Source organism: Leucopleurus acutus (genome assembly GCF_964270905.1).
Source record: "Leucopleurus acutus genome assembly, chromosome: 1".
Lineage (NCBI taxonomy): Eukaryota > Metazoa > Chordata > Mammalia > Artiodactyla > Delphinidae > Leucopleurus > Leucopleurus acutus.
The window spans coordinates 191,974,784-193,123,202 of NC_139142.1; the positions used below are offsets into that span (position 1 = coordinate 191,974,784).

Consider the following 1,148,419-nt stretch of genomic DNA (forward strand, 5'->3'; position numbering starts at 1 on the left):
GCATAAGGACCTTTGCCTACTTGGGGCACAGCAAGGGGGCCAGCATGGCTTGAGTGAGTGGAGCAGACAATCTGGGTGGAAGTGATGGAGGTTATAAGTATTTTGAAGATTCAACTAAATGGATTAGATGTGGAATATGGTAGAGAGGAATTAAGAACTGCTCCAATAATTGTGTTCTAATCAGTTGGGATGATTGGGTTGCTCTTCACTAAGATGGCGAAGAATTCGGGAAGAGCAGCTTTGGGCCATGTGGGGTCGGGGTGGGGTGACAGGAAGCGGCATAGAGCAAGCGTTCAGTTTGGCAAGTGTTTATTTAGAATGCCTACAAGATATCCAAGTGGGGATGTGAAGTGGGAAGTTGGGAATATGCTCTGGGGTTTGGGGCAGACATCTAATCTGGGAGTTGAATATGTGGTCATTAGGCCATAAGATGAGTGAAGTAATGGAGGGAGAGGGTGTGAGCAGAGAAGAGAATAAATAGGGCCAAGGGTCACATTCTTGGTTATGCCCACGTTTGGGTGGGGGTGGGGGGGAGATGAAGAAGAGCCAATAAAGAAGATGAGAAAGAGACCATTGAAATATGAGAAGGACGGAGTACATGAAGCCAGGTGAAGAAAGCGTTTCAAGAGGAAAGAGTAAAAGAGTTGCAAAGAGGTTTAAGGAAAAAGTAGAAGAGAGTGATAAAAGACAGAATGTTAACAGTAGGAAAAAGAATATGAGGGTTGAGAGCTGACTTCTGGGTTTAGTAAAGTGCAGCTCATTGGTAAACTTTATAAAAGCGAAGGGATTTTATTTTAGCTTCTCTAAGGAGAGAAGAGGGGCCATCCCCAGTCCTTGGGGCATTTTTATCCCCAGAGATGATGAACAGTCTACTGCCTGCTAGAATCTGCATTAGCGCTCAGCAGGACTGTGCTTTAGCCATGAATGTTTCTGCTCTGCTCTGGTCCAGGGTGATATTTACTTCTTGAAAAGCCTGGCTATGTTATTTTTGTTTCTCTTTTTCTATTTGGTCTCACTGACATGTGTTTAGAGACGTGGGAGTGTGATAAAGTGTGAATCTGTTATACCATTTTGACTGAAATTTTTTTCTGCTAAATTTTTACCTTCTTTACTAAATGTTCCTTTTATCTTCCAGCCTCACCTGCCTCACCATTAAGGATGTAATTTTTGTGGTCACTTTCTCAAACGGAGAGCCTTTTTTTTCCCACTCCATATAGAATTGGGTTGGTAAAGTTGGTGTCTTAACTACATTACACTACCACTAAAAGTCATTTCTCCCTCATTTATGCTCATCTCATTTGACATATCCCCCTCTGTTTCTTCTCGTTTTTGTTACTTATCGACCTCCTGGCCACTTCCTGTTATGGGCTGAATTGTGTCTCCCTCTTCAAATTCATACCAAAATCTTAAGCCCCCAGTACCTTAGAATGCAACTGTATTTGAAGATAAGGTCTTTACTTTTTTTAAATTTTTATTGGAGTATATTTGGTTTACAATGTTGTGTTAGTTTCTGCTATACAGCAGAGTGAATCAGTTATACATATATCTACTCTTTTTTAGATTCTTTTCCCATATAGTTCATTACAGTGTATTGAGTAGACTTCCCTGTGCTATACAGTAGGTCCTTATTAGTTATCTGTTTTATATATAGTAGTGTGTATGTGTCAATCCCAATCTTCCAGTTTATCCCTCCCTCCCTTTTCCCTCTGGTAACCATAAGTTTGTTTTCTACATCTGTGACTCTATTTCTGTTTTGTAAATAAGTTCATTTGTACCATTTTTTAGATTCCACAATATAAGCGATATCATGATATTTGTCTTCCTCTGTCTGACTTACTTTTAGTATGATAATCTCTAGGTCCATCCATGTTGCTGCAGATGTCATTATTTCATTCTCCTTTATGGCTGAGTAATATTCCATTGTATATATGTACCACATCTTCTTTATCCATTCATCTGTCAATGGACGTTTAGGTTGCTTCCATGTCTTGGCTATTGTAAACAGTGCTGCATTGAGCATTGGGATGCATATGTTCTTTTGAATTATGGTTTTCTTTGGGTATATGCCCAGGAGTGGGATTGCTGGAACATATAGTAGTTCTGTTTTTTAAGGAAACTCCATACTGTTCTCCATAGTGTGGTCGTACCAATTTACATTCCCACCAACAGTGTAGGAGGGTTCCCTTTGGAGATAAGGTCTTTAAAGAGGTGACTAAGGTTAAATAAGGTCATTCAGATGGGCCTTGATCCAGTATGATTGGTGTCCCTATAAGAAAAGGAAATGAGGACACAGACATACAGAGGGAAGATTGTGTGAAGGCATAGGGAGAAAACAGCCACCTGCCCTGCCAACACCTTGATCTTAAACTTCTAGGCTCCAGAATTGTGAGGAAATACATTTCTCTTTTTTAAGCCACCCAGCGTATGGTCCTTCATTATGGCACCCCTAGCAAACGAAGAGATACCCCCTCACTCACAGAAGATTCTGGCACTTAGTTCACAGACCTTCGTTCCACCCACTGCCCTGCCCTCCTCCCCACCAACTTCAATGTCAGTAGAAATGGTCCTTTCATCTCCGAGATCCTCTTTTACTCTGCTCAAGCCAAGCACTCCCAGGGCCGTTCATTCTCTGGTTTTCACTCAGAACAGTTTCACCTTTGAAATGACACGTCCCCCTTTCCAGCAATTTCATTCAATTATTTTTTAATATACTGGTTCTTCGGCTACTTTGTCACATAGGATGTTATCTTCTAGATTTCTCCCTGACTAGCAGGCAACTCTTCCTGGCTTCCTCTTCCCTCACCCAGCTTAGACCCCTTCCTTCAACCAAACGCTACCAGCAGCCCAAGCCGTCTTGTTGTATTGCCTTCTTGTTACATCTGCTTGGCAAACCCCAAACTGGCATGGGTCTGAATGCCTGTCTTCTTCATGTCTGCAACTGGGACACATTATAATGTGTTTAGTGATGGCTGGACATATGGAGGTTGTTTCCTTTTTTACTATTAAATAAGACTGTGGTGAATCTCATTCATTGTACATACCTCTTTGTTTCTCTGTGGGTTACGTAAGCTAAATTCCTAGCAGTGTAGTTACAGGACCCAAAGGTTTAAGACTTTCAAAATACAACATCAGGTTGCCTTTCAGTAAACCTGTAATGATTTTTCATCATTGATGTACGAAAATACATATTACACTACAAATTTCCTAGAGTTGGGAAAAATGAGTTCAAAATGTTTAAATCAACTAAACAAATGAAAAATGTCCTTTAAGATATTATTTTCTTTCATTGCTAGGAAGATAATAGATTTATATGTTTATTGACAATTTGTTTTCTTGTTTTTTGTTTCATTCTATTTCAGCTGTTTGTTTTGTTTCTTTTTAATTGATTTTGTAAGAGATCTCTTTTTCTTATTATTTGATATATTGTTGACTCAGAACTTTCTTAAACTTGTAAATGTTCTACTCTATTATGAGTTTGATTATTGTTTTAATAATCTATTATTTGCTCTTATTGTGTCTCAGGGACTACCAGTTATACATACACAAGGGATTTTTTCCATTTAAAATTTGTCATGCTCTTTATCATTATGTTCATCTCTATCCTTTTCCTCTGTATTCTGGAAGATCATCTCAATTATTTTCATGTTTCTTTGATTTTTCTGTATTTTTGTTTAAGTTTTAAAATAATTTTGCAGGCAGATTTTTAATTCTGCCAATACATTTGTAGTTTTCTTATAGTATCTTCTTATTTTATCTAGTTCCCTTTTCTTCTCTTCCTCTGTCTTAAGAACCTTCTTGTTAATTTCTTGCTGTCCTACTACTTTCTTTTCTTGTTTCAGAGCCTGCTTACATTTTGGAAACACAAAGCTATATTGCTGACAGTTTTGTGACTCTTGTAGTAGACCTTTTCTTAAGCAGGAAGTTCCTCTTCATCTTAAATATGACACTTCCCTCCTTTTTGGTTGCAGAATTTTTTCCATTTTATCTTTTTCCTCTTTGCCTATCTTTAATGAGAAGGTCACTCTTTGGGTCTGATTTTATCAAGGTATAGGATGAGTGAATTCTCTTTGGTGTCCCTCACTGTTCACGTAGTTGCAGTTAGAATTTCTCTCGCACATAATAATAGCCTGGATTATTTTATACAGAGCCTTTTCTAATCTCCTGAGCCTGGTGGTTATTTACATACAGTATGACTGTGCTGCTCACTCTACATGTCTGATACATCTCAATTTTCTCTTGCCTTTACCTCCCATATATATATTGAGTTCCCACCTGGAGGACAGTTGTTGGCCGCCTTGGAGAATTGCATGGTTCCATAGTATAGACTTTTTGTGAACAAGAAATACACCTTTGTTGTTGCAAGCTTTGAGATGCTGACGTTGTTTGTGGTCACCTCATAATTTAGCTCATCCTGACTAATACAATATATGTCAGCGTGTAGTTATGCATTCCTGTTAGTTATTTGTGTAATGTCATCCTTTAAATTGTTAGATTGAGGAGTGGAGAAATTGTGTCTCTTTTCTGTATCCTCAGAACCTGGTACAGCTCCAGCACATAGAAGGTACTTAACAGCAAGCATGTGTGGGACAAATGAATAAATAAAATGACAATAGAAAGCTTCATATTATTGTTGATACAGTTCCTCAAATAGCTTGCTGTTAAGTGTTGTTAGAATAAAGGAGTTGAGTTTTGGCTATAATTTATGGCATTTTACCAATGGAAGCCTTGAAATATATAAATCTTCAGCTGAGAAATAGAAACTAATGCTGGAAGTAAGCTAGAAGCTGGCATTGAGTTGTCTTTTCTGGGAACCAGTTATCATTCACACAGGCAATCACCATCCATCTAAATTCTGATGTATAGGGAGCTTCAATAGAAGTTAGTTCCTGTGCAAAGTTCTTTGCTTACCTTCTCCTCAGGGCAAGGATCCTGGATCTGTGTTGAAATAAGGGGAAGTGAGGCAGTTGCTCTAAAATGACCTAGAGTAGCACTTGGTTAATAGAGTGATTAATAATAATTACTCCACTCATCCTTCCTTAGGAGCGTTCTGAAAGTTCCTATCAGGATAGCGTTCTCCTCAATACAGTTGAGCTTCACACCTCGCTAACTGCTTAACAGTTGCTCTCACTCGATATTTGTTTATCCTTCCAGCTCTCTGGCTAACTCAGCTCCTATTCCCTAGATTGATCAGAAGACTTTTTGTCCAAACCCGTTCTCAGCTGTAATGGCCTAAGATCTTCCAATGTGACAGTCTCTTGGTTGACCTTCTCTGTTCTCTCAGGAGTCCTCTGCCAACCTCCAGGCACTTATAAACATTCATCCATACAGCAAACACATCACAATCTTACCTGCTTTCTAATCTGAATAGCCTATAAATCCATCCTTCAGAGTCTGCTGTGAATTTTTTATTGTGTGCTCAAACCAGGAGCCTATTTTTAAGCACAGTTTACAAATTGAACTTTGCAGAATGAGGTGGACCAAATTCTAGCATTTACCACAAGCAAATCCCTGAAAGTCCATCCCATTAAAGAGTTTTTAATGAAAAAGAACAACCCACAGGTGCCTCATTGTTCTAGCTTACTGGATCATTCAGCAGCATTTAGAAGAAACAGAAGAGTTTACTCCCTGGTTAATGTCCTCTAGACAAAATTAACCCTAGCAAAGAGCTGGGCTGCCTATTAGAGGCTAAGGTAATTTTGTCTGAAGTGCTACCAGCTCCTTACTTTCATTTCTTTTAGTCTCCAAAAATACCAAAGAAAAGAGTAATCATGTGCTCAATTCTTTTATTTCCTCCCAACACCGTTTTCATATGAATTTCAAAGAATGCCAGCTGACAATACCACAGTAGGGGAGAAGCCAGATGCAGAAGTGTAAATAGGGATAGGGTCATTTTCCTCTTCACTACTAAGCTGTGGTCTTCATGAAGGACGTTACAAAGAGTAGCACACCTTCATAGGCCTCATTCCTGATAGAGCACCTCAAGTGTAGTAGCCTTTCAATGAATGTTTTGAAAGAAATTCACATAAAGATTTTGCAGTGCTTTCAATTAATAAATTGTGATCGCAGAAGAAAAAAGTCCCAACACTTTGTTAATTTGTGATGGACTTCAGAGGTCAGTAGATTCTATTCCTCAGACTACAAGCGTTTCCTCTGTTGCCTCTAGTGAACATATATTGTCCAATAGAGTTGATCAGTTATTTATTAGAGCAAAAAGGACAGGACTGAATAGGAGGCCAGAGATAGAAAGGAGTGAGAATCAAAGGGTCAGTTAAAGAAAGAATTTGCTGGAAGCAAAGCTCTATCATTCACAGTGATGATCTTTAGCTGTAATTAAAACTACTTTGTAGATTTGTTCATGCCTGTGTCTTAGAGTAGATAGAGGTCCCTAAGCCTGTGTCTGCATCAGAATCACCTGGAGAGTGCTGGGTGCAGGTAAAAGGGGTTGAATCAAGAGCTATGGCTGGGACCCAGGAATCTGCATTTCATAAGTGGTTCATGTGTTTCTGATGCACAGCTAGTTAGGAAACCACACTACCTCTAGGAATATCCAGTATGAGTGGAGTGCCATGCCTTCCCCTTTAGGGAAGAAGTGGGGAGTCTTTTCTCAGGAACTTCACATTGATGGATGAATGGATAAAGAAAATGTTACAAACACAATGGAATATTATTCAGCCATAAAAAGAAGGAAGGACTTCCCTAGTGGTGCAGTGGATAAGAATCTGCCTGCCAATGCAGGGGACATGGGTTCGAGCCCTGGTCTGGGAAGATCCCACATGCTGTGGAGCAGCTAAGCCCGTGCACCACAACTACTGAGCCTGCGCTCTAGAGCCCACGAGCCACAACTACTGAAGCCCGCATGCCTAGAGCCCGTGCTCCACAACAAAGAGAAGCCCCCACAATGAGAAGCCTGCGCACCGCAATGAAGAGTAGCCCCTGCTCGCTGCAACTACAGAAAAGCCTGTGCACAGCAACAAAGACCCAATGCAGCCAAAAATTAATTAATTAATTTAGAAAAAAAGGAAATCTTGTCATTTTTGACAACATGGATGGATCTTGACAGCATTATGCTAAGTGAAATAAGATAGACAAAGACAAATATTGCACATGATCTCACTTGTAGATGGAATCTTTAAAAAAAAAAAGTCCTGGCAATGTAATGTACAACATGGTGACTATAGTTAATAATAATGTACTGTGTATTTCAAAATTGCTAAGAGAGTAGATCTTAAAAGCTCATATCACAAGAAAAAAATGTGTAAATGTTTGAGGTGATGAATGTTGACTTATTGGGATCATTTTGAAATGATACAGAATCATTATGTCATACACCTGAAACTAATATAATGTCAATTATATCTGAATAGGAAAAAAAGAAGAAATTTACAAAGAATCAGTTGTAATACATTGGAAGACAAAAGCAATTGATTGATGTACAGGGAAAGTCATAGATATGGTAAAAAGCCTTCTGATGTAAAAGTTAAGGACAGGGAAAATCAATTTCATTAAGTATATATGAAAACAAATTTTAAGCATTTCAGTCTGGTTCAAAGAAGGGTGTAGATGAAGAGACCTCAAGCAGGAGACAGCAGAGGGAAGGCAGACCCAGAGAACCAGGACAAACAAGTGTGTGCTGCTTGGTAATGTTCTCTGGGATGCAGCAGGAAGAAACCGTCAGAGAAGGATTGCCCTGCCCACTCAAGGAGGGGCAGCCAGTCCAGATCCCCTGATCCCTGGGCTCCTCCTGTGATACAGTGGACCAGCTGGGTTCTGTGACAGCTCAGACACCTTTGCCACGTCTAAAGGTCCTAGTTGTCCGATTGTATATCTTCCCAGACATACCAGACATGCTAGAAGACTAGGAAAGTCCCTACCTCGTTGATTCTGTTGCTCCCTCCAGTCTCCTGTACAATCTCAAAAGACTTTCATATCTTTTTCAGTATGGAAAACCTTCCTTCCTTTGACTTAAAGCTTCCATCTGTCTTCCCTGCTCTTAATTCATCCAAGGAGCTTAGGGTTTCAGAAAATAAAATCCAGGAAGAAATGCAAACTTGTGAGCCAGTGTTGCACAAAGAACTTGACTACTATCCTGGAAAGGAGAAGGGAACATAACTGATTTCAGTCCAGTTTAAAATGTAACAACTGTGTGCGAATGTGTTTGTGTGTATGTGCGCGCGCTACGTATGAGGCTGGTGGCATTTACAGATTCATAGTTCCTTTGTTATGATAGCAGCCCGAAGCCCAGGAATTGGGGACCTCTGGATCAGAGCATCTCTAAAATTCTTTCCAGCTCTATTTAGTGCTTCCTGGATCTCTTTGCCCTTTGGTATTGACCTTGACTGATAGGGGCTGTAACCTACAGCTTCCAACAATGTAGGGCTGTAACCTACAGCTTCCAACTCTCTTATGTGTCATGACATGAGTAACTTTGGATGGAATTGTCATTTTTGGTTGGTTGATTGGTTTTCTAACCTGAGGTGAAGTAAGAATATATTCAGAGTCATATTTGGAAAATTAATGCCACAACCTTCCACTTGAGCCCTTCTTTCCCTGGTTGCCCAAGGGAAAACCACTGCCTGCAACAGTCAGACTGTAGCTGTAGTGATATGTGGGGTTCTTCCACACAGAAGCAGCTGTTGTTCAGTATTGCACATTAAAATCTCAACTTTATTACTTTTGGCCATGGCATGTTGCAGAGCTTTCATTCCAAAAAACAAGTACAGCGTGTACTTCCGAAAAGGTTATGTGCTTTCAGAAGTACTTCTAAATATACAAATTTACAGCATTGTAGAGATGGGTTTATTAGCCTCATAAAAGCATTTCTGAGTTTAGACTGAATTGTCTAAAATGACTTTACTGTGATTTTTTTTTTGGCAGACAGTACAAAAACAATTACTCAGGGTCACAGACGTATAAGACTTTCACTTCTGAATTAGAATATCGTGTAGACTTCCAAAGGCATGCGTGCTCACTTCCATTTGCCTAATGGCATTTGCAACCGTGGTGCTGAATGTCACTTGTCTAAGTATAAGAGGGGTGAGGATGGGCAGCTCTACCTCTTCCATCACTGACCTCCTACGCCTCCTCTTCAGTCTGGGGGGCAGCTACAGGCTGGACTTCATAGCCCAGGGCAGGGCCCTTCTTGCTTCTTGCTTTGTTTTTTCTGACTTTCTCTTCCTTCACACAGCTGAGGTAAATGCATAGGTATAATTTTTACCTTGACACTAAACTCTAACTGACCTTAATGGTGAGATCTTTAAAAATTTATACCTCTGGTTTCCTAGGTGATAATTTAATATCATTCTTTCTTTGCTTCCAACCTACTTGGAAACTACTCCATTTCACTTTTCCATATTCTTTTTCGTGTGATTTGCACTATATAACCCACATCAAAGCTGACAGGATTCCCTTGCCACCTGTAAAAAGTATATCATTTAATGATGTTAATATTACACATAGTAATGGAATATCTATATACAGGACCAACCATGTTTAAAAATAGATAGATTAAACAAAGAGTTTTGGAGTTAAGAATTGTTATTTTAAGTACTTCCTTTGTTCCTTTATTTATAAGCAATTTAAGCATACCATTTTTAAAAAACTGTTCAAATACATTACTGCTATAGTAATAATAAAGGAAGGAATTTTTAAAGTGCTAACCGTGCAGATCGTAACTGTATTTATGGTTTGCTTTTAACTTGCTATGGGCAAAACAGAGGTCAAGAAACATTACATTTTAAAAAATGTTCTTTTGTATCTTTTTTGGGGGGAGGGGGAAGGGCTCATTATTCTCTGTTATACAAGGAACCTGACTCTTCAAAGATTTTATTAGAGGCTATAGGCTGAAAGCTTGTGTTCCCCTAAAATTCATATGTTGAAACCTAATCCCCACTGTGATGGTATTAGGAAGTGGGGGATTGGGAGGTGATTATGTCATGAGGGTGGAGCCCTCATGAATGGGATTAGTGCTCTTGTAGCAGAGACTCCAGAGGACTTCCTTGTCCTTTTGGCCATGTAAGGACACAGGAAGCAGATGGTCATCTATGAACCAGGAGACGAGCTCTTACTAGACACTAAGTGGGCTGGCACCTTGATCTTGGATTTCCCAGCCTCCAGGAACATGAGAAATAAACATTTGTTGTTTATCCACCCAGTCGGTATTACGTTTGTTTATAGCAGCCCCAGCAGACTGACAGTGCAATGTCTCTGGTCTAATAACAGGCATGAAAGCTGCATGAAGAAAGATAGACTTTGTGAAATTTCATGTTAACGTGGATTGAGTGATGAAATACACAGATACGGGGGGTTTATGGTAGTCATTTTATGAGCTGTAAGCAGTGAGGTAGGCAGAATGGACCCCAAAGACCTCCATGCTCTAATCCCTGGAAACTGAATTTGTCACATTACATGGCAAAGTGGATTTTGCAGATAAAATTAAGGTTACAGACCTTAAAATAGGGATATTATCCTGGATTATCTGGGTGGGCCCAGTCAAATTTCATGAAGCTTTAAGAGCAGAGAACTTTCTCCAGCTAGAGTCAGAGAGATGTGGCAGAAGGGGAAGTTGGAGCGGTTCAAAGTTTGAGAGGACTTCACCTGCCTCTGCTGGCTTTCTAAGGAAGTGGAATTTATGAAAGGGGAAGCCATGAGAGATGGGACACAGGCTAGAACTGTAACCCATGTGTGATTGCCCCTTGTTTGTGGAAGAGCTCCATTCCAGCAATGTTGACCCCAAAGCACATTCATAAAGCATACCCTATACCCACCACTGTGCCTTATAAAGCTGGAGGTGTGTTTCCATGGGGAAAACCTACTAGAACAAGTTGAAACACTGGTTAAAGTGGAGACCAACCACTCTTTTTCTTGGTTATCCTGGAATGCCACCAGCCAAGCCTTTGAAGGATTATATTCTGCACCTAGAAAGTGATGGTTCCTTGATAATATTTTCCAAAGCCATGGTAACTCCTTTGCTGTTGGCTGCTTTCCTCCTATCAGATGCCTGGCCCCTTGCTTCTATTAACGACGGATCTTAGAACATCTCTCCCGTTTTCTTCTATCTGATTATTTGTAATAGTGGCCAGTGGAGACACCAAAGATAAAATCAAGATGCTTTAGTGAAGACCAGTAACGTACTGAAGAGAGAAAAAAACAGTGTAGAGCAGAAAGAACATTAGTGCCTACTGACCTAAGAGTCACATAATTACTCTGGCACAAAAGAAATGGGCAGTCTGTGTTTCTAGAACAATTTACCAAACATTTCCATATCCATTAAGGGAAAGAATTTTTGTAACAACATAATGTGTATTTATCCCATTTTATGGCAAGAAACTGAGGGTTCTGAGAGCGTAAGGGAATTGCCAAAAGCCACACAGCTAATAAGTGATAGGACCAGGGTCTTTGGACTCCAAGCCCAATGTTCTTTCCAATACCCTACTGTTGCTATAGACAGTCCCTCAAATTGCTACATGTTATAGACATGTCCTCAGATAACCATGAGCGTTTCAAGAAACAAATCTATTATCAACACATTTATTGATGCTTACATAGTAAGCTCTTTTTCTTTCCTCTAGGGAAGCTAACTCTGAAAAGTACCTGATTTGTCCTTCCAAAAACAGCAGAATGTGGTAGAGGAGGATGGCGGGGGTGGGGGGGAGGCTTCTGTTAATAAAAGGCAGTATGAGGAGTCTGGTGGTAATGGAGCCGCTCAGTATCTTGAACGTGGTGGTGGATACATGTGTTATAAAATCGTCTAGGACTTAATACACCCACAAATGAGTACAAGTAAAAGTGTGCAAGTCTGAGTAAAATCTATGGATTTTATCAATGTCAAAAAAAGGTGTCATTTTGAGCCCTCCAGAGAACGGATTATCTCCACATGACTTTCTCTTTCGTTCTTTCCTCACCCCCTGTCTTCAGATAAAACATTACTCATTCCTCACTTTTACTTCGCTTCTTATGAATCTAAGCTCCTTTCCTCTTCTCAGAATCTCATTTGAACCTCTTCACTTGTACAAACTGTTTTCTGGTTGACCTCAACCCACTGTCTATGCTATGAGGCTTGCGTGCTGTTTTTGCCCTACATTAACTTGTGCTCAATTGAATACTGTGTGTGTGCGTGAACATTATACACACACAATTAAATTATGGGCTTTGTAGGAAGAAGTACACTTCCTTCCAACTTTATTACTTAATTCCTTTAACAAAGCTTTATTGAGCTCCTATCATGTATCAACAACTGTTCTAGTTGCTGGAGGTATTCTAAGGAACAAAAACCAAGTCCCTCTTCTCATGGAGCTCATTTTGTTGTTAGAAGGCAAACACTAAACAAGTAAATATATGGTGATGGTGATGAGGGTTATGAAGAAAACTAAAGAAAGAAGAGTGGCTGCAAGTGACAGGGGTGGAAGGAATGCTGTTTAGGGTAAGTTGATCAGGGAAGGCCTCTGACCAGAAGACATGATGGAAACCTAAACAAAGAGATGCACACACAGCAGGAGTAGTGGTCCAGGCTGAGGGCACAGTGAAGTGTGACGCCCACAGGCAGGAGAGTGTCTGTGCTGAGAATAGGAAGCAGGCAGGTGAGGCTAGAGCACAGTAGGTAGGTCAGGGGGAGATTGGCAGGTGGTACAACCACAATGGTAGGTGGAGGCCAGATCGGATAGGACCTTGAAGGCAAACATAAGGATTTTATTTTATTCTGAGAAAGTGAAGGAGCCTTTGGAGGGTTTCAAGCAGAGATAAGTCATTCTAACCACCTTCCTGACCCCTGCTATTGGCTGTTGCATTTCTTGAAAATATAGTCAGTGTTTACCATTTTCTCTTTGGTATGCTCTTCACTTAAAGCTGTTGAGCTCAGACCCTGTCAAGGATAAGGTTGCCTGTCAATTGCCAAATCCAGTGTCTTTTTTCAGTATTTATCTTTCCAGACTCTTGGCAACCCTTAATGCCTTTGACCATGGCCTCCATTTTGAAATGCTCTTCATGGATTTGTAACCCAGTTCCAGCAATGGTTAGTTCTGTAATCTGGAGCAAGTTGATAAATATCTCTGTTCTTCAGTTTCCTAATGTGTGAAATGGGAAAAGTAATTTTAACAACTGCATAGGGTGTTGTGAGGGTCATAAGAGATAAGTACTCACTAAATGTTAGCTACTGTTATGTCCCCAACCAAACTCCGTATCCTACACCCTTCTCCCAAGCCAGCTCCTCCTGTTAGCAGCATCGCTATTTAATCCAGAAACTTTAGTCATCCTTGATATCAATAATATTATTAATTATTAATACTAATAACCTTGCAGGTTTTACCTCCAAGATCCCCCCCTCCTCTCATTCCTACTACCACCACCTCTTCCCTGTAAGGGTGTCATGCACAAATACACACACACACACCCCTTTCTTTATGTACTCTGGCTGTATTGAACTACCAACCATTGAACTACTCTTTGCACATTTTCCTTGGACTCTTTCAATGGTCTCCTACTTAGCTCTCTGCCTCTATCTCTAATAGTAAGAACAAAAACAACAGTGGGAATAAATGCTACTGTTTACTCTGGGCCAGCAGACAGCATATTCCATCACAATACATTTCTTTATAACTGGCTTTTTCTCACAAACAAAATACCATTGATATCCTCCCATGTCAATGGCTGTAGATCTAACTCATTTTTCTTAATAAGTATGTAACACTTCATATTTTATATATTTTTAGCAATATGATGTTGCATAATTTGTTTAGCCATTGGCAATTGATAGATATTCAGGTTATTTTCAGAGATTTCTTTGTGGGGAAAGGTCACTACAAATAATGCTACATCACAATTATTTTACTAGGTGTTACGGATTACTTCCTTAAACTTAGTACTCATGTTTCCACCAGCAGCACGTGAGAGGCATTTTTCCTTTGTCCTAACCAGCACTGGGCATTAGTGTTCTTTGTAGTTAATGGCAGTGTGATGGATGAAATATGGCGCCTCATGGTACATTTAATTTGCGTCTTCCAGACTATTGGTGAAGTTGAGCATCTTTTCATTTATTTACTTACTAACCATTTGGACTTTCTTTTGTGGATTGTATTTTGAGGTTTGAATCAGATTTCTTGTTCATTTTTGTACTGATTTCTATGCCTTTTCCTTATCAATTTATGTATTATGAAATTTCACTCTCATTCTCTCATGTGATTGCAAATATTTTTTAGTCTGTTACTTATCTTTTGACATTGTGGTATCACTTATTATTTCAAATGTTTTTCTGGAATTTCTTTTTTTTTTTTTTTTTTTTTTTGGGTTTTTTGTATTTTTGCGGTACGCGGGCCTCTCACTGCCGTGGCCTCTCCCGCTGCGGAGCACAGGCTCCACACGCCCAGGCTCAGCAGCCATGGCTCACGGGCCCAGCCGCTCCACGGCACGCGGGATCCTCCCGGACCGGGGCACGAACCCGCGCCCCCTGCATCGGCAGGCGGACTCCCAACCACCGCGCCACCAGGGAAGCCCTGGAATTTCTTTTTCTAATCAAAACTGGCTTTTTATTTATAGTTTTGGAGATTCCTCTGTTGCTTAAGATCTCTAAATTTCATTTTGTTATTAAATTTTGAAACATCTAAACCTTTAATTCATCTAGGATTTATTTTTGTACTTGGCGTGGGATGAGGTCCAAAACTGCTTCCTCAAAATGGTTAGTGAACAATGCCTGCAAAATCTACCAAACCTTATTACATTTTAATTTAGTGGAGAAAGGACTAAATAAGCCATCCTTTCTCTTCTAAATTAAATACCATTTTTTCACATGTCAGTTTCCCATGGATCCTAGGATCTTTTACTGGATTCTGTATTGATCTGTCTGTCTGCTCCTGTTGGTTTGATTAAAGAAACTTTAAAATAAGTTTTATAGCTGGTAAGGCAAATCAACGACCTTCTCAGCCTCAAACACAACATGTTCTACTCGTCTTTCTCATAATTCAAAATGTTCTTGGAGACTAATTCTTTCATGTGAACATCAAATTACTTCATCTAGTTCCAAAATTAAAATACATAAAAATAACCCCTACTGTACCAAACCAACCACACAACCCTCTAGGATTCTACTTACACCTTCATTACATTATACGTTATTTCAGGGAGAAACATTGCTGTCTTCATGATATTCAGTCTTCCCGTCTCAATGAAAGTTGCTTATTTGCTGAACTGATATCATAGTGGTTGCTTCACGTTGATCAAGTCTCTGGGAAAACTTCCCCATTGGGCCTGGATGGTTCTATTTTATTGATTAAAAAGCACTAAAATTGAAGTAGGTAAAATTTAGTAAAATAAATTTTATGTTTTAGCAAGTTTCTATCTTTGCTAGATAAGGACCTAATATTTCCTGTCCGTTTACCCACTCTTTATTATTCCAAAGAGCAAGAAATCCCCTTCCTAATGGGAGCCCTGGTGGTCAAGGGGGTTGGTCTCATCTTGCTGATTTCCTAGTGGCTGCTGCCCTCTTAGCCCTAGGCATGTGTTCCTCTAGTGGGAGGGACCCACTCCCCAGGCTTAGGAGGGAGGGGACCATGAGAGCTTCCCTGCTGCTTCTCTCCCAGTTCACCTGAGCCTCCTGGCCTGGCCACTCTGTTTCTAGACCTTTGTGCTCTGTAGGCCATGAGCCCTCAGGCCACAGTGCAGAGGCAGCACGGGCAAGCCTGGCAAGATGGAACCCTTGTCCTGCAGTCATGGTACGCCCTTCCCCGTGTTTCCTCGTGCCCCTCTGGTTCAGGCTGTTTGTTTTTCTGTTGCTTTTTACCCTTTCTCAACCCCCCAAATGCGTCTGGACCACTTGGCTTTCTTTGCTGCTGGGAAAGCAGTCCAGGTGGCCAGCTGTTCAGTTAATCCAGTCTTGGCATAAAGGATTCAAAGAAAGACCAGCAGACAGGCTGAGGAAAGCCTGGGTGGAAACTGCCCTGACATCAGGGCACAGGGACACTCAATGCACTGCTCAAGGTGTGCCTGGGGCTCTAGGAAGAACAGGCAAGTGTATTTGCCTACATCTCTGTGCTTGTCTGTATATCTCTTTGTATGATATATAAAAAAAAAAATTCATCCATCTGTCACCAAGCCGTGACTCTCTTAGCAGTCTGCTTCGGTCAAGATGCAGCGGTTGCTTCATTGTTCCTTCTGATGGTTGACATTTGCCAACATCTGCAGCCTAGATATTGAGCAAATAAGTGGCCTCAACTCACTCAGGTGGGGAGGATCCTTCATTTCTCTTGTGACCTATGCCTAGGACACATGGCAGGGCCTGAGCTGTCTGTCCTGTTTATTAGCAAAGTCCCATTTCTCAGGCCTGCTGCATGCTTAAGATGTTTGCAAAAACACTTTATTGGCTGTAGCTGCTAATACAAAGTTACTGCTTGATATCACAAGTTGGGGATACACTTCCATGCCTATTTTTGAATAATATTTGAAAAAGCATCTTCCCTTTGGAAAAACTAGAATGTCTTTTATAAAAATAGACCTGTCCTAATGACAGTTTTCCACCTGAATAAAAGTGAAGTAATATTAAACATTGCTGCAGGCTGCCTTGTCATTGGAGTTCAAGATTCTGTGCGGCGGGGCTTCCCCATTGGCACAGTGGTTGAGAGTCTGCCTGCCGATGCAGGGGACACTGGTTCGTGCCCCGGTCTGGGAAGATCCCACATGCCGCAGAGCGGCTGGGCCTGTGAGCCATGGCTGCTGAGCCTGCGTGGCCTGCGTATCGCAAAAAAAAAAAAAAAAAAAAAAAAAAAAAAGATTCTGCGCGGCAATAAATAATTCTGTAAAGACACAAAGTTTTGTCTAAACAGTGCTCAGCGCAGTTTTTGTAAATGCATTTTCAGTCCAGGGTATGTCTATTTGCACCTTAATGTGTGACCATGAAATGTCAGTTTTTAGAATAAGTAGCATATATTTTGAAAGAGCGGTATAGTCACCCACCTGGTAAGAGGTGGTCCAGTGGCTAAATGGGGAATAGATGATTTTCCTAGTGAGACAATAGTGTATATCTTGGAGGGAAAGTGAGTCACATCCAGCACTACGGAACTGATGTGCACTTGAATTACACATTGGGCCTCAGCTGAAGGAAATGTGATGTGAATGAAATGTGATGTGTTGTGTAAAAAGAACATTGGCCTCAAATCAGCAGACTTGGTTTCCAGTGGGTGGCGGCTTTGCTACTTGATGACTGCAATTTATTTATGCTTTCTGAGCATCGCTTTTATCAACTCCGAAAGGGAAGTATCAGCCTAGGTGGGAGTTCTAAGCCGTGTTATTTTACACACTGGTGTGTCTCAATCCATTCTGAGGTAAGGAACTTATTGCTGCTAGGAATAAAGTCCTGACGTTTGCAAACAGTTTATAGTTGGAGTGCAGATAAGTTTAGCCCTGTGATGTCATTCTCTCCAACTCACCTTCTGAAGGGGTTTCTGAAGAGTGTGAGTTGTGGCCGCCATACTGGTAAGACCAGTGCCACTGCCACCAAGAACCTTTCAAATGACCAATTTCATTATTGACGTGCCTATAAAACGTTTTCATGGGTACCGCTCCCCCAGAGTTTCTGGATATCTGCCCTTCATAAAAATATTTTTTGTCAACATTTCGCCAACATTCTGTCAATATTTTGTCAACTGGGTAAAATATTGTCAGTCAAGATACTGTCTTCTGGGCACAGCCTGGAGAAGACAGTATCTCTTAAATATGGCCCACCCGGTGTGAACTGCTGGCTGGATTTCCCCTAGCATTCCTTCTGGCTAACTACCCTTTTTGCAAATGTAGTTACAGGTGAGGACACATGCGGAGTGGGGTGGCTGAGGGAACTGATGGTGATGCTTTTGACACCTGGGAGTGATTCTGGAGGCAGAAGTGTCTCTGGAATGTCTCTGCTGCTCTTTGATTCCGATTTTTGCTGCTGGCTCGTGGAGAGTGATTTCCTGGGGTTTGAGTACTTTGAGTGTCAAATTCCATATTTTCATATTCTGGAATTTTCTTTGCCCCAAGGCATCTTAACAAAAGTATATGCTGTGAGTCCAGCTATAATGAATAGCTCTCTCTTCCTCCCATTCCCCTCCCCCCCTCCCCGCTACTCCCACCAAACACAGACACTTAAAGAAACACCAGTAAATGGATAAGGTCACACCAAGGAGTGGTGATAACAGCCAGGGTAGTGAGAACACAACCCAACTCTGCCAGGGCTTTTTTATTGCTTACCCTGTAGTAGGCAGGGGCCAAGTTTTACATACATTAATTCTCATAACTCCATGAGGTAGGTAATATTAATATCTGCATTTTATAGGTACAAATGCTGAGGCACAGAGAGATTAAGTAACTCACCCAACAGGTAGCAATTGGCTGAGATTCACACTCAGGCAGTTTGCCTCCAAAATCAAGTCTCTTGACCCTCTTCCATGCCCTGTCATCAGTGCTCTAGGCTGACTGAGCTTCTATTAGCTACTTTCACATAACTCTCCTCTGAAGTAGCTCTTCTTATCCCAGTGTTAAATTTGAAGAAGCCAAGGATAAGTGAAGTGAAATAAAGTGACTAAGTTCCCATGGCTGGAAATATCAATAGGCAGTGAAGGAAATGGGATTTTTTAAAATTGAGGTATGGTTGGTGTGCAATATTACACAAGTTACAGGTGTACAGTATAGTGATTCACAGTTTGTAAAGGTTATATTCCATTTATACTTATTATAAAATATTGGCTATATTTCCTGTGTTGTACAATATCCTTGTAGCTTATTTATTTTATACATAGTGTTCGTACTTCTTAATCCCCTATCCCATCTTGCCTCTCCTTCCTCCCTCTCCCCACTCGTAACCACTAGTTTGTGCTCTATATCCGTATGTTTCTTTTTTTTGTTATATTCACAAGTTTGTTGTATTTTTTAGATTCCACATATAAGTGATATCATACAGTACTTGTCTTTCTCTGACTTATTGCACTTAGCATAATACCGTCTAAGTCCATCCATATTGCTGCAAATGGCAAAATTTCATTCTTTTTTATGGCTAATATTCCATTGTATATATAAACCACATCTTTATGCATTCATCTGTTGATGGACACTTAGGTTGCTTCTATATCTTGGCAATTGTAAATAATGCTGCTGTGAACATTGAGGTGCGTGCATCTTTTCAACTTAGTGTTTTCATTTTTTTCAGAGAAATACTCAGGAGTGGAATTGCTGAGTTATATGGTAGTTCTATTTTTAGTTTTTTGAGAAACCAAGGAGTTGGGATTTGAACGTAGGTCTCTTTGTCTATAAAGCCACAGCTTTGACTGTATTTTACATTGTTTTCTGAATAATAAAGTCATCTCATGGAAATGAACATGAAATACTCCCAGAATTTTTTCTGAAGACATTATTTGTCCTAACAGTTTGGAGTTTTCATCTGTAGTATAGCATCTTTTTCTAGTCACTGATTATTATTATTATTATTTTGCCAAGCACCAGGTTTTGAAGATCTGTGGAAGAGTCACTTTGACTACTGCTTGGGACATACATTCCAAATACATGGGACTGCCTGTCGATCTCTACCTTCCAAAGCCACACTCAGGTGCTGATAACATTTTCAGACTCAGCTCCTTCAGTCCTGAGCCAATCAGAACGGGGTTAATCCCTAAATCCCACCCTCTGGTGGGCAAGAAGAGCTAGTAAGCTGTCAGCTTCACAGCCAATCAGAACCAAGCCTGACAATGTACCAGATGTTCCACCTCACCAGTGCTGTTAGGATCTAGAGTTGGTTTTGTTTACCTAAGGCAGCTCTGTGAGCTGCTGCTTCCTTCTTAAATGTCTCAGGTGACCCACCAAAAGATGGATGCCGTGTCCTCATTCTTGACTTTTCAGTCAAGTTCTTTGATGGGAACTTTGACCACTGAAAAGCCATCAGCACAGTTCAGCTCCCCTGCTTTGAAAGTAGACTGTCACTTATCCTCAATCATTGGGTAGGATTAACCCAAGTATCTCCCCCTTCCATCCCCATCCCCCCAAATTGATCAATTACAAGTTTTCTAAGCCTTTCTAAGCATTTGAATTATGTATCAGTTACCACTCCTTTAGTGGCAAGGTGTTTTCAAGCCTCCACCCTAACCTTAGGTTGTTGGGAGGATTCAATAACTGCTATGAAAACTCAGGAGCAGTCAATCACCGTTTGCTAATAGCAGCAAGAGTGATAGTAAGCAGCAGCTCCAATATGTCATTTTCAATTTCCCGTTCGAAATAACATGCATAACGTGTTCCCACGGCAGGCACTGTGCTAGGCCCCAGGGATCAGTGACAGTGAGTCTGGATCATGTCCACAAGCTCTTGCAGACTCATTTGTGCCAGCAGAGCTGCCTTCCACTCCAACTTTATTCTACTTTTCTGAGAAGGTCAAATGACCTGTTTTTTTCAAGATCTTTATTTGATTGCGTTTGCCTATTTTGGGGGAAAATTTTTAAAAAACAGCTCCCAAAATTTAATTCAGAAGAGATACTGCAAGTATTTGTGGTCAGAGATTGTAGGAGCCCCAGCGTGAGGCCACGTGGTCTGGGAAACGCAAGAGGAGCATGGGAAAGTGATCAACGGTGCCTTCCAAAAGGTCAAGGCTTCACAGCGCCAGTAAAGGAGGAGGGCACTCCCAGAATGAACCTGGAAAGGATAAATGGATTTTCAAACACTGAGGAGAAATAGATAGAAAGTGAAAGAAGTTGAAACTTTACCTGCGAAGCCTCCTTCTCAAATTGGAGGAGAAAATGTTTGCTGTCAGTTTCTTGAGAGCAGAAGTTGCAAGGCTGACTGCGCTGTCTGCGGGGCCCGTTCCCCCAAAGACCACCTTGCACCAGCCTTGCCAAGATTGCAAAGAGCTTCATGTACCACCAGTGAAATATCTCCACCAGCTAGCGTTCACAGCTAGGGAAACAATTAGCAAGTTAATTATTTGGATTTTTTTCCCCTCGCTTTTCTATTTTCAAAGCTGCTTTGCCTTGATCAGTAGCCTAAACACTTTTACATGCTCACCGAGCTTGCTTCCATGGTTCTCAAGGCAAGTTTGCAAAAATAGAGCGTTTCAGAAAAGCCAGCCAACTAAAGTGAGAGTTTAATTTCTGACTGTACTCAGCGGAAGCTCTTTATATGTTTATATACAATTAATTTTAGAATAGAAATAGATATGGAGATAGATTTCCAGTTGTTTTCCCAGAGTTTATCTTTGACTTTTAGTATTTTGAGGTCAGATTTCCAGAATTTTCTTAATGAAACAAACCCAGAATAAGCAACCAAAGAGCCTTCACTTACTGGTAAGTGAAGTAGCAGGAAGTGAAAAAAAGGCTGTTCCAAAGCCCATGTATCTTACTCAAGTAGAAATGCAGAGGATCTCACTGGCTAAAAATGATGTAAAAAATAAAGAACCAAATGAGAAGCAGGATATTCTAATAGGGGAAATCGGGGTCAGAACAAAACAGTATAAGGACAATAATCTGGGGCCATTAAATGTAGGGAGAAGTAACCTGCCACTTCATAGAATCTTTTCAGAGCACCACAGCTCTTGCGATTCATACTCGCCACGAGAATAAAATCAGATTATGTTTAGTATACACTGAAAAGAAAAAAACAGCATCATGGTTAATGTTCTTTATAAATAATTCAATAAAAGTAAGAACATTTTTCTGAAAGATGCCTCTAAAAGGAATGTAATTTATCTAAAAAATGAATTTATGTGGAATACCTCTTCGTGAAGATGCTAGATGATGCATTAGGTTGTATCATTGATCATGTGGCATCCTCTCTTACTTGTAAGTTAGGTATTATTACTCCCAACTTGAAGAGTCATAGTAAGGTGAAGGGAATTAAGCAATATTTGCATATTCCAGGTGTGATCCAAGACACCATCATTTCTTCTCTAGTTACTGACTTCATCCTATGCAGGTTTGGACTGGAAGGTTGGAGGGAAAACAAGCAGAGCCCCATTGCTGTTCTCTTTCCATCCTCCAACTAATCTCTCACTCTCTCCTTCTTTCTCATTGCTCAGAATTGAATTGAAAGTTAAAATATTCTTTGCCTTAGGTAAATGCAGATTACAAAATGCCAATCTTACACCATTGTAAGGCAAGAAAACTTGAGTACACATGCAATACACTAGTCGAACATTCCAGTTATATGAACTAGCACAGTCCAGTTCATTTGGACTTTGCGTAGCGGCAGCAGTGAACGGAAACACCACCAGTCATTAAGTGAGCACTTACTGTATGCCGAGCACTGCACTTTATATAAGAACATATGTAATACGTGCTTTACTTACATGGTAAGAAAATATGCACTATTTATGGAATCATTTCTGTAATTCACCCAAACCTGTTTTCTGTTTGATATTAACCAAGTCCCATTTGGTTTTTACCCTGATTTTCACCCTTCATGGTTAGTTATCATAGCTTGAGCTCCCAGCTTCTCCTAGAAGTCGGCTGTGAGCCAACGTGAATTTATCTAATAATCCCTCCTTGATGGTGTTATGACATTTACCTCTTTTTTTTTTTTTTTTACTTTTAAATTTTATTTTATGTTTGGCTGTGTTGGGTCTTCGTTGCTGCGCACAGGCTTTCTCTAGTTGTGGCGATTGGGGGCTACTCTTTGTCGCGGTGTGTGGGCTTCTCATTGCGGTGGCTTCTCTTGTTGTGGAGCACGGACTCCAGGCCTGCAGGCTCAGTAGTTGTGGCACACGGGCTTAGCTGCTCTGCGGCATGTGGGATCTTCCTGGACCAGGGATAGAACCCATGTCCCCTGCATTTGTAGGCAGATTCTTATCCACTGAGCCACCAGGGAAGTCGTAGAATTTACCTCTTAATCACCATACATTTTGTATTTTCTGAGTAAAGCTGTCACTTCTTTTTATTTATATTCTAAATTCTCTCTTTCAGATGTCAGGAGATGTTCCTTCATTGTTTAGTCAGCTCATGAGTCACGTGGCCAGAGTTCTGGCTCTACCACTAGTTAGTTTTGAGATCCTGATTTATTCACTGAGCATCCCTTGACTTCAGATTCCTCACCACTATGACAAAGTGTGGTCCTTAAGTTTCTACTATCCCTACACCTCTCAAATTCTGTTATTTTATGATCCAATTAATACCCTTTGTGATTTCATAACCTTTGCTCACATTCCTTTATCTGGAACAGTACTGTAGCAATATATACCATCATTTGGAGATCTTTTTAAAAATATTTGATGCCAGGTCCCCACTCCAGACCAGTTAAAACTGGGGGTGGAGTCCAACAATATATTTTCAATTATGTTTCCAGTTCATTCAGATCTGCAGCCAGAATCAAGAATTCCTAGTTTTCACTAAAGCATCCTGGTTTTATTTGTGGTGTCTCCATTGGTCAGTACTACAAATAATCAGATAGAAAGAAAAGGGAAAAATGTTCTCAGATCCCTCTTTATAGAAGCAAGGGGCCAGGCATCTGATAGGAGGAAAGTAGCCAATAGCAGAAGAGATATCATGATTTTGGAAGATATTATCAAGGAACCATTATTTTCTAGGTGCAGAATGTAATCCTTCAAAGGCTTGGCTGGTGAAGTTCCAGGATAACCAAGAAAAAGAGGGATTGGTCTCCATTTTGACTTGTCTTAAAAAGTTTCCCCCATGGAAACACATCTCCAGTTTTATAAGGCACAGTGGTGGGTATAGAGTATGCTCTACGAATATGCTTTGGATGAATGTTGGAATGGAGCTCTTCCACAAACAAGGGGAATCATGCATCTGTTATAATTCTGGCCTGTGTTCCATCTCTCATGGCCTCCCCTTTCATAAATTTCACTTCCTTGGAAAGCCATCTTGCAACAAGTGTTGCAGTTGAATTGGAATGTGTCATTCAGTGCTTTTTTTCTTGGCTTTGAAACATTTACTTCTCTTTCAGTGGAAAAGAAATAGACTCAAAGCAATATGTGTGCATGGGTTTATCTCTGGGCTTTCTATCCTGTTCCATTGATCTATATTTCTGTTTTTGTGCCAGTACCATACTGTCTTGATTACAGTAGCTTTGTAGTATAGTCTGAAGTCAGGGAGCCTGATTCCTCCAGCTCTGTTTTTCATTCTCAAGATTGCTTTGGCTATTCGGGGTCTTTTGTGTTTCCATATAAATTGTGAAATTTTTTGTTCTAGTTCTGTGAAGAATGCCAGTGGTAGTTTGATAGGGATTGCACTGAATCTGTAGATTGCTTTGGGTAGTTTAGTCATTTTCAAAATGTTGATTCTTCCAATCCAAGAACGTGGCATATCTCTCCATCTGTTGGTATCATCTTTAATTTCTTTCATCAGTCTTATAGTTTTCTGCATACAGGTTTTTTGTCTCCTTAGGTAGGTTTATTCCTAGTTATTTTATTCTTTTTGTTGCAATGGTAAATGGGAGTGTTTTCTTGATATCACTTTCAGATCTTTCATCATTAGTGTACAGGAATGCAAAAGATTTCTGTACACTAATTTTGTATCCTGCTGCTCTACCAAATTCATTGATTAGCTCTAGTAGTTTTCTGGTAGCATCTTTAGGATTCTCTATGTATAGTATCATGTCATCTTCAAACAGTGACAGTTTTACTTCTTCTTTTCCGATCTGGATTCCTTTTATTTCTTTTTCTTCTCTGATTGCTGTGGCTAAAACTTCCAAAACTGTGTTGAATAATAGTGGTGAGAGTGGACAACCTTGTCTTGTTCCTGATCTTAGAGGAAATGGTTTCAGTTTTTCACCATTGAGGATGATGTTGGCTGTGGGTTTGTCATATATGGCCTTTATTGTGTTGAGGTAGGTTCTCTCTGTGCCCACTTTCTGGAGAGTTTTTATCATAAATGGATGATAAATTTTGTCAAAAGTTTTTCTGCATCTATTGAGATGATCATATGGTTTTTCTCCTTCAATTTGTTAATATGGTGTATCATATAGATTGATTTGCATATACTGAAGAATCCTTGCATTCCTGGGATAAACCCCACTTGATCATGGTGTATGATCCTTTTAATGTGCTGTTGGATTCTGTTTGCTAGTATTTTGTTGAGGATTTTTGCATCTATATTCATCAGTGATATTGGCCTGTAGTTTTCTGTTTTTGAGACATCTTTGTCTGGTTTTGGCATCAGGGTGATGGTGGCCTTGTAGAATGAGTTTGGGAGTGTTCCTTCCTCTGCTATATTTTGGAAGAGTGTGAGAAAGATAGGTGTTAGCTCGTCTCTAAATGTTTGATAGAATTCACCTGTGAAGCCACCTGGTCCTGGGCTATTGTTTGTGGAAAGATTTTTAATCACAGTTTCAATTTCAGTGCTTGTGATTGGTCTGTTTATATTTTCTATTTTTCCTGGTTCAGTCTCAGAAGGTTGTACTTCTCTAAGAACTTGTCCATTTCCTCCAGGTTGGGTCACCTTATCTCTGATAAAGTAGGCAAGAGTATACAATGCAGAAAAGACAGCCTCTTCAATAAGTGGTGCTGGGAAAACTGGACAGCTACATGTAAAAGAATGAAATTAGAACACTTCCTAACGCCACACACAAAAATAAACTCAAAATGGATTAAAGACCTAAACGTAAGGCCAGACACTATAAAACTCTTAGAGGAAAACATAGGCAGAACACTCTATGACATAAATCCCAGCAAAATCCTTTTTGACCCACCTCCTAGAGAAATGGAAATAAGAATAAAAATAAACAAATGGCACCTAATGAAACTTAAAAGCTTTTGCACAGCAAAGGAAACCATAAACAAGACAAAAAGACAACCCTCAGAGTGGGAGAAAATATTTGCAAATGAAGCAACTGACAAAGTATTAATCTCCAAAATATATAAGCAGGTCATGCATCTCAATATCAAAAACACAAACAACCCAATCCAAAAATGGGCAGAAGACCTAAACAGACATTTCTCCAGAGAAGATATAGAGATTGCCAACAAACACATGAAAGGATGCTCAACATCACTAATCATTAGAGAAATGCAAATCAAAACTACAGTGAGATGTCACCTCACACCGGTCAGAATGTGAGGAGATGAATGCTGGAGAAAAGGGAACCCTCTTGCACTGTTGGTGGGGATGTAAATTGATACAGCCACTATGGAGAACAATAGGGAGATTCCTTAAAAAACTACAAATAGAACTACCATATGACCCAGCAATCCCACTACTGGGCATATACCCTGAGAAAGCCATAATTCAAAAAGAGTCATGTACCACAATGTTCATTGGAGCACTATTTACAATAGCCAGGACATGGAAGCAACCTGAGTGTCCATCGACAGATGAATGGATAAAGAAGCTGTGGCACATATATACAATGGAATATTACTCAGCCATAAAAAGAAACGAAATTGAGTTATTGTAGTGAGGTGGATGGACCTAGAGTCTGTGATACAGAGTGAAGTAAGTCAGAAAGAGAAAAACAAATGCTGTATACTCAAACATATATATGGAATCTAAAAAAAAATTGTTCTGATTAACCTAGGGGCAGGACAGGAATAAAGACACAGATGTAGAGAATGGACTTGAGGACATGGGGAGGGGGAAGGGGAAGCTGGGACAAAGTGAGAGAGTAGCATGGACATACATACACTACTAAATGTAAAATAGAGAGCTAGTGGGAAGCAGCCGCATAGCACAGGGAGATCAGCTCGGTGCTTTGTGTCCACCTATAGGGGTGGGATAGAGAGGGTGGGAGGGAGACGCAAGAGGGAGGAGATATCAGGATATATGTATATGCATAGCTGATTCACTTTGTTATACAGCAGAAACTAACACACCATTGTAAAGCAATTATACTCCAATAAAGATGTTAGGGAAAAAAAAGCAGTATGTGCTTATGGCGGAGACCACCATGAAATTCTACAACTATATTTGAGGACAACAACAGGGGTGACTTAGGAAGGGTTAGATTTGGGGTGAGAGGCAGAGCAGTGCAGTACAGACATTGGTTTATGTGTGCTTCAGCGTGGAAATTATACTAACTCTGCCTCTAAGTGATTTGATCCTGCCAACTTCTTTTTAGCTTTCAAAGCTCTCCATTTCCAAACCCGTAGAATGAAGGTGTGTGACAAGATCAAATCTACGGTTCCTTTCAGCATACAGGTGCCATAGTTTGTTTATTTACTTATTTATTTATTTTTACATCTTTATTGGATTATAATTGCTTTACAATGGTGTGTTAGTTTCTGCTTTATAACAAAGTGAAACAATTATACATATGCATATGTTCCCATATCTCTTCCCTCTTGCGTCTCCCTCCCTCCCTAATCATTAGAGAAATGCAAATCAAAACTACAATGAGATATCATCTCACACCAGTCAGAATGGCCATCATCAAAAAGTCTACAAGCAATAAATGCTGGAGAGGGTGTGGAGAAAAGGGAACCCTCTTGCACTGCTGGTGGGAATGTGAATTGGTACAGCCACTATGGAGAACAGTATGGAGGTTCCTTAAAAAACTACAAATAGAACTACCATATGACCCAGCAATCCCACTACTGGGCATATACCCTGAGAAAGCCATAATTCAAAAAGAGTTATGTACCAAAATGTTCATTGCAGCTGTATTTACAATAGCCCGGAGATGGAAACAACCCAGGTCCCATAGTTTTAAGCTTATGTGTCACTAGCTGTACTTTCTTTGGCTGACGAATAGATCGTCTTGTCTAATTTTCCTCTTTAAGTGATACTGAAGTTTCTAAGACTTTTATGAGATGTGGTCACATGTAAGGCAGAGAGCCCAGGGGCCATCTCCTCCATAGGAGGCGTTAGACCAAAGGAGGGAATAAGTCTCAGCCGTGTCACTACAGGCTGTTTGATTCTTCACTTTACTTTTATATAAGCTTTTATATCTGCGGGAGAAAGATTTTTTTTTAGTATGTCCTGATGTGTGAAATGATATTTATTATTTTTAACATTTCTAGGACAGTTCCCTTGCACCCTCAGTCTAATGTTTTCCATCCATGAGCAGAACTCTTTCTATAGCTAGAAATAATGAATACTGGAAAAGTGAGACAACTCCATATTTGACATGTTTGTATTAACAGTGTGTATGCTTTGGTATCTTGAGAAGTTAATATATTTTTGCCTAAAGTAATTACAGTTTTTCTAGGAGTATACAGATAGTTTTCAGTGAGCCATAGATCTTTTGCCCTGTTAGATATGCACAGTGGTCTTTAAAAATTAGGAAGCTAATTCTCTTTGATAGCTTCTGAATAAATGTTCACTATCAAAGGCTTTAACAATAGATATAAATTGACACTTGAATATCAAATAGGCTTTAAAAAAATCTCTCTTCTTGCTGTGCTAGCATCCATTTTGTCATATGCCAGATAAACACAGGTGTATAAAAGATTCATATTGTGATGCAATGTTCCTGATAGAGAGGTTCATGGACACAGCGAAATCTTGATTTGCAGTGACATAAAGGCATTGGGTTTCCACTCTTTCTTGTCAAGCTCCTGCAGAGACACCGTGGGAGCCAGATTGCGGGGGGTCGGGGGCAGAAAAGTTACCGGAAACACAGATGCGGACTGTCTCAGCAAGGAGACGCAAGTGCCCTCTGCTCTTTTCCTGGCAGGAAAGCTTCAGAACAAGACCGACTAAGGAGACAGCTTGGCTCCAAGCAGCGCGAGACACTGAGTCAGATCACAGCAAGAAAAATCGCGTCGTGATTTATATTGAAATAAGATACGCTTCACATTCAGCTCTTTGAGGAGGAGGCATACTCACATGCCAGAATGTTTTGCCTGTATCACCAAACCAGTGGATAGTGTCCAAAGCTGGTGTTCCAACTACTGTTTGGGTCAGCTCTTCCTTCTTGCTTAAAAGGATCACACTATTTTTCTCTTGATTCGGTTGTATACTTTTTTTTTCCCCCAGAGGAGTTTGTTTGCTACGATATAAAAGATTCAGGACTTCCCTGGTAGCGCAGTGGTTGAGCGTCCGCCTGCCGATGCAGGGGACGCGGGTTCGTGCCCCGGTCCGGGAGGATCCCATGTGCCGCGGAGCGGCTGGGCCCGTGAGCCATGGCCGCTGAGCCTGCGCGTCCGGAGCCTGTGCTCCGCAACGGGAGAGGCCACAGCAGTACTGAGAGGCCCGCGTACCGCCAAAAATAAAAAAAAAAGCTTCAGTCATTGATTCAACAAATATTTACATTCGTGTTTGAGGCTCCGTTTCAGATACTGGGCTCTCTTCAGCCTGTATGCCAAGGGAGAGACAGAATTAACAAATAGGTAAACGACGTGGTGTGCCAGATTGTGATAGGTGCAATGGAGTAAAATAAAGCAGCGAGTGCAGACAGGGCGTGCAGGGTGAGGAGAGGGTGCTGTTTTAAACAGTGTGATCGGGGAAGGCCTCCCTGAGTAGATGATATTTGGGCAGTGAAATGGAAGGAAGCAGAGAGTAAGCCATGTGCCTGTCTGGGGAAGAGTGATGGGGCTGAGGGGTTAGAGGCATGCGGAGAGAGCAAAGTATGAAATACACATAAGGAAAACGAGTAAGTCAGTGGACAAGGGGCATGTAAAATTGATGGGCAGTTGAAGGATTACAGGTTTGGGGTGAGACCAGCAACATGGTGATGTATGTGTTTTCCAGTCACATTCAGCTGCTTGCCTGGTACAGAGGACTTAGAGTGCTGGATTCATCCAGGGTGGAGTTTGCCAGGTGAACAAGGTGGAGGAAGAGGGGTCCACAGAGTTGAAGCTGTATGCAATGGTGTGATGATAATGATGAACCCTACAAGGCATGCTTGGGGTGAAGTGAGAACACCGGCTGGGGGGGTGAAGTGTGTGAAAAGGTGGTAGGGTTAATGGATTGACGAGCTATATAAGGTCGTCAGTAATTACTAAAGACATGGTTCTAGTAGTTCATTATGGCATGAAACTATTGTCTATTTTGATGAAAGGTAAGCACATTCATCACTGAAGCTGATTTTACTTTGAATCTACTTAATTTTCAGCCATTAAAATTAAATTTATGCAAAGCGGACTATGGCTTTGAACATTAGTATGCATTCTTTTACTTACAATTATGAAATGAATATATTAGTGTATAATCTAAAAACAATTAGTGATTGCTGGAATACATTTCAGTAATCTGTCTCTTGTGAAGTAATAAATTGCCAAAGACAGAATTTAACTATCCTGAGAACTTTAGAAATACGTGTGCTTCTTTGGAACCCCAGTGGTTTGGGGAAATGATGACAAACGACATAATCTATCTCTCCTCGTATTTTGTAAATCACTTTAATTTTTCTAAATTGCTGAAGAGGGATTTACTGTGGTTAAGGAACACTTTTCAAAAATCTAATTGATAAAATTGTGTTCTATAAGACAGATGCCAGAGCTATAAAATGCTTGACCTTGATACGATTTTGTCCATTACACTTCAGAATTTCTATATGTGAATGGGGGTTTAGCCACGCTACAGTCTAACCCAATGACCTTTCCCTCCACTGACCCAAGGGGCCATCTTGGATACCTTGCTCCATGCCCACTTCCCTGATTGGATGAGAAGTACCATTTTCCTCTAGCATGAGGACCCGGCCTGGTGGGCCCAGGTGCAGCTGTTTCCTCTCACACAGCCTTGTAGCCAGGTCACTTTCCGCTGATTCTGTTTTGACTGGTCATGGCTAATGACATTCATGGCCAGTGTCTGATGCTGGAGGCTGCTCACCCACTTCCTGAGATTTAATCACAACACAGGTGTGAGGGACAGTATAAACCTGTATTTTTTTATCCCTTTATCTGGGATAAAATACAGACTCCAATTCCGGTAAATGAAGTTGCCTCTTTCTGGTCTCGAAAGTGTTATAACATTCATCAGCATAAAAGTTAGACTAAAATTTTGAATACATTTAAAAACAACCAAAACACATATCAAGAATCCCACAGTTTTGAGGTTACCGAATTCCTCGTTAGCATGAGATGACTCGATGTTTGCTTCTGTTTCTCAATTCGGGAAGCTTGTGGTCTCAGGTGTTTTCTCGCACTCAGTCTCTTGGTCCATACCAGTGATAAATGTTCGAGGCCGAGTTCAAAGTGTTCACTATTGTTCTCAAGATTCTCAAGCCTAGATCCACTAGCCATTGTCTTGCCTTCGTATGAGATCTGTCTGGAGCCTGAGTGAACCTACTAAGGTGGCTCTGGGTTCACCTATATATCCAGTCCTCAACTGACTCTACTTGAACTTCTACCTTGAACTGCTATGCTTAGATACAGGTCTTTGACAAAAGTAGTATTATGGTCTGCATACAGCATATCATGCTATATGGGCTGGATGTCTAAAGCTTTTCTATTTGAATCATGACAGAAGAAAACTATAGCAGGTCGTCTATTTTCACATATAATGTGTTTCTGAAGGTGTCAAGTGTGGGAAAATTGAAAAATAGACTTATATGTTTCAAGGGATTTCTATTTATATAGAGATTTAAAAAAATTAAGTCCCTAATTACATTTTACCTATAATCTTCAATGATATGGTTTTAATATTTGGGATATATTCTTAAATTTTGTTCTTTCTTCAAAATTAAACAGACATCTTCTTAGTTCTAATAAGCATTCAGTTGAGGCTAGAGATATGCTATTTTGTTTAACAATCTGTGTTCCTTATCAGTAGTATCAGAGCTTTCATTGTGTCTTCTCCTCATTCCTGTAAGATAATCATGATAAAATGCAATATCGTATTCACATTCTCAAATAAACTTCACTGAACAGATGAAGATAGCAATATCCCAAACCTGAGCCCCTGTATATCAGACATTGCCATCATGCAATGACTTGGGAGGCTTATCCACCATGATGTCAAAGTATGGCTGTTTAGAGGACCAATGGTACATAATCAATGGTTTCATGAAAACCAGACTATCACTGCCAAGGAAGCCCTGCTTACTGTTTTCCAAATCAGATACCATGAATGAGGGAGAGAAAAGTGTTGAAGGGGAACTAGGACAGAGTGGCTAATGGGGGATGGAGGAAGAGGGTGCAAGGTGCCCCAAATTTGCCTTACCTGTCCATTGATGATGGTTGGGAAACATGATTCAACACTCCCTCACATTTAAAGTATGTTTTATTTTGTGTGGAATAGCATCTGGCAATAATTTTTCTTTTTTTAACATCTTTATTGCACTATAATTGCTTTACAGTGGTGTGTTAATTTCTGCTGTGTAGCAAAGTGAATCAGCTATGCATTTACATGTATCCTGATATCTCCTCCCTCTTGGGTCTCCCTCCCACCCTCTCTATCCCACCCCTATAGGTGGACACAAAGCACCGAGCTGATCTCCCTGTGCTATGCGGCTGCTTCCCACTAGCTATCTATTTTACATTTGGTAGTGTATATATATCAATGCTACTCTCTCACTTCGTCCCAGCTTCCCCTTCCCCCTGCCAAGTCCATTCTCTAGTCTGCGTCTTTATTCCTGTCCTGCCCCTAGGTTCTTTTTTTTTTTTTTTAAACATCTTTATTGGAGTATAATTGCTTTACAATGGTATGTTAGTTTCTTCAGAACCATTTTTTTTTAGATTCCATATATATGTGTTAGCATACAGTATTGTTTTTCTCTTTCTGACTTACTTCACTCTGTATGACAGTCTCTAGGTCCCTCCACCTTGCTACAAATAACTCAATATTGTTTGTTTTTATGGCTGAGTACTATTCCGTTGTATATATGTGCCACATCTTTTTTATCCATTCATCTGTCGATGGACACTTAGGTTGCTTCCATGTCTTGGCTATTGTAAATAGAGCTGCAGTGAACATTGGGGTACATGACTTTTTTTTCCGGTACGCAGACCTCTCACTGTTGTGGCCTCTCCCGTTGTGGAGCACAGGCTCCGAATGCGCAGGCTCAGCGGCCATGGCTCACGGGCGCAGCTGCTTTGCGGCGTGTGGGATCTTCCCGGACTGGGGCACGAACCCGTGTCCCCTGCATCAGCAGGTGGACTCTCAGCCACTGCGCCACCAGGGAAGCCCCATGACTCTTTTTGAATTATGGTTTTCTCATGGTATATGCCCAGTAGTGGGATTGCTTGGTCGTATAGTAGTGCTACTTTTAGTTTTTTGAGGAACCTCCATACTGGCTGTATCAACTTACATTCCCACCAACAGTGCAAGAGGGTTCCCGTTCCTCCACACCCTCTCCAGCATTTATTGTTTGTAGACTTTTTGATGATGGCCATTCTGACTGGTGTGAGGTGATACCTCATTGTAGTTTTGATTTGCATTTCTCTAATTGGTGATGTTGAGCATCCTTTCATGTGTTTGTTGGCAATCTGTATATCTTCTTTGGAGAAGTGTCTGTTTAGGTCTTCTGCCCATTTTTGGATTGGGTTGTTTTTTTGATATTGAGCTGCATGAGCTGCTTATATATTTTGGAGATTAATCCTTTGTCAGTTGCTTCATTCGCAAATATTTTCTCCACTCTGCGCGTTGCCTTTTCATCTTGTTTATGGTTCCCTTTGCTGTGTAAAAGCTTTGAAGTTTCATTAGGTCCCTTTTGTTTATTTTTATTTCCATTTCTCTAGGAGGTGGGTCAAAAAAGATCTTGCTCTGATTTATGTCATAGAGTGTTCTGCCAATGTTTTCCTCTAAATGTTTAATAGTGTCTGGCCTTACATTTAGGTCTTTAATTCATTTTGAGTTTATTTTTGTGTATGGCATTAGGAAGTGTTCTAATTTCATTCTTTTACATGTAGCTGTCCAGTTTTCCCAGTACCACTTATTGAAGAAGCTGTCTCTTCTCTATTGCATATTCTTGCCTCCTTTATCAAAGAGAAGGTGACCGTATATGCATTGCTTTATCTCTGGGCTTTCTATCCTGTTCCATTGATCTGTATTTCAGTTTTTGTGCCAATACCATACTGTGTTGCTTACTGTAGCTTTGTAGTATAGTCTGAAATCAGGGAGCCTGATTCCTCCAGGTCCGTTTTTCTTTTTCAAGATTCCTTTGGCTATTCGGGATCTTTTGTATTTCCATACAGATTGTGAAATTTTTTTGTTCTAGTTCTGTGAAAAATGCCAGTGATAGTTTGATAGGGATTGCATTGAATCTGTAGATTGCTTTGGGTAGTGTAGTCATTTTCACAATGTTGATTCTTCCAATCCAAGGATATGGTGTATCTCTCCACCTGTTTGTATCATCTTTCATCACTGTCTTATAGTTTTCTGCATACAGGTCTTTTGTCTCCTTAGGTAGGTTTATTCCTACGTATTTTATTCATTTTGTTGCAGTGGTAAATGGGAGTGTTTCCTTAATTTCTTTTTCAGATTTTTCATCATTGGTGTATAGGAATGCAAGAGATTTCTGTGCATTAATTTTGTATCCTGATACTCTACCAAATTCATTACCTCTAGTAGTTTTCTGGTAGCATCTTTAGTTTTCTCTATGTATAGTATCAATTTTCTGCAAACAGTGACAGTTTTACGTCTTCTTTTTCGATTTGGATTCCTTTTATTTCTTTTTCTTCTCTGATTGCTGTGGCCAAAACTTCCAAAACTATGTTGAATAACAGTGGTGAGAGTGGGCAACCTTGTCTTGTTCCTGATGTTAGTGGAAATGGTTTCAGTTTTTCACTGTTGAGAACAATGTTGGCTCTCGGTTTGTTGTATATGGCCTTAATTATGTTGAGGTAAGTTCCCTCTATGTCTACTTTCTGGAGGGTTTTTATCATAAATGGGTGCTGAATTTTGTCAAAAGCTTTTTCTGCATCTCCTGAGATGATCATATGGTTTTTCTCATTCAGTTTGTTAATATGGTGTATCACATTGGTTGATTTGTGTATATTGAAGAATCCTTGCATTCCTGGGATAAACCCCACTTGATCATGGTGTATGATCCTTTTAATGTGCTGTTGGATTCTGTTTGTTAGTATTTTGTTAAGGATTTTTGCATCTATGTTCATCAGTGATATTGGTCTGTAGTTTTCTATTTTCGTGGCAACTTTGTCTGGTTTTGGTATCAGGGTGATGGTGGCCTCGTAGAATGAGTTGGGGAGTGTCCTCGTCTGCTATATTTTGGAAGAGTTTGAGAAGGACAGGTGTTAGCTCTTCTCTAATTGTTTGATAGCATTTGCCTGCAAAGCCATCTGGTCCTGCGCCATTGTTTGTTGGAAGATTTTTCATCACAGTCTCAATTTCAGTGCTTGTGATTGGTCTGTTTGTATTTTCTGTTTCTTCCTGGTTCAGGCTTGGAAGGTTGTACTTTTCTAAGAAATTGTCCATTTTATTGGCCTAGAGTTGCTTGTAGTAATCTCGCATGATCCTTTGTATTTCTGCAGTGTCAGTTGTTACTTCTCCTTTTTTATTTCTAATTCTGTTGATTTGAGTCTTCTCCCTTTTTTTCTTGATGAGTCTGGCTTATGGTTTATCAATTTTGTTTATCTTCTCAAAGAACCAGCTTTGAGTTTTATTCATCTTTGCTATCATTTCCTTCTCTTTTTTCTTTTAATTCTGATCTGATCTTTTTTTTTTAATGATTCAAAAGAACATGACTTTTAATTTATTTCTCTTTCAGAAAAGAACACGAGCAAGGAAGTTTCCTTTGCATTCAAAGGTTGACATTGATTTATGTAGCAAGGGCTTCCCTAGTGGCGCAGTGGATGAGAGTCCGCCTGCCGATGCAGGGGGCACAGGTTCGTACCCTGGTCCGGGAGGATCCCACATGCCGCGGAGCGGCTAGACCCATGAGCCATGGCTGCTGAGACTGCGCATCTGGAGCCTGTGCTCCGCAACGGGAGAGGCCACAACAGTGAGAGGCCTGCATACCGCAAAAAAAAAAAAAAAAAAAAAAAAAAAGATTTATGTAGTAAAATCCGTATTTATATATTACTAATCGGTATGTTTAAGTTCATTTTGGCTTATAGAGCTATTCAGTTAGTTAATGAAGATACTACAATGACTAAAGTAAAATTGGTCCGAATTATATTTTTAAGCTTCTGATTATCCTTTAAGAAGTTTTTCAAGTCCCACCAGCACCATTATCCTTGGCACCTCTAGCTTGAATAATCTCTCTCTTTACAGAACACTAAGGATTTACTGTCTCTACAACTTATTTGTCAATGAATTGGGTGCTACACTGGGGCTCCTGTTTTTTTTTAAAATTTTTGAATTTTATTTAATTTATTTTTTTATACAGCAGTTTCTTATTAGTCATCCATTTTATACACATCAGTGTATACATGTCAATCTAAATCTCCAAATTCATCACACAACCACCACCACCCCCACCGCTTCCCCTCCTTGGTGTCCATACATTTGTTCTCTACATCTGTGTCTCAGTTTCTGCCCTGCAAAGTGGTTCATCTGTACCATTTTTCTAGATTCCACATATATGTGTTAATATACAATATTTGTTTTTCTCTTTCTGACATATTTCACTCTGTATGACCGTCTCTAGATCCATCCATGTCTCTACAAATGGCCCAATTTAGTTCCTTTTTATGGCTGAGTAATATTCCATTGTATATATGTACCACATCTTCTTTATCCATTCATCTGTTGATGGGCATTTAGGTTGCTTCCATGACCTGGCTATTGTAACTAGTGCTGCAGTGAACATTGGGGTGCATGTGTCTTTTTGAATTATGGTTTTCTCAGGGTATATGCCCAGTAGTGGGATTGTGGGGTCATATGGTAGTTCTATTTTTAGGTTTTTAAGGAGCCTCCACATTGTTCTCCATAGTGGCTGTATCAATTTACATTCTCGTCAACAGTGCAAGAGGGTTCCCTTTTCTCAACACCCTCTCCAGCATTTGTTGTTTGTAGATTTTCTGAGGATGCCCATTCTAACAGTTATGAGGTGATACCTCATTGTAATTTTGATTTGCATTTCTCTAATAATTAGTGATGTTGAGCAGCTTTTCATGAGCCTGTTGGCCATTGGTATGTCCTCTTTGGAGAAATGTCTATTTAGGTTTTCTGCCCATTTTTGGATTGGGGTGTTTGTTTTTTTAATATTGAGCTGCTTGAGCTGTTTATATATTTGTGAGATTACTCCTTTGTCAGTTACTTCCTTTGCAAATATTTTCTCCCATTCTGAGGGTTGTCTTTTCGTCTTGTTTATGGTTTCCTTTGCTGTACGAAAACTTTTAAGTTTCATTAGGTCCCATTTGTTTATTTTTGTTTTTATTTCCATTACTTTAGCAAGTGGATCAAAAAGATCTTGCTCTGATTTATGTCAAAGAGCGTTCTTCCTATGTTTTCCTTTAAGAGTTTTATAGTGTCTGGTCTTACATTTAAGTCTCTAATCCATTTTGAGTTTATTTTTGCGTATGGTGTTAGGGAGTGTTCTAATTTCCTTCTTTTACATGTAGCTGTCCAGTTTTCCCAGCATCGCTTATTGAAGAGACTGTCTTTTCTCCATTGTATATCCTTGCCTCCTTTGTCATAGATTAGTTGACTACAGGTGCATGGGTTTATCTCTGGGATTTCTATCCTGTTCCATTGATCTATATTTCAGTTTTTGTGCCAGTACCATACTGTGTTGCTTACTGTAGCTTTGTAGTATAGTCTTAAGTAAGGGAGTCTGATTCTCCCATCTCCATGTTGTTCCCTCAAGACTGTTTTGGCTATTCGAGGTCTTTGGTGTGTTCCTACAAATTAGAAGATTTTTTGGTCCAGTTCCGTAAAATATGCCATTGGTAATTTGATAGGGATTGCATTGAATCTGTAGATTGCTTTGGGTAGGATAGTCATTTTCACAATATTGATTCTTCCAATCCAGGAACATGGTATATCTCTCCATCTGTTGGTATCATCTTTAATTTCTTTCATCAGTGTCTTATAGTTTTCTGCATACAAGTCTTTTGTCTCCCTAGGTAGGTTTATTCCTAGGTATTTTATTCTTTTTGTTGCAGTAGTAAATGGGAGTGTTTTCTTAATTTCTCGTTCAGATTTTTCATCATAACTGTATACGAATGCAAGAGATTTCTGTGCATTAATTTTTTATCCTGCCACTTTACCAGATTCATTGATTAGCTCTAGTAGTTTTCTGGTGACATCTTTAGGATTCTCTGTGTATAGTATCATGTTTTCTGCAAACAGTGACAGTTTTACTTCTTCTTTTCCAATTTGTATTCCTTTTTTTTTTTTCTTTTTCTTCTCTGATTGCCATGGCTAGGCCTTGCAAAACTATGTTGAATAATAGTGATGAGAGTCGACATTCTTGTCTTTTTCCTGATCTTGGAGGAAATGCTTTCAGTTTTTCACCATTGAGAATGATGTTTGCTGTGGGTTTGTTGTATATGGCCTGTATTATGTTGAGGCAGGTTCCCTCTATGCCCACTTTTCGGAGAGTTTTTATCATAAATGGCACTGAATTTTGTCGGAAGCTTTCCCTGCATCTTTTGAGATGATCATATGGTGTTTATTCTTCAATTTGTTAATATGGTGTATCACATTGATTAATTTGCGTATATTGAAGAATCCTTGCATTCCTGGGATAAACCCCACTTGATCATGGTGTATGATCCTTTTAATGTGCTGTTGGATTCTGTTTGCTAGTATTTTGTTGAGGATTTTTGCATCTATATTCATCAGTGATATTGGTCTATAATTTTCTTTTTTTTGTAGTATCTTTGTCTGATTTTGGTATCAGGGTGATGGTGGCCTCGTAGAATGAATTTGGGAGTGTTCCTTCCTCTGCAATTTTTTGGAAGAGTTTGAGAAGGATGGGTGTTAGCTCTTCTCTAAATGTTTGATAGAATTCACCTGTGAAGCCATCTGGTTCTGGACTTTTGTTTGCTGGAAGATTTTTAATCACAGTTTCAATTTCATTACTTGTGATTGGTCTCTTCGTATTTTCTATTTCTTCCTGGTTCAGACTTGGAAGGTTATACCTTTCTAAGAATTTCTCCCATTTCTTCCAGGTTGTCCATTTTATTGGCATAGAGTTGCTTGTAGTAGTCTCTTAGGATGTTTTGTATTTCTGTGGTGTCTGTTGTAACTTCTCTTTTTTTATTTCCAATTTTATTGATTTTAGTCCTCTCCCTGTTTTTCTTGATGAGTCTGGATAATGGTTTATCAATATTGTTTATCTTCTTAAAGAACCAGATTTTAGTTTTATTGATTCTTGCTATTTTCTTTTTTTCTATTTCATTTATTTCTGCTCTGATCTTGATGATTTCTTTCCTTCTGCTAACTTTGGCTTTTGTTTTTTCTTCTTTCTCTAGTTCCTTTAGGTGTAAAGTTAGATTGTTTATTTGAGATTTTTTTTGTATCTTGAGGTAGGATTGTATTGCTATAAACTTCCTCTTAGAACTGGTTTTGCCACATCCCATAGGTTTTAGATTGTTGTGTTTTCATTGTCATTTGTCTCTAGGTATTTTTAATTTCCTCTTTGATTTCTTCAGTGATCTCTTGGTTATTTAGTAATGTATTGTTCAACCTCCATGTGTTTGTGTTTTTTACGTTTTTTTCACTGTACTTGATTTCTTATCTCATAGCGTTGCGGCCCGAAAAGATGCTTGGTTTGATTTCAATTTTCTTAAATTTACTGAGGCTTGATTTGTGACCCAAGTTGTGATCTATCCTGGAGATTGTTTCTTGCGCACTTGAGAAGAAAGTATAATATGCTGTCTTTGGATGGAATGTCCTACAAATATCAATTAAATCTATCTGGTCTATTGTGTCATTTAAAGCTGTGTTTCCTTGTTAATTTTCTGTTTGGGTGATCTGTCCATTGGTGTAAGTGAGGTGTTAAAGTCCCCCAGTATTATTGTGTTACTGTTGATTTCCTCTTTTATAGCTGTTAGCAGTTGCCTTATGTATTGCGGTGCTCTTATGTTTGGTGCATATATATTTATTATTGTTATATCTTCTTCTTGGTTTGATCCCTTGATCATTATAGTGTACTTCCTTGTCTCTTGTAACGTTCTTTATTTTGAAGTCTATTTTATCTGATATGAGTATTGCTACTCCAGCTTTCTTTTGATTTCGTTTTGCATGGAATATCTTTTTCCATCCCCTTAGTTTCAGTCTGAATGTGTCCCTAGGTCTGAAATGCGTCTCTTGTAGATAGCATATATGTGAGTCTTATTTTTGTATCCATTCAGCCAGTCTTTGTCTTTCGGTGGGAGCATTTAATCCATTTACATTTAAGGTAATTATCTATATGTATGTTCCTATTACCATTTTTAATTTTGGGGGGTTTGTTTTTGTAGGTCCTTTTCTTCTCTTGTGTTTCCCACTTAGAGAAGTTCCTTTAGAATTTGTTTTGGAGCTGGTTTGGTGGTGCTGTATTCTCTTAGCTTTTGCTTGTCTGTAAAGCTTTTGATTTCTCCGTCGAATCTGAATGAGATCCTTGCCAGGTAGAGTAATCTTGGTTGTAGGTTCTTCCCTTTCATCACTTTAAATATACCATGCCACTCCCTTCTGGCTTGTAGAGGTTCTGCTGAGAAATCAGCTGTTACCCTATGGGAATTCCCTTGTATGTTATTTGTCGTTTTTCCCTTGCTGCTTTCAATAATTTTTCTTTGTCTTTAATTTTTGCCATTTTGATTACTATGTGTCTCAGCATGTTTCTCCTTGGGTTTATCATGTATGGGACTCTCTGTGCTTCCTGGGCTTGGGTGGCTATTTCCTTTCCCATGTTAGGGAAGTTTTTGACTATAATTTCTTCAGATATTTTTTTGGGTCTTTTCTTTCTCTCTTCTCCTTCTGGGACCCCTACAATGCAAATGCTGTTGTGTTTAATGTTGTCCCATAGGTCTCTTGGGCTGTCTTCATTTCTTTTCATTCTTTTTTCTTTATTCTGTTCTGCAGCAGTGAATTCCACCATTCTGTCTTCCAGGTTACTTATTCGTTCTTCTCCCTCAGTTATTCTGCTAGGATTCCTTCTAGTGTGTTTTTAATTTCAGTTATTGTATTGTTCGTCTGTGTTTGTTCTTTAATTCTTCTATATCTTTGGTAAACATTTCTTCCATCTTCTCAATCTTTGCCCCCATTCTTTTTCCGAGGTCTTGGATCATCTTCACTATCATTATTCTGAATTCTTTTTCTGGAAAGTTGCCTATCTCCACTTAATTTAGTTGTTTTTCTGGGGTTTTTATCTTGTTCCTTTATCTGGTACATAGCCCTCTGCCTTTTCATCTTTTCTATCTTTCTTTGAATGTGGTTTTTGTTCCACAGGCTGCAGGACTGTAGTTCTTGCTTCTGCTGTCTGCCCCCTGGTGGATGAGGCTATCTAAGAGGCTTGTGCAAGTTTCCTGGTGGGAGGGACTGGTGGTGGGTAAAGCTGGCTGTTGCTCTGGCGGGCAGAGTTCAGTAAAACGTTAATCCGCATTTCTGCTGATTGGTAGGGCTGGGTTCCCTCCCTGTTGGTTGTTTGGCCAGAGGCGACCCAACACTGGAGCCTACCCGGGTTCTTTGATGGGGCTAGTGGCGGACTCTGGGAGGGTTCATGCCAAGGAGTACTACCCAGAACTTCTTCTGCCAGTGTCCTTGTCCTCACGGTGATAGAGAGCCACCTGCCAACTCTGCAGGAGACTCTCCAAAAATATCAGATAGGTCTGGTTTTGTCTCTATTGGGTCACTGCTCCTTCCCCTGGGTCCCAAGGTGCACACCATTTTCTGTGTGCCCTCCAAGAGTGGAGTCTGTGTTTGCCCCAGTCCTGTCAAAGCCCTGCAATCAAATCCCGCCTGCCCTTGAAGTCTGATTCTCTAGGGATTCCTCCTCCCGTTGCCAGACTCCCAGGCTCAGATGCCTGACGTGGGGCTCAGAACCTTCACTGCAGTGGGTGGCCTTCTGTGGTATAAGTGTTCTCCAGTCTGTGAGTCACCCACCCAGCAGTTGTGGGATTTGATTTTACTGTGATTGCGCCCCTCCTACCATCTCATTGTGGTTTCTCCTTTGTCTTTGGTTGTGGGGTATCTTTTTTGGTGAGTTCCAGTGTCTTCCTGTCAATGACTGTTCAGCAGTTGGTTGTGATTTCTGTGTTCTCGCAAGAGGGAGTGAGAGCACTACCTTCTATTCCACCATCTGGAGCCAGTCTCTCTGATCTGATCTTTATGATTTCTTTCCTTCTGCTAACTTTGGGGTTTTTTTGTTCTTCTTTCTCTGTTTGCTTGAGGTGTAAGGTTAGGTTGTTTGAAATGTTTCTTGTTTCTTGAGGTAGGACTGTGTTGCTATAAACTTCCCTCTTAAAACTGCTTTTGCTGCATCCCATAGGTTTTGGGTTGTTGTGTTTTCATTGTCATTTGTTTCTATGTATTTTTTGATTTCCTCTTTGGTTTCTTCAGTGATCTCTTGGTTATTAAGTAGTGTACTGTTTAGCTCCATGTGTTTGTATTTTTTACAGATTTTTTCGTGTAATTGATATCTAGTCTCCAAGCGTTGTGGTCGGAAAAGATACTTGATACGATTTCAATTTTTTTAAATTTACCAAGGCTTTAGTTGTGACCCAAGATATGATCTATCCTGGAGAATGTTCCATGAGCACTTTAGAAGAAAGTGTATTCTGTTGTTTTTGGATGGAATGTCCTATAAATATCAATTAAGTCCATCTTGTTTAATGTATCATTTAAAGCTTGTGTTTCCTTATGTATTTTCATTTTGGATGATCTGTCCTTTGGTGAAAATGGAGTGTTAAAGTCCCCTACTATGATTGTGTTACTGTCGATTTCTCCTCTTATGGCTGTTAGCATTTGCCTTATGTATTGAGGTGCTCCTATATTGGGTGCGTAAATATTTACAATTGTTATATCTTCTTCTTGGATTCGTCCCTTGACCATTATGTAGTGTCCTTGTTTGTCTCTTGTAATAGTCTTTATTTCAAAGTCTGTTTTGTCGGTTATGAGAATTGCTACTCCAGCTTTCTTTTGATTTCCATTTGCATGGAATATCTTTTTCCATCTCCTCACTTTCAGTCTGTATGTGTCCCTAGGTCTGAAGTGGGTCTCTTGTAGACAGCATATGTGCGGGTCTTGTTTTTGCATCCCTTCAACCAGTCTATGCCTTTGGTTGGGGCATTTAATCCATTTACATTTAAGGTAGTTATCGATATGTATGTTCCTATTACCATTTTCTTAATTGTTTTGGGTTTGTTATTGTAAGTCTTTTCCTTCTCTTGTGTTTCCTGCCTAGAGAAGTTCCTTTAGCATTTGTTGTAGAGCTGGTTTGGTGGTGCTGAATTCTCTTAGCTGTAAAGCTTTTAATTTCTCTGTCGAATCTGAATGAGATCCTTCCTGGGTAGAGTCATCTTGGTTGTAGGTTTTTCCCTTTCATCACTTTAAGTATATCATGCCACTCCCTTCTGGCTTGCAGAGTTTCTGCTGAAAGATCAGCTGTTAACCTTATGGGTATTCCCTTGTATGTTATTTGTTGTTTTTCCCTTGCTGCTTTCAACATTTTTTCTTTGTACTTAATTTTTGATAGTTTTATTAATATGTGTCTTGGCGCGTTTTCCTTGGATTTTTCCTGTATGGGACTGTCCATACTTCCTGGACTTCATTGACTATTTCCTTACCCATGTTAGGGAAGTTATCAACTGTAATCTCTTCAAATATTTTCTCAGTCCCTCTTTTTTTTCTTTTCTTCTTTTCTTCTTCTGGGACCCCTAGAATCGGAATGTTGGTGCGTTTAATGTTGTCCCAGAGGCCCCTGAGATTGTCCTCAATTCTTTTCATTCTTTTTTCTTTATTCTGCTCTGTGGTAGTTATTTCCACCTTTTTTTTTTTTTTTGCGGTACGCGGGCCTCTCACTGTTGTGGCCTCTCCCGTTGCGGAGCACAGGCTCCGGATGTGCAGGCTCAGTGGCCATGGCTCACGGGCCCAGCCGCTCCACGGCATGTGGGATCTTCCCGGACCGGGGCATGAACCTGTGTTCCCTGCATCGGCAGGCGGACTCTCAACCACTGCGCCACCAGGGAAGCCCTACATTGATTTTTTTAAGACATAATGCAATCACATACTTAAGAGACAGTATAGTGTAAACATAGCTTTTATGTGCACTGGGAAACCAAAAAATTCATGTGACCAGCTTTATTGTGATATTTGCTTTATTGCCGTGGTCTGGAACCGAACCAGCAATATCTCTGAGGTGTGCCTGTGTTCTGAACCTGAAAGTGTGCTCTGTGGATGCCCAGAGATGTCTGACCACTGGAAGCATGCCAACATCAGGAAAAGGAGATGTGCTGTCAGTCTGGTGACTGCCTACTTGTCCCTTCTTGGAGCAGCAAGTGGGCAAACCATAGCCTGAACTCTTGTCATCTTCACCTTTTACACCAATTCAGTCTGGTAATATGCTGTCAGTTCAATAGTCTCAGAAGCAAATTGATTTTTCAAGGTAGAGAGGCCTCTTTTTCACCAGTAGCCAGACTGTAATCCAGGGAAAAGTAAAATTCAGCCACTATATTAGAGAATCTCTTGCTTTTCCAGTTGCCTCTAATTATCCTATCACAGGCACCGATACGTGGTGGAATTAGAGGAATTATTCCAGCAGATTTGCCCTTTGCTGCAGGCTTCAGGTTTGTTCCAAGGAACTCATATGTCTGCATCCTGTTCTTGGGAATAGCAGAGGGTCTGGCACCTGCTGGTTTCCCCAGGATGCTAATGCTCGTAGGGAGCCACAGTCACTCATTAACTCATTAGTCCTTAACTCACTGCCTGGAAATTCAACTGGAAAGAGAACTCTTTGGGATGGTTCACCCGCGCCACCCTTCCTTCTCTTCTCTCTCTCTTATCATCCCACACCATCATCTCCTATTTGCTTAAGTTGCTGTTTTTGGAAGGAAGCATTTCTACTTCCTTAAGCCAAGGAAACTGGGTGTTCTTTGAGTTCTGTACTTCACATTGCACTGTTATAAAGCCCCTAAGCTGGAATCGTTAGATGAGGATAGTGATGGAGAGTAGATCTGAAGAGGAGGGACTTCACCAAGGGGGAGTCTCAGAAGCAATATAGGGGGCAAAGTAGAGTGAGAACTGCTTCTCTCAGACTCCTCAGCTCGTTTATAGACTTGACCTCCATACGTTCAGGAAAAGCGTCTTGTTCATCTTTGTATCTTCAGCACGTAGTCCTGTGTTTGGCACTTAGGAGGTACTTGATGAACATTTGATGCACCAAACGGAACGCCGACACACAGCTGAACCAGGAATGGTGGTCAGTTAGTGACTGACTATGTTTGATGAAGGAGCAATGAGAGAAGGAAGGAAATGAACTTCTCACCCCTGGTTTTATCCCAGAATATCTCTCCACTGTATCCCTGTTTGAAGCTGTGTGCTTATGTAGCTCATTTGTGCAATCAGCTCAAAATGGAGCTGCCTTTCAAATCGCTGAAATATTAGCAGTTTTTATACCCATGGGTAGTGGATTATTTGTGTAATTTGGGTGCCCAGACAAAATAGTTATTTCCCATAATCACTTCAACAAACGTGAAGCGTTGCCTGTTATTTGAAATGTAATGACTTGTATTTCTGATTCCATTCTGGATATGATAGCGTCGGTCATGCCTTTACTGCCGAGGGTAGTTGTAGAGTCTACAGCTGTTAGTAGATAAATCATTATCCTGAGGTTGGCCCCTGTTATCACCTGCCTAGTCTTTACAAAGAGTGAAAAAAAGAAAAAAAAACATCTGACACTCCAGTGACACAGTAGTAAGCTTCCCTGATTTCCAGCAGCCTTGAGTACCAAGTGTCACGCTTATTGCTAACTTCGTGGGTGTCATCATGGGTGTCTTCATATTTGGATCAGAAAACAAGATCTTCCTAAAACACACTTCTTTGAAAATCTGATGTCTTGTTCATTCATTCAAAAGGATTGTCACCAGTGGACACGTTTGCCTGACCCTACCAATCAGTTGCTTTTTCCTCAAAGCCCTTTCTGAAACACACCAGCTCTGTGTTCAGCACGCCTGGGGAGAGTGATTGTGGAAGCAGCCAGATCAGTCAGAGGCCAACATGTGCTTGCAGACTAGAGGGTCAGAAGGAGGTTATCTGCTGGGCTTTGATCCATTTGTTTCATTTATAACATGTTCACTAGAGGGCAGTAGTGAGAAGTTGTGTGTGTTCTCTGAGGTTGAAGCTATCAACCACTTGAAAACCAAACGGTGGACTTACACCGGGGACAGCTGAACCAATAGGAGAGACGCAAAGTTCAGATTCAGGTTCTTTTTACGTGTTTATTATCTGAAAAGACAGGTCTTCTGTTACTAATGTAGCCTCTTTGAGGCTGTGGGTGGTTAGGATCTTTATTATAATTTAAATGTTTTTCTTTTCCTTAAAAATGTGATTTAGGGGCTTCCCTGGTGGCGCAGTGGTTGGGAATCTGCCTGCCAATGCAGGGGACACGGGTTCGAGCCCTGGTCTGGGAAGATCCCACATGCCACGGAGCAACTAAGCCCGTGAGCCACAACTACTGAGCCTGCGCATCTGGAGCCTGTGCTCCGCAGCAAGAGAGGCCACGACGGTGAAAGGCCCGCGCACCGCGATGAAGAGTAGACCCTGCTCGCCGCAAGTGGAGAAAGCCCTCGCACAGAAACGAAGACCCAACCCAGCCAAAAATACATAAATAAATTTATAAAAAAACAAACAAACAAACAAAAGAATCTGCCTGCCAGTGCAGGGGGAAAAATAAATAAATAAATAAAATCTACCTTCTAAAAAAAAAAAAAAAAAAAAATGTGATTTAATAACAGATTAGTAATTATTAAGGTGCTAGGAGCTAGGAAACCTTTTAACTTAAAAAAAGTTTTTTAAAGGAATACCTAAAATGTTACAAATTTTGAATTTGGGGCTCAAATTCATCAACTGCTCTACCAGTAGAAAACACATGCTCCCAGTCTTATCTTGTAAGTGTACCAGCAAGGTAAGGGATTTGAGGCCCTTCCTAATTTCATATTTACCATTAAAATATTTTGGGCTATATTTGATAGAGAAACAGATTGAGTCAGGAATCCTAGAGTTTAGACTTGGCATTGCCATTGTCTGGCTTTCTTACCCTGGGGATATCATTTAAACCCTCTGAGCCTCAGTTTCCCCAATTGTAAAAAATAAAAGGATAATAATATCTTACACCATTATTTGATAGTCGTATCTAATAAAGTATGTCAGAGTATTTCTAAAAAATGTAAAGTATTATGTAAGTGTTTATGTTTAGACAAGATACGGTTGCAAAGAAAATGGACTGTTTATTTGCTGGGGGGTGGTGGTTGTTTTTAATCTCAAAATCAGATTCCTTTGAAATTTTTCCATTAGTGATGTAAAAATCTTATAACAGAGTTGTAAAAAAAGAAAAGTAAAGAAAGAAAGAAACACAGCTATAGGCAACCATTAGGATGAGTTAGAATCTGTGTCTAAAGAATGTGAATCTTTTCACATCTCTGTCCTGAGGGGTCAATATCTATGGTCACACAAGAGAAACAAAATTATATCTGTGAATACAAGCCAGCCCTGAAATCAGGCTATAACAGTACTCATTTTTAGTTATCTCTTTTATATCATATTTTCTTGCCTTCTTTTAAATAATAATCTGCCTTGTTGGGTTTCTATGAAGATCCAGATATGACTGGCCTATAAGAACCTGAAATATAAAAATAACTAAGAAATTTTCCAGTGACTCGGATTCCTTTGGCTTTGTGGAAACACAAAGTAAATAGTATCCAGTGGACATTTATTATATATCTCCCTTATGAAGTAGGGAGATGTGTAATGTTGTATAAGTCACATTAATTCTCGTAAAATTTTGGTACATTTTTTAGGATTTCTTCATAGGTAAGATTGTTCTCTGTAGATAGAGAAATACTTGCAATATCTTTAGCAGAATTTTACATCTTCAAAACAGAATACAATCAAGTTTGAAGCTGGTTTTGTGTAGCTTTCCAGACATTTCCACCTCTCACATAGGATGTTCAAGACACGTTTGGGAAACAGGTTACTAAACTATCTGTTATTCATTTTACCAGGCTACCGCCTTTGGGTGTTAAACCTTGGGACCAAGTTGAAGAACTTGAACTAACACTAATTTGACCTCATTCAGTAACCATCAAAAGGATACCAAGACTGAAGTTAGGATAGACATTTGCCTGAACTGCTTTTTTTCCCTCTTATTCTCTCTCTCTCTCTCTCTCTCTCTGTCTCTCCCCCCCCCCCCCATGTCTCTTTCTAGGCGGAAATAAGTGGGATGTTGAATAGATAGTTGTATATGTGATCAGGCATATGAAATCATCTGTCTGAATTATGGAAATTTGAGTGGTTTACAGTTTGGAACTATTATGCTTAAAGCTATTCTGAATTTTCAGCAGAGGCTATGGTGTTGACATGTGTTTTCATTTCTTTTGGGTGAATGTTCTTGGTCATAGAGTAAGTGCATATATAACTTTACAAAAAATTGCTGAATTGTTTCTAAAGTGATGGTACCATTTTATACTCCTACCTATAATGTGTGAGAGTTCAGTTGCTCTGCATTCTTGTCAGTACTTGGTATTGTTGGGTTTTTTGATTATGGACATTCTAATGAGTGTGTATTAGTATCTTGTGGTTTTTACGTCACATTTCCTGATTGACTAATGATGATAAGCACCTTTCATGGGTCGTTATCCATTTACATACCTTCTTTTGTGCAATGTCTGTTCTGATCTTCTACCCATTTATTAGATTGTCTTCAAGTGTTTGTGTCAGATTGATACTGCTTTTTTCTTAAGTGGTTGATGGAATCCACCAGGGGAATTATCTGGGCATAAAGTTTTCTTTGTGGAAAGCTTTTTGATTATAGATTCAAATTCTTCAATAGATGCAGAGTCATTCAGATTTTCTGTTTCCTCTTGAGGGAATTTTTTGGTAATTCTGATATCAGTAATTTATGTTTTCATTTTTCCATAATTAGTCTTGCTAGGAGTTTATCGTTTTTAATAATCTTTTCAAAGACAAAAATGTTTGTTAATATTCTGTTTTCTATGTGTTGATCTGTGCTCTTATACTTATTATTTTCTTCTTTCTATTCACTTTGGGATTAATTTGATTCTCCTTTCCTCAATTCTTAAGGTAGACACTTAGATAACAGATTTAAAATCTTCCTCTTTTTAAAATTTAGTCATTTAGAGTTATAAACTTTCCTCTAAGCATTACACTTATCTTTTGCACATTCTGATGTGTTCTGTTTCATTATCATTTATTTTGAAATGTTTTCTGATTTATATTGACTCCTTTAATCCGTGGATTATTTAAAAGCATATTTGTTTAATTTTCAAACATTTGAGAATTTTTAAATATCTTAGTGTTGCTGATTTCTAATTTAACTCTTTTATCATCGGAACACACATTTTGTCAGTTTCCAAATTTTTGCAATTTATTGAACTTATTTTATGGTTAAGCATTATGGTCTTATCTCTATGTTCATGTGCTATCAAAACAAATATGTATAATACAGTTGAATAAAATGATCTGTAGCTGTCAGTTAGGTGAATTGGTGGGTAGTCTTCTTTCAGATCTTCTATATCCTTACTGATTTTTTGCCTACTTGATCTATTTACTGATAGAGCAGTAATAAAAATCCCCAGCTTTGTCTGCTAATTCCAACATATAGATGGCCCCAGGATCTATTTGTATTGACTATTTTTCCTCTTGATAACAGACTTTTTTTTTTTTTTTTCTGTTTCTTCACATGTACAGTAAGGTCTGACTGATACTGGAAACTGTAGGTGATATGCTGTAGAAACTGGATTCTGTTTTCTTCCTCTAAAATGTATGGATGTCTGGTCTTGTATGAAGTTCAGTTTCTGAATGATCATATGAAATTTGTATTAAGCTTTTCCATACTTTGTTAGATTGGATCTGTGGAAAGCCCAAGGTGTTTCCTAAGCTCTTCAAATTGACAAATCTTCAAACTCTGTCTCCCCTGTGGATGTTGACAAGGTGTAGTTTTACAGTTGGTAAAGACAGGTATAGTGGAAGTCGTACTTTAAGTTACGGTCCTTTCTCCTAAGACACAGCCCTTCTGGTGTTTCAGCAGTGTCAATATTGGATGCTGGGATATTACCAAGGTCTCTCTCGTCTGTTTGAGCCAGAATTCAAAAATTACCCAGCACTGCTTGATCTCAATATCTCTGGTTCTCAGCCTGGTCACAGTAGCCCTCTGGTGAGCCTTGCATACTGCTCTGTGCATGCACAGCTGAACCCTTAGCAAAGGGCTTGTGGGGAGCACACACTGAGACTTCCAGGTCTGTTTCTCTCACACCCTGGCAGCTGTCTACGCTCTAGGACCCAGCCACTCAGGTTTCAGCAGCTTCAACTTTGATAGAATTTTGATAGAACTGGGGTGAAAATAAACCCGCAATGTAAAATAAGTAATGCCATCATCAACTAACCATGACTTGATGGTAAAAGAAATAGGTGTCTAATTCCTCCTGGCTGCTTTATGGTATAGAAAACACAACTTGGCATTAAAGTCTCTTTGGAAAGTAGAAGAATGACCAAAGGCAAATAGCTCCATATTTCCTTACTCTATTTACAGGATCATTTTTGTCCACTTTCCAATTTATTTTTCTTTGTTTTTGTTAATTCTGTCACCATTATCATGCCATCCAATTTACATTAGATGCATCTTTAGATTTTATTTTGCCAAGTAAAAAAATTCTTCTGAATGAACTTGTCACTCTTTTATTAACACTCACTCCACATACTGCAAGGAGTTCTTGCTGTATATTTCTGTCCTCTTCCTCCCCTCACCCTAATCTCACCCCAAGGAAGTCATCACCTGATTATAATGTCTTTGATTCAGGCTGTGGATAGAGATCTTGCTGGTGACCTCTACAAAGCTATTTCACGCTTAGGTAAATCATGTCTGATTTCATTTTGGCCTCTTGAAATCTCTGGCCTTTCATACAGTTGGGTAATGTGTGATGATGAGGACTTATGAAAAATAATTTTTAAAAAAAACTCATGTCTCAGTAGGTTATCTTGGGGGTAGCATCCCAAAGATTGGGTTTATCTCTTACAGGAAGTCCTGAGCACCACAACCTGGATGAAACTTGCTTTCTCTGCAAAAACATCCTTAAACTTGAGATGTTTTCCATTATCAGATATATTTTTAAATTCTTGGTGTTTTATGAGACCTGCATTTATTTTGACAAAATTGAATCAAGTGAAAATAGATTTTGTACATTGAAGCGTTGATTGAGGTGGGTGGTGATTCATACATTCTGAAGGTTAGAAGCTCTTAAGTGGACACTTAGGACTTCTGCTGCTTTAAGTTGTTGGCTGGCCTGTCTCCATTTTGATGGAAACAACTGTGGTCAGTCTAATACTATAAAGAGACATTCCTACATTTCCTTAATAACATTTTTTTTTTTGGAAATTAGTGGAGAATTTTTGAAAGATAGGACTGTGAACCTCCCTAGATGTTCATGTAGTTAAACTTGTTCATCAGGATCTATTTTAACCACCTCCATTGGTAGAAATAAAGTTCTGATGTAAGCAGTGCTACTCTGTATAAACAGATAACCATAGATTGAGAATGACCCTTTCACCTTACCAAATGAGGCGTGTGGTCTGGGGATCCTCATCAACTTCCTTATTCTCATTTTATTTATAAATCAAAATAAAATTTTTTTCTTGCTCCTTCATCTGCAACAGTGGCCCAAGTTGTCTGACATGATTAAATTGTCTCAACGGCACCCTCTTGGTTTGAATTTTCCCTTTGTGTAGCCACTGCCGGTCATTCTGCTCTTGGCTTCAGTCTGAACCATTGCCATGCTTTGTAGCGCTCATTGACCTAAGAGGAACAATGGACTCAAGGCCTCAGCTGGTGAATTTCTCTGATGGTGGCCAGGGCTGTGGGTGGGAGCTGCAAACACCCATGGACTTGACCAGCTGTGGAGCCAGGGTGTAGGGGTGGATCACAGTGCTTCCCATATTGAAGATTTTTCTAGTTAGCTCCTGGGAGGAAGGAACACTAATGGGCAGCTGAACTCCGAATGATAATAGGACAACAATTTTTAGTTTTATTTGACATGAGGACAAATCACTGTTCCTTGTTGAACTAAAAAGGTCATTCTTTTCTTAAATATCCAAAAAAACTCTTTAAATTTCTGCAGTGTATTATACAAATTTAATATCTTGGTCTGACATGACATGATACTTTATTTAATGGTAAACGATTTAAAAATTGCTTTAAGTTCTCTCCTGTATCCTCAATATCCCTTCTTTTATAAGTAGAATTCTATTTTGGGTAAGGCTAATGGTGAAAGTTTAGAGAGACACTGCCAGAGCATCTGTGATGTGGCTGTGTTCTCCTATGCCAGTGCTTAGCTGTTGCTAAGGGGATATAAGAAAACAGTGACTACTCATATTTTATTGAACAGGCTGCACCTAAATTCTGACTCTAACCAGGAAATCGGTTGCTTTATTACAGCAGAATTATTTTCTAACCTGGAACTTGGTTTCATATATACTCCATCATGCTGATCTCAATTCTGACATTCAGAGCACAACCTTTTGGCTTGGAAAAAAGAAGTTTATATATTTATAAGACATATGCATTATACATGTACAGCCATCACACTGTATCCAAAGCCCAATTTAAGGGTTAGAACACAACTAGCATCACTGAGAACCCCTGTGTGCTCTTTCCCATTTCATGGCATCACCTTACTCTCTGTAATAGCTTTACCATGAATGCTTGTATCTCTAAGAATTATATGGTAAGTTTGCAGGTGTTTGAGATCTATAAAAGTTGAATTATACTCTGTATTCTTCTGCAACTTTCTTTTAAAAATTTTTTTAAAGTTTTCATTGTGGTAAAATACACTTAAAACTTAGTATCCTCTCAAGTGTACAGATGAGTATTAATAAGTATATTCGTATTATTGAGTAACCAGTCTCCAAAACATTATGTTGCAAAACGGAAACCCTATACCCATTAAACAACAGTTCCCCTTCTCCCTACCCCCAGCTCCTAGCAATGACCATTCTACTTTCTTTCTCTATGAATTTGACTATGTTGGATACCTCATGTAAGTGGAATCAAACATTATTTGCCTTTTTTGGGACTGGCTTGTTTCACTTAGCATAATATCCTCAGGGTTCATCCATATTGTAGCATGTGTTAGAATTTCCGTCCTTTTTCTTGTTGTTGTTGCGGTACGCGGGCCTCTCACTGTTGTGGCTCTCCCGTTGCGGAGCACAGGCTCCGGACGCACAGGCTCAGTGGCCATGGCTCACGGGTCCAGCCGCTGCGCGGCATCTTCTCAGACCGGGGCACGAACCCGTGTCTCCTGCATCGGCAGGCGGACTCTCAACCACTGCGCCACCAGGGAAGCCCTAGAATTTCCATCCTTTTGAAGGCTTAATGCCACTTTCTCTTCATCCACTCAACCTTAAACTTGTGGGCTGAACCATGTTGATATACATAGCTATTGTTTGTTTAATTTCTACTGCGATATATTAGTCCATTATATAACCATTCCATAACTTATTTACCCATTCTTTTTTTTCTGGACTTCCGGTTGTTGCCAGGGTTGGTTGGTTGGTTTGTTTACTTTACAACCAATTTCTCTGGAGCAGTCTTGCCCACAGCATCTTACTCATGTTGTATGTACCTGTGCAAGCGTTTTTTTAGCGTATAAACCCAGGGAAGTGCTGAGTGATACAGTATACGCATGCTAACTTTACTCAATAAGGCCAAATTGATACCTAAAATATTTATACTGATTTACATTTTTGCATGAGAGTTCTTGTTGCTTCATATCATTGCCAGTGATTGATATGGTCAGAATTTTTAATGTCTACCAATCTGGTGAGTGTGAAGGGATATCTTGTTGTGGTTTTATTTTGCATTTGCTAATGAAATTGGAGCATCTTTTTGTATGTATGACTTGCATTTTTACTTTTTGGACTAACAGAGAAGAAATATATGTCTAGGGAGAAAGAGAGTAAGTGCTCTATATCTAAATCGTAACTCTGTAATTGACTATAACTCTGGCAGCTTTTTCCCCCGGTGGAGCAATTTAAATATATAAAACGAGCACTGCCCTTAAATCCCCTATTGAATGACTTCTGTCCTTCTGATGCTGCTCATAACATTTGAATGAAAGAGGTCACATAGTCTACTAGCCAGGCCATGAGAAAGCTCATAGGACCAGAGTCTAGCTTTTTTGACCGAGAGACGCCTGTGAATATTTATGTGTGTGCATGTGTGTGTGTGAAGCACATTCTTTTTTACAAAAGAACAAATCCACACTTTTATTTACTTACTTTTCAATAACTTTAAATCCTTAAGGGGTACAGCATCACACGGATTCTGTTTCCAATGGCCTTAGCAGGAAGGTTGCTTCACAATTTTGGCAGAAACCATGCCATTGTTTCCATAAGCACGTGTTACCTTTCCCCAGATTACTCTGGTTTTGTTCGTTTTGCCAGCAGGAGTTACTGTAAAACACACACATGCACCTGCACATAAAAATACCACATACCGCAGTAAAACAAAAATTAAATTTACTAGGTACACGATATAGTTTGATATTTTTACTCCAATTTGTTCTAGTCTCCTTTCTTCTTTCTTTCTCTCTTTCTTTTTTTCTTTCTCTTTCTTTCTTTCTTTTCTTTTCTTTCTTTCTTTCTTTCTTTCTTTTTCTTCTCTTCTCTTCTCTTTCCTTCCTTCCTTCCTTTGTTCCCTCCCTCCTTCCTGATTGGCACCAGCTAAATGGATTTCACAATATACAAATTGTGAGATTTGTGGTGGTTCTCAGTGGGGACAGTATTGCTTCCAGGGAATATTTTGGATATTTGTGAGGGAGTTCATGGCATTTATTGACTGGGAACCAAAGATGTACGTATGGCTTAGTCCCCAACAATGAAACATTATTCCCTGTATCTCAGAACTTTAGATATTGCTACAGGTGATCGTTGGCTATTCATGTAGGTTTACAAAAATTATTAACCTGAAAAATAACTTCCTTTCACCAAGTACATTTTGCATAGGCTGAGTCTACAATATGCACTTCTGTTATAAGACTAATGTCAGTCTGTCCTATAAAATAGTGGTCTGTCACCTGCTGGAATGGAAGATCCTTGAAGGCCCAAGTGGTGTAGCATTCATCAGGGTAACATCTACAGCTGCCTGGCAAAGGGCCTTGTGCCTAGGAGATTGGGAGGAAGTATAGTAAAGGAGTAAGTGCACAAGCTTTAGTTAGGGAAACACTTGATTTAAATTCCAGCCATATCCTGTCTATTTGTTGTGGACAAGGGTAAATTATGAAGCTCCTCTAACCATCCATCAATCATCTGCAAAATGAATCAATAATACAAAAATCATAAAGTTTCTGTGGAGGTTAAGTAAAATAATGTTTGTAAAAGTGCATATAGTAGTTGCTCAAACTGTCATAACTATTATGACTGGTAACAGTTACTTTCCTTTAATAAATGTTTGTTCCCTTGACTTTGACCCATCTTGTTTGAGTATGTTTATTTAACCTTAATAATAAGCACTAACATTTATTGAATGCTTGCTTTGTGTCAGACATAAAAGCTTCACACGGCTGCTTTCCTTACAGTTGCTACAATCCTCCTGTAAGGTAAAATTTACAGAAAAAGAAGCTAGGTAACCTGTTCAAGATCTCACTGTAGGAAGGAAGGAAGACAGGGTTTGACCAAGGAAGTCTCATGTCATCATCTATGTCTCAACCATTTTTCTGTTGTTTGCTAATATAAAGAGCTTTAAAAAAAATTTTTCAGGGGCTTCCCTGGTGGCGCAGTGGTTGAGAGTCCGCCTGCCAATGCAGGGGACACGGGTTTGTGCCCTGGTCCAGGAAGATCCCACATGCTGCGGAGTGGCTGGACCCGTGAGCCATGGCCACTGAGCCTGCGCGTCCGGAGCCTATGCTCCACAACGGGAGAGGCCACAACAGTGAGAGGCCTGCGTACTGCAAAATAATAATAATAATAAAAATTCAAAATACAGTCTTCCACTTCAACTGGTTTCAAGTTCGACAACTCTTTGATACTATCCTTCAGAAAATAAAGTTTACTGATATAAAGCAGGAAGTGAAGCCTGGGCCCAAGGATACAAACATGAGAAAGTGTGTAAAAATGTTGCAAAGTAACTTATGTTGGAAATCAAACATCTAGCTCCACAATTTAATTTATGACTTAGGACTGAATGTGTTATGGAATCTTGTTTCTCTAATCATGCCTTTTCATTACTTAACTAAGAACTGAAAATATTAAAGGGCTAGCTTACTTGAGTGTGAATCCAGATGATGTGATAGACTCAACCAGGAAGGTAAACTTTCAGCAAATATATGGAACTTCTCTATTGAGTCCAACGTGAAGGACAGTGCTGGTCGACCCAGCATTTGTCTCAGTTCTCTGTGTGCTGGTCAACAGCCCTCTGACCCATGGCTGTGAAGGAGCTGTATTTTTAACCACAGCTAAGTATCAAATGCAACCCTCTAATCTCATGGAGATGGAGTGAGAAGTCTGGATGGATGGACGTGAACACGTCTGCACTACTGGAAACACAGCTCAAAGTACCTTGCCGTCCTGAGGCGGGGTCAGGTGAAATGTTTTGTTTACCATATACTCTTTTTTTTATTTTTTGCGGTATGCGGGCCTCTCACTGCCGTGGCCTCTCCCATTGCGGAGCACAGGCTCCGGACGCGCAGGCTCAGCGGCCATGGCTCACGGGCCCAGCCGCTCCGCGGCATGTGGGATCCTCCTGGACCGGGGCACAAACCCGCGTCCCCTGCATCGGCAGGCGGACTCTCAACCATTGCGCCACCAGGGAAGCCCTACCATATACTCTTTATATATGATGAATCATGCAAGAGTGTGAGGAGGAGGGCACAGGAGCCATGCTGAGCTGCTGAATCAGTTCATAGCGGTACTTCAGAGGCAGCATCAGACGGCAGGCAAGGCCGTGCATGGCATGATCCCATATGAGTCAGACCACCAATCTCACAGAAGTGCTCATGACACTTTAGTTGTGCTGAGAATGACACGTGACGGGCTGATGAAGTGCAGTAAAGTTAAGACAGGAGAAACCCTCAGCAGAGCTGAGGTCCGGGTATAGCTGCCCGACTGCCGCATTGATTTGACAAAAGGGTCTTTGAGCTCAGTTCATCAGAAGGTTCAAGAGGTCCATAGATTGGAGGATATTGTGGAAGAAAAATAGTAGCAGAACGGCCAAGGGAAAGACTGAAGTGGTGCCAGAAATAGAAAACTTTGTGGGGTGGAGGGGCGGGGTGGAGATGTTAATGACAGGAAGGGTCCTAAAGGAAGGTGGAACAGTTGAGATGGTGCCAATTTCAAGGAAAGCTTTTCAGCTCGTTTGCACTGTTTTGAAAGAATATACAGTAGTCCCCCTTTATCCACAGAGAATATGTCCCAAGACCCCCAGTGGATGAAACCACCGATAGCACTGAACCCTATATATACTATGTTTTTTCCTACATGTACATACCTATGATAAAGTTTAATTTGTAAATTAGACACAGTAAGAGATTAACAACAGTAACTAATAATAAAATAGTACAGTTATGACCATGTACTGTAATAAAAGTTATGTGAATGTGGTCTCTCTCTCAGAATATCTTACTGTATAGATTTAATGCCTTTTCCATCTTAATTAAGCACCATGGCCGTAACTTTTGCAGTTTGAGGTGCGACAGCAAAACTAGCACAAATTTCTTTTTTTCGTTCGTAATTTCACAAATAGAAGATTTCTTCTCACCGTAGATCTCAGCAGCCTCAGCGTACGATCTTTTTCCTTTTCCTTATTAAGTGGAGAACTTTCACCTTCCCACCTAAAGGAAGCACTTTCCAGCTTCTCTTTGGCACGATCCAAATTGCCAGCATCACTGCTCTTGTGCTTTGGGGCCTTTATTAAGTGAAATGAGGGTCACTTAAACATGAGCACTGTGGTACCATGACAGTGGGGCTGATAACTGAAGTGGCTACTAAGTGCCTAATGGGCAGGATATACAGGACAAAGGGATGATTTACATCCTGGGCTGGACGGAGCCGGATGGAGTGAGATTTCATCACCATATTCAGAAGAGTGTGTGGTTTAAAATTTATGAATTGTTTCTTTCTGGAACTTTTTATTTAATGTTTTTGGACTGTGGTTGACCTGGGTAACTGAAACCACAGAAAGCAAAACATAGATGAGGGAGGAATACTATTTGTGGATAGGAAAATGAAGCCTTCCAGTTTCTTCCTGTAAGGTGGTTTTTGTTACTAGTCCACACAAATATCAGAAATGGGGACGAAGATAAAGAAGTTGCTCTTTCATCCTATTAGTTTGTTATTGTTGTTAATTTATAAAATTGAGGGAATTAAATTTTTGGTATTTCCTTAAAACTTGCACGCAGTGAACTTAACTAGTTTCTGTCAGGTATGGGTGAGTCTTTGATGGATATTAGGAAAAAAAATCTGAAAAGTCATTCTAGCCCTGGGGTTTGGGGACAGGTATATGGTTTCTTTTTTTTTTTTTTTTAAGATGTTGGGGGTAGGAGTTTATTAATTAATTTATTTACTTTTGCTGTGTTGGGTCTTCGTTTCTCTGCGAGGGCTTTCTCTAGTTGTGGCAAGCGGGGGCCACTCTTCATTGCGGTGCGCGGGCCTCTCACTGTCGCGGCCTCTCTTGTTGCGGAGCACAGGCTCCAGACGAGCAGGCTCAGTAGTTGTGGCTCACGGGTCTAGTTGCTCCACGGCATGTGGGATCCTCCCAGACCAGGGCTCAAACCCGTGTTCCCTGCATTAGCAGGCAGATTCTCAACCACTGCGCCACCAGGGAAGCCCTATGGTTTCTTTTATATTAAATGAGGGAGAAGTCATTCCCATATACAATCAACTACGTATCTTCAGATTATCAAGAGTTGGCAGATTAATTTGCTCAACTACAGTTTAGAGTTCCTGTGCTAGAATGTACAAATTCATTGCCATGTAGCTCCTTTTTTTTTACTTATTTTTGGCTACGTTGAGTCTTCGTTGTTGTGCATGGGCTTTCTCTAGTTGTGGCGAGCGGGGGCTACTCTTCGTTGTGGTGCATGGGCTTCTCACTGTGGTGGCTTCTCTTGTTGTGGAGCACGGGCTCTAGGCGTGCAGGCTTCAGTAGTTGTGAAACGCGGGCTTCAGTAGTTGTGGCGCACGGGCTTAGTTGCCCTGCGGCATGTGGGTTCTTCCTGTATCAGGGCTCGAAACTGTGTCTCCTGCATTAGCAGGCAGATTCTTAACCACTGCGCCACCAGGGAAGCCCTGCCATGTAGCTTTTGGAGGAGAGTGTTTCTGTGTAGGGGAGCAAAGTTTGCCACCCTAAAATGTGTCTCTTTGGCATGATGATTAATTTAGGTTGATTATTTTTAAGAAACAGGAGACTCAGGAAGTCTTTCTTGTTACCCACCTCCCCCCCAGTTGGCTGCCTAAAGAATTTAGATAAAGGGCCTGTTCCCAGAATGGAGCTCTCACCTGAGACATCTGTAAAGAACATGGGCTCAGTGTGCTGGGGGAAACTTGGCAGGGCCTAGAGATCAGGGTGCACTGTGAGTCCCATCATCTGTGCAGGCCCAGCAGGCATTTGTTTACCAAACGTTTGCTTTTCCATCTCCGTGCACATTACCCTCCTCCCCTTTAACATCCCAAACTGCTCTGCCCCACATCCTCTTTTGTCTTTAGCTAAAGATGGCGTTTAAAGTGAGGGTTTTGGCCATTTGGGGGAGTTGTTCAGTTCTTTTGGATCTCTCCACGTTACTAAACTTGTGTTTGATTTTCTGCTGCTACCCTGTCTCATGTCAATTTAATTCTTAGACCAGTTAGAAGAACTTAGAAGGGTAGAAGAAAATTTCTTCCTCCCTGGCACTGTATATACTAAAATATTTTGTTCAGCCCCTCTCTACCCATGACTAACAGTAAGCTAGAGAGTTCTACAAAGTGGAAGACTTACTTGTATGAGTCTCTGGTCTGATGATGAGTCATCATTATGTTTTCAAAGGGCATGCCAACTGTAAATGCAAGTGGTGTTTAAAAGATTTTAACATCACAAAGAAAGTACTGCATGTGTATTGCCTGGAATGATATCAGAAACACAGTGGGTTCTCTTTAGACATTTGATGACGGCAGTGAAATGATGAGAATGGGTTACCTTAGCAGTAGATATATTATAATGTTACCATGTTAGGTATTAATCACATGATCTGAATAGATAGCTGAAATAACCATAATTAGTATTTATAGAGCCTGTTATGTTTGGCAGAACTTTTCTTGTATGTATTTGTCAGGATAGGCTAAGTTTTGCCATCCTTACAACAATCTCCAAAGGTTCATGCCTCATTCTTTCCAAGGCAGCTGCAGGGCGAAGTGGCCCTCCAGACTATGGGTCAGGACTGCTTTTGCTTGGGGCACTTGTACTACCAGAGTCATCACAGCAAGCAAAGGAAGCACATGGAAAATGATGTATCGGCTCTCGCCTGCCTCCACCTGGAAGTGACACGTCCCTTCTGCTCAGATTTCACTGGTCTGAACAAGTCACGTGGCCATGTTCAGCGGGCAGCTAGTGCTCAAAAGACCCAAACTCCCCCGTGGCTCTCAGGCAGGGGTTTTTAAAGGCAACGTTAGGGGTGAGGGCTGCAGGGTGTGTGATCAGCCCATGGACGTTTTTCTGACTGGTTGGTGGTGAGGTAACAGGGTAGTGTTTCAGGCATCTTAAACATCAGCCTTCCGGTTCCAGCCAATCTGGGGTCTACGTGCTTGTGGTCAGCATGTCGTGACCATCCTCCACCTGGATGGGGGTCTTAGTTTCTGCAGAACAACTCAAAGATAGGCATCAGATTGTTATGTGTATCCCTGGAGGAGGGACGAGGAGTCCTGTGACTCTGTTTTGTTACTGAACTTCTCGAATCATTAAGTGTTTGAATCTGCTCTTTGTAACTCAGGGAAGGCCAGGCAAGAAGCGGGGACACAGAGGGGCTTGTACCAGGAGGGCCCTGCAGAGTCCTACTCAGTTTCAGTGCCCCCTTTTCTTTGATGCTTCTCAGTCCTGAGGGGAACAGGTGCGGGACAAGAAAGGGAGTAAAGTTTTGGATAGAGAGGTTAATCGTGAACTCGGCAGAGGAACTCGGTTTTAGGGGGACTCGGTTTCACTGTGACCAGAAGGAAATGAGAAAATGAAATATTGGTGAGCAGAGTAGAGTCACTATACCTACATTATCTTATTTATCATTGAGTCTGTAAAAGAGCTCACTGAGGGTCCAAGTTCTAGTACTCTTGTTTGGCATGTGAAAGATAAAAGAACCAGAAAGGTTAAAAAACTTGCCCCCAGTCACTCAGCTAGTACAAGATAGGCCAGGCTTTGACCCCGGCCCTGGAACTCCAAACGTCTTACTCCTTCCATCCATCACTGGGATGAGTCCATCGCTGAGAGTGTGTTTTTAGGAACAGACTTCACATCGACTTGGTTTATCTCGCAGAGAAGTCACTCTGTTGCCAAGCATGGACCTAAAGTACCAGTATGTGACCTGACCTCTGACTCTGATGTCGGGAAGGAGCTGCTTATTATGTTGCTGCTGAGAAAGTGCCCAGGTGGGTGGGGGAAATCTGCCCAGGACCCTGGAACACACGCGCTGTCTGCCGAGTGAGCCCAGAGGGTCTGAGCAGAGTGAGTAATCAGAGCTTATCTCTTCGGGCCTCTCCACTTAGGGACCGGCCTTCTGTGTGTCCCGTGCCGTGACCTGCCCTACCCACAGACACCAGCCTGGAGACGAAGGAGTTCAGCCATCAGCTGGCCTTCCTTCGGGCACCTAAAGCGTGGTTTCTACTTTACAGAGGAGGACAGCAGGCCCTCAGAAAGGTTCAGTCACCTGCCCAAGGTCATGGAGACAAGGGGGTAGGGGAGGGGAAGCCCTGGACACCATGATCCTCAGGGAGACTCCTTTGATTATACCAGATGGCCTTAAAGTAGCCCCACAAAATGCTTTGCCTGGACTTCTGAGAGCAGATACGAGGAGGGAGAGGGGGTGTCATTTGCACCCCTCAGCTGGCAAGAGCCCATTCTTTAATAAAAAGGGAAAAGAGTTCATGACTATCTCATTCATCAGACAGTGTATCATTATCATCCCCCCCCCCCAAAATGGAAACCTTGAACGATGAATGTGAACCATTCCTCCCAAATCCAAGATTAAGGTTGTCATGGCAGAGAAGTGGGAACATAAATAGACACTGGCACACACCCCCCAAACATACAACCAAGGCTTTTCTCATGAGCTTATGTTCCTAATCTCTTCATTACTCGCTACTTTCTTAGAATAACCAGATGTAAAATGGAAAGTATTTAAGCAACAAATGAGAAGTGGAAAAAGAAATTATTTCTGTAGATGTTAGGGGTTTGGGGTTATGAGTGATTTTAGTTTTTTTTAAACTCTGGAGTAAAGCTATAATTAGGGTCAATTTTTATTTTGATTTATATAAAATAGTCTTAGTACCGAAAATATTTCACAAGCTCCCAATTTGCAATTTCTTGTAGAATTGTATCTGGGAAAATAGTTCTGGGTGGACTGCTTAAGAAGGTTGATCAGGGAATTCCCTGGTGATCCGGTGGTTAGGACACTGTGCTCTTATTGCCGAGGGCCTGGGTTCAATCCCTGGTCAGGGAACTAAGGTCCCACAAGCTGCGTGGTGCGGCAAGAAAAAAAGAAAGAAAGGGGTGGGGGGAGAGAGAGAGAGAAAGAGAGAAAAAGGAAGGAAGGGAGAGAGGAAGAAAGCTGATCATCTCCAGGACTAAGTTCCCAGCATGCAATAGTTTCATAATTGCTATGAGGTCGTCTGGAACGTATGAGAACTGTCCATAGGGTAAGACAAGCAAAGCTGTGGTTCTTGTTCCTGGAGCCCAGCAGGTGTGTGGACATCAGAAAACAGAGAAGTCTCGCTGTAGACCTGATGTAAAATCTACCCCCCCACCATCCTGGCTTAATTTCTTTGTAATTAATGATCAGGCAAGACCACTGCCACCCACCATGACTGAGTTCCTTTACATTTAATGAATGCCTTTTTTGAGAATGTGTGTAATTTAATGGGCTGAATTCCATCACAGGAAGAATGTTTATGAGAAAAGTAACTGCCTTCCCCAATGACTCAAATATTTATACACTGAGATACTAAGAACACCAGGGTATATGAAGTGGTCTGAGGCAGCTTGAAGGCCTGATGAATTTCTATACATAAATAATTGACATGAAAACTGAACACTTCTCCCATGTATGTTAAAGCAAATGGCCGAAGGACAAGTATTGGGCTGCTGCGTTGCTTGAGTTATTCAACAAGTAGGCTGTGTCTATTTTCTTTTCTCCCTCTTTTCTCCTCCCCTACTGCCTTCCTCCTTCCTTCTTTTCTTTTCTTCAACTAATAATTATTGAGGGGTAACTATGTGCCTGCCCCTTATCTAGGCTCTGGAGAAACAGCCATGAACATGGCATAACTCTCTTCTCACAGAGTTGGCATTTGAGAGTAAAGGGGAAACCTGGCAGCAGATAGAGGAAGATCGTTTCAGGGAGGGATGGGTGCTGTGGGGTTAATGGGATGGGCTTGGCATTGATGCGGGATTGGGTAGTCAGGGAAGGAGTTTGCATTTGAAATGTCAGCAAATGACACATTTGGGAAGACGGTGGGGAGAGAATCCCAGGAGGAGGGAAGAGCTGAAGCAAACGCAGAAGGCAGGGGGCACGTTTGGTTCTGAGAGCTTTTCTGTGTGGCTGGAGCAGGTGATGATGACACGCACAGGATGAGAACGTGGGCAGGACCCAGACTGCGTACAGGTTGTCTGCTGCTGAGGAATTCAGATTTAAGGTGCTACTGGTGTATTGCTTTGTTTCAAAGTTTTTTCGCAATTTGGATTTCATCTTCTGAGTTATACTTCCTCCAATTCCAAGGCTAATCCTTCCCCTTCAGAACCGGTGCCCCTACTGCCCCAATGGTGGTGACAATGCTCTCTTCTCGTTTTCTTCCCACTTCTCTGACTGCTCTGTCTCTACCCCTCCACTAGCTCTTCCTTGGTAAACCCCTCAGCTGTTGCTGTGTCCAGATGTGACCCTCGACTGTCTTCTTTCTCTAGACACCCTCTCTGGGTGACCTCTTTTGGACCATAGTTTCTGTTAGGACTAGTTCTCCAACCGGACCCTGACTTCTCAGCTGAACTTATGGACAAGCTGGATATCCAGTGGGAGATGTCCAGTCTTTTCAGTGTCAACCTTCCTAATGTCTCCGTTTCCCTGAAGGATGGGTGACCGTTATGCTCTGCCCCTACTCCATCTTCAACCCTATAATGGTATCTTCCTCCCAAGGCTGTGAGACACCAGTAGGGAGGTTGTAGGTTACTGTCATCACCCCCAACTCTTTCCCCAAGTGCACTTCACTGAAAAGCTTGCTCCATGTACCTCTGGTCACCGAATGGCTATCAAGTGATACCCTGGGGGCCCAGCACAGAAAGATGAACAGGACTGCCTAGATTCATAGGTGAGACAGGAGGTCAAAGATGAGGATGGTGGAGTTCAGGGCAACCAATAAGGACTCAGAGGACGTAACTGAAAGCGAAGAATGTGCTTACAATTTTTAAAGAGCCTGTCAAATTTTTTTTAAAAAGGAAATTGAGCCAAAGCATGATTTGGGGAAAAGGAAGAAGGGATAGAAAAATGGTTAGAAAATGGAAGTTATGTAGGAAAGAAAAGCTGAGGAAAAAGTGGACAAACTATTTCTGAACCTTAGGTGAAAATGCCTTCTGAAGAAACAGGGAAGAGTGGGAATTTCTAGATAGGAAGAAGAGAATAGGCAGACTCCCAGGGAAATCTCCACACTTCTGCAATTAGATCGTGGACAGTGGGTCCAGCTGCACCCCTGACTGCTGAAGCAGCCTTTACAACCCTCCTCTTCCCTAAGCTAGGGGATACCGTATATAGAACCAGGCTCTAGTTTAAGTAAAAGGAAATGAAATACTCTGAAGAAGAAAATTAAATCCTGGGTAAAGAAACGTTAGGTGTGAAAGATGTCAAGGCAGATAAAGACAACCTGAAGCTGTTCAATTCAGTAGGACATTAGCTGTAAGCTGGTCTGTCCACACCACTGCCATGAATAGCCACAGGCCTGAGGGCTGGTCTATGGTGGTGATGTCTGGCTCTGAGCAGCATAAAGGGGGCTGGCCAAGACAGAAATCAAACCCCTGGTCCAGGCCTTATCAGCAAGGTGCTCACACCTGTTGGGTCCAGCAGCATGGAATTGCAGATGGTGGACGTCAGGGCTCCTCCAAGGATCTACTGGTCTGTACTAGTCAGGATTGGAGTCAGTAATGTACACACTAAAGAAAACATTATTTGTGACACTTGTGAAAAATTGTAAAGAAAACTTTATTCAAGGGGGACAACTATAATGGGATTTTACAGTAGGGGAGAGACCAGCCTCAACTCCTAATACAATAAGGAGAAGTAGAGCAGGTTTAGGAGCAGGGTTAGGAGTTGGTGAATAGAAAATTACTTGTCATAGGTAACCTGTAATTTCAGAGATATGGATGACCAATCCTGGTCCCCAGCACAATTTAGATTCAACCAGCACTTAAAGAATATCTACAATGTACAAGTTGCTGTCAAGTGCTTCTATATATATGTATATATATATATTTCTTTTTTTTAATAGTACTGAAGTAAAAGAAGATTTTTCCCTCATGATAGGGAGAAGGTGGCAACAAATGCCTACACAAGGGTTTATCAGGGTTTGATAACCACAGCACGTACAGTCGTTCCAACTTCCTTTCCCCATGTTTACTTTCTTGGTTAGGCGACCTTGGGGATGGAGGCTTCCCTGCCTGAGATGGAATCCCAGATTCCAATCCATTTATTATTCATTTCATCCATACCAGTATCCCTTGATGTAGGTATCAGTAACCCAATGTTAAAGGTGAGAATATTGAAAGTAGTGGAATTGACCCACCCAATGTCACACCTCTGATAATTGAAAAGCCAGGATTCAAGTCATCTGGCTCCAAGGTCAGAGGTATTTCCATAGCTATACAACTGTCTACAAGGTTCTAGACTGACCTTATTATCTGACTGCCTGTGGACCCTTAATCATTTGACTTAATCAAGAAGTCACCCAAAACAATCTCAGTTCTCCACACATGGCCTGTGTGTATTTCCAATTAGAATTGTTTTAATCATTGGCAACTATAAAACTTCTACCATTGAAATGCAAACACGGGGGAGACCTTCAAGATGGCGGAGGAGTAAGACATGGAGATCACCATCCTCCCCATAAATATATCAGAAATACATCTACATCTGGAACAGCTCCTACAGAACACCTACTGAACGCTGGCAGAAGACCTCAGACTTCCCAAAAGGCAAGAAACTCCCCATGTACCTGGCCGTGTGGCAAACAGGGTCTTGGAGCTCTGGCCGGGTGTCAGGCCTGTGCCTCTGAGGTGGGAGAGCTGAGTTTAGGACATTGGTCCACCGGAGACCTCCCAGCTCCACGTAATATCAAACAGCGAAAGCTCTCCCAGAGATCTCGATCTCAATGCTAAGACCCAGCTCCACTCAACCATCAGCAAGCTACACTGCTAGACACCCTATGCCAAACAGCTAGCAAGACAGGAACACAACCCCACCCATTAGCAGAGGGGCTGCCTAAAATTATACTAAGGTCACAGACACCCCAGAACACACCACCAGACGTGGTCCTGCCCACCAGAAAGACAAGATCCAGCTTCATCCAACAGAACAGAGGCACTAGTCCCCTCCACCAGGAAGCCTACACAACCCACTGAACCAACCTTAGCCATTGGGGGTGGACACCAAAAACGACGGGAACTATGAACCTGTAGCCTGTGAAAAGGAGACCCCAAACACAGTAAATGAAGCAAAATGAAAACACAGAGAAACGCACAGCAGATGAAGGAGCAAGGTAAAAACCCACCAGACAAAACAAACGAAGAAGTCCACCTGAAAAAGAATTCAGAGTAATGAAAGTAAAGATGATCCAAAATCTTGGAAATAGAATGGAGAAAATACAAGAAACGTTTAACAAGGACCTGGAAGAACTGAAGAGCAAAAAACCAATGATGAACAACACAATAAATGAAATTAAAAACTCTCTAGAAGGAATCAGTAGCAGAATAACTGAGGCAAAAGAACAGATAAGGTGTAAAGTGGAAGATGAAATAGTGGAAATAACTACTGTAGAGCAGAATAAAGAAAAAAGAATGAAAGAATTGAGGACCGTATTAGAGACCTCTGGGACATTAAATGCACCAACATTCGAATTATAGGGGTCCCAGAAAAGAAGAGAAAAAGAAAGGGACTGAGAAAATATTTGAAGAGATTATAGTTGACAACTTCCCTAACATGGGAAAGAAAATAGTCAGTCAACTCCAGGACGCAAGGAGAGTCCCATACAGGATAAATCCAAGGAGAAACACGCCAAGACACATATTCATCAGACTATCAAAAATTAAATGCAAAGAAAAAATATTAAAAGCAGCAAGGGGGATCAGGAAACTTCCACAAGCCTCTTCGATAGCCTCATCCACCAGAGGGCAGACAGCAGAAGCAAGAAGAACTACAATCCTTCAGCCTGTGGAACAAAAACCACATTCACAGAAAGATAGACAAGATGAAAAGGCAGAGGGCTATGTACCAGATGAAGGAACAAGATAAAACCCCAGAAAAACAACTAAATGAAATGGAGATAGGCAATCTTCCAGAAAGACAATTCAGCATAATGATAGTGAAGATGATCCAGGACCTCGGAAAAAGAATGGAGGCAAAGATCGAGAAGATGCAAGAAATCTTTAACAAAGACCTAGAAGAATTTAAAGAACAAATAACAGAGATGAACGATACAATAACTGAAATGAAAAATACACTAGAAGGAATCAATGGCAGATTAACTGGCAGATTAACTGAGGCAGAAGAACCAATAAGTGACCTGGAAGACAGAATGGTGGAATTCACTGCTGTGGAACAGAATAAGAAAAAAGAATGAAAAGAAATGAAGACAGCCTAAGAGACCTCTAGGACAACATTAAACACAGCAACATTCACGTTATAGGGGTCCCAGAAGGAGAAGAGAGAGAGAAAGGACCCGAGAAAGTATTTGAATAGATTACAGTCAGAAACTTCCCTAACATGGGAAAGGAAATAGCCATGCAAGTCCAGGAAGCACAGAGAGTCCCACACAGGATAAACCCAAGGAGAAACACACCAAGACACATAGTAATCAAATTGACAAAAATTAAAGACTAAGAAAAATTATTGAAAGCAGCAAGGGAAAAACGACAAACAACATAAAAGGGAACTCCCATAAGGTTAACAGCTGATTTCTCAGCAGAAACTCTACAAGCCAGAAGTGAGTGGCATGATATACTTAAAGTGATGAAAGGGAAGAACCTACAACCAAGATTACTCTACCCAGCAAGAATCTCATAAAGACTTGAAGGAGAAATCAAAAGCTTTACAGACAAGCAAAAGCTAAGAGAATTCAGCACCACCAAACCAGCTCTACAACAAATGCTAAAGGAGCTTGTCTAAGTGGGAAACACAAGAGAAGAAAAGGACCTACAAAATAAAAACCCCAAACAATTAAGAAAATGGTCGTAGGAACATACATATCAATAATTACCTTAAACGTGAATGGATTAAATGCTCTAACCAAAAGACACAGGCTTGCTGAATGGATACAAAAACAAGACCCATATATATGCTGTCTACAAGAGACCCACTTCAGACCTAGGGACACATACAGACTGAAAGTGAGGGGATGGAAAAAGATATTCCATGCAAATGGAAATCAAAAGAAAGCTGGAGTAGCAATACTCATATCAGATAATATACACTTTAAAATAAAGAATGTTACAGGAGACAAGGAAGGACACTACATAATGATCAAGGGATCAATCCAAGAAGAAGATATAACAATTGTAAATATTTATGCACCCAACAAAGGAGCACCTCAATACATATGGCAAATGCTAACAGCCATAAACGGGGAAGTCAACAGTAACACAGTAATAATAGGGGACTTCAACACTGCACTTTCACCAATGGACAAATCATCCAAAATGAAAATAAATACGGAAGCACTAGCTCTAAATGACACATTAAACAAGATGGACTTAATTGATATTTATAGGACATTCCATCCAAAAACAATAGAATACACTTTCTTCTCAAGTTCTCATGGAACATTCTCCAGGACAGATCATATCTTGGGTCACAGATCAAGCCTTGGTAAATTTAAGAAAATTGAACTTGTATCAAGTATCTTTTCCAACCACAATGCTATGAGACTAGATATCAATTACAGGGAAAAATCTGTAAAAAATACAAACACATAGGCTAAACAATACACTGCTTAGTAACCAAGAGATCACTGAAGAAATCAAAGAGGAAATTAAAAAATACCTAGAAACAAATGACAATATAAACACGGCAACCCAAAACCGATGGTATGCAGCAAAAGCAGTTCTAAGAGAGAAGTTTATAGCATTACAATCCTACCTCAAGAAACAAGAAACATCTCAAATAAACAACGTAACCTTACACCTAAAGCAATTAGAGAAAGAAGAACAAAAAAACCCCAAAGTTAGCAGAAGGAAAGAAATCATAAATTTCAGATAGAAATAAACAAAAAAGAAATGAAGGAAATGATAGCAAAGATGAATAAAACTAAAAGCTGGTTCTTTGAGCAGATAAACAAAATTGATAAACCATTAGCCAGACTCATCAAGAAAAAAAGGGAGAAGACTCAAATCAGTAGAATTAGAAATGAAAAAGGAGAAGTAACAACTGACACTGCAGAAATACAAAGGATCATGAGAGATTACTACAAGCAACTCTATGCCAATAAAATGGACAACCTGGAAGAAATGGACAAATTCTTAAAAAAGCACAACCTTCCAGGACTGAACCAGGAAGAAATAGAAAATATGAACAGACCAATCCCAAGCACTGAAATTGAGACTGTGATTAAAAATCTTCCAACAAACAAAAGCCCAGGACCAGATGGCTTCACAGGCTAATTCTATCAAACATTTAGAGAAGAGCTAATGCCTTTCCTTCTCAGGCTCTTCCAAAATATAGCAGACGGTGGAACACTCCCAAGCTCATTCTACGGGGCCACCATCACCCTGATCCCCAAACCAGACAAAGATGTCACAAAGAGAGAAAACTGCAGACCAGTATCACTGTTGAACATAGATGCAAAACTCCTGAACAAAATACCAGCAAAAAGAATCGAACAGCACATTAAAAGGATTATACACCATGATCAAGTGGGATTTATCCCAGGAATGCAAGGATTCTTCAGTTTACGCAAATCAATCAATGTGCTAAACCATGTTAACAAATGGAAGGAAAAAAACCATATGATAATCTCAATAAATGCAGCAAAAGCTTTCGACAAATTTGACACCCGTTTCTGATAAAAACCCTCCAGAATTTAGGCATACACATATGCCTCAACATAATAAAGGCCATATATGACAGACTCACAGCCAACATCATTCTCAGTTGTGAAAAACTGAAGCCATTTCCTTTAAGATCAGGAACAAGAGAAGGTTGTCCACTCTCAGGACTATTATTCAGCATAGTTTGGGAAGTTTTAGCCATGGCAATCAGAGAAGAAAAAGAAATTAAAGGAATCCAAATTTGAAAAGAAGAAGTAAACTGTCACTTGTTGCAGATGACATGATACTATATATAGAGAATCCTAATGATGCCACCAGAAAACTACTAGAGCTAATCAATGAATTTGGTAAAGTAGCAGGATACAAAATGAAAGCACAGAAATCTCTTGCATTGCTGTACACTAATGTTGAAAAATCTGAAAGAGAAATTAAGGAAACACTCCCATTTACCATTGCAACAAAAAGAATAAAGTACCTAGGATTAAACCTACCTAAGGAGACAAAAGACGACCTGTGTGCAGAAAACTATAAGACACTGATGAAAGAAATGAAAGATGAAACAAACAGCTGGAGAGATATACCGTGTTCTTGGATTGGAATAATCAATATTGTGGAAATGACTATACTACCCAAAGGAATCTACAGATTCATTGGAATCCCTATTAAACTACCAATGGCATTTTTCACAGAACTAGAACAAAAAATTTCACAATTTGTATGGAAACACAAACGACCCCGAATAGCCAAAGCAATCTTGAGAAAGAAAAGCATAGCTGGAGGAATCAGGCTTCCTGATTTCAGACTGTACTACAAAGCTACAGTAATCAAGACAGTATGGTACTGGCACAAAAACAAAAATATAGATCAATGGAATAGGATAGAAAGCCCAGAGATAAACCCATGCATATATGGTCACCGTATCTTTGATAAAGGAAGCAAGAATATACAATGGAGACAAGACAGCCTCTTCAATAAGTGGTGCTGGCAAAACTGGACAGCTACATGTAAAAGAATGAAATTAGAACACTCCCTAACACCGTACACAAAAATAAACTCAAAATGGATTAAAGACCTAAATGTTAGGCCAGACACTGTAAAACTCTTAGAGGAAAACATAGGCAGAACACTCTATGACATAAATCACAGCAAGGTCCTTTTTGACCCACATCCTAGAGAAATGGAAATAAAAATAAACAAATGGGACCTAATGAAACCTAAAAGCTTTTGCACAGCAAGGGAAACTATAAACAAGAAGAAAAGACAACCCTCAGAATGGGAGAAAATATTTGCAAATGAAGCAACTGACAAAGGATTAATCTCCAAAATTTACAAGCAGCTCATGCAGCTCAATATCAAAAAAACAAACAACCCAATCCAAAAATGGGCAGAAAACCTAAATAGACATTTCTCCAAAGAAGATGTACAGATTGCCAACAAACACATGAAAGGGTGCTCAACATCATTAATCATTAGGGAAATGCAAATCCAAACTACAATGAGGTACCACCTCACACCAGTCAGAATGGCCATCATCAAAATATCTACAAACTATAAATGCTGGAGAGGGTTTGGAGAAAAGGGAACCCTCCTGCACTGTTGGTAGGAATGTAAACTGATACAGGCCCTGTGGAGAACAGTATGGAGGTTCTTAACAAACTAAAAAGAGAACTACCATATGACCCAGCAATCCCACTACTGGACATATACCCTGAGAAAACCATAATTCAAATAGAATCATGTACCACAATGTTCAGTGCAGCTCTCTTTACAATAGCCAGGACATGGAAGCAACCTAAGTGTCCATCGACAGATGAATGGATAAAGAAGATGTGGCACATATATACAATGGAATATTACTCAGCCATAAAAAGAAAGGAAATTGAGTTATTTCTGATGAGGTGAATGGACCTAGAGACTGTGATAACGAGTGAAGTAAGTCAGAAGGAGAAAATAAATACCGTATGCTAACACATATGTATGGATTCTAAAAAAAAAAAAGGTTCTGATGAACCTAGGGGCAGGACAGGAATAAAGATGCAGACGTAGAGAATGGAGTTGAGGACATGGGGAGGGGGGAGGGTAAGCTGGGACGAAGTGAGAGAGCAGCATGGACATATATCCACTACCACATGTAAAATAAATAGCTAGTGGGAAGCGGCCGCATAGCACAGGGAGATCAGCTCGGTGCTTTGTGACCACCTAGAGGGGTGGGATAGGGAGGGTGGGAGGGAGGCTCAAGAGGGAGGAGGATATATGTATATGTATAGCTGACTCACTTTGTTATAAAGCAGAAACTAACACACCATTGTAAAGCAATTATACTCCAATAAAGATGTTTAAAAAAAAAGAAATGCAAAGAAGTTCACCCTTTTCATTTTACCATCACACATGAGAACGGTTGCTATAAGAAGCAGAGTTTTTAAAAAAAATGTATTTGTGTGTGTGAGAGAGAGTGTGAGTGTGTGTGCATTTAGTGTGTGTGTGCATTTAGGAGTTCTGTTTCTCTGACTAACCATTCTCTTCCCCACCCAAATTCCAAGTTAAAATACATAAATAATAGGTTTGAGAAGGACATTGTGTTTATTATGGGTGTGGCCAAATGGACCAGCATGACTCATTGTTTCAGTAAGGCATTTGATGTAGCTGGTTTTGTCTTCCGTGGTGAGGGTGACTGTCCAGTTAATGGTTATTCAGTTAAGACAGTGGAGGCTGTGCAGTTCCTTCAGCTCTTACTTCTAGGTAGAGCCACTCTTTGTAGTTGGTAGAAGCTGGGATGAGACTCCCTTGTCAATCATTACCTGGCTCTGTGTGGTTTTAAGTTGAGTTGTGACCGCATCGAGTGCTTCAGGTAATGATGAACGAAAGGCAGGATGGGCACTCCTAACACCCTCCCCTCTGCCACTTCTTTGTCACTAGGGGGCGTAGTTCCTCGACAGGCATCCCTTCCCTCCTCTCTCATTTACCCGCTCACTGAGGCTGTGATTCCATTAACAAGGAATAAAGCCCCCTCACTTCTCGGTTTTAAGGGGAACTTTAAGTGCAAATTCCCTTGAGGGAGGTAATGCACTGACTGAAATTGACATGGAGGTATTCGTTCCCAGTGGGTCAGGTCTTAGGTTGTGAGCCTTCGGCAGCTGTTGTCCACCTGTCTGCCCTCAGATTTAAATTTAAGATAGTCTTTTAGAGAAGGTCTGGGAGCCCCAGGATGACCTGTTGAGCTCTCGTGTAAAACTGAAGACATTACGTAATAAAATAAAGAAGTTGCCTGCCTTTTCATGTGATTGGAATAATGTAATAAAACGTTCCCCTGGAAAGAATTTGAGAAGCAGGGTCAGAGGAGCAGAAATACAGAGCAGGCATTTAGGCTCGGGCAGCAAGATGAAGCGTGGATTGCTACTTGTCTTAGTGCCACTTCACTGTCCATAAATGCAGTGACTCAGCTGCTTCGGCCAATCTGTCAGTGGTGTTTTCCTTAGAATGTCATTCTGTCTCCTGAGTTGTCTGTACAGCACCCAACATAGCACGGCCAGCTATGGAGCAAACCAAAGCAATGTGATTGCCACCCATTTACCCTTAGGAGCAAAGGTCACACTTGGTAACTGTCCTTTCCTGAGTTGGCCCTTGAGTTCACAATGATTTGTGACAGCCAGCCAGAGTCTTAATGGAGATTTCCTTTTACTGGGAAGAACTCCCCCGTAGGCTCTGGATTCGCCTCCTTCACTGCAGGGCAGATAAAGGAGCTGTCAGACCAAATCACGCCCGGAGAACAGACATCCTCCCAAGTGCATGAGTTTATACTGTCAAGGAAGACTAGCCGAACTCCGCCGTACTGGCTTTTTACCCAGTGCTTTTCTGTTCCTAAAAAAAGAAAAAGGGTTTTTGTTGCTCCTTTATTAACCTTGCCACCACAGTATGCCTTACACACGTGCGTGGGGGGCTGGAGGTGCTTTTTGGATGGAAGCTGGGGGGTGAGGAGGGTGGGAAGATGATTTAATTAGAGGATCAAGGGCTGGATTGGAGAGATAAGTGAGGCGGGGGGGTGCCCAGGGGCCACTGCAAAATCCTGGGATGGTGGAGTGTGAGGCAGGCTGCCAGGGAAATTCCTGCGTCCAAAATAGTGTTGGCATTCTTAGTTGGTGTACTCTCCAAGAGAGAAGAAAATTCAGCCAGATTCTTTAAATAGACTAATAAAAATATTACTTCTGTTCCTTTTCTAATTCTGCCTTTATGCCCTGGAGAGGCGTATGGTCAAACGGAGAAGCATCTTCGGGAGGATGAGGGGGTGGAAGTAACTGCCTTGTGCTCGTTCCATCTGTGGTCCTCACGCGTGTGAGGCAAGGCGGCCGATCTGTACTCACGCTTTCAACCCTTCCTTCACGCAACCGACATTCACCACAGCCTCCTCGAAGCCGGCGCTTCCTGGATTCTGGAGAAGCAGCAGTTAACACCGACCACATTTCCTGCACAAGTGGAGGGCTAGACATGCTAAAACAGGGGCGCAAAGTCAGAAGAGGGACCCAGACCAGTCTGGGGGCTCAAGTAAGACAACCCTACAAAGGGGACACTGGGGCCAAGTTTGAAGGTTGGGTGGGCCTTGGCCAGGCTCCAGGTAGGAAGAGCCTTCCAGATGGAAGAAAACTTCTTCTTAGTGGCAGAATGCAACTTAACAAAGGGTCTTGCCTGAGATGTGATGGGGACACAACTGAGGCCAGTCACGAGGGCACACACTTCCATCTTTTTCCTCCATTATGCCCAGGCCCGGTTCCATGGGCATAATTGGAGGCCACAGCAAGTCATCCTCCCTCACCCTGCATCACCCCAGCCCAGGCTTGGGGACAGCATGAATGCCTGTCAACCCTCGGTGTCTAGGTCCAGGATGATTCTCCTTTGCACTCAAACCCATTCAAAAAGAGAGGAAATAATTGGCGAGCTTCCTGTTTTGTGATGTTTGATAACCACTCTGTATCCAACCCAACTGAATCCACACTCCCAACCCAGTGCCCGGAAAGGGTGTGGCCAGTGCCTTCAAGATTGGGGCAGTGAGGCCTGGACCCAGGAATGGAGTAGGGAGGTGACACAGCAGAGCTGGGCTCCAGCTGCCTGGGGAGTTGGCTTGCCGGGGTGGGTGGGGACATTCGTAGTTATGTTCTGATCCTGTCATGCTCAAGGGAGATTTGGAGTGTAGATGTAAGTGTGAGTCATTTGATCTATTTATTACTTGAAGAATTGAGCAAGATATCTCAGCGAGAATGCCTTGAGTGAGAAGAAAAGAAATTATAGATCAGACCTGAAATAACCAAAACTGGAGGGAGGGCAGAGAAAAGAGAAGGGACGGGGAGGGGAGGAGAGGAGGGAGGAAGAGTGAGAAATAGCTGGAAGGAAGGATGGAAATTAGGAAAGCGAAATTGCACAGAAACTAGGGGCAGTGGTCAATGCAGCAGAGAAGTCATATAGCTAAGAAAAAACAAGTGGACTTGGAAACAGGTGGGTCATAAACAACCTGGGCACACACTGGTAGTGATTACAATGGATTGAGGTGCAAACAGTTTACTTGTGAGGAAGAAGAGAGAGAGAGGGCGGTAACCGTAGGAGGTCGTGGATTTGTGACAGACGCTTTTTGGTTTGGTTTTAATATTGTACAGACATGGGTATGTTAAAATGCTATTAGGAACAGAAAAAAAGGAGGTGAGGGGAAAATACATACATGCTGGTCCTTAATTTTGTCACATGGCAATTAATGTGAGATGCTAACGTTAGGGAAAACTGGATGCAGGGTAGATGGGAACTTGCTGTACTAGTCTTACAACTTTTCTGGAAATCTAAAACTATTTCAAAACACAGGGTTTATTTTAATATGAGCTATTGGGAAGATGCCTCTAAGGAGAGACCAGGGAGAGACAAAGGAGCAAGTCTGGGAGGAAGACAGGGCCAGTGACCAGACCTAGGAGGGAGGTTTGGGCAGAGAGAAAAGTACGTTTGTAGATGTGATGGTAGGAAGTCCAAGGCCTCCTGGAGGGCATGTTTTCTATGTCAGAGAGAAGGGTCTATCGTTGGCTAATTTGAGGGGGGGAAGAAATAGAAGATTAAGGGCATGGAGATTCTCTAAAAGCCACAGTGTATAAATGGGACAGGAAGAGCACGGAGGGCAATGTAGAATATCTAAGCTCTGTGGGTGTGTTGTAGGCACAGTACTGTATGCTGGTTTTCAGTGTTCTACTGTGTCATTTAATAATACTCGGCCTCTGGTTGCGTATACCACAGTCCAGGTTACTTCTTGCTCCATTCTAAGGAAAACATTCATCTAAAGGTAGCTTTACAGATCGACTAATTTAGTGTTCAGTGAGGGTGGCTGACACGGGATGCGTCTACTCAACTTCTCATCAGCTGTGGGTCTGCAGGGTGGTAAATTAATGCCTCTTCATCCTTGGCCTCCCTCCTTGGCCCTGAGCAGTTCCAACCCAACCACGGTCCGACATTCCTCCTCTAAACTCTCTAACATCCCTATTGCTGAGCGCCAACACCACTTCATATATGCTTCAGCAGGAGGTAGCCTTATCTCAGTGTACTGCAATCACTTATTTGTTCCTTTAATGCTCTGGAGCTAGATTAAAATAAGCACCTCATATCTTTCAAATGCGCAATATGAAAGCATTTCCTTGTAAAGGTAATTAGAGAATTAGAGGTGGTGACCAGAGGGTTTCTTACCCATGTAACTTAGAAACATATCCTGACACCCTGGTAAACTGGAATTGGAAACTTCAGCTCATTGCTTCTTTTTTCTCTCTCCCTTCTTATAGAATAGAATATATGTACCCCAGGGGGGGCCCACATTTTAATGTTGTAACATTTTAGGCCATGCTTCATAGTTCATTTTAGCGTGTTGACAACACCTTAGTGGCTATTATGCCCAAATTAAACAGGAAGTAGTGGAGGAAAACTCAGAGAAGGACAGCATTGCCCAGAGATGCTAAATTGATTCATTATGCAGAATTTCAAAACCATTATGCTGAATTTCAGTTTCCAAAACCACTCTTATTCACCAAAAAAAAAAAACCCCTCTCTGATTTCAGTCCATTCAGTTGCCAGGGCAGTCGGGCTTCCTACTACAGGGGGACACGGGGCTACTTAGGATGAAATTCTCAGAGTGCCTGACCAGCAAGCCTGCAGTCTGATCAAAAGAGGTCAGTGGAAGAAAGAGGAGGAGATTCTGGAGTGCCATGGGCGGCGGCAGGGAACAGGTGTGTTTGGGGGCGGGGGTGAGGAGAGAGAGAGAGAGACAGAGACAGAGACAGAGACAGAGAGACAGTGGGACTAAGTAACATATCGGAGATCTGGAGTCCAGGACTCTGGCTGTGATAATGGGAAGTGACTGGCGTTTGAGCTCGGAAATACTATTTCCCAGAGCTTGTCTGTTACAGTCAATATGCAAGAAAGGTCAGTGAGAAGCGCCAGCAGGAGGGTTCCAAGGAGGTGACACAGGACTCTCCCCAACTGTCCAAACAGCTGTCGCTGACAAATGACACCTGCTTCCCGTTCCCACTGCTCATTCTAAATATGATCATCAAGGGAGGATAGCGAGAGTGATTCTGTCACCTGGACCTGGGAGTGGCCTGTGTCTCCAGGTTGCCTTGGTGAGATTTGATCACCCAGCTCTGTTTTGAGGTTCACGCTATATATTATGTGTATCTGTACAGACATATGTGTGTATATAATTAGCTAGACTGGTTTTAGCCTAAAAGTTTTTAAATAGGATTCATTTTTTCAATTGAGAGTCAACACATTTTTTTATCCCCACTATTCTTAGAGGGGGAAAAAAACCCAAGAGGCTAAGGACAGATTGGCTTGTCTCATCTACCATGTGAAAAGCAAGTGGAAAAACAAGCAGTCACAAATGGCTCTTGTTATGATAATGTAGCATAACTGACCCTTGGCCAGTCCTTTCGGGCCACTGTTTTTAGCCAGGATAACCTTTGCATGAGGCCTGCTCCAAGTGCAGGGTCACGGCTGAGACCCCTTGGGAATGTCACCGTTCCCACAGATGCTTCAGTGGGAAGGCATCTGTGAGCCTTTGCGCCATGGCAGAGCTGCTGCCATCCGCAGGCTGCCACCAAATCCTGTTCAGGGCAAAAACAGCCAAGTCCAGAGTGTTCCCAGCCTTGGATGGGATAGGAATGATTTTACATCCCATGTATCGTGGTAGTTTTGTGATCTTTAAGAATTTAAAGAAGAATGTATAGTCAGTGTCAATACACCAGCAAAAAAAAACCTGCCCCCAGAGAGCAAACTTGCTGAGAGCAGATGTTGGGATGTTTGTCTTTGCACCAGTGGTGCTGCTACCAAGTGGGAGCTGGATGTCCCTGATGCATGCATGCCCTCAAGAAGCGCATGGTGGTTGAGAGCAGGTTTCTGAGGAATAAGGGGCAGGGCATGCGGCATCAGTAACTGAGGCAAAGGTCTCATTGTCAGTCTGTGATGTTGAGAGAAATAGAAATGACACGCCCCTCCATCACTCAGTGTTTATTGTCTTTGGTTTGGGGTCATCTGGATGAAGGTTTATTGCATGGAAATAGTCATCTGGGAGTCCCTAACCAGAAAGGTGTCAAATGGGAAATGTTAGCTCTGTATGTTTGAAGCTAGTCACAGTCTTTGAATAATTTATTCACTTACCTTGGCTACAACCCCCCCCCCAATAAATTGCTAATAAGCTATGACTATGCAGATTCATTCATTCATTCAACAAATATTTATTCATACTTATGAAGTGCTCAGACACTGTCTTAGGCTCTGGGAGCAAATGACAATGTTAATTACCCACGGCTTTGTTCTCAAACCCCATTCTGCGGGTGCCGACCCAAGGAGAGCTGACGTGAATCTCGAGGGGTCTCTGTGACAAGACTTGGAAGACCCCAAAATTCTTCCCCAGGCCTTCTTTCTCCTCCACGGCCTAGTTCTTATGTGGCTTCTGCAGGGCAGAGCGCTGTCTAGAGTTTACTGGCTTCTAGAACTAAGGAGTTTTACAGATACATCCAGAATGAAAGGGCTTCCAAGCAAGACCAATCCAAGGGGCAGTCCTCCAAGAGAAGACTCCAGATAGGGTGACATTAAAGAGGTCTTGCCCTATGAACAGGAAGGTCATTAACCCTGCACTCCACACCCAGCAGGACTGCCACCAAAGGGGTGACTCAGCCTTTTTCTGCCCTGAAGCACTCTCGGGAGGACTCAGGTGGAGGGGAGAGGTCCTGGATGTCCTTTTCCAGGATCCTGTTTGGGGCCAGCCATGGGGATGCAGACTCAGAGGTGACAGTTGGACAGTTTCTTTTTTAGTCCCTAATCATCCCATCCTGGCCTGTCCTCTCCTTTGAGAAGGTCTCTGGATGTATTGATTAAAGTGTATTTGATTCTGGACTGATAAAATTTTGTTTTGAACGCACCTTGAGCTTTTCGGGTGGCCACAGAATTCCTTGGTCTCTCTGGGGTCTTTCAGGTTGATACCTAAGATGAGTCATCAGAACACGTGAGACTTGGCCTCAGGATGATTAAACACCACATTTGCAAGAACCTTTGAGGACATTAAGGCTAATCCCCTCCTGTATCCCCTTTTGCCGCTCAAATCAGTCTGCTACATTCTGATGGGTAATTTTCTGGCTTCTTTTTTAAGATAGCCAATGTCAGAACTTCTCTACCTCAAAGTAGTCCAGTCCACTGGTGGCTCTAATGGGCAGAAAGTTCTCCTGCTATGTGAACCTAGTTTCAGTTTATATGAAACTTGTTTCCATTTTAAAGACAAAGCGTCACTTTCATGTTTATATGGGACTATTTCAACAACTGACACATTGGTTTCTGGTGAAATGCACGTGTTGGGATTCCTGTACCCAACAGGGAATGAATGATTTCTCTACGAGATTGGGTCAGAGGGACAGAACTTCCCTTCCCTGCAGCTGGAGCCCAAAACAGACAACTGCAGGCTCCTTGCAGCCCTGTTTTCTGATCCAGTGAACAGGTTCCATTAGAAAGAGCCCTTTGGGCTCTCCTGGTTCCATATGATTGAAAGATTAGTTTGAGATTCAAGCATATGGTTGTCACTTCCTTCTCTTACGGTGTTATTGATTCGGGGGTCCCGCTGCTCGCCGCTTACAAAAATCAATACTCGCAAATGTTGGTAGCAAAAGAAAGGCGCCTGTAATCAGAATGCTGGCAGTCTGGGGAGATGGTGGAGTCAACCTTCCCCAGATACCACCTTTGAAGATTCTGCTCAACTGTGAAACTTTCAAAGGGAAGGAGCGAAGTAGTATCAGTTAGTCACTGAGATGGGGTACAGAGTCATTGCCGTCCCCTGCTGTGTACAGGCTCATCGACTCTTTGTGATCTTCCTCTAGACTTTATCTTGTTCACCCAGTTTGGTTACACAATGTGTTTGCGAGATTACTAAAGGGGACTTGAGGGAAGAGATCTGGTCATCTATTAATTACTTATTCTTCATTTCTACTTCTTCAACCTATGGATAGAACCGACAAGTTAGACAAGGTATGGTGTGATTAAAAGATCTGAAAGGTGTGCTTGGGCCTGAGATGAGCAGAGCATGGGGGTGCCTGGTTTAAAAGTTAGTTACAATATAGCTTTGCTAAAGCGACAGGAAAGGAGGCTTCCTGCTCAGGGCGGTTTCCTGCAAAGCACTGCGTACAGTGGTAGATATAGTATTGCCTATCCGCTCTTACACAGATATTTCAGGTGCAGTGCAAGGATTCTGCTTAAACTTTTCAGGGAAATCAGAACCCAGTCACCAGAAGGCTCCAACAGCCCCTACTCAAGGTGACTTCCCTGGTGGCACAGTGGTTAAGGATCCTCCTGCCAATGCTGGGGACACGGGTTTGAGCCCTGGTCCGGGAAGATCCCACATGCTGTGGAGCAACTAAGCTCGTGTGCCACAACTACTGAGCCCGAACACCATAACTACTGAAGCCCACGTGCCTAGAGCCCGTACTCTGCAACAAGAGAAGCCACCGCAGTGAGAAGCCCACGCACCGCAACGAAGAGTAGCCCCCCGCTCACCACAACTAGAGAAAGTCCACGTGCAGCAAAAAAGACGCAATGCAGCCAAAAATTAATTAATTAATTAATTTAAAAATGTGTGGTGTTTTGAGATAGATGATCAGCATGGTCTTTGCAGAGTCTGGTGATTTTCTCCTGGGAGAGTGCTTGAGGGTGAGCAGATTCTCCCAGTTGGCTATTTGGTTGGAGATAATTGTCTGTTCCTTTGCAGAACAGGTGCGGATGTATTTGGTTCATAGCACTGCTCCTAGCATTATTAGCAAAACATTGTTGTTTGCCAGGTTGTGACTACGTGTATCCTTGACTCAAGGACTGAGAGCATCAGAGTTCAACAGATAATAAAGGCTGTGAGGGGGTTATCTTAATGACAGAAAATGTTGCTGAGGATTACATCAGCATGGGACAAAGTAAAGGAAAGCTTAGCCAGAACTGAGGGCATTGAAAAGAAGGTGTTGGGCTTCCCTGGTGGCGCAGTGGTTGGGAGTCCACATGCCGATGCAGGGGACACGGGTTCGTGCCCCGGTCCGGGAAGATCCCACATGCTGCAGAGTGGCTGGGCCCGTGAGCCATGGCCGCTGAGCCTGCGCGTCCGGAGCCTGTGCTCTGCAACGGGAGAGGCCACGGCAGTGAGAGGCCCGTGTACCGCAAAAAAATAAATAAATAAATAAATAAAATAATAAAAAAGAAGGTTTCTTAGTCCATCTGGGCTGCTATAAGAAAAATACCATAAACTAGGTGTCTTATAAAGAGCAGACATCTATTGCTCAGCGTTCTGAGACCCCTCTTCTGCTTGCTGACTGCTGGTTGTATCCTCACGTGGCGGAAGGGGCAGGGAAGCTTTCTCAGGCCTCTTCTGTAAGGGCACCAGTCCTATTTATGAAGGCTCTGCCCTCAAGACTTCGTCACAAAGGCTCCACCACCTAATACCATCACCTTGGGGGTTAGGATTCCAACATATGAATTTTAGGGGGACACAAAAACATTTAGACCATAGCAGAAGGGGTAACATTATAAAGAGTACAGTCAAAACTTAGTTTTGATGCAGATTATAAGGTAAGCCAAGTAGGACTTTTAAAAATAATAATTCTGTGCTCAGAATGGTAAGAAAAGCATACTGTAGTAAGCGGAATGATGGCCCCTAAAGATGTCTACCTCCTCATCCTGGAAGCTGTGAATGTTACTTTTTATGGCAAAAGGGACTTTGCAGCTGTGTTTAAGTGAGGGATTTGAGATGGGGAGATTATCTCAACGTGTAACCTCAAGGGACCTATAGGTGGAAGGCAGAGGGAGACGGGTGTAATGATAGAGGTAGAGATGGGGTGATATGCTTTGAAGCTGGACGAAGGGGTTAGAAGCCGAAGAATACAGGTGACCACTAAAAGCAAGAAAAGACCAAGAAACAGTTTCTCCTCCCCAGAAGAGCCAAGCCTGCTGACACGTCAACTTAAGCCCAGTGAAAGTGATCTCAGACTTTTGACCTCCCCAACTGCAAGGGAATAATCTTGTGTCTTTGTAAGCCACTAAAGCTTGTGGTAGTTTGTTACAACAGCAGCAGGAAACCAGTACTCCTATCTGTATGTTCTTTCTGAAGTGATTAGAGGGAAGTCAAAAATCCCAGAGATGATGGAAGGAAACTATAATTACTGGCATGCCCCAAGAACAAGTGGAGAGTTCCAATCATGAACGTAAGGTGCGCAAGTGAGTTGGGAAACTTCTGCATGAGAAGAAAATGTAAGGTTGTTTAATACCTGTGTATCGTCAGAGGAAGATGGAAAGGTTATACAAATTTTGTGACGAAAGGAGAACAGAGGACAGCAGTAGGATCAGAGTATTTTGGAAGGAAAGTGACCTTAAAGGTCATCTTATCCATCCTCCCGTATTGTAGCTGAAGGAATTTGGGCATGGAGAGCTTCAGGAAGTAGTCCAAAGTCACACAGCAGGGCCACAGCGAGCTGGGTCCATACCCTTTGCCTCTTGATTCCAAATTCCTCCAGGGATTTTACTCCCACTCCATTATATTTAAAAGTTTGCAAATAATCTGTAATGAAAAAAAAGTAAAATGCTGTAGATAAAATCCAGTGCACAGGGCCTCAGTAATAGGTGTTAAGCTCATTCTTCATTATGACTTTATCATCGGGTTTGAAAGACGGAGTGGAAAACATTCTTGCTGTTTGCAAATGCTAGTAAATCAGGGTATGGAGTTTACTGTTACTGGGGGAAAAAGAGATAGCAAAGAATTTCAATGTAGACATTTGAAAATATAGATTTACTGAGAGAAAACATTTTTGTTAATCTGGTAGGCAGAATCGCATTCTTCTGAGAGACCCAGAAACTGACATGTTTTTCCCACTCTCCTGACCTGAAAATGTCTTTGAGGTGAAATACCTCTTTTTTTTTTTTTTTTGGTCCCCAAAGTCTTAAAATTGCCTAGAAATGTAGGAGAAGGAGAGGGAGAGGGAGGGGCAGACCAAAAAGAGGAGGAAAGAGAGGAGGAGGGAGAGGGGAAACAGCAGCAGTGGCAGCAGAAGTGGAAGGAAAAGAAGGGGAAGGAAAGAATCTATGAAGGATGGGGATTGCCCACTTCCCTTCTTCTCCTCCAGCACGCTTAGACCTGCAGCCATTCAACAAAGAGTTATGAAGCCAGAGCCAGGCCCTGGGAGGCATCCAGGAAGGAAACTGCTGGAGCTTCTCCCTAGTGGGGTTACGTACAGTAACTTAGAGACCTGTTAAGAGAAGGACCATGCTAAGTACCTCTCTCCTCTCCCAACCACCTCCACGCTGCGTTGTGCCAGGGTCAGCATCTTCTGTCTCTGGCCTTTCCCAGTTTGCTTAATAATTTCCTGAGTTTTTGAAAGAATTTCTTGACCTGAGTGAATTGTCGCTGCACAGTCAGCTTTGATGCTGTTTCATGTTTCACTGGCACAAGCATCATTTTCTCATGAATCCTTAACGATCTTCCAGAATTTGCCACCTCTGATTGAGATGCTGCCCGTTCATCGTCCTGGAGTGAAAAAAGTGGATGGAACCCTGGGTGAGTGTGGACAGGCTGGATTAATTTCTGATCCCTGTCTCTTTCTCGCTCTGTGACAAGTTACTGAACAAGTAAACTTGGGGTCTGGGATTCAAGGAGGCCCCCAATAAACACAGCACTTCTCTTTTCTGCCTGCATTTTGGTCGGTTGAGAATTGAAACAAAGTAGTAAGGCAGATGGGTTTCAAAACGACACCTACATTCTGGACAGAGATGATGCCAGAGAATTTGGCTTATATCTGCGGGCCGGTAGACTTTCTCTCATTAAATCTCAGGCTGTGCATACTTACCCATCCTCCATCACCACGATGCGGGGTCCAGGCAGACCTCCTCCCACTGGGGCAGAGAGTGTTCCTAAAGAACCGGGATAAAAACTCTGCTTGGGCACATTGGTCCTCAGAAAAGAGAAGGAAGAGGGGCTGATTTAGACAGGCCTGGTATCTCCTCCCTGCTCCTCAGTTAGATTGAGTCACTTCCCCTCCTGAGGGGAAGGTGGGATAAGGGGGCTTAACAAACCAGGAGCGTACCCATTGGTGCTCCCTGCACATAAAAGGAAGCATCAGAAGTCAAATACTTGAGCTTCTCATCTTTAAAATGGGGTTAATACTCATTTCATGTTAATCTGATGACTATGATGAGGTGTATAGGGAAGACCCTGTATCCCAGTGCCTGGAAAATTGTGACCCGCCTGTCTCCCCTGCTCCCTCCCCTTTTCCTGCCTCTTGCCGTCTTTCAATCCCTATCTCCCTCCCTCTCCGTTTAGAGGAAGTTATTTGAGAAACAAATCTACCCTATTTGTTTTAACTGCCTGAAAATGTTTCCCACAAGTGGATTTCTGCTCTGGCAACAGTACCATTTTCTCTCACCTGTCTTTCCTTAGCAAATAACAAGAAAGGTGTGTGTGTGTGTGTGTGTGTGTGTGTGTGTGTGTGTGTGTGTGTGTGTGTGTGTGTGTATGTGTATGTATGTAGCCAGATGTTATCTGTAAGTTGAGGTTCTCTTGCAATACTACTGATAATTACTCTATTTAAAGTGTAACATGGAAGTGATACGAAAATTAGGGCTACATAAAACTTCCAGTAAATTTAAGATAGTGTATCGAGGCATCAAAATCGTATTTTATTTTACTCTACAAGAAGGCTGGTGTCCTACAGTGAGATGCTCATATATGATTCACAGTGAGGATGTGTGTTCATGAAAGTAAAATCTTAAGGAAGATAAAATGGTTTTGCATTCACCCTTTTGGGCATATATTTTGGAGATGGGATTTATCAACCCTCTGCCATTTCCCAGAATAAATGCTTCTGAATGTTTTCTTGCTTTGTGTCCCCTGAATGTCACCTGTTTTTGGTGCCGTGGGTTCTGTAGCACAGGTGCAGGTATAAACAGATATGCTGTTCTGGCCTTCAGAGACGGTGAGTTTCTTTTCCAGGCTTAGTTGTAAAACTATTGTGCGATAAACCAAACGTCACATTGAACACAAGACAGGGAACTCACATATAAAAATAAGTATCACGGTAATCACTAATAAATTCACCAGAAACCTGCATCATCCAGTCACTGAGGACTACTGCTGCTAGATTTAAGGTCAGATGCAGCAGCTAGTGCCCAGGAAACCAGCCAACGTGAGTTCTTGAGATGATAGCTTGCTCGCCGTTTAAATGTGTAACTTCAAAGAAGAACCAGTGACACTGTACCTCTGTAAGCTTAGCTGGGTTTTGCATAATCATCAAACCATTCAGTCCCTCCCTGAGACACTGTGCTCTTACATTTCACAAGCAAGCCCCATCCTGGAAGCTCTTGCTGAGCAGCACAAGGTCCCTTGAGAGAAGGTTCGACTTGGTAGGGCTGTGATCTAGATCTGCATGGTTTCTACCTCTTCATTTTTGAAGCAGATAGCACATTCTAGTTGAAAACGTTGCCTTTAACAGCTCCCAGAGAAAGTAGCTTCCCAGAAATTCCAGATGTCCATCAATTGATGAATGGATAAACAAAATGTGGTATATCCATACAATGGAATAATATTTGGCCATAAAAAGGAATGAAGTAATGATACGTGCTACAACGTGGATGAACTTCGAAAACCTTATGCTGAGTGGAAGAAGTCAGACACAAAAGGCCACACATATAATTTCATTTTGTATGAAATGTCCAGAATAGGCAAATTCACAGATGGAATGTATGGTTACCGGGGGACAGAGTGGTGGTAGGTGATGGGAAGTGACTGCTAAAGGGTGTCCTCTTGGGGTGATGAAAATGCTCTGGAATTAGATAGTGGTGATGTTTGCACAATTTTGTGAATATATTAAAATCACTGAATTACATACTCTAAAAACGAAAAAAAAATTGCAGTGTTAACATTTTCTTTTTTAGTACCATAATAGACCTTTCTCTTTGCTGATGATTATGTATTTAATGGTCGGTTTGTTCATTTTTTTATATAAGTGTCGTTATTTAGTAAGTAGTTATGGAGTGCCTATTGCGAGCCAGGTGTTATTCTGGGCCCCAGAGATAGAGGATTGAATAGGGCATTTTTCTCGTAGAACTTGGAGCCTTCGGACGTGGAAAAGAGTCAATGAACCAGGAATTGCTGTGTGTCATGCTCCCAGCAATCCTATGAGGTAGATCCTATGATCATCTGCATTTTACAGATGAGGAAATCGAGGTACTTACAGCTCGGGGGTTCACAGAGGTCGTAAGGACCTTGAACACAGGTGGTATGGCTCCAGAGTGTATTTTCTTCACCTCCAGGTGGAAAATTAAAATATGGTGAAGCCAAAGCCATGGAGTGGTTACTTTCAATAGAGAGGTATCAGCAGGCTTCTCCACCTGAAGTCTGAATACCAAGGAAAAGTCAGCTGTGCAAAGATGGGAGCAAGGAACAGCATGTTCTAAGGCTCTGAGGCACAAATAAGTTCGGCACTATAGAGCATCCACAGAAAGACCAGTGTGGCTGGCAAGTCAGAGGAAAGAAGTCCACGATGAGGTGGTGATGCAGAAGCCAGGTAGGGCTTTGTCAGCCAAGAAAAGGAGTGAGTGTGAACATTGATGATTTTGTAAAATATTGCAATGTCAAAACACATAAAATAAAATTTACAACACAAAACCTTTCATTTACTGTTGATTATTCATACAGTTTTTCTTCTTGGCTAACGACCATGAAGTCAGCACCAGTTAGAAAGAAAAGGAAATATGGACACGCCAAAATAAGGGATTTTAAAATCAACCCCTGGATCGATACAGAAAAATGTCAGGCTTCAGTATTGTCTGCTTCTGTGTCATCTTACGTAGTTATTATCTAAACATTCAAACTAGAAAATGGTTGGAATTCCCAGGGAATGGCAGTAGGGCTTCAACAAGACCGATGTCCACATTTGTTCTATATCATCCACTTTTTTTTCTTTTTTTAACATCTTTATTACAGTATAATTGCTTTACAATGGTGTGTCAGTTTCTGCTTTATAACAAAGTGAATCAGTTATGCATATACATATGTTCCCATATCTCTTCCCTCTTGCATCTCCCTCCCTCCCACCCTCCCTATCCCACCCATCTAGGTGGTCGCAAAGCACCGGGCTAATCTCCCTGTGCTACGCGGCTGCTTCCCCTCATCCACTTTTTGTTCTCAATTCTACAGCACACATTTTCTCACATCTGGATGTTTTCAGAATTGGTTTGCATCTTACAATCAAAATGTGCATGTATATGCTACCAAAATAACTGGCAGCGTCTTTCAGAAGTTGCAATTTCTGCATCTTGCTGGAAAAGGACATTTTGGAAATTGAGCTATTTACCATTTCAACAGAAGCCAGAATCAGTGAAATAGAGCTTTCCAGTGTGTCTGTGACTCCTTGGGCAGAAGTTAGACATTTGAGGATGCTCTAGCTCCCTCTCACTCATGGCAGTTAACTCAGTGTGAAGATGGTGTTCCTGAAGTTAAGGCCTACAATACCATGCCTTGAAGTGTCACTTGACCTTGTATGTTTCACAACCATAGACAGCCCCTCGGTATTGGCCCTGCCCTTCCTCAGATGTGTCCCTCACATTGGTCTCCTGAAAGATCCGTCAATTATATGGAACTTCAGTTCAACTACCTCACTGTCTTTTTCAAAATTGAAAGATACATAACACGTCATAAGTCTGGCGGCAGTATCATCATCAAATGGAATGTAGCAACAGAATATTATGTTAAATGCTTTTCTGTAGTTTTCTGCAGTCCCTATTTTTAGGCTGTGAACTAACTCAGCCTGTCTGTCTCTATTGTGTCACTTACAGCAGCACTAACATTTGCTGAGCGCTTCCTAAGAGTCAAACACCATGTTAAATTCTTTACCTGGATGCCTTGAACAATTCCCATAACACCCCTGGATGGCAGGTATTGACGTTAGCCTCTCCAGTTTATAGATGAACAAACTGAGTCTCAGAGAGGATGAGCAACTTGTGCTCGGTCATGTAACCAGTAAATGGCAAAGCTAGGATTTGAGTCAACGATCCTGCTCACTTACCTATGCCCTTGTCTTTTACCCCTGTACCTAGATACTAAGAGAAAGGAGATTCACTGTGTCCGGGTCACTCCATCAACACTTACCTAGACTAGACTATAAACTCCTGGAGGCGCGAATTATGTCTTTCAGTTCTCCTGTCCCCAGCCCAGTACCTGACACAGAATCTGTGCATGATAATTATTGGTGGATGGATTATCCCTGTTCGAGTGTAGGAAACTGCATCAGACTGACCTGAAGGTATTAGCTCGCCAACAACAAATCAGTGCCCTTTTCCTTTCTCTTTCTTGGTATTAGATTTACCTTCTAATATTTTGTTTTAATAGATGGCAAATATGCAGTTTCTTGGAACTCTTATGTATGAGAGTCCTGGCAGGAAACAGATGATTCACTCAAGCAGAGTAATTGAAAAGTGTGGTCAAGAGGCTGTTTGCAGAGCAGTGGACAGGGTTTCAAGGAACACAGCAAAGGACAGTGCAGTCATTCAAGGCTAGTGGCTTCAGGGGTGTCGTCACCCCTCCACTTGAAAAGGCAAGGCTTGGGGGACCATACTAAAGCTGCCCTAGCAGCCCAGCAGGAAGAAGCAAGAGAGTAGTAAACCTTGGCTTTTCCACTCTCCCACCTCTATCTCCTGCCCGTGCCTCCCTCTTGGCTGAAGGTAACTGGAAGCCAAGGTGCAAGGGAGCCCTAACTGCAGTCCTGACGTCAGTCTCCTGGGCACAGATAAAGTGCAGAAGGCTGAGAATGTGACTGGTGGAGCAGGCAGACGATATTCATCACAACTTGTGAGAAAAACCAAGAGCGTAGTGATGGAAAAAGTTTTCACATATTGAGGTATGGGGAAGTCATTCTGGCTTACGCATGATTTGGCTTGAACTTTGTGCTAACTAGAACAGCCTGTCTTACGGCCTCTCACACGTGCATTGTACATCTGCTTTAACCATTAATGAAAAGAATGCATTTGAAAATCAAAGTGGGGTAACTGCAGTTCAGGCATTCAGATCGAGCCAGTGGCCATTGTGGACGTGGTTTCAGACAAGTTCCTGCATCGCAGAGAACTTGAATTCTCCGAACTGTATCGAACTCAAGGACACCACCAGTCATTCTCAAAACAGTGTCTGCTAGCAGTTGCCAGCTGCAATTTTATGGTCTTAAGGTCTCCTGTTGTAACTATGCAACCATTTCAGATCCCAACCAGTTCTTGCTTAATAAGCACCCTTTTTTCTTGGCAGCTGCAATCCTAATTCTCAACAAACAACGTGTGTAATTTTGCGGGTTTTACCGTTATAGGCCTTTCCCATTTTGTAGTCCAGCAGAACACAATTCAAGTGCTTCTTGAATCTATGTCTCCCAGGCTATCATCCTCAGTTTGGATCGAGTAAAATTCTTTTCTATGCCTATTATAAATTGTTTATTGATTATTTGTACGAACAGTAGCATGTATAGTTCAAAAGTATATTGATGACCTAGTTTAGCTCTCACTTGTTCCATACAGTATTCATTCATTCAACAACTAGTTGTTGATGGTCTCATACATGCTAGTCAAAGTAGATAAATTAAGCCAGATTCTTCCGGTCTTTAAAGTGCAACTTTAGAGAATCTAGAAAATGTTAACTCTTCAAAGACGCTTGAGCAATATAATAGATCATCAACTCCAGGAGCCTAATACACAACTATGAAGAAATTTATACATGGGGAGTGTGGAATAACTACATTTTTCACACACAGAATTTCCTCAGAGACTATTGAGTCTTGCCCTCATGGAGAATTTTCTTTATGGTTTTTAGGTAGTAATATTTAACATCATTTTTACTTCACGCTGTTGGTATAACATTTGTTTTTACACTAAAAAGTATGAGTTCTGAAGTCATTAGGTGTTATCTTTCTTCAAAGTAGTCAAATAGATGGTATTAACCATTACTGTCTGGTTTTCAGATTACAAGAGAACTGGTTGCACACCAAACTTAATAATTATGATAATGAGGAAGCAAAAATAAATAAATGAATACATTTGCCTGGAAAAATGAGCAAATATTAAGCAAAATTAGGGCCATTTATAAGCGATGCCCTTCGTTCGTCGATGAGCTAGAACTCCAGGCAGTTTATAATGTAAGTGCTGTAGAGACGTTGTATTAGCCTTTCAACACTGCTTATGATAGCTGTTATTTTGCCCATTTTACTTCCTGTATAATAAAATCAGCATATTCTTTGCTGAACATTGTGGAGCTAGGGCCTGTTAGCGTGTATTCCGTGTTTATATCTTCCCTACAAGCTGTTTAATGACACTGAAGGGAGGGCTGATGATAGAAGTTGATAGAACTTCAGACTAAAGATTATTGTTTGAAAAGCCTCAAAGGGCAACACTCTTCACCGAAGGCTGAATTGGCTTCTGAGATGAACGTTCTGCTTTGGACTAGGGCTCCGGGGACCCAGGACATGCTCTTTGCTAGGCTACCAACCCTTGCGCGTAGAGCAAGGTCTTGCCTTTCTGAACCTTCATCTATTTAGTTGCGAAATCATTGTGCTAACTTTCAACAGTCACCAAGTCACTCTCCAGCTTTGAAGTTCCATAATTTTCTGCTAACCAAAAATATAAAGTGCTCTTAGAGCATATTTTTTAAGTTCTCTAAATAAAACATATTCAGAACAAATGCATTAATTTCTCTGGCCTCCAAAGATAAACACCATGAATATTGACCAGAGCATGGGATTGATGACTCTAAAATTCCACGGGGTATTCGTATTTTCCTTTGCTACATGGGTGGCCTTTCTCGTTGGGATAAGTAAGGTCTCCGCCCTATAAGGAAACGAGTGACAGTGCAGAGAAGGTGGTGGCACCTCCTGTGTGTTGAATTCTTGGCCTGTTTCAAAGCTGCGGAAGCCAAAAAATGAATAGGAGGCGATTAAAGACCGTAGGTTGATTGTTAATTATTAAACTGACTTCAAGTCAATATAAATAGACATGATTATCCAAATATCAGACTTCTGTCAACCCCAGACCACTGAGGAAAAAACATCTGAACATTCACAGTAGTTGCCAGCAAATATCTGCATTAAAGCAACGCACTTTTGTCTGTCCTCACTCAGCAGTTATTGGCTCTAATTTAACCTGGAATTCTCAATTTAACATGTAGTTTTACCTGAAATCCTACGGACTAGTTTATATGATTCTCAGACTAAGGTATAAATAAACTAGGAGCTAGATAAAGGGAGACGCTTAGAAATACACATAGTAGGGACTTCCCTGGCGGTCCAGTGGATAAGACTCCGCGCTCCCAATGCAGGGGGCCCAGGTTCAATCCCTGGTCAGGGAGCTAGACCCCATATGCATGTCTCAACTTAGAGTCTGCATGCTGCAACTAAGAAGTCCGCATGCCACAACAGAGATCCCATACGTGGCAGTGAAGATCCCACGTGCTGCAACTAAGACCCAGCACAGCTAAATAAATAAATATTAAAAATAAAAATTAAAAAATATTTAAAAGACATACACATAATAAAGGCAAGGGAAATGAAATTTCAGAGCCTAGATTTGAGGAATAGATAAAATAACTAAAAAGTAGACAGAAGAGGACTTCCCTGGTGGTTCAGTGGATAAGACTCTGCGCTCCCAGTGCAGGGGGCCTGGGTTCGATCCCTGGTCAGGGAACTAGATCCCACATGCAAGCCGCAACTAAGAGTTCACATGCCAACTAAGGAGCCCACCTGCTGCAACTAAAGGAGCCTACGTGCTGCAACTAAGGCACCTGCAAGCTGCAACTAAAGAGCCCGCCTGCCACAACAAAGACCTGGCACAACCAAATAAATAAAATTTTAAAAACAGGCAGAAAATTGTATTATGGAAACTATAACTAATATTCATAATAAAGTAATTGTATTATTAATGATATATTGAGTTATTTGCACCAGCATTCATTTAAGAAACAGTGTATAACCTTACCTCTAAAGATTTTCATCAAAATGGTTACTTTTTCTTTTAAGTTTCGGTGCTGAAAGAGGTGAGCTCTCTCTCTATATATATAATTTATTTAGAAGAATGGAAGCCCAGCTGATGGTCGATAAATGTCAGGCTCCCACTGGGAAACAGATGGCACACACAAATTAGGGTAATTCTAGATGGCTTGTTAATACAGGGACTGATTACAAAGGAGACTGTAAGAGATATGCAAGAGTTAACAGAAGCCAAGCTATCCCCACCCCTTGTTTCAAAGAACAAGAAGAAGAGTTTACTGGAACTAGGAATGAGATAAAGTCAAGTAGAGCAGGTGGCCTGGTGACCTTCTGTCAAGGGACACAGCAAGGCTGGGCTCACCTCACAGAGATGAACTAGGTAAATAAGTTCTCTGGCCCCACCCTTCTCAGTTCCTCCAGTCTCCTCCTGGGACTTCCCATCTGCTGAATCCAGCTGGAAGCCAGAGGTCATGGGAGTCCATTGATGTAACCCATTTAGGTCAGCTTCCAGGGGCTGAGAGAATGGTAGAGAATGATAGAGTATAGGTTGAGGGCCAGAGGAAGATACCCGGCACACTACTTATGGTGGGTTAAATTGTGTCCCCCAAAAGATACGTTCAAGTTCTAAACCTGGTACCTATGAATGTGACATCAGTTGGAAATAGGGTCTTTGCAGGTGTAATCAGATTAGAATGAGGTCATATGAGATCAGGGTGGGCCTAAGTTCAATGACTGGCATCTTTATTCGGCAAAGCAGAGGGATATTTGGACACAGAGATACAGAGGCTATACACAGGCTGTGTAACCATGGAGACAGAGATGGGAGTGATGCAGCTACAAGCTAAGGAACAACAAGGATTGCCAGCAACCCCCAGAAGCTAGGAAGAGGCAAGAAAGTATCGTCCCTAGAGCCTTCAATAGGAGCACAGCCCTCCTGACACCTGCATTTCAGCCTTCTGCGCTCCAGAGTATCAATTTCTGTTTTTTTTTAAGCAACCCAGTTAATGGTGATTGGTTATGGCATCCCTAGGAAACTAACATACATAAAGCAGTGTGTTGTGCAGTACCAGTGCAATACAAATACAGTTGAGTTCTCCTTCATCTGATTCTTTTAGTCAAGTGATCACAGCCCCAAAGCTAGGTAACATATGATGTAATCATAGGGATGGAAGTATTTGGAGATGAGGGAGGGGTGTACCTGCTAGGACTAGAAAATGGTGTTCTTAGACTCCTGGGTTGGGTAATAGTATGCTCGCACAAACAAATGCTCCCCTACCTGGCTACTCTGTGGCACATTGACCAGCCTTCCCTAGGTTTCCCTGGGACTCGTTCCTAGAACCTGGCCTCCCGGCTCCCTGAGGATGACCTGCTGGTACTTGTTCTCCTTCCAGACTCCACCCTCTTCACTGTACATGTCAGGCAGTGCTGCCTTAACTCTGTTCACCAGAATCTGTGCCTCTCCCAGCCCCACTAACCAAGATTTCATATGCTGCTTTCAAAAAAAAAAAAGCTGGGTTACCAAAGATAGCTGACAGGAAGATCCACAGACCAGAAAGTTAATCCCTTCTTTGCTTCCCTACAGCGTCTTGCTTAATTTGGCATCATCATAAATAAGTAGGAACTTGTGCTTCATGCCAAATGGAGTAACAGGTCCCTGGCTTTCTCTTCCTTGTTCCTTAAACAATTAATACACCGGGGGAAATATAAGAAACAGTGGTTTTCAGACATTAGCTGTAGGCAATGTAGGACAGTGATTCCTGAGAGAGAGGAAACAAATGAGATGAGCCTTATCATTGCCCCAGTTTATTTCCTGGAGTGAGTTTCCAGACTCCAGTACTGTGAAAGGAAACCCAGGCAAAGCCCAGAGGAATCCTGGAGTTGGGAGTTCAGGGCAGCCATGATGGCTAGTGTTCACAGGGCAGGGTATCGGAGAGAAAAGAGCTGTTCAGAGGGAGAGCGCTGGAGATCTGGAGAAGGTCCCTCTCAAGTCTTTTGCTGAGTATATTCAGCACATGTGTGTGAAGAAACTTCCTAAGGCTGGAGAGAAAACCACTCAAAAAGAGAGAACAAAAATTTCTTCCGAGCTCACCTAAGGCTTGGAATAGTTGGTGTTTCCACCAGCCAGAGTAAGAGGGTTTGGTAAACATGAAAAATAAATTTCTATTGAAACTTCCGAAGAGCCAAGCCTTAGGAGTCCAGTCTATATCCCAAGACTAAGGATTCATCCTAAGATTAGAGGTGAAAAGTGAAGTAGACCTGTCCTAACAAAATGAAAAAGCAGTGCTTCACAATGTCAGAACAGTCAACCAGTAATTTAACTGCCTGCTAGAGCAAAGATCTACACTCTTCAGAGGAAGAAGACAAAATTCGTTGCCTCTATAATATGTTATTGACAATGTTCAGTATATAATCAAAATATGTGAAGAAAAAAGAAAGTGTGACCAGAAAAAACAGAAGTAGTACCAAATAGAAGCAGTCACTGAGAAACCAAGGATTTGGGGATTAGCAAAAAGTGGTTTAAACAGCTTTTATAAATATGTTTAAAACATAGAAAAAAAGATGATAACAATAGGTAGACAAATGAAGAATATCAGGTGAGAAATGGAAACTTGATTGGAGGAATGAGGAAGAGTAGCTTTATTCTTTTTTTTTTATACAACAGGTTTTTATTAGTTATCCATTTTATACATATTAGTGTATACATGTCAATCCCAATCTCCCAATTCACACGCCCCCCTCCCCAGTTTCCCACCTTGGTGTCCACATGTTTGTTCTCTACGTCTCTGTCTCCATTTCTGCCTTGCAGACTGGTTCATCTGCACCATTTTTCTAGATTCCACATACATGCATTAATATATGATATTTGTTTTTCTCTTTCTGACTGACTTCAATTTGTATGACAGTCTCTCGGTCCATCCATGTCTCTACAAATGACCCAATTACATTCCTTTTTAAGGCTGAGTAATATTCCATTGTATATATGTACCACATCTTCTTTATCCATTCGTCTGTCAATGGGCATTTAGAATGAACATTGGGGTGCAAGTGTCTTTTATTTTTAATGTAATTTTATTTATTTTTTATACAACAGGTTCTTATTACTCATCAGTTTTATACACATCAGTGTATACATGTCAATCCCAATCTCCCAATTCATCACACCACCATCCTGACCCCCCTGCGGCTTTCCCCCTTTGTGTCCATACATTTGTTCTCTACATCTGTGTCTCAACTTCTGCCCTGCAAACTGGTTCATCTGTACCATTTTTCTAGGTTCCACATACATGCGTCAAAAAAGATAATGGTTTTTCTTTTTCTGACTTACTTCCGTCTTTTGACAGTCTCTAGATCCATCCACCTCTCAACAAATGACCCAATTTCGTTCCTTTTTATGGCTGAATAATATTCCATTGTATATATGTACCACATCTTCTTTATCCATTCGTCTGTCAATGGGCATTTAGGTTGCTTCCATGACCTGGCTATTGTAAATAATGCTACAGTGAACATTGGGGTGCATGTGTCTTTTTGAATTATGGTTTTCTCGGGGTATATGCCCAGTAGTGGGATAGCTGGATCATATGGTAATTCTATTTTTAGTTTTTTAAGGAACCTCCATACTGTTCTCCATAGTAGCTGTATCTACATTCCCACCAACAGTGCAAGAGGGTTCCATTTTCTCCACACCCTCTCCAGCATTTGTTGTTTATAGATTTTCTGATGATGGCCATTCTAACTGGTATGAGGTGATACCTCATTGTACTTCAGATTTGCATTTCTCTAATAATTAGTGATGTTGAGCAGCTTTTCATGTGCTTCTTGGCCATCTGTATGTCTTCTTTGTGGAAATGTCTATTTAGGTCGTCTGCCCATTTTGGGATTGGGTTGTTTGTTTCTTTAATATTGAGCTGCATGAGCTGTTTATATATCTTGGAGATTAATTCTTTGTCCGTTGACTTGTTTGCAAATATTTTCTCCCATTCTGAAGGTTGTCTTTTCATCTTGTTTATGGTTTCCTTTGCTGTGCAAAAGCTTTTAAGTTTCATTAGGTGCCATTTGTTTATTTTTGTTTTTATTTCCATTACGCTAGGAGGTGAATCAAAAAAGATCTTGCTGTGATTTATGTCAAAGAGTGTTCTTCCTATGTCTTCCTTTAGGAGTTTTACAGAGTCTGGTCTTAAATTTAGGTCTTGAATCCATTTTGAGTTTATTTTTGTGTATGGTGTTAGGGAGTGTTCTAATTTCATTCTTTTACATGTAGCTGTCCAGTTTTCCCAGCATCACTTAGTGAAGAGACTGTCTTTTTTCCATTGTATATCCTTGTCTCCTTTGCCATATATTAGTTGACCATAGGTGTGTGGGTTTATCTCTGGGCTTTCTATCTTATTCCACTGATCTATATTTCTGTTTTTGTGCCAGTACCATTTTGTCTTGATTACTGTAGCTTTGTAGTATAGTCTGAAGTCAGGGAGTCTGATTCCTCCAGCTCCGTTTTTTTCCCTTAAGACTACATTGGCTATTCGGGATCTTTTGTGTCTCCATAAAAATTAAAAAATTTTTTGTTCTAGTTCCGTAAAAAATGCCATTGGTAATTTGATAGGGATTGCATTGAATCTGTAGATTGCCTTGAGTAGTATAGTCATTTTCACAATATTGATTCTTCCAATCCAAGAATATGGTATATCTCTCCATCTGTTGGTATCATATTTAATTTCTTTCATCAGTGTCTTATAGTTTTCTGTATACAGGTCTTTTGTCTCCTTAGGTAGGTTTATTCCTAGGTATTTTATTCTTTTTGTTGCAGTGGTTAATGGGAGTGTTTCCTTAATTTCTGTTTCAGATTTTTCATCAGTAGTGTATAGGAATGACAGAGATTTCTGTGCATTAATTTTGTACCCTGTAACTTTACCAAATTCATTGATTAGCTCTAGTAGTTTTCTGGTGGCATTTTTAGGATTCTCTATGTATGGTATCATGTCATCTGGAAACAGTGACAGTTTTACTTCTGCTTTTCCAATTTGTACTCCTTTTATTTCTTTAGCGTCTCTGATTGCCATGGCTAGTACTTCCAAAACTATGTTGAATAATAGTGGTGGGAGTGGACATCCTTGTCTCGCTCCTGATCTTAGAGGAAATGCTTTCAGTTTTTCACCATTGAGAATGATGTTTCCTGTGGGTTTGTCATATATGGCCCTTATTTTGTTGAGGTAGATTCCCTCTATGCCCACTTTCTGGAGAGTTTTTATCATAAATGGGTGTTGAATTTTGTCAAAAGCTTTTTCTGCATCTATTGAGATGATCATATGGTTTTTATTCTTCAGCTTGTTAATAATGGTGTATCACATTGATTGATTTGCATATATTGAAAAATCCCTGCATCCCTGGGATAAAGCCCACTTGATCATGGTGTATGATCCTTTTAATGTGTTGTTAGATTCTGTTTGCTAGTATTTTGCTGAGGATTTTTGCATCTGTATTCATCAGTGATATTGGCCTGTAATTTTCATTTTTGTAGTATCTTCGTCTGGTTTTGCTATCAGGGTGATGGTGGCCTCATAGAATGTGTTTGGGAGTGTTCCTTTGCAATTTTTTGGAAAAGTTTAGAAAGGATGGGTGTTAGCTCTTCTCTAAATGTTTGTTAGAATTCACCTGTGAAGCCATCTGGTCCTGGACTTCTGTTTGTTGGAAGATTTTTAATCAGTTTCAATTTCATCACTTGTGATTGGTCTGTTCGTATTTTCTGTTTCTTTCTGGTTCCGTCTTGGAAGGTTATACCTTTCTAAGAATTTGTCCATTACTTCCAGGTTGTCCATTTTATTGGCATAGAGTTGCTTGTAGTAGTCTCTTAGGATGCTTTGTATTTCTGCAGTGTCTGTTATAACTTCTCCTTTCTTATTTCTAATTTTATTGATTTGAGTCCTCTCCGCCTGTTTCTTCATCAGTCTGGCTAATGGTTTATCAATATTGTTTATCTTCTCAAAGAACCAGCTTTTAGTTTTATTGATCTTTGCTGTTGTTTTCTTTGTTTTTATTTCATTTATTTCTTCTCTGATCTTTATGATTTCTTTCCTTTTGCTAACTTTGGGTTTTGTTTGTTCTTCTTTCTCTAATTCCTTTAGGTGTAAGGCTAGATTGTTTATCTGATATTTTTCTTGTTTCTTGAGGTAGGCTTGTATAGCTATAAACCTCCCTCTTAGAACTGCTTTTGCAGCATCCCGTAGGTTTTGGATCATCGTGTTTTCATTGTCATTTGTCTCTAGGTATTTTTTGGTTTCCTCTTTTCAGTTACTCTTGGTTATTTAGTAACGTACTGTTTACCCTCCATGTGTTTGTGTTTTTTACGTTTTTCTCCCGAAATTCATTTCTAATCTCATAGCGTTGTGGTCAGAAAAGATGCTTGATATGATTTCAGTTTTCTTAAATTTACTGAGGCTTGATTTGTGACCAAAAATGTGCTCTATCCTGGAGAATGTTCCATGCGCACTTGAGAAGAAAGTGTAATCTGCTGTTTCTGGATGGGATGTCCTATAAATATCAATTAAATCTATCTGGTCTATTGTGTCTTTTAAAACTTCTGTTTTCTTATTTATTTTCATTTTGGATGATCTTTCCATTGGTGTAAGTGAGGTATTAAGTTCCCCCACTATCATTGTGTTACTGTCGATTTCCTCTTTTATAGCTGTTGGCAGTTGCCTTATGTATTGACGTGTTCCTATGTTGGGTGAAAATATATTTATAATTGTTATATCTTCTTCTTGGATTGATCCCTTGATCATTATGTAGTGTCCTTCCTTGTCTCCTGTGACCTGCTTTATTTTAAAGTCTATTTTATCTGATATGAGTATTGCTACTTCAGATTTCTTTTGATTTCCATTTGCATGGAACATCTTTTTCCATCACCTCTCTTTCATTCTGTATGTGTCCCTAGGTCTGAAGTGGGTCTCTTGTAGACAGCATGTATATGGGTCTTGTTTTTGCATCCATTCAGCAAGCCTCTGTTTTTTGTTGGAGCATTTAATCCATTCACGTTTAAAGTAGTTATTGATATGTATGTTCCTATGACCATTTCCTTAATTGTTTTGGGTTTGTTTCTGTACGTCCTTTTCTTCTCCTGTATTTCCCAGTTAGAGAAGTTCCTTTATCATTTGTTGTAGAGCTGGTTTGGTGGTGCTGAATTCTCTTAGCTTTTGCTTGTCTGTAAAGCTTATGATTTCTCCATTAAATCTGAATGAGATCCTTGCCAGGTAGAGTAATCTTGGTTGTAGGTTTTTCCCTTTCAACCCTTTAAGTATATCATGTCACTCCCTTCTGGCTTGTAGAGTGTCTGCTGAGAAATCAGCTGTTAACGTTATGGGAGTTCCCTTTTATGTTATTTTTCGGTTTTCCCTGGCTGCTTTCACTAATTTTTCTTTGTCTTTAATTTTTGCCAATTTGATTACTATGTGTCTCAGCATGTTTCTCCTTGGGTTTATCCTGTATGGGACTTGCTGTGCCTCCTGGGCTTGGGTGGCTATTTCCTCTCCCATGTTAGGGAAGTTTTTGACTATAATCTCTTCAAATATTTTTTTGGGTCCTTTCTCTCTCTTCTCCTTCTGGGACCCCTATAATGCCAATGTTGTTGTGTTTAATGTTGTCCCAGAGGTCTCTTAGGCTGTCTTCATTTCTTTTCATTCTTTTTTCTTTATTCTGTTCCACAGCAGTGAATTCCACCATTCTGTTTTCCAGGTCACTTATTGGTTCTTCTGCCTCAGTTAATCTGCCATTGATTCCTTCAGGTGTATTTTTCATTTCAGTTATTGTATCGTTCATCTCGGTTTTTTTGTTCTTTAATTCTTCTGGATCTTTCTTAAAGATTTCTTGCATCTTCTCGATCTTTGCTTCCATTCTTTTTCCAAGATCCTGGATCATCTTCACTATCATTATTCTGAATTCTCTTTCTGGAAGATTGCCTATCTCCATTTCTTTTAGTTGTTTTTTTTGGGTTTTATCTTGTTCCTTCATCTGGTACATAGCCCTCTGCCTTTTCATCGTGTTTATATTTCTGTGAATGTGGTGTTTTTTCCACAGCCTGCAGGATTTTAGTTCTTCTTGCTTCTGCTGTCTGCCCTCGCAAGTGTTTTTTGAATTATGGTTTTCTCTGGGTATATGTCCAGTAGTGGGATTGCTGGGTTATATGGTATTTCTATTTTTAGTTTTTTAAGGAACCTCCATAGTGTTCTCCATAGTGGCTGTATCAATTTACGTTCCCACCAACAGTGCAAGAGGGTTCCCATTTCTCCACACCCTCTCCAGCATTTGTTGTTTGTAGATTTTCTGCTGATGCCCATTCTAACTTGTGTGAGGTTGTACTCATTGTAGTTTTGATTTGCATTTCTCTAATAATTAGTGACGTTGAGCAGCTCTTCATGTCTTCTTGGAGAAATGTCTATTTAGGTCTTACGCCCATTTTATTTGGGTTTTTTTTTTCATATTTAGCTGCATGAGCTGTTTATATATTTTGGAGATTAATCCTTTTTCTGTTGATTCGTTTGCAAGTATTGTCTCCCATTCTAAGGGTTTTCTTTTCATCTTGTTTATAGTTTCCTTTGCTGTACAAAAGCTTTCAGGTTTCGTTAGGTCCCATTTGTTTTGATTTTATTTCCATTACTGTAGGAGGTGGGTCAAAAAGGATCTTGCTGTGATTTATGTCATAGAGTGTTCTGCCTATGTTTTCCTCTAAGATTTTAATAGTGTCCGGGCTTACATTTAGGTCTTTAATTCATTTTGAGGGTATTTTTGTGTACGGTGGTAGGGAGTATTCTAATTTAATCTTTTACATGTAGCTGTCCAGTTTTCCCAGCACCACTTATTGAAGAGACTGTCTCTTCTCCTTGTATATTCTTGCCTCCTTTGTCATAGATTAGTTGACCATAGGTGCATGGGTTTATTTCTGGGCTTTCTATCCTTTTGCATTGATCTATAGTTCTGTTTTTATGCCAGTACCATATTGTCTTGATTACTGTAGCTTTGTAGTATAGTCTGAAGTCAGGGAATGTGATTCCTCCAGCTCCGTTTTTTTCCCTCAAGATTGATTTGACTATTCAGTGTCTTTTGTGTCTCCATACAAATTTTAAGATTTTTTGTTGCAGTTCTGTAAAAAATGCCATTGGTAATTTGATAGGGATTGGATTGAATCTTTAGATTGCTTTGAGTAGTATAGTTATTTTCACAATATTGATTCTTCCAATCGAAGAACATGGTATATCTCTCCACGTGTTAGTATCATCTTTAATTTCTTTCATTGGTGTCTTATAGTTTTCTGTATACAGGTCTTTTGTCTCCTTAGGTAGGTTTATTCTGAAGTATTTTATTCTTTTTTGCAATGCTGAATGGGATTGTTTCCTTAATTTCTCTTTCTGATCTTTCATTGTTAGTATATAGGAATACAAGAGATTTCTGTGCAGTAATTTTGTATCCTGAAACTTTACCAAATTCATTGATTAGCTGTAGTGGTTTTTGGTGGCATCCTTAGGATTCTCTGTGTATAGTATCATGTCATCTGCAAACAGTGACAGTTTTCCTTCTTCTTTTCCAATTTGGATTCCTTTTATTTCTTTTTCTTCTCTGATTGCCATGGCTAGGACTTCCAAAACTGTGTTGAATGATGGTGGCGAGATGGACATCCTTGTTTTGTTCCTGATCTTAGAGGAAATGCTTTCAGTTTTTCACCATTGAGAATGAGGTTTGCTGTGGGTTTGTCATATATGGCCTTAATTATGTTGAGGTAGGTTCCCTCTGTGCCCACTTTCTGGAGAGTTTTTATCATAAATGGGTGTTGAATTTTGTCAAAAGCTTTTTCTGCATCTATTGAGATGATCATATGGTTTTTATTCTTCAAATTGTTAATATGGGTATCACATTGATTGATTTGCATATATTGAAGAACGCTTGCATCCCTGGGATAAATCCCACTTGATCATGGTGTGTGATCCTTTTAATGTGTTGTTGGATTCTGTTTGCTAGTATTTTGTTGAGGATTTTTGCATCTATATTCATCAGTGATATTCATCTGTAATTTTCTTTTTTTTGTAGTATCTTTGTCTGGTTTTGGTATTAGATTGATGGTGGCCATGTAGAATAAGTTTGGGAGTGTTGCTTCCTCTGTAAGTGTTTGGAAGAGTTTGAGAAGGATAGGTGTTAGCTCTTCTCTAATTGTTTAGTAGAATTCACCTGTGAAGCCATCTGGTCCTGGACTTTTGTTTGTTGGAAGATTTTTAATCACAGTATCAATTTCATTACTTGTGATTGGTCTGTTCATATTTTCTATTTCTTCCTGGTTCAGTCTTAGAAGGTTATACCTTTCTAATAATTTGCTCATTTCTTTCAGGTTGTCCATTTTATTAGTATGGATATCCTTGTAGTAGTCTCTTATGATGCTTTGTAGAGAAATGGAGACTTTAAAAAAGAATCAAATGTAAATTCTAGAGCTGAAAAGTACAATAACATAAATGAAAAAAATCACTGGATAGGCTTAACTGCAGATTGGAGACAGGGTATATTAACTTGATTTCATAGCAACGAAAACTATACATCACAAAGAAGAGAGAGGAAAGAACAAACAAAAATTAAATGAGAGAAACAGTGGAGCAGAAAAAGTATTTAATGAAATATGACCTTCTTTTGTAATCCCAGCATTGAGTCTAAAACAAATAAAGCTATGTTTTCAAGGCATTAAAAAAAAAAAGAAACAGTGGCTCAAAGAATCCCTAAATTTACAAATAATATGAATTTACAGATCAACATATCTCAAGAAAAGAATTTCTGATAAATCAAGCACATACACACACTTAAGTGCATCATAGTAACAATGCTAAATAACAAATATAAAATTCTGAAATCAACTGAAGGTAGATGACACATTATAAACAGGGAAAAAGTATAGACAGGAATGCTTACTTTCACCACTTCTATTCGTTGTACTGGAGACCTTGGCCAATGCAACATGCCAAGAATAAAAATATACATAAAAGTATACACACACAAATATATACACAACTGACCCTTGAGTAATGTGGAGGTTAGGGTGCCAGTCCTCTGTGCAGTTGATAATCCACGTATAAAATTTGACTCCCCCAAAACTTAACTACTAATGACATACACCGATAACATAAACAATTGGGAAACAAATATTTTTTATTTTATATGTATTATATACTGTTTTCTTATAATAAAGTAGGCTAGAGAAAGGAAAATGTTATTAAGAAAACCATTAGGAGGAGAAAGTACACTTACAGTGTAGTACTATATTTATCGATACCATAAGTTTACATTTATAAGGTAAGTTGTCTGTCAGTACCTACGTCAATATTGTCTTATATGGTAAAAAAACAGTGTAGATGTTATATGTATTACTAACACTAGACATCAAAAATGAAAGATAATGTGAAAATAATTCATATTTACTTACAGATGTAACAATTCACTCATTGAAAATGAAGCAGCAGCAATATGATTGCTTTATGGTCGCCTACTGTGATTGATACAATCACAGTAGCCTAGCCTATACACTAATGAATGAATCATTATAAAATTTTTATGGTATACAGTATTATGTATACATAATGCAATATTGGAAACATTGTTACATTTTTAAAAACCAGTTACCTGTAATAATAGCTTCTCCAATTATGAGAGACGCATATTGTATGGGAATGTAATTCTTTGAAAGCAGAGTTATAAAACAGTAAGAAAACTAACACATTATTAACATTATATTAAATATCATTCACCATATGCCTATGTAACGATAGGCTAGCCACTTAAGTACAAATCTTGCAAGAGGTGTTCTACATGTATGTTTTTGTATATTTATTGAAAAAAATCTGTGTGTAAGTGGACCTGTACAGCTTAAACCCGTGTTGTTGAAGAGTCCACTGTATGTGTGTATGTGTATATGTATAAGGTATACGGCACTTCCACAAAATGGAAGTATAAGGAAAATAAGGAAAAAATAAGAGGTAAAAACTGTCTATATTTACAGATGCCATGATTTTTTTAGAAATTCTTGAGCTATCTACAAATTAACTACTACGACAAATAAATTTACCAAGATTTGAGAATTCAAGGTCAATATATAAAAATCAATTGTGTATCCATCTAGTAGAAGCACACAATTGCAATGTGAAATTTATTAAATCAAAAAACATAAGCTAATTAGGAATAAATTAAACAAAAGTGGTGTAATACTTGTACACTGAAAACTATAAATATTGCCAAAATAATTTATAGAAGGTATAAATAAATGGAGAGATATACCACGCTCATAGGTTAAAAAGTCAATATTGTTAAGTTGTTGTTTCTCCCAAAACTCATCCACAGGTTCAGGGCAATTTTGATCAAAACCACAACAGGGGACTTCCCTGGTGGTGCAGTGGTTAAAAATCCACCTGTCAATGCAGGGGACACGGGTTCCATCCCTGGTCCGGGAAGATCCCACATGCTGCAGAGCACCTCAGCCCGTGCACCACAACTACTGAGCCTGTGCACTAGAGCCCGTGTGCCACAACTGCTGAGCTCATATGCCATAACTACTGAAGCCCATGTGCCTAGAGCCTGTGCTCTGTAACAAGAGAAGGGCCCGTTGGCCACAACTAGAGAAAGCCTGTGTGCAGCAACGAAGACCCAACGCAGCCAAAAATAAATAAATAAATTTATAAACACACACACACATACACACACACAGGCCTTTTCTGAGTAGAAATTGAGAAGTTGATTCTAAAATTTATATGGAAAAATGAAGGCCCTAAATTAGTTTAAAACATCTGGAAGAACAAAGTTGGAAGAAACACACTATCTGATTTCAAGACTTCTATAAAGCCAAAATAATCAGCATAGTATGGTAGTATGGTAAGAATAGACAAATAGAGACGGAAAAGAATAGTCGAGAAATACACCCATATATATATATCTATATATATTTATATATATAGATATATATATATGATCGATTTTTTTTTTTTTACCAAGGCAACAAGGTAGTTCAATAGATAGTCTTTTTTTTTAAACATCTTTATTGGAGAATAATTGCTTTACAATGGTGTCTTAGTTTCTGCTTTATAACAAAGTGAATCAGTTATACATATACATATGTTCCCATATCTCTTCCCCCTTGCGTCTCCCTCCCTCCCACCATCCCTATCCCACGCCTCTAGGTAGTCACAGACCACCGAGCTGATCTCCCTGTGCTGTGCGGCTGCTTCCCACTAGCTATCTGTTTTACATTTGGTAGTGTATATATGTCCATGCCACTCTCTCACTTTGTCACAGCTTACCCTTCCCCCTCCCCATATCCTCAAGTCCATTCTCTAGTAGGTCTGCGTCTTTATTTCTGTCTTACCCCTAGGTTCTTCATGACCTTTTTGTTTGTTTGTTTGTTTTTCTTAGATTCCATATATATGTGTTAGCATACGGTATATGTTTTTCTCTTTCTGACTTACTTCACTCGGTATGACAGACTCTAGGTCCATCCACCTCACTACAAATAACTCAATTTCATTTCTTTTTATGGCTGAGTAATATTCCATTGTATATATGTGCCACATCTTCTTTATCCATTCATTCGCTGATGGACATTTAGGTTGCTTCCATGTCCTGGCTATTGTAAATAGAGCTGCAGTGAACATTGTGGTACATGATTCTTTTTGAATTATGGTTTTCTCAGGGTGTGTGCCCAGTAGTGAGATTCCTGGGTCGTATCGTAGTTCTACTGTAGTTTTTAAGGAACCTCCATACCGTTCTCCATAGTGGCTGTATCAATTTACATTCCCAACAACAGTGCAAGACTCTTCCCTTTTCTCCACACCCTCTCCAGCATTTATTGTTTCTAGATTTTTTGATGATGGCCATTCTGACTGGTGTGAGATGATATCTCATTGTAGTTTTTTATTTTTTTTTTGGTGCGCTACGCGGGCCTCTCACTGTTGTGGCCTCTGCCGTTGCGGAGCCCAGGCTCCAGACGCGCAGGCTCAGCAGCCAGGGCTCACAGGCCCAGCCACTCCGCGACATGTGGGATCTTCCCGGACCGGGGCACGAACCCGTGTCCCCTGCATCGGCAGATGGACTCTCAACCACTGTGCCACCAGGGAAGCCCCTCATTGTAGTTTTGATTTGCATTTCTCTAATGATTAATGATGTTGAGCATTCTTTCATGTGTTTGTTGGCAGTCTGTGTATCTTCTTTGGAGAAATGTCTATTTAGGTCTTCTGTCCATTTATGGATTGTTTTTTTGTTTTTTTGTTACTGAGCTGTATGAGCTGCTTGTAAATTTAGGAGATTAATCCTTTGCCAGTTGCTTCATTTGCAAATATTTTCTCCCATTCTGAGGGTTGTCTTTTGGTCTTGTTTATGGCTTCCTTTGCTGTGCAAAAGCTTTTAAGTTTCATTAAATTCCATTTGTTTATTTTTGTTTTTATTTCCATTTCTCTAGGAGGTGGGTCAAAAAGGATCTTGCTGTGATTTATGTCATAGAGTGTTCTGCCTATGTTTTCCTCTAAGAGTTTGATAGTGTCTGGCCTTACATTTAGGTCTTTAATCCATTTTGAGTTTATTTTTGTGTATGGTGTTAGGGAGTGTTCCAATTTCATACTTTTACATGTAGCTGTCCAGTTTGCCCAGCACCAGTTATAGAAGAGGCTGTCTTTTCTCCACTCTATATTCTTGCCTCTTTTATCAAAGATAAGGTGATCATATGTGCGTGGGTTTATCTCTGGGCTTTCTGTCCAGTTCCATTGATCTATATTTCTATTTTTGTGCCAGTACCATACTGTCTTGATTACTGTAGCTTTGTATTATAGTCTGAAGTCAGGGAGCCTGATTCCTCCAGGTCCATTTTTCATTCTCAAGATTGCTTTGGCTGTTCGGGGTCTTTTGTGTTTCCATACCAATTGTGAAATTTTTTGTTCTAGTTCTGTGAAAAATGCCAGTGGTAGTTTGATAGGGATTGCAATGAATCTGTAGATTGCTTTGGGTAGTATAGCCATTTTCACAGTGTTGATTTTTCCAGTGCAAGAATATGGTATATCTCTCCATCTGTTCGTATCATCTTTAATTTCTTTCATCAGTGTCTTATATAGTTTTCTGCATACAGGTCTTTTGTCTCCCTAGGTAGGTTTATTCCTAGGTATTTTATTCTTTTTGTTGCCATGGTAAATGGTCGTGTTTTCTTAATTTCACTTTCAGAGTTTTCATCATTAGTGTATACAAATGCCAGAGATTTCTGTGCATTAATTTTGTGTCCTGCTACTTTACGAAATTCATTGATGAGCTCTAATAGTTTTCTGGTGGCATTTTTAGGATTCGCTATGTACAGTATCATGTCATCTGCAAACAGTGACAGCTTTACTTCTTCTTTTCCGATTTGGATTCCTTTAATTTCTTTTTCTTCTCTGATTGCTGTGGCTAAAACTTCTAAAACTATGTTGAATAATAGTGGTGAGAGTGGGCAACCTTGTCTTGTTCCTGATCTTCCTGGTTTCAGTTTTTCACCATTTAGGATGATGTTGGCTGTTGGTTTGTCATATATGGCCTTTATTACGTTGAGGAGAGTTCCCTCTGTGCTACTTTCTGCAGGGTTTTTATCATAAATCAGTGTTGAATTTTGTCGGAAGTTTTCTATGCATCTATTGAGATGATCGTATGGTTTTTCTCCTTCAATTTGTTAATATGATGTATCACATTGATTGATTTGCGTATATTGAAGAACCCTTGCATTCCTGGAATAAACCCCACTTGATCATGGTGTACGATCCTTTTTATGTGCTGTTGGATTCTGTTTGCTAGTATTTCGTTGAGATTTTTTCCGTCTATGTTCATCAGTGATATTGGCCTGTAGTTTTCTTTCTTTGTGACATCTTTGTCTGGTTTCAGTATCAGGGTGATGGTGGCCTCGTAGAATGAGTTTGGGAGTGTTCCTCCCTCTGCTATATTTTGGAAGAGTTTGAGAAGAATGGGCGTTAGCTCTTCTCTAAATGTTTGATAGAATTCACCTGTGCAGCAACCTGGTCCTGGGCTTTTGGTTGTTGGAAGATTGTTAATCACAGTTTCAATTTCAGTGCTTGTGATTTGTCTGTTCATATTTTCTATTTCTTCCTGGTTCAGTCTCGGAAGGTTGTGCTTTTCTAAGAATTTGTCCATTTCATCCAGGTTTTCCATTTTATTGGCATAGAGCTGCTTGTAGTAATCTCTCATGATCCTTTGCATTTCTGCAGTGTCAGTTACATGTCCTTTTTCATTTCTAATTCTATTGATTTGAGTCCTCTCCCTTTTTTTCTTGATGAGTCTGGCTAATGGTTTGTCAATTTTGTTTATCTTCTCATAGAACCAGCTTTTAGTTTTATTGATCTTTGCTATCGTTTCCTTCATTTTTTTTCATTTATTTCTGATCCGATCTTTATGATTTATTTCCTTCTGCTAACTTTGGGGTTTTTTTGTTCTTCTTTCTCTAATTGCTTTAGGTGCAAGGTTAGGTTCTTTATTTGAGATGTTTCCTGTTTCTTAAGGTAGGATTATATTGCTATAAACTTCCCTCTTAGAACTGCTTTTGCTGCATCCCATAGGTTTTGCGTCGTTGTGTCTCCATTGTCATTTGTTTCTAGGTATTTTTTGAATTCCTCTTTGATTTCTCCAGTGATCACTTCGTTATTAAGTACTGTGTTGTTTAGCCTCCATGTGTTTGTATTTTTTACAGATATTTTCCTGTAATTGATATCTAGTTTCATAGTGTTGTGGTTGGAAATAATGCTTGATACAATTTCAGTTTTCTTAAATTTACCAAGGCTTGATTTGTGACCCACGATATGATCTATCCTGGAGAATGTTCCATGAGCACTTGAGAAAAATGTGTACTCTGTTGTTTTTGGATGGAATGTCCTATAAATATCAATTAAGTCCATCTTGTTTAATGTATCATTTAAAGCTTGTGTTTCCTTATTTGTTTTCATTTTGGATGATCTGTCCATTGGTGAAAGTGGGATGTTAAAGTCCCCTACTATGATTGCGTTACTGTCAATTTCCCCTTTTATGGCTGTTAGTATTTGCCTTATGTATTGAGGTGCTCCTATGTTGGGTGCATAAATATTTACAATTGTTATATCTTCTTCTTGGATCGATCCCTTGATCATTATGTATTGTCTTTCTTTTTCTCTCGTAATAGTCTTTATTTTAAAGTCTATTTTGTCTGATATGAGAATTGCTACTCCAGCTTTCTTTTGATTTCCCTTTGCATGGAACAACTTTTTCCATCCCCTCACTTTCAGTCTGTATGTGTCCCTAGGTCTGAAGTGGGTCTCTTGTAGACAGCATATATTGGGGTCTTGTTTTTGTATCCATTCAGCCAGTCTGTGTCTTTTAGTGGGAGCATTTAATCCATTCACATTTAAAGTAATTATCGATATGTATGTTCCTATTCCCATTTTCTCATTGTTTGGATTTGGTATTGTAGGTCTTTTCCTTTTCTTGTGTTTCTTGCCTAGAGAAGTTTCTTTAGCATTTGTTGTAAAGCTGGTTTGGTAATGCTGAACTCTCTCAGCTTTTGCTTGTGTGTAAAGGTTTTAATTTCTCCATCAAATCTGAATGAGATCCTTGCTGGGTAGAGTAATCTTAGTTGTAGGTTTTTCTGCTTCATCACTTTAAATATGTCCTGGCAGTGTCTCTGGCTTGCAGAGTTTCTGCTAAAAGATCAGCTCTTAACCTTATGGGGATTCCATTGTATTTTATTTGTTGTTTTTCCCTTGCTGCTTTTAATATGTTTTGTTTGTATTTAATTTTTGATAGTTTGATTAATAAGTGTCTTGGTGTGTTTCTCCTTGGATTTATCCTGTATAGGACTCTCTGTGCTTCCTGGACTTATTAACTATTTCCTTTCCCATATTAGGTAAGTTTTCAACTATAATCTGTTCAAATATTTTCTTAGTCCCTTTCTTTTTCTCTTTTTCTTCTGGGACCCCTATAATGCGAATGTTGGTGCGTTTAATATTGTCCCAGAGTTCTCTGAAACTGTCCTCAGTTCTTTTCATTCTTTTTTCTTTATTCTGCTCTGCAGTAGTTATTTCCATTATTTTATCTTCCAGGTCACTTATCCGTTCTTCTGCCTCAGTTATTCTGCTATTGATCCCATCTAGAGTATTTTTAATTTCATTTATTGTGTTGTTCATCGTTGCTTGTTTCCTCTTTAGTTCTTCTAGGTCCTTGTTATATGTTTCTTGCATTTTCTCTATTCTGTTTCCAAGATTTTGGATCATCTTTACTATCATTATTCTGAATTCTTTTTCAGGTAGACTGCCTATTTCCTCTTCATTTGTTAGGTCTCGTGGGTTTTTATCTTGCTCCTTCATCTGCTGTGTGGTTTTCTGTCTTCTCATTTTGCTTATCTTACTGTGTTTGCACAGCCTGCAGGTTCGTAGTTCCTGTTGTTTTTGGTGTCTCTCCCCAGTGGCTAAGTTTGGTTCAGTGGGTTGTGTAGGCTTCCTGGTGGAGGGGACTAGTGCCTGTGTTCTGGTGGATGAGGCTGGATCTTGTCTTTCTGGTGGGCAGGTCCACGTCTGATGGTGTGTTTTGGGGTGTCTGTGGACTTGTTATGATTTTAGGCAGCCTCTATGCTAATGGATGGGGCTGTGTTCCTGTCTTGCTAGTTGTTTGGCATAGGGTGTCCAGCACTGTAGCTTGCTGGTCGCTGAGTGGAGCTGGGTCTCGGCGTTGAGATGGAGCTCTCTGGGAGATTTTCACCATTTGATATTACGTGGAGCTGGGAGGTCTCTTGTGGACCAGTGTCTTGAAGTTGGCTCTCCTACCTCAGAGGCACAGCACTGACTCCTAGCTGGAGCACCAAGAGCCTTTCATCCACATGGCTCAGAATAAAAGGGAGAAAAAACAGAAAGAAAGAGGATAAACTAAAATAAAGTTATTAAAATAAAAAATAATAATTATTAAGAAAAAAATTTAAAAAGAAAAAAAAAACGGACAGACATAACCTTAGGACAAATGGTGAAAGCAAAGCTATACAGACAAAGTCTTACACAGAAGCATACACATACACACTCACAAAAAGAGGAAAAGGGGAAAAAATAATATATCTTGCTCCCAAAGTCCACCTCCTCAATTTGGGATGATTCGTTGTCTACTCAGGTGTTCTGCACATGCAGGTACATCAAGTTGATTTTGGAGATAAAATCCGCTGCTTCTGAGGCTGCTGGGAGAGATTTCCCTTTCTCTTCTTTGTTCTCACAGCTCCCAGGGCTCAGCTTTGGATTTGGCCCCGCCTCTGTATGTAGGTCGCCAGAGGGCGTCTGTTCTTCGCTCAGACAGGACGGGGTTAAAAGAGCAGCTGATTCGGTGACTCTGGCTCACTCAGGCCGGGGCGCGGGGGGTGGGGGGGGGCAGGAGGGAGGGGCACGGAGTGCGGGGCGAGCCTGCGGCGGCAGAGACCAGTGTGACGTTGCACGAGCCTGAGGCGCGCCGTGCGTTCTCCCAGGGAAGTTGTCCGTAGATCACTGGACCCTGGCAGTGGCGGGCTGCACAGGCTCCGGGAGGGGAGGTGTGGATAGTGAACTGTGCTTGCACACAGGCTTCTTGGTGGCGGCAGCAGCAGCCTTAGCGTTTCATTCCCATCTCTGGGGTTCGCACTGGTAGCCGTGGCTCAAGCGCGTCTCTGGAGCTCCTTTAAGCGGCACTCTTAATCCCCTCTCCTCATGCACCCCAAAACAATGGTCTCTTGCCTCTTAGGCAGCTCAACATTTTCCCGGTCTCCCTCCCGGCTAGCTGTGGCGCACTAGCCCCCTTTAGGCTGTGTTCACGCCGCCAGCCCCAGTCCTCTCCCTGCGCTCCGACCGAAGTCCAAGCCTCAGCTCCCAGCCCTGCCGGCCCCGGCGGGTGAGCAGACAACCCTCTCGGGCTGGTGAGTGCCGGTCGGCACCGATCCCCTGTGCGGGAATCTCTCCACTTTGCCCTCCGCACCCCTGTTGCTGCGCTCTCCTCCGCGGCTCCGAAGCCTTCCCCCCTCCGCCACCCGCAGTCTCCACCCGCGAAGGGGCTTCTAGTGTGTGGATACCTTTCCTCCTTCACAGCTCCCTCCCACTGATGCGGGTCCCGTCCCTATTCTTTTGTCTCTGTTTTTTCTTTTTCTTTTGCCCTACCCAGGTACGTGGGGAGTTTCTTGCCTTTTGGGAGTTCTGAGTTCTTCTGCCAGCATTCAGTGGGTGTTCTGTAGGAGTTGTTCCACGTGTAGATGTATTTCTGGTGTATCTGTGGGGAGGAAGGTGATCTCCGTGTCTTACTCTTCTGCCATCTTCTCAAATCTATACTAGATAAAGTCTTATCCATCTTATCCACATATGATGTAGGGAAACTGGATACACAATGAAAAGCTAAACTTTGGCATCTACTTCATCTTGCACAGAGAAATTAATATTAGATGGATCTAATAATAAAAGCTAAAACTGTAAAGCATCTTAGAAGCCAGCATAAGTCAATCTCTTCACTACCTTGTTTGGCAAAGTTTTTTTTCAGAAAGGATACTAAAAACTCTAAATGTAAAAGAAAACATTGATACATTATACTTTGTCAAAATGAAAAACTTCTGCTCATCAAAAGATGACAAGCATTTAGAAATGAAAAACTATATTCTCTGTACATAATAAACTCTACAAAATAATAATAAAAGACAGAAAGACAGTGAAAAAGTTGGAAAATGAGTTGAATACATACTTTATCAAAAAAAGGTATACAAATAACAAATAAACACATAGAGAAGTGGTCAGCAGCCTTGGTCATCAAGGAAATGTTAAATAATTCCTCAATAAGATATCATTCCATGCTAACTAGAATGGCTGAACCTGAAAAGATAGATGACACCAACTGTTGATGAGAAGATGGAGAAAGTGGAAGAGTCATGTATTGTTGATAGAGATACACATTGGAAAAGTTTGGCAGTTCCTAATGAAGTTAAACATACATCTCCTTTATGATCCATTCAGTCCAGTTCTAAGTAATTAAAGAAGAAAAATAAAATATACATCCACAGAAAATACTTCTACAAGAATGTTCATAACAGCGTGCTTCATTATATCCACAAATAATGCAATTTGCATCAGTAGGAGAATGGATAAACAAATTGTGATATGTTCATACAATAGAACACAACTCAGCAACACAAAGGAATGAAATATTGATACCTACAACCACATGGATGATTTTCAAAACCATTAACGAAAGATGCTGGGGCTTCCCTGGTGGCGCAGTGGTTGAGAGTCCGCCTGCCGATGCAGGGGACGCGGGTTTGTGCCCCAGTCCGGGAGGATCCCAAGTGCCGCGGAGCGGCTGGGCCCGTGAGCCATGGCCGCTGAGGCTGCGCGTCCAGAGCCTGTGCTCAGCAACGGGAGAGGCCACAACAGTGAGAGGCCCGCATACTACAAAAAAAAAAAAAAAGCTGGACACAAAAGACTGAATACTATATTAATCCATTAATATGAGGTTCAAAAGGAGCTCAGAACTAATTTGTGATGTAGAAATTTGAACAGTGGCTGCTTTTGGAGAGAGGTGGGGATCGATTGCTAAGGGAGATAAGGAAACTTTCTGCGGTGAGATGGAAATGTTTTGTATTTCAATTGAGAAGGTGGTTATAGACATGTATATGGTCTTCCCTAGGTATCCATTGGGGGATTGGTTCCAGGGCCCAACCAAGATACCAAAATCTATCGTGCTCAATTCCCTTATATAAAATGGTGAGCATTTGTATCTGACCTACCCATATCCTTCTGTATACTTTAAATCACCTCTGAATTACTTATAGTATGTAATACAGTGTAAATGCCATGTAAACAATTGTAAATACAATGTCAATGCTTTGTAAAGAGTTGCCAGCATGCTGCAAATTCAAGTTTGGTTTTTTGCAAATTTCTGCAATTTTTTTTCAAAATTTTCTTTGTATTTTTTACTGAAGTATAGTTGATTTACAATGTTTCAGGTGTACAGCAAAGTGATTCAGTTTTATATATATATATACATATAAAACTGAATCACTATATATTCTTATATGTATATATATTAAAAACTGAATCACTATATATATATTCTTTTTAAGATTTTTTTCCATTATAGATTATTACAAGATATCAAATATAGTTCCCTGTGCTATACAGTAGGTCCTTGTTGGTTATCTATTTTATATATAGTAGTCTGTATCTGTTAATTCCAAATTTATCCCTCCCCTTCTGTCGCCTTTGGTAACCATAAGTTTGTTTCCTACATCTGTGTGTCTGTTTCTGTTTTGTAAAAGAAGTTCACTTGTATCATTTTTTTAGATTCCACATATAAATAATATTCTATGATATTTGCCTTTTTTCTGTCTGACTTATTTCACTTAGTATGATAATCTCTAGGTCCATCCATGTTGCTGCAAATGGCATTATTTCATTCTTTTTCATGGCTGAGGAGTATTCATTGTCTATATATACCACATCTTCTTTATCCATTCATCTGTCAATGGACACTTAGGTTGCTTCCATGTCTTGGCTATTGTGAATAGTACTGCTGTGAACATTGGGGTGCATGTAAATATCTTTTCAAGTTAGAGTTTTCTCTGGGTATATGCCCAGAAGTGGGATTGCTGGATCATGTGGTAGCTCAATTTTAATTTTTTAAGGAAGCTGCATACTGTTCTTCATAGTAGCTGTACCAATTTACATTCCCACCAGCAGTGTAGGAGGGTTTCCTCTTCTCCACACCCTCTTCAAATATTTTTGATCCCTGCTTGGTTGAATCTGTGCATGCAGAACCCCCTGATAGGGAGGGCCAACTGCACATTTATCAAAACACAAAAAATTACATTGAAAATCTGTGCAAAGTAAATTTTATCTCAAAAAAAAAAAAAAACCAACCAAAAAAATCCCCTCATCTCAGAACACTAAGGGGCTTTCAAAATTCTTTTATTATGCCAGAGAGATTTTTTAAATCAAATATCTCTTTATTTAAAATAAGTGGTGCATTTGCTGGAACTTGTAAATGATTCTTCAGTATATTTAGTTTCTAATACTGGTAATACTTACTAGTTTAAGGGTCCATTTCTGTAGGATTCTGCGCATATGAAATTACAGGACTGTTAGCAAGAAAGAAGTAGAAGGTCTGTTCTGAGGTATAAAGGCTACCCACAGCTACAGAGGGCTTTTCAAGTCTCTGCACCTGTTTCAGCTCTTGCGTAACTGTAAAGTCTGGTTTGTACACCCTGAGAATATTTGGCTGTGGAACTTAGTCTCATGATTAGTAAAGGTCTACACAGATAATAGTTATAAGCCACACAGAATTCTTTCCGGCCATACCCACTTCATGAAACACGGCTAACCCTTCTTCTGGGCAGTTTCCCATCCTTCTCCACAGGTTTTTGCCTGAAGAAATACACACAGGCTGTGTGCCTCCAATGTCTGTTCTATTAAAAAGAAAAAAACAAAAAAAAGTAAGGGAGCTACTTGGCAGGTAGAAGAAAAGATCATGTAGGAAAACAACCTGACTAAAATCCCATTAAGGCTTCCTGATTTATTTCAGGGTCTCAGATTGTGTTAACTGTTTTTTTAACTATGTATGTATTTATTTTAAATTGAAATTTTACCCATACACACAGCCCTGGTTGAGTTTAAATTCACCCTGCCCATAACAACAAAATTTCAGGCAAATGCAATTGACATCTTCACCTTCCAGAGAAATTAAAAAACTGTAACATAGAACAGCCCTGTGTAGAAATGATCATTGCTAAGTGTTGTTTTCATCTTTCTTTTCCTTTTTTATTATTCTAATACTTAACCTGGCAGGACTTTATCATCACATAACAGTCTACATATAGACTCTTCAAGAGTCCATAAAAACCCATCTTTCTAAGGGGTGAAAGGTTTGTATAATATTCTGGTTTGAAGGGATGGGGGAGGGGGAGGAGAGAGTTTGAAAAGACCACTTTATTTATTCCTAGTAGAATTAAAATGTAAAGATCAAATGTATATACATGTATAATGAAACATTTGTGACTTAAAAAAAATGTAGTTAAAAATATTTCAAAGGAGCCTTTGTTTTAGCTGCCCCAAATCTGTATTATGACTTTTAAGCGGTGAATATTGATCTCATTAGCTAATTCTCCATTTCTACGACTTGTAATTAGAGTAATCACATTATATGCAATCAGTAGATAAACATCCCAAGGTTTTCTTCTGGCCAATCCTATACATTTCATCCCATAACAAAGCTTTTCACCTAATTATTCAAAGCAGTAAAAGTAACATTTTTGCATTTCATACTCTTTCCTCTCCTTCTCTTTTTTTTCAGCAAGAGATAGTAATAGGTGGTGACTGCAGTAGAGTTAAAATTGTAAAATTACCATTAAATTCCTTCATTCATTCAATAAGGTTTTATTGAGTGCCTTACCATGTGGCTGGCACTGTTCTTGGCAAGGAGATAAGCAGGAAACTAAATAGGTTTAAACTCTAGTATGGTGATACCAACAAAGGTAAGTACATAGGTGACATCATAGGTGGTGATGATTAATAAGGGGGAAAGTTAAGAAGAAACATCTAGATAAGGGGAAATGTACCTAATCCAATTTTGGATAATTGAGAAATTACTGCATTCCCATCAACTCCCAGCCCTAACAGAGAAGAGCATCTTCTTCCTTAAAGCATCAACTCGGATCCTTCCAACACTGGTCATTTACTCAGTTACCTTTCACCCACCGCCATATGGAACAGAGGCTTTGCAACATGTCTGTGACCTGATCTGATAATCTTCTCCGAGTTCTTATATACAAAAATATTACACATTGTCCATTTGTTTGCCTTCATGAGGTTAGTTCATGAGTGTGTGCTGCTGGTACCAATGGAAACCCAGTAGAAACATGGGAAGTTAGCCTGTCAGTAGATAAGGGCTCAGATTCTAGAGAAAACTGCCTTGGTTCAAATCCCATCTCTCACCAGCTGTGTGACCGCAGCAAGATACTGAATTTCTCTGTGTTTCAGTGTCTTCAGTTATAGAGTGAGGATGATAATACTTCACAGCATTATTGTGCTAATGTGTACACAAAGCACTTAGAACAGTGCCTGACACATTGTTTATTAAATGAAACAATACAGAGAAGACCACTTGGGGTATTTGTTCAGCAGGGTTTCAGATTTAGGTTGGGTTGAACGTTAAGTTCAATACCACAACCAAATGCTATTTTGTTAATACCTTGAAGTGATACTGGATTTAGTGAAGTTTTCTTCTAGACTTAAAGAGGTGAGAGATACTGTATCTCTTAGTTATGTTGTAGTTTTGAAAAGAAAGCTGAGTCCCTGTATATCAGAAAAGCTTTATTTGTTCTTTACTCTTTACTGTCATTTTCCTTCCACTAAAAGGTAAGCTCCATGAGGGCAAGGATTTTATTTTTGTTCTGTTTCTGTTTATGCTTTGTTGTTGTCTTGTTTTGTTTATAGATGTATCCCAAGTGCCTAGCATAGTGTTTGGCATGTAGGAGGCATTTAATACATTAGATAAATATATGAACAAAAGAATGAACGAATGATGAATGAATGAATGAGTGAATGAAGTACAATGTAAATAGAAGTCTGAGGAGCTGGGTTTAATTCTGGTTTAGTCACTGATCCTGATAGGTTTTATTACTTATCTATCTGTAAAATTTACTCATTTTTAGAACTTTTTTGAATGCCAGTCTATACAAGTTAATCTGCTAGACTGTGAGCCCTCAACAGGCTCATAATTTGGGAGCATAGGTATGAAAGGGACATAAATAAGTAACACAAGGTAGAAAGAACTAGGTATTCTTAAAAGAAAAAAAAAAAGAGAAGTGAATGTAATACAGTGGGAGAGACAAGTGGAGGGATCAGAGAAGATTCTTTACTGGTCTTTTATCTTTTAGGGATAGTTGGGCTGATTTATGTGATCTTCTCATGAAGTCTTCTTAAATAAATCTTTTGAAAATTAAGATATTTGTCAAGTTCACAAACCCTGTGAAAGCCTGACAGAAAATACATGGGGAGTTCTAGTAAAACAAAATACTCTCATGTGCAAAAGCAAATAAGCAGTGAGAGGACAGTTGTTTTCTAGGGGACTCTGATGAGATTTTGTAAGTCTGATTATTTTTCAGTTGGTTCATATATATTTACACCTCCAGTTGGTTCGTTACTTCTCAGAGTTATTTATATTATTTAATTTGTAGAAATACACAAGATTGTGTGACATATGCAGAGTGAGAATGTGTTTCTCTGACAATGATTACTTATAATCGTACAGGATAACATTACAAATGCATTAAATCCAGATACCCCCAAAGAAACTGCAGCTATAATTTTCACTTAACAGAAAAGCAGACATCAACTTTCCTTTATTTTTTACTTTTCTTAGATTTAATCTTTATAATATCGAAGAAAAGATTGTCTAGTTTTTTTTTTTAAAAGCCCCTCTGTTGAAAGTCATTTATGATCTTGACAATGAAGAGGTCCTGTGAATGAAATTTTTATTTTAACCAGTTGAAAGGTGTTCAGTTTTGTGCAAATAAAGCAATTGAGAAATATCAAAATGAGAAAATTGTAACTTCTTTTTTTAAAAAAAGTACCTATCTGTCTATCTATCGGGCTGTGCCAGGTCCCAGCTGCAGCACGTGGGACCTTTGTTGCTGCAGGCGGGATCTTCATTGAGGCGTGAGGGGTCTTCAGTTGCAGTATGCGGGATCCTTTAGCTGCGGTATGCAGAATCTTTAGTCGCTGCATGTGGAATCTTTAGTTGTAGCATGCGAACTCAGTTGCAGCATGCATGCGGGATCTAGTTCCCCAACCAGGGATCAAATCCAGGCCCCCCGCATTGGGAGCATGGAGTCCCAACCACTGGACCACCAGGGAAGTCCCGTAACTTCTTGATAATTAAAATTCTCTGGTTTGTTTGCTAAGCCATCTTCAGTTGCACAGGAAGTGAATGCAGTGGGAGAGCATGACAATCTGGAATCAGAATAACAACAGCTAACATTTACTGAACACCTGTTATATATCAGACACTCTTTTAAGACTTTAAATTTTTTTTTTTTCTTTTGCAGTACGCGGGCCTCTCACTGTTGTGGCCTCTCCCGTTGCGGAGCACAGGCTCCAAACGCGCAGGCTCAGCGGCCATGGCTCATGGGCCCAGCCGCTCCGCGGCATGTGGGATCTTCCCGGACCGGGGCACGAACCCGTGTCCCCTGCATCGGCAGGCGGACTCTCAACCACTGCCACCAGGGAAGCCCTAAGACTTTAAATTTTTAAACTCATTGGATTCCATGGGAGGCTGATAATTTTATTATCTCAGTCATATAGATTAATAAATCAAATGAGAGGCATTAAGGAAACTGCAGTCTTCCAGGGCCACTAAGTGGCAGAGCAGAAATTTAAACCAAGATCGCACTCCCTTTAACTCTTTAATCCCTAAAGACTCTGTATCAAATGTGTTGACCCACCAGGCGAATAGCAGTTACGTAGTAGTTGTAATTATGGCAACTATCTAGGCTCTGTCTACAAAGTTTAGGGCATTTTTCTCCATAAGATTATTAGGATTTTGGGGTAATTTTTACACTGAAGTGTTGTGAGAATTCTATGATTGCTTTATGAGAAGACAGCAGTTAAGATCAAGTTGAAATGCTGAATGGTGGAGTATTTCAACATTATTTCTTGTATGTTTTCATAGTGTTAGCTTTACATTTCATCATTTCTGATCCACGGAAGTTTTAAAGACATAAACGACAAGACTCAATCGCAGACAGGAGGATGGGGGGAAAGAAACATTTAATGAGCATGTAATGGCGCCAGGCTTGTGCCAGGGCCTTTACTGGTATTATCTCAGACAAAATACAAAAGAATTCTCTTACTCATTTAGTCACTAATTCATTCACTGGGGATGGTGATGGAGATGAATTTCAGTTTGGAGAAGTACAGATGAAAGTGGGGTAGGGTTAGAGACTGGGATGGGGCTGCAGTTGGGTCCAAGAATACAGAAAAGGATAGGATGGAGCTGGTTTTGTGTTGGGAATGGGAAGAGGCTGGAGACAGCATATCACCATCCGGCATATTATATGTATTACTTATTTGTTTATTTTCTCTTTCCCCCACTAGAATATGAGCTCCGTGAGGGCTCAGATTATTTTTGTGTTTTCTCTACTGTTGCCTTTCTGTGGTCTAAAACAAGGCCTAAGCTATGGTAGGCGTAAATACTGAATGAATGAGTGAGTGAGTGAGTGAGTGAGTGAATGAACAATTTTATAAATATTCATCTTGCTGTGCCAATACTGGAGTGTCCATGATAAAAGAAACTGCCTTGGCTCTTAATAAACTTGCAGTTGAGAGATGAACACATAAACGGGATATTACCATCGATGTGAAAGGTATTACTGTGACAGGAGGAATTCAGGAGGCACCTCTGTGATCCCGTGAACCTAATCCAGCCCTAGGGAGGTAGAATGGCCTTCCTAGAAGAGACAAGAGCATCTAAGCTGAGACCTAAGGCAACACAGCAGTAGCAGAAAAGCTAGAGGGAAAGATATTTCAGTCAAAGGAAACAATAAGAAACAGGCTGACAAGTAAGAAGCAGCAGGGCAGGTTCAGGGAACTCTTAAGATTCTCTTAATGTCCTTGTTTTAGTTTTGAGAAGATTGAAGGTCAGAAAATAAAATAATTGGCCCTAGGTCACAGTGAATCAAGATTCCAGTTCAGTTCTGTCTACATGCAAATGCCATAGCTTTTCCAGTCTGCTGTATCCATATGACCTCACAGACCTGAATCTCTTGGTGTATCAAACGCCCTCTTCCTATTCATGTAGCTATAGCTTTCCACATGGAAAACATTAGTCTCAGTTCTGACCATTTAACATATTCCTTAGAGAACCACAAAGCTAACTTTTCTGTTTTTTCCCATGCGATGCAGACTGGGACCAAGCTAAACATACAGGGAGTTGTGTTCACTTACTTAGGACACCAGAGATTCATTTTGTGGACTGAAATGTACATTTAATCAATGTAGCTTAAAGGGTTGGAAGAATTCATGCACCATCCAAAAAGGTTGATTTTTCTCCTGGGAAATAGCTTGCACACAGGGAGTATCATCCTTGTTCCAGGAGAGTAACTGCTCAACAATTGTTGGGCCAAATTCTGTCATAAGCAGAGACGAACTGATGGAAGATTGGCTTGTGTCCAGCCAGTACCATGTGCATCGTGCAGCCTCATTGCACATCACCTGTTGGCCAGCTTTGCCTTCTTCTGAAGACTTCCTTTGTCCTTACCCACAGAACCACACATTTCTGAGTTGGAAATGTTTCTGTCCTCTTGTTTTACATTTCTGCTATAACCATCACCACCCATGTGCTCTAGACCTTTCTGTCTCCCCGCCATTTCTGTGTACTCAGCAGGTATCTTACAGCGGTAGGAACGTAGTGAGATTCAAGTCTGTAAAACGCAGTCCTATTGTGATCTGTTCTTGAAACCGTGGGGGCTGTAATAGTGTCCACTACTGAGAGAAATTGCCCCCGACCGAATGCTACAAACAGGGCAGTTCTAAATACTTGGAGTCAGCTAGGGATTCAAGAGTTCTTCTTTCATGGCAGTGTTAACAAGACTCTTCAATACTCTTCTGGACCATTTTCTTCCATCTAGGAACAAGGTACTAGGATTTGGAAAATCTGAGTCTCAGCTTTAGCTCTGCCGTTTAGAATTCCATAGTCTTCATGAGCCTCAGTTTCCTAATCTATGAAATGGGGACAGTAACACTGGACCTGCCTACTTCCTAGTGTTGTCAAAAGGAACAAATGAGATAGTGTGTGTGAACATAACCTGTAAACCATAAAACATTCCATAAATGTAAGCCATTAACATTATTATTATTATCCATGGGTTGAGATACAATTGGGTGTTTTTATTCAGCTCTTTGACTGTGACCATCCATCATTTCAAGCAAGAGGACTTGGTTCAATGATGTATCAATAGAAAGGTATTGCTGAGTGTCAGTGGCACCTCCGAATCACTTGGACCATCTGAGCTCACAAAGTGAGGAAAGGCAGCAACACAGATTTCAGGGATTTCACACAAGGGGTCCTATTAACGTCACTTCTTGTCTACTTTCTGGGAGAAGACAGTCGAGAAATTCTATAATTCTGTTTGATGATATCAAATATTATTGAAAGACTAATTTTAGGACTGGGCTGTTAGCAAACGTGAGGTACGTGGTCTAGAAGGTATCGCATCATGGCCGGAAATATGGGTTCTGATGTCTGCCTGATCTTCTAACACAGTGTTTTAGTTGGGTTTGTACTTGCTTATGCTACAGGGACAAATTAATCTTGAAATACCCATGGGTTAACATACTGTAAGTGTATTGATCTTTTATGTGAACTCTGATGCAGGTCAAGAATGGCTCCCTTCCATCTCCAGTGTCTCAGGAATTCAGGCTCCTTCCAGCTTGAGACATTGCTGTCTCAACATGCAGCTTCCAAATTTGCCAAGAAAAGGGAAAAAGCCGGTATAAAATTGACACACACAGCTCTTGAATGCCTTGGCCTCTACGTGTCACCCATCACTTCCATCCATGTTTCATTGGCTAGAAAAGTCTAATGGTTTTGCCTGACCACCAGAAGTCTGGGTAGCATAGTCCTCCAGTGTTGCCAAGAAGTAGGGGAGAACCAATATGGAGAAGCATTAGGGGTCTCTACTGTACCCAGCTTTATCCCCTTCTTAGCTAAGTGAGTTTTGGCAAGTTAGGTTTCCTTATGTATAAAATAGAAGTAATGATAGTTTCTGCCTCATGTGGCTATTGCACTGATAGATCAAATGAGATAATGAATCTAAAACACTTAGCATAGTACCTGGCACAGAGTAAGTACCTAATAAACGTTAGGTATTATTATTGTCCTTATGGACGAACTGATTGACCTAAGAGTTCATTGCACCAGGAGCTGACTTCTGAATTACTTGGTGGAGAGCCTTCAGCACAAGAGTCAGTTTATTTCCAGGAGGCTTTGAGTTTTTTCCCAACAACGATTAAAACATTATGAGTTTCATAATTTCTAAATGAAACTCTTCTCTTGCTACGAAACCAACATTTTCCTGATGTAGGTCAGTTTGATCCAAAGGCCGGATGAAAATGCATTTGTGTGATAAGATGTCAGCTCTTTGAAGGGTTTGTCATTTTCTGCATCCATTGAACAAGGCCGTGGTGTGGTTTTCTTTTCCGGTGGCTGTTTTGTTTTTATTTAAAACCGTCTGGAGCTTTCTTCCTCTAGTAAGTCAAGTGCCAGAAAAATTAGAGCAGGTATAATCAGCAGGTAGGAAAATTCTTATGCGTCCTGGCCACTGGTTCACTCCTCGATGAAAAGGGAGGGAAAATGAACATACACTGATTACCTGCTCTGCACTGAGCACTTGAAGTGTCGTTTCAGTTAATCATCACAGCACATTTGTGAGGTAGGTACCATCCTTCAGTTTACAGATCAGAAAACTGGTTCTCAAGAGGGTCCAGTCACTGGTTCAAGGTCTCAAAGCTAGTAAATGGTGGGGCTTGGATTTGAGCCATGGTTTGAGGGAGGGGGAAGAATAATAGAAAGAATGAACACTTTGCAGTGAGGAAGAGCTGAATTTGAACCCTGGCTTTGCATTTACCAACACTGTATCTAGACTAAGTTACTTAATCAAGTCTATCCATCTGTATATAATGAAGAGAATAATACTACCAACAGTAACAACCAACACATAGAGGGCTTCTTGGCAAGGATTTTTACATAGGGCTTACTATTCCAAGTTCTTTTAATGTGCTCACGTATATTAACCCACTTAGTCTACACAACTATCTCACTGAGATGGGCAGCATTATTACCCCTATTTTACAGAAGACAAAACTGAAACATTCAAGGATTAAGCAACTTGCCCAAGGTCACATGGTTAGTAACTAGCAGAGTGTGAATTCAAACCCAAGCATCCTGGCTCCCCTCAGTGTGGGTTCTTAGCTCCTATAGCTGTCCTCCACTCAAGGTAATAAAGTTGTGCAGTGCAAATGACAAATGAACAAATGAAGTGCAGTGCCCACCCACAGGAGGGCCTCAGCGAATGCACATCATTATCACCATCACCTTTCCACTCTGCAATTCTGAGATGATATTTCCAACAGATGATATTTCCTCTGAAAAGGGGCGATGTGGTCTGGGGACCACTGACCATTGGCCCAATGATGAATGACTCTTCACTCCCTTTATCCATCAAAAGGCCCCTCTCCTGCCCTTTATAGTGTCTTGGATGCTGTCCTCCATGGACCAGACATTTACATCGCTCTCATCATAGGGAAATCATGTTTGGGATGTCACTGTCCAGCCTCCATTAGTCCATATAGGGCAGGTTGTCTGCCCCATGGAAAGGCTGTGGGTGATGAAATGCAAGGAGATTAAGGAAGCAAATCTTGGCATTTGAGACCATCCATCAAATGGCAAGTTAGCTGGAGAGTATAATTGCTTGGAGATTTTATCATATATTTGGTTTTTGGTAATGGAGAGCCTTAACTATAATACTCTTAAATTGATTCACCATTACTTGTGTTGTTAGCCTGGTTGGTAAGAATGGTTCCTCATTTCCTTTCAGTCCATTTCATCACAGAAATCTACAAGACGAAGAGAAATTCTGTTTTCAGATGAGCAGTTGAGTGGACAGGAACAATAAGAGAAAATGTGGATGGCCTGGAATCTTTAGATTAGATATGGCGTCTGATAAATTTGGAGGAAACACTGAAAGAGGGAACTACTTGCCAGCTGAACAAAAAGCTAATAAGCTATATTGACTGCGGAGATCAGTCACAGTAAGTTACTACGAAAATATTTTCCAAACCTCCAGGCAAAAGCACAGACTCAGTGAAGACAAATAACTCTCAGAGTTGTTTTGTTAGGTGAATCCATAAGCGAGCTACAACTTATGAACAACTCTAATGGCCCCATTTTATCTTCTTCTTTTCTAACACTGAATAAAAAAAGTAAAAGTTGGGGTTAAATGAGAGTGTGGCCTTTCATGGTACTTTTGTGCTCCTAGATCTTTTGACATTTTTACCCCACATTTAAGACCTAAAAAATATACAGCCACACACACACACACACACACACACACACACACATTAGTCTTAGCATTATTGTATATCCTATGAATGGCTGTGTGTCCTTTGTAACTTAGGAGGAACATTACAGTAGTTCAATATACATCATTGCAGACATATTATGTTCAAGGCAGTAGGCTAATTACCTCACTGCATTAAGATAAGGTGTCTTTAGCAGTCACCTTTATGCACCTTCTAATAGGTTACCAAATCCTGTGGACTCTACTGGGAGGACCTTCCCCACCCCACCTCCTCCCTGCCTTCCCTTTACCCTCAGGTCCTGCTTCCCACCCACCTCCCCATGCCTCTTCCCTTCCTTTGATCAGGCATCTGTCCTTTAAAATGTAAATCTCATCATGCCCCTCCCCCACTGAGAACTATACGGTGGTACCCAACTGCCCTCAGCATCACGACCCTATTCACCTTGACCTTACAGGATCTGGTGTGTGCTGCCCTCACGTACCTGGCCAGCATCCGCATGTTCCTGGTCCAGCTGCACTGTTCTCCAGTCTCACTTGCTCTTGGTCATTTCCTCAAATGAGCCCTGTCCTCTCCTGCTACATCTGCTGCTTCTGCCTGCACAGATTTTCACCCTCACTTCACCTAGCTAGCTCCTATACGCCTTTCAAGCAGTCTGCACTGTTCTCTGTGTACTCTGTACTGTGACGATGTCGCCATCATCACTTTTTATTTGCATACTTAATTGTATGATTAAGTTGCAAGTCCCACAAAAACAAACTCCCAGACCTTTGTGAGGAGGTGATTGATTGCTGTATCTGCAGCATCTAGCCCACCTCCCCACGCATAGAGATGCTAAATGTTTGTTGAACGAATAAATGAAATAACTTACTATTCTTGGAGAGAAAAAGAATATTTGCAGCTAACCTAACAGAAAGCTGAAAGAAAGCCACCTTGTGGAGTACAGATAAGACAGCCATTCATTCCCGGGGGTGGGACTGAGAAACTCTCCATAGATTAACAGGGACTTGTAAGGATGAGCAGAATTCAGATATGCCAAATAGAGGGAAAGTTCCTCCCATTCAGAGAAAAGCACGTGGCCAAAGGCAGGCAAGCACATGGTACTTTGAGGAATGACAAGTCTAGTAGAGCTCAGATGTAAGGGGCTATATAGCGGCAGGTTGCTGGAAGGGAAGGTGGCATGGGAGGTGGATGCCACACCAGAAAGTTGGGGCAAGTCTATAAATAAAAGACAGCCTTTACTGTCCTTGTGAGGGAGAACAGCATGACCCCAGATGATTTTAGCAACACTTTCTAGGTGAAAAAAAAAAAAAAAGAAAGCCTGAACTTGGCTAACGGTGAGAATAAAGCAGGGAACAGATGCAAGAGAGAGTGCGAAAACTGAGATTTCTTTTCACATTGAAATCAAATGCAAGTTTCACATAAGGATTTCTTGAGAACAACTGTGACTTTTCCCCAGCGAACAATTCATTCATTTGAAACGACTCTTTCTAACTTTTCTAGGAAATGAAAGAAAGAGAGAGATGGAGAAGATTGGTTGATTGTTTCGGTTGCAAGAGAGATGAACTTAACCTCACTAGTTTAGGCAAAATGGAGAATGTATTGGCAGCCTGTCGTGCTGTAGAAAGGCTAACTTGCTGCTGGAGACTCTTTTTACTTCTTGTCATTTTTCATCTTTGTTTTACTTTGGGTATCAGTTTTGCTCTCTCAGCTACTTTCTGAGCTTTTTCATGCAAAAGTCGTTACCACGCTTTCTTTCTTTCTTTTGTTTTGGCCGTGCAGCTTGTGGGATTTTATAGTTCCCTGACCAGGGATCGAACCTGGGCCCTCGGCAGTGAAAGCGCAGAGTCCCAACCACTGGACCGCCAGGGAATTCCCCACCATACTTTCTTTAGATGTTATTCGAAAATTCCTAGAGAAGGGCTCTCAGTGACCTAGTTGGGGGCTGTACATGCACTCCTGGGGCCTAGAAGAGGTGTTCTATGATAGCCCCTCTCTAGAACCATAAGCTTGACATTGTCTGGTGGAATGGATCTCTAAACGAAGAGGAGTTCCATTAAGGAAAGAAGGAAAAGGTCTGGTGAGACAAAACAGTACATGTCTCCTACATACACCGTGGCATACAGCATCTGAAGTGCTGGATATTGTCACACGTTAAGGTGCCAAAAATGAGCACAGCTCTTCACATGTCTCTTCCTGACATTCATTCACTTGTCTTATAATAATCCAAAATACCTTCTCCAGCGGGCCCTGCTTGCAATTTGAAGAAAACAGAAAAGCTTTTTTAATTTTCCCCTCTTATGGATCTTGGGTTTGGTTAACTGAAAGATTAGGCTCTTCTTTTAATGAAGTGGGAGAGCCCTCTTTTCATTCCAGAGATAAAAGAATATTTGTGGAGAAAAGGAAATAACTGAACATAATATTTCTGCTGCTTCTGATTCTACTTTGTTTCATAGTTGAATAATGTGCTAGAGGGCCAAGGGGAAATAAATAAATGGAACCAATATTTCACTTAAGAAATTTAAACAAAGCAAAACAAATACCCATGCAAGCTCCAGGAATCTAAGCCCGTTTGACCCATCCTAATGGGTTCATTAAGGCTTTATTCCCCTATCTATGTTCAAAACAATTCATTTTACAAAGAACAGATGAATATGGGCTAATTGCTCAATAGCTCATCTTATATTTCATGTAATCACTCTTACATTATTTATTTTATAATAGCAAAATAAGATTTGACAGATATGGATTTGAATAACTACATCTGAGGGCAGATAATTTAAAGCACGTTATACTTAAAAGAGATATCTTGATACTCCTAAGAAGCCCAAACCACTAAAATATGAAATGACAATGCATTAAGAATGTTCAAATTATATTTTTATGGATTATAAATTGCAAGGTTTTTTTTACAAAGCCTCCAGGGGATTTTAGAATTTGCATTGGAAGCCATTCTGTGGAATTCATAAAACACTTTAAAGATAGGAGTGTTCCTGGGTCGCTAAGGGCTTCTGTAGGGCCCCATAAAAGTGCAGTTTCCATAATATATCATATTAATACATTTAAATTTATTTATCTTTGGACCTTTCCTCCAGCAGTAACCTAACAATCATCCTATCTTTTACTTTTTATGTTATACTTCCTTATGCTTATATTCAGATATAAATCTCTACTTTCATTATATTTCATGTGGCCTTTTCCGGACCACATTATCCAAAGATAATATTTGAAATGGCACTGAGAAACATTTTTGTGAAGCTCTCAGCCAGCAGTGCTGTGGGTCGGGAGCAGGTTGAAATGAAGACTCTTAAACATTTCCTAATAAGAATATTATACAGCAATAAATTTCATGACAGTTTCTATAATTAAAAAAAAAAGTTCAGCAAGCATTGCATTCAAAGTTGTTCCCTATTCCCTCTGTGTGTACCATGGGTTGGCTGGTAAAACGGCACTTTCTCATATGTTCTCACACCTAGAAACTATCTTAAAAATAATCCCTGTGCTTTTTTTTTTTAATGTGGCAAATTGAATGAAACAGATCTAATGAAGTCTAGAAAAATTATTCTTTTTAGAAGCAGCTGAGCAAAGATGGTGTATGAGGTTGCTAAGGCTACTATAACAAAGCATCACTGACTTCCTAGCTTATACAGCAGAAATCTATTGACTCGCAGTTCTGGGGGCAGAAGTGCAAAATTATGGTGTCGACAGGGTTGGATCTTTCTGACGGCTGTGACTGAAGGATCTGTTTCAGGCCTCTCTCCTTGGCTTGCAGATGGCTTTTTTCCTGTGTCTCTTCACATTGTCCTTCCTCTATGACATTGTATTTCCTGACATTGTATTTCCTCTATGAGTATCTGTCTCTGTGTCCGAATTTCCCCTTCTTGTAATAACGTCAGTCATATTGAATTAAGGTCCACCCTAATGGCTTCATTTTAACTTGATTACCTCTGTAAAGACCTTTCCTCCAAAGGCAATCATATTCTAAGGTCCTGGAGCTTTAGGACTTAAACAAATGAATTGGGGGGGGCACTCAGTTTAACTCGTAACAGGTCGGTTGGCCTGGCTGTCTGACCACGTTGGCCTGCACTGGCCAAGGAACTTCTTAGGTGTTATTCTTGTGGAGAGTGGTTGAGAGAGTAGGTCCTGGAGTTGGAGGGCCTGGATTAGAATATCGCTTCTGACACTTGTTATCTGTCTGACTAGGGACGAATACTTAACCTCTCAAGATCTCAGTTTCCACATCTGTAAAATAGGGGTAAAAAAGAACCTGCCTCATTGGTTGTTCTGAGGCTTAAATGACATATTCTACAAAAGTGCTTAGTAACTGGAATAAACTCAAATATGGTACCTCCTTTTATTATTTTTATCATCATTACATTTTCTGTCTAAAGTTACGGTTGCCCTCCGTTATTGGAATGTTTCAATAATAACACCTTTTATAATTATGTTAAAAAAAAAAAGGAGGTCCCTTGGTCTATTTGTAGTTTGGATGTGCATCAAGGAACTTGAATGAAGCTACTATGTACCATGCCTGCAATCTGATTATATTTAGAAAACTAGTGGCAGACTGAATGGTTCCCTCCTTCCATTCCAGCGAGTACATATAAAAGTTCTGATTCCATCTGTGACTTACAAAAATTATTTGCACACATAGGACTGGAGTGGAAGTTAACTGGACTAGAATTTCTAGTCCAGATTCTGCTACAGTCTCTCTGTATTTGTTTCCTCTTCCGTACAAAAGAGGATCCCTGACCTGAGGGTAAGGTTTTGTCATTCAAACCTGAGCAGGAAGGGCTTCTCTTCAAACACGGCCACTAGCTGCCTATCATCAAACAGAGCACATGAGGAGGGGGTGCCCAGGCTCAGATCTTGCTTCATTTGTGTTGGGTATTTTACAGACAAAATCTTAAAAAAATATATTAAAAAATTGAAAATCTAGAAAGGAAAAAAAAAGGGAAAAGATTTTCAGGTCCCAGGTAATGATCTTCTTTATTTTATTTTATTTTATTTATTTATTTTTGGCTGCATTGGGTCTTCGTTGCTGCGTGTGGGCTTTCTCTAGTTGCGGTGAGTGGGGACTACTATTCATTGCAGTGCGTGGGCTTCTCATTGCGGTGGCTTCTCTTCTTGCAGAGCACGGGCTCTAGGCACATGGGCTTCAGTAGTTGTGGCACGTGGGCTTCAGTAGTTGTGGCATGTGGGCTTCAGTAGTTGTGGCACGTGGGCTTCAGTAGTTGTGGCTCGCAGGCTCTAGAGCACAGGCTCAGTAGTTGTGGCTCACGGGCTTAGTTGCTCCGCAGCATGTGGGATCTTCCTGGACCAGGGATTGAACCTGTGTCCCCTGCATTGGCAGGCGGATTCTTAAACACTGCACCACCAGGGAAGCCCCAGGTAATGATCTTCTTAACTCAAGTATTGGGTTGAACTACAGTGAAATGGACAATATTTGACCTTTTTTGACCTACAAAAGTAGCAGTTTCATATGGAATGGATGAATTCTCAGAGAAAGGAAGTGTTTCAGCATGAACCAAGCTGATAGGTATATGCTTAACAGGGAAGGCTCTCCAAGAGGTATGTGCTGTTTCTTTTCACTTCTTTACTCATGAGGTCTGGCTTTATGGAATTTCACTTCTAGAAAGCACCCAACACGACCATCTTTTTTGTTGTGGTTTTTAATAGTTTTATTGAGATATAATTCACATACCATACAATTCACTCATTTAAAGTGTACAGCTCAGCACAACGTACTAAAAAGTATATTCACAGAATTGTGCAATCATCACAATTGATTTTTGGCCCCCTGAAAAGAAATTCTGTAGCTCTTAACAGTTAATCCTCATTACCAACCAATTTCCTAGTCCTACACAACCACTAATCTACTTCCCATTCTATAGATTCACCTATCCTGGGCATTTTATGTAAATGGAATCATACAGTGTGTGGTCTTTTATGACTGACTTCTTTCACTTAGTATAATGTTTGCAAAATTCATCCATCTTGTAGCATGTGTCAGTACTTCATTCTTTTTTGATTGCCAAATAATATTCCATTGCATGGATATACCACATTTTATTTATCTATTTACCAGTTGATGAAGATTTGGATTGTTTCTACTTTTTGGCTGTTATGAATAATGACATTACAAATAACTGTTTACGGGCTTTTCTGTGGGTATATCCTTTCATTTCTCTTGGGTGCATACCTTAGAGTGGAATTTGGGGGTCACAAACTACGTTTAACCTTTTGAGGAGCTGCCAAACTGTATCCTAAAGTGGCACTGTTTTACATTCCCGTCACAATGCACAAGTGTTCCAATTCCTTCACATCCTTCCCAACACTTAATGTCTAATCTTTATTATAGCCATCCTACTGTGTGTGAAGTGATACCTCATTGTGATTTTGATTTACATTTCCATACTGCAGGTTAAGCATATTTTCATGTGCTTATAGGCTAATTTGAGATCTCAATGTCTAATGAGAACCTTTGCCCATTTTTCAATTGGATTATTTATCTTTTTATTATTGAGTTGTAAGGATTATACATTTTTTTTTCTGGATACAAGTCTCTTATCAAATATATGATTTTCAAATATTTACTCCTATTTTTGTGGGTTGTCTTTTCACGTCCTTAATGGAATCATTTGCAGCACAAAAGTCTAATTTTGTTGAACTCCAAATTATCTGGTTTTTTTCTTTTATCATTTTTCCTTTTGGTGTTGTATCAAAGAAGGTTTTATCCATGGTGACAAAGATTTACTGCTGTGTTTTCTTCTTAGAGTTTTATAGTTTTAGCTGTTATATTTAGGTCTATGAGCCATTTTAAGTTAAATTTTACTTATGGTATAAGAAAGGGGTCCAACTTCATTCTTTTGCATGTGAATATCCAGTTAATCCAACACCATTTGTTGAAAAAACTATTCTTTCCCTCATTGAATTGTCTTGCCAGCATCACCTTCTGAATATTCTAGAATCAAATGTTGATCGATGGTTGATGAATTTTTATGGTTATTTTGTTAAACAAGAATTTCCTTTCTTGTGAGAGAATTTACATAGAATTTACATTACACTTCATGAGAAAATTACCACATAACGTTTTTTGTTTTTTGTTTTGTTTCCAGTTTTCATACACATTTGTCAGTATTAAGATTCTGCTTGAATTGAAAAGCCTCAAGTTTGAAAGGCTATATATATGTCTTTGAATTTTCTCTATCATTGTAAAATTGTGATACCACTTTGTCAGCTGATGCTGATGAGTTCAAAGTTTTTTATATCCTTGTTATTTAGGTGCAAAGAGAATTAAGTATAGGAGAAAACAACAGCTCTAGAGAAGGAAAAGGGAATTACTAAAGAATGTTATATCCTGATCGTCATAATCATAGCTACCATTTATTGAGCACTTACTCTGCACTATGCATATTGCCTGATTTAATCCTTGAAGCGGCCTATTTTACAGATTAGGATCTAAGACTAGGCAGATTAAGTGATGTCTCCAGAGTCATGCTATTTATAAATGGTAGAGCTGGGATTCAAAGCCAGGTCTGCGTGAATTTAAAGTTCAAAGACAGCTTACTGCCCATTTCTGAAATGGTTTTCAGCCTCATGGAGGCTCATGCTGAAATCCCATAAAATGGCATCCTATATTAGGGCAACAAATTCATGTATTTGTCCAGATAAAAGACAGTTATTTTGCGCAGATTGAGAAATACCAGTTAGCAAATTCATAACCTGCTAAATACACTTCAAACAAGCACACTGCTCCCTCCTGCAAAAGTTCTTCTTTATCACAGGCAATCAGAGGTAATGCTGAGAAACTGGCTCTTGTGGTGGGTCTGTTTGCTTCTGTCAAGTCTTAGATTTCACACCAATCTTGATCAGCAGGTTTTTTTCCCATGGGATCAACTTCTGATCAAGACAGAAAGTATGACTAGAAAACAACAACAACAACTCTTATTTCAGCTCAGGAAGGAAATGCGACCACGTTCAGAATGGGCTTGCATGTTCAACACTCTGGAACAATCCTAGAATCAGATGTTAACAAAGTAACCTCCAAATACGTAACCAAGTTTGCCAAAGTTGGAAGTGAAAAAGGATGTGACTGATAGGGAAGAAACTGAGGTTAATTCACTGACCGAAAGAAAGGAGCTTTCACATCGACTGTATATACCCCAGATTGCAAAACACAGCTTAGAAGGCTTAGCCCCTAGCTTTCTGGGGCTCATTATTAATAAGCTGCATAATGAAAGTTTTATACTGGGCAGAGGAGTAAAAGCCTGTGCTGTGAAGGACTGGGCTTGAAGTCTATGTCCAACAATTCCTAAGATGCTAACCGTGGAGAAATTACAGAGCCTCAAATTACAGTTTCCTTGTCCATAAAATGAGGCTGCTATGAACTGTTAAATACGTAGTCTGATATACAGATCAGGGACCTGGGCTTTGTACTTATTTACACCAGCGTCCAAATCCTAGTTCCTCTTCTTATCAACTGTGTGATGTTGGGTAAATAACTAGCCTCTCTGAACCTCCGTTTTTGCTTCTACAGATGGTGTTATTAATACAGAGGGCTTGTGGAGATTAAGTAAGATAACATGGATAAAGCACATAAAATTGAACTTGGCTCATCTTACATGTTAAAAAATACACGTACCATCTGTTGTTTATTATCTGTTGTTTATTATCATCACTACTACTACTGTTTGTGCTACGTGAAACACCTAGTACAACGCCTACTGTGAAGAGGAACTCAGTATCTATTACTTCTCTCTCCCCACATTATAATTTGAAAGAATCTTCATAAGCTTAATGATTATCCTTCCCTCCTATGGATGGGTATTTCCTCCTTGGCCACCATGTAAACGCAGAAAACTTCTGGCTCCTTTTCATGAGTTCTGGGTGTAGCTGTGTTCTTTCTTTCTCCTTAGCAGTTAACTTGAGAGATTTCGTTTAATTACTCAAAGCGCATTGCAGAAAGCATGGCTTTCCTGGGTCAGTGGTGCACACAGCTGATACACACAGAAGTAGAGGAGCCGGGGTGATGGCTTGCGAGTGCCCTTTCTCCTTACATGGAAAATAGGCATTTTCAATTAAGAATCTCTGCGGAAGCCACTGGCTGCAGACGCAGAGACTATTTTTATCCGGAGAAGCTGGTCCCTGAAACTTTCTTTGCCAGCTGATGTTAAGGTACCCTCACTCCTCTTGTCTGGCTCCCTGCATTCCTTTAGACTGGAAGTGAGATCGGGTTTCAGGGAAATGCTTGGCAGGCAAGCAGGACACATTTTATAAAAAGCAAGTAGCTGAAATGAAGATTTCAACCTGCTGTCCCCACAGCAGCGTCTTCCAGCTGTTCGTTTCTACTCTGAAACTAAATTAGAAATACCAAAATTCCTTTGAAAATAAAAGGTAAAAAACGAAGCACTTCCTTGGTTCTGATGAAAATGCACAGGCCGGTGCTTCCCTAACTTCCTTGTATGAGTCACGTCGCGAGGAACTTACAAAGAGGGACTCAGATCACTTACCAGGGTAGAAGCGACTCCCCATGGAAGATGCTGTTGGTGGGAGGAAATGTGAGGGTCAACTATTCCGAGCTGACTTTGAGGCCCCAGTGGTTATGCTCAGAGCCTCACAGGTACAAGGGTCCCACCCTGCCACCAAACAGCACACCTCCATATTGGTTGAGTTCCTGGAGATTTCCGCTACTCTTGCTTCCCTTCACTTGTGAAAATGTCACAGTGGATCCTTGTAATAGGGGTTATTCATCTGGAAATAGAGATGTTTCCACGTGGCTGTTACCGTCCCATGCCCAATTCCCTTTTTGACCCACTGTACCTATTTTCCAGACACCCTATCTGGGCTAGCCATGCAGATAATGAGGAACTCACCTGTCTGTGTAGGGACTGCTGCTAGTGCAGTTTGTGCCTCTCTCTCTTTTTTTAATGTATTTTTTTAAGTCTTTATTGAATTTGTTACAATATTGCTTCTGTTTTATGTTTTGGTTTTTTGGTAACGAGGCATGGTGGGATCTTAACTCCCCGACCAGGGATCAAACCCGCACCCCGTGCACTGGAAGGTGAAGTGTTAACCACTGGACCGCCAGGGAACTCCCTGTGCCTCTCTTTTGATTCATCCTCCACAGATCCAGAATGAACTCAGAGACTCCCAGTTCAGTGTTAGAACTAACCAGATCAACCAATCACATCCACTCATTTTTAGATGAAGGATTGAATTGAGTCTTAGGGAGATAAAGCAATTAATCTACAACCACCCAAGCAGTTTGTGGCAAAACCAGAACTAGAAATCAAGATCTTTCTTCGTCATTCCAGACTGCCCCTTTTCCTGTTACCAACCAGTGGGGTAACAGGAGTTACCCCACTGAGTAACTGAGTAGCAGCTTAACTGGATGTATTCTTCCTCTACAAGGTTAGAAATGGTCTAGTCACAAATGAACTGCGACTGTTATATCGTTGATAACGACTTAGGCAATATTAAAATACGATAATTTGTGCCCAAAGACACAACTGCTATTTCTAGGCAGATGACACATACATCTCTGCCAGAACTCTCCCTCTTGACTCAGGCTCACATAATATTTTGTACAGGAGAAAATTATTCCTTAATACTCCATCAGCACAGATTTAATGAGTACCTCCAATAGGTTCAGTACTCTTCTAGGTGCTCTAGAGATGAGAGGAAAAGACAAAATTGTCAATACAGATTTAGAAGGAGTTAACTGTGGAGGAAAGTTAGAAGGAAAATGTCCAAAGACTTTGGTTCCCAAAGACATGCTGCATCTGGAAATGTCAATGGCTGCTCGTGGGCAAGTAGGGATCAGAGATTTTATATAAAGTCCCACTGAGGACAGTGTTGTATCGCACTGACCAGGTCAAGGGAGAACTCTTGATGTTTCAAGATGAAATATACTTTACTTTGCTTAAATCAAGACTCTGTGTGTGGGTTTAATTTGTTCTAAAGGGCTACAGGAGCAAAGTCAGTTGCAGCCAGAGAGCTAATAAAACCCCTTGAGACACCACTCTCTTTCTCAGCAGAATAATAGCTAAAAGTTAAAGATGATTGTGACTTTTAGTCTTCAAGCCTTTCTGCTGACACAGGTCTCTTTCCTTATATACGGAACGAGAGGTACCCTTGAAAAAATGTTGCCTCTAGAATTAGGTCCTTCTTGGTTCCATAAGGATGATTTGCAACGCAAGGTTTGAAAAGAATTTTGATTTAGTTGTGAGAAGAAAAGCATGTTTTGAAATGGTTTCAAACTTTGTCAAACTTCTTTTCTTTAACCAGTTATGTACCGTCTTTCAACCCTAGTTTTTAGAATGTTATAAATGTATATAACTCTGAAGTTTATAAAACACTTTCATTTCCCTGCTTAGAGATGAGGGGAGAGCAAGGATTTTTTTCCCCCCTAGTGATCAGTACTATTTATTGAGTATTTACTATGTGTCAGGCACGGGTTTTTGTTTTTAACATGTTTATTGGAGTATAATTGCTTTAAAATGGTGTGTTAGTTTCTGCTTTATAACAAAGTGAATCAGTTATACATATACATATATTCCCGTATCTCTTCCCTCTTGCGTCTCCCTCCCTCCCACCCTCCCTATCCCACCCCTCTAGGTGGTCACAAAGCACCGAGCTGATCTCCCTGTGCTATGCGGCTGCTTCCCACTAGCTATCTATTTTACATTTGGTAGTGTATATATGTCCATGCCACTCTCTCGCTTTGTCACAGCTTACCCTTCCCTCTCCCCATATCCTCAAGTCCATTCTCTAGTAGGTCTGCATCTTTATTCCTGTCTTACCCCTAGGTTCTTCATGACCTTTTTTTTGATTCCATATATATGTGTTAGCATACAGTATTTGTTTTTCTCTTTCTGACTTACTTCACTCTGTATGACTGACTCTAGGTCCATCCACCTCACTAAAAATAACTCAATTTCGTTTCTTTTTATGGCTGAGTAATATTCCATTGTATATATGTGCCACATCTTCTTTATCCATTCATCCGTTGATGGACACTTAGGTTGCTTCCATGTCCTGGCTATTGTAAATAGAGCTGCAATGAACATTTTGGTACATGACTCTTTTTGAATTATGGTTTTCTCAGGGTATATGCCCAGTAGTGGGATTGCTGGGTCGTATGGTAATTCTATTTTTAGTTTTTTAAGGAACCTCTATACTGTTCTCCATAGTGGCTGTATCAATTTGCATTCCCACCGACAGTGCAAGAGTGTTCCCTTTTCTCCACACTCTCTCCAGCACTTATTGTTTCTAGATTTTTTGATGATGGCCATTCTGACTGGTGTGAGATGATATCTCATTGTAGTTTTGATTTGCATTTCTCTAATGATTAATGATGTTGAGCATTCTTTCATGTGTTTGTTGGCAATCTGTATATCTTCTTTGGAGAAATGTCCTTTTAGGTCTTCTGCCCATTTTTGGATTGGGTTATTTGTTTTTTTGTTACTGAGCTACATGAGCTGCTTGTAAATTTTGGAGATTAATCCTTTGTCAGTTGCTTCATTTGCAAATATTTTCTCCCACTCTGAGGGTTGTCTTTTCGTCTTGCTAATGGTTTCCTTTGCTGTGCAAAAGCTTTGAAGTTTCATTAGGTCCCATTTGTTTATTTTTGTTTTTATTTCCATTTCTCTAGGAGGTGGGTCAAAAAGGATCTTGCTGTGATTTATGTCATAGAGTGTTCTGCCTGTGTTTTCCTCTAAGAGTTTGATAGTGTCTGGCCTTACATTTAGGTCTTTAATCCATTTTGAGTTTATTTTTGTGTATGGTGTTAGGGAGTGTTCTAATTTCATTCTTTTACATGTAGCTGTCCAGTTTTCCCCGCTCCACTTATTGAAGAGGCTGTCTTTTCTACGTTGTATATTCTTTCCTCCTTTATCAAAACTAAGGTGACCATATGTGCATGGGTTTATCTCTGGGCTTCCTATCCTGTTCCATTGATCTATATTTCTGTTTTTATGCCAGTACAATACTGTGTTGCTTACTGTAGCTTTGTAGTGTAGTCTGAAGTCAGGGAGCCTGATTCCTCCAGCTCCATTTTTCTTTCTCAAGATTACTTTGGCTATTTGGGGTCTTTTGTGTTTCCATACGAATTGTGAAATTTTTTGTTCTAGTTCTGTGAAAAATGCCAGTGGTAGTTTGATAGGGATTGCATTCAATCTGTAGATTGCTTTGGGTAGTAAAGTCATTTTCTCAATGTTGATTCTTCCAATGCAAGAACATGGTATATCTCTCCAGCTGTTTGTTTCATCTTTAATTTCTTTCATCAGTGTCTTATAGTTTTCTGCATATAGGTCTTTTGTCTCCTTAGGTAGGTTTATTCCTAGGTATTTTATTCTTTTTGTTGCAAAGGTAAATGGGAGTTTTTTCTTAGTTTCCTCTTTCAAATTTTCATCAATAGTGTATAGGAATGCAAGAGATTTCTGGGCATTAATGTTGTATCCTGCTACTTTACCAGATTCATTGATTAGCTCTAGTAGATTTCTGGTAGCATCTTTAGGATTCTCTATGTATAGTATCATGTCATCTGCAAACAGTGACAGTTTTTCTTCTTCTTTTCTGATTTGCCTTCCTTTTATTTCTTTTCTTCTCTGATTAATGTAGCTAAAACTTCCAAAACTATTTTGAATAATAGTGGTAGAGTGGGCAACCTTGTCTTGTTCCTGGTCTTAGAGGAAATGGTTTCAGTTTTTCACTATTGAGAATGATATTGGCTGTGGGTTTGTCGTATATGGCCTCTATTAAGTTGAGGTAGGTTCCCTCTATGCCTGCTTTCTGGAGATTTTTTATCATAAATGGGTGCTGAATTTTGTCAAAAGCTTTTTCTGCATCTATTGAGATGATCATGTGGTTTTTATTCTTAAATTTGTTAATGTGGTGTATCACGTTGATTGATTTGCATATATTGAAGAATCCTTGCATTCCTGGGATAAACCCCACTTGATCACGGTGTATGATCCTCTTAATGTGCTGTTGGATTCTGTTTGCTAGTATTTTGTTGAGGATTTTTCCATCTATGTTCATCGGTGTTACTGGCCTGTAGTTTTCTTTTTTTGTGACATCTTTGTCTGTTTTTTGATATCAGGATGATGGTGGCCTCGTAGAACGAGCTTGGGAGTGTTCCTCCCTCTGCAATCTTTTGGAATAGTTTGAGAAGGACAGGTGTTAACTCTTCTCTAAATGTTTGATAGAATTTGCCTGTGAAGCCATCTGGTCCTGGCCTTTTTGTTTGTTGGAAGATTTTTAATCACAGTTTCAATTTCAGTGCTTGTGATTGGTCTGTTTATATTTTCTGCTTCTTCTTGGTTTAGTCTCAGAAGGCTGTGCTTTTCTAAGAATTTGTCCATTTCTTCCAGGTTGTTCATATTATTGGCATAGAGTTGCTTGTAGTAATCTCTCATGATCCTTTGTATTTCTGCAGTGTCAGTTGTTACTTCTCCTTTTTCATTTCTAATTCTATTGATCTGAATGTTTTCCGAATTTTTCTTGATGAGTCTGGCTAATGGTTTATCAATTTTGTTTATCTTCTCAAAGAACAAGCTTTTGTTTTCTTGATCTTTGCTATTGTGTCCTTCATTTCTTTTTGATCTGATTTTTATTATTTATTTCCTTCTGCTAACTTTGGGAGGGGTTGTTCTTCTTTCTCTAATTGCTTTAGGTTTAAGGTTAGGTTGTTTATTTGAGATGTTTCATGTTTCTTGAGGTAGGATTGTATTGCTATAAACTTCCCTCTTAGAACTGCTTTTGCTGCATCCCATAGGTTTTGGGTCATCGTGCTTTCATTGTCATTTTTTTCTAGGTGTTTTTTCATTTCTTCAGTGATCTCTTGGTTATTTAGTAGTGTGTTGTTTAGCCTCCATGTGTTCGTATTTTTTTTTAATTTCTTTCTTTCTTTCTTTGGCTGCATTGGGTCTTTGTTGCTGTGTGCGGGCTTTCTCTAGTTGCAGCAAATGGAGGCTACTCTTCGTTGGGGTGTGCGGGCTTCTCACTGTGGTGGCTTCTTTTGTTACAGAGCACGGGTTCTAGGCACACAGGCTTCAGTAGTTGTGGCACACAGGCTCAGTAGTTATGGTTAGTGGGCTCTAGAGCGCAGGGTCAGTAGCTGTGGTGCATGGGCTTAGGTGCTCCGTGGCATGTGGGTTCTTTCCAGACCAGGGCTCGAACCTGTGTCCCCTGCATTGGCAGGCGGATTCTTAACCACTGCACCACCAGTGAAGCCCCATGTGTTTGTATTTTTTACAGTGTTTTTTCCTGTAAGTGATACCTAGTGTCATAGTGTTGTGGTCGGAAAAGATACTTGATACAATTTCAATTTTCTTAAATTTACTAAGGCTTGATTTGTGACCCATGATATGATCTATCCTGGAGAATGTTCCATGAGCACTTGAGAAAAATGTGTATTCTGTTGTTTTTGGATGGAATGTCCTGTAAATATCAATTAAGTCCATCTTGTTCAATGTATCATTTAAAGCTTGTGTTTCCTTATTTATTTTCATTTTGGATGATCTGTCCATTGGTGAAAGTGAGCTGTTAAAGTCCCCTACTATCGTTGTGTTACTGTCGATTTCCCCTTTCATGGCTGTTAGCATTTGCCTTATGTATTGAGGTGCTCCTGTGTTGGGTGCATTAATATTTACAATTGTTATATCTTCCTCTTGGATTGATCCCTTCATCATTATACTAACTATACAGTGTCCCTCTTTGTCTCTTGTAATAGTCTTTATTTTAAAGTCTATTTTTTCTGATACGAGAATTGCTACTCCAGCTTTCTTTTGATTTCCATTTGCATGGATTATCTTTTTCCATCCCAGGCAAGCATTTTACCTTCATGTTACAGATGAAGAAACTAAGCTTCAGAGACGTTAGGACACTTGCCCAAGGTTATACAGCTAGTAAGTGTCAGAGTTAGATGAGGAGAGAGGTCTTTTCTGATTTCATCCAGTGTTCCTTCTGTCACACTCCAGTAGCTTAGTGTTGAAGGAAGGGAGGGAGGGAGGGAGGGAGGGAGGAAGGAAGGAAGGGAGGGAGGGAGGGAGGGAGGGAGGAAGGAAGGAAGGGAGGGAGGGAGGGAGGGAGGGAGGAAGTTAGTTAGTTGAAGAAAGGCAAGGGTTAGGACTGGTGGATACCTACTAAGGTAATCCAGCTTCCTGAAAAGCAAAACAGTTGGAAATGAAAATCCTCTCCATTTTTATATGTTTTAAAGCCCTCCCCAGTGTCATATAGAATGAAAAATTAATGAACACCTGTAAAAGATTTCATTGCCCAGCTCCCTGTGACCATGATTTAAAGGTAATGTTATTTTCTATATTAATAGCTGTTCCCAATGATGTTTCCTTTTACATTAATGCAGATGCCAGGTAATTTGGAAGAGACCAAATAGACCAAGGAGCTGCTCAAATTGCTTACTCCGCAGCCCTCTAATTTGAAAAGAGAGCTTCAGGAGTAGTTACTACCACTGGGACCACGTCTGAGGTCATTAGATGCACACAAGCTACTCCTTAAGAATAACATCCCCTATTTCTTATCCTTCGGAAAAACTTGCGGACTCCTAGTAATTGTAGACTAGAATTCCATTATCACGATACTCCCACTGAGTTTCTCTGCCACTGCTCATTTCTCAAACATTTTCCTTAAACATGACTGCTTACCCCAGCACAGATAAGGGAGTAGGATGACACATTGTGCTCATAAAACGGCAATGATCATCATCATGGTGATTTCAGATGAAGAATGGAAACGTCCTGAGTCAGAGATCCAAGCTGAGTAGTCAGAGCCATCCTCAAGATTTTGCAAACTCTTAAGCCGTGTCTTTATTCTGGAAGAGCTGAGGCTGCAGCACCTTCCTTTAACCTGCAGCCTGACCTCCCTCAAGGAAAGAGAAACTTCTGAATGTTCCCAGGTTCTTTGCTCCCCTTCTTCTGATCAGAAACGTATTTCTCTGCACAGAAAACAAAGGAAATGTGTGGATTTCTTTTCTGACACTGGCTTGAAGTTACTCTGATAAATTAACCGAAATTAGAGGAGAATTTCTCAAGTCTGGTGAATATTTCACATTGAATTCATGTTGGAGGTTTGTATATGCCTTTGGCCTTTGAAGCACAATGCTGTGGAGAATTAAGGGACTAGCTGTAGAAATAACAGACTCCAAATATTTCCAGTAATAGATGTACCTCCGTCTATGCAGAAGGTGCACGTTACTCTACAAGCATGTACTAATACACAAAATGCTTTTAAACACACACATAGAAAATGCAGGCTGAAAGATGGCATAACTATAAATAGGAGTTGTATTTTTTTTCTTTACTTTTAAGAATCATCTTAAGTTCTTCCTTAACCAGAGTTTTAAAATCCTCTTATGAGGTCACGGGACTAACCATCATGTTCCACCCGCCATTTGCTCTCCAATTATCCTGTGAGGATTTGGTAAGGAGAGCGATCTTCATGTACTTTACTTGATTTATTTCTACTTGCTTGTTACCTGGGTAGCAAAATGAGCACGGCACATGGATGGTGGCAGAGTTCCCAAATACCAGGAACATTAGGCAAAGAACAGTGGGGCAGAGACCCAGCTGCATCTTTCCCTCAAAGTCATGTCTCCAATGAATGACTATATGTCTTTTTTTTTTAATTAATTAATTAATTTATGGCTGCGTTGGGTCTTTGTTGCTGCACGTGGGCTTTCTCTAGTTGTGGCGAGCAGGGGCTACTCTTCATTGCGGTGTGCGGGCTTTTCATTGCGGTGGCCTCTCTTACTGTGGAGCAGGGGCTCCAGGAACGCAGGCTTCAGTAGTTGTGGCACGCGGGTTCAGTAGTTGTGGCTTGCAGCCTCCAGAGCACAGGCTCAGTAGTTGTGGCACATGGGCTTAGTTGCTCCGTGGTATGTGGAATCCTCCCAAACCAGGGATTGAATCCGCATCCCCTGCATTGGCAGGCGGACTCTCAACCACTGCGCCACCAAGGAAGTTCCTGGTTTTTTTAAAAAACAATTTTTTTTTAGGTGGATCCTTTTTTAAAGTCTTTATCGAATTTGCTACAATATTGCTTCTGTTTTATGTTTTGGTTTTTTGGCCTTGAGGCATGTGGGATCTTAGCTCCCCGACCAGGGATCGAACCCACACCCCCTGCATTGGAAGGTGTAGTCTTAACCACTAGACCACTGGGGAAGTCCCTTTATGTCTTTTTTTTTTTTAATTTATTTTCGGATACATTGGTTCTTCGTTTTTGTACATGGGCTTTCTCTAGTTGCGGTGAACGGGGGCTACTCTTCATTGCGGTGTGCAGGCTTCTCATTGCAGTGGCTTCTCTTGTTGCAGAACACAGGCTCTAGGCATGTGGGCTTTAGTAGTTGTGGCACGCGGGCTCAGTAGTTGTGGCTCGCAGGCTCTAGAGTGCAGGCTCAGTAGTTGTGGCGCATAGGCTTAGTTGCTCCACAGCATGTGGGATCTTCCCGGACCAGGGCTCGAACCCGTGTCCCCTGCATTGGCAGGAGGATTCTTAACTGCTGCACCACCAGGTGAGGCCCTCCCTATATGTCTTGATTTAAATGCTCTTATATAAAATCACTTTGAACCACAGAAAATAGAAGAGAAAAAATCTTACTCTTCCCAACATTCACTAGATATATGGACTTGAGATTTCAGTGGAATCTTAGAAGTGATTTTGATGTTCTCACTGAGTTCCAGAGAAGTTGACTGATGTGCCCCAGTTTACGTAGCCAGTCCCAGTGGGTGGCAGGTCTAATGCTCAAATCCTTCTCTGCTCATTCTCACTTTAGTAGAATTCATATTTTAAGGTGGAAGAGTGTTAATTCCCGGGGCATGTAAAATCCCACATTTTATGCTCCCTTAAAACCTTTTTCTCTTCATGCCTTTCCTAAGGGAAAATATACTGTAATAAAGTCTCCTATGTGCCCTTCTTTTTTTTCTGATTTAAGATAATTTTTTCCATTTTATTGTAAAATAAAACATAGATACAGAAAAACACACAAAACCCATATTTTTTGTTTGTTTGTTTTCCTTGGGAGGATTTGAGAGCACGGTTGCCTGACCCTCAGCAGATTAGCTGTACTGCCTTTCCCAGCTGTGCCCCTCTCCCCACACAGCTGTCCTCTCCCATCCGGTGCTCTAGTGGGGAAGCCAACTTACAGCATCACAGTAAACCCCGCTCCCTCCAGGGCCCGCCCATCCTTGTGTCTCTGGATGGGCTGCTGCAAAGCCCTCAACCTGGGATATTCCTTTGCTGGTATCAACTGATTTTCTATTTTAAAATAGGACTTCCCTGGCTGCCCAGCGGTTAAGACTCCGCTCGTCCACTGCAGGGGGCATGGGTTCGATCCCTGGTTGGGGAAGTTCTGCGTGGTATGGCCAAAAAGAAAAAAATAAATTATTTGTTTCTTAGTCTTCATCTCTTTGCCCTGCTTTCTGGGGGATTTATTTAAGTTTATCTTCCAGCTTGATTATCAATGTTTAAGTTTTTAATGATTAACCTTTTAAAATGTTGGCTATTTTATTTTCCAAGAATTCTTTTTTTATTCACTGACGGTTTCTCTTTTATGGCCTCCTGGCTTTATTTTATGGAGAAAATATTTTCTCTGTCTGATGGTAGGGTTGAACATATTTCAAGTTTTCCTCTATTCTTTGCAGTTTCTCATTTTCTGACGTGATTTTTCTTCCTGGCGTTCGTCTTTGTCTCTTTCAGGAGGAGGCTTTGTTCAGGGTCTGATTACCTCGGCCGTCTGTCCTGTTTGGGGAGTGGGGGGTCTGAAAGCTAGATGGAGGGTTCATGTGGGGAGGGCTGGCTGTGCTGACAGGTGAGCATCTCAGGTGATCAGGGGACCATGCAAACAGATGACAGATGGGGTTATCTGGAGACTGCCTCTCTGAGGTCTTAAGTGTCTGCAGAGCTGAATCATTCAATTTAAGTGGCTGGCAGCATTCTGGAAGCAAGACCAGGGAAGGTGTCCAAAGATCCCACCATTCAACCTGTAGAGTTTCACCTCATCTTGTTTTGAGTGCTTCTCTCCCTGGTGGTCTTCACTCCACCTGGTGCTTTGAGTCCTGGGTTCATCCAGAAAGAGTGCGTCAGATTTCCTGTGGGCAGAGTGTGTTGGGTGGGTAGAGAAGGAAGGGGACAGCCATCTTGTAAGGCATTAGAGAAGCCCACTACTCTTTCAACCATCCCCCTACTTTGGCCTTCTTCCCCTTCTAAACCCCCCGATTCCTGGTACCTGGTGTCTCCAAGAGCTCTGCTTTCATCACTTCTGTAGGGAGAATCGGCTGGCTACTTATTGGCCATAATTCTGCTCTGCACAATCTGTTATCATTCCTCTTTCATTTTCCTTTCCCTAGTATTTGTTAAAACTTCTCATCTTTGCTGTTTACTCCATGTTTTCATGTCCATATGGTTAATGCCTTTTTAGGTTTTACAAAAGAGAGGCGATAAATGGATGTGGTTAATTTGCTATTTTAAAATCTGATATTGGGACTTCCCTGGCAGTCCAGCGGTTGACTCCATGCTTCTAGTGCAGGGGGCACGGGTTCGATCCCTAGTTGGGGAACTAAGATCCCGCATGCCACATAGTGTGGCCAAAAATAAAATAAAACAAGATAGAATATCTGATATCACTAGGCTTCATTTGCCTTCTCAATATTAGCCGTTATCTCCATAAAGGAACTTCAGTTATATGGTCAATTGCTCAAGGTAACTTAAAAATTTTAAATGAAACTATACTTAGACCGAAGTATAAAATGTCATTTATGTGCCAGGCGATCCTTTAAGACAACAGAAAATTTATCGCCTGCTCACATGGCAGTGATTTTAAACTGGCGAAAACATTTATCGGTAGCGTCTATATGAGATTTGTTTGGGTACTTTTTGAAATTATAAGGAAATTTAGTTTAATTCAGATATTCATTTCAAATTATAGCATTTTAGATTGAGTCTTCATTTTAGAGAAATTTTCCTGAAATAATTTCTTTGAAATTTTAACAACTTCATCTTAAAATTATAACCATAGCTTTCCTCTTTAGAAAGCGTTTGCTAGATTTAGGCAGCCAAAACTTTATCTCACGCTCCTTGTTCAAGAGGAAGAGGTTTAATGCCAAACACATTTGACAGATCAAGAATGGGAGGCAAATAGCAGTCACTAAACACCTGTAATTCTGAAATCGCCCCGTGAAAATGTTGCTATAGGCCATAAACAAGAGAGCGCTCCTTGACTGGTCCCAGTACCGCTCCCTGGGAGCAGCCCCCAGTACGTGGTTCTCGGTGGCTCTTGGCTCTACCTGCCAGGAGGTCCTTCCTTTTGGATCGTCTTGCGTGGCCACATCTGAAGAAGGTTGTATTGAATATATCCTTCCTGGTAGCTGAGCAGCTTTCTCTGCCACATCCCTGCCTAATTGTTGGCTGCCCTTAGGTCTTTTTACAGCCTAACAGTCATAGGTTCTTTTAACTAAAGCTGGCAGTAATTCTGCCAATATAATTATCTCAAAAGCTTTGCAGGTTTTCCATGTATTTGATTCCAGTCAATTCCTTGTGTTTAAGGCACACCCACCATTCTTTCCCTGAGGCAGTGTCTTACCAACTTCATCTTTGATTTGATAAGAAACAGTTTCATTTCCAACTCTACAAGTCCCCAAAACTTCTGGGCTCTCTATTCTGTTGGCAAACTGACCTTTTCTGAATTCATCTCTTTCTTACAGTACTTTACCAAAGGAACCAAGTCATTCTGTCAACATTTTGCCTCAAAACTTTCTCACCCAACACATTATTATGAATATTTTCTGTGCTCTAAATTATCACAGAGGACAGTCTTATCAGTTGGTTTGTCAATTCCATAACATAGGTCACAATTTTTCGGTTCTCCTATGATGATTTCCTTATTTCCTGGTCAGCTGATCTCATAGCCAATGCTGCAGTGATTTCTGTTGCTAGCACTCTACTTCTAGGTATCAATTTCTGTGTTAGTCAGCGTTTGCCATGTAACAACCAAAATCAAAATCTTAAGGGGCAAAACAGCAAGTAAGTATTTGTCTCGCTCGTGGTTCTTCAGGTTTGCTTGGCATGGCTCCAGGCTTTAGGTTGGGTTCAGGTTGGCTCCCCAGGTCTCCTCATTCCCTTTGGACTAGTGACTACCTGAAACATGTTCTCATGGTGGATCACAAGAGGGGTGATCAGAGATGCATGACGCCTCGTAGAGTCTTGGGTCAGAAGAAAGTCACTGTCACTTCTGCCCCAGCTCTGTTGTCCAAAGCATGTCACATGGCTAAGCCCCAAATCAATGCCTACTTCACTTCTCTGCAAGTCATGTGGCAAAAAGAGGAAAAGAGTTGAGACAAACCATCAATTTATCTTATATTTCATAATGTACCTTTGTTTTACTATAATTGCTTAAATATTTACCCCGAAGACTTTAAGTAAAAGTGATATTCCAGGATTATTCCATGGCTTTGAATACTTCTGACATTCTGCTGAATGCCACACCCCCACCTCCCAGTACATTTCGTCCAGTTTAGAAGGCGGAGCTTCAAAAAAATTGTGCCTCAAGCGTTGGGATGGACGATGATCTTTCAGGTCCCTTCTGATAAGTATTATTCTGATTCTGTGACAAGGGATAAGGGAGACACTGAACACTTCATCTAGTTCACAATTTTGCCTTAGGCTGGTTTGAATCAAATTATGTCACTTCTGAAATCTGGCCTCATATGCTCCCTTTTTTCCAGCAACAAAATTATGAGGAGTGAGAATGAATGCGAGAGAAAGTCTTCCTTTGAAAACACGTACAGATTGTTCAGCCTGTGAGCATTGCGAAAGGAGCAATGCAAGAATACAATGTCCTTTTACTCATTAATTCATTCATCAAATACCTTTTACACATCTGTCATGTGTCAGGTGATGATGTTAGTGGCTAAGGATGTGATTTTGCGGTGGTTAACAAAGTGGTCTAGGGATGCTGCGTGTCCCTGAGAAATTTCAGGTGGTCCTCAAAGGCCAAACTATTTCTATAACAATCCTAAAAAGTTATTTGCATTTTCACTCTTGTTCTTAATATCTTGATAGAAGATAGAGAAGCTATCATTTATTATACCAGATACTTAAAAGATTTCCAGAAATATAAAACAATGCCACTCTTCTCACTATTTTTTGTTTTATTTTGGAAAAATATAGCCATTTTTCATAAGGAGTATTATATGTATGTTACTATGTAAAGATTTCATTATTGTTATTTTATATGAATTGGTAAATGAACACTTAAATATACGCAATTTAGTTTTCCATTATGGTAAATATTGGTAGATATAAGCCATATAAACAAAAGCTCTTATGGATATCCTCAGAAAGTTTTAACAGTGTAAAGGATCCTGCGACCAAAAAGTTTATGAACTCTCTCAGTAGAGAGAGTACACGAAAGCAGGGTGGATCCTTCCCGTTTGGAGTTTGTATGGAATTATCTGTAGGCAGCCTGGAAACACTCCCTTCTATGTACCGCCCACTATCACGGGAGCTGGAAGCCTGAGAACTCATTTCCCAGAATCCCTTGCCAGGAGGGCTTCAGATTAGATTCTGCCAATGAGACACATTCTCACAAGATGTGGAAAATAGACCCAAGCCACAGCACTACTCCATGGGCGGGTGTCTGGGCTCTAGTAGATGTGAGATTTTCAGCAGCTCTTGGTATTGCTATAATTACTGGTTTTGGTGATTCAGGCAGCTATGATTATCACCAATCATTTCCTGTACTTCCAGAAAGTTCCTGACTCTCTTAAAGCTAGTGGCAAACTTTACTTGTCCTCCTCCCGTCATTTCAACATTTTTGTAACCCTAGTTTCCTTATTTTTCTCTCTTTCCGCTTGTCATTACCTGGAGAAGTTTTGTTTTCCTGAACCAGCTTACTTTATAGCTGGAGAGTCAAAGACCAAATGAACAAATAAATTACAAAATGCATGCAGACTATAAGTACCACAAGAGAAATAAAACGAGTGCTGTAATATAGACTAAGAATGGACACTTTAGGTTAAAAAATGTGTACATGAGAACTATATAATCTGTTCAATGGTGCTGATTCTGTATCTGTTTTTTGTTTCCTAAGAAGGCATTCAGTTGTTTTTTTTAAAGTTTCAAAGCGTGAGGAAATAAAAGCATAAAATTATATCAGTAAAATGACATTGACTTTAAGAAATTAATACCAGTGTTCCTTGTCACAATGATTTGTGAATGTGTTATAAAATTTTACAGACTCTTACCATATGGAAATGTTTTACATAGAAATTCTTGGGAACATAATTTAGAATCTTGTTACAGAATAGCTTGATATAAAACATTGATTTGGTGATGTGATTAATGAAAAGCAAAATTTCCATTAATTTTATTTTCATTTCTGAGAACATTTCTACTTCATTAACTCTTCTAGAAATATCAGCACAAGCTAAGTCCTGTGAAACATAACTTCCAGTAACTGGAGAGAAAACTTAGATTGTAGCAACGAAATATATCATACCTCAGCTTTGCAGAAATAAGTGATGTTCACCGTCAGTAATTTATTTAATTTAAATATTTTACCAAAGTTGGAAGGAAGACAGATGTTGCAATTATATTCATCAGAGAAAATGGATGCAGGGTGTTTGTGTGTGTGTGTGTGTGTGTGTGTGTGTGTGTGTGTGTGTGTGTGTGTGTGTGTAGTAGAACTAGATTTCCCTGAAATTTAGAGCTGTCTTCTTAGGTCTATAAGACAGAAAATAATGTGGCATGGAGGTACACACGTTTGTCATTATAAACAGTCTTAGAAGTCAAATACCAAATCAGTTCATTTTCCAGATTTCAAAACCCAACAGGGCTAGTGACTGTTCCAAGGGGACACCCAGAATGCAGCCACTGCCTCGATTCTAGAGCAGTTAGTGGAGCCCAAGATGCACCAGCCACTGAGAATTTTCAGAGCCAACCTTCTGGAATTTGTATTATGAAAACAACAGACCTTTAAACCTTTGTCTGAATATAAAATTTACTATAATATTTTAAATACTTTTGAATAACTCTGTCACCCTTCTCATTATGTCATGTATAATGAAGTTTAGAGATATTAAGGAGCTGAGTGTATTGCAAATATATTTATTGGGATTAATTCATTGATGATAAACGATATAAAGAGAAGGGCTCTTTGATTAAGATTATTGTCTCCTAACTTCAAAAGTGAATCATGGTACTTTGTTCCCAACTAAGCAGGTGCTATAAAAAGTCCCACCTGAGTCAAGGGATTGGATTTTCATAGTTTTATTTGTGAATTCTCCTTAAACCTTTCCCTTTTCTACTTCTTTTCATTAAAGCCTTTAAAAATCATTTTTATCGCGTTCCAGTAAATATCAGTATAACTCCATCACCATTGTTAATATCCTTTTAAAAATGAGGTGGTTTTTTGGTTTATAATTAATTGCAAGAATCCACATTCTTTTCCTAATTTGGTTTCTATAGGTACCTTTCTCTTCTAATGATGAGTCATATCTGTGGGTGCTGAAAAGAAAGGAGGCTATCTAAAATATATTTAAGAAAAGCACACACTTTATTTTTTTTTCTGTGTTTTTTCCCCCAAAGGAGGCATATCTGTTTAAAGTACCACTAGCTTTGTAAAATCTAAATTACTACAGGAGGAATGACAGAACCATGATCAAATGAAACCTGAGGAATTGTGTTTTAATTATTTTTAAATTGCTGCTCTCCATCATTTATACAAGAGGACCTGATGAACAGACAAAATGATTTTTTAACCTGGTAGCAATGGGTGTTACAGGTAATAAATTGATGAATAAGGTGAAAGAGAGAGAAGAAGGGCTAAAGAGAAAAGAAGTAGGTTATAAGGGCGTAGGTGCTGGAGGTAGAAAGAACCTTGCAGAACAATTTAATATTCCAAATCCCTCATTTTATAAATGAGGAAGTTGCAGGCAAGTGAGATAAAGTGACAGTAAAACAGAGAACCTGCCCCTGGAGAATCAAGAGTTATCTGACTTCGTCTGTACATGAAAAGCAAAGTGAGAAATGGAGACGCTTCTCTCTGCTTAAATTACATTTAGAACCAGAATCATCAAGTTGTGCTAAGTTGATTGGGTCATCAAACTACTCGGGTATTTCCCCGATTTCTACTAACAGTTGTGCTTTGCAAACCCAGCCTCTGTCTGTACAGGAAAGGAAAGGTCGGATCCTGGGACCCTGAGGCTACCTGGACAGCATTTAACGTCACATACAGCTCAGCTTTGTGCTGAAAAACGACCTTCCCACAATCCTGTTTACATTGGCTTCTCGGCTATTTTCCATGTACTCCATCATCTTAGCACCCGAGATGGGCACAGCCCTGGGTTCAGTGCTTAATGGGAATATAAAAGTCCAAGGAGCTTGCAATCTAATTAGGGAAGAAATTGATGGGTGCAGAAGTGAAGTGACAGATCACGTGCCTCTGTGTGTGTGAGAGGTTCAGCAAAGGGAGTGACTACTGCACACTGCCCTGGATTTGAGCTGGACCAGGAAAAGTGGATAGGTTCTAGATGTATGAAGTTGATGGGAACTGCATTTGAGGGAAGGAACAACATGTGTACACACTTTACGTTGGTAATAAACACCATATATATCAGGATCCAAAAGGAAAAGTATCTGTAGGGGGATCAGGGTTTCATAGTGAGAAATAGTTAGGCAGATACATTTTACAAGGACTGGAATACCAAGCTGAAATACTTTATCTAGTTAAATACAACAATCTTACTACCTCTTCATGGTGGAAAGTAGGAAAGATAAATTGCCTTGCGATCCATTAAAATAATGACATGAAGCCAAGTTGCATGATTTCCCAAAAACCCATCATTTCATGAGCTACTCCTCGGGTAAAATTACTTTTCTGACTGTAACAATATAAAAGAATACTCTCCAAACCACAACATTGAAACAAGCTGGAGTGCTTTGGGTTGTGCTCCCCGGGCGGATTTATAAGTCTTTATTGCTTTTTCATTGTGGAAATTGTTTTGGCAAATATGAATTCAGAAGTGCATTCAAAAAGCAAAAGCTTACGAAGTGGAGAGACTAAAAATATAATGGATCTGACAAAGCAACAGAGAAATAGAAGTGATGGGGCTTGAAGTTCCGGTAAATGTATCAGTATTTTGTGTGACTGAACCAAAAGGAGATGAAACGCCCTGCTTACCCCATAATGACCTCTTAAATGTGAAAATGAGACCTGAGAGAAACAGGAAAGTGGTGGGCAGATGGAGGGAGCCTCTAGAAGAAATCACTTGAATGTGCTCCTGGCATGATGTGAGGGTGAGGGTCCACCAGGATAAGGGATGGTCCCCATAAGATATGTTTATTTGGCAGATAACAAACGTCAAGGGAACCAAGTTCCATCATGTTTTCTTGGCTTCCCTCATGCTGGGATGTCTCAGCCAATGGTCTGGAGGGAACCTTTGAGGTCAGGATATGAGCTGTCACGGGGTCCCCATCGTTCCCTATCACTGTGAATCAGCATCCCTGTTGGTTCCTACAAATGGGCCAGAAGAGCCAGTTTGGGGGTTGTGGCTAGGTCACACAGCTTGTCCCACTCCACCGAGCTTGCAACTCCAGAAGGGACGTATATGAAGGTGGATGGCAGATAGGGTAGAGCAAGGGAGGGCAGACCCACTTAACCAGCCAGATCAACTGAGTCAGCGCTTCAGGATAACAGAATCAGTGATGTCACAGCCAGCTTTCATTTCACCCTTCATTGTACAAACATGTCATTTAGGACGCTTGCAGTCACTTCTTCCCATGGACTCTGATAGCTTTATTTTCATCCCCAGCTGCATACGTTGACTGAATAGCAAGCCTCGGGCTCCTGCTGTGGTCTCCACTCCTTTCTTGTGCTGGGCTGTTTGCTCAGCCCCTGATCCCAGCGGGAAGCAGTCAGAACCTTCAGGACCTCCTTGTGAAGCTCTGGTGACCAGGTCACTGTCCAGTCATCTCAAATGTCTCAGAGTCAGGAGCTTGGCTATGCGTGGGCAGACTTTTCTAAAGACATGCTGGATGGAAGCAGGTCTTCTGAGTCTTCCTGGGGCTCAGCCCAGGCTCCTAGGCATTCAGGAGAACAAAGAAATGTTCCCGAGGTTAAAAGCCCTCCTGCTTCTCCTGGGTGGATGGGGTCCTACTCCAAGTTTAATGACTGCTTCAGCTCATGGTAGATTTGAGGATCCCTAGAGGAAAAGGGAGAGATGTGAGTGACAGAGCCAGCTCTCTTTGAACTAACCTGGTAATGACTGTGTTGTATTCCTAACCCAGCCTAGCCTAGAGAAAGCCTCATGTGGAAAAGCCTTCCTTGGTTTCTAAACCACAAGTTCATGCTGCTGAAGCCAAACATGACCTCAGTGGTCCTTTAGCTGCCATATCCTATGGGATATGGGAGTGTGAGGGTGTGGGCATTTGAGGAATGGGGGGGTCAGGGACGCCAACAATGCGAAACTTCCTTTGCGCTGATTTTAGGGCCTAGGACAGTCCCTCTGTGTAACACCATCTCACACGTGGGCAGTGTTGCTGGGTTCGTTGAAATCCTGAATCTCCTGCACAGGGCAGGCTTTGGATAAGTGGAGCAGAAGAGATGTATGAAAATTGAGGAGGGGCCTGAGACTAAATTTTTATAAGTCTAAACCCAGAAGGCTTTCTTGAAGGGGTTGCTGTGGAAGCCAAAGATCTTATCTGGGGTTGACCCCCAATTTGAGGACGTTTCTGAGCATCGTTGAGCATGACACCACCAGGGGGCAGTAAGAAGCTGCATCCGTTACTCATCATTTCAGTCTTGACCAAAGTCAAATCCAAACCACACAACCCTTTCTGTCCCTGTACAGGAGCTTCGAGAAAGCCCTCAGGTGGCATTTAAACTTTAAAGCTTTGGCAATGATTAGTAAATCTGACAGCATCATTAAGATTATGCTGGATCTTGCCCTTAAAACCAATACCAAATTCAGTTTTACTGGGAGTATGTCGCCGTTCATTTTCTCATCTAAAATGGCCATTTTTCGCTGGTTTCACTGTCTCAAATAAGAATGCAAATTTAAATAAGAATGCATTATGGAATGCTCCTGCCCTAAGTTGTAAAAAAGAAAATTTGCGGGCTTCCCTGGTGGCGCGGTGGTTGAGAGTCCGCCTGCCGTTGCAGGGGACACGGGTTCGTGCCCCGGTCCGGGAAGATCCCACATGCCGTGGAGCGGCTGGGCCCGTGAGCCATGGACGCTGAGCCTGCGCGTCCGGAGCCTGTGCTCCACAACGGGAGAGGCCACAACAGTGAGAGGCCCGTGTACCGCAAAAAAACAAAACAAAAACCAAAAAGAAAATTTGCTTTCTTATGTAAAGCTTTGCTTCCAGTCCATGTTATTAAAATTTAAAAGTCTCCAAGGTCAGTACAGTATACCAGAGACGGATTCACCCTCAGATTAATGTTCTGTTCAGCTCTTGCCATGTGTCAAGCATTGCCCTGGGAATGGCATGGAGAACTTATGGCCTCCCAGGGCATCAGACGAAATAACAGAAGAGCCAGTTCCCTGGTACTCTGTTAGCTTTTAGGGAATAACTGGTCAATTTGGAAAATGAAAGAAGAAACAATAGAATAATTTCTGGAACCATCACAGCTTAGGGAACCTGACATGTTCATAATCTCAGATTTTGGGGTAGTACTCCTCAAGTGAATTTTCTACTCTATCAATTCCATCCCAGCCAAATTAGGGTAAACAGCTTTCCCATTATTAAGAGAGCATTTCCCCTTTTCTTAAAGTTTTCATCATTTCCTCACTAGTATTAAGTACTTTCTTAGAGCAGTTTTGCAAATATATGATACTTGGGAATAGACACAGGTTGAGGGGGTGATCCAGGACTGTCTCCTTAAAGCTTTGAGAAGTTTGGAAGAACATTGAGTTTTTCAATTGAAACAGCAATGAAATAATGTCACTGTATTATGAACAGGTGCTGCCTTCTTGCCTAATGTGTCTTAATTCTAATTAGTTAAACAGCAAAACTGAGCCCTGATTTTTTGGCAAGGTTAAGCGTATGGTTGAGTGCGCTCGGCACAGGATAGCAATTTACAAACTCTGAATCCTGGTCACAGGTCTATTATTGACTCCGGGAGAGTCATTTAACCTCTTGTTTCTTATTTATCTGGAGTGAAATGGAAGTAATAAAATGGGCCTGGGAGGCCGTGATTAATGTCACAAATGATGGAAATATGCTTTGCAAATTCAAATTGATATTGCAGTGCTGATGTGAACCCCTAGCAAAGGGGCATGTGTCCTGTTTCATAGACAAGGAGACCCTTTTCCTCCTTCTTTTGCCCACCTCTATCCTCTATGTCCAGACACTCCCAGAACCTTACCCAGCCCTTCTCGCCTTTATGTGAAGCAAACATGCAATAATTTCGAAGACATTTAGAAAGCATCTTATCTTTACAGGAAGCAAGACTGTGAGAGTCAAGTTACTGTAGCTGTGCTTGCACCCTTTCTTGCTTCAGAGTGATGGGGAAGGGGTGGGGTTTGGGGAAGATAGGGACAAAGTGGCTTTATTACGTAGGAAGGAGACAATTTCTCTACCAGGGTATAGCATTGGACCAGTACCTCCTGCAGTGGATTTGCCCTCACTAGACAGTGAGCATACAAACTAGAACCAGGTGATTTTCCTTTTTATTGTGTACCCAGCAGCAGGTACAGTGCTTGACACAAAATAGCCACATGATAAATGTCTGTTGGAGGAAAGATGGGGGAAAAATCAGCTCATTCAGCTGCAGTGCTAACAGTCACACCAAAGTGCTCAGAAGCTGCATTTTCTGTGAAGATCTAAATAATGATATTTTCATGAAATAACAGGAAGTAATACCACTCAATTTTATCTCAATGTGTGCATAAAATAAAAATTTAATACATTCATAAATGAATTTTAACTTCCATCTTTGTCGGTTTTTTGGAGGTTTTTTTAGCTGTCAAAATTTTCTACAAGCCTGAGTGCCAAGAATGAAAAAAAAAAAAAAAAATGAAGAGAGATGCTAGTTTAAACTTATATTGTGGAATTTCCAACTAAACCTAAGTCACTCACGTCGGAAAATGTAATTTCAGTCAGATGGATTTTATTCTTGTTTACTTCTAAGTATCCAAAATATTTTTAAAAGTAAAAGTATAAAGAGGAGATGCAAATGCCTTCAAAACCACTGTTATTTCTCAGAAGCCCAGCATTGCTTGAGAATTGAAAAGCAGCATAGCTTGGTGGTCTAATCTTTTTCAAAAGTCGACGTAATTCCCAGGTCTCACCTACAGATGATTTGTACTGGGACTTCAGCAGTTTGTTCTTTCAGTGTTCTCTTGAAAAGAAGCAGCCACATGTCAAGACTTTCTACCAACTTAGGGAAAGTTCTATCGTGAAAGGAAAAGAGAACTAGGTATTATTTCGGGAGAAGAGTTATATTCTCTCAGATTACCGCATGTCCCCAAAAAGCTATTGTTGAAGGGAAAATAGATGACCGCTTGGGAGAAAATGTAGGCTTAAAGCCATTTTCAAAAGAAATGCTTTATTTTTTTTTTAATGCCTTGGATCCATATTCAATAAAGAGCTTTGCTAATCATTTTTTCCTAATTACTTTGGCTAATTCATATTTGATGCAAAAATTTATTGTGAAGACTGCAGTAAAGTGTAAGTTGCTCTCCCATGTAATTAGTTTGTTCTGGGAGCTCATTTTTATTATGAAAATAATTTGCGGTAGGTAGTTATAAGGGAGGGGGCTCAGGCTGGAGGGCTTCGGGATAATATTTCCTGTATGAAACCTTCTCTACCATGACAGTTCATTTTATTCCCTGGAAGTCAAACATCTACTTTACATCTAATTTCAGATAAACAGACTCAACAAGCTCAGGCCCTGGACTGTCTGACAGCATTTCTGTGGCATTCCAGTTGTGAAGGGAATTAAAGGCTTCAGGCATCAGTGGCCGTGTATTTCCTTCCAGAGTACCTATTTCTGGGGTCCTGTTTCTCTTTCTAGCTTCCCTCTCCCTACTGGTGCCAAATTGATTGCATGGAATATACAGGGACTGATGGAGGATGGAGGGAGGGGAAAGCCATGCCCATACCTGAGTGACTACCCTTTGGAGACATTGACCACTTTTGTTCATGGTACCCTGAAGCCATGAGGAAAAGGGGAGGTGCTTTCATTTTCTTTTCTAAAACCAATCTCTCTGCCAGTGCCCCAGATCCTATCCATACCAGCCCCCAGGAACTTTCTCTCAACTATTTTCTGTTTTATCCTCCACTTGGCTGTTTCTCCTTTGCCTTCAAACACGAGTAAGTTCATTTGTATTAAAAAGAAAAAAGAAAAAAAAGACTTAATCTTACCAGTCTTCAAACAAATGTTCTTTCCCTCGCGCTTCTTTGTGATTCACTTCCTGACTTTTATGTACTTGGCAGTTTTGGCCCTATCCTGAAATACCTTTCTTTCTAACACGTTAACTTAATAAAATCAAACCTCAGTACAGAAAAGAACTCCAGGAGACTATCTGATCTCAATCCATAACTTCAGGCATCGGTGGCCATGCATTTTTCCCCCAGAGAACCTATCTCTAGGACCTTATTTCTTTTTCCTACGTCCTTCTACCTCCCGGTGTCGATTTGACTACATGGGAGATGGATGGAGAACGATGCTCTGCCTGTATCTGCAGTGATTCCCCATGTTTCAGATAAGGGACTGGGACCAACAGCCAGGGGAGGCTGTGTCTTTGAATAAATCTTAAGGTGGTGTCTCATGCTTTTCAATCTTTTAACTATGTTTGATACAGTTGAAAGGCTGGTTGGGTTTCCAGGACATGGTGTTTTCAATTTAATTTTGAATAATAGGGGAGAATTGGTTAAGGACCTGGACACTTACAAAAAGTCACAATAATCCTGTGGATCAATAAAGAACTACCATAAACAGAGGGCCTTCTATGAGGAAAACTACCGGCATGATTCTAAAAGAGAAAGATTACTGACTTAAAAACGATTCAGAGCTGAGTCATTGTTTAATTAGGGTTCTTTACTTAGACTCTGGAAATATTTCCAAGACAAAAAGGAGGCACTGACTAAGTTACAGTATAAAAGACAGTATGTTTAGATATGTATTCAAATATGCACAATTGAATCTCTTTCACTGGGATAGTTTTATAGTCACCTTTCCGAGAACAGTTCTATCACTGAAATAGCCATATATAATTTTTTCCTTTTTTTTTTTTTTTTGACTTTTCTTCTGGCCACTAATATTAAACAGTTGGTAAGAAAACTCTGCGTTGCATCTTAAAATGAAAATATATATAAGTTAGATTGCCTTGTTGTATGTGTATTTGGTGGTGTTTGTTTTGGTTGGTCTCTTGAGTGATTCAAACAGGAAAATTCAGAAGAACAAGATGAACGCTGTGTATTTGCTCTGGGGAGAGTTCCTAATCACAGGAAATTGCAGGAAGCTGACCTGGCCTAGGAGACTGAGGGTTTGCAGACTCTGAGCTGCTAAGGCCCATCTTGGACCCTGGGCAGAGCCAGCTGGGCTCTGACAATCAAAGAGCAGGAGCAATGTGACAAAGGCAAGGCCACTGACATCCTTGCCACTACCATTACGTATAACCATCCCATTGTCTTTGAGTCATTCCCTTGGGGTTTAGAGAGGAGCTCAGGTCTCCTGCCTGGGCCCTGGCTGCCAGGACTGCTAAAAAGTGATAGGGGAAAGGGAAGGAAAAGATCTGAGAAAGATTACTCTTCCAGCTTCCTTAGACTGGAGGATGAGAAGACAGATTCTCTCAACAAGTCTGTACAGTGGAGAGAATTTCTCTAGAAAAGAAAGGGGCCTTGGATTTTGGACAGCTCCGCCTGCTGCCCTCCCCCACCCTCAGTACTCATTGTAGAGAGAAAATGTATTAGAAGACTCTGGCTAATAAAAATTCCATCTGCCCTCTGTTGATTTATTAAATTACTATAGAACTCATAACACTGTTCTAAGCGTGGTTAATATTGAATATATTGTAATAATTTCTAGCACTGTATACTTTTGTAATCCAACTCAGTTAAAAGTACATACCTTTACACAATTAGAATCAGGCATTGAGGAATATAACATGCGTGTTTTAGGGGGCGACGTCATTTCTTCAGCTTCAGATATCACCCTTGTTTCACATTAAACCAGCAATATCTAGCAAAGAGTTTAAATGCTTTATTTAATAGGAACTAAATTAACAAGATCCTCTGACCTTTATACTCTTCAAATAATTTTTCTTTAACTCTGAATACCATCATTTCACATTTAGGAGAAATTTCATCTTACATTCTCACATTCTATCTAGAGCAACCAGTTTGGATTTCTCAAATGAGAAAATTTCATCGTTAGCCAGTGGACCAGAGGGAGAAATTCAGTTGCAAAGAAGGGCAAGTTTCACAATTGCTTTTCTCACAAAGATTATGCTGGTACAGGATAACCCTCTGATAATTAAAGTGTCACTCTGAATCGTAGAATGTTTTCCATAATTCTGCTACTAATAGTAATTTGTAGTATCAAACAATAACATTTCATTCATTCAGACTCAGTAGTTTCATATTCCTCTTATCTCGAAGTCTCTAAATTCTGAAATAATTTGGAATTCAGCTGGTTTGAAGTCAATATTTACTAAGCAAACTCTCTCTTCCAAAATCTTACAAACTGGGTAGCAATACTCAAAATATTCTAGGGGCCTCTTTATTTTATTCAAAGACAAGATTTTTGGGTAGTACCAAGCATTTTTATTTTTTTAACAACCAAATGATTGCAAATGGCTGTTTTAGGGTCAACAGTTAAAAATGTGTTTGTGACACATTTTAATTGTGTTCAATGAATTTTTTCATAGTTTCATCATGATTTTCTTTCCACTTAGCAGTGTGTTTCTCTGGTTATTAAGAAGGATCGATGTAAACAGATTTCCATTTGGGGCAATGTTGGCCTAAAGGGTTGTACTATTCTGTGTGCACTCAGTTCACTGACATCAACTAAACTACCAGAACTTCTGGCAGCATAGAAATCTGCTGACTATAGGGAAAGATGGCAAAGTCAAGTTCTATTTTAGAGGGTTCCTCAGTGATCCTGGAATCTTCCTCTGCAGACGAGGTGCCTCTTGATCTCATCCGTAATTTCAGTATCTTTATGTTGGGCAACTCATGTTCTTCGGTGGCCCAGCCTCCTGCTACGGGTCCTGGATCCCGTGGTTATTTCCCATTTGGTCCAGCTGATGGAATCCAGGCCTCTCTGTGCAGCAGGCTCTTGAAATAATGCAGCAATCAGAGCTGCCCATCACTCCCAACAAAGGGAGCAGAGAGGCCCATCAGAGGTGGCCCAGCCGTTCATTCAGTCTCTCTGATTCTCAATTGGCCTTCCTGATTTCCTTCCGCCCCCCAACTACACAAGCCTGCCCTTATTTTCATGGTTGATCTAGTTTAATGTGTTTCCATTCTTTGGTAGTGTCTAACTTAGGTTTTGTGAAAAACTGGAAGTTAAAGCCTCTGACTTTGGGTAACTTGTACAAAGGTGTATGTGGGATTACGGGGCATTCTGTGCTACACGTCATACATGTATACATTGTATTCTTTGTTCTTCCTGTGTTTTTTTAATCAGCATGAATCTCTAATTAGCAGTTGCTGGGTGGAACCATGACATTATTATTTGTATTTTTCAGATGGAGAGACTGAGGTCCTGAATTTGTACTGGTTGTCCTGTGTGCTGTGTGTCCAGAAGACGGAGCTGGAGTCCCAATCCAGAACCCCTGGGTGTCGCCCCAGAAGACTGTGCTACTTATCGGTGGAGGACGCCGCCTCCTCATTTTCTTTCTAGGTAGGTCTATCTTTTTATTAAATCACAAAGCGAGCATTCATCATCTTGACAGTGAACGAATTATGAGCTAAAGGCCTGTCTCTGAATCTTGGCTTCTGTTAATTCCTCCCTAGGCCCCGAGGAACAAAATGTCTGAGTTGAACCGTTCACTCTTCCTCCAACGTGTATTTATTCTGATATGCAGCTGTTTTATTTTTTTTTATCCATTCTTTCTTTGAGCTTGCAGGCAGTGCCGTCGATATAGGTATTGCTTTTCAGGCTATGTTTTATGTTCACTTATATGCCTGTCTTTGTGTTCAGACTCTGGCTTGAAGCCATCATGATGACTAAAGAATAAGAGAATGTTCAAACATCATGAACTTTTCGCAAACAATTTGTGAACCTCTGTAGGTATCTGATGACTTTGTGTCTACGGAGTGAATAGAAGGAATCAAAAATAAGAACCCTTTTAGTCCTACCCCATGATATGATTTTGTTCAAATTCAGGGTCCCACAAAAGTAGCAAAATTAATTTGCCAGTTTCATTGAGGTTCTTTTACTTTGCCCAGATCAGCCTATGGAGGTGGACTTGGGTGTCTGGAATGCTGGGATGACCGGATTGACCTCCAGCTTTAGCTGTACTCATTTGGCCCAAATTATGATCATAAATCCACCAGTTCAATAATTTATACTAATAAAAGCAATTTCCATTTTGAGTTTTCTCCCATTGCAGAGGTCCTCATAGAGCCCTTACCATTCCAACACAACGTTGTAAAATTTTGATATTCGGTCCAGAGGAAGCTAGGAAAGAGGATAGATAGACACTGTCCCAGTACAGTCCTTAGCAACGTGGACCTGCTTTAGTGAGCAGTGTGAATCAGCACGCAGCCACACTGCTTGTTACCCAAGAACATCATGACTTGAGAGTCACTGGCAAGAAGTCATTGAACTTGGTTTCAGCAACCTCAGAATCGGTAATTCATGGCTTCCATGTTTGTACCAGCTCTGATGCAGGAAGTTCACTGAGTAATACAAGAGTCAGACTTACAGAACAGCTCCCGAATTCAGGGAACCAAAGAGGGCGTTTCCTCCCCTTCTGTAAAGTGACAGTGTTGGTGGAACACCATCAAATAAGAGAGAACCTGTGGATGCTGGAGTGTGTACAGCTAGAGAGCTGGTTAGTAGGTCCTAGTGACGCTCAGCCAGAAGCTGAACCTCAGAAAGGGAGTTCAGGAGTCCTCTTAGCTCCCGGAGATTTACTCTGATTTCCCTTCGTAGGCATATGGAGTCAATTTTCTACTGTCTCTATAAATACTGTTGTGTCTGTCTCTCTGCCAAACCAGCTACCTTTCTCACCCCAGGGAGAAGCCAGAGATCAGACATTCCTACACTACAGCCCCATTAGACATCATAAGGGGAGGGAGGCGATTTGGCAGTCAAAATGATGTGTGTATTTGAATCTTGAAAGAGCCAGGCTAAACTTAGAGTCAGTGGGCTCCCATAAATAACCTGTGTTCCTCTCTCTTTGTGTGGTTTGGACTAGAATGCCTTTCTCTTTAGAGTTGTACAAGCAGCCAGGATCAAAGAGTCCCCCGTTTATGGCCGCGTAGTTCGTTACCACGTCATCATACCGTTCGTGCTCAGCGGGGGCGCTCAGGCCCCAGCACTCATAATTTTCTCCTGTTACTATTTTGTTGCATGGATTGGGTCTGGAGGGCACTCAAAGAACTTGCAACTACTTTAAGTCACTTTTTAAAAAAAGAGTAGAGATGAAAATTCACTTTCAAAGGAGGGTTAAAACTTAACTGGCAACTTTCTGGGCTGTGGAATGTGGTAAGAGGGAAGAGGAAGTAAAGAAATTGACCCATTACCACATGGAATGTGGTTTAAAAAGAATAATAGAAGGCAGAACAGTATCCTGTGTAATTGACTTACCCTTGAGTCAACATTACGGAGAGCCTTTGATAAGCAGAGCAGTATATACAGGGATTTTTTTGTTTTGTTTTTTTAAAGCCCAAACTAGATAATGTATTTGAAAAACAGACTTTGAACTAGTTTGCTAGAATGTAAAGAATAAACATGTTTCAAAGTATAGCATTGGTGATGTTAACAGTCCCCGGATTGTGGATAATCACAGTGATTCAAACTAATTACTATTTGTTCAATGTCTACTGTGTGCCTGTGCTGTGCGGTATACGTGGTATCTTTTAATCCTCCCAGCCACACACAGGGAGGTGTCTTCTCCCCACTTATACACAGGGAAACGAAACTCCACAAAGTTTAAGTGCGTTGCACAAGGTCACTCGGTCATTAAGTGGTGAGCCCAGAATCTCTGGAGTGAATCAGAAGTGACGGCCAGTTAGCCTGTAGGTAGTGTTTCTGAATCCTCACTCCTCCTCTGGCCTCTGTTGCAGGAGTTGTCGGAGCTCCTTTGCTTTCTGAGTTGGGGGGGCTTTGCAGTCTTGTGCTTGCAGCCATTCAAGCCAGGGTCCATCATCTCCAAGTCCTGCTTCCCTGCCTTCCCCATTCCCTCACCCACAAGTCCCGCTCTGGCTTCTAGAACTGCCACCGACCACACACAGGCCTTCTGCAGGGAGCAATCCCTTGAAGGCATGATGAAGAAAGTGTTCAAAGAAAACACTGTGTCAGGTCTGTTGCCCTTGAAAAGGGCAATAAAGGATCCTTATTGGACTTCTTGTTTAATTTGTATACAGTATGTCAAATGCTTTCTTTGAAAGGCAACTCAAGATAGTGAATGAGTCTGTGTGTTTGTCCACAGGCGGTCAGGCTTGATCCCTGCCCCTCGTACAGCATATTGCATAGCTAAGGTCCTGGTGTTTTTGCATGAATATCAGGGACTACGTATCTAGTAAAATAACTCCTATCACATGCTTGATCAGTTACAGTGATTGCCGAAGAACATTTCTTCAAACATATTCTTTTAACAGGAATCACGTTCTAGTTCCTTATACTTTGTTACTTAAATCTTAATCGAAGCTGAACTGTGTGAATCTAAAAAAAAAAAAAAAGTATGTGGTGTAGTGCAAAGAACTCAATGAATAGAGTCAATACAAAGTCTCAGTGGCTATGGACTCTCTGGGAGCCTTTGTCCTTGTCACAGGTAAAACCTGCATTACAGGAATGCCACAAGATCAAATAATTCAGATGATGGGAAAACTACAACCCTCTACAAATGTTACCTTCTTTCTGTTCCTTTCCTGTGTTATTACCTTTCGTCCGTCCCATCTCTTTATACTGCTTTAAAAAATAGTTTAAAAGGGTCAGAAATAGAAGCAAAGAATCAATCGATTCTTTTTTTACCAATTTAATTGAAAAGCAATTGAGCGCATCACGCAAAATCCTGAGGCTCTTCCCCCCGCCAAGTTTTCTTGAAAGATTTCACACGTGCAGCGTAAGAAATTGTGAGTCAGCCTTCTCCGATCCTGACTTTGAGAGTTGCAGAAATCATCTGCCAGGCAGCACATATGTTCTTAGTTCCATGAGAGGAAGAAAACACATTTGCTGAAAAGAAATGGAAATTTTAAAACCAGTTGCGTTGTAATACAGACACTTCAAATTTTGCTAGCTTCTTTTTCCCTCTGGTGCCTGACTGCTTTCCTGGCCCTGACACTTTCTCCTGCTCATGAGGCATCTGCCACCCCAAACTCTCTCTACCTGGGGCGTGGGCTCCAGTTGGCCGTGGAGGGAAGGCACAGGAAGTGCAGAATGACAGAAAGATGGAATGATGATGCAGAAATAATAAGTCGACAGCGACTACTTCTTGAAGGCGAGGCACTCAAAGGCTGTAAATCCATTTTCTTATTGAGATCTTGTAACAATTCAATGTGATAATAATCTTTAGTAATAAACTGCAGTTTGCAGTTCAGGGAACATGGCCTTAGCAGATGAAGTACTTGGCCAAGGTCACACAGCTAGTGAGCCAGGCAGAGGTGAACCATAACGCCCCCCAGTATAACATTACATACGGGACCTCCAGACGTGGGGGAGGTATTTTCTTGTTTTCTCCTGGGCATTTGTCTTCAAGGAAGCATACTCACGACCCCCTAACATCCTAAGGAACCGACTGCTGGCTAGTACTATTGCCTCTATGTTAACATTGCAGAAACCAGATGCCAACAAGTTGTGGGTTTCTTTTGAAGCAAAAGAAATCAATTGTAGGGGAAATGAAACTCTCAACTCAGTGCTCTACTTAAGAAATTTTAGGGCTTCCCTGGTGGCGCAGTGGTTACAACAGTGAGAGGCCCGCGTACAGCAAAGAAAAAAAAAATTTTTTTAACTCATTTTATGATGCTTTTCGCCCTTCCTCACATCTCACTGAAGCTGTTCTGTTCCTCGGTAATTGGTCCTTGGTGGTTCTTGTGGACTGTCGGTCAGCATGTTTTTATTCATTAAAATGTGTGAGTAAAAATCGATGCGATGGGAGAACCATGGCAGCCTCGGCCACAGAACAAAGGCTTTTCTAAACCGGCATTTCTCCCATCACATCTGGGTAGATGTTTCATGTGGGTTTTCTTTCCCCAAGTATCCAATGGCATGATTGCATGTTTAGACAGAATCGACAGTGACATTTTCTTTGACCAAATAAAAAAAAAAGTAAAGAAAAAAAGGAAGAAATTTCTACATTTAACTAGAAAACCTAAAGGCAAGTTGAATAACACTTTGAAAATTTATTTCCATTTTGTGATCTAAAGCAGACCTCAGGTGTTTCTGCAGACAGGTGGTACAGTTGCAGGTCTGCTGTGAGTCCTTGGGTAAAGGATTGTGTTGACTTTCTGAGAATATTTCAGGATTCACCATCACAAAGGACTTTGAAACATGGTGTTAAACTCCCATTGAAACGGGTCACAGTGTAAATGTTAAAGAGGAAACCAAGCCAGGTAAACCCAGGATGTTGGCTCCTTGTCAAACCTCACCATTTGAAACCCCAGCTCAGGGACTTCCCTGGCGGTCCAGTGGTTAAGACTCTGCGCTTCAAATGCAGGGGGCTCAGGTTCCATCCCTGATCCCACGTGCCATGTGGTGTGGCCCAAAATAGTAGAAACCCCAGCTCAGCCTTCCAGAAGTCTTCCAAGGGAGCCTTCTCTAAGCCCATCCTTGTCACAGACACCAGCCCTGATGCTTCCTTGATCCCGCTAAAACTTAGCCAAGAAGCAAAAGCTCAGAGAGTGCCATTTTGCATAAAACTATCAGGCAGGAACTAGCACAACAAGGGAGAAATTCCTTAGTCACAGAAATCCGAGGGTTTCGATGTTAAGACAGTAGTCTCTGTCTTTCAGATGACTGGGGAAAATTCTCCCTTGTGCCTTTGAATGAGGGATTTCCCTAAAGACAATACTGAACTCTGTGTTTAGTTGCTGAAATTCTGCAGCCCTGGGATTTTTTTTTTTTAAGTCAGAGCTTTCAGAGGCATGTATAGCCCATTATAATGAACTGTAACTTAGGAGCACCCAGTAGATACAAGAGAATTGAAGGCTTTTTAAATACAGTCAACCAAAATATTTAAACTTTGGCTAGATCAAGCCGACACTGATTTCCACATGCCTCAGTCAGTAGAAAAATGTACCTTTTAAAACTAGAACTTTTTTTGGTCACTGATAGCATCTTAGCCCATAACATTTTTTATGATTGAAAAGCAGTTAATCTTCATTATTCACAGAGTGTGTATATGCAAATTCACCTGCTCACTAAAATATATTAAATCAATACTTAGGTGCTTTCACGGTCATTCAGGGACAAGTTGCCGAAAACGCACACACGTTCCTAGCTGAGGTGCACCCTCTGCCTCCCTGTTTGGCTCATACTGTAAGAAAGTGTCTTTTTCATGGCCTTAGTGTCACATTTTTCACAGTTTTGTGCTGTGCGTTGATGACATCACCATTTAAAATGGCCCCCAAGCGAAGTGCAGTCGTTCTCCCTAGCGACCCTGAGTACAGGAAGGCTGTGACGTGCCTTACAGAGAAAGCATGTGTTCGATATGCTTCGTTCAGGTGTGAGTTACAGCGCTGTTGGTGGTGAGTCCATGTTCATGAGTCAACCAGACATGTTAACTAAGATGTCCTTTGACCGAAACACATAAAACGAGGTTATGGATTCATTGTTTGATGAAAAAGTTGTGACCAGAGGCTGTCATGAACCGTACCCTGTATTCTCCCCTAGGAGCAGTGGTTTAGTACCTGCTAACTCAGTATTCCATGGATACTACAGAACATGAGTCCTGCAAATAATGAGAATTGGCCGTATGTGACTGAAAGCTCTGTACTGTCTGCTCACTTGAGTGGCTCTGTGGTGTGTAGAGAGTCTTCATTTACCATCTCAGGCGGGACTCAGAAATGTCCTGCTGTGTTTGGGACGGGGGTTATGGAGACTGGATGAGAATCCAGTGCATTTTATACATGAGGCAAAGAAAGGGAAGCTGGTACTGGAATGTGGAGAGAGAAGAGAAACGTGGCCATGGGTCATGGCCAGGATTGCCATAAAGGAAGGGAGGTGGAGGTGGAGGAAGAAACTGAAGAGAGAAATCTGAAAGTAGAGGAAAAAATGCATGTGTTCATAGTGAAACTCAGAATCGGTACCCAAGATAATGCCATTAACCATAGGATGTGTCATTGAAAGTGTTCAACATACTCCTCCCACTGGATTATAGAGCAGGAACATTAATGTGCATAAGATGTCATCTGTTGGAGAACGGACTTGAGGTTATGGGGAGGGGGAAGGGTGAGCTGTGACAGGGCGAGAGAGAGTCATGGGCATATACACACTAACAAACGTAGTAAGGTAGATAGCTAGTGGGAAGCAGCCGCATGGCACAGGGATATTGGCTTGGTGCTTTGTGACAGCCTGGAGGGGTGGGATAGGGAGGGTGGGAGGGAGGGAGACGCAACAGGGAAGACATATGGGAACATATGTTTATGTATGACTGATTCACTTTGTTATAAAGCAGAAACTAACACACCATTGTAAAGCAATTATACCCCAATAAAGATGTTAAAAAAAAAAAAAAAGATGTCATCTGTTGTATTTTCTTGAGAAGCAGTAGGTGAGATACGGAGACATTCAGCAGAGCTTAATGACAACATTTTTACATAAACTGAGCTTTGTTTATTTGTTTCGTTTTGTTTTGGTTTTGCCTCGTGTAAGGTCATGACTCTTTGTTTCACAGCTACCCGGAAGAGACAATTTTGATTTTGAATAAATAGCCTCTATAGAAATGTTTCTCTTAAGCCAGGGGCACTTGGATGCACTTAAGGTAATGGAATTTTATAACCTATTTAATTCGCGATGGCAAGAGAGAGATTTTTACTAGCTAACTTAGAGAAACGACGTGTTCTCATATTCATGCAAAAGGTAATTTGTTTTATAGGCAGAAAGTAGAGTTTACAGTTTGAAATAAATAAATCATTGCTTTAAACAGTGTAGGAGAAAGCATACTACTTCAGAAATTATTGCTTGTTTACAGGCATTTGCCTGTTGGAAACAAAAGACTGAAATGAGAGCCCCTGTATCATTAGTCTGCTATGTGAGAAATGAGAAAGTATATACAGGGACCCAGAGCAGGAGAGAGAATTTCCCATAATCCCATGTGGACATGATACATTGTACCATTTGGCCACTTACTGGTATATTAGATCAATACAGCATCTAACTCATGAGCTTCAGTTAGAAATCTCAAGTCTGATGGAAAAGTATTTTTTTGTATTCCAGGAAAGATTCTCAAAACTTTAGGAAAAATCAGTGCTGACGAAATATGGCCAAATTATATCTTCACATATGAAAGAGGTACTATTTTTTTCTAGGAGTTTGAAAGTCATTTTGAGCATTAAGATTTTTTTTAAGCAGTGTTAAAATCACATTGAGCTGCTGCTAATGAGTTATATCATACTCATATTTTTTGAAAATTAAACAAAATAAGGTACAAAGTATACAAGACAAAAATTAATACAAATTTTTCAGTAAGTATTAGCTATTATAATAATATTGTTTTTATAGTGGATGTTGACCCTACAATAGTATGTAATTATCCAAGTGTCCTAAACCAAGTATCATTCTCTTTGGATTATCATGCAAATGGCCTTGTCATTCTTGAAAACCCCTAGAACCAACGAAGTAAAAGATAGTAAATAACGAAGCAAAAGCGAATTTTGAGGGCTACTAAGTACTTCCCTGAATCCTCCAAGACATTTCCTATAAAAGACTATGCATTGATTTTGCTGGTCTGCATTCATATCTGCTTTGTTAGGGTAATTAAAACTCACTGCTATAACAAGCAACTTCAAAATCTCAGTAGCTTAAAACACTAAAGATTTATTTATTGCTAACGTCACAGTTATGTAGACTCCGGTGACTCCTCTGGGGGTTCTCCTTTAAATGGTTTCTTCCACCTTATAGCTTCCCCAGTCTCAGAGGAAGGGAAAGAGTTTGTACTGTGGTTAGGGAAGTTTAGGGCTAGGCCTGGACATAACAACATACTTTCCACTCACATTCTTTAGACCAGAATCTCATCCTAAGACCACAACATAACTTCAGATTATTCTGGGAAGTGCTGTCTTCCTGTTTGCATGGAGAAAAGAAACAGGATATGCTTTACTGCTTCTTCAGAGATACTAAAGGTTTAAACTTTCCAGTGTGCTCTATTTCCTAGAACGCCATTAAATAGGGTTAATAATTTATTATAAGGACACCATTTGACACCATAATTTTTTTTTTTTTTTTTTGCGGTACGCGGGCCTCTCACTGTTGTGGCCTCTCCCGTTGCGGAGCACAGGCTCCGGACGCGCAGGCTCAGCGGCCATGGCTCACGGGCCCAGCCGCCCCGTGGCATGTGGGATCTTCCTGGACCGGGGCACGAACCCGTGTCCCCTGCATCGGCAGACGGACTCTCAACCACTGCGCCACCAGGGAAGCCTGACACCATAATTTTTGTGTCTCAGCATGCACAGTTGATGTTGGTCCAGGTCTTCCCTGAAGCTTCCCTGATCATCTCACCATGCCCTATAGTGATCCTCTGATCTATGCTGTTATAGTGACGTTTAGCAAATCATCTTCGTAGTCTTTATTCTTTCTACTTATTATACGTATTATCTTCCTATTAGACTCTAAGCTTCTTACATAGTCTAGTCTAGTCTAGTATGATATAGTACCATATCATATAGTATTGTATGGTAGTTAATGACATGGTCTCTGCAGTCAGACTGCAAAGGTTTGAATCCTGGTTTCATTACTTACTAGCTATTTACCTTACCTAATTATCTAACCTCTTTGTACCCTAGTTTCCTCATTTAAAAATAAGCATAGTCACTAAAGTGCACACCTCATATTTTTTATGAAATTGCACATGATAAAGTATGTAAAGCACCGAGAATAGTAAGCATTTAAAAAACTCCTAGTGAGTCTTTGAGAAATGTCAAATGTAATTACTTATACAATACAGAACTATCACTTTTTATTCTTGAATCCTCTACTGCAGCTAGCATATATGCCTGCCCACAGGAGGTCACAAGAAATGTTTACTAAGAGAAACAATGAAGATTTTTGATTGATGAGGTAGAGAGTCTTCTACTTCCGCATAAGAATCCTTCCTCAATATATTGCCTCCAGTTCCACACAGATCCCAACATTAAGGTATAATGGTTTTTCTTTATAATTAGGAATATATAATTAGGAATTAACCTTAAAATGGCTTTTTGTTTTCATGTAAACAATGCAACACACTAAACTTTTTTTTTTTTTTTGGTGGTACGCGGGCCTCTCACTGCTGTGGCCTCTCCCGTTGCGGAGCACAGACTCCGGACGCGCAGGCTCAGTGGCCATGGCTCACGGGCCCAGCTGCTCCGTGGCATGTGGGATCTTCCCGGATCGGGGCACGAACCCGCGTCCCCTGCATCGGAAGGCAGACTCTCAGCCACTGCGCCACCAGGGAAGCCCAACGCACTAAACTTTAAGTGAAACACTTCCTGATATAGCATGTCTAAAACTCGGGATCAAATAAAGCATCTAATTAATTTTCATGTATACCTGAGCTATTAACCATAAACATAAAGGAATACCTGCAAAGGCCACAGATTATACGAAAGTGCAATTCCACAGAAGTACAGAAATTTATTCTGAGGTGTTTGCCTATTCCTTGTGACCTGGAACCTGGGTTCCAGTGGTTACACACAGCAGATAAGAAACAAAGCCTAGGACGAGAGCAGAGTAAGAAGATAGATCAGAGACATAGCTAAAAAGCAAGAAGGGGGATTAGTATAAAAAAATCTCACATCTCATAGAGAATTAATAGAGATAATTGCTTGCCTCAGCCTTCATTCACTGAGAGGAGCAGGAGAAAGAAAATAGCCATCTTCAAAATGCCTAACCTCAATCCTACCAGGTAACCATTGGAGCCACCAAAAAAGGGCAGAATTTGAGTTCAAAGTGGCATCAAGTTGATAATCTCCCAGGTACTTGACAGGAGAAATGCAAATCTTCTCTAAAAGAATGCATCTTAAACCTAAGCCTCACATTTAGGAAAAAAGTTTCCAAGGAACATGAACTCACACACACAAAAATTACCAAACACAAGGGAATAGAGCACTATTAGCAAGAGCCAAGAGAAACAGCAAAGTGAAGAATTTCAAAATTGGAGTTTTTATACCAGGAATATGTAAGTTTTATATCTTTAATACTCTCAAGAAACTAAAAGCATATAGCAAGTGTCAAAGTTACATGACATTAAACTGTGGAATTTGGAAGAAATTAGCTTTCTGGAAATGAGAGATATAATAATTGAAATTAGAAACTGCTTTAAACATCAGGTTAGACTAATTGAAGAAAGAATGTGTAAACTAGAAGATAGATTAATAGTAATAATTAAGAATGCCATGTAGACAAAGAGGAGGTAAGCATGAAAGAGGAGTTTAAAGGTAAAGAAAATATAGAAGGGAAGGTAGAACACATGTCAAATTGGAGGTATAGGACAGGAGTGGGCAAATTGTTCCTGTAAAGGATCAGAGAGTAAATAATTTAGGGTCAGTGGGCCACAAGGGCTCTATCAACCCTGCCATTGTAGTGCAAAATGACATTCTGAGAAATACTCAACTCTGTCATTGTAGTACAAAGCACCCATAGATAATAACATAAACAAATGCGCCTGGATGTTTACTTACAAGGAGACAACATACTTGATTTGGTGCATGGATCATAGTTTGTCAACTCCTAGCCTAAGAAATAATAGAAAATCAGGGCAGAACAAAATTTGAGAAGATAGTGGATTACATCTCAATCAAGATGCCCTCCCACCAAAAGTAAAACAATTAAATCTCGAAAAAAAAAGAAAAGGTACAATAATGGCTGGGAATTTTCTGGAAATAATAGAACACAACAGTTCTCAGATTCATAAGACCAGAAACTCCAAAGCAGGGTAAAGTAAAAATAAATTCACAACTAGATAAATTATTGAGAAACTGCAGGACAAGAATGACAGAGAAAGATTTTAAAAGTTGCCTTAAAAATTATTAACTTCAGTCCCCTAAAAAGATGTAGAAACTGGACAAAATTTTCAAAAATATATCAGGGCCCTGGAAATTGACCTAAGACAAACAATAATTGTGAAGCATTTATTCATGAAAAACTGCTAGAACTTTGAGTGAGAATGGTAGAAATCTGTGATCTTCATACCTGGAGTTAGTCCAGACACCCCACTACCAGCAGCAGCTTGGCTGATGCTATCTATAGTTTCACATGAGTGGGGTTGGATGTGAAAACCAGAAGTTTAACTGTCAGAGAGGAATGACTTGGAATGAAAGGTGAAAACCCACACTCAAGAGTTTTGTCAGTAAAAGTAGCAAAGTTGATAGGAAATGAATTGGAAAAATCTGGTGCTCTTCACCTTAAACTTGAGGTCCCATTTGAGTGAGCAATGGACAAGCAAGAAATTTAATAATGAGATCTTGGAAGTGAGAAAATCCCAAAGAAATGACAAAAAAATTCTTGGAACTAATAAGCAATTATAGCAAGGTAGGACGATGCAATATATAAATGTTAAATCATATTAATATAATTATATAAAAACTAATATAATATATAATATATTGTATAATAATGATATACAAATATTAATTGATGTGTTATTAATATTAAATTAAGTTGATGTTAATCTTGATAATTAGTTATGTGTTATGCATTAGTTACATCAATTAGTATTATTATAAATTAATTAATATTAAAAAGTCAATTGCTTTCCTATATACCAGCAATGAACAATTGGAATTTGTAATTAAGAACACAGTACCAGTTACATTAGCACCAAAAAAGTGAAATACTTTAGGTATAAATCTAACAAACTATATACAGGATCTATATGAGGAAAAAACTGTAAACTCTGATGGAAGAAGTCAAATATCTAAATAAATGAAGAGAGATTTCATATTCATGGGTAGGAAGATTCAATTTCCTAACTTGATCTATAGATCTGAAGATTTACATCCAAAATATACAAAGAACTCCTGAAACTCAACAATGAGAGAATGAACAACCTGATTTTAAAATGAGTGAAGTCTCTGAACAGACACCTCACCAAACATGATACACAGATGACAGATAAGCATATGAAATGATTCTCAACATTATTTGCCACTAGAGAATTGCAAATGAGAGCAATAATAAGATACTATTAAACACCTATTAGAATAGCTAAAATCCAAAAATCCAAAACACTGACAACAGCAAATGCTGACAAGGATGTGGACCAACAGGAACTCTCATTCATTGCCAGAAGAAGTACAAAATGGTACACTCACTTTTCAAGATAATTGGCAATTCGTTACAAAGGTATGCGTGGGCTTACTATAAGATCAGCAAATGCATGCCTAGGTATTTGCCTAATGAGTAGAAAAAATTATGTTTACACAAAAACCTTCACATGAATGTTTATAGCAGCTGTTTTCATAATTGTCAAAAACTGGAAGGAACCAAGTTGTCCTTCAATAAGTGAATGGAGCAACAAATTGTGGTACATCCATACAACAGAATATTACTTGGCAATAAAAAGAAATCAGCTGTCAAGCCATGGAAAGACATGGAGGACACAAATGCATATTACTAAATGAATTAAGAGTTTGTAAAGGCTACATACTGTATGATTCCAGCTGTGCAATATTCTGTACAATGCAAAACTATAGACACTAAAAAAATCAGTAGTTGCCTGTTAGGAGAAGGAAAAGGGAGGAGAATAGGGATGAATAGGTGGAACATTAGGAAATTTTTAAGGCTGGGAAATTATTCTGTATGATACTCTAAAAATGGACACATGATGTTATGCTTTTGGCAAAATCCATAACATTGTATAACACAAATTGTGAACCATGATCTAAACCATGGACTTTAATCATTTTATACCAGAATTGGTTTATCAATTTTAAATGTACCACATTAATGCAAGATGTTAGTAATAGAGAAAATTTTGTGCAGGGGGATAGAGGGTATATGAGAAGTGTCTGTACTTTCTTTGTACTCTCTCTATAGACCTAAAATTGATTTTAAAAAAGAAAGTCTCTTAGATTGTTTTTAAAGGAATCAAATGAAAATTCTAGATTTGAAAAGTAAAATAATCAAAATGTAAAATACTTTGGTTTCAACAGCAGTTTCAACAGCAGTTTGAGATGCTAGAAAAAATAATCAGTGAACCTGAAAACAGATCAATAGAAATTATCCAATATGAATATTATAGAGAAAAAATATTTTAGAAAAATGAACAAAAGCTCAGAGACCTGTTGGACAACATCAAATATACCAATATGCATACAGTAGAAGTCCCAGGAAGAGAGGAGAGAGTCAAACAGGCAGAAAATTAATGGCCCAATACTTTCCAAATTTGATGAAAACTATTAATATACAGACCCAAGAAGTTCAGTGAACCCCAAGTAGGATAAAGAGAGAATCTAGACACATCACAGTTATTACTCTGCTGAAAAAGCAAAAGATCAAGAGAAAACCTTGAAAGTAACAAGAGAAAATTAACTTATTATGCACAGAGAATGACAAAATAATTAATATATGACATGAGAAACAGTTGAGACCAGAAGGTAGTAGAATGACATTCATTCAATGTACTGGAATAAAAAATTCTCAACCAGGAATTCTCTATCCAACAAAACTGTCCTTCAAAACTTTGGGGAAATAAAGACATTCCCAGATGATCAAAGACAGAAGAGTCATTACAAATCTGCCTTACAAGAAACATTAAAAAAAAAAAAAAAAAGTCAGTATGAAAGAAATGACACCAGACAGTAATTTAAATTCAAAGGAAGAAGTAAAGATTAAACACAGTAAACATGTAGGTAAATATAAAGACAACTAAATTTTTTTTCTGTTAATTTTTGTAAAAATCATAAAATTATATGAAGCCGTAAATTAACACTGTATTATTGGGCTTATAACAGATACACATGCAATATATATGACAATATTAGCACAAGGGTGGGGGATAAAGCTATATTGGAGAAAAATTGCTGTATTTTACTAGAATTTAGTCAGTATTAACTTGAAGTAGATCATGATAAATTGGTATGAATCCCTAGAGCAGCCCCTAAGAAAATAAACTAAAAAATAAAGCCTAAAAATAATAAAGGGGGCTTCCCTGGTGGTCCAGCAGTTAAGGATCCATGCTTCCAATGCTGGTGACGTGGGTTCGATCCCTGGTTGGGGAACTAATATCCCACATGCTGCATGGCATGGCCAAAACACTAAAAACTAAAAAAAAAATTTTAAATAATTAAAAAAAATAAAGAAATTAATACTAGTACACTAATATTTCTTAAACACAAAAGGCAGTAAAGGAGGAAAATAGGAAGAAAAAAGACATGAAACATTTAGAAAACAAATAATGACAAATAATATATAGGCATCTAACACCAAAACCCCAAAATACATGAAGCAAAAATTGGAAGATTAATAGGAAAAATAGATAATTCAACAATTATAATGACAAATTTCAGAAAGAAATATAGTGGCTGATTTCACAGAGAAAAGATAAATCATCCAAAGGAACAACAATTTGACTATATCTGATATCTCAATAACAATGGGAGCCATACACAGTAGAAGTATCTATAAGGATATGAGGGAAAAATAACTGTCATGCTAGAATTTTATACCTAGCAAATTATCTTTCAAGGATGAGAGTAAAAGGAAGACATATTTTTCAAAATAATAAATAAAAACTGGAGCATATTTTACCAATAGGACCTCACTAAAGAGATGTACTGGGGCTTCCCTGGTGGCGCAGTGGTTGAGAGTCTGTCTGCCGATGCAGGGGACATGGGTTTGTGCCCCGGTCCGGGAAGATCCCACATGCCACGGAGAGGCTGGGCCCATGGGCCATGGCCGCTGAACCTGCACGTCTGGAGCCTGTGCTCCACAACGGGAGAGGCCACAGCAGTGAGAGGCCCACGTACTGCAAAAAAAAAAAAAAAAAGAAAAAAGAAAAAAAAGAGATGTACTGTACACATCAGAATGATAATTTGAGATACGAATATTAAGATTTGCCTCTTTTAGTATGTGTAGCATACTTCAGTAATTTTTAAAGTCATTTATGTTTCCATATAACAGGAACAAATAAAAAATAAAACTTGAAAATGATATCATTTTCAATAGTGCAATCAATATAGGCTATCTAGGAATACATCTAACAAAAGGTGCATAATTCATAGGCTATTATAAAACATGATTAAAAGACTTCAACTCTTAAATAAACATGGGAATAAATCTAAACAAGCAACTATAAAACTGTTAAAAAACTGACAATTTTACTGATGATGATGTTTAATTTATACTTTAAAAAAATCAAGGGACAATTAATCTTAGACTCCACTAGCATATAAATAAGGAGGGGATGATTGAAATAATATTTTCTGCGGCATTGTGATTGTTCTGAAGAATGGGGAAGGGAAAATATTATTTTTAGAGTTATTAAAGATAAATATTTAAACACATAAGGTAAACATTAAAAATAGCATGTATCTTTCAAAACTTAAAGAAGAAAAGGTTACAAGAAAGAAGAAGAAAAAGTCTAAACAAAGAAAAAGGATCAAAGAAAAATCAAACGAAATAAAAAGGGCAAAGTATGAGAATACAAATAAATCTAAATGTATCAGAAATCACAATCAATATAAATGAACTATTAATGTAAATCATTACATTAATAGTTTAAAGGAGCAAAACTATGATTATTCCAAAAGATTCAAAATGAAAAATAAATGAAAGTGCATGATAAAATTCAGCAATCATTCATGGTCAAAATTTATAGCAACTAAAAACTAAAGGAAATATATTTAAACTAAAAAAAGGTCTACAAAAATCCTACAGCAAATCCGACCATATTGAAGTATTAAAATAATTATCTTTATATTCAACAATAAGACCCAAATGCTCACTGTGACCATTTCATTTCAAAATTGTACTAGTCATCTTAGCCATCACAATAAGAATAGAAAAAGGAAAAAAAGGTGTAAGGATTAGAGATGAAGAAACAAAAATGTAGTTTTTTGCTGATTGCCTACCTAGAAAATCCAACTGAATTCATATATTATTAAACTTAATAAAGCAGTTGGTAAAATTGCTATATGTAAGATCAAGCTAAGTTAACTTTGTACTTGAGCATATGAAGAAACTAGGATTCTCCTTCTTTGGTAAGTAAAGAGTAAAATTTTACAAGCATTCTGACAAACTATTTCTCTTCATCTACCAAGCTAAATACATATAAACTCTGTAACCCAGAAGTTTCCCTTCAACACATACAGGTATAATTAAGGTATAATTAAGGGAAATAAGTGCTTATGTTCCTCAAAAGATATACTAGAATGTTTTTAGCTGCTTTATTCATAATATAAAAAAACTGAAAGAGAGGAACCAAGATGGCGGACTGGAAGGACGTGCTCTCACTCCCTCTTGTGAGAACACCAGAATCACAACTAGCTGCCGGACAGTCATCGACAGGAAGACACTGGAACTCACCAAAGATACCCCACATCCAAAGACAAAGGAGAAGCCACAATGAGGCGGTAGGAGGGGTGCAATCACAGTAAAATCACATCCCATAACAGCTGGGTGGGTGACTCACAGACTGGAGAACACTTATACCACAGAAGTCCACCTACTGGAGTGAAGGTTCTGAGCCCCATGTCAGGCTTCCCAGCCTGGGGGTACAGAAACGGGTGGAGGAATTCCTAGAGAATCAGACTTCAAAGCCTAGTGGGATTTCATTGCAAGACTTCAACAGGACTGGGGGAAACAGAGACTCCACTCTTGGAGGGCACACACAAAGTAGTGTGTGCATCAGGGCCCAGGGGAAGGAGCAATGACCCCAGGGGAGACTGAAACAGACCTACCTGCTAGTGTTGGAGGGTCGCCTGCAGAGGCAGGGGGTGGCTGTATCTCACCGTGAGGACAAGGACACTGGCAGCAGAAGTTCTGGGATGTACTCCTTGGCATGAGCCCTCCCAGAGTCTGTCATTAGCCCCACAAAAGAGCCCAGGTAGGCTCCAGGGTTGCATTGCCTCAGGCCAAACAACCAACAAGGAGGAAACCCAGGCCCACCCATCAACAGTCAAGAGGATTAAAGTTTTACTGAGCTCTGCCCACCAGAGCAACAGTCAGCTCTACCCACCACCAGTCCCTCCCATCAGGAAACTTACACAAGTCTCTTAGGTAGCCTCATCCACCAGAGGGCAGACAGCAGAAGCAAGAACTACAGTCCTGCAGCCTGTGGAACAAAAACCACATTCACAGAAAGATAGAAAAGATGAAAAGGCAGAGGGCAATGTACCAGATGAAAGAACAAGATAAAAGCCCAGAAAAACAACTAAGTGAAGTGGAGATAGGCAACCTTCCAGAAAAAGAATTCAAAATAATGATAGTGAAGATGATCCAGGACCTTAGAAAAAGAATGGAGGCAAAGATTGAGAAGATGCAAGATATGTTTAACAAAGACCTAGAAGAATTAAAGAACAAACAAACAAACAGAAATGAACAATACAATAACTGAAATGAAACTACACTAAAAGGAATCAATAGAATAACTGAGGCAGAAGAACGGATAAGTGACCGGGAAGACAGAATGGTGGAATTCACTGCTGCGGAACAGAATAAAGAAAAAAGAAAGAAAAGAAATGAAGACAGCCTAAGAGACCTCTGGGACAACATTAAACACAACAACATTTGCATTATAGGGGTCCCAGAAGGAGAAGAGAGAGAGAAAGGACCCGAGAACACATTTGAAGAGATTACAGTCAAAAACTTCCACCAGGGCTTCCCTGGTGGCGCAGTGCTTGAGAGTCCGCCTGCTGACGCAGGAGACACGGGTTCGTGCCCCAGTCTGGGAAGATCCCACATGCCGCGGAGCGGCTGGGCCCGTGAGCCATGGTTGCTGAGCCTACACATCCAGAGCCTGTACTCCACAACGGGAGAGGCCACAACAGTGAGAGGCCCGTGTACCGCAAAAAAAAAAAAAAAAAAACTTCCCTAACGTGGGAAAGGAAATAGCCACCCAAGTCCAGGAAGTGCAGCGAGTCCCATACAGGATAAACCCAAGGAGAAACACACCGAGACCCATAGTAATCAAATTGGCAAAAATTAAAGACAAAGGAAAATTATTGAAAGCAGCAAGGGAAAACCGAAAAATAACATAAAAGGGAACTCCCATAAGGTTAACAGCTGATTTCTCAGCAGAAACTCTACAAGCCAGAAGGGAGTGGAATGATATACTTAAAGTGATGAAAAGGAAGAACCTACAACAAAGATTACTCTACCTGGCAAGGATCTCATTCAGATTCGATGGAGAAATCAAAAGCTTTACAGACAAGCAAAAGCTAAGAGAATTCAGCACCACCAAACCAGCTCTACAACAAGTGCTAAAGGAACTTCTCTAAGTGGGAAACACAAGAGAAGAAAAGGACCTACAAAAAAAAAAAATTAAGAAAATGGTCGTAGGAACATACATATCGATAACTACTTTAAACGTGAATGGATTAAATGCTCCAACCAAAAGACAGTGGCTTGCTGAATGGATACAAAAACAAGACCCATATACATACTGTCTACAAAAGACCCACTTCAGACCTAGGGACACATACAGACTGAAAGTGAGGGGATGGAAAAAGATATTCCATGCAAATGGAAATCAAATGAAAGCTGGAGTAGCAATACTCATATCAGATAAAATAGACTTTAAAATAAAGAATGTTACAAGAGACAAGGAAGGACACTACATAATGATCAAGGGATCAATCCAAGTAGAAGACATAACAATTATAAGTATATATGCACCCAACATAGGAGCACCTCAATCCATAAGGCAAATGCTAACAGCTATAAAAGAGAAAATGGACAGTAACACAATAGTAGTGCGGGAGGTTAACACCTCACTTACACCAATGGACAGATCATCCAAAATGAAAATAAATAAGGAAACAGAAGCTTTAAATGACACAGTACACCAGATAGATTTAATTGATATTTATAGGACATTCCATCCAAAAACAGCAGATTACACTTTCTTCTCAAGTGTGCATGGAACATTCTCCAGGATAGATCACATCTTGGGTCACAAATCAAGCCTCGGTAAATTTAAGAAAATTGAAATCATATCAAGCATCTTTTCTGACAACAGCGCTATGAGATTAGAAATGAATTACAGGGAAAAAAAACGTAACAAAACACAAACACATGGAGGCTAAACAATACGTTACTAAATAACCAAGAGATCACTGAAGAAATCAAAGAGGAAATCAAAAAATATCTAGAGACAAATGACAATGAAAACACGACGGTCCAAAAATATGGGATGCAGCAAAAGCAGTTCTAAGAGGGATGTTTATAGCTATACGAGCCTACCTCAAGAAACAAGAAAAATCTCAAATAAACAATCTAAACTTACACCTAAAGGAATTAGAGAAAGAAGAACAAACAAAACCCAAAGTTAACAGAAGGAAGGAAATCATAAAGATCAGAGCAAAAATGAATGAAATAGAAACAAGGAAAACAATAGCAAAGATCAATAAAACTAATAGCTGGTTCTTTGGGAGTATAAACAAAATTGACAAACCATTAGCCAGACTCATCAAGAAAAAGAGGGAGAGGACTCAAATCAATAAATCTAGAAATGAAAAAGGAGAAGATAAAACAGACACCACAGAAATACAAAGCATCCTAAGAGACTACTAAAAGGAACTCTATGCCAACAAAATGGACAACCTGGAAGAAATGGATAAATTCTTAGAAAGGTATAACCTTCCAAGACTAAACCAGGAAGAAATAGAAAATATGAACAGACCAATCACAAGGAATGAAATTGAAACTGTGATTAAAAATCTTCCAACAAACAAAAGTCCAGGACCAGATGGCTTCACAGGTGAATTCTATCAAACATTTAGAGAAGAGCTAACACCCATCCTTCTCAAACTCTTCCAAAAAATTGCAAAGGAAGGAACACTCACTTTTCATGTGCTTATTTGCAATTTTTAAATCTTGTCTGGTGAATTAAGTGTTCAAATATTTTACTCATTTCTAATGAATTTGTCTTTTTATTATTGATTTGTAAGAGGTCTTTATATATTGTGGATGCAAGTTCCATTATCAGATATATGTTTTGAAAATATTTCTCAATCTTTGGATTACCTATGTAAGTGTCACTTTTAAGGAGGAGTTTTTTAAAATTTTGATAAAGTGCAGTTTAACAGTTTCCTCTTTTGTGGTTCATACTTTTTGCATCTTACCTAAGAAATCTTAGTCTAACTTAAAGTCAGGTTTTCTCCTAGAAGTTTTAAACTTTTCCATTAACATCTGTGATGCATTTTGAGTGGATATTTGTGTTTGGTGTGAGATTTGAGTCTTGTGTTTTGCCTGTAATACCCAGCTACTCTAGTGTGAATTATTGAAAAGACTATCCTTTTCCCCATTAAATTGCCTCAATGCCTTTTCCAAAAATCAATTAACCCGACATTTATGGGTCGATATCTGGAATTTCTATTGTGTTCCATCGATCTGTATGTCTGTTCTTATTCTAAACACATTCTTGACAAATGTAGCTGTGTAATAAAATCTGACACTATGGAGAATAGGTCCTCCACTTTTGCTGTTCCTCTTTGAAATTGTGTTGGCTATCCTAGTTTGTTTGTCTGTTTGTTTGTGTGGTACACGGGCCTCTCACTGTTGTGGCCTCTCCCATCGTGGAGCACAGGCTCCGGACGCACAGGCTCAGCGGCCATGGCTCACGGGCCCAGCCACTCTACGGCACGTGGGATCTTCCCGGACTAGGGCACGAACCCATGTCCCCTGCATCGGCAGGCGGACTCTCAACCACTGCACCACCATGGAAGCCCCTTTTTTTTTTTTACATTTCTATATATTTTAGAATCATTCTCCAATTTCTACAAAAAAGCTGCCTAGGATTTTGAATGGGTTGCAATGAATCTACAGATAACTCAAAGGAGAGCAATAGCTAGCCTTTAGTCCATGAATATGGTATGTATCTCTACTGATTTATGTCTTCCTTAATCTTTCTGAGCAAAATTTTGTAGTCTCTGGCATACAAGTCTTGCACATATCTCGTTAAATGTATCTTGAAGTATTTCACATTTTTGATGCTATTATAAATGGTACTTAAATTTTTAAATTTCCAATAACTCTCTTGCTAAAATACATTCAGTTAATTTTTAATTTTCTTGTTTTTATGTACCTTCACTTATTCCTTTTTTTTTTTTACATCTTTATTGGAGTATAATTGCTTTGCAATGGTGTGTTAGTTTCTGCTTTATAACAAAGTGAATCAGTTATACATATACATATGTTCCCATATCTCTTCCCTCTTGCGTCTCCCTCCCTGCACCCTCCCTATCCCACACCTCTAGGTGGTCACAAAGCACCAAGCTGATATCCCTGTGCTATGCGGCTGCTTCCCTCTAGCTATGTGTTTTACGTTTGGTAGTGTATATATGTCCATGCCACTCTCTCGCTTTGTCACAGCTTACCCTTCCCCCTCCCCATACCCTCAAGTCCGTTCTCTAGTAGGTCTGTGTCTTTATTCCTGTCTTACACCTAGGTTCTTCATGACATTTTTTTCTTAAATTCCATATATATGTGTTAGAATACGGTATTTGTTTTTCTCTTTCTGACTTACTTCACTCTGTATGACAGATTCTAGGTCCATCAACCTCATTACAAATAGCTCAATTTTGTTTCTTTTTATGGCTGAGTAATATTCCATTGTATATATGTGCAACATCTTCTTTATCCATTCATCCGATGATGGACACTTAGGTTGTTTCCATCTCCGGGCTATTGTAAATAGAGCTGCAGTGAACATTTTGGTACATGACTCTTTTTGAATTATGGTTTTCTCACGGTACATGCCCAGTAGTGGGATTGCTGGGTCATATGGTAATTCCATTGGTAGTTTTTTAAGGAACCTCCATACTCTTCTCCATAGTGGCTGTACCAATTCACATTCCCACCAGCAGTGCAAGAGTGTTCCCTTTTCTCCACACCCTCTCCAGCATTTATTGTTTTGAGATTTTTTGATGATGGCCATTCTGACTGGTGTGAGATGATATCTCATTGTAGTTTTGATTTGCATTTCTCTAATGATTAATGATGTTGAGCATTTTTTCACATGTTTCTTGGCAGTCTGTATATCTTCTTGGAGAAATGTCTATTTAGGTCTTCTGCACATTTTTGGATTGGGTTATTTGTTTTTTTGTTATTGAGCTGCATGAGCTGCTTATAAATTTTATAGATTAATCCTTTGTCAGTTGCTTCATTTGCAAATATTTTCTCCCATTCTGAGGGTTTTCTTTTGGTACTGTTTATGGTTTCCTTTGCTGTGCACAAGCTTTGAAGTTTCATTAGGTCCCATTTATTTATTTTTGTTTTTATTTCCATTTCTCTAGGAGGTGGGTCAAAAAGGATCTTGTGATTTATGTCGTAGAGGGTTCTGCCTATGTTCTCCTCTAAGAGTTTGATAGTTTCTGGCCTTACACATAGGTCTTTAATCCATTTTGAGCTTATTTTTGTATATGCTGTTAGGGAGTGATCTAATCTCATACTTTTACATGTAGCTGTCCAGTTTTCCCAGCACCACTTATTGAAGAGGCTGTCCTTTCTCCACTGTACATTCCTGCCTCCCTTATCAAAGATAACTTGACCATATGTGCGTGGGTTTATCTCTGGGCCTTCTCTCCTGTTCCATTGATCTATCTTTCTATTTTTGTGCCAGTACCATACTGTCTTGATTACTGTAGCTTTGTAGTATAGTCTGAAGTTAGGGAGCCTGATTCCTCCAGCTCTGTTTTTCGTTCTCAAGATTGCTTTGGCTATTTGGGGTCTTTGGTGTTTCCATATAAATTGTGCATTTTTTTGTTCTAGTTCTGTGAGAAATGCCAGTGGTAGTTTGATAGGAATTGCATTGAATCTGTAGATTGCTTTGGGTAGTAGAGTCATTTTCACAATGTTGATTCTTCCAATCCAAGAACATGGTATATCTCTCCACCTGTTTGTATCATCTTTAGTTTCTTTCATCAGTGTCATAATTTTCTGCATACAGGTCTTTTGTCTCCTTAGGTAGGTTTATTCCTAGATATTTTATTCTTTTTGTTGCAGTGGTAAATGGGAGTGTTTTCTTGATTTCACTTCAGATTTTTCATCATTAGTGTATAGGAATGCCAGAAATTTCTGTGCGTTAATTTTGTATCCTGCTACTTTACCAAATTCATTGATTAGTTCTAGTAGTTTTCTGGTAGCATCTTTAGGGTTCTCTATGTATAGTATCATGTCATCTGCAAACAGTGACAGCTTTACTTCTTCTTTTATGATTTGGATTCCTTTTATTTCCTTTTCTTCTCTGATTGCTGTGGCTAAAACTTCCAAAACTATGTTGAATAAGAGTGGTGAGAGTGGGCAAGCTTGTCTTGTTCCTGATCTTAGTGGAAATGCTTTCTGTTTTTCACCATTGAGGACAGTGTTGGCTGTGGGTTTGTCATGTATGGCCTTTATTATGTTGAGGAAAGTTCCCTCTATGCCTACTTTCTGCAGGGTTTTTATCATAAATGGGTGTTGAATTTTGTTGAAAGCTTTCTCTGCATCTATTGAGATGATCATATGGTTTTTCTCCTTCAATTTGTTAATATGGTGTATCACATTGATTGATTTGCATATATTGGAGAACCCTTGCATTCCTGGAATAAACCCCACTTGATCATGGTGTATGATCCTTGTAATGTGCTGTTAGATTCTGTTTGCTAGTATTTTGTTGAGGATTTTTGCATCTATGTTCATCAGTGATATTGGCCTGTAGTTTTCTTTCTTTCTGACATCCTTGTCTGGTTTTGGTATCAGAGTGATGGTGGCCTCGTAGAATGAGTTTGGGAGTGTCCTCCCTCTGCTATATTTTGGGAGAGTTTGAGAAGCATAGGTGTTAGCTCTTCTCTAAATGTTTGAAAGAATACGCCTGTGAAACAGTCTGGTCCTGGGTTTTTGTTTGTTGGAAGATTTTTAATCACAGTTTCAATTTCAGTGCTTGTGATTGGTCTGTTCATATTTTCTATTTCTTCCTGATTCAGTCTTGGCTGGTTGTGCATTTTTAAGAATTTGTCCATTTCTTCCAGGTTTTCCATTTTATTGGCATAGAGTTGCTTGTAGTAATCTCTCATGATCCTTTGTATTTCTGCAGTGTCAGTTGTTACTTCTCCTTTTTCATTTCTAATTCTATTGATTTGAGTCTTCTCCCCTTTTTCTTTGATGAGTCTGGCTAATGGTTTATTAATTTTATCTTCACAAAGAACCAGTTTTTAGTTTTATTGATCTTTGCTATCGTTTCCTTCATTTCTTTTTCATTTATTTCTGATCTGATTTTTATGATTTCTTTCCTTCTGCTATCTTTGGGGTTTTTTTGTTCTTCTTTCTCTAATTTCTTTAGGTGCAACGTTAGGTTGTTTATTCGAGATGTTTCTTGTTTCTTAAGGTAGGATTGTATTGCTATAAACTTCCCTCTTAGACCTGCTTTTGTTGTATCCCATAGGTTTTGGGTCATCGTGTCTCCATTGTCATTTGTTTCTAGGTATTTTTTTATTTCCTCTTTGATTTTTTCAGTGATCACTTCGTTATTAAGTAGTGTATTGTTTAGCCTCCATATGTTTGTATTTTTTACAGATCTTTTTCTGTAATTGATATCTAGTCTCATAGCGTTGTGGTCGGAAAAGATACTTGATACAATTTCAATTTTCTAAAATTTACCAAGGCTTGATTTGTGACCCAAGATATGATCTATCCTGGAGAATGTAGCATGAGCACTTGAGAAAAATGTGTATTCTGTTGTTTTTGGATAGAATGTCCTATAAATATCAGTTAAGTCCATCTTTTTTAATGTATCATTTAAAGCTTGTGTTTCCTTATTTATTTTCATTTTGGATGATCTGTCCATTGGTGAAAGTGGGCTGTTAAAGTCCCCTACTATGAGTGTGTTACTGTCAATTTCCCCTTTTATGGCTGTTAGTATTTGCCTTATGTATTGAGGTGCTCCTATGTTGGGTGCATAAATATTTACAATTGTTATATCTTCTTCTTGGATCGATCCCTTGATCATTATGTAGTGTCCTTCTTTGTCTGTTCTAATAGTCTTTATTTTAAAGTCTATTTTGTTTGATGTGAGAATTGCTACTCCAGCTTTCTTTTGGTTTCCATTTGCATGGAATATCTTTTTCCATCCCCTTACTTTCAATCTGTATGTGTCTCTAGGTCTGAAGATGGTCTGTTGTCGACAGCATATATATGGGTCTTGCTTTTGTATCCATTCAGCTAATCTGTGTCTTTTGGTGGGAGCATTTAGTCCAGTTACATTTAAGGTAATTATCGATATGTATGTTCCTATTCCCATTTTCTTAATGGTTTTGGGTTCGTTATTGTAGGTCTTTTCCTTCTCTTGTGTTTCTTGCCTAGAGAATTTCCTTTAGCAGTTGTTGTAAAGCTGGTTTGGTGGTGCTGAACTCTCTCAGCTTTTGCTTGTCTGTAAAGGTTTTAACTTCTCCATCAAATCTAAATGAGGTCCTTGCTGGGTAGAGTAGTCTTGGTTGCAGGTTTTCCTCCTTCATCACTTTAAATATGTCCTGCCAGTCCCTTCTGGCTTGCAGAGTTTCTGCTGAAAGATCAGCTGTTAACCTTATGGGGATTCCCTTGTGTGTTATGTGTTGTTTTTCCCTTGCTGCTTTTAATATGTTTTCTTTGTATTTAATTTTTGACAGTTTGATTAATATGTGTCTTGGTGTATTTCTCCTTGGATTTATCCTGTATGGGAGTCTCTGTGCTTCCTGGACTTGATTAACTATTTCCTTTCCCATATTAGGGAAGTTTTCAACTATAATCTCTTCAAATATTTTCTCAGTCCCTTTCTTTTTCTCTTCTTCTTCTGGAACCTCTATAATTCAAATGTTGGTGCGTTTAATGTTGTCCAAGAGGTCTCTGTGACTGTCCTCAGTTCTTTTCATTCTTTTTTCTTTATTCTGCTCTGCAGTAGTTATTTCCACTATTTTATCTTCCAGGTCACTTATCCGTTCTTCTGCCTCAGTTATTCTGCTATTGATCCCATCTAGAGTACTGTTAATTTCATTTATTGTGTTGTTCATCATTGCTTGTTTCATCTTTAGTTCTTGTAGCTCCTTGTTAAATGTTTCTTGCATTTTGTCTATTGTATTTCCAAGATTTTGGATCATCTTTACTATCAGAATTCTGAATTCTTTGTCACGTAGACTGCCTATTTCCTTTCAGTTGTTAGGTCTGGTGGGTTTTTATCTTCTCCTTCATCTGCTGTGTGTTTTTCTGTCTTCTCATTTTGCTTATCTTACTGTGTTTGGGGTCTCCTTTTTGCAGGCTGCAGGTTTGTAGTTCCTGTTGTTTTCCGTGTCCGCCCGCAGTTGCTAACGTTGGTTCAGTGTGTTGTGTAGGCTTCCTGGTGGAGGTGACTAGTGCCTGTGTTCTGGTGGATGAGGCTGGATCTTGTCTTTCTGGTGGGCAGGTCCACGTCTGGTGGTGTGTTTTGGGGTGTCTGTGGACTTATTATGATTTTAGGCAGCCTCTCTCCTAATGGGTGGGGTTGTGTTCCTGTCTTGCTAGTTGTTTGGCATAGGGTGTCCAGCACTGTAGCTTGCTGGTTGTTGAGTGAAGCTGGGTGCTGGTGTTGAGATGGAGATCTCTGGGAGATTTTCGCCATTTGATATTATGTGGAGCTGGGAGGTCTCTTGTGGACCAGTGTCCTGAAGTTGGCTCTCCCACCTCAGAGGCATAGCACTGACTCCTGGCTGCAGCACCAAGAGCCTTTCATACACACGGCTCAGAATAAAAGGGAGAAAAAGTAGCAAGGAGGAAAGAAAGAAAGAAGGAAGGAAAGAAAGAAAGAAAGGAAGGATGGAAGGAAGGAAGAAAGAAAGGAGGGAGGCAGGGAGGAAGGAGGGAAGGAAGGAAAGAAAGAAGATAAAATAAAGTCATTAAAATAAAAAATAATTATTAAGAAAAAAATTTCTTTTTAAATGAAAAAACAAAACAAACAAAAAAAAACGGACGGATATGACCCTATGACAAATGGTGGAAGCAAAGCTATACAGACAAAGACTCACACAGAAGCATACACATACACACTCACAAAAAGAGGAAAAGGGGAAAAAGTAATAAATCTTGCTCTCAAAGTCCACCTCCGCAGTTTGGGATGATTCGTTGTCTATTCGTGTATTCCACAGATGCAGGGTACATCAAGTTGATTGTGGAGCTTTAATCCACTGCTTCTGAGGCTGCTGGGAGAGATTTCCCTTTCTCTTCTTTGTTCTTACAGCTCCCAGGGTATCAGCTTTGTATTTGGCCCCGCCTCTGCATGTAGGTCGCCGGAGGGTGTCTGTTCTTCGCTCAGACAGGACGGGGTTAAAGGAACAGCTTCTTCGGGCACTCCGGCTTACTGAGGCCGGGGGGAGGGAGGGGTACGGATGCGGGGCGAGCCTGCGGTGGCAGAGGCCTGCGGGACGTTGCAGCAGCCTGAGGCACGCCGTGCGTTCTCCCGGGGAAGTTGTCCCTGGATCCCGGGACTCTGGCAGCGGCGGGCTGCACAGGCTCCCTGGAAGTGGGGTGTGGATAGTGACCTGTGCTTGCACACAGGCTTCTTGGTGGCGGCAGCAGCAGCCTTAGCATCTCATGCCCGTCTCTGGGGTCTGTGCTTTTAGCCGCGTCTCGCGCCCGTCTCTGGAGCTCCTTTAAGCAGCGCTCTTAATCCCCTCTCCTCGCGCACCAGGAAACAAAGAGGGAAGAAAAAGTCTCTTGCCTCTTCGTCATGTCCAGACTTTTCCTCGGACTCCCTCTCGGCTAGCCGTGGTGCATTAACCCCCTGCAGGCTGTGTTCACGCCGCCAACCCCAGCCCTCTCCCTGCGCTCCTACGGAAGCCCAAGCCTCAGCTCCCAGCCCCGCCTGCCCCGGCGGGTGAGCAGACAAGCCTCTCCGGCTGGTGAGTGCCGGTCGGCCCTGATCCTCTGTGCGGGAATCTCCCCGCTTTGCCCTCCGCACCCCTGTTGCTGCACTCTCCTCCGCGGCTTCGAAGCTTCCCCCCTCCGCCACCCGCAGTCTCCGCCCGCGAAGGGGCTTCCTAGTGTGTGGAAACCTTTCCTCCTTCACAGCTCCCTCTCACTGGTGCAGGTCCCGTCCCTATTCTTTTGTCTCTGTTTATTCCTTTTTATTTTACCTTACCCAGGTAGGTGGGGACTTTCTTGCCTTTTGGGAGGTCTGACATGTTTTGCCAGCGTTCAGTAGGTGTCCTGTAGGAATTGTTCCACGTGTAGATGTGTTTCTGGTGTATCTGTGGAGAGGAAGGTGATCTCCGCGTCTTACTCTTCCGCCATCTTCCCTTTTCTTCTCCTTATTCCTTCTTTGATATTCTTCCTTTCCTTATTAAGATTTGAGTTTCTGACCTGTATTATTTTCCTTATCTCTAAAGAACTTCCTTTAACAGTTCTTACAAGACTGGTCTACAGGGAACAAATTCCCTCCATTTTTGTTTGAGAAATTTTTTTTTTTTTTTTTGGCTGATGCCTCACGGCATGCAGATTAACTCCCCAACCAGGAATTGAACCCACGCCCCCTGCAGTGGAAGCACAGAGTCTTAACCACTGGACCACCAGGGAAGTCCTAACATTCAGTTAATTTTATGTATAGATCTTCTCTCCTGTGACCTCGCTAAACTTATTGGTTCCAGTAGCTTTATTGTAGCTTCCTTTGTATTTTCTACATAGAAATCATGTCATCTATAAAGACAGTGTTACTTTTTTCTTTCTAATCTGAATGTATTTTTTTTTTCTTGTGTTGCTGTACTGGCAAAAATACCTCAGTAAATTGCTGAAAAGAAATAAGAGCAAACATCTAGTCAGAGAGAAAGCAGTCATTCTTTCAGCATTGAAATGTTAGCTGTTAGTGTGGGTTTTTTGTTTTTAATCAATGCCTTTTATCAGATTAAAGGTGTTCTCTTTTATTCTTAGTTTGCTAAAAGTTTTTACTGTGAATGAGTGTTGACTTTGTTCAAATGCTTTTTCTGGTTCTACTGAGATGATCATATTTTTTTTTCTTTTTTTAATCTGTTAAAATGGTGAATTACATTGATTTTCAAAAGCTAGAGTAACTTTGCATTTCTGGGTTATATCTTTCTTAGTATAATATTTTATCCTTTTAATATAGTGCTAGATTCAAATTGGTAAAATTTTCTTAGAGACTGTTACATATATTTTCATAATAAATTTTGGTCAGTAGTGTTCTATCTATTCTGATAACGTCATCTAGTTTTGGTATCATGTTAACTTGGCCTGATAGAATGAGTTAGAAAATATTCCCTTTGCTTCTATTTTTCTGGGAAATTGTGGGTAGAATTTGTGCTGTGTTTCCTTAAATTTTTTTTTTAGAATTAAACAATGAAGTCATCTCAGTCTGGAGTTTTCATCATGGAAAGGTTTTTAATCACCAGTTCAATTTTCTTTATAGATATAGGAATATTACCTAAATCTTCTTGAGTGAGTTCTGATAGTTTATATCTTTAAACAATTTGTACATTTCGTCTAGGTTGTTAAATGTATTGGTAAAAAGTTACTCATAACAATTTCTGTAGTGATGCCCTCGCCTCCATTCCTGATATTGATAATCTGTGTAATTCTTTTCTCAATTAGGCTGTCTTGAGTCTCATAAGTTTTATTGATCTTCTCATAGAATTACCATTTGGTTGCATTGATTTTTCTCTGTTACTTTTCTGTTATCTTTTTCATTGATTTTTGTTCTTCATTGCTTTTTCCTTTTTATTCTTACTTTAGATTTAATTTTTTTCAAGGTTGAAGCTTAAATCATTGTTTGAGACCTTTCTTATTTTCTGGCAAAAATACCCATAATATAAGGCTATATATAATGCCATAACCTTCCTTTTAAGCATGTTTAGCAACATCATTCAAGTTTTTTATGTCATGTTTTCATTTTCATTCAATTTAAAATATTGTATAATTTTCCTTGCTATTCTCCTTTAACTCATGGATTATTTAATATTTGGAGATTTTTAAAATAGCTTTCTGCTACTGATTTCTAATTTAATTCTGTTATGATCAGAGAAAATACTCCATGCATTTCCATATCTCTGTGCAGCACCCTCCTGTGATATGTTGCCCTAAAAAGTGTGCCTTTGCTTCCCTGAAGTTTGAACTCTGTCTCCTCAACTCAGAGAGATAGCTGGCCTCAGTTTGAGTGTCCCTTCCCTTCACTGTGGTCTGGAAACTCTCCCAGACAGTAACCACAGACATTTGTTGGGCACACCTCATTTGTTTTTACTCTCTCAGCAATCACTTTCCTGTGTTGTGCATTGTAGAATGTCTGAAAACCATTGTTCATATATTTTGTCTATTTTCCCAGTTGTTTTAAGAAGAAGGGTAAATCTGGTCTCTTTTATTCTATCATTACCAGAAGCAAGCCATAAACTGTTTAAAGTCAATTGTGTTTCCTCAAAACAGCAACAAACAGAAAATGTAACTTTAAAATGATACCTTTTTCAGTAGCAGAGATAAGGTACCCAGAATATATTTAACAAAAGATGTGCAATTTGTAGAATATTATTAACTATGCTAAAAATAAATTATTTAATACCTAAATAAATGGATAGAAATATAATGTTAATGGATAGGAAGACTCAATCACATAAATTTATCTGTAGATCAATGTAATACCAATGAAAAAAATTTTCAGCTTTATTGAGGTATGATTGACATATAACGTGTAAGTTTAAGATGTACAATATGTGCATTTGATATATTGAAAAGTGATTACCATGATAGCATTTCCTTTACTGTGCAGATGCTTTTTAGTTCTGTGTAGTCCCACTTGTTTTTTTGCTTTTGTTGCCTTTGCTTTTGGTTTCAAATCCAAGACCCATGTCAAGGAGCTTACCCTCTTTGCTTCTAGGAGTTTTATGGTTGTAGGTTTTTCGTTCAAGCCTTTAATGCATTTGACTTGATCCCTGTGTATGGTGTAAAATAGGGGTCCAGTTTCGTTCTTTTGCATGTGGCTGTCCAGTTTTCCCACCACCATTTATTGAAGAGTTTATCCATTCCCCATTGTATATTCTTGGCTCCTCTGTCATGAATTAGTTGACATATATGCATGGGTTTATGTCTGGGCTCTCTATTCTGTTTAATTGATCTATGTGTCTGTTTTAATGCCAATACCATTCTCTTTTGATTACTGTAGCTTTGTAATATAGTTTGAAATCAAGACGTGTGATGCCTTCAGCTTTGTTCTTCTTTCTCAAGATTGCTTTTGCTGTGCAGGGTCTTTTGTGGTTCCATACAAACTTTAGGATTCTATTTCTGTGAAAAATGCTATTGGAATTTTGATAGAGGTTGCATTGGATCTGTAGATGGCTTTGGGGAGTATAGACATCTTAGCAATTTTAATTCTTCCAATCCATGAGCACAGAATATCTTTCCATTTATTTGTGTCTTCTTCAATTTCTTTTATCAATGTCTTACAGTTTTCTCTTTCTGATAGTTTGTTGTTAGTGTATAGAAATATAACTGATTTTTATATATTGATTTTGTATACTGCAACTTTACTGAATTTTCAAATTTGTTCTAACCATTTTTTGGTGGAATCTTCAGAGTTTTCTGTATATAATATCATATCATATGAAATAGAGGTAGTTTTACTTCTTTCTTTCCAATTTGGCTGCCTTTTATTTTTCTTGTGTAATTGCTCTGACTAGGACTTCCAATACTATGTTGAATAAAAGTGGGGAGAGTGGGCATCCTTATCTTGTTTTTGATTTCAGAGGAAAAGCTTTGAGCTTTTTACCATTGAGTATGATGATAGTTGTGGGCTTGTCATATATGGCCTTTATTATATTGAGGTATATTCTCTCTATATCCAGTTTGTTGAGTATTTTTATCATGCAAGGATGTTGAATTTTGTCAGATGGTTTTTCTGCATTTATTAAGATGATCATACGATTTTTATTCTTTATTTTGTTAAAGTGATGTATCACAATAATTGATTTGTAGATGTTGAATCATTCGTACATCTCTAGAATAAATCCCACTTGGTCATGATGTGTGTTCCTTAAAGTACTGCTGAATTCAATTTGCTAATACTTTGTTCAGGATTTTTGCATCTGTGTTCATCAGGGATATTGGCCTGTAATTTTCTCTTCTTGTAGTGCCCTCATCTGGTTTTGGTATCAAGATAATTTTGGCCTTGCAAGATGAGTTTGGGAATGTTCTCTCCTTTTATATTTTTTTGGAAGAGTTTGAGAAGGGTTGGTATTAATTCTTCTTTAAGTGTTTGGTACAACTTACCAGTGAAGCCATCTGGTCCTGGACCTTTCCTTGTTAGAACCAGTGAAATATATGATAGCTTTTGTTTTGTGTGGAACTTAGCAAGATGTTTATAAAATTGCATGAAAGAGCAAAAGACTAGGAATACCCAAGACACTCCTTAAGAAGAACCCTTGCCCAACCAGATATCATGATTTATATGAGTCAGGTTTGCACAATCTGTTTGGATAGATTGGGTTTCTAATCCTGCCTAGATACCATTTATTTCTCTGAGCCTCAGTTTCCTCATCCATATAACAACAGTGCCCACTTCACAGGGTAATGATGAGGAATAAATAAGTTACCATGTAAAAAGTACTTGCAACAGTATCTGACATATCATACATGTCAACATGTATTAGCTATTTTATTATTATTTAGTTCTAATCATTAAGACAGCAAAGACAAAAGGATATTTGTCTATTAAGGGATAGACAAAGAGATAAAACATATTCAAGAATTCAGAAGAGACTCACACAAAAGTGGAAGCGAATAAATGACAGAGCTGACACTGCAGATCCATGGGAAAGGATGTATTGTGGTGTGGTGTAATTGATTGCTTGATTATCTACGTGGAAAAAAATACAAACGGATCCTTTCCTCACACTAAAAACAAAAACAAACCAAATGTTCATCAACTGCAGAATGTAATATGCTCCAGTCATGGGCCACTGTATAAAGTGAAAATGGATGAATTACAGTTGGTCATGTACATACATATAGGAATCTCAAGAAACATAGTGCTGAGCTAAAAGTAAATCACAGAAGCACAAATATTATTTGAAGTCATTTATATAAAGTAAAAAAAAAAAGCAAAGCCAAACAATATAATGTTTATAGATATATGCACATTTGCAAAACTATGAAAAAAACCAAGAGAATCATTAAAACTTAATCCAGCAAAGCTGTCACGTCAGGGTCCAAGGGGCATGTGACAGTTGGAAGCACTTAGAGGATTTCACATTCTCCAAAGGTAGTATTTTATATCTAAAGCTTGGCAATAGGTGTGTGGGTGTCCTTGTATTTTTTTTTTATCGTTACATTTTAGTATAGATCCTTTTTATATTTGCTGTATCTCAAAATTTTTAAAAATTATCTGAGTAGTATCTAAAAATCTAAATATCATTTATGTGGTATATCAGTAGTTTCCCACTTCCATAAATAAGTGTTATATTTGGTATTTTAAAATTTTAATACTGTGTAATAAACTCTTTGCCATAACCTAAAAAAAAAACCTCTATGTTGTAAATATCCCACGAAGAGTTTTTCCAAACAGCAGATTTTCCAGGGGTTAGAATTAGGGGTCTCCTGAGGACATAAACAAAGACGTCAAGGAAACAGAAGTGAAGGAAGCCAAGGGCTGTGAAATGACGTTAAAATACAATGGAAAATGAACTTGTATTTCACAGTTTTCTTAACTGCCCATAAGTGGGTACATTTTTCGTCTATGATATTTTTTTTTAGGGAGGAAAACAATTATCTGAATAATCCTACCTTGGATTGGAGTTGCAAAACAATCCACAAAGAGACCTTTAGAGCCTCATCTGGTTTCGGAAATTAGAAGTGTCTAAAAACTGAGAAACACCAAACCTCTCTTTAAGATACATGCCGCTCTGTTTCTCTGCATAAATATCTACATTGCCTTGTTTGTGAACACGGGGTCTGCAGAGATATGAGGGTGATATGAGGGTTCTTGCACAGCATGGCATAAATTCTTTCTTTGATCCACTCTGAAGAGTATTCAGGGACTGGGCTGAGCTTCTTTTGCTTCGTAAAGCAAATGCAGACTGATCAGTGGATCTTTATTCCCTCAGAAAAAAAGTGGGACACTCTGGTATAGGAGCTTCTATAATATAATTCAGGGCAGATTTTGGAAAGTTGAGGCCAAAGCATTTGCTAGCAAGGATTCTAAAGCCATGAGGGGAACCTCTCCCTCACTTCGAGGAGGGTGTGCTCTTCCTTTCAAGAAAAAGAGATGCTCTCTAAGGAAAAGAAAGGACAGTGGCAGGGAAGCAGAGATAGGAGACAAGTTGTGAAAGGGTGGTTTTAGAGTCTTTCTGAGGGAAATCCACCTCTACTTGCTCTTTACCGTTAGAGCAGTCATTTACATTTGTCTTTGTTAAAGTAAGGAAGAGAGAAGGGAATTAAATTCCAATTCCAAGGGCTTTGCATCCTCTGTTTGCAGTGCGGCTGTGTGACAGTGCAAGGGGACTTGTTGGGTCTGCTGGCAGCCATGGTTTGGCCAAACAGAAAAAAATCACATCTCTTTTCTGGTAGCAGAATGACTCTGTGCATCTCCTTAGATCCATCTTGCAAAAACAGAATTTGCATCTAGGCGTTGCCCAGAGGCTACAGAAAAATGGAGAGAGGGAGAAGGTGGACCATTGTCTAGCCCTAGTTTCACAAGGAGAAATTACAGTGCCAACCGTGTACAAATCTGAATATGAATAATTTTTATTGTGATAAAATATACCACTTTGACCATTTTTAAGTGTCCAGTTCTGTGGTAGTAAGTGCGTTCACATTGTTGTGCAGCTATCACCACCATCCACCTCCAGAACTTTTTTATCTTTCTTAATTGAAACTCTACCCGTTCAACACTATTCCCCATTCAACCCCCTCCACAGCCCCTGGTAGCCAGTGTTCTACTCTCTTTCCCTATGATGTATTTGACACCCTAGGTGCCTTATAAGTGGGATCATACAGTATTTGTGCTTTTATGACTGGCTTATTTCATTTAGCATAATGTTTTCAAGGGTCATTCATGTTACAGCATATGTCAGAACTTCCTTCCTTTTTAAAGCTAATACTCCATTGTATGCATACACCACATTTTGTTCACCTATTCATCTATCGATGGACAATTAGGCTACTTCCATCTTTTGACTACTGTGAATAATGCTGCTATGAACTTGGGTGACAATTATCTGTTCAAGTTCCTGCTGTCATTTATTTTGGGTATATATCCAGAAAGAAAATCACTGGAGCATATGGTAATTCTACATTTAATTCTTTGAGGAACCACCAATACCATTTTACACAGTTGGCTGCATCATTTCACATTCCCACCAAAAGTGCACAAAGGTTCCAATTTTTCCACATCCTTCCCAGTCCCTGTTATTTTCTGACTTGGGGGGATTTTTGTTTGTTTATTTGTAACATTCATCCGAATGGGCATGAGGTGATTTCTCACTGTTGTGTGTGTTTTTGTCTGCGTTGGGTCTTCCTTGCTGCACATGGGCTTTCTCTAGCTGCGGTGTGCGGGCTTCTCATTGCGGTGGCTTCTCTTGTTGCGGCTCTAGGCACGCGGGCTCAGTAGTTGTGGCTCACGGACTCTAGAGCACAGGCTCAGTAGTTGTGGCTCACGGGCTTAGTTGCTCTGCGGCATGTGGGATCTTCCCGGACTAGGGCTCGAACCCATGTCCCCTGCATTGGCAGACAGATTCTTAACCACCGCGCCACCAAGGGAAGTCCCCTCATTGTGGTTTTGATTTGCGTTTCCCAAATGATTAATGATGTTGAGCATCTTTTCATGTGCCTGCTGGCCTTGAATAAGTTTTAAAGGTGTGCAATCTTATATTCAAAGAGCCGGTTTTTAATTTCACTGTGTCTTGGTGGCTGGTTTCTTTATTACTTTTGTATAAAATTTACTGTGGTTTGAATAAAGAGAAAAGAGAATTGTAATCGTTAAACATTTAAAAACAACATTTGTGTTGTCTTTGGTGGTGGAGCACATTTCAAAATGTTTCATGGATGCACTTTCTCATCATCTTGCATCAAAAGTTAATTGAATATATAGCACATTGTTAATTCATTCAGTTTTCTTATTCACATCATGATTTCTTGAACCCCTTACCACCATTAAATCAGAGCATTTTAAAGCCTGTAGAAACCAGAAAGGATTTCTCTGGTATTTCAGAAAAAGCAGCAGGTATCTGTTGAAATAAAGGTCATTCTATATTTCCACAAGTGCCTGGAAGTTCTGAAATAACCTCTTCTTACTTTTTCCTTTTTTAAGATTTGGCTTTTACTAACCTGGAATATTCAACATGTTGGATGTTTTATAATAACTAAGAACATGAGCAAAATAATTTGAAATTATACACATGGAGCCCCATCACCTTTTTAAGTTACTGCAAGAATTAATAAGCTCATGCGCTTGCCAAATAATCATTGTGTGTTGCTTGCCTCCTTCAAGTCTTCATTGGATTTATCTGGGTTTTTTTTTGCTTCTCAGAACTATATAGATCTAGTTAGGATTCTTTAAAAGGAAGGTGGGCGGTGTCCTCCATCACCATTGCCTCATGTGCATTTTAGAGTAAAAGGTACTGCCTCTTTGAATTACAAGTATTTTAAAACCTCACAGATGAATCTGAATACACTATTATTACCAGTAAGTCATAAGAATAACTTTTAGGTTACTCAGTGTTTTCAAGCTGTTATATTTTAAGTTATACTTTCAATAATATCACTGAAATCCAGCCTATTAAGAAATAGCTTGTCTTTACTTTAGGATTCTACTGTTAAATATAAAATTTTAACTTGCACTTAGAGCAGATATGATTCTTAAAATGGCACATGGGAAACCAACCGTCTGTAACTACTGAATTCCAGCCTCTATCACAACCTGGCCGTCTAACACATTTTTGGACAACTTTTTCAGACTGCTTCCAAATCTACGCTTGGTTCCGATAAGTTGTTCTGCCTCCTCTGTATGGGAATGTTTTGCAGTAAAAACCAAAAAAGTTCTTCTTGGCACTGACAATTTTATAACATACCGAAGCATGTCCTAAATAACTTTAAGGTTCTTTTACAATATAGAAGTGCAGATGGGTGACATCATGGTGTAAAGCAACTTTTATTGAGCTCATAAAAAATTGTTTTTTAAAGGATTCTTAGAAATTAGAGTTGTTAAATCAAGAAATCTCTCTGTCACGTTTAACTAGGAAATTGAAGAATCTGAACATACAAGCCTTTTTCTGGAATCTTAAGCATGAAAAATTTTACAAGGTACGTTCAGACCACAGACTCAGTTATTCAGGCATTCAAACTATTCCTCTGTACATCTAGCAACCTATACAAATTAACTATAGGTACAAAATGGCAAAGCATGGTAGAATCCAGCCGGCCAAAGTGGTGGGTGTTACTCCTGGTCCTGCTGTGTTTTGTCATTGTTAGAATCAATATTGGCTGTTCATGGAGATCATCATGAGACTTACCTTGAGTCCCTGAATGTGATGTAAGGTCTAACTAGAGGGAGGTAATTTGAGAAATTGTTCACATCTAGATTTGGAACCAGAGCGCAGTGTGCTCAGTCAGACGTAGAATGAGGCAAGGAGTCCATAAAGCAGGTTTTAGTCAAGGAGATAGGAATCAGAACGATATTGTCATTCACAGACTGTTAATTGGCGGCTATAGAACAGAGATCAGCAAATAACAGGTAACTCTGTCACACCTGTTTTTATAAATAAAGTTTTATTGGAACACAGCCTTGCCCAATCACTCATGTTTGGTCAGTGACTGCTTTCACACTCCGATAGCGAAGTTGAATAGTTCCAGCAAGGATCATATGGCTCTCAAAGCTGAAAATGTTTACCATCTGGCCCCTTACAGAAAAAGTTTGCTGACCTGCTGCTATATAAAAGACCCTGCTGGGATACCTAACTAGTCTTCAGGAAGGACAAATAGGAAAATTCGTCATTTACATCCACAAAAATTATTACCTTTAATTCATGTGTTATTTTACAATTGTCAAAGTGCTTTCGTATTCATTATCTTACTTGATCGTTGCAACAACCCTGTGATAGAAACAGAACAGATACTAGGACACCTTTTTCAAGGTGATTTGGCTGTGAGAGGGGAAGTGACTTCTCTGTGGCGACATAGCAGATGGGGGTGTTTCTATAGGCAGGGTGAGCTCCGAAGGCAGACCAGTCTTACCAAGTTGTTTTGCTTGACGTGTGGCCAGAGAACAAGAGCAGGAGGCAGGGACAGGAAAGGGCAAGACGCCTGGGAGGTGCTGGTACTCAAGCACCTGTTCTCCTCGGGAGAGCGCGGCCGCCCCCTCAAGTTCCTTCTCCCCCAACCTTCTCCACGGGCTTGTGGGCTCCACCCCAGAAGCTCCTCACTCACACCTTCCAGGCGGCCGCTCTCCCACCTGCTCCCCAGTGCAGGATCTGTGCTTCCAGCCTGGAGCTGCTTGACCCCCACGATTCCAGACTCGGGCACACGTTCTCTGCAGGAACCTCTTGCAGCTACGGGCTTGCGGTGCATTCAGGGGGTTGGCACGACATCTAAGAGGACAGAGGCACTTTTCCCAGGTCACCGCTGTGACTAACAAGCACTGAATGTTCACACTCACCGTGCAGTGTGAATTACAGTCAGACTGTTTTGATGTCTAGAGCTGAGGGCAGACTCTCAGGCCAGACTGCATTCAAATCTCAGCTTCGGTACCTTCGCTCTGTGAGATTTGAGGTGAGTTCCTAGGACTCTGAGTGCCATAGTTTACTCATCTGTAAAATGGGGATGAGAGCACACACCAAATCGGCCATAAACACGGTGGTCCAGAGACCAGGGATGTTCATGTTTGTCCGACGAAAGTGTTGCTCAGGAAACCCTAACATCTGTCATCAGTTTTCTTCATGTTCTTCCTCTTAGGGTGACTGTGAGGGATAAATAACTTAGAACAGTGTTGTGTATATAAAAAATGCACAATAAGTATTAACAATCACTATTAACGATCATTACTCTCTCAAAGAGAGCCAGGGTCCTGTAGCAGCCTGTCGTATTTTCCTCTTGGGAGGCATCTCTGTTGTCTTGGGGGACCTGTTGCCTTTAGCCTCTGAATTGGACATGCATTGTCATCTACAATTTCTCACCTGCCCAAGGGACATCCTGCAGGTTGGGATAACTCAGTCCCTGTCTGCAACTCCAACAACTCCAAGGTGCACCGGGAAGACACCAATCATTCCAACTTCTGAGGCAGTGTGGCTGCCTGGGAAGGTGGCCAGGGCCAATGCGAGTCTCCAGATCAAGGGGGAAAGCCCAGATAGACAGGACACAGAACTCTCATCACGCGAGACTTCTCTTACGGATCATGAAGCAATGAGGGAGCGTATTCCCTTATGGAGGATCTCAATTTCCATGTCAAAACAAAAGGAAGTTTGTTCAAAACCTATAGGAGGGATTTGGGTGGTTACAAAATCAGAATTCAGGAGCTATAGCACAGGGTCAGAGCCAGGAGGAAGAGAGTTCCTGGGAAGAGCTGGGCGGTTTACCCAAGCCCCGTTCTCCAAACATGATAATGTTGTCTCTTTCGTGAGGAATTATGTCAGCAGAATGTGGATTTTTAGGGGAGTGGGCGGAGCTAGAGGCGTCCAGATGTGAAGCTAAATAAAGATATATGTGGGGAGGGGGTCTGGGAAGAGCAAAAGTACAATGAACACTAGTGAGGAACTTTTAGTGATAATACTAAAAATGGGTCAGTAAGATGTTCTAATACTGAAAGAGTGGCTAGTTTAAAATAGGGAATGTTAGAGAAGGAAGAAAATGTCTTTCTGAAGAGGATTATCAGTCAATTCCAGAGGTGCTGACAGTGAGCTGTGAGACTCAGGGAGAAAATCTAGAGTGCCTGGGAGGTCAAGGTCATCATCAGTACATGTAAGAAGTTTGTTACAAAGAGTCTTAAGTAGAAAGCTAACATCAAGGTCCAGAGTGTTGACTAATGCTGTGATTAGGTCATTGTGGAAAACAAGTGGGAATAAAGCCCAAGAATTCAAAGTAAGCCTGAGTCCAAAAACTCAGCTAGGGAATAATCTTAGTCTGGAAGTGTTGTTAGGATCTGGAGTAGATGGACAAGTTGCCTGTTGATCACAGGAGAGGTATTGTCTGAAATTGTCTACTGTAGATTAAAGGAGCTTTCTTGGAACAAGCCGATAGATGTGTACTCTTTCCCAGAGAAAGGGAGGGTTTATTCTGTATGGGCTGGTCTCTACCCTGAGCTCACTCACAATTTAAACAAGAATCCTTGTGATCCAATGGCAGCTTCCTAACTTTGGAATCAAACAATGATAAAGTAACATAGACCACAAATTTTCCTCTTTCCCTTTTCCCTTTTGTGCTGGGAATCTCGGAGCCAAATTTGCTATCTGACTGAAGTGTGGAAATATATTTCCATGTTCTGACTTTTCTTCCAGCCTCTATTATTATTTATTTCTTATTTTAACTTCACATTAAGTTCCGTCTAGTAGTGTATGTATTTTGTAAGTCAACTAAGATCCTTTTCTGAAATGAGGCAAAGAGAGAAAAAAATTCGTAAAACCTTTGCTCTTAACTTCCATCTTCCATTTCTGTAAGGGTTTTGTTGGGCTGGTTTGGGGTTGCAATGGGCAAGCAAACGCTTCCGTGTCAGCTTTCACTTATTTTCTTGGTTTAAAGTAAACATATACCACCATTGTTAACCAGACTTTATGATGGCCTGAGGGTTTGATATACACGAAGTGACAAAGCATCCCAGGATACTTCCAGTGAGTAGAGAGGAAAGATATTGAACCATGTGGTATTCTTCAATGTGCTTTAAAATATTGATCTTGTGGATGAACTAATGTTGTTGCTTTTTTTAAATAAATTTATTTATTTTTGGCTGTGTTGGGTCTTCGTTGCTGCGTGCGAGCTTTCTCTAGTTGCCGTGAGCAGGGGCTACTCTTTGTTGCCGTACGCAGCCTTCTCATTGCAGTGGCTTTTCTTGTTGCAGAGCACGGGCTCTAGGCACGTGGGCTTCAGTAGTTGTGGCACACGGGCTTGGTTGCTCCGCGGCGTGTGTGATCTTCACAGACCAGGGCTTGAACCCGTGTCCCCAGCATTAGCAGGTGGATTCTTAACCACTGTGCCACCAGGGAGGCCCCCTGGTGCTATTTAAATGGATGCATTTTTCCTGCAGACATGTAAAGTCTATTGTCTGAGTGACAAGGTAAGACAAGTATTACAGCTGAAACCAAGTATATTTACTGAAACTCTGATTACTTGACAAGTGAAATAGGTTTGGTGTTCTCAGACAGTTTCCCTGGAACCCCCATAAGGGGCCCACCAGGTAACCTGCTCATGACAGGTGGTCTCTAAAACTGGAAGGAGCAAACAGCCCTGCAGGTGGCCCTCCCCCCTTAGGTGCAGCAGCACCTGGAGGGCAGCCAAGAAAAGCCTGGTCTGGGCACAGGGAAGGGAGATGCCCTGGCACGGCTCCAAAGCCTGCGGAGCATCAGAGTCACTTGAGAATCACTTTTAAAAATTTTTTGGAACCCCTCCTGGGTGTTCTCCACCATTTGAATCCACTGGGCCTGAGATGGAGGGAGCCTCAGGGAGGTACTTGTGTGTGTATATATATATATATATATATATATATATATATATATATATGTGTGTGTGTGTGAGTGTGTATGAGTGTGTGTGTGTGTGTATATACATATATATATATACACACACACATACATATATATTTTTTCTCAGGGGTCTCCAGAGAAACAGAACCAATAGAAAAAGATAGATAGATAAAAAATATATACATAAATAAGATGTTTGTTATATATATACACATATACATACATATATATGTGTGTATATATTTAACAGGATAGATATAAATATATATATATAAATAGGATGTATGTTTTATATATATATATATATATACACACACACATACATACATATGTGTGTGTATATGTTTAACAGGATAGTTAGATACAAATATACATATAAATAGGATGTATGTTATGTATATACAGATATACATACATATATATGTGTGTGCATATATGTTTAACCAGATAGATGGATAGACAGATCTAAATATATATATAAATAGGATGTATATTTTTTATATATATACACACACATATACGTATGTTTGTGTGTATGTGTAATATGTTTAAAGGATAGATAGATAGATAGATAGATAGATAGATAGATAGATAGATAGATAGATGGGTCCTATTGGTTCTGTTTCTCAGGAGAACCTGACTAATGCAGTCCCCGCCTGTACAAGCAGCCTGCTCCGTAGTCGACCTTGTGTTTTCCCTCTGCTTCATAAAATGTGTCTAATTATACTGGGCTCTCCCAGAGAATGAAAGTGCACTGCAATGAGCCGTAATTCCATTCCTCAGAAATGCTTGTATCCCCGTTACACAGGTAAACCACCTGCTTCCAATGGCGTTAGGATGACATTACGCTTCTTTCCTCATCCCTATCCTTCCAGCCGGCTGCCCAGGCTACAGTCACTGCCAGGCACCATAGGTCTTCAGCAGCCATGTGCTTTGCACACCTCGGGGTCCAAGATATGTCGTTGTTGGTCATGGTTCTCAGGCATGATTTAAAATGTGAGCCTGGCCTTGAGAGCGGACACTTGGCTGGTGAGTGAACTTTTCTGACTGCCAGATGCTACGTCTCAACTCCGACGTTCCCCGCTCGACTGTCTGTGATGTGGTCAGAGTCAGTTTCTTTATGAAATCTGTTCTTGAAAAAAAAGCTGACTGCTAGTGCTGATGAAGAAAATGAAGAAACCCACAGAGGCCTAAGAAAGCAGTGGTTCTCAGGCAGAAGTGGAAAATAATGTGGATAAAGTAGAGCATGGAACTATCCTATTTGGACAGAATTACAAAGAGTAAAGGGGTCACTTAAGTTTGTAGTTATACTTTCTGGTATTTAAAGAGATGGATTTTATGATAGCACAGTATTTGCAAATGTAGTGAGTGGTTCATTTTGTTGGCAGGACGCGTTTCTCATGTTATCAGGGGTCTTCTCTCACATTGCTTTCTCCCAGATCTACGGGTTGGAAATCAGGAGTGTAATCTTACAGTGGTCTCTCTGGTCTGGGTCAAGGATTTGATTTTGTAGCTCTCATATTTTATAAGGCTGTACTAGACCTGTTGGGAATCATTAGAACTGTCAACTTTTAGAAGGACACAACAAGGAAATTCACATTTATTGGGTGCTATCATGTGCCAGACAGACAAGGTGCAGATTTGTCACTTTGGTTAAATTACTATCACACAATTTTATTGATGGAAAAAAAAAAACTTGCCCAGGGCCAGGCCCACATTTAGAATTTAGAGGTAACTTTAGGTCCAATTGATTCCAAAATTTATACTCTTTCCAGCTCATAATTCTGCCTCTGAAAAGTGCTAAGTAGCTGAGCATTAATCAACTGTAAACGGGGAATAGCACGGTATTTACACAGGGAGTGAAGTAGTGTGATCACATATTCCCAGAATCTTTTTATAGTTCATAGAGTTTGTGTAGACTCTCCCTAAGGGAAAACAGAATAATTGAGCTTGGAAACAGCTTAACCCCAGTCATAAAAATCGCTGACATGGGAAACTAAGAGGAAAATGGTTGCCCTTAGTGGGGAAAGGGTTGTGTGCCCCTGATACAGGCTGTGTGTTCAGTTGGTGGAAGGAATGTTTTCAGCCTCAGAAAATATGACCTCTTGAACACACTTTGTTTTTATATCACTACTATTGGTCTTTCAGAAAACATGGTAATTACAAGTATTCATTTGTTCATTAGAATGAAGTCTAAACTCTTTAAAAGGTGAAATCATTTATATCTTTTCCTCAGACGCCCCCCCACCTCACACATACACACACACACGCACACACACGCACACCACACCACATCTCACTGACACACAGCTCCCCTTATCATGAATTAGTAGGTATCCCATGGCAGCCCAAACAGGTATGGAAATTACATTCTTCTGTTTTCTCTCTATTCCACGGTTCTACACGAGTTCCGTAAACAGCAGAAGTAATTTGTAGGTGGGCATTCATTATATGGTCAGCCCTTGGAATATAATATAGAAATGTGCTAAAGTAAGGAAATATTTGCTTAAACTAATGCCTGGAAACTGAATGTGGTACGCACTTCATCGTAATATAAACTGCATATCTATGGGGGTATACGTATGCGTATAGCTGATTCACTTTGTTATAAAGCAGAAACTAACACACCATTGTAAAGCAATTATACTCCAATAAAGATGTTAAAAAAAGAAAAAGAAAAAAACCCTGCTCATCTGGCTTATTTTCATATATTGTACCTGAGTGGGTGGGGTGATATTTACATTCTTTTTCCACTTTTGAGCTGTCTGGTGTCATCCAGTCTGTGCATTCTAGGAAGTTTTGTGTGTGTGTGTGTGTGTGTGTGTCTATTTTACATTCCCTCTTCCAGCATCTGCCGTTCACTCTGAGTTGGAGCATGTGCCATTGCAAAACTGTCACCGGCATCTTCGAAACACACATGTACATTCCACAGGTCAAGTAACTGGGCTATGTGACTGCCTGATGGCTTTTTGTTTAAAAGAAATCCAAGTGGCAAGCCCAGCACTTTCTATCCAGCAGCACTTTATACTGTTAACTGTGGCAGCTGAAAAGTGAAGCTCAAAGGATTTTTTAGAAGCTGCTGCCCCAGCAGGTAGCATTCTGGGGTTGGTTCTTTTTATTGTTGTTTGTTTTTTTTTTTCCTTCTGCTGTTGAAAATGTCCAAACCCTCTCGCTTGGCTAGACCTTTCTTTGCTAATGCAGCTTCTAAGCTGCCAACATCTAGAAGGGATGATTTAAACAGCAAACAGAAAAAAAACAGCTTAGGGGAGAAGATTTTGAAAACTGGAAGAGAAGGAAATTTGGTCAAACAGCAGCAGGTGCAAACGGCAGCCACTCCTGCCCAGCGGAAGACTTCGCCACACAAAGGTAATGTTTTAAATCAGCTGCTTTTGTCAGTTTAGGCTTAGAAACTTCTCTCTTAATAATACTGCCACGTAACTTGAATAAGACTCTTTATGGTTTCAAAAACTTATCCGTGTGAGCGTGACATTTCTAAAATCCTAGAGTGCCTTGCTAAAATAACCAATAATTAGGAAGATGGTGGTATTAGAACTTTCTTTCGTGAATTAAGGAATGATGAAAGAAAAACTGATTGCTTTCCCTTCTCTTCGGGAATGAGAGATGTTAGTCTTGGTTGTGTTTCACAGTCTTTCTTAATCCAGTTATATACACATATTAAGTTATTAATCCAGTTAATAACACATACTAAGTTTCTTTTTTATTGCTTATCTATATGAAAAGAAACAAAAAAGAAATAATATGTTCTAAAAACACATCATTAACTAGCAAAAGAATTTTTGCATGCTTAGTTTTTTGCAGTCTCTTTGAAAAATGAATTTGTGTCTGAAATGATAATCTAACGATATGGTTCCTGGCCAAGCATGACAAAAATCTCTGCTAACGTTGTTACCTGAAGCATTTAAATGAGTCTTCCCAGGTGATTATTAGAATGTTTCACTGAACAAGAATACTGTTGAGTTTTTGACATGGAATTGAGAAATGGAACAACCAAATAAAGCCGTCTATTGCTTTTGTGTATATAATCACAGAGGGCAATGAAATCATAGCTTAAAATATCATCATAATTTCCTTCATTATACCAAGACCCACATATTCAATCACTAAACATTTATAATAGTTATTTTAATACATTTTGAACTCTCTATCATAAATGTAATATTTTTAGCCCTGTGATTTTGTACTAAAATAAAAAATTGTTTTAATATACTCATTCTTATAAATAGAAGTTTATATTTTGTAGAAAAAAATAAGTTCATTGTATAATTTTAGTCCTGACCTCTTCTCTATTAAAAACTGTTACCAATGAATATGCAGTTATACCTTTTTGTGCCAGGTGCTATTTTAAGGATGCAAATTTCTGTCTGGAAATTTAAAATTTTTCCCTTAATGTGGCTTATTATTGATTTATCCCCTGTGATCAATGAAGTGTTTGTACAAAAACTATTTCATTAACCAAACTGCTTTATAAAAGACACATACAGTGAGCACTGAAGGACTTTAAAATGCTTAATAGGCTGAGTTTCAGCTGCCTAAAAGGAAAGTTCTCTTTGATGTTATAATAGTCTAAAAAATTCTTCTAAAATGGAATGTCAATCACCTCAATCTGAAGAGTGTCCAAACATTTATATGGTGTATATATATATCTGTGTCTGTGTCGGGTATACTGGGGAGGGAGTTTTTAAACAAACAATCTAAGGCTAAATGCTTATCCCGAAGGTTACTCAAAATACTGACCTTCTTTCAGCAACCTATGGGGTTTGAATGGACTTAGTGCGTGAAAATAGTTTTCCTTTAATAACAAATTTGGTTTGGGGGTTAGTTAAAAGTTATTTGAAACCAAGAATGATTATCAAGGTACAAGGTCCCTATAGATAATGCACGTTTTTGTAAAAAATAAACTGGGGGCAGATTAAAATATGGTGGTATTTCCTTTGCGTCTCCCTGAGAGGAGGATCCAGGCTGTCCAAAAGGAAAACTTCAAGAATTTTGAAGTTGGCAGCAGGACTGGATCATTTGGAACGACAATACTCATCAGAATGTATATTTGTTTTTCTTTTTAATCAGAATCCTTTTTTCATGGCCACACGTCATATCATACAGAACCAATAGGAACCTTTAATTGCTGGAGAACAGGGCTAAGGCTCTCTTTATAGGACAGTCATGTTGTATTAGGCTTTTACTTAACGTGGTTATTATAAGATCAAGAAATCCAAATAATAGTCATGCTATCTTAGATTGTGTTGAGTTGGTATATGCGTTCCTACCCATGGCAATAGGATCTTAGCGTTCGTTCTTTAGAATGTTTATTTCATGTGATCCACAAGGTTTAGTTTAGTCTCTTTATGTAAGTTCTCGTGGACCCGACTTCCTTTTTTCCCTTGTGTAATTTGTTTGGTAATGTATGTGTATTCTGGTACCTTTTTAACTTAAAAAAAAAGTTAGCCTCTCATTTAGTTTATTCCTTAAATTAGTGCAGTGAGCTTTCCCTTTGCTTCTTTTCTATGCCCCCCTCTCTACCTCTTAAATTTTATCTTCTGTGCTTTTGTTTTCTTATTAAAAAGGTTGATAACAGTTATTTTTTCGTTATCATAATTCATGGTTTATCTATAGGCTAATTCTAAAAGTTGAAAATCAATAAAGTATATAAGTAATAAGAGTTCATAAATATTTTCATTGCTAAGCCCAAAAGTGTGCTGTCATCATTTTCTCTTACAGCCTTAAAACTCTTTTTATTCGTCTCTCCTCAGCATTTCCAATTCTCCCAAGGACAAATGGATCTGATCCTGTTTATAAAAACTCATTTTCAGATACTTCTCTCTGTATCCCTCAGTCCTTCAAGGCTTTTCTCCATAACCTTTCAGGATCAAGAAGTGTTGACGAGAAGTCCCATGTCGTTCACACATTCCTTTGTAGGTGATTTTTTTCTCTCTCTCTTGAAGCTTTGAGGATATCCTCTTTATCCTTGATGTTCTGAAACTTCTCTGAAGTATTTAAAAGTGTGGGGTTCTTCCCGTTCACTTTTACTGGATATTTGATGAGCCCTTTCAATTTAAAGAGTAATAGTCTTCAGTTCTGGGAATTCTTTTTTATTATTACTTTGATAATGTCTTCCTCTGTATTTGCTCTAATTTTCTCTTTATGGATCTCCTATGAGTTGGCTGTTAACTCTACTGTATCAATTTTCTCATACTTATCTTTCCCTTATATTTTTTATCTCTGTCTTTTTATGTCTCTAGATTGTTTTCGACCTTACCTTTCAACTCTTCTAAGTTTGATCATCATCATATTTTTAATTTCTAAGAAGCTTTTCTTCGATTATTTTGAGACCTAAATACATGGGGGTTATTTTCTATATACAAGCAGTAGATCTGTGTGCTTTATTTACCTGATGTAGTTATCTTTGTCTGTTCCAGCTTGAAGGTACAGTTCATCCAAGTTTAATGATGTGAGTAACCACATCACTGTGATGTTGGTGTGCTTTTCATTCTGAGCCAATAGTCCATATTGGCCCCTAGAACAGAAAAGCTTGGCAATCAACAAACTTTAGGACAACAGCATTAATATCTAATTTTCACCATGAAGAACTTTCTTCATGATGAAAACTGTCCACATGGAAGATGAATGTTGAAGTGTATATTGAGATGTACCAACAATTTTATTCAGAATCAGGGTACGAGTCAACATCTGAGAATGTGACATTTCTTCCCAAGTTTTCTGTACTCCCCTGAATTCTGTTTAGGTATATTCCCTCAAATTGTCTTGTCCTGATTTTATTCATTTATGTAGCCTCTTAACTCTTCTAAATAAAGGAAAGCATTTTTTTCAGAAGTGGCAGGAGCACTGACCACTATCTTGGTTTGAAAAAATATCTTCTGTCTCCTGTACATGTGTAATGATGATGATGATAGACTTCAACCTTTATTGAGGTCATCCTATGTGGCCAGCACAGTTCTAAGCACATTATCAATATATTATCTCAGATAATCTTTAAAACAATCCTCTGACATCCCTAGTTTGTAGATGATAAAACTGAGACAAAGAGTTTCAGTTATTTTCCCAAGATCGTAAGGTAGACAGAAAAAGGTAGAACCAGAATTCTGCTTCTCGCGCTTTTGACTCATGCACCTACACACTTCGCCACTCTGCTGAAGCACCTTTTTAGACAGAAAAACAATTCTTTCATCAAAGAAGTGATTAAAAATTAATCAAAACCTTGAGATTGGATGGACTAGTCCCTGAAAATAACTGTCTGGTGACACTTTGTAGTTCAGAATATGCTCTTCTGTTTTCAGCCTTCTGATTTGTTACCCAGGGTTGCTGTTTCTCAGATAAAACGAAGAAATGAAGAGGGAAGAGAACAAATTTCAGAGTTAATAAATACATTACGATACTGTAAATGTTTTTTGAATATTGAGGCATGAAAGGTTGCATTGAATACAGGACCTTGCAATCCCAACATGTACACTCTTGCCTACAGACTTGAGAACGTATGGGTGCGCGCGCACACACACAGAAACACAAATACTCTGCGTACAATTCTAGGAAGGCTCTTCCATCTCATGTGACCTGGTGGTCCAAGTACAAGCCTGTAGGACACAAATCACTCAAGTCTAATTCTTTTCTAACACAGGCTACCTACGTGGCCTTGAGCAAGGCAATTATCTCTCCTGACTGAGTTTCGTCAACCATTAAAGAATAATCATATGTGGTTTATAGGGTGAAGTCGTGGTGAGGATTAATGACTTAGTTAATGTGTGTCCAGAGCTTTCAAGAGCACATGTGCTGCCTGAATACTCTAAGTCAAGCACAGTGGGGTCTCTGTTTACCTTCAGTTGCTGTGGAACTGTATTTTTTCACAGATATCACACATGTACTCCCACCAGGAAATCTCCATGATCAACCCCTGATTGCATGCCTTACGCTCTTCTGTTTGCACATGGGGTAACCCCACATGCATCTTATTTGCCAAAGCACATATCGACTGAGACTGTCTCTGGATACCTGGTGTCCAGTATTGTCCACCTCTGTAAGTCAAAAAGATTAATAACCAGAGCACAAGTGTGTTTTCTCTCTAGTAGGCTTCAAATTCATTCTCGATACTGCTGATGACTACAGTGACATTAAGCCCTTGTACATTAGACTTTCACACAGGGAAGTAACGTGGAAGGTAATCATGTCTATAGGTAGGCAGTGTTGCTAAAAGGTGTCCTCAATGGACTGCTTTTACGTGTAACAAGCTGATAATACCAGTGAACAGTCATCAACCACTGGTAGGGCCTGCACTTTGTCTAGTACTTTCCAAAAGCAGCAGTGGTTTTGTACTGATCGTGTATGTCCTTTATCTGGTTGCCTTTGTGACCAACACCTCTCACTTTAGAGGAGAGCTGAGGTCAAGTACACAGTAATTCTTCAACAAGGCAGTGGTAACATGCTCACACAGTTACGGAAATCATACTTTTGGCTCTTTATTGATACCATTCAGTCCAGAGTCATGCATTACACATCTGTATAGCTCAGTAAGTCTCTCTCCAACCTATTATTGAAACTCACATGGCCTACCTTGGACAGTTGTTTTACAAATAAAATCTAAACATACTTAATGCTGCTTACCAGTATTTAATGGCATTTTTTTCTTCAACTAGACGCAGTGTGCACTATGACTGTGTGAATATTGAAAATGAACAGTTTCTTCCCGAGTTCGCCTTACTTTCCTTGATTAATCTCATCTATATTTATCTTCTTCTACCTAGTAAGATGAGAAGAAATATAACATGTATTCCCATATTTCGTCTGCTTACTTGATGCTGTTAAAATGTAATATGTCAGAGAAGGAGTATGAGACCACCTCTTAAAATTAATCTGGGGTTTTCTTTGAGTACATCTGTGTGTTATTAGTTACTTTGACATAGTTAATTTATTTTAGAGGGGTCAGTAACTCACAAGTCTGATCAAAAATGAAATGCCGAGCTTCCCTGGTGGCTCAGTGGTTAAGAATCTGCCTGCTAATGCAGGGGACACGGGTTCAAGCCCTGGTCTGGGAAGATCCCACATGCCGCGGAGCAACTACGCCCGTGAGCCACAACTGCTGAGCCTGCGCATCTGGAGTCTGTGCTCCGCAACAAGAGAGGCCGCGATAGTGAGAGGCCCGCGCACCACGATGAAGAGTGGCCCCTGCTTGCCACAACTAGAGAAAGCCCTCACACAGAAACAAAGACCCAACACAGCAAAAATTAATTAATTAATTAATAAACTCCTACCCCCAACATCAAAAAAAAAATGAAATGCCCCCGTACCAAAGAAGCATAGGCTACTGAGGAAAAAAAGAATTAACAGTCTCAGAACTTTAGAGTGGGATAAAAACGTTAAAATCATCTAATTTATCTCTCTCTTTTGGTACATATGGAAAAAGCCTAGAGTTGCTTCTTTTGATCAAGACTGAAGGTGCACTCTTTGAGCCAGTGTCTTCCAACTCAGTGCTTTTTTCCCTTTCCTTTAGCCTACACGGAAAAGGCAAAAACTACTAGAACATCACGAAGCTTCCCTTCAAATGTTTGCTTCCTTGACATGGACTCCTTTTGACCTCTGATATGTGACATCTCTTGTGCTATGCAACCTACACTCCTAGTTCTCTGTTACTTGCTTCTTCCAAGTTTAAGATTACTGGGCAACGAATGGCCAATGGTTGCGCTAATTCTTTGTTGGATATTAAATACGTAATTAAATTATAATCAGAGCTCATTTAATACTGAAAAGTTGTGAGCACTATCTCTTATTATGTTTATGTTTGGTTGCTTATCTCTAATGAACCTGATAAAGAAATATATTCCTTAGCTTGATAAAGGTGGAAAATCATCAAATGATTTTCTGTCTCTCCTTTAGCTAGAGTTGAAACCTAAAGTAACAAACTATTTTTACAAATCTGTTTCTAAAATCTGTATTATTCAGTACCTTCCAAAATTTAGATCTGTGTCCCAGTGAAGTTTTCCTTCTATAAAAAGCTTAAGAGATTGTATACAATCACAAATGAGAAATTTGCCAACCTCAATAGAATATTTTACTACCTGGGCTACTTTTTCACTTTCATTCCCTATACTCAGCTTTTTACTTTGTTGTGGATATTGCTTCTAACTTTGAGTTGTCAGGTCTAATGAGCCAGATTCTCTTCAAAATCCTTCTATTCCATTGGGTTTATTTAAGCAATCAGAACTTGGCCATTTGAAAAAAAAATCAGAATTAATATAGATGAAAGAGTTTGTGGTTACCTTGCTATTTGGGGATATAGTTATAAAAATTCTTCCAAGCTAATAAATCATCTCTTTGTATCATTATATGCCACATATGTTCTTAAGAATAGTTTCATTGATCGTGGCCATTTAGGAGCAAACTACCATGAATCTCTACTTGTCTGTCTGCCTACAAGGCACTTATCTCTTCTATAATCACATAATACCAAACATCTTAGCTCATGTCCAGATATGGGTAGGATGACTGTCTGGGAATTTGAGAACCTACACAGAAGAAAGGACTTCTTGGTGATGCTGCTATACCTGGTTAACTATTATGGCTTCTTGAGTTAATCATCTCTAGGGTCTTAAATTAAGTCAAAAACTCTACCTCTGTGTTTTTTTCCCGCCTTTTTGCAACAGGAAAAAAATCTCAAATGGGTTCAGGTTCATTTTATTTTCCATGTTTCCAAAGTGTACATTTACATTGCCAAAATAAACTAGAGAAAACCACAAACAAGTAAAGAATCCTTTCTTATAGAAGAAATTTCAGTTGAATGTTATCTGTCAAGAATAGAATTTTTGTTATATTTTATACTTCTTGATAGTTCATCTTTACAAATACACAAGTTAGGCTTTAAAGGAAATTAAATTTTTAAACATAAGTATTTATTCAGACCGTGAAATATTATCCTTATATTTGACATGCTTATCATATTATGCTTATATCTACATATGCTTATCATATGCATTATGAATATGTATAATATGCTGGTATATTATATGTATTCATTACTTTGAAATTAATAAACTTAGGAAGTTCCAGTTGAATATGTGTTAGATAGGTAGACTTTTTTGAGCCAGTACTTTAATACTTGATCTTGGTAATTAGGTTGTTTTCTGATAATATAATTGCTACAATCCCCTACTCACCTAAAAAAATAACTCACTGACTATCTACTCTATGTCCGACATTGTGCTAAATACTAGAAAATTTAAAAACAAACAAAACAAAACCTAAAACATGGTTATTGACTTTGAGGAAGATCATATTGAGATATCCAGGTTATCTGATCTAAATAGAATTCTCTGAATAGGTTTATATACAACATTGAAATGAGTGCATGGAAAAAGCAGAGCAGGCTACTTCCCCCAGGTAATAGGAGTTTATACCAGGTAGGGAAGAAAGGATTATAAAAGACCACATTGCATTTATAAAATGGCAAAGTAGACCAGTGTTGACAGAGTAAAACAGAACTGGGGGAAAAAGAGATGGAGGGAGGGAGAGGGCTATTTGGAATGATTTCAGAAGAGAAAAAGATGTTCATATTTCCATTCCTTCAGTAAACAATTATTGGGCCCCTACTATTTGTCAGGTGTTCTTCTACGCTCTAACCAACTCGAAGGCCATGCCAGATGAAGGCTGTGGTTCCACAGGGCTTACTTTATAAAGTGGGTTCTGTGATAAACAGTAAACAAGGCAAAGTCACAGAGTAATGGGAAGCAAGGCAAGGAACTGAGAAAGTCAGAAGTTCTGTTTGTGATATGAATGTGGACCGGCTAGTCAGTATTCAAGAGACAATGCCAGAAAGGAAATTAGAAACGTGGATCTAGAGATCAAAACAGGGCAGGGGCTGCTGATACAGAAAAGTGGATCACCGATATATAAATATTATTTAAAGCCATGGGACTGGATGAAATCACCTATGGAGGATGTAGAAAAGAGACTGTAGCCCATGTCTGAGAAGAGAAGGTGGCCCAGGACTCCAGAGCACCCCAACATTCAAGGGTCAACACAGGGACAGGGGTAGGACCAAAATCTTAAGGCTTGTGTACACCAACTTGAGAACGTTCTTTTAAAACTCCAGGCCAGAGTATTCTAAACAATCTCTCTCAACAAAACAAATGCATTCATGCCCCCATCTGTGGATACAAACAAATACCCCAAGTAGGAATTTTCTTTGAAATGTTTTATATTTAAAATTATGCAAGCCTGAACTCTAGACCATGATATATTTTTTTTGAAGACTTTTTTTTTGATGTGGACCATTTTTAAAGTCTTTATTGAATTTGTTACAGTATTGCTTCTGTTTTATGTTTTGGTTTTTTGGCCACGAGGCATGTGGGATTTTAGCTCTCCGACCAGGGATCGAACCTGCAACCCCTGCATTGGAAGGCAAAGTCGTAACAACTGGACCGCCAGGGAATTCCCCCATGTTATATTTGATATAACATCACATTTAACTGAATTACCATCAGAATTAAAATGTTTTCGACTGTGTTTAACTTATAGCTTTAGGTATCCACAAAAGCCTATTACATATCATGGGGGTACCCCTGTTACACTTTAAGAAGAAAGATTCAGCAATGGGGAGCTATTAAGAGACTTTCAACATCATTTCATTCTTATTTACAATTTCCTATTTATATCACAGAATTATTTTATATGGCTTATTACTATTTGGCTGGCTATTCTTCACATACCCCTGAGAGTAGTGTTTTCTGTTTTTCGATTATGAACTTCTTTCTCAGAAGGTGAGGGTTCATTTGCTACTTCAATTTCTAGCACAACATAATGTGAATCTTTTTATGGTGAAATGTCTATTTTCATTCTTCGAGATTTGTGAAGACGCATCTTGAATATTTAAAGATAATACACTAGGAAAACTTCAAATCTGTTCTATTTGCACCCTATCTATTAATGTCACAAAGATTTTTAAATAGCTGTAACTAGAAGAATCAACAAAAAATAATAATGGAAATAGTACATAACAGATGTTCAGAGAATGCCCTCCCAGGAGAACAAAGCTAGAAACACCGGATTTTTAAAAAAATACCATATATATCTTTTGTAATGCCTGGTTAATCTGACAGGAAAACAAATGAGTTTCTCAGAGGCCAAAAAACAAAAAATAAGAAAGCTTCAATGCAAAGGAATAACTGAAAGCCAGACCCATCATTTGCTGTAACGGTGTCTGTCCATCCCTTGTGGCCCAGGAGATTTTAATAGACACCTCCAATGGAGAAGAAGGTGTCTTGGAAAGAAGATGCTCTATATCCAGGTATCTAAGAATTCCCACAGGTAAAAGTCCAAAAACATGAGCCGCCAATAAAAATTCACAAAATATGTAGAGGAACAAGTGACCATAAATAAGAGTCAGAAAGGGAAAAGAATTGCAGAATTTCAAAATCTACATAAATTGCCAATATTAGAATTATCAGATATAGACTATGAAGTAAGTGTAGTATATATATTGAAAGAATAGATTCTAACAATACTGACCTGTAACATTTGAACAATAGATTTTCTAGGAATGAAAAATATAATAACTAAAGAAAAAACTCAGTGGACTTGTTAAATGGTTCACTAGCTTGATAGACTTTTAAAATTCCTAATAATACAGCACTGAGAGACAAAATGATGGAAAATATGAAATAAGGGTTAAAAACACAAACAATAGAGTGAGGAGGTCCAACGTAAGTCTAATTGGATGTCCAGAAGAAGACCATATGGAGACTAAGAAAGACGCATTACTTGAAAAGATAATGGCTGAGAATATTCCAGAGCCGATCAAAAGACATTAATATCTGAAGTCAAGAAACCCAACAGTTCTTAAGAAAGGTGCGTTAAGAAGAAAACACCACCACACCTAGACAGAAAAATTATGATAAATAATTATTTAATTTTTATATCTATGGAGGCTTATGATCAAACAGCAGGTGATAGATCGGTATACAGCAGTTCCTTAATTTTAATAAAATGTGTCCTCTGTAGATATGTCTGTGGATAATACATTAACATGTAAGTTACTGGTTACTAGTTCTTGTTATAATTGGGCCAAATACATTTGAGAGGTGTGTGTTTTCTGGCCACATCTTGCTTTTTGACTCAAGCAGAAACACAATAGTTAAAACTCAATGTAAAGTGTAAGAGCTACCACCTGTTTTCCCATGGAGGCAGGGGAAGGAACATCAGTGCTAATTTGTTCAAGTTTTGCTGAAAGTGTTTTCAGCTCATTTCCATTTGCATATTATCAGATGAGAGAAAGGTTGAAAAAAGGGGAAACTATATAGACAACACTATGCAAATGGGCATTAGAAATTGGAATTCTAGAATGAATATAAATTGTTTTATACTCAGGTCATGTATATGTGTCACTGAAAGCATGTCTCTATGGAATTCAACAAGTAGTCATGTTGCTTGGATGACATTGTAGTCTTGTAAATATTTGTAAGGATATTGCTATAATCATCATGTCTTGAGTATTCGAGAAAGTAGATACTATATCTACTAAATAAATCACTATATGTTTTAGCATACCTATTGAAACCGATTAAAGGGAACACTGTACCGTCACTGAGGGAATTAGAACTTCCCTTAATGTATAATCCCCAATTACTGAGATATTGTTTCTTTTCCAGTTATCCATCTAAACAGCTAGAAATTTTAAAAACTGTGCAGATAATTATGTAATCCTCTTCTCTATTTGTGAATCAGGAGTGCACAAAATATTGCAAGTTTTGTTTGTAAAACCTTCATTGGGGAAAAAAAGGTGGTTTGATAAGTGCTTTTATACTCACTGGTTTGTTTATACATATAAAACTCTACCAAGGGACTTCCCTGGTGGCACAGTGGTTAAGAATCCGCCTGCCAGTGCAGGGGACACAGGTTCAATCCGTGGCCTGGGAAGATCGCACATGCCACGGAGCAGCTCAGCCCGTGTGCCACAACTACTGAGCCTGTGCTCCAGAGCCTTCGAGCCACAGCTACTGAAGCCTGCGTGCCTAGAGCCCGCGCACCAAGAGAAGCTACCACAATGAGAAGCGCGCGCACCGCAACGAAGTGTGGCCCCTGCTCTCCACAACTGGAGAAAGCCCGCGTGCAGCAACGAAGACCCAATGCAGCGTAAAATAAATAAATTTATTTAAAAAAACAAAAACAAAAAAACTCTACCCAGCTGAACTTCATGCACTAAACATTGGTCGTCCTAAGGCTAACTTTCCTCTTTCCACTTGTACTCAGGTAATCTCAGTGTTTCTCCAGATCTGACCCTTAATTGCTTAGTGAAATCAGCAAAAATAGAGAAGAGGGGGTGTTTTTAAATCTTTCTTTATAACTTAATATTTTGTTAAATAGACACCTTGCTTAATGATTTCTGATTTTGAAGCACATGTTTTGGGAAGTCACGTTTCTGCTTTGTTGATCTTCTAATGCCAAAAAGTGAGTAAAAGATCAAGTATTATACATACAGCCTGGTGTGGATTTACGCAAGATGAAGAGCATATCTACACCGTGCTGAATGGTTAACTAAATGCCTTCAGTTATCAGATGACCAAACGTGAACCATGACTGCTGCAATGACCCTGAAAAGGCATTATTCCCCATCATCGTCAGAATGTAGGGGGGAAATATGGTGAGCATTGAGGAAGGAATGGGGGAGTATGGCACAGAAGGAGAGAGAGAAGTGAGATAAGGAAAATATATTTGGAAAATGACAAAAATAATAGAATATTATTTTGCTTATTATTTCACCATCTTTTAACTCAGCAGACAGAATCCTTGATTCAGAAGTACTTCCTCAGCATTACTTTTTTTTTTTTTTTTTTTTTTTTGCGGCACGCAGGCCTCTCACTGTCGTGGCCTCTCCCATTGCGGAGCACAGGCTCCGGACGCGCAGGCTCAGCAGCCATGGCTCACGGGCCCAGCCGCTCCGCGGCATGTGGGAGCTTCCCGGACCGGGGCACGAACCCGCGTCCCCTGCATCGGCAGGCGGACTCTCAACCACTGCGCCACCACGGAAGCCCCTTCAGCATTACTTTTTACGAATGTTACTGAAAAGCAAAAACGGAAAATGTCTACTCTGTTTTAATAATAAAATCCAATTCCAGAGGAGAGATATCTTAGAAGCACTAATTTAGTACAGGCATCCTAAGTGGAAGATTGGTCAATTCATCAGGAGAGAAGAAATAAACATTGTTCTTTCCTAAATGTATAAGGTAAACATAAATCATAATAACACGATCATTTGTGTGCTGCTATTGAGATCTTTAATCTGAGGTTCTCAGTAACATGTTACCTTTGTAAGATTCATTGAGGGGCAGTGTGTGCTTCCTGACAAATGTGGTCAAATAGCTTCAAGGATCATTAGGTCATTCAAAGGTCAAATGACAAGTGTCATTATTAAGTAGCCACCACCACAGAAGCCTTAGCTGTGCTTCAAACACTGATAGTTCAGCAGGACCTGGAAGACTGTTGAGAAGGGGGTGAGTGACATCAAATTTATGATATCAAGGTAACTTTGGAAGCAGTTTGGAGGATTGGGAGTTGGAGATTAAGAACATGGACAGAACTAAAAATAGAATTACTAGATGATCCAGCAATCCTACTCCTAGGCATATATCCAGACAAAACTATAATTCAGAAAGGTACATGCACCTCTATGTTCATAGCAGCACTATTCACAATAGCTAAGAAATGGAAACAACCTAAATGTCCATCAATAGATGAATGGGTAAAGAAGATGTGGTACATATATACAATGGAATACTACTCAGCCATAAAAAAGAACAAAATAATGCCATTTGCAGCAACATGGATGCAACTAGAGATTATCATACTAAGAGAAGTAAGTCAGAAAGAGAAAGACAAATACCATATGATATCACTTATATGTTGAATCTAAAATATGACACAAAGGAACTTATCTGTGAAACGGAAACAGACTCACCGACATAGAGAACAGACTGATGGTTGCCAAGGGGGAGGGGTCTACGGGAGGGATGGAGTGGGAGGTTGGGATTAGCAGATGTAAACTTATATATATAGAATGGATACACAACAAGGTCCTACTGTATAAAACAGAGAATTGTATTCAGTATACTCTGATAAACCATAATGGAAAAGAATGTTAAAAAAAAAAAAGAATGTAAAAAGAAAAAGAACACAGATGGAGAGTAAGTAAACCCAACAGAGAGGGACAGGATCCGGGGCAGGTGAATCTTTTCTTTCACTCTCTTGGGGAACTTCTCCTGCCTCTAGGAATCACATTCGCTTTCAAGTGTACAGAGCAGCTCTTTCAACCTCCCTAACAGTCCCCCTCTACAATGAGGAAACTGAAGCTTAGAAGAGTTAAGTGCCTTATCGAGAGGTCTCAAAAGTTGGAGAGTTGCAGCCCAAACTCAGGGTCCTCTCTCCCCTGCTCTCTCCTGTCCTAACCCATAACATACAATAAAAGCCTGTTCTCCTTATTACGCTAAGAGAATACTAGAAAAGAGGTAGAGAGACTTGAAATCTCGTGAGTTCAGAAACTTTTAAAAGGTTGCTATTATACTCTCAGATATAATAAGTTGAAACTACTATTTAAAGGAGATTCAGATGTAAGGGACTATTTCGGATGTAAAGGAGGGTCAAGGGAAGAAGCATTATTTAGGGAAGAATTTGGCCCAAGGAATTGAACTGGACCTTGGGGTTTGGAGACTGGCCACTATTGCAGAGAGGAAGCCCAGATGGAGTGGTCCTCTGGGGACCCTGAGAAGTCATGCCATCTGCAGAAGGGACGTTTTCTTTTTTTTTGGCCATGCCATGCAGCTTGTGTGATTTTAGTTCCCCAACCAGGGATAGAACCCAGACCGCCAGGGAATTCCCTATGCAGCTTTAACATATTAGACTGGCAACTTTCTAGGATTCTCCCCAGCAAAAGCCAAATCTATTTACTTTGAATGAACTGCCTTTCTCTCCTGTGAGAATCTTCACATTGGACATTCACCAGCAATGCCAATGTGTGGGCAAGTTCCTGAGCTCTAACATTGGTGTTTCCTACGACTAGCTGAGTGACCCTCTCTGAACCCCAGTTTTCTCGAGTAGGATGCAGGGCACAGTAGATCGTTGGTTTCTAAGTTTCCTTCCATGGCTTTCTTATTCCATGAGAGTGTGGTCAGTGCCATGGCACTTGGGGTCCTCTTGCCTGTGGAACACACTGGAGGGCTATGTTAACCCCCTTCATCCCTCCTTTGATGGACTGATTCAGGAAAGGATTTGTCGTGTCCATTATGTGCAGGGATTGTGGGAAAAGACACCTATGAAAGAGACATGAGTAAAGAAAACAAATACTGAAAGGCAGAGAAGAGGAGATGTCCTGGGATGTGTAACTGTGAGGTTTGGAATAGAGACAGAGTGTAGGGGCAATGGGAGAGCAGCAGTCACTTACACCCCCAAGGAGGGCATATGAATTTATCGTAGGTCCATGAGGCAACTCTGAGCACCAGAGCTGGGTTTGGGCACTTCCTGTCCACACCATTAAGCTCTCCTGATCCGCTGCTTATCAAATGACCACCTCTTATCATTTTCTCTCTGTATGAGGAGGGTAACCCTCTCCTTTTCCCATAGAAAATAAATGGCATAATACCATTTTCCCCTTCGTGGCATCATATTGTCATTAAAAGGAAATAAGGTAAGCCTATTTAAATACAAATAAGGTATCTGATTATTCCTGTTCCTTTGAAATACTGAAACAGGCTTCCTGTAAAAGATCTGTGGTTGCTCTTGGATAAGAGATGACCCGTTCCTTGATAGAACATTTTCTTGCACCCAGATTGATCTTTTGCAAAGGGGAGTGCCGCTCCTGACGCTGTTCATAGATAACTTCTGGGACGGGGGCACAGCTCACATCTACATCCTTAGCACCCACAGACGTGGCCCCGACGTCTATAGTAATATTCGCATCCCCAATGCCAGACTGTAGGTGACACTACTGAAATGAAACACTGATATAACATAATCTCTTCTGAAAATTTAGAATTGGATCTGAGAGATGATAGGAAGTTTCTGTTGGTACTTTGACCAAAATACCCTGGCACGTCCAAGTTTGGCCCAGTGCATAGAGAATCAGAGAAAAACAGTTTACAGGGAGAAAAAAATAAAGAGACGTGCAGAGAGACAGATGAGAGAGGCAGAGACAGATGAGACTGCTGAGTCCAGACTCTCCTGAGGTCCTTCTGTGCATCTCTGTGTCTTCTATGAAATGTTGCCGCATCCTTTAAATCTTTTCGCTTAAGCTAGCATCAGTGGGTTTCTGTTGCGTACAACCAAAGGATCCCTAATTAAGTATCCGGATTTCCAAGGCCTTCTCTACCTTTCTTATTTTTGTTTAAGGTTTCTTGTAGGTGTGTCAGTTCTGGCTAGCAGGGTGAGAGATGAAAACAGGCTCATTGTACTGGTATTGGCTGTTGGCTGTGCAGGCTTTTTCAAACTCTGACGATAGTCTAAGCTGTTTGGTTGTTTATCCAGTGCTCCTGGGTCAGTGTTTGTCCTTGGTTTTATTAAAAAGGATGGAGGAATAAGCAGGGATACTCTGTCCTTGGCATGACTAGCATTGCTCAGTGGCACATCTGTTTTCCTAAGTCATTAATGGGTCCTTCCGGAAGCAGCCAATCCTTCCTCAAGCATTAGGTCAGCAGTCCTGATTAGAATCGCATCAACCACCCATGAAACTAGAAGCTTCCCTGTGATTTATTGTTACAATAAAACCTCACTAATTAATCATAATTAGGAGGAAAAGCCCATCTCAATTTTAAGGTGCTGAAAGAAACAACATTTTAATTTCTTCCAACTTTACATAGTGATTTAAATTAGGTTAACCAAGCATATTTGACTTAACGTATAAATGAAAATTATTTCTAGATAGCACATCGACTTTATATGTGCATTTTTGGTATGTAAGTGGTCTTTAAGGAACAGATTGTTTTTCCAGGCAATTTAAATATTCTACTTACATTTTTAGAGTATTAATAGTTCAGCAAGTGCTTTTTCCCATTGAAAGCACAATGGCTAACTTAATCTTAGCACGACATGCAGAGAGACAGATGAGAGAGAGACAGATTATTTTTAAAATAATCTGTGAAAATTATTTTTAAACAAGTAGGTCCTGAACTGTAGAGATTATTGTTATGTTTGGATCAATACGACAATGATTAGGGTAACAAATGGGTTGAGTTCGTGTCATGAAAGCCTGTTTGAAAGCTTTTCTATATTTTTCACAGGGGTTTACATCACAGTCACAAATAAAGCTGATTTATTTAAGTCTAGTGGGATGATTGTGTTGTGGATGTGCTGAAAATTGTTTCTCCTGCCCATTTGATAACCCTGTGATCTTTACACTATGGTTCCAATTTACAAGAGACAAGGGTACATGCAAATAAGCCTGGGACAGAATGTTTGGTGCCCCATATCATTTCCCCTGATTGTTTATTTGCTTTTATGAAGTCTAAAGAAAATGAGCTAGGAAGCCAAAACTGATGCTGTGAATAGAGCTATCTTAAAAGCTATGCTGATTTCAAGCATGCAGGAATGTCTCTATAGGACACCTGATGTGTGCTGCATTGGGCTGTCATGGCCCAGAGTTTTTATTTTCTGTTTGGGAAACAGATAAAAGCTGGGACGAGGGAGCTGGACACAGCATTTGGATTGACCCTGGGACCACATTTGCTGCGGAGTCCAGAGGACCTGACTTGTGCTGGTTGTTCGCCTCCTGCCGGTGCCCCCCTCCCCTGCTCCCCCCCCTCCTCTTCCTTCCTGTTACATTGGACACTGTCAGCTTCCTGCCTCACTTTTCACCTGAGCCCATAAAATTATCTGCACAGTCTAGTAGGTTGATGCATGCTTGAAAACTAAGGCAGGGTTTTAGAACTCCTTGGAAACTGCCTACATGCTGGCGTTCCTTCCCCTAGGACGAGAAGCTGCAGCCTAGCCCCGTTGGGCCCGAGAAGAGCATCTTCCGACTTCACAGGGTCAGGTCTGCTAGAGGTGTACCCCCTTGGCAGATCTCCCAGGCAGGTAAAGACAGGGCTAAACACGGCATGAACGTTGCCAGAATTAGTACAGGAAGATGAAAAGAAGCTTTCTGTCATTGAAAGCCATGGGGCTTTGTCCCCACTTGCCTCTGGACAGGAATGACTGAGGAGAGCGGATAACTTATCCTCCAAGGAATTTACTATGCTTGCCCAGGGTACCAGCTTCCGTCCCAGTTTTGGGGGGGCTTCAACATTTTTGAGTATGTCTGTTATTTGTTTGCCACCTTTACTTCCTTTTTACAACTTCTTACTTTATAAAAATAAAGCATGTGTGAGATACCACGATCGAATTTTCCTGAAGAGGGACAGGAGGGAAGCAGGGCCTATGGCATGAGCACAGCCTTCCTTCCAGGGCCATACTGCGGTCTCTCTCCCTGCTTTCCTCCAGTCGTGGTTTCCTGATCACAGCAGGCACCTGGCCTAGAGGACGTTGCTGGTACAGAGTACCTGTGCATCACCCTGGCTGGGCTCTAATCCAGACCCTACTATTTGCTATTTGCATAACCTCTGGCAGACTCCTTAGACTCTCCAGGACTTGGTTTTATGAAAAATACAACTGAATGATATAAGAGGATGTGCTCAATGATCGCTAGTTAGCTTCATGACGTAAGAGTTAGGGTAATAGATGGGCCTTCATATATCCTGGGGGAGAATTGGTCTCCACATCTTCCCAAGCACCTCGACGCAGTAGAGGAATAGCACTTTACGTTTCCGAGTACTTGGACAGACATCTCAATATTTTGTTCATCGACTATTAATTAAATTATGTTTGCTTAATTGGTGAGGTGATAAAGCAAATTTAAAGCCAAATGTAAATCTAAAATTACGTCATTAAGAAATTGCAACTAGTTCCATAGAGGGGAAGGGGGAGGAGGGAGCTGAGGCTGCCCTGGGTTTCAGCCTCAAGTGGTGAGTGATGACAGCTCTGTTCACCGAGGCAGGGATCGCAGAGTGGGGGGTGGGGCCACAAACAGGTTGTTGATCATCAGTCTATCTGAAGACCTGTTGGGTTTCAGGTGCCCCGGGAACATCTAGGGGAGATGTCCAGTTAGAGGCTGGACCTCGGGAGAGAAACCTAAGAGCTAACACGTTATAGTTACTAATGGTTTAGTCTTTGCATCTGCCTTCTTCCTGTCCGGAACACTCTCTTCGGGGAATCGCCGCAGTTGGCTTTCTGTCTCCTTCAGATCTTTGCTCAACACATCGTCCTTGCAGTCCGACCCTTCCGGGCACCCAGTTTTAATGGGCAAGTGTTTTCCACCCAAGCGCTCCCTGTCCGCCTTCTCTGCATCATATTTCCCCCATAATATGTAGCATTATCTAAACTACTATACATTTTCCTTATTTTTACTTAATTATCTCGCCTACGATATTCTATTTATTAGAATGTAAGCTCCAGGCAGGCAGGGATTTTTGTCTGCTTTGCTTACTTCTGTATCTGCAGCAGCTAGCAGGGGGCCTGGGACATATAAGCCGCCAATAGATAGTTGAGTAAGAGAACGAGCCCTTCCTGTGTGCCTGCCAGTAAGTGCTTCGTATGTACTCTCTCCATCTCCAGGAGAGAAGTTTAGGAGCTACAGCTTAGGGTTAGTAATGAGCGCCATGAAAATGAATGAGATCTGCAGAGAGAAGAGGACCTGGAACAGAAAAATAAAGAACGTCATCCTTTCAGAGACAGGCAAATGTGGAAGTGGACTACACACAGGAACCCAAGAAAAGTCACTCAGAGAGCAGGAGACAAACCAAGCCGCTGTTTTGCTGTCAGACCAACTGGGGGACCATTTCAAGAGGGAGGAAGCACCTGCAGGGGTTGGATGCTGCAGAGAGGTCGGCTTAGATAAGGCACAAGAAGTGATTAAGAGAGGTGAACCTATAGAGCGTCCCCAGCTTGTCCGCTGCATCTGATTCAGATTCCTACGGACAAACCTCTTACCAAAATGGGCGGAGTTGTTTTTACTGTCTCCTCTGACAAAGCATACTGCAAGGATATAAATGGCAGAGTTTACTTTTAAGCAAAATGTAGGTAATGATATATAGTTCAGTGGTTCCTAGACTGTGGAACATCAAGAGCTACAAATATTTGAGAAAAAAAAAATGGGTCACTGAAATGTTAGATTGCCTTGACAATCATCTCGTTATTCTGCTCAATGCATATCGGGCAGCCTGACCACAGGGAAGGAATAAATTCAGAATCATTTAGGAGACATGACGCCCAGACAACAAGATCATCTCTGTTGGCTTGGCTTCTGGTCCTCAGTGTAAGTCAGAAATGCTTTTGGGAAAAGGGTATGACTTCCGGTCCTTTGCCACCAACAACTCACCCTATTGCGGGCGCTCTCGTTTGCTCTGCTGCTTCCTTTGCCTTTGCCTTAACTCACATCTGTGAAATTCTGGATTGAATCAGAGAAAACAGTGGTTCCTAGAGGTGCCAAGGAGTAGCCTGCGAAGTCTTTAGCACCTTTGACCAGTAATCTCCATCAGTCTCCCCACCGCACAAATAAATACATAGCCATGTAATCTCAGTTTTTAAGTGTATTGGTTATGTCACTTGAAGGCTAGCCCCCTGGCTGCCCTCAGTGTCCCCCTACACACACACACACACACACTCTCTCTCTCTCTCTCTCTCTCTCTCTGTCACGCACATACACACACACACACCCCTAGCACTGGGCAGGTGAGATTCTATGTGATGTGGTGGTCTGGTGCTGGTTGTTAATAGAGTGAGGCTTTAAAAGGAGAATACTGAAAACAGGGCGGAAGTAACTCCAAAAAAGAGCCTTGACAGAGGAGGCTTTTTTCCAGAGGCTTTTGGCAGTTGAGCAAATCAGTCATTCCTTTTGCTTCTGACAGTATTTCAAACCAGTATAGCCTCCCTCATTTTTGGAGAGTACACATACTCTTTCGTTATCAGATTGACATTAGCCAGAATATTTTAATGTCAACAAAGACACGTGAATGATTGTTCCCCTAATTATTTCTTATTTCCCCTTTGGAAGTTTCCATGTGTACAAGATTTTAAATAAGGAGTATGTCCAGATTAATTTTTTTTTTTTTTTTGGTTCTTGTAAGAATCCTGAATTTTATCAAGGGTGCAGTTTAAGTGAACTTGGAATAAAGCTTTAGTTTCATATTTTCTGGCTAATGTTCCATAAATGTCGTAACTTTGCTGTTTAATGGGGAATGTGTTTTTTTATATAATATGCACCAAACATTAATGGAAGGAAGAGAGGGAATGACTGAGAAATGCCATCTCAAGCTCAAGAACATCAAAATTAGCAATAAAAATAGAAGGTTCTTATCACCAGGAATGGGAGGAAAACAGTCACAGACATTGAAACAGATATACAGCCCAGTCCGTGCTCCCAGTTTCCCATGAGTCCCTCATGGGGTGACCTTGACCCAGCAGTTCAACTATCTCATTCCTGTATTTCCTTCCTCTGTTCATCGAGGACTAATTGCCTAAAAGACACGGAGGTTTCCAGCTGGTGCAGGGGGGTTGTTACAGTGCTTCCATGACATGGACCTAGGTCGCCCCACTGTCCTCTAAGGCCCTGGATAGGGGCACTCATCTAATCTGGAGATTCATGCATGATATCTGTGGTCTCCAAGCTCAGCAAATCCATTAATCCTTAACTGAAAGCCACTCTGCAGGAAAAGGTTTAATACCAACCATGACTAAGGGCGGCAGAGAAAACGGTCTGATTTATTTGGAAGTATGAATCCTAGAAAAGCTTTAAGAAACGTAGTTTTATTACTCTGACAGATTGATAGTAACTAGGATCAGGTTAAATCTGGCCTAATGGCAATTCTTTAACAAACACTGAGACAAATTTTTAAGAGTCGTCTGTTTTTAATGTGTTTTCTTTGTGTGCTTCTAACGGCACCTCTAAAGTGGGGGTCCTTGAAAATTACGGTCCTACATTATTTGCGCATTCTTCTATGACTATATTTATGTTACTCTTTGGCTTAGTCAGTATTTATTTCAGTGTTAAATTTTACATACTTTCCAAATGAGTCTCAAATTGTTAACTAAAGGGGTCCAAATATATGAAGTTTTATATTGTGATAGTTATCTTTTAGCCCAGATTTTCTCTGCTCGTGCAGTGCTTGGCAAACATAATAAATGTTTGAATAAATGAATTAGTGAATAAGTGAATGAATGAATGAATGGCAAAAGGCCATAGATTTAACCCTTGTACCGCTTAGTTGGTTTCACGTTATTCCATTCTGCAGAGACAGAATCCTAATTCTGACCATCTATTTAGTGCCATCTGCAAAGTCCATTTGTACAATCTAGGCTTAGTTCAGGCTGCTATAAGAAAGTACCATATATTGGGTGGCTTATAAACACAGAAATTTATTTATCACAGCCGTGAAGGGTGGAAGTTCAAGATCAGAGTGCAGCATGGTCAGGTTCTCATGAGAGCCTGCTTTCTGGTTCACAGATGGCCATCTTCTCACTCCGTCCTCACATGGAGAAGGGTCAAGGGACTTCTCTGGGGTCCCTTTTATAAGGGCACTAATCCCATTCATGGGGGCTCCACCCTCATGACCTAATAACCTCTCAAAGGCCCCAACCTCCTACAGTCATCAAATTCAGGATTAGTGTTTCAACATATGAATTTGGGGGTGACCCGAACGTTCAGTCTGTAACAGCCATGAAGGAGAGCATATTACAGCCATGTGACATGGGGTTTGTTCCATCACAGCAGAGTCTTCTCGCTCATGGTGACAGATCTCAGCACGCTTCACATTTACACATTTAAGAGTAGGAGGGATTAATAGGGGTATGCACTTCCTGGATGCACAGGAGTTAGAAAGAGCACATTGTGAGTCATTCCCTCTGTACACCAGACCAAGCTGCATCAGGTTACCCGGGGCTTCCCGGATGGGATGTGAAGGAGCAGGGCATCTGCTGGTTTCCCAAACCATGTGAGTGGACTGTCCGCTATTGACGAGGTAGCCCAAATGTCCCTGCTCTGGGCTCCCTGGTCCATTCCCATTCCACATCTCCCAGTGGCCCCAAAACTGTGTTGGCATAGGACAAACTTCAAGGATTAGGATGAGAATGGCTTTTCCCTGGAGAACAGGTTTATGGCTTTGGGACACATGGCTTTGCTTCAGCCAGGCTCAAGCAGTCCTTTCCAAACTCACATTCTCCAAGTCTCTGTATTCTTTTTTTTTTTTTAATTGAAGTATAGTTGATTTACAGTGTTGTGTTAATTACTGCTGTACAGCAAAGTGATTCATTTATACATATATACATATATATATACATTTTTTAATATTCCTTTCCATTATGATTTATCATAGGATATTGAATATAGTTCTCTGTGCTATAGAGTAGGACCTTGTTGTTTATCCATTCTGTATATAATAGCTTACATCTGCTCACCCCAACCTCCCACTCCACCCCTCCCCCAAACCCCTCCCCCTTGGCAACCACTGGTCTGTTCTCTATGTCCGTGATTCTGTTTCATAGATAGGTTCATTTGTGTCGTATTTTAGATAATTCAAAAAGATACATGCACCCCTATGTTCATAGCAGCATTATGAACATAGCAGCACATAGCAGAAGCACAACAGCCAAGACATGGAAACAACCTAAATGTCCATCGACAGATGAATGGATAAAGAAGACGTGGTACATATATACAATGGAATGTTACTCAGCCATAAAAAAGAATGAAATAATGCCATTTGCAGCAACATGGATGGACCTAGAGGTTATCACACTAAGTGAAGGAAGTCAAATAGAGAAAGACAAATACCATACGATATCGCTCACATGTGGAAAAGTCTCTGTGCTCTAACGCCTCTTGGCCACTCTGCCTTGCTCTCTGCCTTCTCCGCTGGGGACACCTCGATCACTCACTGAGATTCAGTCACTGTAGACACTTTCTTAAATGCGTCTTCTCTAGACTTTCCAAACAGAGCTAAGCTTCCCTTTCCTGTGCTCCACAGTGGCACAAATCACATTGGATTCTAGTCTCTGCTTTCCAAGGGCATTTGTGACAGGGGTGGGGGAGCGGTGGAGAAGTAGGAAGAGGGGCTGCGAGCGTTTTGAGGGGAGGGTCTCTCTCTGTAACCCACACCAGATCCCCAGCCCCCAGCATAGAGTGGCTGCTCTCGAGATTCTGGAGTGATTCAAAATCAAGCGACAACTTCCTAATCACAGAGCTACTTCCTGACATTCTCAGCCCTGCTTTAATGGTGCTAAGTATTTTGGAAGGAATTTCTCAAAGGTATACACAAATGTATTTATAGTATGGCAGGCTTGCAGTATATAACAGCGTAGCTGAGAAAATCAAAACAATAACCAAAAGTCATTAAAGCACTAGTCACCTGTGTAGATTATTTTGGGATTCACAGCCCAAGTTGCCATCTGCAGAATTCTTCCCTGGTTATATTAGACTTATGACTGTCTTCAAGCCTTTTCCAAAAATAAGAGGTTATGTTTCCTGATGCTAAACCTCTCGTTTTTTCAGGTACATTAAAATGAGATTACTGCAGCAGGTTCTTTTGTACAGAACTATTCCACAAAACGTTTATTGGTCCCTATGAGTTCTGAAGGCATTAAATCGGATATCCAGCAACTGTGTTATTATCAGTCCTGGCTTACAAATTGCTCTGCACCATATCACAGTGAGGCTTTATGGAATCTGAGTGATTGGCTGGAGTCATTCAAATATCCCCTGAAGGTCTTAAATCCATCACTTCATCCACAATCTACCCAACAACGTGCATCATTATCGTTCTGGGTGATAGAATGCTCTTTTTCTGAATGGGTCATTCTTGTTACACTATTTTCTTTTTAAGGGTAGAAATAGATGAGGAAAAAATATAGCCTGCTTTACTCATTAATGAGTCAGAGGAAAAGTCACCACCGCTTCGAATTATCAGGGGTCAATGTCAGGGTCCGTAACAAGGAAACATGTTTATTTTATCAAGAAGCCTGGCTAAGATGCCAGACTGTACAAGGTTAGGGGAATTTCCATGATCATGTCACCTGCCCCCAAGTCCTGTACACACCCAAGTCCTGTGACCTGGGGACTGTTTGGTGACTTGGTGGTTATTTGTGACATTGAGATCGAATTTTGAATATCAGAAGAGTATTTTTATAGAAAATGAGCAAAAACATACCTCTGGGGATGAATCTGTAGCTTTTCTTCTTTTCCTGGCACCTGCTTCATCACTGCTGGACAAGCAAATGTGACAGACGTCCTCCTCCAGAGATGGTGATTGGCTCTTAGAGAAGAGAGGGAGCATGATGTAATCATGAGACAGTCCGGTTGGGGCCAAGGGTTTACGTGGTTGGGTCGTCTGAAAGGTCTGACCTTGTCCTCTACTGTCCCCTGTGAGGTCACTTTAAGGTCAGAGTAGGGCTTTGAAAGGCTTGTGGCTTTCCTGCTCTCCCAGTAAGACGGAGTGGGCACCTTCTTCAAATCAAAACCCAGTCCCTCCGAGCCTCTCAGCAATCTTACTCTGCCCTTCTCCCCCACGCTCTTCTCTTGCCCTCATCTTCAGGCTCTCCCTGTCTGCTTCTCCTTCTCACCATCATTAAACACACGCAAGTCTTTTTTATCTTTGGGTTTTATCTTTCCAACCCTCCCTCCCATAACCTCCAACCACAGCCCTGTTCAGCATCTCCGTGTCAGTTAGAATTCTCCAGAGCCTTGCTTTCACTTACTGTGTCCCCCTCCTCTCTCCTCTTCTACGTCTTAACCCTCTCCAATCCTGTTGTGACCTTACCACCTCTGCAAAGTCTTTACAGTACTCATGATCATCAAGTTAAACATAGCAGCTTTACCGTACAACTCAGCAATCACACGCCCAAGAGAAATAAAAACTTATGTTCAGGCGAAACCTGCATGCGAATGTTTACAACAGCTCTATTTGTAATCAAAAAAACTGAAAATTGCCAACGTATCCTTCAACCTGTGAATGGATGGACAATTTGTGGTATGTGTATCTGCAAGATGGAACACTACTCAGCAATGAAAAGGAATGAACTACTGATTCATGTAATAACATGAATGATTCTTAAATCTATGTTGCTACATGAAAGAGGCCAGGTCCCAAAGGCTACATATGTATGATTCCATGTGACATTTTGGAAAAGACAAAACTCTAGGAGTGGAAAATAAATCGGTGGTTGCCAGGAGTGGGAAGAAAGGTTGAACTACAGAGGGATAGCGTGAGGAAATCTGGGGGCAAGGGAACTGTTCTGTCTCATGACTGTGGTGCTGGATACATGATTCTTTGCATTTGTCAAAACCCAGAGAACTCTATAGCACAGAGTAAATTTTACTGTATATTAATTTTTTTAATATCAACTAGGATATAGGGGACCAACCCAAATGGAATTCAAACTAACAAATGGAAAAACAAAATAACACTAAGGACCCCCGTGGCCCCATGGTACATCCAACACCTTGACAGACTTTCTGCCCTTAGCTTTCTGGCATTGCGCCCTCTTACTTTCCCCCTGCGTAATCGGCTTCTCCTTCTGAACCTCCTTTGCAAGCTCTTTCTTCTCTCCTCAGCCTTTCCATGCGGCCGTTTCTTGAGCCTCAGGCCTAGGCTACTCTTTTCTCACTGTACAAGGTCTCCCTAAACAACTTCATCCACCCGCATGGTCTCAATCACCAGATACACCCATGAATTTCCAATTTCTGTCTCACACTGGGACCTCTCTTCTGAGCTCCAGACCGATGTATGCTACTGCCTGCTAGAAGTATCCACTTTGGACTAAACTGTCCCAAGCTCAGCTTCGCACCTAAGGCTCCCCCACACTCATACCTGCTTCTTCTCCCGGGCCCCCAACTCATTAAAGACTAAGAACTTGGACTTCCTTCTTAAATTCCCTCCCCATCTCTTCCTTCTCCTCACTGCTGATCCCAGCATCTCATGCTCTCTTGAATCCACATGTTTTGTCTGTTTCCACTGACGACCGTGGTACCACCCTGGTCCAACCCACCCCATCTGTTGCCTCCAGTCCCACCCCCCACCCCCATTTGGTCACCCAGCAGCGTCTTCTTCAAACCTTCTCCACTGTGTAGCTGGAGTGATCTTTTTAAAACACAAGAAATTGTTACATTTCTCTGCTTCAAACCTGTCTGTGGTTTCCCATTGCTTTTATAATAAAGCCCCAATTCCTCAACGCATCCTCCCAGGAGTTGTGCGGTCTGCCCCCTGGTGACCTTTGGCCTTTCTTCCCCCATCTCTCTGCCCCCTTCCCTCTTCCCACAGATGCAACAGGCTCTTTACCCCATCAGGCCCTTTGCGTACACGGTCCCCTTCACCTGCATCTCACTAATTAATCATCATTCCCCCTTCAGGCTTCAGCTTAAATGTCGTTCTAGGGAGGCTTTCCACAACCCAAGAGACCAGCTTTGCTTCCTTCGTTACGTGCTTTCACAGTTTCTCTTTCTGAGCATTTATCTGAAATATCAACCCCCTTCTCTAAAAGGCAAGAAAGAAACGGGTCTGCCTATTCATTTCCCTAGAGCTAAGGATGATGTAGAAGACTCCGCAGGTATGGAACAAATATCTGTTGGAAGGAAATAAATGAGTTTAGTAATGCACAGCACAGTGCATTGCATACAGGTAGTGGTGCGCCACTGAATGCATCGGTGCACGCGAAGAAAAGAGGAGAATGTGTCCAATGGTGTTAATTTGGTAGTCATGGGCGGGGACGACGGGGGAAACCTAAAACCCAGAGATGACCATATGATAGGCAGAGTGTGGGGTAATAAGATTCTGGGTTAGAATGGTGACAGTACGAATGGAGAGGAAAAAAGACATTATAGGATTTGATGACTCATTGTATTTGGAAGTGAGAAGGGAAAACAGAGAATCAGAAATTAGGGTCTGGAGAGTTTTAAAAAATAATAAGACATTAAGAAAAGAGAACTAGGTTTCAGAGGAAGCTGATGATGTCAGGTTAGTAAACTGTCCTGGGGACGGTGAGGCTTGCAGAGAAGAATTCCAAGTGGCCTAAAAAAGAGAAGTCAGATTCCAAAGACTGTCTGCGTGCCTTCTCCAAATCAGGACCATCTGCAGGGAAAGCTGGAGTGAAACTGTTGTTTATGCAGATCATTTTCTCCGCAAGTGGTCCCCTTCTCTTGGGCCTGGGGGGCGGGGGTTGTGTGAGGCCAGGGCCGCAGCAGCGTGGGAGGTACCTGCATTCTCTTCCAGGGAAGCTGCCTGGAACTGGAAGCCGCAGTCTCCATAGTTCAGGGCGTCCTACCCTCCCTTCCTCTTGCCTTCCCACAAGGTGCCAGCGGCCTTTGGCACAGGGTGGCGCAGAGGAAAGGCCACAGACCTCGACAATAACGCAGTGACCTGTGGGTGTGTGGCTTGTGGACCTGGTGCACTCTGGCTTTCTGAGATAAAGGAAGAGGAGTAGCCATCACTAAGACACGTGGGTTCTACGGAGACAGCGAGGCTGAGGGGGCCCTGGGCAGGGGCGGACTGGAGGAGAGGTTGCAGAGACCTGTCTCAGTGTAGGGGCTGAGAACTCACCCAAGTGCGGACGGGATGGAACTCTTTTGCCTAACTTAGAGTGAGGGGAGAGGATAGAGAGTGGCTTTAGGCTACGCAGCCTAGAGAAAGGAGATGTCTGACTATGGAACTGGGGTTCGCAGGAACCCAGTAGGGAGGGAGCCAGGACCGCTCACCTGAGCTCTGCGGGGGGCTTCTGGCCTGGGAGGGTTTTGCCCACCTATGTCCTCAGAGACCAGAGGCCCAGGTTACGGGCTCAGACGCTCTAGTGGGGCAAGGTCCGTGCCAGTCGCTCTCTGGCAGCTCTGGAACCAGGGGAAATTCTCTGAGCTCTGCGGGGAGATGGGAAGTGGGTTTAACTTGGGCTCCATAGTGTCGTTCTTTGTTCAGACTCCAGACTATTTGACTATCTGATGAGAGCAGTGTGTAGTTCTCCTCTGTCTGAGTGAGAGAGGGAGAATGTGTGTGTGTGTGTGGCTGTGAGACAGAGAGAGAGAAAACACTTCTGTCTGAATGTGCCAGTGTCCGTCTTGGCCGGGATTCAAGACCAGACCACACCCACTTGAGTCCACCCATGGCTGAAAAAACAACAGCAAGAAAAGCTTCAAGGCTCCCTCTCTGATCCCGCTCATGAATCCTACTCTTGTGTCGGCAAATCATTTCCCAGCTCATACGAGGAAGCCTTTTATCAATATTATCCACTGCAGGGGTCAAGTTTCCTAGTTCTGCCCCTGGGGAGATTATTCCCCCCTGCAACACAGCCAAGCTTCACCTTCCTGAAAAGGAAGACTTAATTTTATTTACTTGTGTTTTGTTTGGTGGCCAATAACATCCTACCTGGTAGAAGGGTGATGGTAGCCATTAATGCATCATTAGGACCATCTATTTCTTTATTTGGCCTCCTTTTCTCTCTGGTCCTCACTCTAGCCATCACCCTGCAAGATCTGTGGGTCTTATTGCAGTGGTCTTCAGATCTTTGAGGGTTTTTTCATCACTCCACCAGGAAATAAGGGTATGAGACTGCTGTTAGGAGAGTTATGTTGGTAATGAGCCCAAGTTGTTACGCTACTTGGCCAGTAACTTCTAAGGACACCAGGATGCACGTCTGTTTCAGGGACTGAGAATAAAAGGTGTCTCTGCAGATGGCAGCCTTGTGGGTGTATGTTCTAAAGGTCCCCAGAGAGAACTCTCTGTAACTCCTGGTACTGAGTCAGGGGAGCAGCAGTAGTAATCTGGAGAGATTTATCCTCCCCCAAATACTGTATATTCCATACTATGGGCCCCCAAATTATCAAAAAAAGAATGACAACAAAATAAACATAACTAAAAGTTGCCAGATTATAACATACACTTTCTCAAGTCTATCTACCTATCCTCAGCTTTTTCCGTAACTAGGATGCATTTTCACTCTTATATAAGGCTAGCACTTAATACATAAAGTGAATATTGCTTTTAGCAAGACTGTCATTTAGTTTGTGTCCTGGCCCAGTTTAAAGAGTTGCCTTAAAGGCAAGAAATATTATTAACTCTTCTCTTTCCAAACAATTCTAAAAGGATATCAGTTTTTACATTAGAGGATATATTTCTAGTAGAGTGCAATTTGTATTATAAATAATCTAAATTATCCCAGATAGTTTGCTTCTCCATTTTCTTCCTTTTAGTATCAGTTTTAGGGAAATTGTTTGTTGACATGTTTCTTGTAAGATGGGCTAGGAAAAAAAAACTTAGCTATGCAAGCCTGTTATTAACTGCTCTAAGAAAACACATGCAAAGAATATATCCAGGGGACCTAGAGCGGGTATTCAGTAATAGGAACTTCCTGGCCATTTTGCTGGGAATTTTAGCTCTGCTAACAAGCATTTTTAAGGTTTTATGATTTTTTTCTTTTTCTTAAAAAAAAAAAAAAATGTTCCACGTGTTACTATTGTCCAAAAGAACTAAAACAACAAACTGCAATTTGCTCACTCAAATCACAATAACAGTCAAGGTCAAAATATAGTCACAGCTTGGAGAAAGCAGCAACCTGTGTTAATAGCAGACACTCCTGCAAGAACCCAGCTGATGGGACATCTCAGGAGGAGATGGCTAGCAGAGGGCACACGGGATTGGCACGAGTCCCATGGTTTTTTTCTCAAATGGGTGTTAATGGAGCTTTGTAATATGTTTATAGATTATTCATGAAATCCCCTAACAAGTTTAAATGCTGTAAAAAAATATTTCTTTTCATTAAAACTAGTTTTAAGTATTTAAGTAATAGTTAATGGCAACCACCCAGGGCATCCATTCTTATGGAGATGGCTAGACTGGAGGATGCTGAAATCCAGGACTTGAATGTGATTTGAAAACGTTTGCAGAGTTTTCATGGATTCATGTTTTGGTTACATAATATTATTCCTATGCCTGGGAGCCGATTTTCAGTTAAATTGAAGGGCTAGAGTCATTAAGATTTTCTGAAACAATTCCGTGATCCAGATATCCTGATGTAAATATTAGATCGAGCCGTATGAAATTGCCACCGTTAGGTCATTTTGCCTATAAAAATGACAGTTGCATAGCGTTTAGCCTAGTATTTTTCACTAGGAAATCAGTCGTATTGTGCTTTTTTCCCTTCCAGTTTTATTGGAGATATAACTGACATACAGCACTGTATAAGTTTAAGGCGCACAACATAAAGATTTGATTTACGTACCCCATGAGATGATGATGATCACAGTACATTTAGTGAACACCCAGCATCTCACATCAAAATACAAAAGAAAAGAAAAAGAAAACACACTTTTTCCTTGTGATGAGAATCTTAGGATTTCCTCTCTTAACGACTTTCATTTATCACACACAGCGGTGTTCATTATATTAATCATATTATACATTACAGCCCTAATACTTGTTTATCTTATAACTGGAAGTTTGTACCTTTTGACCACCTTCATCCAGTTCCCCCTCCCCCGCCTCTGGTAACCACAAATCTGATCTCTTTTTCTGAGTGTGTTTTTTGAAGTGTAATTGACCTACAACACTATGTTAGTTCCTGGTGCACAACATAGTGATTCGATATTTCTATGCATTTCAAAAGGTTCACCATGATAAGTCTAGTTACCATCTGTTACCGTACAAAGATATTATACTATTATTGACTGTATTCCCCGCGCTGTGCATTTTATCGCCATGACTCATTTATTTTGTGACTGGAAGGTTGTACCTCTTAATTTCCCTCATCTATTTCACTCACCACCCCCCAGCCCTCTCCTCTGGCAACCAACTGTTTGTTCTCTGTGTCTACGATTCTGTTTCTGTTTAGTTTTGTTTGTGCATTTGTTTTTTAGATTCAACATATAAGTGAAATCTTATGATGTTTGTCTTTTTCTGTCTGACTTATTTCACTTAGCATAATACCCCCCAGGTCCATCCATGTTGCTGTAAGGCAAGAGCTCATTCTTTTTATGGCTGAGTAATGTTCCACTTTATTTATATATATATATAATTTTATACATATAATTATATATATATATCACATCTTCTTTATCCATTCATCTATCAATGAGCTTCCATATTTCGGTTATTGCGAGTAATGCTGCAATGAACATAGGGATGCATATACATTTTCTTTTTAAAAAAATTTATTTATTTATTTATTTTTGACTGTGTTGGGTTTTCGTTGCTGTGCACAGGCTTTCTCTAGTTGCGGCGAGCGGGGGCTACTCTTCGTTGCGGTGCATGGGCTTCTTGTTGCGGTGGCTTCCCTTGTTGCGAGCACAGGCTCTAGACACGTGGGCTTCAGTAGTCGTGGCACCTGGGCTTAGTAGTTGTGGCTCCTTATATGACAGAATAAAACCCCTGTGTGTTTACGCTTCAGTCATGGGGGTGGGGAAACTCACTTACCTTCAGCTGAATAATAAGCCAGGAAAAAGGTTCTCATTGAATATCTCAGCTTGTCTCGCCTTTCTGTTATCAAGAGTCTATGCCAGATGAACAACAGAATACATCTCAATCTGCTCTGATCGGTTCACATATTTTTCTGCCTAAATGCACAGGATAGAACCAAATCCTCCTGCAAAGTCCCCATCAGCTATTTCATAACCCATATAAATATATATAGTATATCTTGGAATGTCTTGGTACACCAAACCTCCTAGCAATCAGAATTTTTTTCCTGATAAAAGGCCCTTGCACTCACAGAAGGGATGAAGAATATTGCTTAGTGTTGCGAAGGGGCAGAATAGTTCTGGCAAGGTGCTGGCTGTGATATCATTGATAAGTTACTTCCTGTTAGTTGTGGAACTGATAAAGTGGAAGAGAAAAAAATAAATGAAAAATTCGTGGTTTGATCACATTACTCTACGACATGGTTGGTGACTCAATGGAGTTGCTCACACAAAAGCAGGTCTGGGGGTGAACCTAGGAGAGGGTTCAGAGCACCCAGCAAGAATCCTATGTCAAGGCAGGGAAGAGGGGGTAGAGAAAGATGCTGTGGGAATTAGCAGCCAGGAAGGTTCTGGAAGCCTCCAGATGTCACATTTGACCTCTTACCCTAAGGCAGACTATTTTACTTTATCCACTAGTTGTGAGCAACTGTGTAACCATAGGGATTGTTTATAACAGAAGGAAACCACACATCTTCATAAAAATACTAACCTTGATTGAGGCAGGGACAGAAATGCTAGGATTACCTCAGAGCCAAAATTATTTAGGTGGCAAAAATCAGATAAAGCCACCTGATAATCATGTTATTAACTAGAATTCAATGACTGAAGGGCTCTTGAGCTTAAGAAGACATCGTAGGCTAGAGAGTAAATAAGAGCTAGAGGGAGTCGAAAAAATGTGGCACTTTAAGTTTTAAAAGATGTTAGCAAAATACATCTTAGAATTCACTACCCTGAAAGCCTAGCTTAAATCTGTTGTGAAACAGTTGAACAAATATTAAGAGAAAAGAAACCTTTAAGCCAACTAAAGGTTAGAAAAACCTGGAGTTAGAAATCATGTTTTTTACTAACTCGATTGCTTTTTCATGGAATGATAAAATTAATGGATAAGGAGAATGCAAGAGACATAATATACCTGAACTTCCAAAAAAGCAGTTATTGTGGGCTTCCCTGGTGGCGCAGTGGTTAAGAATTCGCCTGCCAATTCAGGGGACATGGGTTCGAGCCCTGTTCCAGGAAGATCCCACATGCTGCGGAGCAACTAAGTGTGTGCGCCACAACTGCTGAGCCTGCGCTCTAGAGCCTGTGAGCCACAACTACTGAAGCCCACGTGCCACAACTACTGAAGCCTGAGCTCTAGAGCCCGTGAGTCACAACTACTGAGCCCATGAGCCACAACTACTGAAGCCCGTGCGCCTAGAGCCCGTGCTCTACAACAAGAGAAGCCACCGCAGTGAGAAGCCCACACACATAACGGAAAGTAGCCCCCGCTTGCCACAACTAGAGAAAGCCCATGCACAGCAACAAAGACCCAATGCAGCCAGAAGTAAATAAATAAAATAAATTAATTAATTTTTTTAAAAAAGCAGTTATTGCCATGTCACTGAATTTTCCTGGATAAGTCAACTCAGACTTGCCAAGATCTAAATATGTCCCCTGGATTAAAAAGTAGATAGAAATCTTGGTAACATCGAATAATGATGATGGGGGCGGGGGGGGGGGGTGGGGTTGAAAAAGCAAAGAGCTCCCAAAACTGGCTGTAGCTTGCATTTTACTTTATTCATCACTCTTTTCCTTAAAGATCAGAGAAATGGGATCCACACTATGAATTTAAAAAAAAAAAAATGCCACCATGAATGTTTAATTTATTTAATGTCACAAATGGAAAGAAACATAGTAACTCTTTTGTCTACCTTCCCAGTGGCCTTTTTAATTTTTCATTGTGATAATTACCTTGCTTTATGTAGCTAGTTGAGTTCATTAACTTTTCAGTTGAATTGTGGTCTTTTTTTTTTTTTAACACTGTAGAGTTCACTGGGTATATTACTGGGCAGTATTTACATTGATCCACAGCTTTATGGTCTCTGGATGCTTCCCACTTTCTGTCAATAATTCTCTGTGTGCCCGAGAAAACCAGCCAAAAGGAGAAGAGATGGAAATTGGGTGATGGAGTGGAAAGTAAGCTAAAGGGGATCTGAAATGAACAGAAATCCAGATGGACATTCAGGGGGAAATGAAGAATGTTGAAAAGGAGAGAAAGAAAGCTTAACAGTTAAAGGATGAATGGAATGCTGGATCCAGAAATAAATATAAAAAGAAACAGAATAAAAAGAAAATGATGAAAGATGAAGCTATGCTAGAGGGTTTAGAGCAATAGAGGATTTGGTTTGAGAACAGTCTGGAATTGGGGGTTATTGAAATAAAAATTCAGTTTGATTGCAGCTGGCAATTCATATGTTTTTTTTTTTTATTCATCATTTTTTTACATACCCGTCAAGTGCATAATGGCTCTGGTATAACTGTGGTTGAAAACCGGACTTTGGGACAGTCTTACAGACTTGAGTTTGTACAAGAGAATTGTCGTTCATAATTTTCCTTCTCAATATCGGTAAATCAGTTAATCTCTGTCTTCATATGAAGATGGACTAGTTGTATATTTGTATCCATCATGAAAAAGTGAAGTATCAGCACAGATGTTCCGAGCTCTCCTTTCTCCTGTAAAGTAGGATGATCTGTGATTTTATTCATTGGCCTCAGGGAGCAGAAGGAAAACAAAAGCCTAAAAACATGAAGATTCATTTTCCAAAAGAGTTTGTGTTCACTATTAGTGATTGCCATGATTGGGCAATAAAAACGTACAAATTTCCGGTTGGCATCCCTTTAACAGTGAAATGAAAGTATGTAATTATGCGTCTGGAGAAGAGAAATACGTGTAGATTGGGGCATATATATGCAAAGTCCTGACCAATAGCTTTTTTCCTGTCTTCCTGTGGCTCCACCTAAAGCAAATACATTACAAACCTTTGTTGCAAAGTGTTACGGGAAATAATTCATTAATAAATGTTAAATGTTCCCAAATGGCAAAATGGCACAGGTTTTAAGTGCCTATTATGCCGGTAATGTCTCTGCATTGTAAATTTGAATTTTAAATTATCAGGGGATAACTAGTTAGGTTAGAACAATGCAGGTTTTAGTTTCCTCAAAGTGCACATTAAAAGTCAGGGAATTTGACAGCCATTCACCAAAACCTATTTTCAAATTATGTTTTTCAGACATGACATACTTTTAATACTTTTTTCTTTATGCATTCTATTAGCTTAACTATTCAGACTTTTAATAGCTACGATGGGCATTGTATTGACATTTTTAGTGACACATTAATGTATGCCAAGAATGATTGTGCTATGCGGTTTGTTTTACCAGTAGTTATTTTTGATGTTAGCTGTTTGGTGCAAAATACAATTCTTACGTGTTATGGGAGCATAAACTTTATTGCTGTCTCATTACCATGCAGAGGCCGAATATGAGCAAAAGAATAACATCCTATATTAATCTTCCAAAGGTTGGTTATGGGTAACCCAAGTGATGGTATTATAGTTTAATTAGTGGAATAGGAGGGAATGAATAGGTTCAGTGCTGCCTGATAAATGTAATTCTCTCATGGAAAGATTTGTACAGTGAAAACCAATAAAGGAGTGCTGATGGAATGGCTTTTTGTCTAGTTCAGTAATGCAATCATCTCTTCTATGCCCATTAAAAAAAAAAATCTCCATCCTAAGGCTATATTTTGTAGTGTCATTTTAGGTATTCATTTTGGGGGAAAATAGTTGCTTCTTCAACTTTAAAGAATTAGATCCCATTGAACTAGGAAAAAAAGCATCTAAAATAGCTTAACTTGTTTTTTTTTTTGGAAATGCAAAAAGTCATCACACTGTACATGAATGAAGTGGTGTTAGGTTCAATGACTGTGTCTGACATTTTTGTGCTCTGCACAAACACTTGTCCTTTGCTGATGGTCCTGTGGAAATTTCCCCTGGGCAGAACAAAATCAGAGGGGTGCATTCACGGCAGAAAAAATTTAGATGAGGGGGTTGGTAGTTTTGAGGGTTTATTTGGGGTCAATTATGGGCATTTCCCTGTAACTTTAAGATTTTCTGACCACAAATGCGTTGGAAGAAAGCCAGGCATTACTATGTATACAGAGTTGTAGGTACCTATACGCATACTATGAGTGTTAGGTTGTGTCTGAAGGTAAAACAAACTGCAGTGTCTTTCTCTTCCTTCCACACCAGTATGCTTACCTGTAAGTCTTTCTAACCTCATGTGTCTGTAGCTGTTTGGTTCAGCTGGCCGGGAACCAATAGCCATGAAGCCAAGATATTTGACTTCTCTATAGGCCAGATAGCCTTATTTTGTTCCATAAGCTGCAATCTGTACCTTGGTGGAGTGGGTTGAATAGTGTCCCCACAAAATACATCTCCCAGATCCTCAGAATGTGACCTTGCTTGGAAATAGGGTCTTTGCCGAGGTTATTAAGTGACAATGAGGTCATAGTGGATTAGGGTTGGACCTGAATCCAATGACTAGTATCCTTATAAGAAGACATGAGAACACAAAGATTAGAGAGGAGAAAGCCATGTGCAGACCCAGGAGGCAGAGGTTAGAATAAAGAATGCCAAGGAATGCCAAGGCTTGCCAGCAACCACCAGAAGCTAGCAGCGAGGCATAGAACAGATCCTCCCTCAGAGCCCCCAGAAGGAATTGATTCAGCCTCACCTTGATCTGGGACTTGTGGACTCCAGAACTGTGAGAGAATGAAGTCCTCTTGTATTAAGGCACCGGGTTTGTGTTATCTTGTTGTGGCAGCCACAGGTCACCGCGACACCTGGACGGACAGCTTGTTCACATTCTACCTGTCACAATGGCATCCCAGTGAGACTGCAGACAGGTATACTTCTAGGTCCACCAGTGGGAGTCAACAGTCTACCAGTCAGGAAAAGAATGCATCTTCACAATGAAAGGGTGTAACTAATGTGCCCTCGTCCATCCCTGCCAAACAGCAGCTCAGGTTCTCTGCCTCAGAAACACCACGTCCAGAACAGGGAATCTCAGTACGACTGCTAAATTCTAACATCTCTGCAGTACAAAGTCTGATGATAAAACACTGAGAAAGCTCTTTCAGAAGTCAGGCTTTTCCTCCAGGTGTGTCCTTAGTGAGGGATTCGTATGGTTGAAGATAATGGAATCCGCTCTATTTTAAACAAAAAGGAAATTTTGCTCAAAAAATTGTTGGAGGGCTTCCCTGGTGGCGCAGTGGTTGAGAGTCCGCCTGCCGATGCAGGGGACACGGGTTCGTGCCCCGGTCCGGGAAGATCCCACATGCCGCGGAGCGGCTGGGCCCGTGAGCCATGGCCGCTGAGCCTGCACGTCCGGAGCCTGTGCTCCGCAACGGGAGAGGCCACAACAGTGAGAGGCCCGCGGACCGCAAAAAAAATAAATAAAGAAAGAATCGAGACAGCAACAAAAAGCATTAAACCAAGTGTGGGCCCCTCTAGACGTGGGCCCTGTGTGACTGCTCTGGTCACAGCCCAGGATGCTGGCCCCAACTCTCGCCATATTGGCCTGCTAATCGCACCTGCAAAACAGATGCGTCCTGCACCGTTGCTCCTCCCCACCTACATCAGAACCAAATCCACGTCTGTGAGAGCGCAGAAGCCTGCAGAACCCTGGCTGCAAGGGCATCTGAGAAAAACATCCTTTCCGGCGGTGCAGGCTCTTCCCCAAAGGAAGCACTCTAGGAGGAGCTGGGAAAGACGCTGGGCTGCTCTGCTTATCTACCCAAATGCACAGACGCCAGAAGCAAAGATGCCTTTTGCGGAGCGATGTCTTCTCCCTCTGTTGTTTCGAGACCCATCCTGCTCTGTTGTGGCTTTTCACTCACGACACCTGACGCACAGCGGACCGAATGCCGTGCGTGCCTTCTCTGTGGGAGGCATGTGTTGGGTGCTGGAGATGCCATGGTGATGAAAGAAGATGAGGTCCCTGCTCACTGGAGTTTCCCTCAAGTGGGTGGAAATGAAACATTAACGCCTGAACAACCAAGTGGGATGATGTCAGGTGACCATTTCTGGGGGGCAGAGTTGCTATATTCCAAAATACATCTCAAAGCCATTCTCTCCCCTTGAGCATCAATGGTACCATTTTATCCCAGCCAACACCATCTCTTAGCTGATCTCCTCATTTTCACTCTTACCTCCCTCCAATCCATCCACCATGGCACGGCTAGGCAAATCCTTTTGAAAACCTAAATCAGATCATGGACATTCCCTTGCTTAAATCCTCCCCCTAGTTTTGGCCTGTCCTTGGAAAAAGTCCATACGTCCTCATGAGTCCTACAAAACCACATGCCAGCTGGTCCCTGTCTGTCTCTAACCATCCCCCCACTTGCCCACTATGCCGCACCAGTGTCCTTTCTGCTTTTGGGGACACGCCAAGTTCCTCCGGACCTCTGTCTTTGAACTTGCAGATCTTATAGTTCACGGGACACGGCAGTCCTTCTCAGCTTGCGGCATTCAGCTGACGGGTCACCTTCTCAGAAAGGTTATCTCTGGCCACCTACCTAGGGCAGAATCTTCACACCACCCCACAGTTACGCTACAGCATGTGTTTCTCCCCAAGCATATCACAGTCTGAAATTATCCTGTTTATCTGTTTCTGGGTTTCCCCTTCCTCTCCATGAGGTCAGAGACCCTACCTTTGTGATTCAATCCTTCACCCCAAGCTCAGCACAGTGCCTGACACATAGTAGCAGCTCTAGAAATATTTGTTAATGGGCTGACTTTCTGACAGATGGATGAGTGGAAACACAGCTACGCTCACGGGGCCTAGAAAGTTGGATCAGCGTTCCTTATTTAAGGAGAAGGAATTCAACTTAAAACCTGAGCAAGATTTGGGGTGGCTGGAGAGTTTGGGAAAATTGAAGCAGAGATTTCAAAGTGACAGGCCGTAATCAAATCATGCAAGTCAGCTATTCTGGAAAAAATGCAGGCTGGCTTCGGGGTGAAAAGGCCAGGCCAACAACTGTCCAGTAGGACGGATGATCTCACACTTGTTCACGGGTTGTTCTGAGGTTATTCTCTTCCTGTTCACGTGGTGCGCGTTGTCACAGTGAAATCACTGGAAACAGATGGCCTGTTCTTCTCCGGGGGCTCCAGTGGCCCCTGTAGCACTGGAGCGGCTCCCTGCTTCTTATACAAGCCCCCTAAGGACAGAGGGACTAAGTCCTGGAAAGGCCCAGCTACCGTGCTTGAGGGTTTTCTTTTCAGGTTGATTTCCCAGCTTTCTGCCCAGCCCCAGATTAAGGCAGACGACTGTCCAGATTCCTTGGGGCTGAGGAGGTCCCCGGATGGCAGGACCTTCAATTTTAAAGCTAGGAAAGTCCAGATTGGGACAACGGAGTCACCCTTCCACCAGGCCACCGAAGGAAGGTGTCCAGCATCCTTATTTTTTTCCTCAAGGTCTTAGTCCTGGCAGCTTGCTGTAGCCGCTTCCCACCCCACATCCTGACTTGTGATTAATGTTCATTGTTTTTCCCTCCACCTGTGGCTTTATGTACTTAGCACTCTCAGCCCTGCTTCTTTGGCTTCCCTCCTTGATGGTGTCCGGATTCTGCCTCCAAGTGTGTCATCCTACACCACCCTTTTATGGTCTGATCCATTTTGTACCCCGGGAGCTCAGGGTTTCACCTCCTCCTTGTAACCCCAAGAAGCCCTCCTGCCACGTCTACTCTGGGAGGAGTAGGAGAACGTTTAGGGACATTCCTTAAATACAATTATAATGATACCTCTGACGATACAACTCAGGGGAAAATAATGCCTAAGTATTCATAGTAGTGACCCTCTGTCATATTGAAGATGGGTCTGCAAGCTTTTTCTCTAAAGCTTGCAGTAATCTTTTCGGCTAGACAGTAATCTTTTAGGTTGTGTGGACCATACAGTCTCTCATAACTACCGAGCTTTGCCACTGTAGCATGAAAGCAGCCAAAACAGTATGTGAACAAATGGGCCTGACTGTTCCAATAAAACTTTATTTACAAATACTGGCAGTGAGCCTGATTCAGCCCCTGGGCCATAGTTTGTGGATCTCTTATGTAGAGCATGCTTCCAGATAATTAAAACATTTTTTTTCTTAAGTCCACAGAAGCTTTCTTTGTCCCCACCACAGAGATAGGCCATAGCTCCACGTACACCTTACACACCTTCTTCTGTATTCCTGTCTTTACCTCCTTTAATCATTCATGCCATCACTCAGCTGGGCTTATGGAAACATCTGCCCCACAAAGTGAATTCTTGCATAACGACATTGACATGGAAAGAAAGCTCACGTGGAACTTACTTTTAGAGGATGTTTAATGCCAGTTTGTAATATAAAAGCTGGACATGGAGTCTGAGCCAGTAACTAGGATAATTGAGATGAATACCTAGTTGATGCTTTGTCAATGGGATTGCTAGATTAATAGGGTAAAACTCCTCTGATGAGGAGGATCACCGTCACCCCAAATAGTGGCTTTAAAGGGAGGTTTTGAGATGTTCGCCGTTTCTGGTTTTGTTTTTCAAACTAAAGAGTATTAATCTGTGGGATCGGGGGCAGGCCTCTGTAGGCGTGAGTGGCTTACTAGAGCACTGCTTTCATCATATGTGCAATTTAATATTCCTCAGCCAACCAGCATCTTCGTAGCATATTTTGAGATGTGCTGTCCTTAGAAGTATACTTTGTTTTCATGTGCCCCTTGGCCATCTGTATGTCTTCTTTGGAGAAATGTCTGTTTAGGTCTTCCACCCATTTGTTGATTGGGTTGTCTGTTTCTTTGATATTGAGCTGCATGAGCTGTTTGTATATTTTGGAGATTAATCCTTTGTCAGTTGCTTCGTTTGCAAATATTTTCTCCTATTCTGAGGGTTGTCTTTTCATCTTGTTTCATCACGAATTATTAGAGAAACGTAAATCAAAACCACAATGAGGTATCACCTCACACCAGTCAGAATGGCCATCATCAAAAAGTCTACAAACAATAAGTGCTAGAGAGGGTGTGGAGAAAAGGGAACCCTCCTGCACTGTTGGTGGGAATGTAAACTGATACAGCCACTATAGAGAACAGTATGGACGTTCATTAAAAATAGACCTACCATATGACCCAGCAAGCCCACTACTGGGCATATACCCTGAGAAAACCATAATTCAAAAAGACACATGTACCCCAATGTTCATTGTAGCACTATTTACAATAGCCAGTATATGGAAACAACCTAAATGTCCATTGACAGAGGAATGGATAAAGAAGATGCAGTACATGTATACAAAGGAATATTACTCAGCCATAAAAAGGAACGAAATTGGGTCATTTGTAGGGATGTGGATGGAACTAGATTCTGTCATACAGAGTGAAATAAGTCAGAAAGAGAAAAACAAATATATATTAACGCATATATGTGGAATCTAGAAAAATGGTACAGATGAACCTATTTGCAGGGTAGGAATAGAGACGGAGACGTAGAGAATGGACATGTGGATGGGGTGGGGAGGAAGGGGATGGTGGGACGAATTGGGAGGTTAAGATTGACATATATATACACTACCGTGTGTAAAGTGGATAACTAGTAGGAACCTGCTGTATAGCACAGGGAGCTCAGCTCGGTGCTCTGTGGTGACCCAGATGGGTGGGATCAGGGGTGGGAGGGTGGGAGGGAGGTCCAAGAGGGAGGGGATATATGTATACACATAGCTGATTCACTTTGTTGTATAGCAGAAACTAACACAACATTGTAAAGCAACTATACTCCAATAAAACAGAAAAAGCATGACAAAAAAAGTATACTTTTTAAAATTGAAGTATAGTTGAATTACAATGTTGTGTTAATTACGGCTGTACAGCAAAGTGACTCAGTTATACATACATATATCTATATACACATGTTTTTCATATTCTTTTCCATTATGGTTTATCACAAGATATTGAATATAGTTCCCTGTGCTATAAGAAGCATACTTTCAAATGGAGAAGGGGTAGAAGGGGAAAGAAAACACTGGTAACATTTTAAATTAATTTTCAGAATACGATCCATCGATCGTGCACGTACATGGAAACTGTTTATCTCAGGTGAGAAGTCAGGAGATGAATGTGAAGAGACAGGGAGGAAAAAAAGGGGGAAAGAAGCTTGTATTTCAGCAGAACGGGCTTATGTGCATTTACCTGTCCCAGAGGTTGGATGTGATTGGAACAGGGACGATGACGAACAGGGCACTAACATTCTGTTGACCCTCTTCCTCCAAGTCCTCTCGGCTGGTGGGGTTATTGCAGAAGAAGAGAGTTCTCTGCAGAGCAGCAGCAGCCCATGTGGGCTCATTGCTGAGCAGATACTGCTGAGTCTAGAAAACGGAGAGCCTTAACAAGTAAATTCCACACCCCCTCGAATTTGTGCCTCGGTAGGGAAGCCTCAGCAGGAAATCCTCCATATGTTTTCCTTTACTACAAGGAACTTCAGAGAATGAGTTCATTCTCTTCAAACATCCTCTCACTGCTGTAAAACGGCACTGGCTGGATGATGAGAAATGTCACCAGGAACACGAGAGGACGCCTACAAACGGAGATAGGGGAGCAGTTACTCTTCTGAATTAGATATTAGTTTGGGAGAAGTTTTATTTTTCCTTTGCTGCTTACATTCTGGAGTTCGTGGGCTTTTTTCATTTTGGTTTTCTTTTTTTAAGGACAGTCTTTTGTTTTTGACTGCTTCCTAGTAGAGCTTGGATACTTGGAGAAATAAATATCAAAAGAAGATTTCTCAAAGATTTGTCCTATGGAGGAATGGAGCTTACACCCTGAGGGCCAAAGGATTATAGCTCAGATTAGCCTTTGCTCTTAAACAAAAAAGCCAAATTTAAATTCAGGATTACTGGAAAAATATCACTGCAAGTAAGTACTTTGTCTCTATTGTTTGCTTTTCTTCCTTTCTAATCTCCTAATAAGCATCTTTTTGGCCTATTGTAATCTCAGTGAAGTTAACAGTTGGATTCTAAATATCAGTAAAATGACTTTGCCAGCTCGTAAATTAATTGCAAGATGAGCGATGAAGTGTTCTGCTCTTAACGGTTTAGCAGGTAATATCTATAGAATGTTTATGTTATTATGCCAGGAATCACTTAATTTCATTAATGTCTCAAGTGAATATCTTTTGCCTCATTTCCTCCAGTAATATAAACTCTATTTTAGATTGGAAAATAAGCCAGTAAAAATGTCTTCTGAAAAGAGCATGGCTGCCCTAGCAAGCAAGCAACTTTTGTTGACTTCTCTGGGATATTAAGGGAGATTTGCTGAAGGACCTGTAAATCTACAAAGTAAAATTTGCTACAACTCTGACTCTTGTGAACCCCTTTTGAAAATATGATGAAATCAATGTAGCAAATGTGAAAAAAATCTTAGTGGCGAAAGGGCATTGAAACATCAAAATATTTCAGCTGCTATTACCTTTTCTTAATTACACTATTAAACTGAGCTCCAGCTGTGCATATGTTGTTACCTGCTCAGGACTCCAGGAGTCAAGAGCTGTCAAGCTGATCTAGCAGGATGTGGTAGACGGTGCACAAGTCATCAGGGAGGAAACTAGAAGTGGCCAAGATGTCTTGTTTCCCTCCAGATTCCTAATTTCCACCACCCGTCCCTCTGCCCTCCCTTCCTGATGTGAACTGCATCAATTTGTTAGGAGGCGTCCTGCTCCCTCCCTGGCGATCGTAAATAAAGAACTGGCTGCTTTCAAAGTCAAGCCACGTCTGATTGATCTTTGGACAAGAATGAACATAGGAATGATCTGTGCTTTCTCTGCACTCCAGTTCCCCCACTGCACCACTAAAGCCATCCTCCGGGACCCGGCTTTCCGTACACCAGCTGGTCTGAAACGATGTATTCCAAAGAAAGATAATGGTGAAAGTCCCTTCCATGAATGGAGCGTGTTGCACTCCTTCCTCCCTCCAATTTCCCCTAGTCTGTAGAGACTGTCTGCCTTGTCCTCTAAGAAACATGATTCCTGTTCATCACTGGTTGCAAAGCCAAATTCTCCCGGCACTGGCCTCATGACTGTGTAGCCTGTCAGTTGAAGGTCATTATCTGCCAAGCCATCTGTTATTCTCCCTTAGGAGAGGGTGTTATTTCAGTTCTATAGGTATCCTTTAAATGTTCCCTACATGTTGTGTAGCAGCTCAATGTAGTCTGAGGGTTAAGTCCTGTTGATAGCAATGGGAGTCTGTGTCCCACTCTTGAAAGTGTTAGTGGTAATGGTGTAATCTTGGATGGCCCAAAAGAGAGAGGTGAGCTGGGGACTGTGAAAAATGCAGCCAGATGAGAGGCTGGTCTTTGCCATCCTGGAAGGTTGTTGCTTTCATTTTATTTATTTATTTATTTATTAGAAAATTAGCTATAGGTAGAATTGTTTGTTTGTTTGTTTGTTTATTTATGGCTGTGTTGGGCCTTCGTTGCTGCCTACGGACTTTCTCTAGTTGTGGAGAGCGGGGGCTACTCTTCGTTGTGGTGCATGGACTTCTCATTGCAGTGGCTTCCCTTGTTGCGGAGCACGGGCTCTAGGTGCATGGGCCTCAGTAGTTGTGGCACACGGGCTCAGCAGTTGTGGCTCACGGGCTCTAGAGCGCAGGCTCAGTAGTTGTGGCACACGGGCTTAGTTGCTCCGCGGCATGTGGGATCTTCCCAGACCAGGGCTTGAACCCATGTCCCCTGCATTGACAGGCGGATTCTTAATCACTGCGCCACCGGGGAAGTCCCAGTTGTTGCTTTTAGAGGAACTACTTGCTTCCTGATTTAGTTGTGCCTAAGGGCTTGTGCTGCTTTTATGGGGCATCGTGTTGTCCTAACAGCCCCTGTTACGGATGCTGGCTACCCATCAGCGATGGCAGTTTGGAGGCTTGACCCTTACAAAGGAGACCCATGAAGAATGTGAGCTTTCCTACTTGTCACACTCCTCCTTCACTAGTTAGGAAAAAGATTTTGCCTTCTTTAAGTGGTCTATGCTCTATCTGCTAAGTGAGAGTGGACCTCTATAACTTCTCGCCCTCAATAATGGAGCTTACATTGCTGAATTTCAAAAGCCATCAGGTCATCTCTGCAACCTTGGAGAACTTTCCTTTTGTAAAGAGAATGTTTCCTTTGCTTTGAGCAGCTCTTTTATAAACTTATGTCCTGGACAAATCTGAAGTACCCTGTCCTGTGGTACTAGCAGGTGATGACGATGACGATGATGATAATGACATCTAACGAGTATTGACTGCCATCTTTTGCCAGGTGTGATACTAAATATCTATGACACTTATGACATTAAATCTTCCCTGCCTTACCTGTAATGCAGATAATGAAGACAGCCTCCTTCACACATTTCAATGGAGGAGGAACAAAAGAGATATAAGAACGTTCCTATCAGCTGGCATCCTGTCTTCTTTTTGTTTGTTGTCTTTGTATCTTTCATTCAACTGTCTAATGGCCAAGGTTATGGATTGTCCAGATTCCTTTCTGTATGACTTTAATTCATGGATAACATTCCTGGCGGAACCTAGGCAGTGGGCTGGGGTGGAGTGGCAGGTGAAATTGGAACTTCAGCAGTGAGCTTTAGGGCATGTATTGAAAATGGATTTCATTTCTTTCTGCTCTGCATTAGACTCTATGTAGAGTGTGGCTTCACCCCACATCATGCTTCTCTGTGGTTCAGTTTCTTCAGGGTTATGGGGATAATTAAACTTTGTTGGCTTAAAAGCATCAAAATCCTGGGGAGAAAACAGCACATTCGTGAGCAAACGTGTTTTAACTGTTCATGTTGGGCCAGGTTCTCATTGGGAGCAAATAATACACTTAGAAGATAGAACAAAGTCTTTCAAATTACCAGAAGGTGGGTAATATGGAGGGAGAGGGTTTTTTGCAATCATAAAACGTATATTTTAAGTAAGGTTTACTATTAATATCTACTGTTATAAAGATTTTATTAACATATGACAAATTGGGATAAGCTTGTTTGTAGATGATGATTCAGGACAAATGACATATGAAATAATGAGTAAATGAATAAAGAAATAAGACATTTATTAATTGGGAGATGGAAGTCATTGGGGATTTAATAACACTTTTTTTGCTTTTTGATATTGTTTCTAATCTGGGTCATGGAAACATTTTAAGATAATTTGCTGCCTTGATTATATCTTTGATTCAATGATTGTTTATTAAGTATCATTTAGGGCATCACTCTCTGGAATAATCCATGATTACATTTGGGAACAAATGTAGGGCTATAGGGTGAGTGAGTATATTAGATGAGGAGAGAGAACAATTGAATTCAGAAATACTAACCTCTCACAACTTCAGATTCACAGAAATTTGAAACTAGGATAGATTTTGGATCATCTTATCCAACTCCTTTACATTATATAAGAGGAAACCGAAGTCAAAAACTGATTTACACATCACTAATTAGCTACAGAACTAGGATGAGAATTCTAGCCTCTGGCCTGCAAATCCAATAGCTTTTTGTTTACTTTTCAGTTCTATGTTTTTAATATATTATTTTTTTAATCATTCAAAAATAAAGATATGCTCCATGATCATGCCAATTGCATTGCTTTCGCCTTTTAAATATCTTAATGTAAAATATCTCAAACACACAAAAATAGTATCATGATTATCTGCAAACACACCACCAAGATTAAATATGTTATTTTGCTATCTTTAGTTCAGATAATGTGTAAAGTAAAATGAAGCACATTACAAATACAGTCAAAGCACTATCCCCACCTTTCTCCCCTCTTCCCTCCCAAGAGATAGTCATCCTTAAATTGCTATATATGATTCCTATGTACTATACTTTAGTACTTTTACTGTGTGTGGGGGTTTGTATATGTGTGAGGGGGTGGTGGGTTTTTAGGTCCAGACGTGGATGTATCTATGTGAGGTTATATCTAACATCTATTTGTGGTTATACTATTGCTTTGTGTTCAAATTTTAAGATATATAAAGCATTGTCTTTATATATTTATATATTCTCTAACTTTTTTATTCAAAGTTGTTTTGGAGATGTATCCATGTTGATACATAGGTATCTAGTTGATTTTGTTATAACTGCGGGATAGTATCACATTGCATGAATCATCGAAGGTTGATTTATCCATTTTCTTACTGAGGGAAATTTGCATCGTCTCTGCAGTTTTGCTATCTGAACAGTACAGCAATGGTCTTTGTATATATCTTCTTACACTTGTGCTAGGATTTCTCAAGAAGAGTTCAACCTAGAAGTTGAACTGTCAGGTCATAAGGGTACACATTTTCCCTAGAGATTGTTAAGCTCTTCTGCAAACTCTACTGGTTTATTTGACCACCAACAATGTTGAGCAGTAGTTCTAAACTCTGCCTGCAGAAAGAATCAGCTAAGGAGCACTTTAAAATGACCAATGCCTAAGTCCCACCCCAGACCAATTAAACCAGAATCTCTGGGGATGGGAGCCAAGACAGTTTTCAAGTTCCCTGGGTGATTCTAATATACAGCTAGGGTTAAGAACCACTGATTTAGCATTTTTCTGTTTCCCCACATGTTTTCCAACATTTGGTATTATCAGACATTCTGTTCTGCTAATCTCTGGGTGCAAGGACTCTGTAATTACTGGTGAAGCTGCGTATATTTGTACAGTGTTACTGAGCATTCCAATGACTTCCATTGAGAATTATGTGTGGCATATTTCACCCATTTTTTTCTCTTTAATTGTCTTTTATTATTGATTTGTAGATACTTTCTCTACATTCTGGACAGTAATTGTGAAAGGGGGGCATATAACTGCCAAATATCTACCCTAGTCAATAACTTATCTTTTCACTTATTTGTGCTACCTATCATATATAGAAGTTTAAAAATTTTTAATATACTTAAATCTGTCAATATTTTCCTTTATGCTTTGTATGATGAGAAATCTTACATATTTTCTATATGATTTTGCAAATCTATGTTTCTGTCTTTTCTTCAAAAAGTTTTACAGTTATACTTTTTCCCAATGAAGTTTTTAATCTGTCTAGAATTTATATTTCTGTATGGTGTAATGTATTGATCGAATTTTATCTTTGCTTTTTTTTTTCCTTTTTTTTTGGTTCTAGTACAGTTTTCTAACTAGTCCATCTTTTCCCAGTGACATTTAGTGCTATTGAGACCTCATATGTCTTTTTTCCATTCCATCCTTGTACCAATACCATGTTTTAATTATTACAATCTTATAATAAATGAACCATTTTAAACTATTTTTCCAAAAATGTGCATTGCCTATTCTTGAATATTTACTATACCATATGAATGTATGTGCAACACCGTTTCAGGTTACATGAAAGACAGTGCTGTGAGTTGGCTTACGGTTGCATTGAATTTATAGATTATTGGGGGGTGATTTCTCTATATAAATTCGAGTCTCCCCATTCAAGGACATAATTTAGCTCTCCATTATTTAAGCTTACTTTCATGTCTTTCAATATATTTTATAATTTTCCCTACAGATATTTTCCAGATTTTTGTTAGATTCATGATCGTTGTTGAAGTGAATTATTTTTATTGTAAATTTTATTTTTTCCTGAAATGTTCTAACTACTGGCTGACGGTTCATAGAAACATACTAGATTTTTGTTTAACTCTTGTTTCCAACCATGTTGAACTCATTTGTTTTAAAAGTTTATCAATTACTTAGATTTTCTAAATAATCATATATACAAATAATAACAATCCTGTTCATTCTTGTAACATTGATACATTTTATTTTAATTTAACTGAGTATAAAGATTTAATTAATTGATTAATTAATTTATATTCTCTCTATATTTTTTTCTACTTGCTATCATGATTAGGCACTCCTGCACAAGGTTAAATAGAAGCATTGACAGCAAGCATCCTGTCTTGTCCTGAGTTTTATATAAAATCCCTTTGACTTTTTCACCATTAAGTATATTTTCTTGAGTTTTTACTGGATATTTTTTATCAGGTTAAGAAAAAGTTTCCTTCTAATTCTTCTTTGCTGAAATGTTTTATTAGGAAAGTATTTTGAGTTTCAAATATTTTCTGCATCTGTAGAGATGAATTTATGGTGTTCCCCTTTTAATATGTTAACTGGTAAATTATATTAATAAGTTTTCTAAAATTGAACCATCCCTGTATTCTGGGATAACGCCTTGATCATAATTTTTAAAATATTCATTCTAAGTTTGGTTTGCTAGTATTCTGCCTAGGATTTTTATATTTATAGATGAAACTGGCCTGTAATTTTTCTTACTCGTTTTACATCAGTTTATCTTCTTATGGGTTAAAAAATGATTATCAGCTTATTCTATTCTATGGAAACATTTAAATAAGATTAGGATTACTTTTAATTTGAAACTTGATAGAACGTATCTGAAAATATCCTAGGTCTGTGTGTGTGTGTGTGTGTGTGTGTGTGTGTGTGTGTGTGTGTGTGTGTATACAGACTTTAGTGATTCCATTTCTCTTAATATTGGTCAATTAAGGTTTTCACTTCCTTCCTGAGTAATTGTTAGTTACATTTATAGTGAATTGACCATTTTGGCTAGATTTTCAAATGCATTGACATAAAATTGTTCCTGATATTCTCTTTTTTAACAATTTCTACCTTATCTGTAGTTGTTCCTTTTTTTCATACTAATACAGTCATTTGTGTTGTCCCTTTCTCTCTTTTTAAATCAGTATTGCAAGCATGTTATCAGTTTATTAGTTTTTTCAACTAATAAACAATTTTTGGTTTTCTAGGATATCTCTGTCATTAATTGGCAAATACCCTTGGCAGTCAAACCATAATTTAGTTGGGTATATTATTCTAGATCAGCAGGTATTTTCTCTAATTCATTTTATTGGGTTGGCCAAAAAGTTCATTCGGGATTTTCCGTAACAACTTACAGAAGAACTCAAATGAACTTTTTGGCCAACCCAATAAAATATTCTATTGATTTCTGTTACTTATCTTTGGTTTTGAAAGTCTACTGTGCCTATTGTTATCCCTTGGTGCAACTTATCTTTTCTCTCTGGATACTTTTAAAATCTCTTTTAAGATCTCTTTGTAGTTCTGCTGTTTCACTACAATGTATCTCATTGTGGATTGGTCTTTTATTTATCTTGATTACTTCCTAACTCATAGGAATCATATATTTAATCTATTCTGGGACATATACAGGCCTATATCTTTGAATATTGATGCTTTGACAATTCTGTTCACTCTCTGAAATTAATATTAGACATGAATGTTTTGTTCATTTCATGCTCTCTGTCTCTTAATTTTATATTTATCCCTTTATCTCACTGTGCTGCATTCTGAGTTGTTTCCTTAAACCTGTCTTTCAGACCATTGATTATGTCTTCAGCTGTGTCTATACAGCTGTTTCACCTCTCCATTGAATTTCTCATTCCATAGCTATAGTTTTCATTTCTAGATAGTCTCCCTACCATTATTTTAATACCGTGTTTTTCTTTTCATATGGCTTGTATTCCTTTTAGTGTTAGTCATTTAAAATTTATGTGAAATAATCTCTTATTTTGTTCATTTATCCAAAGTCCTTAGGGTTCAGAGTCTTCTATTTGTTGTGTCTGGTGGTATGATTCTTCTGATGGATTGTTTCTTAGTGTGATGAGTAATTTAGGACAATGGGCTCATCCTCAGTAGGGAATACTGTATAAAAACATGCAACCAGTGTCCCCTTCAGACATTTTGCATTTGTTTTTGCTTTTTGTGTCCTAGGATGAATCCTTAGGCTAATTTCTTGACTCACAAATTCCTGGACCACACAAACAATCCTGATTATAAATTCTGGCACTATCTTTTCCCTTCACTTGGTATCTAGATAGAGACAGGCATCTTTACCGTGTCCATTTGCTGGGACTCTATCACCTGTCCGTACCCTTACATTGGAATTTAAACCCAACCTTCTGGGTTACTGAGACATGTAAGTTTCCCCGATGCAGACCACAATCTGTTTGTGCCCTTACCATACTGCTTTTTAGATCCACATATCTTACCCCTGGCCTTCTCTCTTGCATACTCTTTCTCTCACTCTTGCTTTCTTTTTTTGCAAACGTAGTAATGCATTTAAAAGAATAGCATCTTGGGCTTCCCAGGTGGCGCAGTGGTTGAGAGTCTGCCTGCCGATGCAGGGGACACGGGTTCGTGCCTCGGTCCGGGAAGATCCCACATGCCGCGGAGCAGCTGGGCTTGTGAGCCATGGCCGCTGAGGCTGCGTGTCCGGAGCCTGTGCTCTGCAACGGGAGAGGCCACAACAGTGAGAGGCCCGCGTACCGCAAAAAAAAAAAAAAAAAAAGAATAGTGTCTTTTTATCTGTTTTTTCTAAGTGGGAAAGTTTTCACATTTTCTTGAGAAAAAAATTCAGAACAAGAAGTCCTAGTTTGGCCTTTTGGACATTAAAAAAAAAGCCTAAGAATTTCACAAATCATATTCTCCATGCAAACTTTTCTTGCTAGTTTCTGTAGAAATGTAGTTTATCCAAAAATCAGCGTGAAAATTATTAATGTAACTCTGAATGTTTTGCTGTGTAACTGCTGAGGAATTGCATTCCTTTGAACTTCTACGATAAACTCAGCCACAGCCTGGTGTGTTGAGAATAACGGGGTGAGGAGGGGCTATATCCTACTTTGAGAAATTTTTCAGGGAGTGTTCTGTAGAGGAACAAATACTGTTTTCTGGAAAAGTGCAAGCATCATTTGCTTTTTCTTAGTGAGAGACCAGAAGGATATATATTTTTAAAGGTTTTAATGAAACCCCAAAGCCCTTTCTGGCTCTATAATTCTGTGATTTTTTTACTATCTTGGGAAAATTTCCCAAAAAATCTTATAGCCTGTGTGCAGCTTTGTAACCAAATCCTAGGAATCAAAGTTCCTTAATCTTCCTAAGATGCTCTCCTTTTCTCTCTGTCATTCACCCTAGCATCTTAGCAAGTCCATAGATATGAAAGGGATTGTATTCAACCTTTTTTTGCCGTTAATATTTTTTGATCTGATTCTTCCACGGGATGTCAAAGAATACATTGCCAAACAAAACAATTATTTGACTAAAGAGAACGTTAATGATTGAATACTATCTAAACATGACATATTTCAAAGTATACACGGTTGGAAGTTTTCAAAACTTCTGCTGAACATGCTATAATTTTGAGATATTTTGCCCCAAAATTCTCTTTGGAAGCAACAACTTAATAATAAGACACAGTTGAAATAAAAACAAAGGATTCTTTTAAAAAAATATCAAATGTTCTTTCAACACTCGATACCCAAAGTTATTTCTGAGGCCTCACCGTATTATTTTAGATTAAATATCTAAAACAAATTATTACAAAAATAAACCCATCCCTTCGCTGGATTTCATTCTGTGTTTGGATTGGGGTGGAGTCAGTTGTTAGGTGCATGACCAGAGCACAGGCGCTGAGTCTTTTTATTTTCTTAATTATGAATTACCGTTTCAAGCCCTCATTGGCGGTTTACCATGGCAGTAATCCCTACCAAAACAGTTGTTCGTCTGGATCCTAAGTGGTTTGCTAGAACATTAACCTTGACTTGACCCCTGATGGTCACAGGGTCAATAATTACAACTTCTAGAAAAACTATCAAGTAGGGACTGTACCCTGAATTATGTTACTTGCCTTTAAAAATAATTATAGTATGTTCGTCATTCAGAAGGACTAGATCAGCAAGGCTAATGAAAATGTTTAAATCCTTATCAGTTGGAATGAAAAGGGCTGGCTCCAGAAAGTGCTGACCTTGGAATTTTTGTGCCGCTTGTGTTGATCCTGTGCGCTGATGCACATGACCTACTGATGTGTGGCTTGGCAGGCCATAGAGGCTTATTCACCCATGCTGGATGTGAAAGGGGCTTCCGGGCCGCTCCCTGTGCTGTGGCATTCCTCTGGTTCTCTAACAAAGCTTTCAACTGGCGTCTGCGACTAATGAGCGTACAGTCCCAGGAGCAATGGAGCACAGTTTTCCGTCACCCATTAAGACGAGCTCTAAGCCCCAAGCTTATCAAGCCTGAACCAGGAGAAGCTAGGGCCAAAGGCTGAAGATAAAACAGTCACTAATAGTTTCATAAACTGCGTGAATAATTCCACGTTAACAATAAATACTGCACGTTTAGTGATATTACCTAAGCCCTAATAGCCAAGGTGCTCACTGACCCTGGCCATTAAAGGCAGCATAGCTCTTTTCAGGAGAATCTGAATTAAGCCTACTTTACATAAAGTTTAGTCTGAGGACATTTCTCCAAGTAATCTTCCCCCTCTTTGTGTAGACAAGCAACCTCATTCTGCTAGGGTCACATGGGATGAAGTAAGTGCTAGAGGTGGGCCATCCTGAGCTGGTGGGAGATGTACAGAAAATCCTGGTGCAGATGATTCTGCCTTAGGATGTCGGTTATTTTTGCATTTTAATTTAAGCTTTCAGTTATGTGCCTTGCTGCAGTGTAATCGGGGAATAAATAGATTAGAGGAAAACAGGGCGAAAAACTACTCATAGTCGTTACCTATTATTTAGTCTATTTTGTCAAGGATGTCAGAAATATAAGGTCATTAAAAATCAGTAAGTTGCTGGAAATGGGGATGATGGGAAGGGGGAGTCATACCCCTTCCCTAAGACCTTAGCATTGATGTTTGAAAGGACACTTGAAGATCCTATTCGGCCACTGGTATATTGTAGTCTTCATACATATAAGTGGCATAAGTGAATATGGAGACCTACTCAATAAAAATATTTTAAAAGTCTTTAACGTACATAATCATTAATTTGTAATTCTAAAGCTGTTATATTCTTCCCCACTCGCATTGGTGACCTTGATTTTACACAGCCATCCCTGTACTATATGGCTCTTCTATTTTTCGTCCTATATATTTGCATCCTACCATTTCTACTTCTCTGTCTCATTTATTTCACAATTCTGTTTGAGAATCCCTGGAGACCTGGCTTAAACTTCCTTTCATCCTGTCCAGATTGGCCATCTCATTCCAGTTTTTCATTGAGCTCTTCTTTCGTTCCTCTATCATGGCATTCCATCGTTGCTCTTAATCAGGTCTGATTCACGGTCACAGGTCTCATGGGTCTCTGCCCACGTACACTGTTCCACGTTACCTTTGATGCCCCTTGCCTCCTTCTTCCTTTCTAATAGGACCTGCATCCTTAACATCTACAGACTAGTTGAGAAACTTGCTGATCATTCTCTCATGCCATCTCTCACACAAAATGTTTCTTTGCACATCCCCTCTGCCCTCAGTATATAAATTAGAACTCAACCTTTCAATGTAAACTTACTTGATTTGGGACTATTGGGTATTTGAAGTATAACTTGAGCAACACTCCTTTCCTATGTTAAAATATGTGTGATTGACATGCATTGGGAAGGCAGGATATGACTGGATACCAGATTATAGGCAATTGTAAGGCAGTTACTAGGTTTCATGTTCTGTAGCATCTCGTGTGAATCCATGAACTCTTAATTTGCAAAATCAGTATCACAGAAGCTGATGGTGGTGGTATCCAACCCCCTAAATGAACTTCTAGCAAATATATAGAGTTGGCAGAGTGCCGTGGAGTTCTAGCATTATTTAAATTATTCTAAAAAAATATCCAGGAACCACCCCAAACAGATAAATCATCCATATGCTTATAAAAATCAGAACAGTACCCATTGGAATTACCTTTTCATGCACCTAGCGACTGGCATATACAAGTTCTCAAGAAGTATTAAATCTATCATCATTGGAATATGTTTTCCATACCATATGATTGATCACCATCATCAACTCTTCCAGCAGTTTTTCTGTAAAATCTGTAGCTAGTTTATGGTTACGTCAAGAATCCCAAAGCCACTGTGAAATCAGTGCAGCAATTGGTGGTCACAGCTCCTTAAACTGAAGTTCTTTAACCTAAGGGTACAAGCTTCCATCTTCCCTTGGTATGCCTAAAAGATAAAAAGTTAACATTTTTCAAGATTGATGAAACAGTGATAACAGTTCTTCCTCATGGAAGAATGAAAATATACATCTTTAGATTACTACATGAATGATTTAATTCAAACATAAAGAATTATCACAGTTCAGTATTATTAAATATTGAAACAGAAGTAGAAGATATACGATCACCTTTCTTATATTTTATTAAAAGTAGGGTAACACATTGAGATCCAAGGTGGATTTGGAGACTAATTTAAGCTCTGCAGACCTTGGATTTTATACTTATCAATAATGGTTCCCCTGTTCTTTGATTACATGTGTTTCTTTCAAGGTGTTTTTAACTTTAGAACGCTGAAGCAAAGATATTCAAATTCAACCTTGGAATTTAATACATCATCTCTTTCGCCAGAGACATTTCACTGATCCTGTGTTATTTAAAGGCCAAATGGAACTGTTATGGTGAAAATCTGAAAAGAATGTCAGAACTAACACAGTATGGAGATCACATTTTCACAGAAATAATGATTCCAAGTCTTGTCATTTAATTTGCATGGTTGAATGAACTTGTCTTTCTCCTACTCCAGAAATACAGCCTACCACGTCCCGAACTGCAGCCCTTTCGAAAAGAGGTCAAGTCCCTAGGTTAGCATTCCACAATCGTGCCCACTCCACAACTTCAAACCCAGTAACAATTTTTTAATTAAAAATGAATTCTAAGCCTACAAGCTTATCCTTTCTGAGAAAATGATGGGAGGAGGATAGAATTGCTCTGTATTTCTTTTAACTAAAAATGAAGTCACTTAACCTAGAAATTTGTATCTCAGGTGGGGACATGTGAACTATCACAGAAAGGAATAGATCGTGTTACCCAGAACCCAAGGACCACTGATGGTACCTTCTCAGGACAGCTGACAAAATTCTTCCTAGGAGAATTTCCCTGGGTCGCTTTCATGAGTACGTTATTAGCATCCTCTGTGTTAGTGGGCATAGTTCTATAATAAACAACATCCAGGGCTTCCCTGGTGGCGCAATGGTTGAGAGTCCGCCTGCCAATGCAGGGGGCGCGGGTTCGTGCCCCGGTCCGGGAAGATCCCACATGCCGCAGAGTGGCTGGGCCCGTGAGCCATGGCCGCTGAGCCTGCGCATCTGGAGCCTGTGCTCCGCAACGGGAGAGGCCACAACAGTGAGAGGCCCGCGTACCGCAAAAAAAAAAAAAAAAAAAAAAAAACAATGTCCACATTTCAGTGGCTCATCACTAAAATGTGTGTTTATTACTCACAACATAGTCCATTGGTGTGAGGATGAACAAAGCGTGAGGGTTCTGCTCTAAGCAGTCACTCAGGGACCCAAGCTACTTCAACGTGTGACTTTGCTATTTCTAGGACCCCTGCCTTCTCTGCATTCAGCCCACCAAAGGGAGCCAATCACAGAGGACTTCCTGGGAGGTTACCTGGGGCCAGATCTGAAAGTAGTGTATGGCCCTTCTGTCCTCATCCCATTGGCTGGAACTCAATCATACAACCCCATTTAACTGCAAGGGAGACTGAAAAATGAAGCCTAAATGGGTGCCAAGAGGAAAAACAAATAGGATCTGATGGACACTGAGCAATGTCTGTCGCACCTTTAGTAGTTTTGAGTTGGGGTTGATTAACAGGGTATGTGAAGATAGCCCCATGGTTGGTCTTGAACACTAGTAGCTATAAGAAAATATTGGACCAAGGGTGCCCATCCCAGGAAGCTGTAACTATATGTTCCCTACTGGGGAGGGTGCTCAATTTTAATGTTGTGAGAAATATAAGATGAATCAGATATTGTTTCTGCCCTCAGGCAGTACATAGTCTCCTAAAGGAGTAGGCTCTCTATATAACTAGCTATGTTCTAGCTCATATAACAGGCTATTAAATTGGAAGTTTTTACTGAGACTCCTAGATCTAATAGACAGGAAATGCCAAAGTTAAATACCAGATCAAGGTTCAGATTTTCAAAGGGCTACCAAAAATGTGTTCCATAACCTAAAATTTTCTTAGCTACAAAGGGGATATAAATATAAAAGGTCTCTGAGACTGAAAGTTGAGAGAGGATATCCTGAGGAGGATTTCTGCTTAAAAAATAAATTAAAAAAAAATTTTAAACATGCTATGTTTTCATCCACATCCCTGAGGATGAGGGCTGGGGGCTGTCTGCCACCCCACCTCAACTCTAGTAAGACTGACTTCTACAGAACCATCTAGAGAAGTTGACCTCTACCTCCTGAGGTTGGGAGAGGGGACACAGTAGACTGATGTCTCCCTCAATTCTGAGAAAGCTGGAGGGGGATACACCATGACTGGTTAGCTGTTCTGATGGCAGGAGCAAAGGGAAGTTGTGGCTGGGTTGAAATCAACCTGCATAGTGGCATCTTAGATTCTGTCCAATATGGCGGCCCAGGGGTGATGAGACCTCAATAGAGAAATGCTGGAGGTGGACCGCTAGATGCCCAGGGGCTAAGAAAGGAGCAGCAGGCTGGACTAGAGCTGCAGTGATTGAGTCAGCAAGTCAGGAGAAGACCTTAGAGTGGGAGAGTGAAGAACCCACAGAAGTGATCTTAGAGAAAAAGAGTCAGCTTTCAATATTGGCCACACTCTCTTATGATCCTATCAGTCAAAGAGATCTTTCCTGTCCCTCTTCTCTGTCTTCCATACTTCAACTGTGGGGATGGAGGTTGGTCAGAAAAAGCAATTAGCGGATGAAGAAAGATGGAAATGAGGGACTTCCCTGGTGGCGCAGTGGTTAAGAATCCACCTGCCAGTGCAGGGACACGAGTTGATCCCTAGTCCGGGAAGATCCCACATGCCGCAGAACAACTAAGCCCGTGCGCCACAACTACTGAGCCTGCGCTCTAGAGCCTGTGAGCCACAGCTGCTGAAGCCTGAGCGCCTAGAGCCCATGCTCCACAACGAGAGAAGCCACCGCAATGAGAAGCCCGCGCACCACAACGAAGAGTAGCCCCTTCTCACCGCAACTAGAGAGAAAGCCCGTGCATGGTAATGAAGACCCAGTGCAGCCAATAGATAAATAAATAAATAAAATTTTAAAAAAAAAGAAAGAAAGATGGAAATGAGACAGATGGAGGAAACCAAACGCACTCTTTATGTTGAAGACACCAGTTTGCCTGCAGGCAGCCTTGGATGGGAGATGATGATGGTTCAGCTTTGAGTGATGGTTCAGGGCTGATGAATCCCAAGCTGGGCATTCTCATTTCTGAATTGAGACTGTGTTTTGTAACCGGCAGAGAACGTAGAACTTTTCCTTAACTAGGGATGAAAAGTCATAGCTCTGCAGGAATTTTCATCAGGGACAGTGGAAGAGCTAACTTCTTTGATTAGGCTTAAAAGGACAGTGACAGGCGAAAACAATGCTCTTTTTAAAAAAAATTTATTTATTTTATTTTTGGCTGCGTTGGGTCGTTGTTGCTGCGCACAGGCTTTCTCCAGTCGCGGCGAGCGGGGGCTACTCTTCATTGTGGTGCGTGGGCTTCTCATCATGGTGGCTTCTCTTGTTGTGGCTCGAGGGCTCTAGAGCGCAGGCTCAGTAGCTGTGGCCCATGGACTTAGTTGCTCCATTGCATGTGGAATCTTCCCGGACCAGGGCTCGAACCCGTGTACCCTGCAATGGCAGGCGGATTCTTAACCACTGCGCCACCAGGGAAGCCCAACAGTGTTCTTTTATGACTACAGCTGACATAGCTGATTCGTTCGTTGTGCCATTCATGTTTGAATTCTGGTGAAGTGCCCTAGGAGAAGTACAAGTAGAGTGCTCTGGGAGGCCGTATAAACAGTGCTCGCTTCTGGCTGGAGTGGAAGTGTGCCTAAGGTAGGGATGCGTGGAGAAGAAGGCACATGCAGCAGACCTGAAAGGTAGATTTAAATGTGCAGAGATTTGGGATGGGCTAGGGAGGGTAGGTGGCTGTTGGAGCTTTGTTACAGGCATTTCTAGCAGAGCAAACAATAGAGAAAGCAAAGGATGTGTCAGTGTACATTCATCCTTGGGGAAAAAACAAAACAAAACAGAAAAGTGCCATTCTCATGAGGGATATTGGTAACGGAGAAGGCTATGCATGGGTGGCACAGAGGTAGATGGGGAATCTCCTTACCTCTCCCTCAATTTATTGTAAACCTAAAATGCTCTTTTAAAATTGTCTTTTTTAAAACAGGTAGGGAGACAGAAAAACATAACAGATGCCTATATAATAGCAATTAGTTCCATCTGGCTGAAGCCAAGCATGGGGCAATAATGGAAAATAAGGTGGAAAGTGTTGGCCTACAGCTTAGGTAAAAAGCATTAGGCAAGCTTGAAACCTCAGCAAGGAGTCTGCAGAAAAGGCAAGGAATCAAGGATGAGGCAGGCTACCAGGGCAAAAGGAGAAGCCTTGTAGTCGGGCTGACCTTCATGGTAGGCGGCCAGACACCTTACAGTGTCCAGCAAGGTACAGGGCATTAGTTTCTATCTAGATAGACCAGGTTGATGTCCAAGGGGGGATAATGTGATAAGTAGGGTGTGAAAACAAGAACCTGTAGGCAATGAAGATGATAAATTCAGTAAGTTGTACCTGAAGGTAGGAATTTCACCTTGGATTAGGTTTGGGAGTCAAATCTATACAGATAGGAAAGGCTTCTTTTCAGAAAGGCAGCTCCACCACACCAGTTCTATGACCTCTGACCAGTAATCTAACTCCTCTAAGCCTCAGTTTCCTCATCTATGAAGTGGTAATAATAATAATATATGATAATTCAGGGCTTCCCTGGTGGCGCAGTGGTTGAGAGTCCGCCTGCCGATGCAGGGGACACGGGTTTGCGCCCCGGTCCGGGAAGGTCCCACATGCCACGGAGCGGCTGGGCCCATGAGCCATGGCTGCTGAGCCTGCGCATCCGGAGCCTGTGCTCCGCAACGGGAGAGGCCACGACAGTGAGAGGCCCGCGTACTGCAAAATAAATAAATAAATAAATAAAAATAATAATAATATATGATAATTCAGTCCACACACAGATTACCCAGCATGGTGCCTGGCACATTTTTGGTGACCAGGAAAAGCCTCTTCTCTCTCCTTCAAGAGGAGGAGGCTGGAGATTCCTAATAAGCAGACTGCAAATCAGGTTATGGTCCCTGTCTTGGTGAGGGAACTAGAGAAAAAACTCTGTAAGCCACAGCAGATGCTCTGTTTCATGGACCAAGCCAGTGGGGGGCGGGGGTAGGGGTGGGAGGGGGCTTGAGAACAGTGGGTCTCTAGATGCCCTTCATACTGAAGTTAGAGCAAAGAGCACCCACCTTGTGGCAGTTCTCAGCCTGCTGGCCTTGCCTGGGATTGGCTGAGGGACTGGGTAGGGCTGAGTTTGCAAGTCTCAAGCTCTCAGCGTTTTAAGGCTGTCTGGGAGGCAGGAGAAGAATGGAGAGTGGAGAGCAGGTGTGCAGACCAGGAAGTTTGAACACGATTCCAGTGCAATCTCCAGCTTTCAAGGAGGGCAGAGCTGGAAGAGGGGAAAGACCTGAGACTTCACGTGTCCATGCAGCCGGGGAGATGGCAGGGTGAGCTGGTGGGGCAGCCCCAAGAGTGAAAACAGCATGGACCATGGCCTGGAGGCAGAAAGAACAGCAAGAGTCCAGGGATGGGCTCTAGTCATTGTTCTGCCGCTAAGCTTTCTGAGCCTCGGTTTCTCCGGCCATCAAATGCGCTTACGGTGACACTTTCCTTACCCATAGGCTGTGATCTGAAACTTCATCTATGCAGAATTTAGCCAAAACAGAAAAGTAAATTAAGATGGTCTTCGGGCAGTCAGTGTAGGCGTGATTACAACCTTCATGCTGAAAGCATGAGACAGTCCTCCTCTCCAGTTTATTCATCAAGGACTATGTACTTAATTTGGACACAATTTTAATATGCTTGACATCCTAGTTACTCTTCCCAGGAAACTGAAGATGCAAACAGAGAGAGGGCGTTAGAGTAGGAGACGAGCAGAGGAACAAGCAGGGCCGGAGAGCCCACTGCAAACAGGAGATAAAAGGAAGTAAAGGAATTATTTTAGGAATAGCAATGTGGATCCACTCAGTACAGGGACAGGCAACGTGTGTATCTCCATGGGCTCTGGGGACTATGCAGATTTGTGCTCTAGTTTCTGGAATCTGCAAAAAACATGACTAGTCTATGTTTGATAATTGAGTCCTCAAAAAATGGATGAATTATAGAAGAGACAGAGCAGGGAAGTAGAATATATTTTTAAGGTATTATTGAAAATTATAGAATTTTAAAAATGTGGGCCTTCCAAGGCCCAAGTCTTCATTATATGGATATATTCATTTATCCAATATTTGTCTCTTATAGATCACAGTATTCTTATACAGACCCACTGTGACTATAAGATGTTCAGACTGCTTAAAAAAAAAAAAAAGAGGAAACAGGTATACCAGAACATAGTTAAACGAATGGTCATATCGGAAGGCTATAAACTTATATTGATAATCCTACCATTAGGTAGGATTTTTTGTGTGTCATTTGTATTTATTGAGGATATATAGCCTTTTTAATAAGTTTATAATAATATAAGGCAACAGCTTCCTTACTTTAGAATCTCAAGTTATTATTTACAAAGAAAACCACCAATGACAACATATTTTAAGCCTGGTTCTTCTAGAAAACACTGGCTGAGCACTTTATTCCGTAAGGACACACTGGCTGGCCCTTGAAATTAGCTCAGAGTGAGGCTGAATTATTCGTATTGTTCACTTTTTGATGACTTTCAAGACATTAGGCCTACCGTAAAGGTCAAAACCCTGGCACCACTGAAAAGATTAGTTTAAAGGTACCATAAACCCTGGTGTCAGGACCCAAAGTGGAGTGTCAAAGATGGTTTGAATGATGGTGGCATCATTAAAATAAGGTGACTCCTTTGAAGGGGACAGTGGTCATTTAGTGTGTAAGTTCTGGCATATATGTTTTAAAAATGCATCCCATGGAATCCCATTGGAGAAGGCACTGATCATTATTAGTACCTTTACAAAAGTAAAAAGATGGTTGTCATAGTGGATGCTACCTTGGAGCCTGCAGACTGCAGAGGCTCAAGTTCACCCTCACTGCTGCCGGCAGGATTAGAGTTCTCTGTTGGCCCCCGGCAGCTGGGCAGGTTGATGACTGAATCCTGCCAAGACCCAATGACTACAGATGCCCGGGCTTGTAGCAAAGCATCCCTGGGCCCTCAGGAAGGTGCTTTTCCAGTGGTGATTGAGAACAGAGACCGACACCTGGCAAAGAGCCTGGTGCTTCACCCACACCTGCTTTGAAAGGCCACACCACATTTGAACGAACCTGCTCTTCCTGAAATGTCTAGCACCAGGAAGGTGGGCCGAGAGCCAGCACTTTTTGCCCAGACTTTCTTTCAAATTGTTATGAACTGAGTTCATTTTTTAAGCACGTAGTTTCAAAACACAGAGTAAGATCATATTATTACGTAAAGTATCGTAAGCCATTTATAACTCTACCAGGATGTGCCAAGCTTGAACCTGAAAACTGTGAAGATGGTATGTTGTATTTGGAAGGTTTTAGCATAAAAAAATACCTTGTTCACCCTAATGACTAGGAAGCATTAAGGTTTAATTATCTATGTATTCTCTGATTAAACTGATGTCATGACATCTTATTAAAAACACTTCTTGGGACTTCCCTGGTGGTGCAGTGGTTAAGGATCCACCTGCCAATGCAGGGGACACGGGTTTGAGCCCTGGTCCAGGGAGCTCCCACATGCTGCGGAGCAACTAAGCCCATGTGCCACAACTACTGAGCTCACGTGCTACGCTCTAGAGCCTGCGAGCCACAATTACTGAAGCCCTCGTGCCTAGAGCCCGTGCTCCACAACAAGAGAAGCCACCGCGATGAGAAGCCTGCGCACTGCAACGAAGAGTAGCCCCTGCTCACCACAACTAGAGAGAGCCCGCGCACAGCAATGAAGACCCAATGCAACCAAAAATAAATAAATCAAAATAAAAATTAAAAAAAAAAACACTTCTTTTCTACTCATGGTCTTAAAAAGCCAGGTTTAAGTAGACATGTCAATTCATATTTGGCAATTCTTTCAAAAGCACAAATGAATTCTGTTGGGATTTTTTTTAATTGCAAAGGGCATTTGTTTTGCTTTAAGTAACATAACTTAAAGTATAAAACTAATATATTCTTAATGTAGATTTGAAAAATAGAAATTTAAAAAATCTGTAGATAATGACTATTAAAAATTGGACTTGATCAAAAATTAAAACTTACTCTGCAAAAGACACTGTTGAATGAATAAAAAGGCAAACTATGGACTGGGAGAAAACATCTGAAAATCAGACAGTTGACAGAAGACTTGAATAATGAACAGAAGACAAGAATAATGAACACTTAAAACTCAACAGTTAGAAAACAACCCAATTAAAAAGCAGCTTGTGACCACCTAGAGGGGTATTGTGACCACCTAGAGGGGTGGGAGGGAGATGCAAGAAGGAGGGGGTACGGGGATATATGTATATGTATAGCTGATTCACTTTGTTATAAAGCGGAAACTAACACACCATTGTAAAACAATTATACTCCATTAAAGATGTTTAAAAAAAAAAAGCAGCAAATGACTTGAACAAACACTTAACCATAAAGAAACATTTATGGCTGGCACATAAGCACATGAAAAGGCGTTCAACTTCATTAGTCATTAGGAAAAGGCAAGTTAAACCATGATAAGATGCCACTATTTACCTGTTAGAATAGATAAAATGTAAAAGATTGACAATGCCGCGTGTTGGTGAGAACTTTCACATACTGCTGGTGGGAATGCAAAATGCTGAAAAACAGCTCGGCGGTGTCTTGTAAGGTGAAACACACTCTTACAATATGATCCAGCAATCCCACTTCTAGGTATTTCCCCTAGAGAAATGAAAACTTGTGTTCACACAAAAACTACACAAATATTTATAGAAGCTTTATTTATAATCTCCAAAAACTGGTAACAACCCAAATCTTCTTCAGAGGATGAGTGGGTTAAACATACTGTGATAAATACTGCTGACCTGAAACAAACAGACTGCCAAGTATTTCTCCAGCAAAGATGGGTTTATTTGGGATCAGCAGAGAACTGCAATCTGAGTCTGCAAGGCAAGTGCCAGTCCTGGAAGGGCAAGGCTTTTACAGAGGGGAAAAGGAAGTCGGGAGGGCTACAGTAAACAGAGTCCACGGCTTGTCATTGGCTGAACCTTGCCAGGTCTTTCTTCTTCCTGTTGGGCTTTGGACACAGCGTATGAGAGCTCCCCCTTCTGGTCTCCCTATTTATTTAATTGAGGTTTCTGTTTATAAATTGTTCTGCAATACATATAGGGGAATAGTCCTCGACAAAAAAATGGAATGAAATTTCTTTTTTTTTTTTTTTTTTTTTTGCGGTACGCGGGCCTCTCACTGTTGTGGCCTCTCCCGCCGCGGAACACAGGCTCCAGACGTGCAGGCTCAGCGGCCATGGCCCACGGGCCCAGCCGCTCCGCGACATGTGGGATCCTCCCAGACCCGGGCACGAACCCACGTGCCCTGCATCGGCAGGCGGACTCTCAACCACTGTGCCACCAGGGAAGCCCATGGAATGAAATTTTGACACGTGTAAATCAAACAACTTGTATAAATCATAAAATAGTTATGCTGATTGAAAGAAGCCAGACAAAAAAGTTTACCTAATATATGATTCCATTTGTATGACATTCTCAAAAACCGAAAGTATAGTAACAGAAGATCAGTGGTTAGGTATTAGGGGATTGTGACTGCAACTGGATTACAAGAGGGAATTTTGATGGGTGATAGAACTTTTAGGTATCCTGATGGTGGTAGCAGTTATATGAAACTATATAGGTGTTTAAATTCATAGAACTGTTAAATTCATAGAACACACATGCACAAAAGTCAATTTTATTGTATATCAATTAAAAAATAAAGTAAAATAGGGCTTCCCTGCTGGCGCAGGGGTTGAGAGTCCGCCTGCCAATGCAGGGGACACGGGTTCGTCCCCCGGTCTGGGAAGATCCCACATGCCGCGGAGCGGCTGGGACTGTGAGCCATGGCCGCTGAGCCTGCGCGTCCGGAGCCTGTGCTCCGCAACAGGAGAGGCCACAACGGTGAGAGGCCCGTGTACCGCAAAAAAAATAAATAAATAATAAAATAAAATAAATAGTATCATGAGTAGGCATAGGTACTAGGATTCCTATGAGAAAAATTAATTTTACTATTAAATTATCACAGCATAAATAATTTTTAAGTAGTTCCTGAATTTTAGTTCTCTTCATACTATAGGCTACAGCATATTTGAGAGCAATAGCCACAATTTTGCAGAAAAAACTGTCCTCCCCCGCTTTTCCAACTTCGAAATCTTTATTTCGTAACGTTCAGGAGATCACAGAATTTTTCCAGCCATCCAGACTAATCTTTTCCGTGCAGTCACTGAGCAGTGCTGGCGTGTTAAATTTGATAATGGAAAGAGTTACTTGATTAAGAAATTGAATCGTTCTTCAAGGGTCTCCTGAGGGTTTACTCAGTGATGGGAACAAAATGGTCCAATGCACAAACAGGTAGAATACTTGCCTTCCCAGACCGTAAGTGGACAGGAGAGAGTGTGGAGGAAGTAAAAGACAGCCCCTTGGAAACAGGAGGAATGATTTCTGGGTCAAAGAATATCCTCTTCAAGGTCCAGAGAGTTCCATTGTATTGAAGAATAATCCTGCCTGCTTGGTACAAAATTGCACAAAAGGAAGTGGGGTTGTTTTTGGTGGGGGGATGGGGGGTGGCAGGGAGGACTGCCAGCTCAGGACTTAGTGAAATGCGAATTCTTAAATTGAAATGAGATCGTTTTCCTGCCCTGACTGTGGATTCAAGCCCCCAGGTGTTCAGTGGGAGAAGGTGTTGTAATCTCTGCCGGTGTGTTCTAGCTGGAAGACTTGCTTGGAGGAGGCATCTGGGCTCCTTTCAGTCATGGCTCTGGCACAGGTGACTCCACGCTCACACCTCTGTGATCTGTGTTGAGGCTCTTGGGGTTTTGTGACTTCATGGCAGCCACTCTGAGAAGTAAGAACTGGGTGATTTCCTTAAGGGGATGTTGAACCTTTGGGTATGTGATTTTGGCAACACTTTAAAACAACCAATATCTCCATGAGAAATAAACTTTAGGTGTATTGTGGACAAGAATGAAAAGGACTCTTCCTTCCAGAACAAATGGGTGGAGGAAAAAGAATGGGGAGAGTTAGTGTTGATCTTGCAACAGCATTTAAATATTTGGGTTGGTTGGGTAAAGAATTTATGAGCAATATTCTTCACCCTCAGATGGTTATTAGCACTGTAAACTAGCATTGTTCTTAACCCTCAGATGATTCCATTGGAGAGGGTCAGGTCATGACTCCAGAGAATTTCCTCCGAATTCTGAGTCCAGTCACTGGATTGAACAGCTGTGGTCTAGTGATATTCAGCCACTGTTCTCTAACAAATACATATCTGGGGCCCATCGAACCTCTGATGCCAAAAAGACATAGATGATGAAAGCAAATTGAATCTGATCTCTACTTTTGATCATTCAGAATGAGCCAAGATCAACATATACATATAGTACAAGCTTACGGAGCTGTTATATTTATTTTTTAAATGTTATTTTAATTGACTTATTAAAACTTAGAACCAAGTAACCCATAACAATGATGTTAATATAAATAATGATTCGATTCTTAGGCTATCCTTTGAGGATCTATTTAATCTATGACAGAGATGGGCCATGGAAAATTGTCACACACAACCTTCCTTCTCTTGGAAAATGAATTCCAATTTGAGACACAAAATAGACGGTGCACATTGTTCCATCCAGGCAGCTAGAGAAGGACCCCTTTACCCTCAATGGATTCTCTGGTGGGCACACTACACATTTTCTTAGGGTAGAAACAAAGCAGAAACACTAAACCCCTTGCTATGGGGTGAATATGTGTGTCCCCCCCAAGTTCACATGTTGAAATCCTAATTCCCCAAGGTGATGGGACCTTTGGGAGGTACATAGGTCATGAGGGCAGAGCCCTAATGATTGAGATTAGTGCCCTTCTGAAAGTACTGTTCTCAATACTAAAAAAACAGCATATATACAGGAAGAGAAAAAGAATTTATTACTAACGTCAAAGACCAAAACTACCATAATTCCACAGCAGGAGAAAGACATGAATCTACACCATACTGAAACTGTTTTCTTACACCATTAAGAAGTAGGACACAGAGGAGAAATAGTAAGGAGCAGTTCTCTGGTTGTTTCAGGTAGATTCTTTAGGGTTGCAAAGGGCACAGTGATATGCACTTTACCTTAGTTGAAGAACGTTTAAAGTTAAATAAAGAAATAAGGAGGGAAGTGTCTCCATAGCTGCATGGAAACCTGGTGGAACAGGAAAGCGGTGCAGGATGCAGCTTGCTGCCCTCTGGTCACAGCAGCTGTAATGACCCGGTTATCTTGTCAGCTTGTAAACCTGTGCCCCACCGTGTTAGGGGCTCACTTACCTTCTGTTTCTACTTCTACTTATTTTGCTGCTGTAACCTACTCGTGAACCTTCCCTCTGTGCCCCATACTCAGTCTCACTAAGAACCAGGGTTTGAATGGTTCAGCCAGTCAGCACTGAGATGTGTGGCCTCCTTCACACCCTGGCCTCCTATGTGAGCAGGGAGCCTTTGGATGAGTAAAAAGTAATGCACATGTTGGCTGTCTGCATCACTAGACTTGAACCTACACAATCTAGACAGAGAAGTGAAAAAACAAAGGATCCAGAAATAAATTGGAAACTATAATAGAATTTTTAAAACTAAAAATAGAGTTACCATATGATCCAGCAATCCCACTCCTGGGCATATATCTGGAAAAGACAAAAACTCTAATTTGAAAAGATCCATGCACCCCAATGTTCATAGCAGCACTGTTTACAATAGCCAGGACATGGAAGCAACCTAAGGGTCCATCAACAGATGAATGGATAAAGAAGATGTGACATATATATATATATATATGTATATGTATATATATGTATATATATGTATATATATATAATAGAATATTACTCAGCCATCAAAAACAATGAAATAATGTCATTTGTAGCAACATAGTTGGACCTAGAAATTATCATACTAAGTGAAGTAAGTCAGACAAAGACAAATATTATATGATATCACTTATATGTGGAATCTGAAATAGTACAAATGAACTTATTTACAAAACAGAAACAGACCCACAGACATAGAAAACAAGCCTATGGATACCAAAGGGGAAGGGTGGGGAGAGATAAATTAGGAATATGGGATTAACACATATAAACTATGACATATAAAATATTCAATAGATAAACAACAAGGATATACTATATAGCACAGGGAACTATATTCAATATCTTGTAATAACCTCTAGTGGAAATAGTCTGATACATATATGTCTGTGTGTGTGTGTGTGTGTATGTGTGTGTATATAAAACGGAATCACTTTGCTGTACACCTGAAACTAACACAATTATAAAGCAGCTATACTTGTTTTTTAAAAATCTTAAAATTTAAAGGATCAGAAAAATTGTATTAAATACAGAATTTTATTTTTATTCATGCATACACTCAAACTCTGAAGTATGGTACTTTTCAGTCTTCAGTAAGGGACTACATTTTCAAAGTATGTATCTCACTTTATCAGTCATCTATGACATATTGGTAATTCAGAAGCCTTTCATTGATTAATGTTAGGAAAACCGAACAAAAGAATATTTATGTAGCATCTCTTGTAAAGCAAAGGCAAAAGGAAGTAAAAGGAAAGATACGAAGCAAAAATAAATGTAGAGTGAGCCCTGGTAAGGGTAGGAGGGATGCAGATTTTAAAATGTGTTTGCAAGCCTCGCATCTGCTCTACCCTCGTGCTTCCAAGGCTGGTTACAAGGATGAGAGGGGAAAATGTTATTGACTCAGTTTTGTGATTCATGTAAATTCACAAAGAGAAAGCAATGTAAATGAGACGGACTTTTTAAAGTAAGAAATTCAGAAATCCGGGCGTTAAGGGCCACCAGTACAAAACAGGATATGTAATCAGTATCTTTACTGAATAGATAGGAAGGAGGTGATGTATTTTTAAAAGACGTCTTTTTATAGGTCCAAACCGAAATGGCAGGATTTGAGTACAATGGCAGATCGAATCCCCCTGGGACGATTTCCTACAGTTCTGCTATATTTAGATGTTTTGTGCTTACTTCTTCCTTAGGTCCTACCGTAGCCTGTCTCCAAGTTAGTGTCCTCCAAGTTACTCGTGCATCTGCTTTTCCCTCTTAACCCCACCTCTCACATCCTTTATAATTTATATATCCTGCTTCTCTGTGAGTTTTCCAATCCTGGACAAAGAGTTATTTACAACTGCCAAGTGGGCACAATGGTTTTGTAAACAGGGAACTCATTTGAGTTAATGATTATCATCTTATTTGGGTTTTCGCTGCAGGTCAATGAACACTTTGGAACTTGCTTTAGTATGAGACTGAACATTGTAGAGGGTCTCTTTTGGAGTTGCACAGAGAGAACTGCAAGCAAAAGTCTCCCTCCACGTGAACTGGCTGGTGTTCACAAAACCTACCTCTGCAGTTCCTATTTATTTGATCTCTGCCGCATCAGCAGCAGCTACATAAACAGGTCTTGAATTGTTAGAAAATCGGGATAACAACCTTAAACGATTGGGTCAAGGTTAACTCTGTCCTATTCTTCCTTGTCTGTTTCACTGGAGTTCCGGGCCCTGCTCACAAACACATCCGGTGTTGATAATCTGAGATTACTCAAGAGCTTAAATTATAATTATTTTACACACCTATACAGGTGGACAGGTAGCTCTTTTATAAGAGCTATTCTGGCCATTAATTCTTATAAAAGAATCATATAAACAAGACTTCAAGAAAAGCAAAGCCAGAAAATAATCATTGACTGAGTAGCCAGCATTTTTTTTTTTTTTTTTTTTTTTTGCCTTTGTAAGAAATTCAAGGTACTTCCCTGGCAGTCCAGTGGTTGGGACTCTGCGCCTCCACTGCGGGGGCGTGGGGCGTGGCTTCAATCGCTGGTTGGGGAACTAGGATTCCGCATTCCGAGCAGCTCGGCCAAAAAAAAAAGAAAGAAATTGAAAGGAGACAAGCATCTACTTGTGATAAGAATCAACCACTAAGTTTTGCATTTGTAACATTTGGTCAGGAAAGATAGAATGATTGAGCTCCCCCTGCACATTTTTCTGTTTTTTCAGCACCTCTCAAAGTATTTGGTGTGAATACCCTTTGTCGTTTGAAGAAAATTCCAAAGTTGCCTGTTATCATTTATAGACTAAGTTTCTAAGTTGTATAAGGTTTATAGCGAAATACTCTCTTTTTAGAAATTATCTCAGAGAGAATCTAGGCACTGTTGCAGGAACCGTCAACTTGATCTATAGAGGACCTGGGTCACTAATTTCACACAATCTGATCACTATCAAGAATATATTTATTCCCTGATTGAAATATCAAACAAGGTGAATACATCCTTTGCCTGCTAAGCCCTGATGGGAGAAGATAGGCCAGGACGACCCACCTTTCTACCTCCCAAATATGGAGGAAGAAAGGTGCTTCTTTAGGGATCTGAGGGTTGCTCTGTCTTCAACATCCTGTGCTTTGGCTTACAAACTTCAGTGCACCTAAGAATCACTTACGCATCTTGTTTAAAAAAAAAAAAATTCGTGGAGATTCTGATTCCAATACAAAAAGATTTGGTGAGGTCCCAGGATCTGCAGTTTTAATTAGCCTTTCTCAGCAGTTCTGGAAGAGTCTGGGTAATAGCTTCTGCTGGTTGACAAATGTAGGACATCTTGTTCTGTTCTACCACTGTTTTCATTGCAGGGATCAAACAAGCACCCTGTTTCCTTTTGAAAGTTTGCAAACTTAGTTTTTTTATTTTTGTAATTCAGTGAGGATAGGGTGAGAGTGAAGAGAAGATAATCTTTATTTCTCTAAATACATTTTGTTTTCTAGGAAAAGAAAAACGTTTCAAAGTGATCTATATTGTCAGTTCTTAGAGAGCCTCCCTAAACCTTGAAAGCACCACTTTGGGAATTCTTGGAGGGGTCCAGTTAATATCAGAGTTTTAGAGAGTAAGTTGTCCAGCAGATGTGCTGTGTCTAAACAGGGGTAAAATCATCGTAATGTCAGAGATGTACCTTGAACAAAGTCATTTAGTCATCTGCAAAATGAACTTTCTACTCTGTGACTAGATTCACTTTGCAATGACGTATTTTAGAAAGTACAAAATAAAAGCTATTAAACTTAATGTATGTGTTATTGAAACACTGGTTTTTAAAAATATAAGGTTAGGGGGCTTCCCTGGTGGCGCAGTGGTTGAGAGTCCGCCTGCCGATGCAGGGGACACGGGGCGAGGATCCCACGTGCCGCAGAGCGGCTGGGCCCGTGAGCCATGGCTGCTGAGCCTGCGCGTACGGAGTCTGTGCTCCGCAACGGGAGAGGCCACAGCAGTGAGAGGCCCGCGTACCGCAAAAAATAAATAAATAAAATAAAATAATAAAAATATAAATATTAAATATTAAATATTAAAATATTGTCTTAAATATAAATAGTCACTTTTGAGCATATAAGTCCAAAAGAGCTAAGGAGTTGTGTTTTTTTTTCTCCAGCTTCCTAAAAATAAGTTGCCTTTGAATAAAAACCATATATGGAATATTTATCCCTAAAGGAGATTTTTTTCTTTGTTTTAAATGACTAAAACTATTTTGCATTCTTAACTACAGCATTCATTCCTATGAATAGATTTGAATTTTTTCTTGCACACATTTGAACTGAGCTTTCGAGAACACTATGTAGTGTTATGTGGAAGAACTGCTACTTCTGATGCTAATCTTTTACATCTAAATAGAAAGACACCGGTTTCTAAAGCTAAAAATAAAGTTAAACTAAGTATTTTTCCCACTTACTGATATTTAATTGTACTAAGAAAAGATGTATACTTTTAAAATCTGAATATATATTTTCATTTCTATAAACTGTTTATTCCTGACCCTCAGACCTTAATCTCTTTTGTGTGTCAAAAAAATAATATGAAAACTGCAGTGAGTTCTTATTGTTGTTGACACAGATAACCTCATTCTGTGCTAAAGTGAGAATCTTTGGGTTTTGTAAACCCCCTGCTTACTGCCTGGCATTGGGTTTCCCTATGACGTCGTCCTTAAGGCCTCCTGGATTTTATAGATGCCCGATGTGAATGATTTGATAGAACTGACCATTTATAAAAGGGTATAATATCAACAACAAATATTTGCTCCTCAAGAATAGTTGTGTGTGTGTGTGTGTGTGTGTGTGTTTTCATGTAAGAAAATAGAGGTGGTTTGTTTATAAACGGATACTGGATTTCATGTGCGAGCTTGAAGTGTCTGGAGGTAAGAAGAAAAAAATAAAGACAGATTTTCTTTTTCAGTAGGACTGCAAGAAATTCTGTATTTTTCTTAAGCATTTTTTTAGAAGGCAGGAAGACCTTGTTCACCAATGTGTCCCTAATTGGGAGAAGAGAGCCAACACTGAGAATTTGTTTAAGAGGATGGGCAGGTCTTGCTTCCATATCTTCAGGGACTGGTCTGATTCTGGGTCCACTGGAGAGTGTGGGCCCGACTGGGGAAGATCTATGGGAACGGAAGGGCTTGTTTAGAAGCAATCCTGGAGGTTCCACTGATTTTCAGGTCTGCCTTTCCCTCCCTCCTTCTACTCTTTCATGCATTCTTTCAGTTGTCTGGGTGGAGTTCAGCTATCAGATCTCTCTCACTTGCCATGAGCAGAAATCAGCATAAATTGGCCTGGGGGTGGTATGAGGTAAAGTTAATAATCCATTGATTACCCAACAAAATGATGCGGATATATCAGCATCAGGCATGTCTGCCTCCAAGGTCACTGTCATGGGGAATCTCTTCCCCTCCCTCCTTCTCTAGGCTCTTCGTGTCTTCCCGGTGACTTATTCTCAATAAGTGGATGATCTCACAGAGCTGACATCTTAAAAAAGGGCATCATTTTCCCATGAGGATTTCGGTAGTTGGAACTGGAGAGTGTTATCCCTCCTGGGAGACACAGAGGCAAGACTGGCCTGGTCGGCAGCCTTGAGAATTCTGGATTCCAGCTCACACCTGAAATGGACAAGCATGTTATCCGTAGGGGCCAGGAGTAAGATGAGCCAGGGGATGAGGCTTGGAAGACTGGAGAAGCTGAGATCAGACCTCCGGATCCTGGAGGTGAAGCCAGATGTTCAGTAGCCCATTGTGCCCGGAGCTGAACAGAGAGAGGTGATAAGTCAGAAGGAGGGAGGCACACTTGAGGCAATTGCTAGAACTAAGTCCTAGAGAAATGTCCCAGTTCTTGTATTTGTGAGAGCTTTGTAAAGACAGACGTCACATACTTTGCAATTCCACAGTAGTTTGTGCTGCTCAGATCACATTGGGCTTATTTTACCTGGTTGAATAAAAACCTCATGTTAAGAATCAGGAGACGGAAGCTTTGAGAGACGAAGAAAGTGACTTGCCCAAGGTCACTCTCCCCAGGCAGGGCTAGAATCTGGCCAGAGGAGGGATCTTCCTGGAGTTCATGCATTGAGCATGTAGCATGTGCCAGGCATGCTTTGAGATTCCATGCTACAAGCTGGAAGAGAGGTGTCCCAACAATTCAATGCTGTGACATGTTTAAGAGAGGGATGGACCCAGTGCTGTAGGGAGTGGTGTCATCTGGGTGTGGGTGCTTCATGAGGACGTAAAAGCTCCCTGGAGAGAGAACGCTGTCTTATCCCAGGAAAGAATACATCTGTCTTCCTCTCTACTTAATTTCCTCCCTAAATTTTGCTGAATGTCCCGTTGAGGGTCCTTTGCTAGATGCACTATTAGCTTTTTATGTGGCTTTACCAGAGAACCATGGGCTTATAATGCTATACAGAGGGACTTCCTTGGCAGTCCAGTGGTTAAGACTCCAAGCTTCCAATGCAGGGGTTGAGGGTTCGACCCCTGGTTGGGGAACTAAGATCCCACATGCCGCACAGTGCGGCCAAAAAATAAATAAATAAAAATAATGCTATATAGACCCAAGGGAAGGATTTAATCCAGTCCCCTCATTTTACAGGCTCAGGAACTGAGGGCCAGAAGGGATGGGTGGATCACTTGAGGTCACACAATGGGTTAGTGGCAGTGCTAAGACGTGAATCCAATTCCAAATTTGGTGTTTTCACCATACTAACCCCAATCATGTAAGTTTTCAGATAAAAGTTAAGTCCCTTGCTGTTAACCAAAGTAGTGAAGTTTTGTGACCATAGGCCAGACCTGACATTTTAGGTTAGAACAGGCTTTCTCTCTTGTTCTGCCTCCTTCTTTCCTCGCTCTTACTTCGTAACTTCCACTGTCGCAAGAACGCTTTGGTTCTTGGCTACGGATAATAAACTCTCTCTGTCTCTCCCTCTCTCAGCACTGAATATATCATGCAATGAGTGTATGATTTTCTTCTGATGTGCTTTTATGTATTTTAAACTCTGGTTTGACTAGTGTGCCTTTGCTGTAAATGCCCAGATTGCAAATGGTAGCGAGGCGCTGTAAAAACAAAACGCTATTATTCTGGTAGATATCCACAGCTAGAGACAGAGCACCCGTTCCCATTTCCTTTCCTTCTCATTTACTGGATAAGTACTTAGCCTTTTCGAAACCCTTCCTGGTGAATAAGTATGTAAAATATTTGCTGTATGTGTCAAAACTGGAAGCTAATGAATTACAAAAAAATTCTTATTTTGTGAAATAGCATTTTCTAGCTCTTTCAGCATGAAGGATACAGAAATAGGCAGTGACTTTCAGTGTAATGATGGTCTTTACAAAGGGGAGATTATGTTACTTCTGTGAGACTTCACAATCCCCCTCAACATCCAGTAAATCTCCTTTTGGACTAAATAAGGCAGAACATATTATGCCTTTTTCATTTATTGTCTAATACTTAAAACAAACAAACAAACTTTACCTTGTACTTCCTATTAAAAAGTACAAGTTCTCTTTGTCAAGAAAGATTGTATTGCTTTATTTTAAAAGGAATGCCAAATGTTTTAGCAAGAAGGGAAGACTCCAAGTTTGGATTTTTTTTTTTTTCTCATTAAAAACAATCTCTTCCTAGAAACTGTGGCATGCTCTCAAGGTTCTTTATTAATGAATAAATAAGTTTCATAAGACCCGTAGAGAAAAGGAAAGAAATTCATGCATGCTGGAGTTAAGAATAAACCTAAGAACAGTTTTGTTTGAAAAAAAAATAAATTCTTGAATGTCAACAAAGCTGACTTACTCAATAGGGTGCCTGCTGGGTGCAAAGCCAGTGTTCTTGGGCCTTAGGGCCTATTGTCACCTTCATGAACTGTTACCCCAAAGTCAGTAGGCCCATCACAGGCAGGCCCTTTATCCTTTCCACCATGAGGTCTGGCTGTGGGACTGACTGTCTGGTTCACTCTGGGGTTGATTGACTACAGCTGGTCTTGGAAGCAAATGTTCCTTCATGTAACATTAAGGATTGCAATCCTGCACCCTAGGATCCACCAACAGCTGAAACAGCAGCCGGGAAAGGGTTAGTTTACACTTTTGAGGGTAAGGACACCACTTGTGGTTATGTCTGTCCGGAATCTTATTCTGTGTTTTCTAGAGACATTTCACTCTAAACATGGGAAGTAATGAAAACATAGACAGTGGTTACACGACATTATGCTTGTTTCAGGAAGAGCTTGGAGCTTTACACATTTTCTCTAACTCATTTTTGTTTCACCTTGGTTTTAGGAATAAACCTAAGTAATATAAATAAACACACACGCACATAATTTATAGAGACAGGGAGACTGAGCCACTAAGGTCTTAGAGGCCTATTGTAGTCTAATCAGGACTGGCAGTAAGTCCACTGACCTATATACTGTTTTCCGTCTTCCGTCCCCACTTTGCTAGATCATTGCCTTTTCACTGACTGTGTTATTATCTGATTACAGTAATGGAAGGATTAGGACTTTGGAACTAGCTGACCTATGTTTCAATCCTGGCTCACTGATGTGGTAGTTGTGTGATATAGAGCTCCCCACTCAAAGGCTTAGTTTGTTCGCCATTTTTTAAAAAAAGGATACTTTCTACTTTTTGGAAGGATTAAAGGAGATAATATAAGAGCACTTGGTACTGTATGATTCGACTTATATGAGGCACCAAGAGTAGTCAGATTCGTAGAGACAGAAAGTAGAATGGTGGTTTGCCGGAGACTCGGGGGAGGAGAATTCGGAGTTATTGTTTAACGGGTTCAGAGTTTAAGTTTTGCAAGATGAAAGGAGTTCTGGGGGTGGATGGTGGTGACGGTTGCCTAACAATGTCAATGCACGTAATGCCACTGATCTGCACACCTAACGTTGGTTTAGGTGGTATATTTCACGTGAAATGTGTTTTCCACATATAATACTCCGTGCGTTGCCAGGCCACTTTTGTTAAGCTGCCACTCCTGCACCCTTTCCTTGTCTTCCTTTTTGCCCCTGGCAGATGGCTGACCTCACTGGACATCTGATCAGGGGTTATCTGGAACTCTCTCAGCAGGGCAACTTGGGCAGATCCACGTAACCCTAAGTCGCAATGCTGAGTCCACTGCTCAGAAGCTCAGAATCACAGACTGTCCGAGATGACAAGCTCAGAGAATCTCTAAGTCCCACGTTAAACACAAGAAAACTGAGGTCCATAGAAACGGAGTGTTTTGCCTAAAATGACATGGAAAATCAGTGGTGGAGCTGGATCTAAAACCCAAGCGTATAAATTCCTAGTCCAGTCTTGGGAATCCTTTGCTTCCCAAGAGATCATGGATCTGTGGACATATCTAGACATCATTTGGGCCCCTCTGGTACCTCAAATCAGGGTAAGGGTTTTCTGTACTCTGATAAGATAACCTCAGAGACTAGGATGTAAAACATTACCTTGGAAGGCAGTTGTTCTAAATAGCTTTATGGAGGTATCAATGAGCTTTATGGAGGTATCAATTTAAATTGCACTATTTGAGGACATATGGAATATTCAACTCTTTATAAAGCCAAACCCATCTATCTTTTCCTTAGTGATATGTTCTCCCACTTTGAAATTCAGAAAGTCTTTGTCTACTGGAGTTTATTAAAGATTCATTTCATCTTCAAAAAATACTAAATTGTATGATCTGATAAGCTTGTTGTATGTATATACCGTGAAGCCATCACCACCATCAAGATAATGGCATGTTGTCCATCACCGCCACAGTTTTCTTGTTCCCATTTTTTTTTTTTTTTTTTTTTTTTTTTTGCGGTACGCAGGCCTCTCACTGTTGTGGCCTCTCCCGTTGTGGAGCACAGGCTCCGGACGCGCAGGCTCAGCGTCCATGGCTCACGGGCCCAGCCGCTCCGCGGCATGTGGGATCTTCCCGGACCGGGGCACGAACCCGTGTCCCCTGCATCGGCAGGCGGACTCTCAACCACCGCGCCACCAGGGAAACCCCTCTTATTCCCATTTTTAATGTTGCTCCCTATCCTACCTTGTCACCAGACAACCACTGATCTGTGTTCTGTCACCATAAATTGGTTGGCGTTTTCTAGAATGAATGGAATCATGCATACTCTGTTTTTCCTCCGTCTTTTACCCAGCATAATTATTTTGAGATTCATCTATGCTGTTGCATTTATCAATAGTTTATTCCTTTTGTTGCTGAGTAGTAGTCCATTGTTTGGATATACCACAATCTGTTTATCCATCTAGCTGTTAACATGTATTTAGGTTGTTTTCAGTTTGAGGCTATTACATATAAAGCTGATACGGACATTCATGTAAAGTCTTTGCATGGACGTCTGATTTCTGTATTAACCATGTGTTTCTGATGTGACGACATCTGGTGATCTTGGAGAGGCTGCCCCCCAGTCAAGTGTGCATTTCATGTGCAAGCTATTCAATCCAGAGCACTTACTCCCCAGTGCCTCTTTTTTGGTGCTCTTACAATCTGGGCCACTATCCCCCTGCACTAACTACCCCCAGGCCAGGTATCAGACAACAGCTAGGAGCAACCTCCACACTTTGGAGACTGTTGAAATCATTCATACTAGCCAGTCCGCCTTACCCTGACTCGCTCATTCCTTCTCGAAAACACCACAGTAAAAGCTCTTGCCTTTATCTTCGCCTCGCTCCTTTTGCCTCCCGATTGAGCCAAGTGCTTCCTGGTGTGGTACCCCTGCATGGTGTGCCATGCCTCCAGTTTCTAGGCAACTGTGAGTAAACCATCTTCCTTCCTGACAGTCATTTCTACATCTGCATGTCTTACCAGACCTGATTAAAACAAATCCCAGTTGCATTTTTAAACACTTTCATTGCTCTTGAGTAAATCCTAGGAGTGGAATGGCTGGATCACATGGCAGGTATATGTTTAAGTTTTTAAGAAACTATCAAACTGCTTTCCACATTGCTTGTACCATTTTACATTCTCAACAGCAGTGTAGGAGAGTTCTAGCACCTCCATTTCCTCGCCAACCCATGGTATTATCAGTCTTTTTAATTTTAACCATTCTAAAAGCTGTGTATCTCATTGTGGTTTTAATCTGTATACCCTTAATGAACAATTCTGTTGAATATTTTTGTGTGCTAATTTGCCATCCTTATATCTTCTTTGGAGATGTATCTGTTCAAATCCTTTGTTCACTTTTTTATTGTTTTTTTTTTTATGGTTGAGTTTTGAGAGTTCTTTATATATTCTAGATACAAATTCTTTGTCAGATACATGATTTGCAAAGATCTTCCCCCAGCCCCTGACTTATCTTTTTGTTCTATTAGCAGTGTCTTTTGAAGAGCAGACGTTTTCAATTTTGATGAGTCCATTTTGTCAATTTGTTTTTTTATGGATTTTGGTTTTGGTGTCAGATCTAAGGAATCTTTGCCTGACCCAAGATCACAAAGATTTTTCTCTTCTGTTTTCTTTTAGAGGTTTTATAGTTTTAGGTTTCACAGTTAGGTCTATCATTTACGTAGTACTACTTTTTTATCTGGTGCAAGATACCAATTGAAGTTTTTGTTTGCTTTTTTTGCATATAGATATCCAATTGTTACAGCACCATTTGTTGAAAAGACTGTTCTTTCCCATAGACCTGCCTTTGTATCTTTTTCAAAAATCGGTTGTCCATATACATGTAGGTCTGTTTCTCAATTCTCTACTCTGAGATCTGTCAGTCTTTCTGCTAATTCCACACTGTCTTGATTACTATAATTTTACAATAAGTCATGAAATCAGATAGTATTAGTCCTCCAACTTTGTTCTTCTTTTTCAAAGTTGTTTTGGTGACTCTAGGTCCTCTCCATTTGATATACACGTAGAATCATTTTGTCAATTTCTACACAAAAACCTTCTGGGATGTCAATCAGAATACATCAATTTAGGGAAAACTGACATCTTAGCAATATTAAATCTTCCAACCCACGAACACAATATATGTCTCTCCATTTACGTAGGTCTTTTTAACCTTTCGAGCAATATTTTGTTGTTTTCAGTGTACATGTATTGCACATCTTTTGTGAAATTTATCTTTAAGTAGTTCACATTTTTGATGCTATGTGAATGGTATTCTTAATTTCAACTTCCAGTTAGAAAAAAACTTACGTCAAACTTGAATGCTCTCTTTCCATAGAGAAAAGTAAAACAATGGTTTCCCTGTTCGATTTTGGCCCCTATGTCTCTCAAGAAGTTCTACAAATGGATTTTCCTCTCTGCCTTTCAAACTAAATGCCATGAGTCCTATCGTGAGGCTGAAAATGTAGCCATATTGCCCAGAAGGAGCTAACTGTGCTGCCCTCTTTTGCCAAAGGAGCTCAGCAAACTGAGTATATCAGAAACACAGATTTCTAGGGCTTGTAAGAATTCTGTGAAGAATGCGTAATAGGGATAAATTACTCTTGCCGTGAGAACTTCCACTTTTGCACTTCCTGGCTTTACTATGGCTAAAATTGAAATACCAACGTGGTAGTACCCAAAGTGCTTGAACTTAATACCATTAATTCCCAAGTCCCGGCAAGTCTATAAATTCGTATTCTAAAATTCAACTTTTCTATTTGTAATTCCTAAGAGTGCTTAACTTTCAGTTCCTTACCTGTAAACTTTACAAAAAGTAAACAACCTCTCATCTGATATCAGATCTTTATAAGAAATGAGTGAGCAATTCTGTCTCCCCAGCAAAGCAGTTGCCCTCACAAGCTATCTCTTGGTCAAAGTTTGGCTGACTCCTATCTCTTTCTTTTCCGTAAAACTCTTACTGTTCAGTAAACCTGTTCAGCATAAAATATTAAGAACAGAGAGCTGGTTAATACTCCTAAGGGTATCTGCATTTCAAAAGACTATCACTGTAATGCAGACAGGTATTGTAATCGTGGATTTCAGGCATTGTGGGAGGGAAGGCTACAGAGGGGCAAGAAAGCTTCCAAGATTCCCTCATATCTCACTGTTGTCCTACCTTTGTGTAGTTCTGACCCAGCCTTCACCTCTGACTGTGTGACGGTTGGGTTTTAACTCTTGAAAGACGTCACTGATGCACACAAGACTTTTGTGTCCCTATGTCCCCATCTATGTAACTAGTAGATCATGGATCTTCCTTCCTTCCCTCCCTTCCTCCTTCCCTCCTTTCCTCTTTCCTTTTCCCTTTCTTCCTCCTTTCCTTCCTTCCTTCTTTTCTTCCTTCCTTTCTTCCTTCCTTCCCTCCTTCCTTTTCTCTCTCTCTCTCTCCCCCTCCCTCACAGGAAAGTTGAGAGGTAGCACATGATATTCAAATGCACCCTAAAGAAAGTTCAGACCCAAGTTGAATTGCCATGATTACCATGATTCAACTCCTTCCCTACATGCCAGTCTCTCAGGCACTGGAACTATTTGGTGACATTTATTAAGCCCCCACTGTTCAAAGTCTTGAATGTCCTTCAATTCAGAGAATTAATGTGGGGAGCCGGAAAAGACACCCCCACAGACAAACAGGATGTTGAACCAAGCTCAGATCTACTCAAGCGTGAGGACTAGTGATAAGGAGGAGAAGGGTAAGAAATGATACTAACTAGATAGCATCTCTTTAGAAAAACTTTATGAATCTAGTGCACTCCAACTGATATCTGAAGAAAGAAAGAGACATAGTCTAGCAGAGGAACAAGGGTAGGGCGACTCAGGTGCCAGGTGCTGCCTTTAAGACCCAAGGCACACCAGCATAAGTATATTCCATGCCCTAAATTGCAATTTTTAAGAACGTATCCACATACCTGGAACAGGTTAAGAAGGTATGAAATTTGAGTTCATTGACATCTTCAAAAATCTTTTCCACCAAATCCAGGGCAGGGAAAGAGCAGCCTCTGGAAATGTGCAGTTCTCTGAAAGTGTGAAAATAGCAGCAGGACTGTTCATGTTTAAAGGAAGTCTGCCTAAAGCCATGCTTTATATTCACTCTTCTCTGTGAACATCAAACTACTGCCAGGCCTTTGTTCCAGGTTTTCCAAGGAAAGTTGAACAGAGGCTGCCACCTGCCATGAGTTGTCCTTAAGGAGGTGATGTTGGTGTTCGGCAGGACCCCACTCTCCCCTCTACATCCCAGTTGGCAGAGACTGAGCTGAGGCAGGTCCTTGAACAGAGCAAGTGTGTCTGTCTCTGTCCTGTGTGAGAAGGGCCAAGAAGATGGAGTTATCCCTGAGTAACACAGCCCATCACATGGTACTGAGGATGATTTAGAAGAACTGAAGCACTCTGCCTGTATCTGTTACCTTTAGTGGCACAAAAAGTGACCCCTCAAGATGTCAGCCTAAAGAGCAAATATTTATTATCTCACAGGTTTTTGTGTGTTTTTTGTGTTAGGAATCTGGGAGCACTTCAGCTGGGTGGTTCAGGCTCAGGATTTCCTATGAGGTTGCAGTCAACCTGTTGGCCGGGACTGTAGTCACATGAGGCTGGAGGACGTGCTTCCAAGCTCATTCATGTGTTGCTGGCTATTGGTTGAGTATCTCGCTTACTCACCATGTGGGTCTTTCCATAGACTGTCTCAGCTTCCTCACACCATGGCAGCTGGTACTCCCCAGAGTAAGTGAACCGAGAGAGAGACCAAGATGGCAGCCACAGTCTTTTATAACCAATCTTGAAAGTGGCATACCATCACTTCTGCCATATTCTGTTGGTCATCTAGACCAACCTTGGTATAATATAGGAGGGGATTCTAGAAGGGTGTGACTATTAGGAGGTGGAAATCATTGGGGGCCATCTTGAAGGCTGCCTCCACCATAGTCTAACTGTGCTGAGAACACAATTGGCCCTGGTGTTTGATATAATGTATATCACGTAACATGTCTTAGCTTAGAGGTCCTGCAGTGTAGTGGCAAGACTAGTGGACTTGGAGTAGAGGAGTTGGAATTCAAGTTCAACTCTGGCAATTATGAATGCTATGTGAATTTGGAATGCTGCTTAACCTTTCTGAATATCTGTTATCTCATCCGACATCTCAGGGTTTTCCTTAATAAGGTCAAAGATATCTTTCAGCTCCAAAATTCCATGCTGCTAAGAAATAGGCTATTTGGGGCATGAATGTTATGAAGGCAATTTTAACAAAATGGGCAATTCTAGTGAGAGTTCTCTTACTTCAAAGTAATAAACCAACTGGAGAAGTGGCACCTCAGAGCTTCCTTGGACCTTATTTCTTTTTCATTCATGATCCATATTTTATTCTAGTAAGTACGCCTCACAATCGCATATTTTTATTTTATAATGCTTTAAGATGTAACGTACACATTTTAACGTGCAAGTAAACTCATCTGTAAGCCCCATTAGGAAGATGTTAGGCATGGGAAGTCTTACAGCTCTGGTTTTCCAGTTCCTGGTGGCTGATGTCTACATGGGTGACAGTTTGCCCAGAACTACTGATAAGGATGCTTCCTGGCACGTGACCCAAATAAGTGGATGGAATGCTCATTTATGAAGAAAAGTAGAATTTCGAAGTCTAAAGAGACAGCTGTTAACGGCCTCACGTGTACAGGTGCACTAAGACGAGATGAACAGTGGAGTTCTTTTTTTTTTTTTTTTTTTTTTTTTTTTTTTTGCGGTACGCGGGCCTCTCACGGTTGTGGCCTCTCCCGTTGCGGAGCACAGGCTCCGGACGCGCAGGCTCAGCGGCCATGGCTCACGGGCCCAGCCGCTCCGCGGCATGTGGGATCTTCCCGGACCGGGGCACGAACCCACGTCCCCTGCATCGGCAGGCGGACTCTCAACCACTGCGCCACCGGGGAAGCCCAGTGGAGTTCTTTATCTCATGTACTAGCCTGGCGCGAGCAGAGGGCGGGGAGAAGCATCCTGGGATGTGTAAGTCTAAGATGAGACTGGGAAGACCACCACTTGCTTATCTTAAATTCCTTCAACGTGCCAAGCAAACTCTCCTTTCAGGGCCTTTGCGTTTGCCCTGCTCTGGAATCCTTTAGGTCCAGTTCGGTGATCTCCCCTTCAGAGAAGCCTTCTCCGGCCACCAATCTTCAATGGCACCCTTCTCCTGGTAACCATTCTACCCGCATTTTACTATCGCAGAGTGCTTGGCGCTATCTGAAGTCATCTCGCGGGCATACCTGTCTAAGGTGTTCACCTCCAGTAGACTGTAAGCTGAGAGAGGTCACCCGTCCATCCCGCTGCTGCCATATCCCTGGTGCTTTCAACAGTTCCCAGAGCAGGGTAGGCACTCGAGATATTTGTTAAATGGGTGAATGAACTGGGCAGTCTGGAAAGGTTTGTGGTTTGATAGAGGTCAGTTTCAGGAGATGTCTGGATGGGGATATGAGAGAATATTAACTGGGCCTTTTTCCTCTTCCATTGGAATCCATAACTAGGGACTGAATCTGAGAACACAGGCTCCAAGCATCCCACACACCAAAGATAACCCCCAACAAGTGGAAGCAGACACCTTCCCCAAGGCTTCAGGAAGAACAGGCCCAGCTACTAGAAGCAGCAGCTGTGTTCCAGGAAGGGGAGAAGAGGAGAGAAGGGTTTCCTGTAGTATCAGGGACTATGCCATGAATGCATTGTGACGGAGCAGCCTCTCCCCTGGAGACAGGAGGGATGCTTTTCCCTCCTTAAAAGCCAAGGGAAGATTGACTTTGAAGAGAAGGGTACTGGCAAGAGGGGAAGACTGGCACCCCTCTCGCTTGCCACCTCTGCTTAGGTGACGGGCCAGCCAATCAGCTTCTGTGTCTGGTTGACCTGGGGAGAGGGAACAGGAGAAAGATGGCAGAGCAAAGCAGAGAAAAGAACTGGCCATGAAGCCAGTGGTCCTTGCAGTGTGTGGGTGGCAAGGATGGGTGAGTTTCTTGCGTGGACCATGGGGGAGGGCAGGCTGGGGCCATCTTGAAAGTTCTCCACTAGCAGACAAGGCTCCCAAGTTTCTAAGAGGATGCACCTGTGGGGCTGGGGGTGGGGACGGGGACAGAGGCAGGGGAACGCTGCTGGTAGTGGGAGCTGGGGGTGGGTGGGTGGAAGAGGCTGAACAAGGGCCTGTTCTCCCATCTCCAGGAACAGTGTAGACCCTGCAGAGTTAGCCAGAAGATTCAGTCAGGTGTTCAAGAGTCACATTTACACAGTAGATGCTAAGAGCTTGCCCGTGTCAGCCCAAGAAGCAAAGAAAGCCACCCAGAGAGATTTCATCTGATCCCTTCTCACTGCCCCAAACCCACTGAGGAGGCAGATTTTGGAGGAGGGCGGGGTAGAGGGGCCCAGAGGCAGACCGTGTCCCGTCCCCATGGGGTGTCCTTAGAGCCACAGCCCAGCCTGTGCTGGGGGACAGAAGACATGAGATTTTGATTGGATACGAGATTGGCGTTTTAAACCAACCTGGATTTTTTATAGGGGAAAGCGACCAGCAGTCTATAGCATCTAGCAGAGTTGTCATTAAGGGACAGGCGAAAGGTATCTGACAGAGCACGGTGGAAGGCAGGAGAAGAGGAAAAAAGTAATATTGAATATTAAATTAAATATTAAATTTTCAACACTGAGTTCAAACTATCCAGTCGCCTAGTTACAGCAGGAAAAGGCAGTTCAATGGACCTTTGTCAAGCGAGTTTCTCAAGCCTTTGCTTTTTCTTTGTGTGAACTACTGCTGCTTTTTATCAGAGGCTAAGGTGACAAGACAGTTTATAAAATCCATGATTCCAGACACGCCCTTTAGTACTGCAAATTCAGTTACCTTTCCTTCTTGCACACACCCTCCCCAGCAGAAGACTAAATGCTAATTTTGTGAAAATCATTTCCTACAGCTTCAAAAGATTGTTTTTAGATCTTTGGGAAAATCATTTTTTAAAATTTCAAAGATGCTTTTTACTAAAATGGAGTGGCTAGGTTGAGAGAAAAGCACCTCCCTCGTTCCCTCCTTGCTTGATAAATAAATCACCAGGAAAACCCATCAGACTATTCCCAAAAGGGGGGATGTCCTGGGAAGGCATTTCCTGTTGCTGGTGAAAGCTAGTTCAAGGGAGGACCTACTGAAATCCATGTTCGGAACATCCTGGGTCAGAGGCAGCAGTTTGGTTGTTGTTAGCTGAAAGAGAAAGTTTTCTGGAAAGGAATGATAGTTGAAGAAGTTAAAAGTTAACTGTATAGCTTTGGGTTTTACATAATCTGTTTTCAAAAGGGAAATACATTTCTTGAATGGTAAAAAAAAAAAAATCAGAAAACACACTTACTTTTATCTGATGACAGTAAACTGGTAAAACTGTCTTGCTTGGACCTCTCTGATCTCTGCTGCCAAGAACCCCTTTCATCTTCCTGATAAAAAGCACTGAATAACGCCTACACCTACGAGAGACATTGGAAAGGTTGTGTGTGTGTGTGTGTGTACGAGTGGGGTGTGTGTGTGTGTGTGTTACTTTAGATGTAACAAAAATGTAAAGCAAAGCAATGCCGTGTGTGTGTCCTTCTCAGAATTTTGTGGAATTCGAAAACTTTGTCATGGTATTTGTGCAGTCGTTCGTTGGTTAACAGCCAAAAGTCAAGGTGTCTTTATTTTTCCTGCAGTTTATACATGAAAAACCCAGCTTGCGATGGAGAGGTCCCTCTCTGCCGGGCATGGGATGGTGATCTTGTAAGGGGCCAGGTACCCTGGCCCTCCCGCCTCCGAGAGCCCGGAGCTCTTTCCACTGTGCCCAACGCTGAAAGCTGTGAACTACTCATTGGCCTTCCATTATATGATTATATCCATCAACAAACCCCTTTCCTCACTGACCCTACTCCCCTCCCTCACACAAAACCAATATTTTCTTTTTCTTAAGTGTTTTACTTCTTTTTATTTTAATTTTAATTTTATATTGAAGCATAGTTGACTAAGAATGTTGTGTTAGTTTCAGGTGTACAGCAAAGTGATTCAGTTATACATATACATGTACCTATTCTTTTTTCAAATTCTTTTCCCATTTAGGTCATTACAGAATATTGAGCAGTGTTCCCTGTGCTATACAGTAGGTCCTTGTTGGTTATCTATTTTAAATATAGTAGTGTGCACATGTGAATCCCAAACTCCCTAACTGTCCTTCCCCCCAACCCTTCCCCCCTGGTGACCATAAATTTGTTCTCTAAGTCTCTGAGTCTGTTTCTGTTTTATAAATAAGTTCACTTGTATCATTTTTTTCTTAGATTCTGCATGTAAGTGACATCATAGATATTTGTCTTTCTCTGTGTGACATACTTCACTTAGTACGATAACCTCCAGGTCCATCCACGTTGCTGCAAATGGCATTATTTCATTCTTTTTCATGGCTTAGTAATATTCCATTGTATATATGTACCACATCTTCTTTATTCGTTCATCTGCTGATGGACATTTAGGTTGCTTCCATATCTTGGCTATTATAAACAGCACTGCAGTGAACATTGGGGTGCATGTATTCTTTTGAACCATGGTTTTCTCCAGATGTATACCCAGAAGTAAAACCAACATTTTCTAGTCGCCATTTAGACCCAGGATAGGAATTAGGTTTTATCTCCTTTGATAGTTGCCATCTATCGTTAGAGGATGCTGCGGGTGCTGAGCTGAGAAGGATTCTGAGCAGATTCTGGACAGGACTCTGTGGTAAAGAAAAATGTGATGGATGGAAGAAGTCCTGGAGCAGAGGGTGGTAACAGGTTTATGAAACATTTGTCTTCCCTGATCTAGGCGTGGTGTCTTCCCTTAAAACCTCAGACTTTGCTAATGGAGAGACCATTAGGATCCTGATTCTGGAAGACTTTTCTTTCTCAGACTGCTGCTGAAATCGAACCCTTGGAGTCTCTAGGGACATGTACCACAGGGACCTCAAAATTATAAGATTTGAACTGTTATTAGTGATAGTAATAAACATGTTAGATTATTATTAATAATAGTAATAAAATGAATTCTTATTAATAGTAATAAAAATTATGCCCATCAAGAATTAAGTTTCTACTAGACGCTAGGTAATATGTAGATATGGATGTAGGTAAGGCTACAGGTATATAACTTCCAGTCCCTAAAGCCTACATATAAGGAGGGAATTATTATTTTTACAGATGAAGAGACCGAGGCTTGCAGAAAGTATGTAATTTGCCCAAGGACACACGCGAGTAGGTAGATAAGCAGGAATTCAGCGCTGAGTTTTTCTGACTAGAGCGCGGCCTCCTTCCAAAGAAAACTTTTCAGCAGGAGCTGAAGTACTGCAGGCCGTTTCATCTGGGCTGTGGAGACCTTTTGTGGAGGGGTGGACATGTCGAGAATTCTCTCCCTCTATGGGATCCCTGCATTTTCTTTTTTAAGAGAAACATCGCAGAGCGAAGAGCTGATTACTAAAGAATGAGGTTCCTTTCTGAATGATAAAGGGAGGTGGGAAGAAGGAACCGGCTAGCCCAATATATCAGGGTTTCCTGACTCCCCCGCAGAAGCAGAGGGGGCTGCCCCCATTCAGCCCGTTCACTAGGCCAGTCTCGGGCTCTCCCTGGCCGCTGCCTGACATTATCAGCGTTCACATGTGTTGGCATCCAAGGACACCCTGCATTCCAGAGCACCCCTCCTCTCAGTTGCTGGAGAAATCATTCTTCTTTTAAGCAAAGAAAAACCCCACAGTCTAAAGAGGCCGTTTTTCATCTGGACCATCAAACAGCAGCTCTGAAGGTATATGTAAGTCCTCTCTCGGCTGTGCTTGCCAAGCTCGCGATCCAGGGGCTGAAGGGGCATAATTCACGGGATTCCGGCCGCCAGCAGGGCCTGGAACCCGGCAGGAAGGTTGGCCGCTCTAATGAGCTTAGTTAACTCTTCAGAAGCCTGAGGTACAGCAACACTTCCAAAGATCCTCCGCACATTGAAGTTTTGTGCTGTGGCCGCTTTTATTTTCAGGTACCTTTAAATTAGCAAGGGCATTAAAACTCAGAGCTCTGGGGCAAGAAGGCTCTTGATGAATACACTACCACTTCTCATCAGCGCTCGGCGCGAAATTTACGAGACCCTTACGGTGTGGGCGGGGCTGGACCTTCCTGACCGCATTCTACCACTCTCCTCTCTATTCTGTCTTTTCTGGTCACTCCTAGAGACTTCCATGGTGCTCTCTGTGTTTATCAGATATGCTTTGCCTCCAGACGTTTGAGTGTGTTTGCTGTTCCTTCGACCTGGAACGTTTTTCCTCTAGGTGCCAGCGTGGCTCCTTCTGCCACTTCATTTAGGTCCCCAGAGCATCAGTGTTACCTCATCAGAGACATCTTCCCTAATCTCCAGCCCCTGCCCCCCAAGGCCCACTGCCATCACTCTCTACCCTTTATCCTGCCTTGTTTTGCTTCGCTGCATTTATCAGTCCTTGTTTACTGTTGTCTGCGTGACCAGAAGGCTAACTCCATGAGGACAGGGAATTTATTTTGTTCCCTACTATGTCCCAAAGCCTAGCCATTATTTAATAAATTTAAAAAAAAATCATGGTAAATGGGGGCTTCCCTGGTGGCGCAGTGGTTGAGAGTCTGCCTGCCGATGCAGGGGACGCGGGCTTGTGCCCCGGTCCGGGAAGATCCCACGTGCCGCGGAGTGGCTGGGCCCGTGAGCCACGGCCTCTGAGCCTGCGCGTCCGGAGCCTGTGCTCTGCAACGGGAGAGGCCACAACAGTGAGAGGCCCATGTACCTCAAAAAAAAAAATCATGGTACATGAAGGAACGAAATACTGATCTGGAAAAGATGTTGGTACACAATCAGTCAGCAAGTCAGTCAAATTTTCCTGAGGACTTAACCTACCCTGGGTTCACTGGGTCAGGGTCAGGCATCCTAGATTGCCAGGACTCTTCCAAGGGAGAGGGTGCTTCTCTTAGAAAAATGGGATTAAGTTTCTGTTCTCATTTTGGTCGCCATCTTATTTTCGTGGCAGCCTGTACGTGGCGCTTCTAACGCTGAGCCATTTATAGGCAATAAAGCACCCAACGCTTGTAAAACAGGGAAAAATCCAAGCTCACTGCATTGCTATCTTGCCAGGTAATTTACTAATATTCGAAAGGCTTTAAGGGATTTTTTTCCCCAGAAACAAGCTATACTTAATAGCAATAGTTGAATATGTTATGCCAGTTCATCTCTTGCTAACCATGGAAAATGTACAGATTTTGTCCTACTATAGAGGCTATTGGGTCTGGTTATCTGCACGTGTTCATGCATTATACAAAATCCCAAACTAAATTTAGAATAACATTTTCCAGTGCTAGTTTGTTTTTGTCCTAAATACAGCAGCGTTGGAAAGACTTTATTTCATTTGCTGCCCTTTGCCTGGCAGCAAGTTGAGACTTCAGAACAGAGAAATGGAGTTGCTTCCGAAAGCAGAGAGGAAGGTGGGAGTCCCACGGGGAACTGGCCTTTGTGTTTGGATGAGCGAGTCTTTTTCAGGTATCTCTGTTCTTTGGGGTTTTTTTTGTTTTTTTGTTTTTTTTTGCGGTACACGGGCCTCTCACCGTTGTGGCCTCTCCCGTTGCGGAGCACAGGCTCCGGACACACAGGCTCAGCGGCCATGGCTCATGGGCCCAGCCGCTCCACGGCATGTGGGATCTTCCCGGACCGGGGCACGAACCCATGTCCCCCGCATCGGCAGGCGGACTCTCAACCACTGCGCCACCAGGGAAGCCCCTGTTCTTTGGTTTTTAAAGGAAACAGAGACACTCTCCCATCTGTCCCCAAGTCCATTGTGTGAAATTTGCCTCGTTTGGGGACTCCGTTATTTTCCTGGCTGTGAAGTGGAGAGTCCCTGGGATTTGCAGGAATGTGCTGTCTGGAGACGTTCCCAGGGGAGATTCTTTTTGGCAGCCTTCCTCATACTACAGTCTGGGGACGAGCGCTCAGTAAATAAGCCCAAATTCCATGACAGAGAGAGGACAAAGGCAGTGGTGAATGGTTACAACGGTCAAAAGACACTCTCCACTTCAGACTTTTTGTTCATATTCTTGCCACCTCTACTGCTATAGGTAACAAGAGGTTGAAGTTGTCACCATCCATTTCTATTCTGACTTGACTAAAGTTGTGTTCATCTAAAAGGCACCATAAAAACTTGAAGAAAAGTCTGCAAGGTTTGAAAGTTAGAAAAAAATTTTAAAATAGTATGGTTTATAGTTTCATGTCCTCTGGTTGCTCTGACTATAAAACTGCCTTGAAGGGGGGTCCCCGATGGACCTGCTTTTTTCAGGGTAATATCCTTGGAAAAGCGAAGTTCCATTGTTTTCTGAACATCCTCTTTTCTCTCACCTGCATCAGCAAAACTGAGCCTTACCAGCCCATTTAGGAGAGCTAGAAGCTTAGATTGACAGGACCAATTTGCCAAACAAGGCGTAATGCAGTTCATTCACTCAGAGACTTCTCCTCGTACCATTGGAATTTCAGAATTATCCTCAACCGAATTAGGTACCGTTGCAATGTGAGAACTCAGAGAGAAAAGGCTTGTTACTGTCATCGTCATCACCATCATCATCACCTTCATCATCATTTTTTAGTGAACTTGTAACACCAAAATATACCGCCCTGACAAGAAAAGTTCCAAGACACATTTTTGTTGAAAAGATCTCATGAGTAGGGGGTATAGTGTGCCTGGAAGGGACTTCGCTAGCCTAGGTATTTACAAAAAGCTCAGAAATTCTTTTTAAATAAACAATCTTATTAAAATTTTTAATAAAAAGCATTTGAACTATTTAAAATAAAATACTGTTTTCCCTTCAGTAATGATGATCAACATCATAGTCCAAATCATAGCAAATAGCTAAGAGTTATTGAAATCTTCCTACCAACCAGGAGCTGTGGGGAGCAGTTTACATGCATTGTTTTAATTTAATCCTCACAACATCCTCTGAGGTTGGTGCTATTTTTATCCCTATTTTACCAAGGAGAAAACTGAGGCTTAGAGAGGGCAAGTGACTTGACAGAAGTCCTATTGTTGGTTTGTGATGGAATCAAAATTTAAACCCAAAAGTGTTGGCTACTGTACTGAGTGTGTAATTCACACAGGCTGGTACAGAAAAGAATTGAATAAATTTGACATTCTGGGTTTTTATTGAGAGAGCAGCCATTTGAATGCGATATAAAGGTTTGTTGTGACTTGCCGTGAAGTGGTGAACAAGGAGAAAAGTTTTGAAGGAAAAGCTGTCCAATAATTTGTCTTTCCTAGAGGAGGTGTTTTCCTACTACTAGTATACCAAGAAGGTATTCTTTCATGTCCAGGTTCATAGAGACAGGGTAAATAGCCCGCTCCAGGATCCTGGAAGGCAACAGCTCAGTCACGATTCTGAGAAGCCTGTGTAGTTCTTAGAAGAGCACAAACCCTGGAGCCAAACTCTCTGGGTTCAGGTTCTGGCCCCGATATGTACTGGCTGTGTGACTTCGGGAAAGTTAGTCAGTCTTCCTGTGCCTCCATTTTCTCATCTGTAGAACTGAGACAATAACAGCACCTATTTCAATGAGCTCTTGAGAGGATTTAATGAGTCAACATTTGTCCAGTGGTTAGAGCATACAAGGCACATAGTAAGTACTTAATAAAGGTTGGCTATTACTAGTGCCTACACGGGAATAACCCTTGTTTAAGGCCCGACAGTTGACCAAAGATTTCAGTGCTGTTCATGATTCCCTATCTGTCCACAAGTTCAAACTCAGAATCTCTGTGCCTCTTGTTCTTCAAGGTGTTTAGGGTCTATTTATTTGCTACTATTTTCTCCCTTTGACATGATGCTTCAGACCTGCTCTCACCTTCCTGGCTCATTCTTAAATGAACATGGACTTTCCCTTTGTTCTGCCCCCAAATTAATGTGTCAATGAAGTTAATTAACAAGATCATTCACAGAAGCATAAGACTCAAAAGTTACCGAGACTACTTAGATGCTATCATAGGAGTTACAGAGACTAAGGATTCCACGTCTAAACGGATCTGGTTTAATCCTCTATCTAAATGGATGGTTCAACTTTGTCACATTAAAATGTTCTGTAAGAGGTTAACCTCAAAGGAAGCAGGAGACAATTTTGGGTGGTTGAGACTGTTTCGCATATTGATTTTGGTGTTGAACTGTATACATGTATCCAAGCTGTCACTAATGAACACACTAACATGTATAAATTTTACTTTATAGAAATTGTCTTTAAAAAATAAAGGAGAGGGCTTCCCTGGTGGCTCAGTGGTTGGGAGTCCGCCTGCCGATGCGGGGGACACGGGTTCGTGCCCAGGTCCGGGAGGGTCCCGCATGCCGCGGAGCGGCTGGGCCCGTGAGCCGTGGCCGCTGAGCCTGCGCGTCCGTAGCCTGTGCTCCGCAGCGGGAGAGGCCGCAACAGTGAGAGGCCCGCGTACCGAAAAAAAAAAAAAAAAGAGTCCCCAGACCCACGCGTTTCCAGGTCTGCTAGCTCCAGGCTTGCTGCCGTGTGACCTGGCTAGATCTACGCTCATCACAGGGTGTACGCCAGGCATCTCCATGTCTCAGAGTGCACACCAAACCACCACCAGAGCCATTCCCCCCAGCACCCCTCCATCACACGCCTGCAGCCTCATGCACGCCCACACACCCAATTTCCTGTCACAGAAAATGATTCTTCCAGAAGATTGAAGAGCAAGGATTCCACTTCCTACTTAGTAAAACCACATCCTCCTAAGAAGAGGGTGTTCTTGCCTCCCCCAAGCAAATAATTTACATCAGAACATACTGTTTCAAACTAGTACATTTGGGTTACAGCTCTGCTAAAATATTTAAGTTGCGCAATCAGACCACTTAATATTCACCCTGAAATATCTGCATTTGGGCACTTCTTTAGTACTACTTTTCTGTCTTTCCCTTGCTTACTAAAAAGCCCATTGTCTGTCCCAAGGTTAAATTCAAGTCTCTAAGACTCTATAAACTGCTTATAACTTGAATTGATCAAATTGATTTTAAAGCTTAGCGTACAATCTCAGGGAATCCCTTGAGAAGGGACAAATAGGTACGTACCCACCCACAAACGCACATACGCATGCAGAATAATTAAAAGCAGGGAGAGAATATTGAGGATTTGATGTGCTGTCCCTTAAAAGGAGTCACTACAAACTTCTTCACAGGGCGATGGGTTAGCGGAATCTTCCAACAGTTTATTTGGAAGGAGATGGTGACTTTGACAAGGTGGGAGCAGTGGAGGAGGGGGAAGGGGTCATATTTGGGATATATGTTCAAGATAGTGTTAAAAGACGTTACTATGTAAATTGGATATGGGAAGTTAGGAGGTGAAAAGTGATTTTGATTTTGTGGAATATTATTCAGCTATAAAAAAGAAGGAAATTCGGCAACAGTAACAGTATTGGGAGAAAAGGCTCACACGTGCCTTATAGGATCATCTCATAAGATCAGATCTGTTTGGAACTGTTATGGAAGATGTCCACGTGCAGGTGAGTTATGTGCCACAAGCCAGGATAGGCTTGGGGCTACCAGAAGCTGGAAGAGGTAAGGAAAGATTCTTCCTTAGAAGCTTTGGAGAGATCACGGCCTTGCCGACAACTTGATTTCAGACTTCTAGCCTCCAGAATGGGAAAAAACAAATTTTTCTTGTTCTAAGCCACCCAGTTCGCTATAATTTGTTACAGCAGCCCTAGGAAACTAATACAGGAGCTACAGACATTTTTGACATATTACACATATATGTGTAAATCTGTGTAATAAAGGTATTCTACTACTTTTACAAATATCTCAAAGGATGGCATTTAAAAAAATCTCAACTCAGGGCTTCCCTGGTGGCGCAGTGGTTGAGAGTCCGCCTGCCGATGCAGGGGACATGGGTTCATGCCCCGGTCCGGGAAGATCCCACATGCCGCGGAGCGGCTGGGCCCGTGAGCCACGGCCGCTGAGCCTGCACATCCGGAGCCTGTGCTCCGCAACGGGAGAGGCCACAACAGTGAGAGGCAATCTCAACTCAGAAAAAAAAATGCACAAAATCCAAATCAATGCCCATATTTATTTTTTCCCCAAGTAATTAAATTTAAGGTGGTGGCAGAGGCTAGCTTCCCTTGACTTCCAGTGAATAGTGTTGATGAGTCAGGACCATTATCTCTCAGAAAATGTCCTGTAAAGCAAAATCTGAGTGTTGTGTTTACTGAAGTGATAGCATATGTCGGCTGATTAACAAGTTGTCGAATATTAGAAATTCTTGTCTGATTGCAAGAAGGAGCATCTGTTTGCTAAATCTTTTGTCTAATATGTGTACAGATAAGTACAGGTTTGGCACTTTTCCTAAATATCAGATATAAATTTTTGCAGTATTTAGCCTTCAGAGAGTGACACTGATGTACTGCTGGGGTTTAAGATATTTATTCTTAGGAAAGCAAATGGAGTAAGGCCAGTGAGACAAAGTGTACACTTAAGGGTATTATGAGTCATTCATAATTGTGTCACCATTTTATCTCACATCATCTCCTACAACTAATGTTTCCTTGAGTGTCACTTGCATAGTAATTAAGGAAAAAATAAAGATTACATCTCCTTTAGAACTATTTATTGCTTTATGTATTGATAGAATTTAATAATGCCTTCTATTTACAAAGCAACTTACAGTTTACAAATGCTTCAGGAAGGTTGCTCCCAACCCTGTAAGGATGACAATTAATCGTATCCGCATTTCACAGATAAAGAATCTGCAGTTGAAAGGAGGTAACTCAATCCATCTGGCTTGGAAGTGACAGAACCAGGACATGCAGCCTGGTCTTTTGAGCTCCACCTCTGCACCACCTGCAAATTCCATATGTAGAAGTTCAGGAGCAGGTTGTGGGTACAATAACAGGATCTAGTTAGGGTGAAATTCTGGGGTTTTCCTTTGCACCTTTTTACACCCCCTCCCCCCTTGATTCAATCAGCCACCATATAATAGATTGTTCCATTCTAATTCTAGCAAGTAGATTCTGTTGAGGAGGAAAAAAAGACTTTTCCTCTACCCTCTTAGGTTCAGTGTGTGGGGTCTGCAAATTTAATTGACAGAAAAAAGACAGATTAAGAGGAAAAAGGAATATAAATTTTACTAATATTTTACATGCGTGAGATTTCTCAGAAAAGAAGTGAAATTCAAAGAAGTGGTGAGACTCAGGGACTTATATACCATTTTAACAAACGCTCTCTTTCCTTTGTTTGGGCTTCGAGGGTTGATAAATTGTGGGAAAGTGACTAGAAAATACATGGGGGAAACTAATGGAAGATAAGGGTTATTTTAGTAAGGTTTGTTTATGCAGACTCACCTCAGTGCTGACTGTCTCCAGTGATGAGAGTTGCTCTCCTCTTCCTGGTACAGGAATGGGGGACCCCTTCACAAAGGGAAGTTTATGCCCTGCTTTTAGGTCGAAAGGGGGAGGGCGGAGAGTTCCTCCTGCAGCTATTTCTCAATTGCCTTCAACTCAAAATAGTCCTTATGCCAAAGTGGCATTTTTGGAGGTGGCATGTTCTGACTCCCTTCATTAACTTCAAGGACCTCTACAGCCGGGCCCTTCCCTATATTTCCAGTCATATCCCCAACCACTCAATTTCTGAACCTTCTTTCCAGCAAAGTGCTTCACTTCTTGCCCTAGACTTCCCTTCCTCTGAACTCATGCTCCTACTTGTGTATCTGTCTACAATGCCATTTTCCCTCCTCCCCTTCTTTCCAACATTACCCATCCTTCAGCACAAGATCAAAGTAATTTTCCTATTTTAATACCTCCTCTGACCTCCAGCCACGTCAGGTAGCTGCCTCTTCGAACCATTTTGGGCTCTCGTTGTCTGAGGAATACATCTGACAGTCTGTCATTTAGTCCTTCAGATTTTCCGTGGTTGTTTGAACAGTTACATAAATCATCACTTGTTATTTAACTTCTCACACTTTGCTCCCTTTTGTCTCTTTAACCTCAATTCTGGTTCTCTCCCCTTGCTCTCTGTATCCTGGAGTATTGCTTTGCAAAGTGTGAGCCAGAAACAGTCTGCCTCAAAATCTCCGGAGTTCTTGTTGAAAGGTAGATTCTGGGACTGATCATAGATCTGCCAGTTCACTTCCCAGGTGATTCTTCTGCACGGTGAAGTTTATGAATCACTGATTTAGAGAGCACGTCATTCATTAATGCATTCATTCAACAACTATTTGAGCACAAAGTAGATGCTAGGTACCTGGGATGCAACAGTGGTTGAGGCAGACAGGGTCTTTGTTATCTTGGAATTTGTAACCTAGTTTGGGAACCAGACAACGAACAAGGACATAAAAGTATGATGTGGGTTACAAAGGAGAGCTGTAAAGACCTGTGAGACTATCTAAGAGGGGACTTGCAGGGGCAAGGGTCAGGGACTACTTACCTGAGGATGTGGAGTTGATATCTGAAGGAAGAGGAGGATCTGGCTAGAAGAAGAAAGAGAGGGAGAAAGCAAGAGGCAGAAGGAATAGCACGTATGAAGCTCTGAGATGCGTAAGAGTGTGGCCTTCTCTTTGGAGGGACGGGGAGTGTCATGACTTGAGTTCTCGAGCACAAGGGGGGAGTGACAGGAGGGACAGCCCGAGAGGTACCAAGTGGCCAGATCATGCAGGACCTTAAGGCTAAGGAGTTTGGAACTTATCCTAAGGGCAGAAGGAAGCCATAAGAGATAAGTTTTGTCTTTCAGATCGTTTTGGTTCTAGAATGGAGCAAGCGTGTACCTGCAGAGGCTGATTGGGAAGCTTCTGCAAATGTCTAAGACAGAGAAGATGATGCGTTTGTCCAGGGTGGTAGCAGTAGGGTGGATTCAAATGGTACTTAGGAGATGATAAAGTAGAATTTAGTTATTAATAGTATACTGGGGTGAAAGAAAGGGAAATGTAAGGGATGTCCTTCATTTTTGTTTTGGCAACAGTTGTCGAAGCTTTGTATCACTAGAGAGGACCAGGGCATGAGGATAAAATTACAAGTTCAATTCCAGGTATACAGATTTTGAAATACTAGTGAAATATTCAGGTGGCCCCAGTCATGTACTTTTTCATATTTCTCATGGAAGAGGTGGAATTTAAGTGGGCTTTGAGAGAATCGTGGAAATAATTAGTACCAATGGGGATCCAGTTAGAAGACCACAAATATGTTTTTCCATCAAAGCGGTTTCTTTGGGCTTCCCTGGTGGCACAGTGGTTGAGAGTCCGCCTGCCGATGCAGGGGACACGGGTTCGTGCCCTGGTCCGGGAAGATCCCACATGCCACGGAGCGGCTGGGCCCATGAGCCATGGCCGCTGAGCCTGCACGTCCGGAGCCTGTGCTCCGCAACGGGAGAAGCCACAACAGTGAGAGGCCCACATACCGCAAAAAAAAAAAAAAGGGGGGGGGGGTTCTTTGTGTCTTTTTTCTTACTTGGTATTTGGTGTTGAGCTGAGTTCTATATTTTTTCAGTTCATCTTCAGAAGTGACTCATTTCTCCAAGGAGATTATGATGGCTTTGTTTATTTGCTTTTAATTTTGTTTTGTTTAGGAAGTGGTTTGGCTCTTTGCATGTATTTGTTGGTTCCTTTGGTTGAGGACAAGCTTAATAAAGACGTGCATGTTCTCTAAAGTTAATCTGTAAATACAGCCTGATTTTTCTTAAGGTAGCATATTAACTAGTTACAGATGAGCTCAAATATACTGGAAGATCTGAGAGAACTTCCGTGAAGAGAACAAATGAAAACAAGGGGTCTATCATTTTGTACCAACCTTGTAGTGCTGCTGGTGAAAATTCAGGTCCTGTGAGAGATTTTAGGCGACTGCTTGTAAGAGAGAGCTGGTCTTTGATGTACTTCAGTTGTGCGATGCTTTAAATTTGATATGATTATTCAAATATAGCCTAATTTCCAAGAAAGAGAGGATAATGGAAGGCTGTGGATTTTCCTTCTACCCTCTGATCTTCCTCCCCTTTTTCTGTTCATCGTTGGCTTCTCATTTATCTTCACAAAGAGAATAAAGAATAAAGAAGCAATGGGGCTAAATTACTCTTTTTGTCTTAAAAATAATAACCCCCAAATCATTATTCTCTGAGTTTCAAAAATTACACAAAAGGCTTTAAACTAAGCATGCATGTAAAAATAGGCCATTTGGTTGGTCCTGCATTCCAGGATGAGAAATCTCCACACACAATTCCTGAGCAATGCTCATCTGGCCTCTATTTGGTTATTCTTAGTGGCAGGGAGCTCCCTCTCTATTTTAGGAATCAACAAACTTTGTTACTAAATCCAGTTAGACAGAGCATCTTTCCTAGAATGAATCAAAATGAGCCCACTTGCTGACACTGGTTCTGCACCTCACAGCAACACAGAGTAAATCTATTCTGTGTTTCGCGTGACAGCCTTTCAAATGTATTAAGACAACTGCCGTGTCTCCACAAGCCTTCTCTTCTGCAAACAAAATAGCTCCAATTCTCTCAAATACATTTCTTGCAAGGCTCAGTTTCTACATCATTCACATTCTTTATAACAATGTCTCTCCTCTGGGCCCTCTCCAAGGGCATTCAGCCCCTTCTAAGTGAGAGCCACACTGACCAGGGAGGGACATGTCTGGCAGGACGGCTGCCACTTGTTCTTGTGCTTATGTTCAATGACAGACACTTCCGTTTTAAACAGAGGACAATTAGTAGAGACCCAGGGCAGCGTGGGATGCATGTTGTTTTTAGAACTCTGAGGCATTCCACAGGTAGGTGGAATATTTATGTTTGGTTTATAACAGAGTGGTTTTTCACTTGTGGGACTTGAAATGTGCTGATGAATTCCAGTGGAATGACTCGGTAATAAATGGGAGGGATATTAAATTCTATCAGAGTAAAATGGGAAGATATTTGCCTTTTTCACTTTTTATGTAGCAGTTGTACCTTAATCTGCTTTTAGGCACAGCTGTTATGACAGATGTTCGTTTTAGATGCTATCTTTTTTTTTCTTAGTATACCTAGCAAAATCCTTTTCATGAAGAGATGTTTCTGAAAGCCCAGATCTTTTTTCTAATGCAAATAAGCTTCCATTTGTATAGCATATTCAGTCTGTCACCCACACTGACTAAGCACCCTCCAACCTTCCAATGACACAGTCTGCTACTCCAAGTCATGGAGGCCTCACATGGAACCAGCGCTTCTTCCTGGCTTCAGGAAACTTGCAATGTCCTGACTGCTGTCCGCGCAGGCTTCCAGCTAATGGGGACGTCACTGGCCAAAAGAGTAGATTTGATGGGAACAGGAAAGTTGGTCCCATAGCTGGGAGTATTAGGCTCAGAGCCAGGAGCGGCATAACATTGTTCTTTTTCCTGATTAGACTCATTTTTAGATGTGGGGCCCTAGCCCCACAGATAGTCATTAAAACAAGAAGTAAATCACAGATGTGCTGGTACAGCCTGCTCTTGGTTGGTGGAGGGACAAAAACTATATTACCTCAGAGAAAAAAGTATTTCTCTCATGACCTACTGGATATAATATAGATACATGTACCATTTATAAAACAGGCGTTTCTATATGCAAAAAGAGAAAGAGACACATGCTGTATAGTATTTTTCAAATCACTGACCTAAAATGAAACAGGAGACCCTCAAGAAGAGGTTCCCCTTCCAACCTCTGGTCTCCATTTATTTATGATCTAAAAGGGGACATTCTTGGCTCAAGAGTAGACTCCTGGGATCACCATTTACCCAACTGTCACTAATGTGAAAGTGTTCACACTTGCACTGTGCGCCCATAAAACCACAGGTGAGATCCCAATTTTGAGTAATATCGATGCCCCCAGAAGATATGCCATGTGTTAACCCTACAGTATAAGGAATTCCAGTTGAAGTAACTTACAAGTGCATATGCCAGGACACTACTCAGTTCTGCTCTTTGGTTGGTAAAATTTTAGTTAGAATCCCCTCCAGGACATTCTCTCTTTAGCATTCTCCTTGGAAGTCCTGAAGCTCTTCCTTGTAACTGTTATTTTATTATTTTTTATTTATCTTAAAAAGGAACCTGTAGCAATGTTATTCAGCCATGATAAAGAAAGAAATCCTGCCTCTTGCAACTACATGTATGGATCTTGAGGGCTTTATGCTAAGTGGAATAAGCTAGACAGAGAAAGGCAAATACTGTATGATCTCACTTATATGTGGAACCTAAAAAAGCCACACTCAAAGGAACAGAGAGTAGAATGGTGGTTACCAGGCACTGGGATGAGGGAAATGAGGAGGTGTTGTTAAAGGTACAAACTTACAACTAGAAGATGAATAAGTCCTGGAGATCTAATGCATAGCATAGTGATTACAGTCAACAATACAGTATCATAAACTGCCAAGTTGCTAAGAGACTAGATCCTTAAATGTTCTCACCACAAAAAAAGTAGTGATAATTATGTGAGGGTAGTGCAATGGTGGTAATCATATTGCAATATATAAATATATCAACTCAGCATGGTGTACACCTTATATCTTACACAATGTTATATGTCAATTACATCTCAATTAAAGAATTAAAGAAAAAACATAACCTGTACACATGATTTTAAAAAATCAGAGTACTAATCCGTACATCTATTACCTGATTTACTAGCTTTAAGGAATGCCTTTTGACCCTCGATGTGAAAAACAAAGAAATCAACATATGTTCTCTAACTTCTATTCTCTCTCCCCTCCACTTTCCAATACATGTTAGCAATATTGTTAAATTCAGTGGCCGTTGTTCATAAAATTTATGTTCTGAAATTGTAATTTTTAGTACCAGATGGATTCTGTCCTCAAGGCAGCTCTTTGACCCCAGTTTTTTCAATCTTCTCTTAGATGACTGGGGTTTGCTCTTCCAATATTTCTGCAAAAGGGCTTACAGAAGTTATTTACCTGAATTCTTAAAATTGAAAATCCTTTGCCTTTCTACTTGAATGACAGTGCTGAGTGTAAAATTCTCAAGTCACACTTGACATTTCTGAATCCTTTGTGCTATCATCTTCTGCCTTCCAGAGTTGACTTCCTCTCATGATTTATTTGATATGCATCCATTTTTTTCTTACTCTACCTTTCAATCTGTACATACAAGTCTTATTTCAGAAAAGCTTCTTGAATGATGTCTGGATAGAATTATGCCTTTTTCCCTTCCTTGGTCTTCTCCAGAGATACCTATTATTTACAAGTTGGATTTCTTTGGTTTTCCTCAGCTACGATTTTTTTGTCTAATCACTTTTACCCTTTTTTCCCCAGTTCATTTTACTCTGTTTTCTCAACTCTACAATATGACTCAGATTGTGTTTCCAGCATCATAATCTCCTCCTCTTTTCTTCTTCCAGCGTTGTCTCAGTTCTAGGATAGCTTTATTTATGTGCCTTTGAAACTTTCCTCACAACCCTGACCTCTGCCCGCTGTCTTTAGGATCTGTTCCTAAACAGTTTCTGTTTTCTTTTTTAAAGAATAAGAAGTGGATTTTATTTTATTTTTTTAATATTTATGCATTTATTTGGTTGCACTGGGTCTTAGTTGCAGCAGGCAGGCTCCTTAGTTGTGGCTCGCCAGCTCCTTAGTTGCAGCACGTGGGCTCTTTAGTTGTGGCATGGGTGTGGGATCTAGTTCCCTGACCAGGGATCGAACCCAGGCCCCTGCATTGGGAGCACAGAGTCCTATCCACTGAGCTACCAGGGAAGTCCCCATAAACAGTTTCTGAAAACTTGATTATGGATCCAATTTTTCACTCAGTTTTTCCTAACCTGAGCTTCCTCCATAGTCACAGCATTGTGTGTTCACTAAGCCTCTTTCTCTCATTCTTTTCTCTTTTATATTTGCTCACACAACCTTTGTAGCTGACTGAGCTAGTCAAAATTAACCTCTTCACAGTTTTTCCCGCACCCCAAACCTCACCTCCCAGGTCATCTATTTCCTTTCTCATTCTGGAAGATCCAGCTTCTAGAAAATATCACTGTCTCTATGTGTCTGTCTCCTTTCACTAATTAATACATTCTTTGCCTTTTAGCTGTCCCTTCTCTAATTAATACATTCTGTACTTTTTAACTGTTTCCACCCAGTTATGAAGGAAACCCTATCAGAGAGAAAAGAGCAGTACCACCCTTGGGAACTCAAGGGTGTCACCCTGAGGGAGGTGACCTCATGAATGCAGTTTCTTTGAAGTCCAGCGTTTTATCTTAAAAATAAGGCAATATTTTTATTCAACTCCATAATATCTGCGTTTGTTTTCAATGTTTGTTTGAAGTGTTGTAAATTACTTTGCTATTAAATTACTTAATTCCCCTACCCCACCTCTAATCTTTGAGTAAAATTGAAGCCTCAAAGAGACAAGCCATAATAATAATAATGAGGTTTCAAGAACTTTCTAGGATGCCACTGGGGGATCCCCAGGAGTATGAGGATCACAGCCATGAATAAATAACATGTTTAAAAGGATCCCTCATTTGCATCTTTCAGTCCCTGGCCTCTGGCACAGTACCAGGTGCAGATTTGGCAGTCAGTAATCGTTTGTAGAATTGACTGGCATTGAAGTTGCACGATTTCTTCACTCCATTCGGTAGCTGCTGCCTGTTCTGGCTGGTTCTTGGTGCTTTTCTAACGAAAATGCAATCCTCCTTCGTCCTGAAGGAAAGATGGAGGTGGGGCCTTAAAGAATCAATTGTAACATGTGTTTATACTTTGATTATCAGGCGTCAGCTATTGAAGTAGGTGTTTTCTGGTGGCTCCTTCCGGCCTCAAGGAGACCAGACACTGTCTTGAGTACAGTGTCTTGAGGACTTGAAGGAGTACAGTTGACCGTTTGGGAGCCTGGGCTCTGCAGTCAAACTGCCTGATTGCGAACCCTGGCATTACCCTGGTATCTGTGGGTTTCCTAGTTGACCTGTCAAGGCTTCATTTTCCTCATGTGTAGTACGGGGCTGATAATGAGACCTACCTCATCAGGTTGTTGAAAGGGATAAATGATGCCACCTATGAAAACGTTCAACATAAATCCTGAGACAAAGTCTGCACTCATTAAAAGGCAGATGTTCTTACTACTAGTTGACTGAAGGGGTAGAGAAATCACAGGATGAGCCCAAAACAGTTCATCTAAAAATACTTTGAAAATGTGACCCAGAGACGAGGAAGCAGCTCTGGACAATAATTAATTGCCTTGGTGTAAAATTCCAAAATTCCCACGATGAATATAATAATTTCAAGTATTTTGGCACTCTCCACCCGTCTGCCATACACACATGCACATACACTCTTAACCAGCAATAGTAAAATAGTAGGGGAAGGTTTTGCCTAATAGAGAAAGGTCTTACGCTGCAGCCATTTTTCATCCTTTTCTTCTAAAGCCAGAACTTCCCAGAACAGCTTGGTGTGCATGGGTTGCTGAACCACCTAGCTCATGGTAGAGTGGTGAGCAGCCTTGGACTCCCGCCGAGCTTTAGAAGTTAGCTTTAGAAGTTAGCTTTAGAGCTTTCCCGTGGCAGGATTGCCCTGGCTGACAGACATAAGGAGCCCCAAAGTTTCTCCTACCCACAGATTTCCCCATTCCCCCATATGTCCTGGGAAAGCCCAGCGCTATCTAGGAATTCCAGAATTAGAATGCGCTACTGAAGATGTCATATTTAAGGGGAGGAAGGCTGCTGACTAGTTATTTTTTTTTAACATCTTCCCATCCTTTGGCATCTACTCCAGGAAACGCCAGCCAGAACTCTCTGATTAGGTACCATATGGATAGAATTCTATAAGAAAACACTGTATAATCTGTATCATTTAAGTGCTCTGGTGAACAGGTGATTTCATGGTAAGGGAAGGATCACAAGCACATTGGTTTGGCCTGCTGTCTTATTAAAAAGTTATCAGGTAACCTTGAACCACTATTTTTTTCCTAGCACAGTTTTATTCTGTTGAATGTGATTTAAAGACCTGCATTTTTACCTGATTGATTTGGTCAGGAGTAAGAAACATTTAATGCACAGAACAGAAAAGTTTTTCATTCAAGAGAGTATTTATGGTTTTGAAATTCCTGCAAAAGAAATCCAGATGGTGATCAAAGACCAAAGCAGTGAAATAGTCATTGTGACCTCATTTTCCAAAGACATCTCCACAAGGTTAAGTGCTTCACATTCCCCTGTTCATGGCCCAGGCTTCTAAGAGAAGCATATTGGAGACGGGTGACATGGGGCCATGCATGCTAGGGTCCTCCAACCAGAGCTAAAGTTCACACCCAGATGAGGATTAGCAAGATCCCTAAAGGCCTGGAGAAAACCATAGGGTCTAATGAATTCATTCTGTGTTTGTGACCAGAAGTGATGTAACAATGGCTCGGGTAGTGCCTTCCTCGAGACTTTGGGAAGCTTACCCTGATAATGGCTAAAAAGCTCTAGCTGCAAAAATCCCTCAGGTAACTTTCCCTTAGTCTCAAACAAACCTTACAGCTCTGGTTTTATTGAAATCCTGTGGATTTACCTTGTTACCAAATCAGACTTAGGTCTGCTCATCCACCATGCAGTAAAGCCAATTTACTGACACCACATTGTGGTGAAAGTACAGCATTTATTGCAGGGCCAGCAAGGAGTCTGGGCAGCTCATGCTCAAAAGACCTAAACTCCCCAGTGGTTTTCAGGGAGGCGTTTTTAAAGGCAATATTTGGGGTGAGGGCTGCAGGGTGCCTTCTTCTGATTGGTTGGTGGTGAGGTAACAGGGTGATGTTTCAGGAATGTTAATCATCAGCCTTCTGGTGTCAACAGTCTGGGGTGTAAGTGCTTGTGCTCAGCTTGTAGTCAGCATCCTCTACCTGGAGTGGGCCGGGAGGTGTCTTTGTTTCCTACAGAACAACTCAAAGATATCCTTCAGATTGTTATGTGTATCCCTTGAGGAGGAACTAGGACTCTCTTTTTTTTTTTTTTTTTTGTGGTACACGGGCCTCTCACCGTTGTGGCCTCTCCCGTTGCGGAGCACAGGCTCCGGACACGCAGGCTCAGCGGCCACGGCTCACGGGCCCAGCCGCTCCGTGGCATGTGGGATCCTCCCAGACCGGGGCACGAACCCGCGTCCCCTGCATCGGCAGGCGGACTCTCAACCACTGCACCACCAGGGAAGCCCTAGGACTCTCTTTTATTGCTGAAGTGTTGTTATTGCTTTTCTTGTTTAAACTGATTTTCCTTTGTTTCTGCACCCCCTCACTTCCCTAATTAGTTACTGACTGCGCCTGCTCTTTGGAACTCAGGAAGGGCCTAGGAGACTAAAGCCTTTTTCTACAAACAAGAAATGGGGATATATTGCAGGAAGGTAGACCCCTTCCAGGGCCTGAGAGTGGGCTGTTGTCTAATACTCGGAAATGAATTGTCAGAGGAGACACACGTGCTGGCCAAGCAAGAGACTTTACTGGGAAGAGGCGCCCAAGTGGAGAGCAGCAGGGTGCGGGAACCCAGGAGGACTGCTCTGCCACATGGCTCGCAGTCTTGGGTTTTACGGTGATGGGGTTAGTTTCCGGGTTGTCTCTGGCCAGTCATGTTGCTTGGCACACAGTCTGACTCAGGGTCCTTCCTGGTGGTACGTGCGTCGCTCAGCCAAGATGGATTCCAGCGAGGATTCTGGGAGGTTGGTTGGACATATGGACTGGCATCTTCTCTCTCCTTTTGACCTTTCCCAAATTCTCCCGGTGGGTGGTAGCTCGTGAGTTCCGCATTACTTACCAGGACCTCCTGTTGTAAGATAACTCATGCAAGTGGTTACTATCGGGCCTGGCCAGGGCCAGCAGTTTTGGTCAGTGGTCCCCCTAAAAGATAAGGATGGACTTTTGTACCCGGAGGGCCCTGCGGGGTCCTGCTTGTTTTCCATCTGGAGAGAGTATTGGCTATGAAGCAGTAGAGGTCTGTTACAAGATTTTGTGCCAGTGACCAGTTTAAACAGCCCCTTGGCAGTGTCCCTCCAGGATCTAAATGCTGAGCCCTATGTAGACAGGAGGGTCTTGGCTGTCGTAAGGATCGCCTTCTGTCCTGCTGGGTTATAAATACAGCATGAGAAACTCCTTCCTCATCTTCTCCACCATCAGGTCACATAATATTTGTCTTCCTTTAGCTACAGGGGAGAATTCTCTAAATCGTTGCCATTTAACCTGAACAAGAACGATGGTTTAAGTTGTCTCTCCTTGAGGAAATAAGTATGCTGCTCGCTGCCCTAATCCAAGTAGCTCTGTCTGTGTCAACAGTAGATGAGAAAAAATGTTCTATCCTTAACATTTGAAGGGTGAGAGCAGCTCTCAGCTCTCAAGAAAGGGCATTTCTGTTGTCTCGGTGGTTTCTCCCTCTTCTGTGTTTTCTTCACAAAAAGAATAGTCACATATGTGCCCTTTGGTTTGTTGATTTAAAGAGAATTTTTACACTTGGTTAGAAAAAAAATGAGAGGCTTATACCACAAAAGAAATTCGAGCAGAGGCAGCATCGCCTGGAAGTAGTTTCGGGGCTCTGCAGGTGGAAGTGAGCTTGAACGCCAGCTCCTCCTCTTCCTAAGGATGGGAGCTTGGTCGAGCTAATCAATATCTTGTTTCCTCATTTGCAAAATAATAATAATAGTAATACCTTCTTCCTAGGACTGTAGGGAGGATTAAATATGAAAGCACATTTAAAGAGTTTAGAACAATGACTAACACATGCTAAGGGATAGTTCGTGATTTTAAAAAGGCCCCACTTTCCTTACCCAAGTTCTGAACAAATTAAGCGTAAGACAAAAGGAGACTAAAATACTGGGGACTTCCCCGGTGGTGCAGTGGTTAAGAATCCTCCTGCCAATACAGGGGACAACGGTTCCATCTCTGGTCTGGGAAGATCCCACATGCTGCGGAGCAACTAAGCCCATGCGCCACAACTACTGAGCACTCATTCTGCAACTGCTGAAGCCCGCGTGCCTAGAGCCCGTGCTCCGCAACAAGAGAAGCCACCTTAATGAGAAGCCCGCGCACCGCAACGAAGAGTAGCCTCCGGCTCGCCGCAACTAGAGAAAGCCCGCGTGCAGCAACGAAGACCCAGTGCAGCCAAAAATAAATAAAAATTAAAAAAAGAAAGGAGACTAAAATATTAACTTGGTTCCTTGATAAAGTCAATGCTGAAATATAGCTGAGGGTTAGGGCAGCAGTGGGCTGTACCCCAGAATGAGGCTAACATCCTCACCAGTTCCATTCTCACCAGACACATGTGGACCATCTCAAGCCTTCCCACATGGGGGCCCAGAGAGAGACTGGGAGACACAGTGTTAGACTAGAGAAGCCCCATTGCTTTTGGGAGAGAGGGAGGAGCTGGGGAGAGGGCTTGGGGGAAAATCACACTTTCTGGAACGTCAGGGAGTGGAAGAGGTGCCTCCCTGCCAACGTGGCCATTGTGAGCCGTTATAATGGCTGTGTCGTGTCTTTTGCTGTTTGTTTTTATTAAAAATCTCCAAGGAGACTATAAATAATTTGCCATCCCTTCTAGGAGACCTTCCCCACCAATCCTGGCCTTTATTTTCACCCTCTTCTCAATTTCCAACCCAGGAGTCTGTAGAGCTCGCTTGGGCCTTAGCACAGGTGAGCTGTATTTGCATCGATTTCGTATACCTGTTCTCTCTCTCCACCCACCTCATCCCTCCATGTTCCTCAGCGCCCTGGGCATTATGGGTGTTGCACCATTTCCCCAGATTTCATGACATTTCCCGCTCCACGCAGAGGCCAGAGGGAGACCCTGGACATGTATCAGAGGAGACCAGAGCAGAAGCGAGGGCTGATCCATGGACCTTTCTGGACCACAGTGTCTCTACTCTTCACACTGTTTCTACCCCCAAATTGGTGAATTTGCTCTTTAATTTAATTCAACAACCACTTAATAAAAACTGGTGGTCAAGGAGAATGAGACGGGCCCTCCCCTCCCCCCCCCCGCCCCCTTCAGGGTCACATTCTGGGGAGACCACACTCAACCAGGCAGCCCCTGTGGAGCTTTCTCTCTCCAGGCTGCACGACGTGCTCCCTCCTCTTGCCTTTTCAGGCCTAGAGAAGGTAAGCATCCCCGTGCTGACTGCAGCATCCCTTGTGGGCATGTGTCGGACCCTTCCCACCCCTATGGAAACACTGCGGTCCCTTTACTAAGCTCTCCTCAGTTACCAGTTCCGGGTGCTATCTATTCTCACTCCAGACCCTGCCTGAACAAGACATTAGGCAGATGGCCCAGGAGCACGTGTCCTTGTTTAAACTGAAACCCGAGTCGTCCTTGGATGGTGGCTCTGAGCCTGCCCGCTGCCCGCTGCTGGGGACACGGCGCCAGGAGCAGCAGGCTCTCGGGCAGGAGGTGGCTGTATGCCTCTGCCCCGTCCTGAAGGCTCTCTGGGTGTCAGTTGTTGGTAAAGGGTCTTTTCCAGGGTATCCACCCACAGAAAGGTGGGTAAAAACAGAGGGGAGGGAGGGATCAGGGGGCAGCAGAGCCAGTAAGGTGATGTGTGAAAGTGTTCCCGGGAAGGTAGGGATGTTGGGAAGGCTGATGATTCCAAGGTGGGTGAGGAAGTGGCAGAGTGGGGAGAACAAATGAGGAGGAGAGGCAGCTAAGAGATAAAATGGGCCCAAAAGGGGGCCGTGGGAGATATCTATCTACCTATCTACCTATATAAAGAACTAGGGCTTTGCTATTATATTATTTTAAGAATATGTAACTGTGTTGAGTTTCTGCGAGGAGCTGGTCTCTGTGCTAGACACAGAGGACACAAAGATGAGCTTCGGACAGGATAGAGGCCTCGCCCCCAGAGGGCTGGGAAGCCCGTGCAGTGGTTGCCAACCTTGCTTTTGCTTCCATATATAGGAACTTCCATATATTTATCCCCTCCCTTCTGGCCCGCACTGAGAATCACTGATCCCCTGGCGGACACACACACCTACCTGAAATGCTAGGCAGGCGCGATAAGCTACACCGCGTAGGTAAGCGTCACCCTAACAGCACTGAAGAGGAAGCAAGAGGTAACATCCAAGCCGGCCCTTGAATAAGGAGTGTGATACGGGTGGTGAAGCGAGCAGAGCATCCCACACGGGGGAGGTGGTGTGAGCAGCGGCAGAAGAGTGAAGTACCCGGTAGGTCCAGGAAGAACAAGCATCCTTGCGCCCCACGCAGGAAGGGTTGCTGGATTCAGTAAATAAAAATGGCAGATTGTCCCCCCATTAGGGCAGATTGATATTTTAAAAGTATTCATTGTTTATCTGAAACTCCAATTTGACTGGGCATCCTGTATTTTACCTGTTGGCACCCCTACCTGACCCATAGGGCCTCTGGGCACACCTCCTGGCCAGTCTAAGGAGCATGTCCGGCCCCAGGGCTTCCGGGCAGTTTGCACGGGAAGCCGCTCAAAGCAGTGGCCTTACTGAGAATTGCTTGGTCAGCGGTGGAAAATGTTCCTGATTGTGTTCTGGTTTCGTCTTTAAATTATGATTAGCACAAGAGGAAAGCATTGCCAAAGGTGGCTATTTCAAATATCTCGGCGGTGAAATCATACTACTGTTCCTGCTGTACCGAGTATTGGGGGCTATTAGTGAAAAGAAATGCTGCATGGGAAGCATGGACGTTTCCACCCTGCAAAGGGCAACAACGCTGACACCCAGACGCAGGCTTTTGACTCTCTTGCCCTCTGGTGGCCGAATATCTACACAGGAATTTGAGTTCCTGCTCCTCTCGTGCCCTTGGACTAACTGCTCTATCTCTGCAGTAAGTGACATAATTAAGGAAGATGCAAACAGCTGCAGGTCCAGGCAGATCCTAAGCCCCAAAGCCAGCCCGAGAGGTGCTTGGATCCAGGGAAGAAGCGTAGAAGGCTGTGTTTCTCTTCTGTAGCCTCTTTGTACTTCATGAAGCTCCTGGGCCAGGTTTCAGGCCCTGGGGATTGAATCTGCCCACCGTTGCCTTTGCTTTCATTCATTCATCCGACAGGTATTTCCAGAGTCCCTGTGATGAGCCAGGCACTGTGCTGGGTGCTGGACGTAACATCTGGCGTATTTCATCTTGATGTGGAGTTAAACCAGAGGGTTGGCACATAGCTCTAGAAATCACACTCAAGGCAAATTGAACAAATCACTAGGCACAGGAATTTTAAAATTGTGAAAGCACCTACATGACTAATACATTTTTCGTTGACTCCAATTTTCCTGCCACATCCTTCCTTTATAACTCATACCTACAGCGTCTTTTTGATAAACGGTCCTGAGACTTCTTGGTAACCGTTCATAATTTGGCACACAGTAATCAATCAGATTGCACATAATGCAAAATTAATGCCATGTGACGTGCCTAGAGCTATTCCTAACTTTATGAAAAAAGAGGGTCTTGGCAGAATGTTGGATTTTTCCTCCTTTCATAGAACATGCGATGCTGAGTTGCTGACAGTGAAAGAATGTACCAACAGAAAGCTATTAGAACGGTGAAGTTGTTTTGGAAAGGGTTGGGTCTGTTTGTGGTCGTACTGACCCAAATATATCAGTGTAAAATCCTAGGTGGGATGTTGATATGTCACCTGAGTTTGTTCAGCTCTACAGGGTCACTTTCCCAACTTCTGCCACCGCACATGCAGTTCATCTTTACACCATGCCAATTTCACTTCCTATGGAGTTCTCAAACCTACCTGCTCTTGATGCAGATTAGTATATAGAGGCTGGATAAACAACAAGGTCCTACTGTCTAGCACGGGGAACTATATTCAATATCTTGTGATAAACCATAATGGAAGAGAATATGAAAAAGAATGTATATACACGTGTGTGTGTATATATCTGAATCACTTTGCTTTATGCCAGAAATTAACACAGCATTGTAAATCAACTATACTTCAACTAAAAAAAATTTTTTTTAATGAAAATTTGCCTTCAGCTTTCCCTTGAAGTTTAAAGCACTCATGTTTCAAATCAATAAATACTTCCTTAAATGATCAAATAAAAATCTACTTGCCCTTTTAATCCGTACTTCCTCCTTAGGTCAGATTCTTGCATCCTTTCCCCTGAACTGTTATAACAGACACTTTAGTGTAGTCCCTTTTTCTGCTTCTCTGAAATACATTCTCCACACAGATTTGTCTAAAACACAGATCATGTCTCTGCAGCACTTACAGGATAAAGCAGACTCCTTGTGCATGGAACGCATGGGACCACCACCTGTCCAGCCGCATCTAACATCACTCCCGTGTCCTTCCCATTACGTCCCTGCTTGTAGCTGCTCTGAATTGGTTTGTGGACCTGTTAAACGAATATCCAAACATAGATACTACTTCTGTGCTATATTGCTTAAGGGTTTTCTCCCTTATATAACCAGATAGCCCTGAGGTGACCAAATCCCATTCTAACCATACTGTGAATCTGCCCTGACTGTGTTTTCAGAGTGCTGTCATCCATGAGTACTGTGTTTATCAGATTCCAGGCTTCCTGCCTCCCCCGCCACCCGCCCCCAGCTGTGTAGGATTCTCTGGCTAATTCTCTTTGCGTCCCCAGGATTGCGTGAAATGGATTTTGACCTCAACATGGAGTAAAAATGCTTTGGTTATAAAGGCCTACAACCTTTTTTTTTGGAAAGGTTACTGGTGGGGCAAGGGTGGGGACGCCCAGTCTCTCTAACTGGGGAACAAGTTTGTGCCTGGCAGGTGCTTCCTACACTAAATTTCAACGTGTTCTAATTTTCCCAATCAGTCTTGCAAACGTAATGTCACTGGGCGTGCCTCATCCGAATCTATTCTTGATATTTCCATTATGTTTAGATTGCTGAGGTCACTGCATTTTATTTTTGTTGAGAGCTCTACAGACTTTGAAGGGAAATGCCAAAATAAATTCCCTGAATTTAGTAGAGAGGGAATAGCTTTGCATATCACCGTGTGGGAATGACCTGATGAATACCAACGGATCTCGGGGTTCTGCCCAGCAACATCACTTTCTACTTTGACCCACCAGACTTAGTCACCTGTCTGGCTCTCTTAGGGATCATGACCCACATGGGGATGATAAAGGATGGTTTATCATGTTGTCACTGAGATTGCTAGCACTGCCTATCAGGTTCTATTTATTCATTGACCACACTAAAATGGCACTTACGAGGGGCCGGGCACCGTCCTTCTTTTATCCTTATAACAACCCTATGAGGTAGGTACTACTATTATGTCCATCTTATTGGTAGGAAAACTGAAGTCACTTGCCCAGGTTGGCATAGCAAGTAAGGGATGGAGCAGAGACTCACGCTTGGACTCAGAGTCTGCGCTGTCTCCATGCTGACACTCCTGGAGAAATATGAGCAGCTCAAGGTGACTAAAGCCACGTGCTTCTCCTCACCTTAGAGCTCAGTGTGTACCCCGCTCAGCCTCTGTGTAAAGACGAGGCCTCAAGAGCTAGGCTGTAGCTTGTATGTGCAGACAGCATTGGTACTCAAGGTAGAACACTGGGAATAAAGCATAAGCAACTCTCTGCTCCCTCCCGTTAGTACAGCTGGGGCCCCGGATGGAAGAGCTGCTTAAGGACAAAGAGGCCCCAGCCTGAGTTGTTATCCTCCTTCCTGACATGAGCCTGGGTTGTCTGCAAAAGCTGTACTCGAAGAACTGAGATGTTAGGTTATCATGGCGAGGGGCCTCGGAGTTCATCCAGCCTAAAGCCTTCATTCTACAGGTGAGAAACCCCAGGGCCCAGAGAGGTTAAACAACCACTCATCCAGGTTTCCCTGGCGGCGCAGTGGTTAAGATTCCACCTGCCAATGCAGGGGACACGGGTTCGAGCCCTGGTCCGGGAAGATCCCACATGCTGCGGAGCAACTGGGCCCATGTGCCACAACTGCTGAGCCTCTGCTCCACAACAAGAGAAGCCAAAACAATGAGAAGCCAGCGCATCGCGACGCAGAGCAGCCCCCACTCGCCGCAACTGGAGGAAGCCCATGCACAGCAACGAAGACCCAATGCAGCCAAAAACCAAAACAAAGCAAGACAAAAACAAATAAATTAATTTAGGCAAAACAATTATTTAAAAGAGGCAAATCAGCTTTATTAAAAACAAGCAAAACCACTCCTCCAAGATCACACAGCTCAAGAGTGAGCAGGAATTTGCTTCTGTGTAAACTGAGAACCTGAATAAAACAGCACTTTGTTAATTACTAGTTTACTGCCTCTGTTTTGTTATCTTTGGATTTTTTGTTCACCAGGCCACACTTATTGTTGTTGATTTTTTTTTCTTATTGGATAAACATAGATGCTGGTCTACGTAACTTCTGTGTCATAGTGACTCAGACTGGTGTGAAATCGATGAGCTTTTCCTTGGGAGAATATTTAAACCAGAGTGGGCAGATCGCAGAGCATGTGCTCTTGTGAACAAATACGCAGAGAAGGCGGGAAGGGGTAACAGAGAGACATTGCCCATGACCCCAGCAGACACACCATGAAACGGTTCGATTATTATAGCTCCAAACTAACTGCCCTGCTGCTCATCTGCCCCCTCCCCGCCATTCCATGCAATAAAGCCCCCACTGTGCAAACAGAATCACTTTCTAAAGCACGGATTTGGTCCATTCACCCCTCATGGCCTACAGATGACAAGTTAAACTTCTCCTTTGAAATGCAAGAACCCTCGAAATGGCCCTTACTTGTTTTAACAATCTTCTGCCAATCCCCATCATCAATTTTTTATTTATTTTTTAAAAATTAGAAAATAATTGAACTAGAGTTGATTTACAATGTTATATTAGTTTCAGGTGTACAACATAATGATTGGATATTTTTATAGATTATACTTCATTTAAAATTATTATAAAATATTGACTATATTCCCTGTGCTGTAGATTATATCCTGTGCTGTGTCTTATTTATTTTATACCTAGCAGTTTGTACCCCTTAATCCCCTTCTGCTATCTTCCCCCTCCCCCTTCCTCCCCATGGGTAACCACTAGTTTATTCTCTGTATCTGTGAATCTGTGAATCTGCTTCTGTTTTGTTATATTCATTCGTTTGTTTTATTTTTTAGATTCCACATATAAGTGAAAATGTACAGTATTTGTCTTTCTCTGTCTGACTTACTTGACTAAGAGTAATACCCTCCAGGTCCATCCATGTTGCTGCAAATGGCATTATTTCATTCTTTTTTATAGCTGAGTAACATTCCATTGTGTATATACCACATCTTCTTTATCCCTACATGTAATGATGGACACTTTGGTTGCTTCCATGTCTTGGCTATTATAAATAATGCTGCTATGAACATCGGGGTGCATCTATCTTTTCGAATTACTGTTTTCGTCTTCTTCGGATATATACCCAGGACTGGAATTGCTGGATCATATGGTGGTTCTATATTTCGTTTCTTGAGGAACAGCCATGCTGTTTTCCACAGTGGCTGCACCAATTTATATTCCCAGCAACACTGCACAGGGGTTCCCTCCTCACCAACATTTATTATTTGTTGTCTTTTTGATGATAGCCATTCTGACAGGTGTGAGAGATCTCATTGTGATTTTGGTTTGCATTTCCCTGATGATTAGTGATGCTGAGCGTCTTTTCATGTACCTGTTGGCCATCTTTATATCTTCTTTGAAAAAAATGTCTATTCGGGTCTTCTGCCCACCATTAATTTTTTAAAATGTCTTCATTTTCGGCCATTATTTGTCACCATCCCCTACTCCCCACACTCCCCAACACATACCCCACAACTCATGCTCTCAAGGCATTGGCTATTGCACTCGGCTTCCCTGAGTTGAAATGCTCGTTCCCCAGAGATTCGCCTGGTGACACTCTATTTATTCTTTGAGACCACATGGCACCCTCGCTCCCGTCTTTCCTGTTCTTGATCAATATGGTTGCTCCTCCTTCCATGCCCCTGGTTTATACCTTTACTAGAAATCTTCTCATCTTTCTCTAATTAAGTCAACATAGATATTACCTTCTTAGTCTACGTGGTACCATCATTTCTTCATTGATCCCACCATGCAAAACATTTTCTCAGTATCTCAGTGGGCCAAGGGCTGTGGTACGAGCTGGGGATTCAAAAATGATCTAAAGCTATTCTCACTCCTTTGAGACCTTACAATCTCATGACAGAGGCTCGCATATGAGCAAATAAATACTGTGCAGTGTGACAAACATTCACAAATCTATGACTTGTCTTATCACTTCCTCCATCCTTAACATCCGCCAATGGCAAAGGAGTGCTCGATAACTTCTTGAACAAGTGATGGTGTGAATGAATGATGCCATGGATGGATGGGTCACCTTTAACCTAAACCAGTACTCCACATGGCAGTGTCTTATGAGGCACTTTTAAGAGTTACACAAACAAAACATTTTACTTTTAAAAACCAGTTATGTGTCTACTCTACTATATGTAAGAAAATACATAATTATCAAACCCATACTTTTAACAATATTATAGATGAGAAGAAGCTTAATCTTTTTAAGTGAGTCAATATAAAGTCCATACTAATATAATGTGAAAATTTGGTTGCAGAATATAAATGGCTGAACTTTTAGAAATACTGCCTTAAACAAGGTAACTTTCAGTTTCCTTTCCTTTTTCTTTTTTTCATAAATTTATTTATTTATCTCTGGCTGCGTTGGGTCTTTGTTGCTGCGTGTGGGCTTTCTCTAGTTGTGGAGAGCGGGGGCTACTCTTCGTTGCAGTGCGTGGCCTTCTCACTGCGGTGGCTTCTCTTGTTGCAGAGCACGGGCTCTAAGTGCGTGGGCCTCAGTAGTTGCAGCATGCGGGCTCAGGAGTTGTGGCTCGTGGGCTCTAGGTGCGTGGGCTTCAGTAGTTGTGGCACACGAGCTTAGTTGCTCCGCAGCATGTGGGATCTTCCCGGACCAGAGCTTGAACCCGTGTCCCCTGCATTGGCAGGCCGATTCTTAACCACTGCACCACCAGGGAAGTCCCCACCGTTTGCTTTTCGTAGGTTTTGTTCTTTTCCTCAATCCAGTCTATATAAATTTACCTGTAGAATTTGGGGAACCTCTTGAAATAATCTTTTAGTGTAAAAACTTGCAGCCAAGGGCAATTTAAATCTTTAAAAAGATAGGACAAAGAAAGTGTGTGTGTTGAAGTTGTACCAAACCATATTTATATTATTTTATTTCAGAAGTGATTCTGTAAACTCTTCACTTGGATGTCCTGATTTTCACAGGTGAGACCTGTTCAGGTGACAGGGGATAGAACTGCACATAGGCTGGGTTGAGGAGGGAGGAAGATTAGGGAATGGCTTTGCCAGGCATCCTGAGCAGTTGGACATGGTTCTTTGACATTTATTAGGTGCAGCAGTAGCTACATGAGGACGAGGATGACAGCAACTCTGGGAAACCAACAGGGATCTGTCCTTGTCCTCGTACAGCTGTTTCGTGCCTACCTGGTCTTTTTTTCCTGTGGCTGCCGCTTACTCTTTTCTTTTTTGGCTGCGTGGCATGCGGCATCTTAGTTCCCTGACCAGGAATCAAACCCGCGCCTCCTGCATTGGAAGCGCAGAGTCTTAACCACTGGACCACCAGGGGAGTCCCTGCTTACTCTTTATTTCTCCCTTCTCTCTTCTCTCTCTCTCTCTCTCTCTTTTTCTTTCTCTCTCTCTCTCTCTCTCTCTCTGTCTCGTCCATGGCTTTTGCCTGCTAACGTCTCTGTTTGTGGGTCTCAGCTTTTCGCCCACCATATGCTTGCATCTGGGGTAACTAACTCAACCCAAGTTCCCTGGGACTTCCCAGGTTTTAAGCCCAGAATTTCCACATCCTGGGAACACCCAAAGTCCTGGGCAAACCATCTCTTTTCTATATGGCTCATATGCAAATTCTGTAAGAAAGAAGAGGGAAGACCTGACTGGGTCTCTTAACCCCTCCCCAGCCCAGAGCATCAGAGCTCTCCCACCAGGCTCTCCCATCAGGGTGCTTATCCCTAGTGGCTGGACCAAGGTCAGGCTTGGGGGTGGCATAGAGAAGCTTCCCCAGTGCCTTCCTCAGAAGGTGCTTGTGAGCCGGGCAAGCCTGGAATTTGCTTTGCTGGTCCCCTTTTCACTGTACACACCAGTTTGTCATTTATCAGGGTCCTGGGGTTCTTATGCATATTGGCTGTGGGTGTGTTGAATGGCGGATGTATATATGTGAGGGACCAGGTAGAAACTACCTGTTATCATTTCATTCCTTTCATTTTTATGAAATCAATCATGGTACACAGATTAGACTCCTAATATAGTGTTATGGAAACCCTGGCCCAGCTTCTAATTATGATCCCAACCTTGTCCACTCCAGAGAACATAAAGTTTGCAAAAAGCTATGTTTCAATAGCAAAACAGCATAACCTGGGAAACGTCGAATTTTAAGCACATGGGGATGAACACAAAATTCCCCCCCACCCCCCTCCGGCTGGAAGGCAGAGAAGCTGAGCTGCAGAGTGGTTGGTAAAGGCCGGAGGTCTTCATCTCCCTCCCCAAGTTCAGCACCCCACCCACCCACTTGGCCCCAGAAATTAGGTCCTTCATTATTAAAAGTGTTTTTCCCATCTGCAAGAAACAGAAATTCTCCCCACCTCTTAAATTCTAGGGGCCGGGTTGGGGGAGAGAAAAATGAAATCGCTGTAAAAATACTTAAGTTCTGAAGCACATGATTGGTTTTCAGGAATTGACCGTAAAACTAGAGGGTGAAGAAGCTGGAGGGCTGAGGCTCGGGGCGGGGCTGCTGCAGCATCCCGTACCCCATTGCACTCCCGGGGCACCCCGCATCCTAGGAGCATCGGCAGCGCCGTACTCCACGTGCGGGGTGAACTCGGCCAGCTCCGCGCCATCCCGGTGTCACTGCGTACCCCTGTTGCCCCCACCCCCTCTCCCTCCCCTCCCCTCCCCCACCCCTCCCCTCTCCCCCCACCTCGCGGGAACCGAAGGGCCGTGTATTTGCACTGACCTTTCCATTCTCTGCTGTCGGTGGCTCTCTTACAAATAAAGTTTGTGGCTGTTACTCACCAAAGCTAAGAACTGCTGAGAAAACTGAAAAAACAAGTCTAGATGCATTATTGAAACGAAGTCTAGTTCAGCGTTTACTTGGCACTGAAGCATATGGAGACCGTCAGTCCAGTTTGAAATGGGTTCCCCTGCCCTGGTAGGAAAGGTGAGGAGCTCTGAGTTCTAGAGGTAGGGGTGGAGGAGAGCAGAGGCTCAGGGGAGGGAGCAGTAAGGACCATCCCCTCCCCTGAGGGCCCCAAGACGCACGTCTGTAGACCTGGTTTCTGCTGAATCAAGGTCACCTCCAGGGCAGGCTCTCAGGGCCCCACACCCCACCCCTGTACTGTACAGGTGTGCCTTCCCGGCCATGCCTCCCCCAGCTCATCTCACGGGCTCTTTCCCCTACTGACCATGTCCAGGCTCCTCTCCAGCATCTCTGATGGCTGGTCCCAGCCTCACCTCCTCAGGGAAGCCCTGCCCACCTGGGATGGTCCATGGCGGTACAGAACCAGCACACTGGCTGGCACACACAGCACACACCAGGTCTCAGTGAGCAGAGAGGATGCTATGCCTGGTGCCGCGTGGCTTGTACAGCAGTGCTCCCCGAATAATACCAGACCCAATTCTATAGTCGAGGGGAGAGGGATTTTAGAAGCTGGGTATAACCTCCCCTTTACCAACCCTGACTTGATTCTTCATTTCAGTAGAGCAAAAGGAATTAGAATAATTGAGAGACCCCCTAAGGTGGTCGTGAGAAAAGAGGATAAAAGATCCTAAGTAGGGGGGAGGGATTAATTGGGAGATTGGGATTGACATGTACACACTACTATATATAAAGTAGATAACTAATAAGGACCTACTGTATAGCACAGGGAACTCTACTCAATACTCTGTAATGCCCTATATGGGAAAAGAATCTGAAAAAGAGTGGATATATGTATAACTGACTCACTTCGCTGTACACCTGAAACTAACACAACGATGTAAATCAACTATACTCCAATAAAAATTAAAACAAACAAAAAAAAGATCCTAAGTATTCAGCAAGTTTAACAGGGTGAAGGCTGACCAGGATACAGGAGAGACAGGATCCTGACTGGCATTAACGCTCCGGGCCTCAGTTTGCTCATCTGCAGAATGGGGGAGGCCAGTGGGGAGAAGGGAACCACAGGATCCCAGTCTTCTGGCTCTGTGATTGGCTTCCCTTAGTTCTTGTTCCCCCACGACCCCCGATGGCTCACCGCAGCTTTTGAGGGAGGCCATGTGGAGAAGCCCCAAAGCAGAAATAGGCCAGCGAAGTCCCTTTCCAGTGAGGCCTCACCAAATACTCCATACTGAAAGGGTTCATAATGGTATCACTGGGAAAGGCGAGGAAGCCAGCAGGGCACTAATGTCTGTGGAAGTTCTCACATTCCCGTGGATTCCATCCTGGGCCTTTAGGAATTCTGTGGACTATGTCGTGGTTTAGTTCGCTCTGGGAGAAAAGGCATGAGCCTATACAAGTTGCAGTTTTCACTTAAAAGCTGCCACCTGGGATCCAGACCGGGTCTGCGGTGACCCCGCATGAGCTCCACCCTGTCGTACTGCACACATGGCAGCTTAGCTGCAGTGTTTTGCAGAGGAGGTCTGTGCTCTCCTGTATCTAGCAACTTAAAAGAGATAAAAAGAAACCCCAATAAAAACTAACATCAATGGATTCTTTTGAAAAGAAAGCAAATCTGCTTAAAGCATTAACACATTGGATCTAAGTGTGTCTCATGTTTATAAACGCATGAGGAATTTGTTATGACGTAGGGGAGGAACGTTCCAGGACATCGGAATAGAGAGACTTGAGTGGAGCGGGGGGCTCTTGGCCATCTCCCTTCTCCTTGGCCAGCAGGGTCTCTTTGGAGCAATGGGGATTTTAAGAACTGTGAGGAAGATTGGTTATTCTGTGGAGAGATGCTGGAGCTATAAATGCTTACCTGGTCCCATCTGTGAGATCTTCGCCCTAAACACAGAAAGGAAAATTCTGTTTTGGTGGATGAATCATACAAAATATCATATTGTAGAATTTGTGTTTCTTGATGTGAAATTGTTGGTGGGGCTTGTAATACAGAGATGAGGCTCACACCTTTAACTAATGCTTAAGTTTCTCTTTTGAGGTCTGTGTTGGGAAACTCAAGCAGCATTATTATGTTCATTTTGCATTTGGAAACCAGAGGAGTATGTAGGGCTTATCTTGGACTACACGTAAGTGACCATCTGTGCTGCTTTGCCAGGGACAGTCATACTTTCTGCATCTTGTCCTGTTGTCATTATTAATGGTGTCCCCTTTCCCTATCACAAGTGCTCTGGTTTATATTTAAGTATACAGTCGCCCTACCCAGCTGACACACAGCTGGCAACAGTAGGATTGAAGATCCTGCATTTCATTCACCAGATCACCCATTTAAGCAAATGTTTTCCCAGTTGTCAAAAGTCCTTTATTTCTGACTTAGAGTGACCCACAACAGTGTGTCCTTTAGAAAAGGAGGTGGGTGGCACGTCAGACATGAGGTCTCTGATTGAAACATTGTTGCTCGTTTTTCACTTCGCTTTGTTTGACTTTCACAGTTATCAAGGCCTTGGAAAATTATATTTTATGACTTTGCCCAGCAATAATTATTTCTTTTGTGTCCCAATGTCATATCATTTTAAGCTCTCGTGTTCTTAATAGGGTTTAAAGTTAAAAAAAAAAGGAAAGAAAAGAAAACAAAAATTGAAACATAGCAGCACAATTCCACAAATGCTTGATTCTAGCCATGATTTCTCTCTTGAAAAACTTACACAAAGGCGGTTGACATGCTTTCCTCAGCCCTGTAATTAAATAGGCCTGCCGAGAAGTCATACACAACAGTTTATGATTTTTGTGATTAATGCCCGGCATGGCAATGCCTGTTGAAGTTCTATTATCACAACCAGTAATGGCCCAGTTCAGTCATAGGTTTGCTCTGAGTGCAAAATCACCATTTGCCCTTACATCACTCTTTTATCTCATCAGTTGTCTTTCCTTTTATTTCTTTTTAAATTGTCTTTATTCAGATGATATGATTTTTTTTTTTTTTTTTTTTGGCCACACCACGCTGTATGTGGGATCTTACTTCCCCAACCAGGGATCGAACCCACGTCCCCTGCGTTGGAAGCGTGGAGCCTTAAACACTAGACTGCCAGGGAAGTCCCATCTTTCCTTCTAAATGACACGTCTCTGTGTCTTAGCTCACTTTGAGTTACGAATTGCCAACATATGGAGCCATTAACCAAGAAATCGTCTTGCACCCTTGCTGGTTAACTGAAATGGAGTTGAAAATGTAGCCTGCTGGTAACCTCTTGTAGTTCTCTGTGTGACTGTGGGAAAATCACATGTCAAGTTCTTCCCACTTTCCTTACGCCTTTCACAGCAAATTTCAAAGTCTGGCAGTAGGCAGATTGGTTTGTCCTAGCAATTTTTTAATCCAGAAATTAAATTAAACTGAAAAGCCTTGTATACATCCAGTTCAAATAGTGTTTCTTCCAGAAGGAGCATCTCCACAGTAACGGCAATGACAATAATAGTGTGTTTCATGAAGATATGAGTTACTAAGCTAATGTAGATTGTAGAATACAGTTACTGTTTTCCAGAGACCCCTTTCAGAGAAACTGACAATCAGCGAAAAGTTCTTAGCAAAGGGCTGTGTGTTTTGGGGAGAGATGTATAGAATAGTGCCATGGCATTAACACAGAGCCTCTCAAAGTGTTGCCAGTTCCTGTGCTCAAGGAGGAGGAACAAAGGGCCAGTAATGAGTAGAGAAGAAGCTTTTCCCCATATTGTGGTCAGAAAGTTTGACTTCAGGAGAACATGTTTTACTGTAAATATGTCTAAATTTCATGGTCCTTAACGATTTATGTTAATGATCTTCACTGCTAATGCCTTTTTCTTTTGTGCATTCCCCAGAGAATTCTGCTTCGAGGAGTGTCTACAGAGGCAGCAGTCTGCTTTGCTTTGGGGGAGGGGAGGGTTCGATCAGCTAAGACACGTGGTCCCCCAAGGGGGTTCCTTGGGCTGCCAGGAAACTAAGCAGAGTTCAGGATGCTTGGAGAGCTGCCCCCATCTTGCTTAGCCGGGGTCGTAAAGAGGAGCTCTTCTGCTCTCACACTTTCCAAACAGCCCCAGGCAGGCAAAATCTGCATCTCAAAATGGATCTTTTCTTCCTGGATTGAGCTAGTCTGGAAGGGCCCAGGTAGGGCGAGGTGCTGTTGCTTGTTGAGGACTGCCCTTGGAGGTGCCTTGCTACCTCCTTCATCCTGGGACCCTGCACTCTCCTGGGCCTCTGTACTGTGTCAGGTGACAGGTGGAAACTGCCAGAAGCAGGCTCTTCACACACCACATCGAGTCAGGTTGGTGTCAGAGCCCAAAGCCCAGGGACATCTGGTTTAGGCTGATGACCTGGTGCTGCAGGGTTGCTCTCTCTCTCCATCTGCCCTGCCCCCATCCTTTCTGGCATGAATCATCTGAAGACAAATACACAACATCTATACAAGGATCCGGATAATCTGGACCTGGGGGCCTGAACACAGATCCCTCCTTCATAAGCACTTTGTACCCAAGGTAATAGTCTGGTTGAAAGGAGATTCGGCTGGCTTTTGCCGCAGGCTACCAGTACAGTAACTGTGTAAGATTAGCTCCTCCTTAAAGCAAGATTACCCGGTCCTTCTGTTGCAAAGTCACGGAGTCCTTGAGTTACCTGCGCCTTCAAACCCAACTGCCTGCCTTCCTGCTACCAGGCTTGGCTTTAACTTTCTAGATGATCTGCCACTTCTTGGGTTTCAAGAAAAATTCTTTTAGGAGTTGAGGGGTCTCTTCTTCCCTTCCTGATGTGAGTTGAGCTCACCTCCTGGCAGGATGACTTTTCTTTGTCCTTTACAGCCTTCCGAATCTTTCTTCTCCCAAGTGGCCAAAATATGTCCCCCACGCTGCCAAAGCACACAGGTGACTCAAGGTCAGAATCAGGAGCATAGGCCAGCCATTGTTCTGCACACGTTCTTCATCTAAATTTATCTAAAACCTTGCCTGAATGACCTGTAAACTGGCTCAAGTTATGGGCAGTGGCCTAACCTCTGTGTTCCCCACCCCCCAAAATGATGGGGCTCCTACAGATTAAAATATCACGCTCTCCCTACCAGGGAGCGTGTTGCTTGTCCGTATCTGAAACAGCAGCACCCACGTTGCTCAGATTAGTTTCCCGTTTTGTTGTTGTTGTTGTTTTTTGTGGATACTGTGCCTCCTCTTTTCACTTTCTGGGAAATTTGCCAGTGTTTCAAGGACTGGGTAAAGAACAAAATAAATATTTGTAGGTAGTTTAAAGGGAGAATGAGTAAGTTGGATGTAACCCTGTCCCTTCCAAAGAAAAGCATTGAATCCATTCAAATATTTTAAAGTCATTAACTGGGGAGATTCAAAAGGTTGATTTTACTAGTTTGCTTTTCAGATTTGTGATCAACGTGTGTGTGTGTGTGTGTGTGTGTGTGTGTGTGTGTGTGTGTGTGTGTGTGTTGGGGAGAGGAAGAAGAGTCGAGAAAGTGTAGGGAAAGGAGTGCAGACTTTTTAAGTCCAGCTGAAGAGACTGAAGTTGATCGCGTGAAAAGTCAGCTGCCTCTTTGTGTCTGTTAATCAAGTTCTCAACAGTTGGTGCCGGAGTGTTTACTCAAGAACCTTCAGCATATACCCTGCCTTTCTCACTGTCCTTTTAAAATGGGATTTCACTGAAATTTGGGACGTTCCGCAGTCGGCTGTTTATTTCTCTGGATATCAGCCTATTGGGAAGGCTGATTCTGTGTCTGAGATTAAAGAGACGGGAGAAGCGGCTTCCAGCAAAGGCTCCTGCCGGCGATCCTGGGAAATGTTTTCCTTCCTAGGCTGCGGAGTCGCCGCAGTTGGTGGCAGGGGCCACGGGCCGTGCGGGTCCCGGGCAGGAGAGCGCATCACCTGTTGGGGCCTACGGGAGCGCGCGGCGCGGGGCTGGCCTGGGCGCAGCCCGCGTTCCTTGGGGGACCGGCCCGCGGGCGGGCGGACAGACGGACGGACGCGGGGACGCGCGCGCGGGGGGACGCGGGAGGCCCGGCGCTGGAATGCAGTTTTCCCCGGCGAGAGAGACTTTGTACCGGAGTGGAGAGTAGTTTGGGGTGGGGTTTCGCACCGTTCCCTCCTCCCCACCCCCGGGCCCCCTTCCAGGCGCTTTCTGGGAGCTTTTTCAGAACTGCGCTCTGAAGTTTAAAGACCAGCGAAGGGCCTGGGCCGTAGGCAGGGACAATGGAAGAAAATGAAAGCCAGAAATGTGAGCCGTGCCTTCCTTACTCAGCAGACAGCAGACAGATGCAGGGTAAGTAACAGGCTCATTCAAAGATGGAGTTACGGTTCCGCGTGTCCCTCGCCGCTGGAGGCTGCTTTTTAGAACTGCAGACCGGGCGCCTGGCACAGAAAAGGCGTATTTCTTGGGGGTGGTGCGTTTCCCAAACTGAGTGGAGAGCTGTGAGCTGGACTTTATCTCTGGAAGGATTTGCTTAAGCAGCAAAAGAAGTGGCGGGGTGATGTCACGTTTGTAGCCCCATAAGCCGTCAGTACGTGCTAGATCTCTAGGCAATGACAAACATATCGCTAAAAGCAGCTTTTCATACTCACTGCTCCAGCCGTGGGAGAGAGGAGCTCTTTCTGGAAAGCTCTCTCTGGGACGGCAACACTTCCATTCATTGGTTGGGGGATTCCATGAGGCAAAGGCACGTTGGATGCAAGTTTTGTCATATTTGAGAGTTAAATCGCAGAGTTTGGGCTGTTTTCTTTTCCAGATCGGAACAGCAGGGGAGCACTTGTCCAAGTGGGGGAGAGATGGAAAACTCGGTGAATTTTCTGTATGCTTTCATTCAAAAGTTGGGAGCTGTTAGATAATTTTCTCCGAGCAGTTTCCCTTTGTGTTTATAATAGACTTGTCTTTTCCGTAGGGAATTTCCAGAAGCCTATGTTGTTCCAAAGAAATTTTGCAGTGGGGTTGGGTTGCAGTGGAGAAAGGACTCCTTTGCTGTGCAGTGTCTGACGTGTGTGATTCCAGAGCCTACCCTGCAGTATCATACAGGCAGCATGTTCAGACACCGAACAATCGAGAGGCCCCCAGCCCCCAGCCTACCCCAGGTTCATCCGGGGGCCAGTTAGTAACGGTGTTTGCCGGGCTGCTGTGATGTGCGTGGGAGAAGCAACTGCACAGGGGGAAAGGTGTGTGTTTTTTAAAAAGGCAAAAGGGAAGTAACGAATGACTCATCCGCACCAAAGATGCAAAGCTAAGCCAGACAGAAGAAAATGCAATTAGAAGAGATAGACACACACACACTCCCACCCACCCACCAGTGAAATGCTGGAAACCTTAAGACCAGTAAATCCTGGAGAATCCCAGTCGCATAGCCATCAACTAGCCGGCTGTGTTTGTGCTTCCAAAACACCACGCTCTCCTCAGTGGGGCTCCCTCGCCTCCCTTTCTCTCCCCATTTTGATAGACAGGATCCTACAGCAGGAATTCAACCTCTGGGCTTCTGTTGAAATAAAAATACTCAGAATCTAGAGGGGCAACAAGAGTGGGAGCGATTTAAGAAACGACTTTCAAACAACCGTAGCAATTCGAAGATATGTCACAGGCTGGAGACCGTCAGACTGAGTGTGGTCACTTTCTTTCTTCATTCATTCAACGAATATTGAGCATCTGTTACTTGGGAGTTACTGTTTTAGCTGCTGGGCATCCAGCAATGACCAAAATAGACTAAAAACACTTGCCTTCATTGAATTTTTATTCTGAAGGCCAAGTTTGGGGGGAAGGGGAGTGGTGGAGCTAGACAATGAACAAATAAGGAAAAGAGATGGCATATTAGGTGGCAGGGTTACCAGATTTGGCAAAGAAAAATACAGAATGCTTAGTTAAATTTGAATTTCAGATAAACGGCAAATAATTTTTTAGTATAAGTATATCCCATGCAATATTCAGGACATACTTATGCTAAAAATTATTCGTTATTTATCTGAAATTCAAATTTAACTGGGCATCTTTTATTTTAGCTAGTAACTCTGTTAGGTGGAAATAAGGCCGTGGGGAAAAATAAGGCAGGGAAAGGGAGGATTGAGTGTGGGGAGGGGGCATGGGGTGAACCCATAGTAAGGTCATTAGAGAGAACGTCACTGCTGTGATATTTGAACAAACAATTCGTTATTTATCTGAAATTCAAATTTAACTGGGCATCTTTTATTTTAGCTAGTAACTCTGTTAGGTGCCAATAAGGCCGTGGGGAAAAATAAGGCAGGGAAAGGGAGGATTGAGTGTGGGGAGGGGGCAGGGGGTGAACCCGTAGTAAGGTCATTAGGGAGAACGTCACTGCTGTGATATTTGAACAAACATCCGAAAGAAGGAAGAGCATTTTCAAAGAACAGAGTGGGGAAAGGACGGGAAGAAAAGAGGTTAAGAGATAATTCTAGGCCATATCAGGTAGGGCCTGTGGGAGTGTAGTAAGGACTTGGGCATCTGTTTCAAGGGAGGTGGGAGCTGCTGGCAGGTCTGAGTGGTCTCATAAAGGGTGGATCCTGGGTGGTGTACTGAGAATCACCCCAGTGGGAGTGGGGTAGGGCAGGGAGCCCAGTTGGGAGGCTTCCACAGTAAACCAGGCCCTCGCTTGGGCCAGCGGGTAGGGTAGTAGAGTATTGAGGATGAAGCCAGATTTGCCAAGGTATTGGATATGGGGTTGTACGAGAGACAGAGGAGTCAGAGATGAGTTCAAAAATTTTGGTCTGCGCCTTTGGGGAGTTGCCATTTACCTGAATGGGAAAGTGTTTGAGAGGAGTAGCTGAGAGGGTGTTTAATGGCTTGGAAGTGGGTGGAGAGCAGAAAATCTTTTGGATATGGTGGGATCGAGAGGCTTATCAGGCATCCAAGTGGAGATGATGTTGATTGCGATTTGGATATTCATGGCTGGTGTGCCCTGGGGCGCATCTCTGGGACCTTTCCTTCTGCACATGGACCCAATCCTAGCCCATCTTTCACAATCCCGAGATGCCACACGCCCACTCCTATCCTTGCACACTCGATCGTATTTGGCATTGTAATGCCGGTGGCAGTGTGGTGTTCGGGGGCAGAGAACATACCTTCTTTGTCTTCACATCCCCAGCACCTAACTGAGCACCAGGCATGAGACAGCGATCAAGAAATTCGCGCTGAACAGAAGGCTAATTATATCACCCCAGGGCTTTGAGTTTATCAATCTACAATAGATAAGGATCCCTTGGGTGATCATGTAACTTGTTCAAACCGAGACAGTTTTGAGAGTGAAAGGGGGGAATGCTATAAATAATTTCGCTGGGACGACAGTTGTAACCCAGAACTGTTTGGCAAACTGGGCGCATATGGTCACCTCGAGAATAGCTCTTATAAATGAGGCTCCCAGGGCTAAATCGTCAGCTAGTGAGTAATAACAGTGTGAAAGGGTACTTGCAAGTGCACAGAGGTGCTTAGTAATTAGCGGTTGAATTTGAATCTAACCATATCACGCTTCTTTTGAAGGCCCTGGACTCCTCAGAGGGGTCCTGGGGGTTCCTGGGGATGCCTGTCCACCCACAGCGGCCCTGAGGCGACTGCTTTTGCCCTGGCCCCAAAGGTCTTGAAACCCCTGTGCAAGTGAAGTGCAGTCAGCCACCTGCTTACCTCTGCCACCCCTGATTCTCCCGTGTCTTAAGATACTAGTATTTACTGTGGTGGTAATCATTTCACAATATATAAGCGTAGCAATTCAATACATTGTACACCTCAAACTCAGACAAGGTTATATGTCAATTATATCTCAATGAAGCTGGAAAAAAGAATAGTATTGGCAGCCCCACAGAAGGCAAGCTTGGGGAGTCCCAGACATTTTGGTCTCTGCTCCGGTCTCCTCTAAAATTGCCCCATCGGTTTCTGTCTCTTATCCTGCTTTACTCTTCAGAGCACTTATCACAATGTGACATTTATATGCACATTATCTGTTCGTTGTCTGTCTCCCTAATTATAATGTGGATCCTCTTTGAGGGAAGGGAATTAAGTCTATCTAGATCGCCATTCCACTACACTTCCTAACTCCTTTCAGTGTTTGGAGCAGTCACTCAATAAATATTTGCAAAAAAATGAATCAATCAATTAATCAGCAAACCAACCTTTGAGACAAGAATGCTCTCCTGGGTAGGGGAGGGGCTGTTGCTATTTTGTCTAAAATCTCTTCCAGAAACCTCTTTTTTTAAATTTTGTAAGGTTTTTAGAGCAATGTACATAATGATCTGGTTTCAGCTGTAATTTCTGTGCCCATTTGTCTCTGGTGGTGATCTTTATGATATTAACAAGAGAGCTGGCAAACTGAGGGACCCTGTGGGCCCCCAACAGAATGTGTGATACACAGGAGTCGGATAACCTGACTAATGTCTGTGGCTTAGCACAATCAAGGTTCATTTTTTTGAACGCACTGGAATGTGGACATTCTTGGCCGAGTGGAACTGCTGGGTGGTTTACCTCCAGACCACCCCGGGGCCTAGGTTCCCTCTGTCTAGTTATGACGCCATTCCCCAGGCTCTGGGAGGCTTCTGCTGGAGCTTTTGCATTTAACTGGCCAAAGGGGAAAGGGAAAGGGCACGGAAGATTATTCAGCAGGTCAGGGGCCAGGACTACAGGTGGCCCACATCACTTCTGCCCACATGGCATTGCCCGGGATTAGAACAAGACCCCAGCTAGATGAAGGGGACTGGAAAATGCACTTTTCTTCTGTGTGCACAGGAGGATGTTAACGGTTTGAATACACGGACAGACAAAATGTGGCTGCTGCCATGGTAGATCCAGGTAGATTGTACAGGGAGTCAAAGCTGCAACTCCCCGCGATGTTCCGATGCAAGAGAGCATCCCGGCACAACTGAAACAGCGACACCTTAGAGACAGCTGACCAGCAGCCACTGGGAAGCAGTGGGGGACTCCTTCCCTAGGAGGCCGGGGCCTGCCTAATCTGACCCAGGAATACAATGTCAGAAAAGCCATCAGCCCTGTTCCTGGCTCTCGGGTAGCAGGCAGGCGTGGGATGCCTAAATGATGCCGGGTCCGGATCCCGTTCTGCAGGTCAGCCGACCCAGCCCAGGCAACCCGAGAGGGGGCCAAGAAGCCAGTCTCGGCAGCTCCCGCGGCCTCCCGCCTGCAGGATGACTTGCTGTGTGGGTGTCTACCTTTGGATGACCCATCTTCCATAATCCTCTGCCTCCCCGGCATACCTGGTACATACCTGCCCCTCCCCATGTCCCCACTTTCTACTTTTCCTTTCCAGAAGCCCCCATCCCAGCCAGGAGGCCCTTTGAAACTCAGAAGAGTCTCTCCCTGGCACTTCTGCTCTCTTGATCCCCACCCACTCCTGCTTGGGAAAGGTTGGAGGGGCCATTCTCCCCTGGAAGCTCCCAGCTGGAAACGAGCTGCCGGAGGGATGGCTCTGGGCTGGGGAGGGGTAGGGAGGGAAAACTGGAAGCCTTGTCTCCAGGCTCCAGCTTCATTATTTGTTTGACCCCGATTCCCAGAATAGCAAACAGCTCGACACACCCAGACTTAAATGTTAGCACCAAAGTGCCCTCCAGGCAAGGGTTAGCACTGTGTTTCTGTTTGCACGCCTGGGACAGCATGTCCATGTGGATGGTGAGGAATTGGTGGGACTTGAGATCTCTGACTCCGCGCTGTGGAATTGTGACTACGCGTCCTCTGCTGCTCCCCTTTGTTTGTTTCCTCCTCGGCTGAAAGATCCCATTCTCCCCAGATGACCGGAATGGGAGCGCAGTCTCCTCTCCCTCGGGCATGGGAGTCGGTGGCTTCCAAGAACTGAGTCTCATGGTGGGAGAGGCTCCAGTGACCGGGAGGCTTCGTGTGGGAACAGCGTTGGGTTGTTATGGGTGCCGTGAAAGTGGAGCAGGGGCCTGGTGGGGACCCGTGAGCAGATGGGGCCCAGAGCTGAGTGAGGGGCAGGCAGGTGAGGCCGGGGAGGGAGTGGGCGCCCAGGGCAGTTAGGTGTCTGCCAGGGGCAGTGCACTGGTGCCGTTCGCTGCTGCCCTCCACCTCGCCTTAAACCTCCGTAAGCACCTGGAGATATTTTAGAAGAATCCACACGACAGAAAAAATGGAGAAGTAACCTAAGATTGACGTGACCTTCTTAGTGGGCAGTGTTAGGAAGGGTGGGGCTCGGAGGGTCGCAGAGTTGGGGGCTGCTCAAAAGTGGATGTTGACAGATGGACTCTGAACTCCCAGCTCTGCCCCTCCCTGCTCCTTTCCCAATTTATCTCAAAGAACGTTCAAAACTCTTTTCAGTCTCCGAGGGATTGCTGTTCTGGCGGTTTCGACCCCTTCTGAGGATCCTGAGAGGAAACAGAATGGTTCTTGTGAGTCTGTGTGGCAAAGCGAGGCCGGTTGGAACTTTCTGCCCTTTTTGGTAGTTGAAGAACAGGAGTGTTTATCCTTATGGGTGTATGCGGATACTTGTGTTATGTCCAGGTGAAGAAATCACCTTCCCAGCGATTCCATCCTGCTAATTAATCTAGCCGTCCTGGATGACTTTTCAAATATATTATTTTCATGATGTCAGAAGTAATCAAGGGCATTTCCTGGCGGTCCAGTGGTTAGGACTCCGTGCTTCCAATGCAGGGGGCGCAGGTTCAATCCCTGGTTGGGGAACTAAGATCCCACAAGCCGTGCGGTAGGGTCAAAAAAAAAAGAAAAGAAAAAAAAAGTAATCGTAAAAATCCATTTGGAAGTCAGCTGTGTTATATCACATATATAACAATTTTGGCTAATACAAAACTCACATGCACACACTCACTCAAAAAGATAAGGCTGAACCTCTTCAGATTGCCCACATATTTACCAACCTGAGATATGGCATTTTCTGCACCTGGCTTTATCCCGTAGATCCTATTACCTCTGTGTCTTTAGAGAAGAAACCACAAATAAGGTAGCCATCGCGTGAGCCCATATAATGAGAAGGTAAACTAAGTGAATGGAATTATAGTTACTCTCCCAATATCTTTTTTTTTTTCCAACCCAAAGGTCTTTATTGGATGCTTACTAATGATTAGCACAGGCTGGGTGCTAAGGGAAATTCCAAAGAAACACGTGCATGAAAGCTCATAATAAACAGTCGCGTTCTCTTCTCACAATTTTCTTATTGATCCTGCAGTATCAACAGCACAGGTAATGTTATCGCACTCTCCATTTTGTAGGTAGGAAATCAAGACAGACAGACACCAGATGGCTTGGCTAAAACCACATGTAGAGTTGGCAGTGGAGCAGGGCCTAGTACTCAGGGCTTCTGTGTGATTCCTACCGCCATCCCCTTCCCTGTTGAAAAAATACTTCACTCAATAATTGCATAACATGAGGTGCTCCCATGTTCAAGGTGATTTTCAGTGGAAGACTCTTCTTCTCATCATTTGAAGAAAAAGGGAACCATTTCCACGCATTCTTCCAGATTTCAGTTCCATTATTTCAGGAGTGATTTGAGCCTCCCTGGTTTCATACTGAGTCCCAGAGCCTTTTTATTTATTTGTTTTTTTCAATGTCTTTTAATCCAATAGTTCTGTCTTCTCCCCCTTCTAAACGTACTGCTGAAGCTAATGAAAAGGAGAATGAACTAATTGGGCTATTTTTTTTCCCTTCCCTTTCCTCATCAGTATCTGATGGAGATGCTGTAATTAGCCACGTAATGAGAAGTGAAGGGTAAACGAGAAGAATTATTCCCAGAACACACATCTAGGGGTGAAAAACTGGAGCAGGACAAAGAGCCAGAGATTACAGTATTTTCTGTGCCTAAGCAAGGCTGTTGTACCTACAGTTCTAGGCACGAGCATTTCTAGGTAAAGAAGAGGGAAACTGTATTGGTGTCATTGCCTCTGGAGGAGCTAGTTTACGTGTAAACTCTGGACACGTGTTGGTTTATATCACTGGTGTCAAGATTTAGTTCTCTGAGACTCTATCCTAAAACTCTTAAATATTGGGTGTATTTTCTGTACTTAATTTTTTAAGGTAGTTAGCAAATACACTCTTAAATTGGAAACTTATTTTTTTAAAATAATTTAGAGTATATTTATAATAAAAAATTTTAAAAAATTAAAAAAATGGGACTTCCTTGGCAGTCCAGTGGTTAAGACCCCGTGCTTCAAAGGCAGGGGGCGCGAGTTCAGTCCCTGGTCGGGGACCTGGGATCCCACATGCTGCGTGGCGCAGCACAGCCAAAAAATAATTAAAAAATTAACAAATAGAGAGTATTTAAAAGATTTAAATTTGCATATCTAATACCAGTTCAACCATGCTTATTTTATTAATGAAGACAGTGAGGCTGAGAGAGGTCCCATCATTTGTCCTGAGTCTAGGATTAAAGGCAGGACTCCTGAGACCCAGCCCTGTGCTTTTCCAGGGAATGCAGTGGACGAGGATACCTTACTCTGCCTGCGTCTGTGTTACTGTATATGAGCTGCTCTCCATGAAGAGAACTTGCAAGCTTCTCAAGTACTTCAGAATGCTTATTACTTTCTCTTCCTATTCTGTTTTTTGTTCTGTTTTGTTTTGGTGTTTTTTTTTAAGAAGTAACTCCTGGGACTTCCCTGGTGGCGCAGGGGTTAAGAATCCGCCTGCCATTGTAGGGAACATGGGTTCGAGCCCTGGTCCAGGAAGATCCCACATGCCGTGGAGCAACTAGGCCTGTGCGCCACAACTACTGAGCCTGTGCGCCACAGCTACTGAGCCTGTGTGCCACAACTACTGAAGCCCACATGCCTAGAGCCTGTGCTCCGCAACAGGAGAAGCCACCGCAATGAAAAGCCTGTGCACTGCAACGAAGAGTAGCCCCCACTCGCCGCAACTACAGAAAGCCCGCACACAGCAACAAAGACCCAACACAGCCAAAAATAAATAAATAAAAAATAAATAAATTCATTTAAAAAAAAAGGAAGTAACTCCTCTTTCTCAGTTAACTGGAATATTCAAACCTGACACTCCATTTGCCATCCATTGAGAATGAGCGGAGATTCGCTATGCATGGTCATTGCCAGCCTCAGTTGCTCAGTTCTAAGTAGGAATCACTTGTTCCCACCTGGCCAGCTCAGAGGCCAGGTGTCTGGGTCAGGACCTTCAAAATGCACCATCTCTCTTCCCTTTTCATTGAGTATTTCAGATAAAGTCTGTTTCAAGTAAAACGTGTCTAAGCCTTTACATCCCCTCGATTATTACCTGTAATAATATTCTTCAGCTTGCTTGGTTTGTGATAACAGGGAGAAATTGAATTTTCAAGTGGTTCACGTGTCCGTGATTATAACGGCTATTTTTGGTCTTGGAGATAAAACAGATGTTTCAGAAACCACCTTCAGATTATAAAAATATACAAAATCCTGTTACCAGGATGAAACTGTGTTTAAAAATAAAGAAATAATCAGAATCACGGAAGTTAACTTTTCTGTAATTACAGATGAAGGTGAAGGGTAACCCAAATTGCCTGCAAACTAGTCCGACCAGGGGTTCTCGTTTTGAATAACCTCAGGGAAAGAGTCAGAAATTGTAGAGTTTTTGCTGCAACATCTTGATTTCTAAAGTGCAGTTTTGCATATTTCTTTCGATTGTTGATTTGCTCCCCTTCTTGCCACACACAAACACACACACACACACACGCACAGATGTGCTAAGTTGCATTCATGTTTTAACAGCTGCTCCAAATGCTCTTGGTGCTCTGTAGATGAGATTTCTAGTGTGAAATCATTAATTGTGAGCTGTATCTTTTTTGTTTTTCAGAGCAAGGAAAGAGCAATTTGCAGGTAGCATCCTTAGAAGATGCAGAATGTCGCAGAACCAAGGAACGCCTTTCTAATGGAAACAGTCGCGTTTCAGCTTCCAAATCTTCCCGAAACATCCCAAGGAGACACACTCTAGGTGGACCTCGAAGTTCCAAAGAAATACTGGGAATGCAAACATCAGAGATGGATCGTAAGAGAGAAGCTTTCCTAGAACATCTAAAGCAGAAATACCCCCATCATGCCACAGCCATCATGGGCCACCAAGAGAGGCTGAGAGACCAGGTACAGATATATGCTGCCGTTTCACTCTGCGGAGCTCATTCTTTTTTTTTTTTTGTTTCTTCCTCTTCTTACACTTTGATTGAGATATAATTGGTCTGTGGCACTGTACATTTAAAGTATACAGCATAATGATTTGACTTACATTCATCACAAAATGATTATCACAGAAAATTGAGTGAACATCTATCATCTCATTTAGATACAAAATGAAAGAAATAGAAAAACAATTTTCTTCCTTGTGATGAGAACTCTTAGGATTACTCTCTAAACAGCTTTCATATATAACCTACGACAGTATTATTACATTTATCATGTTTACTTTACATCCCGAGTACTTATTTATTTTATGACTGGAAGTGTGTACCTTTTGACCACCTTCATCCGATTCCCCCTCCCCGTGCAAAGCTCATTCTTTAATGAACATGAGGGAAAGTAAAGACCTTCAGTTTAAAGGGGAAACAAATAGTTGAGTGGGTTGCGCCCACTGTTGCGTTGTCCCAGATCTCTTTGGGGGGTTATGGGAAGGAGGCAGATTGGTTTGACCTGACGGCTTAGCCCTTTTTATCAGAGAACCGGAGGTGAGAGAAGAGAGACCCGGAGAATATGCAGTTCCCCTAAAAGAGCATCCCACCTTCAACCACAAATACATGTAAAGTGCAGGCAGTGCACGGGTATCACTTGACTGAGTAAAGCACGGGACCAACTAACGTGTACCCCGATAGCACTGAGTGCTGGGCACAGTGAATGAATGAATACACGCATACGTACGTACATAGATTTTTCAGGCTAAAACAGAGCATGCAAAGGGGTAGACTTGTGATGAACCCCTTTTCCTTAAAAAGCTGACATTAGGGGTTTGTTTTCTGCTCTTTTCTCTCTGCTAATCGGAGGTGTTTTCCTTTTGCGCGCTTGCCTTTCTGCTGTCATCAGCTACCTGTTTTCTCAGGTTATCTTGACAACCATACAGATACCACCCGACTGTGACTCGGGATGCTTTTGTTTCTTGGCTGTGTGTATAGTTACTTGTTAGCAGACAGCGTGGGTTTGGGGTTACAGGAGATGGGGGGGCCACCCTCTGTACCCCTCACAGATAGGCGTCTCCATCTGCGGATGGAGACCATGGTAACGGAAGCAGAGCACACTTAGCCATAAGACTGGTCGGGACAAGGGCAGGCTGTTATTGATTTCGACACTAATCGAAATTAGTAGAGAGACAGGTAGAGAGACAAGCTCTGTGTTTTAAGTCTGCTCTCTTGCCAGTTAGTTACAAAAGCGATGTCTAACTCGCCTTTTGATCGTCCGTGGAAACGGAGATTGGCACCAGCCTGAGTAATTTAAATCTATACTTTATCCTCAATCTCCTGTGCCCCTTTAAATGGAAGCTTCTCTTCTATGAAATTTTCATCAGAGTGCCTAAAAATGTGAAATATGCCTCATGAACTGTATGTTGAAAAGTTCACATTCCCAAGAGGCAGTAGGCCCAGAAGAAGAGAAACAAAAGAAGAATCCGGGTTGATGTAGTAGAGATGAGCAGATTAATTCTTCAGTAAATAAGAAAAGGATGGCCATCTTCACTTCAAGCATATATAGAAAATACCCCTATTTTCTTTTATTTCTATTTATTTATTTTTTAAATTTATCTCCCCATCCCAGTTTGACTGAGATATAGTTGACATATAACAAAAATACCTCTATTTTCTGTTGATAGTTGGACACTCTCCATTTAATTGATGGAGTTTATGCCTCTCTCTGTGTCATAATATATGAGGCATCATACTTTATCCAGTGCTCTTCGGATTGAGGAAACTCGGGACAGTTACGATTATACAATTTGGTAAAGAAAAGTTGGAATTTGAATCCAGTTAAGTCTAAATCCTTGTTTATTCCACTGTTCTATTAGTTGAAAATCATTGCGTATAGAGTAGATAGTATGGTCTGTGTATGAGGTATAAGGGACATGGTGTGTGTGTGTGTGTGTGTGTGTGTGTGTGTGTGTGTGTGTGTTTGTGTGAGAGAGAGAGAGAGAGAGAGAGAGACAAAGATAGAGAGAGAAAGAGGCTATAGGGACAGCGATCTGGGTGAAGGAGGCTAGAGAGTTGATTTGTGTTGAGTGAGGAAGGCAAATGTATGTTTTTGAAGTTAAAATGTATTATTTTGCAGAGAAATATAGAAATTAGTCTGTCAAAAGTGGTAAATTTTCCATTTAAAAATTTTTTCAATTGCTGTAACTGTTATTATTTGTGATGTCATGATTGTTGCTACTACCATGATGATGATGGCTTTGGATAAAGTTATTATATGGGGAGCCTAAAAATAACCAGAAGGTTGTAAAGGGCGATGGTGTCAAAAGACAGAGAGTAATGAATGTGGCTGAGTGGCCTCAAGCTCCAATCTCCTGTCACTTGCATCTCCGCCATAATGTAGTCTGGTCACGGCTGGTCAGCTGCCCCTTCCTTGGGTAATTTGAGATGAATTCTTGTGTATTCCAAGCTGACTATCCAAAAGGGGAAAGGTTGTGATGCGTGGATCTGTGTGTACGTTGTTCCTTCTGCTGCTGTGTTGCAAAGGAACCTTAATCAGCACTGTAAACATTAGAGATAAGCTTAGGTGACGACTTAGGAAATTCCTATAGACAGCACTTCACCTTCTGTCCTTTTCATTCTTTTTCTCCTACTGCCCATTTCCTCTTTCCTGTCCTCTTCTCTGCAACACGCTTTGCTCCTCCCTGACCTTCTGACAATGGATGACTCCAGGCTTCCTTTACAGGAAGATCACGTGACCGGCCGTAAGGAGGAATGCGCATATCACAAGTCTGATGCACTTTCCAGATAGGGAGTTTCTAAACACCACAGACTCTTCTGGTGGCTGTTTTCTTGGTTGCTTCCCAGAAAAGTGGCCTTAGTGAGAAGAGTGCCAGTGAGAGAAGTCAAGGATAACGTGATGAAAATGCTGTATCCAGTACTATACATGAAATATCTTGGTGCTGAGGGAATCCAGGTTCTAATTCCTTGGTATCAAACATCAGGAGAATCAGAGCACGCCTTATGTTTTGAAATATGAATTCAAACACTTGGAAGATTCCTGGTTGAAAACTTATACTGGAGACTTGGAAAATAAGTCAGTCAAGAATTTTCTTCTGTCTAAATTATTGAAAAGCACAAAGGTTTCCTTTACTCTCTTCTACTATCTTTAAAAAATGCAGGTGACAGTATTGCGGAATAGGGCTTATCTGCATAATAGTAGACGGGATCTTTATTGACTCCCCAGCAGACTCCTGTGAGGCAGGCAGGCTGTGAAGCTGCATCATCTGGCAGCGGAAAGCCTTGGCTCTGGGGTCAGGCAGGACTGGGTTGGAATCCAGTCTCCACCATATGCTCGTTGCATGATTTGGAGCTAATGACTTAATCTTTCTGTTTCAGTTACCTCATTTGTCAAGGGAAGATAATACCTGTATCACAGAGTATTGAGAAAGAAGATGATGGATTCTCTTCCTGTTTCAGTGGCAGCTCTTAGCATGACAGTATTATGATTTGTGATGTCCAAAAGAGGAGCCTCGGAGGCTCTTATTTTCAAATTAGTGTTTAAAGTCATTTCACTTTTTCATCAACACATATTTGGGTACCTGAAGGAGTTAATTTTTCCCATTGTCAGAGCACAATTTTGTTATATTTCTGAAATTCGCTTGTATTTTTCCTTCATTAAAAGCTTCCAGTTTGGATTTCTTTCCCTTATTCATCCCATATATATTTATTTGGCACCTACCATGGAAAAGGCATCGTGAGAAATACAGACAAAGAGACATGGCCCCTGCCTTCAAGTCAGTAAAAGAAATGAAGCATTCACATGCAGAGACTAATCTTTCCAGATCCAGCCTAAATGTCACACCTGCTGAGCTGGTCATAGCATCTTGCAGTACCTGTATCGTAGCATCTAATCATGCCTTTATTGTGCTTTTACTTATGTTTCTTCTCTCATCTAAAATATGCTTTTGGAGCAAGAACTTTGTCAGAATCACCTTTGTAAAGTCAGCATTTATGGGAGCACACAACCGAAATTAGGCATGATTAATTTTTGTTGAATGAATAAATGAATGAGTGAATATTTCTAATACAATTAGAATGTGACAGGTACCATTTGTTTGGTCCAGATAGCGGTGAGGAATCCAGGGGTAAAGAGATTGATGACAGTTTGGTCAGTCAGAAGGGACTGAGGCTAAGAAGCTAAGGAAGGCTAAACAATTTCCCTCAAGTCAAGAAGCCAGCAGGTCAGCCAGGGTCTGAATTTCCCAAGTCTGTGGTCTCTCCGTTTGTTTTTGACCTTGGTGTTTGCTTCCTCTGCCTTTCATTTTTGTAAAGTTTTGATAACAAATTATGTAGCTCACAGTGGGTCAGGCAATAGAGACATTCATTCCATTGCCATTTCTTTAAAAAGAGAAATCTTATTCAATTCCCGAGCATATGAGATAACCATAGAAAATAGATTCCAGTATATATTTTGCCTTGACAGAAAGTTACTTTTTTGAAATAGCTCTGAGTTCAGAAAGGTCTGTAGTTCAGCCATCTCTCTCAGTCATCGTCACTGTGTCACTCTACAGTTTGGAAGTGCTCTTCTTTCATGTCTTTTCTAGTGAAGAAACAGATGTCCAACTGGCCTCTCTCCTACAGAAGCCAGCTGTCCACTCCTAGTCTCAATAATTTTTCAGTCCTTATTCAGTCCTTATTCCTAGTTACACACAGAATTTCTATTTAACTAACTAGGTATATAGTATTCTACAGAGTATTAGTTTATGTGTATTCTTGTATCTAATGTGGTCAAATCTTTGGAGGAAAGAGGAACACAGTCGGACCTCCGTATCTGCGGGTTTCACATCCTTGGATTCAACCAACCACAGATAGAAAATATTGGGAAAGAAAAATTCCAGAAAGTTCCAAAAAGCAAAACTTGAATTTGCTGAGCTCTGGCAACTACTTCTATAGCCTTTGCATTATACTTACAACTATTTATATAGCATTCTATTGTATTAGGTATTATGTGGCCTAGATGATTTATAGTACATGGGAGGATGTACATAGGATATATGCTAATACTATGCCATTTTGTGTAAGGGACTTGAGCATCTTTGGATTTTGGTATCCGAAGGGGGTACTGGATCCAATCCCCCATGGCTCCCAGGGACCACTGTACATTTTAACTTAAAAGTCTAATGTGTTCTTCCATTTAGTACAAAGAGTGAGAGAGCTATAAAGGTTATTTTCCTTTAACGTGAACATTGTGGAGGGTTAAAATAAGGAGATAAGCACGTGAACAATGACAGTATCTGAAATGGGGTCCATAAGTCCAGGAGGCATTTTGTCCGACCTGTTGCTGTCTCTGAGTGCCCCTCAGGTCTCCCTAGTGTCTCTCTTGTGTGTCCATGTGGAAGTGACACTAGAGCTGTTTTCTCAGTGCCTGGTGAGTTGGGCACCACTTCCGCTGTCTACTGTATGTAGTCCAGCATATCGGGAGCCTGCATGTAATTATGCTGCCAACTGTGGAAGTGAAGATAAGGAAGATATCTATCAGTCTGTTTAGTCAGAACCATCTCAAGTTCTAGTTCATGCTAGTCTTTTAAACAGCCTCTAAAGAACTTTATCCATTAGTGAAGAGCTGTACTATGGAACTTGGAACTAGAGTTTCAAGTTCAAGCTCAACATTATCCCTTCCTCCACTATGGAAGACAGTATGGAGTTTCCTTAAAAAACTGAAAATAGAGCTACCATATGATCTAGCAATCCCACTCCTGGGCATACATAGGACAAGACAAAAACTCTAATTTGAAAAGATAAATGCACCCTAATGTTCCTAGCAGCACTATTTACAATAGCTAAGGCATGGAAACAACCAGAGTGGCCATCAATAGTCAGTTGGTTTAAGATGTGGTATATATATGCAATGGAATATTACTCAGCCATAAAGAAGAATGAAATAATGCCATCTGCAGCAATATGGATGGACCTAGAGATTATCATACTAAGTGAAGTAAGTCAGAGAGAGAAAGGCAAATATCATGTGATATCACTTATATGTGGAATCTAAAAAATAATACAAATGAATCTATATACAAAACAGAAACAGACTTACAGACATAGAAAACAAACTTTTGTTTACCAAAGGAGAAAGGGAGGAGAGGAGGGATAAGTTAGGAGTATGGGATTAACAGATACAAGCTACTGTATGTAAAATAGATAAGCAACAAGGATTTACTGTATAGCACAGGGAACTATATTCAATATCTTGTAATAACCTATAATGGAAAATAATCTGAAAAAACATATATATATAACTGAATCACTTTGCTGTACACCAGATACTAACACAATATTGTAAATCAACTCTACATCAGTTAAAAAATAAACATCCATTCCTTTGACTGACATCTCCTTTTCAGATGGTATATAACTGATTTTGTCAAGAATCATGAAAATCACACAGTTAAAGACAGAAGACAAGAGAAGTCTTAACTGCATTTGAATCAGAAGAGCAGGTATTAAGAAATGAGCACTGTTGGGGCTTCCCTGGTGGCGCAGTGGTTTAGAGTTCGCCTGCCGATGCAGGGGACACGGGTTCGTGCCCCGGTCCGGGAGGATCTCACATGCCACAGAGCGTCTAGGCCCGTGAGCCATGGCGGCTGAGCCTGCGCGTCCAGAGCCTGTGCTCCACAACGGGAGAGGCCACAGCAGTGAGAGGCCCGTGTACCGCAGGAAAAAAAAAAAAAAAAAAGAAGTGAGCACCATTTCCAGGTGGTAGAATGAAGGCATTCTTACTCCTGTTCCTTAGTAACTCACTGAGAACAATCAAGAGTATCAACAATGGAAAGAAAGAGGGGGTAAAAAACCCCCCAAAAAACCTCCGTCTTGCAAAAAACAAGGAAATTATAAGGATCTATGGAATGTTTCTGTGAAGTATACACAGAATGTAGAAAGTAAAATAGTTTTTAAAAAGGAAAGTGTTCTACCAACAATTTATATGATCTTGACCTTACCTTCAGTAGAGGAAGCTTTCTGGATGAAAAGCCAAGTTCATAGATGAGAGGAGGCAGTGTTACCAGATCAAAATACTGCCAGTCGCAGAGAGCCTGTGATTTCAAGGGCTGTGCTGTGTGCCTCCCAGACGAAGAATGAGGGTAACACGATTTTAGGGCAAAGCAAGTGACATATTATTGTGGGGAAGGCGTTTGATGTCACAAATCACAGACGATGGTGCAGGTTACCTCTGCTGACTTCTCTCCCTTGCATGCTAGCTTTCAGTAGCTGGCTGGCCCCATTCAAATGGGAGTTATAAAGAGAAAGGAGCCAAGAGGAGAGGTATACCTTACAACTGACGTGTTAATCAGGATGGTCTTGATTATGCTGCATAACAAGTAAACCCTGTAGGTTTTTTGTGGTATGACACAAGGACGTTTTATTTCTCACGCACACAAAGTCAGTTATTTGCACACCTCTCCAGAGAAGCTGTCCTTGCAGTGACTTTGTGATTCAGGCTATATCCATGGTGTGGTGATGCCATCTTAACACATGGATTCCAAGTCACTGTGACAGGGAAAGAGAGAGCCAATGGTTCCGCACAGACTCTTAGATATGTTGGCCCAGAAGTGGCATCTGTCACTTCCCTTCACCACAGCATCTTGGTTCTGGCACCTCCAGGGGTATTTGGTTTATGCCGATTTGGGCTGTGGAGTTTAGTTTAAGAAAGAAATCCTCCCCCACCCCCATTTCCTTATATTAGCTTTCCCAAATGTAATGAATGGTTTTATCTACTTTGTTGTACATAACACTTGATGCCTATCTGTACGCTAGCATCAATCACAGTTATATGTAATATAAATATATTAACATATATTTACATCTGCATGTAATGGCACCTTTTTCATTCAAGTATAGTTGATGTACTATATATATATATATGTTTTTTTGGTTTTTTTAATACATTTATTTATTTTATTTATTTATTTTTGGCTGCACTGGGTCTTCGTTGCTGCACACGGGCTTTCTCTAGTTGCAGCGAGTGGGGGCTAACTCTTCATTGCAGTGCATGGGCTTCTCATTGTGGTGGCTTCTCTTGTTGCGGAGCACAGGCTCTAGGCGCGTGGGCTTCAGTAGTTGTGGCACGTGGGCTCTAGAGTGCAGGCTCAGTAGTTGTGGCACACGGGCCCAGTTGCTCCGCGGCATGTGGGATCTTCCCACACCAGGGATTGAACCCATGTCCCCTGCATTGGCAGGCGGATTCTTAACCACTGCGCCACCGGGGAAGTCCCCTATATATATTTTTTTGGCCGCACTGCATGGCTTTCGGAATCTTAGTTCCCTGACCCAGGGATCCAACCTGTGCCCCCTGCAGTGGAAGCATGGAGTCCTAATCACTGGACTGCCAGGGAAGTCCCGATGTACAGTATTATATGTTACAGGTGTACAAGATAGTGAGTCACAATTTTTAAAGGTTATACTCCATTTATAGTTATTATAAAATATTGGTTATATTCCCTGTGTTGTACAGTATATCCTCGTAGCTTTTTTTATCCATAATGGTTTGTCTCTCTTAATCTCCATGTAATGACATCTTTAGACTTATTTTTGATGAATTTAATTGTGTCATAGCAGAACTTCCATCACAGTGGATCACGCCTCATGCCATGGATTTCAGACTATCACTTTATATCTTGGGGATAGATGTAGTCCCTCTGTCATGTATGAAAAGCTCCAAATTAATCACATTTTTGTCTATCCCATTTGTCTTAACCCTGATCAACCCAGATATGTGAAGTGTTCAAAATTCACAAATATGCATTGATATTCATGGATCAATGATCAGCAAAGCCTGGAAAGGAAGGCTAATGGGAACTAAAGATACACTAAGACCATAGACGTAGTGGAGGGCTTGGGATCTGGTAAAAGGCTAACATTGTAGGGGGATAGGTTTTATATAATTATGCATGTTTTGTAAATAAGTAAATAAACAAATGAAAAGCTTATAAGTTATAGTAAAGGAGGTAGACCCCCCAGCTAAGAATTTCCTCTTTAGAGCTATTACTTTATCCTAATCCAAAGTGGAAGATGACGGTAGAATAGCCATGTTTAGCATCAGAAACATATTTAACTGTTTAAACTAATGACTGAATTGGGGTTTATAGACCAATTTCTTGCCTAAATCTTAAGGGAAAAGGAAACAGCTTCTTGGCAGTTAAGAAATCTAATACAGTGTATGCAGAGCAAATAATAATACCAAGTCACAACAGGAAGAGGGAAGAAGCACCCTTACACAGACTGCCGTGCACGCAGAGAATCTTAGTTCAACGTTCAGGTTTTCTTTAGCACTGTTTTCTCAGCTGTTATTTATCGTGGTGGAAAAGTGGAGAAGACCTACAAGGACTACATATTATTGGCAGCCGCCAAAACTGTGATACTGTTGCTCTTTACACATATAAGTATAGTCCATCCTCCCCCAAACCCAGTGGGGTAGGCACTATTTATTATGAACTTTACTTAACAGAATGGCACAGAGCAGTTAGATCTTGCCCAAAGTGACACAGCAGGTAGGTAGCAGCACCAGGACTTAGTCTTATTACCTGGGTTCGGGAGCCTTGCTCTTACCCTCCAGATTATCCCATCTTTCTGATCAGTGACAGAATCCAAAGATACTCCAAAACATTGAAGAAATAAGGAAGGACTGGAATGGGAGAGCAGTTTGCCCAGCATCAATATGTAAGAAATTTAGTGGTGATCCCAGAATGGCTGAAGTACCAGCCTCCTGATTAGCTCAGCCTTTAATCAGTTTGGGGAAGAAAAGGAATTTGGCACAAGAGAAGCAATGGCATCAATCGTGGTGTGTATCTGAGAAAGGTAAAAATGGAGAAAATGTTTCTATTGCCAGAGCAGTGCCTCCAGATGAAAGGAGCACATGTCATAATGGGATTACACAGTGTATTTGGAGAATGTATATTAGTGTATGTGTGAGTATGTATTTAATGAACTACCACAGGCTTGTGAATAAAGAATATGATAGGACTGAAAGAATCAGTATAAAAAAATTTCTTGTTCTCAGAAATTTCAAATACTATTAGATATGTCAAAGGGAAACAATAGTCATCTAAAGTTGGATGTGATGGAAAACAACAGTAAAAAAAAAACAAGCAGAAGGAGCATTATGATACTTAACAGATGATGCTACTCAAGGAATCAGATGAAAGAGCTGCCCTGGAGATATTTCCCAGAAGACTGATAGTTTGCACTGTGGCTTAGAGGGTGGGGGAGGTGTATTTCAGCAGATTTGGAATATTACGTAGTACGATGTGTGGTGGGGACTCAGTTAAAAAAAAGACTAAATTCAAGGGGGTGTAGTTTTTACTTGTAAACTTGACATCGAGTTTACATTACTCATACAGGATACAGAAAAAGAGAGAAAGAATACTGAATGGGGATCATTCATAGCACATGGCTTTTGATCCATGTTTAATTGGGTACCACCAACCCCCGCGTTAGCTTTCATTTTAATTAGTGTTGAGGAAGAGCAGGAGAACACATTCTGAGAGCAGTGCTATATTAAGAAGGGCTCTGCAAAAAAAAAAAGAAAATAAGATTCGACTGGAAAATCTGCTGAAGGGTGCCTGGGAGTAGGTGGGAAAGTTGGGGGAAGTCAAAAACCCAAGTAGAGCTGCGCCGTGGCAGGAGACACCTGGAAAGTGATCATCAGTAAAACCTAGAGAAAATTGCCACCGAATTAGATGGAAATTTTGGTATTGAGGAATCCAGAAAAGACCGGCGGGATGCAGTCCACACATTGATGCAGAAGTTATATTGCAAACGTCTGAATTGTCCTAACTCTCCTCACTCATCAAGCTCACTTCTTCGCCATTATTCATCCTTCCCCCTGCAGTGTTTTCTTGGATTAATTCAGTCAAATGGTTACTTATCATGGTCCTACACTATGACCTTGGCATTGGGCAGTATATAGAAAATACAAAACACAATACCTGCCCTGCCAAGTGTACATCGCTTTAGCGGAAAGAGTACCAACTTTTGGATCCAGTATGAGTGAGTTGATATATGCTGAGATACTCAGCCGTGTGATTGCAGGCCAGTCAGACCATTTTCCTGAGGCTTTTTCTTAACCATAGAAATGAGATAATAGCGTTGGGGTGCTGATTACATGAGATAATATATCTCTACTGTAACAGGTGTTGAATGCATGTCAAAACTCTTCTCATCAAGGAGAGCATTCTCCTGGGGAAGTCAAGGCCAGTGCCATTAGGGCAGCACGAAACAGTGTACGTTCTCAATGGCAATGATCGAGACCAGCATTTTGTAAAAGTATGTTCTACAGAATCCCAGATCCCTGGGCTGTTAATAGCTGTGTCGAGACTGGGGAGAAAGTTTCTAATTTGGGGACATTCTTGGTTAACCAAAGTTAAATGAATTTCTACATTGCAGGGCTGGTCAGATCTTTTAATGTGCCAGAAGGCATTGTGAATCCCAGGTGGGAGATTTGGGAGCAGGTGGGTGAGGAATGAAATAGGCAGTGTTTCCCAAACCTATTTGCTGAAGAATTTTTGTTGGGTACTCTTGTTTTATGGGACACGTTAGAAAGTGGTGGAATGTTATGAGAAAGCTTGTATTCAGAGCAGTGGGAGATTTCAGAGAGGGAAGATTTCATACAGGAGATCAGAAGTCGAATGGAGTCTCATGGAATGATTGAGGGTCTTGGTGACAGGAGACTGTCCTAATTATCTATTTCCTCAATGCCCAGTATATAGTAGGTATTCAGCAAATATCTATGGCAAGGTTATTGACAGATTATGGTCTGAATGATATGATGAAGGTGTGGAGACATCCTGATGGAGGGGAGTGGCCAGGAGAGGCAGTGATGTGACAAGAATGGAGGTGGCTCCCTGGTGAGTCAATGAGTAGGCCAGTCTGAGTGAGGTGGGAGTGCCATTTGGACAAACCGGGGGAGGTCAGTGGAGTTAAGTAAAGGGAAGTCAGATTGTACTGGACCTTGAATGTCCAGCAGAAAGCTCAGAATGGCAGACACAGGGTACAGCTATAGCCTTGAACCCGGAACTGGAATAAAAGCCAAGTTTGAAGGTTAGCTTTCCAGTGCTACGCAGGAGGGACCATGTGAAAAGCCTGGGTGCTGGCTGGAAGCGGATGGAGTGTCCAGGTGGCTGTGATAAGGTCCAAGGTAGTGGCAGTAGGCATGGTGCTCAGCCGGAATAGAAGGATGATGACACATCAGATATTCGAACGAAAAAATGAGAATGGGAACTTCCCTGGTGGCGTGGTGGTTAAGAATCTGCCTGCCAATTCAAGGGACATGGGTTTGAGCCCTGGTCTGGGAGGATCCCACATGCCGTGGAGCATCTGAGCCTGTGCACCACAACTACTGAGCCTGCACTCTAGAGCCACAACTTCTGAGCCTGTGTGCTGCAGTTATTGAAGCCCTTGTGCCTAGAGCCCACTCTCTGCAACGAGAGAAGCCACCACAATGAGAAGCCCATGGACCACAACGAAGTGTAACCCCTGCTCGCCACAACTAGAGAAAGCCCACGTGCAGCAACAAAGACCCAACACAGCCAAAAATAAATAATTTTTTAAAAAAAGAAAAGAAAAAATGAGAATGACTTGGCGACTCATTAGAGAAGGATGAAGGTACGAAGAGCTGCAGCGGTGTAGCAGAAAGGCAGGAACACCCAGGGAGGCCCCCCAAAACCTGGTTTCTTGTTCCCACTCTTCTCCCACCTGTGCCATCTCCTTGTGCAAGTCACTAAGCTGTCTGCATCCATCCATATTGTGTGACCCACTGAAGATCTAGAGGAGTACCATTGAAGGTTACAACCACTATCACAAGAGGAATGGGGAGAAAAGGACACCAGTGTTAACACTTGGGATCTGATGTTGGAGGTGGAATATGGGGGGGAAGATCTGGTCTGAAGCTCAGTGGAATTTTCGACACAATTCTATAGTGTCTTCCTTTTGAAAGGCTCTCAGATTTGCCCTCGCAGGGCCCTGCTTTGCGCCAGCCTCATTTTGCATTCCCATCTCGGCATCTTTGTCGTGTCTGGCCTTTTCTTTCTCCTTCCCTTGCCCTAATCTGAGGTTTTCAGACCCTGCGCAGGTGTGAAGGTGAATCGTGAAGAGTGAGTTAATGTTACGGGCTGTCAGATGGAGCTTAGAACCGAGGTGTTGATTTTGACAGAGTGTGGAGGGAGGTGCAACTTACTGCACTTAAGTAAGAGGCTTCGCTCCATCTCCTGCTTGCACCTAAGAGGTACTTAGGGGTTAATGAATGTGTGAGGACTTTGTTTCATGAGTACTTACTGAGACCACCACTGGGCCAGTCAACAGTTCTACTCGGACAGCACCAAGATGCTGAGGGGAGAGCAGGTGGTTGGTGTAATACTTTAGGTAGTGATGTACCTGAGAAAGGAACGGGTGTATGCACTGTAATTATTGCGGGTGGATTCCATCTTTTGGGTCCTTCTGCCTCCCTCTATCCCTCCTTTCCCATTCCTTTGTTCCTTCTTTCTTTCCTTTTAGCTTTTAAACATTTAAGTTAGACCGGAACATTCTCATATACGAAAGAGTGCTGAATATTAAAAGTGTGAGAACCGTCGCTCTTCCAAGTCAGCCGTGTACTTGTCCCATCTCTGTGATTCTTTCTCCAGCTGCTCTGTACAACATCTGTTTTACTTCTGGTTAAGTAGCAGGCAGCTTAGTGCCCATACAGGCTTCTAGAGAACAAATGTCATTTGTGTACTCTCGGGTTTACCTGCTTTATTTGTTATTTCAAAGAATCAGTTTGGGCCACAACAGTGAGAGGCCCACATACTGGAAAAAAAAAAAAAAAAAGAATCAGTTTGCATTTATTTCTCTTTTCCATATTATTGTTTGCTATCTTGTTACTCTCAGCTTTTATTATAGTTTAGTCGCCTTTTCCTAGTTTTTTAAGTTATCATTGTCTTTTATACTGTCTTAGAATGTGTATTGAGTTCACTTATTTTTAGTATTCCTTATTTAATAATGAAGGCATTTAAGGGCAAATATTTCCTGACGCCAGCTTGGGCCATGTCCCGCAGGGGGGTATTTTTGGTTTTGTTTTTCTTTTTGTTTTTGGCTGTGCTGTGCAGCTTTCAGGATCTTAGTTCTCTGACCAGGAATTGAATCCCGGCCCTGGCAGTCAGAGTGTGGAGTCCTACCCGCTGGACCACCAGGGAATTCCCTGTCCCACAGTTTTATATGAAATATTTTCTGTTTCATTGTTTAAAGAAAGGTGAAAATTACAGTTTTGATTTTTCTCTTTTATTTAAGGATTGCCCAGGAATATTTCATTTCCAAGTAGTTGAGGTTATCATTATTTATTTATAATTTCACTGGATGTGATCAGAGAATGCAGTCTGTAAAGTTCCTACCTTTAAATTTGTTTAAGGATTTGTTAAAAAAACATTTTTTTGAAAAGTCAAATATGCAGTCAATGTAAGTGTGCCATAAATATTCACGGAAAATTACCTATTTTGTGTTTTTTATATATGCCCATGCATGCACGTATATATGTCAGGTTTCTTGTTGTTGTTTTGTTTGTTTGTTTGTTTTTTAGTTTGTTGATTTTATCACTCATTGCTTCTCAGTCCTTATTTTGTTATTCTACTGCTATTCAGTTTTAAACAAAGTGTAATAAAACCACTCACTATACTTGTCTTTTTATCCTGTTTTTGCATTCTTAAGAGTTTTTGCTTTATAATTTTTTAGTTGTTTTATTTGTTGCAAACGAATTTGCGATGATTGGTCCTTCTTCCTAAATTATGTCTTTTTACATTCTGTTTAGCGTGTGGTTAACTTTTCTTAATATTAACATTGTTACTCTTGCTTTAAGTTTGTTTGCATTTGTCTGGTATGTTTTACCCATCTATTTTCAAATTTTATTAATGAGTATGTATTAGAAATGACATATAACTTGGCTTGCTTTTTTAGCCTAATGTATCAGTCTTTGTCTTTAATAGGAAAATTCAGTCCTTTGATATCTAGTGTAATAACCAATGGACTTGATTATATTCCTTCATCTTAATTTGATAGCAAATATGTTTATTCTTTATTAAATACCATTCACACTCGCTAATACTAAACAGTTACTCGAGTTTTAGTCTTGGGACTTCTCTGGTGGCGCAGTGGTTAAGAATCCGCCTGCCAATGCAGGGGACACGGGTTCGAGCCCTGGTCCGGGAAGATCCCACATGCCGCGGAGCAACTAAGCCCATGCACCACAACTACTGAGCCTGCACTCTAGAGCCCACGAGCCACAACTACTGAGCTTGCGTGCCACAACTACTGAAGCCCATGTGCCTAGAGCCTGTGCTCCACAACAAGAGAAGCCACTGCAATGAGAAGCCCACGCACCACAATGAAGAGTCACTCCCGCTCACCACAACTAGAGAAAGCCCGCATGCAGCAATGAAGACCCAACGCAGCCAAAAATAAATTAAAAAAAAAAAAAGTTTTAGTCTCGAGAAACTGCACTTGACATGACGGTAGGAGCTCCAAGTGAAAATGACTGTTACACAGTCGGAGATAGAAGAGGACCAGGACCTGAGCCAGGAAACAAGACTGGACAGAAGCGTATTGACAGTATCTGCTCTATTACGGTTCTCCAGAGAAACAGAACCATAGGTTAGAGATAGAACAAGAGTGAGCATGAGAGAAAGTGACTGATTCAGTTTAAGGACTTGGCTGCCACAGTTGTAGGGAGTGATAAGTTTGAAATCTGTAGAGCAAGCTGGGAGGTTGGAAATTCAGGTACGAGTTGATGTTGCTGCCTTGAGTCCAAGATTGGCAGGCCGGAAACTCAGGCAGGGTTTCTGTGTTACAGTGTTGAGGCAGAATTCCTTTTTTGGAAACTCTAAGTCTTTGCTCTTAAGGCAAAGGCTTTGATTGGATGAGACCCACCCACACTATGGAGGGCAATCTGCTTGACTCAAAAGTGTACTGACTTAAATGTTAATCACATCTAAAAATACCATCACAGCAGCATCTAGACAGTTGTTTGACCAAACAACTGAGCACCATAGTCTAGCCAAGTTGGCGCATAAAATTAATCATCACCTCAGTACCATAGAAAAAGCTGACTAAATGTGAATGGATAATTTCTAAAGCAAATGACATCTAAAAACAAAAACAGAGCCACAGATCAAGGACTTAGCATTAGGGAATTACCACAGTTGGCTTCCATTGTTTCATTAAAAAATCCAAGTGTTCTTATGCTTTTGGTGATACTCTGTAGTGTGCTCTTGATTTACAAAATGTATCGTTGTTTTATTCTTTTGAATGTTGGTCAGTTTTTCCTTACACCAGAACTTCAGGTTGAAGGTGCTTTTTGAGAGCCTGCTGTTTTGTTAACCTTATCTGTTTCGTAGTGGTTCTGTTTGCCCCAGGGTTATGAGCTGTAACATGTTAATCCTGTTCCATGAAGCCCTTGCAGGCCTCCACACAGCCCAAAGCTAAACAAATGCCACCGCTCCGCCGATGCTGCTATGCTGGTGGAACATCTCGGTCTGGACTGTTCCAGCCCCCATACCAGCTGTTGACTTGGTATATATGAGAGGATGTGCAGAGAGTCTGTGTTGCCCTTTACAATCCAGTATAGTCAACATTCCTTATCTGCGGGTGTTGCATCCATGGATACGGAGGGCTGACTGTGCTACACCATTTTGAATAAGGCACTTGAGCATCTGCAGATTTTGGTACCTGCGGAGGTCCTGGAACCAGTCACTGGTGGATAACAAGGGACGGCTGTATATATTTTCAGATTAGTCTGCTAAATAAATCTTTTCAGCATAGCTTAGTTTAGTTACTATTTAGTATCTCCAATTATAAGCAGATTATTTTATTGGAGCATAGTTGATTTACAATATTGTGTTAGTTTCAGGTGTACAGCCAAGGGATTCAGTTATAAATATGTGTATATATATTTTTCAGACTCTTTTTTTTCAGACTCTTTTACATTATAGGTTATTATAAGATAATGAATATAGTTCCCTGGGCTATACAGTAGGGCCTTGTTGTTTATTTTATATATAGTAGAGTGTATCTGTTAATCTCATACTCCTAATTTATCCCTCTCCGCTTCCTCTTTGGGAACCATAAGTTTGTTTTCTATGTCTGTGAGTCTGTTTCTGTTTTGTAAATAAGTTCATTTGTGTTACTTTTTAGATTCCACATTTAAGTGATATCATATATCTGTCTTTCTCTGTCTGACTTACTTAGTATGATAATCTCAAGGTCAATCCATGCTATTGCAAATGGCAAATTTTCATTCTTTTTCACAGTTGAGTAATATTCCATTGTGTGTATGTCTGTGTGTGTGTGTGCCACATCTTCTTTATCCTTCATCTGTTGATGGACATTTATGTGGCTTCCATGTTTTGACTATTGTAAATAGAGCTGTTTATGAACACTGGGGTGCATGGATCTTTTCAAATTAGAGTTTTCACATTCTCCAGATATATGCCCAGGAGTGGGATTGCTGGATCACATGGCAGCTCTCTTTTTAGTTTTTTAAGAAACCTCCACTGTTTTCCACAGTGACTGTACCAATTTACATTCCCACCAACAGTGTAAGAGGGTTGCCTTTTCTCCACACCCTCTGCAGCATTTATTGTTTATAGACTTCTTAATGATGGCCATTCTGACCAGTGTGAGGTGACGTCTCATTGTAGTTTTGATTTGCATTTCTCGAATAATTAGCGATGTTGAGCATCTTTTCATGTGCCTGTTGGCCATCCGTATGTCTTCTTTGGAGAAATGTCTGTTTTGGTCTTCTGCCCATTTTTTGATTGGATTATTTGGGTTTTTTGACATTCAGTTGTATGAGCTGTTTGTATATTTTGGAAATTAAACCCTTGATGGTCACATCATTTACAAATATTTTCTCCACATCTGTAGGTTGTCTTTTTGTTTTGTTTATGGTTTCCTTTGCTATGCAAAAGCTTATAAGTTTGACTGGGTCCCATTTGTTTATTTTTGCTTTTACTTATTTTGCCTTGGGAGACTGATCTAAGAAAATATTGCTACAATTTTTGCCAGAATGTTTTGCCTGTCTTCTCTTCTAGAAGTTTTATGGTGTCATGTCAATTACAAGGAATTTTATTAAACTAGGGATAGCAGTGCCTGGTAGTTAAGCACATGCATTTTGGTGGGGTTTTTTGTTTTTTATTTTATTTTATTTTTTTGTCTGTGCCACACAGCCTGCGGGATCTTAGTTCCCCGACCAGGGATCAAGCCCGTGTCCCCTGCCTTGGAAGCGTGGATTCGTAACCACTGGACCGCCAGGGCATTACCAAGCACATGAGTTTTGGATTCAAATCTTGGATCTGCCTGGTTTCAGACCGAGATTCCAACACTTAGTAGCCATCACTCAAATTACCTAACCTCTCTTAGGCTCGCTTTCCCTTTCTCAACATGGGGATATCCATCATTCTTGCATCATACTACTGTTATGAGGCTTAAATGACATAAAGATTGGTTATTTTCATTATGAAAGTACTATTTTTTTTCTACTCAAAGTGGTATTCCTTTTCTATGTGACACTTCTAACTCATGTTTTTAAGAAACAAAAATTCAGGCCATCAGTGGTGAAAGCCAGTGTCTTTCCCCAGTTATTTGTGTTCCTATCTTTCCATGGACTTTTTCAGTGAGCAGCTTTCTATGTCTGTTATAAAATAGGTTTGATGAAACAAATTCAAGAGAAAGAATGTATATGCCATCCAAGTCCATCATGGCTACCTAAAATGTTGCTAAATTTAGAAACAAAATAGCCCAGGAGTATGCATATATTGAGCTTTGACTGGGTTACCGTGGTGCTAAGTTGCTCTTAGGCAAATCGCAATGCCGCAGTGCTGTTAAAGCTTCATCCTACTGGATGGTTTCCTCATTTGGGGGATGGTAGGAAAAATCAGAAATGGACTGGTCACCTTTCAGCAAACCTTGGCCTTTCTGCACAGCCCTCACATGTGTTGTCCTTACTGCCGACATTACTGCTCAAAACTTTCCCCACTCTAAATAGTTCAAGATTGTCACATATCATAATTATGTCATTGTTTTGGTTACAGAGTCTTTGGTCAGTGATGCACGAATGGGTTAATCTAAAGTGGCTTTCACATCTGAGTTATTTGTGGGACTGTCTCCACTTGCCTGACTCTCAGATTCTGACTCTTCTCCCTCTCTTTTCCAAGCTTGAATTCAGCAAGTAAAAGCAGAGATATTGTCATTTCCTAAATAACCCAAAGGGAAGATCTGGCATAATTTATAAGCACTCTGATGGTTGCATCAACTCTCCCACGCTCCTCTCCCTAATGGAACTTTGAGGAATAACCCTAAAATTGAATAGAGCCTCCACTCCATCTTTTATTTTCATTTATTTATTTATTTTTGCGGTACGCGGGCCTCTCACTGTTGTGGCCTCTCCCGTTGCGGAGCACAGGCTCCGGACGCGCAGGCTCAGCGGCCATGGCTCACGGGCCCAGCCGCCCCACGGCATGTGGGATCTTCCCAGACCGGGGCACGAACCCGTGTCCCCTGCATCGGCAGGCGGACTCTCAACCACTGCGCCACCAGGGAAGCCCTCCATTCCATCTTTGAATTTCACCGAACAAAGCCTAGATCTGGTTATTGCTTGTTTTTGTTTGTTTCACGCTGTCTGTGCCCCACTGGGTAAAGCACGAGCATGGCCTTCATCTGGATGTGTTTCCATCTCACAGAGGCAGTAATTGAATCTCTGACATAGCCTTGCCTCCGAGGAGTGTTCCAACTCAGGCTGCTATCTTAAACCCATGTAGTTCTCGGTTCCCTTAGAAGGTAATGTCCCATCTGTGGACTGTGAAGGATGGTGATGCAAAACTCTCAGAAGAGTCACGGTTGGGGATCCAAAGCATCTACTGTTGCTTCCATGCAAAGAGCCATCCTGAGTTTGTGAACATGTTGCTTTTACCTATGACCCTCTCTGCAAATACCTGGGCAGCTTCAGCACGGGGCCCGGTAGTGGGGGGGTCAGTATTTGCTCTCTGACCTTTGAGGACAGAGCTGTTGAGCCTGTCGCAGTTTGCAGCAGGAGCTATGGCAAATGAGATCAGGCTGCACCCGCAGCCCCTGCTGCTCCCAGGATCCTGCAGTGTTATAGTAGATGCTACTGGAAGCTGCCTTCAGGTGCTCCCCAGCTCCCTGCTCAGCCCCACTGAAGAATTTTCCATGATGGCATTTGACAACCATTTGACAATATTATGATAAATTCTCACAGATTTGGAGGAAGTCCCATTCAAACCTTTCTGGTACCTCGACATCATGCATCTTGGACTTGGGGGGTATGCGGTGTGTCTGGGGTGAATTTAGAGGTGAGAAGAAAAGGTGCTGAGCCCAGTGTCACCAAGAGGGATTGGGCACAAATTTGGGGACTCCATAAAATTTGGGATAGTGAAAAGTGAATGAATGAAAGAAGGATTGAATATCTTAGAGCCTATTGACCCTTCCCAAGAAAAGTCAAGAACATGGATTTCAGTGCTATTGTAGTAACATATATAAACTAGGACAAATGTACAAAAGATGTGAGTATGTTAGGAAAGAGTTAAAAAAAATTCTCAGCACCTTCTCCTACCACCTCTGCAAACACAGAGGCCAAGAGAAAATGCACACCACACTCACACACACACACACACACACACACTCTCTCACACTCTCTCTCTCTCTCTCTCTCTCTCTCTCTCTCTCTCTCTCTCTCTCTCTCTCTCACATTCCAGCAAAGAACCTGTTTTGCAAGTTTTGCTGGTAAAAAGCAGGAAGGGGGTTGCTGGAGAGTGGAGTAGAAAAGCCTTAGAAGTATTCATAGAAGGTTTTTCAAAACCCAAGTTTTCAACGTAACTTTATCCTGCAGAGAGAGGCACATGGCCCACTGTAGGTTTTTCTTCAACCGATTAAGCGCATTGTTGGACAGGGAGGGGCAGATTAACGAATGCCTATAATTTTGATCATTGTTTTCTGCAAAACAGCTCAGGCTTTGAAAATGAAGCCATCGTTCTTGGCAGAGTTTCTGCCAACAGCACAAATTATACTGTACAGAGATCCAAAGCCCCTAAAAAGGTTTCATTAATGAACAGTTTCAGATGATTGTTTAAGTCTTCGCCCGACAGGTAACGTTGGCATGTAAGCAGGTGGGGTTAGGGTTTCCGTGGAGATTTATGATGTCATGCTTGAAAGAGCATGTCAAGACAGCCAATTTAACAAGTAGCTACTCAAAAAGTCCTATAGGCTGGAAGTAGCTTTTATGCAAATGACAAAAGAGTTTCACTGGGAAAAACTGCAAAAGAAAACAGTAGAGACATGGAGGGGGGTTTACCTGACAGCTCGGAAGGATGACCCCGGAGTCCATTAGAGACAGAAACTTCCAGGAGCCGAATTAGATTTTTCTGCTTCAACGGCCGCTTCACCTGTGGAGCTCCAGGTATGGGTAAATCTGGTTTTTTTTTTCTTCTGAGTTATTGCCAAAAATTATTTGGAAACATTGAGGTCTCTTTCTCTGCATTGTTCTCTTGGCAGGAAGCATTGAATCAATAAGCATGGCTTTCCCACACTGAATATTCGAGCGCTCACGCTTCAGGGCTGTTGTTTCAGGGCTTTTTTATTGAATGAACTGAGATTTTTGAATAGAGTTGAAAAACAAGTGATGCATTATGCGTTCTGCCGATTCTGCCCTGTGAATAATGCTGTAAAAATGCGTAGGTAAGGATTAGAAGGATGACCTGAGAATTGAGATACTATACGTATTTGTGGATTATTCCCAGATGTTGGTTTCTTTCTCTCTTTTTAATTTTTTTCTTTAAACTCTTCGAACAGAACTGAAATTGGGACTATGTGTATTTCTGTATTTTCTAGTTGCAAACTACAACCCGTGGAATATTACAGAAACAGGTTTATGAACATTGCACTTATTTTTTAAGTGTGTCTGTATATTTTTTTCTCACAGAGGCATTTTATAAGACTAGAAAAATATCCTGTTTGAGATATCAGAGTTTCTGGACTTGAGGGAAGCAGGAATTGTAACTCCTAAGACAGATAAAGGCTTCTAGGGTGGGGGAATGCTTGATAAAAGTAGTTTTTAAAGCGCGCTTTCAGAAGGAAACCTTACTTTGGTGGTACGAGGTTTTCTGTTTGCATCAGTTACTAGCAAGACTGCGTAAACAGTCTTGCCTGCGGTATGGTATGGATGTGATAACAATCGCCGAAGGTAGCTGTGTGTCTGCAAAGTTGACTTAAAGGGGTTAGTTTGGGGACATCAGGGTGCGATATGAGTAGTTAGGTCCACCAAGCTTAAAAGGCAATGAAAATCACATTTTTTTTTTCTCTTTCATACACTGCATAAGGTGAAAGCACAGAGTTAAGAATAAAGATAACCTGTGCAATGGGAATTTGGGCTTTTGAAAGCAAAATTATTTAGGAGCATGTGGACAGGATTTAAACTATTTTAAAAACTGACTAATGTCTGAGAATGAGAGCCTCCTGAAATTTGGCCATCAGCTAATGTAGGTTAGCATCTGCATTGATATTCATGTTAAATGGTTGGGTTACCACAGTTATTGCAGGAAATTCGAGTGGCAGAGAATTCTGCCCCTAACATCAGAATGCCTGGGTGTTGAATCCACCTCCTACCTGTGCAACCTTAGCAAAGTAAATTCATGTCCTTAAGCCTCAGTGTTCTCCTCCGTAGGATGGGAGTGATAATTGTGGCGTGGTGAGGATTAAATGACAAAATATATATTGCACAGTTCTCAGAATACAGGCTCCACGTGCTGACGATTGTTTTTGTTTACTACTTTTGTGGTCCTGGACTGTTTGTAAAGTGTTTTCATCTTTTCCTTCATCTTATCATTGTAACAGCCCAGTGGGATTAGCAGAATCTTTTCATTCCCACTTTACAGATCAAGAAACCCTGGTTCAGAGAGATACTGAAATATACAACACGATAAGCCATCCTTCTACATTTCCTGCTATTTTTTTCTCCTTTTAGGGGTCTCTAAAAAAAATTAATGTGTTCCTGGAATAACTCCCAGTGGCAACTATTATTTCTATAAAGTAATTAAAATACAAAATGCTAAGTGTGTCAAAGGAGCTAGGGTATTCACGTTTTTACATTAATTATATGCGACATTTTTTTTCTTGACAGGCCAGAGAAGTGATATTAATTTACTTTTTACTGGCACCTACTGATAGGAGCTTATCACTGCAGAGGCTTATGTGGTTAACTCTTACCTGCCTGCGATTTTTCTGGGCCCTGCAAGAAGAGTCAGGTTTTGCTGTTACCTGAGCAGGAAACCAAGTCACCAGGAGGCCGTGTGAATGGCCACAGAGAGCTCGGGGTCGGACACCCTGTCTTTTCTCCTTTGTCTTCTAGACCTTGGCAACTCCCTCCCTTGTCTGCCTCCCAGACCAAAACAGCCCATAATTGTATTCTACATCCATTGTGTGTCAGAGACAAATATGTTTTTCTTTGTGTTATTTTTAACAGCAGGGTTTCCAGCCAGAGAAAACACTCTGTTAGTTCCAGGGTTTTCCTAATGACTTGTCCGATGTTACCAAGTTGTCCACATCAGACTGTTCAGAATTGTTCGGGTTCCCCACTCCTAGAAGAAGGCTCTTAGCAGGAGTGGTGGGTAGATTCATCGAGTGGAATCCTGAAGGCGTTCTGATCTCTGAGCTGCTGAGGGCGAACTCATTCTGTCCCAGGTAATTCATTAAATGTGGTCATCTGAACGGCAGCAGGCTGTATGGTACCCAGTGCTGTTTGGGGACCCTGGGAAAAGCTCTGATTATCTCAAGGGCAGATCTCTGAGTCTGAAAGCAAAGGTTGATTTCATTCAGAGTTTCAGTTCCAAATATGAACCACCACGCTGCAAGTTGAAAGTAGAAACCAGTCATGAAATCAAACAGCCACAGGGTGCTGAATTCCACATTGGTTCGGAGTCACTCATGTATATTCTTATAATTTTTTTTCCCCACAGACTCTGTTTTAGAAGTCCATTAAGCTTTTTATTACACTTAATTGTTGTATTGTTCAGAGATTATCTGCTGACTCATAAGCAGTGACTGCATCTAGAAGCAGGTTTTGCACCCAGTGGGGTTGAATAAAGATTTATTGAATCACAGGGACTGTGCACACAAGGGTTCAAGGGCCAGGTTTCCTGGGTTCGAATCTTGTCTCCATTACTCACTAGTAGCAAGGTTCCCTGTTGAAGAACATATGTAGGTCTATTCATACTACCAATAAAATGTAACATCTGAATTTTAAAAGCCTCTTAGCACAGGGATTAGTGATCTTTAAATACAGTTGACCCTTGAACAATGCGGGTATAAAATCCACGTATATCTTTTGACTCTCCCCAAATTTAACCACTGATAATAGCCTACGGCTGACCGGAAGCCGTACCGATAGCGTAAACAGCCGGTTAGCACCTATTTTGTATGTTATATGTATAATATACTGTATTCTCACAATAAAATAAACCGGAGAAAAGCAAAAGTTAAAAAACCGTAAGGAGGAGAAAATACATTTACAGTATACGTACGTATTTATTGAAAAAAGTGGACTGACCTAGTTCAAACCCATGTTGTTCAAAGGTCAACTGTATTATACTTTTCTCTTTTAAAAACGTTTTGGAGCTTTCTTCTTCAGAAAGAAAGGCACTGAAATCTCACAGTTCAGGAAGTGGAACCAGGACTTGCTCTGGGGGATGTGTGCGTAAAGCCCTTCTGAGTGGGGGTGAAGCTAGAAGCTGCTTAAGGCTCAGGCCCTTGTCCTTGCTATTCATCAATTTAACTTTGTCAGAAACACTCCTGTGTAGAAGCTGATGGGGAGTTGTTTCCAAAAATCTATTTATTAAAAAAAAAACACGTCATCCTGGAAAATGGTGGCATCCCAGTTGATGTTGCTTTTCTCTTCAGTGTGAAGCCCTGAAGGGACCAGCAGGTGGACTGAGAAGGGCCTTCCCTCCTCCTCTCGGTTTTCTTTCCTTCACTTTTTCTTAAGCAGGAGAAACATAATTCACTGGTAGCAAAAATTCCTCAGGGACCTGAGTTTGGGATTTGTTTCTATGATGAATTGTGAAACACCATGGCCGGGCTCTGAGTATGAATTTTGGCCACTGCGTATTTCAGGGTGAAATTTTCTTTTTTTTTTTTATATCTTTATTGGAGTATAATTGCTTTACAATGGTATGTTAGTTTCTGCTTTATAACAAAGTGAATCAGTTATACGTATACATATGTTCCCATATCTCTTCCCTCTTGCGATTCCCTCCCTCCCACCCTCCCTATCCCATTCAGGGTGAAATTTCCTCAGAAATCATTCCGATGTGGATTGCTTTCTTGTAAACTTCCCGTCCTGTGCATTTAACTTGTAACCTGATGAGAGAAAATATGGGAGAGAAGCCTTTTTTTTTTTTTTCTGGAAGCATAGTATCAAGGTAGACAGGGTTCTGAGGTTACCAAATCTGCTCTCTCCTGTGCAACCAAAACAAGTCCTCCTTGGCTTGTGCAGACGGCTGTGTAACATCTGTGCACCTGGAGGTCTTGGGGCCCGTGGGTTGTGGTGGAAAGGATGGAATTCCGGGCAACCTTAGGGAGGGAGGGACCAGAGGGGGCAAAGGTTGGAGACTGGGGTGAGCTTTATACCAATGACAGGAAGTTCCGCTGCTTTTGCGTTCAGACTTACAGGCAGCGGGAAGAATTTTGAACTACTCCTTTGTACGAATGGCAAGAGTGAATGTAAAGTAGTACGCGTTTGGAGAAATCCCTTCTCTAGAGATCTTCCAGAGAGGAGCGTACAACTGATTTTATGTGATGACCTGAGGACAGTCAGTCCAAGGTAAAGGCAGGTGATAGCTTTTCTGGCCTCTTACAGCCCTAGGATTCTAGCCGGTGGTCTCCCCTCACACATGGTTCACTTCACTTCCACCCCTGCCTGTTTGCTCAAGACTAAGCAACAGAAGTGATAGTGGGTTTCCCATCAGCATTTTCACCAGGGTTCACCAATGCAGATGGTCACATCAATCCCCGTAAACCCGACGGTGGCACCGTCCTCCAAGCTGTTTGGATGGCACAAGGCAGAAAGCAAAGGCCCCATCGGGGGTGTTTTTGATTGATCCATAATGCGCACTGTGAACTTTTCGGAAGGGACGTTCTTGGGCCTTACGACTTGCCACTCAGAAGGAAAGCAGTCTGCTGCCACACACACGTTTTGGAATAGCTGACAAAACAGATTCGGATGGACCCTTGGTCATTTTCAGTCTTTGACATTAAGAATGTTTGTAAACACCCCTGAGAATGTCACATGGACGTCAAGTCACAATAGGCATTAGTCGGGTACATGTGTCACCGTCACGCAGCCTCCTGGTGCAGAGGGACAATTTTAAAAAATCGTCCTGTTTGCATTTTGCACCAGGAAAGGTTGCATGGGCCCCCTTCAACTACAACTGTACCTCTGTTCGAATCCTTTTTCAGGGTAAATTTTAAGACTGCAGAAGAGGGCAGCTCCAGCCCATTGACTCATAAAGGACCATTTTCAATCTTTTCTTTGGGGAGTGTGTGCGTGTGCTTCTGTGTGTATCTGTGTGTATCTGTGTGTGTTTACAATGGTGAGAAGAGCCCGAACTGATTTAGAGCTATTCTGTCTTCAGAGCAATGAAAGTAGTACCCTATAATCTGTTAACTTGACCCTTCTTAATTGCTGTTTCGATTGCTTCTTTTTTCTCCCCCTGTTATGAACAGCACTGCGGTGACCTTCTATGTGGCTGTGCACATGTCAGTAAATCCGAAGCACAAGTTCCTAGACGTCAGATTACTAGGTTTTTACTATTCATTTACAGGGCTTACTCACATTGAAAGGTATTGCCCAGTTTTCTCTCAAAAAGACTTACCAGTTTATTCTGTCAGTATGAGTGCTTGAGAATCAGTTATGGTATGTTCAGATAATACAGTTCTGATAATACAGTCATGACAGTAGATGACGTAGGCTGGATGTGCAGGTGTGGACATGTAACCAAGCTATATTAAATAAGCAGTATTATTCATGGAGCAATGTAGGTAGTGGGATCCCATTTATTTTTAAAAGGCTGAGTCCTGTGTGTATGGAAAAGCATGTCTCTTTTCTGGGTACTTATTTTTCCGTTAAACATTTCTAGAATGACGCCTAGTAAATCAGAAAGAGGGACCAGTGGGCTGGTGAGGACGGAAGCTTTTTTTTTAACTTCTAGACTTCTCTACTATTTCTATTTTTGTCATGTGCATAATACTTCCCTGGAGGCCAGCCGTTTCCAGGTGGGCTGAGAGAGTGACTTTCTCATGCACCAGCCCATGAGCAGATTTGTGCTTTGATGTAGTTGTCCCTTGAAGAAGGAGGTGGTTCTCTTTTTTTCCTTCTTCTTGGGAGCAGTTGCTTCTGATGGCACTAGTAACCTTATTCCCAGCAGAATTTTCCCTAAACCATTTTATTCCGGTCACGACCCCATTTATTTATTTATTTCTAAATAAATGCTCTTTGGGGTTCTGAGCCTTAGGTGTGTGTGGATTCAATATGTTTAAGCTGCCTGAGCTTGTCAACAAAGGCACTAAATTCACCTTCCCTTGGTCAAGTCATCCTCTGACCAATGGTATAAAACATTCACTTCACGTCCACATGAAAATACTTTACGACCAAACTTCACCCCTTGCCCGTTAGTGGGAATCCGTTTGGGATAAAGGTACTTGGGCTTTTATGTTAAGTCTGTAACTATATAACTATGATTCGGTTTCCTCGGTGAAAAAAGAAAAAGCCCTGTTTTAACATACAGAATATCTAGATTTGAAAAGACTTTTCTTTTACAAGTCAAGAATAGAAAGCATCGTGTCAGAGGCTACCTTTTAAAAGAAAAGAAACATTTTTTTTATGCTCCCAAATCAGTGAAGAAAGCTTTAGATGTTATTTTAAACTCCAGCTCCTTTTTAATTCAGGTGCCCGGAATTCATTAAAACTGCAAGTGATGTCTACGTTCCCTTCACACAAATCAGTACAGATCTCCACTGTAATTAGACTTTTCTTCCTTTCTCCTTCTCCAAAGCTACTTCTGAAACTTCACATTCTTTCCCGGATATATATTTTTTTGCTTCATAAAATATCACAGTTCTTCTGCTAAACGCAAATATTTGCAAAAGAGAACCAATATAAAATAAATGCCTCTTAATGTGGTAGTTTGTGAATAAGTGTATGCCTGGCATTAGTTGGTTAACCAAAGAAATAATGAGGAATAACTATGCTTAGAGAGAAAAGGGTGAGATAGTGGCTGTGATGTGCAAAACGAGGAGAGCTATAATTTAAGCAATTCCATTAAAGAGAATATAATTACTGTAGCCCCAGGGTGGTGGCAGGTCACTCTTAAGCCTAACTGAACTTTTTCTGTATCATTAGAAAAATGGACCAAACTTCGGTATCATGGGGTAAATACAATATTTTCTTCCTCCAGGTTTTAGATACCACTGGCTTTTTAAGACATATACATCCAAATCTCAAATGCCTTTATGCATGCCAAGATAATACATTAAAAAATTTCCCTGTATGTGTTCAAACCACTGCAAATAAATACATTCTAATGCCCATAATTATTACTATATGCTAAGACTTTCACACAAGTTATCTCATAAGCCTCTAAATGTAAATTAGGAAACCAAGGCTTAGAAAAATCTAGAGTTGATTCTTTTTTTTAAATTTAATTTTATATTGGAGTATAGTTGATTTACAGTGTTGTATTCGTTTCAGGTGTACAGCATAGTGATTCAGTTATACATATACGCATAGCCATTCTTTTTCAGATTCTTTTCCCATGTAGGTTATTACAGAATATTGAGTAGAGTTCCCTGTGCTAGACACTAGGTCCCTGCTGGTTATCTGTTTTAGATATAGTAGTGTGTGTATGTCAGTCCCAAACTCCTAGTTGATTCTTTAGGCGACCGAGCTGGGATATGAACCCAGCAGTTCTGCTGCAAACCTACAGCGTTTTCCTGGGACCCTGGAGGTGTTCGTTATGAAAAGCATTGTTGCTTTCACGAGGGTGGATTTCCAAACAGGAAACGATAATCACGCAGGGGATGGTTTACCTCTTGCCTCTGTAGTCTCACATTCTTTTGCACCTCCTACCTTTTTTGCCATTTCAACATTACTCCAAAGGGTGGTCTTGGAGAATCTGAGGGGTTGGAACAGCAGTTCATTTTGTTACTTGTTAGCAGGTTTTCTGAAGTCAAGCCTGGAGCTGGCGCGTCAGGAATGCACTCACGAAGCAACCTTCCTCTTGGCGTTAGAGGAAGAAGGCCTCCTGCATGCATCAAATCCCTTCCTTTAGAAACCTGCACTCTGTGTACAGACCTTTAGAATTCACTCTAGAGGAAGAATAGTACCTGGTGGTTCTTAGAAAATGAAAATTTACAAAATGGCGTGGCTCACACCCTTTGCATAATAACCTGCAAACACTCTCTCTCCCATTGCCAATATTTTTACAAGAGATTGCAAAAGTTCTTACTGGAATTGAAGGGACAAATTGGGCAACTTTCGTAGGTAAATTCCTGGTGCAGGCCAGAATAAGTATGGGTCCCAGGCACCAGGCCTGGGGCCAGGTTCTTCAGACAGGCCTGGGCAAGGGCTTCTACAAATTTTTTTTTTTTTTTTTTTTTTTTTGCGGTACGCGGGCCTCTCACTGTTGTGGCCTCTCCCGTTGCGGAGCACAGGCTCCGGACGCGCAGGCTCAGCGGCCATGGCTCACGGGCCCAGCCGCTCCGCGGCACGTGGGATCTTCCTAGACCGGGGCACGAACCCGTGTCCCCTGCATCGGCAGGCAGACTCTCAACCACTGCGCCACCAGGGAAGCCCGAGAATCAGGAGTTTTTACATGCAAATCAAATTTCTTACATTAGGAGGGGAAAAAGAAATCAGACGATCAGTAAACACTGGGCTCAAATTCCTTTGTTAAAATTTCTAGAACTACGTTGCAGCTGTCCTGTTAAGATGGGGGGGGGAGGGTAACAGATCCTTGGGGTCATCACAGCCCTGTACTTTCTATTTATTTTTTAAATTTTTATTTTTAATGTTTGTTTATTTGGCTGTACTGGATCTTAGTTGCAGCACACGGGATCTTTAGTTGCGGCACGCAGGATCTTTAGTTGTAGCATGCATGTGGGATCTGGTTCCCTCACCAGGGATCGAACCCGGGTCCCTTGCATTGGGAGTGTGGAGTCTTAGCCACTGGACCACCAGGGAAGTCCCAGCAGCCCCCTACTTTCCATCCCACACCTGTCTCCCTTACCTGCCTGACTCACATCACACTGTTTTTGTTCTATGTAGGCTTGCTCCATGGGGCACTGTTGGTGGGAGGAATCTGGCCTTTGTTGTTGGACAGAGTTAGGTTTGGGAACTGGTTCTGCCAGTTATTCTTTGTGTGGTCTTGGGCAAGTCCCTTAATCTAAGGAAGCTTCCATTGCTGCATCTGTAAAAAAAAAAAAAGGCTAAGACCTCCTACCCAGCCAGGTGGTTTGCAGATCAGAGACAGTGTGAGAAGTACTTACCCCAGTCCCTGGCATGTAGTAGATGCTCAATTCACAGAAACAACATAATGGAAACATCTCATAAAGCATTTTATAAGAGAGGATCAGTGTCTACCCATCCAAGTCTTAAATACTCATAGGTTGTTCAAGGTGGGAGGGAGCTAGAGATGCCTCACAAAACATCCTGGCTTTATGGAGAAGGACTCAAAGCTGGGAGTTGACTTGTCCCAGATTACTCTGTTACTTCAAGGCAAACAGGTCCAGAGCCAGTGACTTGCCACTGACCCACACAGAGGCCTTAGAGAGTGGCTTTGAGGATTAGGAATGTGAAAGTGCTTCTTGAATTATTGAGTGTGAGAAGAATAAGGTAGTTTTGATTAGCATGGAGATGCACAGTGACTCAGGACTGTCGGATTTAGGAAGAATGAACTGTCATCCTGTTGTTCATTCATTCATTCATTCATCAGCATGGATTGAGTCTCTCGGTTGGACTGGTGCTCTGATTACAGCAAGCCTGACAAGGCCATTGCCTTCAGAGAGCTTAGACTCTAAAGAGCGGGTGGGAGGGGGAGGCAGAGGAGAAAACAGATACAGGGATGACTTCAGATTGAGAAAAAATGTGAAGGAAACGAGGAGGACTGTGTAAGGAGGAGCCCGTCATGCAAACTGGGGTAAGGCCCCAAGGAGGAGCTGTGAGCACAGGGGCCCCGAGGCAGGAAGCGCCCTGTGTGTCTGAAGAACCAGGTGACCTGGGAGAGGCAGCTGGAGTCCTAGTTCGGAGTTTGGGCTTTATTCTTACTACAGTGCAAAGGGTTGTAATCAGAAGAGTACAGAATAATTTTAGCTTTTGTTCAGATGCTGTTTTAGGCAGAAGTCCCTTTGGGGGGACAGAACTTTGAACTAAGCCAGTCTCCCCTCACTGCGTCTCTGGGACTGTCTCCAAAGGGGCTTTTTGGCTCTCCAGAGCCCCTCATCCCCTCACAACACATGGTAGAGTCCCCAGTGCAGGCAGGTTACAGAATCCTGAGGGTCTGTGACTTGCCCACCCAGGAGCCCTCGCCTGGTGTCCAGAAACAGGATTCAGTGTTCAGTTCTTGTCATTAACCCAAAGGCCGAAGGCTGGTGCTTCTGTTCTTTTTCTTGTTTGAATTTTTCGTAATTCTCAGCACTTCTGTCAGTCTCACTCTTAGGTCACTAAAATGTTTCCCCCTTGACCACAAGAAAGGCATTAAGTCGATGAAGTACTGCCTGAAACAGGATACGTGAGTCACGCGTCCCTGAGTTTGGGTTTTTCCAGTGACATTGTGATACATCAAACTTTTGCCTTTTCATCTGCTTTCAACTACAAAAAAGAAATCATTAATTTGTATTTCAGTCCAAGTCAGCTTTTTTGTTTTGTGATAGTTGATGTGAGGTCAGACAGACATTATCAACAGCAGAAGCCACCAGCTTCCCCACGGAGCCCACCAGACGGCGCCCAGGGAAGGCTGGCTGATCCGTGCGGTGTAGACAGAGCGAATCCCACTGGCACCTGTAACACTGGCCGTTGTTCACTTTGTTTGTAAAAATTATGGAAATGCCGGAAAGGTGAGTAGATAGCATTCAACGCCCTCATTTTACAAGTAAAGAAATACTTAGAAAAGTGATGTGAATCGGGTTAACCTCACACTTTGTGGGATCCAGGCTTCTGATGCCGAGTGACCCCTGCACACCGGCTCCTGCGCTTTGGAGACCACATTCTCAGAATGGTCAGGTGGGGTGGAGGGCCTAGCACAGGTCCTGCCATCAGGAAATCGGGGGCGTGTCCTTTGGGTGGTTCTCAACCCGTGGGCATCATAGCCTCCCCACCTCTTGGTTCTGTCCTGGAAGTTCCAGCCTGGTGGGGTTTGAGGCAGATATGGCCAAAGATGAAGCATATTCACCATGACTGCGCTGCCTCTGAGGATGAAGCAATTTGATCAGACGCTGATGTGGAGGCAGTTGGCAGTTTGAGATCTGGCTCATGAAGCTATAAATACGTTTCCATGGGAACTGAGATCTGCAACTGCATCTGAACTTGCACTGCCCAATTGTGCTGATGAACTTGATTTATTTTGATGTGGATCATCCTTTTTTTTTTTTTTTAAGTCTTTATTGAATTTGTTACAGTATTGCTTCTGTTTTATGTTTGGGTTTTTTGACTGCAAGGCATGTGGGATCTTAGCTCCCCTACCAGGGATCGAACCCACACCCGCTGCATTGGAAGGCGGTCCACTGCCTTAACCAGTGGTCCACCAGGGAAGTCCCATGTGCTGATGAACTTGAGATGCTGCCTTCCCACTCCGTTCGACTCGAATCTTTTTTAATGAGCGGTGGGCAGGCCAAGCCCATTTGGCCAAGTGAAATTTATGGAAAAGAGGCCCATCTTGCCTTGCTTTTTGGCGTCCACATCCAGATTTATCTAAACCCCACCCAGGTTGCATTTGCGTAGCTATGAAAAACCGGTATTTTCTATCCGTGAATCACACTCCAAATCCTCTGTCTGTCAGGCCTCTGTCTGACAGAGGTGCGGCAGCCCAGCTTCCGGGAAGGGGGGGCACGGCCGAAGGTGAGCGGAGTGTGGAGCGGGCAGGTCCCGCTGCCCGGGGATCGGGCAGGTAACTGCTGATGTCTGCTTTCGGATCTGGACATGGAGCCGTCTGTGTGCCTTCCTGTAAAAAGGCCAAGCAAGGAAGGAAGCGTCCTGAGTTTCTGCTGCCAGGGGCCCTGCAGTGCAGTGGACAAGAGCGAGGTACAGAAATGGCCTGATTCTGGGGGTTGCCACCCCTCCCTGGGGTCTCTTCTCTGCTGTGTAATGCATTCCTGACCACCTGGGCATCTCACCTGGGACTGAGCTCTTCCTGGCCACTTAGTGCTGGGACAGAGCCAGAGAGGGTCATGGGTCACTGTGGTTTCTTTTAAGTTAAATGACGCTTCGGTGCCGAGGATGATTGCCCACAGCAGTTAAACCTTATTTCGTGGTAATTAAATTTCTTTTCTTTACTCTGAAAAATCTCTTCATTTTCTGTACAAAGGCAGGAAGCGTTTTTCTTTGATTATTACAGAACGTCTCCAGGTAAGGTGTAATCCATCTTACCACACTGGACTCTGAAAATACGGAGTCTGTGGAATCCTGATTTGGAAATGCCACAAAGAATAGAACACTGAGTGCTTCCGGTTAAGAATTTTCTCAGAAACCAAAAATGCTGCTTTTTCCTCCTTCCCCCTCCCCCTTTGGTTCAGAGTTGTTAGGAGACTCTCAAAACATGCACGGCTGCTTCGAAGCCGGTCTGGATCACCTTTTCGAAGCACAGGGGAGTTTTGGCGTGTGTCATCTCGTTCCCTCCTGACTTAACCCCTACGCACAGACAGTGCTGAGCTACTGTGGGAACCTGCAGAGCATGGACAGTAGAAACTTCACCTCTTCCCACTGCTCCAGAGGTTGACCAGCTCTCTTCCCATGAGGAAAACGCTTTCAGGCCGCAGGGGCAGCAAAGAGACTTTGGCTGAAGCCCACATTTAAAAAAAGAAAAGAAAAAGAAAAATTTCAAGAATGAAAAGCCCTAAAACAGGAGTTCATTGAATGAGTTCTATCATTTCATGTGCCTGGCTTCCCACTGCCAGAATCAAGGTGTTCTGCAAAGAAGCTTTAGGAAATGGGTCACGGTTACCAAGTTTGACGGAGGGAAAAACTGCCTTTTCATGAAGGAACTGAACCAGCTGTACTCTCAGAAACCCGAGTTTTAAGTTTTATTGGAAACGTTTGGCAGTATGAGGATTTGGGGGCCGTGTGTGTGCATTGCCTTGTGTTTGACACGGGAACACTTCGGTTCAGACTCACGTCGCCCTCTCAGTCTTGGAGGTTGGTTCCCTGGCCCAGTGTGCCTTGTTCAGACGTCTTGAGCTGCTGGCAGCAGAAGAGCTGGGGATCGAGGTATGGGATGTCGGGTCTGCGGGGAATAATTACAGAATAAGACGCACAAGGTCATGGGCAGGAGAAAGAAGATGCTAGTCATTGATGTGGAGAAGAAAGAAAGGCCCAGGGACCAAGGACCGTACAATTTGGACCGGGCAGAGCAAAGGAGTTTGAGTACATATAAATGTATTTAACCAAGATGGTCAGAAAAATCTTTTTTCAAAGAGGGTACGAGTGGAGTGAGGTCAGGGTATTCACAGTCATGGTATCGGTGGAATGATAAGGAAAGGTAATGACTTGAGTTCTGCCCTCTTCCAGAACAGAGGATTCAGAGCATCCCGTTCTAGAGAGGACACTTCTATTTCTACCTGCTTTTCTTTTGGCTGCACCTCGCGCAGCTTGTGGGATCTTTGTTCCCCGACCATGGATCGAAGCGGCGCTCTCGGCAGTGAAAGCGCTGAGTCCTAACCACTGGACCGCCAGGGAAGTCCCCTACCCGGTTTTCTAATGGCTTTTAAAACTTAGGTCTATGAGGAAATGCAAAGGAAGCTATCATTAGAATTTGTTGGCCGGAAGTGCCAAGCATATTATTGAGGGAGGATGGAGCGGCCTTCGGGGGGCGGGCTTGGAACCACACTCCAAATTCCCCAAGACCGATCAGAACCTGGATCCAGCTGGACCCCTGATTCCCTCACGCAGCTTCTCTTGTCTAAAACTAACTCAGAGCAGGGCTTCCCTGGTGGCGCAGTGGTTGAGAGTCCACCTGCCGATGCAGGGGACACGGGTTCGTGCCCCGGTCCGGGAAGATCCCACATGCCGCGGAGCGGCTGGGCCCGTGAGCCATGGCTGCTGGGCCTGCGCGTCCGGAGCCTGTGCTCCGCAACGGGAGAGGCCACAACAGTGAGAGGCCCACGTACCGCAAAAAAACCCCCAAAAAACCTAACTCAGAGCAAACTCTAACTCAGAGAATCAGAGAACACAGGGGCAGGAAGTTGTATCCAGCCATTCCCCAAGTGACAGATGAGGTCACAGGAGCCAGAAAGCTTAGGTGACTTGTTCAGGCTAACAGCTCAGCCTTCCTGAGAGTCCTGTGAGAATTTTACCCAGCTTATGACCCTTCTTGAGGAAGGACAGACGGATATGGAGAAGGCAGGATAACCTAGGAGTCCCAGGTGGCTTGGGCACACGCCCTGCTGGCTCCCCTGTGCCCCAGCGTCCTGCCTTCTGATGCTCCTTGGCCTGATTCAGGCCGTGCCGCCTGACTCTGCTTCTGGCTCTTCCTCCAGTGGACCACACAGGGTACCACAAGAAGCTGAATGCTGGTCCTGCCCAGGCAGCGCCTTTCCCTGGGCGCATGCCTCTCTCTGTTAAAAACTCTGGTGATGAGCGCTGTCTGTGACATGTGTTATATGCCACACATCCAGTTTCTGGATGGGGAAAGGAAAGTGATTGTAGGTAAAAGGGGAAACTATCACATAGTTACTTTTTTTATGGTGTTATCCAGACCTCAAATGCAGACGTGCACACGCACACATGTAATGGGATGGGATGTTTGAAATGCTGACTGGCTTTGAAAGCCTGAGGCTAACAGTTGTAGTAAGTGAAAGGTGACTGTAAAAAGGCACGTTTGCAAGGACCTCTCAGTTTAGTCCTAACCAGGTTTTTCCTCCAATTTTCCCTCTACTTGTGCTACTCAGTGTGTAAAGGTATATAGTTATACCAGCCCCTCGATTTCCTCTAATTGTTTCATCTATTGTGCAGTGTTTAATACATTACACCCTTATTAAAGCTGTCTGCCCATTTATCTTTATTTCAGAAGTCCGAACGTAGGGCCAGCATACACTTATGTTCAGTGTTGGTGAAATCTAAATGTAAGTAAAATAAAAATAGTATACCCATGTTAAACAAACAAGGGGCAAATCTGTGAAAGATCCAGGCTGAGAATGGGGACCTGTGACTCGGCCTACAGTCTTGTTATTGAAGATGAGCATTATGGTGACTAAAACCAGAGCCAGCCCAGGTGCAAACAGTGCTCAGAAAATTCCTGTCATCCGGGGGCTTACGGTTTAATGAGCCTGTAGATACCTATCAGCATTGTGTCATCACAAAGGTGATAGCTTTTTCCAGCAAGCGATTTTTCCCTCAAAGCCCAGGGCTCAGGGGCAGCTCTTCAAAGATAAAGCCCTGTCTGATTCTAACAGATGCATGTGGGCAGAAGTTAAGCTGCTTCTGCCCTGTTCAACTGTGATGAGATTCCAGCTCAAGTCAGTCATCAGGGGATTGTGTTTGCAGAGGACTCTGCTATTTTTTTGAAAAAATAGAGGTATCTATCTGTGTGTCTGTGTTTGTGAGCGTTTCTTTTCTTTTCTTTTTTGTTTTTGACCGCACCGCATCTTAGTTCCCCAACCAGGCATCGAACCTGTGCCCCCTGCAGTGGAAGCACAGAGTCTTAACCACGGGACCGCCAGGGAAGTCCCAGCGTTTCTTTCAGTAGGAAAATGCAAGCGCAGATTTTTCACAAATTAAGTTGGGAGATTTCTCATAGTCTTTCCTAACTAAACGCATGCTTGCCAGATCTCTTGGAATTACCCTAATAAGAACTTTGTCAAAATACTTGGCGCTAAAAATGGGCCCTATTTGGGGGTCCCTTCCGGCAAGCCCTGAAATCTGTAAGTGAGCCCTGTGTTTCCCCTCCTCACCCCTTCCAAGAGTCCAAGCACCCCTGAAGATGCCATACTCACAGGGTAACCTGGGGATAGCTCCCTTGCTCGGGTCCTACCTCCAACTGCCCTGCAGAGGGGTCACTCCCAGGCGTGATGGAAAATGTCCTGTCTCAGTGCTTCCCACCCGCCTCATTCTTTCTCCCCTAGATAGAGGAAGGGGGATGTGAGAGGAAACGCAACAGACTTCTGTTTCCTTCCCTGCACCCAGGCCCAACCCCCAACACACACACGCACACACACACACACACACACACACCATTCCATCTGTGTTTTGGCTCAGTTGCTCAAACGAGCTCAGGTGTCTGAATCCAGAATTTTCCCATGGTTTTAAAATTTGGTCCTGCAGATCTGTCCCCACCACGGAAAACCGAGGGGCCTTCCTTGGATTTGTTTTTCTCACCCTGTAAAGAAAACAGAAAGCTTTAGACCTCGTTGGAAGAGCCTAAGTAGGAAGGAAAGATCATATGAATCAAAGCAGTCTCGTTGTAGAGTCATAAACCTGGATTTCGTGTGTGTGCGGTGCTAGCTGGAGGAATGAACACAGGGGTCGGACCTCTTGGATGGATTAGAAAGGGGATGCAACAAATGAGCAGTTACGCTTCAGGCAGCGTGTTTTCACACATATTCCTTAGAAGGGCTCTCTCCAGGTGGATAGGGAACCTCTGACTAGGGAGGTACCAGGAAAAACAAAACAAAGTGTTTGCCACAGTCAACATCTGAATTGCGAAAGGCACAAGCATATTTAAAAAGACAATTTTGAGATGTAAAACAGTCCACTCTCAGCTTTATTTAGACTACCCCCTCTTCTCTAGACTTGATAGAAATTGTTAAATACTGGGATGTGACACTATCTCGCCTCACCTGTTCTGTCAGTGAACAGAGGTGTCTGTTTGTTACCTTAGTCTGCCGGACTTCCGTGAGGAAAAGTGAAGTGACACTAGATTCACAGTATTGGAGGTGGAGGCTCAAAATGCCTCTTCATAGAGGAGATCTCGTTACCGAGCTATATGACGAAGTCACCGTTCAGTGTGTCAGTTATGGGTGGTGGTTCTCGATGCCACAGAAACAATGTACCAAGACCTCTCTGCCCTTATACTATAGGTATGTCATTCCCCATAGGACTGTTTATGGCTATAAGAGTGTATCTTCTAAGCTGGTTGTACGGTACCCGCCTTTCACATAGTGCTATAGAAGTGCTTTTAGTCTACAGGTTAGCTGATCTCCAGCGCTCCGGGTTTTCTGTTGTTTCTGTGGGAAGTGAGTCCTGAGTTCTAATTCTGTACTGGGACTAGTAAGTGCTGGTTTCCCTGGCTGGGAGGTGGAGGGTGGACGATGGAGGGGTGGGTACGTGAGATGGGAGCCGTTCCCCTGTGCTGGGGGTCGAGGGGCTGTGTTATGGTGGTTGTTTTTTTTCTATGACTGATTTTTTTTTATTGGAGTATAGCTGCTTTACAATGTTGCATTAGTTTCTGCTGTACAGCAAAGTGAATCAGCTATACGTATACATACATCCCCTCTTTTTTGGATTTCCTTCCCATTTAGGTCACCACAGAGCACTGAGTAGAGGTCCCTGTGCTCTACAGGAGGGTCTCATTAGTTATCTATTTTATACATAGTATCAATAGTGTATATATGTCAGTCCCAATCTCCCAATTCATCCTATCCCCCTCCCTTCCCCTTGGTGTCCATACATTTGTCCTCTACGTCTGTGTCTCTATTTCTGCTTTGTAAATAAGATCATCTATACGAAATTTTTCAGTTTCCACATACGTGTGTTAATATACGATATTTGTTTTTCTCTTTCTGACTTACTTCACTCTGTGTGACAGTCTCTAGGTCCATCCATGTCTCCATGAATGACCCAATTTCGTTCCTTTTTATGGCTGAGTAATATTCCATTGTATACATGTACCACATCTTCTTTATCCAATCTGAGGGGCTGTGTTGTTGGTGAGGGCCTTCCTGGGTTGTATGCCAGGCTGGGAAGACGAAGCTTCTGCAGTGGTTCTGTCTCAGGAGGGATATGGGAGAGGGGAGCGGACTCCACCTGTGAAGAGGGATGGGTGGGGCTGCTGAAGGTTGGGGCACAGTGTAAGCTTGGTTACCTGGAGCCAGGGCCCTGAGGAGAGACTGGAGCCAGCTGACGGCCAGAGAGAGTTACAGGGCCTGCTGCCATTCACGGTGCATGGAAAGGACATTTGTCTGAGCTAAGCCATGGGAAAGATCTAAATTTAGAGACCTTAGTTCTTTCCAGCAACTGAGCCAAGACACAGTAGACGAAATGATTTGGCCTTTGAAAATCTAGTTTTTGACCTACAAGGATCCAATTTCATAGGAGAGTGAAGCTCCTCAATGCTGTGTGCATATGAAAAAAACAGACATGCAAAGATCGTCGCAATGTGCGGGGTCCACATCACAGTGCTCAGCCCATTGGAGTTATCACAGGAGTCAGGGAAGGGTGACAAAGGGATGGGGTTGTTTTTGAAGAGGAGGCTGCCAGTGATGTGTTTGTTGTCTGGGAGCATCAGAGGGACTGCTCTGGAGAGGATTCAGACATCATTTCAAACGTCCAGAGAGTGCCACACAAGGAGGAAAAGACTTTAAGGCCAGATGTTCGTTGACCCAGTTGGACAAGTTGCCGTGACAAAACATTGGCCTCTGTTACCAATTAGGTAGGTGGGCTGTTGCTGTTTCAGAGGCTGGATGACTGTCTTTTTTTTTTTTTTATTTTCTTGGAGTATAGTTGGTTTACAATGTTGTGTTAGTTTCAGGTGTACAGCAAAGTGATTCAGTGACACATATACATATATCCGTTCTTTTTCAGATTTTTTTCCCATAGAAGTTATTACAGAGTATTGAGTAGAGTTCCCTGTGCTCTACACTAGGTCCTTGTTGGTTATCTATCTTATATAGAGTAGTGTGTGTATGTTCATCCCAACCTCCTGATTTATCCCTCCCGCCCCGTCCTCACCTTTCCCCCCTGGTAACCATAAGTTTGTTTTCGATATCTGTGTGTCTGTTTCTGTTTTGTAAATAAGTTCATTTGTATCATTTTTTAAAATTAGATTCCACATATGAGTGGTATCATATGATATTTGTCTTTCTCTGTCTGACTTTCTTCACTCAGGATGATAATCTCTAGGTCCATCCATGTTGCTGCAAATGGCATAATTTCGTTCTTTTTTATGGCTGAATAATATTCCATTCTGTATATGTGCCACACCTTCTTTATGCATTCGTCTGTCAATGGGCATTTAGGTTGCTTCCATGACCTGGCTATTGTAAATAGTGCTGCTATGAATAGAGGGGTGCCTGTGTCTTTGAATTATGGTTCTCTCCGGATCCGTCTTAAAGAGTAAATATTCATGGGAGTCTCAATGTAAGGGGCTAGGGAAAACGGGAGTTCTTCCTGGGGTACCTTCTAAAGCACTCGTAACTTTATCATGGAGGGGGGTCAAGGTCCACCTGTGAAGTGGTCCCAGGAGGAAGGCTCCTCTCTCTGTGCCTCAGCACCTCCTTGAGCTGAAGTCACATCAGTCTTCCTGCTTCTCCATCTCAGACACTCGTGATACATGAGTGTGTGCCTGTGTGTGCTGGGGCCTCACCCAGAGCCTGACACGCTCACTCACTCTCTACCTTCTCCCTCTTTCCCACTCCATCCTTCCTCTTCTCCCCTCTCTCTCTGTCTGTGTAAATGTCCATAGAAGATTAGCATCTATTTATACATTTTCCAACTGTAGAGATTCACTGCTACTCCTGTTTGTTGGTGGCTGGGAGGCAGGTGTCTGTCTGCATGAAGGTGGCTTCGAACTGAAAAGGTGCAAAATGTTAGGCCAATTTGGGGAAGGAAAAAAGGCTTGAGAAGAAAGGCTTGGGTCCTTCGGCTGTGCTGAGCTTTTGTGGGGAAGCCTTGCCACGCTGCTGCGTTGTCCCCGCCTGGGTTTCAGCCCACGTGAACGGTGTCTTTAATGTCTTACGGAAGGGACTTGGGCTCTTCAAGGCCAAAACGGGCTTCCCCTTCCGCCGCTTCTGCCACCACTGACTCGTCTTGACCCTCAAAAGACATCAGAACCTCTGAATATCTTGTTTTCCAGCCAGAGATGAGTTAGCTGTCTCCCCTGTGCGTCTGGAAGACTGACCACTAAGCATGAAGTTTTTTAGGTTTGAGGAGCTGTTTCTTTCTTGGACGCATTGTTCTTGGCTGGCCTCAGTACCCAATTGAGTGGAGTTATGTTTACAATTCTGTGGAGAGCCTCTAACATTTTTTATTTTAAAACTAATTTTTTAATCTGTTGAAGAGTAGGTTTGGGAGGAGTATTTAAGGTTGTGTAGGGTAATCATAGATTTCGTGGCAGATATACCCTGTCCATCATACATACACCTGAAATCCATAGAAGTGCGGGTGATTTTCTTTCTCTGCTCTGAGGCTAGTAGGCTGAGTAAAACATATATAATAAAGGTCAGAGCTGTGTTAGGCTACTCGAAATTCAGTCTTTCCCTGTTCTTGTCATATTTTCCAGGCATAGAGAGGGACAGGATAAAGATGCCTTATAAAAGCGTCTGCTAGTGAACATATAACCAAATGGTAATTTGGGAAAGGGGTGGGCAAAATGTAACAAAAGCATACAGGTTCTGATTTTATCAGGTTGACACAGTTACGTAAGGAGATGCAAGATAACGTTTGTGATAATGTGTTGAGCTAGTAATACCAGGTTTAGAGTTAAAAAAAGAAGAAGAAAAAGGAAAGCACAGACAGAACATTCCACGAAGTCACTGAACTGTGGGTGATAACATGCTTCCTTCTTTTCCTTCAAAGACTTGTTTCAGAGGTTAGCTGGGGTAAGGACCAGTACTATAAAAACAACACAGGGGATCTGTAAAGAACAGGGGAAGGAACTGTCTGACACGACATTGATTACCAGCAAAGTTTTAAAAAATTGAATCTGAATTTCGTACAGCATTGGTCTTGATATCTCAAAGACATTGGCCATGGCCTTCCTAATTTTCTGGACCTGAAGACTTGCTGTCTTCAACCACAAGTAATGCTTAAATTGGCCCCATCCATGGTCTCAGATCCAGCAGCGTTTCATTCAGGTCAAATAACAATCATCTTGGTAATGCCAGTGTGGATGAACATGGTCCTTTAGAAAATATTAAAACGTGAATTCCCTGGTGGTCCAGTGGTTAGGACTCCGCCCTTCCACTGCAAGGAACACAGGGTCCATCCCTGGTCAGGGAACTATGATCCCGCATGCCGTGCCGTGTGGCCAGGAGAAAAGAAAAGAAAAGATTAAAACATCTTTTGTAACTGACAACACTTTCGCCCCCATGTTAGTTCACACTCCTTAATCCCACAACAGCACGCACCGTCCTGTATTCAGCCTTCCTCTTAGCTTTCTTTCCTAAGCTCATTTTCATCCCAGGACAGTGTCTGAACAAAGACTCTTCTTTCCTGAAGCAGCTCAGAGTGGGAAGAGTAGAGGGTGAAGAGACACTGGCCATCCCACCATCGCTGTCTTAATGTCATTGTCTTGCAACCGTCTTCCTGTGAAAGTTCTCCTTTCCCTTTCCTCCCTTTTATCCTCCATTCACTGAATAAAGAGATTGGGTATCTGTTTTGTACTGGGCACTGTGCTAGGCAGTGGTCATAACTCGGCGAGCAAGATGGACAAAATTTCCATCTTCTTAGCAGGGATTAAAGTATTAAGTAATTACAAGGATGGTGAGTGTTTAAAAATAAGACATAAGAAATGTCGAATGAGGGACTGACATAGTCTGTGGGTAGGATTGAGGAGTCAGGGAAGTGTGAATAGGTAGAACCAGAGAGGAAATCAAAGACCTCTAAAATTTATCTTTCGAGGAGAGGAAGGAGAAAGCAATAGAATTCCAAAAGAAAAGGGCCAAAGATGCTTTTTTTTTTTTTTTTTTGGCCTCGCCGCACAGCTCATGGGATTTTAGTTCCCCCATCAGGGATCGAACCTGGCCCTCGGCAGTGGGAGCACAGAGTCCTAACCATGGGACCGCTAGGGAATTCCCAAAAGATGCTTTTTTTATACAGAACATTGGAGGCTACATTACATTCAATTCCAAGTCTGTGCAACTGTGAAGACTGATCATTTTTTATTGGTTTTCCAGATACTTCATCTTTTCTCTTTCTCAGCTAACAGTACTTTTGACCATTATGCTACTCAACAAACAGTGTCCTCTGTGACTAGATGACAGGAATCCCCCCGCCCCCCCCCCAAATCTGCCAGTGTGCTACTGTGATCATGTGAGTAGCTGTCATTGGAGGTAAAAAGTTTGGAGTAGAAATTTGTCAGCTTTGATTACAGTGAGACTGAGTTATTTATTTATTTATAATTTTTTTAAAAATTATTTTTGTTTGTTTTTATTTTTGGCTGCATTGGGTCTTCATTGCTGCACGTGTTTCTTCTGGTTGCAGCGAGTGGAAGCTGTTCTTCGTTGCAGAACACGGACTCAATAGTTGTGGCACGCGGGCTCAGTAGTTGTGGCACACGGGCTCAGTAGTTGTGGCTCGCGGGCTCTAGAGCACAGACTCAGTAGTTATGGTGCACAGGCTTAATCGCTCCATGGCATGTGGGACCTTCCCGGACCAAGGCTTGAACCCGTGTCTCCTGCATTGGCAGGCAGATTCTTAACCACTGTGCCACCAGGGAAGCCCGAGACTGAGTTATTTATAACTTTTTGTTTTTCCTCTTCTCCATAAATATAACAAAATAAATTTTCATCAAGCATCCACCAAGAGCGAAGAATTCATGTAGCTGGTGGGAACATAAAGATTAATAAAGATAATTTGTGTCCTCAAGGACCTTCAGTCTGGTGGCAGAGACTCATAGCTATAGAACTGACAGAAGAAATCTTCTGCAGGGAATATGAATAAGGCATTATCGGAACCCAGAGGGGGAAAGAGTTCTCCCCAAGTACGGGAACCTGGAAGGACTTCAGAGAGAAGGAGGTATTTGAATTGGTCTTAAAAGAATGATAGCCTGCTAATACAGCTAGCCAGGCTTTTTTAAACAGTCAAATTATTTTTGTAGTTAAGGCTTAATATGAGTAATAATGCGAGTAGTAATGCTATAAAGGGAGAAAAAGCACCAATTGAAGCAGATCTGTTTTCTTTTCATCTAGGTGTCACACTTGGCATATGTTGGTCTAGAAACAACTTGATGTTTTGCTCACTGCTACAGGGTTTGCCTATCGTTGCACAATAAATGGAGTCTTGAAATTTGGGTGTCGGTTGAACTTTCATAAATCAAAGTGCATTTCCCATTATCTTACATTTAATTAAAGAGGTGGTGTGCTTTCTGATTACCCTGTAATTGGCTGGTAGTTGTCTCTTTAACCATTTTCCTGCCCTAAAGCTCTCTTCGCCAGCAGTTAAACATCACTGCCCTTAGACTAAGAGCAAGTTACTAGGGGTGATGCTGTTAAAAAAAATAAAAAAACAACTGTCAGTGATTCTGGTGCAAATCATCTGCTCCCTAGTTCTTTTGGGTAGAAAGGTCAGTTTTCTTATACTGGATTTTCATAAAACTGAGCAAACTAACAGTCCCCTATATCCAATATGTCAACAACATGTTATATTTGAAATTACTCTTTAAAATGAGATGTAAAACTGCACTACACTTTCTCCCTGTCCGTTAATTGACTTGCTAACCTCCTGCCAAGATTTGTCCATTTTAAACATAGCTTTAAACATTCATCAGAAAAAGCGTAGAGCAAATTATACCCTGGCAGAAACACGAAGGCTAATATTTGCATCCGACCAGCCACTCACTCAGGGTTTACAACACTGAAGGCAGAACGAGTGGGGTCAGTTTTCTCTTGGAGGAATGTTGCTTTGGGACAGAGAGTTGTTGGTCTTTGTTCTGTGCAGTCCGCCACCATAGAATAGGTTTGATTCTGTGATATGTTCAAACAATGCAGATATTATCAAGGGGCACTTTCAAAAATAGCAGAGTATCAAATGGTCCCCCTCAGCTAAAGATTGGGGCCCCGTGCTGTATAAAACCCGAAATAAACCTCAATTCTGTGGTTGTAAGAGACCGGGAGAGGGCCCCTCATCTCTTTCCAACATGTCACCACCTGACGTAGGCTCAGGCCTAAATCAGCACAGGTAGGGAGGGGTCTCCCCCACCGTGGGAGAGAGCAGTGGGTGATGGAACCAGAACCCAAGTCAGATTGCTGAGTTCTGGGGTCAACCCAAGTCGCTGATCTGGTCTGTTTCCCTAACTTGCCTAGGTGTTGGCAATGGAAAATGCTCAATACTTTCTTTGATTTCCAAAAGAGAACAATCAGTTTTCATCATCTCTCTTAGTAACTCTTTCATGTTTACGATGATCCTGGACTGATACCCAAGATTGTTGTTGATGTAGAGTAAGTTTGGGGGCTTCCCTGGTGGCGCAGTGGTTGAGAGTCCGCCTGCCGATGCAGGGGACACGGGTTCGTGCCCCGGTCCGGGAGGATCCCACATGCTGCGGAGCGGCTGGGCCTGTGAGCCATGGCCACTGAGCCTGCACGTCTGGAGCCTGTGCTCCGCAACGGGAGAGGCCGCAGCAGTGAGAGGCCTGCATACCGCAAAAAAGAAAAAAAAAAAAAGAGTAAGTTTGGTCACTGAGCACTGTCCCTTCCAGCTCTGTGACACCCGCATGCATTCTGTCCTGGGCGGCTCACGCTCATCCCCTTATCAGGCTCTGACGACTTTTTTGATACAAGCAGGATGTTAGATAAAATACTTACAAACCATCCCTCCATCGTTATAAAGGCAGTTCATGTGCACACACTCCGATGAAATAGAGCACACTGTCATTAAATTACATGAAGTGTGACATCTTTGTTCTTTTCATCTTTTTGCCAGTTAGCAAGCATGAAAAACAAAGGTGATGGGTTAAGCTACTACGTGGTGGAGAAGTGTAGTTTAGGTTTCTTCTTTTTGATGATACACAAGAGTAATCCTGGCATGTGCCCCCCTTCCCATTTGCATTGTAGAGTAATATTTCCTTGAACTAAAACCCACAACATATAGTTCTCTATTTATTCTGCTGAAGGGAAATGGGTGAGATTGCCAGATTTCTCTGAGAATTATAGGGTTTTCAAATCATTGTGAAGAAAATTACTGAGGTTCAGTGTCAATGGAAAAAGCATATTCTTAATTTGCCTGTAATTTTTCTTTTAATTGGTACTTTGGTTCCACTTTCAAAGCACTTTTGAAGCTTTCTTTTCCAATTTGGCAGCAACATTATTTTTTAAAACGCCATTTCACTTCAGGATTATTTTCTGTTTTGATTGACATAAAATATATCATTCTGAAGGGAAAAATATTAACACATTCTGGGGTAAGGAACTCAGATAAATTGAGGTTTGTAATCACTTTCCTAGGAATGCAGTTTCGTGGTTATAGATATTGGAAAAACCTCACAATATAACCAACAAGCTGTTGGAATCTTGGTTGAGATTCCAGACCGTAAGTGCTCATTTCCATTCTAAAAATAACCATTTCACTAGTGAACACTGGCCTTTTACTAAGCGAGTAAAGAATAGGGATAATGAAATTGTACACACACAGGCCTTGTAACAAACTTTTCCCTTGTGCATAGCTCATTCTAGATATATATATATTTCTTGGCCCACCTCCCCGCCTCTTCACATGAAAATCGTTTCATTCAAAAGTATGACCTGGCCCCATACAAGATAAAGTAGCACTCATCGTCAGGTGCATGCAGAACTCACCTCTGTTTTAGGCTGGTCACGAGAAGCACAGAGGGAGCAAGACCAGTGGAGATGCTCAGACGATTGAGAAATAGGGGCCGGAGCTCTGGGCTGGGGAGGCAACCTGGCATTGCTCTGCCCTCTGTCGTATGTCTACTAGCAATGGCATTAGAAGGTCCCTCAGGCCTCTCTCTCCCTCCTCTCCACACGATCAGGGTCCCATTCCTGTAACAGATGGCAATGTGTTTAGGCAGTAAAATTAGATAAGAGGGAACCATCAGGAGAATCACTGTTCACTTAGGGACGGCAGTGATGCTCTCACTACAGACCCCAGTTAGTGATGGAGCCGCAACCAGGAGGGCTCTGATCCAGCCTTGTCCTATTTCGAACGCACTGTGTGACATCGGTCACCTAATTTCTTAGGCCTCGGTAATCTCATCTATTGGAAAAAGTGTTCAAATTGCGTAGGTGATGAAATGATGTCTGAGGCTTCTTTCAAGTCTAGAAGTCTTCAGGGAGAGACCACTGAAAAGAGTGTAAATTCCTGACGTCACACTCTCGGGAGCCCTACCTTCACCAAGCCACTCTGTCATTGTTGAGAATAAAATGCGGAGGTTGCCTGTCAAATTCTAGTCAAATTGAATGTACATACACAAATTTTAGCCACCTTCTAGTGAAATTGAGATAGCTGTTAAAATAGTAACAGATTTATTTAATAATTGTCTTTGAAGTTTCTCACTTATTTCTTTCAAGGTAACCATTAACGGCCATCCTGGAATTTTAGCAGAGATCTGTTTTCACATACTCTTTAATGATCCCTGTGAAATAAATCATATTGAAGGGTTTTTTTTCTCCTTATGAGTTATTTGCCTGGAGGAAAAATTCTTAACTTTCTTTTTCATCTAAATGCATGCTAGAATAAAGTATCCTTTGAAAAGTCTTAATGAAAAGAGCAAACATGGGAATATCTTCCACCCCAGTTCTTTCTGTGGACTCTGGGCTCTGAGAATGAGGTCTCTGACTGCAGGAGGAATGTCAGGGGACTTCCACTATGTAAAAGTCCACACCCTTCTGCCCCTTAGACAGCTGGCCTGTTGACTACTTATGGAGAGCAGCCTTTGGGAAGAAAAAATATTAAAAATTGGTTCATTTTCTATGAGTTATTTTAGCCACACTAAATATATAAGAGAGAGAAGCTGGCATTTTCTATGTGAGATGCCTCTCCTCTTTGCCCAGCTCAGGGGAGAGAGTAAGAATTATGTTTAGAGACTGATAAAGTTTCCCGTGGTTACTATCAAGAGATCAGAGTCTTATTAACTTTTGCCAAATGGGAACAGGGAAAAACATTTGAAAAATAAACATTAAGTTATTACTCTCTCCTTCGTTCCCCTTTCTCTAGAGATATTCTTAGGGAGTCCATGCTACGCATTAACAGTCTTCTTTGAAGCAAAATATACCCTTGCTACTTTCATGTTATGGTTTTTTTTTTTTTTTTTTTTTTTTTTTTTTTACCAGTTCCCCCTTTGGCAGAATCTCTCACGTCCAGCTCACTCTCCCAACCCAGTGAGGATCCCACAGAAAGGCCTTTTGCTTTCTTCTGTGTACAACTGTCCCACGCCACACGCTTAATTAGAACCCCAGGTTATCTTTGAGAGGGTCATGGTGCGTCCCTTCCCTATGTCGATTTGAGAACATGGATAGTACTCCCAAACTTAAACATTGAAGATCTGGAGCCTGACTAGAGCAGACATTTAGTGCCGCAAATTTTCCAATACAGTACCAATGAGTTAGAACTACATACGTTAAACAAGCAAACAAAAAACAACTGAAATCTCGTAAATAATAAGACAATGGTTTCCGTTCCACATCCTGCCAGAGTCGCTCTAACAGCACACATATATATGAACTGATTTTATGCAAATTACTAGAAACGTTTGTGTCAGGGGAAGACCTGAGGTGACTGATACTTATTTTCAGGTTGGTTCAATGGTAGTGGATAACTTGGGGGGAATATCGTATGTGTTCTAGGATTTGGTGGTAAGGAAATTCAACTATTGCTTACTTAAAAAAATTTGGTCATAGATTTAACAGTGTGATACCCAAATCAGATGACAGTGGTTAGTTAAAACTGAGGTAAATAACTTTTACTTTGTCTCTGTTAAGAGGATTTGTCTGTTTTTATTCTAAGAATCACGCTGTTGAAGCTGAGCTTTCCATAAAAAATAGGTCTTGGAGAGCAGTGGCGATGTGATGTAGGCTGCATAAGCAGTCCGTTCCTGAGTGGAAGCAGTGGCCTAACATTTCATATTGCTTTTGTTAAAGATCACCTTTGCAGAGTGAGCACATATTAGTCTTAGTTTGCAGAATAGGTTAAGGTTAGACTTGAGGTCCTGAAGTCTTAACTCTCCAAGGAATATGAATCATACACCTGCGAAATCCTCATTTCGAGGAAGCCCATTTTGCAGGTGGTTAAGAAGTGTAACCTTCTCTTTTTTAAGCTGAAAAATATACATTATGTTGAGCAGTTAATCATAATAATTATGATTAATTGCTAATAAAACTTCACAATTTATAGAGGACTACGTAAGTAGTAGCTGGCTATGTTCTCCCAACGCAAGCCAGTGATCAGAAATTGGCAAATTCTTAAACCTGCAAAAAGTAAAAAAGGACCTACTACAGATGAATACCCTTTGCTTTTTTCCTCCAAGTCCTGTTTTATGTACTTATGGCATTTTTGCTGTAATTTGAAAACACAGTTGATTCTTGTTATTCTCAGTAGTTACGTTCTATAAAGTTGCTACAGACACTGAATTAGTAAAAACTGAATTCATGAATATTGAATTTTCTAGGGGAAATTCAGGTTAGGTTCCTGTGAGCCTCTGGTCTCAACATTTTTTTTTTTGCGGCACGCGGGCCTCTCACTGTTGTGGCCTCTCCCGTTGCGAAGCACAGGCTCCGGACGCGCAGGCTCAGCGGCCATGGCTCACGGGCCCAGCCGCTCTGCGGCATGTGGGATCTTCCCAGACCGGGGCATGAGCCCGTGTCCCCTGCATCGGCAGGCGGACTCTCAACCACTGCGCCACCAGGGAAGCCCTCAACATTTTTTGTCAACTCGTCGACACAAAGCCTTGTGTGTGTGTTTCTGTCTAAAAACACCTTATGTAGGATATATTGTTGATTCGAACCCATGGCCACTGGCACTATAGTTCATGCCTGAAGGAAGCTTATCTAAGACACATCATTTTGTCCATAAAGCATGTCATAGTCTTCTTGCACTCAGGACGCCAGACACTTCAGCAGACATGGGGGCCTTTTTTTTTTTGGCCGTACTGCTTGTGGGTCTTAGTTCCCCGACCAGGGATCGAACCTGGGCCCTGGCAGTGAAAGCGCCGAGTCCCAACCCCTGGACCGCCAGGGAATTCCCTCGGGGGCCATTTTAAATAGTGCAATCACACACCAAAAAAAGGCAAAAAAAAAAAAAAGCAGAAATTGTGGCCCTACATAGCCTGCAGAAAAGGACACTTTTTTACAGTATGAGCTGGAACAAGAAAGCAGAGTGTAGCCTTGTTAGACTCCAGCTGGGACCATGCTCTACCTGCAACTCAAACTGTTCCCTGCTCTGTGAATGTTGGCAAATGACAGCAAAAGTGCTGGGAGTATTATTGGGGGTTGCAAATAAATTTGAGCAGGTAGGTGAGTTTGTAAATATAGAATCTGAGAATAATGAGGATTGATTGTATAATAATACAGTGGTTTCTAGTATCTTTTTTTTCCCATTAAGCGTTTGCTTGAGATGCAGGTGAATGAAGTACACTTTAAATATCTTACAATTTTATTGGTCAATTATACCTCAATGAAAAAAAAATTTTTTTGACCAGAAAAAAGCACTGCAGGTGAAATTGATGCTACTGGCTTGGTTAACTTTAGCACCAGTGTAACTGGCTCCTGATAGAATTTTCCAAAGTTGAGTTTACTCGCTATTATGGCAGCGGGAGTCCCAGCCATCACTTCTCCTTTCTTGGCTTCTTTGATAGATATTCTTTTCTAACCTGTCCTTTTCAACTCCACCCTCCAGTGAACTTGGCAGTGTTGTCCTAAACGATGCAGGAGAGGCAGCCCGCCGCCCCAGTCCCGACCGTTTCTCTTTGTGCCCAGACCTGCTCAGAATGTGGAAGAGAAGTTGAATTTAATTCATAAATTCAACAGCTTGAGTACTGTTGCTTTTGCTCTTATGTAGTGAAACTGTCAGTGAATTGGGCCGCAAGGTCATTGGAATCAGTGCTGTTTCATTTCAGATCATTTTACGTTATTATTCTAATAATAGTGCAAACGGCGTTCAATGCCATTTGCTGATCCTCCGTCTTTTTTTTTTTTAAAGAAGATGTTGGGGGTAGGAGTTGATTAATTAATTAATTTATTTTTGCTGTGTTGGGTCTTCGTTTCTGTGCGAGGGCTTTCTCTAGTTGCGGCGAGTGGGGGCCACTCTTCATCGCGGTACGCGGGCCTCTCACTATCGCGGCCTCTCTTGTTGCGGAGCACAGGCTCCAGATGCACAGGCTCAGTAGTTGTGGCTCACGGGCCTAGTTGCTCCGCGGCATGCGTGATCCTCCCAGACCAGGACTCGAACCTGTATCCCCTGCATTAGCAGGTAGATTCTCAACCACTGTGCCACCAGGGGAGCCCCTCCATCTTCTTGATGTCATTAGGCAGAACCCAGAAACACAAAGGGCATTTCAGCTTTGATGTCCTTTGAATAAGGAAGATCTTTTCAGAAATGTCCAATTCCATCTAGTTCTGCCTAGCTTGAGAGCCTCCTTTCCTATTCCTGAGATACCTACTAAATCCTGTGGAAACCTGGGTGTGAGTTTTTCAAAAACTTTCAAATCTATAGTCAAATGTTTTGTTTCTACAGTCCCATCCCTAGTTATGTAGATTGGAGATTCTCACTTTGTTCAAACCAAGTCTTAACTCTAACCTGATTAAAAGGTGGCAACTTTTCAAATACAGGCTGTGTCAGTTACTCAGCCTGGATTTATTACTTCTAGAGCGTGGCTTTTTCAGAATTGCTGAATTTCCTTCCAATAATTCAGATGTTTCTGAGGCAGGCCCTGGAGGGGCTCTCACACGCAGCAGTGCCGGAAGGTCTGTGGCAGGTCGTCCTTCTAGAGGGAAGCCTCGGAGGGGAAGTGAGGGAGATGCTGCCCTGGGTGGCCTTTGAAGAAGAGGACGGGAGGCTGTACTAGACTAGAGCCAGCAGCCAGGCCTGGAGGCCAGTGGCCCTCGTGGTAAAGCAGCGTGTGCTGGCTTTGCCTGTGATCCTTGTGGAGGGCAGCTGTATGATTTGTGCCTTTTGTCCTGCGGAGGCCTGGTCTTGGCACTTCGAGGGGGGTGTCATGGGTGGGATGCTTTAAAGCGTGGTGACGCCGTCTCTTAGGCTCTGCGTGAAAACAGCGAGGAGAAGCAAGCCTTGAGGAACCACCTGGGAGAGGGCCACAGGTTCCGTGGACGCGCGCTCCAGCCACAGTGAGGGTACCAGGGGTCAACTCAGCCACTAGCTTCTGGCAAGTCTTCATCTTTGAAGGACTGTCCAGTGGAAGATGGATTAGAGTTACCCTGAGAGGCCGATGCCTAGACCTCTGGTCATCGTGCTCCGGCTACCGGGAAAGGCAGTGTTCGCGAGGAGATGAGGACGTTTTGAAGCTACACAGACCTGGTTTTCAGTGCACATGCGAGCTGTGTGACCTAGAGAAAGCTGTTTAATGCCCCTGACCTTCATCTGTAAAATGTCCAAAAATAATACAGAGCTTGCCGAGTTGTGTGGATAAGAGATAATCGAGTCCAAGCATCTGGCAGGTTGCAGCCTGTAGTGGGCGTTGGTCAGTGGCAGCCTCCTTATACTGGGTCTCATTTGTTCATTCTCTCAGGGTTTGCGTGCTGACTCGGGTCTGGGTGTTCTCTTAAGCACTGGAGAGACAAAAGGGGTAAGAGAGGCAGGGGAACCAGGTGTTCACGGGCCAGCGGGGACAGCCAACAAACAGGCGGTTAAAATAGACTCTGAGAAGTGCTGTGATAACAGAGGTTAGTGACATGAGAGCACAGAGGAGGGGCTCCTAACCTCATACTTGTGGGGCTAGGAAACTTTTCCATGAGGATGAAGCATCTCCACTGAGCTGCAAAAAAGGAGTTGAGTTAGCTGGCCAAGCAGAGAGAGGGCTGGGCTTCCGCAGACCAGCATCTGCAGAGACCTGGCGGGAAAAGAGAGCATCAGTCTGTAGTGGAACTGAATTAAGGTCAAAGCACATGAACGCAGGTATAACAGGGGGGCTTGGAAACGGTAGAGAGAGAATGAACAGAGCCAGAAGGCCGTGTCCAAGAGGCCGTGTCTAGATTTTATGTTGAGGGCAATAGACAGCCATTGAAGATTTGCTTTCAGAAAGGCCACTGACTGCAGGGTGGAGATGGGATGGGAGTCCAGGGCTGTTGGAAGACAGCAGGCTGGTGTAGAAGGCCATACGGGAGAGGAGAGCGCCTGATTCAGGGTCGACTGAGTGGCAGGGAGGATGGAGAGAAGCGGATGGATTCAGGGTGTATGAGGGAGCTGCAGTCAGCAGGACTTGGTGAATGGCGGAGAGGGCAGGGGAACGAGAGGCGGGAAGGGCGACTCTTCAGTTTCTAGTGTGGACATCAGGGTGGATGATGGTGTGTTTCTCAAGATGAGGGAGCAGTCTGAGAGCTTGAGGACTTCGGTGCTGGGTGCTGTGTTTGGGATTATAGAGTACATTCAAGGGGAGATATCCATTAGGCAGTTCAACAGCACAGGTGGAAACCCAGGAGAGATGTGTGAGCTAGAGGGACCGATTTGTGGCTCATTGACATATATCTGTATGTATGACACACATCCACAGGTCATTTGAAGCCAAGGGAGTGGATGGGATGGCCAAGGAGGGTGGGCAGAGAGAGAAGATGAGGGCAGAGGACCACCCTGCATGCAGTGGTGCCCAACCGGAAAAGTTGCATGCTCTGTCAGAGACTTCTTTGCATTTTGCCAAATTTGATTAGCTGTAACAATCATCTCATAAGGGTAAACAGAAAGGTTTTAGGGAATTTTCTACACCTTTTGTTGGCTGATGACAGCAAAAACAAAACTATATTTTAATAAAGCACATTTTGAGAAGTTTAGGAAAGTAGTGAGGGGGACTTAATAGAGACAAAATAGTCTAAGAAAGTAAGGGAAATTGTTGCATAGATCAGGGCCCAGCAATAGCAAAACTGATGTTGAAATGCTGAAGGGCTTTGCAATTAAATGTTGTTCTTTGTTTTTGTTTTTGTTTTTGTTTTTTTGCGGTACGCGGACCTCTCACTGTTGTGGCCCCTCCCGCTGCGGAGCACAGGCTCCGGACGCGCAGGATCAGCGGCCATGGCTCACGGGCCCAGCCGCTCCGCGGCATGTGAGATCTTCCCGGACCGGGGCACAAACCCGTGTCCCCTGCATCGGCAGGCGGACTCTCAACCACTGCGCCACCAGGGAAGCCCTTAAATGTTGTTCTTTAGGGGATTATGAATTTTCTCCCTCAGGGTGTAGGATTCAAGCCCTCCTAGCCATGCCTCACTTTCACCTCTTACTTTGCAAATAAAATAGAACAAAAAGAGTTCAATTCTGCAGGGAAATACAGTTGTTTATGTTCCCTTCAGTAACACGGAGGATATTTCAACTGAAATTCCCGAAGTTCTCCAGGTTTGCAGAAAGGGTGCTCAATCAGAATGAATGTTTCAGATGCTTGGCATTTATGTTCTACTTTCAGTCTTGCGAAGATTTCCTGTATAATTCGTAGTGAGGATAAGTTCTCTGTGTGCCAAGAAAGAAGACTCCTTAGCCTTCACTGGTGTCCAGCTTCACATTCTTAAAAGTCCGTGCTGTGGTCCAGATCAGGAAAGGCTTTACAAATACCATCCAAAATGCATATTGGGAAAAACGATGTTATGTCTTTGAAAAACTTACTCTGATCTTATTATCTCTAAATTGCATTCCTGTTTGAGGCACTTAAAGTAGTTTCTGCAGAGGAAATGGGCACAGAGTTAATGATCTAGATCTTACAGAAAGTAAGAATACAGAATGAATACATGTCCAACACACACTTTAATTTCTTAGTAAGGTAACTCAGATTACAACGGGCCGCCGGTAATCCCCTCCTGTGCCTCAGGTTACAAGTTAACAGCACCATAACGTCAAGGGCTTTAACATCTCAGCTGGTTTACAGTGAGTGTGTTGGTTCTATAATTAGAGGTTAATAAACAGGTTGGAGATGAGGTGGTGTCACACACCCCATTTATGTGTGAGGTTCTGGTGACTAAGAAGAGGCCATGCAAACTCTTTCTTGAGCCTTAGGGAACTTCAGGTTCCCTGCCATGGGATCCTAAGTTGTTTCAGGCAGCTTCTTGGTCATCTCTAAAGAAATTATAGGTGGGAGCAGTTCCCGAATTATGTCTGTTTGGGCAAAATATTGAAATACTATGAACGTTGCTGAAAACTTCTCCAGAAAACTTTTTTCTTGAAAGTCTTTCCCAGCAACTGCCTGTCAGGTGAACTCAAGTTTTGCATTTCGACCTTCTCCATACTCTCTGTACCTTTTCATGACACATCCTTTCTGTCCCGGCCCATTCCTCCCGCCCAATATAATATGCGTTTCAGAGGGAATGATTCTAAACCCAAGATTCAGTTTTGTTAGGAAAGTCATCATAAGTTTTTTTTTGGGGGGTGGCATCAATGCTTGTTAAATTTTTTATTTTATTCGGGGTAAAAATGTTGGAAAAATATGAAAAATACTCCCTCATAAACCTGCCCCCAAGAAGTAATCCCTGTTCACATTTTTGTTGATAATTTTCAGTATTTTATTGATGCAAAGATATTTTTAGACAAAAGTAGCATCTTTTGGTACACTCGAATCCTTTAAATTTGTCAACATTTCATGAGCATATTCTCAAGTTGTCAAAATACAGGATATAAAATAGCTTCGCTCACATCCTCTTAAAACTGAAAATTCATCCTATTTCAGCTCTCCGATCCCTGTTCGGCACACCCAATCTTAGAGGCTGTCTTTAAGCAGTAAATGTAAAATTACCTTGTGGCAACACCCTTAGAAATAATTATAATTCTTCTACCTTACTTATACCAAGATGTCAGGTTAACTATGTGAAGGGCAGGTAGAATCCCTTCAGTTGTATTCAGTTGTAGAAAATCATTGCATTCCATTGTAGAAAATCCCAGCCGGATGTGTAGCATGTCATAATTGTTACCCTCTCCATCAGAAAGCATTAATTGATCACGTAATTTACAAAGTATCCCAGGATCAGTAGGAAAACTACACTGCATCACCGCAACCTTTAAGGACTTACTACTGTAGGCAAATGAGCTCCCGGTTTCCTTCCCTCACACATGGCTTTGGCATAACAAGGGCCATTATTGCTCCTGGCTCCGTCACACATAGGTTGGCTACTGTAAATCACCGATGCCAGCTCAAGGCACAAGGTATGTTCCAGAAAATCAGAATTGTACCAAAGCACAACGGTTTTTGAGTCCACTAATTCCAACAGCCTGATATTCCTTGCAGAATGAATTGGGGGTTACCACCCCCATGCTTTACAACATGATGCTAGATAGAAATTTGCCTCCATCAAGTGCACTCATCTCTTTGTTTTCAAATAAAAAAGAGATTGAAGTAGAAGTAGAAGAGGTGAGACAGTTGAGTCTGCTGGGGTTGAACTCAAATTAATGGGCATGATTCGGGATAGGGCTGCGTGGGTATAAGGATGTGTGCTTGCTTTCTTTTTTCTTTAAAACAAAGTATGGTTTATTTTGATGCACAAATGCAAAGTGGAAACTCAACAAAATTGAACTTAGTACCATTTAAGCAGATTGCTTTGTAGGGACATATGCTTTTTCTTCTTCTGGTCCTTTATATCTGTGTTTTGTAGGTGTGTCCAAAGAAGAAAAAGATTTCCAGGGTCCATCATATACCACAGTAGCATCCTTGATTTCAAAGTCCTCTAGCATTAATGGCATTTGACTCAGACATAATTGTCTTTAATACATCACTGTAAAATCTACCATATTACACAAGGGAGGTGCTACCATTTAACTGGGAGATGCTACTGATTAATGATTATATGGAAAATTTATCTAGAAAATGAAGTCTTTGTGAAAAGGATGACGGATGTTTGCAAAAGAGTGTATGAGAAAGATATTATAAATCAAAGGTTTATGAATTCTGCATATTAAATATAAATAGCTATTAAAATATTTACTGTATTACAATTGAAAAGAGTAATTAAATTAGAGCCTATCATGAAGAATTTGGAATTTATGTGAAAACTTACAAAACTTAAATGTAATAAATCCAAAACAGAAAAAAATTTCACCAACTGACTCCAGTTAAAAAAGTTTCCTGCTTCTTCTTTTTGCAGTACCAGAGGGGAAGAATTATGTGATAAACATGTTATTATGGGAAAAAAGTGAAAATAATATTACCAGTGGACAGAAGAAAGTGAGAGGTAGTGAAAGGGCTCAATTTCATCTGAAGGTTGCAGCTCTGATGTTCTAAGGAAGGTCTTGGTCATTTGATTTTCCAGGTTTAATGTGTGACTTTTTGAAAACTAATTTGAAATTTCACTGTGTACAGGGCTCAGGGAACTCCTCTTGTTGAAGAAATGACTCACTAAAATAAATGAACCTGTGGGTGCTTGACCATTTTTAACGCCATGGAGGATAGGTTTGAAGAGGTCAATATTCATCCTTTGTGCTCGGATTATTGGTGACGCTTCTCTAGAAAAGGAAGGTTGAAGTCTTTCACAGGGAACCACAAGAAATTGACACTTAGATATGTCAAAAATAGGCGAATATCTGCAGTTTCATGTAGTTCATGCTAACAAGTTCTAAATGGGACTAAGACCATGACTTGACTGAGTTGAAAAGGAAGGAGGTACGTGTTTTAAGGACAAAATAACATTTGCAAAAATGTAATAGAAAATTGAAAGAAGTAAAACAGTTTTGCTTTGCTGGAATTTCTGGAATTTGCTGGAATTTCTGGGACACTAATGGTGGACTTCGGGTGATTACCATGTGTCAGTGTATGTTCATCAGTTGTCACAAACGTACCACTCTGTTGGGATATTATAAAGTGATAACCTGCTGTCAGGTCAAATGGGAGGGTGCTGAACTTCACCGTTAATTTGACATTTGCCTAGATTATAAATTGAAAATGACCTTTCCCCATCTGTAAACAAATTATTTCCATTTTTTTAAAATTTATTTATTTAAAAAAATTTTTTTTCAAATTATTTCAATTAAAAAACCCTAATTTAATTATAATTCTTCAACTTAGGAGAGATCTTTTTTTTTTTAAGATTTTTTAAAATTTTTGATGTGGACCATTTTTAGTCTTTATTGAATTTCTTACAATATTGCTTCTGTTTTATGTTTTGGTTTTTTGGCCACAAGGCATGTGGGATCTCAGCTCCCCGACCAGGGATCGAACCTGCACCCCCTGCATTGGAAGGTGAAGTCTTAACCACTGGACCGCCGGGGAAGTCCCACGATAATTTTCTATTTAAGAAAACATTAGTTTTTTTTGTTATATGAGATACACGAGAAAAATTTGTTTATTCTTAAATAGTGTGATCTCAACACATGTGAAGGTCAATGTTCCTTAGATTGACGTGTTGATAGCTTATTTCAAATCAATATTTTTTATTTATTAAAACTAGACTTCTGGGAATTCCCTGGCAGGTCCAGTGGTTAGGACTTGGCAGTGAAAGTGCAAAAAAAAAAAAAAAAGCCTAGACTGCCAAGGCACTATTCGGCAGAAAATAATGTGATTTTCAAAACTTCACTTACATATTTAAAATAAACTTTTTAATTTTCGACCACTTTTAATATCATAAAGATCATTTAAAAGTTCCCATTTACCCCACACACAGTTTCTTCAATTATTAACATCTTAAATGGTACATTTGTCACAATTCATGAACCAGTATTGCTAGATATTATTATTATCTGCAGTCCATAGTTTATTCAGTTTTCCATAGGTTTTACCAAATGTCCTATTTCTATTCCAGGATCCCACAGTACATTGAATTGTCGTGTCTTCTTAGGATTCTCTTGGCTAACAGTTCCTCAAATTTTCCTTGTTTATAATGACCTTGACAATTTGGAGGAGTACTGGTCAGATATTTTGTGGACTTCCCCTCAGATGTGCCTTGTTTGATGTATTTTTAAAATATGTTTGTTATTAAGACAATATTTTTAGAGCAGTTTTAGGTTCATGACAAAATGAGGGGGAAGTACAGAGATTTCCTATCTAACCCCCGCCCCGCAACAGACTGGTACGTATGCTACAACTGACGAACCTATGCTGACACGTCGTAATCACCTGAAGTCCATAGTTTACCTTATGGTTTAGTCTTTTTGTTTGTTTTTTTGTTTTGTGTGTGTGTGTGTGTGTGTGTGTGGTACACGGGCCTCTCACTGCTGTGGCCTCTCCCCTTGTGGAGCACAGGCTCCGGACGCGCAGGCTCAGCGGCCATGGCTCACGGGCCCAGCCGCTCTGAGGCATGTGGGATCTTCCCGGACCAGGGCACGAACCCATGTCCCCTGCATTGGCAGGCAGACTCTCAACCACTGCGCCACCAGGGAAGTCCTTCCTCTTTTTTTTTCTAGTTGGGTTGTTTGTTTTCTTATGGTTGAGTTTTGAGAGCTCTCTGTATAATTTCACTTACTTTTCACAACCGAAATACTCTACGTATTTTAAGGCACCTTAAGTGCTATCATCAACTTTCAGTTGTACAGGATTTCTTATTAATTTAGAATAAGGTTTACGCTTCCGCTATTAATACAGGTTAGAAGGTTTATTTATTTAGTTTCAACAGATACATATTTGTACACATCAAATGAGCCAGGCAAGGACCCTACATTTAGAAGTTTACAATTCAGGAAGAGAGAATCAAAAGGAGGTATTGTTATAGATTTAATTTGATGGGAAACAAGGCAGAAAGTTTCAAGGACAATTAGCCCCTGAAGTCTTCCTTATCCTTGTCTGATTCTGGCTTTAGAGACTTCAGAAGTCTTCCCCAGACAGTTCTGTATTCTCTGAAGGAATGTTAAAAATCCTAATTCTGGGTCACTTTGTTTTACTCCAGACTCTGAGTGCTAAGGTTAGTTTCTCAAGCAAAGCATCCTGTCCCCTCCAGGAAGGGAAGCGTGGATGAACAGAAAATATCCACCCTCTCTTGATTCTTCTACTCAGCAGTATGGGAATAACGCCCTGGTCAGCTTTCAGTCGTAACGGGGGGGATGTGTAATTATGTTTGATTCAAGCAAATAATCCAAAATTCCCCAGTCCATGCCTGTGAATTTGGTTTTAATAGCATCCTGTACTTTACCTCTCAGAAGCTTTTCTAACTTGTCTTCAATTAGAATGTTAGGTCAGTGAGAACTTGGGTGAGTTAAAAAGGACCACATTGATACTTGAGAAGACCTAGGCTGACAAATCAAGTTTTTAATTACAGGAAATGATCAGAAACTACCGTAGATGCAATTAAAGGCCTTTTTCTTTGGGGGAAGCTTGTTTGTCTTTTATTTTTTTTTTCCTAATCTCAATATAAAAAATACTATACTCTTTCATGCTTACAGCCTGAACTCTATAACTTCCTGCTGTGAATATGGACATGAATTTTGTCGAAATCAAAGAAATTAGTTAATAGGATTTTTTAAAGCCTGTTAGTAGAAGTGGTTTAACATTTTTAAAGAAAATGGTTGCTTTGTTCATGATTAAACTGAACTAGACATCTGACCTCTGATAATCTCTCAAATCCCATACCTCTCTTTCTGTAACCAATGAATTGCTTTAAATTTTACGAGTTGAGAATTGATTAAATAAAACCATAATTTGATTCTCCAAACTGGTTAAAATACAAATGTATAAAGTATAGCTCACTTAATAACATGAGGGTTTTTTTGGTTTTCTTTTTTTTTTTTATAACTTTTTTTAAAAGTGAATTTCCTCCCGTGTACTTGCTGTGGGTTTTTTTTAACACTTTATTTTATTTATTTATTTATTTTGCGGTACGTGGGCCTCTCACTGCTGTAGCCTCTCCCGTTGCGGAGCAGGCTCCGGACGCGCAGGCTCAGCGGCCATGGCTCACGGGCTTAGCCGCTCCGCGGCATGTGGGATCTTCCCGGACCGGGGCACGAACCCGTGTCCCCTGCATCGGCAGGTGGACTCTCAACCACTGCGCCACCAGGGAAGCCCAACATTTTATATTTATTTATTTATGTATGTATTATTTATTTTGGCTGTGCCTGGTCTTAGTTGCGCCACAGGGGATCTTCGTTGTGGCGTGTGGGCTTCTTAGTTGTGGCATGCAGACTGTTAGTTGTGGCATGCATGTGTGTTCTAGTTCCCGGGCCAGGGATCGAACCTGGGCCCCCTGCATTGGTAGCCTGGAGTCTTACCCACTGGGCCACCAGAGAAGTCCCTTGGTTTTCTTTTTAAATGGTCACTTTGGCATTTGGTAGCTACCAGAGAAACACATGGGTTTAGAAGGGCATCTTAGGTCAATTCAAAAGCCTGGAGAAGAACTGAGTTGGCAGAATATAATATTGCCAGCTGAAACTCAACCAGCCTTTGAAATTTATTCTCATCTGAAAAGTACTACAGGATTTCAAAATAATGTAGCAGACATGCTACTTAGAAGCCCACTTCCTAATAGTCCTCTAATTACGCAGTTGCCAACCCAGCTTGTTTATTTGAAAGACATTGGGATGGAGGTTGGACAAAATATATTATGATTGCTTTTCTTCCCGTGTATTATTTTAATTTGAAAATGTTAAAGTATATTACAGAGTATTTTCCTATTTCACAGATTTGTAAAACTAAGATTTTGATGGGCTTATGCTCCCAGGGCTAGATCTTCCTTTAGCTTTTTCTTCTATTACTCATTGCAATCCATACAAGGCAGCCGCCCTGTGAGCATTTTCCCTGCATCCTCCTTGTGTTTACATTCCTGCTGCATTTATGTACAGGCGTACTGTACTCCATGTGGGTTTGGTTCCAGACCGCTGCAATAAAGCAAACATCGCAGTACAGTGAGTCACACGGATTCTTTGGTTTCCCAGTGCATATAAAGTTATATTTACACTACACTGTACTCTGTTAAGTGTGCAATAGCATTATGTCTTAAACAATGTATATACCTTAATTTAAAAATACTTTGTTGCTAAAAATGCTAACTATCATCTGAGCCCCCAGCGAGTTGTAATCTTTTTGCGGTAGTCACATCACAGATCACTGGTCACCCTGACACATATAATAATAATGAAAAAGTTTGAGATATCGTGAGGATTACCAAAATGTGATACAGAGACATGAAAGGAGCAAATGCTGTTGGAAAAATGACCCTGATGGACTTGCTCGACACAGGGTTGCCACAAACCTTCAATTTGTAAAAACAATGCAATAAGGTGAAGCACAATAAAACAAGGTCTGCCTGCATTGGACAGCAAACACGTGGCAGACAGTGGAGCTGCACGTGTGGACAGTGCTCATCTCTTGCCCTCAAGTCTCTCGGGGGAGGTGGCACAGGGTTGCTCTATAGGATGTAGGTGCTGACTCGAGGGACAGAGCATGCAGTGGGACCTGAGCGGGGGACACCTCCCAAGGAGATGAGAGGCGACCAGGGAAGGTTGCCCAGAGACGCTGACCCTGAAGCTGATTCTTAAAGAATGAGTCAGAGTTTGCCAGACACAAAAGAGTCACAATGTGTCCAAGAAATGGGCTATAAGTAGTTTAATGAGCCTGCAACTCGGCATGTATGTGGGGACTGCTGGGAAGTGAGGGAGCTGGGGCTGGATTCATGAAGCGCTTGGACATCAGGTCAAAAAGTCTGGATTTCATCCTGTGCACAATGGGAAGCAAGTGAAAGATCATCCTTAGGGAAGCGATGTGATCAAATGTGCATTTTAGGCAAGTCCAATGAGAAGGGTTTGAGTTTCATCTTATAAAAAGCAGCTTCTAGATGCCCTTCACACTTATATAGCTGCCATGTATTAATCCCCTACTGTGTGCCTAGGCATGCCCAAATGTCTTTTTTTCCCCCCCATACTCTTTATCCCTTTCTCTCTACTGGCTTTTATCTGCCTCATCCCATTCCAAGCTTATAAACATGACTAAGTCCAATGTTATAAACAAAATAATGATAATACTAAGGCATTAAGGTGAGGGTATTGCCATCGCTGTTGGATTCAGCAACGGTGAAGCCAGGCGACCTTGGAAAGAGCCGTTTCAGTTGAGGGATAGGAGCAGTGGGTCAGGAATTGATTGGCAGGTCAGGAAGGTGAAGTGGGGCATAGAGATGCTCTTTCTGGGAAACTTACCATGAAAGGAAGGAGTTAAGCATAGAAGATTGTAAGAAGTGTGTGGTACCCAACAGAGCCTGGAAGGGGAGAGCCCAAAGGCATGAGAAAGTTGGTGGGTGGATTTGTTTCAAGAGGGGAAAGAGGAGGCAGAGGAGGGATGGGAAGGTCTTTTCCACTGTCAGTGGAAGATGACTGGAGGCTGAATGTAGATTGTCTGTGGTGTGTTGGAAGTTGGGGAAGTCTTACCAACTGCCTTCGAGTTTTCCGGTGAAGATCTTCTGCTGAGAATGGAGAAGAGGCTGGTGAGAAAAGAATCTGAAGGGAATGGGCAAGGTTTGAGGGAGTGTTTGTGTGAGAAGGAGAGGGACATGTCGAGAAGGACGATCACCAGTGCCCTGTGGGAGCCCAGCGAGGTTGGGGACCAAAGGCAGGATGGGGCACCACACAGCGAGGCTGTGGGGAACTTCCTTCAGCCTCATCAGCAGACCGGTGTGGGAACAGAGAAGCTTTGAGTGGAGGGTGAGGTTTGGTTGTGTGGGTCAGAGGAGATGAAGGGTTTGAGAAAAGTGTGGAGACGTGATAGATAACAGCATCCAGTCCATTTAGGAAGAGATGCTCAACAGGGAGGAGACTGTAAGAAGACAAGACATAGTCAGAGGAGGCAATTGTGAGAACTGAAAGGTTGTGATCAGAAGTGAGGATAAAAGAAAGCTGGACATTTCAGACCCGGAGTAGCAGTTGTGGGCTCAGCTCCAAGCGATGGCCGTTAATGTGGGTGGAGAGCTGGCAAGGATCCTCTAAAGTAGAGACCCAAGGGACTTCCCTGACGGTCCACTGGTTAGGACTCTGTGCTTCCACCACAAGGGGCACGGGTTTGATCCCTGGCCAGGGAACTAAGATCCCGCAAGCTGGGCTGCACGGCCAAAAGAAAAAGAGAGAGAGACCCAAGATCCTGGAGGCAAAGGTGTGCAAGGCTGGTCCTCAGGGCACTGGAGCACCCAGGGTGGTGGCAGAAATTAGAGTGAAGACAGGGAGGGGAGGAGAGTTCCAAGCATCGGTGAGCAATGGAGTCATTATCTGAAGGGGAGTAAAGATTCATGTAACATGGGGTGTGTTCCTCTGTAGAAGAAAGCTTCTTCCTTGCATTCAAAAAAATTAAATATAACTCTTAAAATCTGATTTTCATCACAATTTCTCACAATGGAAACATGACCCAAAGTTAGCATCTATTGGAATTCTGAAAGTATCCTGAAAACCATGCCTGTAAACATCCCTTGTCATTCATCTCTCAGGGGAGGTTTTATAGGTTCCAAAAAAAGAGAGAAGGGGTAGTTCTCGCTCCTTTGCTGAGTTTCATCTTACTGGCATAAGACAACAGGAAGAAGGCTTTTCAAAGCATGATATGAACAGACATTTCTCTTAAGACCTTTTATTTTGAGAGGATTAAAATCTGTCTAGTAGGGATAGCCAACTGTCCTCTCTTTTCAAAGCTTGGTTTCCATCCATCACCTGTATTGGTTGTTCTGTTTTATATTAAGTTGTTCAGTGCCACCACCTCCACCTCGACTGCAGTTGGTGTTGGGATAGGAAGTATAGCCCCTGAGATGGTCAAGGACAAGGGGACGCAGGCTGCCTTTTCTTGCCACATACCCACTGGCAGCCCCAGAGCCCGATCCCCAGTGGGAGGGAAGTTCCTACCAGCTTTTATCTTAAAAACCCTTGACCAACCATCCCACTTCTTCTGTTCCTCCCATTCCTCCTTGGCGCGTGGGGACACATATTATTATTATTATTATTTTAGTTTTTTTATTTTTGGCTGCGTTGCGTCTTCATTGCTGCACGTGGGCTTTCTCTGGTTGCGGCGAGTGGAGGCTACTCTTCGTTGCAGTGCGCGGGCTTCTCATTGCGTTGGCTTCTCTTGTTGCGGAGCACGGGCTCTAGGCGCGCAGACTTCAGTAGTTGTAGCACGTGGGCTCAGTAGTTGTGGCGCATGGGCTCAGTAGTTGTGGCACGTGGGCTCAGTAGTTGTGGCACACGGGCTTAGTTGCTCCTCAGCGTGTGGGATCTTCCTGGACCAGGGATCGAACCTGTGTCCCCTGCGTTGGCAGGAGGATTCTTAACCACTGGACCACCAGGGAAGTCCCTGCACGGGGACACTTCTAAGGCAGACTTTGCGGACAGTGACATTTATGTTCCTGTCTACTCATGGACTTTTCTCAGAAGTATGTTTTTGGTCAAACTGCAATGTTTATTTCTATGTACTACCACAGAGTTAGTATTAACCCATTTCATCTTGCTTTACTACCCCCATTTGAACAGAATCCTACAACTAACAAAAAAATCCTAAGCTAACAAAGGATCATATATCCCTTGCAGATTTTTAAAATCAGGAGCTACTGTTAAAATGCAAGGGATCCCCAGAGTCTAAGACTGAAGGCTTTAGTTTCATCTACTACATGTGAAATTCTCCCGTATATATACACAGGGCTTTAGGTAAATCATAGTTAATGTGTGTCCCTACTTCTCTGGCAACATTAGAGGGTTTTTGTTTAGTGGCTTAAACATTCAATAATACTTGAAACACTTTGTCCAGGTCTCTAACGGAGATGGTTTGATGAGTCCTCCAGCTCTTGTCTAATCAGGAAAGACTCACGGGAGAATTAAGGAGAGCATGCGTGAGAAAATAAAACAGTCAAAACAATGCATTTTTCTGGGTATGAAGTGGATTATTATGATGGTATTAAAAAAAAAAAAGGACCCCAAAGGATTAAGTTGATGCAGTTTGCAGTGAGGACTAAATTGTCACCACAGTTTGCTGTGGGCATTGATTAACTGATGGAAAACTCCAGAAGATGGGTCCAAGGGGCACTGAACTGGACCCATGTGGACCAATAACCTGGAGCTCAGTCGCAGACTCTGCCCCTCCAAGTATGCCTTCCTCTGCCCTGGCAGCTTGGGCTGGGCCAGCACACTTTCCCCAAGCCCCTCGTGGTTCTGGTGCTGAAGGGGGGGTCTGCTTGCCTCCCTGGTCAGAAGGCAAAGGGTTTGTTCCATGAACTGCGACCAGGCTAGAGGGAAGGGTGGGAAGGCTGTGTGTGTCCCGACGGTTCATCTGGAGTTAAATGTACGCCATTAACTTCTTAACAGCCTGGCGGGACTTGCCCCAGACTATCCCTGGTGCGCTGCGTATCTGCAGCGGAATTACACGTGTAGTTAATGTACTGGCTCCAAAAATTGGGAAAACCGTTGCACTGCTCTGTCTCCCTGATAAGGAAAAACTCCCAGGTCGTGGTTGAGGTGGACCGTCTGAAGAGATCAAAGCCTGGGTCAAGTTAAAATTCAGGACGTTAGCTCCGAGTGGCAGACACTGCCTATTGCGATGGGGCGGGGATTCAGAGCACATCCTTGAGTTTAAGAAGAAACGAACAAACAAGCAAAAAAGCTGGTTTAAAATATTCTTATTTAAGTAATCTCTAGAAATATACAGACATCTAGGACTTTAGTTGCGGCAGCCTATGAACCAGAAATCTGACTCCTGCTTGCAGCAAGTTGCACCTCAAAATGCATCTAACTGTAAGCTCGGAAAGTCTTTTTTCAACGGCAGTAACTAAATGAACTCTGTCTTGCCCTTTCCGCCTCTGCACTCACCTCCCCGCTCCCTGCCTTCTCCTCTCTTCCCTCTCACTAATGAGAGGAAAGCACCTGGCATTTTGCATCTTTCATTGTACCCCCGGGAAATGACACAAATGCTCAGGGACTTTTCTTCTGCCTTGTCATCAGGTGTGTTTGTTGGGCTTGGCAGCCATCAGGATTAGAGGGACTCAACTTAAAAGCTTCCACTGTGGATCTCCACCCCCAGCATGTGCGTGGGGCTTAGAGGTCCAGGATGTCTTGTGTGTGGGTTTCAGCCTCTGAAGCCCCCTGTTGTCTGCTCTTCATCAACTGCATCATCAACAGTGTCTTCAATTAATGGCTTCTCTCTACCAGCAGTCACCTTGGTGCCCATGAGTGAAGCTAACACGTGGGACAGAGAAAACCATGCAGGGTCTGTTTTATGAGCATTGCTAGCACCTGTCGTGAGAGTCCCCACAGCAGTCCTTGTCATAGTCTGCTTCCCCCAAGGGGAGGTGGGTGGAACAGGCCACCTTGGGGCTTCATCTCTGCCAGGTTGGTCCAGACAGTTTCCTCCTATTTCATGTACATTTCACTCTTTCCCTCAGCTAGTTTGCATCCATTCAAGTTCTTAATGCAACTGTCTACTCAGATAAATATTTCTTTTAAGAGTCAATCAGTTAAAGACTCCCATTTTTTCTTTTTGAATTTTCTTTTATTTATTTATTTTTTATACAGCAGGTTCTTATTAATCCATTTTATACATATTAGTGTATATATGTCAACCCCAATCTCCCAATTCATCCCACCACCCCCTTTCCCCCTTGGTGTCCATACGTTTGTTCTCTACGTCTGTGTCTCTATTTCTGCCCTGCAAACCACTTCATCTGTACCATTTTTCTAGATTCCATATACATGCATTAATATACGATATTTGTTTTTCTCTTTCTGACTCACTTCACTCTGTATGACAGTCTCTAGGTCCATCCACGTCTCTGCAAATGACCCACTTTCGTTTCTTTTTATGGCTGAGTAATATTGCACTGTATATATGTACCACATCTCCTTTATCTATTCATCTGTCGATGGGCATTTAGGTTGCTTCCATGACCTGGCAAGACTCCAATTTTTTTATGTCAATGAGATGGAGACAGAACACTGACACGAGACATTTTCCGTTCCTCGAGGGGCGTGCCGTTTGCTGCTTCCATTAGGCAAATTCATGGCTGCTACACACGCTCACACCGAGGAGAAAAGACACTACTGAATATGTATTTCATAAACAGAAATGCAGTCGGTGTATCTGTTTCCTTAATGTTAGAACATGGTCCTGCTGCCCTGTACAATTCCACAAACTGCTTCAGGGCGAAATTATTCCTTAGAAGAATTTTCACCTAATTGAGATTTGGAAAGGAACATGGATACTTTCCGATCTCCATTCGCTTCACTGCACATTTCAGGGGCTTCTGCTGTCTCTTGCTGAGAGGGGAAAAGAGTCAGTGGTCTGAAACTTTAAGATCCAAAAGGTAGACACAGTTTGGAAATTGTCCACATTACCGTGGTGTCAAATCACAAGATATCAAGCCTGACAATGCGGAAATTGGGGGATTTAAAGTTATAATAATTTCTACCTTGGAACACCTTGCATCCTCCCACCCTGTGAACTAATGTTTTGGAGGCAGCCTCTTACTCTTTTTCAAAGCCAGACCCTTTTTTCTGGAAATACATCTCTTTCTAAGGTGACCTAAAACTAACAGAGTGCCCGGCATGGGAGTCAAGGAGAATGTGCTTAATGACACTGAGACCAACTCTTCTGAGAATGAAAAATGACGGAGTATTTTGTGTTAGATGGGACATGATTCATTAATAACCAACTTAAATTTTAAGTCTCTAGAAAACAAAATGACAGCATTTCTTAGTTATTTCTGATATAGCCCAGGAATGCGTGCTCCATGACCACTATAACTTTTAATTCATGTACTTATCTGTTTTTCCCAGACCTTTTAAGAAATGCTTATAGCTTTGCTTGTCAAATAGGGAGAAGGTAGATCATTATTCAAAGGAAAGCCCAATAGAGGAAATTCAGATATAAATGGTTCAGCATTTTTTTTCTTGTCAAAGATTTATGACCGTCTCTATTTCAGACCTTCCTTAGCACTCTCTGGACTATTTCAGTAGCCTCTTCATTGGTCTGGAGCCTCTGTTTCTCATCCTTCATCCCTCTGTCTGTCTCTCCCGCTGCTCTGTGGGTAGTTGTCATGAGCTCGGATCTAGATTTCCTGACTGGGTGTCCTGGGTGCTTCTCAATCTTCTTTCAGCCTGACTTTCCAACGCCGTCTTCCACCATTTTATTCACACCTCCGGTAGTCATTACCTCCCAATGGGGAAGAGACCTCTCCTTCCTCACCTGAGTACACCACACTTTTTGATGCTGTCCCTTGTTGGCCTTGGTCCCTCTGCCAGCCCTAGCCTCTCTGTGGCCACGTGCCCAAGCCTACATCCACTAAGGGGCCAGCCTAAATGCCACCTTCTTCACCATCTCTCCCCAGACACCCAACCATCCCCAAGTCAGGAGTCATTCTTTGACCTTGAATAGCGCCTTATGTGTTGTGTCGCTCTTAGAGCAGGTAGCTCTTCTGTTTACTTGGAAGGTATATATATATCTCCTGACCTAAACCATGAGTTCTTAGAAGGCAGGGTCTGTGTTTGTTTATTTGATTCCCTGAAGCTCCTTGTTACTCAAAACATGGTCTGCTGACCAGCAGGGTCAACATTACCTGGGAGCTTGTTAGAAATCCAGAATCTCAGTCCCCATCCCTAATCTGACGAATCAGAACCCACGTGTTAACAAGCCCCCTGGGTGATTACAGCACACATGAAATTTCAAGAAGCTCTGCTTTGTTACGTTGCACGGACCCTGGTGTGAAGCAGGTACCCCCTGGATACTTGTTAATGACTGGGTGGCATTGAAAGCTGAGGTTGTTCTCATTGACTTATGGGAAGATTATCTCATAATCAGACGTCGAAAATATAACTCAGCATACATCATTTTTCTGTGACCATTTTTAGTCTTAAATCATGGAGACCCTTTTCTCCTTTTAAAATCTTTGCTTTGTTACTTTCAGGTCACCTCAGTCGTTGTTTGGGGGTTTTTTTTGGGGGGGGGCGGATCGGGTTTTGTTTTATGTTTTTTTGTGTGTTTTTCATTAAAAAAAAAAAAATCCCCTCACAGGGCAGTACTGTATTGGCTTTAGGTGAATGAGTATAGAAAGAAAGCTTGCTAATTGGGTCTAAATATAGATTATGTGCAAAAAATAATAGCTAACGTCTGAAAATAAGCATTCCTATGGCGTGTATCGTGTTGTCATCTTGGTAGCTGTTTCTTTAGTCAGGGACAACTAAAGGCTAAGGGGATGCTCTCTGTCACTGTGTCAAAGGCCGAGTGATCCATTTCACACATGTTTGCTAATAACCACGGAAGAAGATAAATGACAATATGATATGCCAAGATTTTTAAAGTGCTGAAGAATTTGATATTAAAGTATCCTTTGCTGCCTGGGAATAAAAGGAGAACTGAGAGAAACTTGTAAAGTAAGGAGGTGTATTGCTACAGCTTAGAGCAGCGGAAAGTACCACCCATTGCAAGGCCATCTCTGCTTATCACAACAGCTGGGGGGTAGCATTTGCATGGGCGCCACCCAGGGATGCTAGATGCCCTGCAATGCATAGTGTTGTCTCACGCTGTGAAGAATGGTCCCCTGTGAGGCCCCGACTTCAGAACACACTGGCCAGATGTTTCGGGGAGGGGGTGTGAAAAAGTGTTTATATCACTAAAATCTAAACCTATTTTGTATATTTTTTGTATTTTTATTTATTTATATTTCATATAAATAAATGTTTTGATGTAAAATGTTTATATACATGTACATATATATATATATTTGTATATATATGTACATATTATATATTTGTATACGTATGTATACAAAAAGCATTTTAAATACATGCTGAATTTTCCAGGAACGTGACCACCATATTAATTGAGAGGATATTATTTCTTGTTTTATTTAGAACTTTTCTATATGTTTATTTCAGAAAGATCATGTCGCGGCTCCTGTCGGGCTGCGTGGGTAGCTGTTAAATTCATACTGGTCTCACGTAGAGGTACCAGCATCCTCCTATTTTTTCTTTCTTTCTTTCTTATTTTTGGCTGTGCCATCGTGGCACGTGGGATCCTAGTTCAGGATTTCCAGTCCAGCAAATTTGTGACTTTCCCGTGGCAGCTTAAGTGCCATTGACACACGTTAGCTGTTGTTGCTGCCGTTGTCTTTGAGAGTCACTACAATTTTATGAAGGAAGAGGAGATGAGAAAAGGTATTTCCTCAGGCACTCTTTTCCTCCAGGTATTCCTCAATCATCCCAGAACCCACTTGGTGCTGAGTTCTATCCTGCAGCCACAGGGCTTTTCTCTCTAGATTCCACCTGTCACCTCCTTAGGAGACTTAACTAGAATTAAGTCTCCCTCCCACTCCAACCTCCCTGCCTCCCCCGCCAAGCCATTCCTGATTTCCTTCTCTTTGTGCCTCCAGAGCCTAGGCAAGCTTGGATCCAGCAACAACTCTGCCTATAGATTTTTTCCTAATTGGTTTAATTTCAGATATAAAAAGGGTGGACTTCCCAAGCGTTCCAGATCTTTTTAAGAGTGGCTTCACTTTTACCTTGGGGAGGCTAAGGCTGTGCCAATAGTGATGCTTTGCTGCCTCTTCCCCTCCCTGCTGGGGACGTCTGGAGTTGGGGTGGGGATTACTGGAGAAAATGTGAGTTTCTAAGACAATGTGAGTTACTATTTTGCATTAAAATTCCTTTTAAATGATACTAACGAAATGAATCCCCTGCTTTGTAGAGAAAAGAGATGGCTGCTTAGGTCACTTTGGGAAGAATTATTTCAGATTTCTTTTGAAAGTTAAATGCTTATCCTTAGACGTGACACCATGGCCCCTTGAGTCTATTCTGACCTTTCTGTCCATGTTTTTTTTTCTTCTCCACCTCTTTGTTCACTTGTCACAATGTGTTCACAGGTTCCTTCTGTTCATGTCTTTGGCAAGATTGTCTTTGGTTAAGTGTGGTATAAATATATCCCTCTCCGGTCCCATTACCAAGGCTGCTCTTAGTATTTCAACTCTCGTCTGCGTTTTGGGTGGCATCTACCTTCTTAATGCTGCGTCAAGGCTTTGGCATCTCAGCCAGTAAAATCCAGCGCATCTGGGGCAGATAACGCCCTCTGCTCTGATATTCTCTTTGGTCTTGGTGTGTTAAAGTTAGACCCAGGTCATTATTTTTGTAACAATGACATTTTCATAATGCACTAAATAATGAAGTGTTAAGAACACCCAGCAAAAGCCTTAAAGATGCCTAGAACATCTCCTGAAGCATTTACTATTAAGGCTATTAACTTTTTACGTCTCTTTTAATATAAATTGATCATAAAGCATATTGAAAGTGACTTTAAACCAAGGTATTCAGTATCAGGAAAAGTGACATTTAATTGCAGTCTGCCCCAGATCATTGCAGTCCCTTGCCCAGCTCCGGCCTCCGTGCTCCAAGCACCTTCCACTTCGAATCCCAAATAGTCCTAGGTCTTCTCTCTACCTCTCCCCAAAGCCCAGCCCTCTCCACCTGCTGAAAACCCAGCCAGGTCCACGATCACCCTAGCTGGAAAGTGGTTTGCCCTTTTCCGAATTCCACGAGTCTTTTGGTTGCAAAACTGGCAACAAAGTTTCCACATTCACTGTTTTATAGTCACATTCTATCTTCCTGAATATAATACAGTGGAGACTCCATGAGGGCAGGTGATGACCAGCTGCTGTTTCACTCTACCGTGTCTAATACTCAGCTTGTCAGTCACTACACAGTGTGTTTTGAATGAGGAGTCAAATAGACATCTCCTCTGCACTAGCTATAGAGTAGCATGTGAATTGACTTTTTTAAACGGAATCCTTCAGAGAGAGAAGCTCATTGTTTAAAAGAAACTTTCAGAGAAGGCAAATGATTCTTTTTTTTAGCGTAATGAGTCCCTATCTAAATGAACTACCTTTGATCTGGCATTTCAACTATTATATACGTCTTGCTTCTCTTATACCCTTTAATTTATTCAGCACGTATTTAATAAAAGCATATCACATACCACTGTGCAGGTGTGGGAACACAGTAGTGAACAGGACCAAGGGCCCACCCTCTCGGCACTAACTTCTCAGAGAAGAGGGGCAGGCAATACACAAATCTAAGAAATGCCATGTGGTATAAAGGCTGTGTAGAAAAATAAGGTGGGATAAGGGAAATGGAGAGACAGGGGGTGATTTTTATAGAGGAGGAATTTCAAATGAAGGGATAGTCTGAGCAGAGACCAGGGAGGACGGAGGGTGGGAGGCCCCCAGGTGGGTATCCGTCAGGGGCTGGGCAGTGGGCGTCTGAGGAACAGGGTGCAGGGAGGCCATGTGGCTGATGTGGCTGAGGGACCGGTGTGGGGTCCCTCTGTCTTGAGACAGAGCTGGGCAAGGTCAGTAGAGCTAAGGGGCCGTGGTAAAGACTTGAGTTTTTAGTTAAGAGAGGCTGTCATTGGACGTCTGGAGGACCTACATACTGCTGTGGAGAGTTGTCTATAGAAGCAGGAAGACCCACAGGAGCCTCCTGAATAGGAGACAACAGGGACCATGACTAGGGTGGTGACTTGAGGGGTAAGAAGCCATCAGACCCTGGTTCCTAGAGGTGATGGGATTTGCTGCTGGCCAGACTGTGGACCTTCTTCCCGTGAGAGGAAGAGGGAAGTCAAGAGTAATCACAAACAAGGTTTGGTTTTAGCAGCTGGAAGATTCCTGTTTTCATTGACTGACGCGGGGCAGATCTGAGGAGGATTGAGTTTGAAGGACACACTCAAGTTGGGTGTTAGACGGATTGTCGAACATCCCAGACTGTTAGCTGTGAGTCTTTCTTCCAAAGCTGTGAGTCCTTGAATTCAAGGTCATGTCTTGGTCATCTTTGTGTTCTCCTGTTAATTTGCAGAAGTTCTCACTCACAGGACCCCTAACACTTGCGTTTTGAGTTCATGCAATTCAGATTCGCATACGTGGGAGTTTCTGAAAGTGGCCTGTGGTTTCACTTGCATTTTCGTATTCCTTTTCATCATAATCTGTAAAAGCAGAGAAGAGACAGTTAGGAAAAAATGCTGTATGAAACTTGCTGGAAACGGGTAGAACCAGAAATGATGCTGACAAGAGGTTTAGAAGTACAAAATAGATAGTACTCAGACCAAATATAAGTAAATTAGCATAAATCATCAATCTCTGATTTCCATGCCTGTCTTCTCCGAGTTGGCTGACTCAACAGCTGCTTCTGTGACTACAGCTGTATAATTCCTCCACATTTCCTTTTTGCATGGAAAAAGTATTCCAGTTTGTCATTGCTTCAACATTTGCAATTTTATATTAGGTTCTCGTTTTTTTTTTTTTGGGCCTGACCATGTGCTTAAGAAAGTCATGCAACTGTCATCCATTCTGAACTGTTTTGTTTTCACTTAGGGTTTGGTTTTGGGTCCCCTTGGGGTTTTATTATTTGCCCTTGGGGTTCTCCAGGCTTGGAAATGCTTCTCTCAGTAAAATTCCCGATCCCTGGTTGAAACTTGCAGGACGGTGGGGATTCCAGGTAGAGAAAGCCCTCACAGTCAGAGGGAAAAGCAGGGTGAGGGCAGGTGCCTAGTTTGTTGTGGTTGCAACATAAGCTTCATAGGGAGTGTGAAGAGAGTGAAGAACACGTGATGAGAAGGTAATAAAGGTCATTACGGGGACTTCCCTAGTGACGCAGTGGTTAAGAGTCGCCTGCCAACGCAGGGGACACAGGTTCGATCCTTGGTCCGGGAAGATCCCACATGCCACGGAGCATGTAAGCCCGTGCGCCACAACTACTGAGCCTGCGCTCTAGAGCCCGCGAGCCACAACTACTGAACCCGCGTGCTGCAACTACTGAAGCCCACGCGCCTAGAGCCCTTGCTCCACACAAGAGAAGCCACCACAATGAGAAACCCGCGCACCGCAACGAAGAGTAGACCCCGCTCGCCGCAACTAGAGAAAGCCCGCGTGCAGCAATGAAGACCCAATGTAGCCAAAAATAAATAAATAAACAAATGCATTTTTTTTTTTTTAAAAAAAAGGTCATTATGGGCTATGCTAAGGAGTATAGAAAACGAGGAGCTTCAGACACTTAGAGTGTGGAAGTACTGTGATGAGATTTGTATTGTAGGCAAAGCTGCTTTGACTGCCATAGGAAGAGCAGACAGGTGGGGGAGACAGGTAAGAGTTTCTAGTGATGAAGGCAAAAGATGGTGAAGGTCTTGTAAAGTTCTTATAGACCAGTGACTGGCATGCATTCAATAATATATCAGTCTTTATAAAATAAAATTAAACAAATGAAAGTAGAAATGCTTGTGATGGGGAGAACACCACATTAGAGAGACATCTTACAGGTAGGATGATTACAGCATCTACTTGGGTGAGTGGTGACATCATTCCAGGACAAGGAGCAGGTGGGGTCACGGGGAGGTTGACCAGATGCCCTAGTTCTGCCTGGACATGCATTCTCCTTGTGGAGCCCATGGAGTGTCCATTAGACAGCTGGCAGTATAGCTCTGGGACTCAGCTGAGACTTTGGCTTGGATGGACATGTTTGGGGCATGTTTAGAAGTCTTCAACATCTAGATAGGAAAGAAAGAGATCCCTCCAAAAAAGGAAATAAAGCAAGGAGAGTCTCTTATCATAACAATGAAGTTAAAACAAGTTATCTCCAAATTCTGGTTGATATAACCTCTTACTAAGATCTTCTGGCTAACCTACTGGTACCTGTTCCAGGAAAATAGTACCTTATTATTATTATTATTTTTTTTAAAGAATAGAAGCTACTTATTTGATCACCCTTCAGGCAGGGCTAGGTGGTGTCACTGTCAGCAGCTTAATAATGTGCCCTTTCTACTCTGAAGACCCACCACAAGTGACCTGGAAGTTCAGTCTTCGTAGAGGATCAATGCATGATTCAGCTTCCCCAGAGCACCAGTAAGCTACAGCTTTGGGCATGGCTGTTCCATTTTTGATATTGTACAACCCTCAGTGGTACATGAGCCTTCTGGCATCTTAAGGAGTTGAAGTAGAGGATCATTTTGCTCCCAGCCTAAGTGCCACAATAGATAACCAAACAGCCTCCTCTTAACAGCAGTGTAGATTCCCGAAAGATGTGATGGAAGAAGAATAAGTGCGTATGTACGTGAATTCTCTCCAAAACTCCATGGCATGGTATTTAAAGCTGCCTCTCTGGGCACTGGCGTGTCTTAGTGACTTGCAGGTAGAGTCGGCCTTTAGCAGGAGTGATTCTCTGAAGCCGTAGCGTGCATCAGGGCAGCCTGGACGCATATCACATACGTGCCTGGGAAGCATTGCTTTCAGCAACAGCATCTTCCAAGTGATAAAAATAACTTTGCTTTGGTCAGTAGCCCTGGAGCCAGGAGTCTCCTTTCACCTCCTGTTCTCTGTTGCGTCCTGCAAAGGGACATCTCGTCTTCCACAGTTTGGAATGTGACATTTCTGGTCTCGCCACTTTAACTGTCTACTATCTAGCTGTCTAGTCTCCTCTTGTTGTGTATTTTGAGGGTCCTCTCCTCTTGAACCTTTGTGTTTTACATCCTCATGTCTACTGCTCATTCCTGCAGGGGGAGATTGACAGCTCCCCCCTGCCAGACACTCGATAACCTAGATGTTTATACTTTGATTTCTGTCATGTCCCCACTTTTTAAAGCCTAATCTGTATAATTATGGGGCAACAACTTTCCTGTCCGTGATTCTCTTAAAAGTCTTACTTTATCTTATTCCCCCGTCACAGAAGCTTCTTTCTGGTCCTCTGTTCTGATAATAGATGTATTTCCTGCACAATATCGGATCATCTTTTAGATTCTGAAGTTCTTCATAAGTCTCCTTTTTGAAACTGTTGTTGACCTGTGAGTCTAATTTCTTCTTTTCCACGAGCTCCAGGTCAGACTCCTTCTCAAGAGTTCTTACGTTCTAAAGCCTTTGTGAGCTTGGAGGGATGGATGGTGGGTGTGATTAATCCCTGAGAGACATGGCTGCTTGTGGGGTTATTTCTGTGTCAAGCTTCCCACTGTCAGACCTGGAAGAGAGCTGACACTCTGGGGGGCCGCCTTCGTGTAGACACTGCCCGACCCCATGCTCTGTCTCTCTCCTTCCTTCCCGTTGAGATAGAATCGTGTCCGTCTGCACCCAGCACGCCAGAGCAGGAAGGCTGTCTCACGCCCCGTGGAGAAAAACCTCCCATGGACCTGCTAAAGTAACTGCTGAGTGGTTTTTTATTGCGGGAAACAAAGGATGGTTAAGTCTCCTGAGTCCTAGGTTGCTAGTCTATAGGTTTCTCTGGCGTGAGCCCTAGAAAATTCCTCTTGATTTCAGCAGCCATATTTAACTGACCGTTGACATTTAAAATTGTAAAAGAAAACTATAGCCCAAGATAATTGGATACAAGAAACCAATTTATCTTATCTGTGAGGACATGTCACAACTGTGGTTTGGGGACTATGTCCTTTATTGCTAGGCAATGTATGGAGCCTTCCTTGTGAACCCCTGGCTCTTCTTCCCCATCTTTTCCTCAGCCGTGTCCCTTCTCAGCCTCCTGTGCTAACTGATAGCACATGTGTTTCAGAATGGAACCTGGAAAAGGAATGTATAGGGCCTCGTATGGAAATGCCATTCCAGATTCCATACGCCAATCGATAATACACTGGCTAGACTGTCGAGAGTCACCCCAGAAAGGAGGAATTTGGATTGGAAGGGAATCAAAGGAATTGTGGACCTAGCATAATTGATTGCAGTGAAGCAGTGACGGGGTGGTCTGGACAACTGGACGCAGGCCAAGTTCAAAATCACAAGCAATTCCCCCTACCCTCTGAGAATGAGGTGAGGTCTACTGAATGGAGAACAGGGCGAGTCATCAACCTTCTCATGGTTTAATTCAAACCTGGGCCCTGAGCTTTGTCTGTTGTTTTTTGAAAGGGACAAAGGTGTTGAATCCAGCCAGAAAAACCTGTGCTTATCCGTCCAGTTACTTCTTTTATCCCCGCTGCCCTTCTCTCTCAGAAACAGGATTCTAAAGTAAGTTCTTGCTTGTGTCTGATAAATGTCAGCTGATATCCAGGGCTCATTTATTTTCTTTGTCCCAGGCATAATGTCTAGCATAACATACTTTATAAATGAATGAATAGCAATTGTGTGAAAAAACAGGGAAAATGTTAGTGGGTGGAAGAAAGAGTGAAAACAAATCCTGGTGTTAAGAAGAAAGAGTTGGCCCTTGATGCCATGGTGGAAGCAAGATGGTATGACTGTGGGGTTACCAAACTCTATTCCATGGAGCAGTAGAGCATCTCACACGCACACGCACAGAGGCTTCCATGATGTGACAAATACTGCACACTATATCACACTGTGGGATCCACAGTATAGGTTTGCATACTGAAGTCTCTGAAAAGACCTGCAGTGAAGACAACCTGATTAACCTTTATTTAACTCAGCCTTTCTCCCAACATATTTGGCTGTGGAATTCTCTGCCTTACATCTCCTTACATCCAGACCCACCGAACACACTTTGGCCAACACTGGTAGAAATATACAGAATTGTCATAGACTTGAGTCCAGCTGACCTGGGTTTGAATCATGGCTACCATTTTCTGTGTGATCCTAAGTCGAATTAAGTAAGCTCTAGTCTCCTGTTTCCTCATCTACAAGATCAGGATAATGTCCACTTCCTGAAATAAGAGAATTAAAGCAGGTGATGGAGATAAACCATCTTCTGGGCACCTAGCACAGGCTGACCCCTTTGTGGCTACTTATTCCCACACTGATGCACTGCATTTCTCTGTACCACACTGGTACCCACATACAGGGGCTTCTTAGGATGCAGCCTATTCTCCTCAATCCTTACAACCAGTGGCAGACAAATTGTTGTTTGCGCTTGTAAAATGTGAATAATTAGTCTTTTTTAAGAAACTGCTTTCCCAAAGGAAAATGATGGCAGAGAGCACATAGTTACTTTTACATTTGTTGGTGCTATTGGCTCCGAAATTCTGGCATCATTATTGCCCAGTTTTTTTTCTTGGCTCTCCAGGTTCTTCTAAATTGGATATTAGAAAGGAAAAGTCTTTCTGGAAATGTCTTATTAACCCACCAAATAAATGGCTGTTCAAAAACTATACGTAACAAGAATACCAGCCATGAGCATTTGTTTCGCTTCTACCGTGTACCAGGCACCACTCAGAACTCTTTATATGTATATCTCATTTAATCCTTACAGCAACCCAGTGAGTATGCACTGTTATCTGCATTTTGCAGATGAGGAAACTGAAGCTTTCAGAGTAATATGTCCAAGGCCACCAGGTAGTAAAAGATGATGATGACTCTGAGTGACTCTAGTCGTGCAGGTTAGCACAGACAAGGACAAGCTGAAGATTGGAAAGCCAACTCGTGGTCAGCCTTGAGGTTGTTATTTTCTTGCCTAGTCTAGGTGAAAACTTTTCCTTTTTTTTAGGAAATAAAAGTTATGTATCCTATATTAGTCAGGGTTCTCTAGAGGAATGAACCAACAGGAGATTATATATATATATATATATATATATACACACACACACACATACATACACACACACACGTATATATAAAGAAATTTATTATGAGGAATTGGCTCACTCAGTTACGGAGGCTAAGATGTCCCAAGATCTAGAGTTAGTAAGCTGGAGACCAAGGAGTGACAATGGGAGAAGTTCCAGTCTGAAAAGGGCAGGTGTAAGACCCAGGAAGGGCTGATGTTTCAGCTCAGGTCCTCAGGCAGAAAAAACTGCTGTACCAGCTTAGGCAGAAATGTAGGAGGAGTTCCCACTTATTCCTGTGAGTGAGAGGTCAACCTTTTTGTTCTCTTCAGGTCTTCAGCTGATTGGTTGAGGCCCACCCACACTAGGGAGGACAGTCTGCTTTACTCAGTCTACCCATTCAAATGTTAATCTCACCCAGAAAACACCCTCGCAGACACACCCAGAATAATATTTAACCAAATATCCAGGCCCCTTGTGGCCCAGTCATACTGACACGTAAAATTAACTGTCACACATCCCATGGTTTGAAATCACAAATTAGACATCCTCCTCTCTTGTTTCTGTTTTCAAGCAGACCAGTTGAACCCAGTGGGGTTCTACTGAGTTCAGAGACCTCATTCCAAAGGTTCCTCCAAAACTTTCATAAGACATGCATAATTGAATATTGTCAAATATTCAGATGTCAATTACTAGTAATTTAAATACATAAAGTTTGAGCAGGGGGTCTCCTTAAGTCAAAAGCTACTGTTTCCCATAATGCCAGCAATCATAATAGGGGAGCCCAGGCTCTCTGGGGGGATCCATAGTGACCCCAAATTCAGAGCCTTGTGCTCTGCATGTGTAATGCAGCCCCAGGATCAGATATGCGTTAGGTCATAACCTGTGCCCCGTGACCATTGGGAGGATGAGTGAGACTGATTTTTGTTGGCAGAGGTGAGGAAGGAAGCTTTCTTTTGCCAGCTGCTCTGCTGTTGTCTACACATCTTGAAGGCAGTGAACTGACCTTAGTTGGACACGTGTCTGAGCTTCACAGCTGGCCTTGTGCACAGGAGTCAAGTAGTAAATATTGGCTGAAGGCATCAGTAATTTTGTAGGTATCCACTGTAATCTTTGATATTTGCTTGGGAGACGGTGATGAGAAAAAAAGACCGTGGGACCAGTACAGAGCTGTTTTCTGAGTGAATCAGTGACGCCAATTATATTACATTTCTTAGCCCATGGTTGCAGCTGTATGTAACTATTTCTACCTGATTACCTGAAAGAATCACCTTCAAACCCTGATAACTGATTCCGTGCAGGGCAGTACTGCAGCGGTGGCCTCTCAGTTTGAGTTAGGGTTCCTTATATCTCACTAAGAGACACATATTCTTCTGGAGTCAGGGTGTTAAAAAGCATTTGTCTCTTTTCTGTCATCTGGGAAAAACAAGCCTCTTCCAGAAAATAAAAATGTCTCCTTTTTTACTTCCTAAAGGTGAAAAAGAAATGCAGTTGGAATGGGTAGGGGCTTTTTTTTTTTTTTTTTTTGCGGTACGCGGGCCTCTCACTGTTGTGGCCTCTCCCGTTGCGGAGCACAGGCTCCGGACGCGCAGGCTCAGCGGCCATGGCTCACGGGCCCAGCCGCTCCATGGCATGTGGGATCTTCCCGGACCGGGGCACGAACCCGTGTCCCCTGCATCGGCAGGCGGACTCTCAACCACCACGCCACCAGGGAAGCCCAGACAGGGGCTTTTTATAGACAAGAAAAGTGACGGATTTGACAGATGACTCCTGAACTTTGTTCAGCAGCAGAGACAGGGGGAAGAGGGCAGAAACACAGCAACTTTTTTAGACTCACTGACCCTGTGGCCCACTGATAAGAAGCTCTGTGCCCTGCAAGGTGGACTCTTCTTGCAGTGGAATTTTACGTTCCTCCCTGGGCCGGTGTTGGATTCTCTGGATACCTAAGGTGACACAAGGAGGGGCAGATGATGTCAACAGTTTATTTGTGGAACCTGGGCCTCCTCTTCAGGGCCAAAGCTTTTCCTCCAAAGGAGGGAGACTTATGCCCAGGATGTCTGCTCCCACACGGAGGCTTTGGGCACAAAAGCAAGAAGAAGATTCCAGCTAATGGGGGCCAATCCACAAGTCATTTCAGGAAAAATGGATATAAATAGAAGCGCCTGGAAGGCTGAATATGTTTTCTGCTGTGGGAAGGTTAAAGTGGAACTCTAAGTCATAGATTTTCTGCAAACCAGCATTTAAGAATATGCCAGGTGTGGAAACTGGTAGGAGAGACTTGGTTTAATAACATGTGAAGGGAAATTTAGCACCACCAGTGTTCTCCTTCCCTCCATCATCTCCTCCGATGAACCTCTTGATGAAGATCAACAGGAAACTGGGACATATTTTGCAGTTAATTTTTTTTTAATTAATTTATTTATTTAATTTTGGCTGTGTTGGGTCTTCGTTTCTGTGCGAGGGCTTTCTCTAGTTGCAGCAAGCAGGGGCCACTCTTCATCGCGGTACGCATGCCTCTCACTGTCGCAGCCTCTCTTGTTGCGTAGCACAGGCTCCAGACGCGCAGGCTCAGTAGTTGTGGCTCACGGGCCTAGTTGCTCCGTGGCATGTGGGATCTTCCCAGACCAGGGCTCGAACCCATGTCCCTGCATTGGCAGGCAGATTCTCAACCACTGTGCCACCAGGGAAGCCCTGCAGTTAATTTGCAGGGAACTTGGGAGGGTAGACTTATACATGTTTCTCTGAGGACAGTGCCAGGCACCCTGGTTGTCAGTAGAGCTGAGAGTGAAGCTGTCGTCCCGTCTGCTGGCAAGCACTGATATTAGCGCAGGATGGAGTGCTCTCGTTGGCAGACGTGGGAAGAGTAGCCTGGTGATTAAATGCTCTTATTACAGAGTGAGCGGTGTGACTGTTCAGAAGAGCCCATGAATGTTGAGTGTGAGGCTCATCAACTGTCCAATTAAGAGGAAAGGAAGTGGAAATGGGTTGTGTTGCTAAAGCTGCCTGGGTTTAGAGCCAAATGGAACTTTTCAGTATGAAGTCGATACGAATCTCTGGTGTGTTTTCATGTCAGGTGCCCTTCTACAGAGGGGGGTAAGTTTTAGAGAATGATTGTTTTGCTTCTTTGGGTACCACCTGCAGAAATGTGTTTATTTTGACTATTTTGTGGAAACCTGGTGAAGCAGCCTTGTGAGAGAGGATTCTTTGGATGGGGGTTTTCTCATCAGTTGACAACGCCCAGCTTGGAATTGCCATCAGGCTAAAGGTTATAGGCCATGATATAGGAGCTGAGTGTTGGTTTACAGAACTGCTGTAATGGTTTTGGTGGGCGTCCTTGGGAACGATGGGAACAGCCTTATTCGCATCTGAAAGACAACCCTCAGCAAGGGAGCTTCAACAACACCTATTATTCCATACTTTCATTTAGAAAATAAATCCTTATTGCCTTGTTCAGCCTTATGCAACTCCTCCTCTAGTTCTGTTTACATGTTATAAAATGAAGGGAACCCACTGCATGGCTCTGCAGAGGACTAGCCCCATTAATCTGTGCTAACATTTCTGCCTGAAATGTAAGCATCTTGATAACAGGGTGAAGACTCCTGGGGCGGGGCAGTTAAGCAGCAGCTCAGGACCATTTTACAGAGGAATAACCCCTTAGCTCGGCAAAGTTGTGTCATCTGTCCAGAGAGGCACTTTCACAGGTGCTGCAAGCACAGTTTGTGTGTGGAAGGAGCCCTGCTGCAGTTCCACTTAGCTCCCTTGGTTGTTGATGGAGGTTCAGATGTGTTATTTGATCACGTCTGCTATCTACAAAACAAGCCCATTGTTTACCCAGGAACCCATGTGGGTCTTTTGGGTGGCTCTTCATCTAGCCTTAATGTTGACCATCTCTAGCACTGAGGGTCTTCCGTGGGACCCAGCAATACCCAGAACCATCTCTGAAAGGCTAATGCAGAGAAAGGAATGGGTTAAAGGTGCGTGGAGGGATGCAATGTACAGGAACCTTACAAAGAGGAGAAGGTGGTACAAAGCAGTCAGGAGCAGTTGCCTTAGCTACTGATGTTAAAGATAACTGCAGGGCTTCCCTGGTGGCGCAGTGGTTGAGAGTCCGCCTGCCAACGCATGGGACGCGGGTTCGTGCCCCGGTCCGGGAAGATCCGACATGCTGCAGAGCGACTGGACCTGTGAGCCATGGCCGCTGAGCCTGCAGGCCGGAGAGGCCACAACAGTGAGAGGCCCCATGTACCACAAAAAAAAAATAAATAAATAACTGCAGAAAATCAGTGCTGCTATCTTAAAGAAAGGGAGAACCAAATTTGAGGCAGAGAGTGGGTGTTTTTCAAAGGTGAAAACGAGCCCAAGAGTTTCACAGGATTACCAGGTCAAACAGGAATTCTTCTCTGTCTTTGTCAGATCTTCTGCTTCAAAAGAGGAGATCCTGTAGTTAGAGGAGATAGAACACAGGGCAAACTACATGCTTTTCCACCTCGTTTCTAGAGAGTGATCCTGGGTGTTGGAGGCTGTTTGAAAGGAAGAGGTGAAGCTGTGGTGAATCCTGCAAACAGCACTTCTCTGTTTTCACAGGGGGCAGATTTATTCGCATCCTGCCTCGACTCAGCACATCAGCTGGATCTCCTGCCCCTGCGCTCTGAGTCTTAGTGTGTTTTCAAGTGAGATATCCACTGATGGAAACAATTGTCATTTTGTCTGTTGCCAGAATGGGAGTTAAGTATTTTAAAAACATGAACAGTGAAACAGTATCAGATTATACTAAACACATTTTGTTATTTGCGATGATTTTGACTTTTGATCATTTAAACAGTAACTGCAAAGTTTATCGTGACACTATCTAATAGTGGATAAACGGAGTTTATCTAAAAGAGATCTGATGTAATGAGGACAGTAAAGAAGACAGTTATCTACTAAACTGAAAATGCTTTCTTTAAACACTTTGGGTATCCCTTTCTACCTAAAGATGAGGTGGAGTCCAGTCTAGAACATCTTCAGCCAGTGCTTTTCATATGTTCAGTACGCATCCTGATGATGTAGGAAATTCCAGGTTTCCTTCATGTGCTTTGGGTAATGCGTCTACTCCAACAGGTATCCCTCAATCTGGGCTCTTCATCGGTTGCTGGATGGCTGTGGTTGGAGACGCTTCAAAGTGAGGTCAGCTGCCAGCAGGGGCGATTCTATAGTATTATGTGGAGGGTAGAGTATCTAACTGCCCTGTCCCCCTTTGCCAACAGAGAGGGGGTTCCCGGGACATGGGACTTCCAGTTTTCATACTGGGGAAGTCCTGGGCAAACCAGGATGAGTTGTCACCCTGTGTGAGGTAATGGATTTGACCATAAACTTCAACATTACACTTCAAAATACTAAGCGGATGGAATTCTGAGTGTTCTTGAACTTACTTTACGGTACAGAGTGGAGTTGCTCCCCAAATACCCTGTGTCCATGCCTAGCTGACCCCATCAACTCTTGACGCTCTCCTTCTAGAAAAGACCACCAAAATGGCTTCAGAATGCATCCCATTTCCCTTCAATGACTCTTTGTTCTTGCAGACTGGGGCGGAGAGCAGCCTGAGAAGACAGGGAAGCCCCTGACCCCACCCCCTTCTTCAACCAAAATGTCATCGCTTTTACCTACCAAGAGGAAAGCTTCCCAGCTCAGATTTTTAAAAAATAGTACATTTTCAGCAACATGAATGGACCTAGAGATTATCATACTAAGTGAAGTAAATCAGAGAAAGACAAATATCATATGATATCACTTGTATGTGGAATCTAAAAAAATGGTACAATGATAGATCTGTGAGTCTGTTTCTGTTTTGTAAGACTCATAGATGTTGAAAACAAACTTACAGTTACCAAAGAGGGAAGGAGGGGGGTGATAAATTAGGAGTTTGGGATTAACATAGACACACTACTATATATAAAATAGATAAACAACAAGGACCTACTATATAGCACAGGGAACTGTATTCAATATCTTGTAATAACCTATAATGGAAAAGAATCTGAAATATATATACATGTATGTATACATATGTATAACTGAATCACTTTGCTGTACACCTGAAACTAACACAGCATTGTAAATTTTTTAAAAATAATATATTTCCAAGCCAGTGACTAGATGCCCGTATATATCCCTTCTCGCACCAGTATTTTGTGGTCTTACATGGAGAACTGCTAATTTTCCAAAGGCTTTGAATGAAATGAATTTAAAGAAAACTGCCTGTTGCAATGGTTCTTCTGCGAGAGATACTGACTGTGTGGTCCTTTTATTTTTAGCAATAGTGTTGGAAAAATCAGGTTATGTTTACTCTGTCTGGGGGGCTGGTGAGATTGTGTAGTCTAGAAAATGCTGGAATTATAAATTATTATAAATGTCGACTGAGTGGAGAAATTCGTATATGAAAAAATATTGTAATATACAAGTCAGCCTATGGGTTTTCCCCTAGTTCATTGTCCAAAAATGTATACATTGGCCAAGGAGGATAAACCAAGAAAGTACTTTCACAGAGAAATATAAATACGTTTCACTGTGCTGTTCTTCTGTCAGATGCGTTTTTACATCATATTTGTTGCTCATCCCCAAAGCCCCAGTTTTGAGTTTATTTATTTCTTGCTGCCTTCATTGTAAATCTCATAGTGCGAACTTGTTTTTCTATTCGATAAATACATTCAGACTGTAATACTTCCTGGTTTTTAGCATTAATCAAATATTTTATGGACTTAAAGTCTCTGAGTTATCGTTTATTTTTAGCCTTTTGATGTTTGTTTTCACTAGAATACTGAATTTTTTACAGGGCTGCCTACTTCTTTAGGTATCTTGAGGGCTGCTGATAGCAGCATTCACTCAGCTGGGGCCAGAAGCTCCATGTGAATGGGTTGGCTTCTTTTAGTTTATTTATTTATTTTTAAAGTTTTTATTGGAGTATAGCTGACTTACAGTGTTGTGTTAGTTTCAAGTGTACAGCAAAATGAATCAGGTATACATATACATATGTCCACGCTTTTTTAGAATCTTGTCCCATATAGCTCATTACAGAGTACTGTGCTACACAGTAGGTCCTTATTAGTTACCTATTTTATATAGAGTAGTGTGTATATGTCAATCCCAATCTCCCGGTTAATCCCTCCCCCCCGCCCCCTTACCCCTTGGTAACCGTAAGTTTGTTTTCTACATCTGTAACTCTATTTCTGTTTTGCAGATAAGTCCATTTGTACCCTTCTTTTAGATTCCACATATAAGGGTTATCATATGATATTTGTCTTTCTCTGTCTGACTTAACTTCACTCAGGATGATAATCTCTAGGTCCATCCATATTGCTGCAAATGGTGTGGGTTGGCTTCTTTTAAATGGCAAACCTACTGCCCTCAATGAATAACAAGTTTCCCTCCTTGAGAGGGAAAAGTCACATTGCCTTGGTATCTCAGGAGTGCAGCTCCGTAAATATTATTATGCCTCACGGAACACATCTTTATTCAATAGAGCAGATATTGCCAACAAAAATGAAATAATAGAGGAAATAACTTCTAGTGGTTTCCAGCTTTAATTATGAGAAATAAGTGAAAAAGAGTTTTCAATCAAAGTTTTTCGTACAGTGATACAGCGATAGTTTACTGTCTTTCGCTCAAAGATACTTATGCTCTCGGGGGAAAACAGATAAAATGAATGTTTTGGGTTTGTTTTTTTCTTTTTTTCAGCATTTTCTGCCTTTGGTTTTTGCTTTATAAGGTCAAATGTTACACTTGTCTTTTAAGCCACCCACAGACTCAGCTCTTTGGGTGGGGCTGGGCTCATCACTAGAAGAGAGGGAGGGCGAGGGCGGGGGGTCCGTAGGGGAGTGCTCAAGTTCATGAGTGTGGGATGGCCTCATCACATCAAGACTCACTTTCATGAAATGTCTGCCTTCAGAATGTTTCACTAGAGGCAATATTTTAGAGTGTTGTTATTCTCTAAATCAAGGAGAATTTCCCTTAAAAAGAATCCTTATTTATCATCAGGCCGGGTACTGTCTCTAAGCTATCTTGACTGCTTTTTCTAAATGCGAAGACATGGAAGAAGTGAAAAATAAACATTATCCACTAAAAAATTATAAGCCCATAATTTGTGACATAGGTAAAAATCATTGTATTATACTGCTTCAAGAGAGTGCCGTGATGCGGGTGGACTGGATAGTTAATGGGGAGGAAGAGTGGTGAGGATTAAAAAATACTTTGTTGGGGGCTTCCCTGGTGGCGCAGTGGTTAAGAGTCCGCCTGCCGATGCATGGGACACGGGTTCGTGCCCCGGTCTGGGAAGATCCCACATGCCGCGGAGCGGCTGGGCCCGTGAGCCATGGCCGCTGAGCCTGCGCGTCCGGAGCCTGTGCTCCGCAACGGGAGAGGCCGCAACAGTGAGAGGCCCGTGTACCGCAAAAAAAAAAAAAAAAAAAAAAACTTTGTTGGGAGTCAGACTGACAGTAGATTTCGTGGAGGAAACAAGAAATTGAGTTTAGGAACATTTGAGGTGAGGTAACTGGAAATTCTCCTCTTTGGAATATACATGTATATTGACATGAATTTAGAACCTACATGTATATATATATTTTTAATTAATTAATAAATTTATTTTATTTTTGGCTGCGTTGGGTCTTCATTGCTGTGCATGGGCTTTGACTAGTTGCGGCGAGCAGGGGCTACTCTTCGTTCAGGTGCACGGGCTTCTCATTGCGGTGGCTTCTCGTTGCGGAGCATGGGCTCTAGGTGCGCGGGTTTCAGTAGTTGTGGCACGCAGGCTCAGTAGTTGTGGCTTGCAGGCTCTGGGGCGCAGGCTCAGTAGTTGTGGTGCACGGGCATAGTTGCTCTGCGGCATGTGGGATCTTCCCAGACCAGGGCTCGAACCCATGTTCCCTGCGCTGGCAGGCAGATTCTTAACCACTGCGCCACCAGGGAAGTCCCTAGAATCTACCTGTATATTGAAGTGCACTTAGGACACATGTATATCCACAAACATAGAATATGTATGTCAGGATTTGGGGAATACAGGCTGGACTGCAGCCATCAATGTATAGGTGCGTTCTTTGTTTTTTTTTTTTAAACATCTTTATTGGAGTATAATTGCTTTACAATGGTGTGTTAGTTTCTGCTTTATAACAAAGTGAAACAGCTATACATATACATATATCCCCATATGTCCTCCCTCTTGCATCTCCCTCCCACCCTTCCTATCCCACCCCTCTAGGTGGTCACAAAGCCTATAGGCGCGTTCTTAAGCTTTTTCTGGTCGCGATATTCTCCGTGCCCCTGGGCCAAAAGAAATACCTGACAGCTCTGTTCATTTAGGCAGTAGAGTCCATACAACTTAATTAGAATTTATGTCCTAACAATTTAGTGGCCGATTGAAAATATAATTGTACACACTGAAAGGAAACACATATATCTTTTTCATTCTTAAGTGATGGTTAATTTCATGTGCCAACTTGGCTTGGCCTAGTATCCATGTATTTATTTGGTCAAGCACCAGTCTGGATGCCACTGCGAAGGTAATTTTTATATGAGATGAACGTTTGAATCGGTAGACCTTCAGAAAAGCAGGTTACTCTTCATAATGTGGGTGGGCCTCACCCAATCTTCCTGAGGCCTTAAGAGAACAGCCAGGCTCTCTGGAGGAGGAGGGAATTCTGCCTCCAGACTGTCTTCAGACTCAGTTGCATCACCAGCTCTTCACGACGTCCCAGGCTGCTGGCCTGCCTTGCAGACTTGGGACTTGCTTGCCCCTACAATGGCATGAACCAATTCCTAAAATCAATCTCTTTCTCTCTGTACACACATACATACACACATGCGCGCACACACACACACACACACACACACACACACACACACTCTACTGTTTCTGTTTCTCCGGAGAAAACTTAGCAATGGGATGTGTGTACCATTGGACACTGCACAGCTTCTCAAGCATTGGACACAGATGGGACACCATTTCTTGTTCCACCTTGATTTTTGTACAGATCTTGCTTTTTATCACAACTACTTCTCAGGAGCCCACTTTGCAAAGATGACATCATCCAAGGGAATGTGAGTGATCTCATGTTGAAACCGGGAGCTACCTCAAGCTTGTATTTTGCACAGTGTTCAACAAGTGTTGAATATGGCTGTGTTTCCCTCCGAAATTTAATGCATCCCACAGCGCATCTGTGCACTGGCTGTGACGTCAGGGCAGCTGCGCACGTGGTTTGGGAACTGCAGGTACCAGTGTGGCAGCAGTCATAGGGATGAGATTAGCTCACACAGAGAGCAGAGATGAGCCCCAGAAAACACCTGCAAGGAGGAGGCAGTAGCAGAGGAGCTTTTGAGAGGAGAGTCTAAAGAGATACTCGAGACGCAAGAAAAACTTCATACACTCTCTGAACAGAGCAGGGGAAGTATGATACCAGCTAAGAAATGAATCCAGGCATAGGACGGAAGGCAGGAGGAAATATTCTCTGACTCTTACACGGTTGGGGAGTTAGGGTGATGGGGCTGTGGTAGTGTTTTCACCTTTTTCTCTCTTTTCCAACATTTTTTCACGTCTGTGTCTTCATTGTATAATGAAAAAAGAGATGTTTACAACCATAAAAAAAAAAAGTGCTCTCTAGCTTTCCTATTACTCAACATACCCAGTCTTTTTTTCTGTCCAGTTCCAGCATTCAGCTGCGTGTGTGTGTGTGTGTGTGTGTGTGTGTGTGTGTGTGTGTTCAGGGTGAAGAGGTGGGCAGGAATGAGGAGATAGTAAAATAAGGATGTAACAGAAAAAAACTTCGAGGTTTGCTTTCCTTCATGAAACGTTCAGTAGAATTGGGGAGGTAAGATGTGAAGCAGGTTCACAGAAGTCCATACAAGGAAGCCATAGATAGAAGCCAAGGCCGCGTGCACTAGAGCAGGAGGTGGAAGGTGGGCAGGGCTGGAGCAGGCCCTGGGGAGGGCGTGAGAATCATGCAGGTGAGTAGAGCTGGGAGGAACCCCCCGGGGTGAGCCTTAGCACTGCGCTTGGGCAAGACCCCAGCAAGGGGCCTGAACGGATGGTCTGGGGCCCTGCTTTAATTCAGAGCCGTCGTTTTCCTAAGCCAGCATAAAAGCCATCAGTCTTTGCCAAAGCATTTTAAGTTTCTTGGCATTTATTGAAATTAATTTACCTGCAAGAAAATTCATATATCCAGCTTTGTGAAGTGTACATTCAGGGAAGTGTTTCTTTGCATTAGCTAAAGCGCATATTACTGATATAATAATGTGATGTGACACAACAGAAAGGTGATATAATCTAAGCATATAAAACTCCAGATTTTTTTGGAATTACTATCATCTTGACACTGGTTGTTTCCTCAGGTAAAAGTAGTGATTCCAAGAGTTATGTGGCTGGAACCAGTGGGCTGATTTTGCATATAATATGAAACTCTATTTGGTATCTGTTTTTATTTTGAGGAAAGAATAAAGGACAAGAAAGCATCCTGTTCCAAGTCTCCAAGAAGGTTGTGATTTTAATTACACACCACAGAAAAGGCAAAGAAATTTGTAATTACACTTCATGCATAGAGCTCTGTAGAGGAAAAATAAATGGGTACCCATCTACCCCAAATCCATAAATCAGACATAGAATGGCTAATCACAGACATAAATTGTATAAATTGTATGCTTGGCGCTGATTACTTTCTCCTCAGTCTGTTGTGGACAATAAAGGATTTAGATCTTAGGCTGGCTGTGCTGTTTTTGAAGTGTGACTCAAAAGCAAAAGTTCATTTTAAATTCTCTTAATCCTGGTTTACACTTTTTTTTTTTTTTTTGGTTTACACTTTTCATTCCTTTTTGGTTGAAGTATTATCTTCAGGGGGCCCATATTAATCTGTAAGTACCATTTTGGGCTGTTTTCAGAGTTAATAGAATGGAAATGGTTCTAACGGGCCCAGCACTGGTTTTCCACGTTCTCATTCTCATCACAGACATCCCGGAACATCTTAAAAGCTACAGAATAAATGATGCAGGTGCTAGGAAAACAGTGTGGTAGTTCCTCAAAAAAAAGTTACAAACAGAATTACCATATGACCCAACAGTTCAGCTTCATGGTGTGTACTCAATGGAATTGAAAGCTGGGACGCAAAGAGGTTTTTGTACACCCGTGTTCGTGGGAGGATTATTCATGACAGCCACGAGGTAGAAGCAACCCAGGTGTTTACCAGTGGAAGAATGGATACACAAAAGGTGGTCTGCACGTACAATGGAATATTATTCAGCCTTAAAAAGTAAGGAAATCCTGTTACATGCTTCAACGTGGATGAACCTTCAGGACACTATGCTAAGTGAACTAACTCAGTCATGAAAGGACAAATAAGATTCCACTTTTATGAGCTACCTAGAGTAGTGAAATGCTTAGAGGCAGAAAGTAGAATGATGAATGATTATTAAATGGGTACAGAGTTTCCGTTTTGCAACATGGAAAGAGCTCTGGAGATGGAGCACCATCTGGAGATGGTGGTGACAGTTGCACAGCAACGTGAATGTACTTAATGCCACGGAACCATACACTTAAAAATGGTTAAGACGGTAATTTTATATTACGTTTATTTTACCATCGTTGAAAAACCAAAACCAAAAACGACAGAGGAGTGGGCTCCACCACAGAAATTCAGTTGCAGTTAGTCTGCAGCAGGGGCCAAGGTGCAGTGATTCTGGTCTAAGGCGTTGCTGGTGTCTGGAGTGGTGAGGCCTGAGTGGTACAGCCAGCAGTGGGAAGCCCACGCTGCCCTATGATGGGAGGGGACACCAGGCACTGGAAGGAGTGAATGGCAGCGCACAGGGCAGGGAGACCCCTGCAAAGAAGACCCTGCGTTGGCCAAGGAGTTAGTCCAGTGAGCAGAATTTCAGGCATTTTGGAATAATTTGTGCACGTGAGCCAGAAGGGTCTTTCAGTCACATCTGAGCGACTGTCCTTCAAAGCACGCAGAGTGGGTGGGTGGATGTCTGTCACGCCTCCAAGAAGCATCAGCTCTGCCCTGGGTCTTGCCTCACTGGCTGCTCAGGTGAGAATCTGGAAAATAGTGTACACGCATCTGCTCAGAGTGAAGCAGAGGTAGAAGGGAGACTCGGAATGAACAGACCACGCTACGGACCAGCGATTCGTGACTGAATAAAACAACTTTTTTAGATGCTTCAGAGAGAGACGAGGTGACGTGCCTTACAAGTGATCCTTCCCTCTTTCATTTGTGAGGACATGAACCTGGGTTCAGACCTTTGTTTCCTCATGAGCCTGGCCTCCTCCTGGCGCAGAAGCACTTTACTGAACATCTGATTAATGGAGTGACGTGTGCATCCATTCGATTAATACACGTGCACAGGGAGTTTCACGCATGCTGCGGTGGCTCACCAAATAAGACGAACCAGAGTTCAATTGAGTCAGTCCTTCCGCGCCAGGAGAAATCTGACAAGGCTGCATTTCTCCTTTGCCAGAGAATTTTATGGCAATCAATAATAGCTAGCCCTGGTGTCCCTACCGAAGCTCTTTATTGAATGCAATTCATTTTAAGTGACCTTTGCTTTTCTGGAGCAGTTCTTTATTTGTGAAGTGCAGATTGCAAACAGCCTAATCAGCCCTCTGGCTTTTGGTTATTAGCATTCCATCTGCTTTATAATGCCATTTAAAAACCAGCTGTGCTAGGGAAGAAAAAAGTATTCACTGAATCTTTTTCTCTGGAAGAAAAATTCGTGTGACATTAAGATTGCCAAATGGCAATGTCTTCTTTTGGTGTGTGTGTGTGTGTGTGTGTGTGTGTATGAGTGACTTAAGGTGTTTGTCATATTTCTTCTTAAAGGACCAGAGTTCATGTGCCCTAGTTAATGTTAGAATTATGAACAAAAATGTTTCTAGAAACCAAAGGAGGAATAATAATTTAAATAATAAAATGTTGTAAGTAATTTTATTATAAATGATACCATGTTACAAAGTTAAGTATTAGATCTTGGGCTGAGGAGCTGATGTAAACATGGAGAAGAAAATACGGATGAACGGTTGAACGCAGGGTGGGAGTATTATGAAGAATTCTTGGATTTTTCGTCCCAAGGTGTGGCTCGTTAGTTGTTTATTTTGTAGTTCTGCTTCTTCGGTACTCTTCGTGTCTTAGACCATACATTTTTAAAAGGTGATGTTGATACTTGTTTCTATGCTGGTCTTGTCAAGTCTTGCAAACTTGTACTGCTGCTGTGCTAATTGCTTGGATAGAAGCCTAAAATCATCATGTGTGTTCATAATGATGCTTATACCTGCTTTTATTCAGAGACTGCTTGAAAGAGCCTTGCTTTCCTGGATTGATCATGGCTTGACCCCCCTTCCCCCCCCCCCCTGCCCCCGCCCCAGGTACTTGAGTTGGGGAAGGTATAAGCCGGTGATCATCAAGGTGCTGGTTGGGTACCACCATCTCAACTTGAAATAATCCTAGAAATTCTCATTTCTGTTTATCAAGGAACAATGCCAAGGTCACCTGGAAATGAGCAGTAAATTGAGGCTCAGTTTTCTGACTGGTCTTCATTCTCTCAACATTCCCTCATTACAGACGTGTGGGACCCTGATTTGCAAGTTCTCTGAAGGTAGAATCTTGTCTTTGGGATTTTCTCTTCCTTTTCAGGTTTGGAGCTTAGCTCTTTGATTTCAGGGAGGAAAACTCGGACAGGCTATGGCAGTTCAGCTCTGTCCACTGGCATCAGTTCCTGGAGTTATGGATAAATTGGGAATTATTAGGGGGGGAATATGGAAGTGAGATGAGATGAGAAAGAAAGGTGTGTTTGATCCCTGGGTGAGCATCTAAGAATGAGAGCAGGAGGGTCATCCTGGACTCAGCCCTTCAACTTACAGATGAGACCCCGGAGAGAGCACAGGGTTCTCGACCAAGCTCCCAGGTAGTTAATGGCAACTCAGCCACCACGCCCCTTACTGACTACATTTTACACCACAGTGTGGATGGGTCCTCTTACACCTCTCAGACAAGACTAATTACAAGCAGCCGGTTGATCCTATAAGGTACCGATTTGTCTGGTCTGGCTCTAAGATGAGAGAAAGTGATGCTCTTGATGCAGGGTGAGGAAAACAATGACGTAATGGGGCAGAAGTTTTGGTCTGCACGTGGATCTGAGTGGACGCGTATGGGCACTTTGGCGTGGTGTTGAAGAAAGTGCAGAAATCTGTTAATTTGCTAATTTCTCTCCTAAATTCGATTTCAGTATTTTGTAGTCTTTCTATCCCGTGCTGTTTTCTTGTATGGGTTTGTGTTCTTTCAGTTATGTTTTCTGGGACTGGATTTGGGGTTCTTGTTCTTCAAATCCAGGGTTCTAGAATTATCTGAGCTTACAGGTGGGGAAGTATGCACTGGTTAAGTCACTCGTCCACTCTAGTCGGTTGCATTGATGGTTTACAGTTGTGGGTCTGTCGGAGACAAGGGTGGGTTACTGCCACCTCCCTCCTCGATACACTGTTTTAGGTTACTCATGGGTCCATTGCATAACTTGTTAGACAGAATGTGCATGTTATTGAAAAATTGGCTCAAAATTCTTGTCATCCTTTTGATAACAAAAAGAGTTTATCCTGAACATTATTCCCTACGTTGGAATTCAGAGGAGATGGCATAAGGATGATTCTAGGATATGCCTTTCTCCCCCTTGCCCCTTGACTGCTGTACCGGTCTTCTGCCTCTTTCTTTCGTAAGTTGTGCGCTGTAGCCTCTAGTCTCCTTTTCATACACGCTACGTATGTCAGCATCTTTCAGGATTGTCTCTCTACCAGGCATCCCCCGGAGGGCAGGCAGGTCCAGATCCCAGGCCTGCTCAGGAGGTTTCTAAGAGAACACCACATGGTTGCTTTTTCCTAGACCCATCACCCCAGAATGAACAGAGGGTACCATTCCCAGCCACCCCAGGGACTTATCCTGCCTTCTTCTCAGAGGTTTTACCCACCATGGCATCCATGCATTTGAGAGAGAAGCCAGTCTCTCTGAATGACCCCTCCGATGAATTTGTAAGGAAAAACCTCCTTTGGGAATGCCAAGGAATTACACTCAGATTTTTGTTTTAAATTTTGTTCATACTGTATGTAGTCTTGTTCCATTTACGTGTTACATTGTCAATGAAATAGCATATTCTCCAGCTAAGTAATTTCCAGAAAATTGCTAGGTGTTCATGTACTTAGAGCTACTCGGCTAAAGGACAGGTCATCTTCGTAAGAGCTAAAATGTTTTGGTTTCACTTCATCAAATATATATATATAACTATTGCGAATAGTTAGGTTGAACCTGTATTGACTGCCGGGCTGGTGCAGTGGCAGAAGAGAGGGTCAAGGCAGATGAAGATCACTGGCAAGGAATTGATCATAAAGTTGGACCACAGAATCTAAAGTGAGTGTGGTGAAGTGGACAGTGGATTGGGATTGAAGGATAAGATCCACGTGGCTCAAGGAATCGTTGGAAAGTGTTTTCGCTGGTTTAATCATTATGCCTTCAATTTGTTCTGACTGTGCATTGTTGAAACTATGCCCTGTGTGGCCAGCTGTCCTGAAGTTGCTTGCTGGGGTAGCTGGTGGGGAGGATGGATGTCCATAGGTCCAATAGCCAAACTCTCATATCAGGAGAAAACTAGGGAGCATGGTTTTTATTTAAACGACTATGTTAGCAATTTGAGAAATGATAAAAGTGGGGGTTTTTTTGTTTATCAGCCTTTATTCAGTTTGAGGTTAGTAATTTTTTTAAAGCTCAGCTATTTTTTAATAGATTTTAAAAAATAGCTGTCCCTTTTTATTTTAATTAATTAATTTATTTATTTATTTATTTTTAGCTGCTTTGGGTCTTTGTTTCTGCGCACAGCCTTTCTCTAATTGCGGCGAGCGGGGGTTACTCTTCGTTGCCGTGCGCGGGCTTCTCATTGCAGTGTCTTCTCTTGTGGAGCACGGGCTCTAGGCGCACGGGCCTCAGTAGTTGTGGCACATGGGCTCAGTAGTTGTGGCTCGCGGGCTCTAGGGCGCAGGCTCAGTAGTTGTGGTGCACGGGCTTAGTTGCTCCGCGGCATGTGGGATCTTCCCGGACCAGAGCTCGAACCCGTGTACCGTTCCCTGCATTGGCAGGCAGATTGTTAACCACTGCACCACCAGGGGAGCCCCTGGCCCTTTTTAAAATTTCATTTTTACTTATTTGAAGAGTAAATCACAAGTAAAGGTGAGAATTAATACTTAGTCCTCTGGAAATAATTTTTTTTAAGTAAATCACATCCATTATGGAAATTCAAAAAGTTCAAAAAGCATTTTAAAAAATCCTGTCCTACAGATAGACAGAAATGTCTTTCAATCTTTTTGGCATATTTTTAAAATAGTAGTTATTATTACCTAATGTCTTGTCATTTTATTTTTAATGGCTGTAAGATATTTGTGTTAATTTTTAAAATATATGAAATTATTATTGTTATTAGACATTGAAATCTTTTCACATACATGTATATGATGAATAACTCATCATTGAGCCCCAGAAAGGGGCTTACAATCTTAAGTTGTAAATATACCAGTTAAAGGGTCTACGACCTTCCCTGCTAAGGCCTTGCTGGGAGCAGTGTTTCTGTTTCAGCAAGTTCTAGGACTGTCTGGAAGAAAGTACCACTATGAAGACTTTGGATACCTGCGAAAGTAAAGGGACCTTACTTTATACCCAGTTTTTACTTCTTTATCTTTTCCATCAAGCTCTTTCATCACTAGAGTACCTGTTGGTTGATGCTTTTAGATGTTATAAGTTGTAAAGTTTCCTTCCTGTAGGCTGTCATCTTACATATCTCCAGGATCTTGAAATTAACATCTTATAGGAGAAAACCTTAAATCACAAAAATTCTACTTGTTTCCTCTACCCCGTCCCCCACTCAGAATTAAAAAGAGTGCTATTTTTAAAATTTTGATGGCAGAATACTTTGGTCTAGCTCATGCAATGCAAATATTTGTGATAGCCTAGTTTGAGAAAAACAGATAAAAGCTCTTTATAACACAGGCATTGTACTTATCGAATTCATTTTTTCCAGCATGCTCTAACATTTCTCAGATGTAAAGGTGTGAAGGGCATGGTTACCCAAAACAAATAGATGTGAACGGTGCTGTGTTATTAAATGTCACGCCTCTTGATTTGTCGGTCATGTATTATCTCAAACAAAAATGGATTTTCCTACTCACGCTTTTGCACTTTCTCAGCTGGGCTATCCACGAACTGGTTTGTGGCATTCTTATTTTGCACTGAGGAATGAAAATATAAATTGCTTTGGTTCCTTTCCCAATTATATGAATTAATACTGGTTCTCAAAATTCTTATATATAAGAAAGGTACAGTTGAAGTGGAAGGGTGTTTTGTTGGTAACGAGGGAAGAGAGTGATGGAACAGCTGATGGTTTGTCAATGATGCTAATAATTTAAGCACAGTAAGGTGGTAAATTCTTGTCCACATAGGAGATGTTTTGTGCATATACCACTCTTAGATTTCCTTTCACTGGCTTATACTGGTTTCTTGGCATTTTCAAAAGAGAGCATAAATGTTTGGTTTTTGTTTTCTGGAAGATGAAAAGCGCAAAGTCATTGCATTTATATTAGAAAGGGCGCAAACTAGTAGTAATCTTCTAAATTGGTTTCGCTTCTCCTTTGGTAAGAACTAGACTGAGTATTGTCAGCGTTTTAGAAAACCTTTCCATGGGTGTTGCCTTCACAAGGCAAAGTAAGATGCCAGATAACAGATGTTTCAGAAATGTTAGTTCAACAGGCTAGCATCACTGTGGTACCCAATTTTGACGTATCAAGAAAGTGAGATGTTCAAAAATCTTTCCCAAAATGTGACTACCTCTGTGATTTTTAGTGTATTTCTGCTCTTTTTTTAACTGGTATAAAATCCCCTTTCAGTATAAATTTAAGGGAATTGCTCATTGAGTCCTCCATACTTTCCACATTATTATGTATTAATACCTCTCAAATACCCTTTGTTTTTTTTTTTTGTTTTTTGTTTTTTGCGGTACGTGGGCCTCTCACTGTTGTGGCCTCTCCCGTTGCGGAGCACAGGCTCCGGACGCTCAGGCTTAGCGGCCATGGCTCACGGGCCTAGCCGCTCCGCGGCATGTGGGATCTTCCCGGACCGGGACACGAACCCGTGTCCCCTGCATCGGCAGGCGGACTCTCAACCACTGCACCACCAGGGAAGCCCCACCCTTTGTTTTTATTCCCATTTCACTGATGAAGAAATAGAGGCAAAGAGGATATATGTAACTTTGTCTGGGATCACAGCTAACAAATGGCAGAGCCAGGATTGAAATTCTGGTTGTAGAGAGTGTAATCTTAAATCTATGTATTGTATTTTTTTCAGTTCCAGGATTCTGGGACCTAATGTGCTCTGTTTACTACATGCTATCGTGGTGCACTCTGTTCTGGAATGTTAGTCATCTTTGTGGGTGACCTTGTGACTCTGATTGGGATCCAAACTCGGCCAGTGAGCAGTCAAACAGCTCTATTAACAGAGATGTCAGTGTCCTTATTTTTTATTTACTAGGAATAAATTAGTAATTGACATGTTGTTTTCAAATTTCCATGACTGTATCCCTCTTCTTTATATCTACAAAATGTCCTAGGAACAGCATAAATAATATATAGCTTTATCTCTTTATTTTTGAGACCCACACTTATATCTCTATTCATAGCTTGTCTTAGGATCCATGCAATTCTATGCACTGAACTGGTCACCATAGATATCACCATGTGAGCTGCGATCCCAGTTTTATTAACTGAATTTGCAACATGGGATATGAAATCACTGTCCTTCTGTATGTATCTTTCCAAGTTTCAAAACTAGTGGCATTTTTTGATAGGGTTCACTAGTAGCATTGTTATGATTTATACGATATTACATTTATACTGTATTATACGATCTATCCCTTTGTGCCTGCTACTCAGAGGAAAATAAGAATTCTTTTACACTTAAGTAATGAAAAAAATCTCTTCTGTGGGTAAGATCCCATAGAGTGTTCCCCTTGCTCCAGAGCCAAAGGAGAAAGGTAAATTGTCTTACGGTGTAAGTACATCTCTCGTCCTTTTACTGACCTGAGGGGGTAGCGATACAATGTCCCCTCTGATGGAACACAGCAGTGAGAAGTTGAGTGTGAACCCTCCTGTATTTAATAAACCAGGTGTTATTTAACTCCTCTGAGGCTTCATCTTCTCACCTGTTAACTAGGATCAAGAATACTTATCTTGGGACTTCCCTGGCTGTCCAATGGTTAAGACTCCATGCTCCCGATGCAGGGACATGGGTTCGGCCCATGGTCAGGGAACTAAGATCCATGCTGCATGGTACGGCCAAATAAGAAAAAAAAAAGAATGCTTATCTTACTGGCTTTATCGACATTTAAGTATTTCATATAATGTGCTTAGTACTGTGCCTCTCTCCTAATATAGGCATTTAGTAAGGGGTAGTTACTTGATTTTTTAAAAATATTTATTCATTTATTATTTATTTTGTGGCTGCGCTGGGTGTTAGTCGCGGCACGAAGGATCTTAGTTGCGGCATGCTGACTCTTAGTTGCAGCATGCGTGCAGTATCTAGTTCCATGACCAGGGATCGAACCCAGGCTCCCTGCATTGGGAGCTCAGGGTCCTACCCACTGGACCACCAGGGAAGTCCCATTACTTGATTATTGATTATTAGTAGGCTACCAAAAGGAACTAGAGCAGGTTTGGAGAATCAGTCATTAGTAAAGAAATCATAATGGAAAATGCACTTAGGCAAATGCACTAAGCCAGTAAGTAGTGTTTCATGGGTTTGCCTAAAACATAGAAAATATAAAAAATAAGGAAAAATAGGGATAAAGGAATCTCTCCTGTTGACTTAAGGCCTTGTTTGACTTGTCTCATGTGTAATTTATGTAAGACTCCAAAGTGTGGACTGTTTAAGAATAGGTAGGAACTTGAAAAGTAAGACTGTGCTACCCTTTGCACAATTCTTTGGGTGACTGAAAAGGGCATAAAATGAGGTCATCAGACAGAAAGGTTGTCGTTTCCAAAGAAACACTTTAGAAAAAGCAAAGGGAACCCTTTCAAGGAATTTTGATGCCAATCTCTCATTTAGGAGAAGAGGTGGACAGGCTTTCTGAACCTCTGAACAAGTCATAGATCTGGACGGTGTCAGGGATCTCCTTGCCCTCTTCTGCCTTATAGAGTCAAATCAACCCCTAGAGAAACAGGGTGGTCATTCTGGAGAAGAAAGAAGAAAAATCCAACAGGATGACTAGCCTGTTTGAAATTAACTACTCCAAACGCAGGAGTTAGGCGAGCGTCTAATTGTGAAAGATGTTAGTATTTCTTAGGATCTTCAATGGCTAAATGTCAGCAGTATTAGTAAAGTTGAATTTGTGAAAGAGGATTTCAGGTATTTACGAGGAAACTCTCACTTACAGAGATTGAATAGAAAAAGACAGGAGAATCCCAGTGGTCCTGAAGGTGCTTTAATGAAACTCGGTTACAGGAAACAATGAGAGGCCAGTCTAAGGAAGGTAGGGAAGGTAGGAGGAAACCCAACAGGGTGAACAAAGAACTGCTTGAATAGCTGAGACTTGATCAGGAATGCTGCCACAAAGCAGGGGGCTGGCTGGCAAAGGGCCAAGGAGGAGTACAAAGAGACAGCAGAGTGAAGCAGGCAAAACTCTAGCAGGAAGTGAGAAGCAACTTTCAGAACACATCAAGGGAAGCCTTCTTTAAGTACATCAGAAGCAGCAAGACAGGGAAATGTCGTTTCTTTGTTCGGTGGAGGGAGTTGATTTTAAATGACAGCAATAGGTCAAGTTGTCTACCTTCCCTCCCGCCCCGCCCCCCCCCAAAATGCCCCAAAACTTCTTTGTTTTAAAAGAGTCCGATAGTATTGACTGGGAGTGGGGGGGGGCAACATTATTAGAAGAGCTGGCGGAAGGCTGTATTAGCAGACTGCTTATATTAAAATCTGTAGGCACCAATGGGTACTGGAATAATTGTTTAGAATGATTGCCTCAGAGAACACCAGTTGTAGAGAGAATATGGAGAAAAAATGCCCTTGAAATAACGAAGCCGGAAGCTTATATGACTTGGAAGAAAAGGGGATCAGGGTTGGGGGGCAGAGACGTAGCAGGTATCATCACAACATTGATTTGGAAACACCCTGCAGACTGAAAGGTAGCAGGGGTACTAGTGTGATTTGAAAGAGACCAAGTTCTGTCAGCCTAACGCAGTCTCTCTCTGTGACGCAGTGGCAGCCCGGTAGCTTGAGGGAGAGTGGAAGTGATCCAGTCTGATTTTAGGAAAGCAGACGGTGCCCCTCCACTGGTCACACTTCACGGGACCTCAAAGAAATGAATATTTTTCACTACATCACTTTTGGGCTGAGTGGCCACCACGTTGGAGCATACTGAAAGTGTGTTTAAATATGAACTGATGTTCATGGCGAAATAGGTCAAAGGGTCATAGCAAGACATGTACTAAAGTGATCAGTACCAGATCCAGTGCTTATTCAAAATGTTCTACAACCTGTAGGATGTGCAAGAAACACAGAAAATGACCAGGCTGTTGGTGGGGATGGGAGGTGGGAGGGATTTAGGTCAGGATGGTCTTGGCCATTTGGGACGCATGGTTGAAAATGAAGTAGTGGAAGGTGATGTCAGGGCAGAAGGGTAATACTTACATTTTCATATGTAGGGGTCATGATGATCATGATTTTTTTTTTTTCTTTTGCGGTACGCGGGCCTCTCACTGTTGTGGCCTCTCCCGTTGCGGAGCACAGGCTCCGGACGCGCAGGCTCAGCGGCCATGGCTCACGGGCCCAGCCGCTCCACGGCGTGTGGGATCTTCCCAGACCGGGGCACGAACTCGTGTCCCCTGCATCGGCAGGCGTACTCTCAACCACTGTGCCACTAGGGAAGCCCGATGATCATGATTTGAATTCACGCTCAGAAGACATACATTTTGAGTTTATCTGATGGTTTGTTTTTTCCCCAAAGCAGTGTTGAGTTGGTTTCTTTCTGAGCCCTGTAAGTTGTTTTTTTTCTGGGCCAACTACCCTCTAAGAATAGTTCAAGAGAAGGTCTTGTGGGTGTAAAGTTCAAAATCAATAGGCCAACCTTCAAGGTCAGGTAACAAAGTACCTTCTACTAAGTTCAGGTCTTAGCCTTGTGTAAGCAAGGATCTAGTCTTAGCTCTACAAGAAAAGGAGTGGTTGAAGACGTTGAAAAGAGTCACAAGGATGATTAACAAACATGAATATATTTGAAAAACATCGTGCTGGTCACAGAGGACCACCTATTATATGACTCCATTTATGTGAAAGGTCCAAAATAGGCAAGTCCACAGAGGTAGAAAGTAAACTGGTGGCTGCCTAGGGCTGAGGAAGTTCGGGGGCGATGGGAAGTGACTGCTAGTGGGCGTGGGGTTTTATCGTAGGATGATAAAAATGTTCTAAAACTGCCTGCCATGGTGGTTGTACAACCCTGTGAATATACTAAAAACCATTCAATTGTACACCTTTTTTTTTTTTGCAATTTTTAAAACTATTTTGAAGTATAGTTGATTTACAATATGATATTTGTTTCAGGTATACAAGCTAGTAATTCAATATTTTTATAGATTATACTCCTTTTAAAGTTATTGTAAAATATTGGCTACATTCCCTGTGCTAAACTGTACCCTTTAAATGGGTGCATTCCTGGGGTACCAGGCACCCTGGTAATAGGCCTCTAGCAAGAAAAAGAGCATGAAGAACATATTCAGACAGCACAACATTCAATTTTTTTCTACTGTCCAGTTTTGCCTTTGGCTAAGGGTATTTAAGAATTATGTTTGGCAAACACCTTTTCTACAAAACAAGCATTGTAGAGCATTGCTGTCTTCCCTTAGAATATGTGCAGGCCTCCTAGTCTTGCCCTTAGCACAAAAGATCTAAAGTGTGGGTTTCTGTGTCCGTCTCACCCTTCACAACACGGACATGGGTATGTGATCCCATCCTGTTCAGCACTCTGTCCTTGTTGGTTTACCCAGGACCTGGCTCAGGGTAGGAGGACCGCATTGTTGCATTATCTATAACTAATAGGTAAATATTAAATATAAAGGCCTGTGCAGATTTTGCCTTAAGATATGGTACAGACTCTGTTATGAGCTTGAGCTGCTTACTTAGAAAATGCTTTTTAAACAATTATTTAAATGATTTTCAATAAGCATACCAAGACTGTCCAATGAGGAAAGGACAGTCTTTCAACAGATGATGCTGTGAAAACTGAATATCCAAAACTTGGAGCCTTACCTCACACCGTATACAAAAATTTACTCAAAGTGGATCAAAGACCTAAATATAAGAGCTAAAGGGCTTCCCTGGTGGTGCAGTGGTTCAGAGTCTGCCTGCCGATGCGGGGACATGGATTCGTGCCCCAGTCTGGGAGGATCCCACATGCCATGGAGCAGCTGGGCCCGTGAGCCATGGCCACTGAGCCTGCACGTCCGGAGCCTGTGCTCCGCAACGGGAGAGGCCACAACAGTGAGAGGCCCACTTACTGCAAAAAAAAAAAAAAAAAAAAACAAACTAAAACTATAAAACTCTTGGAAGAAAACATAAGGGAAAAATTTAATGACATTGAATTTGACAGTGATTTCTTGGATATGACACCAAAAACACAGACCACAAAAGAAAAAATAGATTAAATTGGATTCAAAATTTAAACATTTGTGCAACAAAGGACACTATCAGTAGACTGAAAGGCAGCCCATGGAATGGGAGAAAATATTTGCAAATCATTTATCTCAGAACGGATTGCTCTCCAGTTTACATAAAGAACTCCTACAACTAAACAGTAACAGCATTTTTTTAAAACCCAATTCGAAAATGGGCAAAAGACTTGTAAAAGGAAAAACTCTTCCTTCTCAATACTTCACTTCCGACACTAGATATGTGCATTTTTCCACATCAAACAATTCTCCAATTCTCAGCAGACACCAATTTCTTATCCTACAATTTAACTCCCCAGAGTTAGTACAGACCCCACAGATTAAGGGCTCAGTTCCACAAGTCTGCCTCCCATCCTGCTTCAGACTCCAGTCACAAGTAGTGGGTTCCAGGTGACCCACAACTTCTGCCTGGCCTGGCTACCAGTCGAAGGTTTATCTTCCTCCCTCCTCGGGTTTGATAATTTGCTAAAATGGCTCACAGAATAGAAGGAAACAGCTGAATTACTGTTACCAACTTATTACAAAGGATGTATTACAGGATACAAATGGACAGCCAGGAGAAGAGGTGCGTAGGGTGAGGTCTGGAAGGGTCCTCGGCTCGGGAGCTTCTGTCCCTGTGAAGTCTCCCGTGTGCCACCTACCCTTCCAGAACATGAATGCATTCTTGTTCACAGGCCCAGAAGCTCTCCAGATTTCTTTGGTTAGGGTTTTTATGGCGGCTTCTTTGTGTAGCTGTGATTGATTAAATCACTGGCCACTGGTGAGAAATTCAGTCTTCCTTCCCTGAAGGTTGGGGGGTGGGGCTAAAAGTTCCAACTTTCTAATTACAGGGTCGGTGCCCCTGGCAACCAGCACCCTCATCCCACGGGCTTTCCAGAAGTCACCTCATTAACAACTCCAACGTGCTTGAAAGGGGCTTGTTGTTAATAACAAAAGATGCTCCCTTCACCTTTATCATTTTGGAGCTGTTGCAGGAGCTGGGGACAGAACCCAAATATTATAACAAAAGATGCTCCTATGGCTCATATCACTTAGGAAATTACAAGGGTTTTAGGGGCTCTAGCCCGGAGCAGGGAGCAGGGACCACTTTATGTTTCTTATTAGAAGTTGAATAAACATTTCTCCAAAGAAGATATGTGAATGGCCAGTAAGTACATGAAAAGATGGTCAACGTCATTAGTCATTAGAGAAATGCAAATCAAAACCACAATGAAATAATACTTCACACTGTTAGGATGGCTGTTGGAAGGAAGGAAGGGAGAGGGAGGGAGGGAGGGAGGGAGGAAGGAAGGAAGGAAGGAGAGGAGAGACAGGAAAAGAGAGAGAAAGAGACATGTTGGTGAAGATGTGGAGACATTGGAACCCTTGTGCATTGCTGATGGACTGAAATGCTGCAGCTGCTCTGGAAAACACGATGACAGTACCTCAAAATAGTAAACATACAATTACCATCAGATCTAGCAAATCTACTTCTGTATGAATACCCAAAATAAGTAAAAGCATGGACTCAAACAGAAATTTGTGCACCCATGTTCATAGCAGCGTTATTCCCAAGAGCTAAAAGGTGGAAGCAATCCACCCAGTGTTCATCATTGGGTGAATGGATAAACTAAGTGTGGTACATACGTACAATGGAGTATTATTCAGCCTTAAAAAGGAGGGAAAATTCTGACACAGGCTACAATGTGAAAACCCTTGAAAACATTATGCTAAGTGAAATAAACCAGTCACAAAAAGACAAATATTGCATCATCCCACTCATGTGAGATTTCTAGAATGGTCAGATTCATAGAGACAAGAGTAGCATGGTAGATGCCGGGGACTAGGGGGAGTTACTGATTAACGGGTACAGAGTCTCATTTGGGAAAGCTGCAAAGGATGATGGTGGTGCTTGCACAGCAATGTGTATGTACTTAATGCCAGAACCGCACCCTTCAAAACGGTTAAATTGGTAAATTCTATGTAATATATTTTACCACAATAAAAAATATTATTTTCAAATGAGGGCCTTTACTTATACAGACAGAAGTCTACCATAAAAGTCCCACGTCAGGCTTCCCTGGTGGCGCAGTGGTTGAGAGTCCACCTGCCGATGCAGGGGACACGGGTTTGTGCCCTGGTCCAGGAAGATCCCACATGCCGTGGAGCGTCTGGGCCCGTGAGCCATGACCGCTGAGCCTGCGCGTCCGGAGCCTGTGCTCCACAATGGGAGAGGCCACAGCAGTGAGAGGCTCACTTACCGCAAAAAAAAAAAAAGTCCCATGTCACCTGTCCCAGCATAAGTATCCTCAGTTGCTTCTTCTAGAACATAGCAAGCACAGTAAACATTGCCTTACCCAGATTCTTTCACAGCTTTTACTACAAAATTACCAAGTTAGGGACTTCCCTGGTGGTCCAGTGTTTAAGACTTCACCTTCCAACACAAGGGGTGCAGGTTTGATCCCTGGTCGGGGAGCTAAGATCCCACATGCTTTATGGCCAAAAAGCCAAAAGAGAAGCAATATTGTAACAAATTCAATAAAGACTTTTAAAAAAATGATCCACATCAAAAAAAAAAAATCTTAAAAAAAAAGAGAAAACAAAATTACTCAGTGAACCAACCAGTAATTGACAACGTTTTCAACAGTGCTTCAGAGACTATTGTAAACCCTGGGATTCGTTAGTCATCACCTGGAGCAAACTCTATGAGATTCCATAATGTTGTTTTGTATTTGTTATAATTTTTCATACTAATTTATTCAATTCAGTAATTTAAAAATATATTTATAAGTAATGCATTTTTGAAAGATATACTGCATCTCATAAGCTATTTCTTACTAGAAACCAAAGACTTCCTGATAATGATGGAATGCAATTTTGATGCTTGGAAAGGGGTCTGGAAAATGGATGCTGTGCACACATTATTTCTTCCACGACCTATGGCTTATCATCTTGGGCTGGGCTGTTCATGCATACCTCGCCTTGTGGGAGCAGGACGCATAGCAGTTTGTTAATCTGCAGACTTAACATTTTTGCGTTTGCCTTTTTCCTAGACTTTTTGCCAAGTTTCAGCAATGAATTGGACATTGTAATCTCTCAAAGTGTTTTCTAAATTTAACTTAAGTGAGTTTGAAGTCTAGAAGGCAACCAACAAATGCTGAATCCGGCATAAGAGTCACCGGAAGTGAGGAGTAGTCTCTGTCCCACTGTGGGTTATTTTCTAGGTTCTTCTGTCAAAGATTCCTTCAGGAACCTTCCCAGGTGATTCTGGTATCTGAAGTTCAAGGCCTTTGGCTGTACCCTCCAGAATACCTACCATCCCATTATGGAACTTCAGCAACCTCCAGTCCTGGGGGGGGTCTCACCTAAGTGGCACTGAAACAAGTGACTTGAATGGCCCCTTCCTTCTAGAGGACAGACAGACTCTTCAAGTCCTGTAGGATGTGCACATTCTGGAAACAAGCTCATGAAATTATTGCCTTCAAGCTCTGCTGAATTTAATCCTTCAGAGACAGGCAGCTATCACGTTTTTAAGATGTTGAACATATTTATTTTATAATTTTGACCTGGCTGCTCAAGATACTGAGTCTAACCTCAAACTGGTTTGAAATGGCTTTTCTTTTCACATAATATAAATTACATATTTTACATGTTCCTTTTAAACGATTGTCCATTTTTAAGACATTTTATTTCCTTGTTTCTTTTCTTGTGGCTTTGAAATTTAGACAGAATTGATTCTTACAATACAAATGACTCTTAAGGAATTGTAATTTCATCTTAACGAATCATGTGGAAACTCTTTTAGAGCAACATCTAGAAAAATGTAAACTGATGTTTCTAGAATACATTTTATTTTCATGGAGAAGGAAAACTTTGAGTCCAAGTGACACATTTAGATCCAGGTTTATGCCTGAACCAGCTTTTTAAAGCAAGTTTTCAAGCTTGGTTTCCTTATCTATAAATTGAAGAAACATGTTTTTCTCAGGTTTGCGTGAACTGAGTAAAATACTATATGTGAAAGACCCTGATAGGAATCAGGTACACAGAGTAGCTTCTCAAATAATCATTTCTCCTCCCATACCTTCTCCATCTCTTCTTAACTTCTTTTTCTTACATATATTATCCCTTTTTAGACATCTCTTTATTAGCACAGAAAATATGTTTTTTTCTGGGTTGTGACACTGCAATTCAGTCACTGAATATATTTTTCCCCTTTTGGGTATTGCCACCCAATTTTTGGCCTCTCAAAATAATCTTCAAATATAGTTCATTAGTCATTACCTGAATCTAAAATTCCAACTTAAAGAAAATCAGCCTTCTAAGTGTAAAGAAATCCCGTGCCATCCTTTGTAAAGGATTTGCTTTCTCACTGTCAAAGCAGTGTGTTTGGGGCTTGGCCTCAACCTTCCGTGGACCTGTTGAATTACTAGGTCCGGAAGCTAGTAAACTCACAGGTAAGCGGATAATCAGGAATTTTGGCACTACCTGTACCAATCACCAGGAACTAGGCCATGTGCGTTATATGTGTTTCAATTCTAATCTCCCCAACTCTCCAATGGGTATTGTTATCACTATTTTATGGAAGAGGAAAGGAAGATCCTTAGAGGTCGGTTAACTCCCTCAGGATGGCACAGTGAGAAAGTTCTAGACCAAGACTGCACCGGGTCTGCCTGAGACTTTTAGTATTTTCCACAATTTGATTACATTTAGGGGGTGTAATTATGGGAGACATAGCCTAGCTTGCAGAACAGCAGTATCCCATCAAAGCCAGTGTTTGTCTCACAGGACAGAGTCTTTCCTGTCCTCTGACGCCGTCTTCTCTCTGCTGTCCCTTGCTTGCCAGGATAACAGGGTCATGGTTGAGAGTGTGTTCATCAGTCTCGCTAATTCCAAGGATTGATAGTATCATGATGTCCTACTGCAGGCTGTGCAGTTCTACACAGAATGAAAGGAGAATCTAATCAGGACTTGATCTCTAGGCCGTTTGGGATCAGGTAGGAAGGAGGACTGCCTGGTCTGTTCACTATCCCGGAGGAGCATGAATTCAACCACAATTGCTGTGCTAATTCTCTCCCAACTCGCATCTCTCCCCTCCCATCCCCACGGTGCCCATCATGGGGCCGAAGCCAGGCAGGGCTCCCCGACCCAAACAGACTGATTCATGGTGAAGTCTACTCCTGGGAGCCTTCTTTGGCCTTAAACTGCCATCCAAAGAACTCTCCAGACGGCTTCCTTCTGTCACTGAGTTGACTATCTCACATTTAGTTGAATGTTCTTTTCTGTGATAGCCACCTCACAGGGAATCATAGGATTTGCTTGGACATTATTTTCAAGTAAGCAGAAGTAACTCAGCATTCAATCCAGCTTTTTAATGGTGGAAATATTCTTTGTGTGTGTGTGAAAATGTGTCTGGCACATGTTATGTGGAGATAGTTCTCTGTCACATAATCCTCAAAATACACATCCTGTTCTCTGACTGCTTTGCTCTTTCTTTCCTTGTAGATAATTGTGTTATGCTCACTAGGAGGCCACGTCCGTATGGATTAGAGCTGCTTGTTATCGTTCTCCTACTCCTGTCAAAATAAGCAGCCATCATTGTGCAAAAGGAAGACCAAGAAATGCATTCTTCCTGGGCTACCGTGGGACTCAGGGTCCCAGCTTGCAAATGAACTTATTCTTTCTTTCTAGAAGCATTCTGTCATCGTATGTAATAGGATTCCCTTTTTCATGTCTTCTGCACGTAGGCAAAATCTTTATTAAACCCCTGTTGAGGTGACGGTCAGGAGGTCACTTGGAAGATTGTCATGCCAAGGTGATTCCTACTCCTCTCTTTCTGAAAAGGAGACTTCGCAAAGTTGTTTTTATTTAAATTGTATTTAAGTCACTGTGCGGAGTTGAGTTCTCCTTTTGCTTTCCTTTTCAGTGGAGACTTGATGTTTATCTCATTACTTCCACTTCTAGATAAGTATAGACTCTCCCTTATCTGAACCCAACACTCCTGGGAAAACTGTAGGAAATTGAATCAGGAAAACAAAGTATATTTCCTTTCATACTCTACGTCATATCCTGTGGCTCCTTTTTTTTTTTTTTTTTTTTTTTTTTTTTTTTTTACAGTGCGCAGGCCTCTCACTGTTGTGGCCTCTCCCGTTGTGGAGCGCAGGCTCAGCGGCCATGGCTCACAGACCCAGCCACTCCGCAGCATGTGGGATCTTCCCGGACCGGGGCACGAACTTGTGTCCCCTGCATCGGCAGGCGGACTCCCAACCACTGCGCCACCAGGGAAGCCCTCCTGTGGCTCTTTTAATATTTATTTTTATGAACTGAGGCTGTAGTTTAGATTTCCTCAATATGGTTTTTAGAGCAAAAAAGCACAAAACTGGCATTCGGGAGATCAAGGATTTCCCACTGGCTCTGCCAGTTGCTAACTGGTGACTTCAGACGAGGCATTTAACCTTGGTTCAGACGAGGCATTTAACTTTGGTTCCAGTCTCTTCAACTTGTGGGTTGAACTGGATGGCCTCGAAAATTCCTTTTAGTGTCAACATTCTGGGACTCTGAACTAAAGATAGTTGCATAGAGTAAAAATATTCTTCTTTGTTCCTAGAAGATTGCCCTTTATAATAATTAATGTTGCTTGAAAGGAGTGCCGATATACAGATCTTGGACAAATAATTAAAATTTAAGGAAGTCTACCAGACTGTTATTACGAGCATGAAATTATGCTTCAGGGCATAGCCCTGTGGCCTTTGCAGGAAGTCAACTTGTTTTTGAGAAACACCATCCGCTGTAGACCTGAGGGTAGCCGCTGAGCTCTGTGTTCAGATGTGTACAGGGTCACCAGCGCAGAGAACAGGAGCCACAAACATCTGGAATATAGCCATAAATTCAGATGTGGAGAAAATGATTGTCCCTACACCTAAACATTTCAATTAGAGAGACAGCCACCTACCTTATATACTTGCCCAATTTCGTAGAAGACTATGACAGCAGAAAGAAGGCTAATTTTTTAAATTAAATGTAACATAAGTACATGGTAAAATCTTCAAATCATACCTGAAGCCCATGCGTACACCCACAGATTAAAAGCTTCTACCCTCAATTCTCAGTCCCTCTATCCAAAAGTAACCATTGTTAATAATTTCTTGTTGGATCCTTTCTAAAGATGGTACATGTATGTCCCAGTAGATACATGCATAGCTTCTTTTTACATTTATATAAATTATATACAGTTGTTCTATACTTTGCTTCTTAATGGTGCATCTTCGAGATACGACCACATACGACGATCTTCTGTATGACCACATCAGGTTATACAGAATCAACTTATTCTTTAATGTCTAGATTGTTTACTACTGTATAGATTCTCATAATATTAAATCAGTATCCTGTATAGAGTATCGTAATTTTAAATCAATGATCATTTCTCTGTTTCAACCTCTCTCAACCTGCAACACCTGCGTTTTGGTCACTGTTCTCATTCTGTTCATGTATCTAAGTCTTTTCCCCCAGCTGTTCTATAGGGTAAATTTCTAAAAGTGGAATTGATCAAAACATGTATAGATTTTACCAGAAAGTTTGAACCAACTTAAATATCCCTGCAACATATAAGGATGCTGCTTTCCCTATTGTTGCCATCCTGGGTATCCAATTTTTAAAAATCCTTCAAATCTAATAAGGGAAAAAAAAAGACACTCGTTTTGATTTATCTTTTTAAAATAAATGATGTTGAGGTTGATTTTCCTATTAATTAGTTGATTTGTGTGTGTGTATAAGGTTTCAGTTTGTGGTTTTGCTCATTTTTAATTGGATGATGACTCTACATTGATTTGCAAGACGGAGTCATAAACTAAGGAATTAACTTTCTGTCATACTTGTTGCAAATAGTTTTCCAGTCTGTCTTTGGATTTTGTTGGCAGACATTTTTTTCCCTAGAAATTTAAAAATTGCGTGTAATCAAATTTAGAGATCTTTTCCTTCATACGTCTGCCTTTAGAGTTGTGTTTTTAGAAAGGGCACCCCTGTTGAAATATTACATATTAAAAATTGTTTGTGTTTTATTCTAGTACTTCTCTTTAGAGCTTAACTTTCCTAGGTTGTAATATTTGACCCTTCTGAAGTTTGTTTTTGAGGTAAGGAGTTTGATGGGCATCCAGCCTAATTTCTTTTTCCAAGTGGCTAATCAGTGACGCCACTACCACTGGCTGTATAATTAATCTTTTCCCCGCTGATTCGAAATACCACCTTGTGAGAGCCAGATTCTGCTTGTTTCTGAGTCTGTTCCTGAGCTCGGTTTGGTTCCATTGAACTACTTTTTTTTTTTTCCTTCTCCAATGCCAGTATGTTTGAGTTGCAGTAGTTTCAGATATGAGTCAAGCAAGGGGAAGGTTAGCCACTGTTCTGCTCCGCTCATAGGCACCCCGTTTTGAGGCTAATGAAGGGACCTCTGTTTTCAATTGTCTCTAGTAACATCAGAACTAACGTTCATGCCAACATCGTATCATCCAAAAAAGAATTAACTTTTGCCATGATACAAAGCTTAGAAAGATTGGGTGTATGCCAAATTAAAAAAGGTGATTTTAAAAAAAAAATAGCATCTAAAAGGATATTTTAAGAATCTTATCTGGAAATCTCACTTCTGTGGCAATGTTCCGTAAATAAGACATTACTGTATCTATTTGCACATTTGTAGATCAGCCAGGAAAGTATTCGTGTTTCTGTGCCATGTCTTTTAGTATGTGGCATATCAAATAGAGTTATGGGTTTCCTTGATCTGATTGATTTCATTTAAAGGTCTTTTTTGGCAACGTTTGGGACCTCTTCACTCTCCGAGGTAAATCTTGCAGAGCAGGAAGTTGAGGTTTTGGGGTAGATTCCAAGAGTCAGTTCTGATCTTATGGTTGGGGAATGTGGAAACCTAACGCTTTCCTTTACTTAATAATGTGAGTAGTGAAGGATCTTTTTCCCCCTGAGCTAATTAAGTATTTTCTAAAAGAGGATGGACTTTTAATAGTAGGAATATAATTTTTCACTTTTTATTTTACACAGATCTGTGCTTAAACGTGGTCAGAGAACAGTCCCTGCTTTAAAATCTCCTTATTTGTACATGTTACAGTTCAAAGGAGAGACCTTACCATTTATGTGGAGAGAAAATAAATGAGATTTCTTTCTATCTGTCTTCCATATGTTTAATGGTAGGATTTGTGTCTTGGATCCTACTTTGAGTTAAAACAGACGGTGGATTCAAAGAGTTGCTACAATAAAGAACTGTTCTTATCTCAGAATCAGCCCTGCAGACGATCTCCGAGAATCCCATATCAACTGTCCAGGCGGTAGATCCATCTTAATCTGAACAGGCAGTTTGATTGCTTCTTTTCGATTAAACAAACATGGGGCCTTATTAGCCCCAGACCCCAGTCAGAGAAGCAGTGTGGGCGAGACACCAAGCATAGTGATTTCTTCACCGACAATTTGCTCTGAAAATGAACACCTGTGTCTTCCTTCGGTACATAAGAAGGGTCAGTGAAAAGCTATGGCAGATGGTACTTGAGAGACAGTTGTAGCGCTTGGCTTGAGTTCCCCTCAACCCAGCATGGAACTGCCCACTTGGTACCAATATGACAGTATTTGCCTGCACATCACACTCACCTTGAATAAGACGGGCCGCATAGACTGAGCACGGTCTTACCTCAGCGAGCCTATCCAAAGGGCATCCGTACATAGACCAGCATTTGGGGTAAGAGCATGGTTAAATATCTCAAGGAATCAAAAGATTGGGGAAATACCAAAGGGACCATCAGGCCAAATGAAATGTAGCCAAGATCTTCATTCGAACTTGATCGGGTCCAGAGCCATGTCCCTCTGGAGCGAGCCCTTAAGGTAAGACTTAGCTTTCACTATACGCAGGCAAGGACTTGCTCCCGCATCACAAATGATGTGCCAGGAATAATTTACCATTTCAGCCCTCCTTATATATCTAGATACTTTGTAGAGAACCCTGGCTAGAGGTTACTCTTCCTTGGTCACTTTTTTTCTCTCTCTCATTTTATTTGTTTTGACAGTTGACAGGATTTTATTATTTGTTAAATACTTAATTGTGGTAAAATACACATAACGCAAAATTTTTACCATCTTAACCGTTTTGAAGTGTACAGTTCAGTAAAGTATATTTACAGTGTTATACAGCTAATCTCTGAAACCTTTTCATCCTGTAAAACTGAAGCACTATACCTTTTAAACAACAGCTTCCCAGACCCCTTCCCCAGCCCCTGGCAACCACCATTCTACTTTCTTTCTTTCTTTTTTTTTTTTTTTAATTGGAGTATAGTTGATCTTCACTGTTGCATTAGTTTCTGCTGTACAGCAAAGTGAATCAGTTATACATATACATATATCTACTCTTTTTTAGATTCTTTTCCCATATAGGCCATTACAGAGTATTGAGTAGAGTTCCCTGTGCTAGACAGTAGGTCCTTATTAGTTATCTACCTTATATATAGTAGTATGTATATGTCAATCCCAATCTCCCAATTTATCCCCCCCTTCTTTCCCCCCCAGTAACCATAAGTTTGTTTTTTACATCTGTGACTCTATTTCTGTTTTGTAAATAAGTTCATTTGTACCATTTTTTTTGATTCCACATATAAGTGATATCATATATTTGTCTTTGTCTGACTTACGTCACTCAGTATGACAGTCTATAGGTCCATCCATGTTGCTGCAAATGGCATCATTTCATTCCTCTTTATGGCTGAGTAATATTCCACTGTATATATGTACCACATCTTCTTTATCCATTCATTCCTCTGTCGATGGGCATTTAGGTTGCTTCCATGTCCTGGCTATTGTAAATAGTGCTGCAGTGAACATGCGAGTGCATGTATCTTTTCGAATTATCCTTTTCTCCAGATATATGCCCAGGAGTGGGATTGCTGGATCATAAGGTAGCTCTGTTTTTAGTTTTTTAAGGAACCTCCCTACTGTTCTCCGTAATGGTTGTACCAATTTACATTCCCACCAACAGTGTAAGAGGGTTCCCTTTCTCCACACCCTCTCCAGCATTTATTATTTGTAGATTTTTTTTAACATCTTTATTGGAGTATAATTGCTTTTCAATGGTGTGTTAGTTTCTGTTGTCTGGTAGATTTTTTGATGATGGCCATTCTGACCGGTGAGATGATACCTCATTGTAGTTTTGATTTGCATTTCTCTAATGATTAGCGTTGTTGAGCATCTTTTCATGTGCCTCTTGGCCATCCATTCTACTTTCTGTCTCTGTGAACTGACTACTCTAAGTACCTTACATAAGTGGAATCATAGAGTATTTGTCTTTTTTTACTGGCTTTTATTTCACTGAGCATAATGTCCTCAAGGTTCATCTATATCGTAGCAAGTTTCGGCATTTCCTTCTTTCTAAGGCCGAATAATATTCCATTCTATGTATAGACCACATTTTGTCCATTTATGTGTCAATGGGCATTCAGGTTTTTTTCATTTTTAATTAGTAAAATATACCCACACTACTATTACCCATGTGCATATGTCTGAATTGAAAAGTTTTAGAATCTGAAGGGACTTCACGGTTAGACTTTTACTGTTGCCAGTAAGTGTGAGATGGCTTAGTAAGTGCTCAGGCACAGAACAGGAGTCCAGATGCTTTAAAAATAAATTACAGCAGGGCTGCCCTGGTGGCGCAGTGGTTGAGAGTCCGCCTGCTGATGCAGGGGACACGGGTTCGTGTCCCAGTCCGGGAGGATCCCACGTGCCGCGGAGAGGCTGGGCCCGTGAGCCATGGCCGCTGAGCCTGCGCGTCCGGAGCCCGTGCTCCGCAACGGGAGAGGCCACAGCAGTGATAGGCCCACGTACCTCAAAAAAAAAAAAAAAAAAAAATTACAGCAATCGCTCACTGGTCTCGAAACTTCAAGTCTCCCCCATTTCAAGTTCAGGCAGCCGCGGGATCCACAAGAGAAGTCGAAGGACAGAAGTGGCAGCCACTTGGTGAGAGATGTTTACTTTCTTAAATTGATTTCCCTCTACCTGGCATCCAGAAAGGTGTGTTTTCCGTGGACATTTTCAGATCTCGAAGCTTGAGATGTGGATTTATTTCCTCAAAGACACAGTACGTGGTCTTTCTCACCAGACTCTCTTGAAGGCTCCACCAGATAAACACTCAGAGGTCTGGAAAATGGGAGGAAGGGGAGCCGTTTAGATTATTTCACATCCTCTGCCCTGGAGTACTTGTCTCACTCAACTCTTCCCTTACATTTCTCAGAGGAAGAAAGACTTGGAAACTTGGTACATTTATTTTTTACATACGTGCCAGCTTTGACCACTCTTGGCACTGGGTGAGCGGGAGATCAATGATCCAGGTTATGCCGTGGAAAAAGCCATAAACTTTTACATCACGATTTTTGTTTTTAAGACATTTTGTTTTCATAGCTGGGTATTCCTCTGTTAGCATGGGGGGAGGGAGAATGAAAAAAATGTAGTAGGATAAAAGAAAGAGTACTAATTTTAAAAAAAGAAACAAAACCCAAAGTACAAAGCACGCACATACACAAAAAGATACTCAATTTCCTTGTCGGTTTTGTGAAGAAATGCTGAGTTTTGAGGTGAATAAACAGGATAGGATCCCTGTGTATATGCCATTCACAGATCATTCCTTAACCTGGGGAACACTGCTATACAACTAAGAGGTAATTACTCACCCAGTGAACTTAGGGTATGATTATTCTTATCCTGAAAGGATTACCAATAAAGTTACTTCTAAGAGAAGTCACTCTAGTTCATTTCAATATTGACGTACTAGACCCAAGGTATTTTACAGCTGTATGCTAAATGGTGAAAATTTAACTGAAGATAAATTACAAATGAAAATAAAAGCATTGGTTTAGTCCTAATAATTAACTAGTTAAGAAATGAGAACTATAATTCCATTAATATTTGTTTGACTTTTATGCAACTTTGGGGGAACTTCCTGCTCTATAACTTGATATACACAAGTAGCTAGAAATGTGTAAGTGCATGTGCATTGTTATTGCTCGTGGCTTTAGAATAGTGTAGCAAGTATAGTATATAGAATAGTGTAGATATATAGATAGTGTAGATATATAGAATATATATATTCTATATATATATATTCTATATATTCTATATATATATATTCTATATATATATATTCTATATATTCTATATATATATATTCTATATATATATTCTATATATATATATAGAATATTTATTATATATATAAAATATATATATTATATATAATATATTATATATAATATATTATATATAATATATATATTATATATATAATATATATATTCTATATATATATATTCTATATATATAGAATATATAGATAGTGTAGATATATAGAATAGTGTAGCAAGTGGACATATATGTTGACCTTGAGTATATGCTCACAACAGATAGCTCTTTGCTTTATACTCTATTTATAAAAGTGTAAATACTCATTTATATGAGTATATATTTATTTATATATCTTATTATATATAAATATATAAGTATTTCTATTTACTTATCTAAGTGTATCTTATTTATATGAGATCTATCTATCTATCTATACACACACATATATATGATTTATATAAGGGCATAAGAGATCTTTTAAAATTATTTTGTATTTATTTTTGGTAAAAACTACCTAAGGATAAAGGGAAGTGATTACATTTTTTAAAAAATTAAAAATTAGTGAGAGCTTAAGAATTAGATCTTTGGGAAAAAAGAAATATCGTATATGGTCAGGAAAGCCACCTCTTGCACATTCTGTAGGATCTTGTAGATAAGGAAACCAGAAGATCTAAGTTAAGGGTAGATCTCAAGAATAAGCAGACCAAAGTCTCATACCCATTCCTTGGGCAGTGGGTTCGATGAAAACCAATGACTTTGGGGAGAAACATGGGGCCCCAGCAAGGGTACATGGTGCTCTGGGCAAGTTCCAGCTCCTGTGGTATAGGCCCAAGCATGCAGAAGAAGCTGGGCTCCAGTATTTCTATAGGAGGTTTACGCTGATTATCAACAGATACATATTCACTTAGAGATTTTGTGAAGAACGTGTAACCTTGGTCATTTGAAAGGAAAAATGACCGCCAGAATCAGCCAATGTGTACTATTGAAAACCACCCCCACAGCCTGGGGATCCCCTAAGATCTGTGTGTATTCTAGCAGGCTTGTTTGGAATGAGCAAAGCGAAAGTATTTGTTGCACGTGGAGCATGTGCCAGGCACAGGAGTGATTCCATTTACTCCTCACTGAAACTCTGGATAAGCTACGTGGTGGTTTCCCATTTTGCAGACAAGAAGACTGACGCTCAGTCAAGCCAACTTATTTGGTAGGCAGTGTATATATCCCCGACAGTCTGATTCCAAGCCTGCGCCCTTTCTTAAACACCCTCCTGCGCCACCTGGCCAGCTGGTTCCACCAGACGCACTGACGAGGCACCTTCCTCATAAAACCTGAGGCTGTGTTACCTCCTCTGCTTGGAGTAATGGAATTGTAAACGTTGGAAGGGGCATGCCAGTATCTGAAAGCCATTAAGGGAAAATGAGTCACTTGCTGGATGCATTGAACGTCTTTCGATTATGAGAGTTTCATGGTGAAAGAAAGCACCCAATGATTTTTCTTAAAAAGAATTGAATCTCTCTGCTGAACAGAGATCGTTGGCAAGTCCATGTGCAATCATGGTCAGCAGAAAAGAACTTTCAGCAGTAATGAAAAGCTTGTGGGCCCAGACGCCTTTACCTCCCCCACCCCGAAGAGCGCGAAAGAACAGGCCTTTGGGGGGACTGACGTTGAAAAGAATTCTGATCCTGGAGGAAAAGACAAGTAACACAAAATAAGAAGATTGAAAGCAGTCATGATAGGTAGTTACTCATCACCCCTGCGTTACGTGGTGTATATCGCTTTGTCTCACCCCCTATCCTCCAAATATTTTTGTTGTTGTTGTTAAAGAAAGAGAAGAAAATATTTTTGAGGTAACTCATTACCTTTTGGCTTTAGGCCTAGAAGCTTCAGAAGTTGAAAGTAATTTTATATGCTGCAGATGCTTCCTGGTTTTAAAAACTATGACCTGACCTCTAAACAATGATGACATCAACTCAGAAGGATAATAATCTTCCATATTGTGTAACTCCAGTAGCAGCTGTGGGGTAGTCTTTATGAAAAGAGAAGGAGGGGAGGCAGTCTGATTTAGATCATGAAATAACGCGAAGCAAAGTTAGTGTGACTTCTCTTGTATGTAAAGATAATTTTTTATTGCATTTTCGTTCTGAGACAGTTATTTGATAAACCTGTCTTGCCTGTTTGTACTTTTAAAAAGTCTTTTTATGGACCACATACTTTCGATGTGTTTTCACGATCCGTTCAGACTACCCAAGACGACCATAAAACACCAGTAATTAAGAAAAACTCTCCTTCAGAGAAGAATCAAGGAAACTCTGTTTCCATTATTTAATTTTTGACATCTCTGGAGGGACACAGTCAATTTTTTTTTAACCCATTAAGAGTCGACCTTGAATCAGGATGTGGATTTCCTCTGTAGGGCATTAGTGAGCCTCGGTTATAGCCTTGTTAGCATGAGGTTAATTAAGTGTTAGAACCAAAAGAAATTTCATAAAACAGCTGGTTTCCAAATCCCATCCTCCTACATTCATGGGACCTAGCTAACAGTAGATATGTGATGTTTATGGTTGATGAGACCTTAATGGGCCATATATTTCAACTGCTGTGTTTCGGAAGAGTGAATATATGGTTTGTAAATAGATTTTTGGAATCTAACCCTTCGAAGATTTCTAGCTGGCTTCCTTCCTTCCCATCTAAGCGTCCTCATTTTCTTCCCTGCCCTGGGCTTCGTTGTTTTCTGGAGCTCCTGCCGGTGTCTGTAACTCAGCCCTTCACAGCACAGTCCAAGGTCAGCATCGTTCATGTCTTCGTTTGGTCATTCACCATATGGGGGGTTGAAGCTGTGCTCTGCCACTGCGGGCAGGAGAGGGATACTAACAGTCTCAACCACAGTCTGACCCTGTTGCCCAGTATAAGATGGGGAGATTCATCCTGTAGGAGACGGGGAGATGGAGAGCCCGTGAGAATAGTGGACTTTTTGTCACCTTGGGTCTAGGCTCGTGAACTCATGACAAACAAAGAAGAAGGGAATAGTTGCCTTTGCACACGTGATTTCATTTCTGGATCCCGTTTCCCGCCCCTCACCAAAATCTCCTCTCAAGAAAGGCTCTCCTGAATTACTGATACGAATTCTAACTATCTGATGAGGCTGCTGTCGTTTCTCTCCCAGCGGTATCTTGTGCTTTTAGTGATGGAGTCCAAAGCCCCTGCTTAGCTGGGCTAGGGATCTGCAGGGTTCTGCCGGCAGGTTGGTGGGGCATTCCTAGAACAAGATGATGGTTCCTTAGTGCCCACGAAATCACCCTCCTCCTCTCGCAACCCATCCGCAAGCTACTATCCTGCCTGCTCGTAGGGCAGACCCTACCCTTGTGGTTGATGGACAGGACAAGGGTCCATATACACTGGTGGATGGTGGCACAATGGGGAAGAGCTGTGTTCTCCTGCCTGGGGGTGTAATGCAGCTCTGTGTCGGGAATGAGCCTTCCAGACACCCTTGGGATGGCTCACTTGCCCAGCGGGGCTGTTTTCCCTTGTTCCTGGGTGGCAAGGGCTGCCTATCAGCATGACAGCTCTGTATGCCCAATGGAAGCCTGCCTTCCCCCTCTGAGCCAACGCTGGAGTGGGGAAGAAGTGAGCAGACAAATCTGCAACAGGGCTGAACATCGGATTCCACTTCATCATAAATCTTTTCAGCTGATCAAAGATCTGCATGCTGAATGGGGAGGAGGGTGGCTCACCAAGAGAATCTTTTTTTTAAAATAAATTTACTTATTTATTTATTTATTTTTGGCTGCGTTGGGTCTTCATCGCCACGCGTGGGCTTTCTCCAGTTGCGGCAAGCAGGGGCTACTCTTCGTTGTGGTGCACAGGCTTCTCATTGCTGTGGCTTCTCGTTGTGGAGCATGGGCTTCAGTAGTTGTGGCACACGGGCTCAGTAGTTGTAGCTCACGGGCTTAGTTGCTCCGCGGCATGTGGGATCTTCCCCGACCAGGGCTCAAACCCGTGTCCCCTGCGTTGGCAGGCGGATTCTTAACCACTGCGCCACCAGGGAAGGCCCAAGATAATCTTTAAAGAGTGATTGAGTCCATAGAAAGTCTCCCTTCTTTCCAGTGTTCCACATGGAACAATCATGGGTCACATAATAGTTCTGCACTACATGCAATTAATTGCAAGGTGTGGTGTATATTTTAAGTAAAACTTAAAAACTATGCTTTACGCTTCTCATAGATGGACGCTGATCTGCCTCTTGTAGATTATGGTGGCCAGAGCCCCACCATTCCCTTAAAAATATAATCTTCTTTTTTTAATTGCCAACGAATCAAATGCTTTATCTGCTTAAACTCTGTCCTCTGCTCTGGATTTTAAAGCTCTTCAGTCGCATTTCAGAATCAGCCCTGTGTTGAGAAGGTCAGTGTCAATCGAAGTAAATGGAGAATCGAGGTTATTCTTGCTCTGCAGTCTTGCCTTGAAAGAGTGAGTAGCTGTACCCAGAGGCAAAGGAACTGCCACTGTGCTTTAGTTGATGCTATGCAAGTGGGATTTATTAACTTCGTGAAGGAAGTAGAAGGCCATCGTGATACTTGGTAAATTATGAGAGAGGCCAGGGGGTCAAAAAGAGGGGGATTCCATGCCAGACATCTTTGGCTAAGAATTGAAATACCATGGAGCAAATAGTCTGAAAATTGTGAGTGACCTTCTCAACTTTATCCTAAACCCTCCTGCCTGGGGGTGCAAACCCATGGAGGGAGTGTGATTTGGCAGGGATTTGGGGGGAGGGGAGGATGGTGGCTGGCCAATTTCTTGGGATTCTCCAGGGAGTGCTGGAGGGTGAAAATGATGTTATGGCCTCCCCGTGAGCCCTAGAATGACCGCGTGTGCCTACACGGCAGCCTAAGACCCACGGCAGCCTCAGACCCACGGCAGCCTCGTGGGTCTTCCTGGCGGAAGAGGAGAGACATTTGCACACAGGAGGTATTCAGACCAGTGAGGAGTACTCATCTCAGTGATGGGGTTTCCTCTTTGCTCCCCGACTGCAGTTCCCCCATCCCCTTTACTGCACCTCAGAGCTGCCAAACCGGACCTCCTTCAGAGGAGGGAAGCGAAGGCCACTTCACCCTGTGGTGCTAACATTCTAGCGTTGCACCTGCCCAGTGTTCTCAAGGACAGGAGGTGGGGCAACCCAAGCAGATGGTCCACGTGGAAATGCCTGTGACCCATTTGGAGCTTATTGATGGTGAAAACCACCTTTACAGTAGCTCTGTAGTTTGTTTGTAAGTCGCAATTTCTGTTTTTCTTTCTCTTAGAACACAGTCCTCATCGGGTTTGTTCCAACATATATTTTCAACGTGTTTCTGTGAAGTTCGGATGGGAGGAGCCTCAGAGGAGTTCTGCATGAAGGTTTTTGTGCCCTAGTTCTAGAAGGGTAGCTGTTAATCTTCTTAAATGAGTTTTTTGAAAGCTTTTTAATGGCACTACCCAGTGTCCTGCTGATTGTGAACTGTGGCTGCAGCCCAGCTCACAAAATCCCATATTTACCATGATAAATAGGAGTTCTACGACTTTTAGTTTTGCTGAAGGGCTCTGTCCTCTCTTCTGAGGACAGTCGGTCAGTTTTTCAGTGTAAGGCTACAGGCTGTTTGTGCACTTAGAGCCTGTTTTCAACTTTTTTACTTCTGCTATTTCCAAGCAGTTAGGAAAGCCTGTTTAGAGTTGAATTGTTATGTGCACACATTCTATTTTAATTCATTGTAATTAGAGGAGCGCGTATTAAACTTCCTCAAGAAGAACTGCTAGGATCCAACCTTCTGCTTCAAAAAATTATTTTATGAGAAAAAAATTGACTGGATATTTAAAATGACAGCCAGTAGTATTCATCCACCTAGAAGAATGTATGAACTCTACGCCTGTAACCTCAAAATCGTACTAGAGGGCTACAGCTGGGGGTTTTGTTGGTGGTGATGGTGGTGGTGTTTTTGTTTCTCCATGGGTTATTTACCTTAATTGCAATGTTAAAAATACTAATTTGTGGGCTTCCCTGGTGGCGCAGTGGTTGAGAGTCCGCCTGCTGATGCAGGGGACATGGGTTCGTGACCCGGTCCGGGAAGATCCCACGTGCCGCGGAGCGGCTGGGCCCGTGAGCCATGGCCGCTGAGCCTGCACGTCCGGAGCCTGTGCTCCGCAACGGGAGAGGCCACAACAGTGAGAGGCCCGCGTACCGCAAAAAAAAAAAAAAAAAACTAATTTGTAATTATGGCCTCGATCATGTCGTATTTACTATAATGAAGACGTTTGATCACACAAACCAGCTATTGATCATAGCCTGTGTTCCTTGTCTATTTAAGTAACCGTAATCCACTTTGAATTTAAGAAATGGCATCACTCTCTTATTTGTTTGCTCTTAGCAGTGAAATGGAACTGTCAAGAAGAGTATTTGTAGAAGAAGGGATTTTTCTCCCAGTAAAAGCTTATTTGTTTTCACAATAATATTCAGCCCCTAAAATGTATTGGGGCTGTTTCTGGAGAATAATAGGCCAGAAGCTGGGAAATGAGGCCGGAGGCCAGCACTGAGCTCCCAGTAATGCGGGCTGGGTTAGGAGCCCCATCCACAGGGCTCCACACACCCGCGGCAGCAGAGAACAGGAGATCCAGCCAGGAGTTAGGTTGGGGTCGGGAAGGGTTGCAGCTCCACGGGAAGATGGGTCTCGGGACCTCAGGACAGCAAGCCTCACGTCGCGGCCCAGGCCCCCAGCTGGGGATGGGAGTGCTGACATCCGCCGCCTTGAGTTTCATCTGCTCGTGAATTGAAGCTGTGCATTGAAGGTCTTGTGTCCCTGCTGCAGAGCCAGCTGGGATGGGCATAGGCATAGCCGACCTCGTGCTTGAGCAGCAAAACATTTTAGCAGCTCTTTTCTGTGTGCCTGCCTCGAGCCCCTTCTCTTTAACCGTAACACCGCCGCTTTGTTGCTTTGAGAGCTTTACAGTTCGCAGTGCTTTTGTCTGCTTTACGTCACTCGTGCTTCTTGGTGACCTTGTGAGGTCTGCAGCATGGCTGTTGCCATTTTGCAGATGCGGAAAGGGAGACTCGGTTGGTTTAATGGGCCCCATACAAAACCTAACGTCGGGTTAAATCACTCCTTCAAACTAAAAGAGTTAATGAGGGCAGAACCTTGGTCGTGAACCCAGGACCTTCTGACTCCAGGTTCTTCCCACCTGCATGTGGAGCCTTGGAGTTGAGCACTTGCAGCTCTGGCCCAACTTGCTAGTAAGCCTTCCTTGGGAATGACTTGTGAGGGGCTCTCTGGTGTGACAAGGGTGTTGAGGGGCAGTTGCGTCTAGAGCTAAGATCTGCCGTAGAGGTTGACTCTGTGCTTTACACGTAAGGCCGTCGAGGACCAGACTGATGCTACCTTACGTTGCGTGGGCGTCTCCTACCCTCCGCCCAGTGCTTTCTGGACCACTGAGTCATGCCCCCGCCTCACACAGTGTGCAGGACGCCCCTGGGTAGTTCTGCCAGCCATCCTGGAATCTTCCAGAGTAGATGTGTGTGGAAAGGCCAGCCTCTGCTCGCTATAGGTCAAGGAAGACAAGAGTCTCAGGGCGGTGCGGATGCCAGCGCCTGGGGAGGTGTGAATCAGCACACTTCTGATGCAGGTTTGGGGATCTGAGAGATTCTAGACTCTGTGTCTGTTTTCTGTGGGAGAAAAAGTGGAATTAGAATTGCATTCTCATCTGGCCTCAGTAAATGACCCGTTTCTTAACCCACCTCCCCCTATTAAAATTAAATTCTCTTACCTCTCCGCCCTGTGAAAATTCTTTTTTTTTTTAATTTCAATAAGGTTTTAAAATTTTTTTTAATTTTTAAATTTGTCTTGGAGTATAGTTGATTTACAATGTTGTGTCAGTTTCAGGTGTATAGCAAAGTGATTCAGTTATACATACACATATACTCATTCTTTTTTAGATTCTTTTCTCATATAGGTTATCACAGAGTATGGAGTAGGGTTCCCTGTGCTAGACGGCAGGTCCTCGTTGGTTATCTACCTTAAATAGAGTAGTGTGTGTATGTTCAGCCCAAGCTTCTGATTTATCCCTCCCCCCAGCCCCGAAAGCTCTTACCTTCTGTCAGGTCTCGAGCCCGAGAAGGCTACTCCCAAGGCACGGTCCAGTCAGATCAAGTGAGGCAAGTGTTAACTGCCACCTGCCATTCGGGCACAAAGCACAAAGCTTCGGCTTCTGCAGCACTTTCCCGGACTGGCCCCATTAAAGCAAGGGTGGAATGGATTGCAAAGTCTTTGTATAATGAGGGAGAAATGGAAACTTCCGGTTTGGAAGGCCTTTTTCTTCTTGAGGGGTTTGGAGTATTTTTTGATTAACTTGAGTTTCGTGTTCCAGGGGAAGAGGGTTTGGGTGAAAATGGAAGAGAAACCCTGCCCAACAGAAATTCCGTATCAGATGGAGATTTTCCTCCTTTCGAGAAGGCTGTGAGAGCAGCCGAGGAGCACAAGAGCACGGGGGGTGGGGGGTCGGGGTGACGGGCTGGAATGCTCTGGCGGGGCACGAATGCTCTGGTGTGGCACGAAGCAGCGGTGGCTGGAGAGGCTGGCGTGAGTACGGCCGAGCTCGCCCATCTGCCGGCTGTAGGCACGGCCCCTCGGGCACGTATCTGAACTCACACCCAGCGAGGTCATTGGGTCCAGGGGGAAGCCCTCAAGTCAGGAGGCTGCAGGAAGCCCAGGCTCCCAGAGGCCACCGCCTCCTCTTCTCCAGTCTTCCATCCATTCATTCTAGAAGGGAAGTCTGAGCCCTGGAGACACCCTGCCTTCGTGGTGGTTACACTCGTGTGTGGGGCAGGGGGGGCACCGGGGAGAGAGACAAGAAACCACCAAGTAAGTAAAATATCTCGTGTATCCGGTGGCATTCATGCTGCGGAGGAAAAGTCAGCAGGGTTCTCGAGGGGCCGGTCATCCTGGTGGCCGTAGGCTGCCCCCAGTGGGGGGACACCTGTCACCCTTGTGGAAGTGACCCGGGTTAACTCTTCCCAAACGCTCTGCACCTGGCAGGCATATTTCCAAGTCAGCTGACTTCCATTTCCCTGTTTGTCATGTGGGAACGTGGAGGGTCAGGAAGGGACCCAGAGATCTGTTCACGAGACACCAGTCAGCTTTATAAATAGCTCCCCGCAGCGTTTGTTATCCTACGGACACCTTTCATTCCCGCGAGACTCGACTCTTTCAAATCCCTCATAGATCTATTGCGTCACTTAAGGCTCCTGCTCTAGGAGGTGGGAAGGGTGGAGACTGAGACACCAAACGGAAGATGTACGACCAGGGTTAGTCTTAGGATGATTGAGAGTCGCTGTGGCACAGGCTGTCCTATGGGAGAAGTGACCATAAACCACGGTGGTAGCTGATTCACTTTGTTATGCAGCAGAAACTAACACACCATTGTAAAGCAATTATACTCCAATAAAGATGTTAAAAAACAAAAACATGGTGGTGCAGCTCCAGGGAGAACTGGCTGAATGTCTGCCCTGCAGGTGGCAGGTTTGCTTGCTTCCTTCACAGTCTGTTTCTGCAGACAATGGCAAGGTCATAGAAAAAATTGTGCAACCCTGCAAACCCACTACTTTGAAGACTCCATTGTATGCATAAGAATACTAAGTTTATTGGGGTTTTGTTTTTCTTCAAAGCAGACTCCTTCCCACCATTTGACTCATGAGAACACGCGCACAGAGGGGTTAAGACACTTCCCCCGGCCACATACTGGGTAAGAGCCGTGGCAATCCTCTTATTTATCAGGCTCTTGTTAAGTCAGGTGCTGCCTAATTGTATCCTAGGCCCTGGGGTTAGCATTTTTCATAAGTTATCTTATTTCATACAATAAACTGTAATTTAAGTCTTATTATTAATATTTCTATTACCTCATGGATGAGGAAGCTACACATGACCGCAGAAGGTAGCATTTCCAGGGTACATGGCCCAAAGTCTCACAGATATTAAGTGTCGAAACGGAGGCTCCAGCCCAGTTTTCTTTCCAAAAGAAAACAAAAGTTGCATTCCCAATCACTGTCCAAAATTCACTACAGAATTACTTAGGATTTTTAGTTAATTAGAAATTCTTCAGATTTCTTAAGATTCTTAGTTAATTAGAAATTCTTCAGATTTCTACCCTGAACTCTTCCTGTGACACGCGGCAGCCTTTTTTATTTGTGTGTTTATCCTTCAGAATCCTCAGGCTTCATCCTACATTTTAAGCTTACGGTTGACCCAGGTACAGCATGGGTTTGAACTGCGTGGGTCCACTTATACATGGATTTTTTTCAATAAATATATTGGAAAAATTTTTTGAGATTTGCAACAGTTTGAAAAAAACTTGCAAATGAACCGCATAGCCTAGAACTATCCCTCCAAATTAAGAAAGAGGTATGTCCTGAAGGCATAAAATATATGTAGATAATATATACGACACACACAATATGTGTTAAGCAACTGTTTACGTTAACAGTGAGGCTTCCTGTCAACAGTAGGCTATTAGTAGTTAAGTTCTGGGGAGTCAAAAGTTGTACACGGATTTTCAACTATGCAGGGGGTGGGAGGTGGAGTGCCTCTAACTCCCCAAGTTGTTCAAGGGTCAACTGCATTCTTATATCAATTATAAATCTTAGCATGACTTAGAAAGCCTCCCACGTCCACCTAATTTGATTCCATCTCTAATATTTTAAACATTTTTAGAAGAAGAATTATATTACACTTGGGTTTCTCAGTTGAGTAACTTTTTTTTTTCTTTTTACCCCAAATAACCTGAAATTGCTTTGGTCTCCAAGTTACTTATAGAACTCTGTGTCTTTAGGATAGAATTATTTCTAAGACTGTTTCCCCAACATTAGCTTTTGTTGGGCTCTTTAGTTTTGTGTCACAGTGGCTACTAATGTTAAATCAGCTCTCTTTCCCTTCTGTCATTGGTAGCAGCTACACAAGCTGTCAGCCCATTGTGGTTTCTTTCAAAGATTGGTTACGTACCTCCAAAGTGAGTTTGTACAGGGGACTCTGTGAGGTATACTGAAGAGGGTGAAGACTGACGAAAAGCAGTCAGTGTGGAGTGCGTCTTGTTTCCTCCTAAGCTTGGGACGTCAGCTGCTTCCTTCCATCATATGCTGGCGACTGTATTCTCGTACTTGCTAAGTTCAAGGCGCCCCCTTGTGGTGAGACTGATACTAATCAACATGAGAAAGCAAAATGGCGAGATTACAAGTGATATAGAGGCAATGCCTTTGGATATAATCTTATTGCTCTCCTCATTTTTAAGGCTCTCAAAAGAATAAAATATTTTTTCTCCTTTTGTTTTAAATTCATCTGTAGCTATTCAACTCATATGCAATGCTGAGTGTTTTGGAGGTAGAAGCGAATCAGAAAAGCAAGCGCAAATAATTTGATGCCAAATCCCAGGTGACTTTTAAAAGTAATTTCGTATTTTTTATTACAAAAGTAATACTTGTAAATTCTAGAAATGTTAGAAAGAACAGATAAAGAGTAAAAGAATCATTTACCCTCTCACAACCCACGTGGATTAACATTTTGTTATGTATCTTTTTTTTTTTTTTTAGGCATATAGACTCAAAAGAAAACCAAACGTGCCATTTTTCAAACATGATTATATGTGTGGACTTCATTCTGTGTTGTTAGAGTCGGCTACTTCATCATTCTTAGTGTTGCTCGATTTGGTCGGTTCCATTGTGTGCACACCTTACGATACACAAACACAACACCATGTGGGGCTTTCTTGTGGGTTATTGTAGATTTCCTTACGATTAATTGCTCGAAATGGAATGGCTGAACCAAAACGGTGTACAAAACTTTAAGACATTTGACATTTGTTGCCTGGTTATTTGTTTAAGTAAGGCATCTTTTTGACAACGCAATGTATTTTTTTTAAAGTCTCAAATTCCTAGCATTTGCCTTCTTAGTCTGTGCCAAGAATTGTGCACTGTGTTTTACATGCCTCAATCTCAGTTACTCCTCACAACAACCATGAGACTTAAATACTATTAATGTCCCCACTTACAGATAAGGAAGGTCAGGCTTAAGGAAAATAAATCGCTGTCACGTGACTTCAAAAGCAGGAAGACAGTAGTAGGCTGTCAGAAAGGTGATTAAAAATAGCACTTTGCATCCCTCGAATATTGAACTCAGTGGAAACTAAGAGTGATAATTTTCTATTTGTAAAATAAAGACGGTAGGAGAGGAGGAAGAGGAAATGTGCTTCCATAAATTTAGAAACATGAATAAGCATCTAAGTTGATGCTCTGGTAATTAGATCTTCATGTTAGAAGATATGGTGGACAACTCAGTGATTACCGTGGAATTACAAACTCTAGGGAGCTCCTAATATAGACATGTTTTCACTAGATCTTTTCATTTTGTTCCTGAATGCATTTTCTTTAACCACAGTTCATCTTCAGACTGGTTAAACCATTCCCAAGTAGTCAAAAGTTGACTAAAGGGAGAGTGGTATCAGAAAAATCTCCAATTTCTGAATAAAACCAGAACTTTTTTGTGAGTTCAAAGAATTTGGCAGTCTCCAACGTTTTTGCAGTTTTTCTCTCATTGTTGCTCGCTAGAGACTACATTTCACTTTTGTCACCTTTGTCCGCACTCTTTGATTTTTCTATTATTATGTAACTCTTTATTATAGAAAACTCAGGCACAGCAAAACAAAGAAAATAAATATCCCCCATCAGTGTTATAGATACTGTGTTTATTGTTCATCTTTGGTTCTCTCTGCCACATCTGGGTATTAGGCATTTACCCAATATTTGCTATTCCTGATCAGGTCTTCTTGGGCTCATCAGCATTGTTTTTATGCTTAAGGAAAAAAAAAAGAAAAAACTGTTGAACCTGTTTTCCTTCCAGCTACACTTAGCCTTTCAAAGACATTCCAAGTACCATTCAGTATAAGAGCGACATCTGTAGTTTCTCTGCCATTTTCCTCTTCGGATAGCCATTGGATTTATTGGAAGTCTTTGTGGTAATTAAAGTGTCCTTCTGTTTCATTTTTACAGCGTTATTATTTTTGCCGCTCCAGCTGTTTCCTTGTGGCGGCGAGCTGTCGTTTTCTTCCAGTTACATTTCCCTCAATCTTGATGCAACCTCACTATATTGATAAAGTACTTGATTATCATTGTAATTCTCTGAAGTGACTTGCAGACATTCAACTCCTTTCCCACCCAGTCTTTTTTCTTTTCTTTAAGAACAATTTTCTGGTTTATAGTCAAATCCATAAATCAGGCTTCTAAGTTCTCCCCACTTGATTTAATGGGGGTATGTGAGTGGCCTAATAAAATCCAGTTTTCTTTCTCTGCTTTCTTACCGTCGGGCTCAAAACCTGTAGGGCTCAAAATATTTTCCACGCAGATGGAGCCTGGCAAGCAGTGAGAAAGTTTCCCTTGAGTTTCATTTTGTAATCCTGAGAAAATTTCTATCAGTGTAGAGATTAATGTTCCTGTGGCCTCAAGTCCCTTTCTCTGTAGGAGCCATTGCATCTTCTGAAATGGACTCTCCCACCCCAGCACCCCTGGGTCCTTCCTGCTCTGACCCAGGGACACTCTTCCAGCTTCTGCATTTCCTCGACCTTAGTCAACGAAGGCAAGAAAGATGCAGCCACGGTCGGGTTTGCTCCAGGCGTGGAGCGTTTGACCATTGATGTGATTCTCTTGCCCTTTCTTCCTTGGATTTCAGGTGCTCTTCACCTAAAGCAGCTGCTGTAGTGACTTTCTTTGTCCCCTCGTGTCCAGCTTTTCTAAGCTTGGTGCAGGTTCCTCTGCTGAGAGTCGCCTTGCAGAGAGAGGTTGGGGGTCTCCGCCCCTCCTGGCAGCCTCACGGTTGGGGCGCTGGTCTCCTCCAGCCCCTTCCGTTCTCTGTCGCCTGTGTGCAGGGCTGTGTCCCCCCCAGGTCCTCTGCCCTCAGCCCATTTTATTCCCCATCTCCTTGAGATGGAAACTGTGATTTTCTGTACCTCTTTCCCCCTTGTCTGTCCACAACAGCTCTTCAAGTCTATCATCCTGTTTGCATCTTGCACTTTTATTTATCATGTACCTACAGGGTGTTATTATTTGTGGTCTTCATTGGGGTATTTCTTTCATAGTTGAGGAAACCTATAAACTTGGGAGCAGGAGAATCAGAGGCCCTACAGCAACCCTCACCTTTCAAAGGAGAATATATTCACCTCGAAAAGAGCTTTTATGAGGTCAGTCTAGCTAATAGTTCTTCTAATGGCGTCACTCCCCTATTCTCTTAAAAGTCTCTTTTCCTTTTTTTTTTAACCCCCAAGTGCATTCTGGGTAGAATATTTGAGTACTGTTCTTGTCTGGAGACCTGGCTTTTGGCTTTTGGAGATCGCTCTCTGAACTCAAGTGTGCTTTTTCCTGTGGAGATTTGTGTCCGATATGTGTGAGACTAGGTTCTAAATAATACAGAATTATTCAGAAATAAAGGAAATACACGCATAGTACATATCTATATCTAAGTCTGTCATGGTGTATGAATCATGGCTATTGTATAATCCAGTTATGATGGTATTTAGGGGCTCTGTGTGTGCTGGTTATCCATGTGGCTATATCTGTATGCACACGCCGTAACTTATGAAGTGAGCTGCCAAACCGTGACACCTCACTGGCTGATTTTTTTCTCTTTTTTACCTTTTTCTTTTGAATTGTGGAAAAGTATACATGACTTACAATTTAGCACCTTAACCATTTTTAAGTGTACAGTTCAGTAGCATTAAGTACGTTCACGTCGTTGTGCTGCCAACCTCCAGAACTCTTTTCATTTTGCTAAATTGAAACTCTGCATGCATTAAACAGCTCTTCCCCAATCCCCCTTCCCCAGCCCCTGGTGACCACCGTCCTGCTTTCTATTTCTATGAATTGAGTACTGTACATACCTCACGTAAGTGAACTCATGCAGTATTTGTCTTTTTGTGACCGGCTTCTTCCACTTTGTATTATGTTCTAAAGGTTAATCAATGTTGTAGCATGTAACAGAATTCCTCTTTAAGGCTGAATGCCTTTCAATATGTATAGACCACATTTTGTTTATCCGTTCATCTGTTGATGGGCATTTGGGCCGCTTCCACCTTTTGGCTATTGTAAATAATGCCACCATGAACGTGGTGGTAGAGATATCTCTTTGAGACCCTGCCTTTCATTCTCATGGCTGATTTTGGATGCAAGAGTAAGTCATTCTTCTTGCATGAGGATTATGAAGTTTTCATTTTTTAAAACACAAAACCATCTTTCCATCATGGTTTTTTTTAAAAATCAAGTTATCCGAAAGTCAGTGGATCAATGAGAATTGAAATGTTTAAATACTGGTACAGTAAGCATAGTAAGTGGCAGACATCCTCCAGGGTCAGCCAGGTTCAGATGTCAGAATTTGTTCCCTGAACTGTAATTCTGATCTGCTGTTCCTGTAAGTATTCACCTGGGATCTTCTCGTGAAGAAGTCTCGTCATCTGGTGTGGCGCAGCCCAGGCACAAAAAGTCCTGCACTCTTGTCTTCATAGAGCAGCCCAGTGGCCAGTGCCAATCAAGACGGCAGGCTGGGGCTCACCACCAGACTGACTGAGGAAGGTATTTCATCTGGCTCTGGTCACCCGCCTGCAACCTTGAGACACCCTCAAGGACAACAAGCCAGTGTGACATATTCTCAAATGACCAGGTGAATTTAGAAGGGCCCCGCTGTGAGACATGTCGGGGAAAACTCACTGCTGGTCAGGGCTGGCTTTCACCGTATCTCTCTAAATCCTAAGGATGGGACTGCCACCTTTCTGTCTTTCTTTGTCAGGGGAGAGGGCTTCACGGTGCTGCATTGTCATCATGAGCAAATAGATGATTCCTTTGAGTCAACTGTTCTTTTTCTGTTCCTGTTTTCACCCTTTTTCTTTTCTATTTTTTTTTTCTCTCTTTTTCTCCTGATACACAGGCTTTGCAGCACATGCTGATCTCTCTTCAGGCAGAACTTGACATTCAAAGGTACTTGATGAAAATTGAATCATCTCAGCGAGTTAGTACTTTACCTTTTCTTCTCTGCATTGAGTCTTACCTCGCCGCATGCCTTTTCACTCAGCTGCGTGTGGCATTCTAATCAGTGTCAGCCTGTTCCTGTCCCCGTCTACCCTGAGCCTGGGTTTAAACCTCTCAGAGCCAAATGCTTGCAGCATTCCCAAACTTGTGCATTTTTTTTTAAATCTTGAGAGTGAATATTAAAAATGAACACTAATCGCATGCTTGCTTCGAAATCTGTCATCAACGTTTCCACAGTTGGAGTTGTGGGATCGGCAGTAACGCGATGGCAATTCAGAGATCTCTGCACAGTCCTCTGAAAAGTGGGGCTCTGGTCCCAGCAGCTTTCTCAAGGCAGAAAGGTTCTGGAGCTGAAACAGAAACCTATCCTTCTAACAGCCTCAGAGCTCTGGGACTCTTCTTTCGCTAGGCTCCCAAACACCCGGTATGGGGTCCAGACCATTTCACTGGCATACATCTTAATAATAAAAATGATAGGAGCAGACGTAGTTATATAAAGTTTACTAGGCACCAAGCACTGTTCCAAGTGCTTTACAAGAGTTAACCTCTCACGCCAGCCCCATGGGGTAGGCATCCTATGGTCCCCATTTTATAAATGAAGAAACTGAGGCACAGGGAAGTTCAATACCTTGCCCAGGGCCACATAACAGGTAAGTTAGAGTTGGAACTCCAGGCAGTCAGGCCCCAGAGTCAGTTTCAATATATTATTTATTTCCCCATAACCCTCAATATCCCCTATTTCATAATAGGTCAGTTTAGAATGTTACACCTGGAAGGGGGTGGAGAGTGTCCAGTACTTGGACACCTGGCTTGGCATTGGGTACCTGTACCAACTGACCCATTGGCACATGGCCACCCGTATCCTTTTTGTCCCCCAAACGTGGCCTGTTTCTTTATTGTCTCCGGAGCTTGCCCAGATGAGAACCATTTGGTCTTTACTGTGAGGCCCAAAACACACTGTGCTCAGGAAGCATCCGGCGGTCGGGCTTTAGTGCATCTGTGACTTCCTGGCCATTCGGTCAGTCTTCAATGACCTCTTCACCTTCCTTTCCTTATAATCATTCTCTTTGATCTTGTCTAAAGTCACAAGCTCAAATTAGAAAGTTCCTGCCCAAACGAATAGACATAGAAGGAAAAGTTGGGGGACACATACGACAGAGACCCACGGTCCTACTCTACACCAGCTCAGTTCTGATGAGGTGTTTACCGTGCATTTTTTCCACGAGTTCTTCATTGTTTTCACAGCTCTGTAATTCATGCAAAATAGAGCCGCCTTTATGATTTCCTTGCACACATATTGTGCAGCAAATAGAAATGCAGAAAAGGAAGCATGGAGAGCTCTTCCCCACAACTTTACATGCTGCCATTAACTACTCCTTTCTACTTTCAGAACAGAGACTTGACATCGTGATGTAGGGTTTTCTACAGAGTTTGGGGTCCCTCTCACTGTTCTTTTTTTCTTAAAGCCTGAAACAAATTCTCATTGCTAACTTTTATTTTTTGACATATCAGCAAATAATGGAATATGTGAGAATTTTTCAAGAGCTTTTTTTTTTAAGGTTTTAAACACAAGTTACAGTGACAATGGTGCTTTTTGGAGAAGGAGTGGGATGAAAGTTAAGGTGGGAAATTGAAGATTTTCTTTCTTCTCTTTGATAAAGAGTGACTCCCAGAGCCTCTAAGGAGGTCACAATCTCTATTTTGAAGTTGGAAGTAATCATTTACCGACTTCAGGCAAGGTGGTGGCAGTAAGAGGTTGGGTGTATCCTCTCCTCTCACACAGGACCCCACAAACCATGGGACCTTCTGAGCACAGCAGGGAGCCAAGCCATGTAGAACCATCCCTGCGAGAATGTACTACATAGAGCAGCTGAATGCTTCCCATCATTTATTGTTGACAAATTCCTGTGCATTTTTTCCTTAGTGACTCCTCACACAATCATATCAAGCAGATACTCAGATTTTTTTTTTTTTTTTTTTTGCGGTACGCGGGCCTCTCATTGTTGCAGCCTCTCCCGTTGCGGAGCACAGGCTCCGGATGCGCAGGCTCAGCGGCCACAGCCCGTGGGCCCAGCCGCTCCACGGCATGTGGGATCCTCCCAGACCGGGGCACGAACCCGTGTCCCCTGCATCGGCAGGTGGACTCTCAACCACTGCGCCACCAGGGAAGCCCAGATCTTTTTTTTAATAAAAGTGAGAACTAAGGTTCAAAGAGCTTCCCTGTGGGGTCGCACTGCCAGTGCCTGGCAGGATTGGAGTCTGTGTTCTGCAAGAACAGCGTGATAAAAAGACTAAAGTCCTCTCCTTCTAAATCTTGTTCTCTTTCCATCTCTCCAGACTCTGGTATTCTTTCTTATAGCAGAACTAGAGGGAAAAAGAACCTTTGACCTGAAAAGCTCGTCGGAATTTTCACAAGGTTTTTCTCATTTGAAAATCAATGCAGGGAAATTGGGAGGGCAGTTGGTGGTGGTAATGGGCTGTGTGTGTTTAGAAACGAGAGTTTGAAAAGTGGCAGCAGCTTCTACTCCCAAGATGTCTGGATAGGGTCTGGCCTCAAGCACTGAAGCTTGGTGACCTCGGGCACCACAGTATCCCCGCTGATACTGAAGGCCAGCTCCTTCTTCACTGTGAGGATGCACATCCTCAAATCTCCCAGGACAGGCTGAGGAAGGGGGGCCTCTGCTATCAGGGAAACCTCTCTGGTTTCACAACAGTGTAGTTAAGCTCTAGGGGCATCACCCCTGGGCCTGGCGTCCCACATCCTCTCCAAACTGAAGTCTGGGCTGCAGAGATGAGCTGAATGATGGCTTTTGAGGAGGCCTTCTAAGGGGCATACTTAGCACTAAGTGTGATGCTGGTTGTATTTCACTTGAAATTTCGAAGCCTGCAAGCAGGCCCCTTTCCTTTCATCTCTGTAATAACACATCCTCACGCGGACACCTATTATCCCGAAGCCTTTTAAGTGCATTCCAGGCACTCTGAGTTGCAAAGGCACCTGCTACCTTGCTCAAGCCCCTCCCAATGCAGACGGTAGGAGCCAAAGCCTCGGAAACTGTTTGTTTGTTTATAATGCACACCGTCTTGGTTCACGAGTAAAAGGAAAGAGAAAGAAACGGATTGATTGACTTAAGGCAGCTCACAATAAAGAGACATCTACCTTCAGGTGGCTAAACTAAAAATCGAAAGGGAAAACCGCATAAGAGGAGGAGACAAAGTTATGAATATGGCCAACTCTGATTAGCTTGAACATTAAATTTAGCTTCGACTTTTCTGATACATGCGGTATTTTATGTATATTTGATATACTTCTCATTATAGGACAAAGCAATACTTATGACTCCTTCACAAGGCAGAATTATTTTCTTTGTTTTAAATTCTAAAAGAAACGTTGTTTGCTCATGCCTTCAGAAAAGGGACATCCGTCAACGTAACAGACAGGATCAACAGGAAAACAGCAGTATTCTTCATCTGGCCTTTTATTTTACATCAAGTCCTTCAAGATGAAGCACAGCACTAAATAATAATTGTAGGAACGTGCGTCTGAAGGGGGTGGGGGGGCTGAGTTAATGAGATCCAGTTTTGGAACTTGCTGATGGTGTAAGTTTCTAACTTGATGGAAGGATGCTGAAGAGAGATGATGGCGAGCCAGGACCTCATCATCTTTAAATAGGATTTCTCTCTTTCTGTCTTTGAAGGGAAGTCAGAGAGCAGCCGATTCAAGGTGTTATATCAGAAGCGAGTCTATGTCACAGCCCAGGTAGACCACCAGGCAGGCAGGTGGCAGGTTGACATCCAGACATCCTGGAAGTGGGAGAGGCTACACCTTATCTGTGGGTCAACCTACTTTGGCCTCTTCTCCAGGCACAGCTAAACCTCTTAAAGGAAAAAAGAAGAAGAATCGCATCATCTACACATTATGAAGGGGTTGAAAAGTAGGAAATATCCAGGAGATGGTAGAAAATCGCTAGAGTTCCAAATTTACCTGGAGTCAAATTGTAAAAGCCTTAAAATGCCGCTACTGTAAGGGTGTCAGAGCTCTGGATAGGAGAGTCTGTCTCCTTAAAAGGTGAAGTGCATGATCTGCATGTCCAAAAACTTGAATTGATGGCTTTGGGCTCTTCTTTCTTAATCATTTCTTTCTTGAAAGTGGAAGTCTATGCAGTTTCGGATTCCTGCAAAATTTTGCATGGCATGAACCTGGAAATGTGTCTTTGTTCCCGTGTTTTCCACATGAATTTGTGTCCCCATTTCAGGGGCCATCTGTGAGGACAAACCTTTTCCCTGGAATCTAATTGTGGGAAGTAACACATGAGAGGCCCAGGTGGGCATGGGTATCTTCAGGTCACCATAGACAAGAATCCTTGTGGATTCTAAATGTTTTGTGAAAAGGTCTTCCCTTCCCCTGATTCACTCTTTAAAAATATCATGCTTATGCAGTAAATCTCTGATTTGCAAAAGCAATATTATCCTCGTTTTGGAGAAATAAAGACGAAGGTATATTACTCATAATACTACTGTGTAAAAGGAACCAAGGCTAGTATTTGGGTATATTCCTTCCATTTCTTAGATTATGAAAAAACAGTTCTTAAAAACACCTTGATTATGACTGCATAGTATTCCACAGTGTGGCTCCATTGCGACCTGTTAACCAGCCTTCTAAGTTTCTAGATTTATGTATTCTATTAAAGATGTAACATGTACAGGTTTGTTCCCTGACCCTCAACTATAGTAAGTAACACTTTTCTCCATGTTTGTATATCAAATTAATCTGGCTTGGCTTCAGCAGTTATTGAGAAATGTATTCTCGTCACTTGGGGTCATAAAGAAATCCTAGGGATCGCATCTAGTCTGATAGAACCGGGTAAGGTTCCTGGGTCTCCTGGGACTCAGCAGATGGCCTCCTAGTGGTCTGTTTGCAGGTGGGCTCGTGGGGCTGTCTGCCAGGCTAAGCCCTTCAGCCGCTCTGAGCACACCACACACACCTCCTCCACCCGGGGCCACTCCTTGTAAATGGAATCCAGGCCTCCAGAGTTTGAAGAACATCCTCACCATCACCACCACCAACAACAAAGCCAGCATCCTCTTCCCGGCCCTGCAAAGCCACTCAGCCCCCCTCTTTCTGCCCAATTAGCAACCTTTCTCCTCTCACACTGGGGGGGTCGGGGGTGGGCAACCCCAGACTCATCTTCCAAACGCCTTTACCCCCTGAGCCCAATCTAGGGAGGGAGTCTCTGGGGTGACCTCTGTAGCACTGAGACACCGATCACAGCCCTTCCACCTGGGAAGACCTTGGAACACAGAGGCTTGGCCGTTTCCCCAGGAACTTGGGGATGGGGGTAGATGTCCCATCATGTTTGTTGCTGACAGCCATGAGGACAAGATAAGTTGATGATATCTCAGAAGAGTCATCTGACGCACAGATACCTCGAAAGAGAGTGTCCGTGTCGTGCGATGCGTCTTGAAATAACGAGGAAGCATCCTTGTCTGAACAGAGGTGTCCGTGTCATGCGTCTCTTGGCATCTGCGGGAGGGGGCTTCGCATGGTGAGAGCGCGTCGGCAGAGGGGTCCTGCTTGTCTCGCTCGGCTCTGTGCAGTGCCTGCCTCGCCGCAGGGATGCCTGTGGCCGGCTCTGGCCGGGGAGGCGAGGGGAGCTGACTCCCCAGCCTCACGGCCTTTTCATCTTTCTGATCTGTTAATGAACTAATAGGCACAGTGAAGGAAAAAATGGGGAAGCAAAAGACACAGCTGTACTTTGCTCGACTGCTGAATCGTCTGATTTTAGTCCAGACCAAACAGCTTTTCTGTTTTCACAGGTGAAAATCATGAAAAATGTCTGGGTACCCTTTTGGTGGAAAGAGGGAGGAAGGGGTTGAAATATTACCCTTGAAGAAACAGGGTATAAACTGAGTTTATCAAGGATAATTCATCGAAATAAATCCTAGAGAAAAATGTATCCCCTTTGTCCAAGCTGGGGAAGGGAAATACTGATTTGCAGGGCTAAACCTAAGTCCGTCTTTATGAGAATCTCAGATATGCACAGTTGGAAGCTGGTATTAGAATGGGAGGTGTGTGTGCATATATGTCCTTCTTGTGTTAAGACCCAGAAATACCTGGTTACCGGTGAACCTGGCATGTGTCCACAAACTACTCCCAAGAAGCACCCAGGTACACATTCAACACTGTATTGTGTGTGTGTGTGTGTGTGTGTGTGTGTGTGTGTGTGTGCGCGCGCGTTACCAGCAGGACCCTTTTGTGCTTGCACCCAAGTTTTCTATTGAAAACAAAAGCTGATTTCTTGTCCTCTGAGTCATTAGCACCAGCCCCCCCCCCCCCAAATTACACATTTGTTACAAAACTAAGTACAGTTCTCTCCTACACTTGTGTTCCAGTTCTCACATCGATCTGTCATGCTCTAGAACCGGGATGTCCTCGGTCTGTTCCCCAGATCGGCCATCAGGCTAAGACTGGCCCCGAGGAGATGCTGGCTCAGGTTTCATCACTGTGGCCATCGGCCACGGAAGTTGTGAGAAGTAGCCAAAGAGCTGTGGGGAGACCCGGTCCCGCTGCTTTAGAAGCACCCCAGGGTGTGGGTCCCCGGATGCACCTGAGAATGGCAGGTCCTCAGCTGCTGCGGCCACCTGGATGGGTTTATGTAAGGGGAAGCCCCTATGGGAGCTCTTGGTCTTCACATCCCCAGACCCAAACCCAGCAGAGGCCGTAGACCTTGGAAACAAGGAGGGCTGGAGAAGGGAGCGGAAGCACTGCGCTGTGGTTCTAGAAAGGACTCTGAGCACGTTCAAAGCTTAAACCTTCCATAGCGGCGACTTGTCCGTTCTCCTGAGGTTAGAGGAGCGCAAAGCAGGGATGGTAAAGAAAACTAAAGTCTGGGGATCTTCCAGTGTTCGTGAACTTCAAATATTTTGCTCCTTTTATCTTTCATAAGAGTACATAACACCTAGAAAAATCTCTTCAGTTGACGTCACAATTTTGACTGGATTTTGAGTTGAAAGCTTCCCAAGCGCAAGAAATGGGGTGAAAGTGTCTGAATGTCATGATTAAATTAACCATGTCAATTAGTGAGTATTAGGATAATGAGTCATTCTGAATACATTTGCATTTGCATGTGGGAAGCTTTACTCTATTTCTGAACTCTCTGTGGAAACTGGGCATTCACTAAAATGGAGTAAAATTCCAGTAAGGCAACTTTGGGTTTTCTTTTTAAAATAGAACATAGTCTGACGCGAAGCATGCGCCCTGGCTAATCAGACACCCCACTGTTGCCAACAGTTAGCATCTTACCTAAAGGTACATGTGCAGGCTTTATTTTCTGGACCTGGGCATTTCAAATTAGAGTTTACAGGGTCTGAAAAATGGGAATGACGAAACATCATCAATGCCTCCAGCCCTAGTTTTCTTTTCTCTTTGCTTTTAGTCCCCAAATACAACACTGCATATAATAAGAACAATTTGATCTCCTAGCAGAGCATACTCCTCACGGTGAACACTTCAGCCAATATTTGTTCATGACCTTAAAATGCATGTATGGCAGCCTTTTAAGAATTAATGCTCTGCAACTGTGTTGCGTGCGCTTGAGGACATAAATGCGGGAACCTGGATCTTGGTGCTAGCTAGCTACATATTTCTGTAGAGCAGATGCAATAGGGGAAATCATTTGGGGAAAACCATTTGAAGGAATCTCAGTAAGCTGAAGTTTTCTGGGTGACATGATTTTTCTTCTTCTTTGTGGTGTGTATCTTAGAGTGATGAAATTTTAGTCCTGAAAGGACTAGCTACCCACCAGTCAACCTCTGGTCTTACAGAAGAGGAAACTATGACTTAGTGAGATTGTACGTTGCCCAATTTTGGTGCAAGCTGGCTGACAGACTCCTGGTTAAATGACTTTACCCCTGTCAGCTCTGGAATCCTGCAGACTTGATCCCAGTTCCTCCACTAGCTAGAATTTTTGGGTAAGTTGCTTCCACGATTTGTCTCCTCAGTGTAGCCAGTATTATGAAGTGGCAGTGAGGGTTCAATGAGATGACCACACAATCAATCACAGTGCAGCAGGCACTGAATTTGTGAGTCCCTTTCTCTCTCCCCACACCCCTCACTAGGAAGACAGTCTTCCTAGAGAACCGGTCTGCACTTGTTACGGGTGATGCAGAGGAGGGATCTGCCTGAAGCCTCCTACCCCAGCATCCCTTGGTGGTTGAAAGCCCTTTTTGAAGAAGTAAAGACAAGAAAGGATCAGTGGGGTTCAGGTGGCCTGGTTACACAGACTGCCCCTTCCTGCATGACCCCAGAGGACTTCCTGTTTGAGTGGTAGGTTTGGGATCACCTGATGATTTAGGGAAACATCTAGAAGGTTGTGATGGAAACAGAGGGAGGTGGTCATGGGTGTCCGTGAAGCGCTGAAATCCAGCTTTCCAGGCCCTGGAGTCCTGCCCAGGTGGCTCAGAGAGCGTTTCCACCATTCTCTGCTTCCTGAATCTTCCCAGTTAGGGGCAGCTCTCCTCCCAGAAGCTTGGGGCAGGGGCTGCAAACACCATGCTGTAGATGATGCATGACCAAGAAAAGGCTTCTTCTGAGCCAAAATGAGAACAGTAACTCCCAACAGAAAGACTTTTTTCTTGAGCCAAATCTGAATTGTGTGAGTATCCTGCCTCCCATTTTTTTGGTATTAAAGTATCTTTCCTTTCTCGTGGCAACATGGTGCCGTGCAGAGGGAAAATTTCAAGCGAGAGGGCATGTTTGGATGCCCCTTACTTTGCAAAATAAAATCCTAGTAACCCTGCGTTGTGCCCTCCCCCATAATTTTTAAAAGAATGTTTAATTTGTGAAATACAAAATGAGAACAAATGCTCCAGAGAGTTTAACTTTCTCCACAGTTATTACCAATGTTATAAACCTGTGAGCCTCATGGCTGCCCAGGCAGGGGAGCTGTTAGAATTGGTCTTTGTCTGTGATGGTTTGCTTGGAAGACACAGAGTCACCTCAAACTGGTTTAAGTATAAGAATGGAATTAGTTGGAAGGAATAATTTGGAAAGACCTCACAGTGTACTGGACTCAGGAGCTGGCATGCCTAGGGGCCCAGAGAGCTGTTCTGTCTTTTAGGGTCTCCCATTGGAGTCATGGGGGTCTCTTGTCTCCCTTTTTCTATACAGATCTGCTTCATCCTTTCTCTGTACTCTTCTTTCTCTGTTTCACATTCCCTTGTGCGTGTCAGCCACAGCTTCAAATGACCTCACATTTTAAGTTCTCAGTGGATACAGACTAAAGAGCTTCATTGTCCCAGGACTCCATTTCCAGGAAGAGCATGTGATTGGTCCAGCCAGGATCAGGTGGCTACTGCTCGGTCCAGTCAGCTGCGACTGGGCTGGGAGTGGGTGACCATACACTGCATCACTCAAACCAGGATACCTTTGAGAGTGGAAGGGAGTTACTACTAATATTTACACTGGGACAACAGGTGCAAAGCAGAACGGTCCGAGGATGCTACAATCTGTATTTACCCTGGATGTGGGACATTGGACATCAGGAACTTATCCATATGGGCAGGGAGGAATTCCGCAGAGAGGGGGGCATTGTTTGAGGGCCAGAACCCTTTCAAAGATGGCTAAGTGTCAAGTCAAATAACAAAAGGGGAACTTTGTCATGTATTCACTGTTACTGGAGAGGGGGTTGCCTGTACGAAAAGACGACTTGGTACTCAGCTGCTTCTGGACGGTGCATCTGTTAGCTCATTTGAGAGAGCAGAGAAGGACCTCAGAGTGTGCACAGGGGGGACAACTCCTTTAGGGGCCACCAGCTGTCCCACCCCCTCCTCCCATGTGCCCCCGAGTGCACACAGACCTGAGAACCTCAGTGGGTGACTTCGCTCAGACCATCCCTAGCACCTCTCACCTCTGCTCTCTGTCCTCTCCCATCCCGAGACTCGCACCGGGCTGAGTACCAAGCCCCTGTTTCAAATGCTTTTTGACTTTTTTTTTTTTTTAATATGTCAAATCATAGGGTATCTGACACCAGTGTCAGCAATTTTCATTGTCTTTTCTCTTCCCTAAATGATGTCTCAGCATCGAGCTGGCATCTGAGGGGAGAGCACGGTGTGAGAAGATTGCTAATATGCAGTGATAGTTTGCAATGAGAAAGTGAATGACATAATAACGAGAGCAGGCGTTTATATTTGGAACTGAATAGCTGTGTTTAGGAAGCTTAAAAAAAATAAAAAAGGATTGAGCCCTTATATCTTTATTTTTATACACACTCCAACCACGATGACCCTGAACAAGAAATAGAAATTTGATTTTGATTTTCTTCAAGGATTATTGCCTTTTGCAATGGAAAATGACAACTCATCAAATGCATTGTGTCTTCCATGGGCTGCAAAGATGACCAAACACCAGAGGTTGTCATTGTAGCCATGTTGCTTCAAGTAATATTATTTCTTGGCTACTTTGCTAAGCTGAATGTATTTTCTTTCTTTTTTTTTTTTAAGTCAGGGATGAGGACATTTGAGTTTGATATTCTGCTGAGAATAGTAACCAGCTATCTACCTCACTGAAGACCATATGAATTTACATAACTCTTGGTGAGCTGGGCAGTGATTTAGGGTTGGTTTTTTTTTTTTTAAGTCTAGCAATACTCTTAAGGAGTGCCAAAGCCAGATCCCAATCTTTGTAACACAAGCAGACTTTATGAAAAATAAACCACTTCAGGGCCTTGCACGGAAACATTAACCCAAAGCAAAGAGACAAGTTAACTGTTCATGGGTGTCCTTTCTGGCCATGATGTGGGCATGTCATCTGAGCGGAGAGTTTCCTGTGGAACACCGAGGCTGGCCACCTCGATGAAGGGGGTACAGGGGGCTATGTTCTGACCTTACTCCTGTTTTCTTCTGTGGAAATGTCCTAAGAGGTGTAGCAGGGGTGGGTGTCTAGATAATACAGTAGTGCGCCTGCCAAGAGGGGTCTCCTGGTACTTTTAGCAAGAAAAGGGAAAGGAACTGACCATCGCATCCTCAAAGGGCTCCCCTAGAACATCAGGCACACCTGGGGCATCCCTGAAAGAGTTCTGCAGCTGAAGCCTAGAGGCAGGACCGGCTGTATATAATTCTTAGTGTATCTTGTTCCAAAAAATTATTAAGGGTTTCAAGACGGCCACAGCAGAGCATGAAACCAAGCCCAGAGCACTTTTAAATGCTGGGTCGCTTGTACACCCACAAAGCTGGTCCTGCCTTGACAGTTAAGTGCTTTGGTGTTTTTAACTTCAAAATGCATCCTTAGGAAGACTTAAGAGGACATTAAGGAATGCAAACCACGCCCCCCCCAAAAAAAAACCTGGCTCCTGGGGACTGCCTGTGTCCCACGACCAGCCCGTCAGCACCTTCGGCATCTTAGTAAGAGAAAACTCACCTGCTGATTAATTCAGGTCAGTTTGCCTGGAATTGTAATGAAAGCAGGGGCAGGCTTTGGGAGGGGGAAAGCTGAGATCGTGCATTCATTCATCCTAAGCCCCCCAGTTTCACTGACTCCCTTTCTTTGACCTTCTACACGTATAATCTCCAGCCTCCACACAATAGCCCAAATGATCTTATGAAAAATGTGTCTGATCCTGGCCACCTCCCCCTTCTCCCTGCCTCGAATACCTCAGTGGCATTCTGGTATCTTAGAGTCACATTGAAAATTCTCCCCTTGACGCTAAGGCTCCGTGAGATCTGGGCTCTTCTGGTCTCCAGTCCCACCCTGTCTCCAGTACTTGCCACTTCTTTCTGCCTCGGGGACTTTGCACGTACTGTCCCTTCCACCTGGAATGCCTTTTTCTTTTCACCCCACCCGCTGGCTTGCCCCCTCCTCCCAACTTCGCACGTCCTTGAGGTCACAGTTTACTTGCTTTTCCAACTTTCCACCCACATACACCCCCTCCCCAGCCTGGGTTACACACTGTCAATGTCTTCAGTGTCTGTCCCCTGACTCGACTGTAAGCACCATGAGGGCAGGATCATGTCTCTTTTGTCTGTCGTTCTGTTCCCAGTACCTAGCATGTGCTAGCGTGTACCTAGCAGGTGCCTGGAACACAGTAGGCACTCAACAGGTGTCTGTTGAAAGGATGAATGGACGTACCACACAGTTCGTGGTTTAAACTTAATTATACATTATCTTGTGTTATTTGTTGTCCTTCATTCATTTCACCAATTAGTTTTGAAACTCATTCACATCAGGCAACATGACGTCTGTCTGTCTCTGAATCGCCCACAGTGCTCAGTATATGTTCAAGGAATGTTATTGACCAACATAGATTATGAGTGTTTTACACATTCAGTCCCTTGCCATTACAGTATAGATAACCAAGAGAGAAATTAAATTTTGTATTATGTGTGTTTAAGTTATTATAGATACCATCTGTTGATTGGCGAGGTAAGTAATAACCAAAACTAGACATAATCCAAATTATGGGATTTCTGCCTCAAAAGAAAAAAATCAACTGTGATAGAAATATCTCCCTCACAATCATATTTTACTGATTTTGGAAACAGTCTTAATAGAAGAGTTGAAAGAACTGGGTGTGTTCAGTTTACTCTGGTGCGGGTACGTCATCCGTGTTAGGTGATAAAAACGTGCACAGTCCCCTCTGCTGTGATCGTAACAACCACTAGAATTTGTCTGGCCAAAGGAATTGACTTGCCATCGTTCTTTCCTGTGATGTGGCTTGTCCTCCATGCCTTGCTTGAAACGGCATATGCACAGTAGATGTCCAGTGCTAAAAATCTTAATGGAATACTCAGGGACTCTTTTCTCTCACTAACGTTCACAACTGATACTTTGAACCACTCTGTCGTTATTTTTGTATCTAGTCCTTCCGATGGACTTTTTCTCGTTGCCATGTTGTTTTTTCCAGATTCGTAGACCTTGATGGCATTAAAAATATTTTCAGCATAATTAATAATAGGCTATTTCCCACTTTCTTTCACATGCCTTTTGCAGACAAGAAGCCCCAAACTGTCTCACAGTCCGCAGCCTCCCAACGTGGGTGACGCGGCAGAGCGTTTATCAGAGGCGTCTGGAGAGTCTGTGGAAGCCATGTCTGAGGGAGAAACTCCAAGTCCTTTCTCCAGAGGCAGCCGGACTCGAGCGAGCCTTCCAGTGGTGAGGTCGGCCAACCAGACGAAGGAAAGATCTCTGGGTAAGCTTCGAAAGGCGGTTTCTAATGTTTATTACCGCATGTGTGTATGTTTATACTTCTGAACGCATACCCCTGCATCTGGATGTTAATTTGATCTCGATTTGTAAACACACAAACTTCTCAGAAACTCTGTTGATGTAACATCAAGCCTTGAGGAGTTACGTGCTGAAGAAGCAGCAAGTCCGACCGGTCTTTGGGGCTGGGCACATTCAGAACGGGCTGGGGTTAGTCACTCAAGCAAGAGACTAGCAGTGCCTGTGGGTATTCCTGGTATAAGGAATAGCAAGGGCCGGATTACAGAATGAGCCTCATTTCTTAGGGAACCTCCTCCACGGTTTCAGAATTGTGGGCGGATGGGGTGTGAGCCCCACTGTCTGGCAGTCCAGGGGAGGATATGAATGGCTGCAGGAAGAAGAGGTACAAGGTGGCCAACACCGCCGTGACTGGTAAGGAAAGCCAGAAACACAGGGCTGTTTCCTCTACCACCACATGAAAGGGTGGAGGGGTTTGGCAAGAGTTTGGCATAGCCTTGTCTTTCAATAAGCTTTTAGGAAAAGCAGGATTCTCTCCTTCCGCCTTCACTTATCATTTGCTTTTTCATATTGGATATTCACTTTCTATCTTACTGTGCCTTTTTTCTTCCTCCTAGCCCCTTAACAAAAGGTACAGGCCATAAAGATTTAGACCTTTTTGCAAATTGTGCTGGTGTTTCATATGCTTAACCTGCCATCTCAAGGTTCTGAGTCGGTACCTGTGTTTTTCAGACGTTTGTGGTCAGGAAAAACAGGGGACAGAAACAGGGTCAACCCACAGAAGGCTTCAGGGTCTGGCCTCTGCAGAAGACAGCTGAATTCTGCCTCCTATAACTGAGCAGATGCCTTGCTTGAAGAAGAAAAGAGAGGGATGTGGGGAGGTATACTGATTTTATTTCCTCGGTTGGAGATGATAACCAGAGCAGATTGGGTTCAGACATGGTCCTAGCTCTTCTGAACAAAAACAAAAACAAACAAACAAAAAACCCTGTTATTTACTTGTATTACTCATATCAATTTTTAACGTTAGGCTTTGTATACTTCATCTTAGTTTAATAATCCAGGGTCGTCATTTTACAAATGAAAGATGAAAGGCCCAGAAAATCTGGTTTTTGTTCTTTGAGGTTGCATAGTTAATTAAATGGCAGAAGTGGGAAGCCCCTGCAGTTCCTATTAACTCCACTTATCAGTGAAGGCATGGGACTTGCAGGGGTGTGGTGCACTCAGGGAGCACACAGGGCTGGAGCAGTGTCAAGATGACACAGGCTGGGGCTTTCCATCAGGACTACAGAGCTTAGTGTTCTCTTAACCCCACTCATGCTTGAGGCAGGGGCACAGGAGCCTGCCAGGAGTGGAATTTCTCCTCTGTGCTTTGCAGGAAATGAATGAGGTTCAGGTCTCTGTAAAGATAGCCTGTGCTTTGCAAAGTAGAATGAAAGATAAAAACAAACGCCTGTGCGCTTCCCCATACCTGGGGAACAGCGAGCCTGTGGAATAATGGGCCCTCTGTCTTGCAGGCAGGAATTTGCCCCACGGCTAAGTACAGTTGGCAATGCAGGTAGATACTGGCTGCCTTCAGGAAGCAGGTCTCTGGGTGCAGGGGCTGCAGGAGCTGATGGCAGCCTTGCCCTAGGAGCTGCTGAGCGTGGCTGCTGTTTCCTCATGGGGTGGCTGCACTTTGGCGAAACGCTGCTTTACGCTGAGCACGGCTTGCTGTGAAGTTCTGGCGAGTCACAGCAGATTCAAAACGCACAGGAGGTACTTATTCTTCCAGCTCCAGGAGAATGTTTTTGGCCAGTGATTTCCACAACTCGTGGATAGAAACAAAGGAACACAGGGAGAGGAGAGGAATGAGAAGTTTGCCCCAGCGAGGAGAGCCCTGGGGTCAGAAAATGAGGCTGGCCCTGGGCCGGCGGCTTGGTGCTGCCCTTCACCGCCGCTCTGTGGCCAATTTGCGAATGTCCTTGCGGCCGCACCTGGCTTTCACAGCATAATTCAGTTGAGCGGGGATGGGAAATAAACAGGAAAGTGTGAGTCAGGGGGAGTCTAAACACAATCTCCAGCCAGGGGCCTTGCTAGCCTTGTGTTTGGGAAAATTCCCATGTGCCTGGCTGTATTTAATGCACAGACATGGGCTCCTGGGAAGAGCAGGCTCCCCAGAGAGCCCCGGACCGGGAGCAGCGGGGTCCCCCAGCATCTTGGTGGCGAAGCGCAGGTGGGACGCCAGGCCTCAGAGGCTGCAGATGGAGGCTGAGCTGGGACCTCCTGCAGATCCACTCTTCGTGCCACCTGGAAGGCCAGCGTTTCCTTTGGGATCTGTACAATGTCATTTTATCTTTTATTTAAATTTTAATTTTTTTTATACAGCTGTTTCTTATTAGTTATCTATTTTATACATATTAGTGTATATATGTCAATCCCAATCTCCCAATTCATCCCACCACCATCACTCCCCACCCCCCCGCCCCACCACTTTCCCCCCTTAGTGTCTATATGTTTGTTCTCTACATCTGTGTCTCTATTTCTGCCTTGAAAACCATTTCATCTGTACCATTTTTCTAGATTCCACATATATGCGTTAATGTACGATATTTGTTTTTCTATTTCTGACTCAGTTCACTCTGTATGACAGTCTCTAGGTCCATCCACGTCTCTACAAATGACCCAATTTCGTTCCTTTTTATGGCTGAGTAATATTCCATTGTATATATGTACCACATCTTCTTTATCCACTCGTCTATCAATGGGCATTTAGGTTGCTTCCATGACCTGGCTATTGTAAATAGAGCTGCAGTGAACATTGGGGTACATGTGTCCTTTTGAATTATGGTTTTCTCAGGGTATATGCCCAGTAGTGGGATTGCTGGATCATATGGTAATTCTTTTTTTAGTTTTTTAAGGGACCTCCATACTGTTCTCCATAATGGCTATATCATTTTACATTCCCACCAACAGTGCAAGAGGGTTCCCTTTTCTCCACACCCTCTCCAGCATTTGTTTGTAGAATTTCTGATGATGCCCATTCTAACGGGTGTGAGGTGATACCTCATTGTAGTTTTGATTTGCATTTCTCTAATGATTAGTGATGTTGAACAGCTTTTCATGTGCCTCTTGGCCATCTGTATGTCTTCTTTGGAGAAATGTTTATTTAGGTCTTCTGCCCAATTTTTGACTGGGTTTGTTTTTTTAATATTGAGCTGCATGAGCTGTTTAAATATTTTGGAGATTAATCCTTTGTCTCTTGATTCATTTGCAAATATTTTCTCCCATTCTGAGGGTTGTCTTTTCATCTTGTTTATAGTTTGTTTGCTGTGCAAAAGCTTTTAAGTTTCATTAGGACCCATTTGTTTATTTTTACTTTCATTACTCTAGGAGGTGGGTCAAAAAAGATCTTGCTGTGATATATGTCAAAGAGTGTTCTTCCTATGTTTTCCTCTAAGAGTTTTATAGTGTCTGGTCTTATATTTAGGCCTTTAATCCATTTTGAGTTTATTTTTGTATATGGTATTAGGGAGTGTTCTAATTTCATTCTTTTACATGTAGCTGTCCATGTAGTTTTCCCAGAACCACTTATTGAAGAGACTGTCTTTTCTCCATTGTATATCCTTGCCTCCTTTGTCACAGATTAGTTGACCATAGGTGCATGGGTTTATCTGGGCTTTCTATCCTGTTCCATTGATCTGTATTTCTGTTGTTGTGCCAGTACCATATTGTCTTAATTACTGTAGCTTTGTAGTATAGTCTGAAGTCAGGGAGTCTGATTCCTCCAGCTCCGTTGTTTTTTTTTTTTTTTTGCAGTACGTGGGCCTCTCACTCTTGTGGCCTCTCCCGTTCCGGAGCACAGGCTCCGGACGTGCAGACTCAGCGGCCATGGCTCATGAGCCCAGCCGCTCCACGGCATGTGGGATCTTCCCAGACCGGGGCACGAACCCATGTCCCCTGCATCGGCAGGTGGACTCCCAACCACTGCGCCACCAGGGAAGCCCCAGCTCTCTTTTTTTCTCTCAAGATTGCTTTGGCTATTCAGGGTCTTTTGTGTCTCCGTACAGATTTTAAGATTTTTTGCTCTAGTTCTGTAAAAAGTGCCATTGGTAATTTGATAGGGATTGCACTGAATCTGTAGATTGCTTTGGGTATTAGAGTCATTTTCATAATATTGATTCTTCCAATCCAAGAACATGGTATATCTCTCCATCTGTTTGTGTCATCTTTGATTTCTTTCCTCAGTGTCTTATAATTTTCTGAGTACAGGACTTTTACCTCCTTATGTAGGTTTATTACTAAGTATTTTATTCTTTTTGTTTCAATGGTGAATGGGATTGTTTCTTAATTTCTCTTTCTGATCTTTCATTGTTAGTGTATAGGAATGCAAGAGATTTCTGTGCATTAATTTTGTATCCTGCAACTTTACCAAATTCATTGATTAGCTCTAGTAGTTTTCTGGTGGCATCTTTAGGATTCTCTATATATAATATCATGTCATCTGCAAACAGTGACAGCTTTACTTCTTCTTTTCCGATTTGGATTCCTTTTATTTCTCTTTCTTCTCTGATTGCCATGGCTAGGACTTCCAAAACTATGTTGAATAATAGTGGCGAGAGTGGACATCCTTGTGTTGTTCATGATCTTAGAGGAAATGCTTTCGGTTTTTAACCATTGAGAATGATGTTGGCTATGGGTTTGTCATATATGGCCTTTATTATATTGAGGTAGGTTCCCTCTATGCCCACTTCCTGGAAAATTTTTATCAAGAGTTATCAAGAGTTTTTATCATAATTTGACAAAATTCAGAAGCTTTTTCTGCTTCTTTTGAGATGATCATATGGTTTTTATTCTTCAGTTTGTTAGTATGGTGTATCACATTCATTGATTTGCGTATATTGAAGAATCCTTGCATCCCTGGGATAAATCCCACTTAATCATGGTGTATGATCCTTTTCATGTGTTGTTGGATTCTGTTTGCTAGTATTTTTTGAGGATTTTTGCATCTATATTCATCAGTGACATTGAATTTTCTCTTTTTGTAGTAGCTTCGCCTGGTTTTGGTATCAGGGTGATGGTGGCCTCGTAGAATGAGTTTGGGAGTGTTCATTCCTCTGCAATTTTTTTCCCTTTTTTTTTTTATGGTACGCGGGCCTCTCACTGTTGTGTCCTCTCCCGTTGCGGAGCACAGGCTCCAGACGCGCAGGCTCAGTGGCTATGGCTCACAGGCCCAGCCGCTCCACGACATGTGGGATCTTCCCGGACCGGGGCACGAACCCGTGTCCCCTGCATCAGCAGGCGGACTCTCAACCACTGCGCCACCAGGGAAGCCCCATTCCTCTGCAACTTTTTGGAGGAGTTTGAGAAGGATGGGTGTTAGCTCTTCTCTAGATGTTTGATAGCATTCACCTGTGAAGCCATCTGATCCTGGACTTTTGTTTGTTGGAAGATTTTTAATCACTGTATCAATTTCATTATTTGTGACTGGTCTGTTCATATTTTCTATTCCTCCTGGTTCAGTCTTGGAAGGTTATTCCTTTCTAAGAATTTGTCCATTTCTTCCAAGTTGTCCATTTTATTGGCACAGAGTTAACTGTAGTAGTCTCTTATGATGCTTTGGATTTCTGCGGTGTCCATTGTAACTTCTCCTTTTTCATTTCTAATTTTACTGATTTGAGTCCTCTCTTTTTCTTGATGAGTCTGGCTAAAGGTTTATCAATTTTGTTTCTCTTCTCAAAGAGCCAGCTTTTAGTTTTATTGATCTTTGCTGTTGTTTTCTTTGTTTCTATTTTGCTTATTTCTGCTCTGATCTTTATGATTTCATTTCTTCTACTAACTGGGTTTTTTGTTTGTTTGTTATTCTTTCTCTAGTTCCTTTAGGTGTAAGGTTAGATCATTTATTTGAGATTTTTCTTGTTTCTTGAGGTACAATTGTACTGATATAAAGTCCCCCACTATTATTGTGTTACTGTCGATGTCCTCTTTTATAGCTGTTAGCATTTGTCTTATGTATTGAGGTGCTCCTATGTTGGGTGCATATATATTTATAATTGTTTTATCTTCTTCTTGGATTGATCCCTTGATCATTATGTAGTGTCCTTCCTTGTCTCTTGTAACATTCTTTATTTTAAAGTCTTTTTATCTGGTATGAGTATAGCTACTCGAGCTTTCTTTTGATTTCCATTTGCATGGAATATCTTTTTCCATCCCCTCACTTTCAGTCTGTATGTGTCCCTAGGTCTGAAGTGGGTCTCTTGTAGACAGCATATATATGGGTCTTATTTTTGTATCCATTCAGCGAGCCTGTGTCTTTTGGTTGGAGCATTTAATCTATTTACATTTAAGGCAGTTATCAACATGTATGTTCCTATTACCATTTTCTTAATTGTTTTGGGTTTGTTATTGTAAGTCCTTTGCTTCTCTTGTGTTTCCTGCATAGAAAAGTTCCTTTAGTATTTGTTGTAGAACTGGTTTGGTGGTGCTAAATTCTCTTAGCTTTTGCTCATCTGTGAAGCTTTTGATTTCTCCATTGAATCTGAATGAGATCCTTGCCGGGTAGAGTAATCTTGGTTGTAGGTTCTTCCCTTTCATCACTTTAAATATATCATGCCACTCCCTTCTGGCTTGTAGAGTTTCTGCTGAGAAATCAGCTGTTAACCTTATGGGAGTTCCCTTGTATGTGATTTGTCATTTTTCCCTTGTTGCTGTTAATAATTTTTCTTTGTCTTTAATTTTTGTCAGTTTGATTACTATGTGTCTCAGCATGTTTCTCCTTGGGTTTATTCTGCCTGGGACTCTCTGTGCTTCCTGGACTTGGGTGGCTATTTCCTTTCCCATGTTAGGGAAGTTTTCAACTATAATCTCTTCAAACATTTTCTCAGGTCCTTTCTAGCCCTCTTCTCCTTCTGGGACCCCTATAATGCAAATCTTGGTGTGTTTAATGTTGTCCCAGGGGTCTCCTAGGCTGTCTTCATTTCTTTTCACTCTTCTTTCTTTATTCTGTTCTGCGGCAGTGATTTCCACCATTCTGTCTTCCAGATCACTTATCCATTCTTCTCCCTCAGTTATTCTGCTACTGATTCCTTCTAGTGTATTCTTCCCTTCAGTTATTGTATTGTTCTTCTCTGTTTGTTTGTTCTTCAATTCGTCTAGGTGTTTGTTAAACATTTCTTGTGTCTTCTTGATCTTTGCCTCCATCCTTTTGCCAAGGTCCTGGATCATGTTCACTATCATTATTCTGAATTCTTTTTCTGGAAGGTTGCCTGTCTCCACTTCATTTAGTTGTTTTTCTGGGGTTTTATCTTGTTCCTACATCTGGTACATAGTCCTCTGCCTTTTCATTTTGTCTGTCTTTCTGTGAATATGGTTTTCATTCCATAGGCTGCAGAATTGTAATTCTTCTTGCTTCTGCTGTCTGCCCTCTCTTCTTTTCTCTTAATCCACAGAATTTTAGGATCTCCCTCCCAAGTCCTGTTGACCTTGTGTTTAGTTAAAATGGTCATAGTTGGTTCATCATGGGTTATTGCATTAATTTTGATTTTTAAAATTGTCTCATTAAAATATTATTTTATCTTGATTATTGAGTTCGGTGGGGAGGAGCCTTCAATTTTGCACCCGAGGAGAGTACCTCACTCTCCTCACCCCAGTAGCTGCCTGTGTGTCACCCCAGGGACTTCACATCTCATGGGGTGACCTCCAGCCACAGAGCCCAGAAGAGGCAGAGTTGGGAAAGCCCAGCTCCCAGGCTTCACTTCTGCACATACGCAGTGTGTCACTGGAGCCGTTCCCCAGCTCTGGCAGTCACGTCTGGACCAATCCTCCAACCACTCCTGCTCCCTGGAGGGGATGCAACCTTGCTCTCACTCTAGGCAGCCTGTGCCTGGAGATAAACCTGCCAGCTTAATCATTTTTCCACTTGGATAATCCCTCCTTTCTACTACTTTGGCATAGTAGAAAGCGAGGAGCCGGGGGAGGCTGGGCTTGGTGCATTGCACAGAGGCTTTTAGAAGCCATGCAAGAGAGAGAAGTATTAGCCCTAAGCTGCTGTTTAGGACAGAGAAGTTAGACATCGCTGGTGTCTATACAATATTCTTTCTCCATTGCTGTCCTGGATGCAAGATGTGAGCTTCTCATTCTGGCACTTCAGGCAGGACCAAATGACAGCAAAACCCAGAAATCTTTTCTGATGCTGAGGACCAACTAGTCACTCTTGGAGACTGACAAAGCAGAAAGGTAAAGAAAGAATTGATCAGCAGCTCTGATTTATAACGTGACCGGGTTCCAAAAACCCATCAGCTCTAAATCTTCACTTGTACAGAGTGGTGGGGTCCCCATGCCCTCCACCCATCCAGAGACCAAATGAAATTCTTCTCAGTGGAATTTATGCCATTTCTGCTTACCTCTCTCTCTTCAGTGAAAAGAGAGACCATTAGGAAAAAGGAAGTCTACAAAAGAAAGTAAAATCAGTTTTGCAGTAGATTTGAGTTTTAGAAATAATTTCCGTGAAGAATTGTCCCGCTGATATTAGGTCTGGGTCTTAATGATGGAGTCGTTTCCTTTTAATCATTGCTGTCTTATAAATGTCTGTCTGGAATGCAGCCACGGGCAGGGGCTGCTGTCTGGCTTCTTTGTGGTCGGCCTCGGGGGAAAGGGTAGCCACAAGATGTTCCCACCCTTCTGTGTACCCTCAGGAATTTGAAAATAAAACTCATGTGAAAACAAGAACAGCAACTTCCTTCTCCCTGCAGCCACATGCCTTGGTTGACCATGTCCTGAATGGTTAGCTTTGGAAAAGGCACCTCCCTTACCAGCCCAGCAGCCAGAGGTGCTGCCATTTCTGTAACAAATTACCTGTTAAACACTCAGACCCAACGAGCAAGAATGATTTTAAAAGGCTCGGGAGGATTTTAGACTAATTGAGGGAGAACTTGCCCAACGTGTGTCCCTTCTCCGTGGCTGTTCTTTTATTTCAAGGTGGTAACAGTGATGGTGACCATTTGCTGGTGGGGGTATTTAAGGAACAGAAGGTTCTCTGTTGTCAGAATCGCCCCTCCTGTGCAGAAGAGTGGGTAGGAGGTTAGAGAAAAAGATGGAGGAAACGTCCGTCTGTAAAGCGGAAAACCAAGAAGGTTTATGGGCAGAGACTGTGAGCCTCGAATTAGATTGAGAGTGAAGAGGTATCCGTAGGATAGTTTAAAAAAGAAATGAATTTCAGACAAATGGAAAGATGTGTATTGCTCTGTAGAGTAAGTGAAGCACTTCTGGAATTTGTTTTCCTAAGTGCCAGTAGTGATTGACATGTAATATTATAAAAACTAAAATTTACAGAAGAGAGTATGATTGCAGGTCAGTAGCTTTGGGGCACATCCCTGACCTTTTTAAGGTGCAATCAGAGAAAAGGTCAGAGGATCATCTCTAGCTTGGGAACTCAGTGGACAGGGTGGGAGGATTTGGTGACCGGCCGGCGTGGTCCTCTCCAGTCTCCTTCTGGCGTGCCTCCCTTTACTTTGGAGCCTGGAAGGCAGACCCATTCTGGAATAGAAGATGCGCTGGGTTCTGGAAGTAGGGACCAAGGCATTTGTGGAGGCTTTGGGTTTTCTTTAGCATCGTTTGCTTAGAGGTCTCTAGGCAGTCACTCGCTGGATAGGGTTGAAAGTCAGGGTACCATGCATCCATTTTTCTCCTTCTGAGGGCACGGGTGTGGTCTGGTTTTCAGCAGGACCAGCTGCTTCCTGACTTCCAAAGTGGAGTCACAGTGGTCCAGGGCTGTGACCGTGGACCGGAAGCTTCCTCCCCATCAAACGGGTTCTGCAACATCCCAGTTCTCCAGTGAACATTCAGCTCAGTGATTCCACAAGCCATTTAATAAATCTGTCTGGGTTTTGTTTGTTTGTTTGTTTGTTTGCTTAAAGCTGGAGTTGGTTCAGTTCTCTGCAGCTGAACTCTGACAGATACGTGGGGTCTGATTTGCTGTTTTGGTGGAAGTTGTAGTGCCTGCCCCTTCTTCACGTTCTAGAAAATATGGCAAGTAGTGGTAGATCCAGACTGATGACTTTTAGAGACTTGGCAGTGAACTGGAGAATGAACTGGCGGTGTGGTTTCCCAACTGTGTTCCTCAGAGCTCTGGAGTTTTGTGGAGTTTTCTCTACTCTAAATGTCGTACTTTCATAAAAGATTTCATTTGGCAAATGAGCTATGCTGAACTGCTAACACCCACACAGTAAAAAACATTAAGTAGACCAAGGGGCGTTGGAGAATAAGGAAAGAGAGAAGTTATGAAGAAATTTCCTTTCGATAACAGGAGTCCTCGAGTACTTCTATTTGGCTATATCGGGTGAGTCAAAAAGATTGTCTCTTAGGTTTTTTGCACTTGATATCATGAATGTGCTGAAAGGTAATTTTTTTAAAAAGTGAATCAATCTTTAAGCTAAGGGAGAAAAAATGGATTTGGGACAGGGAATTAACCACTGAAAGGAATATTTCAAGAATTCCTCTGGTATAGCAAAACATGTTTTTGTGATAGAAGTAATCACCCCCCAATTTTCCTTTACAAGCTTGGATTTTCATATATGAGGTTTTCTGAAAGAAGGGAGGACTCATCCAAGTTTACCCACTTGGCTCTTAAATTCACCCATATGAAAGAATGTTCTTGCAAAAGATTGTGTAGAGTCATGATTTGTTTGTACTTACTTTAAAAAATAAAGTTAGTCAGATGCCTTTCGAAACCCCTTGCTATTAACATTCCTGGGTTGAAACTTTAGAACAGATTACTCAGACTTTGAGGAAATGATGTAGTTAATGCGGAACCTACAGAGTTCCGTGCCCTTTACCGACATCTCAAGGATTGCTTTGCAGACAGGTTGCAGGTAGGGAAAGCATCAATGAAGGTGAATAGAAGGTTTGGTGGAATCTAAGGGTCGGAGCCCTCCCCAAGCCACCATTAATTTACAGGGTCTGCCGTCTGTTGGCTGAGTACCAGTGAAAAGACTTGCAGAAGACTTGGGGTGTACTGTGTCTGTTCCCTCCTTTACAACCGGGGTGTTGCTAAACCTGGACCACAGGTCACCTTTTTGTAAACTTAACAGCAAACATTTCTAAACTGCAGGTGGAGCTACAGGGCTAAATAGCTGGAAAGGTGACTTCGGTTTCCTAAGCTATTTCAGAAAATCAGTCTGCCTATAAGCCAGTGTGAAATATTTCTCTCTCTCTGTCACAGCCATGAAACCCCATTCAAACCCAGAGACCTAGATAATGTTTATGCTTTTTTTTCTGATGTTAAAATACCCTTATTCAAAAAAGAACTGTTCATCGAGTTTCATAAGACAACAGAAGAAAGCAAGGCAAGTTTTATCTGTGTAAGGTATAAATATACTTCTCTACATCCAAAATAGATTTGATTTGGCGTAAAACAGTAATGGTATATAAGAACCATTAAAACAAGAATTAATACAAGTAGCAGTTGGGCATCATATGTGTGCCAGGAAAATTAGGATAAGAATAATTGCTGTAATTGCAACCGAGACAAAAAAAGAAGATGAAAGGATTAACGTGTAATGAGCTCCATGAATTTCATGATTTAAGAAGAGGTTTAATGCAGGGGACACGGGTTCGTGCCCCGGTCCGGGAGGATCCCACGTGCCACGGGGCGGCTGGGCCCGTGAGCCATGGCCGCTGAGCCTGCGCGTCCAGAGCCTGTGCTCCGCAACGGGAGAGGCCCCAACAGTGAGAGGCCCGCGTACCGCAAAAAAGAAAAAAAAAAAAAAAAAGAAGAGGTTTATAGCAGCCCATTTAGAACATTATAGTCCAAGAACCCCTGTATCTTAATGCTGTTGACATCATATTATGTAATAGACAGTTATATTTAACAGTTGTTTTATGGAAAGCTTCTTTGTCTAAAACTTCAAAATCCAAGGACATAGTATGAAACCATCTTTTTAGAGGTTATGTCTTTTGGACTCTGTAGGTTTCTAGTGATCTAATCTGATACATGGAAAGAGTTCATACCGTCTTGATAATTCACCTGGCCCCCAGGTGGTTGGCCCTTGGCAATTAATCATCTCATCAGGGTGGGTAACTTCAGATAGAGAGGAATATTTGAGAAGCATGTCATGACTGAAGGCTTGAAAGGAAAAAGAGAGTTGAAGAAGAAATCTCTCCCGGAATTCCAAATTCCTAATAATACCAACTGTTACTCTGTACTCTCTCCAGGGATGAGGTTGAAAGTATCTGGATTGAGATGATGTACTCTGATATACTCCGCTACAGTTTGGTTGGAACAAGAGATGAGACATTGAACTACTTTTGGGGGAAAAAATTTCATTTACCAGTTGCTGTTGTTTTCCTTTGCCTCAAAAACTCTACCTAAAATCTGTTGACTATGCCTTGCTATTTTTTCTGGTAAGTGCAAAATTCATTGCACCCTTAAGGGTTTCTTGCCAAGTTAGTTTGTTTTTTAAAAGCTGACTTTAAAACATAATCCTTTACATGCATCTAATTCTATAAGAGTTCGCACACATTTTTTGCACCTGCTTTTTAAAGATGATTCTATGGACTGCTAAAAATAATATTAAGATGCAAGCCAGCTTTGTGTCATATACCCAAGTAAAATTCCATCCATGGTGCCCTCATGCTAAACGTGGCCTCCAGAGAGCTGCCTGCTGACATCTGGAAACTGAGATTTGTGGCAGCTTCTTCTATTTCAGGCAGAGTGTAAGAACAGAGGGAACTTCACATCTGTGTTGTTAGAGGGTAGATGTATAGCTTCTTAGGCAAAGAAATTGGTGATTTTCCATCGAATTTCTCAAGTAAGCTCTGTGACAGGGGATTGCAGCTAAGTGGCTTCGGGTCTGGAGATGAGGTCCTGTCCACCTCACCTATCTGCATGAGGTCCAGTCTCCATTCCAGAAGCTGCTTTTGAGCACGACAGTAGGTGAGTGCCAAGGCGCCACCACAATGGTCTTTAGTTTCTTATCAGTTTGAGCTGCTCTCTGAGGGGCTGTTATTGGCCAAACTGTATCTTCCCCTATTCCCCCACCTCCAAGTTTGTATGTTGAAGTCCTAACCCCTAGTACCTCAGAATGTGACTGTCTTAGGAGAAAGGCCTTTAAAAAGGTAATTAAGTTAGAATGAGGGCACAAGGGTGGGCCCTCATCCGATAGGACTGGTGTCCTTATAAAAAGAGAAGGTTAGGACACAGGCAGGTGCAGAGGGAAGGCCATGTGAGGACACAGGGGGAAGACTGCCATCTATGAACCAAGGAGAGAAGCCTCCGAAGAAACCAATCCAGCCGACACCTTGGTCTCGGACTTCTAGCCTTCGGAACAGTGAGAGAACAGATTTCTGTTGTGAAGCCCCCCAGTCTGTGGAGCTTTGATATGGCGGCCCCAGCACACTAACACAGGGACTCAGGACACTCTTTTCCTCCTACTTCCTTTGTCATATGAGGGGGCAGTCAGGTTTATGGCAGTTGTCACAAACTTCAAGTATTTCTTTCTTCAAGACAGTAAAATTAGATTCGTCAAGGTTTCTGTTTATTTGAAGTTGAGTTTTATTCTATCCTCTTCCACCTTTGCTCATGCATCAACTTGGTTTCTTAGCATTGCAAGGGGAAATCTTAAACTCCTGGGACAGGTTCATCTTCCGTGACTGCTTTTCTGTCTGACGTCTCCCCAGCCCCATCCTCAGATCTAGCAAATGAACGTTGCTTCACATCTAAGTGACTTCACCGGATTCCATCAAGAAAAGCTCCGAATGTCATCATGCCGAGTTTGAGGTCTCAGGAGTTTGGTGATGTCATTAAAAATGATACTCCCACCCACTTTCAGAATTTTTCTAGGGTGTTAATTGGCTTTCAGACGTCTCTGGCTAAATGTCTCCCAGTAATATTAAAACTAAACATGATAGAAATAAATCCTTCATTTTTTTTTTTCCTCCACAAGTTTTGCCCATTTCTCAATTTGTTTTCTCCATTCATGTATTTATGCATTTATTAAGAATCTGTTCAGTTCCTGGCACTGTTAAAGGTGTCATGGTGAGTTATTTAAAAAATATATGAAATCTGGTTCTTGTATTCAAGGAATTTTCAGTAAACTAAAGACACATGGTAACCATGTAAGGTCTTTAAAATGTACATAAATCAAAGAGTACACAGATGAAGCTGTGCGTACACCCAGCCATACTGGCCTCTTGGCTGTGCCGCATCAGGAATAGACCCGTGCTGCTCTCTCTGTCTGGATTCAGCCCCCATTCACAGGCCCCCATGTCTGCATGGCCCCTCCTCACTTCATTCAGAGCTAAGCTCAAATGGCCTCATCAGAGAGCCCTCCCCTGAGTAAGATGGGACCCACCCTGCCAATCCTTTTTGCATCCTTTCTCATGACACATCATTTGGGACAGTGGTTCTCAAATTTTAGCCGAGATATTATTAAAACACAGACGTCTGGCTCTGCTTATCGCATTTATGGTTCAGTGGACCTGGGGTGAGACCCAAGAATTTGCAGCTCTAGCTAGTTCCTAGGTGATGCTGGCGCTTCTGGTCAGGGGATCGCTGATTCAGGGTAATATTGTGCCCTAGGAAAGATGTTAACGTGTCATTACAATGTAGCACCACATGAGGGCGCTTTCATCAGTTCACAGTAGGGGATGGAAAGTAGTCCTCCTACTTTGGCAGGAAAACGTGGAGGCCTTAAATGTCTGGCCTGGTCCACGTCCTTGAACTAGAGTATTTAATTCCAGCCCACGTGACTGGCAGGACCGTCACAAGAAGTATGGGGATACACAGCCTCCTGCAGCAAGCCGTGGAGCCAACCTGCTAAGCTAGGACTGTCTTGTCTTCTGCTCTGTGCAGTTCCTGTTTCTGATCCCTACTTGATCGGTGAACTACCTTTATCTTGCACCTCATCACCCAGCTTGACACACTTGGAAATGTCGGTAGAGCCAACAGTGGAAAGGTAGCTGGACTCTTCACAGGACTTCATGCCTCTCTCTACCATGTCCCAGTTTCCTCAATTCAGGTGTTCCCCCCACCAGCGTCCTGCCCTTGTCTGCCCCGGGGGAACCCTGGCCCCAGTCATGGTCAGTTAACACCCAGGTATTGGTACTGCTTGTTGTACTGACAAGGCAGAGGCAGATGGACGAGGCCAGGGCTGAAGACTTTCCTGGAGGAGAGAGTTCCCTTGGTTTTGCATGATTCTAGAGTAGCGTTCTTTCATGTGCTTTCATTTGCCTTCATAAAGAGAGTCAAGTAATATAGGAACCTTTTTAAGAGGAAAAGAGTTCAATTATACATATTAATTGAGTACATTTTAAATACCTGCAATACACATGGTGCTGTATTAGGTAGGAAGAAAGGAAATCATTCTTTTGACCAACACTGACTGAGTTCCTACTAAGACAGCCCTGGGTGCCATCAACAAAAGAGTCACAACCTCTAGAGCTTCTATTCTGTTGGGAGAGGCGGAGGATAAACAAATAAAATAGGGAATAGATGGTATAAGTACTAAGGAGTAAAAATAAAATAGGGGCAGGGGTATAGGGAGTGCTGAAGAGATGAAGGTGTTAGAGTTGTCATTCTGAAAAGGATGGACAGGGAGAGCATCACCGAGAAAGTGGCACGTGAGCCATGATCCAGAGCGCGTGAAGATGTGAGCCGCACAGATGTCTGGAGGAGGAGAATTCCAGGCAGAGGGATCAGCCAGTGCAAAGACTTTGCGCAAGGGCACACCAAGGGCATTCAGGGAACAGCAAGGAGACCACTGTGACTGGAGTCAGTCTGTAACAGAGGAGTAGGGAATGAGGTTGGAGAAGCCCCGGGAGCCGAACAGTATAGGGCTTTGACAACGGCAAAGGCTTGGGCTGCACTGTCCTCATCGTGATGGGAATGGCTATATTGCAGAATTATGAGCAGTGGCATCGCTCCCATTTTAAAGATTGTATTGTGGCTGCTGGGTGTGGAATAGACTAAAGGGGGCCTGGGCACATGTTGCGAAGACCAGTTAGGAGTCTTGGCATAATGTGGGGAGATGACAAGGTTAGCAGTGGAAGCGGTGAGAAGAATTTGGATTCTGTAGGTGTTTTGAAATTAGAGTAAGAAGGATCCCTGCCATGCAGGGGATCTAATGAAGGAGGCTTACATATAAGAAATCACCACAGCAGCTAATACTTACTGAGCACTGACTCTATGCCAGATACATGAATCTAACACACGGTACAGCAAAGCCAGGATCTGAACCCTGGCGGTCTGTCTGCAGAGCCCACATGCTAAACCACTACACTGAAAAGAGAAAGCAAGAAGAAGGCAGAAAACAGTGGAATAATATCTTCAGAAGCCTGGGGAAAATATCACTTTGAATGAATATTTCTTTAACTGGCAAAATTATTACTTAAGGGTGAGGGCAAAAAGAAGACGTTTGCAGGTAAATGGATTAAGAGTATTTAGCATTCACAGGCTCTGGCTGAAAGAACTAGTAGCATATGTATTTCACACAAAAATCCTCAACAAAATATTAGCAAATCAGATCCAAAAATGTATTAAAAAAATACATCACCACTGAGTGGGATTTATTCCAGGTATGCAAGGCTGGTTCAGTGTTTGAAATACAATCAGTGTAATCTACCATATCAACAGGCTAAAGAAGAAAAAATCATATGATTATATCAATTGGCACATAAAAAGCATTTGAAAGAAACCAATACCCATACATGATTTTTAAAAAACTCCTAGCAAACTAGGAATGGAGGGGAACTTTCTCACATCATAAAGAGCATCTACAAAAAAAACCCTACTGCTAACATCATACTTAATAACGAGAGACTGAAAGCTTTCTCTCGAAGTTTGGGAACATGGCAGGAATGTCCAACCTCACCACTCTTATTCAACATAATTCGGGAAGTTCTAGCCAGTTCAGCAGACAAGAAAAAGGAATAAAAAGCATGCCATTTGGAAAAGAAAATATAAAACTCTCTGTTTCCAAGTGATGTTATCCACATAGAAAATCCCAAAGAATGTACCAAAACAACAACAATGACAACAACCCTCTTGGAGAATAAGTGAGTTCAGCAAGGTCACAGGATCCAGGATTAACATACAAACTCAACTGCATTTCTGTATGCTAACAGCAAACACCTGGAAGCTAAAACAAAAAGCATAATAACATTCACAGTTGCTCTGAAGAAAATTAAATATTAAGTATAAATCTAACAAAACATGGATAGGATCCGTATGCTGAAAATTACAATATACTGAGGAAAGTAATCAAAGACCTAATAAGTGAAGAAACACGGTTTTCATCAATTGGAAGCCTCAGCAAAGTAAAGATGTCTGTTTTCCCCAAATTGATCTATAGGATTAAAACAATTCCTATTAAAATCACAGCAAGATTTTTTTTTGAAACATACACAAGCTTATTCTGAAATTTATATAAAAAGGCAAAGGAGCCTTTTATAGAATATTTAGAATAGCTAAGACAATTTTGAAAAAGAATAGAACGCGAGAACTCAATCTACCTGATTTCAAGCCTTACCATAGAGCTATAGAAATCAAGACTGTACCATATTAGCAGGGGGGTAGACACACAGATCAAGGAAACAGAATAGAGAACCCAGAAATACACCCATAAAATTATGCTGAACTGATTTTTGACAAAATTGCAAAAGCAATTCAATGAAAGAAAGACGGCTTTTTCAACAAGTCATACTGGATCGACTGGACATCCACAGGCAGAAAAGAGAACTTTAACCTAATTCTCACACTAGTACAAAAATTAACTCAAAATAGATCATGGACTTTATTTATTTATTTATTTTTGCGCTACGCAGGCCTCTCACTGTTGTGGCCTCTCCCGTTGCGGAGCACAGGCTCCAGACGCGCAGGCTCAGCGGCCATGGCTCATGGGCCCAGCCGCTCCGTGGCACGTGGGATCTTCCAGGACCAGGGCACGAACCCATGTCCCCTGCAGGCGGACTCTCAACCACTGCGCCACCAGGGAATCCCTAGATCATGGACTTTAATGTAAAATGTAAAACTATAAAAACCTTTAGAAAAAGATAAGAGATGTTATTCTGGACTTGGAGCTTTGTGAAGAGTTCTTAGATGTGACACCGAAAGCACAATCCATAAAAAGAAAAACTAGACCTTCTCCAAAGAAGTGTCCAAAAAAATGGACCTTGTTAAGATGAAAATATAAGCTACAATCTGGGAGAAAAATATTTGTAGTCATGTAACTGACAAAGGACTAATATTTAAAATATACAAAGAACTCAAACTCAACAGTAAAAAATCAAACAATCCAATTAGAAAATGGACAAAATACGGTAAGAGACATTTCAACTGGAAAGGATGCACGGATAGTAAATAAGGACATGGAAATATGTTCATCATTAGCTTTTTGGGAGGTGCAGATTTAAACATAGTGCAGAGACATCACTACACATATGTCAGAGTGGTTGAAATTTAAAATAATGATAACAGCAAGTGTTAACAAGGATGCAGATAAACTGGGTCACTCATACATTGCTGTTGGGAATGTAAAATGGTAGTCACTCCGGAAAACAGTTTTACAGTTTCTTTTAAAACTAAAAATGGGGGCTTCCCTGGTGGCGCAGTGGTTGAGAGTCTGCCTGCCGATGTAGGGGACGTGGGTTCATGCCCCGGTCCGGGAAGATCCCATCATGCCGCGGAGCGGCTGGGCCCGTGAGCCATGGCCGCTGAGCCTGCGCATCTGGAGCCTGTGCTCCGCAACGGGAGAGGCCACAACAGTGAGAGGCCCGCGTACCGCAAAAAAAAAAAAAAACCAAAGAAAACTAAAAATGGCTTATAGTAGGACTCAGCATTTACAGTATTTGGCTTTTATCTCAGGAAAATGAACACTTATATTCACCAAGAAACTCGTACATGGATGTTAACAGCAGCTTTGTTTGTAATACCAACAGCTGGAAACTATGCAAATGTCCTTCAGTGGGCGAATAGTAAGTAAGATGCAGTACCTCCGTACCTTGGAATACTGCTGCCATAAAAAGGGACAGACTGTTGATTCTTGCAACATCTTGGATGTACCTGAAGGGGATTATTCAGTGTCTGTGGGGGGGTGGGGGAAAGCACCAATTTCTAAAGGTACTATTCCATTTACTTAAAACACTATTTAAATAAAATTATACAAATGGGGAACAAATTAGTAGTTGCCAGGGGTTAAGGGGTTTCTACACAGGGGTAGCATGAGGGGGACTTGTTACGATGATACAATTATGTATTGTGATTGGGGTAGTAGTCACACAGTTAAATTTCATAGAATTACACACACATGTAAATCTGAGTAAGCTCTGTGGGTGGTTCCAATGCCAACGGCCTGGTTTTGTTATTATACAAGAGGTCATCATTGGTGGAAGTAGGGGAAGGGTGCGTGGGACCTCCCTGTATATTTCTTTCCAACTTTCTGTGAATCTGTAATTATTTCAAAATAAAAAAATGGAAAAAAATTTACTAAGAAGTGTAATAAACCTAGGAGGAAGAAGCAGAGTATGTGAAGTGATGGTGAGAAAAATAAATTGGTAACCTTGTTTTCCAGAAAACTGTAAATAAGTGTCAATCCCAATGAATTCTTTAAGGGAGTTAAAAAGCAGAATAAAGGGCTTCCCTGGTGGCGCAGTGGTTGAGAGTCCGCCTGCCGATGCAGGGGAAACGGGTTCGTGCCCCGGTCCGGGAGGATCCCACATGCCGCGGAGTGGCTGGCCCGTGAGCCGTGGCCGCTGAGCCTGCGCATCCGGAGCCTGTGCTCCGCAACAGGAGAGGCCACAACAGTGAGAGGCCCACGTACCGCAAAAAAAAGCAGAATAAAATAAAAATACCAGAGAGAAACAAGGTCAGACCAGAGAGCGTGATCAGAGTAAACGCATTCTGAAAGCTTCTTATTACCTAAGAGGACAGAAAACCAAATATTTGAAGTGTCTTTATGATGAAAAGGTAGGACAGCATCTAAACCAACAATGCTATTTTAATTCATACTAAAATCACTTACTGAGTATCTGCTGTATGTCTGGAAACCTACTAACGTCACTAATTCTTATCATAATTTTGAAAGAAAGTCGTTTTATCCCCTTTTCATTGATGAAGCAGAGCCTAAATGGGGGTGAATGACATATACGGAAGGTCATAGCAGGAAGTGGCAAAGCCAGGATTTGAACCCTGGGCTCTCTGATGCGTAAGCCTTTGTTCTTATAACTCCACTATGCCCTCCTGGGCATGATGAATATTGAAATAAGTTAATTTTCTAAAGAGAATGCTTGCAGCGATTTGAAGGTGAAATATTTTGACTTCTTATGGAATGAAATATGAATCATCTCTAAATTATGGGAAAAACAGAAAGCTTTCCAACTATGGGCAAAAACTTACTGCAAAATAGAAAGCTTTCAGGACTTCCCTGGTGGCGCAGTGGTTAAGAATCTGCCTGCCAATGCAGGGGACATGGGTTCAACCCCTGGTCCGGGAAGATCCCACATGCCACGGAGCAACTAAGCCCGTGCGCCACAACTACTGAGCCCACGTGCCACAGCTACTGAAGCCCGTGTGCCTGGAGCCCGTGCTCCGCAACAAGAGAAACCACCACAATGGGAAGCCCACTCACCGCAACGAAGAGTAGCCCCTGCTCGCCACAACTAGAGAAAGCCCGCGTGCAGCAAAGAAGACCCAACACAGCCAGAAGGAAGGGAGGGAGGGAGGAAGGAAGGGAGGAAGGAAGGAAGGAAGGAAGGAAGGAAGGAAGGAAGGAAGGAAAGAAGGAAATGTATTAAAAAATATTTCTCCCCCCCAAAAAATATAGAAAACTTTCATGTCTTCCCTTCTCCTTTGTCAGTGCTAAACAGTCCTTGTGAAGCTGGGTATCTCAGGAGTCCATACTTCAACTAGTTGTGTTACCTGGAAGAATAAAGAGCATCAATTAACATTCAAATTTAATGTTTTCTCGGTAAAGCTATGAGCATAGAAATATAATTTTTAAATCTTATCCTGTGTGGATGAGATAAAGGTGATTTTTAAAATTTAATTTAATTTTTAATTGAAATATAGTTGATTTACAATGTTGTGTTAATGCTGTACAGCAAAGTGACTCAGTTCTACATATATATACCTTATTTTTCATATTCTTTTCCATTATGGTTTATCAGAGGATATTGAATCTAGTTCCCTGTGCTGTACAGTAGGACCTTGCTGCTTATTCATTCTATATATACCAATTTTCATCTGTTAATCCCAAACTCCCACTCCATCCCTCTCCCTCCCCACTCCCTCTTGACAGGCACCAGTCTCTTCTCTATGTCCATTCTGTTTCTGTTTCATAGATAGGTTCATTTGTGTCATATTTTAGTTTCCATCAGTGATATCATATGGTATTTGTCTTTCTCTTTCTGACTTAACTTCACTTAGTATGATAGTTTGTAGGTCCGTCCATGTTACTGCACATGGCATTATTTCATTCTTTTTTATGGCTGAGTAATATTCCATTGTATATATGTACCATATCTTGTTTATCCATTCATCTGTTGATGGGCATTTAGGTTGTTTCCATGTCTTGGTTATTGTGAATAGTGCTGCTATGAACATAGCAGTGCATGTATCTTTTTGAATTATGGTTTTGTCTGGATATATGCCCAGGAGTGGGATTGCTGGATCATATGGCAATTCTAATTTTAGTTTCCTGAGGAACCTCAATACTGTTTTCCATAGTGGCTGTACTAACTTACATTCCTACCAACAGTGTAGGAGTGTTCCCTTTTCTAGGAGGTGGTATTTTGAAGATCAAAGAAAACCACACGTCTATCGAACCCTTGGTTAATTTCCCATTTGTAAATCTTATTTCTGTTTCTCCGGATGCTAAAATGATCTTGAAGCCCAAGTATTCTAAGATACATTTTCACACACACACATATTCACAGAGCATGTGGTGAGAACACACACACATGCACGAGCACGCATACAGACACACACACAGGTTGATAATGGATCCTTAGGAAAGAGGTGTTAGGGCTTAGTTTCTCCTGTTTGTTGACAGGTGTGAATAAAAGAAACCTGAAGATTCATCTTTGATCTGGCAAACTTTTTCTCCTTCTTTTAGTCTGGAGTAAATGGCTAAATAAAGCTCTCCATTTTATAGGACTGAAGAGAAGGAGTACTTTGATGTTACTTGAAACATTGTTCAGCAGAAGCTTCTATTTACTGGCTCATAAAAGATTTTATGCCTCATCTGTCGTACTTCGGATGACTCTAGCAAATGTACTGGGAGAAGATTTGAAATGTGTTGCTTCCTGAAGTTAGAATTATAATCAGGTGTATTATTGAACCATCCAGCTTTCCTTAATGTGTACAGCTTTCTGCGCTGGCAGGAAGTCTTGAAGTTAAACTCAAAGAGAACATTAAGCAAAATGTAGCCTTAGACTCTGAAAACATGGTGATCACCCACCTCTTTGTGCACAGACTTCAGGATGTGTGTGCCCAGCTCTTCCACAACAGTTTTATCTGATGAAATAACAGGAACACCTGTCACGGGCTGAGCTCACCGCCATCTATGAAAACATCAGGAACATTCTGATCCCAGCTCTGTTATGGAACAACTCAGAGACCTTGGCCAAATCTTGCCTCCTTGTTAGGCTTCAGTTTCCTCATCTGCAAAATCTTGACCCACTTCCCAGGAGATCTCAGAAAAAGATTGGCACTAGAGAGATGGTTATGAAAAGCATAAAAATTTCCAGAAATTCTTATTGATAATTTAAAAAAGGGACCATTGGTTTATGTTGTGCCCTTGATAAAGGGCACTCTTTCAACAAGGCAAAAACAAAAGGAAAGTACCAGAAAGAAAGAATTTCCCAAAAGACAGGCAGCCATGGCCCTAGTGCTCTGATTCTTCATGTCCAGCCCCGTTTTAGAGTCAGTGCTTTTCCAAAGGGTCACCTTCAGTGCAGTCTTAACAGCACTCACCATTCACATGGCCATGGTCATGAAGAGTGACCAGGGAGCTCTGCCTTACCCAAGTGGACCTATGAAAAGTGGCTCCACTGACAATTGGTTTATCTTTTTTTTCTTTTAATTGTTTTTCTTTAGATCTTTATTATTTATTTTTGGCTGCGTTGGGTCTTTGTTGCTGAGTGCGGGCTTTCTCTAGTCATGGTGAGCAGGGCCTACTCTTCATTGCGGTGCACGGGCTTCTCATTGTGGTGGCTTCTCTTGTTGCGGAGCACGGGCTCTAGGGCTTCAGTAGTTGTGGCACGCGGGCTTAGTTGCTCGGCAGCATGTGAGATCTTCCCGGACCAGGGCTCGAACCCGTGTCCCCTGCATTGGCAGGTGGATTCTTAACCACTACACCACGAGGGAAGTCCCTGTTTATCTTTTTCTTAACAAAAGATAAAAAGGTATTTCTGAAATTTTTGTTTGAGACTCTTAATTTTTTAATGAATGGCCATTAAAATATTTTTTCTCATTTTTTTTATTCAATAAGGTTCACCTGGTCAACATAGTTATTAATTCTCTTATACATTAACCTTGAGAAGTCAGATAGCATATACTAAAAGCACAGACTCTGAAGCCAGATTGCTCGGGTTCACAACCCAGCTCCATCATCTACCACTATGTGATGCTGGTCAAATTACATCACTACACTTTGCCTCAACTTCCTCATCTATAAATGGGAATAGAAGTAGAACCTACTTCACAGTGTTGCTGTAAGGAGCAAATGAGTTTATGTTAATTGCTCAGTGTGATGCCTGAACCATAGTAAGTACTACATAGTTGGGACCATTATTAAGTATCAATATTTCTTAAAACCACTGTGGGCAGGGCTTCCCTGGTGGTGCAGTGGTTGAGAGTCCGCCTGCCGATGCAGGGGACGCGGGTTCGTGCCCCGGTCCGGGAAGATCCCACATGCCGCGGAGCGGCTGGGCCCGTGAGCCGTGGCCGCTGAGCCTGCGTGTCCAGAGCCTGTGCTCCTCAGCGGGAGAGGCCACAGCAGTGAGAGGCCCGTGTACCGCAAAAAACAACAACAACAACAACACTGTGGGCAGATAAATCGTGAGCTATCAGCTCACCTTCAAAATGTACCTGGAACCTGACCACTTTTTACCCCTTCTGCCCCTAGTCCACCACCACTCCTTGCTGGGCCTGTTGCAGTAGCCTCCTAACTGGTTCTCCTGCTTTCATTCTTGCCACCAACAATCTCCATAGAGCAACCTGAGTAGTCATCCCAACCCCTGAGTCACATCACATCACTCCTCTGCTCCATGTGCTTCATGACCCATCATCTGTTCAAAGTACCGGCCGTCCACCATCTGGATGAGTTCAGGTTTCTCCACCATCTGGCATCATCTTACGCTACCCTGTTCTCGTCCCTCTGCTCCAACTACTGACATCTTGGTAGTTCCTTTTTTTTTTTTTTTTTAAACATCTTTATTGGAGTATAATTGCTTTACAATGGTGTGTTAGTTTCTGCTTCGTAACAAAGTGAATCAGCTCTATGTGTACATATATCCCCATATGTCCTCCCTCTTGCGTCTGCCTCCCACCCTCCCTATCCCACCCCTCTAGGTGGTCACAAAGCACTAAGCTGATCTCCCAGTGCTATGCGGCTGCTTCCAACTAGCTATTTTATGTTTCGTAGTATATATAAGTCCATACCACTCTCTCACTTCGTCCCAGCTTACCCTTCCCCCTCCCCATGTCCTCAAGTCCAGTCTCTACGTCTGTGTCTTTATTCCTGTCCTGCCCCTAGGTTCTTCCTAACCTCTTTTTTGTTTTTTTTAGATTCCTTATATATGTGTTAGCATATGGTATTTGGTTTTCTTTTTCTGACTTACTTCACTCTGCTGACAGACTCTAGGTCCATCCACCTCACTACAAGTAACACAGTTTTGTTTCTCTTTATGGCTAATATTCCATTGTATATATGTGCCACATCTTCTTTATTCGTTCATCTGTCGATGGGCACTTGGATTGCTTCCATGTCCTGCCTATTGTAAATAGTGCTGCAATGAAAATTGTGGTACATGACTTTTTGAATTATGGTTTTCTCATGGTATATTCCCAGTAGTGGGATAGCTGGGTCGTGTGGTAGTTCTATTTTTAGTTTTTTAAGGAACCTCCTTACTGTTCTCCGTAGTGGCTGTATCAATTTACATTCCCACCAACAGTGCAGGAGGGTTCCCTTTTCTCCACACCCTCTCCAGCATTTATTGTTTGTAGATTTTTTGATGATGGCCATACTGACCAGTGTGAGGTGATACCTCATTGTAGTTTTGATTTGCATTTCTCTAATGACTAGTGATGTTGAGCAACCTTTCGTGTGTTTGTGGCAATCTGTATGTCTTCTTTGGAGAAATGTCGATTTAGGTCTTCTGCCCATTTTTGGATTGGGTTGTTTGTTTTTATGATATTGAGCTGCATGAGCTGTTTGTAAATTTTGGAGATTACTCCTTTGTCAGTTGCTTCGCTTGCAAACATTTTCTCCCATTCTGAGGGTTGTCTTTTCATCTTGTTTATGGTCTCCTTTGCTGTGCAAAAGCTTTTAAGTTTCATTAGGTCCCATTTGTTTATTTTGGTTTTTATTTCCATTTCTCTAGGAGGTGGGTCAAAAAGGATCTCGCTGTGATTTATGTCATAGAGTGTTCTGCCTATGTTTTCCTCTGAGAGTTTTATAGTGTCTGACCTTACATTTAGGTCTTTAATCCACTTTGAGTTTATTTGTGTGTATGGTGTTAGGGAGTGTTCTAATTTAATTCTTTTACATGTAGCTGTCCAGTTTTCCCAGCACCACTTATTGAAGAGGTTGTCTTTTCTCCATTGTATATTCTTGCCTCCTTTATCAAAAATAAGGTGACCATATGAGCATGGGCTTATCTCTGGGCTTTCTATCCTGTTCCAGTGATCTGTATTTGTTTTTGTGCCAGTACCATACTGTCTTGATTACTGTAGCTTTGTAGTATAGTCTGAAGTCAGGGAGCCTGATTCTTCCAGCTCTGTTTTTCTTTGTCAAGATTGCTTTGGCTATTCGGAGTCGTTTGTGTTTCCATACAAATTGTGAATTTTTTTGTTCTAATTCTGTGAAAAATGCCACTGGTAGTTTGATAGGGATTGCATTGAATCTGTACATTGCTTTGGGTAGTATAGTCATTTTCACAATGTTGATTCTTCCAATCCAAGAACATGATATATCTCTCCATCTGTTTGTATCATCTTTAATTTCTTTCATCAGTGTCTTATATTTTTCTGCCTACAGATCTTTTGTCTCCTTAGGTAGGTTTATTCCTAGATATCTTTTTCTTTTTGTTGCAGTGGTAAATGGGAGTGTTTCCTTAATTTCTCTTTCAGATTTTCCATCATTAGTATATAGGAATGCAAGAGATTTCTGTGCATTAATTTTGTATGCTGTTACTTTACCAAATTCATTGATTAGCTCCAGTAGTTTTCTGGTAGAGTATTTAGGATTCTTTATGTATAGTACCATGTCATCTGCAAACAGTGACAGCTTTACTTCTTCTTTTTCAATTTGGATTCCTTTTATTTCTTTTTCTTCTCTGATTGCTGTGGCTGAAACTTCCAAAACTATGTTGAGTAATAGTGGTGGGAGTAGGCAACCTTGTCTTGTTCCTGATCTTAGTGGAAATGGTTTCAGTTTTTCACCATTGAGAACGACGTTGGCTGTGGGTTTGTCATATATGGCCTTTATTATGTTGAGGTAAGTTCCCTCTATGCCTACTTTCAGGAGGGTTTTTATCATAAATCGGTGTTGAATTTTGTCAAAAGCTTTTTCTGCATCTATTGAGTTGATCATATGGTTTTTCTTCTTCAATTTGTTAATATGGTGTATCACATTCATTGATTTGTGTATATTGAAGAATCCTTGCCCTCCTGGGATAAACCCCACTTGATCATGGTGTATGATCCTTTTAATGTGCTGTTGCATTCTTTTTGCTAGTATTTTGTTGAGGATTTTTGTATCTATATTCATCAGTGATATTAGCCTGTAGTTTTCTTTCTTTGTGACATCTTTGTCTGGTTTTGGTATCAGGGTGATGCTGGTCTCATAGAATTAGTTTGAGAGTGTTCCTCCCTCTGCCATATCTTGGAAGAGTTTGAGAAGGATAGGTGTTAGCTCTTCTCTAAATGTTTGATAGAATTGGCCTGCAAAGCCATCTGGTCCTAAGCTTTTGTTTGTTGGAAGATTTTTTTATCACAGTCTCAATTTCAGCGCTTGTGATTTGTCTGTTTGTATTTTCTTTCTTCCTGGTTCAGTCTCGCAAGGTTGTGCTTTTCTACGAATTTGTCCATTTCTTCCAGGTTGTCCATTTTATTGGCACATAGTTGCTTGTAGTAATCTCTCATGATCCTTTGTATTTCTGCAGTGTCAGTTATTACTTCTCCTTTTTCATTTCTAATTCTATTGATTTGAGTCTTCTCCCTTTTTTTCTTGGTGAGTCTGGCTAATGGTTTATCAATTTTGTTTATCTTCTCGAAGAACCAGCTTTTGCTTTTATTAATCTTTGCTATTGTTTCCTTCATTTCTTTTTCATTTATTTCTGATCTGATCTTTATGATTTCTTTCCTTCTGCTAACTTCGGGGGTTTTTTGGTTCTTCTTTCTCTAATTGCTTTAGGTGTAAGGTTACGTTGTTTATTTGAGATGTTTCTTGTTTCTTGAGGTAGGATTGTATTGCTATAATCTTCCCTCTTAAAATGCTTTTGCTGCATCCCATAGGTTTTGGGTCATCATGTTTTCATTGTCAGTTTTTTCTAGGTGTTTTTTCATTTCCTCTTTGATTTCTTCAGTGATCTCTTGTTTATTAAGTAGTGTATTGTTTAGCTTCCATGTGTTTGTATTTTTTACAGATTTTTTCCTGTAATTGATATCTAGTCTCATAGTGTTGTGGTCAAAAAGGATACTTGATACGATCTCAGTTTTCTTAGATTTACCAAGGCTTGATTTGTGACCCAACATGTGATCTATCCTGGAGAATGTTCCATGAGCACTTGAGAAGAAAGTGTATTCTGTTGTTTTTGGATGGAATGTCCTATAAATATCAATGAAGTCCATCTTTTTTAATGTATCATTTAAAGCTTGTGTTTCCTTATTTATTTTCATTTTGGATGATCTGTCCATTGGTGAAAGTGGGTTGTTAAAGTCCCCTACTATGATTGTGTTACTGTCGATTTCCCCTTTTATGGCTGTTAGCATTTGCCTTATGTATTGAGGTGCTCCTGTGTTGGGTCCATAAATATTTACAGTTGTTATATCTTCTTCTTGGATTGATCCCTTGATCATTATGTAGTGTCCTTCTTTGTCTCTTGTAATGGTCTTTATTTTAAAGGCTATTTTGTCTGATATGAGAATTGCTACTCCAGCTTTCTTTTGATTTCCATTTGCATGGAATTTCTTTTTCCATCTCCTCACTTTCAGTCTGTATGTGTCCCTAGGTCTGAAGTGGGTCTCTTGTAGATAGCATATGTACAGGTCTTGTTTTTGTTTCCATTCAGCCAGTCTGTGTCTTTTGGTGGGAGCATTTAATCCATTTACATTTAAGGTAATTATCGATGTATGTTCCTATTACCATTTTCTTAATTGTTTTGGGTTTGTTATTGTAGGTCTTTCCCCTCTCTTGTGTTTCCTGCCTAGAGAATTTCATGTAGCATTTGTTGTAAAGCTGGTTTTGTGGTGCTGAATTCTCTTAGCTTTTGCTTGTCTGTAAATTTTTTAATATCTCTGTCGAATCTGAATGAGATCCTTGCTGGGTAGAGTAATGTTGGTTGTAGGTTTTCCCCTTTCATCACTTTAAATATGTCATGCCACTCCCTTCTGGCTTGCAGAGTTTCTGCTGAAAGATCAGCTGTTAACCTTATGGGGATTCCCTTGTATGTTATTTGTTGTTTTTCCCTTGCTGCTTTTAATATTTTTTCTTTGTATTTAATTTTTGATAGTTTGATTAATATGTGTCTTGGCATGTTTCTCCTTAGATTTATCCTGTATGGGACTCTCTGCGCTTCCTGGACTTGATTATGTATTTCCTTTCCCATATTAGGGAAGTTTTCAACTATAATCTCTTCAAATATTTTCTCAGTCCCTTTTTATTTCTCTTCTTCTTCTGGGACCCATATAAATCGAATGTTGGTGAGTTTAATGTTGTCCCAGAGGTCTCTGAGACTGTGCTCAATTCTTCTCATTCTTTTTTCTTTATTCTGTTCTGCAGTGGTTATTTCCACTATTTTATCTTCCAGGTCACTTATCCATTCTTCTGCCTCAGTTATTCTGCTATCGATTACTTCTAGAGAATTTTTCTTTTCATTTATTGTGTTGTTCATCATTGTTTGTTTGTTCTTTAGTTTTTCTTCATCCTTGTTAAACGGTTCTTATATTTTCTCCATTTCTACTTCCAGGATTTTGGATCATCTTTACTATCATTACTCTGAATTCTTTTTCAGGTAGACTGCCTATTTCCTCTTCATTTGTTTGGTCCAGTGGGTTTTTACCTTGCTCCTTCATCTACTGTGTGTTTCTCTGTCTTATTTTGCTTAACTTACTCTGTTTGGGGTCTCCTTTTCACAGGCTGCAGGTTCATAGTTCCTGTTGTTTTTGGTGTCTGCCCCCAGTGACTAAGGTTTTCGTAGTTCCTTTAACAGCCTAGCTTATTGCTACCCAAGGCTTTATATTTTCTGAAATGTTCTTCGACTAGACATCTGTGACAAGGGTGGCTTGTTCATTCAATCTTTATTTACATGTCATCCTATCTGAAGTGTGTTCTTGGCCACAGTTTCTGAAATACCATTTCCTTTGCTCTTAGGTTTACCCTTACCTGCTTTATTTTCCTTTAGTGAACTACAGATCTTCCCTGGTTTATGATGGGCTTATGTCCTGATAAATCCATAATAACTGCAAAATACCATAAGCTGAGAATGGGTTTAATACACCTAGCCTACCAAACACTGTAGCTTAGCCTAGCTTACATTACATGTACTCAAAACACTTACATTAGCCTACAGGTGGGCAAAATCATCTAACACCAAGCCTGTTTTATAATACAGTGTTGAATAACCCATGTAATTTATTGGATACTGTACTGAAAGTGAAAAACAGAATGGGTGTCTGGTACTGAACGGTTGTAAGTGTCTTGGTCGTTCACCCTGGTGATCACATGGCAGACAGGCAGCTGCAGCTCTGTATCTGTGCAGCATCACGAGGGACTATCTACCGCATATCAGTAGCCCAGGAAAAGGTCAGAATTCAAAATCTGACGTACGGTTTCTACTGAATGCATATTACTTTCACACCACCATAAAGTCAAAAAATCGTAAGTCAAACCACTTTAATTTGGGGACCGTTTGTAATTACCGCCTGACATGGTATATGCTCGTGTGTGTAGTAGCACATCCCTGACTCTCCCCAGCTCACGTAAAGGATCCAAGAGAGCAAATGTCTCGTTTCGTTTGCTGCTCTTTTACAAGCTCCTAATATGGTGCCTACGTATAGTTAGATGCTCAGTAAGTACGTGTTGAATGAATTAACGAACTGGCGTAGATAATGTAGTTGTTTATATTTGAAAACACTTTTACATACACTATTTTATTTGATTCCCCAAAGTTGGAGTCAACAGGGGGGCAAATTTCTTTTCTTGCACGTTACACCTATATACAGTGGGTCCGATCCCAGAATGATTTCCATAGTGACAGAAAGCAGATCAGTGGTTGCTCAGGGGATGACGAGGATCACAAAGGGGACGAGGGAATACCAAGCAGGTATTCATTATCCTCGTTGTGGTGATAGTTTCATGGGTATATGCGTATATCAGAACTTTCCAAGTTTGTACATTTTAAATACGTACAATTTATTGTATGTTATTTTCCCTCAATAAAGCTGTTTTGCAAAAAAACACATTAGATAACTTTCAAGATCATGCAACATTTTAATGGCAAAGGTTGGAGCCACATCGGCAGTGTCCTTGGGTCTTTATTAACAGTAACAATTTACTATTTTGTTTACATATTCCTCCACGTTGAAAAGGGGACTTTGATTTTAAAGTTTGGAGATGTTCTCCATCACTTACGCTTCATCCCTTAAATTAAGTGAAAATCAAAGAGCCAAAAGTAATTGGATAGTATTTGAAGAATTGCAAGTTTATAGAATTTTCAGATGAGCAAGTTAGAGAATTAAATGATTGGACCGAGGTCACCTAGAACAGCAGGTTTGGCACAGGAATTAGAAACTGGATAACCCCGAATTTTGTTTCTCAGCATAAAAGCCACATTTCTCTTCCTTCCATTCTTTATTGACAAATTGTAATTTTTTCCCCCAAAGTACTGAAAATATCTGTTTCTCAAAGTCCTTTGAGTGTGTTTTCTTTTCCTCTTTTGTGAATGAGGCGTTCTAAATGCCTTCTGGCATGTGCAAGACTCACTGCAAAGCTCTTTTTTTTTTTTAATTTACTATTTAAGAGAGGGACCCTCTATTGAAAAAAAAATACCAATAGAACTGAAGTCAGTGAAGATATCAGCAAGATATATGTGTCAGGTCAAGTTAAGGCTGAAATCCCATCTAATGTAGTCAAAGAGCCACCCTTTAATTAATAAATCTGTTCCTGAGAAAGCAACTCTTCTCAACTTGATCAATATTTTTCTATTTAAATGGACCCATTTTTAAAATTTTCTGCTGTATGCTACTGAGTACTTACTTGAATGCGGAATATACAGAGGGATACAAAGAGGTCAGCCTAACTCTCAAGGAGATGGAATAGAACAAATGACAGGTATTTTGGAATGCAAGGAGCATATGTTTTTGAGATTCTTAAGACCATTTTGTTTTGTTTTGTTTTGTTTTGTTACTGAATCTTTACCTTTTAGCTTTAAATTGATTGGTTTATCCCCTTTATTTCACTAACATTCCCAAGACCCTTGGTCAAATAATTTATAATTGTGATTTTAAGCACATTTGAGTACTAATAACTACTTAAAAGTTATGCTTGGTGAATTCTTTCATAATATTAATAATTACTCCTTGATTATTTATTATGAGAAATTGTGTGTATGCATGTATATGTGCATCTGCACATATGTGATTTTCTTAAATTGGGACAACCTTTTCCATTATATTTGCAAGCATCACTCAGTAATCTTGGGCAACCCTATTTGGGCAGAGAGAAAGAAAACAATGGAAAATTAAAACTCCAATGTGATTATTTTTCCATTTGCATCCCATCTCACATGTAAAGAGACACTAGGATGTTTCCGTGTGTCTAGCTGTGAACATTGAATATTTTTAGTTTCTCTTTAGAATTGGAGACTAGACATACCAGTAGGAAGTTGCTAATGGAAATTGATGCTTTTGCTTCTGGCCAGGCATACCACAGATATCATGGAGGTAACATCCAACTCATGCACAGAACATGCCTTATAAACAAGAGAAGTCATCGCCCAGGGTAGATTAGTAATATCTGTGTAGAAACAAGCTCTAGCTGGATTGCCAGATACCACTGTGACTAAAAGTTGTTTGTGTCTGCAGAATTCTAAAAGAAAGGTCCCTTGCAATTTTTTACATTTGTTATAATTTTCCATTAAGGTTGTAACAATACCACAAAAATGTTTGGTCAAAAAAAAAAAAAAAGAAATCCGAATCTTCTAAAAATATTTCTCGTATTACTGATGGCATTTGAGCAGTGTCTCATATGACTTGCTTTGCCAGTCGTCTGCAATCCTTTGGGACTATTTTGAGACTGGATTACCCAATGCTTTAGCTTAAGTTCTCCATATTTTACAAAATCCCCTTCCAGCTATGTGACAGAATGACTAGAAAGTTCTCTATAAGCACTGTCTCCAATTCCCCTCCTGTGGTTTCTCTTGAACCCGTCCATTCAGAACTTTAGTCCCACCACTCCATACAAACAGCTGTGGTCAAGGTCACCAGTGACCACCCCATGTAAATCAGCCCTCTTTTCATCTGACTTCTGAGCACTCGACATGCTAGGACTTCCTGTCCTTAAGACATGAACTTCTCTGGCTTCCTCGACGCCTCTCACTCTCAGCCATCTTCTGACCTCACCACCCGCTCCTCTTAGATCTTCTTTGTTGACTCCTTTTCAATTTCTCACCCTTAAACACTGGCCTCAGCCCCCAGACCACTTCTGTTCTCAGCTATGCTAGTGCCCTCAGTGGTCTGATCAAGCCTCCTGCTGCCAAATGTCACCTGTATGATTGTCTTGGTCAGCTCAGGCTGTCGTGACAAAATACCATAAACTTAGTGGCTTAAACAATGGAAATGTATTTCCTCACAGTTTGGAGGCTTGGAAGTCCAAGATCAGGGGCCAGCATGGTCAGGTTCTGGTGAGGCCTCTCTTCCCGGCTTGCAGATGGCCACCTTCTCAGTGTGCCCATCCATGGCCTTTCCTTGGTGCCTATGCATGGAGAGAGAAAGAAGGTAAGCTCTCTGGTGTCTTATTTTATAAGGGCACTAATCCCTTCATGAGAGCCCCACCCTCATGCCCTTATCAAGACCTAATCACCTCCCAAAGGCCCCACCTCCAAAAACTGTCACATTAAGGTTTGGGGCTTCAACATATGAATTTGGGGGGGGGACACAAACATTCAGTGCATAACAATGATAATGACCCCTCTGGCCCAGACCTCTCCCCTGAAGTCCCCGGATACATATTTCACATCACCTACTTGACAACTCACCCTTAACAGGTCTAAAAATGAACTTCTAATTCCCCCAACAAAACCTACTTCGCCAACATCAGTCCATTGCAGCCCTCCCCTGCCAGCTGCTCACACCAAAACCCTGTCATTTTCCTTGACTCTTTTTTTTTTTTTTTAATCTCATTTCACATCCAATCTGTCGGGAAATCCTGTTCACTCTCCTTTCATACTATATCCAGAAATCTGACCACTTTTTACCACCTCTAATACTCTGCCCAGGTCCAAACCACCATAATTCCTGTGGTCTCCTGATGTTAACCCTTGTCCTATTTAGTCAGTTCTTAACAAAGCAGCCCTGGTAAATAAGTCACACCTTTACCTTGTCTCACCTCCACTCGTAACCCTCTGTTGTTTTCCTAGCTTATCGAGAGTTAAGGGTCTACACCATCTGACCACTTGCTTCCTTCCTAATCTCATCTCATCCATTCACTACCTCTCACACTGTCCTCCGAACACACTAGTCCTTTACTGTTCCTGGGACGCACCAGGCACACTCCTGCCCTAAGAAAACTTGCTCCTCTCTCTGTCTGGATTGTTCTTCGCCCAGATATCTGCAAGCCTTGCTCCCACCCTTTTTTCAAATATCTTATCAGCAGGACATCCAACTACTGGGAATAAAATAGCAATGCCCCACTCCCGCCCCACTTCTCTCTGCCCCCCACACTCTGTTTTATTTTACTCCCTGTTATTTGACACATTCTCCACTGTCTCATCTATGAGCTTATTGTCTACTGTACATCAGTACAGGGCTTCCCTAGTGGCACAGTGTTTAAAAATCTGCCTGCCAATACAGGGGACCTGGGTTCAAGCCCTGGTCCGGGAAGATCCCACATGCCGTAGAGCAACTAAGCCCGTGCGCCATAACTACCAAGCCTACGCTCTAGAGCCCGCGAGCCACAACTACTGAGCCCACGTGCCACAACTACTGAAGCCCGCGCACCCAGAGCCCAGGTTCCACAACAAAGAGAAGCACCGCAATGAGAAGCCGGTGCACCGCAACGAAGAGTAGCCCCCGCTCACCGCAAGTAGAGAAAGCCCGCGCGCAGCAACGAAGACCCAACACAGCCAAAAAAAAAGACTGTTAGGAAACTTTTGTACATCAGTAGAAACTCAGATCTCTGAGCTTACCGTTCTACAGCTCACCTGTATTACACCCAGGTACTCAATAAGTATTTCTAGAAGGACCAAAATCTGTCTTTCATGCTAATTCTGCTTAAGTGAATGCAGTGCTGCTGCTCTAAATCTGAAACAGCCCCGAGTTTCACCAACGTTTCTCCCTTCCTAAAGTTTTCATTGTGGGATCAAAATAGCAATTCAGTCTCCTTTTGCTCTCAGTTGTTTTAAACGGCACAAACACACTGTGTACGTTGAAGTACTTGTCCCGTGGAAAGGGTACAGAGTCTGTGATTCTGCCTTCTGTTATGCTTGTTTTAATGCATAATGTTTATGTATCAGTTGAACTGCTATTATAGAAGATAAAGCCGGGAGAATGCATAGATGCCCGGATGTGATAGTAATTTGGGTTGGGTCTTGTGTCTCCAGGTTACTTCCAGCCTAGGGGAGGGACTCTACTTGTCCAGTGCCTATTGTGATGGGGCAGCCCAAGAGGATTGCTTGATAAATTCTTTAGCCTTTAAAGCAAGTAGAGGTATTATGGGCTTATCACTTCTTTCCCAGGGCTTTCAGTAGGAATACCAACAATTTTGATCTTGAGGCATTTAGGGGTGGGGTGGGGGGACTCTTACCTCCGAAAGCAGGGAGAAAGGTTATTGACGGTAAGTCTGGAAGCAGGGCTTGTACTTTGCTGGCAGTGATGGGAAGACCTGGGGACATGGATCTGGGCAGGACCACTTTGTCATCACGGTCCCTTCCCGCCCACCACTCCCAGAGCTGCTTCTGCCACCCTCAGGACATCTGTTCTTTATTGTGATCGTGTGGTGGAGAACAGAAGCTACTTTCAAAAGGCAGCACTGAAACTTCAAAGGGAAGTGGGGAGGAAGAGGAAGCAGCCGTGTGTCATGTCTCTTAAATGCCTCTTCAGCAAGTACCAGAGGAAACAGAAGGTAAAGGTACGATAAAGCCTCTTGGGGTCTTTTCAGGGCAGACTGGAAAGCTCGGATTGTCAAGCCCAGCCCTGGAAATTCATGTCACGGGAACCAGTGCCCAGAGCCAGCCACTGCGGGCTGGAGGTGGGGCCTTTGGGAGGAGGGACTGTGGCTTCATCTTGTTACCCTCTTGCACCTAGAATTCCACTGGCAGCAACTCTCTTTTTCCACTTGCTTATAAAGCAAGAACAGGCATGCAAGGATACCTCTGGCAGAGATTAGATAAACCTTACAAAAGCTTTGTAAAGCCCCCTTCCAACCAGGACAAGGGCCACCAAGTGACCTAGGTTGGCACACTTGACCGGCAGGTCCATCTCAACCCCATTCTCTCTTCTCTGTGGCTCACACCCTTGAACACACGACTGTGATCCTGAGCGCCCATCCGGGCCTTAGAGAATGCCGTGTCTCTTGGGACCCCCTTTATTCCTCTGGCCAGGGCTGAGAGAAGGACATTCCAGATCTCCCCAGAGGGGCAGGGAGTGGAGAGGGCTGAAGACAGGAGACACAGAAGAGGCTTCCAGAAGAGCCACACCCTCTGGCCTGGGCCCAAGGACACAGGAGGAGCGGCAGGAAAGACACAGGGAGAGGGGAGCAGGCAGGCGGCCAGGGACAGGCCTTGGAAGGGCCTCACCCACCTCTCGCTCCATCACTGCCCACTCCAGGCTGGAGTCCGGCTAGATTTGTCTGGGAGGGTCCACAGGGCAGCTGTGGCCCGTTGTGGCGGAGGGGAACATTCATTACAGCCTGGGAAAGCCTATTGAAAGGCTCAGAAGAACCCAGTGGTGAACAAACAACAGAATAATTAGCACATAATCATCATGGTAAAAATGTGAAGCTTAGATAGTCACCGAAGCAGTTCATCAGTGTAAACAACGGCGGAGACACTAAAAGCAGCTCAGCGTGACTCGGCTTTGCTGCCAACATCCAACCAAAAATAAAGTGAGCGAATCTCTGCAGAGGTAGAGGACACGCAAATACCCGGGTGCGTGAGGACTGCTCAAAACATAAACGTAAGATCACCTGTCGCTGGAAGATGCTATTCCTAGCGCTGAGGCTGATGTTCAGGAGACTTTCCTCATCCTTCTGTGTCACAGAGCCTGCCTGGGGCAAGATCACAGAGGCTCCCATACTGTGTGTCTGAATATCTTTAAAGCTGTAGATCAAGCCGACAAGCTATTAGATAGAATATGTTCTAGCCTCTCATGCTTTGACCAGTACACCTTCGTAACAACGTAGAAAGGCACTTTTGCTTTTAGCGTTTTTGAAATTCTCAGAGTCCTCTACTGGATCATGAAGCAAAGGGGGGTCCCCCTCACCCCCTACCTGCAGCAGTGCCCCTTCCTCCTGACTCTCCCTCCGGCTCTTTTCTCATTTCACTTGTGAGTGATGCCCGACTGCAAACACAAGCTCCCTCAACGCGCCCTGCAGGTGTCCGAGCCTTGATTCCCCCCCCTCAGCACTTGGGGTGCACATGCTGATGTTGGGGTGAGGGGGTGCTCCAAAGTGTAGCCCCCGAGACAGGGCCCCTCTGCCACCTACTCATCCAGCACGTACTTCAATCCTCGTTCCATCAGGACTTAAACACATAAGCCCTGCCCTTCCGTCAGATATAGAAGTGTGTAACCGAATCCCTTTGCTGTACAGCAGAAATTAACGCAGCACTGCAAATCAACTATGCTTCAACTAAAAGCAGTCAGATCACAGGCACTGAGGGAAGCTGATCATTCCTATGAGAGCTGGCACCGGATGGGTTAGTTCCTTTATGTTTCTCATGTGACGGAGCAAGTCTCTTGTTTAAGAGCTTTGAAATGAAGGCGGGTGAGGTGTGAATTCCCCTAGTGGCCCACGCCCTCTTTCTCACCACTCTCCTCCACAGACCTGGGAGCAGAAAAGCAAAGAGTGAGATGTGAGTGTTCTGGAATATTCGTCAGTGGCTACCTATGCTCAGAGTATCACCCTTCGACCAAGGCCCTCCCGGCTTTCCGGCTCCATTACCTGCATGGGTGCTGCCCCCCACCCAGGCCTGAGGGTGGCAAAGGCCAGCTGCTTGCAGACAGATGGGTTTTATCTCCCAAATATTTCACTGAGGCGCTGGGGAACGGATGAGTCCCATGAGAGTCACAGATGGACAGAGAGTAGAATTACTGGAGCCAAGAGCCCCGGCGGAAGGCTGGGCCTCCAGAGGAGACCAGGATGTGGAGTCCAGGAATGTGAGGAAGGGAAGGATGCAGGAAGAGGTAGCACCAAAGGCTCTTTGGGGTCCAAGCATCCCACAGTTACTGCTTTTAAAACATGAATTTGAAAAGGTGGGGAGTCTGTCTAATGAAATGGAATCCACAGATATCGATCTACTGGAATTTGTTTACAACATTTGTCATCAAAGGATAATTTTTATTTTTTGTCATTTGCGTGACTTAGGGCGTAAAAGTATAAGGAAGCAGCACGGTTCCCATTTACCCTGAAAGTTTCCTCTGGAAATTGTTGACGATCCTGAGGTTTGCTTACCAGAGGAGAAAAGAAGTTTGTCCTATCAGCACCTCCCAATGTCTTTCTCCCCCAGTTCAGGGACCAGACAGGTTGTCTCTTTTCAAGTAGAATAATTTTCATATAATAATAGAAAATAAAAGAACTTATGAACAATAAAATTCATAACACTGTATATGGGTGGGTATTTTTAAATCTACCTGTAATTTATATAAAAACCAGCATTTCATACTGAAAAGTTTTCTAAAGATATATTCATTCATCCATAATAATTACTGGTTATTATTATGTAAGACACTAATAATTTAGTATAGAAGAAAATAAATTTCCGATTAACTCAGATGGTTTCTCACTAATGTCCGTAATCTCTGGGCTTAAATCTGCTAATCAGTGTGATTGAAGACCCTGCACGATGTATAAATCTCCTAGTGGGATGGGTATGTATACATTTTGATTTATTGTCAAAGTCTTTCTGATACTTGGAAAACATTCATTGGAAATTCTGTAAAAGTTGCACTTTTCATATCCATAAAAGGCCAATTAATTTTTTTCTGGGACCATGATAATTGTACTTTTATACTTGTGTTCTTCAAGAAAATCTGCTTCCTTTTGTGGCCTTTACTCTTTGGGTCTGTATTATAGAATTTCAACACCCACTTTTTTATCAAAAGCCAAGGAAAACTTGCAAATTTCCATAACTACATCCAGGTTTAAGCTCCTAGGTCAGATCTGGGTGCTCTGTGGAAGCAATACTATTTAGATAGTATTATTTTAACATTTAAAAAAAATGATTTATTCTTTAATTTTTTGGTTGGAAAAAGTACAGAAAACCTAACAATATAATAACATAGTAGACATTACCGAAATTAAACAGATACTCGCATCCGTTTAACACCTAAGAGGCAGAGTGGCACAGTGGTTAAGATCATTAGCTGGGTGAGTCATACAGGTTACTTCTCTTTGCCTCAGTGTTCCTCATCTGTAAAATGGGGATAATTACAATAGCAACCTCATAAAGAAGATGAAATGAGTTAATCTGTTTGGAGAAGGTTTAGGTCAGTGCCTGGCACACAGCAAGTGCTATGTAAGTTGTCAAATTTTATTTTTTTTATTCCCCCCCGCAAAGCTTATCAAAATATAGTTAGGCTGACCTCTGGTAGCCCTCAAATTTTAAAAAGAAAGGTAATATTTCTATAATAGCTTCAGGCTTCATATGTTTTTAAAGAAGTAAAATGTAAAGCCCCATCTTCTCTCCTCCCTCCTTCTTCTTTCCCAGAGCTAACCGACCCCTGCAGTTGGAGAGTATAACTGCCATGCAAGTTTTGGTGCTTGTGCTATATTTGGTACACGCATAAACAATATATATTACTATTTTGTGTTATAAAACCTTACATACATGGGATCATACTGCATGTATCCTTTTGTAACTTTCTGTGTTCACTCAACTTTACCTTTTGGAGAGTCATCCATGTTGGTAGATGTGGTTCTACTTCATTCATTATAACTGTTGTTGACAATTCCATTATATGAATGAACCACTGAGAACAAATCAATGAGCACCATGGGGCCGGTGACCACACATGAGATTTTTATCTGTGATGGATAATTTACAGGAAATAGCGAGCTCACAGGATGCACATCTGACATTTCACCAGGTGTCCTAAAATGATTGTGCAAGTTTTCACTTTCACCGGCAGTGAATAACAGACCCCATTTTCCCATGACTTCGCCAGTAATTGAGGTTATTGGATTTACTGACTTTTGCCTATCTGGTGGGTATAAAATAGTACATCATTGTTTCCATTTTTATTTCCATAATTACTAGTGAGATTGGGCATTTTTATATTTATTGGCTGCTGGGGTTTCTTCTGCCATGCGTTGTGTATTTATATCCATTTTTGCATATCCACTATTTCCCATTTTCTATTTTCTTATTGATTTATGAGGGTTCTTTAATTATGCGGACTACTAATCCCTGGTAGAGCATGTGAGTTATAAATATCTTCTTTCAGACTCTGGTTTGTCTTCTTTACTTTGTTTTCAGTGTCTTTTGTAGTACAGAATATTCATTTTAATTAAGCAATACTTTCTGGGAGTTACCTGACCGTCCAGTGGTTAGGACTCTGCACTTTCACTGCCGAAGGCCCAGGTTCAGTCCCTGGTCGGGAAACCACGACCCAGAAAGCCATGTGGTGCAACCGAAAAAAAAAAAAAAAAAAAGGCAATACTTTTCTCTGTGGTTTATAGTTTTTATTTCTTTTAAAAGTCTTTTCCTCTACCAGTGTGCAAGGATACAACACCATGTTTCATTTTGTTTCATAGTTTAGCTTCTCACACATAGGTCTTTAGTCCATTAGGAATTTATTTTACTTATGTTGTAAGGAAAGGATGTATTTTTTACTTTTTCCATATGGTGCACCAATTTTCCTGACACTGTGTATTGAATAGTTGTTTCTCCATGGACTTGTACCACAACCTCAGTCATACCAAGCTTTCATAAAACCTGTGTCTTCTTCTAGGCAATCTATTTTGTTCCGTAGTCCTGTTTGTTCTATCCCTGTGCCAAAACCAAACTGTCCTAATAGTGTTGATATCTGGTAGGAAAATACTCCCTCTTACTATTGTTCCTCAAAATTGACATATTGCTATAAGTGGTATGTTTTTATCAAACTATATTCTCTGATTTTTTTCTAGTATTTGGGGTGGCTTTCGAGTCTCTGTATTGATCTTACATTATTCAGTCATATTCTAACACTGTGTCTGCAGGTTTCCTTGGATTCTCTGTTATATCATCTAAGAATAATCACAATTTTGGTGATCCCTTCCAATCCATATGCCTTGTATTTCTTTTTCTTGTATTGACTGGAACTTTAGCTGCAAAGATAGCAAAAATTCTGAATTTGAAGAGAATGCCTCTAAGATTTCATCATCGAGTGCTATGCTTGTCGGAGGTTTTTGGTGGATGCCTTTCACCACATTAAGAAAGTTCTCTTTAATTCTTTTTTTTATTTTATTATTTTTTAATTTATTTATTTTAATTTATTTTTGGCTGCGTTGGGTCTTTGTTGCTGCACGTGGGCTTTCTCTAGCTGCAGTGAGCTGGGGTTACTCTTCGTTGCAGTGCGAGGGCTTCTCATTGCAGTGGCTTCTCTTGTTGTGGAGCACAGGCTCTAGGTGCACGGCCTTCAATAGTTGTGGCACGCGGGCTCAGTAGTTGTGTCTCACGGGCTCTAGAGCACAGGCTCAGTAGTTGTGGCGCACGGGCTTAGTTGTTCCGCAGCATGTGGGATCTTCCCGGACCAGGGCTCGAAGCCCTGTCCCCTGCATTGGCAGGCGGATTCTTAACCACTGCACCACCAGGGAAGCCCTTTAATTCTTAAGTTATTGTATTTTTTTTTAAATTATAGATGTGTTTTGGATTTTTCTTAACATTTTTCTGACACTATCAAGATTACTATAGAGTTTCTCTTTACTTATTTATTATTGCAGAACATATTAGTACTAGATTTTCTAGTGTTAAACCATCTTTACACTCCTGAGATAAACTCTTCTTGGTCATGATGTACTTTTTTCATACATTGCTAGAGTTGCTTTGTTATTATTTAATCTAGGGGATTGCATTTAAATTTGAAGTCTTTCCTTTTATTACTTTCCTAATATCCAGGTGAATACTAGCCTTATAAGATGAGTTGATATGGCAATGTTTAATTTAACCAGCAGTTCACCCTAACTGTAAGAAAGAATCCAATTACAGTTGTAGTATACGCACAATCAGTTATGTTTCTCACAGCATTTTCTTATAATATATATATTTTTTATAATTTCTGTTGCTCTTTTTCTTCTAACTTTATTATTTTTTTTGGCTGCATTGGGTCTTCATTGCTGCATGCGGGCTTTTTCTAGTTGTGCCGAGTGGGCTCTTCTCTTGTTGCGGAGCATGGGCTTGTCATTGCAGTGGCTTCTCTTGTTGCAGAGCATGGGCTCTAGGCACATGAGCTTCAGTAGTTGTGGCACACAGGCTCAGTAGTTGTGGCTCGCGGGCTCTAGAGCGCAGGCTCAGTAGTTGTGGCGCATGGGCTTAGTTGCTCCGCGGCATGTGGGATCTTCCCGGACCAGGGCTCGAACCCGTGTCCCCTGCATTGGCAGGTGGATTCTCAACCACTGTGCCACCAGGGAAGTCCTTATAATATGTTTTGCCTTAATTGGTGAGTAAGCTTTAAGATTAAATTATTGACCCGGCTGCTGTTTCTCTGAGTGACTTGGCACTGTAACCTCTTCATAGTCAAGTGTCTAACTCTCCATGTAAGAGGGCAGTAAGACCCACTGGGAAGGACTGACTCATGGCACCAGAAATCAGCATCTTAGATATGCACATCTTTAACACCACCTGAATTCCAAAAGTTATCAACAGATATCAGTGTTTTTTAGAGAAATGCTTTGGGATGCTCACTTCAACAGTATTATCATTTCACTTGAGTCCCAACTGTACTAATTTGTCTGGAACAAAACCAAGTTAAGTGATTAAGCACTAACGGTGCTGTTACTAAGACTCTATGTCAAGAATGAGTACCTCCCAGAAGGATCTCTGTCCACTGACTGCTGTCAGTCAGGTTGTTGGGTGGGCAAGACTCTATCATATTTAACTTTTATACAAACTTATTTTTTAACACACCCTGTCATGATTCTAACACGTGTTGCTCCACAATCATGACTCTTTAAAGCACGTTCTAAATTAGCATTTTGCTTAAAATTGCTGCTGCAATTTTTCAGTCCCTCATGAAGACTTTCCATAGGGTCTTCATCGTTCTCCAGTTATAACTCATAGAAGATAAATTAGTTAAAAGACTTAACAAAGTCTTGCCTTGTCTTTAAATATCACATGTCTGAAAGAAATAAGAAAATATCTGATTGATATAATCCATTTCAGTTACTGCAGCAAAGATTTGGTATTTACCTAAATCAAAGACACTAAAAGCTGAGAGTAAAGTTATTCTCCACTGCTCCCCCCCCCAGAATAAAAGAGCATCCAGACTTCCTGTGGAGAACACATTTTCTATTATCTTTTTCTTCCGTGCAAGGCAACGCTCAACATCTTGCTTTGTCACCTACTTGAAAAGCTATTCCGTAGGAAGGGGCGTGGCAACGTGAGTCCTCTCCAGGATGTGAAATGTTTCCGACATCAGAGGGCATGGTAGCACTTTTCAAGGAACACATGTGGCCAGGTCTTCAAATTGCTGCTGTGTCTGAAACAAAATGTCAGCTGGTGTTGGACCTGAATTGTTAACCTCTACATAACAGTGTCATTTATGGAACCACTGTGTAGGTTAGAACACAGGGTGTGGCCCTTGGTTTACCACTGTACCTCCCATTCCTGGCACAGTATAGAGGCTGGTCTCTTGAATGAATAAAGCCATCTCTACAAGTCCGTCCAAGGTACATTTCAGTGCATTACACTTCTTTCTTAAATCATAAGACTCTTAAATTCAGTCTCTTAAGGATAACACCACGACATTAACTATACTAGAATCTTTCACTTGTATTAAATACCAATGTCTTCCCCATTTCAGATGCCAGTTTACATTCTGCCAGCTCCACTCATAGTTTAATATGTTCCCCTCCCTTGGCCCATCACTTCTGGCTTAAAAAATTACCCAATTAACTGAATAGAAGCCCTAATTGGCCAGTCTCTTTAGATCTGTGAGGGTCATCTTTTAAGATGATCGAATCAAAGCATGCTAATTTGAGAAAATATAAAAAATATAGAAAATCATGAAGAAAAGAGCATCGCCCAGGAACTTACCACCCAGAGACAACCTCTCTCGACATTCATCAAATAGGAAGACTAAACCATGAACCTGATGAGACCAAGGTTCAGGCCCCTATAAATAAATGATTTACTTTCATAATGAATTTTATGTTTCTAACTTGGTATTCTTATTCTGAAGGAGGTCCCTCAAAATTGTAATAAGCTTCAGGACCCACAAAACTTGGATCCATCATTGCCATTAAGGTGATTAATTGATTTTTTAATGTCTAATTCCTTTCTGTTTTATAACATACTTTGCCACTTGACAAATTTTTTTCTCATTGCCAGTTTCTTTTAGAATTCCTTTTAATAACAGTGTAGTGTTCCAGTGAATGGATTTATTATGTGAACTGATTTATTAAATGAATCCTCTAATTAAATGAATCCTCTAATTAAATGAATCCTCTAGAGAGGAATCCACTCTTCCTCCCCCCCCCCCCCCCGCTTATTCTTATAAACGATGATTTACTGAGCATCCTGGTAAGTATATCCTTGTGCATAAATGTGTAGAAGTTGAATTACTGGCTCAAACCATATGTGTATTTTGGGGGCTTTTGACGCATATTGACAAGTAGCTCTTTGGAGAAGTGGGATCAACTTTCTTTCCCAACAGTGGTTTGTGAGGGAACTCATTTTCCCAGCTCCTGTCAGCACTGTTTATATTATTGTAAAAACTTTTGCTAATTTCATGGGTATGAAAAGCTATCTTATTATTTTTATATTTATGTTTTTCTTATTAAGGTGAAAATTGTCCGTTTTCCATCAGAAAGTACTCTGAGAGCTCTTTATACTTCTAGGGCATTAGCCATTTGCCAGTTACAATGTGTATTGATTCGCCTAGTCTTAAACTGGATTTGGAGAAACGGAGGCATTTAGGTCATTTGGAATTGTCACCATCATCTGCCTGCAGAAAATGCCGTTTAGGGGAAATTGTGGAAGGCATTCCAGAAGGCAAGCCTACGTCTGATTAAGTTGTGGCCACGTTACCGGGAGAATTGATTTCAGCTAAAAGATATCTGAGCATCTATTATGTGCCTAACACTTTACTATCTATTACCCTTTGATGAATACAGCTAATTGGGATGCAGAATTTCGCAGAAATGCAAAAGTCATGCTTGCAATTTCAATAATACATATTTGAGAAAAGTTCCTCAATTCTTAATGGAAAAGTGTTGGCGGAAGATGGCTCAGAGATAGAGCACGTGCTACGCAGAAGTGGTGGGAAAGTCCCCCAAGTGGGTGGCACAGCGTGGAGAGTGAGTGTGCTTCATAAGGTCACAGAGCAGCGCAATGTCCAGTACAATTATGATGTCCTAGGAATGTGGCGTGATTTGGGGTAATAAGGCAGCGACGGGAGGCTGAGGTCTGTTTTAGTTGGTTTGGGCGGCTGTGACAAATTACTGAAGACAGGGTGTCTTAGACAACAATGTATTTCCCACAGTTGCAGAGGCTAGGAAGTCCAAGGTCAAAGTGGCTGGGTAGGACCCACTTCCTGGTTTGCAGTTAGCCATCATCTCATTGTATCCCCACAAGCCAGAGAGCAGAGATAGAAAAGAAACTCTGCCATGTCTGTTCTTATGAGAGTGCTAATCCCACTGGGGAAGGGGCTCCACCCTCATGACCTAATTACCTCCCAGAGGCCCCACCTCCAAATGCCATCACAGTGGGGATTAGGAGTTTAACATGAATTTTGGAGGAACATGAATATTCAGTTCTTAGCAAGGTCACACAGTGAAAATCCTTGCATGCCATATGAAGATAAAGAACATTTGAGAAGATGTCCCGCATTCTGGAATGGATTCTGAGATTCAGAAAATTATGAGGATGTGTAACACGATGTGACCTGCCAAGTGCACTTAATTTTTTGCAGAATGTCACCAAGAGTTCTTGGTGACAAACACACGTTCCATTTGCAGAGCCATTGAGATGGAAGAACCCAAGCGTTCAGGCTTCTCAGAAGGTCTGCAAGTGCTGTGAGGTTCCTTTCAACACTCTTGCTTTCAGGGCTCTGCGCCTTCCCCTACTCCCCCAGCACGTGCATTATTTCTAACCCTGTGTCATCATTTACTTCAGTTGACTTCAAGACAGGAATATTTTTTCCAAGCTGCCCCCATCATGCTTCCACATCTTCAAGCAGATGATCAGGCTAAAAGTGTGAGGACAGCTAAGATGGTCCAGAGAGGCCAGCTAGAGGAAATGGATGTGGCTAAATGCAAAATTTTAGAGGCTGTGTGCTTCCAGGGAGAGATTGTGGCTTCTGCGGTTTGACAAAGTGGGATATATAAGTTAGTTAAGCCATTTTACCACCTGTAACTTGTGGCAAGTTACTTGGACCTCCTGAGCTGCCTTCTCCCTATCTGTGAAATGGGGCCATAACACCGACCTCATCAGAGATGCTGATTCAGTGAAATTACACGCGAACCGTTCCTGACACACAGCAGACATCCCATAAATGCATTTCGCATGTCCTCTTCCCTTCTTCACAAAAAGGGAGTTTATCATCTAACGTCCTTCAGCCTTCCTCTGAATCTGGAACAGCCAGCACTAACTCAGCGCGAGGGAAGAATGCCAGAGCATGCTGAATCTCATCGCCGTGCCAACAACACGCCATGGTAGATTCAGAAAATTCCTTCTGAGTTTAAGCATTTCTAAATACCTTTCCTGAACTGAGAAGGCAGAGCGAACCAAGTGTAAAAAGACTCTTCTCCTCTGTTTGTAAAGGCATCTTTTCCGTCTTCTGTGGATTTTCACGATCTGTAACTGGACTTGTGTACCCAGCTGGCAGCTGCACCAGCCAGACCCCGAGGTAACTGTAGTTTAGCCCCAATTGTTTTTTTCACTCAGAGCAGCCTACAAATTCTATTTCAAGCACACACACGTACAGAATGCAGATGTGGGAATGAAAACCAGGCCCTTTGGGGGAATGAGGCCGTGATATTTGACTGTAGTGAGGCCACTAGTGGCCCATGTACAGGGGCCCCACCCAGGCATAGTTGGGGCTCAGACCTCAAGAGTGGTTTTGGCCTTTGGATATGACATTAGCAATCACATGGACAGTCACCACATCTCCCGTTCGGGGCAAAGACGTTGCACAATCTATGATCAGACAGGCTTAAAAGGCTTTTTCTGTACACTGAAAAACGTGTAACAGCATGGAAATTCTAGAAAACTAACTCTCTGAAGAAGCTAAGTTCACGTAAAAGGTCTACTCCAGTCAAGGAAATGGCCACTTCAGAACGTGCTTCTCACGTGTATCCAAACCAGGAACGAGATTCCTAGGCTGTTCACATCATGCAGCAAAAGCTCTTATAGCCCAGATGGATCCCCAAATGAACATTCCTTTTGGATGACTAATAAATCATTCATTCATTCATTCATTCATTCAACAAATATTTATTAAGAACCTACTATATCATTGGTAGTATCACAGGTACTAAGGGTGCCCTGGTGAACATCAACAACAAGAAACATTTTAAAAGAAATCCCTGGCCGAATTCCCTGGCGGTCCAGTGGTTGGGACTCTGCTCTTCCGCTGCCGAGGATGCGGATTCAGACCCTGGCGGGGAACTAAGATTCCACCAGCCGTGAGGTGCAGCCAATAATAAATAAATACATAATAAAAAATTAAAAGGAGACAAGAGGAATTGGATATATTTTTTAAAATCCCTGGCCTCATGAAGCTTGCATTTCGGCAGGAGAGACTGACAATAAACAGTAGTAATAATGAAAATGTGAGTTACAGTGTCTAGTGGAAAACACTCAGGAAGAAAATGAAGCAGGGCTGGGGTATGAAATATGAGACAGAATGGGTGCTGAAATTTTGGAGAAGGTGGTGAGGGGAGGCCTCGCTGGGAAGCTGACTTTAATGAAAGACTTGATGAATGGTTTGGATAAATATAGACTTAGATCAAAAATATTTCCTCCCGGATTTTCGAGGCTGTGTCTCCATTGTCTTTGGTTTCTGGGCTGCTGTTAAGAAAGTGAATGCCCTTCTGACTTCTCCTTCCTCTGTGACTTTTCTCCACACCCGCTGGGAACTTGTAGGAACCTCTGTGTTTCCCCTGCCATCTGGAACGTCTCAGGGACAAGCCTGAGTGTGTTGAGCATTTCATGAACACTTTCAGTCTACAAGCTCATGTCCTTCAGTTTGGGGAGAAAAAAAAAAATCTTATAATACTTTTGGAAAACTGCTCTGCTTTTCCTGACCTCCTTACCCAAATCCCCATTATTAGGAATTGAGAGGCTCTGAAGTCATTCTCTATTGTTCTTACTGGTTCTCACCTTTTCCCCTCTCGTAGTCGTTCTGCTGCCCTTTTTGAGATTTCGTCAACTTTTTCTTCTCCACTGAATTTGTCATTTCTGTTCTCATGGTCCCCAGAGCTCGCTCTTGCCCTCCAAATTTCCCCTTTTCTTGGACTGTCTCATCTCTTCTGAGTTTCTGTTTTCTGTTTATTTCTCACATGAAAGAGGCTTTATGAAATGTCTGTTAACCCTTGCTAGTCTGTTCATGCATAAGCGAGGCACGGTTGTACTCACTGGAAGCTTTTATATATGGCCCAGGGTGCTTCACGATGGAGTGACCGGACAGAATCGAAACCTTACCCTCAAAAATCTGTTGGTCTGTTCTTGGAGGACAGTCAGCTTTCCTCCAGTTTCCTGACCAAGACGTCAGCCCTTTGCCAGAATTTTGTCAGAGGGCACCTCGTGCACCTTGCCCTGTGCTTCGTGACCCAGAATCCAGTCCGTGGGTTCAACCTCTTCAGTGGTTCTGCTGTGGCTTTGGAATCGCCTGGCTGAACGGGGTAGACAGGGGGATGGAGGAAGCGTGTTGCACCATTACAAAGATTCAGCCAGCCCTCATGCTTTCCACTCACTCTGCGTTCTTAGCTTCAGAAGGATCTGGTGCCTCTTTTCCTGAACTTCCCTGGCCCTGCAGTTATGCAGAGTTCTGTGCTTGAAGACCTAGGTGTCAGCTTTCTCTCGTCTGCTGTTGTCTCCTCTCTCCTCCCCTTAATTCTTTGATTTACACTTTTTTGATTCTTCATTGTCATCTGAATGGAATTTCAGAAGGAGATGGACATAAATTGGTTACATGAACTGCCATATTTAAGCACAAGTCACATTCTGTTCTGTTTTGAGTCTCTCCTGCCAACAATTACTCTATTGGTCCCGGTAGAGTGCCTCAGGAGATTCTCACAAGAAGTAGGAGTCAAAACGAAATGTCAGGATCTTCCGTCCCGACGCAGTTATCTATCTCTGAACAACAAGTGACCCTAAACATAGTGACCTAAAGCAACCACAATTGTTTATTTGCTCATGATTCTGCCATTTGGGCAGTGTGTGGAGGGGGCATCTCATTTCTGTTCCACGGGACATCGGCTGGGACAGCTCTCCTGGGACTGAGGGTTCCCCTCTCAAGATGGTGCACCCACATGACTGGCCAGTGGTGCTGGCTGGAGAATGGGTGCTCAGCGGGTGCCGTCAGTCAGGGCTTCCGTTCTTCTTCATGTGGCCTCGGTTGGGCTCCATGGACGCTTGGTTCCGTGAGGGAGTGTCCAGGACCACACTCACCAAGAAGGCAAGCTCTCTTGTGCAAACTCGTATTGAGCTTCCGTTTTGCATCACACTTGCTAGTGTCCCATTGGCCAAAGCAGGTCACATGGCCAAGCCCAGACCCCACGTGGGAAGGGACACTCCACAGGGCCATGACGGCTGGGAGGCATGGTTCATGGGGAACAACATACCCCCTGGAAGTTTAAAATGCTATGATCCTGTGCTTGTGTTGTTCTTTGTGTAACTGATTTGTTCCATTTTCTTTCTGACACATTGGGGCACCAGGCTCTTGGAGATATTTTCATTTGATGTAAACATTCAATATGTCTTAGAGCCACAGAAATGCATTTCCACTTAAAACATTTCTGAATGGACATAAAGACATAACCTATGTCGTTTACCTATGGCTATAATGATTGTGTTCCTGGTCAGTGAAAGATGTGGGAAAAAATTCACCCTATGGGGTCAAATTCCTAAATATACCTTTCAAGGGAATTGAGTATTGTTGTCTTTTGCCTTAGGTTACCAAAGGTTAGCTTCTTGTCCTTTTCGTTTTAAAATAGTTGAAAATGAGCCTCTTTAACACCTGCCCAGACTCCAAAGAATAAAAGTGGGTATTTACATCATAACCAGAGAGTGCATTTCTTGGAAATTCCAAACACATGTCTCTTGTGACGTGCTTTGCAAGCGTGTCCGGAACATTCGTGCCTGTGGTAGGGCAGAAGTGGCTTAGCTTGTGCTGTGTGTCGTTGAGTCTTGGTCTGTGACTGATAACTGTGTCCATCTTGTGTGCAGGGGTTCTTTATCTCCAGTATGGAGATGAAACCAAGCAGCTCAGGATGCCGAATGAAATTACAAGTGCAGACACAATCCGTGCTCTCTTCGTAAGTGCCTTTCCACAGCAGCTCACCATGAAAATGCTGGAGTCGCCCAGTGTCGCCATTTACATCAAAGATGAAAGCAGAAATGTCTATTATGAGTTAAATGATGTCAGGTAAGCAGTTACGTCATTTGTTCGTGTGCGTGTGTCCACCATCTTGCGTTGACGGTTGGTACCGACTCCTTATCTCTTTGTGTCCCAGTGAAGAAAGCACACCTGTTGTCCTGATGGGCAGGTTTATTTTAACCAGGTGTGAAACCACTATCTGGTTTTCTAGAACTCATTGACAAGGTTTGGTTTACAAAGGTGAGGACAGACTTCTCCCACACAGATCTTTGCATGTTACTTCTGAAAGGAATGGAAGAAATGAGCCAGTCTGCTGTTTATCTAAGAGTTAGGGGAACTAAGGCCCAGAAAGATCATATGAATTGAAGGTTATACTTACAGGTGGAACTTAACCAACTCCTTCTCAAGGGTTCTTGTCATCACAGACAGAGCCTGTAGACATTTTAGGTAATGATCTCACTGGCCTATTCTTTATACGAACAAGTTAGAATAAAAGCAGTGGACTCTATGCTATTGTCCACAAGAAAGGAGGCTAAGAAGCATTTTCCTTTTCCATTTGTTTCTTAAATAGTTGGCCTTTACTAAAGGATCCCACTTTCTCAGTGAGCTTTCTCCTGGGCTTCTAGTAAAATGTACTCCAAAACGAGGCTAAATGGAGTCATGCTGTGGCAGGTGGCATGGAAAGAGAACCATCTTGATCAACCGCAGGGGTGTTGTGCATAGAACAGAAGGGACCATCTGAGCTCTTCCAGCCAAACAAGCCTGAGAAACAGGACTTAAATCAACGCAAGTAAGCAGTCGCTAGTATAGCCGCTGAACATTCTAGAGCGGAAAAAAATGATTGAGCGACTCATCCAGCCCTTTCATTTGATGGGACCAGAACCTCAGATGCATAAATGTTAAGACTTACTCAAGATCATGTAGTCGATTAATTTCTAAGCCCAGACCCAAACCTGACTGTCCATATTCTTGGCCAAGAATTTTTTATTCCCTCAGAATGTTCTCCCCTCAACTCATCTGGGCCCCAAGTTGGACTTGTGGATTCCTTCCCTGTGGGGATAGCAGACTTTCCTGTTTCTTCATCATGGAATTAATAGGAACTACTTTTTAAAAATATGCCTTTAGTGCATAATAAATGTAAACTGATAAATATCTAACAGTGATCTGAAATGACATATTTAGGCATGTACCAAGGCATATGAGTAATTTAGAGCTTTCAAGGTTTGACACATGCCCTCAGGTATAGGTGCTATATCTGTTACCCAACCTTCCTGCTTTTTAAAAACATGTTTCAATATTCATGGGTTTCAGAAAATTCACATTTGTTTTTTGAAATAAATTATTAATCAAGCTGTCACCAAAAAAATCCTGAATTTACAAAGCATAAACTTAAACATGAAGTAATCACGTGATATTTAGAGAGTATGTTCACAGTAATATAATCCCATGTAGTGGTTTAACATGGACAACCATCTTCTTGAATTTCTGCGTTTTGCAGTTAGAGAACTTGAGGGATATGGTAATAATAAATACACATGAAACTACACAAAGCCACTTTTGATTGTGGAGCTCAAGGCTGATGAGATTATTGTAAGCAGTTGGACCCCACTGTCTTGCAGCCCGTACAAGAATTTTTGTATTACAATGAGTCATGATTTTCTAGAGGCTTTCCCAAGCCTCAGAGTATGACTACTAAGACTTTCTGCACACATTCTTTGGGAATGTGTGACGTAGTCACAAAAGGAGAAATGGGAGGGACGACAAAGAGGAAAAGGTACCCAAAACTTCCAAACTGAGATGATCTTTCTTGATGCAAATTCAGTTGATAAAATATTGGATTGGCCAAAAAGTTCATTCTGGTTTTTCCATAAGATGTTATGGAAAACCTGAATGAACTTTTTGGCCAACCCAATAAATGAAAGCAGAGCTTGAGAGAAGTGATCACTTTAAACAATAATAATTTTCAGTTAGTTTGTTTCTATTTGCGGAAGTGATGGTCTCCTTGATTCTTAGGCTGCGGTACTGATAGCCTGATTTTTTTAAAATCTCATTTAAAATGTTTAAGTGGAAAGTCCTTGGTTTATAAATTTGTCTATAATTTTACTTTTCAGTGTTTTGATTTACATATAAAAAGTAGATCTCAAAATATTTAAGTGGATAAAATGTGTTTATGTGGTGATGATTATAATATTTATGTGAGATGATCACATGTATGTCCTTTCCAAAGAATTATTATTCTTTGCTTTTATGCATAAAATGCCCCAAGTATATTTTATTTTATTTTATTTCACCATCAGCATTAAATAGAACCTCGCTCCTTGCAAGAAAAAAAAAAATGTAGCATGTAGATTTTACCTGAAGACACTGGCTTTAGTCTTCTAAACCCAGAGACAAATTTCATTTCACATCCAATATTTTTGAAGTGACGGTATATTTGTTAAACGTTTGGTTCTTTCATCATGGTGTTGGGTTCTCCATCTTTTCCTTAGGGAAATGCTACAGAGAGTTTAGGCTGAAATTCTGTGTTGTAAATGTCGCCATGGTAAACGCAAGCTGGGCCTTTACTGTTGGTTCATCTTGGATGAACATGTTTCTAAATTAATAAATCAACCTCCTGTGTTTTAAATACCTTCAGACCCACACTGAGTTTTTTTCATGGCTCAAGTAAGGTTTTCAGTTTCTTTACATAGTCCCTTGGGACTTTGACCCCTCCTTCTCCTCCTCCTCCTCCTCCTCCTCCCAGCCACAGGGTGAGTTCCTGCAGTGAATCCCCACACCCTTTTCTTCCGCAACCTCTTTACCTCCTAGTAACTTAGTCCCTTCTAATAACAAGGACCGCATGCCTCCTCTTAAGCAGACTTCTAATGAGCTGCTTGAAATTTGGAGCAACCGTGCAAGCTGGGGCTAGTCACTGCTTTAAAGCAACCACTGATGGATATTTGTTGGAGGGAAGCAAGCCTCGTCCAAGGATGCTCCGCTTCGTTGAAAACAGAGACACAACCCAATAATCCCAATGATTGCGATCAGCCCACAAAACACGTGGCTGCAGCTGGAGGAAAGGAACGTGTCTTCCTGCACAGGGTTCCCTGAGCTCACCACGCTGGCACTGGTAGGAATCACAGTGTAGACGGGGCTAAACGTTCCTGGGGGTGTCCCTTCTGCTGATGAAAGCCGCAGGTGGAGGGCGAAGGACTTCGTAGACATTCCTAAGCTCTTAAATAATTTTGAGGTAGGCTCTTAGCGAATTGTGGTTCTGTCCTTTGCAGCAGTATGAGTGACTCCAGGGTTCTAAGTGTTTTCAGAGGGAGAGACAGACCAGCGGAAGAATTTATCCGCTGCTTTTCCTGTAATTCAACTTGTATGTAGAACAGTATTTTTAAAAATCCACTATGGAGAGGGAGACGCAAGAGGGAAGAGATATGGGAACATATGTATATGTATAACTGATTCACTTTGTTATAAAGCAGAAACTAACACACCATTGTAAAGCAATTATACCCCAATAAAGATGTTAAAAAAAAAATCCACTATGAAGAGAAGAATCTAGTAAAATTTTTAAATGCCTTCAAAAAAAAAAAAAATCCACTATGGAAGAAAAAAAAGGCATCGTAAAGATACTAGTTTTGATCTTTGTGGTACTTTTTTTTTTCTGGACTGCAAATACATTTTCTTTCCCTTGCTTAAGGTGTTTGAAGGGAAAAAAAGCATTTTTCCTTTGCATGTATTCGTGAGATAAGCAGAAAACCAGGTGTCTGGGCAAAGTAAACTATTAAATATTTAAATATTAACCAAATCCCTTTGAATGTATTGTAAATATGGGAGCTTTACTGTTTCTTAAAGTGTTAGCTTTCATTACCCAGAATCTTGAAAGAAGGTTTATGCTACCCGATGTTTACGGGTGGAGAACTACGGGGAAAGAATAATACTTTGCTGAGGAACCAAAATAAAAAGGAAAGGAAAGAAAAGCTGAAGTCATTTTTCTCCTTTGCCTTATTTATTTTTGCCTATTTTTATGGTAAAAGAACGTTTTGCCTGGTTGATTGCACACAACGGCTAGATTGTCTGTGGATGTCTAAATTTTACCTGATGCTTACGGGCAGACGGAGGAAATGGCCAAAATAAGGCTCCTTTCATCTGCCATAGTTATTGATGTTTCCGATTCCAGGAACATTCAGGACAGATCCCTTCTCAAAGTGTACAACAAGGATCCTGCCCACGCATTCAACCACACGCCGAAAACTGTGAACGGAGACGTGAGGGTAAGTGTCCCTGTTCTATTTTTACTTGAATTCTGTGGGTTGAACCATCCCTCCTTCTGGCGTTGGTTCCCTGTGTAATCACACCCAAACACCAGATCTGGGGGGTTCTTACTGCTCTTCTTGTCTGATAACTCATTATTTGTTCATTGGTAGAGAAATCAGATTGCCTGATCATTTGGAGTAAAGGGATTGAAACAGGGCTTCACACATCCTAATTCACCTCTAAGCATGGAGTTTAGTTATATCCTTACTCCAGGGGGGTCCTGAAAATCTGTACATGAAAGGGTTCTTGGTCTATAATATATTAACTTACTCAGAGGCTCTCTTGCTGTTTTTTCTCCAGTTAAAAACAAGGCTAACGTACCAACAACAACAAAGCCCGTGCACAACTGCATGTAGAATCTATTAATATCCTTATATCTGCTATGCCAAGTCCTAGCAGCCTAATTAAGTTATTCACCTCCTAATTCAGGACTGTTTGCTGTTATAACAGAAAATAGTGTTAAATATTATCCAATGTCACCTGAATCGTGTTGAGGGCAAAGTACAAAAATCCGCATGCTTTGTGAGCTAAAATTCTCTAGATTTAGATCATCGTAGAAGATTATCCAGACATTCAAAGCACACAGGGATATTTTGAAGAATAAAGAACAGGGAAACTGAAAAGACAGATTGCAAAATCACACTAATGCAAGTCCATTAGAAAGGGATTGAGTTTCTAACAGTAGCGCTACATTCCTCCGCAGTAAAAATGAGAAGAAAAAAAGATTAACTTCTCCAGATGCACCTTCCCCCTACCCCAACCCATTGCCCCACACAAATTTAGAAGGTGCCTCGCCATTTTATATCATCCTTTCTGAGGATTAGCACTGGATGCTGAAAAGAGTTTTACTAGAAGAAAAGTAAATGAGGAGGTCCTATTGCCAAAGAAACCCAGGCACTGTCTGTCCTAGAGTTGCAGTAGTGTTCTTCAAGGTCTGTGCTTCCTGACAGTGGGTATTAGTTTTTGTACTGCTGCTGTAACAAATGATCACGTATTTCGTGGCTTACAATGACACAGACTTACTACCTTACAGTTCTAGAAGTCAGAAGTCCAACATAACTCCAGTGGACTCAAATCAAGAGGTCACTGGCATTCCTTTCCAGAAGCTTGGAGACAATATGTTTCCTTTTTTTCTCCAGCTTCTAGAAGCCACCCCCCATTCTTCATCTTGTAGCCCTTTTCCTCCATCTCTAAACCCAGCCAAAGAGCATCTTTCTGACCCTGCTTCCCTCATCACACCTCCAGCCCTCCCTCTTCCTCTGTTAAGGACACTTGTCATAACATTGGGCCCAAGACTCCAGAATAATCTCCCTGTATTAGGGTCAGCTGATTGGCCACCTTCATCCCCTTTTCCGTGTAGTCACAGGTTCTGGGGACTAGGACGAAGACATTGTTGTTCTGCCTACCACACAGGGTCTGTGAGTTTAGGACCAAGAGGCCAGGAGGTAAGATAGAAAGTGCTGGGAGAATTTCCATGTCATTCTGGACTGGAAGATGAGTGATGACATTGTGGGATCAGAGCCTACACACTTTTGGAGGAAGAGGCCTCTTACATTCTCCACGGCTGCTTTTTTATGTCAGAAATAATCTGTGATTTGAAGTGGAGGCTGTGCTGCTACTTGAGGAAAGCTAGGAGTTGGAAGTTTGCTTTTAGGCCTTACACTTTCAGTATAAACCAGCTCCACGTGAAGACTGACGGAATCACGCTATTCACAAAGCCTGCGCCGGATTTTATGGTACACTTTGCTTTTCATGACCCCGTTCTTCTCTTTCTCAGTGACATTCTTAAGAGTCCTTGCTCCCTTGGAGAGCCTTACTTTTTGAGACATCTAGCCTTCAAAGTTTCATGAGTTTCAGAGTTCTGTTTTTGCTACATGCAGTCCGCACAGGGGCCTCAGAATCGCCTCTGAAAATCTTGTTTATGGCTGGAGAGGACACCTGTTTTTAACTCTTGAGCAGATGTGGTACCTCCGTAAGGGGCAGCAGTGAGCACGGAGAAAATCGAGTATTAACCATCTGGACAGAGTCTATGAGGATTCAGTACTTTGGCTCTGGGTTTCAGTAGAGTTGTTCAGTTTTTACTTTTCAATGAGACCCTTGTGGGTCACTTTCCGAGTGGCCCACAGCCTGCTTTAGACAGCAGTGTTCTCTGGAGGAAAGTCAGACTGTTCGCCCCAGAGGAGGGGAAACGAATGTTCACCATCCAACCCACAGAAAAACTTTCAGGTTTCAGTGAAGACGACTTAGAAATGAGAAATAGAACGCAGTTTTAAAACCAACTCAGTGTGATCGTGCCTGCAGTTTGCAACTTGGCCCCTATTGATGGATTCCAGAAGCTAAAAGACCTGGAATTCCTTCTGCCTCACCTTTTGGCTCTGGGGGTTGGAATTCTGTCTCCTTCTTGATGAAGGTGGCTGCCTTGCTATTAAGGGAAAGGAAGCTTTGTTGAGTCCTGCCAGGAACGCAGCTGCATAAGCCCACTGCTCATGGTAACAGAAATAGAGAACAGAGCAAGGATCAGCTGCTGTAGACTAAACCGAGCTGCATGGTGGGTGGAGAGCTCCGTCTTCTCGTATGTTGGCAGTGCTCACGTGGCCGGGAAGGAATTTGATGATAACTGCTCACCTGAAGCAGTGGTGCAGCCCTGCGCCTCATGTCGCTGGTCTTCATCCACCAGCCTCCAGAGGCCGCCTGGGCCAGACCTCCCAGCTGCCCACTCGTTACCAATACACATGCGTGTCTCGGAGAACATGGGTGGGACCAGGCAGAGGTACGACAGCGGCAATGCCAGCACGTTGTGGTGGCCTCAGGGACTTTCCTTAGACAATGAATTTAATGTCTTGCCTGTGAGAGAGGAGAAAATGCGAGACTCCGGATCCAAGACGGTCAGTTATCCAGAGCAGTGATGGTAGTGGTGTTAGTCATGAAGCATGGAAAGCTAAAGTATTAACGCCGAGGTTTTGGGCCTTAGGGTGTGCGTGGAATAGATGTTCGGCGGGGAAAACACGTGTCGAGTTTTTCATTGAGCATCTAGCTGAGCATTTTCTAAATTGATTTATTTCTTTAATTGAAATATAGTTGATATACAATATTGTGTTAGTTTCAGGTGTACAGCAAAGGGATTCAGTTATTTTTTTCAGATTATATTCTATTTTAGGCTATTACAAGATATTGAATATAGTTCCCTGTGCTATGCAGTAAATCCTTATTGCTTATCTATCTTATGTATAATAGTTTGTGTCTATTAATCCCATACTCCTAATTTGTCCCTCCCTTCTTCCCTCCCTCTCCCGTTTGGTAAACATGTGTTTGTTTTCTTTGTCTGTGAGTCTGTTTCTGTTTTGTATATAGATTCATTTGTAATATTTTTAGATTCCACATATAAGTGATATCATATAGTATTTGTCTTTCTCTGTCTGACTTCACTAAGTATAATATTCTCTAGGTCAATACATGTTGGTGCAAATGACAATATTTCATTCTTTTTATGGAAGAGTAATATTTCATTGTGTGTGTATGTATATATATATATATATATATGTATGTATGTATGTATGTATATACACACATACATACACACACACCCCTCATCTTCTTAAGCCAGTCATCAGTTAATGGGCACTTGGGTTGTTTCGATGTCTTGGCTATTGTAAATAGTGCTGCTGTGAACAATGGGGTGCATGTATCTTTTCAGTTTAGCGTTTTCGTTCCTTCCTGAGCTGAGCATTTTTGAAGCTAGTCTATCCAATGAGACTTGTGGTTCTCTGCTGGGACTGAGCATCCCCTGACTCTTTACATGTGGGTGCAAATCACCCAGATCTCAATGAATCGCCTGGCTTTTGTTTCATCACATTAGATAGTAGCTTTGATAATTAAGTTCCCAAGGGGCTGAGCTCACCACATGGCCCTTTTGCCAAATTTGGCCCTTTTGCCAAAATTACATATGTACTCATGGGTTTGTAATTCACACATGTACAACTCAGAAGATGAGCTATTCCATTCTGTGGCTCTCAGAGGGTACCAGGGACTTCCAGTTCACCAAACCTAGTGGCTCTTTCACGGTTTTCAGGCTTTTCCACGGTTTTCAGGCTTTTCCACCTTCTTGTGTGCTTTGAGATTACTTCCCAAGGTTCTTTGCTCCAGTCCGTCAGTTCTCTCCTTCCTGTATGTCTTAATTTTTACTTGCATGTAAGATAGCTTCCACATTTGCATAGAGAATGCATTCCCCAGAATTGCCCTGCATCTTAAATTACTTCCTAATGGCCAACTCACTGCCCCCCAGACCTCTTCTATCTGACCTCTGCATTTCACTATGACGGGTGGTCTCCTTAGAAACCTTGGTTCCCATTACACTGTCATCTCTAAATCCCTTGCCTACATGCAAACACACCCCAGCCTCCTTCATTTACTAACTCTTCTTCTTCCTCTTTCCTTCTACCTGGTCTTCAGTGCCTTCAGGCAGGCTTCACCTGTGTGTGTGTGTGTGTGTGTGTGTGTGTGTGTGTGTGTGTTTTAATTTGCTTTTTTTCTTTCATCTGCACCTTTTCATTTGTCATTTTTGTCTTACTACTGATTTAACCATTAGGTCAATGTAGGTGACCCTTAAAACTGTCCCTAACTCTGCCATTTCTCTAGAGTTCAAGACCAATGTTCAACTTTCAAGTGGTTGTCTCCACATGGATATTCTTCCAGTGCTTCCAGTGTTTCCAGTATATCCTGTAGAAGAAAAAAGAATCCTAATCTTTTTTTTTAGCCCCAAGCCTTTTCCTCCTCGTTTTTCTGTCTTTGTGAATGAGTGCATGACTGCACATGGTGTGTATGTGTGTGCATGTGCCTGTGTGTTTTGAAGGGTGAGAGAGAAGAGATTTAAGAAGTCGAGTTATCAGAGAGTCTTCAACGGCCTAACTCCTGTTTCTCACCCCATCCCACCAGTCCCCAGAGCCCGTCCATTTCACTCTGCAAGGACTCTTACACACCATCCTGCCGCCCTGGCCTGCACCATTACTCTCACGATAGCTAACTTTTTTGTGCATTGATGAAGCACGTTGACGGGTAATTTCATGTAAATCCTTAAGGCGCCATTTTGAGGCAGGTATTGGTACAAGCCCTCGTATTTATAGCTCAGAAAACAGTTGCTTAGGTCTGTTGAAGACACCTGCCCAAGGCCACACAGCAAGAGAGTACAGAGCTGAGATCTGAATCCAGGCAGCTTGGCTGCAGATCCCAGGCTCTTAGCAGCACCGCTCTGATGCTGTAGTTCTGGCGTTCTTTATTTTTCTATCAGTCGGTTATGCAACAGCCTTTAACCGGTCTCCCCAGCTCTTTTTACTCCAGTCAATCAGCTATTTGCCAAGTCAGGTCCCTGAGCGCAACTTGCCATTGTGCAAAGAATAGCACAGGCTGATGGTCGATATCATCTCCATCCCAACAGCCAGCCTGAGCCCCCTCAGTTCTTGCTCCGAGTCTCTGAAATGCACTGTCCTTCCCCACATACAGTGAATCCCCTATATACAAATGAGTTCCATTCTGAGAGCGAGTTCGTTAAGTGCAGTTTGTTCGTTAAGTGCAACTGAGTGAGCCTAAGTACCCAACTAACACAGTCAGCTGTGTAGTACTGTACCAGCTACATCGCCACTGCTCTTATGCTTGCTTCCGGACATCCTGGGCTTGAAATAAAGATACTGATTACTGTACTCTATACAGTAGTGCACAGTAAAGTACACAAAAGCACAGCCATTTGTAGGGGATGCACACACCTGACAATGTACGCCAGACACATGAACTAACTTATGTGATTGGACATGCAAACGCACGTTCGTATCTTTGAGTTTGCAACTTGAAGGTTCGTATGTAGGGGACTTACTGTCCATACCTTCCGAAATTCCATGCATCAGACATACTCCAAGACAATTGCTCAATTATGTCGACAAGCTGCTGGCATGAAAAAAGGGTGGGAGGGGACACTGTTCTATTTCTCAGGTCTCTTCTATCCCCTAACAGCCAAAGGCCACGTGTGCACCATGTTTGGATCCTGATTGGAACAAACCAACCGTAAAAGACATCTTTGAAGCCATTTGGGAAATTTGAACATGTGTTAGGAATCAGATGATATTAAGGGATAACCAGTAATTCTGTTGGGTATAATAATGGCTTATGGTTATGTTTTTAAAAATGAGACACACTAAAGAATTTGCAGGCTAAAACGGCATGACTGCTGGGGGTTGCTCTAAAAGGCTCCGGCAAAACAAGCCCAAGAAGTGGCATTTGATGAAACAAAATTGGTAAAATGTTGAAAAATGTCAGAGCTGAATGACGGGAGTTCATTATATTATTTTCTCTACTTATTTTATGGTGGAAATGCCCATAATAAAATGCGAAAAAGTAAAAACTGGCTTTTAGAGGCCAAATAAAAGACCGCCTACTCTATGAAGCCTTCCCTGTCAGATTTCATCTTTCCTTTTGGGGGAGGCATGTCATACATTCTCCTGGTGTTCTAATCCTTTAGGCGCCTGCTAATCTTATCGCACAAGATTGTAAGCTCTCCGAGGGCACACGCCAGCTCATGTTCATTTCCGAAAGCCAGTCCTGGTGCCTCATCCGTGGCGAGTGTAAATGCTTGTTAAGCAGATGCTTTGAGCGCTAGAATCATGGTGCTACGACTGGTTGTTTTATTCATTTTCTGTCATTAATGAGAACCCACTGTAAAAATATCTCTCTGTTCTCATCACCAGAAATAGTTGTGCTCCTCCTGGTTTATTTTTATCATAGGGACACTTTGAATCTTGTAAGTGATCATTTTCCCTCTTTGTGTTGCTACTCTAAAGCTTAGAATTAAATTCATGGCTCACCCACAGCTAGCGTACAGGCATTTACAGCGTGAGTGTTGGTGGTGTGCTGGCTTCGTGCCTGGACTCTATTTTTACTTTTTCCTACTTTCATCTTCTTTCTGTCATACATTCCAATTTGACTTTTTCGGGGGGTGCAAAATTGTAATGATTTCTGTGAACTCTATTAATTTCTTTGTGGAATCAGTCAGGTTACGAGTAGTATTCAGTTGGGACTTCCCTGGCGGTCCAATGGTTAGAACTCGGCGCTTTCATTGCTGAGGGCGCGGGTTCGATCCGTGGTTGGGGAACTAAGATCCTGCAAGCCACGCGGTGCAGCCAAAAATAAACTAATTAATTGAATTTAATTTTCTTTTAAAGAGTAGTATTCATTCTATACCGTTGTGTTTCTAGATATGATAATAGACCTTTTTGTGTCCACGTAGAAGGCAATGTGTTAAATACTTCACATGTTATTTAAATTAGTCAACAACTCTACAAAGCATGTAAACTGACTCAGTTGTTACAGATGATAGAATTGAGGCCAGTGACGTCTTTTCCAGGCCCGAATAGCTGGTATATGTCAGACATGGGATTTGAACCCAGTTCTTTCTGACTCTTTGTACTCAGCCCCCAGCCTCCCTTCCTTGACATTCCATTCAGGTTTTGCAAGTTTTGAAATGATGCTCTTAACAAGCTTTTAGAACATGTAACGTATCCTGTTTAAATATTTGTCTCACTTCTTAATTCTATTATGTGTCTGTTTCCTGGCATCTTTTTATATTGAACATGCTTCATTCCATTCTATTCTGACTGGGCTAAAAGGATATCCCACCAAAAACAGAAACAAAAAAACGGAGAAAGAATAGAAGAAAGAGAAAGAAGGAGTATGTACCGTTTAGTATGTGTGTCTGAAATGGCCCTTCCACAGAGCTCAGAGCCCTCTTTTCTACAGGGCAGTGCTCTGGTTGAGAAGAAGTGTTTGGGATTTGGGGAAGGATAAAGTAATCCTACAGAAATGGAAGACAGGAGAATCCCTTAGAAACAGAAGTTTCAGAAACCACTCCTAACTAATTTTCTTTCATTCACTCAAGGTCCTCCTTAACCCGGCCACCCTGGTGTCCCCTTCACTCACACACTGGCAGTGATATTAATAACTAACAGTCATGAAACACTCTGTGCCAAGTACTGTGCTGAGTATTGTGCTCATAATCACTCTCATTTGTTCAAAACAACCCAGTGTGAGAGGAACTCTTATGACCGCCTGTTTCAGATGTGGAAACTGCGGATCAGAGAGGTTAGGGAACTTGCTCAAAGCCACACAGCTCATCAGAGGTAGAGCTAGATTCGGAGCCAGACAGGCCAGCTCCAGAACTGACCTGCTTACCACTACAGTCACTACTGTCATTCCCCACGCTACTGTCTTCATCATCAATGTCCACGGGCCACCCATTTTTTAATTATGTAAGTTTCAGATGGGCGGCATCTGTATAGACTCCAGAGCAATCACTACCGCACATCTAGTTTCCATCCATTATCGTACAGTTGATCCTCTTCACCCATTTCACCCTTCCCCCAACGTCCTTTCCCCCTAATAACCACCAATCTGTTCTCTGTATCTGTGAGTTTGTTTTTGTTTTATCTTGTTTGTTCACTGATTTTGGTGTTTTTGTTTTTGTTTAGATTCCACATATGAGTGAAATCATATGGTATTGGTCTTTCTCTGTCTGACTTATTTCACTTAGTGTAATACCCTCCTGGTCCATTCATGTTGTTGCAAACAGCAGGATTTCATTCTTTTTTATGGCTGAGTAGTATTCCATTGTATGTATGTATGTGTGTATGTTTATGCATGTGTACATTTCACATATGCATGTGTACATTTCACAGCTTCATCCATTCATCCACTGATGGACACTTAGGTTGTTTCCATATCTTGGCTATTGTAAATAGTGCTGCAGTGAACATGGGGGTGCAGATATCTTTTCAAATTAGTGTTCTTTGTATAAATACCTGTAAGTAGACTAGCTGGGTCATATGGCAGTTCTATTCTTATTTTTTTGAGGAATCTGCATACTGTCTTCCATAGTGGCTGCACTAATTTACAATCCCACCAGCAGTGTGCGAGGGTTCCCTTTTCTCCACGTCATGTGCTGCCCATTTCTGAAGACCTAACTCAACAGCCACTGTCTTCTTCAAGCCTTTCCTTACTCCTCTCGTCTCCAAGCCTCACTCGCTACTGTCCCTTCTCTGATTCCGTAGAGCCTCACCTGTCCCCCCCGCCTCTGATCACCCTCACCTTTTCCTGTCTGCATTGTAGTTATTGATGTGCACATCTTAAGTTCTGTTCTAAACTCCAGGCTTCAGGGGGCAAAGCCCCTATTCCATTCATCTTCACACTCTCTGTTTCCCTGAGAAAATGTCCTGCTTTGAGGAAATTCTCATTAAACGTCTGGTTGGAAAAGGGGCTCATGTCAGCACTTTTCGTATCACAAACTTTTAGTTAATACCTTCTCTGCTAAGACCAGTCCAGTGATTTGCACGTGTAAACATTTGAGATTTACAGCACATCCCCTTGTTTATCCCAGGAATAATTCCTGACCAAAATGAGAACTAAGAATGTCTATTCTAACAAAATTACCCATCCTATAAATATAATTTTATCACAGTTAATTACCCTATAATTTAAGATGAGACTAACAGATTTGTCAGATTAAACTAAGTGATTGTCAGAAATGCACACATACCTGCATTTTATCTTCAAGAGTTAAATTCACCCGTGGTAGAAAGTAAGCAAATCTCTGGATAACGATTAAATAAGACAGATCTTGGTTTACTGTATTTATAACTCAGCAGGACAGATCTTGCTTTTAGACTGAATGGGAATCAGTATTTCAAATACCTCCAGACTTATCAAGCAGGGGTGATGATTTTGGAACAGTTAACCTACTTCCGTTATCGTGAAGTTTTGCTAATCCACTCACCCAACCATTATGCATTGAGTCCCTCTGGTGGTTCAGGCTCTTGTACAAGTTCCGAAGATACAACAGTGACCAAGTATGGTAACTGCCCTCACAGATCTTCCAATCTAGTAGAAGATCAGAAAGTCAATAATCAGTAATGATACAGACATCTGTAATTGTCACATCCATTACAGGCTATGTGCCATCTTGCCTTTGCTGGAGTTAACACTATGGAACTGGCATTCGAGGGATGCACCTCATTGTGTCCCTTTTATGACGTCTTTCTGACAGTGGAAAAGATGTTTCTGTGGCAGTTGGTAAGGAATTACTCTTACTGAAATGATTAGCTGGGCAAACACATTTTAATACAGTGGCTATCCAGAGCAAGGTATTTTCTTCTTTCCTCCCTGCTTCCAGCCTTATTTTTTAAGACGCAAGAGAGAGTAATATATGCATATCTGATAGGCAGCTTCCAAGTGTTACAAATCTCATCTTTCCTGCTGTGTGGCTGCTTGCTTTTCCTTGCACTTTTTTTTTTTGGTCGTTGAGAGGTTATGACAACATGAGCCATATTGTATTTATAAACATCACGTGTTCCCTTGATATGGCTTGCCGTTTCTGCCAGACGGAACACATGGAAGAAACATTTCTTGTTAACTCAGCATTGGTTTTTAGTTATGCTGATTTCCGGGACGGGAAAAATGCCTTCCTACTCAGATTTAACTTTCACAGAGGAGAAACAAAACCTCTGAATGTCCGTGAAATAGTTTTAACAAGGGTGGATACAGCTCCTTTAAACCACATATTTTGACTAAAACTTCCCTCGGTAAAAAACCCAAGCCTTGCATTTAGTTACCATCAAGACAGGCAGAGCTGGAAGCATTTGAGAGATGGGTGGTTTCAGGGTCTCTGCACGTCTAGAAAGTTTCTTCTAGAAGAGAACGGTTCGTGGAAGATGTAAGGTAAGAACTGTGCCTTTATAACAAAATAGGATTTTCAGAATTTTTTGGTCCTGCTGTAGCACACTTACCTCAGTTTGAGTTAACGTTTCTGTATTCAAGTTCAATGCAATGTGGAATTTAAATGCTAGGTTTTTATTTTAACTTCTTGCACGCTGCTTAGAAGGAAACTGCTTTGTTATTGGCATTAGTCTGTTTTGAAAATGCACTTAAGTTACATTGGCTGTCTCCAATCTATAACCTCATGATCTAGTTTCTGTTTAACCTTATAATTTAGAAAAGGATTTCAAGTGTCAACCTTGTTTGCTAGTACAGATCTCATTGATGTATGTGTTTTGTGATAATTTTCAGTGTTTTCACAAAGGTATTTGACTTGCCTTCGGTTTCCGAGACAAATGAAAATTTGAAGGCGTGGTACAATTTGGGGGGAGCAGAGGGGGATTAGTGTGCTGCTTTCAACATTCAAGGAAAACGTTATTTGTTGTATTTTCCTTGTGAGCATCACTTTACATTTTAAAATATAAAGTGCGGGCTTCCCTGGTGGCGCAGTGGTTGAGAGTCTGCCTGCCAATGCAGGGGACACGGGTTCAAGCCCCGGTCCGGGAAGATCCCACATGCCGCGGAGCGGCTGGGCCCGTGAGCCATGGCCGCTGAGCCTGCGCGTCCAGACCCTGTGCTCCGCAACGGGAGAGGCCACAGCAGGGAGAGGCCCACGTACCGCAAAAAATAATAATAATAAAATAAAATATAAAGTGCTTTTTTATCTGGGTTTTAAAAAATTCTTTAAGAAATATCAATTTAAGCTTTATGTATAACATTAAAAATGTCTGCAATTTTTATATAACAGATATAAGCCTATTATTATCAGGTTTAATGGAAAAACCTGGAAAAAAACCTTTGGCAGAAATTATATTGACTTGAGATAACTATTCTGTCTTATTCTTGTAATAGTTCAGTCACAATGTTTTGTGTTTATTTCTTTTAAAGACATTTAATAAGAGCAATGTCCTTTTAAGGCAGTCTGTTTCCTTTTAAAGGTACATGTGTGCGTGGATCTGTTTATCTTTATCTCAATTTATAGATGAGTTAGTATGGATGAGAAGTTGTTACGGATGAGAAGTTGTTAACCAATATGGTCTCAATTAATATATATTATTTCATTTAGTCATCATTATAACCCCAAGGCATAGGTACTTTTATACCCATTTTAAGGTTGGAAAACTGAGGCTGAGAGAGATTAAGTGACAAATGACACACTAGTAAGGAGCAAAGCTGGGATTCAGCCCCAGGCTGACTGTGTCTATAGTCCCTGTTTTTAAATCCCACACTGCACACCCTTCCTTACCAGTAGCTAAGAACTCCCAGTCTGTCGTCAGATTCAGATAACTTATCTTGAAAATAACAATTATCAAAGAGCAATGCTTATTCGGCTTCAAGAGAAATTATTCTTTACAGTTTGGGGACTTTTTGGTTCAATCTGTAGCATCCAAAACCCTAGGATCAGACTGGTTGCTTCTCCGGGGACTTGGTTGCAACTTACTTGGAGTAAGAAGAACACAGTGAAAGTCAGATCGCGTGGGGATTGCAAAAAGCACTGCGGATGAACTACCCTCTCCTCCTTCCTGCTTCCTTCTTTGCTTCATGTGCTGCGTCACTCATAAAAACCGTCTTCCCGGGATGGGGCAGGGAGCTGATTCATGAGCCTGATTTGGAAGTGAGAAAGTGTCTTGGAATGGAGAGTTGCCTACATGTGCCTGCCTACTGCCCTTTCAGGCTTCTGGCAGAGCTGTTAGGAGAAGGACAGCAAGAAAGTTACAGAACATCAGAGGTGGAGGGCTCTGGAGTCAGGGCAGCTAGCCCAGCCACCCCAGAGGCAGGGACTGTTGCTCTCCTGAACACACCTACCCCCCAACTGCCCGAAGATTGAGACATCCACTCGGCTGCAAAAACATCCTGGTGCTTTGCGATGAGAAGTAATTACTGCCAGCAGCATCAACGGGGATGCAGCTGCTCATCACAGCCCTGAACTTGGGCTGCAGGATCAAGGCAACTTGCTTCCAGCTCCATGGCTGCATAAAATCCAGGGCTGGCCAACAACCAGCAAATTGGATCAGAACAGGACTTCCCTCTTCCTTCAGCACGGGCTGGGTTGTTAGCCATTGCTGGGGAGATCCGGGGGGGGTTTAGGCCACACCCCTTTGCCCTTTGATATCCAAACCGCATCTCCTGGCTTGGCTTTTGTAAATACAGATGTTAGAAGAAATTGCCTCTGACGGGGAGTTTATTGTCCTGGTATTTTCAGGTTGTATTCTTTGCACCCACGTGTTGCTTTCTTCCTGGGGTTTTGTTTTTCTGTCTTCTCCGTGGGTCCCCATCAGGGAAACCCAGACTATAGGAGATTGCATCCGGCCACCCTCAGCACAGGTTCCCTTGGTCCAAGATCCTAATTTGTAGAGAGCTTCCAGGGGACCATTCTTCTTTTATTTCTTTTTTTAAATTGAAGTATAGTTGATTTACAATATTGTGTTAGTTTTGGGTGTACAGCAAAGTGATTCAGTTACATATTTTTTTTTTCAGGTTCTTTTCCCTTATAGGTTATCATAAGGTATTGAATATAGTTCCCTGTTCTATACAGCAAATTCTTGTTGCTTATCTAATTTATGTATAGTAGTGTTTATCTGGGGGCCATTCTTTTCTTTACACTTTTTCTTAAATTTCTCAGCATTTTATATAAATGCTTTTATATAAATCGTGTTACTTTTATATATGTATATATATATATTTGTAGGGGGAAAAGCACATGTTGATTTTTCTTAAGAGGGAAGAAAAAGCTTTTAAGCTATAAATCACCTGGTGCTAAGCCGTTTCCTTTCTGTCCTGCTTTTTGCCCCTGGGGTCTGCATGTAATTTGCAGGAGCAATACGTCTGCTCCTGAGACACTTGAACTGCTCCTCCAGACTGGTGGCTGAGGAAATACACCTGATCTGTGTCATTGAAGTTACCTCAAGAAACAGGCCTGGCTGACTTGGAATCATAGAGTTTCAGAGGTAGAAATAAGGTCTTACACATCATCTTTCATAAGCCTTCACCTGTCAGTTGAGACTCTGGAGGCCTGGCGTGGACGGAGTGACTAGGTCCAGATCACAAAATTAGGAAGTGACAAAAACCTCAGACCAGCTCTTTCTCCATCTCTAGTGCCCCCCTGCTTTAGTTCTCACCCCACTGGGTCCCCCAAGGTGTGTTTTCTTGGTTGATTTAGGAAAAGACTCTACGTCTGACTTCCCTGAGCCGTCCGTGTTGCAGTTAAGTGTAGCCAGGTCCCCGCTTCCTGTTCAGATAGCAGCCCAGCCCTGCAGTGGGACCAGAGCTCATTAATTGGAAATGCATGGGCCTGGCCCAAAAATTAAACGGATTTTGAGCTAACCAGATTTAGATTATCCAATATTTTTATTGAAAGAGAATAGGCCATCAAGTCAACTGAAGAAACAGCAGCTGCTTCAAATTATGAGATGCTTTGAATGAAGCAATCTTGGCTTAAAAGAGTTGGGAAGTATTATAGCATTATTTGCAAAAGTCAGCCTCTTTGCTGAAGCAATGGCTCCTATGATAACCCTGTTGGAAACTCCCGCATATCCCTACTCAGAGTACTTTGAAAGTTGTTCTTCACTTGGAACCAGTGATTTTTGACAGCACGTAGAAAAACAGATTCCTACATTTTAATGATTATATAATGTTGTTGTATGGAGTATTGGAAAGATAAGTAGCACAAAGAACCTGAGAGTTAATGAATATGATCGTTCATCACAACTAGGTAAGAAAGAAAAGGTCAATTTAACACTGACATCAAGAAAAGCATTAAAGGGCTTCCCTGGTGGTGCAGTGGCCGAGAGTCCGCCTGCCGATGCAGGGGACACGGGTTCGTGCCCCGGTCCGGGAAGATCCCACATGCCGCGGAGCGGCTGGGCCCATGAGCCATGGCCGCTGAACCTGCGCGTCCGGAGCCTGTGCTCCGCAGCGGGAGGGGCCACAACAGTGAGAGGCCCGCGTACCGCAAAAAAAAATAAAATTAAAAAAAAAAAAAGCGTTAAAGAGTAAATAATACAGCTGGTGTGAGGATGTGGGCGAAATGGTGATAGTCTCTTGTAACTGAGCAAAGTGTAGAAACCAAGGCTTTAAGGTAAAGCCGAAATTACGGAGGGGACAGAGCAAAACGTCATTAAAGATTATACAGTTGACAGCCATGAACTGTTCTGATGTCAGAATAAAATCTAATTCGTGTTTAAGCGTCCTCAGGACCTCGGGTGTCTTGTTACTTGGCCCAAAAGAAAAGCTGTTCAGTACATCACTTTTGTGCAGATTTATTTATTTAAGGCCTGTCCAGATAAAAGGTGTGAACGCCGAGTGCATCGTTCCAGCTGGAGGGACACTGGTCCTTGCTCAGGCTGCGCTAACTCACCCCATATTCCTGAAATACGAAGACTGTTTCCCTCAGTTGGTTGATCGCCACATGTACTTGATTTCTTTCTTTTTATTTATTTTTTTCTTTCCCCGTGAAATCAAAGGTCATGCTTTTCCCTAGTTCTGATTGAACTCTTTGAACCTGTTCCTTTTCGCTTGCCCTTGGTATGGTATCAAGAGCTGCCAGAGGAAAACCGAAACGAGAAATGGTAATGATGTCAATGATGAGGTAGTTCAGACATAGTGGGGACCTGCTCTACAAGGCACTTAAACTTCAAAGCACACGCCTCTAAAGCATTGGGTGTCACTGTCAGGGTCTGAAGGCTTCATACAGATGAGCGACTAGGGCTGCTCCTTGTATCCCCTTCCAAGGAGAAGGCAACTGAATGGAACATTCCGTAGGTGGGTCCCTACTCCCTTGCCAGAGGGACTGAGGGAACATTCTGGTTACATATCCACAAAGTGGGTATCATTTTTGCTTGCCTTGAAAAGTAAATCTAAAAATATATTTCCTAGCAGCTGTGTAACTGCAGAACAAAACAAAAAAAATCTGCTCTACTGCAGTGCAAATTACTCACTAGATATCTCCAGGGTTCAGATGTTAATGCTTCAGAAATTTGCCGCAGATTTTACTGTATATATTTAGACCAAGGAACCTATTAGCCTGCGATCCACTAGAACCTCTACATTCTCATGAAAATAAGAAATGTGCCACTGTTGGCAACTTAAGGCTATAATTATGTTAATCTGACCATTCTAAGACTGAAATACGTTGTTTTAAAATGTTTCGGTATTTTTTATTATTCGTAACGATGATCTGAAGAAACTTGGTGAAATGCTAATAAGTTTCTATTCAGTATCACTTTGTGACTAGAGCATAAAAATGAGTCAAACGTGGTATTTGGATATTTTTAATTTGGGCGGAGAATTTTTATCTACAGATATGTACTCCTATACACAGTGCATCTTAATAACATGAAAACTACCCAAATGTACTTTTATATTTCAAATGTAGAGACAGCGCATATACATGCAAGGCCGTCTCCACGTATATGCCCAATAACAAAAGTTTCAACGTTTGCATTGAATCGCCACACTTTGCTATACCAAGAAAAAGAAAGGTCAAAAATCATTTTTTGAGCAATACCACAAGGTAAATGTTTTTCTATCAGGAAGTATTCTAAAGCACATGGGCCCCTGTTCTTAATGTGGGACCAGACTAAAGTGGACTGTGTAGTTGAAATTCTGAGCACATCCTAAAGCTTGCCTTTAGCGACTTGGTCCAGCTTCCTCCTCACCAACCAAAACTTTTATTCCAGCCACAGTCAAGTGATGACATAGATCCTCTTTTCATTCCCAAAGAGAGGTTCTCCCGGCTGATCAGATAGGAAGGGAAGGGCTTCCCTGGTGGCGCAGTGGTTGAGAGTCCGCCTGCCGACGCAGGGGACGCGGGTTCGTGCCCCGGTCCGGGAGAATCCCACACGCTGCGGAGCGGCTGGGCCCGTGAGCCATGGCCGCTGAGCCTGCGCGTCCGGAGCCTGTGCTCCGCAACGGGAGAGGCCACAGCAGTGAGAGGCCCGCGTATCGCAAAAAAAAAAAAAAAAAAAAAAAAAAAAAGATAGGAAGGGAAGAAGAAGGATCCAAAACAAAGATGTGGGTCATCTCACAACTTTTATAAATAATTAATACTCGAATCTGCTAGTTGAACCAGGATCAAGTGGATGGAGAGTCTTATGTCTCCTGATCTGGGGTCAGGATCACCAATTCGTGTGGGAAAGGGAATGAGGAAAAGCGCCTCCTTGAAACGTTATTTGATTGCCTATGAATGGCCTTTTTTTTCCTCAAGGATGAGATCTTTGGAATATAATACAGCCTGGTGTTCTTGTGTTGGCTGCTTTCAGAATCTTCTTTCTTTCGTGAGCTCTTGTATCTCAAGAAGAGAGCGTATCATTCTCTTTACCCTCCTGTGCATGTGTTAAAGTGGGGATTAGCCATTCTATTCGTGTTGCTGTCACAATTCATGGGGTGAGCCCGTGAATGTTCATCATACTGTGTGTGGACCGTGCTCTTCTGCATGCAAAGTCACATAAGGGTAATTCAGCTCATTTGATGTTCACAGCACCAGCAGGGTAAGTACAGAGGGTGTTCCCCAACTCACTTCGCAGCAGAACCAGTGGCAGGACCACAGTCACCGCCGTGAGACCACAGCCCAAGGAGGTCCTTGGGAACAGAAACCAAGTCTTTTCATTCATAATCCAGCACTCTCTCCACCACACCCTGCTGTCCTCCTTCTGTATCGTGGTGAAGAAGGGTACTGATCAAAGAGGGAAGATGATTAAATCTTTTTTAAAAAAAAACTTTGGAAACTACTTTGTGGGCTTCAGCACATTGAACAAGTTGAGAGTTGAGGGTCTCTGGAATCCAGACAACGTCTTCTGATTTTAAGAAACTCCCTTTGTCTGTTTATCGACCCATATCTTCCTGTCCTCTTTTGGAGAAATTTTGCCCCAATGTTGCTTTTCAGAGAAAGGAAGAAAAGCGAGAGAAAGGATAATACAAAGAAGAAAAAGAAAGCTGGAGGTTGGCTTGGGCAGAGGGGGAGGATGAGGTACTTTGGGGTCAGCCTGGAGCCTGTTTCCCTTTGAAGGGAGTTGCAAGCTCTCCCTGATAATCATGAACTTTGGAAGGCATCCCATAGATGACAACGCATTTTTGTCACCTGCCTCATCTCCTGTGTGATAGGATTCTTCCCTTTCAGGGGGCAGTGTTTGGAGGTGGGGGGAACACAACTGGATCGGGGCTGCCCTTTTGCCTGATGTGGGCATTTTGTCACATGGCACGTGACTTCCTTACATACTGGGCCGGTAGCTGTCCATTTGGTTCCTCGTGGTTACTACGAGTCAGGAATGCAGGGCATCACTCGAGGGTAGGAATGCTCAAAGGCTCAGCAATGTGTCCCTGGATGCAGGGAAGCAGATCTTGTGTCTGGCAGGGAGGCTCCTGGCCTGGTCAGAACCTGGCGGGGAGCAGGGACTGTCAGTGCAGGGTGAGGCCTGGCGGGGCATGGACAGAGAGGCACGCCAAGCCCAGCCTCAGGGTGTGCTCGACTCCCAAACTGGTTGTCTTTGAGCATGTTATTTATCCAAATAAGGAGAGGCAGTGCTTTTGCTGACCATCTCAGATTCCAAGCCTTGTGCACCGGCTGGCTGGTTGGCTGACTTGATATTTGAACTGAAAACACAAAGGTATTCCTTTGAAATGGAGCATTCTCGTGGGGCTCCTGGGTGCCCTGGAGTCAATGTTTGGAAGGCAGTTATCTACCCACGTTTGTAGATAACAGTAATATGGTCTGATCTATGTTACTCTCCTCTCATGCCTCTTGCAACATTCAATCCAGATGACTTCGTCCAGGTATTTCTGGACCTGATTTTAGACGGGAATAATACTGACCTTAGTGATTCTTGAACCACTGCCCTCCTTTGAACCTTGAACCATTCAGAGAAAGTCAGGTCTCTACACCGATTTCTTAACCCTAGAGTTTGAGATTGTTCTGGTCCTGGTATTTGACTTTGTTCCTTCATCTGTCAAATGGGGATTATATTGTTTATCTGATGGGAGTGTGCTAGGAATTAAATGGAAATGCATTTGATAAGTAAGAAGTCTCCAAAAATATTAGTTTCCCTTCCCTATCTCCATCTTCTCCTGGCAGATTTAATTGCCAATATTTACAGATGGAGAAACTCTAGGTAATTATGATTATCACCCAAAGTTGAGTAAGGTCAGCTTTCTGAATTAGGATTTAACCAAGCCCACAATAGAATGGAGATTTGGATGTGAGCTTGCCTCTCCCCTTTACTCCCTAGAGCAGTTTTTGTCAAAGAGTGGTCCCTGGACCAGCAGGTCAGCATCATCTGGGAACTTGTTAAAAAGACAAATTCTCAGGCCCCACCCGAGTCCTATTAAATGGGAAGTGGGACGCGTTAATCTGGGTTTCAGCAAGGCCCCTGTGGGATTCTAATGTTGTTGAATTACGTTGAATTTGGAGAACCACTGCCCTAGAATAATTTGCTGGTCGGATCAGAGGTCTAGTCATTCCCCAGGACACTCGACACTTCCCCACCTCTGGTCTATGACCATGCCTTTCTTCCTGCCTGGAATTCCTAAGAAAGGAAACTCTTTCTTCTCTACTGAAATTCTGCTCATAATTTGTGGACTCACTTAAATCTCACCTCTTCAGAGGAGTGTTCCTCAACTATCCCAGCCAGAAAAATCTTATTCTTCTAGAGATTCCAGAGGGTTTGTCTGTCGCACCTATTTGACACTTGCCACAGTTATTCTTGCTTTTTGTCTTATTTTTATTACTCATGTCCATGCTTCATCTTCTCTACTCTTAAAAGGTAGGAACTGTGGCGTAAAGATTCTTTTGCCATCCTCAGCCTTAACCTTGGGCTTTGCATAGCTTTGCATACATAGTGACTACTCACATATTTCACAGACCCACAAAATGTCGCCTTTGGAATGGGCCTGAGAGACAACAAGAGATCAGACTTCTTGCTTACAGGTAAAGAACCGGATCTTAACACCTGAATCAGAAGTCAGGTTCCGGGGCTTCCCTGGTGGCGCAGTGGTTGGGAGTCCGCCTGCCGATGCAGGGGACACAGGTTCGTGCCCCGGTCCGGGAAGATCCCACATGCCGCGGAGCGGCTGGGCCCGTGAGCCATGGCCTCTGAGCCTGCGCGTCCGGAGCCTGTGCTCCGCAACGGGAGAGGCCACAACAGTGAGAGGCCCGCACACTGCAAAAAAAAAAAAAAAAAAAAAGAAGTCAAGTTCCATGATACCCAGTTTGGTGTTCTTCCTTCTCCACGTACTGCATTGACTGGTGAGAGACACCTGACTGGGACACGCGGGGCCACTGGCCTGGTCCAGACTAGCAGATGTCCTTGGTTTGCTGCCACAGACTCCAGCTAAACCCAAGGAAAACAGATGGGTTTTCAAAAGTATATTCATGTAATTTATAAACCTGGAACCTTTTCAGTTCTTCCATAACTAATGAGAACTGGGAAAGTTCACAAGCCTATATAATTATATAACAAATGGCATCTATTCCCAGTCATACGTGAGAGAATGTTGCCAGTTCACATACTCAGTATACCTGGGACACCCGTGGAACTTCTTATAGTTTCAAGAGTTGCTGTTAAGAGTAGAAAGAAAGTGGCTCTTCTGAGCCCAGGAAAAATACGCACAAGGGCTGTTTTGATCTGGATCCACATCATTGTTTTTTCATGTTTATTTGGAGGGAAAAAATTGAACTTGGTGGATTTGTTGAATTATTGTCCCTCAATGTTATCCTCTGGGGCTCTTTGCTCACACAACCCTTTCTTCTTTTGACACTGGCTAATATTGTGCAGCCGAGGATCAAAAATAATGGCACGGGGCTTCCCTGGTGGCGCAGCGGTAGGGAGTCCGCCTGCCGATGCAGGGGACACGGATTCGTGCCCCGGTCCGGGAAGATCCCACATGCCGCGGAGCGGCTGGGCCTGTGAGCCATGGCCGCTGAGCCCGCGCGTCCGGAGCCTGTGCTCCGCAACGGGAGAGGCCACAACAGTGAGAGGCCCGCGTACCGCAAAAAATAATAATAATAATAATAATGGCACGACTAAAACACCTTTCATCAGAAGCCATCCATAAAATTCCCTTTAAAATTGGCTCTGCTGACATAGCTCACCTTATATTGTGTTGTTTGTTCTATCACTTGGTAACAGAACCAGCACATATCCTACCCCGATCAGTATGAAAACAGAGCAGAATGCAGGCAACGGGATGATTCCAATAGAAGGGCCACGGTTATAACCCAGGTACACAGAGTTGATTCCAGAAAAGTTGTGAGGAAAGAAGGGGGAGAGGGGCAGGGGGACAGGAGGCAGGCCTGACGGGGTTAAATCTACCAGGGAACGCTTGGTGTTAAGAAGCCGAGGCTGTTCGAAGCCCTGAGAAAGGGGCTGATGGCGATTTGAGTACTACATTGTGAGAGGGCAGTGGCAGACCGAGAATAAAAGACCATTTGTTTTCCAACTTGGCATCATCCATTCATCAGTTTGTTTACCAGCATTGTCTCCAGTGGTCTCTGAAGAATATCTGTCCTTTAATCTGTAGCTGTAGAGCGTAAAATTCTAGGTAGATCGTTGTCAGTTTGCTGTTTAGGTTTGGATACGGGGGGGATATGTTGTATCATCAAACTAAACTTTTTTTAAAAATTCTTACATTGTTGTGAGCATCCTAAAGCTGTATAATGTTGTGTCAGCTTTCTTTCACTTACAACATAATCACCTAGATCCATTTCCTGAACGAAAGGTAAGTGGGACGTAGGGCACGGTGACAGAGGTGGAACGCATCTGAGAGATGTGGTCCCAGGAATGTCACCCAGTAGCGGAATCGGGGTCCTAATGGTAAAGAATGTTAATCAGATGAGGCCCAGATATTTTATCCCATAAGCAATCTGGTGTCTGTGACTAATGAAGACATATATGTGTGTGTATACATATACGTATATGTGTATATACACGTATTTACACGTATGTAACTGGTAATGTAATGACACCCATATAGTGATAATCAACTAGTGGTATATATGAGGATATGTAAGTATATATAAGCATAATGTATACTAATATGTATATTAGTTAAGTACAATGTATAATTAATTATATAACTAATTTTGAGGCAGGAAGACAAAAATTAATAGGAAGTCAAGAGAGTACCTGTATCATTATATCCTAAAGCCACTGAGATGTCCTGTTACTCTTTTCCTTTGCCCTGAAAATCTGGACCTGAAAGGCGAGCAAATGAGGTACTTCTCGAGTGGAATTCACCAGACTGCCCACTCATGGTCAAAACTCAAGTGCATTAACCCTCAGTGATTCTGTAGGGAAGACCTTGGGAGCATGAGTCCTCGCTGAGCTGCTCAGCGACCTGAAGGACATGAGATTTCACACTTAAACAGAGAAGGAAGTAGTGACAGTGTTGAGGCTGAAGATGGGGATTCTTGCTGCCTTGCTTCTTAGTCCTGTGTGAAGTTGGACAAGGTTCTCATCTCCTCACACTTCCATTTTCTCACCATTCACATGTGGAGAGACACCGGACCTCCTGACCCGTGCATTTCACTTCGTGCTGTGGCTCGTGAAATAAAATCACCACTGAAAGCACTGTCTAAACTGCAAACTGCTGGATGATGACGATGATGATGGTGTGTGTGTGTGTGTAGCGATCTTCCATCGTACCTTCACCCCATGGAGTTATCTAGATTTTTCTTGGCTGTCATCCCAAGATAAGAGAAGTGGAGGAGAGGGGAATTCCCTGGCAGTTAGGACTCCGTGCTTCCACTGCAGGGGGCAGGGGTTCAATCCCTGGTCGGGGAACTAAGATCCCACATGCCTCATGGTGTGGCCAAAAAAAGGGGAAAAGAAGTAAAATCCTTCGTAGAATAAAAAACATTATAAATAAATAAAACAGTATATTATATATTGTAGGATGTTATGTTGACCAGTGAAAAAGGAGTTTAGAGACTTGTCCTAAAAAGAAAAACAAAATCTAAGGCACTGAACGTTTGTATTTGGGTGACGGAGATGACTTATCTCGGAGCACCAAAAGGGGGTTGTGTATAAAAGTAATTGTCTGTGCAGGAAATGGGTGGATGTGCAGAGAGAGATGAGATAAATAATGAGGAGTTCTTTGTACCATCCGTTGCAAGTGGTAGCAAGAAAATATCGTTTTACAAACTGTAACTATTTTAGATATAAAAGGAGGTTGTCCTTGCCTGAGTGTCCCAACAGAAGATTGAGTGTCGGTATGAGGACATTGTTCTTTTATCTGTGCTGCAGCTCTGCACAGTTACTGATTGTGGCTTGGAAGTTACATGATTTATTTCATGTTACTTGTTATGCGTTTCCATCCTGAGATCTTGAGTCACCACTGGGCACAGTATTAAGTCAGCCAGCGGGTCTGGTGCAGGAGGGCTCAGCAGAGTTGGCTGTGTCAAAATATTTGTGGGAATAACACTCATCTTAAATATAGCCAGAAGCTCACCGTGTCTTTCCTGAGAATTAAATAATTTTGGCAACAGTCTGTCTGTCTCGTGTCTGGGAAACATTCCATTTATGACCAAATGAAACATTAATAGACCTTCCAAATGACCATCTTTCCAATTTTAACAGTGTAAGAAAGATGAATTTGAAAATTTTCCAGCATCAAAATCACTCGCCTTCACAATAGCATCTTTGTGTTTATAAGAGTGGTTTAGATTTTCTTTTAGCATATGTACTTTTTTAAAAAGCCAATAAAGCAGCGAATGCGAAAGGGGAAATAGGAATAAATTTCACAAGACCGTTAGCCTTACCAGAGCATAAAAAGTATTTCCTGTTGAGGTAATGCTGACTATTTATTAGCATGTCTTTTCTTAATACTCACTAGAAATAAATTGCTTCCACTTTGCCTATAGTGCCAGTCAGTGAAAGGAACAGGGAGAATGAATAGTAGGACACTTAACACACTGCTGGGAAGTGCAGGTTCACAAAGGCTGTAGCATCCGAGCTAGGCAGCTGAGAACTTGGCCAAGTAACAGAACCAGAGCGGGGGATGTTGGTGATTGGGTCCACCCAGAATGAGCCAAACTTTGCAGTAAGTTGTCCTGTAAGAGCCATTCTCTGGAGGGCATAGGCCACCCAGGTGAAGCTGAGTTCTGTGGCAGCAGAATCCTGCTTAGGAAATTACCTTGCCTGATCCCCCAGCTGGCACTGGGTTACTGAGCTCCCCTCTCTCTTGGGTGAGGTGGGCGCTGAATCCTTACTAGAGAGCATTTAACTCATCCCGATTCACCACGGGATTGGGCCAGCTCTCACGCTCCTGACGGTGGATAACTGCTCTAGTCCTGACCAAGCCATGCCTCTCCTGCCCAGACGGTGCCCTGAAGCATTTTGAGTGTAAAAGAAGATTGCCCTGAACATGGCAGGAAGGAAGGGATGGGAGAGGTGACCAGGACCATGTCTCACCGTGCACCCACCGACTCCCAAGGTAGCAGGGCCCACAGAAGCCACCTGCCACTAAAGCGGCGGACGTGGACTCCCATGCTGAGCTTGGCGGGGTTCACGTGGCCAACAGCAGTGACAGCTCAGTGCTTCTGGGCCGGGGGGCGGGGCCAGCAGAACCCAGACACTCCGCATTCGTTCACCTCCCTAACGGTCCTACACATACGAAGAGCCAGGTCCATTCGTACAAGAATGCTGCTGGTTAGGACATCTCATTCCCTACAGCTGGGGCTTTGGAGAAGCAGTCGGGGTGGGCCCACAGCTTCACCTCCATCCCCCTTCCTGGAAAGCACGCGTTTGACTAAGGGACCAAGACCTGCCAAATGGATACCAGATGTGTCAGGGGCCAAGACTGTGCGCTTCCCATACTCTGGTGAGAGATAACAAACTCTCGCCAATTAGATTAAAAATCAAAACAAGGCTTTTCACGTTCCGTCTACTCTTCTCCGACCTCTCAGGTGGCATCTGTTACAACCACTTCATCCAAATATTGTTTCGAATGAGACATCTTAGGAGGAAAGCAATGTCATGAGCTCCGTGTTCTCCTTCCTTTAATCAGAGCTCTTTGATAGCAGTAAACAGTTTTTTTAGAGAGAGAGAGCCTGCGACACTGACTGGATTTGAATTTAAGAAACATCATGGAATTCTTTTGGTCAGCAAGAACGACCTCTAAAGGCCTTAAAATGTTTGAAAAATGCACGTGGTCGTGGGGTGTGGCATAAGGCCAGCAGGGCCTCCAGCCCAGCCTTCGGAGCTGTTTGTCCCTGGGTTCCCACTGGAATGGCTTTCTGCCCCATTCAGTCCCCGAGGGCTCTGAAAGCACGATGAAGATTACACAGAGCCTACCTGGGAGCTAAGGAAATGCTTCCTCGCTCTCACCTTTTGTTGGTAATATGCTAATACCTGTCTCTTCTGAGGGCTGCACAAGCCACTTCTTGTTGGGAACACAGCCCTTCTAGTGCCTGTTCCCCTGGAAGAAAAGAGCTGTGTTGACAGTGATTGCCCACGGGCATCTCCGGAGACTGCCCCGGCCTTCCCCTCCTCTGTCTTGTCGAGGGTAAGGCAGGAGGACTCGGGCTCCCTTTCCCAAATACCCTCTTTGCTTAGCCTTGGCTGGTCCTCTGTCTCTTTCCCGCCCCTTTCAGGTATGTTTTCTAGAATGATTGCACTTGCCTGGTGCTGCCTAGTTCTGATTCATGGCTGCTACTCAAAGTTCAGCTTGGTAAAACCTGGTTAATTAATAGACAGCCTCCTCTGTCACCCTCGTGTTTACCCTCCGGCGTTATAAACCGGGGGGAAAGGCTCACGTTTCTTTCGGCTGTCAACCCACGGACTTCAGAAGTCTGGCAGCAGAATGGGCATTGGGTGCTGGCCCATCTGGGTTTTCTCAGGAGCCCCCCGTCTCCAGCAGAACACTGAGAGTTGGACCTGGGGAAAATGAGCATGTTGGGTTTTCTGATAATTTTGTTTGTTGGTGGCTGGTCGTTTGCTTGTGTCCGTGACCCTCTTCGCCTTAGTAAGATCTGTCTTGTAATACTTCCTTCATTGTTACCCCATTTACCTAGGCCTCTCTGAGTTCATTTGTTGGTGTGTGTTTTCCGTGTGAGCAGTTGTTAGAGGACTGAGTCACCCGTGCGGTAGCCTGTGGTTGGATGTGGGCTGAGGTTATTCAGTGACTAATATCCAAGGGGAGGAGAAATTGGCTTATCATGGGGAGGACGTCTTTTTATCCATGCCTGGAGCAGCTTCGCTCAGAAGACCGGGGTAAAACAGAACGGCCTTTCCTGGTCGTGAACACCAGGGAACATTTTAGGATCTGTGTTTGTGTGTGTGTGATTTCCTCTCTGAAAAGAAAGCTGTCTAAAATGTCCACGTGTGGAACCGAGGATTGAGATGAAGCCAGCAAACAAAGGAATCGCGTGATTGAGAGCTCAGCCAATGTGCTTTCTCCCGGCGTTAGCTGCACAGGTGATTTCCTTAAGAGAAAGTAAGTGGCTTTAATTCTTTGAGGATGAAAGAGTCTCCTAAGACCCATTTTCAGTTTTGTCTGGTGACTTCATTGTATGGTCTGATTGAGTGGTGTGTTTACAAATCCTAGACTTGGAAGGGTGGGGTTTGAAATACAATAAACTGTACATGATACTTCCTTCCACAAAGAATATATATATATATATATATATATATTTTTTTTTAATGCTCCATAAAGAGACATGATTACAATGAGACAGTTTCCCAAATCATTTGAAAGAAACATTTTTCATCCTAGATTTTTTTTTTCCCAGAAGCCATTGTAAGTTTTTTCTCCTCCTCTTTTATATTCAAGAAACTTGTAAATGAGTAATATTGGATTTAACTTACGGTGTTTGGGGGGAAACGAAATATAAGTATGTTAGGATTCCTACCTCAGACTTCAGGTGATTAATTTGAAACTGCCCCAGATTCATTCTGGTCTTTGAGGAGGGTGAGCCTAGCAGCGTATTGAGCCGGGTGCTATGAGCAGGGCAGCGGCCTCTCAGCTGGGGGCCACGGTGCAGAGGCTCTGGAAGAAACTATGCTGTTTACAAGAACTGGAGGGACTCACTCAACCAAGAGCTGGCCGTAGTTTGGGCAGTAATGGAAGGAGGGAGACAATGCCCAACAAACCGACGAACAATGAGGAACAGCCTCATTCATGCGTTGCCAATTTATCTAGCGCAAATAAATGACTTTTTTCTTTGTCTGGGCCAAGGTGCAGGGAAATAGATATCCATGTTGTGTCCTGGGGAGGTGTTAAAAGAATCTTTATTTTTGTATTTAGGTCATCTCTTTCTTGCTGCAAAATTAAATGCTTTAAAGCTCACATAAAGACGTTAGGGTTGAAATTTTCTGGGCTAAAAGTGTCAGAGAGATAACATGTCAGATATTTTCAACTTTCTAAGAGCGATGAAATGATACAGAAGATTAGTGACCATCAGAAGAACTGGTGGGCGAATAAAGGATTCAGGTATGTTAAGGTGAATAGCAACTGTGGGCATGTGTGTGTATGTTTTGCTTATTTATTTTACATTTAAAGTTTAATATAAGTTTCTCCTAAAAGGTCTGACTGAGTAATAGTATAGGAAAACCCTAGCATGTATTTAAGGTCATTTCTTTACTCGTTAGCCAAGACACAGTTAAAATACAAAGCAAAACAAGACCATGCAAGTGCCTGATTCTAGGAAGATACCTCCATAGAAAGAACACTAATACAAAGGGCTGGGATTTTTTTTAAACTATGAATTATAGAATCTTAACTGTCATCCTGGTTCAGTCAGTCAGGCAATGGGTATCTCCTATATATAAAGTCCACTTTTTTTTTTTTTTTTTTTTTTTTGCGGTACGCGGGCCTCTCACTGCTGTGGCCTCTCCCGTTGCGGAGCACAGGCTCCGGACGCGCAGGCTCAGCGGCCACGGCTCACGGGCCCAGCCGCTCCGCGGCATGTGCGATCCTCCCGGACCGGGGCACGAACCCGCGTCCCCTGCGTCGGCAGGCGGACTCTCAACCACTGCGCCACCAGGGAAGCCCCTAAAGTCCACTTCTTATTGGAATAGCAAGTGGACTCTGGGAGATCACACTGAAGACTTCTTCATCACCGTCTGCCTCATCCTAAGAGTGATTTCCCTTTGGTTGCTCTGTATACTTTAGTGTACGAACCCAAGTTACCTAATTTTAAGGGTTTATTCAAGCGGTAGGTTTAAAACATTTCCCTACTATATCATGGGAAGATGATGTCATTCTCTACTTGGGCTCCATGTAGAGCCAAGGATGAAATTATCAAGGTTCTTCTCAAAACTCAGTCTTGGAAAGTCAGTCCTGGGTTGGCAAACCAAAAGAAGAATTTTGCCAAAGGCTTCCAACCTCTAGGTCACCCCTGTTGATGGAGACATTCAACCTTAGATGACCTGTTTTGGCATAGCAGAATGCTTGTATTCCCCTCCACTGTGGATAACTCAGGTGGACAGCAATTCATTCAGGGACCCTGTTGGATAATGGCAGGATTATTTTGAAGTGGACAAGGCAGGGCTGACATACAGCATTACCATCAGGTACGTAGTGTTCATTGCTTATGGCTACGATCCAGCCTCGTTGGCTGAGGTCCCATTCTGGCTGGTTGGTACTCATGAGATACAGGCTGTTGGATGTTAAATATTTTTACTATCACCTGCATTTCCCATATGAATGCACAGTGTATCTGAATTATTGGTAATTAATTGTTACATTTCTTTCTGAATTCATCTGCACAAGGCGTCCAGAAAGTCTAATGAGATTTTTCTAATAAGTTTTTGGCATGTATTTTATTTTAAATTTTACATAACTTCATTTCACTTAGTTATATAATGTGCCTCCTAGCCATTTCTTTTCACATCACCAAACATGTTTTTAAAAGACCTATGCAGGCATCTCTGTTGCTTTAAAAGAAATTTACTCAAATTTTTATTAATTAAACTTAACTTTACATTTTTCTTTCATTAATACTCTTTATTCTTCTAGACAGTTCTGTACTCCTAGGAATGTTGACGTCTCATTTTGCTCTCTTACCAGAAAAGGGGGGGTTCTCTATGTGTTCATTTGATTCAGGATCCCCCAAATCCAGATGAAGCCGGATGAGGAGGAAAGAGAGAACAGGGAGTAGCGACTAACCCCGTTAGGATTATTGTTCATCCTAAGTGGGTTCTAGACATTTGAAACCCTATTTTTGGGGGGGAGTGGGGATGAATAACGATAATGACAACAGTACCTACTATTTGTTGCACCTGATTGACCTTGAGCACCATGTGATGCTTTACACACAGTGGCATGTTTGAATATATCTGTGTGTGTGTTTGGGGTGATTATTGCATTGTGTGGTCTGATTGGGTGGGGAATTTGGCCAGATATGCACCGCCGGCTGAGCCAGTCCCTCTCGTATTTTATCACCTGTGAAGCTGCCATGCTTACCACTGAGCCTGACCTTTCTTTTCATTGAGTCCTGCACTGAGGAAGACGGGGGGGAGAGGTATTTATAGAGGATCCATGTTGATCTACTACAAAACTTGGGTTATATGGTTGCTCCAGCCATTCTGGAACGGGAATCAGGTATATTATCGCACAGTGACCTTGGGAATGCCCTCCTGGTCTATGGCCGTGAGCCCCTGAGCCTTGAGTGTGTGTGGGCTGGAGCATCGGGACTGGGCCATGTGGTGGAGTGGACACAACTGGAGGCTGACCTTGACCTCACCCTAGGTGTGACTCCCCAGGGGCTAGGAACTGGGGTGAGGGTCCCAGGGGTGAGGACAGCCTGAGGATATCTCAAGTCCGGTTTAGAGGGGGAGAACAGACTAGTCTACTGTGGTGTGTGTGCGTGTGGCGTGTGTGCGTGTGTGGTGCGTGTGGTGTATGGTGTGTCTGTGTGGTGTGTGTGTGTGTTGGGGAGGCAGGGGTAGTGGAGATAAAACTGTAACGTCGAGTGAGGAGCCTGCATACTCTGGGATCCCCTAGGGGGTCAGGAGCCAGTTCAGTAGTGCTTGGATAATGTACCCCTCAAAGGGCTCTTTTTGGTTGCTAATATTTGCATTTTGCCTGCATTTTTTTGTCAGTCATTTCTATTATGAAATCCACCATAATGTGTAAAACTCCCCGGGTCAGGGACTCTGCATTGCTGGGTCCTTCCAGTGACAAGATGAGGAAGCCTGTGGGAGACCAGCCAGTTCATCCCCTGCATCCTCGTGACCAGGTGTAGGTAAGAATGTATCCTCTCAAGAGCAGGAAGTTCCCCTCCAGGGCAGGAACTTACGGGCTTGTTTAGAGCTGTGTCCTAGAATCATGCTTGGTTCTTAGCAAGTGCTTGGTAAATAGTGTTTACTAAGTGAATGAATTTATAAGGTAAGGAATCAACATGTATTCAGGGCATTGGGCTCTGTTTCCTTTTCAACCTTCTTCTTGTTGCCTCTTCTATGTCTTCTCTCACCCACACTACGGGTCTCTCAGCTGCTTATCTTGATCTTCGTCCATTTGAGCCCATCTCCTCTCTCCTCACGCCCCTACCTCACCCACCCTCCAATCATTTATACCCTCCTTGTCTGTCACATCTCTGAGAAGTCCAAATGGAAATGTGGCTTCTGTGATAGCACAAATCAAACTAGAAGACAGAGCTTGGGAGGTGCCACTGGCTGTCCGTCCCCTCCCTTGTAGCCGTTTGGAGAATCCCAGTGAGCATGACCCTCCTGGGCTTTGATCAAAACAAAAAGTACCACCTATTCACATGCTGAATTCATTTGTATTTTTGATTCTGCCCCTTGCTAAATAAAATAGTGCACTTGCAAATTAGTTTCCTCTTTTGCCATTAACTTGCTTCCTTTTTTAAAATTAAGATCTAATTGACATATAACATTATATTAGTTTCAGAGGTACAACATAATGGTTCAACAGATGCATATATTGCGAAAAAATGACCACACTAAGTCTAGTTGACATCCATCACCACACAGTTAACAATTGTTTTCTTGTGATGAGAACTTTTAAAATCTACTCTCTTAACTTTCAAATACAATACAGTATTATTAACTATAGTCACCATGCTGGACCGTACATCCGCAGGACTTAAATGTATTTTATAACTGCAAGTTTGTATCTTTTGACCATCTTCACCCATTTCACACACATACCCCCAGCCCCCCGGGCACCCACCTCCTGCGTCTGGCAGCCACCGATCTGTTTTCTGTATCTATGATTCTTGAGTTATTGATTCTTTAGTCATTGTTTCTTCTAAAGGAGAGCTAGAGGGAGAGTCCTAACTCTCCTGAACTGGGTGGTAATGAAACAGCCCAGAAATCACTGCTGCCTGGGCAAGTACTGCGGGGCTTATGACGACCTCTCCCAGCATGCTCACCATCGTCACGTGGCAGCCCCAGAGCGGGTACTGTTAGCATTCTTCCTCCCTGCCATGCCTGGGGTTCCCTTCCCTCTTCTATCTCTTGCCATCCCTACTATGCATTTGCCTCCAATTGCACTCATCTCCTGAATCATTATTTCCTCCTGACCTCTCAGATCTTGTTTCTCATAGTAAGGCATCAGCAAATGAGTAAAAACTTCCCTCCAAACTTTTCCCATGCATCTCCTTTCTCTCTCTGGCCATGTCCCTATATTGTATCAGCTTGAAAAGATGGGAAAGATGCTTACTATCTACTTTCCAGGGCCTCCACTCGAAAAATGTGCCCAAGATGAGCTTTAGGAGACAGTTTAGCCCTTTGGGTACATTAGACCCACATAGTTTCTTAGTGTCTCTAAGAAGCTATGACCTCAGTATTTAAACCACTGCACTGTTTTTTCCCTCAGACCCCACAATGTTGAGCTCTACATCAGGTATATTCATTTCCGGTGATTGCTCTGACAAACTACCACAAACTTAGCAGCTTAAGACACCACAAATTTGTTATTTCCCAGTTGTGGAGATCAGAAATACAGAATGGTTTCACCGGCCAATGCCAAGGTGTTGGCAGTGCCACACTGCCTCCGAAGACTCTGGGGGAGAATCCCGTTCTTTGCCTTTTCCAGCTGCTGGGGGCTGCTGCATTCCTTGGCTCATGGCTCTCTGCTCCATCTTCAGAGTCAGCAGTGTAGCCTTGTAATAGGGAAGAACCTTTTGTGTTCTATTACAAGCTAGCTAATCACTAAAGGGATGTTGCCTATAAGCTTAAATTACACATAATGGCCCATCTCTGGGAACCCTGACTCCCAGGTAGTAAGCATTAAGTTAAAATAATTGTTTTTAGCTCACAAGAAACGTCTTGACCAGACCCACCTGTGAATGACTGCAGGGAGAAAGAAATTAACACCTCCCCTCTGGAGGCTGACCGGAAACAGGAAGTGTTTGACTTTACGCCCTCCCCTTTTAGTATAAAAGGAGCCTGAGTTCTGACTCAGGCAGGATGGTTGTTTGGTGGGTGTGGGCGCGTTGTGTTCTCGGGCTGCTGGCTTTCCGAATAAAGTCGCCAGTCCTCACCCCGACACCTCATCTCTTGATTAATTGGCCTGGCGTGGGGCGAGCAGTATGAGCTTGGATTCAGTAACAAATTTGGGGGAGCCATCCAGCAGCCTTGCTGCTCCTGGCCAGCCGGCCCCGGTTGGGGAATTTTCCGGTAAGGCCCTAGCAGCTGCCGGGCCCACTTGTCCTGAGGGTCTTCCCTTCAGAGTTCCTCGAAGCAGCACCGGCTGCCCCAGCACTTGGCAGTTGGAGCAAGGAATGGACATTTGGGAGCCGACAGTTTGCATGCAGTAGGGTAAGTCGCTCCAGGGCGTACAGCCGGGAGCTGTGCTTCCTCTCTTCGTTTGGGGCCTTTTCTCCGGAATAAGCCAATTTGTTCTGTATTTGAGTGGGATACCCTGTTGGAGAGAGGAAGGAGTTGTTGGGCTTCTACCCTATGTGTCAACTGGTTTGTTTGTTTCTTTGGATGCTAGCATGTGTGTGGTGCCGTTTGTGTTTTGTTTGTCTTGAATTTATATCTTTAAAAATGGGGGGCTTCCCTGGTGGCGCAGTGGTTGAGAGTCCGCCCGCCGATGCAGGGGACGCGGGTTCGTGCCCTGGTCCGGGAGGATCCCGCGTGCCGCGGAGCGGCTCCGCCCGTGAGCCATGGCCGCTGAGCCTGCGCGTCCGGAGCCTGTGCTCCGCAACGGGAGAGGCCACAGCAGTGGGAGGCCCGCGTAGCACAAAAGAAAAAAAGAAAAAATGGGGAATGTTTCAACTATTCCTGAAGAAAGTTCTCTAAGGTGCATTTTGGGTAAGGGATCTGATTACAGCTCTGAAGCCATGTGTCAGAGGAAGATGATATTTTGTTACAATAGTGCGTAGCCGCAGTACCTGTTAGGATCTCTACAGGGGGGTTAGGCAGGGTTATCTTGGGGCCCTGTGCACCATGTACTGGTACCCTTGCTGTGTTAATTATGTCATTTATGGTCTCCTGTGTCGTTGGTATATGTAAAAACCCAAGACCAAACTTGAGGGCTTATTTAGGATTTTCTGTGTGTTCTTTGGGTTTTGGGTTTCATTTTGTTTGGTACCGTTTACAGCCAAATCAGTTTTGTGATACTTTAAACTTTTACTGATATCAGATGGAGAAAAGGAACAGGGAAAAAAAACCCTGTCTACTCTTGTCCAAGAGTGGGACATTCCGAGGAAGAGAACGTTTCCACTTGGTTCATAAAATCACCAAAAGCTACAAATAGAAATAAGTCTTTTCCATAAATATTACTAAAAAGGATTTAGCCATATGTACAGGTGACCTTGATTTGTCCCATCTGCCAGAAACCCCGTCTGCATCCAATCTTTTGTAACTGATGCGTTTTACATTGTTGTACTTCATTCATGGCTAAAATTTTGGAATGGGAACTATGACATCCCTGTGTGTGTTTGTACGTGTGTTATAGATGTGTGGCATCGCCAGAAATTTGTAAAAGAGCTCTATTTAATTGGCTTAAAGGAAATTAAGTGCTTAATACTCAAATATAAAAGAAACTGTCCAGAATGAGTTTCAGGCTCTCGTCATCTAGGAAATTCAGTATTGAATTAATATCTGGTGTTAAAGTTAGCTTAAGCTTGTTGGTTTGATACAGGTATGTCATTAGAGTCATCAACATTAGGTATAATACTTCATGGTACCTGGATTTACTAGAAATCAAGTAAGACCTTATTATTCCTGTTAAAAAGTTTGTCAGCAAGAAAAATAATGTGACAAAGCTTTTAAGTAAATAAAGGTAAATGAAGAGTTTTGGTTAAACTCTATGGGAATAATGTTCTGGAAACGTCTGTCTGGAATAGTCTCTCCAGATTTTCGTACCTTGAAACTAAACTTAGTTCTAAGATAAGATAGAACTTAATTAAGAAAATAAATCTTGGGGCTTCCCTGGTGACGCAGTGGTTGCGAGTCCGCCTGCCGATGCAGGGGACGCAGGTTCGTGCCCCGGTCCAGGAGGATCCCACATGCCGCGGAGCGGCTGGGCCCGTGAGCCATGGCCGCTGAGCCTGTGTGTCCGGAGCCTGTGCTCCGCAACGGGAGAGGCCACAACAGTGAGAGGCCAGCGTACCGCAAAATAAATGAATAAATAAATAAATAAATCTTGAAGGTAAAGTGGTATAAAATCTGAATTTGGTTCTCTAAGAGGACAAAGTTTTCTTAAAATATTGAACTCCTTTTGGTAATAGATCATGAGTTTTTGTTTAAGTGACCTGTATTTGCCGTTGGGATCTTTTATCTCTGGTTAAAATTTTTGATATTTTTGACAGATGTCCCCAAAATCAAGTTCTAAGTGGGATTCATTTGACCTCTGGCTAACGTTGGGGTTTTCTGGAGAGTCTCTGGAACACCTCAAATTACTTGTTTTCTCTCCATCTCAGAGAGAGGAATATTAAACTAATTGGGCTTATTTGGTGTGATGAATTGCGTGGGAGGCATTGTCAAATGGGTGGTGGTAAAACTTCTTAGGTTGTACTGTATGGGTAAATGTTATTAACATATATATTCCAGAAATTATATGGAACTCCTAAAATTCTGGCACATCCTGGTAAGTGATATCAGTCATAACTTTAGTAATTACCGTATTGTCATAGCCACAGCAGTAGTCCATTTTCTATTCAGTTGCACTGTAATCCCAGCTGGCTGATGCCAAGACAAAAAGGCATCCTTTAACGGCTAGATGATCAGTTGCTATCTATAGTTTTACAGTGGCTTTTGAATGACACTCCAGCTATTTTGTGAAGAAACAGGCCAGAATAATGAACTCCTTTATGTGCAAGCATTTGTACTATTCCCAGGGAAAATAAGGAAGGGAATGAGAGGACATGTTGCCTCAGACCTCAACTCCTCTGACTGAGCTGGCTGTCCCAGCCGCTCCGGCCGTTACGCCAGTATATCCAACCCTTACACCACCTTCCATTCCTATCCAGGCCCTGTTCCTGACACTGGGGCCCAGGACTTCCCTCCTTATAGGATCAATTAGAAAATGCTGGGAATTCCCTGGCGGTCCAGTGGTTAAGGACTCAGCACTTTCACTGCGGTAGCCTGGGTTCAATCCTTGGTCGGGGAACTAAGATCCCACAAGCTGTGCAGCGCGGCCAAAAGAACAAAACAAAACAAGAATCCTGTGCTAGTTTCTGGGGCGCAGGGACTTGGTCTGGAATCGCCATCTAAGACCCAGCAGGGCACCAGATTTGGGCCTGGAGCCACTTCTGGGACAGGGGTATTTTCCTTACGCCATTATCTCATGGAGGGCCTAAATGGAAATGACCGGCGGCTGGGTTTCTCAAACTTGTTTAGTTGGAAAGATTGCAGCCCTCCTTATAGAGAGGATGCTCTACACCTGAAGCCCACTTGCCAGCCCCCACAGCTGAACCAGATGGGGACCCCGGTGAGGGAAGAAGGCCCTTAGGAGAGCACTGCTCATTAGTGCATCTTAGCAGGGCCTTGAAAGGGGAAACCAAGGCAAAAGGGTTGGAACGAAATTCAGCAAAACAAATGAAGACCTCTCTGAATTTTTGGAAGGGATTTATCAGGCCTACACACATCATACTAATGCAGATCCCGAGGCCCCTGCACATATTAGAATGGTAAATTGACCTTTTGGGGCAAAGTGCCTCGGATTTCAGGAGAACACTGCAAAGATTAGATGGTACATTTGGAATGAACCCATCTCAGTTGGTAGATGTTGCTTTGAAAGTGTTGAGGGAACAACAACAGAAGAAAGATACAAAACGAAATGCCACTTTTTTGGCAGTGGCCTTGGCTTCCTGGAAGGCAGGTAACCCGGAGAGGTAGGCCACGACTGGGGAAGGAACAATACGCTTATTGTGAGGAGTAGCATCGCTGGAAAACAGATTGCCCTCTGCTGAAACAGAACAGTAGAAGGTGAGAGCCTCTCATGGTAGGGAGGATGCTCTGAATGAAGAGACCCAGGGACTCCCTTGGCCTTGAGGTACGCAACTCCCCACAGGAGCCAGGGGTGAAATTGACAGTGGGGGGATGACCTGATTGACTTTCTGACAGGCCTCACCCTGAAGTTTTTCAGCACAATAGGGTGACATCTGAGTCCCACCAGAACATGCTTTAAGCCAACAGATGGTACTTATGAACATCCCAGAAAAGGAGACCAAGCCCTTACCCCCAGAGTCTTAAAAATAACCCAGAGACTGCTGTCAGACCTCCCAGGTAGGGACTCAACACAGAGGAACCTGCCCCACCGAGGACTGACAAATATTTACTCAAAGGCCTTGAGCCTCGGGAAATCTCAGATACCTGCTAGTGTTTGTGTGGACACCTTTTCAGGATCGGTGGAAGCATATCCCACCTGGACAAACTCTCTGAAGCGGTTAAAGCCCTCCTTAGCGAAATTATCCCCTGACTTGGATGAAGGCATTAAAACTGCATTCATCCTAGGGACGGCAGTCAACAGGAAGAACCAAGAAAATGAATCATATATCAGAAAGGAGCGTTGCTAAAACGTCAGGAGACGTTTAACTTGGGATAACCTTGTTAGTTGCCATGCTGTGGATCAGTGGCTCCCAGAAGCAGGCTTAAATTAAACACCTTTAAAATATTGTATGGTACTCCATTCCAGGTGTGTGCCCAGGCAGGAGAATCTATAAACGCTAAAAGACCTAGCGGTTGCCAATTACATTAAAACTTTGGGCTCTATACTGACCTCTGCTCCTGAGTTTGACTCCAACAGGTCTGCCCATCCAACTGAAGTAGATGGGAATTCCATTGCAGCTGGAGAAGGGGCAACCAATTTCTTTAATTGTGTCCAAATAAATAGCACAGGAATTTATATGTATTAGGAACTGGAACCAAAACCCCAAGTTCAATTATGAACTAGACAACAAAGTGCTAATAGGTTTCATCGGGTTCAAATAGTTGTAGATAAACAAAGGCTGACAAAAGATTCTAAGGAATATTCGTCACCTCCGTTCAACAGGAAGTAACCAGCCAGCGTGGTCTTCCTCCCTTTTCCCACAAGATTGTGGAATGGACATGGACAATGGGGAATTATTATAGGGAAGCACCTTTTGTGTTCTATTACAAGTTAGTCACTAGAGGGATGTTGCCTATAAGCTTAAAATATACATAATGGCCCATCTCTGGGAGCCCTGACTCCCAGGTAGTGAGCATTAAGCTAAAATACCTTTGTTTAGCTCACAGGAAACATCCTGGCCAGGCCCGCCTGTGATTCCTTTCTGCGGGGAGAAGGAAGTTAACACCTTCCCTCTGGAGGCTGACGGGAAGCAGGAAGTGTTTGACTTCACTCCCTCCCCTTTTAGTATAAAAGAAGCCTGAATTCTAACTCAGGCAAGATGATTCTTTGGGGAATGGGTCCACCATCTTCTCGGTCTGCTGGCTTTCCAAATAAAGTCACTCTTCGTGCCCCAACACCTCACGTCTCGATTTATTGGCCTGTTGTGGGGCGAGCAGTACGAGCTTGGACTCCGTAACAGCATCTTCCCATTCTCTCTCTCTCATTCTGCTTCTGTCATCACATCTCCTTCCATGACGCCGACCCTCCTGCCTCTTTCACATATAAGTGAATGCATTGCATTACTTTCACATAAGTGATTGTGATTGCATTGGGTCCACCTGGATAATCTCCCCAACTCAGCATCCTTAACAGGGGGTATCTACAAAGGCCCTTTTGCCCTGTAAGGGGACATGGTTACAGGTTCCAGGGATTAAGGTGTGGACATCTTGCAGGGGCCACTATTCAGCCTGCTTCATCAGGGAAACCACACTGAGATGTCTCTAAAAACATGAATATCAAAGTAGATTTTCTAATTTCTTGTTTTCTTTTCAGATGCAGAGAGAAATCGTTTATGCAAGAGGAGATGGCCCTGGTGCCTCTCGACCTGGACCCGCAGCTCTTCTACCCCACGCCATTCCAAATTCTCCACCGTCCACTCCTGTGCCACATTCCATGCCTCCCTCTCCATCCAGAATCCCTTACGGAGGCACCCGGCCGATGGTCGTTCCTGGTAACGCCACCATCCCCAGGGACAGACTCTCCAGCCTGCCGGTCTCCAGATCCATCTCTCCCAGCCCCAGCGCCATCTTGGAAAGAAGAGACGTGAAGCCAGATGAAGACATGAGCTCCAAGAGCCTCGCGATGTACCGAAACGAGGGTTTCTACGCCGATCCTTATCTTTATCACGAGGGGAGGATGAGCATAGCCTCTTCGCACGGCGGGCACCCACTGGATCTCCCCGATCACATCATCGGGTATCACCGCGCTGCAGTTCGTTCAGCCAGTGCTTACTGCAACCCTTCTTTGCAAGCGGAAATGCACATGGAGCAGTCACTGTACAGACAGAAGTCAAGGAAGTATCCAGAGAGCCTCTTGCCTACTCTGGGCTCCAAAACGCCCCCAGCCTCTCCTCACCGAGTCAGTGACCTGAGGATGGTGGAGATGCACGGTCTCCATAACGCCCACGGGCCCTCCCACACCATGCAGTCAGACCGGGTCTCACCCAGCCGCCAGGCCTTCAAAAAGGAGCCCGGCACCTTGGTGTACATTGAGAAGCCACGGACGACTCCAGGATTAGCCGGAATTGTGGACCTCGGCCCTCCTCTAGTTGAGAAGCAAGTGTTTGCTTATAGCACGGCTACGATACCCAAAGACAGAGAGACCAGGTAAGGCGGTGAGGGTGGCCAAGGGTGGTCCACGCCCACGTGCTGGTTTTGAGGGCTGCTTTACAGAAGTCGAACCAAGAGAAGAGTGGTCAGCTGAGCGCCAGCCTTGAGCACTGTGCCCTGTGGGTACTGGCCGCTGCGGGGTAGGGGAGGAAGAATAGGACCAGAGGGCTGTTGTCAGCAAAGAGTTTCTAAATCCGGTGGTCGAGTGAGGCTGGGCAGTAGCCAGGCTAAAGGCAGGCAGGCACCCCAACAAGAGAGGTCAGAACGGGCCTCCCGAGTGTGGATCTAACGGCAGCATCGTTAATGTAAATCTGAATAATTGAGAAGAAAATTATGATGTCAGAAACCATTCAGACAAATCATCAAAAGCTGATCATAACTGATCTCCCACGGAAAGTGAGTGAGCGGTTCGAGTGTTAACTGTTTGAAATGGCGGTTTTTGTTCTTCCTTGTGAAGTGCAATTTTGTTTACTCATCTGGTTATGAGAAATGAAAAGGGTGTGTCATCCAGGGTGATAAAAACATGAATTTGCATAAAAATAGGATGGTGTCGATGTAATACTCATTCAGGAGTGGTACAGAGATCAGCAAAATTTTTCTAGTGGATGTGACACTCCAGGAATTTAAATTTCTTTTTAAGTTTACATGTGTTTATAATTTACCAGCCCAGAACCTTCATACTACATCTTGAAAACCCTCAAGTCTGTAGAGTAATAGAAAAGCTAATCTTTTCTTTTTTTTTAATTTATTTTTGGCCGCGTTGGGTCTTCGTTGCTGCGCGGGCTTTCTCTAGTTGCAGCGAGCAGGGGCTTCTCCGTTGTGGTGCGCGGGCTTCTCACTGTGGTGGCTTCTCTTGTTGCGGAGCACGGGCTCTAGGCACGCGGGCTCAGTAGTTGCAGCAAGTGGGCTCTAGAGCGCAGGCTAAGTAGTAGTTGTGGCGCACGGGCTTAGTTGCTCCGCGGCATGTGGGATCTTCCCGGGCCAGGGATCGAACCCATGTCCCCTGCGTTGGCAGGCGGATTCTTAACCACTGCGCCACCTGGGAAGCCCCAGAAAAGCTACTCTTGATAGAGGGGATTTCTCTACCCTGAACTGGCTGACAGAAGGCAACATAGTAATTATAATCATAAAAATCTAGTCAAAGAAACTGAGTCCAAAGGAGGTTAAGCATTTGACCTGTTGTCATATGGGAATTCAGAAGGGGCATGAGAAATAAAATTCAGATATTCAGCCACTCAGTACCTCACTGGAACCACTGTTCCATCCTCCTTACCAAAACCGGTCATGTCACTTTCTACTACATAACCTTGTAAAAAGAAGGCCAAAATTGTGACTGGAATGTGATGGTATATCACTATCTTAATCACACAAATTGGAACGCTCTGTCCTCACTGGCAGAATTTTATCATGAAAGGGCCATCTCTTATCTGGTTCCAGAAGAAAGATTCCAGGAAGATGGAAAGAGAATAAACCTGGAAGTTGGGGGATCATCAATGTACCAAAAAGCTCTAACCCTCTCTACACAGTTTAAAAAAAAAAAACACAGCAACAGTGGGCTTCCCTGGTGGCGCAGTGGTTGAGAGTCCGCCTGCCGATGCAGGGGACGCAGGTTCGTGCCCCGGTCCGGGAAGATCCCACATGCCGCGGAGCGGCTGGGGCCGTGAGCCATGGCCGCTGAGCCTGCGCGTCCGGAGCCTGTGCTTCACAACAGGAGAGGCCACAGCAGTGAGAGGCCCGCGTACGGTTAAAACAAACAAACCAAACAAACAGCAACAGTGACTGGCTTGAACTAGAGTGAAGTGGCTTATAGACAAGAGCTACCAAATATTCAAGGAACAAGAGGTTACAAATTGTCTTTGCTCTGCTGCTATAGTACTGGTTGTAAGGGCTACAGGTAACTTGGCTTTTTAGTAACTGCTTGCAAGGTCAGCGGGAGCCACATCTGATACCGATGGGGCAGATTGCACACTTCCCAGAGATCCTGTACATGGCGCTGGATTCCATGACAGAATGAGGCTTTGCATTGTTTCCCTTGTGGAGGGAGGGTATACATTCTTTGTGTGGAAAGAAGGATGAAACAGGTATTTGCTGACAGAAGAATAGATGATGGCAGAGACAAGGCTATGTGGTTACCAAACCGTATTTTCTTTTCCTCTGGGGCACAAAACTATCTGCACCTCCGAGCCTCCTTTGCAGTTAAGTGTGGCCATGTGAGTGGGTTCTGGCCAATGGCAAGTGGGTAGAGTTGATGTAAACTGTCTCCAAGAATAGTTCCTATTAAAAAATCTGCTGCATGGGAAACAAGACAAAACGATGACAGGCTTGATTATGCAGGACTAAGAAACATGAAGACTCGGAAAAAGGTATTTATTCTCTCCTTTCCAAAGTCCTTAGGAAGTTAAATTCTAAGAAGCAAAAAAAGGGATGCCTCCCACGACCATAGAAAGCTGAGGGGTGTGGGATAAATACTGAGGCTCTTTGAACAGACCAGTGTCACAACCAGAGGGAAGTCTACCAAGACGTGCCTTAAGGCTAGAGGGAGCTTGCGCCCTGTGCTTCTAAGAAAGGGTAACACCTCTGCCCCGGTGGGCTGTGAGGGACTGGTTGGGAAATGTGTGTCACTGATAGGAAGGGACTTGGAGTCATAAGAATTTAGTCCAGGAAAAAATAAGAACTGTCCATCTCCAGGGCCAGAATCCGTCCTCCCCCACCACCCTGCTGACCCACCTCGTGGGAATTGGATGATCGTGAGCTTGATTCCACTGTTTATCACATCAAGCCACATGCACCCTGCTGAGCGCCAGGCACGCTCTGGCCAACGATGGCGTCTGGCTTCTCGCTCAGCACCTAGTTCATCGTCACGCATGTGGTTACCACATGCATATAACTGAACATCACTGAACCCAGTTCCCAGGATTGGGTTATGGGTGGGACCAAAATGAAGGGCCCTCTGCTATGTGGAGTTGCCTCTGTACTGCTCCCTGATCAGAGTCTTGAAGAATTTTAGCCTTCGGTAGCATCGGTATATTTTCAGGGCCTCTGCTTCCTCAGGTTTCTGTTTTTTAAGGAAGCTCAGAAAACGCTATGGGTTTCTGTCTTATGTGTTAGCAACTCCTTTTAGAAAATCCAAGTTCTTATTTCTAGAAAAACAAGGATTAGGAAAGTTGACTAAAGATTAATTGACTAAAGATTAAAATACACTGTCATGATCACTGCCGTATTCTGACATATGGTTGTAATTCAGAATATGATTTCACATTTTTGAATTCATTCCTGTAAATGTGAAGTAGCAGAGGAGGAATTTTATCTCACATCTTGTCTAGGTGATTCCTCACCACAGGCTAGGTTCCCTTCTCCTGTAGCCCTACACACGCGCACGCGTGCGCACACACACACACACACACACATCGTCTACATTTAGAGTTGGTATTACTGAAACACCTAAACATTCCCACTGACTCAACCCATGACTCAACAATCTTCCCATGATATAGTAGGGAAATGTTTTAAACCTACCGCTTGAATAAACCCTTAAAATTAGGTAACTTGGGTTCGTACACTAAAGTATACAGAGCAACCAAAGGGAAATCACTCTTAGGATGAGGCAGACGGTGATGAAGAAGTCTTCAGTGTGATCTCCCAGAGTCCACTTGCTATTCCAATAAGAAGTGGACTTTAGGGGCTTCCCTGGTGGCGCAGTGGTTGAGAGTCCGCCTGCCGACGCAGGGGACGCGGGTTCGTGCCCCGGTCCGGGAGGATCCCACATGCCGCGGAGCGGCTGGGCCCGTGAGCCGTGGCCGCTGAGCCTGCGCATCCGGAGCCTGTGCTCCGCAATGGGAGAGGCCACAGCAGTGAGAGGCCCACGTACCGCGAGAAAAAAAAAAATGCTAAGTAGCTGCTCTGAAAGGATATTTACAATCATAAACATGGTAGAATTTGCATAATTATGCTGCTAAATATATACATGTCATTTAAAATATAACTGTCCCAGCTAGTATATTAGCAGAATTATGCAGAAATAGGGGAAGAAAGAAGAGAACATTCTTGGTAGATTTTATTTTGAAAAAAATGAATGTGAGTACCATGTCAAAGAAAATTTTAAAAACAAGAACACCAGAAACAATTACTGAAGCGCACAATTATAATCCATTGTTACACCTATACAGTGGTGCTATTTTAGGTATATTTAGTCTGTGCAAGTAAATATTTGTAAAGAAGCTTCAACCCCTAAAAGTAACTTCATGAGTACAGGGTCCTATAACATGTCAAACCAATTTCTGTTGCAATTTCATAATATTAAAAAGCAAATCTGAGTGTTTTTTATATGAAACTCTCAAGTGAAATTTTACATCTAAGATGTGAAGCTACAAAAACACAGGAGGGAGACTGAGAAATCTGTAGAGATACTTTCTTTTGGGCACTGCTGGATTCATATACTCTTCAGAAGAGCACTTCTATGAAATAGCCCATTAACTGCAGAGTGTTTGAAATCAGAGAGAAAAATTTTCTTTCTCATCTGTACTCAGGAAACTTCCAATGGTAGTTTTTTTTTTTTTTTGAACGCAATTTTGTAATAGGTCTATTGACTTGAAAATGAGTTAAAGACAAAGTAATTTCCCCTTGATCTTGTACGTAGCTCATGTGCTTCGATTTAATGAATTTGGTATCTCTTATAAAGATGCTTCCACAAAGCATCTAGAAGTGACAAATTATATATAGGAGATCTGGAAAAAATAGTGTAGAACATATATGATGGTAGCATCTTCCTCCCAAGTCGACCATGGACTTTGGGGTAGGAAAGCGGATTACAACTGCTTTGACCTTCAGAACAGTATGGTTGTCTCTCAGTATCTATGGGGATTGGTTCTGGGAGCCCGTGGATACCCAAATCCGCAGATGCTCAAGTCCCTTATTTAAAAGGGCATAGTTCAGTCAGCCCTCCATATCCGTGGTTCCACATCCACAGATTCAACCAATCTGCAAAATTCTTTCTGCGGTTGGTTGAAACTGAGGTCGCAAAACCTGCGAATATGGAGGGCTGACTGTAATTCTCAAGTCTGAGCTTCTAGAAGGAAAATGACCTTGAGTGCTGAGGTGGTTTTACCCAGATGATTTCCTTTCAGCAAGGCCTCCAGGAAGAGAGTGGGTCCATGTGACTAAGAGGCCCTGTGCAAGGGAGATAGTGTGTGACAGGTGACTGTGGGCGTGAGGCTCTGTCTTGCCAAGGTTATAAAATTACTTCATTAAACAGCATCATCATCCCTATCCATGGCACATAAAACAGCCCTTAAGAATTGTAAAACTCTAGGACATTTATGTTTTGCTATTTTGTATTTATAGCCTGGCTCATATAATGTGAAATATCTCTATCGAAATAACACTCAAAATTCAAGGGTGCTCACTGCAAAGTGACTAATAGCTCTCCTTCCAAATGTATAACAGATTCCTCCTAATAAAGTATTTTTCAAGACATGGTAAACTTGAACTGAGATCATACTTTTTACACTGTTCTGCACCTACAGTAGCTAAATTCAACAGACTAGTCAAGAATTCACTTGGGAGCAGATTCTTGCCTGTCTGGGCACTTGCATGTGGAGGAAAAGAAGCCACATGACAGCTGCTGTGATTTCTAAGGCATCGCAGATTTAGAGAAGTAGAATCCTGTGCCTTAGAATGAAAGGGAAGGAAAATTTCTATGTACAGGAGGAAGCCTGCATGCTAACTGGTAGCTTGGGTCTGTTCTTAATCATTTTACATCACTTTCTCATTTTATGAGCATGAAGTATTATTGTGTTGGTAGCTTTGAGGAATAGGATACATCCTCGGTTTACCAGTTAATTGAAAGTCTGAATTCATATTTGTGTCATTTAAAATGTTCACAGTGCCTGGCATACCTTTGAAGATTTTCTCAACTATGTTAGATATCCTGCTAGAGAGGTGATTCTGAAAAAGAATGGTTAATTTGTTTCCTTCTCCTGATTGTATGGTCAAAAGGGAGCTATATCAGACATCTTTTAAGTAGTTAGACTTGGGACCTTCCCAGAGCAAGTTTTCTTAACTTCTGCACGCTTGGTATTTGGGGCCTGTCCTGTGCATGATACGGCGTTCAGCAGCATCTCCAGCCTCCCCGCATCCCACTAGATGCCAGTAGCAAACTCCCCTGAAATGCTGCCCCAGTCGCAACAACCGAAGATGTATGTCTCCAGACATTGTGAAATGCTGTCAAATCCAAAACGTGGACCTTGGTGATGATTAGCTCAGTTCTACCCTTTCCCTCGTGGTAAAGCAGCTTCATTATTGTTAGAACTTGCTGTTATCTTTGGTTCCACCAAACTGTGATCAGTCATTCATTGAGAGGCAGTCACATGCCACGTTTATGAACATGGTCTCCAAAGCCAGATAGCCTGGGTTCAAGTGCCTGTTCTAACACTTGTTAGCAGCTGTAAACTTTGACAGATCACTGAGTCTTGCTCTGCCTCAGCTCGCTCGTCTGTAAAATAGAGATAATAATAGCACCTACCTCATAGGATGGAGCAACTCATTACAGTTAAGTGCCTTGTGCCATGCCTGGCCTAGCATAAGTGCCGAGTTCCTACTTTGAACAAAGCACTCCACTAAATGCTACTAAGCCCAGAGATGAATACACAGAAATGGCGAGGACAAAGGGCTGTGCCAGAGGAAGCAGGGAGACAAATTGTTAACTGTAATGCTAGGAAGAATATAAAGCAGGTGGGCGGGGGATACAGGAGAGAGTAAGAGTAAGTGCGCGCAGAGAATGGAATTAGGTGGGATGATAGATCCAGGTGAGAATGTTTAGGCTCTCAAAGCCACTTTTCAGTCCCTATCAGGAGAATAGTGGGGGTCGTACGTTGTCTTGGGACCAGGTGCCAAGAGACAAGCCAGGATTACAGCATCTTCTTAAAATTGCACCTGAGCTGTATGACGGATGCCTAACCGGGTAGCGCTGAAATTATTAGGTTATCTGATGCCTGTTTTGATGCCTAACAGTGCCTGACCGATTCAGTTATTGTCTGAATTGCTTTCCTGGGTAGCTCTAATTAGGGATCAGTACATGGTTATTGAGCTCTTTGTGTGCTTAGCTGGGGACTGATTGCTTTGCAGGGTACAAAGAAACTTAGATGTGTCCCCACCTGCAAGGAATACGAACTGGGGAAGACAGTCACAAAACATTAAAAGCACAATACGAACGTGTAAGCTATGCCACGGTTAAGCGCAGGAAGCTTCTGAGCTACAAATGCTTATTAAATAACTGGTTTTTAAGAACAATCCCAACAATAGGATTTCATTCGCAGGTGTTGCCCAGGGATGATCTTGTCACCCTAAGAGCGGCAGTGTCTCCTGGTGAAGTGGAGAGAAGAGAGGAGGCTTTACAAGTCACTAAGGGGGACGGTGTCTTTCCCTGAGGCTGGAGGTGCAGGGGGAGATCTGTTCCCAGCATCTCCCAAGTTCAGCTGGAAAGTCAGGACACGTTTTCCTTGAAAACAATGAGGAACAATGAAAGGACTAATAATACACTGTAGGTTAAAGAGGCTTCCATGGGCCAGCTGGAAATCCAACCACCATTTTATTCCAAGTTCTAAACAATGAAAATAGACGAAAACGTTGCAGTTACAAGCCTACCATTATTTGGGGACGGCTTGTACATAATTAATTCCAAAGAAGTGATACAGAGAGTGATTGCTGTGAGTTCAGAAATGGGAGCATTTTCCTGAACTTAGGCTGGGCTGGAAGCCTTCATGAGAATGCCAAGATGGACTCGCATTTAAGGAATTTACATAATGGAATGAAAAGATACCATTTGGAAAGACAGATTGGTCTCTGTTCAAAATTTGCTGTATTTCTTCCATTATGCTTCCTATAAAAATGACATCTAGATATGCTGTTTTGGCAGTCTCAGAGCACATAGGTGCTGATAAATTGAATTACGATTTCATTCACAGGAATATAACTATGGTTAAGTCATATTTGCTAGTCATTCCTTAGGCTGCTGAGTTCATTCAAGAGCTGTCTGATAAACGTGATATTCAGCCAACTGACAAATGTCTGAAGCTAGCCCTACTCTTATCCAAGGGATATTCTATCAAAAATACCGGTGGAATGACTGCCACAAGCTCTGTGTTACTTTAAACAAATCAGTTTCTCAAAAGGGAAAGCCTCTGTCACTAATTAGGTGACATTAAAATGCACCCCTGTATCTCCTCTGAATATTCACGAGGTGCTGTCCATCAGACACCTTAGGTCTGAAACCAGAAACTAAGAGCAACCTAAATTCTGTGAGATTCAGATAAGCCCCTTTCCTTGCCAACTAAAACGTCTTTCTTCAAAGAGAAGAGGAATAAATGTTTAGGTACAGGTTCAGCCTGGCAAGATCAACTCACTGCAGAATTGGTGTGACTATGACCCAACCTGAAGATGGGGCTCATCTAAAAATAGCCTGACGGCCCAGCAGCTGAATAATCCAGGGCTGCCATGATGTCCCAGCCATTTAACCCCTCTTGTGATTAGTTGTCCTGCTCTCTGGTGGAGTTTACAGAGATTACACTTGTCCTTATTTGAGTTTTGGACTTGATTTTTCATGAATGAAGTGATTCAAAAATATAGCCAGGTCTAAGCAGTAATTGGAATTTCCAAAAATTGTGGGTCTTAAAAAGTCTTTATTGACTCTTACAGGGCCAACATGTATTGCCAGTGATACCTACTCTTTCTCCCTGTCCATCTTCAGAGCTGAAGGGATGCAATCTCTTTTTTTTAAGTTTATTTTCTTGAAGTATAGTTATTTACAATGTTGTGTTAATTTCTGCTCTACAGCAAAGTGATTCATATTCTTTTCCATTATGGTTTAATCACAGGATATCGAATATAGTTAGTTCCCTTGTTGGTTATCCATCCTATATATAATAGTTTGCCTCTGCTAATCCCAGACTCCCAATCCATCCTTCCCCCAACCCCCTTTCCCCTTGGCAACCACAAGTCTGTTCTCTGTGAGTCTATTTCTGTTTCATAGATAAATTCATTTGTGTCATATTTTAGATTCCATATGTAAGTGATGTCATATGGTATTTGTCTTTGTCTGACTTACTTCACTTAGTGTGATAATCTCTAGGTCCATCCATGTTGCTGCAGATGGCATTATTTCATTCTTTTTTGTGGCTGAGTAGTATTCCATTGTCTGTATGTAACACATCATCTTTATCCATTCATGTGTCAGTGGACGTTTAGGCTGCTTCCATGTCTTGGCTATTGTGAATAGTACTGCTATGAACATTGGGGTGCATGTATGTTTTTGAATTAGACTTTTCATCTTTTCTGGATACATGCCCAGGAGTGGGATTGCTGGATCATACGGCAACTCTATTTCTAGTTTTTTAACTGTTTTTCAAAGTGGCTGCACCAATTTACATTCCCACCAGCAATGTAGGATGAAGGGGTTCGATCTCTTAATTGCAGACTTTTAGAAGGAGAAACAGGACACTTCCCAAAGGACCAATGATTGCTACTTCTTTGGTCAAATGATGTTTTCACTATCATGCAGCCTCAGTTTTTTTTGTCTTTGTAATAAAGGCAGTGTGTCCCTACTCCTGCAACAAGCACAGGGATCTAAGAAGACCAAAAAACAAAAAAGAGAGAAAGAAAAACCCATGAGAGAGACCAAGTATAGGAAATGCCTTCCTTCTTTTCCCTAGGAATCATTATCTTATCTCTTTGGAGTCCACCCTGAGAATCTGTGGATCAAAAGCAGGTGGGAAGGGCTTCCCTGGTGGCACAGTGGTTAAGAATCCGCCTGCCGATGCAGGGGACATGAGTTCGAGCCCTGGTCCAGGAAGATCCCACATGCTGCAGAGCAACTAAGCCCTTGTGCCACAATTACTGAGCCTGTGCTCTAGAGCCTGTGAGCCACAACTACTGAGCCCATGTGCCACAACTACTGAGCCTGTGCTCTAGAGCCCGCAAGCCACAACCACTGAGCCCGCACGCCTTGAGCCCGTGCTCCGCAACAAAGAGAAGCCACCATAATGAGAAGCCTGCGTGCCGCAACTAGAGGAAGCCCGTGTGCAGCAACGAAGACCCAATGCAGCCAAAAATAAATAAATAAATTTATTATTAAAAAAAAAAAACAGGTGGGAGTGGGGAGCTTCCTTCTGCAGCCCCCGTAGGATCACTCAAGAGACCATAACCCCGTATCCTCTGATACCTTCACTCATTGGAAGGTCAAATACAGGTCTGTATTCAAGTAGCCAGAACGTGAACAAACAGCTACTCATACTGGTTTGTACCTGTACAAAAAAAAAAAAAAGTGCTCTGTCACTTCCAGAGCAGGAATATTAAAAATTGCCCTCAGGGAAGAGGAAGAAAACGCAAAGCACATGATATCATAAGGCAGGGTGTAGGCTTGCCCTGGGGAGTGAAGGCGCTCGTCAACTGGGAAGTGGAGCCTCACCCCAGATGGTGGGTGAGTCACAGGAGGTGGCCCAGAGCCCTGCTGGGAGCCCTGGATGGGGGAGGGGGTACACGTGACCAGCTGTGTTTCCTTAGACCCTGCCTTGCCAGTAAGCCTCGGTGTCCTTGTTGTGACCAGGGGATGGCAACTAGGACCTCCTACGGGTTCTGTTGAAATGAAAACGGGTGTAAAATTGCTTTGTGAACTGGAAAGTTCTCCATAAATAAGAGACTTTATGACATACACCGTGAAGCCATAGCCCCTTTGCATAAAGGAGCAGTAGCGCACGGGCCTTTTGGAGACTGTGTGTCTGAGGCACTGTGTCTGAGGCTGGCTTAGGTCCGTATTCTGGTCTCAGCCAGAACAGCCCGCCCAGACAGTAGGTTGTGAAATAGATTAAAGGCGACCTGGAGTTTTTCCAGGTGCAGTTGCTATGCTGCGCAGAAGCCTCCCCTCACGGAAGTCAGCCATTGTGCCCGTCGGGAGCGCAGGCCCGGGCGTGGCTGAGCTTTGCCCAGCCTGCTGGGCCTGCCACACATTTTTTTTTTTTTTGCTTCAGTCAAGATCACCAGACCGGAATGGAAAGAAAACCAGGGGCGTCTAAAATAAGTTCCTTCTAACTAGACAATTGTGTGAGTCTAGAATTCTGCATCTGGCAGGATGCGGTTCTCCTTGGGTTATGGGGGTGTCTTAAGAGAAGGGGCGCCTCTATTTAACAAGGGGTGGGAGCCCCTTGGGGGAAGGCGGGCCGTGTTTCCTCTGTGTGCCAAGTTCATTCAGCTGCTTACGTTTCCTGCCGTGACCTCGTTCACTGGCTTCCTGTGTTTGAACTTCCTGGGACTTTTCTTGCCTCTGGCATTTTGCATTTACTCTTCCTTTGCCCTGTGCTTCCTTCCACCTTCATCTACCTGGATGGTTCCTCCCTGACGTCAGGGCTTCACCCGAAGGCCATGAGCTCAGCAAGGCACACCTACACACGTACCTGTGCACATACACATAACCGTATGATTAGTATATCGATATTACAAATAATATATTACATTATAAACAAGTAATATCTGTGTATATATATATATATATGTACATACATATATATATATATATAGGCTTGGCTAAAAAGTTCATTCAGGTTTTTCTGTGATATTGTATGGAAAAACCCGAAGGAACTTTTTGGCCAGCGATATATATCTATATATCTATATATATATATTTTTTTTTTTTTTTTTTTTACTATGTTGTACCATTACTTTCAACCCCTAGAATGTAAATTCCACCAGGGTAAGCCCTTTGTTTTATTTATTTATTTTTATTTATTTATTTTATTGGAGTATAATTGCTTTACAGTGTTGTGTTAGTTTCTGCTGTACAATGAAGTGAATCAGCTATATGTATATATATATCCCCTCCTTCCCACCTCCCCCACATCCCACCCATCTAGGTCATCACAGTGCACCAAGCTGAGCTTCCTGTGCTTTATAGCATGTTCCCACTTGCTATCTGTTTTACACATGGTAGTGTATATATGTCAATGCTAATCTCCCAATTCGTCCCACCCTCCCCTTCCCCCCGTGGGTCCACATGTCCCTTCCGTATGCCTGTGTCTCTATATCTGCCCTGCAAATAGGTTCCTCTGTACCATTTTTCTAAATTGCACATAAATGCGTTAATATACAATATTTGTTTTTCTGGCTTCACTCAATATGACAGGCTCCAGGTCCATCCACATCTCTACAAATGACCCAATTTTGTTCCTTTTTATGGCTGAGTAATATTCCATTGTTTATATGTACCACATCTTCTTTATCCATTTGTCTGTCAGTGAGCATTTAGGTTGCTTCCATGACCTGGCTACTGTAAATAGTGCTGCAATGAACATTGGGGTGCATGTGTCCTTTTGAATTATGGTTTTTTCAGGGTATATGCTCAGTAGTGTGATTGCTGGGTCGTATGATAGTTCAATTTTTAGTTTAAGGACCCCCCATATTGTCCTCCGTAGTGGCTGTATCACTTTACATTCCCACCAGCAGTGCAAGAGTGTTCCCTTTTCTTCACACCCTCTCCAGCATTTATTGTTTGTAAATTTTTTGATGATGGCCATTCTGACCGGTGTGAGGTGATACCTCATTGTAGTTTTGATTTGCATTTCTCTAATAATTAGTGATGTTGAGCATCTTTTCATGTTCCTCTTGGCCATCTGTATGTCTTCTTCGGTGAAACGTCTATTTAGGTTTTCTGCCCATTTTTTAATTGGGTGGTTTGTTTTTTTGATATTGAGCTCCATGAGCTGTTTATATTTTGGCGTTTAATCCTTTGCTGCTTTGTTTGCAAATATTTTCTCCCATTCTGAGGGTTGTCTTTTCGTCTTGTTTATGGTTTCCTTTGCAGTGCAGAAGGTTTTAAGTTTAATTAGGTTCTATTTATTTATTTTTGTTTTTATTTTCATTACTCTAGGAGGTGGGTCAAAAAGATCTTGCTGTGGTTTATGTCAAAAAGTGTTTTTCCTGTTTTCCTCTAAGAGTTTTACACTGTCCGGTCTTACAGTTAGGTCTTTAATCCATTTTAAGTGTATTTTTGCGTATGGTGTTAGGGAGTGTTCTAATTTTCATTCTTTCACATATAGCTGCCCAGTTTTCCCAGCACCACTTACTGAAGAGGCTGTCTTTTCTCCATTGTATGTTCTTGGCTCCTTTGTCATAAATTAAGTGACCATATGTATGTGGGTTTATCTCTGGGCTTTCTATCCTGTTCCATTGTTCTATATTTCTGTTTTTGTGCCATTACCATATTGTCTTGATTACTGTAGCTTTATAGTATAGTTTGAAGTCGGGGAGCCTGATTCCCCCAGCTCTGTTTTTCTTAAGATTGTTTTGTCTATTTAGGGTCTTTTGTGTTTCCATACAAATTGTAAAATATTTTGTTCTAATTATGTGAAGAATGCTATTGGTAATTTGATAGGGATTGCATTGAATATGTAGGTTGCTTTGGGTAGTATAGTCATTTTCACAATATTGATTCTTCCAATCCAAGAACATGGTGTATCTCTCCCTCTGTTGGTGTCATCTTTGATTTCTTTCATCAGTGTTTTATAGTTTCTGAGTACAGGTCTTTTGCCTCCTTAGGTAGGTTTATTCCTTGGTATTTTATTCTTTTTGTTGCAGTGGTAAATGGGATTGTTTCCTTAATTTCTCTTGCTGATTTTTCATCATTAGTGTATAGGAATGCCAGAGATTTCTGTGCATTAATTTTGTATCCTGTACCTTACCAAATTCATTGATTAGCTCTAATAGTTTTCTGGTGGCATCTTTAGGATTTTCTATGTATAGTATCATGTCACCTGCGAACAGTGACAGTTTTGCTTCTTCTTTTCCAATTTGGATTCCTTTTCTTTTTCTTCTCTGATTGTCGTGGTTAGGACTTCCGAAACTGTGTTGAATAAGAGTGGCGAGAGGGGACATCCTTGTCTTGTTCCTGATCTTAGTGGAAACGCTTTCAGTTTTTCACCATTGAGAATAACGTTTGCTGTGGGTTTGTCATATATGGCCTTTATGTTGAGGTAGGTTTCCTCTATGCCCATTTTCTGGAGAGTTTTTATCATAAATTGGTGTTGAATTTTGTCAAAAGCTTTTTCTCCATCTGTTGAGATGATCATATGGTTTTTATTCCTTAATGGTGTATCACATTGCTTGATTTGCGTATATTGAAGAATCCTTGCATTCCTGGGATAAATTCCACTTGATCATGGTGTATGATCCTTTTAATGTGTTGTTGGATTCTGTTTGCTAGTATTTTGTTGAGGATTTTTGCATCTATGTTCATCAGTGACATTGATCTGTAATTTTTTGGTGTCTTATAATGTCTAGTTTGGTATCAGGGTGATGGTGGCCTCGTTGAACAAATTTAGGAGTGTTCCTCCCTCTGCAATTTTTTGGAAGAGTTTGAGAAGGATAGGTGTTAGCGCTTCTCTAAATGTTTGCTAGAATTTGCCTATGAAGCCATCTGGTCCTAGACTTTTGTTTGTTAAAAAAGATTTTTAATTTCAGTTTCAATTTCATTACTTGTGATAGGTCTGTTTATATTTTCTAATTCTTCCTGGTTCAGTCTTGGAAAATTGTACCTTTCCAAGAATTTCTCCCATTTCTTCCAGGTTGTCCATTTTATTGACATATAGTTGTTTGTAGTAGCCTCTGATAATCCTTTGTATTTCTGCAGTGTCAGTTGTGATTGCTATTTTCATTTCTAATTTTATTGATGTGCATCCTCTTCCTTTTTTTCTTGATGAGTCTGTCTAAAGGTTAATCAATTTTGTTTCTCTTCTCAAAGAACCAACTTTTAGTTTCATTGATCTTTGCTATTGTTTTCTTCATTTCTATTTCATTTATTTCTGCTCTGATCTTTATGATTTCTTTCCTTCTACTGACTTTGGGTTTTCTTTGTTCTTTTTCTCTATAGTTGCTTTAGGTGTAAGGTTAGATTGTTCGTTTGAGATTTTTCTTGTTTCTTTGGTGAGATTGAATTGCTATAAACTTCCCTCTTAGAACTGTTTTTTTTTGCATCCCACAGGTTTTGGGTCATCGTGTTTTCATTGTCATATGTGTCTATGTATGTTTCTATTTCCTCTTTGATTTCTTCAGTGATCTCTTGGTTATTTAGTAGTTCACTGTTTAGCCTCCATGTATTCGTGTTTTTTACAGTTTTTTCCCTGTAATTGATTTCTAATCTCACAGCATTATGGTTGGAAAAGATGCTTGATATGTTTTCAGTTTTCTTAAATTTTCCAACGCTTGCTTTGTGACCCAAGATGTGATCTATCCTGGAGAATGTTCTGTGTGCACTTGAGAGGAAAGTGTATTATGCCACTTTCAGGTGGAATGTCCTATAAATATCAATTAAGTCTATCTGGTCTATTGTGTCATTTAAATCTTGTGTTTCCTTATTAATTTTCTGTCTGGATGATCTGTCCATTGGTGTAAGTGGGGTGTTAAAGTCCCCCACTATTATTGTGTTACTGTCAGTTTCCCCTTTTATAGCTGTTAGCATTTGCCTTATGTATTGAGGTGCTCCTATATTGGGTGCATATATATTTATAATTGTTATAGCTTCTTCTTGGATTGATCCCTTGATCATTATGTAGTGTCCTTCCTTGTCTCTTGTTAACATTCTTTATTTTAAAGTCTGTTTTATCTGATATGAGTATTGCTATTCCCGCTTTCTTTTGATTTCCATTTGCATGGAGTATCTTTTTCCATCCCCTCACTTTCAGTCTGTGTGTGTCCCTAGGTCTGAAGTGGACTTCTTATAGACAGCATACATATGGGTCTTGTTTTCATATCCATTCAGCCAGTCTGTGTCTTTTGGTTGGAGCATTTAATCCATTTACAGTCAAGGTAGTTTTCGATATGTATGTTCCTATTACCATTTTCTTAATTGTTTTGGGTTTGTTTTTGTGGGTCCTTTTCTTCTCTTGTGTTCCTGCCTAGGGAAGTTCCTTTAGCATTTGTTGTAAAGCTGGTTTGGTGGTGCTGAATTCTTTTTGCTGAACTTTTGCTTGTATGTAAAGCTTTTGATTTCTCCATCTGAATGAGATCCTTGCCAGGTAGAGTAATCTTGGTTGTAGGTTTTTCTCTTTCATCACTTTAAGTATATCCTGCCACTCCTTTCTGGCCTGCAGAGTTTCTGCTGAAAAATCAGCTGATAACCTTATGGGAGTCCCCTGTGTGTTATTTGTTGCTTTTCCCTTGCTGCTCTTAATATTTTTTCTTTGAATTTAACTTTTGTTAGTTTGATTAACATGTGTCTTGGCGTGTTTCTCCTTGGTTTTATCCTGTATGGGACTCTCTATGCTCCCTGGACTTGGTTGGGTATTCCCTTTCCCACTTAAGGAAGTTTTCGACTATAATCTCTTCAAATATTTTCTCAGACCCTTTCTTTTTCTCTTCTTCTTCTGGGACCCCTATAATTCAAATGTTGGTACGTTTAATGTTGCCCTAGAGGTCTCTGAGACTGTCCTCAATTCTTTTTTCTTTATTCTGCTCCTGGCAGTTATTTCCACCTTACTGTCTTCCAGCTCATTATTCGTTCGTCTACCCCAGTTATTCTGTTATTGATTCCTTCTAGTGTATTTTTTAGTTCAGTTATTGTATTGTTCATCTCTGTTTGTTCTTTAATTCTTCTAGATCTTTGTCAAACATTTCTTGTATTTTCTCAATCCGTGCCTCCATCTTTTTCCAAGATTCTGGATCATCTTTACTATCATTACTTTGAATTCTTTTTCAGGTAGGTTGCCTATTTCCTCTTCATTTATTTGGTCTTGTAGGTTTTCACCTTGCTCCTTCATTTGTAACATATTTTTTTGTCATCTCAATTTTTTTTTTTTTTTTTTAATGGGTGGGATTGTGTTTCTGTCTTCCTGGTTGTTTGGCCTGAGGCTTCCCGCACTGGAGTTTGTAGGCTGTTGGGTAGAGCCGGGTCTTGGTGCTGAGATGAGGACCTATGGGAGATCTCACTCTGACGAATATTCCCTGGGGTCTGAGGTTCTTTGTTAGTCCAGTGGTCCTGACTCAGAGCTCCCACCACAGGAGCTCAGGCCCAACCCCCAGCTTGTGAACCAAGATCCTGCAAGCTGCATGGGGTGGCAAAAAAAAAAAAAAGGAGCAGAACAATAACAAAGAGTAAAAAATAAAATAAGATGAGAAAACTAACAGCTATGTTAGAAAAAATATAGATGAAACAACAGCCAGAAGGTAAAACAGAACCACAGTAGCATACACACAAAAAACAAACAGCTGGAAAAGGCCTTGGCTGTGGGAGGCGGGGCTTTGGTGGGGGCGGGGTTTAGGCTGGGGCGGGGTCTAGGTTTAGAACCCGCATGATTGGGAAAGGCCCTGGGGTGGGGGGGGGCTTAGGGTCAGCACGGCTGGAGGGGCCCAGGAACGCCTCTGGCCTCGAAGGCCGGAGGAGCAGGCCCAGGACCCCAGCAGGCTTTCTGGGCCCGAGTGGGCAGGGGAAACACTAGGTGCATTCCCCCCAGCCTCTGATTCCGGAGGCTCCTTCCCTGTTCGTCTCTCCTCTTCGCACTGTCTGCCCCACCCGCCCCATGACCCGTGCAGCTGGAGGGGGCCCTGAAAGGCAGGGGACCAGGCCTGGAAGCCCAGCAGGCTTCTCAGGGCCCAGGTGGGTGGGGGAAACTAGCCGCATCTCCCCTGATCCTCCGATCCTGGAGGGCCCCTCCCTGTCTGCCCCTCCTCCTCTTCTCCCCCTCCCTACACCCCTAGGACCAGCATGGCTGGAGAGGGCCCCAGAAGGCGGAGAACCCAGCCCGGGACCCAGTAGGCCTCCTGGGGCCTGATGGGGCAGGGGAAATGCTAGCTGCACTCTCCCCTGATCCTCCAAGCCCCCGAGGGTCCCTCCAGGTGTGGGAACCCCTCCCCTTTCCCAGCCACCCCTCAGGGGCACCGGTCCCATCCAGCCTCCACTTTTCCTCCTACCCAGTCGCTCGGGGGATCCTCCTGTCTCCTTGAGTGTCGAGGTCCCCCACCAGCATCTGGCAGGTGCCCTAGTTGTGGGGAGACGTGAACTCCGTGTCCTCCCACTCCACCACCTTGACTCCACCAAGCCCTTTGTTTTATTCACCACTAATGCCCCAGCAGTTAGAATTGTGTCTGGCATAGTTGATGCCAGAAAAATCGTTGCTGAATGAATGAACTTGAAGGGATAAAAGGAAGCCTTACGTATCCATCAGGTTTTGCCTGTTACAATGTGCTGTGCATGTATTTTCTCCTTTGCCCTCCTTCCCCATGTCACTGTAGGAGGACAGCCCTGTGGGACAGCTAAGGCAGTTAGTTGTTCTCCTAGTTTGATGGTTGAGGAAGCTGAGACTCAGAGACATGCAGTGATTTATGAGCACTGATTTGTATCTCCCCTTGAGTGTCTGTTGGCCAACTCAGCATGTCCAAAAACGAACTCCTCTCTTCCCATCTCGGGTATGACTACTTCTTTCATCCATTACTTGGGCCAGAAGCCTTGGTGTCTTATTGATGCTGTCTCTCACATTCCACACGGGACAGCAGAGGATGCTCTCGGAGCTGTATCCGAAGATGCCCAGACTCCAGCCCTTGCTCTCGACCTCACTGCCACCACGCCAGTCAGTTTCTTCTCATCTGTTCTGCTCCTCAGTCATTCAGGGGCAAAGTCATAACAGCAGAGGGACAGCAAGGCTGAGAGAGAGGTCAGGACAGTGGAGAGCATGTGAGGGGGTCTCCCAGGTAAGGAGCAGGAAAATTAAAAGGAATTCCCACACAGTATTGATGGCTGGCAGTGAAGGAGGTAAGGCCAGCCTGCAGGCAAAGAGCTGGTTTGTGTGAATGGGAACAGAAGACAACCGAAGATTGCTGTTCTTAAAGGGGATTTTGGAGTTTCAGATCTAGAACGTAAAACTGTATCAAGTAAGAATTTAAGGTCAGAGAATGTCTGAAGAAGAGCTTGGGGATCTTAGTGCCAAATTTCTGAAAGGGTTATTGGTGCGAATGTTGAAGCTCTCAAAGGTCATGGCCTGGGGTGTGGCAGCCAGGAGGCCAACTTCCTGTGCTGAGGTCATCCAGGGATGTGTGGGAATTTCCTGGATGCTGGTAGGGAACTTCAGGATGAGTAATTCAGAACCCAGAAGCAGGGGAGATGTTGAGGGTTTGGACAGATGACAGATTGAAGTGGCAATGGGAAGATAGAACAGCCCTGGTCTCCTTTCTCCATGAGCAGAGGGCAGGGGGAGAGATAGCAGCCTTCAAGATCAGGGTTTTAGATGATATTTCTTCATGAGCCTCTGTGTGCCCCGTCCTCCTCTAAGGACTGAGGATGCAAGAAAAGGTGCGAGATGTGGTTGTTATCCCCAGGGAGCATGCAGTGGTACCCAGGCAGTACTGTTGCCTATGAAATATTTAGAGGTACGTGTCATTGTAGCCCCGTTGCAATTACCACTAACTCTGTTAATATCTCCCCAATAAATCTAGGTGTTTCCATGAGAAGTTAAATTTATTGGGCATTTTTAGAAGAATGTCCTTAGTTATCAGCTCTTTCACCAATAGGTTACCTTTGGGCAGAAATAGAAAGCTCATGGCTCAGAGTCCTCCTTAAAGCTTTACCACAAATTCAGATCATTTGCACTCCAGTACTCTGTTGAATTCATCTAAAAACAGTGTCTTCAATTACTCGGGATTTTTTTCCCTCATAGCAGAGAATCGGGGCATGAACAAACAAGGGCATGGCCTAGATTTCAACCTGTTCACTATTCAAGTTCTGGGAAAAACGCCTTCGGCACTGCCAAGACGAAAGGGTTTTAAGTCACTTAGATTGCTCCTAGAAAAAAAAATTGACTTTGTGAAAGGCAGGCATTGCTTAAGAATGATGATACTTGCCACGTCCACAGCAGCTCACGTGGTACCTAGCACATATTAAGTGCTCAGAAATGTTTGTTGATGACTCATTGACCATTTATCACTTTCTGAAGGGGAGAGAGTTGACAGGGAATGAGCAGGAACCAGAAAAATAATTACAAAATATTAGCACTAGAAGGGAATGATGGACCACTCTCAGAAAGCCAGCCCTGGTTACTATAGTGGCTGCTGACTATCCTGTACCACTACGTTCCAAAGTTAGTAACTGGTTACAAAGGTGAATGCGGACTTGGGACCTATCATATCAGCTTGGTTGGCTGGTGTCAGCCAGCTCCCAGCACTTTGGATATTTAAAAACATTTCCTTAGGGGTTTATTATAGGGGAATTCTATTCTCATACTACTTGTTTTTTAATAGCCATTAATTTACCTAGATACACAATGATAAAGACTTAATTCAGGCTTAAGGAGGCCTCAGTCAGTCCAAAGACAAGTCCCCAGTCAAAAAACATTGAAAGTGAAAACTTAAATCAAAGTCGTATGAATGGACTCAACTGGCTAAAAATATCTCCCCAAATGCAGCTTTTTTTTTTTTTTTTTTCCTTCCCTGGACTCTGCAGACAGAGAGCAGACCACGAGCAGACTGGGTTTTGCTTCATCTTCACAGGCAGACATGGGGCTCGCAGGAAAGCTGGTTGTAGCAACAGGAATTTAATACTGGGATCAGCACGTTCTCTGGATTGGATTTGAATTTTTTATTAATATTATGCTTGGACCCCGAGAAAATTCATTCAGCCAGCCCGACTTATGACACTAAATGACTAGTTAACCATACGTACTAATCACATAAATATGGTTTATGGAATGATATAAAATGGTTTCTGAAATCACTTTTAGACCATCTTTTCAACAGTAATTATACCTGCCCTGGAATACCTTAAACCAAGTGATACTGGCAACAATTAACTTAAGCATCTTTAGTCTTCTGATGATTATCGTACAAAATTGCCACTGCAATAAAATGACAGGGTTGTTTTAATTTCTCTTCTTCCACTGCATTTCTCTTTTTTCCCCTTTCCCATTAAAACATACTTCATAACATTTCATCATGGGAGAAGTCTGCCTAAGTTTCCAGTTGCTGAAATTTAGTTAAACCATAAAATTGTTTCCAGATTACCAACCATGAAATGGAAAGACAATCTTATTTATGAATTTATAAATCAGATAATCTCCCTCAAATGAATCCTGAAACCAGAAACACTTTGATGATTAAACAGGAGGGGAAAAGTTTTCTCATTACCATGTGTCAAAAGAATTGTATTTCTGTGAAGTGGATTTGGCCAAGACGGTGGAACACGCATGTGCAATCCGTGTGCACAGCGCCTGGGGCATGCACTGTTTCCTGAGCAGGGGGAGAGAATCGCTCTCCCTCGACCGTCAAGCTCAAGTGTACTGAACTCTCAAGGTTCTGGCAGATCATGTCTCCTTCCTGGTGACCCCACTGGTGACATAGCCTGGCGGAGGCCACCCAAGGAGCATCCCGTCCTGTCCTCACAGATACAAAAAGGAGAACAAGTGTGTGGATATCTGGACTAAACGCAGGGCTGCTGCTCTACAGCATCCAGACCCTCATCCTATGTCAATGTCATCCCTGGGTAGTCAGGAGACTGGGGCGCCGTTTGGGGGTTTTCTTTCTCTGCATCCTAAAACCGTTGTCTAGGGGAAGATGGGTGAGAAGCCAAGTACCTCCTGAGCCAAGGAGGATGCCAAAGGCGTGTACGAAGCCCTGTGGACACCCCTCTGAGAGGACCCACCTGTGCTGAGCCACTCGGCAGTTCTCACCATGGTGATGAATCTGTTGACGGTCAACGTCTTGAATCTGGAATGATTCTAGTGCTTTGTTTCAGTTTTTAATGCTGCTGCCCTCCTTTGTTAGACCAGTTAATGAAAGCTGGTGACCAGAGAGGGACCAGAGAGTACACTGATTTAGCCCTAATCAGGACCGTGCCTAGGCCAGCACTGGAATCCATCTGCCGTTTCTCTCCCACCAGACTCTTGCTTATTCTCTGCATCTGTGGACTTACCTACTGTTTACATCTCTTAATGTGATTGTCTCTTGAGTGTAGTCAGTCTCCGCACCTTCGTATCCTGCACTACAGCTTCACAGAACCCGTTAAGCCTCTTCCTAACCAAAGCTGTCTAGACCCTAAGAATGTCCTGCCATTTTAAAAGAAATGAAATCCTTTGCATTTGCCTAGGATTGAATAAGAGCGTTAAACTCGTACATCTCGGGGTAGCTCTCCGCCACTCTTAGGGTCTTGAGTTTGGCTTCCAGCATTACTGTGGGAAGAATGGGGGTTCTGGACAACTTCTACCTGGAACTCAGCAGGTCCTCCCAGAAGTGGTCCATTTCCCAAGAGCTCATTTGTGTGAGTCTGTACCTCCGACACATGGAGACCAGCCACCACCCCATCGCTTCCGAGCCGCCATGCAACTTGGGTCTGATAAACTTGGGATCTCCCATGGGTATTTACTAACCTGCTTTCGTGAGTGGAATTTCTTACTTATTTTTCTCTTTGGCAATGCACTGCTTAATGGCAGACAGGCCGCCAAGAATACACGTATAACTGAAAATGCTCTGCAGCTCAGAGGTTTAGCGTTCACAGCTATGCCTGAAAACACTTGGAAAGTCATTCCGGGTAGATGCATATCTCTTCTCACTGTTTGAGATTTCTTCTTTCCACACTATTAGAACAAAGAGATCATGCTGTTAATACTTAAGTTTTCCCCCCAGTGGGTTGACAACCATTAACTCTCCAGACTGCACGACTTACATCCAAGAAACCCAGTATTGTGACACAACCGTCCATTTTAAACTAAAGAAAATGCATGGAATTCTGAAGTCAGAAGCTTGCGATTGTGAAATGAATCTCAATGGGTTTTTTTTTTACGGCACTAAGAGTTATATTCCAAAGGCAAAACGCAAGACCAAAAAGTTGTATATGAACAAAATTACCCTTGAAAGTCCTCTTGATTGCCATGAAGTTCAGGATACAGATACAGCATCTCTCGTGAAGTCCAGCATATCAGTTATTTTGTTCTAGTGAAAGAACAGACCCCATGACTTTTTCTGTTGGGTACCAGGTGAAGTAGTTGGCTTGTATTTAAAAGCCACAGTGTCTGAAAGTGCTGTTTGTAGCCCAGGAATCCTCACCATTGCTCATACTACAAGAGGCCCATGGGACTGAGACCCCCCGTGAAGAATGGGGTCCCTTTTCTGTCTCAGGCTGGGACTAGACACTTGCTGATGGCATACGATGGCAGTCCAGGTGTCCACACTGTTCTAACTCTTCTCCCTTCTCTCTTTTATTGTCTTGAACTACCAAGTAGGTATAACTGAATCCACATGCCAGTGCGTGTGTGATGGCCATCCTTAGCAGAGGGCACTCTGTGCTGGTGATTTGATAATGTGTTGGGAATACTGGGAGTAGTTCCTTGGCGCTGCCATTGTCTGACGTACAGAAACGTGAGCCAGTTTCAAACGCTACATGAATTGTGCGTAGCCCCGGAGAGCCCTGAACAGAAAGGTGTAGTGTCTGTGCATAATATCAAAATCGGGAAGAGTTTTTATTTAGGTCTTGAGGTAACCAAGTTGTCAGGGGTATTTGTTTTCCTGCTCGATCCTGTAAAAGCCCCCAGGTTCCTGTGACATTGAGTTGAGGAGCCTCTACCCTCAAGGAAGACATTGATGTCAAGCACACTTTTCCGTGTTCGTAAGAGACATTCGCTTTGTGTTGCTCTTGGGCTTTACAACAAGTTTTACTCCAAACACACAACGAACATCTCCATCATTTACACCAAAGTCAGTCAGCAGCCTCCCAGCTGCGGGGAGGAACACAGCTCAGAAGTGGCCTAGGGTCCCCCTGGTGCAGAGGTCAAATAGTAAAAGAAGGGCAGAAAGGCTCAAAACACAAAGATGCACAAAGAGAATTATTTCCAAGCTTCTCCGTTTTCCATGAGGCCTCTGCTGGTCTGTCCAGTGTCTCTTTAGTAAGGTCATCGGGTTAATACTAAACTCTGTCCATCAAATCTTGAGCTCAGTGGGAATTTGCAGGCTCGGTAGCTTCCCCGAGCCAGGTTGGGGTGAACTTTGGAGGCCTGCTAAGTGGAACTTTTATAACCCTCAGATGATCATTCACCTAGACGAACCAGTCTGAAAGTCAACATAAGCTTTAACAAACAATTCTCTTGTTTTACAGAGAGAGGATGCAAGCCATGGAGAAACAGATTGCCAGTTTAACTGGCCTTGTTCAGTCTGCGCTTTTTAAAGGGCCCCTTACAAGTAATAGCAAAGATGCATCTAGGTAAAAAAAAAAAAAAAAAAAAAAAAAAAAAGCAAACCAATTCAAAGTAATTCAATCTGTTTCTCTTTAATGATTAAGATCATTCATTCATTCCAATCGTTTTCTTGTAATCATTTCAAGGCTGAAAATACCCGCATCTCTATGAATCATGGTTTGTTTGCTTGTCTATTTCTGGTAATTCTTTGGCCCAAGAAGGGTAAATGGGCTTCCCAGTGCATGTGGCTTCATGGACCACTGTGCAGTGCCTGCCGCCACCATCCACATGTATCCACATCCTCCGTCATCTGAGGGCCATGAGCGTGCCTCAGCTGCACACCTGGGAAGCCTTTTCCATCCCGGCCAGTAGTGGTGCTGACGCTGAAATACCTTCATTGCTTAATACCCTCACTAGCTGCTGCTGATTGCTTAGAATAGTGAATGGAAGCGGGGGGAAACGCATTTGGGAAACCGGATCGCTGACTCTCTTTTTCTTTCCTTCAGCGAGAAAATGATGAAAACCACAGCCAATAAGAACCACACAGATGGTGCAGGTGAGTGTCCTCCAGACCTGCAGGAGGCCTGGACGGTGCCTTTGATGAGCCTGGTTTGCTTCCAGGCGTATTAACCTCTCCCCAAGTCACCTATCTGATGCAACTTCAGAGGCTCTGCGGTAACTCCCTGCACCACCCCTTCCCTGCTTAATGCTGAAATTCCAGATGAGTCATTAGTTTGCAGGGGGCGGTCTTTAGTCCTCTCCCTTCAGTCTGCATTCATTTATTCACTTCCTCATTCATTTATTCATTTATGAGGCCATACATCCAACAAATGCTTATATGCCTGATACTGGACCAGGGCAGTGGACATCACTAGGACAAGGCTCCCTGCTCCCTAATCCGATGCAGAAAATGGATCTGGGACAGGTCATTATATGTGTGCTGAGTGTTAAGAAAAAGTGCAGGATGAATGTTTACCCAACAGAGCTGGCCTCAACCAAGGCCATTTCCCTGAGGAAGTAAAACAAACTGAGGCCGAAAGGATGAGGACAGAAGGAAAGAGCCATTCAAGTAGAGAGCAAAGCATGTACAGATGTTGTGGTGAGGAATTTAGATACTATTCTAAGTGCAGAGGGAAGGCAGTGGAAGGTTCTACAGCGGGGAAGGGCGTCAGCCCAGCTGCAGGATGTGACCGGATGAGAAAGGGGCACGAGCTGATAGGATAGGGTGTCCCCATGGGTCAAGGCAGGAGAAAGAGGCGTGCTTGGACCAGGGCCTGCTTTCAAATGCCAGCATCCCCTCAAAGAGGCCCCAGTTATAGCCCCTGTGCCCTTTACTAGTATCCAGGTATATTTGATGTCCATCTTATCCTGCAGACTCAAGGTGGGCCCCTCTCAAGAATATGAAGTCTTCCCTTCCCTTGGGTTAGAAATAGAAATCGTCACCAGGGACATGCTTGGCTACTGAATTACTCAGAAAGCATGTGGCAAGTTGGGTGAAACCCCTAATTTGGAGGAAGCCCCACAGAGTGTAGTGCCACACGGTAGAATGGACAGAACTGGGGACTTCAGTTGAGACGTCTGTTGGTCCTGGTTCCGCTCCAGCCAAGTTCAGGCCCTTCAGCCGTAAAGCCAGCAGGACTGCTCTTCCAGCATTCCAAGTCCTCTGGGATTGGTTGGTTTACTTAGAAATCAGTCAGTGACCTTGGTGGCAGCCAGAGAATCGTTTCATGGAAATTGCTGAGCTTGTCTTCATAGCAACTGCCAGGTTGCTTTGGAGATATTTATTCATCTATTTTCTGATCTATTATGAACCTACAGAAAAAAAGGCACTTACTGAACTCGTAGAAACAGCAGAAGGGTGGTTGCCAGGGGTGGGGGACATGGGAGATGTTGGTCAAAAAGTACCAATTTCCAGTTAGAAGATGAATAAGTTCTAAGGTACAGCATGGTGATTGTAGATAACAGTGTTGAACTATATACTTGAAAGTTGCCAAGAGAATAGGTCTTCAATGTTCTCACCCCAAGAAAGACATGGTAATTATGTGACAGGATGGGCGAGTTAGATAATAATCATACGGCAATGTGTAAGTGTATCCAATCAACACATTGTACACCTTAAAGTTGTACAGTGTTACATGTCAGTTATAACTAATAAAGTTGGGGGGTTGGGAGGGGGAAGCTACCAAACACTAAAACATTTCACCCCTCTGGATTCTATTCTAGAAATTATTCATATCCAATACCATTGTTCTAATCGATATGTACATGCTGTTTTGTATTCTTCTTTATTCCTTTTCCCTTTTGGTAAAATAATAATTAATAGTAATAATAGGAAGCATTTAGTGAAGTTTCCTATGTACCGGGCACTGTTCTAAGTGCTTTTCTAACCTGAACTTGTTAACCCCTGACGCAGCCTCATGGGACAGGTACACTCATGATTCCCGTGTTCCAGATGACAACACTGAACACACATCCACACACACGACACACATCAGCGTGCTCCACCAAGCATGACGTGCTATCTCATGACATCACGATACCTCATCCTTTTGTGTTAAGGTGCTCCAGTCCCTTTAAAGAAATGTAGGTTGCTTCATTTCTTCGTTTTGAAAAAGTCTGCAAATGTCTTTTTTGAAGCATGGGGGAAGGAACAGGTGTCATTTCTTTGGGATGCATTTCCCAGAGTGGAGTTAATAAAGCCAAAGGGACAAACAGCTCAGTGGCACTGGTGACACATGCCAGTTCTCTCTTCTGAAAGGCTGGGCCAATTTTCGATGCCACTGGCAACACACAATTGGGTTTGCTCCCCTGCGTCTCTGCTGAGGTTGGTCTTCCTCATTCTCATCTGTCAGGGCTACATGTGGTCCACAGGGCTTTCGTTGCCATAGCAGCCTTGTACGGCGTGCAAAATACGTTCTTCCAGAATCCTACGAAGTTAGCGACGAGGAGTATTATCCCTGTTCTGTAGACAAGTACACGGAATTATGTAGTAAGTCAAGGAAGCTCATTTGGCCAAGGGCACATGAAAAAGGGAAACCCAGACTTGCTGTTACTTTAGGAATATTTGGTTGACCGTGGGTATAAGAGAACAGAAGGAACTTCCCATTTCACAGTCATAGCCTGTGTTTTATAGTGTATTATATCATTTAAACACATAACCCTGTAAAGAAGGTGTTAGCTGTGGAGCTAGTAAGATTCGCAGCCAGTCTGGCCAACCCCAAACCCATTAAATTCCCATCAAATGTGTACTTAATAAGATTTATATTAAGATATACGTGACTGAAGTAAGTTACCTAAGAGCGGACTTGGTAGGAGGAAGAAGAGGCTGTTGCCTGGAGAGGGTGAGGTGCAGGGAAGGGAGGTTCTGAGGATAAACTGCCTGACTCTCCTCCCTAGACTAGAATGTGACCACCCCACATGTGGGTTTGGAGAGTGGGTCCCAGGTCCCGTGACTAATCTGAAGCGGAACTCATTTACCACTCGGGGTCCCCACCCACCAGATCAGCTCCATCCATAGATTTTGGGGCACCTGCCTATAGCTCTCAGCCTGTCACCACTGCCACCTGCTGCCACTCCAGGTGGGGCTCCTCCCCCTCAATCTGCTTAGAGAAATAATCACAGCCAGGGCTTCCCTGGTGGCACAGTGGCTAAGAATCTGCCTGCCAGTGCAGGGGACCCCGGGTTCGAGCCCTGGTCCAGGAAGATCCCACATGCCGCAGAGCAACTAAGCCCGTGCACCACAACTACTGAGCCTGTGCCCTAGAGCCCGCGAGCCACAACTACTGAGCCTGCGTGCCACAACTACTGAGGCCCACGTGCCTGGAGACCATGCCCCGCAACAAGAGAAGCCACTGCAGTGAGAAGCCCGCACACCACAACGAAGAGTAGCCTCCACTCACCGCAACTAGAGAAAGCCCACTTGCAGCAACGAAGACCCAACACAGCCAAAAATAAACTAAATTTTTTTAAAAATTAAAAAAAAATAATCACAGCCAATCACAGTGGGGTCCTTCTGTGCCAGACACCAGGCGGAGCAGTTTATGTGTTAATTCCATCATCCTGCACAATCACCCTTACAACCATTTTACAGATGAGGAAACTGAGGGAGAGAGAGAGAGAGAGAGGTTAAGCCAGTTGCCCAAGGTCACACAACTAGGAAGTGGATGCTGAGAATGACTTCCAGGTTTCTGGTTTAAATACTTGAGTGAATAATAGTGCCATTGGCTAAAATGAGTTCAAAAGAGATTTGGGGGAAATAAGTAGAAATAATAAATTCAACCTGCTTGTGGAAAAGTCCTGTAGCAGCATGAAGGTATGGGGACGGGGCTGTAAAGAGAATCGTGTGCTGGAGGCAAAGATGTGGAGGACCTTGGTGGGTGGCGTTGTGGAAGTGACCTCCCTTGAAGTCATGTCCAGTGAGAGAAGAAGCAGGCCAGGATTCAGAAGGTTGGCTGAGGAAGAAATTAGGAAAGAGGCTGGCCAAGATGGGCTGTGGAGAGGGAAGAAGACGAGGGAAAGGAAAGTTTCAGTTACTGAGAAGGAAAGGAGTGACTGACGAAGCCCAGCATCACATCAGGGTGCCATGATGGCAACGCAGCGTCTGTTGGATTGACAGCTGACCACTGGCCACCTTCTAAAGGGCCAGTGCAGTGAATGATGGAGTTGGAAACCGGACTCAGTGGATTAAGAGGTTATAGATGAGGAAATTTTATACATGAGCATAGGTTCCATAAAGAAACTCGGTTGTGAAAGACATATTTTAAACGCGTTATCGGTACTCAATTCTCGCAGATGGCGCGTAAACTTGAGCCTCTCCTCCACGGAGGATGTCGGCAAGGTGCAACGGTGACCTCAGAATATACGAGGAGAAGCACGATTGTTGAAGGAATATGTGCCTTCATTTGACTGAGGCATTAGCAGGACGGTTCTCATTCGCAAACAGGAGTAGCTGGCTAGCGCAGTGTCATTTTTGTTGGAGAAACACCTTGAGGGTGTCATCGTTTGTACAGATGAAGTTGTGTGGTGAGGGTAGGTGGGTGTGCGTGCACGCGTGCATGCGTGTACACACGCACCTGTGCCTGAGAATGTGGAGTGATGATAAAGTAACCTGAGTCTTAAAGGAAGACTTCCAGTTCATTGTCATCCCCTCAGAATACTTGTTCTTGAAGGTGCTGTGTTAACTCGGACACGCTGCTGTTACTGGAAATGTTACTGGATGTTCTTGCACTGAGGACCTTCTTCACAGTTAGGGAGCCCTCTTTGGAATAACTACAGAGATGGCAAATCCTGCTCTTTCGAGGGTGACGTTGATCTGGGGGATGGTCAATAGTCAGAGTCATGACTGGTGATGACGCAAGTGGCCAGTTGGGCTCATAAAGATAACAAAAAGCTCACCGTCTGGTCTGCTGGGTCTCCTTTGTAAATCCTTCAAATGCTTTCCCATGTGTTCCCCCGACTCTCCAAGGGGGCCACGAGAGCTGGGAGACCAGTTCTGTTGGGACGGGCGCCCAGGGGTGAGGAATTTGGTGCTCCGTCAGCTCTCCGTTGGCACTGCTGAGGCCACGCAAGTCAGAGGACGGTTTCGAGGCACTTCCTTGCTCACTGGCGCACCGTCCGTAGCCGTGGCAGCAGCTTGCGGGGCTGTGCAACCTGGGGAAGGACAGGTTTCCACGGCTGTTGAGCCTAGATGGAAAGAGAGGCTGCTGTGCTCTAAGCTCTCCAGGTACACAGAGCAGCGAGAGGTTCTGCCGTGCAAGGCCGGCCTGAACTAAGCAAACCTTCCACTTTGTCCCTTACAGGAAAGAGAGCTGAACAGCCCCTTCAGGTGTGAGTGAGTTGTGTGTGTGTGTGTGTTGTGGATTCCTTGTCTTCTCTCTACTTGAAGCCTCTTCCACAGAATTGCATTGTCCTAAAAAGGAAATAGCATCTCCCTTTGATTCCCACACCTTGCCGATCCTGTGAGTGCTACCTGGGATCCTTTGGGGGACATTTTTAAAACAGACTTGGTCAAATCAGGCCCTTCCCAGATGGACTTAGGAACTACATGAGGATGATTTAAGTTGCACTCGGGGAGCAGAAGTTTATGGCAGCAACAAAACTGTTGAGGAAGAGTTTCTCTCTGCTGCCTCTTTTTTTGATTCTTCTCCTCAAGAATATTCGCGTCATGCCTGATTTTCTCACTAAAGGAGGTGTACGCAGAGGTCCTGCTTCCTTGGGGCTGGAAACCCGAAGGGAGCACCCAGTTCCTATTAGTTTCCCCTTGGTGATCGGCCACATCTCTGCCCAGAACTAAGTGGGTGTTCTTGGGATACATCTGCCTATAGGGAATAGTCACAGGAAGCAGCCTGTGTTAGGGCCCAGAGTTTTAAGTTATTTTTTCTATTATAAAATTATAGGGAATTCCCTGGTGGTCTAGTGGTTAAGACTCCGTGCTACCACTGCAGGCGGCATGGGTTTGATCCCTGGTCTGGGAAATAAGATCCCACAAGCCATGCGGTGCAGCCCCCCCGCCAAAAAAATTATAGATACTCGCTATGCAAATTTTAAAATACAAAAAGTGGTGATATCAAAAATAGAAAACTCACAGAATACCACCAGCTAAAGTTACTGTTAACGCTTTTGTTATATGTACATCTGTCTTTTTTCTGTGCAAACCCGTATGTTTAAAGAAGACACGTGGATAGACAGACAGACAGACAGCTAGGTTCCTTAATATGGCACCATGTTGTACATACCGCTCTGTGATCCCCCTTCCTGTAGCACCAAACTTCTAGAACATGACTTCTACAGACTACACCCTATCACACTGCATGCACGTTCCTTAATTTATTTAAATTCGATTCCCTCTTTTTGCCCTTTAGAGAACCAGTGTCATTTTTTACGATTCTTTTCATCATGAAGGAAATGGGTATTTTCAGAGTTACCAGTAGTCTGTTGGGATGGGACTTGAAGCTTAGACTTTCCTTCCTGGCATTCTCAGGGACTCTGCTGCTCTTTTCTCCTAGGAACTCCCCAGGTTTCCGGCGGGAAGCCTCTTGGCGCCCTGGAGTCCTCGGGGCCACCCAGCCAGCTCCCGCCTGCTGCCACCTCCGCCGCCCACATGAGCCTGCTCGACATGAAGAGGAGTGTGGCCGAACTCAGGCTCCAGCTGCAGCAGATGCGACAGCTCCAGGTACAGACCATGTTCCCTGTGGATGGTGTCCGCTGACTGAATGGCCCACAGTCAGCTTCCTCCTCCTCCCATCGGCCTCCTTCCACATCCCTGGCCCCACGGCACCTTCTCGGGGTTCTTTCCACCATCCTTTCTAGGGATAACTGAGGACCAGGGTGCAGGCGCCGTTCCGCAGTGGTCTCCTCTCCCACGCACATGATCTTGGTCTAGAGCCTTCCACTGCAGTGGTGGTCTGTAGCCTCTTCTCTAAGCTGGGTGTACTTTTACACACGAAAAAAGCATTAAGCCTGTGCTTTTTGGAGGAGAGCTGAAAGCAGAAGAGCCCGTGGAGCGTTCTAAAGCCAGTTACGACTTCCTGCTTCACAGTGTTTAGCTCTTCGCTCTTCCCCACTGAGCATGTGCAAAGGTGCTGCGGGCAGCTCAGGTGTTTTGCAAGGAGCTATGATGTATTTAGAAATAGGAGTTCAGACCGGAGGGCGAATTCCTAAGGAAGAGGAGCCATCGTGGATGGCTTGAGAAGAACATCTGCATTTTATTTGGGTGTGTGTGTGCGCCGCGATATTCTCCTTACTCGCTCCCATTGTTAGGAATCTATGCACTACACAGGAAGCAAAGGGCAGGGGAAATGACCCTTCGTGTCACAGGTCTTGGTGAACAAATCCCATGAATCTGACGAGGCAGGGCGGTGAGGACCTGGGAGGGGGGTGTACCTTTGTGAGATCATCTGTCTGCTCCACGGATGAGTCTCCCGTCTCTCTGCCCTTGGTGGCAGGTTGATGAATGTGCACGTAGCGCTGGCTTAGACTATACCCAGGCATCCTCCTGGACTCCGAGAAGCTCCCAGTGCAAACGTTAGTACAAGGCACACGTAGCCAGGAGCAGCCACACAGCCGTGGTGCCCTCCGTGGGTTGCAGGCTCCCGTGCTGGTGCGTCCAGGAAGGAAAGGGCTTCAGAGCACAGCTGCTCTCTCCCTTCAGCTCGCCGATGCACGAGTCCTGCATTTTCCACAGCCTGAGGAAAGCTTAGAAGATGATTTCCCCTTGCCCTCTACCTACTGGAGAACAAACAGGAGGGGAAGGTAGCTTGAGAGCCTGCCTTGAGGTCCCATCACCGAGCAGGCTGCTCATGCGTAGGTCCCCAAAGGCTACTCTGCCTCTCAGGCAACGTCCCGGACTCCTGGACAGCCCATGCAAATTCACTTAAATCCTCTTCTGAATCGTGTCACCGGGGAAGTTCCCCATCCTTTACGTTCGCTTCTCCTTGCTTTGTGTTTTTAAAGACACTTTGCAGTGAAATGAAGTGTACAGGTTGGGCTGAGGGTGTGTGCAGGGTGCCAAAATCCAGTGCCCACAGTGTCTGGCGTTAACTTGAGTGGACGAGGGACAGTGACAAGCTGGCCTCTCTAAAGGACAGTTGCCACTCAGCTCCAGGCAGCTCTTGACCTGGTAGAATGAGAGTCCATTGTTTCTAGATGTTTCAGTATTTCAAGAGAATCTGGAGGTTTTATACAAAATACCTGTACTCATTCTAAAAATGTTGGAAGGTAATTTAAAAATCAGTTCTTTCGTACTCTGCAGGCCAGAGAGGGTCTGTGGGCTCCCAGGTTCTTACCTGGGGGTTGTGGAGGTTAAGCCCCCATCTTGCGCTGCATCTGCCTTTTAGTGCCACCTGCTGGTCATTTGGAAATTGTGCACTCCTGGTTGGACCTTCACAAGAAAAAAATTCCTAAATGTGTCGTGTGTATGGTAGTTCCTACTGCTTTCAAAAGTGAGCATCTGCTGGTTTGGGGCAGAGGTGGAATTGCCCTGAGGTGTGGCGAATTTGATACCTAGGCCGTGATGTGTGAGGCTGCAGCATCACCCTGCTGGTGGCCGGCAGTGTTTGGTCCTCTGGCCAGGAGGGAGGGCTCTCCCACAACTTGCCGCTCCTTGTAACCCATGAACTGGGGAGGCTCAGCTGCAAAATCACAGCTTCTCAAACAAAGAGGTTCTCTAGTCAAGTCCGGGACACTGTCTTAACCACGCAGTTTTCTTTATTGCCCCAGAGCTGCTCAGCTCTCCTGGTTTCTGGGTAAAGGACACCGAGCAGGTGTGCTCTTGAGCTGAGACGTTGGTACAGTTCTAAAGCACAGGCACGTGGGGGAAGAGAAGCACTTTGTTCCCTAACCTGGACGCTCTTATTTCTACCTCGGTCTTGGCATCCTCCGTGCCCCCATCAGCTTTAAGGGGAGTCTATTTGAGACAAAACCAGTTTAGAATAATTAAGCTATCTCAGCACCAATCCCCCCTCAGCACATGTATTATACACCAAAAGTAAAGTGCAACCCCCCAAAATGATTATAAGCCCAATAATGGAGCTATGATTAGAGAGCTCCAAAACTCCAGAACAGTCTCAAAAGAACAAAAATTGAATTAGAAATTCAAATGTTCTTTGAACTGTGTTATAAAATAGTGAAAATGAATGAAATCTGTTTGTGCTTGGCAGCCGGCTCCAGTAATTAGATAATTAAATCAATGGGGAAATCCTAGACTGTCAAGCATAGTCTATTTGAGCATTTCATTTGCAGAACTGATGGATTATTCTCCAAAGCAGAAATTTGATGCAGGCATTGTGGGGCGTATAGATTTAAATAGGGCAAAGAGAATGTTGAGGGAGGTGTAGGAGCCTGAGAAAATGATGCAAAAAAACGTGAAAACTTCGCTTCTGTCTTCCTGCTCACCAGTCTCGCGTGAGTTACCAGTCTCAGAGAACGGTTCTTAATCCTGGCTACGCATTAGAATCACCTGAGGCCTTTCACAGAAATATTGATACCCAAACACCCCTGCCAGAGTCTGACTTCATTGGTATGGGTCAAAGGCCAAGCACTGGTGGTTCTAGAACGTCCCAGGGTGAGAACTACTGCTCTCAGATAGTATGAACTCTCAGTCCATTGAGATGCCTTTTGGAAATTGAGATCTCAGCCAGCTATCACAAGGGGTGAGGCAGAAACACCCTGTAAGCATGCAAAACACACCCAGTGGCTTCAAAGCCCCGATTCTAAACAATGCGCCTCATTCCCAGTGGCCAATCAGACGTATTCTCTGCTCAGTCATAAACGATAAGAGCTATATGGAACTTGTACTTTGTGATGGTCCCACTCCCAGGTAAGGGCTGCACCTGCAGTTAGCTGGCAACAACGGAAAAAGAGACAGGGGAAGGTCTGGCACCTAATAAATGTGCCCTTCAAAAGATGATTGTCTATTACCTTTGCTGGTATGATGTAGAAAAAAAACAGAAGTGATGAGCTACATCTTTTTTCCAAAATGCCACCATACTTGGGTTTTACTAAGGTCGTCCAGTATCCACAGAAGTGGCTGCAGTTCTGCCCCCCTTTGTGGGCTTGAGGGGAGAGAGAAATTTCTGGAAGAGCAGGTTCAAGTTCCTCGGGGGGGCAGATGAGACTTGGCCTCCTTCTCCAGTTCCCACAATTTTTTTCTTTGTCCCTTATCTCTTCCTTGTGCTTCCCGATAAACTGAAAATTAGATTATTCTGAACTTGGTGTTCCATTTTTAAGACTACTGAGAATTTACTGTGCGTTCCCAAGAGAGGGAAGAGGTAAGACATCAACATAAAAAAGAAACATAGCAGGACACAGAGGCATTGTACTTGAAATGATATAATTCAGCAGTTATCTTAAGGTGTCTTTTCATAAGATAGTGCCTCAGAAAAATGTGCCAGAGTCTCATTTATCTTCTGACATTCAAAATAACGGTCATGGGAATGTGTGTCCCTGAGGAAAGCACTCGAGAGGTTGGCCCATGCTGAGCAGGCCTATTTCTCCCCACCAGGCAGAAATAATCCATGGAACTAGCACAGGAGTTGACAATCAGGCTGCCATACAATGTATCAAGCCCTAGATAGACCTGCACACAGAGGCTGTCTAAGACGGGGCAACATCTCCCAGATAACACGTGCTTGTGAAAAGGCATCCGATACCTGGTTCCCTACAGCCTGGGGAGCTAAGCTGGGTGGTCAGGAGTCATTCTGGGGTCTGGCTGTTAGGAAACTTCCTGACCTGTTGTACAGCCACTGTTTACTGTCACTGCTGGACAGCAAAATCAGTTCAATTAAACGACACTGTTGGCAAGACCGACGGTCTTAAATTTTACCTGAGAAATCAAATGAGTATGTGAGGTACGTGTCCATTTTGAGGTGGGGGGAATTAGGTTTAGGCAGTTTCCTAGCTTCTCAGTGAAGCTGATATGGATAACTTGTTTGGGCCACTTAAATTTTTAATAGCGAAGAGCGTTACTTCCGTCTGAGTATTTTTATAAAAACATCAAGGCACAGAATAAACTGAAGTTTCCAGAGATGAAGGGATAACTACAACTGTGCTTGCCTTCCTCCTGTTGACATCTAGAACACTGAAAAATAAGTAACTGTGTGAAACAACGCTGTTCAGACATTGGACAACAGACAACACAGGAGTGTGATCCTTAGGAGAACGGAAGGAAAGGAGGTGAAACCTGTACCTTCCTCAGCGTTCTGTCTGGGGACACTTTTTAGATTGTGACGCAGGGAGGGATAACCCAGACAGAGCACTGACCATCCAGCTGAGTTGAGGGTAAAGAGCTGAAGCAGCTAGAAGTTGTGGAGCGAAGTACCAAATAAAAGGAAGGTCTGTGGGAAAGAATTATGTAAATCTGTGGATCTGTTGTCTACCAGTAATCCAAGCATGTGTATTGTGAAAGACCACTAAGCCAGACACAAAGTGGGAGGCCGTACGCCAGAAATTTCCCAGAGCTCACACAGGGAGATGTTTATGTCTTAACCAGCAGGCACAAAGAGGTTTTATTAATCACCTGGGGCATTCAGTAGCAATCAGAGAAAGGCCATGCTTCAGTCTTAAGACTAAACTAGCCCTAGAGTAAAGGCTACCCTAGATTCACCCTGACAAAGCTTAAACACAAGCTTCTAAAGAACAAAAATGGTCCACAAGGAGCTAAACTGTCTGCCAAAGGAAGTCTAACATCTGTAAAGGAAAACAACAAAACCCAGAACTCCATGTCCAGCATTCAATCAAAAGTTACTAGACAGGTGATGATGCTGAGAGATGGGACCCATAAGCTTAAGAAAAATCAGTCAGTGGAAACCAATCAGAAATGACAGGGATAACGAGGTCATCAGCAAGGACTTTAAAACAGCTATGATGATCAATCTCAAGGATTCAAAGAAAAACATGAACACAATGAGACCAAAAAAATGGAAGATATTTTAAAACTCTAAGTAAAACTTTCAAGAGCTGAAAAACACAATATCTCAACAGACTTAATAGAAGATTAGTCACTGCTGAAACGAAATATCAGTCAGCTTGAAAAGATAGCAATGGACATGTCCAAACTGAAGGATAGAGAAGAAAAAGTCTGAAGAAAATGAACTGAAACTTAATGGTTCTTGGGACAATATTAAGTGGTCAAGGGGGAAGAGAAAATTACTAGAAGAAACAATGGCTGAAATTTTTCCAAATTTGATGAAAGCTGTAAATCTATAGACCGAAAAACTTAATAAGCTCCTAAAAGGATAAGCACAAATGTAACCACACCAAAAGCAAATTGCTAAAAACCAAGAATAAAGAGATAAATCTTAAAAGCAGCCAGGGGGAGGTGGAGGACACATTACATACAGGGAAACGTAAATAAGAACACTGACTTCTCAGAGACAAAAGTTAAGTCAAAAAACAATGGCATCACATCCTTAAAGTACTGAAAGTAAAAAACTCCAGAAGATAGAGGACGCTTCCCAACTCATTTTACGAAGGCAGAATTACACTAAGAGCAAAACCAGTCAAAGATATTATAAGAAAAGAAAACCACAGACCAATATGCCTCATGAAAATATATGTAACAAATCCTTAACAAAGTAGGACCAAGTGAATCCAGCAATATATAAAAAGGGTAATACATTATCCTGGATTTACCCCAGGAGTCCAAGGTGTTTTAATATGAAAAGAATGAGTCAATGTATTTGACCTTTTAGCAGAATAAAGAAGACAATCATATCATTTCAGTAAGTGCAGGAAAAAACGTGACAAAATTCAATACCGATGATAAAAGCACTCAGCGCTCTTGGGGTAGAAGGAAACTTTCTTAACCTGATAAAGGATGTCTGAAAATCCTACAGAAAACATTATAGTTAGTGGTGAAACACTATCACATTCTCCATAAAATCGGGACCGAGGCCAAAGAAGCCTCCTCTCACTTCTATTTAACTCTGTACTGAATATCCTAGCAAGTGCAGTAGGGCTGGAAAAAGAAAAAATAGGCACGTGGATGGGAAAGTTAAAACTATAATTGGCATTACTCACAAATCACAATCATGATTGTGTAATATCAAATCAAAAAAGAGGGATTCCCTGATGGCGCAGTGGTTGAGAGTCCACCTGCCAATGCAGGGGACGCGGGTTCATGCCCCGGTCCGGGAAGATCCCACATGCTGTGGAGCGTCTAGGCCCGTGAGCCATGGCCGCTGAGCCTGCGTGTCCGGAGCCTGTGCTCCGCAACGGGAGAGGCCACAGCAGTGAGAGGCCTGCGTACCGCAAAAAAAAAAAAAAAAAAAAAAAAACCTTCCAGGGCCTTCTCTGGTGGTGCAGTGGTTAAGAATCTGCCTGCCAATGCAGGGGACACGGGTTCAAGCCCTGGTCCGGGAAGATCCCACATGCTGCGGAGCAACCAAGCCCGTGCGCCGCAATTACTGAGCCTGCGCTCTAGAGCCTGCGAGCCACAACTACTGAGCCCACGTGCCACAACTACTGAAGCCCGCACGCCTAGAGAGCCCGTGCTCCACAACAAGAAAAGCCACCACAATGAGAAGCCCACACTGCACAGCAATGAAGAGTAGCCCCTGCTCGCCGTAACTAGAGAAAGCCCACGTGCAGCAACGAAGACCCAAAACAGCCAAAAATAAATTTTAAAAAAAGATGCTTCCAGAAATAAGTGAATATAAACAAGATCACCAGAATCAAGTCAATGTGTAAAAACATTAAAATGTTACTACATGCAACGTACTAAATGCATACAATAGAATGCCACTCAGCATGAAAAATAATGAACTACTAAAACTCTCAACAGCATGGCTGGATCTCAAGAACAATATCCTGAGGGAAAGAAGCCAGACACAAAACATTTCATAGTGTGCAATTCCATTTGTATGACATTCTAGAACAGGAAAAACTAAGCTAGAGGGACAAAACGCATATCGGTGGTTTCCTTGAGCTGGGGGTTAGGAGATTGCGTGCAGAGTGTCATGAAGGAATTTCCTAGGGTGAGAACAAATGTTGTCTCCCTTTTTAGTGGTGCTTCCATCAGTGTATACATTTGTCAAAACTCATTGACCTGTGCACTTAAAATGGGTATATTTTCTAGTTTGTAAACTATACCTTAAATAGAGTTTTATTAACTGGAATTTAGAATCCCTGCTAAGCAAAACTAATTGTCATGTTTGTTTGTTTGTTTATTTATTTATTTATATTTTTGCGGTACACGGGCCTCTCACTGCTGTGGCCTCTCCCGTTGCGGAGCACAGGCTCCAGACGCGCAGGCTCAGCGGCCATGGCTCACGGGCCCAGCCGCTCCGCGACATGTGGGATCTTCCCGGACCGGGGCATGAACCCACATCCCCTGCATCGGCAGGCAGACTCTCAACCACTGTGCCACCAAGGAAGCCCTAAATGTCATGTTATAAAGTGCTGGTGACTAGTTTATCCGAAGCATTTAGTGAGAGATGTTGGCACACTTCAGCACTGCATTTTACACATGCTGGAAGTCCTAGAGACAGTGGTAAGGACTCCAGGCAGGGAGGGCAGGGGACCAGGGGACAGTGGCAAGAGAACCTGTGTAGTCTTTATTCCTTCATGATTAACTCATTGTTGCCCATGTGCCAGCCAGCCAGTGTGCTATGGGAATTCCCTGTTTAGTCTCTCTCCAGCTGGCTCCAGGAAGCCCCTCTTTCTGGGAAGGAAAATCATACAGCCTGGAACTCGAGGCAGGCCTCTCCTTGCCTCCGCTTTGAGTGGAATAATGTGAGTGTGATCTGACCCTGTTACCAGTTGAATAATTTGAGTATTACATGCAGTTGTGTTCTTCTGATATGGCTGTAGACATCTCAGAAATGTTATACCTATGATCCGCAGTTGATTGGACCTGCGGATGCAGAAGCGTGACTATGGAGGGTAGGCTATAAAGTTACACCCGGATTGTTGATTGCATGGAGGGTAGGCACCCCACGCCTGCGTTGTTCAAGGGTCAACTGTATTGTCATTCATACCTCAGATACGTGTTGGGTACCTACTGTGCGCCAGAAACTGCTTGTGGCTGGGAATAAAGCAGACATTGCTATGTCGTACTGTGTCTAGCAGATGGCGATTGGAAAATTACTGGGTCGAATTTGAAAGACCCTTTACTATTACTATCCCTTTTTCTGTTTTGGAGAGACACAGGGAGATTAATACATACGAACGCATTTCGTTCCAAGAGTGCGTTCATAAGTCTCATGCTGATTCTGCCCCCCCTACAACTGCTGAGTGACTCTTAACAAGTATCCTAACTTCTCAGGGCCTCACTTCTCCCATCTTTCAAATTTTAAGCATTTGAAATATTCTAGCAATAATTTCTGGCTTCATAGCCACTGTCAGTATCCACTGCTGATGGGACCATAACTTCATTGGAGCTTGTCTGTGAGACTTGGGCAGGAGAGTTAGGTGCAGAGGGCCATGCCACACAGCGCACGGCACAGTGACATCATCTGTCCATTCCTGAGCCCTTTTCTTAGACCACAGTGCTCACCCTTAGTGGCACATCAGAATCATCTAAGGGCTTTAAAAAATTCTCAGTGCCAAGGCTGCACCTCAGACCAGTTAGAATCTTTCGGGGATGGACCTCGGCATCAGTCCTTTTTGGACACATTTAATTGTCTTCTTATTTGTGCCTTACGTATCCATTACCATTCACCCTCAACCCCCAAAGGAAATAGGTCTGTGGGACCTGACACATGGCATTGAACTTGAGCATACCATTTTGATAACAGCTGATGTTACTGTGTGTGTTTAACAACTGCAGTCAGAGCAAGCCAGGGCACGCGCACTGAGCTCGAGGCATAGCTGAGCCCATGGGTCACCCCACGTTTCTACCATCCGGGAAGGAACTTTGGATACTCCATTGTCTGTTATTACCAACATTATTGCTTAACTCAGTTCACGCGTTCAACAAATATTTATCGAATGCCGGCCACGTGCCAGGCACGTGTGTCCTGGAGACTCCGTGGAGAGCAGAAATTAACCAGGTAGAGGGAGTAGCACATGCACAGTCCCCGTGGCAGAAAGGAGGTTGGGCAATCAGAAGAACTGAAAGGATGGTCCTGTGGCTAGAGCAGAGAAAGTGCCGGCTGCACACAGTGCAAGGAGGCTGGCGACGCAGGAAAGTGCCCGCCTGCCCGACGCCTTGTGGGCAGAGCTGTAGCTGCAGAGAGCATGGGGGGAAGCCGCCGTCTGTGCATCGTCTCCAAACGTGTTGCCTTTCAGCAGTAGACTGACTGTTTTTAAGACCTTAATAAAAAGATATTATTAGCAAGAACAGTGTGAGACCACGATCATGAGTCATACAGAGGAGGTAACCCAAGGGCAGCACATTTTTATTTGCTTCCCTCCCAGACAGACCAGCAGGTCCCGCCCCCAGGGTGATGCCCCCTGATAACAACAGGTCATCTGCACCGAGAGCTCGGTTTGTGCCGGGCACGACTGAAAGCACTTTATTGCCTCTCGAAGCTCCATTACCAGTCTGTGAGATAGGAACTATTACTATCCCTTTTTCTGTTTTGGAGAGACACAGGGAGATTAATACATACGAACGCGTTTCGTTCCAAGAGTGCGTTCATAAGTCCAATTTGTTTGTAAGTCCAAGAAAGTTAGCCTAGGTACCCAACTAACACAATCGGCTATATAATACTGTACTATAATAGGTTTATAATACATTTCACACAAATAATACATAAAAAACACAAAAAAAATTACTTTTTTTTTTTTTTTTTTGCGGTACGTGGGCCTCTCACTGCTGTGGCCTCTCCCGTTGCGGAGCACAGGCTCCGGACGCGCAGGCTCAGCGGCCATGGCTCACGGGCCCAGCCGCTCCGCGGCATGTGGGATCTTCCCGGACAGGGGCACGAACCCGTGTCCCCTGCATCGGCAGGTGGACGCTCAACCACTGCTCCACCAGGGAAGCCCAAAGAAAACATTTTTTTTTTTTTCAAAGAAAACATTTTTAATCTTACAGTACAGTAACCTGAAAAGTACAGTAGTCCAGTACAACAGTTGGCATACAGGGGCACGTCCGCATCTTTGAAAGTTCACAACTTGAAGATTTGTGTGTAGGGGACTTACTGTAACATAATCACACTAATTTCCCACTAAGTGGGAAAACTCGGAAGTGAACCCAGGCAGCCTCTCTGGATGGCCACTTACCGTGGTGCCATGTTGATGTTCGAACATGAGGTGGTTTCGCTTGAGTGGTTCGTGTTGAAACGTTTTATTTTATTCAGAGAAAATGGAAGCCGTGATGAGGTTTCAAGTGGGTAGTAGGTAACACGGTCAGATGGTATTTCCGCTCTGTTTGCACAGATGGACAGTTGACAGAGGCATCATTATCCCTATGAGGTGATACACAGTGCACGAAACCAGAAAATGAAGAAAACAATAACAGCTAATTGAAATTTCAGGGGAACTTTAGATAATAGAATAGGTATAATATAATTACTGGTTTTGAGGCTGGTTGAATGAACTCTCTTGATACATGTGCTGTCAGAAAATTGTCCTGCCCCAGGAAAGCACTTAACGCCTTGTTGGAAACAGGACTCAAGTGTTTGGCTAGATTGTTGTGAAGCGTGGATTCAAACTCACACATCCTATAGTCTGGGGTGAGAAACAAGAGTGCTCTGGAAACTACATGGAAAATTATATGGAAATTGTGGTCTTATGTATGCAAGCAAGCTACGTATAATCCAGGGAAATTAGTTAATTGCCAAGAGCCTTGGGCTCGTCTGGAAATTATCATTGCCACCGTCAACATCAAGTTCTGTGTTTTGGGAGTTTTTTATTTTATTTTTTTATTGAAGTATAGTTGATTTAAAGTGTTGTGCCCATCTCTGCTGTACAGCAAAGCGACTCAGTTATACACACACACACATTCTTTTTTTAATATATTCTTTTCCATTATGATTTATCACAGGATATTGAATATAGTTCCCTGTGCTATACAGTAGGACCTTGTTGTTTATCCATCCTCTATATAATATTGAATAGTTTACATCTACTAATCCCAAACCCCCAGTCCTTCCCTCTGCCACATCCTCACGTACTGTGTTTTGATGGTCTGTGATTACAGGGGCATTTGGTCCATGGACCCATTAACAAGAGGGACACAGATTCTCTTTTAACTGATAACGCTGAAGTAGTCCACACTCTAATCAACTTTTGTTGAGTACCTTTCTGTACCAAACAGTATCTCATTTAATTTTCAGAATAGCCCTGGCAAAGGAAGTGAATCCCCATCCTTAGAGATAAGGAATGTGCCCAAAGTCTCTCAGTGCATCCGGGAGAGGGTGTAGGGTTTGATCCAAAGTCAGCTTGGCTCCACAGCTGGTACTCTTGGCTCTCCCTAGGAAAACATGTCAGTGAGACATTACACCCATTACCAGGATGCACTACCAGCGTATAGAAAGGACCCTGGTTTTTTTGGCAGACAGGGATGTGGAAGTCTGGTTGTCAGTTGACTGCTAAAACTTGGACGTTGGCTGAAGCCGCAAGATAATATACGGTCTGTGCTCCCTTCCCTCTCTCACTGAAATAAAGAGAGATTCAGCTGTGGGGCTGTTTATCCAAACCCACGCCTGGAGCCTGTCAGGCACCCCCGGCACCCCCGTGGCAGCCCTCAGAGCCAACGGAGGGTGGTTTCTTTTGTCCAACAGCTGCAGAACCAGGAGCTGCTGAGGGCGATGATGAGGAAGGCTGAGCAGGAAATCAACAGCAAAGTGATTGAAACGTTGAAGAGACTGGAGGACCCTGTGCAGCGACAGCGGGTCCTGGTGGAACAGGAGAGGCAGAAGTACCTGCACGAGGAGGAAAAGGTTGTCCGGAAGTTGTGGTGAGTGCGGTCCCTTGTTGCGTGCTTAGCTGCTCAACCTGGAAGGCAAGCCTGTCTTTGCCAAGGAGGAGGCCCTTCCTAGACGGTGTTCTGAGCCTCCTTCTTTATTGAGCACCTACTGTGTACAGTTAGAGTTCTGCTGGTTCTGGGTATCCATGGACACTTAGCTAGCGCCCCTCCATCCAGGCCCAGGAAATTCAACAATCCTTGGGAGTCTGAGCTAGTCTCTTTATTTATTTATTTTTTTTAATTATATATATTTTTTTGCAGTACGCGGGCCTCTCACTGCTGTGGCCTCTCCCGTTGCGGAGCACAGGCTCCGGACGCGCAGGCTCAGCGGCCATGGCTCACGGGCCCAGCCGCTCGGCGGCATGTGGGATCCTCCCGGACCGGGGCACGAACCCGCGTCCCCTGCATCGGCAGGCGGACTCTCAACCACTGCGCCACCAGGGAAGCCCTGAGCTAGTCTCTTTGAAGCCGGAGCATCACACTGTTCTATAGGGCTTGGCAACGCCTAAACTTAAGAGGAGCCAGTTGCACAATCCAATGATAAATGGGAAGTCTGCATTTAATCCCAATAAATTAAAACTAATAGCCAAAATAACACAGCGCCAAAGTTATCCTCCTATTATTCAACGGCAGTTAAAATCACAAAAGAAGAATTTAAATGTAAAGTATGTCTGATCCAGAATGAAAGATGCTTCCTTGAATGTTACCCATCTTCTGTGAGGTTCTTATTGAAAGCATCTATCAAGTCCCACTATTGAAATGAGCAGAGTTTTATTACGCCCCAGTCACTGGGGCAGGCCCATCTTTTATGTTAATGTATGTTTTGTTATGCGATGAAGATTTATCATAGAACAATTTCACCTTTTAGTATAATGAATAATCATTTGCGTGGGTTCTTCTAGTGTTGGTATTTTTTTTTGTTTCATAAAGGCTTTTTTTTAAATTATTTTTTAAATGTTTTATACAGTTTTTAAAGGTTATACTCCATTTATAGTTATTACAAAATATTGGCTTTATTCCCCATGTTGTGCAGTACATCCTTGTACCCTATCTTTCACCCACTAGTTTGTACCTCTGACTCCCCGACCCTTACATTCCCCCCTCCCCGCCTCACTGGTAACCACTAGTTTGTTCTCTGTATCTGTGAGTCTGTTTCTTTTCTGTTATATCCACTAGTTAGTTGTATTTTTTAGATTCCACCTATAAGTGATATCATACAGTACTTGTCTTTCTCTGGCTTGTTTCACTTAGCATAATGCCCTCCAAGTCCATCCATGTTGCTGCAAATGGCAAAATTTTCACTCTTTTTATGGCTGAGTAGTATTCCATTGTATATAGGTAATTCTCTTGTTTCTTGGAAGGCTTAAACCTCCCAAAATGGGACTGTAAGGGAGCAGCTTCCAAATTCTTCTCGTGGCCAGAATCACCAGAAGCCCACAACACGATGGAGAGTGCTGTGCTCTGTCACCTATTTGATACTTGAGGTGTAGCTTATGTCACCTCGTATGCCAACCCAATGTGCCTGATTAGAGTTAGAATACCCCTCTCAGTAGCAGTCTAGAGGAAGAAATCACTTTGAGTTATTATTTTCCTGAAGAAGAGAATTTGACGACCGTGCATCATCTCAAGAGTAGCCTCTGGCGCTTCCCTGGTGGCGCAGTGGTTCAGAGTCCGCCTGCCGATGCAGGGGACACGGGTTCGTGCCCCGGTCCGGGAAGATCCCACATGCCGCGGAGCGGCTGGGCCCGTGAGCCATGGCCGCTGGGCCTGCGCGCCTGGACCTGTGCTCCGCAACGGGAGAGGCCACAACAGTGAGAGGCCCACGTACCGCAAAAAGAGCAGCTTCTAAATTTTTATTTAGTTCATGCCTTTATAGACAGACAGTTAATCACCCACCATGAGGTAAAAAGGCTATTACTTGTCTGAAACATTTCTGCGACAGCCCGATTGTCTACAACTACATCTCAAGGTTCTTCTTGAAAAGTTCTTTTAAAAAAACATAGCCTTTTAATATTTTTATAGAATTGCCAATTATTTTTTCCTTCCAGCTTAATTGAGATGTAATTGTCATACATCATTGTAAGAGTTTAAGTACAGCGTAATGATTTGACTTACACACATCTTGCAACTGTGGCCACACTAAGTTTAGTGAACATCCATCATCTCATAAAGATACCAAATTAAAGAAATAGAAAAAAACATTTTTTCCTTCTGATAAGAACTCAGGATTTCCTCTCTTAACAGCTTTCATATATAACCTACAGCAGTGCTAATTATATTTATCGTGTTGTACATTACACCCCCGAGTACTTATTTATATGCTAACTGGAAGTTTGTACTTTTCTCAACCTGCTGCCTACCCGAGCACACTCAAGGCTCTGGCAGTGGACTAGATGTTCGCTTACTGCCACCTAGTGGTTCTTCAAATCAAAGCTCTTTTCCTGTTTCTTTAAGAGGGGTTTTTCTGTTGTTGGATTTACAGGCAGACTGCAAGGATGCACCCCATCTAGGGTGGGGTTATTAATGGGCCGAGGCGACAGGATGTTATTATTGGTGTGTTTGTCTGTTGAAGTAGGAGACCTTAATTTAGTTCTATTGGAACTGGCAGTACCCTAAGAGGTGTGTGTAAGTGTGTGCACACACACCCCAGAAATCAGATCTGTGATCACTTCTTCTCTTTGTAGCCTGGAGAGGACACTCAGTCCTTATTGACAGGACAGTTGGTATAAACCAGAGGTTCTCGGTCAGGGGCAAGTTCGTTCCCCTCCCCTAAGGACATTTAACAGTGCCTGCCGACATTCTTGTTTGTCACAGGTAGGGGAGGTTGCTACTGGCCTCTGTCATCAACGGGTGTTGAATTTTGTCAAAAGCTTTTTCTGCATGTATTGAGATGATCATATGTTTTTATTCTTCAATTTGTTCATGTGGTGTATCACACTGATTGATGTGTGGATACTGAAGAATCCTTGCATTCCTGGGATACATTCCACTTGATCATGGTGTATGATCCTTTTAATGTGCTGTTGGATTCGGTTTGCTAGTATTTTGTTGAGGATTTTTGCGTCTATGTTCATCAGTGATATTGGCCTGTAATTTTCTTTTTTGTGGTATCTTTGCCTGGATTTGGTAGCAGGGTAATGGTGGCCTCATAGAATGGGTCTGGGAGTGTTCCTTCCTCTGCAATTTTTTGAAATAGTTTCAGGAGGATGGATGTTAACTCTTCTCTAAATGTTTGATAGAATTCACCTGTGAAGCCATCTGGTCCTGGACTTTTGTTTGTTGGAAGATTTTTAATCACAGATTCAATTTCAGTGCTTGTGATTGGTCTGTTCATATTTTCTGTTTCTTCATGGTTCAGTCTTGGAAGGTTGTACCTTTGTAAGAATTTGTCCCTCTTCTAGGTTGTCCAATTTGTTGGCATATAGTTGCTGCTCTTGGCATCTAGTGTGTCGAGGCCAGGGGCGCTGTTAAACATCCTGCAGTGCACAGGACAGGCCCCACACACAGAAAAGAATTACCTGAGCCCAAAGGCCAAGTGCCAAGGTTGAGAAGCCGGACCTAAAGCCGTCTGGGCTCCTCCTTCTGCCCCCTCCGTCCCTCTTTCTCCTCTGTCACATCGCAGAGTGCACACACCCTCCCTTAGATGGCATCAGCAACACTGAAAACGAAGAGTGGGTCCTTGGTCAGACAGGCGGCCAACCTGGGCCTCCCCGTGGACAGCCCCGGGAAGACGGCCTCGCAGCTGCCTCATGCCACAGCAGAGTATCTTAAGCCAGACCAAGCTACTCCTGTGCCAGCTGCTTCCGTCGCCTCCGTGGGCGTGGAGGGGGCGGCCAGGACGCGGTGCAGGAGGGGGGGCCAGGCGGTGAGGCTCAGGGGGCCCTCTGCTCCTGCACTGTCCTTATTGAAGGCCCCAGCGTGCACTCCATCTGTGGTTTGCGCTCCCCACAGTGACCTGGAAGACTTCGTTGAAGATTTAAAGAAGGACTCTGCCTTGGCCAGCCGCGTGGTGACTCTAAAAGACGTGGAAGACGGGGCTTTCCTCCTGCACCAGGTGGGAGAGGCAGTAGCTTCCCTGAAAGGTGAGTGTCCTCCTTGCAGCGGCGGCGGGGGGGAGTCTGAAGCCTGTTTCCTGGGGTGTTTGAAAATCCATCAGACGGTGAAGGATTCATTCATGCACATGGGCAGGTACTCATCCAACACCTCCGTGTGCCAGGCACTGTTCTGGGCACTTGGGATACATCACTGCCTGTCTTCTGGGAGCTGATACTTTAGTGGTGACTGTAATATTTAGGACTGAATGACTCTTAAGACTCTTAAGTACTGTGCACCAGGCACCTGTACCAAATTCATTAAACACAACCCAAGGGCCGCGTGAGCTCGTCCCAGACATACAGGCAGGAAATGAGGCCTGGGGCTCTGCCTGGGCCCAGGTCACACTGGGCCCAGCTCGGCCTCGAGGCGCGTGAGCTGCCCTGTGGTGGGTGAGCCCCGCGCTTCCAGCCCTGTCCAGAGTTGGGGCTCAGGACAGGGGCCTTGCTGCTCTGGCTTTTCATACAGCTCACCAGCTGCTCTTGGCCCGCAGGAGAATTTCCAACCTTACAAAACAAGATGCGAGCCATCCTGCGCATAGAAGTGGAGGCCGTACGGTTTCTGAAGGAGGAGCCGCACAGGCTGGACAGTCTCCTGCAGAGAGTGCGAGGCATGACTGACGCCCTGACCATGCTGCGCAGGTGACCGCGGCTTCCTGGGCCGGGGGGGGGGGGGGGGGGGGCAGGGGCAGGGCTGGGGTGAGAACTGATAGTTTGACGCCAGACTTCTTGTTGGTTCTGATCTCACAGCCAGGCAGTCAGCCATATTTGGACATTGTCTGCTCCAGCCCTGGTGGTGGTAGGTGTCAAGAATATAATAATAAACAGGACCCCTGCCCTTATAAAACTTCCTTTCCCACGTGGGAAACAGACACGACTACCACACATGAACCTCTTCCCAGTCTTCCCAGTAGTGGCAGTCCTGGATTTTCCATTTTTTTTTTTTTTTAAGTAGAACTTGGAAATTACAAAGATGTTACCCCTTAGATCTTGGACCAGATTTGAGAGCAGGTCACAAGCAGAATATAAATTTTTGGGAGAATTTTAATCACTATAATCTTTTGATCAGGTTTGTAGGAGAAATATGTGAAATGTGCAGTTGACTTTTAGATGAATTATTAACTATCAGGGAGCAAGTGAGATTTTTCTAGTAACAGTGACCTCAGGAAGAACCTCTTTTGAGATGCTAAGACTGCAGAGCGCACCATAATCACCTGTGTAAGTTCCAGGATGCCAAAAATAATCTGAATTAGAACAACAAGAGGCCTCTTCCTGCAGCGAGAGACCTCGTCTGCCTGGGCACAGGAAGAAGTTGTGCCCGAATTGCACTTTCTCACAGGTTCCCTCATTTAAAATTGCCAGAGTGAACTTTTCCTTCCCATAGGATAAAAATATGTTCAAAGAATTCTTAACTAAGCTCTTACCTAAATGTGGTAACCCACCCACAAAGCCTAAAGCAAACCATCCTTATTAAGTGTTTAAAGAGGGAGCAGGCTGGCTGGTAACGTTGCCCACCCTCCCTTCTCTTCCCTGAAAAACAATTTTTAAAAAATTTTAGAGCCAGCACAGATGAAGCTCAGTATTTGTCTTATCTCCATCTAAAAACAGATGGGATTGTGTGTCTTGAATGTTATAGGACTTTGTGTCCCGTAAATGCTCAGTGGTGGGAATGACAGATAAAGCCAGTTAAGTAACTTTAACGATAAAAATAAATAGAAGAAATATTAGCTGCTCATCAGAGGCCTTTATACTATTAATCTTTCCTTGGTATCTTCCCGGTATAACATGCTGTACTCAGCACTGTGGAAGACACAAGAAGGAAGGTAGGAATATGCACGACCCCAAGGACAGGCACATGTCCTGGTGCCTGATAGAGAAGACAGAGCGGGTGACAGTCACAGTTCAGAGCAACTTAGCGGCTTGGGAAGATGCTGAAGGGTACGTGTTGAATTTGAGGTGCTGGAAGGATAGCAAAACAGAGCTGCCCATGAGGCACTTAAGAGTTAAGGGAGTCCCTGCCTAACTCGGAGGGAGAGAGGGAGGAGAGGTTTAGAGTTGGAAGTCGCCTTCATGAAGGTGATTACTGAAAATGGAAGCGATGCCTATGATAGAATGAGAAGGAAAGGAGGAGAGAGACCCTTAGGGATTTGGGATTGAAGGGACGGGGTAGGTAAAGAGCAAAAGAAACAAGTGAGTAGAAGAGGAGAGTCGTAGAAAGCAATGTCTTCTTTCCAATCAAAAAAAAAAAAAGCATTTTGCTAAGAAGGGAATGAGGGACTAATTAAAAATTATGGGTCGAGTGCCATGTGTGACAAAGTCTTCCATGTAACTACATTGATCGTAGCCCTGAGGAAGACATTGAACAGCACTGTCACCGTCACTATTATAATCTCCAGAAAAGTATCTGAGGCTCACAGAGGTGAAGTTCCCGGCCTTACAGAGCTAGAACAGGGCAGAACTGATACTCAAACACAAGCCTGTCTGACCCCGAAGGTCATGTCTTTGCCGCTGGACCATGGGTGGAGGTGGACAGACAGAATCAATGACCCCGCCCCCCAAGCAGAGGAGGACTAACCCGGCGGTTAGATTCGAAGTCACTCGTGATGTTGCAGAAAGGCTGCCCAAGTCCGGGTGGGGCAGCCAGATGGCACCAGGCTGAGCTGTAGGAAGAGCAAAGCAAAGGGAACTGGCATATAAACCACCTCCCAAGACGTGGAGCAGTGAAAGGAGGAGAGACTGGAGGGTTTAGGAAGCTTTGGGTTAGAACCGAGCATCTACGAGAGCTGCCCAGGCCTGGATCGGGTGCAGGAGTTACCGTTAGAATCATGTGTCCACTTGATGTCACCACCCCCCAGTCTGGACACGACAGTGCACGTGGAAAGGGAAAGACAGACCATGTCCTGAGGGAAAAAGTAGGAATGCAGCTGCCGGAGATAATGAGGAGGCAGTTAGGTTGCTATGGGAACCCTCAACTCTAAGCTGCTACTCCGGGTTTTAGAATCTTAATTTTGCAACACAGTCGTGCCTGGCTTTGGGATGACACAGCACTCAAGCATACCATCCAACTAAAATGCACGTTACCTAGTTCACCAGTTCATGCTGCTGTGCGTGGTTTCTCCCAGGCATGTCACTGATGGGCTCTTGAAAGGCACAGATGCAGCCCAGGCCGCACAGTATGTCGTGATGGAAAAGGCCACGGCCGCAGAAGTCCTGAAGGCCCAGGAGGAGGCTCCCCGCGCCTCGGGCCAGCCCCTCCCCGGTGCGGGCGTCCCCGGCGACGTGAAGTCGGAAGTGGTGCCCTTGACGGTTCACCACGCTCAGAGCTCTCCTGTGGTCATCCAGCCGTCCCAGCTCTCCTCCGCGCTGCTGAACCCTGCCCAGCACTTGCCAGGGGGGCCCGGGCCTCACCCGGCCAGCCCTCCCGCTGTCACACAGGAGGTGACCTCAGCTCTGCAGTCCCCGCAGATGCCCGGGAATGGTTCGTCCGTGCAGAGCCTGTTCATGGACGAAATCCACAGTGTGAGTGCCAAGAACAGGGCAGTGTCTATCGAGGTAGAGTCCTATTTCCATTTTTCGTAATTCCGTAAAGGAGGAAAGGATGTGGTCCTTTCCTTCCAAGAGTGTGTACAGTCTGGTTGTGGAGATAATGCATATGTGTATCAAAGATATATTTTTATCAAAAATATATATAACTTTCTATTTTATATACATATCGGTTTTTTTAAACTGTAAATGGGTTTCAATGGCCAGGTTGAGAGGGAGGCCATCAGATTTCAGACAAGGCTCAGGCGCCCAACCTGTAGGAAGGTGAGGCAGTGGTGTGCTGCTAAGTGTTGAACAACCGGCATTCTGATGGGAGAAGCCTCATTTGTAGTCTCTGCCAGTTTCTGTGGTGCAAAGGCTCCCACCATTGCTGACATCAGTGACCATGCTGGTGGGAAGAAGGGTGACACTCAGCCCTCCCGAGCCGGTGTGAGCTGGGGAGGGTTTGCCAGTGACCTTGAAAATGAAGTAGAATCTGGGTAAGCAGAGGGTGGTAAGAACATTCTAGGATAGAGGGATCCTGGGGCAAAGGCTGGACCTTGGATAAACCAGTTTAAGTGGAACAAGAAAGAGGAGATAAGGCTGGCAGAACAGGCCGGAAGCTGGTTTGGGGAAGCTTACTCACCATTCCCATGGGGCCAAGGTTCATTTCATGGGTAGCAGAGAAATGCTGTAGCTTGGACCAGTGATAAAAAAAAAAAATGGCATCTTCAGAAAATTAATCTGGAAACAATAGGCAGAATAGATGAAGGTAGTGGGTCTCGAATTAAGGGTGCAGGATAGGAAGTTGTTATAGAAGTCTCAGAAGGAAGGAGAAAGAAGGTCTCAAGGTCACACAATATAGAGAGAAAACTTGCTGTGTTCTTAAATATTCTTTTCAAGAGCTGGTGTAGGTGCTCAAGCAGCACATTGCGTTTCCCTGGCTCTCTCCTTCCTCTTCCCTAAAATGTTTCCTCCACTCATCACTGTGTCCTTAGCCACCTGGTCCTAAGCATTCCTGCCTCTCTTGCAAGTCAGCAGCGGATAACTCTGGTTTCAGGAGGAGATGGACCTCTTAAAACCACCAAGGCCACAGTCATGGCCACTGGGCCTCTGAACACTAGGTAGCTCCCCTCTGCTCCAGAGTCAGTGGCTGTGCCCCCTAATCCAAGTTAGCTGCTTACAAAATGCATAAGATGGGGTGGAGTGTGATTGGCTGATGATGATTCTGCCTATCAGAGTCAGGGAGGGGACCCAAAACATATTTCCTCCTGAAAATTAGTGGATTTACCACTTCAAACATCTCTACGTTTAACGGATGTCAGTAGGATGATTCTTTTATTAAAACAATGTCTATTGAGGACCCACTAGGCATAGTCACCGTCGTTGCGTGTATATTTTAAGTAAGTTTTGATGGCACACTTACAAGTCATCTGTGAAATGCTCTGACCCACGATAAGGAGGCCTGAGTCTTCCTGACAGCTCTGCTACGGCGCTCCATCCACTCCAAAGATGTTACCGAGTCCTAGTATGTGCCAGGCCTTCATAGGCTCGGGGGTTGGCAGTGAACAGAAGGGACCAAGCCCAGGCTGTGGTGATAAGAAGTGCTACGAAGGAAAACTAGAGGAGGATAAGGATGGTGACAGGGGTGGCTGTTACTCACAGAGAGTGAATCTCGGGCAGATCCTTCGTCTCACTGGGCCCCAGTGTTCTCGCGTGTAAAATAGATTGATTCCGTGATCTCCTGGGTCTTCTCCAACCCTGACATTATGGGGTTCCACTAATCCTGGTGCTCATTTCCACTCTGTCCTCCTGGAACGATTAATGTGGCATCTCAAAATCACAGGAAAATGCTCTTTAAAAAAATGTACGGGTGTTTAAAAATGCATTTTATATATTTCTCTCTCCTGTAGAACCTGATGGAGCTTAGAGATATCTCAATAGCCCCTCATTTTGTAAACAGGAGAATGTGACCTAGAAGATCATATAGCAATTCTTTGACAGCAGTGGAACTAAGACATAGGATTAGTGAGTGTTTTGGTGTTTGTTTCTTTGAACATCTCCTCTACAACGAAAACTCAGTGTAGAAAAACAAAACCTTAGTTATGGGATACATGCCTTTGAATGCATATATCCCTGTGTCCCTGCCGTGAGTGCTGGCGAGTATTAGTAAGTGCTCAGTAATAAGTGAATGAATGAATGGTTGGGTTTCTGAGCGCGCTTCTCTGTGAATGAATACCACTTGGGCTTCAGTGGCAGCCCGTTTAAAACATGTAGCAGATAGCACAAGGGTCAGGTTTGTCTGATGTGCAGAAGTGTCCCTGGACACAGAAACCAGAGCATCACTTTACCAACACTTCAACTGTGTTATACTTCCTCCCACCCCGACATGCAATCTCAAAACTTTCTTTACTTGCTGTTGTCCTTCAGAAAGCAGAAAGGAAATGGGAAGAGAAAAGGCAAAATCTGGACCACTATAACGGAAAAGAGTTTGAGAAGCTCCTAGAAGAAGCCCAGGCCAATATTATGAAGTCAATTCCAAACCTGGAGATGCCGCCAGCCTCGGGCCCACAGCCAAAGGGCGATGCTCCAGTGGACAAGCTAGAACCTTCAGGTAAGGCGCTACCAGAGCTTTGTGGGCTGCTCACCCTCGGGTCAGTGCGGTGCCGCCCACATAGGCACAACCTCTCACTTCCTAAAAACCTCATCAATTAAAAGAAGAAAATTAATTGGAGAAGCAAGCCCCAGGTGTCCCTAGAGCCTCCCTACTAGTTTTTGTTGTTTTATTGACTACTACTTTTTAGTTATAAACATAGTAGGGAAACTGTGTTCTGCGTTAGGGATCTAGAACAATGCTCACTAAAATGTTGAGCATTTTAAATGTTAAATGGAAATTAAATTTTAAATGTTAAATTTTAAATGGAAAAATGTTGCTCCCCAGTTTCTGCCTTTCCTACGAATTTATGACCCTTCACAGCACCAGCTGGGAGAATATGAGACCTGCGTTTAAATTGAGAGGTTTTCTTAGCAAACGTCAGCTTTTATAGGGATATTAGATCACAAGGAGAAATCGCATTTTTTAAATCAAAATTATTAGATGGTATATTTAACCAACCGAAACTATGGAAATTAAGCATCAGTGTGTCAATAATAATACAAAAAAGCTGTTAAAAAACTTAACCTGCTAAATCTTCAGCCAATTACAAACCGTGTGCCTTATTCTCATCTTAAAATTACGGACAGTGTATCTCAAGTTGGTCAAAGAGGGAGCCCTTGTCATTACACATGAGAGGGAGACCAGAGCCCACCTCCAGAGCCCATCAGCCTGTGCCCGTCCCCAGAGGCAGCCATCCCGAGGCCAAGCTGCTGGCCTAGGACAAGACACATGTCCCAGTGGTGCTGGTGCCCTGTGACCTGGCACCCTCTACATAAGACAGGGACCGCCCACTACAGATAATCACTGGCTTGTCACCCTGATGACTTAGCCAAATCTTCGTTACAACTTTCAGCAGGAAGTCCTCAAGCACCTCCTCTAAACAACTCTTTTTCAGTTGCTCAGAAAAGACACACACACTCCTGGGAGGCCAGGCAGGCCTGTGTGTCCCCAGAGTTGGGACAGAGGCCAGCTGGAAGCTCTGATCCCGAATTTCTTGTTTGACCACTTTTGTAAGCTCTTAGATAGAGTGTTGGTAAAAGGCTGAAGTGAAGAATGTTGGTAAAGGGCAGGAGTGAAGCTCTTCCCGTTTTGAGAGAGAAATGCCTTTTGGGGGGCATTTTTCTGGGGAAAGCTCAGCAGACAGCTTCATCGCCCAACCTTTGGTGTCAATACTGATTTGTAATTCTCTCATTTCTGCATTTGCTGCCTCCTTTTCTTAGCAGAGAACCTTTTCTAACCACATAACCGTGACCAAAACGATCCACTTTCTCCCTGACTTGTCCACTGACACCTTCTGCCTCTGGCTCTTCCTGGGCCAGATTCTACTCTAACCTCCTCTACATGAATCCTTCCTGCCAACACTGCTTTCCAGACTCAGGGATGAAGGCTCTGCAAGCCATGCAGGGAGCTCTGACCCTTCATCTCTCCAAGTAACACTCAACTTTTTGGGGTAACAAGAGATCTGTTTAATAATAATAGGTAATACTTGCATAGCATTTACTATAAGCCAAGCACTCTTCTAAATGCTTTATGTATATCAAGCCCATTTGATCTTCACAACACCCTGGTGGAGATGATATTATTAGAATACCCGTTTAACAGATGGGAAAACTGAGGCAGAGAGAGGTTAATTAACTTGTGCAGGGCCTTTCTGCTTCAGGGCCTGTATTTTCAGTTATTGCACTATGAAGAGAATAGAGAAATTTTTAAGTCAGATTGCATCAAGTTTCTAGAAATACATTGGACTTTCTGGATGTTATCTCGAAAGATGATTTTGCAATGACACACTGTTTTCCAGAAGACCCTCCAAATTCAGAACAGGACTTGGACAAGCTGGGGGCTAAGTCCCCGCCTCGTCCTCCCCCACCTCCACGGAGGAGCTACCTGCCAGGATCGGGGCTCACCACCACGAGGTCCGGCGACGTGGTCTACACCAGCAGGAAGGAGAGTGCCACCACAAAGGTCTGATGGGTGAAGCCCTGGTAAACTGTCTCTGGGTTCAGATGCTGCCCTTAGACAAAGTCTTCTCTGCTCTCATTTAGAACATAAAAGGCAGTGAGGCAGAGAAGAGAAGTAGAGAATGAACTAGGTCTCCAAGGAAGTGTCATTGGACTAGGCGGCACTGTGTTCCGAGGTGACACTGAACTAGGCTCTCAGGCACCTTTAAGACATGTGTAAGGAATGACCATTGCACGAAATTGCACAGATGGGAAAATGTCAGCCAGTGCTATAGGACTAGACTCAGCACCAGGAGTTTTATCCTTACTTGACTTTTAACTGTATGTGAAATGCAAATCACCAGCTACTTCCCCAGCAAAGCACACTAAGATTGAAAACGGGGGCCTGAGGGGTAAGCCAAAGGAAGATCATCTTACAGAGGTAACTGAGATTAGCTAACATAGTTGTGGGAGTCTTCAGAAAGAGGTTCAGAGAGCTTTAACTTCCACTTAACCTGGCAAGTTTTGTCATGTATGTTCAATGTAAAATACAATTTCCACGGAGGGCCTTTCTTAAAGGCACTGAAGTTACAGTCTTATTATAATTCTTCACTCCGTTTGCCAAAATAACACCTTGGGCAAAGAAAAACCCAAACTAAATGCAAGTAGACAAAGCAGGCTTTCAGCTTGATTTGAAGAGCCAGGAAGCCAGTGCACCAGGCAGTGAGAGAACGTGTATTCTTTCGCCAGCAGCTGGGGGTGTTAAGCCAGTATCTGTGGTTTGACTCTTTCTCAGGCAAGCAGTGAAGATGCTGGACCAAGCCTGCAGGCTAGAGCCACAAAGTGTCCAGCAGAGGAGCCTGCATCAGCCTGGGCCCCGTCACCACCACCTGTCACTGCTTCCTCCTTAAAGGATGAGGAGGAAGAAGAAGGAGACAAAATCGTGGCAGAACTCCAGGTATGTGGATGCGGTAACTGACGTGGCCGCCTGCCCTTCCCATCTGGGATTCTGGTTGTGTCTGACACCAGTTCATTAGCTAGAGAGGGCTGGGGAAGAGCCCCATGCCCCTGGGCCATGTAAGCTGCATCTCTGGCCTTGGCCTCCACTTTTCCAAGGTGGCACTGAACTAGGCTCTCAGGCATCTTTAAGACATGTGTAAGGAATGACCATTGCACAAAACAACTCAGAAAGTTTATACCAAAAAAATCAATCCCAAGCTTTCCTAGCTCTGGCTGCTAGGATTGCCTTTCCTTTCCTTTCTTTCAGTGTGAAAATAGTCCCTGCTTCATTTTAAAAGCACTTAAGATGGGGATTAGAAATACCAGCCATTGTCCTGTCTTCCCAAGGACTGAGTAAAGCCCCCTTCAAGTGGTGTCCCCTTCTTTGGCTTTAATTCTTAGAATGACAGGCCTGGAATCATGTGGCCGTCTGTCCTCCATACCAAGTTTCCAGTCAGTGTCAATGTCATCTTTTCAGGGATTCCAAAAAGCTTAATAATTTTGTTTCCCGTCTTCTTTGTTCTATTTGAGAAATGATACTTTACTTTTAGATTTTTAACTAATTGCCACAGTCTACTCCTAGGACTAAGGAAGGGGTACAGGGCTACACCCAAAGCTCATCCCACATTCAGATCATGGTGTGAATCTGCCCTAGGTGTACATTCTAAGAACTCGTCTAATCAGTCATAAAACACAATTCCTGGATGACAGTCTGTTCATAAAGTATTTCATTTTGATCCATGAATTAACGTAGGATATTTTGCCGATTTGATGGTCAGGTCACGACCTCCTTTGGGCTCCAGCACATGTTCACTAAGGTACCGATGAGTTTGTGCAGGCCCAGGGATCTGCCTTCTTCATTTGGAGGAGGGAGAACATTCTGACCATGTCACTTCCACCTCAGCTCTTCTGCTCTGCTTCCCATGGAAGTAATTGCCAACATTAAGCGCCTTGGGTTTTCCAGGGAAAACAGGGCTGCTGGTTTACTTGTCACATGCGTGAGCCCTGTCCAGCCCCATTAAAACTCAGACTGGCCTGAGACATCCCCTCCATCACACAGTTTGCTTACAGGCTTTTAGATTGGTCAGAGAATTTCATTCATAGGAACCATAGATTTATAAAGTTACTGACTCATGGAACAGTTGAGAGCATGGAGGCCTCCATCAGTTATCCACTGAGGGCCCTCTGACTAAGACACTGGTATGTCAGGGCTACATGTTGCTGGGCATTGGTGCTTCTCCTAAGATGTGTAGGCAGATGCTGGGGCCATTCATTGTAGCATTTGCCCCCAAATTATGGTATAAGTAACAAATATGGAGGGAGAAAGAACAAGATAGTGGAGTAGAAGGACGTTAGCTCACTTCTCACAAAAACACCAAAGTCACAACTGACTGCTGAACAACCATCAACAAAAAAGACTGGAACCAACCAAAGAAAGATACACTACATCCAAAGATAAAGAAGAAGCCACAACGAGACGGTAGGAGGGGCACAATCACAACAAAGTCAAATCCCATACCCACCCACTCAGTGGGCGACACACAGACTGGAAAATAATTATAGTGCAGAGGGTCTCCCACAAAAGTGAGAGTTCTGAGTCCCACATCAGGCTCCCCAGCCTGGGGGTCTAGAATTGGGAGGAGGAGACCCCAGAGCATTTGGCTTTGAAGGCCAGTGGGGCTTAGTCGCAGGAACTCCACAGGACTGGGGGAAATGGAAACTTCATTCTTGGAGGGCGCACACAAGGTCTTGTGCCCTCTGGAACCCAGGGAGAAAGCAGTGACTTCATAGGAGCCTGGGCCAGACCTACCTGCTAGTCTTGGAGGGTCTCCTGGAGAGGTTGGGGGGTGGCTGTGGCTCACTGTGGGGTCAGAGACACTGGTGGGGGCATACTGGGAAGTACTCGTTGGTGTGAGCTCCCCGGGAGGCTTCCATTTTTACCTGCCCCACCTGACAGCCTGTAGACTCCAGTGCTGGGACGCCTCATGCCAAACAACCAACAGGGTGGGAACACAGCCCTAGCCCAAAGCCACCTCTAAACACACCCCCTTGACACGGCCCTGCCCACCAGAGAGACAAGATGCAGCTCCACCTACCAGTGGGCAGGAAGCAGTCCCTCCCACCAGGAAGCCTGCACAAGCCTCTGAGGCCTCATCCACCAGGGGGCAGAGACCAGAAGCAATGGGAAGTACAACCCTGCAGCCTGTGGAACAGAAACCACAATCACAGAAAGTTAGACAAAATGAGACAGCAGAGGAATATGTTCCAGGCGAAGGAACAAGATAAAACCCCAGAAAAACAACTAAGTGAGGGGGAGATAGGCAATCTACCCAAAAAAGAATTTGGAGTATTGATAGTAAAGATGATCCAAGATCTTGGAAAAAGAATGGAGGTACAGACTGAGAAGACGCAAGAAATGTTTAACAAAGAGCTAGAAGATACAAAGAAGAAACAGAGATGAACAGAGATGAACAATGCAATAACTGAAATGAAAAATACACTAGAAAGAATAACAGAATAAATGAGACAGAAGAATGGATAAGTGAGCTGGAAGACAGAATGGTGGAAATCAATCAGTGCTGCAGAATAGAATAAAGAATGAAAAGAAATGAAGACAGTTTCAGAGACCTCTGGGACTACATTAGGTGCACCAACATTTGCATTATAGGGGGCCCTGAAGGAGGAGAGAGAGAAAGGGCCCGAGAAAATATTTGAAGAGATAATAGCTGAAAACCTCCCTAACATGGGAAAGGAAACAGTCACCCAAGTCCAGGAAGCACAGAGTCCCAGGCAGGATAAACCCAAGGAGGAGCACACCAAGACGCATATTAATCAAACTGACAAAAAGACAAAGAGAAAATACTAAAAGCAACACGTAACATACAATGGAATCCCCATAAGGTCATAAACTGATTTTTCAGCAGAAACTCAGCAGGCTATGAAGAAGTGGCATGATATATCAATATTTAAAGTGATGAAAGGGAAAAACCTACAACCAAGATTACTCTACCCAGCAAGGCTCTCACTCAGGTTTGACAGAGAAATCAAAAACTTTACAGACAAGCAAAAGCTAAGAGAATTCAGCACCACTAGACCAGCTTTGTAACAAATGCTAAATGAACTTCTCTAGGTGAAAAAGAAAAGGCCACAACTAGAAACAAGAAAATTACAAATGGGAAAGCTCACCAGTAAAGGCAGGAAATCATTCACACACAAATGTGCTATCAAAACCAGCAGTCGTGAGAAGAGGAGAGTACAAGTGCAGGATACTAGAAATACATTTGAAATTAAAAGACAACTTAAAAACACTCATATGTATTATACAGACTGCTATATCAAAACCTCATAGTAACCGCAAACTGAAAATCTACAATACACGCAAAAAAGAAAAAGGAATCTAAACACAACACTAAAGTTAGTCATCAAATCACAAGAGAACAAAAGGGAAGAAGAGAGACCTACAAAAACAAAACAACTAACAAAATGACAGTAAGAATATACATATCTATAACGACCTGAAGTGTAAACAAATTAAATGCTCCAAACAAAAGATACAGACTGGCTGAATGGACACAAAAACAAGACCCGTATATATGTTGTCTGCAGGAGACCCACTTCAGACCTAGGGACACATACAGACTGAGACTGAGGGGATGGAAAAAGGGATTCCATGGAAATGGAAATCAAAAGAAAGCTGGAGTAGCAATTCTCATATCAGACAAAATAGACTTTAAAGGACTGTTATAAGAGACAAAGAAGGACACTACATAATGATCAAGGGATCAATCCAAGAAAATATAACGATTGTAAATATATATGCACCCAACATAGGAGCATCTCAATAGATAAGGCAAATGCTAACAGCCATAAAAGGAGAATTCAGCAGTAACACAATAATAGTGGGGGACTTTAACACCCTACTTACAGCAATGGACAGATCATCCAGACAGAAAATCAATAAGGACACACAAGCCTTAAATGACACATTAGAGCAGATGGACTTAATTGGTATTTATAGAGCATTCCATTCAAAAGCAGCAGAATACACATTCTTTTCAAGTGCATGCAGAACATTTTCCAGGATCACACACTGGACCACAAAGCGAGCCTCGGTAAATTTAAGCAAATTGAAATTGTATCAAGCATCTTTTCTGACCACAGTGCTATAAGATTAGAAATCAACTACAAGGAAAAGAAAAAAACACCACAAACATGCGGAGGCCAAACAATATGCTACTAAACAACCAATGGATCACTGAAGAAATCAGAGGAAATCAAAAAATACCTAGAAAAAACAACCCAATCCAAAAATGGGCAGAAGACCTAAATAGACATTTCTCTGAAGAAGATATACAGATGGCCAACAGACACATGAAAGAATGCTCAACATCATTAATCATTAGAGAAATGCAAACAAAACTACAATGAGATATCATCTCACACCAGTCAGAATGGCCATCATCAAAAAATCTACAAACAGTAAATGCTGGAGAGGGTGTGAAGAAAAGGGAACCCTCTTGCACTGTTGGTGGGAATGTAAATTGATACCACCACTATGGAGAACAGTATGGAGATTCCTCAAAAAGCTGAAAATAGAACTACCATACGACCCAGCAATCCCACTACTGGGCATATACCCTGAGAAAACCATAATTCAAAAAGAGTCACATACCACAATGTTCATTGCAGCTCTATTTACAGTAGCCAGGACATGGAAGCAACCTAAGTGTCCATCAACAGATGAATGGATAAGGAAGACGTGGCACATATATACAGTGGAATATTACTCAGTCATAAAAAGAAACGAAATTGTTATTTGTAGTGAGGTTGGTGGACCTAGGGTATGTCATACAGAGTGTAGTAAGTCATAAAGAGAAAGACAAATACTGTATGCTAACACATACATAATGAATCTAAAAAAAAAAAAAAGGCATGAAGAACCTAGGGGTAGGACGGGAATAAAGACACAGACCTACTAGAGAATGGACTTGAGGACACGGGGAGGGGGAAGGGTAAGCTGGGACAAAGTGAGAGAGTTTCATGGACATATATACACTACCAAATGTAAAACCTATAGCTAGTGGGAAGCAGCCGCATAGCACAGGGAGATCAGCTAGGTGCTTTGTGACCACCTAGAGGGGTGGGAGAGGGAGGGTGGGAGGGAGGGAGATGCAAGAGGGAAGAGATAAGGGGATATATGTATAGCTGATTCACTTTGTTATAAAGCAGAAACTAACACACCATTGTAAAGCAATTACACTCCAATAAAGATGTTTTAAAAAAAATGCCTAGAGACATGAAAATGAAAACAGGACAATGCAAAACCTATGAGACATAGCAAAAGCAGTTCAAAGAGGAAGTATATAGCAATATAATCTTACCTCAGGAAACAGAACTCTCAGACAACATAATCTTACACCTAAAACAACTAGAGAAAGAACAGACAAAACCCAAAGTTAGTAGAAGGAAAAAAATCATAAAGATCAGAGCAGAAATAAAGGAAATAGAGACAAAGAAAGCAATAGAAAAGATCAATGAAACTAAAAGTTGGTTCCCTGAAAAGATAAACAAAATTGATAAACCTTTAGCCAGACTCATCAAGAAAAAAAGGGAGAGGGCTCAAACCAACAAAACTAGAAGTGAAAAGGAGAAGTTACAACGGAAACCACAGAAATACAAAGGATAATAAGAGATTACTACAAGCAACTATATGCCAATAAAATGGACAACCTAGAAGAAATGAACAAATTCTTAGAAAGGTACAATCTCCCAAGACTGAACCAGGAAGAAATAGAAAATATGAACAGACCAGTCACAAGTACTGAAATTGAAACTGTGATTTAAAAACTCCCAACACACAAAAATCCAGGACCAGATGGCTTCACAGGCAAATTCTATCAAACATTTAGAGAAGAGTTAACACCTGTCCTTCTCAAACTATTCCAAAAGATTGCAGAGGAAGGAATGCTCCCGAACTCGTTCTTTGTGGCCGCTATCACCCTGATACCGAAACCAGACAAAGATATCACAAAAAGAGAAAATTACAGGCCAATATCACTGATGAACATAGACGCAAAAATCCTCAACAGAATACTAGCAGGCCAAATACGACAATGCATTAAAAGGATCATACACCATGATCAAGTGGGATTTATCCCAGGGATGCAAGAATTTTTCAATATCTGCAAATCAATCAGTGTGATATACCACATTAACAAATTGAAGAATAAAAACCATGTGATCATCTCAATAGATGCAGAAAAAGCTTTCAACAAAATTCAACACCGATTTATGATAAAAACTCTTCAGAAAGTGGGCATAGAGGGAACCTATCTCAGCATAATAAAGGCTATATATGACAAACCCACAGCTAACATCAACAGTGAAAAGCTGAAAGCATTTCCTCTAAGATCAGGAACAGGACACGGATGTTCACTCTCGCCACTTTTATTCAACGTAGTCTTAGAAGTCCTAGCCATGGCAATCAGAGAAGAAAAAGAAATGAAAGGAATCCAAATTGGAAAAGAAGAAGTAATACTGTCACTGTCTGTAGACGACATGACACTATACACCGAAAATCCTAAAGATGCTGCCTGAAAACTATCGGAGCTCATCGATGAATTCAGTAAAGTTGCAGGACATAAAATTAATACACAGAAATCTGTTGCATTCCTATACACTAACAATGAAAGATCAGAAAAAGAAATGAAGGAAACAATCCCATTTACCACTGCATCAAAAAGAATTAAATACCTAGAAATAAACCTACCCAAGGAGGCAAAAGACCTGTACTCTGAAAACTGTAAGACACTGATGAAAGAAATCGAAGATGATGCAAACAGATGGAAGGATATACCATGTTCTTGGATTGGAAGAATCAGTATTCTCAAAATGACTATACTACCCAAGCCAATCTCCAGATTCAATGCAATCCCTATCCAACTACCAATGGCATTTTTCACAGAACAAAAAACAATTTTTAATTTATATGGAAACACAAAAGACCCTGAATAGTCAATGCAAGCTTGAGAAAGAAAAATGGAGCTGGAGGCATCAGGCTCCCTGACTTCAGACAGTACTACAGAGCTACAGTAATCAAAACAGTATGGTGCTGGCACAAAAAGAGAAATATATTCAATAGATCAGTGGAACAGGATAGAAAGCCCAGAAATAAACCCATGCACCTATTGTCAGTTAATCTTCGACCAAGGAGGCAAGAATATACAATGGAGAAAAGACAGCCTCTTCAATAAGTGGTGCTGGGAAAACTGGACAGCTACATGTAAGAAAATGAAATTAGAACATTCTCTTACACAACACACAAAAATAAATTTAAAATGGATTAAAGACCTAAATGTAACACTGGATACTATAAAACCCTTAGAGGAGAACATAGGCAGAACACTCTGACACAAATTGTAGCAATATCTTTTTGGATTCACCTCCTAGAGTAATGAAAATAAAAACAAGAATAAACAAATGGGACCTAATTAAACTTAAAAGCTTTTGCACAGCAAAGGAAACCATAAACAAAATGAAAAGACAACCTACAGAATGAGAGAAAATATTTGCAAACGAAGCAACCAACAGGGGATTAATCTCCAGAATATATAAACAGCTCATGCAGCTCACTATCAAAAAAAAAAAAAAAAAAAGCTCAATCAAAAAATGGGCAGAAACATTAAAAAGAATGAAATAATGCCTTTTGCAGCAACATGGATGGACATAGAGATTATCATATTAAGTGAAGTAAATCAGACAGAGAAAGACAAATATCCTGATACCACACACACACAAAAAAAATTCCAAAATCCCACCAGGGTATTTACTGTTGCTTTCTTTCTCCAACAAGTAGTTATTTTCTTTAATTAATTATTAGTGATGTCTTAATAAAGATTAATGAACACGTAATAGTATTTATTGTAAACTCTACATTTATTAAAAAAAAACATGGGCAGAAGATCTAAATAGACATTTCTCCAAAGAAGACATATAGATGGCCAAAAGCACATGAAAAGATGCTCAACATTCCTAATTATTAGAGAAATGCAAATCAGAATTACAATAAGGTATCACCTCATACCAGTCAGAATGGCCATCATCAAAAAGTCTACAAAACAATAAGTGCTGGAGATGGTGTGGAGAAAAGGGAACCCTCCTACACTGTTGGTGGGAATGTAAATTAGTACAGCCACTATGGAGAACAGTATGGAGGTCCATAAAAAACTAAAAATAGAACTACCATACTACCCAGCAGTCCCACTACTGGGCATATATCTGGAGAAAACCATAATTCAAAAAGATACATGCATCCCAATGTTCATAGCAACACTATTTACAATAGCCAAGTCATGGAAGCAACCTAAATGTCCATGGACATATGAATGGATAAAGAAGATGTGGTACCTATATACAATGGAATATTACTCAGCCATAAAAAAAGAATGAAATAATGTCACTTGCAGAATATGAATGGACCTAGAGATTATCATACTAAGTGAAGTAACTCAGACAGAGAAAGAAATACGATATGATACCACTTATGTGGAATCAAAAAAAAAAAAGAAATGATGCAAATGAACTTACTTACGAAACAGCAACAGACTCACAGACTAAGAAAATAAATTTACGGCTGCCAAAGGGAAAAGGTGGCGGCAGGGGAGGGATTAATTAGGAGTTTTGGATTAACATATACACACTACTATCTATAAAATAATCAACAAGGACCTACTGTGTAGCATAGGGAACTCTACTCAATATTCTGTAATAACTTAAATGGGGAAAGAATTTGAAAAATAGGTATACGTGTAACTGAGTCACTTTGCTGTACACCTGAAACTAACACAACATTGTAAATCAATTATACTCCAATATTAAAGTATGGTATAAGTAATAAATAAATCATGACCTGGTTTGTTTCCAATGGATGACTAAGCACTAGATAACTTCTCATTTGTGAAGGGCGAGCAACAAGCACTAATGATCAAAGAAGTGAGGCGCTTAAGCTCGTGAATAATCCTGCACGAGCCCCCGAGAGAAGTAACGTTTGTTCTGGCCACTTAGAGCCCATCACTGGAGGATATTTCCCTCCACTGAAAGCTAAATATCTTTGATGCTTCCTTTGACTGAAAGCTTTACAAAGGCAGAGTATCTGCCTTGTTATCCTGTTATATTACTGGTGGTCAGGTAACAGTGGTGAGTGAAGTACTCTGACCCTAAGGTAACCAAACCTCATTAGCCAGCCTGCTGCATGGAAGAGCCGGCCAGCGGCCATGCTGGAGCCTTTGCAGGCTCTCGAGTTAGACGCCTCCCCCACCCGCCAGCCCCTCTGAGGCAGGAAGGAGCAGCAGCAGCACCGCCCCCCCCACCCCGCCTGCCCCGAGTGTAATCGTAGAACAGCTTTCCTGCTCTGCGTCACCAGGCATCAGAAGAAACCACAAGCTCCCGAGTTCAGGGTCTAACAGCCCAACGGAAATGCCGAGTGGCCTTAGCAGGCAGAGCCCCGGGCACCTCCAGGGCCCACGAGGACCGGGTGGGTGTCTAAGGAGGGAACTGGGAGCCAGCAGAGCGAGGGAAGAGCAGGCCGGGGAAGGTCCCGGGCATCCGCTCCGCTAGTATTTTAAAACCTGTGCTGGAATGTTCACCTGGAGAAGGCGTGAGGTATTCTTTGTGCCTGCAGTTATTTCCAAATGACACTATTTGACATTAAGGAAATACGAGGCGATCCGTTGAAATTATTCACTTCAACAACTGCTCTTTAATCCTGCCTGCACATTAGAATAATTTGAGTTAAAAAAAAAAAAATCCTACAGCCCAGAGAGTCTGATTTAATTATGCTCTGGGTGAGGCCTGGGTAACAGTATTTTTTTTCAACTGGGTGTCATGTAGCCTGATTGAGAATCACCGATTTCAGGACATTTTGCTGCTTGGGTTACCGTCTCTCCTGCTCTCGCGATCATATATATTGTCACTTCTTTTCTGCCCTATAGACACAGCAGATGCTTTCTCTCTGAGAACCGACCTCCCTCACTCAGTGTTCACAGGAGTGGCCCTGGGCTCCTATAACTACGATCCAATATTAGTTTTCAGAGACAAGTCTTCGGGGGTCAGGCAGCTCCCAGGCCACTCAGAATCACTTGCGTGCTAAAGAGCTTGCTTTATTCTACGTGAGTCAGAACTACCCAGGGCACAGGAGTATGTTGCTACTGCAGACAACGAATTGTTAAGGATTACTTTCCTCTTAAGCTTTAATGGTTTGCAGTATCTTGTGCCCTTTTATAATGAAGAGGAAAAAAAGACAGATAGCTTCTTAATTCATTTACATATTCAGCATTTTTTAAAGGTCAAAGCCCTTTAAAAGAAGCCCTACTAAATGCAAATCAGGTTCACCCGGACAGGAAGAAGGGGCGTTCTTTTCAAAGGCTCTATCCATTTAATCTTAGCCTGGACCAGAAAATAAGGAAGCCTTTGGCCCGGGCTTTGCTGACCTGAGGTCAGATGGGGAGCCGGTTTTCAGGGCGCTGACGCCCTGGCGTGACCCGCATGTAGGACCCGGCCGGGGTCTCGACCGGGAGATCCTCTGGATTCCCTGCCTGTTCCCTCTGCCCTCCTTGCTGCACTCGGATCCCTGTTAACTCAGTGTTTTAATTCCTTAGGCATTCCAGAAGTGTTCCTTTATGGATGTAAATTCAAACAGTCACGCTGAGCAGTCCCGGGCTGACAGTCACGTTAAAGACACTAGGCCGGGGGCCACAGCCCTACCCAAGGAGAAGAAGGTAACGTGGCAATTACACGTTGGCCACCCGGTGGGCCGTCCTTCTTTCCTTGCTCTGACACTAATACCGCTCTGTGCTTGAGCTTCTGTACCTTCTCTTTTTTCCTCACCCTTCTTTTTTTTTTTTTTAAACTAATGGAGACACAGCTTGGGGTTTCACCAGAGATCTCTGGCTCAGGTTTCCTGAGCGGACGCTGTGTTCCTGTGCACAGCACACAACAGTATATGCAGAATTCAGGCATTATCTTCCCAAACCAAAGATACACATACACCTTTCAAGATTTTCCAGAACAGTGCTGGTGGAACAAATGGAAACATCAACCAAGTAGGTAGCAGTTTTTCTAATTTGTGTCATGTCTTCTGGACCAAAGACATCTATGTTAAAAGTAGGTGAAAGCTTTAGATTCCAGGAAGAGAATGCATAGCAGAGCTGTCTATCTGCCATCCACAGGCGTATCCATGGAAACATACACACATGTATCTGCACACATGTTTGAGGATGCCAAGCAGAGTTTTTGTTACTCTTAGAAATTCTCAAAGTGTACCTGCCAAGGTAGTAAGTTCAGTATCGTTTTAGTGCTACTAAACTTTGTGGCATTCTCATGGCTTCCAAACAGACGTCCAGGCTCTGAAACAGAGGTCACTATCATGACATAGAACTTTAAGGAGAGGAGATTAACCTGCATATTTGAACTTCAACTTTGTAAGTTGAATCTAGAGCTTTTGTGATTTTTGGAAATAGCGCCATCTTATTTAAATGAAGCCTCTGTCTAAATTTCAGGGTAAAAAGCTTATCATGACCAACTCAAGTCTTAACATTTTTTGCCAGGAACTTGTATCTTAGAATTCAAAGGTTCTAGCGTCCTTTAAATAAAGTCAAACAAATCAGCCATAATGTATAGCCCAGTAGTCGCTCCGCGTAGGTACCTCAGTGCAGGAATAAGTAAGCTCAGTGAAAGAGATACAGGATCACACAATCGGAGGGCTACTCTAGCACAGTCCTTCGAGAGATGCAGTCCTGGGGCTCACAGCTCTCAGCCGTGCAGCCCCCCGCAGAGGCTGACCTGCTCCCCCCCGGCTCCCAGCTTTCCCAGAGCCCTCGTGTAAACTCCGCCAGCCACGGATCTGGCAAGTGGAGCTGTTAACCAGGCGACGGGGATGGGGGCTCTCTAGGCACGGGGGAGATTAGGAGACTGTCTGGATAAATCCTTCTTGTGAGGGAAACCTCCTGTTAATGGGAATTGAACCCATAATTATCACACTGGAAATACGTTGCTTCTTCAGTCTGTGGGCTTTCCTTCTGTGGCCTTATTAAAGCCAATTCACAGAAGGTCCTGGCGGGTCCTGAGTTATGTGCTGTACTTGGGCCAGTGTGACCGTTTCTTTTAAACACTGACCCGGAGCTTCTCGAAGATCCCTCTGGAGACAATCTTCATCTCATTGTAGAATTTTGCTAATTTGCTAAAAAGCTGCATGGGGTTTCTTGCCCTGCAATTAGAAATCCATATTCCATCGATCACACTGATCTCAATCAAGGGTCCATCAGATACTAAGCAGGTCTGTACTGAATGCCCAACACCAGGGCATTAAACACTAGGTTTAATTACAGATGCTTCTTCTGGATAATTATACTCAGTAGACTGATGTACTTCACAATAACCGTGACTATCAGACCTGTCCCGAAAGTATTGTCCTTATTAACCTCTTCCTGGGCTATTCATCTACCCTTCTATAACTCAAATGTTTCTTAAAGTTTTTTTCCTCTTATTATGAAGTGCTAGTCTAGTACTTACTGTTATGCAATTTTTCTATAACTTATGTTTCTAATTCTGGTTTCTTGCCCAAATGCATATGGTCCCTGCTTCACCAGTTGTCTGAACAACCCAAACCTCGGGGCCCCAAAACAGATATTAATGAGGCTTAACTAGCTTTCCTGCAGAGTCCTGACTATCTAAGACTACCTAAGATATCGTTGTGAGATTACATGACGACCGTGAACAAGTTACCCTGGACAAAGCTGAGGCACTTACTTTGATCCAGGCCTTTATTTTTCTAGCCCACTTCCAAAAATGCTGGGTCATGTGAAACCTACACTTGACATCTTTATCTTACTGACTTTCCATTGGAGGATTCCTGCTAGTAGATCCGTTTTAAAATACGTATATTGCCGGGTGGCATTTGAAATATTTAACAGTGGGTATGACACGGGCCCTGACCAATCAGAACAGATGCCAGCCCTAACCCCCCAATCAATGAGGCCAGCAGAACAGCAGCCCTGCAGATGCCAATTCCTCCTGTGACTCAAGGGTAAAGTCGCACTCAGGTCCTGGCATGATACGCTGACTCCCTGTTTGGAGCTGAAACCTTAAGCTGAAACCTCATCTGTTTTTCTTCTTGCAACATTTACTTGATGCATTAGTTGTTGATTCTAAATTTAAAATCCCACCAAAGAGATGATATTGTTCCACTGTAGCAGCTGAATCTCGTTGCTCTTGTTTGGGGCCTGACGGCCGAGGGGAAGTTAAACAGGAGGTGTTTGGTGGCTCGTGCACCTTGGATCCTGTGCCGTATTTCCATGTGATTAATACTGACTTTGTTGTCTCTGTGCGTGATTGCTTGAATGTGTACGGACATTCTTTCTGGTTTTAACCAGGCAGCAGGATCGCTCTAGGCTGTCATCGGTGGGAGCCTGGGTTCTTGCGCTTCGTTATGTTGTCATTGCTTTAACCCAACAGGCTTCTTGGGATCGTGTCCCATCCTGTTCTAATCACCTCTTCCTCTTGGGCTTCTACAGCCAGAAGAAAGGACAGCAGTGCCTTGGAAGTGACAAGGCACGGCTAGTGGTAGCGTGGCGGCAGGGCCCGAGGCTACCGATACACCCGTGCCTGGTGGAGCATTCTCCATACCCGGTTCTCACTGCTGGGCTCTTAACCTTCTGAATCTCTTGGCGAGAACCTCAGAAGTGCATCTTTCCTCGGCACCAGAGCACACAGAGAACCAAAGCTGAATCATGTAGTTAAAATATTGTACCTGATGATCTATTTGGTACAAATACCCAGAAATGAGAATGGAAATTTCTAGGTCAAACAGAGACCATTTGAAAGGGTTTTGGTTTGTTTGTACCACCAGAGGGCCAAGCAGAAAACCTGCAGAGTACCCAGATCTTCATGGATGAGAGCCGGAGTCTTTGCTAATGGGTATTATATTAAAAATTCTTGTCTCTTCAAGGAAAAGCTGAGTCATGTTGTCACGGTCACCACTTGAGCCTCAAATATCTGTCTTGTAAATGTTTAGATGACACCTCGGCAGCACTGGCAGCACTGTCACTCTGAACTGGGATTTGAGCATCTTGGCTACGATTAGTTTGAAGGTTATTTTGACACTTTACTTGGCAAGTTTAAGTACAAACTGCACGTATGTTTTCAAATCTGTGATTTGACCAGGGAAAACTGGGTTTTTTTCATCTCAAAGTACCATACCCAAGCAATGCAGAGTCGTTATAGGACAATCCCCAAACAAGAAGCAGAGATGAGACTGAAATATGAAATAACTAGTTGGCAGAGACGTGAAAACTTTCCTGGTCTAGTTCCTTGGTTTATAAGCAAGAAAACTGAGGCCCAAGGAAGTGAAATGACTTGCCTAAAATAACACAGTTAAGTGGCAGATCTGGGTTAGAGTCGAAATCTGCCTGCTCGTGTATTGTGCTTTCTACGATGCCATGCCACTCTTCTGGTCTTAGAGTCGGCTAAGCTCACAATCAGATGTTGAAAAGAGGAGGTGTTGGTCCAGAACTGGTCCCTTTATTCTCTTAACTGCTCCTCCCACCAAAATTTGAACTCCTTGAAATATTTTGCTAATTGAGATTTTCATCTTGTGCAAACACAGGGCATTTTTGGAAGTTGGAGAACCAAGCCACCCAAGGTAAACAGAGCTGTAGGCTTTGGACTGGTGTGTGACGAATGTGCTTGGCCCGCATGTTTTGAAGTGTAATTAAAGAAACAATCTAGTTGTAGCCCACTTTGGGGGGGTGTGGTTTTGTGGAGTAACATGTCCTACACTATTCTACCAGAATTTGGAATTTTTCCACGAAGACGTACGGAAATGTGATGTTGAATATGAAAATGGCCCCCAAATGGAATCCAGGAAGGTGAGTCCACCAGATCTGTGTTCCAACTGATACCATGCAGATTAATTCCCTTCCTTTGCAGATCCATTTCTGATCACTATGTGTGGTTTCCCTCCTCCACTCTCCCTCCCAGGTTACCGCAGGGGCTTCCATACCTAGTGACCATCCTAAGTGGGAAAGAGGAATGGAGAATAGTATTTCTGGTGCAGCAAGAACATCAGAATACAAAACTGACATCTTAATGAAGGAAAGTTCCATATCCACTAAGAGTTTACTTAGAGACGGTAGAAACTATTCCCAGAAAAATGTGTCCCGGGTCAATTCTAGTTTCTCTGGCGTTAGTTCCTTAGAAGATGAAATCAACAAAGGACCTAAAATCTCAGGGCTGCCGTACCCTGTGTGTGACACTGAGAATCAGAAGATGAATTATGGGAAGACAAAGGGGGTGACCCAGCAAGGACAAGAAAATACAGATAAGTGTCACCTTCCCTCTCCCACTAGATCAACCGAATCGACTATTCGTGATGTCAAAACTCAAGACCAAGAGGTTCCCTTGACAGAGTTTGGCCAAGTTGTCCTAAGACCGAAGGGAGCCAGGCCTGCTAACTTGACTCCTGATGAGGATGGAGAGTCCACAGCAGGCTCTCCCACCGAGGAGAGTGCAACCACCGACAGCATTGCCTTCATGATCACCAAAACCGCGGTCCAAGTTCTCTCCAGCGGGGAGGTCCGCGACATAGTGAGCAAACAGGGGCAAGATGTACAGACGGTCAACATTGACGCCAAAAAAGAGACAACTTCCCAGCGAGAAGGCACTGACAGTGAAGAGCCGGTCGTGTGCCTGGACAAGAAACCCGTGATCATCATTTTTGATGAACCCATGGACATCCGGTCCGCATACAAGAGACTTTCAACCATATTTGAGGAATGCGACGAGGAATTGGAGAGAATGATGACAGAGGAGAAGATAGAGGAAGAGGAGGAGAATGGAGATACTGCGGTCCAGAGTAACACCTCCCAAAAGCTTCTTAAGGAGGGGGCCTCGGGCAACCTCGGAGCAGGGCGGGAGGCTGAGAGTAAATTCCAGCCGCACCTCCTTTCAGCAGAGACCAGAATGTCAGGAGGACAGGAAGTGACTAAAACCGAGCAGAGCAAGTTCAACCCAGCCGATTCTCCAAGTTCAGAAAGCCAGGGCGACACGACCGATGACCAGTTTGAAAGCCCCAAGAAAAAGTTCAAATTCAAATTCCCGAAAAAGCAGCTCGCCGCTCTCACGCAAGCCATTCGCACGGGAACCAAGACGGGGAAGAAGACGTTGCAGGTGGTGGTCTATGAAGAGGAGGAAGAGGACGGCACTTTGAAGCAGCACAGAGAAGCCAAGCGCTTCGAGATCAGCGGGTCTCGATCCGAAGACACCCCGAAAAGTATGCTCAGGAGACTAGAGCAGCCCAGTCTGGAGAGCCCAGCTCCGATTTCGAGAACTGATGAAATCAGAAAAAATACCTACAGAACGTTGGACAGCCTGGAGCAGACCATCAAACAGCTGGAAAATACGATCAGTGAGATGAGTCCCAAAGCCCTAGTTGAGACCTCGTGTTCCTCCAACAGAGAGTCTGTTGCAAGCTCATCCCACGTGGCCCAGGAGGCCTGTCCCCAGTCCTTGCTAGTGCTGGATGAAGCTCCCACTGCCCTAGAGCCCCCCTCGTCTGTACCTTCGGCTTCACGTAAGGTATCTTGGTCTGACGGAAAATGAAAAGAGCCAGCTGCTTTCTTAAACCTGTCATAATCACCATTAGCGAAAGGCGTCTTGTGATTTACTTGCTTCCTTTCAGGTGGCTCGTTTCGTTTGGTTTCGTTGTCTGTTCGCAATGATCCTTTCTCTCACACTTTCTCCCTCGCCTTCAGAACAACAACAACTAGGTGTCTAACAGCTAATCGATTCTGTTTTTACCTCTGTTGCTGACTGGTGTTGGGAAAACCGCCAAGGATGCTGGGTCAGCCATTTGCCGTTGGAGTGATTGCTCTGATACTCACATTAAAATCCGTTTGATCAGTAGTGGAGCAGTGTTATTCTGTTTGATTCTTCAAATTAACCCCAGTGGTGTCTCCTGATGTCCGTCTTCTAGATCTGTCCTGCATGTAGGGCTGTGGCTTCTCACGTTGAGCTTCTCTGCGCACGGTGGGGCGGCCTCGGGGGTAAGCCGCTCACTCGCGTCCTCTCTCTCCCCCACTTGCTGCTTCTCCCCACAGGGCTCCACGGGAACCCCTCAGACGAGCAGGATGCCGATCCCCATGAGTTCCAAGAACAGACCCGGAAGCCTGGACAAACCTGGCAAGCAGTCCAAACTGCAGGATCCCCGCCAATATCGTCAGGTAGTTTTACCTTAAACCCAATATTGGATGGACACTCTTGCGCTTAAGAAGCAAGTCACTGACTTAGTTTATACCAAATATTGCATTTTTCTGTGTAAGATACGGTTTACGTACACGTCCTGGATCTGGGGGCATGAAGAGAGTCTCAAAGCCTCTGTTGAATTTCTCACCACTCTTTTGCATGCTCGCAATAAAACAGCTTTTACTTTGTGACTCCAAAGTTGACCTGTTAACACAAGGTGGCGGGCCAGGTGGCTTTCCTTGGGGGAGTGTAGTGGTTCATCAGAACACCTTGGGAAACCGAGACAGACAAAGCCGCCCTGAAAGTCTCCAGCACTAACGTGTACGTGGACGGCATCGCACTAGAGGCCCATTAACACTCCGTCACGATGCCTCAGCCCCGCCCCAGTAACAGCCCTCACGCAACCCTCACGTCTCCACCCAGCACCCGGAGACGCTAGTAGAATGATGTGCCTGTTCTCACAAACACTCTTCTTCCTTCTTCCCTGTTCTGTACACCCTCTGCTCTGCACTCTGGGGGTTTCTCCCAGGTCCAGTACAGCACGACAAGACTTAGCTCAGGCCTTGAACTGGTTTGGTTTGGTGTCTTTGATTGAATGACTCTCAGAAGGGCTGTGTTGCCAGGCCCTGTGGATTGATGGTGTTACCAGCTTTCTGACAAACTGTCTCCTGCCGTCTTTATTTGCAGGCTAATGGAAGTGCTAAGAAAGCTGGTGGGGACTGTAAGCCTACTCTCCCCTCCTTACCTGCTTCTAAGATTCCAGCCCTTTCTCCCAGCTCTGGGAAAAGCAGTTCTCTGCCTTCTTCTAGTGGTGACAGCTCTAACTTCCCTAATCCACCTGCTACTAAACCATCGGTTCCTTCTAACCCTCTCAGCCCCCAAACAGGACGATCTGCTCCCTCTGCCTCCCTCATCCCCTCTGTCTCTAATGGCTCCTTGAAGTTTCAGAGCCCCGCTCACACAGGTAAAGGTCACCATCTCTCATTCTCACTGCAGACTCAGAATGGCCGAGCAGCCCCTCCTTCCTTCTCCTCCTCCCTGCCCCCCCCCGCCTCCCCAGCTTCACTGAATCAAGGTGCCAAGAGCATCAGGACCATCCATACTCCTAGCCTCACCAGCTACAAGGCACAGAGCGGAAGTTCAAGCAAAGCCACCCAGTCCACAGCAAAGGAAACCTCTTAAAGGCCAAATCCTATTAGGCACGAGTCGGAGTTGCATTTAAGAAAAAAAAAAATTTTAACAGTCTTCGACAAGTGTTTTCACAAGAGAATGTAACATATCGCTGTACTGTTTGAGGTTTACTGCTAAGTATGTGCTAAATACTGGATTAATAGATTTCAGTAAAGCTTGTTTGTTTTTTTACTTTGTCGCTGTTATAATTACATAGCGTTTACTGTCTCTATTCAATACCTGTTAAATGAAGTAAGCATGTGTTACCAAAAGAGAGTATGGCAGGAGAGAAGGGTGTGGTGAGACAAGAAAAAAATGTATGAAGCATGTAAAACATGTATGATTCCAGAATTTTAGTATGTTTTGTATAAAAATATTTTTCATTACGGAGACTAGACGTGAACAGAGAAATACACAGGTGTGACTATACAAATTGTAAAACAGATACTATAATATTTCCTTTTATTTTAGTGTTATTTAGCTTTATTACAGATTTCTATTTTTGTCAAAACTTCATGGTTCCTTTCGAGATCTTTTTTGCCAAAACATTTTGATACTGTAGCCTTGTACATTTGAAAGTAGCGTGCTAGACAATAAGCCAATGAACTTCTGCACAAGCCAACACAGAGGCACATGTGGAAGGCAATGATCAACCCTACTGCACTGCCATGAAAATTATGTATAATAATTTGCCGGCCCAAGCAAGCTAGTTTTGTTCTGTTTCTTTCTTTTTTCTCTTTTCTAACATATTGGGATTCTCTAGTTGTTTTCTTTGCAGTATCTAAATCCTTCCTTTGTTTTCTGAGACCTGGTAACCCACACTACTGCATTGTGGATTTTAGAATGTACACTTCTGTACGGTTCTGTAAACTGATCAATTTTTGTAAATATATAAATAGACACCAAAAATACTGTATGTGACAGCACATAGAGTAGTTTTCCCACACCAAAGTTAATTTTTATGCATGCTTTAAAAATATATCTTGGGATGGGCAGAAATGGAACTTCCTGGACATTTTTAAAAAGCAACAAGTTTGCACAGCTAGAGTGTTTTTGTAAATAAATGTATTTGTATAACACAGTTATGTAATATACAGAACTATAAGCAGAAACTTTGCAAAACTAAATAAAGGGCTGCATGCTTAGTATTTTTTGTACCTTGTCCCTATAACTACTTCCTAGTCAAAGAACGCAACCGTTACCAAGTTAAAAGGTTTTGGCTTTGAGGGCATGGTAAGTAAACATGTGAACCAGATGCAAACTGCTTTTCTGAAAGTTGTGCTTTTCTTTTTTTCTTTTTAACATCTCTATTGGAGTATAATTGCTTTACAGTGGTGGGTTAGTTTCTGCTTTATAACAAAGTGAATCAGTTATACATATACATACGTCCCCCTATCTCTTCCCTCTTGCGTCTCCCTCCCTCCCACCCTCCCTATCCCACCCCCCCTCCCTATCCCACCCCTCTAGATGGTCACAAAGCACCGAGCTGATCTCCCTGTGCTATGCGGCCGCTTCCCACTAGCTAGCTATTTTACGTTTGGTAGTGTATATATGTCCATGCCACTCTCTCACTTTGTCCCAGCTTACCCTTCCCCCTCCCTGTATCCTCAAGTCCATTCTCTAGTAGGTCTGCATCTTTATTCCTGTCCTTCCCCTAGGTTCTTCATGACCATTTTTTCTTTTTTAGATTCTATATAAATATATATATATATATGTGTTAGCATATGGTATTTGTTTTTCTCTTTCTGACTTACTTCACTCTGTATGACAGACTCTAGGTCCATCCACCTCACTACAAATAACTCAGTTTCATTCCTTTTTATGGCTGAGTAATATTCCATTGTATATATGTGCCACATCTTCTTTATCCATTCATCTGTCGATGGAAACCCATGCACATATGGTCACCTTATCCTTTGATAAAGGAGGCAAGAATATACAGTGGAGAAAAGACAGCCTCTTCAGTAAGTGGTGCTGGGAAAACTGGACAGCTACATGTAAAAGAATGAAATTAGAACACTCCCTAACACCATACACAAAAATAAACTCAAAATGGATTAAAGACCTAAATGTAAGGCCAGATACCATCAAACTCTTAGAGGAAAACATAGGCAGAACACTCTATGACATTAATCACAGCAAGATCCTTTTTGACCCACCTCCTAGAGAAATGGAAATAAAAATAAACAAATGGGACCTAATGAAACTTAAAAGCTTTTGCACAGCAAAGGAAACCATAAACAAGACAAAAAGACAACCCTCAGAATGGGAGAAAATATTTGCAAACGAAGCAACTGACAAAGGATTAATCTCCAAAATTTACAAGCAGCTCATGCAGCTCAAAACAACCCAATCCAAAAATGGGCAGAAAATCTAAATAGACATTTCTCCAAAGAAGACATGCAGATTGCCAACGAACACATGAAAGAATGCTCACATCATTAATCATCAGAGAAATGCAAATCAAAACTACAATGAGATATCATCTCACACCAGTCAGAATGGCCATCATCAAAAAATCTAGAAACAATAAATGCTGGAGAGGGTGTGGAGAAAAGGGAACCCTCTTGCACTGTTGGTGGGAATGTAAATTGATACAGCCACTGTGGAGAATAGTATGGAGGTTCCTTAAAAAACTAAATACAGGGGCTTCCCTTGTGGCGCAGTGGTTGAGAATCTGCCTGCCAATGCAGGGGACACGGGTTTGAGCCCTGGTCTGGGAAGATCCCACGTGCCGCGGAGCAACTGGGCCCGTGAGCCACAACTACTGAGCCTGCGCGTCTGGAGCCTGTGCTCCCAACAAGAGAGGGCGTGCTAGTGAGAGGCCCGCGCACCGCGATTAAGAGTGGCCCCTGCTTGCCACAACTAGAGAAAGCCCTTACACAGAAACGAAGACCCAACACAGCCAAAAATTAATTAATTAAAAAAAAAAACTAAATATAGAACTACCATACGACCCAGCAGTCCCACTACTGGGCATATACCCTGAGAAAACCATAATTCAAGAAGAGTCACGTACCAAAATGTTCATTGCAGCTCTATTTACAATTGCCAGGACATGGAAGCAACCTAAGCTCTGCTTTTCTGAAAGCTCTGGGATGATGCCTGGTGAGTTCCTGATAAATTCATTGCAAGTATGGTGCCTTCCCATGTAACCTGCTGACCCTCTTCTCCACGGCTGACAGCAAGCAAACCAGATACAGTTTCCACCACCCTCATTTACCAGACAGGCTCTTATTACTTTCTTTTTTAAATTTCCAGTATTAGTAAAGTAGAAATAAAATGCCTTTATCACTAGGTTTTCTTGTTTTTTTGAGTTCTCAATTTTAAAAAATATTGTTGGTCTAGAGGGAAATATGCTAGCTAACATGACACCATATGTATTCATTTTAAAAATCAGGAGAAAAGCTAGTGAAAATAATATCAAGATTATGAACTGACTGTAAGAAATCTCAGGAACCTGCTTATCATGATTTTTTGCCCCCCTCCCAATATTTAACTTGACTTCATGTAAAGTACAAATATTACTATTACTTTAGCACCTGATTTTTTAAATTTATTTAGTTTATTTTTTGGCTGCATTGGGCCTTTGTTGCTGCAACGTGGGCTTTCTCTAGTTGTGGCGAGCAGGGGCTACTCTTCATTGCGGTGCACGGACTTTTCATTGCGGTGGCTTCTCTTTGTTTCAGAGCATGGGCTCTAGGCACTCAGGCTCAGTAGTTGTGGCTCACGGGCTTTAGAGCGCAGGCTCAGTAGTTGTGGTGCATGGGCTTAGTTGCTCCATGGCATGTGGGATCTTCCCGGACCAGGGCTTGAACCCTTGTCCCCTGCACTGGCAGGAGGATTCTTAACCACTGCGCCACCAGGGAAGCCCAGCACCTGATTGTTAATGTTCTCAAACTTCAGGTTTACTGAGCTGGGATGCCTTCACTAGTAATATGTTAGTATGTCTCTACTCATATTAATTGTAATCACATATTTCAGGGCACACTCAGGAAAGTCATTATCTTTTTTGCCCTCCTTTTTGTGCAGTTTTATTGTGATATAATTGACATATAGTGCTGTATAAGTTTAAGGTGTACAGTGTAACGATCTGACTTACATACATCATGAAATGATGAGAACAACAAGTTTAGTGTCCAAAAAAGACATACAGATGGCCAATAGGCACATGAAAAGATGCTCAACATCACTAAAAGAGAAACGCAAATCAAAACTACCAATGATGTACCACCTCACACCAGTCAGAATGGCCATCATGAAAAAGTCTGCAAGTAACAAATGCTGGAGGGGGTGTGGAAAAAAGGGAACTCTTTTACACTGTTGTTGGGAATGTAAACTGGTGCAGCCACTATGGAAAACAGTATGGAGGTTCCTCAAAAAACTAAAAAGAGAGTTGCCATATGATCCAGCAGTCCCACTCCTGGGCATATATCCAGACAACACTATAATCTGAAAAGATATGTGCACCCCTATGTTCATAGCAACACTATTTACAATAGCCAAGACATCGAAACAACCTAAATGTCCGTCGACAGATGAATGATAAAGAAAGTGTGGTACATACATACCATGGAGTATTACTCAGCCATCAGAAAAGGATGAAATGATACCATTTGCAGCAACATGGATAGGCCTAGAGATTATCATACTAAGTGAAGTTAAGTCAGAAAGAGAAAAACAAATACCTTATGATATCACTTATATGTGTCATCTAAATATGACACAAACCAACGTATCTATGAAACAAAAACAGACTCACAGACATAGAGAACAGATTTGTGGTTGCCAAGGGGGAGGAGGGCAGGATTGGGAGTTTGGGATTAGTAGAGGCCAACTATTATATGTAGTATGGATAAACAACAAGGTCCTACTGTATAGCACAGGGAACTATATTCAATATCCTATGACAAACCATAATGGAAAAGAATATATATATGTATGTATAACTGAGTCACTTTGCTGTACAGAAGAAATTAACACAATATTGTAAATCAACTATACTTCAATAAAATTTTTTAAAAATTTAAAAAATCAGTTTAGTGAAAATCCATCGTCTCATATAGATACAAAATTAAAGCAATAGGAAGCCATTATCTTATACTTTTTAGGTATAAAAGGTTCCAACATTTCAATCATGTCCCATAATATCAACTATATTATATAAATTATAATGTATATATTACAATGTATACATAAAATATAATATAGCTAAAATATATACACAAGCTAGCTGTTCATGTCAGTTTATTTGCTCCTGCGTGTGGACAAGCTGAGAATCCTTTGTGAGCAGCTATACAAAGTTTTCAGTTGACCTTCAGACTTACCAGAGCTCTGGCCAGGATGATGGTCAGTTTCAGCCAGTGTAATAAAGACTGGAGCATGTTCGCCAGGTAAGGAAAAGCTCAGCATGTCTCCAGCATTACCTTGCCCAAGACCCAGCCAAGCGCTGCCTGCCTCCAACACCATACACAAAAGTAAACTCCAAATGGATTAGAGACCTAAATGTAAGACCGGACGCTGTAAAACTCTTAGAGGAAAACATAGGCAGAACACTCTTTAACATAAATCACAGCAAGATTTTTTTTGACCCACCTCCTAGAGTAATGAAAATAAAAACAAAAATAAATAAATGAGACCTAATGAAACTTAAAAGCTTTTGCACAGCAAAGAAAACCATAAACAAGACAAAAAGACAACCCTCAGAATGGGAGAAAATATTTGCAAATGAAGCAATGGACAAAGGATTAATCTCCAAAATATACAAACAGCTCATGCAGCTCAATATCAAAAAAACAACCCAATCAAAAAATGGGTGGAAGGCCTACATAGACATTTCTCCAAAGGAGACATACAGATGACCAACAAACACATGAAAGGATATTCAACGTCACTAATCATTAGAGAAATGCAAATCAAAACTACAATGAGGTATATCACCTCACACCAGTCAGAATGGCCAGCATCACAAAATCTACAAACGATAAATGCTGGAGAGGGTGTGGAGAAAAGGGAACCCTCTTGCACTGTTGGTGGGAATGTAAATTGATACAGTCACTATGGAGAACAGTATGGAGGTTCCTTAAAAAACTAAAAATAGAACTACCGTGAGACCCAGCAATCCCACTACTGGGCATATACTCTGAGAAAACCATAATTCAAAAAGACCCCAATGTTCATTGCAGCTCTATTTACAATAGTCAGGACGTGGAAGTAACCTAAATATCCATCAACAGAGGAATGGATAAAGAAGATGTGGTACATATATACAATGGACTATTACTCAGCCATAAAAAGGAACGAAATTGGGTCATTTGTAGAGACGTGGATGGACCTAGAGACTGTCATACAGAGTTAAGTGAGTCAGAAAGAGAAAAATATATATTAATGCATGTATGTGGAATCTAAGAAAAATGGTATAGATGATCTTATTTGCAAAGCAGAAAAAGAGACACAGATGTAGAGAACAAACGTATGGCTACCAAGGGGGAAGGGTGGGGTGGATGAAGTGGGAGATGGGGACTGATACATATACACTATTGATACTATGTATAAAATAGATAACTAATGAGAACCTACTGTATAGCACAGGGAACTCTACTCAATGCTCTGTGGTGACCTAAACGGGAAGGAAATCCAAAAACGAGGGGATATATGTATAGGTATAGCTGGTTCACTTTGCTGTACAGTAGAAACTAATACAACATTGTAAAGCAACTATACTGCAATAAACATTTAAAAAATAAAGTGGGTGATGTTAGATCGGGTGAGCTCCTGGATTTTCAGATTTTATTCAACCACCATTAATGGACTCTTGCTACATATTATTTTAAGCTCGTCATTCAACCAACAGATGGTTGCACCTGAAAAAAGATTCTTAGAAATAAACCATGGGGCTTCTCAGATTCATTCACCAATCAATCCATCAACCAGTGCCCCTAACTGGCTGTGCAACCTTGGACTTGTCTTGGTTTCCTCATCTATTAATAGAAAATAGTATTGGAGCCTCCCTCACAGGATTGTTGAGAAGATTAAATGTGACGTAGTACGGAAAACTCTTAAGACAGAACCTGACACCTAGCATACTCAATAAAGGTTAGTTAGGGTGGTTGCTGTCCTTGTCACTGCTGCAATTATGACTGGACACTGTCCCTGCCCTTAAAAGGCTTCTGGTCTGCCGGAGGAGGGGGTGGCACAAACACGGACACCCAGGGAGTAAGACAAGTCCAACTGTGGCCGGAGGAGTCCAGGAGAGCGATCATGTCATTGGCAGTGAGGGCATTTGGCCCTCGCAGGTACAATACAGAACTTTTAATAGTGTCACAGCACTAAAGAGGCTGCTTTTATTTTAATGCTGCTTGGGACTGAATTCTTTCCAACGTAAACAAATATGTACACAGACTAGGAGTCAAGCCAAGCCCCTGGAATTGTGCTTACAGAAAAGGGGTCCTTTGGTGAGATCTATCTTCCATTTTCAGGCATGGGAGAAGGTGCCCTCAAATCCCCCCACCCAGATGCCATGGGTGGTGAGAGGTGCCGGTGGCCATCCCTGAGCTAAGTCCCATGAGAACAAGTGGACACATCCACTGGGGACCGAGAGCAGGTCTGGCCATACCCCTCCTCCAGCCAGATTCATGGCAAACCCAGACCACCTCCACCAGCCGCCTTGTAATTAGAACTAACTTCCCTCCCCGTGGTTCTGTAAATGCAAACGCATTTGAGAGCAACCAGGAAGCTTTTTGGGAGGGAGTCAAGGAATCAAAACGGCTTCAACTCCAAATTCAAAAGTTAATTTTGCACAAGTAACCAGGTGACATCAGCCAGGGAAACACACCACTGACCACAGGCAACCACGCACTCTGATCTCTGCTCCTGACGGGAGGCTGTCCAAAAGCAAGAAAGTGATCACAAGAGCGCTTCTGAGGGGAGAATCCCAGACTCTCCCAGGGCTCCTGGCCCTCCAGCTGAAGAGCCAAGCTCACCCTGGAGGCAGGAAGTTCAAGTTATACTCCGCACACCCCACCAAGAAGGCGGGGGAGCTTACAGTGCAGACCTTAGATTCACACAAAATGCTTTATTTGTTTAATGGCCATGTCTGTGGACACATCAGCAATGACGGCCATCTGTCGCCTATCATCATGGGCCGCGTTGTGGGCTAAAGTATTCTGCATATATTGCCTTTTAATCCTCAGGAAAGCCCTGTGAGAAAGTTCCCGCCGTTATCCTCCCCATCGCGCTGCGCAACACACGGGCTGGGTAAAAGATGTAAAGTGCAGGACGGCCGTCTGGGATGAGGCTTGACCATTTTGCTCAGAGTGGACGGAATGAACCAAACGAATGAGCTTCATTCAGAAAGTCGTCCGTTTAGGGATTATTGGATGGCAAATTGTGGCTGCCTCACCTTCAAAAGAAGGGGTAGGCAGGAAGGCGCTCAGCTCAGGGGACTAAAGTCCCATCCTGCATCCTTGGAAGGCAGGTGAAGCTGGGTCGGTAACTCAGATGGTGACTCCTTTCTCCCTGAGCCCCAGGAAGGGCAAGGGGCAACGCGCAGAAATCCGGCCCCCTGACACGAAAGGCCCCGCCCTTCCCGACCAGGCCACGCCCCCTGTTTCCCACGCTCTGCCCAACCCCTGCGGCTGCTCCCTCTAGGCCACGCCTCTCCCGCGGCCCTCGATCCTCCTGGTACGTGGTTGAACTGCCCCTTCTCCAGCCCTGAGGGTAAGAGGCTCCCAAGTGGCCCCTAAAAGACGTTTCTCAGGGATTTGTTTCCTGAGGCTTCCCAGGCACAGACGTGAGTGGGCAGTTCAGTCCCTCAGTGAGAGCCTTTGAAATGCGAGGACGAGGGTCTCAATCCTATCAGATCCTAAGCTTGCTTTTAAATTACAGATGTTTTGCACGAGATAAAATGCTTGATGTTATATCCTACCTACTCTCCTACTGTCCAAAGCAAAACGTAATATAATGCCCTAACTAACGGTAATATAAGGAAGCCGTCACACGCCCGCACGGATAAGCAGAATTCAGCAACAAATGTTTTGCTGCATTTGGAGACAAACCCCGTGTTTGCGGATATGACTTTTCCAAAATAGTGAACGACTCTGTTTAAAGTTTCAAAGAAAGCAAAGTACGATTCTTCCTCATATTACACATTCCTGGAAATGTTACTGCCTATTTGAAGAATGCAAAAAAAAAAAAGCTGCTTCTTTGTAAAACAGAACTGACCTCTAGACTCAGATCATTATAAACAGGTTTTTTGCTACGTAAATGTCCAGTGGGACATCACACGGTCCTGCTGGAGGGGACAGTTCTCCTCAGCAGCTCACTGTAGGACATCAAGCATCCCTGGCCTGCCTCCATGAAATGCCGGTTTTGCCTCCATCACTGTGACAAGTGAAAAAAAAAAAAAAAACAACCTCTCACAAATACCCCAGATTTCCTCTAAAGGGCGCTGCTGCTTTGGCTGAGAACCACTGACACAGAGTAAGGAAGAGACTCCGCTACTGAAAAAGGCAGGGCAAACCCCAAAGGCACAAGCATCCAGCAGTGAGGCTCCCGCCCGACACACCTTCCCCCACAAAGTAACAGCACTTAGGGGCCACGCGCAGAGCTCGGGTCCACTTGAATGTCCTTCTGCCTTTTCTGGACCTTTCCCATGACGCTTCTACCCATATTAGCATTTATGCTCTTTCATTCATGTCTGGAAGAGCAAGTGATTAACAACAAAAGAAACCCAGCCTGAAAGCAACCGTAAGGAGGAGAGGGATAGGAAATCTCGGGAAGGTGGGTGGGAACGGATTTTTCTTTTCTAAGTGCTGAGCCTCTGGGTTTCGCAATGGGCTCTGTCATTTAGAATGAGGGCCCTACCCTGCTACAGATACTATCTCCTCTCTGATTTAATGTGAAAAGATGGGGAACCAGGCGGTGGCCCGTGGACTACACCCCAGCAGCCCAGTCTTGCATTTAGGATAACTCTGACTCATGTTCCAGGTTCTCAAACATGGCTGCAACCTGGGATCACATGGAAGACTTTAAATACCGAGGCCAGGACTTTCCTGGTGGCGCAGTGGTTAGGAATCCGCCTGCCAATGCGGGGGACACAGGTTCGAGCCCTGGTCCGGGAAGATCCCACATGCCGCAGAGCAACTAAGCCTGTGAGCCACAACTACTGAGCCTGCGCTCTAGAGCCCACGAGCCACAACTACTGAGCCCACGTGCCTAGAGCCCATGCTCCGCAACAAAGAGAAGCCACCTCAATGAGAAGCCCACACACCACAGCAAAGAGTAGCCCCCGCTCGGCTCAACTAGAGAAAGCCCGTGCGCAGCAACAAAGACCCAACGCAGCCAAAAAATTAATTATTTATTTATTTTTAAAAATGCTGAGGCCTGGGTCCTACCTGCAAAGATTCTAAATCAGGGATCTGAGGTGTTGCCTGTGCATGGGGATTGTCAAACCTTTCCAGGTGATTCTAAGGGAAAGCCAGGGCTGAGAATCACAGTCTTACACTAGGAAAGAAGCGGCCCCAGGCATATTGAGAAGATGCTGTCTCTTAAAAATAAAAGGTGACTATTGGGCTTCCCTGGTGGCGCAGTGGTTGGGAGTCCGCCTGCCGATGCAGGGGACACGGGTTCGTGCCCCGGTCCGGGAAGATCCCACATGCCGCGGAGCGGCTGGGCCCGTGAGCCATGGCCGCTGAGCCTGCACGTCCGGAGCCTGTGCTCCGCAACGGGAGAGGCCACAACAGCGAGAGGCCCACGTACCACAAAAAAGAAAATGTGTAAAAGTGACTATTACCACATGACAGCAGATTCACCCCTGGAAAGTATGATTTTTTTCAAGCTTTCCAACTGTTTAAAAAACAATAACAATTTGAATTTATAGACTTTTTTTTCCCCCCTTCCAGCAGATATTGGCTTCTGGTGCTTTTTAGAGTTTTTCTTAAGTTTTGATGCTTCCAGTACAGTCAGGGTCTGTCAACACTGGCTGGACTTACAGCTTGTTTGGTTCGCAGGTAGCTGACATGTACAGCATTCAAGTGCCTTTGGAGCTGGAGTCATTTAAGGGCCTGACTTCAAGAAAATCCAGATGTAGCTCCCCCGCTTAGCTTCTGGAAATCCTGGAAGTCCCCAAAATGGTTCCCAGGGTTTGGTTAAATGGGACATTTCAAGTGCATTTGTTACAGAGGCCCCACTTGATGGTGGATATCTTTCTAGTGATTATTTCAATTGTTGCATCTGGGTCTCTGTTTGACATATTATGAATGTAGAAAGCCGAAAAGCAGAAGTGGGGAGCTTCTCCTGGGGAGGGGGCCAGTGGGAGAGTGGCTCATGAGGACATGAAAGCTATTCAGGTGACGTGGAGTCTGGGGACAGGACAGGGGAGTTCAGAAACAAAGACGTGCACAGCAAGCAGAGGAAGACTGGGCGGGAGAAAGCCTCTCTCCGACCTCACCCTTGCAGGGTAAGAAGGTGGGGAGGGTGGGATGGAGGCTCTTCCAAGAGCCCCTCATCCTCCCCTTAGTCCTCAGAGGATTAGCTCTTCCAGCTGGCCCCTGCCCTCGCTCCCACAACACTGCGCCCTGGAATGGATCCCTCCGGTGGTACCCAAGCCTCCATATTGCCACGCCCAGTGCACATCCTTCAGTCCCCACCTGTGGCTTTATTTAAAGGTTTTACCTACTAATACTCCATATTAAACAAAGAGATGAAGTCCCTTTTCTATGATGAAGGGCAGCAGGAACCAATGTGCACCTTTACCAACCCATATAGGGCAGTAGGAACACAGACTAAAAACAGAGCTACCATACGATCCAGCAATCCCACTCCTGGGCATATATCCGGAGGAAACCATAATTTGAAAAGATACATGCACCCTAATGTTCATTGCAGCACTATTTACAATAGCCAAGACATGGAAACAACCTAAATGCCCACTGATAGATGAATGGATAAAGAAGATGTGGGATATATGTATACAATGGAATACTACTCAGCCATAAAAAAGAATAAAAATAATGCCATTTGCAGCAACATGGATGGACCTAGAGATTATCATACTAAGTCAGAGAAAGACAAATATCATATGATACCACTTGTATGTGGAATCTAAAAATATGATGCAAATGAACTTATTTACAAAACAGAAATGGACTCACAGACTTCAAAAACAAACTTATGGTTACCAAAGGGGAAAGGTGAGGGAGAGGGATAAATTAGGAGTTTGGGATCAACATATACCCACTACTACTATATATGACATATACATACACATACATACAATATAACACATACATACTATATATGACATATACTATGTATAACATATACATACTACTACTATATATAAAATAGATAGTCAACAAGGACCTACTGTCTAGCACAGGGAACTGTACTCAATATTCTGTAATAACCTGTGGGAAAAGAATCTGAAAAAGAATGGCTATATGTGTATGTATAACTGAATCACTTTGCTGTACAACTGAAACTAACACAACATTGTAAATCAACGACACTCCAATATAAAATACAAATTAAAAAAAAAAAAACGTTGGCCAACACAGTCCTGCATTAGTTAAGTGCTTCTCCATAGCAGTTACTTAATCATATTCTGTTTGAGCCAGCTCTTAAAGTGGTTTTCAGTGCTGCCTCTTAAGGCAGATTAGATCTCAGATTATGCGCAGATTAGAGGGCTAAGCTTCCTTACATCTGTAAGGAAGATGAAGTCTGTCTTTGAGCTGTTCAGTCTCCTTGCTTGAGTGTCTTTCCCCCTTTCTTTTTTTTTTTTTTTTTTTTTTCAATACGCGGGCCTCTCACTGTTGTGTCCTCTCGCGTTGCGGAGCACAGGCTGCGGACGCGCAGGCTCAGCGGCCATGGCTCACGGGCCCAGCCGCTCCGCGGCATGTGGGATCTTCCCGGACCGGGGCACGAACCCGCGTCCCCTGCATCGGCAGGCAGACTCTCAACCACTGCGCCACCAGAGAAGACCTTTCCCCCTTTCTGATTTTGCAATCACTGGACCACACACACCACTGCCAGTGTCTGGGGCCTCGGTGCCGCTCGCCTCCACACCCCTGGCCTCCTCCAAGCCAGAAAAGAGCCGTGTGGGCCTGCTCTTTCTGAAACAGAGGGCCCTGAACACCTCCTGTATCTCGAAAAGGGCTTTTTTTTTCTTACCCCTGCCACCAGCTCGGGTAAACCAAGCCAAGAGAAAATATTTTGCACACAAGAAAGAGCTCACCCCCCTGAAGATGGAGTCAGGGGATGAGACTTTCAGGAATAAATAGGTCATCGTATGGTGTTTGCAATCAGACAGTCTTCATTTCCGCAAATGAATAGAATCACACAGCGGAAGGGGTCTGGCCAGGTCTGACACACCTTCCAGGTCCCAGAGAAAGAATGTCCTTTCATTGAGTGACCCCAGAGAAAGGGGCTATGCCCTCCTTCTGCCCCGTCTGTCCAAAATTCCTCAAGAGACACTCCCAGGACATTCCTGCCCTAGGGGATCTGGCTGTTACCTGCCCTTCATCTCAGCTCAGAGTACCTGCCACATCACTCCCTCTGCTCCAGCTGCCCTGCCGTAGGTTCTGTCCATCAGACGAGCCTGAGCCACGAGCTGCTCTCTCTGCCTGGAATATTCTCTCCAGGAAGCCTGGATCAGGACCCCTGCTATGAGCACCCTCTCCTGCATAATCATTGGGAGAACTGACAATCCCCCAATTGGTATGAAGTAGTCAGTAAAAATTTAAGAGGTACAGGGATTAAGGTCCATCCATACACACAGAGAGGCCCATAGCAGTGAGGCAGGAGATAGATGGGCCCCAAGCTAAACAGATAAAAGACAGAGACCACATATTTCTCATTCTTGAGGTCAAGGAGACCTTCCCGACTATACATGCACAGAAAAGCTCCTCGGAGGTCAAAAGGGGAGTGATATCAACCTACCCATAGGCCTCTTTGCTGGAGTCCATCTTGGCTAAGAAATGCACGCACACACGGGAGGGTCCTGAGATATGCCACGTACAGATCCAGGCAAAGCAAGATGACTGGCCAAGGAAACCTGAAAGAAATGCCCCATATAAGTGATGTGAACGACCACGAGGACACGACTCTGAGTCCGCCCGTGTGTCTATCCTCCTAATAATTTACTTGTTTCACTACTTTCTGTCTTTGTGGGAATTCATTTCTGCAAAGCTGAAGGGCCAGGGCCTTGTCACTGGTCATTAGTCTAGTGGCTAGGATTCACCGCTCTCACCATTATGGCCTGACCTCAGTCTCTGGCCGGGAACCAAAATCCTGCTTCAAACCACTGCAGGCCAAGGCCACCCAAGATCAGCAGGGCCCGCTAAAAACCATGAAGGACGATGCTCTTCTGTGGAACCTGGTGGAAGGGGGCTGGGAGGCTCATATAGTTTCCCCCGTCCATGCCATCCAGAGCTTAAAGACTCCCTCCCAGTTCAGCAGCGTTGCTGCCACCTGGTGGTCATTTCTGGAACTTCCTCCAAGAGACTTGCAAGCCCTGCTCCTCACTAAATCCAACTTCCTTCATCTCAGTTTTGGCCACGCGTGTACAGACGTACAACCCACCAGTGGTACGCAGCCACGGCCTTGGATAAATGTGTGAGGCAGGTGGCATTTGTATTCATTTCAGGGCCTCCCTTTCAGAACTACTCAGTACCTCTCATCATTCCTATTTGGGGGAAAGTGATAAACTAAAGCACTGGAAAACTAATGTTTCCCTCTTATCACCTTAGAGCTATAGGAAGACGGCAATGTTTAATCAAAGGGTCGAGCATCCAGTGGTGGAATTCCAAGTTTCAGAGGCCAGAACTGTTATGGACTGAATACTGGTGTCCCTCCTAAGTCCACGTGTTGAAGCCCAAATGCCTAACATGATGGTATGCGGTGGTGGGAGGGCACCTTTGGAAGGTAATGAAGGTTAAATGAGGTCATGAGGGTGAGGCCCTCCTGTTAGGATTAATGCCCTTCTAAGAAAAGACACCTGACTCTGAGAAAATATTTGAAGAGATAAACCCAAGGAGAAACATGCTGAGACACATATTAATCAAACTATCAAAAATTAAATACAGGGACTTCCCTGGTGGCGCAGTGGTTAAGAATCCGCCTGCCAGTGCAGGGGACACGGGTTCAAGCCCTGGTCCGGGAAGATCCCACATGCCGCAGAGCAACTAAGCCCGTGCACCACAACTACTGAGCCTGCACTCTAGAGCCCGTGAGCCACAACTACTGCAGCCCGCATGCCACAACTACTGAAGGCTGCGCATCTAGAGCCTGTGCTCTGCAACAAAGAGAAGCCACCACAATGAGAAGCCCACACACTGCAACAAAGAGTAGACCCCACTCGCCACAACTAGAGAAAGACCACATGCAGCAACTAAGACCCAACACAGCCAAAAAATAAATAAATAAATTTATTTTTAAAAATTAAATACAAAGAAAAATTATTAAAAATCAGCAAGGGAAAAGCAACAAATAACATACAAGGGAATCCCCATAATGTTATCAGCTGATTTTTTCAGCAGAAACTCTGCAGGCCAGAAGGGAATGGCAGGATATATTTAAAGTGATGAAAGGGAAAAACCTACAACCAAGATTACTCTACCCAGCAAGGATCTCATTCATATTCAACAGAGAAATCAAAAGCTTTACAGACAAGCAAAAGCTAAGAGAATTCAACACCACCAAACCAGCTCCACAACAAATACTAAAGGAACTTCTCTAAGTGGGAAACACAAAAGAAGAAAAAGACCTACAAAAACAAACCCAAAACAATTAAGAAAATGGTAATAGGAACACACATATCCATAATTACCCTAAATGTGAATGGATTAAATGCTCCAACCAAAAGACACACAGTGGCTGAATGTATACAAAAACAAGACCCATATATACACTGTCTACAAGAGACCCACTTCAGACCTAGGGACACATACAGACTGAAAGTGAGGGGATGGAAAAAGACATTCCATGCAAATGGAAATCAAAAGAAAGCTGGAGTAGCAATACTCATATCAGACAAAATAGACTTTAAAATAAAGACTATCATAAGAGACAAAGAAGGACACCACATAATGATCAATGGATCAATCCAAGAAGATATAACAATTATAAATATATATGCACCCATCACAGGAGCACCTCAATACATAAGGCAAATGCTAACAACTGTAAAAGAGGAAATTGACAGTAACACAGTAATACTGGGGGACTTTAACACCCCACTACACCAATGGACAGATCATCCAGACAGAAAATTAATAAGGAAAAACAAGATTTAAATGATACAATAGACCAGATAGATTTAATTGATATTTATAGAACATTCCATCCAAAAACAGCAGAATACACTTTCTTCTCAAGTGCACATGGAACATTCTTCAGGATAGATCACACCTTGGGTCACAAAGCAAGCCTTGGAAAATTTAAGAAAACTGAAATCGTATCAAGCATCTTTTCTGACCACAATACTGTGAGATTAGAAATCAATTACAGGAAAAAAAATGTAAAAAAACACAAACAAATGGAGGCTAAACAGTGTGCTACTAAATAACCAACAGATCACTGAAGAAATCAAAAAATACCTACAGACAAATGACAACAAAAACACCACGACCCAGAACCTATGGGATGCAGCAAAAGCAGTTCTAAGACAGAAGTTTATAGCAATACAATCCTACCTCAAGAAACAAGAAAAATCTCAAATAAACTATCTAACCTTACACCTAAAGGAACTAGAGAAAGCATAACAAACAAAAAAACCCAGTTAGTAGAAGGAAAGAAATCATAAAGATCAGAGCAGAAATAAATGAAATAGAAACGAAGAAAACAATAGCAAATATCAATAAAACTAAAAGCTGGTTCTTTGAGAAGATAAACAAATTGATAAACCTTTAGCCAGACTCATCAAGAAAAAGAGGGAGAGGACTCAAATCAGTAAAATTAGTAGTGAAAAAGGAGAAGTTACAACAGACACCGCAGAAATACAAAGCATCATAAGGGACAAGCAACTCTACGCCAATAAAATGGACAACTTGGAAGAGATGGACAAATTCTTAGAAAGGTACAATCTCCCAAGACTGAACCAGGAAGAAATAGAAAATATGAACAGACCAATCACAAGTAATGAAATTGAAACCATGATTAAAAATCTTCCAACAAACAAAAGGCCAGGACCGGAGGGCTTCACAGGTGAATTCTATCAAACATTTAGAGAAGAGCTAACACCCATCCTTCTCAAACTATTCCAAAAAATTGCAGAGGAAGGAGGCTTCCCTGGTGGTGCAGTGGTTGAGAATCCGCCTGCCAATGCAGGAGATATGGGTTTGAGCCCTGGTCTGGGAAGATACCACATGCCGCGGAGCAACTAAGCCTGTGCGCCACAACTACTGAGCCCATGTGCCACAACTACTGAAGCCGTGCACTGCAATGAAGAGTAGCCCCCGCTCGCCACAACTAGAGAAAAGTCTGCATGCAGCAACGAAGACCCAGTGCAGCCAAAAATTAATTAATTTTTAAAAATTGCAGAGGAAGGATCACTCCCAAACTCATTCTATGAGACCACAATCACCCTGACACCAAAACCAGACAAAGATATCACAAAAAAAATAAAAACCAATGTCACTGATGAACATAGACACAAAAATCCTCAACAGAATACTAGCAAACCAAATACAACAATGCATTAAAAGGATCATACACCACGATCAAGTGGAATTTGTCCCACTTGACAGAGGAATTCAGGGATGCAAGAATTTTTCAGTATCCGCAAATCAAATCTCAATAGATTCAGAAAAAGCTTTTGACAAAATTCAATACCCATTTATGATAAAAACTCTCCAGAAAGTGGACATAGAGGCAACCTACCTCAACATAATAAAGGCCATATATGACAAACCCACAGCAAACATCATTCTCAATGGTGAAAAACTGAAAGCATTTCCTCTAATATCAGGAGCAAGACAAGGATGTCCACTCTTATTCAACATAGTTTTGGAAGTCCTAGCCACAGTAATCAGAGAAGAAATCTGATTTATAAAAGGAATACAAATTGGAAAAGAAGAAGTAAAACTGTCACTGTTTGCAGATGACATGATACTGTACATAGAAAATCCTAAAGGTGCCACCAGAAAACTACTAGAGCTAATCAATGAATTTGGTATAGTTGCAGGATACAAAATTAATGCACAGAAATCTCTTGCATTCCTATAAACTAACAACAAAAGATCAGAAAGAGAAATTAAGGAAACAATCACATTCACCACTGCAACAAAAAGAATAAAATACCTAGGAATAAACCTACCCAAGGAGGTAAAAGACCTGTACTCAGAAAACTATAAGACACTGATGAAAGAAATCAAAGATGACAGAAACAGATGGAGAGATATACCATGTTCTTGGATTGGAAGAATCCATATTCTTAAAATGACTATACTATCCAAGCCAATCTACAGATTCAGTGGAACCCCTATCAAACTACCAGTGGCATTTTTCACAGAACTAGAAAAAAAAGTCACAATTTGAATGCAAATACAAAAGACCCCGAATAGCCAAAGCAATTGTGAGGGGAAAAAAAATGGAGCTGGAGGAATCAGGCTCCCTGACCTCAGACTATACTATAAAGCTACAGTAATCAAGACGGTATGGTACTGGCACAAAAAACAGAAGTATAGAACAATGGAATCAGATAGAAAGCCCAGAGATAAACTCGTACACCTATGGACATCTCATCTATGACAAAGGAGGCAAGAACACACAATGGAGTAAAGACAGTCTCTTCAATAAGTGGTGCTGGGAAAACTGGACAGCTACATGTAAAAGAATTGAAATTAGAGGGGCTTCCCTGGTGGCGCAGTGGTTGAGAGTCCGCCTGCCGATGCAGGGGACACGGGTTCGTGCCCCGGTCCGGGAAGATCCCACATGCCGCGGAGCGGCTGGGCCCGTGAGCCATGGCCACTGAGCCTGTGCGTCCGGAGCCTGTGCTCCGCAACGGGAGAGGCCACAGCAGTGAGAGGCCCGCGTACCACCAAAGAAAAAAAAAAAAAAAAAAAGAATTGAAATTAGAATACTCCCTAACACCATACACAAAAATAAACTCAAAATGGATTAAAGACCTAAATGTAAGACCGGACGCTATAAAACTCTTAGAGGACACTCTTTGACATAAATCACACCAAGATCTTTTTTGACCCACCTTCTAGAGTAATAGAAATAACAATAAACAAATGGGAACTAATGACACTTAAAAGCTTTTGCACAGCAAAGGAAACCATAAACAAGATGAAAAGACAACCCTCAGAATGGGAGAAAATATTTGCAAACGAATCAACGGACAAAGGATTAATCTCCAAAATATACAAACAGCTCATGCAGCTCAATATCAAAAAACAAAACAACCCAATCAAAAAATGGGTGGAAGACCTAAATAGATTTCTCCAAAGAAGACATACAGATGGCCAAGAGGCACATGAAAAGATGCTCAACGTCACTAATTATTAGAGAAATGCAAATCAAAACTACAATGAGGTATATCACCTCACACCAGTCAAAATGGCCAGCATCACAAAATCTACAAACAATAAATGCTGGAGAGGGTGTGGAGAAAAGGGAACCCTCCTCCACTGTTGGTGGGAATGTAAATTGTTACAGCCACTATGGAGAACAGTATGGAGGTTCCTTTAAAAACTACAAATAGAACTACCATATGACCCAGCAATCCCACTACTGGGCATATACCCTGAGAAAACCATAAGACACATGCACCCCAATGTTCATTGCAGCACTATTTACGATAGCCGGGTCATGGAAGCAACCTAAATGCCCATCAACAGACGAATGGATAAAGAAGATGTGGTACATATATACAATGGAATATTACTCAGCCATAAAAAGCAATGAAACTGGGTCATTTGTAGAGACGTGGATGGACCTAGAGCCTGTCATAGAGAGTGAAGTCAGAAACAGAAAAACAAATATCGTATATTAACGCATATAGGTAGAATCTAGATAAGTGGTACAGATGAACCTGTTTGCAAGGCAGAAATAGAGACACAGGTGTAGAGAACAAACGTATGGACACCAAGAGGGAAAAGGGGGTGGGGTGGGATGAATGGGGAGATTGGGATTGACATATATACACTAATATGTATAAAATAGATAACTGAGAACCTGCTGTATAGCACAGGGAACTCTATCTACTTCACTTCGCTGTACAGTAGAAACCAACACAACACTTTAAAACAACTATATCCCAATTTAAAAAAAGACACCTGGGCTTCCCTGGTGGCGCAGTGGTTGAGAGTCCGCCTGCCAATGCAGGGAACACGGGTTCGTGCCCGGGTCCGGGAAGATCCCACATGCCGCGGAGCGGCTGGGCCCATGAGCCAATGGCCGCTGAGCCTGCGCGTCCGGAGCCTGTGCTCCGCAACGGGAGAGGCCACAGCAGTGAGAGGCCCGCGTACCGCAAAAAAAAAAAAAAAAAAAAAAAGACACCTGAGAAGATGGCCATCTACAAGCCAGGAGGAGAGCCTTCACCAGAACCCAACCACCCTGATCTCCAACTTCCAGCCTCTAGAACTGTGATGAAATAAATGTCTGCTGTGTAAGCCACCCCGTCTGTAGCATTTGTTGGTTACCAGAACTAAGAACCGAGGTATGGAATCCCCTGGGAACTCAAATCCCACCAGCGGGGCTGTGAATCTGTGCAAGGCAGCCCTGTCTCCCACCTCTGCTCACCATGAACTTGCTGCCCTTTCATTTTTAGTTGTGGGACTTCCGGAAGCAGTTGTGCTGCGCACAGCAGGGATGAAGGAGCCAGAAGCTGGAGACTCGTGGGTGAGGAAGGAAGCCGGGGAAACCGAGGGCCTGACTCAGGTGTGCTCACCAGAACAGTGGTTCGACCCAGAAAAGGTAGTCAGCGAGCAGGTGACGCGTATTTTAATTGAAATCTGAACAAAAGGCTCCAGGCAGAGCCTAGTGAGAGGGTTCCCGCTCTTAGCCTGAAGATCCGGTTTCTATTCGAGCTCCCCAGGACTGCATTAGATTCTGAGCAACAGGACCTCACAGTTCATTCTCGGGTGTCAGCAGAAGACAAACGTGTGCAAATGCCAAGCCACGCAGCCCCGTTCTAGATTGTGCAATTGATACTTTGTACTCAAGGACGAATTTACATGTATCCCTGTTGCATTTCCACCTGTTACAGTCAACAGATCATTCCAGGTGCATTAAATAAAACACAAACCCTTTACGGGGGCCACGGGGCTCTGCTATGCAGCTCCTACCAACATCTCCAACCTGCTGTGCAGACGCTTGTGCTTGAATGCAAGGAATGCAAAGATATTACCTCTGTCTTTCAGTAGCTCTTAGCTGGTGGGAAACCCTTACTGTGCCCCAGAGCCCTATCAGGATGGCGGGGGAGGTGTGTGGAATTTTCATCTGCAACAAAAGGCCACGTGCTACCAAAAAAGGAGAAATTCTGCCCTGGCGTCTTTTTGAAGTGCCGCTGCCAGCACCTCCCTCGTCCAGGCTCTCGGGTGTCAGCGCACCTGGAGGCCTGATCACTCGGAGTCGGGGTGGGGCTGGGGGAGGCGTTCTCACTGCGCATGCGCTGAGTCCCCGCTCCCTCTGTTGACTCCCCTCCCCCAGTCCCTACCCCCTCCAGCAGAGAGGATCTCCCATCTCCCAGCGACCAATAACTCTTGTCTCCCGGGTTCCCAACTAGAGGGGATTTGCCCCCAGGAGACAGCTGGAATGTCTGGAGACAATTTGGGGGTCTCACCACTGTGGGTCTTGGGGGGTGCCACTGGCGTCTAGTGGGTGGGCGCCAGGGTGCTGCCGACCACCCTACAACCCACAGGACAGGCCCCCAGAATCAACAGTGACAAGGCTTGTCAACACTCACCTGGGACGGCCTTCCAGTCTCTTCACAGCGGAGGGCCCAGGGAGCATGGCGTCTCGCTTGGACGGATCCGGTTCTCGGCTGTCGGAAGATGCCAGGGAGGGAGTGGGCTGTATCCCACTTTCCAGCCCCAAACCACTCCTTTTCGGGGCAGCCCCTTCACGGGCAGCTGACTGTGCCATTGTGGCCCCCACTGGGGAAGAAGGAAGAGGGCCTCCGGTTCCCCGAGGCACCAGGCCTCCTTCCTCTGGCCTTCACACTCCCCGCTCCCTCTTCTTTGCCACCACCATTTAGCCTTTTCCAACTTTGGCCCCTCCGTGCTGGTTTTAAGCTACGTCGGCGTCACACGCAGGGCGTGGGAGGGAGGAGCCGGGGGGCGTCCCAGGCTGCAGAGCCCGCTCTCCGCAGCCCAGCCCGAGTGGGCGCAGCTGGGCGCGCTGAGCCGTTAACTGCGGGGCGTGGAAAGCCCAGCGGCTGGGAATTTGCTGGAGAAGAGGATCAGCTGGAAGCTCAGCGAGGCGGAAAGGGCTGAGGACCTGGGGGCAGCTCCACGGAGCTGGAGAGGCAGGACCCACCCGGGGAAGCCGGGCCCGGACACCCGCTGTTCGGCTGGCCTGGTGCCTGAGGGAAGGAGCAGAGGCGATGTAGTAAATGTAGGTTGCAGCCAAAATCAGAAAGGCCTTGCACGCAAAGCCACAAAGGCAGTGCTTTTCCTAGTGGGCGAAAGGGAAGAATGAGTGGATTTTAAGCAGAAAAGGGACGCGATTTGCATCCGGAAGAGCATTTCGGAAGAGATGTGGAGAGAGACGAGAGGGAAGCAGAGGCTCAGAGGTGGGAAGGGCCCGTGAGCGTGCGTGGTGCCCGCGCAGAAGCTAAGGGGGCAGATCACGAAGATGTGACTCCATCTTGTCCTAACTGGAGGCGTGGGTGTGTGTGTTTCCACTCGGCCCAGAGCCTCACTTCTCTTGCCCCTTCCATCCACCTCTGCCTTCTGCAAAACGAAAGCATACTGCTCGCCCATGGAGGACATTCACAAGAGGGAAATCTGAAGTCCATCAACATTAGCCATTGCTTATGCGGCCAAGCACGCGCGGCCTGCATTCTGTTGCCATAGCAATACCAGATGCTTCTGGGAAGATGGCGGTACTGAGAAGAACTGACTTTTTTTTTTAACTGGAGACCAAAGTTTTGAAAAATTAGCTCAATTACTGTGTCAGGTTCAGTCACACCAAAGCCTAAGGAAGGACAGACCTCCCGGCACATATCGTGACACTTCCCCAGCTTTTTCAAGGAACCAGTATGATGGGGGCAGCCACACAGTCCACCTACCACCCTGGGCTCTAACCACCCGCTTCTCGATCAGGGCACAACTGTCCTGCCCTAGCTGCTTCCAAAGAGGACGCCACCCACTTCTGGTTGCCCCTGCAGTGTGAAAGCTGCCAGTTCTGGGAAGAAGAGCACAGTCCCTTCAAGTGAAGACCCGTGTGGCCTGCAGCCTGGCTGACAGCCATGCCCACAGGCGACACAGGTCAGCTCCAGGCCCCCCTGGAGCTCAGGCTGCCCTCCCCTCACGAGGGTGCCAGTCGCTGGACCAGGTAATGGAAGTGGCTTTCTGCCACACTGTCTTCCTGCCTCGGAATGAGGAAAGACAGGGTGTTGCTTTGAGTAAGTGACCCCATCCGCTGCCTCTCCCAAGACCTTTCCTCACATCTTTCCCAGTGGGAACCAGGGCTGGAAAATGGCACCTGAGGGGAGATGGCCTATTCCAGGGATAAGGGGGAGGAGGGAGGGAGGTGACTGAGGGGACAGGCACTCTGGGGTGATGTGATGGGGGTGATTGTCTCTGAAGTCAGGAAGAGTGGCACTGATGTCAGTAGGCAGCTTCCAAAAGTTGAGAAGCACCAAAGAGACGAGAGGTTGAGTCAAGGAAGATTGCAGGTGACGTCTGCAGAGCCAGAGGGTTTGCTGTCCAGGAGAAAATAAGAGGAGCTGCCCTAGAATGTGGCGACGGAATGCACGCCCAGGGCTCAGTTCCAGTCCGTACAGAGCTGGTATGTTCTGTCCGTTTCGTTTTTGAGAAAAGAAATTGCATGTACCAAGCTATTGTTTGGATTTCAAATGGGAATTGAGGTTGGTGGTATGGCTCAGTTTGAAAATTTGAAAATATATATTTTATCTAAGAAATGATTTTTGTTCCCAGAAAATAAAAATATTTAAACAAATCAAAGCTTTTTTCTTGAGGGAGTTTTGTTTCTCAGAACTTGGCTTTCCTACGGGAAACTGAGATTGCTTATAGAAATGGCCCAGAGTTAGTAACTAAAAGCAAGTTTAAGTTATATATGTAAGAGATATTAAAAGTGCTTAAACCATCGAAAGTCGTGTTCTGATGTCCTCTATTTCTTCCGGATACACCTCCCGAAGTAAATTCTCTCATTTTAGAAAAACCTCTGATCAGTCTAAAATCCTCAAGTGACTAGTAGGTTTTATTCAGATACATAATACTAACCCTATGTTTTTATTTTTGTGTTCTTAGCATATTATAAAGAGAGAGAAATCTCTAAGTTCTAAAATTCTGCCTTACTAAAACAAAAACTGGAACCACTGGAGTCAATTTAATGAATCCTAATGCCACTGCTAGGTATGGGACCGCACGTGGTACATCTGACCTGGGTGGAAAACCATTTGGCATTCTTAGCTGCAAAATCTTGGTCCAGTGGCTGAAACTCTCTGCCTCTGTTTCCTCATCTGGAAGAGAGGGATATCATAGGAATATTATACTTCTGGAACATCTAGGACTAGGTTCAGCTACGCATGACAGAAAACCCCAAATAATAATGGCCTAAACCAGAGAGAAGTCTATCCCTCTGTCATGCCCAGGCCACCTAGCGGTGGGGTCCACAGCTGGTGTGGCAGGCAGTCCACGGGGTCAGATGTGTAGGCTCCCCCTCGAGGCTCTCTCCTGTTCCCGGTTACCTCATGGTTCAAAAGGGCTGCTGATGCTCCAGGATCCATTGGTGAAAAGAGGAAAGCAGGGAGAACCACATGCCCCTCCCTTTAAGGACACTTGCTGGAAGTTGCATAAACCACTCCTTTTAGCTGGTGGGCACATGGCCACACCTGGCTGGGAAAGAGGCTGAGAAGTGTGATCTTTACACTGGTGAAGAAGCAGGACTCTGCACCACATCTGTTGCACGGTCCATCTGTGCAGTCAGTGTTGTTGCCTAGAAAACACTTAGAACACTGGGTGCCTGGCAGTCGCTGCACCTTGTGTGAGCCGCTGTCATCACACATGCAGTGGTGGAGGCGCTGAGGAAACATCCCTGTCGAGGAATTCCCTTCTCTGCTGTCCTTTTCTGTTCTTTCTTACTCCTGATTTTAGACACTGGGATTGGGGCTGGTGAGAGGCCACAGTTGTACTTTCTTTCATCAAGGACAGCTTATCCACTCTAGGCATCAGGGTGGTAATTTAGGGCTTAAAGCAGAGACTGCAGTGCTCTGTGCAGTGGCCCCAGGCTGGTGGAGGCAGGGGTGGGGGGCCTGGGGGAGCCAGAAAGCTGTAAGGAGTGGCAGCTACCCAGTTTCTGTGGGAATGTGGGTCTAGAGGAACCAGAGCTGCCGGATCTTCCAGTTTTAAGAGAATCTGGATTCTTACGTGACATCTCTTTTTGTTCACTGTGAACACTTTTCTTATTATGGCCACAGGCAAGCAATCCATCCACTAAGACCGCATGAGATGAAAATAAGTAGGTAAGGGGCAGGCTGGAGGAAGCGATCAGGAGCCACAGCTGGAGGGCGCGCTTGTGAAAAGCGCATGTGGAGAGACATGGGGGGAGGTGGGCCCGAGGTCCTTGAGTCCGCGGCCCCTTCTTAGCAGGATGAGGAACCCAAGGAAGGAAGTTTGAATGCTTAAGCTATAATTTTATGATTTAAGAGCTTCGTTTGCATGATGTCTATTTCAAGGGGCTGGAGGAACGGGAAGATTACTGTTTCCTAATGTTTAAAATGGTATCAGGGCTTCCCTGGTGGCGCAGTGGTTAAGAATCCGCCTGCCAATGCAGGAGACATGCATTCCAGCCCTGGTCTGGGAAGATCCCACATGCCACGGAGCAACTAAGCCACAACTACTGAGCCTGCGCTTTAGACCCGTGAGCCACAAGAGAAGCCACTGCAGTGAGAAGCCCCCGCTCGCCACAACTAGAGAAAGCCTGTGCACAGCAACGAAGACCCAATGCAGCCAAAAATAATAAATAATCAAAATAGAATAAACTGTCCATTTTGTAGTTTTAAAATGGTATCTATCCTAGAAATATAATACAGTGGTCACTTAATAAAGAACAAAGTCATATTTCTGCTTTTGTGTTTGATTCATTAGGAAGCTAGAGACATTATTCTCTGAATCTTAAGGGCTCCTCTAAGAAAACTCTCCAGAGGTTCTTGTGTGACCCTATGAGCTACGAGGAATTTTACATTGACTTTCAAAGCCACAGAGGAGGTGGCATGAAGATGCTTGATTCTTCCTCTCACTTTCTCTTCAAAAAGCAACCTTCCGGTATTCTCAAAAATAGAAAAAGGGGAAATTATCATTTGGGTACATTGAACTATGTACACTGCGACCAAGGTATACTTTTTTGGCACAGAGATGATAATGATAAAATTATAAATCTCTTATTCTGACTTGTATAACACTATAAATATATGAGAAAACAGAATCACCATAGGCGAGGGTCAGTAGAAATATCAGATTAAAGAATTAGAGGTTAAAGATGAAAGAAACAGACCTGATAAAACTGAAGCTATGGCAAGCATCAGATCTAAAATGTAACAATAACAGCAAACACATATAACGGTAACTATGAGACTTCTCTGTGCCTTTTCTTCATTCCACGCGTGAGGAAAGGCACAGAGAAGTTACGTAGCTATCAAACTCATCCAATTTGTAAACGGCAGAGCCTAGATTTGAAGTCAGGCAGTCTGGTTCTAGAATTCATGCTAACATCAATGGGTTTAATATTTTATAGACATAAAAGAAAGCTTAAAATGTGATGCACACAAAAGGGATCTCAAAATTGACTACGCTGTTTTGAAACAACTAAACAGAACGTTTACAAATGAGACATGTGAAATTTATTTAAAACTGGACAGATTTTTTAAATTTAACAATCTTTAAGTACCCATTACTTCTAAGAGTATCTTTGATATACATTTTGCAAGTAATGTGTGGCAGGCACTATATTTGGAAGAGTATCTCATTTAAATCTAATAACCCTTATAGCAGATATTATTATCGTCATCGTTTATACAAAGGGAATAAATTAAGAGACGTTAAATAATTTGTCCAAGTTTATGTATCTAGGAAGCATAGAGTTGGTTTGACTTCCAAATGCATGTTCCCTTCACTCATAATCTCCAGAAAAAGGTAAACAGCATATATGACTTCAGCTAGAAAAGTTAAATATTATCTGTGTATACGAGTGAAGTTAGGCCAATGGAAACATTTACAAGAGATCCCTGCCAGACACGGCCAAAAAGAGAGGGGTAATGTATAGAGTAGGTAAATTTTTTTTTTGGTGGTACGCGGGCCTCTCACTGTTGTGGCCTCTCCCGTTGCGGAGCACAGGCTCCGGACGCGCAGGCTCAGCGGCCATGGCTCACGGGCCCAGCCGCTCCGCGGCATGTGGGATCCTCCCGGACCGGGGCACGAACCCGCGTCCCCTGCATCGGCAGGCGGACTCTCAACCACTGCGCCACCAGGGAAACCCTAGAGTAGTTAAATTTTTAAAAGTCAGAACCAGGGACCTCCCTGGCCGTCCAGTGGTTAGGACTCTGCGCTTCCACAGCAGGGGGCACAGGTTCCATCCCCGGTCAGGGAACGAAGATCCTGCGTGCCGCACGGCAGCAAAAAATTAAATAAGTACATAAATAAATAAATGTCAGAACCAATTAAGCCAGTTATAAATGGATGGCATTTAAATATATATATTAGAATAAGTTTCAAGCCATGCAAAGTTCACCAAAACAATTTTTATTTCCAGTGTTTAATTGGGTATGCACACAGGCATGACACAGGTTTGGATCCATTAAGTCCTCATGCAGAATTATATTCTTCTCCATAAAGAAGCCAGTTCCAGCCAGGTCACTATCTACACACCTATGTTACAACATTTATATCAAATCTGGTATCTGAAGAAAAGATACACATATAATATGTTCATTTAAGTTACGTATTTTACAGAAAGATTAAAAATTCAAGTCACACAAAACTCAAAAACTGTATTAAAAGTTTGAATAGAAAACTCAGAGATCCACCTGGAATGACTAGAGAATGGAAGTTCTGTATCTACCTGTGTTAAAACTGGTAAATGTGATGAAATTTGTTACCAATAAAACGCATTTGTTTACTCAGTGTAAGTTATCTAATTTTAACAACATGGCACCCTAAAAACCAAATGTATTTTTATGATGAGGCACTTTTGTTAGTGATGAAACCAAAAGAACACATTGGCTGCATACTAATGCCAGCTATTTTCTTCAGTAATGTTGGGTGTATGCACTATGTGGTGAGTCGCAACAAATAACCTTGCTCATTTGTATACAACTATCCAATATATTTTTAAATATATATATATGTTCTTCTGGCTGTAGTAATGCACTGTAAAGCTATTTCACAGTGCAAAGTGATGAAACCAGCCCAAATGAAGGCTGCATAATAACAATTCTGGTACAAGAAAATATTTACAGAGTTATGGAACGTGTAACAGTAGCTTTTATTCGCTGGAGTGGACGTGCCCCCAGTTTAAAGACAGGGATGGAACTGTGCTTTGTTGCCTGGGGTTTCGGACAGTTGATGAGGTTGGGCCGTCGCTGCAGAACTGGCGTTTTGGCTCGTGTTCTGGAAGCTTTCTCCATTGATTTGGTCAGGTGGCTGTGGTGGTGTGGAAAGAGGGGGCCTGTTAGTTGAAGCCAAGGTGCTGGGAGAACTGTCTGCATCGGACTGAGAAGACAGGGCTGGGTCCGTGGTGGGTATTTCTAATGTGCTCAGGCTCTGGGGCTGGGGGTCCCCCGCGTCCCCTCTGCTCAGGTCAGCCGTACTGGTGCGTAGCCGCTCCCTGGCCAGCCAGTCTGAGATGGACAGGTCCTGGGCTGAGCATTTGGGCTTCAACCGTGTCACAGCTGAAAGTTCGGATTCTCTGTCCCCGCTCTGCTCCTGCGCTTTCCAGAAATTCAAAACGCTGATTTCAGTAGCATCCCTGTGCCCTCCCAGCGTGTGTCTGCGTTTGATGTTTTTCCTTTTGGCAGGATCGGCGTTGGTTTTTTGATTTCCTACTCCAAACATGTCATCTGCCGGTGCTTTGGGCCTCAGTTTTAACCGATCAGCTATTTTCGTTTTCCAGGTGGGTTCCTGTTTCTCGGATTCGCTTCTGGCTGGTGGTGTCAGTAAACTCCCCGTCGATTTTCCTTTTTTCATCACCTCGAACACTTTCGTGATGGAAGGGGCTTCTTTCTCATTCTTGGCATCTCCTAGAGCCGCGCTGTCTGACTTGAATCTGGCGGATTTTTTCCTGGACAGAGTGTCACACTCAATCAGCTTATGGGAACTGAAGAGCTGCCTCCGGCTCTCTAAACTCGGTGTTAAACTCCCCTCCGTACAGCTGACTTCACTGCCTTCGGAGTCCCGCCGGCTCGTCTTCGTGGCCTCGTGCAGTTTTCCACGGAGGAGCCTCTCGGAGGCCAGCGCGGCGGGGAAGACGGGGAAGTCGCTCTCGCTGTCCGTCTCCACTGGCCGCCCCTCGCTGACCAGCTCGCTCCTCTCGTCGTCGGCGTCGTCGCCTCTGCTCTCGGCCACCGACTGCACTTCGGGGCTCAGGCGGCTGGAGTCGAGGCCGGTCACGGAGGGGGCGAGCGACGTCGCCGAGCAGTCGGCGGTGATGGTGCCGACACTGACCAGAAACTCGCCGACTCTGGGTTCGGGGCTGGTGGATTTCTTGGTGGAAAACCTCGCCAGAGCGCCGGAATCGGGCCCCGTCTCGTCCGGGTGGGAGGCCTTCTGGGCCGCGAGGGCTCTGGGGCCCTCTTTCAGGATGGCCAGGCGACAGCTCGGGGTGGGCGACCTGCTCCGCTTGGCGCCCTGGGGGGCCGGGGGCTCTGCGCTCTCCCCCCGCAGGACTCGCTGATCAGTTCTGGCCGCGCTGCCGTCCTTCTTCGCGTGATTTTCTTTGCAAGCCACGGTCCTTTGTTTCCTGCCCGGTGTCTCGCTCTCTTTCTTGGACTCTTCTTTAATATCGTTGTGACCCTGCTCTGCGTTTTCTTTCTTAAAGAACACATTGTCCAGTTCGTCTTCCGAGCTGCTGGGCTGTGCTTTTTCTTTTGGTTTCTTCCTCTTGCGACTGGCGGCCGCGAAGATGGACGACACAAGCAGGTCCCTGCTATACTGATCTTTTCCGGATCCCCAAGAACCCTGGGGAGCAGAGACACGAGACTTTGAACACAAGAACGTTATTGAGTTCACTTTCTGAAAAGGTCCCCCCCACCCCTCACCAATATTTCTTTTGTTTTTTTTCTTTTTTTGTGTGATTTCCATTGCTTTGGTGATTATTTTTTATTTTATTTTTTAACTGAAATATAGTTGATTTACAATGTTGTGCCCATCTGTGCTGTACAGCAAAGTGACTCGGTTATACACATAGAGACATTCTTTTTTTTCACATTCTTTTTCCATGATGGTTTAGCACAGGAGATTGAATATAGTTCCCTGTGCTGTACAGCAGGACCTTGTTGCGTATCCATCCTCTATATAACATTGAATCGTTTGCATCTGCTCATCCCAAACTCCCACTCCTTCCCTCCCCCTCCCCCAAGTATTTCTTAACCACTAAAGCTAAGTAATAACAGGGTGTAGTTTTTACGCCCCCTTTTAACTTGTACCTAAGGCAACTTCTTATTTTTATTTAATCTGTCCCATTTCTTGCCTGGTGGTATTTATCTGCCATGTCACAGCTGACATACACCTGTCTTTCAGGGACACCTTCTGTGCTTGGGGCCCTCTCGCACTCCTATTCTTCTTGACTTCCCTCCATCTACAGACCGTCCCTGCTCCTGCTACCCTCAGAGGGTCCTCAGGTTCCTTCCTCTGGAACACGGGTCTCATAAAGAGTCAATATTCTGACTGAGTAGAATATAATATTCTGACATGGGTTAAAATTTTATGACTAACTTCAATCTTCCAATTACAGCTATCACATGATACAGATACTGTATCAGATAAGCTGATTAAGATAAGGGAGCTCCTGGGTTCTCATTAGTTCCGGCAGGCTCGATCTGCAGAGACTGGCCTTAGGTAAATCAAGTTGGCACTGTCTTCACTGATCTCAAGTAACAACCAAATCGTGAAGTTCAAAACACATAAGGTCAATTAAAGACCTGAAATCCTTACCATAGAAACACTGCAGTGCCCTGTATTGAGAAAGTGGCAGTGCGGCCAATTGGCTTTGTCAGCTACGCCTAATAGGTTTTTGATGATGACTGTTTAAGTGTTCATAATGTACCTACAGGCTAAGTAAATTCGGTCGGGGAGGGGGCGGTGTCAATAAACACTAGCTGGTGTAACACACACCATTTAAGTCAAGCAGGCAGGCAGGAAGTATGCAGAGTAACAGAAATTGAGTGATAGTTTCTCTGTTGTCATAAAAATCTTAGACAAGCTAGAACTACTATACTGAAGTCTTGAAAATTACAGTAAAAATTCAGGCTTTTGTATTAGAAAGGATTCACCAAAATGAAATCACAGATTGATGGAACTTTGTTTTTATAAGTTATAAAGGATTTTATAATTATACAGCACCTTTCTAAGGGTTATTCACATTTAACACATTCCGTTGAAGACCGTAGGGGATGATGGCTGTGACTGAGCTCTGAATTAGAAGACCTGGGGTTCCTTCCCTAGCTTGCTGTGTATGACACTGAGCAAGTGATTCACTTTTAAACACCTCAACTTCATTGTTGATTTAAGTGAGAAGAAATTCGATTATACTATCCTTAAGATTCCCAACGGTTCCCTTTAAAATTCGATGTTTCTGCGATCACTATGTGTTGGAGCAAATGACTATATTATTTTACAACTGAAAAAAATTGTTACAAAGGATTATATCATTTGGACATCCATTATATTATAGGTATAATACAAACACCACCATAATTTACTTAAGATGAAGAGACTGCTATAACCACAGGTTAAGAAATATGCATCTAGTAAGAGGAAAGAGGGAATTTCAAACAGGTATGAAATCTAAAACCTAAAAATCTAAATCTAAAATCTTATATTCTGGCAAAAAGAGGTGGGAAACTGTTCCACAGTAAAGAAGTCTAAGGAGACATGACAACATAACGCAAGGGGCGATCCTTGAGTGCATCCTATATACAGGAAAAGAAAAAACAACACACATTATTGGGACAACTGGCGAAATTTGTGTAAAAACTGTACATTAGAAATAATAATGCATTGTACTCATGTGAACTACCAGAATACAATAAGTATGCTGTCATTACATAGAAGAATCCCCTTGTTCTTCGGAGATGCACACTGAAGCATTTAGGGGCAAAGTGTTATCATGTCTATAAGTTAACTCTCAAAGGACTCAGAAAAAAAAAATTACATATATATCAAGATTTACCAACTGATAAATCTAGGGCAAAAGGTTTGGGTGCTATTTTACAATTTTTCAAAATGAAAAGTTGGGGTAAAAAGATGGTAAAAAATCACAATATAAGTGATAGCAAATGATAGATCATTCAATATTTTATGATATTTTCTGCAAGAAATTCAATTCTAATTTAGTCATATGTGATCCCATTATGTTTAGAAATGATATGTAATGATATGTATGTCTCATTTCCAAATAGAACATCTGAACAAATTTATTGACAATTCTACTTGCTACAGTCTCAGAGGAGAAAAGCTGGCACAAACTGAATTAATGAAGGATTTTCGAACTGAATGTCTTAAAAACTACTAAAAAGTGTACTCTGGTGGTGGTGTCAACAGAACACAAATTATGTAACAAAAATTGATTATAAAAACAAAATGAGGGACTTCCCCGGTAGGCGGTGGTTAAGAATCCACCTACCAATGCAGGGGAACACGGGTTCGAGCCCTGGTCCAGGAAGATCCCACATGCCGCAGTGCAACTAAGCCCGTGCGCCACAACTACTGAGCCTGCGCTCTAGAGCCCTCGAGTCACACTACTGAGGCCCGTGTGCCTAGAGGCCGTGCTCTGCAATGAGAAGCCACCACAATGAGAAGCCTGCGCACCGCAACGAAGAGTAGCCCCCGCTCGCAGCAACTAGAGAAAGCCCACAAGCAGCAACGAAGACCCAGTGCAGCCATAAATAAAATAAATAAATTTATTAAAAACAAAACAAACAAAAAAACCAAAATGAGTGATCTTGTTGAAAAGAAGGCAAGAATATATATTTTCATAAAAAATGTATAATAATAACAAAGTCTATATTACTACTGAAATGTTTACAGAATGAAATAAAATGTTTGGGATTTGCTTCCAAATAGTCCCGAGGGACTTCCCTGGCGGTCCAGTAGTTAAGACTCTGAGCTTCTACTGTAGGGGACACGGGTCCCATCCCTGGTAGGGGAACTAAGATCCCACCTGCTGCGAGGTCAAAAAAAAAAGACCAAAAAACCCAAAAGTCACGAAGAGGAGGAAAGCGGGCGGGCGCAGATGAGACAAACTTGGCCATGTGTTAATTGTTGAGCGTGGATAATAAGGGCTCATTATATTATTCTCTCTGCTTTTGCATATGTTAGAAAATTTTCACATTAAGAATGAGGGGGTAAATGCCTACTTCTTTGAATTATGCTAAGCTACACTGAGAGAAATCCAACACCCCACCTCACCATCCAGTATTCCTCTATCATAGTCTATTTTAAGCATTCATTTTTCCCTTTATAAGACTCTGCTGGTCTGTCATCAGACACAGACAGGGGTGCATCTGCATACCAAGCCACAAAGCAATTCCCCTCTGAAATATTCCAAACTGTACAAAACAATTTACCTTAGATTTTGTTGAGTCACTAGTAGCTGAATCTGTGAGAAGTTAAAGAAAACATGGTCAGTATTGGTCAGATTCTTTACTGCTTTCAACAAACAATGCAAAACTTATGGAAAAGACAGGCACAGAACAAAATGTGAAAGCAAAACTCAAAAACAAGAGAACACAGTGGATAGTCAGAGCTCACAAAGATGCAGGCTGCACCACAGAAAGCCACCGCCATGAAAGGATGCTGTGAATTGTAGGCAGAATCAGCTCAATGATAGGGATGGCAAAGGAGCCCTGTACTAAACGAAACAGAAACACTAGTGTTTATCAAATGTGCTAAGCGTTCAATCTAGCAATAAAGCAGCTTGAAGACCTTTGGAAGAACTGCACTATGTACCACATCCTGTATCTGAAACTGATACACAATGTAGAACGTTTAGGATTGTTGGCTGCCCTCGCTACAAATTGAGATGCTCAGACTCAGTGTATTTATGTTGATTTTTGTCAGACTGTCAATGTTAAATTTTAGAAGCATATACTGTGTGCGTAAGGATGCATTAGGATAACCCTGCTTCTAGGTCACTTTGACGTTACGTTAAATCATGCTTATCTCTGTGCTTTGGACCCCGGTTTCACATCTGTGCAGTCAGGGATCCTTTAGACTAGTTAAATTGCTACCAGTTTTCCAATTATTTATTAACAAATGCTATTATGGAAATGGAAAAATGGAGAGCATCATTTTACTGTCTGGCAAAAAACTCAGATTATACAAGTATAAAGAGGGTAGGAAGGGGCTAGCACTCTTCAGGACAACACCAATTTGGAAATTTTCTCTTTCAACTTCAGGGAAATGGATTTTCAGAATTAATGAGCTGAGCCCCATGCCACGCCCCTTTCAACACATGGCTCAATGCTTTATGACTTTAAGAACTGGTAGACCATACCATGCTATTTCTCCTCACGGTCTGCTTCAGAAATAACAAGAAACAGCAGAAAAACCTTTAAGAAAGTAGTAGTGATCTGTTTACAATAATCGTAAGAGAAAATGTACACCACAGATCAACTCGGTTTGCATTTACAGGAATCGGGGGTTTCTGCAGACAAGGCAGCTACAGTGTGGACAGCAGTCCTCCTTCTTCCTACAGTTCCAGCTGTCCATCAGGGACACCACGGAATCCACTAGCGACATGACCGTGTGATAGACTCCTCCCATCTCGCCTGTGCAACATCAGTATAGATTTGCCTGTGTCAGTAAGTGCTGGAAAGAAAACCCTTTAGGACTAAAACAAGAACTAGAGACAAAGGGAGAACATGGTGTAAAACATGCTAGGTTAGTGCAACAGTTTGGCAGGAGAAAATTTGCATCGAAAGAGCCTATTAGAACTGATACTTCACCGAACATGAGGGTGGCAACAGAAGACAGAAGAAAATGTCAAAGGAATTGACTTTTACGGTGACCTCTGTAGTGACAAGATAATATACTGCATTTATGGGAATGGTGCCCATGAGCATTTTACGTATTTAATTGGCTGCCTTTTCAACAGAACGTCCAGCTCAAGAGTAAGAACTACTCATACAGTCTAGACCATACTTTCTGCCATCACAGCAACCACATACTCAGTAGCGTGTATCTGTTTTACCTTGTGATGACTATTACATGGAAACTGTGAATTAAAAAAAAAAAGAACAAAACAGTGGTTTGCATGCTCATTTTCCCTCATATTTCCTTTCTGACAAGCATTACAACTCCATGCACTGCCAATGGCATTACAGTCACTGGAAGATAATTCAGATCAATCAGAAGAGGAAGATTACATTATTTTTGTTAGTGGAAAGGGAAAAAAAGAAGAGGAAAAGGAAAAAAAATCATAGTGAATTGTTACTTATGATTGATTTGCTCTTTCATGTTATAAGAATTTAGCTTTTAACCTAGAGATCAATACTGCCCAGGCAAGAGTTACCTGATACATCTCCAGGGGAGACGCCTGTCCTTCCAATGTTGGTGAGTAAATGATCTATGTTTGGCACTGGCTGGGAGTCTACTGTGTTTTCCTCCTGCACTGTTGTCTATGGTTAATAAACAAAGATCTCTTCATCATCTCTTCAAAGATACTTTCTTTAAAATTCAAACAACATTTAGTAAAAGACACATTACTGAGTGGAGGACATATGCTTAATTTTTTACATTATTTGCATATAATTAATTACCAAATAAGTATCATACTTGGATTTTCATTAGATCAGAAACTGAGGCGCTATAGACCTGCTTTCGGGGTGCAAAGCAGACAATAGCATACAAAGCAGGAAGGTGACACAGTTGTAGGATCAGGATCTTGTGTGTCCCAAATGAGAAGAACAGAGGACAAACGCTGACGGACAATACTTACAAGAGGTTCTTCAGCACCTTCTTCTGTGAAAAACCAGTCATGCTAAAATTTAAAATAAAAAAGGTGAAACAGAGAAATTAAATAACCCCCTACAGAGATCTATATTTTGGAGGATAGCACAGAAAAAAAGGTAATTCTCTTAGAAAAAAAAAAAAAAGTATAACCAAATTCTGCCCTACCAACTATCAGCTGCTCATGAAAAAGAATGTTCTCGATGAGCCGAAGCCTGGACTTACGTGCTGGATAAGCGTCTCTACGATCTTGTACTGGTCTGGCATGTGAGTGACCATGTGCGTCATGTTATCTTCGGAGGTCCTCACGAGAGTTGGACCAAACACTATGGCTAGGTTTCTGGGTTCCATCTGCAACAGAGGATGATATTAGAAAATATCACAACTTTTCTTAAGAAAGTAGGCTTAAATTCCCATCGCATGTTTGGCATTTTACTTCTGAAAGACTCTTTTGATGAAAAATAATTCAAAGAATGGTTGACTGATGTGTGTAAAAAAAAATAATGCTTCAGGGTTAGAGTTTCCATAAACTGATCTATATGTAAATTCTTTTTCTTGCTTTAATGACAACATACAATACTTAATTGGCATTTGTTTTTTCCAGGAAGTCTTTGATTGAAAACAATTGATCTGGTTCAAAACTAGTATTACGGGGAATTCCCTGGCAGTCCAGTGGTTAGGGCTCCACACTTCCACGGCAGGGGGTACAGGTTCCATCCCTGGTCAGGGAACTAAGATCCCACAAGCCATGCACCTCAGCCAAAAATAAGTATTAATAAAGCTGGATCAACTGACAAAAATATTAAAATCAAAGGGAATAAAACTTGCAAAAGAATAGGGAAAACCTCTCCCCTCAAAAACTAAACAAATGGAAAGAGATACATAAAAATTTCCAAATTTGCCTGAGTAGTACATTAAGATCATGAATATGTAAAAACTAATGTCTGAAAATATTCTTTTGATAAAAATTTTACTTCAACCAAGACTTCCAAAGCTTGTTGCTTATCCTTGTACCAATGAACACCTCAGTATTACATGCCTATATGTTTGTATGTTTCCTTCCATGATAGTCTGTACTCCTGTTTAAGTACCTGATTGTCAAAGGTGCGAACCTTTTGTTTTTCTTTGTTATATCTTATAAGTATCTGGTGTAATTTTTTGACCTTAGGATTTGATTAAAATATTAAATAACCAATCCCCAAAACATACTAGAGGGTAATAAACCATTGTGGAACTCAAAAAAAAAAAAAAAAAATCAAACTGGTCTTGGGATCCACACCAAAAATTTAGTTTCCATCCATCACCAGACAGTTGATCCCCCTTACCCTTTCACCCTCCCCTGCACCCCTCCCTGCCCCTTCCCCTCTGGTAACCACTACTCTGTTCTCTGTATCTATGTGTTGTTTTCGTTTGGTTTGTTCATTTATTTTGTGTGTGTGTTTTTCTTTTATTCCATGTGAGTAAAATCATACGATATTCATCCAAAAGATATTTCTTTAAACCAATAAGGAAAAGCTACACGTGAACAGACTACTAGATAATACGATGGAATAATAAATTTTGTTGTGTTTGATAAAGGTAATATGGTGGTATGAAAACAAAACCAAAACAATTTATCTGCTAAATCTAAATGAAACAAAACAAAAAAAGAAAATGTCTGTTGTTTTTCACTGTATACCATTTGATACATTTTTACTGTTGTTTGTGCAAATATTGCCCATTCAAAATATTAATATACAGTTGAAAAATAAAAGAAGTAAAATTTCTGACTTTTTCATTTTTCTTGCTGGATAAACATGAAAGAAAATGTCTTGAAAAAACAACAGTTCATATTTTGGGGATCTTTTGCTTTTAAGAGTGATCTTTAGAGGGACGTGATCACCAGTATGATGTATTTTAGAGCTTCTGTTTATAACCTATTTTTGACTATTTCGCATGAAGCAGTGAAGCACATCTTTTCAACTAAAGCCACTGAAAGTACATCTCTTCAATAAACAGTTTACACACCTTATTTTTTTCTGAATTTTCTGCCACTGTCTTCAAATGAGCCGAAAGAAACTTGAGTGTTTCATAATGATGTTCGGGCAAATCATGAATCTGAAACATATTATTTTCATGATGGATTTAAATGCTGAACTTTTGCTGTACCTCCAAAAATATAAAATAATACCTACTAGTCTTTTTAATGTTTTCAGACGATCTAGAGGATCTTCCTTACGATTGGCTTCAATAAAGTCGGCATATTTATCTGACAACAGTAAGAACAAAAAAAACCAAATTCATCTTAAATTGTTTAGGTGAGCTGTAATCTAGTTTCCCTTTAAGGTTCAATTTCAAACCACAATTAAAAAGAAAAAAATAGTAGGGAAGACCCCAAATAGCCTTTGAAATGTTGTCCTAAAACTACTATAGGGGCTTCCCTGGTGGCACAGTGGTTAAGAATCCACCTGCCAATGCAGGGGACACGGGTTCGAGCCCTGGTCCAGGAAGATCCCACAGGCCACGGAGCAACCAAGCCCATGGGCCACAACTACTGAGCCTGCGCTCTAGAGCCCATGAGCCACAACTACTAAGCCCGTGTGCCACAACTACTGAAGCCCGCGTGCCTAGAGCCCGTGCTCTGCAACAAGAGAAGCCACCGCAATGAGAAGCCCATGCACCGCAACGAAGAGTGGCCCCCGCTCGCTCCAACTAGAGAAAGCCTGCGCAGCAACGAAGACCCAACGCAGCCAAAAATAAATTTATAAAAAATAAAATAAAATAAAACTACTATAGTTTTTAATGATTCCTCTAGGCCTTATCAAACAAAGGAAATTCCCTAAAATGTGAGTTCTCTGAGGGCACAGCCTGTATTTACACAGTCTGTCCACTTTCTCTCCCCGCACTGCAACATCTACTACAAGGTCTTATCTAAGTCAAATAGTTGGCTTGGCTGAAAAAATGCTTTTCTACTAATTGTACCTTATTATGCCTGAAGGCTTTTCACTGAGAACAATAATAACATATTTTCAACTCAGCTGTAAACGTGAATGAACAGGATAATATATACTTTTATTGAACTTTAACAACGTTTTATACACTGTTTTTCACTGAAATGTATCAGGAGGAAAAAAAAATCCAAATGACAAAAAATAGGACATGATTGTGCTTTGTATACAAGTAAGAACTAAACAAAACCTCCTGTTTCTTTTGACAAAAATATTTTCCCCTGGTTCCATTTAATATGCTGTGGTTTCCCAACAATGTAATGTTCAACTGTTGCATCGGTGTCTTTGGTGGGGTTAACTCACCATTTGTGAAAAGTGGTTCAGGGAGTTTTCTGAAGAAGGATTTTAGTAAACTGCTTATCACATTCAAATCTCGCCATTTCTAGGTATGCAAAATAAAAATACCGTATTTTTGTAGTCAATACCACAAAGGAAAAAAACACAGACCAGTTATTCAAATAGAAATACACAAACTTACATCATCTTGTATATCAATATCAGCCATTCCCTTGTTGAGTTCCTCTTGCATACTTGAGATGGCTGCATTGTTCCCAGGAACTCTATAAATACCTGTATATTCAAGACCTCTTTCTTCAACTAATTTGCAACATATGTCAACTATTAATGGAATATACTGCAAAACAAGAAATAAACATTTTATTTAACACAGCATGAATGTTTATCTTCAGTTAGTACATACATATCGTAGCTACAAGGCCCTTTTCATCCAAAAGGAAACAGTATATAAATTGCTGTTATTTGATACAGAGAAAATAAAGAATAGAAACATTGGAGAACTGGGAAGAGACAAAACCAGCAAGAGATAGTTGAGTCAGTGGAAAGAGAATGAATAGGTCAAGACTGAAAAAGGAGGCCCCACAGGGAGATAACAGTCTAAAGAAGAAACAAGAGCAAGTAGGGAGAATGTGGCAACAGTTCAGTTGAATAAAAGAAGGGGGACAGGGGGAAAGACTAACATCCATCCACTCATGATATGAGTCCTAACGTGGGCATTGTAAACACACACACACACACACACACGCACACACACACACACACGCACATTTATTTATCACACTTTCTTAATCAGATTCTTGTTCCCATCCTTCTTTTAAAATGCTGAAAACAGAAACACACACGACTTGAAAATGACTTCTTACTGATAGTTTCAGATACATTCTTAGCCGTTGAATAATTATTCTATTTCAGAGTCAACACATTAGAAAAAAGCATTATAGATAAAATTACTCCATACACCCGTACAGGTCAGACATACTTAGAGAAACTAAGGTCTGTTAAGAAGAGGAAAATACTCAACAGATGGACAGATACCCCCTGTGACCTGCACGGCTGTGTACTCGGGTCCTGTTATGACGACGGCTGAATTAATGGCTTTAGGAAATCTGGCGGGCTCGTGTCTTACCCGATTAGTATGAGCTGGTGGGCAGTCATCCAGTCTGACCCCGAACGTTCCTGTAGCAGTAGGCTTTTTTTCAAATGTCTTTCTCATAATACTTGGAATGCCTTTTCTCCATGTGCCTTTGTCTTTTGGGGGACTAGTGTCATCTTTTGATGGTTATTCAAAAGAAAATGACATGAAAAGAAAATAGAAACAAGAGTGTTTAAATCATGACTTTAAAGATCCTTTATCAATATTTATATAAATCAGAGTCCTGTACTATAAATAACATATCCTTTATGTATCAAACATATTCTATTCTCTTCCTGATATAGCACTCCTTTCAACCCTCCATATAATTTAGTACAAATCAATTCTGCTTCTTCACCCTTTGACAATCTGTACCATGATTTTCTTTAAAACAGTCAAGACAATAGAATTAATGTGACATCTTTATAGTGAGATTTTAGCAAAAGGAAACATAATGGTTTTATTTCAGAACGAAAGCATCTGGATCCTCTGCATTTATCAAATTGGTAGTTTTTGACATAGATGTATGTGTTGTACTTTCCTTCACTTGATCTTTATTATAAGAACTGGTGTGTTGGGCTTCCCTGGTGGCGCAGTGGTTGAGAGTCCACCTGCCGATGCAGGGGACATGGGTTCGTGCCCCGGTCCGGGAAGATCCCACATGCCGTGGAGCAGCTGGGCCTGTGAGCCATGGCCGCTAAGCCTGCGCGTCCGGAGCCTGGGCTCCGCATTGGGAGAGGCCACAACAGTGAGAGGCCCGCGTACCGCAAAAAAAAAAAAGAACTGGTGTCTTGGACCCCAGCTTAAGGGAAAGGCCCCACCAGCCTGGACCAGGTCCCCAGTGATCTCTGGGTTAGCTCCCCCTGAGCTGAGGTCCGCAGAAAAGGCACAGAAAAACATGAAAACACCTTTAAAATCCCAATTTTATTTAAAAAAAAAAAAAAAAAAATTTTTTTTTTTTTTTACTTAAGTATAGTTGCTTTACTGCAAACCCAATTTTAAATCCTAAATGTATCTAGGAATGCGGATGTCAGTACCTTTACTGAGAAGCTTCCTTTCTGACTCCTCCTTGGGGGAGTGTGGACTCTGAGTCCGAGGCTCTGCTTTAGCACCAAGCAGGGTCTGCCGGATGCTGAGACTCTGGCGAGGGGTCTTAGGCAACTGCTCTGCTTTGCTGCTGAAAAAAAGGAACATTTCTGACCAAGTACGGATTTTACATCCCAGTTAACCTGCAGGCATGGTGGGATTCTCACCTCATCAGACTGTTGTATTCTTTTATTCTTCGACTAATCAGATCCCTGTTAGTAACTCCAGTGTCCTACAGAATAAATAGAAGGTAAAATTAGAAAGTCAATTCTAAACTCCCTAAATAAGGACCCTACTCTTTCTGGGGGGCAGGGGGGAGCTCTACACTGTACTACTTTGCTTATTCAATACAGACTCCATGGAGTTGTTTGAAAAGCTCTATTCAAATCATGACCTAACTTCACTAAGTGACAAACGTTCAAGGGCCTCTGCTACCGCCAAGAGTTTTCTGTTTATTTTCTGTACCCCAGCAACACCTGGACTAGTACCAGCAAGTAGCCAGTGTTCAAACTTACTGAACTGATCTGGCGTTTTTAATAAATGACTGGGAAGCAGTGAGCCAGTTTTTTCTCTCACTAATACCAGAAAGAATGATCAGCGTTTCAAAATAATACAGTTGGATAAAAGATGGAATACTGCCAAAATGTGTTAATGATTAATTGATAGGAACAGTGAGACTGAGGGTCAATTAGTATCAGAAGTGACAGTTATATTATCAGAAGAAAAAAGCTCAAACCTGGTTTTATTAACCTCAACAGGTTAACCTCAATAATATGCTACATGTAAAACTCAGAGTTGACCACAAGGAGATGATTTTTTTTCCCTATTGGTTCCAATTATAAATTGACATGTGTCCGCAAGTATTTTTTTTACTTGTCTCGTTTTGGTCATAGTGAACGTTACAATTTACAAAGAATACAGACTTTATAAATTCTCGAATTCAAATAGATTCTTCTCATTTACCAACTGAAAGAGGATATGGTTAAGATCTAGAATAAGACTGCTTGACAATTCTGAGCTATGTGACCCTGGGGAAATTACTTAACTTCTCTTTGCCACAAAGTTCCCTTGTTTGAAACATGGTGATGATAATAATAAGACACATTCATATGGTTGCTGAAATGAACTGAAAAAATGCTTAGAAGAGTGACTGCCATATGGTATATGCTCGGTGAATTATTACTTTCTTAGCTATAAAACTCAGTGAAAACACCCGTGTCTTAGAATCAGATGACAGTGATGATGCTATAATGGCTGACATGAAGTACATGTTCATGACCTACCAGGCACTGGGGTGCGTTCTTCATAAGCATCACTTCATTCAACTTCTAAAAAAGCCCTATGTCTCAAAGATGAAGTCATCTACTGCCCAGCAGGACACCTGGCATACAGCAGGGGCTGATCACACAGGAACTCCTTTGAACTGCTACTTAAAGCTGAAATCTACACCCAAGTTGTGATTCTCCCTGTTTACTTTGCCAAAACTCAGGTCTGAGGTCTCTTTATAGCGGTGGTTGTAGAAAAAGGGCTGTATTGATATGGATCTGGTATTCGTTGTTCACGACAAACAAGGTAGAGTGTAAACTGTCAGACGAGAAAAAGTACAAGCGTTTTCCTATGTTCTAAGTTTTCATGACTTGAATTGGATATAATGGAAATGACAGAATTCGAGAACATAATTTGCATAACTTCATGGTTAATGTAGGTGTTCCTGCATACTGTATGGGAAAGTAGGGGGAAAGAACCTTGTGGGTTTCTTTTTTTGTCATAACAACGGGCACGCAAAGGAGAATAACATCTAAGAAAAACTGCTGATGATATGAAAAAGGCACCCTTGAGCAAAATCTAGACTTAATCATTGCTGAATCTGCCCTGTAAAGTTTACAGTTATGTACACTTAAAAAAAAAATCTTGGGCTTCCCTGGTGGCGCGGTGGTTGAGAGTCCGCCTGCCGATGCAGGGGACACGGGTTCGCACCACGGTCCGGGAGGATCCCACATGCCGCGGAGCAGCTGGGCCCGTGAGCCATGGCCGCTGAGCCTGCACGTCCGGAGCCTGTGCTCTGCAACGGGAGAGGCCACAACAGTGAGAGGCCTATGTACCGCAAAAAAAAAAAAAAAAAAAAAACTTCACTTAAAAAAAAAATCTTCACTACTGAAAGTTCTGCTGTAAAAAATAACTTGATGGTTGTGAGTCAGAAACTCTCTTTATTAAAAAGAAAAAGTGGCTTATAACATGGTTTCTGATACTACAAGTTTTCTTAGAAACCAATTACTGTATTACAGTAGGCTATATTATATTCTTGCCTGCATAATTTCATTAACAAGAATCATGCTATCAGGGTCTCTGCATTTACACAGCAATTTGTTTGGAGATGCATTTTCGCTGTAACTTAAGCCCACAACAACCCTGGTTTTGACACAAAGAAACAGATCTGGAATTATTCAGTCACAAAGGTAATGACCAGGACTAGGAACCTAGGTCTCTGCTCAGTGCTTCACTGCTTCTGAGAAGGTATGCAGAATGTATGAATAATCTGCTTTTCTAGGTCAGTAATGGTGATTTTCCCAATAAGTGAAAATAATATAATATAGGTACACTTGAGTTTTCCTTTTTTTTTGGCAGCACCGTGTGGATGGTGGAATCTTAGTTCCTCAAACAGGGATCGAACCTGTGCCCTTGGCAGTGGAAGCACAGAGTCCTAACCACTGAACTGCCAGGGAAGTCCCTGAATTTTCCTTCTGATCAACTTTTTTTTCCTTTAATTAATTTATTTCATTTATTTACTTTTGGCTGAGTTGCGTCTTCATTGCTGCGTGCGGGCTTTCTCTAGTTGCTGCGAACGGGGGCTACTCTTCATTGTGGTGCAGAACCTTCTTGCTATGGTGGCTTCTCTTGCTGTGGAGCACAGGCTCTAGGCACACGGGCTCACTAGTTGTGGCTCGCGGGCTCTAGAGCGCAGGCTCAGTAGCTGTGGTGCACGGGCCTGAGTTGCTCCGCGGCATGTGGGATCTTCCCGGACCAGGGCTCGAACCCATGTCCCCTGCATTGGCAGGCGGATTCTTAACCACTGAGCCACCAGGGAAGCCCTGATCAACTATTTTTAAGTGAAGATAGCACGTTATGATTTTTTTTAAATGATGTATCAGATTCTTTCAGTCTCCTTTGAAAAGAAAATGTTGTGACAGCGTCGGTTTTATCAATGTCGTTTTGGACACTAACCTCCTCATTTAAGTTGCTGCTCTCCTGGATGCTCTTGATCCAGGCTAGCATGTCGTCCCTGTCTTCAGCCTGAAACAGGCACTCGCAGTCGGACGTGGTGAGTCGAAAGACATTTTTCCTCTTGGTCTCGCTGTAAGAGATGTCTATTAAGCAAGCGTTAACACTGATGGGCTGCTCCTCTTCAGACGGAGTCGTCTGTTCTCGTTTATCTTTGTACAGGTACAGCGAATGGCCCCGAAGTACAACATACATCTGCTTCCATGGTCGAATACTTCCACCAACTCGCTGGAGAATATGAGACAGATCAGGCATACTCAATACTTGGCTAAATCTTAGTGACAGGACAGATGCATCTAGCAACACTGTTAACACGCTTTAATGTATACCCAATGTGGCAGGTGCCTGCTTTACGTGAATACGTATTTGTTAGGGCAGGAAAGACAAAAAGTGTGGAATGTAAACCAAGTTGGGTAATGTATTCCTATCACAATCAAGGGCAGTGAAATCTCAGCTTTAATTGGGTTGAGAAAATAAAATGAACAAAGTTAATTAGGATAAAGCGAGTGTAGCAAAATATATAAAAAATGCTAAGGGAATAGAAAATAAGGAAAAAGGTCAGTCAGAAAACTCCTCTGAGTGAAAGCAAGGCTTAAGACAAGTCTTAGATCATGCAAATGACAAACACTGAAAAAACTAATCCCAAAAGGATATGCAGACGTAATGAATTTAGTTAACAAAACTGATCAACTTTATACGGTCAAGCAACAACATGCAAGATGGGTTTTCTAAAAAAAATTTGATACTCTTTTGACAGTATTAAAGTTTTCTTATAAATTAAGCTACACAAATATTGTACAAAATTTTCTGGTGAAGTTTTTCTTATATTGTTATCTACTTAATGAAGCATATATTGATATTGATATTCATTTAAATACCTCTATATTTATAAAATAAGGGGAAACAATAAAATTATTATAAAGGCAACTTGAAACTCTGCAAGCCAGAAGGAAGTGGCAGGACATGTTTAAAGTGATGAAAGGGAAAAATCTACAACCAAGATTACTCTAATCAGCAAGGATATCATTCAGATTTGATGGAAAAATTAAAACCTTTACAGACAAGCAGAAGTTAAGAGAATTCGGCACCACCAAACCATCTCTACAACAAATGCTAAAGGAACTTCTCTAGGCAGGAAACACAAGAGAAGGCAAAGACTTACAATAACAAACCCAAAATAATTAAGAAAATGGTAATAGGAACATACATATCGATAACTACCTTAAATGTAAATGGATTAAATGCTCCAACTAAAAGACATAGACTGGCTGAATGAAAACAAAAACAATATCCGTATATATGTTGTGTACAGAGACCCACTTCAGACCTAGGTACACATACAGACTGAAAGTGAGGGGGTGGAAAAAGATATTCCATGCAAATGGAAATCAAAAGAAAGCTGGAGTAGCAACTCTCATATCAGACAAAATACACTTTAAAATAAAGACTATTACAAGAAACAAAGAAGGATACTACATGCTGATCAGGGGATCTATCCAAGAATACTATATAACAATTATAAATATTTATGCACGCAACATAGGAGCACCTCAATACGTAAGGCAAATGCTAACAGCCATAAAAGGGGAAATTGACAGTAACACAATCATAGTAGGGGACTTTAACACCCCACTTTCACCAATGGACAGATCATCCAAAATGAAAAAAATTAAGGAAACAAAAGCTTTAAATGATACATTAAACAAGATGGACTTAATTGGTATTTACAGGACATTCCATCCAAAAACAGCAGATTATACTTTTTTCTCCAGTGCTCATGGAACATTCTTGGGTCACAAATCAAGCCTTGGTAAATTTAAGAAATTGAAATCGTACCAAGAATCTGTTCCAACCACAACGCTATGAGACTAGATATCAATTACAGGAAAAATCTGTAAAAAATACAAACACACAGAGGCTAAAAAATACACTACTAAATAACCAAGAGATCACTGAAGAAATCAAAGAGGAAATCAAAAAATACCTAAAAACAAATGAAAATGAAAACACGACGACCCAAAACCTATGGGACGCAGCAAAAGCAGTCCTAAGAGTGAAGTTTATAGCAATACAATCTTACCTCAAGAAACAAGAAACATCTCAAATAAAAAACCTAACCTTACACCTAAAGGAATTAGAGAAAGAAGAACAAAAAAACTGCATAGTTAGCAGAAGGAAAGAAATCATAAAGATCAGATCAGAAATAAATGAAAAAGAAATGAAGGAAATGATAGCAAATATCAATAAAACTAAAAGCTGGTTCTTTGAGAAGATAAACAAAACTGATAAACCATTAGCCAGACTCATCAAGAAAAACAGGGAGAAGACTCAAATCAACAGAATTAGAAATGATATAGCAGAATTAACAACTGACACTGCAGAAATACAAAGGATCATGAGAGATTACTACAAACAACTATATGCCAATAAAATGGACAACCTGGAAGAAACGGACAACTTCTTAAAAAAGCACAACCATCCGAGACTGAACCAGGAAAAAGTAGAAAATATGAACAGACGAATCACAAGCACTGAAATTGAACTGTGATTAAAAATCTTCCAACAAACAAAAGCCCAGGACCAGATGGCTTCACAGGCAAACTCTATCAAAGATTTAGAGAAGAGTTAACACCTATCCTTCTCAGACTATTCCAAAACATAGCAGAGGGAGGAACACTGCCAAACTCATTCTACGAGGCCACCATCACCCTGATACCAAAACCAAAGATGTCACAAAAAGAGAAAACTACAGGCCAATATCACCGATGAACATAGATGCAAAAATCCTCAGCAAAATACTAGCAAACAGAATCCAACAGCACATTAAAAGGATCATACACCATGATCAAACGGAGTTTATCCCAGGGATGCAAGGATTCTTCAATATATGCAAATCAATGAATGTGATAAACAATATTAACAGATTGAAGGAGAAAAACCATATGATCATCTCAATAGATGCAGAAAAAACTTCTGACAAAATTCAACATCCATTTATGATTAAAAAAAACCCTCCAGAAAGCAGGCATAGAGGGAACTTACCTCAACATAATAAGGCTATATATGACAAATCCACAGCCAACATCGTTCTCGATGTTGAAACACCGAAACCATTTCCACTAAGATCAGGAACAAGATAAGGTTGCCCACTCTCACCACTATTATTCAACATAGTTTTGGAAGTTTTAGCCACAGCAATAAGAGAAGAAAAAGAAATAAAAGGAATCCAAATCGGAAAAGAAGAAGTAAAGCTGTCACTGTTTGCAGATGACAAGATACTATACATAGAGAATCCTAAAGACTCTACCAGAAAACTACTAGAGCTAATCAATGAATTTGGTAAAGTTGCAGGATACAAGATTAATGCACAGAAATCTCTTGCATTCCTATACACCAATGATGAAAAATCTGAAAGAGATATCAAGGAAACACTCCCATTTACCATTGAAAAAAAATAATAAAATACCTAGGAATAAACCTACCTAAGGAGACAAAAGACCTGTATGTAGAAAACTGTAAGACACTGATGAAAGAAATTAAAGATGATACAAACAGATGGAGAGATATACCATATTCTTGGATTGGAAGAATCAACATTGTGAAAATGACTACAGTACCCAAAGCAATCTACAGATTCAATGCAATCCCTATCAAACTACCAATGGCATTTTCCCCAGAACTAGAACAAAAAATTCCACAATTTGTATGGAAACACGAAAGACACCGAGTAGCCAAAGCAATTTTGTGAAGGAAAAACGGAGCTGGAGGAATCAGGCTCCCTGACTTCAGACTATACTACAAAGTTACAGTAATCAAGACAGTATGGTACTGGCACAAAAACAGAAATATAGATCAATGGAACAGGATAGAAAGCCCAGAGATAAACCCACGCCCACATGGTCAGCTTATCTTGATAAAGGATGCAAAAATATACAATGGGGAAAAGACAGCCTCTTCAATAAGTGGTGCTGGGAAAACTGGACAGCTACATGAAAAGAATGAAATTAAAACACTCCCTAACACCATACACAAAAATAAACTCAAAATGTATTAAAGACCTAAATGTAAGGCCAGACACTATAAAATTCTTAGAGGAAAACATAGGCAGAACACTCCATGACATAAATCACAGCAAGATCCTTTTTGATCCACCTCCTAGAGAAATGGAAATAAAAACAAAAATAAACAAATGGGACCTAATGAAACTTAAGCGCTTTTGCACAGCAAAGGGAACCATAAACAAGATGAAAAGAGAATCCTCAGAATGGGAGAAATTATTTACAAACGAAGCCACTGACAACAGATTCATCTCCAAAATATACAAGCAGCTCAATATCAAAAAACACAAACAACCCAGTCCAAACATGGGCAGAAGACCTAAATAGACATTTCTCCAGAGAAGATATACAGATTGTCAACAAACACATGAAAGGATGCTCAATATCACTAATCATTAGAGAAATGCAAATCAAAACTACAATGAGGTTTCATCTCACACCAGTCAGAATGGTCATCAAAAACTCTACAAACAATAAATGCTGGAGAGGGTGTGGAGAAAAGGGAACCCTCTTGCACTGTTGGTGGGAATGTAAATTGATACAGCCACTGTGGAGAACAGTATGGAGGTTCCTTCAAAAACTACAAATAGAACTACCATATGACCCAGCAATCCCACTACTGGGCATATACCCTGAGGAGACCATACTTCGAAAAGAGTCATGTACCACAATGTTCACTGCAGCTCTATTTACAACAGCCAGGACATGGAAGCAACCTAAGTGTCCACCGACAGATGAATGGATGAAGAAGATGTGGCACATATATACAGTGGAATACTATTCAGCCATAAAAAGAAATGAAACTGAGTTATTTGTAGTGAGGTGGATGTACCTAGAGACTGTCATACAGAGTGAAGCAAGTCTTGAAGAGAAAAACAAATACCGTATGCCAGCACATATATCTGGAATCTTAAAAAAAAAAAAAGTGGTTCTTATGAATGGACTTGAGGACATGAGGAGGGGGAAGGGTAAGCTGGGACAAAGTGCGAGAGTGGAATGGACATATATACATTACCAAATGTAAAATAGATAGCTAGTGGAAAGCACTAGATAGCTAGTGGGAAGAAGCCGCATAGCACAGGGACATCAGCTCGGTGCTTTGTGACCACCTAGAGGGGGGGATAGGGAGCGTGGGAGGGAGATGCAAGAGGGAGGAGATATGGGGATATATGTACATGTATAGCTGATTTACTTTGTTATACAGCAGAAACTAACACACCATTGTAAAGGAATTATACTCCAATAAAGATGTTGAAAAAAAAAAACTCAAAAAAAATAAATAAAGGCAACTTGAGTAAACTGGGAGATACTGAATAAAATTTTTAAAATTATTAATATGGAGAACTGCTGGTCCCTAAAGTACTACTCTGTAATAATCCATGGGTAATAAACTACTTAATAAGAAAATCAGAGTTCCTTCTTAAATACTCCCATGTCTCTTTTACACTGACAAGACGCAAGACAACATATTCCATATGTAATTGATATAAAGGATGAAAAAGGTATAAAATTAAATCTCTGATTAGAATTTGTAAAAATAACTTTTCCTTTATGTAGAGAAAGATGCTTATAAACGTTTTCCACTCTTTATTCTGGCTATTTTACCGTTTTATGTATAGAGACTTAATGCTTTACTTTTCAGTGCCTGCATTTCACACGCTCACAGTAGCTGAGAAAACACACTACCTTGCCCCTATCAGTGACAAGTGGCCTGAAATGAAGCCACCCTTCCTTGGCAGCATCGCTGAAAACCTCTGAGGAAGAATCTTTCCGGGATCCAGAATCTTCTGATGACTTTTGGCTGTCTGTGATCTATAGAAAAGGCCAAAGAAAACATAGCAAATGTCAGCTTTTTTCTTTATAAGTATTTTTGCATGTTGAAATTGTTTTGCTGAAAAAGTCTTTTACTAAATCTTCGAAATGAAAGGCTATTTTTGAAAAACCCTAACTTTATCAATTACATTAGAAAAGTTTCTGGGTTTGCTTTTTAAAAAAATGGGTATTGACCACCATCATTTTTAAAGTCCCCTGAAGGAATTTTTTTAACCACTAAAAAATAATAGAAATAGTATAATTTACCTACTCTCAAGAGCTCACATTTTAGTGGGAAAAGGCGAAGAAGAAAGAAAAATAAAACAAGAAAATGATCAGATTGTGATTAGTGCCATTCGGAGAATGAAACAGGGAGATGCAGTAAGGAACAACAGAGCAGCAGCTATTAACTGGTGGTGCTGAGGTGAGACTTCTCTGCAGAAAGAACATGTGAGATGAAATTTGGAGAAAACATTTTAAAAAGAGGCAACCACGAAAGATCAGGGGAAAGAAAAATTCAGGGAGAATATATAGCTACTGAATGTACATTCATTGTTATCATTTTTTTTTTGGCCACATCAAGGCATGTGGGATCTTAGCTCCCCAACCCCATGACCCCTGCAATGGAAGCGCAGAGTCTTAACCAATGGACCCTGAGGGCATTCCCTCACTGTTATCATTTTAAATGTTCACTTTTCCACGGAAGTAAGAGAAACAGCTAGTTATAGATTGTTCAGGGTACTTCAGGCTGTGGCAGGAGTGTGCGGGAGGCCATGAAGTGATGAATCAGAGGAGTAACATCATCTGATCATATAGCTGAAAGGTTGCTCTGCTTGCTACCTGGAGAACAGATTTGAAAGGGACAACCATGAAAGGAGGTGGTACTGTGGGAATCCAGGTGAGGGACGGTGGCAGCTGGGACTAAAGTAGCGAAAGTGAAGACAGAGAGGAAGGTATAGGTTCAGGGTATGTTCTGGAGGTAGAGCGGACGGTACTTGAAAGGGAAAAGAAAAAACAAGCTTCATTCCTAGACCTGGTACTTGAACAAGTGGGTAAATTGAAGCAGACTTAGACAGATGAGGGAAAAGCAGGGATACACATGTCTGGGGGGGTCCCTGAGGTCTACTTAGTCATGGAAACCTTGAACTGCTTGTTAAACGTCCAAATGGTGATGGTGCAGGGCAGGAGCCCACATGAGCCGCAGTTTGGGGAAGAGGTCAAGGCTGGCAATATACACTCGGGGAGATCTCTGGGTAGGAGCACCAAGGAAATGACGGTAGGTGGAGAGGAAAGGGGAGTCAGAACCAGCTCTAGACTTTCCAACATTTTAAATATTACACAGAGGCAGAAATGGAAACCAGCAGAAGAAAGTGTTTCAGGAAGTAAGTGGGAAATTACGCTGGATACTCCTGAAAGGTCAAATAAGTGAAAAACCCAAGCAGCCAGTTGTTCTGGAACCTGAGTGTCACTGGTAACCTTGGCCTGAACAGTGTCATTCTGATGCGTGTGGGGTGAGAAAGACGTGATGTGGGAAAGTAGAAACTACCAACAATTTTTTTCCCAAAGAATTTTGCTATGAAAAATGGAAGAGTAAATCGGAGCAGTAAACAGAGGGGGACGTGGATGCGAGGAAGGTTTTTCTTTTAAATACAGGAAATCATAGAACATGCTTCTATGTGATGGTGACTGAGCCAATGGAAAGAGTGATTATGCAGAAGAGACAGGGGTCTTGAGAAAGTGAAAAGTGATGGAATCCAAAGCAGAAATGTGGGTGTTTGTGCTTAATAGGATAATGTGCCACGTAAAAAGATACTTATTAAGATAAGAGTAAGGAAGGCAGAAAGTGTGGGTATAAATGAAGGTCCTGGTATTTTTGGAGAAGGTAAAATAAGGAAATTCCTGTCTAACAGCTTTTATTGTTTCACTGAGGGAAAGGCATGAGGGAAGGATAGACAAGGGAGGACAGGGCGGATCGTATTGGGGGGAATTGAGGGGAGGCAGGAAATAATAATGTTGAGGATAGAAAAAAAAACATACTGCTGGGCAGTTAAATATTTGTCCGTAAACTTACAAAATAAGAAAAGTCAGCACAATGTGTGTAAACTGCTGTATATTTGATGCATATGTTTAGAAATCACAACTTAGAGTGATATTTTCCAAATGCACTTGAAAGTTACAGAATAGGAGGTTATGATATTTAAATATGAAATACCTAATGGATAAAAGAAATAATTCTCTATGAAGAGCTAAAGTAAATTCAGGTAAATAGAAACATTTATCATTTGCCAATATTTTAAAAATACTGAATACCTACCTTGATTCCCTTCAGGCTAGATACATGCTTAAAGGACCTGTTGGAAAAGAAGTCTATCAATATTTGCAGTAAATGCATAAAAATACCTTAAAGATGTAAAAGTAATTTGACTATTACAACTACCCTTTCATTAATAAGCTGACATTTCATCGTTACCATGTTAAATAATCAGAGTTTGATGCAAATGAGGAAAAACAGCTAGTTTTATAAGTACCTAAACTTTATAAGTACTTAAACTTTCTATTCCATGATAGAAGTTTTCTTAAACTGTAAGTTAAAACCATCTCTGAATAAAAAGTGAGATTTTCTTATCCTTTTTTTTTTGTATCAAGGAAAAAGCTACTCAGACTAAACACTGGCCGTTATGTTATTATTTACCCACAGGTGTGATGCTCTATTAAGGATTTCCACACTGTCAATAATGACTGGTCAGTGGTCACCATCAGCGGTCAGATAGAGACAGGCACTTCCACACTTGTCCAGCTTGTGGACACGGTGGCAGCAAGTGCATTACCACGGCTGGTCATGGCCGCCACTCTTCCCTCTGACCATATTCTGGATGTTTCAGTACAGAGAACAGCAGCTGACACTGAATAAGCTTAGGGCTTCAGAGGACAGGTCCACATTAATTATTCAAAAACAATTTAACCTTATGGGACAAAGTTGTTTTCTTGTTGTTTTAATCCCAAGTTCATTAAGGAACTTAGGATTTTAAGGTGTGATCGAAGATGGCGCTGTCCTCTCCTCTCAGAGCCCCCCACCCCCGCAACAAGGCAACCAGAAATAGATATGCAAACTCATCTTCAACAACATCAGGAGACGCCTGTAATCTGAACTACAGCATATGAAGAAGTGGGGTTAAATGCAGTGAAGTAAAAAGTGGATACGGGGAGAGAGGGCGCCAGCGCTTACACGGCTCCAACAAAACTGCAGAGCACTGTTTTCTGAGAGATCAAAACCAAGCTTTCCTTGTTGGAACAACAGGAAAGGGGGTACCAGTGACAGGAGCCTCACTGATCACCATGGGGCGTCAGGGGAGGTGAGGATGAAGGAGGAAACACACGGTCCTGCCATCTTTGCAGGAAGCACTGTGTAGCTGGGGTAAGGTGAAGGCGACTCTGAAATGTGGCTGTTTACTGATACCTTTTAATGAGGGAGAGTAAAGGCTAAAACGGCTCACACATCCCACTCTGCATCATTAGAAAAATCCCTGCTAGCCACTGCCACTGCCCTTGGCCACACCTCACACAGACTCCCCTCAGGCAGCTGGTTCAGGAGGAATAAATTGGAGAGCAACTGACAACAGATATTAAAGTAAAAAATACACATACCCTTTGATGTAACAATCCTTTTTCCAACTGTACTCACTCACATATATGCTAAATGAACTATGTACAAATATAGGCACCGAAGGATTATTTGTTGTAGCATAAGATTTGATCAACCTAAATGTCTGTTAGAATACAGAATACCAGTTAAATATATTATGGTATAACTACTCAGTGGAAAATTAAACAATCATGAAAAAGAATAAGCCAGGCATACATGCACTGAATGCTCTCCAAGATCAGTGTGTAGAGCACCTATCATTTGTTTATAAAAACAATTAGCACACAAACGTATATAAGCATACGTAAATGTGTGTATGACTTTATGCACAGAATAGCTCTGCAATTACATAAAAGAAAATGATAGCACAGTTATGTCTGAGAGTAGAACTGGGTGACTGAAGGCCTAAAGCAGAAGTAATTATTTAATATATATATTTTTATATGTATTTTTGTATTATGTTTGTGTATTACTGATTTTTAAACATTAATTTTAAAAAAAATTCAATTGACTGTATTATCATGTCACAACTTTGATTTTTTTTTTTTTTCAGTACGTGGGCCTCTCACAGTTGTGGCCTCTCCCGTTGCAGAGCACAGGCTCCGGACGCGCAGGCTCAGCGGCCATGGCTCACGGGCCCAGCCGCTCCGCGGCATGTGGGATCTTCCCGGACCGGGGCACGAACCTGTGTCCCCTGCATTGGCAGGCGGACTCTCAACCACTGCACCACCAGGAAAGCCCGCAACTTTGATTTTTTATTTGCATTTCTAATGTCATAAAGTTAGAAAATATAAAAGACATCAGTAAATTCAGTATTTACATGTCAAGGTCACACTGAGCAGCCACTAACAAGTATTTAAGATAACACGCTTGAGACTTACAGTTTTGCATCTTCTCTGTAATCATCCAGGCCCTCATCGTATGATTTTGATCGTTCTGTCTTTGAGCTGGGCTGGGCATCCAGGCTGGGAGGTCCAACAGATTCTGCAATCAAAACCCAACATTTAGACATGCGCAAGTGGCTTCCAGATTCTTTTTAAATGGCGAGGAGATCACGGGGTGTCACAGTATGCTAAATGGAAAACTGAGAACGTAAGACAGTTCACATAACCGCTCCTTGAAACGTACCCTGGTCATGAGAGAGCTGACGTCGAATTAAAGGAGCTGACGTTGTGAGGCTGGGAGGGGCCGCTGCTATGGAGGGTACCTGGGAGGTGGAAGCAGAGATGACTGCAGAGGCGGGGATGTGTGGGATATCGTGATCGATGCTGGGGCTAGTAGGCTCATCTGTAAGGTGAGAGGAAATAGGTATCATCAGTAATGATAAAATAGTACAACAGTAATCAGTATTCATTATTGAAAGAACCACCGGGAATGTGTCACAGTTACCTGGCCGCATGTCTGCAGGTTCATGGGTCAGACAAGTTAACCAGAGGTTGTGAGATTTCATGGCTTTGTGTGTATGTGAGGGGCGCATGTGTATGAAAGATGACCCAGCTTGCCAGCTGACAAGTGCTGGAAGTACTAATGTCAAGGAATGCAACATTTACCTTAAAAGAAATTAATAACTATTAGGCACCGATGTCACAAATCCATCTTCGGAACGATTTATTTTAGCACACAGAATAAGCCAGCTGTTAGGAATGGGAAGACCGAGCAGGGGAGGGGGCAAAGGACTTGTCTTGCTGGACTTTGTGGAAGCCACTTAATTCCTCGGGGTATTAAATTCATTCCCTATAAAGAAACTGGACTAGGATTATCAGGGTCACTTCTAGCTCAAGGGGACTACAACGATAAATCCACGAAAGGGATAAAAGTATCTGTTTAATTTATGTAAGAATATGAAATACTTTGGGGCTTTCATAAGCCAAGGATTTTTTAGGGGGCTTTTGAGGTTTGCATTTATTTTAAAAACTGACAGGTCTGGCTGAGAGTGTAGTTACTATTGGATCTCTTTTCAACACTAAAGGAACTAGCTGAAAATCCAGAAAGTCTGCCTTAGGGATACAATTCTATAATTTTTATAAGTGCGAAGTTTAAAAAATTTTTATTTCCCTAAGGAAATAAGCATAGTATTCTATAAGGTGTGCTACAGATCAATCTGAAATACTTTGCGATAAAAGCCAACTACCAAAAGGAAGATAAATGAACATCTAAAATTATTCTGTGGTGAGCAGTTTCGTTAAACTTGGAACACAGAAATTTATCTAGTAAGAAGATGCCAATTCAAACTTGGGGAATCTGAGCTAAGAAGAGGGAATATTAAATGCAGAATTATTATTTAGTCACCCAATCACCCAGTCCCAGCCCTTTTGGGTAAATTTCAGATAGCTAAACTTACCTACAGAGACACTGTAATCAAGCTATATCCTACAAAACTTCTAAATTGGTTTAAAATGCCAGGGCCAGCATGGCTGCACCAATCAAATTCAATTTTAGTTAGGCTAATCCTAATTAAGTACACACATACTGGCCAACTTTAGGGTGAGAAGAACAAGAAGTAGTAAAAGTACGGCAAAAAAGAGGGGAGAAGGAATTTGAGAGGAACTCGATGTGGGTAATACAGCTGGTTTCTTTATATTAATAGTTATGAGTAGTAAAAAGAAACATAGAAAATCAGGATTGGAGAATACACTTTAATACCTGCTACTATAGAACAAATTACTTAGGAACTCATTACTCGTTTTGTGTTTACTTGTGAAAGATGTTGAAATTTATTTTCAGGACTTACTATGAAGCTTTACAAGAGCATGTATGTGTGGGAGTGGCCATAAACAAATTACTGCTAATGACCGATATTCCTAATTTTAAAAAAAAGTCGTTTATTTTCTTCATTTTTCTAAGTCTTTGTGACCCCAAAGGAATATTAGATATTAAATGTGTAACGAAATGTTGGAAAATTTTCCTTCTGCAAGACGTTTCGTTAGCTCTGTATTACACAGATAACTAAGTAAATAAATTGGCTCCATTCTGTGATATTTTGGGAATAAAGCCAAGGCACCTATTTACTTACTTACTTATTTATTTATTTTGCATTGGTTATAATGTTTTCAAGTAACAAAAATAACTATTAAATTCACAGACTATTAAAGACCCTGTAGTGTGACGATACAACAGCAAGCCTTAATTCTTTGCTCTTCTTCCTTTTAATTTAAATGTTCCATAAAATAGCATAGAGTATAGACCAACATTCTCCAAAGTGTGTTTTATGGTATACTAAACTGAAATACTCTAAATGAAAGAAAGGATTCATGGTCAAATACTTCTGAGACAAATTGTACTACATCCTGTCTAGAAAATTCATGACATATAGGAGCATGTTAATGATGCTGAGAGTTCTATGGTGAAGACAGACAAAACTTGTTTAACTTTCAAAACCCAGCATTTCTCAATTTATTTGATCACTGATCTTTTTTGTTTTTCCCCCTTTATCAAATGGAATTAGTGTTCCTAGAAAATACTTTGAGAAACATTGCAAATAGTCTCTTTTAGTCCATTTCAATGCTGGAGTCATCCCAGTAAAACACATATTTTTAAAAATAGCTAGATTGGGGCTTCCCTGGTGGCGCAGTGGTTGAGAGTCCGCCTGCTGATGCAGGGGACACGGGTTCGTGCCCCGGTCCGGGAGGATCCCACATGCCGCGGAGCGGCTGGGCCCGTGAGCCATGGCCGCTGAGCCTGTGCTCCACAACGGGAGAGGCCCGTGTACCGCAAAAAAAAAAAAAAAAAAAAAAAGCTAGATTGGAAAGACAAATACCCATTGGTCAGATAAAACTCTGAAGCTCAATAATAAAAGGATTTCAATATTAAATTTTGGAACTTAAGAACACTTACATCCATAGACAGCATTTACATCTGAACAGTAAAATCAATACTGTGTTCATATCTCCGTTCTGTATTCTACCCTATTCCACTGGTGCTGTTCAAATGATATACCAGAGTAATCATATGCAATATATTAAAGTCCTGGGAGGCATACAGGAAATAAATGGATTATAAAGACATTTTTATGCTGGGGGACTTTTAAGTCATGATTCATAAAACAGAAGATGTCATCCAGTAGGAACTAAGGCGACTCTAATAAGTACTTAAAGTAGAATGTGATCAGAACAAATTAGTATTTTTATTTTTAATAAACAAACAAAATGGTCTATTTTAATAATTATTCTAAATCTTTATGTATATAGAATAGATTTTTGTTTTATATTTTAGCCAAACTTCTCTTTAAAAGCATAATTAACCTTTTGATTTATTCCTGTACCTAGAAATATTAACAGATATAACTAGCGAACTTACTATTACTCCAATATAATTTCATTATATTATTCTTACTAAGTAGGAAGAAAGTATAATGCCATTATTCTGGTAACATCTCACAGGCCTGGGAAATACAGCCATGGGTTGTAGGGCTTTGTATGTTTAAAAAAAAATCATAAAATCATAATTTCTATAAAATATCTATCATTTCCATCTACAATGGAAGTCTACTACTCTTTGAGGCCAGCCTTAAGGGTACAGATACAAATATGAGCACAATTTAGGTTGAGAGTCCCTGCAATGTTTACAACTTGAATACGCCACATTTATAAAATATAAGTTATGTGGGACTGTTTTAAAAAACTGATTCTCACAGTGTCACCTGACAGTCCAAGAGCTCAATGGCTTTAAAAAGTTTCTCTAGAAGAGAAAAAGTCTGAAACAGTACTGAAAGAGAATACAATATATTACAAAATTATGGCAAACTCTTCCTGAACCTATGGGGTAACAGGTTGAGCGAGAGTATGGCCTTGGCCTCAAAGCAAGCCTTGCATCACACACCTCCAGAGGGCGCTGTTCACAACGCATTCTGTATAAATGGTGCCCTCTGGAGTTGTGCTCTGCAATGAGGCTGAATCAGGGAAGTCTCTATTGCATACTGACTGTGTGACTTTGGGGAAGTTATTTAACCTCTCAATAGCTTAAATTTCTCATTTATTAAATGAAGAGAATACGAAGGACATATATGATAATCCTGTTAGCATATGATATCTTAGAGCTGCATAGTAATTATGATGAAAATTTGTTTTGTTTTGCTACACATTTAACCATCAAATCAAAATTATCATTCACCTATTATTTCGACAAATATTGAGTGCCTTCTCTATGCCAGGCATGAAGGACACAGAAGTGAACAAAAGATCTAAAATCCTGGCTCTCACGTAGCTCATGTTTTAGCTCTGCAGAGAAACATGTAATAAACAAAAAATACAAATGCCAAGTGGAAACAAGTGGTATAAAGATAAATAAAGTAGCTTAAGGAGATAGAGAATGTCAGGTTCTGTGTGTATTTTAGATAGGCTGGTCTGGAAAGGCTGCTTTGATAAGGTAGTATCTGAGCAGAGGCCCAAATGTACTGAGAGCGCGCGAGTCTTGTGAATATCTCTGGAATGCACTCCAAGGCTTGGAACTGGTGCCAGGGCGCTGAAGCAGGGTGTGCTTGGCGCGTTTCAGGACTGCTAGGAGGCTGGCGTGTGTGAAGACAGCGTGCACAGGAAGACGGGAGGTAGGGGTGAGAGGTGGAGTAGGGTTGTGATCACACAACCCCAGATCACAAAGGGCCTTGTCCACCCACCCCAGTCGGGTTCTGGGTTCTATTCTGAGTAACACGGGAAGTAAAAAGGGGTTCTGATCAGGAGTGAAATGATCCTATTTATATTTTTAAAAACATACTGGCTGCTTTGTGGATAATATACCTGGGGCATGTGAGCAGACTAAAGCCTCAGTCAACATGATAGGTGTTCTGGATCAGTGCACATGCTTGTAATTTAAGTAATTTCCCCCCATCTAGTCCAGGATTGATTCTAAGACAAAGTAATGTGACAACAAAGAGGTCTTTTCAGTTGGCCCACAAGTTAAAATTTACAAAGAAATAAGCTTTAGAAAGTAAAAAGCACTGTTTAAATGAAAGGTTGATTACTAGCGGTCAAAGCTGTTCCACTTGGCTTTTGTTTCAGCTGAATCAACAACTAAGCACAATCTGGTTTGCTGATGGGTCTCCTGACCCCACCCCAGACGGTGGGGATTTGTCTCATTAAAATCAAAATGAAAGGGCTTCTCTGGTGGCACAGTGGTTGAGAGTCCGCCTGCCGATGCAGGGGACGCGGGTTCATGCCCCGGTCCGGGAAGATCCCACGTGCCGCGGAGTGGCTGGGCCTGTGAGCCATGGCCGCTGAGCCTGCGCGTCCGGAGCCTGTGCTCCGCAATGGGGGAGGCCGCAACAGTGAGAGGCCCGCATACCACAAAAAAAAAAAAAAATTAAAAATGAGTACTGAGTATGTAAAGTTTAAAAACAAAAAAGGAAAATGGATACTAGAAATAATTTTTGAGAGTAAAAGCTTATGGCTCTGGTTTTAATAGGGTGTAGAAAATGTGGAACAAGTGTTTTAAGATCACAGTGTAAAATTCCTGTACCTGTTGAACTAGAAATACTTTGCTGAAAAGATGTGTTAATTATTTGACGTACTAGCCAATGACCATTAAGTGAGCTCACCTATAAATGGGATGGAAGCCAAGGAATCACCGGGTGGACTGGTACTTGAGGCCTTCCTCTCCTCCATTCTTTTTATATGGACCTCGCGGCGAGCATCATTAGGTAGCCAGCAAGTGGTGTCTGAACCTGGCTCTTGGTCATTCACTGCCAAGATGTAAGACTGATGCCTTAAAGGCTGCGGCGTTTGGCGACCAGATGGAGGTTTTTCTCTTAGGATGACAGTTTCTTTATTATCTGCAGCATTTGATTGCTGAATTTCAGCCTCTTGTAAATTTAAATCTTGATTCCTTTGAGTGACGGATAATTCCAAATCTGGAGTGCCAGCGTTCTCACTCATCGGAGGGGTGGGCTTAACAGGAGCTCCGGATAGAGAGGGGGGCTTCCCAGTGTCCACTTGGTGATCGCGGGCACTTTCAGTCCTTAACCATGTCTGCTGATTCAAGAGACTGTTTTGATGCAAGTGATTTACTGGTCTTTGGTCTTTGATGGAAACAAACGAGTTCTGGCTGGAGGGCGGTTTTGTGACGTGCGTAGGTGCTTTCAGAGAATTATTTCGGACTTTCACAAGAGGTGACCTGTCTTGTGAAATACCTCGAGGCTGGGACATTCCGCAGGTAGTTTGAAAATTTCTGTTGGGCTGCAGTGGTTTCAGATCTGCTGGAATTCTTTTAAACTGAGACACCAATTCCACCCCTCTGCCACTCACTCGCCTGCTGTCAGAATTCACAACACTCGGAGCCACTGTAAAATTGGAACCTCGGAAAGATTTGTGAATTTCTTGCTGCCTATGCCTTTCATAAATACCTCGCCGATCATCCTGCTCGGTAAATCCACTCCACTTGTAAGTCTGCTTTCGTTCTCCCTTTACATCGGGTGGTGGGCATTCAGAATGGACATTTTCTAAGGTTTCACTCTGTCCCTGGATAAAATCCCACGAGCGAGTTCTATGGTTACTAAAACTAATAGAAGGAGATGTCAGCGCTCCTTGAGATGCGCTCCTTGGACAGTACTTCATTAACACAGAGTCCTCCAGCCTCTCCTGAGACACGCTGCGTTGCCGGATCTGAACGGACTGGGGCACTCGGTCCTGAGAGGTGCTCCGACGTCGTATCTGCAAGGCAGCGCGGTTCAGTACCACCTGGTTATAATCTGTTGTGCTCTGCGAGGCTGCTCTTAAACTATCTAACCTTTCTTGAATTGTCCGACAACCCATGTGCAACCGCCGGTTATCAATATACTCTTTGTAAGTTTTATAGTTTTTCCAGTCTATGTGCTGATGAGAGTTTGGAGAATAGTGATTGACAGATACGGGAGGAGAATCCACAGCTGGAGACCTGCTGCTTGCCAGTCCTTCTGAGTGTCCACTGTAATGGCCTGATTTAAGTAAAATGCCAGAAGGTTCCAACGACCTGGAGCCGGTCTGATGGATTAGATGGGACGTGGGAATCGAGGATGGTGGCGATGTGGTTCTTGATGCTGTTTTGAAAGAGGTCTGCTCGTTCCTGCCGTACCTCACTTCCTCAGTTCTGTGGGAGGGAACCGTGTGGTTGCTTCTACTAGGTAACAAATCTATAACCTTCTCAGAAGGTACAATGACGGTCCTTACGCTTTCACTGCAGACACACACTGCCGTGTTTGACTTGGCCACCTCTGGTGGTGACGGAGGCACTTGTATTTCCATCCTGTAGGCCCTGCCGGGCTGCGTCAATACTGGGGGACTGGTCTGCGGTTTGCTCGTGGAGGAGTCTGGAGGAGCTGTTTCAGGGGGCGGCACCGGGGCGGGAGGGGCGGGTGGCAGCCAGGGGTAGCAGACTGGTGGAGGTTCAGGTATGTTGCGGGCATTGCCGCTGTAGGCTTCGTTGCCCTTCAGGTAGGCATCTTGAGAATACGCCTACATGAAGATGAGAGAAAGGGGTCACTTCAGAGTCATCAAAGGAACACTTGTTTCCATTCTTGCGATGCACTATGTTATTTTACGGTGCCCTGCTCTTGGGTGGCATTCACTAAGGCATGCAGGCAAACACAGTGTAAGGGTACTCCACAAATTCAGAAAAGGGCTAGTCTCTCAGAAATCAAATAAATTGTAGAATTTGCAAAAAATATAAATTACAACTGCTTATTTTCTCAATAGACCTGAAATGCAGCAAACTCCGCCCTGCCCTCGCCACCATTAATTAGATACGGACGTCTTGCTTCTAAAAATTTCCCCTTTCGAGTTTTATGATTTTTTTCCCCAGCAGTTGGCAGGTTAAATGGCTGCCTAATAAATCTCAGCAAAACAAGACTCTGATCTTTTGCCAGAGTGAAGGTGAAAATATTTAAAATCTTCACCAAATACATCTTCACTTTAGGCACTGCTGCTATCATAAATATTACATTGAACACTGTCTTGCCAATTAATGATTACTGAGTCGCTAAAAATAATCCATTTTGATAAATTAAATCCTCCAACAGCCAGGAGAAATAGAGAATATGCACACTTAAGAAATTAAGTACATATTAAAGGCGTAAAATATGAAAAAAGGTAATTCATCTTCCTGGTATATAATTTATATTTTTTTATTTTACGGTAATGCAAAATTGTATCGTACAAATTTATTTGGTCTCTTTTACCTGTTATAAGGAGACGTTTCTCTATTACTAACAGGCAGGCATGCAGCTCCAATTATTTTTTATCAATTATTCACGAAATTATCTAGGAATGTTTTTTACAACTAAAAAATAACAAATTAAGTAACAAGACTCTAGAAAACAGAGCTAACTGATATAATTCAGGACTATGTCCAACAGCTGACACAGTTAGGTGTGGTGTCATGTTACACACCCTCCCCTAATCCAAACAAGCTTAATTCAAGACTATCATCACATCCTCTCTTTGCATTAGACAGCTTGCAAAGCTCAGGTGCAGCCACAAACATAACATAACAGCAAAGTACTAGGAGAAGAGAGAGTGTGAGATAATTAAAAAAATACAGATGCAGATAGATGTTATGTTTTAACACCAATTATGCACAGGATACGAAAGAAAACCAAACATAAAAAGAAAGAAAGAAAGAAAATAATATATCACAAACACATTCTGCAAATTAGTAAGATTAACACCACGGAGAGATTCCTCTAAGCAAACTTACAGTTTTAATAGATTGGCTTATTACAAATCTCTACAAAACATGATTTATAAAGCAAGGAAATGGCTTCTGTGCAGTTCTTACCAGAGCTGTGACATCCTTTGTAAATTGTAGCTAGCAGAAAATAGGAAAACATAGTAGAAGCTGCTTACTGATATAAAGACAGAATCATGTTGTCATATTGATGCTGGAGAACAGCAACCTAAAAATACATCTATACTGATTCCTCTGGAAGGTACCAAGAGAAGTAAAGGGCAGTGAGGCATAAAGAGTAACTTCAGTATCCTTCTGAGCATCTTTTTCTCACGCTTTTATCTGGTTCTTATTTGATCTGTCTACCATTCTCGAAAACAAAATACATCTGGTGACATGCATTCCTAACAGATATTTTCTTCAATATGCACTGCTGTCTGATAATGTGCCACAAAGCTTCCCTTCCACAACAGCAACATTGATGCCTCTCATTTCCCCTGAGTTTCTTCCATCTCTGCTTCCAGATGACAAAACGAATGCTCTATTATGCATTTAAAATAGTACAACCTCCTCCTTCCCCTGTAAATCAGAGCCTAACCACAAGCTGTCAGCTGACTGCAGCTGCCTGTACACTAGGATTTGGAACGAAAGAATGGCTGTTTTATCAAATGGGTTTCCCTCAAAAATTAAGATCTTCCAATGCTGTACCTTTTGGCCTATTTTATTAAGCTTATGAAAATAGCTACTGGATGGACATAAAAAATATTACTTCCAGAGTAATTCTTTTTAACTTCTAAAGAATATTATAGAACCTAAACCAGGATGCAGTGAGAAATGAAAGCCCAGTAGCTAAAAAAAACATGCATGCCATAATATTTCTAAGGTATGAACACAGTCAGTCAAAATACACATTTTGGCTATGTGCCACTGACATAACAAGCTTATCTTTTTAATGCTGATTGTAGTAGCGCCAGCACTGTTCCGTGACAGGAAAACTGTGTGGATGAGTGGACTCGCTGGTACAGTATTGTTAGAGCGTGTTTCTGCAATTTTATTAAGCATCACCTGAAAGGGGTGGTGTATTCCTTATGCCTGATGATGTAGGGGAAGTTTGGCTGGTGGGCTTCATGACTTCTCAAGACCTCTACTACGTTAATGTACGCTGTAAAACTTGACGTGAAATTACAAACTTATTTGGCCACGGAACCCATTTTTTTCCCGGGGTTTTAACACAATTAGAACTTCTGCTGGGAAATGCTGTTCTAGAACTAATAATTTAAAGATACCTCCTTTATTCAAATTTGGGGAGGAATATTATCTTTTAGTAATAAAAGTATATGACCAGAGCTATTAAATACTTGAAAAGGTATTTGACATACTTTAGATATTGCTAAGATTCCTAAATAGTCTATATTCATGGGTCCCCACTTCTGGGTAAAATCATGGCAAAGGGGTCCTTAAATATACACACGTGGACCACGCGTTAACAGTGGACGGACTAAACAGAATACCTTACACATACAGTACTACTGTCTAATGCAAGCAGATATGGTTGAGATAAAGTATGAATTCATCTCAGTAGTAGTACTGAATTTCCTCACATATCCTCTCAGTTCAAGGACACTAAAAGAGCTTGTTTGTTTATCTATCTATTTAAAAGTTTCTCATTCTCATAAAGTTTGAGAACCAATACCATTCAATTAACATCCATGGGGAAATCAGCAGTGCTCCAAAGGCCACTGTCGCTTGGTATGTGTTCCAGGTAAGTCATGGGAATAAACTTCTACGGCTATGCTGAGAGGTGCGGTGCAGACACAAATTATCTCCAGAATAAGCGTAGGCATGTAAATTAGGAATAGATGATATGACAATTTTAAGGAGTCCCCTTCTCCCAGGATGCTTTTAAGTGTTCCTCTAGAAAACAAACTGCCTACAGAGGAAAGCCTTAGACGGGGCTCGCGCAAACACTGGGGTGGATTACAATATTCAACTCTTTGAGAAGAACGTGGAACCCATTAATGAGGTTTTACACTCTGAAAACAGAATTTTAAACTCCATAAGTTGCTCATAGCTGTGACTGTGGCGTGCTTTCTCTTGAGTCAGAAAGTACTCAGTCTTTCACTGAGACACCATGGTCAGACATTTCAATGGTTTAATTACCCCCTGGGAATCTCTGAATTGTCAATAGGCACCAATTAAACAATACAAAATATCACTTAAGGTAATTTTTATATAATGATGTCAATTTATATTCTTTTATAATGACATCAAAATCATCCTGTATCAATAAGTTTGCCTGAAATGGCGTGGCCCAGAAATTTTTGAAACCAATGTCATAAGAATTGCATATTTGGCTCTTAATAATTTTTATTTTTACGTTTAAGTCCAAATGGATACTTCAGAGTATCGAGTTGGCCAAAAAGTTCATTTGGTTAATGAATACGCTGTTGAATAAAGTTCTTGGTGAAAATGAAAAATGTGTCATTTTTACTTAAAACTGAACGAACTTTTTAGCCAACCCAATATATATCCGGAAGTTTTGATGGAATTAGACAACACTCAGATTTTTCCCGACTGATTAGCACTTGGGAATTCAATAGGATATGACAAAAAAATCCTTAGCCAATTTTTTTTTTCATTAGGCCTTTTATATATCACTCTACATTTTTTCTTGAATTTCCTTTACCCTGTATTAAAGTTTTATATCTTATAGTAGCTTAGTAGTTTAAAAATTAATATTTTAAAATTCAAGCCACACCTAATGAAAACGAAATAGTAGCAGCCCCGTCATGCCTACAGATCCAAAATGTTCTTTAAAGGGGGGAGGGGGAGGAGAGGGGAGTAAGGAAAGACGCCTCACGGAAGTCTTCATTTGGAATTAGAATTGTAAAGAGCATTTAAATAAAATGTAATATTAACAGTCTGGATCTTGACTATATGTATTAGTGCCTAACAGTAGCTAAATAGTCCAAAAATAATCTTTCAGTTCAGTTTTAGTAGACTTGCATCAAAATCACTATTACCATACCTATTACTATTGTGATAGTATTACTATTACTGTACCATATTTACTGTCTAGTAAACAGGAAAAACAAACAAAAAAGTGCAGAATAAATAAGCTAGTAAGATTAAAATTCCTGCCTACCAGTTTGCGTTCACAGGCTGACCTGTTAATTTTATACCATTACTTATGATAAAAGCAAAAGTAACTACATATCTGTTTGGATAATTTTAAAACACACGTCAGACATGCCACAGTGGGACGTGGGAGAAGCGGATGTTGTGGATACTTTATACCTTTCTAAATTATTTGAAACTTTTCTAACAAGCAAGTACTATTCTTATAATTATTTAAAATACTTTTTAAAAAAAATAGAAGTAACTGCTTCAAACTTGCAAAATATGAAAGAACCCTCCAGAATTCCTGTTCTCGCTTCCCTACTCTAAAGCAAGATTACCTTGATCCACACATGACAAATGGATACCTAATTTTAAATAGAATAGTATACTGATTGTGGAACATAATAAATAATTATTTTGAAAGTAATTCTAATAAATCTAAAGAAAAATTGGGGTTAAATTACATTTTTCAATTTATATCGCACATTCATGGAGTGGTAACTAGGGCAATGGACACAGATCTCAGAGATGAGTTTGCCTAGCAGCTCTGACCCTGACCGACAGTGTGAAAGTAACAGCCACTGACACTCTTCATCTGGACCCAACGACAGTATGGGACTGTGGTTTAGTTTCAAGTACAGGCTACATACAGTCTCAGGCCTAACTGGGTTCAAGTCCTAGTGCCATCACTTTCTTCCCTGTTACACGAGAAAAGCTGTTTAACCTGGCTGTTAAAACACAAAGTAGGGGCTTCCCTGGTGGCGCAGTGGTTGAGAGTCCACCTGCCGATGCAGGGCACACGGGTTCATGCCCCGGTCCGGGAAGATCCCACATGCCGCGGAGCGGCTGGGCCCCGTGAGCCATGGCCGCTGAGCCTGCGCGTCCGGAGCCTGTGCTCCGCAATGGGAGAGGCCACAACAGTGAGAGGCCCGCATACGGCAAAAAAAAAAAAAAAAAAAGGCTCCAAATACCCTCGTCAAACATCAGACACACCCGAGGATCTCCACAGCCATCAGAACTGATCTACTTAAAACTGAATTTTGAGTCCGTGGAGCTAAAGGCTTAACAAAGTACCTTGAAGTCTGCACAGAAAAGAACACCCAGCTCTAGCGCTGAGAGCTACCATGGGTCCATTGAGGACATATTTTTTTCAGTCAGCATCACTGTTTAGGTGACTTGACAGGTGGTGGCTATTTCATTCACTCTCAGTGTCTGAGAGGGCAACAAAATCGTTTTGTCTTTTTACAAATGCAACAGGAAGTGCTTTTTATCTTGTAGTATCACCTTAAAAATATGAACTTGTCTAAGTCTATGATCATGGTCTAAAATATTATAAGACCACCAAATGACTCAAATGAATACAATACTACTGTATTGTTAGTTTAAAATGTATGTCACTGTACATACATTTTACAATGTATGAAAATGTATGTTAGTTTAAAAAATGAGGTTGCCAAGTACAGGAGTACTATTACCAGCACTAGTTTAATAACATAATAAATAATTCTTAATTTTAATTCATGTTTTTCAACCTCATGTCACTGTCTTCTGTGAATTACGAGATTTATTATTATATACCTGTCCTTACATGACGTAAGTTTTGAACCAAATTAAATTTTCTATGCCACCTCTCAAAGATGAGCTGAATACCTCTAGAACAACTTGATCTATACATCACTTGAGGAGCAAACGCTCATGGACACCCAATCCTGCCGTGACCCAGGCAAATATATAAAAACTGAGACAGGCTTTCTCTTGGGTAAATGATGTTTATAGTAGCTGTAAAAATGTTCATGTTTATGTTTTCTTTACAATGAATATTCAACCTCACAGGGACAAATACATCTTTAAAAGCATATATTTTAAGTAACAGATTTAAGACCAACATAAATACTTCTGAAGGCCCCTTATAGAACATTTTCATTCTAGAATCTGTTAGAGAGAAGTATTTCCACATATGGTTTTTTAAATCCCAGATTCTCTTTGGGTTTTATAATAGATTTTTAAAATGCCACTTGTAGATATCCCAGCTAAAAGCATTGATGTGGAAAAGAAGTCACTGCATTTCAGTGTCCTTCAGGGAACAACGGAGAGTCTGCATTAACTATATATACTCCTTCAATTTCCTAACGCAAATGTGAATGAAGACTGGGTTTAAAAGTGAGGTTTTCTTTTATAATCAAGGATATGGGCTTTTAATTTCTTATGATTAAAATAACTCAACAAGTTTTAAAGATGAATTTTCTGTTACAATATATCAGGACCCTGAGGAACCTTGAAGATCTGTGTGCTCAGGTCACCCCAGTGAACCAACTTCTCCCTGTGTTGCAACACTTTGTATTTTCCCTTTATCTTAAATAAAACACAAGGAAATTAATTAACCTAATTTCCCATTGATCACATCCTTAGAACATGATTCCTTGCACTCTTGCTCCCCTGCATCACCCACACAGCAGGCTAGGATGGCAATTCTGTGCCTCATTCCTGGGAATTTATACAACGTTTCACTGTTCTCAACAGTGTCCAACCGGTGCCTTCACCTTGGCAAGCAAAGAGACTACTGAAGATGAGATGTCAGTTCTGTTTTGGAAGTGCCCTCTGTCTCTGAGTCAGGAGAATGCGAGGGTTCAAGGTAAAGTTCGTCCTACCGTGTGGGCATCACCTCCTGGTCCTTTGCATAAGTGGAGCCCTACAGGAGGACCCCCCTATTTATTTTCAGTCTAGTGACTTCACTGCCTTCCATGGTTGTCTGTTGTTCTCTCACTGTGCTGAATGATCAGGGGAGGACTCTACAACTAGTGCTGCTTGACTGAGAAAACCACCACAGATGGTTACAACTTCCTTGTTGAGACACTCAACCCCAACAGAACTGCGCATTTAAGAAGGGTAATAACCTGTTGCCGGTAAACATGCCATTTTGAAATAAAATCAGTATGCCTTGAAAACACAAGGCTGATCTCCATGGATTTTGGTTAATTATATTTTATGTGTAAGTGAATAAACTGAATCACTAGGATTGGCTTTAGTGATTTTTTTGTAAAAAAAAATGTTTACAGAAGATTATTTAGGACTTTTGTTGAGCTAAGTTCAAATGAACGCCTTACAAGTGAAAAACATTCCGATTTCCATTCCTACCACAAGGATTCCATCAGTTCTGAGTAATAAAACAACAGCAACAACAGCTATTCACTAAAAGGAATTAAAACAACAACAACAACAACAATCTTCAGCAGCCACTGCTATTTCCTAGCTCTAACTGTTTTATTCTGCTGAACTACAAAATCAATTGAGGAAAAGTATTATTTTCCTGAATGAAATTTATTTTATCATCTTTTTACCCTCAGCAATATCTAAGCTTAATAAAGGAGTTAAGTACTCCAGTTAATTTGTTTTCTTTCTCAAGAGGAGAAAGATATTTTAAGATAAATGCTAAAGATTTTCAACTATATAGTTTCACTCCCTCTCTAAGATGCTAACCTATTTTTCCCTTAAGGTGCAGACTCTATTCATTGTGAACATTACTTCTAATGGAATGAATGGATACTGTTAAGAAAACTGCTCGGTAAGTTAATTTACAGACAGTAACGCTTATTGGAAAATTAATAAATGGCTTTCATAAAATTTCTGACCTCATAGTTTAAAAAAAAAAAAATCTAATTCCTGGGGATATGTACTTGCACCCTGAGGCTTGGCTTTTGGTTGAAGGAGTATCTAGAATGCAACCTTTGGGCAAACAAACTCTTTAGGAATCTCATTCCAAATGACAACAATAAGAGTTTACTGCGGAATCAATAAAATATTCTCATGTTGCTTAATTGTAAAAAACGGACAATAGTCTCTCTCTCCCTTTGTTTTGGTTTTTTGGTAAAATGTAGAGAAAAACAGAGCGTTTGAGTTTTTTTCCCCTAGAGTCTTTTAAAAAATGTTTAATCCACCTCCATCTTTAAAGAATTTTTATTAACATTCATGACTATAAAACAATCCACATATTTGAATAAATAAAACTCACCACTTGGAGAATGTCTTCATCTTTTGGCATAACACTAAGTTCCAATGTGGTATCGCTGAAATTGAATAGACACATACTATTTTAGGGGAGGCAGAAGTATACAAGAAAGACATAAAGGAAAAAGAGTTAACTCACAAGTATTTTTTAAATTGCTTATGAGTTTAATATGGGGGTTTTAAAAATCTTTACATTTCAAATCCGAATCATTAAAATGAAAAGAAGTCATTTATATATATAGGCTAATTATGTACAAAAGAGGGCCCTGCCGTATGTTTGAGCTATTCATAATCAGTCATGTGTTCTTTATAACATGTTTCTAATTTAAAAACATGAAGTATATTACTTATATTGAATACTCCTGGAACAAAACTCATCAATATATAATTGTGTATTATTTTCTTTCAGGTCACAGAACAAATTACAAATTTTTACCACCAATTCTCTGTTTATCAAGTTAAAAATACATTAACATAAAAATAATCAGAGAACCCTCAAATTTAACATTTTAGGCAATATTAAACATCCTAATTTTGAAATATTCCCTCTTGGCCTCAAATGGGAAGGAAATCAGAGTTCACCATCACAACCATCAAAATGACTCACTTTTTAAAAACCATATAGCATCTCAACAATTTACTTTCTTCTCCGTGATTTAATTTTAGAGCCTTTACAGGAATAGCTCAAAGTCTCATTTTATTTTGGTACTATAAGTGTTCTGTTAAAAATAATAGAGAAGTTTCTCTAGGTTTAAAACAGTTCAAAGGGATAAATTATACCGAGTCCTGTGATCTGGAACTAACACTTAGATACGGCAAGGAGAACACTGCTATCCCCAGCAAGTGCTTCAGTATCTACCCTAACAATATCAGATAGATTTTCCCCCAATACAATCAAGAGATTAAGAAACAAACAACAACAAAAACAAAAAACCCCAAATCTAATAATTTACTGGTGTCTCTATTCGAACCCTTATTTTTAGGTTCATAAATGCTGAGAGAAGAGTAAAACAATTAGAACCACAGGTTCAAATAAATTCTACGAAGAAAATATGTAGGTACTTGTATTTCAACATTTAGAGTTGGTAGAAAATACATACTGATGCTTAGATAAATTCTTCTGCAAGGATACATTTTTACATTAATACACTGCAGAATCTCAATGGCTTTGTGCTGCATTAATCCATTTGCTACCAACTGCAGACAAAAGGAACACAATTTTTTAAAAGAAAAATAAGATCATGAAAAAACAGTATTTATTTTTCAAATTGCTTTACTGGTTGAAAAATTAAGACTGTCATTCCAAAGTGTTATTATTATTCTGAAAGATGAACTGCACCAGTAACAAAAAAAACAAACAAACAAAAAATTAATGTGGATTTTGAGGAAAACAAAGATTAAGTTATGGTTGTTTGGAAAAATAGTACTTTTAAAGAAGACATGTTAACAAATACACTAAAAAACCCTTAAATTACAGGCTGACAAAACATACTGGTATATTTATCATGATCTAAATTATTTGCAGTAAAAGAAAATTTGGGTGGATCTCCCCACTGCCTCCAGGGAGGCTTTCAATTCTTCACCAGTGCCCAGGTCTCCTCAATATTTAATATCAAATAGGGCTCACTGTCAGGAACACCTAGAATCCAACAGTAAGGAGGATACTCTGAGATCGATAAATCATTATCACATCACTAACTGTAAAAGTGACAACATATTAGGGCACTCGTGTACATAAGTTAGATTATAGCATGAACAGCTTTAGACATGGTTAGAGGAGCTTGATAGAATTCTTCAGAAAATAATGAACCTCAATTTAATTACAGACAGGTGAGTATGGCTAATATAAAGCAACAGATCATCCAAAAGTTACTGTATTTGAATCTGGGAAGAACCTCTTGTGGTGATGAGCTGGAAATCAGATCCCAGAGTCATGGCTTATTCTTGACAGAAATTTAATACAGCAACCTCTCTGGCTTTCGATTTCCTTATTTGTAACTAAAAAAAAAAAAATTCTAGGTGTGTGATAGAGAGAAAGAGTAGGACTAAATTATTTTTGCAATCAGTCGCTCTATAAATATTTATTTACCTTTAGAACTCAAAATCCTATTCTGTAGAATGTAGGCAAACAAACGGATTAAAGGACGATTTCTTGCTGTCTTTGTTAAAACAAATGAATCTGAGCCAAGAATATCATTCAGTAAAAGGTATTTAAGATAAGTTATCCTTAGTGGTTTTAAAATAAATTATATATGCATTTATATATATATTTATTATAAACAAATTAGAAATTTGATTATCACTTCAAATAAAAGTAGGAAACTTAATGGTAAATCTAAAACGTATGCCTCTCAGGCTCTGAAGGATTTTAATTACAAATCTGATAAACTTGCCAAAACAAAGCCACCAAATACGCCATCCTCAGATAGTTTGTTCTTGGCAACTTTCAAATGCATTTTCCACTTTAAGGGAAAGTTTCAGATTTCCACAGCACATCAATTTCTTATAGGAATACAATACTGCATTAAATCTACTAGTTTCAGTGATTTATAAAACCCATCTTTGGCCAAAATTAATCCTATTTCAAGACTCTTACCTGTTCTGGATTAAAGCGATTACTTGGGAATAGGTCTTTCCAATAACACTTTCTCCATTGACTTTTATAATTCGATCACCTTCAAAGAGAAATTAAATAACACATGAGGAATTCCTTTAAAAAGTCACTTGTGAGTACTTTTGAAATATTTCTTGAGTAATATACTTATTTTTAATATATCCTTGCTCGTTTTTTAAAGTGTCTTTTTACAAAAATGAACCTAAATTTTAATATATCTAGCTACTTATGAAATATAACTGTATTTTAAATAAGAGTCCAGCCATCGATGAATTTAGAAACCTCAAAAAGTATAATCACCAAGTGACCACAATTATACTATTTATGCCCCTATCATTTGTTTTCTGCGTTGTAAAACTACTATTTATTCCTCCATTTACCCTGTCCTTTCTAATAGAGAAACACTGTTTAACAGCCTTAGACAATTATTTTTGTTATCTCAGTGGTCTCTAATTTTAGTCCAACTGATTTTCTTTGTTGTATTCTCTCAGTCTATTTAGTTTATTGATTAGTGCTACACTGCAGAACTTAAACATGGGTATGGACATGGTTTTGACTTTATATCTATTAACTTGTTCTTCATTTTAATGGGGAAAAGGATGTTTGGTTACTCAGAAAAATCAGTGGAGCAGAAAGGAAAATAATGAGAGAAAGGACAGAGGAAAGAGGAAAACAGGAAAAAACGTATTTTTTGTGGGCTTTGCACAGTCCCTCAACTTCATCTTCCCAACCTTGGAAAGCTTAGAATATGAGAGATGATACATTCTAGGTAATAGAATGTTATGTGTTCACTGATGTACATTTTATATATACTAATGATATTGAAATTAGGCTTACTTTAACTATGACAAAAAAGATAATTAACAAGTTAACAATGCATTCTAATAAATCTTACCAGCGACACCCACTATTTACATGTGTAGCTGCAAAGATAACATTTTATTCAAAAGGCAGTAAAAGATAGTTTTTCACTAATTCCCTTTTTAAATTATTTCATGTTTAGAAACAAGAGAAAAGGGTAACTATTTTAGTGTGTGCATTAATCTAAACTAAATCCTACTTAGTTTTTTTAATTAAAGTCACAAAATATTTCAGAACAGCTACCAGACCACATCCACTGACAGCTGCAGATGAAGCTGGGCTTGCATTGCACTGGAGACTTAAACTACTCTTTGTGGTGGACGAATTCATTCACCTCTAGCAGGTCAGGCTCTTCCAGAACTTGGAGCTCCGAGATGATTTCATTTACTTCAATGAATATCTCCTTCATTTGCTATTTTATTAACCTTTGTCAAAATTAAATGTACGCAAAACAGGTTAAGAGGGCCTCTGAGGGTCCATTATCTGAGTGGTAACTAAAAGTGTCCACAATATATCAATTACGGTATTTCTGCCCACCCATCCATTTGGGTATCAAAAAACATATAACTAACTAGGTCTCAAAAACAGTAATAACTGATATGAAGAAAAAGGAAGAAACATACAGTAGGAGACAGAAGGAAAAACCTGGAAAATGAAATATGGTAAAAATGAAGTAGAAAAGAAATTAAAAGGGAGGTTTAAGTAAGACCATCGAGCACCTGTGCACAATCCAGCTTCAAAAGCAGGTCCTCCCTCCTTAACCTGTTTGACGAAGATGGTATCCATGGGCTCCAAGCGGTTTCTTTGTTTTCCTGTGCGGAAGAAAAGAGCCAAGGCATAATTTTACCTCACGATATTTTCTTAAAATAGCAAAATAAAAAATGATATTTAACTGAGACAGTGAAGCAAAGATTTTTTAAATGAAATGTTAGACACATATCTCAAATCTGGATGCTAAAGTCATCATTAAGAGGGTTCCAAGAACTCCAACATTTATTTTTCTTCTTCCATCACACAACCACCACAACAGCAACGATTTCCATTTACTGGGAGCATTCTGTATGTAAATTATCACACTAAATATTACACATACCTGAGAGCTAATTTCCATAACAAGTAAGTATTTCTACCACCATCGAATAAAAGAGGACACCAAGGCTCAGAGAGACGAAGTAAATTCTCTTAAGGTCACACAGCTAGATTACACAGGCGGTATTCAACTCCACTGCTTTTTAACACTGCACGGTGTTAAGCACTAAGTCACAATCCTAAATAAGACAGTTCTTTCCCTTCAGGGACTCTGGAGGGAGAAAGACATATGAACAAAGAATGGTACTACAGGGGCTTCGCTGGTGGCGCAGTGGTTGGGAGTCCGCCTGCCGATGCAGGGGACGTGGGTTCGTGCCCCGGTCCGGGAAGATCCCACATGCCGCAGAGCGGCTGAGCCCGTGAGCCATGGCCGCTGAGCCTGCGCGTCCGGAGCCTGTGCTCCGCAGCGGGAGAGGCCACAACAGTGAGAGGCCCGCGTACCGCAAAAAAAAAAAAAAACAGAGACAGATACAACATACAGTCATGGCAATGAGGAGCTCGTGATCAAATCTGAAAGTCAGTACTTCACAAACTGCTATCCGTGTATCGTCTGCATTAACAGCTCAGGTGTTTGAAAAAAATCAGTGTTTCGGGGTCCAATCTGCTTTGGAAATCTGCTTTGTCAAGAAGTTTCCCAGATGATCCTTCTACACACTAACATTGGAGAACAACTGACAGTTTCAATACATAGAAGTCAAAGGAAGAGTCACAGGTGAGAGGAAATTTAAACTAAGCGACAAGCACCAAGGTAAGTACTGAGAGGGGACAAACAGGTAGACAGTGGTTCTCAGAGTGTGATCACCAGACCAGCAGCATTAACACAACCAGGGAATGCGCTGGAAATGCAAATTCACGGAACCCCCCACCCCAGATCTACTGAATCAGAAACCCTCATGTGACCGTGATGCATACTCAAGATGGAAAATCAATGAACCAGAAGACGCAGCCCTGACCCTTAAAGAAGAATATAACTGAGAAAATAAGGCATCTATATGTATGGAGTTCTTTCATCATACTTGTTAGACTGTGGCGCTGGGCAGAATATGACTGTCAAATATAAAGAATCCATAATTACTGTCATATAAAACCGAATTTTTATCCAGGTATATCACAAAGGTGGCTCAAAAGAAGCAGAAACCAATAAAGGAACGTCTATCAGCAACTCCCCTTACATATTTAGCTGTTTACTCTGAAAGACATCCTCTAAAAGTAGTGAATGGCTAACTCTGCTTAAAATGCAACAGGGCACAGAGGAAAACTGCTCATGTTTTAGACACCAGGAGACAGGGATCCAAATCCTTGCTGTGCCACTGGATAGGCCAGGTGCAGGTAAATAAACGTTTTTACTTAAAAGAAATGATTGCTTTTTCTTTTACAGTACAGAGACATGTTTTTGCATTCTTGAAGGGTTTCTATGAAGACTCAATAAGATAACATGCAAAAGCGCTCAGCATAGCTTGTAATTGGAGCAATTCCTTGGTAAATGTGTATTTCCACTCTCCATGGTGCTTAGATGAAGACTAGTCTCATATTTTTACGTTTTCAAGCATGAAAAATTTGAAAGGTTGTAAAAATATACCTGCAAAGTATCTATCATCCAATTTTCAAAAATATATATCAGATCTCTTCCCAAGGAAACTCTATACAGCTAAGTTCAGAAGATGTGAAAATATTATAAATCCTTTGGTCACTTCTGATTGGCTATGACAGACAGCCCTGACTGCTTTCTCCATGAGGTTTTGGAGGAAACAGAGAACTAAGGCTAGTTAAATCCCTACTGTAAGGAAGAATGTCCTCATTCTTAAGAGATGTTTGCCGAAATACTTAGGGACTGATTGTAATCTTATATTATCATATTTTATTATTATATTATTACATTTCCAGTATTATGATAATGATATCTGCAACTTAATTTTCAAATGGCTTGAGAGAAAAAAATAAGCCAAGATATCCAAACACCCAGACACATGTATGGATGGACAGATAAAGCAAATATATATTCAACATTAAGTTAATTGTTGAATCCAGATGGACAAGGTATTTGCTGTACTTTGAAAATTATAATACAAAGTTTGGGAAAACTTTCTGTATGTGCCAGGTTTTATTTTTCTTCGCAGAACTTGTCATCCGCTACTTAAAGTTACATGTTTATTTGCTTTCATGCTGGTTGGTTGTCTCTTCCACTAAAATGAAGAGCAGGGATTTTTGCCACGTTCACGGACGCTCACAGCACCCAGAACAATGTGTGGCACAGAACAGGCATTCGATAAAGCATTATGCAATAAATGAACAAATTTATTATTTAATTCTTACATCAAGCTGTCAAGAAAGTCATTATGATTTTAATACTGTCACTATACTGAGGAGGAAACAGACTAAGTAACTTACGAAGAGGGAGAGTAGGGATTTGAATCGAGATCCAAATCCAAACATGGTGTGTTCCCTCCTGCTTCAAATGTAACCCAACTACTTATTCAGTTGTCAAGCTTTACCAAATACAAGGAGACAGTCCACTTACAACTAGTTTGAAAGGGAAAAGAAGGTTTCTTTCAATGTAAGTCACTTAAAATGCAAATACTTAATGCCAATCCAGCTGGTAATCAGGCTAGGTCCTTATGCAGCCAACTCAACATTTACAACAGTTGGTATTTAAGGAAAACCATCTATTTTTTCTAGGCTAGAGATCTGAAGGTTTAATAAGTTTTGCTGTGCCAAGTCACTGCTTTCATGGAAAGATTTATATAATTAAAGAGAGGACAAATTTTTTTTTTTAATTCGGTACGCGGGCCTCTCACTGCTGTGGCCTCTCCCATTGCGGAGCACAGGCTCCGGATGCGCAGGCTCAGCGGTCATGGCTCACGGGCCCAGCCGCTCCGCGGCATGTGGGATCTTCCCGGACCGGGGCACGAACCCGCGTGCCCTGCATCGGCAGGCGGACTCTCAACTACTGTGCCACCAGGGAAGCCCCGAGGACGCTTTTTTTTTTTTTTTTTTAATTAATGTTTTCTAGTCCACTATGTCCCAAACGTGATTATACCATACTTATATTTAAAAATACAAAATGTAAATGAGCATTAATGAATTCTACAAAATAATAAAAAGCTGGCTGGGTAGCAACGTAGTGACTTCTGAAAGTTCTGATAGGCACTTTCACTCACACGGAATAAATTGTAGTCCAAAATAATTTGGTTTTGATTTCTATAAAGGAAATACTAACTTTGCAATGACTACCATTATAAAATCAGAGAGACTGTGCCACAAATTGACAAATCCTTCAATACACTGTGCCTGAAAATACATGAAGATGGAATAGACTAAAAGAAGGGCCAGTCTTACAGCAAGCACTACCACATCTGCTGAGAGCTGTACTTTGATTCTTCTTGTTCACTTTCCTTTCTGGACTGTCTCCAAAATTCTGACTTGCTATTACTACTGTGGGTTTTAACCAATTCCTTCTGGACAACAGAAAAATGTCCCATAGGCATCCTTTAATTACAGGCAGGTTTAACTAAGAAATATCCCTCTCTTCAATTTCTATATTCCTTGACTCTAAGTCTTGTGTTAAACACATGGTTCAGTAATTTTAAGAGTGTCGTCTCTTTAATATATGCTCTCTGTAATTCCACTGGAACTGGAAATCACAAGCATCAAATTTAAAGTGTGTGTTATTCAATCTCTTACGTCTTTAGTTTTTTAAAGTCGGTTTCTAGATATGCAGAACAAAGAGTCCGATCCCGAATTGTAATTAATCAGGAAAAAGTATTCCCTGCTTCCCTGTAGGATCGTTTGGCAGAGTCAGGTGGCTTCCCTGGCAATTCTTAGTAAAAAGCCTCTTTCAATTCTACATGCGTATTTTATAATTTCTCAATTTTTTGAGAACACATAGGATGTGTTTCAAAGAACTGCTAAAGACCTTATTCAAGTATTATTCCCTTGACCTTATCAAAAGAAAAGGGAAATGTGTCTTTCTAGCACACACATGTAATTAAATCGTTCTGTATTTGAGAAAAGGAAGAAGACAATGACCTTACATGAAAAAGAATGGCTAAAATTAGCAGGTACTGAAAAGGTCCCACTTTATGCTATTTAGCATACAATTAGTAAAGACTTAAATAAGAAGCTATAAAAAGCATACATGAATTTGCCTGAAGTTGAATGTTACACTTTGAAATCAGAGAGAATGTATATACTTTTACATTATAGTAAACATAATCAGCTGAGGAAAAATAACTAAAAGAAATAATAATACATAGGTAGTAGCTGCCATCCAAATACTGGATGAACATCCAGGTGGATATGATTTCTATTCTCCATTCCTAGTATAAGGCAGTGGTTAACAGCTTGAGCCCTACGACCAGATTACTTGGTTAAAATCCCAGCTCTACCACTTACTTTCCAAGTAGGGTTACTGGATTTTGCAAAAATGACTGTCTATGAGAAATTCAAATTTAATTGGGCATCCTGTAGTCTATCTGGCAACCCTACCCCCAAGTGATGGTAGACAAATGAGTTATTTGTACCCCAGTTAACTCATCTGAAAAATGAGGGTGATGACAATTTATTTTTACCTGGCAGGGCTATTGTGAGGATTAGAAGAGAGAATCCATTGAAATACTTATATGATGCCTAATACAAGTAGGTATTTAATCAATGTTGTTACTATGCTAATCTGATGATAAAGCTTTAGAAAGTTTACATAGAGATCAGGGATGAATGAGGCCACACTGCTTGTGCTTGATGAAATACTGGTCCAAAGAGTAACAATACAGACTCAACTGGCATATTGGGGGGAGTTGAAGAGTACAAACCGAAGAACACCAAAGAAAAGGAAGGAAGAAGTAAGAGAGAATATACTAACAAATTTCCAGTAACTGACACAAACTACTCATCTGTCTTCAAAGAGACTGGCGTCTAAAAGCCAGAGTGCTCTAATGACCCTCTTCTTTGGAGAATGCTAAAATCCAAATCACTTGCAACATTTAAATTGTTTCAAAATTTGAAATATGAAGTATACAAAGCAAGCAGCCTAAAGCAAATAGATTATTTTCAGAAGTAATATTCTTAGAACTATACCAGTTAGAAACGAGACACAGAGAATGAAGATACACAGAGAAATAATAGGTATAGATCAGGGAATCCTATAGTTAGTTCTAGGGACAAGAGAAACGTATTTATCAGAGTTAAAAAAAAAATTATACTTTAAACAAAGAAATACCATCTTACGTTTTCACCAAAAGCAAAGCAGCAGAAAATAATGGCTATCACTCAGATTGAGATTTTTAAAAATTTTTCCTTCTCTCTCACAGTTCTCGTAGATGCTACCGAACAACTTTTTTAATGGAACCAAAACTCTGTTTTTATAATGACAGTTTTTTTAAGTATTCTTTTTACTGATTTCGTTGTTGTAAAAAAAAGAAAAAAGACAAAAACAAAGAAACCATCTATCTATCTCTACACTAGAAACGGCTGTTGAAATTAAACTGTGCTTCATATGAAAGTTAAAGTTAGATAAGCCTTGGAAGACGTGTGCTCTCCACAAAGGCGGAAAGCTATAGAGGTCACATAATGGAGTTTTTTTTTTTTTTTTTTTGCGGTACGCGGGCCTCTCACTGTTGTGGCCTCTCCCGTTGCGGAGCACAGGCTCCGGACGCGCAGGCTCAGCGGCCATGGCTCACGGTCCTAGCCACTCCTGGGCATGTGGGATCTTCCCGGACCGGGGCACGAACCCGTGTCCCCTGCATCGGCAGGCAGACTCTCAACCTCTGCGCCACCAGGGAAGCCCCATAATGGAGTATTAAAGCTCCAGGCATTCATTATTTAAAGAAAATCAATTAAATAGCTTATTGAAATTAATATCTATTTTTCAGACCCAAAATAATTGAAACCACAATGTAGATTGAGACAGACAGATATCAAAGTTAAATCTGAATAATAAAAAATGATCTTTGTTTCTCTTTGCTGGGTCACAGATTAACACAGAAAAAACAGGGCATGGAGAAGCATTTATTGAGCAAAAGTTAGGAATTATGGATCTATTAAGGCAAAAAACAAACAGAGGGAGTGATAAATAGCAAATTCAGGCTAGTAGTTACCTCTGGGGGAAGAGAATAGAAAAGTAGTGGTATGGAAGGGCCTTAACCATATTTATAATCATTTATGTCTTAGTGAGAGAGAAATGGAGGAGGGGGGTGTTAAAATGCTAAGATGACAAGGACAGGTGGCCAGCATTTGGAAGTCACATATCTTCCCTTTATTTTCTGTTTGCCTGAAATATTTCATAGCAGTTTTTTTTTTCATTGTTGAAAACAGGCTTCTAAAAAAAAGAAAGAAAAGAAAAGAAAACAGGCTTCTAATTTTTATTTTAGGGGTTTGGTTTGCTAACGGCATGCAAAACTATCTTAAGAGCCTAAGAGAGGCACTGTCTCACATCAAAAACCCGTATGTATTATATGAAAATTAAGTACAATCCAATTTAAGAAGACTGCCATGGCAGATTATTGGGTCCCTTTCCCCTTCGGTAAGGGCAGAAGCACTAAGGAAAAAAAAAATGCATTCCAGCTTTTTAAACCTAGGTGGTCCCAAATTTCCACTTACGATGCTCTCATTCCCACAGTGATGGCTAGTACTTTGAAACTATACTCCCAAGCCTCCAATCTGTAGCTCCAACAATTCTTATGAGCTCCAAACCCCAAATTCCAATAGTCTCTAGACAACATCAGCAGAATGTCACCTGTCAGGTCTCAATCACATTTCATTCATTATAAGCAAACACACACTCACTACTCAACCTCATCTTTAAGTAACATCAAATGGAACAAAGTGAAGTTAAGAAAATCTGCTAAATATTAAAAAGCAGATCATGTTCTAACTTAATCATGACAAACTTTCTTTCAGCCCACACCTGTCTAATTTTTTTGGTTTACTTTTTAGTGTGGTAAATGCCTGGCATATACAAAAATAGAGAAAAAAAGTAGAATAACCCCCCCCATGAACATAATGTAAATAATTATTAAAAATCTGTCATCTTGTTTCATTTACACTCACATTTTTTTCCTAAAGTATTTTAGTGTAAATCCCAGGTATCACGTCAATTCATTTACAAATACTTCAAATAGTTCAGTATGCATCACTAACAAATCAGAACTTTACTTCTTCTTAAAGGAAAGAAAACAAAATCTGTTCACAGTTCTCCATATTATGCAGTATTTTGCACAATCTGGATCATATAAACTGACAACAAACCCAAGCCTTCCTTCTACTTTCTTCTATCTTCCTAAAAGCCTACCTAACATTAATGAAAAGCAGTATTTCATGACATAGGAACGGTAGCACCAAAAGCTATGAAATAAATTTAGAAAAGGTCTCACGTGTAAAACCACAATAGAATCCTAAAATTAAGTTCTGGAACAAGTTTCCCACTCCTAATGGAATGCTCTGCCTATCTATTCAAATTCAGTGAGGTCACCTATGCAAGAGAACATACACTACATGAAAATCTCTGGCACACAGAACAGTGTCTGGCATATAGTGGATGCTCTAGAAATATTACTGCTGATTGATTCAAATTCAAGTCCTAGTAAATGCCAATAGCAAGACTGCCCAAAACCAACTTGGAGACATGTTTCAGGAACAAAGCTATTATTGTACTGCAACTGATCTATAGGATTTCCCTGAAATAGAAGGAAAATGCTGCCACTTAATAGTAATTTGAGTACAATACCACTAGGTGTCAGACGTGAACCAAAATTTTCTGGCATTATGAACCACCTAGGCAAGAAAGACTCTGGAGGATGTTATTCATTCAACAAATATTTAGTGAGCTTCGACAACGTGCCAGGAGCCGATCACTCTACAACGAACAAAACAGTCCTGGGATCTGTCTTCTGGAGTATTTGAAGTTTATGCAGCATCTTTTTCTCTCTCTGAAAGTTTCAGGAATTTCACAAAGTATGTATCACGTGTGGATTCAGAGCCGTTATTCCAGTTGTTCTAGATTTTAAGTTCTCTGCAAAGCTGGAAAAATGTGTTGCAGTGTGCTAACCACGGGCAACTATCTTTCCATGTCTGACCTTACCACTGCCCGACCCCATAAACTGATTAAATCTGCCCCTCATCTTTCTCCAAACCCTTTAGTCCTCTCTGGTCTTCAAGATTATCAGTCTCCCTCAGAAAACACTCTTTCTTATAAGTTTACCCACAGATCAATATTACAACCAAATTCACCAGTAACCTCCACTTCCTTTCCCCCTTGACCTTTCAAAGCATTCCACTTGCCAATGTCCAGCTATGGACAATTCCAACCAGACCCTCCCTCTGCTCTTGTTCTTGGCCTGCAATGTCAAATGAGTAAAACTGCGTGACCCACTGATTTAGAGTTTCCAAGTTCAGCTAAGTGCCTGACATTACTCACCAAAGTCTCTTGCTTGTATTTTAATCCCCGTTCCCTCGAGGCTGCAGCTTCAAACTTCTAACACCCTTCTCGGACTTGTTCTGCCATCTGGATTTGTTCACACTATTTAGATAACCTTGTTTCTTACTTTACTGTCTTTCAACTGCTGAATCCTCATCTTTTTCTTTTTTAAATCTTTGTCTATCCTTACTTTCCTTTGCTCTTTCTCAGTTGAGGATTTAGTTACCAGCTTTCTTCAGGACCTTGTTCCCCAAATGGTCTCTTCTCAAGTGTAAAACCAATCTCTCTTCTTCTCTCCAGATCTCACAACACACAAAAGCTTCCCAAACTTAAGAGAACAACAAAACTTCTCCCTACCCTGCCACAAAGCTTTCACCTCTCATTCCCCATCCTTTCATTTTCATACTTCTTGAAGAATAATCTATACTCACCTACTCTCATTTCTTTACTTCTAATTCAGGGTTTCTCAGACATTGACAAGTATCCTCTGGGGGACAGCATGCATCCCCCCCTCCCCACTGTTCCCTGTTCTAATTTATGTCACAGCCCACTGACGCACCGGATCCACTCTGCCCACCACACTGAAACTATTCTTGGTAACTTTACCAATTTGCTACTTGTCAGGTCAGGTCCAACAGTATCTTTTTTTTTCTTTTTTCAATATTTATTTATTTGGCCGCGCCAGGTCTTAGTTGTAGCATGCGGGACCTAGTTCCCAGAGGAGGGATCGAATCCAGGACCCCTGCATTGGGAGCACAGGGTCTTAACCACTGGACCACCAGGGATCTCCCCCAACAGTATCGTTTTAGTCTCCACCCTAATGAATTCTCTAGGACAAATGCAAGTTATCCACCCTCCCCTAAAAATGATCGCCTCTTAATTAGCAAGCCATCAACTCCTCCTGGCTGTCCTTATACCTTCCAAACTTATTTTCAAATTTCCTTTCTGATTCTCCTTTCTCTGACCAGCTCTTAGATGTTGTCTTTCCTAGAGTTCTATCTTTATGCTGTGTGTCTTCATGCTCTCCGTGTATGATTTTATTGATGCCTAGGGCTTAGTTATAGCATATATAATGATGACTTCCAAATTTATTTTCAACCCTACCTCTCCCTATGAGCTCCACACCCAAATTTTCAACTAGGTACTGAACATTCTGCCAGCATCAGAAATGTAACTTATCCCAAACTGAAATCATTTCCCTGGGGGAATGAGGTGGGTGTGTTTCACTTCCGTATCCCTCAGTCAATGGTACTTCCATCCATCCACTCCTTCATGCCAGGAAAGCCAAGCATAATCCTCCACAAGACATCTTTAACTGGTGACATACAATCTACCCCACGTCCTACTACCAAATCTGGGCAAAAAACAACTTCTAAATACCTCCGAAATCTGTTCTCGAATGCTGTTTTTTCCTTTGTCCTGATAAAATCCTATTCAGCACAAAGCACACCCCATCTGAGAAACCCTTCCCTGGTGGTCAGATGACTTGCCATGCTGTGATCCTGCCACAGTTGTGCAGACCTCTGTTTCTGCACTTATGTAATTATTTTACACCTTCATCTTCCACCATCCTATATAAAGATTCATCAAATGTATATAGGCCAGGAACTGTTCTGGGTTTAAAGAAAAAAAAGTAATAAAATAAAGTTGGGAATTTCCTGGTGGTCCAGGGGTTAGGGCTCCGCGCTCCCACTGCAGGGGGCACGGGTTCAATCCCTGGTCAGGGACTAAGATCCCGCATGCCGCGTGGCCATAAATACATACATACAAATCATTTTTAAAATTACAAAAAAATAAAAATAAGGTTCCTGCTCGACAATCCACCTGAGGCAGAAAAATGTTCAATGAGAAAAAAGTAGCATGAGAGATGGTGAAAAGTGTGACAGACAATAATAAGCGGCGTGCGAAGGGAAGGGAGAGGGAGAGGCAGGGATGTGACACTATTTTTAGGAAATGGTCAGGGAAGTCCTCTCTAGCAGGTGACATCTGAATCACTATCTAAAGGAAATGAGATTACAGGCTATATTGCTCCCTTCCCAACAATTAGTTTAGTGACTGACTCTTGGAAGTGACTCAACAAATGTCTGCTAAGAGAATGAATAAACAACAGGAAATATATTTCTAGACTTAACGCATTTAGCATTCATACGCAAATACTTCTATTGCAGCTCTACACCAGAGATGAAAAATTATCTGTTAAATTTTGAAAGCAGGGACCATCACAATTAAATTCACTTTTTATTAACTGGATCTGTGAATCATGTATTTTGAGTATAGACTAACTGGAGAGCAATCAGGAAGAAAATGGGCCTATTCAGCTAAGTGGTGTCTGTGATCAAGGTCTTAAGTTACGGAGCAGCTAAGAAAAGACAGCTCAAAATCACGTAATTACAGGTCATCTCTGGAGCAACAGTGTCTATAGAGAAGTGATTTCTAGGGCAGTCTAGAACATTAATACTCCAACCAGGTACTTTTCTGGACTTTCACCTTTATAGCCCTATTGTTCAGTATCCCAATTAGTTCTCTAAAATCCTAGATCGCCTATTTCCTAAAGGTTTTAGAACCATTAAAGAGATTTTTTAATCGCCTTTACCCTCTTGACCGCCAAACTACCTTCATGCAATGTCTCACAAAGCCTGAAAATCGACTCCAAAAATTGGATTTCTGACAATACCTACTTTAATGCAATCAAATTCCCTTCATTTTAGATTTCTGTAAGTATGATTTCCTGGGACCTTTAGAGTGAAGTTAGATTTTTTTTTTTAAACCTCTCATCTAACTTTACCAGTGTCCCAGTTTATTTTACAAATTCCTACTAAGGTCCAGGATTACCGTGTTTTTGTTATTAGTGTTCCAGCTTACACACTTAGCAACTGTGTGAAATAAGATTTCTAAATTTAAAAAGTGTCACCGAGACTTTGTGTTCAAGGGGGACTGATGGGAGCAAGGTGAAAGAAAAATAGGAAGGAAGTAGAGAGACAATAATTCCTCAACAGCTGAGGTCAGATACTAACATGCTGACTTTTGCAGCTTCGGGAACAGTCATTTGGGAATAGCACCAAGTGAAGGTGGTACTAGGGTGGTACCCCCCCTTTACTCAATACATTTACTCAACAAACATTTGTGCTCCTACTATGTACCATGCACTTAGCAGGCACTGAAAATTCAACAATGAAAGACAGTGTCCACCCTTAGTGATCTTTGTTCTTAAAGTAACACATAAAAACATTTTTTAATAAACATAATGACTAGTTTGGGTATGTAGGAAAATTTTACTTCGAACATTCTAATGACCAACTCTTGATAAAAGACAGAATCCCCCTTCTTATTTTTCTATTTTCCGTTATCAGATCTGTATTACTATCATCACCTCCCAGGAACAGGTATATTAGGAAGTAGAAAGTTTTCACTTGTTTACTACAATCACTCAGATTAACTGTGTCCAAAATATGAGTAGGGATTTCCCAGGAGAAAATCAGGGAAAGAGCCTACCTGCATCTTTCACTAGTTGTGAAACAGCACTCTACTCCATCTTGTACAAAACATCCTTTCAAACGTTTGGAAACTACTGAACATACTGAAAGCTATCATTTTCTCCCCCGTGTGTATATATATCTATATATCTATATCTATATCTATATATGTCCTTGTCATCACTGTCCTTTACATCTGGCACTCCACAGTGTTTTGCTTTGTCCTATTTACTCAGAAGACCCTGAAGCCCTCCTTTCCCGTGTTTCCTACCTGTCAAATGAAGAGAAACAAAATAAATATATTGAGTTAACCTGTTGCTAGCAACATATAACATAAAAATCACTTATTATCTTTGTGTGTGTACACGTGTATGCAAGTTTATACGTGTGTATATATTTTTACAGTAGGAAACATTGCCCATAATAGCAGACTACAAATAACTTGGTAATTTTATTGTAACTATGTTGATAGAATAAAGTTATTTTAATAAGACAAATACATGGGCAGCAAACCATTCACTGAAGTATCCATATATTAGCAAAGTGAGTGAGTACAGGGAATACATCACTTATACTTGCGCCATAGTGTATACGCATACGAAGTCCAGCTACTAGAAAACTACCTCCCAGGACTTCCCTGGCTGTCCAGTGGTTAGGACTCCATGCTTCCACTGCAGGGGGTGCGGGTTCAATCCCCGGTAGGGGAACTAAGACCCCACATGCCACACGGTGTGGCCAAAAAAACAACAAAGAACAAAAAAAGAAAATTACCTCCCAAAATTACTACTAATATGATAATATATTTCCAGGTTAGAACTTCCATCTTAAGGGCTTCTGCACTCAGCAGGCAGAGGAAAAAGCCCAAGTCTTGTCCAGTTAGGAATCTGTCAGGAGACTTTCCCCACACTGAAGAGTAAAGGTAACTGGAAAGAATGTTCCCACCAGCCCAGAGGCTACCTCAGTTTTAACTAAGTAGAGCAGGGGGTAAGGGAAGGGAAACCGATCTCTAAGAAGTAGCTAGAGGCCGAACTTCACATAGATTTATAGGCTAAATCAAGTAATAGCCTGGATCTGGATAAAGCAAACAACAATCTTTTATCCTAGATCTCAAAAAATCTTCAGTAATGATATTTGAAGGTCAATAAACACAAAATAGTCAAACATCCACAAAAAACACAAAATACTCAAGCATCCACAAATAATAATAATAATAACAGCAACAACAACAAAAAAAAAACTCCAAAAACACAACACCCTCTGAGCTAGAACCACCAGGAAAAAAAAGAGAGAAAGAGATCCACAAAGGCTTCTGATAATGGAATCACCAGACAGAGATTATAAAACAACTTTGCTTATCATGTCTGAAGAAGTTTTTAAAATAAGCCTAAAAATGGTAAAGAGGAAACTATAGGAAGTGATCAAGCATATTTGGTGCACTACCCTAAAGAACTTCTAATAATTAAAATGCAAACAGCTAAAAAGAAAATTATTGAATATACACAGGGAGAAATTACCTGGAATGCAGACACACACATGCACACACACACAGAAGAAACAGAAAATTCAGGAGCCATGGCGGGTAGAGGAAGAAAATCTAACATATGTTTGATTGGAGCCCCAGAAGAAGAGAGCATTGGGTTACAGGAGGACACAGGTAATATGTGATGAGATGCTGGCTGAAAATTTCCTAGACTGATGACAGACATCCATCTACAGACACAAGAAGTTCAATGAATCCCAAACAAGAAAAATAAAAATATATCCTCACCTAGACTCATCATTACAAAATGGCTAAACATCAAAGATATAGAGAAAAATCTTATTTATTTAGGCTGCACTGGGTCTTAGTTGTGGCACATGGGATCTTTGTTGTGGCATATTTAGTTGCGGCAATGCGGGATTGTTAGTTGTGGCATGCTGATTCTTAGTTGTGGCATGCATGTGGGAACTTAGTTCCCCGACCAGGGATTAAACCTGGGCCCCCTGCATTGGGAGCGTGGATTCTTACCCACTGGACCACCAGTGAAGCCCCTATAGAGAAAATCTTAAAAGCAGATATAAAAAAAATTTGCCTTCAAAAAATCAATAAACCAAAATAGGAGAATGAAGTCCAGGGAGCCCCATGTTTTGCACTGCTTTTCGCCTTGAGGCAAATTCTGCTTCCAAAAGTAAAGGCTGAGACTGAGAAGCTGTTCACGGCCTCCCTCAGTCTCCAAGGGTCAGGGACACAAACATGGACGTTGGGGTCCAGCAAGGAAGAGTGCCCTGGAAAACACTATATGCTTTCAATTGGGCCTCCCAAGGAGTACAACATGTGAGTAGGGCTGCAAAGGTAGAAGCCCAGCCCTGTTCTGCCAAAGAGAACACAGATGACTGCCAGCCCCAGCCTGGACCCACCATCACGTTCACACTTGCCACTCCCCCGCCCTCCGAAGCAGGACTCCTCTAAGGGACAGTGTTGGTTTGGGGACTCCTTTCTGGCCCAGCACAGGCCTTCTGAGAACTGTGCTGCAGTCAGGGCCTTCCTACCAAATCCTCTTTTCCTCTCTTCTTTCACAGGCGTCAGACCTGTATCACAGTCTTAAGTCTTCCCCGTTCTTTCCTGCTCCTTTCTACAGGCATTTCCCCCAATAAATCTCTGCCATGTCTAATCCTGTCTTGCCACCATTTCTGTCTTTGTGTCTGCTTCTCAGGGAACACAAACTGATACTCCAAATATCAAAAGGACCAAAGTCCACCTTTATGTGAAGCAATTCTTGAACAGAGATGCAAAAATTCTAAATAAAACAGAAAGCCAAAACTGGTAATATATAAAAAGTACATACATTAGGAACAATCTTGGTTTAGTTCTGTAATGCAAAGTTGGTTTAACATTTAAAAAATAAATCAATATAATTCACTATATTGAGACTAAAGGGAAAAAAAATCAAATGTTTATTCCAAAAGATGCAGAAAAATTCAAAACTCATTCATGGGAGAGATACACCACATTCGTAGATTGAAAGATTCAATACCTCAAATATTTTCAAATATTCAACACTGTAAATAATATAAAACCAATCAAAATTCCAGAAGAATTTGTTTGTGTGTGTGTGTGTGTGTGTGTGTGTGTGTGTGTGTTACTGTAAATGGACAAGAACAGCCAATCCAATCCTGAAAACAAAATTGGAAGACTTACTCTACCTAATAGCAACACATTATATAATTACAGTAATTAAGATCACAGTCTTGCAGCAAAGAAAGTGACCAATGGAATAGAACGGAGTTCAGCAAACTCTTCTGTAAAGGGCCAGATGGTAAATATTTTAGCCCTTGCAGGACTCATACAGTCTCTGTCACATATTCTTTTTTTTTAAACAACCCTTTAAAAATATAGAACTATTCTTAGTTTGGAAGCTGTACAAAAATGAGCCACATGCCGACCCCTCGAATAGAATATGGTCCAGAAACAGACCAAAACATATATAAACACTGTATGATCAAGGTGGTATTACAGAGCAGTAGAAAAAATAGACTTTTCACTAAATAGTGCCAGGCCAAATGCATATCAGTATGGGGAAAAATTAACCTTGATCCCATACCACATATAAAAATAATCAATTACAAGTGAATTGTAGATTTAATTGTGAATGACAAAACAATACAGCATCTCGGAAGATAACACAGGAGAATATCTTCGTGACCGTGGAGTAGAAAAAAATTTCTTCAATAGCACTCAAAGTTTTAACCATAAAAGAAAAGACTGATAATTTGGACTACATTAAAATTAGGAACTTCCCTTTATCAAAATTACTAATAAGAAATTGAAAGGCAAGTCACAGCTGAATATCTGCTAAATATATAACTAATAAAATCTTCATCGAAAATATTTAGACTCCTACATATGAATTATTTTAAAAAGCACTGATAGCTAATAATCAAACAAAAGGTAATCGACTTCATCAGTGTCAAGAAAGTTTAAATTAACCCACTCCACTACACACTCACTAGAACGGATAAAATTAAAAAGACTGACAGGGCTTCCCTGGTGGCGCAGTGGTTGAGAGTCCGCCTGCCGATGCAGGGGACACGGGTTCGTGCCCCGGTCCGGGAAGATCCCACATGCCACGGAGCGGCTGGGCCCATGAGCCATGGCCGCTGAGCCTGCGCGTCAGGAGCCTGTGCTCTGCAACAGGAGAGGCCACAACAGTGAGAGGCCCGCGTACCGCAAAAAAAAAAAAAAAAAAAGACTGACAAATGCCAAGTGTTAGTGATGATATGGAGCAAGTGGAATTCTCATACCCTGTTGGTGGCTGTGTAAATCGGTATAATCACTTTGGAAAACTTTTTAGCAGTGTCTACTAAATGTGATTGTATGCATACCTATGAGTCAGTAATGCCATCCCTAGATATATATACCCACCAGAAATGAGGACATTTGTGTACAAAGTACGTGTAATAAGATGGCTCACAGTTGCACTGTTTGAAACAGGTAAACACTGGAAAAAATCTAAATGTCCATCAACAGTAGACTGAATAAATTGCATATGTTCTTTTTGTTTTAAATCAACTTTATTATAATTTACCTAAGATAAAATGTACCCATTTAAGTACACAGTTCCTAAGTTTGGACAAATGTACACACCCATGCAACCACCACCACAATCAAGATATAGAAGATTTCCATCAAGCCCAAAACTTCCCTTGTGCCTCTTCCTAGTCAATTCAGGCAACCACAGATTTGTTTAGATTTGTCTTTCCTGGAGTTTCACATAAATGGAATCAGACAGTATGTACTCTTTTTGTACTTGGCTTCTTCACTAATCAAAATGAGTTTGACAGGAAAAGCGTGAGCAATAAATGTAGATAAATTAGATTTCATCAAAAGTTAAAATTTTGTGCATCAAAGGACATTATCAAGAAAATAAAAAGACAACCTACAGAATGAAAGAAGATCTATGCAAATCATGTATCTGATAAGGGCCTAGTATCTAGAATATATAAAGAATACTTCCAACTCAAAAACAAAAAGACAAACAGCCCAATTAAAAAAATGGGCAATAGATTTGAACAGACATCTCTCCAAAGAAGATATAAAAATGGCCAACAAGCCCATGAAAATGCTCAACATCATTAGTTATTAAGGCAATGCAAAGCAAACCAAAATGAAACACCACTTCATACTCGATAGGTTGGTTACAATAACAAAAATGGAAAATAACACGTGTTGGTGAGGATGTAGAGGAACTGGGGTCCTCATATATTGCTGATGGGAATGTAAAAATGGTGCAGGTACTACGGAAAACCATTTAGCGGTTCCCCAAAATGTTAAACATAGAATCACCATATGACCCAGCAATTCCACTCCTAGATATATACCTCAAAGAATTTAAAATAGGAATGCAAACAAACACTTGCACATGCATGTTCATAGCAGCACTAATCACAACGGTCAAAAGGTGGAAACAGCCCAAATGTCCATCAGTGGATGAATGGATAAACAAACTGTGGTATATACCTACAATGTAATATTATTCAGCCATAAAGAGGAATGGAGTACTGATATATATGACACACAGACAAACCTCAAAAACATTATACTAAGTGGAAGAAGCCATATGAAAAAGGTTGCATATTGTATGATTCCATTTATATGAAATATCTAGAATAGGTTAAATCCATGGGGACAGAAAACAGATTGGTGGTTGCCAGGGACCTGGGGGAGGGGAGAACAGTGAATGACTGCTTACTGGACATGGGTTTTCTTTTGGGGTGACGGAATGTTTTGGAACCAGATAGAGGCGGCAGATGCACACTGCATACATGTCCTTTAATTCTCTACTAAATGTCACTGAATTGGTCACTTTAAAAGGGTGAATTTTATGTTAGGTGAATTCCACCTCAAGAAAATAAATGCTTTTGAGACTGATCCAAGATGCCCTGTGTAGTCCATTATATGGATATACCACAATTTGGTCATCAATTCATATGCTGATTAATATTTAGGTCGACTCAATCCAGTGCTTATAAATAATTTGAACATTTCTGTACAAATATTCTTGCAGGCATGTTTCATTTACCTTGGGTAAATACCTATAAGTGCTCTTATCATTTCACAAAAATAAGTAAAAAAAACCGAAACAAAACCAAAACAAAAAAAGTGTTATCAGTCATAATATAACTGAATCAAAGATGAAAACCAACTGCAGACATTAAAGCAACGATGCTTTATCCTTAAGCCCAGCAGATTTAAGCCAACAGTACATATTCAATTATGAAGATAAAGAAGAAAACTAAAGAACAAGTATGAAATGCTAATTCTATGTTAACAAAATTATACCTGAATTTTGAATCAGTGATTTTTTTACTTTTCTGTTTTTTTTTTTGGCTGCATTGGGTCTTCATTGTCGTGCACGGGCTTTCTCTAGTTGCAGCGAGAGGGGGCTACTCTTCGTTGTGGTGCACAGGCTTCTCACTGCGGTGGCTTCTCTTGTTGTGGAGCACGGGCTCTAGGTGCACGGGCTTCAGTAGTTGTGGCTTGCGGGCTCTAGAGCACAGGCTCAGTAGTTGCGGCGCACGGGCTTAGTTGCTCTGTGGTATGTGGGATCTTCCTGGACCAGGGCTCGAATCCATGTCCCCTGCATTGGCAGGCGGATTCTTAACCACTGCACCACCAGGGAAGTCCCCCAGTGATTTTTTTTAATACTGCTTGACTTCCAAGGGAACAGAACCCTCTTTCTTCCACATTTTCAAGAATGAATTATGTGAGAGTAAAGTTCTTTCTGAGAAGCTGGGGTGGGAATTGAGAGAAAACTCTAGAATCAAACTGTCCAACTCTACCACTTGCTAGTTAGACACTTTGTGCCTCAATTTCCTCATCTTAAAAGTGGAGATGAGGGCTTCCCTGGTGGCACAGTGGTTGAGAGCCCGCCTGACGATGCAGGGGACACGGGTTCGTGCCCTGGTCCGGGAAGATCCCACATGCTGCGGAGTGGCTGGGCCCATGAGCCATGGCCGCTGAGACTGCACGTCCAGAGCCTATGCTCTGCAACGGGAGAGGCCGCAACGGGAGAGGTCACAACAGTGAGAGGCCCGCATACCACAAAAAAAAAAAAAAAAAAAGGAGATGATAATAATATCCACCCCAGAAAGTTGTTGTGATGATTAAATGAGTTAATCCATGCATAGTCTTAGAACAGCACCTGGCACATTGTAAGTTAGCTGCTTCTGCCACCCGGTCACTACCACCATCATCACCGTCACCACCATCATTGTCCTCATCACCACAATCACAGCCATCATCACCATCACCATCATCATCATCACCCCGTCACCATCATCACCATCATCATCTTCATCATCATCATCACCATCAGCATCTCCCCATCACCAGCACCACCAGCATCACCACCACCATCATCATCGCCCCATCACCAGCATCATCACCACCACCACCATCATCATCTTCATCATCACCACCATCATCATTTCTACTTTGTAAAATATCTTCAAGACAGTTTAAGACACCTGTGGTTGTTCAACTGAACAGCACTAGAAGTTAGTAAAAATATGCAGCTAATTAGTATATTTACCTAACTACCAGAGAAGCTCAAATAATTTACCTGTCAATACAGTTAAAAATGGATCCTAAGGGGTTCAGTTAATGTGCCTTCCCAAAGACATCATGAGATCTGTGAAGCCCACTCGGTTAGTATTGCTACATTTCAAAAGTAACATGAACACAATTCTGACACCCTACCACCACACCACAGACCACAGACCTACCCATAATAAGAATTTCTTCTTCCAACCAATTTTCAGGTCCATAATTTAGCGTTATATTATCCTGAGGGAATAGGTTTTCAATCTATTAATGGAAATCAACGGCATAAAACATACTCAATTTTCTCAGCTCTACAGAATTTAGATCTTCATTAAACTGAAGAACATTTGATCTCTAAACATAGTGAGTGCTGTTCATTAAACGATGAACTAGGCCAATTACAGTTCTCTCTTAGGGAATTTGGAATTATTATGATGAGAGAGGAAGGAAGGAAGAAGATACAGTTAGGGTTGTTCCTTCTACAGAGGTCAGCATATGAGACAATCATGTATAATCAAAATTATCTGTGAACATCATTTAAACCATCCTGTAAGTAGCAGAGTTTAGGCCCTTGGAGGATCATACACCAAGATTTTGTTGCTGTTGTCTGTGTTGTTACTCTGCATTTAGTTACTTTCCAGGTCCTAATTCTGGTGTCTGGGGCACCCTGGGTATCCTACAGCACTTGACTTTGAATTCGGAGATGTCTTATTTGTTTCTTAGAATTAACACATCTTTCCTAAGGTGGCCTGGCAGGGGCGGGGGGGTCTATGTCTTGCCACGAAACTACCCTTCATTAGAAAATTCTAACACGGACTACAGAGCCATTTGTCAGAAGTGACCGCAATCACAAAATACAAATTTTTACTACTGAGAAAGTATATAGAATTCCCAGATACTTTTTTTTTCTACTATTAACATGCTTGAATATAAAGTTTAATGCCAAAGTAGAAATCCACCAGTTATTGAGCATCTAACAAAATGACATACACATTTTAGAATACTGGAAGTGTCCCTACAACTAAGCTGAGGTAGACTTTTTCTCATAGAATAAGTAAAGGAGAAATAATGGTAATTACAAACCTTCTATTATTCTTATTTTGATTATTTATGAATTTATGATTTAAGGGACAACAGGACGTCAGCAAGATAGCAATTATCCGCCAGCATTATTATCACCAAGAAGTATTTTTCTACCTTGACGGCTTTTCTCTCGTAAACAGTATTTGCATTATAGCGCAGAAAACTAACCAACAAGAAAGAAAAATAACTTTTAAAACACAAGAGAGGACACATATATACAAGATATGAGAAATAATATATAACAGAATGGAAAAGCTGGGTAAAGAGAATAATCGGAAAAGTGACTGGCAAGAGACTCCACTGAGGTACCGAAGGAAAGAACACCAAACAAGATCTTTCAATCGTTCCACAGAATTCTGGCAACACAGCAGGATCTCTTAGGAGCTTGAATAAAATTCTGGGAATTCTTTTCTCTCCAGTGATTCTAGGCTCTGACTCGGATCATTATACCGGAGGTTGGGATTCTATTTCATTAAACAAAATTCATATAAAAGGATCTCGTAATCTCAGTACGCTTGAAAATAAGTCTGAAAAGGAAATGAGACTATAAAATAAATATCGAAACATTCAGGGTGAGTCAAAATAATAGATTACGTGTCATCTGTCTCTAAATAGGTTGTATTTTTTAAACGGATCTATAAATAATTGTTCACAAGTCAGAACATATTTTTCACATAGAATATGTTCTGACGGATGATCTGATCAGTTTATCTGAAATGGTATTATGAGTACTAAACGTAAGCTAAGTAGGCCTCTGTAGACCAGCCTGTGACTCCCACTGCCAACTGGGATGACGAAAGCAAGCCTGGCCCAGGGAGGCAAAAGGACACAGAGAACTAGGAACTCTTTAAACTCATTGAACTTTCCAGGTCCACTGCCAGCCAGCTATTCAGAGTCCAGTAACAAGTGGTGGGTGCTCCTATAAGATGTCTGGGGCCTCTGAACTTGGTGTTTCCCTGACTTTGTTGTGAATTCTTTGTCTTTAAGTGTTCACAAATATGGAACAGGCTTCCTTGTTTTTTTTTTTGTTTTTTTTTTTTTCGCTTTTTGGCCGCGCCATGCAGCATGTGGGATCTTAGTTCCCCGACCAGGGATCGAACCTGCACTCCCTGCATTGGGAGTCCTAACCACTGGGCCGCTAGGGAAGTCCCCCATGCTTCCTTGTTTTTAACTTTCTCAATGCGGAGACATTTCACAGTGTTAATTTCCTAGCATAGTAAATATACCCTATATTTATCTACTAATTCTTGACCCTATGTAAGTCAAACTATTTTTTTAAGTCAACAGATATAAAATCGCACAGTTTAAAGAAGATGGGCTTCAGAGTTATACATGCCTGATTTGGAAGTCCAGCTCTGTCACTTAGCTGTGTGATCTTGGGCAAGTTACTTTACGTCTTTTTCAGCCTCAGTTTCCTCGTCTACAAAATGGGAATACTGTCTCACACCTCACAGCATTACAGTGAGGATTAAACAGCATAACATATATTATGATTCCTACCATAGATTAAGTCCTCAATCAGATATTAATTTCTACCACCCTCAAAAAATTAAAAATCAGGGCTTCCCTGGTGGCGCAGTGGTTGAGAGTCCGCCTGCCGATGCAGGGGACACGGGTTCGTGCCCCGGTCTGGAAAGATCACACGTGCCGCGAAGCGGCTGAGCCCGTGAGCCATGGCCGCTGAGCCTGCGCGTCCGGAGCCTGTGCTCCGCAACGGGAGAGGCCACAACAGTGAGAGGTCCGCGTACCGCAAAAAAAAAAAAAAAAAAAAAAAAAAATTTAAAAATCAAGTAGTTCTCCTTTCAGGTATATTACAAACATATCATAAAATTATTTCTTTAGGTATTCTCATATCTTTTTATAGTGTTCTTCTTAGGAAGAAAACCATACAGATGTTCTGAACTTTATAAATAATCTTACTTTGATGGACCTGCTTCGTAAGAGGTAAGGTGCTTGAATTTGTATTTTTCTTATTTTAAAACCTTAGTTACGTTGTGTTTATTTTAATTCTTCTATTGGCCTTTTAAATTAAATTGTTAAACTAGCTTATAATTATTTTCTCCCTCAATCTGTTGGATTCCTGATGATAAGATAATTACATTTCAATTATTTACATTCTTTGATTTTTTTTCTTTTAGCTATTTTATCTTCTAGTTATTAACATACTGATTGACTGTATATTTTCTTAAACTAACATTTTTCTTACTCATGATTACTCCTTCATTGACAACATGCAATGCCAGTAGAATGGCCAGATAATTTAACCTCAAACTATAGCGGTAACTCAATTCAGATCAAAATTCAGTTGTGAGGTATAATAATCATGAAAGATCACTGGATATGTAGTCCTTAATATCCATTCTTCTAAATGGTCTGAGTATTGTCACCAGATCAAGCCAGACTCTTGGGGACCTGTACAGTCGGGCCATTGTTTTGGTATCCATCACTATAACCCAAGGTTTCTCAACACTGGCACTATTAACATTTGGGCCGGATAATTCTTCGGGGTGGCGGGGGTGGGAAGGGGGGTGTCCTGTGCATTGTAGGATTCTTACCAGCATCTCTGGCCTCTCCCTGCTAGATGCCAGCAGCACACCCTCCCCCCACCCTAACTGCGACAACCAACACTGCCATGTGTTCCCTAGGGAGCAAATCTGTCCCCAGTTGAGAAGTTCTTTACACTAAATTGGACCGTGGGGTTTTGAAACAGCTTACATTGAGAAATCTCTTTAAAAATAGTCATATAAAGGGATGGTACTGAGGATGTTACCTACTATACTATTCTTTGTTTCCATTAGGAGGAACCATAGGAGAAATGTGTCTCAGACCTCAGGGCAAACCAGGTGTTGTTTTCTTATGGATAATGTGAATCCTTGGCTAATCCTTAAATAATAATCCATCCTTCCTTCCTTCCTTCCTTCCTTCCTCCTTCCCTCCCCCTCCCCCTCCCTTCCTTCCTTCTCTCCTTTCTTTCTCTCGCTCTCTCTTTCTTTTTTTCTTGCCATTGGAAAAGCTCAGAAGCAAATTTATAGCCCATTTTTGATAACAGTGTAGAATCTACAGCACGCATTTATGTGGACTAAACCTCTCAAATGTCAGTTTAATTCATTTTTCCCCCATGAACGTTTTAATCTTATTTTTATCTTACTATAATACATGCATGTGTACACAAACACTTTTTTGAATGAGATTAAGTATAAATTAATAAATAAAATGGTATTTAAACTGTAATTTTTCCCAGCAGATGACACCCTTTAGTCTCACTTTATCATGCCTCTCCAAATCTCCTTCTGTTAGATCTAGATCTTCCAAGTTTTCCCTTACAAATGTTTAAGTCTATTATCTCCAGTCAAAGCATATAATGAAATGTCACTTCAGTGAATGGATATGTCAGAAATATAATCATCTGCAGAATAAAGTTTTATAACTAAGTCCCTCTACATTTATTAGCAGTATATCTCTCCCAGTAGAAACTAGAACATGACAGGCATGAAATTCTAGGCGCTGTGTGTCTGGTAGGTAGTCCAGGCATCAGTACATCACTCTGTAGGATGATGGGGAGACAGAGGACCCACGTCTTCTTTTCTCTTGCCTATCGTGGTTTTGTCAGTCTTCCCTTTCCCCACTAAGGCCAAGTAACATTTGGAATCCATCCTGAACCCTGGTGCACGACAGATGGTGACCTTGTGCAAGGAGTGGCCCATCTTGCACAACGGCGACAACTATGAAGGGTCCTACCTCACCCTACACACTCATTACTTTTGATAGTGCTGAAAGAAACCATTTTCCTCTCAGTTGAACCCTTAACATAACCATTCCAAGACCTCAAATCAGAGATGGGTATCATAAAGGTTCATCAACAGGTGAGTGGATAAACAATTTATGGTCTATGCAAGCAAGGGAAAAACCACTCAGCAAAATAAGTAGTACTATTAGTACCTACACTTACAAAGTGGTGAATCTCAAAACTACTACGCCAAAGAAGATGGGCTGAGAAGATGTATCTTTGAAAGATACAAAGAGTACACATTGTATTATTCCATTTATAAGCAATTCTAGAGGAGGCAAAACTCATCCATAGCGACAGAAAGCAGCTCAGCGATTGTCTAGGGCCGGCAGAGTGTTGACAGCAAAGCCATACAAGGGAACTTTATGGAATGACTCAAAGGTTCTTTTTGATATCACATCTTGATTGGAATGGTGGTTTCCCGTTACATATTTATCACAACAAAACCTTAAGTATAACAGTACACTTAAATTACGTGCAAATGGGTACTCTTGCTAAAAATGCATCACTTCAAACTAATAATAAGAAAACATCAAGACAATACCAAACTGAAAGACATTCAAAATAACTGATCAGTGCTACTCAAAATTATCAAGCCCGTGAATTACAAGGAAAGACTGAGGCACTGTCACAGACGAGAAGAACCAAGGGGGTGTGACAAATGAATGCAGTGTGAACTCCGGGAACAGAAAAGGGGAAAAATCCAAATAAATCCTGCAGTTTAGATAGGAGTGCCTTAATTTTGTTAACTGTACCATAGTTATGTTTTTAACACAAGGGGAAGTTGAATGAAAGATACATGGAAACTTTTCACTATTTTTACAACTTTTTAAACATCTAAAATTATATAGAAATGTTTTCTAGATGGGTGCTTTTTATTGTGTATAAATTTTAATTCATTGAAGTTCATATAAGATTGAAACAAAAATAAATGGCAGTTTTTAAGAAATAACCCCATCCCCAGCCTTTAAGTTCATTAAATATGTTTAAATCAAGAGTAAGACTAACTACAAGAACCAAAATACTCTACTTCTCAATATTTGAACCAATAAATCTAGCAGATAAAACACACACTAGAAGAATCACTAAATTTAAAAGATTACTAATTGAATAAAAAATCTCAGAATTACTTCCCTCAGAATCATTATACATTCCCCCACATAACCACTAATATATAAATGACAATAAAATCGTCACACAAATTATGGTGACACAATGGAATCCATAAAATTTTGAAGTCTACGGTAAAAACGTTTAATTTCTATGACTCTCACATCTAAGGACTGTTGTTATATATTTGGACTCCAAAAACTATATCATCTCATTGAATATTACTTAAAGACTGGAAGGGCATGGGTAAAAAAACATTCAGAGAAAAATTAAACCTTTTATAACATACCTCCTCTGTTGCCATTTTCTTCATCCTACAAAATAAAAATATATATATTCATATATGAATAATGTTTGTAACTGGTAAAATCACAGTGAGGCTCAATTCAAGTCCAATTGCCCTCCCCAAAACGTGCCAATTACAGTCTCACTAACAGTGCCTCTTGCCAGAAGGAGGAAGCTGTCACATACAGAGATGGGAAGGCTGTAGGTAAAGCCAATTTATGAGGACAACAGAAGCTTCTGACATACTGAGTGTAAGACGTCTAAAACGGACATCCGAGGAGAGCTGTCAGAAGTAAACAGCTGTACAGAGAGGGCCAGGCTGGTCATCACTTACGTACTATACATCGAAAAATGGGCCTTTAAAGGCTATTACAGGACCCAGAACTGTCTTTGGATACATTGGCTCCAAATTGGTATATATTTAAAACCTTGAGCTTTATCTATTTGGTTGCTTTCATTGCTACCAGGCTGTCTTGCTGCCATGTTATCTACCTCTAGCTGGGAAATTAGAAAAGCAACTTTGAAAAACTAGCATAAAAATACATTTATTCAAATATTTGTTGAGCCTCTACCATACAAAAACTACAATGTACTGCAGAAAGAAAAACAGAGATTTAGTGAAGGGCTGATAATTTGTTATATAATTTTTGACCTTTATTTTGGCTGCCCAAATACATAGTTTTTTCCTGGTTATATGCTCTGTTCTGAGACTGCCAAGGTTGCCAGATACATAATAAAGACGTTGTATTAACTGCACATTTTCTGAAAGCTCTCCAATATTAATTTTTATATACTCCTTTGAAGTGAATGATCAAATTTTTATAACTGAAAAGATTTCAATAAATATTTTCCATGTAAAAGGTACAAGACAGACCTATTTGCAAGAACATCTGTGTTAAATAACAGCATTAATAGCTGAGGTTTAATGAGCAATTATTGTCTGCCAATTCCTGTACTAACTGTTTTATATGTATTATATCACTTAACACAGCCACAGTGAGAAAAGTGCTGTCACTGTCTATTAGGAGACTAACCCAAGGTCACAAAGCTAACAAGGGCAGAGATGGGACTCAAACCCAGGCCCTTTTGACTCCAAAGATTGTGTTAGCAGCTACACTGTGCCTCTAAAATTTCTAGAAATATTTTCCGATTATAACAATAATAATAATGCATTTGAAATCCGTGTTTAGTAAAATCATCTTATAAAAACTGTACTATCTATATCATCATGATCCAAAGCTCTTCTTCAAAACAAAACCAAAAGACAAAAAATAAAATTCAGTCTTAATATGTAATTAACGCAAGGGACTTAAATTTTCAATTACTCTCACATGTGACCTAATACGTAAGTTTTATTATTTAAGACATTTAAATATAAAGGAGATTCTTAGGGAATCCAGTTCAACTGTTTTATACATTTCAGGAACACCAAACTGGTCAATTTTAATTCTAAAGATAGCAATTATTCAATTCTTAAAAACTCTTTAGTACTTTTAAAAGCTTATCTTATAAGACATTTTCCTAGATAGAAATATTTAAGAAAGATATAATAAAAAAAAGTGTGGTCTCCAGAAGCAATTCGACACTATGTTTTACAAGACAGCCCAAGATTCACAGATATTTAGACTTAGAAAGGACTTTCTAATCTTCTAGTACAATCCCCTCGAATTAGAATGGAAATCTAGAAGCCAAAAGAAGTTAAGTGGCTTGGCCAAAGTCTTCGAAGTCTTCTGAATGTCATTATTTGCATTACACTGTTGAACAACAGTTAAGCATCAGGCATTCACGTTGGCCAAGTTCAAATCCTAGGTCCACCACTTACTCATTATATGACTCAGACCAGTTTCCATATCTATTATATGAGGTTAATAATAAACTGATATAATGCTCATAAAGAATACAGAACAAGTACTCAGGATGTCAGCTGCCATTATAATGATTCCATCCGCTGCTTATTAGACCATGTTCCTATATGTTGAAGCATATTAGTATAATGCACTCTAGTGAGAAGCTGTGTTTTTAAATTCTGACTTGCCATCATATTACCTATCTGAAAGTTAAGTATCAGTCTAATTCTAATAATTTTTTATAACTGTCCAAATATTTTAACAAACTATAATATTTCCTCTGCATGCTCAGCCCAGAAAGCTCAACCACCTTTCCAGATATTAGAAAAACAGCTACACATTAGAAAAAGTAGAGTGAAGTTTAGAATTAGAAGTTCTAGTAAAAAAGATTTGGAGTTCATAATCAGTATGACCTTTCAGAGGAGACTAAAGTGTTTGTTCTAGAAGGTAAAAAGTATCTAAAAGATGGAAAAGAATAAAATAAACATGCAGATATGACACAATTCTTTTAAGACAGAAAGAAGGCAGGATGAGAGGAAGACAAGAAGGAGACAGGATTTGCCTTGTGTTCTACTTTAATTACTTCTCTTACCTTATATGAAAATTGAATTGCAGACTCTGGGGGATAAACAATAAAATGCCTTAATGTAAAACCAAAGCCTTGGGATGTTCTTTTCAACATAACTGTTTTGGGACCTGGCCAGGAGAATGTTTCATCTTCGGATGGTGATACAGTTTCACTTTGTTCTTTTCCATCTTTACTTTTTGATACCTAAAATGAAAAGATGTTTAAAAGTTAACTATGTAACACAATATACTTCATCATTTGGGGGAAAATTTATGTGTAAAAATGTAATACCTGAGTGCAGAAAGGAACTTACTGGAGAACAAGGACCATATTCTGATGCATGAACTCTACGTGGTACAACAAATCATGCGGATTACCAAAAACTCAATTTTTTTCCTACAGTGGGATGCTATGAAAAGTTAATCAGAAGCAAGAAAGAACTCTGGGAAATGAGAAATATAATGGCTAAAATTTTAAATGCAATAGATGGAATGAAAGACAACACAAAATCTCACAGAGCATTAAGGACTAAGAAACAGAAACTATGAAAGAAGAGACGTGAAACTGTTGCGAGTAAGAACACTAAACATGTTATCAGTCCAATGGCAGCAAAGGATATTAGAAAATAAGAGCTAAGGCTTCAGGTTCTGAGCGTAAATTCAGTACCTACATAGATAATCCCTCCAATATCCTGGCTTTCCAGTTCTCTGCTATCTCTCTCCAACTCTTGGCTTTTATCTGCTCATGAGTAAAAACCCTCTGCTATCTCAGATCAAGGAGCCCACCCTGCATCCCGCTCACATGCCAACCCTTACGATTCTTCCATCTGAAGCTGACCCTACACCCGTCCCTCACTGCCCCACGTCCTCAGCTCTCTCTTAAACCAGCTTCAGTTCACTCCTTTGCCTTTCCCTCACTTCCTCAAAGTCACCTGAGAAGACCTCACCCTGGATAAATCAACATGACCTACTCTGGACCTGCATGCACGCACGTGGCCAAACATGGGTGGAGAAAAACAGAAAATTAAGCCAACGGCTTTCCCTCTAAGTTCATGACCGCTAACCTCATGCGAGCCTTCAGTGTTGTCTGTCCATTTCTCTCCAGTCCATTCATCCAAGACGACCATTTCATCCCTTCTCCCCAGCCCTCACTTGGGGCTGATGACCTTGCTTTCATTACACCGAAAACACACAAGCAAGACAGTGAGAGCTTAGTCGCCGGCCACATCTCCCCGCCTACCTGCAACTGTGCCATGTTCCTGTTTCCCTCCTGTGACAACGGCTGCACTGCCCATTGTTCTAAGGCCCCAGCACTTATGGACTAGATCCTATTCTCTCTTCCTAGACAAAGACATGGTCCCAGCGATTCTCCCCTCGCTCTTTTACATCATGTTTTCTCTTCACGACATCATTCCCATTGGCGCATGTGTACATTTTCTAAGTTCTTTAATCTTAAGACAACAACACAAATCCTCTCTTGACCACAGCCCTCGCCAGCTTCCACTTTGTCTTTCTGCCTATCTTTACAGGAAAACCTCTTGAAAGTTGTCTATGCTGCTATATCTCCAATTATTTTTCTCCCATTTGTCTCTTAAATCCCCTTAAATCAGGCTGTTGCCTCCCTAATTCCCAGAAACTGCTCTTGTCAAGGTCCCCAAAGACTTCTACGTCTCTGAATGGAATGATCAATTCTCAGCCCTCGTCTTCTGTGACCACTCCTGCCTGAAAAACTTCCCCATGTGACTTCCCACACCGAATCTCCTCCTAACTGCCGGGATTCTGCTCAGTCTTCTTCGCTACCTCATCAACTGCTCCACTTCTGAATTTAGGAATACCTAGGACTCAGCCATGGACCTTTCTACCTCTGCTCTGGCTTTCGGTGATTTCCCCAATTTTTATCTCTAGCCCAGACATCTCCCCAATCTAACAGGTATCTCAAACTTAACATGTCTACCTTGCTGCTAAGATTTTGTATGAAATTACAATTCCAAGTTCATCTCAGCAGTTTTGAAATGTCACCTTTATCAAACGACAAGTACTTGAATATGCTTGATTCCATTACATTTTTTATTGTGCTCCACTAGTGAATCTTATTTATTCTTCCACAATGATTTGCTTAACATGAAGGTATTTAAACTTAAAAATGCTCCTGGAAGCAATTTTTCAAGAGACTTCTAAATCCTGAACATTTTCATCATTAGTCAATATTTGGGTTGTTACTAGTTAGCTATTTTATCAATTCTTTTCCATTTGGGAAGACACTAGATAGTAACATTTCCCAGCCAAACCTGCAATAGGGGAGGCTGTGATCAAGTGCTAGCCAACAGAAAGGAAGTATTATAAATATACAAAAATGAACAGTATTTCTACACACTGACAATAGGCACTGGGAAACTGAGATGTTTAAAATATACCATTTAAAATGTGAAAAACTAGGACTTCCCTGGTGGTCCAGTGGTAAAGAATCTGCCTTATAATGCAGGGGACGCGGGTTCGATCCCTGATCAGGGAACTAAGATTCCACAGGCCGCAGGGCAACTAAGCCCACACGCCACAACTACTGAGCCCACGTGCTCTGGACCCCACGTGCCACAACTAGAGAGAAGCCTGGGCACCGCAACAAAGAGCCCACGTGCTACAACTAAAGACCCGATGCAGCCAAAAATAAATTAAATAAATAATCTTTTTTTAAAAAAAAATAAATAAAATGTGAAATACTTAGGTATAAATATGACAAAAAATTTGCCAGACCTGTACATTATAACTCCAAAACACTGCTGAGAGATTTAAAGAAAATCTAAATAAATGGCGAGATACACCATGTTCATGGTTCAGAAGACTCAGTAGTGTTACAATATCAACCCTCCCCAAATTGATCTATAGATTCAATGAAATCCCAGTCAAAATCCCAGGAGATTTTTGTGTAGAGTCGATAAGCTGTTTCTAAAATTCACTTTGAAATGAAAAGGACCTAAACAACCAAAACAACTTTGAAAAAGCAGAATAAAATTGGAGGACTCACAAGACTTCATATAAAGCTACAGTAATCAAGACTCTGAGCCACCGATGGAGACTCTGTACATTTGAAACTCATTTATCATAAACGCATTTTAGTTTATTCCCCCTTCTAAAACTTGGAGATTTTAAGGGGGAGGGGGAGTAACACCGAACATCAACATGGCGGACTCAAGCCGAGTCTCGGATAACTGCAGAAGCAGTCACATGCTCAGGTAGAATCTGTAGCGTGAAGTTGCTATTCTAGGCTTAACTATCCAAGCAGTGTAGCCTAAGCTTTAGGCAGTGACTGGATCCTCCTTCTGAGATCCAAATGAGAGAATTATTTTATATATGCACGCAAGTTCATTCCCTCCGTGTGTGTGTGTGTGTGTGTGTGTGTGTGTGTGTGTGTGTGTGTGTGTGTGTGTGTGTGTCTCTAAGTTTCTCTGCATCCTCGAGGGCATTTGGTATTGTCATTATTTTTTCTCTTAGCCACTGTGATAGATGTGTGGTGATATCTTGTTGTGGTAATATTTGCATTTCCCTACTGGCCAGTGATGAACATCTTTTCCTGTGCTCAGTTGCCATCTCCTTGTGTAATTTTAAAGCACAAAAGAATCTAAGCTATGAGCAATATAAGTGAACCTTTTCCTGTTACATATGAGGAAACTGAGGCCTGGATTATTTAAGTGATTTGTCTAAGATTATTGTTGGCTAGTATCAGGGCAAGAATTAAAATCATGGTTAAATTAAAATCATGGTTTCCTGAATCTGAGGCTAGAATATTTCCCGTGTCACATTACTTTTCGTCATCTCTTCTACTGTGCAGTCTGCATAGACTTTTCCCTCCAATAGGTCTTTGATCTAATCTATTATTTGTAAATTTTATTTTTCTGCAGGACTCTAATTTTACTTTACAAACACTTTACATGTATTAAATTTATTTCTAATGTATTATTATGACTTGGCCTCACAGCTCCCAAACATATTCAACTTTTCTTTCCTTTTCCTTTGAACCATATAGATAAGGCTCTTGGATCCCGGTGTCATGCTTCAAGTTTCTGTGTTGAGCCTGTTCTGTCTTGTTCTACTGAGTTCTTTACAAAAATGGAGAAAATGGGATGAAGAGTAAGCAATTTCTTTTTCGCTCCCTGCAAACTAAGATTTTTTTGAGGCAACAAAGCTTCGTTGTCTCAATTATTTCAGCCTCCCAAGAACATCACATTGAATCCTCTTTAGTTTCCTTACCTTTTCCCTACAGGAAAGAAGGGTTACAATTCTTTCTACATAAAAAGAGAAGATGAAAAGAAATACACATATGTGCCTTTCTCCCTCCTTCTCTTCCTTACCCACAGAGGCTTTTGATCTGTTGGATTTTATAACAAGGGCAAACTGCAGGCACACAGTGAAGGACACAGCAGTCAGATTTCTCCACTTGAGAAGACCCTTAAAACGTTATCTCTACACGTGTCTCACCTTCCCACCATGAGCACCAATTCATGTACCAACAGCCTCAGCGTGCAAGAAGCCAAGAAGTGGCTGGAACCATAGCAGTCACATTCCTGTGCACTAAGAACTGACATCTGATTCCCTGAAAAGACTTCATAACAAGGTCACCTGCTTGAATAATAACTGAAGGTTAAAAGAAAGCGAAATAAAGATAAAAACTAGATATAACAACCAGGCAAAGCAAAGAGGACAAAAGTATAGGGGAAAATGCTAATCATATAACAATAAAGGTAATTAAAACCTCACAGAAGGGAATGCACACTGGCACGACAGAGCCCTTTGGGATAATGGAAATGTTCTAAAAGTGGATTGTAATGAAAGTTTCACTACTGTATAAATTTAGTACAAGCCACTGAAATGTCACTTAACAACAGGTGATTTTTATGGTTTGTAAATTACACTTCAACAAAAATGCTTTAAAAAAAAAAAAGTGGCGCAGGTAAAAAGTACAAAGTCTAAATGTTTGCCAGAGGTGAAAGACGCAGGGCTGTCATGAAAGCAAACACAAGAGAGTTAAGAAACAATCCCTGTATACACAGTAACTATATAACCCCTAAGCTATCTTTTGTAATTATTTGTACCTTAAATAGAATGCGATGGCTTCCTAGTATATTCCAGGAATCATTCACGATAAAGCATAAGAAAGTATCATGTTCATCCTAGAAGATCCTAACACTGACTCCATCATATTTCTAAGTTTATAAGCCCTACTCCTATGGGTTACTTGAAAATGTTTTGCTATTTTTTTTTAAATCTTACCACTTATAATATTAGTAGTACCAGTTGCTTAAAGTAAGATTTTTCTGCCTTATTTTAGGGCCATGCTTTCTCGCGGTGATGATTGGAATATGTGAGTCCTTTTCCTTTTTTATAGTTGAATTACTGAACTCCTCTAGTTATGACTGTTATCTGGGCTTGACGTTTCTTCTTTCATTACATGGGGAGATGGCACGCACAGGGGGAAGAGCATGGCCTCTGAGCCAGAGTCCCTGGGCCTGGGTCCTTGATTTCTCACCAGCTGTGTGCCTTGGGCATTTGGACCTCGGTTATTCGTCTTCCATACGAGGGTGGTAATAATAGTGCCTACCTCATAAGCTTCTCATGAAGATTAAATGAGTTACAGTTTGTAAAGTGTTTAAAACAGTACATCACACATAGCAAGTACTCTTTCAACTGTTTTTCTAAAACCACAGGGGTCACCAATACATAAAGGCTTATCTCAAAAGTGTATTACACAATAACACTTTTCACATACTCAGGAGAATACTGTGTAAAACATAGTTTTGTCTGAAGGGGAAAACAAAATCTTGAATAGCCACAAAACTTCCTAGATTTTTATGTACCACAAGAAGTCGGATGGAGATATGGGTTCACTGTGGTTGAGTAACTTGTCAAAACAGCTAGTAAGTGACAGAGCCAACCTACTCTTTCCATTCTATGCCATGAGTGGAGAGGAAATACCATGTGGTTTACATATTTGGACACTGCCTATCTTTAAGCTTCTGTCTCCACAGTCCTAACGCCACAGAGAGTTAATCTCACAGCAAATTATTCCTCACATACTGACTTTCTGTCATGAGACAGAAAGTCTCTACAAATGTTCAACATGAGGAGATTTTGTGTGTTTAATTAAATAGCTTGTTTGTTTAATTCCAATTGAGTTAAAAGAATCTTGAATAAAGCTCTTTATATGCTACATATACCTGGCAACTCTTGACGTGGAGCTTCTGTTGACGGGGAGTCTCTTTCTTAAAAATTTTAAAAAAAAATTTTTTTTTTTTTTTTTTTTGCCAATCCAGGTTGATAACAATTGAAACTACTTTGATGTTAAATATCTAGATGTGTCTAGATGTACTTTTCTAAGAATTAATTCTAGTTCTCAGTAGATATTTTAATATTTAAGAGATGAAAGATGATGGCCAAAGAAATTCTAACACTTTCATGACTTGAAGTTAAAAGATCTAGATGACGTTGGTCCAAAATATTTCAATTAAATGCTTGGGCTTAATTTTTAAAAGTATAACTCTTAATTTTTCAGTTTATTATTTCCTTAGACATTCATTTACACTATCTTTCATATAAGTTGACTGGTGATATGGGTCCTTTCTGCTGCTGTTACCTCTGTAGGTTTCATTTATGGATTGTTTTGAAACAGCTGGTATTTTCCTATGTGATTTCCTTCCCTATTCAAGGTTCTGGTTTCTAATGTAATTTTTATCTAGACAGTACTGTTCTCTCTTCTCTCTCTCTCTCTCTCTCTGATTTACTTTCAGATCCCACCATGTCAAAGACATGAGGTCTTAATTCCACAATTTTAGAACTTCACTCTCATAGAAGATAGGTATTTTAAAATCTGAAGTAAATGAAAAAAATTGGAAAGAATGGTGTAAACTTTCTAGAAATGTTTTATAAATAGCTTAGTTTTGACTACTACTATGACTTTGGAAAGTTATCTCTAATTTTCTTCTGACTATAATCTGTCAATATTATCAGTCTCACAAAATGGTAAAAATCAGAACGTACTTCTCTTCATAAATTATCCATTCAGACCCATTTTCTGGGCATATTCTTGCAGTTGTCTTACTAGTAGTGATGATGGGATTAGATTATACTTACTTCTGTCCCTTGGACCTCCTGTGACTAACAATAAATGTCTTCATGATATTAGAGGAAAGTCTGAGCTTGTTTCCTAAAATAGAGAAATCACTTTCAAGATGACACATTGATGACAATCCTCACTTGTCATTTCTATAACTTTCCATATAATTTGAAAGAATTCATCTTTATTACTGATTCCAGAAGTAAATACGACTGAATCTCACTGGCATATTGTCTGCATTCATTCTTTCATCTTTAATAGCTTCTGACATTACTTCCTAATTCTGTTATCAAAAATATTCACCAGGGCTTCCCTGGTGGCACAGTGGTTGAGAGCCCGCCTGCCGATGCAGGGGACACGGGTTCGTGCCCCGGTCCGGGAAGGCTGAGGAGCGGCTGGGCCCGTGAGCCATGGCCGCTGGGCCTGCGTCCGGAGCCTGTGCTCCGCAATGGGAGAGGCCACAACAGTGAGAGGCCCGCGTACCAAAAAAAAAAAAAAAAAAAAAAAATCACTAAAGTAAGGGAATCTGGGAATGTGATTAGCTGTTTACCAGAAAGAGGAGGAAAAGGGTTGATGAACAGCTAGCCAGTCTCTGCTGTGGTTCATTGATGTTCACTGGTGTATAAAATTTCATTGTGAATATACCACATTTTATTTATTATATTATCCTCTAAAAGGAAATAGGGTTTTTCCCAGTTATTCTGCTATTACAGAAAAAAAAAAAATGTTGCTAAGAGCATCTCCTGTTTATAAAGACATCCTTCACACCATAGTTTCTTAAGGTATTTACACAGTAGTCACATGGTTTCTTTATGGTATTTACATATGTTTACATATCATTTAGATGGTTTCTTTAAGGTGTTTACCTGGTACAGGATAGATGTTTATAGTATAATGACAGACGGTGGCTTAACATAGTTAAGTGTCAAACGTCTAATTCAGAAATTTGACCTGCACCATCACCACAAGCGGCCACTACGCATCATCTATCCCATCATCCTTCTCCATCAAAAGGGGCACATGGTTAGGAGACCACCCGCCTTCGCATGTGCAGAGACTGTTAATGTCCCACTCTCAAAGTTTCACGGGTACTCCTAGTGCTATCCTTGGGGATAACAAAAAAGAATCTTTCATTTTTTTTTAATGGTTTATACATTGCATAAATTTTTTAATGGTTTATACATTGCATAAATTATACATTTATAAAAATGTATAAAATGGTTTATACATTTTTCATGGTTTATACATCCCTCCTAAAGGAGAGGGAGCCTACATTCTACTTTATGTAAGGGGAATATTTCCACTTCAAAATACATCGCTATACCAAAACCTCTCTAATTATTAACCATAATTAAATATGCGGATAAAAGTTCAGCTAGCATCCAGCGACCGTCTACTGAGTATGACCCACGTGTTCCATCAGAATTGCCGTATGGAACTATTGTGACATCTCTGATAGGCATCTATTTACATTTTTTTTAAATGAGGCTCAAAAAAGTGAAGTGACTTTCCCATAGTCATAAAACATACAGCTCCAATTCTAGAGATCTTTTATCTAAAAAACAGCTCTTTACCCAAAAATGTACAAGAACTCAGTCTGATTCTTAGATATTCCAATGAAATTTTTACTTACTTTTCTGGGACTATGTTTTTCAGAAAAAGAATGTTTTCTAAGCCTTTTAATACCAATGACTTCTAAACAATATTTTGTTTTTTAAACAGTGTTCATCAGTCCATTTATTATTAGCAAATAAAACTAAGTACACATGAAACTTACTCAAGTATTTATTTCAATAAAGTACTCTTAACATTATGTGGCAGACTTAACTCCACACAGAAGAATCTGTACGGAAGAATGTTCTGCTGTATATCTCAAGCATTTTTTTAAATGAAGTCTTAAATAACTTAGATTTTGCAGAAACAACAATTCCAAATTAAATTCCTATGAAAAAACAAAACTCCCAGAAGTTTATCAGTTTGTTGAACATCTGAGCATATTAGAGATGGGTCTGTAACAAATAATGACTGATATCTGGATGGCCAAAACTATTTAAATCTGCTTTACATAAACTTTTATTTACCTTTTTTCTTTCCTTTTTTCCTTTTTTTTTTTTTTTTGTAAAGGAGCATAGAATAGAATGACTAAATGAAATACACATCTAAAATGAAAAAAAAAATTTTTTAATGTAACTTTAGCCATTCAAGTACTTCCCCAACAAACCATGTAGCAGCACTATATTAATGAGTTTTAACATTTCTGCTTAATTGCTTTTTTCTTGCCTATATTTTAATAAATATGAAACTTCCTACAGGCAGGAAGAGAGCCAAATAATAGAAAGAAAGAAATAAGCTATTAAATACACATTTAAGAGTACAGTGGTGGCCAACCCCATTCAGCACACACCCAAAACAACAATTGAGCATTACATCACTATAGATAACTTGCAGCCTAACACGATTTATACTAGCACAAGCATCTTGTCCCTATGCTCAAAGCCTAACTAGCTATACTGAGCATTTATAACCTATTTCTAAGCATGTCTACTAGAATCAGGGAACACAGTCTTAGTTACTTTCCTCATTCGCTGCTAACGAGCCAGAAAGTATCTGCTAATCACAAAAATGCAGTGATAGAATGACCATGTAGTGCAACAACAACAAAACTTCTTCTAAAAACTTAATACTATACTGATAGAATAGTCTTCTTAAATATAAAGTTCCTAAAATCTCATTCCATGCCAAAGATTCTCAAGTTATAAAGATATTAAATTTCCAAAATATTTTTCTGCAAAGGATTTCTGAAGAAATTACTTTACTAACCTAAAGTTTAGTTAAGTCTCTCATTAACAAATATTCTCTACTAGCAGAGAAGGACACTGAAGAAAAGATATTATTCTAAAATCAATCAGGAAAACCCGTGAGAATTCTCATACCCTCTACTGGGAGTACAATCTTTCTGTAAACGCTCTTGGTAACATTTATCAGTTTATCAATTTTATACCTTTTAACCTAGTAACTAATGAAATAATAAGAGACATGGTGAAGATTCATTTTACAACATGTTCATTCCAAGGTATAATAAACTCAACTTGGAAACTATATCAAAGTCCAACAAGAGCAACAAAAAGGAAGAGTTAAGTAGATTATGATACAGCTGAAATGTGAAAAAATTTTAATGACATGGGGAAATGCCCAAAATATAATATTGAGGGAAAAAATAAGATTAAAATATCACAGTATGACTAAAGTTATTTTAAACACACACACACACACACACACACACACACACACACACACACACACACACACACAGAGTTTGGAATAAGGGGCCAGGTTTTTTTTCCTAAACAAGTCATTGATTTTCTGTAAGGAACATGCATGGATGCTAACTTTTCACATCAGCCGGCAATGCTGTGCAGCCCATCCCTTGCTGACAAGTTGTGCTTTGAAAACTTCATCTGTGCTAACAGAATAATCCACTCCTTTCTTGGTGCCAAAGTGCCTTATGGCAGAAGTCCCCAACCAGTGCACTGCAATACTCAGAGGCAGTCTCCAAGGACCTGCATCTCACAGAGCACCTTTCGTGTAGGGCGTACCCTACCACATTACAATTACTTGTTTATACATCTATCTTTTCAATCTTAGAGCAGCTTCCTGGGGAGAGAGGAGAATAATGGCTTATTTCAGTGCCCACCACAAATCCTGACAGAAAGTAGGGCACAAAAAAGAAATTAAATTTAAATGAATTAAACAAGTAAAGTTTACATAAAACAAGGATAACAGAAAACAAAACGATGACTTTAAAACTTTGTTGGGGAATTACTCCTGTTTACCTACTTCTCCATTTTTCTCATTTGAGACAGTAAGTACATATAGGTCTAACAGACATAAACTCAAATACAGATGTCTATTTTTACACATATTTTCTTGTAAAGAGGCTCTATGACCAGATAATAGAGCTGTTTTCAGAAGCTACTTATTTTCTGATATGAACAAAATTTTGTTTACTCTGAATCAGAGAACAGATTGTATTTTTAGGTTAAAAACAATCACCTCCCTATCCTTTGAGCAGACAGGAATCTCCAAATTAAGAGGCAAGCTTAAATTTCAGTTCATCCTAGCTACCAATGAAATAATGCAGTCCCCTCTGAGCAAACACAGCGATACTGAGCATGCCTGGAGGCTAGAGGAGATATGGGTACAGAAGGTCAGACCCATATCATGTGGTTTCACTATTTTGTTTGAAGCACTGTAATGACCTAGAGTATCATCTTGCTAAATGTACATACAAATAAGTTTTCTGAATCTATGTTGATTTTAGACGATCAAAGACACTACACTGGCAACCAATGTTAATAGTTGCCTCAAGTTCACTAGACTGAACTATGGGAAAATTTCACACAATTTTGTATAGCTAAGATGGAAACGTGCAGATAATGTAATCCAACTTAATCATTCACCATTTTATAGAACACTGAGTCTCCAAGAGGTTAAGTAACTTGCCAAAAGTTACAAGTTACTGGCAATCCAAACTATTCATTAGGGTCCAATTGAAGGACAGAGCAGGCAGAGAGTACTACTCCAATGGATCGGGAGCAAATGGGAAAATAATTCATAAAAGATGCTGAAATGGTTTTTGAAAGGTGTAAAAAATAGGTCTCTCTATGTCAGCTGGGGCGAAGGCACCCCATACCACATGAATTATTCATTTACCCACAAGCTCTCGATGAATGTAGGGAGCTAGGGAGGGAATGAATCACAGTCTGATATTTCCAGGAGAGCAAGGGCATCCTGGTACATAAGGCCAGCTCTGTCCTACTGGAAACTTGCCCTAGTGAACAGGAAGAAGGTGGGAAGCTAAAAGGGAGTCACATAGACCGTACTTAGAATTACTGCATCTCGGAAATAGGATATTCTCCCCCCACCTTTTCCTTACCTTTTGCTGAAAGATAGCTTAAAACAGAAACTCAATATACAGAATATCAAATATACAGAGTTGCTCTGTCTGGGGAGGGGCAGGAGAGTTTGTACAGAAACCTGCTCCATTTTGCTAGCTTCCCAGAAGCCCTAACAGTCTGTTAAGGAGTTTAAAAATCAGAGATGTAGTTCAACCAACTCACTTTACAAATACAAAAAACGGAGGTCCAGAGAGACTCGCTGATGGTCTCATAGCTAATTAGTGACACAGCTTAGGCTAGAACCTAAGTTTCCAATCTCCTGATCCTGGAACTTTCCCACTATACTACACCACGACCAGATTGTTTCAGCAATTTGAGGATCATAGCTTCTGGGTCATGTACCCTTAGTTTTTTCCTTTATAATTGATATTTATCAGATACGTATTTTCATTAAAGACAAATTAGAAAATAAAGCTAAGCAAAAAAAACCAATAATAATTTAACTTACCTACCATTACCCCTCTAAAGAAAAGTGATGCCAATATTTTGGTGTATATATATCTTTTCAGACTTTTTCATATGTGAATATATACAAATACACACTTTAGAAAAATGCTCTTCTAATCTATTTATTTTTATTTAATACGTTATGAATGTCTTTCCATGTTAATATAACATATATCTACACGTTATTTTTAAAGACTGCATGGTATTTCACCATACGAATAAATCAAATTTTATTTATTCATTTTTGTCTGTGTCATTTAGGAATGCACACTGTTTTTTAAGATTTTTTTATACTACTACTACTACTGTTATTATTGTTGTTATTGCTACTACTATCACTACAACTACCTGTAGACCAATCTCCATGAAAAACCATGAATAGGTCATTAGGATAAATTCCTAAGAATGGAGTTGCTGGATCAAATCATCATGTTCTGTTTCTTTGTCTTATAGTTTTATATACAAAGTGTCAAAGGGCCATCTATAAAATGGGGAACCAAGTCACAAACCTACGGACAGCACAGCAGACTACTTAACTATGGATATATATTCTAGCCAACACTGGGTAGTTATTTTTTAATCTTTTCCAGTATGCTAAGATGAAAATGGTTCTTATTATTTTTTTGTTTCTTTCATTAATAATGAAGCTAAACATCTTTGCATGTAACATCCAATTCTTAAAGACCTATAATATAAATAATATAGAAAAGAATATACAGATATTCAGCTTAGTCTCCAGCTTAAGAATGATAGTCTCCAGCTGAAGAGTGAATTACAAAAGAACATGTCACTGGAGTTCAGAACACAGTTCTCGTACAAAATGAGGGTTGACAGCAATGCCTTGAAACACAGTAGTAGAAACCAAAGCAAAATCCCTGGGAACTCGAAACGGAGCTTAAAATACACAGGAACCCAGGGGTGATGACCCAGGGAAGCAGACCCCAGATCTCAGAGAGGAGAGAAGCTCCCCAAGGAAGGAGGGTCAAACCAGCTCATGTTCAGATTATTCTGAGCACTGAGATGCACCCTAACTGCAGGACACCAGACACCAGAGCAGGTTCAACTTTGAATTGCCAGGTCCAGCCAAGGCAGATGACATGAAGTGAGCTAACTGCATCCACGGTTCTTGGGGGGAGACTGGGCTTGGAAATGGAGCGACTTGGCTGCCATCCAATTTCTAATGTGGTAATGTACCGCCTTGTGCCCTTTCAGGTGCATCGCCGTTTCTAGGCCGAACTCAATTGTGTCTTCTTTATTTCAAAAACCCTGCTGAGTAAAAATTTCCAAATGCAGGAGGTACTTGTTTCATAATTTGTTCATGAAAAGTCATGATTAAATATCAAGAAGTATCTTGTACACATTTTACAGGCACTGGTGGAGCTTACTATTTAAAAGAACGCTGGGATAAGGCCTTTTGGAAGGCTTTAAGTTGTTTAAATTGGAAGCAAGTGTTTAAATTGGAAGCAATAAATTGTTTTAATCACTCCGTAATTTATGTCCCATAAATACAATTGCCTTTCAATGGAACGTTTTTCTGGAAACTATATTATAAAATGAATCATTTGAATAGATAATACTTTTACATAGAAAAAATGCTTTAATTGGCTAAAACACAGAAATGATTTAACAATACATCAGAAAAGCAAAGATATAACAATTAGAAACCTCTAAAATCATTTACAAATGCAAACTGTCACAATTTTTAAATAAGCATAATTATACCAGCTGGATATTATATAAGGAGGAGCTTAAAGTATTATAAAGTACATACAGCACTCATAAAAATACAAATCCAATATACCGTAAATTTTACTAAAAGTTTATAAGGCAGAAATAAGAACCATTAATCATTCAGATCAGCCTGAACAGCCCAAAGGGAATTCTATATTAAAAGAAGGGCTTTCTACACTCCTTTACATTCTTTTGCTTTGGCTACAGTGCACGTAGTTTATGGTTGAGTTGGATGCCACGGGGCATTTCTTTAAATACTATCTGGCTGGACCATCTCCCAAATCAATTTCCAGATTTTTGTTAGTGATGCTGATATTACTGTTATTGTTGTTGTTGAATTAATTCAAATTTGATTAAATAATTATAATTTCCATAGGAAGAAATAAGAGTCTGTCTTCCTATAAAATTATCTTATTTTTGGAAAATTTCTTTCCCTATATCCATTTTAGCTAGGCTAAAATGGTAATGCCACTCACTCCCTGGACCTTACATCTTTAAAAATCTTTATATTCAAGTAGCTATTGTCATTGCAGAAAGTATTTAATAAGTAGTTCTTAAGGACATGTGGAAGATGAAGTTGCATGAAGGACACTAACTTGCTTTGGTCACTCAAATAGACGATTCAAAGAAACTGAAAATTAGATGACATTATTCCTCTTCTAATGTATTGCTAACACTGTACTCAAAGAAATTAGGTAACTTATCCAAGTTCTTACAACTAGTGATGATGGGCAAAAGATCTGAACACTTTACAAAAGAAGAAATCCAAGTGGCCAATAAGTTTAAGAACAGATGCTCAAACTCATTACTCGTGAGGCAAAGGCAAACCAAAACCATAATAAGATACTACGACACATATGCCAAAATGGCTAAAAGAAATACTTTTTAACTGGCAAACAATGACTGGCAAGGATGTAGAGTAACAAGAGTTCTCAAATACTGCTGATGAGAATATAAATTGGTATAACCACTTTGAAAAGCTGCTTGGTAGCGTCTGTCAAAGTTGGGCCATAAAACGTACACATCCCTTGTCCCAGTAACTCCACTCCTAGTTAAACACTCAGCAGAAATCCATACATATAAAGCCATGTGCAAAAATGTCCATAGCAGCATTATGTGCAGTGGCCGAAACTGGAAAGACAAATGCCATCAAAAGTAGAATGGATAAACTATGTTAGATGCATATAGTGAACTGCTATAAATTTTTTTACGTTTACAGCTAATGCAACAACATGGATGAATCTGAAAGCTAATCCTAAGTGAAAAAAAGTCAAACGTAAAAGGGTACTTACAGTGCAATCATATTCATAAAAAATTTTTTTTTTTTTTTTTTTTTTTTGCGGTACGCGGGCCTCTCACTGTTGTGACCTCTCCTGTTGCGGAGCACAGGCTCCGGATGCGCAGGCTCAGCGGCCATGGCTCACGGGCCCAGCCGCTCCGCGGCATGTGGGATCTTCCCGGACCGGGGCACGAACCCACGTCCCCTGCATCGGCAGGCGGACCCTCAACCACTGCGCCACCAGGGAAGCCCCATAATAAAATTTAAAACAGGCAAACCAATACATAGTGATGGACGCCTAGATAGGTATCATCTTTGCAGGAGGGGAGAATACTGCAAAGGGCATAACAGAGGCTGAGGGGCTGTTAATGCTCTGTAGCTTTATCAGAGTAATGATTCCACAGGTGCATTCACTTTGTAAAATTCATCAAGCTATGTATTTATGATTTAAAGATATTTTAGGTATTGCTATATTTCTAGTTACAGTTTACATGTTTGTTAAAATGTGTTCATGTCTAATTAAACATGAATCTGGCTGTCACTGTCATGCTAGACACCCTACAACAGGCTTCCCATCACCCTGGGAAGACACTCCAAAACCCTCCTCTTACAGACCCTCCTAGGACCTGGTCCTGGATATGCCTGATTCCCTTAGTCCTCTCCCTCTGTTCATGATTCCTGCCACACCAGTCTCCCGGTTGCCTCAAACACACCAAGCTCCTTCCCATCTCGGGGACCTTACCTGTGCAATCCCTCTCCTGGAGTGCTGATACTTGCATGGCTTTAGGATTCTGCTGACACATCATCGACTCAGAGAAGTGACCTCAGAGGGACTTTTCCTGACCACCTTTATCTAAACTAGTCTCCCCATCGCTCCATCCTACCTTATTTTTCCTCATAGCACTTGTCACCATCTTGTCACAAATATACAATATTGTATATTTGATTATTGATTGTCTGTGCCCCTCCCCTCCCCCATTAAAATGTAAGGTCCATAAGAGCAGGGACTGTGTTTTGTTCACACCAGAATAGCAGCACAAAGCAGGGGCATAAAATATTGTAGCGAATGAATAGAAATTGAGTACCTTCTCCCGTAAGGGAAAGTTTGCACTTGTAACTACATATTTATTTCTGTGCATTTGTTTCCTATCTGTCTCTCCCACTCCGTTAACAGTCACCATCTTACAGACAAGGCCTAGCAGAGCAGCCGTACGCACTGAATCAGCATGTCTGGAAGCAAAAGATATAGTACATTAATGCACCACTGAAACTTCATTTTTCTCTAAGCTCACTACAAATATGCATTGTAACAGCCCAGTCAGGATCTAAACACTGTGATTACTGCCTGAGTTAAGCTCCTTTAATCTCCAGGCCCTAAAAAGCACCATTTCCCCCTCCCCACCAAGCGTAGGTCCAGAATCATCAACGTAACAGAATATTTTGACTGATTGCCATTATTTATGGTAAACCTAACCTGTTCCCTCCCGTGCAGAAAAGAGTTACCACAGCAGGCCTGAGACTGCTATCCTCAGAAAGGCCTGCTTATGAGGTTGGCCCTTGGTTAGAATGTGGACTTCAGGAGGGCTCCCCCCATTCCCTAACAGAGAAGACTGGCCCACTGGGCCTCCACTGTTAGTACAAACAATGTGGTTTCTGCTGACCGCCTGCCTTCCTTCTGGGAGTCTGGAATTTTGGCATATGCTAGTCACATGACCAGCCCCCAATGAAAACCTTGTCTCGAACGAGCGTCCCTCATAGACAACATTTTACACGTGTTGTCTCAGTTTGCTGCTGAAGGAATTAAGTGCATCTCGTGTGACTCCACTGGGAAAGGATCCCTGGAAGCTTGTGCATGGTTTTCTCTGAGCTTTATCTCATTTTGCTAGTTCTGCTTCGTATCCTTTTGCTGTAATGAATCATAGTTCTGAGTACCACTGTGTCGTGAATTCTGTAAGTCACTGAACCAGGAGGTGATCTGGGGGATTCCACCCCACATCTCCCAGTTCTGAAACGGATGATGATCAGTCACAACTGTAGAAAAACAAAGAGGGGCTTCCCTGGTGGCAGAGTGGTTAAGAATCCGCCTGCCAATGCAGGGGACACAGGTTCGAGCCCTGGTGCAGGAAGATCCCACATGCCACAGAGCAACTAAGCCCGTGCGCCACAACTACTGAGCCCACATGCCGCAACTACTGAAGCCTAGAGCCTGTGCTCTGCAACAAGAGAAGCCACCGCAATAAGAAGCCCACGCACTGCAACCAAGAGTAGCCCAACTCGCCTCAACTAGAGAAAGCCCACGTGCAGCAACGAAGACCCAACACAGCCAAAAATAAAATAAATAAACTAAAAAAAAAAAAAGAAGAGAACAGTGACCCCCCCCCACCCCGCCTTCTAGCATTCCTGCCTCTGTGCAGTCCCCTCCCCTTGAGTGTGGGCTGGACCCAATGATTTGCTTCTAATGAATGGAATTCGGCAAATGTGATGGGTGTCACTTCCAAGATCAGATTACAAAAGACTGCAACCTCGGCCTTGCCCACACTCTCTCTCTCTCTGGCTCTCCTCCTTTGCTTCTTATGATGTAAGAATTACTTTTTGTTACGACTGGAAGAAGGAAGCCCTGAAAATCCTCTAATCAGATTATAGATAAGAACACTAAAATCCAGAGAATTGACAGAATTGTTCAGAATCACACAATCAAGAGGTGGCAGAGCAGACAAATATGCAGGAGTCTCTACTCACAGTGCAAGGCTCTTTCTTTCCACCAGACCATCCGATTTGCCAAGCAGTTTTCCCCAAAGGTGGGGAGGAGGGAACATCAAAAGCTAATGTCTGTAAGTGCTTTTCTCTTTGCGATCAAGTCCAACTAGCATCAAGACAGACGAATCTGCCATTCCATTCATCCACAGACCATTTGGTCTGTCCTTCTGGAATCTGCCTTTTCCTTCAGAAATTTCCATTTTGTCTTTCTCATTCATTTAAACCTGATTTCACCCATCAAAAGCTACCAGGCAGTATACCTAGGCCAAGACAGAGTCAGCCTCCGGGCCCTCTAAGTAACAGATCCAGAGGCAGCCGGCTTGACGTTCACCATCAATATAATCTAGATATTTAAACTAATAGGTCACTATTCTAACTTAACCACTTTGCAGCTCAAGAGCAATTATGAATATCGCTAAAGGACATTAACAACACTACTTTTTAAAACTTTATTTCAACATTAAACTCTGCTCACATAGACTGTGTTTATCATGAATTGCTTATATTTACCAACGCATAATGTATTTATGTTTATATGTATTAATAATGCTAAAGTTTCAGTATCAGAAGGGCTAAGAAAGTGACTTTATCAACTAACCGTCATTACAAAAGGCACCTAAACCTCACAGCTACCACTATTTAAGGCAAAACCAAATTCTCCCTTTTTGTTTCCTTATCTTTCTTTTAACCTTTTATCTCTTCTTCGATCCTGTGTATCCATCATTCCAGACATTCCTATCCCTTTTTCCCCCTTCCCTTCTCCTTTTTTTTGAGGTCGAGTAGCCTTTTTGCTGGGTGGCCAAAGGTCTGATTCCCTTCTCCTTTTTCATTGTTTTTCTCTATTGCGCCCTATATTGGTCATCAGTTGGAAATATATATATATATATTTATATTCCAACATACATACACAAATTCTTTATCATTTACTCTACATTCTTTTTTTTTGTTTTTTTTTTTTTGTGCAGTACGCAGGCCTCTCACTGTTGTGGCCTCTCCTGTCGCAGAGCACAGGCTCCGGACGCGCGGGCCCAGCGGCCACGGCTCACGGGCCCAGCCGCTCCGCGGCACATGGGATCCTCCTGGACCGGGGCACGAACCTGCGTCCCCTTCATCGGCAGGTGGACTCTCAAGCACTGCGCCACCAGGGAAGCCCAGCCCACTACATTCTTAATACAGCTTTAGAATTACTAGTTTTAAAAAAGCTGATGAGTTGCTATTATCAGTATATCAACTCCTTCAGTGCGGAGTGAGAGGTAAGGGCAGGGACTCCAGAGCTTGACCCCCACCCCGCCCACCCCCCACCCCCCACCCCTCACCCCCACCCCCTGCCCCGAGGTTTACATCCCATCCTGCTCTGCAGCTTCTAGGCTGTGTGGCCCTGGGCAAGTAACTTAAGCCCTGTTTCATCTGTTTCCTCACTTGTAAAATGAGAATATGAAAATAATATCATCTCTGTAGCGTTGTTATAAGAATTAAAGGAGGTCAACTACGTAAAGTGTCTGACATACATACTAAGTGCTCGCTAAATGTTACCTATTTTTACCTCTCACAAAATATTGAACTAAAAGCTCCTTGTGACATTTTTTCAGCATTTTAGAGCCTTGGTATTATAAGGCTAGTCACAGGGGCACGGGGATGGTTTTTATCTCTCCTGTCTTAGACCAGTAATTCTGAGAGTTACAATTTTAGGTGAATGGTTCTCAAATACTACTGGTGAAATGTAGAAATGATCTATCTGCTTGGATATCTCCTAACAATGATTAAGAGGCCTCTCTCCTTGAATCCTCAGCCCCCCTGGTTTCACGTGCAGGCTCTACCTGTGGAAAATTAGCCATCTGTGTGTCTTGGCAATGTCAGTGGTATCCCGGAAAGCGTGTTTCTGCTAATCCCATATTCACCCCGCCCAGCAGCAAGCTGCTTCAGGCTGGTCTCACCTACACATCTCCAGGCCCAGGCCACGCACGTGGAAGCGGCCAGCGCACACAAGTGAGAGAGAAGAGGACAGAAACAGCACACCGCAGGCCACACAGATGGTTGAACTGGAAGTCGAGCCAAGAGAAAAGGCCATTTACACTATTCTGCCTCGCAAGGCAAAATCCTCAGGGTCCTTAACCTGAAGTCCTCCTTTTCAGGCTCCCTGAATTAAAATAATAAAAGTTAAAGGTGGTTCCAGTTTTTCCCATCTATGTCAATAATGAAGCATAAAACAAGAACAGTTGAGTTCTTGTTCTTTAGGTTCAGGTATTCTGGATTAACTGGTCTCTTGTCCAGTGATTCAAAAAGAAGCACTTAACCCCTTAGAATTTTTTTTTTGCCTTAATTTTTAAAGGAAGATACAATGTGAAGTAATATTCAAAGAAAAACAGTTCAATTAAGCATCTCTTAAAAAAACAAGCAAACAAAAACCAGCTTTAACTCTTTCCAGGAGCTTTAAAGTGCAGAAGAATCACCGGAGGATCTTGTTAAAATGCTAATTCTTAAGTCTGGGCTGGGACCTCAAAGTCTGCATTTCTAACAAACTTCCTGGGAGCACAGACACTACTGGTCTGTGGACCACAGAGAGGAAGAATTTAAGCCTGGGTCCTCAGTGTGGCTCTCTCTTGGTTTCCATTTCAAGGAAACAATCCAGCATTCCTCTCTGGCGCTCCTTCCCTGAAATGGACTTATATACCGAATGACTATTTCTGGGAAATAATAAAGTTGCTAATCATTTTTATAATCTTCTTTCAGAGAAAACAAATGGATCTTCTTTAAGGGTAACTTTAAGGGTAACTTCGTAACATTTTATAACAAATTTGAACAGACCACTCCATTGGGAAGGGGACGAGTGAGTAAGAACCTAAAGTGACACGGTGAGCCATGCGGAGATCTGCGAGAAGAGCACTTCAGGAAGAGGGAACAGACAGCAAGAGCAAAGGCCCTGGGGTTGAACAGCAAGGAAACCAGTGTGGTTAGAGAAGAGTGAACAGGGAAAGATCTAAGTGGAAACAAGGTCATGGTGATGATGAAGGGAGGGGGACAAATCACATAGGGCCTTGGGCTTTTATGCTGAGTGAGCCGGGCAGTCTTTGGGGGCTTTGAGTAGAGTAACTACGTTCTGACGTTGATCAGGATCAGACTGGCTGCTGAGCTAAAAACAGACTGTAGGCTCTATACAAACACAAAGAAAGAATGACAATGCCAGGACCTCCCTTGCTTGGTGCTTCTCAGTTTTCCTTCTGAGTTGTACAGTATCAGTTGCACTGGATTTGTGGGAAAACCAAGAACTGGATGATGGGCTCTGTCATCGACATGAAGCTTTAACGCCCAACTCCTTGGATCTGACTCTGCTGCCCGCAAACAGTCAGCCCCTAGTTCTAAATGTTGATTAGAACACTTGAAATTTCTCACATACCAACATGGAAAACAGGGAAAACATGGAAAACACAGGGTTCTTCTCTTCCTAATGCTGTTGTGGGAATTAACAATATTACTTACTATCTATAAAATTTAAAACTTCACTCATCTCTCACCAAGTCCAAGAATACTCTCTTCTCAAAGATTGTCTTAATTAATATAAGATGTATTTTGTTAAAGTTATGCATCACTGACCCAGTAATTTCGCTTCTGAGATTGTATCCAATGAAAATAATCCTAAACAGGAAAACAATTTTAATCACAGAGATATTCACCATACTTTATTTCTAATAGCAAAAATCTAGAAGCAATTGAAATGTTCAACAACAGTTAATTATATTGATAATATACATAAAATATTAAATAGGTTATATATGCGTGTGTATATCCTCTAGCTAGAATATTATGCAGCTGTTAAAAATGGTGTCACAACATAGCAAAATGTGCATAATACGATTACAACTCATAAAATACACTCTCCCTCCCACCACACACACACACACACACAGAGAGGGAAAAAATACTGTGCACAGGAAAAAGAAACCTGGCAGTATATGTATCAAAATATTAGCAGGAGTTGTAGTGAACTAGGTAAATCAACTTTATATTTTCCAATTTTTACATGTGACCATACATTTTATTTACAGGGTTTTTTTTTCTTTTTTTCTTTTTTTTTTTTACAACTTTATAAATTAAATTAATGGAACCACTTTACTCCCATCTTTTTATTTCCAATATAAATGTCACAGAGCATCGCCTCTAGGTCTAGTGTATTAACCTAATACATAAATAATACCAAGCATGTACTAAGCACGTATCATGCCAGCCATTGTGTGAAACGCTGTATCCAGTTGGTCTCTTTTAATCGTCACAACACTGCAGGACGCAGGTACTGTCAGAAGTGAGGAAGCAGAGGTGAGTAATGCTAGAGTCGTCACAGAGCCAGCTCCTTCCTCATCCTGCCTTTTCATCTGCTCCTTTTCTTTCTTTCCCATGCTCCCCTACCAATACCATAAGCCTTCCAAAGGTGTCCAGCAACATCCCTGGGTACTGCTTAGCTTCAATAATAAAACTCAAATAAATCCAGCTGCTGCCCTAAGTCTTTCTATAAATCAGAAGTTACACACGGGAAACCGAGAGCCACATCTGGCCACAGATGTGTTTTGCTTAGATCTCAGTATTTTGAAAAACTTGAATTAGTCATCTCCTGAAGCTGAATCCCCAGTTAGCCACAGTCTTCACCAGCCCCTGTTGTCCTACACTTGACTCTCCCCAGCTCCCTTTTCACTTTTATGGGACCTGCCTAGTCCCAAAAGCATTGAGCCGGTGACTTCCACCAAATACTTTAAGTGGTGACAAAAAGGCCACAGGACATGTGGTCACTTGCCATTTTTACTTCATGCTAAGTTCTGCAAACTCTTCTTCTGAGAGATGCTAGCAACTAAATGGCCTACTGTCAGATCTAAACCACAGGGTAAGTAGCAACAGCAATCTTGCAAAACCCCAGGCCAAGGCATGTCCAAAAGCACTTTCTATTGCTGGCTAACTGGATCAACTCATCCCCAGATTCTGTTGCAACCACAAAATTCCTTTGGGATTAGCTAGAATGAAGAAGTCTTGACAAGGTCCCGGATCTTAAAGTAGAAAGTTTTCTGATGACATCAATAAGTTTAGTAATAGGGTCAAACTAAACACTATTTTTTTTACATGCTAAGATAACTGTAGTATCTATCTTCTTTTATTCTCTAAGTAGCCATTTGAAATCCATATTTTTATGGTAATGTAAATCCATTAGGGAAAGAACTAGAAAGTGCATTGAGGGATCAATCTCTTGCTGGAAAAAATATAGATGAAATGACCTTCTCCATCTCTAATTTCTCTGATAAATTAGTCTATTGTGCCCAACAGAAACTATGAAAACACCTTGTCACCATTCCAGAATGAAGAGAATATGGCATAAAGAAAGGTATTATGGACCCAAAAGTCCCACTTGGAACTAAGTTCATGTCTCATAACGTTCTGTTCATGCCATGGCTATGGGGGAACCGAGAAATAGCAGGGTGTGTGTGTGTGTGTGTGTGTGTGTGTGTGTGTGTGCGCGCGCGCATGCGTGTGCATGCGTGTGCGTGTGTGTGTACGTTGGGTGGGGTACATTTCACTTATCATTCACTGCTTTCAATATTTTAAATTTAGTTTTTCTTCTAAATTTCAAACAATACTAAAGAACTTTTTAAAATAATGAAGACAGAAATCCACAAAGTGATTAATAACCCTACAAGGTAAATAATTCATAAGATTCACTGATAACTGGAACAAAAGATATCAATCAGGTTTCTTTCTATTTTCTAACAGAAGCTATTATGCTAAATATGTACAATATTATTTATGAATTACAAAAGCAGACTGTACTTGATAATAACAATGCTGATTGAAGGTTGAAGGGAGAAATAAGAGGTTTTGCTTCTTAGGGGAGAAAACTCAAAAGCATATAATAACTGTCATTAAAAAAAAAAATACCCAGCAAAGTTTCTCTATCGCAAAATAACTATTTTCTCAAAAGGCTGTCTAGTAGTCGAATATCAGATTCTAAACAAGAACTTACATTTAATACCACAGTGAAAGAAATCAAGAACTATATTTCGTTAAAAATGAAAAACTAGTTAAAAAGCAGCTCATTCCAAATCTTGCCTACCTTCTTATAAATATAATGTTAAATGTCTCTAAAAATGTATAACATTTGCCAAGTCTCAATTTATTGCTTTAATTTTTCCTAGTTTTATTTTTTAAGTGATTTGTTCTAACTTCCCCTCCCCCCCCCCACCACCACCACCACAAGCTCTACAAATAAAGTCTCATCTGGGCAACTTCAGAGTTAAGTCTGTTAGAGGAATTCAGATGATGAGACTTGAGATGCGCCATGCTACACAAGTATTTCAATAAACAGCCACAGTCTAAAGATTACTTTTTCACTGTTATCGGAAGACAGTGACTTCATAGCCAGCATTTTCACCGATGTTTTTTTTTTTTTGCTTTATACATTACAGTAGTTTTGAATTAAAAAGCAAATATATATATTTATCCAACAAACCTGACCACTCCACGCACAGTACAGATTGCACAATAAACTCCAATTGCGGTTGATCATGCAGTCTAAGATCCTGAACTGGGCCATGAGTGCCTAGAGCGCAGCCTGCGCATCTCCTCTGACTCAGCCCTCGTCAGCACCGAGGGCTGTTACGGGAGCTCTGCAGTGATGCGATTGGCAAACAGGATCTTCCCCTCCTTTTCCTGTCCAAGCAGCAATAGCTCACTGGCAGAACAACATCATCTTTCTAAACGCTGGTACGTTCACACTGTTACATCATGAAGGAAAGTCTTTTCCTAAGTCTTATTCTATATTTATGATTATTTGCTTTTTTAAAAAGATTATTGCTTTTTCCTTCTTGCTGGGTATCACAGGCTAGCCTTTATACATACAATGAGATCACAGCTTAGGGAGGTGGTATAATAAATCAACCATGCCGACTGCATCCCACAAGCCAGCTCCCGACGACTCGAGGCTGAGGCAGCATCAGTGACCCTGACGCTGTGCTCAATCCAGAGGGTACCTCTTGGTCCTCTCTTCATCTCTCAGGACGTCTTACACTGTAACAACCCCTTAGATGTCTCTCATCCTGGGTACCGTATTACCACTCTTGGTTTTCTTCCTATTCTCTAACCATTCCTTCCTTGTAAGAAAGCAGATTTCAACTGCCACCTACAAATGTATGACCAGGAGCCAATGGCTTAACTTTTGAGCCTCAACTCATTCAGTTGTAAAATGGAGACAATTTTAACACCCGCTCTCATGGAGTTTTTAGTATGAAATAAAATAACATCTGTAACGTACTTGAAACAGTATCTAACAGACACCTAATAAATAATTATTACTATTCTTAAGAGGGGCTTCCTTCCTGTCTAAATTAGAATTCTACCTCATGTCTCACACTATCCCTAGATGATGTCATCCTCCAGTCCCATGATTTTAATTATGAATTACTTCCAAACCTCTCTTCAGCTCCACCCTTTCCCCCAAGCCCCAAATCTGCATGTCTGAATTCTCGCTAAGCACATGCATCTAGAAGCCTTAGACCACGTGTCCAAAATGGACCGGGTCTTCCCTTTCACAACCTGCCCCAGCTCCGTACCATCTCATTTGCATAATGGCAGCACCGTTCATCCCCTTGGTCAGGCAAACAGAAACCAGAGCCCTCCAGACTCCCTCTTCCTTACCTCTCACATCCGGTTACCAACTCCTGGCACTGCAACTAAAATCTGTGGTAAATCTGTCCCTTCTCCATTCCCACTGTCACTGCCGATATGGAGACCCCCATCAGCTTGCTCCTGTACTCTAGCTGGTCTCCCACACATGCTGCCTCACTGCTTCTGCGACCTTGCCCACAGAGGGCCACCTAAAGGATCTTTGAGAAACACTGCAACGGCAAATACGTTCAAAAAGACCGCTCGGAGTCTAAGCACAAAGGTCAGATTCAAAGGCCTCAAAATCTAAAAAGCGAGCCTCCTGGAAAGCTTGTTTTTAACCAGATCTTCTTAAAAACCTTTAGCTGGTGTGTCTGCCTCTCTCTCTCCTTAATTGGTGGTGGTCCCTAATGTTTTACCCTCGGCCCTCTTCTCTCTCCTCATCCGTCTCAACGAGCTCATCTCATTCCCCGAACTGTAAGCATAGTCGGTGTTGGTTTAATTGGCCTCTGCCTAACATACCTGCCAGACCAACCAGGATTCTCAGGTCCCGCCGTATGAACGAATGCTGGCTGGTCCCACGGCAGCTCACCTCTTACGTTTGCGAAGATTTTCTCTAGCCACTTATTTCTCCTCCCGCCAAGTGAGACTCGCGCTTAACACCGTTTATTTCTGCACAAATCTCTTTATGTCAGTTTTACTTTTGGTATTGCTATTATGTAGCTTATATGAAATGGAAACTGATAAAATATGAGTAAAAATGAGAGCCGCTATTTCTATGAAAACTTGAATGCTTTGAAAAGACCCAGTAAAGGGTAGTGTTCACGTCTGCATTTTTCTCTTCCTTGGTCTTGTACACATCTCTCCAGTGAGATGTTAGAACTTCTCCCTAGCTGGAGTCATGGGGCATATTCAGAAACTAAGGCTGTTCCCAGAACATTCTTCTCTTCTTTCTACGTAGCTAACTCCTACCTGACTTAGCGCAAACACAATCTCCCCAGTAAGATTTTCCCTGATCCCTACACTAGGGGAGCTCTGCCTGCTGTGTATATTCATAGCTCCCTGCTCTTCTCCACTCACTGCACTCTATTATAATTGCTTGGTTCAACTGTTCCCACTTCCCACCATCCAAGTACATCCACGAATACAGGGACCAGATCGTGTCTGTAATTTTTTCACTGCTGTATCCCCAGTGCCTGGTACTTAGAAGGTGCTCACTAATATTTGTTGAATGAGTTAATAAATATGCAAGGACAGTTCTAAGTATAATGCGAATCTTTGGCACTAGAAGCAGCAAACTCGAATCACTTTAAGATAGAATAATTTTTATCTTGGGGTCTAGGGGGGGCCATTAACACCACTTGAGGGCAAAACACAAATTGCATCTCTACTCAAATGATCTCACTAAGCTCTTGGAGCGGATGGGATTCTAGCAAAATCCCTAAATACCTACACTGACACCGTATATTCTATCCCCATCTTGAGATTCTGAAAAATTCTAGGAGATGGGGAAAAGGGGGTTTCAGGCACCTGATTTTCAGAAGTTCTCAGGGGATTCTGACACACCTTAATAGTTAAGAACTACTAAACAAAAGTTCGGACCCACAAAAAGGACTTGGAGACGAAACACACAGCTGCGATCAAGCTTTTACAAATCATTCCTAAACACAGCGTGTGATTTAATAATAACGGTGCAGCAGTACCAATTTCCCCATTTTGATTATTGTACTGTGGTTATTGAAGATGTTTACAGTAGGGAAATCTGGATGAAGGATATAAAGGAACTGTCTGTACTATTTTGCAACTTTTCTGTGGGTCTAACATTATTTCCAAATAAAATGTTAGTACAAAAAGGACCATGCACAGTGCAATCCAGTAGCAATGAACATCTCTAACTTCCAGACATGATCCTGGATATCATCTACCACTAAAGAAAAGCAGGGCTCTTTGGAGGAATGGCTGATTCCAGGTCTTGAGCAGGAAATACACATAAAAGATATGCTGGAAAATCACACTGGACAGTAAGAAAGCTACCAACAACAATTAGGTTCATGTGTAAAGGACCCAAGAGAAAGCTTGAAGAGGCTACCACTATTCAAAACTGGGAGAACTGGAGCTACAATAAGAAATGAAACGTCTACCAGTTAATACTAGATAGACACATACATACATACACATATGTACACATATAGTACACACGTAGGTCACCTTTGAAAGCAGATCAGGGTACTGATTCATTTCTATAAGTAAAGAGAAAGAATGAAAAAAAAAATCATAGTATCATATTTTCCCAATACATAGTTTATACTTCTAAAAAATTAGGTAATACGTATCTATAATCTTATATTGACACTTCTGAAATTCAAACAGCTCTGAAAGTCAAAACGTTTTTGTAACTCATCAATAGCGAAACCTGCCCTGCCCTGACCTGACACAATGTTCTTTCTAAGCCTTTATGTGTTAGTATGAATATTCATACATTTTACAGCAGAAATTACTACTCTGATAGCTGTGGGCTATCCCACAATCTGCATCATCTTACATTTCTAAAACCTGAAAACTTCTGATTTCTGAAAAACCCAAGGATTTTGGATAGTGGATTATCTGCACAAACAGCACTGGAAATAAGGGTAACTGGACAGCAGGAGTCCAGAAGAACTAGACAACAAGGGAAGAAGATTACAGAGAGCAACCATCTCCCCCAGGACTGGGAACACCTTCTCCACCCACAATCACTGCGGTCAGAGGGAGCTTTCTAAGCAGGTAAAATGGGAGCCAGGCTTTGAAGCAAGTCTGGGATTTACATAAATGACAAGACATGGGAAAAGCACTTCAGGCAAAATGAACATGAACAAACATGAGAACACTTCAGACTTCACGTACATTCAGGGGACAATGGACCTGCCATTTGCTCTGAACCAATGTTTCATGTGGGACAGTAAGATATCATGTGGAGAAGCACCTGTACCTTCAATCCTGTTACAGCCTCTCGACTTTAAATGAACTGCAGGCTCTCTTCAGAAAAACATATTTATATATGACCAACTTACCACTCTAGAGAAAGGATAAGCAGAAACTTAAAACACCTCTAGAAAATTTGCCTCTAAACCTTAGTCTTAAAAGACCATCCCTGAGACTCAATAAATTCGGCACATGGCTTTAGCTCAGTAATTTAAACCCTGAAGCAACAGAAGATGCCAGTCATCTGTGTACCATAAGTTGACACTTTAAAGATATCAAGTCATCAAGTTCCCTGGTTGCCAAGAGACAAAAAAGAGGGCTGACAAAATTTTCAAGCTGTCTATTAATCTGCCACTGAACTGTTTACCACTTAGCTAAATGAACACAAACTATTTCCATCTAGGTGAAACCAGTAAATCTAGATCAAAGTAGAGACTTTCTCCCTGAAATTTTTTTCTTCCTTCTACTAAAGCTGCTATGGTCATGTTAACACTCTATCCATTAAATTTCCGTCTTCCCCTTCTGGCTGTGTAACCTTGGTTAAGTTAATTAAGCTCTCTGTACTTCAGTTTCCACATCTTTAAAATGAATATAATAATAGTACACACCTCATGGAGTTGTCTTGAGGATTAAACAAGGTAAATAATCAGTGTTACGGTACTTAGTAAGGGTTCAGTGTTCTCTCTGAAAACCCTAAAAAATTATCTAAAGTCTACTTTGCTTCACTGTATGTTTCCAGGAAACAGATATTACAGCCTAGCACTTACAAACAGTATATTAAGACTAAATAGGGACTTTCCTGGTGGTGCAGTGGTTAAGAATCCGCCTGCCAATGCAGGGGACACGGGTTCAAGCCCTAGTCCAGAAGATCCCACATGCCGCAGAGCAACTAAGCCTGAGAGCCACAACTACTGAGCCCACGTGCCACAACTACTGAAGCCCGTGCGCCTACAGCCCGTGCTCCGCAACAAGAGAAGCCACCGCAATGAGAAGCCCGCGCACCACAACGAAGAGTAGGCCCCGCTCACCGCAACTAGAGAAAGCCAGCGCGCAGCAAAGATGACCCAATGCAGCCAAAAATAAATTAAAAAAAAAAGATTAAATAAATATTAAGGCTAGTAAATGTCAAGAGCATAAATACGTAAATTATAACAGGAATAAAAAATATTAAAAGGGTGTGACACTCAAAACTGAAGACAAATAGATACATATTGTATGCCAGAAATCAAATGATTACTAACTTTTTATCCTAATTTACATATCTTAGGCAAAATAAAGTATAAACTATACAACCTCATCACCCTTTGCAAAGCCTTAATGACTCTTTTATATCCAGCTATTGGGAATCTATTCTGATGGCCTGTATTTTCAGTCTAAGACCAAAAATACCTAACTAGCCTCTTTCCCTATGAGGAGTCTGAGACCATCTTGGCAGCCAAATTGAAATATATGTAGTTAATCTAACAAAAACAAATTCTCTTTTCCTGACCTTGCCTGTTCGGATTATCTATGGAAAAGCAAAACCGGACTTCCCTGGTGGCGCGGTGGTTGAGAATCTGCCTGCCAATGCAGGGGACACAGGTTCGAGCCCTGGGAAGATCCCACATGACAGGAGTAACTAAGCCCATGCGTCACAAGTATTGAGCCTGCGCTCTAGAGCCCATGAGCCACAACTACTGAAGCCTGTGCACCGCAACAAAGAGTAGCCCGCCGCAACTAGAGAAAGCCCACACGCGGCAACGAAGACCCAACAACGAAGACCCAATGCAGCCATAAATAAATAAATAAATTTATTTTAAAAAAAGAAATGAAAAGCAAAACCACACCATAAGACCCCAGAAGTTTCACAGATTATAAAATAGTAGAGGAAGGAAATTAGCAGAAGCAAAGATTAAATAAATGAAGGCAGCTACAAAACCAGAATACATTAAGATATTTAAAAAGGAGAAGAACTATCTGATTTAACTCTTTAAAAAGGAAAACGTGGGCTTCCCTGGTGGCGCAGTGGTTAAGAATCCACCTGCCAATGCAGGGGACACGGGTTCGAGCCCTGGTCCGGGAAGATCCCACATGCTGCGGAGCAACTAAGCCCGTGTACCACAACTACTGAGCCTGCACTCTAGAGCCCGCGAGTCACAACTACTGAGCCCACGTGCCACAACTACTGAAGCCCGGGCACCTAGAGCCCATGCTCCACAACAAGAGAAGCCACCGCAATGAGACACCCACACACCACAATGAAGAGTAGCCCCTGCTCGCCACAACTAGCGAAAGCCCGTGCGCAGCAACAAAGACCTAATGCAGCCAAAAATAAATAATAAAGTTTTAAAATTAAATTTAAAAATTTTAAAAATAAAAAGGAAAGCTTAAAAAAAAACTATCACCAATATCACTGTTTCTCAGGGTCCTCAGGCCAACTTGCCTGTGAGAATTAACAGATTATACAGGTTGAATTTGTAAAAAATTACTCGCTTACAGCTAGCTAGATCTAGCTTTTATAAAAAACCAGATTCTTGTCATAAAATATACTAGAGGTCCCCTATGTAGAACTTTAATCTATCAAAAACAGTTTGAACCAGAAAGAAAAGCAGCAAAAATAAGTTCCGGACTCCAAGCTGTGTGTTTTACTCATACTATATATACTCCTTACTCAGAGGCAATGGCAGAGAAAAGTCTTATATGGAAATTGGTGTACAGACTATCAAATGGTTATTTTAATATGACTTATTCTTCCTTAATTTTTTGGTGGATTTCCTCCTTAATCATTCTCTCACACTTTGCCTTTGCCATACTGTTCTCTCTGCCTGTAACATTCTGCCACCACCTGCTTCAGAAATTTCTACATGTCCTTTAAGACTCCACTCAAGGGCCACCATCTTCCCTCTCCTCTTCCAGGCTGTTAGACCCTCCTGTCTCATGCTCACATGGCCACACGTGTATCCTTAGTTGTCGCACAATACCCTAACTGAAGCTTTCTAATCTGTCTCTTCCCCCTTAACAGTGAGCTCCATAAGGGCAGAGGCTACTGTTTTTTTCTATCTCTGTTCCCCTAGGGGGAACTCCCTGGCGGTCCAGTGATTAGGACTCCGTGCTTCCACTGCAGAGGGCCTGGGTTCGATTCCTGGTCGGGGAACTAAAATCCCACAAGCCACGCAGCAAGGCCAAAGAAAAATTAAAAGTTCCCCTAGGAACTTCCTGGTATAGTCATAAACCTTCAATAACTTTTTGTTGAATAAATGAATGGATGCAAATGAGGCAGCAAAACAGAACAGAATGAACAGTTCAATGAATTCTAACCAATGTAGACATCCATAAAATCACCACCACACAATCAAGCTACAGAACATTTCTATCACCCCAAGTCCCTTGATGCTTCTTTGCGATCGATCAAAGCCCTGCCCAGGCCCAGGCAACCGCTGATGTGCCCTCTATCACTATAGGTTAGTTTACTCAGTTCTGGAATTTTAAAAAAGTAGAGTCATGCATTACGTACTCTGCCAAGTCTGGATTCTTTTCCTCAACGTTCTGAGATTCATTCATGTTGCTGAGTATATCAATAATTCATTCTTTTTAAATGTGAGCAGTATTCCATTACATGGACATACCATAATCTGTTTTCCATTCATCTCTTAATGGGTATTTGGGCTGTTGCAAATTTGGGGATATTATGAATAGAGCTGTTATGAACATTCACATACAAGTCTTTTTGTGGACACTGTTTTCATGTCCTTTGGGTAAATACCTAGGAGTGGGTCACACGATAAACGTATGTTTAACTTTCTGAAAACAGCCAACATGTTTTCTTAAGTGGCTGTGTCATTTTACATCCCTATCAGCAGAATGTGAGTAAGAGGTCATTTGCGCCACATATTCAACAACCCCTAGTATTTTTTATCTTCTTAATTTTAGCCATTCCAATGGGAGCATAGCAGTAGCTCATTGTATCGATAGTTTTAATTTGCATTTTTTCCCTGATGATTGGTACTAGTGAATATCTTTTCATGTGCTTATATGTAATTCATATATCTTCTTTTATGGAGTTCACTTCTGCCCATATTTAAAGTTAGGTTGACTTATTATTATTGAGTTTGAAGACTTCTTTATAATATATTCTGGAAGCAAGTCCTTGATCAGATACATATTTTGCAAATATTTTCTCACCATCTGTGGTTTAACTTCATTTTCTTAATGGTATTTTACAAAGAGCAGAAGTTTTTAATTTGGATGAAGTCCGACATAATTCTTTTTCCTTCTCCGGTTAGTGATTTTTGTGTCCTGTCTCAGAAATATTTGTTTACCCCTCAAAGCCATGTATATTTTGTTCTTGGCTAGAAGTTTTATTGTCTTAGCATTTACATTTATATCAGTGATCTATTTGGGGTTAACTTTTCCGTGTGATGTAAAGATGGCGGTTCATTTTTGTTCCAGCACCACTTGAACTCACCCCACTGAATTCAAATGATCATATAGATATGGGTCTCCGAACTCTCCATTCTTTCATTGTTCTATATATCTATCATTACACCACTCTATTTTGTCTTGATTTTTGTCGTTTTGAGTCAGTATTATAAAATAGTACTGTAAGTCCTCCAAACTTTGTTCTTTTTCATTATTGTTTTAGCTACTCTTTGTCTTTTGCATTTCCATATAAATTTTAGAAGCAGCTTGTCTATTTCTAACAAAAAATTTTTTTTAACTGCTAGAATTTTAAATGGGATCGAATTGGATTCACACAGCAATTTGTGGTGAAGTCCCATCTTAATAATATTGAGTCTTCCAATCCATAAATACAGCATATCTCTCAATTTATTCAGGTTGTCTTTAAAATATTAAAATCATAATGCTATTATTTTCTATTTCATTTCCCAACTGTTTGTTGTTAGTATACAGAAATACACTGATTTTGTATATTAACCTTGTATTCTCGTCTGTAGTCTTCTAACCTACAACCTTGCAAAATTTACTTATTAGTTCTAGGATGTTTTCTTGGTAGATTCCTTACAATTTTCTGTGTGCACAATCATGTTGTCTGCAAATAAAGAGTTTTATTTCTTCCTTCTCTTTTTCTTTTTTTTTTTTTAGGTAATTTTATTTTATTTTTTTAAATTAATTTATTTTATTTATTTATTTTTGGCTGCACTGGGTTTTTGTTGCTGAGTGCAGGCTTTCTCTAGTTGCGGCGGGCGGGGGCAACTCTTCGTTGTGGTGCACGGGCTTCTCATTGCGGTGGCTTCTCTTGTTGCAGAGCACGGCCCCTAAGCACGCGGGCTTCAGTAGTTGTGGCTTGGGGGCTCTAGAGCACAGGCTCAGTAGTTGTGGCGCACGGGCTTAGCTGCTCCACAGCATGTGGGATCTTCCCGGACCAGGGCTCGAACCCCTGTACCCTGCATTGGCAGGCAGACTCTCAACCACTGCGCCACCAGGGAAGCCCTTCCTTCTCTTCTTCCTTCCTCCTTTTATTTCTTTTCTTGACTTACCACACTTGTTAGGGCCTCCACTATGAGGCTGAATAGTGGTGAGAGCAGACACCCTTACCCTGTTCCTGCTCTTAGTAGTGAAGTGCTCAGTGTTTCAACAAGCGTGAGAGCTGTAGGCTTTTTCGTAGGTCCCCTTGATCAAACTGGGTTAAGTTTCCTTATATTCCCACTTTTCTGAGAGTCTTTATGATGAACGTTATAAAGTTTATCAAATGCTTTTTCTGCATCTATTGAGATGATCATACAAATTTTCTCCTTTATTCCATTAATACATTAAATGGTTAATATGTTGTTGATATGTTAAAATGATAAACTAATCTTTCATTCCTGGGATAACTCCAACTTAATCAAGATGCATTATCTTTTTCATATATTTCTAGATTTGATTTGTTGACGTTCTGTTAAGGAGTTTTACATCTACAACCATGAGGGTTATTGGTCTGAATTCCTGTTCTTATACTGGTTTTGCCTGGTTGTTACTAGGCTTACGCTGGCATCATAAAAAGAAGATGGGAAGTGTTCCCTCCACTGCTATTTTCTGAGCCTGTATAGAACTGGTATGATTTCTTCCTTAAGCATGTGATAGAATATGTCAATGCAGCCATCTGGATCTGAAGTCTTCTTGGTGGGGAGGTTTTTAATTCTAAATTCAATTTCTTTAACACATATGGCAGGGTTTTTTTGCTTTTTGTTTTTGTTTTGCGGTACGTGGGCCTCTCACTGTTGTGGCCTCTCCCGTTGCGCTCGGAGCACAGGCTCCGGACGTGCACGCTCAGCGGCCATGGCTCACGGGCCCAGCCGCTCCGCGGCATGTGGGATCTTCCCGGACCGGGGCACGAACCCGCGTCCCCTGCATCGGCAGGCGGACTCTCAACCACTGCGCCACCAGGGAAGCCCCAGATTTTTTTTTTACACCTCTCCTTGTGGCAGTTTTGGTAATTTGTATCTTTCAAGGTGTGACAGTGTGATTTATAATAAGAAATACATATTTGGGCTTCATCCCCATTTCTGGCACAGAGCCCCTAAAACCCTTGGAATCTCCTAAGTGAGGAGAGCAACCAGTGGTGTCTTTTGTTATGATAATAAGGTGACATCAGGAACACACCTGAGGACAGGGGCTGATTGCCAGGAGAACCAACCAACCAAGTGATGAGAGGGTCAGAACACTGAATCCCATCCCAACCTCAGGGGAGGGGAGAGGAGGGGCTGGAGGTTGATTCCACCTCCAATGGCCAATGATTTAATCAATCATGCTGATGTAATGAAGCCTCCATAAAAACTGAAAAGGATGAGGTTCGAAAAGCTTCCAGGTTGGTGAACACATGGGGATTTGGGAAGAGTGGAGCACCTGGAGAGGCCGTGGAAGCTCCACACCTTTTCCCCACACCCCGCCCTACGCATCCCTCCTATCCGGCTGTTCCTGTGTTATACTCTTTATTATAAAACCCGTGATCTAGTTAAGTAATGTTTCTCTGAGTTCTGTGAACCACTCTAGCAAATTAGTTGAACCCAAGGAAGGGGTCGTTGGAACCTCCAATCTACAGTCAGTAGGTTAGAAGCTCAGGTGACAACCTAAACTTGCAACTGGACGCTGAAGTTGCGGGTGGTAGGGGGCGAGGGCGGGGGGGGGGGGGAGGGCAGTCTTGTGGGACTGAGCCCTTAACCTGTGGGATCGGACTCTATATTCGGGTAGACAGCATCAGAATTAAGTTGAACTGTAGGACACCCAGCTGCTATCGGAGAATTGCCTGGTGAGGGAAACCCCACCACCACCGCCCCTACCTAACATATGCACACACAACTCTGAACTGGTACTAGAATCGTTACGCAGAATTTGTCCATTTCGCCTAAGTTGTCAAATTTACTGGCATATAGTTATTCAGATATTCCCTTTTTTTTTTTTTTTTTGCGGTACGCGGGCCTCTCACTGTTGTGGCCTCTCCCGTAGCGGAGCACAGGCTCCGGACGCGCAGGATCAGCGGCCATGGCTCACGGGCCCAGCCGCTCCGCGGCGTGTGGGATCTTCCCAGACCGGGGCACGAACCCGTGTCCCCTGCATCGGCAGGCGGACTTTCAACCACTGCGCCACCAGGGAAGCCCCAGATATTCCCTTTTTATCTTGTTAATGTCTGTAGGCTCTGAATGGTGCCCCCTCTTTTACTCCTGATATGGGCATTTTATGTCTTCCCTCTTCATTAATCCTACAGACTGATTTCTGAGGTTCAAAATCCTTTTCATAGACTACCAAAAGATCCCTGTCTTGTCTGCTGTCAATTCAAAGCCAACTGGAAAAGACATACTTTTTTCCTGTCAAATATATGCTAAACACGTCACCGTAGTTTGTAGAAATCAAGCAGTATTCACTTTCTAAGCCATGCGTTTTGGGGTATCCTTATGCTTCCTGAATATATGTATATTTTAGGCTTTATATATCTGCCTTTTTTCTAGAGATCCCACTTGATCCAAAAACAATGTTTCAGTAACTTATTTGAAAGTGAGAGTTAGATAAAAAGATTATGGTGGTCAAATAAAAGGACAGCCAAGAATGGCAGCAGTATCCAAGGATGAAACAGGGAAAAGGGATTCTTCTTCCAAGGTCCTCTCCTAAACTGAAGAGAATTTGCATTTGCCCTTGGTCTAGAGCAGATGCAGTTCTAGTAGCCATAAACTACGAAGCTCTGTCAATATCCTAAGGTAGGGATTGTAGTGTGGCTCATACACCCCCAAGAAAGATGTCAGCGGTACCTAGTCTCTCCCACTAAGTCTACAGTGTAACTGTTCCTACTAAGATGGTTTTTAATCAATTGCCCATTTTGCTAAGGCATCATCGTGCTTTTAGGTAGCAAAGACTAGTGAGAGTCAGAAATCAACACAGCTAAACAAACAAACAAACAAATAACCCAATTTAAAAATGGGCAAAAGACGGGAACAGGCATTTCTACAAAGACTTATGAATGGTCAATAGGTATATGAAAAGGTGCTCAACCTCACTAATCAACAGAAAAATGCAAACCAAAACCACAAAGAGATTGCCTCACCGTCTTAGAATGGCTACTGTTAATACAAAAGATAACAAGCGTTAGTGAGCGTGTGGAGAAAGGAAACCCCCTGTACACACTGTGGGTGGGAATGTAAACTGGTGCAGCCATTATATGGAAGTTCCTCAAAAACTATCATACGATCCTGCTATCCCACTTTTGGGTGCTTATCCAAAGGAATTCAAATCAGGATCTTGAAGAGAACATTATTCAGCCTTAAAAAAAAAAGAAGAAAATCCCACCATTTGCAACAACATGGATGGATCTTGAGGGCATTACGCTAAGTGAAATAAACCAGATACAGAAAGACAAATACTGAATGATCTCACTTATATGTGGAATCTAAAATAGTCAAACTCATAGAAGCAGAGAGTACATTGCCAGGGGTTGGGAAGTGGGGGAAATAGAGAGGTGATGGTCAAAGGGTACAAAGTTTCAGTTACGCAAGATAAATAAATTCTGGAAATTTACACTACAGCACAGTGCCTGTAGCTAACAATACTATGTAGTATACACAAAATCTGCTAAGGGGGCAGATTAGGTTAAGTAGGTTTTATATACGTTACAATAATAATAACAACAACAACAATAATAAAGAGGGTGGGAGGAAATTTGGGGAGGTAATGAATCTGTTTATGGTGAAGATAGTTTCATGGGTGTATACTTATCCACAAATTCACTGAGTTGTATATGTTAAATATATACAGCTTTTTACATGTCCATTGTACCTCAATATAGAAATTTTAAAAAAAAAGAAATGGGGCTTCCCTGGTGGTGCAGTGGTTAAGCATCTGCCTGCCAATGCAGGGGACACGGGTTTGTGTGCTGGTCTGGGAAGATGCCACATGCCACGGAGCAACTAAGCCCGTGAGCCACAACTACTAAGCCTGCGCGTCTGGAGCCTGTGCTCCGCAATGGAAGAGGCCGCGACAGTGAGAGGCCCACACACCACGATGAAGAGTGGCCCCCGCTCACCACAACTAGAGAAAGCCCTGGCACAGCAACGAAGACCCAACACAGCCAAAAATTAATTAATTAATTAATTTTAAAAAAAGAAAAAAAGAAATGAAGGCATCTAAAATATTCAAACTCTCAAGTATCTTTGCATCTAAGAACTATTACAACAGCAGTGCCTTTCAAGACACTACTCCTTGACCTCTGTTTTAACAGCTTTATTTCTAAGTCAGTTAGAGGAGCTAGGATTTTCTTACTCACTCTCAGCCACACTGTCTCTACTAAGAAAAAGAAAACACAAGAGAAATCTGTTCACTGCTGCTATTCCTTCTAGATCTACACCCACTTTTTAAGGTCTCCTGGCAAACAGCTTAAGGCATGGGGTCCAAACTAAACATCACTTCCTAGAAGAAAATGTCACTTCCCCATACTTGCAATTGCCCTCAAGGACATCAGTTTTCTCAAAAGCTTCTCTTAATCCCTAGAATTCAAATCATTCCCTTTTGAGACACCTATCAACTTTGATGCTTTCTGCATCTGTTCACTGGTCTCACTCAGCTCTTTGTCAGTGACTCTGCTCCTTCTGCAACATCACTTTAAGAAACCCTGCTTCTTTTGCAGAATTGGCAGTTGGACACTGTAATTAGTTTACATTGTCTTTGCAGCACAGTATCCAATGCATCTCACTGATCAGTGAGATTAAAAGATAAGATGGATTCAGTGAACAGATAGAGTAGCTGTTGCTGTTAAATGAAGAAGGGTGTGTAAAGTGAAATTATTTTGTTAATGATTAGTTTATTATTATTTATGTTAGAATGATTTTTGAAACCCTTCACAATGTATACTTAGGTAAAGATAGAATATATCTTTTTCTTTCACTGTAACTTTTCCTATTCTTGATAAAAGAGTTGGTATGAACAAATGATTACAAGATGCAAAAGAAACCATACTAACAGTTATTTGCTTAAAGAAAATATGCCCTTCTAGAAATGACATGCAACAAATTACTTTTATAATAAATCTAAAAAGTAACAATACCTTTGATATAACCAAGGTCAGAGTTCTATCACTTTAAAATATGTAACTTTTGATTAAAGTATAACATACATACAAAAAAGTGTAACACCTATTACTGTAGAATTTTAAAGTGCTCTTTCGACATAACATTTACTTTATTTGAAAAGAATATTATTTTGTTATATTAATGACATGTAGAGGGACTTCGCTGGTGGCACACTGGTTAAGAATCTGCCTGCCAATGCAGGGGACACGGGTTCAAGCCCTGGTCCGGGAAGATCCCATATGCCACGGAGCAACTAAGCCCGCGTGCCACAACTACTGAAGCCCGCGTGCCACAACTACTGAAGCCGCACACCTCGAGCCTGTGATCCACAACAAGAGAAGCCACCGCAACGAGAAGCCCGCGCACCACAACAAAGAGTAGCCTCCACTCGCCGCAACAGAGAAAGCCTGAGGGCAGCAAAGAAGACCCAATGCAGCCAAAAATTAATTAATTTTTAAAAAAGAAATACATTTAATTACAATTAGAAGAAAATAATTATAATTTTAAGCTTGAAAATTTCACTGATTTACAGTCATTTAAATTTTTTCCCCATATTTTTGCTTTTTCTTTACATTGATTTCAATTTGGTCAGAATAATTCTAAAACCAGGCTGCCATAAGAACCTAGACCTTGAATATCATTTTATTCTGCTGTTCTCAAATTCAGAAGATCACCAGGGGACTTTTTTAAAAGCTAAGGTTTTGGGGTCTCATCCCCAAGGATTCTGATTGGTTAACTTAATGGTGGGGACACGAATCTGTAGTCTGAAAGGCTGTCCAAGTGATTCTTAATGATCGTCCAGATTTGCCTGGTTTAAATTTCTACCAGGGCTTCCCTGGTCGCACAATGATTAAGAATCCACCTGCCAAAAAAAAAAAAAAAAAAGAAAGAATCCACCTGCCAATGCAGGGGACACGGTTTTGAGCCCTGGTCCGGCAAGATCCCACATGCCGCAGAGCAACTAAGCCCATGTGCCACAACTACTGAGCCCACACGCCTAGAGCCTGTGCTCTGCAATGAGAGGCCACCGCAATGAGGAGCCCACGCACCACAACGAAGAGTAGCCCCCGCTCGCCACAACCAGAGAAAGCCTGCGTGCAGCAACGAAGACCCAACACAGCCAAAAATAAATTAATTTAAAAAATAAAATAAAATAATAAATTCCTACCAAAGCAGGAATCCTCTCTGGAGTCCCCTAACTGAAGGTCATTCCACCTGTGCAAAGAACACATTCTATTCCGATTAACTTCTAATTTAACAAAAAATTTTCCTCTGAATTCTGGAAATTGGCCCATCTGTCTATCTGCTGATCCTAGTCCTGCCTTTTACAGCCACACAAAATAAATCTAATCTCTCTTCCATATTACAATCCCTGAAGATATCTTTGCATAATGCTTTTTAAGAGTTTCTTTTCCTCCATTTATAAAATTGACATATATATATGTGTGTGTGTGTGTATATATATATACATATATATGTGTGTGTGTATATATATACACATATATATGTGTGTATATATACACACATATATATATCTCCCTATGAGCAGAGAATGGTGTCTATAAAATAGTATTAAATGAAAAATAAGTAAACTGAAATGTTTTTAGTTTCCTAAAAGCATTATAATAAAGATCTGATTTAAACTGGGTGCCCAGAGTACTCCCTCCCCCTCACATTCACTAGGTATGTAATGTTTCCAGAAGCCAATATGTAGAATGATCTAGCTGACACAAATTCTCTTAAATACAGAATCTGTGTTTATTAGGAAAATACTGGGGATTAAAGATATCTAGATATCTTAAGGTTAAGAAAAATAAAAATAAAAAGATGCCTGTTAATCCCCAAGATCACAGTAGCTAAGACATATCCAGAAGAAATGTAATCATAAATCCAGCTTTCTAGCTTCTGATATTTAAGGATATTCTCCATTCTAAGGAGGGAGAAAAATCAAAAGGTTCTCAAGAAAATAAGTCTTGTTAAGATCTATTAAAGATGAATGCAGCGAACCACAGTTCAAGTCGAGAGGCTACGTCTTCATTAGGTTATAAGAAGGAAAAAGAACTTGTGGGATTATAAACAGACTACTGCTCATAACTATGCCCGGTGTCTATTCAGAACAGAGATAAGCAACAAGGGGAAAAGGCAATAAGTAACCAAGTCTGAATCAAGAACACACCCAGTATCCAACAGAAGGAAGGTTCAACAGGAGCTGATCTAAGGAAAAATAAATAATTCTTTAACTCGCCATTTGTTGATAACAGTTTTTCTGGTCTGCCTAAAAATTTCCCTAGGATAGATGAATATTTCATCTATCCTATTTCATCTATTTCAGAAATATCAAATTTGGGTTTTAAATCTATTCCCTTATTCACATATCTACATGGTGGAATTTTTTCCATATTAATAAATAACTAGAAAGTAGAGGACTTATAAAAAACAATTTCCATCACACTAAGTTTCTTAAACCTATAGTACAGTATATCCATCTGTCTTCAGATTATCTTCGAGGCACAAAAGGCCATCTTCCAGATTTTGTTGTGAAATAAGCTATCTGCACAATACTCCGTTTTTTAAAAAATACGACAACTTAAACTAAAAAACTATTTTGGTAGAAGCAATCCAAAACTGAGCTTCTGCGTGAAGACATCTTCCTACTTCAAACCAACAGAATATATCGACGGCTCGTAATATTTTTAACATACTTAATTCCTTATGGTCAATTAAAATTAAATAAATACTAGGACAATCTAAGTCCAATAACCTTTCATTTTACTAATCTAATCACATCAACCAGAAAGAAAAACAAGTGCCTACCATATGGTCTTTCTGTAATAGAAAATAGCTGCATTCGATAACAGCATCTGTGCATCTACATCCCATACTTAAATCATCATGTTAAATATAATAAGATGACGGGTCCCTTCACAAAGCAAAGAACAAAAGAAACTGAGTATCACGTTTGTACCTGATTATGTGATCTGGTAATAGCTAAAGAAATGAGGAAGGAATTAGAGATTCTGTAAGCAAGGCACAAGGACTTCATAAAATGTTTCATTTGGAAGAAATGAATGCTACAAAACACTAACAATGCGTGGAGAACTCTTCTTAGACCTGGGTACTCATTTTGTTGATGGCTCTTATCTTGAGATGGGTTCCACTCAATACCTCCAAATCCAGAGTTCTGCTGCCGCTGCTCTTCATTCCAACAGGCTATACTTTTAACCCTAATTTGCAGGGTAAAGCTTTTGACATACAATGGTATTCTGCCATTTAGATTCAAGTATATGAAGGAACACACGTTTCAAATTAAATAACAGTGTTATGTTATACTGTACTATCGCTAGCCTGCAATGAATCCTCCACTGAAGAAAACATGTTTTTTAAAAACTGTTTAAGTACTGTTTTGAGCAACGTGTATCCTTTTCAAAAAGCGTCTAAGTATTATTTTAAGCAGCGTAGGTAGGTTTGCTAGAAACCTGATTTTCACAAGACTGGTAACATATTACCTATTTTTTAAACCTGTAAATGCTGTCTTTTTATTGTAACTTTGGAATTAAACAAAAAAAGAGAAAATACAAAAATAATATAATTCTGGTATTCTCCCCATCCAGAATTAACAACTGTTAACATTTTGCCATAGTCAATGTTGTGATCATTTTTTAACTTACAGTGAAATATTCATGACATTAAAAAAATTAAAAATGTAAGGAAGATTCCTATACTGGCCAATTGTTTTAAGAAAGAAAACATCAGACATACAGTTGGCCCACTGTACCTAAAGGTACTGCACCTGTGCATTCAACCAATGAAGGATCAAAAAATTTGGAAAAAATTTTTCCAGAAAGTTCCAAAAAGCAAAACTTGAATTTGCTGCACACTAGCAACTATTTACATACCACTTACATTGTATCAGGTGTTATAAGTAATCAAGAGATGATTTAAAGTATAAGGGAGGATGTGTAAGGGTATATGCAAATACCACCCCATTTTATATAAGGGACTTGAGCATCTGAGGATTCTGGCATCCATTGGGTGGGAGTTCCTGGAACCAATCCCCTGTGGATCCTGAGGGATGACCCTATTACCTTTTCATAGTTTCACCACCACTTTGATTCCCCTCCCTTAGTCTGTTCATTACCATTATCTCACCTTAGCACAAAGTATTTCATACATTTGTACTACACACTGCCTTGGTTACTGTTACTTGGTTACCAGCTTCCCAAAAGGTAAGAAAGATGCAAAGAAAACTGTGAACAGCCATCCCAATGGAAATGGAGGTCTAAAGAAGAACCTACAATTCACACTACACATCGTTATATAATCTAAACTACCTAGATGCAAACTCAAGAACATTTTGGAATGGAAATTTTCCTTAGGTCTTCCTTCCTTCATTCATTCATTCGAAAAAAATATCTGAGGGCCTACCACGTGCTAGACTCCCTTCCAGACACAAGAAATACCAGGTGAACAAAACAAACTGTACTCTTAACACTTACGTACATCATCTGTCCAAATCAATAAGCAAAGTCAAATGGAGGAGCACGTCAGATGGAGAGTAAGTGACAGGGAAAAAAATGAAGTGAGGAAGGAGGGCAGGGTGTGTCCTGGGGAGCAGGGGAGGGAAGATCCTCCCAGAAGGTGACTTCTAAGCAAATCTGGAGGAGACAAGGAAGCGGGCCCTGCAGACACCTGGGGGACAGTGTCCCAAGGAGATGGAACACAGAGGGAAGGCTCTGGGGCATGCTGGGCTCGTGTGTCCGCAGAAGCGGGGAGCGCCCAGGAGGTGAGCTCAGGGAGGAGACGGGAGGCTGTCCAGGGGTCTGCGGGCACTCCGAGAACTTCAGCCTTTCATCCTGAAGGAGAGAAGAAGCCAGTAGAGGAGCCGAAGCAAAGCAGTTCCAGGACCTGACTTCTAAAGGGTCCACCGGGATGACTGTGGGGACAGACTGCAGGCTGGCAAGGGCTGAGCTGAGAGGCCGGTGGCCAGATTTGCAGGTGATGCACGAGAGAGAAAAAGAGGGATCAAAGATCACTCCCAAGACTCCACCTGGGAGGGTGGGAATGCTCTTGCTTAAGACGAGGGAGACTGTGGAAGGAGCAAACAGGGAAGCTGGGCGGGCGGGGGGAGGGGCTGTAGAGAAGGAGGAATTTGGTTCGGGACGTGGCTTCTCCACAGGCGAGTGGAGTTTCTGAGTGGGCAGGTCAGCTAGATGTTGGCATCTGAATTCAAGGGAGAGGTCAGGGTGGAGAGACACACACGCACACAAATACATGTGTACATATGCATATATGTGAATGATCAGTTTACACCTGATATTTAAAACCATGAAACTGAGTCTGGAGAGGAGAAAAGAGGGTCAAATGGAGCCCTGAGGTATAGGAAGACTTAGTAGGTCAAGAGACTGAGGAAACTTCCAAGGCTGAGAAGGAGGGGACAGTGAGGCAGGAGGACCATCAAGATGGTACAATGTGCTGGGATCTAAATGAACGGTTAATAGAAAACTAAAGCCTTTCCCGCTATGTTTATTGGCTATTTTGGCATATATTTATTGAGCACCTACTATGCGCCACTCACTGTAGAGACAAACATGGTCCCTGTTTTCATGGGACTTGCAATCCAGGGGAATACAGATAAATAAACTAGTAAGTGCTCTTCCTGATAAAGTACAGGTAGGGTGTTTGAGGAGAAGGCAGCAGGGCCAATTAATCCAGTCTCGGAAGGTCAAGGAAAACTTTCCTGAGTGATGTTGAAGAAAAGACCAGAATGATAGTAAAAATCAGCCAGGGAGGGGTGGAAGTGGAGGAGGGGAGAATGGAAGGAAGGCTGGGAGAAAACAGGATTTACAAGGACCTGAAGTAAAGAGAGAGACATTGTGATGCCCTTGGAGTGGGGGGGAGGTACTGACAATACAGGAAGTACAGAGAGGTCACAGATGCGATAGGAGAAGGGTGGGTCAGAAGTCCTCTCAGACTTCTCTCAGGAGTTTGAGCCTTATTCCAAAGGCAATGGGAAGCCAGAAAACTGTTTTAGGCCAGGGAATGCAATGATCCGCTTTCTATTTCAGGAGGAGCGCTCTGGTTACGGCAGATCGGAGAGCTGGAAGGGGGCAAGGCTGGGAGCCTGGGACGAGAGTTAGGAAGCCTGGTCCATGATTCATCGCGGAGATGCAGCTAATCTGAACTCAGGGAGTGGCAGTGGGATTCAGAATGTAGGACTTTGACAGGAGGAAGAAGGAGAGAGAGGGTTCAAGGATTGTAGCGTGGTTTTTGACTTGGGCAGATAGGTACCTAGCAATGCTACTCACTAAAAGAAGGAAGTCAGGGAGAGGGCAGGTGGGTGGTCAGGGCAGAGAATCTGTTGAGTTTGAAGAGCCTGTAGACTATCCAAAAACACTGTATGGTAAATAGGCAATTGGCTATCTAGGTCTAGAGAGCAGCCATAAAATCTGAGATACAGTTGTAAATTAGGAATCACGGGCATGTAGATTAAAGCCCTGGGAGGATGTAAAATGAAACCTAGGGAGTGAGAAAAGAGTAGAGGAATGGAAAGGCCTGGCTCCTGTAAAAACCAACAAGAAAGAGGCAGCAGAGGAATAAGAAGCCTAAAGAGAGAGAAAGAAAGAGAGACAGATGGAGGGAGAGAGAGCCTGAGAAGGAACAAGGAAGTCTGGGATAAAAGCAAAGTGTACAGTATTCCAGAAAGAAGAGCAAAAGTATGAATTTTTACGTGAATGAATTCGCGCACAGAAAATGCCTTTATTATTTACACTGTTCCAAAATCAACAAACAAATAGTTTTCCTCAGCTTATAATACGTTTTAGTCACAGGATCATTTTAGCCTCGGTGAAGAGGCAAAACATAAAATGAACTAAGTTAATTAGCATGAGTAAATAGGTTTGTTCTAATAGTAGACAGTGAAAGTGCTAAACACGTGTACAATCCTGTGGACTAGAGATTAAAAATGAAATAAATGTTAGAAGTGGGAAGAATAATGTGGATTAGAAAGCTTTGAAAAAAGAGAGAGAGAGAGAGCAAGTCGAACCATAAAGAAGAAACACTATATGATGTGAAAAGGGGTGAAAATACCACAGAGGATTCAGAGTCTATACAAAGTGATTTTGTGAGCAAAGTTATGCAAGGCTAGGGTCACAGATAAGCCTGTACACATGCGTGCACAACACACACACACACACACACACACACACCCCAAAAACACTTATCTGGCTCAGTGAGTGAAACCAATTTTCAAAAATACATATTTAGATGTGAAAGGGATATCATTTTGTGTGAACACAACTATGCTATCCTTACTGTATAATGTCAAAATATATTTTACTGAAGTGTCACAATTCTTTATTTGAAGAGGACTGTTTGTTATTTGTTTGTTTTGGGCCCTTCCAATATAGTCTTGGGAGGTGGTGCCTACACTTACTCATATAGCAACACAATTAGATTCTAACAGTTAATATAAACAAGAAATTTCTGATGGTTTTTCATCAAAACAATAGACCTTATTCACAGCAGGTGGAATTAGCCAATTAGATAAGGCATAAAACAGGGACTCCTTTAATTCACTACATTGATTTCTTCTGTGCTACAAAGTTAGTTTTGGCTGATACCATTACTATTAAGATATATACCATCGTTTCTTGGGTAGGGAAAAGCACACGCAAATCTATTATTCAAATACCCATTTAGGAACAGAGCAATCGGTTTTTTGTTTGTTAGTTTTTTAGCTATTGGTTTTTAAAATTTTGAAAAGAATGTCAGTGCTACTCTAGAATGTAATTCTTCTAATAAAATTAAGCACAAAAATTAAGTGCAGTATTCAAAGACTTAAATATCTGTCAACCCAAAATTGATACCCGAAGTATTCCAGTGGCAACTCTTTTTATTACTAATAAATACTCCCAAGATTTAATGTGCCTCAGAAGCATCAATAAGAGACAACTAAACAGAGCCAGTAAATACAAGTTACCCTCACTCCTCACCCTGAGATTTTAAAATGTTTTCTGACAGCATACAGCCCCTTTATTTCTATTTCCACATAGAATCTAAGCAAACTATCTGTCTATTCTTTAAAAAGCCAAGCAACACCACAGTTTATTACCAAACCCAACTACTGTATATAGTCTCTAAATGAGCAAAATACAGACAATACAGTGTTTTCTTGGCTCCCAAACTAGAAATACTACGGCTATGCCAGCAGTGAGGTCCAAATGAAACCAAATTTCACAGCCCTTAAAAAAAATACATAACTGTCATTGTTAATAAAAGCCAAGTTTGCAACTGGAAACACTGCCTTCTAGCCAAGGACAAGATGTGTCTATTATAAATTCTTGGTTTCCGGGATACCCCTTAAATGACCCCCCCCAAAAAAAAGTCAAATAACACTAGTTCTTGCATATACAATGCAAATAGCATGCTAATTAAGGTATTCACAAGTCAATGACAAATAAGGCTTTAAGACCACAGTACCTATCATTATGGAACTACAATACACATTAAGCAATCACTAAGTTGTAGGTAGGCCTTCCAAAAGGAGTTATTATGGTTCACCATGATCAGAGAATTGTGGTGTTATACTTAATCACGTTTTTACCTGCAAGCAGGTGTTTATAGGTGTCAAAAAGTAAAACACTGTTTCTAACTGTAAACCTATAGTTCTAATAAACTGTACAGTAACGGCACACTGTACCTACCTCACTGATTTCTGCATAAACTTTCTAGTGCAGTATGAAGTAAACTGCGTGAAGCAAGTTCCTCTGCCTGCTTTATGAACAAAAACTTAACTTCTGACTCATTTTTATTAAGATGCCAAAAATCACACACTGAGAACTAGACCCTGTTTCAATGACCATGAAGTTAAAATGTAACACAAGCACAAAATAAACAATGAGAGTGACGGCTCATTGGGGGATGTTACTGTTATCTAAAGTAATCTTCAACCTTTCCTTAAAAATATAGGCAGCTCAAAAGCAAAATCTAAAGGAAAACAGTATTCAGTATGTTTAGCAAAAACAAATTACAGAAACCATCAATAACAAAGTAAACACAAAGGAGCCATTATAGAATTAAACTCCAAACATAAGGAGGAAAAAAGATAGAGGCAACAGGGCATAGGGGTGCCACAGATCAATGGATTTTCTATTTCTCTCCTGCTTTGCTCAAAAAATTTCCAAAAGCCTGGTGTAAAATCTTCTGACGCCTCCCAAAGATGTTGGTCTGAAGGCAGAGTCAACCCACCTGACAGCTCAGGCTGACACTCACAGGACTTTTGAGCAGTGAAAGGAAGGGAATAAATAAAAGAACAGGAAAGGCAAGACATTTTTAAGGGAGTTGGAATTACAGCTCCATTAAGCAGTCTTCCAAGGCTGTGCCTAAACTAAGCTGTCCACGGGGAAAAGACTTGTTTCTCTACCCAAAGCAGATATCCACAGCAACAGCATCAGTGTCGGAGAGAGATGGTGGTCCAGGAGCAACAAGCGTTCCAGACAGATGCCCTCTCTCCACCTCCAGAGCCAACCTTGGATACAACACTCGAAAGGTACAAAGCACCCCCTAACCAGCCCAGCTCCAAAAGTACTGGAGAATGGGAACTGTAGGAAAACAGAAGCTTGTAGTATTCCCAGCCACCTAAAAAGGGAGAATTCCGTGCCCTGAGATGACCAAGATGGGGACATTTCAAAGTAAGTAAGGAAAACGTCCTTGCAGAAGAATCACTGGAAGCTCCTCGAAACAAAAATGCCCAAGGCTTCATCTCCCTACCGGTCAAGCTGGGGCACTCCCACCATTCAGTCCAAAGCCCCAAAAACCTCTTCTTAGGCCCGGTGGCAACTGACCGCCCACAGGCAGGACACCTCACAGACACAGGCCACTGCGGGCTACACCGGGATGCTGCCACTGCGCTTACCTCACAGGCGGGGGACCCGCAGGTCTTGAGCTTGTTGTCACCATCTCCCTCCGGCAGACCAGTCCGACGTGTGGCCATCATTTCATTTCAAATTACAAAGAAGGGACCAACCCATGGGAGTCCACATTGGGGGGGAAATGCCACACCAGGCTCCTAGAAGGTGCAGTGCCGGTGAGACAATTAGAGCGCCAGGGAATGAAGGTTTTGATGAAGCGCCTTCGAAATGCCTTGATGATTATTTCTTCGGACTTCAACTGACTTCACCGTTTTCGTCCATTTCTCCAGACATAAAAAACAAAGAAGAGAGGTCTCCTCGGCGGCTAGAAAGCGGTCCCCTTCTTCCTAGCGCTCCTCCCAAGTCCAAGAGCAAGGCGAGCGCGTCGTGAAGACTCTCCCAAAGAGATCTTTCCTAGAAGAGGGAAAAGTTAAAGGGCATGAACTTTCTCCATACACTGACCTTAGGCTTGCTCACATGCCGACCCCAAGCTCGCCTTTCCAACACATGGAAAGATAATTCGGTCCATGCTGATGAAGTATGAAAGATGAAAGAATCTTCCCATACAAAAAGAGAAAGAAAAAGGGGGAAAAAAATCCTATAAACCAGGGGGGGAAAAAAAAAAAAAGCGAAACATCAGAACTGCACGGTGGTTGCCTCAAACATGCCCGGCCGTTGTGCAGCCGTCAAGAAAAACCGTTCCCTTTTCAAGTGCATTTTAATTCATGTATTTTCTGGGCAGAGGAGAGGGAGTCTATGTTCTTCTGCATCACCCGGATAAGCAGACTTAAGGGAAGTTTGCTCCCCGCGGGACTAAAATGGGATAATCCTTTTTCAAAAGCCCTCCTTGCTCCCCGCCATCTCCCCAGCTCCCCAAAATAAAAACAAAAAGCCCTGCTCGGACGCGACCGGCGGCTCTGCCGGCGTCTCCAGGCGGCCTGGGGTACCCGGGGCGCCCGCCCTCCGCCCTGGCCCGCCGGTGTCCCCGAGGAGGCGGCTGTTTTCCTTGGCCCGCGGCGGGGCTGGGCGGCGACGGCGCGGGGCCGGGTGGGGAGGTGCGCGCGGCGGCAGGAGGGACTCCCTCTCCGGGGCATTATTCCGGAGCTACAGAAATGAAGCCGCAGCCCCGGCCACTTTTAGTTGCCGCGCCCCAAACTACGCCTCGACAAGGTCTTCCCCGTTCCCCGTGACCACCTAGGGAGAAAAAAAATAGGAAAAAGAAAACCACCACCCACCGACCACTATTTCCTCCGCCCCTTCCAGAGGCGGGTCGGGGATCTCGATCTCCCGGGAAGGGCGGCCCAAATATGTACTTTCCAAAACGAACGGGGACACCCGGGGGAAAGGCCAAAGCGAGGGGGCTCACCCTGCGCGCCCCGCCTGGCCCGGCTTCCGAGGCGCGGCGGCGAGCGGCGGCGGGGACGCGGGCCGGGCGCCGGGCCCAGCCGGTACGCGCTAGGCCGCAGGCTCGGTTAATATTCATGAGCGGACGGGAGCCGCCCCTCCTCCACGGCCGGCCGGCGGGACCCCGGCGCCCGCCGCCGGCCTTTGTGCCCTTCCCTCCTCCCGCCGGCCTTCCCTCGCTCCGCACACGCGGGCGCGGCCCCTCCGCCCCCGCCGGGCGCCCGCCGCCGCTCCCTCCGGCCCCGCGCCAGCGCCGGGGCGGGCTGGCCCGGGGTGGCGGGAAGGGAGGGAGCCAGCGGCGAGCCCGGCTCTCCCTCTCCACCCGCCCGCCGGCCCTGCGCCCCGTCGGCCGAGGCAGAAAATAAAGCAGACACGCACCGGAGAAAGCGCGGCGAGTAGATCCGCACCGAGCCGGCCGGCCACCGGACGGCGCGCCCCTCACGCCCGGCGCGCACTGGACCGAGCGGCAGGACGAGCCAGTGCTGTCCTCCGCCGCCGCCGCCGCGCTCCGAGGCCGCCGCCGCCCCCGGCCGGCCGCTCCCAGGCACCGCCGCGACCTGCCCCGGCCGGCCCCGGGCTCTCGGCCGCCGCGGGAGGGCGTGGGGCGGGGCGGCGGCCGCCGGACTCTCCCCTCGCCTCGCCGGGCCGGGCCGGGGCCGCGCTCGGGCGCCCGCGACCGCCAAGTGACAGAAGTGCCTCGTTCCGCTGCCGCGCCGAGCTGTTTCCCGGGGGCGGATTTCTCGCTTCTTCCTCCCTGGATCCACCTCCTCCCACTCCACCTCCTTCCCCTCCCCTCCCCAGGGGAGGCTCTGGTGTTGAATGTTTTCTGTCTTGAATAATATGGTCCCGGGAACCGACGCTGGAGAAGGGGGATTAGCCTGGGGCGGGGGCGGGGACGGGGGGTGCTCGCCAACCCCCCCAATGTGTGTCGGGACCTACAAACCCTCACCACCACCCCCAACACCTCCCCAAAAACCAGACACACAAAATCCTCCCCGCCTTCTCCAGTCTCCCGAGCGCAGAGCGGGAGCGGCCAGGAACCCGGGCTTCCACTGGGGAAGGGACTAGGTACTTGGCGTCAGGGCCGGGGAGGGGGTCGATCATACGGCTAGACTCGCAGAATTGGGTCCCAGACTGCGGGGGACACGCCCGGGTGAGTTTTTGACCCTTTTTGCAGTGGGAGGGGTGCGATGTGGGACTTCAAGCTAAGGGAGTGTCCTCTCACGCCCGACAGTAAGACAGCTTCTCATTTGGGGTGGGGGGGGGGTTGGGGAGAGGTCGCAGCCAAGCGCTGTTCATTCAATTCTTTGCCCTTTTTACATCTTCAGGGCAGCTGAACAATTCGGCGCAGCTAGCGGAACTGAGGAAAGGTGGCTGCGTTTCTCCACACAGCAGGTCGCAGCAGCGCGGGGTCCTGGGCCCAACCGCCGCCCCTCCCCGCCCGATTCCGGGGCTTCGCCCCAGACCCCCGGCGGCTCGCTCCGCCCCGCCGCGCCTCACAACATCTCCCGCTGCAAATGGCCCAATCGGAAGACGCGAGGAGAGAACTCCAGCCAATCAGGGGCAGCTGACTCAGGCGTCCCTCCACCCTTTGCCCGCCCCCAGTAGGAAAGCCACCGCCCCTCGGGCTCCCCTTCCCACCCCGCCCCCCTCCGGGGAGGTGTCTCACAGCTCCTGTCCTCGCCGGGCTGGAGTGGAGGACCCCGCCGCGGTGGCGGCGTTTGTCACCTAGTCACCCTCATCCTCGCCTCCTCCCAGACACACCCCTCCTCCCTTTCGCAGTCCTCCGGCTGGTGCTGTTGAGGGTCATTTTTATCTTCGTGCCGGCGGGGGACTGCCAGCTATTGTGTCTGATCAGCTGCCACCGCCCTCCTAAGGGGAAAAATAAAAGAACAAACCCGAGAAGCTTTGGGGTCTGCGTACCTTTTCCTTCCTTTCTTACCGCACTCTCCCCAGAAGATTTAGAGACACCTCCCCGCTCCACCCACCCCGGCCTCCACACCCAGCTCTCCGTCCGCTGCCTCGGGTCCTGTTTTTCGGTTGTTGGTGAGAAAAAAAACTAAAAACCACTCCCTGGGGCCTGAATACCTGTGCTGTAGTTTTTAGATCTGCCTAAGAGTGGAAGGTGCCGAACATTAGAATATACAACTAAATCCTCCGCCTCGATTAGGGGAACGACTCTGACTAGATCATTTTTATGTGGCCACGAAATTTGCATGTTCTTGACAGCCCCTGACAAAACTAGTCAGCCAATAACAAAGGAAAAAAAAAAAAAGAATAAAACAGAAGGAATTCCTGCCAGTCAGTCGGTAATTTACTGAATAGCCCACTGGGCTATCCAGTTCTGGATGCGATAGGGTAAATGAACTAGAAGTGAATAGAAATGCAGGGTTCAAGTAGTGTACCTCTAGTGGGCTTATAGAATATGTCCAGAAAGGAAAAACAATTTTAAGCACAAAACAGCTCCTTACAAATGCAAATGCACGTGCATGGCATAAACTGAGTACCTCACAGCTGAGGACGTCTAGGGTTAAGGTTTTTGTCATGGAAATTTTTATAAATGTTGATTTTGAAAAAGGCTTTCAGTTTGGTAAAGGACACTACATGTTGGCCATGGAAGGAGATATGAAAAGGAGGTAAAACACATTTTAGGAATTGTGGGAAACTAATGTAACCTAGAAAGACATTTCTGTAAGAGGTAAAAGCAGAAGGACCAGGATTACAGTCTAGCTTCAACATTTACCGGGTGACCTAGGGTAAATTTTTACTTCTGTGTATAAGTACTAGAGCTATCAAGTAATAGTAGTGACTACAGTCTATAATAGCACTGCCTGCCTGCTGAGTATTCCAGAGCTTTACACACAATTTAATGAGACAGGTACACTGCACAGCCAGGATTCAAGCCCAGGGGGTAGGGTCCAGAGTCCATGCTTCTCTCCACAACACTATCCTACCTCTAACACAGTTTTTAATAACAACAACAGAAGCTAACATTTACTTAGCTTTTCCTCTACTGATCATTGTGCTTTGTGGGTAACTGAGTTAATCCTACCTCTGGGATCGGTAAGATTACGGTGTTCGAAAACTTAGGATTGTTTTTAAGAACCATTATAACTTGCTACCATATGTATCTTATGTGTATTAGGCTATCTGGATGCAGAAGAGCAAAAGCACATAACTGAGATTTGGGAAACCTGAGCCCTAGTACTCTCCTGGGACCTCCAAGTATGACAGAACCTTCCCTCTCTTGCTGGGATGTTGAGAGCATCAAATAAGACAATAGATGTAAATATTATTCCTATTAAAGTATTATTATGAAGGAGGGGTTTGTCCTGTTTTTCCAACAGGAGCCCTATGCTTTTATAACATTTCATTGGTATTTATTAGGAACATATTAACCCAGTGTAAAAAATTAGGTCTATTCCTTTCTAAGGCATGAGCAGTAACAATACTTTAATAGCTGCTTGAGCTCTCATTTAGATGCATTCTGAGTAGACCCAAGTGGATGCCCTCTAGGCATCTGGGAAGTGGCAGCCATCCCTCCTCATTCTCCGTTCCAAAGGCTGACGGTATAATTGGTGGAGGATGCAAATCAAAGCCTTGGCGTTGTCTTCAGCTGCCCATCTTGGGTGTTTCACTCATTAACACCTCCACCAGAGGGAGGGCAGAAGAAAGGAAAACCAGCCAAACCTAACTCCTGTGGCTACTTGTTAACCATTCCAGTGAGAGATCTGGTGAAACAGTAGGTTTGGGGATCATTGTAAATGAAGAGATATGGAATTAACCGTGGGTTTCGCAGTTGATATCTTGGTAGTATTCTTTATCCCAAGTATCGTGGATAAGCAAGAGCTCACAGTAATTCTAGCTTTGTTTACTTTGAAAGGCTGATATTTTCCTCTTTTGAGCATAGCTAATAAATGTATGGATTTCTTAGAATCTAACTTCTGAGAGATTTCCTTGAAACAGTCTCAGAAATTACTACAGCTATATTAGTAACAACTATAAGACAACCTTGCTCACTATAAGTCTTGCAATGTAGGCAAGACGTTCTTAAAGGGGAGAACTATAACCTTAAAATGTTCAGTTTTGACTTTGTTAATGACACAGTAATATTGTTTTGGTGAACCATCATCAAGGAAATATGTCAAAGCCAGAAACAGAACCAAAATGCCCTAGCCCCTGGTCTAATGTCATTCTGTAATAATCTATGGATGATTTCTACTCTCAATATAGAAGTTGGCAATTCTAAGAGGCACAAGTGTTTGCCAGCGAATTCCACAGATGAAATGTGTAATTTGCGATGGAGCGTTTGCCAAACTATATGTCTGAGGCAGTTAAGACCAATGGCCCTCAGAGGAGTAAGGCTTTTCTTGGTTTCAGGACTATACTGTAGATTTCATTTCTTATTCATACAATAGTAAAAAGACACATCATCTACTAATATTTCTTTGAAAAAGACTTTCTTGTTGAATTGAATAACTACAGAAAACTCATCTCTCTGGCAAGGCATTAAACTATTGTAATCAAGGGAAGGGAGTGATTTTCTACAATAAATAATTTCTAGGGAATTCCCTGGTGGTCCAGTGGTTAGGATTTGGCGCTTTCACTGTCAGGGGCCCAGATTCAATCCCTGGTCCAGGAACTAAGATCCTGCAAGATGCGCCATGGCCAATAATAATAATTTCTAAGATTCTTCTTCCTTCATCACCTCTTTTTTTTGTGTGTGGTATGCGGGCCTCTCACTGCTGTGGCCTCTCCCGTTGCGGAGCACAGGCTCCGGACGCGCAGGCTCAGCGGCCATGGCTCACGGGCCCAGCCGCTCCGCAGCATGTGGGATCTTCCCGGACCGGGACACAAACCCGTGTCCCCTGCATCGGCAGACGGACTCTCAACCACTGCGCCACCAGGGCAGCCCCATCGCCTCTTTTTAATTAATAATGTAAACGATTTACTAATTTAATTCTCTGCATCTGCCAAATATATGATTTAATATTTCTGTCCGCATGATTACTATCTATCTTCGATTATTAATTTCTAATCTACAGGGTATTGATGCTGTTTTATTCCAAGTCTATAGTGCCTAGCAAGCACCACACACAATAGATACACTTGAATAATTTCTCTGCCCTCCACTTAACCTGGTCTTTCCTTTCTCTGGACTAGTACTCTGCTTGAATGTTTCTTTTTAGTTTGTTTGTTTGTTGCTATTAATTGGTTACCTGATCAGAAACAATTTTATATTATTATTTACCTGATTATTATCTCCTTTTCTATCTAAATTAGAAACTTCTCTAGGGCAGGTTCCCAGGGCATTTAGTTCTTGTTCAGACCTCCATAATACCTACCACAGCTTTTACACATTTCACTGGAAAATTATTCAAGAAAAGAATGATGATTATATCACTATTACTGATAAATATTTATACCTCAAGAAATTCCTGGCTGTCCGACAGCTCTCTGGGTTGCTGGAAGATCTATGTATATGTCTGTGTGCATATGCCTAAAAGGGAAAGTGTAAATTACAAGAGGTGTCCACACAGAGGACACTTGATGTGGGCCTCAATTTCCAGAAATGCCACATTTTATCTCTTTATCTACCTCCACCTCTGGTGACTGAGCTGTTTTTTGGCCATGCTACCATGCCAAAAACATAGCACTTGCATTTTGGCAATAATTACAAAGCCCATAGTTTAACCACAATTGTGGAGCAAACATTTTCTTCTGGGTTCAAATTGTTTTTCAGCACCAGCACCTCCATAATTAAGATTGAGTGGTTCGGTGTTCATGTGCATCAGCATTATTAAGAGTTTATTTATATATTTTGAGAAAAAGAAAGAATACAAATGTACACAGTTTTCTTTTATCCTAAGAATCGTGACTTCCATTTATAAGCATTCCAATTTTCCTTAAAAATATGAGGCCAGTTTTTTAAAGGTTTCCACCCACCCAACTAAATATGGGCTGGAACATCCTGTGAAAATACTGTGCAATCTGGGTAGAAACCCAGATTCAAACTGGAGAACTGAAATGTCCTCATCATCTTGGAATAGAACACTAAATTCCAACCATTCCAACTAGGAAATTGTGCTAGCAATTGATTTTGATATTACAGGCCTAAGCCAGAGCAACCAAATCTTTTTCATCAGAATGAAAAAAATATCTTAGCCTTCCCTGTCACCTTTACAAGGCAGAAGTAGGAGAGACATCAAAAGACCCCTCCACTCCTTGATTCATTGCCTGCATTCTCTTCTTTTTTTATTTATTTATTTTTTTGGCTGCATCAGGTCTTAGTTGCAGCATGCGGGATCTTTCATTGCAGCGCACAGGCTTCTCTCTAGTTGTGCCCTGAGGGTTTTCTCTCTCTAGTTGTGGCACGTAGTTTGTGGCATGTGGGCTCCCTCGTTGAGGCGCACAGGCTTAGTTGCCCTGCGGCATGTGGGATGCGGGATCTTAGTTCCCCGACCAGGGATCGAACCCACGTCCCCTGCATTAGAAGGCGGATTCTTTACCACTGGACCACCAGGGAAATCCCGACTGCATTCTCTTTGAATCCAAAAGTCAACTAACCAAGGGTTCTACCTTCAGATAGGAAAGGTTTGCAGGATAATATGTGGCAGTTCACATCTGGGCTTCAGTAGGATAGATGCAGGCTTGCATAACTTTTCTCCCAAAAGATTTTTTCAATTACGTTTTAACTTTTAAAAATTGCGACACAGAAAGAAAAAAGTAGATATTGCAACTAGGAGAGAGCCCAATCTTGTGTCACATCCTATGAACCCACCCTCTCGCCCTCTTCCAGCCTCCTACTGTGGCTCTTCATTGGCTGGATCCACTCAAAGATAATTCATTAGCTGTGTCTTTATATACATAGAAAATCTAGATAGCAAATCTGATCACAGATGGATGGAAAGAAAAGGATTGATGTAAACATTTTAATTTGGAGAGGAAAAGGGGAAGATGAAATAAAGAAGCATATTATTCTAAAGTGAAAGAAAAGATGTATTATTATAGAAGACAACTCACCACAGTAAACAGAAGAAAACTAGAGACAAATGTTTTCCACCCAGTAAACAAGAAAAATAGAGACAAATGTTTTCCACCCTGAAGGAAATCAAATATGTCAAAAGTGAAATGACAAGATGGGACGTCCCTGGTGGCGCAGTGATTAAGAACCTGCCTGCCAATGCAGGAGACACGGGTTCGATCCCTGGTCCGGGAAGATCCCACATGCTGCGGAGCAACTAAGCCCATGCACCACAACTACTCAGCCTGTGTGCCACAGCTACTGAAACCCATGTGCCTAGAGCCCGTGCTCCATAACAAGAGAAGTCACTGTGATGAGAAGTCCGCGCAGCGCAACGAAGAGTAGCCCCCACTCACCACAACTAGAGAAAGGCCATGTGCAGCAACAAAGACCCAATGCAGCCAAAATAAATAAATAAATACATTTATTAAAAAAAAGTGAAATGACATGAAAATGAATGAGATCTAAAAGGAGACGGAAGAGCTAAGGGAAGATACTGAGAGGGAAAAAAAAATCATACCATTGCAGAAGTAATAACTGAATTATAAGTAATAAGGAATAAGAAGAAACATCTGGCAGAAAATAGTGGGGTAGATTACAGGCTTTTAAAAAGCATTTCAAATACAAAGGAAAAGGACAAAGAGGTTAAAGTGATTAGACAGGAGATGAAAAATATGGAGGACACGTAACCAAAATCCAATTTAGAGAAATTGATGCCTCTGACATAGAGTTTAGAACTAATGAAACTAGAAAAATTATTAAAAGATGTAAAATGTCCTCCTATATCTGTTCTCTCCTTCCATAAAAATAGTGTTTGAGCTGGCCACATGGTGAATAAGCTAGACTTGATTTCACAGCCTTTCTTCTAACTAGGTGTGGCCCTAATACTAAATTTTAGGCAATGAAATGTGAGCAGGAATGGGTGTCTGCCACGCTGGAGGCCTTCCTTAAAAGACTGAACCTGTGCCTTCCTAACCCTTTTCCCCCTTCATGATGGCTGGAAAAGAGCATTCCCAGATTTAGCAAATAAAAATAAAGAATGCCCAGTTCAGTTTGAATGTCAGATAAACGAAGAACACATTTTCAGTATATCTCAATTATTGTGTGAGATATACTTGTCCTAAAAAATTATTCATTGTTTATCTACAATTCAAATTGAACTGGGTGTCCTATATTTTATCTGGGAATCTTCCTTTAGATACTGAGAATGGGAGCATCTCCTTTGACCCAGAGATGGAAGTCACCTGTGGAAGATGCTAAAGACATTGCCACAGGCCTGAATTGCCTACTTCTGGCTTGTTACCAGAAACAGACATAACCTTCCATGTAACCACTTCTATATATAAGAACCACTGTATTTTTAAGATCTTTTTGGTATAGGAGTTTAGCTTTTGTCTAAACTATATGTGAACACTATTTTGCAATGCCAAAGATTAAAAAGACTTACCATGTTTCAGGAATTATTAAAAGAGAATAATTACTTGGGGGAAGTTGTTAAACTCTGATTACTCAAAAAAAAAGGAATCCTAAAAGTAAATCAAAGTGAATCACTTAAAGCAGGGGATGACAAACTATGGCCCACAGACCAAATCCAGTCTGCTGCCTGTTTTTGTAAACTAAGTTTTATGGGATACAACCATGGTTATCTGTTTACTTGTCTACGGCTGCTTCAGCACTGTAATAGCAGAGGCAGGACACTGCAACAGAGACCATACTGCCTGCAAAGCCTAAAATATTTCCTATCTGGCTCTCTCCAGTAAAAGTGTACTGACCTGTGGCCCAAAGGAAAAACATTATTAACCGCAGAACTCTTCTCAGTATGAATTGATATAAAAGAGTTTTGAAGAAAAAAAGGTGCCTTAAAGATGACACACCCACACTTAAAAGCCGCAGAAAGACATTCTCAACTATGTAGATATTTGGGAAATGTATCACCTTTCCTCAAAACAATTATATGATATGACCCTATAATCCACTAAAACAGGGTTCAGAGTAAATATAAAAGGACTGAAACAACTGATTATATAGAATGTACACATTATACATCTTGAAAGAAAGGTCCTACAATGAAAAGTAATAATGCTGTCAGTATAATATATGAGAATCAAAATGAGGGTACAAAAACTTGAGAGGTGGAAGGACAAAGAAAGGTGAAAAAGTGTTAATTGCAGTAATTTCCTCAGTGGTTATAGGGAGTTAGTATTCCCTAATAGTATTCTTCTGGTATCTAAGGCAGAAGTGTTGAGCGACTAAATAATTAGAAATAATGTGAAAAGACAAGCCACGGACTAGCAGAAGATATATGTCACTGATATAACCCACCAAGGATTTATATCGACAGTTTATAAAGATCCCCTATAAACCAATAAATACAATAGAAAAGATAAATATGCAATTCACAAAAGAGGAGACACAGGTGGCCACCGACCATAATAAAAGATGCTTGATATCAATGGAATCAGCATAATGCAAATTAAAATGATAATGAGACCATTTCAAACCCATCAGCCTGGCAAAAAATAAGTCTGATAACATCAAGGGCTGAAGTGTTGATGAAAACAGAAGCTCTTACACACTGCAGGTGGGAAATATAAATTCGTCAAACCAGTAAATGGCAACTCTACTTGCTCAGTCCCCAACCCCTGCATTGTCTGCAAAAGTTGTAATGACCATTACCTCCACCTTGATACTCAAAAGGGGTCTCAAGTGTAAAATGCCTTAATCTGCTTTTCCCATATTAACCGGCAACGCTGTTTATTCTGTTGCTTCAGACCAAAAACTTTGAGGCAGCCTTGACGTTGCTTTCTCTCACATCCCCCATCTCACCACCAGTAAGCTTTGTTAGCTCTAATACTAAATCGTATCCAGAATCTGATCACCTCCACAGCTATCACTCACGTCTAAGCCAAGTCATCTGTCACCTGGATGGTGATGACAGTCTTCAACCAATCTTGGAGTTTCTGCCCACAACTTTGCTAGTGCCTGCTCTCAACACTGGCGCCAGTGTCACCCTTTTAGTATCTAAGTCAGGTCGGGTCACTTCTCTGCTTAGAACCTTCTACTGGCTTCCCATTTCCCTCAGATAAAAATCCCAAATTCTTACAATAGTTTCCCTTGGTTCTATTTTGAGCCGCCTCCTGTCTACTGGTTCCAGTGCAGCCACACCTATACCCTTGCTGTTCTTCAAACACACACACACACACACACACACACACACACACACACACACACACACACACACACACACACACACACTCACCTCCTGCAGCTCACCTTCTGTTTGTACCTGCTGTTTCCCCAGCCTAGACTACACTTTTCCCCAGATATCCACTTGGGTTCCTCTCCCTCATTTTATTCAGTCTTTCACTCAAACATCACTCTACTAGACAGGTCTTCCCTGAGTCCCCAGCCCGACTTAAAACGGTACCATATCTGCCCACCCCACCCCAAGCCAACTGCTCTCTCCCCACTGCTTACACTTTATTTAATTTTTCAAAGCACTAACCCTAACCCTAATTGCCACCTGGTGTTTAATACTGTTATTTATTGCCTCTCTTCCCAGATTAGAATGTAAACCTCAGAAGAACAGGAAATAAGTCTCTTGTTTATTGCTAAATCCCTGTGCCTAGAACAGGCCTGGCATATACTAGACACCCAATAAAATATGTGCTGAAGAGTAAATGAAAACCACTTTTCAAGCACATTTTAAAATATAATAGCGAGGAAAATTGAGGATGTACAGACTCTATTCTAGACGAAATCTACTTCTGGATATCTACCCAGAGAAACTGTCCCTTTTAAATCCAAGCAGAAAGTATAAAGTAACCCTTTCTAGAAAAGCTGAAATAATACGCTCTTCAGTAGGTAAACAAAAATCAGTTTTGTTTAAGTGATCCAAATCTATTTAGCAGGTAAAATGAAAATATCAACAAATATCAATTTATATCAAAAGAATTACGTTGAGTGAAAAGGCAAATTGTGATAAGATGAGCAGTTTGATGATGTAAATATTATATACATATGTATCCATATATGTAACATATATTGTTTATAATATACACATGTGAATGAAAAGTATAAAAATCATGGAATGATACACATCAACTTCAGGAGGGAAGGAGGAAGGAAAGAAAAGAGGGATGGGGAAAGGGTTTAGCTGCAACATTTTAGGTCTTTAAAATAAAAAGCTCTGAAGACACATCATAAACATACTTTATCCCACACACCTATGGTCACCTAATCTATGACAAAGGAGGCAAGAATATACAATGGAGAAAAGGCAGCCTCTTCAATAAGTGGGCTGGGAAAACTGGACAGGTGCATGTAAAAGAATGAAATTAGAACATTTCCTAACACCATACACACAAATAAACTCAAAATGGATTAGAGACCTAAATGTAAGGCCAGACACTATCAAACTCTTAGAGGAAAACATAGGAAGAACACTCTTTGACATAAATCACAGAAAGATCTTTTTTGACCCACCTCCTAGAATAATAAAAATAAAAACAAAAATAGACAAATGGGACCTAATGAAACTTAAAAGCTTTTGCACAGCAAAGGAAACCATAAACAAGATGAAAAGACAACCCTCAGAATGGGAGAAAATATTTGCAAATGAAGCAATTGACAAAGGATTAATCTCCAAAATATATAAACGGTTCATGCAGCTCAATATCAAAAAAACAAACAACCCAATCAAAAAATGGGTGGAAGACCTAAATAGACATTTCTCCGAAGAAGACATATAGATGGCCAAGAGGCACATGAAAAGATGATCAACATCACTAATTATTAGAGAAATGCAAATCAAAACTACAATGAGGTATCACCATACACTGGCCATCATCAAAAAATCTGCAAACAATAAATGCTGGAGAGGGTGTGGTGAAAAGGGAACCCTCTTGCACTGTTGGTGGGAATGTAAACTGATACAGCCACTATGGAGAACAGTATGGAGGTTCCTTAAAAAACTAAAAATAGAACTACCATACGACCCAGCAATCCCACTACTGGGAATATACCCAGAGAAAACCATAAGATACATGCACCCCAATGTTTATTTCAGCACTATTTACAATAGCCAGGACATGGAAACAACCTAAATGTCCATCAACAGATGAATGGATAAAGAAGATGTGGCATATATATTCAATGGAATGTAACTCAGCCATAAAGAGAAAGGAAATTGGATCATTTGTAGAGATGTGGATGGACCTGGAGTCTGTCATACAGAGTGATGTAAGTCAGAAAGAGAAAAACAAATATCGTATATTAATGCATATATGTGGAATCTAGAAAAATGGTACAGATGAACCTATTTGCAGGGCAGGAATAGAGACACAGACATAGAGAACAGACATGTGGATACGGGGAGGGATGGGGAGGGCGGGATGAACTGGGAGATTAGGATTGACAAATATACACTACCATGTGTAAAATAGATAGCTAGTGGGAACCTGCTGTATAGCACGGGGCGCTCAGCTTGGTGCTCTGTGATGACCTAGATGGTTGGGATAGGGGGATGGGAGGGAGGTCCAAGAGGGAGGGGATATATGTATACATATAGATGATTCACTTCATTGTACAGCACAAACTAACACAACATTGTAAAGCAACTATACTCCAATAAAAAAAAATAAAGTTAAAAAAATAACATATATGTTTAGACATAATATAGTATGTAATACAATCTATCTATTTCCACAACATATATTGAAACCAGAAAATCTGAACAGCATTTGTCTTTGGGGTGAGGAACTGAGAATGGCGAAGGAGAGGAAAAAGCACCTTGATCACCATTTGGAGTTTTTTTCCTAAAATTATTTATGAGAAAGCATTACTTCCATTTTTTAAATGACAAATTTAAAATACCTTTCTTCAGTCCTTGTTGGGGCAAACAGATAGGAAAATAAAAACACTGAGGACCTGAATAACATAATTAACAAGCTTGAAATTATAAGTATCTATCAAACTCTCTCTCTAAAAATAAAAGACTATCTTCTCTCAAGGCTCCCATGAAACCACGATAAGAATTGACTATATGTCAAGCCATAGAAAAGATTTTGGTACATTCTACAAGGCAGAAATAGCATAAAATAGTTTTACCACATACAACTCGAAATTGGGTTTTTTTTTAAGTGGAGGCAAAGCCTTCAACCCTTGGGAATTATTCATGTGCTCCCCTAGACAACTCTTGTATTAATTACACAGGTGACCAAAATCCAAATGTCAGAGTACCAACAAAAGAAGGAAAATGAGAACAGTAGTTGTCAAAGTCTGAGGAATGTGAACAAAGGTGTACTTATAAGAACATTCATAACCTCATATATTTTCACTACCAAAAAAGAAACAATGAAAATGATTTTTAGAAATCAAGAAATTAGAAGAAAAGTTAAACCTAAGGAAAGCAGAATGAGAGAATTAATAAAAGTAAAACACTGAATCAAATAATTGAAAAGCAAAAAGCAGTGCAAATTACAAATAAAACAAATAAAAGCAACAACACAAATAAATCATTTGATTATTTAATAAGAAAAAAAGAGAAGAAAACATGAATACCTGGAAATAAGAATAAGAAAATAACCACAGAAATGGAGGAAATGTAAGAGAAGTAAAAGCAAGAGCTTGATAATATATCTGAAAACAGGGAAAATATAAAATTCCAAAAGTTGACTGAAGACAAAGCCTACGTGGACTTCCCTCATGGCACAGTGGTTAAGAATCCGCCTGCAAATGCAGGGGACACGGGTTCGAGCCCTGGTCCTGGAAGATCCCACGTGCCGCGGGGCAACTAAGCCCCTGTGCCACAACTACTGGGCCCGCATGCAACAACTACTGAAGCCTGCGTGCCTAGAGCCTATGCTCTGCAACAAGAGAAGCTACCACAATGAGAAGGCCGTGCACCGCAACGAAGAGTAGCCCCCGCTCACCACAATTAGAGAAAGCCTGCGCGCAGCAACAAAGACCCAACGCAGCCAAAAAAAAACAAACAAACAAACAAAACAGCAAAAAAGTGCCATAAATAAAATGCTTTGTGGATACAGAAATTTCTTGTACAGCTCTTTAAGGAACAGATAATTCCTATGCAATTTAAATGGCTCTAGGGCATAAATAAAGAAGCAAAAAAATTTAAACAATTTTCTAAAGCCTGAATGATGAATATATGCCGGAAGAAGACAGCCATGAGCCAATTTCAGATGTGAATAGTGATTTCTAAGATTTTTCTTAAAATACTGGTATTAACTTTAAGCAAAATATTAAATAATATCCCATGATGGGCGGCAGGGGGGAGAGGTTCATTGAAAAAATCGAAATATTGTTAAAAATTAGGACATCTGGGCTTCCCTGGTGGCGCAGTGGTTGAGAGTCCACCTGCCAATGCAGGGAACACGGGTTCGTGCCCCGGTCTAGGAAGATCCCACATGCCGCGGAGCGGCTGGGCCCGTGAGCCATGGCCGCTGAGCCTGCGCGTCCGGAGCTTGTGCTCCGCAACGGGAGAGGCCGCAACAGTGAGAGGCCCGCGCACAGCAAAAAATAATAATAATAATTAGGACATCTCCCCATTTTAATACATCAGGTTAGTTACAGTTGAATCATTCCGTACTTACTCGATAAAATTCCTTAGACTTCAGTTTCCAGGAAGATGGAGTAGACATACTTTTCCCTATTCCTCTTACTAAGAATAGTTAAAAACCTAGACATCTTATACCTCAAAGGTTTTTTTTTTTCTTTGCTCACTTCACATATCCATTATGAATCAGTTGTACATCATTTTCTCTACATCTTTTTTTTTTTTTTTTGCGGTACGCGGGCCTCTCACTGTTGTGGCCTCTCCCGTTGCGGAGCACAGGCTCCGGATGCACAGGCTCAGCGGCCACGGCTCACGGGCCCAGCCGCTCCGCGGCATGTGGGATCCTCCCGGACCGGGGCACGAACCCGCGTCCCCTGCATCGGCAGGCGGACTCTCAACCACTGCGCCACCAGGGAAGCCCTCTCTACATCTTCTTAACTCGAGAACACAGTTTGATGGAACAGTATTTACCTAAAATTTTCTGGTCTCATGGAAGAGGATAAAGCAAAATAAATTAGAGTGTTGGGAAGAATATTCACTGTAAACTTTAATATATTTTCTTTTGGTGGTGTGGGTAGGATTAAAGGACAACATGGCTACTATTTTCTGCTTTTCATATTTTTGTAACATTACAGGATTTTGCAACAAATATGTATTAATTTTAAACTAATATTTGAGTGAAAAAGTGAAAATGGAAAAAATCTGATTTCAATCTCTCTGCCTTAATTGAAACACATGCATTTTCCCCCCAGTCACTAGTGGACATGGAAAATAATGTGTGATCATTCATGTAACAATGCTTGAAAACATTTACTAAATAAATTTATAGTTTTTAAAAACTAACCTTGCTTGAATCAAACACACCATTGAGTGAGACGTTCTGTATATACTGTATCAAGCTATAAGAAAATTCAAAGCCTAGTCAGAAAAAAAAGTACCCATGCATCAAACAACTTCAGAGCATGACCATATATGTGATGCACTGCAGAATTTTATTAACCAGAACTGAAAACACAGAAAAATGTGTTTTTCCTAGGGGATTTTATGACTTTTCCTCTGTGTGAAGAAAGGGAAGAGAGCCGGGGTGGTGGTCATAGAGCCGCCAGTTCTTCTGGCCATCGTAGAGTGGCTTGGTTCTGCCATCGGCCAAGAGTAAAATCCCAGTGGACCATTTTCAGTTTGGAGGATGTATGCTATGGGGCAATGGAAGAGAGTGAAGTGATAGGAAAAACAGAGTAGTGATGAGGTTGTGTATGGCTGAGAAAGAAGAGATACTTTTAGCATATTTCCGTAAAAGTGAAGGAGGACTGTCTAAAGAGGACAGTGGTGTTCCTTCTGTGTGGTGTTCTGTGTAAGACCCCATACTGTCCCCATGAAGAAAGTCTTCTATAAAGAGTTATAGGAGCTTGTCCCAGAGATAAGGATCCTCCCTACTCCCATGTGATATCAATGCAGCAAGCCCTTGGCATCTTCAAGAGACACCTACTAATAGGTTAGCCAACCCCCAAATTCTCAGGAGTAACTCAAGGAACCACATGCACATACTGCTCTGACCTCTAGGGACCGACCGCAGATGGAGATAAGGGTAGGAGAATACATTTTTCTACAGCTCCTCTTTCCTGAGACACTTAGAGGGAGCTTGTATGTAGTTTAAAACAAAAATGAAAACAAAAAATGGTAATTTCAAAATCCAGGCAGTTGTCCTTTTAGCCATGGGGTTGAGGACTGTATTGTTTGGAAAGACATCGTGAGGGACCTCATTTCCTACTGGCATGGCTTGGGAGGGAGAGAAAGAAAATAAGAATATTGAACTTGCCCTGCGATATAACGTAGAATATGCTCTCTACTGTAAACAGGGCAGCTGTGCGGATTTTGTTGCTTCTAGGAAACTCTTTCTTTCCTTTAATGTGGACGTAGACAAGTCTGTCCCTGAGAATTGCTTGTTCTCGGGAGAAGAAAGTGTGAATGTGTGTGAGGGGGCGGAAGTGGGTGTACCTATGTAGGAGTGTGTTTGAGTCTGTTTCCTCAGAGTTACTCACAAAGACTGGTAGCCTCAGAAGGAATGGGGACTTTCATCTCATTTTGATGCAAAGATCTCAAACACCAGGAGCCCTGGACTGCCACAACCCCAACCTTGGACAGTTCACCTGTCAGAACTCACCTGGATGATTCTGCTGGGGCCTCCAAGTAGCCTCTTATGTGAGGGATTGTCTAAAGCAAGGGTTGGCAAGCTAGGCCCCAGGGGCCAGGTCTGGCTCACTGCCTGTTTGTGTAAATAAAGTTTTATTGGAACAGCCCCGCCCATTTGTCTACATATTGTCTACGGCTGCTTTTACATTATAGCAGCAGGGTTGAGTAATAGTGACAGAGACCACACAGCCCACAAAGCCTAACATACTGACTACATAAACTTTTGCAGAAAAAGTTTGCTGACCCCTGGTCAAATGTCAACACTTCCAAAGGGAAAATTCCATATAAACATTATCCTTGAAAATCGTTTAGGAAGTGAAGACAGACACATTGTCACCCAGTAAGTCCCAAACAGTGTTTCCTCCAGCAACAGAGGACGTCATTGTTGCTTCAACTGGATGCCTAATTAAGTGGTTGGCATATGTTTAGGGACTGTGTTATGTGAAAAATGCATGTACCTAATATCAGAATTTCACTTAGCACAGTAAAATGAGAAGCTCAGAGAAATGCTACCAACAGAGGGCACGCAGACTCGTGGCTCCCAACTCATTTTCGCTTTTGGCCAAAAGCTTTCTAAGAAGAAGGTGGGCAGAGTCATCTGCACTCTACAAATTGTCACTGCTCACTTTTTTTTAATATATAAATTTATTTATCATATTTATTTATTGTTGACTGTGTAGTGTCTTTGTTGCTGCGTGTGGGCTTCTCATTGAGGTGGCTTCTCTTGTTGCGGAGCACGGGCTCTAGGCGCGCGGGCTTCAGTAGTTGTGACTCACGGGCTCTAGAGTACAGGCTCAGTAATTGTGGTGCACAGGCTTAGTTGCTCCACGGCATGTGAGATCTTCCCGGACCAGGGATCGAACCCGTGTCCCCTGCGTTGGCAGGCGGATTCTTAACCACTGCACCACCAGGGAAGTCCCTGATCACTGTTTTTAAGGAGGATTGTAGAGTCGATTTTAAGTGAGTGGACGCATCTGCAACCCCCTTCTGGGAAATGGACTGAGAGTTGTGGATGCTACGGATTGCCCTGGTTACGGAGGCGCTATTTCAGAGGGAGGGAAGGATTTTTCCAGTACTGTAAAGAATTGGAGAAGGGCCTTTCTACAGAGAGAGGGACAGAGGCAGAGAGGAAAGTAGATCTTGAAACAGGGAAGATTGGCTAAGCACTGCAATGTGCCAGGACAGGGCCCTGTAAGGAGTGTTGTTTCTTTTCCTTTTGCCTTAGACTGAGAACAGCTACATTTTGCCTCCTGTTTAAAGTTCCTTTGCCTACATTGTCATCTCTCCAGTGAGTTGCAAACTTTCAGTAAATCTTCTCACGGACTCAGTGTCATGGTATCATGGTACTAGGGGGAAGCAAAGGATGGGGCGGAAGACGGCATCTGCCCTTCTCCACATCACCCCTCCGCCTAGCATGGCACGACAGCATTTTATTAAGGAAGGCTGGGAGTGCCAAGGTTTGGGGCAGCAACCAGCCCCACATTGGACAGAGGCTCAACACAAAAGCTGGAAGCCTTGGGAGGGAACAGAGGGGAGCGGAGGTGCAGCTACACGGTTACATGATTGTGGGACAAACAGGAGATAAACGTGCTCCTCCTTTCCCGGCAAATATACTATCGAAACATGAGTGGCTCTTGAAAATGATGGAAAATATGACTGTGTGTGTCGGGGGGTTGGGGGTAGGGGGAGAGGAAGGTAAATACATGAATTACAGAAACATGGGAACGTTTCACAATGGAATGTTTCTGATGGATATCTTCACACCAAAAGTGAACTGCTCTTTTCACTTTCACCAGCATCTTCCTTCTCACCTATAGGCCATTTTTAAAGGTGCACATAAAGATGTTATACAGTGAGCCCAGCCATGACAAGGGGAAAACTGCAAGACTGAATTGAGAGGTACCTGCCCTTGCTCTCCAGCCTGCAGTGCATCTCATTCAAATTTGTGCTGCAGCCCAATTACAACCTGCTACATGTCAGAGACCTCCAGTTTGTTCATGAACACCCAAACTGCAAAATCTAACTTACTAGTTTTTTTTTACTAGTAAAATTTAGGAGCATTTTGAAAATTTTATTGAGGAATAATTGACAAATAGAGCTGTATGTATTTAAAGGGTACAACGTGATGATTTTAAACACATAGACATAGAATGATTACCAAGATCAAGATAACTAATTTACTAATTTAAAATTGAGCTAACGGGCTTCCCTGGTGGTGCAGTGGCTAAGAATCCGCCTGCCAATGCAGGGGACACGGGTTCGAGCCCTGGTCCAGGAAGATACCACATGCCACGGAGCAACTAAGCCTGTGAGCCACAACTACTGGGCCTGCACTCTAGAGCCCACAAGCCACAACTACTGAGCCTGCGCTCTAGAGCCCGTGAGTCACAACTACTGAGCCCGCACACCACAACTACTGAGCCCGTGCGCCTAGAGCCCGTGCTCCACAACAAAGAGAAGTCACCGCAATGAGAAGCCCGCGCACCACAACGAAGAGTAGTCCCCTCTCGCCACAACTAGAGAAAGCCCGCACACAGCAACAAAGACCCAACGCAGCCAAAAATAAATAAATAAAATGAATAAATTTATTTTAAAAAAGGCAATAAAAATTAAAAAATAAAATAAAATAAAATTGAGCTAATTACTGAAGAGGGAACTTAAATCCTTGATGTAAAGTCTGATTTAGAATTCCAGTTACATTTTTGAAAAATGCAGCTTCATCAGGCTAGGAATTGAGCTGATAAAAACAGCAAATTAAATGGCACCTGGATTTGATCAAACACATAAAGATTTGATCAACCCGGGCTGTATATTCGAAATTTCTGGGAGCTCTAAAAACTCCTGAGACTCAGGCCACACTGGAAACCTATCAATTCAGCTCTCTGGGGGTAGGGCCCGGGCACCAGTGTTTTTGAAAACTCCTCAGGTGATCCCATCCTGCATTCAAGACTGGACATTGCTCTGAATGCAAGTAGAAAAAAAGGGAATGGTTACATCACAGAAGCCTGCAGAGGCTTGACACTTCAAGAAGTGCGTAAAGCTTTGCATCTCTGCTTTCTTTTATTTTAGAGCAGAAGGCATTTTAGGAGTTCTGATTGAGCCCAGAAATGTGAACTGTTCTATTTAGACTTCATGAAAGCACATGTGGGCGATGTTGCCATGAAATCACTCTAACCATCTGGCAATGCAACAGGAAGTTATTCTGGTATCGAATAAAGTGAAACAAGTAGGGTGAGGCAGCAATTCAAACTTATCAAAATAGCTTTGATTTTCTGAGTGGTAGAGAAGAATATTCATCCTTTCCAAAGGGATTTTTTTCCTTCTTCCTTATTTCCATAGAAAAGATTTCTTAAGCTAAGATTTAATTTGGGTCTATTATTTTAAGAAATAAAATAAACCCTAATACTTCAAAGGTTTTAATAAAAACATAAAGCTCTACTTCTTAGTCTCATGGAGGAGAATGTATAAATCCAATTAACGGGCATTTGAAGTGAATATTGGAGCCCTATTAAAACTGAAACAGCTTTAAAATGTATGAAAGACTTGACAGGTACACGGCCAAGTTGGGAACAGGAAGCATTATTGCAGGTAGGGGGGTGAGGGGGAAACGGTCTCTATATTATGCGTTTACCATCACTTAGGGGGTGAGGCATCTCGAGGTAATCACCATAACATCAACTGTTCTGTCTTGACACTGTTTTATTTTATTGGTCACGCTGTGTCTTTTCATAGACTTTTCATGTGCTCTCATGAGTTCTATTTTCTTAACCTCTCCATTTGAAGACTTTCTCTAAGCCCTGACATCACCCTACCCCGCCCTACCCATGCCACCCCCTCAGCCATAAACGATGTTAGAGTGGTAAGTCTGAGTGTGCCTTTTTGCTGCCTTTGAACATAGAAATATGGTTTTCCAGATTTAGGAACATTATCCATTTCTTAATTAAACTTTTTATTTTGGGGAAATTGTGGCTTCACATGCCATTGTGAGAAATGATGCAAAGAGAGACTGTGTTCCCATTACCTCGTTTCTCCCAATGGTAACATCTTGCAGAACTATAGTAGACGGACTTCTCTGGTGGCGCAGTGGTTAAGAATCTGCCTGCCAATTCAGGGAACATGGGTTCGAGCCCTGGTCTGGGAAGATCCCACATGCCGCAGAGCAACTAAGCCCATGAACCACAACTACTGAGCCTGCACTCTAGGGCCCGTGAGTCACAACTACTGAGCCCACGTGCCTAGAGTCCATGCTCTGCAACAAGAGAAGCCACCGCAATGAGAAGCCCAGGCACCGCAACGAAGAGTAGCCCCCGCTCACCACAACTAGAGAAAGCCTGCAGCGACAAAGACCCAACACAGTCAAAAATAAATAAATTAAATAAATAAATTTAAGAAAACAAAAACAAAAAAAAACTATAGTAGAACTTGGTACATATATACAATGGAATATTACTCAGCCATAAAAAAGAGTGAAATAATGCCATGTGCAGCAACATGGATGGACCTAGAGATTATCATACTAAATGAAGTAAGTCACACAGAGAAAGATAAATATCATATGAGATCACTTGTATGTGGAATCTAAAAAAACGATACAAATGAACTTATTTACAAAACAGAAACAGACTCACAGACTTCAAAAACAAACTTATGGTTACCAAAGAGGAAAGGTGCAGGGAGGGATAAATTAGGAGTTTGGGATTAACATATACACAGTACTATATAGAAAGCAGATAATCAACAAGGACCTACTGTATAGCACAGGGAACTCTACTCAATATTCTGTAATAACCTAAATGGGAAACGAATTTGAAAAAGAATAGATACATGTATAGGTATAACTAAATCACTTTGCTGTACATCTGAAACTAACACAACATTGTAAATCAACTATACTCCAATATAAAATAAAAACATTTTTTAAAATGACTTAGGAAAAAAGATTGTGAATCACTATATTGTACATCAGTAACATATAATATTGTACAGCAACTATACTTCAATTAAAATAAATTAATTTAAAAAAACTATAGTAGGGCTTCCCTGGTGGCACAGTGGTTGAGAGTCCGCCTGTCGACGCAGGGGACACAGGTTCGTGCCCCGGTCTGGGAAGATCCCACATGCCGTGGAGCGGCTGGGCCCGTGAGCCATGGCCGCTGAGCCTGCGCGTCCGGAGCCTGTGCTCCGCAACGGGAGAGGCCACAACAGTGAGAGGCCCGCGTACCGCAAAAAAAAACCCAACAAAACAAACAAACAAAAAACTATAGTAGAGCCAGGATATTGACCTTGGTACAGCCAAGGTCAAGGACACTTCGTAGACGCAACCAAGAATCCCTCAGGTTGCCCCTTTCTGTGACCCACATGTCTCTCCCACTCCACACCCCTTCTTAACTCTTGGCAACTATAATGTCCTCCATTTCTATAATTTTATCATTTCAAGAATGTTGTATAAATGGAATCATACAGTCTGCCACCTATCGGGATCACCTTTTTTCACTCAACGTAATTCTCTGGTGATTCATCCAGGTTGTCGTGTGTATCGATAGTTTGTTCCTTTTGATGACTACGTAGTCCTCCACAATGTGGCCATCTCACAGTTTGTTTTACTATGCACCCGAGGAAGGACATCTGGGTTCTTTCCAGTTTGGGGCTGTTATGAATCAAGTGGCAATAAAAATATTTGTGTACAGGTTTTTGCATGAACATAAGTTTTCATTTCTCTGGGATAAATACCCAGGGCTGCAATTGTTGGGTCATATGCTAATTACAGGTTTTTTAAGAAACTGCCGAAGTGTCTTCCAGGGTGACTCTACCTCTTTACATTCCCTCCAGCAACGTGCGAGGGATCGAGTTTCTCCACACCCTTGCCAGCATTTGGTGTTATTCTTTTTTATTGTAGCCATTCTGGTAAGTGTGTCGTAATAGCTCATTGTGGTTTTAATTTACATTTCCTTAATGGCTATTGACATAGAACACCTTTTCATGTACTCTTCTTATGTTTGTTTTATATATACTGTCCAGGTTTTCAGCTGTATTTAGCAGCAACGAGAAGGAAAGTACCACATTATCTTCTATGGTGAGTTAAAATAGAATAGCAGTTATAAGGGGGCAGGTTCTGCTCTCACATGGCCAAGGTCCAAATCTTAGCTTAATCAAATCCTGGCTTTGCAAACTTGGTCAACCACTCTTTCCTCGGTTTTCCACTCTGCAAAACTGGAAGAACATCTATCTTGTTTTGAGGATTTAATGAACTACTGCAAAACACTTCAAGTAATATGTTCAATCATTTCTAGTTATTATATAGAATTCATATGCCTTGTATAAAATTGATTATATGATTTGACAAAATTCTAATATTTGCTTCACACTCATCTAGTTTTTAATATTACAGAAAACTATTTTGATGCCAACCTATTTTTCCTTTTTTAAGTGACCTTTTCTGGGTGTGTCAAGACTGCCTGACATGAAGACCAAGGGATAGTGAAATCTTTGTTGAATCACCTTCATAAATATCTGTTTATCTCCTCATCTATACTAATGGAATGAAATGGCTGAATGAGGTTTCTTTCTGTTCATTCTGAAAAGTCAAGAAATGAAAAAATAAGAGAGTTAAGGTTGAAAACATAAAGACTGATACTGTATAATAAAAACATTTCTGGAAAACCATACAACGAAGTTCTCTAATCAAATTCTATTCGTAGTTCAAAGTTCTATTTCTAGTCTTTTTTAATGGATAGCTCAGTATATGTCAGTTTCCTCTAACTAAATATTTGCTAAGCTTTCAGTTATTTGGATCAATTGTATGCATGTCTATTAATTAATGAGTTCAACATATAAAATGATCATTTACTCTCTGTCGGGCACCGTGATGGAAGCTATGAACACCCACAGGTGAATAAGCAAAGTCCCGTAGGGAATTTATATTCTGGTAGAAGAGACTAAAATTTGTCTAGAAATGATCATGCTTTGAGGTAGAACATGAGGTACCAAAGGACCCACAGAGGAAAACCTCTAGGTACAGGCATCAGTTAGAGGTGAAATGAGGTTAAGAGGTGGGGTAGACTTGGGATATGCAGAACTGGAGAAAAGGGCATTCTAGAGTTAGTAAAGTCAAATCACGTAAGTAGCAAAGTGGGATGCATCCCTAGGGCCCAGTGAGCAGCTCAGGTTGACTGGACCATAGTTTGCAGAAAGGAGTTTAATGAGAGAGAAAGCTGAGAAGACAGGTAGGGACTAAAAAGTGCAGGACCTGGGCTTCCCTGGTGGTGCAGTGGTTAAGAATCCACCTGCCAATGAAGGGGACACGGGTTCGATCCCTGGTCTGAGAAGGTCCCACATGCCGCAGAGTAACTAAGTCTGTGCACCACAACTACTGACACTGCGCTCTAGAGCCTGTGCACCACAACTATGGAGCCCGCACGCCACAACTACTGGAGCCCACGCACCTAGAGCCCGTGCTCCTCAACAAGACAAGCCACTACAATGAGAAGCCTGCGCGCCACAATGAAGAGTAGCCCCTGTTCACCATAACTAAAGCCCACGTGCAGCGACAAAGACCCAATGCAGCCAAAAATAAATAAATAAATTTATCTTTTTTTAAAGTGCAGGACCTTTTAACAATATAATCTAACAAGCTTAGAGTCTATTTAGTAGACAATTGGGGGGGTCACTAAAAGTTTTGAGGCATGTGACTGACACGACCAGGGTCCCTTCACGGTGGTTAGTCAAGTAGTAGCATGGTTGGCAGAGGGACTGCTGGATGGAGCCCACGTATAGAGAAGAGAATACAGTCAGAAATCTGAGCAAGGACAATGGCAATAGCTTAGGGATAGGGAAGTAAGAGCCTGATTAGGGGAGTTGTAATGGAAATAGAAGTATTGGGCAGTTTGAATCCATCTGACGTGTGATTGAATTGATTTTATGAGAGCTATTTTGGGAAGGGGAGCTTTGGGCGTGTTGACTTCGAAGTTCTGGCTGGACTTCATGTCCACCAGCAGGTGGAAAGCTGAGTCTGGATGTCAGAACAAGATCAGGGCTGAAAATACATTTTTACCTTGTATCCGTCATGAGTGATAATCTAGTAAAGCAAGCCTCCGTCTTTAGTAACATTTTTCTAATTTGTTCTTTGGTTATTCTTGTTCGATGAGTCATCTCAAAAAATCTCATTAAGATTTTATTCAAATAGTATTAAATGGATCAATTAACTTGGAAAGAATTAACTTTCAGTATATGAGAATAGAATATTGTGCTGTCCTATTAATGAACATAGATTTTTCTCTTCAGTTATTTGTCTTCTTTTATCACCCTTGGTGAAGTTTTATAATTTTTACAATGTCATTCCTACCTATTTCTTGTTTTCTTTTTTTAATAAATTTATTTATTTTTGGCTGTATTGGGTCTTCGTTGCTTCGCATGGACTTTCTCTAGTTGCAGCAAGCGGGGGCTACTCTTAGTTGCGGTGTGTGGGCTTCTCTTTGCAGTGGCTTCTCTTGTTGTGGAGCACAGGCTCTAGGTGCGCAGGCTTCAGTAGTTGTGGCACACGGGCTCAGTAGTTGTGGCTCACAGGCTCTAGAGCGCAGGCTCAGTAGTTGTGGCTCACGGGCTTAGTTGCTCCGTGGCATGTGGGATCTTACCGGACCAGGGCTCAAACCTGTGTCCCCAGCATTGGCAGGCGGATTCTTAACCACTGTGCCACCAGGGAAGTCCCTCTACCTATTTCTTATTGCACTTATTCTTAGGTATTTTATACTTTATAATGATTTGTGATTATATATTTTCAAACCATTTACTGGCATACAGAAAAATAATCAATTTTGCATATTTATTTTATAATCAACCAACTTACTGAACTCTCTCCTCAGTTCTAAGAGCTTCTGTTTCCTCTTCTTTCTGACATTTGTATCTATTTATTTTTCTAATTTCATCAATACTTGGTGACTAGAACAATCAGAGCAATTGTGGAAAATAGCAATTACTAAGTGAAGAAATTCTAGATATTTCCTTAGCCCTTGCATATTCAGAAAAGTCCCTATGTCTTCTTCATAAATGAAAAAATGACTTTATTTTACCTGTGCTGTTTTTCCTTTTTAAAGTTCTCCTCATTTTACTTTTTAAATCTTGCTTTGCCTTTTTATCCCATCCTGTCATCTTTTTGGGTTTTTTCTTCCTTCGTCTTTCTGCTTTAATTCATTGAGACAGCATCTTCCTGCGCTTTGTGGAGGAAGGCAAAGAGATTCCTGAAATTCTTCAAAACTTTGTGGAGATTATTCTTTTCCTCTAGTCTTATACCACATTTTATAGACCCTTACTTTTCTTCTGTTTCTCATTCTTCAATCAGTTGAGATCTGGTCATACTTTTTTATCAACAGATAGAAGCGTGGACTGTCCTGACCCCACTCTGCAGATTTGTGGGAAGATGGAGGTCTTTTCCTGAATCTACTGTTTGAGAGCAGGTTCAAGTGCTACTTGGCCACTTGCTGGTTTTTAGGGTAATTTTTTTTTTTTTTTTTTGTGGTACGTGGGCCTCTCACTGTTGTGGCCTCTCCTGTTACGGAGCACAGGCTCCGGACGTGCAGGCTCAGCGGCCATGGCTCACGGGCCCAGCTGCTCCACGGCATGTGGGATCTTCCCGGACCGGGGCACAAACCCATGTCCCCTGCATTGGCAGGCGGACTCTCAACCACTGCGCCACCAGGGAAGCCCTAGGGTATTTTTAATTGTTGTGATTCTCCTCATGACATCTTATCTCACCCCTTGCACTTTGAAACTATGGAATGGTTGAAAAATTAATATTCTCACTAGATACCTGTAATGGTTAATTTTTGTGTCAACTTGACTGGGCCATGGGGTGCCCAGATGTTTGATCAAACATTATTCTGGGTGTGTCTTTGAGGGTGTTTCTGGATGAGATTAATATTCGAATGAGTAGACTGAGTAAAGCAGATTACCTGCCCCAGTGTGGGTGGGCCTCATCCAATCAGTTGAAGGCCTGAATAGAAGAAAAAGGCTGAGGGAGAAGGAACTCCTTTTGCCTGACTGCCTTCCAGCTGGGGCATTGTTGTTTGTTTTTTGTTTTCTGTGCCTCTGAACTGAATCTGAAACACTGGCTCTTGGCACCTGCCAGCTTTTAGACTTGAACTACATGAGCAGTCCTCCTGAGTCTTCAGCTTGCCAACTGCAGCTCTTGGGACTTCTCAGCCTTCAACATTGGGTGAGTCAACTCCTTAAAAAAAAATCTGTTTCTATATACATTCCATTGGTTCTGTTTCTCTGGAGAACCCTGACTAATATAGCACTCCTACCGGCATCCTCTGATCTTGGCCCTCTCTGCCTTCGGAGCATGACACATGGAGTCTACACCGGCCATATACTGATACTGCCACCAGTTTTCCTGAGCCCTGCTTTCTGTGCCATCACTCTCTGGAATCAGAATCACCTCTGAATTAGAAAAATAAAAATGATAATGTAAATGTCTAACATTAATGGGAACTTACTAGGACTCAAGGGCTATGCTAAGAACTGTATACCTATTTTCCAGCTAATGCAAAAATACAGCAAGATGTGGGGCAAGGAGGAGTGGAGAGTGAGATGAGCAAGAAGAAAGTATCAGTGCTCTGGCTTCCAGATAAGGGTCTACAGACTAAGTACCACCTGCCCAATATTCCAGCTGGTACACGTACAGGGCCTCTGAGCGCAAGAATCACTGGAATGGTAAAAGTGATACTCCTGCCTCCTTCCAGGTGGTTTAGGTAAACTGTGAAGCAGTGTCTGGGAGATTGTAGCAAAGCTGAGCTAGACGGTGAACTCTGTGAGGCTGATTACAATTGTATTTATTGACAATATATTCCCAGTACCTTGCACTGTGGCTGGCATCAGATAAGTGCTTAGTATTTCCCATTAAAGTTTGTCAAATCTACTTTTCCATTGGTCAAGATTCACCCCAAATTCCAATAAGTTGTATAACTGTCTTAATTTTCCTTGGGATAACTTTTCTTCTTTATTCTGTAGTTTCCTAGTTATTTTAATGGGCAGTTGGGAGAAATTTTATATTTTTTTAAACCAGAAGTCACCTTAATGAATTTTAAATGATATTGTATCAAAGCTGAGGAATGGCTTTACTACAGATCAATAAGACTACACAGGTCACAAATGGAATTAGTTGGTTAATGCATACAAGTCAGAAATATGAAGGAGGGGGGGCTCCCCTGGTGGCACAGTGGTTAAGAATCCACCTGCCAATGCAGGGGACATGGGTTCGAGCCCTGGTCCAGGAAGATCCCACATGCTGCGGAGCAACTAAGCCTGTGCGCCACAACTACTGAGCCTGTGCTCTAGAGCCCACGAGCCACAACTACTGAGCCTGCGTGCCAAAACTACTGAAGTTGGCGCGCCTAGAGCCTGTGCTCCGCAACAAGAGAAGCCACCGCAGTGAGAAGCCCACACACCGTAATGAAGAGCAGCCCCCACTGGCCGCAGCTAGAGAAAGCCCGCGCACAGCAACAAAGACCCAATGCAGCCAAAAATAAATAAATTTTTAAAAAAGAAAAAGAAATATGAAGGAGGAACGTGGTTTTGTGACTGAGTAAATACCTCCATTGGTCAGAGTCCATTTCTCATCTGTGCAATGAACAAAATTACAGCCACCCCCTTGGTGTGGGGTGTGTGTGTGTGTGTGTGTGTGTGTGTGTGTGTGTGTGTGTGTGTGTGTGTGTGTGTGTGTGTTGGGGGAAGAGGGGCTACAATATGTCTATTGCATGGCTACAAAACTGCTTTGCAAACTGCCTATCCTGTATATATGTTAGATGTTTTGCCTGCTATCACTATGATCATTTTCTGTCTCGTGTGCTAATCTACGGACAACATCTTTCTGTGACCAAGATTCCAACCACATATTTTATCCTGTCGTTCCCAGAAGCAACAGTACAGTATTATACTCAATTTCTCTACCAGATTCAAGGGTCATGATCCCTTTGGCAGGGAGAGAGTTACTGTCAGGAATATCCTGTTGGATCCAGGACAAACCATTAAAAAGTTGCGTAAGTCTTTGTCAGCTCTGAGTTGTTATCCTGCAGGTGTTTTGCTATGTTGACACAGCTCATGTTTGCCCTGCTTTATTTATTGCTCTTTCTTTTGGAGGAAATCATAGAGAAAACAGGACTCATCCCACGGATGGAAACAGTTTCTCTATTTAGCTGCTGAACTCCTCGGGAAAGAGGGAAGAAATCAGTAAGAGACGCACGAATGAATAAAAAATATTCACCTTCAAAACACACTAAAAGAGCAATGAAGGATCCAGATTAGCAGAACCTGTGCCTAGTGGGAAGCAGCTGCATAGCATCGGGAGATCAGCTCAGTGCTTTGTGACCACCTAGAGGGGTGGGATAGGGAGGGTGGGAGGGAGACGCAAGAGGGAGGGGGTACGTATACATATAGCTGATTCACTTTGTTGTACAGCAGAAACTAACACAACATTGTAAAGCAATTATACTCCAATAAAGATATTAAAAAAAAAAAAAAAAAGGAGAAGAACTTGTTCCAGAGGGACTCTTGAGCACCTGGAAATGCAGAGGAAAAAGTAAAAGCCAATTTGATTAATTTTAATTGAGTAAGTAATGCTTAATCACCAGTCATGTTCAAGGCTCTGACAGAGATACATAAAGGAAGTAAGATGCAGTTCCTGCCCTCATGTTGTTTATAGCTGAACAGAGACAATGAAGTGAGCAAACGATTCTAATATAAAGCAAACCACGAGAAAGTGGCTGTCGCCAACGTGACACCCCCATTCTAGTAGGTCTTTATTAATTATATGAACATATTTCTCAAATTATGTATTTTCTTGAAAATCATGTTAAAACCTTGTTCTCAAATACAGCACTTAATGAGTCCACTGAATAAACTTTCAGAGAATAAGATATGTGTTTGGGAAGAAATAAAGGTTTTAGAAAACCTAAGTAGCTTCTGTCCAGATGTCTGTCCCTGTGCTTGTTGATGGCCACTGGAAAGGCCGAGCATATAGGAAATAGTCTTCTTTCTAATATGAAAGGCATATTTGTGTCCCGTGGAATGAGAGGTATGTGTGGTATGAGAACAGGACCCAAGGTCACGGCAGGGCTCCCAGTTCTAACGCATATTTCCTGACTTAGGTCCCTCTGCATGGATCATGGCTTGTTGGGTATTCACACTCACAACTTCTATTGCATTCGTCCTACGATGCCTAATTATTCTTGTAACTTTTAATTGTTCTCCCCTTTCTTCATAGTTCTCTGTCTTTGTTATGGTGGAGTTTCATTTCAGCCTTGAAACCCTTTCCATCTCATCTCCATTTCAGTAGCATGTTTCACAACAAAAATTGGTTCAGCAATTTTTTATTTCTTGAAACTTTTAACTCTTTGATGAAGTAAAGGCTCAGAATTTTTATACAATTCTTATAAACAGATGCATTTTAAGTCTGAAGAGATGTCATATATTTAATGTCTTAACGAAGTAGAAATTTAAAGCCTACTTAAAAAATTAAATATTCAGAAACACAAGCTTTATAAACTGTCACTCATCATCTGTTACCTGACAAGATTAATATTTGTCTCATTTTTAAAGAACATGTATGTAAGAATAAAATGCAGAAATCTAAAGCATACATCTTGACCAAGTTTGATAAATGTATAATAAACCCATGAAACCACCACCCCAGTCAAGACAACAAACATTTCCATCACTCCAGAAAGTTCTCTCATGTCTCTGCCAGTTAAGCCTCAACACCCAGGGGCAACCACTGATCTGAATCCTATCACCATGGATCCATTTTGCCTGTTCTTTCACTTCCTGTATGGAAAGAGACAGTTTTTACGCTTTTGTGACTGTCTTCTTTCCACATTGTTTTTGAGATTGGTCAATATGGTTGAGTATGAATATACTGCACTATATGAATATACCACAAACTGTCCATTCAACTGCTGATGGATATTTGGGTTAGTTCCAGTTTTCGACTATTACTAATAAACATTTACAACTAACCCAAATCCACTTTCAAGTAGTTTCCTCACATACATCCACTGATCAATTCTCTGCTGCATACCTGAGGCGGACCTTCTGCAGATATCCGGATTTCTCTTTTTGTGCAAAACTCTCCTCCTTATTACTCTGTCCTGAATATTCCAGCTCCCACAGTCTCTCTGGACTCTGAGTGCCACCTCCTCAATTCAAGAAGTCACTGGGTTTTGCCTGGTTTTCTCTCTGTGTGCTGAAACCTAGAAGCTCCCAAACTCTCTCAAGCTCATAAGCTTAGGCAATCATAGCGCTCCCCTTTCTTACCTTCTGTTTCTCAGGGATCACTGTCCTTCATTGCCTGATACTGTGTCTTCAAAGTCATTGTTTCATATATTTTGTGTGGGTTGATTTACTGATTTATTTATCGATTTTTGGTTGTTGCTTGGTTGTTGCAGGTGGGAGAGTAAAACTGAGCTGGAAGCAGAGGTTCGTATTTCATAATTTTATTTTTTTATACATTTATTTATTTCATTTATTTTTGGCTGTGTTGGGTCTTTGTTGCTATGTGTGTGGGCTTTCTCTAGTTGCAGCGAGCTGGGGCTACTCTTTGTTGCGGTGTGCAGGCTTCTCATCGCGGTGGCTTCTCTTGCTGCAGAGCACGGGCTCTAGGCGTGTGGGCTTCAGTAGCTGTGGCACGGGGGCTCAGTAGTTGTGGCTCACAGGCGCTACAGCGCAGGCTCAGTAGTTGTGGTGCATGGGCTTAGTTGCTCTGCGGCATGTGGGATCTTCCCAGACCAGGGCTCGTACCCATCTCCCCTGCATTGGCAGGTGGATTCTCAACCATTGCACCACCGGGGAAGCCCTTCATAATTTTTGATGCTATTTCAAATGGATTGTTATTTTCTTTTTTTTTTTTTTTTTGTGGTACGCGGGCCTCTCACTGTTGTGGCCTCTCCCATCGCGGAGCACAGGCTCCAGATGCACAGGTTCAGCGGCCATGGCTCATGGGCCCAGCCGCTCCGCGGCATGTGGGATCTTCCCGGACCAGGGCATGAACCCGTGTCCCATGCATCGGCAGGCAGACTCTCAACCACTGCACCACCAGGGAAGCCTTGTTAACTATTCTTTTTCCATTTGCTTGTTTCTAATACTTCGAAATACAACTGATTTTTTTTTCCATCTTAACCTCCAAACAAGTATGGTTTTAACAAGATCATTGGATCTCTGGACCACTGGATTAGGGAGGATGAACTCACAGCTGAATGGAGAAATTACTAACAAGGCTACATGGAGGAGGTGGGACTTGAAAGATATGTAGAATATAGCATAGATAAAAGCTTCAGCATGCACAAAGCACAGAAGAAGGCATGACCAAGGATTCCAAGTTGTTCAATTGGAATGAAAGATCGATTGTGAGTAGAGGATTTGAGAAAAGGGAAGTCTCTACATGTATGATATACAAACATAAAACTTCTGTGGGAAAGCCTTCTCTGAGCCTCCAGATCAGGGGACGTTATTTGAAATAACCTTAATTTCTCATTCATAAAGTGCTGACAATTCGAATTAACTTTTGTTTGCCCATTCATGCAATGTTTGTCTGCCATACTAGACTGAAAATTCAGTGAGGGCCTGAATCAGGCCTGTTTTTCTCATCACTGTATTTCCAGCACTTAACAATGAATATTCATCGAAGGAATGAATAAATAGAACCAGGATAAGAAGTCTGAATTTGGTTTCATATGCAATCAGAGTCTTTAAAAGTATGTGCTGTAGGAGAATGATTTGTCCAGAGTTGTGTGTTAGGAAGATTTTTCTGGCAGCATGGAGTGAATGAATTAGAGGGAAGCGAGGATGAGGAGAGGCTACGGGAACAGTTTCAACAGGAGGCAAGGTAAGCCTGAGCCATGGCGGTGTCATAGAAATTGGAAGGAAACAGATAAAAAGGATTCTGTAAAGGGCAAACCCACAAAATATGAAAATTGTGGAGGAGAAGGAACAGAGAAGTCACATATACCTGACATTTTGAGAGTGGGGAATTAGGAGGAAAACGGTGCCGTTTATAGAAATAGCAGTCTATTAGGAGGAGCTGGTTTTGGGGAGGGAGCTGTCAATCTTGAGTGTTAATTACCTATGGGCTTTCTAAGTGGCAACTGGAAACAGTGTGGATCTCGAAACAGAGCTGTGGATTAGGAATGTAGACATGAGAATCGTCCAGCTAAAGGGGATACTTAGCCAGGTGAGATTGGTGAGAGACACAGAGAGAGAGAGGGAGAGGGAAAGGAGAAGGAGAAACCCAAAGACACAATTTCAGGGGTATTAACTTCAGGAGGCAGGAGAAAGTCTACAAAAGATAGGAATGAAGAAACTTTTCTAAAGTAGGGAACAGAACCCATAGAGTGTTACATTGTGAAAGGAGAGCGTTTGAGGCTACTTAACTAAATATATAGAAAGCTTGAGTAACACAAAGACAGAAAGGGCCATTGGCTTTGATCATTAGATTATGAACAAACTTCAAGATAATAACACATGTATTCTAAGAATCACTTGGCTCTTAAAATAATCCATTAAGGCAAAGGGCGGGGGGCATTATTACCCCCACGATGTAGATGAAGCAGCAGAATCTCAGAGAGTTCAAGTGGCTTCCTCAAGGCCACACAGACATGAAGCATCAGAGCTGGATTGTACCCCAGTGCCATCCTTGATATCGTCCTCTAATACCACACTGCATCCGATTCTTTCTAAGATTCTTCAGAAAAATGTGTTTGTTCTCAGATCTATACTCTGTTTTTTTTGCATTACGCGGGCCTCTCACTGTTGTAGCCTCTCTCGTTGCGGAGCACAGGCTCCAGACGCGCAGGCTCAGCGGCCATGGCTCACGGGCCCAGCCGCTCCGCGGCATGTGGGATCTTCCTGGACCGGGGCACGAACCCGTGTCCCCTGCATCGGCAGGCAGACTCTCAACAACTGCGCCACCAGGGAAGCCCTATACTCTGTTTTAATTCATCTCATTATTGTCTATTTCCCTAGGAAGCTTATAAAAACACTTGGATCCTGCTAATATAAAGATTGATATCCGTAGCTATTGTCAATAACTTAGAAGGAGTAAAGGCTCAGAATCCTTGTTTACCATCAGAGAGTGTTGTTTCTTGAAATAACACAGGTAAATAAATATTAGGGGATTTCTTTTTCTGTTACAGCAGCAAACACCAACTAAGGAGAAGGTCAAGTTTTCCTCATCAATTCTATAAGTTTCCTTAGGTTCAAACTTGATTAAGGACTCAGGTATTCACTTACTTCATCTAATTAGTGACTTACAGTTATTATCCTAAAGTCATATAAGAACATCAGTAGCATTTTAAATATCAGTAACACTTTATTATAGTACTATAAGGCCCAGAACAACAGGCTTATTGTCCCAATGTTATCAAATATTCATCCTGAAAGGCACAGGTGTGTGGTGAGGGGTGGAGAAAAGGCTCAGAGGATTCTGGTTTACTAATTTACTATTTTTTTTAAATACAGATTTGTTATTTATTTATTTATTATTATTGTTATTTGGCTGCGTCAGGTCTTAGTTGCGACATGCGGGATCTTTATTGTGGTACGCGGGCTTCTCTCTAGTTGTGGTGTGTGTGTTTTCTCTCTCTAGTTGTGGCGCGCAGGCACCAGGGCACGTGGGCTCTGTAGTTTGCGGCACGCAGTCTCTCTAGCTGAGGCGCAAGGGCTCAGTAGTTGTGGCTCGCGGGCTTAGTCGCCCCGCAGCATGTGGGATCTTACTTCCCTGACTAGGGATCGAACTCACATCCCCTGCATTAGAAGGCGGATTCTTTACCACTGGACCACCAGGGAAGTCCCCTACTTTTTTTCCTTTCTTTTTTTTTTTTTTTAATCTTAAGAAAGAAGAAAGACATCGGAGAGAGTTAAGCTGATAGGCTTGGTTGCTGTCTTAAATAAGAAGCTAATATGAGATGATAATATGAACAATATGTGCTGTTGTCATCTTCCAAAACTTCTGTAACAAATAAACAAGAAAATAACTGTTCTACCTGTAGAATCTGTTGTTAGAATCTGTGAGTAGAATCTTGGGGCTGCTGATTTCTGTGATGGGCATTTATATGTAGGAAGAATTGACCCCATAGCAATCAGTGGTCATTAAAATGCTTCCTATGAGTCCAAAGAGGCTGGTTCATTTAGTTCAGAGAAGAGTTGCAGTTACTGTCCTGAAAGGCTTAATGTCAAGGCCTCACAGAAGGAGGGCAGCCCCTCTGAGCAAGAGAGAGCTCTTTATCATGAGCAAATAAAGGTGTGCGCATGCTCTGAAAGGTATGCATAGCTGTCTCACTAGTGCCTCAGAACGTAAAGCTCACACCGCAGTTTTGGGTAGCTTTGCTCTTTCTTTGAGGGTCTCCATTTGGTGGGTATGCTGACCCCTTTGACTAGGACTACAATTTCTTTATGAATTGGTATGATTTTTCAGAAGAAAATGAGGACAATTTTAAGAGCATCTCCATGGATATTCACTTTCCCCTTTTCCAAAAAGTAATGAGACAAGCCTACAGGCTTGGTTCCATTTTGGTCAAATTGCAAATATGTGACATTTTAGGAATCTTGGGCTGTTTTATTCTTCACACCCATTTAACCACAGTTTGGTGACTGGGGTATGATGGAATAAAGCAGTTCTGTAGAATCAGTGCAGTTCTGTTTCTGGGATTTTGTAGCAACTATGGTTTCAGGAGAGAATGGAAAAAATAAACACACTTAGCAACTCAGAGGCCAGCTGCTTTAAAACTGGCTTGGACATTCTGGACTCATCACCATGACGGTTTCTTTTTTGTTGCTGTTGTTCTAAATTGTAAACAGACTTGTGTGGATTCTTCTTTTGTATATTTATATTTGGGGAAGGAGCAGATGGGGGCATTCCTCTTTTCTACATTTATATAAACTTCAGAAATCTAAAAACGTAAGGCCCAGATTTCATATTTTTTGAAAACTAAGAGAAAAGACTTGAAAGAAATGTAATTGATGACTACTGGTACCATTTCCTTCCACTTTAAGTGAAACTGGATAACAGTATCCTCCCCCTAAGTAACACTCTCTAGCCTAGAGTGTCAACGAGCTTTAGAAAACATTAATTTAGACTCAGAGACCTCAACTGTACTGACTTGCATTATAAGGAATGCAAGAGAAATGTGATATAGAAGCTTAATTAGTAGAGGTTAACTGAATTACCCAAGTTTATACAGTAGCATACCTGGAGGTTACCCATTCACTGAGTATCCCCTGTTTAGGTCTGGGTAAAGCTCTTGAAATTGAATTCCCATTACTATGGTGCATCCAGTAATTTTGTACCTTCTATGATACCCAAAGATATATATCTTTTATATATACATCATGATGGGGCACCCTCGCAATATGGTAGAAAGTGTGCTGCCTGGAAATACAGAACCTAATCCCAGCTACACCATTGTCTGAGTTCTGTGACCTCCAGTATGGCATTTTAACAGAACCCTAGACATCATTTTGGAGAAACAGTAAAAATAAAGGGTATAGTAGATATTTGGGAGGTAACTCACCAAAATTTATTCTTTTCTTCTGCTTAAAGTACTCTGAGGTTTTTTTGGTTTTTTTTGCGGGGCGGGGGGGATCTCTTTGTGAATCTATTGTATATTAGTCATGAAATTATAGTAATTACAGTGGGATTGACCCAGGCATGGGCCTGATTGGCTTAAACCCAGAAAGTTCTCTCTCTCTCGCCATAGGATTACTGAGAGATAAACATCATTAAATTTGGGTCAGTGAGACATGTCCATACAGAGGGTAGTACTTCTGAGAAGTTACTTCCCTCACTCTTCTAAGTACTCCCCCCACCCCACCCACCCAAGTTCTTCTTCCTCTGATGGGAAGGTCTGGAACTACTAGCTATTGTCACCATGAATGGATCTGACCTTAAGACAAGCTGAGGCACTGCAGGGAGGGGAGGAAGTGAGGGGAGGGTAGACATGAGAGATAAACAGGAGGAGGAACCCACATGGCTTTAAGAACCCTGAGTAAGTCCTGGATTATCCAACTATGTGAACCAAAAAATTCCCCACTCTTCCATTCTTTGGTTAAGTCATTTGGGGCCAGGTTTTCTTCTACCTGCAACCAAAAGCATCCTTATTGCTACAAAGGGGTTGAATTAGAATGTAGTCACTACAACCACACTGGCCAATAGAAACTTCTGTGATGATGAAAATATTCTGTAAAGGCACTGACCACTATGGTAGCTACACGTGTCTGTTGAGTTGTAGCTGGTGAATGAGAAAAGCAGTTTTTGATCGAATTAGTTAAAATTTCAATAGTCACATACAGCTAGTGGCTACTATTCTGGACAGCACATCACTGGACAGTCTTTAAGAACTCTGATAGTTCTAACATTGTTTGATTTTATGAGTGTACTCAGTGCCCGTAACACCCACGAATAGATCCAAATGTGACTGAAACTAAAATCTTTTGCCAACACACACAAGACATCTGATTTCCAGTAAGAAGGGAGACATGAGGTTTATGTTTTCAATTAAAGCTGCTATGGCAGCTAATTTATGAGCAGATGATAAAAAGATCAATATGCACTACTTCTTTCCACATTAGGCATTTTATAGCTGGGAGGACTTGGACAAAATACATGAAATCTCTAATGATATTTTGAGGATTAACTGAGATAATGCATGTAAAGGATTCAGCACAGAATCTTGCCCAGAATAAACTTCAGTGAATGGCAGTTGTGCCTGCTGCCACTACTGTTACTCAAGACAGACATTGATGACCAAATGTCACCACCCCTTAGTATCTAGAAACGCCTCTATCTGACTGAGTAGACCAGTGATAGATCACTGACATATTGAAGTTGGAAAAGGCTTACAGAGCAAGTAATCCAATGAGATATAGTTGCAGAGGGTTAAGCTAAGTCTCAGTCATCCAAGTGACCAGGAAGTTAGTACAGGAGAGAAATTAAAACCAAGACCTCCTGGTTCAAAATTCAGGGCCCTGGGTATTTTCTTTTACTGTACTTTATTTTGCTTCACATTTCCCCAGATTTTTCAAACTTCCTGGCATTTTCTATTCAACTTAGCAAACAAGTTAATACTGGTGACTTATAGAAAACTCCATTTGCATTCTAGGCAGTTTTACAATAAGATAATCTTTTCAAGATCACTTAACCTCATGGTTAACTCTACCTTCACTCTTCAAGAAGTGACAGGGGGGCTTCCCTGGTGTCGCAGTGGTTGGGAGTCCGCCTGCCGATGCAGGGGACACGGGTTCATGCCCCGGTCCGGGAAGATCCCACATGCCGCAGAGAGGCTGGGCCCGTGAGCCATGGCCGCTGAGCCTGCGTGTCCAGAGCCTGTGCTCCACAACGGGAGAGGCCACAACAGTGAGAGGCCCGCATACCGCAAAAGAAAAAAAAAAAAAAGAAGTGATGGGAAGGCTTTGGTTGTCAATGTTATTCAATGTCTGGAGCATAGCTGTTTGAAAGATTTCAAAAATTCAACACTGTTTGGATCTCTTTCTCTATTTCCTTTTTTTTTTTTTCTTAGCAGAGACAAAAATCTTTTTCTTGAGTTTCTAGTATTGTATTATTATGGTCAAAGGTGGAATCGTGGTATAAATTCCTTACCGGATCACAGATTTTCCTCTTTACTTCCTTCTCTTGTTCATGGGCTGCCATTTTGTCACTTTCAAAATGGAGCAGACAAGGCTTAAAAACAAAATCCCTGCTGATTCAACACTGAGTTAGTTCATCTATGGGTCAAGGTGACAGGACATAGCTCACTGACAATTTATCACTAAATAAGCAGATACGGTTTGTTCCACACCTCCAAGTTCAGAAGTTTCAAAGTCATCTCAATTCTGCCCATGGCACTAGAGGGATGAACTGGTTAGAGTGTGAATTTTGCAGCTGCACTACCTCATTAAAAAGTTATTATTAGGGCTTCCCTGGTGGCGCAGCGGTTGGGAGTCTCTGCCTGCCAATGCAGGGGACGCGGGTTCGTGCCCCGGTCTGGGAGGATCCCACATGCCACGGAGCGGCTGGGCCCGTGAGCCATGGCCGCTGAGCCTGCGCGTCCGAAGCCTGTGCTCCGCAATGGGAGAGGCCACAGCAGTGAGAGGCCCGCGTACCACCAAAAAAAAAAAAAAAAGTTATTATTAGATTGATATTCTTATTAGTGATCAACACATTACGGCGGAAAGTCAGAATGAAGAGGTGAGACCCCATATGAGTTAATTTTGCATTATATTGCTTCTACATGGATCTATACCTTTTAAGCTACTGTATGAAATTAACTACAAGTATTTTGAAGGAAAGATCTGATTTACAGAGACTTTTTTTGTCTTGCCATCCATCTCAGGCCATACCAGATGTTCTAAGAGGATCACCTCAACTACCTGAAAAGGGAGAAAGAGTCCTATTCTTGCATACTCTTAAAAAAAAATTATATATATATATACATATATAATATATATATATATAATATCAGTAGACCGTTCTTTCCATGGCTGTAAGAAAGAGAAAAAAGGTGTTCCTAGGGCTGCTACATCCTTTTTCTTTCTCATAAGAAAGTTTAGGGGAACAAACATTTTCTCCAAATAAATGTGTGCCTTTTTTGATGCCAAAGAATTGGTTTTCCCAAACATTGTTACATATTAGTCTTCTAAGATGACACACACAGACTATATATATATATATATAGAGAGAGAGAGAGAGTCTGTGTATATATATATAGTCTGTGTGTATCATCTTAGAAGACTATATATATATATATATATATATATATTTCAACTACTTTAGGGTTTAAATTGACTTTGGGTGGCTAGGGTGGAAACTAATCATGGATTTCAAAATTATTTTTAGGAAATATCACCCAAGCTCCAAAAAGGAGACTACAAATTTTCAGAACAAACTCCACTGGAGAAGCTGGGAACTTGCTATATTTCAATCAAGTTTAAAATCTGAATGATATTAGCTCAAACTTTTTTTTAACAATATAATTAAATTTATGAGCAACAGTACAAAATAAAATAACGAATTCTAAAAATATAATAATGAAGGTTATATGAAAAACTTTAAAATGTAAAGCATTAATGCACACGAAAGGCTACCAGGCCTCTTCAGGAAGGCATCTGAACACTGGTAACCAAAAAAATGTCCTATTGGAAAAATAAATGTTATGGTTGATATACACATACAAAAGATGCGATAGGTCAATGTTAATCATATCATCCATTGCAGTTTCTTCACTTTGAAAGCACTGAGAGATCCAGTAGTGAGTCATAACTGTTATTTCCAAACTAGATCAATTCTGAAGGAAACCTATTCCTGAGACTAACTGATAAATGTCATTTGTAATGGGAAACATTTGCTTTCTGGCTAGTTAAGTGCATTTAGGTAGACAGTAATGAGTTGCAGCTGAAGGGTGGAGCTCCTCTAAAAGGAAGTATACTTTTTCTTTGCCAAATATAATGAAAAAAGTATGACTTCCAACTGCCCCACTATTGATATTCATTCAAGAAAGATTCTTGCAATATGACTCTTTCACAGGAAAAAAAAAAACACTGGAAAATCAGAAGAGTGGATTATTACAGTTCAATAAACAGTGAGGAGATGTAAGAAGAATAATCCCGATTTATCACTATAGAAACGAAGACACAGATGAAAACAAAAAATAGACACGGCTTAAAGTACAGGAAAATAAGTGTATGATAAACCACATATTAGAATGGGCTAATTTTTGTTTTAGTTACAAATAAATCCAAAATCTCAGGTGCTCAAGACAATAACGGTTTATTTTTCACTCTGCTCCACGTCTGGCATGGGTTTGCAAGGGGGGGTTTGCTCATCCTTAAAAACACTGACTTGAGGGCTTCCCTGGTGGCGCAGCGGTTGAGGGTCCGCCTCCCGATGCGGGGGACGCGGGTTCGTGCCCCGGTCCGGGGGGATCCCACGCGCCGCGGAGCGCCTGGGCCTGTGAGCCATGGCCGCTGAGCCTACGCGTCCGGAGCCTGTGCTCCGCAACGGGAGAGGCCCCAGCAGTGAGAGGCCCGCGTACCACAGAAAAAAAAAAAAGAAAGAAAAACACTGACTTGAGGGAAGTTTCTAGTTGGTATGCCGCAGGGATCTAGTCTGTTAAACATTTCTCCTGGTGATTTGATTTAGGACACTGACTGAACTCCAATTATGTTTGCAGACAAACGATGGCAGACTGGAAGATGTAGCTAATATGGCCTTAATAGGCTGTAACAATGGGTCCAAGAAAACAAGTTGAGGTTTCAAAGAGTTAAAAGTATAACCCTACACTTGAGTCTAAACGATGTGAACCATATATCCCAAAGAGGGGACATATTAAAAAAATTTTTTTCCTCGTAGAAGGAGGTATGGTTTAAAAATAGAACGTACGGGAAAGATTTCAGGATTTCAATTTACTATAAGCACGATCCGAGTCATCAGGGTTAAGTGATTGTGAAAATAACCAGGTGAAACTGAGTTGAAAAGCAATCACACGAAGAGTCTCTGGAAGTCTTTCTTGAGGCCAGAGTTTACCAGGGGATTTGCATTTACTTCTCAGGACCATACTTTAATCAGGGGGCAATGACAAATGAGAACAGGGTCACTCAGGATGGCGGGGAAGAATCACGCCACATGAAGGGTAGTTGAAGGATCTAAGGGTGTGGAACCTGAAAATATAAGACTAAAGAAAAGGTGGTCTTCAAGTATTAGAAAATCTGGTATGAAATCCCATGAAAGAAAGATGACACTTGCTCCCTCTTCTCCCAGAGGGCAATCATTCATTCATTCATTCAACAAACATGTATTGAGCACCTATTACTTTTTACTAAGCAAGATTTTAGAGGTACAGGAATAAAAGCAACCCCAAAAACGCAGTCTAATGCAGACGAAGGACAAGTTCCAGCTTTCTGAAACTTGCATTTATGTCTCTCATGGCAGCACTGTTCCTTGGGCTGGCATAGCCCCCGGGCAATGTGCTGTCTTCTGTGTGGGACTGGTTTATTGTTCAGACTCAGGGTCTGTATGGCGTACCTGACCATGTCACCATCCAGCAAAAATCTTTCAAAAGCTCCCAGTTACCTTTACAATAAAATCTAAAATCCCAAGGGCACCCAAGGCTTGTTTTCAAAATCTCTGTTTTCATCAATATCTCCTGCCGCCCCTAACTCCAGCTGTTTCACTCGTCAGTTCTAACCAGTTTTGTTTGTTTGTTTGTTTGCAGTACGCGGGCCCCTCACTGTTGTGGCCTCTCCCGTTGCGGAGCACAAGCTCCAGACGCGCAGGCTCCGCGGCATGTGGGATCTTCCCGGACCGGGGCACGAACCCGTGTCCCCTGCATCGGCAGGCGGACTCTCAGCCACTGCGCCACCAGGGAAGCCCTCCAGCTATTTTAAATTAACTTCAGTTCCCTAAATGTGCCGTGCTTTCTCGCTGCCTTCACAACGCTGTGTGCCCTTCCTCATTGCCAGCCCCCCAGCTGACTTCTGTTTTTCCAACATGACAACTCAGTCACTGCCTACATCGGGAAGCCTCCACGACTCCCACTGGCGGTGTTCCATGACCCTTCCTCCGGGCTCCGTGGCACACAGTGCCCCTTCGTTACTTATCCTAGTGAACTGTCAGTTACCTAGAAACTCCCTGAAGACAGGCGTGTTTCCTCTTGGTACCTCAGCACCAGCTGCAGTGGGTGGCACAGAGCTGGTCCTCAGAAATGCCTGTGAAACGTATCAACGAATGAAGGGTTCCGATTGAGGCAACAGGTAAGTATTCCCTGTAACAACTTTCAACGGAGTATAATCTATAAAAACATTGAATCACTATGTTGTACACCTGAATCTAATACTGTAAATCAACTATACTTCAGTTAAAAATAAACAGATCAGTATTCCCAAAAACTGAGCTGTTCACTGACTTTCAACTTTTGAAAATGAATCTAAATAAAGGAAATGTGAGAGATCTTTAGAAACTCACTTCTAAGGTCAAGACCACCGTTGACTTCCAGGCAACAGGCATCCTAAATCAGCCAGGTAACAGGAAGCACTCCCCGAAACTTGCTTCACAGGGACGCAGGGAGAGCATGAGGATGGATTATTGACAGTCATCATCAAAAGGTGACATCCATTCGCTGCTTTGTAAGTTGTGCTGGCGTCGCAGGGGGCATCCAGCATTTCTCTCCCGTGTGAAGGCTGGCACCAGGCAGTCCATGCGTCGGGGCAGTAAAACAATCTCGCATGAAGGGCAGCATGTTGTCCGGGGGCAGTGCCAGCCCAAGGAAACAGTGCTGCCTTTGAGAGACACAAAGAGCCACTGTCCTTGCCTCTTTTTTTCTTCTTCGAAAACTGTAAGAGTCCAAAACTCGCTGTGGAGATAACAAAGGCTCCTCGCAGGCTGAGCAGAAGGCTGTAGTCATTTCACCTGTAGAGCCCCAGCCAAAACGAGCCCACGGGCCACAGCCCACAAGATTAAGGTAGTCAAGCATCCTTTTCACCTGGACTGTAATCTGAAAGAAAAGCTTTGCAGAAAAAAAAAAGAATGTCCCTTTTTTTCTCTGCCTCTATCGGTTCTGGACTGCCCTGTTCTCAACAACAGAGAGAACTGGCTCCCACAAGCCAGGATGTCTTCTTGGTAATGTTTACCGTACACGCTGGTATCTTCCACGATGCTTCCATTATATTCACTTACTATAAAAAGACTTAGGAGTTATTTCAGCAAAGACTGAGGGACCATCCATAGAGCAGGTCCTGCACTAAATAGGAGGTTGGACTGACTGACCACTGAGATCCCTTCCTGGTTCTGTAATTAGAAGGCTGGGAGAGGGAACTTGTAATTCATTCAAACCTGTGGTCACCCGGTAGTCACATTAATAGCCAAATGGCTCAACTGTGGAGAGTGCCGCCAAGGATTCAAGTGCAGAGGGCAAGAGAGGTTAGGAGACAACAGAGGGAAGAGGAGGGCTAAGAGACAGGGCTGAAGCAAAGAAGAAAACTGACTTCAGTCTACACTGGGCACTCGCTATGTTTCACGCAGGAGCTCGCAACACAGAGATGAAATTCACATTGCTTTGAGGCAAGGAGTGAACAGAGACCTGTACCCAGGCCACTCCGATGCAATGGAATGGGTGCCACGGTACTTCTGTGCCGTGCAGGTAGCACAGTGTGTCTGCAGGCAGCATAAAACAAGACTTCTTCAATGAGGTGATGAGTGAGCTTAAGCTTAAGAATGAAAAACAGCTGATTTAACTTGGAAGGAGGGCTTGGGAAGATAGCCTACATAGAAAGGATTGCAAAGGCAAAGCAGTGAAGCATGAGAGAACGTGGCAGGCGTGAAGAGCTGCAGGTGGTTCCTTGGCATGGTTGGTGTAGAGGACACCTGTGAAAAGATGGCAGCAGTATTGGGAAATAGGTGGCTACCAGACTGTGAAGCTCTTTCTTGCTCTGTGTAGCAGTGGGGAACTCACTGTCAGTGTTGAGAAGATATGGGTCCCAGATCCATGGGGAAGAAGAATTGCTTCCTGGCAGTGACCTGGGGAGCAAGTGGGCAAGACTTCAGACAGGGAAAGAGACTACAGGCCCTGGACTTCTCAGCCTGAGACAGGAAGGAAGGGGGCAGGGCACAACCTTTAAGAGAATGACAAAGCCGTTAAGGATGCAGCAAAAACTGGTTAGGGGCTTCCCTGGTGGCGCAGTGGTTGAGAGTCCGCCTGCCGACGCAGGGGACACGGGTTCGTGTCCCGGTCCGGGAAGATCCCACATGCCGCGGAGCGGCTGGGCCCGTGAGCCATGGCCGCTGAGCCTGCGCGTCCGGAGCCTGTGCTCCGCAACGGGAGAGGCCACAACAGTGAGGGGCCCGCGTACTGCAAACAAACAAACAAACAAAACTGGTTAGAACTGACGAGGTCTAAGATGGTGGAACATTCAACTTCCAGTGGACCTGGAGCCTCATTATTCACTCACTGTAATACATTCGCAGATGCTAAATGACACACCCACAGGCGCCACTACAGTGCCAAGCCCGACCATAAAAGGCCAAAAAGTGGGCTGTGGCCAAATTCCTAGAAATCCCCACCCCTTCTCCAAAAGAGCTGGAATAATCCTCCCATTCATGAGCCTGTGAAATTACCCAGGGACTTCCCTGGTGGCGCAGTGGTTAAGAATCCACCTGCCAAAGCAGGGGACACGGTTTGAGCCCTGGTCCGGGAAGATCCCACATGCTGTGGAGCAACTGGGCCCGTGAGCCACAACTACTGAGCCGGTGCTCTAGAGCCCACGCTCTGCAACAAGAGAAGCCATTGCAGTGAGGAGCCCATGCACCGCAACGAAGAGTAGCCCCCGCTCACTGCAACTAGAGAAAGCCTGTGCGCAGCAACGAAGACCCAACGCAGCCAAAAATAAATAAATAAATAAAGCTTATAAAAAAGAAAGAAAGAAAGAAACGAGCAATTACCCAGCCGGTAAAAACTAACCACTCCATATTTTGGGGTCTCTTGCCTTCTGAGATGGCCCACACTCTGTGGAGCGTGCTTCTCCCAGGGCCGTTTTTGCCTTTTGAGAGGAACCTCGTGCTCTCTATGGATGTGTATCTCTCTAAATAAATCCACTTCTTACCTATCACTTTGTCTCTCACTGAATTCTCTCTGTGCTGAGACATAAAGAACCTGAGCTTCATTTAAGTCCTGAGACCAGGTGTGTGATTTCAATTAAAAGACAGTGGGTTCAAGTCCCATTCTGGGTTTTGGCTGGGTCCGAGTCCAGGCCCATGGGTTCAGAATAGTCCCAATCTGAGGTGTGCGGCTGCATACTCACAGATGCTCTTATCTCAAATGTGGATGAAGAATGTCATCCTGCCATATCAGCAAACAAAGGCCACTGCAGCCTCTCCAACTGTGCACCCTGAGGGGATTCAGGATGGAGAAACATAGGTGGCTGGCCCTAGACAGCTAAGGTGCCTATCAAAGGAATGATTTCAATGAGCCCAGATTCTTGCATCTTCCCAGAGCGTGAAATTCATTAACTTGAGATGTCAGGGTTTTCTTTAGTTAACAGTAATCCTGTGATGTTTCCACTACTGGTTTTTGTTGCAAAAACTCCTGTATCTCCTGGCTTCTCCATTTTCTCTTTGGAACAGTCCCTCAGAGCGATCTGAGAGGCTGTCTCCCGGGCTTTCGTCCTTAGTCATTCTGCCAAATAAAACATAATTTTCAACTCTTAAGTTGTGCATTTTTTTTTCAGTCCATAGAAGCATGGCAGGAGAGTGACTGAAAGGCCCATGTGGGCAAGGGCAATAGACACCTCAAAGATAGACTAGAATCCCTCACCCACAACTATATCCTGGTGCTGGGTAAGGCCCTGGAGCTCTGTCTGGGGATGTGGGGAGAAAGACCCAAGAAGATCTGAAGTTAAATTTCTAGTAACCCAGGAGCTTAGGGCTCGGAGAGCATGTGATTTGTAGAAAGTTATATACGTAGTTCTTTTACATCAGAATTTGTGGATTGAGATTTACACCTCCTACATGTGTTTTCTCATTTAAGCCCCACAATAACCTATATGTGAGGTATTATTCTCCCAAGTTTACAGTAATTAAACCTGGAGGCTACATAAAGAATGAGAACATAAAAAGAAAATATTCTCATTCAAGCACCTCACCTTACAACTGAGGTTTTGGAAAAGCTAAATGGGTCTTCAAGTTCAAAGACCAAACCTGGAGGAAATGCCGGTTATACCAATGTGCATTTTTTAAAACTTGAACACTGCCATTGTTGCTTCTCCGTTTGTAAGGCAGGCATGTTTGAAAGACAAATTTCCTGGAGATTTTCTACTTTTGAAACATTAATTGCAGCCTAGGATAATAGGAGCATGCTGTAAGGCGGCGCTGGGTCACACTGGGTTTACCTCTTCCCAAAATTCCTCCCATCCCAAGTTTCCAAGAGAGAGGCAGCAAGTATAGTGAAGGAGAGACAGGGAAACTTCTGGAAGGGCTCCTGCTGCTGGAGCAGGTAGGGAGCCCATGGGTGTCCAGCCTATAGAGCAAAACCGGCAAGGCCAGTCGGCCGCCAGGGTCAGTGGAGCTTGCCCAGGGGTCCAGGGCATCCTGCTTGGAGGCAGAAGTTCCCTTTCTGCAGTCAATGTGCTGTTGGCTTAAGGAAGAAAATGCTATTTCTAAGAGTCTACTGCGTGCCAGGAACTCTTCCCTGTGTTACCTGACTTTATAATTGTCGTGAGATTACTGTCAGAAAGGAATTATTTCCATTTAGAAGGAGAGGAAGATCAAAGAGTTGAGGGATCTTGCCAAAATCAGAGCGCTAGAAATCAGAATGGTGAGATTCAAAACCAGACCTTTCCCATCCCCCAAACCATTTGCTTCTGTTTTTGTTCCTCTACCCCAACCTCTCATTATTTTCTATATCACCCTCCCTTACTGGTTTTTTTTCCCCATTTATAAGAAGAACCTAGGAAAGGGCTAGTAAAATATCCCTCACCTTCATTAAAATTGAGAGGACAAATGAGAAAGTATTTGTAATGAATAATATGCAAAATATATTTAAAGGATACTTGCAGTAAAAAGAAACGTGGCTTCCATTACCAGGGAGCCTCAGCTTAAGTCCTGACACTTAGCATCAATATACAAAATCATTGTGAGTCCATTAATGGTACAGGAGGGGCAGGGAGAGGGGGAAGCACACTGTATTTCCACGTGACTGTTTTGGGAAAAAAAAAAAAAGCTTTGGTGAGCTAATCTTGAACTTGAGGCACTGTTCCTTTGTTGTCCAGCTGCTGCCTTCGAATCCTGTGTTTGTGTTACCGACAATTGCCACGGAAGCGTTTCATTTCATTTATTTATTATTCATATCCCTCCAACCTCCAAAGATAAATGCAAAGCAGGGAAGGGAAGCTTTTTCATTTTCGTACACCAGGTTCACATCTCAGCTGCCTTGTTTTGCTGATATGTCAGCGTAAAAATTACGGCGCTCCTACAACCACCAGTTCAGAGGGCTAGGCGACACTGGTTACTCTAAAATTCAAATATTTGGATTCGATGCAGAGGTCCAATGCCAAGGACACGCTGATCTGCGATTGAAGAGCTAAAACATGAAAGTCCCAATCTTACTCTCCCCTGACTGTGTCGGAGGGATGCACTTTGGATTTAATCTCTTTAATCTGCCTTGCTGCTTCCAAAGCCACAATTATTCTGAAATCAGGCAAGGGCCAGCAGTGGTGCCGGCCCGCCCCTGAATGCAGGGTGAGGCTGGGACCACAGATCCCCACGGACTCTTTGTTCCATAGCAGAGGATTCTCTCGCTGACCAGCTGAAGGCCTTTTCTTTGTGTCGTGATTGACAGACATGAATTAAATATCACCCCACTGGGCTTTCTGATTGGTGAATGGCCATGGCTTACAAGAATGTCTTGGGAAAATGGCGTTTCACGATAGGGAGACAAGTCCAGAAAGGCAGGGCTTTTTCAGCTAATCCTGAACTTGACAACAGCAGAGACCTTGATTCTGGGCTCTGCTGCTTTTCTTCTCTTTTTTTTTTTTTTTTATCTTGATTATGTCTTGTTCAGGTCTGGGAATGATGGAGCCTAGAATGGTCAAAGAGAACAGGATGAAGCCAAAGGAAGTAAAAAATTGGGGGAAGAGAAAAAAGACTGTTTTCTTTAAAAGACTGAAGTTTCTGGAGACGTGCTTTAAGGAATCTATCTTTCAATGGGTCTGGCATTGTCCCTGAAGCATTTCTTATTTCTCAGTTTATCAGCATGACAATTAGTGTTCCTTAGGGCAACAGCATCCTCGCTATTCCCAGCATACAGTGCACAGCCTTGGGCATAAACAGATCTGCACACACAAGCCTCTGGTTTTGAATTAGCAGAAATGGTGCAATCAGAAAGCACTAAAGTGCGGGGAAATGGAGAAGCAGAGAAAAGCATCCCAGAATTCTAGGTGGCACAGTACGTACGTGGCCAACTGGAAGAGGAAGGAGGAAATGGGAACAAAAAGGACAAAATGACAGAAGCAAACCTATCATCTAGTCTAAGAGCTGGTGAGGGGTTTAGACGAGTGTTGATTTCAAAGAAAGGAGGTTACGCTGTTTCGACTGATGACCCTCAGAAACAGAAAGGGGTGATTCCCAACAGAGGTTGGGGGCAGCATTCTTTTTTTTTTTTTTTTTTAATATTACTCAGCCATAAAAAGGAACGAAACTGGGTCAGTTGCAGAGACGTGGATGGACCTAGAGGCTGTAAGGCAGAGCGAAGTAAGTCAGATGGAGGAAAACAAATATCATATATTAACGCATGTATGTGGAATCTGAAAAAATTGCTATAGACAATCTTATTTGTAAAGCAGAAACAGAGACACAGACGTAGAGAACTAACGTATGGATACCGAGGAGGAAAAGGGGGAGGGTGGGATGAATTGGGAGATTGGGATTGATATATATACACTGCTGATACTATGTATAAAACAGATAACTAATGAGAACCTACTGTATAGGCCAGGGAACTGTACTCAGTGCTCTGTGGTGACCTAAATGGGAAGGAAATCCAAAACACAGGGCATATACGTAAATGTGTAGCTGATTCACTTTGCTGTACAGTAGTAGAAAGTAACACAACATTGTAAAGCAACTATTCTTCAATAAAAATTAAAAAACAGAAGAAGAGGAGTTCTGGACACAGACACACACAGAGGGAAGACCACACAGGACACAGGGAGAAGATGGCCGTCCACAAGCCAAGGAGAGAGGCCTGCAGATCCTTCCCTCCCGGCCCTCAGAAGGGCCCTGCCAACATCCGGATCTCACCCTGATCTAGTCTTCAGAATTGTGAGAAAATAAATTTCGATACTTCAGTCAAAAACAACAAAAAAGGGAGCAGCATTCTTAGTCTTAGTTTATATTTTGTGAATGATGTTTTCTGATGCCTCTAACATACATTCCAATGTGAGAGTACGCGGGATTCTTAGGTCTGCTATCAGTAATACTGTGGGAAGGCAGCATTAGGGAAGAATCTTTTGCCCGGCTTTCGATAAATATCAAAGCTGTTTTGCCATTGAGTTGAGCACAAAGATTCCTTCTACAGGGACTTCCCTGGTGGTCCAGTGGTTAAGAATCCGCCTGCCAATGCAGGGGACATGGATTCGAGCCCTGGTCTGGGAAGATCCCACATGCTGCAGAGCAACTAAGCCCATGCGGCACAACTACTGAGCCTGTGCTCTAGAGCCCACGAGCCACAACTATTGAAACCCGCTGCCTAGAGCCTGTGCTGCGCAACAAGAGAAGCCACCAAAATGAGAAGCCCGCACACCACAACGGAGAAGCCCCCGCTCACCACAACTAGAGGAAGCCCGCGCGTAGCAAGGAAGACCCAACACAGCCAAAAAACAAAACAAAACAAGAATCCACCTTCCAATGCAGGGGACGCGGGTTTGATACCTGGTCGGGGAACTAAGATCCCCCATGCCGCAGGGCAGCTAAGCCTGCACGCTGCTACTACTGAGCACACGGGCCACAACTAGAGAGAAGCCCATGCACCGCAACAGGGAGCCCACATGCCGCAGCGGAGGATCCAGCCTGCCGCAACAAAGATTCCACATGCCGAAACTAAGACCCGATGCAGCCAAAAAAAAAAGATTCCTTATACAAGATGAGAAGGGAGAAGTATTTAAATGTTGGCCAGATTTGGGGCAGTTAAATAGCTTTAAAAAAAAAGGGGGGGGCAAAGAGTTTGTTTAGCCTGGGGAGTTCTTACTAGGTCTAGAAAGGTAGTCAGTATTAACCAGGGCACCAGTGACAGGCTTGTAACCCTCAAATAGGAAAACTCATGGGCACCTTCCAGGTGAGCAGATGAGAACTGGAAGCTAATATCCAAGTGTCAGGAGAGCAGCCATGGGCATACCCGGAGTGGAGGGGCGGTTATAGGTGCACACAGGGCATAGGGCTCAAGACATTAGGGAAAAGCTGAGAAAACAGTTCCAAATCCTGGCAAATTTGGGCGATAGGTAGAGTCCACAGCACCAGAATCATGCCTGAGCCGGAGAATCCTGCTCTAGGCAGCTCAGCCTGGAGGCTGTGACGTTCCCCAAAGAAGCAAAAGCGAATCTTGGCATGGCCAGGCCGAGTGGGCGGTACGGCCATATGGCTCCTCCCGTGGGGTGTGTTGGATGCGGTTGTGAATGAGAAGAAATATAAGGCAGACGTTATAGGAGTGCAAAACTCAGGAGCTACCCACCTACATTCTCTGGCTGCTGGAAATGGCATCCCTCTTTTGGGATGAAAGTTTAGGCGTTTTCATGTTCATGTAGATCCTAATTAAAGTGAGGTCCTTATTTAGAGGACACTGTCCTTCTTTAGATTGTTCACGGCACAATCTCAGTGAGTTGCTTGCAACAGGGGCGAACAGATGCCTGGCTGTTCAGCTTGTAGTGCAGTAGTGCCAGCTCCGGGAAGCCTTCCTAAGCTGGAAGAGTCCTACTCTGGGAGGAAATGTGAGTAATAACAAATCTGCTTTTTCAGTAGATGCACAGCTTGCTGAGCTGTAACATGGTACATCCCCACCCCCTTCCACCATGTTGTTTTCTTCCTCAGGCACACGGTGTTGCGAGGAAGATGTATGAGCTGTGTGTTCCTTCGGCTCCTTCAGGAATCCAAGCAGTCCCATCCTAGTGTCTTGGATATGATGTCACCGAAGGGAATGGGATTGTTAAGGCATCAGAGAAGTGGACTGGGCAATGATGGAGTGTATCACTGCTAGGGCTGCCATAACAACATACACAGACTGGGTGGCTTAAGCAACAGAAAGTTAATTCTTCATAATTCTGGAGGCTAGAAGTCTAAGTGAGGGCAGGGTTGGTTTCTCTGGAGGCCTCTCTCCTTGGCTTGTAGATGGCCGTCTTCTCTCTGTATCCTTACATGGTCTTTCCTCTGTGTGTCTGCGTCCTAATCTCTATCATAAGGACACTAGCCATATTGGATTAAGCACATCTTAATGACCACACTTGAAGTTAATTATCTCCTTAAAGACCTTATCTCTAAATATATTCTGAGGGAGTGGGGGTAAGGATTCCAGTATGAGTTTGAGGGGAGGGGACACAACGCAGCCCATAAGATGCCACTAATTGACCCCTGAATACCTTGGAGATACAATTGCTTTGGGGTCTTTAAGACTGTGGTGAAGTAGTCTTCATATAAAAGCAGAATGTTTATGGACCTATAACCAGTGGATTTTCACTTAATCAGACTCATTTATTATCATAACCCTTTTATTACCACACACCATGTAACTATCCTACCAATATCAATAAATATTTATTGAATTAATGAATAATTCTTCTTTCTTGAAAAGACTCACCCTTCCTAGTAAGAAGGATTTGACAGTTGAGAGGTAAGCCAAGGTCTCAGGTTATTCTGCCGATGGCCTCCTATTGCGTGAATTGTGGGCAGTCTCTAGCGAACCGTAAACCATCGTAAATAATTCAAATTAAACAGCCCTTGTCAAAATGCATTAATAGACTGCTCTTTATGACACCATCACTGCAGTTTCTGCAAGTCTGTTGGCTCCTTTACCGACTTGAAAACTCTGAGGGTGAGGTCCTCTCCTGGGAACGGAGGATGGAATGCTGGGCAAATAGCCTCTTTCAAAATGAGTTTCTCTGAAAAATGCCAGATTGGCAGGAATGGGGACAGGGGCCGTTCACTTCAGGCTCAGTCCAGACTACAGCCAAACATGCTATTGGTTAACTGATGGGCCTGTGCCCTGCAGGTTTATGGGCAGATGAGACCACGAGTGGCATGTGAGTCTCGCCCTAGAAGATTCTAGCATTAGTTAGTTGGCTGTGGTCCCTGAAGACAAGTCTCTGCTCTGGGAACACATTGGTTAACATTTGTCACTGTCACAGCAGCCCTGAGACAGCCCTGTGTCAGGAGTATCTCTAAGTCAAAACAGGCCTTAAAATGAAGGGCAAAATTGTAGATCAGAGCCAGGAAAAGGGGTGAAGAATTGAATGCTGTACTATCTAAGGGCCGAGGATAAGCTGATGCTTTTTTTATTGTAGTACAAGGCATGTAACATAAAACTTATCATTTTAATCTTTTTTCTTTTTTTTTTTTTGCAGTACGCGGACCTCTCACTGCTGTGGCCTCTCCCATTGCAGAGCACAGGCTCCAGACACACAGGCTCAGCGGCCATGGCTCATGGGCCCAGCCGCTCCGCGGCATGTGGGATCTTCCCGGACCGGGGCACGAACCCGTGTCCCCTGCATCGGCAGGCGGACTCTCAACCACTGCGCCACCAGGGAAGCCCGGGGCTGATTCTTAAAGCCAGGCGTCTCAGGCTATTTTCAAGCTCAGGAGGGAATGATAAGGACAAACAGGGACCCATATCGAGCAGTGGAACTGAGTTGGTACCTGGAAGAGACTGCTGGGCAAGTCTGGTCAAGGAATCTGGACAGTAAGAGCTCTGCCCTCAGCCTCTTAAGATAGCGTTTATTGGGAAGGATTTCTGTTTTTAGATTATGCATCTCCTTTGGATCCCCTAGCTCCATATCTGTCCTATTCCATCATCTCTTACACTTTCTACGTTGGAGGTTATTTATACGTGTATCTTCAGTTTCCTACTAACTGTAAGCTCCTGAGGGCAGCAACTATGCGGCTTTCATTCTCAAAGCCCCAGTAGCATCCGGTATGGTCTCTGGAGCACAACTTGTGGTTATTAAATATTTACTAGAGAGATGAACCTAATAGTAAACATTAGAGAAACAGACCTACTTACTCATTTCCTGGAATTCTTCAAGGAAAGCACCATACTCATGTCAGCTTAGATGTTATTAATAGCAGTTGAGTAACCAGAGGAAGTAATAATATTGCTGTGGGAAAATTAGGCCACATCTGAAATCTCATGTGCAATTTCAGGCTTGATTTAAGTAGCCTCTATCCTAGGTATTAAGAATCATCGAGAAAGAGCAGAAGAATAAAGAGTCTGGAAGCTGTCAGATAAAAACAATTGAGTGAATTGACTGTTTAGCTTGGAGACAAGAAGACTAAAGAGAGAGACATCATAAATGCTTGCAAATACTTGAAAGGCTTTCTTGTAGAAGAGGAAGCCAACTTAGTTTTGCTTCAGCAGAAGGCCCAGGACCAATGGGCTTGAGAGCAAAGAGACAAGATTCGATTTGAGAGGACTGTTCAACTTTTAAATTCGTGCTCGCCTACAATGGAATAGACTGCTTGACAAGATAGTTCCCTGTCCGTGCAGAGACAGTCAGGAAAGCAGTAGAAAGGGAAATACAGACTCGATCCTGCAGATTCTCGTTTTGACCATCATAGTTTTTATGTCCAAGCTTCTACTAATTTTCTTTAAAAAAAAAAAAAAAAAAAAGGGCCATCAGTTTCAGGGATGCTATATCCCCTGTAATCTCTCACAAGGTTACCCTAGGTCCTCAGAAGAAATACTTCCACTTACTGATTTTGGTACCACTATTCAGGATACTGTTGGGTTTTTTTCCCAAATGACTGACGATTCTTAGCTGGGAGCTCATCATTGTAGCTGGAATCTCCTTGGAGCCTGCCTATGAATGCTTTCTCTGCTTCCTAGTATTCTCAAGCAGGAATGGGACTTACTGTCAGGAGGGGTGTGCCAGTAGTTAGTGTTCTGGGTATAGGGATTCTCCATTCTTTCTGGATCTTTCCAAAGCATTCTTCCAAAACTCTCATTCATTTCTCCTGCCTGAAGGCAGAAATCTCTCTTTGGCAAGGAGGGGTCAGAGCTTGTCCCATCTGACTGCTCCTACTGTATTTCTGTAACAGTCACGCCTACGTTAGCCTCTGGGCTCCCCTCTTGCTTCTCATAACTGCCATCTCCAAGCTTGGGGTTGGAGGCTTGGAGCATTCCAGAACAACCTGTTCCTTCTATAACAGCCTTTTGCTTTTTGAAAAACATCTTCCTCTATTATCCCAATCCTGCTTTCCTTCTCTCATTCACGAATTCCTTCTTATTTCTAGTCCACCAAGAATATCTCTTCTAGCTTTCCCAGTTATATTGTGGGTTTGTTATTTTATTTTTTAATTTTTAAAATATTTATTTATTTATTTGGTTGCTCCAGGTCTTAGTTGAGGCAGGTGGGCTCCTTAGTTGCAGCACGTGGCCTGCTTTGAGGCAGGTGGGCTCTTTAGTTGTGGCACATAAACTCTTAGTTGTGGCATGCGAACTCTTAGTTGTGGCATGCATGTGGGATCTAGTTCCCTGACCAGGGATTGAACCTGAGCCCCCTGCATTGGGAGTGCGGAGCCTTATCCACTGTGCCACCAGGGAAGTCCCCATGAGTTTTTAATCTTAAACACGTCATCTCTTTTCTGTCATTTTTAGGTATCTGTGCTCAGGTCACCATTTTAATTTAATCTCCTGTCCCTCCCAATTCTAAAAACTTATAATTTTATAAAAGCAAAAGGGAGAGTAAACAGAAAACACCGTTTTTATAAAAAGAACTCATTTTAAAACTGTGTTTTTTCTAACTATAACAATAATAGCTCATAGATGAAATTCAAGATCATTCACAATACCAGTATCGGCTTCCGGGAAGATGGCGGAAGAGTAAGACGCGGACATCACCTTCCTCCACACAGATACACCAGAAATACAGCTACACGAGGAACAATTTCTACAGAACACCTACTGAACGCTGGCAGAAGACCTCAGACCTCCCAAAAGGCAAGAAACTCCCCACGTACCTGGAGAGGGGATTAAGAGCGCTGCTTAAAGGAGCTCCAGAGACGGGCGCGAGCCGCGGCTAAAAGCCCAGACCCCAGGGACGGGCATGAGACGCTAAGGCTGCTGCTGCCGCCACCAAGAAGCCTGTGTGCGAGCACAGGTCACTATCCACACCCCCCTTCCGGGGAGCCTGTGCAGCCCGCCACTGCCAGGGTCCTGGGATCCAGGGACAACTCACCTGGGAGAACGCACGGCGCGCCTCAGGCTGGTGCAACGTCACGCCGGCCGCTGCCGCCGCAGGCCCGCCCCGCCTCCGTGCCCCTCCCTCCTTCCCGGCCTGAGTGAGCCAGAGCCCCCGAATCAGCGGCTCCTTTAACCCCGTCCTGCCTGAGCGAAGAACACACGCCCTCCAGCGACCTACACGCAGAGGCGGGGCCCAATCCAAAGCTGAGCCCCGGGAGCTGTGCGAACAAAGAAGAGAAAGGGAAATCCCTCCCAGCAGCCTCAGAAGCAGCGGATTAAAGCTCCACAATCAACTTGATGTACCCTGCATCTGTGGAATGCATGAACAGAAAACGAATCATCCCAAATTGAGGAGGTGGACTTTGAGAGCAAGATTTATGATTTTTTCCCCTTTTCCTCTTTTTGTGAGTGTGTATGTGTATGCTTCTGTGTGAGACTTTGTCTGTATAGCTTTGCTTCCACCATTTGTTCTAGGGTTCTATCCGTCCATTTTTTAAAAAAATTTTTTTCTCTTAATAATAATTTTTTGTTTTAATTACTTTATTTTATTTTACTTTATCTTCTTCCTTTCTTTTTTTCCTTCCTTTCCTCCTTCCTTCCTTCCTCCCTCCCTCCCTTCTTTCTTTCTCCCTTTCTTTCTACTTCTACTAATTCTTTCTTTCTACTTTTTCTCCCTTTTATTCTGAGCCGTGTGGATGAAAGGCTCTTGGTGCTGCAGCCAGGAGTCAGTGCTGTGCCTCTGAGGTGGGAGAGCCAACTTCAGGACACTGGTCCACAAGAGAACTCCCAGCTCCACATAATACCAAATGGCAAAAATCTCCCAGAGATCTCCATCTCAACGCCAGCACCCAGCTTCACTCAACGACCAGCAAGCTACAGTGCTGGACACCCTATGCCAAACAACTAGCAAGACAGGAACACAATCCCACCCATTAGCAGAGAGGCTGCCTAAAATCATAAGTCCACAGACACCCCAAAACACACCACCAGACGTGGACCTGCCAACCAAAAAGACAAGATCCAGCCTCATCCACCAGAACACAGGCACTAGCCCCACTAGTCCCCTCCACAAGGAAGCCTACACAACCCACTGAACCAACCTTAGCCACTGGGGACAGACACAAAAAACAACGGGAACTATGAACCTGCAGCCTGCTAAAAGGAGACCCCAAACACAGTAAGATAAGCAAAATGAGAAGACAGAAAAACACACAGCAGATGAAGGAGCGAGATAAAAACCCACCAGACCTAACAAATGAAGAGGAAATAGGCAGTCTACCTGAAAAAGAATTCAGAATAATGATAGTAAAGATGATCCAAAATCTTGGAAATAGAATAGACAAAATGCAAGAAACATTTAACAAGGACCTAGAAGAACTAAAGATGAAACAAACAACGATGGACAACACAATAAATGAAGTGAAAAATACTCTAGATGGGATCAATAGCAGAATAACTAAGGCAGAAAAATGGATAAGTGACCTGGAAGATAAAATAGTGGAAATAACTACTGCAGAGCAGAATAAAGAAAAAAGAATGAAAAGAACTGAGGACAGTCTCAGAGACCTCTGGGACAACATTAAATGCACCAACATTCGAATTATAGGGGTTCCAGAAGAAGAAGAGAAAAAGAAAGGGACTGAGAAAATATTTGAAGAGATTATAGTTGAAAACTTCCCTAATATGGGAAATGAAATAGTTAATCAAGTCCAGGAAGCACAGAGAGTCCCATAAAGGATAAATCCAAGGAGAAATACGCCAAGACACATATTAATCAAACTGTCAAAAATTAAATACAAAGAAAACATATTAAAAGCAGCAAGGGAAAAACAACAAATAACACACAAGGGAATCCCCATAAGGTTAACAGCTGATCTTTTAGCAGAAACTCTGCAAGCCAGAAGGGACTGGCAGGACATATTTAAAGTGATGAAGGAGAAAAACCTGCAACCAAGATTACTCTACCCAGCAAGGATCTCATTCAGATTTGATGGAGAAATTAAAACATTTACAGATAAGCAAAAGCTGAGAGAGTTCAGCACCACCAAACCAGCTTTACAACAACTGCTAAAGGAACTTCTCTAGACAAGAAACACAACAGAAGGAAAAGACCTACAATAACAAACCCAAAACAATTAAGAAAATGGGAATAGGAACATACATATCAATAATTACCTTAAATGTAAATGGACTAAATGCTCCCACAAAAAGACAGATTGGCTGAATGGGTACAAAAACAAGACCCATATATTTTCTGTCTACAAGAGACCCACTTCAGACCTAGAGACACATACAGACTGAAAGTAAGGGGATGGAAAAAGATATTTCATGCAAATGGAAACCAAAAGAAAGCTGGAGTAGCAATTCTCATATCAGACAAATAGACTTTAAAATAAAAACTATTAGAAGAGACAAAGGACACTACATAATGATCAAGGGATCGATCCAAGAAGAAGATATAACAATTGTAAATATTTATGCACCCAACATAGGAGCACCTCAATACATAAGGCAAATACTAACAGCCATAAAAGGGGAAATCGACAGTAACACATTCATAATAGGGGACTTTAATACCCCACTTTCACCAATGGACAGATCATCCAAAATGAAAATACATAAGGAAACACAAGCTGTAAATGATACATTAAACAAGATGGACTTAATTGATATTTATAGGACACTCCATCCAAAAACAACAGAATACACATTTTTCTCAAGTGCTCATGGAACATTCTCCAGGATAGATCATATTTTGGGGCACAAATCAAGCCTTGGTAAATTTAAGAAAATTGAAATTGTATCAAGTATCTTTTCCGACCACAATGCTATGAGACTAGATATCAATTACAGGAAAAGATCTGTAAAAAATACAAACACATGGAGGCTAAACAATACACTACTTAATAACGAAGTGATCACTGAAGAAATCAAAGAGGAAGTAAAAAAAATACCTAGAAACAAATGACAGTGGAGACACAACGGCCCAAAATCTATGGGATGCAGCAAAAGCATTTCTAAGAGGGAAGTTTATAGCAATACAATCCTACCTTAAGAAACAGGAAACATCTCGAATAAACAACCTAACCTTGCACCTAAAGCAATTAGAGAAAGAAGAACAAAAAACCCCCAAAGCTAGCAGAAGGAAAGAAATCATAAAGATCAGATAAGAAATAAATGAAAAAGAAATGGAGGAAATGATAGCAAAGATCAATAAAACTAAAAGCTGGTTCTTTGAGAAGATAAACAAAATTGATAAACCATTAGCCAGACTCATCAAGAAAAAAAGGGAGAAGACTCAAATCAATAGAATTAGAAATGAAAAAGATGTAACATCTGACACTGCAGAAATACAAAAGATCATGAGAGATTACAAGCAACTATATGCCAATAAAATGGACAACCTGGAAGAAATGGACAAATTCTTAGAAATGCACAACCTGCCAAGACTGAATCAGGAAGAAATAGAAAATATGAACAGACCAATCACAAACACTGAAATTGAAACTGTTAATAAAAATCTTCCAACAAACAAAAGCCCAGGACTAGATGGCTTCACAGGTGAATTCTATCAAACAATTAGAGAAGAGCTAACACCTATCCTTCTCAAACTCTTCCAAAATTTAGCAGAGGGCGGAACACTCCCAAACTCATTCTACGAGGCCACCATCACCCTGATACCAAAACCAGACAAGGATGTCACAAAGAAAGAAAACTACAAGCCAATATCACTGATGAACATAGATGCAAAAATCCTCAACAAAATACTAGCAAACAGAATCCAACAGCACATTAAACGGATCATACACCATGCTCAAGTGGCGTTTATTCCAGGAATGCAAGGATTCTTCAATATATGCAAATCAATCAACGTGATACACCATATTAACAAACTGAAGGAGAAAAACCATATGATCATCTCAATAGATGCAGAGAAAGCTTTTTGACAAAATTCAATACCCATTTATGATAAAAACCCTGCAGAAAGTAAGCATAGAGGAAACTTTCCTCAACATAATAAAGGCCATATATGACAAACCCACAGCCAACATCGTCCTCAATGGTGAAAAACTGAAAGCATTTCCACTAAGATCAGGAACAAGACAAGGCTGCCCACTCTCACCACTCTTATTCAACATAGTTTTGGAAGTTTTAGCCACAGCAATCAGAGAAGAAAAGGAAATAAAAGGAATCCAAATCGGAAAAGAAGAAGTAAAGCTGTCACTGTTGGCAGATGACATGATGATACTATACATAGAGAATCCTAAATGTGCTACCAGAAGACTACTAGAGCTAATCAATGAATTTGGTAAAGTAGCAGGATACAAAATTAATGCACAGAAATCTCTGGCATTCCTATACACTAATGATGAAAAATCTGAAGGTGAAATCAAGAAACCACTCCCATTTACCACTGCAACAAAAAGGATAAAATATCTAGGAATAAACCTACCTAAGGAGACAAAAGACCTGTATGCAGAAAATTATAAGACACTGATGAAAGACATTAAAGATGATACAAATAGATGGAGAGATATACCATGTTGTTGGATTGGAAGAATCAACATTGTGAAAATGACTCTACTACCCAAAGCAATCTACAGATTCAATGCAATCCCTATCAAACTACCACTGGCATTTTTCACAGAACTAGAACAAAAAATTTCACAATTTGTATGGAAACACAAAAGACCCCGAATAGCCAAAGCAATCTTGAGAATGAAAAACAGAGCTGGAGGAATCAGGCTCCCTGACTTCAGACTATACTACAAAGCTACAGTAATCAAGACAGTATGGTACTGGCACAAAAACAGAAAGATAGATCAATGGAACAGGATAGAAAGCCCAGAGATAAACCCACGCACATATGGTCACCTTATCTTTGATAAAGGAGGCAGGAATGTACAGTGGAGAAAGGACAGCCTCTTCAATAAGTGGTGCTGGGAAAACTGGACATGTACATGTAAAAGTATGAGATTAGACCACTCCCTAACACCATATACAAAAATAAGCTCAAAATGGATTAAAGACCTAAATGTAAGGCCAGAAACTATCAAACTCTTAGAGGAAAACGTAGGCAGAACACTCTATGACATAAATCACAGCAAGATCCTTTTTGACCCACCTCCTAGAGAAATGGAAATAAAAACAAAAATAAAGAAATGGGGCCTAATGAAACTTCAAAGCTTTTGCATAGCAAAGGAAACCATAAACAAGACCAAAAGACAACCCTTAGAATGGGAGAAAATATTTGCAAATGAAGCAACTGACAAAGGATTAATCTCCAAAATTTATAAGCAGCTCATGCAGCTCAATAACAAAAAAACAAATAATTCAATCCAAAAATGAGCAGAAGACCTAAATAGACATTTCTCCAAAGAAGATATACAGACTGCCAACAAATACATGAAAGAATGCTCAACATCATTAATCATTAGAGAAATGCAAATCAAAACTACAATGAGATATCATCTCTCACCTGTCAGAATGGCCATCATGAAAAAATCTAGAAACAATAAATGCTGGAGAAGGTGTGGAGAAAAGGGAGCCCTCTTGCACTGTTGGTGGGAATGTAAATTGATACAGCCACTGTGGAGAACAGTATGGAGGTTCCTTCAAAAACTACAAATAGGACTACCATATGACCCAGCAATCCCACTACTGGGCATATACCCTGAGAAAACCATAATTCAAAAAGAGTCATGTACCAAAATGTTCACTGCAGCTCTATTTACAATAGCCCAGAGATGGAAACAACCTTAGTGTCCATCATCGGATGAATGGATAAAGAAGATGTGGCACATATATACAATGGAATATTACTCAGCCATAAAAAGAAACGAAATTGAGCTATTTGTAATGAGGTGGATAGACCTAGAGTCTGTCATACAGAGTGAAGTAAGTCAGAAAGAGAAAGACAAATACTGTATGCTAACACATATATATGGAATTTAAGAAAAAAAAATTTCATGAAGAACCTAGAGCTAAGACAGGAATAAAGACACAGACCTTCTAGAGAATGGAGTTGAGGATATGGGGAGGGGGAAGGGTAAGCTGTGACAAAGCACGAGAGAGGCATGGACATATGTACACTACCAAACGTAAAGTAGATAGCTAGTGGGAAGCAGCCGCATAGCACAGGGAGATCAGCTCGGTGCTTTGTGACCGCCTGGAGGGATGGGATAGGGAGGGTGGGAGGGAGGGAGACGCAAGAGGGAAAGAAAGGAAAAACAAAAACAAAAAAACAATACCAGTATCAACACCATAATACCCATCACTGCTAACATTTTGGAATATATGTAGAATATACATATATACACACATATATGTAACTTACTATAAATATATATGCATATATATACATATATAATATGTTATTTTTATATACATAGATATATTTATATGGAATGAGAATAAACTCTCCCAGTTACCTTAACTATCTCTTGAAATCCCTCGTAAACTGTTAATTGATTATTTCAGTAATTAAGACAAGTATAAACTGCTGGTTAGCTTTTCTCTTCTTCCAACTTTTTGTTTTTTCTCATTTTTGCGCGTTTTGTCTTATCATTGTTAGTCTTTCACTTCGTTCATTTCCCTCAGTGTAGCAAACTCTGCAGGGCTTAACAAACACAAAAACATGGCATCTGCCATCTTAGATGCCTGGAATGGCACATTCACAGCGCCTTTTTTTTTTGGCTGTGGTAGGTAATCTGCCTGGCTATACAGAGAAAATGAGAGCAGCCACACTGTGTACAGTCTTTCATCCACATTTTCAGTTCCATGCCTCACCAACCTTCCATGTTACTTGATGACTTCAAGACCAGCCTTTCTAGGGCTCCAGGGAGCAAACTGATGCTCTGTTCTTTGTTGTTTAGTCTTGCAGGGGTTTAGGTGGCTGAGTCTCCATTCTGCATCATATCTTACCCATTTTTTTTTTTTTAATCTAAAGAGATGTTATATCATTCATTTGGTCTTTTGGACTATTGACTTATTTATTCCTGACATTCTAGTACTGACATTTTATTACATGTATTAGGCTTGTGTTAAACCCATCATATCTCGCCAGAAATCTAAAGAGCTTCTGGAGTGCGTCTTTGAAGCAAAAATGGCCATAGTTTGCTGTGAAAGCAGTTATTGGGGAAATGTTTCTGAACAGAACAAAGAATTAGGAATATCCTGTTTCTCCTGCAGCAAGTGATATAAATGACGACAATCAATTCCAGCCTTTCCCTCTTACCTGAAGTCTTATCTATTGCTGTCTTCACCAGTCCCTGCTTGGTTGCTGACAATGAAAGGATCTACTGTTTTACACACTTGGACTGATCAAGGGCCAGGAGTCACTCTGAGTGCCAGTCTACAAATCTGACCTAAATACAGAGATTATTAGAGTAGTTAACCTTAGGGACCAGATGTTACTTCATCTTAAGGGCACTAGACTCTGAATTCCTTCCTTCCTTTTTTTTTTTTTTTTTTAACAGTTTCAGCAAAGGCAAGAAGAAAAATGCGACACAATGATGCCACCACAGCTGTGTTGTATTTCTGATGATGCATTTGATATTCTTTCTATAATATCCTTCTAACTCAGAGAACTATTGACCCTCCCAGGTTCTGTATCTGTGGATTCAACCAAACGCAGATCAAAAATATTCGGAAAAGGGCTTCCCTGGTGGCGCAATGGTTGAGAGTCTGCCTGCTGATGCAGGGGACACGGGGTCATGCCCCGGTCCGGGAAGATCCCACATGCCGCGGAGCGGCTGGGCCCGTGAGCCATGGCCGCTGAGCCTGCGCGTCCGGAGCCTGTGCTCCGCAACGGGAGAGGCCACAGCAGTGAGGGGTCCGCGTACCGCAAAAAAAAAAAAAAAAAATTCGGAAAAAAAATTCAAAAAAGCAAATGTTTGCTACACTGGCAACTATTTACATAAAATTTGCATTGTATTTACAACTATTTACATTGTATTAGGTATTGCGAGTATATGTGAGGATGTGTGTAGGTTATATGCAAATACTAAGCCATTTTATGTAAGGGACTTGAGCAACCACAAATTTTGCTATCTGAAGGGGAGGAGGGGAGGGGAGTGGGGGGATGGGTGTGTCCTGGAACCAATCCCCGTGCATACTGAGGGACGACTGTAGTATGTCTCTCCTAGACCTGTTAGGTGCACACACTGGAGTCAAATTGCCTAGGTTTGAATCCTGGCTCTACCACTTATTTGTCCTGTGACTATGGGCAAGATACTCATGCCTCAGTTTCCTCATCTATGAAATGGGGATACAATAGTAGCCAGCTCATAGGGTAACTGTGAGAATAAAATCAAAACAATGCCTCATGCATTATAAGTACTGTATAATTGTCAGCTATGATTACGGCTGTTGTTATTTCAAATGGCAGGATGTCGGGATTGTTACTTTGGTTTTAAAGAAACTCACTGGAGGAAAAACAAAACTGAATGGTCTGGAGTCGCAGCTGTTTTGGAGATTTGGAGCAGATTTGGAGCTGATTCCTTAGCAACCACGCCTCAAATGACATACTCCTTTTGAAGACCCACCTTGTTCCTTTTCTATATTAATTGTTTTCAATATTCCCAAGGTGAAAGTTCAAGTTTGCCTGATGAAGCCAGTATTGCACATGTGAACAGAGTGAGTCCAGGGGACATCCCTAGATTTCCTTTTTCCTTCTCTTCAGGAAATCCCCTTTCTTATCAGATTCTTTTTCTATAAATAGATGCAATATGTTTGGAAGGCCATGACTAGCTCCAGATTTGGATGCGAAGCTTTTGTGAGAAATGAGTCTTTGCTGGGGCTTTTCTGCTGCACTGAACCGTTGCCGAAGGCTGAGGCAAGGCGAGGGGCTGGCAGGTAGGGGGACCTGTATGCAGGACCAGAGGCCAGGGCACGGAGCAGGACTGAAGATGCCCTCCCCTTGACTCCTCTCCCTAAGGAGGATTGTGCTGCGCCGGAGAGAGCCCAGGATCCAGAGTCTGTCAGATCCAAGTTCCAATTTTACTCCGATTCAATTCCTCACGGCTTTATAAACTTTGGTTTCTTCCTCTGTAAAATCAACACTGCTCAGTGCTGTAATGCAGAGCAGATGAGTCAGTTAGCATAAACAAAATTATTTTGCAGATCACAAAACCTCCCGTTCTTCTCTCCTTTTTCTGCTACACACGATTATCGGTCCAAAAGCACATCTCCCAGATTCCCCATGCAAGGCACGCTCTGTCCAGGCAACACCAGGATGCACGAGGCCCTGGTGATTATCCTGTAGGACGTTCACTTAAAGGATGTGCAGAGGTCAGGTTTTCAGGGCTAACCTAAACGGCCTCCAGCAGTGGAATCACGTGTACCTAATCAATTTAACTATTCACTAAGACCTGTCCTGTGCCCTCGGTGCTGCAGAGGACATAACGAAGAAAAGAGCTTATAATTTAGCAGAAGAAACCCAACAACTGGATAAGTAATCTAGAACTAACCCAAGAAACGGACTGTGGACAAAAGTCTGCAGGACTTGTTGAAGTTCAAAGTGGGAGAGATTTAGCTTTGATGTATATTTGCTGCTCCCATACCAGAGTCAAGCATCACCTCATCCCGGCCAAGTGGGGTTTAGGGAGTTACATGCCAATGCGAGTCAGGGTCTGGGGCTTCTCAGCACGTGTACACGTGCTGACTTGTCTTTAGGAGCCAGAATGTTTTCCCAGCCCAGAGCTGTTACAGTCCAAGGTTTTCTCAGCTTCTTGGGTAAAAACCAAAGGGAGCCTGCGAGTGGATACAGCAAGTTCTTTTCAGAACGTGTTTTGGCCAGGCTCAGCTGCCTACTGATCTTGAATGTTTGGTGATTTGCTAGAAGCAGGGCCTCAGTCTTCGAGCGTGAAGTCTTTCCCAGAGCACAGATCCTCTTCCTGCCCACCTCCTCTCCCTCTCTTTTGTGCAGAGAGGATGGAGACTTGTCCCGGGCATCAGTAAAATACTCGGCACACCTATATGACTTCTCATTCAGAGGACATCAGACTCTCTGAAAATACAACTGAACTCAGCTCAGTGTCCTTCAGTTAAGGTCAAGCTATTTTCTAGGCAGGAACTCTCTAGTTCTAGTTGACTAGCAGCAAATGCTCCTTTATTTCTCCTCTTGTGTGAGAACTGACAGGCTAACTTCTGCTTTTCTTTACTACTTCGTACTGATCTGACCTACACTAATCATTCCTCCTTAATTAAGTTGGGTCACCTCCCCCATTGGAAAATGCCCAGTTTGTGTCTTACAGAATAAGTAAAGGCAAACCAACCCTCAGAGCTCGGAGGGCACTTTGGGTTAAACTCAGATGCCATCCTGACACCCTGAGGCTCAGACTCTTCTACTTCCTGGCTGTGGCTTACCTCACAATGATGGACTGGCCTGTTGGGAGTTTTGGAGAGATGCTGTCAGACCTCAAGCTTGCCCAGGCCACAAACACCAGGGCTGCGTTGAGTGCAAAGCAGTACTTCCTGCTTCTGGCTCCCCTCTGCTATTGCAGTACCTCTGGGACTCTTGAGAAGTTCATACCAATGTTTTTGAGGGGGGCCCAGTTGGTATTTCACATGGGTTTGCAAATAAGTCTTCCCCGTGTTGGCCACTGGGCTCCTTCAGGGGGATGCTGCCCTGGAAGTTGCAGCAAAGCCCCTCGGCCGAGCAGAAGACCTGATACTTGGTTGCTCTCATTAGCTGCCACTGAAGCCATGGCCACCACCCAAGGCACTGCTGCGCTGGGGGCGCCGTGCCTGATGGCAGGGTGTGTCTGCCCAGCCGGGGCCATCATCGTGGGCCTGCCCATGGGGCTGCTGCCCACAGCAGCTGTTGCCCTAGTGCTGGTTCGGGGCTGGGTTCTCCCACCCCTCGTGGGGCAGCCACCACCAGAATCAGGCTACAAAGGCTGATGTGCACGCTGCTTCCCAGGGCTACAGTCTCGCTGTGTCCATGACGTCCAGAAATGGCCTCACTGAAGTAGGGACAGACCTTTTCTCCCACTTTCAGGCCAAAGTAGTGCTGCTTTATGTTCCCAAAGTCTTACAGAGAGTTTCGCACGATAACGGCACTTTCAGTTCTTACTGACCTCCTCCTCTCACCCCCTGAGACCTCACAGCTTATTCACTGGGGATGAACCAGAGGAAACATCTAGGTCCCGGCACCATGTTATTTGCTCCTCCCTTGAGCATGACCTCGAACCCAGCTGGTGAGCGCTTTCCTAGGGGTGCTTCACTCTCCTGGACCATAAATCTATCTCCAACCCTCCTTCCAAATTCCAGCCAGAAGCATAGTTTGTAAACCTATTTTGTTGCAGAGAAGCCTAACAGCGTGATTAATTATTTTTGTTATAAAAATAAAGGACATAGCATTTCCAGATATTAAATAAGAGTTTTCATTTATTTTTTTTTTTTAGGGGATGAAAATGAGTATCAAATTGTCTAGATGTTTAGATTCCTGCAGACACATTTCAAAGTGATGTGTGTACTTTTTGTTTGAAACAACATTTACAATATGCTGGGAGTTACGCCCTTGGCAACCACTGAAACTTACATTGAAAAATTTTGAAAGTTATCTTTAAAACAGGAGAGAAGTGCAGTTTTTTTCAAAATTCTTTCTTTGGAGGGGCAGGTGAGCTGTGAGCAAAACTGTTTGAGCACTGTTTGACCACTTTAGAGCGTTTTGCAAAGATGCTCTCGACGAGTGACTGACGCCTATGAATTTTATTTCACAGATTGTTTTTTCATTGAAGTATTTTATGTTGTGTTTGTTTAAATTTGTTTTTCACTGGAAACCCTAAAGAACAGCAATTGTGTTAGAGAATTAACGTTAGTTTGGGGCATTCTCCATCCTAAGGGGCTCTCCATCTACTGCTATGAGGTACTGGACTTAAGCAAGTAGACCTCAGGTTGCCAATCACTAGATGAAGGAACACACCTTGCAGGGAACCACGATAACACTTCTATTTTAAAGCTTCATCTGTTTCCATTCTCTGCTGCCTTCTCCTCCTTCCGCTTTTTTTTTTTTTTTTTTTTTTTTTTTGCGGTACGCGGGCCTCTCACTGCTGTGGCCTCTCCCGTTGCGGAGCACAGGCTCCGGACGCGCAGGCTCAGCGGCCATGGCTCACGGGCCCAGCCGCTCCGCGGCATGTGGGATCTTCCCGGACCGGGGCACGAACCCGTGTCCCCTGCATCGGCAGGCGGACTCTCAACCACTGTGCCACCAGGGAAGCCCCTCCTTCTGCTTTTTAATGTGTAAAAAAAAAAAAAAGTTGGCGAAACTCGAGATTGGCAAGAAGGATGAGTGGGAAGGAAACATAATTAGTGAGTAATCCTTAGTCTTCTCTGTGAAGTTATTTTTATTGCTCTTCCAACCTTCAAATAACAGTGGGGAGGGAAGAGTTGAGAAGAAATGGGTAACTTGATTATCAAGAGAACCTTTTCCTGATTGGAAAAATAACTGTCCCAGGAAAAACTGGCTCCCAGGGATGCACTTTCCTTGAACATCTTTACACGCTTTTCTGTTGGTTACAGGAGAGGCAGTATTCAGAGGCTGGAAGTGGGAAAGTTCGTTTCCTCCTTGGTGCTGGGAATGAACAGCAGGGTCACATTGAACAGTGAAAACTGGAAATGTAGCCAGAGAGGAACTGAACTGATATCTATGTATTTGTATTTATTTAACTCACGTTCTAAACTACATCCACTCAAATTTGTTGGCAAACATTGAGAAATTGTGTTTGTTAGAGATTTATGCTGATAAGTCTGTACACACGGTTTTACATCCGTATCTACACACTTACATTTTATGGGAATGTTTACCTTTTGGCTCCTTCTGTTAGATGTTCTGATGATCAGCACTGCAGTCCCAAGAACAGCCCAGATGGTTGTTCCACATTATACAACCAAGCCTTCAAGCACCATCGTTTATCAACCAAAATCGTAGGCACTGTGCCTCAGAGGAAATGATCAAGGTCTCCAGGTCTGCCCTTGTTGACCCCAGGCTCAAGGTGATGTCACTCTAAACACACAGAGGGGGTACCTGCAACGGCTGAGCCTTGAGTAAACGTCTGTCTGCGAGCTCACTGCCCCAGTCTTCCCGGATGCCCATGTCTAGCCTGGGAGCCAGTATTTCTCATTCCGATGACCCAAATGTGTGTCCTCTGGTAGGTGGGCCAAAGGAAACCTGAAATAACCACGGAGTTTTCATCGAGTCACACGGCGCGCTCATCTCACAGCTATCGTGGTGCAAATGAGAGGCTGACACCCCTCCACCGCTGACGCGGAGCTTCATAGCGACTAGACCGTCGCCTTGGGGGAAAGGAACATCCGGCGACCGGGCATCACTGTTCCTGCCCTGGGTCAGAAAGTTGTGAATGGAGATTCCACATGGAGACTGGAACTTACTACCCAAAAGCCCCACCTCTGAAGAGCCCAGAGGTACGTTCATCAAAGCAGGCCTCTATCTGCTTGTTGTTCTTGGCCAGGTGGGAGGAGGAATGTGGGAGAGCCCAGGACGTTCCCATAGAGAAGCAGGGCCCTGACTCGGTGCGTTGTTCGCAATTGCTTTCTGAGCTAATTCCGCGGCAGTGGGCACTGCCGTGGGCAGTGCTGGCGTGGGCACAAGCGTTCACAGCTGCACGAAGAGTGTTGCAGGGGACATAATGGCTGCTGTGTGTGCTGCAGTACAAACTGTCCCACACAGGCCTGGGCCGGAGAAACAATGCAGCAACAGACAGCCTTCAAAACAATGCATTCATTTCCTGTCTTAACACTGGGCTGAATGAGGCCCAGTAGGCTGGTTCCACCTCACCAAGAGACCTCCACTGACGCCATCATTTCAGAAGCCCGCTGTTCATCAGGAACGAAAGACACACATGCAGAGAAGAGAGACGGCAAGCATTTGGGTTTTTTTCCCTTCAGAGCAAGATGTAATTAAAACTCTTTTTTTTTTTTTAATGTCCTTATCTGGACATAAAAAATACAGTGTGGTAAAAATACTGGAGAGGTGTTAGAAGCTATTTCAGTTTTAAGTCTTTCTGATGTTAAATGCTTGTGATTCACTATCTCTGCTAAAAATACTGGCATGAGGCTCCCTGGGCTTCTCTGCTTCTCAGCAAGCCAACTGGCTCTGCCATGAGCTCACCTCTCCACCCTACCTGCGCTTCCATCCTCCTGCAGGGGAAAGTCCTATTGAGAGTTGGTTTATGCCAATACTAGTGATAATGGTAATAATAATAACAGCCAACAGCTACTAAGCACCTACTAAGTAGCAGACCCAGTTCTAATTCCCTGAATCCTCACTAGAACCCTATGAGGCAGGTTCCATCATTAGTCCCATTTTATAGATGACGAAACTGAGGCATGGAGAGGTTGAGCAACTTGCCCAAGCTCATAACTTGTAAGTCTTTCCAAATACATACCCAGAGTCTCCCGTGAACCCACCTGTGCAGGTAATTGCCTCACTCCATGCTTGTGATGGAATGCATCCATAGCTCTTGCATGAGACAGGCACATCTGGAGGGGGCATTGAGAGAGCTTCTAGGGTAGGAAGTGTTCTGAGGAGATACAAGAGAGGAATGGGAACAAAGCCTTGTGAGTCTGAGAAGGGAATGCATTTGGAGCGGCAACCCCAACAAGGATGCTTACTTCCACGGCTGCCAATTATTCAAACACGAGGAGACCCTCCGTGGACCTGTTCAGAAAGCCGTGACCCACGCACAGAGCGCTCCTGACTGTTGAGGCTGGCTGGGCTGAACTTGTGCATCAAATATGCCTCAAGACTGTTCATGGTGTTGGGAGGGTCTCAGAGGGGTCAAATAATGGCAGCGGGAAAGGACAGGGCAGGCTGGGGAACATCACTAAGACAGAAATATACACATGGGACTTAGGAACTGAAAGAGCCTGTAGAGATGGTCCAGCCACCTCCTCATTTTATAATCGAGGGGCCGAGGGGCAGGAGGGTGAAGCCCCAGTGGATACCACTCAGGTGGTTCAAGGCAGAGCCAGGAGTAAAACCAAGGTCTGCTCTCTCTACCTGCAGAAAAGAACAAACCTGTTAGGGGAACGTTGACTGAAACCACCTGCCTTGGCCAGGTACAATAATAACACCTTGCATGAGTTGTCTCACAACAGGGGGTCCCACTAAGGAACATGGTGCGGCTGCTGAAAACTAACCGGGAGAATTCGGGAGGGGCCACAAGGAGGGAGGAGACAGCAGCCTGTAATATCGATGTTATGGAAAAACCCGAACAAACTTTTTGGCCAGCCCAATATAGCCTACCAACCTCCCAGAATCCTTTGTGCTGGAATCTGTCTTGGCTGAGCGACGCGTGCACCATCAGGAAGGGCCCTGAGGCAGACGACGGGTTAAGCAAGATGACTGGCCAGAGACAACTGGGAAACTAACTCCATCACCATAAAACCCGAGACTGCGAGCCACGTGGCAGAGCAGTGCTCCTGGGTTCCCTTACCCTGCTGCTCTCCACCCGGGCGCCCCTTCCCAGCAAGGTCTCTTGCTTTGTCAGCACGTTTGATTCCTCGGACAATTCATTTCCGAGTGTTAGACAAAAGCCCACTCTCGGGCCCTGGAAGGGGTCCCCCTTCCTGCAACAAATCCAGTTAGAACCATCTGTTACTTACTGAAGACCAAAGGCTGTGCTAGTTAACTTCTTGGCAGAGATGTGATAGGAAAGAGATAGAAGACGAGATTCCTCCTCTCCCGAGGCTTACAGTGTCTCTGGGGATACACATGATACATAAAAGCGAGCACTGGTGGGCTGACCTCGCCTCTTCCCTCGTGAATCCAGCCACAGGTAAGAACAGAGAAGACACGAGTTCAAGGGAGAATCGGGTTAGGGCAGTGGAACCCGGGAAGGGGTCCTAGAAGCGCACCCTGTTCCATACTGAGGTAGACAAAAGGGGTGTCAATTGGTAGAGAGAAAGTAAACAACATGCACCGTGGAAATGAATACCTCTTGTGCCAAAGGACAAAGGGGCAATGAGTGAGCACCATCCACACGGGCTGCAAACGGGCTCGTCTGACAGGCATGGAGAGCGTGTGTCCACAGGTGGCGAGAAGTGATGCCATGAAGTGACACGGACATTAAAAACGTTCCTGTCACACCATAAGCAGCTGGCCGTCTGAGGAATCTGCCCTGGTTTGATGGCTAAGGAACAAACCAGTTGTATGCAACACCACGAGATGAGTACATGCGATGTTTCCCAGCACATCGTCACCTTGACAACCAGGAAGCTACCTAACGGTGTCATGAATGATGATGGGGTTTCTCACTGTCATCTAGGTGTGACGCTGGGCTCAGATGATAAGTTGAGCAAGAGAGACTCAGCCCTGATTGGGCTTTTCACAGGTGCGTTGGGTCACAAGCGTTCCAGCCGAAAGTCAGTACTTTTTCGTCATTCAAAAGTAAGGAGGCCTAGCAAGTCTCAGAAGCAGTAAACAATCAATATATTTTGCGGATGTCTAAATGACTGAATAAAATCCTGGGCTTATTCTGCCCTGACACCGACTCAAGTGGAGAAACAGGCATCCATGCATCCCTCTTCCTGCTCTGCTGGCTGGGAGCCGGGGCAGCATGTGGCTGCTTTCCTCCGTGGTACCCCCCATTTCTAGGTGTGCTGCCTCCCTGTAGAGACTGTGGAAGAAAAATGTCTCCTGCCACATGGCACTGGCATACTGGAGGTGTATTAGTTTCTGGTCGCCGCTGTGACAAACTGTTACACATTCAGTGATGTAAAACAATACAAATGTATTATTTTGAAGTTCTGGAAGCCAGAAGTCCAAAACAACTTTCACCAGAGGCTAAGTCAAGGTGTCCCTTTTAGAAGCTCTGGGGGAGAACCCATTTCCTTGCCTGTTCGAGTTTCTAGAGACCTCCTGCGTACCTTGGCTCATGGCCTCTTCCGCCATCTTCAGAGCCAGCAGTGGAGCGTCTCCAAATTTCTGTCTCCGACCCCTTCTTCTGCCATCACATCCTTCTCTGAGTTTGACTCCCCTGTTCCTCTCTTATGAAGACCCTTATGATTACAATGACCCCACCTGGACAATCCAGGATAAGTTCCCCGTCTTGACATCCTTCATTTGATCAGCTGCAAAGTCCCTTTTGCCATGTATGGCAACGTATTCACACACTGTGGGCATGAAGGCGTGGATATCTTTGGGGAACCATCGTTCGGTTGACTGCGGTAGGAGTGAATGAACAGCACGTCGCATGTACATCAGCACTTCCTTCTAGAGCCTCTGCTCACCATGTGACCTTGCCCAGTTTGTCTCATGCTGAACAACTTTGCCCTGGACCTTCTATACATTCAAGGACATTTGACTTCACAAGGGGACTTTCTAGAAGCAAGCTGTTTAGCAGCCTGGCCTCAGAGAGAAGGGCAGTGTCTGATGGAGGTAAACAGCACAGGGTATCTCTTTTTCCCAAGCTAATTGTAAGCATCTTAACATTTGCTATTGCCAATAGGCTTACTTGTCTTTTATTAACGAACTTTTCCTCATAGCTACACAATGAGGAGGCCTGTCTGTCTCTCCTGGGCTTAAAGATGAGGAAAAGCAAGGCCTGGAGAGGACCAGCTGGGGCCTGGAACTAGAGCTCAGTGTTGCAAAGTCACAGTTACTTGGGTTCTGAGTTTTGGCTTCAGCATTTCACGTCTTTGTCTCTAACTGGAAGAGTGGAACCTCTTGGGTCTTACTTGTTTAAGCTACAGCTTAGAGTTATGACGAGGTCAAAATTCTCTTTCTTCCTCTCTCTATTGGCACACTTTCCTTTTTTCAGTGCCTGACTTGAAGGTTGCTGTAAGAGGAACCTTGATGAACTTGTGACACTAAACTAGCAGGGACATAGCACCTCTCAGGTGATTTCTCCCCAGCGTGGAAATGATTTACCAAGTCCTTCTGGCTTCCTGATTCAAAACTGGAACTTACTTTCAAAGTTTTAATGACAGCCAGTTCAAAGTTTGTTGCCAAAATAATTTGTACTTAAAAAACAAAAACAAGCCATCTGTTCAAGTTAGAGCAGCACCACAATTATTTTAACCATTGTTTTGATTAGGATAAGTTCAAAACCTAAGATTTTGTACCCTTGTAACAAAATCAAGGTTCAGACAACTATTACTTGGCCATAGAAATGTGGAGTAATTATTTAAAATATGTTGTAAGGTACAAGGACTGAGATGAAGTGGAAGGGACTGCATGGAGATGAAGGACAAGAAAAATGCCAGCATTAAGTATCTACAGATGATCATATGTTCGTATATTGCATATGATTCTTGATTAATGCTAAGTGTGAAGAACTGTACATATGTTATCTTATTTAAGCCTTACAACAATACTAGGAGATAAGCATCATTTCCAGCCAACAGTCATGGAATCTGGAGGATGGGTACAGCCTGGAAGAAAGGATCCATTAGAAGATTAACAAAACTAAAGTGGTTTCTTTGGTGGAGAAAAAATAAAAGGTATTAGAAGCAAATAAAATAAGGAACAAAAAGAAGAAATGACTACATACACAGTGAAATTTTTTAAAGTAGTACAAATGTCAACATACGGAGAATCCCTATCTTATACAAGTTGTTCCAGAAAACAGAAAAAAAGGAAAGGCTGATGTCATTTTTTTTTTTTTTTTTGGCCACGCTGCGAGGCATGCAGGATCTCAGTTCCCCAACCAGGGGTCGAACCTATGCCCCCTATAGTGGAAGCATGGAGTCCTAACCACTGGACTGTCAGGGAATTCCCTGATGTCATTTTTTAAAAAAATAAATTTATTTATTTATTTATGGCTGCATTGGGTCTTTGTTGCTGCACCCGGGCTTTCTCTAGTTGTGGAGAGTGGGGGTCACTCTTCATTGCGGTGCCCGCTCTTCGTTGCGGTGCCCATGCTCTAGGCACACGGGCTTCAGTAGTTGTGGCTCAGGCTCTAGAGCACAGGCTCAGTAGTTGCAGCGCATGGGCTTAGTTGCTCCGCCGTATGTGGGATCTTCCTGGACTAGGGATCGAACCCGTGTCCCCTGCATTGGTAGGCGGATTCTTTTTTTTTTAAATAAATTAATTAATTTATTTTTGGCTGTGTTGGGTCTTCGTTTCTGTGCGAGGGCTTTCTCTAGTTGTGGCAAGTGGGGGCCACTCTTCATCGTGGTGTGCAGGCCTCTCACTGTCGCGGCCTCTCTTGTTGCGGAGCACAGGCTCCAGACGCACAGGCTCAGTAGTTGTGGCTCACGGGCCCAGCTGCTCCGCGGCATGTGGGATCTTCCCAGACCAGGGCTCGAACCCGTATCCCCTGCATTGGCAGGCAGATTCTCAACCACTGCGCTACCAGGGAAGCTCATAGGTGGATTCTTAACCACTGCACCACCAGGGAAATCCCACCTGATGTCATTTTTGAGGCTAGAATAATCCTGATTCCAAAACCAAATAAGGATAACAGAAGAAAAGAAAATTATAGGACCATTTCTTCTTTGAATGTATTGTAGATGCACAAAAATAGTAGCTAATGAAATGCAGTTGTATGATTACCCAGAGGTCAGTGGGCAGACCTGAAAATTCCAACCCTCTGATCACTGTTCTTTGAGGCCATCTAGGGTTCCCACTCCAAGTCACCTCATTAACATAAAGCCAGGTGTGACCAAGAGGCTTGTTATGAATAACAAAAGACACTCCTATCACCTTGGAAATTCCAAGGGTTTTAGGAGCTCTGAGCCAGGAACCAGTGGGAAAAAACAAATAGATTTCCTATAGCACACCATCCTTTCTTAGACTCATCTAATTGTAATCCATAAGTCTGCAGACACACTTTCTAGTGTCCATGAACTTAGTCCTGCATATTGTGTACTGACTCAGGAGTCCAATAGCACTGCTTCAATTTTTGGCTTTGAGCAAAGCTGTGTGACCCTGGGTGAGTGACTTCATCTCTCTGATCCTCACTTCCTTATCTCTAAAATGGAGATGCCAATTCCTACCTCTGAGTTTTGTGCTAAATGTTACATTGAGTTATCCTCAAGTGTTGGCCTAGTGCGTGATCCACAGTAGTTTCAGCCAAATCTTCCATGAAATGTCAACACACCCAACGCCTGGGCTTGCATCTTGCACGAGATGCTTTGTGATGCTCATGACACGTCTCTTTTGAATACAACGATACGGATTTGTGCAATTACCCAGTAGCTGTATAGTGTAAGTCATTTTCTCAGGCTACTGATGAATATTCTTCACGTGGCAGAACCCAAATCCTTACTAAAGAGAAGAGAAATTACGTTGATTTCTTTTTCCAGTCAACCAATTCTGTCGTTCAATATGAGATGAGATAAATCAGAGCAGTTTTCATTGTAAAATCCTGTAGGTTAGTACTGAGTAATCTGTTGTTTTTAAAATTGACTTGATGAGTATTGTTTCTAGTATAATGTATGTAACATATATATGTAATTGTTCACCTAGTTACATTCATTGTGTTTTAAGGGCCCTTATCCTGAATCACTTTCTTGGCCAGATGATGATGAAACTTTTTTCATATAAAATGGAACTACCAAAATTTCAGTATGAATTTACATCTATAGGGCATTTGCCAAGCAAAAACCATTCTACCGTTTTTTATATTTCAAACTTAAGCACCTTAATAGAAATAAAGCTGCTCTTTCAAAGTCTTCTAATTTATTCCAAATACTCTCAGTGGGAAGACGTGTATTTCTATCTTTGTAATCAAGATGTGCTACTGCACATCTCATATTTTCCCACGTGGCTAGGTAGTATTCTGTAATCTTTAAAAATCTATGTAAGCAGGCTTGTTTTCAATTAGGCATTATAACCAGTGGATAATCAACTCCTTCACTAACCTAATTAGTAGGGAAATGTGCAGGGCACATCGCTTTTCTGTGGCAGATTTCATCTGCAGGTTTCTGAAGATGGCCACAGCAATATATATGCCATTCCGCTTGACCATCTTACAATATGATGATTATGCTAATCTACCACTGAGTGGTGGCAGTCTATGTTCCTTCTCCTTGAACTCAGACAAATCCCTGTATCTGCTTTGACTCACAGAACATGGTGGAAGTGAGTCTGTCAGATAAGAGGCAATGTGGCTTCCACCTGCTTCTCTCTGTCTCTGTCTGCACTTGCCTTGGGAACCCAGTGGCCATGTTGTGAGGAAGCCCAAACCACATGGAGAAAGCACACAGAAGAATTTCAGCCTCAGCTAAGGTTCAGGCTAACAGCCAACATCATCCGCTAGACAGGCCTTCAGATCAGAGCTACCCATAGAACGTTCTGCAATTATGGAAATTTTCTGTTTGTGCTAATATGGTAACTTACTACCACATGAGGCTACTGAGCAATTGTAATGTAGCTAGTGTGAATGAAAAAGTGAATTTTAAATTTCATTTAACTTTATTTCATTTAAATTTAAATAACTGCATGTGGCTAATGGCTGCCACACTAGACAGTTTAGCCCTCAGCCTCTGAATCTTCCGGCAGAAGCAACAAACATCACGGAGCTGAAACAAGCCATCCCCACTGTGCTTTCTCCATATTCCTAACTCTTGGAAGCATGCGAGATAATAAAAGAATTACTGTTGGTTTAAGCCACTCAGTATTAGGGTGATTTGTTACACAGCGGTCAACAATGAATACATTCTACTATTCTGTTTGATTTGTTCTCTACAGCGAATAAAGAAGCACAAGCCTCTTCCATCTTTTAAAAGGCCTCTAGCTATGGTTTTGTGTCTCTTCTCTTCACAGCCAGGTTTCTTGAACAAATCATCTAAACTTTACCATCCTCACACACAGCTTATTCACTAGTCAACACCCACTAGGATCTGGATACGGATGAGGTCACAGTAACATTAGTTCAGGCTTATTCCTATCACTTGGAAATTGCAGGACTTCAGAACCCACACCCTGTCTCCGTGTTCTCCCCTACCTATTTCTGAGCAAAGCTCACCCTGGCAGAAAAAGCCACCCTTTTGTGCATGAGAAATTGCAAAAACATAACCTTTTCTGGTGGCCTAGAAAAAGAAACCCCTTTAAGAAAAGGACACGCCTACCTGAAGGCTGATGCCGTCCATGGCTTGACAAGTGGCATGTGGGCTGGATGTCAGCTCCTCCTTGCTCCCCTCGGCTAGGCATCCTTGCCTAGGGTACCAGCAGCATGGACGGTACGACCCATGCAGTAGTTGTGTGTCCGGGATGCTCAGAGCTTTCTCACGTGTGGCCATCAACATTCCTCCCATGGGCTGCTCTGGTCCCCTGTGGAAGCCTGTGGCCTGTGAAGTCTCTGGAGGGGGCATCTTGTGAAGCGCCCTGTATGTGGACACCCTTCCCAGCCCAAGAACTCCCCTAACTGCAGAATCCTTGGGCTCCTCCAACGGAGCTGCTTTCCCAGGACTTCTCCCACTCTAAAGCTGCACCAGGATCCCCAGTGAGACGTGGAGACCAGCCTGGCGGCTCCACTGTGCGGCATGATGGCTACTAGGAAAACAGCTCTTTCTGCTGACATCTTTGCCAATTTCTCTCCACAGGGTTCAGAACCACTCATGGGGTATGGCTGGGGCCATGGAGCCTCACGGCCCTCTCCACATGCATCCGCTTTCCTTACTCCGCACACTTCCCAGCATCAAATCCCAGATGTCCCTCCGTGATCCTCTTTTCCCCTTGTGAAACTCGCCGGCCCAGTGGTCCTCAGACATCATCAGGGCACCCAAAGGAACTTTACGATGGTAAACTAAGTAAAACTCCCAAATGCTATTTTTTGCCCAAATTAGCCAGACATCTGGGTCCAGAGTGTGGTTTAGGGTTTCAGTTTCCTAGAACACAGTAACTCTGTTACAGAAGTGGGGAAATGTTTCCACGACAGCAGGTCTTTAGAAGTGGGATGGGTTACCTTCTGTCTCCATTGGGAAAATCCAAGCTCACCGCGCAGGAGGCTGAGGAAGTGGCTGCTTGTGCTCTGCAAGGCTGTTTTCAGTCTCCGGAGGCCTGAGACATGGCAAAACAAGTGACATCCAAAGACATCCAAAGGTTAAACAAGGCACATCAGGATCTGACCTTCACGCAGCTCACCCTGGGGGTAGTACGTGGTTCAATATGGGATATATTCCAGTCCAGTAAGAAAGGGCCAGTTTGTACTGAGGGATTCTGATTTGTCTGAAAGATCCCAAAGTATTACTGAGTATGTTGATTATAACTGAATCCAAATTTTTCCAGGGACACATGCCACACTTTTTTTCCCCCCCTATTAATCAGCCTTGGAACACTGAATTAATAAATGCACTGGTTGTTAACCAGATGATAAGCTTTTACATTTTTGGTCTAGGTTGAATAAACTCAGTGATACTAAAAAGATTAGAGTGTTCAAGAGAAAAGGAAATACTATTCTTCCCAAGATGATATTCTTGGATATCACTGTCAAAATATGGTCTGACAGGAAAACATTTCAGGAATGATTAAACTTCTTGTGTGTTTAATGAATTTTTCTTTTTCAGCATTAACTCTCACAAATCCTTCTCAAAATCTTGTGAAGTAGATCAATTTCCTTTCTAATTTGAATAAACCTACAGTCCTCAAAAATGATACTGATGTTTACTAAGATTCAACATTTAAAAGAAAAGCTTTCAATAATACATACTTTATGGCTAATTTTATATTGAAAATCAAATGTCCTTGGATTTTTCTAGGTCCTCTGATATAAATGTGGCATAGTGGAAAATTATATTTAGAAGATTACTTTTGACAGTTCAAGAAACTGGCCAGTTAGACCAAATTATCAACCTATAACTTGGATACAGATTTGTCTGTGGAACAAAGCCAGAAGGAATTCCCTTTGCTGGTTTGCCCCTTGGGATAGCTGGGTGTGGTTTATTTTCTTCTCTGACTGGAACAAAGATATGCAGGAAAATCTTCTTTTACAACTAAAATTCCTTGTTTTTACAAACAAGCTTAAGGAGGAAAAAAAAAAAAAGCAGCAGATCAAGCCTGGCTTAATTGTTTGCTTATACTGGTGCATATACTGGGTTTTTTCCAGATTAACAAAACTAAAGCCACAGGGAAGATGTATGCAGTCGTATATTTAAGCTACTGGCTCTCACACAGTATAATGGCTGAAAGTATATAAAAAATATGAAGGCGGAAGAAAAACAGTAAGCAGTTATGAGACATAACAAGTTTTCTTATTCTTTATTAGTTTAAAGGAAGCTGGAACCCGATAACAATACACCACACACGGTTCAGAACCAAACAAAGGCTGCTTAGTTATTTATTTTGCATTTGCTCCTTTTAGGAAGTGAGAAAAAACAGCTCTATTGGCACTCAAGTTTATTTTCTATTAAAATCCCCATAAATTAGAAAACCTCTCATAAAACAGTGGAAATGGAAAAAAAATGTTTTTCAGAAAAAACTTGAAGTATCCTAGTTTTCTATAGCGCGCTGGGTCACGTGATCAGTCTCATAAGGCCACTTAAAAACATAATTCAACCTCTGTATTCTTCTTTAGGATAATACATAATAGTGTCTTGCCCTCTGATGGAAATACATGAAAAATTTATACTTGCTCAGTTTTGAGCACTGAAAACACTTCTCCCTCACCCCCGATTTGCTGTTTCTCATGTCCTGCATGAATAAAAGGATGCCGCTTAGAAACCAGGGCCTTGCTGCCATTGTATTTTTTCTAATTAAAATTCAGAGTATTAAACACAGTTGAGTACATCCAAGCATACATGACATACCGTTATCACATACCGGAAGCTCCAATCAAGAGCCCTGGGCGAAGCCCATTTCATAACATCATTAAGATTCATTGTACGCTGCTGTTCAGAAAGACTTTGTCAAAGCAGATAATAATGGCCTGTCAGAAGTGCGCAAACAGAAATTTATATTAAATTGTCCTTTCCCTCCTTTATTAGGATGGGAATCTACTTGCAGTTCCAGTACATGGGCTCAGAGGTTCAATAAAAAGGCTTCCAGGTTTTAAGATTGCAAAATATTACCAAAGTAAAGTATTTAAAAAAAAAAAAAGTTAAGTGAAAAATATTTGAGTAACTAGGTGGCGGTATAGTAATCAAGCATAACGACTTTATCAGAACAAAAGAAGGTGTATCTCAGGGGTGTGAAGGCAGTTTGAGTCGCAAGGCAGAGTGTTTAATTTGGAACAAGTCGAATAAAAGAATTGCTTTCTTTTCCTTGAGAACCTTTGGGACTCTTCATGTTATGTTATAATCTCAGAAAAGAAAGCTCGCTCATTAAAATTTTTTTTTCCTTTTAAATCCTGCTGAGTGAACATGCCTGGGAGACAAACTTTACATGATGGCTTCCTGAGTGTAGTCGTAAGTAGGGTGTTATCTGTAGATTCGATGGTGAAAATTACTTCTTTAGACTCGATACTTTTCTTTGCCGTGTTCATTGATCACACATATGTGCTGAAACAATAAAGGATTTAAATGCATCAGCCTCTTAACAAAATATAATAAGTCCCCTACATATGAACGAGTTCCATTCCGAGTGCGTTCGTAAGTCCAATTTGTCCATAAGTCCAACAAAGTTAGCCTAGGTACCCAACTAACACAATCGGCTATATAGTACTGTACTGTGGTAGGTTTATAATATGTTTGCATCTTGACTTTCCTTTGACCCTTTTTGGGTAGCAAGAAATGTGTCAGAAATATTTTGATGGCAAGCAACAGAAATGGTGTTGGGTGAACGTAAGCAAAAGGGGGGGTGTTATCAGTAGGGTACTGGGGTAGCTCACAAAGGTAGAGGAAGAGCAGAGCAATGAAGCAACTGGAAGGCAGGAACTGGGGTAGCTCCAGACCTCAACCCACGGCTTAAGTCCAAAATCCCTTGGTCTCTGTGGCGTTTGGTTTAGGTTTCTAAATCCTAGGAGAGAGACACGAGACTGGTCCATTTTGGGTAAGATGTTTACCTCCAGATCATTCAGCAACGATAGGGTCATACACTTGGGGGTCCATGTCTACAAGTTAAAATGATTTCTCCCAAAGGGGGAATATTATGAGCTACATGCTGCTGTAATTGGAAACTTCTAGATTTCAAGCACTGACACTAAACAGTTCATTGAATACTGCCTGTTAGTATGGTTGAGAGGAGACACAGTCGATGACGATGGAGAAAAATCAGTAACAAGCTATCTTTCTGCTTTTAACTTCCTTCTTTCCTTCATACAAAATAGAGACAATCATAATTGCTTCCAACAACCTAATACCTACCTTGCTGGGCAGTGGTGGAAATTCACTGGGATTACGAATGCCAAGTGCCCAGAATATTCCTGACACAGAAGACACTCATTAAATGGCAGCCATCATTACGGCTATCTCAAAAATTTGTTAAATTGATGTCATTGTTAAGTTCTTGTGAGAAGGGGGCTAGGGGTTTGCATGCAAGACTTACGTTCAGATCTCTGAAGTATTCATTGTAATCTAAGGCATAACCCACCACAAATAAGTCTGGGATCTCAAATCCAGCATCTGAGCAGAGAGAGGGGGGAAAATAAAAGGAACACAATTTAAATAACATAAGTATAAAGCCACCATATGCTACTGTTGGCACTTAACCTATGACGACCTTCCATTAGGCAGAAGTAAGTGAGAAAAGTGACAGACAATGCATAGGATGAGCCCAGTAGGACCTGGACCAGAGTGACTCTACTCAGGGAGACAGGATGACCAGCAAACAGACAGTGAAAAATGACTGCACTTCCGGTAGACAGAGCTGAGCAAGGGCTCAGGCAGCCCCGTGGATATCAAGAAGTGTGCATGCGTCAGGCATGCAGCCCTGCTGTTCCAAAGCAAGCAGCATCCAATGATATCATGCCAAAGGAAACACTGCAAAGCATGAAGTGCAGTTCAAAGGTATTGGAAGGTATTCCAATGCTGTAATACATGAATAGGGGCACAGGCTGTTGCAATAGGAAGCCATCCTCCCACGGCACTCAGCGGCCTCGGCTGGATAAAGGGCTGGAAAGCAAAACCCGGGAGACAAGATGAGAGGAAAAGGGACTGTTCAGCCTGAGGAAGACAATGCTAAGGGTTACTCTAATGCTAGTCTTTGAGTCCATAATGCACATGATAGTAATTAGCTTTCTGTCTCCACTGAGGGCAGGATGGGAGTAAATGGATTTAAATGCAGTAGGAGATACTTAGGTTAAACAAAGGATGAATATATTGAAAGAAAGATGATTTTTATTGAAAAGAATTCTTAAGGAACATACAATAGCTCTTCTTCTTTAGGTCTTGAAATTATAGCCCAATGATTTTTCAAATTCTTTCCAGTATTGGGGAACCTTATGTTTATTACGGTATTGCAAACGAGAGATGTACTTGCTTACTTTTATGAAACAGTACTTTGGCATAGCCAGTGGACTTACAGCCCAGAGAAATGTATCTCCATCATTGACCATTCACCATCATTCTGGTCCTTCTGACCAAGGATGCTTCCACATGGAGAAACCAACTGGTTCTTGCTCGCAGAAAGTGCTAGAGGTGAGGAACTTATTTTTCTAAGGATTCCATTATGTGTCACTGTTAGGAAGCCTATTTGATCCCTCCAAACTGTAGGTTTCTTGAGAAAAAATAATCAAAGAGAAGAAGCAGAGCAGAAGAAAAGATGTCAGAGGATATAAAAGGTGTCATTGAGCATAAAGGAAAAAGTCAATTACGAGAAAGGACCAAAAGGTACAAAGCCTCAGAAACCCAGGAAGAAAGAGAGCACAGAGATTCTGAGCTAACTAAAAGCATATTAGCAAATCCCAGGAATCCCTGGTTGTAAGGATGATGATGACTTTACAGCGTGCAATGCAATCCTTAAAACAGGCGTGGCAACTCAGACTGGGAAAAGTCAACTCAGAAGGCCAAATCTTCTGAGTAAAAGAACGTTGCGGCTTCCCTGGTGGCTCAGTGGTTAAGAATTCGCCTGCCAATGCAGGGGACATGGGTTCAAGCCCTGGTCCAGGAAGATTCCACATGCCGCGGAGCAACTAAGCCCATGTGCCACAACTACTGAGCCTGCGCTCTAGAGCCCGCGAGCCACAACTACTGAGCCCACATGCTGCAACTACTGAAGCCCGCGTGCCTAGAGCCTGTGCTCCACAACAAGAGAAGCCACCGTGATGAGAAGCCTGCACACAGCAACGAAGAGTAGACCCCGCTCACCGCAACTAGAGAAAGCCGGCACAGCAACAAAGACCCAATGCAGCCATAAAGAAAAAAAAAGAACTTTGGATCAGGGACTTCCCTGGTGGCGCAGTGGTTAAGAATCTGCCTGCCAATGCAGGGGACACAGGTTCGAGCCCTGGTCTGGGAAGATCCCACATGCCACAGAGCAACTAAGCCCGTGCGCCACAACTGCTGAGCCTGTGCTCTAGAGCCCACAAGCCACAACTACTGAAGCCCGTGCCCCTACAGCCCATGCTCCACAACAAGAGAAGCCACCACAATGAGAAGCCCGCACACTGCAATGAAGACTAGCCCCCGCTCGCTGCAACTAGAGAAACCCCATGTGCAGCAACGAAGACCCAACGCAACCAAAAATAAATAAATAAAAATTAATTAAAAAAAAAAAAAAGAAGAACACTGGATCAGTAGGACAGGAGAACATCCAGGAATCAGAGTGACCTACCTCTAGCTGGTAAATGGCTGCAGTTCCTACCCTTATATTTGCAGGGCAAGAGTAAAAGCCATGATTGCAACCAGACTGCCTGGGTTCAATACTGACTCTACACTTATAGCTTTGTGACCTTGGCAAACTCTTTAACATGGTTGTGTTCAATTTCCTCATCTGTAAAATGGGCACAGCAATAGCACTTACTTTAGAGGAATGTTGCAAGGATTAAATGTGTTAATCTCTGTGTAGCCCTTAGAACAGAGTCAGACACATCATAATCTCTTACTATGTCTGTGAGAATCTTTCTGTTTTGCAAATAAATTCATTTGCATCTTTTTTTTTTTAGATTCCACATATAAGCGATGTCATATGATATTTGTCTTTGTCTGGCTTACTTCACTCAGTATGATGATCTCTAGGTCCATCATGTTGCTGCAAATGGCATTATTTCATTCTTTTTTATGGCTGAGTAATATTCCATTGTATGTATGTACCACATCTTCTTTATCCATTCATCTGTCGATGGACATTTAGGTTGCTTCCATGTCTTGGCTATTGTAAATAGTGCTGCATGTACATTTTCAAATTATTGGAATATTTCAAATATTTCAAATATTTTGAAATTATTTCAAAATATTTTCAAATTATAGTTTTCTCTGGATGTATGCCCAAGAGCGGGATTGCAGGATCATATGGTAACTCAAACTCACAGACATAGAAAACAAACTTATGGTTACCAAAAGGGAAAGGGGAGGGGAGAGATGAATTAGGAGGTTGGGATTAACAGATACACACTACTATATATAAAAGAGAGACCCAACAAGGACCTACTGTATAGCACAGGGAACTATACTCAATACTTCATAATAACCCCTATAAGGAAAAAGAATCTAAAAAAGAATATATATATATATACACACACACACACACATATATATGTATAACTGAATCACTGTGCTGTACACCTGAAACTAAGACATTGTAAATCAACTATACTTCAATTTTTTTAAAATTTTAAAAATTAAAAAAATAAATCTCTTACTACTGTTAGCTGCTGTTATTTTATTAGTGCTGTTGCTGTGACTGACACAAGACATTTGTAACTAGTTGGATATGTCCGAAGTGCATGTCTTTCAACTTCAGTTGAAATCTTCTCTATACAGTATCTTACGTTATTTCCTTAGAAGATTTCTGTTTATTAACCTTGCTGGACCTTAACTCTATCCAGATTACATTCCCCAAGCCAATATCTGGACAGGGACATGCTATTGGGTCTATCTGGCCAGAACTGACATTGTCTAGATTTAATACACCCCGCCTAGGAATGAAACTTGTTTTTAGAATAAAGAATCACTGGTTCAGTGTCACTGGCACATCACCCATCCATAGTGTGCTTCTCGTGCTTATGTTTGTTCAGCTTGCTGATGAGAACTGCAGCCAAATTATCCCAGAGGCTTGAGTGCAAATGTAAGTCATAAAACTCAAGCTGAAGTCTGCCTATGCAAGTGAAAAAAATATCGCCTCTAGTGTTAGAATAATAAATAATCAAGCAGCTTGTTTATCCTCTCTGGCATCAGAACTATTCGTATCCTGGGGAGGAGGGAGGAAAGTGCCTTAGATGAGCAAAGTCCTTCAGAACATGTGTCTGAACTCAAGTGTGAAGATGGTATCTAGAGATATTTGCTCTGTTAAGTCTCTGTGTTATTATACTTGTGTTTGCAGGTGGTGGAGCGGTGTCTCCTATTTCCCCTTCTGCACTAAAATTCAGGCCTGCTGAAGGTCAGCGCTGTGCGTTGTCCGCTCACAGCTCCTGGAGACAGCAGAACACCTCTCAACCTTCCCAGTGCCTCTCTGTGTCCAACTGGTGGGGACAGAGGCCAAGGCAGGAATCCTGTGCATCCAAGGCAGCCCAGGAGGGGGTCATGTCTCCCTCTACCCCCTGAAACCAATTTAGCTGAGTTCTTAGGAGTGAAGGTACTATGGAAAACCTAAAAATAAAAACTGTGTACACAACACAGTTCCTGGGAAAGATGCAAATTAGAAAATGAAAACCTCCGGTTGTAGAGGGTTCTATTGCTGGGGAGACCACAGACCATTTATGGGACCATCAAATCTTTATAGCTTCCGTTTCACAACAATGCCAACGAGGAAACCAAAGATTCTGAAATACAAAACACCACCACCAGCCAACAAAAACCCAAAAAACACTTACAGTCAGGTCTAAAGCCATCACTTCTAGGTGTTCTCTTCACCAACAAACTACCATTAAAAGAGAAAAAAAAAAAGCTTCAGTGATCCAGATGAAATGTTTGTGAATTACAAATAGAATTGAACATCATTAAAATATATATTTGAAACGTGCACTTTTTTCCCTCGGGCACATGGGGCATTAGCACAGCCCTCAAATTCCCTCCTGCGGCACCTCATCAGTGAGATTCTGGATAAAAGGAAGGGAGAGGGGCGCAGGCACTGGGGCTCTGCCAGCTGCTCCTGGAAACAACTAACAGAGGCATCGGAAAGAGGGGCTCAGACACACAGCAAAGCATGTCCTCTTCCCTTTCCTCTCTCTCAGGCTAGCGGTCAAATGGGCTGTTTGTTCAGTATGGTCAAACCACAACACTCCAGGGCAAAGGGTCAGTGGTTTGGAATTGACTGCACTCATTGGAAACAGCTTCCTGTGTTAGCATCCCTCTCGTGCTGGCCTGGAAAGACAGAAACAGCGATGATGTGAACGTGGCACTCACCTGGCTACCTTAATCCTGTTGGGCTTGTATTTCTCTATGCTACCGAGCAATGCTTTCATGGTCCTCCCGGTTCCGACAACATCCTTTGCAAAGAGGACAGACAAATTCAACCAAACGCCTTTGGGCTGCATTAAAAGGCATTTCATCCAGACAGATGATTCTAGTCCTTATTAATAATGCATCATAATTAGGACTGCCATCAAATTAGAGTAAAAGTAGGAGGCAGAGCCGGTTATATGTTTTAGACAGGTGCTTCTTTCTGGAAGCTGGGTTTGGGGGGGGATATATTGGTGACTATTTCCTCCTAGAATCCTTGAGCTGTGTTGAAAGGCTAAGTTCAGCCTCTGGAAAGCACGTGGGGCTCTTTTATTGAGTGCATTTGGATTCGTGCACGTGCATTCAAGGACTAAATTTGGCCCTGAGGTTATGTAACACAACACAGGATGCATGAATTTTCATGGACTTGGGATGTACATCTGAATACGCCGAATGGATAAATGCCTCCCCCCTTGCTCTCCTCACTTAATAGGAGATTCTATGGCTGGGAAGTGAGATGTGTCTGGACAGCAGCTGGTGACAGCCTGTGAGTTCTGAGGGTGCGAGGCTGCCGTGAGCTGAGGCTCATCCCTGCTGATGAGCTGCTGCATAATTAGAGTAGAATGGGCAGCCGAAATGGATTGTCCGTGGGACAGAAATCAGCTGTCAGGAGCTGATTATCAAAACAACGGGTCTGAATTTAGCCAGGGTTGGGCAATGCATTTGGCTAGAGGGTCTACTTCATGGGTTATGTCTGAGGCAGAACTGCAGATACATGTGGCACACTCAGGCAATTGTAACCAAAGCTTGAAAACAGCTTCCCTGAGTTTTTGCCAGCTGATAAGACAGGCCTGCTGGGCTCCAGGACCCGTTCTTTCTTTCTTCTTTTTATTTTTTAAACAGAAAAACAAATTAAATTAAATTATAGAGTTCCCCTGGATAGCACATTTTTAGATTAATTCTATTTATGATTTGGATGCCAAAGGGAGAATTATTCCAAGTCATTAGAGGACATTAGCAAGAACACTGAATTAAGGGTGAAGAGAATTCTAACCTTCGTTTTACTATTAAAAATTTTTGGTTCTGTGGGCTAGTTTTCTCTTCTGTGAAAATATCTGATTCACAAATAGGTATAAGAACCAATTTAGACATGGGTAGCATTAGATATAAAACTGGATAAAGTACCATGCAACTATTATTGTAAAGCTTCCATTCTCAGTTATTTCAAGCCAGTGATTCCAGTTGACTCCTATTCTGTAAATTTGAAGAGCCCTAAACACAGTGGGAATTCAATAAATCCTTGGCCAGTTTGATAACAGGTTCTATATTTCGAAACTCACCATTGGATTCTTTCAGCTTCCAAGTATGGATAAAGAAAAGTCAGCTTACCTCGACAATGAGGACATTCTGAAATAAAAAAACAAGGCAAAACAAAAAACACAACTATTTAGAATATGAGGCAAATCTGGCTCATAAGATAAACACAGTTTGCTGAGAGTCAGAATTTCACAATCAGCTTAGCTGGTCCTCCGCCGTCCATCTAACCCAAATGTTTGGAGGTAATCTAGGCTTCCAGATTCATTTTAACAGTCTTTCTGGAATTACTGAGTGCTGCAATATTGGTGTCTGTACAGGTACAGTCTTTTTATTCATTAAATCCATTAAAGAATCTTAATTTTATCATTAAAATATAAGATTATTTTGTCATTTTTAAAATAGGTCATGCCCACGGTATCCCCTGTAGATCACACTGACAGAGAAGTCCCCTTGGTATCCTGAACACATTTGCTATATTCTTAACCATCAAGCCATCACAACTAGTTAGGGTGTGCATTTTTAGTTTGATTGAGGCTTATCAACCATGCCTATTAACCAACCAGAATACTGGGAGAATACTTGGTTAATTTAATGTCCTAGTTCACAATCTCTTTTTGTTTCAATCTTATAATGAAAACGCTGTTTAAACTGTTAGTCTGCATTCTTGCCTAATTAAATAAAGTGCACTGCACGTAATTAAATCTGTTTTTTTGAAAGCTCAGAGCCTTGCAAAACAAGAGTCATCCTTGAAGTGATTAGTTTCAACTACAAGATATAGTGGTGGCTGGGAAGTGGGATGTGTATAGGCACAAATGCAGAGATATAGTGTCAAAATTAATTAAATACAATTAAAAAATCAAGGTAATGCATACACATGATGAAAGTCAAATAGAAAAGTCTAAAGATCTTCTAGATGTTGATGCGTTTCTAACTTTTAACAGTATTTAAAAATGCTTATGTATTTTATATTAAAGTTATCATGACATTGCACATTACGCATCGCCTAAGTATTAGCACCTCTAACAAAAATGGCAATAATTTATTTCTTTTTTCATTTTTTCCATTTGATCGAGATATAATTGACATACTCCACTATGTTAGTTTAAGGTGTACAGCACGGTGGTTTGACTTAGATATACTGTGAAATGATTACCGCAATAAATTTAGTCAGCAGCCGTCCTCTCACGTAGATACAATACAAACAAAAAGCAAAAGAAGCAAAACCATCTTTTCTTTGTGATGAGGAGTCTTAGGGTTTATTCTTTTAATAACTTTTACATATATCGCTCAGTAGTGTTAACTAGAGCTACCATGCTGTATGCTACGTCTCTAGACTTATCTGACTTACAGCTGGAAGTTCGTGATCTTTGACCGGCTTCCCCGGGCCCACACCCTGCCTCTGGTAACCACAGATCTGACCTTTCTTCCTGTGAGTTTGGCTTTTGTTTTGTTTTATTTTGTTTTAGATTCCACATATAGGTAAGATGACACAGTATTTGTTTTTCTCTGTCCAACCTATTTCACTTAGCGTAACGTCTTCAAGGTCCATCCACGTTGTTGAAAATGGCAGGATTTCCTTCGTTTTTTTTTAATGGCTTAGTAACATTCCACTGTATATGTATATCACACTTCTTTATTCGACAATAATTTCTTTTTTAAAAATCAATTATTTATTATTATTATTTTTAAATTATTTATTTTTGGCTGCATTGGGTCTTCGTTGCTGCGCGCGGGCTTTCTCTAGTTGCGGCGAGCAGGGGCTACTCTTCATTGCCGTGCGCGGGCCTCTCATTGCGGTGGCTTCTCTTGTTGCAGAGCACGTGCTCTAGGCGCACGGGCTTCAGTAGTTGTGGCACGTGGACTCAGTAGTTGTGGCTCGTGGGCTCTAGAGCGCAGGCTCAGTAGTTGTGGTGCATGGGCTTAGTTGCTCCGCGGCATGTGGGATCTTCCCGGACTAGGGCTCGAACCCGTGTCCCCTGCATTGGCAGGCGGATTCTTAACCACTGCACCACCAGGGAAGCCCCTCAACAATAATTTCTTAATATCATATAAACCTAGTACATATTTAAATTTTCCCAGTTGTTCTTCAGATGGCTTTTGTTTTAGTCGGTTTGTCTAATCTAAGACCTAATCTAAGACCGTGCACTGGATCTTTAATCTCTTTTAATTTAGAATAGTCTGTAGCAATACAAAGGACTTTCTGAGTTCTGCAGAGTACTGAAAAACTAAATTATTTAGCAGGCTCCTAAATGATGGGCATGGGAATACGAGTATAGAAAAACCACCTGCTCTTGAAAGGGAACTATGCAGAAAACTGGAGTTCTTTAGTGAGTTCTACAGAGCAGTCATTGCATATATATTTATTTTCCTTTAGAGAACATCAACAGTGTTTTCAAACTCTTTCATTAGTGGTATATGGATTGACTCCTGGATTTTTAGTGGCCTGCCTGTTGTGTGAAAAGCTCACCTCCAAATGCAGCAATGCTTTTAGTACCTTTGGAAGATTGACTCTGCCTTGCAAAACCCTCCTTGAGTAGAGAGAAAGTGACTACCCCAACTTTGGAAGCATTTTCAGTATTGTCCAAGAGAACTAATCTCTTTATACTTTAATGGACCAAGATTAGCTCCACAAGCTAAGAGACAACGACTAACTCATCTTTATATGATCAGCATGTAACATGGAGACTGGTATGTAGTCGGGGCTCAGAAAACTGCCCGTGGAACAAATCAACAATTCCGACCTTCTTTCTTTCTCTAGTTCATTATACTTTTGACACATCCCCTCCATTTTTCTCCTTAAAGATGTATAATTCCTCCTTAACTGAGCTATTATTAATGTCTCTTGCTTTTAATTTTCCTTTAAGAAATGTTCTAAAATCCCTATTTTCTTGACTGGGCAACCTTGGGAATTTTCCAGAACATACTGTGCCTCCCTTAAACACTTCCAATCTGCTAACTCCAATCACTGAATCTGAGATGTTCACCAGCCCCCATCTTAGTCATCTCATCACACCGAGCTCACTTCCTCCCAGAAAGCCAGTAAAATCTGTAGCTTGGGAACCGCAGGCAAAAATCCTATGGGGACCCTCCAGAGTGTGTCCTTTCTTTGCTATTGCATGATCCTGATCGAAGCTAATCCCGTCGGGTTTCCTAAAGAAAAAGAAAGGAAGGAAGAAAGAGAAGAAGAAAAGAAAGAAGGAAAGAGTTATGCAAATCTAAATGGTTTTCTTAAATAGGTTATTCCTTTCAGTCTTTCAAAATGCAAAATGATCAGCACCCCACGGTCTAATCCGCAGCAATGTATTTTTGCGGCTGTGGTCACACCCAGCAGAGGGATGATGGCAGGAGTGATGGTGAGCTGAGCGTGGATGCTGAGTGTGCGCAGGAGTGTGAATATAAACCCCGTGGAGAAAGGCATGCAGTCCAGCGTTTCACTTTATGTGATAATTCACAGAATTGCCAGAATCATCAGTCGGTGGGCATTTCCGTTATTGTTCTCAGCCTAGTCAGATGCAATTTAAAAGGAATGATTTAAACAGTTAAGGCAGCCAAGGAGGAAACGCTGGCAGGTTCCGATGCTTCACTCTGGCATTTGGTTAGAAACTTATTCGGGGTGGGGTGGCGCGTCTCCTGAAATCTTGCACTTAACCTACACATCTGTGTTTTTCCATTGCTGGATTTGCGCCTGTTTCCATGCGTTTGGTTTTATTCCATCCTTTCAGAGATTTCTCTTGAACATGAATAAAATCGTCTTGCTTTGATGGATACACACATTTTATGAAGTGCCAGGATTAAATCAACTTTGAAAAAAATCAGCCAGAGAGCACATTGTGCAGACAGCTTAAACACACCAAGTGAAATGCTTTTAATGCTGTGAGCTGAAGGGGCCACTGAACTGAATCATTGAGGGCTCCCTGTATTCAACTGCCGTGACCTACTTAGAACCATGACGCAGCCAGCCTTTCTTGGGAGTTTTCTTCCTTTTGCTTTAAAAAAAAGAAAGGAGGAAGGGAGGGAGGGAGGGAGGGAGGAAGGAAGGGAGGGAGGGAGGGAGGGAGGAGGGAAGGAGGGAGGGAGGGAGGAGGGAAGGAGGGAGGGAGGGAGGAAGGAGAGAGAAGGAAGGGAGGGAGGAAGGGAGGGAGGGAAGGAGGGAAGGAGGAAAGAAGGAAGGAAGGAAGGAAGGAAGGAAGAAAGGAAAGAAGGAAGGAGAGAGAAAGGAAGGAAGGGAGGGAGGGAGGAAGGAAGGGACGGAGGGAGGAAGGGACGGAGGGAGGAAGGAAGGAAGAAGAGGTAATAAAAGAAGCCAAGAAACAGAAAGGAGCACAGGGGCTGTCTAGAATCTCCCTTTCCTAAACTTTTTTTTTTTTTTTTTTTTGGCGGTACGCGGGCCTCTCACTGTTGTGGCCTCTCCCATTGCGGAGCACAGGCTCCGGACGCGCAGGCTCAGCAGCCATGGCTCGCGGGCCCAGCTGCTCCGCGGCATGTGGGATCTTCCCGGACCGGGGCACGAACCCGTGTCCCCTGCATCGGCAGGCGGACTCTCAACCACTGAGCCACCTGGGAAGCCCTCCCTTTCCTAAACATTTTAACTTGCACATCTATAGAGGACTTAAGAAGTTACATAGTACAGTTACGGGGTCTACAATGCATGGAAAATTATACAGGTGATTTTTCCATGTTTTTAGAAGTCCTTCTATAAACAAATTTGATTTTAAAAAATCCTTTCTAACCCTCCCTCTTTCAGGAATCACTGAGCTCCTTCCTGCGCCTTTGGAGAGGGCTGTTCCTTCTGTTTCACCCCCTACTTCGTTCCTGTAGTTCAAGCGCTCCAATCAGTCAATCAATCAAGGGAACAATCAAGTGGTCTCCTAACTGGTTTCTCTGCCTGGAGTCTCTCCCTTCTTTCAGTTAATTCCACCCTCCCGTCAGGTGCATTTTCCCCAAAACACAGCTTCATGATGTCACCACGGCTCAGCAACTTTTGCGGCCCTTTGCTTTTCCGAGCAAGTTACACTAGTTATTCAACATATTCTATAAACCAAATTCAGTCGACATTTTCAGTTTTTCAAATTATCGTTTTCCTATCTTTGACTAATTTCCTTCAGTCACACTGGGCCACTCCTGTCCTCTGGCTCCGCTATTCCCTCCCCTTCCTCCCCCTTTCCACATGCTAATCTCTCTCCCTCTTCAGTGCTATTCCCAGACGTTCTGGTCCCAAGTAAAACCTCACCCTCTTCTCTCTAAACCTCACCCTCTTCTCTCTAAGACGATCACAGTCCTAAGGAATCATTCCTTCTTTGGATTTCTTTAAGCTCAAGGAAACAGTCTTGTGTGGAAAGAACCCCTAAAGTTCTTCTCTGGGTACCGAGCATTAAAAAAGAGAAGGCCTGAATAAGTTCATGGCAGAGTAATAATATAATGATAAGTATAACTTCAGTGTAAATTTGTTGATTGAGAAATTGTGATTACTCTATGAGAAGGGATAAGTTAGCTGATGGCTTGTAACAACACTTGCAACGCAGATATTCACCCAAAGCATCTTCCATCCCAGGCAGATACTTATTGCAGTTTCAGACTTTCTTCTACCACCATTAATAAAAGGACCCACTCACTGTTGGGTGCCTTTTCCTTTTAAGTTTTTTCCCCAGCTGGTGTACATTCTGCATGATGGAAACACTCTGAAGGGCCTCTGAATTTTCTTTTTCTTTTTCTTTTTTCAGCCACTCTGCCTGGCCTGCGGGATCTTAGTTCCCTGACCAGGGATCCAACCTGCGCCCCCTGCATGGGAAACACGGAGTCTTAACCATTGGACCACCAGGGAAATCCCTGAAATTTATTTTTAAAGTTCTCTCAAACTCTTAATGGATAGCCTTTTCTGAAAGGCTGAAGAAGGGATGAGCAGAGCAGGCCATATGAATGCCTTTATCCTTTTAAGGAAAAGGAAATTCCAAAGGTTAAGTGAAATTTTTTTCATCCTCCACTCTCAGGTGTGTAGCACTCACCAACTCCGTCTAGCCTGGACTCCCGTGGAACACTGAAGCCCTTCTGCTTCTACAGAGAGAATGTCCCCTCACTCGACATCACTCATCCAGTTCCCAACCAAACCAGCTGGTTCATCGTCCTTCCGTGTGACCAGGTGGGCTTCTATTTACCCTTTCCTTCTGCCATGTCCGCCCGTTCCCAAACTTAACTGAAGAGGTCTTTCTGATTTCTATCTAAGAGAAAGAGGAGCCTGCACTCACTCGATCACCAAATACTTATTCTGACCTGTTGCAGACTAGGTACCATGCACAATGCTGGGATAGAATGGTCCCTGCCGCCATCGCACTGACATCCTGGTGGGGGAAATAGGCAAATAAAATAAATAAGCCCCAAATAAACACCGGAAATTATGGAAAAGGCTTCAGTGGAAACAGGGTGGGTATAGAGACTTAATGGAGAATGTGGGGCGGGGGGACGGCTAGAGGGGAAGAGTTTGTGCTCATTTCAGACAGAGAGTCGGGGAAGGCCTCCCTTACACGGGAGCCTTTAGGCTGAAATCTGATGGATAGGAGGAAAGTGGATTCCAGGTGGAGGCCACGGCTTGTCCGAGGTCTTGGCAGGAAGGAGCTTAGCCAGCGTGCTTACTGCACTGCGAGGTGGAGGTGAACGCTGTACCGTGATGCTGGGAGGGAGACAGGGCCAGATCACGCGGGTCTTTGAGGCTGTGATAAGGAGGTCGGACTGTAATCTCAGAGCACTGGGTTGCCAGGTAAAATACAGAACATCCAGATACATCTGAATTTCAGATAAAGAACAACTTTTTAGTTTACGTGTGTTCCAAATATTGCATGGGACATACTTATGCTGAAAATTTATTCATTGCTTATTTGAAATTCAAATTTAACTTGGCATCCTGTTTTTTGCTTTGTTTTTTGTTTTTTTTTGTTTTTTTTACTAAGTCTGACAACCCTAATTGACAGGCTGCTGAAAGGTTTTCAGTAGGCAAGTGATGTGATCCAATTTGTATTTTAAGAAGATCCCTTTGACTGCTTCTTGGAGAATGGTTTGCAGGGTGGCATAGTTAAGTGAAGGTAAGTTCAGGGAGACTGGTTAGGTTTTCACAGCAGCTCAGAAGAGGGACAGAGCTAGTCTCGCCCTAGAGACTAGTCTTCTCAAACTTTAATGTGGATAGGAATCATGTCCGGGATCTTGTTAAAATGAAGATTTAATTCAGTAGATCTGGGGTGGGATCTGAGATACTACATTTCTAATAAGCCTCCAGGTGGCGCTGACCTTGCTGGTTTCTAGACCAAGGGTCAGCAAACTATGGCCCATTGGCCAAATCTGGCCTGCCGCCTGTTTTTGTAAATAAAGTTTTATTGAAACACAGCCATGTCCATTGGTTTCCACTTCATCTATGGCAGCTTTCTGCTTTCATGCTATGATGGCAGAGTGAAGTCGATGAACAGAAGACTATATGGGCCACAAAACCGAAAAATATGTACTATTTGGCCCTTACCTGGAAAGTTTATCTGATGCCTGCCCTAGACCACACTTTGAGTAGCAAGGTCTACATTTGGATGGTTACCATGGAGATGGAGAGACATAGGCAGATTTAAGATATATTTGAAAGCACAGAGTGTGGTCTACATTGGTTCATTAAACATTCCCTTCTGACATGAGCCTAGGGACCCTGAGCTGCATGTCGAGACAGCTGAGAACCTGGTTATCAATGGTGATTCATCTTGAAAACATTTACCCAAGAAGCCCAAGGTGTGCTACTCGGCACACCTCTGAATGTATATAGAAATGCGTCTGTGCACACACGGAGAGTGGAAAGACACCGCATAACAGCACCTGGTAACCTGGACGAATCAATTGTCATGCTAGCAAAAAACTGAAGCCCACTCCTGTTCGGACTTACTGCTGGCTGGTTTCCACTTTTCCTACCTCAACTTCCATGATCTCTACTTTCTCATGATGGGGGTGGTCTTTGCAGTAACTGTAGGTGAGGAAACTGAGGCACAGCCTTGTTACCTCCTCTGCTCACTCCACCCCCAGTACGAAACGACCCTTTCCTCAATCTCCTCTCTCTCTCTTTTAAAAAAATGATAACCTTTATCCTATGTCTTAAAGGAAGGGAATATCCAGTGCTCACTTAAGAGGGAAAATCACTTTAAAACAAAATAGAAGATGATTTTAGAAGGCAGGAGAGAAAGACTACACTTTTTCTGTGCACAGTTTTTCTTGGCATTCCTGTGGGATTCTTAGAGTTGCCACATTGACATCTTCCACGGTAAATGCACAAGGTACGATAATTCTCTTGTGTAATAAACTTACAAGGCAGTCTCATACAACAAAGTACTAAAATGACTTATCATTTAAAGACCACTCCAGGGTTGTTAGAAGTTATGAATTTCTGGAAATTGCTTTGAGTATTTTATCTTTCTAGGATAAAATACTCAAATATCAAATAATATTTTATGCACTGATGTAGTAACATCAAATGGTGGCCATGTGATACATACATTAACACCAACAAGTTAATTCCAATTTCTGCGGGGCACAATTTCCTACTAGATAGCAATTTAACACTCAGATGCCATGCTATCTTCCGAGGAGAGGGAAGTAAGCGGTTCTGTAGTTTGTCCTTGTGGTTCTGCAGTGTTCCTAGTGTCATTATACCTTTCTTTAAAATTCAATGTGGCTGCTCTTTCTTTCCCCATGTGGGCATTGCAAAACAATAATGACCGCAAATATGAGAGATTAAGCTTGTATAATAGACTGATCCGTTTTACTTAGAAAGCTGAAGTTGCCCAGGGATAATGAATACAAGATACGTCAGCGGAGGTGAACAGAAACAAATTCTGTGTCGCTTTCGTTCACGGCAAAACTTGCATTTCAGATCACATTTGCACAAAGACCATCTGCTTGATGAAACAACTCTTCCTTCCCAAATGTGTGGATTTATGTCAGAATCCAGTTTTTCACTTTATCATTAAGCACTGGCAGGTTTGGAACTCCAAATTAACATCGGAGGTGTCTGCCTCATAATCTCCTGGGCTACATTCTTTTTCATGGGGGGAAGAAAGGCAAAGGGCTGAAAAATGAAAAAAATGTCCAGATATCCTTTTTTTATTCCCTGCCTAAATTTTAAACATTTCAACAAACCTGTTTTAATGTCTTACTGAAGTGCTTAGGTGCTGAGGCACAGATGAGAGGAGAAACGCAGGCAAATAAAGGAAAAGTCTTCCCTTTCAGAAGGTACCTGAAAGGGTGAGTAGGAAAAGAAAGGGAAAGAGAAGAAGGAATGCTAAGGGGTTTTGTAATGTGAGGTTGTCTGAAACAAAATGCAAGGAAGCTTGGAGACGAAAGATTCGGTTCGCATCAGGTCTTGGAAGCATGATAGAAGGAGTGTTTTATAAAAGAAGAAATCATTAAAAGGATTCACACATCCATTTGCATGAATTAGCAAACCTGGGAGAGTGCCTAAAATGGACTACAGTGCTGACCTGAAATGAAGGTCACTGATTTCCCCGCAACCTCAATGCCTCAGTGTACACAGAGCATAGTTACATGAACGAACCTTTCCAGCCAGTGTTGAGAGATCATCACCTCCAATTATCTGCATCTCGCCCATGGACTGGTCATTCTAAAAGAAAAAGGGGAGACAACATTTTACTGTACAAGAAAACCTTTAAAGCACGTTTCCCTGTCTACCCGGCCAGTGGCGAGACTGCGCCTTACAAATATAGCACAAATAGCTGGTACAGATTCATGGTTGCCTATGGTTACCAAGAGCCACTCTCCTGCCACTGTGCTTGAGACAAAGCACTCTAATGGCTGGCGGGCGAGTCTGTGTGGAGAGGGCATGGAAGGAGTAGAGAGAGGACAAGCAAACCTAATTTTGGGACAAAAAACCATGGAAGGTGCCTGAAGCTATTCTGAGACAGATGGAACTGGAGGAGACAGTCATGCTCCTGGACTTCCCTGGGGTGAGGGAGTGGCTACGGGAGCCCCAGGAGGGGCCTAGCATTTGTCAGCTGTGCCAACGGGCCTCAGTTACAGCCCTGCAGTGGGGAACAATTAGACTGGCTCCCAGAGAGGTTAGAGACCCCCTCTACTCCCTACCAGCGCTGGTCTAATCCCTCATCTGGTGTTGAGGGCAGTTCTAACAGGCCAAGGCTCAAGAACTATTACAGTCAGACCTTCAGACGTGGATGATGAAGCCTTAGGAACTTACTGCAGTTCCAGGAATATAAGACCCAGAACCCCATCCAGAAGACGTTATCACAGTACCTTGTAATAACATATAATGGAAAAGAATCTGAAAAAGAATATATATATCTGAATCACTGCTGTACACCAGAAACTAACACAACATTGTAAACCAACTATACTACAATTAAAAAAAAAAGACTTTTCACTCAAATCCTATTAGGGGTTATGAGCATTCCTTTTCACAATATTTATATACAGGACATTATCCTGTCCCAATTAAACCTCACACACACACACACACACACACACACACACACACACACACACACACAATGAACAAAATATGGATTGTTCCTTAGTATAAACATCACAATAGAATAACATGGGGGCAGAATGGGAAACAGAGAGCAGGCAGCTTGTTTTCTGGCCTCCTTGCAAAGAGGCATTAAAGGAACCGAAGCAGATATCCTACAGGCAACTGGTTTCATGACCAAGCAAGACTGCTGCGATGTTGCAGTCCCTTCATCCAAACAATAACCTAAGTGAGAAGACACCAATAGAGGGACCAGACGTACACTGTGCTGAACCAGGAAACGTCTCCGGTTACTGCTGCGGACAGCTGTTGCTCTGGCTAGTTCACTGCTTTTCTCCCTTATTCTGGCAAGAAGGTCCTGCTTCTTTCCCGGGAGAGTTCATTCCATTTGGATCAGGTGGAGCCAGGCCTTACCTGTATAAATCAGCTATGCCCGAAGCTATGACCAACCTTGAACTTTCAAGCTACTTAAGCCAATTCATTTCCTTAAAGAAATTTTCCCTTGGGTTGGTTTGAATTGGATTCTGTCACTTGCAACTGAGAGTCTAGACCTAGAGTTACTTTGTCATAGCACTGGTCATCCGGAAAGGGAAACAAAAAAAAGCCAACCAACCAATATAACCGTTTTACCAATGAAGCAGCCTTTTATTTTTTCACCTTACTGCTCAAGAGAAAAAAAAAAAAAGACCTTAAAACGTTCTTACTTCCACTTTGAAAGCATTCATTCCTTACTGCAAAGGAGTGGAGACAATGGTTGAAGTGGCCCATATGTTAGATAAAACCAATAATTTTCTTCTTATGGGAACTGATCTTAAAAGGAGAAAATCAAAGGCTAACCAGAATTCGCTGATCTTTCCTGTTTTTGTACAGGCGTTATGTAATCATATATTCACACGCAGTCATGTCAGCAGGTTGAGAACTTGTCAAAAATGTCAAAGGAGAAAATTTTCTTGTCACTTCTAGAGGTGCTGAGATAAGAGGAGTTAATATAGGGAGAATTTCTGTGTATTACACTCACACATGCTAATAGCAGCAAGAAAAGTAAAATTTCAGTGTCTCCAGAGGACTGAGGTATGCAGAATTGGATGGAACAACTAAACCACAAAGTTTGATGTAAAAAAAATGAGACTTATACTCTGCTAGATCAGAGTAAATTTCACAATAATTCTACTATTATCATCTCTATTCAGAAACAAAAACACAACACATCAGAAAGCTGAATACAATGCTCTAAGTCACACATTTAGTGTGTTTTCAAGCAAGTCTTATTTCAGAAGGCCTCACTTAGTCCAAGCTTATAACATATTTTTAATATTAGATTTGCCCTTAATTCATCTGGAATTTATATCTTCCAAGTGTGTATATGGTCAATTGTCCTAATACCATTTATTGAATTGTTTATTTGTTTCCCTACTGGTTTGAAATGTCATTTTTATCGTATCCTTCATTCTAATATGCAAGGATCAATTTCTATATACTTCTGTTTCATTAACCAAAAATGTCTATTTCAGCATCAAAACCATACTGTTAAATTATCATAGCTTTTTAGTATGTTTTAGTGTCTGGTAGAGCAAGTCCCAATTTTTTGTTCTTCTAAAAAATTGTCTTGGCTACTTTTGCACATTTATTCTCCTATCTGGTGGGTTGTTAAGAAGATCAAATGAATTAATACACACAGAACATTTAGAACAGAGCCTGGCATATGGTAAGCACTCAGTAGATGCTAGCTGTGACTGATTTCTTCCCTTTCCTCCCTCCCGCCCTCCCTTTCTTTCTTCCTTCCCTCCCTCCCTGGAAACAATCACTCCTCAATCCTCCCTAGTACACTGGAGTCTGGAGCTCCCTGGTTTAATGACTCTGGAAAATATGTCTGGGATGGAGAAGGGCAATTAGAGGTCCAACTTCTCCATTCATATGCTTCCCATTGCCTTGCTGCATCCAGACCATTCCTCACTCTACCTTCTAAGAACCTGGTGACAAACTAGTAAGCCTTTCAGGAATCCTGTGGCCTGATGACTCCTCTCTACTCTTTGAAATCAGCCTCCATAGACATTTAGATTTTCAGTTTCTCTATTCTGCTGAGTCAATGCCCTTCCTTAATCAGTTTTATCACCTAAAAAACAACACTGACATCTCTTGCCCACTGAGGTCTTCTCCCTTTCCTCTCGTCCTTGTGGGTATATATATATCTTGTTTATTTCTTTACTGTCGTTTCGCTGGGGTTTCAGGAAAAAAAGGAGTTAACTGAATGCATTCAATTCACTGTGTTTAACCATAACATTTTTCTAGTGGTTCAAAAACATCCTTATATTCCTAGGATTGATTTTTTTTTTTTTTTACACCACTGGTTTTGATTTGAAACTATTTTCTTTGGGATTGTTCATCTGATCTTCGTAAGTAAGAATGACCTACAATTTTCCTTTCTTTTGCTACCTTTGTGGATTTTTAAACCCAGTTATACAAGCCTCATATGAGTTGGGTGATTCTTTGTCTTTTTTTCTATATGCTAGAAAGGTCTGTATATGGGTGAATGTATCTATTTTGCTAAGGTTCAGTAGAGCTCAGAATAGGTATTATTTAATCCCCAGTTTACAAACGAGGAACTGGACGCAGCAAGAGTCTGAGTAACTTGCCCAAAGAGGTACTACTAGTAAGTGAAGGAATCCAGTTCAATTCTAGAATTGCCTGAATTGACATTATTCTTGTGTTAATCACCCCCGTCCTCCACAATATTCCTAGAAGGTAGAAGTAATAGTACATCTCTGAGAGTAACATGGAGAAGAAATTGGGTCCTGGTTATACTAATGTAGTAAAATATATAAGCTGAAATGGCTAGGAGAAATCTACATCTTGAAAGAAATATTGGTAGCTGTTGTGTGGATTTATTTAAACAGCAAAGGAAGTCTCTGACGTATAGTTCAGGCAGCCTCAGAAAGAAATATATTGGAAATTTCTAGTTTAGGTGACCTGATCTCCAGGTGCAAAAAAGAGCTCAGCAGGTATGGTGACTACCCAAACAAGAGAATGTGGACTGTTTAGATAATGTTTAGGAAAAAACATAACCGAGGAAGAATAAATATCCTGAATTCCTTTTGAGGAACCGGAAGGGGAAAAGTAAAGAAAACAAATAAACAAAAGAACCACTCTCTCAGCCATTCATTTCCAAAGTCAGAGCAACTTGCTTCATTCAGAATCTATACACGCAAAGGCTTTCTCAACATGCTCCGCCCCCACAGATGCCTTAACTTCGCTTTTTCCCTCTTCTTTTCAGCCTCATCCTCCCTCTCAGCTCTTCTCCTGTGCTCAGTAAGGTCGTCAGTACTATATCAAATGGATAGAGAGGCAAACCCCAAACCAAAACAGTTCATTATAAGAAGCTTTAATGATGAAACCGGAGAGCTTCTAATGAAAATGTTGCAAACTGTTGAAAAATTTTTCAAAAACTCTAACATTGATACCAAGTCAGATAACAAGGACAGGTGAATCAGTTCCAGTGTTTTCTTTTTAACCAGGTGTTGATGTAGGGTGTGGGTCCCCGAGTCCTTTAAGCAGCCTGGGGTCAAAGTAGAGGTCACAGGGCAGTCAGAGCTGGTGGCTTGTGTGCCTGTCCCTTGCTTCACCCAGAGCAGCTCCTCTTATCTCTGTTATATTAACTGGGTTCAAGGTAAGATGATGGCGGCCAAAAAGTTTGAAAACCCTCATGTCAATACTTTCTTCCTTTGAAATGGACTTGCCTTCTTTTCAGTTCTTGTTCATTTAAATATCCATTTGTTTCTGGGATCATTTTTGTTTAGAAACTCATTCTTACAACCTATGTGGGTGAATTGTGAGAAAGGAACATGGTGACTGGTGAACAGGCAGCCGGTGTCCCCAGGTCCCCTGGGGACCAGACTTCCTGGGTTCCAGTCCCAGCCCCACCTTCTCTTAGTTGTATGACCTTGAGGAAGCTACTTAACCTCTCAGTGCTCCACTGTCCCTGTCTATAAAAAGAGTATGTCAATAGTTCCCACCTCCTAGGATTACTGGGAGGAGTAAATGAATTAATACGAATTCAGCACGTAGAAAAGTGCCTGGCGTGTAATAAGCAGTTCCTAAAGTAAGCCTTGTCTTCTCATCGTCTACTTTTAGTCTAAGAAACTTGCACATCTACCTGAGTTTCCTAACAGTGACTTTGTGACGATTCTTCGTTCAGTTCTCTGAGCACACGACTGCTATGTGAATGCCTCGTGCTCTGAGATTAGGGTTTCTGAGGCTGACAGCCACCCATGAGGCATGTGGTTAAGAAGGACTCATGGCCTTCTGTTGCCACTTTGCATCATGGCTACAGTCTTGATTAAAAACAAGCTCAGTTGTATGGTCCTTTGGGGTTTCTCAGTGACCTCTCCCCAGTTCCCAAGCTGTGATGTCTGAATCTTTAAAGCAGACCATTTCATGGGTATAATAAGCATCATTCCACTCTGCTGTTTTCATCTTTCTCCTCAACAGACAGACGCCACCTGGAGATGATGCTCAGATCCACTTTTGTCCTTATCAGCTCTTGTCTGTACTCTGTTGGAGCCGTTTATAGTCAGTAAAGAGTTAACCTTGAAATTGCTTTACAAGATGGCAGCAGAAGATCTGTAGTAGAACATGAGAATGGGGCTTCCCTGGTGGCGCAGATGTTGAGAGTCCGCCTGCCGATGCAGGGGACGCAGGTTCATGCCCCGGTCCGGGAAGATCCCACATGCCGCGGAGCGGCTGGGCCCGTGAGCCATGGCCGCTGAGCCTGCGCGTCCGGAGCCTGTGCTCCACAACGGGAGAGGCCACAACAGTGAGAAGCCCGCGTACCGCAAAAAAAAAAAAAAGAGAGAGAGAATGGATGGCTGGTTTCCTGAAAATTTTCCCGGGCCTGGCTCCATTTTTGCCTTGGGGATCATGAGATACCCCAATTCTTTCCTTTAATCCACCACCTCAGCTTAAGGTAATTTAAAATAGATTTACACTACTTGTCAATAACAGAACCTTGACTAAGGTTTCACACCAACTTACAGGAGAAGTCAATATTTGCAAATTATGATAAATATTATTAGGGACAACTTAGTGGTGACACATCATCACTCATCACTGAGGGCCACTCATCACTGTGCTGTATGAGACCCTAGACTTCCCGGCACACAACGTACTGCTTCCTCCTCCATGTCTTAGCTCGTGGTTGCTCCTGTCACACCTCCCCATCTTTCTTCACAGGACTAATTCCTACTCTTCCTTCAAGACTCAGTTCAGGCGTCATCTCTTCTAGGAAGCTTTCCAGGAGTCCCCTGGACGTGATGTGTCCCTATAACGCTCTATGCATATCTGCATGTCAACAGACCACGTCCAACGGGAATTTTCTGTGAATGCAGCAATTGCCAATAGCATGAGGACTTCAGCACAAACAGCTTTATTTGCATCCTAACTGCACCCCCAGTGGCTGGCACATTGTGGCATCCAGTGTTTGCTGAGCTACACTGAAGCATCTGCGTACATGTGTTTGCTATAGTTTTAATACTTCTTCCTCTACCCATGGGAGACACTAAGTGTTCTCAGGCAGCGCTTGGTTTCTCTTGCTTTAAGTTCTTTCTGCAGCTGTCCAGGAGACGGAAGGAGCTTACTGCCCAATAGAGACAGAGAAAAAATAAAAACTATAAACAAACACATATGAGAAAATATCTGTAAAGCTCAACTGAAAGGGGCACAAATGAAACTGACTTGAGTAACTTGCAAGATGGGAAGACTGAACGAATACAGAACCTCCTCTGTGATGTCTGAATGATTCCCACCCAAACTATGTTTCTTTCTTCTTATTACTAGTGTTTTATTATCTCAGTTATCAAAGAGGCTTCTCGGTACTTTGAAAAATCTAAATGTGAAAATCCATGTGAATTCTGAACATGAAAATTATGAAAATATGAATTAGTAAGGTATGTTAATATCAGTCTTTCATTTCATGATTAGTAAAGGATACATTTTAAAGCCAAACTAGCATTTTAACCCAGAAAAAAAATATGTATATGTTAGCATGTACAATTTAGGTCATTTGAAAGAACACATACGTTTTGTATTTCCCGAATTTGGTGTGTAACTTTGCAAGCAGGATGAGACTTTATTCAAGGACAAAATGGCCTTCTGTGTAATGACAATGATTTATTGCTCTATTGTGATTGGTATTCCACACCACCCAGTCTCTAAGAGGAGTACTGGTTAGCTCAGGGTAATCCCCACCCAACAGAGAAAAGCTCTTTTCTTTATGAGAAATAAAGCAATCTTGGGTCAGAAGAAGCGACCACAATGATGAGAAGCTATAGGCTGGTAGGAATAATAAAGGGTCACCAAGAAAACGGAAAAAGGGAGTAGAAGGAAGAAAATGGACCTTTACTTCAATTTATTTATAAAAGACCCCAGGAAAGAGGAAACTCAGTTTAAAAACAGATTCGGTGACTTTGCTTTACATGGACTCTGAAACCTTGAAGCAGGATATCCTTCTGTTTTAAACCTCGGTATGGATTTGTTGTTTTGGTTTAAATTATGTTTTTAAATTATGAGTCAGAAAGAAAAACAAGTTGAACCCTTGACACAACTCAATGACCCCAAAGGACTTCAGTAAAACCTATGTTTTCAAATGTGGATGACCATATCCCAGTGGTGACTATTTCTTTTTTTTTTTTTTTTGCGGTATGCGGGCCTCTCACTGTTGTGGCCTCTCCCGTTGCGGAGCACAGGCTCTGGACGCGCAGGCTCAGCGGCCATGGCTCACGGACCCAGCCACTCCGCGGCATGTGGGATTTTCCCGGACCGGGGCACGAACCTGTGTGCCCTGCATCGGCAGGCGGATTCCCAACCACTGCGCCACCAGGGAAGCCCGGTGACTATTTCTTGAAAGGTCATTTTCTCCACACAATTTTTTTTTCCCTAGATAACCCAGGGGAGATTCATAATTATAACTTTTAAAAAAAGAACCAAATGGAAATTATTTTTCAACAGTAAAGAAATCTTAAGCCAGCTCTCACAGACCTGTTTTAAGATTGCCAGGGGATGGGATGGTGGACAGGAAGGGCCAAGAGAGAGGACTGGTGGAACATCCTACGCCAGGGAGACCTCCAAAACACACATTGCTTTCTGGCATTAGACTGGATCTGCCTTTGCTCCCACCCAATCGTACTCTGGGTCCAAAGGCTTCTGCTTCCTCGTGTGACTTCTCAGCTCAAAATATTTCTGCAGTTGCCCATGCCTGCAGAATGAAGTCTCATTTTGTCATCGCAATGGGCCAGGCCATCCTTAGAGCCAGGCAACAGAGGTCTTGCACATCACAAATACCAAAACACAAAGACATTTGCTTTTTTCTTTTTGGTCTTAAAAGGAAGCTTTGGGGGAGAATTCTGGAATAGTTTGAGCTAATGAGAATTATGCAATAGGGACGTGTGTGCTGAACTGGGCTTTTCCTCCCACCCCTGACCCTCACAGGGCCAAATCTGTGGTGGGGCAGGTGGTGGTGGCCTCCCTTGGGAAGCCAGACAAAGAGGCACTGGTCTATTTTCCAGGTGGCCCTAAATCACCCAAAGCAGGTGCCTCAGAGGCTGGGCTCCCCAGATAACTGTTCCCTCCCGCCTCTCTGCTCAGGAAGTAGCGTCTCCGAGGCATCTGAGTTGGAAAAGAGAGGCATGAAGAATCTCGCTGCCCCAACTCCCTGGAAAGCTTAACCCGGCCAGTCCCATGAGGGGTTCAGGCAGACTCAGTCACCATCCAGGAGCTGGTCCTGGGCCCAGCTGGTGCCCCACCCTGCCTAGCAGGTACACGGCTCTGCTCGGGCTTGTAGGCTGCAGGGGTGAGCGCCGCTCCTGCAGCCTCCAGCTCAGGTGATCTGGCTAGAAACATGAGCCTGGCCACGGACAAGGCTGTAAAGTTTCAGAACCTTACCTATTTAGATATATGCTATGGGAATCTCCATTTGTTCTCTTGCCCTGGGCCTCATACACAGTAGGGGCAAGACGAACTCTGAGAACCATTCACCGAGTGCCAGGCGCTACGCTAGGGCCATTGCTTACATGAATCCTAACGACGTCCTATGAGGTGTGATCCAGCCATTGCGCTACTTGGTACTTACCTGCGGAATCAAACACTTTGGGGCATACAAAAACCTGCACCCTGGCCACTGTGGAAAACAGTATGGAGGTTCCTCAGAAAACTAAAAACAGAATCACCATATGATCCAGCAATCCCACTCCTGGGCATATATCCAGAGGAAACTATAATTCAAAAAGATACATGCACCCCTATGTTCATAGCAGCAATATTCACAATAGCCAAGACATGGAAACAACCTAAATGTCCATCGACAGAGGAATGGGTAAAGAAGATCTACACACACACACACACACACACACACACACACACACACACACACACAATGGAATACTACTCAGCCATAAAAAAGAGTGAAATAATGCCATTTGCAGCAACATGGATGCAACTAGAGATTATGATATTAAGTGAAGTAAGTTAGAGAAAGACAAATATTATATGATATCACTTACATGCAGAATCTAAAATACAACACAAATGAACCTATCTATGAAGCAGAAACAGAATCACGGACAGAGAATAGACTGGCGGTTGCCAAGGGGCTGGGGGAGGGATGGAGTGGGAGAATTGGGTTCGCAGATGTAAGCCTTTATATATGGAATGGATAAACAACAAGGACCTACTGTACAGCACAGAGAACTACAGTCAATATCCTATGATAAACCATAATGGAAGAGAATATTTTTTAAAAGAATGTATATATATGTATAACTGAATCACTTTGCTGTACAGCAGAAATTAATGTGACATGGTAAATCAACTATACTTCAATAAAAAATACTAAAACTGAAAAAAAAAGAATTAAGGAAAAACTTGCACCTGGATGTTTAGAGCAGTTTTATTCACAACTGCCAAACATGGAAGCAACCGAGATATCCTTCAGTGGGTGAAGAGACAAACAGACTGTGAGACATCCAGACAATGGAATATTATTCAGCACTAAAAAGAAATGAGCTGTCAAGCCATGAAAGGAAGCTTAAATGCATATTACTAAGTGAAAGAAGCCAATCTGACAAGGGTATATATTGTATGCTTCCAACTAAACGACTTTCTGAAAAAGGTGAAACTACGGAGACAGTAAAAAGATTGGTAGTTGCCAGGGATTCAGGGGGAGGAAGAGATGAAAAGCCAGAGCACATTTTTTAGGTGATTTTTAGGGTCGTGAAAATACTCTATGATACCATAGTGATGGATACATATTATTACACATTTATCTAAACCCATTAGAATGTACAACATCAAGAGTGAACCCAGTGAGAGCTGCCATTTCTTCTCCTCCGGGTCCGTTTTTGAGTGACATCCTTTCACAAGTGTGGTCCTTGTCATCAAGGTGGTAAAAACCAGTGCCCATCACTGATCCGGTAGTAGTTTCGACAGGTGAAGAAATCAGCCTGGCTGGTGTCATACGCGGTCTTCACCATGGTCTTCACCACGTGCCAAGCTTGCGGAACCTTGGTTCCCAGGCTGGAGGTTGGGCCCGAGCTCTTGCGGTGGAAGCTCCGAGTCCAAACTGCTGGACTAACAGAGAACGTCAGACCCCATGGAATATCAATCAGAGTAAGGCCTCCTGGAGGTCCTCATGTCAGCACCAGGACCCAGCTCTATTCAACTGCCTGCAAACTCCAGTGCTGCACGTCTCAGGCCAAACAACCAGTAAGACAGGACTACAGCACCACCCATTAAAAAAAAAAAAAAAAGAAACGACAAAAAAATATGTCACAGATGAAGGAGCAAGGTAAAAACCTACAAGACCAAATAAATGAAGACAAAATAGGTAACCTACCTGAAAAAGAATTCAGAATAATGATAGTAAAGATGATAAAAAATCTCGGAAACAGAATGAAGAAAATACAAGAAACAGTTAACAAGGATCTGGAAGAACTAAAGAGCAAACAAACAATGATGATCAACACAATTAGTGAAATTAAAACTACTCTAGAAGGAATCAATAACAGAATAACTGAGGCAGAAGAATGCGTAAGTGAGCTGGAAGATAAAATGATGGAAATAACTACCAGGGAGCAGAATAAAGAAAAAAGAATGAAAAGAATTGAGGACAGTCTCAGAGACCTCTGGGGCAACATTAAATGCACCAACACTGGAATTATAGGGGTCCCAGAAGAAGAGAAAAAGAAAGGGTCTCAGAAAATATTTGAAGAGATTATAGTCAAAAACTTCCCTCATATGGGAAAGGAAATAGTCAAACAAGTCTAGGAATCACAGAGAGTACCATACAGGATAAACCCAAAGAGAAACACGCTGAGACATGTATTAATCAAACTATCAAAAATTAAATACAAAGAAAAAATATTAAAAGCAGAAAGGGAAAAGCAACAAATAACATACAAGGGAATCCCCACAAGGTTAACAGCTGATTTTTCAGCAGAAACTCTGCAAGCCAGAAGGGAGTTATTTAAAATGATGAAAGGGAAAAACCTACAACCAAGATTACTCTACCCAGCAAGGATCTCATTCAGACTCGATGGAGAAACTAAAACCTTTACAGATAAGCAAAAGTTAAGAGAATTTGGCACCACCAAGCCAGCTCTACAACAAATGCTAAAGGAACATTCTCTAGGCAGGATACACAAGAGAGGGAAAAGACCTAAACAACAAACCCAAAACAATTAAGAAAATGGTAATAGGAACATACATAGCGATAATTACCTTAAATGTAAATGGACTAAATGCTCTAACCAAGAGACATAGACTGGCTGAATGAATACAAAAACAAGACCCATACATATGCTGCTAACAAGAGACTCACTTCAGACCTAGGGATACATACAGACTGAAAGTGAGGGGATGGAAAAAGATATTCAATGCAAATGGAAATCGGAAAAAAGCTGGAGTAGCAATTCTCATATCAGACAAAATAGACTTTAAAATAAAGACTATTACAAGAGACAAAGAAGGACACTACATAATGATCAACGGACCAATCCAAGAAGACATAACAATTGTAAATATTTATGCACCCAACATAGGAGCACCTCAATACATAAGGCAAATGCTAACAGCCATAAAAGGGGAAATCGACAGTAACACAGTCATCGTAGGGGACCCCACTTTCACCAATGGACTGATCATCCACAATGAAAATAAATAAGGAAAAACAAGCTTTAAATGACACATTAAGCAAGATGGACTTAATTGATATTTATAGGACATTCCATCCTAAAACAACAGAATACACTTTCTTCTCAAGTGCTCATGGAACATTCTCCAGGACAGACCATATCTTAGGTCACAGATCAAGCCTTGGTAAATTTAAGAAAATTGAAATTGTATCAAGAATCTTTTCTGACCACAACCTTATGAGACTAGATATTAATTACAGGAAAAAAAACTGTAAAAAATACAAACACGTGGAGGCTAAACAATATGTAACTAAATAACCAAGAGATCACTGAATAAGTCAAAGAGGAAATGAAAGAATACCTAGAAACAAATGACAATGAAAACACAATGACCCAAAACCTATGGGATGCAGCAAAAGCAGTTCTAAGAGGGACTTATAGCAATACAATCCTACCTCAAAAAACAAGAAACATCACAAATAAACAACGTAACCTTACACCTAAAGCAATTAGAGAAAGAAGAACAAAAAAAACCCAAAGTTAGCAGAAGGAAAGAAATCATAAAGATCAGATCAGAAATAAATGAAAAAGAAATGAAGGAAATGATAGCAAAGATCAATAAAATTAAAAGCTGGTTCTTTGAGAAGATAAACAAAATTGATACACCATTAGCCAGACTCATGAAGAAAATAACGGAGAAGACTCAAATCAATAGAATTAGAAATGGAAAAGGAGAAGTAACAACTGACACTGCAGAAATACAAAGGATCATGAGAGATTACTACAAGCAACTATATGCCAATAAAATGGACAACCTGGAAAAAATGGAAAAATTCTTAGAAAAGCACAACTTTCCGAGACTGAACCAGGAAGAAATAGAAAACATAAACAGACCAATCACAAGCACTGAAATTGATACTGTGATTAAAAATCTTCCAACAACAAAAGCCCAGGACCAGATGGCTTCACAGGCAAATTCTTTCAAACATTTACAGAAGAGCTAACACCTATCCTTCTCAAACTCTTTCAAAATATAGCAGAGGGAGGAACACTCCCAAACTCATTCTACGAGGCCACTATCACCCTGACACCAAAACCAAAGATGTCACAAAGAAAGAAAACTACAGGCCAATATCTCTGATGAACATAGATGCAAAAATCCTCAACAAAATACTAGCAAACAAAATCCAACAGCACATTAAGAGGATCATACACCATGATCAAGTGGGGTTTATTCCAGGAATGCAAGGATTCTTCAATATACGCAAATCAATCAATGTGATACACCATATTAACAAACTGAAGGATAAAAACCATATGATAATCTCAATAGATATAGAAAAAAGCTTTCAACAAAACTCAACACCCATTTATGATAAAAACTCTCCAGAAAGTAGGCATAGAGGGAACTTACCTCAACATAATAAAGGCCATATATAACAAACCCACAGCCAACATCATTCTCAATGGTGAAAAATTGAAACCATTTCCTCTAAGATCAGGAACAAGACAAGGTTGCCCACTCTTGCCACTAATTGCTCAGCATAGTTTCAGAAGTTTTAGCCACAGCAATCAGAGAAGAAAAGGAAATAAAAGGAATCCAAATCAGAAAAGAAGTAAAACTGTCACTGTTTTCAGATGACATGATATTATACATAGAGAATCTTAAAAATGCTACCAGAAAACTGCTAGAGCTAATCAATGAATTTGGTAGAGTAGCAGGATACAAAATTAATGCACAGAAATCCCTTGAATTCCTATACACTAACGATAAAAAAATCTGAAAGAGAAATTAAGGAAACACTCCCATATATCACTGCAACAAAAAGAATAAAATACCTAGGAATAAACCTACCTAAGGAGACAAATGACCTGTATGCAGAAAACTATAAGACACTGGTGAAAGAAATTAAAGATGATACAAACAGATGAAGAGATATACTGTGTTCTTGGATTGGAAGAATCAACATTGTGAAAATGATTGTACTACCCAGAGCAATGTTCAGATTCAATGCAATCCCTATCAAACTACTAATGGCATTTTTCACAGAACTAGAACGAAAAAATTCACAATTTTTATGGAAATACAAAAGACCCTGAATAGCCAAAGCAATCTTGAGAAAGAAAAACGGAGCTGGAAGAATCAGGCTCCCTGACTTCAGACTATACTACAAAGCTACAGTAATCAACACAGCATGGTACTGGCACAAAGACAGAAATATAGATCAATGGAACAGGATAGAAAGCCCAGAGATAAACCCATGCACATATGGTCACCTTATCTTTGATAAAGGAGGCAAGAATATACAATGGAGAAAAGACAGCCTCTTCAATAAGTGGTTCTGGAAAAATTGGACAGCTACATGTAAAAGAATGAAATTAGAACACTCCCTAACACCATACACAAAAATAAACTCAAAATGGATAAAAGACCTAGATGTAAGGCCAGACACTATAAAACTCTACGAGGAAAACATAGGCAGAACATACTATGACATAAATCACAATAAGATACTTTTTGACACACCTCCTAGAGAAATGGAAATAAAAACAAAAATAAACAAATGGGACCTAATGAAACTTAAAAACTTTTGCAGAGCAAAGGAAACCGTAAACAAGATGAAAAGACAACCCTCAGAATGGGAGAAAATATTTGCAAATAAAGCAACTGACAAAGGATTAATCTCCAAAATTTACAAGTAGCTCATGCAGCTCAATATCAAAAAAACAAACAACCCAATCCAAAAATGGGCAGAAGACCTAAATAGACATTTCTCCAAAGAAGGTATACAGATTCCTAACAAACACATGAAAGGATGCTCAACATCACTAATCATTAGAGAAATGCAAATCAAAACTACAATGAGCTATCACCTCATACCAGTCAGAATGGCCATCATCAAAAAAATCTACAAACAATAAATGCTGGAGAAGTGTGGAGAAAAGGGAACCCTCTTGCACTGTTGGTGGGAATGTAAACTGATACAACCACTATACAGAACAGTATGGAGTTTCCTCAAAAACCTAAAAATAGAACTAGCATACGACACAGCAATCCCACTACTGGACATATACCCTGAGAAAACCATAATTCAAAAAGAGTCATGTACCAAAATGTTCATTGCAGCACTATTTACAATAGCCAGGACATGGAAGCAACCTAAGTGTCCACCGACAGATGAACGGATAAAGAAGATGTGGTACATATATACAATGGAATATTACTCAACCATAAAAAGAAAGGAAATTGAGTTATTTGTAGTGAGGTGGATGGACCTCGAGTCTGTCATACAGAGTGAAGTTAAGTCAGAAAGAGAAAAACAAATACTGTATGCTAACACATATATATAGAGAGAGAATGTAAAAAAAAAAAAAAAGGTTCTCATGAACCTAGGGGCAGGACAAGAATAAAGACACAGACTTAGAGAATGGACTTGAGGACATGGGGAGGGGGAAGGGTAAGCTGGGACGAAGTGAGAGAGTGGCATGGACATATATACACTACTAAATGTAAAACAGATAGCTAGTGGGAAGCAGCTGCACGACATAGGGAGATCAGTTCGGTGCTTTTTGACCACCTAGAGGGGTGGGATAAGGAGGGTTGGAGGGAGATGCAAGAGGGAGGGGATATGGAGATATACGTATGCATATGGCTGATTTACTTTGTTATATAGCAGAAACTAACACAACACTGTAAAGCAATTATACTCCAATAAAGATGTTTAAAAAAAAATTGAAAGGCAAATCATTATGATACAGAGTGAAGAAAGCACTTCTTAAATAAAACACCATAAAGAAAAAGAAAAAAAAGAGTGAACCCTACTGTGAACTATGGACTTTGGGTGATGATGATGAATCAATGTAGGTTCGTCAGCTGTAACCCAGGTGCCACTCTGGTCAGGGATGTTGAAAACGGGAGAGGTAAGTGTGTGTGGAGGTGGTGGGTATACAGGAACTCTCTGTCCTTTCCCCTGGATTTTGCTGTGAACCTGAAACTGCTCTAAAATATAAAAAAATCTTAAAAATCTTATGAGGCAACAGGTAACTTAAATAAAGTGTAAGTAATTTTGCCAAAGGTCCCACAGCTGGAAAGTGATGGAGCTGAAGACAGAGCAGAGATTGACCCTCTGTTTTGCTCCAAGGCCTCCATCTATCCAATACGTCCTACAGAAGCGACCTTTCTGTGTGACTTGCCCCTTTACTCCTTCTACACATGAATCACCTGGGCAGGTTGTGATCCCGTCTGGGGTGGGGCCTGACAGCCTGCATTTCTAACGAGCTCCCTGGCAACAGGGATGGGGCAGGTCCAGAGGGGACACTCTGAGTTGCCAGGGTCTGTGTTCCACCCACACCAACCTGCTGCCTGAGTCCAGTGCACACCCTGCGTTTTATCATCACCGGTGTCTTACTGATGCTCCTTCCACCAAGAGTGTCTTCCTGCCACACCTCTGCTTGTCAAAGATCATAATCTCCCTTAGATATACAAATTAAAGTCTACTCTCATGATCAATCATCACCTGACCCTCGCCCACCCCCGCCAACAGCCAGAGTCACTTTCTCCCTCTGATGTGCTTCCCTCATCTTCAGCGCCATTTCACGCAGCGCTTGCTTCTTCCTTGTTAACTGGACTCTCCCTGCTCGTTGGCTGTGCATCTGTTCACTTCTGCTGTTTTGAAAGCATCTTGAGGAGAGGGACTCTCTTTCATCTTTATAGGTTCCTTAACACTGAGCAGGGCTTTGTATGCAGAAGGGAACATGACCCTCCCTTGCCCCCTTCCTTATCTTCCTGATATTGGCCCTCTCTTCTATCAAATAGGACAATAACACCCACACATTTGGACTGTTGTGAGGTTTAAATTCAACGTGATACGTAAAATGCCTCACCCACAGTAAGCTCCTGATAAGTATTTATTGAACTGGATTTTCCTCTTTTATTATCTGAATAAGGAAAGGACGTGGGCGTGGAGGGGAGTTAATGACAGAGCCAGGCCTGGTACCAGGTATCTTAACCTTTATTCTAGTCTAGTCATTTTTCCACTGTATCAAGCTCTATTTTGGTTATGTGAGTAACTCCCAGTCATTCGTGTGACTAAAATTTATCGCTATTTACAGAAGAAACCTAGAATCTGTTTCCTGGTTCACATTTTCTGTACGATTTCACTGGCTAAAGTTCAGAAAGAGCTTACAAATAAAAGACACTGATGTATCCTCACATCTTGGTAAACGATAAAGTAACATATTTAATATCCATCTATAATGGAATGGTATGTCTATGTAACTCAAAACAACCAAAGTTAAAAATAGGAAATGGTTGAAGATTAAACATGATCATACAAGAGAAAATGAAAGATTATGATCAAACAGAGTGATTACCTTCACCAATTACTCGCTGGGACACCTTGGCAAACTCACTTGATTTCTCATTTACTTCATCTGGAAAACGCACACACTACCAACAGCCTTACTCGCTTCTCAGAGTTCATGGGATGAGCAAAAAATTGCCAATTTATGCAAATGCTATGAAAAATATAGCAAACTTTCTATGTGCAAAAAATCATTCACAGTATCTTCGGGCATAATCCTGAGCTGAGGGGAAAGGCAACGTATAGAAAGTGGAAGACTTGGGGAGGACCAATTATTAAGTATTTCGTCTACTATTAGTACTTTTTAGATTGATGGTCTTTGCTCCACGTATCTAAATGAGACAGACGTGAGTCATATGTGAGGAGGCTGGAGAGCAGAATGCTTCTAGGGCCACCTTCCCTTTTTCAGAATAAGAAAAGATGGTTTATTTGATGTAGGCATGTTGATTGGCAGTGCAGGCTTGCAAATTCCTTCGGTATTGAGTCATGTCTTCAAAACTGGGTGGGGCGCTGAGTTATGAAGTTTTTTTTCTTTTCCTCTGGAAACCAGGGCTTGGAAGTAGCTGAAGAGGTCATGTGAACTAAATTGGGTGGTCTCGGGAAAATTCCGTAAAAACAGCATTGCTCATCTAAAAGTAGCCCAAAACGCTGCACATCTGTCTGTCCATATAAAACAAACAGAATCTGGACTCCATTAATGTGCCTGAGGAATAAATTATTCTCTAATAAATGTTCTTATAATCACAGTGGAGAGGAAGGTCGAGGACAGCAAAGGAAATGAGACTCCGCTGCACCGATCTGTTGGGGAAGCCTGGAGGAGGAGTGAGAGGAGGACGAAGTCCACAGCTGTGTCTGATGCCTTCTCTAAAGATGGGGCGTGTAGAGGCTCCGGGAGGGTACCTATTCTAGACTGCCAAGGAGAATGCCAAATCACCCTGGGAGGGGGCTTTTGCTCTTAGCTTTTGCCAGATGATCCAAGGACAACTCAATGAGACATTCAACTGAGCTCTAGACCCAATGACCTCTGTGCCCTGAAGGTCACAATGTCCCCATGACATGGGCTACTGAGCTCCAGCAACTATGGAACAGGGCACTTGGGCTGTCGGGTTTTTGCATCCAGATACTGCAAATGCACGAAATACCTACTTTTCTCTACCTTTGCCCTGTCAAATATTTGCTGTCATTGGCTGATGAGCACAAGGGCCCTTGTTGTTGTTTTTTTTTTTGCGGTACGCGGGCCTCTCACTGTCGTGGCCTCTCCCGTTGCGGAACACAGGCTCCGGACACGCAGGCTCAGCAGCCATAGCTCACGGGCCCAGCCGCTCCGCGGCATGTGGGATCCTCCCGGACCGGGGCACGAACCCGTGTCCCCTGCATCGGCAGGTGGACTCCCGCCACCAGGGAAGCCCAGGGCCCTTGTTTTGTAAGGGGAGAAAGAGAAGTCTGATTGACTCAGAGGTGGTGGGGAAGAGAGAAGAGGAGGCTGGAGGGTGATGTGGCCTCTGTTCCCTGTCTGGCTCCCTGGACTGCATTTGAGCCCTGCTGCTGAAGGACTGAACTGCTTTCCTTATAGACTGTAAGATTCTTGCAGGGGTGAGAGGTCTGAGGCACGGTAGGCTCAGAATTGTCTGGGGCGCCCTGCCTCTGTGAGAAACCTGGCCCGGCCCTGGGACCCAGAGGGTTGGCACTCTCACAATAGGGCCCATTAGCGAAGGCTTCACTAACGATGCTAGAAGAGGCTTCTCGGGCACAGACTGAGTAGGGGCTGACCGAGGAGGCGGCAGATGCGTTGTGGTAAGTGCAGCTGACAGACTGATTTGTGTACCCATGTGAGGACCCATTTGGGGACCCTCAGAAATCACTGAAGATTACATTCTTCATTGGGCAGATGGGAAACGTTCAACCCCAATTCAATGAACTTTCGGCGTACTCATATGTGGATCCAATTTTGTATTTACCGACTGGTAATGCCAAAGGTCAAAGCGACATAGAAAATGACATGTGGGTTTTGGAAATTTCAGGTATTTATTTGTCATTTATATAATCTTCCTCTGGCTATGCCACATTCATTTGCTGTAAAAGTCACAATGTCTTTAACACAATGGAGTTCGTGAAGCTGTTTCCTAATACACCTTGCTTTCCTAATTTTAAAAAATGTTAAGGCAATGATTTTTATTACTGTTGTAGCTTCAAAATTTCATTATACTTTGGATAAGGCTCTGCGACTTCTGTTTCTTGTCAAGACAGAATAAAAGACAAGATTTACTCTCTTGCAAGTCACACAAAGTTTTTGGTTTCCGAGTGCATATACAAACTATGTTTATGCTATATTGTACTCTATTAAGTGTGCAATAGCATATGTCTAAAAAAATTTAAAAATACTTTATTAAATACTTTATTAAAAGTATTACTTTATTTATACAAGTAATACTTTATTAAAATTTAAAAATACCTTAATTTAAAAATACTTTGTTCCTAAAAAATGTTAACCTTCAGTGAGCTGTAATATTTTTGCTGGTGGAGGGTCTTATTTCAACATTAATGGCGGCTGACCTATCAGGGTGACGGTGGCTGAAGGCTGGAGAGGCTGTGGCAACTTCTTAAAATGAGACCACAGTGACATCTGCCGCATCGATTGACTCTTCCTTTCAAGCACAATTTCTCTGGAGCGCGCAATGCTGACTGATAGCATCTTACCCACAGTAGAACTTCTTTCTAAACTGGTGACAATCCTCTCAAACCTTGCTGCTGCTTTATCAACTAACTTTATGTAATATTCTAAATCCTGCGCTATCATTTCAACAATTAAGTTTGCCATCTTATATGGGTGCAGTTCACGGTGCTTCAAAATAATTCAATAGTAACATCAAAGATCACTGATCACAGATCACCATAACAAGTATAATGATACGAAAAAGTTTGAAGAATTATGAGACTTAGCAAAATGTGACACAGAGACACAAAGGGAGCAAATGCTGTTGGAAAAATGGTGCCAACAGGCTTACTTGACACAGGGTTGCCACAAACTTCAATTTGTAAAAAGTGTACTATCTGCAAAACTAAATAAAGTGAAACAATAAAACGAGCTTATGCCTGTATGTTGTTTTAAGCTGTTAAATCTGTAGTAATTTGTCATGCAGCAATAGAGAAGCCATACAACTGAATAGGATTAATGGCAGTTGGGACACTGCAGAAGAAATGATTAGTGAACTTGATGACAACAACAGAGTATCCAAAATGGAACAGAGAAAAAAGAATTAAAAAACAAAACAAAACAAAAGGATCATCAAAGAGATGTGGAACAATTTTAGGATATGGCTTAATAGACATGTAATTAGAGTCCCTGAAAACGAGGAGTGGGGAAAAAACAATTAGAAGAAATAATGGCTGAATAACTTCCATGTTTGATGAAAAGTATAAGTCCACAGATCTAAGAAGCTCAATGAAATCCAAGTACAAGCAACATGAAGAAAACTACACCAAAGCATAAAAATAATAATGACAATAATTTTCTGATTAGAAACAAATCAAGTGAGGAAATAATGGAAAAACACATTTAAAGTACTGAAAAAGGACTCTCAACCTAGAACTCTATACCCCCCAAAATTATCATTCAAAAACTGAGGGTGGAATAAAGATGGTTTCAGACAAACAAAAGCTGAAATAATTCATCACCAGCAGAGCTGTACTATGAAAACTGTTAAAGGAAGAACTTCGGACAGGAGGAAAATGATTATGAGAAGGGAATGTGGATCTGCACAAAGAAATGAAAAGCACTGGAAATGGTAACTACATGAGTAAATATAAAAGATTTTTTTCTCTTAGTATTTAAGTCTTTTTAAAAACAAAAACTTTTAATTTTGGAATAACTTCAGACTTACAGAAAAGTTGCAAAGTTAGTAGAAGATATTTGGATACATGCTGCCTTCAGAACCAACTTCACATATTAAGAAACAAAGTGGTTAAAAGCAAAAGGAAAGAGAAACATATAACATCAGTATTCATTAAAGAAATACAAACTAAAATACAATGAGATACCTTTATTCCTTTGAATGGCTAAAATGAAAAACCATACCAAATGTTGGTGAGAATGTAGAGCAACTGGAACTCTCACACACTGCTGAAGGGGACATAAAACGGTGCAGCCGCTTTGAAAAACAGTTGAGCAGTTTTTAAGAAAGTTAAATATGTGTCTGCTGTAAAGTCCAGGCATTCACCACTAGGTATTTACCCAGGAGAAAAGAAAGCTCGTGTCCACACGAGGGCTGTTACAGACGTTCATAGCAGCTGTATCTGTAACAGCCCCACCAAAGTGAAAACGGCCGCCATGTCCAACAACAGGTGCCAAGGAGGCGGGCTCACAGGGGGTGCTGTGCACTAGGAAACGGAAATGCCTCACACTGTCAAGTGGATGTGCAAACAGTATCCTGAGCCCATGTGTGCCTGTAACACTGCTTGCTGACTGGCCATTTTCAAAGAGGACTTCACATCTGGTTGAAGTATTAGAAAATGTAAAAAAAACAAAAACAAAACAAAAAACCAAAATGAAAAACTCAGTTTAAAAAAATCAATCAGGGACTTCACTGGTGGCGCAGTGGTTAAGCATCCGCCTGCCAATGCAGGGGACACAGGTTCGAGCCCTGGGCCGGGAAGATCCCACGTGCCGCAGAGCAACTAAGCCCGTGCGCCACAACTACTGAGCCTGTGCTCTAGAGCCCGCAAGCCACAGCTACTGAGCCTACATGCCACAACTACTGAAGCCCGTGCACTCTAAAGCCCGTGCTCCACAACAAGAGAAGCCACTGCAATGAGAAGCCCGTGCACTGCAACAAAGAGTAGCCCCCGCTCGCCGCAACTAGAGAAAGCCTGCACACAGCAATGAAGACCCAACACAGCCAAAAATAAATAAATTTAAAAAAAAATTAAAAATCAATCAACAGTTTTGATTAATGTTACATAATTTACACCCTACTGTGGCCAAAAGTTCTAGGAAGCTGCTCCAAGTGCTCTAACTCCGCTTCCACCATACAGACCAACAAGGCCAACTTCTTTCAGATGTGCTTTTAAATCCCATTCAAGTCGCCAGGGTTCTGATTGAGTCACATGTTTTATGTAAAACTTCTGGCCTCCTTCTCTTTACTCACCACCATCTGTTTCTTCTGCATGTTCACCCCTGATTCTCATCTGCTCAGATTGGCTGTGCACTATGGTTTTTACCCCTACAGTCAAAATAAATTCTCTTCTCCTCCCATTTATCTAATGATTAATGCCGCCGGGGCCAATTAGGTAGTTTAGCTGTGGTTCTGTGCTCACAGGCCTTTCCAGCACACCTAACTCAACAGCTGAAATTTAATAACAAATTGTGGGTGTTATAAATACACTGGTCCACAGTGGAAAGGGACTGAGGTATTTCAGGAGGCAAGAGGCAATGAAAGCAATATTCTTCTTCACTAGAAAACTAACATTTCAGATTCTATTAAAGCACTTGTTATTTCTGGAGCATTAAAGACCTAAAAGCAGATTTTGCTACCACTGGCAGACATGGCTAGATATTAAGGATGCATTAATGATTCCAAACCTGCCACATAGGCTGTTCAATTTTTATAACTCTGGTTTTTATTTGGCTAAGAAGAATGGGAGGAAGGAGTTTTCAAAGTCTCTTAAAACCCTGGGATTTAGCTTATCAATAGATAATAAAATCCACCCAAACTCTGATCATATAACATCCCTCTTCATAATGGCACTGCTGACTGCAGTGCCACGAAATGGAAGTAGCACATCCTATATTACATAATGAGAGAAAACTCACTTAACATTCAAATGTAACTTTCAAATATACAATACTCTTACTGGTATTATTATTAACTAGAGTCAACAGGCTGTACGTTATATCATGCTAAGAGAGTACATCTTAGAAGTTCCCATAAGAAGAAAAAAAATTTGTAACTGTGTGGCAATGGATATTAACTGGACTTACTGTGGAGATCATTAAAAAAAGATGCAAATGCAATTCAGAAGGAAAGTATCCAAACTAAAAAAAAGAAAAAAAGTTTTCATGGGTCCATCTCTTAATTAAATAACCATATATATTAATAGAGTTTTTGGATTCTTCTTCTTTTCTTATAACTAGAAACATGTTTTGTTAACTTATAATATTATTAATAGCTACCCTTTATTGTGATAGATGCTGTGCTGTGTTTTACTTGCTTTATGTCATTTTCTAGATGAGAAAATGGCATCTTAGTTAAATAGCTGGTCCAAGCTCACTTATTGGCAGGGCCAGAACGGGAACCCAGGCCTGCCCATGGCAGAGTTCTCACACTTGACCATTATGGTGAACTTCATGAAAATGATACAAATTTGGGAATTCCCTGGTGGTCCAGTGATTAGGGCTCAGCACTTCCACTCCGGGGCCCAGGTTTGATCCCTGGTTGGGGAACTAAGATCCTGCAAGACATGCGGCGTGGCCAAAAGTAAAAATTAAAAAAAGATACAAACTAACACTAATGAAGTTGGCAATGCTAGTGGCAGCAGTGCTCCAAAATGAAGGCCTGAGGGCTCCTTCCTTATCATGTCCACTGGAAATGTGAGCGGGTCAAGGCAGAGGAAGCGCAGACGCTGCTTGTCTCCTGATAACATTTCTGCGGCCCTCAAAGGAAGCATCAAAATACGGCAGCTCTGATGGCCCTTTGGCTGTTGGCACTGCTGCTTACGCTGTGAGTCATGCTCTTGGGCCTCTGCCTCCGTGGACCCCGACTGCTTGCTCTTCACCCGGAGTCTCTGGGGAGGAGGGAAGGTGAGTTTTGCTCCATCACGGTCACGTGTAGTCACGGGAATACAGTGGTTTCTTTTCCCACCTCCTGCAGCTCAGGGCTCTGTGAAAGCACCGTGGTGCCAACCTAGGCTTGGAGATGAGGCAAAGCTGCTGAAACGTGGGTTCCCACTTACCCAGAGCAGCTCCACTGTTGAGGTTTTAGGGAAGATATCACTTAAAAAGTTTCAGTGCTGAAAAACAAGTTTGAGAACCACCAGGCTGCTGGGAGACGGCACAGTTCAGTGGTTGAGATCATGGCTTTGTAGCTTGATAACATGGGTTCAAGTCCAGGTTCAACCACTCCTGGTCTACGTGCCCCACGGAGCAAGTTAATCCACTCTCTGAACCTCAAACCTGTTCTGGCTCCAGAATAGGAATCAGTGGTTGTTATTAACACTACCGTCTGGCCCTATTAGTAGGTGAAGAACTAGAGGGAACTGGGTTAAAATTCAGGAGAAGGGGAAATAGTTTCTGGTTTGTGAAAGATGTGGGGCCTGGCTCCCCAGACAGGTCTGAAGTTAAAAGTCTACCTGTGTTATGTCTTCTAATGATAAAACTCTCCTGTTATAATTATAAAATCTGAGGTCTAGAGAAGTTGTGACTTATACCAAGATTAAATTAGAAACGTATATTCTATAAACTATTGTTTCTGTGTCCATGTACTTTTTTCCTTTCTTTTGGAAATCTCTAAACTTTCTTATTCAAATAGATAAAGTAGTTTTCTACATATGAGGGGACCTGATGTAAGCTTAGGGGAAAGCTGTAGTTCTGGAACACAAGTGTAAGAAGGCCTGAAAGTCTATGAGGGATAGAGTTGAAGCTGGCCAAAATATATATATATACACATATATATTTACATATAGAAATACATATTTAATACTTAATAGATAGATATATATTACTTATAATAGACTGGTTAAAAATGAAAATCAACATGGCTTAATGCAATCTTTTTAACCCATTACATTAATAATAATGATATAATAGTACAGACTTTATTAAAAAAAATTTTCATACAGTAATTCTCAGACCAATGGAAGCTAGGACAACACACACTTAATCTAAAAATAAAATGAAAATAGTGCCTCCCCCTTCTTTCTTATTCTGTGGTGTCATGGTGAAAAATCTCAAGCATCAGCTCTCTTTGGCCACATCACACTCACACTGCAATATGCAGAGAAGGGGCTGGACAAAAAGGCACAGAAGCCAATGGCACGTGCCCTGAAGGATGCTTCCTGAAGCCTTTAATTGTGAGACCTGGCCTTTCTTCACTCGAGCCCCTTCATGAGAATCCCAGAGTTCACTAAGTTCAACTTCTGACAATGTAATGCTAGATTTAGTCTGTTCCTAATGGAAGGGAGGGAAAAACGTAAGAGCAAACGCACCCTATTTGGAACCGCGACAGAGGAAGGACAGAACGTGAGTCATTCCACCTGCAAGGAGGGGCACTGTGCCTCTGTGAAATCCAAGGTCATTCCAACTCCATACCAGGAGAAACTACTGTGAACGCGTTAAAAAATCAAGAGCAGTCTGGGTCTAAAGAAAGTCTCCTTAGGGTCGGTTTCCCTGCCAGAGAAAGGGCTTTCCCATCTGCCCTTCAGTCACCACGTCTAAACTTAACAAATCCGGACAAATGAAAGCAGAAATGCTCCTGTTACCTTCTATGTTTGCTTGATGCTTTTTCTCTTCTCCTCCTCTCAGAACGAAGAGGGTTGCTGGCATTTTGGATCAAAATTAGGCAAGTGATGTTCTGTCAGAACCCTCTGACAGCAGGAAACTCTGTTAGTATTTTGATAGCGTGAGTCAGTCAGCCACGGAGGCCCAGTGGAGTGATAACAGTGCCACCAGCATGAGGCTCTACAACGTGAGGGAAATTCAGGACTTCTTTGTAAGAATGACCTGTTTTTCCCAAGAAGTTCAAACTGAAAAAACAATGAGTTGGCACTTTTTGCCTATGAAATTGAGAAACATATTAAATAGAATGACAATATCCCGAGGTGGTGACACTGTGAAAACAACAGACACTTTCATGAACCGCCGCTGGGAATACACATTAAATGCAACTGTTTGACAGAGAAATCGGGCGATAAGGTATCAAAAGCTTTCAAAGGGCACACGGTTTCAGTAGCTAGCCGACTGAAAGGATCAGAGATGCGCACAACGTTTTGTGAATAAGGATGTGTATCACAGCCTTAGTTACCATGCAGGAGCACTTTAAGCCAGGGGTCCCCAACCCCCGGGCCGCGGACCAGTACCGGGCTGCCAGCAGGGGGCGCGCAGCGGGCAGGTGAGCGAAGGTGCCGCTCCGCATTGCTCACGTCACCGCCTGAACCATCCTCCGCCCGCACCACCCTCCGTGGAAACACTGTCTTCCCCAGAACCGGTCCCCGCTGCCAGAAATGTTGGGGACCGCTGCTTTAAGGGATCTAAATGTCTAATAATAGTGGGCTACCTGAAAAATCTGTAAATATACACATATGATGGGATGCTTACCAGCCACTGAAAGTGGTATCATAAATCACTCTTCTAAAAAAATATTCTATTATTTTTATTTTTTCTTCCCTTCTCATTGAGATGTAATTGACATACAGCACTGGCGCACCGCATACCAGGCGCACGCGTAATGGTTTGACTCCCACATAACATCATGAAGGGATGATCACAGTAAGTTTAATGAACATCCAGCATCTCATAGAGACACAACATTAAAGAAATAGGAAAAACATATTTTTCTTGTGACGAGAACTCTTAGGATTTCCTCTCTTAACAGCTTTCCCATATAACAGAAAGCAGCATCAATTATATTCATCATGTGGTTCATTACTAGTACTTTATCTTGTAACTGGAAGTTTGTACCTTTTCACCACCTTCATCCAGTTCCCCCTCCCCCTCCCCCCACCTCCCAATCCCTGCCTCTGGAAACCACAAATCTGACCTCTTTTTCTGAGAGTTTGAAATTATTCTTTTCTTTAAATTTTTTATTTATTTATTTATTTTTGGCTGTGTTGGGTCTTCGTTGCTGCGCATGGGCTTTCTCTAGTTGCAGTGAGTGGGGGCTACTCTTCCTTGCAGTGCATGGGCTTCTCATCGCGGTGGCTTCTCTTGTTGCGGAGCATGGACCCTAGGCACGTGGGCCTCAGTAGTTGTGGCACACGGGCTCAGTAGTTGTGGCTCGCAGGCTCTACAGCGCAGGCTCAGTAGTTGTGGCACACGGGCTTAGTTGCTCCGCGGCATGTGGGATCTTCCCAGACCAGGGCTCGAACCCATATCCCCTGCATTGGCAGGCGGCTTCTTAACCAGTGCGCCACCAGGGAAGTCCGAAATGTTTCTTTTTGATACGTGTGCAACTCAGGCTTTTCTCAAGTGCAGGTGATAGGAACCTCATTTGAATTAATTTAAAGAGAAAGGCAATTGATTAAAGGAAGAGTTGAATGACTAAGCTTATAGGAAGGCAGGATGGATACAGGGCATCTTGAACCAGGGACTCAGATAGGCTCAGGACCTCTCTTTCTCATGTGTCTGCTTCCACTCCATCTCTGGGCTCAATCTAACAACCTCATCACCCAAGAGAAAACAATGTCCCCCTGTAATAAATTCCAAGGAAGACCTGATTGGTTTGGATGGATCACATGTTTATTCCAATCATTGTATACGTGACCTGGAAGGATTAGCCTGCCTTTTCTCAGATAACCGCTGTGAAATCGGCCACTGTGATTGAGGGGGCGATTTGGAGCCCCCGGGAGAGGCGTGGAGAGGATGGGACAGCGCAGTCAGGGCCACCTGGCCAGCTGCTAGGACCTGGGGAGCCACTCCCATGTGTGTCTCCCACAAGTTCAGTTGGTGATATTATTTGTCAGTGCTTCCTCTCCACGACAGCTGGGCCTAGGCTTTTTACGAGGTTAGAGAAGAACTTTGTCTTCCTTTATTTCATGTAAAGGGATTCCTCTGGTGGTTGGGAAGTGCTCTGGGATAAAGGGCACTGGATAGGGGTCACCCTGTGCATGACTCCCCCGGCCACATTGCTTGAATGGGACTAGACAGATGAACTGATGAAAGGCTTCATATCTTCCACAAAACACAGTGGGTAAGAGCTGGTTATGGGAAACGGAAACTTACCTACTACATTGAAATCTAGCATTTCTAAAACATATTGATTTCTAACTAACCAGCAAGTAGACTCTATCATGCTATCATTAGAGATGTCGTGTTTGAACCACATACTTTAGAGAGAAAAGGAGAGAGAAATATGACATGAGTCTTTAAAAAAAACAAGATTTCAAGACAGTAGAGACAAATCACGTGACAAATGATGGTCATTTAAACATGTTACCACAACAGTGAAATGCTCTAATTCCATTAGAGAACAGCCAACGATGTTGCAGGAAGTATTCCAAATTAAATAATATTGCTGCTTTTACAGATTTTCTTTATTGTTCAGACATGGATATCTGTGGACTCTTACCTACTAAAATTGGGGGATTTAGGAAGTAGGTTGAAGATGAATTGGAAATGAATGCACAGATTTTATTTATGAAGAGAACGGATCTGTAGAGATTGCTAGCTGGTGAAGGTTTGAAAATCAATGAAAAAAAAAAACAACTTTAGTCATTGCTTACTGCCCATCAGTAGGCAGAATTCCACAGCTCACCTAATTACCTGATGCAACCTAATTCTCTCTTTTGAAAAACACGCCATTTATTTCTTATGTTGCTAAGTTGAGAGAACTTAAATATTTGCCTCTTCAGAGTTTCTTTCCAAATACGAATTCTTGCGAAAACCTAAACCAATACCAAGGGGACATAAGAAAAAGACCATGGCAGTAGTGTTGGTCCAAATGGAAACCAAAAATATGAGAAACTCCGAAATTGCTTCTCTGCAGCTGACTTTTTATATAACCTTAGGTAACAGTATTTTTGCATCTGAATTTTTCCCATTAACTTCTGCAGCTCCTGAGAAGTTGCCCTCTTACTCTGGCTAATTAACAGACAGGCAATACCTCAGACCCTTCTAGAATCTTGAGTGGATGTAAAGAAAGAAGAATGTGCTAATCTGATGACAAAAAAATGGTCTTTGGGATACATAGCTCTTTATTTTAAATTGTCTCCTCAAATTCATTCATTGAATTTTTTTAAAAAAATCAGTCATTTCTCCTACAAACCAAATCAACAGATCTATATAACATTGCTTGCAAGCCCAGTGAGTTTGGATTTTAGTTGCTAAATTTTGTACATGCTTATTTTCAGAATTATAAAAAACCAAAATAACTGGGCTGAGTGCTATTTACAAAGACTTGGGATGCACATTTTATACAAATAAAATCTATGCATAAAGGCTGCATTTAAAAAGGAAGAACCTTGCTTCCTGTACATGTCCTTAAGAAAGGAAATTACCTCATGGCCACCTGTCATGAATTGGTGCTTGAAATGAGAATCTGAAATTTCTAGTCTGAAAGTTGAACCTCAAACTATCATAGTACAAAGTAATTAAAACCTGGAAATCATAATTTATCATCAGAAATGTGTCTAGTCTTCTAAAATTCTTCAGAATCATATGCCTCAAACATCATCACACAAGTTAATAGGAAACTGTATCTTGGTTCCTTTACGTATGTGTAGTGGATTGCAAGCCACAGTTAAAATCTCTCAATTGTCAGGCTCCTGTTTCTTGAATGGCCGAGCAGGGTAACATCAAGTCACTATGAAAAAAGGAACCTGCAACTGTGTGAGAAAGAAACCATCTTTTCTGGCAGAATGTCAGCAATTAGAAGAGGAAGGAAACTGGCAAGGGCGAGAGCGTGTGCATGCTGTCACAGTAAGACAAAAACAGAAGTTACCGATGGAAGAGAGATGACTACCACCGCCTAACCTCACTAATACACACTAAAGTGTGTTTGAAAAAAGGCTGAAACAGAACATTTCTTATCTTTCCCATGTCGTGGTGTCATGGTTCTAATCACACTCAGAACGTCTTACTGTATTAGATCACTGCGCTTGCAGTGAATTTCTCTTCCTGAGCATCTATGAATATCCAATTCCCCCAAATGAGATGGTCTAAGGGCATGACAACTTGTCACAGGAGGTATCCATCCACAAGGTCCAAAGCCCCAGAGTCCCCACCACGGACATCACTGCATTTCCTGCACCATTAATCTGAGGGGAGCCTACACAGTCGGAGTTGCTTTTGGCAGTGAAAATTCGGCACCAGCAAATCCGAATGGAAGAAGAAGGCTGATGGCTTGGAGCAATCGATGGATTACTCATCAAAGCTGCCCATTTAGCTGGATGGTAGAAGGATGTGATTGCCCAGGATTTCTTTTTTTTCCCCCTTAATCTTCAAATTGCTCTTTTGCAAAGCGACAACTCACATTCTAGTCAGGCATGAATGTCTGTCTGGTTAGTAGAATTGGCCAACTCACAGAGCCGTGGACCCATGCCAACGGTTTTCTACAGTGGGGCCCAGGTCATTTTTATCTGCTCTATGGCCACAGGCTGCACCCTGAGCTACAGCCAGTCATTGCGAAAGAGTGGGTGTTGGAATCTTAGAGCAGGAGTAATCTCTAGCAATTGTCTACTTCTGTCCTTTCACCAATGAGAGACCCAGTCAACTTCTGTCCGAGACCTTGTGATTCACAAGGTCACATCAGAACCAGGGCTAGAATCTAGTCCTCGTAAATCCAATCCAGTGCAAACAGCCTCTCTGGCTCTTTCTAGAAGCCCTAGAAGAAGTTGCCTTTCACATTTTTCTTCATACTTGGAACCAAAGAGAGTGACAATAAAGCTTAGAGAGCTTTCTCCTCTCACCACCCAGTGATATGGTCTTAAGAATAGGAGCTAGGAGAGAAAGTAAGCAAATGTCGTCTAACAAGATTATAGTTAGATTGTTTCCTCCCTCATTTTCTTGGTGCTCCACCATAATTGCTGGCTTGGGTAGTCATTCATTTAGTCTTTCAACAAATATCTACTGATTCCCCTAAGACCATAAAAGACTGAGTAGATTATTTGGCACGGGTTTCCCACTATGAATGGAATAACACGGTATAGAGACTTCTGTGAGAAATGACTGGGTCATCTTCACAGACTAGGTAAATTGTTATTTATTGAGCATCTCTTGAAAGTTGAAAACCAAAACAACAAGGACCTACTGTATAGCACAGGGAACTATATTCAATATCCTGTAATAATCTGTAATGGAAAAGAATCTGAAAAAGAATATCTAGCTGTATCTATCTATCTAGAAATCAACTATAATAAAAAAGTTGAAAACTAATAAAGAAGCCATTGGTAATGTTCTGTTTGTAGGTAACTGGTAATGATTACACAAGTGTATTTATATTCACTTGGTGAAAAATTCAGTGAGCTGTACACTCACAATTTGAGCACTTTTCTCAATGTAATTACACTTTGATAAAAGATTTTAATTAAATTCAAAATTTTTTTCCATTTCTAAGTTGTGGTATAGTTGATTTATAATATTATATAAATTTCAGATGTACAACATAGTGATGCAAAATTTTTAAAGGTTATACTCCATTTATAGTTATTACAAAATCTTGGCTATATTCCTTGTGTTGTACACTACACCCTTGTAGCTTATGTATTTTATGCATAGTAGTCTATATAGTTTGTACCTCTTAATCCCCTACCCTTATCTTGCCCTCTCCCCTCCTTCTTCCCACTGGTAACCACTAGTTTGTTCTCTGTATCTATGAGTTTGTTTCTTTTTGTTATATTCACTGGCTTTTGTTTTTTAGACTCCACATATAAGTGATATCACACAGTATTTGTCTTTCTCTGCCCAACTTAGTTCACTACACATAACACTCATCCTCTAGGCCCAGAGCATCAGGGCTGACTCCTCAGAGGCTGACCAGGCCCATCTTTGCAGGCCTGTTTCCTATCACGCCCCATGTGCCCGGTCCTCCATCCATCCCAGATCAGGCTTCCTCCTGTCCCTGTGCAGAGGTAGATGCTGCTTTCTCAGCCTAACTGCTGTCTCCTCTTGTCTGCAAAGAGAACCCTACTCTGCCTTCATAACTCAGCTGAGGAAGCCTCCCCAACCTTCTCTCTGCTCCCCATGCTTTGTGTATATGCCTGATGACAGCGTGGCTGCCAGGTCCTCTCCGAAGTCAAGGGAGGCCTGGGTCACCCATCACATGAGGATCCTTATATGTTGGATATGAAGAAATACTAAGAATTACAAAAACGTGGTATAATTTGGATGCCAACAGAACACTAGCATGCGTGCGTGCGTGTGTGTGTGCGCGCACACGCACACACACACTAGCAAACTCCTAGACGCAGATGGGCCTCGCTGATACCTGGAACTGATGACTCGGATGACTGAATGAATGAGTTTGTCTTACCATGTGAAACAAACAGAATAATATCTCCCTTGGTAAATGGCCAGAATATAGAACACACAGAAGGAACACAAAAGGCTCTCTTTAATTCTTTGATATCCTTGGCATTTCTGCTAAGAGGCCAGTGAACTGGAACATTTTTATTTATCAAGGAAATAAAAGTGAGATTGCTACAAGACCTCATTTCATGGGAGCCACACATATAAGAGCTTTGCCTCAGCTGCTCCTCAGAGCTGTCCTGAGGGCCCCTGGCTGCATGCTCCCATTTAAGCATCACAGGCCCTGGTTCTGAAAGGCATGGGGTCAGAGGAATAGAGAAATGGACAAGATGCCAGGCGATCTTGGCACTTTTCCTGGTTTTGCTGCTAGCTTATCTTTCCTTAAATGGATTTCTTTGGAATATGGGCATATAGTTATGTCATAGTTATATCCACTCAACATATAAAGCAGCTTATGTCTTACTTTCTTGAATATAAAAGTCACATGAACACATTACGGAAAAATGGGATAGTGTAGATAAGTATAAAAATGGAAAATGACCCAAGAAATGGAGACGGAGAGATAGTGAGTTTATGAGTTAGAATTCCCACAGGATAAAAGTATCTGACTTGAATCACTTCAAGGCAAATTCTTCAGGAAAAAAAAAAAACATTTCTATGAAAATAGCAACATAATCATTTTTAGAGATATTACACTTTCACTTGAGCTCTGAAAATCCATAAAACCACTGAAGAAGTTATAGTCTTTCAAATGTAATGTCTAACAATAAAAAAAAATATTTGGAATGATTGTTTCCTTTCTTTCTCTTTCTGTCCTTTTTCGTTTTAAAACTGCATCCAAACACATTTCAAAGTGAAGTATTCTAACCCAGTATCAGTAGAGAACACAGAATAAAAGACTATTTCATTCTGGAGCCAGGCAACAAAATGTCATGACCTTTGCCCTCAGAGTTTGATTTTCAGTAAAATTTCTTTACAGAGTTTTCTAGCAACCAAGTGTTTTGAGCATTAAATGTGGGAAAATTTTACTTGAGGGTAACACTGCTTTCTAGGATATGGTCCAAGACATTTAACATGAATGTTGAATAGGGCCTTTTAGAATAAAGTTTCACTGACTGTGGCTCCATCTGTAACAAAGTCCCCCAAGGCCCAAGGCTACGTCACATGCTTGTATGCCCACCCCTGTGGTACAGAAGACCCTCAATACATTTTTGATGAACTGCATTTAATTGAACATGCCTTCTATCCTTTATCGAATAAAGGACTGGAAGACTCCATGCTGTATTTCAAGGCAATATTTTTAATGCCTAAACAGTGTTTCTTTACATATTTTGATATTTTTCACAGTCTCAGGCAGGAAGAAATATACCAAATGACAAAGTGTCCAGTTTTTCCCCTAAGGAATGACGGCACAGCCAGGGCTGGAAGGGACTGGGAAGGGCTGAGTGCTAGAACTTTCCACGTGCAACCGTGCCCTTCACTGGATCTGAGACCTATGTCCACTCGGGAGGCAACAGATGAACGTCAGGAGTTACCCCCTTTCCAAACAGCCCTTCAAATCCAGCTACACCGGAGGAAAACAGACTTCTGGCTGGAGTGAGGATGCAGGAGAGAGGGCATCCGTTTGAAACACCAGCTCCCACCCTGGGGCGATCAACCTTAAACAGGGTGTCTAACCTTCCTGAGCCTCGGTCACCTCGTAAGTTAAGTAGCGATAAGAACATCTACCTCAAAGATTAGAGAGATTGCAGGACTTTTAATAAGTAGCTGGGAATCATATATCCATTACCTATGATCTCACTGTTCAGCATTCATTGTTGGCACTGTCTCCCTTACTAGGCTGTGGGTCCCTTTAAGGACAGGGATTGTGTAGGGCTTGTGTTTTCGCAGGATCTAGCAGAATCACTGATGCACAGACTTTCAGCAAATGTCAGTCAAATGGATGAATTTTTAAATATTGTGTATATTTCTTCTTAATTTTTACAGCTTTGTGAAGGGGGGGGTGGTACGTCCCTTTCTTCCAATAGTGAAAGTCTAGTGTGCTCTTCCTGGCACTAAATTTAGGTTTCAAAGGTTCTTATTCCACATTTACCCCCTATATTGAAAAATGACACTTTGTTTCATCTTGCCTCCTACTGAAAGTCCAGGAAACACACTTCAATGAAATTAGGCAGGGGGCTAATTTAGCTGTGCAAGGACCTTTCTCAATGCTATGGCCAGATTCTATCAACATTGCTGGGTTCCCACGCAGATTCAGTCCAACAAAATGAAAAAAAAAATCTGTCTAATGAGCTGAACCATGGCAGAAGGTGGGGTCTCAGCAAATTAAGAACCATTATTAGAGTGACAACTTACATATATTTTAAGGACTAGGGGAAGAATACACCTTTGGTTGAGGAAAGGGCATAAAGCCTAAAAAACTAAGACTTAATTCTGGTTTTACCAATCACAAGCTGGGTGATCACGAGCAAGTCATCTAACAACTCATATATTTTTATCTCGTTATGTATATGATGGGGACGATGATAGCCGTCTCAAAGGCTGTGGAAGATTAAGATAATGTATGTGAAAATGCAGTGTATGATCACAGTCAATCTTGTAATCTATGTTAGCTCTGTGAGAGTCAACTAAAAACCTAGAATTTCCGGTTGTTTGTATGACAGCAAAAGACTTTTTCTCCCCTCAGGAATATCAGATTATAGATCTATTCAGCCTCAGTAAAATAGAGTATTCAAAATGCAAGTCTACAAAATAATTCAAGCCCACTTACTTCACTGCAAAAGGATAACAACCCTATGAATCACTACTGGATTCCATTAAATAAAAACTGAACTTGAGACAATTAAAATTCAAAACCATTTACAAAAATAGTTATTATACACGACTTTCCAGATTAAAAAAACCCCACTAAATCAGGAACAATGGTCTTCATTTTACAGGTAAGGAGACAGATGGCCAGAAAGTTTAGTAGCTTTTTTTTTTTTTTTTTGGTGGTACGCGGGCCTCTCACTGTTGTGGCCTCTCCCGTTGCGGAGCACAGGCTCCGGACACGCAGGCTCAGCGGCCATGGCTCACGGGCCCAGCCTCTCCGCGGCATGTGGGATCTTCCCGGACCGGGGCACGAACCCGTGTCCCCTGCATCGGCAGGCGGACTCTCAACCACTGCGCCACCAGGGAAGCCCTTTAGTAGCTTTTTTCAAGATTGCTTATGCACTATACACCTGGGCATTTATTTATTGAATCTCAAACAACTAAAATATACTAACCTCAAAAATAAAGACAGTGATATTTAAAGCTACTTTTTAAAAAATTTGCTCTTTTAAGGTTTCAGTTACATATACCAATTTTGAGCATATAATTCAATGAGTTTTGACAAATGTGTGCAGCTATGTCTCCATCATGACAATCATGATATAGGATACTTCTATCACCCTGAAAGCTCCCTGTGCCCCCTTTTTTCCCCTCCCCTCTACCTGCAGCCTTTGGCAAACCTTGTTCTGCTTGCTGTTATGATAGTTTTGGGTATTTGTAGAATTTCACTGAAATGGAATCTTGCAGTATGTAACTTTTCTAGTCTGGCTCTTTTACTTAGCATAATGCATTTGAGATTCATCCATGTTGCTATGTGTATTATTCTTTGCACGTAGTTCATTCTTTCTAATTGCTGAGTAGTATTCTATTCATGGAAGTACCACAGTTTATCCCGTCTCTGGTTCATCGACACTTGGATTATTTCTAGTTTTAGTTATTATAAATAGAGTTGCTATGACTATTTGTATACAAGTCTCTGTGTAAAACATGTTTTTATTTCACTTGGATAAGTGCTTAGGAGCAGAATTGTTGTGTCATATGGCAAGTGTACATAAGAAACTACCAGAGTTTTTAAAAGCGGTTATACCATTTTACATTCCTACCAGCAGTGTATGAGGGTTCCAATTTCTCGACATCATCTTCTGACTCTTTGATTATAGGTATCCTAGTGGGTGTGAAGTGGTATCTAGTGGTTTTGATGTGCATTTCTCTGACGGCTAATGATGCTGGGAATCTTCCTGGGTTCTCATTTGCCACTCGTTTATCCTTTTTGGTGGACGGCTTATTCAATCCTTTTGCCTATTTTTTAAAATTGGGTTATGTGTCCTCTTATTAATGAGTTATAAGAATTCTTCATATGTTTGCATACGAGACCTTTATCAGATATGCTTTGCAAATATTTTCCTCCAACAGGTGCCTAAGTCCCAAACCTTAGAGTCAGCCTTGACACCTGTCATCCTCTTTCCTTTCACAATGCAATCCTTCTGGCTCTATCTTAAAATGTATCTAGGATCTGACACTGCTCACCACCTCCACTGCTCCCGCTCTGCTCCACCATCTCTCACTGGGATTACTGCAGTAACCTCTTAAGTGGTCTCCCTTGCCCCTTCATTCTATTCTAAGCATAGCATCCTGAGTGATCCTTTTTTTTTAAATTTTATTAATTTTATTTTTGGCTGCATTGGGTCTTCATTGCTGCACGTGGGTTTTTCTCTAGTTGTGGCGAGCGGGGGCTACTCTTCATTGCGGTGTGCGGGCTTCTCATTGCGGTGGCTTCTCTTGTTGCGGAGCATAGGCTCTAGGCGTGCGGGCTTCAGTAGTTGTGGCACACAAACTCAGTAGTTGTGGCTCGCAGGCTCTAGAGCGCAGGCTCAGTAGTTGTGGCGCATGGGCTTAGTTACTCCGCGGCATGTGGGATCTTCCCGGACCAGGGCTCGAACCCGTGTCCGCTGCATTGGCAGGCGGATTCTTAAGCACTGCGCCACCAGGGAAGCCCCTGAGTGACCCTTTTAAACCAAAAGTCAGATCCTGTCACTTTCCACTCAAAACCCTCCAAAGTCTTCCCTTTACTAAGTCAAAAACTACAGTTGTAAAAACAGAGAAAATGTTTACATTTTCATTTCAAAAAATATTACCCATTTACTTTTTTAAAAATTAGGCTTGACAATACAGTATAATAAAATCTTTTCACTAAATCAAATAGGGGGCTTCCCTGGTGGCGCAGTGGTTGAGAGTCCACCTGCCGATGCAGGGGACACAGGTTCGTGCCCCGGCTGGGACGATCCCACATGCCGCGGAGCGGCTGGGCCCGTGAGCCATGGCTGCTGAGCCTGTGCGTCCGGAGCCTGTGCTCCGCAACGGGAGAGGCCACAACAGTGAGAGGCCCGTGTACCGCAAAAAAAAAAAAAAAAGGAAGGATTTCAAGTATGGCCTCTTGAATGGTTCTAATACGATTTGCCATTGAAATTTCAGCTACTTTATGGAGAAAACACTATCTTTTCTAGGGCTGCCCAGTTTCCAAGGCAGAGTCACCCAGTAGAGGAACGCTATGCTGAAAAAGAGATAACCTTGTAATTGTCTTCCTCTCGTTAGTTCACAGTTAGGTTAGCAAAGAGAGGGGAGTGTAAAGCTGTCAGGCAATAACATCAAGCAATCTTAAAGTTCCTTTAAGCTTGACCCATTAAATAACTTCATGTGTATGTTAGGTTTGTGAGATGCTTAATGCAATTTTTAATTATAATAAACTTGTGTCATTTCAGCCAGAAATGACCCTTTTGAGTTAACTTAAATGATTTCCAATGCCCCTATTAGAATGTATTTTCATTCAGATTATAGTCAATGCTCCTAAGGGTAAAGGTCACTCGGGCAGTGATTTTAAAGAGATTTTTAGAATCTATTTGCCTCTCATATAGGGACTAGAATGCATGTAAGTGAAGGTCAGGAAACATACAAAGCAGCTGTGCATTCAAGATGCACAAACAAATCTTTCTTTGGGTCACATGTGAAGAAGTAGGATTTCCATGGTTATTATTGAAGAGAGTTAGAAGATTTTAAACTTTAGGAATTAATGGCACTTTATTTTCCCTCTGGGGAAATTACTTGACTTCTGGGAATATCCGTTTGTTTGAATTTTTTTATGTTGATAAATTAAATGACCATGAGCTGTAATACAAAAACAAAATCCAAGACCAACACAGCCCTACGAACCTCTTGGCTCAAGTGTTTCAATGCCATAAAGTTTCAGAGTCAAGTCAGTTAGAAAAAACAAATCGTAGAGCCAGGACTCAAAATTACATATTTAAATAAGAAAATGAAGTCAATAATAGCTACAAGTAAACATTGTTTTAGGACATAGAACCCATCTGCTAAATTTCTAAATATTTTACTCAAGTGTGAGGAATGTGACACTTTCTACTATAAAGATTCCAGTTTGGTCTGAGTTACTGTGAAAATAGAAAGCAAGTCATAATGTACTTCCACAGAATTATTTTTTAGGCATTTGCTATCTGCTTTCTATTTTGTGAACCAGTGAGAACAGAACCAACACCCATGTGTACACAGTGCTCTAAAGTAAAAATGCATAAGGGTGAGAGGAAAACATAGAAGGAAGGTTTACAGCCATCGAGTGCTTCACGAAGATGTACTTCTTGGCCTGGCAACATCCTTAGGCAGCAAGGTGTTCTCTCCTGCTCAAGGTTTCTGCCCTCAGCATCCCAGGGGTGGGGTATTATCTTAACCTCAACAAATGCTATGATCTGGTTTAAAGAGGAGAGTTTAAGAGAAGTCAGTGAAATTTGTTTTGGAATGTATCGAGAAAATATGGCCTTCAGCCCTGCTCTGCTTCTTACAAGGTCTGGGCCATAAGAAATGCCTTTCAAAGAATTTTATTGAAACTGCAGGCACAGCCAACTCCTTCTCCAACTAGGTTCATGTCAACAAATGCTTCATCTTCTCCACATCAAAGCAAGTGGCCTCTACCTCAGACCCTAACTAGGATATAATAATAATAATAATGATAATAATAAATCATAGCTGTTATTTATTGATCATCAATTTGCACGAATCTGTACTAGGGGTCTTCTACAGGCTATCTAATTTATTGCTCATAAAGTCCTCTCATGAGATAGGCATGAACAGCCTGAGATGAGAATACTCAGATTCAGAAAGGTTTAGTAACTTTGATACTGGAATTTGCATCAGATGCATCTTGATTCTAAAGTTTATGCTTATGGTTTCCACATTCTTCTTTATTACGCTTGCCTTTTTCAAAGACCTCTGACATCTGGACAGGGAAATGGGTCTTCTAGCTTCCTAAGCCATGCTTCCAAATAAATAAAAGCTTCAGAGAGAATTATTACTCAACTCAAAGGTAAAACCATTACTATTTACCATTATTTTCCTCTTGATGACCCCATCCAACATTTGGCTTCTATTTCCCCGAAGGCAATGTTAGAATTGCACACATCTGCTAGGCAAGGAGTCATTTCCAATGTTGTACCCCACTTCTGATGACTGGTTGTCTAGGTTAGCTGCTATTGCTGACAGCATCATTTGCTGAACCTGTCCTTCTCTCTTTGTTCCTTAAGACACTTGGGCTCTTGTCAAGGCCAATAACAAGTTCCATCTTGCTAAATCTGGAGGTGAATTTTCAATCTTTTTACTCATCGATCAGCTGCATTTTTGATCAGCCCCACCTCCGCTCGGCTTCCAGGACATGACGCCCTGGCTGCTTCTCCTCCAAATCCTGCGCTAGTTTCTTCTTGCCCTCCTAGTTTCTAAATATTAGGATGTCCCGGGGCTCAGTCCTTGGATCTCTTCTCCACCTACTCCCTGGGTGACCTCATCCTTTATCATGGCTTTAAATTCCTCCTACACATTGACCTCTTCATGCTCAACCTTTTCTCTGAGCTCCAGACTGGCACATCCAGCTGCTGTTCGTCTCAGATGAGCAAGAAGAAAAACAGCTTGAAACCAAACTCCTGGTTCCCTTTGCAAACCTCCTCTTTTCATACTCTTCCTCATTTTAGGCCAATGGCAGCTCAGTCCTTACTGTCGCTCAGGCCCAAAACCTGGGAGTCGCTCTTGAAATGCAACATCAAATCCATCACAGCAGCAAATTTGGCCGATGGTTTTGGCTTTACTCTAAGATGTATACAGAATCCAAACACTTCTCCCCACGTTTTCTGAAACCAGCCTGATTCAAGCTATTATTATCTTTCAAATTACTGTAATGGCCTTCCAAATGTCTCCCTGCTTCAACCTTTACCCCATTCTTTCTATTCTCAACACAACAGACAGACTTAACCTTTAAAATATAAGTCAGATCGTGTGATTCTAGTTCTGTTACTTCTTTGACTTCATGTCCTGTCAATCTCCCCTCACTTACACTTCTCTGGCCCCCTTTGCTTTTCTCCAAAGGTGCCAAGCACATTCTCACCTAAGAGTTATTACACTTGCTGTTCCTTTGCTGGGGGCTTACCTCCCTTATCCATATGGTTTGTTCTCTGTTTTTTTCCAGTCTCTGCTTCAAATGACCCTCAATTAAAGTCCACCTTCCCTGACTACTCCTCCCATGACCCTCTTTAGCTCACCCTATCTCTCTGATTCAGCTTTATTTTCCCCTATTTTTCACTACTTGACACATTTCATATTTTCTTGTTTTTGTCTTATTTTAAATTTCCTGTCTGTTTTACCTAGAATGTTAGCTGCAGAATGGCAAGAAATTTGTTTTGTTCACACCTGTCTCCCTAGTACCTAGAACAGGGCTTGACCCATAGTATAATTATTTGTTGAATGACTAGCCTATGGCAATCTTGTGCTAAAAGAACCCCCAAAAGCATCATCTCCCACTTCCTGACAAGGCTGTCTCCTCCACCTAAACTTTAGACCTTCCCTCTTATGGCCCAATTGCCGAATCGTCCTGTCTTTCCATTGCCCTAGAGATCAGAGTTAGCTCCTTGGCTCAGTGGCGCCATTGAGGACGCAGGCCCTCTCCCTCTTTCCTTCCCGCCATCCTCAGTAATTAGATGAGCCCTTACACTTCTTCTTGTGGTCCCGAGAAGACCACTACAGTTCCACGAGTCACTCGGTGACAAAATCCCACCTTGCTAAAGAGAGAGTTTCCTCCCACGGTTTGCTTTTCATTAGGGAAACAAACTATTCCCTCTGAGAAGACTCACAGTGGGCTTCCTTTTACTGTGTCAAATGCCCAATTCTTAAGTGCAAGGGAGGCTAGGAAAGAGAGATGCCGGCATCAGCAGCCTCTGCAGTGGGAGGTGGAGAAGTTATGGTCGGGGTAGGAATGGTTTCTCGACAGGCAAACAAGAGTATCTGCTACCGTGCAAATAGTTTTGACTTCCAAGAATTTTTCTTCCCCTTTTATTTGTCTTCTCTTTTTCTGTTCCAGAGTCTTGTTCTTGCTTTGGAGATACAATATCTCATTTTTGACCTATGTTCAATATTATTAAACATAATATTTTGAAATTTTCTTCTATTCCCTGCTTTACTTCTATTTTCTTGGAGTTCCCTTTATATATTTTTTGCTTTTATTTTGTTTCGTGTTGTGTAGTCTTTCTCTTTCATGTTAGAGACCGTTTTGCTTGTTTGTTTTTAAAAGTGTATTTAAAAGTGAGACACACGAAAAGTCCTTTGTAAGGAGTTATGCGTCCATTGGGGGCAGAGAGGGACGACAGATGGATTTACTAGATGGGGGTGCGAGTAGTAATACGTCTGACTGCCAAGGAAGGGAGTGATGGTCCCAAGATCTTATATAGAAATTTTAGCTGAATTCCCCCAGGCCTCTGCTTTACTTGATGTCCACACTTTTGACACCTTTTGGTTCATTTTTTCTGAAAATTTAATCCTCAATTTTCTGCAACAGTGGAAGAGGCAGATGAGGGTGGGTTGGAAGGGGAAGAGAGCAGTCACATGACTTCAAACTATGGAGTTGGGGTAGTGCAACCAGGAAGTCCAAATGGTCTGTTCAGATATGAGCCCACTGTCTGCTGCACTGACACCTTTGGAGCCCTAAGTCTCTCTAGGCTCTCCGTGTCATTCCTGCAGGCATTTGGGGCCTGTTCACCCCGTGCCATTAGGTCCATTATCCCTGGCACTATTATCTTGTCTCCTGTTCAGTGTGCCACGTGAGGTTTTATATATAGTGTATATAAAATATATTACTGTCATTTCAGGGGAGAATGTAAATCGAATATGTGTGGTCAATCTGTCATTTTAATGCAGACATCCCAGGATTTTAAAGATTCTATAAATTCAAATCTGTCAGGAACCCTACCGATCTCGAAAGCTGACCTTGTCATTTTACAAAAGAAGACAGGAAAGCTCAGAGAAATGAGGTCCTTGCCACAGTGATCTGTAGTGACGGGGTCCTTCTGGGAGCAGCAAGAGACATGGTCCAGACTCCATGCTGTTGAGCAGGCTGCCTAGCTTTGCATCTCAGCCCCGTTCTCTACCCGCTCCGTGATCTTGGGACAGTTTCTCAAACTCTCTGTGGCACGTGTTCTTCAAATGTAAAATGGGGATAATTATACCTAACTCAGCAGGCGGTGGTTGGCATTAATGCATTAATATTTGTAAAGCACTTAAAACAGTACTTTCACACTGTAGTCAATTATTCAATATTATTATTATTAGTTTGGATAAATCTAACTCAACTTTCAAAAAAACCCAGGCATAGTGCTATTACAGTACTATTATAGTAGAAAGAGATCTTAATTTAAGAATTTGTACAACTAATATTAGGGATAATTTATTCTAGTATATGTGTTCTGTATGGAGAGATGAGCTTAACAATACTGCTGACAGAAAAACCATTATCCCCGAAAAAGTCTGCATTAACCCATCCTTCTGAAATATGTTTAAATTTATCCAATAAAAGAAACAAACTGAATTACATATTGGTTTTCAAATTAAAACATACTCATTAATCATCCAAAATGACTAACAATTCTAATTCTTACAAGAACACTACCTTTAAAACATCAGAAAAAATTATCCTTTTTTGCTGGTCCAAACTGATCTGCATTAAAAGTGAGTGGATTTTGCTTCAAATAAAGAAATAAAGCCAGGCTATGTTTCTTCCATAGTTAATTATTTCTCTGCCTACAATTCAACAACAGTTAGAAGTGATTTAAAGAACTGAACAATAGAGGCATAATTAATATCTTCTTGAGTGACTTGGGCTCAGAAAGCAGTGGAATAAGGGGAAAATTCTATTTTCATCTTTAAAAAATTATCTTCAGGAGGAGGGGCAATATAGGGGTAGGAGATGTAGAGGTACAAACTACTAGGTATAAAATAAGCTACAAGGATAGGACTTCCCTGGTGGCGCAGTGGGTAAGAATCTGCCTGCCAATGCAGGGGACACGGGTTCGAGCTCTGGTCCGGGAAGATCCCACACGCCGCGGAGCAACTAAGCCCGTGCGCCACAACTACTGAGCCTGCGCTCTAAAGCCGGAGAGCCACAACTACTAAGCCCGTGTAACACAACTACTGAAGCCCACGTGCCTAGAGCCCATTCTCTGCAACAAGAGAAGCCACCGCGATGAGAAGCCCGCGCACCACAACAAAAAGTAGCCCCTGATCGCCGCAACTAGAGAAAAGCCCGTGCGCAGCAAGGAAGACCCAATGCAGCCAAAAACAAATAAATTTTTTTTAAAAGCTACAAGGATATATTGTACGATACAGGAAATACAGCTAATATTTTACAGTAACTATAAATGGAGTATAACCTTTAAAAATTGTGAATCACTATATTGTACACCTGTAACGTATAATATTGCACAGCAACTATACTTCAATTAAGATAATTTTTTAAAATAAATTATCTTCATAGGAAGGGGGCTACCACTGTACATTTTCACTTCTCAGATTTCTTAAACACAGGCCAAGATGAACTTCAGACGTGCACCCTTACCAGAATTCTAACTGGGGCAGCTTCTGGAAGCCATCTCTTCCAGCTGCCTTTCCTAATTAGAAGAGGCTCTACAACCAAAACAACCCACAGAGGTTAGTAGGGCACTAAGCCCACGCCGGCACTTCTGCAGGGGCTCATGAGAAAGGAAGGAATAATTCCTGGCTTCCAAGTGTCACATGCCTACCCATACTTCCCACTACTGTATTAGATTAGCATTTGTAGCAAAAGCATTGCTGATTCATCACGACTACTGCTCTAGAGTGACTGCTGAGTCTCTTCCGGAGGCGTTTCTGACCAGTCATTTCTGTCTCTGGCGTGAGTTTCAGGGCCCTTGACGTACTGCTGTGCCCTTTCCCTCCCTGAGAGTCATCCTGTTTTCATGGAAGACTCTCATTTGTCAATGTCTGTTTGAATTCCATTTCTATTCTCCAGGAGAAAATAATGCTAGGCAAACAAAAAAAGAAGTATTTTCAAAACTATCCTCTAAATGAATGCCAAATTAACAAAAAGAAAGTGAAATCATTCTTGTCCTTGAAAGCTATGAATCTCAAGAATTTTAATATGTGTTGAAATTACCTAAGTCATTAATCATCTTGTGTTTAATAATGGCAAACTCATTCCATAAAGTAACCCATATTATAACCTAAAATGGAATCAAAACATTAAATTCAAACTATGTTATAGCACAATGACCATCATAAAGAATTTTTTAAAAAATAAATTTATTTATTTTACTTATTTTATTTTTGGCTGCGTTGGGTCTTCGTTGCTGCGCGAGGTCTTTCTCTAGTTGTGGCGAGTGGGGGCTACTCTTCGTTGTGGTGCGCGGGCTTCTCATTGCGGTGGCTTCTCTTGTTGCGGAGCACGGGCTCTAGGCATGCGGGCTTCAGCAGTTGTGGCACATGGGCTCAGCAGTTGTGGCACATGGGCTCAGTAGTTGTGGCGCACAGGCTTAGTTGCTCTGCGGCATGTGGGATCTTCCCGGACCAGGGCTCGAACCCATGTCCCCTGCATTGGCAGGTGGATTCTTAACCACTGTGCCACCAGGGAAGCCTCAAGGCTTTATGGTCTTGATGCTAGGTTTCATATTCTATATCAGTAACAAAATGTTGATTAACATAACGTAACTTAAAAATAAGGGCAAGGATTTTTGCTGCCAGCAATTATTTTTGTGCCAAAAATTAGACACTGTCTGGACATAATTAATAAAACACCATGTTGTATCTTTTTGGGAAAAGGTCAGGTACAAATGGATTTAAATGATTTTTAGCATTCTTACTGTATACAGGCAGGACACCCGAGTTTCATGGGTCCAGCATGCCTGTGACTGATATATGGGGCAAGGCAGGGACATGAAATATAACTGAAACCCTGGGGCATGTGATGCCATCAATACTCCTAGTACATACGCCTTCTGGTGGGCCAGGCCCTGCCCCATTGGCAGGTGCTGCAGCCTTCTCTTCTAATAGCTAAGTCACTTGACTCCCGCCCACACCTCACCTACTGGCTCAACCTCATCAAATCTCTAGGAACAAACCCAACCTCAGACGGGGACTGAAACTCTTTGGAACTGCTGAGCAGGCGTCGGGGACCTCATGCCCCATGACTCAGTAGTACGTTTCTCCTGCTGGCTTTGGCATTCTGCCTTGTTCTCAAGATTCAACACCCACTGTACTCTGGATCTGTGGCTTGTCCTGTTTGAAACTTGCCCAGCACTCTTAAGGAATTGGGGGTGCTCCCTTCTCCTACCTGTCTACCTCCTAGGCCCTGGGGTCCTTTGCCTCCTCCACAGCCCCAAAGGCAGCCGTGGTACCCTAGTTCAGGAGTCTGACAGACCTCCACTTCCTGGCCATGTGTCCTTGGGGTTCCAACTAACCTCTCTGGCCTCAGTGTCCTTTCTTGTGAAAAAGGGGTATTAGGAGCACCCACTTCATAGGGGTCTTGTGAGGGTTTAAAGAGTTCATACATATAAAGCACTTAGAACAATAGTTTGCCATAATATATAAGTACTCAGCGAATACCCAGCTTTATTAATAGTAGAACCAATAGTAGGACATGAGCTGGCGGATACTACCAGCCTCGTGCTTGGAGCTCTAAAGGCTGTGGTCCTTCAGCCCATCCTTCTACTACCTGTTACACCTGTGGCACTGGACTTCACCTTGCACTGGCAGCAAAGTCCGCTCCCCAGCACGCCCCCCTCCAGGCTGGGTCTGATTTCTTGTCCCAGACCCAACCCCAGCCTGAGGCAGATACAGAGTTAAGCCCAGCTCTGTCCCCAGTGTTCTCTGAAAGCTCGGTTGTCTCTACAATTTAATCATTGCTTCTGCATTACTCTCTTATTTGCCCTCTCAGTTTTCGCTCTTCCTAAGGAAAGACAAATCCTAATAAGCATCTCTATAGAAAATCAAATTTGAATACAAAGAATGTACACTAAGAAAATGCATAGATATGTACAAAATAAAGACTAGGAATTATAACTAAAAATGTTGCTATAATCCCTACCATTTTATTACACAGTTTGGTTTCACTTATATATATATATATATTTTTTTTTTTTTTTTTTTTTTTTTTGCGGTACGCGGGCCTCTCACTGCCGTGGCCTCTCCCATTGCGGAGCACAGGCTCCGGACGCACAGGCTCAGCAGCCATGGCTCACGGGCTAAGTTGCTCCGCGGCATGTGGGATCTTCCCGGACGGGGGCATGAACCCGTGTCCCCTGCATCGGCAGGCAGACTCTCAACCACTGCGCCACCAGGGAAGCCCTTTTTTAATATATTTTACTTGATAGAATTAGAAATCTCAAAGTAAACTTCCTTAGAGCAACAGTAGATGATCTCTTTCAAGATCAAACTAGATATTTGCTTCATGCCAAGTTCCTTCATCCATGCATCCTGAAAGCCAGCAGTAAATATATCTTAAGAACCAAAGGTCAAAGACAAAACAAGTAATGTCAACGCTCTTTGTTTCAGTAAACAAATAAACATGACAGATGTTTCAGCATCTCTATCCCGAGGTCACAGTGACGCGTAAGGATTTATGTGGATTGAATCAAACCGCCCAGGCCTTCCTCGGTTTATTCTTTACTAAATAACTCTCCCTTTGAAGTCTGCATAAATGTTTTGAGGATATTAAAAATATTTTAGATACTAAGGTGGAAAAAATCTGTAGTCTCAAAGAAATATCCTACCATTTGTAAAAGAATATTGGAATAATATTACGGGACCTGAGATTTAAGAATAACTAAAGGGTAAGGACAATGTTTTCTGCCACATGTCAGCTATTGAAACACTTGGTACTACCCAAAAGGGGGGAACTACCAATTCATCAATTCCAAGTTGCACATTTTCCTTAAATTTTAATATACCCAAAATCAAGATGCATCTTACAATCATGTCACGTCATGGCTTAATTTATAGCATTCTTTTTCTTTCTTAGTAGTACATAAAGTAACGGTGTTCTTTACCATCAATGATGTCTCAGATTTAACAAAATGTAACTTTTGGAGTTTCTTTTCTCTTACCTTCCCTCTTTCATTCCTTTATTTTCTTCTACTTTTCTATTCCTTTAGTTTTCCTCCCTTTCTAGCTTAAAAAGGCATGTGTACATATATGTACATAATATATACACATATATATGTAAAATGTATATACATATATACAAATTACATATACAAACATACTATAGATACACACACACATACACACACATATAATCCTCTCTGTCTTAGACCCATCCAGCACCCCCAAGAACTGAGGACCTCTTTTCTTCACATGTCCCTCTCTACAGAATCGAACTGGGGTCCTTTTCTTCACCCCAAGCCTGATATGGGACTCTGCTAAAGATGGACTGCCTGTCTCCAAAAGAAAAGGGGAATTCACCAGTGAAGCTGTCTAATCTTGGACTTTTGTTTTTTGGGAGGATTTTGATTACTGATTCAATCTTCTTAATAGTAACTGGTCTGTTCATATTTTCTATTTCAAATAACAAGTGTTGGTGAGGGTGTGGAGAAGAGGTAACCCTTGTGCACTGTTGGTGGGAATGTAAATTGATGAAGCCACTACGGAAAACAGTATGGAGGTTCCCCAACAAATTAAAAATAAAACTACCCTATGATTCAGCAATTCTACTTCTGGGCATTTATCTGAAGAAAATGAAAACACCAATTTGAAAAGGTTTCTGCACCCCCATGTTTACTGCAGCATTATTCACAATAGTCAATATGGAAACAACCTAAGTGTGCATTTATAAATAAATGGATAAAGAAGATATAGTATACACACACACAGTGGAATATTATTCAGCCATAAAAAAGAACGAAATCTTGCCATTTGCGACAACGTGGATGGACCTTGAGGGCATTATGCTAAGTGAAATAAGTCAGACAGAGAAAGACAAATACTATATGATCACTTACGTGTGGAATCTAAAAAAAAAACCTCATTGATACAAAGAACAGACAGGTGGTTATTAGAGGCAGCGGGGCTAGGGTGGTGAGAGGTAGAAGAAATGGGTGAACAGTTCTTGTTTTTGTTTTTGTTTAAATAAACTGAAAAAAAAAAACAAAAGAAAGGGGCATTCAACACGAGGCCCCCTTACTATGTGGAAAACTTTCAGTGAATGGCTGTTGCAGGGTGAAGTGAAAAGTACTCACTAACACTCAGGATGCTGGATCTGGTTTATCTAACGGGTCCCCATTCCTCACTAGCATGGATGATAAAGGACTAACTTAAAGCCTTTGTTCTGAACTCTGGGAATGAGAGAGAAGAAATGTAGTTTAGTTTTCCCCTTCCTTCATGGGAATAGGTCTGTGGCCAACTCTTTGCTCTAATGAGCCTCTTTAATAAAGGTTCCAGCTTCCCCAGGGGCCCACATGCCCTGCATGGCAAATGTTTCAGTCCCACTGCAGCCACACTCTGGATTCCATTTTATCTCCAGAAAGCTTTCCCTTGGCGCTGCCAACACACAGGAATTATTAATGAATACAAGCAGGGCATGTGCAAGCAGCATGGGGGAGGGATCCAGGACAACAACAACTTGCCTAAAATTAAAGTCTCAGTTTGTAAAGACTTGAAGTTTGATGAAGACCTTACTTTGCTCGCAGGTTAGTTAACCAAATTGGTGGAAAACAAAGAAATCAGAGTATAGCTCCCTGAAATACACTTTATCCTCACGTGGGCTTGTACACAAATTAACGAAGCTTTAAATCAAGGCAATGTTTTCAGAGGGAATAAAGGAAAAACACTTGGCAAACAATACATCCATGTACAAAAAAGCTGGCTGAGAAGTAACTTGCTGACACCTACTAATACCCCATCCCACTTCTCTCAAATCCTCTCGTTTCTCTATTCCCAAGCCCCTTAGAACAGATATTCCAAAAGTCTTCCCACCCCTACCCTTACAGAGCTTTCTCAGAACACACTAAACTGGGGAGCTCAACTGGTAGCTGAATGATGCCTGTTTCTTTTTGCTTCAAGTCTCTATACCCTCCAGAGTTGGTAGGGAGCTTGGTGCTCAAGATTCCTTTGAAATTCTGCTAGATCTGGCTTCCCAAGAGCAACAGCTCTAAGTGAATCCAGAGAGAAAGCAGGTGTAGGGAATGTTCTTATCTTTTGGAAAATCTCCATAGTGTAGGGGGCAAAGAGGAAAAGAAAATCATAGCTTCCCATCATTCACAAGAAAACCAGCTGTGAATACTTATTATTCACTTTTTTGGAGGGTATGTCTTCATAGTTTATTAATATCAAATATAAGACATGTCAGAAAAATAAGCAGTTAATTGTCTATTTATGGATACTGTCATTCTTCTAGCAATTACAGCAGCTGGCTTAACCTAGTAAGGTAAATATTAAAATAAACCTCGGGAAAAAATTATGCTGATATGTTTGGTGAAATTTCCCTCCTGTTAACCTAATACATCTCAACCCATCAACACATCTCTAGATTGACGGTATGTTTTAGTGGTCACAATCTTGGGCTCTGGAGTTGAACTTGGGTTTGAATATTAGTCCTCCACTTACAAGCTGTTTGACCTTGGACATATTACTTAACAGCTCAGGTCTCAGTTTCCTCATCTGTAAAATGGGTATAACAATATTACCTAATTGTTTCTCGTTTTCTGTCTACTGTTGAATCAATCAAGTTTGGAGTTTTCTTTATTCTTTCTCGTCCTTTCTATTTGCTGGAAAGTTATACATAATATGCATAGTATTCTTATTCTTTCAGCGTTACACTTAAATTTTTAACAGGCATACCTAACTGAAATTTTGCAAATCATCAACCTCTCGATGCTTCTCCTAAACCATGCACAACCTTAGAATGCTATTATTCTGGTCTTTTTAAATTCCACTTTGTTTTACCACCAAAATGGGTTATAGTGTTATTGTTTCATCACTTATTTGAACCAATCAAAAGTTTGTTGATTTACCTACATGCTTGTCAATCTCTTTGCATCACCATTTATTCATTTGGGTTCAATTTCCTTTTTACTAAAATATACCCTAAATATACTAAAATAAATTAGGAGATGTTTTCAGTCAGCATCTGTTATCAGGAAACTCTTCTAGAACATGACTACTGAAGTCTTTATCTGGCACTCACGCTCGAGTTCAAGATCAGCTGGGAATGAAAATCTAAGTTAACAGTTATTTTCTCTCAAAATGATGATACTACTCCACATCTTCCGATTTCTGCTGTTGCCTTTGAGAAGTCTGTTGACAGGATAGTGGTAATTCCTTTAAAGGCAATCTTCCTTTTCTCCCCAGTTACTTTTACAATCCCTTCTTTGACTCTGGGGTTTTGCCTTTCAGTTTCACCAGGATGTGTCTACCTGTGGTGTCACTGTGCTTCCTGAATCTGAATATTCACGTCTCCTATCAGCTCTAGAATGTGATTCGTCATTATCTTACCAAAAATTGCCTCTCCTCAATTCTCTCTAGTCTTTCCATATGGAGTTCCTAGGTGACACATTTTTGAGCTTCTCACTCAATTTTTCATGTCTCCCATCCTCTCTTTCTTATATTCCATCTCTATCCATGCTACCTTCTAGATAGTTTTTCAGATCTATCTTCCAGTTCAAAATTCATACCCATAACAACATTCAATCTGTTTATCATTCAAGTTACTTTCTTATCCATTCAATTAGTACCTTTTTCCTTGCTAGACATTCTATAATTTCCCTTCCCAGAGGTCTCATTTATTTTTTCTTCTCGTGTTGTCTTATCTTTCCTTTAAATCCTTTAATTTATGTCTTTAGTCACGTTAAGCATAATTATGTTATATTCTCTTTCACATAGCTTGTTTACCTATTTTTGGTATTTACTTTGCCAGCCAATCTGGCCTATGGTAGATTGTTTCTATGCATCTGTTGTGCTTTGGGTGTGTGAGCTCAGGTTAAGGGAGGCTTATCCGTGGAATCCTGCCTAGGTTGAGATATTCCCTCCAGAGAGGTTTTCCACTTGCTTCTACCAGGGAATTTGGGAGTAGTGTGGTCTGAGACCAATTTTAATATTAAATTCTCTGGTTGGAATTTCCCAGATGATGCAGGTAAAGGAAACGAAAACCTCAAACTCACATGAGGTACAGACTCCTGTTTAAAAGTTCCCACAGGATATTTCACTTTCCCACTCCAGCCCAGGCCAAGAAGGACAAGCTAGTTTGTTAGGGTCTTCCATTACTAAAGGATGGATTTTTTTTCAGCAAGGGCATATACCTTTGAAGGCACTGGCTTTGCATGAGGGTCTCATCTAACTTCTCATTTTATATGGGTCCAAGCCTTTACCATCTGCCTCTCCATGGGGGTTAAAGTCAGATTACTGAGACAACAGCTCCCAACCCTGCCTCCTGGGAGCCCCCAGTTCACACTTATGCGCTGATTCTCAGATCTTCATTCCTGCCCCTTGGATATTCCCTACCTTCTTGTGAGCTCCAATAAGCATTTAAAAGGCTTTTTAAAAGTTATTACATTCACCTAGCATTTTTAGATGTCTGTAGCAAGAGGATTTTCAAGTTGTTTATTCCATAAAACTACCACGATCAAATTCTTTGTTTGGGTTGTTAACCTACTTGAATGTATTACTTTGAGAAAAAGAAAATATTTTTAAAATGTGTAACATAATGGTGTAACACAAATAGGTGCTCATGTAATGGAGTGTTATCTTTGGATTATTAGATCAGCTGAAAAATTAGGCCCCGTAGACAAAAACATTTTTATGAGAAATAATTGATATTTGATTCTTTGTTAAATAAAATAAACACTGAATACTTTCACTAGTTTTGTTGATCTTATAAGACAAGCTACAAAGTATAGCCATTTGTGGGCATATGGGGTTTAATACATGTAATAAGTTCTTTCTTCATGCAACTTCCAGATTTTCTCAAGTAAGGTCACCGTTTCTTAAAGGCAAATTATTGCATAAAGATGATAATTGTATATATGAACTTTATATTTGTCTTACATATATTTTAGGGAAAAAACCAACTCCTTTATTAGTAACTCATGAAACAGTAAAATTTTGTGGAAAACCTTAGAAAAGACTGTGGGAAATGTGATATGTTGCAAAGGGCACAGGCTTGAGAGACAGATGGGTCTGGGCTCTGGTGCTATCTCTAGTATTTATTGGCTGTGTGACCTTAGGTGAGTTAATTAACCTCTCTAAGCCTCTTTTTCTTCATCAATAAAAGAAGAGATGAGCGATACCTGGCAGAGTTACACTCAGGATTAACTGAGATAATGAATTCATCTGGCAAATGCTAAATGAACACTAGTGAAAAAACAGAAAGAAGGACGGAAGGAAGAAAGAACGGAGGGAAGGAGGAAGGAAAACTTGAAATGTTCAGGAATTCAGGCAGCCAGTGCCTCTCAATTCATTTAAAGAACAGGAGTATGTGAGGCCATGCTCTCCAATGAATTAGCCTAATGCTAATTTCTAAGTAATCTTCGTCTAGATGGTTATCACTCATGCAAATTCACTTCATGTCTTAAGGGAAGTTTAATGCAAAACAAAGACAAGTCAAATTGCCTAGAGCCTTGAGATATCTGGACCATCCATTCCTCAGGAAGGTCCCTTAGCAAACAGTGGAGGGCTCAAACAACTGGGACCCCTCCTGGGAAAAGAGCCCCTAAAGAGAACTATGAATGCTGATGGCTGTGACCAGGAGACACACTGCCTCTCAGTAAACTGAACTTCCAACTTTTTTCCTCAAAAAAAAATAAAAAAAATAAAAAGAATCACAGAGCAGAAGGATAGGAGGGAGTAAAACTACATGATGCTTCTGACCAGCACTCACAACAGCCCACAGAGTCCTGACTGCCCTCCAGAAATTTCTAAAGGAATGAAGAGAACACCTTGGTGGCCACTGTTTCTGCTAAGATGTTTTCCAGATGTCTGCTCCCGATGAGTCGGTTTGGAGGTATGGGGGAGCACCAGACACCCTCAGAGGAAAATGAGCTATAGCCCTGTTCCCCTTGTTTGGTGGTGTCTTAATAGGTCTCTGTCCTCGGGAATGTTGAAGGAGCTCAAATGTGTAAAGGGATGGTCAGCTCAAGACTAAACTGAGGGCAATGAATTCACCTCTGGATGAGGACAGCTTACGCTCTATGAGCAGAGAGCTGGGCTGTTCACCTCATAGCCTGGTCTATGAATATGGTTTTCCACCCATTTCTGAGGAATTTAATCAGGGGAAAAGCTGGCTCTGAGTGAGCAGATAGGCTTTTACGTGAGGTCATCTCTCAGGAGATGATCTGCGTCACCTTGGTGATGGACAAGATGAAGGACATTTTGTAAGAAGGGAAGAGAAGAGACACCACAATTATCCTTGGCTCCTACAGGATTTAAGGGTGGGACAAAAACTAAAATGCGCTGTGTGTGAGAATGGATGCTAGTGGTAAAGATTGAAAGTCTAGGGCTTCCCTGGTGGCGCAGTGGTTAAGAATCCGCCTGCCAATGCAGAGGACAAGGGTTCGAGCCCTGGTCCGGGAAGAGCCCACATGCCGCGGAGCAACCAAGCCCGTGCGCCACAACTACTGAGCCTGCACTCTAGAGCCCGTGAACCACAACTACTGAGCCCGTGTGCCACAACTACTGAGCCCGTGAGCCACAACTACTGAGTCTGTGTGCCACAACTACTGAGCCTGTGCTCTAGAGCCCGTGCTCCACAACAAGAGAAGCCACTGCAATGAAAAGCCCGTGCACTGCAACGAAGAGTAGCTCCCGCTTGCCGCAACTAGAGAAAGACCGTGCACAGCAAGGAAGACCCAACGCGGCCAAAAATAAATAATAAATAAAGTCTACTATTGCCTTCCTCCTTCATCAGAACCCTGGGCAGGCGCCCCCATAGCCCTATCCCCAGGGAAAAAAATACGGTGACTTGAAAATATCTGTCGAGATGCAGCAAAAATGATCACAATAGTCTTGGAGCTATACAAATGCAAACGCTTGTTCAGAACTAGTATCACATAAACATGAGATAATAAGTGTTAGAATGTGTGCCTCTAGGTTAAAACATTGATGAAATAGAGGATGTTTAGAGAAATGGACAGTGAGAGTTAGCAACATTGTTTAACCTCACATGGATCCTAATGCTTTTAGTTTCAGCAAGATTGACAGTATTCTGGACCATAAAACAAGACTCAAAAACTTTAAAAGAATTGAAATCATACAAAGTATCCTTTCTGCAACAGAATTAAACTAGAAATCATATAGAACTATCTCTGGAAGATCCCCAAATATTTGGAAATTAAACAACAAAAAGGAATCCATGAGTGAAAGAGGAAGTCACAAAGGAAATCTGAAAATAGTCTGAGTTGAATGAAAATGAAAACAATACATCAAAAATTTGAGGATGCGACAGTTAATATCATACTGACTGAGAGCAAGGCAAGAATGCTTTCCTTCACTATTTCTATTCAGAATTGTACAGGAAGTTCAAGCCAGTGCAATAAAGCAATAAAAAGAAATACACAAATTAGAAAGAAAGAAGTAAAACCATCTCTATTCACAGAAGAAATGATTGTGTTCATAGGAAAATCCAAAAGCATCTACAAAAAAGCTATTCAAACTAATAAGAGAGTTTTGAAAACTCATAGTATTTGATACACAAAATCAGTAGTATTTCTATATACTGGTAATAGGCAACTGGAAATTGAAATTCAAAGAAAAACTTACCGTATATAATAGTGAAACCAAGGGCAGTCATCAGTTAGATCCCTTAAACTATAACTTGCTTAATAAATAACATCCTGTAACTTGCCTTCACTGACGAAGCTTGCTTTGTTTTCAAAAACTGCATACCCTCCAAGCTTCACGTAGCTTAGACAATATATCACAAGACGCCTTTCATCACCTCCTATAGATAACACCTCTGACATATGGATTGCTATAGTACAGTTGTTTTTTCAGGAACACGGAGTTAGTCTTGCCCAGGTCAAATCAGTCAAGACCCCCAACCATTAAACTGGTCCTGTGCAAATCTGATGGATGACCATTTGACATCGTAGGACCAAAAATTCCACCCTCAGATCATCCTAATGCCGTCATTTTCTGAACATGCGTCCCAGGAAGAAGCATGTAACTCAGATACACCTGTGCAGAACACAGGTTATGCTGTAGGAATCAACAACATGATTTTTAAATTTATGTGGAAAGACAAACAACTAGAATAGCTAAAACAGTTATGAAGAAGAACAAAGTTGGAGGACACATACTACCTGATTTCCAGACTTCTGTACAGATACAGTAATCAAAACAGTGTGGTATTGACCAAAGAATAAGCACGTAGATGAACAGAACTGAACAGAGTGCTCAGAAATAGACCCATGCACATACAGTCAATTGATTTCCAGTCAAAGATCAAAGGCAATTCAATGGAAAAGAACAGTCTTTTTCATCAAATGATCTTGGAACAAGTGGACACTCACTTGCCAAAAAAAAAAAAAAAAACCTTGATCTGTATCATATTAATAAGTTAACACAACACGGATCACACACCTAGATCTAAATTTAAAACTAGGAAACTTTGTGAAGAAAATAGAGGATAAAATCTTCATGACCTTGAATTAAGCAACGATTACTCAATGAAAGGATGCTCAACATCATTATTCACCGGGGAAATCCAAATTAAAACCACAGTGAGATACCATCAGCTAGCTGAATGGGTAAAAAAAAAAGAAAATAAAGAAATCCTGACAATACCTAGTGTTGCCAAAAATGTGAAGCAACTGGAACTCTCATGCACGTTGGTGGGGAAGCAAAATTATTCAATCACTTTGGAAAACAGCTTGGCAATTTCTTCTGTCTACTCCCCATATGACCTAGGAATCTCAAGACAAATTTACTCAAGAGAAACAAAGACATAAGTACATACAGAAACATGCAGATGAATATTTAGGGCCGCCTGATTCATAATCACCCCAAAAAGGGAACAAACCAAACATCCTTCAGCTGATGAATGATTTTAAAACTGGCGCATCCAGATAATGAAATCCTACTTGACAACAAGAAACGAACCACTGGGACACACAACAATAGGGATGAATTTCAAATGACTGATGCTAAGCTTTACAGATTTACTAAGGCCACATGATATCTGATTACATTATACGACATTCTGCAACGAGCAAAACTCCAGGGACAGAAAATAGATCCGTGGTTGCCAGAGCCTGGGGCCTGGGGAAAGGATTAACTACCAAGGGACACAAGGGCATTTTTTGTGGTAAGGGCTGTGCTATGCCTTGATTGTGGCGACTTACATGACCGTATGCATCTGTCAAAACTCATAGAACTGCAAACTAAAAGAGGGAAATTCTATTGCACGTAAATTATGCTTCAATAAACCTCACTTTAACTTTTTTAAGATTTTAAAAGATTTTTTTAAAAAGCTGTTTGCTGGGGAAAAATACAGTAAGAATCAGAGTCAAGTAAAAAAGAAAAAAAAGTCTTGTAAGAAGGAAGCACAGCTACTTAAATCAGGATGAAAGACACCTCAAGAGAGAAAAGATTTTTAAGAGAAGATGAAACCAATAAATTAGGTTTAAGATGTCTGCAAAAACAAACAAACAAACAAAAACAAAAAAAACCCCAGCTTCATCCTGCCCTGAGAGGTCATCAGGAAAATAGAGTATCTTAAGAAATAAGAACTAATTTTCCAGATACTCAAAAGCTGAGGCAACTGAGTCAAAGAAAGAGAACGGTAGGCAGAATTCTAAGATGCCCTCCCATCCTTATCCCCCATGTACACACCCTTTGTGTATAATCTCCTCCACGTACGTGCGGGTGTGACTTGTAAATATAATAGGAATTCACTCCCATGATTAGGTGATTAGTCAATCGACTCTGAGTTCATCAAAAAGAGCTTATCTGGGTCCCCTGGTGGCGCAGTGGTTAAGAATCCACCTGCCGATGCAGGGGACACAGGTTCGAGCCCTGGTCGGGAAGATTCCACATGCCGCGGAGCAACTTAGCCCGTGCGCCACAACTACTAAGATGGCGTGCCTTAGAGCCTGTGCTCTGCAACGTGAAGCCACTGCAGTGAGAAGCCCGCGCACCGCAACGAAGAGTAGCCGCCACTCGCCACAACTAGAGAAAGCCTGTGCGCAGCAACGAGGAACCAGTGCAGCCACAAATAAATAAATAAATAAATATTTTTTTAAAAAGCATCACAAAAGGCAACAGCATAGAGAAAAGAGGGGAAGGCTAAGGTCAGACGTCCTTGGAGAATAATCTCTCTCAATTCCATCCAGTGGTGGCCAAGAAAACCCAGCACAGACTGGTGGAAGTTCCTCGTTGCTCTTGATAACTCACTGTCCCTACAGGTTTTACTTCTCTACCTCCAGGCCCTGACCACAGTCACCCAAGTACTAACACTCCTCTCTGGGGGGGACACCCTCCCACAGGTCTCCAGGGCCAACAGTGACATCCAGAGCAGAAACACGTCTGTATTCACTGGACTTCCTTAATACTCATTCTCAACACGGCCGTTGGTGAGACTAGGCACCAGGAAATAACCACTCAACTTTATAACCATAAAAAAAGCATGAATCATTCCTGAGTCATCTTTCCCTACATGGGATATATAATAGGAGGGTTCCCCCTGCCCAAAGAATATTATCTGAATTACAGGTTGTAGTATCTTGCAAATTAAAATAAAATACATCCTTCATCTTCATAATATTATTAGTTCTTTGATTTATAGCACTGTTCATTCTGAACATCATATAATGAAAATGGAGTAAATCATAACTTACCCTGTAACTTTTTAGTCTGATGAAATCAACCTTCATAGAGACAAATCTATCGGAATTTCGACTGATGTTCTTAAGGTGTTCTACCAGATCTGCACAGAACTTGTAGCCTCCTTTAAGTACACACAGGACCATAATGTCACAGTATCCTATGTCTTTCATAATATCCTTAGCCAGCCGTTCAATTCTGAAAGAAGGGATTAAAAGATACATTAAAGCATGACTACTTCTGAGCATTTTTGTTCCTTTCCCAAAAAATGCATGATGTACTCTACATATTAGATTATGCAGGAGAATGTGGAGAAGGGCTTGGGAGACAGAATGTTACAGATAAAGAAGCTTTGTTAAAGTTGGATAAAGAGAAAGTGTTCAAAACATATTTCTAATAACCACATCATCAATCATACATTTTTGCTCCTCTGCATCACAAAAAATGATTAAGGTGTAAAATATGATGTCAAAGATCACGAAGGCTATTATTTGATCACTACAGAGCCTGGCTGTTAGGTTTAACGAGGCTATGATGGCATGTGGTGATATTACGTTCCCTTTAAAGCAGAGAAGAAGGAAATGGAGGATGACTCACCCACCTGACCACGTTAGATGAGACTGGAGGAAAAGTCAAGACCACAATAACTATCGAAAGAATAATATTTGACTTATATTTGATGAAGATAACACGTTACCTCTATGAGAGGTGCTCTGGGCAATCTCAGTGGACACCATCTCCACAGATCACAGTTTGAATGGTGTCTCCTGAAGTTCTACCATGATGCAGCCTTGGGCTGGCATCCAACACCTAATGTGGAACTGTCATTGTATTTTTTCTCACTGTTTCATATGTATAAGTCCATTGCCCATACACCCATACAACACTAAAACCTTGAATGAAGGTAGGATCGAAGGGGCACACTTTTTAAAATATTCCCACTGGCACCTCAAACTGAATTAGATTTAAAACAGATGAAGTGAATGATGTGAAAAAATAAAATATTATATCACATATGTTTTAAATATGTAATATATACACTTTATGTATTTTTATAGTTTTTTTATTTGTGTGTGTATATGTGCATACATATAGATACAAAATGACAACCACGGGTTCATGTAATGTGTCTCAAAATATGATCAATGAAACGTACATCAGCATACCAAATATTCCTTTTATATTATATATATATTTTTTTTGCGGTACACAGGCCTCTCACTGTTGTGGCCTCTCCCGTTACGGAGCACAGGCTCCGGACGCGCAGGCTCAGCAGCCATGGCTCACGGGCCCAGTCGCTCCGCAGCATGTGGGATCTTCCCGGACCAGGGCATGAACCCGTGTCCCCTGCATTGGCAGGCGGACTCTCAACCACTGTGCCACCAGAGAAGCCCCAAATATTCCTTTTTTAAAGAATTTTTTTGATGTGGACCATTTTTAAAGCCTTCATTGAATTTGTTACAATACTGCTTCTGTTTTATGTTTTGGTTTTTTTGGCCATGAGGCATGTGGAACCTTAGCTCCCCAACCAGGGATTGAACCTGAACCCCCTGCATTGGAAGGCGAAGTCTTAACCACTGGACCACCAGGAAAGTCCCCAGCATGCCAGATATTCTATAAAAAGGGACACTTGTTTCCAGCATGATGCAGTGAGGAGGTCAAAACATCCTCTTCACAAAGAGAAAGTAGAAAGTCGGACAAAACTGTCAAAAGCAACTATTTCAGCGCTCTGGAAATCAACCAAAGGCATGCACCAAACTGAGAATCATTTATTCATGAAAACACTGAACACTGGGTAGAAACAGCACAGATCTGTGGTATTCTTGTCTGAGAATGGTCCCCTCTCCCTGGCCCCCAATCTGCTCTACTGTTCAACCGGGTAGTCAAGCAGGGTGGGGCACTGCTCACCCGATGGGGAACACCATCAGTTAACACGGCCATCTTGGTAGCATGCGAACAGGGAGGGCCAGGGGCCCCGTTATCCTGAAGTTGCAGTCCTGTTTGAGCAACTACCTAGCAGACTAGTCACAGATTTAATAGAGAGTTCCAGGAGGTTACAGTCATGGGAGAGGGGCACATAATAAACTCTCCACATACCCCAAGTCAACCAGAAGCTGTGCATATGCACTGCAGAGACCAGTGTGGGCCCAGGCCACCACATATCCCTGAACAGTGGAGCCCATAAACCCATGCGGCAGAGACACAGGAAAGCTCAGTGGAAAGTAAAAGCCAGGGAAGGCTTGAAAAACGCTGGAAATTTGAATGTGCTTGCCAGGCTCCCACACACATTCATCAGCAAAGAGTGGAGGCCTCCCTGGCTCAAGGTGTCTGAGTACAATCTCTACCCAATCTTAGGCTGAAGATTAAGCTATTCAGACACAAGCATGAACTCTGGTGAGCAAAACTTAAAAGGAAAAACAAGAAAAATAAACTGCACATCATCAGAGGCTACACATTGTGGGGGAGACAGTTTTCACAGACTGGCAGACAAAAAAAAGAAACAAAGAACAAGGGCAGGGGCTTCCCTGGTGGCGCAGCGGTTAAGAATCTGCCTGCCAATGCAGGGTACACGGGTTCGAGCCCTGGTCTGGGAAGATCCCACATGCCGTGGAGCAACTAAGCCCGTGCTCCACAACTACTGAGACTGTGAGCCACAACTATTGAGCCCACGTGCCACAACTACTGAAGCCCACATGCCTAGAGCCCGTGCTCTGCAACAAGAGAAGCCACCGCAATGAGAAGCCCGCACACCGCAACAAAGAGTAGCCCCTGCTCGCTGCAAGGAGAGAAACCCCGTGCACAGCAATGAAGACCCAACGCAGCCAAAAATAAATAAATATATAAATAAATTTATTTTAAAAAAAGAAGGGCAATGAATAGGAAATGGTTACAAATATGGTAGAGATTAAACCAAGTATATCAATCATCATCACTTTAAATGTGAATTGTCAAAATACACCAATTAAAGGCAGAGACTGTCAGAGTGTATCAAAAAAACACCCTAATATATGTTGTCCACAAGAAATCCATTTTAAACATAAAGACACAGATAGATTAAAGGGGTTGAGAAAGATGTACCATGTTAACATCATCAAAAGAAAGCTGGAGTAGTGTATCAATTACAGACAAAGCAGACCTCAGAGCAAAGAAACTGTCAGGAATAAAGACTGACATTAGTGTATTAAAAAGAGGTCAATTCTCCAGGAAGACCTAACAGTCCTTCATGCGTCTGCACCCAACAACAGAGTACCAAAAAACTTATTGAACTGTAATAAGTAGATGAATCCACTATTGCAGTTAGAGACTTCAACACCCCTCTCTCAGTACCTGACAGATCCAACAAGGCAGAAAACCAGTAAGGATACAGTTGAAAGAAACAGTACCATATACCAACTGGACCTGGCTGACATTTGTAGAATACTTCACCCAACATTCTCCTTAAAAGATATCAATAATAAAATGAAAAGACAAGCTACATACTAGTGGGAAATACTTGCAAATCATATGTCTGATAAAGGACTTGTGTCCAGAATATATAAAGAACTCTTACAACTCAATAAGAAGAGAAACAACCCAACTGCAAAATTAGCAAAAGACTTAAATAGGCATCTGTCCAAAGAAGATGTATGAATAGCTAACAAGCACACTAATCATTAGGAAAATGCAAATTTAAACCACAATGAAATACCTTTATATATCCACTAGAATGGCTATAATTAAAAGGACAAACAATACTAGATGTTGGCAAGTATGTGGAGAAACTGGAACCCTCAAACACTGCTGGTGGGAATGTAAAATGGTGCAGCCACTTTGGAAAATAATTGGCAGTTTCTTAAACTTACCATGAAACTCAGAATTCCTCTCCAAGAGAAATGAAAAGATATGCCTACACAAAGACTTGTACGTGAATGTTCATGGAAGCATTATTCACAATAGCCAAAAACTAGAAATCTAAACGTCCATCAACTGATGAATCAATAATCAGATATTGTATGATTTAATTTATATGAAGTGCTCAGAAAAGACAAATTTATAGAGAAAGAAATCAGATTAGTGATTGCCTGATGGTGGGGGTAGGAGCAGAGACTGACAACAAACTTTTGGTGATGAGAGAAATATCGTAAAACGATGGTGGTGATGGTTGCCTCACCATAAAAATGTACCAAAAATCATTGAGTCATTTACCTACAATGGGTGAGTTTTGTAGTATGTAAATTATATCTTAATAAATTAATTTTAAACGTGGGAAAGGGCATTCTTGGGACGCCACTCCAGACCACTGAATCAGAATTTCTAGACAAAAAGCTTAAGATTATGCATTTTTACAAGTTCACTGGGTAAGTCTCCTGTAGAGGGAACTGGTAACCTTACCAGGATTCAATTGTGTACTAAATCAGGATGCAATTAACTTAAGTCATAAATTAATTTTCAGATGAGAAAAGCAGGAATTTGTTTAAACCAGGGGTTCCCAAACTCGTGTGAAGAGAAAACGCTTCTGAGAGTTATTAAGAAGTGAATTGAGTACAAAGACACCCACTACACAGAAAAGGTGCTTTAACTGCTAAAGTCAAGCAGATTTCTTCCCTACCCCTCCCCTTTCTTTGCAGGAATCTGTATCTTTAATATGAATTGCCAACATGGAGGTCTAGCAAGTTGGGAGATGCCAAATTTCTTACACTTATTTCATCACAGAACCTGTTTTCCCTTCAAGGATTAAAACTTGTATACCATGGAAGGCCACCTGAGGCTGTGAGAAACCACAAACTAGACCTTATTTTAATAATATACTATAGTTTGAGAGAATGCACAATGTGCAGATCTTATCCAATGGAAAATCTTAGAATGTGAGTGAGAGAATGACATTTCCTTTTGCTTACAGACAGGCACTGATGGAAAGATAATATCCTGGGAATAGTGACCATCCAGTGCTTTTCAAACTTTCCTTTGGCTGAGAATCTATTTTACAAGTTAAATTTTAACTCAGAAGAATATAACAGCTTAAAAAAATAGAGGCAGAAATACAACGGCTTAAGGAAAAGGGTAGAGCGGGGAGCCCGAAGTTTTAGTTTCTCCTGCTTCTTAGAGCCTCTCCCGCCCCAATTTCTGAGTCTGAAATCCATGAAGCTTGCTTTTCATATAAATGTGAAGGCTTAAGTACTTGACCTTTGTACAAGAAATTAGAGGTCCATGGAAAGGCAAGAGTCGGGGCGTTAAGGAAGCCTTGTTAAAGGGATAGGACCTATCAGTCCTGAAGGCTGTGGTGGGCTGAACTGGAGGGGGCTCTCTGAAAACCAAAAAACTAGTGAGGATAACTTAGGGGCTGAGAACAGGAGAGAAAATGTTGGCTTTCGAAAAGCCAATCGGCTAGGAAGGAGCCAGAGGATATCTATGTCGACGGGTCCAAAAGAACTAGAAACACTACTTGCGAAACAGTTCTGTGCTGCTATTTTTAAGTTGCAAATATTCCTATTTCTAAAACATCACCACTGAAAATCTAATTGCGCACAGACTGGCCGACCTGTGAGAAAAGACTTATTTGAGATAAATACAAGTCGCAGGAAAAGCCTTCAGGGGTGTGGCCTGTGAAAGCAAAGGTCACCTCTTAACTGTCCCTGGTTAAGAGTCTGTGAAAAACGTGAGACAAACGCTTTCCCAACCCTCATTTTCATCAGTTTGTACAGGACATTGTTATTTCGAGGCTGTTACTTGTGATGTAACACCTTCCGTATGTATAGCCTTCTCACCACTTCCCCTGAACAAATATCCCAGGAACTAGTTCATGTAAAGCACAGATTTATTTTATTCCAAATTCTCTGTAGTATAAAAGTTCTGTGTACCGTTATATAGAAGAGACTCCGGAATAGGGTCCCCAAGTGTACCGTTTGATTCACACAGGAGAGGGCTAGACAAAACTTACACAGCAAAAAGCACTCACCTGTCCACAACGATGCCATGAGGGATGAGGACATAGTCCAAATCTCCGTAATAGTGCTGTGGGTACGTGAACAAATTCAAGTCGTAGCCTGGCCAGTCGTCCATAATCTGTAAATCAAATTATCTTGGTTACAATATTTTTCATTGGAAATTTATTTTAAGAAACATAAATAAACAAGAGCATCCTTTGAAAAAAAGAATAATATTGAAAACAGACTAGGTCTGATAATCCATATGGCATTAAATTATATTCCATAGGACTTCCCTGGTGGTCCAGCAGTTAAGACTCCCCAACGCAGGGGACCTGGCTTCAATCCCGGGTCAGGGAACTACTTCCCGCAAGCTGCAACTAAGACCTGGTAGAGCCAAATAAGTTTTTTAAAAAATTATATTCCGTCAACCTATGAGAAGCCAGGTGGGACAAGGTAATTTGTTTCATGTAACCTGACAAAGGACCTACTGAAGTGAACACCATTCCTGACGTTTGGCATCACAAGATAAAATACCAACTTAATGCCTTACAGCTAACCTGACAGCATTGTTTGTAAGAGTGCACATATGTAAATATACAATTTACTTATACAATTTATAAGTAAAATTATGTTTGTAATTACAGGCACACCTTTCATTGCGCTTTGCAGACAGTATGCTTTTTACAAATTGAAGGTTTATGGCAACCTTGTGTTGTCAGATGATGCTCTCAGCATTTTTTAGAAATAAAGTTTTTTTTTTTGTTTTTTTTTTTTGCGGTACACGGGCCTCTCACTGCTGGGGCCTCTCCCGCTGTGGAGCACAGGCTCCGGACGCGCAGGCTCAGCGGCCATGGCTCACGGGCCCAGCCGCTCCGCGGCATGTGGGATCTTCCCGGACCGGGGCACGAACCCGTATTCCCCGCATCGGCAGGCGGACTCTCAACCACTGCGCCACCAGGGCAGCCCCCATCTGCGTATTTGAAGAGCATCACATCTGCTCTGCCTTGACCAGCAAATCAGCTGGTGGCAACTGTTGAATCTGCACAGAGTAACTCTGGCTTCTACCCTGAGAACTCCTGGGGTCTGCTGCCACCATCAACACCACAACGGCTGGTCAGAGCCTGAACCGCCAGCTGAACATGAGGAGATTCCAGAAGATGCACTGGCAGACCACGACAAAGACCAGACGAGAAGCCTGACCAGCGCCAGGCCCCAGGGAGATCACCCAAGGGCACAGCACTTTCTGGCTCCCCTGCCAGACGACACACACTACCCACCCTACCTCTTGCAGCCCTCCCAGAGGCAGCGGCATGAACCAGTGGCCACTCTTCCCACCACGGAAATCCTGCAGTACCCCCTGCCTGGCTGAATCTCAGAGACTCTCTAGCCCATGTTCTAGGGCTCAGCTCTGACACTTACTATGATGTTAGGAAAATTACACCTGAGCCTCATTTCCCCCTCCTTTAAATAAGACACAATAAAACCCACGGACAGGGTTGTTTCGAGGATAAAAAGACAGAGCAGATAACGTACTTAGAGTTCCTAGCACATCTCCAGGTATATAATAAATGCTTAATAAATGACGCCCCCAAAAAGAAAAGAATGATAAAATGACAACACAAACCTACATATAAAAACTGTACTGGTTATCTGTAGCTCAGAGGCAGCATGGAGTAATGATTAAGAGCATGGCTTAGAAGTCTAACACACCCGGGGGTGAATTTACTAGCTGTTAGACCTTGGGCATTTTAACCTCTCTGGGTCACAGTGTTTTCATCTATAAAATGGAGCCGATGCCTACCTCATATGGCTATTTCAAGGATTAAATAAGATAGATAATGGACATAAAACTCTTACATCAGTATCTGGTCTACAGAACGCTGCAGTAAATGTTAACCAGTTAGATGTACTGAAACATCAATAGTTTACTTACAAATTACATGTGTTCATTAATTTAAAGAAGTGCTTTACACCTACCTGCCAAAGTTTTATTACCCTAGCTAAAGCTGTAAATTTCAAAGTAGAAGCAACGTGTTTCTCTAAAACTATCCTATCAGCCAAACCAGCCTATTTCCCAATGAGTCTGAAATAGTGAGTTTTCACTGTAGAGATAAAAGACAATTAGAAATGAGGGAACCACGGGTTTATCCTTAATAGTGCATACAAATTGCATTGTAAATGCGTCCTAGACCTGAAGGAATGGAGGCTGCTAGGAACTGCAGATAATTATGTTATTCATCTGCTTTTTGAAAAATCAAAACAAGAAGTCTTTAAATAGTTTCAGTCTCACAGATAATATGCTCTAAGTTTATTCAGAACAATGCCTTCTCTGTTCAAAGACGCAAAATATGGCCAAGCTGGGGAAGTGACAAACACACTGAGCCGCTTTACACCACATTCAAACCCCGGAACTCCTTCGGACTCTCTTTTCCCCATTGGAAGATATACTGAAGACCTTCTTTCTAAGTCATCAGAAATAAATTTTTTTGCTTAGAATATGTCTTGCCTTATTTTTCAAGTTGTATCCCCTAGGGAGAAAAATAGTTTGGAAACACATACAAAAAGCTAATCTTGGGGGACTTTCCTGGTGGCGCAGCGGTTAAGAATCCGCCTGCCAAGGCAGGGAACATGGGTTCGAGCCCTGGTCCGGGGAGATCTTACGTGCCGCGGGGCAACTAACCCCGTGCGCCACAACTACTGAGCCTACACTCTAGAGCTCGCCAGCCACAACCACTGAGCCCACGTGCCACAACTACTGAAGCTTGCACGCCTAGATCCCGTGCTCCGCAACAAGGGAACCCACTGCAATGAGAAGCCCGCACACCCCAACAAAGAGTAGCCCCCGCTCGCCACAACTAGAGAAAGCCCACGTGCAGCAACGAAGACCCAAAGCAACCAAAAAAATTTTTTTAATTTTTTAAAATGTATTTGCATCAACATCTTTAAAAAAAAAAAAAAAAAGCTAACCTTGGCTCCTCTCTGCTGCTAAGCCCCAAAGCCTGGGCCCTACTCTCTCCTTCAGGCAGTGACCACGGCGGCCGCCAATTTCAGGTTCACATCCACCCGTCCACTGTTAGAGAGGAAGGGAGTCTCGTCCCACAGTTCTGCTTCTGGGAATCCCAGACAAGAACGTCAACTGGCCCAGCTGGGGTTACTGGTCCAGCCCCAGAGCCAGGGAAGGGGGTGCACTGTGAGGGATGCCTCAGAGCCACATGTTGAGAAACTGAGTCGAAGCTGTGTCCTCAAAGAAGGGTCCCAGGTTCTGCTACCAGGGGAATGAAGGGGGGCTCCACAGACCAAATAACATCCTGCATGCCTTCCTCTTCTGTGGGGGGTTCTGTACCCGGAAGGGGAAACTCATCACATCTAGTAAAGTCGTTTCCATGGGGGGAGGGGGAGGGAGATGCCATAACAGAAGCACAATCATTTCAGATTTTCTCTTCTCCTTACTCCTACCAAACTCACATGTGTAGGGCACTAACTATGCTTCTTTGATAATGGTTCTGTAAAAGTAAACCATATCTAATAACTTGATCCCCAAAGACCAGAGAGGTAGAGAAATCTTTTCTCTCCCTGAGAAGCAACAAAGATATACCAGCTGAGGTGTGTGTGCGCGGGTGGTAGGGGGGACACTGGTAGCCAGTCTATCCTGAGCAAAGTTTCCGAACTCAGGGTCTACATCTCCGATTTGGTAATTAGCACTTGCTCCCATTTACTGTTAATAATCTACTAATGTCCTACCTCCCCGAGTAAACTGAAAGCCATTTGTAGGCGAGAGCCATCTTCAGTCTCTTCATTTTCCCTTCTCTTGCACGAACTGTATTTCTCATTTTAGGCTCAAGTCATCTGGCTCTATGTCCCTTGCCATCTTTATCACCAAGTTTCTACCAACTCAGACTTCTCTTCTTCACTTCATTTCTGGACACTCCAATACACACCTTGATGATCCTTCTAGCTACTCCATCTTGTAGTAACTTCACCTACCTTAGCTCAAACGACTTCGCCTCTAGTCCACCTCAGCCACATCCCGTCCGTCCCAGCAGCCTCCCCTTTGACACTCTTCTCCAGAAGCACAGCTTCCCAGGTAGCACAGTGCTGGAAAGCTGGCTTCAACTTCTGCTTCTGCCATCTGCTAATCATGTGACCTTGGCGATTGCTTATCATTGCCTCAGTTTCTTCCTCTGTAAAATGGGGATTATAATATCCCTACCTCAAAGATTTGTGAGGATTAAATGAATCATACAGGAAAACCACATAGTAAGTGCTCAATAAATACCTGCCATTACTACCTGCCCCCTTACCCACCGGTACTAAAATTTCCCTTTGATTTTTTCCAACCCATCCTTGAGCACTCTCTGCTTTCCCAGTATACCTACCCTCCTAAGCTTTCCTTTTCCTCTCGACCCTTCCATCAGCACCTTGAATTCATTCTGAATTTGCCTTGCCTGCCCATATCCAACTTGATATTAATGTAATTATCCCAAGTTCTACTGGAGAGAATGACATAAATGCAAGGATGATCTCCATTATACCTTGATTATTTCCAACCTTGGTGGACCCTCTCACTACCTTCCTGCATCTTTCACCAAATTACCTTGCTTCTGAGAAAGCTTCTTTTAGCAGTGATAGATTGGGCTACTTACTGTTCCATCATTTGCTTTTTAGACTTTAACAATCTACCATTCCTATTAGTCATATCGACTGACCTCATTCATTTTTAAGACTATCTATTATTAGATACTAGTACTATATTTTAACCATTCTACTGATGGAATAGTTGTTTAAAAGATTCTCACTTCTGATGGCTTCGTCTTTTCCATCTTGATGCCACTGGCTCTTCCTGAGGCATCTGTCCCTCCTGCTGACCTCTTATCCTCACCTCCACAAAACTCTGTTCCCTAGGCACCTACCACCCCGCCTGCTCTCTCCTACTTTGCTACTCCTTCTTGGTATCCTTATCTGGCTTCTCCCAGACACCCGGTCTGTTACATTTGGGGCTTTCTACCCTTAACAATAGTTTCACATTTCTTCTCCATGTTCACTGGGCAGCCCTATCCACTGCCAGGCATCAGATATTTTTCTATTTGCTGACAATTTCCGAATCTAACCAATCACCCTCCTGAATTCCAAACAGGAGTTTCAAATTGCCTCCTGTGCATCCTGACCCACGGGCTTTACAGGCACTAGAGACTCAACTTGTCCAGAATTTTCATCCCTCTCCAACTCACCCGAAATCTAGGCCTGACCATCCTCTCCATGGCAACTGGAATGACCTTTTTTTTTAAAAGCATAAACTGGATGTCACGATTCCTTCTCAGAATGTAATGATTTCTTTGCCCTTGGCAGGCGCTGTCTTGAAGACCCTTCTTCAGAGTCTTCACGTGGCTACCTCCTGCTTAGCCTTCAGGTCTTGGCTCAGATGTCACGGAGGGGCTGCTCTGCCTGAGCTAAAGCAGCACCCCCAGGCCTCCGCCAACCACTCTCTATCTCATTGCTCGTCTTTTCACTGCACATATCACTCTCTGAAAGTATCTTCCTTGTGTATTTGCTTTCTTACTGCTTGCCTGTGTTCCCCTCTAGAATGTAAGCTCCACCAACACAGGGCTTTTTGTTTCCCCAGAGCCTAGAACACGGTCTGGAACACAGCAGGACAGTCAACATGAGTGGAATGAATAAATAAATGAACTCCTCCTTTAAGAAGGAAAGGCCCGGCTTTGAAATTATTACTGGGCAACACGGTTCAACCTGAACAGATCGGTTAGGCTGTGAGATGTTTCCTAGCAGAACGTTACTACTCCTGTAGTCCCTTCCCGCTCACACACAGATTACCTGTGCATTACAGGCTGATCCCTGAACAAAGACTCTTAATGTAGCAAGTTAGCCCACACCGCACCCGCAGATCACTTTAAACCTGACACGTTAAAACTACCACCTTTCATAGAGACCATTCTAAACCAAGCCGAAGCCAGCGGCCATAGGCCAAGACCAGGTTTGATTCCAGGACACCGAGCGATGGGTACCCACCGAGCGATGGGTACCCACCGGGCGCTGGCTGACTTCGAGGGATCCCCAGGGATAAAGAGGCTCTGGCCTGGGACCCCATCCTCCCCTACCTTCTCATTCGGACGCACTACTAGCTACTCTGTACACACCCTCTCTAGTTGGCTCAGCGGGCCCAGCGTGCTGTTTCCCTTCTGACGAACCAGAGGCTCGCTCGACGGCGCTAGCGTGTCCTGAGCTCGCGCAGAGGCCACACAGAAAGAGCCCTCGCCCGGGTTTCCAAGCTCAAGCTCCGTCCACTAGAGATCCTTTACTTCCTGGCTGCCCCGGAGCGCCCTCAGTACCCTTTCTGAAAACAGCACGTGAAGCCCGCGCTGAAGGAGTCAGGAGGGAGCGCGAGAGGAAGGAAGCCCACAAGAGCGGCCCGCGGGGGTCCTCGCAGGCCCGCCCGGCGCCCGGGGGTGACTCCCGGTGGCCGGCGAGAGTGGGGAGCCGGCGCCACCCGGCCTTCACGCGGGAGTAGCGGATTCCTGGCGCGGGGGGGCGGGGGGGACACCGAGGACACGGGGTGAAGGGATGTTAAGCGGGGGGTCAGACTGGGGGAGGGGGAGGATGGAAGCCATCCCGTCGGGAGGGAAGAACAAAGCCGTGGCCCGCTCTCTCCCGAATGCATTTCGGGCGTTTAATCTATAAGGGGGGGGTGCCAACAAGGGAGGGGCGGGGAGCGCGCGACTCGGCCCCGAAACCGGAGTTGCATTTACCACGACGCCTCGCCCGTAGTCTGGCGCCTCCTCACGGCTCCCGGCCATGTTTCTCCGGGGAAAGCGGGAAGGAAAGAAGCGCGCGGGAAGAAGCCGGGATGGTGACGGGCCGGGAGGGGGTGGGGGGAGGGGGGAGGGGGGGAGGGCGTGGGAGGGGGCCCGCCCCGCCCCGGGCCGCCGGGCGACCAAGCCGCGGCGCGCGGACGACCCCACGCCTGGCGCGGCTCCAGCGCCTCGGCCCGCGCCCCCAACCCGGGCGGCTGCTCGGGCGCTGGGCGCTGGGCGGGGAGGCGGGGCCCGGGGCGGGGGCGCGGGGCGCAGCTGCGGAGCGGCGTCCTCTCCACCTCAGCGCCGTCCCCCGGGCGCCCGCGCGTGTTCCCCAGCGGCCACCGCCCGTCTACGAGCCCCCAGCCCGAGCCCCGCGGGGACCCGCGAGACCCAGGCTGCCCGCGGCTCGGTTTTTACAGGAACAGAAAGCGTGCCCAGGTCCCCCGCCTCCCTGGGTCTGTCGTCCCAGCTTTCGGGCTGACAAGGTCCTTGAGTCCTTCCTGCTGACTTTCAGGCGCTGTTTATCCCAAGTAAATCCGCGAAAGAGCCTGCAGTAGAGGATGTTCTCGAAGTACGGCTGTGGGCGAAGCTATGATGTGTTCTTAAAATCCTCGAACTGCCCAGCCAGGAGGAGCTTGAAAGAGCCGTGCAGTGGCTTGTCCCTGAACCATGCCCGCGGTTACAGGATGTAAACTGGGAAATAGGGCCTTTCCTTTACCCCTTTCAGGGCGAAAAAAGAGAAGTTTTGACACATCATCTACTTTACCACTTTTGTAAGAACGTATGGTCAGATTTTAACTGTTTCAGGTTGCAGCTTAATGCCATCGCTCTTCCCAGATTCAGAAGCCTTCTTTCATGAATCTTTTGTTAATTCAACCCCTGATCCCAGCCTTCCCCGGAATGAGGGTCCCGGTTCTTTGTCTGTTCCTCAAGGGTCCTGCCCTCCCTTTATATGCATTCATTGCCCTGGTCTTTTCCCTCCCGCCTCATCCTTTGCAGCCCCGCTCAGGTTTGAAGCCCCGAGCTGAACTCGGGCCCCTCCGAAAGACTATCTTGTTCATCTTCGGGTCCGGCACAAGGGAGGGAGAGGAATGCTGATTTTGCTTGGTTTGAGGGGAAAATAGTTATCAGTCAGTAATGTCACTGTGGGTTGGAAAAATGTTAGTCATTCCGACATGGCCGCGCTCAGCCCTGTTTGTCCTCTCCTATGTGCCAGCACGTGGAAGGAAGGCAGCCTCGTGGATTGCTGAAATTAGGTGCTGTGCTTGTGGGCTGGCTCTCATAAACTGGGTGACAGTGTTTCCTGCACAGATAAACATTTTCTCTCGATAAGTGTCAGACGTCCGTGTTTCGGGCCATTTTTATAGTCTGACCTCTTTTCTCAAAGGTGAGGGACCATCTTCTATTTTCATTGTCAAAGACCAGGCCCAGGAAGCATCTTCACAACCAAAGTCATTTAAACTTCCAGAAACTGAAAAGTGGTGATCCAACTTTAGAGTTCAGAAGACTCTTTTGGGGAGGCAGCCACCCGCCTACTCGGTAGGTTATGGTGGAGAAGCTCTGTGTTCAGACTCAGACATCTGCACCAAGACACTCAGGTGAATGTGATGCAATGGTTCACCAACGATGCCTTAAGGAATCCCACTGTCTTACTGCTGCAAAATCAAATTTACCCATAGGATGCTCAGTGTTGGTACATGGGCCTTAGGGACAAGAAACTTCAAAATAGGTTACAGATGTAGCTGCTCTACTGAAATCAAAAAGCTACTACTGGGCTTCCCTGGTGTCGCAGTGGTTGAGAGTCCGCCTGCCGATGCAGGGGACACGGATTCGTGCCCCGGTCCGGAAGGATGCCACATGCCGCGGAGCGGCTGGGCCTGTGAGCCATGGCTGCTGAGCCTGCGTGTCCAGAGCCTGTGCTCCGCAACGGGAGAGGCCACAACAGTGGGAGGCCCGCGTACCACACAAAAAAAAAAAAGCTACTACTGTGTGCCCAGCCCAGGCACTGTGGAAGATGTAAAGGATATGGTAGATAAACCTTTCCTTAGAAAGGCCATTAATTAAATGTAAAATCCAATAGGTTCACAAGAAAAAAAAAGAAGTCACTTACTTGAATGACAACAGGAATCTTAAGAATGCACACTCAAGAACATCCCGTAGGGACCCATAGGACATCCTATGAAGGATACAGAATGATGCACAAATCATTTTTTTAAATTCATTTTATTTATTATCTTTTTATATTTTGATAACATTTTGTGTGATCTACTTATACTTCTATACTTTGGACAGCATTAATGTAATACAATATACATTTGATATCACAAATAGCATTTGCAAGAACCGATGATACCCAAGAATAACAAATCATTTGTCCAGACTTTACTCTTAATCTTGCATATGAGGACTCAGAGGCAAAAATTCTTTTTAAATCTCAAATTTCTGTTATGTGTCTAGTGCAATGGCTTCAGACCAGGATTCTGATTTTTCTAGCAATAATCCATATGACGTGAGCCACTGAGGCTAAGCCAATTACATCCATCAATATGCCGCAATTTTCTCATCCGTGAGAGGGGCAATACATTTCTGCTCTACTGCATATGAAGATGAGATTAACATGAGCTAACATGCAAGAGAATCCTTTGAAGAGTGCTATAAAACTGTTATTAATTAATTAATAACTGTGTTATTAATTGGAGATGCTGTGACAATGTGTGACCAAATGTTTATAAAGTTATTTGATGGGAAAATGACAGGGTAATTGCATTTTTAAGATGGGTGTAGGGTGACCAACCACGGACAGTTATAATCTAGGGACAAGATGGGACTGGTATGAGAATGGATACAGTAGAAAGAGAAAATTATTAAAATAATGGAATTTTCCATAAAAAAGGATATTTTAGCTCAGATTGTCCATTTTCTGATACTCCCTTGAAGAAGCTGTAAGGATAAAGACGTAGATCTTTACAAAGTTAATAACCAGTAAATATACTTGCATTTTTTTGTCCTTCTCTTAATCCCCTTTTAGTTGGAGGTTCCTGCATTTTCAATTCTGAAACTGTCTAGTACCATTACCATGGTGTAAACACAAATATTTATGTTTACCTGAATTCTCCACCAGGCTAAAGACTTTGTCCTAAAAGTATATACTAACCTTTTGCCAGTTTGGTTAGTTCTTGACCTTTTGCCAATGTTAATCTGTTGTTGAAGGAGTGATTCAGTCTATGTGCTGAGTTGTTCAGAGCCAGTCACTCAGTGACACCAGATTCGAAATCCGGAAGGGCATTTAGTTTTTTGAGTCCTGAAACATGAAAATAAACAAAAAAATGCTCAGCCTGGGAATTGTGTTGAAATCCATAAACATGTGAAACTTAGTGACTCAGATTGTTAGTCACAGAGTAACTGATTAGAGTCTGGATGAAATCCATTGTGAACAAAGGCCAGTAATAATGATGATGATATTTTGCTTTTTCTTAGTGCAGAACAAAACCCTTTACAAATGTTACAAGTACAAAAAAAAACAAAAAAAGTGGAAAGATACTTTCTTCCAGATATTCAGGCTAAGTAAGAATCTTGCTACCTTTCAGGTATTTTTTTTTCCCCTCAACATAAATATAGAAAAAAATATAGTTGCAAATAATTGTAACACACAACAATTTAAGCAAAAGCCTAATTAGTATTCAATTAGCATAGCAAGCCCTCTTTCCTGGCTTCTTGTTTGAAGCAGACTGGATCCAATGCGTAGTCTTAGAGTAAAAAAAAAATAATGTCTCCATAACGGTTCTTACAAAGAAACCCAGGAGCTACATTCAGAATTATGTTTTGCATTATTACACTTTCACTGGTAATTAACCTTCCACTGAAGAACACGGAGGATAAATTTGCCTGTTCTTCTGCAGTAATATCAGGCATGAGTAGTATCATCAACAGTAAGTGCTGGGCTGCTTCAGAGATATCCTCCCACTATCTCCCCATCTGACCGGAACAGGAATTGGATAGCTTCAGAGTAGAGGAATAATGTGTCCATGTGTTCCTCCAGATCTCAGAGTCCTGGCAGGCGACCTTAACTCTCTTGGCCACCATAAAGCAGTCATTGAAAGGACACAGCTGCAGGAACTAGAGGCTAAGGACTAAATAAATCCATAGTGCTGGAGGCACAAGTCATGTACGTGACCCTAACACAATGCCTTGTGGCTACGAATAAACGGATTAGCCTCTAATGGTGCAGTGGCAACTTATGCAAAATTAATTGGTGCCTCAGCCAGTGCCAAGTTTCTAATGGAAAGATGTCCACTTCACACACACGCACACGCACACGCACACGCACATACACACACAAAACCAGGAGACCTTAGTTGATGAAAACTTTTGCTGGTGTGGGGAGACTAAGGACCAAGTGGAATATGGGAACTGAATGTTCTCTTGGCTAAACATGGATTCTCTTCAGATCAGAGTTGATATACGAAAGCCACCAGCAATATCCCAGGAACTGATACAGTTCTTGCCAGGTTCTGGGTGGTAGTTTAGGGTCGAGGGTGGGGGGGGAGCTTGAGAAAGAGGCTGGGGAGAAGTAGTTTGAGGTCTGATGTTGTCTCACATGGGAAAAGAGACTGAGAAAGAAAAATAGATTTGGACACGGACATACCACCTAGAGAAACACTTACCAAAGTGTGTTTCGATTCATTTTTTTTAAATAAATTTATTTATTTATTTTTGGCTGGCCTTTCAGAGGTTGAGAAAGGCCTTAGCCATGTCCATTTAAGTTCTTTCTGCATTTTTTTTTTTTTTTTTTTTTTTTTGCTGTACGCGGGCCTCTCACCGTCGTGGCCTCTCCCATCGCGGAGCACAGGCTCCAGACACGCAGGCTCAGTGGCCATGGCTCACGGGCCCAGCCGCTCCGCGGTACGTGGGATCCTCCCAGACCGGGGCACGAACCCGCGTCCCCTGCATTGGCAGGCGGACTCCCAACCACTGCACCACCAGGGAAGCCCCAAGATAGTATTATTAACTGTAGTCACTGTGCTGTATATTAGATGGCCAGAACTTATTTGTCTTATAACTGAAAGTTGGTACATTTTGATCATTTCCTAATTTCCACCTCCACACCTTCAGTCCTTAGAAACTACCACTCTATTCTCTGCTTCTGTGAGTTTACTTTTTTAGATTTTATATGTAAGTGAGAGTATACAGTATTTGTCTTGTCTGTCATTTCATTTAGCATACTGTCCTCCGGATGCATCCATGTTATCAGAAAAAGGAGGATTTCCTTCTCTTTTATGGCTGAATAATATTCTACTATATGTATATAGTGGAATATTATACATATATATGAAATGATATAATTTATATATAAAGCAGGATATATTGTATATTATAATGGAATACATAACATAAATATAATCGATAACATATAATATTACATTATATTCCATTAGATATATGTAAAGGTATTTCACATTTTGATGAAGATTGCATTGAGTCTATAGATTGCCTTGGGTAGAATGGACATTTTAACAATATTAATTCTTCCAATCCATGAACAAGGGATATCTTTCCATTTATTTGTGTCTTCTTCAATTTCTTTCATCAATGTCTTATAGTTTTCAGTGTACATATTTCGTTCACCTCTTTGGTTAAACTTATTCCTAAGTATTTTATTCTTTTTGATGTTATTGTAAATGGGATTGTTTTCTTCATTTCTTTTTCACATAGTCCATTGCTGGTGCAGAGAAACACAACCGATTTTTGTATGTTGATTTTGTATCCTGCAATTTTACTGAATCTGTTTATTAGCTCTTAACAGTTTCTTGGTGGAATCTTTAGGGTTTCCTATATTTAAGATCATGTCATCTGCAAAGAGAGACAGTTTTACTTCTTCCTTTCTGAGTTAGGTGCCTGCTATTTCTTTTTCTTGCCTGCTCCGGTTAAGATGTCCAGTACTATCTTGAATAGAAGTGGTGAGAGTGGGGACGTTTTTCTTGTTCTTGATCTTGGAGGAAAAGCTTTCCGTTTTTCACCACTGAGTATGATGTTAGCTGTTGGCTTATCATATATGGTCTTTATTATGTTGAAGTACATTCGTTCTATACTTAATTTGTTGAGAGTTTTTATCAGGAAAGGATGTTGAATTTTGTCGAACGCTTTTTCTCCAACTATTGAGATGATCATATTATTTTTATCCTTTACCTTGCTAACGTGGTATATCATATTTATTGATTTGTGTATGTTGAACCATCCTTGCAACTCAGGCATAGAATTCACTTGACCATGGTGTATGATACTTTTCGTGTGCTGTTGAATTTTATTTGCTAGTATTTTGTTGAAGATTTTTGCATCTATGTTCATCAGGGATATTGGTTTGTAATTTTCTTTTCTTGTACTGTCCTTATCTAGCTTTGGTGTGAGAGTAACGCTAGTCTCATAACCAGAGTTTGGAAGTGTTTCCATCTCTTTAATTTTTTAGAAGAGTCTGAAAAGGATTAGCATTGATTCTTCAGTAAAAGTTTGGTAGAATTCACTAGTGAAACCATCTGGTCGTGGGCTTTTCTTTGTTCGGAGATTTTTGATTACTGCTTCAATCTCTTTACTCATTACTGGACTCTTCAGATTTTCTATTTCTTTATGATCCAGTCTTGAGAGGTGTATGTTTCTAGGGACTTATCCATTTCTTCTGTGTTATCTAATTTGTTGGCATATAATTATTCATAATAGTCTCCTATGATCCTTTATATTTCTGTGGTATCAGTTATGTTTCCTCTTCCATTTATAATTTTATTTATAATTTTGTTAAGTTATTTTATTATAAAATTATTATTTTATTTATATTATGTATTTATTCTTTTTTTCTTGGTTAGTCTCACCACAGGTTTGCCAATTTTGTTCATCTTTTCAAAAAGCCAACTCTTAGTTTTATAGATCTGCTCTAAAGTTTTTCTGGTCTCTGTTTTATTTATTTATGCTCTTCCTTGCTATTTCCTTTCTTGTGCTAACTGACGGCTTAGTTTATTCTTCTTTTTCTAGCTCCTATAGGTGTAAATTTGAGATCTTTCTTTTTTCTTAATGTAGGTATTTATCACTGAAAAATTCCCTCTTAGAACTGCTTTTGCTGCATCTCATAAGCTTTGGTATGTGTTTCCATTTTCATTTCCATTTCATTTGTCTCAAGATCTGTTTGATTTCTTCTTTGATCCATTGGTTGTTCAGGGGTATGTTGGTGGGCCTATTACCAGGGGCTCAGGTGGGCGTGGATCCTGTTTGGTCTCTGGGTGGATGGCTCCAGGACCTTGGTCAGTAGGGCTGGTGCTGGGACAAGTGTCCACTTCAGGGTCTGCAACTGGGTCTGCAGCTATCTGGACTGTTGTCACCAGGTTCCTGGGAGAGATCCTGCTGGGTCACTGGTCAGATCCCTGCACATGCAGGACTGCCCTAGACCACGGCTGAGAGGGACTGAGCTGAGATGAGAGGCTGCTTTATGATCCACAGCTGGAACTGAGGTCTGCAGGACTACTTCCAGGGGCGTGGGGAGGCATGTCTCCTGCTGGGTTCTTGGGTGAGCTGAACTGCCTCTGGACCATGGCTAAGTAGGGCTGGAGCGAGGTCACAGGGCTGCTTCAGGATATGTAAACAAAGCAAGGTCAGCAGGCCCACCATCAGGAATGTGAAGGACCACGTCTCCCATCATGTCCCTGGGTTGTCAAGACCCCTCTCAGACCACGGTTGAGAAGGGCTAGAGCCAAGCTGTAGGGCCACTTCAGGCTCCACCATCAGACCAAGGTTGGTGGGCCTTCCTCCGGGGTCACTGATGGGCATGGGTCCCTGGGTAAGCAGGACTACTTCTGGATTGTGGCCCAGAGGGACTGGAGCTGGGTCACAGGCCACTTCAGGGTCCACAACTGGGACTGAGGTTGGCAGGCCAGTTATCCTCCTGAGTCCCTTGGGGAATGGTGCTGTTGGCAGGCCCAAGGCCAATGGGGCTGTAGCAAGTCCACAGGGAGAAGAGGCTGTTTCTGGGCCCGTCATTGGGACCGCGGTCAGTGCGCCTGCCGCCTGGGTGTGGATGTGCCTTCTAAAAACGGCCCTCGACGATCTTGGGCTCCATCAGGCTTTCACAACCTCTTACCTGGATCCAAAGCTCCCACAAAGGCACTTTTGTCTGAGGATGACCAAAGTACTGTTGCCGTGGGGGACACAAGCAGGGGAGCTCTCATTCTGCCATCTTACTGGCCTATAACTTTTTTTTAAAAAATTAAAATGTGTTTTTTCATTTGCAAATTAGTATGTGCAAATTGTTTTAAACTGGAAAATATAGAAAAATAAGAGTACAATATAAAGGCATTTTAAACATGTTTGGTATCTTCTAATTTTGCGATTCTGGGAAGTTTATCTTACATGGTTGTGACTAACTGCTTACTCTATAATGCCCTGCTTCTCTGCTTCACACACTAACTAAAATAAACATATAACTCAAGTGTTTTTCCATGGTATAGTAAGCTCTTTATAAATATCACTTGAAATGGCAATGCCATCATTTATTTAACCATTCCTCAATATATTTTTATTACTTCCAAATTTTGATTTTATAAAAACATATAAATAACTATGTTTGTAATAAAATATTTATATGTATTTTAACTATTTCTGGAGGATAAGTTCTCTAGAAATTGAATTCCTAAGTTATAGGATGTAAATATTTTAAGGCTCTTGATATATGGTTCTAAATTTAGCTTGCAATATTAATGTCTTTCTTCAATGGAAAATTATAGTAAATCTCATGGAATTTTTAACTGAACATGAATAAAATTTTATTGCAAAAACACTTTGAGGTTTGAGGGAAGAGTATTAGCTAACATATGTTAAAAGCTTAGTAATTGGAACTAATAAGAAAAGTCTGTTTGAATTGGTGATTAATTCTTAACTATAGACTACTATAAAAACAATGTGCTTTTATTGTTGTCATCCATAAAGTAATACCGAGACTAATGAAAAGTTTATGGTACTCTGTTTTAGGCTTTCGGCTCCAAGTCAGGCAGACTCAGCTTTAAAATCAGACTCCACCACCTACCACCTGACCTTGGGCAAGTTTCTTAACTTCTTTGCCTTATTTTCTGCACCTGTTCAATGAAGATAATGTTAGTTCCTGCTTCTTAGGGTTCTTGTGAGTCTTAAATAAAATCATGTATTCAGAGTACCAAATACTTAAGGAGTGCACAATACATTTTATCTATTATTAAAAAAGAATAATTTTAAATGGAATTCCTAATCAGTTAGAATTTCTGCATTAATAAACAGATCAGTTGAAAAGTTTTAAATAAAAAAACCTATACTCTATATCATTTACAGTTTCTTTATGTAAATGAGCTAATATTTTCCATGAAATTATAATTCTTGTGTTATCAACTTTATATATATATATAATCTATATATATATATGTCATCTATGTAAAACAAAAGTAAGTTACAAGAAAAGCCTCTGTATAATTAGCACAAATAGTAATGGAATCTGAATTAAGAGGTCTATTTTTTAATGTATTGCTTTATTATTTTTTATTTTATATTAGGAAGAAAAAATTAGCTTGACTTAATGCTCTTCATGTTTGGAATATGAAGGACGATAAAAGTTAACTTCAAAATTAATGAATATACTTCAGATAAGTTTCCATCAAACATAAATACATTGATAATCTCAATATTTATAACTTACACCTAAGGAACAAATATAAATGGATCAAATTTTAAAATCACTTAACATTTTTCTAATTTTCTCTGTAAGGAGCAATTGGGGAAAGTCTTTTTGTGGAAAGTTGTCCCTCAATGCAGGCAGGACTGGGCATTGCATTAGTATTTAGGTAAAGCCATGCTCTGTTTCTACAGGCCATTTTTAGATGCTATTTGGTTGCTGTGGTCAGTGGTTTTCTTGCTTTAGCACTCACTTTACCTCACATTCTCCACTATTTCTGAGCTCAGCAAAACTATCATGATCCTTTTGAACTCAAAGCTCAGGCCAACTTGGTCATTATCTGAGTTTGTCTCTTGGCTTGAGAAATAACTTTCAGATTCTTGTTGGTTCATACCAAACCCACACATAGCAACAACCCTAAAAGTCGCACAGGTGAGATATTTTCAACACATCTTTAAGACCATTTAAAGAAACAGGCGGCCAGAAAAATCTAGTTTGTATGATAAGGCCAAATGCGTAACCAGGAAATAATTTCTTTCTCACTTTACAACTGATGTCAATGGCTTTTTATTCTCAGATTTTCAGCATGTTCAGCACAATCAGTCACAGAATATACACCCAGGTCACCTTTTTAACAGAGAATAAAGGAATGAGGGATGACTCAGTCTTCTCTATGAGTCTGGGGATGTTGCCAAAGCTTAAGTGATATAGACAGACTGTCTCAAAAATCATAAATGTCATACCTGGACTTTGTACTCATTACCTTTTCACCTTGATAGTCAAGTTCTATCACCTTTTGTATTACGTTTTCTTTTTTTCTTACCTGTGAACTTTCTGCATTCTTTATCAACATTTCTTTTTTAAGTTTTAAAACTAGTTTGTGTTTCTGAGTTCTTGCTTTCAGCATACTTCTTGGATTCAGGCCAGTTGTCTAATCAGATTGAATTTTTTAAAATAGCAGACTTTTAAAAATTATAAATACTGAAAATGGTTACTGAAATTGTCATCTGAGTAGTTGTTCAGAAACCATTTTGTGTTAATTCAGAAAACTTGGAACTTAAATTTCCAATGATTGTTCTTATTCTTAGATCAGACATTAAAATTTTTTTTCCAAATCTTCTTCCACATTTTCTTCCCTTTGTAAAAATAATAAAATTAACACAAGGAAAAATCTGGCCTAAAAATCAAACCATGAAAAATGATGTAAAATAAGAGACAAGCAAAAATTCTCAAAATCCGGTTTGCCTTTGCATAATGAGAAAAAATAGAGAAAGAAGACAGTGGAAATAATTATCTAAGCCCAGTTTATGAACTTGTGAAAATTAATGGAGAATACAGGGAAAATGTTCTCTTCCCACAAAGCTCTAGGCAATTCCACTGTGCTGAGATTCCCTAGGTTTGGAGGCCTAGAAGATTTTGCCAGGGGCATGCCCAGGTACGTAAACTCCCAAGCATTTTACCAGGTCTTAGACCAGGGTTTCTCAACCTTAGCAATATTGACATTTGGGGCCAAATAAGTCTCTGTTGGTGGGCTGTTCAGTGCATTGTAGGATGTTTAGCAGCATCCTTGACTTTTACCTACTAGAAGCCAGTACCACTCCCAGTTGTGGTAATAAAAATATCTCTAGAAAGTGTCAAATGTCCTCCTGGAGGGGAGGAAAGGACAAAATCATTTCTAGTTAGGAATCACTGTCCTAGAGTAACAGATCTTATGCTGGTCTCAACTGTTTCTACTCTATTTTGAAGAGATAAAGGAAAAGGTTTGTCTGATAGCCAGTAGACCCATAGCTAATTAGTCTGTAGCCCTCTCTCAATGGAATAATGTGAGAAAAGTTTGTGGGAGGGTTTTCTTTCTTTCATGCCTTCTGGAGTAGAGAAACACAACCAAACACAAAGAAAACGTTGATTATGTTTCAGACATAGAGAAATATAAATCAAAGTTTGGGTCAAAAAGCAAAATCAAAACTTGGTTTCTACACTTTCTCTGTATTATGGACTCAATCATTTTCCGTTTTCTCTTAGTCCTTCAAAATGGAAATTTGAGCTTATAATATTAATAGACTTAGGGAGCTCCCTGGCAGTCCAGTGGTTAGGACTTGGCACTTTCACTGCCGTGGCCTGGGTTCAATCCCTGGTCGGGGAACTAAGATCCCACAAGGCACGTGGCATGGCAAAAAAAATTAATAGACTTATAGGGTTCATTAATATTATTTCCGTCTCATATAAAGAAAGGTGAGTTTCAGGTAAGGCTGAGCAACATAAAGTCTTCCCTAAGTACTGATATTTTAAATATATGAGGCTTGTGGCAGGATTCGGAAATAAGCTTCTCTTCTTAGACCTGCCTTTTTTTAAAAAAAATATTTATTTATTTATTTATTTATCTGGCTGCCCTGGGTCTTAGTTGTAGCACATGCAATCTTCGTTGCCATGTAGTTGTAGCACATGGGATCTTCGTTGCCATGTGCGGGATCTTTTAGTTGTGGCACGTGGGATCTAGTTCCCTGACCAGGGATCAAACCCGGCCCCCCTGCACTGAGAGTGCAGAGTCTTAACCACTTGACCACCAGGGAAGTCCCAGGCCTGTGTTTAATACAGAGCCACCCAGGCTAGGTTGAGCAAAGCTACTGCACAGGTGAGTCACAGCACTGCAGTGTGTGCCCTGCTTCTGCCACTTACCGCACGGCCTTGGGACTCACGACCTTGAGATTCGGTTCCTCCATGTGAAAAGTGAGAACAGCCATGATTCTCTGATGTGACTGCTGTAATGATTACACTCGTATTAGGATCACTATCACTTGTATTATTCCTCTTTTCCTCCATCCCCTTCCTTCCTCTCCGCTGTATCTATTCCTTGCACTCAGGCCCTCAGGGACCACAGCCCTCACATACTTGCTCAGCCCCGATTCTGAGCCCCAGCATTGCAGAGGGCTTGCTAACTTATCCAGGGCATTTAGAAAACTAAGACTGCATGCTTCATAAAATTAACTGAGAGCCCTGTCTTTCAATTTCTTACTACTTAAAATGGTTTCATTACATTTCCAAATGTTTAGATGTCTATGAACATAAAAAATCAAGTTCTCTGTGAAAATAATCACCAAAGTCTTAGCACTGGGGCAGGAGGAATATTAGAAGCCATCTGGTCCAGTGGGGATTCCTGGCCTACGGTCAGGATGCTTACTGATGGCTACTCAGCCCTTTGCAGGCACCCCATCTCATTTCTGAGAAGTTTTAATTACTGGAAAGTTCTGATCTTGCCTGAACCTGTCTCTTTTGGGTTTTCTTCTGGAAAAACACTGAGTGCATCTCCTTCTTTATCCACTAATGAGCTACACAGCCCTCAGCAAGTCATACGTTTGCTACATTTAAAGACTTGATATGTGAATTTATCAAATACAAAGCAATGAAACTAATTCTATAGGTGCACAACCACCTTTGTAACTAGAGAAGAAAAACGAAACATGCAAAATCCTTAATACTTAACTGGCTAATAAAGGAGAGACCCCATTGCGTGTGGTATATGCAACTTTCTCATTAATTTTGAAAGCAGTGCCGACTTTCTCGTAGGCAGTAATGCCCTCCAGTTTCCTTCCTTTTTTCTCCCAGTGCCTTGGGGCTTTTTCTGGACAACTTCTTCTGAGACACTTTCCAGCACCCACTGAGCTGCCTATGCTGCCAGCCCGGTTCCTGGGTGCCTCCTCCATATGGTGCAATCTCGCTCTGTTAGAATGTGCCACTTCACTTACATAGGCATTCAGGTGGACGGACTATGGTTCAAGAAAGATGCTGGAGTTGAAGTGAAATCTTGGCGAGGTGCGCGTCATTTACCCGTCAGGTGCCTGAGGGTATGCCTCTATTAATGGGCATCCACACTCTCCCCTGTCAACACTTCCACTGCCAATCAGTCATGGTGCATTCTTGGACAATTACCTAACCTCTCTGTGCCTCAGTTTTCCAATTACTAGAAGAGGAGGAAAATCATACTTAACCATAATCGTAAGGTTATTATGAGCATTAAGTGAATTTATTTAAGCACTTAAAACAATACAGACCCTAGTAACTGCTATATATGTTTGCTATCATTATTTTAGAGAAGCAATATCTGTTTCTCATTTTACTGGCTATTCATGGCTTTGAAAAGTCATGTAATAATTTAGCTTTTTGGGGGGCTAATTTAGTAAACAAATTTACTCTTTACTGTGAGCAAGACCCGCTGCTTTGCCCACCATAACAGGCCCAGAAGGTTTAAGATTCCTTGGGTACTGGGTTCAATTCCTGCCTCCACAAATTCATTCAGAGTCTTCTTTTTCTGCTCTGTGTGTGTGTGCACGCTTGAAAAAGTGGCAGAAATGGGTCCAGCTGGTCTGAACTGCCCATTCCTGTCATTACTCTACACAATGAAATCGTGTGATTTCTTTCATCATGTGCAGCTGGTACCACCTTGTCTGCCTCTGAGGTATGCCATGCCCAGAAATGATGAAAGGCTTTGGCTCTTACAAAGGAGAATAAACCTCCATGTGAACTGAATACTTATCATGGAGGTAGGGCATGAAAGATCATGGATTCTGTCCTTTCTTTCAGTTAAGGCCTAGTATTTCTCATTGCATTACTCTTTGCTTAATTCTACATTTAGATCCTTGAACAAAAATTTTACAAGAGACTTTTCAGCAGTCTATGATCCTGACCCTCCTTTATGCCCTGTAGTAATGACATCTGCATACCTTTGTGTAAATATCTATATATGTACATATGTGTGTGTTATATATCTCAGCTGACCGAATAATTACGGCTTCACACACCCAAGACTGAAAGAAATCAGCTGCAGCCTAAAAACATAAGAAAATGTAGTGAAGTAATATATAGTCTTCTAAAAAAGATTTTAACCAGAGATCAGGCTTCTAGTATTTCTGGCCATCAGCTACATCATCACTGGGACACTGAAAGAGTGGAAAATATTGGTGGAAAATGTTACCTGGTAGATTTTTAAACCCATAAGCTGTTAAGATCCTGGGCTCCCATTCCTTCTTCCTTCTTATCCGGATATAGGGAGCAGGGTGTTCCCAGGCCCAAGAGGAAGAAGAACTCCGTTTTCTTTCTCTCTGACAACAATCCTTTTCCGGGGCTGATGAACAAGGAAAGCAAAACATAAGCTGAGCCGTTCTGAGGTGATCCTGCCCGTGAGGTCTGAGACCGCACAAAACTGAGGTCTTGCAGAGCCAACGCGGCAAACTTAGAAAGCAGGAAATGCCTTCTATGTCTTCCGCCAACCTCTTTACACAGATGCTGACATGCTGTCACTCATCAGGCAGCTAATATCCTTCATAATATCCTCTGCCGTCCGAGCTTCCCCTGGACCTGCCCTACGCGGTATAACTGCGCACCCGCGCTGTTTTTCAGTCCCCCTGTGCTGCCCTACTCTCTTACGTGCCTCTGACTCCTTCTATCGGGGCCCTTCTCCCTGTCTGGATAATCCAATTCAGAAGTACCCGATAAAACACGATGGTGGAATTTCAGACCCTGTCACATGTTGACGAGAGGGCAGGATGTCTGGAAACCCATAATATCACCTAGGAATGTACCTTCCGCAGGGTTGACCTGTACTCAGGGACTGCTACCTTCATCATTACTGTCCGTAAGTCATGTTTGCTGAGGATGGGGTTATGTGCTTAAGATATTATGAACATTTTTCCTAATTCCTCTTCTATCACAGAACTATAGAATCCACAGATCTCTAAGTAAGCTCTGGAGAAAAATTCACACACACAAAAAGAAAGATAAAACAAAAAGGAGACCATAATGCAAACTTTTCTAGCGAATACTAAAAATTGTAGTTCTGATGTATTTGTTTCTTTGCTTTAATAAGATTGTAGCATATAATTTTTTAAATAAACTATTTATTTTTGGCTGCGTTGGGTCTTCGTTGCTGTATGTGGGCTTTCTCTAGTTGTGGTGAGCGGGAACTACTCCTCATTGCGGTGGCTTCTCTTGTTGTGGAGCATGGGCTCTAAGTGTGCGGGCTTCAGTAGTTGTGGAGTTGTGGCTCGTGGGCTCCAGAGCACAGCCTCAGTAGTTCTGGTGCACGGGCTTAGTTGCTCCGTGGCATGTGGGATCTTCCCAGACCAGGGCTCGAACCCATGTCCCTTGCACTGGCAGGCCGATTCCTAACCACTGCACCATCAGGGAAGTCCCTGTAGCATATAATTTTTAAAGGGAAAAAACTCATAGAGGGTAATTAATTTGAAGAAAAAGGATGGAGAAAGTCTCGTTTGCAAAAATACAAATAAGAACTGTGGTTTAAGTGATATCAATACTTACAAAACCCTAGAACTGATTAATTTTCTCATGTGGAATGACATTTTAGGCCATTATTGACATTTATCCTTTCTTATCATGAGCATTCTTAAATCATTCCCCAAGGAATGCTAAAATTTTTCTGAGAAACTTTTGCATCATCCTAAACTTGCATTTGCTAAGCTTGATTGCCTTAGGAAAAAACGCCACTCTTTTATATCATTTTTGCATAGCAACATCCCAAACACAGCAAACATTATGAGACATGGAAAACAGAAAGAGTCTGGGAGGAATACAACCATAGAGGGATTGGACATGTATTCCCAGAAACCACTTGAGGACTGTGTTGCTCTCCCATGAAAGCTGCAGGGGTGAGACCCATCCATGGTTCTCATTTCCTAAAGCTCTTCCTTAGCAATTCTTACAAAGTTTTATTTTATTCTGAAATCAGGTGAAAATGGGGGAAAATATCAATCTTTATTGAAGGGAGAAAATTCTTTCAAGATGATGTGTATTCCCACAAGGTTGGGCTGCATATTTTAGAAGTATAGTAAGTATGCACTGTTCTACAACAGTTACCATAGGAACAAAACTTTTCCCCCCATTAGATGGTAGAGTAATCATGGTAGTAAATTTTCACAGAAATATCTAAGCTACACAAATTAAGCATCGGTTAGGAGTCAAATCCAACAGATTGTGGATTTAATAGGCAGGTGTTACAGAGGGAGGATAAGAGCACTAAATATAAGGGGAAATGTTTGCACATCGAATGATCAAACTATAAGTTTGCTAAACTAACCATCAAAGTGGGCACTTTGATGCCCACTGCTTTTTATTCTGCTCTAATTTCCCAGGAGGGCATCACCCCAGCTGTCAGCTGAAAGCCATGCTAAGCAATATCAAAGAGGATTCTTACAGCCTGTTCCTAAGAATTATTCTGAAAAAGAGAGCAAATGTGACATACCACTGCGTAAGTGGATACTCAGGGTTCTGTGAGCAATGTGATGTGTTGAGTGGTGTAATAATCGTGGACGCTTCCACAAACAGCTGGATTTGAGCTGGGTTTTAAAAGAAAGGTAACATCTAGGAGGTGGTGTGATGTTTTAGTAGAAGGGCTACTACTATATTACGTCTACTTTAAGATGCATATTTTTCACATCAGAACATCTCTGAAATGAGGCTGCCTTAGAATTCATGGTATCTCATAGTCACTATCGACTAGGTGCAGTTGTGATGTTTCATTATACACACATGAGCAAACTGAGTCATTGTCACTTCAGCTGAGTTTTGTCCATTGTTGGCTCTCTATATATGTTGAGTTTAACTGACATTTATAAATGATTATACTACTATTTGTCCTGGAAATGAAAAGTTTTTGTGTCTACAGAAAAGCATGGAAACAAAGCAGAGATATGGGCATGAGAAGGATGAATAAGCAAGATATGATCTTAATTATGCAACAGAAAAGTTCAATGTGTAAGGTGGAAGAGGGGGTAAAAAAAATCACGCTACGTAAGACCCGCATAAGAATACTGGATAGCAAGTATAATAATTTTAGAATTAGTTTTCTCTTAAACATTTGAATAAAATATCTTGAACACATGAATTCTGATGTGACTTTTAAAAGAAGCTGACCATTTAAAATAGTTTTTTAAAAATCTAATTAAGATAATTAGCCTCAATGTGTGTATTAAAGGGATTGTAATAATAAAATATCAATCTGAACACTCACTATAATTAAGTTCCATTTACATGAAAAATACCTGAGTCCTAAAACAATACCCAAAGTGCCACATGATGAATCAATGTCAGGTAACTGCTTAAAATATACTTAAACTTATGAGATATTACTGGAAACACAAGACTAAATGATGCTAGAATAATGCGTTTTTTACGAAGGGGATTATTCTCTGTAAGGCCTATGGCTTACATTTTTACTTTATGAAAAGTTTCCATTTTATTTAATTTTCAAAAAGTGTATGGGTCAATTGTCATTAACTTGTTTGGCTAATTCTGAAATAACTAGAAATTTTGAAAACTTGGAACCTGGCACATTATTTTTTGCGTTATAAAATACACTTAGAAGAAATAGAGTCTTTTAAGCTTTACTACTGTATTTTAAATCCCCAAAGGGTGTGTCACAGTGATTTTTGGAAAGCTATGGGTGCACTGAAAAAGAATTACAGCAGTTTAATGATATAGCAAGATGGTGTTCCAAATTCTAAGATAATTTTATAATTTGAAGCCTAACTCACCAGTCTCACTGTCTACCACCCCCACCCACATACCATAAGGCCTTCGTGTTAGCGCTGGACACCATCTTACCACGTGGGTGGCAGCTGCCTGTCATCTCAATAATTCTGAAGAAAAGCCAGGGAATTTGTTTTAAAGTGTTTGTCCAGATGGAACCACATGTGACCTCCAGGGTGCTGGGCCTGAATCCTAGCCTGCTGGCTGTGTACAGCCATAGAGCTTACCCAAGAGAAAACTTCACTGTCTCCTCAAAGCCAATGAAGATAAAAGAAACCTGTATTAGTCCAAAAAGCGCAGCTCATACATGTGGGAATTGCACAAGATTAAGGTTTGTCCTTTGTGTTGTGCTCAAAAAGGCCAGGAGATAGAAAGGAAAGCAGACAGCTGCTGGGTCCCTCTGTTTTGTTGCTTTCCTTGCTTAAAAGAAACTTTGAATCCTATTGGTGAACGGGGGGGGGGCCTTGAGCGTGTAATAGCAAACTCTGGTTATTATGTCTACTTAGGTGATACAAGAACCACATCATTGGAACAGGATCCTATGAAAGGTAAGACTTGACAGACTTCTGAGCCATGAAGGGTCCAATTCCTTTTAATAGTCATGAACAGGGTGGCATAGGCATGATAGGAAAGATTCTTGGGCAGGCTGGGAAGCTGTTGACCCTTGTTATTCCACAGCAAAATATTTGGTAATATTGTCTCTTGTACTGTCGGAAGAGAAACCACATGACTTAGCTACACTCTCAAGGGGGACTGTTTGTAAAAACTTAGGATATTGTGGTGGGTCGACTGCTCCTTGTTTTTAACAAGATACTAAGGAAGAGAAGAACTCAGGCCAGTTTGCACAGAAAGATGGGAGTGAATAGAGTTAAGGGAGGTTCTCTGAATGTGGCCTGCAATCTAAAGTTAATAAATGTGTAGGCTTCCAGTGTTTCTAAGAAAGAGAAGAACACCAAACACAGGAATCAGTAGACTCAATGCACACCCCACCACTAGGAAGATGAAAGCAGATCTCAGATGGTTGCAATGAACCCAGATTGGAAATTCAACATGGTGTGGCCAAGGACAGGGCAAGGTCCCATATCCATGGCCTCTCTTCCATCCAGAATGGACACACAGGCATAGTGAAAGTCAATAAAACCTCTGCTTTCTTGATGGAATCTACAGATAATGGCTGATAATGAATGGTGGGACGATCAAAAAACTATTCCTTGCCTGAGGGCTTACACTGACTATATGATACCTCTCTTGGCAAGAGTCTTCTGATCTCCACCGACATAACAGAAGAAAACCACGTATCTGTTGAATTGGAGTAATTCTCCTATAGACACATATATCATTACTTTTATCTTACACACATATGCCTAGAGTATTATTTGGAAAGTACACAGAGGCTGGTCGCAGTGGCTGCTTCTGGGCAGGGGGATTCAGTGGCTACAGGAAAGAAGCATGAGGGAGACTTACTTCTCCTTACTCACCTTTGGGTAGTTATGAATTTTGAATTTTTGACCATGTATATACATCACCTATTCACTCCCTCTCTCTCTCTCTCTCTCACACACACACACACACATACACACACACACACACACACTCACAGCAAAATTTAAAAGAGTTTCTAATAAAATTACAAATGTACATACCTTTTGACCTAGTTATTTTACTCCTGGGAATGATTTTCTACAAATATAGCCAAATGTGTAAAATGAGGTAGGTTCAAGGTCAGTTACTTCAGCATTGCTTTTAATAGGAAATACTGAAAAAACTTAAATGAAATAACTTAAATGTCCATCACTAGGGTGCTGGTAAAATATATTATATACACCCATACAACTTAATACCATACATCTACAAAAAGGAATGAAGAACATTATGTATTGATAAAAAACGAGCTTACTAACTGAAAAGGCAAGTGTTATTGTGTGCTCTTAGTTGACTTTTTAAAAAGTGAGAGATGTATGTATATATAATATAATTAGGTGTATTTCATGATATATATGTATATATCCATCCATGTATATATGTACATATATCATATATATACACACACATATAGGTATATATACATTTATATATCCATATATAAATATACATACATATATTCATTTGCTTTTATTTTTTAATTTGATTTTCTTTTTGACAACGCTGCGAGGCTTGCAGGATCTATATCTATATCTATATCTATATAATATAAATTTATTTACTTATTTTATTTTTGACTGTGTTGGGTCTTGTTGCTGTGCGCAGGCATTCTCTGGTTGCAGTGAGCGGGGGCTACTCTTCGTTGTGGTGCGTGGGCTTCTCACTGCGGTGGCTTCTCTTGTTGTGGAGCATGGGCTCTAGGCTCGTGGGCTTCGGTAGTTGCAGCACGTGGGCTCAGTAGTTGTGGCTCGCGGGCTCTAGAGCGCAGGCTCAGTAGTCGTGGTGCACAGGCTTAGTTGCTCTGTGGCATGTGGGATCTTCCCGGACCAGGACTCGAACCCATGTCCCCTGCATTGGCAGGCAGATTCTTAACCACTGTGCCACCAGGGAAGTCCATTCATTTGCTTTTATATTTCTGATAAGGTACATAAAAAACTGAAGCATTGGCTGTCTCAGGAAAGGAGAACTTGGTGGTAGAGGTTCAGGGGTGGGAGGAATGCTTTTTATTCCAAAAGAATTTCACAGATTTTTTCCACATCAGCAGCATCATTTAGGTGAGTGTATACCGTAACTTCACAGACAACACTCATCTGAGTGCCTAAGTGAAGGCAGGTAAACAAACACCCATCCAGTCTCATTTCCTGTAGAGGCAGCATCTTTTAGAATAAAAAGTCTGTATCTAAAGGCCATATCTGCATGTGCAGTTTAAACAAATTATTATGTGCATGGTGTTTTTATACCAATCCTGTGAAACATTAGTTTTCAGGGATAATTAGCATTAACTTAGTCTGTCGCTAATTTCAGTTCTTTCTCATCAAGCACATTATGTGTGAAGAAAAAAATGACCTCATTCAGTATTTCTTTATTATGAAGACAAGTTTTTTGGTTTTTGTTTTGTTTTGTCACAGATACCGTCTAAAAGTATAGAGGCTCTGGCACGGTCAGAGAGAATGTTCTTCTGTAACTGGAACCACTCTTTCTAGCTAAAGGGATATTATCTCATTTCTTTTTAAACTCTTCTCCTCCCCTCCCTCTCCCTGTCCCTTTCCCTCTCTCCTGTTCTCCCTTCCTTCCTTTTTCCTTTCAGCATTAGTTTTCTAGAGAGACCATCTACTTAAAATCCTTAGAGTGAAGGACACCCTGTGACTGAAAACCTCAAATGACTATTATTAAGAAAATTTTCATCTAAAAAGATCGGAAAACAAGTGATGGTTTTCACTTTACTTAACATTTTTTCCAGTTTGTCAAATGATGGGTTGAGCTGATGAGGGCTGGTGAAAATCATTGGCTCTGGATCCTCTAACGATTTTCTGCATTCTTATCAGTCTAAAGACCAAACTTCTGCTTAAGCGAGGTTGAAAATAGTCATATAGTTTTATCGTGATAGACCATTAGAACTAGAAGGAGGGTGAGACAGAATCTAGTTCAGTCTGCTTTATAGATGGAACTAAGGTTGAGGAACACTAAGTGATTGCCCAAAAGGTCACATAACTTACTGTCAGAGTCAGACCTGCTGATTTTTTTCACCATAGCACATCAGAGCAGGAAGAAAGAAATGCTCCAAAAAAACTACCTTGCTCTTTCTGTCCCTTATAAATGTTTGTCTCCAACTTGGAGTAATCAGTATTTATGAATAGACCACCTTCTGTGAAATTAGATTGTCCTCTTAAGAGTTAATTATGATATTAAGCAGCATTGGCTTCCTTAACTGTTGAAAAATGTCCCTTGAGCTGCTGAAAAGTTTCCTTCACTTTGGTAGTCAAATTGTGTTCACGTGGGCTGTATTAATGGGCACCTTAAGTCACATGCTAATCTGGACACATCGATCAATGAGATTAACATACCTAGAGAGAGAAAAGGATTTCAACATAAGAGTTTGGATTGCAAATATAAAACAGGAGCAGAGGACCCCCTATAGAAGGTGACCTGTATCCTGCTCAGAGCAGGGAAGAGGAAGGCGTGGCCAGGTGTTGAGAATTTCATTCCCATTGTCGAAGTTCTACCTTAGGAAAAGAGTACTGCTTTCTTGAATTTTCTTGGCTTCCTGGTTTTCTTCTGACCTCTTGGGTCACTCAATCTTTCATCTCCTTGCTCCTTCCTGCTCTCCCATGTGACTTCTAAACACAAGAGTTGATGGGAACTCATTCACTGTCTCCTCACTCAATTCTTTGTCCCAAGGTGATCTCATTCACGCTGCTGAATTTCAAAATGTATCATTCTACCCCAGATCTCTTTTCTGACTCAAATATCTACCTACCTATCTAAATTTCCAACTAGATGTCACAAGATTATCATAAATACAACATGTCAAAAATCGTATTCTTGGGACTTCCCAAGTGGTTAAGACTCCATGCTCCCAATACAGGGGACACGAGTTCGATCCCTGGTTGGGGAACTAAGATCCTGCATGCCGCATGATGTGGCCAAAAAATAAAGAAAGAAAGAAAAAACACTAGCTTAAAAAAAATTGTATTTTTCATTCTTCACCATAACCTCCTCCAATCCGCTCCTCCTTTAGACTGTTCCACCTCAGAAAATGGCACCCTCACTGCCCAGTTGCTCAAATCAGAAATGTAGCTGTCATCCTTGAAACCACTCTCTTCTTCTCCTATCAATCTATCACCAAGTTACATTTTTATTTCTTAAGTATTTCTGGAAGCCAACAGCTACTCTTTGCCTTCACTACCACAGCCTTGGTCTATGCCACTATCTTCTTTACCTGGAGGTCTATGATGGTCTCCTAATTAGTCTCCCCATATTCATTCATTCTTCCACTTTAATCCATATAGCAAGTGATCATTTAAAAATACTCTTCGGGACTTCCCTGGTGGTCCAGCAGTTAAGACTCCGCGGTCCCAACGCAGGGGGCCCGGGTTCGATCCCTGGTCAGGGACTTAGATCCTGCATGCTGCAACTAAAGGTCCCCCATGTGGCAACGAAGATGCCGCGTGCTGCAACTAAGACCTGGTGCAGCCAAATAAATATTTAAAAAATTAAAAAATAAAAATATTTTTCGCATCGTGCCACCTCGCTGCTTAAAACACGCCAATGGCCCCTGCTTCCCTCTTCATCTTCACCTTGCACCTTTCTCCCTTCTCTAAGGACCATCCAGCCCTAAAGGCTGCCTTCCTCCTATGGGTTCAGGGTTTCCTACCACAGATCCTTTACACATTTTATTCTCTCTGCTTGGATTCTTTTTCCCTCCACAATATTTCTCTTCCCCATCTCTCCTAACTTTTACTCATTCTTTAGTCTATTTTTAAATGTCAGATCCTCAGAAATACATCCCCTTAACTATAAAATCTGATTTAGGACTCACTTTATATTCCCTTGCAAAATAGCCTCCTATTTTTTTTTTCCTTACCAACCACTACTTTCAATTTCTAATTATAGATGCATTTGTCTGATTACTTCTGTCTTCCAACACAGTTATTTTGTTCACTTTTCTACCCAGCAATCAGAACAGTTCCTGGCGCATTACAGACAGTATTTGTTGAATGACAATGAATGAGCTTTGTTAGCTGAAGAGATTTTTATAATCTAAACTACTTTTTTTTACTCTGTTCTAGGCAAGATACCCTTTTGATTATGATTTTTCTTCCCATATAGCTTGGTAACTATAGGAGAAAACGCACTGATCATTTAAGAGATAGCTCTTAGTTTAAAAAGTGACGTTCACAACACCCTTTCATGATAAAAACACGAAAAAACAACAACAACTAGGAATAAAAGGAACTTATCTCAACATAATAAAAGCTATATACTAAAAACCTACAGTGAACATCATGGTGAAAGACTGAAAGCTTTTCCTTTAAGATCAGCAACAAGGCAGGGATGCTTGCTTTCACCACTTCTATTCAACGTAGTACTGGAAGTTCTAGTCAGAGCAACTGGCAAGAGAAAGATATAAAGGCATCCAAGTTGGAAAGGAAAAAGTAAAATTATCTGTAGATTATTTGATATTCCATGTAGAAATCTCTAAAGATTTCATACACAAAAAAAAACCTGTTAGAATTAATGACTGAGCTCAGCAAAGTAGCAAGATATAAGGTCAACACACAAAAGTCAGTTGTATTTCTATAAACAATGAATGATCTAAAAAGGAAATTACAAAAACAATTCCATTCACAATAGCATCAAATATACTTAAGAATGAACTTAACCAAGGAGGTGAAAGACTTGTATAATGAAAATTGTAATACGTTGCTGAAAGAAATTAGAGAAGACAAAAATAGATGGAAACACATCCCATGTTCATGGATTGGAAGACTTAATATAGTTAAAATGTGAGTACTACTCAAACCAATCCACAGATTCAATGCAATCACTAGCAAAATCCCAATGATCTTTTTTTGCAGAAATAGAAGAACCTATCCTAAATTCATGTGGAATCTCAAGGGACTCCGAATAGCCAAAACGATCTTGAAAAAGAAGAACAAGACTGGAGGATTCAACACTTTCTGATTTTAAAACTTCCTAAGATCATGTATAAACATTAGCTCAAAATGGATCAAAGACCTAAATTTAAGACCTAAAACAATAAAACTCTTGCAAGAAAAAACAGGATAAAACCTTTACAACATTGGATTTGGCAGTGATTTCTTGGATATGACACCAAAGGAACAGGTAACAGAAGAAAAAATAGACACGCTGGACACTTCATGAAAATTGAAAAATTCTGTATATCAAAAGGCACTATCGGGCTTCCCTGGTGGTGCAGTGGTTGAGAATCCGCCTGCCGATGCGGGGGACACGGGTTCGTGGCCTGGTCCGGGAAGATCCCACATACCATGGAGCGGCTGGGCCCGTGAGCCATGGCCGCTGAGCCTGCGCGTCCTTGCCTGTGCTCCGCAATGGGAGAGGCCACAACAGTGAGAGGCCCGCGTACCGCAAAAACAAAAACAAAAACAAAAGGCACTCTCAATAAAGTAAAAAGGCAACCCATAGAAGAAAATATCTGTGAATCCTATATCTGATATGGGATTAATATCCAGAATATATAGGAAATTCCTAAAACTCAACAACAAAATCAAACAATCCAATTTAAAAAATGGGCAAAGGGCATTTCTCCACAGAAGATATACAAATGGCTAATAAGCACAAGAAAAGATACTTAACATCACTACTCAGTAGGGAAATGCAAACCAAACTAAAATGAGGTGCCACTTCACACCTATTAGTATGACTACTACCAAAAAACAGAAAACAACAAGTGTTGACAAGGATGCAGAGAAATTGGGACACTTGTACAGCATTGGTGGGAATGTAAAATAGTATAGCTGCTGTGGAAAAGAGTATGACATTTCCTCAAAAACTTAAAAACAGAATTACCATATGATTCAGCAAACCTACTTTTGGATATATACCCAAAAGAATGAAAGCAGGGTCTCGAAGAGATATTTGTATACCTATGTTCACAGCAGCCTTATTCACAACAGCTAAAATGCGGAAGCAACCCAAGCGTCCCATCAACAGAAGAAAGGATAAGCAAAATGTGGTATATACAGACAGTGGAGTATTATTCAGCCTTAAAAAGGAAGGAAATTCTGCATAAATGAGAATTTATCATAATACAGTTGACCCTTGAACAACATGGGTTTGAACTGTGTGGGTGTACTTACATGTGGATTCTTTTCAATAATAAACACTGTGGTACTACACGATCTGTGGTTGGTTGACTCTGAGGATATGGAACCATGGATATGGAGGAACCAAACAGACAGAGGACTAACGATAAGGTATATGCAGATTTTCAACTGTGTGGAGGATCAGCGCCCCTAGCCCCTTCATGGTTCAAGGGTCAACTGTACTATTCTTTATTTTATATCTGTCCTAAGGTAATAAGGAATAAAGAAATGACGCCTACACAGATACGTGAAAAAAAGTTTAAAGTGAGTTTTCAAAAATATCTGTATATAAAATTCAAAAATTTTTCTTTAATGAAAGTTAGCTTTTCTACAATGCTCCCAAATTCCGTGTTTGTGAAAAAGCTTGAAACAATTATCATTTTTTTCTGTGTTGCCAACAGGATAAAAATCAGTGTAAGCAGTAAAATTGATATTGCTCTGATATTTTATAGTTTCATATATTTTACCAAATTTCTCTAATTTAAAATTTCATAAAAGAATCTTCTTCTTCTTGGACATTTATAGGCTCATTTATTTTGAGTTGAAGACAGCTCTACTTACATAAACTTATTGCTTAATAAATTATGTAACCTTACAAATAGAAACATTAGAATTCACAGAATAGAGAAAGCCAAAAAGAAAAAGTAATATCCATTTTAGTGAAATACACATAGTAAATTATGGAATAAAGCACATAGAACAGCAGTTTTTAAAAGTTGGATGTCAGGAAGAAGGCTATTCTCTTCAACAATCCTTAGTGACACACTTTATAAGTTGTCTCCTTGATTTTATGTTTTCTTAATTTTTCTTCCTCCAAATGTAAACCTCTCAGCCTATATATAACATTATGGATATTGAAAACATTTATAGCTGTGAATAGCTGCATATGACATAGGCTACCAGAAAATATATGTAATTTTTGGATCTCTGGAATAATATGTAGAAAATACTTCAGAGTACTAAAAAGGCTTACACCACTATTTCCAATTCAAAATACTTTACAGTTTTTAACCTTGTATTCCTTGTATTACGCAGTGTAGAAAAAAATGTGAAGTTCTGAGTGTTGACTTTATTTTTCAGGGCCCAGAAATGAATGTTTATCTGAAACTAGTACATAATATAATGAATTATGCTATCAAACTGGAAAACCTAACATCAAATTTTAATCAGGTTATACATGGAAACCCTGACGCTGGTGAAAAAAAAATTTTTTTTCTCTATGTAAGTAAATAACACAATTATTCTTTAAACATTGCCTAAGCGTTTTGGTAAAGAGTATTTTTATACTCTTCATAGTATTTTACTCTTTGAAAAAAACTTATGATTTAATTTCTATGTTTTCCGTGTTTTTTTTCTATGTTAAAATGACTATATTTTTTAAAATCCACCATTACTTATTAGCAATATAAATAATTTTGTGCTTTTCGAGGACACCAATGTCATGTTCCAGCTGCTTCATCTCTTCTTCCAGCTTCTGCTTGCGAATCTTCTTTGGTATGGAGTCGATGAAGACCGAGAGGGACTGAAACTTCTTATGTACTTCTTCCCAGTTCTTTTTCAGCCCCTGCAAACGGTAAAGAAAACTGTACATAGCAAAGTAAACTGCAGAAGCAGAGTAAATCGCAAAGAAAATTGCACTGGGAAGGAAAAAATGTAAACAGGTAAAGAAAGCCGACAAAAATAACTAAAAAATGATATGTGTTTATCAAGTTCTTGGCCACAGTAACAAAAAATACTGTAGAGAGGCCAAACCCTGTCCTTGATTGTGTGCTCAATTCCCACTGGGAGTATTTATTTTCTTTGTTTTTAATGTTACTGCACTTGTTTTTACCATCAAATACGTGTATGCAGAGTTATGAGTAGTATGAAACTAAGCTCATAGCAAATGCTTTGGTAAAAACAACTTAAGAGTTGATGTTCCAAGCAAAAAAACAATTTTGAACAGGAAATTATTTCTTATAAAAATTTTCATTTTTTTTCTTTAGAAAAAAAATATCCTCATTCTTCAACAGAGAAATCACATCAAAACACTTGATTCTGACTTACATAGCCATGTTTTCTTATATCTGACTAAATGGAATTGTATAAAATGCCAAAATTCAATTTTTTATTTTATTTTTTTTGCGTTACGCGGGCCTCTCACTGTTGTGGCCTCTCCCGTTGCGGAGCACAGGCTCCAGACGCGCAGGCTCAGCGGCCATGGCTCATGGGCCCAGCCGCTCCGCGACATGTGGGATCCTCCCAGACCGGGGCACGAACCCGCGTCCACTGCATCGGCAGGTGGACTCTCAACCACTGCGCCACCAGGGAAGCCCCAAAATTCAATTTAACAAGAGATGATCTTTTATGTGTTTTCAGTATTAGAAAGAATTCTTCCTCCATATAGTTAATGGATCTATACTTCCCATTAATTTATTCTAGAAATGACTGAAATATCATTACATGTAACACATATGCTAATTCAATAATGTAAGTTAACGTTTTATGTTCTCAGAAACCAACAAATTCAAAATTAGGAATCTCTTAGGAGCAATAAAGGTTATTTCCATCTCTGCACAGTTATCATTTCTTATCACAATGCACTAGCGGCTCCATTGACAAAATGGTCTTAAACTAATTGAACTCATGCAATGAAATTTTATAAATTGACACTTTCTGTTATTCACTATGGGTGCACAAATCATTTTATTTACACAAAAATGAAAAGTAAAACTGAAAGTAACATTTAAAATATTGCCTGGAAATTATGATCCCTGACACACAGATGGAAAAACATCCCATGCAAATGAAGACCAAAAGAAAGCTGGGGTAGCTATACTTATGACAGAAAAACTGACTTTGAAACAAAGACTGTAATAAGGGACAAAGGGCATGACATAATGATAAAGTGGTTGATACAACAAGAGGATATAACATTTATAAATATTTATGTACCCAACATAGGAGCATCAAAATATGAATGCAAATATTAACAAATTGAAAGAAAAAACCAGACAGCAATACTATAATAGTAGGGGACTTTAATATTCCACTTACATCAATGGATAGATCATCCAGACAGAAAATCAGTAAGAAAACATCAACTTTAAATGACAGGTTAGATCAGATGGACTTCACAGATATGTATAAAACTTTCCATCCAAAAACAACAACTACACATTCTTCTCAAGTGTACACAGAACATTCTCCAGCACAGATCATATGTTAGGCTACAAATCAAGTCTTAATAAATTTAAGAGGACTGAAATCATATCAAACATATTTTCTGACCACAATGGTATGAAACTAGAAATAGACCATAGTCTATTAAGTATGCAATAGCATTATGTTTAAAAAAACAAATACCTTAATAATAAAAATACTTTACTGCTAAAAAATGCTAACCATCATCTGGCAGTGCAGGGTTTCCACAAATCTTCAATTTGTAAAAATCTCAGTATCTGTGAAGCACAGTAAAATGAAGTGCAATAAAACAAGGTATGCCTTGTTTTATTGTGCAATAATTGTGCAATATTGTGCAATGAAGTGCAATAAAACAAGGTACCCTAATCAAGTGGGATTTATTCCAGGGAGGCAAGGCTGGTTCAATATTCACAAATCAGTCAATGTGATACACTACATTAATAAAATAAAGGATAAAAATCATATGATCACCTCAATTGATGCAAAAAAGCATGATAAAATTCAACCTCCATTTATGATAAAAAAAAAAAAAAAACTTTCAACAAAGTGCATACAGAGGGAACATACCTCAACATAATAAAGGCCAAATACGACAAGCCCACAGCTAACATCATACTCAATGGTGAAAAGCTAAAAGCTTTTCCTCTAAGATCAGGAAGAAGACAAAGATGCCCACTCTTGCCACTTTTATTCAACATAGTATTGGAAGTCCTAGCCAGAGCTCAGGAGTAGCATAATTGAAAATTATTGATTAAAAAAAAAAGAAAGAAAATATGGTCCTTGAAAATCATGGCCATACATTTAGATTTATGAGAGAATTAGAAGTGTCTTATATAACAATACCTTCATAATAAGCCCTCATAGTACAAATTTAATCTTGTAAACTTTTCGGGGAGAAAACGGTTTATCTCCATGCTCAGGTATAAATGACTACAAGTTTGGACACACTTTATAGAAAAGATTTGTTGAGAAAAAAGCCCAAAATGTTGAGCATTTCTTGAGTGAGATTATATCAAGGATTTGGGAAAGGGAAAAGGCAGAAGCGTCTTCTACACTTTAAAAAGAGAGGGATGGGCTAACCCAGTTCTTAATAGTGTATGAGAAGTATTCCAATAAGAAGTCCTCAAAAGAATTCTGTTTTTCTATAGGCTTTCATTATGAAATGGGAAATATGTTTCCACAGTGCTCCACAGGGTTGCCTATTGCAGAGAAGAAATCTATGTATTTATACACTTTGAAATATCAAAGGTTTTTCACAGCTCCTTGGGTGATCTTTCCCTATTCCTTGTGGTCACAGCAGCTACACGTTTTGCAGTATTTCTTTTGAAAGGATAGTTTTCTTTATCTTCCAGTGTGTACAATAACACTTGGATCAAAGTCCACCTCTAGGGATGGGAACTAAATGTGATTGATATTTCATATTATACCAAAATAGCCTCTTAACGGTTTTGTGGTTATTTCATCTAAAAAAAATCTTTTATCCACTGCAGCGATACTGATTTTCCCTTATCTTTATTTCTTCATTTTTCTCTCTTCTAGTTTAATACTGAAATAATATTGTTAATTTTGGAAAAATTTTCACATAGGGAGAAGCGGTCATAAAATAATAGGAAGTGTGTTCAGGTCCATGCTCCTCTGCTGCCACCCCCATCCATTCTCCACCTCTGGCTCTGCGCTGTGATTAGGGGCTGGGCAGTGGTGGGGCTGAGGTATTTATTCCTATGGGCTGCTCCTCCCCCAGCACTGTTCCCTCCAGCCTCTGCCTGAATTCAGCTAAGGAAGACACCGGTGGGAGGAGAGCAAGCTTGGGGCATTTCTTCCCCCACCCTGGACATCACCTGGACATGACTGGCCCTTGCATCTGTGACTACAGTGCCTGTCGGAGCCCCTCTTCCAGGCTCCAGCTCCCACCCGGCTCTGGTAACGCTGTTTCCTGCCCCTGCCCTTCCAGCCCAGGGTGGTGGTGATTCCTGCTGTCCCTAGTCCTGGGTGCCTCAGTGTTCCTTGTGGGTTCCCTTAGCCCTGCTTCACCTCTGTAAATAGTTCCTTTGTAGATTCTCTTCAGAATCCCAGCCTAGTATGCCTTCTATCCCCTGCTGGATCCCGGGCGGGAAGAGCCTCCCTCTGTTACCTCTTATGCACGTGCTTATCACGTGGTAGGAAAACACAGGCCTGGGAACTGGTCAATGTGAGTTTTAGTCCCTCTTCAGCTACTTGATAATGTTGTGACCAGGGGCAAATGTAAACCAACCTCCAAGTTCGCTGACAGTAAGGACCACGTTTGTTTTGCTCACAACAGTATATCCCCCAGGCTGGGTACAGTGAGTGGAACATGGTAGATTAGATGTTCAGTAGATGAACGGAGGGATGAATGAACAAATGTGCCCACTTAATACTGATATATTTGCATTTTATATCCTCATCTGTGAAATGAGAAGTTTGGAATAATTAGACCAGATGATCCCTTCCTGGATAATGAGACTGTCATTTTATGAAGAATGAGCAGAATGTGCCCTACTCAGGGACATATGACCATACTGTCATAGAACTACATGCAACTCTTAACCAGGGAAGGGAGCAGGGTTCAGGGCTCGTCAGGAACAGAGCTCGTGGCTTTGTTACCATGGCAGCTACACTACCCAGCTAATAAGGCATCCAAGGGAGGGTCAGCTATTGTCTATCAAAGTGTCTACAAAGAAACTCTGTAGTGACCACATCAGGAAGCTGAGGGCTGCTGACCCACTAAGGAGGTGCCGAGGGAAGAGCCTTTTCCTTCCCAGGGAAGTTCTTCCTTTCTTTTCCTATTTTTCTTAGATGTAAAAACCTGGCTTTCACAAAAACATGTATGTTTTAAGAATGGCAGAATCTGATGGAGGGAGGGAAGGAGGGAGGGAGAGAGGGAGGGAGGGAACCAAAGAACAGTGCTCTTCCTGAAAATGACGGGCCGAGTCCCACTTCCACGTGTGCCAGCCTTCTTGCCTGCCTGTCTCCCTTCCTTCTCTCCAGCGCACCATTATTAATCACCTGTGTTTACACTGGGCACTAGGTTAGGCATTGCAGAGATTGCTGGCAACAAAGAGACAGCGTCACTGCCCTCGGGCCATTCCTGCTGTCTGGGATATCCTCTTACTCTGCAGTTTAAGGCGCAGCTAAAGACCTACCTACGTCCTGCACTGGATGTTCGTGCCTGCGAACCTTATAAAACATATGATCTGTACACACACACATCTTTCTATAGGTACATAGATACACAGCACCTCTTATCAATTAAATTACAACATTATCCAGAGCAGAAATTTTATTTTATGCCCCTTGGGGCTTAGCATGATACTCTATGCAGAACAGACATTTAATAAATGTTTACTGATGATTGGGATGACACTGATAAAATGCTAAGATTTTATAACAGCATATGAATCCATTTTACAATAGAAATTAATGTTGTAAAAAGTTTTGTTTTCTCCGTTTTGAAAAGGTCACTAGAAATGACTTTGTAGAAAGCTTTCAAAGTAACAAAACAAAGAATAAAGTACTATTTTTACCTCTATAAGAGAGCACAACTATAGAACAGTGTCAGTAGGTGCTTAACAAATACTCTCTAAAGATGATGGAGCAACGGTGCTCACACCCCCCAATATTTTAAACGCTTCAGATAGAAGTCTTGCATTAAAAACTCCAGTGTAAGTGTCTTTAGGTCTGTTTTATTCCAAATAAAGAAAACATATGTAAAGCCTAACACCTGGTTATTTTAAAATCTGGACACTTGCTTATAAGAAAGAAAAAAAAAGTTGGTCTAGGGACAGTTTCAATTATTCTAGAGCTCCACCTAGTGAAAAGTATCTACCTTATGGATATTATTTTTGAAAAACTCAGGGGCATGGGAATGAAAATCAAAATGCTTGTTTACTTTATTTATGCACATTCATTGAAGGAGAAGCTTAGCTTGCTTATGACACTACTTCAGGAAGAAACAGAAGCTCACCTAGTTGGAAACAAATTATTATTCAACAGTCCCTATATCACAACTTTTTGCTCTCCCCAAAGAGCCAGCTTTGTTGCATGCAGTTGTCACTATAATCAAAAGAGAGTGTTCTGATTTCAAAATCAAAGTGCGGGCCTTAATAATCACTGATGGCGGACCTTTCTTTCAGAGATGTTTTAAAGAGTTACACATGAATGTAAACTAAAGACGCTTACCTGCAGAACTGCCTCCCTTTCTTCATCAGATAGCCTTTTCATAGCTGCTTCCTTGAGGTTTTCCTGGATATAGTTATCATATTCTTCCTGGGCTTTCTTCACTTCTTCATTTCGCTTACGTATGTAATCAGGCGTGACACCATAACCCTTGTAAGGATTTTTCAGGAAAAAAAAAAAAATCAAAATCCTGAAAGTAATCTTATATATGTGTACATACCAACCAATGATTAGGAGCAAAAGAAATGTTACAGACTTAAAGCCTTTGCTCAAAACACTGCAAGTTAACAAAAGTCAGTGATTTTTTTCTTTTTCCTATTTGGAACTAGTTGATTCTGGTCATTTAAAACCATCTGTGCTGTTATCATGGCTGTTTGTTTTCCCTCTTTTGAATGTTCCCAGTGCCTGTTCTTGGCTGATGGCTTGGCCCTTACTTTACCCTGAAGAACTGGATTTTCTTTATTTCTTTTAGGTGCTTCAGATTTTACTTTGAAATATCTCAAATATCTTAAGGTCTCTTGTGCATTATCTCGTAAAAAGAAAAAAAAAAGGAAGATAAATGCTTCCAATGCATTGTAAGAACAAAGTCTTAAAGATGCTAGGCACATCTGCTTTAAGAAAAAATTGACGTGGGCCCCTTAGGTTGTTTTTGGAACAACAAAATACAATCTTAGGCTCCTGGGCTGCTTACAAGGACTGACAGTGAAGCAATCAGCTATGATTCTTTCAAGTTAGTGAATGTGTCAATACCACTGTGTAGAGAAACAGAACTACTCCCTGTTCATTCTTCAAAGCATTATTTGAGGATGTACTTGGTGCTAGCTACACCAGTGAATAAGAAAGGAAAAGTTTCTGTCCTCATGGAATGTGCATTCTGTAGTGAGAGAAACTCACCAAAAATAAAGTATGAAATAATATATATAAGTGCTCCACAGTAAAATACAGTAAGAAAAAAGAAAGTCATGAGAGCTATTTGAGATAAATAAAGATGTCAGAGAAGACCAGAGGGCAGACAGCAGAAGCAAGAAGAACTACAATCCTGCAGTCTGTAGAACAAAAACCACATTCACAGAAAGAGAGACAAGATGAAAAGGCAGAGAGCTATGTACCAGATGAAGGAACAAGATAAAACCCCAGAAAAACAACTAAATGAAGTGGAGATAGGCAACCTTCCAGAAAAAGAATTCAGAATAATGAGAGTGAAGATGATCCAGGACCTCGGACAAAGAATGGAGGCAAAGATCGAGAAGATGCAATAAATGTTTAACAAAGACCTAGAAGAATTAAAGAACAAACACCCAGAAGAATTAAAGAAGAAAAAAGAGATGAACAATACAATAACTGAAATGAAAAATACACTAGAAGGAATCAATAGCAGAATAACTGAGGCAGAAGAACAGACAAGTGACATGGAAGACAGAATGATGTAATTCACTGCCATGGAACAGAATAAAGAAAAAAGAATGAAAATAAATGAAGACAGCCTAAGAGACCTCTGGGACAACATTAAATGCAACAACATTTGCATTATAGGGGTCCCAGAAGGAGAAGAGATAGAGAAAGGACCTGAGAAAATATTGGAAGAGATTATAGTCGAAAACTTCCCTAACACGGGAAAGGAAATAGCCACCCAAGCCTAGGAAGTGCAGAGAGTCCCAGGCAGGATAAACCCAAGGAGAAACACACTGAGACACACAGTAATCAAATTGACAAAAATTAAAGACAAAGAAAAATTATTGAAAGCAGCAAGGGAAAAATGGCAAATAATATACAAAGGAACTCCCATCAGGTTAACAGCTGATTTCTCAGCAGAATCTCTATAAGCCAGAAGGGAGTGGCATGATATATTTAAAGTGATGAAAGGGAAGAACCTACAACCAATATTAGTCTACCCGGCAAGTATCTCATTCAGATTTGATGGAGAAATCAAAAGCTTTACAGACAAGCAAAAGCTAAGAGAATTCAGCACCACCAAACCAGTCCTAAAACAAATGCTAAAGGAACTTCTCTAAGTGGGAAACACAAGAAAAGAAAACGACCTACAAAAACAAATGCATCACAGTTAAGAAAATGGTAATAGGAACATACATATCAATAATTACCTTAAACATGAATGGATTAAATCCTCCAACCAAAAGACACAGGCTTGCTGAATGTATACAAACACAAGACCCATATATATGCTGTCTACAAGAGACCCACATCAGACCTAGGGACACATAAAGACTGAAAATAGGGGGATGGAAAAAGATATTCCATGCAAATGTAAATCAAAAGAAAGCTGGAGTAAAAATACTCATATAAGATAAAACAGACTTTAGAATAAAGAATGTTACAAGAAACAAGGAAGGACACTAAATAATGATCAAGGGATCATTCCAAGAAAAAGATATGACAAATATAAATATATATGCACCCAACACAGGAGCACCTCAATATATAAGGCAACCGCTAACAGCTATAAAAGAGGAAATCGACAGTAACACAGTAATAGTGGGAGACTTTAACACCTGACTTACACCAATGGACAGATCATCCAAAGAGAAAATTAATGAGGAAACACAAGCTTTAAATGACACAATAAACCAGATAGAATTAATTGATACTTATAGGACATTCCATCCAAAAATAGAAGATTACACTTTCTTCTCAAGTGCACATGGAACATTCTCCAGGATAGATCACATCTTGGGTCACAAATCAAGCCTCAGTAAAGTTAAGAACATTGAAATCATATCAAGCATCTTTTCTGACCACAACGCTATGAGATTAGAAATCAATTACAGGGAATAAAACCATAAAAAACACAAACACATGGAGGCTAAACAATACATTACTAAATAACCAAGAAATCAAAGAGGAAATCAAAAAATACGTAGAAACAAATGACAATGAAAACACGACGATACAAAACCTATGGGATGCAGCAAAAGCAGTTCTAAGAGGGAAGTTTACAGCAATACAAGCTTACCTCAAGAAACAAGAAAAATCTCAAATAAACAATCTAACCTTACACCTAAAGGAAATAGAGAAAGAAGAACAAAGAAAACTCAAAGTTAGTAGAAGGAAAGAAATCATAAAGAGCAGAAATAAATGAAATAGAAACAAAGAAAACAATAGCAAAGATCAATAAAAATAAAAGCTGGTTCTTTGAGAAGATAAACAAAATTGATAAACCATTGGACAGACTCATCAAGAAAAAGAGGGAAAGGACTCAAATCAATAAAATTAGAAATGAAAAAGGAGAATTTACAACAGACACCGCAGAAATACAAAGCATCCTAAGAGACTACTACAAGCAACTCTATGCCAATAAAATGGACAACCTGGAAAAAATGGACAAAGTCTTAGAAAGGTATAACCTTCCAAGACTGAACCAGGAAGAAATAGAAAATATGAACAGACCAATCACAAGTAATGAAATTGAAACTGTGATTAAAAATTTTCCAACAAACAAAAGTCCAGGACCAGACGGCTTCACAGGTGAATTCTATCAAATATTTAGAGAAGAGCTAACACCCATGCTTCTCAAACTCTTCCAAAAAATTGAAGAGGAAGGAACACCCTCAAACTCATTCTATGAGGCCACCATCACCCTGATACCAAAACCAGACAAAGATACTACAAAAAAAGAAAACTACAGACCAATATCACTGATGAATATAGTCAACAAAATACTAGCAAACAAAATCCAACAATACATTAAAAGGATCATACACCATGATCAAATAGGGTTTATCCAGGGATGCAAGGATTCTTCAATATATGCAAATCAATCAATGTGATACACCATATTAACAAACTGAAGAATAAAAACCATATGATCTTCTCAATAGATGCAGAAAAAGCTTTTGACAAATTCAACACCCATTTATGACAAAAACTCTCCAGAAAGTGGGCATAGAGGGAAACTACCTCAACATAATAAAGGCCATATAAGACAAACCCACAGCAAATATCAGTCTCAATGGTAAAAAACTGAAAGCATTTCCTCTAAGATCATGAACAAGACAAGGATGTCCACTCTCGCCACTATTATTCAACACAGTTTTGGAATTCCTAGCCACGGCAATCAGAGAAGAAAAATAAAAGGAATACAAACTGGAAAAGAAGAAGTAAAACTGTCACTGTTTGCAGATGTCATGACACTATACATAGAGAATCCTAAAGATGCCACCAGAAAACTACTAGAGCTAATCAATGAATTTGGTAAAGTTGTAAATAATTACATAATTAATGCACAGAAATCTCTTGCATTCTTACACACTAATGATGAAAAATCTGAAAGAGAAATTAAGGAAACACTCCCATTTACCACTGCAACAAAAAGAATAAAATACCTAGGAATAAACCTACCAAGGGAGACAAAAGACCTGTATGCAGAAAACTATAAGACACTGATGAAAGAAATTAAAGATGATACAAACAGATGGAGAGATATACCATGTTCTTGGATTGGAAGAATCACTATTGTGAAAATGACTATACTACCCAAAGCAATCTACAGATTCAATGCAATCCCTATCAAATTACCAATGGCATTTTTTACAGAACTAGAACAAAAAAATCTTAAAATTTGTATGGAGACACAAAAGACCCCGAATAGCCAAAGCAGTCTTGAGGGAAAAAAACGGAGCTGGAGGAATCAGACTCCTTGACTTCAGACTATACTACAGAGCTACAGTAATCAAGACAATATGCTACTGGCACAAAAACAGAAATATAGATCAATGCAACAGGATAGAAAGCCCAGAGATAAACCCACGCACATATGGTCACCTTATCTTTGATAAAGGAGGCAAGAATATACAGTGGAGGAAAGACAGCCTCTTCAATAAGTGGTGCTGGGAAAACTGGACAGCTACATGTAAAAGAATGAAATTAGAACACTCCCTAACACCATACACAAAAATAAACTCAAAATGGATTAGAGACCTAAATGTAAGACTGGACACTATAAAACTCTTAGAGGAAAACATAGGAAGAACACTCTTTGACATAAATCACAGCAAGATCTTTTTTGATCCACCTCCTAGAGTAATGGAAATAAAAACAAAAATACACAAATGGGACCTAATGAAACTGAAAAGCTTTTGCACAGCAAAGGAAACCATAAACAAGATGAAAAGATAACCCTCAGAATGGGAGAAAACATTTGCAAACGAATCAATGGACAAAGGATTAATCTCCAAAATATATAAACAGCTTGTGCAGCTCAATATTAATGAAACAAACAACCCAATCAAAAAATGGGTAGAAGACCTAAATAGACATTTCTCCAAAGAAGACATAGAGATGGCCAAGAAGCACATTAAAAAACTGCTCAACATCACTAATTATTAGAGAAATGCAAATCAAAATTACAATGAGGTATCACCTCACACCAGTTAGAATGGGCATCATCAGAAAATCTGCAAACAACAAGTGCTGGAGAGGGTGTGGAGAAAAGGGAACCCTCTTGCACTGTTGGTGGGAATGTAAATTGATACAGCCACTATGGAGAACAGTATGGAGGTTCCTTAAAAATCTAAAAATAGAATTACCATATGACCCAGCAATCCAACTACTGGCATATACCCAGAGAAAACCATAATTCAAAAGGACCAATGCACCCCAATGTTCATTGCAGCACTATTTACAATAGCCAGGACATGGAAGCAACCTAAATGCCCATCGACAGACGAATGGATAAAGAAGATGTGGTACATATATGCAATGGAATATTACTCAGCCATAAAAAGGAACGATATTAGGTCATTTGTAGAGACGTGGATGGATCTAGAGACTGTCACACAGAGTGAAGTAAGTCAGAAAGAGAAAAACAAATATCGTATATTAACGCATATAGGTGGAACCTAGAAAAATGGTACAGATGAACCAGTTTGCAGGGCAGAAACAGAGACAGAGATGTAGAGAACAAACATATGGACACCAAGGGGGGAAAGTGGAAGGGGGTGGTGGTGGTGGGATGAATTGGGAGATTGAGATTGACATGTATACACTAATATGTATAAAATGGATAACTAATAAAAACCTGATGTATAAAAAAATAAATTTAAGTTAAAAAAAAAGATGTCAGGGAAGACCTCTCTGAGGAAGTAGCTGTTGTGAGATATGAGTCATTAAAACTATTCACAAATATTCTGGTTCTTCTCCTTCTAGGCACTTGGTATGACAATATTTTCCTGCTCCCCTTCAAGTAAGATGCAGCCTGTGACCTGAATTTCCCCGTGTGAGTAGAAGTAATGTCCTTTTTGGGTAGAAGGCTCATGAATTAATGGTTGACTTGTCATGTTCTTTTTCTCTCTGGTATGGTGATGGGTGATGTTTTGGTTTGCCTGGGTCCTGGAGTCAGGACAAGAAGCAGAGCTCCCAACAATCCTCAATGCACAGGTAGCACAAGCAACCAATAAAACCTAGTTGCTTTTAGTTACTGCAACTTGGGGGTTGTTAACCACAGCACAACCTAACCTAATCCTGACAATAAGGAATAGAAATCCTAGCTACAAATGTGTTCTGGAAAGTTGCAAAGCACTATACAAATAGACTAAGAGCTCAGTATTCTGGTAAGTTAGTTTCATGGTAACCAGTTCAATCCATTTCAGGAAACACTGAGGGCAACACCTCATTTCAGCTTAGCACAATCACTGAGGTTCCCAATGATGATTGTGTCATCACAAGTGATTAAATTATATTTGGCACACTCTGTGTAGGAAAAGGAACTACGTCACAAATGGGTAAAAGCTGCAGTGATCTGAAATATTCCCATGTGCTGGATCATTGAGGGTAATGCATAGTATTAATATTAATAATTGCATATATTATAATATCCGCTCTTTACTGAACTTCTGTTAGGTACCAGGTATTGTGTCAAGTGCTGAATATATTTTATATCATTCAATCCTCACCATGCTATGATAAATCGAATAACTTGTTAAAAATCACAGAGTTAAGTAAGTGGCAGAGTTAGAATTTGAAACGCTTGTCTTCCTATTATTGCTATGTAACTCAGGCAAACATCCATGCTTCAGTTTGCTTACACAAAATATTCTCATGGCACAAATGGGCATGTAATACTTTATTTGGAACTAAAACATGAGGTTCATTCACTTTTAAAAAATGGCCTTGCCTTTAAAAGGACTTACTATCTCACTTACCAATAACAGATTTTTTTAGCTTAACTCAGATAAGTAGAAAGTAAGTTGAGTTAGTCCTTCGTAAGCCCTGACTGGTTAGCCATCGAGAGTACACTAGGCGCAGGGAATTTGCGTGGCTTCGTAGACAAGCACAGGTAGACTAACCTCGTATTTTTCTGTCTCTGTGATGGAGACTCTCAGTTTCCTGTTCAAGGCAGAAAATGTATTGAAGTGGACAGCTTAGGCAGAAGGCAGCCAGTGTGGCGGTTTGTGGCATGACCATCAAAGGAGAAGGGTTTTTACGTGACGGTGGAGAAAGGATGGATTGGAAATGGCTTTAAAGAGCCAGGAGAATGAAGTTTCTGCTTTTCCACACCCTGTGGGACAAGGACCCTGAAGAGCCTCCAGGGGCCATATTAGGAGGACGTATCCAGAGAAACTTGAAATCTTTGTAAGCATGAGCTGCCAACTCCCAGATCCCTACTAAGGTCTTCCAAAGGTGTCTCAGCCAGCCGAGTGACAAGGGTTTCTCAGGGAATAAGTAGTGTTCTCTGACAACAGCCTTGAGGTTCCCGTTTTGATGGTGAACAGTCATTGGATTCACCACGGTAGATCACTGGATGACCTCGGTACAAGCCCCTCTTACATGTTACAAATTCCTCTTTTTCTCTTCTTTTCTTCCTTATTTCCTTTCTTTCTTTTTTGCCCAAGTTATTATTATGCACTATTACTCTTTAGGATTTTGTACTCATATACTATGTGTGTTTCCAGCACTTTTGTGCTCTATAAGTATGCAAAGTAAAATAGGTCTTATAGAAGATATTTTTCATAAGCTTTTTAAATTTCTATATTTAAACTGCTAAACCCAAGCTTCTATAATTTTCAACAATGAAAGTATATGCCTATCTGATAAGCACCTTTTCAGATAGACATGAAGGTCTTGAAAAGACTAACTATTGTACAGTACTTTCAAGGTCTGCTTTACTCTAAACCAAACACAAATGAGTATATTCACACTGAAATAGTACTGTGAAATATTTACAGTACACTGATAGGATGGATGGCTCTAAAGTTGTTTTCCTCTTCATTTCTCTCATTCTGTCAACAAGATAATGTAAACTAATGACTAAATCTTAGGATCTTCTGAAAGGTTATTCCTTCTAGATTTATAGTAACAACTGTGCTTCTAGTGACAATTCCACCTCACCGAAAATGAGTACCTTTTAGAGAATGTTTGCTATAAATGTTAAATATATTAATAATTGAAATTATGAAAAACAATTATAGTTTCCCTCTCCTGAACTATATGTTGTTGTTCATTCCAAATTCTCTGTAATTTCATCACACTAGATTTGGACCAAACACGGACTTCAGAGGAATGAGAACTGGCAATCTGGATAATTTGTCCAGTGAGAGCACTGTTTTTTTTAATTGAAGTACCGTTGATTTACAATATTATATTAGTTTTAGGTGTACAACGTAGTGGTTCAAAATTTTTATAGATATAAACTCCATTTAAAGTTATTATAAAATGTTAGCTATATTTCCCTTGTATCTTATTTATTTTATCCGTAGTAATCCGTACCTCTTAATCCCCTACCCCTTTCCAACCCCTTCCCCTTTCCCTCTCCCCACTGGTAGCCATTAGTTTGTCAGTGAGGGCACTATTAGTGATAATGCAGACAAACATTATGAATACCATATTTAAATTATCTATCAGGTCTTATTAATAGATCACAAGGCTACCTTTTTATTGATGTACTTTGGAACTAGTCCTGAAGTTTCAAGGTCATGCTTGTCTCCAGTTCTTTTGTCAACATAAATTGGCTTAGGTTTTTTAGCCACTCCCATAATGACATCGGCTGCATTTGTATTTATAAATTTTTTTTCACTCTGTATTCCCATGACTGGATGGTCCGTCCTCAATGGCACAGGAGGCTTTCTGGGCTCATTCCATTCAAACTTTTTTTCTGTTAAACATAACATTTCCTTGTTAATATTAAACTATAGATGTGGCTACTCAGTACTATTTATAGCATCCAGATATTTTACCACTAGTATATTAGAGTTTTATTAATAATATATTCAAATTTTAAGGTAAAAATCAGTAATCATAAATGCAAAAGATTAAATGTGACGTAATCAATTAATATGTTGGAGAACAATATAAAAATCTAAGGGAAGAAAATAAACACCCCAAATCATATGCTAGCTAAAACATTTTTATTCGCTATTATAAAAATATTTTCTTATAAAGATTTCAATAACAAATGTTCAGTATGCCCATTGAAAAAAGCCCAAAGAAACATTAAAACTTTTTTCTGAGTACCTTCAATATTATGAATAATTGCCTCTTCAGAGGAAAGTTACTGTAAAATCACCAAGTAAATAAATCAAACTTGATGTATCTGATGTATCCAAGAATCTGGATGTTTTTCACTAAAACTGTTATTATTATAAGGTATAAAAATCATGTAATAGCTATGTACCTAACATGCAGCTTAAGAAATGATAAATGACCAATACTGCTGAGGCTTCCTATTCACTCCTCCCTGATTACAGCTCACCTCCTAAAATAACTGCTATCCAAAGTTACTTCTCTCTCTCTACCACATTCTCTTCATTAGCAGCAGATGAAACTGGCCATTTTTACACAGTCTCTTTGACTTGACCATTCCAACTTATCTATTTTGATACAGCCACATCAAAGTGGTTTGTCAAAATGCTAAAATGTAAAATAATTACACTTTACTTCCAAGAACCGAAGGCAACAACTATCTTGACAAAACCTTACTCAAAGGCTTCCCTGGTGGTGCAGTGGTTAAGAATCTGCCTACCAATGCAGGGGACAAGGGTTCCAGCCCTGGTCCTGGAAGATCCCACATGCCGCGGAGCAACTAAGCCCGTGAGCCACAACTACTGAGCCTGTGCTCTAGAGCCTGCGAGCCACAACTACTGAGCCCACGCACCACAAGGACTGAAGCCCGCCTGCCTAGAGCCCGTCTGCCTAGAGTCCGTGCTCCGCAACGAGAAGCCACCGCAATGAGAAGCCCACGCACCACAACAAAGAGTAGCCCCCGCTCGCCGCAACTAGAGAAAGCCTGCGCGCAGCAACAAAGACCCAATGCAGCCAAAAACAAGTAAATTAAATAAATTTTAAAAAACAACAAAAAAACCCACCTTACTCAAATCTTAACCTCATCACAACTACTATGGACTTTGACTTTATTCATTTCTGTACTGTTTGAACTTTTAAATCATTTTATATAGCTTTTATTATCAGAAAAAACAATACTTATTATTTAAAGTTTATGAACTGGATTAATCTCTTGTTATAGGCTGAATTGTGTCCCTCCCCCATATTCATACATTGAAGCCCTAAATGCCAGTACCTCAGAATGGAACTGTAGTTGGACATGCTTTTTTTTTTTTTTTTTTTTTTTTTTGGTGGTACGTGGGCCTCTCACTGTTGTGGCCTCTCCCGTTGCGGAGCACAGGCTCCGGACGCGCAGGCTCAGCGGCCATGGCTCACGGGCCCAGCCGCTCCGCGGCATGTGGGATCTTCCCGGACCGGGGCACGAACCCGTGTCCCCTGCATCGGCAGGCGGACTCTCAACCACTGCGCCACCAGGGAAGCCCGGACATGCTTTTAAAGAGGGACTTAAGTTACAATGAGGTCATTAGGGTGAACGCTAATCCAATATGACTGATGTCCTTGTAAAAGGAGGAAATTTGGACACAAACACACACAGAAGGAAGCCATGTGAAGACACAGTGAGAAGACAGCGATCTATAAGTCAAGGAGAGAGGTCTCAGAAGAAATGAACCCTGGAAACATCCTGATCTTGTTTTTTTGTTTGTTTGTTTCATTTTGTTATTGGTTTTGTTTTGGGTTTCTTTTGGCCATTCCGTGTGGCATGTGGGATCTTAGTTCCCCAACCAGGGATTGAACCCATAACCCCTGCGGTGGAAGCTCAGGGACCACCAGGGAGTTCCCAGTAACACCCTGATTTTGGACTCTAGCTCTCAGAATTGTCACAAAATAAATTTCTGTTTAAGCTACCCCATACTTATTATGGTAGCAGCCCCAGCAAACCAATATACCCCTGATAATTCTACACGCCCCCAGGAAACATTATAAAGGAGGTTTTGAATGTTCACTTATTCATTAAGTCATGCAATATATTTTTGTTGAGCAATTACTATGTCCCCAGGTAATGCTCTAGGAACTGCGGGTACAGGAGTGAACAGAAGATACAAAGTCCCCTTTCTCATGGAGTTTATATTATAGTGGGGGATGAAAAAATAAAATATAATATGTAGACTATAATGTATATATTAGCTTGAACTATATGTAAAATTGTTTACTGTTTTTGACCTACAAAAATGGTTATCTTCTTCCTATTTAACATACTACTGAGATGTTGTGAACATTGTCAGAAATTGAATTAGGGAGTTCTTCCAAAGCCCGGAGCAGAGAATAAGCCTGTCACAACCCAAAGAGCTCCCTTCTAGCAGATACACCCATGTCAGGTTGGGTATATCAAGTAAGGTTGGCATAATCAGTTTGCCTACAAAAACAGAGGCATACATCTTATAGATGATCACGTGGGAAACATTTAGAAGCCGGATTTAATTATGAGCTGAAAGCGCATGCAAAGGACTCCCATAACGATAGCTTTAGAAATGCAATTAAGAGGCAAAACCGAATTCTCAGGAAATGAGGAAACAGTTTGGAAAGACTGATAATTCATTCTTAGTTGAGTAAGTATATTATAAATCTTGGTTGTTTGTGGTTATGCACTGGATGGAGCCTAAAGCCCACCCCCATCTTACCCTTATATTGTATCTATCAATATCTAAACATCATATTCTTTTCATCCGAGGAGTAGGGGTTGGCAATGTGGGGTGGCTCGGAAAATGGGGCGAGGATGTCTCTTTACAAATTATTCGGTGGTAATGTTAATAAGTCTGAAGACCAAATGACTGGGCTTCTTTTTAGGCTATAATACAATGGCAATATTAACACGGTCTCATGGTCATGCAGATGTTCTACTACTTAAATTTAGAGAAATCTTCTTGTACCTGTTAGGTAGTTTTCAGTGTGTCTAGCAGATTATTGTGTTCAGAATGGCAGAATATTCACCAAGAGACTGGCAGTAGCCTTGCCCTATATTACCTTTAACTTTGTCTCACTGGACGGGGCTCTTGCAATGCCCTGAATTTCTTAATTATTCCTAAGGCCAATGAAATTTTGTGTTTGTTTTGCCTTATAATGTTTATAAGAGAAGAGACAGACTTCTTCCCTTTCTCCTTATTTGAAACTTAGGATTTATACAGTTAGGTTATGTACTATGCTTAACCTTGGAGAGGATTCATGAGGACCCAAGTCATATCATTGGTTCGAAGGCACTTAAAGTATTAAATTCCATTTTAAGACTTTCCAGTGTTCTCAAGTGCTTGTGGGTCACAAAATAACAAGACTCCACTTAAGGGAGCTACAAGAGAGGCTTCTGAAGACATGAATTTCAGCATGAATGTTGTATTTTCAGACTTGCTTCTTCCACCTTTCCCAATAATGCCCTCATCCTCTGTCACGGTATGAGGGTTATGAGAGAGGATTGTGGGACACATAATATTGCCATAGGGAGAAGTAGTTTCATTTTTGGCAAAAGGCACACCCTAGTTGGGCTTGAGATATTGCATTATTTCCTTGATGCCAGAAGATGGGAAGAGGCTTTTTTTGGGCTGTGTTGGGTCTTCATTGCTGTGCGCGCACTTTCTCTAGGTGTGGCGAGTGGGGGCTACTCTTTGTTGCAGTGCGCGGGCTTCTCATTGCGGTGGCTTCTCTCATTGCGGAGCTCGGGCTCTAGGCGTGCGGGCTTCAGTAGTTGTGGCATGTGGGCTCAGTAGTTGTGGCTCGCGGGCTCTAGACCACAGGCTCAGTAGTTGTGGCTCACGGGCTTAGTTGCTCCGCGGCATGTGGGATCTTCCCCAACCAGGGCTCAAACCCGTGTCCTTGCATTGGCAGGTGGATTCTCAACCACTGCGCCACCAGGGAAGTCACCGAGGCTAACTTTTTAAAATAGATAGATTCATTGCCCTCTTCTCTTTATTATCTGAAAACATCAGGGAAGACATACCCAAGATGGGAAGAAGTTGCTTCCATGAATACCAATAACAATTCCTTTTTCATCCACTCTCCACTTTCCTGATGGCCTTTTCCCCTGATACCCATATTCTCTATGACCACAATTGACTACATAATTTGTGAGGCCCAGTACAAAATGAAAACGTGGGGCTCCTTGATAAAAAATTATTAGGCATTTCAAGATGGCAGAAGCAGAGCATTAAACCAAGTGTGGGATCCTCTGAAGCACAGGGCCCTTTGTGACTGTACAGGTAGCACGCCCAAGAAACTGGCTCTCATTTATGAAGGCTCCTCCATTACATCTAACTCCTTCATTGTCCTAATGGTCTTAGAGATCGGAGAGAGTTAAAGCCCATACTCAAGGCTAAAGTGAGCCTGATAGTTGCTTCGACAACTGATAGTAATGGTTGTAGTTTTCATCTCTTGCAGAAAAGACCAGACAGGGTTTAGATGGTGAGCTATCTTGCCCACTGAGGTTTAGAACTCTTCTTATGGTCATTGTTATTGAAGTCATATAGCTAGTTATGAAGATGGTGGGGCATGTGGTGCTGGAGGTGGGGTTTTATCAGATAGTCCAAGATGTAGTTCAAGATGCTTGCACCATCAAAGGAAAGTCTATTGGGGGGCAGCTGGCATTCTCCACTCTCTTTTTCTACTACATTGTGGGTTTTTTTAAGAACTTTTATTTAAAATATTTTTTCACTGAAGTATAGTTGATGTATAATACTGATATTATATAAGTTACAGGTGTACAATATAGTGATTTTTAAAGGTCATACTCCATTTATAGTTATTATAAAATATTGGCTATATCCCCTGTGTTGTATGATATATCCTTGTATCTTATTTTGTACATAATATTGTACCTCTTAACCCCCTGCTTCTGTTTTGCTCCCTCCCTCTTCCCTCTCATCACTGATAACCACTGGTTTGTTCTGTGAGTCTGCTTCTTTTCTGTTATATTCACAAGTTTGTCGTATTTTTTAGATTCCACACATGTGTGATGTCACACATTTCCCTGTCTGACTTATTTCACTTAGCATAATACCCTCCAAGTCCACCCACATTGCTGCAAATGGCAGTATTTCATTCTTCGTCATGGTTGAGTAGTATTCCATTGTATACATATACCACATCTTCTTTATCTGCTGATGGGCACTTAGGTTGCTTCCATGTCTTGGCAACTGTAAATAATGCTGCTATGAACACTGGGGTGCATCTACTATGTTCTTGACGTCTGCTTTCTCCTAGCCTCTCAAATTCTGTTTAATATGAGGTAAAGTTGCTATCACTGTAAACATTTAATATTCAGACAAAATAATTTTAAATTATCTGCTAACACTTTTAATTTTTTAAAAAGAGTGATAAAACCTACTTGGTGGTAGAGTTTTTTCCTTTGAATGTTTCTTCAGGAAATCCTTTGGAGAAGGTACTTCAAGTTTTGCTGGTCCCATAGTTTTCATTGCAGTTTTAAATTTTTGCTTCTCATCTTTTACAGCTGCCTTAAAAATGGATACATACCTAAAATTAAAAGAAAAAGTTGTAGCATTTACATTTCTAGTAAAAACTGTTTAAAGTTTATAAAAAGGATATACATTTCTAATTTATATATATCTATATTCATTTGGAGATAGCCATAAAGCATAATTATCTGAATTATCTGAGTCCATCAGGCTTAAGCAAGCTAGATGGAACCTCTGCCCTAAGAAAAACGTGCCAGGATAAAGATGGTCATAGTATTTCTTTATTATCCTTTCAATATCTGTAGCATCTATAGTGATGTCACCTCTCCCATTCCTGATATTGGTAATTTATGTCTTCTCTCTCTCTTTTTTTTTTTTTTTCTGATAAGTCTAGCTAAGGGCTTATTAATTTTATTGATTTCTTAAAAAACCAGCTTTTCATTGATTTTCTTTAATGTTCACGTTTTCCATTTCAATGATTTCTGCACTGATCTTTACTATCTCTTATTTGGAGTTTAATTTGCTTTTCTTTTACAATTTTTTTTTTTTTTTTAGTTTCTTAAGGTACAAGTTTAGATATTTGACTTTAAACCTTTATACTTATCTAATAGAAGCTATAAAATTAAAAAATACCTTTTTAATTCCCTTCTGATATCTTCTTTGGCTTAGGAGTTTGTTTAGATGTGTTTTGCTTAATCTCCAAATATTTGGGGATTTTCCAGATACCTCTTTGATTTCTAATTAATTTTTATGTGGTTAAAGAATATAATTGTAAAATTTCAATCCTTTAAGATTTTCTGACATTTGTTTTATGGCACAAAGCATAGTCTATCTTGGTAAATGGTCTACATACACTGGAAAAGAAAGTGCACACTGCTGCTGTTGGCTGGAGTGTTCTATAAATGACAATTAGGTCAAACTGGTTGGAAGTATTTTCAAGTGTTCTAATAATCATTGAAAGAGAGATGCGGAAATCTCTGACTATAATTGTGGATTTGTCTATTTCTTCTTTTAGTTCTATCGGGTTTTGCTTCATGTATTTTGAAGCTCTATTAGTAGGTGCATAGCATTTAGAATACCTTCTTGAAATACTAATCACTTCAATATTATGAAATAATATTCTATATCCCTTTTAAAATTCTGTGCTCTAAAAATCGACTCTGTCTGATATTAATATAACCAGTCCATATTCCTTTGATTTATGGTAACAGCATTTTTCCATTCTTTGACTTTTTACTTACTTGTGTCTGTACTTTTAAGGGAATTTTCTTATGGAAAGCGTAGAAGTTTTATCCTTTCAAAGGGTTTCATTTCTTTGGTGTATTTAGACCATTCACATTTAATGTGATTTAAAAAATATGTTTGTGTTTAAATTTTCCATCTTGCTATTTGTTTTCTACATACCCCATTGCTGGTTCTTCCTTATTTTATTCTGCCTTATTTTTTGTTTTTGTTATTTTGTGGAAGTTCTAAGGTTTACAATATACATGTTTAACTGATCACAGCCTACCTTCAAGTATTATTATGACACTTCACATAGGACATAAGAACCTTACAAAAGAATACTTGCATTTACCCCTCCCCCACCTTTCTCCTAATGTTATATGTGTGTTATGAAACCCGTAATTCATTGTGATTACTTTCCCTTTAAAAAGCCAAATAAGTTATAAAGCAGAAACTAACACACCATTGTAAAGCAATTATACCCCAATAAAGATGTTAAAAAAAAATTTAAAAATTTTAAAAAAGCCAAATAAATTAAAAAGAAATTCAGAAATAAATTTAAAAAGAAGAAACTTTAATATTTACCCATATATTTACCATTTTATGTGTTCTTGATTTCATTGTGTAAATCCAAATTTCCAACTCATACCCTTTTCTTATGCATTATGGACTTTTAAACTTCTGGCTTCCACTGTTTCTATCTGCTGACCTTCTTTCTTCCTCTGTATGTAATGTTTCTTTTTTCCTTGGCTGTTTTTAGGATATTTCTCTTTATTACTGGTTTTAAGAAATTTTATGTTAATGGCCCTTGGTATGGTTTCCTCCCCCTCCTCCTTCTCCTTTTCCTGCTTGGGGCTCATTATGATTCTTGGATTTGTGGATTTAGAGATTTCATTAATTTTGTCCAAATTTTGACCATTATTCAAATCTTTGTTCTGTATCTCTCTACTCTCCTTCTGGGACTCTAATTACACTTGTGTTAGGTTGCTTGATGTTGTCCATAGCTCACAGATTCTGTTTTCCTTTTCAGTTTTTTTCCTCTCATTTTCATTTTGTATTGTTCTAGTATTACTATGTCTTCAAATTCAACAATATTTTCTTCTTCAGTGTCTCAGCTGCTGTTATTCCCATTAAGTATACTATTTTCATTTTAGACATGGTATTACTTATGTCTTCAAGTTATATTTGGGGTTTTATTTACCCTTCTCTTTCTCTCCATACCTTGCTCATGTTTTCTTCTGCCTTTTTGAACACATGGAGAATATTTAAAATAGTGGTTTTAATCTCCTTGTCTACTAATTCTCTCACTCATGTCATTTCTTTGTCTGTTTGTATTGACTGATTTTTCTCTTGGTTATACATTGTATTTCTGGGTCCAGGAGCTTTTAGTCTATTTTTGATTTGGCCCTACCACTGAGGCAATATATTCCTGAGGGTACTACTCAATCCCTTGCATCTTAGGAGGAGTTTCCACTCTGGTTGGTGGGAATATAAACTTTATCTGGCTCTGCTGCCTACTGTTGGCTATTTCCCTGGCCTTGGTAGTTTCAACATACAAAAGTACTGTCAGCCAAAGACTTCAGGGAAATTCTCCTGCATACTTCTATCGTTCTCCATATATGTAGTTCTTTCCTCTCTGGTACTCTTGTGCTGTGAACTCTACATGCCTTGACCACCTCAAACTCTGAACTCTGTTTCTTTAACTCAGAGAAACTGCTGGATTTTGTTTTAATTTCTCTTTCCTGGACTTTTGTCTGGAGATTCTCTCCAGAGACTATGTTGGGACAATTGTAGGGCTTGTTTCCCTTCTCTTAGGGATGACTGCTCTGTGTTGCTTGTCCAGTGCCTGAAAAACCATTGTTTTACATATATTTTTCTGGTGTTTTAGTTGTTTAAGGTGAGAGGGTAAATTCCACTCTTGATTGGAAGCAGAAGTTCAGCTATACCACTTTTAATACTTTGTATTCTCATCTTACTATGTAGGTAAGTTTGTGTGGAGAAACATTCAATTGTTTCTTGCTTTTAGAAGACTTTCCTTAATCATGAACTAAATGTCTGGGAATTAACTATGGTCCAAACTGAATGAGCTCACTAGATACCATCGGAAAATAATGTTCAATCCAAATCTGTGCCTTGAAATTCCCATGGAAGTTGGAATTGGCGGATATGATCCCTTAATAAAATAACTTCCTCTGCAGTAAAAAGGAGTGCGTATACTCTCACCTTTTTAAAATTTGCAATCTTGTGATTCATTACACTATCCATTGTGAGTTGAAAGCTTACCATCTGTTATAGAAAACAAGATATTCTATTCTATATGAATAATAATTTTTTAATTTTTCCAAATTACAAAAATTTTTTTAAATGATGAAACTAATGTAATGGTATATGTCCATTATATCTCAACAACAGCAAAAAGGAATAAAGATCTAGGTTCCCTCCATCTCCTCAATTCATTTTCCAGAAAAAATTATGTTTTCTATATCTCTATTTATGTATGAATTGTAACTTGATTTTTAAAACTTAATATAGGGGCTTCCCTGGTGGCTCAGTGGTTAAAAATCCGCCTGCCAATGCAGGGGACACGGGTTCAAGCCCTGGTCTGGGAAGATCCCACATGCCACGGAGCAACTAAGCCCGTGTGCCACAACTACTGAGCCTGTGCTCTAGAGCCCACGAGCCACAACTACTGAGCCCATGTGCCACAACAACTGAAGCCCGCACACCACAACGAAGAGTAGTCCCTGCCCACTACAACTAGAGAAAGCCTGCACACAGCAACGAAGACCCAACACAGCCAAAAATAAATAAATAAAAAAACTTATTTTTTAAAATACTTAATATAATGTGATACCTTTCCATGTTAGTACACATAAAGCTTACTTTCTTTTCTTTTTCTTTTGCATGAAAGAGTCTTTAAATTCTATAGCATTTTACAATTTTCAAAAGTTTCACCCACATCGTTGCATATAATCCCATAATAATCCTTTTTTCCCCCACCCCCTATATTACCCTTCCCCCCTTCCCTCTCCCCACTGGTAACCACTAGTTTGTTCTATCTGTGAGTCTGCTTCTTTTTTGTTTTATCCACTAATTTGTTGTATTTTTTAGACTCCACATATAAGTGATATCATACAGTATTTGTCCTTCTCTGTCAGACTTATTACACTTAGTATAATGCCCTCCAAGTCCATGCATGTTGCTGCAAATGGAAAAGTTTTCATTCTTTTTTTTATGGTGGAGTAGTATTCCATTGTATATATATACCACATCTTCATTATCCATCCATTTATTGATGGACACTTAGCTTGCTTCCATTATACTTTCTTTTCAATAGCTGCATTTTATTCCATTTTCTGGATAGTGTGGTTTTATTATAAAGATCCAGAGGGTGACTTTATTAGACAACTGGCCTTACTTTCTACTTTTTATTAGATGTGGGCTATAGATTAATTATTCTAAAACTAAAGTTATCTTCAATAGACGTATCATACTTGCACTTATTTTCTTGCCAATAGTCATCACATAGTCATATTAAATCTGTAGATACACAGTTCTAAATCAGTTTATCTTAAAGAGCACACAGAGAACTACAGACCAAGAGTTGGTACAGTTTGATAATGCTTGTTTGAGATTTTTTTTATCCTAATGGGTTAGATGAACATCTGGTTAATTACTGTTCTTTGTTTGTTTTGTTTTAAATGTCAGGCCAATATTATTATTGCAGCACTGGTCAATTGTGTAGAATTTTGGGACCTAGACTGCTCATAGCTCACTGTTCAACTGGAAGAGGGTGCCCTTCATCCCACTTTGATTACATATATCCATTTTCTAAATTCTCATTTAGCACCTGCATCTCTCATTAGGGTTTTCAATAATACATGGTTTTACTGTTAACCAACATTTTAATGTTTATCTTCCAGTTCCCCAAGGAGCCTGTAACCTCTGAGGTAAGGGAGATCACAGTGCTGTCAACTGTTGGTTTCCCCAAGGAATCCACCTCTTTGTGAAAGCTGGATGATCATCTTGCCAGTCTTGCAAATAGCTGCAGTGAGCTTTACTGAAGCTGGGTTTATAACTCAGTGATGCAAACAAGGCTCGCAGCTTAATATATTTCTTTCTTAGCATGAATTTGTACTGCAGTAAGGGGATTGGGTAAGGGCAAGTTTGTGTTACTGTGGTGAGAAAGAATTGGTTAAATGTTTTATTATGCTCTGTTTTTTATAAATTAGTGTTTTGCATGCATGACATCTTGTCAAATGAAAAACTCATGGCTGTGCTGACAGTGTAGCCTAACTTCACCCTAATGCAATGAGTTCTTTGCCATCACATTTGGATGCCTTCTATTCCTTTCACTGTAGGTTAGTTTTTTCTCCTTACTCCTTCAGAGTAAACCAAGTTTGTGCTGTCACTCCAACATTGCCCAAGGGCAATGTTATACACTAACAGGGTTCAGTAAGTGCTTGCCAAATGAATAAAGATTTTTCCTATAAAATTTCTTGAAAAAGTCACCTAGATGCAGTAAAGCTTTTAAATTTACCAAAAAACAAAACGCCTATTTAATAAACTATCTTAACATTCAAATACAGTATACTATGGAAAATATAATCAGCCAGTGAGTTATACAGAGAAACTTTATCTTGTACAATATACAGGAATTTTCGCCCAAAAGTCCATTCAGCAATAGTTAATTTGAACACTTCTCATAAACTCTGCAACTGTACCATATCTTACTTTGAATTCCTATTTCTAATTTCTACTAGATTTTGAGAAGCTAATGAAAAACAAAATAGGTATTGGTTTGGTTAAAAACAGATACTCAAGGTTAAAAGTGGAAGGATCTGCCTTCTTGTTGAAGATGTTATGCACCCCAAGCAATTACTAGTAAAGATAATTGATAATTAGATGTGAAAGACTCAAAGGATTATCTAGTTCATTTAGTTTGTTTTACAGATCAGAAAACAAATGAAAATGTATTCATGATCACAAAACCAATTAGTTGCAGAGCCTGTTTTTTTGTTTTTAGCCCACTGCTCTTGCAGTGCGGTTTTGCCTTGGATCAGGAAAAAGAGAAAGGTAAAAGCTGCAAAAATCCTAGGAGGAATGAGATTTTCTCTATCAGTTACCTTCTTTTCTCCCCATAGATTTAACTAAGTGCTAAGTCTCAGAAGACTAACTGGGATGTTTACTGTGTGGTTTCCTTTTCGAAATTTGGGGAATTAAAGGGGGTCCTAACACCTACATGAAAATCTTAACTCAATGATGTATTTTTGGGTCTCTATCAATCCACTCTTCCCTCCATCAACTATCAGATCTAGAAAAGACCTTAGAGGGACTTCCCTGGTGGCACAGTGGTTAAGAATCCACCTGCCAATGCAGGGGACACAGGTTCGAGCCCTGGTCCAGGAAGATTCCACACGCTGTGGAGCAACTAAGCGCGTGCACCACAACTACTAAGTCTGCGCTCTAGAGCCTGCGAGCCACTACTACTGAAGCCCGTCTGCTACAACTACTGAAGCCCACGCGCCTAGAGCCTGTGCTCCGCAACAAGAGAAGCCACCTCAGTGAGAAGCCCACGCACAGCAACAAAGAGTGGCCCCCGCTCGCCGCAACCAGAGAAACCCTGCATGCAGTAATGAAGACCCAATGCAGCCAAAAATAATAAAATAAATTTATTTTTTAAAAAAGAAGGAGGGCTTCCCCGGTGGCGCAGTGCTTGAGAGTCCGCCTGCCGATGCAGGGGACGCGGGTTCGTGACCCGGTCCAGGAGGATCCCACGTGCCGCGGAGCGAGCGGTGGGCCCGTGAGCCATGGCCACTGGGCCTGCGCGTCCAGAGCCTGTGCTCCGCAACGGGAGAGGCCACAGCAGTGAGAGGCCCGCGTACCGCAAAAAAAAAAAAAAAAAAGAAAGAAAGAAAATGACAACTTGGTTTAAAAAAAAAAAAAAAAGACCTTAGAAACTACCTCATCCATTTATTTTGTTTCACCAATCAAAAAACTGAGGCTCAGAAACAAATAGGAATTTATACTTGACAATACTTTTGGGGAAAAAAATAAGTATTATCCCTTTATACAGGGAGCAGTAGTGTAGTTAGAAACAAAACAATTAACTCCTGAAACCAAGTTTCAAGTATCCTAACACAGAATAATAAAATTGTGATTTTCTCTTTTCAACAATAAGAAATTTCAGGCTATGTTGTATGCCACATCACACATGCACAATTAAATTACAAACAATCACACACGTATTAAAAGGAGGCTAACATAAGAAAACGGCCCTCTCACAGCACCAGGCTGCCCTCTCTGTGAATTGTGAGATGCTAAATACTTATACTTTGCAAACTTTTATTTAAGAAGTTGTCATCCAAGGCTATTTCATTGAGACAAAAATACACGTTCTCTCGTTTTGAAAGTGATATGATGCTTATTTAATCCTGAAATGGCAGTAATTCCCCATTTTTGTTTCAAGTGGTAATCTTTGCTTACGTACCTAGGAGGCGGGGGATGTTCCTTCCAGTCACTGGGTATGAGGTTATAAATGCTCTCAGAAGAGCACGTTGGATCCATGGCCACCAAATGAGTCCTTAAAACTACTCAGCTTTTTTCCTCATTATAACAATATCTCCATCCCTTTCTTCATCACTTCCCCTTTCCTCTCCTACTCTCTTGCCTTCTCAAGGAACTAAGGCTTCTCTCTTTCACACAATTCCCCTTTGACGTCTTCTTAGCTGTCCTCTCTTGGGAAGAAAATAAAATCTCTCTTCTATTACTCTTGGGATCACTTAGCGTTGTTGACGGCGCGACTGCCCTGGAAACAGTTACTAGGCAACGGGGAAGTGGAAGGTGGCCCTGCAAACTACCTTTCCTCTCTTCCCTCTCTCGGCAGCTCCTTTTCTCTCAGAGAACTTCAACCTGAAAACCACTGTTTATATGTACCTTTGGGAGTAAAGGGGTGAAGACTGGCGTCCTCTTAAAAATGTTGCTCTTTCCTGTTTCTGTGTATTTGGAGAAAAAGATAAAACTCTAGCAGAGACACGCGCAGCACCGAACCTGGCGTGCCGGCGTCGCACAATAACATTCTTGTGCGCAGGTGCCTACCCGGTGGGGGCGGGGCGAGCGGCTGAGGCCACGCTGACGCACGTCCGACGTCGGGAGCAGGACGAGAGAGGGAGGAGCCCGAGGAGCGGAGCCGGCTCGGGTGGGTGGAGCGCGGGACGAGTCACTTACCCGGTGCTGGGCTGCTCCGGCCGTGGGCGTGGCACGAGGACGTGGAAGCCGGCCTCGGCGCAGGCGCAAAGGCCGCAGTGCGGAAGCCGGGTGGGACAAGCGAGGCCTGGGCTCAAGGCTGTGGGCCGTCCTGGGCGGGCGCCCGAGGTGTCGGGTTGCAGCCCGAGGTGGCGCTGGCGGCTCCCGGACGCTCCTTCCCATTTCCTTTCTTTTCCCCCGTCTTCTCAGTGTGATTTTCTTGGTGAGTTATTTGAGGAGAAAGGGAAACTGTAGAAACCAGTCTGTTCCCATCGCATGCCTTTCCCGCTCCGTGCCTTCCCCTTTGCGCTGCTCGGCGGTGATCCCAGCGCTCTGTCCGCGCCCGCCTTCTAGGCTGCTTACGTCCCGGGCTCAGCCCTGCCGCCACCTGTGCGGGCGCGCCGGCGCCCCGCCGTCCTCCCGGTTCGCCTGTCGCGGCCCGTCCTCCCCTGGGCCACCTGCCTCGCTTTATCCTGCACCTCGCCCCTTCTCCGCCAGTTTACCTCTTGATCGGGCCCCTCCTCTTAGGTCTTTGTTTTTTAAACGAGAAGCCTAAACCTGAAGGAGAAGCCTTTTGAACGGGCCCTTGAGTTGTTGCCCTTTTTTTTTTTTTTTGGTGTCCTTTTTTGAAAACGATCTTAGAAGAGGTTTTATTCCGTTTGAACCATTTGGTCTTCCGTGAACCTACTTATTCGCATATGACTGCTGAAGGAAGCTCACCATCCCGAGGCTTTGAAAGACATTTTGGCAATATGGTTCTGAACCAACCTTATAGAGGCCACTCTGCCCGAAGGGGACTAAGGATGCTCCAAGATAAGAGAAGGCCAGTTTTGGTCATCTCACTGCCAGGGTGCTCGGTGGAAGGATTAAAACAGCCTGGTGGCTTGGTTAATTTAAAAGGGTTTGCTGAATGTGTGGGTCCTTATCATCTTGGGCTCTTAGTGAATTTCATTAGACAAGAATAAATTTAGTTTTTTCTTATCCAGTTGGTCAGGTTTGTATTTTTTATCCCAGGCGTTTAACAAACATTTTATTTCAGATGATTGGCACCTTGTGGGTGATGTTCCTGTTCTTCACATCGGATTTTCTGTTTTGAAACAAAACAGTTTATATGTATATGCCACTTTGCCCTTTTCCTTTCCACTTTGAGTATTTTACGTTTTGGGGTTTTTTGCTTAGCATGTATAGAGAAGAATAATGTTCTCTATATATGCTAAGATTTGAACTAAGGACTCAGAATGATAATACCGTTAAGCCAAGTGGACAGTCATTGGCCAAAGTTTATAAACTTTCTAATTAGAAGGAACGCTTTAGGACTGTTCATGTGAATCAGTTCCTAAAAGAGCCAATAAAGGCAAAGCATGATTTCTGCAGTTAGTAAGCACCCACTGGCTTTAGCTAGTCTTGACTTTCTGCTGTTACTGAATACAGTAATTTCACTGATGTCAGTATGTTTATTATGGTTTTAAAAACACTAAACAGAATTTAAGGTCTCAGTGTAGTGTATTCAGTGCACCGTCTTAATGAAGTTGTTAAATCATTTGGAAAGGAACTTTTTTCCTTTAGATACTTGGTCTGTAATTCTTCTTGCCTTTTGAAAGTATGTTTACAAAGAATGCATTTCTAATTTTTATAATTCCCTCAAAATGGCAGTCCTATTCAAGGAAATGCCTATGTTCAGTTGTCCACAGAGAATTAGTATTGGTGTACCATCAGAGGTGGTGAACTTTTTCTGTAAAGGGCTAGATAATAAATGTTTTAGGCCTTTGCAGCCCAGATGGATCCTTTCGAAACTACTCAGCTCTACCATTATAGCTCAAAAGCAGCCAAAGACAATATTTAACAAATGAAAAAAATGAATGAGCAAAGTTTTGTTCCCATGAAACTTAATTTACAAAAATAGGGGTGGGCCAGATTTGGCCTGTGGGTTGTAGTTTGCACAGACCCCTTATATGAATGAATGGTTGTACATACAAATTAGGTTTTTTCGCTAAGTATTATTTTAATCTACTTAAGTGAATAAAATGGGCAGAGGTGGGACTATAAATAGGACAACTGGGAGGAAAATAAACCCTTTCTAAAGACATATTCTTTACAATATTTTTCTAAGTTATAGAATTGCAAAGGGTACTTAAAGAGGCTTTTGACTTAGATACGCAAGACCTTAAAGATATCTAACAGCGTAAGACTACCAACAGGAAGGCTTAGGCAGCTTGATTCTAAGATAAAGGCAAAGATGAGTGGTGAACTTGGAAAATGCTTTGATTGTAAGACCCCTGTGATTACCACATGGCACTGAAGTGTGGTCCTTCCTCCTCGCAGTTTCAGTCAGCTGACTGACTGAAGGCTTGTTAAGAGGAGTTTTCCTTAGTAGTCAGAAGCAGCAAAGCTTCTAACCTTCTGCGGGTTAGTTTATATCCTAATATATTTGCATTTTTTTCGTATTACTTATGGGAAAACAATTTATTGTAAAAATGCAGTAATTTTTTAAGAATTTTAAAAAAACCTTAGAATGTCTGTCTTCATAAAATAGTGGACTAGATTTAGTCATCCTTAGAAATTATTAATAGAGATTGTATTAAAACAGGATGACAAGTATAATCATGGCATAAATATTTTCAAAAGTTCATTGAACTGTAGCCAGTTCTCATCATGAAATAATTTTTGAGGTGCTATGCCTTAATTTGGGAGAGTAATAACAAATATTTTAAATGGGTAACAAATGCTAAATCATTTTCACTAAATAGATTTTGACAATTTCCCAGAAGTATTCTAGGTAATTTTATAATGGAATTGAAAATTTCTGGACTATTTTGGAAGTAAAAATTGATAATGGGTTTAATATGATTTGGGCTGATTATCAATCATCTAGTGGTAAATGTAGGAAAATATCACTGTAAATAGTTTCCTGAAAATTAATATGTATTTCTGTTTTAAAAGTGTATAACTTTGTTATCATTCTTAGGAAATAATTTAAAAACCTTTTAAAAAGTGGTTTCTGTACTTTTTTTCCTGGAATTCTTCAGTTTTGATCAGCTTGCCACAGTAAAATTGTTAAGTTTCATACTTCGAGGTCACACAGTACTTAAATTAATATGTACATGTGGACATTCTGTTTTTTAAAGTTCTTGCTGTGATACTGACACATCACTGCCTTTCCATTTATCTGTTTGAATGGCAAGTGTCTTTCATGTCAAAAAAGTGTCCATTGGAACTAGTGGATCAAAAAACTCCACTGTAAGTGATAAGAAAACCTATTTAAAAAGTATTAATGTATAATGGAGTGGTATATACTATCCCCTGAGAAATTAGTTTACTAAAATATTTTTTGTGTAGAACTTGGCTCTACAAAAAATATTTCAGAACATCAATGATTCAGTAAAACCTGAGTACTTAATGATCAAGAGATTTAGTCTTTAAGTACTGTTTTTGTTTCTTGACTCTTATGTGATTGACTTGCATTTAATTTGAAATAGTTTTGTTCTTTGGCTGAAGAAAAATTGCCTATTCATAACCCCTGTATTGAAAAACGTATTAAAATATAAGTAAATGGAAAAGTCTAATAGCATGGCTTTGAATCATAAAGGAAAATGATATGCAGTTTGTCCTCACTTTTCACAAGTTCTATATTTGTGAATTCTACTCGCTAAAATTTATTTATAACCCAAAATTAATACTTGTAGCACTTTTGCAATCATTCACGGTCACGTGAACAGTGGTGAAAAATTTGAGTGACGAGATATGCATTCCAAGCTGGAGTTAAACAAGGTGATGCTCTGCCTTCTTGTTTCAGCTCCTACTATAAACAAGTGTCTTTTGAATTCTATTTAAGTGCCACATTTTTTGCATTTTTGTGCTTCTAGCTGGTGATTTTGCTGGTTAAAATGGCCCCCAAGCAGAGCGCTGAAGTGCTACTCGTGTTCCTAAGACACTAAGGCCACAATATCCCTTACAGAGAAAATGTGTGTGTTAGATAAGTTTCCTTCAGGTGTGTGTTAAAGGCTGAGTTCAATGGTAATGAATCACTATGTATATATATTAAATGTCTTTAAGCAGAAACACACATAAAACATTACGTATTGATTGGTTGCCAAAAATGTTGTGACCAGAGGCTCACAGGAACCTAACCCTATATTTCCCCTAGGAGCAATGGTTCAATATTCATTAATTCATATTCATGGTGACATGATAGAACATAACTACCATGAATAATGAAAATTGACTATATTACCTCTTAAGTAAAAATGCAGTTTCCAGATAAAAGTTACATGCTGTGGGCATTATTCCATCTTCTCTTGTCTTTTGGTTGGCTTACAGTGAATGTTGAAACCTTAAAATGAGTTTGTGGCTAAATGTTACAAAATTTAGTATGTAGCTTCTTTAATTTTCTTTAAAAATGATAATGTTAGAGCAATTAATACCTGCCTTCTGCTAGTTTCAGGAAGATTTTTATGGTGAAGTAATACTGATACAGAATTAATAAGTTGAACTGTCACAATTTTCTACTTTGAATTCATATAAAACAAAGGAAGAATAAGGTTATAAAAGATAAGGTGAAGTTAACTTGCATAATGTTTGTGTTACACTCTTCTGCTTTTAATGGAGTTGATGTTAAGCATTGTAGCAACCAACATAAAGTGGAAAAGATCAGATAAAAGATTTAATGCCCATAAAAACAAACCAGCTACTCAGGTAATACACAATTATTACCAATATAGACCTCAGAAAGTTATGCATTGGGAACTAACAAAGAAGACACTCTGTGATGTTATAAGCAAAAGCCACCTGAATAGGAAGTTAATCAGGCTGTTTTATACAGTGTCCTCAAAATAATGTGGTAACGAAGAGTTCCAGAATAAAAGTAGTTTAATAAAAGAAATTGCTGATAGGGTTCAAGTGTACAGTTCTCTGATCCTTGGTTTGTTTCAGGGAAAGGATTAGACTGTGCTTGACAAAACAGTTCTTGATTCACGGATGAGTACCCCTGTTTTCTCTGAAGGTTTATAAACAAACCAAACCATAAAAAAATATGCCTAGCTTTGTGCCTAGATATTCTGATTCAATTTATATGTTTTTAGTCTATTGTCATTGAGTGACAGTGGTTAATATTACTATATAAATGGTCTTATGTGCCAACCACCATGCTATGTGCTTTGAATTTATTATAAAATCGTTTAAATAGCCAAGAGGTACCCATGTGTGGCAGACACTGTGCTTTTTACAGGAGATATTATTGCATCTAAATCATGTAGTGATTCAGATGGATAAAACAACCTAAAAGAGTAATTCGGATACTCATTTCATAGCCTCAGTCCACTGATCACTAAACATACAGTTAAATCATTGAAAGTTTTAGGTGTCGTGTGAAAGATTTATATTTATCATTTGGTTATGTTGTCTTGTATATCGCTTTGTGGCAGAAATTCGGTACTGTCTAGTAAAACTTTTTTTTTTTTTTTAGTAAAATTTGACCTGTCTTGCATACATTTGTGTTTTAATGGTGAGTATATTTCCAAAGACAGGGATTTGACCAGTACGGGGAATTACAGAGCTTCTCCGGATGCCAGAATAAGTTTGTCCTCTTATCATTGGAAACATTCCTGAGTTTTTTTGCTATCACTCTGGAGTCTGGAATTTGAGTTAAGTCTCTCCAATGATGATGTTTATAGGACAGAAATTAAAGTGATGGTCCCATGCACAGAAGGTTATAGATATGTAGCCTTTGACTTTGCTGCTGATTATCAATTTTTCTTAAGTATTTGCATAATGTTATATCTTTCATTAGCTTTTTTTAAGGCCTGCAACATGAAAAATATGTAAGAATGATTCTTAACAGCGTGCATGTAAAAGGCATGTAAGAAAGAAAATGTCATACCTTTGCCCTATAGTTTGGAAAATTATTTAAGCATCTTATTTATTTATTTTTATAAGCAAATATTTTATTCTGGTTTCTTGTGAATTCTTTGACTAAGAAATTTATGAGTAACATGATAATCTATCAACATTTTCATATAACTAAAGAGAAATTAAATATAAAGAGTATTGTTCAGCTTTTTGTTCAGCAAGTAAATAGCATTCCAACTCCAAATCATCCTTATTTACATGGGTTATAAACCATGAGACAATTTTCATTATAGGAAAATAAATACTAATTTGATTTAGTATCTTTTTGAAAAAGCATCTATGATACGGCATTTTCTGAATAAAGTGTTGCTCATAGTTACAAATTGTTAAAGTTTTGATTACTCAATATCTTGAGACTTGAAAAGATTGTTAAAAGGATAATATGAAATAAATGAGAATTTGGGTTCAAATATCCCATAAATTTGGAAGAATGTTAAACAGTGTATGTCCTGTGGGCGTGGTTATACTTAATCCTATTGGGATAGTCTTTTGAAATTAGTAACCAAATGTCTTTTTTGTTTGTTTTTATGTTTGAAAGGGCCAAAGCCAGTTTTTAGGTTGGCTTGCGCAGAAAAGTGAAAAGAGAATGCTCCACTTTAACCGATGTCAGCACCTGAAACAAATAGCTCAGAAATGCTTTTCTAGTACACATGTGAAAACGGATAAACGTGCACAGCTATTTCTTTCAAGAACCTTTGCACTTGCAGAATTAAGGAAGTCATGGCACTCAATCTACTCTCTTGTTGGAGACAAAAATATTATCCTGATGGGACCACCCGGTGCTGGGAAAACAACAGTAGGCAGAATAATAGGTCAGAAACTAGGTTGTTGTGTCATAGATGTGGATAATGATATCCTTGAAAAAACCTGGAATATGAGTGTGTCTGAAAAATTGCAGGATGTTGGTAATGAGCAATTTTTAGAAGAGGAAGGAAAAGCTGTGTTAAACTTCTCTGCATCTGGAAGTGTGATTTCCCTTACTGGGTCCAATCCAATGCATGATGCTAGCATGTGGCATCTGAAGAAAAATGGAATAATTGTTTATCTGGATGTACCTCCAATAGATATAGTTAGTCGTCTAAAATTAATGAAAATAGATAGGATTGTAGGTCAGAATTCTGGAACATCTATGAAAGACTTACTTAAGTTTAGAAGACAGTATTATAAGAAGTGGTACGATACTCGTGTTTTATGTGAAAATGGGGCTTCCCCGGACGAGGTAGCTGACAAAGTGCTGAATGCAGTTAAAAGATACCAAGATGTGGACTCAGAAACATTCATTTCCACAAGACACATTTGGCCTAAAGACTGTGAACAGAAGGTCCCAACAAAATTCTTCAGTGAAGCTGTGACTGAGGGGTTAGCTCCTGATGGTGGACTTTTTGTTCCTGAGAAGGAGTTTCCAAAATTAAACTTTGGGGAGTGGAAAAGCCTCGTAGGAGCAACGTACGTAGAAAGAGCACAAATACTCTTGGAAAAATGTATACATCCTGCTGACATACCTGCTTCCAGGTTGGGAGAAATGATTGAAACTGCTTATGGGGAAAACTTTGCCTGCTCAAAAATTGCCCCTGTCAGGCACCTGTCAGGCAACCAGTTCATCCTGGAGTTGTTCCATGGACCAACGGGATCATTTAAAGATTTGTCTTTACAGCTCATGCCCCATCTTTTTGCACACTGTATTCCACCAAGCTGTAATTACATGATACTTGTAGCCACCTCAGGAGACACCGGGAGTGCAGTCTTAAATGGCTTTAGTCGTCTTAGTAAGAATGACAAGCAAAGAATAGCTGTGGCCACATTTTTCCCTGAGGATGGAGTAAGTGATTTTCAAAAAGCACAAATAATTGGCAGTCAGAACGAAAATGGATGGGCAGTAGGTGTCAAGTCAGATTTTGATTTTTGCCAGACATCTATAAAAAGGATTTTTCAGGATTCTGATTTTACTGGCTTTCTTACTGTGGAATACGGAACAGTGTTAAGTTCAGCTAATTCCATAAACTGGGGCCGACTGCTTCCCCAAGTAGTTTATCATGCTTCTGCATACCTTGATCTCGTTAGCCAAGGATTTATTTCTTTTGGAAGCCCAGTCGATGTGTGTATTCCCACAGGAAACTTTGGTAACATTTTAGCAGCAGTGTATGCCAAAACCATGGGAATCCCTATTCGAAAATTTATTTGTGCTTCTAATCAGAACCATGTTTTGACTGATTTTATAAAAACAGGACATTATGATCTAAGGGAAAGAAAATTAGCACAAACCTTTTCACCAGCAATTGATATTCTCAAATCTTCAAACCTGGAGCGACATTTACACTTGATGGCTAATAAAGATGGACAATTAATGACAAGATTATTTAATCAATTAGAAGAGCAGCATCACTTCCAGATAGAAAAGATTCTAGTTGAGAAAATTCAGCAGGATTTTGTAGCTGACTGGTGCTCTGAGGGAGAGTGCCTAGCAGCTATTCACTCTACCTACAATACTTCCGGGTATATTTTGGATCCACACACTGCTGTTGCAAAAGTAGTTGCAGACAGAATGCAAGATAAAACCTGCCCAGTGATCGTCTCATCTACAGCTCATTACTCAAAGTTTGCACCTGCTATCATGCAGGCTTTAGAGATCAAAGAAATCAGTCAGACTTCGTCAAGTCAGGTTTATTTACTGAGTTCATACAATGCATTACCTCCACCTCATGAGGCTTTATTGGAGAGAACAAAACAGCAAGAGAAGATGGGGTGCCAGGTCTGTGCAGCTGATGTGAATGTCCTGAAGAGTCACGTGGAAAAACTAGCACAAAATCACTTCATATAGAAGTTTTCTGAGTTAAAAAAAAATGTTCTGGTGATAAGCATGCAATAATTGATCACAAACGTAGATTTGGAATACAAATAACATTTTGGTTTTTATGTAAATATGTATGTCTATATGTAGATCTGTTATCTTTCGGAATTTCAATAGCCTAATCTCTAGATCTGAACATTATACCTACACATGCTCCTCGGATCCTTAATCTGGAAGTGACAGAAAGGTAGCATAGTACACAGACCCTTGTGCTGTGCTTTGCACTCATGAGACATATATCAGTTTCTACTCCCTCACCCCCACTTTTAAGCAGACCAAAATGTCTGGCATTCAATCTGGCAATTAAAATATTTAAGCATAGTTGTTCCGTAGTACATCTGTAACCATTACCAGTTCTCTATTGAATAGGAAGATAATTTACCACTCTAATGGTTAACTTCTGTGGAGGAAGTAGTAAGCTCATCTATTAAGAAAGGGCTAGTAGTGTTTTTGACTCTCCATTTCGGACTTGTAATTAATTATGTGTATTCTACGCCACCCAGATTAGATAAGTGCTCTGGCCTTCACTCCCCTTTAGATATGTAGAGTTAAGGTGATGTAGTTTGAAAACCAAGACACAAGATTTAAATCCACAATGTAATAATCCACCGAACTACTTAGTAGTGGATACGGAAATAAAATTATGTATCTATTTCAAGAGAAAAGCTTTCCAAAATTCAGAGTATTTGAATAGTCTTCATGGAAGTATGTTTCTAGTTCTACCAGTTTTCCTGTATTATTTGGACTCCATTCCTATATAATTTGTCTATGGTCTCTCTTTTCAATGAACATTGTCTTTTTTGGTAACTAAAATCACATACAGTTGATGCACATATATAGTTTTTCCTTCTTTGTAGTAACAATACATTATAAACGTGATTTACATTTGTGAATTTCCTGGATGTTTTATTTCTGAATTAAAGATTATCAGTGAAAGGACCTGTTAGTGTAATGGACTACTCTCAACCACAAGATGGCATTCCTAACATAATTTGTCTTTGCTGATAACATTCTACTTCCTTTTCTGGGAAAACTACCTCCATAAACATATTACAAGTTGTCAAGAAAAAATTGTAATCGTTCAATGAGCCGAAGCAATCTGTTTAAAAAATTTAAAAATTAAACTAATTATGTTAACTTTGGATCTATGGCTTCTAAAATGTACATTTTAAAACCAAAACTTGAAAACTAAGAGCCGTTACAAGAAAATAATGGAAGATTCAAAGTTTACTTATTCACGTAGGTCTTAGTTATTTTATCATTTGCTTATAAGGATATTTGTTTCAGTAAATGATATGTTTAGAAAACGCATGTAAATTTTCCTGTGTGTATGAGAATGCACTATTTTTCTGAAAGTGGGAGGGACAGTGTTTAAAAAAAATGACATGGGGCTTCCCTGGTGGCGCAGTGGTTAAGAATCCACCTGCCAATGCAGGGGACACGGGTTCGAGCCCTGTTCCGGGAAGATCCCACATACTGCGAAGCAACTAAACCCGTACGCCACAACTACTGAGCCTGCGTTCTAGAGCCCGCGAGCCAAAACTACTGAGCCTGCGAGCCACAACTGCTGAAGCCCGTGTGCCTAGAACCCGTGCTCCACAAGAGAAGCCACTGCAATGAAAAGCCCGTGCACCGCAACGAAGAGTAGCCTCCACTCGCCACAACTAGAGAAAGCCCACGCAACAAAGACCTAACGCAGCCAAAAATAAATAAATAAAATACATTTATTTAAAAAAAAAAAGACATGATTTTTGCCCACAAGAACTGTAATTAAGGAGGCAACATGTAAAATTAAATCATGTATTGATACAACACAGAAGAGTTACTGCCAGTTAGGTCATGAGTAAGTGAAAAATGATACAGTCAAGAGCTGTAGGATTACCATGGACCAGTCAGAAAAGGCTTCACAGAGGACATAGAAATAGAAGTAAGTCCTGAAGGATGGCAAGATTTTCTAGGTGAAAAGGAAGGGAAATACATTTTAGGCAGACAAAGGAAATAGGTATGGTGAGTTGTTCAAGAGGGTACCTGCCTTTATCTGTGGTTGGTTTGTTCTCTATCCAAAACTTATTTCATGCCTTCACTTTTTCTTAAAACCAACTCTAGCCCTTCCCTCTCAGCTAAAAACCTTGCCTCAGTCAAGAGGAACAAGCCAGCAGTGAAGACATGGTTTCCCACCACCAAATGTCTGAATCTGCTGTACCTGTTTCTCTCCTCGCCTGCCTCCCGCTGGGTTGAATTGGGTGGTATTCCTTCAGGTGTGTCTTGGCTTCTGTTCCGGTCAGGGCCCTCACATCACTTGCTTCATCAGTTCTCTCCTCTGCTGTTTCTTCAACCTCTCCCCTTTCTTTCTATGCCATTCAGATGCTCTGTTTTCATATCTTATAAAGCATAAGAGCAAACCAAAACTCTAAACATCCACATTTCCCCCCATCTACTCTTTTATTTCTTTACGTTCCATTCAAGACCAAGCCTCTTCAAAAAGAGTTGTCTGCATATATGGTCTCCACTTTCTTACCTCTCATTTTCTCCAGAGTATGTAAAGTACACTTACAGTTTAAGGAGGAATAATAAGCAACCATGTGCCCCACACCTTGCTTTATTAACAGACCATTCCTCATCTGTGACACCCACTGTGGCTCCTCTGATTACATTTACTTCTCTCCCTCAGAGGTAACCACTATTCTAAATTTTCTCTTCATCATTCCCTTGTTTGTATTATAATTTTGCACTGTTTAGTTTTGCCTCTTTTTAAATTTATGTAAATGGAATCATACTATATATATTCTTCCATGACCTTTTATTTAAAAACTTTAAAATTCATCCATGCAGATGAGTGAAACCATAGTTCATTAATTTTTATTACTGTATAATATCCTATAGTACGAATACCATAATCTATCCATTTGCCAGTTAGTAGACATTTAGATTGTCTAATATTTATATGTTCTTGTATCCAATAGGTATACTGTTTTGTAAAATTGTGTTGAAGGCTAGTGAAAATGGACTTCCAAACATTTGTGATTCTTTCTAATGTTGTAAAAATAGATTTCATATCTTGGCTGTATTAAAATAAAAATGTATGGTCTGTTTATGACATGAAAAATTATTATAATTTTATTTATTTATTATAATTATATAATATTATTATTATAATTATTATAATTATTATAATTTCTACCTTATCTTTGAAATTATTTTACCACGTCAAAAAATATAGTGAACTTGTAAGATTTTTGAGAAAAAAGAAAGGAGATTTTTAAATTACATGTTAATGAAAATTGTAAAATCTTTTTTCATCAAAATCGAGTTTAGAAGGTAATAAATTGTTCTCTTTGAAGTTTTTGTTAGATTTTAATAGCAACTCACTTTCAAAAACAATCACGGCAAATAGTTTCTCTCAATCCATTAAAAGTTGCCATTTTTCAAAATGGAAACTTTAAAATAGATATTCCAGAGCTCATAAGAAATGCTAAAATAAGAAAAAAATGCTAGGAATCATTTTGAACAGAAGTTAAAAACATTTTTAAACAACAACAAAAACTCTTTTTGGCACTCTTTAAGGCGCAAATATCAATGCACGTTGATGTTTAGATCACTCAACTTTATTTCAGATTAAACTAGGCTTGCTTGTATTCATGGCAACATTACACTTTATAACTATATGCCTAGCAATAGGTTTTCTTTTGAAGCCACGTAAAAAAATACTGTTTGGGGTATACTTGACAGCACACGTCCCAGATTTGCAATCCATGTTGTAGTATATCATTTTCTTTAAAATTAGAGAACTTCTAGGTTTTCAATATTTTTTTAAAATTTTATTTATTTATTTATTTATTTATTTATTTAGGCTGTGCCAGCTCTTAGTTGCGGCACGTGGGACCTAGTTCCCTGACCAGGAATCCAACCCAGGTCCCCTGCACTGGGAGCGCGAAGTCTCACCCATTGGCGTGCCAGGGAAGTCCCTCAATATGTTTTGTTTGCAGCACTTACTATCTCATGTTCTCATTGAGTCATTCAGCTTTCTGTGCTGCTGCTGGTCTTTTTATCTGACATTTTTGTCCATTTATGACTTACTTTTTTAATGACTTTACTGCCACTTTAGTGGTCCCCAAAAGCAATTCAATGATGTGACCTGGGTATTGTTTCTGGTGCCAACCTCTAAAGTTGATTCTCTGGTTTTCTGGAGAATCTTTGGCCCATTTATTATCTTTTAATAAATTTATTTTAATTTAAGCTTAAACTTGTTCGGAGTAACTTCTGTTATTTGCAATTAACAACCCTGCTTAATACAGTTCTAAGTGATGATTACAAGTAAAATTAGTGAGATTGGCACCAAGTGATATAGAGTAAACATTTTGAGCTGGGCAAAAATAAGTTAAAGCATTTGGTGGAAATTGACTGGTTATATACAGTTACAGGAAAGAGTATTGTATATTTTATTATTATTTGTAATTTTGTGTTTTACATTGTTTAATCAGTAAAAGTCTTAATAAACTTATGTATACACACACACATTTTTCAGAGAGCCAATTATTACTACCACACTGAATATATGGCAAACACATGACTTCACCTTTCTAAAATCTTAAAATTTTGGAATTGCAAAACATTTAACCCATGGGTTTTGCATAATGGATTGTTAACTTGTTCATTTTAGCACAACACAGTTTCCTAATCTAACAGAAAAGATATGCAAGAAAATAGCATTTCTACTGGATCAAGTGGCCTGGTTAAAATGATTTGACATCCTGGTTTGACAAGATTGGAGATTATTCATATTTGTCTTGAATTTTACAAGGTTCAAATCAAATAGCAGAAGTTTTCAGAAAATAATTTTACTTGCCCTCGATATTACCTTTTTTTTTCTGGGACTATCTCTCCAATCTGTTTGAGATTTTAAATATAATTGGCTGACATAATATTTAAACAACTGCCAAATCAACATGGGTCATTACCAGAAAAAACATCATTTCTTGTAAATTCCACATCTGTTTAGGGTTCTTCTCTATTAAAGTAATGTAACTTAATCCTAAAAGATCTGAAAAGCTTACTTATTCACAGTATTCTGTATACTTTCCAGAAAAAGAGTCAAGTCAAAAGGTACCCCCTTTTCCCTTCAGTGTTGTAGCCTACTATGAAGAAACAGAACGTCTTTCTCTTGAGAAAAGTTGAGTATAATAATATTTTACTGGCAAAAGAAAGAAGGAAAATATTAGTTTAAATTGGGTCAAGAGCATAAAATTTCTACTGGCCGAAAGTCATACCGAAATGAAATAAAATTTTAAGGAGAAAACAATCAAAGCTAAAATATCCTTTGAAATATGCAGGTCATTCTTATCAAAGAGGAAAAAAATACATGTAGGAGCTTTATAACTTTGAAAATGATTACACATAAATTATTTGATTTTCCCAAGACCTCAGAAAGGGACATTATGCAATCTTCCACTAATCACACTTATAGAAGAATTAACATAAACTAAAATGTACATTTATTGATTTATAATGGTTGATATATCTTTCCAGTGACCACATATTTGGTCTTCTCCACCTAAGACTCCTCATCCCTTTTAAGAAGATACCCTGGAAATAGTAGTTTATTTGGTAAATATGAAGTCAAACCAAAGAGAGAAGGATAGTTTTCAGGGATGTTTCACTCACAATTAACTGTAGTTATCCTACAATATAGAATACCTCTTGAGTGAACAGAATATTCTTACCTGTTTGACTCAAGGTCGTTCTTCTCTGGACAGTGTTAAATATACACTGCTAACTCTTGATCTTTGTATCATCATCTTCCCAGATCACACACTTTGAGTCAACATGTGCCTTTTTCAGATTTGTAACAAAACAAAAAATCATAGTTTCAGTCCTTGGGAAGCTTATGGAGAACTTAGGCAAGTAATTCAACTTATTACAAGATCATATGATATATATTATGATCAGAACCAGCCAGAAACATGGTGGACCCTGAGAAATCTAGTTAGATATTTGGTTCCCCTTCAAACTGATGTTCTTTAAGCATTTGTTCCACTTTCCTTTTGGGGAGAGACCACAGTTTTTGCACAGACCCCCCACCACAAGCACAATGCAGGGAAGGACAGAGAAGGACACCTATTGGCAGAGGTTCCCTCTCCTGTGCTGTCCTAAGCAGCTCAGCTTGGACTCCTAACTTGCATACCTTACTAGCAAAACAAAAACATGGAAACTAACCAAACTCACCCTCTTTGAAAGGCAGTTTAGAAATCCTTTATTCAAGCATATTCTTGGGTCTTCTCACCTCTGATTCCTAGAACCTTGTTGAAGTAGTCCTTCTAAGCACCAGTGGTATTGATAAACATTATATTCTCTCTGCAATGTTCCTAACGACGTGTAAATCTTTTGGAAGGCTGGTGCCCTGGACAACTGCCTGGATGGCTCTTGCCTAGTCTGCTTCAGGCCATGATCATGTTTTAGACCTGGGGCTATGGATGGGAGAGTCACAGATATCAGACTGAGGGATTAAAGAAGGCATTCTAGAAGAGATGATTAAGTGGGAGTCAAAGTTTAAAAGTCAAGTGACGGTTATGTAGGTGAATTGGTGAGCAGAGGAAACAACATGGTAGCGAGTAGGGACGTATCACTCAGCTTGCCTGGAACAAAACATGTATGCATGGGGTTGTGAAGATGAAGCTAGAAAATCAGGCAGGATCCATGAGTTTACACGTTTCTGAAAGCTATGAGATATCACTGAGGAATTTTAAGTAGAATACCATAATTAACTCTTTATTTTAGAAAGATCATGCTAGCAACTGGGTGGGGTGGGGGGATGAGACTCACAGACCTGAGACCCATTAACAGGCCAGAGTATACGCTGCAGTAGTGGAACCAGAAGGAGTATTTTCAAGAAATACTTAGGACGTAGCTTTATAGGATTTGATGACAGATTAAATGAGAAGGGCATGGAGAAAGATTCAAGTTTGTAGACTAGATGGCTGGTTTTACCATTCACAGAAATCAAGAATATAGTAGGATGAGCAGACTTGGTGGTGAATAGAATGGAGAGGAAATGCTGATGGTTTTGCATGCCTAACTCACTAGACACTTAATTTTCACTCTAATTTTCCATCACATCTTGAAATAAATAGTCTCCAAACCCTCTTCAAAGAAGAGAAAGTAAACGACTCACTTACTAATGAAAGCATGTGGGGATTTGGAGAACTTTCACCTCCAGACAAATGCATCTCTGTTTCTCCCCTAACACCCACCCAAACCTGTCTTGCTCTTCTTTCCTCCTGTCTTTCCTTATCATGTTCTACTAAAAATGCTTCCTAAATCCTGCCCATCTATTTGTCAACACTTTCAAGTTGCAAATCAGAATTCACTTCATTTAAATTATCCCCTGAGCGACCACCATCCTGTTCACTTCAGCTTTAGCATTTATACGTTCTTCTGTAGTTAACTTGCTAAAATCCTGGCTTTCTTTCTAATAAGTATCATTTAAAAAATGTATTATAAAATTCTTTACAAGTTCAAATTCTTTGATATCAGCCAAAGTACCAGTGTATTATTGTCTAAAGGATAAAGTCTTAGTTAATTGACTTCTTGGTATACTTCATTCTGATAACTGACAATAAAACAGATAACACAATAAATTATTGAATTTTAAGCTTGTTGGGCAGCCTTCTTTATGTAATGGAACGTTTTGACATGCAGTCACTTTCTAAGGTACACAGTATTATAGGATAGTTCAGATTATTTGTGGGTACCTCTTTTTTTTTTAATCTCTAATTTTTTTTTTTTTGGCTGTACCTCTCAGCATGTGGGATCTTAGTTCCCCAACCAGGGATCAACCTGTGCCCCCTGCAGTGGAAACGCGGAGTCTTAACCATCGGACAGCCAGGGAAGTCCCTGTGGGTACCATCGTTGTTCAATATCTACTCACAATTTTTTGGTTTGTTTTCTAGGATAAGGTGTCACAGGAAATGGTTTCCCTTTAAAAGGAGTTGTTTTACTTTTTTGGTTATCAGGAAAGATGATAGAAGTCTGATAGTTGTCTGAAGGATTCCCATGAAATTTACACTTTAAACAGACATGGAACGGTGCTGTGTCCCCACTTCCCCATGTTATAGTGCTGCCTAGCACATGTTGTGATCTCCACTTTTAATAGTAAGTGAATTAGGCATTAGACATTTGTTTAACTCTTAAGGAACTTAGGTTTACACTTAAAAGATACTCTTATTACAGTATCAGTGAGTACCTTTCTCATCTGTACAGGCCTCTATTTTTTAATCTGTTTCTTAATCTTAATCTCTTAATCTTAAAATTGGTATATACTTGTTATGGGGATCTGGTAAATTGATGTATGTGAGAAGATTTTTAAGGAATACATCATATTATTCTTAGGGTGCCGTAAAAAAAAAAAAAAAAAAAAAGGACATCGAAAAACAGGGACTTCCCTGATGGTCCAGTGATTAGGGCTCCGCACTTTCACTGCCATGGGCCTGGGTTCAACCCCTTGTCGGGGAATGAAGATTCCACAAGCCACGTGGTGTGGCAAAAAAAAAAAAAAAAAAAAAAAAAGATATTCTTAGGGTGCCATTAGGAATACTGCCTTAAATTTTGTTTGTTTGTTTGTGCGGTACGCGGGCCTCTCACTGTTGTGGCCTCTTCCGTTGCGCAGCACAGGCTCCAGACGCGCAGGCACAGCGGCCATGGCTCACGGGCCCAGCCGCTCCGCGGCATGTGGGATCTTCCCGGACCGGGGCACGAACCCGTGTCCCCTGCATCGGCAGGCGGACTCTCAACCACTGCGCCACCAGGGAAGCCCCTGCCTTAAATTTTGAGAGAACTGAGAAGCACGTTGATTTTTTTTTTTTTTTTTTTTTTAGTAGTAGTTTTCTTTTCTGAGAATGATTTAATGTATTCAAGAAAAATCCCTGCAATCCTATTAGGTTGATTTCTGAAATGAATGCCAGTTTTCGACACTGGAATAGAATGGGACAATATGATCTTAAATGCACACTTTTGTTTCAAACTATGTTTTTTTTTTCTTTCAGTAGTTCATGAATGCTATCTGTTTCTCATAATGTCAGTGATGTGGAATGACCTGGACGTTATTTCCAGAAACTGTTTAAGTCTTTGGTTTGATTTAGCACTGATTAAAGCCTTGCTCATCTTCTCAGCATCCTTTTTTGTCAAGAGTAAAAGGATTAAAAAAAAAAAAAACTGCAAGAGGATGTGGAGCAGTGCTTAACCAATGCTGTGGAGGGGGGTTTATTAATTATTATGATTCAATCTGGCTGTTTCCTTTTCTTCACAGGGGAAATGAGAAATCTCCTGGTGGTACAATCAGAATGATACTAGAAGCCATATCTTTGCAAAGCCAAAATGATCTATTTAAAACTTAGATACATTGTATCAAGTACAGAATTAATCTCACTGACACAAAAGAGGAATTCACGATCAATAGTATCATGGGCTTTTTTTATATATATATATCTTCATTGGAGTATAATTGCTTCCCAATACTGTGTTAGTTCCTGTTGCATAACAAAGCGAATCAGCCATATGCATACACATGTCCCCATATCCCCTCCCTCTTGAGCCTCCCTCCCATCCTCCCTATCCCACCCCTCTAGGTCATCGCAAAGCACTGAGCTGATCTCCCTGTGCTATGCAGCTGCTTCCCACCAGCCAACTAGTTTACATTTGGTAGTGTATGTATGTATCATGGACTTTTGATGAGAGCGTTATTTCAATCATTAGAACTATCACCTCCATTTTCTTGTGTGGGTGGTAAGCTCTAATTCCATAATTTAAAGGTTTTCTTGCATTTTACCATCTTTATAATATCCCAGAGGTGGAAAACTTTTCCCGTATGCTTTATAGAGGCAGTTCTGAAGCTGGATCACCTGTATCCAGGCCCCGGTTCCAAAACCAGCTTTGAGACCCTGGGAAAGTTACTAAATCTTCCTGTGCCTCGGCTGCTCATCTAGAACATATGGATAAAAATACCTGCCTGCTCGGGTTGTGAGAACAACAGGAGATAGTACATATGAAGCACCACAATCCTTTGCTTTCTCCAAAAACATGACCCTTCCAAAGGCTGAGCCTAAAATAATTTTGTTCTGTAAAATACTGAAATCTCACTATACCGTTCCTTAAACAAACTTTTTTTTTTAAACCAAACTGCTGTGCTGTATTCCAGCCAAAACATTTATTTACTGAAGTGCCCAAAGGTCTTTAAATTAAGTCATATATGTTAGTTTCAACATCCTAGAAATTCACAATGTTTCAGTAGAAGCTATTTTATTTAGGTGGAGAAAAAATGACATTTTGTCATTTTCAAGTTGCGGCCAAATCAGTAGACTCTCACTTTGCTTTCCGCCAACTAAAATTAGTTTTTGGCAACAAGATTCAGGGTTATTAACTCTGAAGCTGCTGGCAGTTTAAGTTTTTATCTATCCAAATTCTTATAGCTCAGGGAACAGAAAAACCCAATTTTTCCTCTTATAAATTTAATCCAATGGGAACACAAATTTTCAAGTTTCACTCAGGGATGCCAATTCTTTTCGTGTTCAGTTTTTCCACGATGAAGCTCTTCTTGGACGCTAGTGAGCAGGATTAAACCTCAGGAGCATGTGAGGCCACCTGAAAGTGCCTCATTGTCTTGTAGTCTTTCTGGGTCACTCAGTATTTGATTATCCAGACTAATTGTGGGCGAGGAAAGCATGAATAATCAAATTGTACAGACAAGCTCTTGTATCTTATTTTGGCTGACGGCTTCATCCTTCTTCTCAAACCTTTTTTCCAGAAGAGCTAACAAGGAAAGTAGAAGCTTTGTTTCCTGTCTTTGCTTGACTTCCTCTGTCCTTTCAAAAAAGTATTTACAAATGACATGATGTCTTCCTCCCAAGTGTCCCCTTCCCAGCCATAAAGAAGTGGCATCAACAATATGCCTAGGTAGTAATTCCCTGAAAAGGTGGACTTGCATGTTCTAGAACTTTCTGGTATAAAAAGGAAGACAGAACTTAAGCCTGAACTTGGCTTCTGGCTTTTTCTTTTCTTGATCATTTTCCAACAGTTAAAGGCTATTTTCTTCTTTCTTCCCATTACAGGATTTTTGGCACCTCAGAAGTAATAATGGAAATAAACATTTAACAGATGGTCCCAGCAGTTTCCCTGACATACACGCATAGTACAAAAGGAAAGCATGTATAATGGAGTTGATTAGATCTTATTTTATTTCTCACAGAATATTTTCCTGGTCACATTTTTCATTTTTTTGTTTATGCTTTTTATTTCCGTGGTCCCTGACACACAGTTTCTGAATCATTTCTCAAGGTCAAGACCCTGTTCCTCCCTTTGCCCCCTCTCTGCACCACACAGAAAGTGTATCATAGTAACAGCACAAATGGCTTCACCACAGCAGCTCTGCAGAGGTTCTGCGGGGAAATTTAGGGAGTGTTCCCACATCTGCATCTGGTTCTCTCGTGAAACCAGAGGTCATAGGGTGGACGTAAGCCAAGGAAATATTAGCAACAGGGGGAAGAAAGGAAAGAATTGAAAGAATATACTAAGGGGTTTTCACTGATTAGCAGGGAAAAAGGATCCTAGTGTAAAAATGCCAGCCTCAGGTAAGAGGGACAACAAATACTCCTAGGTGAAGCAGTCTGTGTGTTCATATTCCCACAGAACTCTGTTAGGTCCCTTCCTGAAAGTTTGAGAGAGATCACTAAGCTGCTGAAGCGAACAGGGCAGAAGCAGGGGTCTTGAGGGGCTGAGGACAAATCCAGCTCACCTTTCTGCATTAAGACCTATCCCGGTGATCCTCTGAAATGAGACTGTAATGTGCCATTGTGACACCTAGTGGCTGGCAGCTGTATCTGCATCAGCAAGGTACACATTTATAAAATAATGTTATTTTTGATTTATAAAAATGGAAAAAACTTACCTTAAGCTGCAAGATCACAGTGTAATCACCCGAGAACAGAGCAGAAAGCCAGGTGTCTTTAGTCACTGATTTGAAAGCTACATTTCTTAGAATTCTTAGATAGAATGTGCAGAAGCAGGTGGACGGAAATGTCAAATCCTTGGCAAGGTCCATTACTATTTAATATCTGTCGTAGAGGCTAATGAAATAAGTGAGAAAATGTTCCCTTAGTTTAACAACTTGATAAGAGGAAGAAGACAAAAAGTCAACCTCAATCAAGCCTTCTCACCTAGAAAGTAAAGCGGCAAGTATGTTAATAAAGGCTAACTGTTGTAGGTCCTGATAGTAGGTGGCCTTGCTTGGGCCTTTCAGATTTTTCCTTCTTCATATCTCCTTGTTTAAGTATTTAATATTCTTATATTTGTGGGATGATGCACAGTACTGACTGAACATTTCTAAATCCTTAGGAATACTCACCTAAGTGGATACATTTAGACCGATAATGGGCTTAATAAAGTACTGGAGAAAATGAAGTCGGAGGAATCAAATTTTCAATTAGGTGCCAATTTCCTGTCATCCTCCACTCTCAATGGTAGAGGCAGTGGCTAGCTCAGTGAAACGAGGTGACTTAAGGTTCATAGGACAATCATAATAATATTAACAATATTATCTTCCTTTTTTTTTTACTGTGCCAAAATTTATTTAACCAATTTTCTATTGTTGGACAGTTTAAAATATTTTGATTGTTGCAAATCAATAAGCATCCTTGCACATAATGCTCTGTACCCAGCACTGATACTTTGTTTTAAAAATTATAATGAAATATTTAAAACACATACAATACAGAAATCATTAAAACAATACTTGCGTACCCAGGACTCTACTCAAGAATTTTTTAAAAACTCTAATGGCTTTTTAAAAAAAAACTTATTTATTTAATTAATTTATTTTCCTTATATTTTTTGGCTGCGTCAGGTCTTAGTTGCGGCACACGAGATCTTTTTCATTACGGCCTGCGGTCTACTCGGGCTTCTCTCTAGTTGTGGCATGCCGGTTTCCTCTCTCTAGTTGTGGCATACGGGCTCCAGAGTGAGTGGGCTCTGTAGTTTGTGGCACCCAGGCTCTCTAGTTGATGCATGTTAAGCTCAATAGTTGTGGCATGCGGGCCTAGTTGCCCTGTGGCACATGGGATCTTAGTTCCCGGACCAGGGATTGAACCCTCATCCCCTGCATTGGAAGGCGTATTCTTTACCTTTGGACCACCAGGGGAGTCCCTACTTAAGAATTTGATCTTTACCAATACAGTTGGAGGCTTCACGCATTCTTCTCCATCCCATCTCCTTTCTTATCCCAATGGTAACCTTCTCCTGAAGTCAGTGTGTAACATTCTCCCACACTCCTTTATACTCTCACTACATGGTGTGTATCTCTAAGCCACACATATGTTAACTCGTTAACGTAACCTTCTTGATTGCAAATGTAATGCATGCTCACTGTGGAAAGGTTGGCAAGATAATGAGGTACAAACAGAAGTATAAATAAAAATACAAACAAAATTGTTGCCCCAAACACAACATTATGAAATAGTAACCATTGTTAGTATTTTGATCTATTTTGCTCCTCTTATTACACACTTTACAAAATCAATTGGGTTTAAAACGATTGCTTTAAAATGAATGGGGCTGGGACTTCACTGGTGGCGCAGTGGTTAAGAATCCGCCTGCCAAAGCAGGGGACACGGGTTCAATCCCTCGTCGGGGAAGGTCCCACATGCCGCGGAGCAACTAAGCCCATGCACCACAACTACTGAGCCTGCACTCTAGAGTCCGTGAGCCACAACTACTGAGCCCACGTGCCACAACTACTGAAGCCAACGCGCCTAGAGCCCATGCTCTGCAACAAGAGAAGCCACCGCAATGAGAAGCCCACGCACCGCAACAAAGAGTAGTCCCTGCTCGCCTCATCTAGAGAAAGCGCGCACAGCAACGTAGACCCAACACAGCCAAAAATAAATAAGTAAATTAAAAAAAAAAAAAAAGAATGGGGCTGTTGCATTTACAAGGTGCTTTTGTTTCCTATCTCACTCAGTTCCCCCGCATCCCTGTGAAGTCGGTGATGTACTTTTATCTCCACTTCAGAGATGAGGAACAGAGGTCCTGAGAGATGAGTCAGTATCTGAAGTTCTCTCAGCTCTCTCAAGTGAAGGAACCAGAACTCACATCTGGATCTTTGGATTCGGAGTCCGGTGGTTTTTCTGTTAAAATATCCTAGTGTCACCACCATTCTCCCTCACTGAGGTCCCTAAGAATCAATGATGGTCCTTCCTTCTCACGCTGTCTCCCTGCCCTCTCGTGACCTCTTTTTAGTTTAAGTGCCTTCTATTTTAAATCAATTTTGCCTGTGTTCAAAAGTTGAGTGGGGAGAAGAAATACAGTGTGATTTACCTCAGAGGCCGCATCTCAAAGAAATGGTCCTGGTTTTCAACTGCTACTGCTGTTGTTACCCAGCTTTCTTCCCAGCGTGCATTCCAAGTAGAGGCACAGCTTTTACACGACGTTATCAGAAAGGTCCGCACTTCCAAAATATGCTTCAATTACTCCTATGTAGTAGAATCTCTCTCCGTGGACATGAGCTCCAGGGAGCAAATAAATTGGCAAGAAAAAGTGGGGGGGATTTCCATTAAGATGGCTCTAGATTTGGTCTAAGTTGGAATGTTAACAAACAGAAGATTCCACAGAAATACTGATGATCAAAAAGTTATCTTTTTTTTTTGCAGGGGGAGAGATTTTATTATATTCCTTTTTGCGTGGTTGATAAAAGGTCACAGTGAAGCTCTTTTATGTCTCTTTTCAGCTGCTCTTTTTTTACTGTCACTGAAGACATCTCCAAACATTATGATTCATCTGTCTACTCCTGCAGCACTGCCAACCTTCTTTTCTATTAGAGAAATTCCAGCCACCAACTAAAGCATCTCTAGCACGGCAGGTGTGAGAGAGACTCTGGTAATGCTTACGGAATAGTTGTTTTCCGGTGGCGTCAGTTTTATTATGTTGCTCACACACAGAAGTTGAGGATGTTACATCTTTATCCACCATCATCATTATAACACGTGTCAGACAGTACAGCATAACCACCACATCCCTGGTACTGTCTTTAGACTCCTTTGAGGTAATCGTTATCTCCATTTTTCAGTGGAGGAAACTGAGGTTCAGGGTGGTTAATCAACTAGTCTGAGTTCACCTTGTTAGTAACAGAGTCAGAATTTGAATGCAGGTCTGTCTGCAAAGAGTGGTCCATTTGTGAAGCGCTTCTGTCACGTGCCATGTACTATAAGCTATACAGAGGTGACAACACCTGCCTGTTACCCCAGGAGTTCCCAGTTCAATGGGAAGAAAAAGACACACAGAGAAACAATTGCAGTGCAGACCCAGTGTGGGAATTGTTATTAAGAAGGACTAGAAACATGTCGTGTGAGCCTAGGGGAAGATTAACTCATATTTGGGGGAGGGTTAATCTGGGGGAAATTAGGGATTGGAGGAGGGCCTTGAAAAGATCAGACCTCATCAGGTATCACTATGGCGTAGCTCCCATAAAGAGAACATTATAAATGTAAGTCTGGAGTTGGGAGAGTACGTCGTTGTTGCTTAGATAATTGTAAGTGGCTATACTGCCAGCCCCTCTGCCTGTCCTCTATCATTCAAGTTTTTAAAAATTTATTTTTTAAATTAATTTTTATTGGAGTATAGCTGCTTTACAATGTTGCATTAGTTTCTGCTGTACAGCAAAGTGAATCAGCTGTACGTATACATATATCCCCTCTTTTTTGGATTTCCTTCCCATTTAGGTCACCACAGAGCACTGAGTAGAGTTCCCTGTGCTATACAGTAGGGTCTCATTAGTTATCTATTTTATACATAGTAGTGTATATACCTATCATTCAGTTTTAAATAGAGCAGGGATTGGTTCTCACCTTTGACCTAATCCCACCCTGATTAGAAATGACAGAGCCGACCAATGACATGAAAGGCAGGCGGCAGGGAAGAAAGCTGTGGCCGGCAGACTGGGGGAGGGGGCCACATGGCAGTGGTCACTAAGGCTCAGAGACCAACCAGCTGCTCTGAGAAGCCCCTGCCCACTCCCTCCCCACGGCCCAGGCTTCCATTGCCAGTTTCCCCTTTGTAACTTATTTTTCTATTTAAGAGGACACTTGATTGATGTTCATTTTGTCCTTGTGTCTGTACAAAGTATAAAGAAAAACGTATATAGCAAATATCATGGCAGCTTTCAACCCCTCCATGAGGGAGGAGCCTTGTCTGTTCTGTTCACTGCCACGCCTCCAGGGCCTAGACCAGAGCCTGGCACACACTGCTTGGCCAAATAAATGTGAACACGCACTTACCGTATGAAGCTCTGTCTGGTGGGAATGGAAGGATATGCTGGCTAGTGTTGACATAAGGAGAGATGGGAGAAAAGTCCTGGATGAACTGGACATGTTTCACCATTTTGCGTAGGGCAGCCCGGTGTGAGTTTTGTAGGGCTGGAGGTGACAAAACACTGTTACCAAAACCTGGCTGTCCCAGGTGAGTGGGCATCTAATATATGCAACCCTTTCATCTGCCCAGGCCTCTCTGCTTCCTGAAAGGAGAAGGCAAGGTACTAGAACGCTGCTGAGTTTAATGCAAAGTGATACCAAGAAGAGAACGTAAGGTGACTCGGAGTCTAAAACTGTACTGTGCAAACAGACGGGGTGCCAGTCTCCCGGGTAAGAAAGACTCCAGATGAGGAATGCTGGTCTCTGCTCTCAACATGCTCTCCAGCAAAAGGCCAAAGTAAACCTCCACCCGAATTCAGTCCAGGCTGCTCTGATTTCTCAAATAGATCAGCAGCAGAAACACTGCTCATTGCTCAGCAGGTAAGGTCCACTGAGGAAAAAAACACTTGAAAGCCTCTTAGTACTGAATGAACTGAAGAAGCCACTGGCCCCTTCCCACGTGCTCCCCAAGTACACAGACTCACCACGCCAAAGCCACGGTGCCCTTTTCCCAGGAGGAACGTCTCCAACTTTTGTGGTCTTAAGTCACAAAGCTTGAGTGGTGGTTGAACTTGAACCAAATGGTAGGCAGTTCACTGTGTTGGCAAAGCAGACAGCACCCCAGGGGTGTGAGGATGTAATGCAATGATTCTGTCAAACTTTCATGTTTCTTTCAATGAGACAAGAGGTCTCTCAGGTCCCCTAATGGGCTGGCTGCCCAGATGCAAGATCTTCGGGCACAAGAATGTCAGTCTTTGCTGGGGAGCCACCTCCAGGCACCTGCTCTGTCTTCATGCTCCATGGCAACTGAGCGCCACGGGAAGCTCCCAGGCGCCTGGCCTGTTTGCGGCTGCCAGACGCGCCCAGCTGGCGAAGAGAAACCTCATCCCAGGCGCGGCGCTGAGAGCAACGTCAGGGCGCCCCACCCGCCAGCCACCTTCCCTGCTGGGGGCGGCCCCCTCTCTGTACCCGGGCTCTGGGAGGAGAAGGAACAGGGCAGCAGGCGGCAAGGCAGACCCTCCCAGCAGGAGCGAGCGCTCTGTTCCTCCTTCTGTTCCCGTCAGGCTAGTCTCGTGTTCCCCACGCATTTCCAGTTTCACCGAGAAGAGGAAAAAGCCTCAGTGAGCTACGAGCTTTGGGCGAGCTCTCCTTCGGCCTTTTTGCTCTTTCCTCACATTCCTGCTGAGGGTCCTGCTGAGGGAACAGGAGAGGTAACTAAGCCTGTTTTCTTCACAGCTGTTCTGGAACGTTTGAGGAAAACCTTGGGGGCTTTGCACAGCCGCTCCCTGTCTGGGAAGTCTCTTGCAGTTTTTTTCCTTCTGTTTTTCCTCTTTGTGTCGTCCCCCCCCCCCCCCCCCCCCCCGCAGTATGCTGTCCCGTTTCCTGAGGCAGGAATCTGTCTGCAGGCAAGGTCAGGGAGCTGATCGCACCTCTGCCAGCTGATGACACAGCGGGCCTGGCCTCATCTGTTAGTCATTGTTGGCACTTGGTCCAGAGGAATGCGTTAGGAATAGTGCTCGCCTCCCTCAGGTAGCTCTCAGGTCTGGTCAGAGAAGACAGGCCGTGAGTCACACCATGGCGGGAGAGACCCAGCCACCTGGGCTGCAGGGAAACGACATGAAAGGAAGGGCCGGGAGAGGAAGGCGTCTCTCTCCGCATCCCCCCGCCTTCTGCCCCACCCCAGTCTATTCCATAGCCCGCGTCCTGCCAGGCACTGTGTGCTGAAGCCAGGCCCCTACTCCGGTCCTCATAGGCTCCGCCCATGGGGGGGATGTGTCTTCCTCTATACGCACCTCGCTCCTCACGCCTCTGTGCTTTTGCACGGATTCCCTCTGCCTCCAGTGCTCTTCCTTCAAGTCTACATTGGTTTGCTCTTGTGCTTCAAAGCCCAATTCAAAAGTTTTCTCTCTTTGGAAGCTTTCCTCTGTTCCCCTTTGCAACCGGGAAGCCCTCTGGGCAAATCCACGTTCTGTAAGGCAATTATTAGATTGTCACAGCTTTTGTATCACAATTTCAGCAGATGTGGATTACCTGAGGGCAGGGACTGCCCCTGGTTCATCTTCGGATCCACTTTACCAACCAGGGGCTGGCACATAGCAGACACTCACTAAGTGCCCATGGGCTGATTGTGGATCGAAGCAGACATACTGTGCCAGGGACACAGGACGCTGGCTTAATAGGTGGATGATTTAAGTCCAAAGTCTGCAATTCGAAAGAGTTTGCCATCCTCAGGCCCCTATAAATCTCTTCACTCTTCCCAGAAAGATCCTCACCACATATCTGGTGGTAGGAGGGGTCCTCTCACGGGTCTCCAAGTGCAGGGACTGCCGGTTGCAGGGTACAGCATTAGCGGATTTCCTTGGCCGTCATGTCTGCGCCGTGTGAATAAGAATTTATAAACTACCTACTCAGTGCTCAGCTTTACCATAAATGAAGTGGAGGATCCAAAAGAGGTAAAAGATATATAATCTCTACTCCTGTTGACCATAAGGACAGTGTGGCTGCAATGAGAACACATCAGTCAACATTGGCCCACCCATGGTTGCTCGGGAGAATCACTAAATGTTTTTAAATAGAGAAAATCCTCCTTCTAATCGCCCTGGATCTTCCTACATTACTCACGGTAGAAACAGCTGGACTGAACATCAGCGCTGGCATTTACGAGCACCTGCTCTTGAATTTCTGCTCAATGTGTTCATTCACCAGGCAAGGTGGAATCACAGGACGGAAACTCTGTTTTTGGCAGGAGGGAGGGGTGAAATGGAGTCCGAGAACTGTCAAGAGATTCTTGGAGTCGTTCCCGCAGGAGATCACAGAGGCTAGAGGAGGCTACCATGAAGAGAATAAAATAGAAGTGGGGGACAACACGGCGTTTGTCAACCTCTCCTGAGACGACACACAGCCCTTGAAGGAGGAGGGAGTCTGGAATTGTGCCAGGATAAAGAGAGGGTAGCACAGAGATGGAACCCCAAGCACAACAGGGATTCTTCTCTCGCTGAAGGCTGACGTTGCGCTTTAAAGTATACGTGCTCAGGCTGTGTTTAGACTCTGTTTGGCAATATTCAGTTTGTTGGACGCTAATTTGCTTTGATGTATTGCCTGTGCTTCCTGGCATTGGTGATTAGCTCCAGGCATCCAAAGAAACCGAGAGCCACTATTTCCCAGGATTACTTCATCATTAATATTAATTAGTATTAATTAGTTCATATTTATTATCATTAATTTAATTATTATCATGTCTGGTCTTGAGTTATCCTACCGGGCCTGCATCCAACAACAACGATGGGTTGTATTTCTAAATAAGAACTTGCATTTTAAAATATTGTTATTGGGACTTCCCTGGTGGCGCAGTGGTTAAGAATCCACCTGCCAAGGCAGGGGACATGGGTTCGAGCCCTGGTCCAGGAAGATCCCACATGCTGCGGAGCAACTAAGCCAGGGCACCACAACTACTGAGCCTGCGCTCTAGAGCCTGTGAGCCACAACTACTGAGCCTGCGTGCTGCAACTACTGAAGCCCGTGCGCCTAGAGCCCATGCTCCACAACAAGAGAAGCCACCGCAATGAGAAGCCCGCGCACCGCAAGGAAGAGCAGCCCCCGCTCGCCACAACTAGAGAAAGCCCATGCGCAGCAACAATGACCCAATGCAGCCAAAAATAAAGTTATTTTTTAAAAAAAGTACATTAAAAAAATATTGGGGCTTCCCTGGTGGCGCAGTGGTTGAGAGCCCGCCTGCCGATGCAGGGGACACGGGTTCGTGCCCCGGTCTGGGAAGATCCCACATACCGTGGAGCGGCTGGGCCCGTGAGCCATGGCCGCTGAGCCTGTGCGCCGCAACGGGAGAGGGCACAACAGTGAGAGGCCCGCATACCGCAAAAAAAAAAAAAATATATATATATATATATATATATATATATATATATATATATATAGTTATTGCTTAAAAAAAAATCGTTGCAGAAAACACAGCCAATCCATATAAAGATATGTATAAATACATGTACCAAAGTTACTTATAACCTCATAACCCCAAAGTAATTACCATTAACATTTTATTGTCCCCTTTTGGTATTGTCTTAATGTTTGTGTGTATGTTTTACTTATTTATTCTTGGCATATGCATTCTTTTTTTCTTCAAATAAGAATCTTTCTACCCTCTCTTTTTGCCTGGGACTGGGAGTATATGTAGGAGGGGGTGAGGAGGAAACAAATTCCACCAGAAAACTGAACTTTGACCCCCTAGGACTAGACCTCTAGCCCTCAAGTACTCCTAGTTGCTCATCTCTGTCTTCTTAGTCCTGGAGGAAGTTTGATTCCTAGGCTTGCTTTTCCTGCCCCCCGGTTCCATCCCCCAGTCCTCACTCCGTGGGCCTAAGGGAGTTGAGAGTGAGTAGACTTGGTAGGTAGGGGATACTGACCTCATGGATGTTAGAACTGATCCTGATGGAGACCTAAACCTCAGATGACCTTTGACCTGCCCGTGGGGAGATGAATTCTCCATGACTCCTGAAGATCCTTCAGCATCTCCTTCCTTGGGGTCATACAAGTGTGTTGGAGCTCAGGGTGGACCAACCCAAAACATGCCACAAAGGCATATTGACTATCTTGAAATGAAGTCGCTTGAGAAGCAGCCGATGCAAGAAGGAAGACTGACCTTCCTCTGTCCCTCTGAAAGCAGGATATCAATCTCTCATGTGAAAGGTGCCCTCGCTGCATCTGGAAGTGGAAGGACACCCTTCCTGTGGGAGACAGGGAAAATCAGCGGAGAAGCCGATACAGACAAACGTGGTTACTTTTTAAATTGACTACCCCAAGCCCAAACTCTGTTTAGATTTTTCACTCATCGGGCAGCCAAAACCCGAGTTTCTTTGTCCTGTGAATTCCTCACAAATTTATTGTTCCTTTGTCTAAAAAGTATAAAAACTGTCTGCTTTGGCCACTTCTTAGGTCCTGTTTCTATGAGACAGCCATGTATATGAATTAACATTTGTTTCTTTTTCCCTGTTAGTCTGTCTTTGATGTGTCAATTTCATTATTAGTCCAGACACAAGAACTCAAGAGGAGAAGAGGGGGAACTTCCTCCTCCCCAACAGATAGTTCAAATGGAAGCTCATAGACTCTTAAGGGTTGAAAGGCCTATGTGTAAGGCATCTTGCCCAATCTGCCATCCAGTATAGGAATCCCCTCTCTAGCATCCTTGCCAGGAAGCACCCAACCTTGGCCAAACATTACCAAGAATAAGGAAGTCAGGGTTGTTTATGCCACCACCGGACACTCCAAAGGCCAGACAATTGTTTTTATTTTGAGCTAAATTTGATTTGAAATAAGATGAAATTATAGAAAAGGTATTTACTTTATTGTGATTTTCTTTTTTTTTTTGGCTGTGCCACGTGGCATGTGGGATCTTAGTTCCCCGACCAGGTATTGAACCCATGCCCCCTGCAGTGGAAGCGCAGAGTCTTAACTACTGGATCTCCAGGGAAGTCCCTTTACTGTGACATTTTTGCCGTCCCAAGATATTTCTATTTTAGTTTGCACTGAAAGATACATAGTTTTTTAGGGAAGGGGAAGGTCCATGTTCCTCCTGAAATTATATACAAAACCATGTATGTGCCTATGTGGTCTTTCATTGTTTTTCTGGGAATGGGGGCCAGAGCTTTCATGGGATTCTCTCAGCCCAAGGGTCCCACAGGGCTCTGTGCCATCTCTGAAGTGCTGTGTTAAGTTGATTTTGTCACATGTAAAAGGAAGACAGACGGGATCTTGCTCAGATCTCGCTCAGAGGAAGACATACTGACACCCCTGCCTGGCCTGCTTGTTGCAGGGGTGCCAGAGCTTCGTCTGTTTTTAGCCCAGAATAAGCTCCCCTTCCCCAAGCAGAGCCCAGAGACCGTGCCTCTCTCTCAAGGCCAGCCACGTGGAGACATGATGCCAGTCGGAGCCTTGGTTTCAGATCCTGCTCTCAATTCTCAGATGTGTCAGCCTGTCTGCCTTGACTTCACGTCCGTACTTTGGAGCTATGGGGAAGGCGTGAGGGATAATGGTCATGTTTGTAGAGCCCAAGTGTGTCACGAGGGTTTTCAGACAAAGGGGTACAGAGGCTCACGCATTCCTAAGTCATCCGCACACCCGGTCAGGAAAAGGAAATGACTAGGCCACATCACTCAGAGCATGTCTCTGCTCGTCCTCCAACACACACACACACAAAGGGACACTTTTCTCTCCTGTATTTAGTAGCAAGCCCTATCTAAGGGCTATGTCGTCTCTATGTCGATTTAGTTTGAAATATTTTGGTATAATCTACATCCTGCAAGTAGTGAGGAAGCATCTGAAGTGTCTGCATCAGGCACCGACATTCCAAAGGTGGTTAGTTAGCATCTGAAATGCCCTAATTAGGGATCGACACTTCAGAGGGGGGTGACTTAGCACTTCAAATATTATTACTGAAATCTACATCACAAAGGGTACATTCATAAGCATAATGGATGTTAGGAGTAAACTTTTCATTGGTGGAATGGATGGTATTCAAGTCATGCAAACTGGCAGCACCCGGTCTCAAATAAAATAAAGGTAAACAAACTAAAGCCTCCATATGTAAATATACTCTTTTTTTTCCTGTCCTGTGTGGGATCCTTCAAGAGGTTTCATAGCTATGGGATTAAATCCAAAATACTTAGCAACTCTGCAAGGCTTGGCTACAGCCCATCTACGCATGTCAGCAACCCTCACTTCTGCACATAATGGTTTTGCTTCAGATGCACAGTCCCAACTGTGGGCTCACACGGGCAGTCTATTTCCCTTCGTAAGACCTTCTCATATGCTGTTTTCTTGGCGGGAGGCTCTCTCCTAGAAAGAGCTCTGCTACATGCTGTGTGAACTTGCTTAAGGCACTGACATTTCTAAGCCTCCACTTTCTCATCTTTAAAATGGGAGGGGAGGAAATCACTCTCTACAGTATTGCTAAGGATTAATGAGATTATGTCTATAACGGGTTTAGCTCAGTGCCTGGCGTATGTTAAATGGGATCATTGTGGTTTTTTATTAATCACCTATATAACTCCAACTTGATCATCAAAACTCATCTCAGGTGTCTTTTTTCTAGGGGGTTTCTCTAGTCACCCACCCCCAAACCAAGATAATGTGTCCCTGCTCTAGGCTTTCACAAAGTCTGGGCAACCTCTGTGGAAGTACATACCATACGGTATAGTAAATTTATTTTTATGCGTTTATCTCCACCTAAAACCATTAGTTCTATAAGAGCAGGAAGTGTGTCTCCCTCCCCCTTTTTTTAACGTCCCCAGTGCCTAGTATAAAATAGATACTCAATAAATATTTAATCAGTGAATGAACAAGTGCATGAATAAACTAATTAGGGATGTGTGGCTCTCTGCAGAGACACCTGGGAGGGGCTTTGAGAATTACCGTCCAATGGTGGAATCCGCGTCATGCAGAAGAGGAGTAAACCAAGTTTGATTTGGAAACTGTAGATAGAATTCAGCTCAATACATGGAAGCCCTTCCGTGACTTGAAAAAATGGAAGGAGCCCCCTCAGTGGTATTTCTTTCTCCAAAGTTGTTTCAACAGAGGTTAATAACAAGGCAGACTGGATTTACCCACAGGATAACGTTATCTGACATTATCTGACATTCTATGAAAATTCCACTCGAGAAATAAAGTTTTGTGAAACATTTTCAAATGACTATTTAGGCTTTATTGCATATTGATTCTATATCTTAATATCCTTAACTCTTCTCCTAAGTATATGTTTTAGTTTTCAAATGATCTGTATCTCTTTTTGATCAGTTCTATTACTTATCCTATATGGAGCTAATATCAAAGCCAGTCTTATTGATAGGATGATACATTCTGTGAGACTTTTGCTTGGCTTTTGGGAAGTGGAGGTAGAGTTGTAAATTATTTGCATCATACTGTTGGGTTTTAGGTCCATTTACTGAAAGCATAGGGATGGCAGAGGAGGCCATTTTGGCTTTAAAATCAGAAGGACTTTAGACCAACAAGGGCTTTAAAACCAAAAATCAAGTATCTTGAGCTGAACTAAACCTCTAAATTCAGTGTTATTGAATGTTGAAAAAAATGTTAAATTTCCAGAGGATAGCCAAACTCCAAATAAATCCAAAGCCAGAGATACTTTTTCCAATTTGCAGTAGCCATATTAATCATTGAATGGGGAATATTTTCAAGCTATAGCTTGTGTACAAACTTCATGTAACCAGGAAATTCCCATGTTCCCTCTGGGGCAAGTCTTGCTTTCTTTAGGGGCTTTCCACTAAGTAGACAATTTGTGAATAGGTAAAAAAAAAAATAGATCTAATCTACTCATCAAGAACGATCTTGTCTTTTTATTGGCGACACTGGATTAAACATTTAGCAATTTTTCCTGAGGAGTTTTTGGAAAAGCGGAGAGACTCATACTACCTTACGAAAGAACCAGATCACTGCAAGTATTTATATCTTACAAGCATTTTTCTTCATTACTTTATACATTTTTCTCTGCATCCATTGGGCAAGTGTCTAGAATAGGATAAAAGCTATGCCTTAAGACTAAGGTGGCTCTTTTCAGCACCAAGTAGAATGAAGACCAAAATAAGCAGCTGAAATGTGATGCCTTCTGTAGAATAGGTTTGAATAGATTTGAGAATTATTTGGCTCCCTATTTTGGTCAGATGAACAGAACATTGGCTGTATCTTGACTCCACTTGTGGCCATGTAGGTCGGGTTTATTGATGTTCATTCCTAAGAATTTTCCTCGGCTTTAACAAAATATAAGTATGCCATTGTTCTTATGATGTATGTGACAACTGGTCACACCTGTAGATTGCATTAGGAAGACCAAAATTCCTGTCAAAAGCCCACGAATTACTAAGAGGCATCACAGTCACAGACAAAAATAAGTCATTTTAAGTTTTCTGTAGGTATTTCATTATCTGAAAATAGGTACCATACGGTGCTTAGGACAGGCTCATGATAAAGTTTACTAAATTTCTTAAAAGATTTCATGTTGCATAAAGTTGATAAGAGAGTAACCGTCTCAATCTCATTATACCAAGATTCCATTTTTCTTTTCTTTTCTAATTTTCCATGTCAAAAATAGAGTGAATAAAATGATAGCAAGCATCTCAACAGCTGGATAGTGAAATTAATCTTATAAGGGTGCCTCACTCACACCTATATGTCACTATGATTGTTTAATGGAATAATTTTAAGGAATACCAAGGGAATATCAGGCTCACAGTATTTTTAACCAGGGAAATAGCATGGACTTTAAAACAATTCTCACAACTGTAGTTTACAAATTCTCACCTTTTTTGGCCTTGGATACACTTAGAATTTCATTCCTTGCTTAAAAGATTCCTCACTTATAAAGCAGGAGGAGGAGGAGAATGTCAATAGTCAAAGTCTGGCTGAAAATTAACCTTAAAATCCTATAAGTCTATAGGAGGAATAATGTCATGTCTCTGAATTTATAACAAGTGCCCTGGAGGTAGTGCTTAAGAGGCTAGAATTTTCTTAGATTAAGCAATCCTGTGAGAATTCTAAGATACTGGCAGATGTGAGAAAGTCAAGTATCTGAATTACTTACCACTTCTCTTAAATACTGAAGTCAAAACAGTCTTGAGCTTTAAGAAGATATTCGGAAACCATGACCCACAGGATTAACAGAGGCTGGTGACTAGCAGAAATTCCTGAGCCTGTTTTACAGAACAGATAAAGCAACAGCTTGTTAAAAACCCCTCTACTTGTAAACTGCCTTCACTGATTAAGCCCCCTTTAGTTATTTCTTTCTTTTCTTTTTTCCTCTCTTTAATTGCATACCCTCCAAGCTTCACGTAGCCTATGGAATGTATCACAAGACTCCTTAACCACCTCTATAGATAACACCTCTGACATATGGGTTGCTACAACAAGACTTACGTTGTTTTTTAGGAACCTGGAGTCAGCTTTGTACAGGTCAGGCTAGCTAAGACTAGTTGGGACCACCAACCTTAAAACTGGGTCTTCGACAAATGACCTTCTGACATCAGAGGGCCAGAAACTCCACTGTCGGGTCATGTTAAGCGCCTCCATTTTCAAATATGCGTCCCATGAAGAAGCACGTAACCCAGATACACCTGCGTAGAACACTGATTACCTCACTGTTTCCCTACCTCCAACGACCTTTCCCCATGCCTAAGACCACCTTGCTTCTTTATCCCATAAATACCTCCAGCACCTCACCTTCAGGGAGGCAGATCTGAGACTTGCTCTCTCATCTCCTTGTTTGGTTGCCTTGTAAATAAACTCCTTCTCTGCTGCAAACCTCAGTATGTCAGCGCCTGGCTTGCTGTGCGTCTGGCAAACAAACCTGGTTCGGTAACAATTCTGCATAATGCAATGTTCAGGGAAAAAAATACATCAGTGTATCAGTGTATCTCTAAGCAGATACATATGCAAAATGAATCAGCCCAGGCACCGTATGAATTAAATACTCTGCCCATTCAGGACACTATGAGGGTGACCACACATGCCATCTAGGTCCTCCCCATTTATTTACTGTTTCTCAAAAATATCTTAAGTTGAATACTAAATAAGCGACCTCACCCCACTACTGAGAAGCACTTTACCCTGTGGTGGTTCTTTGTATCCTTCTACCATGTCCACTACGGCTATGGCAGTATTCCCTTTACATTTCATTGTTCCTTAAATATGTTTATTTATCTTGATGTAGTGCCATAATATTTAAAGTAGAAACCTCAATAATTTCCTTCCCTGGAATGATTTTCCCCGTAAAACCAGAAACAATTTTCAAGCTAAGGAAGGTACAAACTAAATAGTCTCTGTAAATGTAGAAAACCATAATGACCTCTTAAGTTACTTGCGCAGCTGTATGCTTTAAATAGGGCTGGGAAGAAGGAGGTTGGAATGGGGAATCTTTGAAAACCGCATGGCAACCTCCACTGATTTGGGGACCTCTGGGCATACCCAAGCAAGCTACTGTTCCATATATGCCACAATACATATAAAGTTAGCTTAGAATGGCTATATTCAGTGCAATCTATTGTATTTTTTGGCCCCAGAGAGCTGAGATCTCTTACCCAGTTTTGCTGGGTAAGAAAGCAAAAAGAATATGGGGGAAAACTGCTCTAGGCTCTTGGCTACAAAACAGTGGCTGAGGTGAAGTTAAAGTGTGTGTGTGTGTATAATCAGATTTTTAATAACCCTTTCTTTAATTACAATGGTACTCCCAGTGATACGTACAAGGTAATTTTTTCCATTTCAATGAAAGAACTGGGGATATTTACTTTGAAAAAAAATGGAGGACTGAAGGATGGTAAGGATGGTGTAGAAGGGACCAGATGGATGTGTTCAAGAGGAAAGATCTGTCCCATGGCAGAGGGATTTGACTCACCTTCAAGGATATAGGGATGCTAAGGGCAGAGTGAGAACCAATGAGTAGATGTCATCATAGTGGAGAATATTTTAGCTCAAAATATGGACAAACTTTCTACCAAGTCAAGCTGTCTGAAGCTGACTGACTGAATGGTTACTTTTCAAGGACTATGTAAGGAGAATTTACGCATCAGGTGGAAACGGCCTCTAAGATTTTTTCCAACAATGATATTGGAGGAACCTATTATTCTAAATCTAAATGATACTTGCTCTCTGCTGAATTTCCCTCTGAACTAATTTCTTTCAAAACCTGGGACAGAGATCAATTACATGGCTCTTAGAAGAGTGGCTTCCTAGAAGACTTGCTTTTTCTTCAGCACATCCTAAAGCCTTCAGTGTGCTACTCAGTTGACTAGAGTAATCCAGACTAAGTATGACTTAGCCAGAAGCTTCTCTGAATGTCTCAAGGGAGACAAGATATACCTTTGGCCCAGGAAGGTCAATGACATTCATTACATTAACACATTCAAAAGGGAAAATTAAAGATGAGGAAGAAATATGTGTGAACTCAACATCTTATATTGTTTCATCCACCAGCAGAACTCAGGCAAGTGGCAGATGAGCACATAATGTAATAAGAACTAAAGTTTGTTCTAATAATCTCTAATATTGCTGGAATGTCTATCATTTCACAGTATTGTTTCATTTTATCTTCAAAAAACTTTTATGAAATAGGTAGCTATTAGGCTCAGTTCTTAAGCACAGAGATGTTAATTATTACCCAAGCATGAACAACCAGTAAAGGGCATAGCCGCAATCCAAACTCAGGTGTGCCTCCACTCCGACCGTCTTAACTCCTATCTCAGAGGAGACTGGGGCCTCCCAAATATCTTGGATGCCTGCAGCCCAGGTATACCTGAATCAGGTTCTCTGCGAAACATCTTCAACCAAGACCTTGAAAGGACAGCACCAATCCTGGATCACACAATCCCAGAACTATTTTGAACTTTGGAAACAATTGGTACCACCTATGTATAAATAATCATGTAGAAGGAGGAATTGAAGAAATTAGTAATCTGTGATTATTTGAATTGCATGGGAGAAATTTGAAGGAGTAGACCAGTATCACACATAGGCGAAGGAGTACTATTGAATTGTATTCAGTAATATAATGTTCTTTATTTTTTCTGAGGACAAAATAAGAGACAATTTTGTGAGAAATGGTCTAGATCCAATACGAAGAATTAAATTCCCGGAAGAGAAAAATTGTAAAATTTAGGAATAGATTACCAAGGAAAGTTGCAACTTAAAAAATTATTCACCTCTATGGACTAATTTGTGCTTTGACTACTGGAATGACTACATGACACTCAAAAACATTCAGTAGGGGGAAAAAGTCAGCTAAATTGTTGTTTACTATCACGTAGTCTTAAAAATCAAAAATATATATATATTTTTTCTTTTGAACTAGGTATTGAAGGGAAAACTAGGACCCATCGCACTTTTCCCAAATGACTGTGCTGTGACATCAATGGCACATTGCAGAGCAATGCGTGTTCACATTTTAGGTCTTTACACTTTGGCTGGCCAATTTCTGAGTTGGAAGATTAAGTAGAGGCTGTTTGGGTTGAGCCTCCTGCTGCCTCTTGCTGCTTCCGGATTATGGATCCTGGTGCTCAGATAGAAGGTATGATTCTCTCCAGTCCATGTGCTAAGCCTGTGTGAGTGAGGGACAGCAACACGCCCGGCTCTGCCAGCAACACAGATAAATCAACCCTTAAACCTTTGGGAAGCCATTGAATACATAATGTTCCCTTGTTGATTCAATGATTCTTTCATTCCAGGACGGATAAAACACTAAGTAGTACTTTCCAACATGAAATTTGGATGTCACCCAACCCCTTGGAAAAGCTGACAAATCTGCCCCCTGGGAGTTGGTAAAACTTTGCCAACACAAAGAAAGCGAGATCTACGGGGGACCTCCAGCTTGGGGCAGTGCGTCCAGAGGCTTTTCCTGACATGCTCTCTGAGTTGAGTCTTTGTTTCTCGTCCTGTAAAACAGGGTCCATGAGACCTCACGTACGAAAGCACTTGGTAACCAGCCAAGTCCAAGAGACATGTTATGTTAGGTATTGGTACAATTATTGGATTTCCCATTGATGGGGCATCATTTTACAATTCTGATCAGATAGACACTGTTGAAAAATTGCCTTCCAAATTAATAATAATCCCCAATTATCTAGCCTTTACTATGTGCCAGGTACTGGGCTAAGCTCATTAAAATACAAGATCTTGTTTAATGAAGATCTTGTTTAATACTTATCCCGTAGCCAAGGTAGTATTATTATCTCTAATAATAAATGTATTTATATTTATTATTAATTTATAAATGAGAAAACTGAGGTTTAGAGAAAGTGAATAATTTGCTCCATGTTATAAAGCTTGAAAGAGTTAGTAGGCATCTGGTCCACATTTGTCTGATTCGTTATGTGAGAGTTCTACTATTGATTTAACTTTACCTCCTGCACTTCCAAAAAGGAAGGACTTTCATTCTGGTGAGGTAGGAATGGATTTGAGTGAATGTCCATAGTAGCTTCCTATCATGTTCAGCCACTGCTCTGCCCAGCATCTCCCCTACTCTGTGCATCAGGTCATGGCCTGATACTCCCTTGGTACAGTGGATGCCATGGGCGGCCCCTCCAGACCCTCTTTCCCAGCCAGCGCACCCATCCTGTAGCCGCTGTGACCCACAGCCGCCCCCATGCTGGGGGCCGCTCCACGCCTTGTGCTCCAGCCAACGCGGCGCCCTTGTGTAACCACCCCCGCCCCCCGACACACACAACAGACCTTGGCAGCAGATGGTGGATGGGCACAGGCCAGCCCCCTCACTAAAGACGGGACCTAATTCAGGTGCGACCTGTGCTCCACAGTGTCCCAGTAGCAGCCATACTGAAGCTGGCCTCCAGCTAAGACTAGATTCTTGCTTAGCTTCCCCCTCCACCCCCAGACGAACTCTTTCCCCTTCTTCCCCTGTCCTGAGAACAGGAGCCAAGAAGTCACTGGAGCAAGAATCCCCATTTTAGGCTCTGCTTCTAGGAAACCTGAACTAAGACAGTGGGGCCTTGTTGAGTTTTTCTATGCCTTGTTCCTTACCTCTTATTCAAAGAATTCCATGCCTTTAAAGCCTTCATCTAAATGCATTTTCTCCCTGAGCTTATTTAGGTTATTTTTGTTGTTGTTTGGAACTAATCCTCGTTTCCTTGTTTTCATCTGGGGGGGGGGCGGAAACAAACCATCTTACAGTGAGTGAAGGTGTGATATCGCGAACACTTGTGATGAAGGAGTTGCTGGGATGCAGTTGTTTCTGGGATCTAATTACTGACATAAGAAATGGCTTAATACCATTTATTCGCATCCCTGATTCTTGTCATATGTTTACAAACTTGTTGAGATTCCTTCTCAGACAACTTATCAGATAGTTCCTATTTGGTGTACGTGATCACTATAGCACTAAGTCCTTGGGATTGCCAGGCATAGAAAGGACAGTTGTCTTTTTCCTTCTCACAGTGTTTGAAATGTCTTTTTCTTCCCTCGGAGAAAGCATCTTCCCCTTCTCATGGCTTTCTCTCTTCCTTCCCTGCATGCTCGTTCCTCAGGCTCCAAGGGAGGCTGTGGTGACTGCACTGAGGCACGATGACGAGGCTCTCATGTGTTACCCTGAAGCAACAACACAGCACTTCTTTGAGCTGAAGAAATAAATAAAATAAAAATGCACTTTCCAAAGGGACCAATCTTACAATTTTAAGGAAAAGTTTCTCTGATAAACAGGCACAGTGTTGGCTGTGGAGGGAAAGTATCTGCGGAAACTGCCGAAAGGATTAGGCATTTCGTTTCTCCCAGTTAATCATTCACACTTGTAAGCCCAGGCAGATCAGTAAGATCCACCACAGAGAGATAAGAAAGTTGGAAAGCAGCAGAGGAACACTTACAAGTTCAAAGTCTCGAGGTTAGTCTCTGCGGCCAGTGCAGTCATTTCATGGTTCTGGTTCCCACCCCCCAACCCCATTTTGGGCTACGGGTTGAAGGCAGGGTGACGACGACAGGGAAGGTGATTTCAGGTTCACAATGGATGGCGCCAAGTTCTTAACCATGTTGCCGTGCCTTCTGACACTTAGGACAGAACTCTTTGTCTTCCACAACTTTCCCTGTGTTTTTAAAATAAATTTATTTATTTATTTATTTATTGGCTGCATTTGGTCTTCGTTGCTGCGCGTGGGCTTTCTCTAGTTGCGGTGAGCGGCGGCTACTCTTCGTTGCGGTGCGAGGACTTCTCATTGTGGTGGCTTCTCTTGTTGCAGAGCACGGGCTCTAGGCGTGGGGCTTCAGTAGTTGTGGCACGTGGGCTCAGTAGTTGTGGCGCATGGGCTCTAGAGCGCAGGCTCAGTAGTTGTGGTGCACAGACTTAGTTGCTCCCTGGCATGTGGGATCTTCCCGGACCAGGGTTCAAACGTGTGTCCCCTGCATTGACAGGTGGATTCTTAACCACTGCACCACCAGGGAAGTCCCACAATTGTTGTTTAGATTCCCATAGATAAATAGAAAAATCCTAGGTACTTATTCACATGTTTACAGATATACTAGTCAGCCATTCTAGTTTTCTCACCTCTTTCTTCCCATTTTCCTTCGATACGCTGTCTCTCTGGGTTGCCCATAGTCTAGCAAAAATCTTGGAAGGAAATTAGCTCTAAGAGAGACTCTCTGTACCTGGAAGAGATACCTCTAAGCTTTTTTTCAAATTGTAACATATGCTTGAAACACCCCCTCATCCAGGTGGTAATTTCCTGCTAACGTCACTTTACCAAGTAAAGGTCCCTTTCTTCCATGATAAATATATTCGCTCCATTGTGTATAATGCAAATGTCTTTCTATATATAAAACACCCAATCATAAACACCTGCAAATGACCAAATGAGTTCTATGAAGGACAGAAAGCCATTTGGAGCTTATTACACATTATTTGGGCCATTCATAATCAATGTGAATTGAGCTGAGCAGAGTAAAAATAAAACTTTAAATGGTAACTAATTTTTCTGTTCTCTCTGCCTTGCAAAGCCATCAAAGCAAAGATCTCAAAGTCCGTATATTAATCTGTCTCTTATTAAAAGTGCTTGTTTTCATCAGGCAAGGTCTTCAATAATGGCATTCTTTTTTTCTTGATTTTTGACCCCGGAGAACAGTGACTGGCTGGGCCCAATGCTGCCCTGAGACCAGGGAGGGCGGTGAAGCAAGGCCTTACTGTGACAAGGTAGTAGCAGGAAAAACATTGTTTCTCAATCTTTCCTTCTCGTCCCCCTACGCACTCCCACCCCCTCCCTGCAGGCCTGCCCCTCAGTTCTCCTGTCAACCATCCCTAGCTCTTGGTTAGCTGTTAAATCTCCCTTTTTCTTTTGATAATCCCAAAAAGTTAGCTATCACTTTTCCCTGGACTAATAGTATACAAAAAATTCTTTCTGATTATAAAACTAATAAATATTCATTTTAACAGGTTTTCAGGGAAACTACAAGAATTAGACAAAATGTAAGTCCATCTGTAACTCTACCTTTTAGAGATATTGATCTCAGGATTTTGGTGCCTTTGCTTTTTTCTTTAATTAAAAAATCGAGATCATTTTTTATATCAGAACTCCAATATGTTGTTTTTCACTTAACACTATTTGGTAATCATTTCTCATGTCATTAAAATTATATTAAAGCATGATTTTAAAGTTGTCATCATATCACATCCTGTGGCTTCATCATAGTTTATTCTGCTGTTCCCTTGGTATGGAGCCTCTGGTCTCTTTCCAGTTTTCCTATTGTAAATTATACTGTAACATACTCTACCCCCACATATCGGTGGTGTTTTTTTTTTTTAATTAATTTATTTTATTTATTTATTTTTGGCTGCGTTGGGTCTACATTGCTGTGCACAGGCTTTCTCTAGCTGCAGTGAGCATGGGCTACTGTTGCAGTGTGTGGGCTTCTCATTGTGGTAGCTTCTTTTGTTGCTGAGCACGGCCTCTAGGTGCGTGGGCTTCAGTAGTTGTGGCTCGCGGGCTCTAGAGCTCAGGCTCAGTAGTTGTGGTGCACGGGCCTAGTTGCTCCGTGGCATGTGGGATCTTCCTGGACCAGGGCTCGAACCCATGTCCCCTGCACTGGCAGGCAGATTCTTAACCACTGCCGGGGAACCACCGGGGAAGTCCTAGGTGGTGTTTTAATAGGGGATTCTTGAAGACTCCAAGGAATGTCTCTTTAACACAAAACTGCAGAAAATGGTTACAGGAAGGAGTTATAATTTTGAAGGGAAAAGAAACTCTTCATTTTCTTGCTAAAAAGGTTAACTACCTTTGTATGTGGCTGAAGTCGGAGACAGATGAAGCAACTGCTGGTTTTCACTTAGGTAGGATGAAAGTGGGGTGAAAGTTGACCAGTTTTCAACTAGTAAATCGAGATCACAGGCTTCCTAGCTTCTACTTTCCATACATCGTTCGAAAATGGAAGTGAGGCTGGCCCTTCCGTGTGTGTTGATGTCCACTGTTCCCATTGACGATTTTAGACACACATGACATAGCCCTTCAGTGACTGTTTGTGGAAGGAAGAGCTAAATCCATGAATTAAGTGTTCTTCAAAGAGAGGTGTGTCCGAGGCAGAAGTGACACCTTCGTCCTCTCCCAGCTTCCATAGTTCTGTTCCTATTTCAGATGACTGCAGTTTCGGAAGTTCTTCCCTGTAGAAATCCACAGAAGGACCCTGACTCCCCCTAGTGGATGTCAGCACTAAGCAAACAGGCTGATTCTCCCCTGCGAGGTCCAGAAGCCAAGAATCTGTGTCCTTAGATGCCCTTCTGACATAATGGCAGCTGTGTTTCTGAAGGAGACTCTTCCCACTCCATGGAAGTTTTTGTCTTTAACAGGCCATCTGTGTCAACTGCTGCCACAAGACAAGACATCGGGGGATGTTTTTTTCCTTCAGGGCAGTATCCTGGCCTCTGTTTTCTTTTAATTAATTCAGCAGTCTACTACTGGGTTGTGCTTCTTTTTCACCAGTGTTAGAAACTTGTTATGTCCAGATTCACTTTCTGCTGTGTCATGAGCTAGAGGCATTGCAAATATGAACAGAGCCCAGAATAAAGCAGCTGGGAACGTGAGAAGATTCAGATAAACTATTGTAAAATGTCATAAAATCACTTTCTTCTGCTTTCCTGTAAATGTAAAATTTTAGGAACGTTGAGAAAAACAGAAGAGAATATTACAAGAGTTACTGGCAAATCACTTATTGAGGGCCATGTCTAAGGCCTCCATGGTATTATTTTTCAGAATTTAGCCAATCACCTCTGATAGCCATGTTGCTATTTTAAGAATGAACTGAGAAGCTTTCACACATGAATTGTCTAAATCCTATATTGATCTCTTCATGAGCTTAAAAAGAAGTCGAGCTATAGCCTGATGAGGTGAGCTGGTATCTGGTAAAGAACCTACCTACCTACTTGCGGCCTCCCTCCTTCCTTGCATCCTACCTACCTACCTATCGCCTTCCTTTCTGCCTGCTTACCTACCTACCTACAGCAAACTGCTTGAAAGCTCTGAGTCTAGATTTTATTTGCAAAATTAGAGGATTGAATTAGATGAGATGTAAGCAGCTCTTCCAGTTATAATCAGCATGAAAACAACAGCACTTAGCTTCTTCTTAGAGAGCAATCTACGAGAAAGTTCCTTTCCTCTGACCACCATTATTATTGTTTGCTTGTGATCTAAGGCAAGTTTGAACAGCAAAGCAGGAACTATTTCCTTTTTCTAATTCCCGGCCCAAGTGTCCCCTGAATAGTTCATTGCTGTTCCGCCCAGGGCGTCTGAGCAACTCAGTCTGCGCCCTGACAAGCAGGCAGCCTCTAGCATTCCATGTGTAGTTGCAGTGGGTTAAGAAAACCGTCCCCCATGTCATGGGAATCTCGAGACCGAGACTGCTGTACTCAAATTCTTTGCCTTTTATTTAAACTGAGATCAGAGCGAACACTATAGCTCTGACCTGTGCAAATACAATAAGCACTCAGCCCAGAAACAGTTTTACCTCTTTTATTAAATTGGGCTTTCAGTTTGTGTTTGAAGAGGAGCTATTTATGGGCTTGCAAACAAAGTGCTGGAGGAAAGGAATTTAAAGGATGTCCTTGAGCAAATTCAGGGGGTTTTATTTCAAGAGGCTAAGCTTCATATTAACCCTTCATCTCCTGGTGCACATTAACTCCCTGCTGCTTCCCTGAATGCCTGGGAGAGATGAGTGGTCCCGCAGCCTTGAGACAGTCACTTCCTCAGTGTGCTGGCTCCTACCCTGGAAAATGAGAGGGCTGATGGTGACCTCCTGACCACAGGGAAGGAAGAGAAGTTCAAGATGTGCAGGTCTGCTGTGGGGGAGATGGCGCCCGGTGACGGTGACTTGGTTATTTGGCTCATTTGTGACTTGCTGTTTCTAGACCTTAGTCACGGCTATCTCATTGAAAGAATGCATGAACTTAAAAAATAATGATAATAAAGTAGCCTACTACTGCTTCGGTGTGCCCGATGTAAAGTAAGGCTAGAGTTGCAGATTTTATAAATCAAGCTGTTGGACAAAAGTGCAATTAGCCAGGGTGGAGTTAATTTGATCACCTGCAGACGACTCCGCTGGCTCTTTAGGTGTAGACAATGGGCACTGTGATTTCACCATGTCATTTTGTTTTTAGTCTTTTCTTCTGCGACCCACAGCTTAGTCATTTGACATCTCTAGGTTAGGGAAAGTAAGAAAATAAATCTTTTATTTGATCACTTGGTTACCTTTTTAAAAGTCGGATGGGGGAGGCAGTTGAATCTCCCATTAGAACAGGGCAGTACCGTAATTCCCCAAATTCTTGCACGTGATGTTAATAGAGGAGACTCCAGAAAAAGGGTTTGTGCTCAAATGAACTGAGTTAGTATTTCTCAGTGTGAACAAAGTAATACCTGTTCTCACCGGAACCTCGGTTGACCCTGCTGCTGTGTCATCCCCTGACTGGTGATAGAAGGAAGGAGAGCATCCTCGTGCCCCCTGGCACTTGGACTTGATTGGAGTAAAGTGGCAGGTCAGTTGCTAGGGAGTATGTGTCTCCTGATCAAATGACTGGACTCTAGTGCTGAAAAAATGGCTGCATTCAGAGTTGCAGGCACCCCATTAGGCATTATCTCCTGCAATCTCTCAGGCTGCCTGGTATACCTTCTGCCACTGCCAAGTAGCCCTGGACAAGACAGCCCTGTCCCGGGCCCCATGTTTAAGAAGACCCTGTTCTGGCTGTCTTCCAAAGGGCCCGCCCAGAGCCCATCTTCTTTCTAGACCTATGGCTCTCAGAACACGGTCTCCAGAACAGCAGCATCACATCATCTAGGAACTTGTTAGAAATGCAGATTCTTGGACCCCAATCAGAACTACTCAATCAGAAACTCTGAAGGACGGGGCCAGCAATCAGTGTATTAACAGCCCTCTTGGTGATTCTGTCTGCTCCAATTTGAGAACTGCTGTGCTAATCTGGATCAGGCTCTGGGGTCTAATACCCAGAGATTCCCCTCTCAGGTGGTTCTGGGCCCCCTCCAGGGCTTGCACAGGCCTCTTCCCCTGGTCTGAGGACAGATGTGCCTCCAGAGGCCAAAAGCAGATCTTGGAGGAAGAGTGGGAGAGTTTGAATGTGATGGGCTGGGTTGTTCACAGTCATAGCCCAAGTACCTAAGTCATTATGCAAGCACATGTTTCAAAGTATGAGGATAAAACATACTTTATTTTACTAACATACAGTCTGTTAGTTTGACATATCTTTTAAATATTTAGATAAATAGTAGGCAGGCCTCCATTTTTCACTCTTATCCTAGACTCTGCAAATGTTAGGGTTAGTCCTGCTGCTAAAAGTCTATTCTTTCATTTACCAGTTCATTCATTCATTCATTCATATATTAACTTATTTCTTCATTGATGTTCTTTCTCTGATGTGATGTTATCATCATACCTTTCTTTAATCATAGTTTCCTTTCTTTCACTGAACAGATTTATAACGGCCACTTTGAAGTCTTTTTTTTGTTAATTCTACCATCTGTTTGCTCTCACAGGCTGTTTCTGTTGCCTGCCCAGGATCTGGGTCATACTTTCCTGTTTCTTTGCATGTCTTGTAATTTTTTGTTGGAAACTGGACATATTGTAGCAACTCTGGTACTTTCCTGGCTCCCGGCCGGGGGCTTGTTATTGTTATTTGCCAGTTTCATTTTTTAATGATTGGCTGGATTGTTTTAGTGAAGTTTCCTTCCACCCCCCCCACCCCCGGTGCCCTCCCACACACAGTGTTAAGTCTCTGATACAGCTCCTAAGGAAGCACAGCTTTGGGGGTGCCCAGTCACCCTGGGATGGGATGGGCAGAGCTTTAGTCTTCTCTTTCCCTGACCACACCCAGCTGTTAGGCTCCACTACTGCTGGCTGATTAATCCTTCTATTATCTTCGACAATACCCTAGAGGCATAAATTGCTCTAGAGACAAATTCAGTCACATTCAGGTTCTCTTGAAGGAGAAGTTCCCAAGGTCACTGGTATTTGTTCTGACCCCAGAGGGGTCCACCAGCCACCTGCATCCTCAACTCCCTTCTGAGAATTAGCCAACCTCCTCCCAGTTACCCCTACCACAACGTCCACTGGCCTTGAGAGCTCTTAGGCTTGAATTTCTCTATACTGTGGGGCAAAAATAAGTCAATTCCTCTGGAAACAGGTGAGGATTTATCAGTTTTAGGATCTGTTTCTCCCTCCAGGCAAAATTTCTGAGCCAGGGCTCTGGAGCTGGGAGCAGGGACAATGCACCCCTTCTTCAGCATGACACCCCCATTTTAGCTGTTGATCACTTGCTACTCCTAGCGTGAACCACTGCCTTACAAGCTGGACCCGGAGTGCTGGGGGCCCCAGGATTCAGCAGTACTGCACCCAGGGTAAAGCCTACCTTCCATCAGTGGGGGCTTGAGGGAGGCCCCACCTCTCCATGGCACTTGCCCACAACTTAGCCTCAGCAATAGGAAGTTGAGGCTGGATGAGAATGCTGATGTCCTGCTCCTAGGAAGACAGGCCACCAACTGGGAGCTGCGGGGGGAGGAAACCCTGCCATCTTGGCTCCACCAGCCTAGAGGGGAGTCTCCTCCTCACTGAACCCAGAGGGCCAGCAAGGGAATGGCTCAAATACCAGTGACTCCTTTTGCTTAATGAATTTTCATGGATAGATGTTTTTTTCCTTTACTGTGTATGCCCTTCAAACCATTTCTAGGGGGGTTACTTATTTATTTATCTATTTAAATTATTTATTTATTTTTTGGCTGCGTCAGGTCTTAGTTGTGGCCCGCGGCATCTTTCGCTGCGGCGTGAGGGCTCTTCCTTGTGGGGCGCGGGCTTCTCTCTAGTTCTGGGGCGTGGGCTCCACAGTGCACAGTCTCAGCAGTTGTGGTGGGCGGGCCCAGACACCCTGCAGCATGTGGGATCTTAGTTCCTCGACCATGGACCGAACCGACGACCCCTGCATTGCAAGACGGATTCTCGACCACTGGACCACCGGGGAAGTCTCTCTAGGGGTTTTAAATGGCTATTTAAAAAAATAATTTTCACCAATTTCACTGGGAAACAAGTCTGCAGAGGTCCTCATGCTGTCATGGTGGAAACTGATCTTTGTCTAAATTTATTGGGACATTTCATATTTAAAGCCTTTTAGAGCACCTTTTTGAGATTGTTTTTGAGTCACATTTATGAATGATAAAATAATTACCTCGTTGTCAGACTTCATATATAATGGAAGTGTAGCTGAAATCATACCCTTTAGTCAAAACAGCACTCTCGTATATTAGTGTGGTAATGTTGGGCTGCGTATCAGTTTGAATGAAGAAAATATCAAACACCAAAAAAGAAAAAGGAAAAATATTTCATTTCATATACTGAATTAATTTCCCCATCAAATAAAAAAAATTTTATTTGGACATTCTACTGAGCACCTACTATGTGCCGGGTACTATACTTAGTGTTGGAAGTACAGCAATGAACCAAAGGGACACAGTCTTTTAATTTGTGATCTAATCAAATGCTTGGCATATGGAGGGATGTCAATAAATATTTGTCAAATAAATGTATGGCTGACAAAAGTGTTTTTCTTTGATTTTGGTGCGTTTGTTTGTTATTTACAGGAGGTCTGGGAAATTCCTGGAACATCTTGCTAGCTGAGTTTCTGGACATTTAGAGGCACTAGGCGTGTTATGAGGACAATAGCCTTGTTCTATCACGGAGTTCATACAATCTTCTAACCCCAACTTTATGAAAGAAGCACAGCTGGCAGTTGCCATCATTATTCTCTGTTATTTTTTTCCTTTGTCTTTGGGGACCTTCACTAAGGGTTAAATGTGTGCCCTTATTACACAGCCACAGGCTTGGTGACTACAAGGGCATCTTCTTGGCATGGTCCTGGCCAGGAAAAGCCCTATTTGGGGTTGTGCAATCTCAGAAGATCAGCCTGTACTCATCTCCTTGGAATCCTCTAATTCACATTTTCTTCCAGCATCTGATTATGTCCTTTCCAATGACCCACGAGGCTACATCTTCCTAATTCTTAAAGTTCTCTTAGGGAAACACATCAGAAATGCTGGGGCTGAACTGCGGTAAGAGGAAAAGTGCAGTGTCCAGTCCCAGAAGACCCTTGCTGCTGCGCTCTGACCCTTGCATTCCATGAGTGGAGGGGACTCTGATCAGCTGTCCAGGTGGGTTTTGTTTAGCAGGATGAGGCTGAAGACATATTAGAGTAACTGGGGAGCTTTACCAAAATATCTGCAGGTTCTGTGTAGGTTGACAAAGCTCTCCCTAGAAACACAGATTTAACTTCAGGGAATTAACTGATGTCTCTAGAAGCTTGCAGATCAAGACTGATTTCAGTAAATTCCCAAACAAGCATGTCCTGTCTCCAGCTCACTGTGTCTCTATTTCTGCTCTGAACTGAGGTGCAACTAGACCCAGTGATAAGTAAGTTATTTCAGTGCCATGAGAAGTGCTCAATAAGCAACCCGGAGAATAATGTCCTCCATGCACAAATGAGGGCCATGAGTCCCTTCCTGGGACTTGAGAAAGGCTAGGAGTGGTTAAACTGGCCCTTGGGCGAACTTTTCCCAGAGTGACCAGGGTGATCACGTGTTGATATGACTTTGTTTTTACATAAAAGCAGTTCTTCAAATGTTTTGACTTTTCTAAGAATATATACTTAAGTCAAAAAAGCTACTTTGTCATTCAGATACTCACTTAATTCATTCAACAAGCACTCATTAAGGGCCAACTATGTGCCAGACACTGTCTAAGCACTAAGTAAACGAATAAGATCCAGTCTCTGATTTCAGGAATTCCTGGCTAATAAGGTTCATGGAACCATATGCATGTAATTACTATTTGAGAACATACAGGGAATGACAGAGGAGTCTCAGGGAATATAGAAGGGATGGACCTAATTCTGACTGAGTGAAGTGCTTCCAGTGAGGCTTCCTGGAGGAGGTGACTCTTAAATTGAGTCTTTAAAGGTGAGTAGGAATCAACCAGAGAATGGAGGGTTGGGTAAGGGATTGGGGTATAAGGTCAACCTATACACAGACACAGAGGTGAGAAGCCTCATAGGGTGTTCAGAGAACTACAAGAGCTGGGTTTGTTAGCTCATTAAGAGCAAGAAGAGGGACTAGAAATAGATGTGCTGTCCTGGAGAGCCTACTTATGGCTCATTAAGGAGCCTGAACCTTTCTTTCTAGGCAAAGAGGAGCTACTGGAGCATTTTATACAGCGAGGGGCATGGTCTGACTACTGGCCTTGGGAAGGATGGGTGGTGGGACTGAGGACAATACTGAAGGCAGGGAAACCGGAAGGCTGTTGATTAACAAATGGATAGGAAGGGTTAGATTTGAGAAACAGTTTGGAGTTACAGTCTGAAAGAATTGGAGACTGATTGCATGTGGGGATGTGGGAGGGAGTAACCAGTGCTGGTCAAATCCAGGGTCCTACTGTCAGCCTCACCTTAGGAGTGTGGTGATGAGCTACCTGTGTTCCCTCCTACCGCCCCAATAACTTGGATTGCAAACCACAGAACTTGGAAACCTACCTTTTTTTTTTTTTTTTTTTTTTTTTTTTGCGGTATGTGGGCCTCTCACTGCTGTGGCCTCTCCGGTTGCGGAGCACAAGGCTCCGGACACGCAGGCTCAGCGGCCATGGCTCACGGGCCCAGCCGCTCTGCGGCATGTGGGATCTTCCCAGACCGGGGCACGAACCCGTGTCCCCTGCATCGGCAGGCGGACTCTCAACCACTGCGCCACCAGGGAAGCCCCGGAAACCTACCTTTTTATGCCTTCATGTCTTGAAATTCATTTTTCCCCCCCTGAAAACCCCAAAATAAAATGTAAAGGGACTTCCCTGGTGTTCCAGTGGTTAAGAATCCGCCTTCCAATGCAGGGGACGCAGGTTCAATCCCTGGTCGGTGAACTAAGATCCCACATGCCTCGGGGCGACTAAGCCCGGGAGCTGCAATTACCGAGCCTGCACACCCTGGAGCCTGCGTGCTACAGCTAGGGAGAAGCCAGCGCACCGCAACGAAGATCCTGCGTGCTGCAACTAAGACCCGACACAGCCAAATAAATAAATAAATACTTTTTAAAAAGTAAAAAATGAGTAAGAAGCAAATACCTTTAAACCTGTTAATGTGGTAGCTGAAAAAAAATTGTTCAAGTTGATGAACTGAGATCTTTATAATTATGATTGGATTACATAAGAGTATAGTTTGGGGACATTTTTCTTCCTCTGGGGACTTTTCACATCTGAACCTTTTAAAAGATTTTTTTTGTAATTTTTTTGAGGGGAGTAGATGAAGATGGAAAAGCAAAGGTATGTTGCCCTTAGCAACGTGACTTGAGCTAGCATAGCACCACTGAGCAAAAAGAGCGACTTAATTAAAGGATACGGACCTGCAGTTCAAAGTCCACCCACTCTGGCTTCAAGGACCATCCAGAGGTCAGCATTTCAAGACTGGAATAGAAATTTGCCTTAGGTTTAGGTTGTCTAATTAATTAATCCAATAAATGTTCTTTAAGCACCTTCTACATACAGTACACAGACAAATACAGTCTCTGTTCTCCTGGGGTCATATTCTAGTTGGAGACCTAAGAGAGAGAGAGGGAGAGAGAGAGAAAGGAGAAGGAGGAAGAGGAAGAGGAGGATGGAAGAATTTCAGACAGTGCAAAACGCTCTGAGGAAAGGAAGCAAGATCAGTGAGTGGAGAAGGACTAGTGAGTGAGTGGCAGGGGCAGAGCTGGTCTGCAGTGGGTACAGTGCTTACACAGTATGATTTTAATGCCCTAGATTTCCCATGGCATTACTGGCTTGACATCTGAAGTGGATCACGTTTTTAACAACCACCTCCTCTATGCAACAAAACTATTTTCAGTAATAATTGTAAAATTAAAAGAAGAATAATAACGTCCAGAAAAGAAACATAGTGGAATTTCTCTTTCTTTGTTATTAATACTCAACAATAAACTGCAGCAATTGCTTACAACTTAGACCAGCTAAAGATTTTTTTTGGGGGGGAAGAGGTATGTTATCAATGACATTAAAATTGCTGGCTAAGGTTATAATAAAAGTAAACCAATCTTGGTCAGATTTCTTATTGTTTTTAAATTCTCTACCGAAAAGGTGCCACCTTATTGCCTGCATCCTGGGCTCGAAGGGCTCTCTGATTGGCCACTGGATTTTCCCCAAACTCTTCTCCCTCCCAATGACCTGGTGTTTAAAATTCTCCAATTCCTTTCAGGTTGGTGAAAGGCTTTCAGGATGCAAATATTCTGGAGTACTACCGCTTGGTTCTCATGGTAATTTTCACTTTAATCTGAGTTTATCAGAGCCTATCCTGGGAGTTTAGTCAGTCATTCATTTATGACATGTTTAATCATCCCACAATATGGGCCAGTGTCACGGCTGGGCCGTGTCCTCAGGGAGCGCAAGGCCTTGTGGGCAGACGCGTGAAGCAGCAATTGACATTCAGCGTGATCATGGCTGCGTGTCTGCCTGGCTCTGCACAGAGAAGCCACAGCTCTGCGAGGGGCTGATGGAAGGGGTGCTAACAGAGGAGAAACACCCCCGGGGAAGCGGGGAGCCCAGGCTGCCGAGCAGCATCCTTAGAGCCTGCGTTTGCAGCCAAAGGCACTGTGACTGCCAGCTGGGCCTCACTGCAGAGGTGGGTTCTGCAGGCGCTGAATATCCCGAAAAGACTCATTTCCGCTGCTGTTGGGAGACAATGGAGAGGAAAGTGCCTCATTAGCATGGGGAGGAGGGACAGAGACTTTGTGCAAGGCTCTGGAGGAAAGGCAGGACCACGGCTTCCTTCACGAACACCCCCTACCTGCCCAACACTGCGATGCTCTTCAGACTCCGGCTTCCTGAGGGGGGCTTTGCTCTGATACGTGGCCCGAACCTCCTTCACACGAATTTCCCATTCATTAACACGTTAACTTCCTCTGCATAGACAGCTGGCGAGAGAGCTCCCATGATCCAAGGTAACTGAACTGCCACACTGCCCATCTTGTGTCTGCTTTGCATAACGTGCCTCGTCTGAGGGTGGACTTGGGTAGAGAAACGGCTTCTGGGACACCCTCCCCCAGGAGCTGATTTTCTAAGATGTGGTACGTGAATGGTTGATGTTAGGGAGCCCTACAGGGTGAGGCCCAGAGCTGGAGTGAGGCCAGCTTGCCTTGTTTTATGAATCCTGGAGCTGTTTTCTTTGGGGCAGTTGGGGGAGATGCAGAGGAAGTGGTTTAAATCAGAAAAGCCTAGAGAAGTCCTGAGACCAGTCATTTGAGGTCAGCGCCGGGCTGGACTCTGACCAGGAGCGTGGCCAGGAGGGAGTGGAAAGCAGGGGCGGGGACCTCGGCAGCAGCCAGGCTCCCCACAGCTCCAGAGCCTGGAGAAAGAAGCAGAGAAAGACAAACTGTCAGGCCTGCTCCCTCCTCCTCACCATGAAGCAAAAGGGAGCTGCCTACTTGATGACGGCCGAGCGGGCCAGCAGAGGGCGATGATGTGGGTGATACAGACAGGGGACATTTTCTGGGCCTCGGTTTCCTCCTCTGAAATATGGGTTGCTCTTCTGGTTTCCTAAGGTCTCTCCTCCCGTGCTGAGAATCAGCCTTACAGTTCAGTTCTGCCCCAGGGTGGAGGGGAGAAGGGGCTCGTGGGCTAGCTCAAGTCCAGAGCTATCTCATGTCCTTCAGCTCCGACGCGCAGAGAAGCACTGAGGGGACTTGACTGTCATTTTGTTCATGAAGGGCTTATTCTTGCATGGAGATGATTGCATATTAGGGCTTTAAAAAACAACAATGCGTTAGCCCTGGCTCTCAAGGAGTTCTAACTGTGAAAACAAGACATATACCTGTGACAAATGGAAAACCACTCAAGACTGCAAAGCAGCCTCTGCGTCCTCATAGGGTAGCGTCAAGGGCCAGCTGAGTGTTCAGAGGCACAGCCTCTCAGAGTTCACAGAGGGACTGATTACAGCCTGATGATTCACGGCTCAGGTAACGTTAACAGAGCTCTTCGGGGGAAAACAGAAGTGGCAGAAGCTGGAAACTAAACAAATGAGGTCAAGGTCACGGAAGCCATGTCTTCTAACAAGGATTCAAAACGTGTTCCTCAGCCACACGCTGGGCCCTCTGTGTCAGGCCCGAGGCAGGGTGAGAGAGGGTAGGGGGCCCATTGGGACTGGCTCTTCTGATGAATGGAATGAAACTGCAAGGGCTGTTAGAACAGTGCCAACCTCCTGACCCTACAGGCCTGCTCACAGGACCAGCCTCCCACCCGCTGCAGCGCTGTCTGCACTGGCTCCTTAAGGGGCCCCAGACTCACTCAGTCCAGCCCACGTCAAAGGACCCTACGGTGGGAAGTACAGCCAGGTTCCACTGGGGCTGAACAAGTCAGGACCTGAAGGTGTTCTCCCATCTCTGCAGGACACTCGGGCAATCTCTTATCTCCTCTTCCTTCTGGGTATCTGATTCTTTCTGCTCTTTTTCCATAGCGACACATTCTCCGTCAAGGTGCATCTGGCTGGGAACCAGCTCTCTTGGTCTCTCAGCTACACCGCCTGGGATGACCGTCTCTGGGTTACGATTCTAATCCTCAAGGCAAAGCATCTCTTAGCTCATCTTGGGTCCCCTATCTAGTTCCGATTCCATCAGCTGTGGTCAGAGGACATCCTGTCCCTTCACCAGGGCCTGTGGGGAACAGCCAGTTTCCAGAGAAGGGAGTGTGGACAGAGCCTTTTCTCCAAGAAGCAAGATCAGAGCCGGTCTCATCTTCTTAATTACCCACAGGCAGAACAGTCTCCTCTCTGGCTAAGCGCTCATAGCTGAATTTCTGAGGCCAAAAATCCCATCTGAGAGTCTTTTCTGAAGCCCCAGGGCCTAGGACCAGGCCTGAAACTCAAAATATGGAACATTTTCAATATTCTATAAACTTTGTAAACGGCGGCAGCGAATGAACGGTCACTCAGGGTCACAGGGCTAATGAAGACGGCAAGAAGTCAGCACAGAGGGTGATGCGTGTTTGGGCTCTTTTCCTAATGCCATGTCCCCCACCCAGCCCTGGAGAAGATCAAGATCCTCTGGCTTTAGAGCCGAGTGGCATTTGCTGTGATATTTATTTTCTTCACACCCATCTCCTATTAATTAACACAGTTCTTCCTCAGCACAGAAGTTGGCAGGGACCTGCAGGGTCAGAGCACTCTGAAAGACACCAAGCTGCATCTTGTGCCTCGTTGGCATGATGTGAGGGCGTGTGAGGGCCGGCCATCCAGCCCGGATGCCAAAGAAGTGACACTTGGCTTCTGCTGGGACGGGAGTCTCTCTACCTTGCTGTTCTTTCCCCAACACTAAGTTGACTCTTGGCCCTTCCCAAAGTTCAGGACCAGTTTGCACCCATGAATAAGCTTGTCGTACAGGGAAGGAGTTATCTTTCGGAGCAGGGTCCTGTCACATTCAGCCCCTGCTTTGGGCACGTCGGGGCAAGTGTTAACCACTGACCGTTTGAGAGCAACTCCATTTTCTGTTGATTTCTGTTTCTAGTACACGCCCCCCCCACCCCCTCCCCGAATTTACTGAGTCTCCATTTACAGAAGGCCGTCTGGTCCTCGTCATGGAGTAGACACTGGGGCCCGACCTCGGACTAGCCTGAGAACCTTGAGTCCTCCTCATCCTTTTGGGGAGCTGTGCTCCCCAACTTCACAGATCTCTTTTGCTCTGAGTGAAAACTCACTGTCTTAGGCATACTGCCGTAGTTCACATGATTAAAGTTTGGATTACTTGTAGGGGGAGGGTGGTGACTGGGTAGATTGCAAACTCTTCCAAAAAATCAAAGAAGTCCAAACTTAAAGACATTGTCCTCATTCCTATTCCTTTCAAAATAAGGCGTGTCGAGAAGGGTTTATACAGGACGCTCAGTTCACCCTTCTGGAGAATGTCCTGACTTGGAGCATCTGAGCGAGGTGAGGTCACGATCAGGTGCAGAGACTCGCAGGGGCTGCAAGGGGAGGCGTCTGGTGACTTCTGAGTGTATTTGGCTCCGACTGCAAGTGCATTTTAAAAATCTCCTTTTAAAAAACACAACTTTTCATACTTATAATCAATCACAAAATACAAGATAGTGCTTTTTTGGATGTGTCGTGGATGTTTTAAAATTGTCAGAGTTCTCATAATTGTCGGCTGTAAAAATCTGCATGGACATGTGTTTTTTATTAAGACATAACCTCACACATCATCCATTCATAACACATTACTGACTCTGCTCCCTCTATTAGCAGCTGGGAAAAGAAATGGAAAGTTGAATTGGAAACAAATTTACATGCTCATTTAGCTTGGTTAATTACCTGCTGAAATAATGTCCCCAGTTCTTAACGGGTGCTCCCCTTGATAGATAAGGCAGCTGCCCGAGAGGAGGTGACGGCTCAAAAAGGCACCTGGCTTATGATAATGTTTGTCAAAAACATGACAGGATAAACCAGGTTGGAATGTTCTATCTGCCAACACACTAGATGCCGCCAAGTCTGGAGAGAGCTGACTGACAGCCTGTTAAAACTGAGACTGCTTACATAATAATAGGACCATTTTGTATTCTTCATAACGCTAACGTAGGCAAAGTTACCAGTAATACATTCCCTTAGAATGCCCTGGACATGAGGGCGGACTGTGAATACCAGGGAAGCTGAGAGCCTTGCAATGGATGGAATCTGGAGCTCTCTGAGGGACTGGGCAGGATGCTTACATGTGATTTTTCAAAATTTTAAATTATCCATGTTGTGCTTTCAGTTCTATTAATTGACACTACCACTGTCAAATTTCTGAGGCCACCTTTAGTTTGCACTGGTCTTTTTTTTTTTCTTTTTAAAAATATTTATTCCTTTGGCTGCATTGGGTCCTAGTTGCAGCACTCGGGATCTTTAGTTGCGGCATGCGGGATCTAGTTCCCTGACGAGGGATCGAACCTGGGCCTCCGGCATTGGGAGCACAGCGTCTTAACCACTGGACCACCAGGGAAGTAGCCCCCATCCCTTTTTTTCTAATGCAGATCTCATCTAAATGGTATAGTATACCTTTCTGGTTTTTAAAAGTCTGCCCGACGTTGATTCAGAGTGTCTCCATTTTCTTTTCCTCAAGCACTCCAAAGTTCCTAAAGTTCATTTTACTAAGTTTAAATCACTTACATTCCCAAGATTGCTGGGAAGTATGTTGAAGGTAGACAGTGTCCTTCCTCATTTTGGAGAGGGGATGGATCTTGGGGTACAGAGAACTTGTTACTTCCACCCAGTTGGTATTGGAGCAACAGGTAGAATCTGCTTCTCTGATTTATAGTCAACGCACTTTTCATATTCCCCTCACTAGGTCAATACTCAGTGACGCCTAATTAGACCAGATGAACTCGGGGCACAGAGATGGAGTCATCGGTTGGAGCCAGAGGACGGATGCAGACGTCTGTTTCAGATGAGGTCAGGGAAGGGCTGCGCTCAGCTCCACCACGCCTCGCAGTGCTGTCTGCTACCTTTTCTTCCAGTTCTTTCTTTTCCTCAGTCGCCAGACAACAGTATTCACTAAGCTCCTGATGAGAGTTCGATCTTACCCGGCCAGTTGCTGCTCTTCGAATACAATAGAATGTTAGAGTTGACAGCTATCTTAAAGAAGAGGCAGCTCTAAACTTTTCAACTTATGGAAATGTTACGAGGAATTGGACCCAGAGGGTTTAAGCAACCTGCCTGGAGGGGCTGCAGTTCTCATATCTAGTTAGTAGCAGTGCCTAGGCTGCTACACGTGTTGATTTTTCACCTCTTTTTGTTTCCTAGTGGTAGTTACTATTACTGCTAGCTTTGGTTGAGCACGTACTATATGACAAGCACTACACATGCTTTTAGTCCCCACCACGATCCTCAAAATAGGCCACATTATCCTCAGGACAGTGTAGTCCAAAAAGGAATTCAAAACTACTTGTCCACATCAGGATTTTTATAAATTATTGTAAAAGAGAGCAGACAAATAATAATAATAATTTATATGCCTAACACAAAACAGCAAGAACAATAGTAATAGCTAACACACAGCACTTATAATGTGTCAGGTTCTATTCTAAGGACTTTATACATGTAACTCCTTTAGTCCTCTGGGTAACCCTATTAGGTAGATGCTATTATCCCTGATTTACAGATTAGAAAACAAAAGCACAGAGAGGTGAAGTAATTTTCCCAAGGTCACAGAGCTGGTAACTGATAAAAATAGGGTTTCATTTTGGGCTGTCTGGCACCAGAGCCCATACTCCCTCAAGTGATCTTTATATGTTAATTACTATTAAGTGTAAATAATGAGTAACATCTCTGACTCAATCTTAGCTGGAAATCAAGGGCCGGTGCGTCAATCCGCAGGGAAGCCTGCAGGGTCAGCCCTAGAGTCTGAGCCGGCTCTGCAGCTTGACCTCCAGTCCCCTTACCAGCATACCGACCAGGAGAAGGGAAGGAAGGCTCTTTCCGTCTTCAGAGAGGTTCCAGTTTGTTTCCGGACAAACAGGCAAGAAATTGAAAGCTCAGTGTCCACAGAGGTTGTACCTATTAGCCTGCCCCAGAAACTACTTAGGGAGAAGGTTTGATAAGGTATAATAAGTTTTCTTGAAAATTCAGTGTGGTCTCTGCCTGGCAAGCATCTCATCCTTCCCACATACTGTCTGGGCAGAGGTGAGGCACGTGGCCTCTGGTACAGCCAGTATGGCACACCCATTCATACCAGGGAGGGGAGAAAGCACATTTCTAAATAGTCTTCCCATCACCTTTCGGATCCTGCCTGCCTTCCAGGTGGTGAGGGTTCTCTGCAGCCATGGCACAAACCTTTACCACTAGGGGGCGCCTAGACAACTCAGCGTGCTCCCTGGAAAGGGGCCCTTACGGGACGTGAGCAGGGTTCTCTGACAGAATGGATTCCTGGTTACGAGCTGTAGGTTATGGTTACAGCTATGCTAAGCATAAACATGGGGAAATGCTTCTATAGGGTTAAATGAGGGCAGCTTGAGTCATTCCAAGAGACTCAGCAAGTCTGGTAGCCAACTAATGCGCTCTCCCTGCCGCCAACCTTGCAGGCCCTCCTAACCCGCAGCCCCAGACTCCCGCTTACACGCGCAGCTCTCTAAGCACGGGGCAGGGTGGGTGAGGTTGGGGGTCCTGATACAGCACCCCTCCCCTCCCCCACTCCAGTGTTGACTGGATTACTGGTGGAAGCAGCCATGTTGGAGGCAGGCGTCACTCTTGGGATCACTCACTGCAGGTGGCTTTACAGATGTTTGGTGACTAATTAGTTGGCTAACTTTTATTTCTTTCACATACTTGTCCGTGTCCTTTCCTGTTCCAGCACAAACGCTGACAATAAACCCAAGGAACCAGCCCTGGGAGGAAACCAGCAGGAATGCCGAGCAGGGCTGGAACTAGGGTGAGGCAAGTGAGGCATTCCGGCAGCCCTTTCATTGCCTGAGCCTGAGAGCAATGCCGCTTTTTGCATTGTGCCCCAGGCAACTCTCTAGCCTCCCCCCTAGTCCCAGTCCAGAATTGCCATCGTGAGAGGTACCCAGCAGCATTGGAAAACAGCGAGCTATTTGTTTTCGTTTCTTTCTTTATTTTTTTCTTTAAATTTTATTTATTTTTGACTGCGTTGGGTTTTGGCTTCGTTGCTGCGTGCGGGGGTTACTCTTCGTTGCGGTGCGCGGGCTTCTCACTGCCGCAGCTTCTCTTGCAGCGGAGCACGGGCTCTAGGGAACGGGCTTCAGTATTTGTGGCGCACGGGCTTAGTTGCTCCGCGGCATGTGGGATCTTCCCCGACCAGGGATTGAACCCTTGTCCCCTGCATTGGCAGGCGGATTCTTTTTTTTTTTTTTTTTTTTTTTTTTTTGCGGCGGACGCACAGGCTCAGCGGCCATGGCTCACGGGCCCAGCCGCTCCGCGGCATGTGGGATCTTCCCGGACCGGGGCACGAACCCGTGTCCCCTGCATCGGCAGGCGGACTCTCAACCACTGCGCCACCAGGGAAGCCTGCTACTCTTTTAACCCCGCTTCTCTTCACCTCCAGCCTCCTAAACCTGTAGCTCTTCTTGCTCTTTCCTATTTGGGTTGATAAGGATTAGTGAGAACTTCCTAGTCAGGGGCCTCTACAGTAGAAGTTGCTAACATTTATTCAGTGCTAACTATGTGCTAGAAATGCTTCTAAATGCTTTCCAAGTGTTGGGTCACTTAATTCTCTCAACAATATTGTGATGAAGGTATCCATTTTACAGATAAGGTAACTGAGGCACTGAGAGGGGAAGACGCTTACTCAAGGACACAGTTGGCAGATAGTGGAGCCAGAGTTTGAATCCAGGGAGTCTTTACTCCAGAGCCTGCACTCAGACATTACGACTTGCTCAAGATACTGAAAACCTTCAGCGAGGCTAAACAGTGGATTATGAGTTTCCAGGGGACTAAGAGGGGTTGTGATTTGATGTTTTTAACAGAGAATCCCTAAAATCACAAGTGATGTCTATTTGGCAGACTGGCCAGGCCTTAGAGCTTACTGCCTTTGGCTTACATTTGAACAGACTGCTGTTCTTCTGAACAAACAGTTTGGCATTTTTAAGGTTGGTTTATTACATCTCTAAAGACTGGATTCACTTATATCTTTCTTATTCCTGTTCTGATCTGGTTCCCAATAGATGGCTGTGAACTTGAGAAGGGAGGAGTGTCTTCTTATTCATCTTTGTGTTTCCACAGTCTCCAGCCCTTGGGCTTAGTAGGTGCTCACTAAATGTTGGTCCATTGGAATTAAACCCCTTTAGTCTGTATCAGCCACCTTGAATTATGGGCCATGGTAAAGGTGCCCCTCTGGGACCACCAGGTAACCCTGTTCTGCTTGCCATTGACCTTTTTTTCTTTTTCCCTGCACACAAAAGCAGCATTTTTTTCTTTATTCTGATTTAATGTGTGTGCGGGGGTTGGTTCTCTCTGACAACTACAACAGAGAACATATCATGCATTTTTGATTACTCTACATCTTTTGAATGTATGAGTAGAAAGGACTAGAAAATTTACCCTTCATTGCTAATTGCTTGCCTTCAATTTAAAGAGTAAACTAAATCCTGTTATTCTAGCTCAATCTATTTTATCTATTCTTTCAGATGCTTTCCTCTGTCATATCTTTCCTTTTTCTCCCTGTATCATTTTTCTTTTTTTTTAAGTTCTCAGCACAACCTCCAGGCTTGACCAGCATTCCTGTGTGCTCTCAGACTCCACCGAAGAAGAGGCAGATTGCTCTTCAATGATTTTATTATTATTATTTTAAAATTATTTATTTATTTATTTACCTATTTTTTGGCCATGCCGCGCGGCTTGTGGGACCTTAGTTCCCCGACCAGGGATTGAACCCTGTCCCTCAGCAGTGAAATTGCAGAGTCCTAACCACTGGACTGCCAGGGAATTCCATCTCTCTGTATCTTTTTATGAGCATTGCAGATCATTCATTTTGTACAACTTCTGATCCCCACCTTTTTGACAAACTTAATACCCATGCAAATATGAGTTTAAAGATTGAGGCACATTGACTGAACTCCCTAATCCCAGGCATCCCCAGGAGGCTACTGTCTCTCTTGAACAACCTTATCTCTCAGAGACCCTAGGTTCCTGGAATAGGGCAGATTCTGCTTCAGAAAGGAAATGCAGTCGTACTCAGAACATCCTGGGACCATCCCCTAGGCCGACCCAGAGCAGCCAGGGATCTTCATTCCAAGGTTGGCTCTGAGCAGATCTGCTCTTCTCCAGACCCGCGCATGAAATGGACTGACCTGCCGCCTGTGGGCATTCCAGCCCGTGCCTGCTGTGGACAGCCTCACTGTCTTCAGACCTCTCTGCTGGTATGTTTCCAACACTTTCACAAGAAAATTCCTAAGTCATTTCCTCCATGTGGCCTTCCTCCGATCAACCCCAAAGATCTGTGAGACCTCCTTTATTCTGTATCCCATCATCATCTAAATCCCAAAATTTAATTAAGGATTTTCCAGACTTCTTCTTTAGAATCTTTTCTGAAACAAATGGATTTGTGAGGATCTGGAAGTCATATATAAGCTTTCCTACAGTTATAGACTTTAAATGAAGTTTGGCTTCTATATTATATTGACACCTGTGAATCTGTTGCTTAATATCAATAAAAGCTCCCCAGACTCTCTGGGTGTGATGCTTTTCTTTCCAAAGGCACAGACCTAGGCTTCCTGGTGTCATCCTTCTGTATATAGCTGTGCTCAGGTCAACGGTGATGGTCAGCAGCCTGCCCGGGGTGAGAGTCTCCCTAAAAGGGACCCCAGAAATTGATCTACCTTTCAAGAGGCTCCATCAGCATCCAGAAACACTGTACCCTATCTCAAAAGGCATTGGTCCTGCTGCTCTGCAAATTAATGTTCTCCAGGCCTCATTTTGGCAGCGTGGGCCCTGGAAGTCTTTCTGTGCTGTACTTCTGTAGCCTTCCTTGTTGTGCACCTGCACTGCAACCTCTGCAACTTCCCCTTACTTGGCGCTGGGATTTCAGGACCTAGGAATTTTCCACGATGTCCTTCTACATGCTTTTCATCGGCAGGCCTGGGCTGGCATGTCACACAAGGCTAGCTCCTTCGGCCAACTCCCTCTGCTTAGTCAGTGGCAGCTCCGCAAATGCTGGAGGGATGACTCAATGCACGGGAGTGTGTCCTAAATACTGCATTTGAAAGTGATAGTCTTCCTGAGCTTCTCATGACAATGACTAACCTCTTTGAATGCTTCTTTATGCCTGTAAATAGCTTATCGAAACGGATTAAGCATCCTTTTATGCATGTTCTTAGTAATATTGGCCATATAGTTCTTTTTAGTTTGTTATGGAAATAACCCATATGGAAAGGTAGCTTTAAAACTCCCCCGCTAACCAAAGCATGATCAATTGGGGAAAAAATTTTGAATTCTTTTCTTTTTCTTGTGAGAGACATGGGAAATAATAGGAAAGGGAAAGTGGGGAGCACCACTCATCAAAGAAATATTTTAAGAAATGTGCTGGCTTCTATTTCAGGAAGGTTTACATCAACACTGTTAACAGACAAATGAAGGAAAAGGAAATGTGGATCATTGGTACTGGTACTTTTCAGAAAGGCTGATTGATAATATTTTCTTGTATTTGAGATAATCAAGGACAGAAAGCAATGTCACAGGATGTGAATTACTCCTCATGACGGTGAGGAAGGTGCCTATTTTCTGTCTGTTGTACAGTAGGTCTGGGAAGTCCCTCCCACACTGAGTCCTTGGTCTTTCTTCCTCTGACCCTTTCACATGACTTTGACTCCTTATTGGCAGGGCCTTTTCCTAAGATTCTTTTGCTGATAATCCAGTCATGCTGTTCTCACACAAAGGCGACTACTAGAAATAGGCACTGTCAGGCTATGACACAGCCTTCCTCCTCCTTTGAAGGGGTAATGACCTTATTCAAGATGCTTTTATTAGGTCTTCTCTGCAGGTTACCGGAGAAAAGTCATTGCATTTCATTCACACAACCATGCTGCCACTTCCAGTCTGGGTGGTTCTTCCAAGTCTCGGTCAACCCCCGTTTTACATGGCTGAGGCGAGGTAAGAAGTTGGACAACGAATTGTAATAACCTGGCTGATTTCTTACTTTGATTTAAAAAAAAACAAAACTAATCATTATTATTTTTTTCTGCCTGTAAAAGTAGTCATTCCAACTGTAGAAAATACAGGGAAAACATAAAGAATAAAATTAAAATCCCACAAAATATCATTGTTATTAAATTTTGGTATTTTTCCTTCTATATCTTATTTTCTGAAGACAAAAATATAAATACTTGATAAAGTTTCAGTATATGTATATATGTGATTTCTATTATAAGATTGGAACCATGTTCTGCATATAATTTTGTATCCTGCTTCTTTTCACTTAGCATTATAAGGTGGCATAGCCTGCTGTCTTTAAATATGCCTCAACAATGTAATTTTTTTTTTTTTTTTTTTTTTGCGGTACGGGGACCTCTCACTGTTGTGGCCTCTCCCGTTGCGGAGCACAGGCTCCGGACGTGCAGGCTCAGCGGCCATGGCTCACAGGCCCAGCCGCTCCGCGGCATTTGGGATCTTCCTGGTCCGGGGCACGAACCTGTGTCCCCTGCATCGGCAGGCGGACTCTCAACCACTGTGCCACCAGGGAAGCCCAACAATGTAATTTTTAAAAAAAATTTATTTTATTTATCTATTTTTAGCTGTGTTAGGTGCTCACTGCTGCGCGCGGGCTTTCTCTAGTTGCGGCGAGCGGGGCCTACTCTTCGTTGCAGTGTGTGGGCTTCTCATTGCGGTGGCTTCTCTTGTTGTGAAGTACGGGCTCTAGGCACACGGGCTTCAGTAGTTGCGGCACGCAGGCTCAGTAGTTGTGGCTCACAGGCTTAGTTGCTCCGCGGCACGTGGGATCTATCCGGACCAGGGATTGAACTTGTGTCCCCTGCATTGGCAGGCAGATTCTCAACCACTGCGCCACCAGGGAAGCCCAACAATGTAATTTTTAATAGATGTACAATACTCCACCATATATGACTGTACCAAGATTTATTTAACTGCTCTCCCACTCCCAACATTATAGTTGTTTTTATGGTTTTCACTATGACAAAGCAATGATAAACAGCCTTTAGGTAAACCTTATTGTGAACCTCATTCCCTAGGGTAGATTTTTAGAAGGATAACCACCGGGCCAGGTGGTAGGAACACTCCTGGATGTGTGAAAAAGTATATATGCATATATGTGTGTGCTGCCCAGTTTCCTTTGAGAAATCCCACCTGCCGTGTATGATAGCTCCAGTGCCACTGCAACTTCATTAGCACTATTCGTGTGTGTGTATGTTCGTGTGCATGTAAACATACCTCAGCAAATAGATAAAATGATATAGATAAGAAGATATGGTGTCTCATTTTTTCAAAGTAACATTTTTAACTTGGCTCTATTGAGATATAATTGACATATAACTGATGGTGTCCTATTTAAACTTGCATATTTTTTAACTAGTAAGGTTGAGTACTTTTACTTTGATATTTGCATAGATCAAATGATCAGCCATTGACCTGAATTATATTCATTTGCCCAGCAGGTTTATAAGGGTGTTAAAATAAGATTTGTGTGTATATATATATATATATATATATATATATATATATATATATATATTTGTCTTTATGTTCCTCTTTATAGCAGCTGATATAAAACTCACTTTGCCTGTTCAGGAGTGGGTACTCTATATGTATGCTGAGTCATAACCACCTGGGCAGCTCAGAGAACAGTAGTTAAAAGCATCAGCTTTGCATCAGGGTTGGCTTTGGGCCAGGTATTTTCTACTTATTCCCAAGATACCTAACTTCTCTTAGCCTCAATTCCATCAGTGGCTAAGTGGGCATAATAATGCCTACTTCACTGTGTTGTGCAGATGAAAGAATTTATGTAAGCCCTTAGCACAGGGCTGATACACAATAAGAACTTGATAAATAGTAGCTGTCACTGTGATCACTGACGAGCATAAAATGTCATCTGCCACCAGCATCTCGTACTAAGGTCACTGCATTGTCATACTAAGGTCACTGCATTGTCGTACTAAGGTCACTGCATTGTATCTGTCACTCTTGGACAGTAAAATGATGGTGAGATAAGTCTAATTTCTTCTTCTCATTATGCAAATTTAGCCAAGTGGCCTGTTAGCTGCTTTGATTCACAACCCACCTCCATCATGTTTCAAGTGATGCTGTTTTTCTGAACCCAGCAGGCAATGAAAATGATCCAATGAGAGGAAATGCAATGAAAAAGATCAATCACCCAGCAAGATACCAGCACACACCTATTAGAATGGCTACAATTTAAAAAGACTGACCATCCCAAGTGTTGGGGCAGACGTGGAAGAAACGGAACTCACATGTACTCCTGAGGGTATAATCATTCTGGAAAGCAATTTCGCAATTTCTTAGAAAGTTACCATACACGTACCATATGATCCAGTCATTTCACTTATAGGTTTTTACCCAAGAAAAAAGGAAATATATGCTCACACAAAGACTTGTACACAAATGTTCAGGCAGCTCTGTGGGTAAGAGCCCCAAACTAGATACAACCCAAATGTCCATCAACAGATGAGTGGATAAACAAATTTCAGTATATCCATACAATGGCATACACTCCGCATTAAAAAGGAACGAAGTATTGGTACCCAGAACAACATGGATGAATGTCAAGATCATTATACTGAACAAAAGAAATCAGACCCAAAAAAGTACATACTGTCTGATTCCATTCATATAAAACTTTAGAAAATGCAACTGAATCTATATTGACAGAAAGTAAATCAGGGGTTGCTTAGGTGTGGGCTGGGTCGGGGGAGGGGGGGTAGGAAAGGATAGGAAGAAGAAATTACAAAGGGGCAGGAGGAGACTTGAATATATTCACTCGACCGCACTGATGGTTTCAAGGGGGTGTACACACGTCAGAACTTATCAAATGATACACTTTAAATGTGCTCCACTTGTTGTATGTCAATTATACCTCAATACAGCTGTCTCAAAAAAGACCAGTCAATTATATACTGGTGTGTTTTGTTCACTCTTCACTCATTAGTCTCTGGATATGACTAGTAGTTATGATAATAAACAGGGATGCAGACCCTCAGGTCTCTGACTCCAAAGGCTGTGCTTTAATTGGGTCACATACTTCTTGTTACCAACAGCGTTTGGGATTCTTGAACTCATGCCTCTGGCTCCTAAAACAGTTCTATTTCTATTCATTTTTCAGTTCTTTCATAGTTCAGATGAAATTTTAATCATATAAATCACATACACGTGCGTACCTTGAATTTTAATATTTGAACCTACTGTTCTATCCTACAACTACTCCCAGCTCCCAAGAAGCAAAAGCCAGCTATCTGAATATTAGATTATAATTAGTTGAGGGAGGTAACCGAGGAAACTCAAGAACTGAGACAAAAAAAAGGAAATTCAGTTCAAATGCTTCCCGATGACTGAGCACTGCCGAGAGGGACAGCAACTGTCCTCTTGTTTTCTTCAGCTGCTCCTTTCGGTCCTCTGCTTCATCGGTACTGTCCTTTCATGGAAAAGAGCCCGTACCCAGTTCGTCCTTACAGATTCTACAGGAAAGGGCTGGGCTCCCAGGGATGCCTCTGACCTAAGACGCACGCTCCCCCTACAGCCAGAGTGGGAGCCCAGAGCTGGACTGGCAGCAGCGGGCTGCTCTGCAGCCTGTTGGCTTTGCTGCTCTCCCTCCTTCATGGTTTGGTGGGCAAGGAATCAGGTTGCCATGGCAACTTCCAGCATCCATTTCAGGCTAGAGGGAACATTCCCTAAGGCTCCTCTCCATCTGTGTGTCCTTGGCGATTTCCCTGCCTTGGTGAAGTAGGTGGGGAACCACTTCCTCCAGGGATCTCCCCCAGCTCACCGATGGTATAAATGGGCAGGGGAACTGCATTGCCATGGCAGCAACTCCTCCACTTCTTCCATTCGAAGAAAGTCTGGCTCAAGGGATGTGCCTGGTGCTCCCAATGGCAAAGTCAGCAAGGAAGGAACTGCATTATCTTAATGGTTTCCACACGCTCTTTCCAAGAGAGGGGTTGGCTTTGTGGGGTGGATACTGGGGGATGGGCAGGGAGTTTGGCTGAAGAGGCCTGTTCCCAGGGACCTCACTGCCATGACAACATCCCCAGCGGCAGAGACTGGGCAGGTCTCTCACCAGCTAAGCCTGGATGTCACCTTTCAAATCTGTTCTTGTTCTTCTCTGCTCCCTTTTTTCTTTTTCACAACCCCCAGGGATTCTGCTGGCTTCTCCTCTCCGGATTCTTGAGATCACTGTGATTATGCCTTTCTCCTGCCCAAGACTAGTTTCAGGGTAGGCTGCAGTCTTTGCATACATTCACCTTCCCTGCTGTACACCAGAATTCCACAAAAAATCTCCTTTGAAAAAGGCAGGTTTTGTATGCAAGAACATGGGGATAGAGGGAATCACAAGAATAATAACCATGGGAAAGCGGAACTAATTCTGTTCATTGTAACTGTGTTCATCCGTGGGAGGGCAACCTTCCCTTCAGCCCTCAGACTGTCTTCCTAATCCTGGACTGGGAGCCCTTGGTGGGAACAAAACTGGCTTTGGTGTTCAAACATCTGGGTTTGAATCTTGTTTCAAGCGATTCCTACCAGCTGAGAAGTCACAGGTGAGTCACATACCCTTCCTGGGGGTCCATTTTCTTATCTGCTGAAGGAGAAAGTAAAATGTCTTCTTTGGAGAATTGTGGTGAGAACCAAGAGAGGCAATCGATACACAGAAGTACTTTGTTCATACTCAGGCACTTTACAAATCTTCATAATTTTGGTAATTTTTGTTCTCATGGAGCATTCTTAATTGATTGGCTCAATCAATTATTCATTCAATGAATGGATTAGGGAGCGCATTCTTTTTTTTTTTTTTTTTTTTAGGGAGTGCATTCTAATACTTCCTTTAAGGCAGGTTACGTAACCTCCAGGAGGGTCACTGTCCTCATCTGTACAATGGGATAACCACAGTCTCAAAGCATGATTTTGAAGGTTAAATTAAGTGCTGACTAATAAATGTATACAGCAGTGCCGAGCAGAGTACCTGCTCAATTCATAATTACTCTTATCGTTTGCCAACTACATACTCTTCCCAGTTTCTCCTTGGAAGTCTTGAGTCATGCTGACGTGACTCGGGTCTGCTTGTGATGCTCTCTGCCACTTGGAAAGGCCTAGAATTAGCAAAGAAGGGTTGGGGCCAGGAAGCCCCCAATGCAGATAGTGACTCTGCCCAGGACCGGGGGTTATTTGAAATAACCAGAGAAGCTACAATACTTCTCAACTCCCTTTATATTCCATGGAGGGTTAGCAAATTTGGCCCTGAATGTGCAGCAGGCACAGACTGCTTTGGGGGAACTTCCCTTTGGTTGCCTCTTCTTCCCTTCCTTGAGGCTTTCTGTCCATGTGTACCAAGGGTCAACCCCTTCTGCTGACACCCCCAGGACTCTCACCCAGGCCTGCCCTTCCTCACGTGGAGCCTGCAGCTCTCAAACCTTCCCTGGGACCTCCCTCCCTCCGAGCTTACCTGACCCACTGTCAGCTCTTCCTCTCAAGTACAACTCAGTGTTCAGCGGTCTAATCAATAATGTATAGATAAGACATTAAAAAGTAATGAACACTTAAAACACTGCCCCTCCCAGAAAGTATTTTTGTAGTTCGACTGGGCTTTCAAAGGCTTCACTCCTAACCCCTTAGTAAAAACTTTAATATCTACATCAGCCTGCGGTTACTGGGCCCTCCCCTTCCTGAACTTCCACTAAATTTAGAGTATTTTAGATTTCATGGTGCTTTAATTATCTCATGTACTAGTGTGTTCTCCCCAATGAGATTATAATTTCTCGAGGGCAAGACATTTTTTTAATACTTCTTGATACACTCTCCTCTGACCAGTACTGTGGAGCATAAAGTAGACTCTCAGTAAAAAATGTACGATTGAGGGCTTCCCTGGTGGCGCAGTGGTTGAGAATCTGCCTGCCAATGCAGGGGACACGGGTTCGAGCCCTGGTTTGGGAAGATCCCACATGCCGCAGAGCAACTAGGCCCGTGAGCCACAACTACTGAGCCTGCGCGTCTGGAGCCTGTGCTCTGCAACAAGAGAGGCCGCGATAGTGAGAGGCCCGCGCACTGTGATGAGGAGTGGCCCCCACTTGCCGCAACTAGAGAGAGCCCTCACACAGAAATGAAGACCCAGCACAGCCAAAAATAAATAAATTAATTAATTTAAAAAAATGTGCAGTTGATTTATAATGGTGAGAATTTCCTCAGCCAAAAAAATGTCTTCTCATACACTGGAGTTACATTTGGAAAGCTGAATTCTCTTAAACTCCTGATTGATTCTAAAAACAACTATTTTGGGGGTTCTGTCTCTACATCCTTTTCCCTGAACAACCGCACTGGGATAATTCTATTTAAGTGAGGACATCATTTCAAGTGGAGTGGTTTTACCAGCGTTCTTTTGATGGCTTTGTACAAATTTATATCCAAAGAGGCAGTTGTGGACCTGCAAATATACTTTATTCAAACTGTCTTAATTATTTCTGATAAACTATTGGATATCTTAGTTCCGGAAGTCCAGGTTTAAAATAGGTCCTATTAAAGGAAGTGATGCATAATGGAATTGCATCTTCTTTATTGATTAGATATTTTTAAGATGTTTCTTTTGCTCAAAGCCAAAGGACAGAAATATAAGAAAAGCATATTCTAAAACAGTTAAATCAGAGAAAAATAGTGGGTAAAGGAAAAATGAATGTTAAAATTAACTACATTGTTTCAGTTTGTAAAGAAAGCTTTTTTTTCACTCTCAGCAAAAGGCAGGTGAGAGTTCCTCACACATAGGGCCCCACCAGAAAAAGGCTGTGGGCCTTTGGCTCCCCTAGGTATAAATTAAGGAAATGTTAATAATATCACACAAGGGGACTGTCACAAGGATATATAAGGGTAGAGCTATTCTCAAAGGTAACATTCAACATACCAAATTCTTTTTTTCTGAGGGATAAATTAAAACACCCATTAAAAAGCAGTGCTCACAGGGTCAAAGTAACATCCCCTGTACAGCTAAGGGGCCTGGTTTCCTCTGAGGGCTGTTTGCATAATTAAGTTAGGCTCAGTCACACCATCCATGAAAGCCAGGTGAGGGGGACTCCAGCATTAGTTTTCCCTTCAGAAAATCACTAGAGGGAAAGTTGGGTGCCTTGGGCCATCATACAGGGACAGAGACTAGGAAGGGAAGAGACATGGCCCCTCCTTGCCATGGTGCCCATATTCAGAGGACACGCACGGGTGCAGGACATGCAGTGGGTGCTGTTGTCTGTCACTCAGACCCCCAAACCCCCCTTCAAGACAGAGGCATTCTGTCCCTGGTTTCCAGGGGTGTTGGCTATTTGAAAGTTCACAACTGAGTCCTTCCCAGGCAACTGCCAACAGCTTAGGAGAATGGCCTTGCCCCAGGTCTGGTGCTCTCTCTGCGGGGAGCTGCATCCTGTGCCTTGTTGATAAGACCCAGCCCCCTCCTCAGTGTGGGCCCTGAAGGTCCATCCAGCTCTACTGTTCCCTGTGCGATGACTGCGAGGCCTGCAATGAGACCGCGCTGCAGGTCAACCTCTCCACATTCCAACCCTCCTTCTTTCCCTCCTTCAGGAGTGTTGATCCTGAGAGCACTCCCCACAAAGTCCCTCACACGGATCTCTTTCCTGGGGCGCCAGAACTAAGATAGAACATCTTTTCAATCTTGAACTAGGATGGAGACTCTTCTACCAGGGAAGTTTACCATAAAAACTTGGGCTCTTAAAATGTGATAGGGCGACATTAGCTAATTTTACAAGAGGAAATGAGGCCCAGAGAGACAAAAGGACTGAGGTCCCACACAGACACCGCACTATGGCCAGGTCCTGACCCCAGCAGCGAAGACTCCCAAACTGGGGTTCTTTTTTTTTTTTTTTTTTTTTTGCAGTACGCAGGCCTCTCACTGTTGTGGCCTCTCCCATTGCGGAGCATAGGCTCCGGACGCGCAGGCTCAGTGGCCATGGCTCACGGGCCCAGCCGCTCCGCGGCATGTGGGATCTTCCCAGACCGGGGCACGAACCCGTGTCCCCTGCATCGGCAGGCGGACTCCCAACCACTGCATCACCAGGGAAGCCCCCAAACTGGGGGTGCTTATCCACATCGTGTGGCCACTATGATATCTCCTCCATGCAGGTGGCAACAGACATGCTCCCTTCAGAGAAGAGAGCCACACGAGATACTGAACCACGAAGGGCCCTGTCCCACGCCCGGAAGGTGTTTATTTATTTATTTTTTAAAATTTTATTTATTTATATATTTTTATTTTTGGCTGCGTTGGGTCTTCGTTGATGTGTACAGGCTTCCTCTAGTTGTGGCCAGCAGGAGCTACTCTTTTTTTTTTAAATTTATTTATTTATTTTTGGTTGTGTTGGGTCTTCGTTTCTGTGCGAGGGCTTTCTCTAGTTGTGGCGAGCGGGGCCCCTCTTCATCACGGTGCGTGGGCCTCTCACTATCGCGGCCTCTCTTGTTGTGGAGCACAAGCTCCAGATGCGCAGGCTCAGTAGTTGTGGCCCACGGGCCTAGTTGCTCTGCGGCATGTGGGATCTTCCCAGACCAGGGCTCGAACATGTGTCCCCTGCATTGGCAGGCAGATTCTCAACCACTGTGCCACCAGGGAAGCCCCCGGAAGGTGTTTAGATTTGTGTTGAGAAGGGGCTAGAAGGAGGTGTATTGGTTCCATGGCCGCTGATCTTCCTCCAATTTTTTCTTTTGATGTTGAGGGGGCTATGTTACGAAGTAGGTAATAAATGTCGCTGTGATGAATGAGGAGCTAAAGAACCCTCCAGGCTTCTACAGCTCAGCTGGTCCCATAATAACAATCTTGGCAAGGAGGGCTTGCTGCCAGAGTAACAGCAGTAAAATCACCCTGAGCTCAGGCAATCTGCAGAGTTAGTACGTGTACAAAGCATCCCAATGATTACACTCTTATTATTTAGTGGCTCATTCTTACAGAATGCTTTACAGGGACTGATTCATCTCCCCAGATATCACTTACCAACTTATTGCCTTCTTTTAGTGAATGAGTCTGAATCTTTCCAGTTTCGAAGGGTCTACCTGTGGTGTACGTCGTTGCTTTCCTTTCTGCCAAAATGCCCGTGCCACGCCCCCCCACCCCGCTTCCTAACACCTGACTACCTCAACCCTCAACCAAAGTGGGGAGGTCCTGAACCAATCAACATATTCTCATCCCTGTTCCCATGGTGACTGGCCTAGAGATTATCTTCTTATTTCTAAACCTATGTCACTCAGCCCCTGACACACCCCTAATCTTAATGATCAGTTCCAAGGGGTATGAGAACTAAGTTGGGTCAAATAGAGTGGAAGACTTTTGGTGGTTGGAGAAATAAAAGGTCCCTTTTCCTCCAAAATGGTGCCATGTGGAAACTGGAGGCCTGGGACGGATGTATCCATCGATCCATCCTAGTTTAAAGGAGTCTAGCCTAAGCTGAAGCTAACACACAGAGGAGGGCAGAGCGGAGACAACTACCAAGGCTGTGCTGGAGTGATCAAACAGCACTTGAATTTCACTGTGTCTCTGGACTTTTCAATGGCACATGCAACTTATGTTCTTGAGTTGGGTTTTCTGCTTCTTGCAACCAAACACATGTCACTGTACATGCTTCTTGTAGAGGCTGCTTCCTCTACATCGGCCTCTCTCCTATGCAATCTTAATCTGGACTTTCCTAGGGAAGAGCAATTTCAAATAGGAAATAAAACCCTTGCAAAGAGGAAGCTGAAGGACTAGCTCAAAGAGCATCCATCGATGGATTTTACCCAATAGTTTTGGCTCAACTCAACCTGGTGCTCAAGGCCTCAAGCTGTAGGTCATGTATGTTGACCTGTCCAAATATTGGCCTTTCCTAAGTAGTTTGTAGTATCTGTGAGGGCAGGGGCAATGTATTATATGACTTGAATGTAATCCTACAGTGCTGGATAAAACGTTTTGCACCATATAGGTGCTTAGGAAATGAGAGTTGAACTCAAGTAAATTCAGCTCCTGTCACTGCCATCAGCACATCTTCTAGAAGTTGGGGAGTAAGGACACTCCTCACAACACTGTCATGTTTTGGGGTATAAACTTCCTTGGCCAGACTCCTTCCTGTTAAACCAGCAGCAACTAGCACAGGGTCTGGCCCAGAGTAGGTGGTCAAATATTTGTTGAATAAATTCACTTTGAATCTGTAACCACAGAACTTACCTGGTCACTTAACAGTTTTGAATTGCTTATTTGATATACTTTGAATCAGGTTTCTTTAAAGTCTAAATTGTGCTATGTTTGTATTTGACTGACTTCGCTTTCTGTCCACCAGCTGTTACTCTGTCATTTCACTCCAAAGACCAAGATGCAGTACATTGATGGAGGGGCTGATAGATAGGCATTTCTAGAATGAGGGAGGGGTGTGTGTGTGTGGGGTGAAGGTGACGGTGGTAGTGGGGAGCATTGGTGGAGCTATCTACCTGCAAGCAATATTCCATGGAAATGGCCCGTTGCTGACTGTGGATGATTGTTCTGCTGAAAGGGAAAATGTGTACAAGGGTGCCTGCTGGGCTGTAGGAGGTGATAGTTCTCTAAGCAGTTGCTAAAATAACTCAGTCATGATTAATACTGAGTTGGGTAAGCTGTTTTATTAAGTGATAATCATCTTCTCTGGTATAATCTTATCTTGGCAGAGAACTGCCATAGCTTAGCGAGAGGAAGAGTGGTCTCTCATGTTTATCAGGCCGAACAGCAGAATAACAAGGGTTCAGGGAAGGCTCCTTGTTCAAGACTCTTTGCAAAAACAAGAAGAGTATTTTCTGGAGAAAAGTGAACCATGATTGGCTAGCAGGGAGTGTTCTGAGTCCGATGTTGATGTGCCCTGGCCAGCTGGTCTTCAGGAGACCTGGCATGGAGATGTCTTTGTGTGAATCTTTTCTTTTTTTAAGACTTTTTTTTTGATGTGGACCATTTTTGAAGTCCTTATTGAATTTGTTACAATATTGCTTCTGTGTTTTTTGTTTTTTTTTTTTTTGCGGTACGCGGGCCTCTCACTGTTGTGGCCTCTCCCGCCGAGGAGCACAGGCTCCAGACGCGCAGGCTCAGCGGCCATGGCTCACAGGCCCAGCAGCTCCGCGGCACGTGGGATCTTCCCGGACCGGGGCCCGAACCCATGTTCCCTGCATCGGCAGGGGGACTCTCAACCACTGCGCCACCAGGGAAGCCCATTGCTTCTGTTTTATGTTTTGGTTTTTTTGGTCACCAGGCGTGTGGGATCCTAGCTCCCCAACCAAGGATCGGACCCATTAAGGCGAAGTCTTAACCACTGGATCACCAGGGAAGTCGCGCGAATCTTTTCAAAACATGCATAAAGCTGTGGCTGCCCCTTGCTGTGACTACATCCCCAATGAGCTAGAGCTGCTAGCCAGGTTGGTGCAGTTTGTCTAATCTGGTTAAGAGTATCTATCTGAGCTCATTAAAATGTAAACAAGATATACCTTGCTGTTTAAACATCAGAATTTATCTTCCATCTGACACCCAGAAAACAATCTACCCTGGATGTACCTTGCTCCCTCCTCTTAATTCTCTTAGCTCTCTTGTTTCATCTGTGCTCTTTCCACTGTTACACTCTTTATCTTGTCTGCTTAATTACAAGCTCTTTTAGGACAATTCTTGCCTGATTTACCATCGCATCCTCCACAACTTGTAGTGCAAGGGCTTTTGGATACAAAAATTAATAGTAATGCTGGCAATAATTAACATTTATCGATCCCATACACTGTGGCCATGTGCCAGTTTCTGTGATTTATCTCTATTAACTTAATTCTTCTAACAACCACTTGAGATATGTATTTACAATTAAAATTCCTGTTATCTGATGAACTGACTAAGACACAGAACTGTTCATTAACTTCCCAGTGTTCACACAGCAAGTATTTGACCAGGCCATTGACCCTAGAACCTGTGATCTTAACCTCTATACTATATAACAGGTGATGAATAAATGTATGTTGAGTGATGAAGACTATTTGACTCCAGATCACAACAAACTTGGAGGATTTCTATTGGTTTTTAGCAATTGTGAGCATTATTTCATCTGGAAGATTACCAGGAGATCAAGTTAGGATGAACATTTATGCTTATTCATTCGCTCACTCAAATATTAATATTCAAATATTCATTCATTTATTCAGTAGGTATTTATGGAAGACAAAATATGTGCCAGGCACTGGCTAGCTAGGTATGAGGATATGAGAGTGAACAAAAGAAATATCGTCTGGGTGCTGGTACAGCTTACCTTCAAGTGGGAGTGACGGTGACAAAACAGTTATACTAATAAACATGTGAATTACTACAAATTGAGGAGTTTCTCTGAATGAAGAAGATACTAGTCCCAGGGAGCACATAACCAGACAGACAGACCAGGGCCAGGTGTCAGGTCAGGCTTCTAGGAAGAACGCATCTTTTACCTGTCTTCTGAAGAATGATTAGAGGGGGAGGACGGGAAGGAGGACAGGATGGGTAGGTAAAGCATTCTAGGTAGCTAGTCAGAGGAAACAGCACATGCCAAGTTCTGGGCCAAGAGAGATACTGGCACCTCAGGACCTAAACACTAACCCTGGCCACAGTGAGTGAGCTCACTCTTTAAAAAAATTAACTATAAATTTTTATATATATAAACCTTCTCACCTTCTACTATACATATATGACAAGAGTTGAAATCATATGTAATATTGTTCTATAAAGGGTCTTTTAAATTTAAGTATAAAGTGAACATTCTTCATGTTTATATATCTTATGATTTTTAATATGCTCCATAATTTATTTAATAAATCCTTTAGGTATATACCCAGAAGTGGAATTGCTAGATCATATGGTAGATCTATTTTTCATTTTTTGAGGAACCTCCATACTGTTTTCCACAGTGGCTGCACCAACTGATATTCCCACCAGCAGTGAACAAGGGCTCCCTTTTCCCCACACCCTCACCAACGCTTGTTATCTCCTATCTTCTTGATGATAGTCATTCGAACAGGTGAGAGGTGATCTCTCACTTAATTATTGCTACAATGGCAGTCATATTGCAATACAGAAATGGGTCAAATTAACATGTTTACATTTTAAATTTATACAATGTTATATGTCAGATATACTTCAATTAAGAGAAATAAATCCTTTAATGTTGCATACTTTTTTCTATTTTTTCACTATTATAAAAACACTAAGTATCTTTGTATAAAACTGTTTTGGCACATTTGTGATTGCTTTCTTTATGTAAACTTTTGTGCGCTCTGGATACATATTGCCCAATCTCCCAAAAATGGTTATACCAATTTATAATTCCACAAATAGTATATGATTATCTATTTTACTCCTTCCTCACAAATCTTGGTGTTTTCTCTTTTTGATTTTAAGTCTTTACTAATACAAAATGAAAAAAATGGCATTTATTTTAATTTTTTAATTTTTTTTGTTCTCTTGATTACAAATGAGATTGAGTTTTTACTCCATAGAATTATCAGCCATGTGTGAATTAGCATTTGAATGTTTTGAGAATAGTCTTTCCAGACTGAAAAAGCTCAACCTCCCAGGACCTTCTGTACAGATGATGAACCAGGTTTTGGCCAATTTCTATATGATCCTGAAAAAAGATACAATAATCAAACTTTTCTATTAAAAGAGGAATAAGGTCATATTTGGTACTGAGCTTCTGCTTGCAGCAATTTTCTCCATCATCTGCCCCCTTCCCCTGAGAGAGTTCAACCTTGCTAGAGGTCACTGCATCGAGTATGGTACCTCCCAAGTTGGTTTGCAGAGTAAGGCACGCCAGTCAAAGGTCCACATCCAAGCTCAGAAGACAGGAAAGGAAGGAAGTGAAGGAAGTGAGGACAGAGACTAGGAAGGACAGGGGAAGGGAGGGAGGAAAGCAGTGAGGAAAGAAAGAAACAGATTGCTGAAAATACATCCCTGTTTGCCTCCACTGTCTATTTCTCCTGCCCCTTTGATGGAAGGGCTCCCATTCTATGTAATTCCTTCCTAGACACAGTCTCATTGTCTCTTTTAGGGTTCTCCTTCTCAGCCTAGTCTCTGAAATACCTTTGTTCTCTTGTCTTAACTTTATAAAGTGTTCTCAAGACAGGGTCTATTCTCTCTTCCCATCTCCCTTTCTGAAACCTTTAAAATACTCTCTTGACTAAAGTCAGCTCTTTACTTTTCCATTTGAGAAAGTTTCTTCCTATCTATTCCTCCTGACCAGCGCTGTTCAGGAAGCTTGTGCTGGAGCATCCCTCAGTGTCGAGCAGACAAAGGGGAGCTTGTGGGGTTGGGGGTAGTGCCAGAGAACAGAACCCTTGGTCACTGTATGCACCCTGCCCTGGGCCTGCCTGCCTTGGCTTGGCTGGAACACTGCCGGTTCTTTGTAACAGCTTGTGTATCCTCTACTTCTGACAATTTTTTTCTCATGTTCAATTTCCAAATACTTGCCCAGGGAGTCCCCAGCAGTAATTTCCCTGAGTCATGCCTTTCTTTAATTTTCACATTTCTCTTAGTTTCCAGGATCATTCATTACTATGTGCCCCCCACGCCCCCCTCCCCCATCTCTTTCTCCCTGTCGGTCAGGGGTGTGAGCAATGGCTCACGTCCTCTCCGGTCCCTCATGCCACCCCTGGCCTCTGATGCGTCACTTGAATGACACTGCTGACACCTACACAGTTCTAAAAGTCCTCTGTTAGTCATTCATTTGGTCAGGGCTCTTAAGGTCCTTTTAAAATTCATAAATTCTCTCTGGAAGGTGGCACATCTAGCTACTTTTTAGCTATTAGTTTTTTTCATCAAGTAGGTTCAGAGAATGGGGCCATGAGGTGATTTTTAATAAAGAGGCTTGGGAGGTATGAAGCAATAGCTTGGAAGAGATGCTTCAGCGAGGCCTAAGCAGCCCTGCAGTGGTTCCAGGAGGAAGCAGGAGGTGCTGACAGAAGTGAAGAGTGACTCCAAGGCCAAATGCCAAAGAAGATGGGTGGGTGGGGACAATCATTCTGTTGCTGTCCTTCATTTCTTCAGACTGATTTATTTTGGCAAGGTGGGTTCTAGGTGACCACACAACCTATTGCCCAAACTGGGACACTTTTGAGGGTGAAATGGGGGGAGGTTGCTCCTAAACATTATACAGCACGGACAGTTGTAAAGAAGATTGTCCTGGGCAAATGAGGACACACAATCCCCCTAATTACAGGAGGTACTGGAAAGGAATCTCTCTGTAAGCTCTCATGGGGAACTCTGCATTTTCCCCTAGAAGTCAAATTAACAAACAAACAAACAAACAAACAACTCTGCTTCCTCCTCCCAGGTCCACACAGAGTCACAAGACAATTATTCATTTGAATTTTTAAAATGCACGGATTCCTATTTATGTATTCTTGGTTCAAAGTAAAAGGTGAAATATGAAAACAGAGGTAGATTGGGGGGTGAGCTGTGAAGGGCCTTGAGTGCCGAGCTGAGGAATGTCAACTTAATCCTGTCTGCAAAAAGAAACTGCCAGGGGAAGGGTGCAAAATCCCACCCTGGCATACAGAATGGATGGATTATAGCAAACACAGCGTTAGCGGAGATGCTTTTTATAGAAAGTGCCAAGGATGTGAGTGACAGTGGAGTGGAGGACACACAGTGAGGACGCTACATTTGAGAGACTGTGGAGCTTGAATCAATAACACTTGGTGAGTCACTGGATGTGGGGAATGAGGAAGAAGAAATCAAAGGTGACTCAGGTTTCCAGAAAGACTGACTAGATGAAGGGCAAGGCTGTATGAGCCCAGATCAGGGACGCAGGAAGAGGAACAAGATTAGGGACAAGACAGATTTCATTTTTTTACTCTAAGATTTAAAGAACGTGTATTATGTGCCAGGGCTTTGCTGCTACTTTACATGCCATCTCACTTAACCTTCTCAACAGCCTTTGGAAGGAAGTCTTGTCATTATCCCCATTTTACAAAGGAGGAAAAGGAAGTGCAGAGAGGTTGAGAGCCTTGCTGTGGGCAGCCAGCCAATGTGAGTGGAGATGGGGGCCGCCAGAGCTCTCGCCCTTTAACTGTGCCCACCTCTCTGAGATGCACTTGGAGTATGTTGAGGTGGTGGTGATCTGGGGCTGTCTAATTGTTGGTATAAATTTGGCAGATGAAAATCTATTTCCTTTTATGATTTGTTTTTCTTTTCATTCTATTTAGGTGAGTATTTATGAAGGCTCACCTTTTCTTTCTAGATTATATCCACTATCATGTCACATCCATGGGATGACTCCAAAGCATTGATCTCAGTCCTTGACAAACAGTTGTATATCTTCAGCTGTCTGTTAAATTGAGGATCTGTAACTAACTAGCTGCATTAACCTGGAACAGTCATATATCTTTTCAGAGCTTCAGATTTTCCTTAGCTGACAAGAGGTGGTTTGAAGTTGAACATCTATAGTACCAGACTTTAAGGCCTAGGAGAAGCCTTAGCTATCTAATTATTGATAAAACCTCTTTACTCTGCCTAGGGTTCCTATAGTTATAACTTGTGCTATCTAATACAGTTAAAGTATATACAATTAAAAATTCATTTCCTTGGTCTCACTAGCCACACTTAAATGCTCAGTTGTCACATGTGACTAGTAGCTACAATAATGGACAATGCTGATATAGAACATTTTTATCATTGCAGGATGTTTTACTGGATGGTGCTATAGATTAACCAACCATCATGTCTAAAGCCCAAATTATCTTTCTCTCCATTAGCTCAAACTTCGTAGTTCCTTTGTCTCATAGTAGCACATAACACCATTGTTATGGACTGAATTGTGTCCCTGCCCCACTCCCTGCTCCAGGTTCATACGATGAAGCTCTAATTCCCCCTCCCCAATGTGGCAGTATTTGAAGATAGAGCCTTTAGGGAGATAATTATGGTTAAATGAGATCATAGTGTGTGACCCTAATCCAATAGGACTGGTGTCCTTTTTTTTTTTTTTTAACATCTTTATTGGGGTATAATTGCTTTACAATGGTGTGTTAGTTTCTGCTTTATAACAAAGTGAATCAGTCATACATAAACATATGTTCCCATATGTCTTCCCTCTTGCGTCTCCCTCCCTCCCACCCTCCCTATCCCACCCCTCCAGGCTGTCACAAAGCACCGAGCCAATATCCCTGTGCCATGCGGCTGCTTCCCACTAGCTATCTACCTTACTACGTTTGTTAGTGTGTATATGTCCATGACTCTCTCTCGCCCTGTCACAGCTCACCCTTCCCTCTCCCCATAACCTCAAGTCCGTTCTCTAGGAGGTCTGCACCTTTATTCCTGCCTTACCCCTAGGTTCTTCATGACATTTTTTTTTCTTAAATTCCATATATATGTGTTAGCATACGGTATTTGTCTTTTTCTTTCTGACTTACTTCACTCTGTATGACAGACTCTAGGTCTATCCACCTCATTACAAATAGCTCAATTTCATTTCTTTTTATGGTTGAGTAATATTCCATTGTATATATGTGCCACATCTTCTTTATCCATTCATCCAATGATGGGCACTTAGGTTGTTTCCATCTCCGGGCTATTGTAAATAGAGCTGCAATGAACATTTTGGTACATGACTCTTTTTGAATTTTGGTTTTCTCAGGGTATATGCCCAGTAGTGGGATTGCTGGGTCATATGGTAGTTCTATTTGTAGTTTTTTAAGGAACCTCCATACTGTTCTCCATAGTGGCTGAACCAATTCACATTCCCACCAGCAGTGCAAGAGGGTTCCCTTTTCTCCACACCCTCTCCAGCATTTATTGTTTCTAGATTTTTTGATGATGGCCATTCTGACTGGTGTGAGATGATATCTCATTGTAGTTTTGATTTGCATTTCTCTAATGATTAATGATGTTGAGCATTCTTTCAGGACTGGTGTCCTTTTAAGAAGAGGAAGAAATCTCTCTCTCAGCATGTGCACAGGGGAAGGACCATGTGAGGACTCAGTGAGAAGGCAGCCACCTGTAAGCCAGGAACAAAGGTCTCACCAGAAACCATCTGTGATGGCACCTTGATCACGAATTTTTGGATTTCAGAACTGTGAGAAAATAAGTGTCTATTGTTTAAGCCGACCAGTCTGGTTCTCTGTTATGGAAGTCCAAGCAGACTAATACAACCATTCTCTAGGAAACCCGACCTCAAAATCCAGGTATGAGGAAAAGGGATGCCTACTTCCATCCATGCCTTCGTATCTTAACCTAACACCCTTTTCTTCTGTTTTGAATTGATTCTTTTCTTTTGAATATTTCTTCAATGTTCTCCTTCCTTTCAATTTCCACTAACCTAGCATCATCTCATATCTGAGGTACTGAGCCCCTAGCATCATTTTTCCTACTACCGCTCTCAATTTATAAATTAATCTCACTAAAAGATTGTTTTCATTTATGTTATCTTTTTGTCATAAATCTTCAGAGGTTCTGGATTAACTCTGGGGCAAAGCCCAAACTTCCTATGCCAAGATTCACAGTGTGGCCACTATCTACTCCTTTTTTAAAAATTTAGATATAATTGACATATAACATTATATTGGTTTCAGGTGTACAACATAAACGATTCAATGTTTGTCTATATTACGAAATGATCATCACGGTAAGCTTAGTTAACATCTCTCACCATACACGGTTACAAAAAGCACTTTTTTTACTATCCACTCTTAATGCCTTCCCCTCAAGCTGCACACACTCTGAAAAAACTGACCTTGTGACTCATCCCTGAACTTTTTTTTTTTTTTTTTTTTTTCGGTACGCGGGCCTCTCACTGTTGTGGCCTCTCCCGTTGCGGAGCACAGGCTCCGGACGCGCAGGCCCAGCGGCCACGGCTCACGGGCCCAGCCGCTCCGCGGCACGCGGGATCCTCCCAAACCGGGGCACGAACCCGCGACTCCTACATCGGCAGGCGGACTCCCTACCGCTGCGCCACCAGGGAAGCCCCATCCCTGCACTTTTAACAATCACTGCCCCTGCGCCTTGCTCCAGTGTCTTGCCCCAGGATGTAGGCGAATCCTGCTCTACATTCTGACCCTTCCAACTACTCACTGTCCATCATCCATCATTCCCAACACAACACACAACTCCCTCTCTTTCTTCTAAACTTTACTCATCATCAGCAGCAACAGCATCACAACAGACATTACAATAAGAACACTTTACTGAGTGGTTGCTATGGGCCAGCAACTGTGCTTAGGAGTTTAATTATTTCACACAATTTTCATAAAAACACTAGTAATCAATATCACCATTACCATTTATAAATGGAAAAACTGAGGATCACATTGCTCAAGTTAAGGCAAGCCTTAGCTTAACCTTCTTTGTTACACTCTCTCCTTAACACTGATTTGGGGCTTGGTGCCAGAATATTTATCTTTTCAAGCACAGATCTTGTTTCCCCTACTAGCCTGGAAGCTTCCCAAAGGCAAGTTCTGTGTCTAACACACTTTATTCAGTCATCAAAGCAGATCTCAAGCTGTACTGGTTTTTGTTCTACTTACCTTTGTGAATCCCATCCCTTGAAGGTTGGCATTCCGCAAATATCAGCCTGAGGTCCTCTGCTCTTCTTGCTCTATACGCTTTGCATTGTAATTTCATGAGCTCTTGGCTCCATCTCCAGCTGTACACGTGGTCAGACCTGCCTGGCCGACTCCTCTGGTAGAGAATACCTGTATGGAGAGAAAGGCTGAAATCCACCAGGAACACTGGAACTCTCTTGTAACCTCTGGCAGGGCCAAGGCTGGGAGGAGGACATCCTAGGACACCCCTAGGGTGCAAAATTTAAAGAGGTGCTCACTCAGGATTGTTGACTTGCTGACACTGCACTTTCATGACCCTGAGAATGAGTCCCGGCCATGACCTCTGGGGTAGGCCTAGGGAATATACTTGGGACACCAACAGTGCCGGATAGCCCCAGAGCCCTGTAACGTTTTTTCTAAGAGAATACATTTTCCCTTAGAGTATCATTAGTGCTGTGCTGGGCTTTCCCTTTATTAGATATTAAGTTTCTTGAGAACAGAAACTTATTTATCTCTCTAACCCCTCCCCACCAGTGCTTGATAACACACCAGCCACTCAAAAAACTGGTTGTGACGTTGAATTGAATTCTCACTATTTTTGGCCAGTCTCTGCTGTGGAAGCCTGTGTGAGCGCTCCCACTCCCTTTCCCCCTCTGAGTTTCATCCTGGACCAGCAGAGATAAAATCTGTAAAAGATTGAGGGGCTAAAGGGAGTCAGTGGCGGAACAGGCACAAGAGGTAGCAATTAAGGAGCCAGAGCCAGGGCAGTGGTTCTCAAAGTGTGTTCCCCGGATCCACAGGCAGCCTCACCTGAGAACCTGTAAGAAATGCAAATTCCCAGGCCCCACCCCAGACCTACTGACTCAAAAACGCTGGGAGTAGGGCCCAGAAGACTATGTTTTTATCAGCCCTCGGGTGATTCTAGGCTGAAGAATGATCAGGTAGTGAATCAACCTTAGGGCAGGAAAGGATTTCTTGGAGCTAGCCAGAGGGAAGAAACTGTAACCTTAGAATATTAGTCTCGTTCAGGAGCAGAGCTGAGCAAGCCTAACCTTGGGGAATGTGGTTCTATTAAAGAAAAAAATTGAAATCTGAGATGCTTTTGACATTAAAGGGGAGGGTTTAGTTTATAGAGAGTTTCAATCTGTTAAATAAAAACTCAAAGAACGAAAAGGATCCTGAAGAGACTGGAGTGTCAGGGGACACTCAAGATGAGACAAGCCTGGACTTGCCTGGTGGCGCAGTGGTTAAGAATCCACCTGTCAATGCAGGGGACATGGGTTCGAGCCCTGGTCCGGGAGGATCCCACATGCCGCAGAGCAACTAAGCCCGTGCGCCACAACTACTGAGTCTGCGCTCTAGAGCCCGCAAGCCACAACTACTGAGTTCCCATGTCACAACTACTGAAGCCCGCGCGCCTAGAGCCTGTGCTCCGCAACAAGGGAAGCCACGACAATGAGAAGCCTGTGCACCACAACGAAGAGTAGCCCCCGCTTACAGCAACTAGAGAAAGCCCGTGTGCAGCAACGAAGACCCAACACAGCCAAAAATAAATAAATTAAGTAAACTAAAAAAAAAAAAAAGATGAGACAAACCTGCTCAGAGGAGAACCAGATGTCAGAGCATCACACAAGCATGGCAGGGGACCAGAGCCTGGCACAGATGACTCTCCCCCAAAATGCAGACAGTGTTCAGTTTCGTCCCTATAAAGACACAGAAGAAATGGTGGAGTTTGAAAGACTGGGAGGAAAGGATGTGTTTAAGACTAATTTTCAGAAAGAAGAGAGGAAATTACATGGCAGGCTTCACTTAGGGCCAGGAATGCAGTGAAGCCAGTACCATTCATGCCAGGCTCATCCAGGTATCCACGTGGGGGAATTGACTCTTCCCAGATATTAGGCTCTGTGTTAGTCAGACTTTTCCAGAAAACAAGACAGGGTGTGTGTGTGTGTGTGTGTGTGTGTGTGTGTGTGTGTGGGCAGGGGGCACGCACGTACACGAGAGAGAAAGATTGATTTTAGGGAACTGGCTCACATGACTGTAAGAGGCTCTGTGAGGCCAAAATCTGATGGAGTAAGGTTGGCAGGCTGGAGACTCAGGGAAGAGATGCAGTTCAAGTCCAAAGGCACAGAATTCCTTCTTGCTGCAGGAGGGAGACATGGGGTGGTGGCGGTGGTGTCTGTCCTGGTCCTAATGAGACCGTCAACTGATTGGATGAGGCTCATCCACACTGTGGGGTGAGCCTATCAATGAAATTAATTGATCAATTAAATAGTAATCTCATTCTAAAAACCACTCTCATAGGAACATCCATAACAATGTCTGACCAAATATCTGGACACCACGGGCCAGCCAAGTTGACATATACAATTAACTACCATGGGCCTGCACCCAGGAAAGCTGCCTGCTACCAGGCTGGTGGTAGGGGTGCCAGTGGTGTGGTATGCTGCTACTGTGTTGGACGACTCAGAGGAACAGAGATCTGACGGGGAGCTCCTCACTGAAGGATACGCTACTTTGTGTTCAGTTCATTCCTATTTATAAGCTGTGTGTGTGTAATACTCTAGTTAGAGGAAAGGAATTAATTACATAAGTTTCTACAAATAAATAATAATAATTCCTTAATTATTTGGAATTATCCACCGTATCTAAAATGTTAAATTTATTTCCCCCTACCATTGTCTTACTCAAGCCTGTCCTAATTTCTAGATCCTCTCCCTCAGCATAATTTGATTGCCTTTCAGGCATTTCCTGATTACTCATCTGTTTTGATTCTATTTTCCTTGCCTTATTTATCTCTTTAATGTCTATAAAAATTAACAGGCATTTGGACTCTTCTAATTTTTTTGTTATTATGAATAACATTACTATGAACATTTATTCATAAGTGTTTTGGTATATATGCCCACTCATTTCTGTTGGGGATATTCCTAAAAGTGATATACATGCACGTGCTCAATGTTATTAGACTATGTAATACCAGTTTCCTCAAGCTGTGTGTCTGAGAATTCCAGATGCTCTACATTTTCACCAACACTTGGTAGTGTGAGTCTCACCACTCCAATGAGTTTAAGATGAGTATTTTACTGTGGTTTTAATTTGTATTTTCCTGAGTAATAATAAGTTTGAATTCCCTTTCATTTGTTTGCTGGCCATTTTGTCTTTTTTTGGGAGGGAGAAGTACCTATTCAAGTCTCTTGCTCTTTTTTCTATTGGGTTGTCTAACTTCTTATTGATTTTTTGGTCTTTCTTTATATATTTTGTATACAAGCCTTTGTAGCTTATAGTATTGTATAGTATTCTCCTACTCTGTGGCTTGCCTTTTTACTCTAAATGGTATCATTTGATAAACAGAAAGTCTTAATTTTAATGTGGTCCAATTGATCAGTTTTTTTCCTTATGGTTAACGCTTTTATCAGTCTTTTTCTTTATGGTTAGTCCTGTTTAAGAAATCCTTCCGGGCTTCCCTGGTGGCGCAGTGGTTGAGAGTCCGCCTGCCGACGCAGGGGACACGGGTTTGTGCCCCGGTCCGGGAAGATCCCACATGCCGCGGAGCGGCGGGAGAGGCCACAACAGTGAGAGGCCCGCGTGCCGAAAAAAAAACAAAAAAAACCAAAAAAAAACCCAAGAAATCCTTCCTTAACTCCAAAGTAGTGGAGGCTCTGTTATGTTAGAAACTCTCATAGAAATTTTAGTTTTTACCACTCACATTTAGATATACTCTCACCTGGCATTAATTGTATGTAAGGTATGTGTCAATGTTAATTTTTTCCAATGTGTTCCAGGTTGAGCTCCCTAGGAAACAGAATCTGGGCTATTGAGGTTTGTGTGCAGGAGTTTTGCTGGCATAAACCTCTCAGGTACAATCTGACAGGGAGCAGAGGAAGCAGGATTGGGTGGAGGGAGACTTAAGCTGTGGGGATACAGTTGCATTAGTGACCTAAGCTGTTCCCAAGGGGCGCTCTTGAAATAGAACGGTCCTTCAGAGACCAGTCTAGGCAAGGGCCAGGACTTTGCATCCTTGCATCGACCAGTCACTGGACGTGGGGTACCCTCAGCGAGAGAGAGTAATCTTGGGTGATGCAGCTTTTTTTGGCTAAGGGAAATTCCCAGAGCGAGATGCAGCTGTGAGCAGTGAGCAGCCACCTAACTTTCCCAGCAACTGGGAGAATGTGTGCCTCTGTCCTGAAGGTGCATCTGAGTCAGCCAGTTGATTCAGAACCATTTATTGAAAAGATTATCCTATTACCACTGTTCTGCAGTGCCGCCTTTGTCATAGATCAAGTGACCAGATGTGTGGGTCTGATTGTGAACTCTATTCCGTTCTATTGGTCTCTTTGTCAATCCTTGAGGCAATACCACAGTTGTCTCAATTACTGCAGCTTTATCTTAAGTTTTTTTTTTTTGCGGTACGCGGGCCTCTCACTGTTGTGGCCTCTCCCGTTGCGGAGCACAGGCTCCGGACGCACAGGCTCAGCGGCCATGGCTCACGGGCCCAGCCGCTCCGCGGTATGTGGGATCTCGCCAGACCGGGGCACGAACCCGCGTCCCCTGCATGGGCAGGCGGACTCTCAACCACTGCGCCACCAGGGAAGCCCCTATCTTAAGTTTTGATATCTGGGACATTTTGTTTTTCAAGATTTTCTTGGCTATTTTTGGCCCTTTGCATTTATATTGAAGTCCTTAAACTAGTTCATTAATTATCACACATACAAAATGTCTGCTGGGTTTTTGATTGGGTTTACACCGAATCTATAGGTTCAGTTAGAGGAGAACTGACATTTTCAAAACATTGATTCTTGTAATTCACAAACTTGATCTATCTCTTCCCCTATTTTGGTCTTTAATTTCACTAAATAATATTTTATAGTTTTCTGTGTAGAGTCCTTGAAAATCTTTTCCCTTCCTTTTTTTTTTTGATGCTGTTATAAATTTAAAAAAAATTTTCATTTTCAAACTATTTATATTGGTATAAAATTACAACTGACTTTTGTATATTGCCCTTGTATCTGGCAACTTTGTTAAACTTACTAATTCAAATAATTTGTAGATGATTTTGGATTTTATACTTGCATAATTACGTTGTCATTGGAAAATGACAGTTTTATATCTTCTTTTCCACTCCTTATATCTTTTTTTTTTTTTTTTTTTTGTGGTATGCGGGCCTCTCACCGCTGCGGCCTCACCAGTCGCGGAGCACAGGCTCCGGACGCGCAGGCTCAGCGGCCATGGCTCACGGGCCCAGCCGCTCCGCGGCATGTGGGATCTTCCCGGACCAGGGCACGAACCCGTGTCCCCTGCATCGGCAGGCGGATTCTCAACCACTGCGCCACCAGGGAAGCCCCACACTCCTCATATCTTTTAACTTCTCTTCCTTACTATAGGAACTCTGAGTTAATGATGACTAGACTATCAGGTTTAATAGCCGTAGCAGGTAATTATAGCACAATTCATTTAATCAATATTTGATTAAAGGGCACTTAAATCAGTCCTCTCTTTATCATAAATAATACTGCAATGAGCATCTTTTTACACACGTTTTTGTGCAGTTGTCTCATTCATTCCTTAGAATGTATTCTGGATTTCTTGGAATAGTCCAATCAACAATTAAATTAAACACATAGAAATATATTTAAAATACTTTTAAAACAAGTATATGTGGTTACCAGACAACCATGCATTTTCTTAGTAACTTCTGTTTTGAATTACAACGGGATCACACTTTTACAGAAAAAAGTCTAGGGTCTTGAAATATAAATTTAGAAAAAGTATTTCTGTGAGATGTGAGCATACCTACTCCTTTGTATTTGCGTTCTAAGGTACTCTGACTCCCTGGGCTTCATATAGTCTTACTGTATTTTCATAAATCTCTTTCATAGTGTTAGAACTGCCTGATTACTTGACCTAAATAAAAATGCATTTTCCCAACATTTCCCTTTGATATTGCAAAAAGAAAGCAGAGAGGAGAGGAAGAGAGAGAGAGTAAGAGAAAGAACAAAGGATAGAAAGGAAGTATAGATAAACAATTTGAGACCTTAATTCCTGCCTTGCCATTTCAAGGTAGTAGACTAATTCACTGCCTCAGGGCAGTTATGTGGCAGGTGGAAAGCAGAACCATCTGCAGGATGTTCCCAGATTTGTTTCAAAACATTTAATCCCACTGAGAACAATAACTCCCCAGAAAAAAAGTTCCCCTGGTCTAGTATTAGAAGAGGTTCATAGAGACACAGCGACCCAGGTCCTGTTTATAGAAGATATGTTCCAAATATTGCATGGAGCGCACCTACACTAAAAAATTAATTTGTTGTTTATCTGAAATTCAGACTTAACTGGAGATCCTCTTTTGTGTGTGTGTGTGTGTGTGTGTGTGTGTGTGTGTGTGTGTGTGTGTGTGTGTGTGTGTATAATTCCCCCTAAATCTGGCAACCCTAGATCGCAGGCACTTCAGAGTTCAGCTCTGTACGGGACAGAGATTCCTGAGGCCCATGTGTGGTCTGGAATGCATCAGAGAGCCTCCAGGTCTGGGTCTATACAACCAGGAACAGCGGCTATCTTGGTAGTACGTGGAAATAAACAGATGACTGAGGACCAAACTCCCGCACCCTGTCACTGTGCGAAGCCTTTGAAACCTGGTCCAATCTGGTATGGGAGAGGCAGATCTTTCCAGAAAGTCTGAGGCTGAATTGCTGATTGGCTCATTGAGATGAAATATTCAAGTAACAATTTGTTTCCTAGAATATTTAAAAGCCATAATCCATTCACATCTGAATTTGTAAACCACAATTATAACCATGTGATGATACAAAAACAAGAAACAGAAAAGTCTGTTGCTTCATAATCTGGGTGATTAGCATCTTGACTCTTTTTTTTTTTTTTTTTTTTTTAACATCTTTATTGGAGTATAATTGCTTTACAATGGTATGTTAGTTTCAGCTTCACAACAAAATGAATCAGTTATATATATACATATATTCCCATATCTCTTCCCGCTTGCGTCTCCCTCCCTCCCACCCTCCCTATCCCACCCCTCCAGGCGGTCACAAAGCACCGAGCTGATCTCCCTGTGCTATGCGGCTGCTTCCCACTAGCTATCTACCTTACGTTTGGTAGTGTATATATGTCCATGCCTCTTTATCGCTTTGTCACCGTTTACCCTTCCCCCTCCCCATAGCCTCAAGTCCATTCTCTAGTAAGTCTGTGTCTTTATTCCTGTTTCACCCCTAGGTTTTTCATGACATTTTTTTTTTAAATTCCATATATATGTGTTAGCATACGGTATTTGTCTCTCTCTTTCTGACTTACTTCACTCTGTATGACAGACTCTAGGTCTATCCACCTCATTACAAATAGCTCAATTTCGTCTCTTTTTATGGCTGAGTAATATTCCATTGTATATATGTGCCACATCTTCTTTATCCATTCATCCGATGATGGACACTTAGGTTGTTTCCATCTCTGGGCTATTGTAAATAGAGCTGCAATGAACATTTTGGTACATGACTCTTTTTGAATTATGGTTTTCTCAGGGTATATGCCCAGTAGTGGGATTGCTGGGTCATATGGTAGTTCTATTTGTAGCTTTTTAAGGAACCTCCATACTGTTCTCCACAGTGGCTGTATCAATTTACATTCCCACCAACAGTGTAAGAGGGTTCCCTTTTCTCCACACCCTCTCCAACATTTATTGTTTCTAGATTTTTTGATGATGGCCATTCTGACTGGTGTGAGATGATATCTCATTGTAGTTTTGATTTGCATTTCTCTCATGATTAGTGATGTTGAGCATTCTTTCATGTGTTTGTTGGCACTCTGTATATCTTCTTTGGAGAAATGTCTATTTAGGTCTTCTGCCCATTTTTGGATTGGGTTGTTTGTTTTTTTGTTATTAAGCTGCATGAGCTGCTTATAAATTTTGGAGATCAATCCTTTGTCAGTTGCTTCATTTGCAAATATTTTCTCCCATTCTGAGGGTTGTCTTTTGGTCTTCTTTATGGTTTCCTTTGCTGCACAAAAGCTTTTAAGTTTCATTAGGTCCCATTTGTTTACTCTTGTTTTTATTTCCATTTCTCTAGGAGGTGGGTCAAAAAGGACCTTGCTGTGATTTATGTCATAGAGTGTTCTGCCTATGTTTTCCTCTAAGAGTTTGATAGTTTCTGGCCTTACATTTAGGTCTTTAATCCATTTTGAGCTTATTTTTGTGTACGGTGTTAGGGAGTGATCTAATTTCATACTTTTACATGTAGCTGTCCAGTTTTCCCAGCACCACTTATTGAATAGGCTGTCCTTTCTCCACTGTACATTTCTGCCTCCTTTGTCAAAGATAAGGTGACCATATGTGCGTGGGTTTATCTCTGGGCTTTCTATCCTGTTCCATTGATCTATCTTTCTGTTTTTGTGCCAGTACCATACCGTCTTGATAACTGTAGCTTTGTAGTATAGTCTGAAGTCTGGGAGCCTGATTCCTCCAGTTCCTTCTTTCGTTCTCAAGATTGCTTTGGCTATTCGGGGTCTTTTGTGTTTCCATACAAATTGCAAAATTTTTTGTTCTAGTTCTGTGAAAAAGGCCAGTGGTAGTTTGATAGGGATTGCATTGAATCTATAGATTGCTTTCGGTAGTAGAGTCATTTTCACAATGTTGATTCTTCCGATCCAAGAACATGGTATATCTCTCCATCTATTTGTATCATCTTTAATTTCTTTCATCAGTGTCTTATAATTTTCTGCATACAGATCTTTTGTCTCCTTAGGTAGGTTTATTCCTAGATATTTTATTCTTTTTGTTGCAATGGTAAATGGGAGTGTTTTCTTGATTTCACTTTCAGATTTTTCATCATTAGTATATAGGAATGCCAGAGATTTCTGTGCATTAATTTTGTATCCTGCCACTTTACCAAATTCATTGATTAGCTTTAGTAGTTTTCTGGTAGCATCTTTAGGGTTCTCTATGTATAGGATCATGTCATCTGCAAACAGTGACAGCTTTACTTCTTCTTTTCCGATTTGGATTCCTTTTATTTCCTTTTTTTCTCTGATTGCTGTGGCTAAAACTTCCAAAACTATGTTGAATAAGAGTGGTGAGAGTGGGCAACCTTGTCTTGTTCCTGATCTTAGTGGAAATGCTTTCAGTTTTTCACCATTGAGGATGATGTTTGCTGTGGACTTGTCATATATGGCCTTTATTATGTTGAGGAAAGTTCCCTCTATGCCTACTTTCTGCAGGGTTTTTATCATAAATGGGTGTTGAATTTTGTCAAAAGCTTTCTCTGCATCTATTGAGATGATCATATGGTTTTTCTCCTTCAGTTTGTTAATATGGTTTATCACATTGATAGATTTGCGTATATTGAAGAATCCTTGCATTCCTGGAATAAACCCCACTTGATCATGGTGTATGATCTTTTTAATGTGCTGTTGGATTCTGTTTGCTAGTATTTTGTTGAGGATTTTTGCATCTATGTTCATCAGTGATATTGGCCTGTAGTTTTCTTTCTTTGTGACATCCTTGTCTGGTTTTGGTATCAAGGTGATGGTGGCCTCGTAGAAGGAGTTTGGGAGTGTTCCTCCCTCTGCTATATTTTGGAAGAGTTTGAGAAGGATAGGTGTTAGCTCTTCTCTAAATGTTTGATAGAATTCGCCTGTGAAGCCATCTGGTCCTGGGCTTTTCTTTGTTGGAAGATTTTTAATCACAGTTTCAATTTCAGTGCTTGTGATTGGTCTGTTCATATTTTCTATTTCTTCCTGATTCAGTCTTGGCAGGTTGTGCCTTTCTAAGAATTTGTCCATTTCTTCCAGATTGTCCATTTTATTGGCATAGAGTTGCTTGTAGTAATCTCTCATGATCTCTTTTATTTCTGCAGTGTCAGTTGTTACCTCTCCTTTTTCATTTCTAATTCTATTGATTTGGGTCTTCTCCCTTTTTTTCTTGATGAGTCTGGCTAGTGGTTTATCTATTTTGTTTATCTTCTCAAAGAACCAGCTTTTAGTTTTATTGATCTTTGCTATTGTTTCCTTCATTTCTTTTTCATTTATTTCTGATCTGATTTTTATGATTTCTTTCCTTCTGCTAGCTTTGGGGTTTTTTTGTTCTTCTTTCTCTAATTGCTTGAGGTGCAAGGTTAGGTTGTTTATTCAAGATGCTTCCTGCTTCTTAAGGTGGGCTTGTATTGCTATAAACTTCCCCCTTAGAACTGCTTTTGCTGCATCCCACAGGTTTTGGGTCGTTGTGTCTCCATTGTCATTTGTTTCTAGGTATTTTTTGATTTCCTCTTTGATTTCTTCAGTGATATCTTCATTATTAAGTAGTGTATTGTTTAGCCTCCATGTGTTTGTATTTTTTACAGATCTTTTCCTGTAATTGATATCTAGTCTCATGGCATTGTGGTCAGAAAAGATACTTGATACAATTTCAATTTTCTTAAATTTACCAAGGCTTGATTTGTGACCCAAGATATGATCTATCCTGGAGAATGTTCCATGAGCACTTGAGAAAAATGTGTATTCTGTTGTTTTTGGATGGAATGTCCTATAAATATCAATTAACTCCATCTCGTTTAATGTATCATTTAAAGCTTGTGTTTCCTTATTTATTTTCATTTTGGATGATCTGTCCATTGGTGAAAGTGGGGTGTTAAAGTCCCCTACTATGAATGTGTTACTGTCGATTTCCCCTTTTATGGTTGTCAGTATTTGCCTTATGTATTGAGGTGCACCTATGTTGGGTGCATAAATATTTACAATTGTTATATCTTCCTCTTGGATTGATCCCTTGATCATTATGTAGTGTCCTTCTTTGTCTCTTCTAATAGTCTTTGTTTTAAAGTCTATTTTGTCTGATATGAGAATTGCTACTCCAGCTTTCTTTTGGTTTCCACTTGCATGAAATACCTTTTTCCATCCCCTTACTTTCAGTCTGTATGTGTCTCTAGGTCTGAAGTGGGTCTCTTGTAGACAGCAAATATATGGGTCTTGTTTTTGTATCCATTCAGCCAATCTGTGTCTTTTGGTGGGAGCATTTAGTCCATTTACATTTAAGGTAATTATCGATATGTGTGTTCCTATTCCCATTTTCTTCATTGTTTTGGGTTTGTTATTGTAGGTCCTTTCCTTCTTTTGTGTTTCTTGCCTAGAGAAGTTCCTTTAGCAGTTGTTGTAGAGGTGGTTTGGTGGTGCTGAACTCTCTCAGCTTTTGCTTGTCTGTAAAGGTTTTAATTTCTCCATCAAATCTGAATGAGATCCTTGCTGGGTAGAGTAATCTTGGTTGCAGGTTTTTCTCCTTCAACACTTTCAATATGTCCTGCCACTCCCTTCTGGCTTGCAGAGTTTCTGCTGAAAAATCAGCTGTTAACCTTATGGGGATTCCCTTGTGTGTTATTTGTTGTTTTTCCCTTGCTGCTTTTAATATGTTTTCTTTGTATTTAATTTTTGACAGTTTGATTAATATGTGTCTTGGCGTATTTCTCCTTGGATTTATCCTGTATGGGACTCTCTGTGCTTCCTGGGCTTCATTAACTATTTCCTTTCCCATATTAGGGAAGTTTTCAACTATAATCTCTTCAAATATTTTCTCAGTCCCTTTCTTTTTCTCTTCTTCTTCTGGAACCCCTATAATTCGAATGTTGGTGCGTTTAATGTTGTCCCAGAGGTCTCTGAGACTGTCCTCAGTTCTTTTCATTCTTTTTTCTTTATTCTGCTCTGCAGTAGTTATTTCCACTATTTTATCTTCCAGGTCACTTATCCGTTCTTCTGCCTCAGTTATTCTGCTATTGATCCCATCTAGAGTACTTTTAATTTCATTTATTGTGTTGTTCATCGTTGCTTGTTTCATCTTTAGTTCTTCTAGGTCCTTGTTAACTGATTCTTGCAATTTGTCCATTCTATTGTCCATTCTATCTCCAAGATTTCGGATCAACCTTACTATCATTATTCTGAATTCTTTTTCAGGTAGACTGCCTATTTCCTCTTCATTTGTTAGGTCTGGTGGGTTTTTATCTTGCTCCTTCATCTGCTGTGTGTTTTTCTGTCTTTTCATTTTGCTTATCTTACTATGTTTGGGGTCTCCTTTTTTTTTTTTTTTGCAGGCTGAAGGTTCGTAGTTCCTGTTGTTTTTTGAGTCTGTCCCCAGTGGCTAAGGTTGGTTCAGTGGGTTGTGTAGGCTTCCTGGTGGAGGGTACTAGTGCCTGTGTTCTGGTGTATGAGGCTGGATCTTGTCTTTCTGGTGGGCAGGTCCACGTCTGGTGGTGTGTTTTGGGGTGTCTGTAGACTTATTATGATTTTGGGCAGCCTCTCTGCTAATGGGTGGGGTTGTGTTCCTGTCTTGCTAGTTGTTTGGCATAGGATGTCCAGCACTGTAGCTTGCTGGTCGTTGAGTGAAGCTGGGTGCTGGCGTTGAGATGGAGATCTCTCGGAGATTTTTGCTGTTTGATATTATGTGCAGCTGGGAGGCCTCTTGTGGACCAGTGTCCTGAAGTTGGCTCTCCCACCTCAGAGGCACAGCACTGAGTCCTGGCTGCAGCACCAAGAGCCTTTCATCCACAGGGCTCCTTAATTTGGGATGATTCGTTGTCTATTCAGGTATTCCACAGATGCAGGGTATATCAAGTTGATTGTGGAGCTTTAATCCGCTGCTTCTGAGGCTGCTGGAAGAGATTTCCCTTTCTCTTCTTTGTTCTCACAGCTCCCAGGGGCTCAGCTTTGGATTTGGCCCCGCCTGTGCGTGTAGGTCGCCGGAGGGCGTCTGTTCTTTGCTCAGACAGGATGGGGTTAAAGGAGCCGCTGATTCGGAGGCTCTGGCTCACCCAGGCCGGGGGGTAGGGAGGGTCACAGAGTGCAGGGCGGGCCTGCAGCGGCAGAGGCCGGCGTGACTGCTGCAGCCTGAGGCGCGCCGTGCGCTCTCCCGGGGAGCCGTCCCCGGATCCCGGGACCCCGGCAGCGGCGGGCTGCACAGGCTCCCCGGAAGGGCGTGTGGCTAGTGACCTGCGCTCGCACACAGGCCTCCTGGCGGCGGCAGCAGCGGCCTTAGCGTCCCATGTCCGTCTCTGGGCTCCGCACTCCTAGCCGCGGCTCGCGCCGGTCTCCGGAGCTCTCCCAAGCAGCGTTCCCAATCCCCCCTCCTCGTGCACCAGGAAACAAAGAGGGACGTAAAAGTCTCTTGCCTCTTCGGCAGGTCCAGACCCCTCCCCAGACTCTCTCCCGGCCAGCCGTGGCGCACCAACGCCCTGCAGGCTGTGTTCACGCCGCCAACCTCAGTCCTCTCCCGGTGCTCCGACAAAAGCCGGAGCCTCAGCTCCCAGTCCCGCCCGCCCCGGCGGGCGAGCAGACAAGCCTCTCGGCTGGTGAGTGCCGGTCGGCCCGATCCTCTGCGCCGGAATCTCTCCGCTTTGCCCTCCGCACCCCTGTTGCTGTGCTCTCCTCCGCGGCTCCCAAGCTCCCCCACTCCGCCTCCCGAAGTCTCCACCCGCGAAGGGGCTCCCAGTGTGCGGACACCCCTCCTCCTTCACAGCTCTCTCCCGCTGGTGCAGGACCCGTCCCTATTCTTTTGTCTCTGTTTAGTTTTTTCTTTTGCCCTAACCAGGTACGTGGGGGGTTCCTTGCCTTTTGGGAGGTCTGAGGTCTTCTGCCAGCGTTCAGTAGGTGCTCCGTAGGAGTTGTTCCACGCGTAGATGTATTTCTGGTGTATCTGTGGAGAGGAAGGTGATCTCCGCGTCTTACTCTTCCGCCATCTTCCCGGAACTCCTCAGCATCTTGACTCTTGTTTCCCAATGGTCAGAGCTCAAGAAAAGGCTTTGTTTGTGTAGGTCAGGAGCGGAACTAAGGATTCAGGGGGAGGCATGGTGACAGCTGCCTATTCTTGCGTCTAAATACCTCCTCATGGTGCCTCCGTTTTCCCCTCCGAGGTGTCTCTGAGTTGCAGAGTACAGGGTATGAGGCAGAGATCTGCCCAGCTCGGCCCACAGGGCCTGCACCCACTCACCCTGCTTATTCATGGGCAGCACTCCCGCCTCCCACCATCAGTCAGTGTTGGTCACAGAGAATGTGGTCATGACCAGGACCTGCAAACTCAACCCAAATGAGTGAGGTTCCCCAGGGAGCTCTGTGTGGACGTGAAAACCACCCCCAAGTCGTATGTATTGTTTATGACTACAGAACTTTGACTCCAATTTGCATGCTGTTCTTCTGATCCTGGTGAGTTCAGCAGGACGTGAGCTGTTGGGAGGACTCCCTTTTGTTCTCTGTGACTTAGAAGCCTAGCCTGAAGGCAGCCAGGCTGTTTTCTTGGCCGTTTTTCTCCTGGCTCACTGCCTAACCTTTAATGCCTTACCACTCTTATGGTAAGAAAACAAAACGAAAATGAAAACAAAACACAAAAGTCAAATCCAACCAGGAAAAGATAGCTTATGAGAGAGATAACCTTGAGATCTCAGAAAGATCCAGCGTAGCCAGGCCAACCTGCTACTCATTGCTACTCACCACTACCCCCCCCCCGCCCCCCCTGCCTTCTGATTTCCTCTTGACCTTTGATTGGAGGCTGTTTTCATTGATTTCTTCTGGTAAGGATGCTGGAGAAGAGGTGCTTCTCTCACTCAGAAGGAGATCCTGGGCCCATATTTTCACTTCAGCTGCTCAAATGACAGGTTTAAATAAGGATAAAGAATCCAAAAGAGGAATTCAGGTGGGTACATTATACAGAGACAAGATTTTTTTAATATCCTCTTCACTCTTCATGCTTCAGAAGTCGACCCATTAGCACTTTGGCTCAGTGTTCTCCTGTTCCTTGTCCCAAACCTGCCCCCATCTTAGGAGGGAGTGGGTGCGAGGGTGGGGAAAACCCAGCTTCTTCGATAGATATTGTAACACAAAGCCAGTGAATTGGAGGCAAAAACCACTTCATCATAATTTGCAGGAAGCTCTGTCCTGGCTTTTTTTTTTTTTTTGGTACGCGGGCCTCTCACTGCTGTGGCCTCTCCCGCTGCGGAGCACAGGCTCCAGACGCGCAGGCTCGGCAGCCATGGCTTACGGGCCCAGCCGCTCCGCGGCATGTGGGATCTTCCCGGACCGGGGCACGAACCCGTGTCCCCTGCATCGGCAGGCGGACTCTCAACCACTGCGCCACCAGGGAAGCCCTACCTTTGACTTTTAAATGAACACTGAGATCAGCCTCTCTGGGGTATCTCGCTATTTTCTTCTTCCAGGTGCTATGGGACACCTTCAGTCCTTTTTAGAGAAGGAGGACTGGAGCAGTGCCCTGTGCCCTTCCGGCAGGAGAGAAGCTCATACACTTTATCTTTTCTCTCTCCCATCTTTTGTCTGAGGGAATCCCAGAAATAGCTATGATGGTAAAATATGTGAACGGCTTACTATTTATATCTGGTCTTCAGGTGCCATAATAATCAGAATACATATAATTAAATATGTCCAACTAAGTTGGTGGTAAGTCCTATCTCATTTCAATGTTACTGTTCGTATTTGAAGATCCAGGATAGTTTCATCTGGAACCGGCTGTTCTGTCATTCATCAGTACTGGCTTTCTGGAGAACTGTGTTGTGCCTCTGTGATCATGCTGTGCACCCCATGCTGGAAGCTTCACTCCCCTCCCAGTGGGAGCGCAGCTTCTCATTTCCTCAGCCTTCTGTTCATGATTTATGGATCAGATGGAGGATGATGTTGGCTCCATCTGGAAAGTGGGTCAGGCAGTCTTTGAGGAGACACATTGGAGGTCTTGAAATACTGCTCTGGATACAGACTCCATAAGTAGAGAGACTGATATGGAAGAGAAGAAAGGGCTGGACTCTCCGGAAGTGAAATCAGATTTCTCCTAGAGTGGACTTCGTCAAAGACAGAGGCTCAGCACAGTTGAAGGCAGGCATTAAAAACCCTTTCTGATCTCAGATACCTCCCTCAGAGTCCTGTCTGAGCACCGAAACTGGCCACAAGTAGACTGTTGGCCATTGGGCTAAGTCAATCAGAAAAGCTGACTGTGTTACCGAGGAGGAGTAATATCTTGGCACCTACTGGAACAGTTACACCATTTCTTTGCCAAACTTGTCAGTCCAATGAATTGTAAAGGGTGAGGGGTACCCTATCCCATTCTCATACCTCCCCCCAACCGAAGGAGGTCAGCCATCTCCCTGAATCCTGTGTTCATAATTTCCTTGTTTTTATTTTCATCTGTGTGAGGATAACACAGTTCATTCATCTGTTCTCCTGTGGACAGGCATTCAGGATTTCCAGGTTTGTGCTGTTTAAACAGTGATGTTATTAACATTCTTGTATATATTATAGGGTATACATGGGACAGAGTTTCTTATGTGTATATATCAAGAGTGGAAGTGCTAGACCATAGAGTAGGTGAATGTTTGGCATTACTAGATAATCCAAAATTATTTTCTAAAACGATCATACTAATTTACATTTCTACCAGCAGAGCATAAGAGATTTTGTGAATCCACATCTCCTCCATCCTTCCCACAACCAGTGCCAACAACTTGGCATTATTGGACTTTTTAATTTTTGCCAATCATATAGATACAACTCATATGTCTCGTGTTTTGATTTCCATTTCCACGCTCACTAATGAGGTTGAACATTTGCTTTATGTGTTTACTGGCCATATGTGTTTCTTCTGTTTTGAAATTTCTGTTCATGTCCTCTGCTCATTTTTCAGTTGGGATATAAGTACTTTAAACTGATACATAGGAACAGTGATTTTTGTAAGGAATAGAATTAAGTTTTATTCTAAAATTAGGATTCTACTCCCAAATGAAGTTGGCACACATTATTTTATATATTAATATTATTCTTACTCAAGGAAAACCTTAATTGCATCTGAAATTCAGAGGGTATGAATGGGCAGCCACATTCATGACCTTTGGAATATTACAATCCTGAATTCAACAATTTTCAACCATCTCAACCATTATCATCCTGCTTTCCCCATCCACTTCTAGTCTAAACCACCCTTGTCTCTCACTTTGACTAATGCAACAGCTTCCTAACTGGTCTCTCCGCTTCTATGCTTGCCCTCCTCAGTCAGTCTCTATAGCAGCCCCCATGATTTTGTTACTCCTGTCAAAACCCTCCCATGACTTTCAATTGCCCTGGTAATAAAACCAAAACTCATTGCCACAGTGCAAAAAGCTCTATGTGATTTGATTGTTGCCTTCTCTCTCCGTCCACCTTTCCTTGACCTCTATCCACACAGAAATTTTTGCTGTTCCTGGGACAGACCAGGCTTGATGCTCTTTCAGGGGTTTTATGATCATTATTTTCTGCTGGGAAAGTTGTTCTCCTGAGTCTTCCCATGTATCGGTCTTTCACACCGTTCACTCTCCTACTCAATGCCACTTAACCAGAGGTGATTTCCCTGACCTCCAATCTCGATATATCTTCTTATCCCACTTTATTTTTCCTCACAGGACATATTACATCTGAATGTAAGTGCCACAATGGCAGAAACTTGACTTGTTTCCTGCAGCATCACTTTTATATAGAATGGTGTCTGGCACATAGTGGACCCCCCAATAGGTATTTGTTAAAGAAAATAAAATAATAAATAATATAGATGAGAATGCTACCCAAAACTTCTTCAGTTGTTCACCTAGACGTTCACAGATAGCATTAAATCAGCATAGGTAAACCATTATCATACAGAATCGGTTCTAAGAACTAAGATGATTCTAGCTAGAATCAAAGGCTGATTCTAGAAAATCAAGTCAATCTTGGAGAATACCTAGAGTTGGTAGTTTTTTTTTTTTTAACAAACTTTATTAGGTACATTTTACATATCACCGGTTTCTAGTGTAAAACTCAAATGATTTTAAATAACTTTACTGAAAATAACTTTACTGAGTGGTACAGCTACCATCATCAGTTTTAGAACATTTTCATCCCCCTCAGTAAGGTTCCCTTGTGCCCATTTATAGTTGATTCTTTTTTTTTTTTTACAGTTGATTCTCATTCCCATTTCCAGCCCCAAGCAACCACTAATCTACCCTTTGTCTCCATACATTTGCCTTTTCTGGACATTGCATCTCAATACAACGTGTAGTCTCTGGGTCCAGCTTCTCTCACTTAGCATAACGTTTCTGAGCTTCATCCGTGACACAGCATGTGCGGGCAATTTGTTCATTGCTATGGTTGACTAGGATTCTACCATATGGCTGTACCACACTGTGTCTATCCATTCCCCAATTGATGGGCCTTGTCCGTGGTTTCTGGACTTTGGCTATTGTGAGTAAAGCTGCTGTGAACATTCATGTGTGTGTCTTTGTGCGGACATACTGCTTTCATTTCTCTTGGGCAAATACCCAGGAGTAGAGTTGTTGGGTCACATGATAGTTTATATTCAACTCTTTTGAGAAACTGCTAATCTGTTTTCCAAAGTGACTGTGCCACTTTACACTCCCACCAGAAGTACATGAAGGCTCCTGTTTGTCCACATCCTCACCAACATTTGTTATCATCTGTCTTGTTTATTATAGCCCTTCTAGTGGGTACGTAATGGTATCTTGTGGTTTTGATTTTCATTTCCCTAAAGACTAATGATGTTGAGTATCTTTTCATGCACTTATTAGCCAATCGTATATCTTCTTTGGAGAAATGTCTATTCAAAGTGTTGGTAGTTCTTAAAGGTCTTAAAGGAGAGGAAGCGTATTTGTGGAAGTTTTCTCAATACACAGAATTAACTTCTACAAAGGCAGACATAGGATGGGAGTGTGCAAAGTACTTATAAAGGAAGAGTGTAAACAGCATAGCTTTGTTAGAATGGAGTATCTCCAAAATGTAGTGGAGGACTAGTGGGATGGGCAAAAAAAGTTAGTAAATGGCCTTGAATGCCAGTTGAGTAATGCAGTGTGAGAGGAGTGGTAGCACAAAGAGATTGGATTTTGATGCCTAAAAGAAGTACTTGGGTTAAATATGCCTGCACTAGTTTTCTTGTTTGTAGGGACATAACAGGATATATTCCTCAGTCCATTATAGGACTGTAGGAGAAGAATAGATTCCAATGACCATTTGGTTCATTTGTCTATCCAGGCAGAATTAAATATAACTCATTTCTGATACATGGATATAGTTTCTACTGGAGATCACAAATTATTCTTCAAGGAAAGATATTCTCTTCTGCTCTTGGCTAATCCATTTCAATTAAAAACAACCCTGACATTCAGAAAAGCCTTCTTATTGCTTTCTTCTTTCTTTCTTTTTCTTTTTTAAATAAATTTATTTATTTATTTGGCTGTGTTGGGTCTTCGTTGCTGCACGCAGGCTTTCTCTAGTTGCGGTGAGCGGCGGCTACTCTTTGTTGCGGTGTGCAGGCTTCTCACTGTGGTGGCTTCTCTTGTTGCGGAGCATGGGCTCTAGGTGCGCGAGCTTCGGTAGTTACGGCTCGTGGGCTCAGCAGTTGTGGCTCACAGGCTCTAGAGTGCAGGCTCAGTAGTTGTGGCGCATGGGCTTAGTTGCTCTGCGGCATGTGGGATCTTCCCGGACCAGGGGTCAAACCTGTGTCCCCTGCATTAGCAGGTGGATTCTTAACCATGGTGCCACCAGGGAAGTCCCTCTTACTTCTTTCTTCACTTTTAATTACATTTAAATTTTTACTCTAAAATATCTGATTTGAGATATAAAAATGAACAATTGAGATAGCTACTTTTCATCACATTTGGTCTTCATGATACTGCAGATTCTTGAAAACTGTTTCTCTTTTTAGCCTTTGTTCCCTAGTCTGCTTTTTCTATGCTCATGAAGAACCCATCCCTCTGCAGACGCTGTGATAAATGATGGCCATATAGACTGGAAGCCAGCCCCATCACCCAAGAACATTCACTGACACAGTGAACAAAAGGAACTGAAAGCTTCCTGTGCCAAAACTTCTCTAAAATTCTCCTGCGTTTGAATAGGGAGTTGTTGGTAAAGACCGGGCAAAATTTTCCCTGAAACTATTGATTCCCAAGGGTATATCAAAAGGACAAGTGGAAATGATTTATATATGCCACAGGACTCAGGCTTCTGCCTCAGACCTACTTAAATGCTAGTACCGAAAGCAATCAAAAGAAGACACTTCTAAGTAAACGTCAATAACTCTCTCACAGGAATGGACGTTCTCTCTTCCCTTTCCCTGGGGACAACCCAGACTTACAGCTAATCTGTCATTGAGCATTCACTGTCTGTAAGAGAAGGAGAAAGAGGAGGAAGAGGAGGAGAGACCAACTGACCACAGATTAGATAGGAAATCTTAAAGTAAATTTCTTTGCCTCCTTTTTTTTTTTTTTTTTCTTTAGGGATAGCAGCAGAGGTCTGGAGGAAACTTTTTTTTTTTTTTTTAAGTAGGCATACATAATATTACTGTTAAAATAAAACGACAGATTTGCAGAACTGTTTTGTACCTGGATTCATACTTAGGTTTGTCATTTTCTTAGCCTGCGGATATTCCTGAAACATGCGCAGTGATTGTCTTCTTTCACATTTTGTTGGCATATATTTCCATGTTACGTTTCTTTATTTTCCTTTTCCATACAATCCTGATGTTAAGATGGTGTCTGCAATTTCAACAATATCAACGTTACTGGGTTAATTTCCTTCAAGTTTTTAAAATAACAGCAAAAAGTTTATTAGCAGCTTACTACTCTAAACTTGTTCTTTATAAGTTTGTTTGGATTTACAAGTTTCTGCTCTTCATCAATGAGGAACCGTCACTAGTTAGTGTATCCTACGTGTGCACGATCCTGGGCACTTGAAGATCCCAACTTGCAGAAGCTCCTGTGTTCAGATGGAGAGACAAGTCCTAAACTGATCATGAAGTAAACCCCCATTATGCCCAAGGTAATAGGCTGATGAAAGCTATATCATGAATTATAACAACATATGGGTACATATGGTGTGAGGGGCTTCCCTCCAGCAAGGGAAGCAGGCAAAATCGAGCAGAGACAAAATAATCCATTTCCCATCTTTTGCTATCCACAAAGTCCATATTTTGGTAAACTTTGTTTCAAATTTTTTGGTTGTTCTTATTTCTTAATAAGAAACAGAGACAATCCTTGCATTGAATGGAGTTGAGCTTTGAATAATTAATTTGGTGTGATTTTTTTGTGAAGGTCATATTGGTCCTCTCCTGCACTGCTGAATGTCAGGTCAGTGTCATGGGACATTGTTTGGGGAAATACTTCGCCTCAGCACATTTAGGATTCTCCTAACATAAATGCCATTTCCTGGCGTTTTCTTCCCTTGTGGTCAGGAAGTTCTTCAAGTGTCTTTAGTTTACAGAACCATTTTGTGTGCATGGGGGTAAGGGGATTAGGGAAACTAGCAATTTGGGTCAAAGCCTTAGTGACTCTATAGATGATACTGTGTTTGCACTTCACTGGGAATGCAAGAACAGCCCAAGTCATGACTTCACAGTGAAAAACAGAGGAGACGACTCTGGAAAGAGCAGGAGTGTTGTTAGAAGCGATGCTGACAGGGAGTAAGAGTTTTAAGGGTAAACTGGAGGCAGATGAGAATAAACTGCTAAGTAAAAAACATAAACATCTTGAGTAAGCTTTCTAAGTTAGAAATAGTTTTTTTTTTCTTGCTAGATTTCAGGCATATTTTCATCCCTTAATTTGACTTTCTCCTCTTTCCACATTAAATGGATGGAAAAGTGTTACCAAAAAGTCAGGGATTATAATGATGAGAAGCACATCTCAGAGCAGTGGTTCTCAAAGTGTGTTCCCTAGACCAGCAGTATTAACATCACAGGGGAATTTGTTAGGAATGCAAATTCTCAGGCCTTATTCTAGACCTACCAAGTCAGCAGTTTTGGGGCTAAGGCCACTAATTTGTGCTTTGACAAAAGTTCTCCAGGTATATCTAGTGTGTATCAACATTTGAGAACCACTGGTGTAGTGATTAAGGGTATGACCTCTGGAGCCAGACAGCTGTAGTACTCAGGGCAATTCATTTGTTTGTTTGTTTCCCATCTGCAAAATGGTAGCTGTACCAAACTCACAGTGCAGTAATGAAGACTAAATGAGCTGAAGTGTGTAAAACCCGTAGAGCACTGCCTGGCCACTGTAAGTGCTATATAAATGGTTAGGTGGTGATGATAATCTCTTTATAGGTGTTATTTTCATTTTTTCCCCCCACAGGGTACATTTCACAATTTACAGTACAGCTTTTTGTTTACCTGGAGAGCTTCTCCCCTATTATCTTAGAGTTATTTTCCATGGCTCAAAGCAGCATTTCTCAGCATGTGCTCCATGGCTTATTTGCATCAAAACCACCTGTGGTGCTTATTAAAATGCAGATTCTTAACTTCCCCCCAGACCTAGAGCAGAGATCAGAATTCTCTAGTGACACTTCTTCACCCAGAAATTTCAAAACCACCACCCTTGGATAACAAAGACTATGATCTTCATTTTGCAAATGGGAACGTGAGGCACAGGGGGTAGCATGAGCTCAGGGAAATCCAGAATCTCAGTAAGACCAGGAATAAGAACTGGATTTCTGATTTTGTGTTATACTGACAGATTATGCTGCTTCTTTGTGGCTTTATTTGCTTTATCAAGAATTTGATTCGGGTTGTGCCACTTTGTTTACTGAGACCTAGCATTATTTAACCTAAAAATAACATTTACATTATATATCTAGAACTATCAAAAATGATGAGTTCCTGAAAAATATACCTGGACCATTATCCATCACTCAGTTAAAATTGTTTCAGTTGTGGCTGTATCTAATACATCACTTTTTTTTTTTTAAGTTAAGTATTCTTAAAAATTAATTAAATTTTTTTGGCTGCGCTGGGTCTTCGTTGCTGTGCCTGGGCTTTCTCTAGTTGCTGACAGTGGGGGCTACTCTTCGTTGCGGTGTGTGGGCTTCTCATTGCGGTGGCTTCTCTTGTTGCGGAGCATGGGCTCTAGGCGCACAGGCTTCAGTAGTTGTGCCTCGTGGGCTCTAGAGCGCAGGCTCAGTAGTTGTAGCGCACGGGCTTAGTTGCTCTACAGCAGGTGGGATCTTCCTGGACCAGGGCTCGAACCCATGGGCCCTACGCTGGCAGGTGGATTCTTTTTTTTTTTTTGTGGTATGCGGGCCTCTCACTGTTGTGGCCTCTTCCGTTGCGGAGCACAGGATCCGGACGCGCAGGCTCAGTGGCCATGGCTCACGGGCCTAGCCACTCCGCGGCATGTGGGATCTTCCCAGACCGGGGCACGCACCTGTGTCCCCTGCATCGGCAAGCGGACTCTCAACCACTGTGCCACCAGGGAAGCCTGGCAGGTGGATTTTTAACCACTGCACCACCAGGGAAGTCCCTAATACATCACTCTTATGTTAAAAATGAAGCAAAAGGGCTCAGAGAGGTTGAGGCAACTGTCAAAAGTCACATGACTAGACATCAGCAGTGTGGAAATTAGCGCTTGGTCTCCCAACTGCCAATCCAGTGTCCTTTCGCCATATCCCACTGTCCTAATCCTTGCTGATTTAAATGATTTAAAGGAGCACTTAAATTTTAGAAACAACTTTACCTATACTGCTCACATAAAATCTGGTCTCAGCAGTTTTTTTTTAACCTCCTTTAATTTCTTTTACTTAAAGATATGCTAATATCACATCTTCCTTTTTACAGTAATGATAAATCAATAATATACTGACAACTAATAACTCAAAGCTCCACTGCATAATGCTTTTTCATCAGTGCAAATTTGACTGTTCTAAAGCAGTTAGATTGACTTTTCAGGCTGTGATGAAAACGCTTTGGGCCTTTTCACACAGGGCCTACAGGTCTTGTATACACTGATCTATTACAGTCAAGCTCCCACACATTTAGATAACTTAGCTCTAAATTTGAGGCTACACAGGGATATTTATCTCCTCTACAAATCACGCTCATGTAATTGGTGGGACAGAGGTGCTATTCATGCCAGGATCACTTGATTATCCTATAAAATGATTTTCTTTTTGTCTCAATTGTTTGTATTTTTTATATTATATATGAACTTTATCTTAATGCAGTCATCTTTTTCCATTTCTCTTTCCTGCTAAGTTTCTTTTCATCTTACCCTTAGCTAGTTCACTACTACTTACTACCTAGTTAACTACTCCTCATTTTTACATCTTAGCTCAACTGTTACCTCCTCATAGAAGTCTTCCTTTTCTTTCTCTCTCTCTATAAGAATCTCCCTGCCCCCATACCATGCACTCTTTGTAACTTTACAGCGTTTATTTCTTCATGGCACTGATCACAATATGTAATTTTAAAATTTATTTGTTTGCTTTTTTATTGTTTCTCTCTCTATACACTGACTGTGAGGTCCATGTGTCCATCATGCAGGTGTTTGCCCGAGTACTAAGCATGATGCCTGATACACAGCAGAGGCTAAATCAACATTTGTTGAATGAATATGTCTGTGAGTTGCTGTGGAATTTTGTAGTCTGCTTAGAGGGGTATGAGTATGTGTTATATCTTGGTCCCCTATAATAACTTCTTTTGGATGATCTCCTTCAGTGACAGACACTAACATAGACGTAGGGTTGTCTATCTACTCAGTTAGTTTCCTTGACTCCAGATCTATTAAATGGACAGGCCTCCTAGACCATTTGGACCATGGTACCTTATCGTGAGTAAACCTAGGTTTTCTAGATCATTCTACACCACGATGTACTATCTTCCAGAGCTTGTATTCTATGGTAGCCTCTGGTCACAGGTGGTTATTGAGCACTTGACATGTAGCTAGTATGAAGTTCCATATGCTGTGAGTGTAAAATACACATTGGATTCTGAGGATTTAGTATAAAAATGTAGAATATCTCATTAATAACTGTCATACTGTTTACTTATTGAATAGCATTTTGGGTCTATTGGGTTAAATAAAATATATTATTACATTTAATTTCACTTTTTTTCTTTTTACTCTTTTTTTTTTAACATCTTTATTGGGGTATAATTGCTTTACAATGGTGTGTTAGTTTCTGCTTTATAACAAAGTGAATCAGTCATACATAAACATATGTTCCCATATGTCTTCCCTCTTGCGTCTCCCTCCCTCCCACCCTCCCTCTTTTTACTCTTAAAATGTGCTACTGGAACATTTGAGATTATATATGTGGATCACATTTGTGACTCACATTATATTTCTATTGGGCAGTGTTGTTCTAGACCTAACTAGTTCACCTCTGTTGTTTGGCAATGTAGACTGAAGGTGATCCCCTGAAGGGAATGCCCAAATTGCAAGAGCCTCTCATAGCCTGCTCCATTCTTGTTAGCTGTGCACCAGGGGAAGAACTGGCACTCCAGGAGAGTGGCTCAGGTGTCATTTCAGTACTCCCTCAGTGTCAAATCATGAGGCCCACGTACAGTTTGCATCCCGAGACACAGAAACTTTAAATGTATTGCTAGTGTCCATATATCTTGCTTAAAATAATGATAGGACCAGAACCCAGATCTTTCAATTATGCTAAGTCATTGAATTACTTATAGAAGGACTGACTAATAAAATTATATCTTCCTTTTAAAATGCAATACTAGAAAATTTTAAAGGATTGTTAATTAGTTATACAGGTTTTCTTAAAAAAATCAATTAATGATGAAATTACACCAGTCTTTAGACAACTAAATAGAAAATCATATTGTATACTCTGATAAATTAAACAAACAGAAACTCCTATTATTGCCACGTGTGCTATAGTAGAGGATTAAACTGGGATGACCTTTATTTAGCAAAAGCATATACATTGCAAAGCAAAATTTAAATAAGTCAGATATGAACATGAACTCCACTTGTAAATAAACACAAATCTAATAACCATTCTTTGCAAAGCTATAAAAACTCCCTTGGAGACCATACACTGCAGTTTGGAAAACTGGTTGCTATGTCTTATTCCAAAAGCCCTCACCACTGACACATCAGGCAGACTTCTCTTCTTAGGTAATGAGATGGATTCCTAAATAATTAGCTTCATCATCATTATCTTCTGGTTCATTCATTAGTTTAGCAAATATTTAGTGGAACCAACTATGTGCCAGGCATCTGTGTGTTCTAGGTGCTCAAGATACTACAGTGACCAATGCAGACAAACTTTTGCTCTTTGAAGCTTAAATTTTTGTGCTTAGGTATTTTCTCAACAGGAAGAATGAAATGAAATGATAAAGCAAATCTAAGCAGTGCTACCTTAGAATGCCACAGGTAACTTTTTTTTTTTTTTAAGTTGGGAATTGAAGTGAAT

General features: G+C 41.9%; 5 protein-coding genes across 24 annotated transcripts; 2 read left to right on the forward strand and 3 right to left on the reverse strand.

Annotated features, from left to right (window-relative positions):
• Positions 1-161,731: 161,731 nt before the first annotated feature.
• On the forward strand, positions 161,732-659,187 carry KIAA1217. Of its 14 annotated transcripts, XM_082847326.1 has the most exons (22): positions 332,156-332,376; positions 341,845-342,128; positions 488,776-488,974; positions 539,437-539,635; positions 543,753-543,846; positions 582,005-582,837; positions 606,944-607,048; positions 607,529-607,578; positions 614,027-614,193; positions 626,186-626,361; positions 630,322-630,452; positions 630,956-631,103; positions 633,584-634,013; positions 636,414-636,597; positions 638,438-638,601; positions 639,373-639,534; positions 650,231-650,350; positions 654,235-654,270; positions 654,419-654,496; positions 654,609-656,204; positions 656,726-656,848; positions 657,558-659,187. In XM_082847326.1, exons 1-22 carry the CDS (start codon positions 332,307-332,309, stop codon positions 658,050-658,052), a joined length of 5,844 nt encoding a protein of 1,947 aa, XP_082703452.1. In that variant the 5' UTR covers positions 332,156-332,306; the 3' UTR covers positions 658,053-659,187. The 14 variants fall into 14 exon arrangements, with proteins under 14 accessions (XP_082703458.1, XP_082703452.1, XP_082703453.1 ...); XM_082847332.1 differs by lacking the exon at positions 332,156-332,376 and adding an exon at positions 161,732-161,849 and having other exon boundaries at positions 654,609-656,199; positions 656,726-657,624; XM_082847327.1 differs by lacking the exon at positions 654,235-654,270.
• A 27,395-nt stretch (positions 659,188-686,582) lies between these two features.
• ARHGAP21 (Rho GTPase activating protein 21) lies at positions 686,583-813,555 on the reverse strand. 7 transcript variants are annotated; one of them, XM_082847248.1, is made up of 26 exons: positions 813,246-813,555; positions 811,469-811,877; positions 762,176-762,355; positions 759,741-759,765; positions 733,637-733,729; positions 732,039-732,117; positions 729,447-729,501; positions 722,429-722,458; positions 719,217-721,107; positions 713,816-713,974; positions 713,569-713,671; positions 711,359-711,395; positions 708,919-709,044; positions 703,118-703,402; positions 700,063-700,127; positions 699,847-699,986; positions 698,804-698,946; positions 697,859-698,014; positions 697,684-697,762; positions 696,568-696,641; positions 696,401-696,490; positions 694,619-694,744; positions 694,383-694,424; positions 693,957-694,062; positions 692,011-692,042; positions 686,583-688,402 (listed from the first exon to the last, which is right to left on the reverse strand). In XM_082847248.1, the coding sequence occupies exons 2-26, from the start codon at positions 811,547-811,549 to the stop codon at positions 686,741-686,743; spliced, it is 5,859 nt and encodes a 1,952-aa protein (XP_082703374.1). In that variant the 5' UTR covers positions 811,550-811,877; positions 813,246-813,555; the 3' UTR covers positions 686,583-686,740. The 7 variants fall into 7 exon arrangements, with proteins under 7 accessions (XP_082703374.1, XP_082703376.1, XP_082703375.1 ...); XM_082847250.1 differs by lacking the exon at positions 722,429-722,458 and having other exon boundaries at positions 699,847-699,983; XM_082847249.1 differs by lacking the exon at positions 722,429-722,458.
• A 79,121-nt stretch (positions 813,556-892,676) lies between these two features.
• On the reverse strand, positions 892,677-984,420 carry PRTFDC1 (phosphoribosyl transferase domain containing 1). The gene is made up of 9 exons (XM_082834191.1): positions 984,339-984,420; positions 975,449-975,555; positions 969,528-969,711; positions 910,886-910,951; positions 901,390-901,407; positions 899,965-900,047; positions 899,433-899,479; positions 895,010-895,086; positions 892,677-894,024 (listed from the first exon to the last, which is right to left on the reverse strand). The coding sequence occupies exons 2-9, from the start codon at positions 975,550-975,552 to the stop codon at positions 893,977-893,979; spliced, it is 627 nt and encodes a 208-aa protein (XP_082690317.1). The 5' UTR covers positions 975,553-975,555; positions 984,339-984,420; the 3' UTR covers positions 892,677-893,976.
• Positions 984,421-1,009,547: 25,127 nt separating this feature from the next.
• Positions 1,009,548-1,038,542, reverse strand: ENKUR (enkurin, TRPC channel interacting protein). Its single transcript, XM_082847430.1, has 5 exons — positions 1,038,053-1,038,542; positions 1,030,251-1,030,396; positions 1,024,471-1,024,694; positions 1,015,592-1,015,738; positions 1,009,548-1,009,775 (listed from the first exon to the last, which is right to left on the reverse strand). The coding sequence occupies exons 1-5, from the start codon at positions 1,038,127-1,038,129 to the stop codon at positions 1,009,602-1,009,604; spliced, it is 768 nt and encodes a 255-aa protein (XP_082703556.1). The 5' UTR covers positions 1,038,130-1,038,542; the 3' UTR covers positions 1,009,548-1,009,601.
• Positions 1,038,543-1,045,269: 6,727 nt separating this feature from the next.
• On the forward strand, positions 1,045,270-1,047,865 carry THNSL1 (threonine synthase like 1). Its single transcript, XM_082856528.1, has one exon. It carries the CDS (start codon positions 1,045,298-1,045,300, stop codon positions 1,047,527-1,047,529), a length of 2,232 nt encoding a protein of 743 aa, XP_082712654.1. The 5' UTR covers positions 1,045,270-1,045,297; the 3' UTR covers positions 1,047,530-1,047,865.
• Positions 1,047,866-1,148,419: the final 100,554 nt, after the last annotated feature.

What these genes read in the sequence shown, in the direction of transcription:
- KIAA1217 (XM_082847326.1), top strand. Translation starts at nt 332,307, where the DNA reads ATGGAAGAAAATGAAAGCCAGAAATGTGAGCCGTGCCTTCCTTACTCA. An exon ending in TATGAGTTAAATGATGTCAG is followed by an intron (nt 539,636 to 543,752) that starts GTAAGCAGTTAC and finishes TTCCGATTCCAG; the next exon opens with GAACATTCAGGACAGATCCC. An exon ending in ACAGGGCAGTGTCTATCGAG is followed by an intron (nt 634,014 to 636,413) that starts GTAGAGTCCTAT and finishes GTTGTCCTTCAG; the next exon opens with AAAGCAGAAAGGAAATGGGA.
- ARHGAP21 (XM_082847248.1), bottom strand. Translation starts at nt 811,549, where the DNA reads ATGATGGCCACACGTCGGACTGGTCTGCCGGAGGGAGATGGTGACAAC. An exon ending in CAATTCAATTTTCATATAAG is followed by an intron (nt 759,766 to 762,175) that starts GTAAGAGAAGTA and finishes TTTATTTTGTAG; the next exon opens with GATGAAGAAAATGGCAACAG. An exon ending in ATGAAGACATTCTCCAAGTG is followed by an intron (nt 722,459 to 729,446) that starts GTGAGTTTTATT and finishes ATTTTCTGCTAG; the next exon opens with CTACAATTTACAAAGGATGT.
- PRTFDC1 (XM_082834191.1), bottom strand. Translation starts at nt 975,552, where the DNA reads ATGGACGACTGGCCAGGCTACGACTTGAATTTGTTCACGTACCCACAG. An exon ending in AACAGGATTAAGGTAGCCAG is followed by an intron (nt 899,480 to 899,964) that starts GTGAGTGCCACG and finishes TTTTAATGGTAG; the next exon opens with TTTGTTGGTGAAGAGAACAC. An exon ending in AATACTTCAGAGATCTGAAC is followed by an intron (nt 894,025 to 895,009) that starts GTAAGTCTTGCA and finishes TTATTGTTTCAG; the next exon opens with CACATATGTGTGATCAATGA.
- ENKUR (XM_082847430.1), bottom strand. Translation starts at nt 1,038,129, where the DNA reads ATGGATCCAACGTGCTCTTCTGAGAGCATTTATAACCTCATACCCAGT. An exon ending in CAAAGTACATCAATAAAAAG is followed by an intron (nt 1,015,739 to 1,024,470) that starts GTAGCCTTGTGA and finishes AATCCTTACAAG; the next exon opens with GGTTATGGTGTCACGCCTGA. An exon ending in AAAGGGAGGCAGTTCTGCAG is followed by an intron (nt 1,009,776 to 1,015,591) that starts GTAAGCGTCTTT and finishes TACCGTTTGCAG; the next exon opens with GGGCTGAAAAAGAACTGGGA.
- THNSL1 (XM_082856528.1), top strand. Translation starts at nt 1,045,298, where the DNA reads ATGCTCCACTTTAACCGATGTCAGCACCTGAAACAAATAGCTCAGAAA.